This window comes from Equus asinus, chromosome 8 (genome assembly GCF_041296235.1).
Source record: "Equus asinus isolate D_3611 breed Donkey chromosome 8, EquAss-T2T_v2, whole genome shotgun sequence".
NCBI lineage: Eukaryota > Metazoa > Chordata > Mammalia > Perissodactyla > Equidae > Equus > Equus asinus.
In genome coordinates, this window is record NC_091797.1 from 19,914,773 (window position 1) to 21,068,205 (window position 1,153,433).

Below are 1,153,433 nucleotides of genomic sequence, written 5' to 3' on the forward strand. Positions count from 1 at the left end.
GACCTGCAACTAAGATACACAACTGTGTATGGGGGGGAAGGGGGGTGGGTTGGGGAGATAAGGCAGGAAAAAGAAAAGACTCTCAACAACATTCTCAAAGTCCGAAAACCTTGTACGTTTTGGTCATTTTCCTGTTTTTCCCTGACACTTGCCTTACTAACAGTTTCTTCCAATATTGCTTTGACCGGCGTTAAATAACTGTCAGAAATTGGGCAGGATCATACATAGGAGGCACAACCACGTATCAGCAGCGTGTGGGCCTGCTCCCTGGGACTCACCGACTCTCTTGGTTACCATGATGGAAAAACTTGTAACTTCAGCTTTGTTCCATTATCTCTTCCCAAGAGAAACTGGCCTATCATATCTTGCTTTTCTAACCTCTTCTTTAGGCAACCAAGATCTCCAGAGAAAAAGAAGACAACTGGAGGACAGAAGGAATTTCAGTCCAGGGAAAAGTCAACAGGAGTTGGTGGTCCTGAGTTCACATCCCACCCTTCTGCCTCCTGTGGTAGCTAGAGCCAGTCACACAACCTGCAGAGGCTGAATGAGATAACCCTGACATTGCTTCAAGTTCTCATTCTCTGTAAGTCTATGGCCACTCATGAAAAAATTATGCCTCTTTTCTTCCGCCCGCTCCTTCCCTTCCTTCTAATATTTCTGTGCTCTCTCTGTCTCTTTCTCTCTCCCCCTCCTCTCTCCCTTTCCCTCTGTTTCTCTTTCTCACTCTCCTTCGCTCGCCCTCTCTCTTTCTCCCTCTCTACCTCTTTCTCTTTCTCTCCTTTCCATACAGCTTGCTAAAGGCTGGCAAATACTTCCCAGCAGCCAAATAGAAGTCATTACCAGAAGCACCGCAGCTAAACAGAGGGAAATGTTTAGGTAAGCATTATAATGGGCATGGAAATAAAGAGACCACAATTCAAAGCATAAGTCATCGTAGATGAGAATGCACATGTTTGGGGCTCGGTTTATGAGAAACGAACGGGATGATGCTGCGCTGGCGAATCCCCGGGCTTGTGTTTTCTTAATGCCAGGAGTGATTTATTTTCTGGTAAACAGTTTTGCTCAAGTAGGGCATCCAATTACTACAAACCTTGTTTGGTATAAAAACTAACTGCATAGAAAAATATTGCCTTAGCAAGTTTTAACTGCTTGTTAATCCAAACATGTGGCAGGGCCCGAATTCCAGCGCTCAAAATATCCTCCTGATTCTCAGCAGCATCCAAACGTCCAGAGGAGATCACAATCATCACTCTCAATGAGGCGTGACTCAGGGGTAGCGTATGGAAAGAGGACATTTCCAGAAAAACCATGGTATGGAAACCAAGCCCGCTGGGGAAGGCAAGGCCTGCCTTAGGTAGACATTCTGCTCAGCTCCTTTGAAGTCCGAGGTTGGGCTGCTTTGGGAAGATGAAAAAAAGTTTTTTTAAATCCTTCTTTCCACACACATCTCTTCACATACGGCTCTGTTCGCTGGGATGTTTCATCACCTTCAGAAATATATTTAAAACAGACACAAGTAAGAGTATCGTTTTATAAGTAAAGCAAAGCTCGAGGCTTTTATTTTTTCTAACCAAAAAAATTTAATTGCCTCCTTCAAATTCTCTGGGTTTGCCTCTCAGCATCCATGAGACTTAATTGTCATACTTTAAATATTTTTTGTAAGTAAAACAAGCTTGAAAGAACTCAAGAGAGAAAGAAAAATGAAAAGGAGAAAGGGAGAAAGAAATCTGGTCATCAAGAAACATTAGCTTCTATGTCTAAAAAAGGTTTTAAAAAGAGAAAGAGAGGAGATAAGTTTAATATCCGAATCTTCCCCTTTCCCACATCTCTGCCGCGGGGTTTCCCGCCATGCGAATAGTTCTCAGTTGCCTCTGTGAGGTGTCCGGTGACCGTGTATTCGGCCGCACGTCCTGGAGGATTTGTTTAAAATACTTTTCCTATTTCAAGGTGGCAGTCGGCAGTCAGAAAGATCCTAAACGACTTTGGAGCCATTTGAGTTGAAAGGAACGTGAAGTGTCAGCTTACCCCAGCACACAGGCAGGCCGCTTTGCCGCAAGGCAGCAGGCTCCTGGCTCGGGCGCTGGGTTCCCCGCCACGGGCTGGCGATGCGCTCAACTCAGAGAGTCATGGCGCACCAGGGGGACTTGGCCACAGAAAGCCCTGCTCCGCCGACCCTCCCCAGCTAGCAGGCCGATAACTAAACCACTCCACCCTGTTGATTCACGCAGATCCCGTTAATTTAAGAATTCCAAAGATGGGCATTTCATAATCTTCCTGGGTCGTTCATTCTGATGTCTCACAACCCTTCCACCAGGACCCGCTTCTTCATCTCTAGTCTCTAATCTCCCCTGATGCAGTTCCAGCCTCTCCATTTTTTTCTGTCTTCACTAGAAATGAAAAACAGCTGGACATCATCTTCTGCATAATAACCTTCCATAAACTGGGAGACCATTATTAAATCAACTGGGTCCTGGTCTTCTCCAGGTTCAATGACGCCAGTGCCTTCAGCCTTCTCTCAGACTTGCTGGTTTCTCTTTTTATGTGCTTGACTGTCTGTGTCACTCAAATTGTTGAGGCCCGTAATAGAAATTTTATGAGGATTTGACTAATACTAACTAATGTGTGTGTGTGTGCGTGTGTTTGTGTGCGCGTGTGTGTGTACAGAGAGGTTTAGCTCATAGTCCCAAGTTAATTTTTTACACTATTTATTGTGAAATATGTGAAAAAGAGTTTATATAACATACATGCACAGTGTACAAAACAAAAAATGAGAACTCACGCACCCATCACAAGTTACTTTTTCAATGAACACTGACCTTGTGTTTAATTTTGCTTAATTTGAGAGGAGGCAGAGCATAATTTCCCACTGATTACATTTTAAATTACACTTATGTTTACACCCCACTGACTACATTTTAAACCAATGATGCAAGTTGAACTCTTACACACATTTGTTATAGCCTCTTTCAAAGCTGACAATATTTAGCCTCAGAAGTTTTATAAGATGACCCATTCTAAAAAGGCTGAACCCAAAGCAGAAAGTCTTCAAATGGAGAGCGTTTTCAATGAGCCAAGTTTACTAACAGTCTAGTTCTCTATTATTGAAATATTCATGTCGGAGCGAAAATGCAATGTTTTCATTAGGAAATGTCAGGAAACAGGCCATTGAGTCATGTTTCTATCAGATGATATTTGATGGTACCGTTTCCGTCATCCTAACCGATCACCGAGAATCCGATGTGCCGAGCGTTCGAGTTAAAGATTGAAGCCCTGTAGATTTATTATCATGAATTTTCTACTTCTGATCAGTCAAAGAGATGCTGCTTCATGAAAACATTTGAGATTAAGCAACCTTAACAAACCACTATCATTTTGTATATTTTAGGGGAAAAATGTGTCAACAAGGTATCCTTTATCATTGATCCTCGGCTCTTCATTTATAGTCAACCTGAATTTCTGCTTGAGTCAAAAGCCCAGAAGCTTCCTGAACATGAAGCCACAGCTTTCAGATCAGCCGACACGAAAGCATGTGCAAATGCTTGTTCTCAAGAGGCAGCTCTGATGGCCTGTCATCCACAGGTGGCCAGTGCCTTCATCACAGAAGCAGCCTCAGTTTCCCTTCTCAACTCTACTCCTTTCAGAACTCTCCGGGGCTAACTTTTCACGTCGTGGAAAAGAATCAGCAGAACAAGCTGTGCTCCCACCACTCTCATATCTATCTTTCCTCAGACACACTGAGCTCTTTCTTGTTTTTATGTTTTGCTTTGGTTTTTCGTTTCCCTCTGCTGCCAACTGATTCACTCCTGTGGCTGGGACCACACCTAAGCTGTTTGTGTTTACAGGTCCTCCTCTCGTGACTTGATTAAGGCTTGTGGCTTGGTGACAAACTTACTTTTGTCTCTTTCAAGATTCCGGATCCAAAATTTGAAACCGTTTTTGGACACAGACCTCAGCTGGCTTCATCACACATTCACAAGAAGCTGTGCAGAGGTTGCTTCCTGCGTCCAGGCCCTTTCTCCAATACCAGCCCTTTCCCTTGGCTTCAGGCAAAATGTTTTTAAACCATCTCCACGCTCCCTGAGAATTTATAAAGACTATTCGCTTCCATTTTTTTTTCCCTAGCTAATGCCCACATTTTATTTCAGTTCCTCTTACTAAACTTGAGAAACATGTAGGATTTTTTTTTCTCTTTAGTAGCAACTTCACCCTGTGCACTTCTTGTAAGGATTTCTCTCTACCTGTCAGAACCAAGGCCAGACTATTTCCCATCCTTACAGCTTTGCCAGGCTCCAGAACAAGGCTAGACCCACCTGGCAGGCTCTGTGCAGGATCCAAGGTAGGGACGAGCTGGGCCTACCGGTCTTGGAAAAGAGAAGGGTCATGCAACTGACACCATTCTGGAACTTCAGGCTGGCCTTGTGAGAGGGAAAGGGAGAAAAAGAGAAAAAATAACAGAGCAAACTGATCTTAGCACTACCCGTGGAGTCATTAATGTGGTTTCTAGCAAACTGCTCATAAAATTCATGGCAGCAGCTAATTGCTACCATGTTCTTCCTCATATACTCTCATATTAAATTTGAAAGAAAGAAAGAAAAGCCCTTTCAAAGCCATATTAATCCATGCACAGCAGTGGAATGCGTGATCTAAAGTGAGCCTCTCGCATCACCACAGCTATGTGGGCTGGCTGTCAAATGGTGGGTTTCATGTCACTCACAGTACAATGAACAATGCCTGTGCCCGCCACTGGCTTTGCCTTGGCTCAGTTCCCCTGAACCCCAACAGCACTAATCAGCACGGAGTGCAGTGTGAGTGCACACATGTGAGCGACGGCACATGTGCATGAGAGTGCATATCAGCCTCCAAGCCGTCTCCAGGGAATTCAAGCTCAATCTTGGCGTGTGTCTTTTCTGCCTCCAGCTTCCCCACATACATTTGCTTGAAAGTTTTCAGCAGAAGAGTGGTGGCCAGTGGCCAAACTCTGGCTGCCACCTTACCCTCATGAAGTTGTTTCACTACACATGCCATGCGATGTGCTAAGAAGACCAGCCTTGCCTCAGAGCAGCTCTTGCAGGGATTTAAAGAACCACAAACTCAACAAACCTATCACACTTTCCAAAATTCTCACTGGTAGAAGGCTCCTATTGGCATTAATTATTCCAAACACTCATCTGGACTGGGCTGCCCCTCAGCTCGTCTGCGCTGGTGTGGCTTTGTCAGTTGCTTAGGGTCAGCTTCCAGCTTAATTGGTCATGACATCCATTCTGATTGGGCGTGGCATCCATCCAAATGGTTTTGGCCTCCTTTCTGATTGTTCAAGCCAGTGTCAAACAGATTGTTACATATTGTAAATGCATTAAATGCAATAAATCTCCCCAAGAAACCAATATGTTCAAACAATATATCAGAATAACTGGGTGACAACTAGCCAAAGGCATGGCTGTGTCTACAATGAGCAGTTCATCTGAGAATTTCTTGCTGCTGTGCGAGAATATGACCCTCTCCCAAGTATACCAGAGATGTCACTGCAAAATTGCTACAGATTAATGCTTCTTTTCTCAATCCTGCCACAGGGCTGAGCAGGTAAGCTAAAGAGGGTTGATGTCAGTCCCCCTGGTGGGGAAAGACTGAGCCTGCGCCATTTTATTGCTGACTACTTTATCTCTCCCTCCTGCCCCACCCTCATCTCCCGTAGGACCTGAACACTTTTCCTTGCCACAGACCCATTCTGGCCCCCAGCCAGCCCTAACTAAGGCAGGCAGTAAATTAGAAGCCCCATCCCAATCAATGGGCATGTTTGAAATTAGTTTAAAATTAACCGTATAAGCTGATGGCTCACAGGAGCAAGGTGAGCATTCTGTGTCCACCAAGCGTCTAGCCTTAGCCTCATCCTCTCAGTCTTTGGTCCTCAATATCTCATTATTTCCACGGAGATAGATGCCTTGCTCTGAACCACAGCCCACTGGCCAGAGTTTCTACCCTAACATAATATTAGTGATACCCTCTCACCTCTAGAAGTGGCTCAAGCTTTCTCCTCCTCTCCAGGTGGCTTCTTCAATCCCCTCGTCCTTGTGCTGCTTCCAAGAGGAAGAGTTCTAAAATCAGGGAGCCTTGGGACAGAGTTAGAGCTCAGTCCTGGGCAGTGAAGCTGTGGATGGGAGAAGATGAAATGGGCATGAAGGTGGCGAGTGTTCTCTTTCTCTTGGGTTCTTCATTTTATTCACATCCTCACTAACAGAGTAGTGAGTAAAACCAGAGATAGGCCTGGGGAGGAAGCCAAAGAGACCTGACGAGTTCTCGGATTAGAGGAGAAAAATGGGGTTCTTACAGTTCACACTTGACCCAGTCCAGTTCTCAGGGATAACACCAGATAAGGATATGGGGCTGAAGTCTGAGTCAGAAATAAAGCATGAGGGGCAGCCCCGGGGCCGAGTGGTTGAGTATGCATACTCCACTTTGGTAGCCCAGGGTTTCGCTGGTTCGGATCCTGGGCACAGACATGGCACCACTCATCAAGCCATGCTGAGGTGGCGTCCCACATAGTACAACCAGAGGCACTCACAACTAGAATATACAACTATGTACTGGGGGGCACTTTGGGGAGAAGAAGAAGAAGAAGAAGAAGAAGAAAAAAGATCGGCAACAGATGTTAGTTCAGGTACCAATCTTTAAAAAAAAATAAAAATAAAAAATAAAGCATGTTCCTTTTGCCTCTTTTCTTGGGAGCTTGCAGCAATAATCAGTAGCTAGTGGAGTATTAGAAGTTCATAATCTTGGACAAATTCATTTCCATGAGCACATCTTTCTAGTCAGGCCTCTTTCCTTAGGTTTAGGAGCCCATTCACCATCCTTTTCCCCATTGGCTGGGCTTGTGCTTCTAACAGACAAACATTCCTGGGTGCATAGGGCACCCATCCTCCAGACAAAGAATATTGCCTCTGCCCAAATACTTGCTGCTGAGCTCCATCGTATGCAACCCAAATTCAGGCATTGACATTGTGATACACACTCAGCCATCCTCCTTGAGGGCCAGTCCTAGAGTCACCTTCACAACAAGAGAAGTGCTTGGTTTGTGTCCAAGAGCGGAATTGTTATCCCTGAACACTGCTGCATATCTGTGACCATGTCAGAGGAAAGTAGCAAAAACGAAAAAGTTATTATGCAAATTAAATTCCCAGTGGACTGGGGTCCAAGCAATAGTGTTTATGAAAATCTGTTGAGAGACTTGCTATCTTCCCCAAAGATTTTAGGTTGTCTGCTATCCATAAAGAAGGGTCCTCATAAATAATATAACTCAAGTGATCCAAGATCTACAGTCTTCGTGTGTTTTCTGTTTAATATTCACATAAAATCACTCGTCTTCATCCTCTGTAACTGGGGAATCCAGTGTCTTTCCAGTATTTCTTAGGATTTCTATAAGGTGTTTACAATCTTCTGGAGCTTGCCTATACCCATCAGCCCTAAACTTTTGTTCCTGGTTTTTCCCTACTCATCTCTAATTTCAGTCTGTGCTCTTCTCACCCACACCATTGCCCCTAAGTACAGATCAGCCTCTTTTTATCCTCCAAGGCAAACCCAACGCTTGCCTTGGTGGAACAGACTTTGAAGGTTTGGGGATAACACAGCGGGATTACAACAGAGGACAAGAAAAACTTAAAATTGGGTATCAGATACTAACGTTAATAAAGTTGATGGTCTAAGCCCTTCATGAAGAACCTCTACTGGCTGTCTCTCTCCTTGGGCCCTGATGCCAGCCATGTGGCTCCAGATCTTTCACAAATCAGAGTTCCTCTCTCATCACATTTCTTCCCCAAGCCTCTGACTACCACTACTTCCTTTTACCCAATGGTGAACACTTAGGCTTACTCAAAGGACTGACATTTTCATAAAAATTTTGCAAAGCCATCTTAGGACTCTCTTTGACTCAAATGCGTCCATATAGATAAAACATGATGCCTAATCAAAGGCTCACTAAAGTTTTTTCTTAAAAAAAGAGCAGCTCCCTATTTAATAGGTCTGCCTTCCTTCTTGGAGGTGGCATGACTGTAACTTTGAAAAGCGGCACCTTTCTTTTCTTGATTCCACTGTGATAGGTTAATCCTAGGATTTATCCCAATCGCTGTGGAGGGCTTTTAGTGGTCTTAGTTTTCATAAGCCTTTCCAGGTGGAGTTTAAAGTTGTCCTTGTATCTGGAGGAGAGAAGGGAGACCTCTCTTACAAACCAAGATAGACTTATTTTTGATGCATAAATGAAGAGAAGTGAAGACGATACCATGGTCCATGTTCTCCTAGGTATTCTCAAGTCTTAGTGGGATGGGTCTTAAAACTGGAATTCAAAAGAAGAGGACTATTTTTTAGAAAGGGAGACTGCGTAACACAAGTCAAGGAGATAGCTATGTTAAAATTCACAAACCTATTATTGAAAGATTGCTGGAGAACACATGAGGGAGGGGACAAGGACAGGAAGAAAGATGTGCTGTGGTGGGAGAAGGCTATGGTCAGCTGGAGAGCATGGATGATGCCACCCAGATGCAGATGATGGGAGATGCCAAGAGCAGAGTGTCTGGCAAATGCTAGAATTCAAAGACATTATTCCATGGCCTAGCAGGTCAGGCAGGGACCATGTCTCATGGGGGCTGGGTCAGATCTTAAAAAGGAGCAGGAGGCAGTTATTACAGTATTTAATAATAGAAAATTATTATCTAGATAATAGAAAATTAGAAATAGAAAATAGAAAATTATCTAGATAATAGAAAATTATCTATTGATCTCAAGCAAGAGAAAGAAGGGAAATACGTCAAGTAGGCCAGTGGTTTATTTGGGGTTTTATTTATTTTTAGCCCATGGTGCTGATTCCTCTACCCATTTCTAATAACAGGGGACCTGGTGTAACTTTAAAGAAAATTAAAAGTTGATCTGACTTGAACTAATTTTTGAGAACTTCATTATGCATTTGAAGCCGAAGAATCACAGAGGAGACAGAGAGTGTAATGTCCCAAGTCTGTTACAAATGTGTGCATTCTGACTAAGACTAATACAGATCTCAAGAAATCCCCTCTCTTAACTCAGTATGACACAGTCTTCTTGTGGTTACAAAATAACAAAATAACATTAGAACCACCCACATCAGTGGGTGGAAGCAAGAGGTGCAGGGTGGGGGGATGTTAGCAGAAGGCATGGGATCAACTTGGAGATATTTGGGTATCCTTGTCAGTGCCAGGGGCTTGTTAAGCTCCACTTTCGTACCAGTTGGCTTGATACTTGGCCTCTTTTCCTATTTGCAGATGAATCCTAAACCATACAGATCCTGCCTTTGACTAAGAGAATGATGCAAAGGATCTAAGACACCAAGAGGATGACCCTACTTAATAAATATGGAAAGCAAGCCAGCTGATATGTCACTCAATGCAGAAAGGCAGGAGGCTAAAGCACAGCCAGTTCCTGGAGGCTCTCTGATTCCACAGCTGGAATGCTTAAGTGGGAAGTCCCAAGCACCCCTTCATTCAACAAAAGTCAAGTGACATCTCCATCTGGTTTAAAAAAAAAAGGTAATGCAATTGAAATAAACCAGTATTCTTACACAGAAAGCTTTCAGAAGAGTATTTAAGAAATAGGGACAAAAGATGAACATTTAATCCAACATGAATATGACATGAAGATACAAGTTTGTTTTAACTGGAAGAAGAGTGTCAAGAAGGTCAATGTCCTGAGAGAGTGACCAGCCATTCTGGTTTGCCTGGGACTGATGAGTTCCCAGAACATGGAACTTTCAGTGCTAAAACTGGGAGAGTTCTAAATAAATCGGAACAGTTGGTCATCCTGGTCCACAATGAGGCTAGTGACAATGCAAGAGTCAAAAGAGATTCTGTGCGTGTGCGTGTGCGTGTGTGTGCGGCAGGCTTGGACTGACTACACAGTAGAGAGACGTCTAGGGGCTGATTTCAATGCTGTATATTTGAAGGATGATATCATGAAAACAGAGCTCTCCGACTCCTGCTTTGCTTTTGTTCTGTCTGGAAAGAAGAATGATCTTTGGGGCAAGAAGAATAAAATCAAAACTGGTTAAGGGTCTACCAGAGCCCAAGATGGATGTAGAGCTAATAGGGGTTGATCCAGCTGCTCAAAATGAAATCAAGAGTGCGAGCCCAGGAACTTTCAACCTGAGAGAAAGGGCAGTAGAATCGACCAAACCCTTGCGGACAGTATTCAAGGAAGTGTTCCCAACCTCGAGTGCTTGTTGTCCTGCTGGGAAGCTTGTTGAAGGTGCAGGTCCCAGGGTCCCACGTTCAGAAAGCCTCATTTGATAGGTTACAACGGTGGGGGTCAGCATTTTCAAGAAACACTCCAAGTTATTCTCTTAAAGATAGATCTTCAATGGTCCACCCTTTGAGAAACACTCTTTTAAAGAATGTTGCTGAACAACTAGTTGATGAGCAAATAATTGGTTAACATCAACAATTGGTGAAAGAACAAATAAACAAACAAAAAGATTAGAGATTAAAAAAGAATAAATACATATATATGGATGTCTCTGTGTGTGTGTGCACATATACAGATTTTAATTTTCACATAAGAAATTTCTAAGATGGATTTCACAAAATATGGCCTAATGAACCACTTGCCAGTTCTGTCCGATGCAGCGTGATACCCCTCAGGGAGGACAATGCAGCTCATGATGACAGAGGCCAAGTTTGGTCCTCTGATGTCCTGACTCCCTATCAACCTTTGGGCTCAGCACTATTCTGAACCATCTATTTGGAGTCATTGCCTCTACCAAAAGAATGAGCTTTAAGGTAAAGATCTAACACACGCTGGCAAAGCGAAGTGTAATAAATATCATTTGGGTGTATTTTTGTCATCAGTGGGCTAGACAGTTCCAGGCACTCAAATCAGAGTCCTGGAAACCACACCACTAAAAACGCCTCGGCTAGAACCTCCCTGCCACCCAGACAGCCTGTGTTCTAATAATGGCATTTCCTTCCTATCTGGTTGCTAATTCTCCGACATGCAAACAAAGAAGAAATGAGAAAAAAAGCAATGGCCTGCCAACTAGCTCTGCAGAAAAATACCTCCCAGATTAAGATTTTTATCTCTTCTTAAGTTTGGTTTCTGAAATAATAATGAACATGTGCATAGCGCTTTATTCCTTAACAAAGCCTTTTCTTGTATATTATTATCTCATGTCATCCTCCCACCAGCCCTGTGAAGTAGGTGGGACAAATGGTGTGATGACACCTGGGCCCTACAGGCTGGGAAGGGGCAGAGCTCAAATAGTCATAGCAGGGACTTGAATGCAGTCTCCTGATTGCAAATCTGAAACCACAGCCCTCAAACCAGACAATCATCTCCTAAATCCTTTGTGGAAAACAGGGCAGTGCAAATTACTTAATGCGCTAATTCCTCCATTGAAGAAATGGCTCAGACAGTTGTGGCTGCTCTCCTGATCACCGTTATATTTGTGTTTACTTTTTCTTAAAATTAACTTCATTAGGATCCTGAGTGGCAGGCAGATGCCAACATGGATCTGTAGGGAATTACAGTTCTGGGCTGGAGGGAAGTTCCGTCTTGGACGTCTTGCAAGACCCATCAAGGAACCTGATGGAAATTGAGCCTGTCATTAATGAGACAGGGCAATTTGGCACAGAGAAAACAATCTCCTAAAACGACTGTGTCAGCAACCTCGTGGCACTTCCCGCTGAAACAGAGCAGGGACGAGTGCCCAGAGGGCAGGTGCCACGTGGTGAAACATTTATATGCTCCGCGGTGCCTTGCATGGTGTCACAGGCAGATGGGTGCTAGGAATGTCTATGGAATGAACGATTCAGGATGGCTACATGTTTTGTGAGATAAAAAGAGGTGCAGAGAACAGAGTCGAATAATAAATTAGAGTCTAAGGTCTTCATCCCAGCTCGAGCCTTGTCATGAGAGCGCTTTACTTTTCTTTCTCGTGGATGAAGCACTGTAATGAAAAAGAGGACATGCTAAGCATCTTATTTCTCAATAACCTATACAAAATCCACCAGAGGAAAGTAGGCAACAAAGCAATTAAACCAAAGTAGGTTAACAACAGAGGGAACGCAGTCCAAATTCAAAACTGAGAATCCTAGCTAGGAGAAAAAGCAGTTCAGATCACTTCTCTTTGTAAAATGATCCTCTTGGCTCACATGAGGTTGACTGGATGCTTAAGGGTTAAATGCATTACCAGCTGGCAAATGACCTTCTTGAGAGAGAAAGGGGAAGCAAGAGAGGCCAAGGCTTCAGAAGTAACTTGTTTAATAAAAATAATCTCCCCCTCGCATTTCTGACACCACCGGGCAGTCACACCATCCTGCCTCGGGTCACCAGACGCGGCTCCGTGAAGTCAGAGGAAATTATAGAAATCCATCATGGCTGAGTTTTCTGAACTGGTTATTACTCGCTGCTTTTTATCTTCCAAACAGTCCCTAAATTTAATTGCTTCGTTGTAATGGATTAACCTCTGAGGTCCACAGTAGCATTTATATTGTGTTCAAAGGAAAGTTGCAAGTTCTGAGCCTGTCTCTTGGAGCATGTTTTATCAGACCAAAGCGTCCCTTCTCAGTTCTGGGTAACTCCAGAGAACACTTGTCGGTGAAGGTCACAGGGTGTCCAGACAAAGAGAAACACAAGGAGACTCTCATTTGATCAGAAGGAATCAACGCATGCCCTCCAAGCTGATTTCAAGAAGAAAGAGGAGCGGCCAATGACCATGGGGACCATGGCTCTGCAAATAGACATTAAAAGTATGGGTCTTAGAGGAGGGACAGACATGGGTCTTACTCTCCTGCCTCATTTATCGCTCTATCTCTTCTTATAAGGAAAACAATAAAGGGTGAGAGTAGTAGGCAGGTGTCTGAGCAATGTGGAACACTACCAAGGCCTTAGGTTGAGTTCTGGCTCTGACACTACCTGCAGAAACCAGCTTGGAGACAATCGTGGTAGTCCAGGAGAAAGGATGACTCCCTGGGCCAGGGGTATGGAGAGAAGCTGACGGATCTGAGAAATATTTTTGAGATATAATTGAGAATACTTGGTGATATTTGTATGTGGAAGATGGGGTAGGAGTTGAGGGTAACTCCCAGGTTTCTGACACGGGAACTTGAGTGGATAGTAACATCCTTTACTGAGATGGAAAAGACCAGAAAAGAACCAAATTTGGAGGAGAAGCCTACGAGTTCCTTTCTGGACATGATAATTTTGGGATGCTTCAGAGGTGCCTAAACCAAGAGTCAAGTAGGTACTTAGCGGTGGGGTTGGATTGCAGGAGAGAGGTCTGAGTATTTCCAGGTCTGCAGTAGGTACCTTGAGATTGAGAGTTGTCAGCATAAACGGTATTTAACATCATGAGAATGGAGGAAGTTGTCTAGGGAAGGGATATACAGTGAGAAGAGGACCAGGATAAAGGTTTGAGACACTCCAGCATTTAGAGGTAGTATGAAAGATCTTAGTTCAACAAAAGAGATGAGCAGGAATGGCCAGAGAGAATAAGGGATCAGAAATCCTAGGAAAAGGCCAAGAGAAGAGAGTTTTGAGAAGCCAAGAGTGATCAATTATGTCAAACACTGCAGAGATGATCAGGAAAGAAGTGTCCCTTGGATTTTGCACTGCTGAGGCCATTTCTGGCTTAAGCAAGAGCAGGTCTGAGCTAGTGGTGGGCAAATACAGACTCAGGTTGACTCATGAGAAATACAGGCAGACTTTGTAAGCAATGCTTTCACGAAGCTTGGCTGTGATGGTAACCAGGACAGGGTGGAAGCTAGTGAAGGAGATGGTGTCAAAAGAGGGTTTTAGTTTCCTTTTGTTTGGGGAACCATTTGCACAAGTGGGAAGCTAACAGAATGATCCAGACAGAGGGAAAAGTTGAAAATATAGGAGAGAAATGAGGTGATCAGAAGAGTGATGTCCCTGAGGCCCTGGGGAATGTTGGGTCTAGAGCATAATGCAAGCCACGTATGTGATTTTAAATTTCCTAGTAACCACAGTAGCAAAAGTAAAAAAGAAAGAAGTAAAGTTAATTTCAATAATATATTTCATTGTACACAACATATTCAAAATATTATGATTTCAACATGCAATCGATAGAAGCAATTATTAGGGAACTATTTTACATTCCTTTTTCATACTAAGTTTGTTACACTTACAGCACATTTCAATTCAGACTAGATGTATTCCAAGTTCTCAATAGCCACTTGTGGCTGGTGGCTACCATATTAGATAGCCCAGGCCTAGAAGACAAGTAGAGGGATTGGCCTTTGATGAAAAACACTTTCTCCACTGAAAGATAGAAAGGAATAAGAGCACAGGTTCAGGAGTGTTTGAACATTTGGAGGTGAATAGATGAGGGAGAATGGGAGGAATATTAAGACCATTTAGTATAACCACCAATACATTACTTAATCTTTCCATCAATATATCTCTTCTCTCTTGAAATTTCCTTTGACTTCCATACTGCGTTGGGAAGTCACTGAGCTTCCAGAGTCATGGAAGGTAGGTAATTTTGACATTGGAAAGCCTCCCATAATATCTGAAACAAATACCTTTTTAAGCAAAGTAAGGACTCGTTTACACGTTCTCTTCTCATCCATTTGGAGAGACAAGGCCTCATTCTGTAGTAAAAAAGTTCCATGTTGTGGGGGATCAGAATTTTCTACCCCAAAATGTGTGTCTTTGGCTTGATTATTTTTAAGAACAAAGACTCAGAAAGAAGCTTTGACCTTCCCTCTCTAGCTGCCTAAAAGAATTTAAGATAGAAGGCCAGTTCTAGGAAGGAGCTATCACCATAGATAACTTTAGGTGTGGTACACAGGAAAACAGGAAGGCACCTAGCAAGGCCCATTTTTCATCAAAGTTCTCTCTTGTCCCACTGTCTGTAGATGGCCCAGCAAAGATTTGTTTACCAAACATTTGCTTTTCTGCTGTCTTCGTGTGAATTGCCTTCCACCCCTTTGAAGTCCCATACCACCATCCACAACATCCTCCTTTGTCTTTAACTAAAGATGGTATTTAAGGTGGTGGCTTCAGCCATTTTGGTGAGTTTCTCAGTTTTCCTGGGTTTCTCCCATGTATACGTGTTATTAAATTTTGTTTGATTTTTCTCCTCTTAGTCTGTCTCATGTCAATTTAATTGTTAGACAAGACAGAAGAACCTAAAGTCTAGAGGAATAGTTCTTCCCCCCTTACAGCGTCCTAAACCCAGTCCTGCCACTGACCCTTCATCCTGCTGGGCAGTTCATAGGGATGGTCTGAGCAACAAGCATAAGAAAGAAAAAGAAACACTATAAAATACCTAAATGTCCACAGGCACATCAATAATATTAATAACAACAACAATGACAACAATACATGTAGGATCAACCACATCCTCCCAGTGTTGGCAGCTGATGACCCCTCAAACCTATTTTTCACTCGTATAGGGATCAGTGAAACCCCAAGTGTGACTCTGCCTGAGTCTTTTCCTCCTTTCCCTTCAAACCCACGTGGACTTTGAGGTAAATCTAATCCACATGTTTCTGATTCATTTACACTTAACTCATCTACATGTTGTTTTCTAACAGCTATTTGATGGCCAAGAACTCCTTCTTAAAGCTCCTTTCTTAGAAATAGGATGTTGTGGTTTGCCAAGAGAAAAAAAAGCTGAGCCCCAAAAGGTTTGAATTCAACTTGAAACTAAGAAATCGTGAAGTTGGACCAATTTGGCCCGATGCTTTCTCATTATTCCTAATAACCTTTCTCTCCCAGGTAATTTTTCAACTCTTGGTTCAGTGATGCACAGAGTGAAAATGCTTGGGCTAGGCAGTGTTGCTGGTCTAGGATCACATTTGAGACAGCTAAACTAGAAAATGGGATGCATTGGGAAAGGATGCTTTTCTGTCAATTTCATTTTCCCTCTCTTGAAATTCCCTTTACCTCCATGGTTTACAATAAGCCTCTTGTCAGCTAAAGGGCCGCTCCTCTACTCCCCGCAGGGTGCTTTCCGTGCTCACGAACTGCTCCCCTTAGGGTGGGGCTATTCATGATCCTTGGAACCACCACTTCTTTCTTCATTTCCCCTTCTCAATGAAAGCTCTGTTTCAAAGGGTTCAGGAAAACAAAACTCCCAGAGCATGAAGAATTTCATGGCCCTGCAAAGAAACAGAAGATACATTAGATCAGATGTTAGGCTGATAAACTCACCAACTCCCTTTAACTTAAGACTTTAATTAAAATGACCCTTGTAATGGGGATTAAAAATAAACACTCATTCATGGTTTTGCTCTGGAATCCCATAAAACCTACATGAATACGCTACTTCTGGTTTAATGTAACTTCCTAAGACCCCCCGCCCAGATGGATTTTATTCCTGCCGTTTGGAATTAAGACAAATCCTGAGCAGCCCTCGCAGGCATGGAGACTCTGATCTTCCTCCATGTTTGTTTCTCTTTCGGCAGCTTCCAGACATGGGCCATTGGATGCACGGTACACTACAAGATGAGTTTATGAATTCTCTCCGGTGAAGGAGCAAACTGTGTAGTCTGGCAGCAGTAACTAGGACACAATAAATGTCAAAAAATATATGTGTTGAATTAATCTACATCAACAAAACTCAGGAGTCTATGGACATAGTGGAATAAAGAAGAAGAACCATATTCGTAGTTTGCAAAGCAAAAGAAGAAATTGAAGCGGTAAGGAGGGGAACGGAATGAGGAGAAATGCAGAGAGAAGGTACCTAGTAAAGTCATTTTGCATAACCAACCATTGGCTCATTTCCCAGTGAACAATGAATGACCATTTCTAGAAAGTTTTACCAAGGTGACAATGGACACGACAGGATAACCCAGGCTTTGTGAAATATACCAACATAGGACTATTTTATTATTACCCTTCTGGAACAATGGGAGAAGATCACACTTTGGCGTGTACGAGTGGAATTTTTCTCCAGGTGATCTGATATTTTCACCAGAAAGAAGTTAAGATAATGGAAAAAAACAAGGCACAATCTTTGGACTGGGAAAAAGGGCTTTCCTACTTTTTCTCAGAGGTTCAGTGCTCACTGGATCCAGACTTTAAGACGTAGATTCTCTGGATCCATTCCAGTAGTGGGAATCAGCTGTCCCTGGGAAAGAGGAAGGAGGAAGCAGCAACAGCGATGGAGAGAGGTGGCCTATACCTGTGCAGCCAGGATGCAGGGCCACAGCCGTGATGCCCTACAGGCTGAACAAGGTACGTCTGGGGCTCCAGGATCACTAGTAAAGACCAAGAGCAAGCTTCCACGTCCCTGTGAATTTGAGGTGAGCAGTGAGTACCCCATCCTGAGGCTGCAGTGGGGTCATCAACAGCAGACACCCAGATGAGACAGCAGAGAGGCAATCTCAGAGTATTCACTCTGAGCCAGATGCAAGATGAGATGATGGAACTTAAGCCTTTGTTCAGAGCACAGCCTCCTGGAAGACTCTCAGAAACGTCTGAGGGACATTTTGGAGGTGACTTCTGTCCAGCAAGTGTACATGTTCTAACTGTTCATGTTCTGAAGTGTTCGTGTTCTAAGAATTTGGATGTTTCAAAAGTGGTACTCATTTCTTTAGAAAGCCTGAGAACATATATAGGTGACACAAATAGTGCCTTCCCGAAGAGGCCCCAGCTGACTGCTTAGTTACCTTGCGGGTGTCTTACGCTTTAGAAGGATTCCGCTACATTTAAAACCACCTCTCTGCCTTCTTCTGCCATGACACAGAATCTTTTCCTAAAGTAAAAGGTTGATTTGTATTTTAAAAAAGGTGAAGAAGGCAAAGCTTGTGTAATTCAAGTTATACTCCTGGGTATCTCCAGATTCTCCAGCCTAATGGGGTGATCCTTCGCCGAATTAAACAACCATCTGAGATCCTACTCCACGTTCAAGAGGAATGCAGCTCCCTCCCCTGGGGTCTGCCTCTAGGACGCACCCCAGGTGCCCCCTCCTGCTCTGGCCAGCCCCTGACGGTCTATTTCTTGTTCACTCTTCATGGTGGGCAGTTTAGCTCTTCAATCTCATCCCTTACTCTTTGGGGATAGATACTCCCCCCACAGCCCCTTCAACGACGTTCTGAAACGTCAGCCGCTGCTCAGTAACCGATGGACTACAACAAAATGAAAAGCTTCTGCACAGCAAAAGAAACAACCAACAAAATGAAAAAACAAGCTATAAAATGGGAAAAAATATTTGCAAATCATATATCTTACAAGGAGTTAATATCCAAGATATGTAAAGAACTCACACAACTCAATAGCAGAAAAACAAACAATCTGATTAAAAAATAGGCAGAGGAACTGTATAGACATTTTTCCAAAGAAGACATACAGACGGCCAACAGGTACATGAAAAGATGCTCTACACCACCAATCTTCAGGGGAACGCAAATCAAAACCACAATGAGACACCACCCCACGCCTGTCAGAAGGGTGTGAGATAACAAGTGTGGGCAAGGATGTGGAGGAAAGGGAACACTTGTGCACTGTTGGTGGGAGTGTAAATTGGTGCAGCCACTACGGAAAACAGTATGGAGGTTCCTCAAAAAATCAAAAATAGAACCCATGTGATCCAGCAATTCTGCTTCTGGGTTTGTATTTGAAGGAAACAAAATCACTATGTTGAAGAGCTATCTACACTCCCATGTTCATTGCAGCATTATTTACAGTAGCCAAGACACAGAAACAAGCTCAATGTCCATCAATGGATGAATACATATACGTCACATAATGGAGTACTAATCAGCCATAAAAAAGAAGGAAATCTTTCCATTTGTGACAACATGGATGGGCCTTGAGGACATTATGCTGAGTGAAACAAGTCAGACAAAGACAAGTACTGTATCGTCTCACTTATATGTGGAATCTAAAAAACAAACAAACAAAACCCCACCAAACTCACAGAAAAACAGGTCAGATTTGTGGTGACCAGAGGCAGGAGGTAGGAGGTGCAGAAATTGGATAAAAGTGGTCAAAAGGTACAAATGTCCAGTTACAAGATAAATAAGTCCTCGGAATGTAATGTACAATAATATGACTATAGTTAACACTGCTGTATGGTATATTTGAAAAATTGCTAAGCGAGTGGATCCTAAAAGTTCTTGCCACAAGGAAAAAACTTTTTTTTTCTGTTTTTTTTTTTTTTGTATCTATATGAGCTGATGGATGTTAACTAAACTTATTGTGGTAAACATTTCAGGATATATGTAAGGCAAGTCATTATGCCGTACGCTTGAAACTTCTCCAGTGCTGCATGTTACTTATATCTCAATAAAACTGAAAGAAAAATAAATAAAAGCCGAAAGTTACAAAATTTTAAGCAAACGTATTTTTTATGTGAGGTAAAAATTTTTGTTTTTCACTAATACTGATAAATGTAGATTGGAGAAATAAAGTTAAAATTAGTGATAAAAGTATGGGGGAAATATCAGTTGTTTAAATGGGGCAAAAGTTTGAATCTAAATCTATCAATAAACTAATGAATTTTTATACATTTATGTATTCCTCGTGGTCATACTATTTGCATAATCAGAGCATTATGTTAAACCTCGTCTCTGTAAAAAAAAATATGTATATATATTTATGCATCCACACACACACACATATACACACACCCCTGTACTGAGATTAATGCCTCATTTATCTGACATTATTGTTAGTACATTTCCCAGATAAATAAAGCTCACCCGTTTAAAGTTACATATTTTAATTGAGATCACAAAACTTTCTAAAAGAAAATATACACTATTCTAACTTCTTAAACAGAAAATTCTCAACATAATGTAAATGATAAACAATGAGTCCCGATGGTTCTAATTATGCGCATCAGTCATTTTCTGGGCTCTCAGATTCTGCTGAGGATCTTTCAGCAATCACCAGGCGATTTATTATTATTAACTGGCATTCTAAACAGCTGAGGCTGTGTGACCGTCCCCGCCTCCCCCCCACAACACCTTACAGCTGGTGGCAACTTTTGCCCCCAGAATAAAACCTGAGATTTGGTGTCTGAAGACAATAGGTATTCTGCCTGGAAAGGATCCAGGTATGAGCTGAGTCTGAGACCATATTAAAATAAATCATTCTGTAACTCTAGCCTTCGTTCCCATTAGATTTTTAGGGAAACGAAAGGGCAACCTCACCCAGGAGTCTAACACACCGAGGGGCAATATCCCCAAAGGGAAGCCCTCTTTATTTTGCCTCTCGTGGGTTCTTCAGCCTGCTCCACGCTCATCCCCCGTGGAAGTGGGCACCCTGCCCACGTACACAGCGCTCTGTGTCCTGTTGATGCGAGAGGCCTCTCAGGCAACAGCCCCGGACAAAAGCAGGGGCCCTGCATCCAAGGATCATCCAACGCTGAGGACAAGCCGATTCCGTAAAAGAGAAGAATCAGGTGAGTAAAGAGATCAGTCTTAATTCAGAGAACAGAAGGAACATTTTTAAAAAATATAATTAGTATTTGCAGAGTTTTAAGAAAATGCATTCAGAAATCAAGAACAGGCTGCTGCCAAAAAAGAGACATTCAAGGAATGAGAAAGAGTTTCTGGAAATTAAAAAATAATTTTCAAAATAAAACTGTCAGGGCCTGCCTGGTGGTATAGTGGTTGGGTTCCCATGCTCTGGTTGGGAGGCCAGGGTCGTGGGTTTGGATCCCCAACCGGACCTATGTACCACTCATCAAATCATGCTGAGGCAGCGTCCCACAGGCAAAGTGGAGGGAGACCTGCACAGATGTTAGCTCAACAACGATCTTCCTCAAGCAAAAGAAAGGAATATTGACAACTGATGTTAGCTCAGGGCCAGTCTTCCTCACCAAAAAAATAAATAAATAAAAATAAATAAAAAAATAAAACTGTCATATCAATAATAGAACAAAGTAGGCTAAAGACCAAGCTGGTGTCTGGAATCTGTTACTGAGGAAACATCCTGTAACATAAAGCAACAAGTCAAAGAGATGGAAAATGTGATAGGAAAGTTAAGAGACACAGAAGAAAAATCTACCAAATCCAGTATCCGTCCAATAAGAGTTTTAAAAGGAGGAACAGAGACAAGGGAGAGGAGAGAACCATCAAAGAAAGGAGGGAAAATCCTTTCCTGAACTGAGGAATGATAAGAATCTTCAGATTCTAAGGGGCCCATAAAGTCTCAGAAGAATGCCTCAAAAGATCCCACTTAGGGCTGGGAGAGATTTCAGAATTTTAAAAAATAAAGAGAAAAGCTTAAAAGCTTCTGAGATAAAAAGTAATTTTTTACGAAGGAATTTGAATCAGACTACTTCTTGCTTATAGTAGATGCCAGATGTCAGTCAAACAGTGCAAATACACACCATTGGCGACAAGCAGGGACCCAGAAGATGCACCTGTGTGGCATGTAAGTAACCTGGGGGCAAACACCGCTGGTTTCTTGCCTAGTATTTCTATTACCTTCTTCTTCACTAACAGAACCTCAGTTTCTTGGGGGGGAGACATCAATGTACCCAGCTGAAATTATTCACGTCGCTAGACTCCCTTGAACCTAAGAATGGCACAGACCCAGTTCCGGCTAATGAGGGTAAGCAGAAGTTGATAAATAGAACTTTCTGGTTGGCTTTTTCAAAGGAACAAACTCAACAGCCTGACTTTTTCATCCATTTGTCCCGTTGCTCTTCCCCCTGCCTGCTTCTCAGAATGCAGACTTGATACGTGGAGGCTTACAACCATCTTGTGACCGAAAGGACCAAAGTCAACATAAGGATGCTAAGAGAGAAGGGTGGAAAGAGCCTGGATCCCTGAGGAAAAATCAAGTCATAAAAGTTAAAGGAAATGTGGGGAAGTTTTAAAAAATAATTTTAGAGAAGAAAGCGCCATTCTAAGTGTGACACAAAATGCAGAAGCCATAAAAAGAAAGATTAATAAATTTGACAAATTAAAATTTAAAAATTTCTGCATAGGAAAAATAACCCCGCAAAAGTCAAATAATTAAAGACAAACTGTGAAAAACAAACATAATTGTAACTCATATCATAAGAAGCTAATATCCTCAATATATAACGAAATCTCTGCAAATTGCTATAGAAAAAAGAAAGAGGATTCAAATAGAAAAAATAGGCTAAAAAAGGAAGAGTTCACAGGGAAAAGATACAATCACCATTACATGTAAGGATGTTCAATTCATAATAAGATTAATGCAAACTAAAACTACAGTGAAATTATATATGTTCTTGTACGAGCTTGTATATTAATAAAATATTCTGGACAGATACATAGGAAAATTGCCCCTGGAGAGAGAAATCAACTGAGAAAATGATAGATGAAACATTTTTCACCATACAACTCCTTTTTTAAATTAAACATTGTATTTTGAGATAATTGTCGGTTCAAAGGCAGTTGTAAGAAATAATACAGAGAGATCCCTTGTACCCTTTACCCGGTTTCCTCCAGTAGTAACAATTTGCAAAACAATGGTACAATATCACAACTAGAATATTGACATTGATAGAGTCAAGACACAGAACAGTTTCATCACCACAGGATTCCTCACGTTGAGCTCTTATAGCCACATCCACTTCCCTCTCACCCTCAATGGCTCCTTAACCCTTAGCAATCACTGATGGACATTTCAAGAATGTTACACAAATGGAATCATACAGTATATAGCCTTTTCTAATTGGCTTTTTCACCCAGCAAAATTCTCTGGAGATTCATCCAGGTTGTTGCATGTATCACTAGTTTGCTGCTTTTATTGCTGAATAAGTTCCATGGTATAGGTACATATCACAATTTATTCCCTCATTGAACGATATAGGGTTGTTTCCAGTTTGGGGCTATTTTGAATAAAGCTGCTATAAACATTCACGTAAAGGTTTTTGTGTGAATATAAGTTTTTCTTTCTGTGGGATAAATGCTCAAGAGGGTCATTGATGGGTGGTATAGTAGTTGCATGCTTAGTTTTTAAAGAAATTGCCAAACTTGTGTCTGCACCATTTTACATTCCCACCCGCAACGTGAGAGTGATCTGGTTTCTCCACATCCTCTCTAGCATTCGGTGGTGTCACTATTTTTTCTTTACCATTCTGGTATGTGTCTAGTAATAGCTCATTGTGGTTTTACTTTGCATTTTCCTAATAGCTAATGCTTGTTCAACAACTCTTCATGTGCTTATTTGCCATTTTTATATCCTCACTGGTCAAATGTCTCTTCATCGTTTTTGCACGTTTTAACCGCATTTTTTTTTTTTTGAGTTTTGAGAGTTATTTCTATAGTCCAGATACCAGGCCTACGTCACATATGTAGTTTGCAAATATTTTCCCCCTCTGTAGCTTTTCTTTTTATCCTCTTAACAGAGTCTTTTGCTGAGCAAATGTTTTGAATTTTAATCAAGTCCGATTTATCATTTTTCCTTTGACGAATCACGCCTTTGGTGTCAAGTCTAAGAGCTCTCTGCCTACCCCTAGATCCTGAGGTTTACTTCTACGTTTTTCTCGAAAAGTTTTGTAATTGTAAGTTTTATGTTAAGTCCATTACCCATTTGAGATGTTTTTTGTGTAAAATGTGAGGTTTAGGTCAAGGTTCTTTTTTTTGGAGGCGCTAAGGATGTGCAATTGTTCCAGCACCATTTGTTAAACAGGCTACCATTCCTCTGTCAAGCTGTTTTTGTACGTTTGTGAAAAATCAGTTGGGCATATTTGTGTGGGTCTATTTCTGGATTCCCTGTTATCTTCCATGAGTGTATGTGTCCATCACTCCACTAATACTATACAGTCTAGATTACTACAGCCATAAAATAAAGTCTTTAAATCAGGTAGACCGATTGTTCCCTGTTTATTTTTCAAAAGTGTTTAGCTGTTCTAATTTCTTTGCCCTTCCACATAAATTTTCTACTTGATCTTAGCCAAAAGACCAAGAAGTAATTTCATATAAATTTTAGAATAATCTTGTCTATATCTACAAAAAAACCTTGCTAGGATTTTGATAGAGATTGAGTGAAGCCTGCATATCAATTTGGGAAGAATCTACATGTTTGCTATGTTGTCTTCTAATATATGAACATGTATTTCTCCATTTATTTAGATCTTTTTTTTTTTTCTGCTTTATCTCCCCAACCCCCCCGTACACAGTTGTATATCTTAGTTGCAGGTCCTCCTAGTTGTGGGATGTGGGACACCGCCTCAACGTGGCCTGACGAGCAGTGCCATGTCTGCATCCAGGATCTGAACCCTGGGCTGCCGCAGCGGAGCGCGCGAACTTAACCACTCGGCCACAGAGCCAGCTCCGTAGATCATCTTTGATTTCTTTAATTAGTATCTTGTAGTTTTCAGCATACAAGTCCTGAACATATTTTGTTAGCTTTACATCTAAGTATTTCCTTTAGTTTGAGTTACTTCAATGGTATTATATTTTTTTATTTTGATGTTCATGTACTCATTGCTAATATATAGGAATACAAATGGTGTTTGTATGCTTGTCTTGTATCCTGCAACCTTGCTGGAATCATGTATTAGTTCTAAGAGGTGGTTTTTTTTTTTTTAAGATTCCTTAGGATTTTCTACATAAATAATTATGTCATCTGCAAATAAGGACAGTTTTATTACTTCCCTTCCAATCCGCATGCCTTTAATTTCATATTCTTGCCTCATTGCACCGGCTAGCACTTCCAGCACCATGTTGAATAAGAGTGGTAAGAATGGATGTTCTTGCCTTGTTCTCAATCTTAGGGGGAAAATATTCAGTCTTTCACCGTTAAGTATAATGTCAACTCTAGAGTTTTTGAAGGTGGTCTTTATTAATTTGAAGAAGTTCCCTCTATTCCTATTTTACTGAGCATTTTTATAATGAATGGGTGTTGTAGTCCAAATGCTTTTTCTGGATCAACTGATATGATCATGTGATTTTTTTTCTTTAGCCTGTTATTATGGTGAATTACATTAATTAATTTCTAAATATTGAAACAGCTTTGCATCCCTGGAAGGTACAAATGACAGGGATTATTAATGGAAATTGGTTGTGGCATCTTTGAGCCTCACCCAAACCATCCTTTCTCTGGACTCCACCACCCATCCTCACCTGCTGGAGATGTTGCCAAGGCCGGCTGCAGTGGACATTGGCCGAGGCAAAGATCAGCAGGCCATGATTCTGGCAAGAACCACAGGGTGGCCAGCACGCCAAAAAAGAGAGTACTGTGGACACATCAGGCTGAGCGGAGGAGGAGAGAGGAGATGTGTCCACTGTGCCAAGCTTGCTGCCTGCAGGGCCCAGTGAGGTCCCAGCCTTTAGTTGGTCAACAATTCCTACTTGAGAACAATGCTGCTGATTAATTCTGGCTAACTTTGCCCATAAGCACGCAAAGCACGAAGGGAGAATGCATCCAGCTATTGTTGGAATGTAGTGCTCATACAGAGAAACTCACATCACCTTATTTTGCCTTGCTATGTTCTAAGAATTCATTCTACATTTTTATTTGTGTGGAATAAATTGTCCTCAAAAAAATCCCAGACTGTGTCATATTAATCAAGTGCTAAATCATAAAAATACCCATGGACCTCAAACATTGCTCATAGGCCAGCGGGACGCATCAGAATGCACTTCTAGCCCAAAGTCTGGATAAACATTTAAGCTGCCGGGAAAAACAGGCAAGATTTGGTGTGCAGAAGATCTCTCTCTGTGCCTAAGACCCCCAGGGAAGTCAGAAAACAGAGGCAAATCTCCATTTAAAAGCAGAGGCCATCTATAAATCTAATTCTCTCACATGAGTCAGCTAGAGAGGAATTTATATATGCCTAATCAAAGTGGAAAAACATTGTCTAGTATTTTAGATTGAAAGGACTCTGTTTTCTATTTTTCTTCCCTGGATCAGTGTTTCTCAAACTTTTCTGTTTATATCTCCCCCTAAGGAGCCTTTTTAGACATTTCTTTCCTAACTGACCCCTTCCCCCATGAAATCTGGATACAGACATATTGTATATCTGTTTATATTGATGGGTATGGTTGAGCTTTGGAGGCCATAAACTGTAGTAATACCTAATTCCTCCCTTAACAAAGTTTTGCCCCCTTGGGAGCAATATTACCCCTGTTAAGTATGCATGTCAAAGACAAATGGGTGTTTTAAATTCTTCGCAAAAGGAAAAGAAAGGAAGAAAGCTTGCTCCCATGTCTTATCCTCAGAATTGCAATGATAATTGTTCTCCTTTATCTGGGTGCAACTATTGGTATACTTCAGTTTAGAATCAAGTAAAAAGAAATTTATCACAATCAAGGAAATGTCAGGGAAGTCAGTTTCAAGAAGTCTTAAAAGGCCTAGAAAGTCATAATCAGGCAGCTACATTCTCCTTGTCTCCAGTCTCTTCTGGGAACACGAGTTGCCTGCAGAGTAGGTTCTAGGTGGAGGTTCTCACCTGTTCCTGCCCGGCCCTGAATGTCTCTTGCACAAATCCAGATGCCTAAATCCCTCCACACAACCCCCCAAAGTTCCTTCACCATTATGATAAGGAAGAAGAGAAAGAGAGGGTGAGTTGTATGGCACCATTTGTTACAATCTTTGATGGCTGGACTCAGATGCCATTTTTAAGTGAACCAGCTTAATTTAAGACGTTGCATAAAACTTGGTGTTATGTCTTGGGGTCAGAGTCCAACAGATTTTTCCTACATGAACCATGACCTACTTATCAAGGGTGGTAACTGCAATGTATTGGTAAAGTTGGGTATCTGCTTGACCCACATTAGAGGCTTCTTTGATTCATTTCCATTGGACTTGGGCAGCCATAACCATGATGTCATGTAGCAAGGAAACTGGCAGCTGAGCATGCTGGGGCACCAAGGTTTGGCAGGGAAGACAGCTGCTGAACTTGAGGGAGCCTCTAGCATGCTCTCCACAAATTGGTTTAATGAGGAGTCTCAACTCGTTTCAGGATAAACATGAGACAGTTTCCTTTATTGAGTATCTGCTACCAACTGGGGTCTGCTGACCTGCCCTTTTACCCTGGGTGAGGCACTCTTAACCATAGCTAAGCTGAGACACACATTTCCCATCTCCTTTATTATCACAGCAGTCTCATGTCCATGCTGCAAGAGTCAGTGCCTTCAATTTTAAATCTCCAATTCCATATCCAAGGGGAGGCTCTTCTCTTTCCACCTTCCCCAGCTCAGGGTAGGCCATACTGGGGGAATGGAGAGTGAGACACAGTCTGCTCACATGCTGCCTCCTTCCTCTTCTCCACTCTTGTGTTGGGATGGAGAGCAGAGGGATAGAAAGTATGTATCTTCTAATGTGGCTGTTCACAGTGAGCTTTCAGATTTTTTCCAGGCTTCACCTTGGTTGGTCATAACTGCTGACTTGGCTTATTATCTATCAACTCAAAATGGTCAGGTGGTGGTTCCTACAGCCTTGCTGATAAGCGACTCAATTTAGAGACACTCCCCTAGGCATAGGTGGTCTCTTGGGAGACTAGGCCACCTCTTTCAGTTGTCCTCCAGCCAATCTATTCACCCACTTGCCCTTATGTTCCAAAACTGCCTTGGTCTCTGGCAAGACTATGGTCTCAAATCCCAATTACCCCTCCCAACCCCGAACCTGGGGTGCATGACATGCACAGGGTCTATTTCCCATACTCTCAGGAACTATAGAGGGGCAGTCCTTGTCCCCTCCCCTGGCGGCACACTGCACCATCTCTCCCCAGGGTTCTTTCTGCTTCCCTGGTCAAGATGGTATGGGTTCTCAAGCCTGGTCACTTGATGTCACAATCAGGGAATAAAACCTTCAACTTTTTCTACTTGCTGGATTCACTCTCAAGGGGTCTAAGTGAAAACTTATGAATGATTCTCTTGAGATCTCCATCCTTTGATTTCAGAGGCCAGAAGCCTTCTGGGAAGGGGAACAGAGGATGGTTTGAGGGGTTCATGGCACTCCCTCAAGTAGTCTCATTCCACTCCAAGTTACCCTCTGAGATCTACTGGGAGAAGGGATGGAGAGTAGTAGAAGCCATGCTTCTTGGTAAGCACAGTGGAGGAGTCTGACCCATTAATGACAAGAAGACAGGATCCCACCCCCTAACCCCCATTGTATGCCTCCTTTCTAAGACTCTTGTTTCTTTTTCCCCCATAATGATAGTTTGCAAATATTGCTTTGGGATGTTGTGGTAACAGCTCTGGCGACCACTCCACCTGATCTCAACTACACTGCTCAGTTCCATCTGGCTTGACCTCTGGGTCTCAGTGCAAATTTTCAAAAGGGGGAATCTGATTGATTCTGCTTTGGATAGATGTTCAGTCAGAGAATAAAAGGCAAGAAGATACCCAAAGACAGGAGTGAGGCTGTCACCGGGAAAGAACTGAGAACGACCTCTGAACGTCATCTCTGAGGGATTCCAGGTAGGTGGTACCTCACGCTGCCTGTGAAAGCCCACCAACTCCCAGCTCCCCTCCCTCTCAGGGATTCCCAGCTCCCCTCCCAGTCTAGGCTTTTCTCAGCATCTGCAGCCATTTCCATATACCTGTCAGAAGCCATCTCCAAGAACAACATCTTTGGAACCAGCAGAGGCACCACATGAAGCTGGGTTGACCACCTTGCCCCTCTTCCCTCCAATAATCAGAGTGTCACTCTTCTTATAGCTCTGTTAATATAGCCATAGGCCTGTAGCTCTGTTCTAAAAGACATCTCTGACTCCAGAGGTAATAAAAAAAATAATAACTATCGATTCTATGCGAGAAAATTTTTCTTCTTTATTTTAGAGGTGAGACCATTATTCTCTTATTCATTATGTTGTTTTAAAACGGGTTTATATTTGACGATTTTCTACAAAAATAAGGTATGATTTGTATAACTAAGGAAATGGAAAAGATATATAAAGAAAAAATTATATCACCTACTCCCCATCTCTCCTTTTACATTTTGAAGTTACATTTTTAAATTTCTTTAAATTGTCATAGATACTGTATTTTGCTGCTGATTCCTGTACTTATGAACATTCATATTGCTCTATCTTTTTTTCCTCTTAAGACTATATTATTTTAATTAAAATGTTGGCTGAGTGACGTCCATTTCTGTGGGAGGAAAGCCCGCCCCTTCCCCATTCCCCAGCTCTTGTTCTGTGGGAGAAGCTCGAATGCCGGGTATTTCCCCTCTCTGGGTGGCTGCTGCCTGAATCAAAGACATAAAGCCTCAGAGTATTTAACTTGGCTTCAGAGAGTCTCCTTGCCAACTCAGACTTAATGAGGACAGGAAAATTACTACAGAGGTGTTCTTGACGGCCTGCAGGGTGAGGCATATTCGTATCGGTCAGTGACAACAGTGTATACCCCACTATGAATCGCTGCCAACCTCAGGATCCCATCATTTCCCTGAGGCCTAGTTGCCTCAAAAACCCAATAAACAGTCCAGTTGTTTATTGGATAGGGGTTCTGTCTCTCACCCACCGTTCACCATTGCCCTGGGTGGCCTGACCACCTTGCTTTCAGGTTGGGAAAATGGCAAAATCAGGGCCATGTTTATGCAACGCACTGAATTGTCACCTGTAAGAACTAAAAACAGAGAGAGAGAATGAGCCTCAAGAAGTCAGTTAGTCTGGGCGTGAAAACATGAATGCATCTGTATTATAAAGAAAATAGAGGGGTTACAGGTTTGGTTTTGTTTTTAAGATTTCCGAATGTTTTGTGATGATTTAAGCCCATATAATACCATTTTTTAGACCACAGGTTGGCAAACTCTGGCCTGTGGGCCAAATCTGGCCAGCCATCTGTTTTTGTAAATAAAGTTTTATTGGAACACAGCCACGCCCACTTGTTTACATATTGTCTATGGCTGCTTTTGTGCCAAGAGGCAGAGCTGAATAATTGTAACAGAGACCATATGTGACCCACAAAGCCTAAAATATTTACCATCTGGCCCTTTACAGAAAAAATTTGCCAATGCCTGTTTTGGACCAACATTGACACACAGTTCCATCTTCCTCACTAATTTAACGGGAGGATGATTATATATCAACGCAAAATGAGAACACATGAACCTCCCTCGTAGCTTATAAACCTGCCACTTTTTTTGCACCCACAAGCGTTTCCTAGAGTGGTGGTGAAGAGCAGAGAGTTTGAATCCTGCCTCCATGCTCTCCAGCTGTGTAACTTTGGGCCGGTCCCTTAACCTCTCGAGCCTCAGCTTTCTCATCGACATCTGGGCATTGTGATGGTGCCTCAGTCACAAGGCTGCAATGAGGATTCAGTGAATAAGTACATGTAAAGAGAGAAGGACAGTGCCTGGCCATCGAGCAGACTCAGGGAACACTGGCTGCTAAGTGGTTGCTTTTCATTGCATAGCCATTTGCCTACACCTAACATCCCATGAAACACACATTTATCAGAAAAGGGGAAAGAAGGAGAACACAGAATAGAGGGTAGCAACCCATTTGCAATTTAGCAGGATCTAAGTACCTCCCTCTAATTTGTCTTCCCTAAAAATCATTCACAGCAATCCATGAAGTGGATTTACTAGAACATGGCCATGTACATAGTGTGGCTCCTTGTAAAATCCAGACCAACAGTTGAAGAGAATGACAACACTTCATTGCGCTGGGACCTGCTCAGTTCACTCTTTCCGGATCCAGTTATTACAACTCGCTCTCATGCTTCAGTGAGCTAATTGTTTCTTGGGTAGAATTACCCAGCCAGGCTCGGCACCCAGCTCTTTTCAAAGCGCTTAATAAATTAGTGGCTTTCCACATGTACTTACCCAAGTGCCGCAAAATCAGACACACAGGAGTGGGACGACCTGGGTTTGAAAACAGGAAAGCTAATCAGGTCATTGCTCAAAGCCAGTCCAAGAAGCACGGGAGTAATTTGCCCCAAGCACCCAGTGCTGCGTTGCCCCTTGACAGAACTGCCGAATCAATTAGTCTAATTAAATGAGGTGGAAAATTACTCCCGCAAATAAGTTGCCGTGAATGGCAAGTCTTAATTTGGCCTAAGGGACAGCAAACAACTCTCCCCTGTGTCTTGCCAGAGTCTATGAATGGGGAATAATTGGCAATTTATGTGTGTGTGTTTTAAGGCCATGGTACAAATATGTTTTCATTGACAAGCAGCTGAGGCTTTCCCTGGGATAAAGAGAGGGTTCTAATTGAGGGATACCATAATTGTGTGTGTTGGCTGAAATGCCGCGTGTGCACTGTGGCTGCAAATTTGGGGACCTGGGACCAACCCCACTTCTAGAAGTGGGGGCTCAGACTGAGATGGAGCCCTGGGAGTGGCACCTAACAACAGCCCAGTCAGCCTCTGCTTCCTTCATGGGGGCTGCTCCCCGGCTCGCTAAACCATGCAGAGAGGTCTGAGGACGCCATTGCAAGCAACCTAGAAAGACCAGCTGTGAAGTTAAAAATTCGAAAGGGCACCTTCATTCCATGGAATCCACTGCAGGCCTTAAGAATGATGTTGAAGAAGTATATTTCTGAGTATAGGAAGGTGATTGAAATTACTTGATAAGAAAACAACAGTTTCCTGATGGTCTATGTCAGCACGGAATGTAGCCGCCTTGCTCTTCCACAAGCCAGCATCCAGCCTCTGGGACCGTCCTAGCCCTCCGACTGCCCCCAGCCCCAGCCCCAACTGTAGGGAGGACTCTGAGACCCCTGCATGGCTGAGGAGGCCACGCGTCTCTGGGATCCTCAGAAAGGGACATCTACAAACCCAGCAAAGCTTTCTCTCACCCATGGTGGCCTCCTCAGGCAGTGTGACTTTGATAAGTTCTTTTTGCCGAAAAGTCTCTTTGGGATGTCTTTCTCAAAGACCTCATCCCCAACAGGGATAAGGGCTCCAAAGAAAGCAGGCTGTGGGAAGGAAGAAAATCGCTGCTATACTTGAGTAATTTAAAAATGAAAGTATTTAAATAATCACAGGACGTGAACTTCTCCCGACACCCTTTTCCTAGGTGCCGGCTCGGACCCAGAGCAAGGTGGTTCCGAGCCCAAGGGGCAGGGCAGATGAGCAAGGTCGACACGGGATTCTCCACTTGCATTCCTCTCCCTGTTTTCCTGGCCCCTCCCTTAAGGCCCTACTCTTGCCAACGTTTCCTTGTGAGCCCAGCTCATCTCCACTGTGGGCTCCTGGAACCCCGGGCAGGGTCTTACACTCTCCTTCCATCTGGTGGGGGACAGATGAATGATGAGCTAATGACCCTGAATGGAGAACAATCAATAGACCTAAAGGGTCCTGGAGAAGAAGGTATTTGAGGTGACGGAGGGGCTCAACAAACACCATCTTTTAATTGACTGAGGACTATGGTTGCATGCCCTGCAGACACCAGGAAAGTTAGTAGCAGTCCCTCTGTGCCATGACAGGGCTCAGTTTTGAGGTATTAAGTTTAAGAAGCAATGCAGCTTGGAGTGAAGAGCACTGGCTCTGAAACCAGCCAGAGAGATGCAGGGAGGGAGGACGGAAGTGTGAAAGAGGGAATGGGGAAAGAGTGCCGACACTAACTCGGTACCTGCCACCTGCTGGGCCCTTCACAGACATTATCTCATTTAAACCTCCCCAAAACCTACGGAATTCATCATCCAAAGAAGGGCATTTTAAAGAGAGCCTTCTTGATAAAGCTCAAAAGTCATACAATTAAATGTTCCATTTGATGGAACCCTCAGCCCATCTCCAACCCCCACTCCCATCTCTGAGCGTATTCCATCCTCAAACCCCCTCTTATCCCTAAGATGAGGCTCGGGGTTGGGTGGGAGACAAGAAGGCATCTGCTATTTGATAATTTTTTAAAGCTAACATTTTGATGATTTTTTTTTAGCATCGTAAAATTTAGTGTGAATGCCAAAATGTCTACTGTGGTTACAAAAATGCCAAGTCAAATTGCCATGTTACCCACTATTATTCCCATTTTACAGATGAAGGTGTAGAGACACTAAATAACCGGCCCACGTTTACCGAGCTAGACAGTGATGGATGCACGGCTCCAAAACCACACATGTTGGTTGGTTGGAGTGCTTGCTCTTCACTCCATGCACTGCCTCACATTCCTCAGGACTTGAGGTTGAGCGGCACAGCCCAGAGGTCATCCGTTCACCCATCTCTCTACCCCACACCAGGACTCAGATCGCCTTTGAGTGTTCAGGCTCATGAATCAGTTTGAACAAGTTCCTTAAGACCTCATGCCTTAATTTCCCTGTTAATGTCCGAGTAGTTTATTGTGCGGAATTAGTCTGAGGAATGTCTGGAGAACAAGGGGATCTTGTGCAATGACAAAAATGAAGCCGGAAAAGATGCTACAAGAAAAAGCTTCTTTACTGACAGCTGCCATTTTTCTCAAACCCACATGGATTTCAAGTAGGCCACATGTTGCCTTTTTTAACATCACACAAGGATCAGGTAAATGGATCCACGGTACCAGTTTCTATTTTCCATTTCCTTTTAAATTATGTAAGTAATGTAGGCATGGTCAGTTGTTTAGGGGGTGGGAGTAAGTCTTGAGACTGGGCCCGCAAGAAGATGCAGAGAGGCGAGTCTCTCAGAAGAGCTGAGCCGGACTTTGGGGATATGCTCGGGCTGCAAAGTTTTCACTCGGGCTTATGGGCCCTGATTATTTTCATTTCTTTTCATTGGGGAAGTTTTCGTTTGAAACCTGAAACACACAAAGATACAGATCCTTCCATCTAGACTCAGGAAGAGGGCCACAATGAACCAGAATTGACTCTCCCCGTTCAACATTTTAGAAATGGGAAGGGGGAGGGTGCAGCAAGGAATTTATTTTATTTTATCAAAGGACAACAAGCTTCCACAGTTAGTCACAGCCCCATGTGATAAACACACAGTGACTGGTTAGAAGGGGTGGGCATCTCATTGCTCGAGCCCTGAGGTTACTCATGGACCAAAGGATTCTACTGCTGTCTCTCCCTCTTCAAGTCTGACAAGCATTGGTTGTCCCTCATTTCTTAGTGTCAGTCAAGATTTTTTCAACTTGAAACGTGTACCTGAATTTGAAAACGGATGGGTTTTCTGTAAAGAAATCATATTTGCCACCTTTTAAAGAGGTCCATTGCGTCCCCGGCTAAGACACAGTAGCCAGAGGTCTGGATGGAGATGCGTGGAAATGGGCTGGCTGAAAGTCCTCTCTCTGGACCCAGAGCATCTTGACTGTGACACAGGCTGTGAGCCTTGGCCACCATGGATTCAGAGACACTTCTACCAAAGAATCAGGAAGAACACGGAATTCTCATCCTGCCTGGTGATCAGCAAGACAGACAGAGAGAGGCAAAACAAAAAAGCATGAAAGACACAAGAAATATTTTCAAGCCAGAAAACTACCCCATTCCCGACTAAAGACAGCAAGGATTCAACAGCCGTACGCACGCCTTCACCACACTGCAGAGTAAGTCAAGCCCCCCCCAAATTGTGCCCCAAAAGGACGGTGCTGCTCTGGGGAGCAGCCCTCCCAGCAGCCTCCACACAAGGCTGTGGGAGCTGTTGTTCCCTCATCCCAGGAACCCAGCGGCGGCCCCAAGGGTTGAGGAGTTTCCCCAAATAGCATTCTGGCGTCCTTTTTTAACCTCTGTATCTCTGCTAAATCTGCAAGGCTCTGTAGGGTTGGGTTGGAGCCAGTATGGAATTAAGTGGAATTGTAGAAGTTTTCCGAATAAGCAGTTCCCTACTATTAGCAACTTCACACCTCCAGCTGAGGCTCCACTTTCCCCCTCTCTTTCTTAGCCAAGAAGGATATATAATAATTCTGTTGTGTGAGATAAATAGCGTGCGTGTGTAGCAGGCCGCATATGTGTATGCGCATCTACACGTAAGAACTGCACGGTCTTGTCCTTTTCTTTCCCGTACTGCAGAGTTGGCCGAGCCCCAAAGAAAACACGCATTGTGGATACTTATACCAGTGTTTTCAGCATGCATGCATGCGTGTAGGTCTGTGTGTGTATATAAATATATATAAATATGTATCTTTTTTCTTCTTACTGATTCTCTTCCAAAGATTTCACCAAATCTGATAACCACTCTTCTCCATTCCTATTCAAACCAGGTTTTCTGTTCTGTCTGCTTCAAGCATCACAAAACAAAGGTTAATTTTTTCTAACAGCCTCGGTTACAGGACCTCGAGCTGCCGTTTCCAGCTTTCCTTGCTGGCCTTGACCTCTCTGGGACGTCTCCTACCAGAATTCCCCAGAAACACGCCATCCTCCAGGATGCCTGGCCAGGCATCTCAAGTGTTCCTTCTGGGTTATGTTATAAATTTTGGCTGAGACATTAACACATGTCAGCATGTTACTTTCAGTGACATGTTTGTCTTTTCTTTGTTAGCTTTGGTTCAAGGCCGTGAATCCATTTGGAGAAGCAGTGTTTCCAAGCCTCAGCAAAAGTCGTCTCACGTGCTTCACGGACTTTGGGTCTCTCCACGCCTGCCTCCTCCTTCCATCACTCTCCCGCCCCCCTTATTTTTCTTAGAAACCCAAGTGAAAAGGATATTTCGTGATCAAAGTGAATTCAACCGGCAGGGCATGAATGAACACAAACCAGTGAGCTCGCTGTGACCTCTATCCTTGGTTGGGTCTTGATGAGATCCATCCCCGGGACCCACATTTGCTGCCTCTGGGGGGATCGCAGCCATCTCTCCCTCTCTCCATCTGCGTTCTGCAATTCTCCTTTCATCCGTTCAATGACAGCAGCGGTCGACGCTCATGTTTTAACACTGCTTTGTCGAGTCTCTCCTCTCCTTCTTTGTTATTCAAAATATCTTTGATCTGTTTGAAGTGGGACTCTGGGGTACCTGCAGCATCTGTCCAGGAGCTCTGAGAGCTCCAAAGCCATCTCCCTTGACCCCAGGGGGGCTGCTTTTCTGCTCACTTCCTTTTGCCCTTGAGAGAGAAATTTCCCTTGGCTGTGCTTTCATTACCTGTTGTAGAAAAGGAGACACACAGCAGCCCAGCTCAAAGATGTGGCTTATCCAAAGTGACCTTAAAGTGAAGATGCATTATGCCTTCCTCGGGGCCAGCTGAAGGGGGCCAGCAGGAAGCCACTCTACAAGTAGCAAAAGAAACATGGTTTTATTGCCGCTTTCTTAAAAAACTTTTTTCTCAGTTTTTGAACAAACAGTATTAATATATAGCTTGTATACACATCTTAATCATCAACCTTAGATTTAAATCAGCTTTGGCTGTCTTAGAAACCCAGTCAGAAAGGAGAAAGGATTACCACCATTAGCATATCCTGAAGAATCAGTCACAGACGCTGAAGAAATCTGCAAGAGGAGACGGCACGCAGCTGGGCATATAAACCAGAAGTCAGGCAGCTGGGATTCTAACCCCAGAACTGCTTCTGTGTGACCATGGGCAAGCTATTTAATGACTTTAGGCTTCAGTTTCCTCATCTGTAAGAGGGGAGGGGGTGGACTTCAACCTCTAAATTCCTCTGGGTCCCAAATATGTTCTGATCAAGCCAGCAATATTAGAATGAGCACGTATTCTCCCAAGGAAACTACTTTGAAGGAAAAATATATTTATTTGGATATACAAGTTCTGGTATTTGTTAAAAAAAAATTTCATTGCTTTATAGTCACACCTCGTATATTCCAGCTTCTGTTAGAAGCCTTTTATGACTCTGTCATTCATAAATTTGTCCAAACTCTTTTTTAATCCATTTACATTTCCTGTCTGTACTGCCTCTCAGGGTAATGAGTTCCATAACTTTATTACGTGCTAGGAGAAGTATTATTTCCTTGTTTGCCCTAAACTTACCTCAAGCTTCCAAACTGCCTGCTTGCCCTATATTTCAGAATTTGATGAACAAGTCCAGCCATAGTCTTTGCTTTATAAACTGGAGTTGAAATCATTTTAGGCTGCCATATAAAGCAGTGGCCCATCCCACATGGTTCCCTTAATCATTATAGGTATTTTGACAATAAATGTGGGTGCTGATGGTGCAAGGAATTCCTAGCTCCAAATGACTTAGCGTCACAAGAGCCTGGAGGTCTAATGTATAGGCTTTAGGGTCAGACAAACCAAGGCTCTGATCCCAGCTCTGCTGCTTGCTGTATTGTCTCTCTGAGTTTTATTTCTTCATCTGGAAAATAGAAAATGGTACCTACTTTAGAAGTTCTTCTAAGAGTTGACTAGTATAATTTTTATAATGTGCCTAACACAGGACCAGGTCTATTGTAAATATCTCCCCCAATATAGAAGTGGTTAGGTGATAGTTAATGAACGCCACGAGACTAGACAGACTTTACTGTACAAGGTGTTCTAGAGTCATTGCTCATATCATGAGCAGGGCCCAGATAAGCGATTGACAGAGAACAATCTAAGCTTCAATGCATGTGATGATGGAAAGGGATGGGTGGGGAGTGATGTTCTGGACACTAGCAAGTGAGTAGAGTTTAAGGTGAGATCTTTGGCAACAGATCAATGGGAAATGTGATCTCAGCTGGAAATAAAGAGGCACCTGATCATGAACAGTAAATATTTACAGGTGGGAGGTAGAAGAGATTTTAAACCAAAAGAAGGAAGAGGAAGCCAATGTGCTTTTCCCAAGGCAATGGCCTGAGTCTCAGGGGGTGGAAATTCAATTTCTTGCTCTTACTAACAAACTGTGTGACCTTGAGCAAGTCAAAGCTATCTCTAGCTCTACGTTTCTTTGCACATAGATTGGAATTGGTCTAATTCACTGACTTATAAACCATGCTCCTTGGAACCTGTATTAGGGAGGAGAGGAAAGAGGTAGGGATATGAGTCATTCCTAATTCAATTCAAGTAGTTATACTTGTAAGGTTCTAAGATTGGATCATAAAGGAAAATTGCACACAGCCAAAATTTACTCTTTAAAAACCCTTAAATCACTCAAATGTACCCTGCGAAAAGTTCAAAGGAACCAAAACCAAGTGAAGAAAAGCAGATTCATCTCTCCCATCTCACATTACTCTGGGGTATGCCATCACTGAGCCACGTGGCAGGCTGAGTCTCTCTCTCTCTCTCACACACACACACAAATATATACAGTTAATAAATATATGAACTAATGGTACTACAATGAGCTTCCATTTAAGATTTAAAATGTGGTTTGTAAAAATGCTTCCCCAGCTATAAAGAAAAATAATTGACACCACTAGATTAGATGCTGAGGTACCTTCTACTCTAACAAAATGGGATTCCAACAAGAAGAATGTCAACCTTGGATTCAAGAGTCTTATTAGAGGGATTTGGAGGGAATCCATTCTTATAAGGGGAAATTGGGACAATTTACTTGCACACCTAATCAGACAACCAACAGGTGTGGGAAGTGGATGGAAAATAAGCCAAAATATGTAAGTGTTTCTGCATGAATGCTGGAACCCAACAGCAACAACAACAACAAAACACTTGGCATCCAGTGGATCCATAACTCAACTGGTGTCCCCACAAGCAACTGGTTATGAGAAAGGAATGCAGAAGACTCTACAGGCTGTTCCCTGAAGACATCATCCCAGTGTGTAGCCAGGGCCAAAAAGACCAATAAAATTCTAGGCACATCATCAGCATGATTGCTTTTTTAAAAATATATAGATAGTTTATGCAACTCCTGAATAAAAGCATGGCGTAACCCAACTAGAGTAATTTGTGTTATTCTCATTCTCTTACTTTGGAAAGCCATAATGAGCCAGGTGAGGCAACTCAGAAAAGAAAGAAAGAAATTAAAGCAGAAGAAGCAAGAGGAAGAGAGTGGAGGAGAGAGAAATGAAGGACAGACTGAGGTATTTCAAAGAGGAGGATTGAAATAATTAAAGTGATAGGAGATTCTTCGACAGGGAACACTTGGAAGGGATGTTACCAATATCTGCAAAATATCTGCAAAATAACAAAGGAGAAGACAAGGTGGCCATGGTCTGTCCCTGATGGCTCCCTTTCTTCCTCCCACTCATAGGAGCTTAGAGAAAGTAGTACAGGGACTAACAAAAAGCATACTCTATCCAATAAAGCAACATGTATTTAAAGGATATCTCACAGGTATAGTGTTCACATTGATCCACGGGAAATGCTTGGAGCTTTTTATTAGCAGAATCTGACAGATATTGTAAATAATTCAAGAAAGATTAGAAAAAATTATAGATAAATTTGAGATCTTGATTTATACATCTTTGACCAAAGAACAGTCAGTTTCTTAAAGGGAAAGTTGTCCTCTTCAACCAGAAGCATGATTCTGGAGAACATGATGCACGTGCCTTCACATTTCCCCTTTAGTTTGCTGGGACCTGGAGCCAAGGACTGGGTCTTATACTCCTTTATGTCCAACTAGTGCTCCAGTCTAGCACATTGCCTTCTACAGATTCAGCAGTTGTTAACGTTTGCTGAAACAAACTTAATTGCATCAATTCATTGCAAGAGTTGGTAAATACGGTCTCTCTACAAGCCTTCTTGGTACTTTCAATGTTCCCTTTGGATCCATAAGATCAGCCCCTAATAATCATTATATTTCTTGTCGCCTGGAAAACATTTTCCTGTTTTTTTTTTAACTTTTTCGAAAGATCCGACCTATCTGATTTCCCAGGCTTTCCATCTAATAAGCCTTTTATGAAAGTGTGCAATTTGAATGGCAAGAGAACAAATTCAGCCTTAGCCTATTGTGATACTAGGAAATAACACCAATCAATTTCAATACAAATCCCAGGGTTAGTGCATCCAAATGAAACGGCAGTGAACTGACAGTTTTCTTCAGGCCTGTTGGTGCTGAGCCTACACAGGAAAAGGAGTATCCCTGAGCGATTGGGATTTGTTATCATCCTCTTTGAGGAGCAACCAACTAGGATGCAGGAGATGGAAAGTCCAAGTCCAATTCTATCATGAAAACACCTGTGGCCTCAGGTGAATGAGTAGCTTCTCTGGACTTCAGTTTCTTCATCTGTAAAATGCAGAGGTTACTGACTAAGGTCGTAACACCCAAATCCCAGAATTCTATCCTCTTAAATCTATTGGTTAACAAAAATTTCTGATTCCAGAAAATGAGATTTGATTTCTATATTTGGGATGATAGATTCTCTAACTGACTCTCACTTAATTATTACTCCATAAGATATTCGGAAGCCCAGAAAAGACAGTGTGTGGGAGGAGGTGGTAAGGAGGGTTGAATAAGGCAAGAGTTTAATAATAAACCCCTCATAAACCCCCGTGATTCTAGACAAAAACTGATTTCCTGTGTGATGTGACCATACTTCATATCCCATTTCCATGTTCATATGTATCAATGAGACAGCCCTCCAAGAGGAAACAGTCCTTCTGGGAATCTTCTTAAGGCCCATGCTCTGTTCCACTATTGGACGAAATGCTCCTGGAGAGCAGAGACCTTAGGCCACAGTTCTGAAATGTTTCAAGAGGCAGAAAAGCAGAGTCCTATGTGAAAAGAATGGGGCTAAGAGAGCTGTAAAAAGAAACGGGCTGTGGAGAAACTCTAGAAGTCTTGCCGGAAAAGTCAGAGAGGTGTGCTCATTCTAGACAGCTGCAAACCCACAGCAAGAGAGAAGCCTGTCCCGGAAAATTCTACAATCCTTTCAGAATTCCAGTTCTTTACCAGCACACAGAACTGAAATCAGTGAATGATATGCCATACAGGGCCATACCAACGGGCCAAAGCAAAGAAAATGAGAACAAGAAAGGGCATGCTCTTTAAAGCCTCGTGGACCAGAATGGCTAGTGCTTGGCTCACAATAAATGCTATACGAGTGTTTGTAAATAAAGAAAATAAAAATAAATGCCCTTGTTGTTCAAAACCCATGTGAAATATGAGCCTGCCCCAGACATCTTGAAATGTTTTCAGCGTTGTTATCGACAAGACTTTTTCGTGCACATAAACAATAGGCCTGAGCTGTGACTGTTGTAACAAGAATGGATCGTGAAAGGTTTTGTTCACTTGCAGCCAACTTCACATGAATTGAAGGCATGCTTTGCCCTGTGGCAAAAGACGATATAACAAAGTAGAATGTGTGGCCTCTGCCCACAAGAAGATCACAATCCAAAGGTCAACTATTCACGTGCCTGAAGTTAAATATGTACCCAAGAGATACCATCAGACAATGTAAGAAATACCAAACGACTGATAGAGACAGGATGTGCAATAAGCAAGGAAAGTATGGAAGAGAAAGCCAGGGAAGGTTTCACAGAGAAGGGCTTTGAATTGTGAGTATGAGAGGCACAGTGGAGAGGAAAGGAGACACGTCCAAAAAGCTGGAAGAGTGAGTATAGGCACCAACGTTGGAGGAGAGTGAGCAATTCAAGCAGGCTAGCATGGCAAATCACCATTTGGCAGCAGTAAGAAATGACGTTGCAATGACTGGGTAGGGCAGTTGGCCAGGCTAAGCAACGTGGACTTTACCCTATGAGTAGCAGAGAATCCTTAAAGATGAACTATAAGATAGGCGCTTGGTCATCCAAAATTCCCTAAGTGAGTCTAAGATATTGATCATTTCTGTCAGTGGTAGTGCTTGCTTCTAGTAGCTAGGGAAACACCATTCAGAGGTGCCCTCATCCCATGAGGTTTTAAGAGATCTTTTTCCTAAGTTACAGGTACCCTTGCAACCTAGAAGAAGATCCTAGAATTAGAAGAAATCTAAAAAGTTACCAAACTCTATTTCTCAATCAATGCAGAAATTTTTTCTACAAGACCCTCAAGAGCAATGTATTCCCCAGCTGGCACAGCTCACTGCATGTAGGAGGAACTCAAGAAGGCCGAGTGAGTGAACAAACGAATCCAAACATTTCTTGGTCATTTGGATTTCACAGAGCTCAAAGGAACTAGCCCACTATTGTGAATAATGCTGGATTCCCTTGTCTCTCTTTTAATTCACTAAGAAAGATGAGTTGCATAAAGGGTTGCATTATAGATTCTGGGGGGGAGGGGAGTGTCTCCCAGAGACTAGAGTCATGAGTCCCTGAACTTTCGCATATTCGCCATGTTTCCCTGGAGTGTGTGCTCTGTCCCTGCTGCAGCCACGGCCACGTGCCACTTTCCAACGAGCCTAATCTGTTTTCCCCACAAGCCCCTAAACTCCATTCTGTAGGGTCTATGGGACCCGTCATCCTCCCGCTGCTTCCACTTCCATCAGGTGGCATTTCCCCAGGGAGGAGCTTTCGCAACATTCTGCTGGCAGCCTTTGCCACTAGCCTGTCTGTCTGTTCTAAATCTCAGCCATTACCATTTAAGCCCACTTCCTCCAGCTCAGTCCCCAGCGCCTCAAGCAAGCAAAAGCAGCTGGTTCCTCATCCTCCACACCATAATCCTTCAAATCCTCGAAAGCCTTCATTAAATCACAATTTCACCAATGTCACCACACCCCTAAGCTTCGGGGAATGCTCAGCTACAAACCAATCCTTCACCTTCTAAGGCAGAGGATCATGATCAGCATTTCTAAAAGACAAAACAGAAAATGTCTGAGCTCATCTCACTTAATAAATATAAATATTGTTTCTGGAACTTTTTTATATACAGTAATAGTTTTTTAAGCTATATACATATATGCCCTATATCTATATACATAAATATTCTTCATATACTGAAATGAAATGTTAAGTGTCTTTGTTATTGTGGGTTTTTGTCAAAAGAGTTTGATAAACACAGTTTTCCACCAGCCCAGAGCTCTGGCTGTCCCTAACTAATGTCTGAGCCTACTAGGGTTTGCAATAGAAAGAGGGGTTCTGAAGGTGGACATAGTATCTGTCTTATTCACCACAGCATCCTGGTCAGTATCTGTATAAAGTAGATGTCTAATAAATATTTGCTGAATGAATGAAAACCACTCACTGGCTGGGTGACCTCCGGGGCTTAGTCCCTCCATCTACAAAATGAGTTTTCAGCACTTCTTGATGAACTCTGATCCCCTCAAACCCTACCCTAAGAATCCATGACCAGCTCCAGGTCCTGGAAGATGCTTTTGCAATGGCGAAGATGGGCTCTGGTAACTCCTCTCTTCCCCCAAGCTCATGCTGTACAAATAACCACCTCTGGGTAGGAAGTGTGAGGATAAGCTGGTGCTGAAAATGAGCTAAGAAAAAAAAAATAAAGTAAATCCTGCCCAGTGTATGTCAGGCTGTGGTTTGTTCTAGATTAATGAAAGCCCCACATGGCATAATTGTGTTTACAGTGAGCTTATAGGAGTTTTCCCTCAAGGTAGGGAAAGGGGATTGGGTTAAACAAATTATTTAGCTTTTCCTGACCCGAACTGGCAACAGTGATGGGGAGCCGTAGCTGAGGAATGGCCTTCCCAGTTTCAGCCCAGATTATACTCACCTTGAGTTCCTTTGCAACCAGATGCTGGTCTTCCAGCAGGGAGGCAGAAGGCAATTCCTAGGCACGATCCAAGCAGGTCTAAAGCCCTAAATTGCTTCCTGTGGGCAAACTGTACCTTGTTCAATTGTGTAGAAGCGACTTCCAGCTACAAGGCAGCAAGCAGCTGGTATTACAGAAATTAAAGGTTCTGCTTGCAAGTAGCAAATTTGATGGCCCAGAACCAGAATCCTGTTATCTTTATTGCTATCATCCAGCTCTTCTTCCTGAAACAGAAACACTTCATGGAGCTACGTGCAGCCCACATTTACAGGAGGGTAATACCCTGCAGTTCTGTTAAACAGAAAACAGAAATCCTATGTGCTGAATCTACACAGCACCAAAAATCTAGTTTGAGTTAACATTTTACTGAATGGATTCAATGAACGACATGTTGCACTGGCATATTTGACTTTGGTCTAAAAGCAAATTAATTTTAACTACAGCTTGGGGAGTGTGGATATAATTTTGCTTAGTTTTTATGGCTGATGTTTTTTAAGTCAATCCATAGCCATTGCCAGTTTCCCTTTAGTCTCTGAAGATATTTTTAGGTATGAGACTGTACTAACAGGATGTATGTAATTTATTGGCAGAAATTTTCTGTCAACCCGTCAGTCATTTTTGATTCCAAATTACATGCGTCCAACCCAGGTCTGGGATGCATTCATATTAAATGATTGCGCATCGTTTATTTCAGAAATGATAGGTTGGAGAAAATGTGCTTTGCACATGAGAAATGAAATCCCACAGCACATCAGGTTTCCTGTTTCCTTGAGATCCTCATTTTTCCATTTAGCCTCTATTTTGACTTTTCCTCCCTCTTACTTAAAGGTCTTGAGAGGATCCAAAAACACACTAGGAAAGGTCCAGCCACCCACTCCTCTGTGCCGGGTTGAGTAAGACCACACTCCTGAAGGGTAGGAAGGAAGTAATCACAAGCCAACTGACATTTTGTATCACCCTTGGGAGTTCAGCAAGGTAATGAGAGGAGGTGTGATGACCCACATTTTGCAGGCTCACCTGGATTAGGTGCCTTGGCCAAGGCCACACAGGAAGGAAAAGGGGAGCCAGAAGACAAACGTGCTCTCACGACCCTGTACTCTTCCTAGTATGGTTCCCACTGTTTGTGAGCCCACTCACGGGTCCTATTGCCCAGCACTGCACCTGCACCAATATACCAAATTCCATACCTGTCAGGGCTCAGTCGAAGAAGCACAGCCTCTCTGGGTGCTGTAGAGGATGGGATCTGTTCTGTGTGCAGGGCTCACAGTCATGGAAGCGGGTTACGCAGCTTCTCTATGTCTTTTGCCTGCCATGAGGTTGGGCTGTTGGGAGGTGAAGAAGGAGATGCAGTGAGAGAGGTCAAAACAAGCAGGACCAGCGTACAGCTCTCACCACCTCCAGTCTTGATGGCGTGGGGCCCTTCCCCGTGGAGCTGGAGAAGCTGAAGAAGGAGGTATTCAGGCCTGGAAGCCACCCTGGGCCAGTGAGGCCAGCCAGTAGAATAGCCCCAAGAGTGCCTGCTCAAACTTTGGTAAACAAAGCTGGCAGGAAAACAATTATACAGATTTGACTTTGTCACAATTCTTAGATACAGCCATATACCACATAATGACATTTTGGTCAACGATGGACCACATCTATGACTGTGGTCCCATTAGATTAGTATCATAGCCTAGATGTGTAGCAGGCAACACCATCCAGGTTTGTGTAAGTCACCCTATGATGTTCACACAACGACGAAATCGCCTAACGACACAATTCTCAGAACATACCCTACTGTTAAGCAACACATGACTGATTCTTGTTACTATTTAGATATTTATTTACTTAAGTTTTTAGTAGAGGTATAATTTACATATTGTGAATCTTATGTGTAACTGTGATTGGTCCCAACAGATGCATACATCCACGTAACACACACCCTATCAAGATACGGCATTCTTCCATTACGCCAGAAAGTTCTCTCTCAGTCAACACCCTTCCCCTGACCACCACCAGAAGTAGCCACTGTTCTGATTTCTTTGGCAATAGATTTGCTTTGCCTGTATTAGAGCTCTGAATAAATGGAATCATACGATATTTGCCCTTTTGTGATATGGATCCTTTTACTTTACGTATTATTTGCAAGATTGTCCATGTTGTTACATGTATCAGTAGAGCATCCCTTTTTATTGCTGAGTAGTATTTCATTATATGAATATCCTGAAATTTACCCATTCACCTGCTAGTGGACATTGACTTGTTTTCACTTTGAAGCTGTTATGAAAATTTTTCTACCAGCCATTTGGTCGGGAGGCCATGTGAGTTCACTTGGGTGAGTACTTAAGAGTGAAATTACTAAGTCATAGGGCAGTGGGATGTTTAAGTTTATTACAAATTGTCAAAATATTTTTAAAGCAAGATGCTACAGGCTGAATTGCAGCCCTCCAAAATTCATGTGTTGAAGTCTTAACCTCCAGTACAGAATGTGATTATGTTTGGAGACAGAGTCTTAAAGAAGTAATTAAGTTAAAATGAGGTCATTAGAATGGGTCCTAATCCAATACAATTGATGTCTTTATAAGAAGAGATTATTAGAGGCCAGCCCCTGGGGCCTAGTGGTTAAGTTCAATGCACTCTGCGTCAGCAGCCCAGGTTCGGTTCCTGGGCATGGACCTACACTGCTCTATTATTGGCCACATTGTGCTGGCAGCCCACATACTAAAAAATAGAGGAAGATTGGGACAGATACTAGCTCAAGGTGAATCTTCCTCAGAAAAAAAAAAAAAAAGGAGGAGATTAAGATACACACAGAGGGAAGATCACGTGAAGACACAAGAAGATGGCCATCTGTAAGCCAAGGAGAGAGGACTCAGAAGAAACCAATCCTGCCAACACCTTGATCTTAGGCTTCTAGCCTCTAGAATTGTGAGAAAATAAATATCTATTGTTTAAGCTACACAGTCTGCTGTACTTATTAGGACAGCCCTAGCAGACTAAAACATTTTTATACTCCCAACAGCAATGTGTATGAGTTCTAGTTGCTCCACATCCTCACCAACACTTACTGTCGACAGAATGTGTATTTTTAGCCCTTCTAGTGGTAGAATAATGCACATCATTGTGATTTGCATTTGCATTTCTCTAACGACTAGCGATGTTCAGCACTATTTTGTACGCTCATTGGCCATTCATTTATCTTCTTTTGAGAAGTGTCTATCCAAGTTTTGTCTTTTACTATTGAGTTGTAGAAGTACTTTACATATTCTGAACACAAGTCCTATCATAAATAATGGAATACAAACATTTTCTCCCGATCTAAGTCTTGCCTATTCATTTCCTTAACAGTAGTTTTTGAAGAGTAGACATTTTTAATTTTAATAAACTCTGATATATCATCTTTTTATAATTGTTGTTATATACGCACTCTCTAAGAAATCTTTGCCTATTCCAAGGTCAATAAGACCTTCTAAAAACTTAATAGTTTTAACTTTCATGTTCGTATCTATGATCCATTTCAAATGAATTTATGTGTATGGTATGAGGTGTGGAATAAGGTTCATTTTTTCCCATATATTTTCCAGCATAATTTGTTGAAAAAGCAATTTTTGCCATTGGATTTCTTTGGCAACTTTGTCAAAAATCAATCGATCATCTACACATGAGGTTTACTTCTGGAGTTTATTCCATTTCATTGAATTACAAGAACAGAGAAAGACAGTCGGATGGGTTGACACGCCAGGACAATGCTCTCTCTCCAAGGCCCTCCATCTCAGTGAAGGTCACCAACACTCATCCAGTTGCACCAGCTAGTGAAAGGCATCATTATTGCTCAGCTATAGGAACATCTACCTGCCCAGGGGCAACCTGCATACTCACTGGCCTCTTTCCAAACCATTTTCTACATAAACATCTGATTCTGTTACCACTTAAAACCCCTCAGTAACTTCCCATTTTTCTTAAGATAGATCCAGAATTCTTTCCCAAGGCTTGTAACAAGACGCTTCGTGGTCTCCGTGATTTGCACAGTGGACTCCTTCAGTCCCTTGCCTTCGCCTGCCATCAGGATTTTTCATACTGTTCCCTCTATGGCTTCTCTTCCTTCCCCAGACAGCTCCTACTCCCCCTGTAGCTCAGGCATCCCTTCTTCAGAGAACCCTCCTTTCACCTCTGTAATTAGATCACTCCCTCTCGCACAGGCTCCTGAAGCACCTCTCCTTTATAGCGTTCATCACAGTGGAGAGTTTCATTTTATATTTTTTGTTATTTGACTAACTTCTCTCTTCCTCACTGTCCTCTACACACCATGAGGACAAGGATTGTGTCTGGATTTTGCTCACCAACATCCCAGTACCTAGCTCAGTGCCTGACATGTAGAAGTTGTTCGATAAATATTTGTTGGGTGAAAGAATGAAAAGCAAAAAATCTAAGAAAGAGGGAGAACATGAACTTGCCTCACTTTCTCTTAGACCCCAATCCCCTCACTCCTTGCCACCACCACCATGTCCAATCCACCCTCAAAATGTGGATTCTGCCTAAGTCTGATCACTTCTCCCCATCACTGGCCACCAGCCTGGGCCAAACCACCATCAGTCTCAATTGGAGCCCTGTAAGAGCTTCCCTACTGGCTTTCCTTGTACTCTGTCCTAGTCCATTCAGGCTGTTGTAACAAAATGCCAAAGATTAAATGGTTTATAAACAACCGAAATTTATTTCTCACCATTCTGGAAGCTGGAAGTCCAAGATCAGGATGCCAGCATGATCAGGTTTCAGTGAAGGTCCTTTTCTAGGTTGCAGAGGCCCAGCTTTTTGCTTTATCATCACATGGTGGAAGAGACTAGGGAGCTTTCTCTAGCTGCTTTCATAAGGGCACGAATCTCATTCATGAGGGTGGAGCCAAAGGCCCCACCTCCTAAAACCATCACCTGAGGGATTACGTTTCAACCTATGAATCTGGGAGGCCTCAAACGTTCAGACCATAGCCTACCCTAAGTTCATTTCAGAACAGACAGTGTGAACCTTTGAAAATATACAGCCCACTTGACACCATCCAGTGGGTCGTCACAACAATGAGGGAACGTTCAAACTTTTAGTTAGGCATCTAAGTTGCTTGCTACCATCTCCAACTCATCCTCTGCTACTGTGGCCTTCAGTCATCCCGCTTCAGCCACCCTGGACATTTTGCCATTTCCTCAACGTGCCAAACCCACTCCTGACTCAGGGACTTGGCTGTTGATACACTCTGCCTAGAACTCACTTCCCCCACGTTGCTGTCTCCTCTTTCAGGCCTCAGCTCAATGTCACCTCCTCAGAGAGGGCTTCTCTTACCATCCTAGTGAAAACATCCCCATCCCACCCTCATCCATTTCCATCACCTGGTAATGTTTTTTACTTCATAGGAACTTTGACTTTCTAACATATTACATCTGTTTTGTCTTATCTTCCAAGGTAGATTGTAAGCCCCACACAGAAGACACAGAATCGTTCAACACTCTATATTTAGAGCCCAGAAAGGAGCACATAGAAGGTGCTTCATAGTTATTTATTGACTGGAAAAAGAATGAGCATCCAGGCATAGCCAGTCATACAGCAGTTGCTCAACAAATAATGTTACTATATTTCTAAAGATATGTAATTATTAAAACCATAGTAAAGTGATCTTCAGGTGATTACAATTCTCAGTTGAAGACACTCGAAATTGGAATTTAAAAAACAAGTTAAATTATGAGTATGTTAGAAACATTTTCAGGCATTAATTAGATTTCTCAAGTTAAGCTATGGTTTTCCTTTCCATTCTTTATTAAAGTTTCTAAACTGGTTTTTTATTGGAATCTAAACCCTGAAATTTTTCTGCAAAACAAAAGCTAAGTGGTTGAAAGTCTCCGAATGAAATAATTTAAAGTAACGCCTGTGAGTTTGGTACTTCCTGTGTCCCCAGGGTCTGATGGCCTCTGCACGCCTGATGCCTGCTCCTGGGATGTCTTGCTGCTCTGCAGCTCCTACCCCTGAATTTCCGTGCGTATTCCTTTGTGGCTAAAATACTCACCTGATTTAATTGGACTAAAAAGATCCTCCTGTTTAACAGAACTCCTTCACTGAGTGTCTATACATTGCAATCAATCATAAAAACGTGAAAAGAACAGGTCTTCTGTTTGGTAAACTTTTTTCACTCAGTTGCATCGTGTGAAAATCTTCTCATGTCGGTTGACAAAGATCTGAATAATTTTAAATGGCTGCATACTATTCCATCGAGTATTTACACATAAAATCTGGCCAGTCTTCTATGATTTGACTTTTAAGTTTCAGGGCATTGCTGTTTTCTCCATTTTACTGGGTTTTTTTTTTTTTTCCTTCTGTTTTTGATTGAAATCTCCAACTGGATTTTGATTAGAAGACAAAACCTATAAGTTTTCCCTTGGAAAAACAGAAAATTTGAAAAGCAAAAGACAGAATGAATTGATTCAAAGTAGTATTGGGGCATTTTATAGGTTCGTGGTGTCTATAATATACTGAACAGAGAAAGGGCTTCGGAAATGTGTGAAAAGAAAGCTGATGTCACAGGGAGTTGATGTCACACAGCCTGTGTCCTGTCCAGTGTACGAATGGAGGTGAGCTGTGTCCGTCCATACTGCTGGCTTTGGCAGAAGACTGTGCTTTTAAGAGCCCCATCTTAAAACTCAAGATACTAGTTATCCCTAACGAGGATAATTGGGTCTCTCTCAAATCATAGGTTTGAGAAATCCCTTACTAAAGTGTGTTTTCCCTGAAATTAATTTTATTTTTAACTTTCTTTTACAGCTGGCGCGCATGCGGCTCTGCATACTGAACTCAGGTAAGCGTGCCTCACAGGGCATTGCTCATGTTTCTCTCAGCTTGCTTTTCCCCAGTTGTTACTAAGCCTTTGAACAGAATGGCTTTTAATGGCTCAGAGTGTTCGCTTAAACACATCAACTATACCAGATAAATGGAATTTCCAGGAGTTTAGTCATTTGGGCGGGAGGATGGCAGGCAGAGGTCTGTGGTCTATAAGAAAGACAGAATGAAGACCGAGGGGCTCCTGGGGCGTCAGAACAAGTCCCCACACTGCTCTGAGCCTATTGAAAGGGTTGGGGTCGGTGCTCTCCAGTATCTCCCTAAATTCGGAGATTTTGTGCCCAGATGTCTGTGGGAGAATTCAGACGTCTTTCCTGAAGGACTTAATCACTTATTAAGCTAATTTGGAAATTCTCACTTTCGTCGGACATAACGTTTTAAAAAAAAGTCACACCTTTATGACTTCTTCGAAACCCCTGCACCATGAGTTCATTTTCCTGGGACTTCCAGCGCTCGTGAGGAGGACGTTCTCAGCACTGGGGCTTTATGAATCAGCATAGCCTGGCTGTCATTTTTTTTTTTTTTTTTATTAAAGATTTTTTTTTTTTAATTTTTTCCTTTTTCTCCCCAAAGCCCCCCGGTACATAGTTGTATATTCTTCGTTGTGGGTCCTTCTAGTTGTGGCATGTGGGACGCTGCCTCAGCGTGGTTTGATGAGCAGTGTCATGTCCGCGCCCAGGATTCGAACCAACGAAACACTGGGCCGCCTGCAGCGGAGCGCGCGAACTTAACCACTCGGCCACGGGGCCAGCCCCCTGGCTGTCATTTTAATAACTCAATTGAGTTTAACAGCAAGTGCTTAATTCAACACACTGACTGAGATTCACCAGTCCAGGGCACCGAGACTAAGGAGGCTGTGGGAGATAACGGCACTGAATGAGCTTCTGTCTTGATTCATTTAGATGACTAGCTGAATTCATCTCCCTTGCCCGAGTTCCCTTGCCTCTCTAGATCGTCTCTCTCTTCTCACTCCCGGTTGCCTTGGCACATGCGTGCATATGTGATGTGTGCTAGGCCTAAGGAAGAGCTTAGCTCATTGAAGACCCAGCAGGACATCAGACAAGGAAGTGAAGGTCAGACTACAGAGAATTAACCTAAAGATCTTTTCAAAATGTTGCTCACTATTTCTATAGCAAAAGAGCAATTTTAATGCAAAAAAATTAATAATGAGATGGAGGATCTGTTACATCTCTTGTGTCATAAAAATTTAGGAAAAGGAATCTTCAAAGATGGGAGAGACTTGCGTGATTGAAGCGGTCGTACTGACATTTTACGTAAGAGAAGCCTATTGGAAGACAGATCCCAGAGCCTAGGGTATGAGGTTTGCTGGAATTGTTCCTAGATATCAGCTAAACCCTGAGGCCTGCAAGGCCTTGTTGGGCAGTGAAGGGGGCGTAAGGTGATAATGCGGTAATGGGTTTGCAATTTTCCTGTGTTGACTTAACCTGATTTCACACTTAGAACAATGCTGATTTCACACAAAGTGTTGAATAGGAACTTGGGAAAGAGGCAGAGAGATATAATTTAGGGCTGATGTCCCATAGTAAGATTGGTCCCAGGTTCTAACTTTTAGAGGACACCTCCTGAGGAATTGTCATAAATAGCCATAGGGGAAAAAACACTCAAATCTAATGCTTTGTCTGCGTCCCCAGAGTTTTTTAAAAAGATATTGAAAGCAATGACATCGGTACTCAATCCATGCAACTCAATTTAGAAAAATGTCGTCCTGGGAGAATCTGCTCTTTTTCTTAAATCTCCATTGGTCATGTGGCCCTAGAGAACAATCATCTGTCACCCGGGCAGAAGCCGATTCCCACAATCTCTCGCTGCGATCCAGTTTTGTGAAGAATGTAAATTCTATGCGGAGCTTAATTGCTTCCATCAATGTTTTTGTGAAAGAAGCAAAAACAAGAGAAAATATAACCTGGGAATATTGCCCATGAATATCTTATAACCTGCATTTTGTTTTACCAGTAGGATTTTTTAGCCTTTAATTACATAGAGTTTATATTGTTTATACACATTTCAATAAATTTTCCATATGGATAATATCCTCTTTGCTTCTAGTACTTTTTTCTTAGTGGGAGATATCCTTTACGTTACTACATACTTCACATATTTACATAATTACATACTTTGGAACTTTAGGCACTGAGCTTGCAACATTATGATGCTATAAAATGACACTTAGAATAGAAAATTAAAGAGAGGTTGTAAAAAATTTAATGAGAGTGGATGTTATTTTGTTAAATGCCTAGGATTTAAGAGTAAAAACATTTGAAAACTAAGTTTAGCTTGCAGCTTCCCAGCAGCCTAGGCAAAAAAGGAAACATGATATTTGCTAACGAGACAAAGTCTTTCCCTGGTGTTAAAATATACCCATAATATTACACAGAGCTCTCTGGAAATACGAGACCTTGAAAATACAATGGATGTCTTCAGCTTGAGTTTCACAGCAGACACAAAATGTGTCTTCAATATGGCCATAAAATAAATATAAGGGCACATTATCCATCAAGATGGACAGGAAACTTGACCACTAGCTTTGCTCTGATGGTGTGGGCTTGTAATAAACGAGGTCCTAGCATGATGCTGGGCAAACAGCTCTTCCCATGGCAGTTGCCAGGGCAACAGCAATAACAAAAACAGTAAAGGTAAGATTTCCTCAGAGAAAGGTGAAGGTACCAGAACCAGACCCTGATACAGAGATGAGACGTGAGCTAAGTAAAGATGACTAATAGGCTTACATGGTCAGGGATATGGGTTTCTCTCTACTACCAAGACGCAAATTTGCAAATCTCGAGGTATTTGTGCCTCAAGGCAGAGAGAAGAGGGTAGTGCAACCACCCAACCCAGGTGGTCAGATGATCACTTGGCGAAATAACTGAACTTGGTTAAAGCTTTATGATTGTGAATCATAATTTTCAACACAGGGAAAACAAGCCCCTCCCTGCAAGGCAGGTTTTATCACAAAATTCAGCTCACTCTTCTAAACTACTTACTCTTTCTAACTACTAACTACAAACTATTTTCTCATCTACTGCCCCTCTTTCTCCCATTTGTGACACATACTCCCAATAACTGTTACCCCCAAAACTCCTGAATAGTTACTAAATACGGATTGTCCCTGAGGTATCATTTATCTAATCTACCCATCTCTGTCTTTTAATTAGTATGTATAGACCACTTATATTTAATGTAATTATTAATATGGTTGGATTTAGAGCTACCATTTTATTATTTTCTATTTGTCTCTGTTTTTTTTCTCTTTTTTCCTGCTTTCTTTTGGATTATTTGAATAATTTGTCTATTCACTTTTTGGCTATATTTCATTGTATTGTTTTAGTGGTCATTCTAGGTATTACGCAGCTGACTTTCATTGACTAAATAAAGTTAATATTTTGCTTAAAGTGAGATTTAAAAGACTTCAAGTAAAATTTAGAAGGCTTACCACCACATGTGTCCCTTTACACATCCCATTTTTGTTATAAATGACATATATATTGCATCTGCATACATTGAAACTCCACCAATGTTATCATTTTTTTCAACAGCCATACATATTTTGGGGAATATAGGAGAAAAATAGGCTACAGTACTCACCTGTATATCTACCATTTCCATTGCTCTTCCTTCATTCCTAAAATACAAAGTCTTCCTCTGATATTTTCTTCTTCTTGAAGAAATTTCTTTAGCATATCTTTTAGAATAGATTTGCTGGCAAAAATTCTCTTAGTTTTCTATCACCTGAGAATGTATTCTTCAGGAATATGTTTTTTTAATATAGAATTCTGCATTGATAATTCTTTTCTTTCAGCACTTTGAAGATATCATTCCACTGTCTTTTGGCCTCCTGTTATTTCTGATGATAAATTTACTGTCATTCACATTTTTATTTTCCTATATGTAATGTTGTGTTTTTCTCTAGAAACCTTAGAGATTTTTTCCGCTTATTTTCAGTTTTTGGCAACTAATTAGATATATTTGGGTTAGGTTTTCTTTGGGTATACGTTGTTTGGGGTTTGCAGAGATTCTTGAATCTATATATTTGTGTTTTCACCAAATTATGAAAGTATTCAGAATTTGTTTCCTCAAATTTTTCATACCAATCTCTATGGTATCATTTCAAAACTTCATTGACATAAATGTTAAACATTTTCATATTGTCCTAGAGGTCCCTGAGATTCTTTTCATTTTTTCAATCTTTTTTCTCTGTTCTTCAGATTGGATAATTTCTAGTAATTTACACTCAAGTTCACTCACTCTTTTCTCTGTCATCTCTATTTAGCTGTTGAGCCCATTCAATGAAATTTTACTTTGGATATTGTACTTTGAAAATGTCTATTTTTTTAGTTTCTGTTTCCGGTTGATAATATCTCTCTTTCCATTCATTTCAAAATGTTTACCTTTATCCCAAGGAACATAGCTTTAATAGTTGCTTTAATGTCTTTGCCTGATAATTCCAACATCTAGATCACCTTTAGTTTGGCATCTGTGAACTGTCCTTTCCCTTGAAATTGGTCCCATTTTTGTGTGGGTTTTTTTGGTATGTCAACTAATTTTCCATCTCATCTTGGAAATTTGAATATTGTGTTATGATACTCTGGGTCATGTTAAAATACTCTGGAAATGTTTCATATTCTGATTACTATACAATCAACCAGTTTAGGCTGACACCACTAGTACTGCCTTGCTTCTTGTGAGCGTTGGTTCCTAAGGCACTTCAGTGTTCTAGCCTTTGTTCTGCTTTGGTTTGTACCACTCAGAAGCTAATCTGGTACTTGAGAAGTTTATATCTCAGTTGATTTATTGAAGACTTTGCTATGCTTCTTTGGCTCTGACTTACACATGCATAGCTGAGGGGTGAGCCCAGGACTTTTGTTCATTGGGGATTTTCTCTTCCAGCATTCTCCTCTCAAGCATTTCCTTCATATCTTCTACTTCCTGGTGACTCCTCTCCCAAGTTCTTCTGTCACCAGATATGGGTTTCTCTCAGAAGCTTTAGACTCCTGTACTGTTATGTATTTCTGCATGACTGAGGCTGCCTCAGGGGAAAGTACAAAAGAAAAGAGAAAAAAATGGATTTCTTCCACATGTTTTGGACCACAGGAGCCCATTTTCCCATTTTTTATGAACAAAGATAGGCCTTTTTCTCTTGAGATTTTAGGTGCCCCATCCATCAGCACGGTGGTAGTGCAGTTCCACAGCAGAGGCCAACCTTGGGGTAGGGCCAGGAGAAAGAGAAGCCAATAAAAGAAAGAAAGAAATAGGGATTCCCCCAAACTCTTATGCTCACTAAGGTCCCTTTTCCTGGTCCTCTGGAAAGAAAGAGTTGTTGTCAGAGATTTTGCTGTTATTGTCCACTGAGCAGTTCCTCATGACTCAGGTCACTCTCACTCTCAAATCAGGGCCATGAGATTGGTGGAAGGCAGGGTCTTCAAGCTTTATCTCCTTGTCCAATATGCCTACTATTTTATTCTCTTTCCCCTAGCTTTACTGAGATATAATTGACATACAACAGTGTATAAATTTAAGACATACGATGTGATGATTTGATATACATATATATTGCAAAATGTTTACCACAATAAAGTTAGTTAATACATCCATCACTTCACATACAGTTATATGCCACATAACGACACTTCAGTCGGTGACACATTGCATATACAGTTCTGGTCCCATAAGATTAGTACCATATAGCCTAAGTGTTTAGTAGGCTATATATACCATCTAGGTTCGTGTAAGTAGACTCTATGGTGTTCACACAATGAAATCACCTAACAATGCATTTCTAAGAACACACCCCTGTCGTTAAGCAATGCATGACTCTTATCTCTTTTTTCTTTGATGTTGTGAGAACTTTTAAGATCTATTCTTAACAACTTTCAGATATACAATACAGTATTGTTAACTATAGTTACCCTCCTGTACCTTAGATCCCCAGAACTTATTCTTAAAACTGGAAGTTTCTGTCCTTTGACCATCTTCCCCCACTTCCCCCACTCCCTGCCCCTGGTAACCACCAACCTACACTCTGTTTCTATGCCTTTGATTTTTTTAGATATCACATATAAGTGATATCATACAGTATTTGTCTTCTTCAGTCTGACTTATTTTGCTTAGCATAATGCCCTCAAGGTTTGTCGCAAACAGGATTTTCTACTTTCTTTAGCTGAAAAATATTCTGCTGTATATATACACTACATTTTTTTAATCCATTCACCCATTGACAGATACATAGGTTGCTTCGTGTCTTGACTATTGTAAATAATTCTGCAATGAACATGGGGTTGCAGATATCTCTTCAACATAGCGATTTTATTTCCTTTGGGTGTATACCCCAAAGGGAAATTGCTGGATCGTATGGTAGTTCTGTTTTGAATTTTTTGAGGAACCTCCATACTGTTTTCCACAATGGTTGTACCAACTTACAGCCCTACCGACAGTGCAATCCTCACCAACACTTGTTATCTCTTGTCTTTCTGATAATAGCTATTCCAACAGGTGTGAGGTGACATCTCATTGTGTGTTTTTTTTTATTAATGTTATGATAGATTACAACCTTGTGAGATTTCAGTTGTACATTTTTGTTAGTCATGTTGTGGGTACACCACTTCCCCCTCTGTGCCCTCCCCCCACCCCCCCTTTTCCCTGGTAACCACCGATCAGATCTCCTTATCAATATACTAATTTCCACCTATGAGCGGAATCATATAGAGTTCGTCTTTCTCTGACTGGCTTATTTCGCTTAACATAATACCCTCGAGGTCCATCCACGTTGTTGTGAATGGGCCAATTTTGTCTTTTTTTATGGCTGAGTAGTATTCCATTGTGTATATATACCACATCTTCTTTATCCAATCATCAGTTTCTGGGCATGTAGGCTGGTTCCACGTCTTGGCTATTGTAAATAATGCTGCGATGAACATAGGGGTGCAATGGACTCTTGAGATTTCTGATATCAGGTTCTTAGGATAGATACCCAGTAATGGGATGGCTGGGTCATAGGGTATTTCTATTTTTAACTTTTTGAGAAATCTCCATACTGTTTTCCATAGTGGCTGTACCAGTTTGCATTCCCACCAACAGTGTATGAGGGTTCCTTTTTCTCCACAACCTCTCCAACATTTGTCACTCTTGGTTTTGGATGTTTTTTCCAATCTAACGGGTGTAAGGTGATATCTTAGTGTAGTTTTGATTTGCATTTCCCTGATGATTAGCGATGATGAACATCTTTTCATGTGTCTATTGGCCATATTCATATCTTCTTTTGAGAAATGTCTGTTCATGTCCTCCATCTCATTGTGGTTTTGATGTGCATTTCCCTGATGATTAGTGATGTTGAGCCCCTTTCCATGTACCTGTTGGCCGTTTGTATATCTTCTTTGGAAAAATGTCTATTCAGGTCCCTTGACCATTTTTTAATCAGACTGTTTGGGTTTTTGCTACTCAGTTGTTTGAGTTCCTTATATATTTTGGATATTAACCTCTTATCAGATGTATGATTTGCAAATATTTTTTCTCATCCCCAGGTTGCCTTTTCATTTTGTTGGTGATTTCTTTTGCTGTGCAGAAACTTTTTAGTTTGATGTAGCCCCACTTGTTTATTTTTGCTTTTCTTGCTTGTGCTTTTGGTATCATGTCCAAAACATCATTACCAAGACCAATGACAAAGAGCCTTTTCCCTATGTTTTCTTCTAGGAGTTTTGTGGTTTCAAGTCTTACATTTACATGTTTAATCCATTTTGAGTTAATTTTTATGGGTGGTGTAAGTCATCTAGTTTCATTCTTTTGCATGTGGCTGTCCAGTTTTCCAAACACTATTTATTGAAAAGATTATCCTTCCCACATTTTATACTCTCGGTTCCTTTGTTGTAAATTAATTGACCATATATGTGTAGGTTTATTTCAAGGCTCTCTACTCTGTTCCATTGATCTATGTTTCTGCTTTTATGTCAATACCATATTATTTCATTTAATGTAGCTTGAATAACCAAATTATTTGGCTATTCAGGTTCTTTGGTGGTTCCATACAAATTTTGGGATACTTTTTTCTATTTCTGTAAAAAAATTCATTGGAATTTTGATAGGGATCTCACTGAATCTGTAGATAGCTTTGGGTAGTATGGACATTTTAACACTATTAATTTTTCCAGTCCTTGAATGTGGAATATCTTTTCACTTCTTTGTACCTTCTTCAGTTTCCTTCATCAGTGTCTTATAGTTGTCAGTGTATAGATGTTTCGCGTCCTCAGTTAAGTTTATTTTGAAGTATGTTATTACTTTTTATGCTATGTGAATGGAATTGTTTTTGGGTTTTTTTTCTTTTTTAGATGTTTTGTTATGTGTATAGAAATGCAACAGATTTTTGTATGTTGATTTGGTATCCTGCAACTTTACTGAATTCATTGATTAGTTCCAACGGTTTTTTGATGGCATCTTTAGGGTTTTCTGTATATAATATCATTTCATCTGCAAATACAGTTTTACTTTTCCATTCCGATTCAGATGCCTTTTATTTCTTTTTCCTTCCTAATTGCTTGGGCTAGGACTTCCAGGAATGTGTTGAGTGAAAGTGGCAAGAGTGGGCATCTTTGTTTTGTTCCTGATCATAGAGGAAAATCTTTCAGCTTTCTGCCATTGAGCATGATGTTAGCTGTGAGCTTGTCATATATGGCCTTTATTATGTTAAGGTACATTCCATCTATACTCACTTTTTGAGTTTTTATCATGAACAGATGTTGAACTTTGTCAAATCTTCTTTCTGCATCTATTGAGATGATCATGAGTTTTATCCCTTACTTTGTTAATGTCGTTTATCACATTGTTTGGTTTGTGTCTTGTCTGTGAATAGTTACTAGTTGGTCTTCTTGTGAAGGGGACTGAAGTCAGAAACATCCCATGTTGCCATCTTGATGACCCCTGCTATTGTTTTCTTTTCAGAGTCCCCAGGAAGTTACATTTTGTATTTTGTTCAGAGTTTTTCTTTGTCTTTAATGGGAAGGATGTGCTATGGTAGGCTTACTCTATCTTGGTCAGCATTTGAAGTCCTATGGGAAATTTTTAAATATGAAAGACATTGAACTATTTGGATTTCCTAGTTCTTCCTATATCTGTTTGGGTAATTGTATCTTGCATGTATCTGTTTAATTTTAATCATCAAATTTATTGACATAAAGATGTTCATAATATTTCTTTATTATCCTTTTAGTGTCTTGGAATCTACAGTAATAAATTCCTTTTCATATCTGGTAGTAATTTATGATTTTTCTCCTTTTATCTTGATCAGTCTAAATCTAAGTGTTTAATAATTTTGATGACATTTTCAAGAACTGGTATTTAGTTTAGTATTTTTGATATTCTATGAGTGTCCAATTACCTGTTTCACTGATTTTTGTTCTTTATTATTTGTTTCATTTCACTTATTTTGGATTAAAATTACTCTTTTTCCAGCTTCTTAAGGTGAAAGTTTAGATCAGTGATTTCACCCCTCCTTCTTTTCTCAGATAAGCATTTAAAGGTATAAATTCTCTCTAAGCATTACTTGGCTACATCTCACAAATTTTGATGATGTGTTTTCATAACAATACAAGTCAAAATGTTTTCTCATTCCTCCTGTAATTTTTTCTTTCATCTATAGATTACTCCTATTGATCAATTTCCAAGTATTTGGGGAATTTTCTAGACATGTTTTTATAATTTATTTCTAATTTAATTCCACAGTGGTCAGAATACATACTCTGTATGATGTCAGTCCTTTTATATTTATTGAAACCTGTTTTGTGGCCTGGAATAGGATCAAGTTTAATTAAAATTTCAGTTATTTGAAAAGAATTTGTATTCTGCAGCTGTTGGGTGGGGTATTCCACAAATGTCAATGAGATCAAGTTAACTGATGATGTTAATAAAATCTTTTGTGCTTTAACTAAGTTTTTAAATTACTGAAAGAGAGTATCAAAGTCTCCAGTTATAATTGTGGAATTGCCTTTTACTTTCTTAGTTCTGTAAGTTTTTTGCCTTATATATTCTGAAGTCTTGTTATTATGTTCACATATATTTTAAATTATTATGTTTTCTTTATTAATTAACCCTGTTATCATTTTTAAATGTCCCTGTTTGCCTCTGGAAACACTCCCTATCCTGACTCTATGTTGTCTGATATTAATATAGTCATGCTAACTTTTTTATGGTTAGTGTGTACCTGGTATATCTTTTTACATCCTTTTACTCTTTACTGTTCACATACTTTTAACCTGTGTATGTTTTACATTTAGCATCAGTTTTTCTTTTTCGTTTCTTTTTTTTTTAAAGATTGGCACCTGAGCTAACAACTGTTGCCAATCTTTTTTTTCTTTTTCTGCTTTGTCTCCCCAAATCCCCCCTGGTACGTAGTTGTATATCTTAGTTTCAGGTCCTTCTAGTTGTGGCACATGGGACGCCGCCTCAATGTGGCCTGACGAGCAGTGCCATGTCCACACCCAGGATCCGAACCAGCAAAACCCTGGGCCACTGCAGCGGAGCGCGTGGACTTAACCGATCGGCCACGGGGCAGGCCCCGTGTCAGTTTTTCATGAACGGCATATATTTGGGTCTTTTCAATTCAATCTGATAAATTCTGCCTTTTTATTGAAGGCTTTAGTCTATTTACATTTAGTGTAATCACTGATTTGGTGGGATTTAAGTCTATCATCTTTTCTTTTTATTTGTCCTATCTGCTCCTTATCCTTTTCTCTTTTCCTGCTTTCTTTTAGATTGAGTATATTTTAGTATTTCATATTATCTTATCAGTTGGCTGTTTATACCACTTTGTTTTTTGTTTTGTTTTCTAAGATTTATAATATGTAACTTTAACTTATCACAGTCTACCAAAAAAATCTTATCATTTCACACATTATGTAAGAGACTGACAAAATTACACTTCCATTTTCTCACCTCCTCTACTTTGTATTATTGTTGTCCTATATTTTACTCCTACATATGTCATAATCTCAAAACACATTATTATGCTTTTTGCCTTGAGGATCTACTAGCTCTTAAGGAAATCGGGGGTGGGGGTAGTCTTTTACATTTATCGTATATTTAGCATTTCCAGATCTTTTTATTCTTTCTTATAGATCTGTGAGTCTATCTAGTATCATTTTCCTTTTGACTGCAGATTACCTTTCCTTCTAGTGATAGTCTGGGGATGACAAATTCTCTGAGCTTTTGTTTATGTAAAATGTCATTTCTTTAATCTTAATCTTTGAAAGTTATTTTTGTAGGATACAAAACTCTTGGCTGCATTTTTTTCTTTCAGCAATCTAAAGATGCTTTTCTCTCATGTTCTGGATTGTGTTTTTTCTAACGAGAGCTCAGCAGACAAATTTATCATTGTTCCCTTGTTTGTAGGGTGTCTTTTTTCTTTCATGATTTTTCTCTTTATCTTTGGTTTTCAGCATTTTGATTACAATACACCGAGGTTTGTGTTTATCCTGCACCAGGTTCGTTGAGTTTTTGCATCTATAGAATTACATTTTTATCATTTTTTTAAAACTCAGTCTTTAATTCTTCAAATATTTTTTCTCTCCCATTCTTTCTGTCTTTTCTTTCTGGGATTCCAATTACACATATGTTAAAGATTATTGTCCCACAGATTGCTGATGCTCTGTTCTTTTTTTGTTTGTCTCTTTTGTGTGTGTGCTCATTTTAGATTGTTTATTTTCCTATCTTCAGGCTCATTGGTCTTTTATTCTGCAGTGCTCAATCTTTTATTAAGCCCATGTATTGAATTTATCATTTCTAGTATTATATTTTTAACTCCAGAATTTCCATGTGGTTCCTCTTTTATATGCAATTTCCATTCTCTGTTGATATTTGCTATCTATTTTCTCATTATTTTCATATTTTCCTTTAACTCTTTGACCATATTTAAAATAGGAGTTTTAAAATTCTTGTCTGTCAGTTTCAACTTCTTTGTCATCTAGGCTTATTTATATTGACTAATTTTTCTCCTAGTTATGGATCACACCTGCTGAATGCCTACCAGAGGAGCAAGAAGGGAAAAGAAGGGAACAAAGTTCTCTCAGAGAGGAACTTAATGTCTAGTGGAAACAAGAAGACCACAGAGGTGTAAAAAGCTTCCAAAGGCAAACCTTTCCCCTCTTCATATTATTGCCAGTGATTAGCCCTTATGAGAAGCTGAATGCATAATGGGATCAGCAAAACAAAGATCTTCCATATATCCTCAGTGTTAACATAAGCACTGCCAGCTACTCTTTTGACTTAAAACATATTCATGGAGAGAAACCAAGAGGAGTATCATTTTTGAAAGTGGGACAAACAAGAGGTAGCCTAGAATCCTAAATCTTGTTCCTCAAAACCTTGAGAATTTACCTGAAAGGTAGATTCTACTTATCCTGTTGGTCAGTTGGTCAGCTTTATTTGTTGAGTGTCCACTACAGGAAGTGCATGATTTGGTTCCTGAAAAGTCACACAGACAAATGAGATTCAGAAACAACTTAACATCTGATGTTTCCATCAATAGGAAATCGTGAGCATCATTTCTCATATAGAACCACACACTCTCAGAGTAGGAAGTAACTAACCTCTGAGTTGACAAAGAAGAATCTTAAGACATGAGGCATTTTCCCATGTGTTGCCATTTAAATATGACTGGTCTCCAACAGGCAATGTATCAGGCACATAAAAACCAGTTTGGATGGACACAGCTGTTCTATCCTTAACTGTTCCACTTTCAAATTGTCCCCTGGGACCAGTGCTTGATCACTCTTGACTTGTTGCTGCTTCTTGATCACCACATGGTGCTGTACTCAAACTCTTAGCTGCCTTTGGCTCTTTGATTTCTGTACTTACCTTGGGAGAAGAAATAGCTCTGGCTTCATAGATCTCCCACCCAGACCAACACGACTCTCTGTCTCTCCCTACTTTCACCAGGGTTCATGCACTGAGAAGGGATTTGCCCAAGGCTAACCAGTGAGTTAACGGTAAAGATGCATCCAGAATCAGGGCAAGTCTTTCTCCAGACACTTAGTCCCTCCCTCCTCCAAGACTGAAGCACTTTAGCACACAAAAATTATCAACTTCTCCTACTGTTTTGGAGAGAAAGAAAGGTGTCTCTAGTTCACTAGTGTTTTGAAACATCATGAGTTTTCAAGGTACAAATCACTACATTTTTCTTTACTTACAGCCTAGAACATACAGGGGAAAGACAAACAGCATAAAATAACTCAGGAAAATGAAACATTTAACCTCACACTCTATCAGCCCCATCACCATCATTGCCACCACGACCGCTGTCAACAACAGCAACCAATTAGATGATAAAGCTTTTTTAAGAATCATATCTGCCCTCCAGCATCTTACAATCTTACCTGAAAGAATAAGTATTTTTTTAAAAATCCATAAATAATCTAATCATAAATTATTTTCAAGAGTCATTCAATTCTCTACATTTTTAAGCTCTTGTTAAAAGCATTAAAATTCTAATTCTCTTAGAATGAATTTGGAACATCTAAGGTTGCATTTTGTTAAGATGAACACACCATATTATTTTGGTCAATTTTGTCTACCAGGGAAGAAGGAAGGCAGTCAAACCACTGATTTAGAATTGTGTAGATACCGCCCAAAAAGGAAAGCAATCAAACCGATTATTTAAGGTTGCGTGGATACTCCCAAAAGTGTAATTGGCAAAATTGTCTACTTTGAACGATTGCATAAATGCAGGCTTATTAAGAAAGTCTTCAGAAAAAAAAAAAAAAAAGTCTTTCTTTGTATCCCTCTCCTTCCTTGTACCAGAGGTCTGGTTAATAAGAATCTCAGATGAGAAGAGAAATATCTATTAAAAAATTGAATTCCTGTCTACACAAGGCCAAAACATCTAGTAAGTCTGGTTAAAAAAATGTCAACCCAGATGTTTGGCACTGCATACACAAAACATCCAGATGACTGGCTGAACTTGTGAATAAACTGCTGAAATGGACCAGATGTTCTGGCTTCTTGGGGCTTCAGGGCTCAGGGGTCCTTGGGAGCATCAGGAGAAAGTAAATGTCCCTCCTGGACCTTCACCACCTGCATGCCTTCCCTAGAAACTGCAGCGGCTGTGTAACCCGGTGGGGCTTAAATTAAAAACGTCAACGATCGCCTTAGAAAAATCAAGTGAAAAGGACAAGAAGGATGTAAAGTGATATTTATCTGAAATCCATGTTTTGGGAAGTCACTGAGTCACATCTGTCTTGAGGCATTGTGGTTGCATTTCTAAATATTCTCCCCCTCGAGACTTTCTCTTTCAACCCAACTTCTGAGCTACCCTTTCCCAGCCCAGGATCCAGTGGTTTTTTACAGGCAACAGTTAAAGCTGAAATCTAGAACTTTCTCTTTCCCCCATCACTTTGCCCCTTCCATGCTCCCTTCTTCGTATTTCCTTTTATAGCTTTCCTTTCCTACGGTGAGCAAAGTGGGAAAGGGAGAGTAAGAATCATGCCAGGGATTCTTCTGGTACAGCCCAAGCAATGGATAGCTTTGGCAGAAAGGCCCAACGCCAGAACCGACAGGGCAAACAGGGGGAACGGCGGGCACAGGAAGGAACAGGGCTGCCGCGGAGAGGAGGAGCCCCGTGGAGCTGCCAGCCAGCCGAGGCTCAGAGCAGCGTCGGGAGGACAGGCACTGACAAGGTGGGACAGAGCCACAGAACCTGGAGTCCCCTCCAGCAGATCTGCCTAAAATGGTGCCTTGCAGGAAACTAAGGGCAGCAGGAAGCGAAGAGTTTCAAAACACACCATGTGATTGCTAAGTTCCCAACAGTATTTAGACAACAGCTTTGGCTTCTGTCAGAAAGTTCTGATGTGCCTTTAATCCGTTATATAATTTTTGTTTTCAGAGAGGGGTTTGTTTTGTTTCTTTTTAAAAACGTCATTACAAGGTTTTCCTGGTGTCCGTCCTTTCTGAAGCCTTCCCTGGGACCCTTTTTGCTGCTCTGTAAAAGAAAAAGAAAAGCCGTCACGGCTTTCTTGTTCCCTCCAGAGAGACTTATTAAAACGGTCTTCCAACTGCCACTGGAGGAGTAGTTACGGCCTCTCTCATCAGGATATAATTAATGCAACAAATGAAGTGATGTGGGAAAGAAAATAGAAAAAGGAGTGATGCCCAGCGTCCCATGAAGTTGGCCCTACCCTCCGCTGGCCTGAAGGAAATCAGAACAGCAAACTTGAAACTTGAAAGAACGTCAGCTCCACTCCTACCACCACCCCAGGACACCCAGGACACACCCCGATTTTGCTAATACCAAGAGATGGCAGAGACAGACAGGAAAATTTAAATACAAAAAAAAAGAGTATTATTTTCCTCTCTTTGGATTAAAAAAAAAAAAGATCCCTTCTCCCATTTCTAACCACCCCCAGCCCCTCCTCGCCATCCCCTCCCCTTGCCCTCTCCTCTCTCAGGGATTGGCTTTATTTAAAAAACTATATTTCTGCCCAGGCATTCAAAAATGCTGAGTGCCTCAAGCAAAGTAGTAGAATAAGCATGTTTCTTACTGCTTCTTGGCAACTCTGCAGCCCAAGACCTGCTTCCAATTAGAGATCATGTGGCTTCAGTTTAGTATTATCATGAAAATGAAATTACCACTTTAGAAAAGTCAAGTTATTTTGGAAGTGAAAACTGTAGGTCAGAGCCCACCAAAATTCCAAAAAATTTGCTCAAGAAACTTCTTGTCAAAGGGTCAAAGTGGCCTGGCTGATCAACATCCTGGGGTTGTGATGTGCGCCACTCCTCTGGCAGCCCGCCCCAGGCCCTGTCGTGAAGGTCAGGCTCTGCGTCCTCCCTCAGGAATATGCATCCTCTGATGGCAGAGCCAAGCTCTCGTTCTGCATGCAGAGAAATGGCCCGGGCTTCTCTGGTCCTCTGACGTGCTCGAGCTCGCTGACCTCAACCACTCACCTGGCTGGAGCAAAGTCCGCTTCAGCTGGCTCCACCTCTAGGAAGACTTCGCTCTTCCCTCCCCAGCGAGACTGCAAATTCCTGACAGCAAGGACCGTGTCTTTACTTGTCTGTAGCTCCATAAATTCTTAGAACAGGAAGGAAGCTAGTCCAATCGCTTCATTTTAAAGATAAGGCCTGTTAACTTGTTCCTGGCGGACACGCTATGAGGACTGAGTCCTCTGGCCACATCCAGGTCAGCCCCGAATCCACAGAGTCCCTCCACACCAGGATGCCCTTCCAAAGTGTTGTTGACCAGACCTGGGAAACCTGGTGGACCATCACAGTGGGTAAAGCCCTGGAGAGTCAGAAGGACTGGGTTCATCCTGGGGCCTTCGTTGTTGAGCTCTGTGACTTAGACAAATTGCTTTATCTATTTGAGCCTTCATTTATTCGTCCATAAAGCTGGGAAAATATAAATTTCTACCTCGTGGTTTGCTTAGGATTAAATACGATAATATGTGTAAAGTATTTAGTCCATATGCACATAGTCAGTAAGCACCAAGCAAATGGATGTTGTTTTGTTATCATTATTATTTGGCATGTTTGATGGCCTCCAAACAGAGGCTTTCTTTTATAGAAAGCTCCACAGCTTGTCATATGAAAACATGGGTTTCTTTGAAGGAAATGGCCTGTATCCATTTTCTGGAACCATCTTTGTTATTACAAAATTCCAGGAACTGGAATAAAATAAAAAGAGTGTGGGAGAGGGGGTAAGTGGGTTCTTCACAAGGCAGCTTGGACCAACCAGCCAGCAGATCAACAATTTACTGAACACAGTTTGTGTGTCAGGCACTCTGTGTGGTGCAAGGAAATTCAGGAAATGTTAAACATGGGCTCAGTCTTCAAATGTTTGCAGTCTAGTTGGAGACGTAGAATGCATGGGAAGGAAACCAAATTCCAGCTGTCTGTAGTGTGTCTCACAGGGTCCACCGACGGCAAGTACGACTGAAGTTCAGAAGAAACAGTGATGGCTTCCAGGTGGTGTGGGCAGGGAAAATGTCAGAGAAGGTGCAACTCAAGGTAGATTTTGAAGGACTGGGAAGACTCAGCTAGGTGGAGATGAGAAAGCAGTGCTCCTCATGCTAAGGGAAGAGTCTATGCGAGGGCTCAGACATAGGAATTTCAAGGTGTGTTGAAAGGCAGGGAGACCAGACAGGCTAAAGTTAAAAGTACACCTATAGGCTCAGGGAACATAAATTAGAAAAGTTTCTTGGAAACGGACTATGAAGAGCCTTGAATACTTTGCTTATTACAGGGCCTCAGTATGGTTGTTCAGAGTATTGTGGGCCTTAGCATTGTGCAGTGTACAACCTAACCAACTGTACCTAGCAGCTTGGCTAACTTTTAGGACTCCATCCTACAGGTAACCATGAGGCACTGAAGTTTTTGAGTAAGATATCAGGATTTGACTTTTATATACGTTGTTGAGGACAATGCACCCAACTTGGAAGAGTTTTAGGAATGGACAGCAAGTCCATGAAACAACTGACCAACAGTTTGGATGTGAAGAACAGAAGCTGTGGTGCTTTAAAGCTCTGACTCTTTGCCTTCACAATCTTAGCTCCTTTCAAGTCCAAATTAACAGATTTTCTGAGCTGACTAGGGGGAAAAAAATCTCAGAATAAAACATATCACCGTTGTCTAACCTTTATCGTGGGCTGGTCTAAAATTCTCCTAATCTAATAGCACAATGTCTGAGGGAGTTTAGGGGAAGCGGGCAGCCTATGGGGCCGAGGGAGGGGTTGAAGGAGCAGGTGGAAGAGAGGATCCAGTCGAGGTTACTGCATTTTCCCTTTTACCGTCTTTGGGAACAATTGTTCTGTGACCTATGTCAAAAATAGAGACAAATCTACAGTGGTGCCAAGAAAAACTCCCCTGGATGTAGCACAGCGGCATCTAACATGCGGCGGGGGGCTAAGAGGGAGGGTATCACAAAAGAAAACAGCCGTGTGTGGTCCTCCTCACAGACGTGGGCTGTTGGTGGTGGGTTTGGGTATCACAGTTTGCTTCCAGTGCCATTCAGCCCTGAGCCTTTAACCCCGCTGCCCCTGGCAGACAACCTCAGGCACCCTGAGGCTCCCAGGCACCCCCAGCTCTGGGTTCCACGTGTCATGGCTCCAGAGAAGACTGAAACTCAAAGAGGACCAGAAATTTTCTGCAAGCCCGCAAGGTGTGGAACAGATGCTAGTGGGGGGTGGGGTAGGGGGGAGGGTGCCAAAGGGATGGAAACAGATGCCTGAGAGTTTCTGCCATCAACACCTACTTGGAGATTCGAGTTTGAGCCGTCGTTTGCAAATGCCTGTGTAAAATAATCCTTCTCCCATGACCTCAACGGAACATGCCTTGGCCGGTGGGACCAGGCGAACTGAGGAGAAGAGCAGCTTGCCCAGATCTTCACGGAAAACTGAAAAGATCCCAGCACGGGCCCCACTGTTCCAAGGCAAGAGGATTGGGTAGAGGTCAGGAGTCCCATAGCCACACAGAAAGAGCCTCTTCACACCCCCTGCTGTTGACCACAGGAGAGAGGAGGAAGGGAGGGAGAGAGCAAGGATGGAGGATGGCTCTTCCACAACTCTTCCTGGGCTGCTAGAAAGCACCAGGGACTGGGGTGCCCCGTTCCCCTCCATCCGCCATACTCAGACACACCCCAGAAGGGTCATCAGTCTCCTCAGGAGACAGCAGGCCCAGGCAAACGTCCCTGATCACAGCTTTCCGCCCTCCAGCCACCCCGGGCCCGGGCAGACCCCTAATGGATGGGCCCCAGTGCCCCAGGATGCCCAGCCTCGAAACCAGATGCAAAAGAAAATGCCTGGGAACTGCTGACAGGCAGACCCGTGTCTGTGGACTACACACACGGGGGAAACGTACAGACACAGACGTGGCAGCTCCCAGAGCGGGTCACGGTGGCAGCCTGTCGTGGGGACCAGCAGCGGTTCCCCAGTTTTCTCCACATCTTGTAAGGGCTGCTAGGTCATTTCAGCCAGGACCTGCAGAGTGCTGCACACTCAGGGCACGGGCAGTTCAGAGTGAGGGAGGCGTGTCACCAGGCTCCTGCCGATGGTCACCGCTGCTCGACGTGACATCCGGACGTCCCCATCGTCCTCTCTCCTTGCCTCCTCCGGTACGCTGTCTTTTTCTTACACACACAGGACATGTGTGTGTTCGTACGTATATACATGTATAATAGAAGCTATAACACAACACAACGTGTACAATATGATGTATCCTTGCGTGCCAGCACAGAGGTCCAGACCCTTGAGACTGCCTTTCTGGCAATGCTCTGTCTTCCCAGCCCAGCGCTTTGATCAGCAATCAGAGACCCGTGCCCCTCCACCAGGTGTATTTCTTGACAGTGTCCCACACGTTCTTTGTGGGTCCATTCTTTTACTCAGGTCACAAAACCAGAAGCTTCCATGACTGTCACGTGTACAGTCAATCATCGACAGGCTTCCCAGGTTGGGAAAACAGTTGGCCCCAGATCACGACTTGCATCCAGCAGAGGCCGGCTCACAGGTGGTGACGGTGGAAGGGTCTGCTCTGAGTTCCACGGCCCATCTGCCTCCCTCTCTTGACCCCTCCTCCCCTCCTCACCTCTCCTGTCTGCCCACAGGGTTTTAAGAATGAGCTGTTCCTCCCCACAGAATTAGCTCCAGGCGGGTCTCTAGATGGGTGTCAGCAGGAGCAGACCCCACCCTGGTGAGTCACCGATGCCCGACTCTCCTGGTCTTTTGTATCATTAGACATTTAGAGATAAAGTTCTGATAAAAGGCCTCAAATATCATTCTGAATTTGTGGATCACCCAAGTTGTCACCACACCTCTGAGTCACCTCCTCCTCCTCCTATTGCCACTACATCTCCTGGTGGGCTTGCCTTGGCCAAATTCCCTCAGGAGTTCCCGTGTTTTTTCACTCGTCAGCAAAGGCGTGTTGAACGTGCACCACGAGCCAGGCACTGTTCATTCTAGGCCCTGGGAATAAGGCCGTGAGCAAGGCTGCCAAAGTCCCTGCCCTCATGAATCTTACATTCAAATGGAGGAGAAAGGAAATGAACACTTCATAACACCACAGGGGGTGATAAATGCAAACGATAACACTAGAACCGGCTAAGAGGATTGAGAGTGGACTGGTTAAGGCGCTTGGGGAGCACCGTAGCTGGTGAGGGGCTGGTCAGCAAGGCCTCTCTGAAGGCGAGAGCCTTGCAGAGATGGAAGCACAACGAGAGAGCGTGCCTGAGGACATTGCTCACCTGTTCAAAACAAACAACTCTCGATTCTCCACGGCGATGGAAGGTGGGAATCCAAATTACGGTCCCTTACGTTACTGTAGGACTTAATCATTTATCGTGTGCTTTACACTTGCTGTTTCGTTCGCTTTCACAAGAGTTCTTTGAGGTGTTAGTCACAGTTTAAAGATGCTAAAATGGAGGCCCAGAGAGGGGAAGGGAAGTTCACAAGGCCATTCAAACAAAATTCATGGGCAGGTCTGGATTAGAACCCAGTTCTAATTCCCAGCCAAATGCTTCCTAGGAGAATAGATCTTGTTGGATAATCCTAATATCAGACGTATTTTGCTTAAGACTTCGATCAAAATTACATGCCTCTGAACTTAAAATAAGTCTAGTCAGATATACAGCACCGGCCATGTGCAGCCCTGATTCACTTCTAGCTTGACCTGGAACACATCCACGTGGTTACGAATGGGCAAATGAGTCACTGAATTACTGTAGGTATCCCACTCTTGGATAAATAGGAGCTGACTACGTTTAATTGGAAACTCAACAAAAACGAGATTAAGAACAGAGAGCACACACTATGCCTACCCCATCTGCTGGAACTACTATACATACATGCACATTCGCTCACTGGTTCATGTTAATAAGCAGATTTCTTCTGGATTTTTGACACACAGGTCCCAACTTTCCCTATATATGATGGACAGTAAGGTGGAAAATCGCCAGGCCTGTGTGACTTTGGACAAATCTTTTCCCCTCTCTGGCCTCAGTTTCCTCTTTTGTAAAATAAGCATTTTGAATTAGATGGTCACTACATTTCTTTCCCCTTCTGGCATCTTACAATTCTGTACAAACATGCATTTTTGAACAATAAATATAGATTTGGTTAAGGATCTTAAGTAAGCCCTTTTTTCCAACAAAAATTGGAAAAAATTGGAAAAAATTCCCAACTTTTCCCACCAAAGATGCTCTTTCCAGCTAAAAACCTTCCTGGGCTTTCCTGAGGCGAGGTACAGGGTGTGCTCATTTTTTTCTGAGTCACTGTCAGTTGCTGACTAAGAAATGGAGGCAGGGTAAAGCCCTAGGGGATGAGTATGACAATAAAAGGAAAGAAGAGGAAAGGGCCAGAAAACAAGAAAAGGAGAAGGAAGAAAGAGAAGGTGAAGAAGAAGGAAAAGAAGTGGTGGGTGGTAGGTGCTGGAGTGGTGGGGGCAGGGACAGGAAATGTCCTAGAAAAGTATTTCCAGAGCTTTGTGATCTGTTTCTTGTGTATGGCATACGGGCTTCATTAATAAGAAAGAGTGTGAGCGCGCGTGTCCTGAAACATCTATTAATCACGCTGGTGACGAGCAGATGAAATCGTTGATTCCTGAAACTTCCTCTGAAATCAACTGGAGAGACCTCGTACGTGATGTTTCCTCAAACTGGCACCAGCGTATTCATCCTTCATGGGCTGGTGTCCAGGACTCTTTCGTCTTATGCTTACCCTCGCTCTGGGATGCACCCCCAATTCTCTTTCCTTATCCAACACCATTGCTGGTTTTCTCCTGGAAGAGGAAGATTTTCGTCATCTCCCTAGCCAGCCTCAGCCAAGGAAAGATTTTACCCCTCAAACCTCCACATGTGCTTTGAATGTTTTACTCCACTTTCTTCTTTCTTGTTCTTTTTTCACTGAGGTCCTTCCATTTATATCACCTTTACCTACACGTAGAGTGCCCCGTGTCTTACAGAAACAACGTTCAAACAGGGTGTGTGTACTCCTACAGGGCCCAAGGAATTCCCAGGGGGTACACAGGCATGACTAATTTAAGGGAATCATTTTCCAGATCCTCGACATCTGTAAATACTCTTAAAACCAGCACCTCCGATCCGCCATGTCTGTTCTTCACTTCCCCTTTCACAGTCACTGTTTCCCTACCTGACAAAATATGGCTTATTTCTTGCCCATCCAAGTGTTACCTTGGAGCATTACCTTGGTGAGTCAAAATCTCTTGGCTGCCAAACAAGAGGACAATTCAATAATGAGTTGTTCCAAAAGGAACTCTTTGACAGCAAAACAATAGGACTTTAGTAAAAATTATTGAAGGAGCAGAACCTTGTTTCTTCCAGGAAACCAATTAATGGCAGAGCTCTACGCCTTTAACTGTGCGACTATCTACCTATCTACGAACTAGAAATGAATAGATGCCATAGGAACATATCCACAAGTGTATTTGAATTGAAATTTTGTCAGATTCTTTTCTGACAAAAAACACGGCTGATCTGACTGATTCATTTGAACATGTGAACCACCTTTGCCAAGGGGGCTTATAGGACTGGAAATTTTCACAAACTGAATGAGCTCGAAGGTTTTGACAAAAATAAATATATATGTAAAGCACATACACAATATGCCAGAAATTATACAATTTGCAATTATTAAACTTATGATTAAAAATTTTAGATGTTGTGATAGATTGTATTTTTGTTTTCAATTATTCGCTGCCTCATTCTTATAAGAGGAATGTATTTGAGTCAGGCTTGGCCAGGTGACCTGCTCTGTCTCATGGAATGTGAGCAGAAGTGATAGATGCTATAGCTGGACAGAAGCTTTCAAGCACACCCTGTGGTTCTGAGAGCTCTCTTTTCCCTCTGCGACAAGAATGGCATGTCCAAAGCACAGTTGCTACTTCAGCCTGGATCCTGGAAGGAAGAAGGCATATGGAACAGAGCCATAAACATCCTGCAGCCAGAGTCTCAAGTAAGCAGGAAATAAGACTGCTCTTATAAGCCACTAAGATTTGGGGTACATTTGTTATAGCAGCATAATCTAATAAAAACCGACTAGTATAGATATCAACTAAAAAATATCTGAAAGGGTAAATACATTTTCAAAATGTTTTGAGTAAGAGAAGGTTGCAGACCTCCATTCTCCAGGTTTACTTATCAAATGTTATATCTGAGCACTGGAGATAGAAAAATGAAGAACACATATTCTCAATCTCAAAGAATTACAGTCTAATGCAGCTGAGATATACAAGCAAGGTACCCCATTTCCTGAGGAGCATGACCATAGACATGAGTCCAGAGAAGAGAGGTGTCACAGAAAAGGGAATGATTGAATTTCTCTAAGGTAGAAGACATTCGAGAAGAATTGCTGGAGGAGATGAAATAGGGGAGGACATTTTAGTCAGATACAAATGCATATGCAAATTCCTAGAGACGTAAAAGGAGGCGGTAAGTTTACAGAAGTAGAAACATCTGGTATTGCTGGAGTCTGCTTTTCAGAAGCAGTGGAGGGAGATACAGCCTGTGGCAGACAGAGCCTAGACCTCCACCTCCAAGGTTCAAACCCTTACGTAGTCCTCTCCCTTTGGGAATAGAAATGTCCCATGACTTGCTTCTAACCCATAACATACGGCAAAAGTGACGGCAGCGACTCTATTCCTTTACTTAAGACTCCTAGTGGGACTTGCCCTTGAGTCTCTCCTTCCCTTCTTCCTATGAGAAAGTAAGTTGCCAGCAAGTAAGCAGAAGCCCACTTGTCAAGAAACTGCAGGAAGCCTCAAGGAGCCAAAGGGGGACTCAGTCCTGCAACCACAAGGGAAAAAAATCTGCTAACAATCAGAGTGAGCTTAGAGATCAATTCCTCCACAATTGGGCCTCATGATGAGACCAGAGCCACAGCTGAGAGCTTTACTGCAGCTTGGCTGAGACTTTGAAGCAGAGAACCAAGCTAAGTCATACCCAGACTCTTGACACACAGAAACCGTGAGATAATAAACACGAGTCGTTTCGAGTTGCTAAGTTCACGGTAATTTGTTACACAGCAGTAGAAAATTGAAACCCAGCTAGAGATGCAGGAAGGGTCTGTTCTAAGGAGCTCAGATGTTATTATGCAGCCAAGGAGGAGCCTGCAAGGAGGGAAATGACACAGAGGTAAGTTTTAGGACACTCACTCTGACAACACAATGGGAGAAGACTTCAAGGGACCATGTTAGAAGCTCTCAGCTTCCACAAAGCCAGGCACGCAAATGAGCGTGTGACCTCAGATCAAAATATCAAGAAATATCAAGAAATGTGTTTATTGAACAACTTCAGGATGCTGTATTAATGAGGAGGAATATAGGAACGGTCACAAGGCATGGTCCCCGCCCCTGAGAAACTTTATGTCAGGTTAGGAAGCATGATGGATATGCAGACAGAGGTTTGTTTGTTTGTTTTACTTTGTCTTATTAACTAACAATAATCAACAAGTGGCTAATACTTGAGAGGAGGGATGGATCAAGGTCTCTTCCCACAGCAGTGGTCAGGGAGGGTTCCCATGAGAAGTGATTCTGAGGGTCATCTTGAAGGATGACCAGGATTTGGATGAGCAAGGGTAGTATTTAATGGCCTGCAGACAACTTCTTGTTTAGAGAGAATACATGCTTTGGAGAGAAGGCCTAGGGCTGAGATTTTTGGAAAGGACTGTACGGGAAAAATCTAGGTAAGCAGGAGAACTTTGTCCTTTCCCCTTGTTGTTTGCCTATAGTGTTGACTACAGTTTGTAATTTGATGAAGGGCCACTCTTCGTGCAAGACTTCATGGAAGACGTGCGGCATGAGCTGATCCTAAAGGAGGGCAGGACTTAGATAAGTACTGAGGAAGAAAGAGAACTTGCTTATGGGGAGGAGGGGATTGCCAGAGGTGTGGCAATGGAGTGGGGGTTCAAGGGTCATAGAGAAGCCCCATCTGTTAGAGGGAAGAGTTGGAGAATGTCAGGAAATAGGGGATGAGAAGGATGAGAAAGTTGGTTGGGGCCAAATTCTTGCTTCAAAAACATTGAGATCAATTGATATCCTTTTTTTTTTTTTTTTTTAAGATTGACACCTGGGCTAACAACTGTTGCCAATCTTTTTTTTTTTTTTCCTGCTTTATTTCCCAAACCACTCCCCCCACCCCCAGTACATAGTTGTATATCTTAGTTGCAAGTCCTTCTAGTTGTGGGATGTGGGACGCCGCCTCAACGTGGCCTAACGAGCGGTGCCATGTCCGCGCCCAGGATCCGAACCCTGGGCTACCACAGTGGAGCGCACGAACTTAACCACTCGGCCACGGAGCCGGCCCCAGTTGATATCCTTTTGAGCCCATATGTTCCTAGCCCATCCGTGATCTCATCATTCCTTATTTATCACCTTTTAACAGCTTTCTGTTATCCTTGGGGTAAAATCAATACTCCCTCCCATCACCTACAAGGCACCACCTCATCTGGCCTCTACCTATCTCTCTGGCCTCAACTCATACCCCCAAAACCCCAAGCCCTGTGGGCTCATTTCCTCAGAACACCCAACTTCTTCTGTCCTCAGGTCCTTTACCCAGCCAGGGCTGGTGGGTGGAGGAGAGTGATGGCACGCACGTTCTAGGTGAGACCTCCCTGAACTCTCCTTCTCTCCCTTTGGGGCCCATCTTTGTTGTAAGCTCTCTTGGCACCTGCTTGCTTCACAATACTTATCACTCAGTGAGGAGCTGGTGAGTCTCTGTGACTCTCAATAGAGTATAGGTGACCTGGTCTGTGTTGTTCACCACCACATTCCCCAGGCCCAGGGTCATGCCTGCAACAGAGCTGGCACACAATAAATATTGGTCCAATGAGGGGGCAGATCCATGGACCCACCCTCTGCTGGAGTTTCACTCAGCACAGACGACAAGGACTAAAGCTTGAACGTGATGCCCTCCCACTCACCCTGTCCCAGGATCTGTACCCAGAGCATGAGATGAAGCCGTGTCCCACGGCTTTCCATTCATTCACCTGGGACAGAACAGCAACCAGACACAAGTCCACGCCACTAACTCACAGCGAGTGAGACGCTTTTACAGCCATCCCTCAAAACAAGGAAAGGAAAAAGGAATAAGTTCTGGCGTGGCATCGCGGCACTGCGTATCCCCATGGCTACATAATGCTTTTACTGGCAATCCTCACAACAAACCTACGGGTTGTCTTTTGTTTAAATCACCATCGATAGATAAGAAGCCAAGAGATTTTGATAAGCCTAGCGTCACATGGCAAAGGAACACTGGAACTAAAGGTTCAAGCTCAAAACCACAGGATAGTCCACGTATTTATTGAACAGGCATTGTTCAAATGTGAGCTCTTTGGTTTCATCTGGTGACTTCATTCCAATTGTATGTAGACTGAGAGAAACCCCAGGCTGGCAGGGGACTTATTAGTCAGGATGCAAGAGGATTAAGGACTTGCTGGGGTTGATGCCAAACTCAACCCTAAGGACAGACAGTGAGTTAAGAGGAAATGAATGCCTGTGAAGGGTGACCTTTTTGAGAGAGGGAGAGGAGGGGAGGAGAGGGTGGAGGACCCCAGCTGGGACGCCGGGAGCCCCCGGAGGCCTCCCTGCAGGGAGAAGTGGGTCGGTGTTTGACACTTTTAGAAACTCAGAAAGGTGATTTAAAAATGGAGCCACTAGACTGAGTCTGAATCTTGACTTTAGTGCATCCTGTCTCCATGACCTCAGGAAAGTGTCTTAATCTGGTTAACCAGAACCTAGCTCCTGAGATTTTTATACAAATTAAATGAGGCAATTCATATAAAACAAGGGTGGCAGACTAGTCTGTGGGCCAGATTGAGTACACTGCCTGTTTTTATAAATAAAGTTTTATTGGAACACAGTCACACCCGTTTGTTTACTTATTGTCTACGGCTATTTTCACACTACAGTGGTGGAGCCGAATAACTGCCACAGAGAGCGTATGGCCTGCAAAGCTGTGAATATTTGCTCTCTGGCCCTTTACAGAAAGAGCTTTGCTGACCCCTGATATAAAGCATTTATTACTCCTTTAGTGTACTCGTTTAGTACGAAATGTGCACGCATTTAGTAAAATACATTTAGTACACAGCCTGGCACAGTATAAATGCTCAATAAATACTAACTCTGAGTATGTAAACCCTCCTGTCAGATGAAGGTTCAGAACTGCTAGGCTCAGTAGTAGGAAAGAAATGGGGTTCAAAACGAAGGTTAGGTGCCAAACCAGAGCTGTAAGGAAACCTGACCCCAGAGGAATGTGTCCCCAGGACACAGGAAGTTCAAGTCAAGGAAATCTGTGTGTCAAATCCAGGGTCGTGAGTTGAGGTGGATATAGAACCAACGTTGACTGCAGTCAAGAATGGAAAGCTAAAGACAGTTACTTTCCTCATTTTTGTGAGAAAATCCAGGAGGAGAGGTCTGGAGAGAAAAGCTTTCCAGAAAGGATGCCCTTGACCTTCGGGTGATGGTTGTGACAAGTTACCCAAAAGTGATAAAAACCAGCTAGCAAATCTTTTTGTTGTTGCTGTTGGTTTTTTTGGTGGGGAAGATTGGCCCTAAGATAACTTCTGGTGCCAATTTTCCTCTTTTTGTTTAAGGAAAATTGTCCCTGAGCTAACATCTGTGCCAATCTTCCTCTTTTTTGTATGTGGGATGTCGCCACAGCATGGCCTGATGAGCGGTGTGTAGGTCTGTGCCCGGGATCCAAACCTGCAAACCTTGGGCCACGAAAGCAGAGTGCGCAAACTTAACCATCACGCCACTGGGCTGGCCCTGCACGTCTTCATTTTAATTAAGGCTGAGGACTTTCTACTCATTGCAGTCCATGATTTACATTTTAGGAAAGTAGATTTAAAACTTTCCATTTAATTTGTGTTTTGTAACCCAGCAAATACCATCTAGAATGTAAATAATGAGAATCAGGTCAGTGATACTTCTGTATAGTCAAATAACCATTTGGGTGTGTCTGAGGGGTGGTAGTTATCTTATAACAGAGGCTCTTGAGCAAGCATGCAGTTTTAACATGAAGTAGCAAAAATAATCTTGTTATTAGAATTTTTTCATCTTTATTTTTTTTGCTCACTCAGGGGCATCTAACACAGGGATGGCAGATAGTGGGCCTCTGTCTATGGCAGATAGCACTAACTGATCACAGTACATTTTCCCACTGACCTCAGACTGCTTCAGAATTCTCTGCAATGCCATGCTTTAGGAATCTGCTAGGTGGCATGCGAGATGAAATAAGATTGCCATCTCTAGATGCATGGCGCATGGTAGGTGCTTATTACATTTCTATGAATGATGAATAAATATGTGAATTAATGAAAGGACGAACAGGTAGGTGATTCAATAAGGGACCTTTCTAAACACAGCAAGCCACTTTGTTTGTTCATATCTTCGATCACAAGAGAAACCAAGTAAGGGTGGGGTTGGAGCAGATTGTGGGTTTTCACTGGAGAAAAACAACTTCAGCACCTCCTTGGAGCCTTGAAATGATGGTGACAACCACATCTCTAAAGAACCAAATATGGAAGGAAATGGCTCTGGAACCGACTTCTTGCAATTATCCAGAAGCGTGGGTCACTACAGCAAAGCCTCATTCATTTGTTCATCGTGTAAATCTTAGTTTCATCAGTCAGGACCCCAGCAGGATATAGGTATTGGAGGAAACAGGTAACCTCAAATGAAGTCATTTTATGAGTTTAACGCAGAGACTGTTGCAAGGGCCAGTGCGGTGCCCTGGGACTAGAAGGAGGGGGCCGTTACCGTCCCTGGGCCCGACAGGAGCTGCAGCTATGGTTGAGGGACCCAGTCAGCCTGTAGGCTGATGTACCCTGGTGCCCACATAGGCTGTATCCAAAGGGATGCTGGAGAGCCAGGGAAGCTGTGTCAGGCAGGTTTCTCCAGAGAAACAGAACCACGTGGATATATAGAGACATATATGAGGAGATTTATTCTAGGAATTGGCTCATGCGGTTACAGAGTTCAAGAAGTCCCATAATCTGCCATCTGTAAGCTGGAGAGTCAGGAAAGCCGGGGGTATAAGGCTGAAGAACTGGGGGCTGCTGGTGTCAATCCTGGAGTCCACAGGCCTGAGAACCAGGAGCTCCGATGTCTGGGGGCAAGAAGAGATGGATGTCCCAGCTCGCTCGAGAAGAGAAAGAGAATTCACCCTTTCTTGGCATTTTTTTCTATTAGGGCCCCCAATGGATGGGATGATGACTGCCCACATTGGAGAAGGGGGATCTCTACTCAGTCTGCTGAACCAAATGCTAATCTCTTCCGGAAGCACTCTCAGACACACCCCCGGAGCAATGTTTCACCAGCTATCTGGGCATCCCTTGGCCCAGTCAAGTTGACACACAAATTTAACCCTCACAGAGCCCGTTGACACAGTTCTTATAAGCCGGCTCCAGGGCACAGAGCAAGGTGGAGAAGTGTACAGAGTACATCTGGAGGGGCACGCAGATACCCAACTTGAAGCTGGGCAGCACGTTGGTGAGACCTTATTCTAGACGTTAGCGACTCAACAGTGAGCAAAACAGACAAGGTCCTTGCTCACAGGAAGCTGACAGTCTAATTGTGGGAAGAGAAGCACTGAACTAATGAATATGTTAAAATAAGATGATTTCGCATATTTTTGAAAACCCGAACCTGGTGATATTTTCCCAATACTGTTTGTATTTCTTTTACCTAAGTCGAAAGATGAGCCATCCCCAGCGGATAATACAAATGCAAGAGAAAGCACTTTGCCTAATTGGCTGTTTATTCTTAAAAAAGAAAGGAGGCACAATTTTCCTATCTTCTCTTTTTATCACGTCCTCACTTCCAGAGTTATTCTCTCTTTGATAGTTTGAGAAAACAGATTTTTGGTTTTGGAATGGATGCCTTGTTTAATCCTGGTTTCTGCGATCTTGGTAAATCAAGGAGAAAGATATGTCCAGTGGGCAACACAAGAATGTTTTATTTGCGTAAGAAAAAGAAAATAGATATATTTTTTTCTGAGTTGCAAGAATAGAGTCTTGACCATACTTTGGTGTTTAACATCCGTTCATCTCAAGAAACTTTTTATTTCCAATCTGTTCTGGATTCTGTCCAAAGAGAACTATGACATTTCTCTTCTCCAATAATATTTTAAAGCTGTTTACCCTGCAGGATCTTTCTGAAAGATTGTAAAAGGAGACAGGCTTTGGCCAGAGGTTTTGAAACTTTTCTTGGGGGAATCTACGACAGGGGTTGGCAAGTGGGAAAGGGGAGAGATCCTTTTTTTTATTCTGGAGTGTTTTTTACCAAGATACCAAGTTCTGATCCCAAAATGGACCAGCCTTGCCTGAAGTTACGAACGTGGAGAAGGGCTGGCTGGACCTCAGAAAAACTTGCAAACAAATTCACAGTATGATGGGTTCACGATATGAAATTAAGTCCTCAGCAATCACAAATCTCACAACACATTCCAGAACAATGAAAAGAGAGAGAGAGAGAGAAAGACCCTCAAACCAGCTGAGCCAGTATTTAAAGCCTTTTTCATTTAACAGAACCCATTTTTTATGGTGTCCAGGATATGTTTCTGGCTTTTTAAGCTGTCACATGATCTCTTGTCCAGATGTGCGGGTGTATATCTGGGATTGGACCAGCCAAAAGCCACAGCACTTTCCTTCGGCTTGTAGCTTGTTACTGTAACTCAAGCATTCTCGTCTCAGCTACAGAAGCACCACATTAATATGTGGTGTAACAACAACAAGACAGGACAGGATAAAGTTAACCAAAACGTTCACACGGATCTGGAGAAGAGGAGAGGCAGGGGTGAGGTGGGAGGAGAAGGGGAGCCAGCTCAGATAGGTTTATTTGTCAGCTCCTCACAACACTGAAAGCGAAACCTCCAAGTGTGGGGTGGTCTGAAAACTTCCCTTTTTCTCACCTACCGTGAACAGCTTTTACCCGCGGACAAGACTTCCTGGAGCTTTCTTCAGGAAATTAGCAAATGCCTCTGTTTGGAACGTCAGGTTGCGGGAACCCACAGCAAGGCCAGAAAGTGCCTCAGGAACCGCAGGGTACAGGGTTTCTCCTTCAAAGAAATTTCTGGAAGCCCAGCCTTCACCACAGAAGGGGCAGAAACAGGGCGCCAGGGAGCAACCACCTGCCTGGTGCATCTTGGCCGGTAACCTGTGGGGGACTAACCTGTCAAGTTGCTCAGACAGCTTCTGGCAATCCGTTGAGTTCGTTAGTCTTGTTTTTTTCGTGTGTGAAGTGGGGACAGTAACTGAAGCTGCCCTGAGGAGGTGTTTCAGGACTCGATGGAATCACCATGAAAGAACTCAGCATGGTGCCTGTCACATAGTGAGGGCTTGGGTTCATTCTTGAGTCCAGAAATATCGATGGAGCACCGACTGCACACCTTCTGAGCTAGAGGCTTGGGGACATCTGCAAACAAAACAAAGATCCTGGCCACCAGGACCTTACCTGTGAGCAGGGGACATAAGCATACTAGATAAGCCAATGAAAGCAAGCGTGCGAAGGTGACACTGGCTATGGCAAAAAGGGCCATGTCAGCCTGCGGGGTGGGGAGAGAGAGTCAGGCACAGTTTAATAAGGTGATACGGGCAGGCCCTGTGGAGAAGGCAACTAAAATTAATGAAATAGAATAAATGTTATTTACAATCTTAATTCTCGAAGGATGTCAATCCACCTGGCTGGCTCTTCCCCCAGATTTCTAGCCCGAATGGCTGAGAACAAGCAGCTTTGTCAGAATGAGTGTGAACAGCCAGAGAGTGTGGAGTGTCTCAAAGACCCCTCATCTAAGATCCTGCCTCCGGTCACCTGGGCCCACCACAGTGGCCCCTCAGGCCTAGAGCGCGGCCTGTGACTGCTCATGGCGTTGGAGTGGGGACTTGCCTGGCTCCCGTGCGCCTGTGGGCTTTCTCTCATCCGTACCGCTGAGGGTTAAGACCTGTAGGGCCCCGCGTCCCCTTTTACACTGTTGACTCTCTGCTAAAGGGGCACGAAAGGTAAGAGCTAAAGATTTATTAAGGGGAGGCTTTCTACCCTTTTTTGCCCTAACTCCCACCCTCACCGTGCCACACAACAGTTGCCAGAAGGGAATTCTAGGCCGGGCCTCCCCCAGCCTCTTCCGCTTTCAGGACACTTCCCTTTCTTCCTCGGAGCGTCAATCCTTCCAAAGCCCTGTGCTCTACTCGGTTTGACTTCAGCTCGAGTGGTGAGAGCGAAGATTTATTTCCACCACTTTCTGTGCAGAGTGTTTCACAGAAGACGTATTGTTCCGAGCAAGATTTTCACCGAGGTGGTGGAAGAGACGAGAACTCTCCCCCCCAAGAAAGAATGTCACATTTCTTCGAAATCATTGACTTTGACAAAGAAATAAAGAAAAACCTACAATCATTTCAGCTCAGTCGCATGCAGATATCTATATTTTATGTATAAATATATGTGGTGTGTGACATAAGACACATTAAATCATATAATCTCAGGGTCAGGAGGGCATGTATAGTGGAATTCCTTCTCTCACCGTAATGCACTCTGAGTTACGCCTGCGTTAAGTGTGACATGGGTTACAGCCAAGGAGAAACATCTGTACATCCGCAATCCAGTAGGTCGACTGAAATTCTGCAGATGGCACTTGACAAAGCCAGGAGCTTAATCCACAGACTAAATTATGATAATTAAGTGACTTTAAAAACACTTTTATTCAGTTTGGTGAGTTTCGAGGCAAAGAAGTTAATAAAAGGACTTTTATTGAGTTTTAGCAGTGGTTCTGAGTTCTGGCTACACGTTAGAATCACTCGACGTGGTGTTTTTAATGCATACCTATAGAGAATCTATTCACAAAGTATCCAGCATTCGCTATGCTAGGTTTATTTTTACAGCAGTAAGAAATATTCTGCTTATAAAATAAGGAAAACTTGTGGCAAGAATTTTCCTGTATAATTTCCCCCGATAACATCTAAAATATAACTCACTCTTCTCTCTGCCCCGTAGTCACACTCTGATATTTTTAACCGGCCTTTGCAAAGGGCCTTTTAGTTCTCCTTGATGTAATTGTGTGGTGTAGTTGAAAGAATTGTGGTCTAGGAATCAACAAACATGGTCTTCCCCTGCTTAGACACCACCTAGCGATGGGACTATAGGTGAGCTGTTTACCTTCCTGGCCTCAGTTTGCTATTAAATAAAATGGAAAGATTGTCCTAGGCGGTCTTGAAAATCCTTTCCTTTAGAAACGAATGATTGAAGTTATGGAAGGAGTCAGAGAGACGGGAGCATGGATCCCAGCTCAGTCACTTCCTAAACAGTTGAGCTTGGGCTTGTCTCTTGTTTCAGAACAGCCATCGGTAAACAAGTAACGAGATCATGAATTGAGATGACATACGTGACAGCATCTTTGCAAAACAGACACGATTAAATATTCACTTCCATTCCACTTGGCTCCCTTCCTCCCCTCAGGCCCCTGCTCTTTGCCCTTGAGTTGACAGAGGACTCAAGTAAAGTACAAAGTGGTTAAGAAACCCACCCAATGACAAAGGAATTTCTCCTTGGCACATTTTTCTGTTGGGTAAAATTATTCTTTCCTACCCACGTCGCTCAAAGGAGACAGAGTTGCTATGCTATCAGAAAGCCTCCTACGTTCAATTCACTTACTGGAGTTGATGACCCCCTTTGCGACCCCAATGGTAGGCATTTGTGGCTATGAGGGAGACATTTTGGAGGCATCCCTTGCCCTTTGAACAGCTGTCTTTGGATAAGTCTTATGTCCCAGACTTTTCATGAGAGGGAAGAGACAAGAGATGGCAGGAGGGAAGACAGACATTTGCTTGCCATCCCTGAAAGCCCTTCCAATCGCCCAGGTGTCCTGGGAATCTGCCCACCCTCTGTAGAGGGCTTTCTGCCCTGAATGGAATGATCTTTCTGATGAGCCCAACGTGTCAAATCCAGGGGTAGACGAGCCAAGCATAGCTCCTCGTCGCTTTTAGCCGACTTAAAATTATAGAAAATAACTTCGGTGTGTCGATGGGTTTGTGAGCCTGGCAATTGGAAAAACATCTAAATCTGACTTGTTCCCTGAATGAATATGATTTGGGGGTGTGGGGGTGGATAGGAGAAGAGAAAAATGAACTGGAGCTGTGTGAAATTCAACAGTTTCAGTTCACAGGGCTTTGCGTTAACTTATTTCAGTTTCAGTTCATGCAGGTTTCCCTCCTTTGGAGAGAAGCTTTGACTTTCAGGTTGAAAGAAGCTAGACGGAGCTAAAACCACATTATTTGACGTACTCTCAGGTTGAGTGGAGGAGAAGAAAGAGGCGGAAAGGTTGCCCGGCCTCATTCCAATTTCTCCTACAAAAACGTGCCCCCGGTTCACCTCCAGAGCTCTTTGATTCCTGGTCACCTTTTCTCCCAGCTAGAGTCAAGTTGAATCGTGAACCCAAACTCTCATATATTTAGCTTATTCTGGAGGCCCACTCTCTGAGCCCAGGCCCAACCTGGGAGAGCAGAGCCAGTCTGTGAGGGAGGGGCCAGGTCTATCTTGAAAGGCCCATCAGCCCCCAAATGTCACCCTGTTGACCTTTCTGAAACCCCCCTTGGGGCCAGGGATAACGATCAGCAGAGAATCTGGATCTGAACCCCACCTCTGCAACTTACTATCTCTCTGATCATAGGTGGGTTAATCACCAAACTCTTGATACAAACATTAATGATTTTTTTTAAATTCCTAACATTTGTCTTACTAGCCCAAGTCACATTGTTTCTCCAAGGTTGGTTAGTCAGTCAACACTTTTTGTAGAGACCCATTCACCTATTACTAGCTCTGTTGCCTAAAAGTGCTAAGTGGAAGTTAGTAAAAATGCCAAGTTGGAGAAGTTAGTAATGGAGTAGTTAAGAAACATTTAGGAGAATGGAAAACTGTTAGGCCCTTGAGTGGGATGATGATGGGCAGAGCAAGAAGCAGCTGGGTTTAGGGGAGCCCCGGAGGAAGCAGAAGGTTTATGAAGCTGGAGGATGTTGAGACCAGCCTCTCTTATGCCACGATTTGGCCACAGACAGGAGATACCCTCATCCAAATGTGCTCAGCTCCTTGGAAAAACAAAGGGCCCCTCCCCAGAGGCCATGACTGCAGCCGTCTCTCTCAGTTCCACCCTTTGTCTGACTGAGGCCATCTTTCACTCCCAATTATACCCTGTCCCCTCTGAGGTCTCTGCCTGAGGAAATGGGTCACAAGGTGGCCAATATCCCTGCACCATGTTACACGGCATTACCAAATAGAAAGAATGAGGGAAAGAGGGAGACGTGGAGAGAAAGAGAGAGCGAGAATCCTCCATCTAGGGAGAGTATCTGCTTCCAAGGTCGCTTTGACTTCCAGAAATTGCTTAGCGTGCAGCCAGACACCGTTCCTGCTGCAGGTGGAACTCCCTTAGATGCTGGTCGCTTGTTGGAACAAGAAGGAGAGATGGGGTCCAGAACCAGAGGAAGCCCTCTAACGAATGCAGAGGCCCCGATCCATAAGAATGTGATCTCCCGGACATTTTAAGTAACCAGAAAGTCTACATTGCCTGGTGCGATGAAGAGCCTTAGAGAGATCTTCTCAGCGATGGTTTTCTCTCTAGAAGAAGAGCAGCTAAAATTTTCAAGTTCTGACCCGGGCTCAGTATGGAGTCCAGCTGATCTTTGATGACGTAAGTCATGTGAGCTGATTCCACAAACCACACACGATGCGCAGATCTTCCCAAGTTCATCTCAGACTACTACAACCCGAGGGCTAAGCCACCAAGGCGTGCACCCCCCACCACGGGGAGGGACAATCTTTACCCCACTGCAATGGCCTGTTGGACCAGGACTCAGAGAGGCAATGGATTGGAGAGAAGAAGGTGCGGCGTGGATCCCAAACTCTTAGCTTGGACCCAAAGACTCTGCCTTACCAAAGCCAAGGTTGCCGGGCTGCCTCTCCCCAAATTCCCTGAACTCCCTGTAGCAGTGATTTCGGACTGTCCCCCAAAACCTATTCTCTCCTTCTTCCACAGCACTTAGAGCCATGATTCTTGTGGGGCAGTTGGCTGCGGGGTGAAAGGCCACACTTCCCAGCCTTCCTTGCACTTGGGTGACCACGTAACTCAGCCCTGGCTGGTGGGGTTAGAGTGTGATCCCAGAGGTGCCACTGCAACCTGTGCAACTCTGGGAGAGTGGTTTAACCTCTCTGTGCCTCAGCTGCCTCATCTGTAAAATGGGGTTGTAATAAGATAAGAAGAGTGGTGAAGGTTGAATGATTCTCTGACATTTTGCTCATGTACTGATAGATTCGCTTCCAAATCTCTCCACTTACACTCGGCACCTTCCTTGAGGATGGGTCTGTGCTTGGATTGAAGGAGCATTGAAGCCTGTCTCTCTTTGCCTGTTCTTCCTTTCATTCGTGGAGGTCTGGTGTCCACACCTGCTGCGATGGCCCAAAACCACAAAGGAAAAGGATGTCATAACAGGTACATTGTTTCCTCAGCCCCAGGCCAGAACCTCAGGCTGTGAGCTCAGCCAGTGCAGAGAATTTCCACCTCTGAACAAGGACGGGAAGAATCCGCTGAACCCCAGAGGCAAAGTGGGAAGGAGGGATCCAATCCCAACTGCTCAGGCTCGGCTCTTGCCGTGTAAATGCTCCCTGGCTGCACACAGACCCCCAGGGGCCACGCTGGTGTATACATTTACCCTGGGACGAAGCAGATGAATTGGCTCAATTCACTAACACTTGTTTAATTTGGAGCCTTGAGCGCCCAACTGCCAAGTGAAATGGCTGCCTCAGAAAGTGCCTGTGGGTTGTACAGGAACATTGCATGCATTTTAAGCAGAGATTTCCTCTGTGTGTTTATTTCCAATAGCACAAGCGCCAAAGGGTGTAAGTTTGCTGCGTCTCCTCTGTGGTTGTTGGGACAAGATGACTGGCTGCCTGAAGACATTGAATGGTGGGCTACAAGGAGTGAACAGGAAATCAGTGGGGCTCCTCTGCTCCCCATTGTTCAACAAGTGGGGAGAAGTGGGGCTAGTCTTATGCAAGGAGGAGAGGTTGGAAAATCCAAAGTGCAGAGTGCCTGCTGAGGGTATATTTTAGCCGAGCCATCATTGGAAAGCATGTTTGAATATTGTGTTGCAGGTTAGAATTCTTTCATATACATGCTGTCAGTCATGAGACAGCAGGAAGGCTACTGGCCTTGTCATCTGCTTACATCCTAGAGCATGTGTAACATGACGCTATGCTCAGGTTGTGTGCACAGCCTGACACTGGCAGGAGCCTTCACCTTACTTAACTGATTCCACGTCCCAGGTGAGTGATCTTGGTTACTTAACCAATCTGTGTGTCTCTTTCCTCTTGTCCTTATTTATGAGGTTGTGAGGATTAAATGAGTTGGCGCGTGTAAAGGACACATAGTGAGCACTCGATAAATACTAGTGATGATGATGATGGTGATGATGGTGATGATGCTAAGGATGGTGGTGATTATGGTGAGGATGCTTCTCTCTCCACGTTTTTGGTGCAATAACAATAAGAATAGATTCCGGTCACTTGAGCTCCATGCCATGAAGCCACCCTGATGGGCACTTCATATACATTATGTCCAATCTTTGACAACCTCTTTATTATAATTGGGAAAATTGAGGCTCAGTTTGGTGAAGAAACTGGCCTAAGTTTGCAGCCCTAGTAAAAGGCAGAGATGTGGATCTGTCAATCTTCAACCAGGCCTTTTCCTCCACACCACACGGCCCACATCTCCCCTTCACCTCCTGGGCACTTTAGTCATTTTAAATACCTTCTAGAAAAGGTGGTGTACAATATAAATAAATGAACATACAAACAGATCTTTTCAAAGCTTAGTTCTTGACTGTTTTTCTTTCCTCTCTGCGTTTGGTTTCATTTCTGTCTTTACTTCCATACCACCTCCCACCAGCCTATGTTTCCAAGTTTCCTGTTTACAATGTCCCACGTGAGGAAAGGGTTTTGTGAAATTTAGAAGTTTTTTTCTGAAGACCCCAGGCTATTTCAACACTAGTTTGGAAATCCTGGATTCAGCGGCCAAGTTATTGATTGGAAATGACAAAGTTCCATGACTCATTCAGTGGCCCTGTGGGTATCGAGCACAAGGAATGTGCCAGAAACCGTCCTACATGTAGGAACAAAGCCCATGCACTCACAGACCTGCCTCGGCAGAATGATACATGCAGCTCCAACACACAAAAGAGACATCACTCTATCTTCCCTTCTTCACTAAAGCTGCTTTCTTTATAAGGAAAGCCGTCCATTTAAAAGCATTCCTGTTTTCAGCCCAGTCTGGAGTCCAGAATGTCAGAATCCAGCCCCAGTTGGGAGAGACAAGGAGTTGGAAGACCCAGATTCAAGTTTGGGGTCTACTTCCTCTTCTGTAAGCTTGAGGAAGGATAGCCCCTCCTACCTTCGGGGTATTCCTTTTCAAGAAAGATGGTGCCCAATCTCTCCATTGCAATGGCTTATTTGCCCGATACTTTTCACCATCAGATAAGTTTCGTGTCAGCATCTCATTTAATCCTTCTGAGCCTGGCCACCCAGTTCTTATGGAGCATGGAAACCCTGGATCTCTCTGGAACACAACGAACCCGTAGCCGACCACCATGCCCTGAAGATTCAGTGACCCCAGCCTATTGTGCAGCTCAGGGCAGAGAATTCTGAGACAGGATCACCACCACCAGCAAGAGCGCTGATTGAGGAGTGGCGGCCGAGGCCATGAGAGGGGACTGGCTGGTCCCACACAAGGTACCACATGCCTCCCAGTCCCTCTGGCTTGCGCACAGTTGCTGCTTTGCTTGTTGATAGAAATAAATTAGCCAGAGCTGTTTAACCCAAGTGGTGTTTGTGTGCAGTTTCTCTTGGTTTGCTCATCAACATCCTGAACGTGATCCTTGTTTTGGCCTTTGGTGTAGTTCCTCAAAATAAAACATTGGTCTTCCAAAAACCACTGAAGGTCAGGCTGCTGCCTCACTTGCTCCCGCTCCTGGATGGGGTAGTTCAACTTAGTCTCTGGTGTACACACCTTAGAGTGCTGAATTCAAATCTTACCTCTTCACTCACCAGCTGTGTGACCTTGGGAAAGTTACTTGACTTGCCTGTGCCTTGGTTTTTTTCACCTCTAAAACGGGGATGATAATATTTGGGGTTGTTTTAAAGATCCAATCAAATAATGTATGTAAAGAACTGAGGACAGCAAGAACTTAAAAATTGGCCAAAAATAAACATAAATAAAAACCACAGTAGCTAATCTTATCAAGCAGAGTCAGGAAGAAGAAGGGAGGGGGCTCAGAAGCAACAGCAGCCTCCAACACACCTTGAGCACCGGCCCTGCGTAAAAACACATGGTAATCCAGCCTTGTTTCAAGTGCCCTGTTACCTGGCACGTGATTGTTTCTCTGCCTGCCTCACCGGGCAGCATGTCCCTCCCAGATGACCCATGTCTGGGCGGCAGGAGGTAAGATGATGCCTCAGCAAGTGGGCGTGGTAACTAAGAGAGAGCAAAGTTGTTAAAAACCCTAATTATCAGACTGCTTCTCTGTCCTTCTGGCCTGCTCTAGGACATGAAACCCCTCAGGCTTTTAAAAGGACAGGCCAGACACCAGCTCTTTTGTGAGGCTCTGAGGCAGGCCCACCTGCCTCCCCGTTAAGAAGGAAGTGTCACTACCATGCAGGTGTCCAGACAGCCTCCCTCTGGTGCATAAGGGCTCCTCCCTCGCCACCAGCAGGAATATGGCCTAATGCACACCTGCAGGCTTCTGCCTCTGACTCACCTCTTATTGTCACCTCAACTCCCATCCAGTCATACTCCTAGTGGGACCCTTTCTTGCACCTGAAATTTCCTCCTTTTCCCTTAATCTCAGGGATTAAGACTGATGGCCCCTAACAGGCATCACTTCTTGGCCAAATCTTGTTCTAACCCAGGGCATTGCTCTCCCCCTTCCCACACCCCTCCCCTTTTCTCACCTCACCCTCCAGGCCCCACCCCTGGACACTTCCTGAAGGGTGAGGAGGTTGAAGACAGGCCTCTGAGTTGGAAGTCGCCTCACCCAAACCAAAGCCATATGGTTACAGGGGACCTTAGATACAGCCACAATGGACAATAGTGGAAGGCAGTGACAGAGGGGCACAAACGGATGGAGCTGACATTGCAGAAAGGACAGAGGCGGTCTGGGGAAGGTCTCATGGCGGAGGGGCCATGTGAGCTCGGTCAGACAGGTTGGATTTTCACAGGCTTAACTGGGTGTAGAAGGAGATGCCCCACTGAGAAAACTTGAACCAACTGTTTAACCTGAAAAAGGACTAGGGGATGCCGCACTAGCCTGGTAACGGTGACGCAGACCCAGAACTTCTGTCATGGTGTGCGACAGCTCCCCAGGCTACCTGGAATCTTGGAAAACACATGGGTTTTGAAGCCAGAGAGGCATGGGTTCTTGTCCTGCCTCTGCCTTCCTGAGCTACGACACCTGGAGCAAGTCATTTAACCACCCCAAGCCTCCGCCTCCTTCCCTGTAAAATGGGACTGTCACCATCTATCTTAACAGGGTTGATGGGAGGATTAAGTGGCAAAACCTGTGTAAATCACGGAGCCCTGAGCTACATAAATGATTCTCCAATGCCCTCAGGATCAAGCGTGAACCCCTCACTCTCCACCAGGCCTGAGAGCCTTAATACAAACATAACCATTATTGTCATTTAATTTTACATTCAGAACTTGATTTTTGAAAATTATTTTCAAAATCCACATCACAAGATACAAAGTTCAACAAAACCTTGGCTGGTAGGGATGCTAATAAAAATAGGCCCAGGGCTGACCATAGCAGGGTCAGAATGAGGTCAGCACGAATCGCCCTGCTTATCAGTAGAGGGCAAGGGTATTTAAGGCTACAAACCCTGGGCTCAGGGTCTCCTCAAGGTCCAGGCCACCCTGGGACAGGAGGAGGCATATAAAGGGAGTAAGGGGGCTGGAGTGGGGGAGAGCAGCAGGTTCTAGAAGCTGAATGCTTTCTGCCAGCCCCTTCGCAATAGGGTTACATGCTGGAGTCTACGTGACCATCAGTATTCCAGGACACTCCAGAGTCTTCACGGAAGTTCTCAAGCCATCAGCCAAGCTAAAACACTCTCAAACATTTGCAGCAGGCGGGGAATGTTGCCATCTTTGCTTCCAGATTACACGCTACAAATTTCAGGACCCGTCTTCCACCTGCCTTCTATCTGTCCTCCCACTTGAGCCAAGCATGCAGAGGATTCTGGGTGGCTTCTGCATCCCTCACAGCAAGTTCTAGCCTTCTGAAGAACCAAGTGCCAGCCACCACAGCTTCCACTGGCTGGACTGCTAAGGGACATCCTTGTCTTGCTTAGGACGCGATTGAGAAGATGCAGAGACTGAGAAGCTGTCAGGCCCCAGCTCTCCCTTGCCCTGCCCAGAGCATCTGTCCCCTGTCACATCTGCTTTCTGACTGACTACAGGCCCATTTTTGCAAGGGTAGGTTAAGTCTGAGCCAAGACAAAGGCAGGAAGAAGCTAAATTGCTTGCGGATCCCACATGGGCTGCCAGCACACTCTGATCCTGGCGATGCCTGGACCCTAGTTGGGCATCCATGATGCTGGCACCAGAACTCAGCTGGCCTCCAACAAAATTAGGCCCCAGGAAAATCTGAGCTTCTGCCTCTTTGGAGCTATGTTGACTCTCTGTACACCTGTCCTATTCACCTTTGTGCCTCCTGAGGAGCATATGAAAATGCGGAAGAGGTGCCCCAGGCCAGCGTGGGGAGGAGCCCAGAAAACCGGTGCCAAATGCATATAAGATGCTATGCTCACAAAGCCAAGTGTGGGAATATTGGGTGGCCCAGGTAGGTTGTAGCCTTGAACCATGGACACATCCTCCACCTGCCTGAAATCTGAGCCAGCTGTGCTAATAATGCCTGTGTGTAGACAGGAAGGAAGCCAAGAGAGAGTGTGGATGGCTCGAGGAAACTTGTCCCCGCTACTACAGAAAGAACGCCACCCAGGCCTCGGGGTGGAGATAGACTTGCATCATCTTTAAATGCAGAAAGACTTCACTTCTCAGTAGCTCCATCACTATGGGTACCAAACACCGTCTCTGTCCCCTCAAGTAGTGGCCAGGATGGTAAATGATCACTCAGAGTTGGAGAAACCGTTTGGGCAGGAGTTCTGATCCCAGACCTGAAGGCCACATAGGGATTTCCCAGAGTACAAGGCTCTGTGCCCGAGAGCTCCCACTCCAGCCTCTCCCCTCTGGTCCTGAGGCTTCTGAGATGGCAGCCCGACAGCAGTTTCTATAGCAGAACTGATTTGGGAGAAGAACTTTCTGCCTCCAGACTGTTTGGGCCCAGGTTTCCACCCGTCAGGTCATTGCGCTGACCGACTGGGAGAAGTAAGTGCTCTCAGGATCAGCTGGCTAAGGCTTAGGCTGAGCCTTGGATGGTCTAGGTGGAGAAAGACCTTTCCTTTTCAAATCCAATTGAATGATGTTTTGTATTGTTACAGCTGTAACTATTTTTATAACACACAATGCACATGGACCAAGATTCACGTTGACCACAAACAAGAATCTCGTAGAAGACAGTGAGGTACGACCCCCCGGCCAACTTGGTACCTACTTAAAGGACCCCTAAGTGCCCCTTTAGACCCCACATCCGAAAACCTCTCTTGTCACCATCCAAGGAATTGCCATCTTTAGAGTTTCATTCCTTTGGGTTTAGATAGTGTCCCCTGTCAAAATACAAAATTCCTGGGCGGGATAACACACTGAGTATCAGTCTCCAGCATCTTAGGACTCATTTATCATGCTTTCATCACCCTCGCCCGACCGTCACAGCAGCCCCCTCCCTGGCTGCCCTGCCGCCGTTCTCTGCTCCCTCGCATTCGTCTTCTCCTCTTCTGCCAGCAGTTGCTTTCGTAAAGAAACCACATCAGTCCTTGTCGCTTCCTTGCCTGAAAACCTTTGTTAACTGCCCTTTTCCTACAGAACTTGAACTCCTTAGGATTCAAGGCCTCTAGTGCTTGGGCCCCTGCCTGGAGATGGCGGCCCTTCGCCTCCCTCCCCCACACCCCGAGCATTTCCCAAAAGAACCAGGCCCTTCCACATCTCTCTTTCCTACGCTGTACCACTGGGCTTCCTCCAACTCTTCGCCTGAAGAACCCTACCCCACCCTTCGAAATCCACCTGAAATTTTATCTCCATCGTGCTGGCTTTTCAGGTCCCACCTCACTCCCTCCATACACACTCTGTCTTGCCTTTCTCTTCATCTCAAAGACTCGTTATGGAGACGTCTACAAAGACACTCAGCACGCAGCCCCATGCATATAATAAATATTATATTCCTTCATATATATGCGAATACAACGAGTATAGTAATATTCCTTTCCCCCTTTCAGTGGTGAGCTTTCATGGGCCAGAACTGTGTCTCATTCATCTGTATGCCCCAAGTCCCACCTGGTGCATAGCCTTTCTTCAACAGATATGTGTTCTCTTCCGCCCCTGACGTCAGCTGGGAGATTTTTGTACGGGAAAAGGGAGTGGTGGGCGGAGGGAGGCGAGTGGTCTGAGGACAACAGGCAGTCACTGGCAACCTGGACGAAGGAGAAGAATTGTAAAAGGCAAGGACCCAGGACAGGCATCGCCCCCCGAGTCATGTCCTCCAGGCCAGCCCGAGCTCGGCAAAGAGTGCTAGCCACTTACAGCGTTCCAACTCTCTCCTCCAGAGCTTATATCATTTTATCTTGATCTCAAAGTTATTTATAAGTATGTTTAAATTTCCCAATGTGTGTATTTTTATCTTTTTGTTATTATTTTCTAGCTTAATTGCATTATAGTCAGAAAATATGGTCTATGTGCTTCAGATTTTTTGAAATTTGGCAACTTTTCTTTAATGTTTTATATATGGTCAATTTCTACAAACATCTACATAGCAAAGAATATGTCAGCCCCAACTTGGGGTGCAGGGCTCCCTGTATGTCCACCAATAGATCTTCTTCGGTGAGCTGTTGGAATCCTCTGCGGCTGTTTTAACTCGTGTGTGCTTGAGCTGGCAGCTTTTCCCACCGCGATAGTAGGAGTCACAGTCTCTCCCTCGAGCCCACTCATCCTCTACAAACTTATCTGCTCTCATTTGCTTCAAAGAATCATCAGCTCCGAGGAAGAGAGGGTTTGCAAACCACAAAGCTCCACATGCAGGTTAATTATTACTGCTGAAAATTTTCACAACACCTATCATCATCCTGAGAAGAATAAAAGCATTTTCAGTAGCTCTCACAGGTCTGCTTCTCACCTTCATCCTCATTTCCCTCTGGTGCTGAGCACCTACTGTGTGCAGCTCTTTTCATTTCCCTCCTGGATTTCCCCTCAGATGCCCATGAGGAGGTGTCATTAGTCACAGAGGGAAGAGCCTTGCTCAGATCCCAAGTTAATAAAGCAGCAGAGCCTGGAGTGGAGCCCAGGCTGGCTTGCCTCCAAAACCTATGCTTTTATTATGTTTTGTTGCACTGCTTAAATTGTTTTTCTAATGATGAAATATTTCATATATATACATAACATTATGCAGAAGGTATAAAGAATAACAAAACAAAAATCCATGTCCCCACCACACAGCCTAAAACATGGTATGTTCTGAATTCTTTGAAGCCACCTGTGTGCCAACGCAGTTCCCATTCCCTCCACTCCTTCTGCAGGGTAACCACTCTCCTGAATGAATTTTATGGCTATATTTTCACTTCGTTTTTTTTCTCAATAGCTTTACTGTGCATGTCTATACATACATACGTGTAATGATGTATTATTGAGTTGTGTATAATTCTGAACTTTATTTAAATGAGTTCAGACTACACATATTCTTCCTCAACCTGGGAGATTCATCTGTACAGATATGACTAGAGGAACCCATTTCATCTTCACTGCTGTATAGTATTCCACTGTATGAATATATCACCATTTATTTATTTCTTCTACTATTAGTGGACAAATAGTTTGTCTCTCCTTTTTGCTATAAGAATGATGCTGTAAATCTACTTATCTTTTGGTGTACACATGCCAGAGTTTCTCTAGAGTGTAAATACTAGGAGTGTGTCTTATAGTCAGCTTGGGTTGCTATAAGAAAATACCATAGTCTGGGTGGCTTAAAAAGCAGAAGTTTATTTCTTATGGTTCTGGAGGCTAAAAGTCCGAAAGCAAGGTGCCAGCATGGTTGTATCTGGTGAGAACTCTCTTCCTGGCTCATAGGCAGCCAGCTTCTCACTGTGTCTTCACATGGAGGAGAGAGAGAGACAGCAAGCTCTGTTAAAAGGGCACTAACCCCACTATGAGGGTCCTACCCTCATGGCCTCCTGTAAACCTAATTGTCTCTCCAAGGCCCCATCTCCAAACCATTGCACTGTGGATTAGGGCTTCGACCAACGATTTCGGGAGCGGGAGCACAATTCAGTTCATAGCTGAATGGAATTGCTGGGCCATAGTTTACTCATATCTTCAACTTTACTAGATATTGCCAAACTGTTGTTTAAAGAAATCAATTCAAAATTCATGCTCCTGACCAGCTTCCTAACTCAGCCATCTGCCTCCCTCAGTCTGCCTGCCATTAACATCCTACAGTCAGATTCCAAATTTTTGCTCTCCAAGAGTTTAAGAATCTTTTATGTGTCATGACCTGTTTCTCTTCCCTGCCCCCTCCCCGGGCCAGCCTGCCTCGTTCGTTCCCCCCGCACCTTCCCGGTGACGACACTGGCGGACACACACCCACACCCCACCTGTGCTCCAGGAATCTGGAGCGATTCCAGAGGCGGAGCACAAAGGAGTATTTGTGTCTCAAAGGCACCTGAAGAAATCGTGCTCCCTCCCCCCTACAGGGAACCCCCGTGAATGAGCCAAACAGTTACAGAATTGGTGGGCACTGAAGATCTTAGGGGTGGAAGATGTCCGAAGAGTCATCATCTAGTCCCCCTTAACACAGAAGGAAATGAAGGCTCAGAGGGGGAAGAGTTTTCCCCAAGGTCACCCAGCCAGTGAGGGGCAGCTGTGCTGGACCCTGAGTCCTGTGTTGTAAGTAGAAGCTCCTATCCAGGCGGTCTGTAAAGATGGTGGTGATATTATCCTATCTCTGGGCTTTGGATGCAAGCAGCTAGTCTCATCGTAGTCTAAAGAAAAACATCAAAATTGTCCAAGGGGCCAGCCTGGTGGCACAGCAGTTAAGTTCGCAGGTTCCATGTCGGCGGCCCAGGATTTGCCGGTTCAGATCCCAGGTGCAGACATACACACGGCTTGTCAAGCCATGCTGTGGCAGGCGTCCCACACATAAAGTAGAGAAAGATGGGCACGGATGTTAGCTCAGGGCCAGTCTTCCTTAGCAAAAGGAGGAGGGTTGGCAGCAGATGTTAGCTCAGGGCTAATCTTTCTTCCTCAAAAATAAATAAGAATCACCTGTTGGGGGAATTTTTTGTTGCAGGTTAATTTCACGTCCAGCCGAAGCCAACAATTATCAGTATATTATAGCAAGAGGTTTGTCTGTAGCATATGACAATTAGTACCTTGTTACCTACTTTTTCTTCATTCATTCAGTATTTATTGAGCAGCTGCTATGTGCCGTGTTCTAGGCACTGGGCACATACCATAGGAAAAAAACAGGAAAATCCCTGTCTTCTTGGAGCTTACTTTCTAGTGGGTAATGACAGACAATAAACAAACAAAAACAGAAAAAAACAATGAACACATTGAAACATGGGTGTGTGTGGGTCTGTGTGTGTCAGGTGGCAGCCAGCACTGTGAAGAGCAAAGCCGGGTAGGAGGGAGGATGGAGAATGACAGCCAGCAGTGGGCGCTGGTTTTAATAACGGTGTTGAGGGGTGGCCTTGGGGCCAGGCGGTGTTTGAGTTTAGAGCAGAGGCTGAATGGTGAGAGACGAGGCCGTGTGGTTATCAGGAGGAGTACTCCAGGCTGGGGACACAGCCTGCTTGGCATTCAGAGAAAGGGGGGGAGACCCATGAGCCTGGAGAGGGGTGAGCCAAGCAGAAGGAGACGAAGTCAGAGAGATGACAGGACCAGATCACACCGGGCCTTGCGGGCCATGGCAAAACCTTTGTGGGATGAGCAACTCTATTAGTTTCCCATTGCTGCTTTAACAAATCGCTGTAAACAAACAACCTTAGTGGCTTCAAACAATGCAAATTTATTATATTGCAGTTCTGGAGGTCAGAAGTCCAACATGGGCCTCACTGGGCAGAAACCAGGGTGTCAGCGGGGCTGGGTTCCCTTCTGCAGGCTCCAGGGGACAACACTTTCCTCACCTTTTCTAGCTTCCAGAGGCTCACCTCATTCTCCGGCTCGTGGCACCCTTTCTCCACCTTCAAAGCCAGCAACAGGGGGTCAGCTCCTTCTCCCAGGACATCTCCCTTCCGTCCTCACAAATCTCCATCTTGCCCTCAGCGCGGCAAGGTTCTCTACTCTTAGGGACTGGAGTGATTGGGTTGGGCCCATCTGGATAATCCAGGGTACTTTCCTCACGTCGAGGCCTGTACCCTTCACCACATCTGCAAAGTCCCTTTTCCACATGAGCTAACACGTTCACAGGCTCCAGGCATTAGGCCACAGACATCTTGTGGGCCATTATTAGTCAGCCAACCACCAAAACCACTGGAGGGTTCTGCGTAGAAGAGTGTCCTGCTTTCTAAAGGGCTGCTGGGCGGGGAACAGACCCTGGGAGGCAAAGGTGGAGACAGGGAGGCCAGTGAGGGAGTCATTGCCATTCCCCGGGGTGGGGAGGGGAAGGAGAGGTGGACAGGGGCAGTGGCAGTTATGAGAGGTGGTCTGACTGCAGGTGTATTTTAAAGGTAGAGCCAATCGGATTTCCTGACAGTCTAGACGTAGAGGGCAACAGGAAGAGAAGGGTCGGGGTGATTCCAAGGATTTTGTTCAGAGCATCAGAGAACGGAGTTGCTGTTGGACGGGAAGACTCTGGGAGAAAGTAGGGATGGCGAGGGATGAAATCAAGTCAAACTTCCAGCAACAAAAGTTAAGCTACACATCTGCTCTGGCTCCCAGCTTTCAGGATCTTATATTTCAGCTGGGAAATCAAGACACACGAGATAACACAGCTGATGACTTACTGATACATCAGAACTTATTCCTACAAATGAGCACTATCCCCAAAGCTGTCATCTCTGGAAGCCATAGACATTTATTCCAAGGCTGCTGCCCAAATATTCTTGGAATTCCTTTCTAGAAACTGGATTGATATAGGGACCGTACGAGAAAATCGTCATTGTCATTTCTCCTTTAGAAGGTCAGTTTAAACATTTTCTTTATTCATTGGACCTGACTCGACTTGTAAAAAATGGAAACCATTTTTCCCAGGATCGCCATCTGCCACCACTGAGGATATTCAAATTGCCAGCTGTGGCGGTGTCACTGGAAAAGCCAGCAACTATCTCCAGGGAGGACGAAATTCCTTGCACACCCCAGTACTCCCTTCATGGAAGGGAGAGCCACCTCCTTCCTGGAGCTCCACTTATTATGCCGTTAATATTGGGGAGTTGGGGGGGTGGTCTTCTCAACAGTTCAGCACTCATCTGGATGTCTAGATTCAGGTATCATATGGTTTAAAAATTGTGTTACTTTATGATGGTAGATCATTCATAAATTTCACAAGAGACATTTTTCTCTGCTTTCAATACCAGGCATATTTCTGTTTCTCCTAAGCTACTGGATTGCTCAGATCCTGTGGTCCCAGTGAACATGTCATATTTCTTGCTTCATTCTAGGAGCTAGAAAATCCTCTGGACCCAGTTTGCTCAACTGTAAAATGTGAGTGCTAATCGCATCTTCTTAGGGTAGTTTGGAGGAGGAAGTCAGGTATTTCATAGAAAGCATTTCACACATGGCCTAAGAAACTCTTGAGAAATCTTGGCCGAGATTGTTAACCTCGACCCACGTGCGTGATGCCATTTCCTAGATCGCTGCTCATCTTTTGTTTTTCCCCCGGAAGAACCTACTGCTTTCAGGCTCCAACTGATTTTATTGCTTTCTTCTGATTCTTGTCTGGTTTTCCTAAAATTCCCCTTGAGTAACTTGGCTGCCCAGTTGGTCGTGGGTATGGGATGAGCGAGCAATGGTCTTCTCCTCCCCTCTCTTCCCCGCTCTCCTCTGACTGCCGGCCATCTCAGAGACAGCATCCTATAAATTATCAGCCTCCCCGATTTCCTTCATGACTGACACACAGATGTCAGCTGTTGCCTGAGCTTTACCTGCATAAAACAACACAAAGATTTTACAGGCTCCAGGTGGTAAACTTTGTCTTTGCTGGTACCTAGATGTACCTAGATGCTAAGGGAGAGAGGAGAGATCGCTCTCTGTGTAAAACTGGGGGTGTTCATCCCTTTCAACTAAACCAATGCCCAAGTTTTCCATTAACCTGAGAAATATCCACATGCTCATTCCAAGAGGGCTTTCTTCTCCCGCAGGGAGCTTTAGGGACCTTTTAACAGAGGGCTCCTGGAGTCCGTGGCTCACACTTCAGGTCTGATTCACTAGTGCTCAGTTGTTTGGAATTTTAGCCCAATAAGGGAGATAGTTTCGACCAGAATATCTTTGAGACGCACCCAGCCCTTGAAGTGACTGAATAATTGTCCTTCTGCTCTGTTTGGCCATGGGTTAGAGTGGGCCCTAAGGGCAGCCAGAGGCCCCATTAATTCCCCGCTCTCCTGCCCTTTTCTCCTCCTCCCCCGATCCCACTCTTTCCTTAAAGAGGAGTCATGACCCATAGTTGATGAGGTCATTGTCCACATTAGACGAGAAAATAGATTTAAAAGTGTCTCGCTCTATGCCTGGCACATAATAGGCATTTTATTAATGTCGGGTTAATTGTTGTTTCCATCCCCCTGTTTGCCCACCAAAACCATAAAGTTCAGACCCCAACAGACCATATGCCAACACTCAACTGGCTAGGAAGGTCCCCATACTCCGGAGCCTTCTCCAGCCCACTTTCAACGTCGCAGTCTCAGTACAGCTGCCGATGGACCAGCCATGCCTGTCTTTCTTTCCGAGGCTCCTGGACTTTGTAGAAACTTCCAACCGCTTGATTTGACAAATGACTTTCTGAGTGGAAGGGGGTTTTACATTTAATACATATCATAAGAGACATCAGAGCTATGCTCAGGAGATCAAATAGTTTCTTCAGCTAAGAATGTAAGCATGATCCCCATTAATATCTTTCCAACAAAGGCCCTGGGCTCCCCACCCCGCCACTCTATGATCTCAGTTTATTAATGCTGCAGTCCCCTCCCTCTGGTTAAGCTGCGCTCACCGCAGGCTCTCATTCCAGTCTGATGTATACCCTCAATCGAACACACCTCCTTGGCAAGCATTTAATGTAAAAAAGAAAAAAAAATCCTCCATCATCATAAATCGTAAAATCAAACAACTGAACACCATCTCCTGGGAAATAAAATCTGAAAAGTTAAGAAGGAAAAAGAGAGGGCTCTGATTATTTTAATCCTATGCCAGATGCTCAAGCACTCTCCCCAAACAAAACCCAAATTAAACATGAGCCCCATTCAAAGGGATGATGACTGTGCAAGCGTGTAAGACAATGTTTGGCAAATAGTAGCTGCTCAGTTAATGTTTATTTAAAAATAAATAAGTGCATAGAAACAAGAAGCCCTGTGGCTCATGCTCAGCCAAGCCCCAGCCTGAATGGACAAGGTGAGTTCTGGTTACTAATGTTCCCGCACCGATCCAGGGGGCTGCGATTTTCAAAACCACCTTCATGCTCATTAGCTGGTTTGACTAATGCCGCATATCGAAGCTTGCACCTGGCCTGGAGCGATTATACCTCTCTGAGGTCCCTCAAAGAAGGGTTGAATGCAGACACCCCACACAGACACACACAAACACTGAGAAAATCCTGTTCTCACAAGATTTTGCAACCATCTAAAGATTTTGGCATCTCTGTCAACACTACTAAAATCGCTGAGATTGGGAGCGCTGATTCTTTATCAAAACTGGAGAAGATAAAACTTCTTCTTTATCACCACCACCAGCAAAACAAGTGTCAGAAGGATACTCACATTGTAGGATGGATCCTTTGGCCCCAGAGAAGGTTAAAAGGGCAAATGTACCAGCCAAAAAAGCTCCCTCTCATTTAGCCAATCCAATCATGAAATCAATGGCAAAGTTGTATAATTCTTAGGCGTCGGTTTACGCATCTATAAAATGTGAACAGAGAGGTTGGCTCCATCTACCTGCCAGGATTCTTGGGAGAATAAAATTAGACAGTGTGAGAAAGATTTTTGAAAAATAGAAACTTGTACACACAAACCAACAGCAATAGGTGAAGGATGGATGACTGAGAACCAAGGAGAGATGGTTCTTGGTGTTGAGCTAAAGAGGGCGTTCCTTGCCAACATGGTACTAGGTGACAGGAGTAAGAAAGATCAGGTTGTCACAGGTTGTGTGCTCTCCTTAAAAGGCTCTGTCATATTAACTAAGTTCAGACCCTTGGCTGTCCTGGGTGTGAATCCCAGAGCTGCCATCTGCCAGCCAAGTAACCTCGAGCTGATCCCTCGGCCTCTGGGGCCCTTTGCCTCCTTACACACAGGGCGAACTAACATCTCGTCCCTCATAGAGAACCACGGTAGGAACCCACTGAGGGGTGGAGGCCAGGCGCACAGAGGGGCTGCACATCTGTTAGCTCGACCTCAAAGTGTGTCCTTCAAAGAAACCATTCCACTCTCAGAGCCCCTCAGAGGGGAGAAGGGGCTTCCTGACAGCTTCCTGTGTAAATTTGTCTCAAGTTCTGCCTCATTGCTCTGGGTTTCCTCCCACCACCCTCTCTGTGGCACTTCCACGAGCCTTGGAGAGTCTCGTGCTGCGAAGCAAATGGCCCTTTGCCTCATGGCCTGTCCCCTGCAGTGGAGGCAGTGCCCAGAGGGGAGGGAGGACGGCCTGACATGGTAGCTGGTGGCAGCCCTGGACAGACGGCTCTGGCATCTCCCAGCGGCCCCACACAGGGCCCCACACAGAAGGGTGCAGCAGGCAAAACGCTCCTGCGTGGTTTTCCCGTCTGCATTTCAGCACCGTCCCGCAACCTGCCTGCCCCTCCAGCCACATGCTCCCGTCACAGCTCCCTAGACTCAGAACTCCAAGATCCAGGTGGGGCTCAGAGATCATGTCATCTGGATCCTAACCTGGGTCCGTGAGCCCCCTAAATGTCCTAGCAGGCAACAATGGGGTACTAGAGACATTCTCAATATTTTAAAACGCCTTTCATCAAACATCTGCCTCGTCTGAGACTGGACGGGCTCACGGTGCCTCAGGTCTCCTTGGGATGGAATTCTATCAATTTAGCATGATCACTCTGGTTAGCTGGTGCTGTGAAAATTCTGCTTGGTAATTTGTAATTTAAAAGTGGCAGCAATTATTGTTTAGTGAATGCTGTTTGTAGCATAGACAAACTTTTTTTCCAAACAAGGAGTCCATTGGGGAAAAAAATAATGAAAGGGCTCTTCCGCGGCAAAAAAGCCAAAAATCACCAATCTCTCCCATTTTACAGGGGAAGAAATAGAGTTCCAGGAGTTAGGTCTCTCCCTAACCTGAGCAGCTTCTCTGGGGCGGAAGCGAGATTGCAAATTACAGCCTCGGCATTCTGCTCCCAGTGCTGTCTGTACAAGCCACTCAGCCACACCCTGGGTCCCATCCTCTCCACTCAGCCCAGCTAATGACCAGGTGACACCTAATAAAGAAACTGGATCTTGTTGGCCAAGTGATACACATATGTCAACAGGTCCTTCTAGAACACTGCTATCCATTCATTAAGATCCATGTGGATATTCAATTTTAAATTAATTAAAATTAAATAAAATTTAAAATTCAGTTTCTTAGTCATGCTAGCCACATTTCAAGTGCTAAGTCATCACATGTGTCCGTACTGGACAGTGCAGATAAAGACATTTCCATCATTGCAAAAAGTCCTACTGGGCAGCGCTGGCCTAGAAGCAGTGACTCTAATATGAAAGAGTCTGGACCCTATGGTTGGGCAGGGCATGGAGGCACTTTGCACGTCACCCAGGCCCTGCCTGGACTGGTCTGTGGGTCACTGAGGACCTGGGGACCCTGAGAGAGAAACAGCCTGAAGGACCATCTCCCTCCTAGACTGGCCCTGTGGTTTCCATGACCAGAACCCTTCCTCCATTTGCAACCACCCTGAATGTTTAAGAGTCACTCTGTCACAGGAGAAAGAGCACTGCAGCAGGAGTCAGTAGAAGGGAGTTTCGGCCCCAGTGTTGATTTTACTAGCTGTGTGTCTTCAGCAAGTAGCTCGCCCTCTCTGGTCTTCAATTCCCCACTAGAGAAACAACCCTGTCTTCTGAAGTCCTATAATTCCACGCTGCCCCATCATCATTTCCTTCATCTCTCTTGGGGATGTGTTTTATCGTTCTTGGGTGTGAGTACATTTAGAGAATTTTTCATCCGGATCAAGGGAGTAGAGGGGAGGACGGAGGATCTCGCCTTGGCCAACACCAAAATATGTTTTAACATACAGAAAAACCTCTGAAGAGATTCTAAGGCAGCGGAGGGCCTTTGCAGCACTGTTTTCCACGCAAGAATCCAGTAGAGGGGGGTATTGCATAGAGGCGAGTTCCTAAAAGGCTTTGCCATAAGCTCTTCGTTGCAAGTGGCCAAGCTGGAAAGGCGGGCAGTGTGTCTTTTTCATCCTTGCAGGACCCCAGATCTGCTCTCCATACCCCGAGACTTGATGAGTCGCCACCAGAAGCCTCTGTCCAGGCCCAGGGAAGCCCCTGTGCTCTTTCTGTGCATTGAGCCCTGATGAATTTTCCCTTCCCGTTTCCAAATTATAAAAGTGAAGCTATTTTCTCAGGTGCCTTATTTAGCAGCTGTCAAAAGTTGGAACCTGGCAAGATCAACAACTTTTTAACAGCTCAAAATTCACTCACGTCCCAGATGGGTTTTCCCCTTCTCTGCCCTCTCTCCCCTTCCTCAGAGCAGACTCAGGGGCCAGCACGGTTGCCTGAGACCCTGGCACTGTGCCTCCTCTGAGGAAGAAGACTTCTAAGGAAAGAAAATTCCATTCCCCATTCACTTTTTCCTAACTGCCTCATTTTCCTTCTCACCTCAACAAGGGGACTTAAATCCTCCTCCCCAGATGAAGATTGGTCGGCAGCCACCATCCACAATCTCTCACCATCTTCTGAGAATGAGGCTCACCGGTCTCAGCAGACAACAGAGAGCAAAGGGTTCGTGGGAATTTCCTCCTCCTGTGATTTCTCCCTTCAGTTCTTCAGAGGTAAAGATGAGAGTAAGAGATGTCAGTCGAGAAGGCCCCTGGCTGTGAGCGCCCACGGTGGGGGTGGAGGGGGCCAGCGAGGCACGCATCCTTTCCAACTTCACTGTGAGATTTCCACCTAAGGGCTCTTTTCCTTGTAAATGTCTCATTTAAGGCTTAAGGTTTAAGAAGGTACCTGGATCCAGCCTCACCAGCATCGCCATGCCTGGGGCTTTCCAGCACTGGGAGGACGGGGAGCAGGGGTGCTGAAGACAGCGACCTCTGGCAGTGACACCTCTGTTTAAACCAAATGCACCTGTCCTGGTGTGTGAAGCTGCATATGGCAGTTCAGCCACTGTCTTAAAGCAATCAGAGAGAACATGTGTTGCAGGGCCTGCCCCATGGCCTAGAGGTTAAGTTCAGCACACTCCGCTTTGGTGGCCCCCGGTTCTGATCTCAGGTGTGGACCTACACCACGTGTCAGCAGCCATGCAGTGGCAGCGACCCACAAACAAAATAGAGGAAGTTTGGCACAGGGCTCAGGGCGAATCCTCTTCAGCAAAAAAAAAAAAAAAAAAAAAAACCAAGAGAAAACATATGTCGTAGGTGGAGGGAGATTACATTCCCTGAGCTTGGTCTCTAAGCTGAATAGAAAAAGGAACAAAAAAATGGGGAAATTCTCCAGCAAAATAAGGTATATTTGCTGGTCCATCTGCGTGGGAATTCTCAAAATATTTTCTAAAGCTCTGAACTGTTCAGAGAACACAGTCATTTATATACAGAAATAAATGCCCCATGTTCATTAGGAGAGCCTGTGTGCATAAGGGGAGGAAGTGTCAGGGCTTTGGGGCCAGATGTTGTTGCAAACCCCAGCCGCATGACCTTCTGCTTGGATAAGCTTGGAGAAGTCACCTCCACCCTGAACCTCCTGGACCACCTGAGCCTCCATTTTCTCATCTGCAGAATACAGTGGGACCTACTTTATAGACTTATTATTGCAAGGAATCCATGAAATAATCTGTGTGAAAGCATGCACCACCATGTCTGGCATGTAGTAAGCACGCACCAGTTGTTAGCTCCTATCATTACTTTGTTAATAAAATAATACCTAATGTTCTTCTGAGTTAGAGATAGAGATGAGAAAACCCTCTCCTCCCACAAGCTATGGTAATTTCTTTAGGATTAACATTCTGATGCCTGTGCGACTTAAGACTGACCCACAAAGAAATGTCATGGGGATTTTGATAGATGTTCCCTAAAATTTGCTTCCCATTCTACCCTCCAGCCCTTGTGTCTTTGTTCTACAAGTGAAGCCATGTGGTCAGTATAAATGGCAGAGAATTAATCAACCAAAAAAACAAATATTTCTGGATCCAAGGGCAATAAAACCCTCTGAAAACACCCCACCCTCCTCACATAAATCAAAATCAGACACAAAAAGATCGGGTCTGTCCTCATTCTAGCCCTCACTATAATATAAAGACTCTACATTTCATGCTATGGGATACTTTGGACCCCACTTAGAGCACTGCAGTGGAGTTTGGGTTACGTGGGGCATTGTGCCAACAGCCCTGCATTGGGCGGGGCATGGCCCCAATGGTGTTAAGTGACGTGGACTGCAATTCTCATCCTTGTCCCTGAGCCACGCTCAAGGTGGTGTTGGCCAAGCAACCCCACAGCAGCATAATTCTCGTAGGCTCTGGCCCCGGCCTGGCAGCCCCTGCAAATAAGAGTTACAGTATGATGCAAAAAGAACCGTGAGTCCACACAAACCAAAAGATAAATAAATAAGTAAAGGAAGGAAGAAAGAGCATCATTTCCAAGTTTGAAGAGCTCAAGATTGGTTAGAAATTCCCTACGACACTTGTCCATGTGATCAATCACACGTTGCCACCCATAATTGAAAAGAGGGTGGGCTGGTTTATTCATTGATCACACAAACTTTTATGAGGCACCTACTATGTGCCAGGCCCCATGCCAGACCCTGGAGGATCAAGAATGAACCGGACACAGGCCTCACCTTCAGAGACCTCACAGGGGTATGTAGGGGGAGACGGACGATTCAGGGTGACTAGTGCCAGGCGAGGTAAGCCCGGGGCGCTGTGGGGCCCACAGGAGGGTGATATGCCTCAGACTGTCAGCAATGAACAGTTCTGCCAGAACCAGGAGGCTGAGGTCCTGAGATGGCAGAGTCAGCGGGACTTGCTCCCGGGGACGTGCAAGAGGAGGCAGGCTCAGGTAAGAGCGTCTGAGGCCAGCAAAGATCAGAGGGGTCAGGTGCAAGGTCTCCAAGGTGGGAGCCCCTGAAGGAGTGTGGCAGCCAGTGGCGGGGGAGCCTAATTTCAGAGCCTTCGTTCTCCCTCCACGCCCATGATCTCCCTGAGTGATAGTTGCACCCGGATTCACAAGGCGCAAGGTGGGAGCACAGTTAGCACTGAATTTGAGGGAACGGCATTTAGATGCTTATTCTGGAACCAAGAAAGACCTGCAGGCATCCTGCCAAGTTCGCCTGCTCGACCCTCACACACGGAACTGGGGCCACGTGCGGGTTCAGAAGCGCGCTAACACAGCCCATGGCCAGCTTGCTTTGATAATCGTATCTGACCTCCCTTCTGGAGAGTCAGGAAACCTTTCTTCTCACGGCCCCTGTCACAGTGGGAGCCAACGGCCTCTTACTTGGCATGTGTCATGAATAGAGCCTACTATTACATATTAGCTTAACAAGAATGACTTTAAAGAAAAACCTCGTCGGATAATAGAAAGTGTAAAATGCCCCAGACGTTGCCCTTAACCCCTCTCGCTAAGTCAGCAGCTACGAATGTAACTGCTGGTTGTGAGCTGGTGGAGCTGGGCTACGTGCAGACCCAAGGCCAGCTCAGCCCCACACTTAGGTAGGATTTGAGAGGCGCCAAGAAACCTGCCCTCGGTGGCAGAATTCCAATAAGTTATTCATATTTTGAGTGAAGGTAGTGAGAGTTTGGGGTTTTGTTTGTTTGTTCTACTTTTTTTTTTTTTAAGCAGTGGAAAACTTCTTTCAAGTGAAATCTTGCAGAGTACCCCATATAAATCATAACAGCAAATTCTAAAATAGTGTTTACTGTGTGCCAGATGTTTTAACTCATTTAGTCCAACAATTACCCTATAAAGATAGATACAGTGTGCTGTTATTGTTAATATTTTACAGATGACAAAACTGAGGCCCAGAGAGGTTAAATGCCCTGCCCAGCATCACACAGCTGATAGGTGGTGAAGCTGGGTTGAAACCTGGGTGGTCTGGCTCCAGAACCCACCCTTAACTGACCCCATTGTGTGGCCCCAATGGAGGAGGCATATAAAAATAACATGGCCCTGGTTTCCAGACTCCATGGTGACCCTCAGGCACACCCACGGAAGCTTAGGACTCCGTGAAACACAGTCCTAAAGCCACAAGACTGAGATGTTATCTACCAAGGGTCACTTTAAGATAACACCTCCTCCTGGAAGGAGTAACTAATTAGTGCATTAGTAGGAATTGCTTTTCAACAACCAGGTTCTTAAGAGAATGGTACTGAGAACAGATAAGTGGTGACTGGGCAGATCCCAGCTGCGGGGCAGGGACGCTGGCCGGCAGACGTGGGAGAAGGACGGCTGGGCTCCAGAGTCTGCAGAGCAGGTGGGGAGGGCGATGGGAGGGATCGTGCCTCCAGGACAACAAGCTCCCTGCCTTGCAGAAGAGCTGGACATGAGGCCAACAGCAAGGTGCTTGTGAGGCGCATTTGAAAGGGCCTCGGGCCAGGCTATTTTCTGGGTGCTGAGCCCTCAGCAGGGGGAACCTCCCTGGCAGAGGCATAGCGTGACTAGCATAATGAGGGTGGGTGAGAAGGACAGTCTGACGTGAGAGCGTCAGGGCTCCCCATGAAGCGACACTCAGAGTTTTCAGTTTCTACTTGATAGCAATTTTCACAACTGCAGAACAAATAGAACCATGACTCATATTTCACCATTTGCCTGGCAAATTTACTGTATTATCATGATTCCGACAATTGCATGCGCTTTTCAGGGGTGATGGGCTAGATTATCTGGCACAAGGGGCGTGTTGCAATGGGGATGGCGGAACACATGGCGCCCGCACCTCGTGTCTTATGTTCAATACCAGAAACCAATGACTTCTGTGGGTTATGAGTCGCAGGGCACCAGGGAGCACATTACGAGTTTTGATGTACCCATGTGTATATTTTCTGGCTTTTAATCATCTCTGAGCCACATCTTCGTCCTCTGTAACTTCACGAGATGAATTACTGGAGGTTCATCATTGAAAAGAAAAGGTTTTGAAATTTGAATGTTTAAATGTTAGGAGTTTGAGTAAGACCTTTCAGGATAATGCAATTTAAGAGCTGATGATACACACAATTAGATCTTGATGCATTAAAGGAACAATTAAAATACCTAGTGAAAGTGAAAACCAGAGTTTTGCCATTTGGTTTCTAACTGAGGAATCGAGTCAGAATGTGTATAATCGCTTGTGGAAGAAGTGGACACGGGGCCCGTCTCATCAGTGACAGATCATACCTGACATCATGTCAGCAATGTAAGAGATAATCAATTATTGTTTGTTGAATGAATGAATGATAAACGCATGTATGCAAACATTCAAGCCAACCGTCCATACAAGTTGAAATAGAGGGCCCGATCTTACCATACTTAGGGACCATTTCTCCTCTTAAAATTTTGATGGTATTTGCTCCGTTTTAAACATGCGTTTGTTAATCTTAGAAATGAGTTTCTACAAAAAGAGAAAGTACTTTAACCTTCCCATGGTTTTATCGCACGTTGGGCCAGCACCGTCGCTCTAATTCCTTCACATTGTCCGTATTTTCAATTCTCAGAGCTCCGGGGGGCTGTTAGGCCCGAGCTAAAGGTCATGGGCTCCCGTATCTCACGCCATCACGTTTTTCACTCTCTCTCAGGTGCTTTTGTGGAATAGAAACTTGATTTCAAGCGACGAGTTCTCATTAGAAGATGATTCATTCGGATAGTCTGAAACCAGCCTTTGCGGAGGTCCCTGCCCGTACAGGTGTCGGGGCAGACCCTGAATCGTTGTTATTTCGCTTAATCCTCCCAAGTGTCATTTTGCCCATTTCAAGAGATGAGGAAGTGTGGTTAGAGAGTCTTGCTCAAGCCACAGAGACAGGAAGGGGCAGACTTGGGATCCCAAGTCAGGCTGAGTCCAACGCCTGTGATGTTTACGCCGAGGGCTAACGGCATTAATCTGGATGGGGATGGACAGAAGTAAACACCTTAACAGGCCCGAAAGCCAAACAAGGGATGCCAGCCAGGAGGGCTCTTAGGCTAGTGGGAGGGGGTGATATTTTGGGGGACCCTCCTGTTGCATCTCAATTCTCACTGTGTAGCAATTTGACCAGCCAGGTGCCGCAGGGACTGCCCAGCAGGTCATGAGCCCACTCTGGTCCCCCTCCAGGCCACCCTCCACACCCAGCCAGAGTGACTGAATGCAAGTCTGATGAGGTCACTCCCTTGTTGAAAGCCTTTTAGCACTGCCCATTGCGCTCAGAATAAAGGCCCCAAGCCCCACGTGCTGGAAAGTCCCACTTGACGGCCCTGCCCACCCTTCTGCCTGGGCTCTCTGCTCTCTGGGCACAGGGCAGTCACCTTCTCCTTCCTGCCACAGGGCCTTTGCATGTGTCCCTTTCCCTGAGGGCCCTTTCCCACCTTACTCTCTGCCAGGTCACCTTCTTCCCCCTTTTTCCTGTCTCCGCTTAAATGTTCCTTCCTCAGAGAAGCCCCTGGCAATGACCAGGGGAGGCCCTCTGCAGCGCATTCCAGAGTCCCCTGCACTCATCTTTCATTTCACTTATCACCATTAGAAGCAGATCGTTATTGGCATACATGTGTATCGAATGTCATCTCACATCCCACCCAGAGGAGGAGATTTGGATAAAACGACGCCTGTGAGGCAGGAACCCATCAGTCTTGCTCATGACTCTATCCCCAGCCTCTGCCTTAGCACCTGACACAGTGGAGATGCTCAGCACAAGCTAAGGCTTTCCATAAGGCAATTCATCACAAAATCAGAAACTTGCTGATTTAGTTTCAGGCCTGAGGCCTAGGAATCCGCAATCACATTTACTCTCTGATTTCCCCGAGTTTTATCAGAGCCTCTGTGTGAGGAGCAAGCATGCAGCACACGTGTTACAGGAAACCGTTTACCCCTCTGTGATCCCCACCACGCTCAATAAGCTCAATAGCAGCAACAGCGAATGTTTATTAAGTGCTATGTGCTCACCAGTGAAGAGATTTTCATACACCCTAAGTCTACACGGCGTGATCCCCTTTAACGTAGGTCAGATCCTGCCCCTCTCTGTTCACCTCAAGAAGCCCCATCTCACTTACAGTAAAAGCCCCAATTCTAGGCAGGGCCTGTAAGGCAGGGAGGACTGGCTCCTCTCTGACCTTCTCGCCTGCCGCTCTCGCTTGGCTCCAGCCACTACGGCCTCCTTGCAGCTCTGAGAACACACCTGGCATGCAGCCTCCGGGCCTGGGTGCCTGCTGTTCCCTCTTCCCCCAGACAGACAGACGCAGCTCTGGTTCTCGTAAGTGCTGCCTTCTCTGATCACTCTTCTGCCTCCCTCCGCCCCTCTCTTGCTGCGTTTTTCTCCATCACGTACCAACATCTCATGTGCAGTTACTGCTATGCTGATCGATTTATTTCTCGCCTGCCTCACCCCACTGGAATGAAAGCACCACGAGAGTAGAATTTTTGCCTGTTTTGTCCCCCACTGTGCCCCACGGCCTGGCACATACAAGGAACCCAACAAATGGTCCCTCCGCGAGTGAATGCTCTCATTTCGTCCTTATGTTAATCCCAAGGGTTACATGTGCCACCCTGACACCTTCCTTACCACCTGTTTCTGCCAAGGCTACCACCGCCCCAGCATCCCTCTGTCAGGTGGGAAAGAGAGGGAGCCAGGAAAGTCAGCCTCTGGACATTCTGGGTTCACATCACAGTCCCCAACGCCTGATCTGAAACAGGGCCCCCCTTTTGATTACCCTCTTCTTTAGTCCAGGCTACAGTGGGTTTCCTTATGTATCAGTCACTCCTTTGCGGGTTGTCTTAGCGGCCGCCGCCATTTGGGGAGGATGGAGGCCCGAGGTGAGCGGGTGGGTGGCCGTGGCTGAGCTCAGGGTTAGAAAGCCACCCCCAACGGCCACGTTAGCGTCTTTCTGCTGAACTGTTTTGCTGCTCGTTTATTTTCTAATCTCAAATATAGATTTTGTTACCTTTCAAAATATGGGGCATTGAAGAAAAGCAATATTTTGAAATGGGCTCATGGCTAGAATGGAGAGAGGTTCCTTCATACCTCCTGGTTGCAACTCCCAGGAGTAAAAGGGGTGCAGCCTGGTCCCAGATAGAAAACGTAGCATTTTTTTAAACCAGGCAAGCGTTGTGTTTCTGCACCTAGGACAGGTTCTGGGCCCTTGGGTAGGAGTGAACTTGGTCATTTTTCATTTCAGATGCCATTTCCCTGAATTCTTCCCCCCGACCCGTAACTGCTCAGCGTTGCTCTCAGTTGCTCCAAAGATGTTGCTCATGTTCAAGGCCTTACAGTTATCTCACAATAAATACCCAAAACGTGCCTCCTCCTTGCCCCCCACTTCCTGCCTGGTGTCTGCTTTTCCCTCCTGTCCACTAGCCTCACAGCTGCGCTGTTTTCAAAATTGCCCCCTGTACTTAGGACAACCAATTTCTCCTGCTCCATCTAACCACTCTGCTTTCAAAACCCTGCCTTTCTTTAAATCCCTCTTCACTCATCAGTGAACCTTCTGCTGCAGTCTCCCAAGGGGGCCCCTCCCTCCCGACACCCTGCCCGGAGAATCTGCAAAGGAAGGAGTGATAGTAGAACTGAAATTAAATGTTGGTTTCGGCTAACCGGAGCAAGGCACACTTTCACCAGATGTTTCACATCTTGCCTCCCGAGGCGGATGAGGATCTCAAACACCAAGGGCGAGGACCTTTAGCCCCCTACACTCACAGCCTAGACTGTCAGAGTCAGCGCCTGCTCCTGAACAGAGCATGGACTTGCCTACCCTCTCTGATCAGAGGAACTGTCAGGGCTCTGTGTTCCCATTAATTCATTAATGCAGTCCCTCGGTGATGCAGCAAATAGTGATTGAGAGGTTTATTGCTTTGACTGCTGAAGGTTTTACAATCTTCAAGAATGCCCTATTGCATTGCCAATATTTTTGCTAGGCATTATATGTTACTGAATGGAATTCAGTTTGATAAAATTCAGTTCCTTTATTTGAATTCCCACGGTATTTTTCATTGTGGTAAAAGAACATTGGACTAGGGTGAAGGAGACGGGGAGAGGAATCTTGTCTATGCTACTGACTGGAAGATTAGCCATAGGAAGGTCACATGACCCCTGCAAGCCTCAGTCTCCCTTCTCCATCAAATGGGTGTTGATACCAACTGCCATACCTACATCACGGGAGGTACTGTACCTTATTAATCTCAGCAGCCTCAGCAATCGACACAATGTCTGACATATGGTAGCCTTTCCAAAAGCATTGATGGAATGAAAAGATTATAGTTAAACTGAGAAGGTAGTGACAATGGACCTTTTTGTTGAATCAAGCATTACAGAGATGAAAAAGAAAGCTTCATCTCTACTTAACAAAATTTTGTGCATTTTTCAAGGCCTAATTCAAATGCAGTTTTATTCGTGAAGTGTTCCATCCCCCCCAAGTCCAAGATAGACGAGAGCCAAAGAGGTTAGGTGGCATCTGGGACACTAGGCCATACCTAGGAGATATAGCCCACTGGAGCAGAGCTCTTGGGAGTTTCCATGAGAGAAGACTCAGTGCAGGTACTGGAGTCTGGAAACCCAGGTCCTGCCAGGAAGGAAGGAAAAACGAAGGACCCAGAGCAAAAAAGGACTCTGAGCTGTGGTGAGCAGGAATGGAGCAGGTATGACATCCGAGAACAAAGCTGGGAGTTTTTGTGGAGCAAGTCGAGATGGTATCAAGGGGCAAGTGGACAAGGACAGACTCACACTCAGAGTGTCTGGAATGTTCCCATGTAGCTGACTCATGCTGGACAGAGACCTTTTCTCAAGTCCCATAGTGCTTTGCACCTCTCAGAGCACTGCCCACACTGCCGGTCTTTGTGGTTCTTTGAGGAAATGCAAACCTCCCCTCCCCTACCAAAATACAAACTCTGTGAAGGCAAGTCCAGGTCTTACTCACCTCTGTACCCCCGTCCCAGCCCACACCTAATGACTCGCCCAGTGTCTTGTATATAATCAGTATAATAAATATTTGTTTGATGGATTAATGAAAACATTGTACTCATTAGTTTCAAATATGGCCAAATAAAACATGGTTCAAAATACTATCGAATCTTTCAAACTAGTTTACTCATCTAGTTTTATCATCCGGGTTTTGAATTTTCTCCCTGATTCTTCAGCATTTTACATCATGCTTAGTCTTCTTCTACAACAAAAATCACGGCTAACTTGACTGTGTGTTTCATACCAAATAAAGTAAAAATGGCTACCCTTTACTGAGAATTGTGGCAAATGGCAAGCTGTTGATCAGAAACATTTGGCACCCCTTCCAGAGTGTAGAGTTATCACTAAGAGGTGGCTGGTAAGCAGGGGCTACCTTTCCCAGCTCTCCTGGAGCCCTGGTGAGCCCACGTGACTAGTTTTCATCAAAGCGATGTGAAGAAAAGTGGATGAGCCTCCCCTCTGAGGCCAGGGCTCTTAAGAAGTAGATAGAGCTACTCCACTCTGTCTTTCCCCTTTCCCTCCTGGAAGCAGAGGACTTTGATGTTCTAGGGGGTGGGGGAGTCACAAGGTGGAAGCTTGAATCCCTGAATGACCACGTGGCCAAAAGTCTCCTGCTTTCCCCATTTAGATGGGCAAGGGGATATCACAGTACGGAAGCATGGATCCCTGAGTCAACACGTGGAGGAAAGTCTCCCGCTTTCCCCGTTCAATCTATCAGATGAGCAAGAAATAAATTTTAATTATGCTAAACCATTGGAATTTGGCATTTAGCTCTCCAACAGCTAGTGTTACCTTAACTAATACAAGTATTACGCCAGGTGCTTCACATGAATCGTTTCACTGGATGCTTGTAATATCCCCACATGGTAGGTATTGTCACTATCCCTCTTTTTATTTTCCAAAGGAGTAAACGAAGACACAGAGGGGTTAAGTTACTTAGACATAGCGTCACAGCTAATTAAGTGTTGGAGCTGGAATTTGGCCCAGATTTGCCTGGTTCCAAATGCTCTGTTCCTCTACCTCTTCCACTGCGTCATCCCGTCTCCCACCCATCAGTGATCTTGGATGCTGTCTCTGACATCATTTTTAAATTAGGGGTTTCTGCCCTGATTCTGACCTACACTTTTTAAAAGCAGTTGAGATGTATGTCTCCCCTTTCCTCCACAAGACTCGTTCCGTCACCTGGAAGAATTCTGTGTCCCAAGCCCAGAAGCGCTCTAGAAACACCTTAATTTCTTCCTCACCTGTTTTGACACAATTTTTTTGTTGTTGTTACCAAAATGGAATTCTTTCTCTAAGGAAATATTTAAGCTTATTACTGCTTGGGCTTCTGTTTTTTCACCAGTTCTGAAGGATAAAAAGAGTTCATTATGGGTTTTGAATCAGGGACAGGAAAGAGAAAGGGGAAAAAAGAGAAATTCTATGGATTCTTCAAATCCCACCTGGTCCTTGCTTGCTTCAGAAAGCTCTCTCAAAGCCTTTGTACTAATTCTCAGGCACTTTGTTGATAAAATTTACGCCACCCACGGATATGTCTGTGTTAGTTCTGGTTTCTTTTTCACCTTCTGACTGAGGCATAGAAAAGTTCAAATGACTTAGCCAGAGTCATATAGTATCAAGGGACAGAACTGGAAAGCAAATTATAGCAGCATGAAAAGGAAGAGAAAGAAAGGTCAGTATAAACTCATCTGCAAAAAAGGAGCTTATAAAATGACAGGGGTTTCTGTTTTTTGACCTTTTACACATAAAATGACAGTTATCCAACTTAGAAAGAACAAAAAAAAGAGTAGGCAACCCAGAATTTTTTTTGAATAATTGAAACTAGCTCCTCTAGCTACTTAGTAACCTTTCTAAAATATATATACTTGTTGCCCTCTTAAAGTATATTAACTATCCTTGATGACTCAAGATAAATATCAATTATTGAATTGCATTGTTAACTGTTGGATGCCTTCAGAGAATATTGAAGAAAACGAGGCTGCTGGTCTCTTTACTAAATGCCCTCAAAGTGGTGGTTATTACTGGTTCAGTACACAGAGATGTGGGTCTCTTTTGTTCAGTAACGTAGTTCAAGCACTACACCAGTGCCTGGCATGTAGTAGTTGTTCAATAAACATTTGTTTCATGATTGAATAAGTGGATAAGTGTTTTGCTTTCGAATCCTTTCATCTCCCCTTTTTATACCAGGTCATTTGTTGCCATCATTCCCTTTGCCCTTAACTTGCTATTTCTAATCTGCCATGGGTTGGAAAACTTTAAAAAAATATTATACAGATAAAAGATATTGTCATATAACTCAACAGAACTTTAAGAACTTTCTGCAATGATGAAAATTTCTCTGTGCACCGTCTACTTATCTCTGTGGAGCACTTGAAGTGTGGCTAGTTCCACTAAGGAACTGAATTTTAAATTTTATCAAATTGTAATTGATTTAAATTAAATTAAAATGGTCCTGTGTGGCTAGCAGCAATGTACTGGACAGTACAGGTTTTAAACAAGGTGCTAAATAAGAGTCCGGAAGACTTTTCTGACGGGGGACAGATATCGTGAAAACTCAGGAACCTTATTTTTTTTTTTTTAAGTTTACTTCTGTCCTGTTCTGAATGAATAACGAAGCCGGTCAAAGGCTCTTCAGCAGACCTAGACACAGGAGCGGAGCTGGACGGCGATTGGCTCAAGGAGGACCGCTCAGCCTTAGGGACGATATTAAGAAGGGCAAAGGTGGCTGACGGTGGAGAAGCAGAAAAGCTCTGTCAGGGATGCTCCCGAGGCCAGGCAAGCCTGGAGACCAAAGCTGGTCTTTTCAGGGAGAAACACAGTGTGGTCTGAGCCCTTCCATCCTGGTCACTCACGGCCAGGAGCAAGGCTGGCAGACCCTCCTGAGACACCAGGACCAGCTCAGCAAAGAGTCCCCTCAGGCGTAGAGCACACACCTGCCACCACCCTGGGCAAGGACGGCACGTTGATGTGGGGTTTGGGGTCTTTTTTTTTCTAATCCCCAGACTTGCTCAAATTTTTTCCAACACAGGGCTTCAAGCAACCAGAATTGGCGTAAAAATGCTTCTCTGTGCCTAGCCTAGCAGGCAAGGATCACTCTAATTTAGCGGGGAAGCTTCAGGGTCTACTATCTGACTAGGTGTGGGGCTCTTCTGGGGCGTCTGTGTCCTGCAGGGGTGACTTGCCGGCCTTCTGAGTAGGTGAGTAGGACGGAGGTGGCTCTGCTTGCTGGAGGGAGTCCACCCTTGGCGTCTTCGTCCAAGGTAGTCCCTGGAGCTGGCACAACCCCAGCAATTTAGACACCAAGGATCCCACACCAAATTCAAGGTCCACAGTGTCCAGAATGGCCTCTGCCTATCTCTATGCAGGGAGAGACAGCCTCACTGTGGGACACTGATACATACGGACCTCTTTCCTGGTCAAGGACAACATTGCTTCTATGCGACCTGCAGGCACACGCCACTGACCACACCCCTAATCCCAGTGAAAGGGACAGGCTTGGCCCCAACCACCCACACTGTGGCACCAGGTCCTATTTCATAACCAAATCTATGCAATTCTTTTGTTTTTAAAATATAGATATACCTATATCTATGCATAGATATAGAGCCATGTGTGTATGTAATATGATATAAAAGCAATAACTGATCGTTAAAGAAAATGTGAAAAATATACAAACAAAACATCCAAAGACCCTCATCCAAAGACAACCTCAGTTAACATTTTGTTGTATTTCATACCTGCCATTTCTTTATGCACAGAGAGATTTTTCCCCTCTTAACCTAGTTGTAAGCATTTCATAACCAGTATCTCGCTTGTTGTCGTATCATGAACCTTTCTTATATAACCATACAGATTTAGGAACTTCATTTGGGATGTCAACTTCATTTGGGATGTCAACAGTGTTGTGTTGAGAGGAATGCCGTATTCACTGAATCGTTCCCCTCTTGAAAGGCATTTGCTGTCTAACATTGCTCTTTCCTCAATTATGATAGCAAATCATTCTCTATGCAAAGGCTTGCCCGCCCACCCCACCCCCCCGCCCCCCCCCCCCACACACACACACACCAGTTTGGGGAAACTGTCCTTAGAATAAAAGTATAGAAGAGGAATTTCTGAGTCCAGGGTCATGAAGATGGGAAGCCAAGCTTCAGGGTGGACCAGCAGAGCCGAGTGTATGGGACATTAATCTTGACCTTTTGGGTGTTCCAGCTCCCAGACACAAGACCTGGGCATTTATTTAGAACCCAGATTCCTAGGACCCACCCCAGACTTGCTGAATCAGAATCTCCTGGGTGGAGCCTGAGCGTCTGGATTTCTAACAGTCACTAGGTAACTGCTTGATAACCACACTTCTGAACAACAGAACTTCCGGGCGGGAGCACATTTTGGGGAACGCCTTCCTAAGTTTTCTGTTTATCTGTTGCTATTAAAACTACAGACAACAGGCCTATTCCTATCCCCAGCACTTGGCAGGGGGCAAAACTCATAATAATCACTTCATTTCGTAGGTCCATCTGAACTATCCACTTAAAAAAAAATGTTTTTAATCATCCCACATAAAGATATGGAAATTGAGATCCCACTGATCAAAAACCCCTCCTTTACCTTACACGCTCTTTGAAAGTTAGCCCTTCCCTGTGCGGATTTTTGTTCTTTTTCTCAATATTTCCCTTGCTGAGCCTGTCTACAATTTCCTCTGCCAGGATGCTGGAGTCATTTTCTCTTTACTGGAGGATGGGGAGAGCATCTCATCAATTCTAATTATAAACCTCAAGGACTCAGCTGGAGTCTCAGCAATATAACGTTACACTTCCGCCAAAGGAAAAGTGTTTGGAACCACTGAAGGGGTTCTCCACGGAGGAAAAGTGAGCCTGGCTCAAACCCAGGACGTGCAAGAACACGCACAACCGCCCCCGTCTCCCGGAACCCAAGAATGCTCTCCGGTTTTCCTTTATCAGGGAACAAGGAGTTCACACAAAGCAGAACTGAGAAATAAAGACAGAGATAGATACCAAGTCAAAAGCAGAGACCAATTTTGGAGCACCCAGGACTTCCGGCCAGACTGAGTGTGATCCCAGAGGCCGCCACCCAATGGGGTTGGAGGGAAGCATCTTGCCTCCCACATCTTGGCCCCGGGTCAAAACCTCTTTCTCAAAGGAGGCGCTGAAAAGGCGTCTGAGTATTAATTTGTCTGTTGTGAGAGGTTTTAGTGCTGCTATAAATCGCCCCAGATCACAAACCGGGCCTCCATGGAGGTGTCCCTAAGCTGCTTGAACTTGGCGAGACCTGAAAAGAAGAAACTTCCACCGACGTCAGGAGGAGGGGGAGCCAGAGGACGGGCCATTTTTAATCACCTGAAGTGGTTAAGAGGCAATGGCTGTGGTCCCACAAAATCACTTGACCTGGCACAGGTGGTGTCCTGGTAGCTGAGAGATTTTTAAGGAAACATTTCTCAAAAGTAGGTTGTGTTGAGACCCAGAGTCTGCAGTTCAAGCTTAAAGGGCCCGAATCGGGGAAGGACAATATTCAGTTGTCTGTAAGAGGCTTCCTTTTAATATGAGACAAGCAGTCAGCTGAATCCAGAGGAGAAAGGTATAAAGTTGAGAGGATGGCCAGCACAACTGGTGACCTGGCCAGGTCATGGATCTAACTTCAAAGTAAGAAAGTTCCCTGGAGTTTGAAGTTGCTTCGCCCACGTCTCCAACAATACTCAGGCTGGTGCACGGCCTGCTACAATGAACCCAGTGTCCAATCTATGCATCCTCCCAGATGAAGAGAAAACAGCCCATGGTGGAGCAGCCAGGAGCAGGTTCCTGTGATACAGCTCATTTTCTAACTTTGTGTCATTAAGATGCCCCTTCTCTGCAGAGTACATGAAAAAGGCAGGGAGGAGTCTGCTGCTCAATGGCCAAAGATTCCTACAGTGGTCCAGGATTCTGTGATGTTCGTGCCCCTTTCCCCACTAAGAGTTTCCGAGACTGGTGGTCAAAGGACCTCTTTGACTGAGTCCCTCTCCCAGAGCACCAAGCCTGGCTCCATCATGAGCCCCAAACATCACACTTTCAGTCAGGGTTGAGCAACCCTGAGATAAATTCTGTGCTCCCAGGGTGAAAAGGCCATGGTTTCTTGGCCCTTCTTTTGGAATGAATCACAGAAGGAGGACTGTGCATTTTTTCTTTGTGCCTACAAGCCAGTGACTCAATTCTGGCAGCCGTGTTCTTGTAAGATGACCCTTGCCGGGCCCCATGAGCAAAAGAGATAGTCGAGTGCACTAATTTTGCGAGCTGACTACGGCCACACCTCCCTTCAGAGTGACCTTTATAGATTATATTACTGTTCCCAAATAGTCATACTCCCCTCCCCACTCCACCAAAGCTGCAGCCAAGTGATATAATATAAACAACTACCATAAGTGAGACATGCGAGAAATAAATGTTAATTGTTTCAAACAATTGAGTTATTGGGAGTGTCTCTTACTGCAGCAAAAGCTGCTTAGCATGGCCCTGTTCCTTAAAACGCACAGGAATGTAGGACATTCTTGCCTCCAGCATACTTCTTTTAAACACCTACTATGTGCAAGGCATCCTTCAGGGATAAATGTCCAAACCTTACAAATACAGAATCTGACCACACCCCGCCGTTCAGCCTTATCCCTTCTGCCATGGAAACAAATCATGTCACTCTTCTACTCAGACCCTTAGTGGTTCTCCAGCCAACTCACAGTTAAAGCCCAAGTCCTTCACAATGGCCTGGGGGCCCCAGGGCGTCTGGCTCTTGTGTCCTCCATGACCGCATTTTCTACCCCCCATCACCCATTCCCCAGGTCACCCTGGCCTCCTCGCTCTTCCTTAAATATGCCAAGTGTGTTTCCCCTTAGAGCCTTCGTATTTACTCTTCTTTCTTCCTTGACTGCTGTTCCCCAAGATGCCACAGCGCTCACTCCCTCACCTCCTTAAGCCTTTTCTCAAATGTCACCTCCTCAGTGAAGCCTGCCCTGACCACCCAGTTATTCTCTCCGTTGCGCTTATCACCAGTCCACGTGGTAAATAATCTGCACGGGCAGTTCTCAGAGCATGGGGCGCAAACCCTAAAGGCCTCCAAGACACCTTCAAACTCTTTTCCTAAGAAGACTAAGATGTTATTTGCCCTTTTCACTGTCTTGACATTTGCACAGATGGTACCAAGGTGATGCTGACTAAAACTGCTGGCACCTTCGCATGAATCAAGTCAGTGGCACCAAAATGTACTATTGATCATTGCATCCCTCACTGACACTCATAAGAAAAAAGGTGCTCGTTTCACTTAAGAATGTCCCTGAGAAACTAAGTTATTAATTTTTTTAATCTTGATCCTTGAGTACATGTCTTTTTAATATTCTAAGAAATATACACAAAGCCTGTCTGTCACCTGCCAAAGTACGAGAGTCGTCTCAAGGAAGAGGGTTTGTGTGATTGTTGGAGTCGCGAGCTGAACCAGCTGCTTTTCTCATGGAAGATATTTTCTCTTAACAGAATGGCTGACAAACCAATTATGGTCATTCAGACCTGGGTATTTGACAGACATTTTCTAGAAAATGACTGATGGCGTTTGCTGCCAACAATAAAATAGAGGCTTTCAAGGAAAGATTAAAATTTTTGAAAACTTGTATCTGCCCCTTCCCAATGCTTAAAGAGTTTTCCAATGAGATTGGTGACGATGTTAACAAATGTGATTTCAGTATTGGATAATGAAAGATGTTAACATTTGGAAGATCCGCATAACTTGGTGAACCGATGCTTTCCAGAAGGTCGATTCACGATGCGTGGGTAAAAAGACACACTCAAAGTGCGGGATAGACCAAAGGATGGTAATGAAACAGCGTCAGAGTCGTCTTGGCAACTAACCTTTAAGAAACTACTACTTGCTGAGTTCTGGGTAGTATCAAAGACGAATATGCAGAATTAAAAGGCTATTAAATTACTCCCTCCTTTTCCAACTACATATCTGTGTGAGGCCAGATTTTCTTCATCTACTTCAGCCAAAACAACATATCAGCCCAGATTGAATGCAGAAGTCGACACGAGGATCCAGCCGTCTTCTCTTTCAAAATAAAGAGCTCTGCAAAAATGTGAAAAATGCCACTCTTTAAATTTTTGTTTGGGAAAATATAGTAATTTTTCACAATATATGTTACTTACACTAGAACATATTGAATATATTGTTATTTTTAAATATATTTTTTTTCTGCTTTATCTCCCCAACACTCCCCCACCCCGTACACAGTTGTATGTCTTAGTTGCATGTCTTTCTAGTTGTGGGATGTGGGACGCCGCCTCAACGTGGCCTGACGAGCGGTACCATGTCTGCGCCCAGGATCCGAACCCTGGGCCGCCGCAGCGGAGTACACGAACTTAACCACTCAGCCACGGAGCCGGCCCCTAAATGTTTATATGTAAATATTTTTAATTTCTCAGTTTTAATTTCTAGTATTATAAGTATCAATAGCTATAACCTACATAAACAAAAGCTCTTTGAGGTTCTCAATAATTTTTAACAATGTGAAGGGGTTCTAAGACCAAAACGTTTGAGAACTGCTGCCATGTATAACTTGTTGGTTATTTTTCATCTTCCTCTTTTAGAACGCTAACGACAATAAGGCAGGGGTTGTTTCTGTCTTGTTCACTGCAGCATCCTCAGGGTTCAGAAGAATAACTGGCTATAGCAGGCACTCAGGAAAGATCTGTTGAATGAATGAATGAATAAATGAATGAATGCTCCCAACCACACCATCTGCTCATCCAGCCTGTCGGCTCACTCTCCCATGAACATCCCTGAGGCACAGCACACAAAGCTGAGCTAGGGCCCCACGTCCATCCAATCATCCATCCATCCATCCATCCATCTGCTCTGACGTACTTTCCAGCTTCCTGCCCTCTCCATACCAAATCATCCTCATCCATTCTGAATTCCCCCTGCATTGACCTGTTCCACTCATCCTGGCCCTTAGGGCCACCACTCTCCTTCTTTGTGTACATTTCCTTTTCTTCCCACCAGACTTCAAGATCCCAGAGTGCTTTGGGTCATCATCTTTAGTCTCTTCCTCAGCTCCAACCACAGTGCCTAGCACTGAATAAATGCTTTGTAAAGGAATGAATGCTTTTTAAATAAGTGAATGATATGCAAAATGAACATCCATTCACATGAATGGCATACATACACACATTCAGAAGAATTGTTTCCAGCAGCCTATCAAAACCTTTCTCCAATGACAGCCTGGATCCCACACATTTCTCTACCAAAAGCTAAGCTCTTTACTCGCTCCCGAAGGTTCTCTAGCCGACCCTCATTGGCCAGCGCACAGGCTTCTGCCTTGTGGCCGCAGGTCCAGGAGCTCAGCGCAGGCATTGTTCCCTTGCCTTGGTGACAACAGTAGCATTTCTTGAGCATCTACTATGTGTCAGTCAGCATGATCATATATATAATCCCCAGACCTCCCAGTAACATAATAGGGAAGATCCATAAGGAACTAGAGGCCATATCTAATTAATTTGTTGTGTCTCCAGCCCCTGGCACAGTGCCTGGCACATGGTATGTACTCAGTCAATGTTTAGAGAATAAAATGTATGAATGAATGAATTCTACAAGATGAGTGTTCATATTCCATTTTACAGAGGAGCAAACTGAGCCTCACAGAGGTGAGCCAGCCCATCCATCACATTACTACCCTTCCACATAGTCAGGGCCACTGAGGGTGTACACCTGGGTTTGGCCCCACAAGCCTCTCCTCCCAGTTGGACAAACTCAGTTTTCAGCTCATAGACCCTCCTGGTCTTGGTTCATTCCTCTCTTCATTCAGCAACAATCTCTCAGTTGCAGACACCTGAGACAGGGCACCTCGGCCGTTCCACCCCCGCCAACCTCGGCAGAACAAGCAGGCACGTTTTCCACATGCTGTAAACATCTTACATTAAACTTCTTGATTTCAGCTGGTTGGTCTAGACCAGGGACTAACACCACCAGGGCAGGTGGCAACCCGGAGGGCAGCGCATCCAGGCGGAAGGAAGCCGCGCTGCCTGCGATGAGCGTGCAGCTAAGGGGACTTCCTTCAGTCCCCCTCCTCTTCTGTCACTGGGGGAAGAAGAGTGAAGGAGGTCGGCCAAAGGCAGGCTGAGCTACACACTCAGACTGCAGCCAGCCTCCCCACCCTGTGGCTACCGTTTTTGCTGGAAGGTAGTAGACTTGTGGCCTGGGGAAGTCTACAGTGGCTGACGCTTTGCTTCCTGAGTGCTTCTAAGAGGTGCCCTGAACCGGAGCAAAGGGAGCTGGGAATGAGCTAGGAAGACCCAGGTCTGCTTCTTTGCCCAAAGCCCTTGCCTGATGGCCTGGCCACAACCATCCTTTGCTCTTTTATTGCCACTTACAGCACAGGGAGCAAGCGGCCCCTCGTGCAAGATAACCATGTGCCAGAGAAGGAGCGCCGGGGCCCCAGGCAGGATTGGAAGGCCCTGGCCATGGGCATTCTCGAGCTCTCGGTGGGCAAGGGACAGCACCTACGTGGCAATGGGAGAAGAGATGACAAGAGGGACGGGCCCTTCCCTGGAGCCTCCTCATAGAACAGAATGGCTGTGGTGCCTTCACGAAAAAACAAACTTTTTTAAATGATACATTTCAAAAGTAGAAAATTTGCATAATACATAAAAGCACTAAGAAGAAAATTAAAATTACCTGTGACCCCACCCATTACCTAGAAATGACTGTTGTGGATATTTTGTACAAGTCCTCCAGCCTTTCTTCTGCACGCATCTCTACTTTGTTACATATTCATCTCATAGAGTTCACAGTGTTTTGGAGACAGATTTTCCACCAAACACTACATGGTAAACATTTTCTTCATCACAGTAAATAAGATTTTGTTGTTTTAAAAGCATACACAGTATTCTGTCATCATCTGGAATTTATTGAAGCATTAATTGTTTTTAACTATGCCCTGTTATTGAACTTTTTCACCATACTAAACACTGTGCCGAAGATCTTGAACATAAATTGCGCACTTCAATTATTTCCTTTAGGAGGGTGACTAAAAACGGAATTATTGGGTCAAAATGCACACAAGTTTTTTTAAAAAGTTAAGCAGCCTTATTAAGGTATAATTGACATACAATAAATTGCACATATTTAAAGTGCCTGACTTCATAATTTTTGACATATGTGTACGTCCGTGAAACAATGTCATGATCAACATAATGACTATATTCATCACCCTCAGAAGTTTCTCTGTGCCCCTTTAGAATTCCTCTCTCTCCCAGCTCTCCCCCTCCCTAGCAACCGCTGCTCTGCTTTCTGTTACTATAGATTAGTTAGCATTTTCTGGGGTTATACATAAATGGAATCATATCGTATGTACTCTTTTTCCGCTGGCTTCTTTTACTTAGCCTAATTATTTCGGGATTCACTCACATCGTTGCACCTATCAATAGCTCATTCCTTTTTATTACTGAGTGGTATTCCACGGTATGGATGGAAATGTGCACACATTTCTCACGTTCTTGATGCATCCTGCCAATTGCCTGGGGGTGCTTCTTGAGGCTCTTTATCCTAAAAGCATGGTGACCTGGCATGGACCACCCCCAAAAAGCTGGGATTGAAATTCCCCTCATTCCCTGTGGACAATTCTGCCTCGCGAACCGCACAGCCTCCAACGTGGATTACCAGGAAAAACTGCAAGCGACCGAGAAGAGACAGAGGAGAAGAGGAGCCGGTGAGGGCAGCAGTGGGGTCATTGGAGCCCTGATGGATGGGATGGTTCATGCCTCAGCCCTCCAAGCCCCAAAGGAGCCTGCCTCCCTGATGCTCTGCTGCTGGCAAAGGAGCCTGCACAAAGTCAGCTTTCAGTCACTGGAACGGGCATGAAGGAGCAGGGGCCTGGGACAATGTGGTGCTCAGACCACAGAGACAAGCGTGTGTGAGGTTCATCTGCTCTCCTTGCATCCATACGTGAACCCCGTATTGATACAGACATATACAACTATAAAATACCAAAAGAAAAGCTGCATTTGCTTTGTTACTAGACCGTAAAACCACTTGAGGGTAGAATCTGTAGCCGACTCATCTTCCTACACAGCCTCTCACGCTGGTAAATTCTCAATACACTTTTCTTGAAAGCTGTCGACTACATTTTCTTTGAAATAGCTCAGCTCCTGCCGGGCACCATGGAGACAGAAATCAGGTGACCACAGGGAAGATTGGCTGGGGGCTGGGGCCTGCTACAATCGGGGAGCGATACGTCGTTCCGAGGAAGAGGAACATGAGAGCAGAGGTGATAGTTAAGCTCACATGTCACACACGAAGATGTTTATAACAAACTCAGGAGGAATACTCGTGACAGTTAGTCTTCATTTCTGTAACTGGTCACCTGGTCATAGCTGGATTAATAACTACCTTCTCCCACTACCCCTTCTCTATTGCTTTGCCCTCAGCAAGCGCATCAGCTGCTCGTGGTTCTTCACATGGTGACCAAACCTTCACTCCTGAAGGGTCTGGGCTATTACGAGTCCTGCCAGAATTGGGTTGTTGTTTTCCATTGACTTCGTCACAGGGCACGGTCACACTAAGAGACACCCTAAGGGCTCTCCTGTTTTCCACGCATACTCTTCCTCCCGTCCACTGTGGAGGCCCGGTCCAGTCAGGACCAACCACCTCAGCAACACTGTAATTCCCTTCTTTGCCTGTTGACTCAGAGGAATGAGGAGCATACAGTGGCCAGGAGGTGGTCTTAACTCAATGGATCACGATTGTGTCTCCTGGGGGAAGCATCCCTCCCTCTGGAATGAAGACCTCTAGGCCAGAAGAGCAGAAAGTCACAGGCACAGGGAGCAAAAATGTTGCTAGCGAGTCACTAGGAGTGTAGCCTCCCCCCACTCCCCTCCCACACCTCCTCTGCTTTCTTCAACGTGCAGCCCTGTGTCTTCTCTTTAAAGCCACTTCCAAACTCCCCAGCTGGAGCCACTCGTTCTCTTGAGCCGCCCCCACCCCCCCAACCTTGTTTTCCATTGTATCTAAACTATTTGTTTATTCATTCAATAAGTTTATTGGAGGTTACTGTGTGCCAAGTACCCTGGTCCTTCCCCTCATGGAGTCCAGAGTCTAGTGAGGCAAAGACGCTGAAGACAACTGTCAGTGCATGTGGTAGGAGCAATGATGGAGATGTGGAAGGGAGTCCATGGGCCCACTGAGGAAAGGCGCCTGTCTCTCACAGAGCGGTCAGGGAAGTAACAAAGGCTTTCTGGAGGCGTTGGGCCCTAAAATGAACCTTGAAGAATGAATAGGAGATGCCGGAGTTACAAAGGAGGCAGGGAGCAGGGAGCAAAGGCAGAGAGACAGTGGGGCCGAGGAGAGATGTGCAGAAGGGAGAGTCAAAACGCCTACCCACCAGGAGGACTGGAGGTCAGCCAGAACAAAATGGCTCAGTCTGGGGGTCAGGAGAATCTACTGAAGGGCCAAGCTGGGGAGGCAGGAACAAGCTAAGGTACCAAGGACTTTGTGTTTCATGTTAAGTGGGCAAAATGGAGCCACTTGAAAGTTTGAGTGACTTAGATGTGTGTTTTAGGTGAATCACTTCCGCTACAATGTGGGAGGGTGATTCAGGAGGATGAGACCAGATCAGATAGACTCGTTACAAGGGAACTGCAATAATCAACAAAAGAGGTATGAAAGACTTAAAGTAGGGGAGTGTTGGGTGGAATGCAGAAGAAGAGATGAGTATGATGAATATTTTGAAGGTAAAATTGGTAAAACTTGGCGTTTGATTGCAACGGAGGGGGTAAAGGGGGAGGAAGAGTCAACTGAGACTCCTGCGTTTCCAAAGTGACTCCCATGTGAATGGTATGTCACTGTCAACTAGGACAGACCTGACTTATTCACCTCTCCATCCTCAGAGACCAATAGAGTTTCTAAGATATGGCCAGTGTTTCATAATATTTCTGAAGGAATGAATGAATGAGTCAGTCAAGAATAGGGCCACAGCCTGGCCTCAATGCCCATCTCCAAGGAGACAGCTACACAGAGTGCAAAGTGAGCGGTGCCCTGGAGCTGGGCAGCTGGAGGCCCCGCAGGGAAACTCTTGGTTTGAGGATGGTCCCCTGTCTCAGTAGCCTGAGCTTCACAGGGGAGAGTGGTCAATGAGGACTCACCCACGGCAAGCAATGAAGGATGCCAAATAAGCACCAGCAGAGGTGACTTGGATCCTTGTCACATCCAGGCTATTGACAGTTCGTAAGTCTATGGAAGAAGAATTCCAGGAGCTTGACCCAGTGAGAGAGAAAAGATCTGGAGACTTTAGTCAGCAAAAGAGACTGAACATGGGCAAAACCAATGTTTACAAAGTCAGGACGAAGATGCCTGAACAAGGAGATTCCAGACCTCTTCGCAGTATAAAGAGGTTACTGGAGGTCAATTAAACGGAAACTCTACTTCCTATAAAAGGGACCACATAGAATTGTGATCTCCTTCTGTTGAGAGGGGTAAGATCAAAGACTAGAATAGATTTTAACTACTGTTAAATTGATTATGGCTAATAAAGTTTCTAGAAGTTACTTGGGTATTTGGGACACATGCCTTGTACAGGATGGTATAATTGAGCATTTTACCCTCCACCCTTGTCCTTTTATGTCTTTGTTGAGAACTCCTCCGTGGGTTTTAGAGATCCCCACCAGGAGCCTTCTTAGCTGAGTGTCTTTGAACAAATTTTTCAACTCTCATTCTTCAGATTCCCCACTGTAGAAGAGACACAGTAATACCAACCTTGGAGGACTGTTGTAGGGTTGAATGAAATGATCACTTAGTATGTGCTCAATAAGTGTCAAATTTTATTCTCAGAGGCAGAACCCTGTCATTATCTTAGAAGAACTCAAACTTCCTGAGTTTCCCCGCAAAAAAAAACACATGACCACGTTTTGTAAGAATTAAGTGAGATAATAGAGAGTGATGAAGTGTTTTGTCCACTGTGAAGAATTCTCTAAAAAATAAAATGATTGTTGTCGTGTGGGGGTGAGGAAGGAGAATCAAGCCCCCAATTCTCCCAGAGATATTGAGGATTTTCTCCCAGAGCCTGCAACTTTTTGTCTTGAATTTGAAGCCTGTGCTTCAGACTGGAGATCTGCACTCTGGACTGTTCAAGAGCCGGGGTCCGGACGCCCCACCAGGACCACCCAGGAGTCTGAGAGCCACAGGACGCCTGCAGCTTGTTGACTTAAGAATGCGAGCTGGTGGAATGTCCTACACCTGTCTCTGCTGGCTACCTAGCCTTTCAGTCCTTCAAGGTGTTTAATTTAATCCACAGAACTCTGTACAATGGGACCCTCACTCCCTCTGAGGTTATTGCTTGCTTTTATAACATCAAGCTAGGAAGTTATAAAATTGCAGAGTGTGGGAAAAATACCAGGGGCCAAACCTTGGTTTGACCACCTACCAGCTGTGTGGTCTTGAAGAAATCATTTCACATCTCTAAGGCTCAGTTTCCTGGCCTATAAAATGGGGCTTATTAGCCCTGCTTATCTCTCAAGGTTATTATGAGGATCAAGGAAATATTTTGTGCAGTATAAACAAATCTGTAAAATAAAGATACAAACTTATTCCTATCATTTCTGCTTATTAGCTGGCTTAGGCTACACTATACTCCAAGAACACAAGAAAGAGTCACTTGTGTTTCACATAAAGTCAAATACGGGTTGAGTGGCTCTTGTGGGCAGCTCTCCTCCACACAGTGATGCAGGGATCCAGGCTCCCTGCATCTTGAGATGCCAATATCTCAACATCTGTCTTCCAGGTCCCTGTGGCAGAGGAAGAGAGGGACGGTGATTCACCCAGGATGTTATTAAAGGGCATGCCTGGCAGTGGTTGTACATCACTTCTGCCCACGTCCCATTGACAGAACCCAATCATGTGGCCCCAACCTAAATATAAGTGAAGGTGGGAAATCTAGGGGACCCCATGGACTAATTGGTGAATACCACTGTCTTTGCCACACCTGCACTAACGACAAAGAATTCGCATGTTTAGGAAAATGCAGGACAAAGTACAATGACCTTAGAATCAGACAAACCTGGATTCAAATCCAAGCTTTGCTGTTTACTGGCTGTACGAGCAGTTTGCTTAACTTTTCAGAATGCCAGTTTCTTCATCTTTGAAATGGGAACATCAATAGAACCTATCTTTTAGTTTTGTTGTAAGAATATATGAGGGCATGAACATAAAGTGCTTTTTATCTGACTCATAATAGATACTTAACAACTGGTGACTGTTTATTTTATTTTACTTAACTTTATTGTGCATGTGTGGGGAAGATTGGCCCTGAGCTAACATCTGTTGCGAATCTTCCTCTATTTCGAACGTGGGATGCTGCCACAGCGTGGCTTTTAGGTCCATGCCTGGGATCCAAACCCGCAAACCCCGGGCCACAGAAACAGAGCATGGGAACTCCACCACCACACCACCAGGCCGGCCCCTGTTTATTTTTATTCTAATCTCTGAACCTTGAAACTGCTGCTCCACTCCTGTGAGTATTTGCGGCAACTTGAGAAGGAAAAAATCTTAAGCGTCTATTGCACTCACCAACTTCCACCCTAGAAACACTTTATTGCTAATAAAACCTGATCATAATGATTCTTCAGAAAGAAGCAATCATCTGGGGGTTATTCATTTATCAAATAAGTACCTTGCACTGTGTTCCAGGTGCCAAGCACTAGGGCTCCCACTATTCCATAGAGTTCCATAGCGCAAATTAGAAAAAAGCACTTCCTCCCAGTGCATCACAATCCCAATGGGCCAACTGCCTGATGAGTGTGGATTTTATTCACTCCTCAGCCAGACACCCTTGTGTAGTGACCAACCTGCACAACTGTACCCAGCAACCCTGCCAGTGATACACAAATAAATAACATCTAGTCCTACTCTTGAGGAAGTCACTAAGCAGCTGTGGGAAGACAGATTCACAACCAATTGACTCTACTCCACGGTGCAGCAGAGAGGAGGGAGCAAATAATTTTGTGGACACAAAAGGCAACAAGTTGCCCTTTCTTCCTTCTCTCTCTTCCTGTAGATGAGCCTGTCTTGGACTGCAGTGATTTTCGGTCTTTGATGGTCCATGCAGAGTTAAAAGGATCCAGCGCCTTTGATAATCCTGAATGGAGGCCAGTCACAACCCAGGATACGTAAGCCCAAGCACTCTAGTTTGACCTAATGAAGAAGGACGTCTGTCTTTCCTCAGGAAGCCCCAGGAACCTGTTTTCAAGTCTCTCCCCAGCTCTTTTACTAACGGTTGTTTTACTTTGAAGAACTCACTTAACCGCCCCATGCCTCAGTTTCCCCTAGCAGAGGATGGACTTGGATAATAATCACGAGTATATTAAAGAGAATCAAGTAAGAAGTGATGAACTTTGAAAATTATTAACAAATATAAATGCATAGAAGTTATGATGTGTATAATTGGTGAGCCTTTGTAGTAATTAGCAATCCTATTTTCTGTGAGATATCTTAGAACAGACCTTTACTGGGACTTTCTTCAAACGAAGACAAAGTGGATGCCAGACTGTGATATTAAGAATTACCATAACCTACAAGTGAGAGAAGCCTGTAAATAATGTTGAAGTCTTTATTTTGTCCTGTAACTAGAAGTCCATAAGAAGGCCTTCTAGTCCTGGTACAGTGGCCATACTATCAGAGACCCAAGCTCTGGCTGTCTTTCCTCTCAGCCATCCTTAGCTTATGCTGTCACCTCGGGGTCATGATACCCTCCAGTGTTGCATTCTTACTTCGGCCAGGAAGAATGAGAAGGGCAAAGGGAATCCCCACCCCCTGCTTCAAGGAGCTCCACTCAATACTTCATTTGCTTCTCATTGGCCAAACGAGTGTCACATGACAACTCCTTTCTGCAAGGGAAGCTGGGAAATGTAGGTTTTTAGCTGGACACATGGTTCTGTTAGGAAGGAAGAAGGGAAGAATGGACACTGGGTAGACACCTGATAGTACAGACCAGATGGTGTGTGTGACCAGTTGATTGAAACAAAGAATAAAGGAGAGATGAGGAAGGATATGGGGTAACTCCCCATATGCTTCATCTACACTCACAATAACGCCGCCTTACCATCAAGAAGCCTCAGCAACATGCAACAATGAACATCTGGGGTCAGCTGGGCTCAGCTAAGCGTCTCTGCTAATCTTGGCCGGGCTCACTCACGTGCCTGGGGCTTGGCTGGCTGTTGGCTGATGTAGATTGGCCTTGGTTGGGACAACTGGGATGACTCGGCTCTGTTCCTCAGTGTCTCCTCCTCCAACGGGCTAGCGTGAGCATGTTGTCATGGCAACGATAGCAAGAGGAAACCCAGGAGTCCTCAAGATCTAGGATTGGAACCGACGCACATCACTTCCACTTTATCCTGTTGGTCAAAACAAATGCATGACTCAGCCCAGACACAGCCTTGGAGGGCAATACAAGGTTACAGGGCAAAGGGCATGGATTCAGGACGGGAGAAGAATGAGGGTCAGTTTTACAGTCTTCGCCATGCCCTCTTTGGGCCCTCAGACCCAGGGGCTAAAAGAGGCATTCAACGGCTAAAAAGGATTCTCCAGGCACAGGGCTCATCACATCACCCTCGCTCATGGGTCTGCTGATGGAAGCAGCACCATCCCATTATTTCTTACATTTTGGGCGTTGAATGTTTTCTCAGAACTGGAGGGATAACGTTAGAATTTTTCAAAGGTGGAAGAGCAAGGATGCTAAAGGCTGCGTCGGCGTGGGGAGGAGGAACACGAATCCTTCAGCCGCACAAATGGCGCTTGACCTGAACTCGGCTATTCACCTCAACTTGGAACTAACGTAAAACTAAACCTGTTTCAAAGCCTCCTTCTCTGCACAGTGCCGCTATTGTGCGGTGGGTGGTACAGATTTTGCTAACCCTACAAAATCCATTTCCCTGGACACATCCTGCAAGGTTTCTGTAACCACTGGTGGTAAAACACCAAAATGGAGCTCATTCGTCAAATAACGCCGTCGTTCAGCCCCATTCCTCCCAGAGGTACATACTGGAAGAGAGAATTGTTCCTCTGGGCTCTTGGGCTTGTCTGTTCGTGGCCTTGTAAGTCACAGCAAGGAGAGAGGAAAGCTTGGGAGAAAATGAAAGTGTTCGAAGGAAACAGCTAACTGTACAGAAATGGTGCGTTAAGAGCAGCTTCAGAAGAACGAGGATGCAGTCGCCATAAGGCTTGTGCTAGGATGAAGGGGAAGGCAAGAGGCCTGAATTCTACTTAGGTAAGTGAACATCCCTTCCTGGGCCTCAGTTTCCCCCAAATGAGCAGGTGGAATGGGGTGGGGCTGAGCTCTCTTCAAGCCCTTGGAGTCTGAGTTTGGGGAAAAGCCAAAGGTCACCACCTCAAGGAATTTGTATGGGGCCATATGTATGTCCTCCCCAAAGGGGCGAAGGTGGCAGGCAATCTCAGCATTGGGACGACTGGGGCATGGTGAGGGCTCCCAGCCCAGGAGAGCAGGCCCCTAACACTGCACCCTTAGGAGGGGGTGGAGGAGTGTGCATGGTGTGTCCCCAAAATGGGGCTGTCAAAGAGACAGGGAGAGTGTGTTTTGGAGAAGGGGGATTCAGAACACAAGCTTTGCTTTAGAACTCGAGAGGAACTGAGACACAGAACGCTCTCCGCGTGGGTGCGGGCAGCATTCACAGCAAGCAGCCTGAGCTCCCAGATGCAGAGAGGGCGACCACATCCAACAGGATAGCAAGTTGGCATTTTTGAACCTAAATTGCCACTCTAAGAGGAGAATGGATTGTTATATTTAGTAATTCAACGTAGGAGCTCAGAGCCCTTACATTAATTGGATCCAAACATCCACTCACTGACCAAACAAGAGATGATCACTCACTGTGTGCCAGTCACACGTGCGACATCTTCTTCCCTTCCTGTCTCTACACCCTGGATGACAAACACTGTCACCTCTCAACCACAGGTGGAGACCCAGCCCAGGAGACATGACAGAGCTGTGGATCAGTCCTGACCGGAAACACAACAGGACAGGTTCTTGTTTCCCCAGCCTAGCTTCTAGACCCAATTTCCTGCCCTGAAACGCTGTCTATGGCCAGGCCAAGGAACAAAAATAAAAGCCTTTTAAAATTAGCGTACAAGGCTTATGGAGCTGGAGGGAGGAGGGGGTGAAAAGAAGAATCTTGGAAGAACTCCAGCTACTTGAGTCCAGCTTTTTCTTTCCAGGTCGGAGATCTGGGACACATTGATTCACAATTTTATAGTTCTTATTCAGCCTTGATTTATGGGTTGACCAATCTGGGCCTAATCAGTTGGAGAAGGATTGGGTTTTCGGTCCAATAATGTTATATTTATGAGCCCATGAAGTGCACCGTGGCTGCAGCCTTGCCTGGAGTCGATAGAAGAGAACTTCTAAGATCTCGAAGAGGGGAGTTCACAGACCATTTTCTGCTTGCAGATCGTGCTTAAAGCTCCACCGTACATTAAGGGCTTCTGGTGTCATCTTGCATTTAACCTCCAGACTGCCTGCCTATAAATCTTGAACAACTGTGAACGGCTCTGACAGTTTTGAATGTTCCTGGTTTCATCTGCCTGTCGCCTTTTTTTCCCCTTTTTCTTTCTCGACGGTGGAAGTCACCAGCCCCAGGCCAGAGCTTCAGAGGCCGCTGGGTCCTCACTGGATGACGCTCCCCAGCTGCGGAAGCTGGGGCAGCGTTCGAATGCGTGCTCGGAGGAGCCCGGCCAAGGCCAGGCAGCACCGAGCGGGTCATCGCTCGCTTCCAGCCCGATTTGTGGTTATTCTGGTTCAGTAACTATAAAGAAATGAGCCGCCTGGGCAGACCGGAACTAGTGTGAAGCCTGCCCTGGTGGGAAGGAAACAGAGGCACACACATGGCAAGCGTCTTTAGTTTTTCTTTGATGGGAAAGACATTTTCCTTGTCACTCTTGGCGGTTGTCTGTTCTCAGCCCCATCTCCGGTCAGCCCTGGCTGACTCATTTGCAGGGTACCTGCGGGCACCAGTGTCCTGCCTCCCAGCCCCATGGTGGGTGCCAGTAGCAAATGTCCACTGCCAGCCTTGACCCCCTAATTCGCCTTTGGAAGTCTCCTGAGAAGGAGTTCAATGCACCATTTACCCTGAGAAGAGAAAACTCTAGCAACAGCAAGATACCACTTACAAGCCACAAGCACCTGATGGATGAAGGAAGAAAGCTGCAAATTCTAGATTTCAGAGTCCAAGCTCCATAAAAGTGGCAGATCTACCTACACAGAGGGCGTTTTCAGTGTCCTGGGAAGACCGTTTACCATCATTGCATGAACAATCGAATGGGTCGTCCAGACCAGGGATCGGCAAACTCTTCCTGCAAAGGGTCAAGCAGTAAACATTTTTGGCTTTGTGGGTCACATACAGTCTCTATCACGTATTCTTCTTTTGCACAATGATTTAAAAGCAGAAAAATCGTTCTTAGTTCCCAGGCTGAACAAGAACAGGTTACAGGCCATAGTTTGCAGACCTCTGGTTTAGAAAATTGAAAAATGCCGTTGCCATTTAAAATTTTCAGTCTATCCTGTGTGTGTGTGCTGAGTGTGTGTGTCCACTCTCAGGAGCCAAGGCTGTGTCAGAGGGGGCGGACTGACAGCTCCAGGCAGTCCCATCCCACCAGCGGAAGGACTCACTCAAGGGGAGCCAGGAAGTGCTACAACTGAAAGAAGCCGGGACTCAGGAGACGCGCTTCCATCCCAGCTCCACGCTGTATCTGCACCCTGAGCGAGTCAAGACCTTTGTAACCCTTCCCACACGATCTGCACGGTGAAGGGCATCGGGCCAGAGGCTGCCCAAGCTCCCCTCCAAAGGGGATAGTCCACGTAGCCATCGCAAACACTTTTTGGAACAAAGTGGGATGTAAGAGAAAGGAACGGATAAAATCTGTTAGATCTGTTCGCTTCGGCTCAAAGCACAGCCAAGTTTGAGGCGACTTGAGGTGACCACTCCCCACTCGAAAACCCCGCTTCGGAAGCAGAGTGGCTGGGCGCAAGCCCTGCTCCGGGAGACCCGGGAGGAATGCTGGGCCTGGGAGCGCTGGCCATCCCTGCCATGCTCACCATGGAAACGAGCTATGCGGCCCGCGCACCACGCCAAGAATCCGGGCAGCTGAACGAGCCATGCCATTGTGGGCAGACACCGAGGCACCCAGAAAACAAGCAAAGGCGAGGCCTGGAAGAGCTGAGGAGGCAGGTCGGCATGACCTTCCCTCCCAAGCCAGCGCCGGACTGGCCGACCAACAGGTCTTCATCTCCATCCAGGCAGCCCCAGCAGCCCTCGGGAAGCAAGAACTGGAGCCCAGCACTGCCACCCTGGACCTCAGGGACTGGGGTCCCTCAACGTGTACTGGGCACCAGCTCCGATGGTGCTGGGCAGACTGGGGATGGGGTGAACAGGATACAGGGCCTGCTCCGTGAGGGATGGCTGGGCCAGAGAGCTAGTGCCCTCCAGACAGCACGTGGACGATGGAAGCGGTACTTGCTGCCTTTTAGGGGAAGAAGCTGGAGCCACAGCCTTGGAAGATGCTCCTGGTGGCCTCCCATCAGAGGCTTTGCACATTTGCTTTGTGGAAACGGTTTGAGCCCACTGGGTACCTGGCCAGCCTCTTCCATGGAAGCCAAGTTTAGAATCAGCCTGCATGCTGCTCGCTGTTTTATAGGAAGCTTAGCAAACGCCCCTGGGACTTAGGATTCTAATCCCAGTGCCACAGAGCCCCGCAGAAATCCTTGCATTTTCTTGTTCTCTAAGCAGAGTTGGTTAAGTCAGGTGGCCTGAGGAGGCAAGGAGTGAGGGAAACAAAATACAATTATGGCCAAGTCACGTTGTATGTGTAACGTGGTTAATGACATTGACCTTAAAGGACCTGGAAGTTATTGGCACTTCGGAACCGCCAAGTTGGCCCGACCGTCCTGGCCTCTCTCCGCACCCGCTCTTTCCTATACCTTGTCTTGTCCTCCAGCATCTCCTTACGTCCTAATGCCCAACATGCACAACAGCACTGATGCTGTGGGCAGGGGTTGGGGGGAGTCCCCTATTTTCTGGTTTATTCTTCCAGTTCCCTGGCATTTTCTTATTTTTCAGAAATCTGTTACTTCCAGAGAGGAACTCTGCCACCACCCTGGGGGAGAATCACTGGGCACAGGCTCAGCTGTCCCGGGTCTTTGACCAGCTTCTGAAAGGAAGAAGTCCAACGTCAGAGGCAGCCTCCAGTGGGCCTCGGAGGCAGATGGATCCAGGCTCCATCAGTTATCAGCTGTGTGGCACGACCTCCTGTGCCTCGATTTCCTGATCAATGAAACGGGCATTAGAGGACGTAGCTCCCACCCTCACTTAAGGGGTCGCCGTGAGAAATAAATGAGATCCCATATATGGAGCACAGAGCACAGGGCCAGACACCTGACAGGAGCTGGATAAATGGTAGTGCAACATCCTTTAGACAGAGGAGCAGGGGCAGGTCCCAGGGCTGGTTTCCAGCTTCCCAGAGTGACAACACCCTCCAGTTACCTTACTCTTCTCCAGGCCCTAACGGCCCACCAAGAAGGCCCAGAAACCCAGCCCGTCTACACTCAGCAGCAAAGCCACCTCTTGAGGACAGTCTCCCAGGGCCACAACTCTCAACCGTTGAATGGCATCAGCTAAGAGAGCCAGGATGCCTATGTTCATCTGTGCTTAGGTCCAAAGGGTCCTGCTCTCCTCTGCCGGCGTGGGCACTGAGCATGTCAGTCTCCACAGCCTGCTCTTCGGTACTCCCATGGCTGAACAAGCTGGCTCTCTGACAGACAGCCACTTTCTTTAGATAGACCATTGCTTTGACCCAAGTTACTGCTGGCACTGGTCATTTGCCTATTTTCTGTCAACTGCATTCCCAGACTACTTTGCTCTGTTCTGTGTCACAGCGGCTGGGACCCCACAAACTGCATTTCCCACACTCCCTCCAACCAGCTTCCAGCTGGGTTCTGGGAAAGGGAGGCACTGATGGAGCTGGAAAGCGGAAAAGGAAAAAACAACTCTCTCCCTTCCTCCCTCTGGTGGGGTCTCAGGCAGTAGTGACAGCCCTGGTGATATCTGAGGGTGACGGTGGCAGTGGCTGCAGTGGCGGGGGCTGTGGCCTGGCAGTGTCGCTCCTGCTGAAACAGCTCAGCTCTACAGCCAGGACTTTGGCACCACACTGGTCCTGGGTCCCCCTGGCCACTCCAGCCCAGGGCTAGCAACACTTCCCTGCCATTCCTCGTCTTTAGGTACTCTTCCCTTCCCCTCCATCCTTCGTCCAGCCCTTCCGACCTGCTTCTTTCCAATTCCCCAATGAGATCCCGTCTGTGTGAAAAACCTAACGGCTTGTTTCCTGACCAGACTCCAGACTAACGCGCTGTTTGAGCAACCATCCACGATTCAGCTCTTCAGAGTGGCTTTGCACATCTCTGTCCCGGCCACTGTGCACTGATTTTAAAGTTCATCCTTCAGAAGCAGCCTTGTTTTATTCCAGGTCTTTGAATGGAACCGCCCCACCTTCCTCCTATCATTCACTCACTTCCCTTTCTTGAACTTTGATCAAGTCACAGCAGCGACCTAAAACAAGAAGTAGGAGCGAATGCCCTTTGACCCAGCAATCACCCCTCTAGGACTTTACCTAACAAACAACATAAATCCAGAAGAGCAAAAACATGCATGCCCTAGACAGAGTCATCACAGCACCACTCATCACCGTGGAAAGCTGGAAGCGTAAATAGAAGATGGGTTAAGTAAATTTTGCTTCATATGTAACATCTATTTTTTTAAGTGGAAAGATTTCCATCTATTATCAAGTTCAAAAACAAAACAGGCTCCAGAAGAGCAGGCCTAGTGCGATCACAGGCAAGCAGAATTGCACACACACGGGTGCGTTTGTACAGACCCAGATGTTTCAAATAGCAGTTGCCAAAATACGGACAGTGCTGATCTCTTGGGGGTGGAATCTGGGGTGGGTTTTATACTCTTCTTTGTTCTCCTCTGCATTGTCTGCATTGTTACAATTGATGTGACCCTTTCACAAAACACCATTTTATTTTTTTAATAAGGCAGGATGCCGTGATAACAGCAGTGGACAAAAGAGGCAAAAATTCCTTCCCTCATGAAGCTGATATTCTAACGACAGAAAATAAAGTAAGACATATAGGGTGTGGGGTGGTGGTTAGTGTCAGGCAAAAAACCAGGAAAGGAGAATAAGAAATGTCTCTGGGGAGCCGAGGGTTGGGGTTACGGAGGATGAAGGTGTTTGAGCAAAGACCTGAAGGAGGTAAGGGAGCGAGTAATGTGTCTGGGAGAAGAGTGGTCCAGTTCGAATGGCCAGTGCAAAGGCCCTGAGGGGGGAATACACCCAGTACATGGGAGAAGCAGCAAGGAGGATTGTGTGACTGGAATGGAGGAGAGTGATAAGAGATGCGGTCAGGTGGATAATAGGAAACCAGACTATGTAAAACTTTGGCTCTTACTCTGAGTGAGATGGAAGCCACTGGAAAGTCTTGTGCAGAGTAACACAACCAGAAATATTTTTAAAAGACCGCTCTGGCTGCTCTGTGAGAATAGGGAAGGAGCAGCGAGGCCAGTTAGGAGGCGGCTGCGGTAACTCAGGTGAGAGAGGACGGTGGCTTGGGCTAGGTGGTAGCACTGGAGGTGGTGAGAAGTGGTTGGATAACGGAACTCTTTAGAAAGTCAAACCAACATGATTTGCTGTTGGATTGGATGTGGGTACGAAAGATAGAGAAGAGCCAAAGATTCCTTCAAAGTTAGAGTGAGAGGTCCTTAAATCACGGCCCCACCCAGTGTGGAATCTCTTCTGCTGCAGCATCAGCAGTTCCCCATCTGGTCTCCGCTTGAATGCCTTCAGAAACAGGCCCCTCACTACCTCACAAAGAGGAGCTGCTGTAACTGCTGGTAAATTCCTCCTTGGCTTAAGCCCTCTCAGCCTCAGGTCTGATGCCAACTTCCAGCTTGCCTCCTTGAACCGTCGTGAGCTTGTCTTATGCTGGGCCAACGCTAACGACAGCAGAAGCCTTGGGAAAAACAGGTATTGGGACAGTCGTGTCATTCAGAGAAGTTTCAATCTAGAAGCTACAAAACTAGATTTCCTTTTTGGTGCCCAGTCCCTTCAAACTGATATTTTGTTTGAACTCAATTCCACCCTCACCCCGACACTCAAATTTCCCCCAGCGGTACCTTCTGCAAGGTGAAGGCCAGCCCTGCTCCTCTCATCCCCCTGCAGCCCCCTCCCCCGAAGCCCCAGACCAGGCCCAGTTTCTGAGCCCCCCACCCCCACGCCAGGACGGGAACTCAGACTTCCCTCTGCTCCTCTAGCTGGAACGAGTATTATACCAGCTCCTTCCTCTGATCCCCTGAGTCTGAACCTCATTTGTATATATTTACACTGGAATTCTGACCAAAGCACTCGGCCACTGTGTCTGAATTTAGGACTTCTATGCCAGTCTCCCCTTGTTTTTGAAAGATTTCGGTTTCTTGGTTGTTGTTTTTAATCTAATGCAAAAGGAGTCAGTTAAAATTAGAACAAAAGTCTGTCCGAATGAGCAAATGAGTCAAAACCCAAGGCTGCCAGTTGCTGCAGCTGAATCCACTTTAGCTATTTCTTCAGCTAAAGAGCAGAACAAAGACGGTCACTTTGAGCCATGGATTCTCTTCCTGGAAAAAAAGAAGGGGGTCGGGTTTAGTCCCTCAGAGACGGCAGGGCAGCTCAGACCTGCGCGTGAGACCCTCCCTCCGCAGGGTGTCTCCTGACACAGGCCCAGGAGGAGGAAGTAACAATACCCCGTAACCGCAAAAGGGTATCTGGACAGCATTTTCTGAGCGCACAGTCCCCATCACAGCCACATCGGATCCTCGCAGGCCCTGGCAGGGCATCATCCCCGTTTGACACAGATTGGGAGAGTGAGGCTCAGAGGGGTTCAATAGCCCTCCCATAGTCAAACCCCAAGGAGGCTGGTCTCCATGTGACTGCCATTCTCCCCACCCCCTTCAGAATGTTTGCACGCCAGAAGCTGATAATCCCTCTCTGTGAGACACTAGTCTGGGAGCCCTGGGGGGAGGGCCCTTATTCTGTTCATCTTCATGTCCCCTTGGGTGCCAGCATTGTAGACACTCAATTAGCGTTGGATGAATTAGTTTGAACTCCACTGAAGCTTCTTTAGAAGTGGGTAGCCAGACCTAATTCACCTTGGCTTTAAAAATAAAAGTCCCCACAAGCTGCATTGAAAGTTTTGGCAAGAGGGTGAGGAATCCAGGCCACTGTCGTGCAAAGACAAGCAGCAGCTCCTGGGGCACGGTGGCAACCGGAATCCAAAGCAGACAACCCCCTAGCACCCCTCAGTTACCACTCAGAGTGTGTCTTGGGCCAGTAGCATCAGCATCCCCCACAGCCGATTAGAAGTGCAGAGTCTCAGGTCCCACCCCAGAGCCGCTGAAGCAGAATCTGCATCTTAGCAAGCTCTCCAGGTGGTTCCTGCACACCGAGTGAGAGAGGCAGTGGGGGTGCCAGAAACTGCAGAGACCAGGCAGCTACCGGCCCCAGCGCACCAGCTGGGAGCCCAGCAAATGCTCAGGGGTGGGATTCTACTCTGGGCAATGTGGTTTCCGACCCTTGGTTTGTTTCTGGAGAAAGAACAGCACATTTGCTTCCGGCAAGTGAGCACACTTTGTTAAAATTCTAGTTCAGATCAGAAGGTGGGAAGAGCTCTACCTCATTACGGGAGGTCAGGTCCTGGAGGCCAGGGACTATTCTAGACTTCTGGTCCATCTGGGTCTCAGCCAGGGGACATTGGCAAAGTCTGGAGACATGTTTGGTTGTCAGGATTAGGGAGGGTGGTTTCCTGGCACCTGTTGAGTGGAGGTCAGGGTCGCTGGCCTCCTCCATATTGCCTAGTCACTCTGTGACTCGATTTCTGCTCCAATCCAGAGAAAAGGGGTGCATTTACCAAGCTGAGGGAGATCTGGGAGTTTTAGTGAGGAATCCTGAGAACCTTTAGAAGCTTTTTCTTTGGAAGCATGAGAAAAGTTGAACTATGACTCAAGGAGTAAAGGAGAGCTGGGACAAGTAACAAGAAGAGAAGGAGGGGGAGCCCACGCACAGGAAGAAATGTGGCATAGAGGGGCCGACACCCAGGAAGTACATATGAAAATTTTGTTTATTTCACAAAATACTTTCTTATTCATAAGAAAGACTTAAATACCCCCCTCTTCTCCAAATACGTCAGATTTTTTTCACTGCTCTATTTTCCAAACTTGTTGAAGTGTGGTCGTAATAAGGAAAAAACAAATTTATTTTCCCAAAAATATCTTTTGAAAGAAACATGTAAAAGTCACCAGATACAAGATACACCATCAACAACTCGCGAGAGGAAAGCCGGCGCTGCCCTTGAACTTTTGCTTTCCTAAGATGCTTTGCACTTGCCTTCCCTCCACTTTGTTCTAGAGAAGTTAGTGCACATTTTATAGGATCCCTTTAGCTATTAAGGTACAGGCTGTTTCCTAAGGACAGTCACTGTAAACAGCTGTGATATAAACTGCAGAAGAAGATGTGCCACATCACTCAGAAGTCGCTGACTTGGCATGGGAGAGGGTGGTTTTCTGGGCATCTTTCCCAGGGCGCCACCACCGTCTCAGAGCACTTTTTCTGCCAGGAGCTCAAGGCCTTTTCCAAAACAAGAGAAAGCCATTTGAAGGGCCAGGAGAGCCCAGAGGAGTGGGGCAGGTGGGAGAGACTGAGAAAGCCTCGCAAGGGAGAGAGCGTGAGACTCGCCATCATTTCAGACTGAAATGCTGGGGGAGGTCCATTCTGCTAAGTGGCTCGAGCAGAGTCGTCCAGAGTCGTCCCCTCTTCTGCTGGGTTTGCTTGGCTCCTGGGTGACGAACAGGCGGGGATGCCTGGCGTCCTGGGGCCCCCTTTACTGAGCATGGCTCGGATGCACGGTCCACGGGCAGCTCCATTAGTTGGCGTCTGGGGCATCGTGCGGGGGCTGGGGCTGAGGCCCCAGGGACGAGGCCAGTTTGGTGAGGGCCCTCGCTATGGTGTCCAGATGGCCGTTCATCGTCCGCAACTCCACCAGGATGTCCCCAACATTGGCTTCCAAGCTGGAAGAGGCGGGCCGGGCGCAGGGCGGCGGGGAGGTACCCGGGTCCTCGTCCCTGCCCGCTGCGCCCGGGCGCGGGGCGCGGCCCCTCTCGGGACCCTGGGTGGGGGCCAGCCGCTCCTGTTCATCCCCTCGGACGCCAGGGGGGGTGGCCGAGGGACAGCCGGGCAGCCAGTCGACCAGGCGCGGACCAGCGTCCGGAGAGGAGGCGACAACTGAGTAGAGGCCTGTGCGCCGGGGCGCGCCGGAGCCAGGGGGCCCAGCGGCTGCGGGGAGCGGGGTCAGCGCCGAGGGGCCGGGGGACAAGGCCTGGGGCTCGCAGGAAGACGAGGGAGACGATGGCAGGGCGGTGGTGGAGGGGCCTGGCTCCTCCGAGGAGAGGAACAAGGTGGTGGAAGACTGGGAGTCCAAGGTACTGGGCTCTGAATCTGTCAAGGAAGAAACAAGAAATGTCACTTAGGCATCTATTGAGTGTCAACTGTATGCTCTGCTAAGTGATTTGGACTAAAGGAACTGAATGAGAAGGTGGAAATGCATTTCCTACGCCCGGACTGGCAATCGAGTAAGGAAGCAGGTCATATGAGCAGTTAATGAACCAAGGACAAAGTGGGAGGGGGTGGTGCCCACGCAGGAATTCAGAGGCAGGGAGGGTGGGCCTGGAGGGTGAGAGTCTGTGCTGAGGTCTGGGGAGGGGACGCTCCTGGAAAGGTGTTCAGAGGCGTAGGAGCTCCAGACGAGGCCAAGATTGCAGCCTCCTTGGGGGCAATCTTGCCAGGGACAGTAGGTGAGGACTGTGAAAGGAGGGACCTCCCCGCTATTCTCAGAAGCAGAAGTGTGTTCAACAGATGCCCCTCCGCTGCCCTGGCAAAGCCAAGCTCTCAGCCCAGAGTTGAAAGAGTCTGAGGCCAGGAGCCAGAAGACCTTTGCGCTGTCTCGCTTGCTCTGCCAGAAAATGCCATGGAACCTTGGGCCGGTCCCATTCCCCCTTGGGGACTTGGTTTCATCTCCCCATCTGTAGGAGAAGGTTGGGCCCAGGGACGCTCCCCACCCCAGGACCCTTCCAGGACTGATCATTCTGCCTTCAAAGGTCTTCGACTTGAAGCATTGATCTGAGTTCACGGTGGGCCGCCCTCTAAGACCTGGAAGCATCTTACAAACCTACCTGTGTTAGTTCTCTCCTAATCCTTTGAGCTTCTGGGTAGAAAGGAGCTGCCACACCTTGTGACTGGGTATGCTAACAAGGGTTATTGACCTCAGATCAAAGGATCCACATCAATGTGCGGGACCTTAACTCAGTTGTCTCAGCCACCCTGCTCATCGCCTTTGGGGAGATGGTCCCGGCTCATCCTGGACGCAGTTCCGAGTCTTACTGCAGCCCAGTCTCCGAGGCCTCCTCCCCATTCCAGCTAGAGTGTCTGCTCCTGGCTCTCTGCACGGCCTGTTTGGGTGCCCACCTTTATGCCCTGCCCTGCAGGGATGCGGAGCGTTTCAAAGGCAGAGCTTGCTGGATTACCTCAGTTTATAGTGGGGGGGAGTGGCGTGATGAAAAAGCCCATGAGCAAACACACCACCCACTGCATGTGAACAGGTGTGCTCTTGCCGCCCGTCATGGGTGAGCGGTTCCTTCATCTGCGTCTGGCTGACGCTCAGAGGAGCCCTGATCACCTGGCAAGAGCTGTTCCCTCGGCCTTCAGCACCCAGCACCCTCTCACGGGGCCCACGGGCCCCAGATGTTCCGCCAGCCACGTCGTGTGGTTGGGAATTACGTCTGCCTGGAACCAGGAGACAACTGTTCCTCGGGGGAGAACACTTGAGGGGAAGCCTAAAAGCTTCTCTGATGGAAATTTCCTGGGTGCTTTCTGCTGTCAGCTTGCACAGAACTACCTCTCCTCCCCCAGAAATGAATTTCCTCAGGTTTCCATGAAGATCCCTAAACCAAGAGTCGGGAACACTTCTAAGTGCGTAACTCCTGTGAGTTGAAAACGATCAAAGGGAAACTCTGCAAACCGTTTGCTCTGGTTTTACGTGAGAAAGATGTTAATGAACTTCACACGTCCAACTCTTGTAGCGGACAAGAGGCCTATATATTAAATCAAATAGAGACTGACATGTAAGATGCGATGGGTGAGCACACAGATGTTCCAGGTCAGCGCTTCTCAAATGTTAATGTGCATGGCATTCCCCTGGGACATGGCTCCAAGGGGGGTTGTGATTCAGTGGGTCAGGAGTGGGGCCCAGACCCGGCATTTCTAGCCAGCTCCTGGGTGATGTGGAAGCTGCTGGTCTGGGGGGCATGCTTTGCGTAGCAAAGGTGTAGACCAAATAGACAAGCTTGGTGATAAAGCACAGGACTCATAGAAACTGGAGTAACCAGGTGTCGAGATGCAACCTGCAAGCCTGTGGAGATAGTAACAGTGCTGCTCATGACCATTCTGGGCTGCCAGGGGAATAAGGGAGGTGGCCCCGCCTGCTGTTAGCTTAATAGTCTCCAGCAAAGCCTTGAAGCGAAGAGCCCCAGCTGGAGGGGGTGGGGGGCAAAGATTTCTTCTAGAGGAAAGCCCTTCACTGTTGTTTCAGCTAAAACTTCAAAAGACATCAGGTTGTCAGGACTCAGCCCCACCTGGCTGAATTAAAGAACAGAAGCACCTTTGTAACAAGTCCGTCCCTTCCCAGAACTTCCCCCTGGCTGTTGGTTCCAGCCCCACTTAGCTAAAAGCTGAGCTAAGCGATATGTAGGTCTCTCCCGTCGGAGCAACTGAGCATTTTATCCCTGATTTGGGACATAAGCTTTTGAATCAATGACTTGGTTTTATGCAGCTTCAGTGATCACTGCAAAATAATATCAGGGTCTTGCTGATACAAACAAAAGGATGCAAGTTAAAATAATAATGGATTATGAATTGCAGTAATCATGAACAATGAACTGCTATTTTTCACCTGTAAAATTTTCATGGCGTTCTCATGCTAGCGCTCGCTGCTGACAAGACCGCCAGGAGAGAGTCATTCGAATCCACGGTCTGCAGTAGAGCTGACCGGCACATCCTCTCTGGAAAGCAATTTAGAAACATGTGCTCTGGTGTCTCGTGAGAAAAGGAAATGCCAAATCGTGTCCCATGGATGAGTTCAACTTCTTTTAGGAAAGTGTGTAAAAAAAAGATGGGGAGAAAATGCATGAGGATGTTAGGCATGTGATGGAATGATGCTTTCCCGAATTTTCAAGGATTTCTGCAGTGACCGTGCACGGATATACTGTTCCTCGTCACTGACCTTTAGCAGGAAGTGGCTGCTCCCTACCAAGCCCGTGGGTCAAGATCTCCTGACAACTTTCCATTCAATCTTAATCCTGAGTCAGGCTGAATCATTTCTTGGCTGGCAGCTGGGCACCTTGAAAGGCCAAGCTTTCTGATCTTTGTTACACCCACTTGGCACTCCCTGTCACCACCATGTACACCCACCAGCCTGGGGCTTTGGCTTTCTCCAGGGGATGCATGTGGAAGAGCTGAAGTGTGCGGCTGGCTATGGGGACCTCTGATTCATTTGAAATAAGCCCTTCAGAGCATCTCCCTAAAACCTGTTTCTCTCCTTCTTCCCCTTCTCAGTAAATGACCTTCCATTTGTTCAGCCAAACACCCAAGATTAATCCTGGATGCCTCTCTTTCCCTCACCCCCCACATCCAATCTGCCAGTAACGGTTGTGGGCTCCACCTTCAAACCATATCAAGCATCCGACTGCTTCTCACTGTCTCCAGGCAGCAGCCCAGCTCTTGGTGGCTGAGCTGAGACCAGAAAACAGGTCTCCTGAGTCCCAGGTCAGGGTTTTCTCTGCCACCCCGAAAGCCTGCTCGATCTGAATGAATCATTTAGAACTCTCCCCAGCCCTCCTGGCCACCTGCCACCACTTGCCCGTGGAAACTGTTCGCTGAGTCCTAGCGTCTTTTTTTATGTATACTAGATAATAGCTAAATGTATTCATTAATTCATGCAACAAATATTTACTGAGCACCTAGTAAGCCCATCAGAATGCTGCAAGGTTTGCAAAGCCAGACCTAAACCCTGACCTCACTGTGGTCAATGAGAAAATAATGAAATAATTGCATAAACAAATGTGGGATCGCAACAGTGATGTGCTCTACATGCTGTAAGCATCTAAAATAGGAGGGTTTGACCTAATCAACGAAGATTCCCTGAGGAAGTGCTGCTTGAGCAGAGTTCTGAAGGGTGAGTAGTTACGTAGGAAGAGAGGGGAGACTGCTGAAGCAAGAGCAAGGGCTTGTGGCTGGAGGGAGTGTCACAAAGCTGTGGGACTCCTAGAGAAAGCCAGCATGACAGGAGTGGAGAGGGCTAGGGGAGGGAAGCTCAAGAGGAGAATAGGGGCCAGAAGATGTAATGTGTGATATACACACACTGCCAGTGTCGCCCAATCCTCATTCTCTTCTTCCTCCCAATTTTAGCTGGTCCATGAACACTTAGAACAAAGATTACATTTTCCGGCCTCTCTTCCAACTAGCTGTAGCCATGTAACTAAATTCTGGACAGAAAGATGCCAGTAAAAGAGCTGTGTGCAATTCCTCCTTCCTGTGTCTGAGATTTAGTTGCAATGGCTGGTGCTCAAGCAGCTCCATTGGACCATGAAGTGGAAACCATAGGCTAAGGAGGACAGAGCAGAGAACTGGGTCCCTGATAATTCTGACAAATTGCTGTACCAATCCTGGGTGGTTCAACTGCAGACTTTTTAAAGTCTTATCCATTCAGACCCCTGTCAAACCAAATCCTGATATACATGGCCTTGTTGAACTTAAGGAATTTTGCTATTATCCTAAGAGCGGTGGAAAATTTTGAAAAAGTTTTAAGCTTAAGGGTGTGTGTTATACAATCAATTTTGTATTTTGAAAAGCTTACCTGGCTGTGTTGGGCAGGGAGTAGACAGAGTAGGAACAGGGAGGCCAGGTAAGAGTTTGCAGTTGCAGGTGAGAAATTACAGAATGACAGTGGCTCTTTTTTTTTTTTTTTTTTGGTGAGGAAGATTCACCCTGAGCTAACATCTGTTGCCAATCCTCCTCTTTTTTTTGCTTAAGGAAGATTAGCCCTGAGCTAACATCCATGCCATTCTTCCTCCACTTTGTATGTGGGATGCCTCCACAGCATGGCTGATGAGTAGAGCAGGTCTGTACCAGGGATCTGAACCCACAAACCCCAGGCTGCCGAAGCGGAGTACATGGAACTTTAACCACTCAGCCACGGGGCCAGCCCCAACCATGGCTTTTTATAGTGTGGTAGCTCTGGAGTGGCAGAGGAGTAGACAGATTCTAGACACAGCTGGGACATGGGAATGTTATATCGTCAGGGATGTGGGGTGTGGGGAAAGGAGGCATCAGAGAAATGAGGGCCCTACCGGCTGCCGCTTCAGTGCAAGTTTCCAGAAACACGGGCACTTTCCCTTTCTTGTTCCCTAGAGTCTGGGTGGCCCCTTCCCAGCCCACACCCGGCCCTCCAGCATAGCTCAGCTGGGACACACCTCACCAGGGGCGGCCCTCAGGACCATTTTCCCAGGAGCCCGGAGGGAGGAGACACTGGGCAGCCTCAGGGGCCCAGAAAGCAGAAGGCTGCGGGATGAGGATGAAACCTGTCTGCGGGAGAAGCACCATCTCTCAGGGCTGCGGCTGGGCGCTCGCTCTGACGATGGTGCAGACTCGGCTGGGTTGCAGCCTGCTCCTTTCAGAATACCGGGCCCGCAAGAGGGAGGGTGAGTGTCTGATGAACTCAAGCCGATAATATTCACTTCTTTTATTTTCCAGGAACGTCATGAGACCCACAGGGCAATCTTCTGGTTTTAAGACCTGGTGAGTCAAGTCTACACACGCCTCTGACTCAGTCTGCTCCTGAGCTCCCACCGGCATCTCCCAGGAACGCAGCTCGCAGGAGAGCTGGGGCTGGACAGCCCTGGGGAGGGCGTGGGAGGGGCTGGCTGCAGGGGAGACCGGCGGATTGCTGGCTTGACCCTGACCACGCTCGCAATGCGAGCCAACACTCCGTGAAGCGCTCACTGTCTCCAAACTACACGCCGCGCTATCACTTCTAATCTTTGAGGAAAACGATAAGTGGACTCTTAATCCCATTTGACGGTTGAGGAAACTGAGGCTCTGCTCTGTGATGTCCCCTGCTCATGGTCACAGGGCCTGGATGTGAATCGAGGCAGCTGATGCCACGGGCTGTTCCACGTGGAGGAGGGAGTGCGCTTTACAGAGTTTCAGCAGGCCCGAGAGGCAGGCCGGGAAGGAAGGCCGAGGTTCTGGGAGGGTCTGCACACTCTAAGCCAGTGACTTGCCACTTCGACTTATATTAAAATCTCCTGGGGAGCTTTGCAAACACTGCTGATGGCCCCAACCAATTAAATCAGCATCTTTGAGGACGCTGCCCTATGATTTAAAACGCCCCAGGTTATTCTAATACTAATATCCCAACAATGACTCTCTACCCGTCTGCAAATGCAGAAACTGAGGCTCGCAGAATTTGCATAGTTTGGACAAAGCCCACAGCTGGCAAGAGCCACATCCTGCCTGGTCTGTGGCCGACTGCCATGCCAGTGCTTGGTCAGGTTGATTCCCTTCTCTGCCACATCTGGGCCTCTTCTATTCTGAAAGTGTGTGAACTTTTTTAATGTAAATTTCTTTTGCCATTTGCACCTTTTTTGTTCAAGTTGAAGTGCTGCTTAGGCCGGCTGAGTGCGGAGGGTGGAATGGCAGCCTATAGCCAGAGTGGGACGGGCTGGCCCAAGGGCCACCGACACCATGGCCTTGGCTGTCTTTCCCCAGACTCTGCTACAGCCACAGACCAGGCCCTCTGCAGACATGCCCAGCAGCCCTGGCCAGGATGTGCCCTTTGACTCCCAGGAAAAACACTGCCCATCGCTGTAGTCCCCAGCCTCTGAGGATCAGAAGGCTCAGCCCAGGGGGAACCCTTGGTCTCCTTTTCCAGCAGCATTAGTGACTTCCCAAGGAGTGACATGGGAAAAGTCACCACCCTTTACTTCTGTGTGAATTATCCAGGCTCTAACTTCCTAGCGGCTGAGAGTTGAGCTATGAGAAAGGAGTGTCCACCATCCATGGAGCTAATTAAGCAAAGCAGCAGGGAAGGGAGAAGAGCAGCCACAGAGACGGACTCAAGCAGCCAAAAGGTGCTCCTGCCCAGGGAGGACCTTTCAAGTGGGGGAGAAAAGGAAGGGAGAGCAGACATCTGTACAACCGTATTCACAGCAGCGTCATTCACAACAGCCAAAAGGTGGAAGCAGCCCAAGTGTCTGTGGAGGAATGGATGGATACACAAAATATATACGTATATTGGCCTTAAAAGGAAAAAAGCCTGAAAAAGGAAGGAAGTTTTGCCACACGCTACGTGGACGAACCTTGAAGACATTATACTAAGTGAAATAAGCCAGTCACAAAAGCCAATACACAAAATATTGTATGGTTCCCCCTGTGTGAGGTTCCTGGGGAAGTGAAATTCACAGAGACGGAAGGAAGAGGGGGGTTGCCCGGGGCTGGGGTGGGGGGCAGCGGGGAGTTACTGTTTAATGGGTACAGCGTCCTGGTTGGGGAGGTGGGGGATGTTCTGGAGATGGACGATGCTGACGATCACCCAACAGTGTGAGGACACTTAATGCCACAGAACTGGACACCTAACAGTGGGTAAAATGTCAGTGTTACGTGATGAACATTTTACCACCATAAACGCGGGTGGGGGAAGGTACGACACCTCAATTCAGAACTTTATCCGAACGTTTGAGAGAAGGCTGACATATGACATTTCTGGGACTGTTTGTAAGATAGGAAGAAGGAAGAACTGATAAACTGCTGTTGAGAAGCCTGCAGATCCGATGTGGGTTAACATGCCCAGGAGGCCCCTAAGGATGAGGATCGCCCACCCAGGCCTGGACCTAAACATCACCGTGTCATCAGAGATGTCTCCTCGTTCAGTCACGAGGGGGAAAAACTCTCAGAGAGCTTTGCTGAGGCTGTGTGGGCACAGACTGGAAGAAAGTAAAGAGCCTGACACTTTTAGACCCATTCTCCTTTCAGAAGCACACTGATTTCAACCCTCCAAGCATTTCACAGCCCAGCTAGCTCCTCAGAGTCACACCTTCTCACCAGCTCCACTAGCCACAGAAAAAAGGTGGAAATTGTTTCAGTTCGAGAGCCCCATGGTCCTCAGCCAGGCTACTAGCCACCCCAGCCCTTCCTCATTTGCTCTGTTCCAACTATTCCCTCAAGGTACTAGGCACATTCCCACCTCAGGGCCTTTGCACTTGCTGTTTGTTCTCCCTGGAATGCTCCTCCTTTGGATATCTGCATGGCTCCCTCCCTCACCTCCTTCAGCCTTTGCTCCAAGTCACCTTCTCAAGAGGCCTTTTCTGCACACGCTAGTTGGAAGGGCTACCCCCACCCCACCACATCAGCTTTCTGACTCCCATGCCCTGTGCAGCAGATGCTGTCGCTGTCCCACTCATATCCCCAGAGCACTCCAGGTGGGGGGAATTATATGTGCAAATGCATGACGCTTGGGACATTGTGGCCTGAAACACAGCTGGAAATAGCTGGAGGGTGGGGTGCAGGGCGCTGGAAGCCTTGCATGAAGTGGCTTAAAAGGTAGCGAGGACAGACGGCTGAGGAGCTTGTCTGCTGAGCTAAGGAATTTGAACTTTAGCAGGCAATGGGGAGCCACCGAAGGGTTTAAGTAGGAGAGTGATAGAATTGATTTGCACTTTTAAAGGATTACTCTGGCAGCCAGCCCTGTGGAGGCCGAACTGGAGGGGGTGAGGCTGGAGGCAAGAAGACCAAATGTAAAAGTAACATCTTGGACATTGAAGGAGCTAAAATGATATTAGAGAAGAAAGCGACACAAGAGTGGAGCCCAGCCAACCAGTATGAGAAGCGATTTTTTTTTTCTAGGAATAGATTGAATTTCAACAAAAAGAAACTTTCCTGCCACCCTGGGTGGACAATGCTGTGAATGTTGGCTCCTGCCCTCCTTCCAGTTGGCCACCCTGGGTCTTTCGTGCATCATCATTCAATAAAAGCAAGCGTGGGTTTTACAGGATTGTTTGTTGAGCCTCAAGCCAAGCTTTTCCACTCACTCAGGCAGGGCTGCTCTGCCAATTTCTAAATGGACTGTTTTCTACATATAGGGTGTGAAGGATATCTCTATGTGTGTCTCTGAGCAGGAGACGTGTGACTATATATAATATCTTTATGTGAATTTTTGAAGAGATGTTTATCCAAGCTGTATATGCCTTGGCATGGATATTTTTGTAGTATGGAGAAAGGGAGAGGGGGGAGGAAAAAGACATTCCCACACCGTAACCGACTTTGGCTCGTGGAGGAAAATTCGAATAGGTTGTGTTCCTGAGCCGTGCCTCCAGGGTTGAGCAGTTCCCAAGTCAACCCATTTAATCCTTCCTCCTGGAGGGTCACTCACCTTTGAACTCCATCTTTTAAAACTGTCATTAAAATAGTAATAATAAGACCCTGCTGAAGGCCAGGCCCCCCCGCCCTGTCCCCCAAGAGAGAGCTCACCAAGGGGGCATCTCCCTTATAAAAAGCGGGCTGCTGATGCACTTGATGGAAAGAGCTGGCTTGTAAAATACAGCATTTTGGCTTTCACAAGGCCAGGAAGCCCGCAGCAGAGCCAGCCGGGTAGTCTGAGCGAACCCAAGCATATTAGAACCCGGGGTCACAGGGAGCTGGGGCGCCACCAGGAATGCATGCAGGGAGGAGGGACAGTCTGGCGGGGGGCTGGGGGAACAACTGGAGCCCTGTGCTGCCAGCTCACCCCCTGTGAGCCAACAGGCGGAGCGGGAGGTGGCCAGGACAGCTGTGCCCACCCCACAAGGCTGGCTTAGGCCCCCTTCGCACGACAAGGCTCCAGGACCTCTGGGGTGTGGCAGGTGGACACATGCACGTCTACTTACCAGCTCAGCTGGGGCAGCACTCAGAGACGAAGACTCCCGGGCCTGTTCGCCATGCCCCCTTGCCAAGCCATCCACCCACATTGAGGAAGGAAGCAGTGGGCCACCCTACCCAGAGAGCAGGAGCGGCCATGGCCCATTTCCCATGGCAGTAAGCAGCCAGGTTCTAGACAATGGTGTTCCCTAGTCAGGGGCAGAGCAGAGGAAAGGACCCAGGACCCTCCGTCATCGTAGGGACCAAAGCAGCAAAGCCCAGCTCCAAACATGCCTGATAAACGTATTCAGCGGATGACCCTGTCTGTCAGCCTTCCAGGCAGCCTGGGCACAGACCCTGGCTCTGAACAACCGAGGCCTCTGGTGTCCGTCGCCACTATTACCACAACCCACCCTGCGCTTAGAAGCAAACGATCCCGAGAGACGGCAGGGCCATGTTAGGTCCCCCAATTGCCCATCCGGGCACTTTCAGCATCCAGTCCTTTCTCTGAAGAACTCCTCGGAGATTAGACCTCCCAGCCTTGCCACTGTGTCTCTCCTGTGGAAGTGTTTCCTAATTTGGGTCCCAGCTCTCCCTTTTCTTCATTTCATGCCATTCCTCCTAATGATAACCCTTTGTGCCAGCCTCAATTATATATGAAGCTCGAAGGAGCAACCCCAACTCTAAATCTGGCTCCATCCATTGGAAGGGGAGGTCTTGGGCATCTTGCTTGGCCCAGAAGGAAGGATGCTGCTCCCCAAGGGGAAGCAAAGCCAAGGAGGGGGAAGGAAAGATCTTTTAGCAAAATAAGAGTCTAGAATGAAGAAACAGACCAGCGCCGGCTGCCCCGGGTCACCGGGGCTCGAGGCCGATTCTGCATCTTCAGCCAGGCCCGTTAGGAATCTGCCCTGCCACAGGCATGCAGAAGCAACAGAAGTGCTTTGATTTTTCCTTTTTTAAAACCGTCCTCCAGGCTGACTCTACCTATGTTCTCACTGCAGGGTCAACAGAGGGTGAAATGAGAGCATTCGCTGGGAATTTCCTGACTTCTGTGAATTTTTCTCAAGATCTGGCCATGAGTCAATGTGATGCACTGTGACCCAGGGTATGACTCGCAGTGGTACCCCTCCCTTCTGGAACACCATGAAAAGCATCTCCCTGCTGAGTAACTGAGGATGAAAATCTACAAGGCCCCCACCGCCCCAACTTTCCCTCCATATGGTCCCCAAATTAGGGGAGATAAGGGAACCACACCACATTTAATCAGGATAGTAACATTCTCCAGACGTACAGAAAGATCTTTATTTATGCTCTTCACCTCCCATCAGAATTAAGCCCTCTTGTATAATTTCTGTCGATCTTTGTATTTGGGGTATTTAGAGAATGGAAGGGGGGATGAGAAGAGGAATGGAGAAGAGACAAAAGAGCGTAGCTCAGATGGACAATGTCCTGACAAGATCTGGGAACCCAGCACACCGCCTGAAAGTAAACTGGATTAGGTAGGTGGGTAGAATTATCGGTTCAATTTTATCGATGTTGACAACCAATCTGAAACAGTCAAACAAAGCAGATTAATTACAGCTTTGTGTGTGAACGGTCTGACTACCAGGACTGGATGTCACTTGCCAGTGGACACCAGCTACGACCAGTCTCAGCTAGTGATGGTTTGTGATTACCCCTGGAGTTTGGGGGGAAGCGCTTGGATCAATGACATCCTTCGAAAGATCCTGGAATTAAAACAAAGGGAGCGTTAAAACGAGACTGGCGGCCGTCTGTGGAGCCTGGCGTCACACGGGGTTGTTGGGAACACATGTGGAAGCATTCTGCAAACTGTCAGATACGCTGCAAACAGCAAGGGGTTGTCGGTATCACCATGATTAGGGACACGTATCACTGTGGGGCCAAAGAAGATGAAAGCCTTTTCTAATGATAGCTTAGAATTTCTAATGCCCTCCTGAGTTCAGGAACAAATATCTTTAGCCCTCTCATTCAAATGCAGAAAATGAAGGGCAGACACCAGGTGAGGTGCATAGGCATTGATGACAATGAGACCTGGTGCCCTCAAGTCAGCACCCCTCTGCCCACTTAGCCCCCTTCTCTTCATTCTAGCCGGAGACCCTGAGGAAGAGCCCAGCATCCTCCGCTGTTGAAAGCCTAACTTGGGAAGGAAAATCCCAATTGGAGGCAAAGCTCCCAGCGCTGTTACACCTTTTGCTGTCCCAAGGAAAACGTCAGAGAAATATTTCCTGGGGCTCTTTCAACCAGGATGAGGAAGGTAATTCCTCCCCCATCTCCCTTTCTTCCCCTTCCCCCGAACTGCCTCCCTTCTCGTCATCTCACCACCATCGAAGACGACTCTTCACTTTTCTTCTCCTTTTGGAAAAAAACTGTTTTTCTAAATTCCTGCCTTTTCACTTACTTATGAAGGCAAAACAAGAGAATAAAATGAGGCCACTGGGTAAAAAGGAATCAAATCTCAGCTGTGCTTTTTAAATTTTTGTTATTAAATTTTTATTCTACGTATTTATTATTTCTATTATAATTTTTAAATATATATATATTTTAAAACTAACAGAACCTTTCCTTTTCCTAGCTGACCATCTCCGGACTTTGCTGTTTGCTTGTGGAGACGCGGCAGGCCCGCAGAAGGGACAGGGGGCCGTTGGAGCCCGGGGTTTCTCTGAGCCCCGGGCAGGCCTCTCTTTCTGGCAGGCTCGGGAAATACTTTCAAACTCTCCGAGCTGTAATTCACCTATATATAAAATGAGCAAAACAACACTCCTCCTTCCCACAGGCATGTGAGGAGGTTTAATTATCGCAAATTTGTGAAGTGTGTTAAGGCCCTTGGATTAAAGAAGTTACACGAGAAAAAAAATATTATTGCAGAGTGGAATTCTGCTTAGTTGTCATGTTTGCTGTGACTGCCCTCCGCGGTGTCTTACATTACTTGGAACAAGTACCATGAGCTATGAGGTCTTGAGAAAGCCTTTAAGTAATTTCCTGGCCTGCTTTTCTTTACCTTTTAAAAAAGTCTTCTTCCACTTCTGCCTTTTCGCTTCTTAATGCAGCCAAAAGCTTTTCCCTCCTAATGCGTCGTGTCAGAACGGGAGCCAGCTGGCTGGAGATGGACCCTTTCCACCTTGATATTTTCTCTTCGTCTCTCCTGCCTGCCACTCCTTTGCTCCCCGCCTGCATCTCGTGTTTTTAAGATGTCATACATTTTAATAACTTAAAATAAATTTGACTCTGAGCCCTGGGCTGTAAAATTTGCTTCTGCCTCTCGGATCGGTGGCTGAAACAAGGTACTGAGTCCCCTCACTGAAACGGAGGCTGGTTCCGCCTCGGGGTCTAGGTCACTGCCATGGTGACAGAGCAGAGCCCTGCCACCCGGGGAGGCGGTTCCCCACTCAAGGCTTCCGGGCATCAGCCGCACACTTGGAATGTGGGAAAACACCAGGCAGCTGCTGGGGTGGCCGGCAGGCAGCGGCCAAGAAGGCCCCTTGCCCTGGCCACAGCTGTGTCCGTCAACAGGTGCGGCCTGGCGCCTGGGCATGCTGCATGTGTCACATCTTCCTCAGGGCACACAGAAACACATCCAGATCAGGGACACACTCGTGGACTCTCTCCCACTCCCCCTGCCAGTCCCGAGGCCACAGAGACAGAGGACAGTCCCCAGGTGACAAAAAGGACCCTGAGCCACTTTTCCTCCACTTTCCACCCTCAGCGTGGGGCTAACTGGACAAACTAGGGTGGCCCCTCAAAGGAGAGCACCTCCCTGGCCTCAGTGCAGGGCAGGTGGGCTCTCCAGAGAAGGACGTGGCTGATCCTGCACTGGCCGGCTCTGCATGCAGAGCCCCGGACAGCCGCTGCCACCCCCCCACGGTCCTCATCCAGGAATTCTGTCAGGGCCCAATCTCTCTGCTCCCCCCAAAGTGGAAGAGCAAGTGAGGGAGAGGGAAAGTGGGGCTGAGCCTGGGGACAGGCAGCAGCAGGCGCCTTCCTCCTGCCCCGGCCCCCCCTGCCACTGCGTCCTGCCTTACTCCTTCCCCTGCACCTCCCCAGGCTCAGCAACACTGGCTCCTCCTCTGCTCCTGCTGGTCTCCATTCCCACTCAGCCGCCCTGGCTTCGCCCCTCCAGCATCCTGCTCTCCTCTTGCGGACAGTGAGTCCTCTTGGGGTGTGTCTGTGTGCATGTTGCCTCCTCAACAAGACGAGTGTCGGGACCGTGTCTCATACAGTTACACAGCAGCCCCCAACAGGCTTCGGTCTTCTCCGCAGAAATGGAAACCAAACCAGAAAACACCACATGTTAAACCCTGCGTGTGTCCATGATGAAATCTTACTCAATCCCTTGTGCTTTGGGGAAAACCTTCGTCACTTGTCTCTCTCACCTGTATTTCATTCCTTACTTTATTTTACCACGTTTTACTTTACGTTTCCCACGGGCTGTTAGATGGAGCTCCATGACAATTCAGTTCCACGATCAAGTAAAGCAGGTACATTCTGAGCGGACAAAGTTAAATGGTTTCCTCGCTGTGGGACTTCTGAGAACTGTAACACGATAAAGGGCACAGCAATCATCCGGGATGCAGAATTCTGAGTTTTCCAAATCTACTTAACCTCGAACCCCCTTTTGGAGGAATATTTTGAGGGACTGACATCCCTTTGGCCCATGCTGCCATAGGCGTCAGCTCCTCTCTTGAATTTTGCACAGTGCCCAGCACTCGTGGACAGGCCGACGCTTAATAAAGTCCAATGCCTCTGCCTTCCTTCAAGCCACAATTAGGCTCGTCTTCCAGAACCTTGGACTGTCCCAAGCAGAAGAAGCCCTTTGGCAAATGAGCCACTTGCTCAAGTCTGCTCCCGTGTGTGTTTCAGCCTGGGATAATAAGGGGGTATTCAAGGCTGTTCTTTCCACAACAAGGCCTTCATAAAAAGCCACATGCCTCAGTGGTCCTCCGCCAGCAGTACCAGCATCAGGGCAACCAAGGCATCAAAGCCAAGAAAAGTACAGATGCAGCACTGGGCTCCAATGACTCTTAATTACAACTCTTACCCCTGCTGCCAGCCTTCTTGGACCTGGTCTAACTTCTTTGGAGCCCCTCATTGGTAACTCTCACCTCTTGGCTCCCTGGGGCTCACTTTGGTGGCCCAGGTGACAAGGATCTGGGACCTGTGCCCCTGTCCTGGAAGCCTCCGAACTGCTCTATGGACCTGGTCCATGGGCCAGTTTTGTTTTCTTCAAATCAGGGGGAAGAGAGAAGAGGTCTTCTAGCTTCCCGGGAATGTTGGCAATGTTGGGTGGGGGGAGGCGAGGAGCAGGGGACACTGTCAGGGCCAAGCCAAGGAGAGGGCCAGGGAGTCTAGAGACGCCAGGCAGGTTCCCACAGGGCACCACCAGCAGGCAAGCTTTGAGAAACAGAGCCCGCTTGGAAAAGGACCTTGACACCCACTGCCGTCCACAGCAGCATCGCTGGTGGCAGAGTGTTTACTCCCGTCATTTCATCCTCATTTCCCCCTGACATCATCCCTACAAAGAGGGGCAGGATTCTTCAAGAATCAGGCACATGATATGGCTCTGGACAACCATCCGAGTTTCTAAGAATCACAACGAACGTCTGCAGGCCAACTCAGGTTTCTCTCCACAGTTGAGAGTACTGGTGGGGTGGTGAAGAAAGTACAGCTCAGGGGCCACCGAACCTCTGTGTGACGCAGCAGTCCCTCTGCAGCGGAACCTGTGTGTTCGCCTGTTACAGGAGCATGGTGGTTCCCTCCTGGGTTGTCTCACAGGCAGCCTCTGAGATTCATGGCGGGGAGGAGGAGCTGAGAGAACTAAGGACCAGTCCCTCCTTTTCCCCAAAGCTTTCCATTCCTGCTGCCCAGCATCTCTTCCCTGTGCAGATCAAATTCAGACTCCCTCTCTGCTAACACATGACGGGGCAGGAGACCCAAAGTTCCCACCTGATTAGATCCCAATTACAGTCACATGGTGAGAGTTCTCTGAACTGCCTCACCCGGGACAAAGTGTATCACAGAAAAGAGAGCCTCCCACCTCCTTCACGCACCACTTACCGCCTCTAACTATGCCTGAGCTCTCATCACCTCTGCAAGCCCTTTCCTGGAAAGCTCTCAGAGACCATGGCGGAGCAGATGTTACTATGACCCTGTCGAGATTTAACCCAAGGCGACCATACCTCCGTCTTCCTAATCAGTCCATACGGAGTGAGAGGGAGGAGAAGGCAGGGATGGGGAGAGAAGCGGACGGCTTCATTCCTGCCCCTTGCCCACTCCCCCAAGCCAAGTGCCAGGCCACTGCTTCCCGTCACAGACACTCAGAAGCCAGTTCCCAGCATTTGCCCAGCGTAAGTCAAATGGTAGCCCAAATTAGAAGATGCCTTTCCCCAGACAGAAGAGCCTTCCAGAGCACCAGCGCGTTGACAAAGGGCTCAAGATGAGCGCTTCCTGCGACTGTGCTGGGCCCCTTATCCTCCTGATTATAACTCACAAAGCTGTCATCAGCCCAGTCTCAGACTTTAGGATGTGTAAAGTCCCAGCCCTTACACCCGCTCTGTCTGCAGGGACCTGACTGTGGTCCTTGTTCCTCCTCCTTGTACTCTGAAGTCCCAGCACAGGGGAGGCCCCAGAAGAACCCCAACGTGGAATGCGTGGGAGTCAGGACACACTATTCAAGGACAAGCAAGAGGGGGGCATACGGAAAAGGGACAGAGACAGGGTGGGGAGAGGAGAGAAAGAAGAGAAGAGGGAAAAAAAGAAAGGAAAAGAGAAGAGGAGAGGAAGGGGAGGAACATGAGGCCAGGAAACCTTCAAAACTGAGCTTTCTCTTCCCAAACAGAGGGATGTGACGGGGGAGGCATGCCACAAAAAGGAGCTCATACAAGTAAATATCCATCTAGTTATTTTAGGACTCGGCGGAGAATGGATGCTGGTGGTCTCCCCCTTCTTCCTGGTGGGTCGGCGTTCATCCCAGGGAGGAAAACTGGGCCATCACATGTCTGGCCCTGCGGCCCGCCAGGGCGGCCAGCGTCGAACCGCAGTGGGCGGCCACACGGGTGGTGGCTGGGGCCACACCTTGAGGCGGTCGGTGCGTATGTGTGAGCAGCACTTTGATATCTGGCCACGAAAGGGCCCGTTCTCAAAGCCCCCATTCATGGACCCTACACACAGGAGCAGCAAACAGAAAAAAATTGTTTCCCTGTCGGTCTAGAAAGGTGGGTTCCTGTTTATTAATCGAAGACCACATAAAGAATGCATGGTCACAAATGTTCTTTCTGAGGAGCACAGAAGTTCGTGGCTGGATGTAAAAAAAAAATTCTGTCCGGTGATGACCTGGGACAAAAAGCTGCCCCTGCAGCCCCTGCTCCTGCGTTAGCGTTAGAAGGAAACTCGTACAGAAGGCCGGGGGCCCGTTTTCAGCAGGCCGCCCTCATTTAGGGCGCTGCTGCTTTCCACAGGGCGTGCTGCACACAGGCCTCCTGCTGGTGGCCCTGGGATGCCGGGTCAGCATCCCCCGCCGCAGCTCCCCCTTCTTCCCGCTAGCGCCACCCCCCCTTCCCTTTTTTCTTCCTTTGAGTTTGGAACAGCGAGAAACACCCAAGGGGGTTTTTTAAAAGGTCACTGGCAATTAGCTCCCTGTGGAAACGGGGGAAAGTGGAAAGGAGGCCCTTGAAGGAGCTTCAGAGAAACTCATGCATCAGGCAGCGAGGGCTTGGCCGGGGAGGGTGCCGCCCTCCATCCGAGCCAGGGGCTGCGCTTCCCACCCACAGCAGGGACCCACCGTGGAAAGGGAATTAAGGAGCAAACTCGAGATAAGATGGAGACTCCGGCTCTCCTTTGAAGCTTTAATTAAAGCAAACCCGATCAGCGTTACACTGTGCATGCCGCAGACTGCCCAAATGGCGGAGATAATGGTTAACAGCGAGCCATGTTATTCCAGAGCCGGGGGCGAAGAGGAAGCTGGGCCAGGCTTCCAGCGCGGTAAAGAAAAATCTGAACTGTGATAATTCAATACAAATCATGCCTGGGGGCAAGAAAATTCTTGGTCTCCCCAGATAAGGGGGAAAGAGACCAGCAAGAGAAATGGATTCAGGGCTGTCTCCTTTTAATTTATTTCTCTGGCAGATTCTCACTGATTTCTGGGTACCGGGATCAGACAGGCCTGTCACCAGATCACAAAGTCGTGTGGACTATGTGCAGAGTGCATCCCATCCAGCTCCCGGACCACCAGCACGTTTTATGATTTCTTTACACTACAATATTTGGCAGTGCTGAAATCACCCAATAAAATCAACCTGGAGCTTCATTGGCAGTTTGGAGGCCTCTCCAAGTGTTTGCTGGAGCCCTGCCCAAAGGAACCGCTGCTCATCTTATTCTAAGATCACACGAAAGTGTGTTCTCCTCCCCCTGCCTGCCCACCACCATCTGTGAGTGAAGGGAGGGTCTCCGCTGGGGGTGTGTGCTTGTCACTCCTGCTGTTGACGTGGTTGCTGTTTTCTGTGCACACGGCCTCAGTTGCGGTCAGGATGAACTGCCTGTGGGTGACAGCCAGGTCCTCTGAGCAGACTACGGGCTGGGGGGAGGGGGGGGCAGATTCCTGACCTTCCGCAGACGAAGCGAGTCCAGGCCAGCCACCAAGACAGAGGCCACACCTGCCACTTTGGGTGGCCACGAGGCAGCCTAGTGGTTTGAGTCACAAGACCTTCCTCTCCAGCCCTTCCGCCTCAGGCCCTTCCTGCCTGGAGGAGGAGGCCAGTGCCAGTCCAGGCAGATGAGCCACAGGAGCACGGGGGACAGAGGTGTGTCTGGGAAGGGGCAGAAGTCGAGGCTCAGAGGGGTCTGCCTGAGGAGGGGTCGTGCAGGGTGAGCCGGGGAAGGGAAGCCAAGCGGAAGGCAGCCATGGCCATCATTCCGCAAGCTACACGGGGACACCAGGCGGGCAGGCGCCACCATCAGCAAGGCCACTGTTCGTTTCTGGCCATGGAATAAGAGTTCACCCCATGTTAAGATGTTGACGCGTGCCTGCATCATCTTTCTCTTTGAAGTTAAAGGTTCTTGGAAAATACAATGTAGGTTCCACTCCAAGCCATCCTGGCTTTACTTAGAGCAGGTGGTACAAGTTCCCCTCTCCACGGATGAGAAAACAGAGCTACGGAGAGAAAGAAGTGAATCAGGAGGAATCCAGGCGGGATTCCTCAGACGGGACCTAAAGCTTGACAGTCCTGCACTGCCCAGTGTCTACAAGAAGGGGTCCTGGACACCTTTCAGGAGGCCAGGAGGAGCATGCACTTGCTTGCTCAGCACCTGTCCCCAAACCCTCCATGCCAGGGCTTGGGGACCTGAACCATGGAACTCAAGCAGTTTCCTCCACAAGCCACAAACGAGCTTCCGACCATGCCATGAAGGGTGGAGTCCTGGACAGCGGCTAAAGCACCATGCGTTCCATCCTTACACCCCCCCACCCCCATTCTCACCCCCACCCCCGGCCGCACCAGCAGGCTCCATCAGACCCCTCTCCCAAGTACCCCTCTGCATGAATGTCAGGTAGCCCTGGGCCCCAGGGAGTGAAAACATGAAAATCAGCCCTGCTCATCATCAGACAAGACAACCCAAAAAGACTCAGATGAGGCCTCAGGGCAAAGCCAACAAAAATCAGTGTTTCTCCCAAGGCCACGTCATACTGCAGAGTGACTAAGAACCCTTGCTCCGTTCGGCGGCTGGCCTGCCCGTGACTTCCCCAGCCCTGCTGCTTCCTCCTGCCTTAGAGATTGCTGACACACCCGGTTACGACCGGTCCTCACTTCGTGTTGGCGTGCAATTCAGAGGAGATTCCTGTTCCCTGGTCCCTCCTTCCAGTCGTTCAGTATGAGCCCAAATCTTATAAAAAGCCCCTCCCCACCCCTTCCTCCTGAGATGCCCGTGGCTCTTTGGGGTATTTTCTCCCTTGCTGTAGCAAATTAATAAGCCTGACTTTATTTGACATGTCAGTTGGTGGTTGTCAGCTGTTGGAAATAGGAATGTGGGGTGAAGTGGCTGAGGCCATGCCTTGCCTCTGACCACAGGGGCCTCTGCAAGCCCAGCTTCCACAGGGGTGACACAGAGGTTCTGCTGAGACATCCACCTTGTAATCAACGACTAGTTTTCCGGAGAGGGATCACAGGCCCCAACCATGGGATAAATGACACACGTCCTATCTCTTCTTCCCATTTCTCCTGGAGGCCACATCTCCAGTAGGCAGCCAGGGTCCCATGGGAGAAAAGAGGCGAGGGACACCCTGAGCTCTGAAATGCAGCTGCTGTCTTTGTCTTGTTGCTATTTTTGTTTCCTGTTGAAAATCACTTTATTTCTGTTTTCTGATTAATAAACAGGGAAAAAAATTCAAACTCTAGAAAAATGTAAGAAAGAAACTAAAACTAACCTGACATCCACTAACCTGTTCATCACCATTAAGATTTTGGTGACCCATCTCTATATATCTCTGTGTGTGAACACACGTAACACTTTCGACATAAATGGGAGGTCGTGCATCCTGGTGTTTTTATATAGCGTACACCTTTTTCTCGTTTACAGTCTTTTATTCTTGTCTCCCACCACCCCCTCTGCAGTGCTCCCCCTGCAGGGGATCGACACGACCTTGTGCGCCTCCTTCCACAGTGGTCCCCACTCTGCTTTCTGTACACAGTAGCGGAGCGTGACACAAGCTCTGCTTCTGTGGAGGCCTGGATTCTGACGGTGGATCCTGGGGCGAGACAGAGATGGAGATCCACGTGTGCAATTAAAGAATCTCTGACTAGAAGTCAGAAGACCTGAACCCATAGATGCTGTATGTGGTGCTAGAATTTTAAAGGTTGTCAGAGCCAGTTGCTGGGCCATAACCGAGTTCTGTTCAGAATATACTGGGAGGAGAAGCAGTGCAGCCCCAGAGCCTTTTCCTCCTCCCAAACTAAGCTAGATAAGGTGAAGGGGGTTCTGTGTGGATTTCGACATACCCCGGTATTTCCAGTTGGTTCTTTGTGTGTGTCAGTGATTCGGGCAGGCTGGTACCAAAGCAGGTCCTTTCCAGCCTTCTTGATGGCTCCACTCCCCAAACACAAACCTCTCCCCAGTTGGAAAGAACTCCTCAGCCTTCCAGAGCAGAATTCCTCTCTGTACCCACAGAGCAGCTTCTTCCTTTCTCTCTTTCTGTCATCCTATTATTTAAGATCTTCATTCTCTTGCCCTTCATCTGAATGGATTCTCCAAGTTCTGCACTAGCTCTTCATGCCTGTGCATACATTCATGCCACTTGTTCACTGTCTTGTATGACATCTTCAAGACACCAAATATGATCAATGCCCACTTCATAATGTGCTGCACTCTACAGCATGTGATAAAGATGAATGCATTGTCCTTTTTTTTTTTTGATGAGGAAGATTGGCCCTGAGTTAGCATCTATTGCCAATCTTCCTTTTCTTGCTTGAGGAAGATTGGCCCTGAGCTAACGTCTGTGCCTATCTTCCTCTATTTTGTACGGGGGATGCCACCACAAGCATGATTTGATGGGAGGTGTGTAGGTCCACACCCAGGATCTGAACCCACAAACCCCAGGCCACCAAAGCAGAGCATGTGAACTTAACCACTATGCCACCGGGGTGGCCCTAAGATGGATGTCATTTCAATCAAATCTATCTTTTGAAAATTCATACGTACACTAAAGATGAAGTAGATGGTAATTATTTGTTTATAAAACAATCCATCACATAAGAAAAGAATACCCTACTTGGGGTTACAAAAATGTGATTGGTCCCGAACATTTCAGCATATTTATTGCATTAAAGAGAGGGCGGCAGGCACATCTGGGTCCCTGTCTGTGTGGGCGTGTTTCTGCATCATAAGCCAGAGCCTCTGGTCTCTGGCCTTTTAAATCAGGACCAGGTTGCCTGCCACATACCTCCCTCACGCCTGTCACTCACCAGGAGCCGCCCCTACCAGGCCAGAGCTCTGTTGTGCAAACAGGTGCTGCGGAGTTCACCCAAAAGATTTTTTGAAAAACCCAAAAACAAAAACTTTCCATTCAGAGCAGGCAAGCTTTACTTTTTTAAAGTAAGTGTTACTTAGTAGAAGGCCTTGTAAATCTCATAAAACCCTGGAACAGCTGCTAAACGGTGTCAGTTTTACACGTTCTCCAGCGCCGGGTACATGACTCTTGTTTCCACTGGCGTAACTCAAGGATGCTGGTGCGTCTCCGGGCAGCCTGCCCATCCTGATTTCCATGGGATGGTCCCAAGCCAGCAGGTCTGTCTCTACCTTCCACCAGCCCAGCAACAGACAACAGACGACCTCAGAGCCCAGATCCAAGAGGCAGGGGAGGTGGTGGGGAGAGTGGAGTCAGCCAAGGACGTCACTCCTGCTGTGACCGGCATGCACTGCATGCTGGGAGCTGGGGGGAGGGGCGCAGACTAGGGTGCTGCGTGTGATGGGCAGACTGCCTTTTTTGGGTACCTTTAAAATACCATGAGAAACTGGTTTTAATATTCAGTCATTTATCCTAGATGTTAAACACACTGCCTTTTACCTGGGTTGGGTGCCAGGAGCAGGGAAGAATTACTCAAAAACATTTAATATCAACATTTCCAAAGTTGCCTGGAAATGAAGTCAGAGTCCCATCGGCAGATGCTATTTTCTATACCTGTTTTCATGTCCTGGCAAGAAAGGCCCCTGAAGCCTCCACTGTGAGATTCTGACTCTGCTCTCAGAAGACGTCCTTCTTCCCACTCGGCCTGCCTTCCCACCGTGTGCCTCTCAACCCTGGCTTAGCCACAGGAAAACATCAGACAACCTAGATTTGGGGACCCCAAGCAAACACCTCAGAAAGCAAACCTTCACTTTTTGCAAACCCTCACACGCTGGCACGTCCCTTTGGGATGCACTGCATTCAGGGCTCAGGATTGTCCCACTCTCCAAAACCCAGTGGACACAGGCCAGTGAGAGCACCCAGCAAGGAGCTGAGAACCCCTGGCCGAAGGGAGACTGACTGCGTGGCCATGGGCAAGTTCCTCACTTGGGCCTCCGTGTCTTCATCTGAGAAATTGCTCTGTCTTTCTCACAAGATCCATGTGAGAATCAAATGACAATACACATTAATGTGGTTTGTAAGACATTTCGCAATGTTGCTTACAGTTACGCGTATGTAGTTTCTGTCTAGTTTGCCTTTTCTATAGCCTTAATTTAAAAACCCAGTTCTGGCTAATGAAATTAACAGAAAAGTCTGCTGAAAGATTTCTGGAAAGAAATTTTGCTGCTAATGAAAGACATTTGTATTAGAGAGAGAAGTCGCTGGTATACCCCCTCTTCCCTATGCTTCCTGTCTCTGAAAGTGGAGCTGCAGCAGCCACTCTGTAATCATGAGGCTACAAGCTCAGGAATGAAAAGTCCCTATGTTGAAAAGGGCAGGGAGGAGGCATAGAAAGGGCCTGGATCCTTGACATCGCTGAACCAATGCCAGCAATTGCCTGCTTTTGGACTTCTTGTTATGGGAAAAAAATAAACCCTGTTTATGTTAGCCATTGTTGATTAAGTTTCTGTTACTTGCAGCAGAATGCATTCTAACAGATTTAGTCCCTCTGTTATCTGTTTTCATAGGACCTTGTATTTTCCTCTGAAGAGCTTATCACAGTTGTAATTACATAATGAATTATTTAATTATTACAGTAATTATTTGTTTAATGTCTCTATCCCCAACTTGATTTTAAATTCTATGAGGGTAGGAACCACAGCGGTCAGGTTCATCATTGTCTCTCCAGCTCCCAGCTCCCAGCATATAGCAGATGCCCAGTAAGTATTGGTTGGGTAAACGAATAGCCCTTGTGCTGAATGGACGCTGGACACTTCGCTTCTTATTCCCAGTAGCACTAATGTGGTGAGCGCTCAAATTAGTGTTTAGGTTCTGGCAACAGGGAGTGGCCTCTTCACCATTTTGCTTCCAAAGCTAACCTGAGTCAGAGTTTTCATGCCAATCAAGCCACCTCTTTCATGGAGAACAACGCCCAACACTGACTCCTTGAAGGACCCTCAGTAGATACTCAGTGAACAGAATTGGCAGCCTCTGAGATTTTTTTCCAATAAGATGAATGCATTCTGCTTTCTAAAGGCAATTTGAACCCTCTCTTTGGAACGTCAGGCCTCATCCCCAGCTTTGAGAGCAGGACACCTCAATAAGTAATATCCCCCAGACGGTTTCCTGATTTTGCTTCCAGAAGAACGAAGAAAATTTTCTCAGCGAAAAACCTTCTTCCTTTTCTTGTCTCTCTCTGGACTGTGTGTTACCACTTCTAGTCTCAGCTGGAACTAGTAACCCAAAAGCAGCCCCAGAAAAGAGAAGGAAAAAGAATGAAATCACACCACCCACAAGGAATCAGGGGTTTACAAAATACATAGTTGGCCCGTGGTTGGCTGCGAACACAGTGTGGAGGGAGGTCTCACCCTCCGTCGCTTGTCCCTGGTCCTCCGGGTGCGAGGGGTGTGTATTACCTTCCCCTTCTGTGAAATGCCAACACGCAAACTCCTGGAAAGGGTCCATTGGCAATTCGAAGACAGGATCTCCCGCGTCGGGCAGGAGGATCCTGAGTTTCAGCTTCCTGTCTCCATTCACAGCATACCTTCCAAATGGAGGGAGACTGCCTCCCTTGGGGCCGTAAAGCATCACAGTCAAGAACCAGGATTCCAGACCTGGGAACTCTGCCACTTCCTGGTTATATAATCTTGGCATTTTATCAAATCTCCATAAAACTCACTCTCTGCATTACTAAAATTGGGAAACAAACGAGATAACCCAGGTAAAGCACAAGCTTGCCACACAGTAAGGTTCAAAAGACTTCAGATATTTTTATCCAGGCTCAACCAGAGTCACACTGATTAAACCATGTTCCAGGAGTTGTTAAATAGCCTCTGAGACTTTTCCTCCTGACTGGCCAGTTCCCCCAACCCTCTTTTGTCCTGCCTGTGTAGCCTCTCCTAGCTCTCTCTCTCTAAATGAGCTACTCCAATTTCAGAGACGCCTCTTCCTGCATTTAGATGGTGGAGCCCAGCGCTGGGCCATCTCAGCTCCAACCTCGGTGACCCTGAATTTTGCTCTCCGGTTCTCGGTCAGACAAGTTACCTCCTCTCGGCCTGTTTTCATTGTCTGAAAATTAGGGATCATAATTTCTGTTTTGCAGAACGGTTATAAGATTGAAAAATTAAATAACACTTGTAAATTGCCAGGCACACACTGGGCAGTTAAATCATACTTAATATTGCTATTATTGTCCAAGATACAATTTAGCACATGCCTAAGTTAACCCAAACAAACAAACAAACCAGAAGCAAGGGCAAAAAAATGTTTTTCTTTTCTTAAGGCTGAGATGCAACCTGGCAATCAGCTGGGGCCTGGAAAGGGAGCTGGCCAGCCACCCAAGGTGCTGTTGCTGCCTGGGAAGACCCCCCTTTGAAGTCAAAGCTCCCCTGGGCAGGGTCCAGCGATGCCTGACACATTACTGGCACCACCATGCAAATCAAGAAGAATGTGGGGTTGCAAATACATATACAGATTTGGATTAAAAATGAAGTCCCCTGATGGACCCACCAAGCTTATATTTCAGAAGGATTTCTCTCTCTCTTTCTGTCCCTCCATGTTTCTCTCTCCCGCTCTCTCTCTTTCTCTCTGGCAATATTCTGGACTTTTGAAAATAGAGGTTTATTATGGAAATGCTGACAGACCCTTAAATAGAGTGCTGTATTTGCAACACTGTAATTATGCCTCCATTGAAAAGCTCCAAAGAAAACATGATTTGCCTGTGCAAATAAATCATGTATGGCTTTAAAGGCTCAGATTTAAATCATTCGAACCATAAAGAATCGTCGTCTTCCATGTATAAATGGATTACAAATAATAATGACTTAAAAAAAACTAGGCCTATACCAGGGAAATGTAGACAGACTCTTATGGCATTCTTGAAATTGGACCCACATCTCCCTACAGTCCTACTGCATAAGTCGGCAGCAGATTAGCTTTATTACAGTGTTGATTTGATTGCCCTAGAAATTGCCCCTGGGTAAATAAAAGATCCGTATCTTCTCCCATTCACGCCTAGCACAGGACTCAGCTCTCTCTCTCTCTCTCTCCCTCTCCATTTTCTTCCACCCCACCCATCCCACCTCTAACATATTTGCTCTGTGGCATTCCTCAGCCTGGTTAGACCCTGCAAATGGCCTCAAGGTGACACAGTGGCTCAGATGTGTCCAGTGACTACAGACATGATCTCGCTCCCCACAGAAAATGACTTGTGCACTTTTCCATGCTCTCAACAGACTCATTGCAGACATGAGGCCACCAGTCCTTCAGAACTGCACCTTGCCAGGCACCATGTGTGTGACATACAACGTGCGTATGCAGCCTCGGCGAAATTTGCTCCAGACTTCACGGCCACTGCACCAACGCATGGGATAAAGGGCCATTATGTGAATCTGCAGCGGCTCCCCGCAGTAATCAGAGAAGCCAGAACACGGTATTGGAGGACGGGCTTTTTTTTCCATCCAGATTGCGGCTTGCTTATTTTCAAACAGTTATTGATACTTCCAAATGGCAGTCACTAAATGACAGGTTTCATTTAGATGATTATCAAAAATGAAACTAGCAGAGTTGAGGCTATAATTCTTTTTCTTAATAGCAAAGGAAAATCTGCATTATAGCTGTATAGACCTACATGTGGTTATAAATATGTATCTGTACCTACAAAAACTAAAAGTGTTATAGGGTGTTAGCTTTTTCAAAAACATAAATATATCTAGATTTTTTTCACAGATGTAATTTTCACACGGGGGTAAGTTCACTCTTACGAGGTCTTTCGAATTACAAATGAGAGGTTAAATTACGTTCCTTCTGATTTTCTTATCAAGTCTATTTTATTACATCCTAATTCTTTGAATATTGGGTAACCTAAATTTAGTTACCTAAATCTACATATGACCCCTATGGACCCAGGGTCCTGTACCCCGTCTTAGTTCAGTACTGTATTAAAAGCGGTCCAACAGAAAACATAAATATAATTGAATCAATTTAACTCTTAAAGCAATCCAACAGAAAGCATAAATATAATTGAAATCAATTTAAATCTTTTTTCTTCTTTTTAGAAAATGCCAAATTGGGTAGGAGAGGAGAGGAGACACATGTTTAACACAATAAAACAACTTTAAACCCCTTGTTATGGACAGAATTGTGTCCCCCTCAAATCCATATGTTGAAGCTGTGCCCCCCAATGTGACTGCATTTGGAGATGGGACCTTTAAGAGGTGATTAAGGTTAAATGATGTCTTGGGGGTGGGCCCTAATCCCATATGACAGGTGTCCTTATAAGAAGGGGACGAGACTCCAGGGCTGCATGTACACAGAGAAAAGGCCAGGTGAGGACACAGCAAGAAGATGTCCCTCTGCCAGCCAAGGAGGGAGACCTCAGGAGAAACCAAACCTGCCAGCACCTTGATCTTGGCCTTCCAGCTTCCAGAACTGTGAGAAAATAAATTTCAGTTGTTTAAACCACCCAGTCTGTGGCGTTTGTTATGGCGGCCCTAGCAAACGAACACGGCTCTCTTTAGGTATCTTTCATGCTTCCTCCCTCTCTTACACCTATCAGTGGCTCTCCCCCAAAATCTATTTACTCCTTCTCCCCCTATGGCCCTCAAACTCTCCCAAATGCTCTCTTGCTGCCCCCCTCTATGGCTCAGCTCTTTATTATGTGTATCCATGGGGCCCGCCCTGGCCAATTCAGCCATTTGTCTTCCTCTTTTCTCATCTTAACCCTTCCAATATTGGAGACTCCCCAAAGTTAAAAGCCTTCCTCCGAGAGGTAGATGGGGAGAGAGGCTGTGAGTATTATCACAATCTGTTGTCCTTGTTACATACTTCAAGATCATAACGTAGAAGCAACTGGAACAAGAAAGAAAGAGATGAAGGTAAAAAGAAATGCAAACAGCAGCACTGCCCATATGACATCAAAAGTTTAGTAGAAAAGGCCAATTATTTCTTGTCATTAAAGAAAAAGAATCCAAACGTTTGACTAATGTGTTTGCCATGCTGACAAAATTGACCGAAAGCTTTGACATCCTGTCCATCTGGTTGGTGAGGAGTGTGAGGGTGGACTGGTTGGAACAGTGCATTCCAGGCTCATCACAGGCTCTTCCCCAGGTGGAGGCAGAGCGAAGTGAACCTCACTTGGCCATCCCTAACAGAAAGGGGAGAGAAGGAGGGAAACCGGAAATGCTTGATGGAACAAGGACAATTTTAAAAGCACCAATAAAAAGTCTGATTTTTGTTTCGGAATGAGCTTGTTTACAATTGGCAACCAAAATATTTAGAAATGTAATGGGGAGGAAAGGTCACCACCAACTCCAAACGAATTCTAGATTAGTCAGCAAAGTGCCTGCAAGTCTGGATGCCGGCATCTGTGTGCAATTATGACAGTATTTACAACACACCCTTCACCTTCGAAGCCCTTTCCCCAGCATGAACTAATGGATCCTCACGACACCCTTGTTGGGGAGGTGTGGTTCTATCTGTTTTAGAGAGAGGGGATGGGGTGGCCCAAAGAGGGCGCCCCCTTGCCCAGGCCTGGGAGCTCGGCCTCCTGGAGACACCAATCCCTGGCAGACTCTGGTCTGCTAGAGCTTGCCCAGCTCTCCAAGGACGTCAGATTTCCCGGCTTCCCTAGGGTGCAGGACCCATCTAGAGAGGAGGCCACCAGCTTTTGGCTGCCACTCCCCAAGAATTGAGAGACACATTTCCCCTCTCTCAGGGGTGATGAATGCTCATTTCTGCATCCAAACGGGGATCTCTCCTCCAACCACTAGTTTTCAGAGTCTTCTTGCAACATGTGCTGGCTTTCTCCAGTGTTGATTTAGCTAAGCTGTAACTGGGATTCCCAGAATTCCCTCCCCTCCGTGCATGTAGGTTAGGGTTGGTCACAAGAGAACTTGGAGTGGGATCTGGGAGGTGGACGTGAAGCAGCCTCCATTGCTCTGGGAAAGTGGTGAGGGCTCCACGTACCTCTGTGGCTTGCACCCGCTGCCGCTGGTCCACGGCCCACCTTGGTGAGGACAGCAGAGCTGGGTCTGCAGCTCTTACAGTCCATGTGGGATCTCCTCCATCAGCTTCTCTGAGCCCTGAGCCAGGCATGCATGCAGTTCCGTGGAAAATGGCACCTGCTTCTGCGGGTCATCTGTACTGTTAAGGTTAGTGATGAGTGACACACACAAGTTCCTGTCTATCTTCATGAACTTCTTGAAGGTGTGTTCCAATTTGTTCTTAGCTCTTCCCTGTTATACAGCCAAGCTTTTCTTCCCAGTTTCTGTCCCTGTTAAACTGCGGTAACTTCAGGCCCACCACCAGACCAGAAGCAACAGCCTTCCATAGACTTCTTCACCAGCTCCCACAAATGTATATGGTCTAATCCCTATAGAAAATCCCTTATTTGCCATATCACTCATAGCGGTTTGGTTTCCTTGCTCAAACCTTAACTGACACAGAGAATTTGACTACTTATGTGATCACAGAACCTCCAAACATAATGGGGCCCCAATCAGAAGTCTCGTCCCCTGGAAGTCTACAAGGCTTGTTAGATGGTGTCCACAACCTGGATGGGCCTCCCAGTTTCCCCCACTTCTCTCTTATAGATCTGCTTGGCCTCATTGCCTGTGAACCAGAACCCAGACGATGTGTGAATCTGAACTGTAATTCAAGAGCACACTTCCAGTCCTCCCCTCCCTCCCAATCACTCTCATCCTACTGGTGTGGGTAAATGAAGGAACAAAGACTGGGCAACACAGTGCACCGGCCTGTGCTCTTACAGGTCAAGTGTTTATTTAATGAGAAGCCACCTGAAAGGTGCTCCACCCGTGTAAATTTCAGTTTCAAGTGTGAGGCTGGTTTAGAGGTGCAGTGGCTTCACTAAGCAGTCTACGTATTTTCCAAGAGGGGCCAAATGTGAAAGAAAGAGAAAAATGGTTCAGTACAACCCTCCCAAGGGGCCACCATTTAGCGAAGGTGAGCACAGCCATATTCCCTCAAATCTACACCATAAGGAATGTTGGGGAGGCTATGGATCGATGGATGCTGTACTGGCCATTTGCCTGTATCCTCAGATCCAGTGCCCCCTCCCCACCCCGTTTCTTGTTCTTCTCTGTATTCAAAGGGAATGGCCCTGGGAAACTACCAAATCTCCCTTGTCCACTGCTTCCTGCTTGGTTCGACTAATGAGAAGCACAGGCAGGAGACTGGAGGATGGACTGGAGAGAGGAGCCAGGTGTTCACCTTCACTCCACCGTGTATTTGGGGCTGAGTCTTCCACATCCAGCACAACACCAGTTGGACTTCCCCTAGAACCGGATGCCAACAGGTAGCCCAGGCTCTTGGGCTCAAGCAATGCCTCTCTTCCTCCAGCCCGAAGAGGAGGAGTGGCTTTTTGCAATTGCTAATCTTGGGGTTCTCTTGCCTTTCGTGGCTGCTCTTGCAACTCTTCTAAAAACCTTTGTAACTGATTTCTCATATTAAATTTCTTCTATTAAATTACTGCACATGGGTTTTGTTTTTTCTTGAGATACACTGGCTGATACAGATGCTTTCAACCCTGGGGATTAGAATTTGCCAAAACTGACTTCCTTCCAAGATTTCTCAGCTCCCTGGGCTAGCATCATTTTTTTTTTTAATTACTTGTAGACAACAATACTTAAAGTGTTGCAGAAGAGGAGAATTGAATGGGAGCTCTGCATCCAGCCTTTGGTGGCGGGGGGGGGGGGGGGTGGGGTGGGGAGTGGAAAATTGATTCAACTCTTGCTACTAGCCCAGTAACAGCAGACAAGTACTAGAGGAGTTTCTCAAGAGATAGCAATGGATTTCTACTCATAGTAACCGGTTTCCACACCACGTTACCCAAATTTCACATCTTTTGTATATTCAGAAACATACATCAAGCATCTGCTAGGACCTGGAGATATAAGATGGACAAAAATGCTAATGACCTCAAGGAACTTCCAGTCTACTGGTCAAGTGTGAATATGTGTAGGCTTATTCTAGGATTAGCCCTTGCCATTAGAATAAAGGGAAGTTAACTGGCCCCACTGGACTGAATCTATGGTACTGGCTTAGAATGACTTTCTCCCAGCAAACCAGTCAGATAAATTCATCATAGATTAAAATCTTTGAAGTCACTTGGATAGTGGTGTTCATAAACATAAGGCCGTGCTTTTCAAGTTCATCTTCACAGTGATATCTATTGTTAGGGCCATTCAGATAGGAAGGGCAGTGACAGGCCCACCCAGGGAGGAGAGCATATTCTCCTTCTCAAAGTGCAGAGCCCAGTCTGCTCCAGGGTTGGGCATTCCAGTCATTCATTTCACTGCCCTGTGTGCTCTGACCATGAATCAGTCTAATCTACTAAACCTCCAAGGGTTGCCTTGTCCTACATGTTCCAAAGATCTCCTTATCTTCCTTCTTCCTCTTTCTCCAAGCCAGGAACGGTGCCTGCTACTCTTCAAGTCCCTTCAGCTTATACCTCCACCTCTTCCTTCTTAATCAGTTGTGTGTCTTTCCTCAGCGCCTAGTAGGTTCTGCCAAATAGGAGGCCTTCAATAATGTTTGCTTGTTAAATGAATGATTGCATAGATTCATGGACGATTAGTCTGCAGTGGGAAGCGACCAGTGACGTGTCAACTAGGAATTGTCTACAAAGCACTGGTTTAGAAACCTTGCTTTAAGTGCAGTGGTACATCCACCCACGATCATCATTGGAGCTATCAGCCAGAAGTAAGACTTACAAGGAATGACACTGAAACCCCATCCCTGGGCACAGACCAGGACCAGGGTGTGCAAAGGCAGGCTGACTGCTGTGACCAGACCTGCAAAACGAGTTTCGTCCTAAGATTCAGCCAAAATCAAGATTTCTAAGGAAATGTTTGAAGCATTCATTTCCCAGAGTCCCCCCCACGAAGTTGGCTCAGTGTGGGTCCAACATTTTAAAATCTTCCACTGGCATTTCTAGTGCAGAAAATGTGGATCACAACAGACTACAGGCAGACGGGTCCTTCATTTCCCCTTGCCAAAGTGGCCTGCAAACCCCACACCCACGGACAAAGCCCTCTACAGAGCATAAGTCAGAGACCGCAGGAAGGTGTCTGTTAATAGCTGTAAGACTCTCCCTTTTTCCAGACCTCAAACCTTGGTCTCTAGCTCATTAAAGATAGAAGGTAGACTCCCCTGGGGCCCAGACTTGTGCTCAGCCTACTAGAAATAATCAGGAAGCCAGAGGTGACTCAGCTCCTGCTTTAGACGCAGGACGACTTTTCTACCAGCCAGCGCTGTTGTTTTGAGGTACCAAACCATCTGGGTTCCTCACCCTGCTTGCCCTGACCTCCAAGACGTGTTTGCCCTGTCCTGCCATGACTAATCCACTGGCTGGGCCTCAGGCTTGCCCTTGGCCTCACAGAGCATCAAGCTCATCACTCCTGGCCTGCACACTCCTAGTCTCAATTCCTGCTCCATCTCTGCATGGCCAGTCCTGACAGGAGCCACCCACACCCCAACTTGCGAGTGGCTCTCCCCCAGGAGAAAAAAACAAAGCAAAACATAAATCAATAAAAACCGTGGCTAAAGATTGGATAGCAGATTTGCAGAGACTTGGGCGCCATGCTGAATTAACACGGAATGCCTTGTGCCCTGAGATGAAATCACAACGCCCAAAGACGAGCCAAAGGATGGCCTCCAACCGTCCCCCTACCTTGCTGAGACAGGGTGGCAAAGGCTTGCCCTCTCTCTGCCTTCTAGGCAGGAAGTCTTATATGGCTCTTGCATTCCATCCAAAAGACAAAAGAGGGGGTGGATTTCTCTGAACCCTCGCCAGGTCGCATTGAGGTGGGTGTTGGGTCTTTTGAAACCGTCAGAATGAGTATGCTTCTGATTATGGGGTTCCCAAGACTCTGAGCCAGCTTTTTTTTTTAAGCACATACATTTTCTTTCTGGACCACAGCCATGTTGCTCTGGCTATGTTAATCCCCCCAGTAGTCACAGTGCTTCCCAGGGCATCCAGGGAGTTGCTCGTTTTAGGGAAATCCTGTTAGTTTGAACTCTGTTCAAGAATGTGCCCAGTGTGTTTCAACCCAGGAGCCAAGCGAATTTCGCCTGGAGAGTTAAAAGTGGTTGGATAGTTGGGGGCCAAGGCAGAGATGATAGTATGTAAATCTGAGGGGTCAGTTAGCTCAGCCCTGCAGTGTTCTGACCTACGGTCTTGGAGAGGAACTTGCTACTGGAAGATCCTCAGGATGAGCCAATTAACGAAAGGGTCCGTTACTACTGACCTGGTGTGGGCTGCCGTGCAGACCTTCCTCTCCCGCCAGGTTCTCTGGGCCGCTCTGTGTCTGAGAGCCCCAGGAATTCTCAAGGCAATGTCTTTGCCAACAGGGAAATATGTTGCCCTTTCTAGACTTTTACCTCTTATTTTCCAGACCCACCAAAACTGGCCTGTCCTGTGTCTCTAGGTTGATAATGGAAGATGCTCATCATTCCCTGTTAATGTGTTTTCCAGGGTTACCCTTAAAAGTATCTGGAATTGGCCATTCCTATACGATGGGAATTGAAAAGCACCACTTATTTGCCTCCCTCATCCAAGACCTCTCCACCTCTGAGTCCAGGCCACTTGACGTGCGGTTCACATGATGTATATTTTGGTGATAAGCAGATTGAAGAGGTAGTATAAAATGTAGTGGCAGAACAGTGCCACGGAGAATCAGGAACTTCTATCCCCCTCCTGGCTCTGCCATTTTCTAGTTATGTGATCCCAGGCAGTCACTTCACCTCTCTGGGGGTTCCTTGCGCCAGTAGTCTATAAAGTCCTGGGGAATAATGGCAATTTACTGGTTCAATCAAGTTACGCAGCCCTGAGGACTGCCTGTAGGGGGCGCTCTCTAAATAGTTGATGAACAGATGTGTTCCTTTCATACACCAGCCTGAAGGAGAGTTAAGACCTCTGATCACTAATACTTATACGTTCATTGGATTCTTTCCCAATATTGAATTTTGTTTAGTGGGGGGAGGGAGAGGGAGAAAAGAGAAAGAGAGAGAGGGACAGAGAGAAAATGAGCGAGAACATAAATCATGCCACCAAGAAAAAAGAAAGAAGCAGAAAGGGAAAGCGAAGACAGCGGTGCTGAGGAGAAAATGAGCCTCCTTCACAGTTTGCTCAACCTTTCTCAGAACCCAGTGAAAATGTACCACAGGGCCTGGGGCCCAGGAGTTCATCAAGCTGATAGAGAATGCTCTGAATTTGAATCCAGACTCTACTTCTCCTTTTAGAAAAGTTATTTAGCCTTTCTATGCCTTGATTTCCTCCTCTATAGACGGAGGTTAACATTACTACCTACCTCAACAAGTTGTTTTGAGGACTAAAAGCACTAACGCATGTTAAGCCTTCCTGGCTGAAGACTCACGATAGTCGGCTGGCGTTTGAATTAGGGAGGAACATGGTGACCTGCCTCCAGGCAGGCGTCCAGGGGAGGAAGGATTCTCTAAATAGGAGGACAAGGGCAGTGAGGGTTGCAAGGCCTCTTACATCACACCACATAAAACAGGAAAATGAGCTCTGCTCAACGAACTACGTTAAGGACATGCACGAGACCTATTTATAAACCCCACGTAATCCACAGGCACCGAGTCACCAGCGCTCTGAGTGCATCCCCCGCCAAATGTGGGGTCAGACTCATCATAGCGTGCGACTCGCCTCTGTAGGCGAGATGTGATCCCTACGCTGCATTCTGAAATGTCATGGTTCTCCACCAATGAGTTATTTTCAGCTAAGAATGAACGGCTAGACCAAAGCCCTTCACAAGTTAAACGGTCATCTAGAGACAAGGTCAGCTGAGGCCTGGGGATACCACTCTGCTCAGAGGGAATGAGGATGGACGAGTAGGGGTGTCTTCTTCTCAAGCTACGACTTGGGATTTTTATCACCAAAGATGAGGATGTGAACTCAGCTACAGCAGCTCACTGAGCGACTAGGGCAAAAAGAAGTTTGAGTGTGAAAGAAAAATGATCGAACCAAGGTTTTTCTGAAATATTCTGTAGAGATCTTGTCTAAAGCACTAATTAAATACAATCCCAGGTCCTCACAACGGCTTCAGTGTCCTACGTGACGGAGCCCCTTCTCTGACCTCCTCTCCCACCACTCTTGTCCTGGCTCCCACACAGTTGCCACCAACCTCACTCACTCCTGTTTAACTGGCTCTACCCTGTTTTTGGATAATTCCCATCAGATATCCACAGGGCTTGCTCCCTCGCTTCACTTAGGTCTCTGCCCGGACATCACCTTATCTGCAAACCCTCCCTGACCATGTAATTTACAACAGCACCCCAACCATCTTTTCTCCTTATTTTTCTCCATAGCACTTAGCACCATCTTACATATTGATATGAGAGTGGGGACTTTTAAAAATCTTCTTATACTCATTGTAGTATATACATACAGTGCCTGGTACACAGTAGGCACTCAAAAACTATTTCTTGAATGAATGTATGAGTGAATTTGTTGAGAAGGTGAATGAATGAATGGAGATGCAGTAGGTGGCAGAACCACTAAGTGGCTTTTAGAGAAAGCTGCATGTTCATCATCCTACACATTTTTTTGGAGGGTTTTTTTTGGTTTGTTTTTGCTGAGGAAGATTTGCCCTGAGCTAACATCTGTGCCAATCTTCCTCTGTTTCTTAGTATGTGGGCTGGCAGCACAGCATGGCCACTAACAGAGCAGTGTAGGTTCGCTCCCAGGAACCGAACCTGGGCTGCCGAAGCAGAGAGCACTGAACTTAATCAGTAGGCCACTGGGGCTGGCCCCTACACATTTTTTTATGAAAGACAGAATAAAACAGAAGATTTGGCCATGGCTATAATCCATTTGTATTCTTATTTAGTCCTAAAAACCTGAACTCCTCTTTCAGCTCATTGTTGTGTGCAGCAGAGCCCAGGATCAAGATGAGGAGAGTGACAGCCAGTCCTCATTCACTCACTTCCAGGCCCTTGATCTGGGACAAGACAGATGATGACTCTGAATCTGAATCTTCTCCTTTGTAAAGTAAAGCTGGAGATAACAGATAACACCTTCTTCAGAGGGTGGTGGGTGGCGAGAATTAAGGGAGATGCTGTGTGCCAGAGTGCTTGGAATTGTAAAGTGCAGCGTAATGGGGGTGCTGGGTGCTGATGTTACACTGTAAAACGTCGAAGGCAGCCCCCTTTTGAAAATTTGATATTCATTGAATTGGAGAGGCTACAGTCAGGACTATCTCTAGAAGAGTGTTTGTTAAAACTATGGGTCTTCACTCATTAGTGGGTCATGAAATCAATTTGAAAGATTAAAATAAAGTTTTTCATGCAATAAATGAGTACAGAAGAGAAAATAGAGTATTTTAGAAAACGTTTATTTTCCTTTTGTGGATATGTTTGTCGTGTCATGACATAAAATAAGTTTTTCAATGTAGATCATGGTTAAAAAGATTGAAAATTACTGATTTGGAAGAAAATATTATACTCCTGATTTTGGGTAATCAAGGCCTGAATTGAAGTGGACGCTATGAAAGAAAAAACAGCAACAATAATAACTATTATTGTTATCTCATGTAATCCTCACAATAACCCTATGGGGTAGGTTCTCTGTGATCCTGATTTTTCAGAGACTGAACAACAGGTCTTAAGCCACACAGCAAATAGGTGGGAGAGCCTGCTTCCAACCCAATTTACGTTCTTGATTTCTCTGTCTACTCCAGATCCTACAGCCCTATCACTAAGCTGTCTGCCTCATCTCCAAGGGGTGTTAGGGAGGTGGAAAGCCAAGGAAATGAGGAGTCAGCACTGACATGAAGGCTTCAGTCCTGAGTGGCTGAGAGAATGCTTGTATAAAAGTCCAAAATGGGCACTTCCACAGAGTGAATTAGTTTGGACAAGGGAGTGGGAAAAACCTGAATCTGAAGTGACAGGAGGACACCAAAGTGTCCAATTTTCAAGTCAAAAGAGAACTTCAAGCCCCTGGTAGAGATCACTGGGATCTGGGTTTGCACATCTTGGGGTCAGAGCCAGTGCCTGTCCTTCCCAGGCAAAGGAGCGCTTCTTAGACCCTGGAGGGGCTGGCTGGCTCATGATCACTGCCCTCACCTCATCGGGGTGCCAACCTCCTGTTGACACACCTGGATTGTGAGGGGTCATCAGCCCTTGCCTGTGGGGACATCTCCTCACCTCCTCTAAATTGTAGGCCTCCACTCCGAGGTCCTAGACCCTGCTACAGAGTCATCTCCTGTTCTGCAGCTTCAGCCTCTGAGGGTCTCTCAAACCTCCTCCAACTCCACCCGCCATCAGGTTGAGAAGCACTCACTGAACCTCTCACTTGCCTCCATGACCAGCTTCTCTGCATATCTCACCCAGCTTTCTCTTGCTACCATGGGAGCCTCGTCCTTTCAGAAGATGTGGGCACCAGACAGGCCATAGGCTTCTGGAAAAGTGCTGATCAAGGGCAACCGAAGGTTGAGGATCTAAACTGAAGGTCAACCTCATGCCAAAAGCAAAAATGAAGGCTACTATATCAAATAAGGAGTCAACAACATGTAACAAACACATTTTAAAAATTGAAAACGCTAGTATGAAGCAGCGTAAGCTGTTGAGTGACTCCTCTCCCTTGTCAGTCCAGGCGGCCCTCAAAGGTGAGGCACATGGCTAATGATTAAGGCTGTGGGATCTGGAGTCAGAAAAATAAATAACAACAACAAAATATATAAATGGCTGAGCTGTTAGCCTAGGCCATCCCTTAACTTTTACAATTAGTCTGAGTGGGAGGCTGAAGAATGGTCCCCCCTAAAGACATCCATGTCCTAGTTCCCAGAACCTGTGACAATTACCTTATATGGCAAAAAATGACTTTACAGATGTTAAAGATTCTTGAGATGGGGAGATTATCCCAGATTATCCGAGTGGGTCCTTTATAATCTCGTGTCCTTATAAAGAGAGAGACTGAGAGAGATCTGACACACACAGAAGAGGAGAAGGCAATGTGACCACAGAGGCAGAGGTTGGAGTGATGTGGTAAAGCCAAGGAATGTTGGCAGCCACCGGAAGCGAGAAGAGGTCAGGAAGACGTCCTCCCCGGAGGCTCCAGAGAGAGCAGGGCCCTGCTGACACCTTGACTTTGGTCCAGCAGTACTGATTTCAGACTTCTGGCCTCCAGAACTGTAAGCGAATACATTCCTGTTGTTCAAGCCACTAAGTTTGTGATAATTCATCACAGCAGCCGTAGGAAACTAACACGGTCTGGAACATGAGACATGAAAATGCCTAGCACGATAAATGGTACATAATAGACCCTCAATAAATGTTTGTTTCTTGCTTGCATGCCTTTCTCCATCCCTTTCTGCCTTCATGCGCCTTCTATTTTCTTATCCTCCTTTTAAAAACTATCCAGTCTACGGGGCATAGGAAAAGGAGCACAGGCTTTGGAGTCTCAGTTCAAATTCCACCACTACTCATTAGCTGAGCTTAGGCTAGTCGTGTAAGCTCCCTCGGTTTTTGCATCTGCAAAATGGGGATAATGCCACTTACTATGTAGAGCTCCTGTGAAAAGCAAAGGAGATACCATACGTCAATCTTTATACAGTCTATTTGCTTGGGATGCCCATTTATCTTGCGGATTCAACCTCCTATAATTGGGGAAAACGGAAAATGACAGAAAGGTAGTAACAGCAAAAAATAACTATTTAACTCATGCTGGTAATTCAGCAGATATTTTTCTCTATGGACATTTGCCACAGGGAGCAGATGAGATGAAGGATATGAATCCACTCTTCCTTCTGCTCAGGTGTTTCTGCTGAGTGTGTGTTCTGAGTGCATGTCCAACATTAAAGACATATTTTTTATAGAGCATGGTCCCTAAACACAAGCCCACTTCTTCATCTGGTGCCCAACCCAAAACAGCAATGTGATCCACGATAGAGGGAAAATCACCCGAATGGATGCCAGTTTCCAATGTGGAGCCTTTCTATGGGATTTTTTAGCAACAATTTTAAGCATGTGTGGCATACACCGTTTAGCTGACTTGGGAATGTGGACCCAGGTAAGATGCGACTCCGCTGTACTGAGTCATAATCCCCCCACACACGGATGCACTTGGCTTGCCAGCCCTTTCCTTTCATTCCACCCCTGAACCAACCCTCACCAAGCTCCCATAGGCAACAAAGCCTACTGGCTTTCCGGTGTTTTGGCACCACCGTAGTTCTAGAACAATTATCCTGCTTGCTTCTTATCTTCATACATAATTTTAATGCAAAGTAGCAAAGAAGCCATCAAGGGGCATAAAGATTCCCTAAAGTTTGGGAAATGGATAAAGCACTAAAAATTCATGAGATTCATCAAATACCAAGTTACCGCTCCCTGCCCTCAGCAATTCCCTCAAGAAAGACATACATATTTATAGAACACAGGTCTTCCTACAGCATCTCCCACTTCAAAGTTATTTTTTAAATTGCAGCAGAACTTATTGCTAAACAACCATGTCTGCCTTCCATAGCTTTCTTGGGAGTTTATAAAACAGATAAGCAGCTCAACTGGAGTCATAACATAGCAAAAACCTAGTCATACCACTGAAAAAGAGAAAACCTTAAATTTATCCTACTTGCCTTAAAATGGGAGTCTCTCAGGGGAAAAAAATAAAGTCTCTGGCTTCTTGAAATATCTCCCTGTATTTAATTTCACTGCAAACCACGCTTCTGGCCCCACTGTGCCTGCAGCCTCCTCATTACCTCCAGCAATTTACATCGCATCTTTTTTGAACTCTGAATTCCCGGACAGAGTTGAGTGCGGTGCAGCAAATTAGTGAATCATAAAAATTAGAGCTGGAAAAGGCCTCTGGGGTCATAGGGTTATCCTCTGCCAATTCTAGATGGTTCTCTGTGGTTTATTCCTGAGTGCTTTGTTCAAAGTGGTTTTAAGTCAACAGTACATCCCACAGGGAGGGGAGAAAAGAGCAACAACAACAGAAATGTCTCTTGCTCATCCATTTCCCTAGCCAGCCCAACCCAGGAGAGGGTAGCAGGGGGCCACCGGGCAAGGAGGCATGAATCATGGGATATGAGGGCTGGAAGGGACTTCAGAGGGCATCAAGTGCAACATCAAATTTCACAAATCAGGAAAATGAAGTTCAGGGAGTTTAGTGCACAAGCCCACAAGGATTACATGAGACCCGGGACAAGGAAAGCAAGCCCTGGCGCTTCAAAGGGACTCCGCAAATGTTGGTTCCCGTCCTTCATCAGATAGTCTTCTGCCTCGTATTCATGTTGGAGGCACACATTAAACTGTGGCTTATGAACTCCTTGAGGGCGGAGCCTCTAGTTTATTTATCTTTGTATCTCCCACAGTGCCTGCATCGGTCCTTGTACATACAAGATGGCTGAGAGAGGACAGGTCATGTTAAATCAGGTCATTACAAAAATGGTCTTTCTTCATTACACAAATCTCACTAGCTTGTATCCGTGTGTGCCCCTGCCCCATCTTCCAGACCTGGGAACAATGAGTGCACGTTACAAGAAGGTGGGTTTGGGGTTAACGTAAGCGGAGTTTTCTATGCACTACCCCTGAAATGAACCGGACTGCCATGGGAGGTGTGCTAGAAAAAGCTGGGGACTGGGCAGAGACATAAAGGAGGGGACTCAGGCATCCGATTTAGGTTTAGAGTATTGACCTCTGGAGTCCCATCCCACCGCCAAGCTTTTAGACTCTATGATATAAAAGAGCTTTATTTCTAAATGCACATAAGGTTTCAACTAGTTCAATCCCTTAAAAGTCAAAGCCCTCTCGAGACAGATCCCCATAGACTTCACCCTTATAAATCAAAGACATCAAAATACGGCTCCAGCCGTAGGTATGGGGAAGAGTTGTCCCCAAAGTTTTCTCCCAAATGCACCCCTTGATCTAGCTTAGAGACTTCAAAAGTTATCCTCTAATACACTTTTTAAAACCTCATTTAACAAAGTCTAAAGTGGAATTAGTTCTGTGAGTTAGTTTGGCAGAGAGATGAAATCACATCAAATCCTTATTCATTATAGACATCCCATATGTCATCTGCGAGGATGAATGGGGGCTCTCATGTGGAGGAAGGGGACCTCAGCAGAAAAACTCCAGGGTTTACAGAGACCTGTCTGCTGCCTTCCTGTTTCACCTCCTTTTAATTGATTCATCCCCAAACGCTGGGCAGCCGGGGAGACTTGTCCATTCCAGCTGAAATCCTTTCATGCTTAATACCTCTCTTCCACACTTCGCACCACCTAGTGATGCCTAAGTGGCCTTTGAAGACATTTTAAAATTCTTGTGTTGATTTTAAAATTAACTCATTTAAAACTGGGAGTGTCATTATAGAAAGAGGATAAAGGCAGATAAGCAAAAGAAAAACTCCCACCTCCTGGGGAGAATGGCTATGAATATCTAGTTGTGAGCTGTGGAGCCTCCTTTCTCCCTCTGGCCCCTAGAGCAATGGGGAAGGGGGTAGTTAGCGAATAACTTGATTACCAAGGCTCCACTGAGAGGCAGCTGGAACTTCTGGGTCTTAATCTCACCACTGAACACTCAGGGGTGAGTGGAGAAAACTTAAAGAAATGAGACAGGCTGTTTCAAACAAAAACATCCTCCCGGCTCTTGGGAGTTGGGGAGGGGGAAGGGCAGGATGGCCTTTTGTCCTAAATTATTCAGATTTCCAATCAATATAATCATAGCTACCATTTATTGAGCATTTGCAATGTGCCAGGCATCCTTCATCTCCTTAAGCCGACATCTTCTAGAGCCTTCCCAGGGGTGTGCTGGTAAAGTTTTAACCATTGGCAAATTTGGGGGGAAAGCCTGGACTTGAGCATTCGCCATTTTCTGTGGAGTAAATACTCCTACCGATTTCAGGCTATGGAAAGAGATGCTGAGGAGCAAAGCATCATATGGTGTTTCTGCCATTCAGATGTAATAGGCATAGTAACCTCAAGAACACGGGGAGCAGTGAAATGTAATAACATAATTAGGAAGTGGTGATTTTTTTGTGTATTTATTACTTACGTTTTTAATATAATTTATTCAATAGAAAGTTTATATAGCTTACTTTTGATTAATGACCGAGTTTAACAACTGGCTCGCACAATTCCTGAAAGTAATCAGTTGGTTCTCTTGAGCCAGCACGAGCTAACTGCCGTGCACCACAGAGACTTCCTCACCACCTCCCCTTCACCTTGCCGTGTAAAGAGAACCGACTCGTGAGCTTTTGTATGACATGGATCTAGGTCTCGTTTTTATATCTTCCATCTTCAAGATAATCTCCTCCTCCTCTGATCTTGGCTTCTAGCAACAAGAGAGGTCGGAGTGGAGAACGGAAGTTAGTCTCCAGAGGGAAGGGCTTTCCATCGAATAAAGATTTGAAGAAAGAGAGAGCAGTAAAGCAAGAAATGTAAGGTCTGTTCAAAAGCCATGCTGTCCAACATGGTAGCCACTAGCCACATGCGGCTACTGAGCTCTTGAAATGTGGGTAGTTTGAATTGAGATGTGCCATCATTGTAAAATACACACCAGATTTTGAAGACTTTGTTCAAAAAAATATAAAATATCTCATCGACAATTTCATGTTGATTAGATGTTGGATGACAATATTTTATATATGTTGAGTTAAAATATATTTTAAAATTAATTTCTCCTGCTTCTTTTTACTTTTTAAAATACATGTACTAGAAAAATCTTAAATTATATATGTGGCTTACATCCTCTTTCTATTGGACACCACTGCTCTAGAGAGTTACCAAGAATCAAGGATAACCTTTGCTGGAGATGGTATTTTGGATGATTTGGTCCCGAGGTTCTCAAACTGCAGGCACGGTCTCTGAAACCTGCTGGCTTGGTGGGAAGGCTGATTCCCTTAGAGTCTTTCAGGATCTCAGGCTGACCCTGACTCATTTAGTGCTGACTGTGAAGTGCAGTGTGAACATGAGCCAGCACGCACTAGTGCGGCACCAACGGCACGCTGCTGCGCCTTCACACCATCTGACCTCCTACTGCATTACTGTCCCCCAGCCCAGCAACATCCAATTGGGTCTAATGAGAAAGCCCGGAAGACAGCTGGAGTCAAGTTACATCCCTGAGCCATTATTAAGTGCTTGCCGTGTGCCAGCCCCGAGCCTGGGCTATGACAGAGTGGGGCTCAGGAGTACGAAAGAAATAGACCCACACATACGTGGCCAATTGATTTCTGACACAGGTGCAAAGACATTCCAGGGAGAAAGGAAATTCTTTTCAACAAATGTTGCTGGAATAATTAGATATTCACGTGCCCCAGAGTGAACCTTAATCCATACTTCACACTACCTACAAAAATTAACTCAAAATGGATCATAGACCTAAAACCTAAAACTTCTGAAGAAAATGTGGTGGGAAAATATTTCTAACCTTGGATTAGGCACAGATTTTTTAAATACGACACCAAAAGTACACCTATAAACAAAAGAAAAACTATAAAGTGGACTTTATGAAGATTAAGAACTTCTGCTCTTCAAAAGACACCATTAAGAAAATGGAAAAGACAAGCCATAGACTGGGAGAAAAGATTTGCGAATCATATATCTGATAAAAGACTTATATCTAGAATCTATAAAGAACTCTCAAAATTCAATAGTAACGAAGCACACAACCAAGTACAAGGACAGGCAAACGACTTGAACAGACACTTCAGCAGAGAGGATATACAGATGAAAAGGCGCTCAACATCATTAGTTATCAGGAAAATGCAAATTTAAACCACAACGAGATACCACTAACCACCACATACCTATTAGAATCTAAATAATACCTATTAGAATTTCTAAAATAAAAGGACTGACCATAACTAGCGTTGGCGAGAATATGGAACAACCAGAACTCTCATACAATGCTGATGGGAAGGTAAAATGATACGACCCCTTTGGAAAACAGTTTTGCACTTTCTTAAAAAGTTAAACATATACCTACTTAATAACCCATCCCACACCTAGGCATTTACCCAAGAAAAATGAAAGTCTACGTCTGTACAAAGACTTGTACACAAATGTTTACTGCAGCTTTATCTGTAACAGCCAAAAACTGAAAACAACCTAAATGTTCATCAATAGATGAATGAATAAACAGACATCTAATATACATGCAATGGAATACTACTCAGCGTTAAAAAGGAATTAACTAGACATATGCACGCAACCGCTTGGTTGGATCTCTGAATAAATACACTGAATGAAAGAAACCAGACAAAAAATGAGAGTATATATCGTATTATTCCATTTATATAAAATTCTAGAAAAATGCAAACTAATCTATAGTGACAGAAGGCAGATCAGGGGGTACTTGGGGATGAGGGGGAGTGGAGGGCAGGAGGAAGGAAAGACAAAGGGCACAAGGAAACTTTTTTGGGGAGATGGATATGTTCATGAGCTTGACTGTGCTGATGGTTTCACGGATGTATCCATATGTTAAAACTTATCAAATGGTACACATTAAATATGTGGTTTATTGTCAATCATACCTAAAAAGAAGAAGGAGGAGGAGGAGGAAGAAGATGTAAGACATGGTCCCTGCCCTTGGGGAGCTTGCAGTAGAAATTGTATAATCAAGATTCACAGGCTTTCCCTGTAAACCAATGAACGGACGGTGGCTCTAGAGTTTATACAGCACAGGGGCTTAAGGACGACATTAACGGATGAAAATTGTGCAATGTTTCTAGTAACCTATACTGAAGCTGAGTTTGTATAGAAAACGGCTGGGTTTTTGATTGTTTATTGGGGTGCTTTGTGGATGCTTATGGAGATTATGAGAGCCAGGCTGAGGTCCCTTGTGCCACCCCATTAGGCTCTGCTGCTGCAGTTAACTCTCTGCTAAGCATCCTAACAAGTAAACAAGACGGATTCCCTTTAGCATCTGGGCTCACATGTCCCAACCCCAGGGCCCGCCCCCAGCAGCCTTCCCCCTCTCTCTAGCACCTTCTCCTACCCCATCCTGTCTGCACTCCCTTCCTGCTGCCTTGTCCGAGGGTCCGGTGAGGAGCTCTGGTCCCCGCTGCTCTTGCTGAGGGATTAGTGCCTGGAGGGTGCTTGTGTTATTTCTCTCAATAGGACCTACGCTTTCATAGATCTGCAGAATAAAAGGATTCATCCTTAGAGGGGGTTTTTAGACTCTACCGAGGATTGAGGGACCTTCCCGCCACATTGGCCTACAGTCACCGATCACCCTCTGCAGTGACACATCAAGGGACCTTTCCGCCCCCGTTACTGGTCTGCTGGTAGAGGGAAGCAGAGCTCATCTCCGACCCCCCTTCACATCAAGCACTCAGGGAGGAGCAGGGGGTGGGGAAGCCCAGAGCCTTGCTGCCTGTTGGAAACCCCATGGCTCTGGCTGCCCCTGCAGTTCCACCTGCGATGGTGAGCTCCAGGCTGAGACGCGGGGAATAAACCCCACGTCCTACGAAGGACACACCCTACTGAGACTCTGCCTGCCAAAGAGGGGCTTAGAATCTCTCTGGAACGGAATCCTTTTTCCCTCTAGGTAGCAATGACGGGGCCAGGGCAGCCCTAGATGGAGCTAGAGGATGAGCTGGGCCCTTGACTCAGAGCCCCTGCATTTTGAGGTGGCACAGGCAAGCCCTGCAGGCCAGCCCCTCTGGAGGCTGACTCACCGAGGGCCGGCTGAGCCCAAGTCAGAAGCCAGTTTGAGACACAGAACAGCAATGTTGTTTCTAGAGGTGTTTTAACTGTGCTTTAATTCTTTAGAAAACTGAGCATGGGATCAGGAAATCTCAGCCTGGAACAGTAGAAGTAGGCTAGCCCAGCCACCTCTCTGACTCATTCATCTCTGCTCCTCCATCCCTGAGAGGTAGCCATCTCGTCTTCACTGAACGCTTCCAGTGACAGGGTTTTATTTTAAAACAAGCTCTAATTGTTAGAAAGTTCTTCCTTATATGTGCAGCTGTGAAGAAGAATGAGGAAGTTCTCTTTGTACCGGTGTGGAAAAATCTCCAAGATATACTATCAAGTCGAAAAACAAACAAACTGAACAATGCTGCCCAGTGTACTAACGTTGAGATTTTTAAAAATGAGAAGAATAAGAATTGATCTTCATATCTGCTTATCTGTGCATTAAGAAACTCTGAAAGAATACACGAGAAACTTTAAAAAATAATAGTTACTTATGGGGGAAAGGGAAAAACGAAGCAGAGAATAACGACAGTAATGAGAGCCGACACAGGTGTGAAATTTACTGCGTCTCAGGAACTATTCCAAGTCCTTCGCATGTATGAACTCATTTAATCCTCACAACAACCCTACATCAGGATCCCCCTTTTTCAGATGAGGAAGCTGAGGCTCAGAGAGGTTAAGTAACTTGCCTACAGTCACACAGTATGCAGCAGGGCCAAGATACAAACCCAGGAGGCATGGCTGCAGAGACTGCGCTCTTAAAGACAGTGACAAACTGTCCCAACCAGAGTCTAAGGAGGGGAGGGAGGCTTTTGCTTGTATTTGTGTGCGTTTTTATACTTTTTGTTAGTTAGTTTGGTTGGTTGGTTGGTTGGTTGGTTATTTATTTATTTATTTATTTACTTATTTATTTACTTGGTTGAGTAGTTGGTTGGTGGGCTGGTTAGTTTTGGAGCCATGAAAATATATTATATACTAAATAAAGTTTTCTCTGGTTGCTATGAAGAGGCGATGTTAGAACCTGGGGAGCCAGTTTGAAAAAAAGAAAGAAAAAGAAATGAAAGTTCTTCTTTAAGCCAAGCCAAAAACCTGCTTTCCTGAAGCTATTTTGCCTCTTTGTCCTAGGTTGGTTCTCTGGGCAATGAGGTCCTGCTACATGGACTCCTTCCCAGGAACGGAGAAGAACATTCTGGATTCTTTCCGCTGATCCCTAGATGTCCTGGGCTTCCGTACCCTTCCCCATGCTGGTTAGTCTTCCCCAAATACATGCCATGATATCATGGGCCTCTTAAGGGTGAGGCCCCAACAGAACTCGGTTCTCCAGCACTGGCCTAGCCAATTGATTATCACCTCCCTAGTTCTGAGAACTGTATTTCGACTAATACAGCCTACATTTACATATGTTTTTTTGGAATCCTCATTTCTCTGTTGTAATTAATTAAAACATCCAACATTTATTCCCATGTACTTCTGCTTATTCAGCTCTTCCCTGTTCCTGACTGGTACAGTTGTTTTCTGAGCCCACATCTGAGATGTTAAATCTCTAGCCATTAAACTTTATCTTGTTAGTTTGTTTGACTCATTGGTCCTGCCTGCATCAGTTGGATCCTGGCTCAGTTTCCCAAAAGAGTCAAGACCCTTCCCAACCTCATGTAAGACGAGTTTCCGTTTGGCAGATAAGGAAACTTACTCCGAAAGACTTGCTTAAGATCTAACAAACTGTTGGTGCCGGAGGGAGAAATGAATCAGGGGCCCTTGACCTCCACTCAATGCCCATTCCAGGAAGTCCTGGTGTCACAGCCCGGTGCCCCTGGATGAACTCCATCCTGCAGGCATTATGTAGGCCCCAGACTGCCTCCCCAGCGTCCAGCTTCACAGCTTTCACTGGGAATCGGGAGAGTGCCCTAAGGTAGTCCCATGATTGAGAGCTGCATCTGAGAAGAGAAGGCCGTCATGTGCATGGCACATGTTCAAAGTTGGCTGGTGATTATAGCGGCTTAAAACATCATGTTCTAGATTAGCTGCTTGGGGTTTTCTGAAGCTCGTGCCGAAATCAGGGATGCCGTGGGGATGACATCTTCCTTATCTGTGAAGTGATGTGATGTGGAGTTATTCAACAAGCAATCCCCAGAGACCACAAACCAAGGAAGAGATCCAGGAATTCCGCTCTCCACCGCCCACCCGCCTGCCAGATGTGCAGGTTGAAGTGCGTTTCTACGCTCCGCATGTCTTCTCTCCAAGAGACGAGATCAGGCAGCTACTTCAAAGATGAGTCAAAAAGGGCAGGGGGGAGGGGTGCTACCTAATCCTTATGCTGATAGTATGTCTGATTTGGCAAAGTGGATGGAAAAAGTGAAAGCAGGGAAATTCCCCGGGATAAATTAATCTGTGGTCAGGAAGACCCTAGAAAACATGGCAGGGGAGACAGAAACCATGACTGGGCTGGGCCAAGCGCTCCAGCACCACCATCCACGGGAAAAGTCAGGAAAGCACAAGGAGCAAGGAGTGGACCCTCAAGAACTGAAAGTGCCTTTGAGATGAGGTGACGCCAATCAGACGCGAAGGCCAGCCTTCTGTCAAGGTCATGGCAGGTTTGTCCAGTGGGACACACTCCTACATCTAGAATTAAGCCTCAGGTGCCCTCAGGAACTTTGGCTTTACTGGGTGCAGTGGAACTTATAATGAAAGCTTACTAACCTAGGCTCCAAGATTGTGCTCTCCAATCCTGACCCTGCCTTACCGGAGGGGCTTTTGACGATTATGTAGCCCTCCTGTTCCTGTCTTTCTCCATTTGGATGGTGACTGTTGGGAGGGTAAGAGGCAGTATAAGAGAGATGATTAATAATCTCCACCCTGCCTGAGTAACTGATGTCCTATAAATGCAGAGATGATAACATCAGGAAATTCTTCAGAATTACTTCAAGAATGACAACGAATAAATAGGAAACTTGGTTACTGCTACTATAATGAAATTCATAAAACTGCCTATGGGAGTATGTTTTCTGAACTCCTGAAACACAGTTTTTTTCTCAACTATGTAACCGTCTTCACCTTGTCAAAACACTTAACAGAAAGTCCCCAGGAAGCCATCATGGGAAATTAAATCCCTAGAAAAAATAGAAAAGCCTCTAAAATACGCCCTTCTGACCCCAAACCAGGAGCAGGTTAACGAGGGAAGACATCTCAGGCATGTTCAGTTTCGAACTGGGTGCAGCTGGCACCCCGTAACAGATAAAACTGGTTCCAAGAATGAGTCATCCTGATTATACCCTTGGGACATCATTCATAAATATCATCTGTCCCCAAAGACTTCCAAAACACAGGAGTCATGGCAAAACACACACATATATACATGTAAGCAAGGTTTCTAACAATCAGGGCATTGTTCACAGCAGAACAACCAGGCACACCCTCCATCTAAGATAAAAGGAAAATGCAGAAAGCAATCAAAGGAAATCTATGTTGCCTAACCTGAAAAACAACAGTTGGATTAGAACATCGTCTGCGACCCACTTTCTGGGAGCGTTTCAGCCAACAGAAAACTTTTCTGGGCCAGCCTTCCCCTAAATAAGGAAGTGTTCCCTGCCACCTGTCCCCACGTCCCCTTTTGTGGCTGTCCACCCAATCAGTCCCATCCTCAATCAAGGAGCCCAACACCTGGTTAATTAAACTTCCTTCTTTGCTTTCACATGGGTTCTCAGAAAAATAGCTCTCACTTTTTAAATATGGAATAAAACTTTAGAAGTGTTCATTTCAGCATTTCAGGCCCCTGCAAGCTCCTGGAGAAGGGGGGAGGGGAAGGGAGGGGTTCCGGATAATCTTCTCCCAACTCCTCAGGGAAAAGTCTGCAGTTCCTCACTTCGAGGGATTCCCTCCCACCTTCCCCTTCATTCCTGCACAGAACAGGAAGTCTCGAAAGGCCCAGCCCCATGCAATGGCCACTTGGTCCCACTGTGGCATCTTACCCAAAACAAAACTCCCCCAAGGATGCCTTTCTACAGGAAGACTTGGGAGGAGTCAACAGTCCACACAGTGCAAGGCCAGGTGGAGAGTAGTGCAGTAGCAGTTGAGAGGTTTCAGACTGTCCCCAACCCCTTGGTGTCCTTGGTAGGGTTCAGGAGCCTTCTGCGTGCACACCATAGAGAGATGTACATAGAACTCTGCCCCCACAGCCCCTCCCCACTGCTCCTCTCTCCACTGTAGTTCGGGAGTTAGGAACTAATTAGAACCCTACCCCCTCACACGAAAACCAAAATGTGGCCATGACCCTTACACCCACACTCTGTTAGAGCACCAATCTTAAAAGAGAAATGATGCCCTACACACCCACCCTTTAGAGAGCATTAGACAAACTTCCCATTGGACACACATCTTCAAATTTTGTCCACCCAAAAGTTGTCACCCCAATTGGAAAAAATTCCAGCACTGAGTCTGCATGTTCAAAATACGCAAAAGAGAGAGGAGGAGAGAGGAAGAAAAAGAAGGAGAGAGAGATGGAGGGAGGGAGAGAGAGAGAGGGAGGGAGGGAGGGAGATTCTCATAGACCCCCAGGGCCGGAAGACACCTCCTTAGAATAAGCCAGGCCAACCCACTAATTCTTTTTCTTCTAATTCTTCAATGGTGATAGATCTATTCGTTTTTGTATTTATTGAGTCAATTTTAGCAATATACTTTAATAGGAAATTGTCCATTTAAATTTTCAAATTTATGGCATAAAATCATTCAAGATAGTCCTATATTTATAGTCATGTTCTTGTTTTCATGGTTTGTTCATGCCTTCTATTCTTTCTTGCTTAATTCTGCCGCAGATTTGTCCTTCCAAAGGACCAGCTTTAACCTTGTCCATCCGCTCTTGAATCGTTGTTTCTATTTCTTTAATTCCTGCTCATACTATTATTTTCCCTTCCTTCCACTTTCTTTACCTTTACTCTTGGACTTCTCCTAAATTCCTAAGTTAGACGCTTAGCTCATTGATGTAAAGATCTTTTCTTGTCTAGTTGTCGTGCTGACTGTCACCCAGATGAGTGCATGGCCACAGCCGGCCTCCCTCGGACCAGCTTCACCTACAAGAAGGCCAGGCGCAGACCTGTCTCTTCTGAGGGGTCCTCATGGTAATCCAAGGGCTGGTCTCTCATTTTTTAAATGACAGCATTGAGGCCAGAGAGAAAAGAGAGTTTGATAAAGATCAACAGCAAATTCGTGGCAGAGTGCAACCTAGACCCTAGGTCCTGTCTCTCTTTTCCATGCTGTCTTAATTGGAAAAGCAAGTGGCAAATGTTTAAGCATTAACTCTGCCTCCATAGTATTATAGTATCTTTGGTTCTCTAGTTTCTTCATCTATCAAATGGAAATATGATCCTTCTTTTGACCACCCCAGATCCCAATCTTTGGAAGAAAAGAGCTGCCCATGTTTACGTTGTGTGTGTATGTGTGTGTAGTATTCTTGGGGATCATCATTAAAGACTGTCCTTGGTCATGATGGAGTCTGATTGAGTCAAGATGTCTTGGTTTGCCTGATCTATGATCTCAGTATTTATCACCCAAAATGAGTCCAAAGGTGAGTTTCTCACTGATAAGTGACTTTTACTTCTTCAAATCATGTCAGTGGATACAGTATGTTTCCATAGGATTTGATGGAGGAGAGAATTTTGCTAGGGTTTTGATACTTTGTCAGGAAGGACCAGAGCAAATGGACTTCCATTTATTTGGGGCCATCTCAATGCCAATACTTTCAGAGGCATTTCCCATAGTATATATCTTTATGGAAAGATTTTTAGTTATCAATTTAATTTATTTGCCTGTTACAGATCTATTCAGATTTTCTACTTCTTCTTGAGTTGGTTTTGGTATTGTTTCTTTCTAAGAATTTACCCATTTCATTGTAGTTGTCTAATTTATTGGTATAACATTGTTCATAGTATCCTCCTTAATCCTTTTACTTTCTGTAGGGTCATTATAAATTTTGGTAATTTGTGTCTTCTCTCCCTTAATTCCTTGGTCATTAGCTACAGGTTTGTCAATGTTATTGACCTTTCAAAGAACCAACTTTTTGTTTCATTAAATTTCTCTATCATTTTTCTGTTTTCTATTTTATTCATTTCCACTCTAATCTTTATTATTTCCTTCCCTCTGCTTGTTTCGAGTTTAGTTTACTCTTCATTTTCTAGTCTCTTAAGGTAAAAGCTAAGGTTATTTATTTGAGATCTTTCTTCTTTTCAGATGTAGATGCTTGTAGCTATAAATGTCCCTCTAGAAGCACTTATGGAATGGTGGAGTAAGGACTTCTGAAACTCAATGCCTCCATAAAAGCAACACGGACACTGGCAAAAATGTCAAAATCTTTTTTTTCCAGAACTCCTAACAATCCAAGGAACATTTATGACTTTTAAGTTCAGCTTTTCCATTTCTGCAAGAAAGGCACTTGGAATTTTGGTAGAGATTGCATTGACTCTGTAGATTAATTTGGGGAATATTCCATCTTAACAATATTAAGTTTTCCATTCCATGAACCCGGGATATCTTTCCATTTATTTGAGTCTTCCTAAATTTCCTTCAACAATGTTTTGTAATTTTCAGTATATAAGTCTCGCATTTCCTTGGTGAAATTTATTCCTAAGTACTTCCTTCTTCTTCTTCTTTTCTTTTTTTGCTGAGGAAGATTAGCCCTGAGCTAACATCTGTGCCAACTTTCCTCTGTTTTGCATATAGGTTGCCGCCACAGCATGGCCGCCAAGCAGTGGTGTAGGTCTGCACCCAGCGACTGAACCTGGGCCACCAAAGCAGAGCACGCCGAACTTAACCACTAGGCCATGAGGCTGGCCCCAGTGCTTTCTACTTTTTGATTCTATTGTAAATGGAATTATTTTCTTAACTTCATTTTGGATTGTTCACAGATAGTATACAGAAATACAATTGATTTTTGTATACTGACACTATATCCTGCAACCTTGCTGGACTACTTTATCAGCTCTGAAAGGTTTTCCTGTGGATTCTTTAGGATTTCCTACATACAGGAGCATGTCATCTGCAAATAGTGACAGTTTTATTTCTTCCTTTCCAAACTAGTTGTCTTTCATTTCTTTTTCTTGCCTAATTGTCCTGGCTAAAACTTCCAGTGCAATACTGAATAGGAGTGGTGAGAACTGACGTCTTTGTCTTGGTCCTGACTTTAGGGGTAAAGCTTTCAGTCTGTTACCATTAAGTTTTATTTTAGCTCTGAGTTTTCCATAGATGCCCTTATCACTGGCGGGAATGTAAAATGCTGAAGCTGCTTTGGAAAACTATTTGACAGTTCCTCAAAAAGTTAAATATAGAGTTACTATTCTATTCTTAGATTCTCCTCTTAGATGTATACCCCCAAATAATTGACAACACATGTCCACACCAAAACCTGTACATGAATGTTCATAGCAGCATTATTTATAATAGCCAAAAAGTAGAAACATCCAAAATGTCCATGAATGGATAATAAACAAAATGTGGTATATCCATACAATGCATTATTCAGCCATAAAAAGGAATGAAATACTGATGCACGCTACATGACAAATCTTAGAAACATGCAAAGTGAAAGAAGGCAGACACAAAAGGCCACGTATAATATGATTTCATTTGTATGAAATGTCCAAAATAGATAGTCCATAGAGATAAAAATTACATTAGTGTTTGCAAGGGAGCGGGCACAGGGGACAATATGGGGCGACTGGTCATGGGGATGAGGTTTCTCTCTAGAATGAAGAAACGTTCTGAAATTAGTGGTGAGAGTTACAAAACTCTGTGAATACACTAAAAGCAACCGAATTGTGCATTTTAAAAAGGTAAATTTTGTGGTATATGAGGTATAGCTCAATAAAGCTGTTATTCAAACAAATTTCCTTCTAAGCACTTGTACCGCATCATATAAATTTTGATGATGTGTTTCTGTTTTCATTCAGTTACAAATATTTTCTAATTTCTCTTGTGATTTCTTGTTTGACTTACAGGTTACTCAGACATGTGTTGCTTAATTTCCAAATATTTGGAGGTGACCCATATTTATTTCTGTTAATTTCTAGTGTAACTACATTGTGCTCAGAGAAATACTTTGTATTATTTAAATGCTTTTAAATTTATTGACATTTTGCTTTATGACCTAGCATGTTTGGTACTCTCTCCTTAGGTGTGCATAAGTTTATAACTTTTATATCTTCCTGGTAAATTGACCCAGTTATCGTTATGAAATATCCCTCCATGTCTCTAATAATATTTCTTGTCTTAAAGTCTGTTTTGTCTGACATTAATATAGCTCTCTTATGGTTACTGTTTCTATGGCATAGCTTTTTCCATCCTTTATTTTTAACCTATTTGTGCCTTTGAATCTAAGATGCATCTCCTGTATATAGCACACGATTGGATCTTGTTTTTTATCCAATCTGAAAATTTCTGCCTTTTTTTTTTTAAAGGTTGACACCTGAGCTAAACTGTTGCCAATCTTCTTTTTTTGTTTCTTTCCTCTTCTTCTCCCCAAAGCCCTCCAGTACACTGTTATATATTCTAGTTGTGAGTGCCTCTGGTTGTAGCATATGGGATGCCCCCTCAGCATGGCCTGATGAGCGGTGCCATGTCTGTGCCCAGGAGCCGAACCGGCAAAACCCTGGGCCACCGAAGCGGAACATGCAAACTTAACCACTAAGCCACAGGGCCAGCCGCAATCTCTGCCTTTTGATTGGAGTGTTTAATCCATTAACTTTTAATACAATTATTGATATGCTTGGATTTATGTCTGCCATGTTCTTTTTGTTTTCTATATGTCTCATGTTCTTTTTAATTTTCTCTCTTTCTCCTTTACTACTTTCCTTTGTGTCAAACAGCTATTTTCTAGTGTGCCATTTTAATTCCTTTGTTGGATTTTTAAATTATTTTCTTAGTGGTTACTCTAGGAATTATAGTTTATATCTTAATTTATCACAATCCACTTTGGATTAATACTGACTTAATTCCAGTACAATATTGAACATTTATTCCAATAAAACTCCATTATATCTCCCCTCCTTTTTGCTATTCTTGTCATATATGTTATGTCTTTATATGTTATGGGCCCCAAAATAGAGTCTTATAAATATTATTTTATGTAATCATCTTTTAAATCTGATAAGAGAAGAAAAGTGAAATATATATAATACAGTATTTTATATTTACCTACTTAGTTACCTTTTCCAATGTTCTTTATTTCTTCATGTGGATTTAAGTTACTCTCTGGTGTCATTTCCTTTCAGCCCAAAGGATTTCCTTTAACATCTCTTGTAAGGCAGGTCTGCTAGCAATGAACACTCTCAGTATTTGTTTACCTGGGGAGGTGTTTAACTCAACTTCACTTTTGAAGGTCAGTTTTCTTGGATATAGTATTCTTGGTTAACTTTTTTTCTTTCGATGCTTTAAATATGTCATTCATTGTCTTCTGACTTTCAATGTTTCCAATGGAAATTCAACTTTAATCATTGTTTTTCCTGTGTACATGATGCATTGTTTTCTCTTGCTGCTTTCAAATTTTCTTTTTGTCTTTCAACAGTTGTACTATGATGTATCCAGGTGTAAGTCTTTTTTCTTATACTACTTGAGTCTGTTGAGCATCTTGGACATTTGAATTAATGTTTTCATCAAATTTCTGGATTTTACAACCATTATTTCTTTAAAGTTTTGTTTGTTTGGGGGTTTTTGTGAGGAAGATTGGCCCTGAGCTAACGTCTGTGCCAATCTTCCTCTATATTATGTGGGATGCTGCCACAGCATGGCTTGACGAGCAGCGCTAGGTCTGCTCCTGGGTGCTGAACCAGCGAACCGCGGGCCATCAAAGTGGAGCATGTGAACTTAACCACTATGCCACCTCGCTGGTCCCCTTTAAATGCTTTTTATGCCTCTTCTCTCTTGCTTCTTCCGGGACTCACATTATACATATGTTGGTATTCTTAATGATGTCCCACAGATCTCTGAGGCCTGTTCATTTTTTGTCACACTGTATCCTTTCTATACTTCAGATTGGATTATTTATGTTGACCTATCTTCAAGTTCACTGATTCTTTCTACTGCTATATGGAATACGCTTTTGAGGGACTCCAGTGAACTTCTTCTTTCATTTATTGTAATTTTCAACTCTAGAATTTCAATTTAGTTCTTTTATGTAATTTGTATCTTTATTGATATTCTCTATTTGATTGTCATCTTCATACTTTCCTTCAATTCTTTAAACATGGTTTCTTTCAGTTCTTTGAACATCTTAATAATATTTACTTCTAAGTCTTTGCTAAGTCCAAAACCTGAGTTTCCTCAAAGACAGCTTATTTTGGCTGCTTTAATTATTTTTCTGTGCAGGTGTCATACTTTCCTGCTTCTTTGCATGTCTTGCAATTTATTTTTTGCAAACTGAACATTTCATTTAATATATTATAGCAACTCTGTATTCTGATTTCCTTTCCCCAAGGGTTATTGTTGCTGCTTTGTTCGCTAGCTTGCTTGCTTACCTACTTGGTAAGTGACTTCCTTGGACTAATTCTATAAAGTCTGTCTCCCTGCTGTATGTAGCCACTGATGTATCTGCTCAGGTGTTTGAGGGGTTTTTTTTCTCCTTTTGTTTAAAGTCTGGCTTCTTACACCTCAAGTTCAGCCAAAGATGTATGGATAGTTGGTCACTCCTGAGTATGCACACAGCTTTGCAGATCTCCAAGATGCTATAAATGTACACTATGGTTGTCTCACTCCTTGAAATTCCCTGTTCATTTTTGGCAAGGCTTGCTGTCTGTTGCTTGCCCCATTCAGGATTGCAACCTCAGGATGGCTGAAGTGTTGGCCTTCCCTGTTCATAGGGTTTTTCTGCACTCCCCTCCAAAACAATTCAGCTTCCTCCAGCAGCAAACTTGCCGATTTTCAGGGCTTGCCCTTCCTGGTAGAACTGCTGTGCTGAAGGAACTGGGGTGGGGATGGGAGCAGTCCCAGGCGAAAACACCATAGATTCCCTTTGTTATTAACCAGGGTCAGCAGTCTGTGTCGAATAAATACTTCTCAGTATGCTGTATCTCTTTAGTTGATTTTTCAGAGTCCTAAAATGGTTGTTTTTAATCATTTTTCTTCCAGTTTTATTTAGTATTTGGGGAAAGTGTTTGACAGGTTTCTCATTCCACCATCCGAAAGTTCCATACAATATCTTGTTTAACAGTCACAATACTGTGAGGTAATTTTATCATTATTTCCAGTTTATTGATGGGGAAAGTGGGTTGTGGAGAAGTTAAATAAGTTGCTGAAAGTCATGACTCATATTTCCCAAAGGTAGTGCAGCGTTTTGAGGGCTCAACGCCTGGATCTGAGTCTTTCCTGATTCCTTGAAGACACTCTTTCTAGAGATGCCATCTTGAAGAATCTTGTACATCTTGACACATAAGGTTAGGAATCAACACTATTGTCTTGATAGTTCAGGTGAGGTCATCTATTTTGGCCATGATGTAGATACAAATCATTTTTATCATATACAACTCATGTTCCAGGTGCCAAGCAAAGTGCTACCATATTTCAAATTTAAGCCTTGTAACAATCTTGGGAGGGAGGGAGGCCTTGTCACACTCATTCTGAAGATGTAGAAGGTGAGGCTCAGAAACATCTCAGTTTCTAAGTGGTAGAGGTAGGATTCAAACACAGACTTCAGACTCTAAGGCCTAGTGTTGAGCATAGTTCAATGTTCCCCTTCATGTGGGATGTCATCCAGCTAGAATAAAGTGGAGAAGGTGGAAAGAGCCCTGAGAAAATTGATAAGAATAATGAAAGATTTAGAAATATAAATCCAGACAAAACTTTAATATTTGGGATTATTTGGTCTAGGAAGAAGCTAAAATATTTAATATATATTGCTATTGATATATATTGATAGGGAGTTATGTCAATGTTTGCTGGTAAGCACTAGACGATTATTTTCACTGAAGGAAAAAAGCAAAAGAAAACAATAGGACGTGCATTTCTATTTCATCAGGAAAATCTTCCTTCTTTCAAGGGTTCATGAGATGTTAAAGTTTGTTGCCCCAAAGGTTATCTCATTCTGCAGTAACTAATGGTTTTTCAAGTCTCCTTATAGTAGACAGCTTAGGCAAAGGCGAGGGGTGACTTCCTGAGACTCTTTCTGACCTGCCTGCACTTTCCAAATTACAATGACCGGCTCCCCATCCAACCTCTGCACTGCTGAGCTCTATATACTGTTCATTTCTGGTGTTTCCACATCTCTCTCTGGTTCATGGAACTAATTAAACCAAGGTTCTTGAATGATACATCCCTCCAGGCAGGGCCAGATCCTTATTTAGAAGAAATAGGCCACTACCACGTGAGTTCTTACACGGAGGTGTGTGAAAGCCCCACTTGTTCCAGCACGTCTGCCTGACCAACCGCCGTGAAAATCCCCCACTTGGTTGAATACTTTCAGGTAAGGCATAGTCTCCAGAATATGACTGACAAAACATAGGCATCACGTTGGGCACATCTCTTTAAATAGATGCGCATATCAGATTGGCTAACCAACCCCTTTGGAAAAAGGAATGATTCTGAGAAAATAACAACTCAGATCAGGGGAAATTCAATTTGTGGACAAAAAGACAGAGAGGTTGAGATTTTGCCCTGGTGCAGAAGTGAGTCAATGGGGACCGAGAAAGGCAAAGCTGGTGAGAGAGGAGGGCTGGTTCTCATTCAGAGAGCACTCGTGTAGGCCAGCGGCATGACACATTTGTCCTTCACAGTTGTCCTTCAGCCCAGCGTTGACTCAGATCATCCAAAGTGTATTCCTTGGGGCTAAGAGTCTGAAGTGGGGACCTAAATCCTGTGCAACCTTGACTGCACCTCCACCAGCCAGCTGGAACCACGAGCATATGTTTTTACATTCACTTTTATATTAACTTCATTTTGCTAGAGATTTCATTAAAACCCACTTCCAGTGTTGATATGTGCAACATGAAATCCTCCAGATGAATTGGTTCTGTAGATGGTGACAACACTCTCGCCACACTCCATGGATCATATTGCCCTTTATCCACTTGACTTGGCCGGAATGTAAAGGCGAATGCTGTGAAATCAATAGCTACAGAGTGCTGGTTTTTTGCATTTTTTTTTTCCCCTGTGTAGACCCCAAAGGAGACTGACACGCAGATTAGACAAATCGCTTTTCATAATCCTAAGGACTGCAGCATGATGTATCCAGAGTATTAATCAAAGGCTGGGACCGAGTAAAATGTGAATTAAATTTCTTAATGGAGAGAGACATGAACTTTCTATCCTTGGATCTCTGGCTGTGGATGTCTCTAAGGCAATGAAAAATTCAGCTACCCAGTTTATAATATTCTGAAAGATATATCACCAAAGTGACACAACTTATTGTGGTTACATTTTCTGTTTAGAGAACTTAGTTTCCGATGTGGTCAGAAGGAGCTCAGAGGCTGCTGGCAGAGAATTTGAGGGTAGCTCGTGAAACCCAAGGTCCTATATGTTCGGGGTCATTTAAAGATTCCTCTCCACCAGTGTCTGGGGCCCTGTCCTGAGTCTCAACCAGACTCCAGGGTCTTAACAGTTTTTATTTAGTCCTTGGAGTTACAATGAAGTGCAATCTTTTACTTTCTATGCCAGCAAAGCCAAGATGAGCCTAAAAGAAATTAGAGTGAAAGCAAATGATATTTCATACTAAAATTGCCAATAAGCCTGCAGTATGGCCTTTCTCAAAGGTCAAACTCATACCATCTGAAAAGTCCCTGCTATGACACTGGTGAAGTTAGGGATAAATGGCGAAAAAAAATCAAGTCAAAGTGTTTGTGAAACAAAGAGACTCTTTTATTGCTCCCCACAAAGATACTTTGGGTACTGTGGCAGTGCCAAGTCAATGAGGTACAACTGTCTCCCTCGGGAGGAGGGGACACGGTGACAATGGGGATGATTCCGCCCCATCTGGGACTGTCTCAGGCTCCCTGAGCACGGATGGGGCTATGAACACTTGTGGAAGTTTTATAGGGCACGGTGTTTGTGTGTGGACAACTTTCTTCCACAAGGTTAAAGCCTTTTATGGGCCTTATCTGACATCCCCACAACCTTCTGGGAGACGGAGGAAGGGGAGGGGAAGCCAGCAGTACGGAGTGGGACACCAACCAGAAACCCACAGAGCCTGTTTTAGGACGTACTGGTGACCCGCTCAAGAGAAAGCAAAGTGGTGGGAAAAGAATCAGGGGCGTTCAGCTTTCCCCAGGAGGTAGGGGCTGCAAGACTCCGTGCCTCCCCCAGCAGACGCCCCGCGCCCCCCCCCCACACAGTCTGAGCCTCCCTGTGACTTTGTTTTCCTCACTTCTAAAACGGAGATTGCAGGGGCTGGCCCCGTGGCCGAGTGGTTAAGTTCGCGCGCTCCGCTGCAGGCGGCCCAGTGTTTCGTTGGTTCGAATCCTGGGCGCGGACATGGCACTGCTCATCAGACCACGCTGAGGCAGCGTCCCACATGCCACAACTAGAAGAACCCACAACGAAGAATACACAACTATGTACTGGGGGGCTTTGGGGAGAAAAAGGAAAAAATAAAATCTTTAAAAAAAAAAATAAATAAATAAAACGGAGATTGCAGTGTATACGTGTATACGTTGCACAATTTTGATGGCTATTCAAGGAGATGACCTAAGCAAAAAACACTGACCTATAATAAAAGGCAATTCTCCCCAAACCCTCCCCTTTGCCCTCCTCGCCGCCCTGTCCATCCAGAAAATGGGCCAGTCACAGACAGAGGCAGAAACATGAGGCAGCCAGATTGGCAGTGGGAGGAGCCAGGCTTCTAACAACCCCTCAAGCTGATTATATACATAGACTATATATTTGGGGCTATATGTTAGCTGTCTGCGTTAAAGCACCATGCCAACATCTAGTTCGCCTTTTGTCAGGCTGTCGAGAGCGCACTGAATCACGAGCTGACCCGTCAGCCGCCGCCTCCGTGCCCATCTGCTTCTCCTCGCCTCCGACTGCGTCCTCGGTCCTCGGGAGACCCGGCGAGATGATGGGCATCTGCGCAGTAAATCTTGAAGATCTATCCCCGCTCGAGCGCAGGGTGCTGGAGCACGCCAGGTTACAAGATGCATAATTAGAGCTCATTCGGCTGACAGATTAATGGGGGTGTAGCAGAGGCCAGATAGCAGTAAATTAGGCAGCTAAACGCAGCGATCGCTAGCGTCACATCAGCTCTAAATCGTGCATCTTTTGCAGTGTTGGCCGCTTCTTACAGCTTCTTAAAAGTGGAGCTGTTTCATGAGGTGTTTTCTTTTTAAGGTACCTCAGCATAAATACTTTTGCGGGCGTCTGGACTACTGGTATTCACCACTCCATTGCCCCAGCTACTTCAGAATCACCCACTTAATGCACACGCTATATCCTTATGGCCTGTTGTTGGATGAACAGCCAAAGGTATATCTAACAACAACTCCTTAATAGGATTTAGAAATACTCTAAACAGCTTTAAAAAAAAAAACCTAACAAGCTCATGATTTTTGTACGTATGTTCTGATTACCTGATTCTCTTAAATTAAAATTTGGGATGAAGGAAATTAATTCCCAGAATGTTCTGATGGCTAAAACACGTCAACCTGAGTGGCACTCGAGTTCTCATTCTGGATAGGACTGCTCTCCAAGATCGTGCAATGTCAGACAAATTCATTCCCAAGTGCAGGCAGCACTATCTTCTTTCCCAGGGTCTCCTTGTTCCTTTCAACTTTTTTTGCCTCTTTTTAGATTTCTGCAGTTTTGAGAGCATTTTCCTAATCCCAGGGCTCCTTTCTGTCATTAATGAGTTTCCTTCTTGCCTATGTCTCCAAACTTTCTCTAACCCAGGGGTCTTCAGTGATTTTGTGTGTGTACCCCCAAAAGAATTTTTTTAACTACATTTTTAAGATGACATCTGAATATCATCCTGCCGCGTTTTGATGAAGGACGGACCATCTAGCAATTTGTGTACTCTACTTGTGCTTTAGGGGCATTCCATCAAAACCTTGCTGCAACAGATTTAGGTTATTCTATTTATGGGAAATATCTGCCGTCTGACCTAAATGACAAAGCAGTTCTCATTGCCAATCCCATTAGCCAAATCAGAGTCACCTTCTCACAGAGAAGTTCTAACTTCATTTTTCAATTGAAATAACTGTGTTCATATGTGTCCCCATGGCAACTAATTCATTTCTGAAGTGTCCTTCTAATAGGGAGATGGATGAGTGGGTAGATGGATAGTTATGGCAGATACATACATGCATACAGACATACATGGAGACTTGGCATGAGTTTGTCCTGGGATAAATACAGCTCTGTCCCCTTCAGTACTTCTCCCCGAAGCTCTCTTTGCTTTGTTCTCCTGGGCCTCTCCCTTGGGAGAAAGGCCTTCTCAAATTACCCCATAATTTGGAGCCACAGAGGATATTTACACCCTGGGGAAATGCTCTGTAGAGATTAGGATGGGTGAGAAGAAGCCTCTTATTTAAAAAGTGTGAGAGGACAATTGTAAAGGGATGATGGGAAAGGAAAACCAGAGGTGTGTCCTCAGGCTGGTGAATTTTAGGAAAGAATGCAGTGGAAGTTAAGGAGCTGAAAAGCAATGCCATTAAAACCAGCTGACCTGTATGACTCCTGGAAAAGCTACAGGTACCCCCAGAAGGTCATGTACCACAGTGTGAAAATGGCGGTTCTTGATGAAACACACAAGATGGGGGTCATTCTGGAGCGGGCATCGAGAAGCACCTGTTGTACCACCATGGCCGTCACAAGCAAGAAGTGTCGCCTCTTCACACACTCACTGATTCATTCAACAAACATCTCCTTTATGTGAGGCACAGTGTTTTGTATGCTCCCTTGGCATTCTGTCCCGGCATCATCTTGAATGGTGATTGTCAACGAAACATGGAGACTACCATCAGCCCTCATTCGTGATGACTTCGTATCATAACAAAACCAGGGTGTATGGAGACAGCAACTGGTTACTTGGTTAGAAAAATCTGCCTATGGTATTTCTAGACACTTGAGCCATCTAGATTCCAGATCCCAAATAAAATAAAATAAAAGAGGCAGGAGGGGGGCCTGAGGGAAGAGGTCATATCCTAAACTCATTGTTACATTGCTGGGAAGTGTGAGTGATGAAAATGGCCAGAAAATATGATCCTTTGGTGAATTGGGATCTCGCTCATGTTTAATTGGGTCTCCTGTGAGACATTTAAATCTATGGGCAGCTATCAAGGGCGAGAATTCCACTCCAGTGGCCCTCAAATGATTTCACCTTCACTTTCATTTTAGTGGTGGAGGAAAGCCAGGACGTTTGCTAAAATATTTGAGCTGTGGGTGTGTGTTTTGAGGCCTCTGTGTGTGTGGTGGTCGCCACGGAGGAAATACGTGTTCGATGATCTCTTTCAGCATGTCGCTTACCAAAAGCCAGGGTGGCCACCCTGGAGGGCCGGTCACCTTGTACATGCCCCAGATTTCTCAGTGTCCCAGAACAGTTTTTTCAAGAACTACGACTTAGAAACAACCATATTCAAATTTTCTTCAAGTTTGTACAAACCTCCTTGAGGCTGAAATCGAGGTGCTTCTAAATAAACTAGTTTGGAACTAATAGAACTAGTTTGCAGACTGCCCCATAGCCTCTTCGCCCGGCCCCCTTCAGAATAAACAAAATGGTGAAATGTTGTGGGTTTTTTTTTTTTCTTTTAGATTCTGCCTCATCATCACAGGCTTGGGGAGTGGAGGCAGCAGATGGAAGTCTTAGTCTCAGCTCTGTGGAAGGACCAAGAAAGCTCTGGAAAGGGGCTGTGGCTCTCCACCCTAAGCTTCCTTGCTGTGTGATCCTGCATAAGTTACTTAACCACCCTCTGCCTGGGTTTCCTCATCTGTAGAATGAGGAGCCTCTCGGTGGATTGTAAGGCAAGGCACAGAAGTGCTTAGCCTGGTACCAGCACATACCCTAAGTTCAATCATCTTTGCTACTACTGGTGCTGGCATTGGGCAAGTTAGTCACTTTGTTTCTCTAGGCCTCCATTTTATTTTCCTCTGCCAATATGAAAAACAAAAAAGCACGTTTTATTGTTTTAAAGTGCTAGTTTTACTAAAGGCAAACATATCAAAGACAGGTTTCTCCCTCCACTAAAGTGCAAATTGCTTGAGGTCTAGGACCAGCATCTTGTTTTTCTATCCCACCCCAAGATCCCCCGGCCCCCTCCATTGCCCAACAGTACCGTATCCATGGTAGGCATCAATAAATGTTTATCGAGTTGAATTATCTCTAAGTTTAACTTTATGATAAGGGTGTAAATGAGTGCAGCCGTTTTGTGGGGGTGTTAAAGTGAGACTGGGAGACTCTGAGAGAGAGTAGGTGTGTTTATTAGTGATGTAGAGACGGACGGGGGATGACTGCACACGGGTATAAACATTTCTGTAATTACTGAGCCTGCTTTAACTGACCCAAAGACTCCACAGTAACGTAAATCTCCATCTGGCAGATAGAGATGCCGTTGTTAAAATTTTTTTCTAAATAATAATAAAGAGGCACATGTTAGCTCTCAAATGAATCAGATTTTGACATCGATTTCCAAAGATAAGTTGGCGTGGGGAGAAAATGAGTGGCGTTTTTCAATCTTTGCCCTCTTCTTGCCTTTGTTTATCAAAAATATCACCTAGAAGAAAGCTTTTGTCAGTTCAGAAAACAATGAAAATCACCCCCTGCTTGTCCAGGGGCCCCCATCTCCCCTGTGAATAATACCAAGTGCACGTGAAGACCTCGAGACGAGCCTGAGTGTCTAATACTCTCCCTCAGAAACCTGAAATTAAAAACAAATCTAAATGGTGGCTCCTAATTTATCTTATTTTTATTTTTAAATAAAGGAAAGGAAAAAAAAAACCACCAAGTGTTTTACCTGGCATGTGTGTGATGACTCACCTCACGAACATTCTAGGGGGAAAACCCACCTCGCTTTTACCTTTAGGAAATTCCCTTTTCATGGGAATGAAGATCCTGGCTCCCACGGTCTCAGATCTGGGGACCGAGGCGTGGGGAAGTGGTCTGTCTTCCTGCCCCGGATCTCCAAGCCCCAGGGCAAGCCAAGGCTTTCTCTCTAACCAGATCATATTTTTCGATCTGAACGATTTTATGATGGGGGCTTAAGCAACTTCCTACATTCCCGTTGTTGCCCTTAATTTCTTCTACTTGGAGTGAAACCCCTACAGGGAAGCTGCAAAAGAAAATAAAACGAAGAAAGAAGGAAGAAAATGTTTCTCTTCTCTTTCCTCCCTAAACCCCCCCTCATAAACATCCCACCCCACGTCACAAAATGTATGGCGAGCGTTAAGCCTTGGCAGTATTTTGACACGGGGCGCCGTCCCTTTCTCCTTTCCTATTCCTTTGAGGTTCGTCTTGCAGCTCAGGGCTCTGTTCCCCTGCCAACTTGGTGGGAGTGTTTAGTGACTGGAAGGCTGTGGCCTGCTCTCCCCAGAACTTCACACTTCATTTTTCCACATCCCTGGGAGCAGCAGCAAATATTTCACCAGCCTGGTTTGCCGGCTACTGCCATAAATCAGACTTAGGCCTCAAAAAAATATCCAGGCCTGTCAAGGCATTAGGCTTTTATTTTCTGACTCGATCCAGTGGTAAATGAGAGCTTGTATTTTCCTTTAAAACTGTAAAGGGATTTTTAAGGATTGTCGCTGGACGGTTGCCAGCTACGAAAGATACAATACAGAGTGTAACTGGTTAGGAGAGATTTGAAAAAGTCTTAAGTATGAAAAATGGCTTTTCTTAAAGGTTTTTCAATGAAATGAGAAACGGGGCTTAAATTTCCTAAAGGTTTTTTTTTTTTTTTTCTTGAAAGACCTGAACTATTCATGAGAAAAGCATTAAGAAATGGAAGAGTCGCGCTCTTGGAGAAATCTGAGTGATATTTGCTAGGCGTGCTTTCTGCCGTTTGCACCCCTTGCTTCCTCTCTCTTTCTCTGTGTACACAGATACTCGGGCCGGTTCATTAGTCAGTTCCTGCCATCATTACTGACGATATGACAGCAAGAACAAACAGAGTGGACAGTTTTATGTGCTGTATATTAATTGCTTCATAATTTAGCCCTGCAAACCAGGACAGTGATGCAAGTCCACTTGGAAAACCCCCTGCTTAAAACTCTAAGCAAGTTTGCAAGGTGCAAATAATGCCTGTGAGAACACTTCTTAATGTCTCCCCTGGTTGAGTAATCAAATCTCAGACTCCAAATGCTGACGGCCTTCTTGCAGATGGAAGAGCGAGGGAGCTAAAGGAGGCAGGTTTTGCCCCAAAACACCACGTCCAGGAAATCTGGGAAAAGCTGCAAGGAACCAGGCTGAGTTCAGGCCCTCAGTGTAGAAAAACAACCTGCTTAGATTTTGTGATGTGTCACGTTTCATTGAGAGACACATTTAATTTCAGGAAAACATAATGAAATGAGAATAAAGGTAATCTTTCCTCTGCCTGGTCCAGGTCGCTGCACATACTTGCAGCCTAGGGTGGCGAGGTTGTGGGAAGGCAGGGAAGGGATAACTAAGGAGGGAGTGATGCTCTATTGTGAAGCTTTCAAAGTAGCATTTTAAATCAGGATGAAACTGATCAAGAGGGTAACAAGGCCACGTAGACAATGGGATCTGATTTTATCACCAGGAGAGCTGGGGGTGAGGTGGGTGGGACTAATGGGAACACAGCTGCAATGGCCCCAGGAAGTGGAAAGGATAGGTGTGTACAAGCAGCATCATAATAAGAACAGTGTGGGAAGAGGTCCCCGGGGCTGACTTTGCCAGGATGCCACAGACTACCCACCCTGGTTGGGTAGTGTTTTATTACACCTCTCCCACCCAACCTCAAGTCGGTTAGTTGCATTAAATCTTGGGTGTTCCCACAGTGGGGCATTGTTTTCCTGGGTGTTGCTTTTTCCTCGTGAGGGAGTGCAGAAGAATCTGAAAACAGATTTTCTGGCCGAAAGCAATTTGAGCAATATTTCAAATCTCCATGCAATCCCAGAATGGATCCACTTCTAAAGAGCCTTCCAACTGATCTGGTTTCACGACTTCCAACCCTTCAGTGGCGCGTGGAGCCAAGCTGTCAGTGGCTGAAGCCTCTGCAGCCACATCCCCCACCTCCCGCTCCCCCTCAGTGATCCGGAACAACCTTCCGTTAGTTCTTCCAGTTTGCTAAGCTTTCTCTCGCCTCTGGTCTTTCTCCGTCTGAAAACTGTGAAAATTATACGGAATTCAGACTTCAATGTCCATCAATAAAGTTTTATTGGGACACAGACATGTTCATTTGCTTACAGACGGTATTGTCCATGGCTGCTTTCGCAGGTTAACAGCACAGTTGAGTAGTTATGACAGACATCGTGTGCCTCACAGATATCCGGCTCTTTACAAAACAAGCTGGCTGCCCTCTGCACTGTGCCCCTTCATCAAGACACACACCCACACTGCGTCCGGCTGGCCTCTCCTCTCCCTTCGCGTCTTCCTGCAGACTAACCCTCAGTCGAGTTGTTCCTGTCTCGTACACCCTGCCCTTCTTGCACAGCGAATATTTGGTATATTCAATTCATTTCAAAGTGCTTTTTTCTCTCAAACTACAAAATGGCAAAACTACTAGATGAAAAAACGAAAAAGCCATCAAGCGATTATAAAAATAATGGAAAGCTGGAATAATTTTCTCAAAATGTTCGTATTCGTTACCCATAAGCAGTGACATTATGGATGAGTTTAATATACTTCTGATTTTCTGCATTTCCTAATTTTGATATTATACATTTTTAAATTTTCTTTATAATGCACATGTTTTAAATTTTCTATAATGTACATTCTGTAATGTATGCATGTTATTTTTAGCGAGACTTTTACAAAACTATGTATTGAGCGTCTTTTACACCCAAGGCACTGAGTTAAGCACCATGAAGAATATAAAGATGTACAAGAAAGAACCCCTGCCCTCAAGGAAATCTAAAATCTGATAGTTTGAAAAAGACACATGCATGATGGTGAGAATATGCTGACTTTGCCCACTATGGCTGAATATTCAAGAGAGCAAATATCATTTGCTGAAGAAATATGTTGGGTGCTATTGGATAATGTGTCTGTGTCTATGTGTGTGATCCCCTATTTCACTTCCTCTCCTCGAGGGCATCCACTTATTTACTATAAGTCCTTGAGTTTGTCTATTTCCTTTTTAAAAATGGAGTGTACATGTTTTAGTTTATATTAAAGATATCTTGGTATAATACCACTCTTTAATTTTTACATTCTTTAAGAGTTATTAAAATTTCCCGAAAGCTTTTGGACAATCTTCTGTTGGGCCAATCCTCAGATCTATTGGGGGTTAGCTACTACCGTGAATGGGATCTCACTTTCCGTCATCTTTTCCAGTTGGTTATTGCTGGTAGATAACGAATCTTGAATATAGCAACCCTGCCGGGGAAGGGAAAGAGTAAATAAAACAGTAGAGGAGCCTCTCAGACAGACCCCTGTGCCACAAACTGTGGAGTCTGAGTCTGCACCTGAGTTCAAAAGCCTGGGGTGACAGGGCTGGCCCCGTGGCCAAGTGGTTAAGTTCGCATGCTCCACTGCGGCGGCCCAGGGTTCAGATCCTGGGCACGGATATGGCACCGCTCGTCAGGCCACGTTGAGGTGGCGTCCTATATCCCACAACTAGAAGGACATGCAACTAAGATATACAACTGTGTACGGGGCGGGTTGGGGAGATAAAGCAGAAAAAAAGAAAAAGATTGGCATCAGTTGTTAGCCCAGGTGCCAATCCTTAAAAAAAAAAAAGATTGGCAACAGTTGTTAGCCCAGGTGCCAATCTTTAAGAAAAAAAAAAAAAGCCTGGGGTGGGGAGGGCAGGGGAACATCTCTGTCTGTGTCACTGATCCGCGTGTCTCATGCTCTTTGTTACTGAGACTCCTGCAGGCCTGCTCTTTCCTGACCCCATGCCACTGCCATACTACACCAGCACGCCCAGGTAACCCAAGCTTTCCCTAAATGTCTCCTGCAGAGTCTCACTGAGGCTCTAAACCCATAATCTCGACTATAAATCTGCCGGCAAGGAGCAGCGCTGTCAGGGTCTTCTTTGTCTATGAGTTGCGTTTGTACCCTCCAAGCTATCGTGGCCTCCAGTATTCAACAGGTCGTAGTGAGTAGAGCTCACAATTCTAGGGCCCACCTACTCATTCAATAACATCTGGAGAAATCTGGAATGATCTGAGCACCAGAGGTTTCAGGTCATGGCTGGTCCCTCTTAGCACCACCACCACCTGGGCTAAACCATGTCATTGGTGTCATGACTTCCTAGTTCTCCCAGAGGGCTGCTGAGCAGGCGATTTTGGGAGGAGTGAAATGAGCTGGACAACAGGACAACTTTGTCCACATCCATGAGACGTTGGGAATAAGCTTTTGAGAGGCTTGTCAAAAGACTCTAGGTAATCAAAGCATCCTTAGCTAGGGTTTATGCAGGAATAAGCAGTACTCACTCTTACTATGGCTGGGCCCCACTTCTCCCCAGTGACTTGCCCTCTATGGACAGTTAGTCATCCCAATTCTTTCAATAACTAGACCAGTGGCTGTCAATCACTGGGGAGCTTTTAACACATACCAATACCTAGGCACCACCCCAGAGAAACTGAATCAGGATTTCCCTGTCTGCTATGCCAAGAGCATCATGTTCAGTCTCTGAGACCAAGTAAGACACTTCTGACCATCAGGGAGAGGTGGAGGAGTCGGGTGGAGAGTTTCTCCTCTGACCCCACCTCTCTCTAACCACATCTGAGTTAAAACCACAAAGTCAAGTAAACAGGCGAGTGAGCATTGATGCAGTGATTAGAAGGAAGGGGGAGTGGTGCCGGGGGAGGATGGATGAGGAAGAGAGGCCATGTTTTCTTGACAGTCTTCTTCAAGTTGAGAACTCAGGCTCTACAGGGGAAGGGATCTTCGGATGCCAGCGAGGAGGACCGAGCCCCTCTGAGTCCAGGCTCGAGAGGGCTGAGGCCCGGCTACCTCCAGGCGTTGCTTCCCTTTCCTCGCTGCAGCCTCGGGCTGCCCTCCCAGTCCCCCCACCCGGTTCACACTCACTTCATCATCCCTGCTGCTGCTGCCTGTGCTTCTTGGGTGTTCCCCGGGCTTTGGCTGCCGTATGAAGGAACTAATTTCCTAAAATGCCGCAGCCTCAGCAGGCCGTTTTGGGAATGGGCAGCAGGGTGGGCCATGTGGCTCAGGAGGATGTGTATCCAATGAGCATGGGTGCTGAATACTCATTTAGGGGGCACTTAGGCTAGGACAGTCTGCTCACCAGGAGTGTTTCTAAGAAAGGAGGAAATTGGCACCCCAAGGGCCTGTCTGACACTTTCACCAAAGTTACAAAGAAACAGAAATAATTTTGCTTCCATCTCCGTTTTCCTCTTAACAGTCCCCTTTGCTTCCTCTGCACAATAATAAATACCTTCTATTGAACCCTAGTTAGTACTAAATGCATTGTGCTAAGTGCTTTTCATGTGCTCCCTTCTGTAATGTTCTGTTCAGAGATGAAGACATGGGGGCCTAGGGAAATTAGGCAGCTTGCCTCAAATCACAAGGCCAGTAGCTGGCAGAAGACAATTTGGACTCGGGCCTGTCTGAGAGCAAAGCCAGAGACTGCAACCACCACACCATGCAGAGAGCTTTGTAGCTAGAGACCTGGGTTGTCAGGAAAGTTCGAGTGAGTAAAGATGGGTGCCAAGGGCCTGACCATCGTCCACTCAATTCACCAGGACACAGAGCCACTTGGGCAACTCTGGTGGGCTCAGTGTAAGCTAGAGTTGGGAGCACTCCCAGGCTTCGGAGTCAAATGGTTACTTTGTCCAATCTTCAATGTCCTCATCTGGAAAATGGGATGATAGTACCCCTACTTCATGGGGTTGTTGAGGAAATAGAGTAAGATAACACAGCGGAAACATTTACTACAGGGTCAGGCACAGCATAAGGGCTCCATAACGTAGCCATTTTATTATTAATAGTATTATTATTAGAAATATAACTACCAAACATTTACTCACTCATTCAGTAAGTATTTACAGAGGGCCCTGTGCCAGTCAGGAGGTACATGGGTGAACCAAAGAAAGAACACTGCTATCAATTGGCCGGTTCACTCTCTCCCCATTCGGAAAGTCCACTACGGAAAGCAAGTCGCCAGTGGAAGGCTGCCTGCAAGTTGTGGAATCATCCGAGAATAATGGTAAGTGTCTTCAAGTTGTGACCGCTTGAAGTGGCCACTTCCCTTCAAGCATCTTTGAATACTGGAATCAGGGCTCAGGACAGCCTGTCCCAAGGATGGGAGAATTGGGGAGAGAGAAGACCAAGCCTTATTGAGCACTTTCTATGTGTCGGGCGCAATGCCCCTTGCTTTCACTCAGGGCAACGTCTCCCAGTGGGTAGGATGCCTATAACTCATGATGCAGGAAATGCTTTAAGGCAGCACTAGAGATGCTCTCAGGCGTCATGAAGTCGTAGCTTTAAATAACGCTGACTCACCATGCAAGAGAAGAAATAATCCTGTGGTGACAAACTTCAGCTCTAGAGACAGATGACTTTAGCTCGAATCGTGTCTGTACCCCTACCCAGCTGTGTACTTTGAGCGAGGATTTATTCTCTCTCTGCCTTAGTGTCTTCAGCTGGAAATAATAAGAGCACCTGTCTCCTATACTGTGCAGATGTTGGTGGGAATGTGTGTAATGAGGGACTCAACAGGTTTTACCCACTACTGTTACCCTCTGTCCATCTTCTTTATGACACCAAGGAGAAAGTCTCAGTTGGGTGTGCTGGTAAATCTAACACTTGCTCATCTGCCCTTTAACAAAAAGAGAGCAAGCCTCAGGCCCAGATAATGCCACAGATGAAAGTACCTTACTAGGAATTAAGAACACTGCTTGTTTTCATTGCGGGGGAGGTGTATGTGTGTGTGTCTGTGTCTCTGTGTGTGTGTGAGTAACTTCTAATTCATTTCTGATTCTAACAGAAAGCTTTCTTTTCAAAGAAACATATTTCAATAAAAAAGAAATCAACAAATGCAAATATTGAGGAAGTAATAGGACAGGTAGCAGGCAGATATGGCAAACGTCTTGACTGTGGCATTCGAATGATTGAAGTTTGGAAAACAATGGCAGGGCAGCCCCCATGTCATGGCTTCCAGACTCCAGTGAGAGCTTAAGGGCAGTAGAGCCAAACTCTGAACCTGGTTCTAGCCCCCTCTCACACCCCTGCCTCCCCAGTACGTGCTATCAATAGAAATATGTGGTCGCTTTCCAGCCACCAATTTTTCAGACTCCAAAGAGACTGCTGCACCTCAGCCATCCCCTTCTTCTAGCAGATCATGCAGCATCACTGTAATTTCACTCCCTGGCATCACATCCCAGGCTTAGGGATATGGCCCAGTCACCTTGGCAGGATCAAGATGTTTTACAAGTCTTCTTAGAAACACAACGGCACACTGTCTCTAGGTGTGGCCCACTTTTGCACATGGCTAACCTCATTCACAGGGTATCAGTTCCAACTACTTCATTCCTTAGATGGCAATTGTGGCACCTTGCTGTATCTCCTCATGTTCCAACCACACATCCGAGACAGATGAGCATCTCATGAAGCGGGAGAGGCTAAAGCCACATGAAGGATTCTGTTTCTATTGTGGCTCTGATTTCTGTTTCTCACATTAGAGACCGGGTGACTCTAGGCAGACATGGTTGGATAAACAGTATTTTTTAGCACAGCTGCGGTGGTGGGTCTTAGAAGTTAGTGAAATAGGGAACCCAGGGGATACAGGCTGGGAAGAGATGAGAATCATGGAATTTGAGATATAAAAGTTCCCTGGAACTACACAGCCCCCGTTCTTCTGCTTCACACATGAGGGGAATGAGGCTGGCAGGTCACTTGACCTGCCCAAGGTCACGTGCATCCCCATCAGAACACGACCACTTCCCTTTGGGCTCCTGAACCCAACTTGACCCTGGGCCTCATTAAAAATTCCTACCATGTCTTCTTTCTTCGATGGATAATTTAAAATAGAAATAATAATAAATATAACACCTCGTTGTATATGTGTAGCACCTTTCTTCCAATAAATGGTGTTCTTTCAGCTTGCCCACCCAGGCTGCACAGAGCGGAAGTGTTTCCACTGTGGACTCTGACATTGGTTACTGACTGGAGCCTAGCTCCTGGCCCACACACACACACACCCCTATCAAATGCATAGCGCAGGGGACAGGGCTCAACTCCTACAGGGAGACGTTATAGCTACTTCAGGGTGGTGTTAATATGGTGGAGGAATATGTTTAGACAGCTAAAATTTTAACTATTTTTAAATTTGACTGTTTTTCTTTTAACCATCTAAGTCTTTGACTCTCCATGGAATAGCAGGCCCTTTCGTGTTTTGAACAGTAGTTATTGTTGTACCAGTAAGAGGTCGTAACAGTAGAATGGTAGCAGCGGTAGTAGTAATTACCGTCATTTACTAAACTTCTACATGGAACGCACATATCCAGTATCTTATTTAATCCTCACAAAAATCTTAATGATATAGATATTATTCCACCTTCCCGATGAAACAAACTAAAGCTCAGAGAAGTAATCTGCCCAATGCAAAAAGTGTTGTCTTTTTGACAATAGGATGGACTAGATTTTCAGAGAATTCCTAAGGGCACCAGGTAAAATAGGAAAACAGTTTTCTTAATGTGTGACGGATTTGGCTAGAAAGTGAAGTAATTCCTTGGGCCTCAGAAATGACCAGAAAGCCCCAATCCAGAAGAGCCATGAAGTACTGGAGTCAGCGTCTCCCACACATGAGGGACAAACCTGGAGCCCAAGATGAGTAGAAGGTCAGAGCAGAGACCCACAAAGCCAAGAACGTTGAAGGGCAATGCTCTCAGTGGATGAACTGAAAAACACACCCCACAGAGCAAGAAGACGGGGGTGCGTGCCAGCTTGGCCTCAGCTCTGAGTGGAGCAGAAAAAGAAAACACTTCCCCTCCCTATTCTAATTTCAGACCTGGACTTTTATGAGTTTGGGGTCTGAACATACAGAACCATTGTGGCTGAAAGAAACCTCTGAAAACTTATTAAATTGGTTCCAAGTTGGTGATCTGCTTAGGCACCTGGCAGAAGCAAATTCCAATCTTCTCTGGAAGAAAATACTTTTAAATGAGGCCTCAAAGAATTCCCACATGTTAAATTACAAGGAAAATAAACTCTTTTTTTTTTAAAAAAACTCTTTTTTTTTTAAATCACTACACACACAAGGAAATAAGCCACCCTGAGTGAGAGTGATCAGAAACAATAAATTCTAGAATCAGATCTTCAGAGACCACAGATACTAGAACTAATCAAACGTATAATATAAAATTAGTATGTTTAGTATATTGAAAAAATATGAGGAGATTAAAAGTATAGCAAAGAAAAAAGGGGTTATCATAGCTAGCCAGATTTGAAAAAGAACCAAATAGGAATTCTAGAAATGAAAAATATAATAAATGAAGTTGGAATTTCAATAAATAGGTGAAAAGAGCAAATAGATGAACTGGAATACAGAAGAGACTACACAGACTCTAGCAGTATGGGGGAAAAAGCAATGGGAAATGTGAAAACGTTTAAGAAACCTGGAGAATAGGATGAGAATGTTCTACAGGAAACAATAAAGAGAATGGAAAGAAGCAATATTAAAAGAGATAATGGCTGAGAATTCTCCAGAATTAATGAAGGACACCCATGCATGGATTAAGAAAGCCCAGAGAATCTCAAGCAGGATAAATAAATAGAAATCCGTTCCTAGACATATCAAAGCGAAACTGCAGAACACCAAAAACAAAGAGAAGATCTTAAAAGCAATTAGAGAGAACAAGCAGATTATCTGGAAAACAATGACAAGCTGACAGCTGAATTCTCAAGAACAGCAAGGAAAATTAGATGCATTAATATCAACCAAATAGTATCAAATAACTAACAATCTAGAATTCTAAAAAAGGAGACCTATATTTCAAAAAAGGGAAGGAGGGGCAAAGAAACCATTTCAAAGCATCACAGACTGAGAGAATTTACCACCAGAACACTCTCATTGTAGGAACTTCTAAAGAACATGCATTTTAGAATGAAGGAAATGATTCCAGAAGGTAGGTCTAAAATGTAAGCAGATTAGTGAGCAAAGATAAAGGTAAACATGTGCTTAAATCTAGACAAACATTGATAGCATAAAACATCAATAATGTCTAATTTATAGATTTTTAAAAGTCAAGAAAGAATCAAAATCCTGGATAACTTCATATAAAATTTGGAGGTGTGTAATTAGAATGCAAGTGTTCTTTGCTTCTTTTATTGTTCAGAAAGAGCTTAAATATATTGATTAACTTTCAATTCTATTATGTTAAATATACATATTAAAATTTCTAGGGTGACCACTAAAATAACTGGAATAAAGGAGAAAAAGTTGAATTGGGGATAGAGAGAAAGGAGCCAATCAATTCAAAACAAGGAAGCAAAGGAGAAAAAAAGAAAAACAGAGAAAAAACAGGATAAATAATACTAGAAAGTACAAGACAAGATGGTAGAAATGAATCCAAATAGGTCAGTTATTACAAATAATGTAAATGGGCTAAGTGCTCCAGTTAAAAGACAAAGACTATGAGACGAGAGTCTGACTTGGAAGGAGCAGTTGGTCCAAGTTGAAAAAGAGTAGAAATATGTTTCAGAAGGTAACCTAAGAGCATATTACATAGGGCTTCAAAAGCTCAGCTGGAGCATTTGACTTTGAGTCAACAGGTTGTGCTAATGGGAAGCATGGGGCAAGAGACTCTTGTTTTTCAGTGTAAGACTTCTGTTATTATTTGAATGAATTTTTGTTTAGCATATGCATGAATTATATTGATAAACATTTTAAAGTTAAAAAAGGAGAAAAGAAAGAATCTCAAAATAAAGAACAATCCTCTGGCTTGAAGAGAGAGATAAGATATTTTCCTCTACACACTTTTATATTATTTGAATTTGGGATGGTAAGTGTTATTTTTGTGATAAAAAAAAAAACCCTCAAAAATAGGCAAAGAGGTGCTGTAGAATTTTGAGTTAAGAGGAACTTGAGAATGGAATTATTTGGGGAGTAGACTGCAAGATGGATTGAGAAATCAGGAGTCAAAGACTAGAGTCAGAGAAATATGTTGGAACAGCTAAAATGATTGTCTGGACTAGTGTGATGAATGTGAGATGGAAGGAAAGGATAAATCTAAAAGGAAGGAAGGAAGTGATAGAATTTGTTGACTGTTCTCATTCCTGCAGGTCAAAGGAAGTAAGAGCAATTGAGTTCTTAAAGATGAAGGAAGAGGCAAAAATTACTTAATGAATGATGATGCTAACAATGCTTATTCCAGTCTGTTCCTGCAGGAGGGGGTCACTTCCAGCCTGAGCCTGCTGCCGGGAGTCTCCACTTGGAGAGCAAAAGACTCACATATTGGACATTCTGTAGGGTTACAGAATAGGGACCCCCTCCTTGAAATCTTTGCCTGAAGTAATTTGGCACAGCAGAGGATGAAGCACTCCTGGGGCCTTCAGAGCCTCCAAACCACAAGCCAATTTGACTAGAATGAAAAAACAAAACCTCATTTGTGTACTCTCCAAAGACCTTCTCTAATCCCACAACACTGGAGGTTCTGAGATGACCCTGGAATTTCAGATCAATAGCTGGAAGGAAGAGGGCAGTACTCAACCACGCCGTGGGCCCTCGCGTGGGGTTGATAGGTGCACTCGGTGCCCCAGACCAGGCTCCTCCTGGAGCCACATTATCCAGGGGTTAGAAATGAGATCCCCAAAACGCAAGGAACCACTTAGCGAAAATAGAGGCACCCTTATCACCATTTTTGGTGCCTCGAGAATGGTATCCAGACTGGCCATTTCCCAGGCCGTCTAGAACTCCGCCTGTGTGACCTGAGCAAGCCACTTGGCCTCTCTGGGCCCTAGTTTCCTCACCTGTAAAGTGAGAATGGCAATAACGGACTTCCAAGGGTCTATTACTAGGGTTGAATGGGACGATGATAAAGGAATTACTTGGCTCAGTCCCTGGCCAATGGATTAACTTAATACTTACTTTTTAATAATTTTTTTTAAAGAGAAGACAAAGAGAGCCCTTCTATTTCTGAAGAAGTGCTAGTGGAAATGTAAAGGAAAGAAGAGATGGGGGAGCTAGAGGGAAGGCAGAATCGACAAGAGTGAATATCACAGATGAGAGAGATGGAATCTTCACAAATTCCAAAAGCATATGCCGACGCTATTATGGAAATTCCCAGTGATCAAAGTAAAGACGTCAGGAGGGAAAGTCTTGTCTCTGCAATGAGACCGTAAGATCTTTCAGGCAAAAAACTGTGCTTCCTGCCCACAGCATTGAGTACAAGTCAAAAATTATTTCAGTTCTAAAAAACTAAAAGCATTTGTTGAATAAATAATGAATAAGTGAAAGAATGAATGAACTTGAAAGCGAAAGGGGGAGGGAAGGAGGACAAAGCATCATGCAAGGCAGGTGCCCTCTCCTAAGGCGGGGACAGCAGCTTTGGCATGCCACTGTGGCAGCCCTCGCCAACATTTTCTCTATTCCAAACAACATGGGATTCTGAACCTTGAAGCCATTAGTAGATTATTAACCAGAATCCTTTCCAAGCAGCGAACGTTGTCCTTGAGCTTCATCCTCTGCTCCCTCACAGCATTTCCTGAAGTCTGAGCCCTGAGAAATGACCCAAGGGCTCCTGGTGTGCTCAAAAGCATGTGGCCTTCACGGGCTTTGGGACACCTGGTTACAGATACAGAGACGCTGCTAGCCTGGAGCTCTTGCGCCCACACTGCTCCACCTCGCTTCCACCACAAAGCCCGTCTGCTCCAGGCGCAGTAACCGACACCCACCCGGGCTCTCATCCCTGGTAAGTCAAGTGGTTTTCCTTGTACGTGGAGTCAGGACGTGGAAGGAGTTATTTATTTTCCCTGAAGACAGTTTGTTCTTTGATAAACTTCCGTTTTATTTTACTAATGCCAATCGTGAACCGTGTTTTCTCATGATTAAGCTTCTTTTCCCCCCTCTTTAGACTTCGGTTATAAATAGGAGCTTCTTTGTTCGGTCTCCTCTGGGCAATAATTGGAAACAGAAACTGAGGGAGACACCTCACGTCTTTCTGTGCCTCTTGGTTGTTTCTCCACAAATAGGCAGTCGCACAAACAAACAGGCTGCTTTGTTTGTTTTCTCTGAAGTCACAATTTCTTCCACTAAATGTTTACGCATTCCAGCATCTCGAGAACTTCAGGACGAAGATTGATGCTATTTTAATATTCGTTTGAACATGTGTGCTTAATGCGCGTGGTTAATTGGAGTAATTAATAGTCTTTTCATTCCAAGGCCGTTGCAGAAATTAAAACAGGGCTGTTATTTCTTTTAATGGACTAACCCAAGAATTTTTATTTTGAATGTGAGTCAGGACTGACAGACATCAAGTTGTGTCTGCAACAGAGGCGGCAGAGACAGGATTCTGAGGATCTGGGGGTCTTCGGGGAGATTTTCCAGCCTCATTTAGTCCCTCCAGGTTTCCATCTGTCAGTAGTTACAATGCTCGGGGTGATACAACTTAACACCCAAGCCAGGACAATTCAGGGAATGAAATGGGGCCTCATTACTGATTTCATCAGGACGACAGTCCTAAACAAAGACTATACCAGGCAAATCAGGAGTATGGTCACCTCGCCTCACGGATGTACGGCTTTTTACAAGGGACATTCACTATTTGATCCCAGCTGCTCCTCACCCTAACCATGATGGAGGGAGCCTTCCCATTTTAACAGATGAGGCAGCTGAGGCTGGAAAGCTAAGCAACTTGCCCCAGGCCCCCCGGGCAGTGGATGACACCATGCTCAACCCCAGCTCTTCTCCAGAGCCATCATCTTTGTCCACCCACTGACCCACATTCCTTTTGGTCAGCCAGGAATGGCCACGGTGGGGGAGTGGTAGCATGTGAGCATGTGTGGCGAACCAGAAGGTGGATGGGAACTGAAGGCTGGCAGAGGGAAGAGCTGCATCAAGGAGCAGGCAGGATGTCCTGGCCAGGAAGACTTGCGGGCAGCGGACTGGGTTTCTGAAAGAGGCTGACCTTCTCTAGGGGCCACAAAGATGGCTGCTCTGGTGTTCTGGCCCAGCTTCCTGCCCCTTAGGCATGAATGTGGCACCAATTCTCTCATTTCTACCTGTCACTTCTCTCCACCTCCCATCTCTCCTGCTCCCCTCTTCTTTCCTGCTTGGTGAAGGCAAACGTCCTCTGCTCTGTTTAACTAATTCCCTCTGAAATCGGCATCTCTATCTTTACAATTTGGTGTCCCTGTGAAGTTCCCTTTGTACACTCCCCTGTTCCTATATTCCCATTATTCAGGTATCATCACTCAATAACCATTAGACAGCAGTAATGCTTTTCATATGGAAAGAATTGGCTTTTTATTGATGGCAAATGTTGTGATAAACTTTCATGCCCACTTGGAGCCAGAGGAGCTTTTCATTGGGTGAACCGCACTAAGATGTGGTTCCAAGAAATGTCTTTGGAGTGTGGACTGAGATGTACTTTTGGGAACAGGTCTAGTGGGCGGGGATGGGGAGGGGGGCTTTTCCCTTTATCAAAATCTCATCAATCAAAGTGTATAATAGCAACATTATTAATAGCCCTATAGTTGCATTGCACTTGGTATTTTTCCAAGCACTTCCCTGGAATCCTAAAATGAAGGCAAGGCAGATATTGTTATTTCCGTGTTACAAGTTAAGCAACATTGTAACAAGACTGACTGGCCCCTGGAGCAAGGAGTCAGTTGATAAGCGGGTAAGTGTCCCATGAGAAGAATACTTTTAGCAGGCGTGAAAAGCCGTCTTTGGGTGTCACAGGTGCTCTCTGAAGATCGAGAGTCCTTCAGGCTAAACTCTTCTCAAGGTCCCCTTTGCCCAGACCACATAAAAGAGCATGGCCGCCACATCCAGGTATGGTGCTCATCTCAATGCACCTGGCATGCAATTAAGTGTCCTGACACCTAACCCAGATGCAGTGGGAAACCAGGGATTATTTAGCAACATACGCCATTGGCATAGGGTGTGGCAGACGGAATGTGAACGCCATATATTGACTGTCCCGGACAGAGCCATTCTCCATCGGATCTACCAGGAGAATGGCAGACAGTGGGTGATGGAGGCGGTGATGATAGTGTATCAGGTCCACATTAGCTATTTGGCTAGTTTGGACCCCAGTTCACCCCCCGCACTCCTCGGAAGCCAGCCTTGGCAGTGGCCTCGGTAAAATAAGAGAAGTTGAGGACGAGACAGGAACTTGAAAATTATCTGGGGCTGCCACCATCACCCTTTAATGAATATGGAAGCTTAAGCCTCAAGACTGAAGAGACTTGCCCTAGTTGGCAAGGTCAGCCAAGGGAGAGCAGTGCTAAGGACCCAGGACCCTACGCGAGCATGCAGCTCTCTTCACTTAGCCTCCTGATCGAACCAGGGGGTTTTTGAACTCACCCTACCTGACTCTTCCTCTTCCTTCTCAACCCATTGGCTCTCCCTTATTATTTGTCTGCAGCTGGTACTCAGGGACTTACGAGTCTATCTAAGTTTAAAAGAGGCTATTTTTCTACACCGTTGGTTTCTCCGTGCCCCCTCCCACCCTCATGTCCATGTCCTTCATTATGAGGGAGCAAAGCCCTCTGAGCAGCAGGTTGTGCAAGGAGCACTGGGAGGTGGTGTGAATCAGTGGGATGTTGTAACTCCACGGGAAGGCGTGTGCTCAGTGTCCAGCTGGCACACCCCGAAGGGCACACTATGAGATGTGTCCTGACAACTTGGCTTCAGTTTGTCCTGGTTCCAGACACACTAGATTCCCCAGGAATGCAGTGGGAGGAAAGGTGCTTTTGTTTCTAGGCCACCTGCATCCATTATTCGAGGATGTCCCTCAGCAGGTCCACGGCCTCATTGCCCGTGTTATGAATTGGCTCAGATTGTAATGCTCAGACTCTTTGGGGCTCAGAGCTTTTGTCATTTCAGACCGAACCCTCTTCCTGGCTCGCGTTTCAAGGGACGTTTTCCTGTTCACCCTTTTTGGCTTTCTCTAGTTCTTCATCTGCTCTTTCTGTTTTACTTGGCTTATGACATGTCATATTTCATTCTAAGCCAGCATGTTGCTGCTCCTACATCAATTCAGTTTCAGTCACAGAATATTGAAGAGAGGGCCTAGACCACAATTAGCTTCTCTAGACTCTAAGATTGTAAGAAATTCCATCCAATGGCTCTACAGCCAACTGCCCACGCTAGATGCAAGGTTCTTAATTTATATTTTGCTTGGCAGACAAAGCAAATTACAGGGACTTTTCCTCCTCAACTGCCCCTCAGAAATCAGTCATCCAATGCTACTACCACCACCGTTTGGTTAACGAGGAAGCCAAAGCCACCAGCCGGAGCAGTGGTGACTGATAAGGCCCTGATTTCACGGCTGTTATGGTCTCTCAGCTGCTGGACTTGCTGTGCTGTTCCATCTCGTCCTCTGTCCTTCAGCATCTGTCATGCGGGGTCTTCCTCCATCCACCTTCTCCAGTCTGGCTCCTTTCAGGTTGTCCTGATGAAGATGGCTTGAGGGTTTCTTCCTTGAACACCCATAGCCATTGCTCTTTACATTGGAGGTATCGAGAATTAAGTACCTATTCTGAACCAGACACTGTGCTAGGCACTTTGTATGTATTTTCCCACATTGTATACCTTATGCACATTATCTCTCGTAATCTTCACCATGATCTTACACGGGAGATAAGAGAACCGAGCTCAAAGAGCTCACGATCGCCCAAGGTCAATGAAAGATTCAAATCATATCCACCTAATTTGAAAGCCTGTGCACGATCCACTATTCCACCAAGTCTTCTCAGAGAAATGATTTCTGTAAGGGGCGCTTACCAAGCACAAGAACTTTTACCACAAGCCAGGTTTTCTCCTTTACCTTTGTATTTAGCCAATTCTTTTTCATCATGCTGCTGAAGCTTATAATCAGGGCTCTCCCTTCAGGAACGCAGACTCAGTGACCATTTATAATGGTGACCAGCACATACATTTCAAAGAACAGACACGGCTCATGGTGGAATTACGAAACCTGAAAGAACAAGGCCTCCAATTTCGGCAACAGAGCCCCAGAGCACAAGCTGTTCCCAAGTGTAGCCTAGAAAACGCGTTTGTAGTTTCTTCTTGCACTCAGACATTATGAAGGGGCTCCCAGATCTCCAGAGACCACCCCAAAGAAGCAGATCCCAGGCACTGTGCGGAGACAGAAAGAAAAGGTGCCCTGGAGCCGGCTCCACCAGCTTGTGAGAGCCCACTGTGCGCATCACTTCTCTCAACTTCGGTTTTAGTGACGTCATGTTTGGAGCTGGAACTTGGCCATGGTGGGAATATTTACCCCACAAAAGTCAGCAAACTACAAAGAGGGCTTTTATTTTCTTTTTTTTGGCCAGCATGTGCAAGAACGGGTATCATAATGAGAAAGAGCAGAGCAGCCACTTTACCTAGTAGGCTGTGACCGGCTCCCACAAGTCCCACTGCTCAAGACCCCTTTGCCATGTTGCTCCCCCACCCACCAGGGCTACCTCCCCAGCCTGGGCCACCTCTCAGGACCAGACCACAGAGGCAAGGGCTCTCCCATGTGGCTACCACGCCCACCCAGGACCCCATGTGTTGACCAGGCTTTCCCTCCTGCCCTGCCCTCAGAGGTGGTAGCCAGCATCCCTTACCCCATGAGGAAACCGCCACTTGGAAGCACTGGCATGCTTGGTAAGGACACAGGAGGACCAGGGTCCCATGCTGAGGAGGACAGCATCTAAGTCTGAAGCTCTCTTACTCTCTAGATGCCTGGTTGTGAGGAAGGAGCCTACAGGCACAGTGGGAAAGTGAGGAAGAACTTTGCAGAGGCAGGAAGCTGGCTTGAAACTCAAACTGCAAAGTGCCTGGGTTCGGGGATTTCACTTTTTTCCCTCCCCGTTCTGGGAAAGAACAGCTCTAACTCGAGAAGATGCAGGCCAGGTGTGCGCCTCCCCATCTTAGTGTGGGGCCTCCCTGACCTGCACCCCAATCTCCTCTCACTCAGTGCCGCATTCCAGGTGAAGGATCCGAAGGGAAGGATGGCAGGGGGAAGTCAGAAAGAAAGCAGGAGGAAGAAGAGAACAGGGGAAGGGAAAGCCAGAAGCAGAGGAAGAGGAGGGAAATAGCACCTCTGCTTTGGAAACCAGAATGCGGAAGGACGCACGGGCGGGGCCCACCAGGAGAGGACGAGGGCAGAGGCGACTCTCACCTCGAAGGCTTCCTCAGCTCGGATCCATTCTGTGCTCAGCAGCTGGATGAACCATGAAAACACTGCTTTCATTGGGTCACTGTCAAAACTTTCAGTGGCTTCCTGTGGCCGCAAATCCCTAGCTTTGCTCCTGAAGTCACCCTCATCTGGCTGCAATCTCCCTTCTCAAACCCATCTCCTTTTTCTCCCCTGAGCTTGCCCCAGAAGAGTCCTCTTACATCGGTATTCAAGCGTTTGCTCCCACCGAGCTGTCTGCAGAGGTCTATTCTAAAGCCGAGGAGATGAAGAGGCCAGGCAGCTACTGCAATAATATTCCCAAGAATATTACTGGGACACTTTGAGAAATTTAATATATTACTATTTAGTATTATTTACTATACTTTTATATAGTACTATCTTATTTTATTATTTAAATAATCACAGATAATATTATTTTATCAAAGTCTCCTGGGTGTGATCATTGTATTTTCGACATACGTGATGAAGTACGTAGGTGTGAAGTGTCATGATATCTGCAACCGACTTTAAAACGGTTGAGAAGAAGATACAGAGAGGGGAGTCATTGCGGTGAAATGTTAACTGGGGAATAATCTGGGTGAAGAGTATTTGCTGTAAAATTCTTTTGACTCTTCTGAAGATCTAGAAAATGTTCAAAATAAAAGTTGGGTTAAAAATAAAATAAGAGGCGCTGGCCTGGTGGCGCAGTGGTTAAGGTCACACATTTGGCTTTGGCGGCCTGGGGTTCACTGGTTTGGATCCCGAGTGTGGACACACACACCACTTATCAAGCCACGCTGTGGCAGCATCCCACATATAAAGCAAAGGAAGATGGGCACAGATGTTAGCTCAGGGCCAGTCTTCCTCAGCAAAAAGAGGAGGATTGGCAGCAGATGCTAGCTCAGGGCTAATCTTCCTCAAAAATAATAAAATAAAATAATAAATAAGCTTAATGTCACTCATGCCCTTCATCCACCACCACCAACAGCTCCCCGGTCGCCTCAGGATAAAATCCAAAGTCCTTCCCAGCCTGCTGCTGGTGGTCCAGGAACTGGTGGTGCTGGCTCAAAATTCTCCCACCTCTCCCCAGCTCTCTCACTACATCCCAAGTGCAGGAGCCTCCCCCATTGTTCCTAGAGCCAAGCATGGGCGTCATAACTCGGGAAACAGACAATAAACACATAATCAGATAAAGAATATAAGATCAGTTTGTGTTAGTATAAGAAGAAAAACAAAGCATGGGCCTGCCTCAGGGCCTTTGCACTTATGGCTCCTGTTGTTTGCAACAGTTTCCCCTGGGGTTAGAGCTCACTCACTTACTTTATTCAGGTTTCCATTCAAGTATGACCTCTTCGGAAAGATCTTTGTTAACAACTCTATCTAAAGCAGCATCCCCACCTTCTCCATTACTCTCTGTCAGCTTTCCTTGTTTCTTGTTTATGCAAAGCACCTATCACAACTTGACATTATGTTATTTATTTTCTTATAGGTCTACTGTTTGTCTGCCTTTGTTCTTATCTCCAGTGTCTAGAACAGTGTATGGTACATATTTTATATTACATAAATAAACGAGTGAATCAATTAATTGCTCTCTATATATTACTTTGACACATATCATGCCTGACCAGGTATTGTTGGTTACCTTTTCATGTGTATGTATCTTCCATCATACCTCGTTCTGGAAAGTTCCTTCTTTTTTTTTTTATAATTGATTCTTTTTCATCTACCACTTGTGTAAGTGAAAGTAAACATAAGCATTCTCATTATAAACTAACTTGAAAAGGTAATTTTCTAATTACTAAATTCGCGGCAGTGTAAACTGTGTTCTTATGATAAAATAACGATAAAAGCTGCCGACTACTTTGGAAAGAAAACAAAGGTATTTGTCAGCAGCAAGACCTAACAAACATCCGATGGCGTAAGCCAGAAAAATTAACAAGCCCAGTTCCCCCCCAAGAACACTGGTAAGTTACTTTAGATTTAGTAACTTTGCCTAAGGATATTTTCAGGCGTCACATGCACAAATTCTCCCTGTGAAAGTGCACAGTAAGAGAACCTGTCTTGAAATCCTGGCTCTACTATTTGCTGTTTATAGAACCCTGGCCAAGTTGCTTAACCTCTCTGACCCTTTGCTACTAAACCTGTAACATCATTACCTACCACACTTTGCAAGGCTATCGCGTTAAATAAGATCGAGTTTGCGAATGCAGTTTGCAAACTGTAAGGGACTGTAAAAACACAGTCTATTCTTTTACTTCTGAGAAAAATTTGGAGAAAATAAACACCTCAAGTACCATTAAAACTATTAATAAAATAGCAATAGTACCAGTTACAAAAATGTGACTCTTCCTATACTTACTCTCTACAACAGCACTGTCCGATAGAACTTTCCACAATAATGCAGATACCCTACACGCACGCCATCTAGTACAGTAGCCATTCGCCATGTGGGGGCTATTGGGCGCTTGAAATGTGGCTAGTGTGACTGGGGAATTGCATTTTACATTTACTTAATTTGATTAATTTTATTTCATTGTATTGCAAAGTCAACAGTCGTATGGGGCTGGAGGCTACCGTACTGGACAGCACGGCTCGGAGGCATCACTTTTCCAAAAATGGTTTGCAGAAAACTCCTTCTTGGCCCTCACCGTGAAGGGATTAGGTTTTGCGAGCATTCAAGAAGCCTGGTGATGGAAATCTTGTGGTTCAGAGTAAAAGGAAAAGGGTGGGCTGGAGAGAAGACTGGAAGCCAAGGAGAAGCCAGGATGGCCTCCTTGCCCTGTGGCCATGCTGATTTTGACAAAGCAAACAGGACCTGTCCCTTTGGGATCCAGCATCCCATCTTCTTCGCTGACTGACCACAGAAATGATGTTTAACCTCTCTGAGCCTCAGTCTTTTAACTATAAAATAGGAAACATAATGCCTACTCCACAGGATTATTGTGAGCATTAAATGAAACAGGCTAATGACACCCAAGTGCCTAACACAGTGGCCCCCACAGGAACAAGCTCTGAACTCTTTAATTCTCCCCCTCGCTCCAGGAGCACGAGGAGATGCGGGGAAGCACGGGGATTCACGTTGCTTGCCCCAGACACCAGGCTGCTGGGCTGCCGGGCCGGGAGCGGGGCATCCCTCTGGCTGCGCGCAGCCTCCGCCCTCCGCGCCAGCCTCCTGAACGCCCTGGCCTCGCCCAGCGCTCTGCTCTGAAGACCTCTGAGGGCTTCAAAGACTCCTCTCTGGATTCAGTACCAACGACGTTCCTTCTGGGTGTGTACACAGGTGGGCGGCAGGCCCGAGGGCGGGGCGCCACTGCCTGCCTCTCCCAGTGAGGCACTGCCATCTCCTCTGCTGTCCGGGAAAACAGGCCGAGTGTAGCTCGGCCCCACGCGGGCTCCCGGGAGCAGGCCTGCGGGGCCGCTGGGCGGCCCCACCCCAGCTAGAAAGCAGGGGGTGGGGTCCCACTGCTCAGGCGTGGCCAACGGAAATTGTAAGCAAACTACTTAAAAACCATCCTTTCCCCCAGGATGACCCAGGATGGCCCCACTTTTAATTATTCTGTCTCCATAAACCTTCAACACGCCCCAGAGATCAAATGTGCAAATGGCATCTCTTAGATGGCCTCTCTCCCCGGAAGCAGCCCCACTGTCCTCTGTTAGGCGGTGGGCTCTCCTGCTCAGAAAGCGCCATTGCAAGACGTCCAATAATCTGGATGCAGATTCTCTGACGCTCCTCCCTTGAGAGATGGTGTCCCCTCTCTTTGAGTCTAGGTGGGCTTGTGACTGCTTCCACCAACACAGTATGGCGTAAGTGACACCATGTGACTTCAGAGGCTATGTCATTAAAGGCCATGCAGCTCCACCAGGTAGGTCGGGACGCTTGTTCTCGGAGCCCCAGCAGCCGTGGGAAAAGTCTAACCAACCTGAGGCCATGACACGGAGCCCCTCCAGGAGGCAGTCCCAGCTAAGACCACCCTTCATCTGGCCCAACCCAGGCACGTGACAGGTGAGTGAGGACGTCCCCAGCTGTTTGAGTCTTCCCAGCTGAGGCCACAAACGTTTACAGTAGAGAAGAGCCATTCCTGCTGCTCCTGTTCAAATTCCCGATGCACAGAATCTACGAGCATAATAAAATGTTGTTCTTTTGCACCGGTAAGTTTGGGGGTGATTTGTTGTTCTGTAATAGATAAAGGGGCCCCAGTACGTTGTTTCCATGAGACCCAGGCCTCCTGATCCCCAGCTTATCTGGGAAACAATTCCATAGACTGAAATGCCCTGACGCTGCTGGACTTGTGCAGTTCCCCCTGCTCCTTGTTGATAATCAGGGGCAAAGTCGGACAGGTATGACAGTTGTCTGGAGTGGAACTGGGTGGGGAGGGGACACAGGCAGGAAGGACACATTTTATTTTTTTCACTTTCTTATAATTCTGAACTCTGATCTCTAGAATAATTTTTTCAAATAAAAAAATTGACAGAAGAGCAAGGACTTACTAACGTGATTTCAGTGGATGGCTTTATTCTCAGATTCTCACATTGAAATTTGCTGGCGTGTTAGGTGTTTTGTTTTAAGGTTTTGCCAGCATTTTCTCTTCGGGTTACCCCATGTTCTTCAGGGTCATATGGAGCACTCAATCCAAGAACAGAAACAAAAAGTGACCATCATGCAGAGCGGCTGTGATGGAAAATTCTTTACATCCTCAGAGGGACTTAGACGTCTGTGGAACAGAAGCAAGAACCGTGGGGCCAAGAGGAGGAAACAGATATACCAACACGTCGCTTAAACTTGGGCAATTCATTTTAACATCTCCAGGCCTCAGTTGGGTCATTCACAAATTGGATTCAGTGATTTCTAAGGTCCCTTTTCTAACATTTTGGAAAAAAAGTTGTTAATGTTTATTAAGCATCTACTCACGGCAAGCACCATGCCAGGCCCTCTAGACAGATTATTCTATTTACTCCTCAAAAGAAAAGAATCCTAAGAACCACCGTCCATCTTTTGCAGATGAGGAAACCAAGGCCCAGTGAGATGGAGGTTTCAGTAGCCGGGAGGTGGAGGGTGGAATTCCAGAATCAACAAGGCCACCCCCAGGGAACACTCCCTCCCTCTCTGCCCCCACAGTGTTTCCCACACCTTGTGCCCAGAGGCTTCCAGAGCGTCTGGTTCTTCAGTCTCTAATCCATCCTTAGCAGGGAGGGTCCTGAGTACATTCCTTTGTACTGTCATCAGCTACTTAAAGTGGCAAGAAACAATAGCCTCTTTCTCCACCTTCCTGGAAGAGTGGCTCTTGGACCCTGCTGAGTCTCTGAGTGACAACCAGCGCAGCCCTTCCAGCCTGCCTGCCCCCAGGTGCCCTGGGCAAGTCTGGAGGAAGGCTGCCACCCAGCCCTTCCCTGCAGATCGGCAAACTGTGACGTGAGCTTCTATTTTCTCCTTAACAAAGCCCCTCAACTCTTGGTTATTTGACATATGCTCAGTCTGTCACAGGACTCCAGGAAGCATACGAAAAACCAGGGCCTCATCTTTTCCTGCCAAACATGACCTTTTCCATGGCCAGGATGCCTCTTATCCTTGTGTTTTGAGGAAGAGGGGTCTGCCTATGCAGGGGTGCTTCGTGCCCAAAATCTCTTCTCCCACCCCTGATACTGATGCCTGACTCTTGAAATAATCACCAAATGTCGACTAAGTCCCACGGCAGTCGGCCCTGAGGGATCGTTAAGAACTGCGAGGTCTTCACGGAATGACTGCAGAGTGGTTAAGATCATAGGTTTCAAAGACAGACAGGTTGGGATTCAATTACATGCGGTCATTTAAAGATAACTATAGATCCTTTGCCTTTCCTTCTTGTAAGATCTGGGGGTCTGTTTCCCGTCCCCTTGACTCTGGGCTGACCCCTGAGACTGGCTTTGACCAACAGAACACAGTGGGAGTAACCCTGCCCACCTCCTCTTCTAAGGTAGACCTTGAAAGATGTGCATCTTCTGCTTTTGTGCCTCTTAGCACCTTGTGCTGTGGAAGAATCCTGACCACCCTGGGGCCACCGTGCCTTGAGGAAGCCCAAGCTAGCCCTGCAGAACTGCCCTGCTGAGCCCTGCCTGCATTCCTGACCCACAGAATCATACGCGATAAAATAGCTGTTGTTGTAAACCGCTAAAATGTGGGGTGGTGTAAGTAGTAATAGATAGCTGAAACAGAGTGGAAGAGGATTGCAGTACAAAACTCAATAACAGACGGCATAGGGTGTCACTGAGAATTGGGTCAGAATGGCAAGGAAGTCTTCCTGGAGGAGGGGGACCTGAAGCTTTGCAGGAAAGGATGGAGTTGGATGAGCAGAAGGGCAGGGTGTGCGGGACGGAAATTCTACAAGATCCAGCTACTCCGCAGGACCCTGGGGGGGTTGCCCTGAATGCCATAAGGACTTGTCAGTTATTTCTACTGCAGCCACCTGACCGCAGAGAGCAAAGCCTTAACTCTGGGGCATCAGCCTGAGTTTGGCCCCCAGTAAACTCCTACAAGTAGAAGATTTCCCCAAAGTCCTGTATTCTCTCTACAACTCCTGTGGATTTTGCATTGCATTCCATAATTTATTCATCTACATTTTGATATAAAAAATGATTGAAATTACTTACCAGTTAAATTACTTAACTTCACCCTACTCCAAACCCTCCAAGGAAAATAGACACTCCAGGAAGAGAGGTCACAGTGAGACCTGGGACTCTGTGTAGCCCCAGAACACACGTGTACCCTGAGCGGGGTGTCAGCCTCATCCTCCCTCTGAGGTCAAAGACTTGGGATTTTTCTTGCAGGATCGAGTCATACATCTGCAGCCGTCAAATCTGCCTTCTGGGCTCCCCACTCTTGTCTCATGCTCAGCTTGAAGTTACCCCTAGATTCACAAGGGACCCGACTCAGGAGAGACTCTGCCAACTCCCTCCCGATGTGGATTAAAACCTGGTCACTTGACAATCTAGTTGTATCTCTGGCCCGCGCTCCAGGTCGGCCTCACATACAAGCCGCGTTTGAAAAGCAACCTGAGGCGATTCCCAGCTCCCGCGACAGCCACGAATGCTCCCCAAACTGCTTTTTTTCCTAGACAGACAATTCACACACACACACACATCTATAGCCTGTGTAGATACGTTGACACTTGGAAGCAAAATAGAGGAAAGCTTTTATTATTGTTTGCCATTTGAAAATGATTATCGGGCAGGATGATGCGTATTGAAGAGACAGCTGGTGGTTAGCATCCCAGCGAGCGCTCCCTTCCTAGACCTGGGGGAGCCCACACCACCTCCCGGCTTCTCGAGTGGGGACTGCCTGGTGCCAGACTTGGATGCCTCCCAACACAAATTAAAGGAATAAAATGCCTCCTAGATGGGAGGCAGGACGTGGGAGAGTGAGAATGCTGAGAATTTTAAAGGGATCATCACCTCAGCAGGGGACCGAAAATCAGCCTCAGAAAGAGCAGCCACCCCAACCGATGGGCCCTTCCAGTTTAGAGAGTCTTCGGTTCTGGGTTACTGTGGGATTCCAGACGCTGTCTCTCCTGGGCCCCACTCCCACCCCTAGCCCAGGGCCTGGGCGCCTCCCCACAAGATGGGCTCTCTCCTCCCATTCCTACCCGGAAATGGAGCGGAGCTTTAGATAAAATTGCGAGGCCCTAAAACGACACTCTGTGGGGGACCAAGCTAACCAACATGAATCCGGAGATGGGAATAGGGAGCAGCAGCTTAATGGGTACAAGGTTTCCATTTGGGGTGATCAAAAGGTAGTGGTTGTACAACATTGAGAGGATCCCAAATGCCACTGAACTGTTCACTTCAAAATTTTGAATTTTACATTACTTGAATTTCACTTCCATTTAAAAGAAAAAAAGACTCTCCCAAGAAAGAGTGAACCCTTCTAGAATCCTATCGACTGGCCTATGTTTGACTCTGGACCTCGGCCTCTGCACTTGCTAGCGGGAGGTTGTGGGGGGAGAAGCAGTCCCAATATTCTACAGTTGTTCCAGTTCCTAGCAGGACAAGGACTTCACACGGTCCGAGGACAGCGAGAAAATAAGATCAGCGAGCTGCCCAGTAGGCTGAAATTAACTGACCCTTCACGATCTGGATTTGGCAAGTGACTGGAATGTCTCTTATGTTCCTCCTCTGTGAGCTCAAACATGTCTTATGAGACTCCTGAGAGGAACCCATAAAAATGATTATGTCTCAGGCCAAATCTGGGGAGCTGTATATTTCGATCCTGTAACTTCATTTCTGTCTCTGCCACCAGCTAGCAGTCTCCAGTAAGCCCCTACATCAGGCAATGCAGCATTTTTCTTCATAGATGATTGTAATCTTCAACAGCACTTGCCAATTCAAAATAAAGAAAAGAGAGGGTGCTGGGAGCATGTACCCTACACATTTAAAAAGAAAATGAAAGAGGTCCCATCTTGTACTTCAACAAGTTGATTTGATACTGAGAAAATCATCCTTTTGCCAAAGGGTATTTTTACTTTGTGTGTCTGTATAAATACTCTTTTTTCTTTAATAGAAAGCACATCACTAGTGTCTAAAACCAAACATGGTTTTGATTGAACCAGACTTACATTTATATCTGAAGCTCATTTGCTAACAATAGAACTGGCTTTCCCATTTGCCAACATCAATGTTGACCTGTTTTCACCTAAATTTTATAGATGTCAGAAAAAGAAACTGTTCACTGCTCAGTGGCATACCCTGGCCTTTTTCAGCCACACTTCTTGCATTTTTGCAGCTCCTTTAAATTCCCCTTGTCACAAAAACTAACAATAAGGTCAAGTATTTCAGTAAGAAATATTGAATTATTATCCAACTTTGTCAAACAGCCAAGAGCCCACGAAGGCTAACCACGAACTGTGGAAGAGAGCGGCTTAACCTCAGGTCTCACGGCCCTGCCTCCACTGCTCAGGGAAGGGTTTTTGGCACTGGGGGCACCGGGAGGGCTGGGGAGGAAGGGGGGAGGTGGGCGGGCGGAATGGAACTGGACGGCTCACAATCACGTCCAAGCTCCCATCCCTCAGGAGTGTCTCGTTGCACTCGCTCGCTGCTGCAAAGAGCCAGCTTTGATTTTTCTTGGAGAGGCCTCCAGGCACCCTAACATCTCAGCCATGCCAGCACCACGAGGCTGCCGAGCTCCCCTGATCCCCTGGCCATATCCCTGTCCATCAAGGCTAATTTCTATGACAACATAAACTTCACTGTGTAGCCAATAAACTCAAACCCGATGGAACTTGATGTGGCCAGGAAGGAGAATGACAAACTGGCAAGATGTCAGGGCTGGAAATAGAACTCGTTTCACCAGCCAGTGGTTTGGGAGGGGTAGAGATGGATTTATGTGTGGGTGTGCATGTGTTTTATTTGTTCTAATAACTCTAATAAAGATTCCATTAATCAATAAACTAGCTCTCACAGAGACGGAAATAAATGCAAGACCTCGAAAGCCAGCTTCAGGTCGAACCAGAAGCCTCCTTCATTCTCACTCTAACCCAGAGTGGCTAAGGGCATGGATCCTCTGTTACTTCAAGGGATCTGGGCAGGGTGCTCAGGCAAGAAAGATTCACTTTCTGCTGGGCAGGGAAGAGTAGCCTGTGAGAAGGTAGCAGCCCCAGGATGGGATGGAGGGATGTCAAAAAAGCATCCCAAGAAAGCCTCCTGCCCTTTGAGCAAGGCATGCGGCTTGTAGCAGTTCCAGAAAAACTCCCTTGAAATGCAAATACACTGACTGCTCAAAGGTGAGGGTCAAGACAGTTTCCCTTTATAAAAGGGGAGGTCCACAGTACAAGATTAGCTGGTGTAGTCTTGGGAAGAGAGGCAGAGGCCATGTGAGGTCCCTTATGGGCATGGCAGGCCTCCAAGGAGAGGTCTGGGAGGTGTGGGTAAAGAAGACCCCAAGAACCTGCCTTAAAGTTTTACTTAGGATCAGTCACGGGCATAGCTCTCATTATGTTCTTTGAATATGTGATCATCCAAAGCATAAACTTATCCCAACCATTTATACTTGTCACCCTCCCCTCCTGAATGCTGAAGGGTCCTATGTGCCAAATTATCCCTCACCATCTCGTCAAGACTTAGTGGTAGGCACTGAGCAAGCAATCGGATAAAATATACCTACAGTCTGTACTGAAAATTTGATATTTTATGCTGTCATCTCTCAACATGTTTTATATGGATGCTCTCTTTTGATAAACATTCAGATCTCACATTTTTTTCTTTGTTATATATTTTGGTTTTTTCCGGTTTTTTTCTTTTTTTTTGAGGAAGATTGGCCCTGAGCTAACATCTGTTCCCTTCGTCCTCTATTTTATATGTGGGACACCTGCCCCAGCATGGCTTGATGAGCGGTGCACAGGTCCACACCTGGGATCCAAACCGGCGAACCCACGGCCACTGAAGCGGAGCGGGCTAACTTAACCACTATGCCACCGACTGGCCTCCATGTTATATATTTTGATAACATAAGTATCTGTTTTGGTTTTTAGTTATTCTAATATTGAATATGGTTTTCTGAAGTATGACTCGCATTGCACACAGATGTTGATGCTGCTCTAACCCCACCACTCGAACCGCTTTGAGAATCCCTCCAGCTCATCTTATCAATGGCAGTGTGATTTGGCATGCTACAGCGCTACACAGAGCCTGGGGGCGCTATCTCGCTCTCTTTTTTTCTGGAGCTCTCTATGTGGGATCTCCATAGTGGGGGGATTTTTCTACTTCTGAGAACTGCACTGCAGGGTGGATGTGGGGCTGGCGTCTAGCTTAGCTGCAGACCCAGAATGGCAAGGAATTACTCATCTTTCCGGATCCAGCTCAAATGTCATCTTCCTGCCTTGGCCAAGGAGTTGCTGCCTCCTTGGGGTTCCTCTCCCCTGGGCTCACCTGTCTGCTATGGCACGGCTGCACTGTATTGTCACTTGCAAGTTTATTTCTCTGTCTCTCCGAGCAGGTGGTGAGCTTCTTGGACGGAGGGGTGTGTCTCCTTCATTTTCATTCCCATCAATTCTAGTAAGCGTTCAATCAGTATTTATTGAATGAATAAAAATGCAGCCCCTCCCTTAAGATCAGATGAGAGTTGGGGATTTTGAAGCGAAGCAAATGACAGCTATTCTCTCAAGTAACGCACGGGGTGAAGCTACAAATTCTTCCTCCTTTCAGCCCTCCACCTCCTTCCGCCTTGCAGATGGCTTAGCACTGGTGTCTGATAATCACCTGGCACAATCAATAATGTTGTGCCTATCATTAAACAGGGGTCAGACGAGTAACTAGGTTGTAAGTCTTGTCTAATAACATTATACCCAACACCTGTGTGTTTCATCATTGCCCCACGAACATAGTTTTCCTCTTGCATCTTTTAAATTGAAGAGATACTGATAATAGGTAACTCGGATAGTGAGCAGATCAAAGACAAAAGTGAGATGAAAAGCCTATCTTTTTTTAAGATTAGCTGTCAGTTTTCATTTGTTTAGGTGGGTAGGATATCATGTAAACAAGTCAAGAGTGTGGCCTCATCTCTACAGCCAGAGTATGAAACAGCAAATAGAAAGACCTTTGACCACAACAAGGCCGTGGCGTCTACCCTGGGCACTGAGGGCAAGGGGGCCCCTTGTCCCCTAAGAGACAATCAACTTGAAGTATGTTGCCCATGAAGAGGTCATCTGTGTCCAGGAAGGGATGGTATTGATGCTCTTGGACTGAATTTCTCACTCACTAAGTCAGGCCTGGGATGTAACTTTATCTGTTTTTTATGAAGTAATACATAGCAGGTCTTTTTCAATAAGTTAGCTGGAGCATGGTATGGAGTCAGCATGTTGGAAATTAATTCACATGAGTATGAGAAATTTTTAAAAGAATCAGTTTGCCTAAATTTATAGCAAATAGAAATAGGTTCATAAAGACTAGAAAAGTATATAAGTGTAAGGTCTTAATAAAAAGATAATGCAGAAGATGCTACTAGTATAAAGGAAAGAAATGTCTCCTCCGGTGAATGAGTATGGGAACTGCTTGGAAATAGATGTCCACCCCCTGGACGTCTATCTACCTACATCCAGATGTCTCTCTACACTTCCCCTCATCTCCCTACAGGGTGGTCCTGCACATGTGATGTGACCTGTCTGGGGTTCCACTTCCTCATCCTCTACAAAATGGGCATTTTTGCCAATTCTGTGAGAAATAATGGACCTCATTCTCTCTCTTAGTGTTGGGCAAACTCTAGCTGCACCTCTTAAAACGCCCCCTAATTTCTCCACTCTAAAAGCCACTCCAAATCTATAGGCGAGAGTTACTGCATGGTCCCTTAACGTACCATCTGGCAGGTAATATATTATTGTCCACTTTTAGGGAGAAGGTCAAGAGGGGTTAAGTGCCTCGTTCAAGGTCACACGTTTAGTTAGTGGGGGTTAAGGATCTGGAAGCCAGCTTTCTGCCACTTTCTGCTTCCCCCTTTCAATACACCACTCAACCCCTTAATGCAGAGGTGGCTGCGTGGCAGCTACAAGAGGGAGAAGAAAATGGAAAAGCAGCTCTTCCTCCTTCGATTGTACGAAAATCACCCACTTTTTAAACACCAAGCCCCCCATGAATTGTGGTGGAAATGAAAGGCTTGTAGGACTAAATATAGGTGCCAAGTGCCTTACAAATACTTGGGTATTTTAGGAAACGAGAAATGGGAAATGAAATTGGCTATAAGCAGAAATCAAAACTATCTAAATTCTCTCTAGAAACTAATTGCTGACTTTTTAATGTCTGTTTTTGGCAATCTGAAGCATTCGTGAATTTGCTTAAGCAGAGAACGGCCTGACAAGCATCTCTTACTGGTATGGATTAAGTTGAACAGAGATGCTTTCCAATGTGCTTTTTACTGGTGGCAAGCCTTCCAGCCAGTTGCCCTGCCTACAGTAGGTGTTCGATAAATATTTGCAGAAAGATGAAAGAAAAGAAGGCAGAGAGGGTGAGACAGAGAGAGGTCATTTCTGTTCTCTAAGATTTCAGTAAAATGGGATATTAATTCCATATAAAGTGGATCTAACGAAATAGCCTGTAAAATGCTTGAAGATAGTTGGAGAGAAGCCTACCTATTCAGTGAAAGAGATTTAAAGGATCCAGGGCAGGGAACACTGCTGCCCTGTTCCCTGCTCCCTCCAGGCCTGCGCACAGGTGCACACAGCCTTGCACACACAGGTGCTCCGTTTCAGGCTGCAGCCAGGTTTCCTCAGGCCTTGGGCCCCTCAGCTCAGCCCTCTCCACTGCATAGCACTGCCTCTCAGTGATGTCAGTTTAGGAACGGGGGACCTGGTGCTGCCCCTTCGTCAGGTGGCGAGGAGGACCCCAGGGCCACTGCTGGAAAGGTAAGAGTTGAGGTTGACAGGAATTTCTTGGCTTAGGTCTTTCTCTTGTCAGATGAGGCCAATGCTTCCAAATTAAGTCCAGATTAAGTTTTCCAGTAGCAACATTTACATGAGATTCAACACATCTAAATGGAAACCTTGGAAGAGATTACAGATTGGGAATTGAGGTTGGGGTAGGGTCAACATTTCTGTTCTGAAGGCATCAACGCGTTTTATATTTATGGTTTATGTAATGGGACGTCTCTGGGTTCCTTCAGGGAAGGAGCCTATGGTAAACCAATTGCCAAACTTAGCCATGATATTCAGTAGAAAAATAGTTTATAAAACACATAGAAAAGTATTACTTTCAAAGAGCAACATTTTAAAAAATGTTAAAATAGTATTTAAAAGAAATTGTTCCACTTGGGGCTCCCAGTCTGTGACTCAAACTAATTGAAAATTTTATTTATGGTTTTTAAAATAATCATCTTAATTACTGTGAGTAATAATAACAGGTACCATCTATTTTTTATCTATTATGTGCTGGACACTTTGCTAAGTACTTTCATGTCTCATTAACTCATTTACTTTTCATACCCTCCATTAAGTAGATGATAAAGGAGATTGTGTCTAAACTGTTAGCTTAGGAACATAGTCTTTGGAATCAGGCAGATCTAGGCTTGTTAATAGCGGTGTAACCTTGGGCAAGTTTGAACCTCACTTTCCCCATCAGTAAAATGGGGATGAAAACAGTACTAACCTCTTCATAGATTGCTGGGAAGATTGAGATAAGGGCTGCAAAATATTAAGCAAAGTGCCAGGCAAATAGTCAAGTGTGCCATAAAAGTTAAATATTGTTTATTATTAGTATTAGATCATGCTGCAGGTACCAAATATGGCTTTTTCCCAAAAGGAAATTAAAACAACGGCCTTCAGGGCCATCCTAAGAGGGGAAGGAGGAAAACTATCTTTGGTCCCCATTCCTTTCTCCCCAGGATGTTCACACTGGTGAGATCAGGGCCAAGTGGGCTTCCAGGACAGCTCAGGAGGAAGAAAAAAGGGAGAAATGGGTAGCTGGCATGTCCTTGGTGCATTGCAGGGGAGGGAGTGGCACTTGGGGAAAGGTGGTAGGAGGGGTTAGGAGGAACAGTAACAAAGGGGACTATTGCCAGTGGGAGCCTGTCTACCGATCCTGACACCCATCCTTCTCCCACTCACTCCCCTGCAGGCCTTGGGAGCAAAGCCCAAGGGAGATCCCTCCCACAGGGCACCCCTGCTCTCTGGGAAGCGACGTTTGGGGCATTCCGAGGCGGCCTGAGCCAGTGGCACCGGGCAGTGTGGCTGCTTTGGTCGGCCTGGGCCCGCAGGGCCCCACAGCGGCTCCAGCAGCTCCCTGGGAAAGGAGAAAGCAGCATCTTGCGTGTGTGGCATATCCTAAAACAAAATAATCACTGAGAGATTTGATGGACTCTGACAGGGGGAAAAAGGGAGCGAAAAAGATGGAACAAAGATGCCATTTTAAAATTATTGGCTCATGTTCAGAATTTCACTATTTTCTATGGCAAGGAGCAAGTAAAAAAAATTCCTCCTGTTGATGAGTATTTTTCTACAGTCATCGAAGGCCAAAGGGCTCAGGGCTTCCGACTTCCCCTCTTGGGGAACCTGTGAGCCAGCGTTCTGGATAACTTACGAAAGGGCTGGATGGAAGGCAGGAGGCTCAAAGGCCCCCAGCTAGCGGCTCGGATGAGGGACGGGCGCAGGAGGACACGCTGTGTTTTCAGTTCGGATTCTGTGATCTTTCTGCCAAACAGGGGTTTACAAAGCAAAAACCTCCAGAGAATTCTCATACTTTCTGGCTTATTCTCCTGGTGTTCATCTTAACAGGAATCAGCTGTTTGCCTTCTCACTTATACAGCGTGTTGCCGAGGAGAATTTAGCATCTGGTCTGGCTATTATCGAAAACAAGAACATCCTGCTCTGTTGGGAGAACCACTGTAATAAAAGGACAGAGATCATTTGCATTCTGGATTCCAGGGTTGTGTCTCGGTTCAATATCTGCTCTCCCTCCTCCCCCGATGGCTTTCATTTTAAAATTTCCTGATGCATCCATCACTCTCACCGTGGTCTCCTTTTTTCTGAAACAGAGGGACAGAGTGGACTTTTTCCCTTCGCTGGGAGGCAGGAACCACTGCCGTTTTTCAAACACTGACCCGCTCCTGCAGTGTGATAAAGTTGAACTACCAGAGGAAGTTTTTCTTTTTTTTTACAACTGCGGAAATGAAAAAGTAAACAAGACTGGGACTACATTGGTATTTAGGCTCCAGCTTTTTGTTGTTGTTTTCATCTTTTTCTTTTTTTAAGCATTGGGCTAGGAGCCTGAAGGAACCATATAATATGAAAAACCCTGAGAGGTTTTATTAGCCAATAAAAAAACCTTAGTTCCTATTAACCACTTAACCCCTTGCTAAAGTTCCGCACTTCTTCCTTCTTGGAGCCTTCTCTCCCTCTCATGCCCACGAGGAATGAAAGCTGGTCCTTCCGTCTCTCCCTGCACAATTGCAGTTCACAGTCCGTGTTCCAGAAGTTGCGGTTGAGAATTGTATTCAATAATAATCTCTGTGTTTCTCATCTGTGAAACCACTAATAGGAAGATTTTGATAAGGAGTCAAATTTTCTATGCCCCGAAATCCACACACAAAATGACTTTTTAAGCACACTGCTAAAAGGGAGAAAGGTCACTATGATTTTCACGATTTAAATATTAAATGACTGTTAGAGAAGACAGAACCAGGCTAAGGCATTACTGGAATATGTAATGATTGCCACAGAAGTCTCCTCTCCTTTGGGGGCAGAAAAATAAAGAGAAACTCACAGAGAAACAGAAAGTGAAACTGGTCAGAGCTGTGTCACTGTCCGAGATGGATGGAGTTATAAAAAATAAATGACCTAATTTAGGAAGGAAACGACGTCCAAGGAGACTTTATATCATAAAACCGTTGTATTAATACTCCCACAATTATGCATGACCTGTGGTTTTGTTGTTTGCTTTTTGCTGTTTTTAAAGAATAAATTTGCACATTCGCATCAATCCATCATCCAGTTGTGTTTTGGGAGTTCCTGGTACTCCCATCTCTCAAAAAACACCCTTAAGTTCTGCCACCATATCCTGTATCTCCTAAACCCACTTTCTCTCACTTTCATTTTCCACATCTGGGCTAACTCTGGTACTTATGTTCTGCAGGAGAAATGTCCTAAGGCCTAAGGAGCACAAGGTCACAGGAGACCTGGTTGCAATTTGGTGTTCTGGCCTCATTTAATGCTGCAGAGACAAGACTAGTTCTTTTTTCTTTTCTTTCTTTCTTCTTCTCCCCAAACTCCCCAGCACATAGTTGTATATTCTAGTCGTAGGTCCTTCTGGTTCTGCTATGTGGGACGCCGCCTCAGCACGGCCTGATGAGTAGTGCTAGGTCTGTGCCCAGGATCCAAACCAGCAAAACCCTGGGCCACCAAAGTGGAGCGCATGAACTTAACCACTCGGCCACAGGACCGGCCCCAAGACTAGTTCTTGAGGGGCTTGTGTGCTTGTGTGGAAGAACTTTTGCTTGTCTTCCCCCCTACCTTTTTTTTATCATTTTGCTACATGGTCTTGATGTCTTTATAAGAATGACAGGTGGGGGGAAATTCTTCCCCTTCTGCGGGCTATAGAGTGGGACAGAATGACGTGGGACAAAAAGATAGCAATCAAGAAGTGAGCTACGTTTGCAAGGCTAAAACATAAAGCAGGTTTTCCAGAAAACCCCACTAAGTTGCCAGACATCACTGCAACAAGATAATAAGAAAACAAATTAAAATAAGTTTTAGTCAAAGTTAAGTGGGTTTCCAGAAACTCGATCCTTCTGGTTTCCAACTGGTTGAGCATGTCTGAACAGCAGGACGGGTTGAGTCACAGAAAGCTTTTGAATAAAAGCTTTACAAAAATTCATCATAACCCCTTCTTAAAGGTCAGCTTCACCGTGCTCCTGACATCTCAGGAGCATCCAGTGTCCCTTGTCCCCTCTAAATAACCAATTTGAAGAAGAGTAATTGCTTCTTCAAGACCTGTGGGAGGAAGGCGGTGCTTTTGTGCAGAATCTGCAGGAATTACAAACATCTGAGGCAAACAAGTGCTGTGTCAAGAAACCCTTATGTGTGTGGCGAGCTCCATCTCTCCCCGAATGGCTGCTCAGGCAGCTCTTTCCATCTCGCCAACCTGCCCCCTCCCTGTCTCCCTTCAGGCATGCATGCGCACATCACACACACACACACACACACACACTCTCTCTCTAGTATATTACCCTTTGCATCTGCAGTGGATTCTTTTCTTTGCTAAATTTTGATTCATAATTTTTTTAAAAACTTCATGTCCAACGCCTCCTGATTAAATAGCTACTGTGCTGGGAAGCCCCTGGGAAGCTACAAAGAGGCTTGTTGGAGTGCACAAGAATGGCGGCCAGGAGGGGAGAGATCCCCTTGCCTTTGCTCAGAGCTCATCATTTACATATGGAGCATCAGCTCTCCATGTATTGGTTCCTCCCTGGCCTTACTTAAGCACGTTCTCCAGGTGCGAGGAGAGAGCCACAGGAGGGAGAGCAGAGGTGGGTGGAGAGGAATTGGAGAAACCCGGAGTCCCTAGGCCTAGTGTGCAGGCCGGCTGTCTCACCCCCTGCACGTTCTCTACACCGACCCCAGACAGCTCAGGCCTTGCAGACTCTCACAGAAAAGCATCCTTCCAGGCCCTTAGGAACTGACTCGAGGAGCAAATGCGCGAGTTTGCCTGGGATCTCACAGGTGAGCTGGCCCACACTCACTAAAACCGTGACAATCAGTTTAGGTGTCCCCAGAAAACTTAACGATGATAGGGTGGCAGTTTTATCATAAACCCCCTACCTTTCCGATGCCCCTAAACTGTTGTTTCCTAGGACTGGTCTCTAAAATGATTTTAAATAATCGGGACAGAGAGCCCAGTGGACTGGACTGCCTGCTGTTAACCTGACAATCTAGGTGGGGTTGTCTGCTTACATGGGACAAGCCGGTACCTCCAGTTCTGCCGCAGATCTGGGCTGTGTCACTATTGTTAACCACCCGTTTCCAGAGGGAATGAAAAATCAACTGGTGAAGATCTGTAGGCCCTGCTCTGTCCGTCTGTGAATGAGGGCTTCCTCCACCTCCTCCCTCGCCTTTGCAGGCTGTTCTCAAATCCCATAAATATAAACATGTGGCTCTTCAACCGCATCTGTAGATAATAACTTCAGGGGGCTTCCTGTTTACATGGCAATACCCATTTCCCAGCCAAATAAACTCTGCGACAGAGAGCTGAGGTGTTTATTGGGCCAGTCTCGGCTGGGATTGAGTTAACAGGAAACACCCACTCTCGAAGAAATGTCTGAGGATTAAATATTTGGGGGGCAGGGGGCACAAAGGGTCAAAAACACTGGAGAAATTGCTTTCTTCTTCCGCCCGTCTTTTCCAGTGAGAAACAGAAGCAGCCATGATAAATATGGTCAAGCAGGCCAGGCCCAGGAGAGCCCCACGGCCGCGCTGAGGCAGGGAGGAGGGAAGCAGGGCCTCCCTCACAACACGTCCACACCTCGGGGGGCCACTGGGTGAAGGGATGGGAAAGGTTGATGGACATCCAGCCCTGGGAGGCCCCTCAGTCTTCTGCCGGCCTACCCTGTTTTAACGAGCAATGAATTCTCACACCAGCCCTGTCAATAAAGCCTGACCTAAGAATTTAGAGAGAGCCGTTAGCCCAGTGGTTCTCCATTGGGGTGATTCTGCCCTCCTGGGGACATTTGGCAATGTCTGGAAACAGTTTTCATTGTCACAACTGGGCAGGTGCTACCAGCATCTAGAGGGTAGAAGCCAGGGATGCCACTCAACGTCCTACAATGCACAGGACAGCCCTCCCTACACACACACCAAAGTATTATCCAGCCTGAAATGTCAACAGTGCCAAGATCTCGCCCAGTGCCTTTCCATAAACCAAGAAACTGAAACCCAGAGGTGTGAAGTGATTTGCCCTAAACCATGCTGCTGCAGAAAGCTGGAGAGGACAGGAAAGCCACTGTGCCCACCTCCTATGGGATGCCTTTTCAAGTCACACAGATGTTTAATTTAAAAGGATAAATATACATCCTCAAAGAGTCACAAACAAGTTTCCTGGCCTACGTTCACCCAAGTGCTCTTAGAATGTCTACGGGTCTTAGAAATTAGCTGTTTCCAAGATTTCTCAGAAAACAGTGTCCAAGGGGTAAGAAGGAGCAGATCCACCTAAAGGAGGCCTCTAACTCTTCGCGTGACGTGGCCCACTGGCGAGCGGCTGAGCTTCTCTGCACCACGGTTTCCTGGTCCCTCTTTTAGAACTGTGGTAAGCCAAGACGTACAGAAAGTGCAGGACCTAAAGAAAGCAACCACTCTACCCCAGGCCCTCAACCTTATCGCAGGGGAGGGACTTGCCAAAAATAAACAATGGCCCAGAAAAAAAATCTCCAAACCATGCTTATGCTCGCTAGCAGAATTTTTCTGAGACTAGAGAGCTCCAGGCCAACGTCTGTTTTTACTCATCCTTGGGCTTTGGTTGACTTTCTTTTTAAGAACCCACAAGAGATGCGGGAAGGAAGATAGATGACCCCCTATGCCTGGGCCGCCTGAGAGCTTGTGGCTACAGCCAGGGGTTCACTTGCCCGGCCCTGTTCATGTGCCCAGAGATTAGAATCACAGAACCACTGAAGCTGCTGTCCTTACACCCTGACTAGTGCCATTGCTGGAATAAGGGGCTTCACCCAAGGATGGAGGGGGGCACACCTTCTTTCAGACACAGGCTGATGAGGAAGTGGGTTCATGGCTAGATTCTTCGCCCACCCCTCTTAGGAGCAGGACAAAACAAGACCCAGCGCTTACCAAGACTGTTTTTCCTCTCACCAGTAATATAGGCTCTCTGTTCTCATCCAGCCCTGGCAAGTCCTACGGCCAATAACAGGCCAGGTGTAGGCAAGAGGAGGTGTCAGAGTAGAGAAGAAGCCGCGGACGAGAAAAGACCCAATGTACACACATAACAAAACCAAAAAAGCCATTTTATTGAAAATTAAATTCAAACTTCAAATTAATATTACAATCATGAGAAAAATGCCAAATAATTCAATTTACAGTTGCAACATACAATACAAATAGTCCCTTTGAAGTTAAGAGTAAACTCATCCACAATCATGACCTGTGGCACAAAGCAGAATTTGTACAATATGTGCATGGAAAGCAAATCTTGGGGAACAGCAATTGGAAAAAAATAAAAACGAAAAGCTTGTATTTACACAAAATGCTACAAATATTTTTGTTCCACAGAAATCTAAGAATGGTAAAGCATATCCAGAAAAATGGAATTTTATTCAGAATACCTAAGAAATTACTGTAAGTTATGGTTTTGGCTGATATATTTCAAAGTACTGCGTTAAAAAGCAAACAGTTATTTGTAAACATGAAGTAAACAAACATCTAAAAAGTTCTCACAGAAAATATTTTTTTAAAGGCATTATCTTTTTAAGAACAACAAATTCAAGGTTTGGAAGTGTCATCTTTTATTGATCTTATTTATTATTGTTCTTTCAAATATCATAGATTTGATTACTGTTTTTGCTAATGCTTTGTGTTTCCATGTCCTCACCTAGACTTTGAGTCAGTCCCCGTCGTGGGGATGGAGGGAACTCTAAGCCAGCACACACATCTCCCCACTGAATTTGCAATGGATGGTCCCTAATGGGGTGGATCTTTTAAAAGGCTCTGGTGGGGTAAGACAGACTAAAGGACAAACAAGAGCTACTCTGTCGAGTCTCTCAGTTCCAGGCTGGATGTCATTCCACTAATCGAAAACCAAAGCTTCGGTACCTGTTCTGGAACTCTGACATAGGTTAGAATGCGTGGGACAGCCGAAACAGACAGAAAAGTGGCTGTGCTGCTCACACTGTCAACTCCAGCAACACTAATGCTCCCTAAAGACCGTGCTATTTTGACCTGAAATAGAGTGCATGGTTCCACAGTAGCAGTAAGGCTTTGCTTGGGTCTTGAAATCACAAATCATACACATGGCCCAGTGCAAATTAAGGGTTCAGTTAAGGAAAAAAAAAAAAGATAAAAGAAAAATTTAACCTCCAGGCCAAAAAAGGGCAGCATTTGATCTAGGAAATGTAAATTACCCCATCGGAGTGGTTGGAATGAGGGTGGAAGGAAGAAGTACTTGAATTCTTCCCAAGAAAAAAAACTTTTAAAGTGTTTCTGGGTTGCTGCCTGCAGCCACGATAATAACATTTCAACACAAAAGCATCCCTAATGTCACTTAGTATGCATACTGTAAACTTAAAAAAGCCCTTTTAACATTAAAAAATAATGTACAAATATAGTACCTTTTTTATTAAATAGGGTACAGCTGGCACTGGCGGTAACATTTTTATGTCAATCAATTAAAATCGAAATGTGTAACCAGACACTGGCTTTTTTAAGTGCTGCTGAAACAAACACACATAGTTTACACTTACAAATAAATGGACAGTGGTGCGCTTCAAGCTACCACATGCAAACAATAAATAGTATCAGTTACTACTTCCATCTTACTTCAGTAACAGAAAAGTGGCTTATTCATCTAAGCATACTTGGTATACGACCTTTAGAAGGCAAAGTGTTTTGTTTTGTTTTCCCCTCAATTTTTATTAGGAGGAGTCAGGATGAATTCCCAGAGGCTCCCAGGCAAGAAGTACAGGTCCAACCGCCCGGCCCCACGGGCTGTCCTGCCATGCTTGGCAGCCTAGGAAGTCGGGATGGGGAATGACTAGAGAGCATGGGGCCTCTGGGGGCTGGAGGCCCATCTCTGCAAAGTTCTGCTTAGCGGGGCTGGGAATTCAAATGAAGGGGCCCTGACGTTGTGGGGGGGGGAGGGGGCTGGGAGGGCAGGCATTTGTCTGGCGGTGTCACTGAATGATCCTGGCTTGGATTAAGGAGTCACACTTGAGAATTTGCCCCACGGCCGCCAGGAGTGGTCAAAGTGCACGAGGGGTTTTAACTCAAATCCAGACGTGGTAGGAGCAGCCCAATTCCACACAGCCAGCCTTCCCTTTCCCCTACCTTGGGAGAATCTGAATGTCAAAGGTCGTCCAGGGGTCCCCATGGGCTGTCTGTTCTCTCAGATCAGCTCTCTGTGGAACTCCCCTGCTACTTCAGATGACCCTGCTCTCATAAGACAATGACTTAATTCTGCTCCTTTAAATGCAAATTCTGTGGAGAGCTGCCGGTGGGGCCTTGGGTGAGGCAGATGTGGGTTCCCCCGATTGACTGACTGACTGTTTGGTAAGGCAGGTTGGTTAAGAATCCCGGGTGCAATTTGGCTTTCCTGTATCATGGGAATCATGATTGATGCCTTAGCCACGTGCATCTTCACTATGAAGCCTGGCGATTTAGAGTTTTGCTTTAACTAGGAAACCACAGAACTTTCTTCTGCAGTTCAATGATTCACTTGTGCTTGTCTTTTTTAATATGACAAGAGTCATTGCTATTCGAAAGAAATTAAGAAACCACATCACTCCAGCATTAAATGCTGATAAAGGGCAACAGAAGCGATAAAGGGCTAAGAGTTGTTTTTAAATCCCTAATTATTGCTTAAAAGGCAAAGCTTAGAGGCAATCAAAGATCTGAAAGAACCGAACATAACATTTCCTTCATACATCACAAAAACAAGCTACATCTAAAATATTTGGAGATGGAAGTATTTTTAAAAATCACATTGTGCCTGGATGAACTGAAATTGCTTAGCAATATTTCAGATATGGCTCTAGCCCACTGAAGAAATTTGTTATTTAATAAAGAGCACTTTTAGAGACCGAAGTCAACATATCAATACACTAAGAAATGTTTCAAGGGTCCAAATGTCATTAAATAATTATAAATATATCTTTAAAGTTATATGACCATTCACGTTAGCAAGTTACCTCAGATTTTACACATATTCATAATTTAAAAAAAAAAAAGAAAACAAATAACACACAGCCAAACGCAAACACTATCTATACCATTATGGCTATAATAAGATATTGCCATTTTCAGTTTTGCATAAAAGGAGAGGGGGGTTGGTTTGTGGGATGGGTTTTCTTTTTGGTTAAGTGGGAAAAGGAAAACAAAAAGTACAAAAAAAGTAAAATAAAATAATCTAACCTGATCAGTATTTTTGAAGTCACTTTCTCCAAGTAGAAAAAAAAAAAAAACCAAAAAGCTGAACCAAACAGTTCAAATGAGTACTCGCGTAGGTCTGAAAGCCAAGTTTGGAACAGCGATCTGAATGGAGCGCCCCATCACGGAAGCATCCACTCCGCCTCTTCTCCCTTCGCGCGCACCTCGACCCGCTTGGGAAGCGGGTCTGCGCATGCGCTGGTCCAGACGCAGCGCAACCGGGAGGGCGCGTGGGTTCAAAGCTCAGGGAGGATGGGGCTCGCTCCTCCTCCTGCTGAACCTGGAGTCCGCCTCTCTGAATTGGCATATGAGCAGGTTGTTTATGACAACAGACCAAACAACAAAAGCAACAAAAATACCTTTTCTCCTTTGTTTGTAAAAGTACATTTTAAATAGAAAACCGTCTGAAACCTGGTTATGACTGTCTATCTTGGGCCTTTTGCTTCTCAAAATCTCCCCTCCTATGGTTGCAAGATCATGACTGACTGAGTGAATGAAAAATCTTCTAAAAAATAGGCACTTTGTAGATAGCTAATCGATATACATATATATGCACTCTCTCTATATATGTATATATTGATACACTTGGGACGTGGCTCCCAGATACCGCTGGGCCATTGCTGAGGAATTTCAATACGGTCGCCAAACAGATTCATCCATTCTGCCACTAGAATTCAAAACAGTTGGGGAACTGCTGTGGCTTCCATCAGCGTCAACACCATCATTCTGGTTAGGCAAATTTGGATTTAATAGCGTGCTGCCATTCGAGGTGGTGGTGCATGGCGGCAGCATTCTGGAAGGAGACCGGTCTCCCCCCGGCACCATGGGGAACTGATAGGATCCTGACGAAGTGCCATAGTAGAGATATGGAGTGCTGCTGGTCTGGAAGGGTCCACTCTGGCTTTGGGAAGAGCCGGGGTAGGGTGGTGGCAGGTAGGTGTGGTAGTGAGTGGTGGCGGACATACCGAGGGACATGCCTGAGGTGACTGGCGGGGTGTAAGTAAAGGTGGCTGGATAGTGCATTCGTGGGTTGGAGAAGCGGCTCTCAGTGAGGGATGAAATGCTTGGGAACTGCCTGGGGTCTGAAAAAGGGCCCAGTTCTGAAGCACCTAAAAATTACAACAGAAGATGGGGGGAAAAATCTGTAAATATCAATTAAAATAATGATAGAATTTTTACAAGAAAGAAGAAAACTTTAGCTTCCCAAAAAGGAACAGCAAGCCACAAACAGACCTTCAAATGCACCGGTCACTACACAGTCTTTTTTTTTTTTTCTCACTTAACACTCTTAGCAGCATTTATCCTCATGTTCTTCACCCGCAGAGAATCCCAGAGGGCTTTGAAAACCCCAGTTGTGCTAGGTCGTCTGTGTAAGCCAACCCAACACTCTGATCATATTGATTCACTCACCAGACTTCAAGACTGAGTCCTCATTGACCTTTTTCTCTTTTTGTTTCTCGTTGCTCCTCAGATATTTGAAAGTGACATTTTTACTAGGTTGGACAAGGTCCTTTTCCTCAACCCAATATGAAGATGTTCCAGAAGGATCAGATTTGTTATTGGTACTCTTGGCAGGTCCCTTAATCAATGAAGGAACTTCAAAAAGATATCCTAACACGTTCCTATCATTTCTTTTCAACTCTTAAAATAATTTACAATCTTGTTTTATTCTTCATCTTACTAACAGATTTTCAAAAGAATCAAGCCAGATTGAAATCAAACCAGATTTCAACGTATTCTGGAACTACCTTACTTATCTGGGGGCGTAGAGGGAGGGTCTAGCCCTTAGAAATTCTCCTGAGGGTCATAAACTAAATAAGTAGGTTTTGGACGTAGTGGGGAAAGGCTTGGTACCCAGGAATCACTGCATTCCACCTCTTGATGGGAGACGTGGGACCTGATGGAGGCCAGGTGCCGACAGTAGCTTTGGGGACAGGCTCACTGCTCAGGGAGATCCAAGAGGAGGGCACCTCACCATGTATTTACTGGGCCCTGTCCCACATCCTACAGAATTAGCTTCAGGCCAATTTGAACGGGTAACCTGGATGCAAAGGTGGTTTTCCCCTAAAATGGAAAGTCCTTTAACTTCTAAAGCTTACAGTATACATCCTTCACAGATATTTCTGGTGCTTAACTTATGAAACCACGGTTATAAACCACTTCATGTGGAAATTAGTTTTCTGAAATGCCTAAAAACCTATAGTTGTCATCTTTAAAGATTGGGTTATGCTTTTCTAAAACTGACAGAATTGTGACAAGCCCTTTTATAACACCAGTGTTAAGATTTGGAGCGCATCTAAAATCTTTCAATTCTTTGGATCTCGTATCTTTGCTTTTCCTATAGATTTTATCTAGAAGGGAAAGCACTTAGTGATTCTTGAAGGCCTCAGGGAGTGGGTACTTGTCCAGCCCCATTTTTATTTAGCCCTTGTTCTTGGATACTACAATATCTATTAAAGGAATAATCCTAATACTTTTCTTTAAAGGGGCTGATGGAGAGTTGTTCATTTTTCTTAAAATGCACACTGCCTGTGATTTTCATAAAATGCTAGGCCCAAGTGCCACGATGTGCATTTGTAATAAAAGTGACGATTTCAAAGCAATGCAGAGTTAACAGAAGTTTTCCTCGAAAATGGGACAGTACCAATCAGACAGCCCCGCCCAGCCCAGCCCAGCAATTAAAAGTCTCACCTGCCTGGCTCTTCTTACTGAGAGTGGAAGGCCAGAGGCAGAAGTCAGAGGTGGCAGTGTCATCATCTGTAAAATGAGGGGGATGAGCTCTAAGTTCCCTTCCAGCGCTAACGTTCTGTCACCGTGAATTCCAAGACAGAGGAGAAGCAACAGCTCAGGGGAGGGGGAGGCAGAGAAGTTCCCAGCCCTCGTTAGTGCTTTTCCCGGATCCACAGGCCCATAAGCAGAGGATGAAAAGCCAGTGAGCAGCTTCTAAGACCAGAAGCAAACACTTTCAAGATGACAAACCAAAACTCACACAGGCTGGGCAGTTACTCTCAGCTTTTTATAAATTCTGCCATCCTCAACTGGCCTCTACCTAACCCTTCCCAAAGACGAAACTCTGACAAGCTCCAGTTTAAAAATGTACAAGAAGCGATGACAACAGAATCGCACGTGGGGGCAGATGAGCGGTAAGGTGCCCCTGCCGCACGCTTCTGCACTGCCTCACACGATGCAGGCACTACAGGGGGGCCACAGATGTTCCTCGCCCGCCTTTTCACTGTAGGGCAGCTGGGTGAACTGGAGTTGGCAGAGCTAATAGTTATAGGCAGGCCCCTTCTGGAAGCATTAAGTTCAATGCTCAGACCACGTGAGAGAAACCAGAATAACGTGAGCAATTTCAAACGGAAAGAAGTCACACTTAAAACATCCATGTGTGCCCCCCACAAAAGCACAGAGCTCACACAGACAGGCCTGTCAATGTACAAAATGCTTCTCGGGGGTATTTGTACTTACGATATACCATAGTCATAATTAAAATTCCATGTGGTTTCCCTTATTTTGATGCAGAAGCCTCATTAAAACCCTTTCTGTGAGGCCCTGCCAGTAAACTCCAATATGGTTTTGAAGGTATCCCTCCACCGCCCCAACTTCTCTATATTACCTGATACATTTTGCTGACGTTTTTATTATCTATCACGTGCCAGGATCACTGTACCTTTCTGGTTTATAGATCCCAGCTAATGCGAACTGACATTCATTTTTCAATTAATGAGCTCTGGTTGTGGTTTATAGAAAACAATGCAGTGAATTTCCGCTAGGTTTACACAATTTTGACCAATCACTTCTAGTCATTTGAGACTGTACTGTCTTGAGGATTAACTCCTTCGGGGCAAAGAGAGTTAATGTGGACTTTAAAGCGATTATACAGTAATTTTTATAACTTGCAAAAACCAGAATTTTCTGGAATTTGCTTCGCTATTTTTGTGTTACCAAGAAATGTTTCTGAAACATACAGCAACATGTTCTCTATGAAGAAATATTAACAACTTGCGACAGTATCACATGAGATCTCCTAGATAATAATCTATGATGGGGAGAGAGAAGGAATCCTAAACTTAAAAAAAAAGCCCAAACATATACCCCTTCCTAATCTTCAATTTATTGACAATAATTGTTACAGAAGCAAATGATACAACTAAGTTTTCTTTCATTGAATGGGGATGTATCTGAACTTCTAATCTCTGTTTTGTACATGAACTCAGGTTACCTTTTAGACTGCCTTCTTGGGTCATATTGACATTGTGTTCTAAATGATTCATACCTGTGCCACCAGCCACATTGCAAACTTAAAAAATATACTTACAGACGTAAAAAAATAGACCTAGATATTCTATCAACTAAAGGAAATGTACTATCTACTTATTAAAAGGGTCAAGATGAAAACCTGGCAAGTTCTAGAAGTTCCATTCCCCCAATCTGATTTTATAAACGTAAAACCAAGGCTCAGTAACTGCCCAGTGATGTGCCCTGAGTCTCGGAGCCCCCAGAGCCTGTTTACAACTCCTGACTGCAACCTCCTGATTAGAGAAAGCCAGCGCTGCCCGGGGGTCCTTGAAACCCCGATGAACACGGTGCATCCTCCGGATGGGCTGGCTGTACTCAACTTGGAGTTGGGGCGACACTATACAGTAAACATGAATGCGATATAGGGTAGAATGCAACACTTGGGTGAATGTTTAAACAAACAAATAAAAACTGACTTCAACAAAAGTTTGCACTTGCGACTAGGTTTGGGCTATGTCTCAGATGCCCTAAGGCACCCACTGACCCTCCTCTGCCGGCTGGGGTACTCCGATGGAAAAATCCAAACCCCTCATTTACTGCTTAGATAATCCTGATCTAACCCGCTGACAGACAGGGAAGCTGAGGTCCAGAGGAGGGGAGCCACTCATTCTACAACACCATGCAGCGTGAGAGAGGCTGAGCCACAACCAGACCCCTCTTACTTCTGACCTCTTTGCCATCTTAGTCACCCTTCAGGAATCTGATATATCTGCACAAATACATAAATATCTGCTGCACTAAAAGTCATAAATTTGCCTAAAAACACTTAAGTAGGCTCTTCTGGTGTCTATGTGTTGCCCCAATGAGGGTTACTGTCTTTGGGACATTATTAACAACTCTTTTAGGTCATGTTTTTGATCTAATCTGCTAAATAGTGAGCAATTAGTGCAGTTGCTCATGGCATAATGTGAATGAGACCAAGGTCAAGGGTTTGATTCCCTTAGGACCTGCTGGTTTCCTACAGATGCAGCTCATTCCGGAGCCCTGTCTGCACCCCTGGCCACAGTCAGAGTGCTTGCAGACCAATGTAGCTGTCATAAAGAGAGCTCCAAGACCCGGGCTCATTAAAACAGCAGCAGCAGCAGCAGCTGTTCACAACCTAATATACATGAGGAAGAATATATTAATAAAATGCCCATGAAGCTCAAATAAAATCAATGTTAAAAGGTAAAAAAAAAAAAAAAATCTTGCTCCTCCCCGCAAGGTCTATGAGGAAAAAGGAAATAGCCCCTCTTTACCAACTAGGTTTCTTGGGTCTTCAGAGGGAGTGGAAAGTGTGGTAGAAAGGAGTGAAACCACGATCAGAGAGAATGAAAGAGAACCTCTGACCTTCAGTTCTCGCAGCCTGTGACCTGCCACTCGGCATCTTTCACGCACTGCTTTCGACTGCTAGTGACCTTGGGGCACCTGGCGCGCCGGACTCCTAACTGAAGAGCGAGCTGTTGAGGACAAAGAGCTGTCTGATCCTTGCTTGCCTCCCCTTCAGGGCTTAGTAACAAGAGCACGTGACATTTCTAGGCCTTTCCCTGCTACTTTAACATCCATTTTCTCATTTCGTAGACCCTCAGTAGGTAATGGTTGGTTGAAAATGGACAAGGAGATCTCTAGAATGAAAGGAAATGGGAGTTTGAAAAGAATATCAGACAGCATATTTGCCGTGTGGGGCTGTCAGCTCGGAAACATGGTACCCGTGTATCGTCCCCTCTAAGCCATGGAATTTATGCATCCCAGCTGAGAAGGAGGCGGGGCAGAGAAAAGGAACAGGGGTCGTGAATCCAGGTGAACACAGCTGGCATATTCAGAGTCCTTTGTCCTACTTTTTAAATGCAAGGGCATAAGGGTAGAGAATGAAAAGCCATCATACTTCTCGGCCATGAGGCGTTAACTTCAAAGCTGCACTGGGGCCTTTTAAATGGCAGGAGTTATTGCTTCAACAAATTTCAAATAAAGCCTGAATACTTTTCTATGAACCCCCTCACAGCATGCTTTCTATTGGAACCCAAAATGCACGGGATCTCCACTGAGCTGCCCTCCTCTAAGAATCTTCTTCCCCTTCCACCACACTTTGGCTGCCCCCTCCCCCCGTTCTATTATATCATTTCCTATTTCACTCCTGTTCCAATGTCCAATAGTATTTATTTTCAATATCACTCTTTTGGGCCCTTAGTTACTACTTTACAGAATTATTAGCTGTTTCTCAGCCTGTTCTCTCCAACTGTAAAGTAAGCTTTGGATGGTAAAGGTCATGATTTATTTTCCTCTCATATCCTTCAGGACCTTCTACATTGTAAGAGCTTAAATTATTTTTAAATGTAGGTGTATGGATGGATGGATAAGTGACTGAATAATTAGTCAAGAGGGATCAGGAACTCTGTACAAGCAAAAAGAGGAAGACTGGCAACAGATGTTAGCTCAGGGCCAATCTTCCTCACCAAAAACAAAAAAAAAAGATATAATAAATGTTAGGCAATGCTGACATCAAACCTAAAATGTAATTCAAATACCATCCTATACCTATAAAACCTCGTAAAACTCTCTTGAAAGAGTGTTCAGAACTCTTCCCCAAGCATCATGACATCACTTGACCTCACATTCGAGACAGGGGCCCACAAATGGCAGTTGCCACCAGTGAGCAGATGCCTGTTTTGCCACCAGTGTTGTTCCCAGTATCCTTAGAGCCAATAGCTGTGTGTAAGACTACACTGGGAGCCATGGAGAGAAGACGGGAAAGAGAAAGGGGACGAGGCCTGAAATGGATGGCCTGCGGAAAGGTTCGTTAGCACACTTGTCTCCCTCAGGATCCCAGGGTAACTGCTGCCACGAAGGTCGTGTTATTCAATTGGAGTTGGGGGTAAAGGTAACAAGGTGTAAAACTCACAACCTGTCTGAATCTCTAGACTAGTATACAGAGCCAGTATGTCAGTCATCAAGAATCGCAAATGACCTTTCTAGAGAAGAATCAAGGGGCCAGCCCCGTGGACGAGTGGTTAAGTTTGCATGCTCCACTTTGGCAGCCTGGGGTTCACCAGTTTGGATCCTGGGCATGGACCTACACACCGCTCATCAAGCCATGCTGTGGTGGCGTCCCACATAGAAGAAGTAGGGTGACTTACAACAAGGATCTACAACTATGTACTGGGGTTTTGAGGAGGAAAAAAAGAGGAAGATTGGCAACAGATGCTAGCTCAGGGCCAATCTTCCTCACCAAAAGGTATACTTTAAAAAAAAAAGAATTAGAAGCCTGGAGACACAGTGGACCTGAGTGACATCACGAGATTATAACGTGGTCCTTCTGTCCCAGGTCAGTGTTCTGCTCTGCCTCTGCTGCCCTGACAGACGACGCCAGCGGGAACGTGTGGAGGATCTGCCTTGAGTTTCCTTAGATCTGCGTTCTACGGATACACACACAAAAGGGGAAAATCTTCCACTTACACACCACCTTTTCAGGCCACATAAGTGGCAGAGCCTTAAAACCAGAGGGTGTCACCCCCTATCCAAGCATAGGTCAGCCACCTTTCACAAGCGCAACTGAGCCACTCGACAACCAAGGGGTGAAAATAAGGAGGACGCTGTTGGCGTATTCAGGGTCCACTGGTCTCCTGTTCCAAGGTCACGCCCCACTACTCCTCAGGGTCTGAACCCTCCTTTTCCTGGTAGGACATATGAGGATCCGCACCTCATGCTCTCCCCAGTCTCATGGCCACCTCTCTTCTCTCTGCCAGACCAAGGGTAGCAAGCTCACCCCTACACAAGGACTTCCCAGGGAGACAGATTCTTATCATTTTTGCTTTACCAGAGACATCTTGAACTTTTATGTGTATAAATTCTACCACTCCATGCATTTTAAAGTATTATCATTGGTTTTAGATAACTATTTCCATTTTCCAACTAAATAGAAAGCAAATTAAGAATGAGAACCACGTGATCCTTCTTTTAGCTCCTACCCAGGACACAGTACGGTGCTGAGAAAAGATGGGTGCTTCAAAAAACGCGCTCAACGGATGAAGCACAAGCATAGTCTCAAGCAGGTAACACGACAGAAGCAGAAATGCTGTGCAAACATTAACCAAAAATCAATTTTAGACTACACACAGAATACTATTTTGTATTTTCCACATTGAAGTTTTAAAGGATTTTACATCGATTTTTAATTTCCCTGAATTTGTCCCCTTACATTAAAATGATCAAGGATCTATCACTACATTACTTTTACTTTTAATTTCATTAGATAACAATTGGAAAAATATACCCTATATGGGAGAAAAGCAATAGATCATGCTGATGGAGAAGAAACTGGTAAAATGGGAATCTGAAATAAATTTTTTTAAGATAATGAAAGGTCAGACTAGCAAACTCCATAGTTTTGCAAAAGAGAGGAAAAGAGCCTCAACTATCCAGTATAAATATTTATTTTCCGTGTTGTAATGAATTGTACTTTTCCACTGCAGGCTCACAAATTCTGGAAGACCAGCTGATCCTAAGGCTAAGAAAGTATGCTATGCTGAAGGAAAGAGGGAGAGGAAAAAAACAATCTGGTAATTTTCAGCAACTTCAACCATTCCTTAAAACCACTCAAATTTGGAGGATATTGTTGGAATAATGTATTTCCTCTTTCTGAAGGAAAAGGAGGCAGGCGGCAGAAGATGGGCCAGCGTATATGTATGCACACAGGGCGGGAGAGTAAGAGAGAAGGAAGGAACCAAAAGGTTGGGGGGCGGGGGGACAGGAAAAACGAGAGATCTTCTTGCTAGGCCTTGATTAAGAACTTTTTAAAGGCTCGGAAGAGTGGATAGTCTTTGAAACCAGATCCGCTGCAGGAAGGAGGCCAGCACCCAGGACACCGTGTCTTTCTGAAGGGGCCACCCACGGTGCCGTGGCGGTCATATGACTGCTCTGTCACATCCTGAAGCCATTTCCAGCCCATGCACACGTCTGTGCTCCCATTTAGAGAGGATGGGATATATTGGGAACACACATATGGAAACACTTTCAGAGAATCAGTTTCCATGAAATTCATAATGAGCCAAGTGGCTTCAGATGTGGTTGCGTTCCTCCGATTAGCCAAAAAAAAAAAAGGAAAAAAGGAGGAAAAAAGGGACAAATCCACCCTTTCAGACCTTATTTCAGTTTCAGAGAAATTAAAAACCACTAATGACTTATGGCTACCAAAACATGGAGCCACAATTAAGAGAGGAGGAACTAGGAAAAAGAAGGAAAGAGGTTTAAAAGCAATAGTCTTTCCCTCCTAAAAATAACAGCTTCAATATCAGTAATCTTATCTTAAATCAGGGGGAGGCTTTCCTGTGATGGTATCTGCCTAGAGCGGCCTAATTAACTTTCTGGCGTCCTGGCAGAATGTACTGCGCATGTGCACATGGAGGGGGCGGAAGATGCGGGCCGGGGGCGGGGGAAGCAGAGACTAGAAGACCAGCTCTTATTTGATAACATATGTGGCCAATTAAGATTATTTTAAAAATTGCAACTAAATGATAAATTGTTCCTAAGTAAATCTTTCCAAAAAGCCTGAATGCAGAGGGGACAGCCTGGTATTTTCCTGTGGTCTGTGCGAGTGGTACCTCAGACTATATTAAAAGCAGAAATTTATGAACTGGTTGAGATGTTATATATTAGACACCAAAGCCTAGCTGATAGGAGGGCATGAAATACAAGAAGGGGACAAATGGGGGGAGGGTTTGTAAAGAGGGACATTTAACTGATATTAATAAGCTAAAACATTATTTTTATATTAAAATAGAAATGCATATTATGGAGTAAAATTCACATGGATTTGAAGATAAAAAAAGAGACTTGAAAATGCTCTGCTTGTGGGAGTTGCGGTTGTTTGGGGTTATGTCAACAGATTGGGGGGAGCAGGGGCAGTGAAGGAGCCTGGTTCCCTCTGCCCTTTAGGGTACTTCAGTGGAAAAACCTGAGGAGGGTCTCTTTCAAGCCTGGTAGCAAGCCTAACCCCTTGATTAGGGACGCTCTGACTCGAGGTTGCTTGATGATGGGCCGGGAACCAGCACTGGCTATTGCTTAACAGAGTAGTCTTTGCTTTGCTCCAACCATAGGAATCCTACAAGTGACTTAACATTCACAGCATCCCGTGGTGTTATGAGTTTTGCTAAGAGGAAAGAGTGGCTAACCAAACAACTGAGACGCCAGGGCTCCCATCGGCAGAGCATCTTGACTGGAGCACTTCTACTTACTTTGTGGCATTAAATCTCACCACAGCCCTGGGAGGTAGACAATGTTACTGATCCCACATGAGGGATGACAAACTGAAGCTCAGAGAAGTGAAGTGATTTCCTCAAGGCTACAGACCAGTAAATGCTGGCCCAGGACCAGGCCCCAGATCTGTGGGGCTCAGCCGTCCGTGGTGCAGGGGTTCAGTGTCATTTTCATGGGAATTCTAACAATTGGCCATGCCTACCTGGAGGGCAAGGATGAAAAAGGTTCTGATTGGTTTTCAAGGACAGTCCGAGGGATGGGGATGGGATGTGGAATGAGGAGGCTGATGTGTGCCACTTATTTGCCATGCTTGACTCAGCCCCAGAATTCTTGTATTGTCTTGACCACTGATGTTCTGAGTGATCTTAGGCAAATCATGTCTTATATTGCTCAGGCTGTCTCTTTGAGTAAGACTCTTGTAAGTGAGAACTGGCAAAAACACACAGCAAATAACAAACATCTCCATCTCAAAGAGGCACGCCTCTTACTGGTCCTGGTTGAATTATTAGAGCCAGAGAAGAAAGAAACTGAAGAGTTTGGGTCCAAGCTAGAAGAGACATGAGCTGAGAATCAGAATCCTGAAATTCCCGATTAACTCCACACACCCAGCTCCGGGTCCCACCAAACTCTTCTGTGAAAAGCCATGCCTGTCACAGCAGGAAGAGGGGGCTCCCACAGCAGATAATCACCACAGAGACCTCATTCCACCACCCCCGAATGCACATGCTGTGTCCTCGCAGATAGATAGAGCTTCAGTTCTCTGCTTGTTAAAGCAGGACTAGATCTGCTCCTCTCAGTCTAGCCTACCAGTCTCAGAGTCTCGCCATAACTGAGTCCAGCGCTGATCCAGAGAGGTGCAGGGAAAGGAGGAGCCGGCCCCAGGCAGCTGCTGCCTCCCAGGCAGTATCACTCAAAACCTGACAAGCTTGGAGCCCAGTTTTTTCAAATATAATTCCCCTCAAAAAGTTTAGCGCCTTGCTGGGGTCCGACAGCCCTGAGGCCATGCTGGACCTTAACACACGTGACTCAAACCGCCCAATGCCCCAAGACCCAGAACTTGAACCGGATCAGCAAAGTGCTCTTCAGTCTGTCCCAGTCAGCTGCACGAGGCACAGGCACCCCAGGCTTAGCACAATCCATGTGAATCTAGCATCAGAGCCACAGGCGTCAGCCTCCTACTAGGACCTTCCTTATCTTTGCCCGCTCTCCCCTACAATCAGGTGTATCCACTTACCTGCTCCCCCAGGCAGGCTTGGGCTGATCATGCCCAGGGATTGGTTTCTTTCCCAAAAGGAAAATACAAGAGGTTTCCTGGTTATAATAGAAAGTTGCCTTAGAATCAAGATCCACTTTGGTTTGTGTGTTGTATCTTCTGCCCAGATGGCTTATTTGGGTTCCTGAAACCTTGTCTTGTCCACCTTTCTGGTTCCTCAGGGTTTCCTTGTTCACAAGTGCCTAGCTGTTCTGTGACTGCATGTCACTCTTTTTACTCAGGTAGGAGTACATTTCCAGATCTCTGTATTAGGCATACAACAGACGTTGGCTAGAATTCCGTCTTGTCTCGACTTACCTGCCAGCCTGTCTCTCACTTACTCTGCTCCTCATGAACCCTACAATCCAGTCAAACGGGCCTCTCTTCCATTTTCTGTACTACCCTCCACGTTCCCACCTTCATGCCTTGGTTGACATTAGTCCCTTAGTATCCCTGCTCCCACCCATCTCAGTCCCTGGAAATTCCAAGCAACCTTTAAAACCTACCTCACAACCCCCCTCTGCTTCAAAGATTCTTCTCATCTTCTTGGTTAGCCCATAGTCCCCTCTCCTTCCTCTGCACTCACTCGCTTCTTCATGTGCCTCTTACGGGCGTGTGCGTGCGCAGGAGCTACAAATCAACTTATCACTTCTACCAGCCTGTGCATTCCTTGAGAACGGGAACTCTGTCCCATCTTTAAATGCATTGTATGTAGCTCCTCTCAGAGGGACCTAGAGAAAGTATTTAAATGTGGGTACAAGGAAAAAGTGATGGTGGTACCAGGTTTGACCTAAACCCCTGTCTCTAACTGCAGTTTCTCTGTGTCTTCTGTCTCTGCTGTCCATCTTCAGCCAGCTGCTTTTCCTGACCTACTGTACCTGGCTTTACCTGCACCTAAAGGACTCGAGTTAGTTCCACATTCACAGCTCTGCTCTGCCCACCAGGGCTGTGTCTCTTGTTCTAACCTGCTCTGTGCTTTGCTCCCTTATCCTAAGAACAAAAACTTTTTCTGCCTTTTTCAGTCCCAAGCAAATTATCCCGTCCCACATCAACAGTGACCCTCAAAAATAATAATTAAATAAAAAAAAGTCTCAAATTGAAACATTGCTTTTTAAAGTCATCACTGTTCTTACATACATCTGGTTTTACCTGCACAAAAAGGCTATGAGGTAGACATGGCAGGTGCCAACTGACCACAAAGCTTAGTCAAAGAAAGGATGCACCGTCTCCAGGACACACCCAATCAGTGGCAGAGACGAAAGGAAATTGTTGGGTTTCCTAGTCCGTGTCCCTTTTCCCCACTAGAGTTGTCTCATTAGCATCGCCTACTTTTCATCCTAGTAGAAGTCCTCATAGAGGAAAGGATGATATTTCTTTAACAACAGGGGACACTTCAACTGAATTTTTTTAAAAAGTGAGGACTGGCATGCCTTCTCACATTGGATGTCTAGATCCAATAGCATCAGAAAGCAAACTACTGCCTTTCATTGAACTGAAAAACCAACTCACTAAAAAGAATTTCTTCTTTGTTGCGAGGATTTAGCCTGAAACCATACGCAGAGTCTTCGTACCGTCCTGAGACAAGCCTCCTGCTGAGGCTTCCGGACCCACCCAAGTGCTGCCGTAACTCGCTCCTCTGACAGTCCCAGAGTTTCTCCACTCAAGCCCGGCACACGGAATTAACTCAAAACTGCTGGGGGAAAAACGTCCCTTTTAGAGTTTGATCTGGCATCAGTTTCAAAGAGCTGTTTGTATATTTTAGAATATGTAGAATTTTCCTTTGATTGAAACCCTTCTTTTAACAATGGACAAGAGATGATTTCTCTTCTGAGTGATTGAAACAAAAACAAACACATCTTGGTTACATAGAGCCTTGTTCTCAAAGTGGTTTTTTTGAGAGAAATCATACCCTACAGATTGTTAAGCATTTGGCAAAACCCTTCAAACAGCCAAAGCCAAATAGTGAAATTTTCCTTGTTGTGGGAGATAAACAAATACTAGAGCAAATTGGAAAAAAAAAGAGGACCTCCTTTCACTTTCTCATGCTCGATAACACGCCCCTCTCGATAAGCACACCCACCACGTCAGAGGGTTTCACCCCCAGTGTTTACTCCTGGTGCTATAGCAATAAACTCGCCACAAATGGACATTTTCAACATTTGTGGCTGCTCCCAGACTTCTTGTCCTTCTTTGGGACATGAAGCCCTCTGTCTCCAGAGTGTAAACAGACACACCTAATTATGTATTAAGGTGTCTGAGAGGAGCTACTTGTTTTGATGACCAAAAAAAAAAAAGAAAGAAAAGAAAAAGAGGGCCTGGTCTGCTCAGTGTGCCGTCGGACCAACACGCACAGACAGACCGGCAGGAGCTCCTCAAACAGTGGAAGTTCTCCGCTTGCCATGGACAAAAACCAAAGCCCTGTTTTTCCCAGCCTGAGAATACTGTCCACTGAGTCCACGGCAGATGTGGACCGAAACAGCTGATGAGATGAGAGTGGCCAAGAGAGATGGTGACGTCACAGGTCCAGGACAAAGTCTATTCGGTCTTTTCATAAGGATTTAATTTTAGGATGAAGAGAGGAGAGGAGCAAAGGAGGAGGAGATAACTCAGAGTTAGCATTCTTTTCAGATTACAACGGCCGTGTACGGCAATAACAAGAAAAATGTCAGTGGCCTATTAGAAATGTAGCAGGAGAAAACGATTCTGGAGCGTTGGACTAGCAGTCAGGGGCGTGGGTTCTGGTCACGGCAGTGCCCCTAATGAGCAGGCTGATCATGGTGGAGTCCCTTCCCCTCCGGGACCCACACATAGCCTTGTTGGTGAAATGACAGAATTTGACAAAAGCATCCTCATGGGTTTCCACCTCTACAATTCTGCTTCTGCCACATAATAGACAACCTTGAGAATTCCAAAAACACCTCTAAAAATTCTACTAGGACTGCTGTTCCTCTAAAGAAAGGAGCCCATTCATTAGAAAACAGTATAACGGTTTCTTCACATGAGCTATATCCACTGTGCAAAAAATACCCAGGTTTTCTTTCCAGATACAAAATGTCAATTAGAAAATTTAGGATATTTTTCCACAAAATAAAAAAAAAACAACACATAATTGTTAACAACAGTTTGCAAGAGGCCAAAAGAAAATGGGAACATTATTAGCTTTTTAAGAAAGTTTTTCATCACTAAATTTAGCACTAAACAGGGTTAAAATTAGCTTTAGGCTCACACCTTCAATGAGAGATATGTGAGCTATTTCTCTTTCTTCTTTGTTCTAGATTCTTCAAGAAAATTCTTTGATCCGAACTATCTGAAGTTAAAATAAACATGTTATATCAACCTTTCCAACTCTTGCAGGATGAGATATATTGTTGTGCATGACTTAAGTTGAAGTTTCCTTGCCCCACATATAAAAATATATACTTTGAGGTTTTAAGATTTCATGAATAAGTACATTTTTAATCTCTAGAATAAAATTTAGATTTGCAAAATTAGCAGGTGGATTATTTCCACTGTTATTTCTGGTAGGAAGTTGGTGAATTTTGCTTTATTTTGGGTACTCTGATCCGCATCAAGTGTGAACACGGGCTACTTACTAAGGGTTGCTGGTGTCATGTCCCCCAAGGGGAGCCTGGAAAGACCAGTGGGATAAAAATCCCTCTCAGGATGATGCCCAACCAGTTTTTGTAGCAAAGTCTGGTTGTGATGTAGAGGCTCCCATGACAAAGCATAGTGGGGAAAGCACATTTGGAGCCAAAAGACTTGGGTTGAGTCTTTACTCCTCCACTCTTTCACTGTGTGACCTGGGTCAAGTCTCTGCATGTCTCTGAGCCCTAACTTCCTACTGGCAATTCAGGGACTATAGTAACATCCATGGTCCAATGAGCCGTTCTGGCGATTAAATGAGATAATGCCTATGAAAGTGTTTTCTAGATATTTAAAACACTACCTAAATATTATCATTAATATCAAGTTTTGCCATGCACTTATTTTTACTATCACCTTTGGACTTAGTTACTATAATTCTTCCCATTTTCCTCTGCACCTAATTTGTCTTAGGTTCTAACATGGTGTTATTTATCTGTAAGCTTTAAGTAGTTTCTGCCACCAGAAGAGCCACTGTTATAGATGACCCGAGTGTCCTGGGTCTCTTCCGTGTCCTCCCTCTCTGGAGTTCCTGAGTCAGAGCAGTAGAAGAGTTCCAGCTTCCCCCCACGGATGCCTCGTCCTTCCTGGTGGGTCTTCAGGTCTTCTTCACGTGTTCTGTGGTACCTGCCCCAGTCTCCACCTGTCGTGGCTGATCAGCCTTCAGGCCAGCATCCTCTGAGACAGCAGCTTGTCCACATGTCATCTAACACACTGGGCGTAGACGTCTTCACTTCCAGCGTGAGGCTGCGGCGAATCCACAGCCCTAACTCGCAGATTGCATTTGCACAAATCTCTTTATTCCTCCCCCGTTTCCCTCACTGCTAACCTGTGGATCTGTTATACTTGTTAAAGCTTACTTGCCACACTTTTAGGTATTTGAAGAGTTTTACCTCAATGTGAATGGCTCTAATTTGCCTTCTACATAACCTAAAGTGGTACTGCTTATTTGATTCTCATAAACTTTTAGAAAGTATTTTTAATGTCTTACCTGGAGGTTCGGTTATTTACAGTTTGAAATTCTACCTTTTTATTAAAATGTTGGCAGGAAGACCCTTGGGCGGGGCTCACTTTGGTGAAATAGTTTTTCTTTTTTAGGCACCCGGGACCATGGCGAGGAGAGTGGAAGATGCAAGGGAACCATCTACAGGGACCTGGGGCGTAAGCTATGGCTTTGCAAGTCCGAAGCTGACACTTCAAATACGAGCTTGAAAAGTCTGCACGTGGCCAAAATGTAACCTCGTCTCCAGTCTTCTGGTTCCAAGGTCCTTTAATACAGGCCTAGTTATCTATGGCCTTACCCACTTTGGGGGGTGATTTTCAATATTATACTGCAGTGTTGTGGGGAAAAAGAAAGGTACCAACACCTAAGACTAGGGAGGAGCATGAGTTTGATCAAGGCCACCCCCTCATCTGAAGAGGAAGCAATCAGTTATCCCCATCTGTGCCATCAGTATTCAGACATCCTGGCTCCGAGGGAGAAAATAGCCCTCTTTTTAGTAGAGCACACTATCTCTAAATTTTATTCCTTTTAAAAGTAACTGGTTTTTCCAGGGGCTTGTATTCTGTTGTTTCTCAGTCTAGTTTTGCATCCTCCTTACATTGAATCTTTTGGCTCCTATTCTCCTTTACTGCTCTATTCCAAATGACAAAGCCAGAGAGAAAGGTTAAAAACCAGGTTTGGCAACCAAAGAAACAGCCAACCCACTAGCCAGAGCGCAAATCTGTAAAGTTTTCAGAGTTCTTGAAATTATTCTAGATTTCCCATCCTCTGAAATGCGGACACCCTTTGAATTGTATCTTATTTTGAGTCCTTTGAGTTTCCAAAACTCAAAGTAAATCCATCAAATAAATTTTAAGTAGACTAGGTCACTGAGAAACATGCTCCCGAGACCCTGATCTCACTGCTCTCCTTCCTCCCTTATAAAGAACTAACAAACGTCTGTAACGGTCTTCAGCACGCACACCTGTGCACCTTGGGATTCCAGGAAGAGGAGGAAGCTCGTGTCCACCCACAGCAGGACTTTTGTTACTTTTCAAACAGGAAATGTAAGAAGAACTGCTCATATCTTCATAAGATCTTGAAGCCAGTTTCTAGAGCCCAAACTGAAGGTTGGGGGGAGGAAAGAGTCTCTTTTTAAGGCAGGGTTAAAGGACCTGAGAAGGGAGTGACAGCTGACGGCAACAGCTACGCTAACAGTCTCAGCTATTTAAAGCTTCCTCCTTTACCTTAGTTTGTGCTTATGAGAGTCTGCTTAGAACAAGGGCCTCATCCCTCATCAACTCAAGTTCTTTCCAGTTTAATATCTGCCCCAGTTTCTCATCCTCCGGGAAGACGCTGTCCTGGGTGTTGACCCCACTCACAGGGAGGAAGAGCGCTGGTGTCTCACCGGCATCACTTTTCTCAAACGCAGGATGTTAGCCTGCAAACCTGATGGAACCAACCACTACCCCCTCACCCAGGAGTCTCTTCACTTCAGGGCTGCTGCCACATCTGGTAGATCAGCTAATGAGCACCCGCACAGCCAGCCTGGTCACACCAATGTGTGGTTTTCATTTCATTCCATCTTAAAAGCAGTAAAATGAATTAGTGTGTATAAAGACTGTGAAAGATATAACAACACCCTATCTATATTTTAAGAGGTGAGAAGAACATATCATGCTGGTCAGACCCCCAAATTCATCTCATCATTGCCCTTCACTGCACTGAAATCTGGGTTTGCACAGTGCCCAGGAAGGGGAGCTACCGGAAATAATCAGACTAAGGTATCAGTGAAAACAATCAAACCACATATTTCAGCTCTCAAAATGGACTTCTAGCCTGAATTTTCCAGGTTGCTGGTTCTGTATTCACCTAATAAATCAAGCAATTCCTGAACTACCACTTCACGACAGGGTGTGTGAACAATGTCTAAACATTAACTAAAATCTTATAAGATGCAATATTACTCCTTTCAAAGTAAACTAACAATTTGGGGAAAGCATTACTAAAATATTTTGATGATAAAGGCAAAATACCCTCTCCAACTCAGAGAGTGTCTCCGTCCCCACCACTTCCAGGCAAGCACAGCCACCACCCTCCCACCAAGGTGACTGCCACAGCCCCCCAGCACACTCTTGCTTCTTCCCTCATCCGCTTACAGCCCCTTACAGTTCTCCCCCAAACAGCCAGAGCGACCTTTTGAAAACAGAAATCTGCTGACATCATGACCCTGCTTAAAATCTGCCAGTGGCTTGTCACTGCCCGTCCCAGCAAATTCAACTTCTCCTCCTGACCAGGAGAGGCCCTGCACGGCCCGGAGCAGCCCAGATCTCTGATGTCATCTCGCCACACACACTCCCCAGCTGCCAGCGTTCTTCTTCCCACCCACGGGCCCCTGCGCCAGCTTCCCTCCTGCCTGGAATGATCTCCATGGGCTAACTCCTCCTTGTCACTGGTCGCAGCTTAAACGTTTCTTCCTCATCACGTCACCCTATGTTACTTTTCTCATAGTACATATCCCTAGATAATATTGTCTTATTTTCATTTGCCTACCCTTCCCCTGTAACAGCTGACATTAACAAGTGCCGGGCATTATTCTAAGGGCTTTACATACATTAACCATCCTTCAGTCCTCATAACAACCTTTTGAAGCCCCTTTTACAGAGGAAGAAATTGGTAACATCCCAAGATCACAAGCTAGTGAGTAAAGAAGCCTTGATTTAAACCCAGGAGTCTGGATCCAAAGACTGAGTGTTTAATCACTACGTCATAAGCCAGAAGAAAAAGCTCCCTGTATTCACTGTCTTACTCATCACTGCATCTCCAGTGGCTAGAACAATGTCAATAAATGAGTAAACTTAATGCTGGTAATAATTTATATGAATAAAGATTTTTATCATGTGGTCATAAAGCACTATGATAGCAATGTTTCACTAAAAGGAACTTGGTTATAATTCTAATCATATTTTCTCTAAATATATCTAAGTTCTTGAATACAGAAAGTCTGTTTTTCTGATCCCATTTATTCTATTATTAACAGAATTCACCTGTTCTTTTGTTTCAGTAACCTGTAGCTTCTAAGATTCTCATTCCTCCAGTGAGATAAATTACACTTCATTATAACCATTCTCAGGTAAAGAGGGAGTAGCACAGATAAGTTAAATAAAACCATGTGGTATAGAAAATATCAATAAAATAAGCTCCTTTTATATATATAAAGTAAGTTCCTAATTTTAAATTAAAGCTGGGGTTTCAAAATCTGTCTGCAGCCTCTGACACACATTCACGTATATGAGGCTTCAGCTTGAACAGAAGTGCAGCTGTGGGCAAGTGTTAGGGTCTGAATGTGTGTATAGTTCTTCGGCATTAATTAACCTCATCTTAGGCTGCTTCTCACGAAAATTAACTGAAGCACAAAACAAAGCTTTCCTCGACACCTGTAGTAGTGACTCCTGTTTATTTAGTTCATAAATCAAACCCTATACTAGCTTTTACTCCTACTACGGGCGGCAGTATTTAGTTTTCTGATGTGCTGATTACTAAATCTTTCTGTGAGAAATCTACCTTTCAGGCCTTATTTTAGAATCACGGACATTCAAAGCTTTACGATGTACCTTGGAGAATATCTAGCCTGACTAACTCCTTTCACACACAAGGAAACGAAGAGCCACAGACAGTAAGTGACCTGCTTCAGAACTCAGAAGCATATCCAAAATTAGACGACAGGCTGCTCTGTTCCCCATCAAGCGCTGTTTCCACGCACCGCAATGACGCTATGAGGGTTCAATCACTGTGCCACGTGCCCGGCCTTAGAAGAAAAGGTTTTCTGATATCTCAAATCAATTCAGCACTGTTTTATTGAGCAGCTGCTATTTTATCAGTGTTGGGTTCCAGCCTCCTTTGGGATGCATGCCCCACTTTAAATGCTTCACTCATTTCCTGCATTAAAGAGGTTATCTGAGGTTTTACTAACCCTTCACAGGGACAGTAATGCAACTATATCAATAATCACTTTGAATGCCGATGGTCAAAATGCACCAATTCAGACAGAGATTGGTAGAGTGGATCAAAAAAACAAGACTGTATGGGGGACCAGCCCAGTGGCACAGCGGTTAAGTTCGCACATTCCACTTCAGCAGCCTGGGGGTGGTCGGTTTGGATCCCGGGTGTGGACCTACGCACCGCTTATCAGGCCATGCTGTGGCAGGCGTCCCACATAAAATAGAGGAAGATGGGCATGGATGCTAGCTCAGGGCCAGTCTTCCTCAGCAAAAAGAGGAGGATTGGCAGCAGATGTTAGCTCAGGGCTAATCTTCCTCAAAAAAAAAAAAAAAAGACTGTACAAGAAACTCATTTTAAATATAAAGACACAAGGAGATTATGTGGAACAATGAAAAATCTCATTGCTGATGGGAATGCAAAATGGTGCAGCCACTTTGGGAGACAGTTTGGCAGTTTCTTACAAAACTAAACATACTCTTACCATGTGATCTAGCAATTGCATTTCCTGGCATTTACCCAAAGGAGTTGAAAACTTATGTCCACACAAAACCCACACACATATGTTTATAGATTATAAGGTCCTCACATACCCATGGAGTGGTATAGTGTTACTGACAGTGGACTTGGAGTAGTTGTACGTGTGTATTGCAAACTCTAGGGCAGTCACTAAAAAGCAAAGGTCAAAAAAAAGAAGTATAACTGATATGCCAAGAAAGGAGAGAAAAGGGAATCACATAAAACATTACATTAAAACCAAAAAGGCAGAAAAAGAGTGGAAGACAAAAATAGGATAAAGAACAAGGACAATAAATAGAAAACAATAACAACTATTACTGGAAGATATTAATCCAACTATATCAATAATCAATTTGAATGCCAATGGTCTAAATGCACCAACTGGAAGACAGATTGTCAAAACCTAAGACCCAACTGACGCTTCAAAGTGCGGTGCCTGTGACACCTACCAACTTCTAAGGTGGGAACACAGCTCCAGCTTTCTCTGTTGCCTGCCCGGGGGGCAAATTCTTCCTTTATGGAGCCTTTTAGGCCAACTCTCCACTGCGCCTTTAAGCAACACTGAGAATGTACTGTTTTCCTAAGGTGTAGTTTGGGAGCTTACAGGTTTGTTTTTTAATGGTGAGTACCACAACACCATTATCAGATGTTTTCCTCTCTTCCAAGCCTATTTTTGTTTCCTTTGTAGTTTTTATTTAGAAAAGGTTCTTCTTAATTACGTATGGATTTATTGTGACCACATCAATGGGTTGACTATTGATTTATTGTGAATCACTGTTCTTCTTGGCACAAGGTGGAGTCTTTAGAACCATCATTATATTTGTTATGATTATTCCATTCACTATAGCATTATTACTAATTACAGCAGGGAGCTGGAACAGAGACCATTTTGGTTGGAGAGGGAGCATGAACTTTGGATTCAGAAACCTGGTCTTATCCCAGTCTACCACGTTTGGCTGCGTTTCTAAATTGGTCACTCAAGGCCCAAGTCTCTCTGGAAAAGATATGACACCTTTCTGTTTAAAAAAAATCCTTTGAGATATTCAGGACAATGTTGCCTGACCAGCAATTTATTTTAATTTATGCGACTTTCATGGATTTGAGATTCACAAATTTCTTGAGTCACATTAAAATAATTTAGACAGTACAGTCAAATGGGATCCTAGATTTGCCTGAGACGGAGTCACTTAAATTCTGACCCAGTTTAATAATATATGCCTTCCTATTGGTTTTTCAAGAAAACAAAGGAGTCTAAAAATGACTTTGAACTATGTGAAATAAAATGCTGTCCAAAAATGACTTTGAACAATTCAAATTAAAGTGCTGTCATTTGCATTTTACTGTATAAGCTTTTAATTATAAAAAGACTTTTTACTTGTTCAGTTACCTCTTTCATGTATATTTTTCTAAATTTCCCCTTATAACTAGCTCTACATATTAACAAACCTAAAAACTAACTTAAAATAATCATGTAGTTTTTCTTTCCCTTTTCTACCAGCAGTGATCAATTAGCATTTCCTGAGAAATCAATGCTCAACGAAGTAACAAAATAATACTGAGACATGGGAGTTTCAATGGCCCTATTTTTCCTGAAAAAAGTAGAACCTTGGCTGATATTTATTAACATCCCAAACAATCAAGAATATTTACATGTATATTCATTCTGAAGGTAATAGGTGAATACAGGCATAGGTACTTGTATATGTTCTAGCACAGAGAGCTAACAGTGTTGCTTCACTTTAAAAGAGACAGTGGAAAATTCTGTAATATAATCACATGCTGGGACTGTATTTGTATATATGGAATACGAAGTGAAGGTAAATGGCAACTGTCATTAGTCGCCTCTACAGCCCCACTTCTGGATCTATTAGCTGATTCCTAACAATGGTCACAGCATAAGCAACCCTGAAGCAGGCAGCACTGGCTACTGGGTCCCTTTCTGCTGTGTGCAAGTACTTCCCATGAGCATCTACACGCAGAGCATGAACCTAGGAGCGACAGGAAGAGCGCACAGGATCAGCAGGCCGGAGCTTTCAATCCAGCTGGATAAAGAGAAGATTTTATATGTTCTTGCCATATCTTAAGAAACGTTATGAAACCACTCATGTCAACAAGTGTAATTTTTTTTCAGTTGAAAATGTAATTGTTGAAGCAATTCAGAGTAAAAGTATAATCTGAGCAGAAGAAAACTGATTTTTTTTTTCCTAAAGGAGAAGGTTTTAAACTGATTATGCCTAGGGGCAAGAGAAATCTCCTTTCACTAGAATCCTGAGCATTTTTGGCATATGCTGGCATCTGCACAGGCTGGTATCATAGTGTAACCATGTCATATTGGCCTTATGTCATCTCCTAAACGGGACTGAAAGCTTCCTGAAGGCAGAGATGAGGTCTTCTATTTCATTTTTATTCATCGTCTGCTTAAGCACATTTTAAGTATATACCACGAATTTGTTGAGCCGACTTGAAATGACTGAGATGAATTAAAGAAAAACATCCCAGGTAGGAAGGAAGGCAACGGGCTACAAATTTATTGGGTGACATTATAAAAATCCAAAAAGTACTTGACAGGCAGAAACTAGTACCTGAATTAAAGAAGACAAAAGCTAACAGGAATAACTGTGAAATGTCATTCTTGGATCTAAAAAACAACTGTAAAAGTAAAAAGATGGGAGAATGCAGCTTGACACGGTTATCAAAGGACTAAGGCCACAGCCTGCACTAACAGAGGTCAAGAAGGAAGGAGTTTGCTTCTGGGTTCCAGGCACTAAGAAGGACACCGACAAACTCTAGTGTGCCCAGAGACCACTGACCAGGATGATGAGGTGACTTGAAACCCTATCACACAGCAAGGGTTTCAAAAGAGCAGGGGGTGGGGGAATACAGGAAAAATTCAGCCTAAAGAAGATAAGACTTTGTGAGAAATGATAGTTGTCCAAAGCAGATGTTTTGCTTTGTTTAAGAGGAATAGTTTTGCCTCAGTTTACAGCTTAGCTAATATAATTTCCATCATTTTCTTAGAAAAGACTTTGACACTTTATTACATGACAGCTATAATTAATGTCAGACTCTAAATTAGAAGTCAAAAATTCTATTTGATCATTTGGTTTCAAGTTGGACCTAAAGTATGTCTTGGCATTATTACTAACTGTTAGCAGCAAGTTCTGGAAACAGATGCAGTCTTGATATGTGTTCTAAATACGAAACACATTGCAAAAAGACTTGGAGATAAAAATATATACTGCTTATGCACACTCTCACTGTGCTATTTCCTGTCCTTATCAGCAATAAAAGTTTCTCTTGTTTTGCCCTTACTTTCTTGTTCCAGGTGAACAAAATTTTCTTTCTTATTTTTCCATGTCTTCTTCCCTTTTTTCTTCTACATGCCTATCTTCCTCTTTTTTTTTCCTATCTTCTTTCTCACTAACATCTGGCTATTAAACATTTACTGAGCAACTACTATGTGCTGAAAACTGTGCCAGGTTATAAGGATTTAAGACTATGTGAGACTCAGTCACTGTCCTTGAGAAGCTTACGTCCTATAAAAGGGGAAAGGCATGTAATCAAATTACTATACCAATGGGAGATACGTACACATCAGAGATGTGTCCAAAGCACACAGATGACAAACGGATGAGTGCAGATGAAAGAGTGACTCACTTTGAGGGAAGTGACGGTCGGGAAAGGGAGGCCTGAGCAGGATCCACAGGGCCCTGCCCAGCTGACGCAGAGAGGCGGGCTGGCATGGAAGTGTGAAACAGCATAGCACACTTAAGGAATGCCAGGCGTTCGTAAGAAGAAAGGCGCATCCTTTACCTACAAGAGTTGACTGTTTAGGGAGACAGCCAAGTAGCCACATAAACGGACTGTTAGTTTTAGCTGGATCTGTTCTGTACTTGAATTGATGTGAATGACTACTTAAAGGTAAATGTTTAGGGCTTTGTCTTTGGGTAAAACTAAAGAAAAATATTTTAATTAAAAAATGGACCAAAAATATGGAAAACCATAATCTGGACCATTTGCTGACAGTTGCTGTGACAGAGGAAGTGTTTCCCCAGGAAGGAATGCATGAAATGCTTTCTATAAAGAAATACCACTGACAAAGTGAGAGACAAAAGGAAATGGGATGGTGGTATTCCTAGGTGCGAGGAGGGCAGTCTTGAGGTTTTTACAAATGTAGTAACATCCTGACAATGGAATATTATTCAGTGGTGAAAAGAAATGAGCATTCAAGTCATGAAAAGAGACAGAGGAACCCTAAATGCACATTGCTAAGTGAAAGAATCCAGGCCAAAAAGGCCACATACTGTGTGATTCCAATTATATGACATTCTGGAAAGGGCAAAAACAGAGAAACAGGAAAAAGATCAGACCAAGGGGCAGGTGAGGAGTGCTAAACAGGTGGCGCACGGGGCATTTTTAGGGCAATGCAACTATTCTGTCTGACTCTCTAATGGCAGATACATGGCATCATGCTTTTGGCAAAATCCACAGAATGCACAACACTGAGAGGAAACCCTAATGTAAGTATGAACTTTAGTTAATAATCACGTATCAAAATGGACTCATCCGTTGTAACAAACGTACCACACAAATGCAAGATGTTAATAAGAGAAAGTGGCAGGTTGGGGCGGGGAGAGGGGGATTGGATGTAGTGATATAGGAACTCTGTACTTTACGTTCAATTTTTCTGTAAATCTAAAACTGCTTTAAACCATAAAATATTAATTTAAAAGCAAATATATATAATAGTATGTTCCTACTTTTTTGAAGCTAATGACACGACTTGGTTTTTCCACTGGCACTTATCAGGTAAGGCAAGCTTTCTTTACTAAAAGTCCTCAGAACCACCAATTCCTGTACAGACATCAACCTACTCCTTGCAGAACCTCTGAGACTTGTGGATGGGCAATTGGGAGTAACTTGCTCACACGGGACCACTGAGGCAGTGGATCGGTAGATTAACTGATACATCTGAGACCAGTGCAAAGAATCTTCAGTGACAATGAAACTAAAACTCGGGTTTCCTCAGTTAAATTGCCTCCACCCTCTTCTCAGGTCTCAGTGAACCACTGAAGCCACTGTATCATTAGAAAATTTGCATTAATACATTCATTGAGTGCAGGTCAAGCTCCCAAGTTTTCTTCTATGAAAAGAAAGGGATTGTAGCAAATCTTTCAATAAAATTTATAACCGTGTCTTCGCCTTCCCTGCATAAGCATGATTCCTTTCATTACTAAATCTTCTCTCCATGTGTGGGTGGTTGTACACGTATCAAAAATAAATCCTCACAAAAACAACTGTTAAGAGCCATGTACAAAATCAGGGTCAAACCATGTACGCAGGTTTCATTCTGAGCTTTGGTACCTCCGTCTGGCTACAAATAGCTGTGACTAGTCATAAAACCATGTTTAGTCAACTTCGTGAGCCGGGCCAACTAGATCTAGTAGGAATGGAAACCACCTCCTGGGTCCTCAGGATGAGGAACTCAAAAGTTACAGTAAACTGAGGTCCAGGTATGCCCTGAACCTGGGCCCACAGCAGCAAGATGAAAACATCACCTGCTCGTGTTGGAAGATAGCTCATGTTTAGAGAAAGCAACATGAATTTCAACTTACAGACTGCAAAAATAACCCAACCAATCCCAGTCGATACGATAGAGAAGAATATTGAACATTTAATTGGTAACACAGGGACTGCCTTTGTTTAGGGTCCATTAAATTTAATAACTTCCCCCTCTGTGGCTTTAAACAGAGAATGTCTTCTAAATAAGAGTGGCTCCTATTAAACTTAATCACTTGCCCGTGGCTGCTGTGGCAGAGGTGTGTCTAGCAAACAGGTGGCTCTTAATCAAGGAATGTTTCTGTAGTAAAAAGTAGATGTTCTAGTGTTCTGTTGCATTTGCTTTAACTTTCTGGTTTATTAGTATTAATTGCTGGCGTTTTCCTTTTAACTTCTCTTAAGGCGTCATTCCCTCCTGTGAGTTACGAACGGCCCTGCTGAAATAAATGCCCATATATACTTGGCACATCACCGAAGCTGCTGGTTTCCAAACTTGACTCAGAGCACTAGGACTAGACAGAAATTCGGTTGTAAGTTCATTTAAAAATGAACTGCACCAAACACTGCTGGGTTTGAAACGACATGAAACGATTCCCCCGATGGACCTTGAGTGATCAAATGGAACTTTTCCACCGGCAATTTCTAGATTTTGTGATGGTAATAAAATAATTTTTAGTAACTTTATTTATTAGACTAATGCCTAGTCTGCTGACCTTGGAAATATTATAGTTTAACGACTAGAGTCATAAAAAAGGAGACATCTTTAATAGTCCTGTGAAGTTGATTAAGTGGAATTTTTTGATATTTAAATATTTGGAAAGAAGAAATTTAAGACTATTTGCTTAAACAGAAAAAAAAAAAATAACCTTCAAAAAGATTACAGTTCTTAACTCTTGTCTCATGTAAAACAAAATGCTACGAATGCAGGGAAAAATCATGGACAGAACCTGTACCGGCCTCTCGCAGAGTAACTGAGGCAGACAAGCTGTACGACCCTTCCCTTGGCTCTCTGACGCGTGGATTCTAGGTCTCTAAGAGACCTCTAGAAAGCATTAGGGAGGCCCATGGGCACTATGGCCAAGACCACACAAAAAGGCCTGTGTAAATCTCTTCCTCCTCACGTGTGCCCAAGAGTGGTAGGGACTTCGGTTAATCTCAGCTACTTCACGCAGATGGATGGGACGGGGACCCTACATAAACATTAACCTATGCGGGGTCCCCGTTAGGAGGCTAACAATAGCTCATGCTCTGACCCACAAGTCAAAGACTCAGACTCAATAAACGGTTGAGCTTCTTTTCATAGTAGGATAATCACATTAAAGACTTTTTGAAAGTCAGTAATTACTTATTTACGTAGTATTTTGTAATGACCTCCAAAAAAGTAATTATATTCTTTGTGTCAAGCCTCACAAGTGCTCTGAACATCAGAAATGTCATGAGTGATAACGCCGTTACAATGCTAAAGATATGCAATGCTGTGGGTTGTTTTCAGGCTCATCGGTCCTCGCTTACCACATCTTGCTCTTCAATAGAATCAGTGAGAAGTAACTTTGGCTACCTCTGTTCAGTGAATATTCTTTTAGGGCCAAATTAGATGAAATGAGATAATGCATAAAAATCACTCAGGGGTGGAGGGTGTTACTTAAATACAGATGATTATGTGATGAGGCCACACTTGTCACAGTAAGTATGATGGGGGAGGGCACCAAGCCCTCCAGGGCCTCCCCTGCACTGTCCCATCTCTAGACTGGCTTCTGATAAGTTGTGCTTAATTTTTTAATTCAGCTGAATAGGACCTCAACTCATTACAATAAGGTAGACCCTATTAGTCAATTACACGACAATAACTCATTGTTCAGTGTAAACCTGTAACTGCTACTGTTCTTGTTACAATATTTAAGGCTAGTCAGGGTTAAGGAAATATTTCCTGAATCTTTGTATTGCACCTATGAACTTGAAGACATCTGGTTTTCTATCTGTCTTTGCAGTAAAGTAGAGATTATGGGTAACATATCTTTATCATCCTATTTTATTTACACTTTGCTTCCATAAAGGATTTGAGAGAGACTACAGGAACTATAAAAGATAATATCATTGTCATTATTGTAACTCAGTAGGTTCTAGCACGTGTAGCCACACTTGAAAAATTACTCAGAAGAAAGGATACCAAAAAAGGACGTTGTAAAACTGGATTCTCTGAAGGTCTTTAAATAGATTAACTCAGGGTCTGTCTTTGGAATGGTCATTTAGGATGAAACAGAGTTTCTTTAGAAGTAGTTCTTTCTGAAAGCTTTCTGGCTGCTTTTATTCCTACGATCCTTTCAAAAAGAACATTATTGTGTCAGGTTATATATAAATGTAACTTAATGTTTTCTATTTTCTGATACTATAATTGAACGTTATTTTCTCTTAGTGCTTTATTGACTTTTTGTGAATGGCTCCCAATTGCTTTTAGCTCTATAAATACTCATTATAAATCTATAGGATAATAACAATAACAATGGTAAACATTTATTGAGTACTTGTATGTGCTAGGTGCTGTTAAGTGCTTTATGAATTTCATGTGGGTATTAACTCATTTACATATTTCAAGGGTTTTTTTTTTTTTTAATTTTAAATACCCTCTGCTGATTCATTTTAAAAAGCAAATACTCCCCTTTAAAAGTTTAGATTTTTATCTACTTGATTCATTTAAGCTAGGGCTTACCTGCAAATTACATATAGATATACAATTTATACTCAACAATTTTAGCTTCACAATATCAGCTACAATCTGTTTAGCACATACTGTGTGTCAGGCCTGTCCTGAGCACTTTACATGAAGCATCTTATTTAATCGTCACAGTAACCCTAAGACATAAATTCTATACCCCTATTTTACAAATAATAAAATTAAGTTTCAGAGAGCTAAGAAACTTGCCTGATACATGTATGAGCTGGGATTCAAACCTGGGTCTGAACCTCCAATCCTAGTGGCTAAGTGAGGGATTTCATTCTTTGTCACTCGAGATCATATGAGAATATTTTGTGTATCCCTTCACATAGGGAGATGAGAAGTGATTTCTCTACACAAAAACATGAACAACTCTGGAAAGCATCTCAAAAAGTGAACACACAACTGCTTGGAGATGGAGATGGAAGTTAATATTTTAGCTGCCCTTGTTACAGAGAAATAGCATCTTGGACCTTAGGGCCAGCTTTAGATATTCAGGACAGAAACTATGCAACTTGGCACCTCGGAAGCCATGAGACAGGCTCCTCTCCAAGGAGGTTCCTAGGACCAGTCCCCAGGGAAGTGAAACGGTGCTCCCTCCAGAGGACGTGGTCCCCAAGTCCACTAGACAGCGCTCTGGTGGCACAGCCCTACACCCAAGAGTAAGGTCAGGTCAATCAGCCTTCCTCCAGTCCCCTGACAGACCACATCCAGTTCTTTCTCGCTCTTTCCCTACTGCTGACAGGAGGGATTTTCTGTTCTCTTTGCTTTAATGTTTATACAGAACCTCCCAGCCTGGCACCATGTTACTCCGCCAGGAGCAACTCATAGAATGTTTGGGGCGGGAAGAAAAAACTGGACCCGACTCAGTTTTAAACCAGTTTAAAGCAGAGGCTCGTTTCTACCTTTGGCCTCAGCTCAACATATGGCTGGATAATTAACCAGTTTCTGCTCCTGCTGCCTCCTCTGTGAAATGGGAACAGTTGTATAGATTAGTTTGCAGAAACGTTTTAAGTAATTATCAGTAAACTGGCTCAAAATAATCTGGCTGTTCTATATGACACATGTCAATGACAGACAATAATGACGACCCATTGATGCAGCATTTTCAGTGTTATTTTCAATGGTTTTCCCATTGAGTTCATACGCGACTACACCTCAGTGAGAAAACGCTGTAACAAGCGTCTCTACAGCTAATCACTCTCTGAGGTTTTCTCCTCCAGGTACTGCCAGAGGACAAACAGCAAAATCTGCTTCAGCCACAGAGGGTTGGACAGGTGGAAGGTCTAGAGGACCCTAAACAGAAGCAAGTTTGCACAAATCTGTGCTGGCAAAGTGTCATTTTGGCCCTATGTGAAAGAGACGGACTCAGTGTAATATACAGCAGGAATGACCAGAACTAACTCAACACCATCCAACACTGAGCTGGGATCCCACATCAGCCTCGCTATCCCCCTGTGCCTCACTCATCCTTTCCCGTGTCTTTAATGGACGTTTGCCTAAAGGAGGTAGTCATTCCAGCTGAGGGAAATGATAACTAAAATTCTACACTCTGCACAATCTCCCAATAAATACCATGTGACTCGTGAAGATGACAAGGGCAGTCAGAATGGAAGGTGGTGACATGGTTTTCCACAGAGTATCGCCATTCTCCCTCCACCCCTCTTCTTTCCCTACTCACCCCTACGGGAGTCCGTCTGCTGCAGAAAATGTGAAGGCACTAGGACCAAAGAGCCCTTGCCTGCTATTTGCTTGAGAAACAAAGCCTTCCCTCCTCCCAAGTTGAAAGAAATAAAGGAGTCTGAACTAATCAAAACCTGCAAGCCGGCTGGTGGAGCTTCAGCCTGTCAGTGATGCAACTCAGCGGAGTGAGTAACGGCTTCGAGCTTTGCAGAAAATGAGAGAGGGAGAGAAACAGAGACAGAAACACAAAGAGAAAGAAAGAAAGGCATTAACCTGGCCAGGAGTCAAACAGGTGCACGGGGCCCGAACGCTGAGAAGAGTGTCTGACAAACACAGGATCCAGCTGTGTGTGTCTCTGTGGGTCTACTTCTTTATTTATGGGGCGCGATGTGGAGTCTGTATGTCCAGGGTATACTGAGAGGTTTTTTTTATTCACAGGACTCACATGGTTGGCCAAGAGCCTTTAACTTTTTTCTGCTTGTCAGTTTGAAGTCTTGGTGGACACTTCCTGGCTCTCTATGAATTCTCCACGAAAGAGAGAAGCAGCCAGGGTGTTTGCCACATGCAGTTCCACCATGAGCCACAGGTTTTTTGGTGACTTTGGAGTCGTGGCTCTGGGAGCACTGGGGCTGCCCTGACGAGAGCGACAGCAGTGAGCCACAGGACTCATGGGAAGGCTGCCTCCGCCATGAGCTGGCCGCTCAGAGGCCACATATCACCTTGTAGACCCTTCCAGGCCCCACTGCACTTCTAATGACTAGTTTCTGATGAGGATCTTTAGCGTGCAGGTGCTGTCTCCTGGAGCTGGCTAGCGTGCACTCCTGGGATTGAAGAGCCTTTAGAAATGGAGGGCTGCGCCCTCAATCTGTAATTTGGTTTACAGGCAGATGTTAGGAAAGGAAAGGAATGCAAGCAGAGGAAGGCCTGGCATAAGACCCTCAGGAGAAGGCCCTAGTTATGAGACAATGCCCACCAAATGGGAGACAATTCAGCAGGACTAAAACTGGGGGGGCATTAAATATCGTCTTAAGAAAACTGGGCCATCTCTGGTGGATTTTCAGTCTCTTGACTCAAAGTGTTCAAGTCTTTGATAACCCTGACCTCAGAAGACCCGGTTTGCCCCTTGTCACATTGCCCCCATGGCTCTAATAGAGAGTTCCTGTGGGTGTAGACACAACAGCCTTGGCCCATCCTGCAACCCCAACCCCACCCCTGCACGAGAGTGGGTTTCCAGTTAAAGTGCGGTCTTTACCTGAAATGCGCCTGGGCACGTCGGTGATGGCAGGAAGCCCCGTGCCCCGTGTGGAAGACAGCGGGGTTGTAGAGTGAATGGACGGGGACGTCATCTGGCTCAGGTAGGAGGGGTAAGACTGGTCATACGACCACGGCGGGGGAGACTGTGCCTGCCTGGGGTCTGGGAAAAAGAAGAAAAGTCTTTAGCATATCAGCCACTGTGGCCTTAGAACACGCAACCCAAAACTTAGAAAGGATAAAGCAGAAAAAAAAATGAGACCATATAAGGACTATTTCTTTCCTGCAACCCCACCCTTTCAGGCCCTGCATAGCACAAAGCTTTCTAGACTTCAAGTCTCGATGAAAGCAACAAAATGGATCATGCATAAGGACTATTTATCTCTCTCTCATATAAATATTTCTATTTGGAAAGTGTAACAGTCATTTAGAAAATGGTCTGCTTCGATTATCTTTACAAAGTTGAATTCTATTTTATTTATTTTCTGTATTTCCTAATATTACTCCAATGAACATATGTTGCTTTTTTTCCCCCTAAAGTTAGACCTTTTTTTGAACAATTGGTTAAAGAACAGGCAGACTGTGTCTTTTACTGCTGCAGATCCAGCTACTATCTTTCAGACATGCTTTTTGGTGTTTAAAGTACATGATTCCATGCACAGTTCATTTTCTTTCCAGGCAAGGCAACGGGATGGCACTTTCTAGCATGGGGGTTAGGAGGGTCAGGGTAGAGATGGGAACAGAGGGGGCAGCAGGTAAGAAGAACAGAAAAGAGGGGAGCGGGTTATATTATTTTCATGCTAAAGCTATGCCAGAAAATCACCTTTAAGAAAAAGACACAGCTTAATTTCAAAGTCAGCTACCATCAGGAACGGAAAAGCTTCATCACCATCCGGTTTCAATGTTAAACATATGAGTTTCTGACGTAAGAAAATGACCCAAAACAGGAGAACAGGGAAATGTCTTTAATCCTATTGAGATCTGCCGAAAAGATGTCACATGTTTGGAATGTGACCTAGTGTCACCTATAGTCACTGTAATAATAAAAATAATGGGCAGCCAACTTGTTAGAGCTAACTGCTGGGCACTGACGATATCTTTGATGTGTCTCTGTGGCGTTTCTCTGAAGAAGAAACTCCAGGCCAAGAAGATTTACCCAAAGAGCTTCAGTCTACAGAAGCAAAGTAAAGTTGCTATATGTTTCCAGGGCAAAGAAGTGTGTATTTCAAACTGTTTCATTCTTATTTGAGGGCTAATCAAATAGAAACATAAGCAAATTTCTCTTAACATGGTTTGTTTTTTTTGCTAATATTAAGATTTTTTTTGTTAATTGTTGAAATTCTAAGATACCAAGCCATTCACAAGATGGCTTTGAATAAGAGAATATCCAGGGATTTTGGAACGTGGGGAATTGGGTTCAAGTTCTGGAACTTCTGCTTTCCAGCTGTGTGATCTTGGGTTACTCAGCAAATCTGAGGCTCAAGTTCCCCAACCCTACGGAAAAGGAGGTGGGGGAGTCACACCTCTGAAGCACAGGGATGTGAGAACTATACGAGAAAACTGTGAAGACAGGGCTAGCATAGGAGGCACTAAGCATTGCTTCTTGTCTTTTTCACAAAAAACTCAGTGACACAGGGATTGTTCCACGGTTAAAACACATGTCAACTGGAGTTAATACATTCGAAATAGTTTAGAATTATTCCCACATCACCGATCAGCCTCTGAAAATGAAAAGCTTAATTTTCAAAAATTATTCATACACTGGAGCAGTCAACTCAGGTTTATTTCTAAACATAAAAATGAGTATAACAAGACAAGGGTGTTTCTGAGATGATTCCTCTTTTATGGCCTCTGAGTTTTTCTGTACAGTCAAAGCCGTTTAGTTTCAGCTATTTCTTGTTTATGTGTTCAATTCAGAAACAATGTATTTAAAGACTGTCTAAATAGGACATACTTTTCTTCAGTCAAAATAATTAAATACATCTGGATATTTATCTGATGTTTACCATATCAACAGATATATAGAAAAAATTCATTCAATTCAATTTTAAGGAACGTTTACCTGAGTTTGCAATTTGAATAAAAGCATAGTACTGTAAATGGTTAACAGAAACCGTTCCTTCAGAAATCTAAAGGATACTTGATCATTAAAGTAACGAACTTTTGTGCTTTAAAATGTTCAAGGCTGAGGCTGTATAGATTGGCAGCATTTCAAATCTGAGTGAGTGGTCCTTGTTATATATCTGATACTGACATACTTCCTTGCTTTAACCATTAATGTAATTCACTATTCAGAGAAATGGTAAATGATCTTCAGATGGAAAAAGACGCATTCCTTACAGCCCCAGAAAGCAACCTCATAAAGGCCTTCTCTCAAGCAACATTTTCAACAGACAAAAAGGACAAGAACCACGCAGCTAAATGAGTTGGGCACACAGGACTCAAATTTGGATTTGAGTCAATCTAACTTGACCAGGTGACTTCCTGAGCAAGTAGCTTAACCTGTATGTCTCTTCGGCTACTGTCACGTGTTGTTGCCAGCAGTATTGGGCTCCCTCCCTGAAAGTGGGAAAAAATACAAAGAAATATAAAGAATGACTAAAATTATTAAAGTTTAAACATCACAGAGGAATTAGGGAACTTAACTTCGATATAAGATACGGCCTTTCAGTTCTCCTTGTGCAGAGAGGCAGCCCAGTACAGCTGGAAGCAAGCAGGCTTTCTAACAAGAGGATCTGAGTTGGAGTCCCAGCTCTGCTGTTTACAAGCTGTGTGACCTCAGCTGTGGTAGCTAACTCTCTGAACCTTAGTTTCCTCATCTGGAAAATGAGGCAGCATACACAGTCAAGTGACTACAGCAAAGTAGTCGTGTGTACTGACTGGCTGGGCAGACAAGCCCAGGCTTGAATCACAGCTCCCCACTGCACTTAAACTTTTGGGGCCTCAACAGCTCATCTGTAAAATGGGAATAATGATATTTATTAGGGTTGTTGTGAGCATTACATGAACTAGGCCTTATCTGATAAGCTATCTGGTACTCCTGGCACATATTAACTATATAATAAATAGAAGTGATTGTTGCTATCCGTAAAGTGAGTATAGTAATAACCACTATAATTTTTATTTACAAAATTAGATGAGATAACATGAGTAAAACATTTTGATAACTGTAAAGTACTATATTAAAACTATCATGATTCTCTTTAGGAGCTCACACGGTAAGGCTCCACTGTGTGACATGGAGTGTGTTCCTTAATGTTGCTGAGTTTTAATGTCCTCATCTGTAAAACGGGTATGATAATACTATCTCAGAGAGTTGTTGTAAGAATTAAATAATAAACAGTGAACGGCAAGTCAACATTATTATTGAAAAAAATTAAACCTCTGACTCTAAATTTCCAGGTGGCTGGGTTGCCCAGTGTTATTCTTGAAGATTTCCAAGAGCGGACTCAGCACAATTCCATGCGTATAAAGCGTGGCACGCAGTAGGTACACCATAAACAGCTCTGAGTGACCCTCCCAGGGTGGCTTGAGTGAGTAGTGGAGATTTACAATGAAATAGTAATTAGTCATTCTCTAACTTCCCCTTAGGCTATAAAAGAAGTTCTATCAGCGGGGTTTTAGCTTTTACATAAACTTCCTGGACGCCAGAATATATACTAGAACAGTCTATTAAAGGATAGTTTTGCTTTTTAGTAGAGGTCCTTCCTGAAGATATCCACGATTAGCAAAACTGACTTCTCACTATCCCCAAACAAGTGAGCAGATCTCTCTTTGTTTTCATCTCTCAGAGGACGGGCTGCAGTCCAGCCGATCTCTTTCAAGGTCACCTTCCTAAGAGTCTATGATAATGAAACACAAGAACTGCCATATGGGGTTCCCTAGATCTGGTATGAGTAATTTTAAAAGGGGAATGCAATCTTAAAAGAAAAAGTAATGGTCTCCAAACACCCCAGGCCTTCTGTACTACCCTGCGAATGAGCCATCACCACCACTAGCTCCACTGCCGGCCTGTGTGACCTTAGACAAATCATAAACCTACTGAAGCTTCAGGTTTCCTAATCTGTATAACGGGAATAAGTATGAAGACCACCCTCCTAAAGTTGTTATGAAGATTCAATGAGCTAATGGAGTAAAGAGCTGAGCACATGGAAAGAACCAATAAACGTTCACCACTGTTAAAACCGCTACCTTGACTGAACCTCCATTGTGCATTCATGTTTCCAGCCTATAAGCTGTTATACTAGCAAAGGACCATTTTTAGAAAGCTTCCTATAGTTCTGAAGTCCACTATTTGGAGAATCCATCTGTGTTGCTCGTGTCAACACCCCTCACAATCATTTAACCTTAATCACGGCTCCTTCTTAGTCTTGGTTTCTCCCAGATCAAGAAACCCTAATATGTTTACTATATTTTCTAATACTGTACACTTTAACTTTTTTCAAACTTTTAGTGGAAAAACATGGCTATAAAATATCTTGACTTCCTAAATGCCCAATCACCAGAAAATATAATCCTATCATAAATAGATGATTACAGCCTATTTGCTTTGTTGTGGACAGTTATTAATGCTTACAACAAAGAAAAGTCATCTTAACCTGATCTCATAAAGGGTTTCTGAACTCAACTTCCTGAAGAAACCTGAGACTTCTGAGATTCAGTCTCAGCCTAGATGAGTCAGAGCAGGTGACAGATGGTTTTCGGGCAGCGCCAATCAATCCTCTGGTTACCAATAGGGAAGAGTGCAGGACCTAACTCTGAGACAACCCTACTAATTAATTAGCCATTAACAAACAAGAAACTGTCTTAACCTCAGGTCCCACAGAACTGGTATAATCCATTCCCTCATTCCACCCCATTTAGAGTGATACTGAGTGGTGTGTCTGTTCGAGTCTACAGAAACATGGAGGGAAGTGCGTGTCCTACCACGCCAACATAATAAGAATATCCTTGATTTTGTGTCTCGGAGGGTAGAGGTGCCAATCACAGCCTTGATATTATATCCTGGGTGACCTGTAATTAACTATAAGCGCCCACAAGTTTTCAGAGGCTAACTGAACTCTATTTCACGAAATATTCAAAAGAAATGAAAACTGCTGTTGAACTTTAAACATTTTTATGGTGTTTTAAAAACTATAATTCATTATTTTTTTCATGGTAATCTTCAGAAACAGTATCAATATTATCGTTACTACTGTATTATAGAAATTCAAAGTATTGGCATATATTTTCTATAGATATGACAATTTCAAAACAAACCCTTTGGTGTTGGGTTTTTATGTGCACATACTCTTTAGTACTTGGGAAATGTGAAATCCTAAATATCACAAGAGCATTTAAATAGGACTCCACCCCTATTTCTCCCCAAGCTTCTCTCCTATCACCTAAAAAAGGAGGTTTTAAAGGGAAGTTGCAATCAAATTTGAGCTGTGATACAAACTTGAGAGAGAAAATCAGGTCTTTCCTGTCTAATGGGCCTGCTGCACTCACAGGCAGAATGTGACTGATCACAATGACTAAACGGGAGCGAAGAGAAAGCAGCAGAGGACTGTGGGCAGAGCAGAGCTCCTGGAGACCCTGGAGACGAAACCGACGAGCAGCGGTGCCCAGTCCTAAGCGAGAAAGCACGCTGCGGACTAGCGCCAGGCCCACACGGTCAGGCTATTTGTTGGACCCCTCAGACCTACAACTGCACACTTCTAGAAGGAATCGTGGTTTCCTCTGTGAGAACAGACCAAATCTGGCTGCTAAGAGTTCAGGTGAAATAAAAAGGAACTAGTCATTTGACTTAGGGAATCCCTTTAGCATCGTTCCAACTGAGGCAAAGTCTGTCACAGACACAGCTACTACCAACACTGCGTGGTGTCACTCCACACAGCCTGTATTTTAAAAAAGACGCTGGGAGCCCAGAGGCCTGCATACACTTTGCAGTTTCTCTCTCAACTCACTAAGTCAAGGGCAAGGCTCTTATTTAGCTGTCTCTTTCTCATCTACAAAGTGCAAATGGTCATTACTGCCATCTTAACAGGGCTTTTGAGGAGGAAAAAGGAGTTTCTACATGCTGTTCTGGTGAATCAGCAAATTATCCATTTTTATTGTGATACACAGCTTCTGTATGCCTCTGTGGCAGTGTGATGGTCTGAGGGATAGACAAGAAACAAAAGACGTTTCTTGCCTTGAAAAAGCTTACACAAGCAGTTGGGAAAGTAAGACTAACAGACATAAAAACAACAATTAATTCAAAAATGTCCAAAGCATGTACTTGTGCTTTTGAAAAAGTTCTGACGATAGAAATGAACCATGGAGCACCAACACCAGAGTGGAATTTATTCAGTTCTCCTTCCAGGGTGGTTTCCCCAGCTTAGACTACCTGGAGATTGGCTGGGTCTGCTTTCCATTCTATAAACCCCCCAAACATAAAAGTGCAGAAGGCATAACACCCAGGGGATGTTCCAAAATGCTAACTGGGGGCGGGGTGGTGCACATGTCTCAGGCAAAAACAGAGACAACCATTTATTTAAACCTGCGGACGGAGGAAAGCCAGCTCTCTTCTTTGAGTTAGACCACAGCTTCTGAAGTTCAATAACTGGTACGGGGGAAAAGGAAGGAGCGGCCATGTGTTTCCTAAAATGATATGTAAGGAGTCATGGGCTCTAAGAGTATCTATACTTTCAAACGACTGAAAAGCTAAATTTCATGCCTGCATAAGTGAACTCTAAACACTTGGGGTCATAATAAGAGAGGAAGGAGGAGGCAGATGGTTAGAAAAAAGGCACCCTAGGAAAATGGACTGACTCTAGGAAAACATGTAGAATAATGAATAAGTTTGAGCCCAGGGTGGGGTTGGGGTGAGGCGAGCAAAATGGGCAGAGAGCTTTATAAAAGGCCAGTGAAAGGTATGCGTGAAACTCAGTGGTTGCTATTAGCAGACCTCCTTTCGTAAAGACTTTGGTTAAACATGTGTGGGTGTGAAGAAGGGCCTGCTTTCCTAAGAATCCCTCACAAGGCACACCGTGGACGTGGTGCAGCACTTCACACAGAGATGGGAGGAAACACAAGCTTCTTCCTGTTTGTGCTGCCAGCAGGCTGCTGTGTAAGGTGACCCAACAACCGCCGAGTCTGCCGAAGCTCCGCGTGACTACAGCGGGCACCTGTCGTGTTTGGGGACTAGGGTACAGTAGAGAGCCCCACATTCCCACCCTGATCCTCCATCCATCCTCTCCCTAATCAGTACTCAGATCAGGTTGTGTAAACCTCAAATATTTCTTGAGAAAACTGGGGTATTTAAAATGAACTGTATATAAAGTCTAGGTTAAGATTATGCCTCTCCATTGCTACCAGGGTCAGATAAAGTCAACAATCTTAACAGAGAGAGGCAGATTTACAGTTTCCTATCCTAAACTATTTCTGTCATATTACTGCCATTCAGAACACAAATATACTCAAATCCATACATACATCTATTCCCATTTCAAAACAATTTACACAAAATACCAAATGTTAAGTTCTATGTCTTCCCTAATAAACCTTTTAGCTAGACTGGATTTTTCGAATGAGCTTTCCCACTCATTTCTGGTTCTCTTGACTAATAGGACACACGGTCTTAAAACAGCCTCCTCCAACTGCAGGAAGAGCCCTGGAGCAGAGGCTCTGGCACTAGCCGTGCGGTCAGGTGCCAATAATTTACCTTCTCTGAGTCTCACTGTTTTCACCTACGAGATGAGAATGGATGGATTCTCTCTAAGATGTTTTTCCAGCTATGAAATGCTATGATTCTAACTACTGAGAAAAGTGAGCTCCCTACCCTCAGTCCTTTCTGGAGACAGCAGTTGCAACAGAAATTACTGAAGCCACGTTGAGCTGGTCTGGGGTGGCTGTGAAAGGTGGCTGACAGGGGATGACACTCAGGGCACCGCCCATCACAGAGCATTTTGGCTCATGTCAACAGAGAAAACACCAACAACAGGATTTTTGACTCTGCCTCTTGTCCCCACTGGGGACTTTCTCAAACTGACCAAGGTAGCTACCAGAATCACTTGGCAGAAGACCAGCCCAACTGATTCACAGAGCTTTAGACTGAAATTTGAGAAATAAGCAGCAAACTATTTGGATAAAACCGGATGCTACATAGGGTGCACCAGTCATGACAACAAGTTATATTACAATACAAACAGTGGAAGAAGAGGAACTTAGTAAATCTTAGGAGAGAATAGAAGGGAAGAGAATGAGAAATGATACTTATAACCTAAGATGTCACACCCCGTAACAAAATGTGAAAAGAAAAACCAGGAAAGAAGTTGAACTGTGAAGATAAGGTAATGAGAAGTACCTTTTAAGTATCACCAACTTCTGGATGGATGGGACTCATGACTGTCTTACAGAAAATGAGGGGATTTTCTTACTTAAAAGAAAAACCTAATAGAAGAAACCTAACAGAAGAAACAAGAGACTATATCACATGTCACACCTAGCCTTGGCGTATCCTGGACTGCAACGGTAAGGCCAGCAGAGGGAAGGGAATAAGCTACAAACAGGCAGGACCAGAACCTGAGATATAACTGAGTGTGGTGCTGGCCTTACTTAGTTCAAAGCACGGTACTGAAGCGGGTGTAGCAAATTCAGGTTCAAACCAGGCTGATATTAACATGCAAGGGGTGAGATATGGCAGTTGGGGTGTTATAAAAGGTCCCCAGGCATGGTGATTCCTATCGTCAGATGAATGATGGTATCCATGGTTCTAAAAATTGTCTTCTGCTCGTTTATCAATCATTCATCATGCATTTTGAATAGATGCATGTATCTATTCAAAAAACATGTATTGAGTGCCTACTCTGGGACTGCGCTAGGCACCAGGGATCTTGATGGTGAATAAAGCAGGCCTAATGCCTGGCCTCAGAGAGTTTACGGTTTGGTAGGGGAGACTGACATTAACCAACTAGTCATGCACCTGTGGTAAGTGCTAAAAAGGAGCTATCTCTGGCACCATTAGAATGTACAGTGGGGGATGCCAACCATGCCCGGGGGTCAGGGAAGGCTTCTCCAATGATGTGATGATTAAGCCCTGAGCTGAATGGCAAGCAGAAGCCCAGTGGATAAGCAGGTGGGGTCGAGAGGGTTCTGGGCCAAGTGAACAGCGTGTGCCTAGTTCCTGGGATGGAGGCAGTGTGGTTTTTTTGAGGAGCTGAGAAAGCCAGTGTGATTGGATTACTGACGAAAGGCTCAAAATAGTTGAAGATGAGACTGGAGAACAGGCAGGGAGGAGCCAGGCCGTGCAGAACCTGCTGGGCCAGGCTAGAGGTTTTGGTCTTTATCTTAAGTGTAGTGGAGGTCACTGAGGTGTTTTTAAGTAAGGGGTGACATAATCAGATCTGCATTTTTAAAATCTCCCTCCGCCAGCATCAGAATAGAAACAGGCAGAAGTCCACTTGAGGGTATTATGCTGAGTGAAATAAGTCAGAGGGAGAAAGTCAAATACCGTATGATCTCACTCATAAGTAGAAGATAAAAACAACGACAAACAAACATAGAGCAATGGAGAATGGATTGGTGGTTACCATGGGGGAAGCGGGGGGAGGGCAAAGGGGGTGATTAGGCTCACATGAGACGGGATGGACTATAATTAGTTTTTGGGTGGTGAACATGATGTAATCGACACAGAATTCGAAATATATTATGATGTACATCCAAAAGCTATATAATGTTATAACCCAATGTTACTGCAATTAAAAAATAAATAAAGTTGATAAAAAAAAACTCTCAAATCATTTTCGACCTTAAAAAAAAAAAAAAAAGAATAGAAACAGGCAGAAGTTCAGTTGAGGACTCGACACCCAGGGAACAGTGTGCAGGGAGGCAGCAGCTGCAACAGACACGAGGGCAGAGTCCAGGAGGTGCACTCAGGAGAGCAGGAAGCAGTCTGAGGCGCTCAGCTGCCTCCGCGCATCATCTGATGGTGGGACGAGCCCGGGTCAGGGCGCTTGGGCTGGAGCTGTGATTCTGGCCGCCTCCACCTCAGACCTTCTGGTTCGGGGGAACAGCCTGGGCGTCTGTATTTTTCACGAGCTCCCCAGGTGCTGCTAATAGACGCCAAAGCTTGAGAACAATGGGCATAATTTTTACTGATGACAGAAAGGAAAATAACCCAATGCTATTTTGATTTAGTCTTCCCTATCAAGAAGAATGGTCTTCAAATAGAATGAGCAGAGCAAACTAGCTTAAGAGGAAATTGAGGCCCAAGAGAGGTAAATAGACAAGGGAGAGCAACTTGGGGTTTAAATGAATCCAAGTTTCTGCTCCCAGATGAATTCTATCCCACAATAGCGCAAGAATCTGTGGAGACTAGCAGGCAAAGGGCTTCTATTTGGCACAGCAGGGTCTACCAAGTTCTTCCTTATAGTCAGTAAACTATGCCCCCTGGAACTCCACTCACTGCTAATCTTAGCCTCACTCCCTGGATTACTCTTCCACGTGACAGTTACTAAATTATTTGAAGATTATGCTTTTAAAAGTTTCCTACACGATATACAGTAGTTTTACAATCTCTCACCCATTTACCTTATTCTGATAATGGCATTGCTATTGGTAAAATCTAAATTTCAACTAAATTTTTGGAGCCATTGTTGGTGTTGACTTGCTTGCAGTCCACTAAAAACAGACAAGTCACTTTCAATAGCCTGTGTACAATGAACTTTCCACACTTGATCTCCACTTTGACTACTGGAACGCAGAACAGGTTTATCAAAAATGTTTTTCCTAGAATTACTAGAGCAATAGATTAGAAGAAAGCTCATCTGTCTAGTGTGTAGCTAGACCTCAGCAAGAGAGATGCCTTATCTCTAATGTGATTTATAGTGAATTAAAAGGCCTACCAGAAAGGGGTCATTGATATGGATCATGGTCAGCTTTGAGAGAGGGACACAGGGGCACATTCAAGGACATATTCAAGGGCATTATAACCCTAGTTACCTCCAGCATCTTCATCAAAGTCTTGAAGACCTACAAGCAACCTTTCTAAGCTTCAAGACGAGACAAGAAGTTGGGAGGAATAGCTAAGACACTGGATGAAGCATCAACCATAAAATAACCCTACAAAATGCAAAGAGGAGGTAAAAGTGACACAATGAAACGGAATAAGAAGAAAAGTATAGGGGCTGGCCCCGTGGCCGAGTGGTTAAGTTCGCGCGCTCTGCTGCAGGTGGCCCGGTGTTTCGTTAGTTCGAATCCTGGGCGCGGACATGGCACTGCTCATCAGACCACGCTGAGGCAGCGTCCCACATGCCACAACTAGCAGAACCCACAACAAAGAATACACAACTATGTACCGGGGGCTTTGGGGAGAAAAAGGAAAAAATAAAATCTTTAAAAAAAAAAAAAAAAAAAAAAAAAAAAAAAAAAAGAAGAAAAGTATAGTGCCGCATTTGGTCAACTCCAAGACAAGACGGGAAAAGTCCGCCCTAAGAGCAGTTTTTCATGGACTGCAAGCCATAGTGTGATGGGATGACATGAAGTTAACACTGTCTTGGGCTGTATTAACGGAGTACTCGTAGACCCCTACCACACTAGTTAGACATAGCTATAGCATTGTGTTTTCTTGACTCAGTGTCAGACTGGAGCACTGGGGAAGGCAGAACAAGGTATGGGACGTCCATCTGTCATATGAGGAATGGTTGAAGAAAGAGGCAAGAGCTCCCATCTACCCTCAACCTTTCCATAGGACACTCCTACTTGCCCCTGGGCTGAAACCTGGATTTCCCCAGATCTTTCCTCCTAACCTTTTCATGTGGCTGCTGCTCATTCTCCAAGGCCACAAGATGAGCCAACTCCTCTTCAGAAGTTCTTCCATTTTTACCATAACCTACCAACCTCCAGAACATTCCCACCCATTGGCAACTGGCTGAACATCTTCTTTGTCTCCCTGACATGTACTGAGTCCTACTGAGTCCTAGGAGAAATCGTCATTCTCACTGATGGTCCACCACACCAGAGCCCACTCCTATTCACCAACTGCAACTACTGCAGGAGATTCTCACAGACTTGCGCTAATGGCTCTTCCAATGATCTCTGTCCTTAGCTGGGTCCTCAATGATGCTCAACCAGTCATTTTCTTTCCCCCTCATTCACCTTGGCGACAGCTCCAAACATTTACTATTTTTCTTAATCCTTTCCCCTACACCCTCATGCCCTCGCCACCTGAAACCACCTTGTCAGATGCTGCCTTCCTGGGACACTGATTTCTAATTTCAGCTCTGAGAGTTTCAGAAATCTCTTGGTGCTTAAGTTCTCTTATTCACTAAAAAAGATTCACAATACTGACTCTTCTGTGAAATCTGTCTTTTAAAGATAGTTAAACCAACTGTTCTTAAATAGTTGAAAAGCAAGTCTTCATCAAAATAAACAAAGCCCTGGAAAGAATCTGATGGTCTTAACTGGGAGTAGTGCCATACAATTTTATTCCTGGAATACTTCTGCATACATTAGAATGAAAATACTTTTTAAACTGATAATATCTACAATACATTGTTGTTGCTATTAATACTACATAGAGCATATACACCAACTCTCTGTTTGAGGCCCTGGGTGTCCATCCATGATTAAACATCAAATACACCACCAGAGCATCCTCTAGACAAACTGCACGCCCGCCTTGCCCCTCTCCTGGGCCAGCCCTGCAGGTTGAATATTTCATTCAGAGTTAGACTCCTATTCTGATCATTTTGCCCACAGTCCGTTGCAAAAGGTAAAGAAGGGTGAGAAAGGTCCTTAGGCAACTAGTAAAGAGGAAAGATATGCATACGTGTGTGTACACATATACATACATACATGTATGGAAAGCTGAAACTAAACATAAAACTAAAAAGTGAAAGATGACGCATTGGAAAAGAACAAGAGAAAGAAACCAAGACTTGCTGCGGGCAGAGACCCAAAGACAGGCCAGACATGGAACAGTCTTGGGGAAGGATGAAGTGAGGCGGGATGCAGGACATGGGCGCTTCTTATCACAATTAGACATTAACTATGCATCTTCTAATCCAGATAGGAGGTAATTACAAAGACAAGTTTTTGGAACACAAGACATTAATTTTTCTTGGAATGTATTCCCTCTCCATTTTTCCAAAAGCATAACAAAGCCAGAGCATCTTCAGTTAATAAGGGAATTCCAACCGACAGAAGTACAGAGACCTTTATTTAAGAAGCTAATCTATGGATGCTGCTAACAGCTCAAGCAACAACATGACACGTTGACTGCCAGCCCTTTACAGGGCCATATGGAGCTTTATTCTTCAAAGTCAGCCCAGGCTGGACCTGAACTCTGTTCTTCCTCATAAGGTGGCTGCCAGAGATGAACAGAGATGAAACTGTGTTTACACACAGGATTTATACCATTTTTTCATAAAGATTGTAAGAAGCAACCTCCTCTAAAGAGATTTCCTGCTCACATACGTGCATGGCAACAGCAAACTTACCTGGCTATCCTGCCCCAAAGATCTCAGAGGAAAAAGACAGGAAAAGACTTTCCAGTAACTTCAGAAATTAAAACATAGCATCACCAAAGTGAAAGAACATACTTGCAACAAGCTGTCTTTGAGTGTGGTGACGCCAGCTCCTTAAGACATAAGATGCCTAGAGGTGAGCAGGACCACAGTGGTCAGAAAGCATGAGACCTCACTCAATTCCCACTCTCCACAGCCTCCAATTCTCACCGAGTCCTTCTTTCTGCTCACTCACAGTCACTGAGCCTCTCACAGGTTCGCTCTCCCTCACACTCACGGCCACCACCACCTCACTCCATGCCCACTGAGCCTCCCAGCTTGGTTCACAATAAAGAGTCGTGTGGTCGCTCAGCGCTTGAACAGAAGAGTAATTTGAGACACACACTACTCAGCCATGCTTTCCTATTTTGGAAAGGATTACGCTAGTAAATGTTTCAGTGCGAGCACAGTGGACTCAGGCCTCAGACAGCAAACATACACACAGCCCAAGCCCAAGCGGCCTAACTGGCAGAGATCCTCTTAATGCATAAAAGAGCAATGCCCGCCAAGAGAACACAGAATCAGGCTGAGGTTGCATGGAAAACACTTCAGTCAATGTAACTGCTGATGGGATCATGATCATTCCACATGATGTCGGGCAAGGTGTTTTTCAAGATAGTCCTAAAAATGTTACCTTGAATATATGCTCATATGACTGTAATTTAATCACCAAAAACAATTACATCAAGTTTTAAAGTATAATTCAGATACTCCTAATGCATCCCTTTTATAAAAATATCATCTCTGAGGATCCTAAATAATATCCAAAGGAGAGGAGAAAAAGAAATTAGTCCCTTAAGACACATGTCACTTAGATTGTCAGCAACATGCCCAACTTGATGGAAACAAGGGTGATTGCCTATAAGAATCTGGAACTCACAGTCGACTATAATAGCTGAAGAGGCCTTCAGCAAGTCATTTCTCAAAGAATCAAGTTCTTCCACCTGTAAAATATGTACTTTTCAGGATTGCTTTAAGGCTTTAAAAAGAACTTTATATAAAACCGGTTCATGAATGGTAAAGAGTTGCATAAATGAAAGCTGTTAGGCACTGAAATGGGAGGAAACTGAGCCATGATAAAATATACTTCAGCCTCCCAAGGGCACGTGGTAGTTAAGAGCATAGGACCCTGGAGCAACACAGATCTGGCTTTAATTCCTGTATTTACCACTTACTAGTTCTAAGTGGGACCTTGGGAAAGTTATTTAGCCTCTCTGACCCTCAGTGTTCATAATAATGTCACCTATCTCATAGAGCTGTTGTGAGAGGTGTGGGGGTTAACATCAACAGAACGATGCCTGGCACCCGATATGCATTCATAAATGGTAGCTAATAGCAACTCAAGCACATAGGTACTAGAAAAATCCTAGGGCTAGGATAATAACGGGTCACACTTCCTGAAAAAGTCATCACCAAACCAAAGTGACCAAGCACTAGGCATTATATAAGACAATGGTGACACAAAGATAAATAAAACAAGGCCCTAGACTTTGAAAGTTTAAAGTCTGATGGAGGAAACAGACAGGTAAATAAATAACTGTCACCATGTGGAACAGTGGTATAGGAGCCTTAGACTCAGCTTGGGTAGATTGGAAGAGGCGCCAGCATTTGATCCAAGTTTTGATGGAACAAGAAAAATGCTACAGTCCTTAACCTCCTCCTGGGCTACTGCAGTAGCTTCCTGAAGGAGGACCTGCTTCTACCACCGGCCCCTTACGATCCATTCTTCACACAGGATCTAAAGGGATTTTTTAAAAACATGTAAATTAGATAATGTCATTCTCTTGCTTCACACCCTTCAAGAGCACCCCACTGCAATTAGAACAAAACCCAAGCTCCTCACCAGGGCCTTGAAGACTCTCCTCTGAGTTTAAAACAGTGATTATTTTGAGCAGTATCGCCTCACATAATATTCCTTACTCCACGGCTATCGCCACATTCTGAATCACAAGAAGCAGACATTTGTGACAGACTAGGTGTTTCCTAGCACCAGAGACAGGCACCAGATGTCTGAAAGATAAAAAAAGACGCAGAGGAAGAAACTTCCTCAGGAAGCCGTGGGGAGGCCCTGGGCCCTCAGGCAGAACATCAGCCATTAAAGACTGCGATAGAGTGACACCATCAGACCAGCACTGCCAAGAAGGCAGCCCATCGCATGGCCAGGAACTTTAGTCCCAGGAACTGCCAGAGACACTGAAGGACACCAGCATGAAACACTTAACGCTTATGACTTCCTCAATCAGTGATTTCTAATTTCATTCTGCCCCTCTGGGAGTTTGACGGGCCTTTTATGTTGGCAAGTGGCAGCACTAGCAGTGAACACACAACCGTGATCGTTATCTACAGTTTTGGGGTAAGAGCTTGAGACATCAAGAGAGCCAAGCCGATGAGAGTTAACTGGGCCCTTTCTCTAACAAACATCTTTATCCAAAGGATTACATGAACTAAAATGCAAATATGCCATATTGCAAAGAAGTTATAAAATCCATTATAGGTAAGGCTCATAGAAAGAATTTAAATTTAATCATGCAGTTACATAGATCCTAAACTGGAATGACATCAAATAGTTTAACTATCAAAGTGATATACTGAAATGTGATATCTCCCGTTCTTGCTCATCACCAGGGAACAATGGGACCCTGGGATAGGAAATTAGAAAGAACAGTTAATGCTAACAAGCCAGGATATTCCAACCTTTCTTGCACTGATTTCTTCTCATCTAAACTTTCATTCATTCAACATTTAATGAGACGCTACCACTGTGCTGGGCACAAAAGAAAATACATCCCTCAAAGAATTCACAAGCTAGCAGGGGAGAAAAAAGCAAACACACCAGAGCTATAAAATAAGGCAACCCCAACTAAAGCCTAGAATATGGACAGGCAGCCTCCACATGCAGGTTCCAGGACTCTTTCCTGAAGAAAATAACAGTGACCTTGAAGGATGAGTGGATCTTGACAGCAGACAGAGACCACCATCAATAGACTGGGCTGAGTAAGGGAGTACAAAGAGGAGAACGTGTACTCAAGGAACAACCTTAGAGTCTGGGGCACAGGACGTGGCCGTGCGAGGGCTGCGGAGAGCCACTATCCTCTTCATTAGACTTTCACTCAAGGACAGAACTTCTCTTCTGTGCCCCATACTACCAAAGACCCCATTCTCGACATGTGGTAGGCTCTAAATCATACTTATTAAATAAGTAAGAAAATTGATCCAGAGAGAAAAAGATGAAATCTACTCAATTCACTTTGAAGTTGCTGCTGCCATGGGGATTCTGGGGTTTTCCTAATAATTTGGGTCACAGCAGAACTCGGTACATCTTTGGTTATAGGCAGACACTTGTATTATCTCACTAATAATATGGAAGCATTTAAAGAAAGTGCACATGGCCAAGAGTAGGTAGCAGTGGCATGTATCTGTGTGTGAATCTGCAAATTTGGGAAGTTTGAGAAAGCTGTTGGGCCTAATACCTTGTGCGTGTTAAGAAAAATGAGAAGGCTGATCTGTAGATCCATTCTACCAGTGCTATAATCCCAAAATGCAGAGCTAATGCTCTGTAATATAATCCCAGAAAGCTATCAGTACCTAAAAATAAACTTGTTTTTTATTTTCATTTTTAGAAATATATCCAGTGAATATTTAAATATTTTTAAATGATCATGATGGAATTGCAGCACGGTATTATATAAGAAAAAGCAGACTGCCTTGAGCCAGAGAACTAATTCCGCTCTGCCACTGACTTGCTGTAAAACTGCAGACAAGAAGCTTAACCTTCCTGAGCCTCCCAACAGGGAGGAAGGATGAGAGGCTGGCAACTAGAGAGGAGCCAAGGCCGTGGAGGTGGCCACGCTCCTGTCTGCTCAGATGCTTTTCTGGCCTCGCCGTGCCCCACACCTCCTCAGAGCCTTGCTCTACACTCACATCTGGGGGCGGAGCTGCTAACATGCAGATCCTCTTCACAACTTTTCCCAGCCTTTGGTTCATGAGATCTAAGGTACCTTCAGATTCTAAAACGTCTTCTGGGTCTATTTTATGATGTCATCTTTAGGTTTGAGGACAAAGCCTTGGGAAAAGCATCTTCTTAAGTGAATCAAGCAACGCAAAGGTTCCAAAGGCCATTTTAAAAGCAGTAGTCATTAGCAGAACATAATGAGCTAACAGTTAAGGATTAGAATATAGAAAATCAAACATTTAAAGAACCCAGAGGTTGCCAAACAATAGAACGTATATTTTTCTTATATATATTTCATGAGCCATCATAAGCCCCTTACAAATCACATATAAACACTTTTATATATGTATACATATACATCTGCACACACGCACACAGTTTAACGACTACTATAAGGAAAAAAGGACAGCTGTTACGAACCTTAGTCAATGATCTAAAGCCTGCTCCTTTAAATGCAGTAGCAACTATAGCTATAAGCTTCAAATGCATGAGTTAGTGTGAATTTCACCTTTGCATTTTTATCAAGGACACAAGTCTAGTGAACACATTAACCTTTTGATTCCTACACATCAATGTGTGGAGATCTATCTAGACTAACACGTGCTATTCTTCACAGAGCTCTAAGGGTCTCCCTGATGCAGAGATCTAGTTCTCTTCACTGTTTACATATTTTATTTTTATAATTCTACATTATTTTTAAAATACATACTCAGGCATACCCATATATTGAGACTAATATGCATATTATGCACAGAAACCTACCCTAAGTAAATATCCAAGAAGGTATATACATAATATGGGCAGGAGAGAAGGAGAGGCAGGTCAGTTAGTTTATAAACAATTATGTTTATAAACCATTAAGGACACTCAAAACCTCACCACTATAGACAAAAACCTAACCATGAGAAAAGATCCAGCTTGAGAGTTTACTGTACATTTTGTTTTGAGTGATTTTTCCTCTATTCTAGTCTACTTCTTCTGCCAACAATAGCAACTAGATGACACGGAGAGCTCCTCTCAGCTCTCGATACTTGTGATCTGCAAATTAAGGATCTGTGATGATGAACACACTCTCTTGTCACCATGACCTAAAAGCGATCAGACTAGTCCTAAAATAAGATCTGGTTTTGCACAAGTGGGGCAGAAAAAAAGACGAGCTGGGAGTCTTAATGCACCAAATGTGAATGATTAGTCTATAATGCAATACTGATGTTAATTTCAAGAAGAAAGGTAAAGTAAGCAGCTCACTAGAATATATAAAGAGAAATATCGCATGAGGAACTGGAGCTAAATGTGAATCAGAAGTGAATTCTGTCTGCCCGATGAGCCGCTTGTTGACCTTGCCTTATAACCACCAATCAAGACTTCCTGTCAGCCCTGGGTAATTTTCAAGCAAACTTAATGAAACAGTTATATATGTAAGAAATTTAAGCCCAAATCTGAGAGGGTAACACTAATTTTCTAATAGTGAGGGTGCGAGGTTATCCCCTGCCCCACCTGGACACAATACAGAAACTTACAACAGACATTCTCCCAGAGAGCAGAGTCATCACCATTCCATCAGTGTGCAGACTGACATTGCTCCAGAGCACAGCATCAGTAGAAACTTCCCCCAAATTTTACCCCAAAGTTATCGAATATTGGAATTTGTTTTTTATTAAAAAAAAGGTCAGCTTCTTCAAGTCTTGATTCTTTAATAATAAGCCGTTTCACAGCTGCAGGAGTTTTGAAGTGAACACATCTCATCTGGTAGCCCCTCACCCCCAGCCTGCCAGAGTCTGTGCAAGTGAAACCTATGAGTCTGTCTTACCTGTAATCTGACTCTGTCCTTGTGGATTAAAAGGACTTGGTGCAGAGTTCAGGGAGGGCCGTGGGTTCTGAGGCGGGACACCTACTCTCATACTGGGATGAGGAATGCGCCCTAAATCACTGAGGCGGTCAGAGAACAAACTAGGTTTAGAGTCATCAAGCTTCTGTCTGTGCCCTGGAAACAGCAAATCATAAAATAAAAGCATATTAATTAGCTGAACAATTGACCATGCTAAATAGATATGTGAACATACATACTGGGGGTTTAAGCCAAGGAATTATCAATACTGGTATTTATCATGAAGCGTCCATATCATGCCTTCTATTTCAAGCTGCTTCATAAGCATCATCTGGTGGCAAGCATCCTAGTTCTGTCCTATAAGTGGAGAGCTGAGGGTCCCAGAGGGCGACTCGGAGTCAAGCATCTGCAAGGAGGCCCGGATGCTGGAGCTCAAGAGGAACTCTCTGGGTGCCTCCTCCAGCCTCTCGGTGAGGATGGGAGAGGTGAATGTGTGCTGGGCTGTGTTTGCTTGTTTCATGAAGGAGAAACCTCCCCTGAAAGAGAGTCCATGCAGGCGTCACATATTGTCCCAAAGCTGGGGCAGAAACAGACACAAACACATCTGTCAAAGGGAAATTTCCATCATGACCGTAGTGACTTTTTTCTTTTTTATGTTACAACTATACCCTACTGAGACCCTTTTCTGGAAAAAGGAAAACTCAAACCTAGAACCCCTTTAAGAAGAAAAAACAAAAATACAAGCAAGGAAACTCAAATTCTCAAGAGGAATCTACATATTTTGTGATATGCCAAAGCCTGAGAGCATATAATAAACTCTGCTAAATCAGAGGGAATGCTTTTTTTATTTTAAATCTAGTACTGTGGTTTTGTAAAAGAAACTGAAAAATACCCTTTGGGTTACCATGCGAATGTGAGAATCCATTATTTAAAAAAACAAAAAACAAAAATGTTGTCTCTCTTCTAGTTTATTCAAGTCCAAATCCAAGGAAATTCTAGATATTAAAGAAATACGTAAATTAAAATATAACCAAGGTACTAAGACTTTTTAAAAACCATCAAATCATTCTTAGCAAAGAGTAGAGCATTGTCCTGGTGCAAGTATAAGAGAAAAACATCTGAATCTTGGTGCGACACTGGGTAAGTATAAATCTGTAGAGTGGTGCAATAGTGAGCTAGTACAATGACGCCTAATACATAAACAGAAATATACTGTGGATTCTTTCTGCCATACTCTGTACCAGTGAAGCCTCGGTAGATGGCCCCAACATTTTAGTAAACTCTTAAGTAACTCAAGCTGATTCAAAGAAAAGCCATTAAGATGATGACTGAAACAAGAATTTGCCCTTTGAAAAAAATTAAGGAAATTAAGACTACATCCACAAAAGAAAAAAATCTTGAAGGAGGATGAAGAGCCTTAAGAATGGGACGGTATATCCTGGGAGTGGCCAGAACACCTCACCTTCCACTTAACACAGGAGAAGAGGAAAATCAGGATAGGGTTAAGTTGAACATTAGAATTTCCCAACTATAAGCTGTCTTCATAAGACAAATTCCTTATTTTATTTCCCCCAAAATGTATTTTCCTGTCTCCTTTTTCATTGCCTACCCAGCCCAAAGAAAACAGACAGGAAGCCAAGGCTTGGTAATATGAGTGTAGCTGTCTCCACAGCCAAACATGTTCCAACCAGGCCCATTAACTGAAATGCACCCACCACCCTATTTCCTGCCTGTGTAAGTTTGGGCATCTGCTGTGACAGAGGCACCAAGACTAGGAGAAAAATGATTAGGGAAACTCATCGTTTGTTGATGGCTGTCTTCCCATCAACTTTTTATCCAGATTAGAAATAGACTTTAGAACTCTAAAGGACCTGTAGAGATTACCCAAAACAGCTCATAGACCCTGGCAAGTAAGGTGTTCACAGATGAAGTGACAAGGGCCAGCAGAGGTCAAACAACTAGCCCGCGGTACTTGGATACCGCCTAGCTCGGCCTGGTCTGGGATACAGATCTAGTCCCAACTGCCTAAGCATTGCACTCATCATGTGGCATCACCAAGGCTGCCATGCTAGCTTTCTCTTCCCTTCCTCTCCCAGCTGCAATGGAACACTGAAAATAGCCAGATCGACAGAGTGAGACACCTCAGAAGTAAGCCCTGGGAGGTGCCAAGGCTGGTTTTCAGTGCAAGCAGAAGCAGCAGCAAGGATTCAATTACGAAGTTAATAGCTCACCCGTTACCCTAAACAAACTTGCATCAACACATCTTGCTGTGTCTAACTAGTCTCACCATCAGGGAATTATATGGTACTTGTCACAGTTAGATCCATGGATTCTGTTCCTCAAACACATACCAAAAGAAAAAGTATTGGTATGGTGTTGACACAGCTGTAAACATTAACAAGAAAGCTTATGGAATTGTCCCTGGAAGTTATTTTTTTTAATAGGCCATATTTTTGGAATGGCAGATTCCCTGAGGGTTAAGGGGAGGCTACATGATCTTGCATGGTTCCTTTAAACACTGGGACTTTATGTGGGCCATGGGTCACAGGAAAATTTAATAAGCTTTGCCTGTGTTTTCTACAGCCCTTTCATTAGGTTTTCATGGAGACTGTATGAGATGTAAGCTCAGTGTACGGATGTGTGAGCACACTAATTTTCTCTTAGCCCAGAGGTTCAGGGGAGTACTAGGAGGTTGTAGGCAGGAATAAAGGACATGGAGTAGCACTGATAAGTGTGAAAAATTTAAGAGCAGGTGAAATTTTAAAAGCCTCGATGACCTTTTGGAAATGATCTTCAAAGATGAGCTACCAAGTACCCACAGACACCCTGGAGCCATTCAGGGACCATCTATCTGACGCTGCATGTATACAAAACACACAAGCGTTTTTCCTTGTCGACGTCTTCCCCTTCACAGCCATCACCACAACCACAACAAAATTCTTACTGTGCAAGGAAGAGCAAACACTGAAGAGGTTCTCTGTCTTTCAATCGTGACAAATACCCGCTACCGCTAAACCACATCAGGGTAACACTTGAAAGATGGGCAGAAAGAAGATGTACTTAAATCCTCAGCACCCAGGCAATCCCTTTAGAAGTCAAGAACACAAAAGACAGGGTGCAATGACTTAAATCAAGGACAGGGTACTCTACCATGGCACAGGGAGAAGTAAACCTCGTCCACGGGGCCAAAGATATTCCAAACAGGAGGAAGGAATAAAGAATGGAAGACTCTTGTGTTTAAGAATATAGACAAGCTCGGTCCTGGATCCTCTTCTGTAACTGCACTTTCTCCCCTGAGCAGTGGCTCTTCCACCCTAGCTGGATAAGAAAATCCTCCAAGCAGGGGCTGGCCCAGTGGCACAGTGGTTAAGTTCGTGTACTCCACTTCAGCAGCCCAGGGTTCACGAGTTCAGATCCCAGAGGGCAGATCTACACACTGCTTATCAAGCCATGCTGTGGTGGTGTCTCACATACGAAATAGAGGAAGATTGGCACAGATGTTAGATCAGCGACAATCTTCCTCAAGCAAAAAGAGGAATATTGGCAATAGATGTTGGCTCAGGGCCAATAATCCTCATCCAAAAAAAAGGAAAGAAAATCCCCTAAGGAGCTTTAGAAAAGTATGGATGTCCAGGCCCCACACTGGCTCAATTAAATTGGATTCTCTGGGAGTGGGTTCTGGGGAAAGTTATTTGTTTGAAAGCTCACCACATGAACCAATGTGCAGCCGAGCTAGAGAACCACTGCCCATGATGATGTCACGGTCCCCTCCACTCAGTCCCTCCCATCCCTGGCCGAGCCCTGACCTCTGTCCTGAGTTCCAGGTTTGTGGTCCCACTGCCCACCTGACTCTCCCCTGGGATGTCTCAAAGGTATCTTAAACACATATATTTAAGACAGAATTCCTGATTCTTCTCTCCAAAGAACTCTACTCCTCCCTAAGAGTCCCCCCATCTCCTTATACGGCACCAGCCACCAAATCACTTAAGCCAAAAACCTGGACATTTTCCTTGATTTCCCCTTATCTCCCACTCTCCACATTCAATCCATTCCTGAGTCTTGTCATTTCCATCTTGAAAGTCTATCTCAGATCCATTCAGTTCTCTCACTTCCATCGGCACAACCCTAGTCCAGGACGCCATCATCTCTCTCTGGGCTTCGGACATCGCCTCCTTTTCATTTCCCATCCCAGGACCTTTCCATCTTCCTGAAATGTTCCCCCCCGATTCTTTGTATAGCCTGCTCCTTCTCATCCCTTAGACCTCAGGGCGAACACCACCTCCTACGAGGAGGTAGAGGTCCTGCCTGCCCACTACACCCAGGGTAGGCTCCCTCCTTCTCAAGCACACCATCTGTTAATTCCTTTACGGCTGTTACCACAGTCTGTAATTATCTTGTGTATTTATTTATCTCCCCTGCAAAACGGTGAGTCCCATGAGAATGAGTGTTCTGTCTCATTTACAGCTGTTTTCCCACAACCTAGTTCAGTGCCTGCCATATAGTAGGTGCTCAATAAATATGTGTGTGATAAATGGATGAATGAATATTCTCCTCTTTTAGATAACTGTCTTGGTTGAGTGAAAACTTTCTGGCCCAAAATATCATATCACAACACTATACCCAAAAAACTCTTCTCTTCTTATCTGGCAGTCTAGTGAATCCGAATCCAGTGGGCAAAGCCTTTCTTTAGACACCAGCCTTTACTGGTGCTTCCTAAGAAATTTCCCTGAAGCACAGGGAAATTAAGTGGAAGCTTGCTTTCTTGCTTTCTGAAAAAGCCCCACTTGCTCTCACTACAGTCCTTAAGCATTGTTGCAAGTCATTGAGAATCAAAGAGCTGAGAAGGACAACAGAAATCATTTAGACTCTAAATTTTAGAGCAATGTCCTCCTTTTATGGATGAGGACCATGAGTCTGCGAGAGGGGAAGTGACTTGCCCAAAGTCACACAGTCAGTGGCAGGACTAGGACCCAGGTTTTCTGATTGCTGGTCCAGGGTTCTTTCCCCTCTCATTGCCAACCAGCTTATTCTAGATTATAACAGTACAGCAGCAGTCATTCAGGGGAGATCATGGTCAGAAGTGAATTTAAAACGGGAAGAAAACAGTAGTTTTCATAACAAATTTCTTTTAGAAAGTTGAATGTGTTTGGCTGAATATGACTTTTGTTGCAATAAATTCAGGGGCACAAGAATAAAGCATGATTAAAAGGTCACAGCATTCACACATCCTCAGAGCAAAGACGTATGAGGAACTGTTAAGTCACTAAGCAAGAGTCCAGCTAACTGTCCCATTCTCCCCGACCCAGCTCTTTTGGTCCAAGGGCAACGAACCCACAATGAAAGTTGGTCATACTGCCATTAGAACTTCTGCTTAAAAAATCATGCATCTGAAACGGGTACGTGAAGACTCTGAGACTGTGGTATGTGGCCCGTGACAATAAACTTGCCTCTGTGACATGACTCATCTCGCCCACTTTTATAAAAGTTGATTGAGAACCACCTAACAACTCTGGAGAGGTATTGGGCCCCTGGCCAGAAGCTCACACTCCATGCGCTATATTCGCAACACGATGCACTGCTCCAGTTAGAGCGCTCCTCCCCAAGAATGCCCCAAGACACCTACAGACGAGCGCACCTTTCGAAAACAAGGCACCTTTTACAAAGAGGGCACCGTGTCACGGCCAGTCCAGCCCAACGTGGCACAGCAGGGTCATTTTGCTGACCATTAGTAAATGATGTCTGGCAGCTCATCTTTTTACCATTGCATTTTAAATCGGTTTTAAACACTGACTTCTTTTACTACATATCTCCTTGTATCTTGGGTATTATGAACACACAATCTTTAAATAAAATTAACTTAAGAGGCAGATCTGCACTAGAGCGTCAATCAGGAATCAGTCCTACGTCCATATTCAGGTCAGTTAGTCCAGCTAGTGTGTGCTGGGCATTTACCACATGCAAGTCTCAACAGGCATTATAAGGAGGTGAGCAGACAAAACGTACACCATAACATAATGCCCTTGCCTCAAGCAGTCCACAGCCTAGTAGGAAAGAAAGGCAAGCAATTAAACATAACTGACAAAGATTGTGGCGAGGGCAGTCACTAAAATGCTGTGGTTTGGGGAGCAATGGAGGAATCATAAATATGGACTACTTCAAAATATTAAGGAAGTGGTGCTTTTCGTGATTATGTAAGAATAGGCCTTTATTTTTTAGAAGGGCTCACTGACATATTTAGGGATTAAGCGTCATGATGTCTGGTATTTGCTTGAAAATATTTCAGCAAAATAACATGAGGCAAAAATGGCAAAATGTTATTAATCATAAAATAAGCTGATGGGGTTCTATTAAATATAATCTCTTTTAATGTATGCTTGAAATTTTTCATATTAAAAAACTTCTTTAAAAAATTAAGTGCTATAGGAAGAATAGGAGAGCCACTGATGTCGACTAGAAGGAAAGAGGAAACCCTCACTGAGAGATCATTGGGTCCTCGGAGGAGAAGCGGGATGGTGATAAGCAGAGAAGGAAGGAAGGAGGGAAGCTGGCTGGAGGACAACTGACAGAAACACGACAATAAATATCTTGTGAGACAAGACGGTGCGAAACATGTATGTGATACTAATCTAAACAGAGGCACACTATTCTTCAAATCACTTGATACCTCTAGTTCTACAATCACACACTAATTCTTTTAAATTGTGCAATATATATGGGAATCTGCCCTTTTAAGACAGATCTTTTTATCCCCTGGCAATAAAACGATACTCTGGAGGCCCGAGCGCCTCCTCTGCGGTGTCCTCAGTCTTCCCTGGAGGAGAAGGGTGACCGGGGAGACATTAGCCAATTCTGCTGTCAGCAAGTGTGTGACAGAATGAGATCTGGTCCAATACTCCAGGGCTCAAGCCACAGGGTAGGACTATTTAAGAATGCTGTGACAATGATCCTTGTTGTGAAAAAGAAAAGAGGTGGGGGCTTGCGTCGGAACTACCAACTTTCAGAATAAACTGGTTATACAGCAACAGGGCTGCTGGTCCACAGCAGTTCTGGGGGAGAAAAAAACGATGCCTTCAGTTCTAACCTCTCTACCCTGATGGTGGTACACGAAGGAGGGTCTGTAGGGAGGGGTTAGGGAACGGGCTGACTAACTTTAAAGACATAATTCAATTCCAAATGAAATTACTTGGAATTCCACTACTAAGGATGGGCCTTAGTACATTCTCAGAGAGCTCAGTTCAGATGGTTTCCAGCAAGAGCAATATACCAGGGAAGATTACACAGACTCAAGTGAGTTCTGAGGGAAGCCATGCAAAGTTTGGCTCCAAATACTTTATAACTGAGGCTCTGGATTAAAAACCTTGATTTTCTGCATTCCTACATACGTGTGAAAACGGAAATACTATTGAGAAAAATGAAACTCTTCTCTGTTTACATTAGGACGACTACATTTCACTGGTGGTTTGTGAAAGTCTAAAAATCAAAGACCTATATTCTTGTAGCGCTTGTAATGTTTAGTTAGGCCTTCGCCTCTCGCTGGCACACCCCCTCCCCCAACCAACACAAACAATCCCAACCAGCTTCTCCTCCAATTTCCTTATTTCTATTAATAACTCCATTTTCTAGTCTCCCAGGCTCAAAATCCAGTATAGGTATATCTTTGCCACCTCTCTTTCCTAGGACCCATCATCCAGTCAAGCCCATTCCCATAGTTTCTACAAGGATGGGCTTCTGCTTTGCATTCCCACAGAACCACTCCCAACCTCCCAGTGGGGACTAATACCCCAAAGGAGCAGCCTGGCGTGTTGGAAAGGCCACCGTACAGTTGGATGACCAGAGGAAGGGATGGAATGGAACTTTCTGGGCCTACCAGAAATGAAGGCTTAGTTTCCATAATTTCTAAAGTCCGTTCAGTCCCTAAATCCTGACATTAATGTTACTCACCTGGTCAAAACCACTCAACTGTCTTATACCGTCTATTGAATTAAACAGAAGCCCCAGAAAATACGTTCTCAGTGTACCCTGTCACTCTCACTTCCGATGGCTCCAACTGTACTGCTCCAAGCCTGTGCTCTACTCACAGTGGACCCGCCACAGTTCCTCAAGGAACCCCTGCGCCTTTGCCTAAACCGTCTCCCCCACCTGGAATACCCTCTCCCCATCATCTCCGTTTGGCCAAATCCCTTCCCAATCTCAACTTGGTCATCAGATTGTTCTGGTCTTTTCTGTCTCTAGGGCCTCGGTGATCCTTCTGGTTTCTATCTCAGCAAGCTGAGAGCAGCTACAACTGTTTTTTGTCCACCACATGTGGTTATACTTAAGTGTAGTAGGCATTCAGTAAGCATTAACTGACTACGAATTGATGTAAAATATGTATACAAAATTTCAAACCCTATTATCTTAGATTCTCCTGGACTTGACTGTGAACTCCTTAAGGATGGGTGTCATGTCTCATGTCTAGCACCTAATTTGCAGCCTAGGTACAGAGAAAGCACACAACACATGTTTGTGGAATTAATAAATACAAACACCGATAAATTTAGAATTCTCTCTCCTTTTGTCCAGTAAAAGACAGAGAGGAGGGAGGAAAAAAAAAAAAAAAGGCTGGTTATTGGGAAACATTTCCCACAGTAAAACTGATGAGTCTATAATCTTTGCTGGGAAAGGCTGCTGAGTCATCTTTTTTCCTAAGAGTGTGCTGTCTGGTTCAGGTCAAAAACTATTTCTGGACTAGAATAATGAAATGGACTAAGAAGCTGTCTTCATGTTTAAGGCCTCTAGCCCCTCTGAGCCACTGGAAATTCACAGCCGTGCAGCATGACGTGTGCGCAGGCCCCAGAGCTCACCCAGGACAGCCCGGGAGAGGAGACAGCCCGAGAGCAGTGTTAGTGTGTGGCTTCAGACAGAGGACCACAGATCATAAACAAACCTCCTTCCAGGAGATTCTTCTCTGATGGCATTTCAAAAATGAACTAACACAGCTTCTCTCTAAGGGCCCTTCTTAATATATAAACCAATTTCTAAAGGAAAAAAATCATAATCACTACCACATATCTTCCAGGGCCCCCTTTCAGCCCTTAAACAGAGTCAGGCACGCAGAATTCAGTTTATCAAGGAGGAAGAAAGGAAGAACAATTTCACCCAAGAGAGGTCTGAAGCCTTCCAGTCTCTTGGGTAAAAACATAATTATGGGAAGAAAAACATAATCTACTCAAGAGACATAATTACATAGTTAAGCCATAGACTCCATAGAAATATTCTAGGAACTCCAGTTCATAGAAAAAAAAAATGTTAAAAGCTGATTTTGCTTTCTTTTAATAATAAAAGGCTCCGGTTTCGATCAGTGAGTAAAAAGTTCACTCTCCCAAACTCATATGTAGTCATTTTTAAAATACAATTAGTCATATGACAGAGATCACTCAAGGACAGCCTCTTTCAAAATGCAGGCTTCTAAATGTTAAAGAAGTCAAGATCTTCCAACTAATATAGAAATGAAAGAATTGTGAAATATTATTTTGCACATATATAAATACAAGTTCCTTTATGACTTTTAGATTTTAGGCTGTGGCCAGTCGTGACAATCAGGGAATAAAGTATTCAGAAGAAAGGACGGGGCCGTCAGGCTGTGCTCGTATGAGTCACACATCGGGAGTAACTGCTAATAAACATATGCTTAGAGTATAATCCTTTTCCTTGAAATAATGGACTCAAAAAACCTGAGACATCTAAAGGAAAAGGAACACATGGGAGGTAAGAAGAAAAAAAAAGGATTAAAAAAAATTTAAAGAAAGGCCAGATGAAAGCATAATGGAAATACACGAGAGGAGATGTAATGCTTTTTGCAGGCAGGCGAACAAAGAGTAAACAGAACCTGGCTGTGTTCACTGCAGCCCCCTTCCACGTCCTGACATCGCTAATCTGCTCTGCCCCTGTACCTCCAAATTCGCTGGCGCTGTCCTTGTAGGTCCAATCCTGCTATCCTTGACTTTGTCTGCCTGCTGTTTCCAAGGGACGCTTCCTGCCCTCCATCCTCACTCAAAGTAAAATTATATGAATTAGAATTTTTCAGAGCTGGAAGAGAATACGGATTTCACTAGACCCTCTTTTTCATTTGAGGGAAGTAACCGATGCCCTGAAAAACACCGTGACTTGTTTAAAATCACGGAAGTAGGCAGTGTCACTGGAAGCCAGTCCCCTGACCTGCCTCAGTCCTTTTTTTCACCTACCAGGCTGCCATACAAGGAAAAAAGGGGGGAAAAAAAGTTGAGGAAGAGAGACCTGGAAAGAACAGAATAAGAAAAAGCAGGGAAACCTAATTCACAGAGTTTACTGCATTATACCCAGTCATTCGCACTCCGTTTCATCACAACACATCTTCTTCTCCTACTAATTACAACCCAACATCCACGACCATCCTGGGCCATGAGACTCTGCATCTCTCCCTTCAGCTTCTGGGAAATGAACAAAAGATCTCTTTCTCTATGCCTATACTTTACTCGCAAAACTTAGCAAAACTTGAGTGTTTTAGTTCTGAAAACACTTCCTTTGCCTTCTTTTACCATCATATATTTACACACACCACAATTTGGGATTATTAGCAGTTATAGAGACCCCACTGAGAGATGTAAAGATTTTTTTTAATGGTAACATTTTAAGCAGTGGAAATGGTAGTTTCCATAGTTGAACAAAAAGCATCACTGTTTATTTGCCAATAATCCAGCTAAACATGGATGGCATTATTCTTCAAAGAGCCCAGTGACAACTAGCCTACAGACTGTCACGCAATTCCTGGATCCTGGCTGAATGTCCTTCACTTGCCATCTTCTCAGTTTCTCTTTCATTATTATCGTTTTGTGCACATGTTATGTCACCATGTGTGTGTTTTAAGCAAAGAAAAAAAACTACCTAGAAGTAATTGAAAAGTGCAAAGGGCTCCTCTTCTGACATGCGCGCTCCAGCAGCAGAGCCTCATTTTCAATTTTCCCATTTCTGCAGCAGGAAGAAAATGTTAAAAAGTAATAACCAGGGGAAAAGGCAGCCAGCTCCTGCAGCCTGGTCTTGCTGTGCTGAATGGCAGTGAAGATCACAGAGGAAGAAAAAAGAAAAAGACAGGAAAAAAAAGGGGGGAAATTTCTTGCTTGAACTGGACCTACTCCAGCTGGCAAGAGGAGGTGGTTTTCTTAACGCTTGCAAAACCTGCTTACTTTTTTAAAGGAATGAAGAAGAAGGAGATGTAAACACAGCCATTAAAACAGATTTAAGGTACTTAGTTTTAATCTAGTCTAAGGCCTCTCCAATTGTCTGCCGCTCTGCAATTCTCTGCTTGCTAGACATTAATACGGCGCATGTCAGTGTCTTCTAAGCAGCGAATGCTGTCAGCTGAGCTCTGTGGTTAGCCTCTCAGGTCAGGCATGGAAGGAACAGCAGCTTAAGCAATAATGGATGGATGTCTGTTATGTGCTGTGGCTGTCAAAAGTCTGTTTTACTACATTAAAGGACTATTGTGTTTATATCTACACAACAGGGCTTAAACAGATTGTTTAAACATGACTAAACAGGAGATGTCTTTGAAATGACCCCCCTAATAAAGTTCAGATGGGTAAGGAACTGAAAAACACCGTCACCAATATATTTCAAAAAAAAAAAAAAAGATCATTTCTCTCTAAGCTGCAAGGGTAACACAATATAAACAAAAAAAAAAACAGTTTACAAGTTAAACTCAAAGGATTCCCTCATAGAACAGCACCCTTTTCTGATGGAATAGCCTTGACCCACCTCTCCATCCACCCTTCCTTAATGCTGTTGCACAATTTACTGTGGTCCTGATAGACAGATAATTGCTTTATTCAGCCGTGTGTAATAAAGGGAGTCTATTGTGTTAATCCCGGTGTTCTTATCTCCTATGAACTCTGAAGAAGGAACTGAAAACCCGACCTCTTCATTCCAAAACTACTGGAGTTTACTCACAATCAGATCCGCTAAAGTGTTCCTACATTCCACTCTGTCACCAAAGGTGCCAAGTACTTTGAGTAGGATCAAGTTATTGTCATATAAAAGGGAATCTAAAGTAGTGTTAAATGGAGTTAAAAGACAGCAAGTTTTACCCTTTTTTTCAAGGCACAGCAGATTAGAAAGGTGCATTCTTTTCAAACCAAAGGAAGTGGGTTGGCGCTCACTTTTCAGAGTTCATTGTCACCCCCTACCTCAACTAAAGAACACAATCGAGACACCAGCTCAACACATTTTTTTTTTTTTAATATTCAAAAAAACCTTCAGGTCAGTGAAATTAAAACTTTTTCTTTTTCAAAAGCAAGTGTACAGTTTTAAGGATTTTTGTCGGCTGACTTCATGTTGAATTATTTAATCAGTAAAGACAGTTTGGTGAAATCTTTTGTCTCATCCACACGAACTGTATAAAGTATTGGCTTTTCCACATACACATGTATATAGTTATAAATTTATATGATCTCTGTTACACACATACATGTACATAAACAGAGAGGCAGAGGCCAGTCGAAGGAACGGTGACACTAGGCATAGGAGTTCCACATCTCTCTCCAGGTCATTGGGGAGGCTGCCTTCTCAAGGCCCAACATGCTTTATCCTCTCTTTACATCATGACACCACAACCCTTCCGACAAGTGAACACCTCTCCTTGCAATATGGAATTCTTATCCATCAGCCTAATTAAATGCCTTTGTCTTATTTCAAAATGGCACACGCTCAAAAATCTATGAAGCTCAATCGGGAAAGAAGTAACACAGTCTGGAAAGGTGGAGTAACCAACGAAAGAACATCATCATTTAATTCTTCCTCTTCTGGGTGCCATCCCTTTCATGAACCTTTCACAGAGAACGTTGGCAGAAACGACATCCCTTCCGCTCTAAGGATAGCTTCTTCCCAAGAGTTAACCGGCCTAATGGCTCAACAAATCTAACCCTTGAGACTCAACAGTAAAACTCTGTCCGATAGACACAATGATCGCCCCACACGTAGTAAGAAAGATAACACATGCCTAAAAGTCAGGAGATGTGGGTTCTGCCACTAATGGTAAGTTGTGAACTTCTCAGGTACAGAATTTTCTCATTTGTAAACTAAGAGACAACCTAACTTCCAAGTCTGAGAATCAGTGATGTGATGGGTGCCTGTCCTGTCATTGTGGGTCTCACACACACACACACACATAACTAGTGAAATTAATGGAACAGCTAAAAGACCAGGCCACTGTCTGACTAAAAAGGAGAATCCCGTATCTAAATCTGGGCCTGACTACACAAGGAGGAGAAAAGCTGGAGTTTGTCCCCAGCTTTGCCAGTAATTTTGTGCAGAGCTGTCGGCAAATGACTTGTCATTGTTGTGACTCCACTCTCTTCTATGACTCACCTTCCTCACCTGTCAAACGAGGATCAAAGTGTCTACAGCTCAGGGGTGTCAGCAGGAGGAAACGTAACGGAAGTAAAAACATCCTACACAGGTCAAACCACTAGGCACATGTAATATTCATTATCAATTAAAATTTCCTAGGCACTTATTGTGTATCACGAACTGCGCTAACCTAGGGGGCTCACAGGATGCTTGGGGAGGCATCATATAAACAAATAATTACAGCAATGTGACAGCATAATCAAGGTGTGAAGAGGCACAAGGGAACCAAAGAATAAATGCTTCACTTCCAAGAGAGCCAGGAAGGGCTCACAGGGATGGCATTTGAGTAAACTTAAAGGATGAGTGGAATTCAGTTAAACGAATGCAGAAGAAAAAGACATTCCAAGCAGAAGGAACTGCAGGCACAAAGACACAGAGATTGAAAAAGCGTAGAGGGAAGTGATCTGGCGTGGCTGCAGCTCAGCCGCAGGGGTGTAGGAGGGAGGCAGTTGGGCAGGTCAGATGCTGAAGGGCCTCGTCCACTGTGTCACAAAGTCTGAACTTCATCCTGTACATAACAGGGGACCACTGAGGAATCTTAAGCAAGGGTGTGCCATGAGCTGATGTACAGCTGAGGAGGGCCACTTTACTTACAGGGGAAAACAGATGAAGAAGGGAGTGCAGTTAGAGGCATGAAACCAGTTAGGGAATTATTTTTATATTATAGGCCAGCAGAAAAACACTGAGAGTGTGAACTAAGCTAAAGCTGTGCTAACGGGAATGAGGGAATGCATCTGAGACACACAACAGAGATACAGACGTAGTACAGTAGAGTAATTAGATGTAGGAAGGAAGGCAGAGAGAAAGAATCTCAGGTCTCTGGTTTGGTCAAGTGGGTGAACTGTGGGGCACTCAAACCTGGTAAAACTAGAACGGGTTTATGTTTGAGTAGAGAAGTTTGGTTGAAGAGATGAGGAATCCCAAATGTGTGTGGGACATCAGTTTGAAGTACTCATGAGACATATTCAGGTAGAGATGCCCAGGAAGCAAACTAGAAAAATGAGTTTGAAATTCAGAACGGGATGGAGATGCATTTTCAGTAGTCACAGGACCTTGAAGCCATTGGTGTAAATGGCATGGCCACTTGGGGAATGGGGATAGAATGAGTATAGGAAAGTATCAAAAAAGGAACCTTAGAAGCACAAACATCTAAGGGGTAGGGAAGGAAGAGGAGGTAGTAAAAGATGTAGCAAGGAGGAGGAGGAGCCAGTGTTGTCATGGAGACCAAGAAATCGGCAGCTCTCCTCTTGGAGGATGCAAGCCAGGAACCCCTGCTTTCCCGCTGCCTCGGACCCAAGGGAGCCTGGCAGGAAAGCAGCCTCTCCTTCTGTTCTGGGGCCAAGGGCACAAAGTTAATTCGGCCACAAAGGTAAAAAAGGTAACTCTCCCCCACTCATTCTGTACCCATTCCCCAGGTGAACTCATTGACACCAATGGCTTCAAGTGCCTGTGACTATGAAAAATGTATCTCCAGCCTCTCTTGAACTTCACACTCACATTCCTAGTTGTTCCTGGGCATCTTTCTTATAAGAATACCTACAATGGTGATTATAAGTGTGTGCAGTGTCTTTGAGTTCAAGCTTGGTCTCGTGGTTTTGAAGGAATGGGGAAAGTACCTGGCCTACAAGCCCTCCCAACCACCTGGCAATCAGCCCTTTCCGGGCCAAGTCACAAGTCAGACTGTGGCTCAGTACCTGTCGCTTGCACAGGTCAGAGAGTAAGCAAAATTTGTCCTGATCTAAATATTCCATTGGGAATGCCAAGACTTGAGTCAAAGATAAGGAAGAAGAAAAGAAAACATGAAGTGGCAGCAAAAATCTCTAAAACTAACCCATCTTCCCCAGCATATCTTCTGAGAAAAGTTTTTTCCAGAATCCCATAGAGCAGTATATCTGACCACTTCTTATCCTGCCATTTGCACTCCAGTAAGCTTAAGAGAAATATGGAAACAAAACAAAATAAACTCCACCCCTCTTCTCCACCCTCCCCCTTCCTGCAGCCTCACTCCCGTTGTCCATCAGAAAGTAACAAACCCTGAAGAATGTATATGGGGAGGGAAGAAAAGAATTCATCTGTTATGGATGGAGATGTGGCAGGGATCCAATGCAAACAGCACGAGGAATATCATTTATAGAACTGCAAGCCTACCTAATAAACACACATAAAAAGACTTTGAAAAGAAAGTCTGAGCCACCGAGCTGGCCCCAAGATTTGTAGACTTTTTCCTTTTCCCTATATGAGAACTGAATTCCAGAGGTTGCTAAATTCTAGAGCAATTTAGAATTTCCCTGGAAAAAAAAACATGGTTCTCGCCTCTAGTGATTTTTGCAATGGGCTTATTTTCTATTGATTCAAAAGCAGGCCCTAAGCTGGTCGATAGTTTTATGTGCCAGTTCACAGTATAAATTTTTATTCCTTAATAGTAATCTGAAAACAAACTTCAATATGTATTTTTAAAGTTAATGCAATTACGTGATGTACTCTGTTCAACTGAATCACATTCAACATTCAACTGAATATCTACAGTGTGCAAAACACTATTACACAGGTAGCGGGGCAGCCCAGCAGAGGAGATCAACAATTAAGAACTACACAACGACAGAACTGTTAAAGGCCTGGAGAAGGCAGCATTTGAAGTCAGCCCTGAATGTTGAATAGGCCCCAGATGAACAGAGAAACGAGCAGAGGACAGTTGAGGCCGAGAGAACCCCTGCCCCAAAGCACTGGGCCAGACGGTAACTTCAGTCCACAGGTCCGCAAAGGGAGCCACGGTCAAGACACAGGGGTTCTGGGGGGGAGGAGGTTAATCACAAAAAGAAAAGAGATTTAGTGTTAGCCTTCCGAAAGTCAGCATCTATCTCCCTAGAATTTAACATTCAAGAATTTCTGCCAATAAGTTTAACTACTGAAATTCAAGATTCCGCTCACATGCCTCCACTTTGATAAATCCTTCCATCCACCCCCAAACGGAAGTATAACTGCTTCTGAACTCGACCGTCCCTTCAGCTGCCGCTTTCTTACGGCCGTTCTCATTCTGTATTACTTTTCGTCACGCTCACAGTCATTTATATCCATGCTTTCTCCCCTTATTAGACTGAGCTTCTCTCCGGGCCACACGTATGACTAAGACATCTCCGAATTCCCACAACCCTTTTTAAAGCACATGTGGTAGGCACTCAGTAGGTGCTGTTGAATAAAGAAGAATGACTCCAGAACGTGGGTCAGCGACTGGCAGAATCTATATACTGGCAACCACTCTATCTGGTAAAAACACGGTTCTCACTACAAAAACACCTAAGGTAACAGAAAAGCCTTCTAACCACCAGTCATGGGTATCTTGCCTTCTTCCTCTAGGAAATGAAACGAAAAGCGGGACTTCCTATCTACTCAGTACTCACTGGGAGCCTGACACAAGGAGACATTTTAACTTCCTTGTATTACCAATGGCCTGACTAAGCTTCACAGATTCTGATAATATTCCAGGCTGATTAACAGAAAAGAACAAATATCAACTTTTGCTTATATTCCTTCTACAGCAAGGACTAAACAGGAAGACGGCCCCCCCCAAGAAAAGATGAAATGCACAATGATTCATCAGAATGTACTCGTTGTATTGTGCACTTAAACACACACATATGTATACATAAAAAGACTGAGTATTATTTACTATATTCACCAACTCAGTTCTCCCCCAAATATTCCCTAGCCATTATACGAACCACTCTTACTCACCTTACCTCTCACTCCAATGTCACTATCTCTGGGGCACACCAGTACTGTGACAAGTAGTTCAGAGGAAAATTTTATAGCCACTGATGCTGGGCAACGGAAGAAAACAGCAAAGCCACGTGAATCTGCATCAAGGGTTTCAGCAGAGAGAATGTAACTATCCTGACCTTGAGATGTGTTTTCAGTGTTCACAAATCACATGTTTCACTGGATTAAGGGAAATTTTTCTTTTCTTTTTTTTTGTGGGGAGAAAGATTGGCCCTGAGCTAACATCTGTTGCCAATCCTCCTCTTTTTCCTTGAGGAAGATTGTCGCTGAGCTAACTAACATCTCTGCCAATCTTCCTCTACTTCATGTGGGATGCCACCACAGTGTGGCCTGATGAACAGTGTGTAGGTCCGCGCCTGGGATCCAACCTGCAAACCCCAGGCCACCGAAGGGAAGCGCACGAACTTAACCACTATGCCACCAGGCCTGCCCCCTTTTTCTTTTCTTTTAAGAACAAAATGCCTTGGACCAGATAATAATTCAAGACACATATACCTGAGTCGGCTGTGCTGCTGCAGCTCAGCTGGCCTGTTCCCAAGGACCTGTTGACCATGGGGGCATTTGTGAAAAAGGCAAGAAAACATCTGACTTGCAGAACTATGCTGGAGGAAGCAAACCTGACATTCATTCTCAGACATATGTGACTCCTTTCAGGAACTCCTGACTCAAAATTTCAGAGGGAAGTGGCCCTGTAATAACATCTCTTCTGAGAATAGTGCCATATGGTTTTAACAGAGGTTTATTTCCTGAACCCAAAGAGGGCTGCTGATTCTCAATCCAACAAAAATAATTATGCAGACAATTTCACTCTATTACTTTCAGTGAAACCCATTCTGTGTGGTCCACACATGCCTGCTGACACCTTCAAAGAGACATTAAGCCATTTTTATGTACCATACCCTTAATGGGTGGAATGCAAGGTAAATTTCCTTGAAGATTAGCACCTGTCGTCATGCATAAGGCACCCCCACTTTGACTACCACATGTTAATTCTCTGAGTGGGTCAAAAAAGAGGAGAGACATGAACAGAACTTCCAAGCTGAGTAATACTAATTATCAGTCAGATATTAGGGCAAATACACACACACACACACACACACACACACACACACACACCCCCAAGAACCAGAAATACTGCATCTCCCAAAGTCAACAGCACTGCTGGGAAATTACTTCAGATACAATTGGCAGGTAGGAGGACAGGGGGAGGGTAGAGCTGGGGGGGTAATGCGAAACCACTCCCTTGTGTAAATTTTAGCAACACTCAACTACTAACCTTAAAATAATCAAGAGAATAGGAAAATAAAATCCCTTCAGTGCAAAAGCTGAACAACACAAATGCTATAAAAATAAAGATTTAAACCAAAGAATACAACCATTAAATAGTGCTTTCAAAGAAGACCACCCTTTAAGCCTAAGAATATTCCCTTAAGAACAGAATACGCTGACGCACGCCAGGTTGCCCCTGAATCTGAATTTCATTATAGTAGTTGGCTTTGAAATGAACTAGTTCTCCCTTGCAGACTATTAAAGATCACTGAGTTTGAAAAAGAAGCCACGAAAACTATTTTTTATTTTGCCAGCGTACTTGGCGCACTGCAGAAAGATCCTCTTTTCCGCCCGTAAGATCTTCGCCTTCCAATACCTACCCTCCTCTCTTTGAATCAGTAGAGAAATAAGCTAAAAAAAAAAAAAGGAAAGTTTCTCTAGATGTCCACAGGAATTTCACAAAATCGAACGAAAATCACAAATATTCTTTAAGCGAGAGGGAGAGACCGTAAGGAAAGCAGTGTCCAGGCGCACAAGGTCAGAGCAGGAGCCAGATACAAGCCGGCACAGTCTTCACCACAAGGCAGGCCCAAGGCTGCTCCAGATCTGTTTTCTTTAGACTGCCTCAAAGTCTTGCCAAGAAACAGACGGATGCTGCTGAAAGAATATCTTCCACAGCTGGGCATCTGGGTTCTATGACAGACAGCCCTGCTCCTGTGTGTGTGGCCTGCAGAACGTATCGAAAGCTTGGGAGAGAGTACTTGGCAGAACAGTGGAAAACCTAAGGATGTTCTTTTTTGGGGAGAGGAGAACAAAATTCCAACATCACACACATCTGATTGAAACTGTGCCTCTGCTGCTGACACCCCAGACTGAAATTTTGTTTCTCACTCTTGCTGTTCCTGAAGTCTACTGAATAACAGGACAGAGAAACCTCTCTGCTCACTTTCATTTCCAGTAATGCTTTTACATCTCGTTTTTGCACCAGCCAACACTAAGGCATTTTTGTTGCTGACAATCCAGGGGAATGTTTAAACAAAAAACAAACTGAAAATCTTGAAATTTCTTCAAAGCAGAAACAACTAGAAACTGCCTACCCGTGCAGGAGAATGATGTTGCCAAACAGGTTTTGGTTGAATTTTCTTAAATTAAAAAAAAAAATTCTACTTATCATTATCAGATTTATTTTCTTAAATAGTATACTGACTAAGAGAAGAAAACAAGAATAGAGCTCTATTAAATGAAGAAAACCAGACTCTCCTGTGTGTCCTTCAAAGTAAAAAGTCAGAGCTGGATAAAGAAAAGGAAGGTAAAGCCTGGAAATTAACCGTTAACGGAGACGTCTAGCTTCCGATCTCAATGGAATAAGAGGGCACCATCTTCTTGCTCTTCCATTCCATTTAAATAGCTCTGAAGACGCCTGGGGTGGGGGCTAGAGGTACTACTTGAGATCCACAGAGAAAACAACATGCACAAGACATAGTCCCTGCTTTTTTAAAATTTAAAAATAGAACAATTCTCTGATTTATATCTATAAACATCACCCAAATAGCAGCGTTTTTTACAAAAGCCATACATACTCCTTACAGTCTGGAATTCCTTTGATCTGAATCTGCTTTTTGATGTAACAAATGCGGCGAAGCCAGTGAGTGAGAATCACTCCACTAAATTTAAAAGTTGAGGCACCTTCACTAAGAAGAATGGGACGACATATAATCTACACCCCCATTCCCAACTCCCCCGCGTCCCCCCTTATTAAGATGGCTCCTGGTTGGGTTTCTACTTTCCTTGGCTCTAACTGGCAAAACTGAACTCCTGTACCATTTTAATGACCACGTTACTATTATTTACGTAAGTTTTTGTTAAATCTCAAATTTGGGGACTTGAATCCACAAAGCCTACAAAAATCTCCCTGGGACAGGGTGGTGGAGGGAGGAAATTAAAAGGAATCCATTTAATTTCTGTGGAAACTTTCTGTCTTCTTAAAAGCCACAGAACCTGCAGGAGTCTTGAGCTAACAAATGTGAGAACTACAGAGCTTGGGGCATGTCTTCAAAGAGGTATATTACAAAGGGAACAGGCCTGGAAGGGAGAAATTTTAATGCCTAATCTCGGTGCTACAGAAGGTACAGTGTCTGAGCCCCAAAGGAAGCTCCTAGTAACCAGGAGAAGTATTCTGGGTACCAAAGAAGGATAATCTGATCAAAGGACAACTGCAGATGCAGAAGGAGTCAGGACGCTTTTCCTGAGTATCAGGTCCACAACGATCTTGTCCTAGAAATCTGTGGTACTCTTGTCTGTATCTCTCATCTCACATTTACCATATACTTCTTTTCTTTGTAATTTCCTCTGGCAAGTATTTCTAAGCTTCCCAGCTCTACATAAGACCCTTGGAAGCAGAGCTTTATACTCTATACTCCATTATGTCTCCCAAACTACAAGAGGAGCTGGTTTTTAATTGACTGATTTGTCCAAAGTCTGGGTTTTGTTCTAAGCTGGTGTCTGGGAGAGGCTCAAAGCATCTGAGGCAAGAGATGGAAAGAGAGTAATGAAAATTAATCATGTCATTTGGACCTATCATTTTCTTGGATCACTTTACGTGGTTCTCTACATTCAAAGACGAAACTTCCTACTTCAAAAAAAATATGTAAACAAAGAGCTGTTAAGTTTCGCATCATCCTAAAGAGTAACAATATTTTTCCTGATTAGCATCTATGGCTCGACTAATTATTTAATACACGCAAACACAACCATCACAACCACACATTACCCGAGCGCTGACAGAAAAAATAATATCTACTTTTCCAGTGGCAGTGGTGGTGTGCAGTAGCTTAAATGTGTTTTTCATTGTCGAAGGGGTCTGATTTCTTTCATACGGATATTGTTAGGAGGCTGAGGGCTGGTGATGGAGTTAAGATGACAGAAAATAAAGCCATGGCAGGAAAGCCCGCACGAATGCTTCATGCTCCTCTAGTTAGAGATGAAAAGTGGGTGGGGTGAGCACTGGCTGTCCGAGCTCATGTCATCGGAGAGGGATGCTCGAAAATGGAGCATAAGGAGTAAAAGTTGAGAGCATTCAGTTCTTGGAAATCTTGCTTACTCTTTAGACTGTATGTGTTCGAAGCAGACCTTGAGGGAATTACCCATAGTGGTTTTGAGGTTTTTGAATAAAGAGGGAAAACAGGGAAATTGCACGGGCGTCCTGATTGACTTCAAAAGTTGATTTTATCTGTACATTTCAGAATTGAATGAAAAAGAGGCACTTTAGCCACATTTATCCACATTTTCTCTACAATGTTTGAATGCTGTTTTAATTTTGCTCCAAACTCTTGCTATAGATAATGTTCTGTTCTTGAATAACAATTCTAACAACACATATTCACAAATATGTAGACAGCCCAAATCAATAGACCTATAGGCTTTTTATGTTTTTATGATATTAATTTGTACCCTAAGAAGTTTATGACATGAAGATAAAATGTAAATACCAAAAAGTTAGGTTTTAAATGCTAAAATCAGAACCAAACCTTCTTTTTGTTTTTCTCTACAAGTATTCTTTAAAAACTATCCATTCGCTTACCCAATAAACACTCATCGGGTATGTCCCAGGTGCAAGGCACTTTGCTAGAAACACCAGGGAATACAACCTCCCATAGTATATGGTCTAGATCCTCAAGAACCTTACAAGCTGGTAGGTAAGAGAATATCTATGTATAAATAACTAACACAAAGCAATATGTTTTAAGAATTGTAAAATGTTGCAGCCAGAGTGTTACAAGATTTTAAACTGCCAGACATCCCTCCTGAAGGAAGGCTGAAAGGAGCACGCACCATTTGAGGTAGAGAGGCAGGTAAGGTTTCAAAAGATGGAAATGAAAGAAGCGTATTCAAAGCAAAAGGCCCAACATGAAGAGAGACGCAACTGGGGAACGGCATGGCGTGTTCAGAGAACGGTGAGAACGGCCTGGCTGGAGCAGCGGTTCCCACAGAGACAGCACCAACGGCTGGGGGCGTTTCAGAAACTTATGGAGGTGATCTTGATGGTCACGGGACTGGAGGTGCACGACCACACTTTGGCGGGCAGCGGCTGCAGATGCTAGTTGTCCCGCAAAGCATGGGACAGTCCTACGGAATGCAGTTCTTCCACAGCCCTCACAACTTTTGGGAGACCCCTCGGGCATTCCAGTGGGTGAAGAAATCTGGTTATAATTACCCGAGCCTAGAACCTAACTCTACTTAAATATGAACATAAAGTATTTTTTTTACACATTGGATTTTCTCAGACTAAAACTACCTAGAAATCAAGGGAAGTGCATATTTTGTTTTGTCAGGAATTTTACCAAGAGTTGTTGAACATTTCAGAAAGTCTTCACCAACCGTAACATCATTCTTGGTGTCTGAGCCACTAAGACACACCTGCACCAATCTCAATTTGTAGTTGTCACATTCGAGATGATTCTACACATGTTCAAGCAGCTGGCTAGTTCATTACATTTTCTAGCACATTCTGCTCCAAGTATTTAGATACTAAAATATATAAATATAGTTTTGTTTTAAATTTAGTTCCTTCGTCTTTCCTTTACACTACAAGCATGGCATTATATTGATCTTTTGGACATTTTACGTGGATAGGTACAGAAAATCTGTGATTTCATTTTAGGATGGTAAAGGGAGATTATTGAGTATTTGTTATAAAAATAGGGTATTGGCCCTAATACGTTTCAGAGATCCCAGACTAGAATGTGTGTAGGAAAGTCACTGGAGATGGAAAGATAACATGGGGTCGAGTGATCGTGGGCATGGACAGCCACCTGAGAAGCGTGTCATTGATTGGGTAACATCTAGGTCACCAGCAGGGGTTCCCCAGTGTGAAGCTCTCATGTTGATATGATCAAAGCTGAGCCTTAGGAAGACTGAGCTGCAGCACTGTGTACGGAGAACTTTAAGAGGAAAACACTGGTGACGAGAAGAATAGTCAGTAATCCTGGCTCGTCACTACTGTTCTCTACATTAAGGCAAGGAAAGGACAGTTTTTACAGAGATATACTATTTAAAGATCAAAGATCAAAAGGACTCTGTAACTCTAGTTTGAAGGATAAGGGAGATGGGGAAATTGAAGATGATGGTTAGGATGAAAGATAAAGATTTGGGAGTTGTTCCTAAGATCAAGGTGATTACTCATATGATCGTGCCTTAAACGGGCAAGCAAGGAAACAGAGAGAGGAAAGGCAAGTTCAGAACTTGTGGTGAAGTCCACTTGTAGGGGAAGGTGGGAGTTTAAAAAACAAAGCAAAAGAGAAAAGAGGATCAGTCAGACAGGCAGGAGGAAATCGGAATATAAGCAGAAGCCGAGGAAGGAGGCAGAGGAGGGAATCGACAGTTACAGGCTGCAGACCGAGGCTGATGACTGACAGAGAGGCTGCCAGAGGGCGGCTTCTGCTCTTCTAGCAACCTTCCAGTCAGCAGCCTCCGCGAAGCCGGGGAGCGGAAGCCAGGCAGCAGCAGGCTAGGAGTGAGTGGGCGTGAGGAAGTGGAGGCGACAAGTCTAAGCGACTCTTTCAAGAAGTTTGGTGGTTAGAAAGAAGAGAAATAAGATAATGGCTCAAAGGAGTACTACAGAAAAGGGATGTTTCAGGACAGTAAATCTGTCCAAATAAACAACAAAATGTTCAGGAACTGTTTTTCAATTTCCTTATCTGTCAAATAAAGGAACTGAGCTCCAGTGGCCTTTGTTACAACTCTAAGATTCCATGATGAGCTGCTCGGATATTATACTGGTTAAGAAATAAAGCATCCTAACAAAAATCCATTGCATGGAAACAGGATTTCTCTCTCTATGAGATTTGAAGAGGGAAAAAGATAAACTGCCCACTCTTAGTAGGCTCCTTCTGTAAACTACAAAGCATTATAATACTTGAAAGACTCGCCACGCCCGCCTGTAAAGGCTGCCCTGCATGAGGACCTGAGAGACCACCACACAATCACTGGGAGAGATGCGTGGCAGACTGGCAAGGGCTCAGGCCCAGACATGGATGTGGCATTCCAATCCTGGCTTAGCAACCCACCGGGTTTGAGGACGTGCGCATATTACTTTACTTCTCCAAGCCTTTTTCCTTCACATTTCAATCAAGATCATACCAGCACCTACATCATAGGGTTGTCATGAATGTTATACAGTATAAGGTATTATTATTGGTATTCTTCGTACCTCCAGATTAGAGTTACTGCTGCAATTTAATAGGTACGGAACTGAGGCATGGAATGATGATATGGCTTTCCTAAGTTGCTACAGACACAGAACAGAAGGCAAGTTTCTAAGCTAACAATATAGTGACCATATCAACTAGAGGCCAGGCTGCTTCTTTATTAACCGAGTAGTTAGTACCAGCTCAGATCAACTAAATATTGACATTCATTATACAAGATAAGCGTGGTACTAAAATTAGAGTCCTGTAAGAATTAGACTCTTGTGAGCAGTAAGATCTATCTGCTGCTGAATACATCATGCAAAACCTCAAAATGTCATACAATTAATCATGAAAGACTAATATTTCAGAAAAATGGATTAAAAGTGGTCATGTTTCTATTCCACTGCCCTGTTTTGGTCTCACCTTACCCGACAGCCAAGCACAGGGCATGGGGAGAGAAGGGCCTCTAGGATCTGGCGCCAGAGAGGAACCCAATTGGCTAGCACCAGGCCCACTGGAAGGTGTCACAGACATTTGGCCAGTGCTTTTTTCTCAGGGCTGAGAATCACAATGTTTCTGAAAGATCCCCTGGGATCACAATAGGAACTTGGAGTTTTCAGAGTATCTATGTCTTGGCCAAGAACTGGCTTGGCCAAGGCTTACAAATATGTCACAACACAGGTGAGCTTATTTCAGAGACATGCTGCTCTCCCCAGAGCCACTGGGTGAATTATAAGGAACTACAGTAGAGACAAAAGAAAGAGTCACAAATAAATTCTAAAATATTTCCCCCAGTTTATAAACATTTATCTTATATGGCACAAACGACGGCAAATCTTGTATACTCAAGTACCAATGACTCCCCTTAGGGTTCTCTTGCGTCTGAAAGCAGTGATGCAGCCATGTTACAGACAAATGTCCCAGATACTTAAGAAGGTTGCCATGGGCCCACTATGCAAGGAAATACATTGTGATTCACACCCACCACAGGCTTTGTCCAGACAACTTAAAAAACCATAAATCCAACTAAGACAGTTAAGTGCCTAAAGCTAACAACAACTTCTGATGTAACCAGTGATATGAGGATATTCATTAGGGTAAAATGAGAAAAGTGAATGAACAGGCTATATATCTGCTCAATCATATACAGATTCTGAAGGAGGAAATTCCTCCATTTCCTGTAAGAAAGTGAGTTCTGGATAATGCTGTGGCACTGGTCTCAGCTGGTTTTTCCAGCTCTGTAGAGAGCAAAGCAAAGGGCACAGTAATCTGGTTTGCGGCAGCTCATGCCACCCAAGGGCCGCTGCTGATACAGCTTTAGAATGCTGACTCTTCTCAAAATGAAATAAAGGATTTGTATTTCATTTTACATTGTTCTCATGTCATCATCCTAGTCCACTAAAGGGAAAAAAACACGTTCATGTTTAGGGTTCTTCTTGGGTGTAGCAACCACTTAACAGTTTCATTTACTCATTCTCAAACTTGACTAGTAACTACTACCTGACAGGTTCTGAGCTGGGCACTTGTACATTAGGGTGAAAAGATGAAGTCCCTGATAGAGATCCTATAAATGTTCATTTGGGAGCCCAACTATCTCTGTTGTTGCAAACATTTTTCTAATTTTGAACACAATCCAAAATGAGTCCAATTCATTGTCTAGTTGGTCTTATCCAATAAATATTATAATATCTGACAAAGATAAAAACATTCCCATTAATTTGTTTATTTGCAAAATAAAGGGACAATCTGAATGAAAATATTCCACTATATTGTCTCAAAGCAGTATGATCCAGCTAAAGAAGAATAACAAACTGACCAACGCAATTCTTCCCAGGGAAAACTAAACTGAAGGAAAAAAGGAACAAAAATAAGAGGTGGGAGAATTAATGTTTTTTAAAAAAGCATTTAAATAAATGTGAGCATCACTATATAATTTCTTTGGTTTATTACTACGAATGACACTTCCAGGGAAGGAATCTATCAGTTTTAACACTACTGGAAAGACAAAAGGAAAAAACATACAGCAAATAAAATAAAGATAAATGTGGGAAAGATTTTTTTCTCCCCAGCTAGAAAGGAAATCTCTCCATCCTTTTGGAATAAGAGAACTTAAAATGCCTTCACGTCAGCCTATTTAGCACAGAGCCCACCTTCTAGCGTGACTTTACTATTTTATGTCGTAGTCAATTCACTCACTCTTTAAGCTGCCTGAAGATGATATAAATGCTTCTTTGTACAGAGCTTTCCTCTTGGTTCTGCATGGAAAGACTTTATTTCTATTGGAGACCAACGGTATGCATTCATTTTATTTCCATTAGAAAGTATCAGCATGTATTTTATTTCCTGTTCTCAGAAGACCAGAAAGAAAGGCAAAGAAGTGACCCAAGAAATAACCTATTTGGGAAAGACTCCTTCCCTTGAAAAGACACCGATCAATATTCAGTGGAAAGAGCAATCAGCTACGGCACGCTCCCGTTTCAGCGCAGATACACGAATAGCGGCTTCTCGGCGAAGCTGCCTGTGCCAACGCGTCTATCCTCCACGCAGGTCCAGATGGAGATGACTTCAGCCTCGGGTCCTGGCCAGCCAGTACAAGTCTGAGCCAAAACAAGTCACTTGTTTCTTTTCTCACACGAACACAGAGAGACGAGATTACACCATGGCTCATAAAAAGTATGCTAATTGGTGATGCTTTCCAGACATCTATGCCAAAATTAACTCGTAGCTGATGCCTACTTGCTTACGTTTCATTCATTCAAATCATTTGCCCTGAAAGGGAAATGTTTACTTTTGTACCCATTTTGGTTTCAACCTCCAAAACCATTGCTAGAAATTAATCTTAACCACTGAACATCTGCTTTAAAACCCAAACCCAAGTCCATCATTTTAATGAACATCAATTACAAATATACCGTTTTTAACATTGTATTGTGAATAGTGGCATATCGTCACCACACAAACCATTAAAACCAGAGCCCTAGTCCCGATGAATTACTCAAAACTACAGTTCACAAATTAGTGAGCACTTACCATCTCACACTTCAAGTTAGTTTTCAGCCAGTTCGAGAGCTCACTTATTCATGTATCTGTCTATTCTCACCTAAACCTCCAGCTGCACTGTTACGTGGCCTACATATACACCTAAGACCTCTGAGAACACCAACATCAAGGGAAAATGAGGGCAGACCTGCCACACCCCACTGGGTCAGCTTAATGCTGAACCAATGACGGTGGACCAGCACCACAATCTGCCTAGTCCCTTGGTAAAAATCAAACCAGCACTTTTCACAGAATAGGAAACAGAAAATGGGTTACTCCACTGAGATAAAGAACTCTGCAGTGCACTTCATTGATTCTAAATGCTTTCATGTATCTAAACCAATTCCCTTAAGACAGACTGTCAGAAATGGAATCTTTTTTCCTTTATTTTTAGTCAATGTTTCTCTGTGTGTTTTGTTTTATCCATCTTCATTAATATCTTCTATTTTATTGTTTACTTGCATGAGTGTCACATGAACTGCTGGGGGGCTTGAATTTGACAGTATTCTTTCACAGTTGGACAAGCCATTCTGGTCACGAGTTCTAACCACAGCTACGCCAGGAACATTTTTAAGGCGAGCAATGTGTATTGACAAATCATATTTTTTTAAAAAATTGCAACAACAGATTAATACTGCTAATTCATTTGACAAATATTATAAATTCACTTGGCAAATTATGTGATGGGCACAGAAGAAGATACAAAATCCAGGAAGATATATCCTTCACAAAACAAAAGGAAAAAAGAAAAGAAAAAAGAAATGTAAGCCCAGTTCTGTCACAGCTTGGCTTCCTCCCACACATTTCCTGCCATTAAGGGAGTTGTAGTCCGTGCTAAGAACAGCGCTCGGAGGAGTGCCCAGAGGAGAGCCAAGCACAGTAACGGCACATAGTAGGTACTCAATCAACACTTGTTGACTGACTGACCTAGGACTCGTTTCATGAAAGTGTCCCCTTCTTGACACACTCCCTTCTTTTTGTACTTTCCTTTTCCATGATGTTAACACTCAATTTAAAGGCACACAAACTCCCTAAACATAAGGTGTGATTCTCATCACACTTGGGTTGTGGAAGTACCTTTCCAGCTGGCTTCCTTGCCTCCAATGCTTCTTTCCTCTTTGTTTCTTGTCTATGCTTCCTCCAGCTTCCCCCACCAAACTAAAATATCTCAGTTGCATCACCACACCAGAGGTCTTCTGCAGACACGGGTAGAATCTGCTCAAATCCCTGCAATTCCATATGATACAGAAATCCAAAGCCTTCCACTTCTAACTACCCTGCTGGGGAACCCAAAGGGCCATCCTACTGCCAGCCCCACCAACCCAGACTCTTCCAGTCCAGCATCATTAGCCCAATTCTACCTATCCAGCCCGATTTTCCTCCTCTCCCCAACATTCACCCTCTGATCCAATCTGGCCTTTCTCTTTACCTCTTCTTCACATTCCATGGTCCTTCCCTTCCCTGGGCCTTTAATGGAAGTCTTCAGTTCATCCAATCATTCATACCCATTTTCTTCAGGACTCAGCTTCCTCCAGCAATTACGTCTTTCTGTTAGAATTTCTATTACACACTAAAGATGATAAGACTTTTACATTTACGTTGCAGTTTGCAAATGAGAGACTCTTATTGTGTGTTATCCCTTACACTCACCATTATAGGTAGATTTTATTATTCCCATTTTTATGTTGAAGATGCCAAGTCCCTGAGAGACAAGGTGGTTTGTCACGGACACTCATTCATGAAGGGTCAGCACTGGGTTCCAGTTTTGTAACTCAGAGTCTAAATGGTCCTCCCATTATGCCATATGCCCTTCCGGTTTCTTCTCCACTTCTCTAGTCCCCTTACAGAGAAGACTCTGAAACTGTGTTCACTTTCTAAATTCCTTTTCTTCACCTCCTGTCCTCCATTTTCTCTTAAACTTTAACCAGATGATCTTTTTAAACCCATCCTTGCACTGACATTTCTTCTGCCAAGACCACCAATGGCTCCCACATTGCCAAACCCAGTGGCAGTCCTAGGTTAGGACAACTTGACACAGTTGGTGACATTACTCTTGAACGCTGAGTCCTTTGCTTCCGGGATACCACCTTCTTTGGGGCCTCTCCTACTCACTGATGCACCTGCTATTTTCCTCACTGCTTCCTCCCCCTAATTCTGAATTTCAAATGCTGGGAATTTCCCCAGGGCTTTGTCCTTGGCCCTCTGCTCTATCTAAAATTATTTCTTCCAGTCCCGTGGCTTTAAATATCACTCCAGACTCTTGGTCTAGATCCTACATGATCTGGGCCTTTCAGCACCGCTCTCTGCCCTCAACTACCTCTCTGGCTCCATAATTGACCACTGTCCCATTCACTCCCTCTGCTACAGCCACACTGGCCACCTTGCTACTCCTTAAACATGCCCAAGAGCTTAGCCTCCACGCCTTTGCTCTTGACGTCCTGCTGCTGGGATCCTTCCCCAAACACGTATGGGGGCTCACTCCCTAACTTAATTCAGGTCCCTGCTCAAATATCACCCCATCAGCAAGGCCTGCCTGACCTACATAAAAGAGCATCTGCCACCCCTCCATGATCTCTATCCCCTTACCACGCTTCATTTTTCTTTCCAGCACTTGTCACTGCCTGCATAGCTGCATATCCTGTATTTATTTGTTTACTTATTATCTGCCTCTTCCAACAGAATGCAAGCTCCATGAGGGAAAGAATTTGTATGTTTTGTTACAGGCAGTATCCCTAAGACCTAGAAGAATGTCCAGCATATGGTAGGACTTAATAAGTACTTGTTGAAGGAATGAACATATGATAGCATCACACAATTGAATAAGTAAGTACCGTTAATTGTTTAGTAATTATAGTGCTATCTCCTGGACCATATTTTTCATTCCTTCAGGGCAGAACTTTGTGCCTTATAGTCCAAATTTGTATGTAGTTGGCATAGTTGTGGGCACACAGTAGGTGCTCAATAAAGACTGTGGCTGCCTGATTTATCCGAGCAATACAGAGAAAAGCAGGATCAGAATTTTAAGGATAATTATTTTTAGGTAGTTCTATATGTGAGGATTTTTACAAAGAAAATTAACTTACCTAGTCCCTGCTTTGCGGGAATATAGTTTTATGACATCGAAAATGGAAAATCATCATGTGTGTGGACATAAAAAGGCATACAAATAAATAAAAACATGTCAAGCCCTTACATCAAGAACCCAAGCTGAAATAAATTCAACTAAAAGAAAGAAGAATAAGGGTTGATGGTCAAGAGGGAATATGAGATTTTAACTCACAAAATGTAGATAGAAATAAGAACTAAATAATATTGCATACAAATAGTGAGAGAGGGGTTAATCAGGAGAGAGGAAGGAAGAAGGTAAATGGTTCAAAGCTATGGGTTACCGTCAGGCTTTAGAAACAAAGATACAGGGACACACCTCTGTTGACAAGTTTGTTCTGAGAGGATGGAATATGGATCTCGAGGTTTTGCATCAGTAGCACCCACATCTCAAATCAAAAACATAAATAAAATTGCAGCAGCTCTGGAATTTCAGGGTGTTGGGAGGTTCTGTAATATTTCCAGATCATTCTTAAAATCAGTCTACCTCTCCTGCCACAGATTATTACCAACAAGTTTTATTTATAAAATGCATATGTGAAACTTGACAGGTTTGTTGAGCTAACTGGAAGATTATGTTAGCAGTCTATTATTCATGTATTTTTAATGGAGTTTTTTATACCAGAGAGGAAAAACAATCAAAAATTTTTTTTTGTTAATTTATTTACATGGCAAAAAGATTAGAAACTGAAGAAAGTCACACTTTATTTGCCAGTTAACACATTGTGGCAGTGAATAAATGTGTAATTTATTTAAGTTATCATAGTGGGTTCCTCAGTAAGCCAGTATTTCCTTCTGAGTTTTCAATGGTACAAAAGTGAAATATGAACTTTAGGTAATTTCATCAAGACTTGACGATGCTTAACCAATGCTCTGCGTTGCCTATGAGCACTGTTATGTTTTTAATTTCCTAGCCCAGAACACATCATTGCATTTGTTAGCTCCCGTAGAATCAGAGCATCTCCACTTGTCCTAGTCTATGCCTGTGAGCCTCCTTGTCTTATGAACCGGGGGAAATGCACCTTGGAATCACCTCTGCAAACTTTTCACAGAGCCTTTGACCACAAAGGTTGACTGAGCCTCTAATTTTTCCCCTCAGTCGGAGACCTTCATCAGCCACGTCGCCATTGCCCTTGCTTACTTCTTCTGCCTTGTTCTGTGGGGCAGACTCCCCACAGAGGTGCTGTCTGTTTTTCTCTACTTCACTGAGCGTCCCCGTTATCAGAAGCCAGACACTAGAAAGGCTGCTTTCATTTTCACAAGCTTTGAATAAAAGATAATAATAATTCAAATTACATTTCCAGGTAGACTAACTTGATTAAAACAAACCATTTGCCAAAGAGGATGCTTCTTTATTTCCCAGATATCCTTAAGTACTGAAGATCTTTTAGATTTCAGGATTTCCTAAGAATCCTGAATCTACATTCTATCCTCTTTCCTGTTTCTAGAACTCCAGAAATAGGAAAAGCCACTGTCTGAAATTGGATCTTGCTTCCACTTGCCCTTCACCAGACACCCGATCTCCTGTGGAGATGCACCAGGAGAGAACAACTGGTCTACCCGCTGACTTGGCTGTCCCTCATCCACAGTCTTTTTCTGTTGGGAGAAGGGAAGCGCTATCTTTCCCTTCCATGCCTGGGAACGAGTGAGCAGCTAAACTGGAGAGATCATCTTTTTACATACATATATTTTTTCTCCATTAATTGATTGAAATTGTTTTTTTCTTCACTTGTACTTGATTCCTACTTGCTTTTGAAAAAAAAAAAGCATACAAAAATTGGTTAACTTTTCTAGTTAGAATAACCTGAAATTATCTTGGCTGTCGTAATATTTTCTGCACTTTGCTTTAAATCCTCAGCTGGAACCTCTTCTCTTCTTTTTTAATTTTTTTTTAAGATTGGCCCTGAGCTAACAGCTGTTGGCAATCTTCTCTCTTTTCCTTTTTCTTCTCCCCAAAGCCCCTCAGTACATAGTTGTCTATTTTCAGTTGTGGGTCCTTCTAGTTGTGTCATGTGGGACACCGCCTCAGCGCACCTTGATGAGCGGTGCTAGGTCCACGCTCAGGATCCAAACCGGAGAAACCCTGGGCCGCCCAAGCAGAGTGCGCAAACTCAACCACTCAGCCATGGGGCCGGCCCCACCTTTTCTCTTCTTGAATCTGGTTTGAGTCATATTAAACCATTTTTAAATCTGAAATATTCAATAGAGATGTGTGACCCTGAGCGAGTCCCTTAACTTCTCAAGGTTTCTTCCTCCCTTGTAAAACGACATCTCCTCCGCCTATTTCACAGGGTTATCGTGAGGTCAAAAGAGCTAACATAAACTTTGTAAACCACAAAAATATAGAATAGAATATTTTCTCAAAGGCAGGTCTGAGAACCCTAAGCTGAGGCACACAGGACCACTCCAAGGGAGGACATGTGAAGGTGGAGGCTCAAAGAGGGTTGAAGAAGAGACCCTGAAAGCACGACGGGGCACCCAGCACAGCGCATTCTCCGTCACTTAGCACACCACACACCACACGAGCAGCTGTAAAGCAGAACAAAGCTGAAGGGGAAAAAGAAACAAGAAGAAAAGGAAAGAAGAGAATGTACAATAATCTAAGTTACATTCTGAGGCAGGCAACGGTATTGGGAAGTAAATAATCCCGTGGGCTATAATATTTTTAAAGAAATTAGATTGGGAAATTTTATACCAATTTTTATAAACTAATTTTCAAAGTGTTTATCTTTACCAAACAGAAGATTTACCACTTTGAGATTAAGAATCAGGGTGTAGCCCAATTCCTTCTAATAATTAAAAAATAAAATCAGCTTAGAAGATAGGAGCAAAAACGTATAAGAAGTAGGCATGAATGTAGATGCATACACACAAATATGCACTTAGGAAAAATATTAAAAGGAAATACATCAAGACATTAACTTGGGTTTATCTTTGGTGTTGAGTTCCAAGTGACTTTTACTTTCTTCTTTACCTTGTCTGAATTTTCTGAAATTTTTACAACAAATGTTTTTCCTATGTGGTAATTAAATTAAAACATTACTGTGAGTGAACAAACTGTGGTACATCCAGACAATGGAATATTATTCAGTATTTAAAAGAATGAGCCATCAAGCCATGAAAAGACATGGAGGAAGCTTAAATGCATATTACTACGTGAAAGAAGCCAACCTGAGAAGGCTACACACTGTAGGATTCCAACTCTATGACATTCTGGAAAAGGTAAAACTGTGGAGACAGTACAGAGGTCAGGGGTTTCCAGAGCTTGGAGTGGGGGATGAATAAGGAGAGCACAGAAGATTCTCAGGGCAGTGAAACTACTCGGTATGATACTATGATGACGGACATACGTCATTACACGTTTGTCCAAACCCAAAGAATGTACAACATCAGGAGTGAACCCTAATGTAAAATAAGAACTTTGGGGGACCAGCACGGTGGCATAGTGGTTAAGTTCATGCACTCCACTTTGGTGGCCTGGGGTCCACGGGTTTGGATCCTAGGCGCAGACCTACACAATGCTCATCAAGCCATGTTGTGGTGGCATCCCACATACAAAATAGAGGAAGAGTGGCACAGATGTTAGCTCAGGGCCAACCTTCCTCACCAAAAAATAAAAAAATTAAGGACTTGGGGTGATTATGATGTATTAATCAATGCAGGTTCATCAAGTGTAACAACCACTCTGGTGGGGGAGTTTGATGATGGGGAGGCTGTGCATATGTGGGGGCAGGAGGTATAAGAGAAAGCTCTATACCTTCCTCCCAATTTTGCTGTGAACCTAAAACTGCTCTAAAAAACTAATCTTAAAAATAAATGTTATTTAAAATGCAAGCAGAAAAACAAGGGGCAGCACTGAACATCATATACGCTTTTAATACTAGTCCCACAAATGTTGCATTTTCACCAAAAAGTATATTTTCCACATACTCTAAACTACCAAAAATAAAAGTACTGCTACTTCCTCCAGTGGCAGAGCACTTATCCACGGTGGCATTAAAGACTAAGGAAACAAAAAATCCTGTAGAGTAGGCTAGAATAGTCATTTCTTGTGACTAATAATAATTCCAGTTTCTCTAAGAAGAGAGTCCAAAGTGGCCCTGCTGATTGTCACGAGACTCTCTTCACCCTGGTCCCTCACCCTGAACGCGTCGGTCACACTTCACACTGAACGAAGGACAGAGAAAAGGACTACTATTGATATTTGAGACTCTAAGTTAGCTCAGATTTGTCTTAACCTCTGATATAAAGTTCTATAAAGTTTTCCCCCAAAATTACTCACACATACTCAAAGCCTGTGTTCTCAAGCAGCAGAAAAAGTACCGGCCCGAAGTCAGAAAGCAGAGCTGACTCTCCGTGAAGGACGTGCGGCAGCTAACACAAGCCTCAGTTTCCTCATGTGTAAAAGAGAAGTTCATGGATATAAAGCATCCAGCACACAGCCTCAAGAACTAATGAACATCAGCTTTTATCCCCCACCCCACCAACGCACGGGCACTTTAAATTGGATGGCTTTTGTTACACTCCATTTAGCTTTGGAACTCTTTCTTCGAATCAAAAGGTACTTGGAAGCCCATTTTGTCAGGCAGAGAAGTGCTCGCCTGCTCCGGTGGAAGGGGGTGATGTGGAGAGCAAGGAAGCTTAAGGATGCTGGCAAGGAAGTAGGTCTAGTGATTGACAAAGAGGTGGAGAGAATGGACTGACTGACGTGACAAACTGAGATAAAGTGAGAGATTGTGGGACTGAGTTCTCAAGGAGGGCGGACAGCAGGTGTGGTGGGCACAGCGGACTGAACACAGTAAGGAGATGTGGTTGTGGCCAGAGACTGGACATCTGAAAATAAAGTATGATGTACCAGTCATAAACTTTCACAAGTTATTAAAATAAAGGCTAGGGACCCTGCTCATTTTCCCTACAAATGAAGCCTTTTATGTCCTGATGTGTTCAAAATAATACTGGGCACAACCCTTGGCTTTATTCTCGATTTTGCCGTGGCTCTTTCAAGTTAGAGTCTCAAAGTTATTTCACCAGCACCTAGCATTCACAGGCTCTGACACAGAGCAGGCTTGCTATAAATGTTTGCCCAATTCATGTAGACATAAAGGATGGAGATATATAGATATAGATATGTTATTAAAGCTGATTTTTCTTCCTAAGGTTAATTTATTTTAATCACCAAAGCCACCATCGAGAACAAAAGGGCCTAAGTATCAACACTAGATTTTCACCGAATTGCTACAGGTACTTCGTAGGTGTGTAGAGGTCTTGCGATTTAAGATCCTAATGTAAAAAAATCATATTTTTTTTAAGCAGTCATTTTACATAACTTACAAACCATAAGTCTTCCAATAGCCTGGCTAAATGTGGGAGAGACCAGTGCAACTATGTTTTCCTGATGTGAAAACTATCAAAATCTATTCCAAGAACTGGCCAGATAGTCCCAGAGACAGAACCAGGAATACAACACAGCTATGATTCGGCTTCAGGAGCTCTCAGTAAGTAGCAAAAAATTTTAAAAAATGGTTTTCTTCCAGGGGCTGGCCCCGTGGCCGAGTGGTTAAGTTCGCGCGCTCCGCTGCAGGCGGCCCAGTGTTTCGTTGGTTCGAATCCTGGGCACGGACATGACACTGCTCATCAAACCACGCTGAGGCAGCGTCCCACATGCCACAACTAGAAGGACCCACAACGAAGAATATACAACTATGTACTGGGGGGCTTTGGGGAGAAAAAGGAAAAAATAAAATCTTTAAAAAAAAAAATTCACGCTAAAGATTAAATAAAATTTGTTAAAAAAAAAAAAAATGGTTTTCTTCCAATAGACTTTTTGGTGCAATTTATTCCAATTTTGAAACGAATAAAAGGAAACATTTATAAATTAGCCAGAAACGCCACCTATTCCTTCAAACACAAGGGTCTCTCCTTTCCCCACAAAAGTTTTTATTGACAGCTATATTTGACTCATCCTGTTGAGTTCCTAGCATAGAGACACACAGCAAAAGTGGTACTAACCAGAGGCATCTATCTAGATCGTCAGATTTCCTTCCTCTGGTCAGCCTGTGCCACAAATCTCATGCTGCAAAAGCTACATTTCATCCTTCAGTGTCAGATTTTCTCCAATTCAGTTGCAAATTGTTATTTACTTATATTTCAGTTCTCCTAAAAAAAGAGAGTGAAGAAGTGGCGACTGCACACCACATAAGGGCTTCTCCTGAGCTGTCACTGATGACAGAGGGCTGACCCTCAGTACCAATGGATGCCCAGTGCTGTTACATCTCATAAAGTTCTTCATATTAACCAACTTCTATTCGTGTGCCGCCACTGGGATAGCATGTGACAAATTAACTGGAATCAAACTGCATCCTCAGCACAGCCCCTAGACAGCCCGGACGGAACCCAAGGGAAAAGGCTCCTCTCCTTCTTGGATTATTCCAGCTACTCGGCTCTACGAAGAAATGCTGCCGTCAGGTCTCACGATATAGAGAACCAATATATCATATATTAAAAAGGGGCAAAAATACGCTCTGTAAATAATAAAATGGGCATCTAGCCTACATTTTGGTCCATTTATGCTTTCCTAATTCCAGAATCCAAAAATTCCTGCATCCCTGACCTCAGCCAATTTCCTTGCTATGTCTGACTGGTGCCACCAACGTAGAGTTCTAAAAATACTCAAGGAGAGGGGCCAGCCTGGTGACGTAGTGGTTAAGTTCGCACACTCTGCTTCGGCGGCCCAGGGTTCGCTGGTTCGAATCCCAGGTGCAGACATGCATACAGCTCATCAAGCCATGCTGTGGCAGGCGCCCCACATATAAAAGAGAGGAAGATGGGCACAGATGTTAGCTCAGGGCCAATCTTACTCAGCAAAAAGAGGAGGACAGGCAACTGATGTTAGCTCAGGGCCAATCTTCCTCACACACACACACACACACAAAAATCCCCAAAGAGAGTCCGTGTGGGAATCCCCTGAGAAGTGATCAAGCGCAGCACCTGCCACTGACACGCTATCCAAATCATCCAGTTTTGCTTCCTTTGAATCTTAGGACCTTTATAAAGACCTCTGTCCTTCTCCATTATGCCTGTGTCCATGCCTATGTCACAGCCAGGTGTCCAACCTTCTCTAAAGCCCTGATCACTGACAGCACTCACTCTGTCTCCACAGCTTCTCTAAAGGAGAGGGAGGCTGGCTCACCAGTCTCAACTGAAATCCTCAAGGAAGAGAGCAGCTCAGGGAAGAACAGCTTTTGTGGGTGCACCAAAGGGTCTTCCATTACTCCCGATAAGTCAGTATGTGGTCAATTTCACAGCTTATTCCTCAGGGAAACAAAGCCAGCCTCAGGTCACAGCATTTCAAAGGTATTATAGAAAATAAGGAACAAATGCCCTTCCACTGTCCACATATGTGTAACGAAGAGACTTTTCCTGTAACAAAGTATTCAGAAAAAGGCTCCTTTTCATAAGAGGAGAAAACCACACCTCTTGTCGGTTGGTTTTCCTTCCCAGCGTCAATTTCTTGGCCTCAAGAGCAGAGAAGAAGGGCCACTGATCCCCTTTAGGTCACCCTTTCCTATGGAAAGGGCAGCGATAGTTTTCGAGAATCCTTGGAAGGGGTTTTGAAAATAAGTTATTGGGGCAGGAGAGGGGGAGACCCAAATGTAGAAATCATGAAAATAACTAAATAAAGGTCCAAAGTGCCAAGGCCACTATGAAAATATCACAGACAAGGAAGAAAGGAGGCCAGTGAGAGGAAGTGGGTTGTGACTTCTGACCCAACTGTGGGCTGCGGGCGGCTCTCGGAGGGTGATGATGCTCTGGAAAGGTAACGTGGAGCGGCCCAAGGGTCTGAATGCGCTTAATGAACCAAGGAACCCGAGTTATTTTTGGAGGAAAGAAAAATATGTTTTCTGAGTATTTTTCCTTCCCCTAGCTTAGCACCACACCCACTTAGCCTTCTTCCCGGTCGTGTCACCTGTTTCACAGTCTGTTTCTTCAGTCTCTTTGATTATTTTCTTCCTTCGGAGAAAATTACAACCACTTAGTTCAAAACGCGGGACTCATCTGCGAACACTACACGTGTGCGCGTCCTTTGTGTTTCACCGTTTCATGGGCGAGCTGGCACGAGGGCTTGAAGTCAGCCACCTGCAGGTGTACTAATTTAGCCTTACAAAAGTTGCTCCGACAGGTGGTTAATAAGCAATAGAGTGGATGCAAGAATACATTTAAAAATAAAGACTCTGACACTTGGCTTCCCTGAGAAAGGTTAACCCAGGAATGGCATAATCAGCCAGCCTTCTCCGATCTCCTCTGCTCGACTTCTTGGCTGCTCTGCCAGCTTTTAAATGCATGAAGCTTTGTGTTTTCAGAAAGAAATCCTGCCTATTTCCTCTCTCCTTCCTTCTCTGTGCCGACAAATTCCTTGAGCGTGAGTTTTGGATTGCATCTCTCAAGCTCCAGGTTCCATGAACTTTGGTGTCACCTGGAAATGTTTTTAATTTCTCCCAGGAGGGAGGGAACGGAGAAAAACGAATCAACTTCATAAAACCCTACCTTTTGTATCTGGCATATTCAAGGCAAATAAACCTGGGTTTTTCTAACTTATTGTTCCAGTATCACCCTCACGCAGCCCCCAATTCTTAACGCATCTATTCTGATTATCAATAACCATTTTTTGACCATGTGGCAGATCTGTTCCTCTTTTTGGTCATATTTTTCTCAATTAAAGATTCTAATGGCCATTGAAGCAAGACAAATTACCCTCATCATTTATGTCTACAAACCTCTGTGACTCTGAGCTTCAGAATTATAATGGGAAACAGAAATCATGCCTTTGATTTTAAAAGCAGAAAGGTGGTGCTTTGTTGCACTTCATAAACACACAGAGAATTGTTAAGATGGAAGGGATTTGAACGAAAAGCCCTCCAGTCAAATCCTCAGCCTTCACTAACCCGTTCTGTTTAACAATTCTTATAGTCAAGAAGTTCTTCTTTAAATCTAACCTAAATCTGTCATGCTTCAGTTAAAACCTAACCTTTCTCTGTACCAGAAACAAAACAGCTGGTCACCATACCCAGCTTAATAACTCCTCATAATTTTGAAGTCTGTTATTAAGTCATTTTTCAGTCTCCTCTTCTTGAAGCTAAATAATCCCAACTCTTTCAACCTATCCTTATAGGTTCAATTTTACAATCCTTTAATCATCATCAATGCTTTCTGCTAAACATTCTTAAGTTTTCCATGTTGCTCTTATGTTTTGAAACCCAGCTCACCTTTGGAATTGCTTCTCATTGTCCATGGAAGCCCAAGACTTTAGTGTATTACACACAATCCAGAGAATCCACTCAAATAGGTAACCCGCTGCTTTGTTGGGGTCATCTGTAGTACGAACCTGGCTCCTTCTCTAAGAAAAGCATGATCCTCGGGACCCAGTGTTCTTCCTGAGCGCCGGCCTGGGAGGAGTCATCCCCCTCCACCTACTCCCACTCAGTCTTCCTCACCAGAGCTCATCAAGGTCTTTCTCAACCCACTTTCCCTAAATTAGCCTGTTATAAAATAAGTATCTAGCTAATCTGATCGGACCCACTTATTAAAACCAAGTTGTTAACCAAAACTGTCTTAAAATGTGTTATCCTCAGCAGATAACATCTATGAAGGGCCTGTCCTCCAGGCCTCGACTCAAAGAAGAACCTCAGACACGTTGGTGAGAATCACAGAAGAGAGGTTTGGGGCCGGTGGGGACGCACATGGAGAGTCCTTCTGTGCTCCTCAACTTATGCCACACCAGGCTTGGGGAGGATTATAAAACAGGCAACTTTGGGGTGTGTGATTCTAGTCATCTCTTTCTGCACCCTCGTCCTAACCATTTAGGCATTCCCAATGCCCCGTCTTCTATCAAAATCAGCTGTTAGATTCTGACACTGATGAGGTGCAGGGCTTTGCACACTGTGTGCCCTGAAGCCTCTTCCCCACTCCTCCCAGAGCTGGCTTCAGGTCTCTGCTCTAACGTTATCACTTCAAAGAGGCCCTCCCTGCTCACTCTAGACTAGGTTCCCATTTGACCCCAGTGTCCCATTATTCTGTATCACTTAATCAGCTCCCTTTACAGCACTTATCACAATTTGCAATTAGACGCAATTATAGATAAATATTCGTTTACTCGTTTCTCGTCTGTCTTCCCCACAGAATGTAGGCTCCTCAAAGGCGGGGATCGTGTCTGCTTTGCTTTGTGTGTTTGGCACCTGGCTAACTGTACGCGCTCAAAAATAATTTTTGAGTGAATAAATGTCCCCACTGCCAGAAACATTTACATTTTAAAGCATATCTCTAGTTGTCATAAAAAAGACTCCATCAGCTATCATAAAGGGGGACGGTGTTTTTAGTAGTGGGACAGGGCCGTGGGAGAAAGGGGTCCTTCTCAGATCCATCTTCCCTTAACCATCCAGACAAGGCCAGCTCTCCCCATCACAGAGACAGCTGCTGCCTCTTCCAAGACATTAACTGGAAACTGTCGTCAGGGCCCTGGTCTTGGTCCTGCTCCTTAAAGCAATTCATCTCATTTCCAGTTATTCTCTCTCCTTCCAGCTTCAACACAGTCATGCCACTTGCAGCAACCCACCACTGTCCTGAGGGTATTCCCTCACCACCGTCACCTGCACAAAAGTACCAGCGTTATCAGGAAAACATTCAGGTGATGACACATCAAAACATTAGGAGTGGTAATCTTTGGAGATGAGATTGACATTTTTCATTTTCTTCTTTTGACTCATTTTTATTCTCCGATTTTTCTACCATGTACTTGTCTATGTCTTCTACTTGCGTAATTTTTTTTAAAGTTAACTTTTTGTTCAAGTGCTAACTTTTTTTCACTGGTATTCAAATGAGATTCTACTGAGGGTTAACTTAGCCTATTTTCATCTCACAAAATTGAGTGTTCTCAGCTTTGTTAAACTTTCATCTTAATGAATTCAAGACTCAGTCAACAAACACACACATATATATATGCCTTCTGTGTGGGAGGCCTTATACCTTGGGACTTATTTACTACAGCAAACCTACTGCCTCGTTGGCTTGCTTCTTAGGAAACGCTACTCCATAAAATCAACCAAGAATACCCTGGGCCCGACACCAGAAGCTTCTACAACTTTAATGACAAAGCAGCAGGGAGTCTTAAAAGTGAATAACTGAACAGGAAGAGACCTGGGCTCCTTGCCCACGTCCATAAATCATCTGCTGACTTGCAGAGTGACACAGAGCAAATGAGTTTTCAAATGCCCATGCCTCAGTTTACCTACCTGTAAAATGCATAATGTATCCCTCAAAGGGATGTAAAGAGAATTAGTGAGGTAATGTCTAAGTGTTTGGAACTCCTTGGCAGAAAGGCGCTACATAATTACTATTTGGTATTTAAGTTGCCCTTCGTGTGTGCCAAGTACTTTATGATCATTCCTCAGGAGTTACTCCCAGCTACTCTGAAGTTGTCTTCATGTCTATTTCCATTTAAAAGATGAAGACGCTGAACTGGAGAGAAGTTTGGTGATTTGCTCAGGCTCGCGAAGGAGGTGCTCTCAGAAGAGGGATTTGCAAGCCCTCAATTCCCTAAACCTTCACTGAGCCCACATCTTAACACAGACAAGCTACAGATGAAGTCCCTCCTCTGAAACAGCCCTCATGGAACAAAAAACACCATAACCTGGTTTTCTGTGCGATAGAGTGAATGGTGAGGAGGTGAAACAGAAACCAAAGCTCTTGAATTAGTAAGCAGACCTCACCCTCACCCGTTTTTCACACATCTCCATTTCTCCTCACTGCTGGTCTAACAGCCTGTGTTTCGGTAGCTTCATAATCAACCTGAAGGGCCCGTATTTTCCTACTAAGGATTTCCAGGCCCGACCCTAAGGAGGCAGAGAGCCCAGGTTAAATCATCCTGAGCACTGCCCAGCCAAAACACACGCTAGCACTTTCACCAAGCGGTGTCTCGTGAAAACTAGTGCCCCGAAGGTAAAGAATGAGAAGATGCGTGTCGCACGCAGACGGTGGACATGCATCCAGGGTTAACGCAAAGGCAGGAAGCACCAGCGCGCTGCAGTGCCAGCTGACCTCTTCCCCACCAGCCCCTTCCCGCACCAGCGAGCTGCAGTGCCAGCTGAGCTCTTCCCCACCAGCCCCTTCCCGCAAGACTCCAATGAGAGCCGTGCAGAGCCAGCACTGGACTCACCCCATCCACTTGGCCTGGCGACAGTTCAAACCCGGATCATGGTCTCCTGGCTCTCTTAAATCACGCTCCTCCAGTCTGTGCATCTATTTTCTTCCCTCTACTTCATTCAACAATTCATTTACCATATAAAAGAAGCATCTTTTGGTCCTGAGTCCTGTACTCTCATTAAAATGACAGATAATGTGTAGACACTAATATCTAAGAAATGCTGCTCCAGCTGTTCAATGAGCAACAGCCAGGAGACCTTTGAGGATCAGATGTAATGATGGCATTCTTTCACAGAAATTTGGATAGAAAGTTCCAAAGCACCATAGGCCCTGCCTGCCCAAGGCAAAATGGTGAAGTGGGGGATTTCATTTCCTCTCCCTGCACGCCCCTTTCCCTGGCTTCTCCCCCTCTGCAGGAACATTCCTTCCCACCTCCTCTCTACCCACTGGCCCGAGACTCTTCAGAGCTCCCCATGGTGAAAGGCGCTTAGACCCATTTCCCTTCATCCATCTTCCAGGAAAACATATCTGTCCTGTATGTCATTCTCTTAAATACGACTCCAACTAACCCGACAATAACGGCCTGACAGTCCTAGCGCAGAGGAAGGACTCGTCGCGTGCTCTCTGGCGCTCAGAGTAGACAGACTTTCTGCAGCGCGCCTCTCGGATCGTGTCACGTTGGCGGCCAGTGTACACAACTGCTGACACTTTGAGGAACAAAAACGGAGAGTTTTCCGCTAAGGGGTTCTCACTGAAGGAGGTACCAAAGGATCTACATCAAGAAAAAGGAAACTGAACTCAGAAGGAAGAGCTGAGGCGCGAGAAGGAGCGGTGAGCAAATAAATCGATAAACACATAGGTAAACATAAAACAAACAGTTTAAACACTGATAACGACTAATCCAGGGAGTATAAAACAAAGATAAGAATATCAGACAACCACATTATAAGAGAGGGGGCGACTGCCGCCTAAAGTAAGCTAAAGTTCTTATCTTAAAGTATTATAAAGTTCTTATAAAATTCTAATAAGACAAACATACACGTTAGATATACACGTTAAAACGGTAAGGATAACTACTAAGAGAGTAAAGAAATTAAATGAAAATTTCCAAACCAAGAGAGGAGGGAAGCTAGCACATACCTAGAACAAAATGGAATACGAAATATTCTGTAAGAGGGAAATAGTCGCAAAAGGGGGAAATATGAAAACCAAAAACTTGCTCTTTCAAATTATAGAACCCTGCACTCTTCACAGTACCCCAGACCTGAAGAGCATCGGGAGGCCGCACTGCAATGGCTGAGCCGCAGCCAAACTGCAAGGCTTGAAGTGGGCAGAGACGGCCTTCAAGGCCTCGGGGCCCTGCCGGCAGCTGCCTCGCTGTTTACTTTCTAGAACCCAGGACTTCATTGATCATTCTCCCTTTATCTGTCCAAAACTGTGCCCAATAAAGGATTCTAGATCATTTATTTTTATCTTAATAGGAATTTAAGTCTGAGTTACCTTTTCCAGAGGTGTTTGGATTGAAGCCTTAATCCTGAATTTTAGTGAAGTGCTTTTGTCTACCAGCAAATAGATTTTAGCCACCAGTGCACAGTAGCAGAGAAATCAAGAGAGGAACAGGGAGCCCTTCTTTTGCTACTTAAGCACCACAGCCCAAATACAGTCTCCTACTTGAACTGCCGCATATGCCCTTGAATTAATACTGTAAGTCTACATGGCTTTTATGCATCCACTGAACTTCCAAAAGTTACTTGAAAAACATGAGCAATTATTTTCCACACCCAGCTAAATGAAAACTTTTAAGATTCTAGGTGAAGACCAAAGACGCGCTTTAGGTGACATCATAAACATATCCCATAAATATGCTAGGTAGGGACAAGTACGGATCTGAAGAGCAACACACTGAATCTTTTTTCTCTGTTATTTTTAAGTACATCCTATTCTCCTCTGGTCCAGCCATCCCTGAAGAAAGTACCACAGTACAAACAAAATAGCAGTTCAGTGATCTATCAGGAATTCTCTCTCGGGAAGGAAAATTCATTTTTTTATAAAACCGAAAAACAAATCTCTTTCTCAAGCCCCTGACTGTTTAAAGAATGAGTGATTTCTGACTCCACCAAGACACAAACTACTGACACATTTGGATTGAGTATATGTGTGTTTTTAGAACACATATCACTTGAAAACCTGCCATGCTATATTTAGTTGGAAGTAAATATATCAACTGGAACATATGCATGTGGAAAACGCGCTCTTATTGTGAAAGCCACAGCTCCTTGTTAACACAAGTCCGATACAATGAGAAAGCACATTCAGAACAGGGAAGGCAGGGGAGACTGCGAAGGAGGGACACGAGCATGTTTTAACGGCTGTGATAATTTGCCGTGAAAGGATGTTAAGGCCATAGCTCCTTGCTGCAGCATGCCATGTGCTGCTGAATTAAATTACTGCCATGCAGTCTGCTAGCGAAGGAATGTGTAAACAGGCCATATATCCTTGCATCAGTTCCACAGAATGTTGCACAACACAAAATGCCTCTCGATGTGTCATTTCCTTCTTGGCCATCTTCCCAGCTCCTGACAGGCAGTCAACAAAAAAAAAAAACGTACTGAAAGAGATTTAAAACTGCTCTTCTCAAGAGCACATTCCACCAGCCACCAGACACAACCTCCACCAGCACTTCTGACTCCCCACCTCTTCCATCCTCCTCAAAGAAAAGAGAAAAACGGAAGTTTTTTTTAACTGTTACTATTCTCTTAAGTCAAAGATTTTCAACAATGTCTTATATGCTACTGACCAAATGATTAATATTTATGACAACCGAACTGCTGCTTGTATTTGCTGACTTGTAAAGAGCAAAACAATGGCATTTACACATAACCTCCATTCCTTGAGCGCTTCAGAGATGGTTGAGAACCAGGGGGAAGCATGAGAGTCAAAGGCTTTTCTCCTAATGCTTTGCACTAAGGACTAAAATTCAGGCATGTGGCACCAGGAGTATGGTACAAGGCCTGTCAAGGTTTTCTCAAATTGTCTTCGTAGACAGCAAGCATGTGAACGCAAGAACTGTGTCCAGAGGTATCAAATAACCTTTAAACATTCTTCTCCTAACCCTCCATGCAACACATTTCACATGTCTCCCACCTTCTTTCACACGTGATCAACCTCTGAATAAGCACCCACCACTGATAAATAAGCAAAGGTCGTGGGCCAGCCTTCACAGAAAGCCTACTCCTTCACCCAACTGGGATGAAGAGGAGGGGAAGACAAACGAGAGCTGCCACTGACATCACCTGGAATGAGGAAGAGAAAATGCCCAGCCCTCCATTCCCTCCCCCCTTTCCCGGGCTGGAAAACCATCTCAGAACTCGGTGGAACAGCACAAGAGAAACATGAGACGAGGCCCTGTCCAGACCACCCGGTTTGGCTTAAGCCTGCCACCTAAAGTTTGTTCAGGTAAAACTTCTGCAGCTGGAAGCACCTCAAGAATACGGACTCATCAAATGTCCTCTGGAGAATTAAAAACTTGTTGACGAATTGGGCACAGGTGAGGACGAGCAAACGGGAAGAAAACAGTTTGGCTGCAGGACCTGAGCCTAAGAAGCCGAGGGACCCAGGTGCTACGGGGTCCTAGCAGCCCAGACACTTCCTGCCCTTCCAGAGCCTCTCCCTCACCTGAGTGGCAGGCCCTACTGACGTCACCAACGGAGCCCGAGAGGGGCCGCCGCATGAGCTCTAAGCCTGCAGGAAGGAGCTGGACCACCGGGAAAGAGGGCAGAGCTTCCCCCTTCTTCCGCCAGGTCAGGACAGGTAGCTGGACCCCGTGAACAGCAGTGTCCCAGTGATAAGGATACAGAGGATGGCTCTGGTCCCTCCTTGAGAGTAACTAGGACTTGCTTCCCTGGGGCACAACACACAAAAACTCTTAGAAACCCACTCATGCGTGTTCGCTGTCAGGTCTGCAGGTGTGCTGGCAAGCGAGCATCTTCAAAGCTGGGTGATATAAAGTATAAAACCAGGCTTGTCCATTTGACGATTTATAAGGTACTTCTGCTACAGATGTGCCAAGTAGCCAGGCAAGGCTAACAACCTCTTTCTGTTCAAACATCTAATTTCTTCTCTCATACAAGTATTGATCTGTGTCAGCTTCATACTGACCTGCTGATGCCAAGCGCCACAAGGCAGCACCCGCCCTTAATTCATCTGATAATTACCAAATTTGTTCAATTCGGAATGAAGCTACAATAAGTGAAACTTGGAGTCACCTTGTAGAACTTTAAATGTCCCCCAGATTAAAAAATCAAGAGACCTTTCAGAAGATGACACTCAAAAAAATTATTTCTCCTGTTGCAACGATGACATTTACCCTCCAAGCCCTTCTGAAAGCTGAAGGTATTGGTGGTCCAAAGAACCACTGCCCCCATCATTCACATCTTTGTGGGGTTTCTTCCCCTTGAATCCAGGCTGTACCTGTATCTTGCTTTAACCAACAAAATGTGGAGGAAGTTAACTCTATGCCAGTTCTGAGCCTTAAGAAGTGTTAAGAAGGCCTGAAAGCTCCCACTTTTGCACGTTAGGGAGCCCTGAGCTGCCATGTAAGAAGCCAGACTCTGCTGGAGAGACCTAATTGGAGAGGCCATGTGGACAAGGAGAGAGGCTCTAGAACTACATGGCGAGAGAGAAAAGCTCCACTGCCCCATCATTCCAGCCGAGCCCAAATGTCCAGTCATCTGGCCAAGGCACCAGACATATGAATGGAGCCATCAGGGATGTCCTATAGCACCAGCCCCCATCTTACTGCAGCCACATGAAAGACCCCAAGCAAGACCACAGAAAACCCACCCAGATGAAGCCCAGTCGACACACGGAATTGTGAGTAATATTAAACTGGTTGCTGTTCCAAACCATTATGTTTTGGGATGGTTTGTTATTTAGCAATAGAAAACAGAAAAGGCGGCAAGAGGATTAAAAGGATTCAGACCATGTGAGGTGATTTCCTTTTTCCATCCTCTGGACAGCCAAAAATACCTTTTCCATCCATCCTCCTCCCTAACTCAGAACCACTACAATAGAATATGATGTTGCTAACCAAGTTTTCACCTTCCTGTAGAAACTCTTCAAATGAGACTGCAGCTGGAACCAAGTACATAAATGGAACAAAGGATCCTAATAGAAATGGAGATTTAAAAGAGTTAGGTATCCAAATGCATTACGGTTGCTGCTGCTATTCCACCGACTTCTGCTGGCACACACACGGCAGTCGTTCTTCAAAGCTAACTTGCCAATAGAATGTCAAAACGCCTTGCCTAAACACAAGACTGACAAATTTGGGATCTTAAGTATGATGTCATGTCTTTAAATGATAAGCTGGCAAAGAAAATAAATGGCATTTTGTAAAGATGTGCACCGTTTTCATGTTTATGCTACTTAAGATGAAGGTTCTAATAAGTCCTCGGCTACGTTCCTTTAAAGGGAAGTTTTATAACTGAGATGAGTCACAACTGCAAAAGATCAAAGTTAAAAAACATCAATGATGCCATGGGGTACTTTTTAATCTTGTAATGAGTGATGATCATGTGCTCTTATGAAGTTAGTCCAACTGCCAACGCCAGATGTGTATATTAAGAAAAGAAGTTGTTTGTGAAGTGACAGCACCGGTTCAGCTGCCAGAGACAGAAAACATAGAAGGACGAACTCTTTCTGATTTCTGAGTGAAAAGCAAGTTTGGGGAGATGTGTTGATAAGCAGGGCCTCTGAAAAGGACTAAAGTGCCATAGCATACTCTCCTGGACTTTGCTGCAAACAAACTGTGTTTATCATCAATTCTGCACAGCTGTCCCCAGGGAGCATGAATACCTACTCAAGGCACAATTTATAACCCTTATTAGTGTCATTTGCTAATGAGCAGAAATTAGTAAAGCCATCAGCAAGGAAAAAAAATAACACACTAGAGAACGGAATCGAGATGATATCTATTTCCTGGAAACCTACTATAAGCAAAACGCTACAGCAAATTCTGACACTGGAGGAAACTGACGTAATAAGAGCTAATGCTTAATGAGCACTTACTACATGACAGTAACTGTGCCGTGCACTTTACATACGTTACATCATTTCACATCTTTGCAGCAACTGATGAGGAAGATACTATTATTATTATTCTCACTTTAACAGATGAGGAAACCGAGGCAAAGAGAAGTTCAGTAACTTGCCTACCATCACACAACTAGTAAATGGTGGAGCTGGGATTTCAATCCAGACAGTCTGACACCTAAGCCCACAGCCTTAATCACGATGCTATGCTGAATAAAAGACTCAACCAGTTAACCCAGAACTCGTCCTTGTTCAAACAGCTGATCTACCAGAAGTAGCCTTTCCAATATACTCTCTGATGTTTAGAAGAATGAGTGAAATTCTATTAACAGGAATCAATAGTCCAAAATCCTCAACTCCATCAAATCATTACAGTGATAAACAGATGTATACTATTTCCAGGACAACCACTATTTAAAGAATTATAATTTTGTGAGAGAGAGGGCTAAAAGAATTGCATTAATTGTTTTTTTCCTCCCCTCAAGAAAGTCTTTTTCTAAAGCCCTCTCTGTTAACGGTTGACAAAATAAGCCACTTAGAAATCTAGAGCAAGGGTTGGCAAACTATGACTTGTGTGCCAAGTCTAACCCACCAAAAACCCATGGTTTTTGTAAATAAAGTTTTACTGAAACACAGCTGCAACCACTGATTTATGTATTGGCTAAGGCTGTTTTTGAGCTACAATGGCAGAGGTGAGTACTTGTGACAGAGATCACATGGCCCATAGAGTTGAAATTATCAACTCTCTGGCACTTCACAGAAAAAGCTTGCCAACCCACGTTCTAGAGGATTCTCCATTTAACAATATCTCTACAGCAATCAATCAAAATCCTATTATGCTCACACAATTGAAGAAAACAAAATCCTGGGCACTATCCACACATAGGGGTCTCAAAATTAAAGAATAATATTGAGAAGAGTGCTATTCTACAAATACTCAATGCCCAGGATGGCCAAGAGCAGGGCAGAAGGAAATAATCCAGTGCAGACAGTCCAGGTTATATCCAGACACTGAGTTTGGTTAAGTTACTTCATGATGTCAGAGAAATGACATCACGTTTTCACAGATATTTTTGGTTCACAAGAAATGTCACTCAGGCTGATCTAGGGCAGTGGTCTGCCACTTGAGATCTCTATCTGCTTCCCCATCCCACCCGCAGCATCCTCAGCAGCACCCAAAGCCTGAACTCAGGTCACACACATACCGTCTCCCCCCTTTCCCCCTAACTCTCATTGCTTTCAAAGCCCTTCTCTGCTTTTAGGGCAGTGTGCCTATCAACTAATTGATTCTGCCAACAACCCCTTGGGAATCAGATAATGCTACCCTCCCTTGAAAGAGCGGTGACTTTCCCAAAGCTACCTCAGCTTTCGTCACATCTTTCAGAATGGGGCAGCACCCATCCTTTCCTGCTTCCTCTCCCAACCATCAACTTTTGAGCATCAACTCTTGAGGGGATGGACACATACACACACACAGACACACAGACATGCACATACACGATCATGGTGTTTCCAAGAACTGAGAAAAGCAGCTGAGATCAGCAGGAAACATCTTTAAAAGATACTTATTAGTAGTGCTAAATGTTAAAAGACTACGATCCTGCCTTTTCAGTAACTCAAGGGTTAATTAGATAAAATGTTAGAAGGTGTCTTCCGTCACAAGGCATCATCTCTGATTGATGGCAGTCCAGAAAAGTCAGACAAAGCCCCGAACCAGGCAAGACAGCCCTGCTCTGTTCTGTTCATCTGCACTGCCTAACCACTGGCCCTTATGACCAGGGACTTGGGACAACCTGAGACACGTGCATGGCAACCACCTAATGGGACATTCTCAAACTGAACAGACAGGGACAGCACTGACCCAACACCGTGAACCTAGAAGAACACCATATACGTGAAAGGAGGAGAAAAGAAAAACCTCAAAGACTGGCTTCAGAGACAGGAAACCTCCCTAGTTCAGGCAAGCAATCAGCCTTTGTGAAAAGAGACAGCCACAAGAGGAACGGAAGGCACAGTGTGTTCCCACTGCTAAAAGACATGCTACTGGCGGAGAGGCAAAACTTTACCAGCCCTCTTCTCTCAGTTTTAAGGGAAGAAAAGACATGCCACTCTCGCTGTCTAGGCAGGTGTATCGTTACATAACAAATATTTCTGCCAGCTGTACCTCCACCACAAACCAAATTAAACTCTCTAAACACAATGGCTGGGACTCCAATGTATTCACTCATCAAAGGCAGAGTTCTATGTGATGTTTCCACGGGCACAGAACTTTTAATGTTGTATATATCAAATAATCTTTAATCTCTAGATATGTTTAAATTGCTAAATACAATTTAAACTGCTTTAAATACATTTAAATTGCTATGCCAAGTTTGTTCAAATCAGTTTTGGGGGAGAAAGCAAACCTGTTTCAACTTACATTTAGGAGGAAAATGCATATTATCCCAAATGGATTATGTGCACTACCTAAAAACTGATGCTGGTCAAACCTTCTGGATGTCCAGACAGACAAATAAACCAAGGTGGATTTAAACCCTGTTTGACTCTATCTGTTGAAAGAAACTACCTATAACAATTACTCGAGCATGACCAAACAACAGTGTTGTAACAATCAAGCAAGTTATCATTTGCAAATAAATTCTTTGTAATTAAGCAGTGTGCTCTTTATAAAGGGAACTGAGTGGGCGAGTTAAAAAGTTAAAACACATTCTTAGACCATGGGAAACGTACGCAAATGCTTTTTGACTAAGCTCTAGATTTTTCAGTTTACTGTTTTCTTCCTCAGCTCTCATGGGTCTGTTCTGCCCTGTCTATTGTGTACAGTGGATGAGCAGAATTTCTCAGCAAACAGTTACAATGACTGAATAATCATGCACTCGTTTCCCAAAGTTATGTAGGCCTTAGCAGTTTTGTGGCAAAGGTTAAAAGTGTAATTTGACTTTCTACTAACTGTGAAGTTCTACTAAATGTCGCTCATAAACAGGCAGATAGCAAACTTTGTAAAGAAGCTGTTTACATGAAAACAGGCTACCTTATCTGGGATACATTCCTCAGAGGGTCTCCACAAACTCTATTACCATTTCCAATAGGAAGGCAAGTACTTACTTCTGGGTTCCCGGGGTCCATCCACTGTAACTTTAATAGCTCTGTGATAGGTGGCTACTTGGGGAGGATTTGTGAAGACAGTTATGGTCAAGGTGAAACTCTTGCCTGCAGATGTAAAAGGGGAAAATCCACAGTGAATATAAAAAGACAGTACTCATGATAATACAGCAGCATCGATGTCCAAATTGCATTTAAGCATCTACGAGGAGGTGATGAAACAAAGCCAAGAGTCAGGACCCCTTATTCTAAATGAGAAACCCTCTGACGGCCACTTTGGGAAGTTACTAAACTCCCTGAGTGTTAAGATCATCATCTTCATTGCAGTGCTACACAAGCCTCCAATTCAAAAAAAAAAAAAAAGCTGCTCAGTAGCAACAGTTGTAAGAAAAACAAAAACTCTGGTCCACTTGAGGAGGGTTCTCATCCTTTCAGTTTTCTCCAACATCAGGAACACGTCCAAGCGCAGACAATTTTAGAAGTCTTTATTTAGGATTAGGTCATGACCCCATGAGAGAACAATAGTAAATCACTGTTGATTATGTTATTTATTTCACATGGCTTTAGCATTTCATTTCTTAACTGCACTACAATAAGAAGATGAAAGAGGAAGGTTCTTATGGGAATCATTTTAACAGGAGCCAGTGTCTCCTTTCCTGGCCTTAATGTGCCTGTGGTATGATGATTTCATCATTACTGGAACAAAGTTTTTCTCCTCCCTGCTCACCCCCCTTCCCTAACATATATCCTTGCTGTTAAACCTCGAAATAGCTCCCTGACAGTGACTTATTTTTTCCTAAATGTACATGACATCTCCCAATATAAATATGAATTTTTGCTTTTCACAGAAGGTGTGCTTCACCAAAATATTACATCTGATCTTTCAAATTAATGAGCTAAAGGTAATGAATAAAGGCGGGGGCGGGGGGGAGACTGGGAGAAGTCTGGTAGCAGATCAGGACGTCTGCTTTCTCCAGAAGACACCAGACGCTGTTACACAGGCTCACTGACAGTTGTAATCAGTTAGATTTGCAACGGTTAGTCATGTCAGATAGTCAGAACTGCAAACTGTTACAAGACAGGAAAAGGTGGGTGTGAAACAGTGACTCAATAAAACATTCAGCAATCTCAGGCCAGAGCATTCATTTAGCCTGCTCCTGTAACAGACCTTTAAAAAGCTCATTTTGTTTTGCTTTGTTTTTTGGTCAGAGACTGCCTTTCCCTTTACTGAAAGCTGAGGATATTAAATCAAAACACAAATCTTAAACAATATGTAGCGATGCAAAGTTTAATGCAGTCTTTTCAAAGCTTAATATGGAACAGGTTATATACAAGGCTTAATGTAGAACAGGTCTTTGGCTGTCAAGTCTAGTGAATGGGTTTTCTTTTCAACTCAGACCATGTAAGTTCCTAAAATATGTTTAAGACACACATCATTTGTTACTCAGTATATATAGCTTTAAGTCTCTTTGGCTATGCTTATCCATGGCCAAGAGAAAAAAAAGGACAGTAAAGACAGGAAGGGGAGTGGGGCAGAGAAAGATGAATACTGATTAGAAACCTATTAAGTGCCAGCCGTTTGTACACATTATCTCATTTAATCCTACCCAATTAGGTTTATCACTCCCATTTTACAAATGAGGAAATTGAAACCCAGAGAGGTTTAGTAACTTAACCACACAACTAATAAAAGGAAAAAAATCAGGATCTGAACTCAGTCAGGTATTCCAGACCCCAAAATTAATGCTCTTCTTTTTAACTTTGTCAGAGAACATTTAAAAAAATTAATAGGTAACTTATTTCAACACGTGTCCCAATCAGCTTTATAAGACTAAGAAACAGTAAATATAAATCTACTAACATAGTATCTGGGCCAGGATGACAAAAGCATCTATTCTTAGTGTCATTGATAAATCATATCTAATCCATTACATATTTAATGTTACATGGTTTTAAGTAATTTCATTGTCTGGTTAGGAAGCAGAGGACTTATTAGAAACATTAAGACTAACCAGAAAGATAAGGCAACCAGGAGTCTAAACTAGTTACAGAAAACTGAAAGTCTATAGAAATGGAGACTAGAAAGTTGAATAGGAAGCCACTGGATCCAGATCAGGACCTCAAAACAATGGAAAGATCTGAAGGAGTGAACGGGCTGAATCGCTAGACTGAAAGGTAATTTACATTAAACCATAAAGAGATGCCATTCTGGGCTGGATCAACGGTCCGGGAGCCAGGACTCCAAGGGCAGCGCGTGGACGGCAGCTGTCATCCAAGGCGCTAATCATAATACACGAAGGATGGAAATACCTCAGTGGTCCTTAATGACCTTAAATAACCTGGCAGAGATAGTGCCCATGAATTTATCTAAACTACTTCTGAGAATATTTCTATTTTGAGACTTTTACACCTTACTTACGATATTAGAAGTCACCAATGCTTCTCCCCAATTAAGAGCAGCACCTCGTGTAGGAACGAAAGCCAGATGTAAAACTTACCTTTATAAGCCTAAAGCATCTAAATACTCAAAGTGCAATCAGTTTTCTATAAAGGCTTCTTTTAAAAAGAGGTGGGTTTTGGGGGGAGGAAGCAAGTATTTAAGTATGAGTACAGTCTTCCAAAGTCAAACCCTAAGGATCAAGATGTACTTTAACAATGAAAACAAAAATCAAGGAGGTTCCTTCCACTTCTTACTGACCCTTCAGAAGGAACAGGAAAATAATGTTCAAGAAACTTCCAGAAACTACCACCCAACTAGGTAATTGGTTCTTCATCTTATAAATAAGTATACATTTCCTAAGTCAAATATTTATGTGAATATTCATGATTTCCTTACATTAAAAAAAAACTTTTCCAAATCTCCTTGTTTATCACTTTCCGTAAGTGGTAAAAACGCAAGCTCCTACTTAAAAATGCAGGGTCTTACTTGGGGAGCAGGCACTCGTTAGACAACTAAGGGTGTCATCCTTGGCTTCATCCAGGACCTACTTCTACAATCCGTCCTCAAGTCGTATATTTTCTGAGATAAACATAGGAACTGTCATTGAAAGACAATTCCAACTCAGCCTGAGGGAGTGTCAGGAATAGTCAGGAGGGGTAAGACTGTGAGCGGGGGTTGTATCCTAAACTGATAAAGTACCATGCTCTGTACACTGCAGGTGCTTAAAAACGCTTGTAAATTCAAAGCAGCAAGCTTGACGTCAAGAATGAGGAAGCACGGGAAGAAAACCTAAGGACCAAAGTCATTTTAAATACTTCTGTTTAAAATATAAAGGAGAAAAAGGGAAAAGACAATTAAAAAACATAAGCCACTCCTAACTTAATGCCAGTTTCACCGATGCCCTACTTTTACTCTAAAGCACTTCCAAAAGTCGCAGTTGTCAGATGACCCATCATGCCAAAGTAAGTAGATTCCTTGCTAAATCTAAAACTGTTTCAATTTCTGAGAGTTTACATTTCTACCAGTGAAAAGAAAAGATGTAACATTTGAGGAACTTCGTGTTTTTTTAATTGTTTAATGCTACTGAAAATAGAAAATTGAAATAGCTGGGGGAAAAAACACAATGGCAGCAGCACGTTGATCCGAACTTAATAATTTAAGAGAAACGTAGAAGTGTGAAAATCAAAGAGGAAGCTGGAAAGAGTCTGTTAGAAAGCAGGTGAGGTACACAGGCAGGTTAAAGGGTTTCCTGCCACTGAAAAACTGATCCTTTTTTTTTTTTTTCAAAGAGTGATATCTATATCTCTTATTAATGTTCTCTGTCCTTTCTTCCTCTCCATTTCAGTTTGCTATTAATGTTTCCTTTCATATAATGTTAATGTAGTGCTATAAAAACCTATTATTAGTGATAAATCAATTTTTCTTTCTCTCTCCACCAGCTCCCCCCACCCCCAATCTAAGTCTCGAAGACAAGTCTGGACCAATTTCTCCATCCCGCCTCTGGCAGCAGACTGTAGCATTTCAGATCCTCCACCAAGTCCCGGCTGCTTCAAAGGAAAAATCCTACTTTCTTCAGTTAAGATCATAAGAAATATAGGGGGAGGGGGTCAGCTCTGTTTGGACATAATTACACTTCATCAAAAGAAGCTTTCTTCATCTTCCATGCGTGAAAAGTCTGCAAGCAGTTAAGTCTGTCTTTTTTTTTTTAAATATAAAAATTGCTATTTGGGAAACCAGCCAAAACTCAGAAAGCCAATATAGTAAAACAGTGCACACCCTTTGTTGCTCTTTGAAGTTTCTTAAATAAATATGTTGAGGGTTTACAAAGTACACTATCACTCTGCCATAGTTTCTACTCAAATTGATCAGAGAAAAATTATGCAGCATCTATATAATACAAAAGCAAGATGAATGAAAACCCTAGCTTAAATCTGTAAAGTATAGCACCCCATCTTTTAAATACTAAAAGTCATTACTCTAATTAAAAACAAAGTAATATTACATAAGAAGAAAGATACAATTCGGAGCATACAGGCAAATCATCACGTTCAAATTTTTTTCTTGATTCTCACTAGAAAAAAGAGAAACTTTAATTGTGCTGCGGACCTGCACCAGTAACTGAGAAAAAAAAAAAAGAATGAATATACACACATACACACTTCACGCTTCATCAGTCAATGGTGAGGTAGGATGTGTCTTTTTTTCTCTTGATGAAAGTAAACTAAACCTGATGCAGAGATAACCCCTTTAGTTTTGATTCTACCAGAGGCTCTGAGCCTCATTTTATTTCAAACAACCGTTCAGTGACAGTATCTCATTAGCATGCAACATTTTTTTTAAGTTAAAAAGTACAACTTCTTGGCCCTGTTCCTAGAAAGTAAACTAAAACGACTCATCGGAAACAGCCTTGCTTGAATTTCCCTTATCAAGTTTTTACAATGGTAATAATTTGACATCTGATCCAAACTAAGGAACAATTACTGGACATGGTTTAAAAATTGATGCTTCTCATTTCCTAGTTCAAACCTGAGTTGAATTAATTCCATAGGTCTTTATAATTTATTTCACCTCAGTCCTAAAGTGGTCTATTTTCTCTCTTCTTATCAAAATACTTAAAATGGAAATATTAGATGCAATAAATAAATAAATAAGCACAATACTTTTAATGAATGACTATTAAGTCTCTCCATAGAATAAGTAAATAAAAGCCAAAATATTGGTTTCCTTAGAGACGACTTTTTAAAACATTAACCCCATTTAGGAAACAACTACAAAAACCCTAGAAGTGATTAGTTTCTATTTTATGATCTTTTTAAGGATTTCTAATATTTGAATATGGATTCAGATGGTGGAAACCCTTAAATAATGTGGAAATATTTACAGTCCTGGTCATTCATCTGCCTAGGCAACTCTATATAGTTATTCTAACATAAGTAACACACTATTCACTTATTCAAATGAAAAGCCTTCTGTAAAAAATCTATGACTTTTAAATAGATTCTCATTATAAGAGCAAATTAAATCACATGGAGGTAACATGTGATAAGTGAAGAGCATAATGCCAGCTGTCCTTGCTACACCTTAGAGCAAAACTGATATTATCAGGAAATGTATTCCTTTTTCTTTCCCCTTTGCCACCCAATCTACTCAGTTATTTGGCTGCTCATAACTCAGAACCTGAACCTCCACTATTCTCTCCACCTTATATGCTCACACCAGTGAAATTAGGAACTGGTTCTTCTGAAAACATTGTTTGAATTTTCAATATCATAAAACAAATGAAAAAGGCCTGAGTACTCAGAAAAACACTCAACTTCATCTGGACACATTTAAATAAAACCTCCAGTAATTCTGTTCAGTAGAAGCTGCTGATTTATACATGGACCAGGCTACATTTCATCAGAGGAGTCCAATGTGTTCATTTCATTATCAATACTGCATTAAAAATCAGAGACCTACCTCGTCCACTCCGGCCCACAAATCTCAGATCGTTGAACCTTGCCACTTGGTTTTTCATAACAGCAGAGGCATTTCGGAGCTCAGCAGAATAATTTTCATCGTTACCCGCCATGACAGTAACCACAGTCCCATCTGGTACCTCTCCGAGGGCTACCACCTACATAGAACAGGAAACACAGCAGCAATAATGGCACATCAGAAAAGCTTAAAAACCAAGAATATATTCTCATTGTAAATGGTGTGTCTTATCAGAACTTCGTGCTCTGGTCCAGTAATGGCAGACAGGGTGAGGATGCCACTTCAAACAGACCAATGTTGCAGGGTCCACCCATTTCAAAGGCAGGCAAAAGTTTCCTTCATTTGTTGTTGGATTCCTCACAGAATACATGTACATTTTTATTAAATCCCCATGTTAGGTTGTCCGAGAGAATTACGCCACAGAAATAAGGCTGATGCCCCATCTGAAGATTGCATCGTACGTATGAAGGCACCGCCTGTCTGCAACCCGGAGTGCCCTGAGGTGTGGTCTCATCCAGATCACAGGCTAAAAAAAGAAAGTCTGGTCAGCTCTATGGGAGAACACGTTTAGGTGAAAATTTAGAGGTCCTGACTATATGGAAGCCTAAAGATGGTGTGGTATCCAGAGCTACATTTCCATCTCCTTACTTTTGGCTAGACATTCAGCTTTTAACCACACTGCGAAGAATTAGTGAATGCCCACTCTGCAGTGAGACCCGTGGGACATAGGAAGCCATCAAGAAGCTCAAACTTCAGGTGCAGAATAAAGATATGTAACAGCCCGACAAACTATCACTGACAAATGAGTGGTAGAGACAGAAAAGACACCAAACTCCTATTCTGTCTTGTCCCGTCTGCCATTTTGGAAGGACATGTTTGCCTCCTTAATCTGCAACACTTAACCTGCGGCAGATCAACTCAGTCAAGTAAGGATCCAGAATAATCAGTCTTTGAGGCTAATAAACATTTTGACTGCTGCAAGGCTAGGGATCATACTTTTAACCAGAGTCAGCTAACTTGCAAGCGGGGGCCTCTGATTAACGTGCAGCCTGGTAAGGGACTGTTGGTGCGGACCCTTCACGGTCATATGTAAAACACACCACTGTTAATCCATTCCCAAGACACTGCTCCATGATAATATCCTTTCTCTCAACTCACTTCCAGGATCCTGTATTCAGATGATTTCCATCTCTCCCTCCTTCAGCTTCCAGAGAGATGCCCCAGTGGCTCCAGCTAGAGCAGCCCACTACTCTCTGGCAATAGCACCCATGTGTGCTTGCCTGTCTGGCAAACATCCCACTGAACCTTCCTCCACTCCTAGTGCTGCTCCCGCCTTTGTCAAGATTGCCCCATAAGGCAAACCCAAGCATTTGTTTCTATGCTCCCAGTACAATTTGCACATACTCTCATAAAAGCAGATTTCTTTTAGGGTGATAAAACATACACTAGACCTACACTTTAGGGCTGAATTTTCCCACCCATGAACCCTAGCCCAACGTTCCTCCACTATACTCTCTGTTCCAGCCAGGAAAAGAACCAACCCAACAAAAAACTTGCCAGTATTTTTTTCATCCTTACTTTTCTCTTAGGCTGTTTCTCAATTCCATTCCTTCTTTAGCACTTTGTATTCAGTCTAAAATCCTAAAGCTTTCCTTAAATTTTAGAAGCCACTTCCACAGCATCCCACAGTACTCAAATGATCCTCCTTTCAATGTACATGTATTTATGATCTATCTACTGTTTTTGACACACTAGCCCAAAGCTACGAGACTCACTCCTTGGAGTCCAGATTATATTAGACTGGAAACGACATGAGGCAAGGGCCTCACCTGTCTTGTTCACTACCATATGCTCAGCTCCCAAAACAGTGTCTGGCACACGCTAAGTGTTTGATAAATATTTTTGAAATAGGTAAATGAAGGAGCTCCGTAAAGAGCACCACTTCCCACAGCCAATGGTCTGTGAGGCTACCAGCTAAAACCCTAACAGAGAGAACCAGTTAAAGGTTAAGTCAGCATCCCGCGATAGCAGCCAGGAGCCTCTGTTCCAAAACTAGTTTTCTGACAGCTTTTTCTATCCCGGAGGAGAGGCAATCAGGCCGAATATCCTTTACCAGGGGCATATGGCTACTCTCCTCAATCTGAGAAGTCTCCCAGGTCACGGGTAATTTCCTTGAGAACATGACTTCCTCCCTGCATACTGAATCTAGTACCTCGAGTGGCTACAAAATATAGGCAATGCTGTCCTCCGGATGGAGGCAACGTGCTTTTCAATTTTTCGAATTCACACTGCCAAAAATGTGAACGTTTGAAAATACTGAAATAATTGACTATGTTTGCCAGTATTCATCTGAATGTTTGACATTTTTTACACTTAGCATATTGCGTTTTAACACCTGCTGTGTGGCTTTCTATGTCAAGGTAAATATGGAACCAGTAAGCGTGTTAATGAAGGCAGAAAAGTTGTAGTGTTTAGAAGAGAATGAATGCACCAAAAATCAAGAGCCCCCCGGCCCTTTTGCCCACCTCTGTTACATATCTGCTAAGCTCTCCCACAAGTAACTTCATCTCCAGGAACCACAGTTTTCCAACATAAATTGGAAATAATTTTTTGAAAGTCTGTAAAATGTAGAAGATACTATCTAAGTATAGAGCGTAATTATAATGATGTACTTTTTGTAAGACGAGGAGGCTAACTTCTGTTTCAAATCCGCTGTGTGCTAAACATAGGCTTTTACTTAGAAGCATCCTTAAAGGGTTCAACTGAATATGCAATTCTTCACTTCATGTCCTGAGATGTTTTTTGGTGTTGTTGAGAGAGAAAGGATAACTGCTGATGGGTTTCACTCCAGCCTGGCTAAATTTCAGAAAAAAGTAAAGAAATCTGCCCCAATATAAAGATTTTCAAGAGCTCTGGGACATTATTATTTTACTGCATATTTTTAATATAATGGATTTTTTTTTTTTAGTTAGAAGAAAAGGAAAATTGATTCAATATGGGAAAATACGAAAGCAAAGATCCCTAAGAGTGAAATACATAAATCTATTTTTCTTTGCTTAAGCAGCATAATAATGGCCATATTAAATACTGGTATGTTTTACGGATTATATTTAATAACAAAACAAATAGGTAATCACAAATTGTGTGAGTCTTCTGTGAGGTTCTGAGCTGGGCCTGAAAAAGTCATGCTAACTAACACGATGTAGTGACAACTTTTCCTGTTATGGCTGAACTCTATTTTAATCGCTAAATACATTGGTTTTTTTCTGCTACCAAATCAGATTCCTAATGTTTTACTGAGGAACAAAAGAGGGGAGGGAGTACCGTATTTGACTTTATATCAATCAGAAGTGTAATTATATGTTTGAGGGTTTTTTTTAAAAAAAAAAGCAGATCTCTGAAGCTAAAGTTTCCCTTGGAGATTCTCAACTGTGTTTATCTAAAAGAAAACCAAAAGAATCAAGAAATTTTTACACATTTCATCTGTACCAAACCCAAGCAATGGAAAACATTTCAAGGGGTAGAGAGCAGTGAAAACTCGCTCTTTAACCATTTAGGACTAAGCACGCAGGAAAACTTGTTTCCATACTACCCGATATAAAAGTTCCATTCTCCAAAGAACAATTTGTGATGAAACCTTAACAATGACGTTTCTAGGTGTATGTAAAATAGAAAATTTGCAAACTCAAGAAACTTCATGAGAAAGAGGGAAGTCATTTTGCATCTTGATATTTCAGAACAGAGAAAGAAGTTCCTTTATTTAGTGCACCTCACGATAACTAGTATGTAAATCACATGATACGTAGCTTTTTCAAAATGAAGTAAAAGGATATTTAACTCTAGAAACACTATTGAAATTTTGTATGAGACTCCGTAGGATTAAATCTGTGAATTACTCTGAAAGAGGGGAATGGAGAATTAACTCAGACCCTTAAAATGGTTTCTGTGGTCTTATTATATGGAAATTAAAATTGCCTATGACATTTCCATGGACAGAAGTCTAGTCTTAACTAATCAATTACTCTCACAGACCAATATCATTTGGCACATTGGGCTTGCTGCAAAATTGATATATAATTATTTTTCAAGATAGAACCTGACCAAATCTTCCTTTGGAATAGAAAGAGAGGTAAGGAAGTAATTGCAAAAAGGAAAAGTTTTATGCCTATGGTAATTATTTAAAGATAACTTTAAATAAACTATCAAAAATTCCACAAATATTACAGTTAATTTTTAGAATTTAACCTAGAATTTAGGAAAACCCAATTGAATTGTAGAGAAAAAAAGTAAATACAATATAAAATATCACTTTATAATTTTTAAAATATATGTCAAAGAGAAATTTGATGGGAATTATTTTAAGCCAGGAATTTAGGTGCCATGCATCAAGCTGGTTTAGATCATCTAACAGTGGATATTTGGGAATTTTGAAAGAAAACAAACAGCAATGCCAAAGGGGAGAAAATAATAAAAGACATCTTACCATGCCTGTTTTCAAATAGAAGTTTTTAAAAATTTTTTTAAATATTTATTTTCCATCTAAAATTGTCTAGGTTACCTTACTAACAAATCTTATATATTCAATCCTAAAATTTTTAACTTTAAATAATTTTTACTGCATTTAAAGACATAACATAAAAATGTGTCTGCATTCACACAACCTGAAATCTATTACGACCTACGTAATTTGCATAACAATTCATAGTGGCCTAAATAACATTTTAACAAGTTTAATAATCTGTTTTCTTTTGTGTAGGTATAACTACACTCAAAAAGACACAGAGAAAATCCGACCCTTAAATATGTAAGGAAACTACAACCCACTAGTGTCAAGTATTTATTAGTTGCATACTTGTTTTTGAAGAGAAAAATGTCCAATGATGTTGAAAAAATTATTTTCAAAAAGGAATTGCTCCATCATTTTGAAACCCCACTTATGACAAATACTGAAAGGTATCATTAAACATACAGAATTAACTATGAGAAATAGATTATATATCTAAAAATGTGTTTTCTTTCTTTAACATTGCCAGAAAAACATATGATACTGGTAAATATGTAGTCCAGTGTTCTCTAACTTGAACCAGCACAACAGCCTTGCACTACTTTTAGTTTTAAAATATACATCTGGACTTAAAATTTCTGCATAGTGTTTCAGCATGGAGCTATTTAAAGCAACTGAGTTATGACCCCTGAACACAAGGCTTCGTGGTGGAAAGGCTGACAGACCCCTAACTGTAAGGGTGCTACTGGATGCACGGTTGACATGCTCCTCCACTATTTCTACCTGACCATTAACTATGGAGCTTAATTTGCAAACTGCTTTTTTGTCACTAGAATTATCTAGGACAGAAAAGGCCTAGGATCCTCGAATAGTATCCTTTAACTATTTTAAGCTTTCAGTGAGATACACCTGAAAGAAATGTTAAAAATATTTATTTCCATTTCCTTGACACCTGGGAGGACCGAACATTTCAAAACTGCAGAACTTTGTTAAAAATATAATGCTAATAAACAACTTTATCTATTTTAAAGTGCACTTGTTTTTACATTTTTATATGGTGAGTATAAACGAGTTAAGTACTCGTATAACCTCAAAACAAGATCAGATCTTTACTAATACATTACTTACATCTTAATACGACAGGTTGTCAATAAAATTTTGAAGCACTATTTTAAATTAACATATCAAAACACAATCTATTGAATTCATTTCTGATTCTCCACAGTGCCGAGCTCAGTGTCACAGACGTAAAATATGGGCTCAATAAATATTGTATTGAATACCAGACTATCCAAGAATTGAGTTCTCTGAGTGTGTTTTTCAATATATTTACCTATCTGCTATTTTCCAACAATACTATAATTTACATTGCACATAGCTCTAACTATGACAGCCAAATTGCTGTCATCACTTTTAAAACTGAGACCTCTTCATATTTTTTCTTCATGGCAGATGTATTTGATTATGTTGCAAAAGTGAAGAAAGTCTACTGCTCTCAGGCTTTTATCTTGAAAGTAAGGTTGATTTTACTAACGTTCAGATGAAAATAAAAACTGTTGTCAAAATCCGTATCTTCAAAATATCTACACCTCTTTCTCAGGAGAGACAAAGCTTCTATACTGAGTGGCACTCAGCTATCATCGGCTATTTGAATTTTGTTAAACACAAGCATGGAGGGGCGAAAACACTGAGGCTCAAGTTTTAAGTTAACTCAATTTATTTTTCAATTAAAATATACAATTTTATATGTCCATGTGTTATCTATGGTTTTGTTTACTGTTTCAAAGTCAAATTACTCTGTAATTAACAAGTGTGACCAACAGCAAAGAAAGCAATTTGTTTTCAAAATCATTTTTAAAAGGTGGTAGTGAGAAAACCTAAAGACAACCAAAACATCTGAGAAACACTCAAACTAAATTGCATTCTATCATTATGCCAAAAACATCCTTTCCATCCAAAATACTAATGCTCAACACCAGTTCAGCGGCATAAACCTAAGAGTTATACCTAAAGTATGTTTACCAGAACACACGGAATGTAACCTATCAAACATCTAAACGGTATCTTTAAAAATGTATTTATTTTCACATATCCTGACCTGTGGCACTGCACAGACAAAACATCTACTTATTTGTATTATTTGCTGTTCTCATTCAGGTTTTTTGTTTGTGTTTTGAGGGGGCTTTTTGCGGGGGCGGGTTGGCGGAAACAAATTTCTGACATATGGCTAATTAGAAACTTCTAGGCCTATGGACGATGCACACTGTAAAAGACATCTCTTGTATGGAAATTCAAATTTCTACAACGCACATACATTTTGAGTTTTTCCTATTTCAAGGAAGAAAACATAACCTACAAAACGGGTGGCTCACAAAAAGAGAAATGGGACGGTTAAACACACACACATTTCTTAAGCCAACTGCAAAATGAAACTTGCCCCAGAAGGCAACATCCCCTTTCCATAACAATTCATCCTGATTTCTCCTCTGATATAAGACCTAGCGAGATAACCAGCTCTAATTGACTTGGACTCCTCTTTCCACCCCACCCACACACGGAATCTGAATCGGTGCGTGGGGGCCAGTGGCCCATGGGAGTTTGGCCCCAGGGTCCAGAAGGCAGGAACTGGCACAATTCCTCCCTCATTTTCCCCCTCCCCCAAGGCCTTGCTTACCCTGCTCTCCATAGACCCCAGAACCCCGGGGACCCAGGCCCACCTTCCCGAGTTCCGAGGCCAGACAGGGCCGGAAGCGCCTTTCGGAGCGCGCTCTGCTCTCTGTCTGGCTCACCGCCCCCTCCATCCCCGGCGTCCAGGCCAGCGAGGGAGGACAGCCCCGGAACCCGTTTCCCCATCAACCCGCCGCGCGCTCGGCCCTGGGGGCTCCGCGTCTCCCCCTGGCGAGGGCTGCCCGGGGAAAGCCGCATCGCATTTCGGAGACCCATCCGGCTCCGGCGAGAGGCTCGGGACCTTCCACCCTCAACCTGCCGCGCCGCTGCCTGCGATCCCGCTGCCGACACCCGCCCTCGAACTAACGGGCCGAGTGGGCGGAGGAGGCCGCGGGGCGCGCGGAGGGCGCTCTCACAGCCCGGGGGTCACTCGCTCCGCGCCCAGGCTCCTGGCCCGAGCCTCCCACGACCCTTCAGAAGCTGGAGGGACGCCTGGGGTTTCAGTCCTCTAAAAGTCATCATAAGACCAATCTGCACATTTCACCTCAGTTTCCAAGGCGGGCGAACTGAAGGCATTTCACAGGTTTCCTCATCCCTCCCGGGCGGGGCGCGGCGGGGAGCTGGGTCCGCGCTGGACCAGGCGGCCCGAGCCCCCGCCCCCTCCACTGGCCCGCGCCTCCCCGCGCTCGAGGGTCCGGCGCCCGGGACTCCGGGGCTCCCCCGCCTCGGGGCGCGCGCCGACCCCGGCGGCCCCGCCTTCCTCCGGTAACTGGAACTGGCGCGGGGCTGCAAGCCCCGCAAACGCCCCCGTCCTGTCTCCCCCTCATACTCCCCGAGTCCCCAGGTTCGCCCGGGACCCTCTTGGACACCGGTAACGCGGCCCACGCGCTGCAGCCGGCACCCGGCGCCCCGCCCCGGGCGCGAACGCCTGGCGCCGGCACCCCACAAACACTGGCCCCCGAGCCCGGTCGGGCCGCTGAGGCTGAAGCGGGCCAGAGAAGGGGGCGTTGAGACGGGTGGTGGGGCGTTCGGCTGGGAGGGAGGAGGGTGGGAGCGCGCAGAATCCTGCAGGGGCGGCGCGGGCAGCCTGCGGTGCGGGGTCGCCGGGATGCCCGGAGAGAGGGGATGCCCCGGAGTCCGGGGGAGAATGCCGGGGATCCTCGCCCCTGGGGGGGTGGGGGCGGGGTGGAGTAAGTTGGGGTGGCGGCTCAAATAGTGGGCATCTGGGGGCTCTTGGGGGGAGGGGAGACGGCTCAGAGGAGTGGGTTAGAACGTTGGCCGGGAGGCTGGACGGGTGATGAACGGATAAAGGGGACAAGGGCTGCGGTGGTGGCTGCGGGTACAGGTGGGAGAGGGAAACATCTCTCTCCCAGGGTCACTGCGCCCTGAGCCCGCCGGGTGATCTCGAGAAAGAGGGCCAGCTGGGGGTCCCTCGGGTCAGAACCACCAAAGTAAGAGGCCGTCCGGGCCCCGGCGCCCGCGGGCAGGGAGACGCCGGCAGGCAGGTCCCGCGGCGCCCAGCCGGGGGCGGGGGGCGGCCGCAGCTGCTTACCTTGAAGGCCACGGGCAGGGTCTTGTTGCAGCGCCAGTGCGAGGGCAGCACGGAGCACAGGAAGTTGGGGCTGTCGGTGCGGACGAGCTCGGCCGGGTGGTCAGCGATGATCTCCACCATGGTGCGGTTGTCGTGCGGCGGCCGCAACCGGGGCACTGCGGCAGCCGCTGCCGCCGCCGCCGCCGCTGCCGCCGCCGCCTCTTGCTGCTGCTGTTGCTGCTGCTGCTGCTGTTGCTGCTGCTGTTGTTGCTGCTGCTGCTGCTGTTGTTGCGCAGCCACCACCGGGCTCACGTCGCTCATCTTGCCGGGCTGCAGGCTGCTGGAGGGGGGGCTGAAGCGCCGGCTGGTGCTCGGATCTACGGGAATACGCATCACAACAGCCACAAGTTAGCGAAGTGGCCGGGGGAGGGGGAGGAGGGTGGAAATGAGGGGCGAGGAGGAGGAAATTGGGGGGGGTGGAGGCGAGACGGGGGAAAGGGGATGGAGGTGATGGGGCTGAGGAGGTGAGAAATCAAGTTCGACGAAGCCGACTGCCGGGCGGAGTCTGACGGGGCCCAGCGGTGGCGGTGCGGTGCAGTTGGGTTGGCGGGTGGGGTGACCCGGGAGGCGCTGATCCTGTCGGAGCCTTTGGAACACCCGGGCTGGCAGCTGCGAACCGGCGCGGGGATGTATCTGGCCCGGAGAGGCGGGAGGCTTCAGTTTGCAGCTTGGAGTGGGGTCCCTTGGGGCACCACGTCCTGGGTGCGCTGGCGCCCCCTCTGAGTTCGAGTCCGGCGGCCGAGCGGAGTGAGTTCAGCAGTCCAGCCCCGGGGTCTGCATAGCCGCGCGCCGCCCGCCACCGCCGCGCCGCGCCGCGCGCAGCTACCCAGCTGCAGGCGTCCGCGCCGCCGCCCGCCCGCGCCGCTGCCGCTGCCGCTGCCGCCGCCTCCTCCGCGGCGGCCGCCGCTCCCCCCGCGCCGGCTGCACACTCAGATTCCTGCCGCGGCGGCTGCCAACCCGGCTCCCGGGCTCGGCTCCTTCCTTTCCCTTCTCCTCTTCTTGCCCTCTCACCGCCACCTCCTTGCATCCACTCCCTCCTGTACTTGCAAAGCTCCCCTGACCCTCGCGCTTCGAGGTGCCAGGAGGTAAGTCGCGGGCAGCGGATCTCGGGGCAACGGATCTCGAGCCTGCGAATCGCAGCCGCTGCCGCCGCCCGCCGGCCGCGAGAAGGAGCCCCCCGGACGCCGCGCGCAGCTTCCGAAGCCGAGAGAGGCGGCCCGGGTGTAGGGGGAATCTCGCCTGGTCGCGTCCTCTTGCTCGTTCCCCCTCCCCCCCAGGACAAGGAACCCCCTCTCGGGCGGACGAGGTTGAAGCTGAGACGCTAGAGAGCCGCCGGCTGATCTGACTGTCGTTATTTTTCGTTGTAACTTCAGGAGAGGAGGAAGGAAAATTCTTGAGCGTCTGTGCTGACTTCTCAGCACTCTTCACCCTTCCCCCACCCCACCCCCACCCCTGCCGGAGCGGCTCCTGGGGAAAAAAAGATTTTTCAGGGTTTGGGTGCTTTTCTGTCTTAAATGACACAAAAAAATTGGGGTGGAGGGGACACTTGTCAAAATAGTTTTTAGAAACTCAAGTGAGTGGCTGGACACTTTTTTCTTCTATATTCAAACTTGTCGTTCCTAGAGAACAAGGATGAGTTTTCTTAATGACTGGAAAACTGTCAGCTTGGTGATTAAAATAAGTTGCAAAAATCTTGCTGGGGAAAAACCCCAGCAGTTTTCCATGAATTTGAATCTTTTATTAAGTCCATTCTGCATCTAAAACTAAGTCTAATGTCTTGACTTTCTTCCCCACCACTCCTGGGGGGGAGGGGGATTAAAAATACAAAATAAAATATTCAAAATGCTTCAAATGGGCTATTTATTTATGTATTTATTTCCCAATGTGGGTTAAAAAAGCGACTTTGGATCCCCCCAAAAAGTTGTGGTCGAAAGGATGAAGGAGCGCGGAAAAAAAGCGGCAGTTTTACCTAAAATGTGGTTTTTGGAGGCTGGGATTTCTAATGATTAGGTTTTTGTGGTTTATATAGACACGACTCTGGCTAAGGCGATCATTACGCTGATGAGAGTCAGAAGCACGTGGGTGTCTCCGACCAGCCTCAAACTCTGAGCCTTCAAAACAAATAAAACAATGTGCGGCGCCCGCAGAAGCCGGGAAATCCGCTTGAGGGTATTGCACCCCTGAGAAGGGGGCACAGGGCCGTTTCCACTCCATGTTGTGTACTGCTAAGTTCCTTGCTTACTGTCAAACTCCTTTAAACCTCCCAAAGCTTGAAAACGTGTTTGCAAAAAGAATCATCAGCTGCCAAAGTTTCAAAGGTTCCTAATAGGGTAGCTGACACAGTAATGTGATTTTATAAAATAAATGAAAAATTATAATGCCTCCCCCTAGGAGTATTAAGGAAGAAAGATAGTTGAGTCATCACTTATCGGCCCTTCATCTTATTTAAAACAATTGACGTACCCATTAATCGGTGTTTTTATTGCTTAGCGCGAACGCCTCTCTCGCCCTGGTAGCGACCTGCCACGACCCTCCCTCGGTTTTTAAAGCTCTGCTTCCACCGGCTGAGCCGGCGCTCGGGGGTCTGCGCCTTTGCGGGGGCCTGGAAGAGCTTCGAGACGTGCGGGGGCGGGGAGGGGGGGACGCAAAAGAGAAGACCTGATTCCTGTCACCGACTGGAGCCCATCTGAAGCGCAAGATGAACTTGGAGGGCTGCAGTTGCATGAGTTGGAGACCTGGATTGCCCTCTAAAGAGATGCGCCGGCGACTGAGGGGCTTCCAACAGCGGGAGCGGAGGTGGGGGACGAGGGCTAGGCGCGAGTAAGGATGGGGTTCAGGGGACACAGCTCTGTCCTTCCTCTTTGGGGCCTTATTTTTACCTTCCTTTTCTCTACTCACAGTTCCACTCCTCCCTCGTCCGTCTTTCCCTTTCCCACTTTTCTCTCCACTTTCTCGCCTCTCCCAAAAATCCCCCCACAGCCGCGAGCCTCCTCGCCGCGTCCCTCGCGCCTCCTCTGCTTTCCCACGGCCGCCTGCCACCCTCGGTGACGCATTCTGCATCACCCGCTATGACACCCCCTCCTCAACCTGCTCCTCGCCCCCAGCCTACTGGCCTCCGAGCCCTGGCGCCGCCGGGGTACAGAAGCCCCTTATCCCGACGAACTTGGTGCGCCCGGAGGAACCAAGCTGTCTCCTGCGCGTGCGAGGTTTAATTATCTTTTCGGTCACAGGGGAGAGCTCTAACCCCGGGCACCGCCGCGCAGCCTGAACGCACGGGGGTCGAGTCTTCCCGAGCTGCACGCAGCCGCCCCGCCAAGGGAAGCCAGGCTTGCCCCTCCAAAAAACAAAGACGCCTCAACTGTACCCATTACTCTCCTAGCTTTTACACACCCGCTTCCAGGCACTCGGACACGCACTCTCGCACATCCACACCCTGACACTCGTAAATACGCATACACAACTCACACTCACATCTTTTATTTATTTATTTATTTATTTGCCTTTTAGCAAGGCAGTTTTATTTTGGGCGCGTTGTACCACTGTCCGACAAAGATCTCTGACTTGTTTTGTTTTGGTTTTAAATGTGTGGGGGCTGCAAAGGAGGGGAGAAGTTACAGGAAGTGGATTATTTCTGTGGTCAAAGGGAGAGAGAAATTCAGTTCCTACCATAGTAGGTGATATGCCGCCTGCTCTAGGGTTGTCCTTTTCCTCCCAGGAAGTCCGCAGAACAGGGAACTTCCAGAAAATTTGAAGACGCTAAGTAACAGGCAAGATTGCAAATATGGGCGACCAGACAGGCTTTTTTGAATAAATTCTCGGGCAGTTTGAATTTAAGTAATCATCTTGGGGAATTTCCTCTTTCTTTCTCCATCGCTGTTTTGTCCTTTCTTTGTTTTACTTGGTGGATGGCGAAATATGCAGGCCTCAACGGTTGGGTACCTCGACTAGGGATTTTAAGGGCGATTTAATCAATGGTGACTTATTTATTTTAATTAATGATATCCGGTAATTCAACTTTATAGCCTTCCTTGGGCATCCTCCCTCCATTTCACATTTCAGTGGAGCTAATATAAGCAGCTCTTGGAAGTTACTAGTCTTGGATCCCTTAAAATATCCTACAGTTATTTATAATGTGGAAATGAAATTTTCCACTGAATACCCTAACAACGTTTCAGGTATCTGGCACAGCGAATTTTCAGTCTCCTTTCAAAAATATCCTCTTGCTGAACATTCACACTTTCAACTGGAACTGACTGAGCCTGGAACTGATGATGTCTTGGCTCAGAGTATTGTACTTAAAGGAAAAAAACATTTTTACAGACCCCTAAACTGGACCTCTCCTGGTAATAGTAGGCACATAGGAAAACCATGAAATTTTACATAGGTGTATTTTGTGCTACAGTTTGCATGATCTCATTCTTGGGTTTAAATTTTCTTCTACCTCAAAATGTTCAGAACAAATCACCACTAGATTCCTCTTCAGAAGCATTCATCTTTTCTGTTGCATATTATGGCATAAAAAGCAGCATACATTTTTCTGAAAAGGTGGCTACTTCAGGAGATACAAGCATGATTTCCCCCACCATCTCCTTTAGCATTTAATATAACTGTTTTGTAACGACACCTGCCAATTCTGACTTTCCAAAGAAAATGAGATGTGAAGTGGTCAAGTTGTTTATCTAATCAAAGAACTGAATCCCCAAAACTGGGAACAGAACTCATGCTTCTTTCATTCAGGTTTCTTCTTTTAACCCCTATCCACTATTTTATATATACTTTTTCTTAATGAAAAGTGAAACACAGCCCCTAGGCCCGATCTGGCGTGATGCCTATTTTTGTATAACCCATAAGTTAAGAATGGTTTTTGCATTTTTAAATAGTTTGAAAAAATTAAAAGAAGAGTAATATTTATGACACATGAAAATGATATGAAATTCAAATTTCAGTGTCCACAAATAAAGATTTATTGGAACACAGCTATTTTCGTTTAATTATGTATTGTCTGGAGCTGCCTTCACCTAAAACAGCAGAATTGTGTGGTTGTGACAAAGATTATAAAATAAATATAAATATAAAATGTGTATAAAAACATTTAATATCTGGTTTTTTACAGAAAAAGTTTGTCAATCCCTGCCCTAAAGTGAATAGAATACAGGCCCCTGGTGAAATGGGACAGCAGAAAGGAGTAGATACTAAAGGAGATATTGACATGGAGTGTGTATAAGGTCCAGATTAGTCGTTTAAAAGTGAAAAATGCTTCATTTAACTTATTCTTTTCTGTATAAAATGTTAGTTAATTAGACAAATATTTTTCACTTAATAATTTTGGATGTGCGGAAACAAAGAGAAAAGAATGGGTTCATGCTTTTTCATGAGCTCCTTAAGAACCATTGTGTTACACATCTCTATATGCCAGCATCTTCCAGTGTCCTTCATAGTGGGAGCACATTAACTGCATAGATGAGAAAAGAGTAAAGAAATTTTCCTGTAGCCTGAACATGAAAAAAATAGGTAAGGCTTCAATAGGTTTATTTTATCTATTTTACAGATGCTTACACAAGAAACATAAACGAGCTTCCCAAGAATTTTCTGGTATACAATATTTTCGCAAGTCCTATACTGTATGTACTTTTAAGATAGTTAGCTTAATACCTTAAGTGATCTCAAAGCTTTCTGACATATTTTTTCTATTTTAATTTTTTATACACTTAAATACTGTATGATTTGTTTTAAGTTCACTGAATTTTTCTCTTTGTCAATGGACTTATAATGATTTGCATGGCTGTAACAAGAGATGAAATGTTTGCAGTGGAGGGCTTAGCATCATAAACCTTGCCATGTCGTTCCAGTTAGCATTCACATGGACATTTTCAGGCATTTATAAGAGAGGAGACATCGTCATGAAAAGGCTGACACTCGCTATGTGACCTTTCAGAAGCACACTTTTGGGATGCCTGTATCATTGCTCTTCAGGAATGTCATTGACTAAAGTGATATGTATTGTGTTTGACCAAAATACCAACTTACTAAATGACACCCTATTCACCTGAAGAGACCAGTGTAATTTCTAAAAAGAGCTAATTTATTAACCAGGAGTCAGAGAAATAAAACTAATTTTCCGGAATCAGCCATTTGGTATTTTGGTGTTGGTAATTGTCCCAGGGCAGTAGCAGAATTCTTTGAGAAATAGTGGAATATTACATGTAAAGTTTACAGAGGTCTGTGATGAAACATCTAAGAACACCCTAAAATTAAATGTTTCCTGTAGTAATTTAACCCTTCTTTATTGATATGCTCACATATTATCTTCAAGGCACCAAGGAAGGTTGCTATCCAATTCTAATCCCACTGCCCAGGGTTCCAAAGCTTCACTTTAGACTTTGGGATGGTGGCCTGAACCATTGTCCCCTCTCCACACCCTGCCATCAGGGTGAGAAATGTAAATCATAATATTCTCAGTCCATCTAACAAGGTACAAAAATCAGCATTTGCTCAGTGTGAGATATTTGCAAAAACTAGAGAGGTAGGAAAAATAGAAGAGAAAAAAAATAGGATACCAAGAGAGCAACTTGGTTCTATTAGCTGCAATCCTAGGGGATGCCAGTTCTAGGGCACCATCCTAAGTGGTTTTTTTGCTCCTCTGATGTCATACTCAGAAACTCTTCCTCCAGTGTTTTTCCCCAGACTTTCCTGAACTAGACTTTTCCCAGAGAAAGCACTTTCTTCTTCCCATTGAACCATGATCAAGTTCTATAAGCAAGGATTCTTTTATCTTCTTTGACTTCAAATGATTCCCCTGAATTATCTTTTTGTTGGGCGGGCTTTGTTCCTCAATCACATTCCTACAAGTCACTATTTTTCTTCCAAATCATTTTTCCTCCCTAGGTCTGCCACTTATCAACTTATTGCCTCTGGCATCCAGATTCATGCTTTTTACCTGCTCTGTGAAAATGGATCTGGGCCCTTTAAATATTTCTCCTTCCCAGGTGGCATTGATGTTTTGTCAGTAGGGGGCATTAGAGAGACATTACAGGGGGAAAGGGTTTTGCTTCCTGATCCCCTTGTGTTCACACAGCAGGGTTTCTACAGCGCAGCACATGTACCTTGTCCTTCTGGCTCCTGCAGTGCACACACATGCAGCTTCCCCAGGGCCCAGCTGCTGCAGCAAGGGTGGTTTCTCCAGTGCCAGGCTCCCACAGTGCGCAGCCCTCAGCAGCACCCAGCAGCTTCCCCCAGCACCCTCCACCCTTGGCTGTTTTGTAGCAGTGTGCCTCTGGCAAGACACCTACTCGTGAACAGCTTTCCCGAGCACCCTAGAGGACAGATCCAGCAAGTTCCACCAGGGCAACTTGTCTGCCATCCAGAGAGCCAAGGCCATGCTCTCCCAACAAGGTCTGGATCTCAGTCCAGGGGGAGGAAGGAGGAAGACTCTCCCTTGGTTGCTCTACTTCAGTCCTGAGTGTAGTGGAAGCTCTCATTCCTGTAGTCCTTAGGGTTCTCTTTACTTCTTCCTAGCCAACTCTCTGATACTTCAATCCCTTGTTATAGTCAGCAATTCTTTATACTAAACTTCCCTTGTTGGAATTATGATGTGATCTCTCTTTCCTCATTATTCCCAGACTGATAGGCTAGAGTTTCAAACTTCTGGCCCCCAAGAGTTCTTATTCACAGTGGTTTCCATTTTGGGTCATTATAAGATAAGCATTTCCATCATTGTATCATCTATTAAATGATTTATCACTACCTGATAGGTCTGATAAGTATATCCTTAGAAGGCGTATATTCTTAAGAGGAGAAGGTATGGACAGAGAGTAGAGGTAAAATTGGTCAATATTTCCCCCCCAGAGTCCTCTTGACATCTTCCATGAAATCCTTTAGTCCACACTTCAGTTAAAATATACATAAATAAAGCCACATGCAAAAATTCCAGAGCTGGTCCACGGCTAGATATGATAAAAAGCCAGGGCCAGGGAAGGTGCATAGATATCCTGCAGGGTCAGGGGAGCAAAATGCTACCACCCAGGAAAAGAGGGGAGCAGGATTAGATGATGCTGCCTTATTGTGCTTGAAGTCAGAGACTAGACAGTGCTATGGCTCTACTGTAAAATAAATCAGAAAAACACTGGATTAAACAAAATAGACCTAGACCTGCCAATTTTCTCCCAGCCTTTAATATGCTATATGCATCTTGAGTCTCCATGAGAAGAACCTAGAATACACCATTTCCCAAAGTTATTTAATTATTGCTTGTCAGTGGATTTAAAGGTCTTTGAAGTATCTTTAGAAAATGCTGGCTAAACCAAAGTGGAAAAAAAATTTGTCAGAACGTTAAAGGGACCATCCTGTCTAGAAGGGAGTATTGTAATGTAGTAGGGAAGTAAAGTTGGCTAGGCTGCTTATATCTAGGTCTCAGAGGGCCTTGGTACCATGATTCCTAACTTGTATACATTTACAAGAGGGAGAATGTCCAGAAGCCATACTGTTCGTCCTTGTCCCACTGTTGCAGCCCATTACCCTGCTTGGTCTGAACAGGAGAGTTGAATGGAAGCTTCTCTGGGCAGGGCCAGCAGTAGAGTGACGCAGAAGAGCCCTAGAAGTGCAGGGTGGATCCCATCTTTATTTAAAGCTTTGATCCTGGGGCCGACCCAGCGGTGTAGCGGTTAAGTTCATGCGCTCCACTTCAGCGGCCTGGGGTTACCAGCCGGGATTCCCAGTGCAGACCTACATACCGCTCATTAAGCCATGTTGTGGTGGCATCCCACATACAAAATAGAGGAAAACTGGCATGGATGTTAGCTCAGGGACAATCTTCCTCACCAAAAAAAAAGTAAATAATAAAGCTTTGATATTTTGTTCATCATGGATCTTTTGGTATTAAATTTGATTTTTAAGAATATTGCATTAAAATATTATCTTGAGTAATAGGCTTCTTAGAGCCTCCTCAAATTTTCCACCCAAGGTGAGCGCCTCAATTCGTCTCGTCCTAATCCTGGCCCAGCCCTGGCTCTGTGGGTACATACACAGAACTTACAGAAGGATTCCTGACTTCTCAGCTTGGTCACCATCTTTCCTTTTTTTAAATATATTACTAAATGTAAATACAAATTGCGATAATTCCATATTCTCCCACAAAAGAACAAATCTTAAAACTTTCAGTACGTAGCTGAGGTCCCGAGAGCAGATGGTACAGGAGAGTTTGACATTTGATACTATGTATGGGAAGTGCATGTTTGTGTGTGTGTACCTGGCTATCACTCTTTGGCAAAAAAGAAATACAGATCATCTACTTCTTACTATGCAGTTTTAAAAAGGCAAAGATGTGCCTTCTTCGTTGTTTAACTCTTTTTTAGAAGAACTATCTTCAATTTTATTTAAATAAAATATTTTGCAAACACAATACACTTAGGGCCTGTTATCTTTCATTTTTATAAGTGTATCTTTGGTGTGAAATTAATTAAATTCTTTTAATAGATTAAATGGAATCCATTATCAAATCTTTACAGAAGTTTTGTAAGAGACGAGCCCTACCGGTGCTACTGTGAAAGTAAATTTTCACGAGAGTGGAAAAAAAAAGTGAGACATTAAAAAAAAAAAAAGAAAAGCTTACTTGGCCAGTGTTCTTTCCCCTGTCAATACAGCTCTTTCTCTGTTCATTCACATCTTTGCCCCGGGAATATGTTTATTTCTATTTCCTAAGCAAAACCTCTGACTTTCTATAGTTTTCGATGACCAAGTTTGAGGCTTAACCATGACATGTTGATTCTTAGGCGTTCTGTAATAGGGATTTCTCACATGCCTTAAGATTAAACTCCTTACTTCATTCTTCCTGGCAAGTCTTAATTAGGATTTTAACCTTAACATTTAGGCCAGATTTATATGTACATGGCTAATCAACAAATCTAAAATTCTATTGGGTGACACTATTCTCATTATTTTCCAGTAAGAAAGAAACTGATGAAATGTTCCAGATCTTCATCTGATTTACTTAGTTTAAAGCTTACTCTTCTCCAAGATTGCTGAAAATGTGGGTTGCATCTAGTAGTTTCATTGAGTATAGTCTTTTTTCTGTTTTTAACTTGCTTCACTGCTGTTTATCCTTATTGAAGGGTATTATTATGGTGGAAACATGAAAACTAGTTGAGGTGTTACAATTTATTATATATTGTCCCTCGAGATTTAATAATGGCTTCTCTAAGGCTGACAGTATTGGTTCATGCAAAAATAAATACCTTTTTTCAAAAGCATCTGTGATAAAATGAATTGTGAAAACCATATTAATGAGGTGAGAAGTATAATGCATAAGAGCCATAACTAGTCTTACAGTCAGCCTTGAAAATTGAAAGTCTTTGCATTTTCAACTTTCTTTTGCAAGCATTTACAAATTCAACTATAAAAAAATCCCTCTAGGCAGAGATCTAGCAAAAATGTTTCTATTCAAAGCTTTCTGTGGAATATTTCTTACAGTCAGTGTTAAAAACTACAAAACTGGAAGAATAGTTGGAAAACTGCTTTGTACTTGTCACTGAAAAAAGAGGGGAGGCATATCTAAATAAAGCCTAAGGAATCCATCAGTAATTTTTATTAGATATGTATAAAAAATAGTTTCAATTCATTCACTCCACCCTTGAAATTATTGTATTATGTGAAAAAATCTATGTGGCCTTGATAATTTTAAGACATTTTGCTCCATTTTCTGAACTTCTCAGTTGGAGAGCATGCAATTTGGAGCCCTTGAGAGAAAAAAACTTTGAGAAGCTTTGTATTGGGGTAGAGACTTGGTCTCTTCCCTTTGAACTCCCTTCCAGGAGCAGAGCAACAGGACCGCATGTGAACTATGTTTCTTCTCGGCACATCTTAGAAGAGAGGGTAGAGCTGTAAATTGGGGAGTACTTTGGGACATCTTTTTAACTAACTCGCTATAAAACTTTGAACAAGGGCTCCAGACCAACATGTCCCCTGGCCTCACAGTATTTCCATCTGAAGATTCATCCCATAAATGCCTCAAGGTCAATATGTCCAATATAACCAGCTCATTGTTTCAAGCAGAAAGGGAGATAAGGGACAACATATATGTTCCCAAGGCCTACAATAGACAGTCCTCATTTTTTGTCCGTCTTGGTTAATGGATTGTGAGTACCACTGTACATAGGATTGTGAGTTCCATAATGGTAGGGACTATGTTTTTCTGGTTCACAAATAATCTGGAACCACACCACTGACGAAGTGCAAGGAATACTATTTCTACTATATTCCATGTGTACACAATGTGAATAGTGTCCCCTGGTGTAACATGGTAGCCCTAGATAGCCCCCATAAAGTCTGACATAAAGTATGTGATCAATATATATTAGTTGATTAAATGAATGAATATTCCGCCTTAAGTAGAAACTTAGGTATCGTGATAAACTAACCTTCTCCATCATTTCCCACTTCGAGTCTATCACCTAATTCTATTAATGCTGCTTCCTGCATATCATTCGTATCTATTTTCTTTTCATCTCCACTACCACTGCCTTAGTTCAGGCCTCTATCATCTTCAATCTCAACTGCAACAGACTCCTAATTTGTTGACCTGCCACCATTCATACCCATCTCAATCTCAATCCATCCTCCACATTGCCATCGGTGTTCTCTTTTTAGAATATAATTTCAATCATGTCATTGCATTGCTTAAAACTCTCCAGTAGTTTCATCTCATCTATCATACAGGATAAACCCTTCATGATCTGGCCTTCTCAAGTTATCATCACAGAGCCACAAGTACAGAGTTTAAAAGGTGAAACCCAAATTTGAAAACAAACAGAGCTTATGAAAAATCCCAGCCTGCACATCTCCTAATATCCCTTGCCCAAAACTCAGCCACATTTTTCTCTCTCCCTCATCAGTGCGACTACAATTTGCATTTACTTCCATTATTGCACTCATCATCTGAATTGTCTGTTCACATAAATGTCTCCTAAATACAGTGTAAGTCCCTTGACGGCAGGGATTGGTTTTATTCATCTTTTATCCTCAGCACTTAACACAATCTAGAACACAATAAGTGCCTATAAATATTTTTTGAAGTTAGTCAATGAACAAATAAACCTATTTAAAATTCTGTTTAGACTTGAATTTTCTGTGTTTTCAAATAGGAACTTTTCATGTTATTAAATTCTATAGTTCTTTCTGAAATTATCAAATATTGATGAGGATGTGGAGCAACAGGAACTTCCTCACATTTTATTGAGAATATGAGTTGGGGAAAAAGACTTGGGGATAACAGTTTGGCGTTATCTATTAAAGCTGAAGCTGCATATGCTCTGTGACTTAGCAATTCCACACCCAAGTATCTACCCCAGTTATGAAACACATAGAAAATGACAATATTTTGTACGTTATACTGGAGTAAAGAAATGAGAGGCTTGTGCTTGGAGGCAGGGGAGTGCAGCCCCATCCACCTCAGCCCGCGCTATGTTCGGAGTGCTCAGGGATCAATATCTCAGCCCTTGTGCTTTGGTGGTGGTCTTCAAACCCCGTGTAATGTGGTTTGCTGTATTATTTAAGAATATTCATTCTGCTCTAGAAAATCAAAGAAACAAATAGGGAGGATACATGAAACTAAATATAGAATCTAGTAGCTTGTGAGATGTGTTAGACATAAAAGTAGAGCGTATATGTGCTTAACATCAGTTGGAAGGGATAGAGGGACCAAAAGCATCAAATATTCATGATACAGTAAATATATAGAAGGCACTCAATATTCTGAAGGTCTTAAATTGGCATCTCATTGAGGACATCCATTCTGGCTCGTGTGTCCTCTGCCCAATAAACTCTGTAGCTGCCCATCAATCTAAATGGCAAGCTACAACTGTAGCCAGGTGTACCATAAGCAAGTATGTATTGGTTCTAGGCACCTTCCTTCTGCAGAGCACTCTTGCACAAATCTCAGCTCCAGCTTGTAACCACACCATCAAGGGAAAGTTGATGCCATCAGAGAAGGAGATGAGCTATATGAACTTTGCATAATTCCAAGTCTAGGTAGCGTAATCCTTCCTTCCTGCTTGCACCCTATCCTAAGTGTATTAATCTATACCATCTCTATCCCCTTGCTTCTCCCTCTGTTTTCCATTAATTCAATAAATTGCCTGATTCGAGAATCTTAAGGTGGTCTGTAAGCCTTTTGTTCAGTGACAAATAGCTTGCCCTTGTGTTCTTAGAGGCTACCTTTGCCTCAAGATAATTTCCCACAAAATACTGGGTTATATGTACCCCAAGAGGATATGAAAACTTTCCAGGAGCACAGATAGTTTTAAGAATTAATTTCCAAATCCTCAAAGTCATACATACTCCTTCCTAAAAGTGATCTGCCTGGGACCTTACCTGTGCTTCCCATCTTCTTTCTTTTCCCTTTTCCCACTTTGCAAAAGAAAGAATACCTCCTGGCCATCTTCCTTTCCTATTGTGCATTGCCCCAGGCCATAGAAAAATCTCCAGGCTGCCACACAGAACCTCCATGAATCAAGACACCAAAGTACCACTTCACTCAACGCCTTTAGAGATGCATTTCAAAAAGATTATAACTTTCATGTTTAATAATTATTTATAAAAAATGGTAATGTATTTATGTTGTCTTCATCAATTATGTACTATGGTAATAACTCAGACCAGAAGAAGTATTTTAACAGAAACTACGGATCTGGGATCCTTCACAATTTCTCGTTTTAATTTAGGTACCTATTTTTGCTGCTGAGAAAGTCTAGCATGATTAATTGAAGACTTTAAAGCACAAAAATATAATACATTAAGCTACTTTCTGTGGGAGAAGTGGGATAAAAACAAAAAATATAAAACTTTTAACTGATGCGGATCTTGTTCATATATTTTTTAAATGGGTGAGTGTGGCCTCACATCACTATGGTATCTGGCTTGCACTAAATATATCTGAAAGAGTGACATATAGGTTTTATTTTTAAATGTCAATAATTACACTGGAAATGGCATCTTTGGCAACTATTTAAACGTTTAACAAAAAATGTTAGATGTTTTATCAGTCAAGTCCAATGAAGAAAGCAGAAACATTTCTAGGTATTGTTTTTTGGCAAGGGGAATTTAATAAAGATATTTGCAGACTATGGAAGAGCTGAGAAGTCAACAAGGGATATGAAGCAGTCCAGAGGTCAGCAATAGCTGTAGTTGCTCCCAACCCAGGACTATAGGAACAACAGGAGTAGGTTTTGTTACCAGAACTCAGAAAGTAGGGCCACCCAGGAGCCAGAAGCATGGATGGGACCATACTGAGGCTCTGGAAACTACAGGGGGAAGAATCATTTAGTGTAATATAGAATCACAGAAGCAAGACAGCAAATGCTGGAGACACTACCTGAGGCTGAGTGAGAAAGAGAGAGATTCTCTGATTTGCCCCTCCATCTGTCCTCTAATCTTCCACTAATGCCTCCACTGGCTGACCTTTCCTGGGAGCCAGTTGGTAAAGGAGCCTGGAAAAGTAATTCCCTGAAATACACATCAGAATGAGTAAGGGAAGACAGACAAATGACCAGAATAGATATGAACCTAAAACTGGGTAAGCAATATGGAAAAGAATGATCCCTACCTCACATTGTACTCAAAAGTAACTCAAAATGAATCGAAAGACTAAATGTAAAATTATAAATCTCTTAAAAGAAAATGTAGGTATACTTGTCTGTGACTGCAGATTACAGTGGTTTCTTAAATATGACACCTAAAAGACAAACAGCTAAAGAAAAACAATAAATTGGACTTCATCAAAATTAAAATCTTTTGTGCTTCAAAGAACACTATTAAGAAAATGAAAAAACAGCTCACAAAATGGGAGCAAGTATTTGCAAATCGTATATCTGATAAGAGTCTAGAATCCAGAATATACAAAGAACTCTTATAACTCAACAACAACAACAACAAAAAAGGCAAACAACCCAATTTAAAAATAGGCAAAAGATCTGAACAGACATTTCTCCCAAGAAGAAATGCAGATAGCCAAAAAGCACATGAAAAGACGCTCAACATCTTTTGTCCTTAGAGAAATGCACATCAAAACCACAATGAGATACTATTTCATCCACACTAGGATGGTTGTAATAAAAAAGCCAGACAATTACAAGTGTTGGAGAAAATGTGGAGAGATTGGAACATTGCTGGTGGGAATGTAAAATGGTGTACCCACTATGGAAAACAGTTTGGCATTCTCTTTAAAAGTTAAATGTAAAATTACCATAAAACACAGCAATTATACCCAAGAGAAAAGAAAACATATTTTCACACAAAAACGTGTACACAGATATTTATAGTAGCATTGTTCGTAACAGCTAAAATGTGGAAATCACTCCAATGTCTATTGACTGGTGAATGGATAAATAAATGTGGTATACCCATTCAATGGAATATTATTCAGTCATAAAAAGGAATGAAGTACTGATACATGCTACAACATGGATGAACATTAGAAAACATTATGTTAAGCGAAAGAAGCTAGACACTAAAGATCATAGATTGTATGCTTCCACTTATATGAAATGTCCAAAATGCAGACAGAAAGTAGATTAGTGGTTGCCAAGGGCTGGTGGGAAGGAGTAAACGGGAGTGACTGCTCAGAAGTATGGGATTTCTTTACAGGATGATGAAAATGTTCTGGAATTAAATAGTGGTGATGGTTGTACAACCTTGTGAATATACTAAAAAAAATCCTCTGAATTGTACATTTTAAAAGCATGAATTTTACGGTATGAGAATTATCTCTCAATTTTTAAGAATTAAATTAAATTTAAAAAAATGAATGAGTGGGCCTACTGTTTTTCAGAACTCTACTGGGGGAAAGGAGCTATAGTACTCCAGCTGGGAAATTATTCCCTAGAGAAACATGTGCATATGTGCTCCAGGAGAATGTATGAATATTTATAGCAGCACTGGAGACATCAACAGTAAAAGGATAACTATATTGTGGAATGTTTATGCCATGGAATGCTATCAGCAATAATGAATGGACAACAGCTACACACAATGTCACAGATGAATCTCAGGAACCTACTATTGAACTAAAACAACAAATTGCTTGAGCATAAAGACATGTAAGAGAATGATCATAGCAACCCTTTTCATAATAACCAGAAAGGAAACTGCTCAACCAACATCAATAGTAGAATGGATAAATAAATTGTGATGTATCAACACAATGCAATACTAAGAGCGGTGAGAATGAATAAAGTCCATCTATGTGTAACAATAAGGATGAATCTCATAAAAATAAGATTGAATGAAAAGCCAGAAGGGAAAGAGTGCATTTTTGTATGATCCTCTTTATATAAAATTCAAAAACAGACAAAACTAATCTACAAAGTTAGAAGTCAGGATAGTGGTTACCCCAGGCAGAAAAGAGGGTAGTGACTGTAAGGTGGCCAACAGGGGGCTTCTGGGATGCTGATAATGCTCTGTTTCTGTCTCAGTGCAGGTTAATGGATATATTCACTTGTGTAAATTCATCAAGCAGCACACTTATGATGTGTACACTTTTCTGTACGAATATGTATCAATTATAAAAAACAACCAGTGACATATAATACCATTTACATAAAATTCAGTAACACATAAAATTAAATAACATATTGGAGAAACTAATATTTGGTAAAATTATAAAGAAAATCAAGGGAACGATAAACCCCAAATTCAAGCTTGTGGTTACCTCTAAAGTGGATCCGAGACTAGACTGAGTTTTCACAGGTATCAATAATGTTTTATTTCATAGGCGTGGTTGTAGGTATACAACTATTCGTTGCATTGCTATTCTTTACCCTCAACAATATTTTATAAATATTCTTTTGATACTGTTCAGTATTTAATAAACTTTTAAATTAAATAAAAATTTTTAAACTCTCTATATATAGACCTATAGAGTCTGCATAAGACTCTGAATACCAAGTCTATAATTTAAAGCACATGTATTTCCCAGTGTTGGGTTGGGCTGGAGATGGGTTTGGAAAGTCTACACCATTATTTTTAGTATCTTTAAGTACTATTAATTATTCTATTGGTTAAGTCAGGATATTAGGGAAGTAAAAGTTTTTAGTTAAATCCTATGTGAACCAGTTAACAAAGAAAAATCAGTCAATCTATTAGTCAATTTCTAAGTATAAACAGTTACCCATTCAGAAGAATTGCGTCCCCAAATTTTGTTTGCAAAAGGATTTTGGGGAGTTGTGAATACTTTTTCACACAAAATAATATTATAAATATTGGTCATATTCCCATCTGACTTGGGAAAGCCTATTTAACTTGCAATATAACTAAATATAATACTACAAGTCTTACATTCTTTCATTGATTCTACGGAAAATGAAGCCAAACTTCTACCTGAGAAGTCAAGATGCCAGAAGATACCAGCCACTACTTTAGCCCCAGCCTCTCAGTCAGTGACCCTTCTACTGTAATATCTAGAGAGAGAGATTTCCACCCCACAGTCAAGATCCCTTATTACAGGCGTAGGTGGAAAGGAATCCACTGAGGCAGCAGAGGATGCATATTCCTCTGTACAGCAGAAGAGTTGCGGGAAATAACATTGCATAAGTTGAATATGGTCATATTCTGGACTTCTTTGAAAGCTCCCCAGGGCAGTTAAGAATTTATTAGATAGGTAGAGGGATGATTTAATGAAAATTAAGCCATCAGTTATTAAATCTTTACCATGTACCAAGGATTTTTCTAAGTAGTTTACATGCATAAACTCATATATTCCTCACAACAACTTTATGAAGCAGGTAATTTAATATCCTAGTTTTCAGATGAAGAAACTGAGAGGCAGAGTAGTGTTTCACCAAATGTCACACAACAGGTAAATGGTAAAGCCAGATGTGAAGTCAGGCTACCGATCTGTAGGATCTGCCAATTTCTATGGTGTAAATATTCCCGTCACAGTTGACCTTAAGTGACCAACATGATGTCACCAAACACTAGGTTGGAAAGAGATACGCACAGTTGGCTCTAGCAAACTGAGACAAGCCAGCTCTATTGTAAAATTGAACAAGGATTTATCAGTGCTCATAGTATACAAGAAGTAGTACGCTAAAGCAAAAATTGTTTAAGCTCCGGTTCTTGCCCTGATGGTAGTGATAGTAGAGTCGGAGAGATAATATTTACAATGGTGAAATATTGAACAGAACATATATATGTAATGTTATAAGGGGAATGATAGTTCATATTTAATTGCCAAATAAATGTTATGGATATTAGTTTAGAGGTGGAGAAAATAGCAGTGGCCTCTATGGACAAGAAGGTTTTTATGGAGAATTGATGTTATTAAATCATTGCAGAATTTGCATGGGTGGAAAGGAACGCATTCTAAACAGGGGTAAGAACATGAACAAAAAGTGCTACTTAAATGAGTTAATGTTCTTTGAAATCAGTTCATTTCACTAAATCAGACGGCAAAGAGAAATGGTAGAACCTCTCTCAGAGGGAATTTTTCCTGTGACCTGGATCAGTTTCAACATTGATCTGCCAAGAGGCAGGAGGATGAACCAGATAACCATTTGAAACCTTTTAATATGTATATCCTGTTTACCAATAACACAATTTCTTGAGTTGGACATGTGTATCGGGCCTCAATGTGAGGCTTTTAATATACATGTCCCATTTCTCAATAAGAAAATTCTGGGTTGGATGTGTATATTGGGCTTCAGTCTGAGGCCTTTAATATGGATATCCTGTTTATCAATGAAATCTTTTCCAAGTTTGCTAGTTTTTATAGTTACAACTAGTTAGCCTTCCTGATCATATGTCTCTATCACTGCCTTTCCAGAAAGGCATTAATGAAGAGAGCATTGAAATCTTTCAAAATGTAATGTTCTGGTTCTGGAACGCTGAGAACCTTCCTCTGGCTAAAATATGAATTTCACATCCTTTATTTGTTAAACTGTGATTAATCAATCAGGTTAGTCTGTTATGTTGATGTATGTTATGTAGTATGTTGTTAACAGACATCCTGAGAGTTGAAAATTCTGTTCAATCGCATGGATATTTTAAAGAATGAATTAATAAATGTCAATAGACAATAACACCTTTAAAAAGAATGAATGAGGTAGTAGAGGGAGAGGAGCAGAACTTGATTTCCACACGGGCTTTTCTCTAACCAGGGAGGAGGAGAAATACCACTGAAAGGCACAGGGGAGGGAGGAATGGAGACGCAGGGATTGGGGATGGAGACATCTTAGAGTGGGAGAGAGTTTCAGGAAGGTGGGTTCTTTGCACTGGGCCTTTGCACGTTCCTCCAGGATATCCTTATGATTTACTCCCTCGTCCTTGCAAATGTCACTTTCTCAGTTAAGTCTTCCCAGACGGTGTATGTGAAATAGCAATTCTCCCCCAGCGCCCCAACTGATTTCCTTACGTCTCTTCCCCTGCTTTAGTTTTCTCCATTTCTCTAACAGTTCACCATTTGGTATATATCCACCTGTTTATTTGCTTACAATCTGTCTTCCCTCTTCCCTCAACTCACACATATATTAGACCGTCAGCTCCACAAGAGCTTCTCTGTTTTATTTACTGCTGAATCCCTAGCACCTGGACCAGTGCCTTACACATAGTAGGCATTCGATAAATACTAGTTTGAGTACAAATAAATGAAGAAGGGGTGATCAAATGCAGCAGAGATATTCTAGTTCCTTGAATAAACTGCATCTCCAACTTTGGTCAGCTAGATTACACACACCTCTCTTGATTATAAGGAAAATCAGAATGATTAAGTATGGAAGAAGACAGGTTAAACCCACTGCCAACTGCTGAAGAAAAAGAAAAGAAATCCTTAAATGCTATTTTTGTGTTAATAATACACTTAATGCAATGAACTTGGATCCTTACTTAAGGTTGTTGTGATAACATCCTTGTAAGTGTTTTATAATCCTAAGAAAAATGTCATGTGAGTTTGGGCTACTTTTTAAAACAGCATAGGTCTGCCAAAATGTTTTGCAAACATTGTGGTAAAAGTATTTAAAAAAATAATCTACATTTATGGCTGTCCAAAAAAGGACTGTTAGATATTTCAGGATAGATTGTTATATCCAAGATTTAAAAAAAATACTTCATATAGTTGATTACCTTTTGGCATTTTATAAGAAGCTCCATGGAAATTCCTAAAATGTTCACTGAGAAATATATAAAGTATTAATATTTATTTAACCAATTTTGGTGAAACCACTTCAGGGCTCTTTAAAATCTTTTGTATTCTTCTGTTTAAATGTTGGTTTCAAATGACTCAGTCTGGAAGACATCCTGATACTGACTGACCTTTCATAATTCAGCTTGTGGTATATGATTTTTGCAACTCCAAGCTCGCTATGAGGCAATTTACAAAACTTGATGGTTTCTAAGGGAATAATTGTTTTTAAATTCCCAATTATATTAGCTTCAGCTAAGGAAGAAGCCAAGTTAAAAAAAAGATAAGGGATGCTTAAATTGTTTTCAAGAAAGTGAATGGTAAAGAAACTCTTAAATGGGTAAAGAAAATTTGTGGAGAGAAAGATGATGTAGTATTATATACTCTACACTATATTTTATATATAATATGTACCATATAGTATATACTCTATTATACTCTATGAGCACAATTAACCAAGACCCCTCTTGCATTATCTAATTTATTTCTCGGTGTAACAGATTGTTGAGCGGGACATTTCTTGCAGCTCTAGATGTAACTACTAGAACCCAAGGCACTAGGACCCAAAGCTGAAGACGAAGAGAAATTGAGTATCCACATTACTACTGTTTGGAACGACAAGGATGCGTGAATTTTGTTTGTGCCAAATGGGCCCTGCAGAAAGTAGCAGTACTGGAACCATCTGGGCAGTACTCATTTAAGAGGGCTGCCAGTGGGGTTGCAACTGGGAGCGAGAGAAGGGAGGCTGTTGGAAGAGGGTGAGCTTCCACATTAGGAAAATGTACTGGTTTTTGAATGCCTGTTGCTTATTGGCCAGAAAGGCAGGGATCCCCAATAGTCAGTTGCATAAACAAGTTTTGGTCTCTTTTCCTTATCGAGTTCTTAAATTAATGGTTATAGTTTTTAAAAGCCCACATTATCCAATTTAATTCTCATGACAATCCTGTGTGAGGTAGCCATTTTTGAAAATCATACCACTTTTTCAGATTAGGAAACTTGGAAATGGACTCAGAGAAGTTACACAGCAAGTCCAAGGGCACACAGTGAGAGAGTCAGGACTTAAACCAATTTTTTTCGGCTCCATAGGCCTTCGTGTATGTATTCAGTATCTCTTATGGACAAGGCACTGTTAAATGCATTAAAGACTATATAAGTACGTGTAAGATGGTTTTTGCTCTTAAAGAATTCTTAAGGAGGTCTCTGTTTAGGAGAAGATCTTAAACAGTTGGGTAAGAAGAGAATAAAGTTCTGATTAGTAGGCGATAATGCAACAAAGCAAGCTAAACTGCTCATTAGAAATGATCAGAAATTTTGGCAGGGTTTCCCCACCGTAGGGAAAATCCAGAATTGAAGAGAGAGAATAGAATGGATGGTTGAAAGACTTGCCAGAGAGGACGAAGGAATTTTTGTTATTGTTGCCATTATGGGTTTTTTTGGTGAAGAAGATTTGCTCTGACCTAACATCTGTTGTCAATCTTCCTCTTTCTTTGCCCGAGGAAGATTGTCCCTGAGCTAACATCTGTGCCAGTCTTCCTCTATTTCATATGTGGGTTGCCACCACAGCATGGCTTGATGAGTGGCGTATGTCTGCACCTGGGATCTGAACCCACAAACGTGGGCCACTGAAGTGGAGCACATTGGACTTAACCACTATGCCACAGGGCTGGACCCATTTTTGTTGTTTTTGATTTTGTTTCTCCTAATATTTTACTATAAAAAATTTCAAACAAACAGCAAAGCTGAAAGAATTTTTACAGCAAACACCCGTTTACTTACCACCTCGATTCTACATTATTTTATTACACTTGCTTTATCACACATCTGTACATCTATCATCCCTCTCTCTCTCCAGCAATTCATCTTTCTAAAAATAAATGAATTTCAAAGTAAGTTGCAGGCATTAATATGGCTACAGGCATTTTAAAAACAGGGATGTATTGTATTCAATTTCAAGTTGTTCATGTCGCTGCACTGTTATTCTTCATTTCTCCTTACCTTCAATAAAGCTTACTACAACAAAGAGGCCTTGTGAGAATGGTGTTTTTAAATAATAGAAATCAAGGAAGGTGGCTGAGTTCCAAGTGTAAATAGACGCAGAAATTGAATTAAGGAATATACAAGACAGAGCGAGAAGCCAAATTGAGTGGAATCGAGATGTCAAAACTGCAGGTGACCACAGAGTATAAACTCCCAGGAATTCGGAGAAGTCTTGGGGAGAGCATCAGATTTTGCAAAAGGTGGAAGTAGGGATTTGAACCCATTTTATCTAGATCCTCTAAGGGCCAGGCAAACATCAGTTGACAAGTAGATTACCCCTTCCTCGGTTACCATTTACTGGATCTAGGGGTGTTCTATTCTGGAGGCAACACCTGTGATAGGAAGGAGACGGCAAGGAAGATAGGCAAGAAAACCTTGACTTGTACCCCAAGTCCCAGCCACTGCCAATGTGGTGGCTTCTTCCCACCTCCCTCCACATCTCCATCATTTTCCTCCATTCCTTGCTTCCTTCCTCTTTCCCTGTCTCTCTCTGTCTCTCTCTCTCTCCTTCCCTCTCTACTTCTCGAACTTCTTCCTTTCCTTCTTTGGAGGGAGAAAGAAAGAGAGAGGGGGAGACAGAGAGGAGAAAGAAAGGAGAAATAGGAAGAAGAGAAAGGGAAAAGGAGAAAAGGAGGTCACTTCGGGATCTGAGCACTTTTCTCTGCTTCTAGTGCTGATCTTGATCTATTTCTGCTCCTACTTTAGATTATTTATTATCACAGATAAAGATAAAGAAGGGAGGAAATGAACTGTGGAGGAGGGCTAGTGGAAAAATGGGAGCGTGGAGGAGGAAAAACTCCTATGAGGTATATCACTAATTTTCCTAAACATCACATCAGTCCAAATCTCTAAGCACCAAATTCAGTGCCTGAAACTCAATCTCACGGGCACAGGTCGTTCAGCAATTTTTTTTAATCACTAATCAGAAATTTCTTTACAGTTTACTTTTGTAGACAAAAGCTTCAAGCATCTCTTCTGCAAGAGGAGACAGCCCAGGAGAGCCACAAAAACACTGGATTAAATCCAGGCTCTTTATTTATTTGTTGCATGACTTGAGAAAATTACATAATCATCTTGAGTATCAACTACCCTGTGTCTAAAATGGGCCAGTAATACCCACTTTCCTGGGTAGTTGCGAGGAGTGGCTATAAGGTGCAGCAGAGCACATGCACATGGCAAGCGCTCAGGAAAAGACAGAACTATGCTACAAGGAGAAAAGCCCTAAGTTGAAACTCCAGGCGACAAACTTGTGTGAAGGTTACAGGAGTTCTTTTGCGGGACTGCCTGACTTCAAAATAAACATTTAGGGTGAGATAGAAAAAAGTATTTTATGTAAAGCCTGGGGATGATGCTAGAATGTGGTAAAGTAATACTAGGGATTGATAAAGATACTGTATTTTATCTAGCTGCCTATCTCTTTAAAACCTTGCTCTTCACATATTATCTTTTGAATATTTGTAATGTTGTTATGTGTATTGGTTTCAGAAGAAAGTATACACCTGTAAACATATTTCGGGGGAAATTGAGGGAAAAAAGTAGCTAACCTACCTCTCTGTTAATCCAGCCTATAGCTTAAGTCTGGCTGTTAGATTCCAACAACCACAGTGATAATAGCTAATGTTTACTGAGCACTTATTGTGCCCAGGCACTGTGCTAAGAGCTTCACATGGATAGCCTCATCTACTCCTCTCTACAACTCTAGGCCAAGAAGGCAGCCCAACGGGACTCCTGAGAAAGTTCCAAGCAGGAAAATAACTTCACATGGTCTGGATTTCCACACCTGAGTGCAAGCCATTTATTAACTGTCCACTGAACCCACAAAATGTTTTCGGCACAATGCTAGGTTGAATGTTAGATGCAGGGAATACTAAGATAAGATAGGATCCCTGCCTTTGAGGACTTCAGCAGGTCAATATTGATATTCTGTTGTGTTGTTCTTATTTAATGTGATAAGTTTGAAGATTAGTTGTTGATTAATTAGTTGATTAATTAATAAGTTGAAGATTAGTTAATTGTACTACAACTATATTTAATGTATATGTTCAATTCTTGAATAAAAAATTAAATTGAATCTAAATAATATATGTGTAATTCTTTAATTTTAGTTCCTTAGAATTTTATGTGACTAGCAAAAGATTTGAACACACATTTCACCAAACAGGGTATACAAATGGCTAATATGCCATTGTTGAAATAGTAACAAGTATCGCAAGTCTGGCATCACAGGTCGTTAATAAATGCAAATTAAAGCCACTATGAGATACCATTTCATACCCACTAGGATAGCTATATCCAGACAGACAATAGCAAATGTTGGCAAGGGTGTGGGGAAACAAGAACCCTCAAACACTGCTGGTAGGAAGGTTACAGGATGCAGCATTTTGGAAAAACAGTTTGACTATTTCTTAAAGTTAAACAAATTTACCATGTGACCCAGAATTCTACTCCTAGCTTTATCCCAAGAGAAATGAAAACACACATCTACAAAAAAATTGTATACAAGTGTGTATAAGTATTAATCATAGCAGAGCTATTTATAATAGTTAAAAAGTGGAAATGATCCAAATGTCCACCAACTGGTGAATCAATTAAAAAAATATGGTATATCCATTCAGTGGATATTGTTATTTAGCAATAAAAAGGAGTGAAATGCTGATATGTGCTACAAGACAGATGAGCCTCGAAAACATCATACTAAATGAAAGAAGCCAGACGCAAATGGCCACATACAATATGATTCTATTTATATGAAATGTTCAGAATAAGCAAATCTATAGAGACAGAAAGTTGATTAGTGGTTGTCTAGGGCTGGGACAGGGGGCGGGGATTAACTGTAAATGGGCATAAAGGATTTTATTGAGGTGATGAAAAAGTTCCCAAACTGGATTATGGTGATAGTTGCACAACTTGGCATACTTACTAAAACCATTGAATTAGACAATAAAATAAGTGAACTTCATGATAGGTAAATTATACCTCAATAAAGTTTTAAAAAATCCCAGGTAATTATGTGACTAAAAATCTCAGATATTTTACTTATTAATATAGAATCTATTTCTGTTTTATAAAATATTTATTTTAACAAGTGCATTCTATAATACCTATTAGGGGAGTTTTCCATACTAAAACTTTACAACTGCCTATCTCTAGATCATACTTATTCAGGATTAAACTCTGTCTTAATTTTAAAGCAACTACTCAATTAAGAAATCTTTTCATAAAGCAAAGAATCTTTTTGTAATTAATATAGTGATTTAAAATGTTTTGGGTTAAACAGTGCCTGACTCCTTTGAAATGCTTACTTTTATAGGATGTAGTAGAAAGTAAAGTGATTGAAATTGCCTCCTCTTTCATTGAATTTTTGTGACACTTCTTTCTTTTCCCAAAGTGCTTTCTCATATAGTCTTATTTTATCTTCCTAGTAAGCATATGATTTAAGAAGAATGGATATTACCCTCATTTTACAGATGAGTAAATATGAGCTCAGATGGATTGGGTGATTCAGTTAAAATAACCTGGCACCTAGGGGGTTTAACAACCAGATCTGAGCACAAAACAGGGGGTCACTCTACCACTGAATACCAGAGTGGCTTCAAATTATAGATAATAGGATTTTAATATTCATAGATTATTTCTATGTATGCAATTTGAGTGGACCTCTAGTTTCTAGTCTGACATAAAAAGAGTTTGGAAATCATCACTCTCACCCTCACAAAAAAGAAAAATGTTGAACAAACTGAAAATCAACCATTCCTCTTAGATCTGTCAGAGAATTGAGGCAACAAGGCAAAACACTGCCCCAAGCACAGGAGAGACAGATGAATACAGGCAATCACAGCTTACCAGGAACAGAAACTATGACTGGAATCTGGTGGAACACTTAAAAAGGGTAACTCACTAGTTGCTGGAGACTAAACTTGCGAACTAACTTGAGAGATTAAAAATATCTCAAGGGGCTCCAGCCTTAGGAGAACCTCCCTACATTCCTGAATTTTACCTCCAGAAGCCCCACTAGGTTCTCAGGGTAAAGATCAGAGAAAAATATCCTGGAACTTCCTGCAGGGGGGTGGGGGAAAGTGGCCATTCTGGAACATACCCAGAGTACTCTGATCTCTTAACCCTGCTCTGTCTTTGTGTGCCCTCAAGAGTAACTATTTTACCAGCGCTTAACTGATCTGCAGGAAGGGAAATGTTCAATTCAGCCCCTCTAGCCTTACACATGGGGGAAGAGAAATACCCAACTCCCTCTGGCCTTCAGATCCAACTTAACAGAAGGTAGCGGGGAGTGGGGAGGAAAAGATGAGAACTACTTGTGAAGGTCACAGCCCAGGGATACATGCTCAATAGAAAACTGAAACCTAATCATAGGATTATAGGACACTTCCTCGGCCCCATACTTTACCACCATGTCAATCAGGCTCTTGTATAATAACAAGGATTTCACCTAAAAGACCTGCAAGCCTCAGCCTCTACTTAAGAAGGAGTCTCTAGGAGAGATAAAAATAAGGTCACTAGAGGAAATTTAGTCTCGGACACTGTGGCTACAGCAACAGTAAACACAGCTGAACTCCTAGCCAGATAAACATAACACCTCACACTGAAGGACCGCCTACCTCAGTTTCTTTTACCCAATAAATCATGTCCAACTTTTGGCAAAAAATTACAAGGAATGCTAAAAGGTAAAAAATACAGTCTGAAAAGACAAATCAAGCATCAGAACCAGACATATGGCAGAGTTTTTGGAATTATCAGACTGGGAATTTAAAATAACTATGATTAATATGTTAAGGGGTCTAATGGAAAATTGGATTACTATACAAGAACAGGTGGATAATGTAAGTGGAGAGACGGAAATGTGAAGAATCAAAAAGAAATGCTAGAAATCAAAAACGCTGTAACAGAACTGAAAAATGCCTTTGATGGGCTCATGAGTAGAAATGACAGGAACAAAGAAAGAATCACTGAGCTTGAAGATAAGTTAATAGACACTTCCAAAACTGAAAAGCAAAGAGAAAAAACAATGAAAAAATCAGGACAGAATAAACAAGAACTGCGGGACAATTAGAAAAAAGTGTAACATTATTGTAACGGGAACGCCAGAAGGAGAAAGAGTGACAGGAACAAAAGAAATATTTAACATACTAATTGCTGAGAATTTTCCAAAATTAATGACAGACACCAAATCACACACTAGGAAGCTCAGAGAACACAAGTAGAATAAATACCAAAGGAGCCTACACCTGGGCATATCGTGTTCAAACTGCAGAAATCAAAGAGAGATTGGAGCATGCATCCAAAGTGGAAAGGGTTTTGCTTTGTTTTTTTTTAAATCAATATTACAATTTCTTGGTCTGCCTTCTTTCTCTTCTGACTCCCCCACCTAAAATCTCTCCTGTTGGGAAATATGGCAAAATTGTCACAGGGGGCTGTACAGCCTAATTATTTCCCCTTTTTAGGAGGAAACTGTATTTTAATATATATAGCAAAAAATAATTTGTTCTATTAGCTTTATCTCCCCAAATGGACTACAAATTTCTTGAAGGCAGAGATTGTGTGTTATATAATTCTGAATTTCCTCGAGCGTCTAGTACTGTTTATACTGTACAAGTAAATGAAACGCAAGTTGTTTTAACTGATTGGAAGCATGTGTAAAAGCCTAACTGTACTGGAACCTGGCGGCTGCATGTTGCTGAAAGTTATGCCACCGGTATTTCAAATACCAGCGGGGCACGAATGGTGGACAGTTTTCAGCAGAGCTTCCAGACTAAGACAGACTAGGAAGAAGGACCTGGCCACCCGCTTCCATAAAAATTGGCCATGAAAACCCTACGTATAGCAGCAAAGCCTTGTCTGATACAGCGCCAGAAGGTGAGATGATGGCGCAAAAAGATGGGGCAGGGTTCCACTCTGCTGTACCCAGGGTTGCTAGGAGGCAGAATCCACTCAGCAGCACTCACACCAAAAAATGTTGGAACCTGCAGCTTAGGACCACAACCTGGTGAAGAGAGAAGCCACCAATCAAATGGATTAAATAGTTTTGAAGTGTTATTTAAATATTTAAAAAGTAAAACTACTCCCATCTATGATCCCATAGGATGCTGTGTATATAGTATAAGACTTGCAATGATCTGTTTACAAATCCATTTCTTCTGTTAGACTGTAAGCTCCTGTAGGACAGGGATCACATCTCTGTTCCTCTTTTAATTGTGAGAGGCACTTAATTCATACTTGATAAATAAAAAGTTGAGAGATACCTGATCAGAGGAAGAGAGTCTAAAGTTATTCTATAGTAATAAAGGTATGCATTTAAAAGGAATGCCTAAATGATCTATTTCAGAGCAATTTTGAAAGAGTTTTCTCCAGAAGAAATGTGCTCCCTTGCCCCACAAATCTAACCTACTTAGGGAGCCTTATCTTAGGGATTCCCACTTATCCCCCTTCCACCAGGTGACCTTCATTGCTCTATTTCCATTGGTTCCTTCTCTTTTTTCCTTGATCTAGTGTCCTCTTGATTGAGGGGAAACCCAACAGCAAAACAACCAAATCTCTCCCCACTTACCCAACTACCCTTTCCACTTTCTGTCTTGTTTCCTCCCTTCTTTTAACTGCTGAACTTCTCAAAATCACAACTGTTCAATATATTCACATTCACAACCACACCACACCAACAAGATGAATTATGTTAACGTTAAAGAATTTCTGACTGAACTCAGAAGTTATTTCTCAGCTTCTCATCCACTTGAAGTTCCCTGTGTTCTAAGATCTTTTCATAAAGCAAATGATCCTTTTATGAAGTGCGTAAGCACATGCTAATTTATCTGTTTCCTGTAGTTGTTCAGAAGAAAGGCAGGTTTCCAGGTTGAGGTGCTGCCAAGGAGGGCTGTCTGAGCCTCTCACAGTAGAGTTGGAGTTTGGGGTTTGGCTCCCCAACCCCCAGCAGGCGACATTATCTCTGTTCCAGAACTGACTCACTCTAACTCATGAGAGATGTAGCATAAAAACCAAAACCCTGAGTCATTGATTGGCAATGAGGAAATATAACTGTTGGGTGAAATGAAACTTCCTTTTAGCCTGATCATCATACTAATTGGGAGACTTCACAGAAGCCAAAATATCTAAAGATTGCTGGTTACAGCAGATTCAGGGGAAGGGGAGTTAGCTTCTTAATCTGAATTCTTGAATTATATTAAGAATCTGATAGCCTGAGCCATTTCTCTTTTCCCACTCATCTCCACCATATAGGAATGTGCTATGCCAATTTGTTTTAATTCTGCTTTTTCTATGCTTTGTGGCTAACTAACCTCTTTTCTCATTTACACACTGTTCTAATCAGGTTATAATTAAGGCTTGTTGGCTTGGACCTATATCCGTTCTGTGATCCGTCTTTAGTGTATGGTACAAATTAACTTTCAGAAGTTAGTATTATCTGTAAATAATTGGAATTTCTCACTGTCATCTGCTATGTGGACCTATGGATATTAAATATGGATTTCCACATATTATGTCATATTTCTTAAAGCAAGGCATACCTGAATAAATCAGCCTAATCACCCATCTACCTATTTGCCTATAAAATAAGTCTTTAAGATCCTTTGAGACAATGACTGTTGGCTTTCCATAGTTTAGGGTATTTAAAAGAACATCCCCCAGATCTTGAAAGTAGTTCCAAGTTAGGTTCCAAATATTTGAGCAAAGGCAACATTGTTGGAACAATGGTAGTAGAAAATGACTGTATGGGGCTGCCCCATGGCCGAGTGGTTAAGTTCGCTTGCTCTGCTTCTGTAGCCCAGGGTTTGCTGGTTTGGATCCCAGATGCAGACCTAGTATCGCTCATCAAGCCATGCTGAGGTGGCATCCCACATAGCAGAATCAGAAGGACCTACAACCAGAACAGACAACTATGTACAGAGGAGCTGTGGGGAGAAGAAGAAGAAAAAAGAAGATTGGCAACAGATGTTAGCTTAGGTGCCAATCTTTAGAAAATGACTGTACTATTGGTATGTAATATAAAAATCAGTCACAGACATGTGTCCAATTATAGAGAAACTATTGAACTAAGCATGACTGGCTAACTTCAAGTTTCATTAATATTCATGTACTATTTGTTCACTTATTTTGTAATCTATTAGCATTTGTTGAAAGATAAGCGGTTGCAAGGGCCAAAAGTTTAAGAAAAATTTATGAGAATAATTTAAAATTGAGAAAATTCAATTCATAAACCTTCTCCCCATGAATTGAGAAACGACGACTATTATTTAGTTAAAATGGATGATACTAGCGTAGGAGCATAATTTGAGAACTGCTACTATACAGCGAGTTACTGAATACTTTCGATGCAGTGAACAACAATTTTATTATTTCTCTATTATAAATGTAGAAATTGAGTAGAGAGGCAAAAATGTTTTATAGTATTTGCTTTGTAAAACTTGGAAGATAAGATTCTCTTTGTTTAGAATTTTTAATCTTGTATGACACACATTTCCAGAGGGAAACTAGTAGCGTTTTTAAAACTCTTAAGCATATAGTTCTGGATAAATATATTTTACTATAATATGGAAAATGTAACTAGCAAATGACTAGAATGTGGTAGAGTAGTATAGTTTGCTTGCTAGTTGGGGGAAGTCACAAGTTCTGTGGAAGTTGTTCTCAAGCATCAGTGAACCTCAAAGTCACATGCAGGGTTATTAAAGCAGATTGTTGAGCTCCGCCCCTTGAGTTTCTGATTCTGTTGGTGGGGTGGGGCCTAAATTTGCATTTCGAACAAGATGTAGGTGCTGCAGCCATACTCTGAGGACCACTGCTCTATACTCTGCAAATCTTCAATTTAATAAGTCCTTGGTTATCTCTCTCTCATTCCCAACAGTGGTTCAACAAAACTTTAGCAATTTATACCTGTTTTACACCATCATCTCCACTTTTTCAGTATCCCCACTTTCCTACCTTACAAGGAAAGTTGGGGTCATTGGGTATGAAGTGCCTCAAGTTCTTATTCCTTTCTTCCAGTCTATCCCTTTTCTATTTTAAGGCTCATCCCACTTCCTGGACTCTTGATCAAAAACCTTCACATCTCTTCCAGGATCTAATGCCATCTTTTCATCCTCGAGATTTTGTCATTGGCCCTCTTCTATCTCAAGTGTTCAATCTTTCCCTCTTTACCAGCTTCTTCTCCAATGCTTATAAACAAGTTCAAGTCCTTGATCTTGAAAATATCTCCTTTGACCCTGGATGTTTCTCTAGCTACTCACTTTCTTCTTCACAGGCCAAGTTCTTGGAAAGAACAACACACTTGATTTCTCAACTTCTTATCAAGTCACTATAATCAAGTTTCTAATCCTACCACTCTATTGAAGCTGCTTTGCCAAAGGTCGTTTTGAACTAGCTAACTCCAATTAACTCAATTCTCATTTTAGTACTGTTAATCTCTCTCTTTGAAACTCTCTGATCTCCTGGTTTCTATGACACCACTACCTTTCCAGTGCTCTTTGTAGGCCCTTCCTCTCCCTCTCCTATTGAATGTGGGTGTTTAGAATCCAATCTTTGACTCACCCCTTTGTTCTGTGTACGCTCTCTTGGGCATTTCACTGACTCCCTTGGCTTCAGATGGCCCCCATGCAGATCCTTGTGAGAACACTTTTAGGCCAAATCTAAGAACAGGGCTAAATTCCACATCTAAGTAATGTGTGTGAAATGCTATATGCTGTATGCTGCTGCTTCCCAAATCTAAATGTCCATGGACTCTCTTGGATTTCTGACTTTATTCTAGCTTCTATTTCCACCATTCTGTCTGAATAGCCCACTTTACTACTGGTTATAGCCACCTGAAATTTTGAATGGTCACCTTAAACTCAACAGGTCTAACCTGCCACTCAGTAAGTTGAGAAGCCTTGGAATCATCCTTGGGTTCCATCTTTGCCTTACTCTTATCCTCATATCTTGCCAGTAACTAAGTCCTTTAAGTTATACTTCCTTAGTATTTCTCTTACTTGTCACCTTTTATCATTTCCTAATCTCTTGACATAGCTCTAGCCCATATCATCTCTTTCCTGAACTGGTAGCTCCTTCCAATTTTTCACCCTTCCACCTTTCACCTTTCTTGCATGTTACTGTCAACTTACTAATAGACAAATTTAATTGTGTCATTACATTAAAAAACCCCATATTTCCAAGGCTCCCCAGGTTTTATTAAATAAAGTCCAAATTCCCTAACATGATGCACAAGACTTTCTTTATCTGGCCCGTACCAAGTTTCTGGCTTCCTTTCTTACTCCTTATGATCTCATCATGCTAGACTCCTTCCAGTTCCCTCTAACATACTGTGGCTTTGCTCATGCTGCTCTCTCTGCCTAGATTATCCCTCCTCATTTTGTTCAACTATTACTCACTGTTCAAGACTGTTCAATACTGTAATGGCATCTTCTCAATAGTAATAATAATAAACGTCTATTATATGCTTATTATGTGCCAGGCACTTTACATACAGTCTCATGTAATCCTCACAACAAGACTTTGAAGTTTATATCATCCTTATTTTCTGAGGCAACTGAGAGTCAGAGAGGTTGCCTTCCTTGACAAGTTTTTCTGCCCAGTGAACACTTACTGCCCTCAAATGTCTACTCCCTACTTTGTATCGGTGCTATAATCTGCACATACAGAAAGGAAATAATTTATACTACAGCTGGTGGTTTGGAAGGAAATGATCTCCAAATTGTTTAAGAAAATATATTAATAAACTGCTTTGAAGGCCAGTAAGTCTTCAAAGACTGGGGCTGCTGGAGTCTAAGAAAAGAAAAAAGGTAACCAAAATACTTAGCATTATAAATAAATAGGAATTTGTAGGTGGGGAAGACAGAGAAGGACAGAATAGAAAGAAGAAAAGGGGGCATCGTAGAGAAGCACGGCATGTGGCAGGACGGCTTTTAAGAATAGAATAGGCATTTACTTGTAAACTGTGTTTCTTTGATGTAAACTCCCTTTCTTCATCTCAAAACTTTGGTAAAATCTGCTGTCCCCGCACAGAGCTTTGTGAAAATGCTTTTGGGTGAAATCTAGGAACATGGCTAAGTTCCACATCTGAGTAGATGTTTGTGGAATAAGGACAATTGGCAGATCATCCATGAACTTCACGAATTTAGCATATGCAGAAGTTCAGAGCAAGAGGGGGCGATGAGAACATTAGCTCCCCCAAAATACGAAGAAATCTTGGGTTGGGCATTGGGCTTGCAGACGAGGTGGCATGGAGGCTCAGGCCAATCCTAACCTAGAGCTTAGAAGTCAGGCAGATCTCAGCTAACATCTGGGTTACATTTTATCATAGCACCTTTGCTCTTGTTTATATACCTTTGGCCCTCCTAAATTTATCAGTAAGGAGTCTTTTGGAGGGCATAAACTATGTTATCTATCATTGTGTCCAAGGCCTAATGACTGGTGTACTTAATGGGTCCTCAATAAATGTTTGTTAAAAGAGTATTTGTCATATCGACATATTTATTGAATTCAGAAAAAGTAAAACCCTAATACTTGAGATAGGATTTTGTGTTTAATTTATTCCCATGTCTAATGCATCTAAAATATAAACATCATAAAAAGTACTCAACGCTAATTAAAAACTGGAAGACAATAATAACTATAACTATAATTGAACATTTTCAACGTGTCAGGAACTTTTCATTTAAATCTTGATAACAACCCTACCACATAGGTATTCTTATACCTATTGTATAGTGCAATATTTACACTTATTTTCTGAGAGGTTGAATAATTTGCGCAGGGTGTTATGGCTTATAAGTGGCAGCAGAGCCCATATTTTTTTAACTATAACTGACTGAGTTAATGAGGTTGTTTTTAATATATTCTGGAAAGAGAAAATACAGCTTATACTGCATCTATGAAAGGCCAAAAAAAAAAAAAGGAAGTAACTTGGTCAAATCTGTTGGTATAGTTCCTCCATCATTATTTAACCATTGACCTTAGTCAAAACAGGTTTATCGCACCCAGCTTTAGAGTGTGAACCAGGAATTGCATTAGCCATACTGTGGCTTATTACATTCATGGCACTGATTAATTTTTGGCCCTGTTTCCATTGAAATAGAAAAATAAATGTATATGTGTAATAGAAAATGGAGGCAGTTGTTCAAATAATTCACTGAAATAGATCCAGTTTTACATCTAAACAGTTCAATGAAAATACTTTGGGGAACTGGATGTTTCTGTCTATTTGTCTCGACTGAATTCTCCACTTACTGTTAGGTATTGATAAACCAAAAAAAGAAGTTATTTATTTAAAACAAAATTTTTTTTAACAAGGGAACATTTAACTTTCCTCACCCTTTCCTAAAACAAAAGTAAAACATTCCCTGACATATGTTAGACAGGTCTAGGTGGGCCTCTATTATGTGAGCAGGATTAGAAATTAATTAAAGTGTTATAAAAAGTTACAAACTTTCCTTCATTTCCATAAAAACTTACTTATGGCAAAAACATTAAAGATAATACAAATACTGTACTTAATTACTTATTTATTCCTAACATTGAATTCTTTGTCTCTTACACCCACCCAACATACTCTATCTCCAGTCTTTCCCATCTCAGTTAACGGCAAATTCATTTTTCCAGTTTCTCAGAACACTTTAGAGTCATCCTTGATTCTTCTCCTTCTCTAGGACTCCAAATCCAATCTGTCAGTAAATTGTATTTATTTTCAAAATATATCCAGAATCCAACCATGTCTTATGGCGTCTACTGTAATAACTCTAGTGCAAGCTACCATCATCTCTTGCCTGGTTTACTGCAATAAGAACTGCTACTCTACAGACCATTTTCAACTTGGCAGCCAGAGTAATCACTTTAAAGCCTAAATCACATCATGCCAATCCTCTGCTAACAGTGTTCCAGTCCCAGGCATACAGGCCTTCCACCATTTGGTCTCCTGGTACCTCTGTGAATCACATTACACTATTTTCTTTCTGGGTCACTCTGCTTCAGCTAAAATGGCCTCCTGGCCATTCTTGCAACTTACCAGGCCTGTTCCCACTTCAGGGCCTTGGCATAGGTTGCTCTGTCTGGAATGCTCTTCTTTTTTTCTTTTTTTCTCCCTAACGCCCCAGGGCATGGCTGTATATCCTAGTTGTAAGTCCTTCTAGTTCTTCTATGTGAGCCGCTGCCATAGCATGGCCACTGACAGACAAACGCTGTGGTTCCACGACTGGGAAACGAACCCGGCTGCCAAAGTGGTGAGACAGCCGAACTTTAACCACTAGACCATCAGGGCTGGCTCTGGAATGCTCTTTCTTTAGATATCTGCAGTTCTCTCTTTCACCTTCTGCAAGTCATAATTCAAATGCCACTTTTCTCAGTGAGGCCCATGCTGCTTGCCTGATTTAGACATTACCATTCTCCCATTCCTCCTGAGCTTTGTCTCGTTCCATATCCCTTCCCTGTTGTATAACAATATGCAGTTCTATACGGTTTATTTCCATGGTTACTATACACATGCTAGAAATCTAAGGCAAATATAGCAAAGGATAAAATAACTGACAAATAGGAAAAGAAAAAGCCTCCACAAGTATCCTAGTAAACGAGTCAAGGATCACAAGAGAGTAAGAATTTGCAGGTCACCTGAAGTGAACTGGCCCCATAGCATCCCCATGAGAGGAACCCACTTTATCACAGAGATGGTTCCATATTAGGTATGGCTTCTGCTAGTCTCATGAGAATTAGGGCTTCTTTTATTACCTAATCTAGTCATCTTTAAAAGATGCCACAGAGCACTTTTACTTAGATATGTGTACTTTCTCTTTGCACTGGTGGGTCTATATGAAGTTATTATCCCAGAGGAATTTGAACGTCTACAGCAACAATGCTTCGTTTTCCTTTAACGGCTTTTTTCGAGGGATGGAGACATTTTTGTGGTGTGATGAATTCATTTGGTCTCCTGATATGTTTTCTCCACATGCTTTGGAAATCTTGTATTTTTCAGAGAGGTGGTAGTCATCAATGTCTTAATTGCCGCAACAGCTTCATTGTTTTAGCTTTATCATAATTAAGATATCCTGGTAGTGTTGATAGTTTAGGATATTTGATATTAATCTAATGGAAAATATTTCTGAGCCTTTGTGTACAGCAGTGCCCTCAAACTACAAACAAAATCATAACTAAATCAAACTTTTTAAAAATGAATTTTAATAGATTCCAGGAGGTAGGAACACTAGGATAACTGACGTGACTTCAAAGCTAAGATCTCTGCCAACAGCACAATTCACAATTTCCTAAGAGTGAATTTTTGAGCTCTCTCTACCAGAGTCTTGTTTAACTCAGTTTCCTTTCTCCATAGCTCACTTTCATTAACTCCCGTTGTGTGTGATTATATGTAAGCTAGACACCAGTAGCCTGAGAGTAAGATCTGGGCTCTATTCGGAAACACTAGGTCAAATCTGGCCTCCATGTGATGCAGGTAAAACGCCTATGCAAGAACCACTATGGCAACATTAATTGAACATAATTTTAATTGAAATGATCTGCTTCAGGTTATCTTTCATTAGATCTAATATTAATTTTTCTCTGAATTTTCTTGGTAATGTACTTGAAAGGCCTTCTCAACCATTGTATAAACCAGTCTTCCTTTGTAAGAAATTAGGCCAATTGTCTCTCATTGTCACTCTCCCTTCCACTCTACACTTTGCCCAGCATTGAACTGGGCCCTGATTTACACATTATGGTGAACTTTTACCTCCTAAATATATTTAACCTTTTGGAACTTTAAGTATTTGGCAAATACTGAAGTGTAGGGGAGATTACAGAGAACTAAACACAAAATTAACAGAAGATTCAACTACAATCCACAGAGGAAATAACCAAATAAGTTGCTATTTTAAACAATGTAAGCAAAAAGGAGGAAGGAACGGATTATTTCAGAACACAAATATTCATAGACAAGAAAATAACCGAAGCAGTACTGCTTAGAAAGATGTGATGAAAGTTAGTAGTTGAATCTCTATATTTTATAATATTTGACGTCTTAGGAGCCGACATAAGCATGGATAAGCCAGGTTTCTTCCCTAAGCAGCTGAAACAACACTAAAAATATAAACAACAAGACTTCACATAATATAAAGAGTGAAAGCAATCGAAATCATTGTCGTACGACTGTATTACGTAAGAACTACATGTGTAACACTCAAATGTCAGAGGACAGGATGCACAGTTCAACAGTGGGAGTGCAAGATTTCAAAAAGAGGAACAGGCCAACATCCTAAGGAAAAATATCATATCACTCATAAAAGACTTTGAGATAGAAAAAGGTTTCAATAATAAAAACGTGGTCTTTAAACGCCTGAGCTTGGTAAAATGAGTCGGGGGCGGGAGGAAATTGCGGACCATAGCCTCCCACCGCCTCCAACGACTGTGCAGGGGCATCGTGGGGTGGGATGGGGTGCGAGAGCCTGCGGAAGGGCTGGTGCTTCTGGATCCCGGGAGGGGCTCCATGTCCACATCACGACCCTCGGTGCTTTGGGGAAGCGGGTCTTTCTGATTTCTCCGTTTCCCTTCACCATTCTAAAAGCACAATCCGGCCAAGACCTCGGTTCACCCCAATTCCTGGCCCAATTCCAAGGGCCGGTCTCTGCCCTGAAGTTGAAAACAAGCTTCCTGCGTCGGCCACCGAATCCCTCGAAAATCCTAGCCCTCTCAGCTCCACTTCTAAGGAAGCCTGGCCCTCGCACACCTCCGCGCCTCAGCTCATCCCTTCTCTCCCAGTAGCCGCCGCCGCCGCCGCCGCCGCCGCCGCCGGGAAAGCAGCCGCCAGCGAGCCGCACGACGCCCCGCCCCCCGCGAGCGTGGCGGAAGTGGCTCGCTCGGGAAAGCAGCCGGCGCGCCACCTGGCCGAGCGCGCATGCGCCAGCGCCCGCGCCGCCAGTGGCGGGGGCGTCGGTAGCGCTCCCTCCTCCGTCTCCGCAGCCCCCGCCCCACCGAGAGTCGGGCTCACGCCATCTTGCGCCCCCCTCCGCCCCAGTGCAGCCACCTTCTCCGTGTCGACACTCTGAGCCCCCCACCCCGCCCCTTTCCAAGCGTGTCCCGGGCCGCAGCAGCAGAAACCGCACCATCTCTACCCCCACAGTCTCCACGCGGGACGCGCCGCCGTGCCTACAAGTGTTCTTAAAGCAGAGGTTGTAGGGGGCGCGGAGGGCGGCGCGGGGCAGCGGGGAGAGGGCTGGGGACGGGGAAGGACGCCGCGCGGCGAGCCCCGTGTCGCCGGCCCCGCCCTGGCCCCCGCCGGGGGCGGCCGCGGGGGAGTCCTTGGCGGTGGCGCTCGAGGGCTGAAGGAGGCCGGTCGCGTGAGGCGCTGGCCCGGCGCGGCGCCCGGGTCCCCGCGGAGGGTGGCCTCGGCCGCTGACTCCTCCCCGCCGGGGGGTGGGCGTGGGGCGCGCGGAGCCGGCCGGCGGGCAGGGCCGGCGTGGCCGGGGGTGTGAGGGAGCGCCTGCCGCGCGTCATCTGGGGACTGCTTTGGGGGAAGAGTCCTTAAAGCGGGAAATTGTCGCCTTATGGGCAGCGTGGAAGAAGAGTTAGGTAGCATTAGTACAAGTGCAGCGTCCAGAATAAGGGCAGAATGGGCTCCGTTCTCTCTGGGGGAGCCCACCTCTGTGACCCCTGGGGAAATTATTTAGCCCGTCTTCTTTGGCTGGATGTTCTGGTCTGTAAAATGGGGATAATAATAGCCTAGCTCACAGTGTGAGGATGATGTGAGGATGGACACGTTAAATGACTACAACAGCGCCAGCCACTGATCAGTTACTTAACTGATTAATTTCAGTTCTCCATGTTTTAAGAAATTCAGAATGACTGTGACCTTTTCTTTTAAATTGAAAATCAAGACTCTTGGTTTGACAAGCGAGAGTGGATTTATAGGGGCGGTGGAATGTAATATCTGACGCTCCCAGACGATCCCGGACATCTGTTGTGACTGTACGCGTGGATAAACGAGCGTAACTCCATGAGGCTGATAGAAACTTTCAGCCGTTTCTTTCGGAAGCAATGAGTATATATTTATCTGGGAGGAGAGGACCTAGGGTCTTAGTATGTGTGAGGGGCGGAACTTTGGAAGTGGAATTAGGTTAGATCTGCAAAGATTTACTCGAAGACCAAATTGAGGACAGAACAGGTGGCATTTCTGATGGATGTCCCGGAGAGGCTGGGTTTGACTGAATGTGAGGAACGATTTCTTGACAGTACTTTGAAAATATAGAATGCACTTCACTGTGCTATTGCAAGTTTCTTGTCTCTGGGAATATTCAAGCAAACATCTAGAGCCGTCTAGGTCTAGAGCAGCACTGTCCAATAGAACCTTCTGCCATGATGGAAAATATTCTTTAGTCTGTGCTGTCCCAATATGGTCTCCCCTAGACACACGTGGCTCTTGAGCGTTTGAAATGTGAATAGTGCACTGAGGAACTTAATTTTTAATTTTATTTTAATTAATTTAAGTATAAATAGCCACATGTGGCTAGTGGCTGCCTTACTGGACAGCATAGGTCTAGAGCTTTGAGACTGGACTGTGAGGCCCCTTCCGGTTCTTGATTTGGTTGAGTTTTAAGTCAGAGAAGCCAACTATTGGAACATTTATTGCCTTAGGGAATTGTAATTATATTCAAATAATGCCTCTCATTCAAATACTATAGTTCAAAGCATGGGTCTGTTAGTACTTATTTACAGCTTGACAAATTAAAGCAAAGCATTCTTTTGACCCCTAGGTTGTACAGCTAATGCCAGATTCATTTGGAGAGCCATAACAATAGTAACAGGAGTTTCCTTTAATCATTATTGTGCTGTATTGTGACCAGGGGTTTCTGCTATCTTTTATCACTTTGGGTAGTTTTCAGTGAAAACTTTTCAACTCTTTTATTCCTGAAACTTTTTCTATTTTTTTTTTTTGACTTTTGGCATAATAAAACAATTTGATCAACTATCATAATAACCTTTGAACATCAGGACCTTTTAGAAGTAGTTTTGTGGTTTTAAAGAGATAAATCTGAAATTTCGTGATATTTCGCACAATTACTTTCTTTGAAATATGTAGGTGTTTTTTTCTTTTTCAAGCAAATGTTTATAAAGTTAAGCTTGAAAATAAAACTTAAAAACCTTTATTTATAGGTAGTACCCTTAACTCTGGCCCGATGTCTGCAAAATGGTGTCCTTAGTCTCAAGGCTGAAGATAATTGTTAGATCTAGAACAGAAACTTAAAGCTTGTGAATTAAGTATATGCAGAGAATAGCCCATACTGTACAAATCGAAATGAGTTGCTGTTATGTAGGGTAACTGTATACCCCACTTTTTCTGGGACCATCATGTTTTTAGAGCCTGTTTGTCCCGGCATGATTATTAATAGAGCCCCTTTCACTTTCACAAATGTCCCAGTTGGGACCACATAATAATAGGGTTATCCTACTTTTAGGGTTGCTGAAATTTGTAATATGTAATTTTAGTAGGATTAACTATATTGTGGGTTCGGAAATGTACTTGCTTTAAAGTAGTGACAAAGTTGCTTATGTGTTTAAATAATAGTTGAGATATCTGGAGTGAGGCCAGCAGGTGACCTGTCCATTTAAGCCACTGGTAATTCAGAAATTTTCCTCTTCTCCTTATAATCGGATAGAAATCTTGGGCAGCTTGATTTTTGGTTCTCTCTCAAAAAATGATCTTTTGGTATAGGAGGCTGCAAAGAAAGCCTGTGTCAGTCACATCAGAATATTGACTATTCTTTTTGAAAAAGATTTTGTTGAAAATAACATCCGTTTTATTTTATGGAGAGATTGAATAGTGAAGTCAGTCAGAGATCTGCTTATTATGTGTTAGAATGTTAAAGAAGGATTTTGCGTATAGTTCACCAAAATAGTAGAGAAAAATAATTCAGCCAAATGCATTATTGTATTAATTTGAGTTTATCCTGTAATGGATAAAATATTTTATTGAGAGTCAAACACACTTGGTTCGAGTCCTCACTTTGCTAAGGGTTGAATGAGGTAACCCATGTGACGTGTTGGGTGCAGAGTTGGGTACATCGAAGCACATAGAAGTACTCAATGAATATTAGCTGCTCTAGCCTGAAGGTTTTTGAATAACAGATCTGGAAGAGATATTAATGTTCTGAGAGGCACTGCGCATAGATGCAAAGAGCGCTTAAAACTAATTCCAAATCCCTAGGTTTAGCCCTTTTCTGCCATATTCTCTCCTTGTGATTTCCGTTAAGGTATTTAACTTTTCTGAGCCTCAGCTTCCCCATGAGTAAAATGGAATTAGTACCTAACCTCATCCCACCTCCTCTCAGGATTGTTGGAGGCTTCAGATGAGAATTATATCGATTGTTGTCTTGTTTTACAAACATTGTTTAATTGTTTTTGTCTCAACTTGTCTACCTGCTACTTCCAGTAAAGACTAACCCTAAACCTGCAAAAATTGTTGTGTATTTTAATATGTGAAACAGCATAAATAAAGTATAATAGGCACCGTTACCCAAGATTGGTCCCTTTGACAAATAATACTGTGAGTCACAGTAGTGGTGCTTTATTGATCTGGTTACAGTATATTCTGTACACAAAACAAGTCCATGCCACTGCTAAGGGAGACCCAGCATTTCCGTGGGTGCTCGAAGTGCTCCTTCCATTGTGTTAAGTGCTGTATCTCATTATTTATCCAAACATGTCAATCCCACTTAACAGGTATGCTGATGAGATTTTTACTTTCTGGAACAGATCTGTCAATTTTGCTTTATACCACTGCATTTGATAATATCTGGCTGATAGTTAATGGATAGTGAAGGTTAAATGAGGTAATGAATGTGAAAATAGCACGCTATCTGGCATATGGTATGTAGCAGTTGCTGAAAAAATGCTGTGTTCATTGAATTCATAGGGCAGTAAATTGAAATAATTTCTGTGAGGGCATTTTATAAATTGTAAAATACTATGCAAATATAAATATTTTAAAATCCTGAAGTGTACTTTTGCTGTTTTAAATGCTGTAGAGGTTTTATGACTGAATCCTGTATCTTTCGCTTTACTCATATTATTTATTTTTGAATCTTTAAAAGACTGCTCCTAATCATAACATTCTTTCTCTGAGAATATACTTGTTTCATGATACATTTTCAAGAAGCTGTACTTCTGCTTGGATCTTCTCCCTCCTCCTTCCCCGCCTCCTCCTCCTCACGGATGGGGTGCTTTCCATGTATCAGGCACTGTCCTAAGTGCTGTATTTACTTAGCCTCATGTAACCTACGAGGCGGGTGTTTGTAATCTCCATTTTAAAGATCAGGGAACTGAGACAGGGAGGTGATGTGACTTGCCCAAGGTCACATGGGGTTAGAGTCTGTGTTTGACCTCCAGACTCCAGCTCTTTGCTGCTAACCTGTGAGTTGGCATAGGCAGATATTTCACACCAAAGTTCACTATGACAGACACATCTGGAAGTCTTGTGAGTTAATTACGGTAAGCTTTTATTTTATGTTTCTTGTGGGTTAGGAGAAAAACTCAACCGGGAGTCAGGGGACCTCAGTTTTAGTCCCACCTGTATCACTAAATAGTGATGTGTCCTTGGGCAGTTCAAGAAACCCCTCTGGACTTCAGTTTCCTCACCTGAAAAATGAGGGATTTGGATGAAATTAGTGATTTGTAAACTGTGCTTCTGAACCTCTGATGTCTTTGATCCCACTCCCACCGATTTGTGTAGTTATACTTTTGTCTGTTGTAGTTGTTTATCCATTTGCCTAAGATTTACTTTTAGCAAAGAATTCCTGAACTTAACTTTTATTTATTTACTTTTAAAGATTGACACCTGAGCTAACATGTGTTGCCAATCTTCTTATTTTTTATTATTATTGTTTTTTCTTCTTCTGCCCAAAGCCCCTCGGTATATAGTTGTATATTCTAGTTGTGAGTGCCTCTGGTTATTTTCTGTGTGGGACGCCGCCTCAGCGTGGCCTGATGAGCGGTGCCATGTCCATGCCCAGGATCTGAACTGGCGAAACCCTGGGTCCCTGAAGTGGAGTGTGTGAACTTAACCACTCGGCCATGGGGCTGGCCCCAAACTTAACTTTTAAGGTCATCAATCTCTAAGATAACTTAATGACAAGCGTCCTGACTACTACATGTACAGCTTCTCAGTAATTCCATGGTATTTTTGTCTGTTAAAGGTGGTAGGCATCTTTTACAAATGAAAAAACTAAGGTACTAAAATGGGAGAAGATCGGTGAATTTTTGTTAAAATATGTATGTAGATTGACTGAATATTTCAGGTTATCAGCTAGTTAGGATCAAAGCCTGTTGTTTGTTAGATTTGTGACCTTCACTTAGTATTTTTACTCTTAGCTTCCTCATTGGTGGGGGGGAAATGCTTGCCTTGTAGGGTGATTGTCAAAAAATGTGAGTGAATATGGGTGAAAAACCCTTGATAAACTCCCAGATGCTTATAGAGATTCACGTAGTTTTTACATGCTTACAGTAAATTTCCCATTCCTTTTTCTTTTTGTCACATGAACTATGTTTTTAACCAAATCAGATATTTTATTGAATTGTTTATATTTAATATGGAGTTCTCATAAGGTTTAATATTTCTAAAATGTGGATCTAGACTAGAGGAGGATCTGGATGTTTAAGAAATCTGCTCCTTTTTTGACATCCTTGTCAAATACACTTACCTCTTACTGTTAGAAGTATAACTGATTCCAAAACTTTGCACATATCTGAAAAGTTAACCATTAAGTCACTCAATTATGTAATATTTTATGTGAAAACACAGTGCTTCAGCATTGGAAAAGTAAGCTTGTCATTTTGTCAGGGTTTGGATGTTAAGTATTTTATTTTAGGATGATCTGGCTGGCACATTTGCACTGCTCTTTAAGGACCATTTTTGCAAAGAATAAAATTTTTTTTTGAAACTCAGTTTCCGTAGGAGAGAGTACTGGATATGAGAGCACATGGAATAGAAACCTATGTTAACATGAGACTAAAGAAGAAAAATGTAACAATAGAACTTTGTGTGTTTCTGAGCAGTCTGTCACTGGGCTCCTATGTAGGTTAAAAAAAAAAATGATCATGTAGCCAACTAGGATATGTAAATACACGGTTTATATCTGCCTAATTGGGAATTTTCTTAGTTGCCAGGTGTTTTGATATTTCTTTCAATTCAGATACGTTTTTTGAGTGCCCCCTATGCCTTAGTCCCTGTCTTCTTTATGACATCCATCTGAGACAGGTAGAAATTGTTCTTGACAGATGGAGAAACTGAACTTGAGAGATTAGGTGATCCTTATTACCCAGTTCTATTCTATTGATTAATTATCCTTCTTAACAAAAACCCCATGGCCATGACTTTTATTTCAGTTTCCTGCCTTACAACATCTGTCACAAAGCTTCTGCAGGATTTCATCTCCACTCCAGTGTCGAATAGTTGTTTCAAACTTAACATGGCGCGAATGAACTCCTGTTTCTTTTCCTTTCCAGTCTCCTTGATCTCAATAAATGGTGCCACTGTTCAACCAGTTGCTCAGGCCCCAAGCTTCAGAGTCATCCTTGACTGCTCTTCTCTCACATCCCGTGTTTAATCCATCAGCAAGTCAGCTCTGCCTTCAAAGTACGTTCCAGAAATCTGACTTCTCCCACCATCTCCACTTGTTACACTGATTCAGGCCCCTGTCATCTTTTGTTTATACAACTTCAGTAACTTTCTAACTGGTCTCCTTGTGCCTTTGCTTCCTTACAGTATACAGTATATGGTATATAGTGTATTCTCACAGCCAGAGTTATCTTCTTAAAACCTAAAACATTTCAGGTCACCTCCCTTTTCACAATTCTCTAATAGCTTCACTTTATACTTACTAAAATTTAACCTCCTATGGCTGACAGAGCTTTGTGTCATCTGGCCTCTTGCTGACTCTCAGATCTTATTTTCTACTCCTTATCCCCTTTGTTCTCCTCACTCTAGCCACACTGGCCTCAGGATGTTGATATTTCACTGTTCTTTTTACCTGAAGTTCTCCAGAGCCCCCTCCTGGGCTTTGTTCAGATCTGTATTAAGTGTCATCTCCTGGTTGAAATCAGCTTGTTTAATTCGTCTTCAGAGTATCTGTGCCTCTTTCACATTGTACTTATGTGCTTGTCTCCTGCATTGGAATGTGTTTCTTTTTGTCTAGCCTGGTCACTACTACACCCCAGCTCTTACCGCAGCGTTTGGCCTGTAGTAGGTCCCTGATAAATAGTTATGAACGAGCAAACCAAAGCACAGGTGGTGCATTGGCTTTAAATACGAGGGTGCCTTTGTTGGAAGAGGAGGGAGTCCAGACGATGCAGTGGCTTTGGTAGAGGAGAGTGGAGGGAATTGCTAAATAAAAGCCTTCTATTTCTCTGTGAAGTAGAAGGTGCAGTCATCTGCCAATAGTTGGGGGAGAGATTATAGGGCAGAGGTTTATTAATAAACTAAAATAATTACTATGCACTAAAACGTTTAATGTTAAACCCAAAGTATTAGTAAACTAAAACAATTAGATGTCAGAGAAAGGAGGCTTGCTGATGGGTGAGTGTCTGGGAAGGCTTTGGAGATACTGAGCTCAGGTCGGGCTCTTGTAGACCACTGGTTTGGATAGGCGGAGAGGAAACAAAAGGTGTTGTGAGTGGAGATGACTGCAGGGTCAAGGTTCAGAAGAACCCTGCGTGGTTAGGGAGACACAGAATGGTTGATTTGATTGCTGCATGGAGGGAGGCTGGGGAGGTCCCGTGGGACTGATGTTAGACGAATTTTGTCGTCTGGGCAAAGGAGAGCCATTGGAGGCTTCTGAGAAGACGAGTAACACGTCTTTAGAAGGAGTACTCTGGAGGTAATATGCAGAATTAATTAGAAAGCTGGGAGATGGGTTTAAAAGATCCTGTAGTAAGGGTATTGATTAAGGTGAGATTGGGAAGGAGGGGATTGATTTAGAATTGATTTTTAAAAAGAGAAAATGCCAGGACCAGAGTGTCTGGATACAGGCAGGGAAGGGACTGGGGAATCAAAAATGCCTTGGAGTTTTTGACTTCGTGTGACTGAAGAGTAGTGTTGCTCTTATAGAACTGGGAATGGTGGACAGGGAAGCAGGTGTGGTGGGAAAATATACCAGGGAATAGTATATATATTATAGGGAAGAGTTTTTGTGTCTATGAATATGAAGTCTTTGGTAATTGTTTTAAAATGGTGGTTCTCTTGTCATTCTGATCATTAGGCATTCCTTATGAATATTTATAGCTTCTTATCCATAGTAATTAGAATCAAACTGATTTTGGTTAGGAAGTACTTACTCTTGTTCCAGTAGTTTTAAGAAAAATAGTTGCTCAATGAACGGTGACACAAAATGTTTCCTTAGATCATGTATTGCCCTTTATGGTGCTTCATAATTTTCAAAGTACTTTCACTTCTGCACCTACGTCATTTAACAGTAATCCAGCGAGATAGGAGTAATTAATTTGGATTTGCTATTCATTTATCTGGTTTTTTTAAAAACTGCGGTTAAATATGATTTATTTTCAGATTGTAACAAGTGTTAAATCTCAGTACAGTTTCTCATAATAATTGAATGGGTCTGATGTTTCCCCTCTTATTGCGTAGTATCTGGTGCATTCTCTCTAAAGTCATTCCATTGGTCATATCTGTTAACTTCAGCAGGCTGTGGGCTCCTCAACGGCAGGGATGACGCTTTCTTATCTTTGTATTCTTTCTTATACCATTCGCCCTGCATTTGCTGAGCATCCGCCCTGAAGGGCAGTATCTTAGGTATCAAAGTTATAGATAAAGCAGTGCCCTGTCCTTAGGCAGTTAGCAGCTTGAAGAAGAGGAAGTGGTTACACTGCAGTGTGGGAAGTGCCATGGTAGATGCGTTATTTCAGGTTCTGAACTCATCTGATATATGGTAAGTGAATACAAATGATATTTTAGTTAGGAAAATACAATTAGCAGTTTCAGAAAAATTGCTGTTGATTTCAAAACAGTTATAAATTATATGTGAATCATCTGTTCTTTGGATTATTCATGTTACTTCAGTTTTAGCAGATAGTTGAATGGACAGTTGAGTTTTATACCTTTCAAAATCCGCTGGAAATGGGGCATATATAAATTTATTGGAATTACCGTTGTGTTATCCCAAACACTAGGTATAGATGTTTTAAAATTTTGTACATTGTATTTTTTATTTTTTGCATTCTCAGTGATTGAATGATCATTTTGTATTATTTTTCATAGCAGGAGAAATTTAGATCATGATGTAACTTGAGTTTTTTAATTTTTTTTACAACAAAACTAAAAGGCAGTGTATAATGGTGTTGGCTTAACCATAATTGCTTCCTGCCTTTGGAGTTCTATGAAAATGAAAAAGTTCAGATTTTAACAGTTTTCTATTTATACTATGTGGGATGTTCAGGTTATGAATGATTGGAATTGAGACTCTGTAGATGCTCAGAATTAGTACATAGGTCTGCTTGAGTTAACTTTTCTCAGCAGTGATATAATAGAAGGTATAGGAAAAGATTCTACCATTTTTTAATAAATAGGTAGATGATTTCACAATCCAAATTTTGATTTTTTTTTGAGGGTGTTGTAACTAGTAATAAAGTTTTCAACTCTTTGAGGTATTTTAAGCTAAAGATGTTTCATGGTATTTTTTCTTTGGTCATTTAGTCACCAAAAATATGAGCTATAAGTAGAAACCCAGTAACAATAAGTAAAAACCCAGTAACATGTTGCTGACACTTTTGTTTAATTCACATTTGTGATGTACAACTTTATTACAGTTAAATTTTTTGTTGTTGCAGTATTTTCTAAGGAAAGGGGTATGTCCTTAAATTCTGTTGTTTTAAATTGAAAGAAGTTAATTTTTCTGCTCTGGAACAGGAGTTTTACAGGTGTGACATAGTATTGGCTATTGGCTTGATGATCAGATTTAAATGTAAGTATTAATCAGAGATGAACTTACTCCTCGGGTTCACATTAAGCTGTGGCATGTTGAAATAATCTAGGTCTCCATCTGCACATCTGAATTCATTTTGTAAAATATGGCAAACAGCTGCATTTCACTTGAAAGCTAAAACAACTGCAGGACATTAACCCATTGAGAAGATTACAGTAGGTTTTCAGTTCCATGTTAACTGTATTTATTAGAGAAAATTGACTTGAGTGCTTCTGCTTTTAACCAACATTTTTTTTTAAATGTCTGGCAGAAAGGAAATAAAGCATTGGAATGATAGGACTTTGATGTGTAAAGAAGTTAATGTCTAAAGAAGTTAATTATCTAAATCATCAAACAAAATTTGGTTACGGGAAATAATTATTTTAAAGATTCTAATGAGCTATCAGCTCATCATGTCAAGAAAAATGTTATTCACCTGTTTGATTTAAAAATTAAATAACTTGACTGTGAAAGGATGATCGTGGTTATAATGAACTAGGATTGGGACCTTTTACCTCTTACCAATAAATACTCTTGATGTGAAACATTTGCAGTCGGAGGACAACCGAAGAAAGCTGTGGTTTTAGTATGAACTGACTTTCTGAAATGTCTCCTCTTCCCAGAGCATTAAAGTGGGGAGACTGGATTTCAGTATGAAGAAGGGGCAGGTTGTGCCAGCATTGTCTCAGGACATTTGGCTGCAGGATAATCCCATAGAATGGCCTGTCTTCACGTCTGACATGAGTCAATTTAAATCATAACTGTTTTTGGAGGCTGGGGTTAATACCTAACCTTAGAGATCAGCATTTTCTCCAGGATATCATATCTCTGTCATTCTTCTGTTGGGACAACGAGGGAACCATTTTCTAAGGTCCTTGAGAAAGCCAGGTTCTTCTTTTATCACTTTGTCCTCATTCTGCAGGACTGTTCCTGGAAGTCGGTTTCCAGTTTATTTTGCCCTAATCCTGGACTGGTGATGTGATTATTTTCTTTAACCTAAGTTCCAAATGGTGCTGCTGCTTTTCCTATATTATTTGTAGAGAAACATACTTATTCCAAAAGTCTTTGTGAAAAAAAGAGGACGAATTTAGGCTTCAAAAAAGTGATGGTCGGGGCCAGCCTGGTGGCACAGTGGTTAGGTTTGCACATTCCGCTTTGGCAGCCTGGGGCTCGCTGGTTTGGATCCTGGGTGCAGACATGGCACCGCTTGGCAAGCCATGCTGTGGCAGGCATCCCACATATAAAGTAGAGGAAGATGGGCACAGATGTTAGCTCAGGGCCAGTCTTCCTCAGCAAAAAAAAAAAAAAAAAAAGCTGAGGATTGGCAGCAGATGTTAGCTCAGAGCTAATCTTCCTCAAAACAAACAAACAAACAAAAAAGTGATGGTCTTTTATAGCATTAGCTTCTTAATGTGTTTTAGAATTTTGGTTTTCAGGCTCAATTCGAGTGAGACTTTTTCCCTTCTCTTTCTCTGCTCTTGTATTTTCTTTCTAGTGGTTTTGGCCTGGCCCTTTAGGCCCTCAGACTAGACCAGGGCTTATGTTGGCAGATAGTTGGTCTTGCCACAGAAGGATACTGGGATATTCTAGATCTAGCCAGTCAGCCAGCGTGCTGCTTGTCTTCAATCTCTGTCCTCTGCCTTCTCAAAAACTTCATATATGGCCTATCTCAGGCAGTGGTTTGTAGTAGTTTTTTTTTTTTCAGCCTTTTCATGGGGCCCAGCCTTCCACCTCAGCCCTTGGTGAATGACTCTGGTTCAGGTTTCCTTTATCAGTTTTAGCCACCATTACCCACAGGAGTGGTCAGATTAGAGGCTGCATTAAGAAGATAAATTGGGCAGCGATGTGGGTAACAAGAAGGGGGGGATGTAAGAACGTAAACAAAGTAGAATTTATTTGGCTTCTTGCAAATTATAGAGTGCAGGAGGAGTCCAGGGTAATGACTGAGGTTTTGAGCTAAGGTGACTAGTAGCAGTAGAGATGTCAGTAGTAAAACGGCACTAACTGTATAAGGAAACTACTTAATATTTGTTGAACTGTATTGAGGTCTTGTAGAGAAAGTATGCAAGTTTCTTAAACTTGTGATTGTGAAGTAAGGGTAATCTAAATTTTTCGTAGAAGCTTTTAACAGATTAAGAAAGGGAGAATTCTTAAGGTCTTTCTGTTTATAATAGCTAACATGGTGTGTTTACTGTATGCTCAGAACTGTTCTAGATGCTCTGTACATATTAGTTCATTTCACGCTCACCACAACCCTGAGAGGATGGGGTTATCATTCGCATTTTACCGATGAGGAAACTGAAGCACAAAGAGGTTACCTAACTTGCTCAAAGTCCTGGTGAAGTAGCAGAGTTGAGATTCAAACCAAGGCAGTCTGACTCCTGACACCTCCTAATTAATTTACTCTAACTTCTCAGTACTGCTTTATTTTATCATATGTTCTAAATTTGTTAATTCTTCTTTAGAATCTGCAAAGTATTTTTATGTTAAGGAACATTATGGTATTGTAAAGTTTATATAAACATAAAATAATAGCTAACATTTATTGGACACTTACTGTGTAATAGTTGAGGCTTTTTGTCTACTTTCACTATTTTATTTTAATGTTATTTTCACTAATTCTTGTTGATGGGGCTGCCACATGCGTTAAATAAAATGACATGTTAGGATTGGCGTCTAGTTTTCCCATAATGCATCAGCTTAATTTTACTGGGAAAAAGTCACATTTTAAATTGATGAGTTACTTAGCCATAAGATTATAAAATATCACAATGCTTACTTCTTTTCTACTAACTGGCTTGATTTGTATTATTTGTATTTTAGGCTTTGGTTCAAATGAGAATTAGATTATGCTGTGGTTTTCTAATTTTGTATCTTACAGCTGTGCAACTCTTCCTTTAAATGAAATCTTACTTGAAACCCTACTATATAAAATAGAAAAAGTATTGTTGTTCTGGTGTTCTGGACGGAACTGGAGGTGGGTGTAAGCTTGGGGGCCACTGGGAGCTCCCTGAGATATTTCCAGTGAACCTTAGGGCTCCCTGGAACACATTTTGAACACCACTAAGCTCTATTAAAATACTTTAATGAGTATTTTTCTTCTGTTACTTCTTACACAATGTGTACTGAAGTAGTTATCACTCCAGTGAGTAATTTTTTCATAACATATTGGATTAAGCAGTTTTTTTCCACCTTACTATTTCATTTTAATAAAGAACATTAGGTACGAACAAATCAGATTTACATAAAACAAATCAGAAATTTAAAATTTTCTACACTTTTTGAAGTAATTTATAATTGTTTCTGTTTTCTATGCATTTATTTGTAGTTAAGTACATTTCTTTTTGTTTCTCTTTTTTATTTAGATGAATAATACTGCAGCCAGCCCAATGTCTGCTGCCGCTTCAAGTTCTGGAAGAAGTGTTGGGAAGTCTATAAGCTTTGCATCAGAATTACAGATTATGATGTAAGTATGTCTCTGCATCTCATTTATTACTGTTTTATGTTTTCGTATTCATAAAAGATAATAGAAATAAAAAAATTTATAAAACAACTTGGAAATTTGTGCTTAATCAAATAAATATGAAATAATCTGATAACATTTTAAAGAACCATATGCGGAAAGAGCAAAATTGGTTAAAAATGCTACAGTGGTACTGTATTTGAAAAATAAGTATTGGTTCATCTTTATTAAAGAATGAACAATTATATAAACATTTTTGCTCTAATTATTATCTGACCAAATCTGTGTTATGGATTCTTACTATTTTAGTTTTAGATTTGGAAAATTTTGCAATTCCTTATGTTCTTGGATAATTGAAATGTTTTCACAGAGAAGTTCTCAAATGTCATGATAATTCTATGACCCTTATTTAAATAAATTTTGTTTGATAATATTTGAAATCACTGTATTTGAGAACGTTGAGGAAAAACTTGGAACATTTAAAAAATCATCCGCACTCATTATGATTTTCCTAAGGCTCTTTTCAGCTTGACTTCTGGCTTCTTGCATTGAGTGAGACTGCATATCTTGATCTGATGGGAGGTAGCCTGTTTATTAGAAATGTTTGCTGGCACATTTTTCTTTGTTATTGGTTCAGGAGACAGTTGTCTGCATAATGGTGACAACACCATAGAGCTCTTGTTTCCCTATGGATACATTATTCTTGATATACTTGGCAATTTTAAAAGATTGTTTCTGGGGCCGGCCCATGTCTTAGTGGTTAAGTTCGGCATGCTCTGCTTTAGTTGCCCAGGTTTGCTGATTCACATCCTGGGTGTGGACCTACACCACTCGTCAGACATGCTGTGGCTGCAACCCACATATGAAATAGAGGAAGACTGGCACAGATGTTAGCTCAGGGCAAATCTTCCTCAGGGAAAAAAAAAGAAAAGTTTCTGTTGAAGGTTTAAGTGTCTTCCTCTTGTGGGTGTATGTTGATAGCCTTCACAGTGGATTACTCCACTGTATGATGATTATTGTTCAAAGGAAAAATTTGAGCATATATCTGATAGTTGCTTGGTGAACATCCTTTAACAACAACACTGAAAGCGTTTATGTCATAGGCTTTTAAGCTTTTAGGTCTCAGGATCCCTTTATACTTTTAATTATTGAAGACCTTAAACAGCATTTGTTTATGTGGGTTGTATCTATTAATATTTATTGTTTAGAGTTTAAAACTGAGAAATAAAAAACTTATTAATCCATTTGGAAAATAATAAACCTATTATATGTTAACATAAATAATATATGCCCTATAGAAATAATTGTCTTAAAACCCGGAATTGGTAACATGTTTTGTTAGATAAGATGAGAATAAATTAAATGTATTAATTTAGGAGTTGTGTGAGGTAAGCTTATATTTTAAATTATGGAAAATTTTAAGGCTTTATGCTTCTATAAACTTTTGTATATTAGTTTTTTAATTGTTCACTAGCTTTATATTAAGAATCTTTTGTGTTATATTAATTATGTTTAAAAATATTAAATGTGTTTTAGAAAGTTTATAGTAAAGTGAGGAAATTCATTTTCCTTTAGAGCTGGTTCATCGATGTACCTTGTATTTTTAAAAACTTTTAATTTTGAAAATTTCAAACTCATAAAATTATAGAGACTAGTGTAATGAACCCCAGGCATCCATCATCTGGCTTTAACAATAATTGTGTTTTGCCGGTTATTTAACCTTTCTCCTTATTCTCCAGTGTTTTTTTTGTGAAATATTTTAAAGCAAATCCCAGACATCCTATTTCAAATTTGGTAGTATTTATTAAGACAGTGTATTTGTTGGTAGGTATGACACACAGACTGGCTGCCTGTTTCTGAAAATAAGCTTTTATTGGACCACAGCCACACTCATCATTTATCTATTATCTAGTGCTGGTTTCATGCTATGTGGCAGAATTGAGTATTTGTGACAGAGACCATATGGCCTGTAAAGCTGAAAATGCATACTATATGGCCCTTTACAGAAAAAGTTTGATGATCTCTGATCTGTAGAAACAGCTTTCTAGAAGAAGAAAGCTGTATTTCCTTTTGTCATTTATACTTTGGAGAGGTTCTATTTAGTGCATTTGATAGACTGCAGGCCACTTAAGAAAACTGGGAAAAAAATAAAAGCTAAATTCAGCACTTTCTTATTAAATACTTTTGCAAAAGTCTTCCCAACTAATGTGCTTAAGTTGGATTCAGAATGCAAAAGTTATTGTTGGCTACAGCTTTGGAAGAAATGGACATTTTTCTTCTATTTTAGACCTCAGAGAGAGACCTAATAGTTACATTCATCATTTATAGTCTGAAGATATTTTTTCCCCTTATGAATTGCTTTATAGAACAAGAACATAGGGCCCAAATTGGGGGAATCCTTTTTAATTTAGCAATATTTTCTATCGATATAAGGTTTTTAGGTTTTTGATTATGTAAAATTAGAATCAATATACATTTGATCCTTGCTTATATGATTTCGAATGAGAAAGTACACACTTAACTCTTTGTGTTTATTTTGCGTTATAGGAATTTCATTCTGTGAATCCCTACTTTTTTTTGAGGGCAGGTTCACAGTTCTTCTAAGCCTATTTGTATTGTACTGCTCTTTTTTAATCCTCTACTGCTACTATTTCTCCCCACCCATTCATCACTAAGAAGGTGGTTTTCTCTTGGCTCCCTGCTCTCTAAATAAGCAACAATACCGTAGTGTCGTTTCCAGGGAATGGTTTCATTGAAAGGTATCTAGCTGTCAAGCTCAGAGGAAGTTGTCATGATCTGCTCTAAATGTAGAACTGGCAGCCACTCTGGTCTACTGTTGGAGCCTTGACAGAATTGACCATGTTTTAAGTTTGGGTGGTAAACAGTACCAGTGAAGCATTCTTTAGGAAGTGCTTCTACATGTTTTAAACTGAAGGATTAGCTGCCAAACAGTTACCAGTGGACTGGGGACGACTGCAGCTTTCCCTTACCTAGTGCATGTAACTGAGCACATTTGCCATATGCTCTTATCACACCTCTTTGAATAACGTGCTGGAAGGGTCCAGAGGCTTTTGACTTTTAAGTTATTGAACTCAGGTAGCCTGTAAATTAGAAAGTGAGATCTTTTTAATCCACATTGCAGACATTTTAACGAACTTCTTGAGAATTTTAATTAATTTCAGTGCACTTCAAGGGGTCTTCATTGGGCTCTCTCTTCCATATTTTACTCATTTATGTATTTTTTGCCATGTCACATTGTGCTCTTTTCAGGTTTACTCACATTTTCTAAGAATTATTCCAAATGAAAATTTCATCCTTATTTAAAATTCACAGATTGAATTTTTTTTTTTTGGGTGAGGAAGATTGGCCCTGAGCTAACATCTGTTGCCAGTCTTCTATTTTTTGTATATGGGTTGCTGCCACAGCATGGCTTGATGAGAGGTGCATAGGTCTGTGCCTGGGATCCGAACCTGTGAACTCCGTGCCACCAAAGCACAGTGTGTGATCTTAACCACTATGCCACCAGGCTGGCCCTGGAGAAAGTTTTTTAAAATTAGTTTCTTTGTGTACAATAAAATTAACTCCTTTAATGCAAGTTTTGCATTTTTTAAAATTTATATTTATTGAGTTCTTATATGGCAGGACCTAAATGCCTTTAAGATAGCCTAGCAGTAGAGAAGGGTTATGGAGACAAATAATTGTCATGTAATAGGATATGATAAATTCCATGGTAGTAAAAGAGGGAGTGGTGGTGAACTTCTGAGGGTGAGCTTCCTAACTTAAGGTCTGTACTTCTGACTGCTGCCTGGAATATCCATGAAGTATTGAACTTGTCAAACTTAGTATGTCCAAAACTGAATTAATATCTCAGTAAGATTTGCTTCTTCTCTTGGGACTTTTTGGGATAAATAGCAGCAACCATTTATCCATTGCTGCACTAGACTAGGGTGTAGCTGTGTGTGTGAAATGGTGATGTTTGGCTGTTATTTAGCATTATGAAGTTAGGAGCTGTGGAAGAACATGTTCCCAGTTTTATCTTCACCTTAATCTGACTTTAAAGAGACCTAAGATGTAAATATATGAATTAGTAATAGATGTTTATTAAACTGACATAGGATTCCTCCAAATATTGTTTCCGTAGTGCATTTAAGTTTTTCAGGAAACTGGAGGAAATCGAAATTCTTAAAGGTAAAGAGTGCTAACGTTAATATATTACAACTTCAGAGATGCTCTAATAATCCCAGTGATGATGGCGAATGCTTGTGGAGAGGTCCTGAGTACCAGGCACTCCCCTGATTGCTTCCATAGACTGTTTCATTTAATGCTCCTATAACCCTATAAGATAGATACTTTTAGTCCCTTTTTATAGATGAAGAAATTGAGACACAAAGGTTAGTAACTCACCAAAAATTGCCATTATAGTAAGTTTCAAAACCTGGATTTAAGCCAGGAACTGTAACTCCAGAGTCCATGCTCTGGACAAATTATGCTAAACTATGTTTCAGTCAATCAAACTTAGGTCGATTTATAAAATTTAGTTTACAAAGGAGCTTTTGCCAGGTTATGTGTGACAGGTGTGCTATAATGAAGTAATAATGTGAAAGCTGAATAATTGTTCAGTTAATTACTGTTATTAGTAATGAGGTCTAATTTTTATCAGAAGTATTGGATCAAGTTGTTATTTTCATATTATTGTAGCGTTTATTTCAATTTCCTATTGCTAACCACCAAATCTTTTTAAGCAAGGCCGTATCAGTAACCAGGAGAAAGTATAATTTTTTGTAGAAATACATAGTCCTTATTGGATGCTCATATTTGTGATATTTCATAATTTTGGATATCAACCTGGCCACTTTGCTATTGAATATTTAAATATCATACTTTTATATTTTATCACTATTAATATTTGATTTTAATTCCTAGTGTTTAAATCACACTAAAATATGTGGATAAATTTATCCATGTACTTTTTGTGACATGTATCTATTTGGAATATTTTAAGATATATACTGGTTATAAATTTAACAATCGTGAGGAAGACTTTCAAATGATAATATAAAATTGGTCACAGTCTTTGGGGAAAGTGAGAGAAACGTGTAACAGCTGATTGAGAACATGAAAGCACTGTGTAACTGAAAGTTGGTCATACATGTTTTCCTTTCAGAAAGGAAATAAGGAAGTGTTTAAGTTGCCAGATCCAACTGAATTAGATGCCTGCATTGAAAAAAATGTGTCATTTTATAAATGTGGCAAAATACAATTTTGAATTTGTACTTAAATAGCTGTATTAATTCTCTCATGAAAAGAAAATAACTAGGCCTTTCCTTTTAGGATATTATGTATATAATTACCAGAAGGAAAAAACATTTTGCTCCAGCTTAGAAATGAATTCTTAAAATTCAGGGAGATGGAGTCATTTTCGTAGTTCTGTGATGAAAATTCGTAGTTATGTGGGGAAGAATAGGTAAAAGTTCATGGATCTGTCATTCTGAAATTGCAGTATACTTGCAGATTATCACACTGGAGATTGGAAATAGCTGTCCTGAATGAATTTCATGCAGAAGCAGGACCTAACTGATAAACAGTTCACTTATCTTCAGTGTTAATATTCAGCCGTTCCTCTGTGTTCCTGAGTGCTTCCCCAGACCCCGCTGAGGGCATTCTGAGCGTGTGGTTCATGTACAGTATTAACTTTCTAGAATCTGAAGGCCTCTGAATTCTCAAATACATCTTTCAGATAAGGGATTGTGGACTTGTGTCTACCTCATAGGGTTTTATGGAGATTAAATGAGATACTAAATCAAAGCACCTAATAAGCACTGTCCTGTTAGTTGTGATTGTCATCTTTTTGAAAAATAATCATCAATATATTGAGTTATAAAAATGTTTCAAGTGCAAGGGGAAGTGTTTGCAGTTTTATGGAAAGACGTTTTATTATTATAGAGAAGAAAATGGCTTGCCTACTTTATAGCATGCCGTCCAGTAGAACTTTGTGCAGTGAGGGAAGTTTCTGCTTCTGCGCTCTTCAGTAGGACAGCCACTAACCGCACGTGCCTCCTGAGTGCGTTCAGTGAGCTAGCCACTGAGCAACTGAATTTTAAATTTTATTTTAATTAAATTTAAATAACCACATGTAGCAAGTAGGTGCCGTATGGGACAACACAGAATAACTATGGAAAATATAAAATATACATAGAATGTTTCTTTTCTGGGTTGCTTTTATTATATTTTTATTGAAATTGGGAAAAGTACATTTTATGTGTTATGTGATTTGTTGATTTTATGTTTACTTTTAACATTGTCATTTATTTTCTTTTTACTTCTTTCTCTGTTTTTTTGGATTGGCATTGTCCCGGAATTCTTTAAAGATTTGGGGATGTTAATTTTTGGTTACTTTGGCAGGTCAGATTTGATTGGGAAGTTTACTGTTACATTCATGTTGTATTTTGTGGAAAGTCTGGATAATACTGAAGTGTGTTAGTTTCTTAAAAACGTTCTTTTGTGAATTGACATAATATATTTATACTTAGTCTTTCTGAAAATTTTGTGACTGTAGCTCTGAATGTATTGTGTTGCACTTGATTGTCATGCCATTGTGTGTAACTGAATATGTAATATTGTGAGTTTTTGGTGCTCATTTTCATGTAGCTAAATTTGCGTAATTTCTGGCAGCTCTGAAGTTAGCATATGTTACGTAGTATTTTGTCAATTCATTATTTTTATTTTTAATATGCTGAGATTTTGAAAACTTGTCATTTTTAAATGTACCAAGTTCAAAATTAATTTTTAAAAAACGTACTGGATAAAAATGGATTCTTCAATACTGAAAATATATCAGAAAGTGGTGAGTAATTTTGGGTAGGAAATGAAAATTTGGTATCTATGATTATGTGTTGATTGCCTTCTTACAATAAATTCTGTTGATATAGAATGTAAACAACTCCTGAAATTAAAAAGGTAAAATTTTATAAAAGAAAATTAGATTCTTAATATAGAGGAATGAATCTTTTTCATTTTGACTATTTGTTTAGTTTAAGGATCCATGACCATTTTTACGTTGCCCAAGGCACAGTTGTAAATCTCTCTAGATATGAGACTGATAGGCAGTTTTACATTACATCCAGAAACATGGGAATTGACTTATTTTGTGACGTGTTTAATATGTTAGCATATATGTTAATGCGTGTGCCACCTTTTGCGAATATATATTTTTTGACATCTCTGCATAAACGTTTTTTTAATCTTAAGTAAAACACCATATGCCTTTTTAAAAAATCCTGTGTTCATTAGGTTTTTGAACTGGCATACGTGTTTTCCTAGGACAGAATAAATAGATTTCACAAACCACTTTTCTAGGGAAGAGTAGTAAGAACTAATCCTTAATCTGTTATGTTTGACAGCTTGCTTCCTCCTTCACTTTTTGTAGGTTTCTCTGTCTAGAAAGAACCATGTTAGGACCAGTTTTTGTCGTGGCTGGTAGAGTGTTACTAGCCTTTTGTGACATTCTCCCTATTCCTGTTTAGGTTGATTATGGTATTTATTAGGAATAACAATATACTAGTAATATGTTTCTGCCAATTATGGATTAAATTAAACTTTTTGAGCTGGCCTGGAAATCAATTAATACTTATTTCTACAACAAAAATAACATTCTTTTTATGTAGAGTTACTTCCAAACAGTCAGAGTTGGAGTACAACCCATTTCTAAGTCAAACACTGATTGCTTTTTTCAGTCTGCCTCTTCCAGCCCAGCATTTGGGTTGAACAGTGTGCTTTGTATATCTCTAATACTTCAGAAGGATGTGAACAGAGATAATGTTTGTTTTTAATATACAATAAAACTTCATAATAAAATATGAGTATTTTAAAGGCTAAATTAATATAAAGAGCAATAATACCACATATAAGAGAGTGTTTAAGGTAGCATGATATAGTGGAAATGATTGCAAATTTGGAGCCAGATGATCTTAGTTCACTTTTGTATTGGTGGATTTTATATGTTAAAAACAAAATACCCTGCTCCTCCACCCCTGCCAAAACGTAAATCATGGAAATGTTATGGGTAGGGGAATTGTCATTAACATTTTATTCAAAATGATATGTCTTTTATATTTCCTTATAGAAGCAGTTCATGTTATTTTCTGAAAGGAAAAACGGAAAATACTGAAAGATCGTAAAGAACACTTTAAACTGACTGAATTAAAACACTGTTAATGCTTTGGTGTTTATCTTTCCAATGCATATAAAAAATAAATACCAAATCCCATATTATAACTGCTATTGTATAACTTGGGTTTTTAGTTATTGTATACTATCATAAGCCCTTTCCACATTGATAAATATGTGGCATTTATTTTTATAGTGGTGGTAGTTTGTATTCCATTATGATGTTTTTAAGCAGTCTTGTTAAATACATTAGGTTGTTTCTAATTCTTCAGTGTTACATATAGGATTGTGATGAACTTCCTTTATATTTAGCTATAGATCTATTTCTCCACCTCTCCTTCTCCTCTTCTCCCCTCCTTCCATCCTTCCGCTTGTCTCTATATATATCTTTGAGCATGTGCCTGGATATTTCATTAGAACTAATTCCTTTAAGGTTTTTGATGATATTCCATGAAGGCTTTAATGAGTTATAATCCCACCAATAGTATATGTATGACTTGCCAATATTGAGTAATGTGGCGCATATATATATATATAATATATTATTTATATATAAATACTTTTATTTATATATATTTTAAATATATAATCGCAATAGAATTGATTGTTAGTTTTTAATTAGTAATATATTTACACATTTAAAAATAGAGTTTTACAAAATGTTCTCCTTCCCTGTTAGCTGGTGTCTTTCCTTTGAGTAACAAGTTGTGTTCTTCCTTGTACATTCTTCCAGAGTTTCTTTATCCACATATATACACATATGAATATATTCTTATATTTTCCTTTTTACAAATGGAGTACTATGCTGTAGGCATTCTTTTGTACTTTAAAAAAATTCAAAGAAAATGCATCTGGAGATGTGTGCATAGCAGCATCCACAGGCGCAAGGGAGAGAGTGTGTATGTCTGTGTGTCTTTCTAGCATTTTGTAGTTAAGTTACTGTTTGGTGAACTCTGGAGCCTAAATAAACACAAAGGGGCCTTTTATTATTCAAGGAAACTGAGGCAACTTGTAAATGAGTTACTGAAGTCAGAAGAGGTAATAAGATCTTCAAGCAGATATGCAAAAAGAAGAAAATAAATGTTATTTGTAATCCCTTATATACTTTGTGGGGTGTGTGTATATGTCTGACTTAATTTTTTTAAGTTCTTAGTAATTTTTAGCCATTGCTCTGCTTTTTTTGATACCCTGCCCTTTTTTCCCCCATTTAATTTACTGTGAACAATTTTCTATATTATGAGACAATTATTTCATTGTATGGATGTCTATTGTTATTAATCCCCTGATATTCAACCATTTGGTTATTTCTAGTTTTTCTACTCTTGTTAATAAAAGTGATGTAATGAAATCTTGATACCTGTTACCTTATATTAAAGTCTTAGAAGAAGAATTTTGAGTCTAAAAGCTCTTTGATAGTACCTTCCTAATTTTTCCTTCAGGAAAGTTCGACTGATTTACATTTCTTTCAGCAGTTATGAGAGCACCCCTCTCCATCTCTCTCTGACATTTAACAGTAGAAACATTGTGCTGTTTTACAGCTTTTCTTTGACTACTGAGTTTGAAAATGTTTTGGCCATTTATATTTCTTCATTTGTGGATGTATGTTCATATTCTTAGCACAATTTTACTGAGTTCTTATTTTTTCCTATAGATTACTAAGAGATTTTGTACTAAAGGCATTGACCCTTTGTTGATTGTATTTGTTGATCCTTAATCTCGCCCCTGTCTTTTGGTTTCCCTAGGGCATGTTTATAGTGATTGCTTTTTAATATGCAAGTTTTCTTTTTCTTTTTTTTTTTTTTGGAGGAAGATTGGCCTTGAGCTAACATCTGCCGCCAAGCCTCCTGTTTCTGCTGAGGAAGATTGGCCTTGAGCTAACATCTGTGCCCATCTTCCTCTGTTTTATATGTAGGACGCCTGCCACAACATGGCTTGCTAAGTAGGGTGTAAGTCTCTGCCCAGAATCTGAACTGGCGAACCCTGGGTGGTGGAAGCAGAGTGTGCAAACTTAACTGCTACGCCACTGGGCCAACCCCTAGTTTTCATTTTTAATGTAGTCACATCAGTCTTACTCTTCTTCATCGCTTCTGCCTATGATGGAAAGTCCTACCCTCAACTTCTGTACATATTGTCATGTACTTCTTATATTTCAAGCTTTTAGTTTCTACAATTTCATATTTAATCCATTATTTTGTTGCATGGTTTCAGGGAGGGTTCTAAGTTAAAACAGTTTTGTTTTAAATTGGTTTGCCAGTGGTCTCACCACCACAAATTATATAAGCCCTCCTTTTTCCCTCAGAATTGAAATGCTACCTTTATCAGATAATAAATTATTTTTGAGTTTTCTGCTTTGTTACCCTGAATTGCCTATTCCTTTGCCAGTACTGCATTACTTTAGTTATTATAGCTTCTTAATATGTTTTAATATTTGGTATTATAGTTCAAGGTCATCCGCATAACTTTTCTTTTTAAAATATTTCTTGTCTCTTTTCCTATTTTTATTCTTCCAGATGAATTTTTAGGGATCATTTTATCAAGTTCCAAAACAAATTCTGAGTGCAAATTTTGAGCAGTTTCATTTTTCTTTTCTTTTTATGCTTTTTTGCTGTATACTCAGATTTCAGACTTTGGTCTGTGCAATTCATTTTACTTTTAAAGTTGATTAATGAAATAATTTTACATTTAGAGAAAGTTTTCTTGAATCAACACTGGATGGAAACTGACTAATGAGTGAGCTGGTCAACTAGAGTGTGACTAGAGACTCTGGAGAGCGTCTCAGGTCTCTTTAATATTTGTTTCTCTTGCTTCAATGTAGAATTGTGCTGTGCCTGCAGTATGTAAAAATCAGCCAAACTATCCCTTCCATTTTAAATCTTGCAGATGTCTTATTTTTGAATGGTGAGTGTGATTGGAAATGAAAGACTAGTTTAATTTTTTTATAGATATGTAAAACAGTATTCTGACTAATGGAATTATATACAACGGTGTCTATGCAGTATAAATCATAGAGAATAAATATATTCTTCATTTTATAAATACATGAGCTAATCTGAGTGATCAAATGGATCTTATTTTGACCATTTTAATGAAAATATTTCTACAGTAGATTATGCACATTTAAGGCTATATATAGACAGGTTACTAGGTACAATTTAATCTTTTTTTTAAACTGAAATTTCATTGTAAATATCAGGTGTTGCAATCCACTTGTACTATAGTGATGCCCTTAGGGCACCTTAGAGGCACGAAGTGTACTCTACTCCTGTGGTAAATAGTCCTACTTTGCTATATTGTTTGAATTTATTTTTTTTTGCAGTGTTTTTATGTTTCTCTCTCCTTGCAGCTGCTAATTTTGTTACTCTCCTTGTGCCATGCTCTGGCAATGTTTCACCCCCTGCCCCTGCTTGGTGGATGCTGCTTCCAGTCTACCATAGACTAGTAATCAAATTTACTAGATTCGTACCTAAAATAAGAGTTCACGAGCTAGGAAAGCCTGACACACTTTCTCTTCTGAGAAAAATGATTTGATCTTTGGTGCATAAACTTAATATGAGTTTTGAGAGTTGAGTTTACTTACTTCTTAGCTCTTGTTTTTGGCTGCATTTTAAATAGCTGAAATTTTCAGGTAGCAGGTCAAAGTTTATTTTTAAGTCTTTTGTTTGGGACTGAATATTTTCTCAATGAAACAGTGTTAGGAATTTTAGTTAGGTTACTGTGTTAGTTCAATGTACACAAATTTTTTTTTACCCGTAAAAAATGTCTGAAGTAAAACTTTCAGCTATGCCTAATTATCATTCATACCATTTTGAAGAAGTAGGCAAAGCCAATGACTAGAGTTGACAAGGATGGCAGGTAGGCAAGCTTTAGGAGAACGGTGAAGGTGTGTAATGGCAACAATGGAGTTAGGAGAGAGAGCTAAGTAGGAATATGCTTAGCGTAGCCTAAGTTGTCAAGGTCTCAACTGAGCTTGGTCAGCGTTTATAAGGGCTCTGACAGCAAGGCTGTAGAATTTTCGATAGCAGTGCTCAGCTGCCGGGCACAGGACTGGGAAAGGAAGACGCTTGGATTGATGTAGGGATTTGAAGGGCTGATGTAGCGGAAGAATACTGAAATCTGAAGTGTTAGAGGTTCTGATCACTGAGCCTCGGCTGGTGGGGAGGGATGGGATAGAAAGTATGAAGGAGTTGATCAATTTGTAGAAAAACAGGAGAAGCAGAAGGATTTGGAGATTTCAATGAAGTTTATAGTCAAGTGAAATAGAAGGAATAATTAAGAGAGCTGGAGGAATAGAACACGCAACAGAAAATAGAAGTATCAGCTTGGACATCTTATCCTCCAGGGACACTTCCCTGGCCCATCCAGTCCAGCCACCTGCCTCTCTTTGGCCTCCGCACCTTGCACTACACTCTCATGAAAGTCCTTATTTTGTGTTATCACAGGGGTCTATTTTCTTGTCTAGCCCTGTTCTCCACTGTAAGCTTCACGAGTACAGATTGTTTTAATTTTCCTGTTTTACAGTACCTGGCACCTGTTAGGTGCTTCGTAATTGTTGAATTTAATAGAATGAATAGGAAGTTGTGTTCATAGTAGGAGGACAGTTTCCATGGGAGTTGTTAAAGTTGAGAAAAGGTCAGAAGTTTTCAAAATAAAAGAGGTAGGAAATAGGGGCATGGACAATCTATCTTCTGTGTTATATCAGTGTTAGAAATTCAAATTACTGCTTTATTTTGATCATTCTGTGATTTTTTAAGGTTTTCAGCATTTTTATATCATGTATCAGGTATTTATTTTGCTTCCTTATTAATTTTAAAACTGAAGTTTTACATTCCCCTTATTTTCCTGCTACATTAACTTTAGTTTCTTCTTCATCTTAGATGCATGGAAATCATTTTTAGGTGTAACATTCTGTATGTAGAGTGTCTCTGATTTACTTGAAACCTCTGTTCCTTCCTTAGGAAATTGTAATATATATGTAGTGTCTGGTTTGTAGAAGGAAGGCTGGTCTGGTGGAGTCACACAAATATGAGTGGATCCCATTAATTCTCTTTTTTTATGTTACTGTGAGATCTTTATTATTTATAAAATTTTAGTAACAGTACCCATCTCTCAGGTGTCTTGTTTGGATTGAATCAGATTCTGTAAGTAAATCATTTATGTAAGAGATAGGTAGGTCTCCAGTGCAAATCGCTCTATAAACATCTATACGTTTTTAACTGGTTTCAGTTTATAAGTTTATAGATAAAACTGAAACTCAGCATGTTTTTGTAGGACTGCCTGCCTGCCTTCATTCAGAAACAAAGGATTTTGGGTAGTATCAATTACTTAGACTGAATGGAAAATCTGTGAGTCTTGAGAAGTTGTTTGGGGCAATGTTTTTATTTACTCCTGAAGAAACTGAAGAGCAGAGGGATGAGGAGGGTTGTCCTGGGATGTGTAGTGGGTTAGTTTTGGGTTCAGGACTATATACCTACTCTTCTGAATATCAGCCCAGTTCACTTTCCAGAGCCTCTGTGCTATAAATTAGTGTTAATTCGACTATTTCTCCCTTATTCCTCATTTTTTAAACTACCAGCACTGACTCAGTTCTGCTTTACTTTTATATTTGAGGTGATACTACAATATTGACCTCACTTCAAAGTGATGAGTGAGCTATCTACTTGAAGTGTTTATTTTAATTCAGAGCATCACTTCTTCATGTGCCTTAATTTCTGTGATCATCTATTATCATTGCTGAAAGTATAAAGACTTCATTCATTTAGACACTACTAGAAATGTCCACATTTCCTGATTAGAACCTGACACTCAGCTGACAAAAAGAGCTTATCCTTAGAATTTTTTGTTGCTTTCATGTGTTTCGTAAGTTTCCTTTAAAAGACACAGTGACCTAATTACAACCACATTTCAGCAACCAGACGTTATTTTTACAAATTCTTGTTTGGTTTGAAGTTAGTTTTTTTCCATCTCATTTCAGCTCCCCACGTTTAGTCTAAAGTAGCGCCACCCAGCAGCGTAGCCAGTGTGTGAACTGTTTGTCACTGGTCTTTTACGAGATAAGTAGCTTGAGGCAGATTATAAACCAATCCCCTGCTTCCTTCATTGAGGTAGTTTTCCTGTGATAACAGCTGAATTGCACGGTGTGCATGGTGATGCAGTCGATTCGCATCCTGGTCCTTATCTCCCTGTGGACTTGCAGTCAACGGTTTGTAGACTGTCACCTGTTGGCAGACTGTGTTTGGTCTAAAGTATTATCGTATGCTAATGCTTTTCATTTATTCATTCAGCAAATGCCTGTTGAGTACCTACTGTGTGCTAGGCACTCTTTGAGGCTCTGGGGATATAGCAGCGAATAAAACAAAAAAACTCCCAAATCTCACGGAGCTTACATTCTAGTTCTATTAGAAATACCACTATTATTTCTCATTTCTCAACAGTTCTGTTGTTTTTATAGTAAACTGTATTTTTGCAGTTTGTGATCTTGTGCGCTTGAACCTTTAACATAATTGTGTGTATCTTTGCATAGAGTGGTAACACTACTTTTAAAAAAATTTAAAATTTTAAAAATTTAATCTACTTAATTTTTTAGTTGATTTTCCTGAGCTTTCTAAGTAGAGAATTGTATTATCCACAAATAATGGTTGTTTCTCTTTTAAATCAGAACTTGCAGAAGATTAATAACTATGAGTGAGGATCACAGACCTCTATTCCTTATTGTAATGGAAATGCTTTTCGTATCCATTAGTAAGTATGATGTTGGCTTTGGTTTAAAATAGTTCAGATCGCTTTGAGGAAGTAGTTTTATATTCTTGGATTTAAAAAAGAAAATGAAAGGGATTTGAATTTTATCAAATGCCAAAAAAGATAATCTTGAAATGATTGTATGCTTTTTTCACGTTTGACCTACTGATTTGTTACACTGTTAGCACATTTCCTATCATTAAGCCATGTTTACAGTTTTGTTGTGGCAGTTTATTATCATTTTGTTAATGAATTATATTTCTAAAATAGAGATTAATCTAGAACCCACTTGAACCTTTTACTTAATTGTGTATATCTTTACAGAGAGTGGTAAAACTACTTTTAATTACATTTTTGGCCCACATCGTTTTCTTTCTCCTGTGACTTATAAAACTTTTGAAAACAGTAGTTGTATTTTTGAGTCACCTTCCAGTTCTACTTGAAATTAGTGTTTCTGAAACAATGTCTTTTTATTTAGAAGGAGAGGTAGAAGGAGTTAATTTCTAATAAAAGAGAACAGTGACAACATGAAATGATTGTGTAGCACATGTGTTTAGAACAATATTGAATGCTTAAGCAATCCATTGGTCTTTGGTTGCCTGTCTTATATTATTGACAGATGTCCTATTTGTCAGACTTTAGAGTATTTTAGAGGTTTACTGCAATATTAGAATTTTGATGATGAAATATAAAGACTGGCAAATTGGTGAAAACCAATGAAACAACCTATTACTTGTAAAGAATAAATCCTCTAATGTGATGGTTCTCAAAGTTTAGTGTGCATTAAAATTACCTTAGAATCTTGCTAAACCGTAAGACTCCGGGGTCTCACCTCCAGGCTTTCTGATTCAATAAATCTAGAGTGAGCCCCATAATTTGCATTTCTAGAAAATTCCCAAGTGATACTGATAGCCTAGGGACCACAGTTTGAGAGCCAGTGCACTAATGTTATCTAGCACTGTTCCCCTGATTTAGCAGTGAACAGCTGATTTAATCACAGTTGTAGCAAATAGTGATCAAAAGAAAACTCAGTAGGTAAACTGAAAGCCAAGAAAGAAACTTAACGTTTTTCTTATTCCTTATGTTTTGTGTACTCTTTAATGGAAGGTTGAGGGACAAATGTAGAGAATTACTATGATTCTATCATTGTGACTTTAAATATGTAGAGGTACACCGAAATACTAGTAATGTTCTTTTCCCCTAGTGCATGTGTCCCCAGAAATACTAAATTCAAATTTAGATACTCATTTGCATTACAGTCAATAACTTGTAATCAGGATCACGCTGATTATATAGAGATAAAATTTTATGGTATCAGTGGAAAGATTATAAACATCTTTATTCATAAACTCATTCATTCATAATTTACTAAGTGCATGTAGTATGCTATGTGCTGTGGGTACATTTGCATAAATAAATAATTATAAATTGTCATAAGGGCTGTGAAGGAAAGTGTACAAGGTACTATGAAATAGTGGAATGCGGGAACTTAATTTAGGGAAAGCCTCTCTAAGGAAGTTGATTTAAGCTGAAACATGAAGGATAGGTAGGAGTTTTGGTTACACAAAGAGTTATAGGAAGAGGGAATATTACTACCATCACTAAATAGGCACTGTGCTCTAATATCTTTCCATATGTTATTTCATTTAATAGCCCTGTTAGTTGGATATTATTATTCACAGATTTTAGATGAAGAAATCGAAGATTAAAGAAATTAAATAACTCTTCCAAATTTACCCATCTGTTAAGTGGTAGGGGTGGGATTTCATCAAATCTTTCTGACTCCACAGCCAGACTTTTAACTGCTATGTTACATTAGGGAGATTTGAATATATTTTCTTAATTATTAAAGAACATAAGTTACCTTCCTATTTTACCTTTTCTCATTTTTACACCAGGGTCCTGCTTTCTGTTTGTATAAATTAGATGTGAGTAGGTCATTTAGGGAGATACACACATACATATGCAAATATATAGTTGCATGCATGCATATTTATTTGTATGTAACTTTAAAATAACCTTTTCTGATTGTAAAAGTAACACCTTTGAGAGATATTGGAATCTTTAGAAGAACAAAAGAAGGAAGTAATCTCATCATTCAGAGATAACCATATTGACATTTTGTTTCATTATTTCGGTATTTAGGGATTTATTATTTTTTAAAAACTCTAATCATACTGTATACAAAAGTATTTACTGATAGACACATAGTGTTCAAATAAAATATACATCTGTTTTTGGGATACTAATAAATTTTTGATAGTTTCATTTCATAATATATTGACTTTAGCCTTCAAATAGGTAATGAGAAGGAAGAGACGACATTTTTCATGAAGTCAAATGAAAAGCATTCTGTTATAGTCATCTTTAGGAGTCAAAATTTGGCAAATCATTGCTTAACCTTGTTGCTCTGATTGAGTGAAGTTTTTGTAAGAGATATTTATAATCTAATTTCTGTTCTGTTTTTCTCGTTTTTAGGACTATAAATAACTTTAAAGAATAAGACCTAATCTTGACTTGTAGTTTACCATTACTTCAAGACATATTGTTCTAATAGGGTCACTAATTTTTTTGTGCTATTACTTTTCATTTACTGATTTTCATCCAGTGCATGAAGTTTGTTTTGTGAATACAGAAAAATAAACCACTTGGATTTCAGCCCTCTATTTAAAGGACAGTCCCAGAGGATTTTCTTTCATTTGAATTTTTCATCTCTACCATGTACATACTCCTTTGCTTTTCTAGACAGACCCCAAGGATACCAGAAGAGTTTAAAAATATGTGGAATGTAAGCCTCTCTGCATTTTATGTTTATTAACCAATTTTAAAAAATATTAAAGGTCAGATTTTGTTTTTATCAAACTTAATGTCTTGACTTTAATGATATATGCCTATTCCTTTTGGGTTCATTATGTGTCATGGTGATTTGTGTTGAGGTATTTCTTTTGTGCACATCTACCCCCAAAAGATTTTAAATACAATTGCAGAACTTTACATTTGTAACTTGAGAAACAAGGGAACACACATTTTAAAAAGAAAATCAGAACACCGTTTATAACAGTCCTACATAAATCAGTGAAATAAAGTTCATTTTAAAAAGCACAATAATTGTTCACTATAGTTTAATTTACTATAACTCTTATTTCTAAGCTGTTGAATATAAGCTGAGTTTAGATATTAACCAGATATCGTATTATTCACAAATAAACCTTAAAACGATGTGTCTAAATAATTCTTTTGTCTTAGTTTCTTTCTTTGGTAGTAAATTTTTACTGAAAATGACTCCAGTTTTTAAATATATAAAGAACTATCTTTTTTCTTTTCCAGCCATAAAAATTATTTTTAAAGTATTTTCCCTTTTTTCTTATAGACTATTTCTTTAGCATGTCTTTTTTCTGTACCTGTTATCAAATCCCTTTACTAAGTCTTTTTATTTTTTGTTTAGATAATTGTTGTTCATTTGTTCATCTGTCCATCCACTCATTCATTCAATAAATTTTCATTGAATTCCTATATATGTCAGACATTTGGCTAGATGATGTGGAAAGAAAGGGGAAGAGAGAAGGAATAGAAATTCTTTTGTACCTGTGCTATCAATGCTATGAAGTATGACTTTTATGTGTCTTATCTCTTATATCACGTGTTCATCACATGAGAGACATTTTACCATTTCCGTCTTATGTGAGAATTTAGGTTTAGAGACATTAAGGATTTGCATAGAGAATACAGTTTATAAGCAACAGAGCTATGTTTTGATCCCAGGAATATCTGATTTTATACAATGTTACCGCCCTACATGGGAGACGGATAAATAAACTAGTATGTATACTTGTCTTCATAGAGTGTGTAGTGTAGTGTACTGTACATTGTTAAGATGTCTGGAGGACTGCTCAGGAGAGAGTGTGAGGTTCTAGCTGTCTTCTTAACCCTTCTTCCTTGCAGCCAGAGAGGCTACTTTAAAAATCCATTTTGGCGCCGGCCCCGTGGTTGAGTGGTTAAGTTTGCCCATTCCGCTGTGGCGGCCCAGGGTTTCGCTGGTTAGGATCCTGGGCGCGGACATGGCACCCCTCATTAGGCCATGCTGAGGCAGCGACCCAAGTGCCGCAACTAGAAGGACCCACAACTAAAGTATACAACTATGTACTGGGGGGATTTGGGGAGAAAAAGCAGAAAGAAAAAAAAAATCCATTTTATTTATTGGGCTTTTTTACAGCATTTTATATGAAAAATGGATTTTGTGGTTAAAAAAAGGCTTCAGAGTCATTGGTGTAGAAGAATGATATATGTTTACATATATAAATAGAGAGTCTCATACACAGACAGAAACGGAGACAGAGTGGTAGGAGATGAAAATGAGAGAATGATAGAGATAAATATGTGGAAAGAGTTACAGATCTACTACTTTGGGAATCAGGTGGGTAAGAGAATTTTCAATTTGGGGGTTGTAAGCTAGTGAAAAATAATGCTATTTGAGCTCTGTCTTCAAGGATAGGTAATATTTGACACTGTAGAAATTTAGGGGGAGGGTGGCAGAAAGGTTAGGTAGGGAACACTGCAAGTAAGAGCAACAGCTTGATCAGGGACGTGGAGGCAAGGATGAGGCATATGGCCAAATAGTTTAAAGTGTTTAGAGAGAAACTTGATTGTAGGAAATACAGACCAAACTGTTGATTGGTATCAGAATGTGGCAAGCTTTGAATGCCAGACTAAGGAGTTTAGTCTTTTCCATAGGTAGGGGACACCTTTAAAAGGTGTTTGAGAAGACAAATGTATGGTGTGTGTTGATACTGATTAAGAAGGATTAATTAATTGTGAGGAACATGTAAAATCGACTGGCTGTGGGAAGACCTATTATACAAGTCCAGGTGAGAGGTAACGGCACAGGAATGAAGAATAGGAAACACATGTAAGTGATAATGCCACGGCTAGATTGTTAGATATTGGGGACTGATGGAATTAGTGAATTAGTTACTAAAGAGGAATGGGAAGCTGACAGTGCCAAGTGGCAAATTTGAGTGTTGAGTTTTATCATTTGTGTCTTAGCTGATTCCAGAAAGATTTGAGGAGTTTATCATAATTTTTATAATAGAATAGGATAGAAAAAACAGGAAATCAAGATGACGCTTAAAAGGAGTAGAGATTCAAAATTAATCAAGGAGGTAAAAATGCACAGGGATGCATATAATAAAGTCCCTCTCTGGTTGCTGAGATGGAGCAAAAGTTTTACTGTCAAGCTTTAGCAAATAGGTAAGCTTAGCATTGTATACTATATGATCTCAAAAGAAACAAGATTGACAGTCCATGAAGAACACATAGTAGTTGTTAGGAGTATAACATGTTTTGGTGCTGAGGCCTGAGAGAATTTTCTTCCATGGAAGCCCGTGGGTACACTTTATCGTGTAGTCATCAGTATCCTTAACTCTGTCTCTACCGTTACAATGCAGTTAAATATAAGCTCGAGTATTCAGTTGAATCTTATAACATTTTTACCTTCAAGCTAAGGAAATGTCTGATCTCAAGATTAGTGGTTTCAGTTTGTGCTTACTGGAACCATAGGAGTGTCATCACGGACCTCCACGTGTCTGGTCCCTCATTACCACTTTAATCAGAGCAGCTCTGCCTTTATTTGTCTTCTAGATTATGTTTGCGTTATAAAACTTGGTGTTTGAAGAGACAGTTTCATAGCTTATATATATTTTTAGACCTTAAAATTTCTATTTTCATGAAGAATTACAAGGTAAATAATGTTAGAAAGATAACAGATGTATATAATTTATAGACAGATATACATCATAGGAACAAATGGTAATCACTACATGTATATTTTACATTATAAAAAGGATGAGACCCGTTGAGCTAGAGGAATGCATAGACAGAATAACTTTGAAGTAAATGTTACTTCACAAGGGTTAGCCTTCAATACTACTTGGTTTAGTCTCTGGTAAACAACTGGCCAACCCATATCCTGCATTGCCATTTAAAGGCACAAGTTATTCTTTTAGTCAAGTGACTAGAAATTTGACCTTTTTTTTTTATAGTACTATATTATAATAACTTATATTTATATGCTTGAGATTTTTATTACTAGTTTGACATCTTTTGTCTCATTTAATTCTCAAAACTTCCATATGAGGCAGGGCAGGTCAGTGGCTAGTTCTCCTGTTTCACAGATGATGAAGCTAAGGCACAAAGAGGTGAAGTTATTTTTCCTAAAGCCATACAGGAAAGGAAAAGGGCTCTAGGATGAAGTTCTTCCATTTATCTGCCTTTTTCATTACCTTTTCTACTTCTTAATCACTGCCCTGCTAGTGCTTTCCTAAAATGTGGATCTAGGACTGCAGAAACAAAGACCCAAAGTAAAAGATAGATGTCAAGGATTTAGTAGAATTGAGCATGGTTAAATGAAAGTCAGGAAGAAGAAATTGAATTTTGAATGAAAATATAAACCCTCAGGCATGGAATGGTAAAAAGCTTTCTTCTTGTCCACAAATTCCTATTTATTAGTGGCTCCCTGAAGACCTGAGTTGAGAAGGATTGTGATTATACAGGGTCTCAGTGGGAAAAAATGCCTTGTACCATGATGTCTGCTGTGGGTGGCCTTATGCTGACCAGGAAATACTATTGGAAGTAATCTTCTATCCAGAATATAATAAATATGGCAGAAACATAGAATTTGGAAAAGCCTTAGAGCGTGTTACGTAGTTCAGACCTGGCAAGTGATGAAACTGAGGCCCAGAAAAACTAAGTGTTTCAGCTTCTCATGTCATGATAACATGATAACTCTGTAACTAGATCTGAGTTCTCCCGACTTGCAGCTTAGAGCTTTAAAACTCATACTATACTAGAAAAAATTGGGATGAGGTGAGAAGCTTGGAGAAAACCAGAAAATTAAATAATGTAAAGACATCAAGAGAAATAATTTATTAAGAACATATCCTGTGACTAGAATTATTCTTTCTTTGACTTTCTGATTTCCTGGCTATCATACTTTTTAATTTTAATTTTGTTTCCTTTGTAGGGCTACCTATTAGATATTAGGGTGCTTTGAGCAAGTAGATACTGGTCATGAGGAACATTTTAATACGCAGCTCCTTTTGTTAACATACATCAGTTTTCTAGATTTTGATTCAGTTAGATTGAGTGGAGACCTCTAAACTCACAGGAATAGAGCCTGCTTTACAGAGTAGTGTATCGCCACTACTAAACCACCCTGCTTATGAATACTCCCTTGTACTTCAGAGAGTTAAAAATTCTCTACTTTCCACTTGGTTTATTGTCTCCCTTGTCTTAGCTCTGGGTCTTGGCTTATCACTTTATTTCTTAAGTGACGTTCCTTTCTCCATCCACTAAGTGTATTCCTCTTTCATCTTAAAGACCTTTCACATTCAGGTCTTTTCCTCTAAGCCTTCCCAGCCAAGAGTAAAAAGTGCTGGTTCGTACACAACTTTCTTACCCGAAAAGGTTGATCTGCTTTTCTCCGTTCTTAATTTTTAATGGATTTTAAATTTGTGGTAAGCGTATCTTTCTCTGGGCTCTTAATCATTATTGATGTGCCTATCATAAGGCAATTAAGTTCTTAATTGTTTATGTGACTATTCTAGGTGATATTCAAAGGGAAATCTACAGATATGGGCTCTCCACTGGAAGTTTGGAATCGAATGCAGTGCTCAAATGAACAAGAATGAAAATAAAGTTCAGAGAGGAGAATGAAAAGAACAAAGCAGTGCATGAATGGGTGGAGAGCCAGAATCAGTATGTAGGTAAGGGGAAATTTAGGTTGAGAAAATGAGGGAATTCCCCACTGTATAAGAAATAAAAGAAAGTTGAATGTTCTCCTTAATGCAGTCTAAGCAATTCCTTCAGAGGAGATAAATGTGGAGGAGCTCTGTCATAGTCTTAGTGAACTGCTGAGTCTAGCACATGTTCTTTCCCTTTGTCGTGTCTACTTCATACTACCTTTTATTCCTCTAATTTAGGAAATTTGAATTACTATTTTGCCTGACAGGTTTTCATATATACAATTGTCTTCTATATTTCCTGTTTTGTTGTGTCAGTAGTCATGGAAGGGAAAAAAGACAAGAATAGGCACCTGTGATTGTAAAATACCTAAGAGTAAACAATTAGTATAAAATATCGAAGAGAGGAATTAGTTGCAAAATGAAAGTCTGCAGACCTGTTAGCTTGAGGCCTCTGCTGGCTAAGATTCTAGAATGGGTTATTAAAGACATGATTTGTGAGCCACCTTAACGGTGAGTGCTAGAAGCCAAATGCTTTTCCTCAGCAGTGGCCATGCCTCCCAGCTCCATGCTGTGTCAGGGCTCCTAGATCGCTGGCTCAGGAGCATGGGACAGATACAGTGTTTCTACACTTCAGTAAGGCATTTGACAAGTTTGTGGTGAGCCTCCATTGACAACATGCATAAGTATAGACTGATAGCTAGTTAATAGAGTTGTGCAGCTTAATAATTTACAAAATGTCTCAAATTACTGAAGACATTGATTTAAAAGAGAGTTATGTGCCACAGGATCCTCTTTTTCAGTCATAGTGGATAAATTGAGGGGTGAACTCTCTTCAGGTTTGGAAAGTCTTTTGGAAGTGGAAGTAGATTAGACTTTCTGTCAATTTCTTTTTTTCTTTTTGTTTTTTTTTTGAGGAAGATTAGCCCTGAGCTAACATCTGCCGCCAATCCTCCTCTTTTTGCTGAGGAAGACTGGCCCTGAACTAACATTCATGCTCATCTTCCTCTGTTGTATATGTGAGATGCCTACCACAGCATGGTTTGCCAAGTGGTGCCATGTCTGCACCCGGGATCCGAACTGGCGAACCCTGGGCCGCTGAAGCGGAACGTGCACACTTAACTGCTGCGCCACCGGGCCGGCCCCTCAATTTCTTAAAAGTCTTTCAGAATGACGAATTAGGAGTAAACTACCAGGTGCTCTTCACACAGCATCAGAAAGAACTCCGGAGCAGAGATGGAGCAGACAGCTTCAGGGAGCTGGTAATATATAGACAAGTTGGGCACTCCTTAATTGAATGTTGTTTTGAAGAGGGCTTCTCAAACTTTGTTTTTCCTGGGGATCTTGTGAAAATGCACATTCTGATTCAGAAAGTCTGGGGTGGGGCCTGAGGTTCTGCATTTTTATACAAGTTTTCGGGTGATGCTGATGCTGCTGGTCTGTGGACCACACTGTGAGTAGTCAAATTTAGACTCTTAAGAGGATTTAAGGCTTGGAAAGTTGGTTCTGTGTAATAACTGCAATGACTTTTTCTAATTGGATATAGGCACTTTACATGTGTTATCTTATTTAATTTTCACAGAAAATTTTCAAAGTAGATGGTAATGTTTTTACGGATGAAGAAATTGAGAGTGCTTAAGTAGCTTGCTCAAGGTTTTATAGAAATTGGTATAACTGTGATTTAAACTTAAAGGACACCAAAACCCTCGCTAGGTCTATCATGTTTCCATCAGATTCTGTGGTTTTCGTGAAACTGATTTTCCCACATAAAATTAGTTTTTCTAATTGTAGGAATTTGCTCTATTTCTTACAACTTGAGCATGTGGGGAGAAAACCCAACATTGTTCCCAGTACCAGATTTGTTGTATGGGTTCAGGAGAAATAAGTTTTTTAAACGTTAAAGCATACTGTCAAGTAAATTTTTAAATTTGTAATATATATTAATTTTTTTAGTTGAAAACTATTGGCAAGTATAAAAAACCAGTCTTCCATAATTCTGTTATCTAAACAAAATGATCGTTATTATTTTGAGTTCCTCATATGCATGCACACCGCTATATAATTAAAAAAAGTGAGATTGTGTTATATATAATTAGTATCCTATTTTTTCCCACTAAGCACAACTTTAATAGTGGCAAAGACAAAATCCTTTCTACTTTACTCTTTCCTATTTTTCTCTTAATTGTTGGCAACATCGCCATTCTCTCCTAGGCTGCAATTCATATTCCTTGTTCTTAGCCCTTCCCAATAACTGCTGCCAAATTCTTCTGCTAGTTTCTTTGTAATATCTCTTTAACTTGCCCACATTTTTCACATCCAGGCTTGATTTTTTTCCTACTAGATTAATGACTACTAAATCACCATGTCATTCTTAAATTTATTCTCTGCTTCATTGGTAGACTATTCTGGTTGCACACAAAACCCTTTGTCTTTCTTTTATCATATCTTTGTAGTGACTTCTGATGAAATAAATGTGAACAATTGTGGATTTTAAACTAAAGTCAATGAATTATCTTACCCTATCAGCTTTTATTTCTAATCAAATCTTTTTTTAACTTTTTGCCTCCATTGCTAGATAGGGTGCCAGTTTACATGGTTACTTTTCTAAAATGTTGTATCTATGATTTTATACTTGCGTATGTATTTATTTAATTTTAAGAAATGATTCTGCCTTATTAAGGCTTTTTAAAGTTGGTTTCATCATTGAAGCATTACGTATCAAATTAAATATGGATGCCGAATGATTGGAGAAGTCTTTTGACATTTCTAGATGCTCAAACAGCCTTCTCTTCTCAGTTGTTTATTCTTTGGTAAGATGTCTCACCTACCTGCCATCTCTTATAGCTTCTGGTGAGGGCATCTTCTCTCAGTGGATCCGTATAGACTGAGAAATATAATCTCACAGCTTTATTCCTACCCTCTGCCAGAAAAAAAGCAGCTGGAGCTCTTTTGTGGCTTCTCTAAGAATTTTTTTTTTGAATAATAATGGAGAAATGGTTATGGATGAAATTGAGATGAACAGTACATGTTAAAGATTTGCTTCCTAGAATCATGTACATAATCTCTTTGGTAGGCAAAGAAAAATGTACCCTTATCAGTGGATCTTTGGGAACATCAAATATTTAAGTGAATAAGAATTAAGGAAATTCTGATTAGAAATTAAGACTTAGAAGTTAAGGTTGTCTTGTCACTTAGTATAAGTGTGGGCATATAGGCATTTTTAGGTAGGACAATGAGACCATGGTAAAGGGAGTATTATGGATAATTATAGGAACTAGGATTTGACTACAGATCCGACTGACACCAAAAACCCATGATTGAAACCATTATTGTTTTAATTTTATAAATGAGTATCACAAATTCCCTGTGTTCAATTTAAGAATTTAATTTTTTAACTCCTAAAATAGTATTTTCATAGCACATGAAGTATATACTGTGTGGTATGGACATTGAATAAGATTATTGATTGTAATAATTGGTTAAGAATTATTTAATTCTTTGGAACTTTCATTTTCTGATCAATTCTGACCTAAATCTTATCTTTGGTACACTCTTAAGTTTTATTTTTTCTTAATTTCTTTGGTTCTCACTGATCAGTATTACTTAAAGATATACTTGGGTAGAATTTGGAGACTCAAAGATTCTCTCTCTTTTTGTATTTTGTCAGTTTAATAACTTCAAATTATATTTCTGAGAACTAATACCTTTATAGATGAAGTTGGGGATTAGAAAGTAACTGCATTAAGGTTGTGTATAACACTATAAGGTAATAATTAAGAGTGAAGAAGGCTTCGGTTTGAATCCCAGCTCTTCAACTGTGTGGCCTTGGGCAGGTTTTATTACCTCATTTTCAGTTTCCTCGTCTGTAAATAATTATAATACCCAACTCATATAAGGGGGTTATGAGAATTAAAGGAAATAATATTTCTAAGTGGTGTAGCACAGTGCCTGGCATGGTAAGGAGCCAACAAAGAGAAGCTAACCTAGAACCAAAGTCCAGTTTCAATTAAGGTGTACTCTAAAGATCATGGAGGTATGCTAGGCACATAGATTGTCTTAAAATATGTTAATGTGGGCTTAATTAAATGAATTTAAAGTTTAAAATATTAAGTTTTTAGAATAGATTGATTGTATGGTTAGAATAGCTATTTGAACTGAAAAGAGAAAGGAAAATATTAATTTTGGGGGGCTGTGTTCATCTTATTGAATTGTCTATGCTTCTGTTTTTCTTATTAATATTACTTGTTGGACGCATCACCATTAGCTAACTAACATCTCTACTTGAAGAAAGGGAAGGGAAGTAACAAACTGAAATTTTAATGTTTTATTTCTTATAAATAAGTTTTACAAATGTTTAGGGGGAGACGGTTTGGAAATTTTTATATTTTTACATATATCTTGTCTTTAGCTTATTTCTTGGTGTATTAAAAGTTTGCTATATTGGCTCTCAAACTTAGCTAATTTACCTGCAGAGTTTTGTTTGAAAAAATTCTCAAAGCCCTCCCTCTCTTCTTCCCACCCTCCCCAAGACCTGCTCCTCAGGGGGTTCTGTTGATCAGTGGGTGTGGGTTCCACTGGGCTGTAGCACGTCATGTGTAACCCTGGGAACCCTTTAATGGGACAGACTCAATCCTTCTTTTAAATTCTTATGGTAAAGTAATAAGGCCACTTAGTTTACTTTGAATGATATTTATGGCAAATATAAGTCATCTTTAAAGAAAATTTGTTGACTGTGCTATCTCAGAAACTCCACCTACTCATTGGAATATCAAATGATCAACTTTTAAATGTGTATTTACATTTAAGTTTGAGTGGGTCTTTTTTTAATCTTTAGAAAAATATAAATAAGATAGGCTGTTAAACATATAAATTTTCTTATTCTTATCATACTTCTATGTTTTATGATACTTTGCTTAGAATGTGTCTCATGAAAGGGTTTACATGAGTGTGTGTCCAGAGCAGGACCGGGGCCTCCGGTGAGGCAAGCAGAGTGCCTAGGGCAGGACATTTAAGGAGGAGCTCTGTTGTGGGGTTGTGCTCTGAGGATGAATGCTGTGCCCTGGCCGCCTGCATGCCTCACTCTAGCCCCAGCCCTGCTCCAGAGAAGTAGGCTGCATGTAAATTATTTTAATTTTAGTTTAGCATAATCTCATGCATGCTTGGATGTTTTATAAAAAATTCTTGACAAGATGAAAATAATGTATCCAAACCCAAATTTATATTACCCAGGAAAAAAAAGTTAACTGTTTGAAAAAGATAACGTTATGATTTTATTCTTGCGTGTTCAGTAATTGTCAGAGCTTCAGAAATTCCAGTTCAGTAGAATCTCGTCTCACACTGAAATACGCTTGGTCGTTTTATCTCCTGGCAGCTACCTGAAATCATTAGTGCTCTACCCTGAGTTTCTTAATTTGATATGTAGTACATTCAGCTTTTAAACTTATAGATGATCATTGAAGTAGTAACTAGTGACTCCAGGTTTACTACATTTTTATTAACGATTTTAGAATTCTTTAAATTTGCCTATGAGTTTTCTTTTTTTTTGAGTGCTACATCTGGAAATGCTCAAAAGTTGTTTGCCTTTTTAAGGGAATAGTTTGCAGTGAAAGTATAACTTCTTTAGAGGTGAGGTTCAAGTTAACGAATGATGAACCATAATGTGAGGAAGCATAATATTGTGAATTATTATTTGGCAAACATAACTAATGCAGGCATTAGCTGCTGAAGCCATTAGTAAAGTACCACTTGCAGAAAGCTAGAGAGATAGGCCGCACAGAACTTTCTCTGTAAACTCTCAGAATGTAAACTAGTGGACAACTTTGTTTTTTCAATAAGGACTAAATTCTTTAAGTTTGATATGTTTGTAGGTTCCGTGATTAATGTGTGACTAAAGGACTAATGTATGAAAGGAGTATTTAGAATCCGTTGAAATTTGTAGGTGTGACATCATTGTCAACTTAGGCATTTTATTTCTGAAAGTCAGAATTTATTTAAATGCACTTTTTTTCCAAAATAAATTTTTATTTCTGCTTACAGTGGTGCCAAAGTAAGTTTTCCTAAATAGAATTATTTAATATGAAAGTCTGTTGATAGTGTTTCAAGTAAGCAAAAATAAACTCGTAACAACCAAGGGTGGAGAAGTATCTAGATTTGTTTTTAGCTTTCTTTTTCATGGTTTCTCAGAAGTGTGTATCATATTATAAATACATTCAAAATGTTTTGCTCTGAGGATATGTAGCATTCCTATAAAGGTTAAATCAATAAAAATGATTTGGACACATTCCTAAGCATAGCTAGAACAGGTAGCCCGTTGTTTCAGGTACCCTCGAGTTTCTGGAGCAGATCATTATGGCGTAGCAAAAGAACTTACTAAAAGTTGCTTTCTATGTGTAGATGCATCAGCTTAAAAAAAGTAAGATTTTCTGGCCTTCTAGAAATGAATATTTTTAAAGTAGCCCTCTGTATATTGATTTCATGATGTGTTTTAAACTCAGTTAAAGTTTTGAAGCTTTTTTTTTCTTTTTTCCGAATGCTGAAGATACACCATAATTGATAAGGAAGAGGTACGTACAGGAAAAATGCAATGGGCGAGCCTTTCCAGCCAGTTTAGAATAAATAGTAGTCTTATGATTAAAGAAAGTATCACACATTATAATTGCAAAATTAGGAATTAGATGTGATTCTTTTATGTCTTGCCAGTTTAGAAGAAAATTCTGTAGTGACTGGAATGTTATCTGTTCGTTTGAGCAGTTCAAAAGACAAACTTTAATTTGAGTATTTATTTAAAAAACATATGTATTTCTACTATGTTCAGGGTTGGCTGCTTAGTATGGTATTGTTGCTAGGTGGAGTTTTATGCATTTGTTTGCTGTTTTCTTGTTCTTTTCATATGTTTGAGTATGTAAGTTTTAAGTTTATCTGTAAGTTTTCAGATCACACTGTTCCCACAGTTACTTTTCAAAAAATGTATTTCTGTCAGCTTGTAATAATAAGATGATTTTTCTTAAAGCTTCCTTTAAAACAGCATTGAGGGTATTCGATGTTTTTGGATCATGGAAATGCAGTGAATTCAGCATGTATTTGGCTGAATAAGGTTTAAATCAAGCTGGAAAACTTGAGTTACACACATGTATTATGGAAAATCTCTTCCTGTCATTTTGTGCGTGTACTATATAATTACTCTGTAAATAAATACTTTATCAAAAGCATTTTGTTACGTTATTTGTTGGAGCACATGATTTTATTTCATAGTAAAGAAAATGGTTTGAACATGTCTCAGTAAAAATTTTTTACATGTATAAACATACATAGAGTGGTTTAATCATTTAACAATTAAATAATTTAGCAATTTAAGCCAAATATTTTGCTCTCTTAAAAAATATTTCTGTGTTTTGATATATTGTGATTTATCATTATATTTTTAAAAATAAGAATATTTATAAAAATAAAAACAAGCCTAATAATCAGCATATGGCTCAGTTTTTTCTGAATACTCGTGAATGATAGTTTAAAATTAATTTCCTTGTGTGTTTTCTCAGGTCCCATTCGTGTGCTAAAATATTCTACAATATGCTTATGCGTATTATAAGGGAAATATATTGTTAAATCTTTATTACTAAATCAAGAAATATGTTCTTTCCACAATACCGATTTTTCCTATCTAGCTTAGATAACATTTTTTAAATGAGGTGGATACTAATAGTAAAAATTTTTGAAAATGTGAAATTTTCCTACTAAAATACAGAGAGAGAGAACATATGTGTGCTTAGTTTAACAACTGGGGGAATGTAAAGAATTCTCTGTGAACAGTGGAGTTTTAATAATAGGAAAAAGAGGAGTTTCTATGATGGAGAGAAGGTTGGATTAATGATCAAAGGTTTGGATTACATTGACTTTTATATTTATATTGCTTTACAAATGTACTCTAGTACATTGTCTTTCTAAGTAGCATCTGCTTTATGGATCGTCTTAAATATTTTCATTTTTGTATTGAACTCTGTATTCCTAAGAACAGTAGCAGTTTTCTCTGCATTTTGTCAAAAGCTGAATTACCTGAAAGCTTTACAGATTTCATGAGAGATAAAAATTAATCTTACTAGATTACCTTTTGTAACCAAGTATCTTGCCTAGTGTTAGGATGCTGCTGTCTTGATGGAAATTTTCATGTAGATATCTCCTTATAACATCTTAATATTTTTGAATTGGGTCTTGAGATCCTTAGTATGAAATGCTGTATACTTTTACAATTATCTTTTCTGTGAAAAACACAGTGATTGATACACTGTAGATTATTAGCTTCAAGAAGTTTTCTTTCTGTGGTCTATAAGAGTGCAGATTTCTGTAATCTGATACGTTTACATGAGATAAAATGAGAATTCACTTTTCTTCACAAAATAAATTTTCTTTGGGTTGTATTTACAAAAAAAATCTTATAATAAAATTATTATTGCTTAAATGAAATCTGCACCCTGTATCTTTTTGATGCTCATGTGTCGGTTTTCTGGGGTCAAGTTACACTAATGCCAGTGGGTTTAACCCAGTGGGTTAGAATATTATTTGTAAAATATAGCTCTTTATTATCATTTCTTTTCAGCTTCATGGTGAATTCACTTTGTTTAGATTCATTTAAGTAATTTTTAATCATTTGGTAGAAATAATCTTTTCACTTAAAGATTATCCCAGAAATTTGAAGTTTAAATTGGAAAGTTAAGTAGAGAAATTTAAAAATAAAATTAATTATAATTATTTCTATTGAAACAAAATAACCAAATTAAAAATCAAAAGCCTAATTGGAATTGTTTACTCAGGTTGCATGGGCAATGAGTAAATATATAGAAGAAATACCTGTTTAGCTCCAAGGCAGAGTTGTTCTTTGAGATAATGTCCATAAATAGGTATCTGTTAGCAGATTAATTACATTCATATTTGCCCTTGTGAACTGTAATAATTTAACTGATAACAGTTTTTAATCATTTAAGTTTATGACTGGAAAATAACATCCTTGGGTTTTACAAGTATAGTTTTTGATTATTTTTATCTTGAATTTCCCAATAGATGCCTGATCTCTGTTATTGGTTTTACAGGTTGACATTTCTCTGTTAGTGTACATGCAAAAAGTAATTGATTACCTTTCACAAATGAACCCCAAGCAATACCTCAGTTAAATGATTTACAATTGTTGTTTTTCCTAGTTCACAATCATTGTCCCAAGTTGTATAGTCACTTGTATATGCATTCATATGCACATGCAAATGCATATGCTATGTATTAAAATTTTGAGCCTGGGCTGATAGTTGAAAGAAATTTAAGTTGTATTTATGTGCCCGATACTTTGTTTCTGTATAAAGCTATGTTCTTGACTATATAAAGTTTTGTGGAATACCACAACATCATCATTCTAATTTTTCCAAAGAAAGACTGTGCATATATATGTTTTTAAACCTTGTTGATGATTGTTATTGTGATTTGGCTAGCATTTTTCCTTTTTTTGCTCCCCCCCACCTGCTTTTACTGAACCACAAAATGGATTTAGTTATAAGATATCTGTATAAGGGATATGTAAACAATGGTTTGGCACACTCATGGTTCATATAATTTTAGAGGAACCTATAAATGTATATGTAAATTTTTGAAATTTTAACTTAGTCTTTTATGTAAATATATTTTTATAGTTGATAGTGTAGTGATTTTACACCATTGATGTAAAAAACAAAAGCAGTTTAACTGAAAAGTAAAATAAAATTAATTTATTTGATTTTTGTGGTAAAAATTATTTGCCTTGCACAAGATGTTTAGATATACCTTGTTAGGAATGTCACATCAAAATGTAACTCTTATGTATAATTTCTTAAGAGATGGTAATAGACATAGTACAGATAACAGAGTCTTTAAACTAGTTGCCACAATAATCCTAAATACATGTCTGAGAATAATGTTAACTTGGTAGATTTTCTGACGTCAATATAATAATTTAAAAATATCTTAAACATTATTAAAAATTGCGTTTACTTAATGTGTCTATATAGTGCAGAATTCCTTGTTTTGTCAGCAATTGATTTAAGAAATGAAAATCATTTAATCAAGATAAACTAACATTTCTCCTCTTTTTATTAGAGGCAGAATCATGCTTGTTAGGATTTTTGGTCCTGGACTATATATTGGATGTGGGATTTATGTGTATTAAGAAGAACATAGGGTATTTATAGGAAATGTATGAATAACGAATTTTTTTTCATGGCAAGTATTAAATGCTTATGTAGCAACTGGCCTTTAAAGGACTCTTTTAATTCTACAGCTTTATCTTGTTTGGGAATTGTTTTATATATCATGGTAAATGATGAGGTTTTTTATATTAATTGAAGAAAGCATATTTATGAAAAAAATATGCTTTAGAGTTGACATCCTGTTCAACAATAATAATAAACACCTGAAATGCTTGATTAGTGTTGCTTACATCCATCCAACACTGTTCCAAACCTTGAATCCTATGTTCTTAATAAGGGAAGGAAATTTTAATTAATAGGGGAAGGAAGGTTTAAAGGGAAGGAAATACCTAAGAATTGAACATATGATGAAGGTACTGTATACAATGTAATGAAAGAGCATTTAATCTCAATTGCTCTACGGGTCTTTAAAATGTTATTTGGGAATGTATGGCCTCTTTTATATGTGTTTGCTGTTGAATGGACAAAAGCTTGTGGTCAGCAGTGGTTAAAATTGTAAGGAAACTCCCTTTGAATAGAATTCCTCCATTATTTTTTGAATTGTAACATATTAATCCAAATATATATCCACTGAATTCCATAATCTTTGAAGTGTCAATAGATTGTATTAAGGTATATATTTTCATTATGTGAGACTTCCTTTTCTAAAGATTTGTTTTAAAATATTAAACATTTCAGATTTCATGAAGAATTTCCATATACTTTAGACACCTTAGAATATTTTACTCTTTAGGAATTACTAAGTATTAGAGTTTATTGTAATCCTTATTATAAGAGTTTAATGACAGAGTATTGGGATTTTTTGGGTAGAATTTTATCTTCAGCCGAATTCATTGCTACAGGAGGAAAAAAAACCAGTGCGTTAAGGTAACCTAGCGGGAGGTCTCTGCCTAAATTAGCGTTGGTTTTGCTAGCACCCGTTTAATAGTAAGTCTTGCTTGGTAAATGACTAGAAATATAGTTATGCTTTGTCACATTTACAATTGTATGATTTGCAGGAAGAACTTTTTCACATTGAAGGTATTTGTCTATTTGACCATATGTGTAATACTTTTAAAGAGACACTGTAGAGGTAGCCTGTTCCATGTGAACTTTTAATGTAAAAATATCCCTAAAGACTTTTGTTAGGTAACAGCATTTGCAATCGGAATGCTGTTGAGGAGTTTTTGCATGACCTCACTATTGACTTAGAGTTGTCACATTTGAGTATCCTGGAACAAGGGTTAGAAGAGCGTGGAAGGTTGCTATTTGTGTGCTTTGGAGAGGAATTTGAGATGTTACCCTGTTTTGCCATCAGTTTTCAAATATGCACGAGTGCATCATTAATCATAGGAAATGCAAAAATAAATAATCGAGTCCCATTGGATTTTTTTATATGAATACTTACCTTTTCCCTTTTTTGTATATACAGTTGAGGTATTTAGGTAACCCCTAACATTTAGTTTCAACAAAGAAGTACAGTATAAAAATATTACCACAGTTTTCATGTGAGCAGCTCTTGAGAGGAAAAAAAAAAAGCCCTCTAGATGAATATTTGTTGAAAAAAAAAGTTGTGATACAGAATGTCTTAACTCACCCCCAATACAGTACTTGAGGACCACCAGTGTATAAAATTGAAAGCACATGAGTTTTGAAGCAGTAGAAAAGGTTTGTAATTGATTAGCGCTGCTTGAAAGTTTTGAAGTACAGTGAGTTTTGATTTGTGAATGGTTCTATTCAATAAAGATTAATTCTGTGTGTTTGATAAAATCTTAGTGCCTTCAATGAGTTAGCTTTTTCGCCCCTCTGCAGTTTATTTAACCATCAAATATTTCAGTGTTCTTTTAACAAACTGGAACATTTCTATCTTACTGAATTTAACTTCACTGTGACTGATTTAAACAAGTCAAACTATCAGTGATTAGTTTTAAGGGTGTAATTGAATACATTAATTTTTGTTCTTTCAAAATAAAATATATCATAGTGTAATCATCTATATTTCATGCCTTTTGATTTAGAGAGTATCAGGAAGTTCATGCAAACAAAATATTTTTATGCAATTTCTTTTAAATCTTTTACATTTTAAAATATTTTTAAAATTTCAGTGAAATCTTTAACAATTTTTCATGTAAAATTAGGATTATTATAATTTAAAATAATTTATAATACGAGTCTTTGAGAATTGCATTGACATTTTTAACTTTTAGTATATGTTGCAGTGATCTTCTCTGTAGGTTCTTGACTTTTTGAATTGTCTCCCTGGATTTTAGAATTTAACTCTTTTATTTTAGAAGCAAGTTATGACACTTTGTCACTATTAAATCTTGAAACTATAAAATTGTTATTGATATGGACCACAACTGTTATTTTGGAAATGTGTTCACATATCGTGTTCAGTCAGTCACTATGGTCAGTTACAAAGGTTTTATGTAGAAATTTAATCAGTCAGCTGATATATTTTCATAAATAAGTTCTTAATTGTAGGATACTCCATGAGTCACAACTATCATTTTCAGCAGTCTTTATTTATGATAAACAACAGATTTTGAGTAGTGCAGAGTGAAAATTCTTGTTGAATTCAAGATAAATGGTATGCTGTGAGAACAAGGACACTAAAACACACACACTCTCTCTCCCTCTCTCTCTCTTTCTCTCTCTCACACACACACACACACACACACACTCTCTCTCACACACACACACACACACACACATTTCACTCATTATATTTGAGGTGAGGCAATTGGTTAGCGTCTGTTTTGTCCTTCACTTAGGAAAAGCCTAAACTTTAAAAAACTATTTTACAAAATTGGAACATGTCCTTCTGACTTTTGATTAGATTGTTTTGATAATCATTATTATAAGAATCTAAAGCCTGAAGTGAGGTTTTCGACTTTATTTAGAATGGGGAAATGTTTACAGTGCGATGATAACCTGCACATAATGTCCACTGCCCACCTGTAATTAGTTTGGTGTGGTGGGTTTATCTTAAATTCTCTGTCCAGGCTCTGAAGTACTGTTTGGGGACGGGAGAGGGTCAATTTCACTTTTCAGAAGAGGAAGAATTAGTTATGATGTCTAAAAATCTGTGACATGTGATAGAAGATGATCTTTATCCATTTAGTTCACTGTTATGCCTTGTTTAAAAACTTGGTTAAGTTTTGGAAATTTTACTGTAGAAATAGTAAGGATGTCGCAGAAATATAAGATATATTTCTCGTATGATAGAATAAGGAGCATTTTAACATATTTTTTGTGACAATATTAATAACTTTACTTCTAATGCTGAATTAGTCCTTGAAACTTGTGTTGTTCCAGATCTGGTTAGAAAAATGTATTTTTTAAAAAATAGAGTAACATTGTGAAAGAGTAACTTAACTGCTTGTGATGTCTGTTTCAAGTTATTCCTCTATATAACAATAGTTTTAACCATTTTTTTCTCTTCTTGGATAGGAACAGCAAAAGTTCCCGTGTATAAGCTATAGTTATAATATGGGCTGTAATGCAGTCTAGTTGTATATATGTTCTGCCTCCTTAACGCAGACATTTTTAGAGTAATGCTTATTATGTACCATTAAATTTTTAAAAAATAATCTGTGATTATTATATTGTATGTATTATAACTGAGGCGTCCCTCTTACACATATTGAGAGAGTCACTGCGGTAATTTTACTTTTTTTTGCGTAAAATGCAAAGTACATTTCCTCACCCTTTTAAGAGAAACCTTTTTTTCTTCTTCAGGTTTAATTATTTCTCTTTGACCTGAACTAAGACTGATCCTCTGGTAGCCAGTTAAAATGTGTGAAGTAGGAGGAGTAAAGGAAACTCCAATCGTTAGTTGTAAGTTATAAAGCAAAGTTAATATAGGTATACACAGCAAAAGGATTTATTTTAAAGGATAAAAGAAAACTTTATAAACTTGCCTTGTAGTTGGAACATGTTGGACATCATAAAGAAAATCTTGTAAGTGTTTAGATGTTTTACTGTAATACCGTGTCAGCTGATGAATGTTGAAGTAGTTTACTTTTGTGTATCAGCACTAACTTGAAATTATATATTAGGGGACTGTATTATGCCTGTTTTCTTTTAAAGTCCAGCATGTTTTAATAGGTATGACTCTTTTAAATCATGCAGGGTATCCTCACGGAGTTTTATTTTTCATGAGACTAAATGGTATTCATTTTGGTAGGTCCAAGAATATGATTAAAAGAATTCTAGACATTTCAATGGCTATGTGTTTATAGCGAGTTCTACATGTGGATAATAGTGTGTAGATGTAAAATTAGAATTATGTATAAAAATGCAATTGCATGCAAGTTTTTAAAGACTTCTGTGAACTTTTTAATATCCTGGATATCCTGGGCAACTATAAAAGATCTTTTAAAAATGGCCATTACACACTTATCATAATTTTATTTCGGTCGAAAATATGCACCAATTATATAAAGTTGTTTAGAAAGAAACGCAAATATCTTATGATGCAGTTTAAAATTATAAAAAGAGTTTTAGTTGAGCTGGTTAAAATGTTAACTGCACTGTAGGTTTATTTCTCTGTTTTACATGGTAGAGCATAATGCGAGATAATTCTGTGGTCTGCTGTTTTGTGAAATTGCTTTCTTTTTGAAGTTTTCTCAAATATTGGGAGCTGCCGGAGTGAATACTTCATAATACTTCGATTAATTTAGTGTCTAATTTTATTTCAGTGAGGGTTAATGAGGATATTAAACTTTCCTTTACTGTTTTAATTACCTCATTTCTATAACTCTAGAAAACATTTTGACTAATAGGAGATAACTTAATTTTTTCTATTCAAGTCATTACTCTGAGGAGTAAATAAGGTACAGATGCCAAATGCAAATATGTACAGCAGTTTCATTTTTCAACTTTTAGTTCAACAAAATAGCATTATTACTATGATCTTTAATATAATGTTATCCAGAAAAGCTAGCAGTTTATCCAAGAAACATACCTTTATGTTTAACAGGTTCATCTCTTATAGGATTTTAAAATATGATAACACTTACCCCAAAAGAAGTTTTGCTGACATGGTGTCACTGTGCTGAAGAGGCTGTTTGATGCCATAGTCCCTCCTTTTTTTTTCAGATAGAACTTGTACCCTCTGTTGTAAATTCTGCTTGCAGCCTTAAACTGAAAATACAAACCATACCCAAACCTTGTTTTAGTTTTACAGTATGCCTGGAGTACATAGACTTTATATTTATTTTTTTCTGTCAAGAAATTATGTAGCTGGTAACATGTGAAAAGCAAGGAAACAAAACAAAAAGCGAATGAGCAAATATTTGAAGGACCTGCTATTACTGCATAGACTGTGGTTAGAGAGCACTCACTGACTCTGTTGGTCTCGGTGGCTGGTAGTGACCTGCGGAGATTAACCATTTAAAAACCAGAGACTTCTTGCTGTCCTCCTGGAGAAAGTTTGCACCGCACTTGTGGTTCTGTGGTTGTTTGTGAGGCGAATGAAGCATTCACACAATCCAAAAAAGCAAAAGCTTTAAAACTCCTTTTTTTTGCAAGCACTATTACTGGAGAGACAGAATCATGTGGTTTGTGACCTCACAGTACTCAAAGTAAAGTGGGACTGCCTACCACTGTGGCTTTTCCCCCCTTGCTCTTGCGCGCTCTCTCTTTCTTTCTCTCTCTCTCTGACAAAAGGCTTGTGGTAAGGCCCTTCCTGGCATCCAGAAGGATATAGCTTTTTAATTTTTGTGACTCATGAGGATTTGGATAGAATACAAATGCTGAAGGAGCCCAAACTCCTGTAAGGTTAAGCATTTGTAGAGCAGAACTCTGCAGTTAAGGGCTTTCCTTTCTGTCCTCCCACTCCCACTTTTTTTTTTTTTTTTTTTTGGTGCCTCCTCCTCTTATTTAGTTCATTATTGTCTCTGTGGAAAAGTGAGCAAAATTGGCGCAAGAGGCTATGTGAAATTCTGAACAACAGTGATGATTTACAATAATTTACATCTTTGGATTGTATCACATTCTGGGGTCTGCTTCATATTTGCTGGGTGATTGGAGTCCTTCTGTTTTTCTTTTTCTTGTCTTCTTAAACTTGTGAATCTGTAACTCATTGTAAAAAAGTTTACCTTTCTTAAGGTCTGGTTGCAAACTGCTTGCTGGGCTTGACTGTAATTGGCTGTCATGAAAGTGTTAGTCTGGGGTTTCCTTTACAAATATTAAATCATGTCTGTCTAGTTTATGTATAATCAGTATTAGATGCCGGCTCCTACAATAAAGATTAAATGTAATTAGTATCTTTTATATTATGTATACCTTTATCTCATGACCAGTTTGAGGATCTTATAAAAATGAATGTTAAGAATTGTAACATAGTTTATTGAATGAACCTTAGTTTTCTTTATGCTTGTAATTTTGTTTTTCAAGGAAATGTATTTATTTTGTATAAGTCTTGAAGTAGTTTATTTGGATATTAACTTCAACAGAGCCCTTGATAGAGAATCTTATACATATATAAAGTAAAATTCTTATATTGTAACTTAGATTGTTCACGATAAGATTTTATAAGCTCAGAATAGAGTGGGTTAACAGAAGCTGTGTTTTTTGTTTATAATGGAAGCTTTGAAATAAATTACAAAATGCTGTGTGTAGTAAGGAATAATGCACACAGACAGAGTATGTTAGTCATCTCGATTTGCTAATTCTGATTCAGAAGAAAATTGGAAACATCTTTGGGAAACTGTCTCCTTTTTTGCCCCTTTGGACATGTATGTATAGAACTCATTTTCTTATTAGGATGATTATATATCATAGGCACAGAATTTTGTATTTATGAATAGAGCTTCCTGTTTTCATCAGTTGGGAGCGAGGAGGTATTTTTCAACAAAAATTATAAAGCTGAACAGACCAATTTTCTAGGCATTTTTTTGCCATTTATCCACGCCACTCTGAATTTGCATGTTAGACTTCTTCCTAGTGTGATAGTAATGAGGAGTGGCGTGAAGTAACTGACTGGGAGGGTGGGCGGAGACAGGGAATTACAAAACATTATTTGGGGTGTATAATGGGGTAAGGGCTGGGGAAACACTCAAGAGGATGTTAGAACCAAGATATCCCTGTGTATGATCTTCCTAGGACAGCTCATTATCTGCTTTTGGTTTATGTTAGATAAAGATGAATGTGTAAACGTTTTCATACGTTACTTTACGAAGAATTGATTTGCCCAAAATATACTAGGAGGACATGGGAATGACTTTAATCCTTTATTATTTAAATGTCCAGAACCTTTCTGGACATTTTAGTGATAAAAACCCAGGAATACATTTTAGTGTTTTATTTTAAATATAGATTTATCATGCCTCATTGTGTGTGTATACAGATTTTACGATGAAAAGTAAGAGTTTTCATTTAACATGCAATTTATTCATGCAAAAGAGAGAAAAGTTATTCAGTTATTCTCTCTCATAAATAAGATATTCTAGTATGGTCTACACCTCTAATTAATATCTATAGTAAGTTAAAGGAGGGCTTTGTCTGTATAATTTGTGGAATTCCCAAACATAGTTCCATATGCACATGCAATAGCAGCAGAATCAGGCAACTGGAAAAGTTTAGGTATCTGCTGTAGTATGGTACGTAAATGCTTTTCTTCTTTTAGAATGAGTTTTTAGTTTCTGTATAAGAATTCTCTGATATCTTACAGCCCCGTCTTACAACTTTTTGCTAAATATTGTCTCCCTTAAAATTTTTTTTGTTAGGCGTACTTCGGCCTTCCAAATTGGCTTTATATGTATTTGCATAATTTTTAACATCTGTGTGTCTCTTAACTGCTTGTTCTCTTCTTGCAGGTAACCCTTCTGCACATAACTTCTGAGTCAGGATGATCATTCTTATTGCATAAGAGTTTAATAGATGTTGTTGAATATGCCCTTTCTGTTCTGTGTGAGGGCCTATCAAATTCTGGCAGGAGAAAGATAGTGAAATCATGTGCTTTAAAGTTTGTCTATTCATTATCCACATTTTTTTTTCTATATTAGAAATATATTCTCTTTGGAGCAACTATTACTTTGTGATAAAAATTTAAAAGCAGCAGTGATAGCTGGTACGCCTTTGATAATTGACAGTTTGCTTCATTAGCAATAACTGATTACATGTGAAGAAGAGAGACTGACTCAGAAAAGTCACTGCAAATAAAGCTCTTGATTATGGATTTATACTATGCTTAAAATCAGAAATGGAAACCACAAGGTTTTTTTGTTTTGTTTTTCGAAGACCCTCAAAACTTCATCCATTTTGGGGATATGTTATTATTTGCTATTGTGGAAATAACTGACAAGTTTAGGTCAACCATATAAATTACCTTTAATGTCACAGAAGTGAAATAGAGCTTTGAACTTGAAATCACTTTTAAAAAATAAAGAAGTTAGTTATCTTTCTCCTCTATTATTTGCTATTTCCTAAATTTGTCAGTGTTGGTTGAACTTTTTATATTGTCTACTGTTAGACGATATAACAGTATAATAGTGTTTTAAATGCTATATATATCTTCATTGTTACTTTTTGAGTTCATCTTTATTTTCTGAACTAATAATCCTATTTTAATACAGTAGTTTTATTTTATCAATATCAATATTGTTCTTGTTTCTATGTAGTTTTTTTGGGTTGTTTTAAACTTCTATTTGCTGCCTTTCTATTTTTCTTTTAATTGAAAACAATAGGAGCAAATGGTTTGAAGGAATTTTATAAGTTGTGGAAATCCTGATTTGGCTGAAAGTGTTGTCACTGATTATGAGGTTTTAGCAGGGAACTTTATTTATTGTTTCAACTTGGTATGTGACAATTTATTTTTTCAACAGTTTCCTTTTGGATTTGACGTAAAGCTGTTTAAGCTTACATAGCATTTATTGGTCCTTATATTGATGATTTGAAAATTTTTTATATTAGTAAAATATGTATAGTTTTACTAATATTTTAAATTATGATTATGAGAGACTAATTCCACTTCCTTATTTTAATGAGATATATGTTCATGTACACAACTGCATGCACATGTGTGTGGTTGTGTGTATATACAGGATATTATTTTGTGGTACTTTTTGTAATGAGAGTATTTTTTCTGTTTTCTTTTTTTTCCTTCTCAGTTTGTTTTAATTAAATTACATAAAAACCCAAAGCACCACTATGTCCATGATTGTTTGAATAACTTCATTTGGTTAGTATTAGCAGCTATCTGTCTATATGTGAGATTACGTGGAAATTGGATGCCAAAAGAGAAAATGCTCTCCCTCTCTCTCCCCGCCTCTCTCTTTCCCCTTCCCTTCTTCCCTCCCCCCTCTCCCCCCAGGCTTTTTTGGTTTCTCTTTCTCTGTTTTGACATTTCTATAGAGTCTCAAAGTACATTCTTAAGGTTCTAGGAGGGGATATTGACAGTAATCCTCACTACTGAATACCTGGCAGATTTGAAGCTCCTAACGTTCAAGGCAAATTATTGCTCTATCCTGATAGAGTACATCTCATTTGTTAGATGGTCTTGGCATCTGATTACAGAGATTTTCTTTCTTTTAACAGTTTTTAATTCCTTCCTCCGTGTTTTTACTTTAATACTTATTTCACATGACATTAACACTTTAATTAGAAAGATTACATTGTTTTTTCTCTTTGACTGTTCTTCGAAATGCAGAGTGATCCATACTTGTTTAATGTAGCTGTGTAAATAATTCATGTTTCTTGTAATTATGAGAACAATTCGTCTTCTAATGCTGTCATTTTTCTGAGAAGAAAAAAAAGGCGAGAACTTGCAGAAAATATGGGAAACATGCTCATATGACAGCTGAGGATGTGGCTAGGCTAACGCAGGAAACTGCTACCCACAATGCAATGTTACATATACTACCACTTAATAAAATTTATATCAAACATGCTACTGACAAAACCAAAGAAAAATAATATCCCAGCTATACTAGTTAACGTACTAAATATATCTGGGGAAAAGTGAAACTAATCTTTTTGGAAGCTTTGTACTTCGAGAATGTAGTACATGAGACTGTGGGACACCATAGTACGTTAGAGCTCTGTGGGAATCGTGCCTGTGCTGAGGGACTTGCTTGTAGATGAAACTGTCTTATAATGAGAACCTTTTGGATATTAACTTTCCTGGAAAAGGCATAAAAAGACACCCCCTTTCTTTTTCAATTGAATTGTTGCAGTATTAAATCGGGTTAGAGGACGTTGTCATCTAATAGGAAAAATAAGTTAAATTATAAGATATTCATCATGATTACTTAAACTTTTTACCCAGGCAGGTGTATTTCTTTACATTTTGTTTTAAGTTGTCTTTTATTGGCGAGTTTGAGGTGGCTCTTGAATTGTCCACTGAGGCATATTTCTTTTCAAAGTAATTGTGTTTTTGCTCTTTCTTTTTATTTGTGCTAACCTACCTATAGCTTACTTGATCAGTCCATATGCTTTGCTGTAGGTAGGTTCGTCTAAAGCAAAAATGTAAACTGCTTTTATAATGTGCTTGAAAAAGATATTAAGGTATCTTCTAAAAATATCAGGTTTCAATATATTTAGAGTTTCTGTTTATAAATCTTAATCTTCTGTGCTCTTAGCTGTCAGACTTTAGCAGTTTTGATGAATTTAGTATCCTGGTAATTTAGATGAATTTTGAGGTTTTTATAAGGGATATTCTTTTAAGATTTAAATAAGGGAACGTAATAGAGTTTTTGAATTGATAAATAATGTATAGAAATTTTATCAGAGGAAGAATAGAAAAGACTATTAAGTTAGTGCTACTTATGAAAGATCCCCTCTTAGTATTCCAGTATATAAACTGTCACTGTTTCAGACCTGGCATGGTATATGTCGTCTCATTGTTTAAACGTTAATATATTGTCTTGCTGTCTATATTGCTATTAAGGATGATTTGCTTAATTGTTTGAAGTATTCTCCTTTAGAGACCGCTTATCAATAACAGCTGTAGCACTGTGGCTTTTCTCCATGGACTCGTGGTGGTCTTTGGAACAACGTTCTTCAGCTTTGACAGGTGAGACAGAGGCTCTCCAGTGCCACTGCTTTTGGATGAATCTAGCTGTGGTTGGAGAAAGTGCATCTTGCCAAAATATATGGGTGAGACCACACACAGCCTTTAAAATAGTTATTGTAGGCTTATTTTTAGGGATACATGTCTTGACAGTTCTTTTATTTGCATGCCAGTTTCATTGCTGTGTATAGATGTTTCATTGGTTTCAGTAAAGGCGAGTGCAGATTTAGGGCTGTAATTGGTAAGCCTTGTGTGTAACTTACACTGGAAAATACTGAGTGCAGCCATAATTAACAATATAGAAAAGATATTGAAAATGAATCACTAGAATACTGATCTTTTTGTTGTTATAAATTTGACAGTATTCCCATTGGAAATCTCAATTTCTTAGTTTAGTAGTCAAAAATTGCTCCAATTTGACATTAAAATTAAATAAATTAGGAGAGAATGTTAAAATATTCATATACTTTACTTACTTTAGTAGTAAGAAAAATTTGTGGTTCTTGTACATATTTTTATAATATTGATATAATAAAGCATTGTTCAAAATGTAAATTTTACACTTTAGTAAAAGTTTGAAAGCATTGAAACAAATTGCCAAAGAAGTTAATTTCTTACTACAGGAGCACGATATGCAGGCTCTCCAGTCTTTTTATGGGATGATTAAAACTTATTCAACTTAGTGAACTACGAAATTGAATAAACGTTTAAAAAATGTATGTTTAGTCTTCTAAAACTGTTTTTTTAATGACCAGTAAGGTGCACAACTTCTATAATACGTTGTTTCTTTTTATAAAATGATACATTTGAGTAATTATTCATGATTTCTAAGTTAGGAGTGATAACAATATTAAAGCCTAACTTCTTGAGCCCTGGCTGGTAGTTAGTCACAAGACTTTTCACTTAATGATCAACGAATGTTTGTTGGGTATTTATTTGTGAAACGTTATAACCAGCTAAGATAAGATTACAGTTTCATTCTAGATATTTTCATAGGGAGAGCAGACTCTACCGAGGTAATCGGAAATTCAGTTTCCTCCCCTCTATTATCACAGTACCCTTCCATTGCTGAATGGTTCTGGCAGAAAAGTACTTGGGGAAATTGTTTTTCTACAGCTTTTCCAGAGAACAAGTTTATGAAAAGACGAGGGAACATAGGATAAACGAAAAGATTATTTAAAGAAAAATTTGACACTTCCCTCTTAGAAATTGGTCATGTATGTGAACCTTGATTGGATGCTATTTTTTTTAAAAAGCTCCATAAATCATTTTTAGGATATTTGAGGAAACTCGAATATGAACTGGATATCGATACTCTGGAATAAGTTAAGTGTGATAATGCTATTGCACATATATAGGAAAATATCCTTATTCTTAAAAGAGGTGCATGAGGAATTATTTTCATGAGGTCACTACCATACTTAAACAAATTACATATGTGGCAAAATGTTAACAATGAGTGAATCCAGGCAAAAGGTATACAGGCATTCATTTTAATATTTTTCATCTAAAACAGTGAATTCTGAAAGGTGAAGCATTTTATAGAAAAGATGTATAGGGATTTGATTTCAAATTGAAATCAAGTAGATAGTTGGGGAAAATTCATCTATTTGTATAAAATAATCAGTTTTAAAAAATAAGTGAATATATTGGGCTATACATAGCAATTTTAGATTTTAGTTTAGTTTTATTTTTTATGTTTAAATTCTAGTCACAGTACAACACAGCTAATTTTCACAAACTTATGCATGGCAAATTGAAAATGGTAAAATATTTTTGAAAATACCAACTTTAAAAATTTTATGTTTCTATTATAGTAACTCAAGTTTAGACCAATAAGCTAGAGATTTTTAGAGGATCAAAACAAGCATCTGTTATTAGTGTCATTTGTTTTTTCTTGACTGACTGCTTCTAAAATATTTAAAAGTACCTTAAAAAGTTCATACACATTAAATAAATACTACTGACTTGTGTTACTGCTACTAAATTGTTTATACTATTAAGTTGTACTCTTTCAAGAAGTATTCTAATGAGCAGAAGCCTATATCTCTATATACAAATGATTAATTCTGAATTGTGTTGTACTAGTTGATACCCTACCAGAGGTCTATACATTTTTTCTGCAGAGGGCCAGATAGTAAATATTTTTGGCTTTGTGAGCCATAAGGTCTCTGTCCACTACTCGTCTCTGCCATTGTAATCTGAAAGCAGACAATAAGTAAATGAATGGGCATGGCTGAGTTCCAGTAAAACTTTATTTACATAAACGGAAAGCTGGCCTGCTATAGTTTTCCCATTCCTGCTACCCATAATTTATACATAGAAATTTTTGGCCCAATGGATATCCTCTTTTGTAGAACAGGCAAGAATAGTTTGAAATAATGATCAAATTTTTAATTTACATATCATAATGGAATTCTTTCTTAATGTATTTACAAAACTTGAGAGTTTTTTCTTTTTAATTTATTGTTATGTGAAAGATTACATCTGTGGTACTTATAACTGTCGAATTGAGTAGTGCAGTTTCATCTCAATCATTTAGTTATTATTTATTGTAAATATTTTATAAGCCACCCTAAAATCTTTTTAGGGATAAGATTGGAATACAAATAAATAATCTTGATTATAGTCTATCACCAAATTATCATAAATCTCAGTATTTATCAAGTTGCTCATTATTGTTAAGAAGAAAGATGCTAAGATACCTGTGCCTTTTATCCACACAAATGTTTTCTTTTTCAGAATTCACTGAGTTTAATGCCCAAGCATAAAATATTTGACAGAAGTCTTCTTAGTGATTGTGATGAGCTTTTTTCCCTCTTTTTCATTTATATTTGAGTTTAAGTCTGAGTAGAAAAAGGAATTAATTGTTTTTGGTATTACATAATCTCCAGAACATTCATTACACCCTCCATTGGACATAATATCACAGTAGAATAGTTTCCTGAGGATTCACCTACATTAGATAGACTGTGACTATTATTTATTGGGTGATGATGATGATGATTATTGCAACAACTGAGCAGGAAAAATAACCAGTTTTTTTTATTGCTAAAGGGCAAATGAACCCATATTCTGATCTGAATTTGAGACTTTTAGTGTATTAATACTTAAAGTTTTAAGTATATGAGCTATACGTAAATGAGATGGCTTTAAGCAAAAATTTACAGTTCATATTATTGAACACCTTATTTTATCCATGATCATTTTAAGTAATTCCAGTTATTACACATAGCTAAAGATCAGACAGTTGAAAAATTATTATTATATAAATCTCATGTAATTTTGTCACAAAAGAGCAGTCCTCCTTCTATCTTCCTTCCCTGCAACCTCCTGTCATTGCCTGTTTGCCCTCATTTATGATAAAGTTCCAACATGATTGTTTTTACACCTCTCCCCCTTCTCCAATATTTAATTATAAAACAGACACTTAAATCATTGTAAGTAATAAGAAGAATAGCCTGTCTGGGAAGGAAACACGCAAAAATACTAATATACAGAAACTCAAAAAGCATCATCCATGTCATTTAATGTAGGTTCAGACTGCCCTGTCTGCCTTAATAGATTTTAAAACATACCATGTTTATCAGTTGAATGAAAGTTGACAGGAGGAACATTTTATTAAACATACTTTGTTTAAAAAGGTAAGTAGATAAGGAGAACAGATTAGTGGTTACAGAGGAGAGGAGGGGTAAAGGGGCACGCGTGTATGGTGACGGATAAAACTAGACCATTGGTGGTGGACACAATGCAGTCTATATGGGAACTGAAATGGAATAATGTACACCTGAAATTTATACAATACTATAAGCCAATATGACCTTGATAAAAAAATAAGGAAATATTTAATATTTGTGTAGGGGAGATTTTTGTCCAAAATTAACAAAAAGCGTTTTGGCATTTAAAGTTATAATGTTCATTTAATAGGGAAATTAACCTTTGAGGAATAAAACCTGGCCTAAAAATTAATGGTTAAATACAAATTTATTTATTATATTTTGCTATCTCTTTGTACTATTTTAAATCTCTGGGACTCTTGTCCTTTTTAGCTATCCAATCCATTTTTAACCTAAAGATTACATATTTCTGAAAGAACTTACAGTTTATTCAGTATAATCGATGTACACGGCAGCATTGCTGTGTAGTTATTTACTGGTTGAAATCTTTATAAAGTTTAATACTGAAAATGTCCAAAAGAAGTGTTTTTTAAAAATTAATAGGCTTTATTTTTTTAGAGCAGTTTTAAATTTACAGAAAAATTGAGCAGAAAGTACAGAGAGTTCCCATATACCCACCTCCCCAGCTCTCAGTTTCACCTATTACTAACATCTTGCATTGGTGCCCTACGTTTGTTAGAATTGATGACCCAATATTGATACATTATTGTTAACTAAAGTTAATGGTTTACATTAAGAGATCATTCTTTATGTTGTGCAGTTCGGTAGGTTTTATCAAATGCATGGTGTTATGTATCCACTGTTATAGTATCATACGGAATAGTTTTTTCTAAAAGTCCCCATTAAATTTTGGTTAAATACACAGAACATAAAATTTACTATCTTAACCATTGTAACACTGGTCTTTTTACTCTCTGTGTAGGATAGTCGGGCATCAGTTAACAATGGGGATACATTCTGGGAAATGTCTCCTTAGGCGATTGTGCCGTTGTATGAAAATGATAGAGTGTACTTAAACAAATCTAGATGGTAGAGCCTACTATATACCTATGCTAGTGGTACTAAACTTATGGGACCATAGTTGTATGTGTGGTCCATTTTTGACTAAAATGTTATGTGGCGCATTGTCTTTTTCAGAATGTCGTATAGTTGGAATCATACAAAATGTAGCCTTTTCAGACTGGATTCTTTCACTTACCGGTATTCACTTAAGGTTCCTCCATGCCTTTTTTGTGGCTTAATAGCTGATTTCTTTTTACTGCTGAATAATATTTCATTGTATGGATGTACCACAGTTTCTTTATCCATTCACCTTTTAAAGGATGTCTTGGTTGCTTCCAGTTTCTGACAGTTATGAATAAAGCTGCTATAAATATGAGTGCAGGTTTTTGTGTGGACATAAGTTTTCAACTCATTTGGGTAAATACCTAGGGGCACAGTTGCTAGGTTGTTTGGTAAGACTACATTTAACTTGGTGAGAAACTGCCAAACTGTTGTCCAAAGTGGTGGTATCATTTTGCATTCACACCAGTAATAAATGCAAGCTCCTGTTGCTCCACACTGTTGTCAGCATTTGCTATTCTCAGTGGTTTGGATGTTAGCCATTCTGATAGGTGTGTACTGGTACCTGGCTGTTGTTTTAATTTCAATTCCTCAATGACAAATGATGTTGAGCATCTTTTCACATGTGTCTGTTCAGATCTTTTGCCCTACTTTTAATTAAACTTTTATTTTTGTTCAGTTTTAAGAGGTCTTTGTACATACCACGTTTTATTTATGGATTCATTTGTTGAGGGACACTTGGGTTGTTTTTACCTTTTGGCTTTTGTGAATAAGGCTGCAGTTGAACATTGGTGTACAAATATCTGTTTGAGTCCCTGTTTTCAATTCTTTTGAGTGTGTACCTAGGAATGGAATTGCTAGGTCATGTAGTAATTCTGTTTAGCTTTAAGGAGCCGCCAAACCAGATATATGTTTTGCAAATATTTTCTCCCAATCTGTGGCTTGTATTTTCGTTCTCTAACAGTATTTTGCCCAGCATGTTTTCTATTTTAATGAAGTCCAAATTATCAATTTTTTCTCTCATGAATCATCCAAGGTCATCTAGATTTCCTCCTGTGGTCTCTTCTGGGAATTTCATAGTTTGGAATTTTACGTTTAGGTCCATGATTCATTTTGAGTTTAATTTTGTGAAAGATGTAAGGCCACTGTCTAGATTCATTTCTTTTATATTTGAATGTTCAGTTATTCCAGTACCATTTGGTGAAAAGACTGTTCACTGGATTGCCTTGCTCCTTTGACAAAGATCAGTTGACTGTATGTGTGGGTCTGTTTCTGGGCGCTCTATTCTGTTCCGTTAATTTAGATGTCTATTCTTTTGATAGTACCACACTCTCTTGATTATTGTAGCTTTAATATGTTATAGTAATATAATATATCTTTGTTGATATTCACAAAGTAACATGCTTGGATTTTCATTGGGATTGCATTGAATCTGTAGATCCAGTTGGAAAAAACTGGCATCTTAACAATATTGAGTCTTTCATCAGTGAACACAGAATATCTTTCCATTTATCTAGATCTTCTTTGGTTTCTTTCTTCAGAGTTTTGTAGCTTACCTCATATAGATCTTCTACATATTTTGTTAGATTAATACTTAAGTATTTATTGTTTTGTGCCAATGTAAATGGTTATTTTTTAAAAAATTTTCAAATTCCAATGATTGATTACTGCAACATAGGAAAATAATTGACTTTTGTCTATTAACCTTATATCCTACAACCTTTATTAACCACCAGTTATTTCCAGGAGTTTTTTGTTGATTCTTTGTGATTTTCTCTATAGACAATCATGTCATCTGTGAACAAAGACAGTTTTCTTTCTTCTTTTCCAGTCTTTATACCTTTTATTTTCTTTCCTTGGCTTATTGCATTAACAAGAACTTCCATATGGTGTTGAATAGGAGTGATGAAGGGAATATCCCTGCCTTTTTACTGATCTTAGGAGGAAAACATCTAGTTTCTCACCATTAAGTGTGACGTGAGCTGTAGTTCTTTTGCAAATGTTCTTTATCAAGTTGAGGAAGTTCCCCTCTATTTCTAGTTTGCTGAGAATTTTTATCATGAATGAGTGTTGGATTTTGTCAAATGCTTTTTCTTTATCTATTGATAGGAGCATATAGTCTTTCTTCTTTAGTCTGTTGATGTGATAAATTATATCAATTGATTTTCAAATGTTGAACCAGCCTTGCATACCTGGAATAAATCCCACTTGGTTGTATATAATTCTTTTTAGATATTATTGAATTTGATTTGCTAATATTTTGTGGAAGATTTTTTTCATCTGTGTTCATGAAGATACTGTTTTGTGTTTTTCCTTACTTATGTCTTTGTCTGCTTTGGGTAATGTTGGCTTCGTATAGAATGAGTGAGGAAGTGTTCTCTCTGGATCATAGAGAAATGTAGAGAATTTCTTCCTTAAATGTTTTAGAATTTACCTATGAAACCATCATGGCCTGGTGCTTTCTGTTTTGGAAGATTATTAATTATTGTATTGTAAAAATATGTTTGGGCCTATTCAGATTATCTATTTCTCCTTGTGTGAGTTTTAGTAGCTCGTGTCTTTCAAGGAATTGGTTCAATTGATCTAAGTTACCAAATTTGTTGGCATAGAGTTATTCTTAGTATTCCTTTATTATCCTTTAAATGTCCATGTGATAAGTAATGATATCCTCTCTCTCATTTCTCATTTTAGTGATTTGTGTCATCTTTTTTTCTTAACCTGGCTAGAGGTTTGTAAATTTTACTTTTTTCAAAGAACCAGCTTTTGGGTTCATCAGTTTTTTTCTGTTGACTTCTTGTTTTCAATTTCTTTGATTTCGGCTCTAAGATTTATTATTTCTTCTGCCTACTTTGGGTTTAATTTGTCCTCTTCCTATTTTCCTAAGGTAGAAGCTTAGATTATTAATTTTAGATCTTTATTTTTTCTAATATTTTCAGATTATGCTATAAATTTCTCTCTAAGCACTCTTTTTCTACATCCACAAATTTTGATGGCTTGTATTTTCCTTTTCATTTATTTTGAAATATTTTTAAACTTCTCTTGGGACTTTTTCTTTGACCCATATGTTTACTGATACAATTGGATTAATATCTGCCGTATTTGTAATTGTTGTCTATCATTACCCTTGTTCTTTTTTTTCTCTCTTTTTATGCCTCTCCCGATGTTCATTGAGCATATTATATACTTTCATTTCCTTTCCTCTCTTAACATATCAATTATACTTCTCTTTCTTTCTTTTTATAAAAACTTTTTTGGTGGTTATTCTGTAGTTCAGAATATGCTCTTAAAACTAATCCAAGTCCACTTTGAAATATTGGCTTCATGGGTAGTGCCAAGTGCCCTATAAAAATGTGCTCCTTCTTTTATAGCATTGCTATCATTCATTTCACTTATCTATAAGCTATAATCACTGAACACATCATTGTGATTATTATTTTGAACAAACTGTTTCTGTTAGATCAGTTAAGAATAAATTAAGTAAAAAGATTCTTGTACCTTTATTCCTTGTCTAATGCTCTTCCTTTCTTTATATAAGTCTGTGTTTCTCCCATATCGTTTTCTTGTCTTTAAGAATTTCTTTTAACATTTTTTACAGGGTAGGTTTACTGGTAATGAATTCCCTCAGGTGTATTTTTTGTGTGAGAAGGTCTTTATTTCTCATTCACTTTTGAAAAATAATTTTGCTGGACACAATTCTAAGTTGGTGTTTTTTTCCTTTCAACTCTTTAATTATTTCGTTCATCTCTCTTCTTGTTTGAGTTCTTATCCTTGACCTCTATAAGTAAGGTGTATTTTTTTTTTCTTTTTCTGGCTTTTTTCAGGATTTTCTATTTGTATTTGATTTTCTACAGTTTGAATATGATATACCTAGGTGTTGATATTTTGCTATTTATTCTTTTTCTTGTTCTCTTAGCTTCCTGGATTGTGGTTTGGTGTCTGTCGTTAATTTCTGAAAATTCCCAGCCATTATGACTTCAAATATTTCTTTTTTCCTTTTCCTCCTTCTTCTTTTGGTAATACCATTACATGTATGTCACTTTTTGGGTAATTTTCCAACAGTTCTTGAATATTTGTTTCTGTCTTTTTCATTCATTTTTGTTTTTACCTTTCAATTTTGGAAGTTTGTTGACATATCTTTCATCTACCATGTTCAATCTACTAATAAGCCCATTAAAAGCATTCTTCTTTTCTTTTACAGTGGTTTGATTTTTATTTAAGCATTTCCTTTTGATTTTTCTTAGTGTTTTTATCTCTTTGCTTACATTACTCATTCTCACAAGTCCACTTGTTCCATTAGATCCCTTTGCTTACTAGTCATAGTTATTATATTCCAGTCTAATAATTTCAAAATCTCTGAGTATGGTTCTGATGGTTACTTTATCTCTTCAGATTGGTGTTTTGCCTAATTAGCATGCCTTTTAATTTTTTGTTGAAAATCAGGTGTGATATATCTGGTAAATGAAACTGAGGTAGAGAGCCCTTCAGTCTGAGCTTTTTATTTTTATCTAAGTAGGAGGTAGGTTGTGTTTACTGTTGCTCTAGCCATTGTGTCAGAGACTAAAATTACTTCTAGTGTCCTTGTTTTGCTTCTCCTGTTGTCTTTGTGTTTTCCTTGAAACTCCTTCCTAAGTAGAGTATGAGGCTTGTGGGTTATTATACAAGAAGCTGATTGTTGTGGCAGTATGGGTAGGAGAAGTGGAAGTGTTCTATAATCCTATGATTAGTTTTTATTCTTTTAATGAGCCTTTGTCCCTGACTGTGACCTTCATAAGTGCTTCTTTGCTTCTCCTCTGCACTCACATTGGGTTAGATAGGAAGGCTAGAAGGGCAGAGGTTGAGTGTTTCTCTTTCCCCATATGGAAGGCCAGAGGAGGCTAGAGTTGGGTATTTCCCTTCTCCGATGCCAAAGACTAATGTGTGCTAGAGTTCATTGCTTCCTTTTCTCCAGGGCAGTTAGTCTTAGGTGTAATGCAGCTTGGTTAGACTCTGGTAACTAGTTTCCCTTAAGAGGTAGCTTTTGTTCAGCAGAACAGAGTACTCTGGGGACTTTTGGAAATGGTTACTTTCTCTCTTCCCCTACTGGAGGCTGTTTTTCTCTGATAGTCACCATGAAAACCTGATGGGGCTTTGAAAGGTTAAAAACAGGAATGTGTGCCTCCCCCCGGACCCCAGACTGGGCTGCCTTGAGTTTCTATTTCTCTTGCTAGTCTGAGCTCAGTCTACAGCACTTAGTGAATTACTCTTTAAGTATTCCTACCAGATTCCAGCCATGGGTTCTGCTTCTGGTAAGCTGTTATTCTTTCTATTCATTTGTCTCCTCCAGTGTTTACCACACTGGTTTGCCCTGTGACTGCAGATCTCTGATGGATCTAAGAAGAGTGCTTGATTTTCAGTTTGTTTAGCTTTTTTCTTGTATTGAGGAAGGGAGTCACGCCTTCCAACCTTTTTACATGTCATACTGGAAATGGGAAGTCAGAATCTTTTTTTGCAACAGTTTTATATATAGCAATGTCTTAAAGCAGAATTTAACTGTTCAACATTATTCATTCATTTGTTCATTCTGTATGCATTTACAAAACACTAGATATATATTAGGCTCTATGTTAGTGCTGGGACTACAGAGTTGAATAAGGCATTTTTCACAAGTCAAATGAATTTATATTGAAGGAACTATTTGGAGCAAGCAAATAAATCAATGAATATACTTCTATGTGTTAAATACTACATAGAAGTATAACATGATATTAGGTAGTAGTAGAAAGGGTAATTTCAGTCTCACTGAGAGGTTTGACAAAAGTTATTCAGAATTGGTGAAAGTTAGCTGAATTTGAAGAACTGATAAGAGTTGATGCAACATGTATACATAGGAAAGGCAAGAGGAGTGAAATCCAGAGAGAAGGAATGGTATGGTCTAAGACCACACAAAACAACATGCAGCATTTTGTGAATTGCAGTCAGTTTTAAGGTGCTGGGGGAAAGGCTGGGTGGGAAGTGGCTGGAGAAGAGTCAGGAAAGGTAGATAGAGGTTAATTAGGAAGGACCTTTCTGATTTTTTTAAGCTACTAAGTAGGTTGAACTTTATGTTCAAAACTAAGGGGAACTGTTACTGGACTTTTAAGGAAGGAAGTGGCATGATGTGCGTGTAGAATGATCTGCCTGGTAGCAAAGTGGAGGATATATTATTAGAGGCACCAGGATGATGTTGTAGTTGAAAGAGGGCCTGAATGAATTGAAATTGTGGAAAGAAAGGGAACTCTGAAAACTGCTGATGGAAGTTGATAGTTTTATGTGACATGCAATTCTATTTATGAAAAACTAATTGACAGAGTGGACATTTTGTTAAGCATTATTAGAACAGATTCATCTAACTGAATTTAGGTGAATGTATTTGTGAAAAGGTTTTTGTTACTTAAGAAATTCAAAACATGACATTATATACATTTTCTCTCATAGCACTGAATCATGAAATGAGGTAGATAGTGCATGGAAACAGTATAACAGTTATATTGGAACTAGTACGAATACATCATATTTTGTGGTTTTTAAAGTTCTTTATAAATGCAGGTGGTAAGATAAAATGAATTGTTATGTTTCAGTATTATGAAAGCTGTTGGTTTGTATTTATAGTTAAAAGCTGATATTTGTTATTTCAAATAATGGAGGTAGCCTAGTATTTGAGGGCTGGAAATATCTGTGAGCCACCGTTAGCCAAGTTATTTTTCAGACTTTATACTTAAAGATAAACAGTGCTTCCAGATTTCTTGGACTTTCCTTGAAAAGCAAACAAACAAGCAAATGCAAAGATTTGAAGAAAAAGCCCACTCACTGGTAATTTCTGTTGAAACATGTTGTTTGGAGTCTAAAGAAGATGAGGCCATGGATTTAATAGAGATGGCATCAGTGTTGCCTTTGCATTCCACGTTTTGATTGTCTTTGTGTAATCAACACTTTCCAGGAATAAAAATTTCAACCCATTCTTTTCTTCTGCTGTTTGTATTCTTTTATGGCTCCAGTGAGTTTTAGTGGTAAATATAAACTGGTGACAATTTTGTATTATTGTTTGCCTTAAAAAAATAAGAAAACTAGGTGTGATGGCATTGTTTGTTCACTTTCTAAGATCTTTTTGGCATTCTTACCTATTAAAATGGCTTTGTTGATATGCTAAAGAACTGAAAAAAAAAAAATCTTTGAAGCCACTCTAATCTATTTGTGTTTTTTGTTCATTTTGAATGTTGTTTCTTTCCTCGCCCCATATTCCCAATTACCTTCTTCCTTCTTGGCCTTTCTTATTAGGAATTTTTTTTTTTTTAAACTCTGAGGTCTACTGGTATAGCTTTGAAATAGCTTCTGCTAATAATCTGTTTAATTTTAGGAAAATGGTACTAGCCTTTTAGAGCAATGGAATACATGCAATAGTACATGATATCATTAATGCCAAACATAATGATAAAATGGTAGAAAACGTCACTGTAAGTTTAGTTTTTTTGGATTTAATTACATTGAAATGTGTCTCTTTTTCAGCATAATTATTATTAATTAGGTAACTTATCCTTCCTGTCAATTATTTAAAATAAAATTCCTCACTATGTTAATTGTTTTTCAAAATTAGAGCTCTTTAATTTGGATGGGTGGGTAGAAAGAAGTTACTTTTATCTGTAACATTTCCCTTTAGAAAGCAGTGTTAAATGTCTTTTGATCTATTCTAAGTGAAACGTAATTATTAGATGTTAGTATTTATACATTTAAATGGATAAAAGTATATGTTATTTTTCCATTTATGTAGCACCCAGTTCATGTCAGTGACTCTAGTCTGTCACTGATGCTGACCTGTGGTGTATGGGTGGTCAGTTCCCATGTAGCAAGAAAGTTAAGCAGCCTTTCTACAATATATAGTCAAATCCACTTGAATGAAGGGCATTCAGAATACAAAGTTAAAAAATCATCTGTACTTTTGGTTTCTTTTTAGTTATATTAAAACAAAGTACAGTTTAACTGAACAAACTTTTATCAACTTTCTAGTAGATGCCATATATCAGTAAGATAAAGATGGGTAAACCCAACTGATCTCTGCTATCAAGTACACGATAATTTAAAAAGCAGACTTCCTTGCAAACATAATGCAGGATCATAGCTATGAACAGCATTTTGAGGGAGACAATTATTAAGAGCAATTACTTCTGCCAGATGTTGTGATATGAACTGGGAGTTTGCTAGGGACAAGAACTGATGGCAAAGCCCATTTCATGCAGAGCCGAAGGGACCATCTCCTCACCCTCCATGCAGCAAAACAAAACAAAACATCCAACCAATGAAACAAAAACTCAAAACCCAAAACAAGAAGAAAAACATAAAGACCAAAAAAATGAATTCATCGTTATGTATTTTTTCGTTTTGTTTTTGGTTTCTTTTAGTGAAGAAGATTGGCCCTGAGCTAACATCTGTGCCAGTCTTCCTCTATTTTGTATATGGGACACTGCCACAGCATGGTTTGACAAGCAGTGTGTAGGTCCATGCCTGGTACCTGAACCTGTGAAACCTCGGCTGCCAAAGCAGAATATGTGAACTTAATCAGTATACCACTGGGCCAGCCCCCATCATTATGTTTTAATAGGTTGAAATTAGGTACAGTTGGAATGGAAAAGAGCATGAGTTACAAGGTGAAGAGAGTAAGTTTCAAGTTCTAGTTATGCTTGCTGTGTGATCCTAGATAAGTCACTCAATTTTGAAGTAGATGCTGTTGGTAGTCCACCCAGTTTCTTTTTACCTGGATGAGGTATCTACCTATCCCTCACCTGTAGACTTGGTGACTGATAGCTCTCAGCTGTAACCACCTCCACATGATTGCTGGGAGCTGCCTTGACCAGAGATGCTTGAGACATGCTCCACACTTCCCCAGAAGATGGGTGGGTGACCTGTAGCCAGTGACTGACTTTTATGGGCTGTGAGGGTTTGGCCGTGTCTCAAGACAAGACAACTTCCTGGTGCCATTTAGACTCCAGAGTTCACACCCTGGGATCAGGTTGAGGCTGGACTTAAGCTGCACCCATAGCTTTGTTGCTTTATCCACTTTGGAATTTTTTACACAAGAGCACTCCCTCAATCACTTGCAAAGAATTCTCATCTTAGATTTTGCTTCTCAGGAATTAGACCTAAGACATTCCCTCCCCCATTTAAAATTGTGATCATAATATAAAGTTACATAATATGAAGTTTACCATTTTAACTATTTTAAAGTGTATAGTTCAGTGGCATTAAGTACATTCACAATGTTGTGCACCTATCTAGTTCCAGAACTTTTTCAAGCCAAAGGCAACCCCATACTCATTAGGCTGTTGTTTCCTATTACTCCCTTCTTCTTGCCCCCCCTTCCCAAAACAGCCACTGGCAACACCTAGGAATAGAATTACTGGGTTATATTGTAATTTGGTGTTTAACTTATTGAGGAATTGCCGGTTGCTTTCCAAAGAGGCTGCATCATTTCACATTTCCACTAGCAATATATGAGGGATCGGATTCCTTGCCAACACTTATTTTCCGTTGCATTTTTTTTTCTTATGACCAACCTAGTAAGTGTGGACACTTCTCTTTAAAATTGAATTTGCTCTCATCCTAAGATTGTTGTGAGGATTAAATAACTTGGCAGACAAAATATTTGACGTACTACAAAGCATCATACAGATGCCTTTACTTTTTGTGTTGGGGTGTGGAGTTTGAACTGAAATTGGATTTAAATAATAGGTCTTTTCTTAGTTTTGGTAAGACTTGCATAGGAAGAGAATCATAAAACTTAATTGTGATAGATCGTGGGGCAGGCTTTTGGTATTAAGCTTTTGGTTATCCCTTTTTACATTTAAAAGATGTTATTCTTCATACAATTTTAGTGTAAGCAAAGATGGTTGGGGATCTATTTCACTTTCAGTGCCTGTTTATTGGCAAAAGGGCCACTTGCACCAAAAACTGCCATTTTTATGCTTTGTTGTAAGCCGTGTTTATATCCTAATTTAGAAAAATGGCAAAATGTTGGACAATATAAAGAACATGAAAACACTCATGATTCTTTTTCCTAGAGATAAAAATTTTAAGTCAGTTCTTTTCACATGTATTTGAGACATATGTAATTTTGCGTATGTACATGATTTTATTTAATTTTTTTAGTTAGCATTATGATTTATCTCTTCTAAATATATAAAAAATCTCTATAACATCATTTTTAGTGACTGTATAGTATTACTCTTTGTGGGTATTATAGCATTTTCATATGGTTGAACTTTTATTTCTCTAATTTTTTTAGTGTGTGTGTGTGTATGTATTTGAAGCCTTCTTTTTATTTGGGATCTTTAATTATTTTAAGATTTCTTTTGTTTCAGAGGCCACCTAATTTAGAGCCTGTTATGACTTTTGGTTTTAAAGAGTCATCAGTTTAATATCGTTGCCTCATATAATTCTATAAAACATTTTTATTTATTTTGATGCTTTTTAAACTTTGTACTTCTGTGGTTTTATGACCTTTCTGCCAGGGATAATCAAAAGCCACAAGATTAAAATGGCCCAAGTTTTTGAAGCATTGTTTTTAGTCTCTTGTAAGTAAGTAATTTTTAAAATATAATTACAAACATGGATATATTATGAGATCAAGGTAAAATTAACAGGAAATTTAAAGACAAGATTGGACATTTTGAAAACATTTGATAAATTTTAGTACTTTGGTGGAGAGGTTTGAGAAGTATTGATGTAGTTTGCAATATGTAATATTTTCAAATTTTACCACTCAGTTAATAAAATAATGATTATGTTGGTAACGTTCAGTCGTTTATTTTTCTCGTTTGAGCAGACAGTGTATGTTAGGGACTTTTGAGTTATTTGTTAGATAACATTTTAATAAATCTTTACATATGTTACACACATCTTGTATCTTAATAATATTAGATAAATTCTAGTAGGAAGTGGGCCCCATACTTTATATGATGAAAGCATGGCCATAATCATATTAACCTGGAAACTTTTTAAAGCAAATATAACTATTAGCTATTCTCAGCCATACAAAGATAAAATTGTAGGAAAACAGTGTGCAGCATATCTAACTCTGAATAATGTATTATTTTAGTACACAAAATTAATTTTTAAGAGATTTTAAAAGTTGTAAGATACACAAATAACTAAGTGTTGTAACTTGCCACAAATAATTAGAATAAGTCAAGGTTGGGAAGCTGCAATGTATTTTTTTGGAAATAAAAAGTTAATTTAAATTTATTAATATTCATACACTTTTAAAAATTGTGGTTACATATATAAACATAAAATTTTCCATTTTAACCATTTTTAAGTGTGCAGTTCATTGGTGTTAAGTACATTCACATTGTTGTCTAACCATCACTACCATTCATCTCCAGAAATTTTTCATCTTCACAAATTGAAACTCAGCACCCATTAAACGATAACTCCTCCTTCCCTCCCCATAGCCACCAACATTCTAATTTTTCCTCTCTATGAATTTGACTGTTCATACTTCATTTAAGTATAAGCATGCGTTATTCGTCCTTTTTTGACTGGCCTTATTTCACTTAGCATACTGTCAAAATTCATCCATGTTGTAGTGGGTTTCAGAATCTTTTCTTCCTTTTTAAGGCTGAATTCCATTGGATGTATAAACCACACTTTGTCCATTTGTCCTTTCTAAAGTGAATTAGGAAAGGGGCCCTTTCTGGGCAAATTAATTAAAAAGACTCCCTCTCTAGGCTAAAAACCTTTGATTATACAGACTAGTGAGAAGATGGCACCTTTGGATTAAAAGAAAATCCACTCCCTTCTTCTGGTGTACTTTGCCTCACACCAGGGCACATAACTGGGTAGTTGGGCCTTTGTCCCACAGCCAGGTGCTTTTCTAGGGTGTATAAATCGTCTAACCATGCTTGATAGTCCTACTTGTTTGTATATTTCTTTTGGTTAAAACCATGTGCCTTGGAATCATTGTATCCTTTATTACTTATTTTTCTTTGCATTCATTCATCATACTGATTAAGTATTCTGAATATACAGTACGTGATAGTAATTGTGCTTAGTGCTGGAGATAGAAAATGGATAAAGGACATTAGAGTGTGTTAGGTGGTAAATGAATGAGCAAAACAACGTTAGTTATAAAGATGACAGAGGAGGAGTACCTGACTTAGCCTGAGGGGATAGCAGTGGCCTGAATATGATGCTTAAACCAAATCATAAGATAACAATTATAGCTAACACTTAAAACTGTGTCTTGCAGGGCTCATACTCTTTTAAGGCTTTGTATACATTAACTCATTTACATCTCAGCGAGCTTATAGGTTTGCTACCGTTATTATCACAGTTAACAGATAAAGAAACTGAGGCACAGAGAGATAAGGACTTTGCCAAGATGATACACGATTTAGTCCAATTTGTAGTAATGATTCAAATTCAGGCAATTTTGTCCCCCAAATCGATGTTCTTAACCATTTTGCTCCATCGTATCTCAAGACTGCTAGAGTAGAGGGTTGGGATAGGGGAGAGGGTTGTGATACAAGTGGTGGTAGTTGTGGCGACACTAAGGAAGGTCAGTCTGGGAATCCAAAGAGGTGGAACATCGGTTGCAATATTGTAGAGGCTTGAGATCATGGCTCTTCTGAGGGAACTGCAGGTACTTGGCTGGTATGTGTGAAAGATTGGTGGGCCATGAGACTAGGAAGTAGGTGGATTTAGATAATCTAAGACTTTGTATACCATGCTTAAATTATCCAGAATTCCTCCACCGCTTTGGGGATGAGAGTCTATATATCAGTTCCCTTTCTCTACTTTGAAGTCAAAATGATTCCCCATGTCTTTCTTCGTTTTACATCTGTCTGAATGGAACGAGTAAAGGAGGGGTGGGGAATGTAGTAGAAGATGAGATGAGATCAAAGACATGTTAGGGGCTTCATCATGTAGGGCTTTTTAATAATATAAGTGGTAATAAACTTGAACAGAACTCCACAAGAATTTTAATTAGTGTCATTTTTTTTCATTGTACTTAGGATCTGAAAGTTTTAAATTTTGTGAATTATTTGATATTTTTTCAGAAAGATTGTTCAAATATTCATCTGTTTTTCTTTTGAAATAAGTTAATTGTTAAAACTTTACATCATACTTTCTGTATCAACTAAATGATTTTTGTATTGCTTAAAGGTCAAAATAAGCACTTCTTGTGTTTATTGTCTTATTCATGAATGATTTGCAATTCTCCTAAATATGTCTGCTTGTTGTCCAAGAATGCCACAATCAAGTGTTTTTTAACTGATTGTTCTGTCATTCTTTATAATCATCTTTATTGAACTAGTCACAGACTTATCATTGTGCTCTCCTCAATGTAATTCTTGCTCATAAATTGTAGTGCTTTGAAGAAATCATTCAGTTCTTTTGAAATGACATTTAAAATGAAATCAACTTTTAGTTGTTAGAAAAAGTAACAGCTGTGACTTTGTAAGCTACTGTTAGTGGCTTTGGAAGCTAGTTGGTTAGCTAGTTGTCATAATGAGGTCATTTTCCAAAAGAAGATGAAGTCATTTGCCATCTTGTTTTAGTCATAGTGGGCTTTTTCTTTGACCAAATATTTTCAAATTACACATTCCCACCCACTTATTTTCATAGTTGCTAATACTTTCATGGAATAAGATAATGATGGGAGTTTTGAAAGGCAACAGTTTATACTTAACATGGTCAGTATGTGATTTGTGTTTTATACTATAGTTAGAAAAAGACCTGTATAGACTTAAAATATTATTAATTTATATTTCCTAATGGGAGAGCCAAGTACTTTGTGGTATTTCATGTGTTCTCACAAGAATTGTGTTCTCCTGAGTGCCTGTCAGCTGTGGATCTAATCAGAGCCATGTAATCTCCACCTGCTTAAAGTCCTGTTACTTCACCATATTTACTGTGTGTTCTCTTCTGGTCTCTGGCCCTCCAGATCCACTTGTGGTGGAAAATTTTTGTGTACTAGAGATAAAGAGTAACTATTCCAGTCATTCTCCTCTAATTTTACTGGTGCCTGAATGATCTTTTCCTTGGGTCGTGGCCCATTTAAACCTGTACGTTTATTTTAGCCTGAGGATTCCAAACATATCAGAAGGGCTAGTTCTAGATACTTAATGACTATTTGATCCAAGTGTCCTTTTCTTTGCAAAGGAAAAATAATTAGTAGTGTTATAAAATAATATAAAAATTGTGATATATAATTTAGAAAAACACTTCTAATAGTGAAAACTATTTCTATGAGGTATTAGAATTTATCTTTTTTTTAAAGATTGGCACCTGAGCTAACATCTGTTGCCAGTCTTCTTTTTTTTGTTGCTTCTCCCCAAAGACCCGTAGTACATATTTGTCTATTCTAATTGTACGTCCTTCTGGCTCTGCTATGTGGGCTGCTGCTTCATCGTGGCCTGATGAGCGGTGCTAGGTCAGCGTCTAGGATCTGAACCGGCAAAACCCTGGGCCACTGAAGCTGAGCTGGTGAACTCAACCATTTGGCCACGGGACTGGCCCCTAAAATTTATCTTTAAAACAATAATTAATTTGAGATCAGTGGGATAAAATGGGAAGGAGGGTCTTCGGTTCTGCAGTCATTTCAGGTCAAGCTTTCTTCTTCTGTGCATGCTCTGGCTGTGTGACTTTGCAGATTTTCTGAAAGGCAATTCTTAGTCACTGTTGATAAGAGATGGGGTCAGTTGAACTGGTCCTAGATTGCTTGTGGTTATGAGGTGGCACTGTACTCCCCAACTTGATCTATAGATTCAATGCAGTCGCTATCAGAATTCCACCTGCTTTCTCATAGAAATGGACAGGCTGACTCTAAAATTCTTATGTAAATGCCAGAATCTGGCATGGAAATGACTCGTATTCTGGGTTATATGGGGCCCAGAATAGCCAAGACAATCTTGGCAAGAACAGATTTGGAGGTCTCATGTTTATTGGTTTTAAAACTTACTGCAAAGCTACAGTAATCAAGATAGGGTGGTACTGGCATAAGGACAGACATTTAGGTCAATGGAAGAATTGAGAGTCCAGAAACAAGCCCTCAAATTTATGGTTAATTGATTATTGACAAGAGTTCTGAAACAATTCAAGAGGGAAAGAATAGCCTTTTTAAGAAACAATACTGAGACAATATGCAAAAGGAAGAGTTGAGAACCCTTACACCATACATAAAAATTAACTCAGAAATGTACTATAGATCTAAATATAAGAGTCCAAACTATAAAATTCCTAGAAATCAATATAGGAATAAAGCTTCTTGACCTTGAGTTAGGTGAAACATTCTTAGATGTGACACCAAAAAGCACAAGTGACCAAAAAAATTAGATATTATCAAAATTAAGACATTTTATCCTCAATGGACACCATCAAAAGAGGGAAACTACAACCTGCACATGGGGGAGAAAACTTTTGCAAATCATATTTCTGATAAAATACTTGTATCTAGAATGTATAAAGAGTTCTTACAAGTCAACAATAAAGCGACACCCGCTTAAAAAATGGGCTAAGGATCTGAATAAGACGGTTCTCCAAAGAAGATTTACAAATGGCCAATCCACATGAAAAGATGCTGAGGATTATCAGACATCAGGGAAGTGCCAAATCAAAACCACAGTGATACACTACTTCATACCCACTAGAATGTCAATGACCAAAAAGACAGATAACAAAATTGATAATTTGGAGAGATTGGAACTCTTTTACGTTGTTGATGGAAATGTAAAATGGTGCAGTTTCTTTGGAAAATGTTTTTGTACTTCTTTGAAAGGTTAAACAGTTTTACCATATGATTCATCAATATCACTCCTAGTGAAGGGGGATTAAGAGAAATGGAGGTATTTGTCCACGTAAAAATTTATATGTGAATGTTGATAGCAGCATTGTTCCTAAGAGTAAAAAAGTGGAAAGATCCAAAGTGTCCGTAAGCTGATAAATTGATAGATAAATGTGGATTATTCATACAATAGAATATTACTTGGCAATAAAAACAAGTTTCCAATATATGCTAAAACATGGATGAACCTTGAAAACAAGCTACGTGAAAGAAGCAAATCAAAAAAGACCATGTATTGTATGATTAATTATGTGAAACATCTAGAATAGGCAAGTCAGTAGAAACAAAATACATTGGTGGTTGCCTAGGGCTGTGGGCAACAGGCAGATAGAGTTGGGATGGAGAAATAACTATTAATGGGTATGGGGTTTATTTTTGGGTTAATGAAAATGTTCTAAATTTAGATTGTGGCTGTGGTTACACAACTCTATAAATGTATTAAAAGTCATTGAATAGTACAGTAAATGTGAATTGTGTGGTGTGTGAACTATATCTCTATAAATTTTTTTAAATGATCATTAACCTTTACCCTTTAAACATCTGTCTCATATGGAAGACAAATGTGTAAAGCAAACATATTTCTAATGTGATGAGTGCAATAAATTGAAGATATTACTAAGCTTGAAGGTTGACTAGTTGTCTCCCTGAGAGCCCTGGGAACAGATTCTCTGCAGACAGGATTGTCTTTGCTAAGCATGCAAGTGTGGGGGGATGATACTTTCAGAAATTGAAAAATAGTTCTGTTTAAGTAGCAATACAGTATGAGCATAATACTCAGCCCTTGGTAGACTCTCAAGTTGTAGCTGTCATGATAATTATAATGGGACACGATACTAGTAACTTTAATAATTAAAATGGCATAGTCTGAGGAACTCGTCATTCCTGTACATTAGTGTTTTCTGAAATATGCTCTGAGTAAGGCTTCCCTTCAGATTCTTCTTGATAAGAAGGTGATAAAGTTAATAATAAGTTTGAGGAAAGTGGTATTTTTGGTGCTTAATAGTGTGTGTACTAGATTAAAAGCTCTGAGTAGTCCTATAGTAAAGAAACTTAATTTTTTTTTTTTTTTTGAGAGCTAAGGGTCCTTTTTTCCGTTCTTTTTTTGGTGAGGAACATTGGCTCTGAGCTAACATCTGTTGCCAGTCTTCTTCTTCTTTTTGTTTTCATCCCTAACCCTCAGTACGTAGTTGTATGCCCTAGTTGTAAGTCATTCTAATTCTTCTGTGTGGGATGTCATCACAGCGTGCTTGATGAGTGGTGTGTGGGTCCGCGCCCAGGATCTGAACTGCTGAACCCTGGGCCGCCAAAGCAGAGCACACGAACTTAATCACTTGGCCACGGGGCTGGCCCCCAAACTGTTAAATTTTAACTCTAGGTTTCCCAAACTTAGTTTATCCAACATTCTTTTGTTTTCACTACACTTACTAACCTGCTTTGCAATTTGTCTTCCCTGAAACACATTTCAGTAAATGTGGCTCTAATTTATCTTCTGTTGTTTTTAATTTTTTTTCTCCCCGAAGCCCCAGTACACAGTTGTATATCCTAGTTGTAAGTTCTTCTTCTTCTGCATGGGATGCCCCCTCAGCATGGCTTGATGAGTGGTGTGTAGGTCCGTGCTTAGGATCCGAACTGGTGAACCCTGGGCTGCTGAAGCAGAGTATGTGAGCTTAACCACTATGCCACTGGCCGGCCCCTCTAATTTATCTTTTTACCAGCTAATTTGAAGGTAGTATAAAATTCCCAGGCTTTACTTATTTGGATCCTTAGTAACTTTACAAGAACAATACCTTCAGTTGTGATAGTCAACTTTTCTCTTTCAAAAAGCCCTGCATGACACTGTGCTTTTGAAGAAAGGAAAAAAATATTTTCCTGAAGGAACTCTTGTGCTTTGTTTTATTAGGTAAGACAATGGGAGCCATATAACCAATAGGCTTTTCTTTTAACGTTGGTTAGCATGAAGTTCAAAACAAAGATCTGTGTTCAACTAATCAACCCAGCCTAGGTCATCTGAAATAATTTTCTTTCTGAAACTAGCACAACTGTCTTCTTAGTTATCCAGTTTCTTAGTTTTACTGAATAGCTTTGGTTTTTGTCTTATCTCTGCCTTTCTCTTAGTTTACTTTAAATCCTTTTTTGAAAGTGGGTGAGCTATACATTTATATAATTGCTTAGAATGAGAAAAAGATTCATGTCAGTTAACTTATATAAGAATCTTTTGTGGTTATGTTTGGGAGATTGTATTTAAATGACCTCCAATTTACCTTAATTATTCATTTAAAAATATTCCGAGGAATTTCTATTGTACTTTTACATTGTATGAAGTATTTTTTTTCTTTACCCTGTTAGGCGGATTTACATAGCATGTGTTTAGACGCTGACCAATGGAAAAAATATCCTTTATCATTAAAATTTGATTGTATATTGATATTTTTGGATGATTTACAATGGTTAATTGCAGTATTCCTCATGGTCTTCTGATTTTTATTTCTAAAAGTGTTAATTGGAGTTATAAAATATAAATTATTTGGGTCTCTGAGTCCTTGTCATTTGTCACAACAGCAGCATTATGACTGCATATAATTATGAGAGATAGTCAAAGGAAAAGTCTTTTTTTCAGTGGTGTGTTTACTGGAATGCTTTATTTCTGTTTGGATGTTAGTTTGGAAATCAAGGTGTTTGATTCTATGGAAAGAGAATTATTTTTATCTTGTTGGTGTTTTAACATTGATGCCAAAGAGAACAATCTGCCTATAACTCATTTTGCCATTGCAACAATGTCCCAAAACCCAGTGACAATAATTATTTATTACCTATTTGTGTATTATTTGGCTAGGCTTACTCTGCTTCTCATTGCAGATGTGTGGGTAGGCTGGGGTGGCTCTACGCCACTTGACTTTCCTCTTTATTTTATGGGACTCTTTAGGGAATGTTCATTTTGGTGATGGCAGAGTCTCAAAAGGACCTCTTAAGACCTTGGTGTGTAACTGGCACATTTTACCACTTCTGCCAATTTTTCATCGGCCAAAGAAATTTCATGTGGCCAATGTGAAATCAAGAGGCAGAGAAGTACACCACCCGCAGTGAAGCCATGGCAATGCTATGGATGAAGACATGGAACCCATTTTGTAATCTACCACAATTTGAGAGTTCACAGGAGATAGATAGGGGGTACTGCACAGTGACATAAGTGATTGAATATTAACTAAATTCTCCTAATCATCATCCCCTAATATCTCAGTTTTTTTCAGTTGAATATATATTGATTAACTGCTCTGACATAGAACAAATTAATGTTAGGATTGTTTAAAGCTTAAAATAAAAGCATTGCACTTGTACACATGTGCATATATATATTTATGTATGAATGTGGTAGAGAATTAAAGAAAATATTTTGTTTTCACTCTGTGTACATAAAGGAATAGATTGAAGAAATTGGATATTTTAGGTTATCATTAATTCCGTACTAAGAGCATGAATTTTAGGTCTTAAAAATGTATATTCTCTCGACTTATTTTATAAATTAGAATCTGAGATATTTGTGACATAGCCTTTTCATTATTACTGATGTGTTTAAATATGTCAACAATTTTAGTAAAGAAGGCTTTCTGTAATGGCTACCTCTGTTAGTATTTGAAAATATGTTTTTCATCTTATGCTTTCAAGTTGCTATACTTGCCTGAATATAGTGTCTGAATATAAGGCAAATTCCCTGGATGAGAAGATTGAAAAGAGTTTTTACCTACTTGAGAGTGAAAACTGTTAGGGATTTGGATGTCACAAAATGTCTGTGCACAATATTAGTTTCATTATACGTATTTAATATTATATAAATAATATTGTTAGAAATAAATTTTCCCATTTAAATTTCATGAATCTTCTCAAGTTGTTCACATGCACCTGACTTTAGTGTCTTTATCAGTGTTAGAGCTATTTTTAAGATATCAAACACAGTTTTCCAGGGTATATGATCTTTATTCATGCTTGATTGTTTGAGGTACAGTGTAATTTAATGAAATAATTAGAAATTTTTACCAAGCCCTAAGTACCTGTTCATTATTTATGATATCTACATGATAAACTTTGACCTATTTCTTTTTTAATTAAAAAAAATTTTTTTTACAGAAACATCTAATATTTCGAATTGTAAAGCAATTCTCCCAGGAATAATTACTAAACCTGTATTGAATTTCCTCGTTGCTTCTTTCTCTTTATTTTTTAAATCTTGATTTTGTCAGGTGACCTTTATAAGCTTCCAGAACTAGTATTGTGTGAAGTTTATTCAGGCTAGTGTATGTTTCCCAAATTCTACTTTTTGATTCAAGGTAAAATATCTCGGTAGAGTGGCCGGTGTGCCCTGTAACATGAAAACCTTTGTTAGGATTCTAATATGAGGCAACTTTGTTTTTCTGAATGATGATTTTGTGAAAAAAGGAAGTTTGATTTATGTTTGGGCAAAAGGCACACCTAAGTTCATTTTTGATCACCTAAGATAAATTTAAAATATTTCCATCTTCTCAAATATGCATCATTTTTGTTCCTTTGGTGTGGTCTTATCTTTAACGACTTTCAAGAGATTAGTTGATCAAACATAATAGTTGTTGCATGCATAATGTATTTAGAACTTCCACTAAAAGAAACGGTATAATTTCCATTGAATTTCTGCAGGGACCACATGAATTTTATGTGATTTGTCATGGCCATATGACACCATTTATACTTTTTCTGAAGAATTATTTCCAAAGACAAGGTGAAAACCCTAATTTTGTGTGCCTTGTATATTTAAGGAGTTTTCAAAAGTACTAGACTTTAACCTTAATATGTTTAAATATATTATCAATGTTGCTCAATATGCAGTTTTTTCTTGCTTACCTGAGAGTTGTGGTTGATAAGAAGGCTTATATCCTAAGAGGTATAAAGATTAAAAAAATTATAGAAAATATTTTAAGACCTAGTCCTATTAAAGTCATGCTAGATGTTACTACAGTTAGCCACAGCAATTGTTAATTGATTATATTTGACAGGACAAAGTTCAGTTTAAACATTCTCCATTCGTGAACAATTACAAAAAAACAAAAGTAACAGAATATGTTAGGTTATTTTTGTGACATTGTAAAATAGAATTGAAAGCTGATACAAATGAAACAGACATAAGGTCTTATATAAGAAAATCCTTTATTTAAATTATTCATGATTTAGTATGGTTTTATTAAAACTAAGTGGCATTTAAAATAAAATGATAATGTTAGGGGTTCTGTTGTGGAGCTCTTTCGTATTGTATGTATTTAATTCACTTCAAAAAATATTAGGTTAATCAGAAGAATATAAATTCTCTTGAGGAAATGTACTGGTCTTCAAATAATTATATATATGTCAAGGAAAGCTTTAATTATAGCTGACGTCTTGTCTGCCAAACACTTAATAGGGGATATTTCTATTCAAATTAATCTAATTAAGATGAATTTTTTTCTTTTAATAGATACATTTATTCTATTTACATTTATTGTTCTGATATGTTTGGTCTTTTCTCAGTTAAAAATAGTTTTCCTTCTACCTTTTTTTACTGGTTCCTGCTTTTTCTAAATTTTTCCCTCCCTTTCTTTTTTTTTTCTTTTTAATTTTGCCTGAAGAACTTTTCTTGCAGGGTAGGTCTGCTGGTGATGAATTCCCTTAGTTTCTGTTTGTCTAAGAAAGTTTTTATTTCTTCTTTACTTTTGAAGGATGATTTCTCTGGATGTAGAATCCTAGGTTAGTGGATTTTTTTTTTCAACTCTTTAAATATTTCACTTCATTCTCTTCGTGCATGGTTTCTGAGAAAATGGTAATTCTTTTTTTTTTGAGAAAGATTAGCCCTGAGCTAACTACTGCCAGTCCTCCTCTTTTTGCTGAGGAAGACTGGCCCTGGGCTAACATCCATGCCCATCTTCCTCTGCTTTATATGTGGGACGCCTGCCACAGCATGGCATGCCAAGTGGTGCCATGTCCGCACCTCGGATCCGAACCGGTGAACCCTGGGCTGCTGAGAAGTGGAATGTGCGAACTTATCAGCTGCGCCACCGGGCCGGCCCTGAAAATGGTAATTCTTATACAGATAAGGTATTTTTTCCCCTCTTTTTTCAGGATTTTATTGTTTTTTTGTTTGCTTTTGTTTTTTTTTTTTTTGATTTATGCTTTTTAGTTTCAATATGATATGCCTGGGGGGGGGTGTATGTGTGTGTGTGTATGTATGTGTTTTATTCTTCTTGGCATCCACTGAGTTTCCTGGATCTGTAGCTTCTTGTTTGTCATTAGATTTGTAATGTTTTGGCCATTATTGCTTCAAATATTTCTCAACTTCGTTCTCTCTTCTCCCTCTGGTGTTCCACTTATGTGCCTGTTCGACCTGTTGATGTATTTCACATTTCTCAGATACGCTGTTCTTTTTTTATTTTTATGATCTTTTTCCCTTTGCCTATCGGTTTGGGAAGTTTCTGTAGAATAATCTTCAAGTTCACTGATTTTTTTTGTAGTTCTGTTGAATCTACTTATGAACCCATTACAGGATTCTTCATTTCCTTGACAGTGATTTCAATTTCCTTTTTTATCATTTCACTTTGGTTCTTAGAATTTCCAACTCTGCTTACATTACTCATCTGTTCTTTCAAATTGTCTACTTTTTCGATGAGTTCTTAACATATTAGTCAGTTATTTTTAATTCCCTCTCTGATAATTCCAAAATCCACGTTATATGCATGTTTGTTTCTGATGATTGCTTTGTTTCTTCTGTTTTTTTTTTTTCCTTTTGGCATGCCTTGTAATTTTTTGTTGACAGCCAGACTTGTCTTATTTGGTAATAGTTACTGAGATAAATGGATCTTTAATAGAAGGATTTGTGTCAGTATGGTTGAGAGTGGACCTTTGTTTAACGTTTGTTTTATCAATGGATGCCAGACACTTCAGATTTCTCTACTGTCCTTATTTTTGTCTCATCTTGAATTTGGCCTTCACTAAGTACTATTCCTGAGAGTAAGTCTGTTTCTTGGAGCTCTTTAAGCTGTAATCTGTTGCTGTGATAGTGGTTATTGAATCTGTCTTCCTTTTTAGTTTAAGCATTAATAGCCATAGATTTCTGTCTGAGCACTACTTTTGCTCCATCCCATAAGTTTTGGTATTGAGTTTTCATTTTTGTTCATCTTGAAGTATTTTCTAATTTTTCTTGTAGTTTCTTCTGTAAGCATTTGGCTTTTTGGGAGTGTGTTGATTAATTTCAACATATTTGTGAATTTTCCAAATTTCTATCTTTTATTGATTTCTAATTTTATTTCATTGTGGTTGGAGAAGATACTTTGTATAATGTCAGTTGTTTGAAATTTATTTAAACTCATTTAGTGTCCTAGAATGTTGTCTATTTTGAGGAATGTTCTATGTGATCTTGAGGAGAAAGGACATTCTTTTGTTGTTGGTTCGATTGTTCTATAGCTATCTGTTAGGTCTAGTTGGTTTGTAACGTTGTTAAAGTCTTATATTTTCTTCTTTCTAGATCTAACCATTATGGTAAGAGGAATATTGAAGTCTCCAATTGTGACTTTTGAATTGTTTATTTTTCCCTTTAATACTACCAGTTTTTCCTTCATGTATTTACATGCTCTGTTTTTAGGTGCATATGTGTTTATAGTTGTTATCTCTTCTTAGTAAATTGACTCTTTGGTCAATAGAAAATGACATTCTTTGTCTTTAGTAACAAATTTTTTCTGATATTAGTTTAGCCCCTCTGGCTACCTTTGGCTTACTGTTTGAGATTTTCTTAAATGCCTCGAACTGAAAAATCTCCTAAGACTTTGCCAAGGTTCTGTGTTTATGTTGTGGTATGTCTTCATTACTCAGATAGGCAAGTTACAACTCAACCCTATCCTTCACTTCCTGCTTATATAGACCTTCAAGTTCAGCCAGAGGTGAGAGCTTTAGGCCTTCTGAGGGTTTTCTGAGCATGGGAAGTGTCCTACACATTTGTGTGATTTTTTAGTTTACCAGAAATGTGTCAGAGCTTTCAAAGCCCCTGTGGACATCTCATTCCTCAAGTTTTCTTTCAATCTTTTTGGTTAGTTTATGGTTTGTTCCAAAGGTTATCCATCTCAGTGTTTATGTTGAATCACTTGATTGTAAAATATGTTTTCTACAAATACTCCAGTCTTCTGCTGGGAGAAACTTTTGTACTATCTGAGTTTTGAGTCATGTGACATAAAGATAAGCTTTTCAAGTGAGGTCTTCAAGAATACCACTGAACAGTCAGATAGTTACTGGTCTTGGGAATGAGCTTTGGAATGAGCTTAAACTTTATTCTGCTGCTTCCGTTACTGGGAATGACAGCTGTTATTTTCCAAAGCTACCTCTGAGTTTAGGAGCAGGAGATGGTATTAGGATAAGTTAAAACACCATAAAGATCCCTATTCTTACTGAGATACAGCCAATTTTCTTGCATAGATGCTCCTCTGTTGCTGGAGTATCTAGTTAATTTCCAGAATTCTGAAAAAATTGACTATGATGGTTTTTTACCAATGTTTCATTGTTTTTAGAGAGGGTCAGAATTTCAAAGATACTGTGTTTGCCATTTTCACTGATATCACTCCCGTTTGCTAATATACATTTTTTTAAAGGAATATATGTTCATCAAGGATATGGGTTTGTAATTTTTGTTTCTAATGCTGTCGTTTTTCTTTGGTATCAAGGTAACTCTGACCTCAGATAATGAGTTCTGAAGTATTTTTTCCTCTATATTCTGAGTTTGTGAAGTAATGTTATTTTTGTAAATGTGTACTAGTCACGTTGGTTATTTTTTATTTTTTATTCTTCTATGTGTTTGTTAATTTACTTTCTAATGGGTACGTCCATTATTGAGAATTGTTGTATTAAAATCTCCTACTATTGTTGTTGAGTTGTATTTTTCTCCTCTTAATGGTCTCATCTGTTTTATCTCATCTGTTTTGATATACACCTTTATATCTTTGTTATATATTGACCCTTTCATCGAAATAAAATGTCGCTGTTTGTTTCTAATAATACTTCTTCTCTCGAAGTCTAATTTGTTTGATATTAATATGGGTACTCTAGCTCTCTTGTTACTTCTGTTTGTATGATATATCTAATTCCATCCTCTTACTTTCAGAGTTTTGTATCTTTGAATCTGAGGTTTGTCTTTTGTATACAGAATATTCTTGAATCTTGTTTATTTTTCTAGTTCGATGTTTCCTACCTTTTGGATGGGTTGTTTACTGTGTTTACATTTAATATGATTATTTATAATAGTGAGTTTACACATACAATTTTTTTGTTTCTGCTTGTCTCATGTCTTTTTTATTCCTTACGTTCCCATTTATTGCCCTGTTTTGTGTTAAACAGATAATTTTATTGTTTCATTTTGAATCTTCTCTTGATTTTTACTATGTTTTTAATAGTTATTTTCTTAGTGGTCATTCTAGGAATTTCAGTATGCATCTTAACTCATCACAATGTACTTCAGAATAATATTTATTCAGTTCTAATAAATATAGAAACTTTTTCTTTAATCTTTTTCTCCACCATCCTTTTGTTCTATTATTGTTAGATATATTACATCTATTTGTTGTAAACCCAACAATATTTTGTTATAATTATTGCATATTCATTCTTATATCTTTTATGGAAGTTAAGAGAAGTGTTGGGATAAAAGTTTTTGTAGAGTCTTTTATATTTACCCATATTTTTACCGTATCTTGCACTTTTCATTTTTTTATGTCTGTTTTTTTTTTGTTTCACATCTGCTCCATTTAGATGCAACTGCTTCCTTCAGTATTTCTTTTAAGATTGATCTACTAGCCATGAATTTTCTATGTCTTTATATTAACTTCACTTTTTAAGCATAGTTTTGCTGGATATAGAATTCATGATTGACAGTTTTAATTTTCTTTGAGTGCTTTTAATATGTTATCTAGCTGCCTTCTTGCCTTTGTTATTTTTGATAAGTCAGCTTTTAATGTTTTTGGTGCTCCTACGTATGTGGAAAGTAACTTTTCTCTTAATGATTTTAAGATTTTCTCATTATCATTGGCTTTTAACAGTTTGACCATGATGTCCCTATGTGTACATGTCTTTGTATTTATCTTACTTTGCAGTCATTGATGTCCTTGGGTTCATCTGTTTCCTAAAGGAGTTTCAGCCATTCCTTCAAATATCTATTCTTCTCTTTTTTTCTCTTCTTTTTTTTTAATGAAAAATTTTTTTTTGGAGAGGAAGGTTGGCCCTGAGCTAACTTCCATTGCCAATCTTCCTCTTTTTGAGAGGAGGATTGTCCCTGAGCTAACATCTGTGCTAGTCTTCTTCTGTTTTGTCTGTTTGTGGGATGCCACCACAGCATGTCTTGATGGGTGGTGTATAGGTCCGTGCCCAGGATCTGAACCTGCAAACCCTGGGCTCCTGAAGCAGAATGTGCAAACTTAAATCACTATACCACAAGGCCGGTCCCTCTCTTCTCTTTTTTGAGACTCTTAATCACATGCATTTTTGTACATTTGATTTTGTCCTACACATCTGTGGGGCTGTGTTCATTTTTCTTTTTTCTCTTGGTTCTTCAGAATGAGTCATCTTCATTTTTACTACCTTCAATTTCACTAGTTCTTTATTCTGCTATCTCAAACCTGCTATTGAGTGCCTTTAGTGAATTTTTAATTTTAGTTATTTTGCTTTTAAATTCAAGTATTTCCATTTACCCTTTTTTATAATGTCCATCTTTTTGTTGAGCTTCTGCCTTCATTGAATTATTGTTATCATACTTTTCTTTAATTCTTTAAATATGGTTTATTTTAGTTCCTTGAAGATATTTATAATTGCTGCTTTGATGTCTTTTCTGCTAAATCTAATATCTGGCATGCTGAGAGACTTTCTATTGACTGCTCTTTTTTTTTTTTTTGTATTGGTCATTCTTTCTCATTCATTGCACGTCTAATGCTTGATTTTTGAATACTGAACTTTTTAGAGTATGTACTGTAACAAGTCTGCATTTTCATGTTTTCCCCATAGGAAATGTTGAATTGTTTGTCAAGTGTATTTCCCTCAAAATATGGGAATTCTTGTATCTCTTCTCATTTTTTTTTTCTTATTTTTATGTAAAAGCCTAAAGATCATCTCTTTACCTGCATTGGTTTTTTTTTTCCCTGCTTTTTCTCCCCAAATTCCCCAAGTACATAGTTGTATATTTTAGTTGTGGCGTGTGGGCCATCACCTCAATGTGGCCTAACAGGCGGTGCCATGTCTGTGCCCAGGATCCAAACTGGCGAAACCCTGGGCCATAGAAGTGGAGCGTGCGAACTTAACCACTCAGCCCTGGGGCTGGCCCCATACCTACATTGTTTATTGTGGAGTCAAGTTTGGTTTAAGGTCATGCTGAAACATTTTGAGGTAGTAAGACTTCTGCTCATTGCTGATGGATCTCTTTGTAGGTGGAGAGTATTTCCTGTTCTGGCTGTTTTTAAGTCTGCTTTGTTTTTTTACTTCTTTGGTCGTATCTTGTGTCTCTGCTGTGCGTGTACACCTCTGGTCAACCTAGGATATGTGAGAGCTTGTCAGCCCCTATTTGGCTGTCTTACCTCCTAGAACTTTCTCTTAAACCTCTTGCTAGTTTCTCTGTTTTAAACACAGTCACAACCTGAAGTGTGCTGAGTTTCTGGTCATTCTTGTTCTAGTGCCACTAAGATCTCCACTTTACCTGGCAGTGCTCCAAGTTACAGGAACTCACTTTAGCAACAGCAGAAAAGCTGGTGGTTTTCCCAACTCCTTTTGCCCTGCTTGAACTTCTACAGTGACAGGGCTTTGGTGGATGGAAGCATATCTGTGTAAAATATCACAGCCTCATGATGTTTTTCCATTGAAGTTCTGTGTTTTTCACAAATATATGCTTCTCGGTTTGTTCTGTTCTTTTGTTTGATTTCCACAGTGCTGAAATGGTTGTTTTTGACAGTTTTGTCTAGTTTGTAAGAGGATTTGTGGACTTCTTCACTCTCATTCCTGACATGAATTTCTGGTATCATTGTTTCTTCTCCTTTTTTTTATATACCTCTTAACTCTTCTGTCAGTTTTTATCCTTGTTCTTACTATATTCTCTTTTGTGGATAGCAACCATGCTTTAAATGTTCTGAATGTTTAAATGTTTTAAAACTCAAGTGGGGTGATGGATGTTTTCGCTGAAAGCTCTCAGTATTTTCTTGTCTCACTCTTAATACAAGGCAAAAAGACTTACAGTGTCCATTGAGGCCTTCCGTGATCTTTCTCCTGTTCCCTTTCTGATCTTTTCTCCCCTCATTCAGCTGCTCTTACTACTGTAGTTTTCTTGCAGTTCCTCTGAAATACCCAGGATGTTCCTGTTCCAGTCCCCTTGTGCTTGCTTTTTCCTCTGTCTGGGAGTTTGCTTTTCCTTTATGTTCACATAGCCCACATCCTCAGTGTTTGACCCTCTGCTGAAATGTTACCTTCTTAGTGAACCCGTCCCTCACCACCTTATAAAATCACAGATTCCTAACCAACATTTTCCTTCACATGCACCAAATATCACTACCTATTTTTTCTCCATAGCACTTTATACCATCTAAAATATTATATATTGACTTATCTATTCATTGCTTGTCTACTCAACTATAACATAAGCTTCAATACTGTAGAGATTTTATTTTGTTCTCTGTATCTCCAGTGTCAAAACTGTGTTTTCTGCAAGATAGGTAATCATTAAATATTTCTTGACTGAATGAATGAGCACAAGGTATCTGCATTATGACTTTTCATTCCAGGTGGAAAGACTTGGAAGGACAATTTATAAGACATTGCCCTTTTATAGTTTACATATGGATTTAGTGAGAGAATTGTAATGTGGTATGTAGAACAGTAGAGGTACATGCAAAATGTTATGTTTTCAAGGATGAATGTGGCTAATTTTGCTGGCAGAAGTCTGTGTTTCACTGAGGAAGAGACCTTTAAGTGAGGCAAAGGAGGAGGAGAAACCTGCTGGGAGATAAAGGGGGGTGAGGAAGGAATTGTGAAAGTGCCTGTGTCCAAGAAATGTTGGTTTTATTGTGGGCATCATTGAGTGGGATGTGGAAGAGTGTAAGAAGATATAGATGGATAAGGAGATGGAGGTCATGTCATTCAGGATGGTGGATACCATATTGAGGAGCTTAGACTTCAGTGCCAACATGGCTCTTAAGCAGGTGACTGACTGAATTTTATGTTTTGGGAAGAAAATTATTTGGACAGATGGAGGTTGGGTCAGATTAGGGATAACTGCAGGATAATGCGTTTTAGAAGACTTCTGGACTAGTTGAAATGAGAGATGATGTCATTTTAATCTATTATTGGCAGTGTGGATGAAAAAGAGAGGAAGGATTTTGCATGTATAATTGAGATAGAACTCATAGGATCTGGAAGTTAAAGAGAAGGATGGGTAAAAGATTTAGTTATTTATTCAATAAAATACACGCACTGTGTATTTTAGGTGCTAGGAATATGCAACTGAAGGAAACCTCCATCCCTGCCCTCACAGAGCTTATAGCCTAGAAGGAGAGACAGAATAATTAAAATACAGTCGTCCCCTCTTATTGGTAGGGGATATGTTCCAAGATCCCCAGTGGATGCCTGAAACCGCAGACAGTGCCAAACTCTATATATTCTATGATTTTTTCCTATGCGTACATACCTGTGATAAAGTTTAACGCAGATGGGGCACAATGAGAGATTAATAATAAAATAGAACAATTATAACAATGTACTGTAATGAAAGTTACTGTAGATCTTAGCAACCTCAGCATGTGATTTTTTTTTTTCTTATGAAGTCAAGAACTTTTACCTTTTCACTTAAAGGAAGCACTTGATGGCTTCTCTCAGGCATATCCGAATTGCCAGCATCACTACTCTTGGGTTTGGGGCCATTATTAATTAAAATAAGGGTTACTTGAACACAGACACTGCTATACACGCAAAACCAAGAAGGCTACTAAGTGACTAACGGGCAGTGTATACAGCGTGGATATGCTGGACAAAGGGATGATGTATGTCCTGGGTGGAATGGAGCAGGATGGCATGAGATTTCATCCTGCTACTCAGAATGGTGCCCAGCTTAAAACTTATGAATTATTTCTGGAATTTTCCGTGTAATGTTTTCAGACCGTGGTTGACTGAAGGTAACTGAAACCATGGAAAGTGAAACCATGGATAAGGGGGGGACTACCGTATGCAAATAATTGTACAATATATTGGGTTTTAATAAGTATTATGAAGAAAAACAGAACAGTAGATAAAAATATTTTGTGGAAGGGTTTTTTAGTTGTAATAGGATAGTCGTGGAAGGCCTCACTGAGGAGGGGACGTTTGAATGGAGGCCTGAAGGAAGAGTGGGAATGAACCTTGTGGAGGTTGAGATTTAATAATCACAGAGTAAGAAAATAAGTAGAAAGAGAGCCTAATGTGATAATAGCTCTATCATGGTGGAATAAAATCTGTTTGGGAAGGTTCTCCAACTGTTAGGGTAAGAGACATTTTCTACCCAAGACAGTCAAGTGCTGACGTGTTGAGAGAAGAAAAGTAGGGAACATGCTTGAAGGTCTCAGAACTTGTGCCTTTGAAGATGGGATTAGTTGTAGTGCCATTAACTGTGACAGGAAATCCGCATGGAGATGAGTTTGTGGGAAGAGTTTACTCAGTTATCTTGTGCTTGAGTTTGAAAGCCTGTATATGGCTTTTGCTGCTTAGTTTGACAGTTTTCACCTCTCCTTTTTTCTAAGTTCACGTTTTTCTTGATGAAGGTGGTTTTATTTCTTTGAAATGTGGAACATCCGGCTTCTTTACTCTTTCTTGCAGTTTCCAGTGCAGTGGTTTGCACATTCAAAAGAGTGAATGAATGCTTTAGTTACTCATGCTAAGTAGAAATTCCTTATTAGGACTTTTTATTTTGCAGTGAATATGCATATATTAAGATATCTTGAATCCACCTTGATGTTGTGAAAGACTTTGAACTTTGTGCTCCCGGTGGAACAGATTGTCACCTGTTTTCCCACTTTGCTATCTTTATTCATTTCACTAGGGAGAATAGGGAGAGTTGGAAGATGGGAATAAAGTTGGTTATCTTCTTTAATCTGGAGTGTGGGAGAGGAGGAACTCCAGAGACATCATTCTGGAGAATTATATTTGCAAAATCCTTTACAGTTTGTAAACTGTTTATGTACATGTCTAACTTGATTGTTCATTTGAACCTTATCAAAACCTCAGAAGACACACACATTTGATGGTAATAAATACATTTTATAAAAAATTGAAGTTCAAAAAACGTTAGTAATTCATCCAATGTGTTTCTGCTGTTAAGTAAGAACCCCTGAATCCACACTCTGGTCTTTTGTTTTTCATGTTTAGAAGAGAGCATATAGTGGTTCAGAATCAATCTCAAAAGCAAGAATGGAAAGAAGTAAGTAAAGTGTGCTGGAAAGTAGTCTTCCCTCTGGTTACTTTTCAGAGAAGAGTGTTTTATTTTAAGAAATTTTTTTATTAAAAAAATTGTACTTCGGGGCTGGCCTGGTTGTGCAGCAATTAAGTTTGTGTGCTCCATTTCCGCTGCCCCGGGTTCGCTGGTTCGGATCCCAGACATGGACCTAGGCACCGCTGCTCAGGCCATGCTGTGGCAGGCGTGCCACATATAAAGTAGAGAAAATGGGCACGGATGTTAGCTCAGGGCCAATCTTCCTCAGCAAAAAGAGGAGGATCAGCAGCAGATGTTAGTTCAGGGGTCATCTTCCTCAAAAAAAAAAAATTGTATTTCTTTAGGGACAGGAAAGGATCAGAGATACAAAGATAAATACTGCATGGATCAACGTACTGCCCTTGTTGCCTCTGAGCTCTGGTATAGTTTAGGAAACAGATTTATAAACATATTGTTATACTATGGTGTGAGTAATGATTTAGTTGAGATATAACAATACCTTATATTTGTATAAGCTATTTTTTATTACATCTTGCAGAGTATGTTAATACAGTTGTTCCTACATACCCCCTGTGGCTTCATCTTCTGCTATTCCCCAAGATGTATTCTTTGCTCCAGCTATCAAAATTATTTTGCTCTTTTAAAAGTTAAGCACTTCTTTACTGTCACAAATTTATTGGGTCATCATCTCTTACCAAATGCCTTCCCATACTCTTAATTCTTCGGCTCTGCTCTACCACTTATAATATTGTCCTTCAAGTATAAGTGTTGTCTCTGCCCTATTGTATTGTAAGGATTTTGAGGCTTGAGAAGGTGTCCTTTTTGATTTTTCATCCCCACTGCCTAGTTCATTGCTTAGCAAGTGGTAGTTTCTTAAGTTTGTTGAATGAATTGTATCATTTAACTGTAGCTTTACTACATTCCTCTGAGATTGATATGATCGTCCCTGTTTTATAGATAAGCACACAACTCTGGTGTGGAGTTACTTATTCAAAGCCTCACAGTTGGTAAGCGTCAGAGCCTGGATGCCACGTGTGTTCATGTGCTCTAGCTGAGATGGTCCACTGTAGAAGGATATCTGGCTCTGTGGAGGTGACAGGGAGGATGTCCCTGCCTGGCTCTGCTGCTTTTGTCTACCCTTTGAGTGCCTTAAACTTACTGAAGAGAGTAATGGAGAAAATAAAAATGTCTCGGTATCGTTACAAGTTTGCAGTAGTTAGACTGAATGTTTTTCCGCTTGATATTTAGACACTTCCAAGCCCCTAATTTAGACTTAATAATGTCTTAATAATTTGAGCTTAATAATTAAATTTTAGTTGTCAAACAAAACATCACTGTAGTGGGAAACCTTTCCAGTAAAAGGATCAGTGCAATGATTTTGAAGAAACTATTTAGCCTCATTTATTACTCTTATGTCATTTAATGAGAAGGTAATTCCTTTTTCCTTCCTCAGCATAGGCTTAATTTTCTTGACAAAGTTAGCAAATGAAAGAAAAAAAGTTGGCTGGTGAACTTTTCTCCCATTTTTCTTCATCACAACAATTAAAAAATGTTTATAAAAACTGGCTCATTTAGTGATGTAGCTAATAAATTCATCTGTTTGGATGAGGAAGTTATTGCAAAGGATTGGACTAGGACTGTGACACAGCTGGGTCAGGTCTTGGCACTAATTCTCATCTTGGTGACTTCCAGTGTAGCTCAGTTAAGACTTACACGCATCCCTTACTGAGAGAGCAGATACCAATTGTGATGTTTTATTTGACTATCTAGTCAGCTTGGTGAGAAATTCTTTTATTGTTCAGATGATCTGTATAGGTCATCTATGTGAAGATTTTCAGCAGTTTTTTGTTTTTTATAAAGTAGGAGGATTCTATGAATATCTTTGTACCACTGCTCCCCAAGAAAATGGTAAAAGCTGTTAAATATTCTTATGCAGTTAATATTAATTCAGTATTTTATTGGTTCAGTTAGAATATGGGGATAAAAGATAATGATCTGCATTATGAAAAAGACCTAAATATTAGTAAAAACATTGACTTATCATTAAGCATACTTGTAGGTTTTAAAATGACATATTATGATTGCCATTTAATCAACAATGCTACTAGAAAGCTGTCACTTAGCTTGATGTTTTTCTAAATATGTTAACATTTTTTTAAGGCACGCTGATTTCTGATAGGAATAAATTGAACGTGCAGTGACCGTGGCAGGTTTGGCCATGGTTTTTTAGGTAAACCACAACTAATTCATAAAGTGCTGTGGACCCTTTAATACCTACCAAAAGTGGGCAGGCTGTCAGTTTGGAAGATTCCATCTAAAACATGTTCCTTGACTTGGCCCTTGAAAAACCCTACCACAGTACCCTGCATAGAATTTAGTTTATTTACTGAGAAGAAGGAAGGGTTGAGTCAACTCACAGGAGATAAATCTGTGTTGGTGTTACAGCCACACACCATCTCCCTCTTTTAGTCTATTTTACTAGTTAAAATGTAAATTTTACTAATGAAGCCAAGAGGCCTCATTCAGAGATATTTTAGACTTCTTTTTGATGAAGAAAAACAGTACTTTTGTTAGGAATGACAAATTAGTTTAGTCACTGAATAACTAAGTTCAGAACTTTTAGAAGGAGATTAAGTTCTTTATTTAACATGTATTAAGACATGAGAAAAGTAACTGTCCAATGTTAACTTATTATTTAGTAATATTTTTAAAGGTTAATTTACGATGTTAAATTGTACTATCCAGTGTTACCTTTCACTAGATTAACTGATATAAATGAACCTCTTATTTCCAACATCAGTTTTGAATGTCAACATTATGCTGCTTTAATGTTGGGGATCAGTGTAGACAACATCCAGGTTCCAAGCAAGGCCTAGATGAGGCACCAGAGTTACTAGTTTTTACATGGCTTGATTAAAAAAGAGGAGGCTCTTATGTACTGAAATTTTCTCTTTTAAATGGGCACATTTCCCAGCATAAATATGATACTTCTATACTAATCAGGATGGAGTCTTATCCTGCAATGGGACTTACATTTTGGGCTTTTCACCACATCATTGCTGTTTTCTATGTGGTCAAAAATAGATATAGAGTAAACTAACCCCAAAAGTCAATTACAGGGTTTTATAGTGATGTACTGTGAAAAATTTGGTCGTGTTTTTCATTATACAGAATGTTCTTTCCAAAGACATAAACAGAAAAAGCACATATGTTTGATTTTAAAAATAACTCTGCTTAGCTCTTTAAAATGCTGGAGACGTTTTGGGTACTTTTAAATGATCAGCATTATAATTATATGATAAACCCTGTATCTAAAGGCATGCCTGGTTTGTAATTATTTGTTCAATTGCTCCCTTCAACCTTAAAAAATTTTTTTTATGAGGGATCAACATAGATACTTTGAAAGTATTTCTGATGCACATTTGAATGATCTGGTAAACTCTTCTATTTTCTTATCTCTTCCCGAGAAGCAAATGCTAATATGTATTATATCACTTTTGGAGCATGCGTGCTAATTTGCAAGTAATAGATTATAGAAAGTATGGAAAATGAAAACCATTTGTCCATTTTGAAGTAGTACTATGCTTAAAATATGATTTGTGAAATCTAATTGCTAGTAAAATTGCTACAGTAATATGAAATAATACTTACAATTATTTTAAATTAAACTTTGCATTCTTAAGGAAAGCTTATCTAAGCCTCACAAAACTGTAAAGTGAATGAAAAATTTTGTTATAATGATATATTATTGGAAGAGACACTTTGAAACCGAATAATGATATATTATTGGAAGAGACACTTTGAAACCGAATAATTTAAAATGCTATTTTTTATTAATGATTTTTTGTCATTTTCCAGCTTTCAAGCTGTAGTTAATTTATATTTTGGCTGTTGGAGATGTGCGAATAAATGTTCTTTATTTAATGTTTTGCTCCTGTATTCAAGGCTTAATTTTCCATAGCCAGATTTCAGTCTAATGCAAGTTTTGGTTTCTTTGCTTTATTGAAATGGTTGCTTTCTTTGTTGTCTAAGTCTTTTACTGACTGGCTGACATTATAGTTATCCATTTACTCGTATTTATACAAATAACACTAGCATAACTAGTAACTGAATGGTAACTCTTTTTTAACTTGGTAACTTCTCTTATTTTTGAGAAGTATAAACAAGAAAATCATAAATTTTTTTTTTCCATATACACCTGTTGCAGACAATTTTTATTTGACTGATTAGGAGCCATTCTTACCTTCTTTCTTTCTGGAAGAGCCTTGAGTTTGCACAGAAATCGTGAATAATCTAAGCCAGTTATTCATATCAGTAATTGATTTAGGAAGAGTCATGTGACCCAAAGCTAGTCTATGAGATAGAATTCTGAATGGCTTCTGGTAAGTATCCCTCACTGTTAAAATACATTACATGGAAAAGTCTGCTTCTCTTCCACTGAATGAGATGCATGGACTGCTGCAGCATTATAGTGTAAGATTCTGGGCTCTGGAGCCAGGCTTCCTGTGTTAGAATCCCAGCTTTTCCTTTGCTAGCTTTGTGACTGGGCAGTTTGTTTAATCTCTCTGTACCTCAGGTTTTTTTCTTTTAGAAATAGGGCTGATATACACATGGAACATTAGTCGTTAGAGAAAAATCATTAACATCATTAGTAATTAGGGAAATGCAAATCAAAACTATAGTGAGATACCACTTCACACTAGGATAGCTAGAATGAAAAAGTCAGATAACAACTAGTGTTGGTGAGGATGTTGAGAAATCAGAACCCTCATAAACTGCTGGTAGGAATGTAAAACAGTCCACTTGCTTTGGAAAACAGTAAGATAGTTCCTCAAAATGATTAAACATAGGGTTAACCATGTGACCCAGCAATTCTATCCCTAGGTATATATACCTAAGAGAACAGAAAACATACGTCAACACAGATACTTACACACGAATGTTTATAGCAGCATTATTCATAAGAGCCAAAAGGTGGAAACAACTTGAATGTCCATCAGTGGATGAATATGTAAACAAAATACAATATATCAGTACAGCAGAATATTATTTGGCCACGAAAATGAATGAAGTACTGATACATGGTACAACATGGATGAATCTTGAAAACATTATGGTAAGTGAAAGAAGCCAGTCACAAAGACCACATACTATATTATTCCACTAATATATGACAATCTAGAATAGGGAAGTTTAGAGAGACAGAAAATAGATAAGTGATTGCTTAGAGTTGTGGGCGGCAGTAGGACAGGGGATGGGGAGTGATAACTAAAGGTTACTGGATTTCTTTTTCAGGTGATAAAACGTTCTAAAATTGACTGTAATGATGGTTGCACATATCTGTGAATATGCTATTTATATTATTATTTATTTAAACCATTGAATTTTACACTTTAAATGAGTGAATTATATGGAATGTGAGTTATGTTTCAATAAACCTGTTAAAAAATGGGGCTAATAATAGTAGCTACCTTGTAGGCTGTTGTAGGAATTAAGTTAATGAGCGTAAAGTTCTTAGAACAGTGCTTGGCTCTTAGCAAGCGCTCAAATGATGATAAGTATGCTAAAAATTAATTATAGCCCTGCCAGGAGCTAGTCAGGAAACAGACAATATGCAGAAGAAGCCAGGTCCTGGACTTGGAAAGGACTTAGACTGCCTTGTTTTGGGACTACTTACTTGATAAAATAGGCCCTGTGATTCCAGTCTGTTTCTTGCCACTGAAGGCATCTTACTGATGGAATACTTTTCCCCTGTGATCTTTCTTACTCTTTCTCAGTGCATGTAAGCTATGAACTTCTCTTAACTTTTATACTTAGAGGCTTTAACCCCGTTGACCTTTGCATATGCTAATAATGTCTATATGTTTATTTTTAGTTTGTGTGTCATTACTAGATTAAAATTTCTTTGAGGATATGGGCCATGTTTTAAATTTTAATGTGCTTTATATTGCTTAGCACAGGACTGTGCTTGTTAATAGTAGGTGGTTAATCATTCAATAAGAGAGAAGGAAGTGACTTTTAGGTTTTGTTGGCATAATCTAAAATTTGCTTATTTTTTGAGTCTCATTTCCTTTGCTTCTGTTTTATGCTTGTCAGCGCTTCATGACTGAAGTCTTTCTTTGCGAGTTTAATACAACTTGAGTTCCTATTTCAATTCTGATTAAAGTAGAAAAATGTTTAAGATGCTAGTGGCTACCTGCTGCAGATCTTCACCTCAATTGCCAGAGTAGCCCTTGTTGTTGTTTCCTGCTTATAAATTTAGTACATGCTCATTTAAAGAAAAGATGCAGATGTAAAATAAGTTTTAAAGTACAAAACAGTTTTTTTTTTAGTGCTTACGCTTAATTTTGGTTGTGAGTTGGAGATGGCATGGGGGCAGATGGAGAAGTGGAGTAACTAAAATTTAAAAATTGACTGCTTATTTAGGCTGTTTTCTGGGAGTGCATTTCATACTGCCCAGTAGTGCTTGGTCACTAGGAAATCAGTAAATTATCCTTGAGTATAAAATATGTTTGTGCCATCTAGATCTCCATTCTTGCTTCAAACAGACTAATTCTTTGTGAATTATCTGTTATTTCTTACTCATTTTAAAACATAGAGATATTTGTATTTATTGAGTTACAAGAACTCTATATATTAAGGGAGGGTCTTTAAACATTTGTTTTTTGTTGCAAAATTTTTTTGTTATTTGAAATAATAAATTTACATGTTTATAGTATTTACTATTTTCATTCAGAAGTTTTAAAACCTACCTAAGTCACACATAAGTCTTATTTGTGGTTTTCTAGCTTTGGTATCATGATTGGTAAATACTTTTGGTAGGATTAGTATTAAGACACCCTGTTATAGCTGATATCAATAGCTCTTTGAAGATGGTAGGCTCACATGTTGGCATTTTTGGTCTGCTTTAATCCTTACTAGACCTAGAACTCACTTCTCCCAGGAATAATCCATAGGATTTAGAATGTTTTCTTTCTTGGCTTGTTTCCCTGTGTTTTGATACATTATCCTGATTTTCTTCTCTTTCTTAACAACCCCAACCCTACTAGCTAATGTCCACTTAGCACTAAATAAGACTGGCATATTATAGGACTGTAGAAAATATTTTTGAATGAATGAATAAGCTTCATAAACTGGTGTAGGCGTCACCTCTTCTGGTGTACCTTTTCTTACGGCACCCCTTTCTTTTTTGGGTGCCTGTTTGTGTTATACCTTAGAACTTTTAATCCTTTCTAATTTACATGTTTAGGTGTCTCTGCCATTTCCAGGTGTGAAATTCTTCTTGAGAGAACTTTTAAGCACCAGAACAGTACTTGTCATATGGTGGGAAATGAGTAAATGCTGAACTGAACAAATTAAGCAAAAGGACAGCATAGAGACAAATGGCAAATGTCTTTTTTTCCTTGAATCTGTGTTGTTTCATTATTTTGGTAGAAACATTAGGGGCTTCATAGCATCAGAAATGTATTCAAGTGAAAGTATAAAATTTCATTTTAAAATTGTGTATAAATCAGAAATAGACCAACGTCTACTGTAGAATTCAATAAGGAGCTTCCTCTCCTTATTAACTGTGATATTGGGCAAATTACTTAACCTTTCTCAGCATGATTTCCTGTCTCTAAAATGGAACTAATGTTGATGAGGATTGAAGGAGATGTGTATAGTACAATATGTGGCACATGGTTGAGAATCCATAAATATTTACATGTTGTTGTAATCCATTCTCCTTTTAATTTGGGACATAGAGCTAAATTTGAGCATACCTCTTCATCTTCCAGTCAGCTGGATTTTTTTCCTCATTTCTACTCCCTACTGCCCTTATGCGATCTTTTCTTTATTTAAATATGGTTTATTGATATATAACATTTGAGATAATGGCCTCATTATGTTCTCCTCTGGATGATCTTTATTATCTTGAGGACCTGTTCTTTCACTCTTAAGAACAGTTAATATCTAAACCTTTGGAGACCATATAGACTAGTGAAAGAAACTGAAATTTATCATCAGGGTAATTCATTCCATTAATCTGGCTTTTCTCAATGGTAAAATGAAGCTAGAACTGGCTTTATTTTACCAGTTCTAGCTTCATTTTACCAGTATGTGAGATATGTGAAAGTACTTTGATCGTAGAGAAGTAATTTTTATAAATATCAGATAGTGATATTTTATTGAAGCATATCATTTTCTACTTGAAAAGGTCATCTTTTCTATCACATCTATCTTTTCATTTTAATTTCCCAATTTTAGTTTACTCTTTCTTAAAAGAGGATTTTTTAGGACTTGAAAATTCTGTCACTATGTTGTACTCTGATTGAAACTGACAGGCATGAGTTTCTTTATGTGAACTGTGCATGGGGATGACCCACAGCAAATTTTTAATCCCACTCTGGCTTTCTGCTGGCATTAAGCACTTTTCTTGGCAGCTTTCCTTTGTAGTAAGTTAGAACACACTTAAAGAAGAGACTAATTTCAGCATTGGTTTTAGAAAAATGTAATTTAGATGTTAACTGTTGTTGAAAGATAAGTGTGAATTCTAAAGCCAAGTGTAATGAATGGAATACATACACATACATTTCAGATTACTTGTGTATACATTTCATATCACTTGGTAATAGATTTTGGGTTGCAAATCATTTTCTCTTAAAATTCTGAAGCCTTTCTCTCACTTATTTTCTAGCTATCATTGTTACTATTGACAAGTCCCATGCAATTCTGATTTATGAGCCTTTACATGTTACCTTTTTATTCCCCCTTACTCTTGACACTTTTAGGATCTTTTCTTTATCTGTTGTGTTCTGATATTTTATGATATTGTGTATGATTTGGGTCTTTTTTCATCCACTTTGCTGGGTACTTTTATCTTACAGTTCTTGGAAATTTTCTTGAATTATTTCTTTGATAATTTCTTTTTCTCTCTGTCTCTCTTTCCCTCTCCCTCTGTCTTTCCCTCCCCCCCCCTTGTATCTCTCTCCTTCCTTCCTTTCGTCCATTCATTTGTCCATCCATCCATCTGTTTGTCTCTTTTTCTCTTTCTCTCTTGAATTGCTTTTATTCAGCTGTTGGACCTCTTGAACTGGTCCTTCAATTTCCTTACCTTTTCTATCCTTTACCATTTTGGTCTACTTCCTAGGAGATTATCCTTAACTTCATCTTCCAAACTTTTCATTTAATTTTTAATTTTTCTAGTCATAATTTTAATTTCCAAGAGTTCTTTTTTTGTCCTCTGAATGTTACTTTTACATATTTATTCTTTTAAAAAGCCCTCCTGTGTCTTTTCATGGATCTAATGTTTTGTCTCCGCAAGAATATTTATGATTATGTGAAGCTTTCTCTTATTCGCTTTATTTTCTCTTTGACATTTGATTTCCTTTTTGTTCTCATTGTTCTGCTTACCATCTTTTATGTTAGAGGCTTTTCTTATCATCTGGGATCTTTAGCTGTCCATTTATATTTAAGACAGAGCCACAGAAATGTATGTGACATGGACCTTTATTGTAGTATGATCAGATGTTGGTCTGGCCAATTTCATGGGCATCCCTCAATGATATCATTAACTGTAGATTTCTGTTCTCTTAGACTGAACATTTCTCCAAAGAGAGACATTTTAGTCTTCTGCCTAGGGTTTATAAGCCTGACTGTGGTATTTTTGGTAGCTGAGCAGAAGAGCAAGCTTGGGTTGGGGCTGGGTAGAGATGTATCTGTTATAGTTTAGTATGTAGACTTTTCCTTAATCTTCCTCTTTTCAGAATGATGTGTCAGACACCCTTCACCCCTGCCATGCTTGGTGTTCACAAGCTCAGAATTTCTCTGGTAGTCTCCCCAGAGATGAAACCTTCATTCTTTTGCAAGAGTGGTGAGAGAATAGTGGTGTGACTTGAATGAGGTTGGAAAAGGGATCTGGGGTTCTAATTGCTCCCTGTGGAAACTACAGTGTGTTCTGGTTTTCAGTCCCACCATGCATTCCTGCCTTCAGGTCCCAAACTTTGTCACAGTTCTGTAGCACCCAGCTGCTTGATTTTTGTTGACTTACTACCTCTGGGCTGAGGACTTCACTTTATCTCCTTTCTAGCTTCCGAAGCATTATTAACATTCTTGTCTGCTGTCACCTCCTTTCCCTTTTCCTTTGTCCATTTTGTATTGCTTTAGTATTTTTACTAAAGTAAAAGACTAATATTTTTACCTCTTTAGTGTTCAGGACAGAGCAGAGGTAAATGTCATATTTAAGTAGACATACCATTTCCTTCTTACGATGGAGCATGTGATGTTTGCATATAGTTTTATCTCCATGATAGTGAAAACTGAAATAGAGAGGAACTAAAAGCAAAATAAAAGGGGGCCAGCCCAGTGGCACAGCGGTTAAATTTGCACATTCCTCTTCAGCAGCCAGGGGTTGACCGGTTCGGATCCTGAGAGTGACCTCCGTACCGCTTGTCAAGCCATGCTGTGGCAGGCGTCCCACATATAAAACGGCAGAAGGTGGGAATGGATGTTAGCTAAGGGCCAGTCTTCCTCAGCAAAAAGAGGAGGATTGGCGGCAGATGTTAGCTCAGGGCTAATCTTCCTCAAAAAAACCCAAACAAACAAAAATAAAAAGAACAATAAGCAAAGATAAGTATCTCTAAAGAATGAGTTAGTAAACCCAGGGAATGAGGAAAGAATATTTGAATGTGTCAACAAACCAGTTATTTAGATAAAATATCCCTACAATTGGGAGTGAATAGTACTATTGTTCAACTGCTTTCTTGTTGCCAAAGAATATTAGAAACGATGTTGTATGATTTCTAAGTGGTGAATACTTAGGAGTGGAATTGCCAGATCATACGGTAAGTTTATGCTTAGTTTTGTTAGAAACTGCCAAATTGTTTTCCAAAGTGGTTGTCCTCTAGTTTACATTCCCGTGAGTAGTGTGTGAGAGTTCTGGTTCTTCTGCATCTTTATTGGTACTTGATTGGCATTGCCAGGATTTTCTTGGTTTGTTGTTGTTGTTTTTTTAGCATTCTGATAGGCATGAAGTAGTATCTCATTGTGATTTTGCATTTCCCTAATCCTTAATGACAATGACGTTGAGTATCTTTTCATGTGCTTATTTGTCATCCATAAATGTTATGTCTGTTCAAACTTTTTCTTGCTTGTTTACTGGATTATTAGTTTTCTTCTTTTTAAGTTTTGAGGGCTTATTATATATTCTAGATACTAGTCCTTCTGAAGTCTTTTGCCTGATATGTGATCTGAAAGTATTTTCTCTGAGTCTGTAGCTTGTCTTTTCGTTTTATCAACAGCATCTTTTGCAGAGTGAGAGTTTTAAATTTTGATGAAGTCCAATTTATCAGTTTTTTCCTTTTGTGTATCATGCCTTTGGTATATCTAAGAACTCTGCCTATCTGAAGGTCACAAAGATTTTCTCCTGTTTTGTTCTAAGAGTTTGATAGTTTTCTTGTTTTACATTTAAGTCTTTTGAGTTAGTTTTATATAAGTTGTGAAAAAACTATCGGTTAAGATATAATGGGTTAAGATATACTTTTTTTTTGCTTATGGATATCCAGTTGTTCTACTGTTTGTTGACAAGTCTGTCATTTCTCCATCGAATTGCCTTTGCATCCTTGTGAACAATCAATTGACCATACTTGTGTGGGTCTATTTCTGGACGCTTTTTTCTGTTGATCTTTGAGTCTAGCCTTTTTCTCCTATCATACTGTTGTGATTACTGTAGCTTTATAATAAGTCCGAAACTCTTTTAAGCTGGGTTCTGCAACTTTATTCTTTGACAAAATTGTATTGGCTCTTCTTGTTTTCTTACATTCCTGTATGAAATTTAGAATTGACTTGTCTGTGTCTGTGAAAAGTCCTGCTGAGGTTTTTCTTTTCTTTCTTTCTTTTTGATGAGCAAGATTGGCCCTGAGCTAACATCTGTGCCAGTCTTCCTCCATGTTTTGTATGTGAGATGCCTGTATAGCATGGCTGACAAGTAGAGTAGATCCGCACTCAGGATCCAAACCTGCAAACCCCAGGGGCCGAAATGGAGCGCTTGGAACTTTAACCGCTTGGAACTTTAACCATTCAGCCACGAGGCCGGCCTTGCTGCTGAGAAGTTGATTGAGTTTGCCTTAAATCTGTAGATATATTTGGGGAGAACTGACATCTTAACAATACGGAGTCTTCCAATCAATGGACATGGTCTCTTCATTTTTTGGATTTTTTAGTTCTTTTTTTACTTCTTTCATCAGAATTTTATAGTTCTCAGTGTACTGATTTTCCCCATACTTTGTTAGGTTTATTCTTTTATTTTTTAGTGGAGATATTGTAGATGATACTGTTTAAAGAGTTTGAGTTTCCAATTGCTCAATGCTAGTGTAAAGAAATCTGATTGATAGTTGTGTGGTGACCTTGTATCCTGTGACTTTGCTAAACTCACATATTAGTTCTAGGAGCTTTTTTATAGATACCTTGGGATTTTCTCTGTAGATAGTTATTTGCGAATAGAGAATTTATTTCATCTTTTCAATTGTATGCCTGTCCCTTCCCTCCCTCCCCCTCCCCTTTAGTCTTATTGCATTGGCTAGGATTTCATGTACAGAGTTGAATATAAGTGATGAGACGAGACATTTTGCCTTGTTTCCAGTTTTATGTGGAAAGCTTTATCTTTCACCATGAAGCCTGATGTCAGTTAGAGGTTTTTTGTAGATGTGCTTCATTTCATTGTGGAATTCTTTTTCCATTTCTAGCTTGCTGAGGGTTTTTATCATGAAACAGTATTGAATTTTATAGCATTCTTTTTCTTTATCAGTTAATAGTGACCATGTGACATTTTTTCTTTAGTTGTTAATATGGTGGATTATAGTCATTGATATTTAAATGTTGAACTAGCCTTGCATTCCTGGGATAAATCACACTTTGGTGTGATGTACTATTCTTTTTATTGCTGGATTCAATTTGCTAATGTTTTGTTGAGGATGTTTCATCTGTGTTCATGAGGGATAGTGATCTGTAATTTTTTTGGTACTGTCCTTTTCTGTTTTTGTTATCAGGGTAGTGCTGGCCCCGTAAATGAATTGGGAAGTGTTTCTTCTTTTCTGTTAATTGGGAGAAATTGTGTAGATTTGGTGTTATGTCTTCCTTCATGTTGGGTAGAGGTCCCAGTGAAACCATATGAGCTCGGAATTTGTTTTTATTTGCAAGATTTTAAAGTACACATGTTATTTCTTTAATAGCTATATATCCCAAGGTTTCAACGACCACTTACGTGTTCAGTGATCTGCTAGGCTCACAGCAGTCAGCATATAGTTTTACTATAAGCTATAATATATTACAGAGCAGCAAGGGAGAATGACTTAAGGAGAGTCTGGAGGCATTCAGGCTCCAATTTCCAAAGTTCCTCCTATTGAGAGCAATGGGCACAAAGAACATACTCTTCCAGCAGTGAATTAGAGTAATGCCATTGCAATGTTTCTACCCAAGGAAGCCTACTTAAGACTTAAAGTCCAGAGTTTTTATTGAAGGCTGGTCATGTAGGCATACTGTGTGCCTGCATGGCTAGCCACAACTACCCAATTTCCAGACTCCAAGAAGGAAAGCAGATAGTTACAAATTACAGTATTTGTACAAACAATCTATGCAAGCTGCACAGCAGGGTCAGTATCCTAAACAGGCAAAACAACCTTGCTATATGGGAAGCATCCTGAAAGCGAAGTTCTGATATGCTACCCAAACGCCAGCTCCTTCTCATGATAGCATCATCAGGCCATTATGTTAGCTCTTTTCCTACACTATGTAGCGCTATTCCAGTTGTCTTTTTCTATTAAGTGAATTTGGTAGTTTGTATGTTTTAAGCAATGGTCCACTTCTTCTAATTTGTCCAAGTTATGTTCATAGATTTGTTTGTAATGTTCCTTTATTATCCTTTAAGCATCTGTGGGTTCTACTGTGATAGTTCTTCATGAGGTTCTTGTTTGAACTGACTGGAGCATTATTAATTTCATTGTTCTTTTCAAAGAAATAGTTTCCAATTTCATTGATTTTTCTCTATTACTTTTCTATGTTCAATTTCATTTATTTCTGCTCTTTGTTCTATCTTTAATTCTGCTTGCTTTTGGTTTACTTCTTGTTTCATATGATGGAATGCTTAGATTATCAGTTTAAGACCTTTCTTTCTAATATATGCATTTAATGCTATAGATTTCCCTCTGAGTGCTGTTTTAAGTCTGTCCTACAGATTTTGGTTTGTTGTATCTACATTTTCATTTAGATAAAAATATCTTTTAATTTCCTTAAGACATCCTCTTTGACCCATGGATTGTTTAGAAGTTTGTTTTGTAATTTCTGATTTGGGAAGATTTTCCATTTATCTTTCTTTTACTGATTTGTAGTTTACTTATGGTCGGAGAACATACTTTGTAAGATTTCAGTTCTTTTATTTCTGTTGAGATATGTTTTATTATGTTGAACATGGTCTGTATGGGTGAATTTCCATGTGCACTTGAAAAAAATGTATGTTATTGTTGAATGTAGTGTTCTATAAATGTCTTTTAGGTCAAGTTTTTTGGTGGTGTTCAGGTCATAGATATCCTGCCAATTTTCTGTCGCTTTTTTCTATTAATTACTTGAGAAAAGTTTGCTAAATTGTCGATCTCTAAATGTGAATTTGTCTATTTCTTCTGTAAGTTCAGTCACCATTTGCTTTATGTGTTTTGGATGCTCTCTTGTTAGGTGCATACACATTTAGGATAGTTGTGTCTTCGTGATGAAGTATTGTTCTTTTCTCTTGTTTTTTGTATTTTTCTTGTATTTTTTCTTGTTTTGAAGTCTACTTTGTATGATACTAATTTAAACACTCCTCGCTTTTGATTAGTGTTTGCATCTTATATCTTTATTTCATCCCTGTATATCACTTTACTTAAGATGAGTTAAGCCTTTTTTTGATGCCTCTATCTACTTAAATGACTTAGGAAGAAACTTGTCTTTTGTACCCATAAATGAAGTAAAAAGATGTTTTGGGATTAACCAGGAATTGTGGTTGTTACTGGATTTTTATTTTAGGATGTGGTTGTAGTTGGATTGCACCAGTGGACCACAGTGCTCAGGAAGGTAATAAAAAGAATCAGAAAACTCCTTCTGGGAGCAGTTACCAGGCTGTCTATCCTGAGGCTTGTTTACAGCCTCTGGGTAAAACCCCTTTTAGCACGTTCCATCCCTAGGGTCCCTGATCACAATAGGCACTGTCATTTCTCAGGTTGAGGACTCTTTTGATCACTGACAATTTGAACTGCAGGCAGAGGGATAGCAGCACTGTGGATAATATCTAGATATTGTGGAGATATGGTTTTTGCTGGTAAATAAAGGTTGATGAAACCCATGACGTTTGCTTTTTCTCTTGGTGCTCTGTAATTTCCTTTGCATTACCATGAAAATAATTACAATAGATCCACTTCAGAGCCTTTGTTTGCCTTTATATCTGTTCTCTTCCATCTGTACTCCTATACATTTTGTGGAATTAATATTTCTGGGAGCATACACACAAACGTTTTACAAGATCCTTTAATACCCATGTGAGCTGGTCCTAGTTACCTTTCAGATCTGTCACCTGCCTGTCTCACCGGTGCGCCTGCCATTCTAGCCACACTGTCTTTCTTACTGTTTCTTAATCACATTCCTACCTCAGACCATCTAAAACATTCTCCCCTCCCCTCACAAGTCTTTATTCTCATGCTCTTTTATTTTTCTTCACAGCAGTTATCATTATATGGAATGATATTTAGTGACAAATATTTTTTGCCCTTTTGTTCATCTTATATCTTCACAGGATGTAAGCTTCCTGAGAGCAGGCCCTTTCTATGTATGTCTTTGTATGTAATCCCTAGTGCTTAGAACAGTACTTAACACATAGGAGAAGTTCATTAAATATTTATTGAATGATTGAGTGACTAGCTGAATGAAACAATAAAACGAGTCCTCTACATTCCTTTCCTAGATAGAGCAGTCTTGGAAATTTGGAAGTCTTTAGTCATTGTCTGTTTAAATAATCATAGACATATAGAATTGGTGGGGACATTTGAGATCATCACATTTCGTTCCTTTCTTTTAAATTAAAGAGAATGAATAGAGACAGAGTTCAGAGAAGAACCCACATCTTATAACTGTTTGTTCTTTCCAGTATAACACATTTCCTTCCTGAACCGTGTGGTGGTGGTGGTGGTGGTGGTGGTGAAGGCTGAGATCCCAGTACAGTGTTTTGGTTTCATAGGAAATAATAGCATCACATTTTCCTATTATAAATCCACATTACTTTTTATTTTTACATCCTGGTAGGAGTTAAAATAAATATTATTTCTTTATTCTTAAGAGTATATGCTTTTCATAATTTGGAGAAAATCACCCCTGCAACTGGTAATTTTAACTTAGCTGCCAAGTTATACTCTATTTCCTATTCTCATCTTAAATATATATAAGGAGAAGATTTATTTAGATTAATATTTTCACGTCAATCTGTCACTTTAAAACATTGCCCTTTGCTTGTGAATGAAATAGTTGTCTTTTGAGAAATTTTTTGAAATTTTTCAAACAGAAAAGTTCACATTTTTGCCGAATGTTACATCTTGAAGATCTGTTTTACCCTATCTGAGTTGTCATACATCATGATCAAAAGAAGTCATAGTGCGAGTACCTATATGGGCCTCCCATATAGGAAGGTGATTTGGAGCCATTGTGCTACACAGATGGACAGTTGATGAGAAGCATAGATCTTGTCATGACCTGTATTCTTGCGTGAACCTTATCCTTATTGTTTTCTGAAAGATCAATCTTTCTTCTCTGGCCTTGACGTCACAATGAAATACTTTATGCTATAGTAAAGTCCGTTATAATGAGGTTCCAGGGTAGGTCACGTTATAGTTTAGATTAATATAAAAACTGTTCATTAGTTTGAAAGTTAATTATAGTTTCCTACTTGTGAATGCTTATGTTTCACAAGTTCACTTGTATCAATCACAGACCTAAATGTAAGAGCTAAAACATAGGGGAAAACAATCATAAAACTCTTAGAAGAAAACATAATGTCTTCATGACATTAAATTTGGCAATGATTTCTTGAATATAACACCAGAAGCACAGGCAACAAAAGAAAATGTAGATAAATTGGACTTCATCAAAATTAAAAATTTTTGTGCACCAGGGGACTATCGAGAGAGTGAAAAGGCAATCTTTAAAATGGAAGAAAATATTTCCGAGTCATATATATGATAAGGAGTTAATATCCAGAATATATCAAGAATTCTTACAACTCAACAACAAAGAAACAAACAGCCCAGTTAAAAAATGGGCAAAGGACTTGAATAGACAGTTCTCCCAAGAAGATATACAGATGGCCAATAAGAATATGAAAAGATGCTCAGCATCACTAATCATTAGAGAAATGCAATCAAAACCACAATGAGATACCACTTCACACCCATTAGGATGGCTATTATCAAAAAAGCAGAAAATAACAAGCGTTGAGGAGGTTGTGGAGAAATAGGAATGCTTGTTCATTACCGGTAGGAATGTAAAATGGTGCAATTGCTGTGGAAAATGGTGTGGTGGTTCCTCAAATATTAAAAATAAATTATCGTTTCTAAGGCGTTACTCCTTTCCCCTAATATCATTTGGATAGTATCTTCAAACTTGTTTCTCAGTATTGCTACTTGAGTCTTCCAGGTTTCAGAAGAGAATTTATTCTGGAGTTTGGTACTTTTGGTAAAAAGTAAGACTATTTATATGGACTATGTGATATAGTGTGTCCTTTACCAATAATTTAAACTTTTCAGATATTACAATTTTTCATAAGTACTTGAGGAGGAGTTTTTAGCTATTTAGTTTAAAATGTAGCCATACTAAAATTTCTATATTGACTCAGAAATATCTGTTGGACCTATATGTATATCATTTTTCCCCTTTAATAGTAATTTAAAACATTGTATTGATAATTTTATATAAAGCCTTTAATGAGCTCTGTTATAGGTTTTCTTCCTATGGTTAATTTTAATTTCTTAATTCCCCTTCTCTCTTTCTAATCTAAGGTAATTTCTATATCATTTTTTAAAATCTGAAAAAAACTTCCAAGGGAGGTATTTTCATGTTGAGGTAGTTAGGGCAGAATTTTGCAAGATGTCTGGTTTATTTGGCTGTTATATTTTAACAAGGGCTTTGTATCATATTGAACTATTTCTAGGGGCTTTAAGAACATGAGACTATTCAGTTTTATACAAATCTATTGTAGCCTAGAGGAGTCTCCAGTCAGTGGAGATCTCCTTGGAAAATTTGTCATTTAAATGAAGAAAGTTATAAATTGGATATAAAGGTAGTAACTTGATAGTCAGCTATAATTTGTTTAGTCAGCTATAATTTGTTTACACTTTCAAAGTCTTCAAGTATAATAATTTTAAGTTGTTATGCTCTGGGGATAGTGATTAAATTAGGTAAATAAACAAAAATATATAGTATTTCCAGGAAATTTTTTTTTAAAAACTTCAATAATTGTTTAACTTGAAAATAAGTATTCAGCCCAGTAAAAATTAGAAACTTGAAGTCTTATACCTGCTTTTATTCAAGAACGTTGATGTGGCTTAGCAAAGGATTAAAGAATTTTAAGTAATTGAACAAGACATCATTATTTACTCAGTAATGTATTTTGTCCAAGAGTTCAATATACATGGGTAATATTTTAAGGGAAAATGTTTGGAGTTTTTGTAGCTTTAGAAAGAGAGCACTTGTTATAACATCATGGCTGATTTAGAATTTGCTCCATATGTAGTGAATATCTTTCAACGGCTGCTTAGCCATTTTTTTGAATAAAAAGAATTTGAGATTGTGTCCATTTAATTTTCTGTTTTAGTAATGTGTCTGAGTATCACAATAAAGGCTAGCTATTTTGAATGTATTTTATGGTGTCAGCCATACTGTTCTAGAAGATTTACTGGAAGGTAAAACATTGTCCTTTAGGGTGGCTGGCTGTTGGAGTAGTGTAGTGGTGAAGAATGTGGGCTTAGGGTCAATCTAGGATTTGGATGGGCAGTCAGCCACTTAGCAGTTGTGTATTCTTGGAGTAGTTGAGGTATTTGGTCCTCCGTTTCCTCCTATTCAAAATGTGGCCGTTAATTTTATTAACAGTAGAGGCTGTTTGGGAAGATTAAATGGCATAATATATAAAAAGTAGTTAGAACACCATGTGTATCTAGAACATAGTCAGTACCCAGTACGTGTCAAATATTGTTATTTTTGATTTGGTATTTTGGTGTAGCAGAATGCACAGCTCATATTTGAGTCTCATTCTATGTACTGCATGCTAAGGAGGCACTATTGCCTCTCAGGGTGAAAAATCCGGACAAATCAGAAGACTGCTCTTTCCCTGTGAGCTAATTGATAGTTCTCCTAGGAGAGATGACGAGTTCAAAGGCTTGTAGCCCCTGCTGTGATACACACAGAGTCCCAAAAAGTTCATTAAAATAATAGTTACTTCAGTGAAAATGAGTATTGTGATAATAATAAATGAAAATAATAATAAGTAAAAACATAAAAACTGAAACCAGTAATATTTAAAATAACTTATTCTTTTTAAAATTCACAACTGTTATATAATAGGAGGCCATAATTTTGGTTTTACATATATTTTTTTAATGTTAGTATTCATCCTAGCACATTTTAGAGTGTTTGTTATTTCATTGATTCAAATAAAATGCTTTTGGGCAGCATTATTTCTTCTCCTCACAATGTCATAAGTGTAGTAATCCTGTTGGTAAATTGACCATAAAGAATTTATTTTTGGAAGATGTATTAGTCAGGGTTCTCCAGAGAAATGGAACCAGTAGGGTGTGTGTTTGTGTGTGAGTGTACACACACACACACGCACACATATATATATGAAGAGATTTATTATAAGGAATTGGCTTGTGATTATGGAGCCTGGCGAGTAAGACTGGAAGCTGCTCTAAAACCAGGAACAGCTCTATTTCCGTTTGAAGGCTGTCAGGCAGGAAGAGCCCATGTTCCAAGTGAAGGCCATCCAGTGGGCGAATGCTCTGTGACTTACAGGAGGGTCAGCCTTTTGTTCCATTCAGGCCTTCACCTGATTGCATGTAGCTCACCCACATTATGGAGGGCAGTCTGCTTTTTTCACTCTACTGATTTGAATGGTAATCTCATCCAACACCACCCTCACAGAAACACGTAGAATAATGTTTAAATATCTGGCCACCCGCTGACAGAGTCAAGTTGACACATAAAATTAACCATCATGGAAGGTAAGCTGAAAATAATAAAAGCAAACTCTTTTGACTTGACCTACTTGTTTCACTTGAGGACCAGCTGAAAGAGGATTTAGTTGTAGAGGTTGCTCTTTTGTATGTGCTGTTGCCATCACATTGCTGTTACTGTGTGTTTTCAAATTGTCAAAGACTGATGTACTTTGAGTGTAGATATTTAGTTTTGGCTTTAGTTTTTCTTGCTCATTTGTCTTATTTTGAGAAAACAGTGATATGTGAAAGATTTTTTTATTTTGACTTTTTGGAATGTATTCCTGACTCCCACCAACTCCCCACTATCCCATCTGAAATTGTTGCTTTGTTACCCTAAAGTGCTATATAACTTCAGTGTGTTTTTTTATCTGTCTGGGCAGACAAAATATTAAATTAAGGAATAGTTACTGTTGAGTTGCTTGGTGAAGTAGTCAGTACCCATGTTTTTCCCCTACTGTTATTTCCCACCTTTGTCTCTCATTGTTCATAGCGTAAAGCCGACAGGTGGCTCTGGATATCCTCTCTCTGGAATGTAGGACATCCTATTGTGATCTGGGAATGCAACAGATGTTTGGTCCATCTTCCCCTTACCTGTTACATAATTTTCAAATCTGAAACATAAAATGGCAAATGAGACCCAAGTATAAATATTCTTTTTCTTGGGAAGCTTGGAACCAGTCTAAAACAGCAGAACAACCTAATAGTTGAAATTGCATGAACTTTTTTTTTTTATGAGCAGTACCTTGTTTTACAATAACCATTTACTTTTAAGGCTGAGATCTAGAATTGAGTTAAAGAAATTAAGCACAGGTGTGAAGTGATAAGCCCACAAACTTCTTAGGGTTAAGGATTTCATCAAATTTAATTAACATATTACAAGTACTGAATTCCTGAGAGGATAGAGAATTTTTTTCATTGGATATCTAATACAGATAATTTTTCATAACTTTTAATTCTAGAAATTCTTCTGTTATAAAGACATCATTGTAGGTTCCTTCAATCACTGAATTCCCTTTTAAATGTAATTACAGTATGAACCTATTTTTATGATGCAAGAGCTTTGGCCTCTGGGAATAACTATATAGATAGAGAATGTTGAACTGTCCTTGGTCCCTGGATTTCTCCTTTTTTTTTTTTTTTTTAAAGATTGGAGCCTGAGCTAACATCTGTTGCCAAACTTCTTTCTTTTCCTCTTTCTTCTTCTCCCCAACCCCCTACCCCCACCCTAGTACATAGTTGTACATTCCAGTTGTAGGTCCTTCTGGTTGTGCTAGATTGCTCAACTTTTAATGGAAATTTTCTTTCACTCTTTCCTTTTCGGTTAATTAAATAGGCTTGATAGTAGTGTAAGTGGAGAGTATTCTCAGGATTCTTTAATTTTATAAATTTAAAGATAAAAAATTTTGAAAGTTTAATAAGCTTGTTTTACCAGCACATTCAGTCATTATGGAGATTTAAAGTTTTCTTATTTTTTTCTGTATTTGAGTAAACAAGTTTTATGAAATAGAGTCATAGTGTACACCCAATGGTGGCAGAAAACTATTTAAAACAATTTAGCTGCCTTATAATGGGGTATTTTTCTGAAACAAAATTTATGGTTTCCTGGATTTGATGTAGCTGTTGTGAAATTGTAGAAATAATATGTAGGGGGCCGGCTCCTGGCCGAGTGGTTAAGTTCGCGGGCTCTGCTGTGGCGGCCCAGGGTTCGGATCCTGGGCACGGACATGGTACCGCTTGGCAGGCCACGTTGAGGTGGCGTCCCACATCCCACAACTAGAAGGACCTGCAACTAAGATATACAACTATGTACAGGGGATTGGGAAGATAAAGCAGACAAAAAGAAAAAGAAAAAGAAAAAGAAGATTGGCAACAGTTGTTAGCTCAGGTGCCAATCTTTAAAAAAATAATAAAAAGAAATAACGTGTAGGATTCTTGAGAGGATAAAATTAGTTAGTATACATAAGGGACACCGTGCTTGGTACATTGTGAGCGCTCAATAAATCTAGTACTTACTCTCACATATTTGAAGATCACATTGGTGTGTTGAGTCTTGTGAGGATAACAGTGTTTGGGTTAATTTTTTCTCCTTAATGATTTAAAAGCTCCGTTCCCAATTGTGCTGAATAACTTGCCTCATGCTGTTGAGTTGTTATGTAGAATAGGGAATATTTTAGCTTCACTGATAAACCACCATGACTATGTGGAAAGAGGCAGAGGGAAGGCTGTATGTCTGTGTGTCTTTCAGGAATGTGTCTGACCTGTGGATGTGGTGAAGTTTTCATATGTATGTAAAAGTGTGATGAGGATGAAATGTACTAAAATTGTATCTTTAATTCTAAAACCATTTCTGTGAAAAAGTGGATTTTTATTATGCATTCTTTTTTTTTCTTTAAAGATTTTACTTTTCCTTTTTCTCCCAAAGGCCCCCGGTACGTAGTTGTGTATTTTTAGTTGTGGGTCCTTCTAGTTGTGGAATGTGGGATGCCGCCTCAGCGTGGCTTGACAAGCAGTGTCATGTCTGCACCCAGGATTTGAACCAGCGAAACCCTGGGCCGTCAAAGCAGAGCACTCGAACTTAACCACTTGGCCATGGGGCCAGCCCCTTATTATGCATTCTTAATGAAAGAACTGAGACAAACTTTCAAGATATTTTCAGGGCTGGAAGAAAACATACTAGCTAATCACCTATTTAGTATGAGGAAGAAGCAGATAAAGGAAGAAAGAGAGTGGTAAATTCCAGCCAGCTAATCTCTCTCCATATGTGAAATGGATAGTAACAATTCTTTTTTTTTTTTGAGTAAGATGAGCCCTGAGCTAGCATCTGCTGCCAATCCTCCTCTTTTTGCTGAGGAAGGCTGACCCTGAGCTAACATCCGTGCCTGTCTTCCTCCACTTTATATGTGGCACGCCTGCCACAGCATGGCTTGCCAAGTGGTGCCATGTCTGTACCCGGGATCCGAACCGGGGAACCCCAGGCTACTGAAGCTAATGTGCACAATTAACCACTGCACTACCGGGCCGACCCCTGGAAAGTAACGTTTTCTAAATTTGAATTTTAATAAATGCTAAGAAATTTAGTAGAGATCACAGCTGGGATCAATAATGACAGTATGAAAGAATACCTCTCTGTATGCTTTGGTATTGGACCTGAACTTTGAAAATTAAGGCATATAAGAAATTCCATAAAATGTAGATTAAATGGGGTAGCTGTTTTTACCTAAATGTTTTTCTGGCCATGTTAGTAAAGAACATAAAAATCCCTTCTCAAAGTCTAAAGTATTAAAAAATGTTTAATAATAAACTAAATGGGTAGGAGGTGTATATGTTCAAAAAGATACATAATTAGAAGTAATTTTTTGCTATTTCCCCATTCAAAATTTATTGTAATGTTAAATAAGAAATTCTGTTGCCTTTATTAACACTTTATAAAATCTGTTTGATATAGTTTAACTGTTGTATCCCTATTTGTCAAATGATAACATGTAGAGATATGACTTTTTTTAGATTAATTGGTGCTAAGATGCTATATAGTGTGAAACATCAGTACAGTTTTTTTTTAATAGTAAACTCTGTATGTGGGTGGTGGCAGAACCACACAGGGAGAGACATTCTTCCAGCATGTCATAGTTTGTTCTGCTGAAACCATGAAGTACTGTAGATCCTTTGATAATCCCATTGAGAGAATTTCATGCTACTTAGGGGACTACTTACATATGGGTAACGACAACATCTTTAAGTAGACTATACAATGGAAGCAGGAAAGCTTCAGAAGTAGTACATAGAGTAAGAATGATGTTGATTCATTTTAAGATGACGTATTTACATTTTATGTGACTATATATTATGTTTGACTTTGAATCCAATAAATGGATTCTAACTGAAAAGATACTACCTTTGATTCTTCTTGGAACTTGGTTCAAAAAATTTGTTTTTGGTAGATTATCAGTTATATATTTTAAATTTAATACATATATTGTATATTTCAACTCAGATATTTAGGCATATTTTATTATGATTTGTTCATGTAATTTAATCTTGATAAATATTTCTATTATATTTATAGGATTGTAACTTATAACATTAAATTAAAATTATAGTAATGGTTTTCATTAAGAAATTTAAAATAAACTTGGAATTTTTAGCTTCATAGTAAGTAATTACATGGAATTCTAAATTTGATTTTATTAATATATTTGTGTGATAATTATAGTAAATGCATTCTTAAAGTTAAATTTAAAATATTTGTTCATTTTAAACTCAACTTATTCAAAATTTGCTGGAATTTGATACAGCATACAATTTAGTTTTGTTTTAAGAGAGTGAGTAAATTGAAGAGATATGATAGTAAATTAAGAAAAAGTTTATTATTAATAATTTATTTAATGTGAATTATAGGAGCTTTATAGGGTACGGTTTATCTAATCAAGAAAAAAATTAAGCACTTTAAATAATTGATGTTCTGGTTCTGTGATTCTGATATTCTTTTTTCTGTTGACATAACATTGGTTTGTAACGTTTTATAAATTTCAGGTGTACATCATTATATTTCAATTTCTGTGTCGACTACATCATGTTCACCACCCAAAGACTAGTTACCATCTGTCACCATACACATGTGCCCTGACTGTGATATTCTGATTGGAATTGCTACTCATATATGAATTTAGTGAAACATACCATTAGGCTTTTATAATAGTATATTGTATCATTTCTGTTTTTGTTTTTAAGTTGAACTTTTTATTTTGAGATAATTGCAGATTCAAATGCAGTTGTAAAAAATTACATGTAGAGATGCTATGTACACTTTGCCGAGTTTCTCCCAGTGGCCACATTTTGCGAAGTTGTAGTACAGTAGTCACCCTTAACCATGGTTTTACTTTCCATGGTTTTAGTTCCCCGTGGTCAACCATGGGTCAAAAATATTAAATGGAGGGGCCTGCTCAGTGCTGTAGTGATTAAGTTCATGCACTCTGCTTTAGTGGCCCAGGGTTCGTGGGTTCAGATCTTGGGTGCGAACCTACATACTGCTTATCAAGCCAGGCTATGGTGGTGTCCCACATACAAAATAGAAGAAGATTGGCACAGATGTTAACTCAGGGACAGTCAAGTAAACAGAGGAAAATTGGCACAGATGTTAGCTCAGGGCCAATCTTCCTCACCAAAGAAAAAAATAATTAAATGGAAAATTCCAGAAATAAACAATTCATAAGTTTTAAATTGTGTACCATTCTGAGCAGCATGATGAAATATTGCATTGTCCCTCTGCCTCCTGCCTAGGATGTGAATCCTCACTTTGTCCAGTGTATCCACACTGTGTGTGCTACATGCTGGTCACTTAGTAGCCATATGGGTTGTTAGATTGACTATTGTGGTACCACAGTGCTTGTGTTCAAGTAACCCTTATTTAACTTAATAATGTCCCCACAGTGCAATAGTAGTGACACTGACTATTCAGATATGCCAAAGAGAAGTCATTGAGTACTTCCTTTAAATGAAAAGGTGAAACTTCTTGGCTTAATAAGGAAAGAAAAATATCGTATACTGAAGTTGCTAAGATCTGTGGTAACTTTTATTACAGTATATTATTATAATTGTTCTATTTTATTATTAATTATTGTTGTTAGTCTCTTACTGTGCCTAATTTATAAAGTAACTTTATCATACATATGTATGTATTGGAAAAAACATAGTATGTATAAGGGTTTGGTGCTGTCTGTGGTTTCAGGCATTCCCTGGGAATCTTGGAACTTACTGCCCTCAGATAAGGGGGGACTACTGTACATTAAAAAGTGTAGTACATTATCACAACCTGGATATTGACATTCATAAAATCCACTGATCTTATTCAGATTTCTACAGTTTACTTCTACTCGTTTGTGTGCATGTGTGTGTATTTTTTTTCTTTTTTTGAGGAAGATTAGCCCTGAGCTAACATCCACTGTCAATCCTCCTTTTTTTTTGCTGAAGAAGACTGACCCTGACCTAACGTCCGTGCCCATCTTTCTCTAGTTTATATGTGGGCTGCCTGCCATAGCATAGCTTGATAAGTGACATGTAGGTCCGTGCCTGGAATCCGAGCTGGTGAACCCCAGGCCACCGAAGTGGAGCCTGTGAACTTAACCGCTACACCACTGAGCCGACTGCCATGTGTGCCTATTTTTATTGCATGTGGTTCACTTGTGTATACATTTTCATTACGTATAGTTCCATGTATTTATTACTACAATCAAGATCAAAACAGTTTCATTGCCAGATGATTCCTTATGTTGCCTTTTTATAACCTTCTCCCAAGTCTGTTACCCTCACCCTTATCTCCTGGCAACTACAAATCTGTTCTTTATTTCTTTGATTTTGCCATTTTTAAGAATGTTAAGTGGGTTTCTACAGTATGTAGTCTTTTGGTATTGACTTTTTCATGCAGCCTAATTCCTTGGAGATTCATTCAAGTTGTTGCATGTGTCAGTAATTCATAGCTCCTTATTGCTCAGTACTATTTCATGGTGTGGCTGTATCACAGTTTGTTTAATACTCACCCATTGAAGGATATCTGAGTTTTTTACAGTTTTTGGCTATTATGAATAAAGCTTCTGTGAACATTTGTATGCAGGATTTTCTATGTACATTAGTTTTAATTTCTTTGGAATAAATGCCCAAGAGCATAATTGCTAGGTCTTGTGGTAATTCCATATTTAGTTTTGTAAGAAACTGCTAAACCATTTTCCCGAGTATCTACTATTTTACATTACCTCCAGCAATGTATGAGTGACCTATCTTTTCTATTCCCTTGCCAGCCTTTGGTACTGCCCCTCTTCTATTTTAGCCATTCTGATAAGGGTGTGGTGATAATGTTGGGGTTTACATTTGTGTTTCCCTAACGACTGATGTGTTGAGCATCTTTTTATGTGCTGATTTGCCATACACGTCGTCTTCTGTGAAGTGTCCGTTCATGCCTTTTGATATTTCCTACTTGGATTGTTTTTTTACCATTGAGCTTTGAGAGTTCTTTATAGATGTACCTACTAGTCCGTTGTCAGATATGTAGTTCACAAATATTTTTCTCTCAATTTTTTGTAGCTTATCTATTCATCCTCTCAACAGGGTCTTTAACAGAGCAAAAGATTTAATTTTCATGAGGTCCAGTTTATCAATATTTCCTTTTGTGAATTGTGCTTTTGGTGTCAAGCCTAGCCCTAGATCCGGAAGATTTTTTCCTAAAATGTTTGTTTTATGTTTAGTTTTGTGATCCATTTTGAGTTAACTTTTGTATAAGGCATGAGGTTTAGATTGAGACAGGTTTTTTTTTTGCCTATCATGTCTAAATGCTCCGTCACCGTTTGTTGAAAAGGCTATATACTTTCTCCATTGTATTGAATTGCATTTGTAGCTCTCAAAAATCAGTTTACGCTTATATCTGGGTTCTCTATTCCATTCCATTGATATATGTGTCTTTCTGTTTACCAGTACCACACTCCATTGATTACCATAGCTATATATAGTCCTTAATATCATGTAGAGTCTTCCCATAATTTTATTCTTTCTTAAGCTTGTTTTATTTATTCTAGAGCTGCAATATAGAATAAGATTCCCTATGTCTACAAGTGACCTTGCTTTGATTTTGATAGGTATTGCATTAAACCTATAGATCAGTTTTGGGATAGTTGACATCTTTATTATGTTGAGTCTTTCAGTGAGTGAACACAATATGTCTCTCCATTTATTTAGGTCTTCCTTGGTTTCATTCCTAACATTTTATACTTTTCAGTATATAGTTCCTATTCATGTTTTGTTAAGTTTATATCTAAGTATTTAATTTTATTTCTAGTGATTATAATTTGAAGTATTTTAATTTCTATGTTCACATGTTCATTTTTAGCAGTTAGAAATGGCTTATTTTTGTGTGTTGATCTTGTATCCTCTAACCTCAGTGAACTCATTTATTAGTTGTAGATGGTTTTCTTGTAGATTTCTTGAGGTTTTCTGTGTAGGAAATATTGTTATCTCCAAATAGCAATGCTTATTTTTTCCTTTCCAATCTGTATGCCTTTTGTTTCTTTTTCTTGCCTTATTGCAGTAGCTGGAGCTTCCAGTAGTATATTGAATGAGAGTGACGAGAGTGGACCTCTTTGCCTTGTTCTCAATCTTAGGGAGAAAGAATTTGGTCTTCTACCATTAGGTACAGTGTTAGCTCTCAGGTTTTTGTAGACACTCTATCATGTTGGTGAAGTTTCCCGCTATTCCTAACTTGCTGAGAGTTTTTAATCATGAAATGATGTTGAATTTTGTCTGATGTTTTTTCTGCCTCAATTGATATGATCGTATTGTTTCTTCTTTGGCCTGTTAATATGATGGATTACATTGATTTTTTTGAATGTTGAACCATGTATACCTGGAATAAATCCCACTTGATCATGGTGTATAATTGTTTATATACATAGTTGGGTTTGATTTAATAATATTTTGTTGAGTCTTTTTTTTTTTTACATCTACATTTGTGAGAGGATGATCTGTACAGTCATATATCACTTAACGATGGGGATATATTCTGAGAAATCTATTGTTAGATGATTTTGTCATTGTGCGAACATCAGAAAGTGTACTTACACAAACCTAGATGTTATAGCCTACTACACACCTAGGCTATATACCTATTGCCCATAGGCTACAAACCTGTACGGCAGGTTACTGTACTGAATACTGTAGGCACTTGTAACACAATGGTAAGTATTTGTGTATCTAAATAGTAGGAAAGGTACAGTTAAAATACAGTATAAAAGATAAAAATTTGTACACCCATATAGGGCTCTTACCATGAATGGAGCTGGCAGGACTGGGAGTCGCTCTGGGTGAGTGAGTGGTGACTGAGTGTGGAGGCCTAGGACACTACTGTAGACTCTGTAAATATTATACACTTTGGCTACACTAAATTTATGAAAAAATATATTTCTTCAATAATAATCTTAGCTTACTGTAACTTTATTTTATAAAACTTTTTTAACTTTTTGAGTCTTTTGTGATAACACTTAGCTTAAAACCCAAACACATTGTACAGCTGTACAAAAATATTTTTGTTTATATTCTTATTCTACAAGCTTTTTTCTATTTTTAAAATTTTTAATTTTTTTTACTGTTTAAACTTTTTTGTTACAAATGAAGACAGACATGCACGCACATTATCCTAGTTCTTCACAGGGTTGGGTTCATCAGTACCACTGTCTTCCATCTCTACATCTTGCCTCACTGGAAGGTCTTCAGGGGCAACAACATGCATGAAGCTGTCATCTCCTGTGATAACAATGCCTTGTTCTGGAATACCTTCTGAAGGACCTGCCTGAGGCTCTTATTGAGGAGGTGTCAGTCTTTTCAGAAATATTTCCATGGTGGTTTTCTTGGTTTGTTTCCTTTTTTCGTCATAAATTTGCTTGTAAGCAGATAATATGCTGTGAACATCTCTCTGTTAATGAAAACCTTTCAGTGTTGGAGGTCCATATTTTCAAACCTTTTAAGGAGCTTGATGAGGTCTGCAAGAGCTTCTGCTAAATGCTTCACTGTCACTTTTCTTGTAGGTTCTTCTTTTATTTCTGCAGTTTTATTTTTTCTTGCCGTGACATTACAATGGCTATGATGTCAGTAGGAATTTTTCAGCTCTGTTATTTTATGGGACCACCTTCATATATGTGGTCCATTGTTGACCAAGAATTCTTATAAGGCACATGATTATAGTTATCTTTTTTTGTATTATTTTTGATTTTAGTATCAGGATAATATGAGTCTTATAAAAAGAATCATGCCCTCCTCTTCTTTTTTGCTTGAATAGATTGAAAATTGATGTTACTTCTTTTTCACGTGTGTTCTTGCACTCTTTACTGAAACCAGTTAGGCCTTTTTTTGGGTGTGGGGTAGGCAGCTTTTAAATTATGAATTCAATTTTTTTAACTGTTATAAGAGAATTCCTGTTATCTATTTTATCTTGGCTATGTTTTGGTAGTATTTGGTATTTAAGGAATTGGTCCTCTTTAAAAAAGATTGTCAAATTTGTAAGCATAAAGTTGATTGTAGTATTCCCTTATTATACTTTTAATGGCTGCATGGTCTATAGTGATGCCCTTATTTTCATTCTAGTTGTTTGTGATTTGTCTTTTATCAGTTTGGTCAGTCTTCCTAGAGGTTTATCAATTTTATGCATTTTTTCCCCCTATTAACCAGCTCTTTTTTCTACTGATTTTTCTCTATTTTCTTATTTTCAATTTTATGTCTTATCTTTATTATTTCCTTCCTTTTGCCTGCTTTGGGTTTATTTCCTCTTCTTTTTTCTAGTTTTTTGAGGTAAGAACTTAGGTCATTCATTTGAGACCATTCTTTTTTTTTTTTTTTTTTTTAAGTAATGTAAGCATGTGATGCTATCAGTTTCTTTCTCTACACTGCTTTATCTGCATCAAACATATTTTGGTGTGTTGTATTTTTATTTGTTTGTTTTATGTATTTTAAAATTTTCTTTGTGACTTCCTCTTTCACCCATGGATTATTTTGAAGTGTCCTGTTTAACTTCCAAGTATTAAAAGATTTTTTCATTTTTCTTGCTGTTATTGAATGTTAGTTTGATTCTATTATGGTTAGTTGACCTGATCTGTAGGATTTTAGTTCTTTTAAATATGTTGAGATTTGTTTTATGGCCTAGGGTATGATCTGTCTTAGTGACTGTTCCATGGACACTGTTGTTGGGTGGAGTATTCTATCTGTTTCAATTTGACCCTTTTGCTTGTGTTGTTCAGATTTTTTGTATCCTTGATAATTTTCTTAGGAATACTTTTTTTTTTTAGTGGAGAGGACTGGCTCTGAGCTAACATCTGTTGCCAGTCTTCCTCTTTTTGTCTGAGGAAGATTGTCTGTGAGCTAACATCTATGCCAATCTTCCTCTGTTTTGTATGTGGAACCCTGCCTTAGCATGGCTTAGTGAGCAGTGCATAGGTCTGCGCCCGGGATCCAAACCCATGAGTCTTGGGCTGCTGAAGTGTAGCATGTGAACTTAACCACTATGTCACCAGGTCAACCCGAGGAATACTTTTATCATTTGCTGAGAAGGGGTTGTTGAATCCCCAATTAAAATTGTGGATTTGTCTGTTCCTCTTTCTAGCTCTATCTGTTTTTTCTTTATGTATTTTGAGACTTTGTGTGTGTGTGTGAACATTTGTAGGAGTGTTATGTCTTCCTATTGGATTGATCCTTTTATCATTATGTAGTATCTTTCTTTGTCTCAAGTAATTTTCTTTGCTCTAAATCTGCTTTATCTGATATTAATATAGCCGCTTTTGCCTTTTATGGATTAATGTTTATATGGTATATCTTTTTCACACTTTTGCTTTCAAAGAATTACTTTCATGTGTTTTTATTCACTCTGCCAGAATGTGCTATTTTAATTGATGAATTTTAACCATTTGCCTTTGTTAATTATTAATGTGCTGTTGCAGATTTCTCATTTTAATTTTTGTTTTGTGCTATTTTCCTCTTTCTCATTTCTCTCTTTCTCTTTTCCTGCCTTCCTATGGGTACTTGAACATTTTTTAGGATTCTATCTTGATTTCTTAATAATGTTTTTGAGCATATTTTGTGTAGTTTTCTTAGGGATTTCTCTGAGTATTAACAGTATACATATGTTCGCTATCTTAATCTATCAGCATTTTTTCACTCCAGGTGATGTGTAGAGCCTTATTTTTATTAGTCCCTTTACCTTCCTCCCTTTTAAATATCATTATCTGTAGTATCAGATGGTGTTATAGGTTGTGTTCTAATTATCAAATATGATTTATGAAAGTTGAGAGTGATAGGCTATTGTATGTACCCATATTTCTATTTTTTCTGTTTCTTCCTTATTTGTGCTTCGAGATTCCTCCTTTTTCATTTCTTTTATTTTTGATGAACTTTCTTTAGCTAGTCTTCTAGGACGAATGCATTCATTCATTGTTTTTAAATGTGAAATTAAGTTTTTAAAGTAAATGTAAAAGTATTATATACTAAAGACATATGTTTTAGTGGTATGAGGAACATTAAAACATTTTCTTATACAAATGAGATATTTTTTGCTTTGTGAGAAGAAACAAAAATATTTTTGGACTGTAATAAAATGCTGTAAGAACATGTCTGATTACAGTGTCCTAGCTTTGGAATAATGGCAATAAGAATCCATAAACTGTTTTGCCATACTTTTTTTTTAACCTTAAGGGAAGATCAGATGTTGTAATTAATCTGATATTAGTATATATATTTGTGCTGATTTCTATACTAATAGTCTCTTAATAATAATATAAACATTTTATACTTAATCTACAACATTCTCCACCAATTCATATTATAAGTGAAGGAGAGTAATGTTCTTGAGTTGAGTAGTCAAAAAATAGTTTGAATTTTAATAAAGGTCTTTCTTGTTTTGGGGTTTCTTAGACTAACCGGAGCTCTGTTGCTTTGACAGTATTACCTATATAAGGTGATGGCGCTTACTTTATGAATAGCTACATACGAATTTTGTTCCTTGAAGTAAGTCGGGATTGTCTAAGTTGTTGATACTCACCTTTTCTGTGAAAGCATTTGACTTAAGTTTTGTGAACAGATACTTTTGACTCCCCTATTGCTCTCAGAAATGTGTTTTTTCTGCATATTCCCAAATATCTAGAATGGAATAATATTTAGTCTTTATTTTAAAGTCTTGTAAATGATCCAGATTTAAACGCTTATGTACTTTTAGTATTTTAAGTGAATAAATTAGTCATTAGACAAAAGTTTCTGTATTTCTTTCAGATAATGCTTTTACTAGCTTTTACTGTCATCAATTTTTGAGTGTTGTCAATCAAATCACTTTCCCATCTGGCATAGTTTATACTTTTTCTTCATTTTTATATCATTTTTCCTGTTGTTTTCACTCCTCTGTAACTACCTGGATTGGGAATGTGTGTGGTCAGATATTTAAATTTTTTTTTGTAAGGTGTTGTAGAAAACTCATTTCTTCCTTCTGAGCTGTTATGTACTTGGGTGGTCACTGAATCGTTTGATACTCTAGCTGTGAGCTCTGCTCGCTCATTTATACATTGCTTTATTGTTTAAAATCTCTTCCTGCAGTTAATTGCTTTCAGTCTATTGAATTTTTTTTTTTTTAAGTTTTACAATCAAAAGTCTTTTGGATGCTATTGTATTGGCATGGTTATTTATATTATTCACTTGGTTGTTTACCCATGAGTGGTAAATTATGTAGATTTAAATGAATTTTAGAAACTTTGAAATAAATCTTCTTCTGTACCAACTTTCAGAGTTCTCCATAGTATTTTGATTTCCACGTGAGAATTTGAGATCTTTAGGTTAAAATGATAGGGATTTTGTACCAAAGGGTAATGTCTTATTTCAGAATTTGGAGTAATTTTTGTATGACTTATTAGACTAAAAATAGTTTTAGATTATTTGCTAAAAGGAAGATTATTTGCTAAAAGGATTCAGGATGATTTTTTTCTTTTAAGCTTTTCTGTATTACATGCATATTTAATATGAGTTCAGAATTATCTTTCTAAACAGAAAGATGAATAAAACTTTTTATTTTGAAAATAAAGATATAGAACCTTTTTAAACCTTGTAATGTGTTGTAGACATCTTTCTATGTCAGTACATCCAGGTCTCTTTTGTTATTTTCTATCTGCCTAGTTTTATTTTTTTTTTCTAGGCAGTCTCTATTGGTAGACATTGGGATTGTTTCCAGCTTTTAAATATTTAGCCAACACTTAATGGACTTCCTTGTTCTTGATAATTTGTTCAATTTATTGTCATAGGATATATACCTAGAAGTGAGATGACTCTTTCAACAGAATTGATCATTTAAAGTTGTGATAAATATTACCAAGTTGTTTTGTGAATATACTGGTTTATACTCTTATTAAAACAGTGACTATGAATATTTGTTTCTTCAGCAGCTTTTGCCAACACTGGTATTTATCTATATTTTCATTCCCAATGTAGAATGGTAGCTTATTTAACTTATTTAACTTACATTTCTCTTAGTGAACTTGAACATTTTTTTTAAAGGTTTTGGCCGTTTGTTTTATTGTTTTGTAAATTCCAACAGTTCATTTCTCTTTTAGGGTATAGAGCTTTTTCATATAAAATTTCAATGGCTTTTTATATGTTACAGATCTTAACCCATTTTGTAATATATGTTTGTTGTACTCTTCATCAATCAGTTTGCTTTAGATTTAGTTGAGCACAAGAATGCTTGTGTTCAGGGGCCCTGTTGTTGGAAAAATGATACTCTAACTCTCTAGACATGTTAAGTGTGGTGAAATGCTCAGACTCAGTGAACCATAGAGGAACTGAGTCAGACTGCAGCAATAGTAGATTCCTTTCTCTCTTCAGGGCATATGCTGATTGAGTTGTGTGGCCAGCAGAATTGTTTTGTCTTTCTGACTTTCTTATTTTGCAATTTAGGGGCAAATGGCACTTGTATGGGTAAACTAGTATATATATTTTTTTCATTCTTTTTTTGGTTGATTTTTTTATTCTGATAAAATACACATAGCATAAATTTATCTTAATCATTTTTAAGTGTTCCGTTCAATGGTATTATAGTCATGCATCGATTAGAGATGGGGATACCTTCTGAGAAATGTGTGATTAGGTGATTTTGTTGTTGCACGACTGGAAGTTGCCCTGGGTGAGTTGGTGAGTGAATGTGAAGTCCTAAGACATTACTGTATGCTACCGTAGACTTTATAAACACTATACACTTAGGCTACACTAAATTTATGAAAAATATTTTTTATTCAATAACTAACTTTAGCTTACTGTAACTTTTATAAACTTTTTGACTTTTTTTAACCTTTTTAGTATTTTGTAGTAACACTTAGCTAAAACACAAACACATTATATGGTTGTACAAAGATATTTTCTTTCTTTATATCCTTATTCTGTAAGCTTTTCCTAATTTTAAAATTTTTAATATTTTTTTTACTTTAAAAACTTTTGTGTTAAAAACTAACACACACACACACATTAGCCTAGTTCTACACAGGATCAGGTTCATCAGTATCACTGTCTTCCGTCTCCACATCTTGTCCTGCTGGAAGACCTTCAGGGGCAACAACATGCATGGAGCTGTTGTCTCCTGTGATAACAATGTCTTTTTCTGTAATACCTCCAGAAGGACTTGAAGGTTTATTTACACCAGCATCACCACAAACATGTGAGTAAGGGTTGCGCTACAATGTTATGACAGCTATGCCGTCACTAGACAATAGGAATTTTTCAGCTCCATTATAGTCTTATGAGACCACTGTCATATATGAAGTGTGTCATTGATTGAAACATCGTTATGTGGTGCATGACTGTAAATACATTCATAGTATTTTATAGGTATCACCAACATCCCTTTTCATAACTCTCTTTGTCTTGTAAAACTGAAACTCTGTACGTATTAAACAATAATTCCCGATTCCCCTTCCTTCCAGCACATGGCAACCACCATTCTATTTTGTGTCTGTATGGTTTTGACTTCCCTAAGTCCTTCATATAAGTGGAGCCATGCAGTATTTCATATAGTCATGCAGTATGTATTCTCTTTGTGACTGGCTTATTCCACTTAGTTAATGGCCTCAAAGTTCATTCGTATTGTAGCTTTGTCAGAATTTCCCTCCTTTTTAAGGCTGAGTAATATTTCATTGTATGTATATTTCATATTTTGCTTATCCATTCATCTTTAGATGGACACTTGGATTGCTTCTGTGTTTTATTTATTATGAATAATGCAGCTATCTCTTTGAGACCCTGCTTTCAATCCTTTTGAATATATACCCAGAAGTGGAATTGCTGGATCATATAATTCTGTTTTTAATTTTCTGAGGAACCATTATACTGGTTTCCATAGCACTGTACCACAGACAGCTTTAGAATCTGTAAGAGGCAACTTGAGCTTCTAGAAGGAATGCAGTTGATACCTTGATTTTAGCCCAGTGAAACCCATCTCAAACTTCTGACCTCTAGAACTATTAGATAATACTTTTGTGTTGTTTTAAGCCTCTCAGTTTTTGGTAATTTTTTCAGCAGCAATAGGAAACCAATGCAGTTATTAAACCAATATCAGCAATCACCTACCTCTGGACTTTTCATTACGTGAAAACAAACCAACGAAAACCCTTACGTATTTAAGTCTCTGTTGTTGGGTCTCTGTTATAAACAGCCATTACAATTCCTAGCAGATAAGAGGAAGTTCCCTCTTTATTCCTCTCTAGAACCATTGATAATAGATCAAAATTATCTGTTTGTAGACAGTTTTATTTAACTCAGCTGTAAAATTGTCTAGGCCTGTTGAGAGAGAGAGAGTGTGTGTGTGTGTGTGTGTGTGTGTTTATGTGTTCGTGGAAGAGTGAGGGTTGTTTTTTAAACTACAGATTGAGTTTCTTTAATAGCCATGCGTCTATTTATGTTTACTATTTCTTTTTGATTTGTTTTAAGTTACAGTTTTCTAGGAGACTATCCATTTCATCTTGTTTTAAAATTTATCTCAATAAAGGTATTTATAGGATTTTCTCTGTGTGTGGTTAGGTTCCCCTTTTCATTACTAATATTTGTGTCTTTCTTTTCATTGATCAGTCTTATGTAAACTATTTTAAAAGAAATAGCTTGTAGGTTTTTTAATACTACTTTTTTCTATTTCATTGTTTTTTGCCCTTATACTTTTTCTTTTTTGCCTTTCTTAGAACTCGCACTCTACCTCTGCAACATTTCGAGTTAAACACCTAACACGTTATATTTCGTCTTCTAAAGTATGTTTTTTTCCCCTATAACTTTAGCTGTGTCCCACATGTTTTGGTGTGGTTCTGACGCCAGTTCTGATGTGTGTTTTTTTCCAAACCACTAAGCCGGATCCCACAGGTTAAGGGGCTCAGTCCTGCAATATTGACTCCCTCCCTTGCTTCACCCACCAGTTGCAAATCCAGGTTATTACTCATGCTTCTCGCTGACCACCTATAGATGGTTCCAATGATCCCCTCCTTGGGTTTGATTAATTTGATACAGCGCCTCACAAAACTCAGAGAAACGTTTTACTTACTACATTACCAGTATATTATAAAAGGATATAACTCAGAAATAACCAGATGCATATGGCAAGGTGTGTGGGAAGAGGCGCAAGCTTCCATGTTCTCTGAATGCACCACTTTCCCTGAGTCTCCATGTGTTCACCAACTCCGAAACTCTCTGAACCTAGTTTTCTTGTTTTTTTTTTTTTATGGAGGCTTCATCGCATAGGTATGATTCATAACCTAATTAGACATTGGTGATTGAACTCAATCTCCAGGCCCTCTTCCCTCCCCAGAGAAGATGGGGGGACAGGTGGGTGGGACTGAAAGTTCTTGCCCTCTAATCAACTGGTTAGTTCCCCTGGCAACCAGCCCCCATCCTTAGTGTTACCTAGGGCCTTTCCCAAAGTTACCTCCTTAAGATAACAAAGACACCTTTATTGCTCTAATCACTTAGAAAATTCCAAATTTTAAGAGATCTGTACTAGGAACTGGGATGAAGATCAAACACATATTTCTTGTTACAAATCACAATATCACATTTAGTGTATCAGCTTTCATAGTCATCCAATTCTAAATATTTTCTAATATCTACTATGATTTCTTCTTTGAGACATTTATTTGGGATTGTGTTTTTTAAATTTCCCAACACTTAAGAGTTTGGGTTACATTTATATTTGTTTCACGTTTATTTGCACTTTAATTGGAGAATGAGGTTGATACATTATCCACTTACTCATATCTATAACCTTGTCAAATTACCTGACTTCCCTGAACTTTACTTTCACCACTTATAAAATAGGATGATAATTATTCCCTTTTGGGTCTTAAAGTCTTGTGAGGTTATAATGCCTATGTATAGTTGAGTAACATATAAATAGATATGTTTTTCTTCTCCGTATATGTAACTTTGTTCCTCTTTTTATTTCTAATATTGTGTGTTTAACGCTTTTTGGTATTACGATTATAAAGGGAGTAATATATGAGAAGCAAGCACTTCATTCTGATTTTTTTTTCTTTGCAGGGGAAGAGTTGCCCTAAGTTTCCAACCTTCCTCCTTTTTTCTTCCTTTGTCTCCTACAAAGCCCCAGTACACAGTTGTGTACAGTTGTAAGTTCTTCAGGTTCTTCTATGTGAGCCGCTGCTGCAATATGGCTACTCACAGATGAGTGGTGTGTTTCCCTGCCCGGGAACCAAACCTGGGTCACCAAAGTGGAGTGCACCGAACTTTAACTGCTAGGCCGTCAGGGCTGGCCCTTCATTCTGATTTTTATTTATCAAATATTAATTAAAATCTTCCTGTGTTCTGGGGAGTGAAACTTGGTCCTTCCTTTAAGAAGCTCTTCATTAAGTAGGGAAGATGTGCTAAAAATGGTGGTGTGAGATGACAGAAGAATTTTATCTGCTCTGCAGACAATGTAAGAGAGGGTTTTCTAGAAGGAGGGGAATGCATATATATAGGCATCAAGGTACAAGAGAGAATGACTAATTGTTTGATAGGGGCTGGATTATAAGGTACAGGGATAAAGAAGACTGGTACAGTAAACGGGCCAAATGTGGATGGCTTCATAGAGTTTGGACTTCATTTGTTGGTCAGAGCTTCCCAGTCAGTATATCCTGCCACCCTGGAATATGTAAATGAGTAACATTGGTGCCAGCGTACTGATCACTTCAGCTGTTAATGAAGTAAACAGGGAGACCATAAAGATTGGGAAGCACGACTGTAAATGATAAGGAGTTTTGAAAGATTTTTACTTAGATGGATGGAATGCTTGAGATCTGAGTTTCCAGAATGATTGCTTTGGCAGCTACAAATGGGTTTTGAGGCTGGGAGACCAATTACTATTCTGTCTCCAAAAGTCCAGGTAAGACATGCCAAGGGCTTCTACTAAGTTGGCATCACTTGGATTGAATAAAAGTACAAAAGTTTGAAACATACTGCTGAAGTAGAATTCATGGGACTTGGTCAGTAGGTGTGAGCTCAGAGGTTTAGAATGAGTTTTGGGCTTGGGAGGTGGTGATGCTTTTAGTCAAACAAGGAATATAAAAGTAGTTGCAGGGGCTGGCCCCATGGCTGAGTGGTTAAGTTTGTGCGCTCTGCTTCCGTGGCCCAGGGTTTCACCAGTTCAAATCCTGGGCGTGGACCTATCACCACTCATCAAGCCATGCTGAGGTGGCATCCCAAGTGCCACAACTAGAAACCACCCGCAACTAAAGTATACAACTATGTACTGGGGGGCTTTGAGGAAAAGAAGGAAAAATAAAATCTTAAAAAAAGTAGTTGCAGATATAGGGGGTGAATTGGTGTCTTCTGGTTGAGGCAAGTGAAATTTGATATATCTTGGGACTTCTAAAATTGATAATCCCTTAGTCAGTCAAAATATCGGTCAAGAAGATTTCGGGACTGATGATAAATGTTTTAGAATCATCAACTTAATGGGTAGCAGTTGAAGACATGGCCCTGGATGGTTTTCTCAGGGAGAATACGTAGAGGGAGAGAAGAAAGCTGAATAGAGACTCCAAAGTTACCAATATTTAAGGATCATGTGGAGAAAGAGAAGTCAACAGAGTAACAAATGGAATTACTAGAGGGTAGGAAATAATACCAGAAGAGAGGTTCCCAAAACCTTAGGAAGAAAGAATTTCAAAGTGAAAGTTGTCAAGACTAGCAAATAAGATAAAAGGTGGTAAGTACCCTTGTGTTTGGGGAAAAGGAGGTTATTTGTGGCTTTTAACAAAGTAATTTCAGTGGAGTGATGGGAGCACAAGCTAGAGTGGACTGAGGTATGTCAGCAGAACAGAAGTGTCTGTGAGTTCTGGGGCAAGAGTTCACTCTGTAGCCCACTCCCATCTGTACTCAGTCCCAGTCATGAGGAACCTTGCTTGTATGGATATGGATACTCCAGCAGATGTGTTAAAACTCCACCCACCCCGTATCTCCCTTTGGCTATCCCTGAGAGTTAAAGGTGCATAAACTGGCAGTGTAGTCAGTACTCAGGAACATGGACCTGGGGAAGAAGTTTGCGTAGGTTCTCAACCTGGACTTTGGGCATTTGATCAGGGAATTCGAGGGTCCTGGGATGTGGAGCAAAGTCTAGAGGAGAATGCAGGCTTTGGTTAAGGAAGTCCCCTTGGCTCTGGTGGACTTCTACCTGAGTAGGATGGGCATGGCCAGAAGAGAGCAGAGTGGACTCTTTAAAACAAATGGTCCCAAAGGAGGTTCCCTGGTTGCCTAGGTTTAAAGGGTGGTATTAGGGATGTGAAGAACTGGGCAGAAATTTGAGATAGCAAATGGATACTTTGTGGATCTAAACATTTTGTTCTTCACCTTGTTTTAGCTACTAATTCCCCTGGTTCTACTTTTAATCTGATTATTTTCAGTACCAGCAACCATTTTGTTATCTCGCTTTCAAGACTCCTACTCTTTTTGATCACCACTGTTTCTCTTTACAGCACACCTCTCTACTCTGTCAACTCCAACAAATTCATTGATTTGACCACTTTTTTATTCTCTTGCCATTCTTGAATTCTGACCTCCCTCTTTTACCCATTTATGGTCTATAGTTTGTCATTGTAATCATCACAATGCAAATATCCTCAACTCTTTAGCTTCTTTCTCTTTCCTCAATTTTTTTAATCCTCTCTCCTTCCTTCCTTGGATTAAATTCAGCTTTCTGCCTACTCTCTGCTTGTTGCATAGGCACAAGTTAATGTTTCTGAAGAAAACATACGATAGTGACTTTTCTAATTTAAGTAACGACCACTAACCTCAACTTGCCCTTCTTGGCAAACTTTCACTCTCCTAGTGCATTTACTCTTCCATTAATTTAGACAAATCATTTCATACATTCTCCTTTCTCCTTAAACCCTCAGCATCTTCTCCCTTATCGTAACTCTCACTTGCTGACTTTGCTCCTTACTTCATTGAGAAGATATAACTTTTCATTAGAAAATTTACATAATTTCCCATCACCAAATATACATACCCATCTGTATCTCTGCCAACTTCCTGACTGTTACTATGGATGAACTATCTGTACTCCTATCTAAGACCAACCCCTCCACAAAAGCATTTGATTCTGTTTCCTCTCACCTCCTCAAGGCCATTACACTAGAATTTCTTTGTGTTTTCTGTTTCTCTTGGATCAACAGCATACAGAATTGCATAAATTTCTCCCATCTTGAACAACAAACAGCAGCAACAACCACAACATCTTGATCCTACATCATTTTCCTTTTACTATCCTACTGCTCTGCTCCCTTTTTAGCAGAACTTCTCAAAAGAGTTATCTGTTCTGTCTCTAGTTGTCTTCCCATTCTCTCCTGCATTCACTTCATTCAGATTTTTCTTCCATCACTCCACAAAACTGCTCTTTCAGGGTCAGCCATAACTTCTATATTGCTGAATCCAGTGGTCATTTTTCACTGTTCATCTTCCTTGACTTATCAGTATCATTTGACACGGTTGGTCACCTTCCTTCTTGAAAGACTTTGTTCACTTGCCTTCCAGAACCTCACTCTTCTGATTTTTCTTTTACCTCATTAGTTACTTCTACTCATCTCTTGGATATTGGTTGCTTCTCATCTCCTGGATCACTAAACAGTGGAGTGTACCCTTTCCTACCTTATTTTTCTCCAAAGACTTTATCACTATCTGACACTCTGAGTTTATTCATTCATTCATTTATTCATTCATATATTATGTTTCCCCTAGTAAAATGTATTCTTCATGAAGGTGGATATTTTAGTCAGTTTTGTTCAGTGCTGTATCCCTGGCATATGGTAGGTGCTCAGTAAATATTTGTTAGATGAATGAGTCTTAACATTCTGCACAAGTAGACAGGTAGTTAAAAATTAGTATAGTGGAGAACCAAAATTCTTTTCAGTAAGTCTTGTTACCTGTATTCAAACTCCAGCAGTCTGAGTCTAGAGTCCTGGCTCCTAATCTTTACACTATAAGGCCTCCTGTGAAGATAATTGGTATGGAGCTGGGCTATAAGAAAAACGGGTGAGCTGAGCTTGACTAGTAGTCTAATTCCTGGCCTACCATTAACTTAGTTGTATAACCTTGTACAAATTGCTTACTTTTTTGAGTTTCACTACCTCATCTAAAAATGTGGATTATAGGCTACATGTTATCTAAGGTCTTTCATAACCTCAGTAATTTTATATTGTGTAATTGTGGCATTTTATGCCAACACTTAATGGACCTAGAAGTACAGAGAATGCATGAGACATAAAGATTGTTCCTGTAGTTTAAACTCGTCAAACTGGGAACATGGAGCACTACGCTACCGAGTCTGATGTGCCGCGGTAACTTGGGCCGTGCAGCTTTGGGTCTCTCCTTTAGGTAGGCAGAGACAAGAGGTGGAGAGCATCCTGCTTGAGTGATTATGGCATACTGTTGAGAAAGCTGATCAGGAAGAAGGGGGTCTGATAGGTTGAATAAGTGGTTTGGGCAGGTTGTAGAAGATTTTAAAAGGCAGAGATGGCCATTTGGTTTTGTTATGATATTAAATTGTAAACCACCAAAGACTTTTGTTATGGATAAAATGAAAGTACTGGATGAGAAAGATGATTCCAATATGGGTGTTTTTAAGGAAAGGCACATTGGAATTAAGTAAGCGATGTACGAAGCTGCTGCAGTAATTCCAGGAACAAAAAGGATCTGACTCTTTTAACCTGGCAGCAGAGGAAATGGAGAAAAGCGGATGAAAGTGAGAAGGGAAGAGTACCAGCATCTGGTGATTGATTAGATGTGGAGGAATCAAGGAATTAGAGAATTAAGATGATTCTTGGTTTTAGCCAGGGTTATTAGGGTGTTTTTTTATCAGTAGGTTAGGAGTAACAGCAGGAGGAAGGGGTCTTCTATGAATGAATGGTCTGAAGGTCAGGATTTGGGAATTATTCAGCATAGAGATTTTCAAACTTTTTTTTTTTAATGAAATGTTATATGAATATTCAATATGTAAAAAACCATAATAGTGTAGCTGATTTGGTTGGAGCAGGGACAGAGGTGTGTGGTAGATGAGACCAACATCTTGCTGGCTGGTCCTTCTCTTGCTCTCTGAGGGACCTTGTTCAATCTGCGGGCTCTGATGAGTATAGTCAGAAATCACTGAAGTAGATTATCTGTAAGTGCTCTCCTGGATTGAATATTTGGCCACATGAGTCTCTCTTATATCCTGTGAATCTTCCGGGTGGCAGCATCTTCCTGTGTCTTCTCGGCTTAGCAGTTAGCAAATATTTACTGTTTCAGACTCTTGTCTAGGCTCTGGGGAGTACAAAAAAGATACAGTCTCTCTCCAGTGTAACTTCACAGTTCATTATAGAAAGCCTCCATTTAAAAGATAGTAAAAACATCATCAAGTAATTGTAAGTATAATCCATAAAGTGCTGTGATAAAAAAATATCAGTTGATCTGAGATTGTAAGAAGACATGGCCTAGTCTGAGGCAGTCGAAGAGAGAGATGGTCAAGGAGGACTTCCTTAGGAAGGTTGCTGTTGAGCTTGCCTGGAGATGAAGAGAGAGACAGCAGGTTGTATCTGAGGAACTGAGAAAAGTCCTTCATGGCCAGGGCAGAAGCCTCCGCAGGAGCCTAGGGGGGTGCAAGGTAAAGCTGGAAATAAAGATAAGGGCCAAATCAATACATGTCATGGTAAAGATGTAAGGTTTATTCTGAGAGCATTGGTAATCCACTAAAAGATTTTTAGTGAGTGGGTAACATGACCTGATTTACATTTCAGACAGACCAACCTGGCAGAGAGTTGGTTTCAGGTGAGGGTGAGGTGGAGATGGGGGCACCGGGGAGCAGGGAGACTGCCTAGGAGCACAGAGGCAGTTGAGGTGAGAGCTGGTTAGCCTGAACGGTGCGTGGTGTTACTGGGAAACCGAGATGAAAGCTGATTCCAGGTATGTTTAGGAGGTACAGTTAACAGGAATTGGTGATTGTTTAGCTACCGGGTATGAGGATGAGAGGGTAACTTTAATGACGCCTCAGATTTTGATCTGAATGGTTGGATAAATACTAATACCATTTATTGACTTCATGGCCTGCACCTCCTTTTTTTAGTTGTTTTTATGTTGCATTCACATGCCATTTTTATTCCTTCTGTCCCCTCAATGCCTCTATTCATCACTGTCTCCTCCATGCCTTCATGTTCTCTCCACGCTCTTAGACTCATGACTGCTTCTTCCTGTGTTTTAATTCAAATTGAAACATTCCTCCAAACCATGGGCAAAACTTCTTTCTTGGAGTCTACCATCAATAATCTCATCCTTGATTATGTTATCTTTATAGTTTATTGATAGTTGTGGATAGTCTGTACCTTAATGTTTTGTATTTGATGTGGCTTTATAGTTGTTCTCTAGTTATTTTTATATGCACATACATACATTTAAAGGATGCTCCCAATTTATTTTGAAATTTCCTTCTATATTATGAATGTTTGCACCTGAAAATCAGAGTAAAATGTACAGGTACCTCCTATGTTATATTAATTTGTTCTTCGGGACATTAAATAGAATTTTATATTTTTTATAAATGTTGCATTTATATTGTTGAGAACCATTAATTGCCTGTTCTAAGTTAATACTCTAAATTGAATAGCAAAGATATTTTAAAATAGGGATTTTAATGGGAGGAGTGGTGATAGTGTACAAGATTTTTTGAAGTTAGCTATTAAGAAAGGCTTATGGATAAAATTATTTAGGCAGTCTTTCTAAACCGGACAGTTTACTGCTTCATACAAAAGATCCTTGGTTAAAACCAGTCTGATTAAGTTTCCATTAACTTTGTGAATGCTTTTGAATTTATTATTAGATAAATAGTAGCCTTAAATTTTTCTTATTGTAGATTTTGCTTTTTAAATGTGTTTCATCAAGAAACACATAAGGCCTTTACTGTTTTTCTTTCTGCTCTTTTTTCTCTCTTTATCCTTTCTCTTATAATTATTTTGTTTTTAATACACCCTACATCTGAAACTTCTTTTAACTCATTTCATAGTTATCTGAAATGTTATAATTTTGTAGAAGTTCCAAGGAGACTATCGTCATTAATTCAGAGATTCTTATGATATGTCATATTTTAATTGTGCATGTTTATTTTTAATTTACAATTAATAAGTAGGTCAAAAGAAAAGTGAAATATTGAAAACTAATAGTATTCATTTTGATGTCTGATTTTGAAAACTTTGACTATTTTGGAAGACATATTCAAAGTGAAATTAAAAATGAATCCACATTAAAGTGACAAAATACATAATCTGTCACATGTATGAAGCTGCATGAAGGTCAGTTATAAACCAGTGAAGTTTCAGAAACTTTGGAAGTAACTGATGTAAAATGTTGATTAGGTATGTGTTACTATACTATTTTTTAACATGTTAACATAATTTGAAAATTTGAACTGTATTTTATGAGCTTAACTAGTTGTAAATTAAAGTAAAACAAAATAAAACTACAATATTTTAAAAACTAAGCATAAGGCAGTTTGGTAAAGTTTAAGAACATGAATGTTTTAGTTGGACCAGATGTGAAAGACATATTATTTTAAAGGAAAATGAGGTCCACAGCTATCTGTTTGGAAATGTCTTTCAATTACAGTGGCGTCCATGAATGTTGGATTTGAATGAAGATTTGGCTAGAACTTTTCTACATCCTATTCTGTATTTCCTTTTGAATAAGAAATAGCATGTGTGAAATCCATTTACTATAATCTATTCCATACTGCGTAATAAAAATTCTGTGAAGAATGATTATGCACACTATGAAATTATCCCGATTATATGTTCTTTTCACTTTCAGCTAGCTAGTATTTTAAAGTTTGTATAAATGTTACAGGGTGTGTTGATACATTAATTTATTTTTCAAAATGCGAATTGGAAATAACTTACTCTCATTATAGATAATCACATTCCATTGGTGGTGTAACTTCCTATATTTAACCACACATGAAACATTATTCACTGAAAAAGAAATAAGACACTTATCTGAGTGAACAACAACACAGCGATTAGAAATGAATTCTTGCGTTTTAAGTTGGGAAGTTGCTGAACAAGATTATTTTTATTTCCTAATTCTTATATTAAGCTCTAGAATGGGCTTTAAGTTTTTTAAAATGCAGGATAATTGAACAAGTTAAAAAGAATAATGGTTAGTTCACATTAAAAGTAAAATATGACATTATTTATTTAAACTTAAATATTAAAATTTCAGTAAATAAAATGCAGTTTAATATGTATTTAGTTATTATCTAAGTGACTAATCAGAAAATTTTTTTATGTTGATTTTAATAAGTTCAGTTCTGTCAAAATCCTCATATTGTTCCCATAAGGAAGTAGTATACATGTGCTTATGTGTATATGTGCACGTATGACTCTTTAATTCAAATCAAGAGTATTCAGACTTTCTAATAGGTAAACGTTGACTTGATTTTGTTCCTTTGAATGTAGAACATAACAAACAAGATATAGAATGACCATTTATTATAAGTACAGTGATTTTATATAAGGCTTCAGATTATGTACGCTCATTTAATAATCTTTTACATATTTGATCCAGGCATTATTTTGGTGAATGTAACCTTTTTTTCAAATTTTAAAAAGTCATATTTTACTATGATGCTTATAAGGGTAGATCTCAAGAGCATGGACTTTGGAGCCAAAATATCTGCCCCTTAATAACTGTGACTTCTGCTAAGTTGCTTAACCCCTCTGAGCATCATTTTCATCATCAGTAAAGTGGAAGGGTATTTTGACCATTAAGTTCAAAAATATAAAATGCTTAGCAAGAGTACCTTGCATGTAAGAAGTTCTAATAGCATATAACGTATGTGAGATTATTACACTATCTGCACTTAAACAAATATGTGATTTTAGAATCTTGAAAGTTTGTTAATTTTAAAAAAATATGTCAGAATGGGATCTGCTTTAACTATGTTACTGGACATTTTGAGTGTGGGTTTATTTTTTATTAATGCGTTAATTCATACTTGTTTTCATTTAACATTCGGCAATTTAACCGTCATTTAATGTTGATAACTTCTTAGAACTAGACAATAAAAATATACATGGCAATTACATGGACAGTATTTCGTACAATAATACAATTAGAGAACAAAGTTCTAGGTGCTTATTATGTGGAGGCTCATGGCCTTTGATCAAACATGGTGGCACTCACTGTGTTCACATGTTAGGGGTTTGTTAAATATTTGCTGCATTGAATAGAAAATGTGACATGTCTTATTACATAAAGGTTACATAAATGTATAGATGTTGTTAATTTTTAAAATTATGAATGCTTTATTTCCTCATTATTTTGCTTTCCATTTTTTTCTTGTGTTCCACGGAGAAATGGTTCTTAGAGTCCATGAGTTGGTGATGGGGGCTATAACATTTGACTGAGAGCTCCCCTTGCAGATGTCTATATGGATTGAAGCTAGATTATGGTATTTAAGATACAAGCCTACTGACTTTGCCTGGAACAGAAAAATTCTTGTCAGTTAAGCCACAGGCTCACATAAATAAGGCTCTGGTTTTAAAGAAACATAATGTTTAACTGATCTTTGAAAAATCTTGAGTTCAAAGTCATGCATTGCAAAAAAGGAAAACATTTCTGAATTATGAATGCTTTTTGTACTGCAGAGAGATAAAAGATATTCCTTTTAGGGTTAAAGATAGAAAAAACACCCACAGCGAAACAGAAAATGTGTTATAGGTTTAACCGTGGTTTCTAGTAATGTGAAAAATTATGCTACTGTGAAACTACTGAAGAATCATTATCTAACTATTAAATTACTTACAAATGTCAATCTTCAATGTTTGGTAGTGTTTGTTGCCTGACCATAATGCAGGAAAAATAGTCTATTGGATTACCAAGTATTTTTGCTGTATACCTTACTCCAAAACAAGTGAGTTTTTTCACTATAAGAAGCCCAGGAAATGATTTTCATGTGGTTAAGGAATAAATGTGCAAAAAATGATTTTTTCATAAAATTATTTAAGGTGCTGCTGAACTCAGAAGCTTCATGCTTTAATTGGTAGTTCCTCAGATGACCAGAGTAGAGCTCAGGTTGCGTACGTTATTTGTATGTAGTTTAAGTTCGTAATGGTGTGATAAAATAGTTTAAAATTCAGCTGACTTTTTCTTTTCCTGGCAGAGAAAGGTAGACAACTCTATGTTAGAGGTATTCATTAGCTGTGTAAATAATTTGGTGCAACATAACATAAAAAATAGTTTTTTAAAATAGGTATGTCTTATTATCTCTGGGTTAATAAATTTTGAAATATCAAGTTGTATGCATTTCTAATTTTAAGGAGACTCTATTCCTAAAGATGACAATAGTCTTTATAAAGCACTAGTGGAAGGTGTTATTATTTCTTAAGATTTTAAAATGTTATAAAATGACACAAATGTTTGTAAAGGAAGTAACTGTACAGGAAATAAAGTATTATAATCGATCTGTTTGTACCTGTTCTCTTACATTTTTCTATACCCTTAATCACATGATTTAGTTCCATGTTATTTAGAGCTTAAAATAACAGATATGATTAGAAGTTAATGTGTCTACTCAGAAAGAATAGGTAACTGTTTCAATAACTGAGACATTAGTGTTCCAAATGTTGTAATTTCAGGTAGTGTGACTTAGAGTAACTCAAGGACTGTGTATATAGAATTAAAAAGTAATAGCTCTTTATGTAGTCAAAAGCATTCATGTCAACTATTAGAATTAACTTAGGATCAAACTAATTTTCTTCAAAATTTAAGTTATTTCACAATTTAAAAATGGAAGTTCTTATAAGTATGACAGTGTTATTATGGATGACACATTGATTCAGTCTACGTGGCTATTCCCAAGTTCTGAAACTTGATTTGTTTTCACAAGTGAAACTTTTAGCAAATTATTGTAATATATTGGAGACTGATTCTTTTTTCTATCTCTATTTTCTTATGGTTAATTAAAAAAAAAAACTATTTTAACCAAAAGCTATTATAAAGTGTTAGGAGGAAACTTTCTACTTTTGAATTGCAAGGTTTGTATGTTCCACAAGCTGCTAGTGTTTAATTCTTAACTTCTTTTCATCTCAGAACTTTATGATTTTAGTAAGTGAGGTAGACATTTATACTTTTATTCTTTTTTATATTATTGCTGAATACAAAATGACACTCAATTTTTGTAAAAATGATCCTATTTCAAATCAGAAAACTGCATCACTAGAGTATATATTCCTATTTTGAAAAGTTCTAAGAATATTATTTTGCTTCTAGCTTTCATATTGATTAGACCATCTCTTTTTAAGGAAAATGTGATTAAGTATGATTTTAAAGTTATAATGGGCAGTTCAAAGAAGCTAACCTTTCATATGATGTCTTAGGAGACAAGAAAAAGATAAATTGAGAACTTTGAGAGAATTTTAGATAATGTCTAGAAATGTAATGCAGTAATATCAAATTTATTTAAACAGCATTCAAAATAGGAAAAAATTGTCTGAATACTTTTATAAGTTCACAGTGTAATAGGTAGTAACTGTAGATGAGGAAAATATATCTTTATGTTTCTTAATTTGTGTTGTAATTTGAGTGTTTTTTTGAGATTTTGTTTAGCAGTTAGGATTACTTTCCAGTTTGTAAATTCAAAGAAAAGCAATTATCTAGAAAAAATCAGATGGCTGTTATGAGACGTGGGGAAAGAAGCACTGTTTACATAACTCATATAGGGGCTTAAAGATAGAAAGCAAAGTAGTTTTATAGTCTTGACTTTCTTATTCTTTTCAGTAAACTAAAAAATATAACATAGCCAGTTTATTTTTCCACAAGTACCTCAGAACTTTTTTCTTTCTCATTCAGTTTACCTTAATTCTGTTACAGTGTATTTTAAAATCTGAATTCTTCCTTATATTAATTTTGTTAGTTTATAAAAGGATATATTATAAGGGACTTATAAAATTTTCATCCAATCCAATAAGCATATGTTTAGTGAATCTTTGAAAATATGCATTAGTTAAGCATGCTTGGTGAAAAAGCATATAAAGAGGAACCACCACGAAAAGCAGGAGCTATTTAAAAATTCCTTGCTAGTTTTATTTTCCTTTCAAATCATTTAAGTAATTAGAAGATAGTATGCACTAATTGTTCATCAACTTTTGAATCCTTCATTTAAAAAATCTCATTAAAAGCAACAATGATCTGAAATGACCAAATGCCATTTTTTCCATTTATTTAATCATTTATTCACTCTGTTAATTCATCAACTTTTTAATTGATTACAGCAAAAGGTTAACAAATAATCTTTCTGTATTCCTAGCACTGCTACTTAAAAACCAGTTTAAATATGTAGCAGTAGGAATTTTAATACTGTAATGAGAAAAAGGGTATTGAAGAATTATTCCTAATGACGAAACTTTTTTTCCATTGTTAAGTTTAACAGTAAATGTTTATTTCAGCCTTTTGTCCCAGGATGTTTTCCTTTTCTTTCTCCTCCTCAGAAGCTAAGGCTGTATTTTAGATAAACCCTATCAGGGAAGAGACGCTAAATCCGTGTTGTTTCTTTTTACGTATTTTGTAAAACAGGATTTTTTCTCTTTTGATTTGTAGCATCACAGTAAATCAATCTTCTCTATGTTTCCCTGAATCACTTTCATATTCTCATCTTTTAGTAGTAGTTTTCACAATATTTTTATGGAACCAAATGCCTCATAATTGTAACACACACATAATCTTTTGAGAAGTTATGAAAATACAATTCTTGTGCTTAATGATATCCAGAAAGCATAATATTCTGAAAAAAGAAATTCCCTTTAGTCAATTTAAAATTAAACACTCTAATGCAAAAGGATATCTAAGGTGAAAGATGTTTGTGTAATGCTAAACATAACCAAAGAAACTGTGGTTTTAGCAAAGGTACTATTGCTCTATTTTATCAAGTGCCAGAAGTTGCATAATGAAAGTCTTTCAGTTAGTGAAAATATAAGTAAAAAAACATAAAAATGCCACCCAGCTGGTAGAGATCTTCCTAATTTTTACCTGATTGTATTTCTGAAGAAATATGGCAGGGCTGTCATAAATTTTCAACATGAACTGCATTTTTGTTGCCAATTTCCATATCCTTTAAAAAGTGCTGAAGCGTGCATTTGCTATTTATGTTTGCAGTAGACTGAGTACACTTTTACTATTTGTGGTTTTAGAAATTGGAAACAACCAAACAGTGGTGCTATGGTCTAAAAAAATAAATTTTAAACAGCTGCAGGACAGTATTTTTAGAATGGTAGGAGTCCTTCTAAAGCAATATAATTGTCCCCCACCCCCTTTAAGGATAGAATATGGTTACATACGTAAAGTCAGGTTTCCATTGTCTTTTATCTAAGATGGATTAAATAAATGAAACTAAAAGTGTGCTTTTGATAGTTGTGAAACATGCTTTTAGCATCCTAGAGTCAACTCTTTTTGCTAATCTGCAAATGCTTGTTAATGTATACTAGGAACTTGCCTTAATCATTTTATAGACGTTGAATCCTCACAAAGACCCTTCCTTGGATAAGAACTGTCATTATCCCTATCTTACAAATGAGGAAACTGTGCCTTAAAGAGAAGGTAAGTAACTTGCCCAGGATCACAAAGTTTGTAAAGGGTAGACCTGAGCTTCCAGCACGTTCTCTCTAACGCCAGGCCCACTAATCCAGGTTGTTTTCAACCTTGTGTTTTGTGCAGATCCCATTAAAAGGGGAAAAGAAATCCTTGTAAACCTCAATTTTAAAACATTTCTATGCTAACATTATTGAAATATGTACAAACATAAAAATCTAGATAGCACCTTATTACTGTGTTTAAATCTAATGAAACTATAAAATCCAAACAAATTTAGAAATTTAAAAACCAGTAACAATCAGATTAATGATCTTAATTTAATGTGACAGACTTTTCACTCCTGAAAATAAATCCCTTCTTTGGCGTAACTACTGTGGTATAAGAGTCTGTTACATCTTTTCAGTGGTTTGCAATACTTTTTCACAAGTAAAATTGATAGTATTCACAGGGCCATGAAATGTAAAAGCGCAAGGTTGCTCCTGACAGGAGAGAACGGTCCAGGGGGATCCTGGATGCCTGTGCCCCAGCCAGCCACTCCAAAGGCTGTGGGGATTGAAATCTGTGCACCTGTTCCCAGTGGGTGGCTTTCATTTCAAGGGACATGGGTTGGAAAGCTCTGATCACTACTATCTTTTTCGTTGTGATAACTCAATTTTCTGTGACTTTTCTTTATTCTAGTTATTATGAAGTCTATGTATACTGTATCCTGGCATTATTTGGCCGTTATTTATATATTAATTAAGTTAGCATCACTCCGTGTTCCCTCCTCCCCAACTTCCCATTATCCTGCCACTAATTCAAGAGGCTTTGGCTGCCAATTCATTGTTCTTTATTGACACAAAAATTTAATCATGCAAGAAATGTTACTGAAAACATGCAAATTCCCAAGATTTGGTCCACAGTCTTCAATTAAAAGACAGTACTCTGCTATTTACAGGTCTTTTCACAGTAGTTTAAACCTTTTATTGTGTGTATTTTATGGCTTGGTGTCCTGGCAACATACATTTGCTAAATGAGTAGTCAGTCTCTCTTGAAGTAAAAATTGTTACTCAGTGTGAGATTAAGTACTACTAGGCAGGATGAGATTTGGTTTAAATTAGGTTGATTTAGATCACTGTCATAAAATCATCACAGCAGATTCGGTGTAACTTTCTATTGCAACTGCATTCTTCTTGTTACATAAACCATGGGATATTTTCTCTAGAACCACATATGTATGCATAGTTTGATTGTGTGCATATGTGTATATTTAACTAAAATGTTTGCTGCATGTACTTATAAAGGCATTAGAAAGTAAACCAATTTCATTTTAACAATTTAGTTATAGAGGATTGAATGACAATATTACTCTGCTCTTTTTGATGGAAAACAGTTACCACCAACACAGTGAGCACTTGGATGATATTCTTTAAACGTATGACTTTTGAATTTTATTTTAAAGAAACAATTGGTTTAGTAAAACAAGTAAATTTTTATATATGGATGAATAAATAATAGAGATATTTTCCCCAGCACCACTGACAAGACTTTTAAATACCATTCAGAGTATTGATTTTTTTTTTTTTCCTGTCTACAAGGCTATAAAGCATGATTCTCCTGGGGAGAAGGGATACATGTGTAGTGTGCAAAATACAGTTAACATCAGGAGTGATTTGTTTATTTGGAAGATGGAAAAATGTCTATATTAATATTTATAACACAAACTACAAAATGTATAGTTTGACAGAATCTTTTTGGTTGTCAAGGCATGTCAGTTGTGAAACACTGACACAGGCTATCTAAAAACCTAGAAATGATCAGCAAGAATTTATCTTTAATTTCTAATGTATGAATGAACTGGAAAAGGAAGGTAAAGACCCTGATGCATAATGTGATATTTTGAATTTCTAATGTGAAACAAATAACATGATCTGTTCCATGTCTACTTAAACAAAGACACATTTTACATATATAGATAAAATAATTAAAATTTCAAAAGCCATATGTTAGCTTATAGAACTAAAGTTAATTTTCTTTGATGTTTGTCAAAGTCTTTTAGCCTGTGTAAGGGCTCACTGTCTCTAAGAATTCTGTATAATAATGTTTGAATTGAATTCCTAATATAGGTTATGACCTCCTGATAGAACTTTTCTATGAAAGCTAATAGGAATACGTTATCTTGTTCAATTTTGTTGAACAAACAAGTATTTAATGAACTCTTATTCTTTGTTAGGCCATGGAAATATAAAAATGAATTTGATAGTGTCTTAATATTTAATTTGATATTATAGATCTTTTCATGATGCAATCTTGAAGTATTGAAATATCTTTGCTTCTTAATGAAAGCAGTCCTTTTTAAAATTTGGAACTGCATTTTAAAACATCATATTTTATTTAGGATGTCAAATTTTTCTGATCATGGCCTGTTTACAAACAATACTTTTATATTAGGGACCATTGTACATATATTTATACGTAAATGTTCGTAGGTGTTTTTGATGTGTATATGAGTTGGGATCAAAAGTTTCTAAGAGCAACACTTATTCCTATCTACACATACATATGTTTTGATATTTCATTTTTTAAAAATTGATGGTCATAGTCCCCTAATGAATCATAACCTTCAGAGTTTGGAAAACACTGTCAAAGAATGTTCTTTGGAACCCTATCAGTATTGTTTCTGTGTTTGTCCTGGTTTCTACAGTCAGTACCCTCATAATCTAGAAAATTTGGGTTGGTCACAATGACTCTTTATATGGTTTAAAGAATGTGAAAGAGTGGGATGCGTTTTCTTAAGATTTTACATTGCTCGTATCTGCTTATATCCTAGAATACTAGAAGTCAGAGGTTTTTTTCCTTTGGCCTTAGACCTTGTGGAATCTTATATTTCTGACTTACCGCCTGTGTTGCAGCTAAAATTTCTACAGTAGAGATCTGAGTGTGGTGTGATGAGTCCTAATCAACAAGTTGTGAAGTTCATTGTACTCTTTATTCTCAGGACTAACCACTTTGCTCTGATTAGCGAATATTAAGTCAGAAAAATACTGATTGAGTTTTGCTTTCTTGTCTGGTTAAACCTTATAAAATGTGCAAGTTTTTTCTTTCCTGACACCTAAGATTAATAACACTTATTTAAATAGTTTATTAGTTTATTAATAAGCTATCAAAATGAGAAACAAAAAATCCTTATTAGGATGTCTTATTTGAGATATAAATATACCCCCTTTAAGAAAATAAAATTAAAGCTCAAATAAATTTAAACTTATCCTTTGAAGTAACCAAAGTTCACATCATCTCAACTCTTTATTCTCATTTCAGAGCTCATAATTCTTAGATTTATTCAGATTTTTGCTTTTCAATCAATTTTGTTTTAATAAATTGTTATGTAAATGGGAGGTGGTTTTTTATTGTTTGGTGGTATTTTTGTCCTAAACCCTGATTTTTTTACACAAAGTCAGTATCAGGACCAGGAACTGTAATGCCAGAATCAGAACCTTGACTTTTCCTTTTGAAGACTAGGGAATCTAAATTGACTAAATTGACTAAGAGTTCAAATGATTGCCTGCAAAAGACGTTAGAAATACACTGGGAATAGAAATTTCTAAGAAATCTAAGTTGAAGGGAGTACTGGATTAAGAGATAGGAGAACTTATTTCTGTCATGGCTTTCACAGGAACTAATTTTGCCCTCTTAGACGGGGCAGTCTCTCTGACATCAGTTCACTTAGTAAAATAAGTGAATGTCAGGTGACTACAATAAAATATGTCAAAGACTGGTGGCAGGTGTAAAATTTGATGACATCAATTAAGACACTAGGAATATTAGTATTTTTTGGTCTCATGAACTGAATTGTTTTAAGCCATGGACACTGGGAGTCCTGCGATAATATCCTTTCTTCTTCTGCTAAAGTAGATGACATAAACATTTTAAAATTGGTCTTATTGTGGAATTTGTGATTCAATAAAAACAGTATTTTCATAAAATTTTAATGTAGATAACTTCTTTCTCTCTTGAAATGCCTACTTTTATTTTGTGTTATTTTAAAATTTATAATCTTTATTTATTTATTTATTTATTTTTAAAGATTCCACCCTTCTCCTTTTTCTCCCCAGAGCCCCCCGGTACATAGCTGTATATTTCGTTGTGGGTCCTTCTAGTTGTGGCATGTGGGACGCCGCCTCAGCGTGGTCTGATGAGCAGTGCCATGTCTGCACCCAGGACCCGAACCAACGAAACACTGGGCCGCCTGCAGCGGAGCGCGCGAACCCAACCACTCGGCCACGGGGCCAGCCCCAATATAATCTTTATTTTTTAAGAGCAGTTTTAGGTTTAAAGAAAAATTGAGTTGAAAGTACAGATACCCGTTCTACCACTTTGCCCCCCCCCATTTCAATTACAATCAATAAGCCAGTCTTGATACATTATTATTAGCTAAAGTCCTTAATTTACATTGAGGGTTCACTCTTCGTGCTGTTCATTCTGTGGGTTTGGACAAATGTATCTACATCATAGTATACGGAGTAGTTACACTGTCGTGAAAGTTTTCTGTGCCCCACCTATTCATCCCTTCTCTCCCTGTGAACCCCTGGTAACAACTGATCTTTTTTCTGCTTCCATAGTTTTACCTTTTCCAAAATGCCATATAGTTGGAATTATTCAGTGTGTAGCCTTTTCAGCTTGACTTCTTTTATTTAACAATGTACATTTAAGGTTTTTCCATGTCTTTTTGTGGCTTGATAGTGCCCTTCTTTTCATTGTTGAGTAATATTCCATTGTCTGGATGTGCCGCAGTTTGTTTCTCCAGTCACTTATTGAAGGACACCTTGATTGCTTTGACGTTTTGGCAATTATGAATAAAGCTTCTATAAACATTTGTGTGCAGGTTTTTGCGTGGATATACGTATTCAATTCCTTTGTTAAATACCAAGAAATATCGTTTCTACATCATATGGTAGGAGTATGTTTAGTTTTGTGAGAAACTGTCAAATTGTCTTCTAAAGTGGCTGTACCATTTTGCATTCCCACCAGCAGTAAATGAGAGTTCTCATTGCTCTGGATCCTCACCAGCATTTGTTGTCACTGTTCCAAAGTTCGGCCATTCTAACAGGTGTATCGTGGTATCTTATTGTTGCTTTAATTGGCAGCTTTCTGGTGATGTGATATGGAGCATCTTTTCATATGCTTATTTGCCATCTGAATGTCTTCTTTGGTGAAGTGTCTGTTCAGATCTTTTTGCCTCTTTTTCAGTTGAGTTTGTTTTCTTGTTGAGTTTTAAGCATTCTTTGCATATTTTGTTTACCACTTATATTTTATTTACCAGTCCTATTATCAGATATGTGTTTTGCAAAAATTTTCTCCCAGCCTGTGGCTGGTTGCTTGTCTCTTCATTGTCTTAAAACATTTATTTTGAAAACCTTCCCTCGTAGACTATCCAGATTTTTCAGATCTCTATTTTCGTTCTCACCTAAAGGATCTACTCTTCATTTATTGAGAATGACCCAAGAAAGTCTTCTGCTACTTAATTAAATAGTGAAGTAGTTTTGCACAAAATTTCAGCACAAAGAATTGGTCTCTTTACAGAGTTTAAGTATGTAAAAACATTCATAAAAGTTTAGTATCAGTATTGTTTTGCTTTTGGAAGCTTTGCATTGAGCCCAGTGATTTCTATGGCAAGTTTGAATTCGTCATCCATCTTAGTTTGCACTTCTAATGGCATTTCTCAATCTATGTCCCATGAAATTTGAATATTTTTCAAAATATACATATATTTTTTATGTATTACGTTTTTATACCTAGTCACATGTTTTGGGAATGATTTCATATTTTATTTCATCACTTGGAGATTTGCAATGCATATGAAAGCTTTAAAAATCAAGTTTTTATAGTAAAGAAACTTGCTTTATTTGTTTAATGCAATAGTTCCGGAAGTCTTTGATGATGGAAGCTTTTCTTTTGGAACATTTATGACGACTTTCACAATGCCGTTGTGCAGAACAGTAGCAAGGAAAATGATGCACCGAAGCTCATGCTCTGGGAAATTCTCTTGGCCTAGTGCCAAAGGGAAGATAAAATGTTAAAATGTATACTTTTTACTATTAGTATAAAGGAATTTTCCTGTGATATTTTTACAAAAACTATTTCCATCCTATACTTATTAAAAGTGGCCAATTGTGTTACATATAGCTTGTGACATGAAGGAACATAGGTTACTACTTAATGGCTTTCCAATCAAAATAAAACTATTTCCCTATTCTTGTGTAAAAAAGGATCTCAAACTTAAGGGTTTTGATTTGTCTCACAAATTCTTCTGGAGAGTGTTGTTTTCTTTGGTGGTGAGGACTTCCTCTTTGATTTCATAAGATTTGACCAGTGAAAATGTCTTTGGGTGGTCCTTTAGCCTGGGAGATTGATAGAAAAATCTTAGTTTACCTTTTCTGATAAATAGCCACTGCAGTTCTCGTATTCAAACCCATCATACGGTTTCCTCTGTGGATCTGGCCAAAGGAGTAGGATCAGCACATGAACTTTCCTGAGGCTTGGCTTTTTAAAAGGGGACCATGTTTCTCTGAAATCTTGGATTGATGAGAACCTTAACGTTTTTCGTTAGTTGAACTGAAGTGAACCTGAAATATGTTCACGTTAAAAATTATAGTTTTCATTTTAGAGACTGATGTTTCAAAGATTTTGTTTCTGATTTAAGTCTCTGAGCCTTTAATGCCAAGTTATGATTTATGAACATGGAAAGGAGAAAAAAAGGATCTTACTTTTGGCTTTTAATTATTTCTTAAAGTGTTTTATGTTTTTTGAATTTACAGATTAAATTTCTACACAGTGTTCTTTGAATTTCCTCATATGATTATTCTCTTTCTTTGAATATACATTTATTTTTTGCTCATAAAGTTTTTCAGTATATACAATATGTACTTAATTATTCTAATTTATAAGAGACAGGTAAGGATGGGTTGTAACTGATTTGCTTTCGAAAATTGTTATTTCTTAAAATTAAAAAAAGTAGGAAATAGAGAAAACTTTATTTCAACCTAACTCTTTTATAACAAAGAGTGGGTACTAAAATTACTATGTAAGAGCTCTATTATAGTAATTATTTACAGGATTTGATTTTTCCTTCTTAGTGTTTTTAACATACAGAATTTGCTTTTGCCTAATATAGTTTCATTTGTTTGGGAAATAGGACAAATTAAGTGATCTCTGACCATTTCTTTTTTAAAAAGTTCTTTCTGAGAACGTGCCAACGATACTAGCCACTTTAAAGAGGATTTATTGTAAACAATTTTTTCCACCCATATAACAGAATTAAAAGACTGCTATGAGGTGAATTCACATTACTTGTAAAAATGAATAAGATGATTTAATGGTGGTGAGCACTGAGGTATATAGTGTGCTACAGTGGAAAAAGATATGAACCAGAATGCAAGAAAGGTGGGTTTGAGATCCTCAAATAATCTAGCCTACTCCCCCAAAGGACCTTGGCTCTTACTGCTTCCTTCTGTGAAACTCTCTTCTTAACCCACCCCTCCCAATATTTGTGTTTTGCCCAGATGTCTGCTAATATTACCCCTTCTGAGATTATTACCCTTATCTGAGATTATTACCTTTATTTAAAATAACACTCGGCACCCTTTGTTCTCTTCTTTACTCTGTTTTATTTTACTTCATTGCACTTATTCCTGTCATGAGATAAAATGTTTATTTATTTTTCACCTTTTTTGTTTGCTTTGTTAGAATATAAGCTTAGAGTACAGGGACATTGCTTTGTTATTTGTTTTATCTCTACGGGTGTGGAAGATTTTCTAGCCCGTAAATAAATCTTGAAGGATTGAATTAATGAGTTTTGGTAAATCATGTAACTTGTTAGGCTGAAGTTTCCATATCTCTAAAATATGTGATCAGGTTCCTATGTTTCCTTCTGTTTCATGTGTGAAATCTTTTGTTCTTCTCTGTTCACTAATTGATTGTGTTGTTTTTAAGGCACTAAGAAATGTTCTATTTTTCTGTGGTTATATTTGCATATCTTTTGCTCTAATACTTGTAACCTACTCTGATGTGTTTTAGTCATCCTCTTGTTCTCTTTGGCATCCAGTATGCAACCTTGCATATTGTGTGCATATTTTGTATCTTTTGTATCTCATTATCTGACAAGATTAAGAAATTAAATATTCTAGTTAACAAAGACTTATCATGCATTGAATATCTAATATTCAAGGAATTACATCACAATAAGGTACGTTTGATGTTAATCTTTAAACACACACATACACACACACACACACACCCGCTCACATATACTCATATAGGTCTTTTTCTTAAGAAAGCATTTAGAATGCCTGCTTTCCTTCAGAGTCTTTGGTATAGAACTTCAAAAATGTTTTCTGGGTGATTGTTGAATGAGTAGAGCAAGGGTTCAAATCTTGTTTCTTTTCTTTTTTAAAGATTGGCACTGAACTAACATCTGTTGCCAATCTTCTTCTTCTTCTCCCCAGTACATGGATGTATATTCTAGTTGTAGGTCCTTCTAGTTTGACTGTGTGGGATGCTACCACAGCATGGCCTGATGAGTGGTGCTACATCTGCACCCAGGATCCGAACTGGCGAACACCAGGCTGCCGAAGCGGAGTGAATGAACTTAACCACTTGGCCACAGGGCTATCCTCCCAGTTTCTTATTAGTTATATGAATATGAACCAGTGGCTTTCTCTTCTTGGGCTTTAGTTTCCTCATCTATAAATTGGAGAAATACCTTCCTCCTCATCATTGTATTGACAGTTATTAAATATTTCCATGTGTGCAGATACTTTAAGTATTTTATATTATTTAATTTTCATAATAATCGTATGAGGTATGGGGGTATTACATTTTACCATTTTACAGATGAAGAAATTGACATATTTAAGAGGTTAAATACCTTGCAAGGTCACAGAGCTAGTAAGTGATTGAACCAGTTTGGAACCAAGATGATTTAACATTTCCATCATAGGCTTCTTATATTAATGTAGAGAAGATAATATTTTGCAAATATTGAGTTCTCATGATCGGAACATATTAGGTTCTCAAAACATGTTGATGCCCTTCCTTCTCTTTGTTTTGCAGAGATTTTGTGTTTGAATAACATTTATATGCCTTATTTCCCCCTTGCCTTCTTGGTAGGAAATCAGTTGACTATGTAGCTTTCCTGTTACCCAGTGCAAATTATCTAAAGAATAGATATGTTCTGTTATACTACTGTTTACAAAATATTTCTATAAGTGTTATGTAGATCTGAAAATTATGGGAGTGGGGAATGGGTTTTATATAAATGTTACATTTTCTTTTACTTACCTAGGGGGATAAAGCTTGATGTGGCTGAAAGCACAGAATTCTTATACAGGAGATCTGGATTTTTTTTTTTTTCTAGCTTTCTCATAATTGGCTGGTAACTTTGAAAGTTACAACTACTGGATTTTAATTTTATTACTTATAAAATAGTAGGGTAGAAGCACGTAATTTCTAACATTTTTGGATTCTATCCTGCTCCCTATGGTTTTATCTTTCATATCACTACCCTTTTCATTTACTGTATACAGGAAGCTTGCCAAAGGAAATCAGTAAGTACATCTTCTATAGGAAAGTATGTTAATTATTCTTTCTGTTATTTTCTTTTGAAACGTATTTAATTGGCAGTAGTATAGTTTTACAGAATATCATTGTTCCCATGTGAATTGCTGTTTGTTTATGAATAAAAGCTGAATGTTCTAGTCTTAAGATAAAAACTCAACCTGGGAAGTGGTAATGTTGGTGTTGGAAGCCTGAGGAGGAGATTTTCTAAAAATCTCAGATGATCAGACAGCTGCAAGATGAGTGCCTAGCTACGCTAATGTCACCTCTCCCGTTTTCCTTCTGGGTCTTTTTGTACACCAAGGTTCTCAGTTGTGTTTGAGGAGGTGAGAAGAGAGTTTGCAAGGAGCAAATACCTTTACATTTCTGCCTGGATCTGTGTGAATTTTGGTTCACTTTAAGTTGTCTAACATTTTAGTCTCATACTGTTTTGTAATTCCCTATTTCTGAGACTGCTATTTACCACAGATTTAAATATTCCATTTGAGAAGAAAGGTCAGGAGAGTGACTGCAAAGATGGTGACATAGGAGGCTACTGAAATCCCTCCTTCCCATGGACACACTGAATGTACAGCTACACACAGAGCAATTCCCTCAGGAAAAAATCTAGAAACCAGCTGAGCGACTATTACACCTTGGGTGAGTGAGAAAATACCCATATTGAAATATATGCAGTCATCTAAATGCTGACCACGATCATCCCCAGAGAACAGGGAAGCAGGTGGACTCCTTCCCTGCCCTCTGCTTCTAGCCCACTCCAAGTCATCAGTATCTTTCTGGAAGGAGCTTATAAATATGTCTGGCACCCCAGCTTTTGCCGCTGCTGCCAGAGGAACAGGCCTCCAGATCACCTCAATCTGATTATCAATGAGGCATGTGTTCAAGAGTCCCCAAAACTGTAGCAAACAAAGAAGTTCTTAACAGGTTCAGGAATTTCACCCACATCTCACCCCCGCCACTGCCACCTCATGGCTATATACCCAGGCTCAGTGCAGAGAGAGCAGGTAAAAATTCCCTCCTCCCAGTTTCCCTCTCCAAGGGACCTAACTACATACTTTCTCAGCTGTCATCTCAGGGTCCACCTTCGAGCCAGCCTGCATTTAGGTGCTGACTATGATTTTCCCCTTTGGGATGCCAACAGGTCTTGGCATATCTTCAGGTACTGTTATACAATAAGAACAAAGAAGGAAGCTTGGACAATCACACGGGTTTGTGAGTCAACCAAGAATTTGGGCCTGGCTGATAGACAAGGTACATTTACTACATAGGACTACTCTGTGAATACTGAGAGAGGTGGCTGTTTTCTTTCGTGCACAGGGATCAACACAAAGAGGCAAGGAAAATGAAGAAACAGGGGAATATGTTTGAAACAAAAGAACAAGATAAGACTCCAGAAATAGTTCTCTTTTTTTTGGTGAGAAAGATTAAGCTAACAGCTGTCACCAATCTTCCTCTCTTTTTGCTTGAGGAAGATTAGCCCTGAGCTAACATCTGTGCCAGTCCTCCTCCACTTTGCATGTGGGTCACCACCCCAGCAAGGCTGACAGGTAGTGTTGGTCTGTGCCTGGGATCCAAACCTACAAACCAGGCTGCTGAAGTGGAGTTGCTGAACTCAACCACTATGCCAGGGGAACGGCCTCCAGATATAATTCTTAATGAAGATAAGTGACTTACCTGATACAGTTCAAAATAATGCTCATAAAAATGCCCACCGAGGTTAGGAGAGTGATGCATGCACAAAGTGATAATTTCAACAGAGAGATAGAAAATACTAAAAAGTACCAAACAGAAATTATAGAACTGAAGAATATAATAACTTAGCTGAAAAATTCAGTAGGTGGATTCAATAGCAGAATAGATCAAGCAGAAGAAAGGATCAGTGAACTTGGAGCCAGAGCAGTGGAATTCATCCAATCAGAGGAAGAAAAAGAAAAAAAGAATGAAAAAGAGTGAAGATAGCTTAAGTGTCTTATGGAACTCCGTGAATCAGACCAATATTAGCATTACAAGGGTCCCAGAAAGAAAAGAATGAGAGAAAGGGGTAGAAAGTGTATTCTTAGAAATAATGGCTGAAACTCTGCCTAACCTGGTGAAAGCAGCAGACATTCAGATCCTGGAAGCGTAAAGAATACCAGAAAAGGTAAAACTAAAGGACCCACTCCAAGACACAGCATAATTAAATTGTCAAAAGTTAAAGACAAGGAGAGAATCTTATAAGGAGGAAGAGAAAAACAACTTGTTATGAACAAAGGAACCTGCATAAGACCATCAGCATATTTTTCAGCAGGAGCTTTGCAGGCCAGAAGGGAGTGGTAAAGTATACTCAGAGTGCGGAAAGAAAAAAACTGGCAAGCAAAAATACTCTACCTAGCAAAGTTGTCCTTCAGTTTTTTCATACAAAAGTTTTTCCATTGGACTCTGGGAGTCCAGAGACTTGGGTTCTAATTTCTGATTGATTTGTGCTTGTGACTGGGCAGATGGCTTAGCCTGCTTGAGACTCAGGTTTCACATTTGGCTAGAATGGAGAGCACCATAGTGTTTTCAGCCCCACACATAGGATTTTGTGAAATACCGGATGTCCTTGCTTCTAAGATACGTGTTTTAACTTTCTGAAAATAGTGTGCTTCTTAAATTGATAAGTATATTTAAAGTGATAGCCTTTTCTTTTTTTTGTAAGTAGTTTTTATTAATCAATGGTTTTTGTAATCAGTAATGACTCAGATTTAAGGAGAAATGGCAGTTATCTGTTTTAGGGGTGTATATTTAAAAGTAGTATTTAACAATCTCAGATTAAAATTTGGTGAGATTTTCACATTTTGCATACACTTAAATCTTTTCTATAATGTTTATAAATGTTATTTAAAAACAAAGTAGAGAACACAATGGTAATACAATTCAGACACTCCTTTTTTTTTAAAAAAAAATTTGACTATTAACAAAATATAAACTTGAAACATGTATTTTATTGAACTGTATTATCCCAGAATTATGACTAAGGAATTTATGTGGTAGAAAAAATGCTATAAATAGACTTGATAGTAAACTTTGAATCTAATTTTGGCTTTGCCACCAACTCGTTTTGTTATGTTGGCCAAGTTGCGTAATTTTCTGTTAATTTTTTTGATGAGAATTAAATTATCTGCCTTTCAATTCCAAGACCCAAATGTTGTTATAAAGCTCTTCAAAGATCATGTATTTTCAAGACTTTTAAAGTTTGTAAAGCCTTATATAAATTCAGGATTTTAGCTCTGTTTGTAATTTTTTTTCCTTAAAAAAATGCTTTAAGTTTTCTGTGTTTTTTCTTTTCTTAGTGAAAAATGAAATAATAAGAAGAATACTGCCCTACCTGGAATAACACTGAGTTTCCTTTTTCATGAATATCTTTTAAGGAAGCTAATGAAAAACATAATGAAACATTGTAGGTTAAGATCTTGTTACAGTTTTAAAACTGATAGATTGGATTTTTTAAATTAAACTTTTAATTTTGAGATAACAGTAGGTTCATATGCATTTTTAAGAAATAATACTGAGAGATCCTTGGTACCACCTTTAACCATTTTGCCCCAATTTAACATCTTGCAAAACTGTAGTTCAATATCACAATCAGTATATTGACATTAATGCATCAAGGTCCAGAACAATTTGTCTACCACAAAGACCTCTCCATTTGCTGTTTTCTAGGCACACCCACTGTGCTGCCCCCTCCCCACTAGTCTCTCCTCCATTTCTGCAGTTTTGTCAACTCAAGAATTTTATATAAATGGAAGCATACAAAAGGGACCTTTTGGGATAGGGTTTTTTTCACTCACTGTAATTTCCTGGAGTTGTTGCATGTGTCAGTAGTTTGTTCCTTTTTATTACGTAGTAGCATTTTATTCTACCACAGTTAATTTAATCATCAGTTGAAAAACATCTGGGTGGTTTCTGGTTTTTGGCTATTATATATAAAGTGCTATGAACATTTGTGTACAGATTTTTGTATATGAACGTAAGTTTTCATTTCTCTGAGATAAATGCCTAAGAGTGCAATTGCTGGGTCATATAATTGTATGATTAGTTTTATAAGATACTGTTTTCCAGAGTGGCTGTACCATTCTACAGTCCAATCAGCAATGTATGAGTGACCCATCCATTGGTGAGTGATCCATCCATTGATGAGTGATCCATACATTGATGAGTGACCCATCCATTGATGAGTGACCCATACATTGATGAGTGACCCGGTTTCTTCGCATTGTTGCCTACGTTTGGTGCTGTCTTTGTTTTTTTGTTTTAGGCATTCAGATAGGTGTATAATGTATCTCTTTGTGTCTTTCATTTGCATTTCACTAATGACTAATGATGTAGAACGTTTTTTCATGTGGTTATTTCCATGTATTTCCTCTTTAGTGAAATGCTTGTTCACGTCTTTTCCCCATTTATAATTAGATTATTTGTTGTTTTACTGTTGAATTTTTGAGCTCTTTATAGATACTCCTCCTTTGTGAGATATGTGTTTCACAAATATTTTTCTCACAGTTCTGCAGCTTGCCCTTTTATCCTCTTAATATGGTCTTTTGCAGAGAAAAGTTTTTAATTTTGAATGAGGTCCAGTTTATCAATTTTTTCCTTTTATGGAGTGTACTTTTGGTGTGAAGTTTAAGAACTCTTTGACTCACCCTAGATTCTGAAGATTTTCTCCTATATTTATTTTTCTAAAAGTTTTATAGTTTTACATTTTATGTAATGCTCTAGGACCCATTTTGTGTTAATTTTTGTATAAGTGTTGAAGTTTAATTTGAAGATATTTATTTGCCAACAGATCCTCACTTGCTTCAGCATTGTTTGTTGGAAAGGCTATCCTTCCTCTGGATTGTATTTCCAACTTTGTCAAAAATCAGTTGGGCATATTTTTGTGTGTATGCTTCCGGGTTTATAGTCTCTTCCATTTATCTGTGTGTGTATTTCTCTGCCAATACCATACTGTTTTGATTAGTGTAGTAGGCCTTAAGATCAGATTAATTTTTTCCACTATATTATTTTTTAATATTGTTTATTCTAGGGCCTGTGCCTTTCTATATAATTTTGAGAATTGACTTGTATGTCTACAAATAACGTTGCTGGGATTTTGATAGAAATTGCCGAACCTATAAATCAGTTTGGGGAGAATTGATGTCTCTGCTGTGTTGAGTCTTGTAATCTGTGAAAATGGTGTGTTTCTCTATTTCATTTAAGTATTCTTTAATTTCTTTCATCAACATTTTTTAATCTTCAGTCTATAGATCCTGTAGCTGTTTTGTTATCTTTATACTTAAGTGGTGTATTTTCTTTGTGTGATTGTAAGTAGTATTTTGTTTTAATTTTGGTTTCCACATGTTCCTTGTTGGCATATAAAAATTTAATTGTTGTGTATCCGTCTTATATCTGAACTGACTGAACAGTTCTAGGAGTTTTTCTGTAGATTTGTTGAGACCTTCTACTTAAAGAGTCATGTCATCTGCAAATGGGGATACTTTCATTTCTTCCTTTCGTGTTTGTATTCCATTTATTTCTTTTTATTGTCAATGCACTGGGCAGAACTTTCAGTACTATGTTGAATAAGAGGGGTGAAAGCAGACATCCTTGCCTTGTTCTTGGTCTTAGGAGGAAAGCATTTGCTGGGATTTTTATCATGAAATGATGTTGGGTTATGTCAAATGCTTTTTCTACATCAATTTACATGTCACATGATTTCCTTAGTCTCTTGATATAGAGTATTACACTGATTGGTTCACAAATATTGAATCAGCCTTGCATACCTGGAATAAATTCCAGTGATCATTGTGTATAATTCTTTTTATATATTGCTGGATTTGATTTACTAATATTTTGTTGAGAATTTTCACATCTAAATTCATGAGAGATATTGGCCTGTAGTTTCTTTCTTCTTCTTTTTTTTTTTTGTACTGTGTTTGGTTTTGTTGTGCTTTAGTCTCCTTGTGCTATACTTTGTTTTGGTATTGGAGTAATACTGGTCATAAAATCAGTTGGCAAGTTTTTCCTCCTCTTTAATTTTCTGGAACAGATTGTGTAAAGGTGACATTAATTTGCTTTAAATATTTGGTAGAATTCTGTGAAACCATCTGGCCCTGAAGATTTCCTCTGTCTTCTCTACTCCAGTGTTGTGTCCGTCTAAGTCAGTTTGTTTGGGTTATTATATTTTTCAATTCTTTAATTTCTAATTGATTAGTTATTCATTTGTTTTAAAAGAATTTTAATGGCTTGTGGAAGCATGTGTGATGGCTGCTTTAAAATCCTTGTCAAACAATTCTAACATCTGATTCATCTTGGTTTTGACATTTATTGGTTGTTTTTTCTTATTCATGTTGTGCTTTCCTGCTTCTTGGTATAACAGTGATTTTTCATTATATCCTAGATGTGATATTATGAGACTCTGGATCCTATTTAATCTTTTTTTTCTTTTTAATCATCTAGGACCCTGTTTGAAGTGTAACATGAGGGCTGGGTGAATGTGTTTGTTCAGGTTCCCACTAGGTCCCCCTGCCTCCCACAGTAAGTCAGGACCGCTGCAGCAAAAGCAGCACACTGACCCCCACTGCCTTGTGGCAGATGGGTAGATTGCATGCTTACCTAACCCTCTTGGGGATTTGGGTTGGCGTATCAGTTCCCTTCTGAGCCTGCTGCCACCAGGGGAGGGAGGGAAGGGTAAAGTGCCAACTAGCTCTGCGTCCTGCCACCTCCTTTGGCTTCATTAATGCAGATTAAGGTCAGGACTTTGCTTCACCTTGGGCCCTGCTGACACCAGGGGAGTGAGGAATAGGAGTGGCGGCTAGCCCTACTTGGCACTGCTGAGTAGGTGTGGAGATTCAGGCCTCAGTGATGCTAAGGGAAGGAGGAAAGTGGAGCAGGGACTAATAACCTTGGCTTGTACTGCCTTGGTCAGTCTCATTGATTTTGTGTATGTGGGGGGGGGGGTCAGTCTCACTGATACCTTGTTCAGCTTCTTCCTGGGCCCCACTGACAACAGGATTGTCTTCTTAATAAATGTCATTGCTGCTGGGGAGGGGTGGAGGCTCTGCTTTTTGCTCCACCCTGCAGATGCTACTTCAGTGGGGGAATTCTAGCCTCTGAGAAGAATGAGCAACAGAGGGGAAGATCACCTCCCATCTCTGCCCACTGACAACATCCCTGCAGGGAAGTTGGAGCACCCCCTGGTTCTTCCTGGTGGAGGGTGGAAGATCAGCCTGCCAGACTGCCTGATTCTCTACTAGTGGGTGAATCAGGCTGTCTGCTTCTGTGTTTGCAGAGATGGGATGGGGTGGGGATTTGGGGGTGGAAATTTGACTCTCATTTAGTCTGCTGAAAGGAGAGAGTGCAGTTTTTCCATTGGTGATTGGCTGGAGTAGGGTGAGTATTGCCAAAAATGTTTTCTGTTGTTGGTCCACCCTTTTCCTGCTTCTTGGCTGGGAAGGAGCAGCCTTTTCTTGGAGCTTGTTTCCTTCTCTACCTTTTGGTGGTTTCACAAGGAGTCTTCTCTGGCCCCCTGCCTGGGATATATGAGAGGCAATAGGAACCCAGGGCCCTCACTGCTGTGTTAGTCCTCAAGCTGTGAGGTCCTAGGCAGCTAGCCTTCTTTTTCCCCGTTTCAGAAACTCCCTGTGCTTCTTTGTTGTGTTATATATAGGATATTTTAGTTGTGAGAGGAAGGACCTGGGAGATATGGGGCTTTCCATTTTGACAGAACCTAACGTCCCTTGAGATCTTGTTTTTGTTAATATGGAAGCACTTAAAATTAAATATTCTTATTATAGTGGAGTAGTATTTAGTAAAAAATTTTTCTGTGAAGATTTTCATTGATTTCTACATTAGATTGTGATTCGTTATTAGCATTTTGTTTTCTAGAATCATAGAATTATTTTCTTATACAATGAGGAAACTCTCTGACCTTTTTTATTATGGTAAAATATAAATAACAAAAAATTTTGCATTTTAACTATTTTTAAGTGTACAATTTGGTGGAATTCATTATATTCACAGTGTTGTGCAACCATTACCATTACCTATTTTTCAAAGCTTTTTTGTTAATTAATAGACTTTTTTTGAACTGTTTTAGGTTTACAGAAAAATGAGTGGAAAGTACAGAAAGTTCCCATGTTACTTTTTCCTTCCCCCCTGTACCCTATTATTAGCATCGTGCATTAGTGTAGTGCCTTTGTTATAACTGATGAGCCACATACATTCTATGGGTTTTGACAAATGTATAATAACATCTGTCTACCATTACAGTGTCATACAGAGTAGTTTCACTCTCCTAAAAATCCCGTGTGTTCCACTCTTCATCCTTCCTCCTTCCCTCCCCCCAAACTCCTCCAACCACTGTCTTTTTACTGTGCCTAATTTAATATCATAAAACGTCCATTTTTTAAAAAGTTTATCAAAATTCAGTTTCAGAACATTAAGTAGGTGAAATACAGTGCAAAAACCATTTTTATAAATGTTTAATTTACATAGAACCTGTTACTACAAGCTATTCATATACTCTTTTAGAGTGTTTTGCAAAGGTGCTAGTTTGATTTATAACTCATAAAAGTGGAAGCCAATTTAAACTGCATTATGCACTGTTATGGCAATTGATGTTCATATCTGCTCAGTTTTCCGCTATTCACCTCACTTTTTATGCCCCATGATTCTTAGACTGCCTCATGGTCTATGTTGTCTTAGGTTTGGATTATATATTATAGATTAACAAGAAAGGGGTCAGACTCTTTGAGATAATGTACGTAAATACCCTTATTTTATAAAGAAGGAACCAAACTCCAGAGATATAAAAGGTTAATTTCTTACTTGATTTGTTTATACGAAAGCAAAACTTAACATGTATTAAACTCTTACTTTGTGGCTATGATATGTCTTCATACATTTTGTATTTTGACAAACCCGAGGACTCGAGAAATGGATAATCTTGCCCATGATCTCTCAGGACCTTCATGGCAGAACCCAGATTGCAACTGGACTCTCAGCCACTGTCCAGTACTGCAGTCAGGAAAGACTGCACGCTGAAGCTCCTCTTCCTGGCTGCGCTCTTTGATGTTGAAGCCCAGTTGCTGAAGTGATCTAGAATGAAGGATCAGAATCTAGTGGACCCACTTTATCCCTGAATACAAGCATTATCCTGTCAGATCCCCAGCTTAACCATTGAGTCATAATATGATACAAGTGTTCTATGCTCTAGTCAACTGTGTGGGCATGGGAGGCACAAAGGCAGAAGGCGGTAGAGTGAGTAGAGCAGCAAAGTAGATAGTGACAGTCAGTGTGATTAGTGCTGTGATAGAAGTATTTTTGGGTATACAAGATGAGACATCGGGGATGTCTTACCCCTAAAAAGAGACAGCTAAGCTGAATTTTGCTATTGGCTTCATTAAAGGGTGTTAATGTCTCTGAAGCATCTATCTTTAGGCCTTTTAAAAACTATTTGTAACCCTTTCTGACTCTCTGCTGACAACAATCCTCCCCAACCTACAAGATTTCAAGCCCCACTGAGAAAGTACAGTTACAGTTGTTGGTTTAGAACCGTTAAAAAGAATCAAACTTCTGTATCTACTTAGTGAGAGATGTTTGTGATAGTGACATTTAATGAAAAATAGCTTGTTTTGTGCTGGTAAGAGCTCAGCCTTGGAATTAGGTAGAACTGATTTGATTGAATCTGGGTTCTGCAGTTATGTGACCTCGGATAAAGGAGATAGCCTCTGTAAAACAAGGACACTACTGTTTTGTGGATTAAATGAGATTATGCTTATAAAAAGCTCTTAGCACAGTGCCTGGTATATACTGATAATGTGTTAGCTGCTTTTATTAATAAATGAACCTTACCTTAACCGAGTTTATAACTGTAAAAATACAATGTTAGTACATGTTACTTTGGTGCTAAATTTGTGCTTAAAATAGTTGGGAAAATGTTCTATTTAAGTTTATGTAGAGTTATAATAATATTTCCAGTAGGAACCATAAATTTAAACACATGCCAAGAAATGAGAATTAAGAGCAGTCCTATTTTGGTAAATAGATAATAAACAGTGTTTTTCTAAGAAGACCACAAAGAATTTACCCCTAGAGTTCTCCAGTGGCATCAGGATGTTCAGCGTTTGACTGTTTATGCAGGCCCTCTCCAGTGCTCGGAAATCCGTATGCTGTGTGTACATCTTTGTTTAGTCACCTCTTACGACCAAGGAACTTTTGATAAAGAAAGTTCTTGTTTCATTAATTTTAGATTGCCTCTTTTATCAGTAGTGAAGGATTGCCAGTACAATTGCTCAACTAGTAAATTTTTTTTGTGTCTTCAGACTTCTTTTTTCTTTTTTGAAACATATTGGGTCCATTGTTAATCATAAGAAAGTTGTGATCCCTGATTTCAGGGAGTTTAGGAAGACTGATACAAATATATGCAGGGTAAATTAAAGATAGTATTTTACACGTAATGAAAATAAGAAAAATAAATGACTATATGCTATTGGAATCCCATGCCATCACTATTGAAAAACCTAGTGGAATTTTGTGAATGCCCTACCGGGAGGGATGATTTCAGAGAGTTGTCGCATTTTATGGTAGCTGGGTGATGAGCTTACATTAGATTGTGATCTTACTTTTATCAGTCTTGAAGTGACTCACTGTCCAGGCTGGGGGCACTGGTTTGAAAGGTCCTCTTCAGTTATAAGCCATAAAAATGCCATGGTGGTTTGGGGTTTCGATTAAAAATAGAGTGTGCTGATTTCTGTGTAGGTGTGCTTACCGTATTTATTTACATTTATTCAATGTTGGTATTGCTTTTATTTCTAGCAAATATTTCTTAAATGTATTTTTGTCTTGTTTGTGTTATAAAACAGAAAAAGCAAAACTAAAGGTGTAAATTCATACACATTTTATCACTTGTTAAATAAAACATTCATTGAACAAATAACATCAGAGAAGTTGCCTCTTTCTCTACTTTTTTCCTGTTAAATTAGAGCCCTGAGATTAATTAAAACTTGTTGCAGTTTTCATCATCTTAAAGCTGATGCTTAAAACTAATATAGCTACAAAAAAATGAATACTTCTTAGAATTTAAACAGTTGTTATACACATGAACTGTTCTGCTGGAGATCTCATTACTCAGGATTCATAATCACTCTATTCAGATGTGACAGGAGTGGGCTTATTTGGGTATCTTTGAGATTTGAAGCAAATCTGTACGAGCCTATTTATTGATGGTCTTCATTGGCCAGAGACAGAGGCTTTTATAGATTTGCTTGGAAATAGAAATTAAAAAACACCAGCAGCTAACATGTATATAATACTTTATTATTTGTAGAGCCTTGTATGTACAGAATGTCCTTGATTCTGTTAGCAGTTTGATGAAGGAGTGTTCTTATCTTAAAGAGCTTAATTGACATGCCCATGATCATAACACCTAGTAAGTGCAGGATGTTAGACTTTAGCTTCCATGTTCTTTTCTACATTCTCCAAGGAAATGTCTTTATTTTAAAATTAGTCTTAATCAATATTGTACTCACAGTATCTTCGGATTATTTTATCTGATTTTCCATTGCATTTTGGAAAAAAAATTAACAGAAGTTAAGCCAGCAGTCTTATTTTAATAGTTGGAAATGACAACTATAGAGGTCCTGGGGAAATGTTAGGCTCTGTGGAAATGAAAGTAATTGTAGGATCCAAGTTAAGTACAAGAAAATTATATTCACATTCTGAACGCAAAACCACATGAGAACTCCAGATTCAGAGTTTTAAATGAAAATAAAATAAAAACAAGAAGAAAACTAACCAAATCACCAGTTTTCCTTGTTGTGATGTTGTACTAATACACCTTTTAAAGGTAGTGATGATGTATTAATACACCTTTTAAAGGTTATGATAAACTGCACAGACGTGCTCTAGTTCCTTTAGACAGAATTTCCCTGAACTCATGTCACCTACAAGGGATTTGTGGAGTTAGTCAACCGTTAACGAACATCGACCTTTCATTTGGCTGGAGAGGGCAGAAAGGTTGTTCTGCAGAAGATAGCAAATACTGTATGTATGGAGACTGAGGAAAATTGCATATGCTATGATTTTGTTTTAATCAGAAAAAATTTAATAAAATATAAAGTATTCCCTAAAGTCCTCCATTGCCATTAATTCAGCAAGGCTCACGTTTGCCCCCAGTGCGGGTCTGCTTCTACGGAGTTGTTCAAAAATGATTTTGTTGTTCTTCCATCAATCCCAGGAACAGTAACTACGTGTCTGTGGCTAATACAGGTATTGCCAGAATGCCCTTTAAAAAGGTAAATTTCCTACCTGGAAGTCTGCCAAGAGTTGTTTTCCAAATCGTAGCCTTTCCTGAATCAAAGGAGGCAGCTGTTGACTTCCTGTGTGGACGCAGAGGAGTGGGGAGTATCAGGGCAAGCTGCGGCTCGGCTTTCCCATCCCACCTCCTGGGCTTGTGCCCGCAGCGTCTATTTTGAGTCGCCAGACTCAAAGTAAATAATTTTACTTACCATCTTCTTTATATACTGGCTTAAAACTTTACTTTGTAAATTAAAAATAAATTATGTTGCAAGCAGTTTATCTTTCTTAACTGATTTTTGTCACTTTTTGTATACTTTGCAGTTCTTGAAATACTAGGATGAGTCTTATTTATGGTAAAAGAAGTAAAGAGAATTTAAATGTATTATTGTTCTGACCAGAAAATATTAAGACTACATGTCACAGAAAGAGTCTGTTAGGGTTAGAAAGAACCTTAGATCACTGAGACCTCTCATCAGGGAGCTGTAGCAGAATAATCTGAAGAACTTTCCACAGATTTCCTCAGATCATTTGATTGGATAGTTTTGAGGTAGCCCCTGTGCATGGTGCATTTTTATAAAGCTTCTGAGGAGATGATTTTGATTAGTATTCATGGTGAAGAACTACTTAAATTATCATCCAGCTGTTTCAAGTGAGGCCCAAAGACGTGAGCTGGTTTGCCCAGAGACTGCTGATGGCTGAGCCCAGACCAGATTCTGGTCTCCTACCTCAAGTCCCATGGCTTTTTCCCGCTTTACCAAAGTCATCTCCTAATTTGGATGTTTACACTAATACTGGAAAACCTCTCTTTTTTTTTCTCACTTGTTTCAAACTTCTGAGATTGTAGTCCTGTGAAATGCTTAGAGACTCTACCTCCAACATTAAATTGTAAGTAACTGCAAGATAGGGACTGAACATAGCCATGTCTTTTAACCTCTGAGAAATGTTTTACACAGTTCGTTTAATGTAAAAACTCAGTAAGTGCTTATTAAAGGAGTAATTTTGATTTGGAATAATGTAGCATCTGGTGCCACACACACTTGGTTCATGGCCAGTGTTCAACAATATTTCTTGAATAAAAAGCAGTCTTTAGGTAATCTTTTTATAATTTTAGATGTAAATTCCACTTTCCACATAATCTCTGCATAATTTAGAACAATTTTTTATAATTTAGAATGATTTTTATAATTTAGAATGATTTTTATTTTCCCAGAATAATTGTTTTGTTTTGCTTTTTGTGTAACAGTAGCATAGTTGTTGCTTCTGAAAGTAAAATCACATTTGAGTAGTAAAAAGAGTAATGCACTTAATATTAGACCAAATTACATCACTATCTAGGGTTTAATTTTCCTCCATCTGTAAATGAATGAAGTAGGCTAGATCTCTGCTCAAAAATTATGTGACTATATCCTATTGGCTCTGTTTCTTTATATACATATAAAGATATATATCCTATTGTCTCTGTTTCTCTGGAGAACCCTGACTAATACAATCTCTCTATATTTCTTTTTTATAAAATGTTTAATATAAATGGTAATGCTAAGCACTTTGAATAAATAAAACAGGAGGTAGGGGACTAGAGAGTGATCACAAGTCCCATTTCAAATAGAGTAGCGAGAAGGCCTTTCTGAACAGATAATGTTAAAACAGAGTCCTGAAGAAAGTAAGGGAGTGAGACGTGTGGATACCTTAGGGGCAGAGGGAAGCGTCTGTTTATAACAGCTTTGTTAATATTAAGACAAAACTGGAGATAATCCAAATGTTCATCAGCTAGTAAATGGAGAAACAAGTTATGGTACATGTATACAGTGGAATACTGGCCAGCAATAAATAGGAACAAATTATTGATACACGCAACAACATGGATATGTCTCAAAAGCATTACACTACGTGAATAAAATCAGCCATAAAAGAATACGCACTGTATGATTCCATTATTATAACATTCTAAAAAGGCAAAACTGTAGAAACAAGGAACAGATCAGTGGTCCACAGAGATGGAGGGGAGGATTGTCTATAAAGGGCACAAAGAAACTTTTGGGAATGGTGGAAATGTTCTCTATCTTTATTGTGGTATTTACATATCTGTATTTGTCAGCACTCAAACTATGCATTCAAAAGGGGGAATTTTACTGTATGGAAATTATACCTCACTAAATCTGGCTTAAAAGAATTCTTTGTACATGACATACTATGAAGTAAACCTGATGCCCACTGAAGATATACCATTTCTATCTTGTGACCTTTCTATCTTTGAGGATAGAATTACCTCCATTCCAGTTTGAAAAGCATGGAGGCAAGAAAATTCTCACAATAGTCAATTATGCTAATTATGATAGTTAATTTATGAACAATTTCAGCTGTGAAGAAGTGCTTTTTAGCGCTTCATAAATTGTGGAAGTCCTAGAAAGCAATAGTTTTTTGAGGAACACAAGTAAACAATGCTCTAATTACAAAATAAAACCAAAAGATATTGTTAATATTATGATCCAGGGATACAGTTTCCTTTGATATGAGAAGTGAACTTTAACTGCCAGTGTCACAGTTAAAACCAGAGTCAAGCCATTGCCATGTTTCATCAAAATTTCAGTAAATATTTCTCTCAGTGTTCCTATCGTCTTCTAAATTTTCCTTATTCCAGCCAAAAAGGAAAAAAATCAGCCAAAATCACCAGTCTCTTCCATCCTAGGACTTCTAATTGAATGCCAGAATCCCAAAAGTAATAAATGTTGTCTAACTGAAAGATGCAAATGATCAAGACTTTAAAAATGTAAAGCAGCTAATTTAGCACATGAGCAAAGACAGAGATCAGGAAAAGATAATCCACCAAGCCCCCCACCTTTATTAGCCACACTCTCAGAACTTACCCTTAAGAAGTGTCTTAACATAACTGCAGCCCAGTCACTCCAACACAGTTAAGGATTCTAGAAGCTTTACAGGAAAGACAAGTTGCTTAGTTATCATTTAGTAAGCTCTCAGAACAGTGGAGCCAGATGTAAATTTCCACGAGAAATTCCGAAAGAGCATGAGACTTTGGTACACCTGCAATAAAGATCTTTTTGTTGCTATCACTTCTTTTCCTCTTCATTCTTGCCAAAGCATTAGGTTAGGTGGATAAAACTAATGACCTTGACAGGCTTTATAGTGCCTACAACTCCTATCCATTCAAAGCGTTTAACCTATTTGGAGAATCCTGGCCAGGAACAGTCGTAAACTACATGGGTGTATCTTTTCAGAGATCCTAATATATGACTGGTAACTCAAATTTAAGGCTGTTTTTAACTATTTGGTTACCCTATTGGGTATATATGTAGGAGTGGAATTGTTTGGTCGTGTAGTGTGTATTTAACTGTATTAAAAAACTGCCAATGTATTTCTCAAAGTGGTTGTACAGCTTACTTCCACATCAGCAGTGCGTGAGAGTTTAGTTACTTCACCTCTTTGCCAGTGCTTGGTATCATGTCCTTTAAATTTTAGCCATTCTAGGGGCTGTGTAATAGTATGTAAGTGTGGTTTTAGTTTGCATTTCCCTAATGACTAATAATGTTGTGCATTGTTTCATGTGTTTATTGGCCATTTGAATATCTTCTTTGGTAAAGTATCTGTTCAAATCCTTGGCAGTTTTTATTGTTGGTTTTTTTGGCCTTTATTATTGAGTGGTGAGATTTCTTTATGTTCTCCAGGTACAGGGCTTCATCAGGTAGTGTTTTACAAATGTTTTCCCTCGGTGTGTGACTTGTTTCTTTTCCTTCTGGTATTCCAATTTTATGTATGTTAGATCATTTAATATCATCTCACTGCTCTTGGATCTTCTGTTTTCCTTCTTTCAATTTGTTTCCCTTTGTGTTTAAATTTGGATAATTTCTATTCACCTGCCTTCAAGTTTACTGATTCTTTCCTTACTTGTGTCCTTAACTGCTGATAAGCACAACTAAGGAATTAATCTCTGACATTCTATTTTTTATTTCTAGCTGCCCCATTTGACTTTTTGTGTAGGTTCCCTCTCTCTGCTGCAATCCCCCATCTGTTCATGCATGTTGTGCCCTTTTCCACTAGAACCTTTAACATATTAATGATAGTTATTTTAAAGTTCATATATAATATTTCCCATATCTGGGTCGTCTCTGAACCTGGATTTGTTGACCATGCTATCTTTTGACAGTTGGTTCTATTTTAGTTGCTTTTATTGTGTGTTTCATAATTGTGATTGAGTGCTGTATATTGCTTATGAAGGAACAGTATGTATTTTCCTACATAGTCCTTGCTCCTGGTAACGGGCACACCACCTCTTCTGTTAAGCACGGGTGGTTGAGTCAATCAGCAGTTGAGCTGGGTTTGGATTTTGTTGTTGCTACAGTAACCTTTAGTGCCCCAGGCCTTAATGTCCTCCAGTGGGGGCTGATGTTCCTTTGTGCTCAGTGTGGAGTCTTAGCGCTGGTGCGTTTTTCTTAGTGTTCCTGCTCTTTCAGGATGGTTTTCTGCAGTTCTTGTATGCCTGCACTGTAGAGAGAGTCTCTCTCCATGCTCTTGCTTTTCCCCCAGCAGTAGACTCCTGTTTCTTGTTACTGAGTCTGGGGCTTGTGGTCGGGACAGGATGGAAGTTTCTCAATTCTTCTTGTTCAACCTTAATCTTAAGTGGGCCTTGGGAATGTGGCCTTCTCTGTGTACCAGCCTACCCTCTTCTGCAGTCAGACTGCAGACTTCTGCTAAAATCTGGGCCCGAGAGGGTTTCCTGCCTCTCCCCTAGTAGCTTAAGCTTTTGTTTAGTATGAGATAATGGTCTGGGGAGGTGGGTGGGGTTTTGTATATGTGCAGCTGAGCCCGTGCTCACCCTTTAAAATTCATTAGAATTTTACCTGTTTTCTTCTTATCCGTTTTTACGGTGGCCACCTCTTTCTCCAATGCCCCATCATCGGTGAAACAGTTTGTGCGTCCGGTCTCTCCTGAGAGGTTTTCATTTCTCTCTGGAATTCGTTTACTTGGTGCCTCAGCTCTCTGGTGGGCTCAAGAAAAGTTATGATTTTATAGATTATCTTGAGTTTTCTCATTGCTACTGTTGGAGCAACATTCTCTTCTGGCTCTCTACAGTCTAAAGCAGAAGCAGAACTCCCCAAGAATTATTATGTATTGGGAAGAGTTTTTATGATAAAGTATGAATCCGCAAAGGAATAAGCTGTTTATGGCAGACTGCTTTGTGGCACACTACTCAACTGTCTGGCATATGTGTTCCCCTCCACTGACATTGCGGGAACTTTTCTAGAAAATTCAAGAAGTACTGAATCTTAGGCCAAGCAAAAAACAAAGGCAGAAAAACCCACCTTAAAACATTGGTGAGTCATCAGTGAGATAGACAGTTGTAGGTCAGCTGCTCATTCCCAAACCCCTTCCGTGTCTACCTCTCTAGAGAGGTGGCTGGAACAGGTAAGTACACTTGATTCTTGTTATCGGAGAAGTCAGGTTCTATAAAGTTGCCAGAACACAGAACCGTTGCTCCTGGGGGAAATATGTACACACATACACATGCACACACACATCCCCTCCTCACACAGACTAGAATCTTAAATCCTAGAAATAACTCAGTAGATCTATTTTCTTTATTTTACAAAAGAGAAAACAAGGTTCAGAGTGTTAACTCACTTGCCTGAGGCTGCCCCACCAACAGGTCCCAGAGTTGGAGATTCATGGAGATTCATAACTCCATTCAGCTGGCCCTTCAGTAAGGGCTTCTTGGACTACCGTGCTCTGCGCTACAGTCTCCATCCTCTGGTCAGCTCTGTGTGAGAGCCGAAATGAGAAGGCAGTGTCACCTTCTTAGACTTCATCTAGGAATTCATGAATTGGCAACTAAAATTGTTGCTGCTCTGCACATGTCAGTGAAAACATGGCAAATACCGATTTGGGGATTACAAGTTTTAGTGAGTAGATGAATTTGCAAATACAAAATTCATGAATTAGGAGGATCAACTGTATTTACTTTTCTAATCTCCCTGAGAGTTAGAGGTGGATATATAACTGAGTTCTAGCTAGTGAGAAGTAAGTAAAAGTCTGCGGTAGGGCTTTTGCTCTTTCTGATATAAGTGACGAAGTGACTGGTGCTGCGTCACCCTTTTCTTTCTTATTTGAGTGTTGATATGAGTTGGAAAGTGTGGCAGTAGTCCTCTGACAAGTAGGTGATGCTAGTTGAGGATGAAAAGCAGAACTGAAATGTGGAAAGATCGTGTTCCCCCATAGTGCCTGATGAGCAGCTAAACCTATCTTAACAACCTTCCACCTGTAGTCATTTTAAGTGAGAAAAATAATCCCATGCATATTTAAGCCACTCTTGGTTAACCTTTCTATTACTTGGAACAGAGTTCATTCTTAATTGACATAGCCAGTAATTCAGTTTTTATGTAGGTTTTTTTTTTGAAACATGGAAACAACATACTAATGGTGGTTGATTATGCTCACCACTTTATGTATGTGATATTTATGTGCTGTATTAGAGAAAAGGTTTTTTAAATTTGCTATAAGGAAGATTGGCCCCAAGTTAACATCTGTTGCAAATCTTCCTCTTTTTGCTTGAGGAATATTAGTCCTGAGCTAATATCCATGCCAATCTTCCTTTATTTTTCTATATGGATCGCTGCCACAGCATGGCTGACAAGTGGTGTAGGTCCACGCCTGGGATCCAAACCTGCAAACCCAGGCTGCCAAAGTGAAACGTGCTGAATTTAACCACTACACCACAGGGCTAGACCCCCCAAATGTGTGTTTAGAAATTCAGTTTGTGGGGATCTCACTGACAGTTTGTTTCAGAGAAGGGAGAATGCAGTAGGAGTTTGGACCCTGGAGAGATTTCTCTGGTGTCTGTACTCAGAGACTTCTGTTCTAGAACAGTATTTCCCTGCATAGAAGTTAGGTCTTCTGAGGTGGGTGGAGTCAACCCAAAACTTATAATGTGGCTTTGAACTAGTGTTCCTTCTTCTGTGGCACGAGTCATTTTCATAGCCAGGTCCAGGTAATGCTTCCTTCTGGACACCATAATTTATCAGTTAAACGTTGCCCTATTTCAGTGAGGGGAAAATTTGTGGACCGGTTAAAGGATTTTCTGGAAAGAGCTTCTTATCAAGACCTAGAATAGAGCATTTGAGTATCTGGATTTTTCCTTGTATAACAAAAGTGTTATGTCTCCTACAAATTACACTTCCTTTTTTTCTGTGAGTAGTTTTACTGTGTTCATTAGTTTTTTTCCTTTGCATTTACTTTAATTTCTTATTCTACTCTTCTCATTTAGACATACAAATTTTGCAGATTTTTTTTTGTTTCAATTCAGTATTCATTTCAGGCAGTTAGGAAACTCACCATAATTCACTTACATATAAAAAATGTTTTTACCAGCTAAAACAATATTTTTAGTTTCAGATTTTGCTATGCTTGCAGAATCTATGTGTGTTGTGCTCATTCATTTTTATGGAAAATCTTTACATCTCTAGACTTTAGACATAGTACTTATGTTTTCGGTCATCTAATTTTAGACTAATTTTCAAGAAAACATTTGGTCATGCATTTAAAATGTTTTCTCTTCTGCTCCGAAGCCATACTGTTGTGCTACTCCTCTGAATACTTGCCATAGATCTATCTTTTTATAAAGTCCCTTTTAACATTCCAGAAAGTTTTAACTGCCTTGTTTGGAGACCCACCTCATGCTAACAATTTTTCAAAATAAACAATACAGTGAGTTTATATCTTAATTGACAAGAACATAAATGAATCACATCTCAGCCTGCCAAAGGGCTGTGTAAGAGAAACACATTGGTATCCTTGTCAATGATCTTGGTTTAACCATTTGAGAAGTACATGCCATGCCTTATAACAGGCTTTATGGTACCTACATTTCAAATGATATTTTAATGTTCTATTTTATTTCTCTGATGAATACAACATAAATTAATCATTTGGACCCATTTCTTAGATTATTTTATAACCTAGAACAAATTTTGGGAATGTTGGACCTTCTTGTTATTTGTGTGTGTGTGTGTGGTTTCTTGTTTCTACTTTCAAGAAAAAAACTCAGACTAATTGTTTTTTGAAAAATTCCTGACATAACTGAACTGAAATGTATTAATATTTTACATTTATGAAATAGAAAATAAAATAATTCAAGAGCAAGACAAACCAGCCAACAAAAAAGCTAACTAAATATGGATCTCCTGGTTAATAGCTAAACAAAGAAAAGAATTAAAATACTTTAAAAGTTACAAATTTATGAATGAGTTGTAGAGAGAAACTAAAAACTTATAGTCTGTTTGAAATACAGAATCACTTACTGTTCAGAAACTATGTAGATGAATTGCAGGATATGAGTGAATCTGTACCTTCTATCTAGTCTCCATGACACCTGTCTCTGAAGAAAGTTTTATGTTAAGATATTGAGTGAGGCTAATGTTGGTAACCTGTCTGTCAGCCTTTCCCTGGGATGACAGTTTGGTCTGCACCTCAGATATCTGATGGATCTTACTGATTTTGGAGCCTCAGATGCCCCGTTAGGAATATGTTAATTAAGTAATCTGGAATATGACTTCATGAGCAGTAATCTGAGCAGGTGCATTCGAACATGCTCAAGAATCTTTCACTTCTGGAAAGGTGGATTCAGTATCACTGAATCCAGTATTGCTGTGTTATAGGAAAATGGGCCTGTTGCATTGCTATCAAGTGGAGCTTGATCAAATCTGGCATAAGTCATATTTGATGGCATACTGTCCTTGAATAGTAGAGGCTTGGACCACCTGCAAAGATGACTGGAGAACTGGACAGCTTGGTCATGCCCTTCAGTGGGGATGGGAGGGTAGGGATGTGGAGGCAGGAATCTAACACAATCGCACAGGTTTTTTGACATACTCCATTGTGGATTGTGCGATAGAGATGGACACTCAGTCGAATTGAGAGGCATATTCCTTACCACTGGGATTTGAGCCCCTTTTCTCTCTCTTATTTCTTTCATCTTGCAACCACTTTTTCCAGTGAGAGAGCCCCACTGAGTAGCAGGGACCATGTGCCTCAGGTGACTGGTAGTGGTGGGTTGTCTGTTGTTGTTGTTTTCCCATTATCTGTATTCTTGATGCCAGGAGCATCCCTCAGTGTGTTTATATCAGGATATCACTCTGGCTCTGCACCTTTGTAACATAAAACAGGTGAGTCAGTACAGTGAGAAATAGGAATATTTCTGGAAGTCACTCCTAAACCATAACTACTAACAATAACCATACAAGGAAGTGACTGTTCACCATAAATAGATCACACTAACCCCAAACTAAATGTATCCCCAACTGGTCCTCCCCTTAGCAGGATTCCAAAACGGCCCTCAGTCGCTCCAAAGTCACCAACAAGAGGGAACTGTGAGGGAGGGAAGTCAGTGTGGAAGGAGATAGCTGACTGTAGTGAAAATGCTTTTTGTAACTTTTGTATTTTTTATAAAACCATATGACCATGTATCTTAGACCTCTTCAGGGCCCTGGAAAGAGTCGATACAACCAAGACCTAAGGCTTACATTACCTTCATTATACTTTCATGGTAAATCCACTTGTGTGTGTTTCTTAAGTGTGTTTGTAAGATAAACTTAAAAATTATTACAGGATCAAGAAAACAATACAAATAGGCAAAACAGTATGAGTTTATCACTATTGTATTGTGAAAGGTAAGAGCTGCTTTCCACTAGTTGCATATATATAGTTTGCAGAATAAGCTATGTTTAAAAGCTCTGAGTTGATTTGTAGTTTAAATCAAGTGTTTATTTTATGTGTAATCTTCAACTCAGCCTTATGTTGGGTTCTGTGGGGATTATGAATACAGTGCTTATCTTTAGGGAGTTTAAAAGTCTTATTGGGATAATATACTCAGGTGGAATAATTTAAGAGTATTTTACGGTATTAGGATAATTCCATCTAATAACTGCATATGTCTTGTGTGTGAGAATCATGCTGTCCTCCCAACAGTTTCTGAGCGACCCTGAGAGAAGTTGTTTTGTAGCTGCAGAAACAGCATCAGCAAGTAAATCTTGGAGCTAGCACCAGAATCCATGTCATTTGCCTGTTCATCTTTTTCTCCTTAAATTTTTTAAAAAATCTTTCCCCTCTGTCGTAAATAATAAAACACTTCTTATGATAGTATGTTTCATAAAGTGTAAGTATACTGTATTAGTTTCCTAGGGCTGCTGGCAACAAAGTACTACAAATTGGGTGACTTAAAACAAAATGAATTTATTGTCTGACAGTTCTGGAGGCTGGAAGTTCTAAGTCAGGGTGTCCTCAGGCTGGTTCCTTCTGGAGGCTCTGAGGGAGAATCTGTTCCCTGCTTCTCTCCCAGCTTCTGGTGATTGCTGGCCATCATTGGGATTGGTGAGTTTTAGATGGATCACTGCATCTCTGCCTCCACTTCACACGGTGTTCTCCCTATGTCCTTGTGTCTTCACATGCTCATCTTTTTATTAGGACACTAGTCATATTGAATTAGGGCCCACTCTATGGCAGTATGAGCTCTTGTTAATTAATTACATCTACAATGACCGCATTTCCAAAAACGGTCACGTTCTGAGGCAGTGGCAAAGTTAGGGCTTCAACATTTCTTTTTCGAGGGCGACACAATTCAACCCATAACATAAACCTAGGGAGATTATATTTTTGGACAGATCTCATTTTCCTCTTTGAAATTCTGTCAATAGATAATTAAATAAAATAATTCTGAATTTGTACACAGAAGCCACATTACTTTAAGTGAACTGTTTAACCTCTTGCAATAAAGAATAGACGACTCTGTCCTGCTAACTTATAGTGTGCCTTTGCGAATCAAGTGAGATACTTTAAAACGTGCCCCTACTTGTTTTTATTTTGTTTTTTCCATTGAGACGTTAAGTGCCTTTCATTTTCTTGAGGCTTTAACTGTTGATTTGTAGTTATGGAGGAGCTGATTCCTACATAAAGCCCTTTTTAAAGTGCTCCATAGAGGTTAGGATTAAAGTCATTAATGAGGATCATTTGAGTGGTATTATGACTTGAATGGTTTTTGAAAGAATTTTAGGTAAAAGTTATGGAAACCACCTTAGGTACACAAATGTATATACACTATATAGAGTAATCAAAAAGGTTATTTGAAGGATTCCTTATTCAGTAATCATTTGATAAAGAAAGAAGAACGTAGAAGTTAAAAAATGAAGATTATAGATTAAGGTTTGGGACAAACTTACTGTGTTAGGGTGTGAAATGGTAAAATAATTAAATAGTCTTCAATAGTTATAATTTCAGATACTTAATTTTTAGAATGCTGATCATGATCTAAAACAGTGATTCTTATGCTTGATGTAATATTAGAATTACCTAAAAAGCTTTTAAAAAAATACTGATGCCTGGACCCCTATCCAAACCAATTCAATCAGAATCTCCTAGGGGTAGAGTTCTGACTTTGGTATGTTTTCAGACCTGTGTGCAATTCTGTTGTGCAGCTGGGGTTGAGAATGACGGATCTGGAGGGATCATTATATTAATGAATGATCATTAATCTGGAATTGATACATTATAAGTGAGATGTTATATCAATTTATTTTTGGAAACTGATTTTTAATTACCACCTTTAAAAATATGACATTTTAAAATACAAAAATTGATATACCTTTTTCTTAGGCATTTATTGATTGTTAAGCCTCTTTAATTATTGGACACTACTGAAACTCCTTTCTGAAAACAGTATTATATATAAATTAATAGAATTGAACAATAATCCTATGAAGTTGAAAGAAGGAAAAAATGTTTTACCATTGTTTATAACAGAAAAAAAATCACATTTTTTCCAGATAATTGCATTTTCATTGAAAATTATTGGAAGTGGCATTCCTTTTACTTATTAATGTTCTGTGATCACATCAGCAGAGATGAAGTATAAGTGATGGTGTCTGTTGAATTCTTTACAAGTACATCTTGGCTTTAACGAGGTTATCAGAATCCCACATTCTTTTTCACTAGTACCTTAAAAATTATGGTGTTAAAATGTCATAGGATTACTTCTTAAATTTTTTTAATAAAAAATATTACAAATTATCCTTTCAAATTAGTTAACCCAAAAATCTTTCTGGTCACAGGTGGAAAAAAAGTACTTCATTATTCCAAAATATATATAGTTTAAGAGAAGGCTGAGGTACTTTTTTATGGTACGTATTTTTTCCTTACACTTGTTTGTAACTACCGTCATAGAATTAGAGCATTAAAAAATACTTGTTTCTTGTCGTGCTCAGAAAATTGTTAATATTTTCTTTGGATTGGTAGATGAATATGGCAAAGCTGGCATCAATTTAAACATTTTTGGAAGCAAAGATCCCAGAAACTTTGAAATCACATTTAATGATGTGAATAGCAGAACAAAGAAAAGAAAGGAAAGGGAGCTAGCATTTTGAAATTTATACCATTCATTGAGCCTATGTCTTTAAATGTGCTAGCAGAGGTTATCCGAAGAAGTGTTTGCATTGAACTTTTGACCGTTCTAGAACTCAGGAAGGATGCAACAGTTTTGTTAGTTAAAAAACACTATACAAATGTTGAGGATGTCTGCATGACATTAGGAGATTGAAGTCATTTTGTCATCTTGTGATAAGACCAAGACCAGGTGGCTCTATTCTGTGGCTTAGGATGTGGGTTTCTTTGGTTCTGCTAGTGTGAGACACTGAGGAAACAAGTTACATATGCAAAATGAGCTGGTTTTGAAGCTCTGTGTAGCTTGGTAGTGTGATTATTGGCCATTTTGTGACAAGCTGTTTTCTGTTTTTTCTACCTAGAGTGCAGATGGGTCATGCTGAGGAATTACAAATATATAGTTTACTATAAGATGGAAGTACTGGGTTTGGCTTTATTCTTATTGTTTGGATGTCAGGTGAATTATTTACTGTAATGTATATTCTAAAAATGAAAATTGCCCATTTGTGGGTAGAGTGGCCCATGATGTGTGTACATAAGGGAACTTTTACTGATATTCATTCATGAGAATGCCTCATTCTAGGCTCTAGTTAGCTCCATTGCCTTAAACCGTGGTGTTTTTTCCTCAACACAGTGACCTTGGAATCTCAGTCTTGCCCTTTAGTGTCTCTTTTTTTCTTACTTTGCTTTTATTCATTAAAAAACAACATTCTCAATTACTTGTTTATAATGCAAAATCTACTTACTATTTATGAGAAAATTCATGGTCCAACCTATATATGTTAATAGGAAGCTAAAAGGAACCAGCTTAATCAAGATTCTAATCAGTCCAGTAAGTTTCTTTGTTTAGTTTTACTTGTTTCACAGTAATTTTAGTGTGCTATCCTTTTCAGACCTACCCTCCTTCTTTCTAAGATAATCAGATAGTAAGATAATCTAAGATAAGATAATCAGAGTCACACTCTCCAAACTGCAGATCAAAAACTACCTTCTCTACAGAATTCATGTATTCACTGTCCATACATCAGGCACTTTCGCATGTTAGGTTTCTTAAACCTGATGACAGTCTTGTAAGCTTTCTTCTTTAATTTTTCATTGTTTAGTCATTCCTTCATTGAACAGACTTTCACCAAGCATCATCCTCCAATCTTTTTTTATATAATAGCTTCACATATACTGTAAAATGAATTTCCACAATTTTTCTAAGTAATCACATACTTAAGATGAAATTTTACCTGTAGTGAAAAGGTCATCTTTACAGTACTCATAACTTTGGGCATCAATTGTCTCTTTGCAAATGGCTAGGTGGAATGTGCCTAAATGCAGAAAAAAAGAACCTAAGAATCATTTTTACTGTTAGCCCATTATGATCCCTGTGAAGGCAGAGACCGTGTTGGTAGCTGTGTTTCTAGCACTTCCAGAATCTTTGCTCTATATAGTAGGTGTGCAGTAAATAATCTTTGAATGAATGAATGATGGAGGTATCAAGCTACCTGTGATTGAACCAATAGGCAAAACAAAAGGTATTAACCTTTAGGATTTTTCTTTATATGAAGTTAGTTTTCAGTTAGGAAAGGAACTGCTTCCTCAGGTTAGACTCTGTATCTCTCATGGTTTTGAATAGATTGCGATTCTTTCTGTTTTACTAGGTGTCTTTACATGGCTTGCATCATAGAAAGACTGAGATTGTCAACAATATTATTCTTAAGTAAATATAGCTATTCCAGTCATTGTAAACATTGATGATTAAGAATTTTAAAAATACTTTGAGACTTTTGCTTTTAGACACACTATTGAGTTACTAAATAGATGTCCTTTAGCATATTTTGAACCTAATTACACTGAAAAACACTTAGCACATGCCTCAACTTTTAAGCCATTTGAAAGCCTTTACGTTAAGAATAAATTGAGGGGCCAGCCCAGTGGTGTAGTGGTTAAGTTCGTGTGCTCTGCTTCGCTGGCCCAGGATTCGCCGGTTCTGATCCTGGGTGTGGACCTACACCTCACTCGTCAAGCCATCCTGTGGCAGCATCCCACACCTAGGATATACAACTATTTACTGGCCCTTTGGGGAGAAGAAAAGAGGAAGGTTGGCAGCAGATGTTAGCTCAGGGCCAATCTTTCTTGCCCACCCCCCAAAAAAAGACATTCATGTTAAAAAAAAATAAATAAATTGAGATATTTCTAAAGCCACATGTGCCAAAAAATGTTAAGTGAAAATATTAGACACGTGTCCAAAAATAGATCTTGGCTAGAGCAAAATGATTTTCTTAACAATGATCACATTTGTGATTATTTGAAACAACTTTTTTCTTTTTAAATACCTTATAGCTCAATTAAATTTGAGTGAATTCTTGAAAAAGATATTAGATATAGTCTGTAATCCTTTGCCTTTTTCTTTCAGTTACCCATACATAGGTACATAGTACTCACCCTGATTTGACTTTTAAGTATACTTTTGCACTCCACTTTGTGTTTGGGCAGAGAGGCATATCATATAGAGATCTCACATATAATAAAATATGACCAGCAAAACTGGCTGTAAGGTTAATTGATTTGGTATCATTACCTTTACAGTATCCCCCCCTTATCCACTGGGAATATCTTGGGAGACGCCCAGTGGAAGCCTGAAACCACAGAGAGTACCAAACCCTGTAAATACTATGCTTTTTCCTATGCATACATACCTATGCTAAATTTATAAATTAGGCACAGTAAGAGATTAACAACAATAATTAATGATAAAATAGAGCAATTATAACAACATACTTTTATAAAAGTTACCATAGATCTTAGTAGTCTCAGCATATGATTGTTTTTCTTTTCTTAGGAAGTCCGGGACTTTCACCTTTTCACTTAAAGGAAACACTTGATGGCTTCTCTTTAGCATAACCGAATTGCCAGCATAACCACTTGTGCTTTGGGGCCATTATTAAGTAAAATAAGGGTTACTTGAACACAGACACTGTGAAACCACGACAGTGGGATCTGACAACCCAGATGGCGGATGTGCTGGACAAAGAGATGATTCACATTCTGGGTGGGCGGGAGCAGGATGGCATGAGTTCTCATCACACTGCTTAGAACTGGCATGCTGTTTAAAACTTAGCAATTCTTTGTTTCTGGAGTTTTCCATTTAATATTTTTGCACTGCGTGGTTCACTGCAGGTAACAGAGATCCCAGAAAGTGAAACCTCAGATAAGGGGGACTACTGCATTTAAAACTAATTTCTTAGAAGCTGAAGAGGATGACACATTAGGTATCATGTTCAAACATATTAAAGATAAAGTGATCAATTTTACAAACCAAATGTCAGGATGTATCTGACAAGTACAAATCTCTTGGAGAAAGTGGGATAATGTTGTCACTGGAATGTATTGTCATGGTAAATTTGGCTCTAGCAGTGTAACATAAAAACTCACATTTCTGTAAATAAGGAACCAAAAATTACTTCTCAGCCCAGAAAATAGTTTTGTTTAAGAAATGGATTTGTTTTGTAAACTGCACACAATGCCATTAGGCAATTGATTATATTAAATTTCATCTTCACTATTAAGTAACTAAAGACAGTTAACTCCTGAAGTCATCTTTGAACCTCCATTTCCATGTCTTTCTGTAAACCAGCACTTTGACTGGAAGAGGCATTTTACCCTTTGGAGTTGCCTGGAGATACTCGCTGTAAATGGGATGGATATTGAATCCTAGGCAAATAGACAGTCAAAATTTCAGAGTCCTCTTCTTTCTAGACCCACCTTTCCCTTCTCCTCCATGCCTAAAATAGATCCATTTAAGTTTTACATGTTGGGATTTCATTTAAGATTTCATTTAAGGACAAGATTCCAGCTACTTAAAAAACAAATAGAAGAAGAATAGTTTTAAATCACTGGGCTAGATAATCTTTAAAGTCTCTTCTATTCCCCCCTTCTTCACTATTTCCTCAAAATAAAAAGTCTGTTATTCTGAGATGATTCTAAATATGAGATGAAATCAAATTGAATTTTTCTAGAAATTTAAGTTATATGACAGATATACTCATCCATATTCTGTCAACAAAGAACAAATGAATTATATAAAGGATTTTTATGTTTATAAGTAATTGTGTGAGTACATTTTGTTTGGTGGAGGGTGATTCATGGAAATACATGGTTAGACAGGGTGGGGTTATAGAAAAATCCCCATCTCATATTAGTAAGAAAAAAACTGAACCTAATGGAGTGAGTGAACTTTTAAAACCTATTTTAATTCTGTAACTATGGGCTTGGCAACTGAAACAATATGGCACTTTGTCAGTGCACAGCAATAGCTTTTGGCCTGTCTTTGGTAACACAAATATGCACAGTCATTTTCCATTTAATATTTAATAATGTATTATAGTTCCTATTCAGGTTTAGTCATCAGCTTCTTTTCATTTTTTCATTATTCATTTACTTTATTAGTGAAAGTTGTTTAATGAACATGAGAAATGTAGTCTATCTGTTGTCCCTATTAAATGACTAATTGCTATTCTCCCTATTAAGAGCTAATTTATTCAACAAATTTTATTGTATGCCTGCTGTGTCTGAGGCATGGTTCTAGCTGCTGGGGTTACACTAGTGAACGAGATGAGGTTTCCGTCTTCACAAAGCTTACATTCTAATGGCAAAGGTAGACAGCAAATAAATAGATACATGATATGTCTGATAATGGTAAGTCCTGGGAAAAAAATAAAGTAGGATGAGGGGATAGAATATGATGGCAGCTGCTATTTTCAATATGGTGGCCAAGAAAGACCAATCTGGAAGGTGATATTTGAGCAGAAATCTGAATGAAGTTATGCTAATATCTGGGGAAAGCAGTTCCCATCTGAGGGAATAGCGAATGTCAAAGCCTTTAGGTGGAAACATATTTGGTGTGTTCAAGGAATAGCATGAAGGCTATTTGGTAGGGGTAGAAGGAATATGATGTATGAGGGCAAAGAAGCCAGCCCTTGTAGGCCACGTCGGGAGTTGTGATTTATTTAAATATATATATTTTTAATTGGAGGACTTTGATTAGGGGAGAGCCATGATTAGATTTAAAAGGCTTACTCTAGCTGCTGTGTGGAGGAAAGATGTTAGGTGGGACAAAGGTGTGAGCAGAGAAACCAGATACAAGGCTGTTGTAATAGCACAAGCTAGAGATGATGGGAGCTTGGATTAGGGCAGTAGCAGTTGGAGATGTGAAAAGTGGTCGAATTCTAGAAATATTTTGAAAGTAGCTGGCAAGATTTGCTAATAGATCAGACGTGGAACATAAGAAAAAGAGAAGTCAGAGTTGATTCTAAGGGCTTTGGGCTGAAGAATTGGGTGAATGAATATATGTAGACACAGTAGTTCATGTAAAAGAGAACTAGAAGTTTAAGATGTCCCAAAACACATTGTGTGCTGACAGTTTGGAATGAGTGCATAAATAAAGGTGCAACACCCTATCACTTAAGAGCATTGGCCTTGAAATGAGCAAGCCTGGATATCACTTCACTACTTAGAGTTAGTTCTGCTATAATGCAACTTGTTTGTTGCTAAAAAATCACCATGCTATGCAAAATTACACAGTGAAAACCACAGGACTTAGGGAAAATGAGATTATGGCACAATACTCAAAAACTTGTCAGTGATGTATTAAAAAAAAGATCATAAATGTTAAATGGTTGACAAATAAATACTGTAATACATTTGGCCCTTTATATTGCGAAATATATTATTCCCCTGTGGAAGTGGGTGTGGAAGGGATTGCAAGATTGTGAGTTTTTGTGGAGTGATGGAATGAGGCTTACTGAAATCTGAAGGAAAGTAGTAACACCAGATGTAAATGGATGGGAGTCACACTTCACGTGGTGCACGGAGGTGACCTGAGTTAGCTGTAGGTGTTTGGGGTGTGTGCTTTTCGTGTATTCCTACATGGCTTGGTTCAGCTGTGTGCAGTTTGCTGCATTCACCTTATGTTTCTTGTGGGTGTAATCACTCATAAGCAAATACAGAATCTGAGTTATACTCACGTTCCCTAATATATCAATTGCATTGTAATAAATTTACATTTTCAAAATAAGTGTTAAAGCAGAAGTAACTGTGCCAACTAGTGACCTTTGGCACATTCCTTAACCTCACGGAGCCTTGATTTCCTCACATGTAAAATAGGGATAATAGTATTGACCTTACAGGGTTTTGGGGAGGATTAAGTGAATATGTGCCTGCAAGTTTAGAATAGAATATGGTATATATTTGTTAAAAATGAAGCACTTTCCTGTAACCCTCATTTAGAAATTGCCCCATGTGGAGAAATTAAAAATGTAAAAATATATTTTTGTGATTTTTATTTCTCTAATTAGGCATAGATGTATAGATTTAGCTTTTTATAGATGATTTAAGTCTATGCCTGTAATTCAGTTGCTACCAGCAGTAATACCTTGCTTTATCATGGGACTACATGGTAGAAAGTTAGCATGTAATTATTGCCTAATTTTCTCTATAATGATAAATTTTTTTGTTATAAAATAGTGTAATTATTTAATTGCTAGCTAGTGGACACTATTTCTTTCCTCTTTTCTCTTTCCCTTACTTCCACTGTTTCCGTTGAGGCCTTAATCTTTCATCTTTGGTATTCCCACAGTGGAACTGAATTGCTGTCTTGTGCCCTTCTCCCTGTCCCTGGTAAGAAGGTGTGCCTTCTTCCTCCACTGCCCCAGTTCATCCGTCCTCCATCCTGCTGCCAAGGTGCCAGGGCAGCCAGACCATCTTCCTGCCTGAGAATTCCCCCCTAGCCTCCCAGCCAGCTCCTCCCATGGCCTCCCATGCTTCAGCCGTCCTGGATGATCTGATTCTTGCCTGTGTTGCTGGAGATGTCTGGAGTGTATCTGTCTGTTCCAGTCCCATCCACCCTTTATAGATATCCCTCCTACAACAACAATTACACTGTATGATAATTCTTTTCCAGTCTATGGCCTCATGGAAGTCTAAGCCCTTTGTGTTAGGAGATTTTTGTATTTCTTGTTATCCCTTGGGTCTAGCACATTCTAGATGGTCAATAAATATTAGGAAACTAAATTAAGCAAAGAAGGAATGAACATTGAGCCAGATGTAGATCGAGATTTTTAAAAAATTGAACACCTGGGTTCAATGTTAATGAATTATTTTCACTTCAGCTTTTATCATTCATTGTTTAGCTTAAGTCACATTTCTTTATTTCTACAACCAGGACGAAGTATTTAAGTATTTTGGCAGTATAATGTGGTTAAGAACAGTCCCTGGAGCCAGCCTGTCCTGATTAGGTTCCTGGTTCAGCTGCTTACCAGCTTGGTGACCTCAGGCAATTTACCAAACTTTTCAGTGCTTTAGTTTCTTGATCTGCAAAATGAGAATAATAATAGCATTAGGTATCCTGGCATATAATAATAATTGTTAAATGGAAAAGAGCTTGCTTTATAAATTTAGAAAAATGTTAATTTGTATTTTTATTGCTGATTACTTATATTTTTGTGTTATTTCCCTGAATAATATGTCTTTAAATCATTCAATTTTACCGTTGATCTTTAATTTATCATAGTAATATAATAATAATAGAGGACTTTACTTGAAGGATTGGATATGGATTTAAAAACAGTCGGATTGAGAAAAAGGAAAGATTTCTCAAGCACTGTGTTTAAATGCTGTAGGTAGTGAGGAATTTTTTTTTCTTCTAAAATTTCATAAGATGATAACAGTGGCACAAAATATGTCAATCACTAGGAGGTTGGGTGTTACTCTCTGACACTAGAGTTGAACTTAAAATTAGTGTTGCAGTAAAAATACAATTGATAGTCGTTTTACTTATCTTTTTCCGGCTTTATGGAGATATATTTTAAGTAGTGTGAAAGTCACTATTGCAAGTATTCAATTCAGTGATTTTTTAGTAAATTTTAGAGTTGTGGAACCATCACTACAATCCAGTTTTAAACATTTCCCATCATCCCTAAAATTATTTTCATCTTATTTGCATTCTTATACCCAGCCTCATTGATCTTTCTATATCTGTAAATTTGCCTTTTCTTAATATTTCATATAATGGAATCATACGTATATGGCAGTTTCCAGCTGGCCGCTTTCATATGGCATAATGTTTTTGAGGTTCATTTACATTGTAGCATGGATGGGTATTTCCTTCATTTTTATTGCTAAACAATATCCATTGGGTGGACATACTCCATTTTGTTTATCCATTTACTAGTTGATGCACATTGGGATTATGTTCACTTTTTGGGTTTTATGAGCAATGCTGATATAAACATTTGCATACAAGTCTTTGAGTGAAAATATATTTTCTAGTCTCTTGGATGATTCCTAGGATGGGAATGACTGGCTTATATGATAAGTTTATGTTTAACTTAAGAAAATTCCAAACTGTTTTCTGAAGTGGCTGTATCGTTTTACATTCGCAGTAGCAATGTATGAGGATTCCAATTTTTCTGCATCTTCACTAATACTTGTTATTGCCTATCTTTTTGATTATAGCCATCCTAGTAGTTGTAAAGTGGTATCTAATTGTGGGTTTGATTTGCATATCCTTAATGATTAATGATATTGAACATCACTTCAGTATCTTATTGTCCATTTTTCTATCTTCTTTGGAGAAATATCTATTCAAATCCTGTGCCCATTTTTTAAGTGGATTGTTTATCTTCTTCTTATTGTTTATTATATATTCTGAGTACAAGTCCATCAGATGTGTGATTTGCAAGTATTTTCTAGCTGTGGCTCGTCTTTTCATTTCCTTAATGTTGTCTTTTGAAATGCGAAAGTTTTCCACTTTAATTAAGTCCACTTTATCAATTTTGTCTTTATCGTTGGTGCCATAGAGTTGGGTGTTTAATACATTCACATTTAACGTAAGTATAGTTATGGTGGAATTCAGCCCTGATATTTTGCTATTTGTTTTCTGTCTCATGTCTTTTTTTGTTGCTCCGTGACTCCTTTGTTATCTGCCTTTCCGTTAAATTAAATAGTTTTTAGTTTACCATTTTAATTCCTCTGTTCATTTTTTGACTGTTTTAAAAAATATTTTTTGTGGTGATTCTAGGAATTTCAGTATGCATCTTTACTTATTACAGTTTGCTTCACAATAATACTCCCCTAATTCTGATAAAATACAGAAACTTTGTTCTAATATATATCCTTTTTTCCTTCCTTTGTTCTCTTGTCATACAGGTTACATTGCCATATGATGTAAGCTTAGTACACAGTTATAATGGTTGCTTTTTTTTACAATCTTATGTCTTTTAAAGAAGTTAAGCAAATAAATGAGAAAAAATATATTTATAGGATCTTTTATGTTTACCCATATATATACTATTTTTAGCACTCTTTTGCTAGATTTGAGTTAGTCTCATGTCACTTTTTATCCTTTTTTGTATTAAATAAAATTATTAATTATATTATAATTAATATTTATATATTATATTAATATAATTTTATTATCAATAATATAGAAATATATTGATTACAAGTAAATACAAATATATTTTATTGATATATAATTGACATATAACAGTCTGTAGTTTTAGGGTCATCAATGTGTTGATTTGATACATTTCTCTATTGGAATATGATTGCCATTTTAGCATTAGCTATCACCTCACAGAATATTATTTCTTTTTTGTGATGAGAACAAGTAAGATCTAGTTTCTTAGTAATTTTGAAGTCTATAATGCAGTATTGTTGCATATAATCACTGTGCTGTGCATTTGCTGTCTAGGACCTATCTACTGGTTGTAATTTTGTGCCCTTAAAGAACATCTCCCCAGTTCCCCTACTCCCAAGCCCCTGGTAACCATCATTCTACTCTGTTTTTACAAGTTCAACTTTTTTGGATTCCACATATCAATGATATTATACAGTATTTGTCTTTCTGTGTCTGACTTGGCTCATGTAGCATAATGCTCTCTAGACCATCCTTGTTGTTGCAAATAGCAGGATTTCCTTCTTTCTCATGGCTGAATAATATTCCATTGTATGTATGTACCACGTCTTCTTTATTCTAATTTAATCCGTTGATGGACACTTAGTTTGTTTCCATGTCTTGGCTATTATGAATAATGATGCAGTAAACGTGGGAGTGCAGTTATCTCTTCCAGATCCTGTTTTCATTTCCTTTGGATATATTCCCATAAGTGGGGTTGCTGTTTATTATGGTATTTCTATTTTTAATTTTTGGAGGAACCTCCATACTGTTTCCTCTAGTGGCTGCATTAGTTTACATTTCCACCAACAGTGTGCTAGACAGGTTCCCTTTTCTCCACACCCTCACCAACATGTGTAATCTCTTGTCTTCTTGATGATAGCTGTTCTAACAGGTGTGAGATGATATCTCATTGTGGTTTTGATTTGTATTTCCTTTATGATTACTGATTTTTAGCATCTTTTTACATACCTTTTGGCTATTTGGATCTCTTTGGAAAAATGTCTATTCAGTTCCTCTGCCTGTGTTTTAATCAGATTGCTTATTTTTTTGTTATTCAATTGTATGATTTCTTTATATATTTTGTATACTAACCCCTTATCTGATATATAGTTTGCAAATATTTTCTCTCAATCCATAGGTTGCCTTTTCATTTTGTTGATTGTTTCTTTTGTTTTGCAGAGGCTTTTGAGTTTGATGTAGTCCCACTTGTTGATCATGTCACTTCCCTTTCAAACTGAAAGACTTACCTTAGGATTTCTTATATGTCAGGTCTACTAGCAACACATTCTGCCAGTCTTTGTTTACCTGGGGATGTCTTTATGAAAAATGATTTTGCCTGATGTAGAATTCTTGGGTAATTTTTTTTCTTTTAGCTTTGAACGTGACATTCCATTGCTTCTTGCCTTCATTGTTTTGTTTTTTTATGAGAAGTCGGCTGTTAATGTGAATCCCTCATATGGAATGAGTAATTTTTCTTCTGGTGCTTTAAGATTTTCTCTGTGTCTTTGGCATGTAACATGTCTAGCTGTGAATCTCTGAGTGTATTCTCTTTGGAGTTTGTTGAGATTGGATGTGTTGATTAATGCTTTTCATCAAATTTGGTTTTCAGCCATTCTATCTTTAAATATTTTTGTCTTCTTTTTCCCTTACTTCTTCTGGGACTGTTTACACTTCTGTTGGTGTACCTGATGTTCTCTGAGGTTCTGTTAATTTCTTTTTCAATCATTTTTTTCATTGTTTTTCAGAATGGATATTTTCTATAGATTTAAGTTCAGGTTCACTAAATCTTTCTTCTGACAGTCCAGATCTGCTGTTGAAACCCTCTAGTGAGTTATTCATTCTAGTTATTGTACTTTTCAATTCCAGAATTTTGTTTTTAAATAATATTTCTTTATGATAGTCCATTCAGTAAATCTTTGTCATACATTGTTTAGTTCTTTAAACATGGTGAAACATGTTCAGTTCTTTGAATGTATTTATAATAGGTGCTTTGAAGTCTCTATCTGTTAAATCCAACATAAAAGGACATTTAGAGGTGGTTTCAAATGACTCCTTTTTGCCTGAGTCAGTAGGTTATGCTTTCTTGTTTCTTTGTATGTCTCATAATTTCTTTATTTAGAATACTGGATGTTTTAGATAATATTTTATAGTAATTCTAGATTCTGATTTTTTCTTACCTGTGGGCTATTGTTACTGTTCTGTTTGTGTGTTGGTAATTATTTAGACTAAATATATCACCCAAACTGTGTGGCCACTGATGCCTCTGTTTAGTGTTTTTTTTAAACTGTCTTTATGTGTCAGCCTGGTTTCCTAGGTGTTTCTTCTGTTTCTGCTTAGCTTCGTCTCCAGTCAGTTATTGCTCAGAGATTGTGCTCAAATAGTTTGAGCCAGTAAGGCTTCCTCACTTTGGTTATGGATCTGTGTGTGGTTTGGGGGGGTGCATTCAGTGTTTAGGCTGTTTTTAAGTTTTTCCTGGCTCTTGTTTTCTGCTGGGCTCTCTTGCATCTCTTCTGTGTGTTAGCTCAGGTTCTGTTTTCTAAGGATGTGTGAGTGGCTTGCAACCAATCCAGTCTCTGCTGTGCATATATTAACCTCAGTCACTGCAGGATATTTTGCAGTCTCATCTAACGCCATGTGGCTGTCTCACCTCCCAGAATTACCTATTAAATTACCTGCTTGCCTGCCAGTCTGTTGCTTGCCTGAAGAAGACCCAATACTTCAAACCAGTGGAGGCAGTGGCCCTCCCTTTTCATGTGCCACTAAGATCACCATTTTAACTGACAACACTTTAAATCAAGTGAGCCCCTCTTCGACAGCAGGAGCAAAACTTCTGGCTCTGACATCCTGTCTTTCCCTAAAGAGCTGCAACGTATACAGAGCTGGGAGCTTGTCAGAAGCCCCAGGAAAAATCACCACAGACTCATGCTGTTCTTGCTCAAAGTTCAGTGGTTTTTATGAATAACTGTTTCTCAGTGAGTTGTAAGCCTATGGTCAATTTTCTGAGTGCTGAAATGGTTGTTTTTGACAGTTTTGTTAAGCTTTATAGTTTTGTGGAATGGCAGAGGACTTGTTCCTTCCCATCATGCAGGAGTGAATCTGCATTAACATTGTAACTAAGTATGTAGTGTAGTTTATTTTCAGACCTAAAATGATTCAGATATCCCAGATAATCAGAAATTCAGGCTGTGGTTATCCTCTCCCCCTCTCTGAATATTCTATATTTGAAAGAAAAATTCCACTGGGGAAGAAAAGGACTCCATTAATTCACATTTCAAACCTTTTTGAGGTTAGGACTGCAAGAGACTAAATATCTGGGTTGAAGATCTGAACAAGTGGTATGGAGTATTAGAAGAAGAAAAGAACTTTGTGTCAAATCACTCATTCCTGAAGGTTAGAACTTTGACACTGCCTCTTCAGTCTGAGCGTGTCCTGACCAATCTGAGCAATTAAGTAGAACTGGCTGAAAGTAAGCAGGTGAAGATTATAACTGTTAATTGTGTTTGTGTTTGCTCTTAAGAGATTACTCTCCTCCCTCATCCCATCATTATCCATGTGATACAGTATTTGTACTGGTTAAGAGCTCCTCAGGGTGTGGAGTCAGACAAACCTGGATTCAAACACTTACCACCTTATGGCCTTGTATAAATCACGTGACCTCTGTAAATCTCAGTTTTCTTTTTTTGTAAAGAGATGATAATACCATCTTCATATTTTCTGTGAAGATTAATTACATCATTTCTATTATTGTTATAGTTCTGTTAATCTGTAGACCAACACTTCCCTAGGCAACCAGTGTTGAATCGTTTTGCAAAGTAAAGAAAATTTCTCTAAGAAAAGCATTGCTTTCTAAATTTACTTTTATGAATTTAGGTGGATTGTTTTACAGTCCATCTGGAAATTTATTTTTATGAATTCAGATGGGTCATTTTCCATTGAGTTGTTCTAAAACATAGTGCACTTGTATATTTGGATTTGTTTTTCCCCATGAACAATCACCAATAAAAAATAATGAAAAGCTAATCTGCCACGTTTTTTGTATAATTGTTACTAAAAGTTTCAATTAAAATCTAACACTCTATTTCGGATAATTTAATATGTAAAATGCATCAGTCTCAGGAATGGTCTAGTGGTCAAAGAAAAGTATAAGAAAACAAAAAAGACGCTTCTTTTTCTATTCTGTCCTGTCATTTTGGCTTGCTTTGGACTAGGCTATCAGATATTAGGGAAAACATTTAAAGTAGATGAAAGCCATGACTTTTTCTGCTCTTGTTAGTGGTGCAATAGATTCAGACATAGAGACGTTTGAAGTCATCTTTTGCAGCAATTTTGAATGGGAAAATAAAATTGGAAAAGGTCTTACTATTATCTGTCAGCCCATTTGTGTATCAGAGTTAATGGGAGGTTTCCAAACAGTCTGCAGAGGCAAAACTTCCTACCTGTCCGTTTGGACTGCTTCCATGGACTACAGAGATCCCGTTTTAGAGGAGATTTGGAATTGCTGGTACTTGGGACAGGAAAATAAATCCAACATTGTTCCAACCAGCCTGAAATGTTTGGTCACTATAATTGCAATGAGAAAAATACTTAACTACAGCTGTAATTTACCTGTTCTTCTTTATTTCACATTGCTTCTTGGGAATAATATTTATTCTGTATACTTAGCTAGATTACAATAAAAGTAAAAGAGTAATGAACAGTATTCAATTCTGTTCTTTGCTCATATTTTTAACCTGACATTTAGATCTCCCAGCAATCTGAAGATATTTTTATATATGATGGAATCTTGGGGGTTAACTTTTTCTCCCCCAAACTGCTAGTCAGTTTATGAGTACCACTAATCGAATAATCCATTCTTTCCTCATTGACTTGAGAATACATGTATTATTCTTATATGTAAATGGTGATGTTACCATGCTCTATTTTGTTTCATTTATTTATTCATTCACTCAGCAAATAGATCTTGAGTTACTACTGCATATCAGGTGATATGTTACAAAGTCAGAATACCTTAGTAGTTGAGACAGCCATTAAATAAATGCTTTATACATGATATAAAATTGCTGCTGTTATAAATGTCACGGAAGAGAGGTGCTTAATGCTATAACTTACTACAAAACACTTATCTTTTCCTGAATATTATACTGTTTTAAGTATAATGTATTTTGATAAGATAATATCCTCCTCATTGTTCTATATCAGTTTCTTAGCTAGTTTTATGTATTTCCTTTTTCAGATTAGTTTTAAAATTTATATTAGTTCCTGTTGAAATTATATCAAATTTATGGAATAACTATGCGATAGTCAACATCTTTATCATAAGGAGTCTTTATATCCATAAGTATGATATGCTTTTCATTTCCTATATTTTTCTGTATACATATATTTAAAATAAATATTTTTATTGTGGTAAAGTACATATAACATAAAACTTACCATCTTAACTATTTTTAAGTGTACAGTTGAGTGATATTAAATACATTCATATTATTGTGCTACCGTCACCACCATCTATATGTAACTTTTTTATCTCGTAAAACTGAAACTCTGTAGCCATTGAACAGTAAGTCTCTATTCTCTCCTCCCTCCAGCCCCTGGGAACTGCCTTTATACTTTCTGTCTTTATGATTTTGACTAAGTTCCTCGTATAAGTAGAATCATACAGTTATCTTTTTGTGACGGGCTTATTTCATTAGCATAATGTCCTCAAAGTTCGTCCATGGTGTAGCATATTGTAGAATTTTCTGCCTTTTTAAAGCTGAAAAATATTTCATTGTATGTATATACTACATTTTGCTTATCCATTCATTCGTAGGTGTACAGTTGGGTTGGTTCCACATTTTAGCAATTGTAAATAATGCTGCTGTGAACGTGGTTGTGCAAATATCTCCTTGAGACCCTCTTTTCAGTTCTTTTGGGTCATTTTTAGAAGAACGGGTAGAAGTCATTCACACCTGGTTCCTACAACATCCTTTGCCATCCTCCATCCTTCCTCTTGTCCCCCAATTGTAGGCTGGATGTCAACACTCAGGGTATTCTCAGAAACTACCTTTTGACGTTGGTGAGTCTCTGCCTGAACTGCTGCATCAAGCAGATATCCTGTGCTTTCCCACTCCCATCTCCAACTGTAACTTGAAGAAGACCAAGTTAGATTCTGGGACTGTTTGTAACAGCATCTAGCATTAATTCCCTGACCTGTCTTCCTCCAGGTTTGTCTGTGACCATTGTTTATTTTCTTTCTGATGTTAAGGAACTTTGCTGCAAGCACTCTTTTTTCATCTCCATCATAGAGAGAAGTCTGTTTTATTGTTGGGAAGCCATTGAATTCTGTAATATTTTCTTTGTGTCTCTATAGCCGTCTGGAGATAAACTATTTGGTCATTTTGTAATCTGTATAGTATAGGCTATACAGAGACTTAATATTGGCTCAAATTTTCCTTTCCAATCTACTTTTCCTATGTGTAAGCACCAAAATGTGTTTTCAGAGGAATGTTTTAGGAAATGAGTCAACATATGTGTCAGCTATGCCAAGTATTTTAGGTAGGAAGTAAATTGATTTTAAATCTTCTATAAAACAATTTTTGGGAAATAAGCTTTTTTTTGGTAAAAATATTGTTTCTTTATTCATAACTGTTTATCCTGAAACAGTGCATGCTTCATTATAATGATAGCAGTTTATGTACGTAGAGACTTCAGTAGGTTATGTAGCAGTTTGACCTTTATGTGAGTCCTGTAAGGTAGGCAGGACAGGTGGTTGGTTTATTTTTTAATGAGAAATTAGGGCTTAGAAAAATATTTTTTTTTTATTTATTAATGGAATACACCTGGAAACAGTAATTGAAAGACTGATATTTTCCTTTTGGGGCTCTCATTAGACAAATTATCTTGGTCAAGTCACTTTTTATGGCTTTGTGAAGTTAGCATTTGTTAAGTGAAGCACAGGGTTGCAGAACTTGAGCTGCAGTTCTATGGCCAACTACAAGAGAAGTTGAAATAGAGAAGGTTATCACTTACAGGTCTTGGAGGCAGTACACAGCACACCTCGAGGGCCCACATGGGGAGGTAAATGGAGAATACAGAGGGAGAGAGAGAGAGGCAGGACCTGGGGTAAATGTCTTTATTAGGGTCCATGGGTGGAGTGTTTTGAGGTTCCCAGGCTATGATCAGATTGGTCAATTCAAACCAAAACAGTGGAGTTTTGGCAAGCCCCACGGGGTCTTACCTAAGGGGCACGTAAGGCAGACAGGTGTTGGGAGGCAGGGGAGACTGCTGATCACAAGGGCTGTTGGGGAAGTGATGTCAGGAACTTAGATTTGCTTGTGACACTGCAGGGTGCCGTCTAGGCATGTGCTTGCATGAGAGGCTAGTGTCAGTTGGAGGTCGCTGCAGGCCGCCTGACCAAACAACACTGGTGCCTAGTCAGCAATACCATAGAGTAGCTTAGTTAAGCTCTCAATATCACTTTTTCTTTTCTGAGCTTTGATGACTTCATCTGAAAAATAAAAACACAGTATATAACCTCTCCCTCTCATAAAAATGATTGGAAAAATCACCTGAAGTGATTGAAGGTGTTTTATAAGTGTTATACTTTCTAACAAATGAAATATATTACTGACAAATAAAATCTAGAATCAATAGAAAGACAAAGCAAATAAAATACTTAAGAAACCGTGGCAATAATACCTGTTGATTACCTCATGGAGGATCATAATAAGCAGAAACGCCATCACACTGTGTGCTTAAGAAATAAAATTTTACTTTTTGGTGCAATTGAAATTTAATCTTTAAAAAACCGCTTTATCTTCAAAAATTTTTGTGTTCAACTAATTCTTGGGACCAGTGGGTGGTAGTGATTTTAGTACCCTATTGATTTGTTCTAGTTTTATTTTGAGTCGAATGTGTAGGTGGTTTCTTACCTTCATGGATAACTTTAAAAAAACGCAAAGCCTCTGAAATCTAACAGAACTCTTTTTGGTTTTGGCTTATATGTAACAATTCGACTTTAATGGCTTCTTTTACCAGAACTGATGTGTAGGATATTAATATGTGTGTTTTTATTTTGACCATGTTATTAGAAACCATATATACTTGAGGTGGCAGTGGTTACATATAAGCTTGAAAATACATTGTTATTCTGATTTATGGATAAGATATGTTATTAGAAAAAGAATAGATACCTATTTTATTGTGGACTTTATGCCATGAATCAGGCAGAACATTGAGGGAGAGAAAACAGAATTTTTCTTTTTTTTCTTCAGTTCACTGTATCTGGAAAAATGAGACATTAATTTTAAGTCATAATATTTTAGAACATAATGCAACTTTTATTGTTAGGTTAGCCCAACATCCTTCATTCACAGATGAGGAAACTGAGCTCCTCACAGGGAGAGTGACCTGGTCAGCATCATGGAGCTGAGGAGGACAGCATTGAGAAGATAACTCAGAATCTTGCTTCTTAGTCCACTGCTCTTTCTTGGAACTTACAGCTTTTTTTTAAACTTTTTTTTTCTCATGTAATGTGTATTCCCACTAGTGAGGCTCTTTCAAGTTGAAAGGATGAAAGAAACCCTCAGATTACCTCAGATGATGTGGGTTTGCAGTAAAAATGCAGTAGGAAGTATAGACACAAAGATCCAGCGTCCTGGCAGCTACAGAGCTAGGCTTTAAAAAGGACAGAACAAACTTGTACACAAATATTTGTAATGGCATTATTTATAATACCCAAAATGTGGGGAAAAAACCCAAATGTACATCAGCTGAATTTTATTATAAATAAAATCTGGTATATTCATACAAAGGTATGTTATTTTACCATAAAAAGAAATGGCTTACTGATAACATGCTACAATGTGGATGAACCTTGAAAATGTTATGCTAAGTGAAAGAAATCATACACAAAAGGCTACATATTGTATAATTCCATTATGAAATGTCCATAGTAGGCAAATCTATAGAAACAGGAAGTGAATAGTGGTAGCCTGGTACAGGGTGAAAGTTAGGCTACTAAATCACCACCACCCACTGGTCACAAGAATTACCTTAACGCCAAAATTTCAGAAGATAAAGTGGGTTTTTAATGATTACACTAAATTTTGATTGCAGTAAAACAAAGGACAGAAGTGGGGAATGACTCTTTTTTTGCTTGAGGAAGATTGTCCCTGAGCTAACATCTGTGCTAGTCTTCCTCTATTTTGTATGTGGGATGCCACCACAGCATGGCTGCTGATGAGCAGTGTGTAGGTCTGTGCCTGGGATCCGACCCACAAAGCCTGGGCCACTGAAGCAGAGTGTGCAGACTTAACTGCTACACCACTGGACCAGCCCCCAGAAGTGGGGAATGACCCTTGATGGCTAAGGGTTTTTTTGGGGGGGGACTAATGAAAGTGTTTTCAAATAGATTCTGTGATGGTTTTGCAACTCTGTGAATATACTAAAAGCCACTTAACTTTTCACTTTAAATGGGTGAATCTTATGGTAATATTATTTATATCTCAATAAAGCTGTTATAAATAGTCTTTGGAATACTCTGATAACCTAGTTGTTTTGTGGTATGTACGTTACTCATTACTCCATTGTGACTTGACTCCTTTCTGCTTGTTTCTCCTTGTTTTTTTCCTAATTCCTCTGCATCCTTTCTAGGTTTATCCATTCAGAATTCCTCCGAAAGAGGCGATCTGATTGACTGATTTGTTAATTGGATCAGTAGTAGACATCTTTTCTTTCTGGCATATGATACTGATTTTTCATGATTGATTTTCATGCTAGAGAATTTCTTTGTAAATAAATTTATTAAAGTAGAAATGTATATTGGCTTAGAGAAAGTAATAAATAACAGCCTAACTAGAACAAAAACCCAACACAACTTGTGAAGGTGTAGTCAGTTGGCTGACATTTCATCCACACCAGTCTAGGACATGGTAAACTTTCAATAAGTGATTCTTAGTATTACAATTCTCCTTAATTTAAAGGTGAAATTATTGCTTGAACATCTACACAAAAAAAACACAAATTTGAAATGCAAGGTTACATAACTAGGAAGTTACTGACTAGGACTGGATTCCAGATCTTCATTATCCCATACTCGGCCTTTTTTATTATTGAGCACCAGTGTTCAGATTGTTCCACTAAAACAACTTTATCCACCAAAAAGTCTATTTAAAACATACATCATCAATAGCAAGTAAATATGTTGTCTTTTGCGTAGCAGTGTTCATAGCATTGCTGAGAGAATGATTTGAAGGGCTTTGTCTAGTCCTTAAGCAGAGGATTCCCCCCCCAGTTTTATGGAGATATATTTGACATATAGCACTGTGTAAGTTTAAGGTGTATAATGTAATGATTTGACTTATATTTATTGAGAAATGATTTCCACAATAAGTTTAGTTAACATCCATCTCATATAGATACACAAAAAAAGAGAAAGCATGTTTTTATTCTTGTGATGAGAACTCTTAGGATTTGTTAACTACAGTCATCGTGTTGTGTATTACATCTCTAATACTTGTTTATCTTATAACTGGAAGTTTGTACCTTTTGACCACCTTCATCCAATTCCCCTTCACCCCACCCTCCTCCTCTGCTAATCCCAAATCTGATCTCTTTTTTTGTTGAGTTTGTTTTTTGATTTTAGGTTCAACAAATAAGTTAATTTATACAGTGTTTGTCTTTCTCTGACTTATTTCACTTAACATTACATCCTCGAAGTCCATCTATGTTGTCTCAAATGGCAGGATTTCATTCTTTTTTTAATGAAAATATTCCACTTTGTGTGTGTGTGTATATATATATACACATATGGTATATATATGTGTATCACAAATTCTTTACCCATTCATTCATTGATGGGCACTTAGGTTGTTTCTCTGTCTTGGCTACTGTAAATAATGCTGCTGCTATGAACACAGGAGTGCAGATATCTCTTTGACATAACTTTCTTGTTTCCTTTGGATGTATTCCCAGAAGTGGATTGCTGGATCATGTGGTAGTTCTATTTTTAATTGTTTTTATAAGATTTTATTTTTTTCCTTTTCTCCCCAAAGCCCCCCGGTACATAGTTGTATATTCTTCGTTGTGGGTTCTTCTAGTTGTGGCATGTGGGATGCTGCCTCAGCGTGTTCTGATGAGCAGTGCCATGTCCGCTCTCAGGATTCGAACCAACGAAACACTGGGCCGCCTGCAGTGGCACGCGCGAACTTAACCACTCAGCCACGGGGCCAGCCCCCTATTTTTAATTTTTTGAGGAACAATACTGTTTTCGATAGTAGCTATACCAATTTACAATCCCACCAACAGTGTACAAGGGTTCCCTTTTCTCTGCATCCTCACAGGCGTTTATTATCTTTTGCCTTTTCGATGATAGCCATTCTAACAAGCATGAGGTGTTATCTTGTTGTGGTTTTGATTTGCATTTCCCTAATGGTTAGTGCTGTTGAGCACCTTTTCATGTACCTCTTGGCCATTCATGTATCTTCTTTGGTAAAATGTCTATTCAGGTCTTTCACCCATTTCTTAATGGGGTTATTTGTTTTTTTGCTATTGAATTGTATGAGTTCTTTATATATTTTAGCCCCTTATCCAAGTATTTGTTCCAGACATTATTTCCCATTTCGTAGGTTGTCTTTTTGTTTTGTTGATCATTTCTTTTGCTGCGCAGAAGATTTTTAGTTTGCTGTAGTCCCCTTTGTTTATTTTTGATTTTGTTGCTTTTATTTTAGGTGTCATACCCAAAAAATGATTACCAAGACTCATGTCAAGGAGCTGTTTCCTTGTAGGAGTTTTATGGTTTCCAGTCTTCATTTTAGTCTTTAATTCATTTCGAGTTAATTTTTGTGAGTGGTGTAAGATAGGGGGCAAGTTTCATTCTTTTACATGTGACTATCCAATTTTTCCAGTACCATTTATTGAGAGACTGTCTTTTTCTCCACTGAATTTTCTTGACTTCTTTGTCGAATATTCGTTGACTGTAAGTGCATGGTTTTTTTCCTGAGCTCTCAATTTTGTTCCATTGCTTTATGTGTCTGTTTTTATCTGAGTACCATACTGTTTTGATTACTATAGCTTTGTGATATAATTTGAAATCAAGAAGTGTGATACATCCAGCTTTGTTATTCTTTCTTGAGTTGCTTTGGCTGGTTAGGTCTTTTGTGATTCCATATAAACTTTAGGATTGCTTTCTCTACTTCTCAAAAAATACCATTAGAATCTTGATAGAGACTGCATTGAATCTTTAGATGGCTTTGAGTAGTATGGACATTATAAAAATAGTAATTCTTTCAATCCGTGAAGCCAGGATACGTTTCCATTTATTGTGTTGTCTGCAGTTTCTTTCATTAGTGTCTTGTGGTTTTCAGTGTAGAGAGCTTTCACTGCCTTGGTTAAATTTATTCCTAAGTATTATATTGTTTTTGATGCTATTGTAACTGGAATGGTTTTCTTTATTTCTTTTTCAGATAATTTGTTGTTATCGTATGGAAATACTACTTGTTTTTGTATGTTAATTTAGTATCTTGCAACTTTACTGAATTTGATATAACAGTTTTTTGGTGGAGTCTTCAGGATATTCTATATATAAAATCGTGTCCTCTGCAAATAGAGACAATTTTACTTCTTTTCTGATTTTGATGCCTTTTATTTCTTTTTTGCCTGATTTCTGTGGCTAGGACTTCCAGTACTATGTTGAATAGAAGTAGTGAGAGTGGGCACCCTTGTCTTGTTCTTGATCTCAGAGGAAACTCTTTCAACTTTTATCATTGAGTATGACGTTAGTTGTGGGCTTGTCATTTATGGCCTTTATTATATTGAAGTATGTTCTTTCTATACCTAATTTGTTAGGGTTTTTTTTAGCATGAATGGATGTTGAATTTTGTCAAATGCTTTTTCTGCATCTATTGAGATGATCATGTGATTCTTTTCTTTCGTCCTGTTAATGTGGTGTAGCACATTGATTGATTAATCCAGGGATAAATCTCACGTGATCATGGTGAATGAGCCTTTTAAAGTGGGGCTGAATTCAGTTTGCTGCTATTTTATTGAGAATCTTTGCATCTGTATTCATCAGGGATACTGGCTTATAGTTTTCCTTTCTTGTAGTATTCTTTTCTAGCTTTGGTATCAGGGTAATACTGGCCCAGTAAAATGAGTTTGGGCATGTTCCCTCATCTTTCAATTTTTTGAAGAGTTTGAGAAGAATTCACATTAATTCTCCTTTAAATGTTTGGTAAAATTTACCAGTGAACCATCTGGCCCTGGGCTTTTCTTCATTGGGAGATTTTTGATTACTGTTTAGTCTCCTTACTGGTAATTTGTCCCTTCAGATTTTCTATTTCTTCCTGATTCAGTCTTGGTAGGTTGTATCTTTCTAAGAAGTTTTCCATTTCTTCTAGGTTGTCCAGTCTGTTTTTGTGTAGTTGTTCATAGTAGCTTGTTAGGATCCTTTGTATTTCGGGGGTGTTAGTTGTGATGTCTCCTTTTCCATTTATAATTTTGTTGATTTGAATCCTCTCTTTTTTCCTTGCTTAGTTCAGCTCAAGTTTATCAATTTTGTTTATCTTTTCAAAGTACCATGTCTTAGTTTTGTTAATTTCTTTTATTGTTTTTCTGTTCTGTATTTCATTTATTTCAAGCAGAGGATAATTTAAGTTGCCCTTGTTAATGTTTTTTGCTCTGTAAAAATGACAATGCAACTTACATATGCTTGTGTAGGAAATGTTCACCTTTTTAAAAATCTTTTGCTTACTAGAGAAGTCAATGAAATGATGAATTGATAAATTTGTTTTAAATACGTAGTGAAATGTGGCAAAGAATCTTTTAGTAGAAAGCAACAATCTTTTAATTCTAGAGACTGAACTTTTGTGAATGATTATATTTTCTAAGTTTGTCATAACTCATGAGATATTTTTGTAACTTCTTCCTTAAGAAAGCTCATTTGATTTTTCTTAAACTTAGAAACCCTAGTCACAATGACTGGGCAAACTAGTATGGCTATATTAATATCAGACAAAGTAGACTTCAGGTCTACTGAAGAAACATGTCCAGAGATAGAGGAAGTACAATGACAGAAGGATCAGTTCATCAAAAAAGACAATAATCTTAAATATGTATACCTAATAAGAGAGCTTCAAAATACATGAAGCAAAACTGATAAAACAGAAGGAAGAAATAAAAAATTTGCATAAGGTTAATAAACACAACATATCTGGATTTGTAAGATGACTCTAAATAGTGCCCCCAGGGAAATTTATAACTCTATATGCTTACATTAGAAAAGAGAAGAAAAAGGATGAAAATAAGTATTCTAAGCCTCCATCTTAAGAAGATGGAAAAAGAAGTGCAAATTGAATCCAAAGTAAGTAGAAAAAGGAAATAATATAAGAGTAGAAATCAGTGAAATAGAAAATAGAGAAAAATCAATGAATATAAAAGCTGGTTCTTTGAAAACATCAAAAAATTGATAACCCCCTAGCTAGATCAAGAAAAACAGAAGACCACAAATTACCAGCATCAGGAATGAAAGAGAAATCAGTATAGATCCCACTATCATTAAAAGGATAATAAAGGAATACTGATAACTTAAATAGATGACAAATTCTCTAAAAATAGAAATTACCAAATGTGAGACAAGAAGAAATAGAGGGGCTGGCCTAGTGGCACAGCAGTTAAGTTCACACTTCAGCTTTGGCGGCCTCGGGTTCGCCGGTTCGGATCCCGGGTGCGGACATGGCACCACTTGGCAAGCCATGCTGTGGCAGGTGTCCCACATATAAAGTAGACGAAGATGGGCATGGATGTTAGCTCAGGGCCAGTCTTCCTCAGCAAAAAGAGGAGGATTGGCAGCGGATGTTAGCTCAGGGCTAATCTTCCTCAAAAAAAAAAAAAAACAAAAAAAAGAATTAGAAAAATCTCAGTAATCCTATATCAAGTAAAGATGTTGAATTACTAATTAAAAACCCTCCCACCAAGTAAACTCCAGCCCTGATAGCTTTGTTTTGTGAAACCAGCATTATCTTTATACCCAAACCAAAATATTGCAGGAAAACTACAAATTGCTATCTTTCATGTACGTAAGATGCAAAAATTCTCAGGTAAATAGCAGCAAATCTAATTTAACAGTATATATAAAGAATAATACATAAAGACTAGGAAGATTTTATCCCAGCAATGCATATTTGTTTCAACACTCAAAAAAAATCCATCAATATGTTTCTCTAGAAATAACAGAATAAGGGGTAAAAACCATAGTCATCTTAATAGCTATAGAAAAAGCCTTTATAAAATTCAATATTTATTCATATTAAAAACTTTCAGGATAGTATAAATGGAAATATTCTTAAACTGATTAATATTACCTATGAAAACCTACATATACTGTCAATATTAATGGAAAGACTGAACATTTTCTGTATAAGATGAAGAACTAGGCGCAGCGTTTGCTCTTACTGCTTCTATCTGGTATAACAGTGGAAGTCCTAGACTCTATAGGAGGGCAAGCTGAAGAGATAAGAAATATTCCAGTTGAAAAGGAAGAAGTAAAATTGTCTTTATTCAGAAACTATGCAATCTTGTATATAGAAAATACTAAAGAATGATTATAATAATAATTTTACTGGACCTAATACTGGACCTAATAAAAGAATTTATCAAGGTAACAGAATACAAACTTAATAAACATAAATTAATGTACTTCTCTAAACAGTGACGAATTAGTAAATGAAATTTATTATTCACAATAACCAAGACATTGAAGCAACATAAATGTTCATCGATAGATGAATGGATAATGAAAATGTAGTATATACATACAATGATATATTATTCAGACTTAAAAATGAAGGAAATCGTGCCGTTTGTAACATGGATGTACCTGGAGGACATTGTGCTAAGTGAAATAAGCCAGACACAGAAGGACAAATGCTACGTGATACCACTTATGCCAGGAATTTAAAATAGTCACATTGTTAGAAACAGAGTAGAATGGTGGTTGCATGGGACTGGGAGGGAAGGAAAAAACAGGGAGGTATTAATCAAAGGGTACAAAATTTCAGTTATGCGATATAGATAATTTCCAGAGAACTACTATGCAGCCTAATGCCTCTAGTTAAAGATACTGATTGTATACTTAAAATTTTGCTAAGAGGATAGATGTCACATTGTGTTCTTATCACACACACAAAAATAATGAAGAGGGAAGGAGGAAACTTTCGGAGGTAATGGATGTTTATGGCATAGATTGTGGTAATAGTTTCACAGATATGGATATGTACTTATCTCCAAATTCATCAAGTTGTGTCCATTAAATATGTCTAGCTTTTTGTATATCAATCATACCTCAATAAAATGGTTTTAAAAACAAAATGAAATTTAAAATTAAACCATTTATTTATTGTAAGAGTTAAAAAGCATACAATAGGAATAAATTTAAAATATAACACCTGTCTACAGTGAAAATTACAAAATATTTCTGAGAGGAAAAATATCAAAGTAAATAGAGTCATATACCACTTTAATTTGTCAGTTTTCTCCAAATTGATTTATAGTTGAATGTAATCCCAATCAAAATCACAACAGGCTTTTTAAAAAATAGTAATTTACATGCTTGTTCTAAAATTTATGTGAGGAGAGAAAATGGAGCAGTTTTTTAGAAAAATAAAATTGGAGCCTTTACACTATCTGATTTCAAAGCTTTTTAAAAAGTAAAATGCTGGTGCCAGCCCCGTGGCGCAGCAGTTAAGTTCACACGTTCTGCTTCTCAGCGGGCCGAGGTTCACCGGTTCGGATCCCGGGTGTGGACATGGCACCGTTTGGCAAAAGCCATGCTGTGGTAGGCGTCCCACATATAAAGCAGAGGAAGATGGGCATGAATGTTAGCTCAGGACCAGTCTTCCTCAGCAAAAAGAGGAGGATTGGCAGTAGTTAGCTCAGGGCTAATCTTCCTCAAAAAAAAAAAATAAATAAATAAAAAGTAAAATGCTATAATACTCAAGACTGTGTTAGTGGCAGAAGGATAGACATCAATGGAACAGAACAGAGAGTCCAGAAATAGATGCACATAGATGGCTAATTGATTTTCTACAAAAATACTAGGGTAATTTAATGACGAAAGGATACCCTTTTAACAAATTGTGCTAGATTTGCTGAAAATTCATGTTGAAAATGAATAGAGAGGCCAAAGACTGGGAGAAAATATTTGTATACCTATGTCTGATGAAGGAATTGTATCCCGAATATCTGTGTAACTCTTAGACTTCAGTAATAAAAAGTTAAGCAAACCAATAAAAAATTGGCAAAAGACTTGATATTTTACAATTGAAGTTATATGAAATGCCATTTACCTCATCAAAACTACTGAACACCATTAGTCTTCAGGAAAATATCAAACTATGGTGAGATAGTATTGTACACAGCCAGCATCAGCTTTCTGTTCTTGAGACTCTTCTCTCTCTCATTCTCCCTGTATTGCTATGGCTTTCTTCTCTTTTGCTGTTTTCTCTATCTTCCACTGTCCTTTTTTCTGTCTTGCCGTGTTTGATTGCTTGGGCTTCTGTTGCTCTACTGCTTGAGCTTATTGCTTTTCCTCTTGTGTTTCCTTTCTTCTGCCTATCCTACCTCCTGTTGACTTTGTCAGTTTTCCAAGAGAATGGATATAATTGGGTCATACTCTTTTGTAGAGCAAAGCTTATTATGTTGGTCCAAATTATTATCTTCTGGCTTATCAGTAAATATATGCTTTTAGGTTATGTATTCATCCCGATTAGGTATGATCTGAGTATTGAGATTATCAGGATAAGGTAAAGTGCCTGTTTCATTCATTGCTTTGTGCCCAATGCCTAGACCAATACTTGTCATAATAAAGTGTTCAGTAAATATTTGTTGAATGAATGAGCTTCCTCTGAGGATGAAGTTGAATGTGGCTCCACTCTAAGGGGGCGTGATATGTCATGTTCAGTATATGCCCCTTACAAAATGATACTTTCCGGGAACTAGGCAATTTCTTATTCTTTCTGAAGATCTACAATAGCCTAATACTTAAGAGCACCAACCCTGGAACCTGAGTCAGCCTGAATCAGAATAGACAATTTTACTATGTTTGTGACCTTGAGCAAATTACTTAATCTCTTAGTGTTTCACTTTCCTTACCTGTAAATGAGATAACAGTATCAACCTCACAGTATTATTGTGGGGAGTAAATAATTGAATGATAGAAAGTGCCTAGGAAGAGTACTTGACACATGGTACAGGTGTACCTCGTTTTATTGCGTGTCACTTTATTGTGCTTTGCAGATATTGCGGTTTTTACAAATTGAAGGTTTGTGGCAACCCTGCGTCAAGCAAGTCTATCAGCACCACTTTTCCAACAGCATTTGCTTACTTTGTGTCTCTGTGTCACATTTGGTAGTTCTCATAATAGTTCAGTCTTTTTCATTATTATTATATTTGTTGTGGTGATCTGTGATAAGTGATCCTTGATGTTACTACTGTAATTGTTTTGGGACACCACAAACTGTGCCCACATAAGACGGCAAACTTAATTGACAAATGTATAGGTTCTGACTGCTCCACCAACCATGCATTCCCCCATCTCTTTCAGGACTCATTCCCTGAGGCACAATGATATTGAAATTAGGCCAATTAGTAACCCTATAATGGCCTCTGTGTGTTTAAGTGAAAGGAAGAGTCTTACATCTTTCACTTTAAGTCAAAAGCTAGAAATGATTAAGCTTACTGAGGAGGGCATGTCAAAAACCAAAGTAGGCAAAAAGCCAGGCCTCTTGTGCCAAACATTTAGCCAAGTTGTGAATGCAGAGGAAAGGTTTTTGAAGGAAATTAAAAGTGCTACTCCAGTGAACACATGAATGATTAAGAAAGTGAAACAGTCTTATTGCTGATATGGAGAAAGTTTTAGTGGTCTGGAGGGAACATCAAACCAGCCACAACATTCCCTTAAGCCCAGGCCTAATCCAGAGCAAGGCCCTAACTCTCCTCAGTTCTATGAAGGCTGAGGGAAGTGAGGAAGCTGCAGAAGAAAAGCTTGAAGTGAGCAGATGTTGGTTCATGAGGTTGAAGGAAAGAAGCCATCTCCATAACATGAAAGTGCAGGGTGAAGCAGCAAGTGCTGAGGTAGAAGCTGCAGCAAGTTCTCCAGGAGACCTAGCTGAGATAATTAATGAGGGCGGCTACACTAAACAACAGACTTTCAGTGTAGACGAAACAGCCTTATACTGGAAGAAGATGCCGTCTAGGACTTTCATAGCTAGAGAGGAGAAGCCGATGCCTGGCTTCAAAACTTCAAAGGATAGGCTGACTCTCTTGTTAAATGCAGCTAAGGCAGCTGATGACTTTAAGTTGAAGCCAGTGCTCATTTACCATTCCAAACACCCAGAATTTGCTAAATTTCCTCTGCCTGTGCTCTATAAATGGAACAACAGAGCCTGTATGACAGCACATCTATTTACAACATGGTTTATTGAATAACCCTGCTGTTGAGACCTACTCTTCAGAAAAAAGATTCCTTTCAAAATATTACTGCTCGTTGACAATGCACCTGGTCACCTAAGAACTCTGATGGAGACTTAGAGTGATATTAATGTTGTTTTCACGTCTGCTAACACAACATCCATTCTGCAGCCTATGAAGCAAGGAGTAATTTTTACTTTCGTTTCTTATTGTTTAAGAAATACGTGTGATAAGGCCATAGCTCCCATAGTTAGTGATTCCTTTTATGGATCTGGGTAAAGTCAATTGAAAACCTTCTGGAAAGGACTCACCATTCTTAATGCCATTAAGAACATTTGTGATTCATGACAAGAGGTCAAAATATCAACATTAACAGGAGTTTGGAAGAAGTTGGTTCCGACCCTCATGGATGACTTTGAGGGGTTCAAGATGCCAGTGGAGGAAAGAACTGCAGATATGGAGGAACGAGTGAGAGAACTAGCATTAGAAGGGGAGCCTGAAGACGTGACTGACTGCTGCACTCTCACGATAAAACTTCAGTGGATGAGGAGTTGCTTCTTATGGAAGAGCAAAGAAAGTGGTTTCTTGAAATGAAATCTACTCCTGATGAAGAGGCTGTGAAGATTGTTGAAGTGACAACAGAGGATTTAGAATATGACATCAAATTAGTTGATAAAGTAGCCAGCAGGATTTGAGAGGATTGACTCCAATTTTGAAAGAAGTTATACTGTGGGTAAAATGCTATCAAACAGGATCGTATGCTAAAGAGAAATCGTTAGTGAAAGGAAGAGTCATTCTCTGCATCGGACTTCATTGCCACAGCCACCCCAACCTTCACCACCCTGATCAGTCGGCAGCCATCAACGTCGAGGCAGGACCCTCCCCCAGCAAAATGGCTGTGATTTACTGAAGACTCAGATGATGATTAACATTTTTTAGCAATGAAGTATTTTTTAATTAAGGTATGTACATTGTTTTTTTAGTCATAATGCTTTTGCACACTTGATAGACTACATATAGTGTAAGCATAACTTTTATATGTACTAGGAAACCAAAAAATACGTGTGACTCATTTTATTGCGGTATTTGCTTTATTGCGGAGGTCTGGAACTGAACCCGCAGTGTCTCTGATGTATGGCTGTATGACGGGAGGGTTCATAGTTGTTATTATTATTATTATTATTATTATTATTATTATTGGTTTTGGTTGGGAAACATCATTATTCAAGTCAGGTACTGAAAGGAAGTCAGAATCTTCAGAGCCCTTAATCTCTTTTATCAATGTAAAGTTTTTTAGGCAAGACTTTTCCCTTTTTTCCTCCTCCACTCCTCTTTTTTAAAGAAGGAACTAAATTACAGAGGTATTTAAACATTAGAAATCACTTTGGAATCTTACAAAAACCCTTTGAAATCAGTAGAGAAAAAATATACAATAAAGCTTTGCTCCATGTCTGTTTCATCTTCGTTTCCCTTTGTGGTAACTACTGTGTATTTTCTATTCTAAATTCCAGGCCCCTCCCTTAGAGGACAGGCATGCTCAGTGCCCCTAACCCTCACATCTCTGATGCTGTCATTCATATCTTTTTTGGGGAACCTTTAATTATCAGTCCCAGAACATCCTATAAATCTTCATTAGGAAATTCCTTCTGAACTTTTGCTGAAAAGTAGTTACTGTGCACTGTGTGTATAGCAGCTGTTTGCCTAAGTTAAAAAAAAAGTTGACCGTTTTAATTTGCTTTAAAAATATCCACTGGCACTGGTTCTCATTACAGATGTGTGGTTGTAACATTTCATTTTTAAAATGTGTATCCATCTTTTTTCAGTTCTAAAGGAGTCCAAAGAAACCATCTAAAACCTTAAAAATAACCACTAAACCTACAGTGTTTTTGGTTTTTAAAAATTCTCAAGGGAGGACATTTTTTATCTTGGACTTAAGCTTCATACAGGGTGGCCCATTTAAAAGAGGCCCTGTACACAGCCACATTATTAAATGGGAACTGTTTTAAATGGGCCACCCTGTAAATCAGAGTTTTTTTTCCAATGGATATTTACTTCTTTGCACACTTGTGAGTTTAGTGCAAGTTTTCAGTTACTGTGCTTGATAAGCAGCCTTGAAATTTAAATTTGGGCACCTAGGTGACATTGAAATGTACAAATCTGAGTTCAGAGACATAAAGAAACATGTAAATTCATTTTTGGGGGGATCATATTTGGATCTCTGAAAATTTGGCCAACATTCTATGCGAATCTCCTTTTCAAAACATTTTTTTAAATGGATGAAATACAAATAAACTGAAAATGGAAACTTTACCATAAACAGTAATTCAGCTTTGGACCTTTTTTTTACTGGAAATCTTTAAAAACAGAGAAGATGTCCACTTTTTTGGAATAGGTTAGGGTTAATAGTTATTAATATTTTTAATCCAAAATTTCCAAAAAACATGCTGTTCTTTTCATTTACCAAAAAATAAGTCTGTTCTAGAAATGAGACAAATAATATTTTGTTTATGTGTCTGATTCAGGTTTTGCTCAAGCCCACCCCCAAAATTTGCAGAGCAAAGAGCAACAATTTAAATGAAGCCCCGTGTACCATATATCATCATAAATATCCCTGAATCACAAATCAGAACAGGAGGAGAAGCAAGAAAATGAATCTTTGGCACTATTTGAAATGGTACTTTGTAATGCAAGAATCTTTTGCATTCATGCTGTCTGAGAGGAAGATTTGCGAACTGAGCATTTCTAGCACTTAATCTTCCCAGCTCCCCAGAGCAGTGTGCATTTCCCATGTCAGCAGTAACATGCCCCCACAAACTTTCATGGCATTTTGATGCAGTAGCCTTTCGTTTTGAGAAATACGGAATTTTTCCCTAAGTCCTGAATGGGGTCAGTCACGAGAATGGATGGTTTGGGTCATGTGCCGCTGATGAGTATTGGTGTTTTCGTGTTTGTGACATTCGGACTCAGGGTAGAGTTCTCTCTTACCACATCTTGAGGTGATATTGTTAAACCTAAGTGTAAGTTGTAGAAGAAGAAGTTGTAGAAATCTCAACTTCTACTTTAAATGTAAATGGAATCTGTGTCTCCAAATTTGTACCTAGTATGCTCTACTAATTTACTACCAAAGAGGTCTTTTAATACATTTCCCAAACTCTAAGTAGTTTTTGCCCAAAGAAGTTTTTCTTATCTTAGTACATTATAGGTTATTATAATCTTGGGACTATGGTTAATGGCTTGGATTAGAACCTACCACCTTGTTTTAATTCTATACATTATAGAAAATAGTACATTGGGAAAAAAGATTAGAAAAGATTCCAGATAAAGTGTTTGTGTAAATTGGAAGCCTGAGAAGGAAAAACAAAATAAGGAGTTGTAACAGCTAAATATGGCCTAGATCAATCAGCTTCCTCTGGATGAATGTAAAGAAACTCAAATTAAGGGTAAATTCTTTAACTTTCCTAGAAAACTCACCTTTTCAGAGATGTTCTGTCAAACATACAATGAAGGTAAATGATATTTTATAATTTGAGTCCTTAATACTCTTAAAATATCCTACGTTGTGTAAATCAAAGTTAAAGAAATGATTGATGTATACTCTTAAAAATAACCAAAAAAGGCGATCTAACAACTCTGTGGTAGCCTCGATGTTACTGACTGACTTTATTTTTACTGAGTGGCCTCAATCCAAAATAATACCCCAATTATTCTTTTTTTTTCCTAAAGAAGTGAGGCTGTGCTCACATTTAAACCATTAACAGAGCATTTAATGAAAATGTTAAGGCATGACTACCGTAAGAAAGAACTCTTGGGTAAGGTAGCTATGCTTTTATTTGCTCTAAGAAAAATATGGTTTCTTTTATTTTTAAACGTGAAGCTCCATTTTGAAAAAGAAAAAATTGACATGGATCCAAATGAATTTCCTGGTTGCTTATATTACCTCCATTTGGAAAGAAGGTGGGCTTAGTGGTCGTGATTTGTATTGCTCAGAAGCATACTAGGCTTAATGTGCAGAGACACACCATGTAGACGTTGAGGGCACCAGGGTCCCTGATTGCAGCAATCCGATTAATTACTCAGCTGCTTCATTTAGGAAGCTTTCACCCGACACCAAGATGCAACAAGATATGACTCTGTCTTTCCTTCTGCCTGTTAGCTGTCTACCTTAACCAAAGAACATCTGGTTTGAAGTATTAAGGAAGAATGATAAGGAATGACTTTTCAGTAGCCATATCATGGAAAGAAAGTCAATTTAATTTTAACATGACAGTTTTAGTGCATGGTTCATTTTATTTCAGACTTAATATTTTTTTTGTTCCAGAGAACACAGAAACTTATTGTTTCACAGTTCTGGAGGCTCAAAGTCCAAAATCATGGTGTCAGCAGAGCCGTGCTCCCTCAGAAGGCTCCAGGGGAAAATCCTTCCTCATCTCTTCTGGCTTCTGGTGTTTGCAGGCAGTCTTTGATGTTCCTTGGTTTTTAGATGCATCACTCTAGTCACATTGCTGTCTTCTCCCTGTGTGTCTTCACATGGTCTTCCCCGTGTGTATCTGTCTCTGTGTCCAAGCTTCTTCTTTTTATAAGGACACCAATCCTGTTGAATTAGGGCCCATGCTAATGACCTTTTTTTAACTTCCTTACCTCTGTAAAGACCCTATTTCCAAACAAAGTCATATTCTGAGGTCCTGGGGGTTAGGGTTTCCACATATCTTTTTTGATAACGCATGACAGTTTGTTTTTTTGTTATTTTAAATGTGAATATATGATATTTCAAAAATTGGTAAGCTGTACAGTACAGCTGTACTAAACAATAGCATGATGCTTAATCTCTTGTTTACTATGTTTTAAAAAACTAGTGGGTTTTTTCCCAAAGTGGAACAACTTTGTTGCGTATACTAACTAGATAGTAACTGCAATAAATGAATTTTCGTCATCCTTAGACCAACTCAAGTCCTGATTCAGGTATTTTTTACTCAAGTCTTTCTTGATTATTCTAACATATATTTACCCCTCTCCTCTCTGAACACCAGTAGCAATTATGGTCACTACCTACTAGAGTCACTCTAAATTTGTGTATTATTTGGTGATAGGGTTTGATTAGACCAGGAGTTGGCAGACTATTACCTGAGGGCCAAATCTTGACAGCTGCCTGTTTTTGTACATCACATGTAACTAAGAATGGTGTTTGCATTTTTAAATGGATGGAAAAAAATGGAAAGGGTCATAATATTTTGTGACGTAACAATTATATGAAATTCAGATTTTAATGACCATTAATAACAGCATTTTGCTGGAACATAGCCACGCTTATTCATTCATTTATGGATTGTCAGTGGCTGCTTTGGCACTACAAGAGTAGTTGCATAATTGGAACAGAGAATTTATGGTCCAAAAAGGTGAAAATATTTACTGTCTGACCTTTTATAGAAAAAGTTTGCTAACCCTGGATTATACTAATAGTTTATTCCCAACCTGTTAGGTTACCTCACATATTAAAAAAAGTAGATAATCAATGCAATTTTATATTTGGCTAAAAGGGACAGTTGTGCTCAGTTATTTGTGTGTTCATTTACCAATGTGCTTTGTCTGAGTTTTAGAGGTCACAAGGACTCAATGGTGCTCCTGTTTGTGTTCCTCAGCCTTTAGGAGAGGGCTTTCCTCTCGGTTGATGTTCAGTAACTATTGTTAAATGGAATTAAATTCATATGTAAAATAAGGTGTGTGTGTGTAGGGGGTGGACATTAATGACCTCTGTTAACTAATAGCATACCCATGATATTTAGCCGATATAAAGACATTTACCCCAGGTCCTCCAACAAATTAATGATAAAGCTGAAAATAGAGCCTATATAGACTCTAAATTTGCACCTTTCATCTTCAGTATACAATCCTAAATGAAAGAATTCAGCAAGTTGCAGATGATGATTTTTCTTGTTAATTGGGTCTGAGAGTTTAGTATTCAATGAGATTTAAACTTAGAAAATACACATGAAGTGCCTTCCTTGTTTAATTTGAAAATATCTCCTTCTGGTGTGACTCCTCGTCAACAATACTTCCAATTTGTTTCCTTTTCACAAAAATTAGAAACAAAACTATTTTATGTGCGTAAGAGTTACCCTCTCTTCTCTCTTTGCTGTTTGAATTGTCTGTGTGATTTAGCTTTAAAGCTTAACTTTGTTTTCAAGACGTTAGGGTAAGCTAATTACCAAAATAAAATTAATGATTGTGGATTTAGTACTCTTTCAAAGTCCATTATTTTGTTTTCTTAGCAAATAGATTAAAAAAGAGACATTTTAAATATCAATATGTTATAAATTTTTAAAAATGTAAATATTTTTATAAATATGAATTTCTTATTCCAGAGGTGCTGCCAAATTGTTCTTAAATTAAGTTTTTTAGAGAGAAGGTGTATAAGGACTTTAAAGTGTATGTGATTTTAAGAAAATTGAGGTGGTTATACTGAACTGAACCAAGGTTTTTCTGTTATGCATATTCTTATAACATGTACTAAAAGTGCTGCACACCATTTTGGTTTTCTGCTTCCTCACCAATCCCCACCTTGCCCCTGCCTCATGTCTGGAATGGATTTTTGTAGGCGGCTGCATTTTAACAGCGTAATAAAGATGACACCTATGTGAAAATATAGTAAGGGTAAACAGATTAATTTGGCATTTTCTTTTTTAAAGTTAAACCTTATTTATATAGAAAGTAGTATTTCCTCACTCTGGCACTATTTTGCTCTTTCATTTCTTAAAAATGAAATCTCCCTTTAAGTTTCTTGACTTAGAGTTTTAAGAACACGCCTATAAATAAAAACAAGCTCTCTGAATTTAATGAATTGAATAGTACAGTATGAACAATTTAATTTGAAATGTTAAATATTACTCTGAGTTATCCAGCTGTGAAAGATACCTTGTGACAATCACCTAAAGGTGATTTTGTAGTTGTTTGAATCTTTGGAGTGAAGGAAGAGGAGAGGGAGAGCTCCCTGAAGCTGAGAGAACTCAGACTGTGTATCTGATATTCTAGTACTTTATCAATACTAAAGGAGGCAAATTGTTACACTTGTTTAAATCTCGGAAACCTGTAGGTCCCCGGGCATAGAGCATGACATTGTGCCTTTTTTCCTTCAGCGTTGTGTAACGTTTCTGTCTGTGAAAGCTAGGCAGGGATTCACCAGGGGGGACTGAGGTATGAAATTTGTCCACAATAAAAGAAGCTTTAATTCCTTCTTCTCTAGGAACCTGAGGTTATGGAAATTAGAGATTCTGGATTTTGGAGTTAGACGGGGAAGTCAGATTTTTCTGGACTGAGATTTTTCTCTGTTTATCAAGCTCTCTGTGTAGGTTGTATGAAGGGTATTGTGGTCTTTAAGCTGCAAAAAAACTTCACTTTGAATGTAATAATAATTACATACCTAGTTAACCTGTTCCCAAGTATCAATTTTCATCTCTGTGTAATTTCTGTATTATAATACATCTAGCATGAGGAAACTAACACTATGCTTATTGTTTTAGTATTTCTGCACTAAAGCATAATTTTACCAAGTTTTAGCCTTGGGAAATTTTTATATTAATTAGTAGAGTGCTTTCTAAACTTTGTTCCAGAACCTCAGTGATTTATGCATATGCATGTGTGATTTATGCATAAAAGTGCCATGGATTTTCCCAGTTATGCAGTTTTAATATTCACAATTTTTGAGACTTAAAAGATGAATTTCGTATGTAAACTCAGCCATTTGAGTAAATAGAAAGGAAGCCATTTATTTGCATTTGACTTCGAAGATTTTCTTCACCCTTCTAGTAGATTTCTTTTTCTTACTATTGATATAAAAAGCATTTGATGTTCCACTTCTCCAGATTTTTCCCCTTAATCTTGTAAACTGAACAATTGTAGCCTTGATACGTTGATTTGCTTTTCTGCGTGTTCTATGCTTAATTGTCAAAAAGTCATTTGTAATTTCAAGTGCTGTCCAATGCCTTACTGCAATCACCCTGGTTGGATATGTACTTATATGGTCTTCACTTTTTTATTTTATTTTTTATTGTGGTGGAAGTTGAAATAAATTACATTGGAGGTCCCTTCAGTTTCTATGAAAGACAGTAATATAGAGTAGTCAGGGGTTTGATTTTTAGGGTTGGTGAGAGATGGAATCCCATTTCTGCCACTCATTGAATACGTGACTTTGGGTAACGTAGTGAACCTCTTCAAGCCCAGAAATGGAAATAACAATGGTACCTACTTCATAGGGATCTTTTTTACCATTTTAAATCAGTTAAGTAGTATCTATCTAGCAAGTAGTAAATCAGTATGTATTATAAATATCATCTGTTGACTGTCATTTTCCTCATCACTATACTGATTCTAAATCTTATGTATTTTCAGATTCATTGTTTTTTTTCTTTTTTATATCTGCCGCTGTTAAAAATACATATCATTCAGGCTGGCCCCATGGCAAAGTGGTTAAGTTCTTGTGCTCTGCTTTGGCGGCCCAAGGTTTCGCCGATTCAGATCCTGGGCGCAGACCTAGCACCACTCCTCAGGCCACGCTGAGGTGGCGTCCCACACAGCAGAGCCAGAAGGACACACAACTAGAATATACAACTGTGTACTGGAGGGTTTTGGGGAAAAGAAGAAGAAAAAAAGAAGGTTGGTAATAGATGTTAGCTCTGGTGCCAATCTTTAAGGAAAAAAAAGATGCCAGCCCATTAAAAAAATTTTTTAATTTTTACCTGTCTCCAAAAGCATACCAACTGTAGTGAAATTTTGAACATTATTTTCCTTATGCTGTTGTTTCATTCTGTAAACATTTATTGAGCTCCCACTGTGCTGTTTTATTTCATAAAGATGAATAAATCAGGTCTGTACCTTCACCCGATTAGTACTAATGCAGTATTCTTATGCTATAATTATGCACGTGCAGATTTCCAAGGGTATAATTAGTTCCTCTTGGGATAAATGTTAGAGATGACTTCATGGAAGGGGAAACATTTCATCAAGACCTTAAAAGACATAGTGGTATTAAGTGATGAAAGGGGGTGGTAGATCGGGGGAGTACAAACCCTTCTAGGTTGAGGCAAAGGTGCAGAAGCAGTGAGGTATGGGAAATGCGTATGGGATTTTAGGAGAAAAGGAAAAGTGGGGACCCTTTTCCTTTTACGTCTTTGAGGTTCTGCGTATTACCTCTGCATATGACAATGTTAAGATTTCCAGGAATTCACCCTTTGATTCTCTGTCCTGGTGTCTTCTACTGTAGAATCTAATGCCACCCTCTGTTGTCAGCCAAAGTACTACAGTTATTGGCTCTTTCCTGTGAACCCTATATTGACAAGTCACATGAACTGTGGGTATTTTTTCTCATCTAACAGGGAGCTACCTGTATGCCTTAAGGTTTTCATCTGCTCTGCCAGTATCTAGTGTGTGCCCACTGAAATTGCACACCATGGGGAGGACGCCTTGGAATCCGAGATCCCAGTGAAATCAGATAGAATGTGAATCCCATCTAAATAGCTGCCGTTCTCCATCACCTTATGTTTTTCCATAAGAATGTTTTCCTCTTCACCACAACTCTCCTTTTGATTCTTGCCTGTCTCCCTCTCACCCTTTCTCCCTCCTTCTTTCTTCCCTTCCTTCCCTCCCGCTCTCCCTCTCTCCCTCCTTCTTTCTACAAACTTATATTTCATTCCCACATGCAACTGGCATTTTGTTAGGTATTGAGAATACAAATTTAAGTAAGACATGCTCTCTCCTCTAAAATCTAGGGAAGAAGAGATAAGTCAGTCACTATAAAGGTATGATGTAATATATGCTATGGTAAGTGCTATGGGAGCATTTAGGAGGGTGGATCTGTTATTTATTGCCATAATAGTGCTGCATAACAAAAAGCCATAAAACCTCAGGAGTAAAACCGCAGCATTTGTGTTTATGTGTCTACGATAGTGGATTAGGCAGCTTCACCAATCTTCACTGGGTTCTGCTGTCTGAATGTCAGCTAACTGTCAGCTGATTCAGCAGATTTAGGATGCCTCAACTGGGAGAACTGAGATGACTCACCCTGTTCCCTGTGTCTTTAGTCTTCCAGCAGATTAGCTTAGGCACACTTTCATGGCAATGGCAGACTCCAAGAGCACAAGCTGAAATGCTTAAGTGCGCCTTAGCCTCTGCTTGCTAACATCCTATGAGCCAAAGCATATAACATGATTGAGCTCAGAGTTATAGTGTAAAGGTACTTAAAGTCACTTGACAAAAGGAATGAATATAGTGTGTGGTAAGACTTAGGGCTATCAATGCAGTATACCACAGAGGAGGATCTAAAGTGAACTGGGGATTAGGGAAAATTTCCCAAGGCTGGTACCTGTTGAACTAAATTTTGAAGGAATTAGTTGAATGAAAGAAGGCACAACAGCATTTTTGTCAGAGAGTTCATCACATAGAAAGGCCAGAAGATATGAAACTCATTGTGTGATTTGCTATCTACAGGTAGTTTGATATGTCAAGCAGGAACAAAGGATTCATGGCTGGAAACAAGGCCAGAACCAAAGACAGCAGCCAGATTTCAAAGACTTTTATCTAATAAACAAAGGAGTTTGAAAGTTGTAGGCTTCTGTGATAGTTCTAAGCCTAGGTGTTAACTACTATTTTATGATATTAATTATTACTACTGTTTTTATTTGCTATCACAGAGCTAGACCTGATGAAGATACTTAATAATATAAAGGCTGGTGGGTGGTAGGTACATAGATGTATGTTTTTATTCATATTTTTAGTACATTTAAAAGACTGTACATGTTATTCATTGCAAGCCACTAGAAGTACATACTAAACTTTTCATGGTATAATTTAGAGATTAACATATGAATTTCAGTGATAGTGTACATCTATAAAAAATTCTTATTTACACGTGCCAAAATTTTAAAGTTGTAGGGTATAATCTAAAGTAAAACCAAAAGATCATTGCTCATATCTATGTGTTTCTTCTCGGTAGAATTGTTATATATAATTAAGTCTTAACATCGTTCTCATGTTATCACTTTTTTATCCATATTCTTGAGAACAGAGTTGAAATGCATTTCTTCTGGACATATTAAATTCCATTTGGATTTAAGGAAAATTGTGGAGACTAGAGATAAACTTTTTTGTAATTTTCTCAGAAGTGACTGATCATTGTTTAGTTTACATATTCTAGGAAGACAGCTGTCTTGTGTACTTCCTGATGGAAACTGAAGCCCTTTGTGAAGGACCAAATGGAATGTATTATGTACTACAACTGGAATATATTATGTATATTCCTGTTGGCAGTCACGAATATTTATTTGCACAATTAATTTCTGAGTTGCTTAATTGGTAATATAACAACTTTGTACAGTTTTCTATATTTTTAAATTAACACATTTATTTAGTCGGTATTATATTATATGAAACTAAAACTATTGTTTTGGGTGACAATTAAATCCTGGAAATATAAATACATTAGGAGAGCGATTATTTACAACAGTGGTGTTAATTGCTACCAGGTGGTTTTTCTAGAATACTATTTAAGAAAAGGTAATTAAGTTATAATTTTGGCATGAGTTTGCTTCATTTAAAAAATGATGGGGGAGGGGAGATTCTGATCATTATGCCTTGGTGAACTTGACATCAATCTCAACAAAAGTTCTGGAATCTGTAATTGGTAGGAACCTACATGAGTTCATGGTTCATATCAGAGTAAAATCATTTTCTTTTCTGATAGGGTAAATTACAAAATTTCAGCAAGATGTTCTTATGAATGAGATGGAGAATTATAGTCCAGACAAAGGCAGCTTGATAGTTGGTTCAACTCTTCCTAGCCCTCAGTGTTGATTAGTGCATCTGTTGTCTCAAGGATATCTCTTAGAGCTCTTTTATATTTGGCTTGTGACTTCTTCAACGCTCAGATTAGAGGTTTTCATTCCTTTTGTTTATTTAAAAGTTTTGGAACCTTTTTCTTCAAATGAAATCTTGGGCAGGACATTACTATGTAAACCAAATAAATAAATTCTGAACTTCTCTGATTTAAATGAGGATTGGAAGTGGTGATAGTTGGAAAAGTCGTTCAGGGATGTGCCATTTAAGTAGAGACCTAAATGATAAGAAGTGGGGAATCTTTAACTTGAAGAAGACTAGAGAGGCATGCATGGTTTCTTTAGATAGATTGGTGGTTGCCTTAGGCTGGGATGGGATGGGGATTAACTGTAAATGAGCATGAGACATCTTTTTGTAATGATAGAAATGTTCTGAAGCTGGATTGTGGTGATGGTGATTACAACTCTGTAGTTTACTAAAAATCATTGAATTGTACACTTTAAACATGGTGGATTTTATGTTATATAAATGATATCTAAATAAAATTGTTTTAAAGTGATATTATTTATCTGGAAAAAATTTTTGAGCAAGCTTTCTTCATAGTTTTAAAGACCTGTCAAATAAAAGATAGATTTGATATTTCATCTAGTTTTCAGTGGCAAAACTAAGCCCAGTTTGTGGAAGTTAACAAATAGAATTTCACTTACTGTAATACTGTAAGGAGTATCTCTCCAAGATGGGAGAGACAGACATAGTGATACTGAGTTATGGGGTCTTCAAGAGGTTTAAATGACATAATTCATCTGAGTATGCCAAGCACATGTAAAGCACTCAATAAATGCTTGCTGTTCAAAGAAAAGTATAAAGTAACAAGTATATATGTATGTATGTGTGTAATGTGTGTTTTATGTATGTATATAAATGTGTATGTATAATTTTGAGAGAAAGTAAATGTGCCAAAATGTTAACAAGTGCCGATTCTGGTTGAAGGATATATGGGTGTTTATTGTACTGTTATTTAAATCTTTCTATTGATTTGAAATCTTTCCAAATAGAAAGTTCGGAAGGAAAATAGAGGGGTAGTCAGGCTGAGAGGGTTGTGAGATCAGACTTTCTCCAACACTGTGTGAAAGCATAATGGACACCATCATTCGGTATCTGGAAGAGAGAAAACTGGAGATAGAGAAAAACTATAAAGGAAAAGTATGTGCTGGCTCAGCACAATGTCTCAACAGGGAAAACTGCTAATCTTATGTGGAGTTTTCGGGAAGCATGGAGTTCAGGGATTGTTGTTCTGGAAGTTGGCCTCATCTACAGAAGAGCGTTACTCAGATGAAGACTGTTGTGGATTGGTTGGCACTTGGAGGCAGGTTTATTGGAATGAGTCTCTTCCTGAATGACTTGAGAAGTTGGGGGCTGCCATTGTTAGGTGATCCACTGACAAGCTTTAATATTGGTTCTGGTGGGCTGCTTACCATGGCGGCAGAAAAATCCTTAATTTGTGGGAGCTTGAAACATTCTCAGCTGGTATAAAGTTCAGTGCCTGACATGATAAAGACTCACCATAAGTATTTGTTGGATGAGTAAGGAATAAAAAAAAGAAAAGCAATTGTCTGCTATCACCACCACTAGCATCTCATTGTTTAAAACTGAAGAACTTTGAAGTTCTAATGTCTTAGCCTGCAGCTTATTTGGAATCCTATCACTGGAGTTCTTAGGTCATGTTGGAGTCCTTTGTGCTTATGTCAGTGTTGCCTACATTGATTTTCAATGCTATATAACTAAGTGGCTTAGAAAAATGATTCTATACACAGTAAATACATTGAAACCCATAAGTTTCTTTATTGCAGAACTTCTCAGAGTGTCTAATATGGTAACATGCGTTGCAAATCTAGAGAAGAATAAAATATATGGCATTTCCTAAACTCATCTAACTACAGAATACTTTTTTGTGGAGATCAGTTTGGGAGGTGCTGGTACAGTATGCCGCATTTGTCTGTTTTGCTAATTTTCTATGTATGCGTATAGTGTAAAATTCTGTCTCTAAGTGACTGTCTCACAGCATGTAATTTTGAAGCTTAGTATTGCTAACGCCATGGGCAAATCTCTTAACTTCCTTAATCTCTGATTCCCAATCCATGAAATGTGCTTGAAAATTTGGGTGAAATTTGTGATTATAGTGTGTCTATATCCAATGTTATAGAAAGTTAATTTTTGACTGCTAAATTTTAGCACTAATGAGATAGTTAAATCCTTGTATTATTAAATGTTTGGAAGGCCTCTGGGACTAAAATAACTTTTTGAAGTTATTATGTATCTATCTAAAAGCCTTAAAAATTACTTTATTATACAAAGTAATTGAACCAGCCTCTCTCTATATTATTTTGTTAATCTTAATTTTGATAAATGAGCATTTAAGATTAATTTCGCTAATTTGTTACAGTTTTCACTTATTTAACATGGTACTGCAGAAAAAGAGTTCTGGATGAAATAAAAGGCGTAGGTTTTGCCTTTAACTGGATCTGTGACCCTGAGATGGTTATTTCACCTCACTGACCTTTATTTTCTGTCTTTTCAAAATAGGATGAATGGGCTAAATAATCTTTTAAGTCCTTTTCTGACCTACATTCAGTGATTGGTATACTTCTCATTCATTATCTTCCCTGTTCCTCGAATAAAGAATGCTTATAATCATTTGCTTTATGCTGCTAGTCATTAGAGTTTGAATATGGGGGTATTTGCTTCTTAGGAGTTTAGGATATATGAGAAAAATTGCCCTAGGAATTGTTGGAAGAAATTCATATGGCTAACTTCTTCAGATGCACATTTTCATGCCTTGTGCCCTGATAATTCTGGATGAGCTTTCCTAGATGAGTCTTTGGTTTTTACACAGTTTTCTGGCCATTTCTTTCACACACCAAAAATTAAATACTCATTTTAACATTTCATATTGCCTCCCATCCCCTATCTTGCACTTCCCATTTTCTGATTCTGTTCTATGTTTTTTTTCCCTAAGTCATCTTTTAAAGATATAAATCATTTAGTAATTTATATGTATAGTTAGTTCCTTTCCTCATTGGAACGCAGACTCCACTCATTTTTTTATCTGTTTTGTTCACTGATGTATCCTAAGCAACTAGAACAGTGCCTGACACAGAATAGGCACTCAGTAAATATTTGTTGTTTGAGTAATTAATACCTATAGGTAATTTAAGTGTTTACTTTTTCAAAGTTTTACTGTTGTCTTAACTTTCATTTTACTTTAAACCAATATATTTATTAATCTATATTTTTTCACATCGATATTATAAATTTTACATCATAAATGATAATTTTGTAATCTTGTTTTCTTTATATCTTCAGATATTTATACTTGTTTCATGGAGTGTCATAAAATTCTAAAAATATTCTTAAAGTTCATTTAAATTATATCTGAGTATATACTGTAGTAAAGAAGGTGGGGAAATGGACGTTAAAAAATTGAGCAAGCAATAGGAAAAATGATCACTGCTATAAAAGCTGTTGTCGTGGTATTTATTTGATATTTTAATTTAGTTATCACTTTTGCTTTCTCAGAGCCATTGTTAATTGAGTTTATTTCTTCCTTTGAAAAACAGGTAGATAAAATCATTAAGAGTTATGAAGGTTAGAGGTATTGAAAATTGAAGAGTAAGGACAATTTGCATGTGTTTATGACTGTCTGATTGCCTTAAATGACTGCTCATGGTCAAACTTCTGCACTTTTTTTTTCCTTTTTGGACAGTGGGTAAATCAGTCTCAACAAATATTGGGTAAGAATGACATAAACAGTATGATGTCTGTGTTTGCATGTGCTGTCTAGTGCCAGGTTAGCTGACGAGAGTATGTGTTAGGCTCTAGCCTGCTATTCACTCTAATTTCAGTTAGGAGAAATTCCTGGGTATTATAGTAATACCTAGCCTATAAAAGTATAATCAAATAAGTGGTTTGAAGAGAAAAAGGAAACTTTCTTTTGGGGACAGAAAGTCACCCAGGGCCTTCCTACACCAAGCAGTAGTCACACAGTGTCCATTCCAAAGTAATGTCAATTACCTGAGGTAGAAAAACGTCCAAAAAACCAGAAGTAATAAAAAAAAAAAGTAACTAGCTCCGAAGACCGCAGCAATTACTTAACCACAGCATCCAGAGTAATTTAACCACATTAGAGTTTGTAGCCAGTGCTAAGTACTGAAAGCAACTCAGCATCCAAGAAAGACGCACACGGCAGTAAAGAAACGTCCCTTTGTCCTTCCTTTTATGTTTGGTTCCTGGATGCTTCATGAGCACCTCTACCTTTCGACCTCGATCTAGGACCAGCCCAGCAGGCGCTCTGTCACACATTCTCACCAGACTTACCCACTGGGCTGCTTTTTCACAATCTCCTTTTTTCCCCTCCAACTTTATTGACGTATAATTGACAAGTAAAATGGTGAGATATTTAGCGTGTACAATGTGATGACTTGATACACGTATACGTTATGAATCTCTTTAATTAAAGAGATTCCTTTAATTTAATTTAATTCCTTTAATTTAATTTAATTCCTTTAATTAAAACTTATTCAGTCCTTGCACTCTGTTCTTAAACAGGGCTTAAAAATTTGAAAACAAGTATTTTAGGCTCAAAAGTGAGCCGTGTTAAATATATACTGAGAAAGAATAATATAAAATCCTGTGATAATATCTCCAAGTGCAAACACCACTTTAGCCTTTTGGTTTTTTTAAAAATTTCTTTAAAGGGCAGTGGAATGTTTCTTGGAAACTATTTCCACGTATAGGACCAGGAGTAAATTGTAGCCTTATTGCCCTTCCTCCAATTGTTTTTATTCATTTATTTCATTCTGTTACTCAGTTTTAAAAAACTTATTTCTTTTTTCCTAATTTCATGATTGTTACCAAATTTACTCAATTAGTAAGATTTCATTTTCTTGCAAGATTTTTCTTATAAAAGTGATTTTCTGAAAATATAATTATAATTCTTGAAGACAGCAGTTTTTAAGATTTAAGGATTATAGCTGCTTTCATAGGCCAAAATCAAGTATCTGAAAAGGCGTCTTTAAGATCATCTAATCCAGTCCTCTCCTTTCATTGTTGAGGAACTGAGATGCCCAGAAAAGTTGCTTGCCCCAGCTTAGAGTACTGCTCAGTGGCAGAGTGTAAACCAGAATCTGGTCCTCTAACTTCCAGTCTAATTTCTTTTTGTCACAATGGACTTCTCCTTCTTTGTAGCTGATGGCCAGGATGTAGTGGGACTTTTAGCTGTATTATTGCAATCTTGGCTGCATACTGGCCATATAAACTTTATCTGCTTTTCTGGGCTCACGTCTCTGGCCCCTCATTCAGCTGGGTGCTGTGTCTTCTCTTCAGTGGAGGCAGTGACTGCTCTGAGGTTCAGCTGAGTAGCTGCTCCTCATGCACTATCTTGAACTTCATCCTCAACTTCACAGCATGGAAAAGCATGATCTCCAAAGGAAGGGATAAATGCCCCATGTAATATTTGTTTCTCTATTTTGGGACCCTAGAACTCAAATAATAAGGATGATTGTTTGAAAATAAATATAGAAGTTTTATTCATTATTCATTTATTCCCTTATAAGAAGAAACTGTTTTCTGGTTTGTCCTTTTTTGGTAAAAAGTATGTCATGACTTTTTAGTATTAATTAAGCTGATTTATTTAGTAGAGAATAATTTGAAAAATCCCTTAGCCCCAAGCAAACTGGCCACGTTGGTAACAATATATATTTTAATCAGAGAAAAATAATTTTCTCATGTCAGTAAATGATACTTATTTTTAAAATACCATTTGTTGTATTTTTACGTCTGTTGAAATTTCTCTTGTTTGTTTTATACTGTGCTTTTGTACTAATATATATATTTGTATAACTTTAAAAGAGATAAATACATACATATTGTATGTGCTTGCTCAAAAAGTTTGTTTTTCTTACTGTTAAAGCCTTTAAAATAATTTAGGGTTGATTGCCTTTCACAGTTAGGGACAAGTGGATGTAAGGAGCGTGATTCTATGGATACATCATCGTCATATATATATATATATATATATATATACACACACACACACACACATATATATATGTATATATATATTTACATAGGATCTGGAGGTTAGCAAAAGATTTTGGTAAATGAATATGCTTTAGAAGTTACAGAGACATTAAAGTTCATCACAGTGCTTTGGAAGCACCTTGGCATAAATTACTAACCAAAGATGTCAAATAGGGCCTCAACGTAGAGTAACATAACAAATGTCCATCACCTTCCTTCCTTCCATTTTTTTAAAAAAAAACTGATGTTAGAAACTACTGAAGTAGGGTTTTGTTGTTTTTTGAGAACACATAGTGACTACGGTAATGTTCAGTGTATATTTTTAAAAATTTGTTTGCTGTGTTTCGGAAATATCTCTGTAACTAGTTCTTTTTTTCTATTTTATTCTGCACTTTCTCTTAAACTTTTTACTTTAATAGATGTCTATTTAAAGGATATCCCCCAGTTTTAGACTGTGTTGAGCATACACCTAACACATAAAAATACTGAAAGGTTGGGGGCCGGCCCCGTGGCTGAGTGGTTAAGTTCATGCGCTCCGCTTCGGTGGCCCAGGGTTTTGCTGGTTCGGATCCTGGGCGCAGACATGGCACCCCTCATCAAGCCATGCTGAGGGGGCGTCCCGCATGCCACAGCTAGAAGGACACACAACTAAAATATACAACTATGTGCCAGGGGGCTTTGGGGAGAAAAAGGGAAAAATAGAATCTTTAAAAAAAAGTACTGAAAGGCTTAGTTGTGAGTTCTGCAGGCTTTTTGGAACAGTATCCCATGGTTTTGTTGAGCATACATCCTCCTGTATCTATGTGTACAGAACAAGGAGTGTAACTTTGCCTCATGAATAGTCTTGCCTATTTCATGTTTTGTCACGCACTTGACAAGGGAATTGCAGAGTTAGCTGCCCTGGTGCTCACTGAGACATTTGATCCTGAGACTGAATAAAACTAAACTTGTTTGGGTAAGAAGGGAGGATATAAGTGACTCTGCCACTACCACTATAAAGTGGAGTCCAGCAGGGTTGCTCTGGACTTACTGCTTGTTGTGACCATAGTTATGAAAGTTACAGTCCTTCCTAAAACGGAGGCTCCAGTGTTATAGCAACGAAGCTACTGCGGGAGACCAGGGGAGGGACAGACTTTTCAGGAAAGTTTCCTGAAAGACCTTTAGCGGAGGCTGGTCTGGCAGTGCTGGTGTGGTTGCAGGCATCTAAGCAGTAGGTGAAAGAATTGAGTATGAGACTCTGCTGGTTGGGATTAGACCAGGGACAAGTCACTCAAGGCATCAGTGAGTGGTAAGGTAGGTCTTTAACAGAAAAAAGAAAATCAAAATATTTGTGTAAATATCAATCACTTTGGTTTTGTCTTTAAGTGACTTAAAAATATTATATACATTGCAAAGCAAAAAGTGACTGTGGCTAGGTATAGTGGTTTTCATTTCGATTTTCCAAAAACCACCAGGGCAGTGTCTTGCTTTCTGTGGGAAAAAAAGTGACAGAAGTACTGCGAGAAAAACTGTGGCATTAAAGCTGAAGTAGTAACAACCCTGAAAATTAAAATAACATACTCATCTAATTTCACCCCTAGTTATATGTCTTTCGCGGGGTTTAGACACTTTACATGTTTATGCTAAGGAAGACTGTTTTTAGTAGGAAAGTTATAACTTTCTCATAAAAGCTTGAGGTAAAACTTGATACCTATATGTACATTTTATTAATATAAGAAGTATTTTTAAAATACTCTTTTCACTAGAGATGTGAATTGAATCCATTGTTTTATCTTTGAGTCAATTAGTTCACTTTGCTAACTTTGTACTTTTTCTATAGGGAGATTTCAGGTAACTTGAGATAATGGAAGGGAAACTGTTATGGCAATCCAAAGAATTAAGTACTGAATATATCAGTAAACGTAACAAGATTTCTGCCATTGTGGAGTTTACTCTCTAATGTGGGCTTTTTATTCTCTTTCGGTTCTGTTGGTTTATTTGTGTGTCTTTGCACCAATAACACACCATCTCAGTTACTACAGTTTTATAATAAGTCTTACAGGAAATATCCTCCCACCTTGTACCTCAAAAGTGTCTTGACTATTCTTGGCTCTTGCTTCTTTCATGTCAAGTTTAGAACCAATTTATATTTCTTTTTAATTGCATTTTCTGCCTTTGTGTGTCTTTTTCCTCCAGGTTTATTAAGATATAATTGACATATAATATTGTGTAAGTTTAAGGAGTACAACATGTTGATTTGATACATTTATTTATTGCAAAATGATTACCAGTATAGCTTTAGGTAACACCTGTATCATGTCACATAATTACTATTTCTTTTTTCTGGTGAAAACATTTAAGCTTTACTCTTAGCAACTTTCAAGTGTACCATACAGTATTATTAAGTATGATCACCATGCTGTACATTACATCCCCGGGGCTTGTTCATCTTATAAGTTGAAGTTTCTACCCTTTAAGGAGCAACATTTCCACACCCCCAGCCCTGGTAGCCACCACCCTGCTGTCTGTTTCTATGAGTTCGCTCTGTCTTTGTGTTGATGATGATAGTTGTAGATTGATCTTACAGTTGAAAAACTTGCTAACATCTTTAATTAATGCAAATAATTTATATCCCAATTATTTTTGGTTTTCTGTGTAGGTGCTCAGATTATATGTGAATAAAAACAGGTTAGTTTTTTCTTTTCCAATACTTGTATGGTTTAACTTTTTCTTGCCTTAATGTTCTTACTGTAATCTTGGGTATTCTATTGACTAGTAGTGGAGATAGTGGGAATCCTTACACTGGTCTGAATTTCAAAAGGTGTCAATGCTTCTGACTATGTTGTTTCCTATAAGGTTTTTAGTAGATTCCCTTTATCAGATTAAAGAAAATCCCTTTTAATCGTAGTTTGCCAAAATCTTTGTCATGAATGGTTGTTGAGTGATTTTCCTATATCTGTTGAGATGATCATATAGTTTTTCTCTTTTCATATTTTAAGTAGTTAATTATATTAATAGATGTATGTTCTGTTCTTGCTTTCCTGGGTGTATTAGTCAGGATTCTCCAGGGAAACAGAATCAATAGGATGAATGTGTGTGTATATACAAGAGATTCACTGTAAGAAATTGGCTCACACAATTATGGAAGCTGAGAAGTTCTAAGATCTGCACTTGGTAAACTGGGGGCCTAGGTGTGCCAATGGTGTGGTTCCAGTCCAAGTCCAAATACCTGAGGAGCAGGAGAGGCTAGTGATGTGGGTTCTAGTTGAATCCAAAGGCCTGAGATCCAGGAGAGCCAGTGGTGTAAGTTCCATTCCCAGTATGAAAGCCTGAGAATTCCAGGGTTCCAGTCCAAGGTGGTGACATAGGAAACTTCTGAACTTACCTCCTTCCGCGGGCACCCCAGATCTACAGCTATTCATGGAAAAATTCCCTCTAAATGAAATCCAGAAACTAGCTGAGTGACTTCTACACATCGGTCAGATGACAAAACAAACAACTTTGATGTAGGTAGAAAAGGCTGAGACACACTCTCTCCATAAACCCCACCCGGCACAGTGACATAGAATAAGGAAGGAACTCCCAACTCCTAGCTTCTCTCTGAGGAGCAAGGGGTTTGGACTCCATATCCGGTGCCCCAACTTTTAAGACTTCCACCTGAGAGACAGGCTCCCTAAGCATCTGGCTCTCACAGTCACTGGAGATTCATCCACTAGACCCACAAGACTATAGCAAAGAAAGTTCTTAACAGGTTTGCAAGGACTCGCCCTGGCTGTCTCCCCAGGGCTCAGTTCAGAGGTAGCAGACAGAAATGCATATCTCCCAGTCTTTCCCTGAAAGATGTCTATTTGTATATCTTAAAAGCTGTAGCCTGCAGCCAAACATATAGGGTCAACTAACATTTGACAAAGGAACCGAGAATACTCAATGGAGAAAGACAGTCTCTTCAATGACTGATTCTGGGGGCTGGCCTGGTGACATAGTGGTTAAGTTCGCATACTCTGCTTTGGCAGCCTGGGGTTCACGGGTTTGGATCCCGGTGTGGACCTGTACACCACTCATCAAGCCATGCTGTAGCGGCATCCCACGTACAAAATAGAGGAAGACTGGCACAGGTGTTAGCTCAGGGCTAATCTTTCTCAAGCCAAAAGAGGAAGATTGGCAACATATATTAGCTCAGGTGCCAGTCTTTAAAAAAAAGGGATGTAATTATTAAATCAAAAACATAAAGCATGGCAGGGAGGAGAGTAAAAATACAGTATGAAAGGCCAAGGAGCCATTGTGCTGATGGTGTAAGTCCCAGTCCAAGTTTAAAGGCAGTAGAAGACTGCTGTACCAATTTGATGATGGGCAGAGAGGGTGAATTCTTCCTTACGCTGCCTTTTGTTTTATTCAGGTCTTCAACAGATTAGATGAGGCCCACCCACTCAGGAGAAGGCAATCTTCCTTACTCAATCTGCCAATTCAGGTGTTAATCTCATTCAGAAATACCTTCCCCGACATACCCAAATTAATGCCCAACCAAATATTTGGGCACCCCATGACCCAGTCAAGTTGGGACATAAAATTAACCATCACCCCATGTCAACGTGCCTCCCATATACATCTCCTTAAACTATATTTAATCTCCAAATAAAGACAATAACAAGGTCATAATTCTGCCTAACGTATACAGTTATCCAACATGCATCTGAAAATGCACTAATCTCTTCCCCAGAAAATGAGGTTTAGTCCTTGGGTGATGTTCATACTTCTCCTTGATATCCCTAACTTAAATACTGTTATGTAAAATGAATAATACTTAATTAAATATTATGTAAATCCTATACATCTTATGTTGTATGATAAGGGAACAAGAGAGGGAAGGAAATCACGGTATTTGTGTAACACTCACCCATCCCCTCCCCCCACGAACATACTTGTAACAGAATAAGGAGAAAGTACTCATGACAATTGCAATCCTTGTTTTTGTAACTGGTTATGTGGTCATGGCTGCTGTTAATAACTACCTTTTTCTACTACCCATTCTGTATTCCCTTTGCCTTCAGCAAGCATCTCAACTGGTTGTGGTTCTTTCCCTGGTTCTTCACCAAACCTTCATTCCTGAAGTATCTGGGTCATTAGTAGTGCTTCTTCAATTGGGTTATTGTAGTTTTCTGTTGACCTTAATCACACGGCATGGTCATACTAAGAGATGCCTTAAGGGATCTCCTGTTTTCCAGACATACTCTTCCTTGTCTACACTGTGGAGTACCAGTCCAGTTCCCACTTGGTAGTCAGGACCAATCCCTCCAGCCTACACAGTAACTTCCTCTTTGCTTGTTGATTCAGAAGCATGAGGAATCCAAATTGACTAAGCAGCCAGTGTTAAGTTCCATTTCAGTGGAATAGTTGTGTTAATGGAATAAATGTGAAAGCATTCATCCCTCTTGGTTTAAGACCTCAAGACCAGCAGATCATAAGATCTTGGGAACAGGAAGCAAAAGTTTTGCAAGTGAGTCTTTAGGGGTAATAATGACTTGTGCCACTCCCATTCCACCCTTTGATTCGTGGACCCATGAATCTTATCTGTGGGGGAAACAGCACTGTGTACTGGATGCTGATTCATAGGATATGAAGTGTTCTGGAGAACTTTGCCTCACTCTACAAGATATTGTCACCTAGCTGGCACAATTGAGTCTTCAAAAGGCTGTTCCACCATTCTATCAAACCAGCTGCTTCATGATGGTGGGGAACACGTTAAGACCAGTGAATTCCATGAGCACGGGCCCAGTGAATCACTTCTGTTTTTGTAAAGTGAGTTTCTTGATCAGAAACACTGCTGTGTGGAATGCCGTGACAGAAAGTAGATAGACATTCTGTAAGTCCACAGATGGTAGGTTTGGCAGAAGCATTGCATGCAGGGACAGCAAATCCATATCTAGAGTAAGGCTTCCAGTAAGAACAATACACTTCCGCTTCCATGATGGTAATTGTCTAATGTAATCAACCTGTTGCCAAAGCTGGCTGATCACCCTGGGGAATGGTGCCATATCAGGGACTCATTGTTGATCTCTGCTGCTGATAGGTAGGCACTCAGCCATGTCCATAACAATGATGGCCTCGTGAGTGGCAGTCCATGTTGTTGAGCCCTGCATATCCTCCATCCCTCCCACCATGGCCACTTTGTTCATGAACCCATTGGGCGATGATAGTGTAATCGGGAGAAAAAATCTGATGGTATCCATTTGATTAAAATCCTCCTTTGCTAAGGTCACCCGTGAGCATTCACATGGGACACAGATATCTTCATGCTTTTTGCCCTTCAGAGAGATATGTCCACCTACCTCTCCCCCAGATTCCTTTCTCAATTTTCAAATCATGTTCTTTCTATGTCCCTTGTCATTCAACCAACCATTGGCTGTAGCCCGAGAATCAGTATCTAATTGCACACCTGATCATTTCTCCTTTCAAATAAAGTGAACAACTAGGTGCACTGCTAAAAGTCCAGTCCACTGGGAGGATTTTCCTTCACCACTGTCCTTAAGAGATATTCCAGAAGGGGACTATAGTAATGCAGCTATTCACTTTTGGGTGCTACCTGCCTATCACGCAGAACCATATGTAAACCAGGCTTGACTCTTCTCTTCTGTTAATTGATCATAGGGAGCTCCCCATGAGGCCGCAGGTGCAGGGTAGGAGAGAGAGTGAATTCCCTTTTACTCCACCTTTTGTTCTCTTTTGTCTTATTTATGTTTTTTCTGTTTATGTACATGAGTAAAATTTATCTGTAAATTTCCTTTGTTTTACAGTCCTTTTCTAGTTTTGATACCAAGGTTATACTAGCCTAAATAAATGAGTTGAGTGTCTCTCTTTTTCTCTTCCCTGTAGTAGTTGGGTAAAATTAGAATAACCTGTTCTTTGCATGTTTGGCAGAATATTACAGATGAGGTAAGGTTATTTTGTTTTATTTTGTTTACTGCTGATTCAATTCCTTTAAAATTTATAGAACTATTCAGGGTTTTTGTTTCTTCTTGGGTCAGTTTTGGGCATTTATATTTTTCAAGAAATTTACCCATTTCACCACAGTATCAATATTTTTGGCATAACATTATCATGATATTCTCTTATTAGTCATGTTGCATTATGGGTAATTTCCTCAGATCTGCTGTCCTGAATGCTAATTATCTTTTTAACTGAATTTAGTCTGCTCCTAAATTAGTTTTATTCATCCATTTTTATTATTGTGGTAAAATACACATAATGTAAAATTTACCATTTTAACTGTTCTTAAGTGAACAATTCTCTGGCATTAACAGTGCCAGTGGTATTAACAGTGGCATTAATTGTACATTCACAGTGTTGTGCAACCCTCATAACTATCCATATTCCTGAAGTTTTCATCATCCCAGTCAGAAACTCTCTACACAGTAAGCAAAAACTCTTCGATGCCCCGGTATCCTCTATTTTCCTTTCTGTCTCTCTGAATTTATCCATTCCAGATACCTCATGTAGGTGGCTTCATACAATATTGTCCTTTGTGTCTGGCTTATTTTACTTAGCATGGTATTTTTAAAGTTCATTCGTGTAGTAGCATGTATCAGAACTTCTTTCCTTTTTTATGACTGAATGATATTTCTTTATATATATATACACACACACACACACACCACATTTGTTTATCTGTTCTTCTGTTGATGGACACTTCAGTTGTTTCTACCTTTTAGCAGTTGTGGATAATGCATCTGTGAACAAGTCTGTTTGAATCCCTGTTTTCAGTTATTTTCAGTATATACCTAGGAGTGCAGTTGCTGGTTCATGTACTAATTCCATGTTTAACATTTTCAGGAACCACTCAATTGTTTTCCACAGTGGCTGCACTATTTTGCATTCCACCCAGCAAAGTACAACATTTCCAGTTTCTCCACATCCTAGCCACTACTTACCATTTTCCATTTTGTTGGTAATAGCCATTCTTGTGGGTGCAAAGTGATATCTCCATGTGGTTTTGATTTGCATTTCCCTAGTGACTAATGATACTGAACATCTTTTTATTTCCTATTGGCCATTTGTATATCATCATTGGAGAAATATCTATTCAAGTCTATTGCCCATTTTTCAGTTGGGTTGTTAGTTTCTTGTTGTGTTACAGGAGTTCTTTATATATTCTGGTTATTTATCTGATATGATTTTCAAATTTTTTTTTCCATTTTATGAGTTGTCTTTTCACTCTTGTTTACTAGTGTCCTTTGATGTATAAAAGGTTTTAATTTTGATGAAGTCCAATTTATTTATTTTCTTTTTCTGCCTGCGCTTTTAGTGTCATACTTAAGAAAGTATTGGCAAATCAAAGGTCGTGAAGATTTCCCTCTCTGTTTTATTATAAGAATTTTATAGGTTTAGCTCTTCAATTTAGGCCTTTGATCTGTTTTGAATTTATTTTTATATATGATGCAAAGTAGGAGTCCAGCTTCATTCTTTTGCATGTGGATAGCTTGTTTTTCCCTGCATCAATTGTTGAAAAGACTGTGCTTTCCAAATTGGGTGTTCTTTCTATCCTTATCAAAAATCAGTTGACCATATATATATATATAAGGGTTTATTTCTAGGCTTTCTATTCTATTCCATTTGTCTATTTGTCTCTCTTCATGCCGGTACCATGTGTTTTTCTTCCCCACTTGTAGCCTTGGGTGAGATAGGCAGAGTGCCTTCTGTGGAACAGGTGTTTTGCTAGTTCACACTCTGCAAGTGTCACCATCTTAGTGTTAGTTTTTCGACTTCATATTAGGTTCCTTGAACTGACCTCCCTTGCTTGTGGTCACAGCATTCTTTCATATACTTTGAATACTATGCTAGTTGAAATCCAGGCTATAGCCTGCTATGAATAAGTAGATGCCTTCAGAATAAATTTTGATCCAGCACTCTCTTATCTTGTAGAACTGTATTTACTCATCTTGTCTGACTTCTGTTTTTCTTCTCTACTGCTAGTTAAAGCATGCTTTAAATACGTTTTTAATATATTGTTGTGCATTTTCAAATGTTCTTTACCAGGAAAGGATTCTCTGCACATCTGGTTCACCATATGAAAATTGAGAAGACTTTTAGAATCAGTTTTGTAATCCATTCTTGATAATATGCTTGTATATAATTAGAAATTATAACTTGCGGCATTTACCTAAATTTTTCCTAGCAGCTTTCGTTTTAGTTACATTACGTGTTTTTATAATTTTCTGTAAGGCTATTATTATGTTACTGTGTTGGCAATTTGGATGTGGTAACATCATTTTTTGGTTGCCAATATTATGAAGCGGTTGTTAATATGTTGCATTTTGAAACAGTAAATGCCCTTAAAAATGAGTACAAATCAAGAAATAGCATAGATAACACTTCACTTTTCTTTGGAAGTTGCAACTTATATAGGAGAGATGTCCATAGAAAATTGTCCATTCTCTCTGTTATTTGAGAGAACAATTTGTAGTTTATTAAGTAGATTATTTTAATAAGTATTTTTGACTTTTTCCGTTTCTCAGCTTTACAGTCTTTAATATTGTTGTGTTTGATTTTTTCTTTTGCAGGTTTTCTTTAGGTGATGCTAGGAGGCCTCTTCATGAGACAGCAGTTTTGATAGAAGATGTGGTACACACTCAGTTAATCAATCTGGTAAGAGCATATGTGTTATTTGGTACCTTTCCTCTGCATTCTGCTTATATTGGGATTTCAACTGAACACTTTTTTTTAAAGATTATATGTACATTTAGAATTTTTTTTGTCAGCCTTATTGAGGTATAATTTACATATAACAAAATTTCACCAGTTTAAGTGCATAATTCATTGAGGTTTGACAACTGAATATTGTCATGTGCCTACCCACACAGTTATGATATAGAACATTTCTATCATCCAAAAAAGTTCCCTTGTGTCCCTTTATAATCACTTCTTTCAGCCACCCCCTAACCTCTGGCAACATCGATCTATTTTCTATCACCATATCAGTATAGCTTTTCCAGAACTCTTTTAAAACTTTTTTATTTTGGGGGCCAGCCCGGTGGCAGTGGTTAAGTGCTCACGTTCCGCATATAAAAAGTAGAGGAAGATGGGCATGTATGTTAGCTCGGGGCTAGTCTTCCTCAGCAAAAAGAGGAGGATTGGCAGCGGATGTTAGCTCGGGGCTAATCTTCCTCAAAAAGAAAAAGAAGTTTTTTATTTTGAATTTTTGACTTAGAGAAGAGTTGCACAAATAGTACAGATAATTCCCAGATACCCTTCAGCTTCGTCTGTTAACATCTTACGTAATCATAGTACAATGATCAAAACCAGGAAATAACATTGGTACAATACTATTAATAAAATTAGCAACCTTCTTTGAATTTTATCAGTTTTCCCATTAATGTCCCTTTTCTGTTTCAGGAGCCAGTCCAGGATAACACGTTGTAGTTAGTCATCATGTCTTTATAGTCCTCTCCTATCTATGACAGTTCCTCAGTCTTTGCTTGTCTTTCGTGACCTTGTCATTTTTGAAAAGTACTAGATGGTTATTTTGTAGAATGCCCTTCTTTTTCAGTTGGTTTGATGTTTTCTTATGTTTAGAATGTGGCTATACGTTTTTGGCCAGAATACCACAGAAGGAATGGATCCTTCTTTGTGTATCATATCAACAGGTTCAGGTTGTTGATGTCTTATTTGTGGTCATAACCCTAACTTGATTAAGGTGATATATGCTGAGTTTTTCCACTGTAATGAAGTTACTGGGTTTTTTTCATTTTGTTGTTAGCAAATATCTTAGGGGAGATATATTGTGACTGTGCACATATTCTCTTTCTTTGAGAATCTTTGCCTGTTAATTTTAACATTCATCAGTGGATCTTGTCTGAGACAGTTATTACTGTGCTATTTGCCTAATAGTGGTTTTCTATTTCCTTCTTTTGTTTTATGTTTTTTTAATTGCAATTCTTCTGAAAGGAATAGCTGTCTTTTACCACCAATTACTTATGCAGTTTTTAATTTATATACATATTGACTAATATGTATTTAAATTTTATTCTTAGGATCATTATGTAGTAATATTATTTATTTTTATTGCTCAAGTAGTTCCAACGTTGGCCGTTAGGAACTCTTTCATATCCTTTCCCCATCTTTATGTCAGGTTCTTGGTCTTATATTCCACATATATTAGTGGAATATCAGTCCTTTGTGGTATATGACACAAATGTATTTTTCCAGTGTGTCAGTTATCTTTTGACTTTGTTTTTGTGGCCTTTTTTGAGCATGTGAGTATTTTTATTTTAACATAGTCAAGTGCAGCCATCTTTTGTTGCCTTTGGATTTTGACTCATAGTTAGACTTTCCTTATACGTAGTTTAAAGAGTAATTCATCCAAGTGGCCTTCTAAGTACTTGTATGGTTTCATTTTTTAACATTTTGATCTCTAGTCGATTTGTAGTTTTCCTTATTATTGTGTGAGATATGGATCTAATTTTATTTTTTTCCAAATGATTATCCAGTTACACCATCACCATTTATTAAAAAGTCCATATTTTCCCTAATGATTTGAGATGCCTCCTTTGTCATATACTAACTTAGCATATGTATTGAGATCTATTTCTGATTTGATATTCTATACCAATGTTTTATTTGTCTATGCATGTACTAGTTTGACAGTTTTAATTATATAGGGTTTGTGGTATATTTTAAACATTGTTACTGCTAGACTCCCCTTGTAATTTTTCTTTCTTAGTGTATTCCTATTCTTGTATGTTTATTTTTCTGTAAGAGTGTTATTATTAGATTTTATAGTTCTGTAAAATAGCTTGTTGGTATTTGTATTGAAATTGCATGAATTTATAAATTAGTTTAGAACTACATCTTAAGAATGTTGAATCAGTCTAAGAATAGGGGTTATCTTTACATTTTTTCAAGACTATTTTTATATCTTTCATGAGTGTTTTAACATTTTTCTTCTATAGGCTTTACATATTTCTTGTTAGATTTAGTCCTATTTAATCTTCTACATTGTTATTGCAAATGGGCTTTCTCTATAGTAATGAAAACATCTGACATTTACTGAAATACATAAATCTACAGATTCAAGGAGCTGAGAAAACTCCAAACAAGTTAAACCCAAAGAAATGAATGTTCAGACTGCTGAATACTAAAGATATAAATCTTGAAAGCACCTAGATTTATTACCATAAGGGAGCAATGATTTGAAAGACAGGAGAATTTTCATTAGAAAACATGGAGACCGGAAGGAAATGACACAGCATTTTGAAGTACTGGATATAGAACTCTCAGTTGGCAGTTATTTTTCTCTGACTTCGTGTTCACATGGCCTTCTTTCCTTTGTTTCTGTGTTTGTATGTGTCCTCCCTTCTTACAAAAGCATCAGATATTTACTAGTTAGTGCTATTGCTATCATATGTATTAACTCTATACGTGCTGTTATCTACACTTCACAGTGTTGTAGCTTTTCCTCTAAAGAACCATATGTCTTTTAAAAAAATAAAGTAAGTTTGTGTAATCTTTCACATTCACCCACATATTTACCATTTTTCATGCTCATCATTCTTTCTTAGAGATCTGAGTTGGCATTTCAATCATTTCCTTCAAGCTGAAGACCTCTAACGTTTTTGGTAGCACAGATGTGCCAGTGATGAATTCTCTTAAGTTTCTTTGATCTGAACATATCTCTTTGTCACCTTTGTTCTTGAGATTTATCTTTTTTATATGTGGAATTCTAGTTATAGTCTTTTCCTTTTAGCTGTCCGAGTGTCCCACTCCGGTACTTTCCAGCATACTTTAGTTTCTGATGACAGGTAAGCTGCTGCTATCTTGTTACCCTGTATATAACATGTTGTCTTTCTCTGGCTAATTTCAAGATTGTTCTCTCTGTCAATGGGCCTCAGCAGTTTGATGTGTCTAGGACTCATTTTCTTCATGATTGTCTCGCTTGCAAGTTTGTTGATCTTGTTGCATCCGTAGACTGTTTTTCCACCAATTTGCAGAAGTTTTCAGCCATTATTTTTTCCCATGTCTTTCATTCTAGGATTTCAGTTATATGTGTGTTGGACTATTTGTTTTGTTTCACAGATCTCTGAGGGCCTCTAAATTTTCTTCAAACTTTTTCCCCTTCTGGTTTTTTGTTGTTTTGTTTGGCTTTGGTAGTTTCTATTGATTTATCTTTAAGTTCACTGATTCTTCTGTTAATCTTTACTCTGCTATTTAGTCAATGTAGTATATTTTTCATTTTATTCTTAATATTTTCTATTATACTACTTGAAAATGTATCTTATTGGGTTGTAATACTGCTTTTTGAATTATGGATACACATTTTTATATTGTTCTTCCACTTTAAATATAGAAATTGAAACTTCTATATTTTTATATATATCTATATCTATATATCTTGCTGATGACCGTTACAATGTATAAACAAGAAATAGCTTATGTCTTTACTGTTAATGAAAGAGCCTCTTATTACAAAGTATGCTCACCCCTCCTTCCTCATGTAATATTTTGATAATAGTTTTGATTTCTCTTTGTGAGATTGACCCTGTCCAGACGTCACTAAGTGTAAAGTTGAATGAGAGACCTTGCTAGAGGAAGGCTTTGCTATTTTTTCTTTTTGCCATATCAAGGCATGTATCAGAGTGAGTTCTTCAGATGAAAGAAAGAGCAATTCAGAAATGTTTTGAAAAGTTTGTTTCTTTTTACCATTGAATGTAAAATAATGTAGCCATTATGATTTGTGTGTGTGTGTGTGTGTGTTTTATGCTCTGTTTTGTATTTCTCTATCCATTTACCTAAGAACACTTTTTTCCTTTAATTTTTCTCCATGTTTATTGAAATATTATTGACATATAGCATTGTGTACATATAACAATGAGATGATTTATATTTGTTATAAGTATGTTATAATATATGCTATTGTGAAATGATTACCACAATAAGGTTAGTTAACGCAACCATTACCTCTCATAGTCAATGTTTTTGTGTGTGTGTGATGAAAACATTTAGTATCTACAGTTTTAGCAACTTTCAAGTGTACAGTACAGTATTGTTAACTATATTCACCATGCTGTACATTACATCATTAGAACTGATTCATCGTATAATTAGAAGTTTACACCCTTTGACCACATTCTCTCATTTCTCCCACCCCTCAGCCTCTGGCAACCACCAGTCTACTCTCTGTTTCTGTGAGTTCACTTTTTTTTAGATCTATAAGTAATGAGATGATACACTGTATGTCTTTCTCTGTCTGACTTACTTCATTTAGCACGATGCTCTCAAAGTTTATCCATGTTGTTGCAACTGGCAGGAATCATTCCTTTTTGTGGCTGCATAATATTCCATTATTTATATATACCACATTTTCTTTTTCCATTCATCCATGATCGATACTTAGGTTGTTTCTATGCCTTGGCTATTGTAAGTAAAGCTTCAGTGTACCTGGTTGTATAGATAATGCTTCAAGATACCAATTTCATTTCTTTTGGATATATACCCAGAAGTAGGATTGATGGATCATATGGTATTTCTACTTTTAATTTTTTTGAGAACCCTCCATACTGTTTTCTGTAGTGACTGTATCAATTTACATTCCTACCAACGGTGTGCAAGGGTTCTCTTTTCTCCATATCCTTGCTGAAATCTGTTAGCGCTTTTTTTTTTTCCTGGTGAGGAAGATTGGTCCTGAGCTAACTTCTGTTGCCAATCTTCCCATTTTTGCTTGAGGAACATTGACCCTGAGCTAATATCTGTGCCAGTCTTCCTCTACTTTTTATGTGGGACACCGTTAAGTCACAGCATGGCTTAATGAGCAGCGTGTAGATCTGCACCTGGGATCTGAACCTGCAACTCCTGAACCAATGAAGCAGAGATTGTGAACTTAACCGCTACGCCACTGGGCCAGCCCCTCATGTATTTTTTATAATAGCCATTCTAACAGATGTGAGGTGATGTCTCTTTGTGATTTTGATTTGCATTTCTCTGATGATACATGATGTTGAGCATCTTTCCATGTATTTCTTGGCCATTTGTGTATCTTTGTTGGAAAAATGTTTGAGTCCTTTTCCATTTTGTTCAGTTTACCAACACTTTCATGTTTATCTTTTGTTAAATCTCAGTGAGGAAAACAGAGAGGAAATTATTATTTCCAGTTTGAATGGCCAAGTATAGAGAGACAACTTGGCCAGAGTCACAAGCTTATTAAGTGCTGGGGTTAGAACCAGAATTGAGGCCTCCTGACTCTCTTTCTGTGCAGTTTTGGGGGGTGGGGGTTATTTTAATTTTTTGCTGTAGAGTTTTATGATACTCCTGTGTATTTTGGATATTAACCCCTTATCAGATATGGTTCACAAATATTTTCTTCCATTCCACAGCTCTTTTTGTGTGTGCCTGGTAAGCATACCCAGATTCATACTGCTTTTGTGTTTAGGGTAGGAGGTACTGTTGGAAAATAAAAACTATGACGCTCACTGCCAGATTCTTGTATTTTGAGTTCTGATTTCCTTCTCAAGTCCACCTGCTACCATTTACTGTTCAGAATCCTCAGATGGTTGCTGCATGCGTTCTCTCCGGGGTTTTCATTGCTTTCAATGGGAGGAGCAGTGTGGAGTGTGCTTACTCCATCTTAACCCCTTAGATATTTGATTTTAATCGTTTTTCTAAACATTGTTGGATCACCTGAGTCAATGAATCCAATTTGTTTTCATTAAAAAAAAATCTTTTTAATTGAGATATACTTGGCGTATAACATAGGTTTCAGGAGTTCAACATAATGATTTGATATTTGTATCAAAGTGATTCAATATTAGTGCATCAGAATAATAGTACATTTTTATCATAGCATATTTATTCCATGATGTTACGTAGGAATTGCTATTTCTGATATTGATAGAAAGTAAAAGTACATTCCTTCCAAGTAGGGATTCATTTGCAACAAAGTGAAGTAGTTTATTAATTCCAGATTTAAGCTTCTCAATTACACAGAACTTGCTTGTTTGGTTACCTTTGATGGTAGTCTCCTGATATTCTTAAAGCTTATTCATCTGGTTCTCTTAGTTTTAACCTGTGTGTCAGATAAGTCTTTTGATAGTTTTTGAAACTATTTTTATTTATTGTTTGTAACATCCATGTTGTGTTATGGTGTCGCTTGGTGATATCTGGTTGCAGCTCAGACGTGCACAGGGCTGCTATGGAGATGAGGCTGCTATAGAGATGAGGCTGTTATGGAGATGAGGCTGTTACAGAGTTGAGGCTGCTACAGAGATGAGGCTGCTACAGAAATGAGGCTGCTGTAGAGACGAGGCTCCTACAGAGATGAGGCTGCTACAGAAATGAGGCTGCTACAGAGATGAGGCTGCTATAGAGATGAGGCTGCTATAGAGATGAGGCTGTTACGGAGATGAGGCTGTTACAGAGTTGAGGCTGCCACAGAGATGAGGCTGCTACAGAGACGAGGCTGCTGTAGAGACGAGGCTTCTACAGAGATGAGGCTGCTACAGAGATGAGGCTGCTACAGAGATGAGGCTGCTATAGAGATGAGGCTGCTATAGAGATGAGGCTGTTATAGAGATGAGGCTGTTATAGAGATGAGGCTGTAGTCTTGCTGTTCAGAAAGCTGAGGAGTTCCCAATGCTGAAATGTCTTTTCAGATCCACTAGACATTGTATGTTAAAATATTCTCCATATATTTACTGTAATCGGTTTGTTCCAGTATGTGGGAATCCCGATGTGACTAAATCTTTAGCCACACAATCTAAAATGATAGCTAGGTGGTTCTCAAGTGTCCTTTGCACATGGACGTTCCATTTTTAACAATGCCCTGAAGACAAAAGTGTAAATGAGGCCATCATTTAATTCCTAGAGTGCCATGTACTGTTTCAAACTATTTCCTACTTTAATAGATCATTGAGTATTCTTTGTTTCATGTATTCATTTTATTTATTCATTCATTCAGTAAACCTTTATTGAGTGACACTGACATAACTCTGGTTACAGTGGTATAAAGGTGAATAAGAAATTATCTCTGCCCTTGAGGAATTTACAATTTTCTCGTGGATATAGACACATAGAAATTAATTTTAAAACATTATGATAACCGGTGGTGCTAGTATACACAGAGAGAGATGGGAATTTTGATAAGACATATCCAGGCTGGAGCTCTTCATGTATGTGTATATACATGTCTATATAAAAACGTAAGTTAAATCTTTCATAGGAGTCAACATATATTTCTTGTAGTGACTTGAGGAAAGTCAGCATCAGAATAGAGGTTGTAAACTATTGACCTGAGTGTAGATGTAGCAAAGAAATATGTTTTATTTCACTTCCACTAAATTTTTAAAGATATGAATTTAGTTGCCAACATTTAAAAATTAGGTCACTTTTACATAAAGATTTAGAATTTCTGGCTTCTCTTGAAACATTGAAATTGGGATCTCTGGCAACCTAGACCTGAATTTGGCTTGGAAATCTCAGCTCAGTAGCTGCTTCTACCTGTAGACTATACACGCTGGTTTTTACCAGGCTGGCTCCATTTACTTAAGGAGGAAAATATTCAGTATTGATGGAGTCATGCAGCATATGGTTACCGTATTTCCCATATTCCTTCCCAATTTCAATTTTTCAAGAAAACAGACTTCCTAATTTTGGAAGAAAGTGATAGTATTTTTAAAGAGATTTTACTTTCCCTCAAAAGCTGTGGAAACGATTATGTACGTCACAGAAATTCATAGACAAAGATAATAAAGATGATGTTTCCTATGTAATTTACTTTTTCCCCCCCTGTAACTTGTCTCTGTTAATGGAAGAGTGATCAATTGAAGGTAATACAAAGTTTGTGGAAGCATTTGGATTCTTGCTATGGCCTATTTAGAAGAGAGGAGAGAGATTCCACCATCCCAGTCTCCGTTGTGCTGTGTCTGCTGTCAAAAAGCACCTTTCACTACTGGTGCAGTGAGCTAGGTCTCCAGCAGCTGGCATGTTCTTCTTCCCCCACCTGAAGGCCCTCAGTATCTTAATCTAAACTGAAAGGGACAGAAAATGTGGCAGTTCAATACTGTTGCCAGTATCCCTTGGTTCTTCTTAACATCTCCTCTAAACTCTTTCATGTGAAAGAATGGGCATACAGCTGATATCTCCGGAGGCTGTACAGCAATCCTCAGTTACACGAATCCTCTTTAGCCATCATGAGGCCTATAAAAATCTGGTTTCTCCTTAGTCAGTGTTGGTTGTCAAGTTGACTAAGAATTTGCAGAACATATGAAGGAGTCCTTGTCCATACAATTCCAAGGGACTCTTTCAGGAGGGTTTGGGTGGGGCTGAAGAGTCTGTATTTTTAATAAGCACTCAAGATCTTTGTAATCCAAGTAGTCCAAGGACTAAATCTGAGAAACACTAGTTTAGACTGGTCATTTGTAACCAGCTCTGGGCAACAAAATTCCCAAAGTATGATCTGAACTTCCAGGTGGACAAGATGAGACGACTGCTTGAAACTGTTAAGTGACAGTACAAACTTTGACTCTAGCTTAATAAATCCCTTGTTAGCTTTACACCCTAATACTTCTGAATGTTTATTTTCTCACAGACTTCCTTAAGATGCCATTAAATTGTTTTAATAATGCCATCATTACTCAAAGTGTGCGTGTGTATATTTACCATTTTGGTCGGTCTTGATTGTTAAAGTCAATAAAATCATTCAGAAACAAGTCAGATGCATAGAGCGGTTGATTATACTTGTGTTATATCATCTCTCCCAAGGCATCTAGCAGTAGTTCTCAACTTAAATTTCATATCAAAGCCAGGGCCATCTGCCAGGCTTTAAAAAAAAAAAAAAAATCCTAAAAACACAAGTACCAGACCCTACTCCATATCTGCTCAGTCAAAATTCTGGGGTGAGTATCTCTAAAAAAAGCATCCCGCTGCCTCTGAGGAGGAGCTCTGGGTATGAGCCACTGTATTTTAAAGTGTTTGTGTATGAGTTGGCCTCCTTCACTGAGCTTCTCAAAGATGTGTGTTCCTAGGCATATGCCTCTTACTGCTTAAAAATGATTGTGGGAATCAAATGGCGGAATATAGAGTTTGTGTTAAAAAACAGATTGGAATAGTTTATGTGAATAACTGATAGATAATTACATAATGCCATTTTGTTCATTTTAGAGATGTAGAGAAATAATAGAGGGAAATTATAGATATAAACACAATTTTAATTATCAAATTTATACTTATATAATAATTTGGCAATCAGAAGAATTATTCATTTAATCCAAAATTTAATCTCTGGACCAAACATCCACCTCAAAATATCGACGCCCACTCTCAAGAGCCCATTGCTTGTTTCAGTCAGCAGTTTTTAAAATCTGTCTTCCATCTGTTTATATTTTCATCATTTCACTCTGTATAAGGTAGCAAGTTCCACAAGGTTGACACCTGATGTATTTTGTACTACTCCTTTTGTCATAAAGCATTTTTTTTCCGATGTCATTTTGCATGCTGTCCTTGGCCACTCAGAATTTTATTTTCCCCTTCTCCTGTGGACTATCCCTGGCCCTTCTCTCTTGACATACAGAGATCAGAACCGAACACAGTGCCTCAAAGCAGGGAGGCTGTGCTCTCAGCAAGGCTTATGTGGTGTACTTTGATTCTTCTTTTAAATGCCTTTCTTGTTCAATCAGTCAACACAGATGTTTGTTGAACTGCGCTAATGATGATGGACATTTTTTGGATCTTTTTGGCAGCAGTTACGTACTGTTTCATTTGGGGAATATTATAGTAGGACTGGCAATACACTAAATCTGGCAATTTTTCCTTAAGTCTTTTCTTTTGTCTCCAGTTTCTTGGACCTATTATTCTCATTTGAGACCTTTGCCCTCTCATCCTACCCCTGATTCTAACTCAGCTCTTCAGCCAGGCCTACCCTCCATTCTGTGACTCCACCTAACGCAACTCTATTCCAGTGCCTGGGTTGTGACTGGCTTAGGCTGTAGTTAACTGTTCTTCACTGGAGTTCATGAAGATTATAAAATATGTTGTCATAAAAATATATAGTTTAAAAGCTTTTATTTTATTCAAGAACAAGTTAGAATATAAAAATCAAAGGATTTTAAAGTTAAATTACACTTCAGAAATTAAGTTAGATAAGTTTGAACGAAATGAAATTGCCTCTTCTGTATATCACAAATGGTTGAATATTGGCGATTTTATGTGATTCAGTGCAATACAGATTAGAGACTGTCACTAGAGAGAGTCTTCAAAGGTTTTAATGTCCTTATTTTGTAAGATGACAATGCTAATATTTACTTTCTGCAGTGCTTATAGGGGATCATAAAAATTAGATATAAAATGTATATAAAGGACTTAGTGAAGTTCCTGGGACATAGTTTTCTTTCTCTAAATTATAGTAGTGCTAGTAGTAAATGGTTACTATTATAATTAATCCTGATAACAGGGCTATTTAATGACATGATTTAGATTAGAAATGGAATGAAGAATCCATTGAAATGCTCTTTCAAATTTACCAGGGAAATGCAAACCTTTTCATATCCTAAGCTTCCATCTCCCCAACTCTCCGGGTTGAGCTACATCCCCTATTTGAAGTAGGTGGAGATTTGTGCCAATTGGAAATTGTGTGATTGAGTTGCTGTTATTATGCTGTCAATAATAATATCCTTCCAAGTTCAAAAACTATCATGATTTCTGATAGTTATATAGCTGCTTTCATATTTTTATTCATTCAAAGTTAAATATCAGAAGAATCTCTTTATTTTACGCATAGAATATAATTATCTACTATTCCATTTCAAAATCATATTGGATTTTCACTGTATTACTATTTACTATATTAATCTACCCAGGAAACTAGTAAGCTATTCAATCTTTTGTAACATGTTTTCACATCAGAACCAATGTTTCAGGGTTATTCTGATAATCTTAATTATGAAAATTAATAACAAATTTAGATGTGTGAAGTGCTTCTTTTCGTTTCCCATCTGGATTGGCGTGCACTGAGTTGTCCATTCCCACCACCCTCTTCTTACTTCTAATGCTTTTTAATTTGCTACTTAATCTCCATAGTAGAAGGACCTCATGCAAGGCACTGTTCAATCTTCCTCACTACTTCTGTGAGGCTGTCACTTTTGCCACCTCAGTAATGGTTTATGAGTATGTTTTAAAATAATAATAAAGTTTCCTGTGCGGAACTTCAATTATAAGGGTTATCAAAATAGCACAAACTAATATAATTTGTGATGGCGTAAAATAAAGGAAGTAGAGGTACCATGGGGACCTAATGAATCACAGAATGGAAACAGTCTTCTAGCTAACTAAACATTCAGACTTTGTACTAAGTCAAGCCATGTATATGTAACTCAGCAAACCGGAACACACTCTGTGTTTACATGAATTGGATAAAGGAGTTCACAAATACTATCTGGGAAAAAAGTTCTTGGCTTATTTTGTCTGTTCCTACTGTGGAGTAAACGAAGCACCACGTATTTAGCATAAGCAGACTGAAGACACGCCTGCACACGTGCACATGCATGTACAGAGTGCTTCAAAGTGTAGAACATTGTATGCCACTGAGAAGTGACTACTTTTCTTCGTTTTTACTTATAACTTTATTTTCTTATGAATGTACTGTCAAAAATTTACTAGTTGTTTTGGACAGCACTTGTTTCTGTTTGATTGCTCTTAATAATTTCTATTTAATTCGTTTATTTTTTCTCATATATTATCACCTCATGCCTCAAGAAATACTGTTGTATCTCCTCTTTTTAAAACATGGTAAGTTTGTGTTGCACTTGACAGAAATTTAGTTTTTAATCTGTGACACAAAATGGGCATATTCTAAGTAGAATGCCTCTTTAGCTACATTTCCCTGCCAATTGCCCTGGTTAGTTTGCTACTGGCATAACCTAGAGGACCCACGGAGGAGGAATTTCCAGCCCTTTCCCAAATCTTAGCACGTCTGTTTTTTTCCTGCTGTGATATATCCCACTGCTAGTCAATTCTTCAACTCTTCAAGGTAAGAGGACCTCAGGCTATAAAGTGTTTGCAGTTGCAGTATGTTATAAGTAATGTCTCATGGTACTTGATTTTCTTAGCACAGGTACAACACAGTGTCTTCCTGCCTTTCCATGTGTGTCAAGGCTTTTTCTTTAGGGTTCTTCATTTTTTCCTGCTTGTCTGCTAGGATCCTGTCATTTAACTTAGGCTAAGCTCTGCTAGCTACTGTACGTGGATCCTATGCCAAGCTTGGATTTCTGACCTGTGCTGAAAGTTTTAATTCTGGCTGAAACTTCTTAGAAATGCCTAATGCATAGTTTCCAAGAATTTCAGATTTACCAGAGAGATGCAGACCTTTCATAAAATTCTCATGCTTCAGATTGAGTTGTGTCACTTAACTAAAATAGAAATTTGTACCAACTGGAAATTGTGTGGCTGAATTGATATTATAATGGTGTCAGTAATATCCTTTTGGTAATATCCATTTTGAGTAAAGTTCAAAAACTATCATGATTTCTCATGGTGGTGTAGCTACTTTCATTTCTCTATTCACTCGAAGTTAAATATCAGAAAAGTCCCATTGTTTTATGCACATAATATAATTATCTACCATTCCGTTTAAAAATCATGTTGGGTTTTCATTATGAATCTATTAAGCAACTAGTAAGCCATTCAGTCTGTTGAGTTATGTTTTCATGGGTGCATCAATTTTCAGAGTTATGTTAGTAATCTTTATGAAAATTAGTCAAGAATAAACTTATCTGTGTAAAGACTGATTGTCTAATCTCTCATCTGGATTAGCAGGTGTGGGTCTTCCCTTCCTCCTTTCTCTTTGTTCTTACTTCTAATGCCTTTAATTTGGCGAATGTCTCCTAAGGACTCTATTCTCGTTCATCAGATTTTGTGCTCTCTTCTGCATGTGAACCAAGAGATTGTTTCAAACTCGCGTGCTCCAGTGCCTTTTCCAGGACCTCGGGAAGTCGTTTATTCATTCATAATTCTCTCTCTTCTTTCCTCACTGTTGCTGTTACTCTTGATTAGTGTGGAGATTATGCAGAAAAGAAAAAAAATAAAACTTAGGAAATATCTACTATGTGCCAGACAGTCTACTAAAGATTTTATATATATTATTTTATTGGACATATATAAGAGATTTTCCAGGTTTAAAAAAATAGCTATTAGGGGCTGGCCCCGTGGCCGAGTGGTTAAGTCTGTGCGCTCTGCTGCAGGCGGCCCAGTGTTTCGTTGGTTCGAATCCTGGGCACGGACATGGCACTGCTCGTCAGACCACGCTGAGGCAGCGTCCCACATGCTACAACTAGAAGGACCCACGACGAAGAATATACAACTATGTACTTGGGGGCTTTGGGGAGAAAAAGGAAAAAAAATAAAATCTTTAAAAAAAACCAAAAAGTTCTACAGAAATGAGAAAAAAAATATTATTTCTACATAGCTTTTTAACTTACAGATTTTAACCTAGGTGGACATTGCCTTATTTGTTATATAGGAATAATTAGAAGGCTTTATTTCTCAGATCCTGGTATTATATATTATTACACACTTGAAGAATATATAATAATTCTTTTTTAAAATGTGTTTTTTATCCCTCAGATACCTACATCCCTCCTGATGTTTTATTAGGGATATTATATTGCTGCATTGTGATAGGGAGCAATTTGTTTATGCTGATAATTTCAAATGTTTCTCATTTTAATACATCTCGAATTTATAAATTACATTTTTATTTTTCTAAGAATGTATTAATTATCCTTAGATACTTCTTTAGAGTAAATTCTTCTGAAATTCTGACTGATGTGTATAATTCAAAAGGTATTTATATTTGAAGCACTCATAAAATTGACTTCAGGGCCGGCCCGGTGGAGCAGCAGTTAAGTTTGCACGTTCTGCTTCGGCAGCCCAGGCTTCGCTGGTTCGGATCCCGGGTATGGACATGGCACTGCTTGGCACGCCATGCTGTGGTAGGCGTCCCACATATAAAGTAGAGGAAGGTGGGCACAGATGTTAGCTCAGGACCAGTCTTCCTCAGCAAAAAGAGGAGGATTGGCAGCAGATGTTAGCTCAGGGCCAATCTTCCTCAAAAAAGGAAAAAAAATTGACTTCAAATTTTTAAAGTGAATGGAAAGAGAAATAAGTTCCATTAATGAATGTGTCAATTAGAAAAGGCTTAAGAAAACACCTAAAGAATGTTTTGAGACCAATTTTGGAAATGATGTTTTATTATCAGTAAAATATTACTGACTTTGTACTTCTAATCCAGCTAAGACCCTTGACAGTAAGCAGTAAAAGGCAATAGATACTATAGAAATCACACTTATTACTCGGAGTATGTTTATTCTAAAAGTTCATTTCTGTTCTCCTTTTTTGGGGTGGAGTAGAAGCAGCAGACGGGTGAGAACCAAGGCAGTTAGTTACATGGCAGGCACTGAGAAGCAGCAAGAAGTTGTTAGAGTGTCAGAGCCAAGAGAAAATAATTGCCAAAAAACAAATACATGAAATTATAGGTATCCAGTTGGTCTAGGAGTACAGTTTATAAAGTATGTTCCAGAAGGTGTAAATTGTAATATCTAAAGTCTCCTAATAAAGTTCTTTGGTTGCAGAGACCATCACCCTTATTTTTAATAAAGTATGATCATTGATATTCAGAATGAAAGCTTGAAACAATTAGAAAATGTCGATATGTTCAGGATACTCTTTAGAGAGTGAAAATAGTGTGTGATACACTTAGAACGGTGTCTCTCAGTAATAAAATTTAATCTTTTTTTAATCTGGAAGTTTAGTTATATATAATATAGCATATATGTCTTAAAAGACCAAAATATTTCTTTTCCAAAACTTGGTGTAAAGATTACTTGATTTAGCAAATGTCCTTAAGAAAATAAAGGTATTTTATTTTTAAACTTTCAATCTATGCGCACTTTGACAGAATGGCATCTCTTGTAACAAACGTTTTACTTAATATTTACAATAAATCTAGAGAGTTAGGATATATTATCTTCATTGTGTAGGCTTGGAACCTGAAGACCAGAAAGATTAAGTAACTTGCCCAGGGTCACACAGCTTATAAATAGATGTAGAATTCAAGTAATTTCTTCTTTAGGGAGTGTGCGGAGTCTTGAGGATGAAAAATGCTGATTGTCTTATGGATGCCTATCTGATTGAGTTTACTGTGTATCTCTAAGGTCTCTTCTAATTTTGAGTGTTCTGTGCTTCTCGGCAGTGAAGAGTATTATTTTCAGAATAGGATTTAGATTTTGCGAAGGGTCTGTGGAGAATAGTGAACCAAAAGAAGTGGTTGGACCAGAGAAGCCCCAGGAAAGGTCAGAAGAATCTTCTCTTCGTGTGGAAAATACACATTCAAGTTCAAGTCTCTGATAAAGATTTACCATACTTTAAGTTTGTAAAGAGAAAAAGTAACGTTCTTCAATGTGGGCGATGGTCTTAGCCCCCAGAACGTCTTAGCTCGCTGGGTAATTCTGTAACGTTCAAGCAGGCGTCATTTGATAGACCTCTGGACAAAGGCAATGAAATGTATAAGAAAGAAGAGATTTAAAAATACTTGAAAAAGACATTTAAAATATAGTGAACTTTTCTAGAAATCTACTCTGTTGCTGCGTGTGTTGGTAATAGGCTTCAAGAGGACAAGTTCTAGTGAAGCTTTTTTCCTTGAGGGCTGAAGTTGTTCCCTGAAGTCTCCCCTTGAAGACTGTTTTGTTAAGAAGATTACTAGACTTCAAATAAGATTTGATGATAATATAAGAAGTAAAATGCCTAATAGTTTTCCTGACACATTTCTTATGGTCCGCTTAATAAAAAGAGTAATAATTTTTTCAGTTTCTTCTTTTATTAACTTTTACTCCCATCATAAAAGTCTCAGCTTGATTCTGTTCAATCGTGTTGTCTATGGCAGGTTTAAAAACATCAAATATTGGTTTTTTTTTCTAAACGTGTCAGCATTTGATTTCGTTGATAAGAATAAGTTGCTTTGGGTGCCTTATGTTAACTAGGAGCTCATATTTTTAATTATTTTCCTGTTTAAATGTATTAACTCTTTTCTAAATAATTTGGTATTTTCTGTCATGTTGGATATAAAATACAGCCACTGCATTTTCATGTAAATCAGAGATCAGGTGGTGATATGTAGTTAATATTTTCAAATGTCTCTCTTGTGGAAATGAAAATACTGGAATTCAGGGGTTTTTTTCCCCCACGTATCTAATTTATTTGTTCTCTTTTTATGCTGGTCGGGAAATGAGAGTTCCTTGTAAGCAAGAAGGAAGTTATTTATTCTTTATGTCAGTATTAAAGACCAAATGACTACTCTCCCAAAGATGGCTTGATAATTAATAAATTTTCCTTTTATTTACACTTGAGTTTCAAAACCAGTTGTTTCTAACTAGCTCTTTATGCTTGGATAATGAGCCACCTAGTAACTGCTAATAACTAAATCTATGCTTGGATTGCAGAATGGATTTGAATGATGTCAGAAGGAGAATACCTGTTTTTTAATGTCAGATAAATTGTGCAGTATTTGCATATTATGCCAAGAAAACAAAATTTAGGTTGGTTTATATGAAATCACCTCTGATTAAGCCATGTAGATTTCTAGTTGGAGTATACACAATGTTTCTTAAATACATGGAGAAGGGGATGAAAAAGAAGCTTGGGACTAGATTCTCCAGGTCATTGAAGTTCAAACTGAGGATTTTATATGTAATTCTCTGGATTGCTGAGGGCGTTGAAAATTTTGGAAAGTGGTTAGAATAACCTGGCTACTTTCTATCGGCTACTCAAAATGCCACTTCTGGAGAGATCTGTTAGAGGAAGGATATTGAAGTATTTAGGCAAGAGTTATTGCCAACTCTAAGTTGGATGATGATAGCTTCTGAACTATATTTACTGTCTGTAAACAGTAGTCCATTATGGGTATAAATTAAAATCTGTGTCAGTAAAAATAAACATTCAAAATGATCTAACAATCAAATCCACCATGACAGCTCTCAGTGTTTATCTGAGAGAAAAAACTGGTAGAAGTACTGAGTTGTTAGTACATTTACATGTATCAGTTGGGCATATTTTCACTTACTAATCATTGTTCTAAATGTGACTGTCCTGCTTACTTTTGCAAAACCCACAGGAGCTTGTGAACCACCAGTTGGGAAATGCTGGTAAAGTGGAAGGTTTTTGGAGACAAACATCCCTGAGTTTGAACCTTGGCTTCAAGATTATGCAACCTTGAGCATATTTCTTAATCTCTCTGCGTCTTAGTTTACTCATCTGTAGGAATTTACCTACCTTGTTATACAAGATGATGTATTGTAGATGACCTAGCACTGAGGTACACTATGTCAATGGAAACATAATTAACAGCAACCAAAAGTTTTAATCATAGATCTGGTATGTTGAGTAACACAATGTCAAGGCACTATAGAGCCGGAAAGAAGGTTTGAGGAGTCATATGCTGTATGTATTTATGGGGCCCCTTCAGCCTTTGAATATCACACTATATACAGTTCTGTCTCTGTTTCTCCTGCTTTTACTTCTCATTCCTGATATGCTTAGATATCTTAAAATGCTTAGACATCACTTTAGATAATTGATGTTGTATGAATGTTCCTTCCTTGTCTGTTCCTGTCTGACTTTATGTACCTGAGAAGAAACCTGCAGACACAGAACAGTCTAAATTGCCTTTGTTAATTCATTTCAGTCCTGAGGCTTGGAAAGCTTTTCCATAAACTTCACGCTTTCTCATGTTATGACTCTAATTTGAATAGAACTTAACTATGAGTGAAAATAGAGCACAGTGTTGACTAAAAGCATGTATTTTCCTCTAGGAAGCCCTCGGATGCTCTCCTAAATGATTTTTTGAGTCCCAACATTTTGTTGTTTTTTTTTTTAAGATTTTATTTTTCCTTTTCCTCCCCCAGAGCCCCCTGGTACATAGTTGTATATTTTTAGATGTGGGTCCTTCTAGTTGTGGCATGTGGGATGCCACCCCAGAATGGCCCGATGAGTGGTACCATGTCCGTGCCCAGGATCCAAACCAGTGAAACCCTGGGCCGCCAAAGCAGAGTGCAGGAACTCAACTACTCAGCCACGGGACTGGCCCCCCAATGTTTTATATTTTAGTGATGACTGCTATGTTTAGTTTTGTTCCTTTCCCATAAATGAATGACTTTCAGAATATTGAATGAAACAGTTTCCCAACATGCTTGAAAAACACATAGAAAGATTTAATAGATAGTGATGTGGAGTTTGAGCGATGGAACAGAGAAATGGATAAATGTAGGTGAGAGAGAGTTCAAGCCTCCAAAACGAACACTGTGCTGAAACGAGTGTACGTTTACTCAGTTAGTACTATGGGGCCAAAATTAGGCATTTACTATGAATATATTTTGTAAAATATGAGGCACTGTTTTAATGTTAACTTTTCCTTTTATTATTTTTGATAATCTTTTTAAAACTTCTTTTAAAAGTTTGTGTCTGAAATATTGGTATAGTTAATAGAAGCTATGTTTAGTATTAGTATTAGCATTCATATGTGAGAAAGAACCTCTAGGTACCAGACTTTTGGGAGAATCAACCACCCTTTCCAAGTTCATGTGTTCTTTTTTGGGTGAATTGGTCCTTTAAGCATTTTAACGTGTAATACCTTTACATAGGAAACTCTGTTGGGGGAAAATTTAAAATTCAGTACCCTTTATTAATCAGCCAGCATTATTATTTTGAAAAAAAATTCTTTTCCACCGACTAAAATCATGCAACATAGTACTTCCAGCCTTATACCTGTGTTTAACGCTATCCTTCAAAATATGTACTCTCAAAAGTAGAATTATTTGCTGTGCTTTATATAGCTGAAGTTACAAAACACTGTAACTTCTAATAATCAGCTTAATCTGGTTTTTAACTTTTGATGGTTTTGGAACAGGAATTTTTGTTTGAAAGAAAGATTGGCTTGTTAACTGAATTATGCAATTATAAGTAAATGTGGTCACAGCTGCTTTTGATTTCTTTGTTATACACCTGATTGGAAACAAGTTTTTAAAAATATTTTTCCATTTCTTACACTGACACCTAGTGTTCACTATTCCTGATATCTTAAATATTGAATTTTACTTATTAATAGCTATGAAACTAGAATTACATTAAATTTTTTTTAGCAGTGCACCTGTTCGCAGATCGGTAACTCCTATTTTCAACACCAGTGAGAGACAGTTTTTCTAGTTATGTGACACCATCATGAATCAATTGCTTGAAGCTGATTTGGACACCGCAAAACTCCAATCAGACAGAATTGTAGAGGGAGTTTTTAAAACCCCAGTGCTTTGTTATGTACACAATTCCTTTAAGTCACAAGTCCAAGGAGATGATTTTGTTTGTGTGAGCTTGTTTCCTGGCTGATAGAGATAACAAATCATGTTTAGTCACGGAAGCATTGAAGGTCTGCTATTACTAGTTGGCCAGGAATGAAGCAAGATTGAGTTGTTTCTAATTTTTGAAATGGGTGACCTTGTGAATGTGATATGTTTACTGTTTCCTGTGAATTCCTAGGGATGATTTAAGTGCTCCAATTTTTCTAGTAATAAAGTTTAAAGATCTAGATTAGTATCAGATTATCCTTAATTAAGTGAAAATGTATATATAAATTGGATAAAACTTATTTATGGGTAAGCAGTTGTTAAACCAGAAATCCAAGTAGCCCATGTATATAATGAAATTTATTCATTTCATTTTTTGTATCTTTCATTAAAGTGGGGAATGATATTATTAAATGTAAGATGAAAATTTTTAACTAAGATTGAATGTTTAATTTCTTTAAGTATTTACAAAATCAGTTTTAAAGACTAAATTTCAAGTCATTTCTAATAGAATTTGCTGGAAACTTCAGAACATTTGAATATAGTATCCAAACAAATGTATCTTTCAATGGAATATGATTTTCTCGGATCTAAAAGTCAAACATTTTAAATATAGGAGATAACCATAATTGAATTAGATTTTTTTTAATAGTAGTTATGATGGTTTTAGTTAATCTAAGATCTCTGAAAGAGGAACTCCAGCTCTTAAGATGTTGTTTTATAATTCATGTAATATCTTTTCCCAAGATGAGCAAAAAATTTTATTCTTTCTTTGATCCATTCAATAAGTATTTATTTATCATGTACTATTCATATACATTATTTTGGATGCAGGAGATAAGTGTCTAATAAGGTCTTCATTCATGCTATTTTGGTTAAGAGAAAAGATAATATTAGAGAAATGTAGAAAAAAATTAGAAAAGAATTTTGATGACCATTTCTTAATTTTTGATAACTTCTAGTATATTTCTCACATGATCCTATTTTGGGTTGAATTTCACTATATTTCTGAATTGATGTTTTCAGGATTATCAAGTTCACCCAAGAAGCAACCAAGTTCTTAGAAAAGAGGTGCCCAGTTTCTTTAATTGTATCCCTAGCGTGTGTGGCATGAAAGGTCTGAAAGAAGTTTGTCAGATATAACAAAAATGAATAATAAAGGTAACAATTGTGGAGTACATAGTTTTTCCTTGGCTTAAATGGGTTGAAACTTGTAATTCTGAATGTCAACATATATTTATGTTAAATAAAAATTGGAGCACTAGTAAGTAATGAACATAATACTGTAATTCTGTGTGTATAGATACTTCCAAATATTTAATCATATATGTAAGACTTCCTGTTATAAGGCAAGACAAGAGGAAAATTTCAAATCATACTTTTTCCCCGGTACCTAATGAAAATACATGTATGTTGCATTTTTTTAATTTACAAGTTCATTGGCTTCCATTTTATTCAAATTACTTATTTCATTTAGAAGCCCAGATGAAATTAAAGAAAGGCATCACGTTTGTATGTAATTGAGTGAAAGTTCACCTGGGTTTTTTCCCCCTTCTGTTCTAGATACAAAACTTGGCTGAAACTGCTGAGGTAGGCAGTTATTTTAGAAGAGTTTCTCGTTTAATGTTCTCTCAGGCCCAAGAGTAAAATATTCTGCAGCTACTGCAATTTTATATTGCTACTCTTAAGGTAGAACCCTAATAAAAATAGCATATAATTATGTGGATTCTGATATCATATAAGTAAAACCTTGTCCTCAGTTATACTGTATATACAACAGGAGAGTTAGATTGGGTGGGATTGTTAGCCACACAGCGGCTCCATCATTCATTCTTTCATCAAAGGTTTATTGATAAATATGCGAAGCGTTGTCTTAGGCATTGGGGATGTAATGGTACGTAAAGTTTCTGTCTTTGTGTGGCTTAGGTTTTGGTGTTCAAGAAAGATAATAAATAAATGAATAAATAATATCACATAATCTTAACTGCTATGAAGAAAATAATGCAGGATAAGGAAAGTGAGAGGTAAAGTTAGATTACTTCAGAGGAGATGATATTTGAGCCAAAAAACTAAATAATGGGAAGTAGAATACCATGCATGGATCTAGGGGACGAACATTCCAGACTGAGGGAATGGGAAGTGTAAACATGCTGAGACTGGAACGTGCTCCAGAAACTGAGAAATATCAGTGTGTTTGGAGTGGAGTGAGTAAGATGGTAGGAGATGAAGTGTGAAAGGTGGACGGGGCCAGGCTATGTAGGCATTTCTCTCTGTGTGTCCCTTTCATTCTGTTTGATGTTATATACAGGACAGGGGTTTTAAAAAGGTTGGATTTACATTGATAGATAAATCATGTTAAGGATTTGAATTTTGTTCCAAATTGGATAGGAAACCACTGAAGTTTTTAAATAGGAGAGTGATTTGTGCTCTGATTTAAGGGTTTTTTAAAGTTTATCTTTTTAGAATTTGTGAAGCAAAAGCACGTCAGTTTTAAAAGTATCTCTGTCCAAGTGAAGCAAACTCACTAATTCTTTTTTTCACCATTCCAACAGTTTCTAAGTGTACAGTACAGTATTTCCAACCACATGTACATGGTTGTGCAACAGATCCCTGAACGCCCCGCACGACTTAAGGTTTTAAAAGCTCGGTCTGCTATTTGTGTCTAGGCTGTAGGAGTTTCAGACTTTAAGTAGGGATTCTAGCTGAGAGGCTTCTGCAGTGGTTTGTGGTAGCTGGCATTGCTATGGCAGTGATGGTGAGAAGTGGTCCAGTCTGGCTTTATTTTGAAGGTGGCACTGACAGGACTTGCTAGCTGAGTGGCTGTTAGATGTGAAGGTATGGAAGAAATCAAGGAAGACCTCTAGAATTTGTATCTGAGCAGCTCGATGAGCAGTGGTTTGTAGCAGAAATTTAGCATTTGATGTTAATCATGTTAAAGTTGAGAAGCCTGTCACATCTAAGTGGAGGAGTCGAGCAGGCAGTTTAATATTTGACTTGAATTCATGAGAGAGGTTTGTGCTAAAGATAAAAACGTTGGAGTCATTGGCATATAAATGGGATTTAAAATCATAAGATAGGATGAGATCACTTAAGAAGAGAAGAGAGAAGACAGGAGAGTGGCACCTGGAGGTACTCCACCTTCACAGGTTGGAGGAGGAAGACACAGAGGAGGAGATGGGTGACACCAGGTGCGTGTGGTGTCCTGGTAGCCACATGAAGAGGGTGTTTCAAATCCTGTTGAGAGGTTGACTAAACTGAGGACAGAGAGTTGATTGTTGCATTTGGTAAGATTTGGCAAGAGTAGTTTCAGTTTAGTGGTGAGGACAAAAAGTCTTTTTAGAATTGATGGCAAAGCGACTTGGAGATGGCAAAGTGAAGGCAGAAATAATAGTCAATCTTTGAAGGCATTTTTGCTCTACAAGTACTGTGAACACATGTCCTGGATTGCTTAGGAAGTCCTGGTTTATACCCATCACCCCAACATAAGTATTATCAGCACTCCTTTACTGTCTGAGTAAACTCAGAGATCTGAGATCTGAGAGGATGTGCTACCATGGGAGGATTTTATTGAACCGGATAACTGTTATTCTAATGTGTCTAGTAACATAATTGCTATGGTATAGACTTTAAATTCTGGGAATATGAAGAATTCTAAAAGAACAAAGCAACCGTGCCCCAGTTAAGATACTTTTTTTGTATATTTCCCATTTCTGAACGCGATTTACACATGTACTGTTTCAAATGTGTATTTTAACTACAATTTTCCAAGGTAAACCACAAATTAATGAAGATTATACTTACTTTGCCTTTGTTTAGAAAACAAACCTCCTTCTAGAAACTACCTGCCTTCTAGATAACCACTTTTATGACTTTTTTGTTATTTACTTTTCAATTTGAAATAATTATAGAATCACAAAATGTTGCAAAAATAGTGCAGAGAATTCCTCTGAACCCTCACCCAGCTTCTCCTCATGGTAACATCTTACACAACTACAGTACATTGCCAAAACTAGGAAATTGACATTAGTACAATGCTAGTAACTAGGATTCCTCCAGTTTTTATGAGTGTGCATTTAGTTCCATGAGATTTTATCACACGTGGAGATTTGTATAACCACTGCCACAGTCAAGTTACGGAAATTTTCCATCAGCACAAAGAAACTCCCTCATGCTCCTTTTATGTTTGTACAGCTCCCTCTAACCCTCTTCCCTGTACCCTAGTAACCACTGGTCTGTTCTTCATCTCTGTAATTTTTGAAATTGAATTATGTAGCATGTAACCTTGTGAGGTTGCCTTATTAAATTTAGCATAAAGATCTTGAGATCCATCCAAGTTGTTTCAGGTAGCAACAGTGTGCTCTTCTTTATATCTTAGTAATATTCCTTTTTATGGATGTACCACAGTTTTATTTATTTATTCACCTGTTGAAGGACATTTGAATTTTTTGCATACAGGTTTTTCTGGATGTAGATTTTCATTTCCCTAGGATAAATACCATGGATTTGTGATTGGTGGTTTGTATGGGAAGTGCATTTTAAATTCAGCAGTTAGAATCCTCCTGAAAAAATTTAGAAGAAACTGCCAAACTGTTTCCCAGAGTGGCTGTACCACTTTGCATTCTCATTAGCAGTATATGAAAGATCCAGTTTCTGCATATCCTGACCAGCATTTGATATTGTCAGTATTTTTTATTTTAGTCATTCTTATCAGTGTGGTAGTATCTCTGTTGTTTTCACTTGCACTTCCCAAATAGCTAATGATGTGAAACATATTTTTGTCCCTTGTTTACCATAGGTATATCCTCTTTGATGAAGTGCTCAAGTCTTTTGCCCGTTTTTAGTTGGAATGTTTGTTTTCTTACTACTGAGTTTATGGGATTCTTTATTTGTTCTGGATACAAGTTCTTTGTTGGATATGCGATATGCAAATATTTTATCCCAGTCAGTGTCTTGATCCTTTTGTTCTCTGAGCAGAATATAATGACTTGTAAAGCTATAAATGTAGTTTTGCTTGTGTTTACACTTTATATAAATGAAAACTTACAGTGCATATTCTTCTGAGTCTGACTTCTTTTATTCAACATCATGTTTGTGAGATTCATCATGTTATGTGTAACAATAGTTTATTCTCATACTAGATAGCATTCTGTTGTGTAAATTTGCCACAATTTATGTATGCATTTGGGGCCGGTCCCGTGGCACAGAGGTCAAGTGTGCACGTTCCACTTCAGCGGCCCGGGGTTCGCCGGTTTGGATCCTGGGTGCGGATGTGGCACCGCTTGGCAAGCCATGCTGTGGTAGGTGTCCCACCTATAAAGTAGAGGAAGATGGGCACCGATGTTAGCTCAGGGCCAGTCTTCCTCAGCAAAAAGAGGAGGATTGGTGGCAGATGTTAGCTCAGGGCTAATCTTCCCTATAAAAACAAACAAATAAATATTTATCCATTTTACTTTTGATAGACATTTGGATTACTCCAATTTAGAGCTATTATTAATAATGCTCCTATGAATATTCTTGAGCAAATATCTTGATGAACATATGCACACACTTTTGTTGGGTATACTTAGGGGCAGAATTTCTGTGTCATATAGTATGCAAAAGTTCAACTTTAGTAAATATTGACAAATAGTTTTCCAGAGTGGTTTTGTCAGTTTACACTGCTGTCAACAGTGTATGAGACTTCTGTTTACTCCTCATACTTGCCATCAGTTGGTGCTGCCTTTCCTTTTTTATTTCATTTGTTCCGGTGGGTGTGTATATTGCAATATGGGGGTTTTTTTGTTGTAAAATATAAATAACATAAAATTTACCATCTTAACCATTTTTAAGTGCACAAGTCAGTGTACTAATACTTAACTCTCCATTAGCATTATTTAATATATTGGATTTGCTTTTCTAATACTTTTTTAACATAAGGTAGGTTATTCCTCAAAATGATTAAGCTATTATTTTGTTTTATAATTTAGACATTCTCAAAAAACAAAATCTGATTTTAAGCCATTCATTTGACTCAACTGTATTGAAATATGAATATCTTTTGTTTGACATTAAGGATACAATGATAGCTAAAAACCTTCTCAGACTTCACATCCCACAATAGAATCCAATTTGTATTATGATCATTATAATAGTGTATAAAATATGTAATAGAAAGACATTTAAGCTGTAAAGTGGGCCTTATAATTAGTTATCATTGTATTAGACTAAATCTATTAGGGAAAGTATTCTTTTGGAACCTTCATATTCAATGTTTAGTAAAAAAGAAAAGTGATAGCTGTAGCGAGACAGGGTAGTTTGTTTCACTTATTGTAAAAGCCATTGAGATATTAATTCTTTACGTGTAAATACTGCTGAACAAATTGTTAGGGAATATTATATCAAGGATTTTGTTTAAATTAATTTAACTTAGAATCTGCTTAAATGAAATAAATCTTTAAGAGTATGCGACTTGAACTGCAGTACTAAATATAATATCTAGGACAGCTTGAGATGTTGGTTATTTTAAGAATCTAATTCTGCTGTTAAACAGATGATTTCACTGTAATTAAAAATTTTTAATGCAAATATAAAATTAAAGTTATGCCTTCCTGTGTATATTGGAAATAATGGCTTCAGAGGCAATTGGAAGTGTTATCATCTGCGTTGTGCTCAGACCTGAACTCTGATTTGCCAAAATAACGACTCTGTCATTTAGGTAACTGATAATTCTTTATAGGAAAGGGACTTGTTATATCAGCTATGGGAATGAATGAAACAGAAATGCCCACGTCTTTCACAAACATGTACTCTTGTTCGTATGTAGAACACTATAATTTTCTTTATAAAGCATATCTAACTCCTCCAGCATTAACATTGAAGGGTGGATTTCAAAGATCCAGAGTTACAGCTCTTGACTTATCCATCGAGCCTCTTCAACTAGAGACTTTCTTTCTTTTGTCAACCTTGGAGGATTTAGACTTGATATTACAGTGTGAGGGGCAGTTTACCTTACACATATGTTATAAATACTTCCCTGTCCTTGTACTGAACAAGATCATAGATCCTTTCTATCTATAATAGTCTGTGACTTGGTTTCTTTTCTCATGAACTCAGGTAAGTGAAGTAGAAAACATCCATTTCCTGCCTTAGAGATAATGATAAGCTTTTTACTAAATGTCCTTTATTTCCACTTAAAGTCTGTGTCAGAGTAGATTTACACTTTATAATATCTTGATTGAAGTGTAAAAGAGAGGGAAAAAATGCCAGAAATTAATATCTGAATGGCAGAACTTAATATCTCTCTATATCTGTGTCATGTGTAAAATACTCAATTTATGCTTTCCCCTTTCTTCAGTATCAATACAGTATTATTTCTGAAAATATTTCTTAAAGTTGCTGCTCAGTTTATATATGAAATTTCATAACAATTCTCATTCTCCAGAAATCCAAAATGGCAGTCAACTCAAAAATCATTTGTACTTAATTTTGGAATACTGTTTTAGACATCTGTGTCAATATGAATGCATCTGATATTTTCTTCCCTTTTTTCTGAAAAAAAAGTTACGAAAGCATAATAATAGGGACTGACACAGGAAAAGCTAAAATGCTGTTTAGTTCTGCGCCACTGGTTCATAACTTCATCCAGCCAAAGTCAATAATTTGGTCTTTTTCTACAAATGCATGAGCTAGAACTTAAAAAATATAAGTTATGGCAAAACAGAGTCGTATTGAAAACTTGAAGTCAAAACATTTGAAATTTATTTAGTATATATTAGCCAATCAAGTTTTGAACTTAAAGGTTTAGTCATTTTTCTCTCTCATTGAGATTGTCATACAGTGAGTGATCTGTGTGTCTTCTCGACTCCTCTGGCACCATCTTCATTTTGCTTTTTACACATGCTCATTGTAATATATGTAAAACTGAGGAAGAAAGTCAAGTTGTCTGAATTCGAACTGATAGCCATTCTGAGATAATATTTATCAACATTTTGATGACCATCCTTTTGCATTTCTCCTTATCTACATGTATGGACATAAAAATGTATAATTTTAAAGAAATAAACTATATGTATAGCTGTGGCCACTTTTTTTTTTTGCTTACTCCCATCCCTTCCTACCAAGTACCTACTGTTAGCAACCTGTTATATAGCTTTCCATACCTTTCTCTCTAAATATATAAAGTTACAACTATAATAGCAGTCTTTTCTCATTGTTTTACACAACTGAGATCCTTTTACTTAAATTATATATAGTTTTCTGTGTCTTATTTTCATACTTAATATCATGTTAATCCCTCCTTTTTTTTTTCATTGTTTCATAACATTCCAGGGTATGGAATTACCAGGTTTTGTTCAACTATTGAACTTGATGGACATTCACTTCTATTCTGATGTTTTGCTGCTTCAGACAAATAGTGCTGCAGCAGGTATCCTTGTAGTAACACCTTTCCTTTGTGCCAGATGCCCAGGTGGAATTGCTGAACAAAAGTATGTGTTAGCACATGTTACTAGATATCTCTATAAAAATACTCTTAACCCTTTTATTTGCACCAGTATTGTTTGCCATTAGGAGTTGTGACCACCCTGTAATTTTGCATGTCTGATGATTTATAGTGATGCCTCACCACTACATTGATTTGCGTTTTCCTGACTATTGGTGCAGCGCAAGAACCTTCCACACATCTTCAGCCACTTTATTCATTGCTCTCTGAATAGCCTATATAGCCATATGTAGCTCCCATCCATTCTTCTATTAGATGTTTTTTGTATTTTGTTATTCCTTGGAATTATTATGGTTCATTTGGAAATGGCTTTCCCATCTCTCTATTTAGAATGGTATTTGCTATAGTTCTCATAAATCAGCCTATTATATTTAAGTAGTTTGCTATTATTTTGATATAGCAAATTATATATAGATATATAATTTGTTATAGCAAAATTTGATAGAGCAATTATTTGAATTTGATCAAATTCTATTTCATTATCTATACGTATGGTTCTTTTTTTCCTCTAATCTTTTTATGTTTCAGATTGGTAGATTTTCTGAAATTTTAGTGAAAATTTTGAAATTTTAAAAGTTGATGAAATTTTCTTGCATTCTTAGAACTATTGATCATAGTAGATAATTCTTTCGATATATTGCCAGATTCTATTTGTTAATATTTTATTTACTATTTTAATAATTTTTTCTTAGTTACTGTCTTCATCAGATATTGATTTTTAAGGTTATCCTGATTTCACAAAATGAGCCATCATATCTTTGAGTCTGGGCTAGTTTAATTAAAATTGGAATCATCTGTTTTTTAATGGTTAGCTTGAAATAATATGTAAATGTTTTCTTGACACTAGAGTCTTTTAAAATCATTGGTCTTTACTAAAGTCTCAGGCTCTTCTAAGGTAATTGGTCTGGTGATGATTTTTACTTCTAAGGTTAAATTTTATAATTTGCTTTTCTTAGGAAAACTTTTGTTTTTCTTTAGGTTTTCAGATTTGTTGCAGTGGCAGCAATTAATAGTTGCTTAACCCTGCATCCATTCTCAGTTTCTTCCCTATTAACAGAACTCCTGTTTTTGACACAGTGTTGCCCAAAACAGAAGACCATTTTCCAGCCACCCTTGCAGTCAGATATTATGATGTGACAAGTCTTCGAGATTTAGGGGAAGCCTGCTTAAAAGGAGCTACCTTTACTCCTCCTTTTGGTTTAAAACTCCCAAGTGGTGGCTGGAGCTCTGGCAGCCAGCCCGTTTTAAAAATGACTTGAGGATGAAAGCCATGCGCCAGGATGGTGGAGCAGAGTGTGACTTGTAGATGACACTGTAGAGCTGTCATAGCAGCGCTAGACTACCTACTTTGGGACCTTTTTTTTTTTATAAAAGAAAAGCTTCCATTTTGTTTAAAATGCTGTTATTTTGTGTTATTCTTTGATATGCAGTTCAACTTAGTCCTGACTAATACAGTAGCCAACGATTTGTGTTTAGTGCAAGACTGCTCTTTGCTACCCAGATCTATTCAGTTCCTGAGCTCAGATAATGACAATTAAGACAGGATGTTCTGATAGCTCAGCATACCACTCTGTCAGAATCTGCTTGTTTCTGAGTTTCTGATAGTGAGAACTTTATCGGAAAGTTTATCCTAATTGATTTTGTTTCTACATTTGAATTATGAAAGTTTAAGTAAGTAATTGTTTTCTTTTCTTCCATACCTGTGGAATAGTCATTTCTTATATTGCCTATGCTTATTCTCTTTCTTTTATTCCTTAATTACTCTCCACGGGAGTTCATCAATTTTAGTGATCTTTTAAAAGAATCAGCACTTGGATTGATGTATTAGTTCTATATTGTTTTTTCTGTGTTCTCTGTGATAAATTTCTTCTTTTATCTTTGTTTCTCGTTCTGGTTTATTGTATTGTTCTTTGTTCCCTCATTTCTCAAGATTAGAGCTAGGTTTACTCATGTTTTGTCTTTTACCAGTAAGTAACTAGATTTATGGCTATTAATTTTCTCATAATTACAGTTTTAACTGTGACCCATACCTCCCTGTTTTCATTTGCTATCCATGTAATTTTCAGTAAGAGGTTTGATTTCTTCTTTGCTCCATGGAGAGTGTGCCAAGTATTTGAGTGCTTTTACACCCATTTTTTATTTCTAATTTTGTAGCAATATGAACAGAGAATATAGCTTTTACATTTTGTATATTTAACAGTTCAAATTGTGTGCATGTATGTATAGCCAAATACATGGTCACTTCTCCTTTCTGTTTTGTAGACATAAGAAAAAATTAAGACTCTTTATTGAAGGGATGTAAGAATGGATAGAGAGATGTGTGTGTGCAGTTATGTACACATCAAACATAAAATACACACATATGCTTATAATTTCAATTTATCTATATCTTTATTTACTTTATTCTAATAGATTTGGCCAGTTCTGAGAGAGATGTATTGAAAACTACCACTTCACTAAGCTCTTGAATTTCTAAGATTTTATATTATATAGTTAGCTTCTGTCTTATTTGAATATACAGGTTTGCATCTGTTATATCTTCATAAATTATTTCTGTTATTACATAACCTGTATTTCCTATATTAATATTGTTATCTTTTTTATTCATATTTTCTGGTATTTCTTCATTCATCTCTTAGTTTTAGGAATACTTCTTTTAAATAAGATGTATATTTATTTTTAAAGCAAATCTGACAGTCTGTTTTTTAATGAGAAGTTTCAGCTATTGCAAATTTTGTTTAACCTATTTTTTCTTACGTTATATTTTTTCTTACAATATTAATTTTACGTTTTCTTTTTCCTTATTCGTTAATTTTATCATGTTACCATTCATGTGTTTTTTTCTCCTTGTTAAATTTTGAGTTTTCCTATACTTTTACATTCACCAATAGTTACTTTTCCTTTCTTGGCACTAACCGTCAAATGTATTTTTCTGCCAACAGTCTTATAGGGGTTTTTAATGTAGTGTACCAGTTTATTTGGAATGCAGTGGGTGTGCTGGATCGGGATGTCTGTTTATTTCCCCAGAGTAGGGAAGTTTTCAACTATTATTTCTTCAAATAAGGTTCTGCCCCTTCCTCTCTCATTCTTCCTTCTGGAACCCCTATAATGCAAATATTGGTCTGACTGGTGGTGTCTCGTAAGTCCCTTAAGCTATCTTCACTCTTTTTCATTCTTTTTTTCTTTTTGCCCCTCTGATTGAATTAATTCCACTGCCCTGTCTTCAAGTTCTATGATCCTTTCTTCTACTTCATTTAGTCTAATGTTGAACCTTTCTGTTGAATTTTTCAGTTCAATCATTGTATTCTTCAGCTCTATGATTTCTGTCTTGTACTTTTCTTATATTTTCTATTTCTTTGTTAAAATTCTCACTTTGTTCATTCATTGTTCTCCTGACCTCAGTGAGAAATTTATGACCATTAGTTTGAACTCTTTATCAGGTTAATCATTTATCCTGTTTCGTTAAGGTTTGTTTCTGGAATTTTATCTTTTTCTTTTGTTTGGAACATACTTCTTTGCTTCTTGATTTTTCTTCACTCTCTGTGTTGATTTCTGCACATTAGATAAAAGAGCCATCTCTCCCAGTCTTGATGGAGCAGTCTTGTGTAGGAGATGAACCTTATCATTTAGCCTGGCCCTAGCTGTTGGTTGTTTCTCAAACCTTTGTGATTTTCTAAGCTGCTTTCTTTGTTACTGTCTCCCAGTAGTTGAGTGTGTGCGAAGACCTAGTTCAATGTAGGTATTTTCTTATTCACCCATTGTGTAGAAGTCACTCATCTAGTTTCTAGATTTCTTTTAGAGGGAATTACTCCATGTGTAGCTGTAGATTCTTGTGTCCATGGGAGGAATTGAGTTCAGGAGCCTCCTGTGATGCCATCTTGGATGAAACTCCTTGTATGTCTTCTTTGGTGAGGTTTAAGTCTTTGGCCCATTTTTTAATCAGGGTGTTTGTTTTCTTGTTATTGAATTTTAAGAGCTTTTTGTATACTTTGAATAACAATCCTTTATCTGATATGCCTTTTGCAAATATTTTCTCCCAGTCTGTGGCTTGTCTTTTCATTTTCTTGACAGTGTCTTTCAAAGAGCAGAAATTTTTAATTTCAATGAATGGCAGTTTTTTAGTTATTTCTTTCATGGATTGTGCCTTTGGTATTGCATCTAAAAAGTCGTTCCCAAACCAAAGGTTATCTAGATTTTCTCCTATGTTATCTCCAAGGAATTTTAGAATTTTACATCTTACATTTAGGTCTGTGATCCATTTTGAGTAAATTTTTGTCAAGAGTGTAGGGTCTGTGTATAAATTCACTTTCTTGCATAAGAATATCCAGTTTCAGCATCATTTGTTGAAAAGCCTATATTTTTTCTGTTTTATTGCCTGTGTTCCTTTGTCAAATATATTTGGCAATATAGTTGAATATATTTTTGTAAGTCTGTTCTTTGGCTCTCTGTTCTGTTCCATTGATCTGTTTGTCTCTTCTTTTGCTAATACTACACTGTCTTGATTACTGAAGCTGTATGATAAGTCCTGAAATCAGATAGTGTCAGTCCTGTGGCATTGTTCTTCTCCTTCAATATTGTATTGGCTTATTCTGGTTCTTTTCTCATATAATCTTTAGAATCAGGTTGATATCCACAAAATAACTTGCTGAGATTTTGATTGAGATTGTATTGAATTTATTAATCAATTTGAAAGAACTGACGTCTTGACAATATTGAGTCTTCCTATCCATAGACATGGAATATCTCTCCATTTATTTAATTCTTCTTTGATTTTGTTCATCAAAGTTTTTCTCATATAGATCTTTTGTGTATTTTGTTAGATTTATACCTAAGTATTTCATTTGGGGGGAGGGCTGGTAATGTAAATGGCAGTGTGTTTTTAATTTCAAAATACTTATTCATTATTGGTCTATAGGAAAGCAATTTTGTTTATATATTGACTTTGTATCTTGAAACCTTGCTATAATCACTTTTTAGTTTTGGGAGACTTTTTGTGGATTCTTTAGGATTTTCTACGTAGATGATCATTTCATCAGTGAATAATAACTGTTTTTATTTACTTCTTCCTGGTTTGTATCCCTTTTATTTCTTCTTCTTTATTGTGTTAGAAAGGACTTCCAGTACTATGTTGAAAAGCAATGGTGAGAGGGAACATCCTTGCCTTGTTCCTGATCTTAGTGGGAAAGCTTCTAATTACTCACCATTAAGTATTATGCTAGGTGTAGGATTTTTGTAGATATTCTTTATCAAGTTGAAGAAGCTCCTTCTTTTCCTAGTTTCCTGAGAGTTGTTTTTTTTTTAAATCATGAATGGGTGTTGAAATTTTGCCAAATGCTTTTCCTGCATCCATTGATATGATCATGTGATTTTTCTTCTTTAGTCTGTTGATGCGATGAGTTACATTAATTGATTTTGAATGTTGAACAGTCTTGATACCTGGGACTAGTTCCACTGGTCATGGCCTGTAATTCTTTTCGTACATTGTTGGATTCAGTTTGTATTTTTTTGTGGAGGAGTGGATTTTGCATCTATGTTCATGAGAAATATTGGTCTGTAATTTTATTTTCTTGTAATAATCTTTGTCTTTTTTTTTAAAAAAAAGATTTTATTTTTCCTTTTTCTCCCCAAAGCCCTTTAGTACATAGTTGTATATTTTTAGTTGTGGGTCTTTCTAGTTGTAGCATGTGGGATGCTGCCTCAGCGTGGCCTGATGAGTGGTGCCATGTCCATGCCCAGGATCCGAACTGGCAAAAACCTGGGCTGCCAAAGCAGAGCATGCAAACTTAACCACTCGGCCACGGGGCTGGCCCCTGTCTGGTTTTATACTAAGGTAATGCTGGCCTCCTTGAATGAAGTAGAAAGTATTCCCTTTGCTTGTATCTTCTATGAGAAATTGTACAGAGATTGTGTTGGTATAATTTTTCCTAAAATGTTTGGTAGAGTTCACCAGTGAACTCATTTGGTCTGGTCTTTTCTGTTTGAGAAGATTATTAATTATTGATTCCATTTCTTTAATACATGTAAGTCCTACTCAGAGTTTCTATTTGTGTGTGTGTGTGTGTTTTGGCAGATTGAGTCTTTCAAGGAATTGGTCTGTTTCATCTTTGTTATCAAATTTGTGGGCATTGACTTGTTCTTAGTTGTTCCTATATTATCCTTTTAATGTCCATGGGATCTGTAGTGATGTTCTCTCTTTCATTTCTGATATTTGTAATTTCCATCCTCTTTTTTTAAATTATCCTGGTTAGAATCTGTAGTATTCTTGGCAGTATGTTTCTTCTATTTCAAGAATCTTTAATAGTCTTCTCATCAATGTCTATTTAGATTTAATCATATTTAATCAATTCTAGCAAAGTTCATGTTTTGCCCCTATTTTCTCCTCTTCTACTTCAATTCAGATGTCTCTGTTCTAATTAATCTGTTACTTGGCTAGAGTTTATTCCTGAATTTATCACTTAGATAGGGTAATGTGGGAAATATATTTGCATCTTTTGCATAGTATAAATATTTTCCATTACTCTGTGGAAGAATAAAATAGATTTGTGGTTTTGAAAATGAATCTATATCTATCACCATATACTATATGTCTAAATATTTAAAAGTTGTTAATCAATCTAATTGTTACATGAAATATGTTCCATCCTCTACCTTGACAAATATCTTTTGAACAACCTGGACTGCCAGGCTCAAAATTAGAATCTGACTTTACAGAGTTTCACATTGGAAAGTTGTGGCAGCCTCCACTTCATCCCCCTTTTCTACTTGACCCCTAGCTCCATGGCGAAGAGACTCACATACATGTGTGTGGATACCCCAGCCCTCACATCCAGCGTCAAGCTTAGGGGTACATGCACTCATAGAATGGTCCGACCTTAAGAAGATATCCCCTGTGAAAAACCCACTCATATCCTGGAAGTAGAAGATTTGAAACTGAGCAGGAAATTGTAAGGTTCTAGGGTATGAACATAGGCTCTGAGTAGACCTGCCTCCCTGTCCCCATGGACTCTCCCCTCCAGGGAATTCCTCTGAACTCTGCCGATGAAAATCCTGATTCTCTTTTCTCTTGATAAATCTCTGATGTTCCTCTGTCGATGACCCAGTTGACTGCCCCGGGGCTCCCTGACGCTGCTTTCTCTTTGAGTTTGGAACCTCCCAGGAGTTGCTCCTACTTTTTGGACAGTCCTCTCTTTCTTATGTTTTGGATTTTGATTTTTCTCAACCAATCATCCATTCATCTAATTCTGTTGAATTTCTATCTTTTAGGAATTCCTCAAAGTTTTGGCCCACTAATTCAATTCTTTATTTTCCAATTGTTTTTGATGTATTATTTTTTCCCCAAAATACACATTTTTTTAATTTATGAAATTTTAGGCAAAAAGAAAAGTTGAAGCATGAGTATTTTTTATCTATATTTGTCTTTGTGTTCATTTCATTCTTCTACTGATAATATGCCATTTGATTACATAAGTGAAAAAAGGTTTTTTTTTTTAGTTAATTTGTTTTTAGCGTTCCCCCATACCACCATTGCACTTGGCCCTGCAGAAATGCAGGAGTTTATTCTTTTATTCTATGAACATTTCTTCCATATCTACTATAAGCAGAATCATGCACTAGATACTGTATAGGATGACTTCTACCTTGCCAGACAGATTACAGATTCTGAAATGAATATAGTACTAAGGAAGATGTAATGTTGTATGAGATGTTACAGTGACTCAGTGAGGGAGAATGAGTTCTTCCTTTAAGAATCAGGGAAAACCTCATGAAGGAAACAATTTTTATTCTGGACTAGGAAATAGTGATGTCCAGTCTCATACAGATTGGAAATAATTATGGAGTTATATAGTAAAAGGTATAGGTAGGAGAACAGTTCGAGAAAAACAAGTAGTTCATTTTCAAGGGAATGTCGCATACATGGAGGAACAAAGGGAAATAAAAATTTAAAACTACCAGACCATATTTAATAGAAATGGAGAGCCTTTTAAGGTTTTGAGCTTATCTTTCAGTTGCTGTTTTTAGATCATAACCTAATATCAATACATAGAATAGTTTGGGGCAGAGAGACTACTGCTCGGGGCCCTCCTAGCAGACTGAGCATCTGGACTGTCAGGGCTTGACAATAGGTTGGATGGCTACAGGACGCGGAATGGAAGGGGAGCAGACCTTTCATTCCGAGCTGATTATTTTCCTCAGTAGGCTGCAACTTAATCATCTTGACAGGATAAAAGAACTAATAATAAAAAGTATTGATTTAAATTTTTAAAATGTTTGGCAATGTATGCTAAATATAACCTTATTTCACTCTATTAGTGAAAAAGCATTTTGATGCTAAAGAGTCTTTGACTTTGCTGGTCAGTGTAAGTTGAAAAGAGCCTATTTGTTTCATAGAAAACATCAGAATCTCTGCCCAAGTTGTTTTTGCCTTTGTGCAGTATATTCTTTATGATATCAGACATAGTAACAGGAAGAACATCTCCATCTGGTAATCATTACCTGTAGCTTGTATGTGTCTTCTGGAAGTTAACTTTTAATGTTAAACAAAGGAAGCTGATCAAAACCAGCTGTAAAACCTTTGCATAGTTCATATTTTATACAGTCAGCATTAGGTTACCATTCACATGACTGCACGTCTGAAGTTTAAAAAAAAGTAAGGTAAATCTTTTCCTTTTATTAAAATTAATGTAATCCTGATTTTATAGTTAACACAACTTTAATTGTTTCCCTGTTTGGCAGGAAAATTTAATGCAATTGGCATCACTATGTATGTATTTTACACACCTTGGAGAAATAATGGCTCATTTACTGACTATATGTGCCACAATTAATATATTTTGGATGCAGTCAAAATAAAAACAGTAAGTTGAAATATAATTTTCTAATTTAAAATTATGGGTTTAATAAATGTAGAAACTTGCCAGCTAAACACATAACAGACCATTAACTATATTATGTGAACTAATTATATAGATATTGAAAATTACTCTAGTTATACCCCCTTTAACACATGGCATTTATTATAATCCTAGGTACATGCAAACATAGTAATTTTAGATCATTATTATTTATGATAAGAAATGACTCAGAGAATTTTAAATCAAGAAGACTTTTTTTCCTTCCCTTAATTGAATTTAGAAGAATGATGAAATTTGGAAGAATCAGAACATTTTAGGCAGTGTTTTATGTACTGCTGGTACATTGTGTGTGTTAAATACTAATAGTTTCTTCTGCCTGGAGCTGGAGTTGTAATACAAATATCAATTTTGAAATCACAAAGAAGCACATGAGTTTATAACAGCACATACTTTTGAAAGATCTGTAACAACAGTATGGAGGATTTGCTAGCATGAGATAGAATTTCATAACTAGAAAATGCACCAGATAACGTCATGACTCAGGCATAACAATCTAGGCAGAAGACAGTAAGCATTTCTCTCCCAAAGAAATATTTTGAAACTCAGTGGTTGTTTTGCAAGTGATTAACAATGTTTTGTTGGAAATGTTCTAGTCTGGAGAAGCCTCAGTATTGCTCACAAATACCATGTAGGCAGCAAAGCCAAGGACAGTTCTGACCGTCCAAGTGTAGCAGCAATATCAAGTGTGACCATATCTGGTGTCAGTGTGCACTGTGGTAAGGTGCTGTGCTCAGGCCTTGGTTAATAGCAAGCTTTAGGGAGGTATTCTAAAATGGGCAAGCACATAAATGTGGAGTAATTGATAGCAAACATTAATAATTTTTAAAATATTGTAATTGTTTTCATTTCTGCAAGTAGTGGCATGCTCTATTTTTAAAAGATATGGGATCTTAATTATATGCTGAAAAGGCACTGAACCATATTATCATCTGAGAATTGACAAGTATCATTGCTTAGGAGGGAGATTTAGAGAATGCTTTACTTCAGTCATACCATTTGTATGGGAACATTTAAGTCAATTTAAGATACATTCATTTTTAACAACAATTGAGAGCACCTAGCACATGCTGCAAACTCAGTATATTTCTGTTTATTAAATTATTTATTGTACAAAGAAGGCTTGGTTAGTTAAATGTAACACTTTTTCTTAAATATATAAAAATAAAAGCATATTTGAAATATATGTAAATATACATATTTGTAAATATAAAATTAGCACAAAAAATGCACAGATTTTAGTTGCTCAATTCCGGGAGCTTTGACAGTTCTACACTCCAGTGCAATCACCAGCCCAAACAAGAAATAACATTTCCATTACTTTAGAAAATTCTTCTTTCCGGTCACAACCTCCTCACTGCCCCTGGGTGCTTTCTGTCACCATAGATTAGCTCCTGTCCTCGGCTTTCATATAAATGAAATCATAGAGAGTGTACTCTTTTATGTCTAGCTTCCTTGGATTTCTTAGTCTTTTCGTATTGTATGTTCTAGTGGGTATGCGGTATTACCTCACTGTGATTTTTACTTCTATTTCCTTAATGACAAATGATATTTAACACTTTTGTGTGTGTGTGTGTGTGTGTGTGCTTACTGGCCATTTATTCATCTCACTTTGTTATGTGTCTATTCAGTTTTTTTACCTGTTCTTATTGTTATTTATAATTTCCATGTTTTGTCCAGAAAATCTTTGTGTACCCAAGGTCATGAAGATTCTTTCAGGTTTTCTTCTGATATTTTTAGTGTTATGGATTTTATGCTTAAATCTGTGATCCACATTGAATGAATTTTTATGTATGGAATGTGATATGTATTAGAGCTTATTTTTTCCATCCAGTTGTTTCTGCAACATTTGTTACCCATGTTGCAGCAACATTTTTGGGATTGAATAAAGGACCATGTGAGTTGTTTTTTTTTAATTTGAGTTCATAATAGTTTACATCATTGTGAAGTTTCAGTTGTACATTATCTCTTGACTGTCACCACATAGGTGCTCCCCTTCATGCCTTGTGCCCACCGCTTGCCCCCTTCCCATGGTAACCACTGAACTGTTTTCTTTGTCCATGTGCTTGTTTATATTCCACATATGAGTGAAACCATCTGGTGATTGTCTTTCTCAGGCTGGCTTACTTTGCTAAGCATAATTCCCTCCAGGTCTTTTCCATGTTGTTGCAAATAGGATGAATTTGTCTTTTTTCTGGCTGAATAGTATTCCATTGTATATATATACCACAGCTTTTTTATCCAATCATCAATCAGTGGGCACTTGGATAGTGTCCACGTCTTGGCTCTTGTGAATAGTGCTGCAATGAACATAGGTACATATGTTACTTTGGGTTGTTGCTTCCAAGTTGTTTGGGTAGTCACCCAGTAGTGGGATAGCTGGGTCATATGGTATTTCTGTTTTTAGTTTTTTGAGGAATCTCCATACTGTTTTCCACAGTGGCTGCACCAGTTTGCATTCCCACCAGCAGTGTATGAGGATTCCCTTTTCTCCACACCCTCTCCAACATGTGTTATTTTTAGTCTTAGTGATTATAGCCATTTTAACAGGCATAAGGGGATATCTTAGTGTAGTTTTGATTTGCATTTCCCTGGTGATTGGTGATGTTGAACATCTTTTCATGTGTTTATTGGTCATCTGTATATCTTCTTTGGAAAAATGTCTATTTTTTAATCGGGTTGTTTGGTTTTTTTGTTGTTGAGTTGTCTGAGTTCTTTATATATTATGGAGCTTAAGCCCTTATCAGATATATGATTTGCAAATATTTTCTCCCAATTGGTGGGTTGTCTTTTTGGTTTGATCCTAGTTTCTTTTGCCTTGGAGAAGTTCTTTAGTCTGATGAAGTTCCACTTGTTTATTTTTTCTTTTGTTTCCCTTGTCTGAGAAGACATGGTATTCAAAAAAGAACCTTTTAAGTTTGATGTCAAAGAGTATACTACCTATATTATCTTCCAGAAGTTTTATGGTTTCAGGACTTATCTTCAAGTCTTTGATGCATTTTGAGTTTATTTTTCTGTATGGCGTGAGATAATGGAAGGACCACGTGAGTTTGAAATTATTTGTACAGTTCTTCAACATATCTCTTCCCTTAGCTCCTTTGAATTTACTTGTAGTTTGTCTATTAGTGAATCCACTAAACTATACCTGCTACAGCATTTCAACAAGTTGGTGTCACCATGCATTCCAGTTTTCTGTTCTCTTGCATAGGGTACACTTATAGACCAATTACTTCTGTTTGTCAGTATGGAATGACCTTTGGTGAATTTGACCTTTGGTGAACTTCTATCTTAGACATCTCCCCACAATCTCACTTTGTCTGTTTCTCCTCCTCTTCTCAAAGCTAAATGTAAAGACGTGAACCACAGTACCTCACAAAACAGACTATAAGATCTTAAATATTTTCTGAAACTATTTTGCAGAGTTTTTAGAACATGATGCCACTAACATGTTATGGATATGGTAGTGTAATGTAATGGTTGAGGCCCAACGGCTTTCTATGTAAGATTTTATAGGGTTCTGTATTCATTTTAGGAACACATTGTGTTGACTCCCATCAGTGAAGTTATTAAAAGATTGATTTTTAGTTTTTCAAATTAAATAATCTGTTTTGTTGAGGAGTCTATTTTCACCCTAGACTGACTTATAAACTAGAAGGCCTATTTATTGACTGATTGATTGATTGATTGAGGAAGATTGGCCCTGAGCTAACATCTGTTGCCAATCTTCCTCTTTTTCCTTGAGGAAGATTGTCGCTGAACTAACATCTGTGCCAATCTGCCTCTATTTTGTATGTGGGATGCCGCCACAGAGTGGCTTGACAAGCGGTGCTAGGTCCATGCCTGGGATGTGAACCTGTGAACCCCCTGGCCACTGAAGCAGAGTGCATGAACTTAACCACTATGCTACTGGGGCAGCCCCCCCCCATTTATTAATTTGAGCTTTATATGGGTGATTTTTATCTTCATTAGGCTTTTTTTATATTTTCCAAGCTTTCCATGATAAACATGTATTGCTTTTATAACTAGGAAAGAAAGAGTAGCCAATAACAATATCTGAGAGTGGAATATGTTCTCTAAACTTTTGACAATGCCTAATTAACAGGACATATTTAGATGTCAGGGTATTTTAGTTGATGAATTTTGAAGTTAATATAAATAGGAGATGGAGAAAATTGAGCTTCCAGAATGCTTTCAGTTGATGTGTTTAATTATACTGTTTGGCTTGTATAGATCTGTATATTAAAGTAATACTGCTGTGGAATACCCACATGTCTTGTCTGTGGACGGTGAAGACTGTCTGCCGACATGTTAGCTAAAATGTTGTTTACAAGTATAGCTAAGGGATGAAAAACAGACCATAGGAGAAAAAGTAATTCCTTTCAAATTTGCACTTGGGCTGAAATAAACAGTAATAGAGAAATGACAAAGGAGCTAATGATACCGTTGTTTCATGCACCCCAAAATGATTTTTTAAGCTTTTTAACTTTCTAATGTTTGAACGCGTAGTGACACAGCTGTTATTGCCTGAGTCCCTCTGGTAAGACAGAGAGAGGGTCAGTATCCAAGTTTGAAGAGTGCTTGTCCATGTCTGGGATTAAACCCTGGGAACTGATTGTGGAGCAGCTTTGGTAACACAGAGAAACACGAGTACCAATGACTGCGTCAGAGAGGTTCAGAGGAGTCAAAATGCTGAGTCCGTGCTTCCCAAACTATTTGAAGTAAAGGTCCAGTTTTGGTTTTCATTATTTTGTTTTTTTTACCTTACCACATTTATAAAATTTAAAAAAAGTCATAGCAATATCAAAATATTATAAAAGTTTCTAAAACTCTCATTTTCTGTTCTTATCTTATTGTAAACTGATAATAGTTTATGGTCTGACACTGGTCATTGCACACATTTTGAGTGGCACTGATAAGAAAGCATTGTATCAGTTTAATTGGCAGTATACTGTGGTTTTTTAGTGCTAAAATAATGGTGATCTTACATTTGATGGTATTAGATTGCTTAATTTCTCTAAAAGCAGAGTTTCTGGAATCAGACTGCCTGGTTAACTTTGGGGCGAGTCCCATGTCCTTTCTAAGCCTCAGTCATCTCAGTGAAAATGGGGATAATATTAGTGCCTACTTCATAGCATTGTTGTGATGATTAAGAAAACTCATGGAAGTTGCTTGGCAGGACATAGTAGGAGTGTCATATAAATTAAAACATATTGGGCTGGCCCTGTGGCCTAGTGGTTAAGTTCAGTATGCTCCATTTTGGCGGCCCAGGTTCAGTTCCCAGGCACAGACCTACCACTCATTGGCAGCCATGCTGTGGCCCTGACCCACATGCAAACAAATAAAGGAAGATTGGCACAGATGTTGGCTCAGAATGAATCTTGCTCAAGCAAAAAGAGGAAGATTGGCAACAGATGTTAGCTCAGGGTAAATCCTCCTCAATTAAAAAAAAAATTAAAACATATTGTCATTCTCACTCAGACTTTTTATCCTAGGAACTCAATGATAGGCCACTGTAGAGAGATAATTAGCATACCAAATCTGGTTGGAGAAGGTCACAGGAGATTACCTCTCCTTATAGACCTGGCTGTCAAGAACCAATAAACTCAAGTTTAATTCAGGGAATACCAATTGCCTGTGCATTTTCTCTTGCTAGCTCTGGGCATCTGGAATGCCTCTCAGATTGAAGGAAGGTGGTCTGTATGGGGTGAAGTAGGTGTTTAGTAAGCAATTGATACAACGTCAAGGTCTGCCTTCCCAGGGAAAGGGCTCTGATAAAAGTTAACGTGGGTCATGAGGACTGTTTGGAGACTGATGTGCAAGACAGGACTCTAGTCCCCAAAGAAAACTAGAGTGCAAGCTAATAACAGGACGTTTACCCAGTCAGAAAGTATGGTGTGCGTGACAGAATTCTGGGAAAGCTGTGTCTTAGTTGACACTCCTTCACAAGTACATTCATATATTCTTATGTATTCATGTAAGAACTTACTGTGCACATTGGATATCAGGTGAACATCTAGGTTCTCTTCTGCCCTTGCTGGCTGCTGACTCATTCTCATTGGCTCTCTCCCTAGAAAAGACTGAGTTTGCAGGTTAATGATCTTTAATGGAAATAGTGGAGAAAGCAAAGACAGGGAAATAATGAAGAGTTATTTGATTAGGTAGATTCCTCACCTGTGACTTTTGCAGCTTTTAAAAAATATCTCTGACAAATAATTTTAAAATTTAGATTAGATCTTAATGTTGGCCTAGGGAATCCTTGATTCACTGTCCTATGGGATGCATAAAAATTGGGGTTTCTCAGATGTCTTTGTTGTTCCTATCTCTCATGGCTTTATTGTTCCTCTCTCTCAATAAATTTGAAATTCTTACCCAACAGGAACCTGCCTGAAATGCAGATATGTATATTTCTCCCACTTTATCCATTGTTATTTATTTTACATTTTCCAAACAGTAAGTAGAAACAAAATACTGAGAAACTTCTTTTTCGTTCTAGGGTTTATTACTTACTATCATATTTCTTTTAAGTATAGTGAACATACAGATTATAGGAGGAATAAAGGGCTGGGGAAGACTTACAAGGAGTAGGAAATTTGTTTTGGGGCTCAGATGTTTGTTCCTTATACATCTGCCTTATTTCCTGTGATTTCATTGGTGGTTTTGAACTCAGTGATATGGGCTGCTTGCTGTACACTGACAGTTGCTTCCATGTCATCACTCTAGTTTGTAAAAAACATTGCTTCCATTTTGAGATGAAAGGATTTCATTTTCCCAGCTGTTGTCCATGCATGCAGCCCCTCAGCAGACACTTATATCTCTGAACACTGAATAAGAATAGATTTGGTTCTATAGTTTACACACTGGCTTTGGGGTGGTCTGAAAAGATCAGAAATCTACCTTTTGATATGAAAGCTCTATAAATTCTCATAAATTTCCGTGTGTTTTAACTCCAGTCTGCATAGTGAATGTTCTTTGGATAACATGAGTTTATTGGATAGCAGTGGTCTTTTCCCCCTTAATTTCCAGATTATACGAAGTAAATAATGATATGCCAATTATTAGATTCATAGCCAGTGAAAATGAGCAGATTTTCTTCTGTGCGTTGGGAAGCTTCAGAGCAGGCTCTGTTAGAAGTCCTTTTGGGGAATGACCATGATGTATTCATACATGACATTAATCTCTGGCTCCGCCACATATGACCACTTTGTTGCATACCTTTGCTGAAGTGAGCAGAGCCATTTTCCTCTCCCAGCAGTTACAAATGCTGCTACCAGTTGTTACTGTAGTCTCCTCTCTAGGCATGTTTAAACCGGTGGAATGGGTCAATGTGTTTTTCCTTCATGTCAGAGAAGTTACCTAAGAACTGCAGGGGAAAAGGTAGCTCAGTATTACCATTCAAATATTTTTCAAAAAATAAAACCAATTCAGTGACTTTAAAAAAAAGCGTTCTTTACAAAATATAATTTTGTTAAACTGTGGATTTTTTGGTGATTTCCTCCCACTCTGCGTATATATCTCAAATTCTTTTGGTATAGTGCTGAAGCAGTTAATCTTTAAAATTCTTAACAGAAACTTTCTAGGAAATATGGAGGCAACTATGCGTATACTGTTTCCTTTTATTAGTTTACATATACTTATATGAATCCTGCTTACATTTTTTCCCTCCACAACTTTCTGAACCAAGCCAAATAGGCTGCGTCAATTTATAGGGGCCTATGAATCTAGGCAGCATTAGGACCATAGAGCCATCCTTTTTCCTCACTCTCTTCCTATAGCTATAAAATTAGTCCATGTGGTGACGTCTGGATTTCAATACTAGTTCCTCCTGTCTCCTCCCCTTCTAACACATACTGTTAATGCCTGAACACAGCTCGTGTCTCGTCACCCCCCGCTCCAAGTCCTGGAGTGGTGTTAAACCTTCTGCGTTGGTTCTCAGAGTACCTTTTGTTGGTGTCGTCGCTGTGGTATTCACAAGTTGCTACCTTGTTTTACTACCTTTATGCTTTTTTTGGTGAGAGGATCCATATTTCTCTTTATCCCCTAGCTTCTAATTCAGAGTTTTATATTCACATATTTTATGTTGACCCTCTGCTGTGCTCTAGGCTGTAAAGTACGTTGGGGAATCACAGGTGAAAGCTATGAAACGTACTGCTGAGAAGCTTGAACTGCTTTGACGCTCCTTTTACTGCTGGTTGGTTATAATGTTTTCTCGTATCTTATACTGCTGAGGAATTTGTCTAAGAATTAGAATTTTATAATACTCACAATCTTGCTCTGATTTATGCTTTTAAAAATAGAATTTATTACAGTATAGATTTATAATTTTTATGATGTTGATTTTTTGCAATGTTGCCTGTTACTTTACTTTGTAAGTAATTTGTAAGTTACTTTGTAACATATAGGTTTAACTTTTCACAAAAGTGCTGTAACAACTTAGAGTTTATCATGGGTTGGAGCAAATGATTAGCTTAAAAGAGGCATCTGTATCCTTTACTATGTCAGACTCCTGTGTAATGGTAGGTAAGGTGTATATTCATATAAAAATTTGCTTACTTTGTGTTTGGAAGTAAATTGATTCTGGGTACTGTCCAAATTGTTTAAGAAAATTTGGATATGGAGTACCACTTTCATTTTAACAATGTGTAGATGTTCATACAACACACTATCACCCAGTTGAATCCCCTTCAATTTGAATTTGGGTCCTTGCCAAAAAAAACTCTTCTTGGGTAAAAAGCTGACTGTATCACAATTGATTTTGGAAAGTAACTGAATTTAACAACTCAGAACAGTGGGCAACTTTCTCAAAGAGAACATGGCTAGAATTCTTTTAAACATGAATATCACTTAAAATGTTAGTCTAATGTTGATTTAAATGCTCATATATAACGGATGTTTAAAAGTATTATACACATATTGCTAATCTTTAAATAACAAAATTATGGATCTATATTGTAATAAATTGTAATTTTAAAAGCATAAACCATCCCTAATTTCTGAATAGGGTGTGTTCCAATGCAATATACCAAAAATTGATCGCATGCCACGTAAGAAGCGCTGTGCTAAATGCTGAAGGAAAGCAAAGATGAACAAAATACAGATCCTGCCCTCCTGTTGTTTTCTGTCTCATTTCTGTGACACATCATAAATACAAGTGTCATAAAAAAAAAACAAGATGCTTAGATATTCAACCAATGGAGTGTTCAGATCGACTTAAAAGATCAAAAACAGCTTTATAAAGCACTTGGAATTTTTGGGTGACTCTTGACGGGTAAATAATATTTCAAGTGGAAAGATAGATACGTGGAGAGGGAAGGCATAGGCATTCAAGGCCGAGAGGAACAGATAAGTGTGAACGTGTTCATTTGGGCAACTTCAGAACTAGTAAATAGTGCAGAATGAGTTTGCCTAGAGCTAAGAATGATGGGGGGAGAAAGGGTCATGAAACTGGAGAGGTAACTGAAGGCATACAATATAGAGCAATGTTTCTCAATGATGGTTATGCCCTCCTTCTAGTGAGAAGGGTTAGAACCTTAAAAGAAGAGAAACTAAGTGTAAATGTACATGTAAGTTTCAAAAAGCCCCACAGATACTTCTCATACGGCCTTTCAGGGGGATATGCTCCCTAAAATCGAACATCACTATATAGAACATAATTTAACAGTGTGTGCCAGACACTGTACTAAGCACTTTGCATCCATTATTCTAAGTACAATTCATAGATTAGAATTCGTAATTCTGATCACAAGCTTGTGCATAGCGTGTTCCCTAGAATACGGAAGACTTTCAGTAAATATTTGTTGAGTGAGTAAAGGAATTAAAAAAGTAAATGTAAATGTTGTTACTGCTATTCCAGTTTTCCAGATGAGGTAAGTGAGGTTGGAAACATTAAGTGTAAGAGATCAAATGCTAAACTGCTAAAAATGTGCGTAATCTTCAAAAATGGTGGGCTCAGATGAGGGTTGGTTTTGTGTCTGGAGGCTCTTTTCTCATTTGGATTAGTTTCTTTTCATCTAATTATTCATCTTGCTTCCAGACTTGTTTTTTCCTCCTTCCAATAACAAAGAGTTTAAAACTGAATCCCGTTCCTATCAAAATAATCCACTAATTCACATTAAATTTAAAAAATAAACACCCCATCATTTTTTAACATTTGTTCACATTTCTAAAATGATATTTTTAACTTAGATAACCAATTTAGATTACTTTCTAATTGGCATTATTTCCTTTACGTAACTAAAATTAAGTGAACATTGTCAGGCTTTTCAGGCAATATTCAAGTGAAATATTTCTAGGTAAAAACTATCATAATGACATTTAAATTCTGCCTAGAACTGCCTCTGCAGTCAGTTTAGTTAAACAGTTCTTTTTTCTAGATTTTTCTTTTTTCTTGTTTTTGATCCTACTGATTAACAAAGTCACGTTTTTTTTTCCCCACTCTGGCTTTCCCAGCGGTTTGGAAGTCTTTCACAAATCATCTTGTAGAGGGGTTAACTTTCTCTGTTCACAGACACCCAATAATTAAACTTTGTATTCTAGACCCCGCTCAGTCTTTGGTTATCACTTGTCTAGACCTTCTTTTATTATTCTCAAATAAGAGATAGATGACTACTGAAAACACAAATGAATTATACTGAGCAGCAAAATAAATACTGTCATGTCTCCATCCTCTCATCACCCCCCGCCCCCCCATAGAATTTTAAAGCTTAAAGTTTTGTCATTTCATTTTGCAAGGTTTGTTTTTTGTGGCATCACAGTACCTTTTACAGGTCAATTTTATTTTTTTAAGAAAAACTTGATTTTTCGAAATGAACATTCCTAAAAACTTGACTGTATTTAATTTAATGTAGTTTTAGATATGCTTGGAGAGTGGGTAAAAGATTAATAAAACATGTCTTCAGGTTATTCAATATGATACAAAAGTCTGATTGATCTCTAGGAAGAATTGATCAAAGGTTGAGTCTGTAGTAAGAAGGATTTTAAATAGAAAATGCTTGTCAAAAGAAATTTTGGGGGTTTTTTCCTCCTGATTTAGAATGCTAAGTAGCATTTCCCAGGCATTCCCATTTATTTATTTATTTATTTATTTATTTTGAGGAAGATTAGCCCTGAGCTAACTACTGCCAGTCCTCCTCTTTTTTGCTGAGGAAGCCTGGCCCTGAGCTAACATCGTGCCCATCTTCCTCTACTTTATACGTGGGACACCTACCACAGCATGGCGTGCCAAGGGTGCCGTGTCCGCACCCGGGATCCCGACCGGCGAACCCCAGGCAGCTGAGAAGCGGAACGTGCGCACCTAACCGCTGCGCCACCGGGCCAGCCGCCAGGCATTCCCTTTTAATTATTTAAATTATGAGCCTTTTTTTAGGGTTAATTTTTGTGTTTCCCTAAGATGTCTCTTTTACGTTAATACATTCTTTGGATTTTAGAAAAGGGGTAGTATTTAATTTATTTTAGAGCTTTATAAAATACTTCCAAATACATCATTCAGTTCTATGTTTATAATTACTTACGTACTGCTGGTATATCTTTGTCTACTAAGTGCAACATCTGAACCCCCTTGAGATACTTTCTGTTGACAGCTCTTTTTCCTGTGTGCGTGCCACACTTTCCTCTTAATAGTTAGCCAGTGAGTGATTAGTTTCCTTTAAACACTGTGAGCCAATAGGCTTCCAGCTTTGCCGAGAGATCTGGGTGTGTAGTAATGCACACATTAAAAGGTCAGACAGTTTGCAAAGTCTATCTTTGCTTTCACTTCATCACTGTCAGCTCTAGATGCACAGAGCCTCGTAGCATACTATGGATGAGTAAATAACTGGGGTCCTTTCTGGGTGTGTTCAGTGTGCAGGTAACCCTGTGCATTTGTAAGCCTTCCAGATCCCCAGGAATTGTTGCTGCTTTTCAAAATCTGCCACGACTCTTTTGTTCTGTCGATCTCCATTTTACATTTCAGGTTGCTTTTTGCTTGCCACGTTTGCACCCGTCAACAGCTCTTGGTGCCCGTATTCCTGGTGATTTGCCACCAGTTGCTGTTGTTTTGACACTGCCCTGGGAAGGAGGCTCTTACACAGAGCTCCAAGTCAGGTGTCCTCCTCGAGCAGCAGCCCGCCTCCTGCTATACCGTTCCTTGGGATTGGCGGGCAGGGGGAAGACAGCGAGTTGATGGTTGCAGCTCCAATTATATGCCACATCCACTGTTGCTTTTACCACCATTCAGTCATTTTTCTTGGCTAAGTGCTTTTCAGTTGTATGCCTTTGGTTATTTTCCAGAGTTTAGAAATGTTTGTTCTCAGTAATTTTGCCAGTTCTTCTTTTTTTTATTTTGGGGAGATTGTGTGTCCTGGTTCTCACTCCATCATTCCTCAAGTCCTGTTGCTTGTTTTTAGTATTAGGAAATATTTAAGTCCCTTAGAATGACATTGAAAAAGAATTTTGTGGGACTTTTTATCCCCCTAGTTTCACTTTGTCTTATAAAGGCTAATTTAAAAAAATTTATTAGGTAAAATAAATAGCAAGTACGTTAATTTGCAGTACAAATTCTTGTCAAAAATTACAATCAAAGATAGATGTGGGAGAGTAGCAGGTTCTTCATGAAATTTTTTTAGAGAGGTTCTCATCAAGAATATCATTATAATCTATGGAAAAATAACTGATAGAATTAATTATTGTATGCCGGTTATAGGAGAATTGCCCAGAAATATTTCTGAGTGCCTTCCCAAGAAATGTATAAAGGGGTAACAAACTACATCAGAAATTAACCTCTGCTCTGAATATATTTGCAGTTTCCCTCAAAGAATGAAATATTGATCTCTGAAATATTAAATAATGCACACCTAAATTTTTGAGATTCTAAGCTGTGTACCTATCTTTTGGTATCCAAGTGTAATATAAGAAAGGTTGATTATTTTAATATCAATAACAACAATAATTGCTATTCATTTACTTATTCACCCATTCATTCACCAACTGTTGAGAACCTACCATATGCCAAACACTGTTGCAGGTGCTTGGGATATTTCATTGCAGACAAAACAAATAAAAGTTCTCATCTTCATGGAGCTTACCTTCTAGGGGAACAACTGATCATTTTTTGAGTGCTTACTACGTGCCAGTGTTTTAGACATTTTGCATGTATTAATTTATTTGAGCTTCAGCATAATCCTTAGATAGACACTATCCCATTTTATAGATGAAGAAACTGAAGGAAAGATATATTAAGTAATTTGTTCAAGGTCGCACATACAGTTTGGGGAATGGTAGAACTGAGATTTAAACCATCCAGGCAGACTGTCTTCAGCATCTGTGTTTTTAACTACTAATCCGTATTGTCACTCATGCAAATTCAAATCATCGAGTAAACTCAGAAGCACATAGAATCCAGTCAGGTGACTTAAATGAGTGTTGCAACAGAGGAGTGTTGAAACATTGACTAGTAGTGTTTGTGGCAAACATTGCTGTTCAGCTGCAATGAATTGTTGTGCTGTAGACGTAGACCCACACCACCTGTCTGTTGGTTGTCGTACTGTGGAGGATGCGTGTTGCTGTGATGCTGAACGCTGTGCCACCGGGATTTCAAACACCAGCAGGGTCACCCATGGTGGACAGGTTTTAGCAGTTTCCAAACTAAGACAGACTAGGAAGAAGGACCTGGCCACTGACTTCTGAAAAAATTCGCCATGAAAACCCTGTGAATAGCAGCAGAGCATTGTCTGGTGGAGTGTCAGAAGGTGAGAGGATGGCACAAAAAGACCGGGCAGGGTTCCTCTGTGCTGCACACAGGGTTGGTAGGAGTGAAAATCCACTCCATGGCACTAACAACAAGGACTTAGTGTTATCTTTTTTTTTTTTCAAGAGAAGTTGGAAGTCTTCATTTTTATATGAAATCTGATTTTTAAATGTTGCAGGATAACTAAAAATTTCAAAAACTCTATACAAGCCAAATAAAACATATTCAGAGGCTGGATTTGACTCAAGGTCTGCTATTTTGCATACCTTACTCACATTTGTAATACTATCATTAGTATGATGGGTCTAAGCCTGTGTCCTTAGCCTTAGACTAAGGAACACTTCAGATAGGCATCTGAAACCGAACTCTTTGGCTTATCCCTCAAATTCCTGTTTGCCTGCAAATGTTTTATTTCTTATGTGGCGATACTGCCTTCTAGCCAGTACCAAAGCAAAAACCATAAAGTTACCCTTGAATTCTTAATTTCTCTCCCTCCTTCTCCTCACTTTCTCTCTGCCCCTGCCTCACACACACACATACACCTTTTTCTTGCCTGCTGTCCTGCTTATGCTTTATTCTGCCTAGAATACTCTTTTCCTCTTTCATACTCTTTCCCCACCCCTCCTTTTCTGGTCCGTCTTGCCCATTACAGTATGACCTCCCTGAGGGTGAAGACCACATTTTAGTCATCGCTGCATTCCCAGGCTCTGGTGTAGTGTCCAGTATGCTGGAGATCCTCTCAGGCATTTGGGGTAAGGTATAGTCTATGGGTTTGTTTCTCCTGACAGTAGGACTAAGGTAATGTCTGTTAGTAATAATGGGGCATTTTCTAAGAGCTGTATTTAGGTAGAGGTTTTGTTTTGCTATTGCTTTAAATTTGGTTAAATAAGAGTGTCTGCATCAAAAGTGTTTAATTATATCGACAATCATCATCTACTGAAATGCAGTCTGTACAAAATTCTGCCATTTGTATGATTGGATTTTTTGCAAAGCTATTGAAAGGTATTCTTGCCGTACTTTGGAAATAATATTCAGCACATTCCTAGAGAAGCTTTCAGTGAAACTTGGTATGCGTATCTGTTTAACATCTTTCTTAGCTTGTATCACCACTGATAAACAAAAATATCATGCCCTTCTTTAATATTATTTTAAATTTTAGAATGAATTAAATATGGCAAAAACAATTCACAGCCTTTTTTAATAGGCTTTTTCAAACTCATAATTCCCTAATGGCATAATTCTCTCACCCTGTTAATTATCCCATTTCAGAAAATATGTTTTAAATCTTCCGACTCATCTCAAAAAAGCTTATTGTTCACCATCCTATTGTAACTAAAAATATCATTCTATCAGGCAACACCACCAAATACCCAGGTGGTTCGATCTGATTTCTCAAAAGATCTTATTGTCTGGTTCATTGTACTTCTGGTCATCATCCTCCTGTGATAATTCTTGGTCATTTCTGTAGCTACATAGATGATCCTTCCAGTGCCCTGGTCTTTCACTTTCTTCATTACCTCTTCTCCAGTGATGCTGTCCTCCAGCTTGCTTCCACCATTAATTCCCATGGTCATACCTGAGACCTTGCTGTTAACAATAGCTGCAACCCCTCCACAACTCCAACTTTTAAAGTATTCTACTCTGCAGTCACCACCTCCCCTTATCCCTCACTTAATTTTAGATTTCACGATCAGTAATTGTAATCATTCCCTTGCAAATGTGCTTGGTTACCTTGGCCTTTTCCCCTTTGTCTTGTTCACTGGCAAAACCCAATGCTGATTAAAGTCTGCTTTCCACCAGCTTTCAGCCTGCACTCTTGCAGCTAAATATCACTGGACAAAACTGTACACCTGTGCTGATTGGTCTCACATTACATTCATGACCAGCAACTTCAGATGAGTTTTTACTGGTGCTCTGTGAGATATATATATATAAAATATAATACATATGTAATATAAAATATAATATATATAATGTATAAAGTATAATATGTATAGACATATATATATATATATTTCCCCCTATTTCATTCACTGTCCCAATCTCCTGGATAAGGTATTATACTTTTTTTTCCTTTTAATCTCTAACAACTTCTTTCCCATTCTCATTCTCAGCTTACAGCATTCTTCCTGCTTCTCTGAGAAAGGTGAAGTAAATAGATCATGCTTTCACCCTCTTCTTCCACATCTGCTCTTCCTCCTGCCTGTATACGCACATGCATGCCTACCCTCCTGTTACAGTGGGTTGACTGTCCATTCTCCAGTCTAAAGCCAACCTCACCACTTGTTCTTTAAATTCCATCCCCGCTCACCCACACAAGGACACCAGCACTTCTTTCTTCTGCATCATCACTTGCCCACTCTCTACTGAATTATTCTTATCGGTATAAAAACATGCTCTTGTTTCTCCTCTCTGAAAACTCCCCCTTTTCTTTTTGACCTCCTTTCTCTAGCTGCTTTTCTTACTGCAAAACTCAAAAGAGTTGTTTATGTGGGCCATCTCCATTTCCTGCTTCCTCATTCTCTTTTTCTAACAGTCCAATTCTTGCTCTTTTAGTTCATATTTTCTTCTTGTTTCTTTCATAGTAAGAACCTGCTTACCAAAAACCTCAGTATATTTACTTATTTATTCAGTCCTCTAATACATAAAACATGGTTGCAGGATTGCTATACCAGTACCTCTACCAAAATAAACCCACTTAGTAAAGTTCAAGACTGAGCACTTTCCCCTTAAGAATGAAACCAAGTCATGCTCCTTTCACCATGTGTCTTGATCATGTTGTGTTGGACGCCCTAGCCATTGCAGTAAGATAAGATAAAAAATAAAAGGCATAGCAAATGAAAAGAAAAACATAAAACTGTCTTTATTTGCAGACAATATAATTATATACATAGAAATTCCTATAGAATTTGGTTTAAAAGTTTCTAGAATTAATAAGTGGATTTAGCAAGGAAAAGGACACAGTGTCAATCTACAAAAATCAATTGTATTTTTACATAGTAGCAATGAAATTAGAATTTTGAAAACAACTTTTAAAATAGCATTAAAAACATAAAATACCTATGGATAAATTTACCAAAAATATGTGTAAGGCCTGTATGTCAAAAACTACAAAGTATTGATTCAGTAAGCTGAATTAAAGTAGACCTAAATATATCAAAAGAGATCCTTTGTTTGTGGATTGGAAGGATCAATATTGTTGACCATCATTTCCCCCAAATTGAGCTATAGATTCATCGCAACCCCAATTAAAAGTCCAGCGGGCTATTTTAGAGACATTGACAAGCTCATTCTAAAATGTATATGAAAATGCAGACTGTGATATTGGGATAAGGATAGACATATAGATCATTGGAACACAATAAGAATTGCAGATAGAGAGCCACATATAAATTCAGTTGGGTTTCAGCAAGTTGACAGGGTAAGTAATTTGATGTGGAAAGGATAGTGTTTTTAACAAATGGTGCTGAAACAACTGGATATCCATGTAGAAAAATAATGACTCTCAACCCGTTTTTCATACCTTATATGAACATTAACATAAAAGCTAAAATTATAAAAATTCTAGAAAAGAATATAGGGAAAAATCTTTATAACCTGAGGATAGACAGGAATTTCATAGGTAGAATACAAAAAGCAAGAAATATAAAAGAAAAATCGATAAATTGAACTTCCCCAACATTAAAAACTTCTACTGTTTGAAGGATAATGTTAAGAAAATAGAAAGGCAAATTACAGACAGAAAATACTTGTAATACATCTATATATCTGACAAAGGATTTATATTTAGAATGTATAAGGTACTCATCAATCAGTGATAATGTGACAAACAATCCAATCTAAAATGGATAAAATTGTAAAGACACTTCGAAAAAGAGGCTGGTGGTGATTCTGTCTTCATCTTACTTGACCTTTCAGTAATATTTGGTACAGTTATACATTCTCTCTTAGGTGAAACATTTTCATTTGGCTTCTGGGCCTCTCTACATTCTCTTATCTTCCTCAGCCTCCCTTGCTGGCAGTTAATCTCAATCTGGAGTCCCCCTGATGTCAGTCACTAGCACTGTTTTGCCTTTTCCCTACTCTCACTTGGGTGCTCTTTTCCAGGATCTGGCTTTAAATACTAAATATATGCTGATGAGTTCAAAATTTCTATCTCTAGCCCAGACCTCTTAACTGGTCTAGAGATTTGTGTGTCCAGCTTCCAGTAGCCTTTGTAACTAGTCTCTCTGCTTCTGTGTTCTCCCTAGAGTTTAATCTTAACAGAGCAGCCAGAAGGATCGTTTTAGATGTTACGTCAGATGATGTCGCTCCTCTGCCCAAAGGTCTCCAGTGTTTTCTTGTCTCACTCAGTGTGACAGCCGGACTCCTCACAGTCACCTGTCAGGCCTTGTAGTCTCCCACCACATTTCCAACCTCATCCCTATCACTTTAACTCTTACTCTGTGTGTTCCTGCCTCATGGGCCTCCTTGCTCTTCCATGAACGAACCCAGGGAGTTTTGCCTCTGGGCCTTTGTACTTGCCACCCCCTTTGCATAGAACATTCTTTCCCACCGTCCCTGCCTGTCTTGCTCCCTCACTTCCTACAGATCACCTTCTCAATGGACTCTTCCCCGACTACTCTGTTAAAAGTGTCAGTTATTCCTCTTCCTTCCCTCTGGCACTTCTTATGATCACATGCCATACTTCTGTCTTTTCCTTATTTATTTATCTCCTTCCCCTAACCAGAATATAGTTCTAAGGTGATAAAGATGATTTGAGACTGTTTTCCTTTCCTTTGTCTTCCCACTGCTGTATCCTCAGCTCCTCAAATATGTCCTAACACATAGCCAGTGACCAATAAATATTTGGGTTCTTACTGCAAAGTATCAAGACTGCTGTCTTCTGTGGCTCGTAAACTGAGAAGGCAGTTGCACACGGCTCTCAGGGATGATAGCGTTATAGACATAAGAATATAACCACCTAGACAGACTGCTTTAAATGAGACGGTGGTTTGTTTTGTTTTGGTTTAAATACTGGTATTGGGTATGTCTGATAAAATTCATTAATTTAGAGAAAAAATATTAAAGAAGAAAAATAGCAAGTTCTATTTTTCCAGAATTACTCATGGTTCCACTGTTAAAAAAAAGAAATAAAAAAGCTAAAAACTGTGTTTCCATGCACATATTCTGTACACACATACGTACTTACACTACATCCCATAAACAAGGTAGTTTGGGGTTATGACAGTATTTTAGAAGAATTTAGAGGTATTAATACTTTGATGTTTTTGGCTTACAAAGGCAGTGTGTTCCCCCAACAAAAAAAATTGAATTCCTGAATTGCTGAGGAGGAAGCAGTTTCATTTCTCATAACAGTGGTTCTCAAAGTGTGGTCCCCGCAGACCGCTGATGGGCTCCCAGGAGTCTCTGGGTGGTCTGCCAGCTGGTTTCTTCTATGGTTTCTAATATGACAGTGTCTGTAGTCTGTTTTATGGCATGGATTAATAATTTACTTAATGACATTTCTAAAGTATTTTCTCAGATGCCATTCTTCCCATGACTAACGATGAGGTTACTTCTCAGTGGCGAGTGGGTGTATGTGGAGTTGGTGGTCCACTCATTCCTTTTTCCTCTCATGAAGTAATCCGTAATGTGAAATTGAGAACTGCTACCTTAGAGATATCAACTGTTCATATGATTATTAAAACTTTGAGAAGTCCTTCACTGGCAGTTTGAAACACTAAAATATGTTTTTTTTTAACTTTAAAATGACTCTTCAGTTGGCCAAAGTGTGGTGACTGTTTTCCTACTGGAAGAGATCATGTCCAAGAACCTAAGACCTAAAATATTACTTTCCGTTGACAGCATAGGATCACTTGGCCTGAAACCCAACAAGCCTGGATTTATTCCTGACTCCATCGCCTGGTAACTATGAGACCTCAGATCAAGTTATTTTCCAATATTTAACATCGGTAAAATATTGAAGTATTCATTATACCATATTTATGTTCCTAGAACAGTGTCCAACACATTTATTCATTCAATAAAAATGTTTTGACTGTCTACTCTCATGCTAGGTGCTGGGGATACGTAATAGGATAAGATGTAACTCCCAACCTGAAGGCATTTTGCGGATAAGTGGTAGAGATAGGAAAGGAGAGCCACCCTTCTGGTTCAGTGCCCTCGTTTGTTCCATAGTGCTCTGGGCATTCCGAGAACAGGGGATTAGGGAAGGTTTCCTGGAGGATATGAAGTTTGAGCCAAGTTTCAAAGATTGAGTGGAGTTAGCTAAACAAAATTGGGAAGATTATTCCAGCCTGATGGAACTGTAGGTTCACAGACATACCAGCAGGACTTGTGTGGAGAGCTTTTGGTCTGGTAGCAGAGAACAATGCCTAGGAGGATGGGTAGGAGATGAAGATGGAGATTTGTTTTGGACAGGGACTTAAGAAATCAATAAATGGATACTGCCACTGCCACTGCCACTGTTTTACTATTAGTGTTATCATTTTAGGTGGCTGTACAAATGAATGGGAATTATAGCAGCTCCACTTAAATGAAATAATTTAGCTCACTTTGTTGAAAATATAAGTAGAGGAAAAAATGTCTTTTTCTTGACTCACATACCTGAAATTAATAAATTCCTTTTTGAAGTTGCGTATTTCTGAGTTTCTCATTTTTTAGAGAGGCAGTGAGTGGTTCTTGAAAGCCTGTCCACTTTGGAAGACCGATTTGTTTGTAGCTTCAATACATGAAGTTAATTTTCTTCAGTGAGTAAAAACTCAATTTTTCAATGTCCAGTGTGTCCCAACAATGACAGATTTGAATTAGTGAAAGCTGAATGAATGTGATTTTATCAAATAGTAGTTATGCATAGCTATAATCAAGTCATATTTATTTATGAATTTTCTTATTTTGGTTCAGCCTTGGAGATGTGAGTATGGTCTCCCACACTGGGATAGGCTCCTTAAAGGCAGGCTGGGACTCCTTGCTTTCATTTTCCCGTTCTCTTTTATTTGTAACTCTAAATAGCATCTAACCTAGTGTTCTGCACAGAGAAGAAACCAAATGTTCAGAATCTTATCAGAAAGGGACTTTTAATTTACATGTAAGTCTGATTATTGCTCCCTGTGGGAATTTTGCCTGAGAAGGAGAAGAGCTATGTTAAAAGAACTAACAACATGAAAACTACTAATTTCTCTTTGTGTGTGTGTGTCGTTTCTCTCATTTTCATGAATGGAGAATAGAAGGAAATTGATTAGAAATTAATTAAGTTAAAGATTTTGCATTCTCTTTATAATCTGCCTTGGTTTTTTTTGTTTGTTTTTAGACGTACAGCTCCCAGAAGAGTGTGCTTTTTAGGGGATAATCCTAATTAACCCATGAGACAGAAAAGGTCCTTTTTACGTGGGCTGAATACCACACAGTTTTAAATGTTTAGAAAAGGAGGACGATGCCATTTTGTAAAATCCTTTTTTGAGCAAAATGTTAGAAAGGGATAATTCTTCAGTTAAAATAATTATATGGCTATAGTTTCTCCTAATAATACCATCTACGAAGTGCCTGCTCTGTCTAGGCGGATGGCAAGCACCCTCACCATGTGTGAGCACTTCGCATGCATTTACCACTGTAAGGTGGAATTAGATTACGTGGATTTTTAAGTAAGTTTGACTTTTTAAAAAGTCTTTTAATTCAAATTTTGTATTCTCTACCATAATGTATCTGTGTGTATTTCAGTGCAGAAATAATGTTGTAATTGCTTACTATCTAATGCAGTCAGCTCCTCTAGAAGATGCGCTGCACGTTTCTTCTTCACTTTCTCTTACCTAAGGCACGGGCCTGCATACCGTGCTATCTTTGTACCCTTCTAGGAGAAGCCCATGATCATCTTACAGTGACCCTAAGGAGAAGTAATTCTTATTAGCTCATATTTTAAATGAGGAAACAGGGGCCCAGAAAGACAAGTGTACTGAGTCTTGAGAATATACGGGTATCTTTATAATGTCCCATTGGCATGAGACAATTTTACCTGGTTTCAGGACTTGTGGCTAGTGAGGATTTAGATGTTTAGATTTAAAAAAAAAGGTGTGGGATAAGAATAAGGGCATGTTTTTTCTGTATTTCCCGTGTTCTCGGAAATTTTCATTTCATAAGCAGTTTTTTTGATTTAGGAAGTTTGCTATTTACTATTCATTAATTTTGGAGGTTTATAAAGAAATGCATCAGAGTTAAACTTTGAACTTACTGACTTGTAAATTAATGAAATAGTGCAAATCTATTAAAAGCTTATCTGTTATTGATCATATAAGGAACTATAAACTAAAGAAGTAGATATCCTGGAAACCTGAGTTAAGCTTTACATATGGATGCCACTTTTCTTTAAAACAATTAATTTTTAAAATCGACATTTACTAGTACTTTGCATAAGTGTTTTCTTACTTTTGATGAGTACACAAGGGATTAGTTAAAAGGGAAATTGTTGAAGATAGTATGCACATGTTGGTTTATAGTTTTATAATGTTTTATAATATCTTGTGGAGCCATATCTTAGAAAGTTCTAAAATGTCCTACAGTAAATCAGTATACCCCGTGCATTACTTCATCCCCATTGATAGTATTTCCCATTTTACCACTTTTATCCTTGAATAAACTTGATGAAATATCAAGAAGTTCTTTTGAGTCTACCTCCAAAACATATCTCCCATTCATCTACTACTTCCCATTTCCAGTGCCATCAAGACCTACCCATTTCTCCTTTAGAGTACCGCAGTAGTAACCTCACTCTCTTCTTGCCTCCACTTTTGCTCTATTTCCATCCATTCTCCTTACAGCAGCAAGAGTTCTGAAAGTGCAGTCACACCTTGCCATTTTCCTATTTAGGTCTCTGTTTACCAAGAACAGTCTGGTTTAAGCCATTTATCCAGGTGATATTAATAATATCCTCATTCACACTCAAAAAAGAGTACTAATTTTGAGAAATAATATGGCCAACCAACTTAAAGCTCCTGAGTGGTTTCCATTGCACCTAGAATCAGTTCAAACTTCTTACAGTAGCCAATGCTGTCCTCCATGAGTTGACTACTACCCTTTTCTCTGTCCTCATTTATTCATTCTTATTTTTCTTTAACTCTCAATTTCCTATTCAAGACGAGTTTGCTATCTGAGGGTCTTTACACATGTTCTTCCTTCTACCTGGTGTACTGCTCTCCACCACTCCCTTCCCACTAGTGAGTGCCCTTTGAATGGCTAGAGCCATGTAATCCTTGAGGTCTGAAGTCTCAGCTAAAATGTCACCCAGTAAGAGAGGCATTCCTTGACCAGCTTGCCTAATATCAATGCCTTTCCTGTCATAGGCTCTATTTCAGCAAGCGAGTTTTTTCTTTATATCATTGATTTTTCCTGGTAAAGTTTTTCATTTATTGATTTATTTCTTCCCTATCATCATGGAAGCTCCTTGAAGGGAGGGACCATGGCTGTTTTTTTCGATGATACCCTTGCTCCTAGTACAGTGCATAGTGTATAGTAGGCACTCAATAAATATTTGTTGAATAAATGAATGGAGACAAATTGAAAGCCAAAGCTTGCTTCAGTCTTGCTTCTATAGGACAAGAATCAACATAGCCACCTGCTCTCTCTTGAGATTTTTTTGCTAAAATCAATACTAACTCGCTTTTGAAATAGAAGAAATAATTTGCACATCAAGAGCTTGATGCTGCATTTTTTGACCACACATATAAAGGAGGGAAAAATCTCTCAAGAGAGGAGAGGGAGAATAATTAATTTAAATGTAACAAGCTCAAAGCTTGTGGTTCATTGTGGGTTTGTATTCTGGGTTTCCTTATCACTGTCAATATATTTAATTAATTGTACATCTTAAAGTTGTGGGGCTTCTCTCTCATTCAGTAGGATTATTGGTAATCGATATCATCTAGTTCATTATTTGGGAGCACATGAGACTCTAGTGCAAATACAATATTTAGTGTGTTGTTCAAGTGTGTGAATTTCTATTTGAAAAAGGTGTTTTGTTTTTTTGAAAGGTGTTTGTTTTTGAAAGGTGTTTTGTTTGTTTGAAAAAGGTATTTGTTTTATAAATACTGCAAACAAAATCAGTATTTGTAAGGGTAAAAGCATTAGGAGAAGATAGGACTTTGCAGGTATATACTTTGCAAGTAAATGTAAAGTTCTGAATGCTGTTTTAGTAAGATAGTTTATAAAGTCGTATCAAAACTTCTGAACAGCTAATATGACTAATCATGTCTTTTTCCAAACTGTTCTTTATCTGCATGTACATGTAAGGATTGCATATTTAAACTCAAGTTTATGTTGACTTTTGAATGCTGCTTTTTTTGTTTTGTTTTACAGCATAGCATTTTTTTCTGACACAACATAGTTTTCATAGTTTCCCCATGATACTGTAGACCAGGGGCCAGCAAATGATGGCCTGTGGGCCAAATCTGGCCCTTTGCCTATATTTATAAACAGAGTTTCATTGGAATGCAGCCATGCTCATTCGTTTATGTATTGTCTTAGGGCTATTTTCATGCTACAGTGGCACAGTTGAGTAGATGCAACAGAGAGTGTATGGCCTGCAAAGCTGAAAATGCTTACTATTTAGCCCTTTACACAAAAAGTTTGCTGACCTCTGTTGCAGACCATATGAAGGCAGTGACTGTGTCTGATCCGTTCATCACTGTTCATCTTCTTAGGGCCCTGCTGGAGTCAGACCAATTCCAAAATTCTGTTGCTGGTTAAAAAAGCTGAAAGCCTTTATTCTTATTTCCATAACCGTTGTACTAAATTTGGAATATCTTGTAAATTTTATTCAAGTATGGCAAAGATAAATCCTACTTGTCTAATAAAATTTTCTTAGTTATGCATGTCAGAGTTTTTTTTTTTAAGTAAACAAATTTAATTAAATTTACTTAAACTGATGGAAACAAATTTCAGAGCAAAAACTAAATTCTTTACTATTATAGAAATACTCATAAATCAGTCCTAGCAAGTAGTTCTTATTTCTTCCTTCAATTTTGACATTTGCTGTTTTATTATTGATTTTTGTTTAAAGTCTTTCACACCTTACTAAAGTAGATTTGAAATGTTTAGACAATGCCCATCCACATATTAAAACACTTTTCTTCCCAGAGGAAATATAGTAATTTATTCTTCTAGGGGTGTTGTGACTTAAATGCATCTTTTTCTTCCTGTTTCTTGATCCAATGTAATTAAATAATAGATTTTATTTCATAACTTTTCAGAAGGAATAAAGAGGAAATTATGTTCAGCAGACTTGTTTATTTTTTTCCATGCCCTTCTAAAGTTTAAATGGGATCCTTTCTCTTTGCTCTAAAGGGAAGTGAAATAGCCCTTTCAAATCAGTGTTCTTGGGAAACGAATGTTAATTTAAAAATACACTTTAAAGAACGGAAACAGTTTTTCCCTGGAAATATCTGATGCTTAAATCTAAGTTAGATGCTACTTGAAAATAATGCTAAGATTCTTCATAACTATTCAGTCACTTAAAAATCAGTGCCATAAAAATGTACATACACAGTGAAGTGTAATTTGTCTAGTTGTCAACTTAGTCCTTATCGAATAAAGTTTATACCAAAAGAACTGTTTAAACCTTTAGAAGTCATACCTTCTCTTCAAATTGTTTTTGTATGCCTTGTCTGCTATATTCACATATCTTGTTTATGTTGAGAAGTAGTTTTCTCTTAACATTATAAAAAAGAATTGCAGATTTAGAGTGGAGAAGCCCTGATGCCTCAGACAAAATAGCACCAGGGGATGCTTTCATATCTGCATAGAACGTGATAGCTATTTGTGTATATTTTAAACCCAAGAGTGAACTCACGTTCACTTGCCTGAATAATACTTGGCCAACCAATATTATTCAGTGTTTTGGGTACAATGAAGTAGAAATTGTTAAATTTCTACTGTTTTTATCCTGGCGAAATATTCATTTCTGATTATTATGAAAAGTGATTTAAGAAATGAATCTCCTAACACAGATCAGCTCCCCTAATCATTGGGTATTTCATTTCCATTGACAGTTCCCATACCCATCTATATATGAGCTATTGATGGGTATTATATGTACACCTCTTCCATTTTACAACCTGTCATAGGTGTTTTTTAATGCTAGGAAAACCTGTATAAAGAAGAAAGTATTTAAATTTTGGGGAGGCCTTGAAAAGTTAATTTGAGTACCCTTCAGAAAAGCTAGCCAGCAGTTTCTGTATCAAGTCCAGGAAGCCAAATTTTAGACCTTTCACATTACAGTCATGTGCTGCATAATAGCGTTTCGGTCAATGACGGGCCACATATGAGACGATGGTCCCATAAGATTAGTGCCATATAGCCTAGGGTGTAGTAGGCTGTACCATCTAGGTTTGTGTCAGTGTACCCTCTAACATTCCTTCACCGACAAAGTTGCCCAGTGATGCATTTCTCAGAACATATCCCCAGTCATCAAGTGTCTCAAGACTGTGTATAAGTTATGGTGCTTATCTCATAGTTCTTTGATTTTCAGCATAAACTTTAATTCTTTGATTTTTCAGCATAAATTTGTTTAACTTATGTAAAGTAAAATTTTTATAGTAATTACAGTATCTGCCGCCATTCATTTCACATCTTAGCTGAAAAATAAGCACAGTGTGTAAACTGCATGAGATGAGGAACCATGTTTTGACTTTCTTCTTGCTGTTGTTCATTTGCTTTCTTTGCTTTGCTTCTGATTCGCATAGTTTCCAGTTCAGAGCCCAGAGATTGGCCTGTAGTAGGTGCTCAGTAAATATATATTGAACAAACCAGGGACCAGTGTTCAATTAAAAATAATAGATTTGTAACCTCCATGCTTGCTTTTTTATTTTAGCCTCACCTACAAGACTATAGTTTGAAGATTTGCCCTTCTATGACCTCTCTCTTAGTAATATCACTGCCCCGAAAATCCACAGAAAGAAAGAAAAAACTAGTATTTGTTGGGCAGACACTATGTTTTAAGGCATTATCTTTTCTATGTTTTATCCTTGTTTTGCCCTCACTTATTCTTTTTAACATACCTTCAAGGTAACTGCTGTTATTCCTAGGTTTGCTTGTTTGTTTGTTTTGGTGAGTTAGTACAATCTCCGTTACGTTTAGTTCTTGGCCGCCTTCCTATGGAGCCCGCACTAGGACCCAGCAGTCCTCAGCCCTCCTCCCTGTGCCTGTTCCCCTGCACCAGTCGTGCAACTTCTTGTCTTATGTGGCTTTTGCCAAATTGTTTAACTACCGTTTCACTTCATTCTAACACACACTAATGGAGAGGCTGCATTCTGGAAGGAAAGCCGTCTTCTTGTAAAGAGATCTTTACAAAATAGAGCAGTAAATGAGAAGCTGGATGAAGTCCAACAAAGTCCCCAGGAAAGCACAATGGAAAGGGGTGATTAGGTCTGTGTTTGAGTTAGAGGAGACCTCAGAGAGGCTGTGACACCTCACTTGCATTTTTAAAGGCAATAGGGTTTTGTCTTCTCTGTGCTGCTTGCTTTCTCAGAATGTGACTGTGTGAATGTTGTTGGATGGTTGTACCATTTTATCCTGATGTGAGTGAATCTCTTAGGAATTTCCTGGTTTTGATTTTAGTAACAAATCTAAAACATTTTCCCTGCTTACCAAATTATCAGTAGACTCTTTTTTCCTTTTCTTATAGAGATTGTTATTTCACCTTACTCCTAATCAAGAATGAGTCATCCCTAAGCAGTGCAGTATCTTATGCTTTTATAGAGCTTCATAGTTCTCCAGGTGCCTGTACTGCATTATTTCATTTGATCTTCACAATGACCTGTGAGTGTAACAAGATCTATACTATATCACTTTCTTGAGCCTTTTTTTAATAATCTTTTTAATTCTTGAGTGGAATATGGGACTGACATTTGAGCCTAGGAAAACCTGACTTTTCATTTAGTTTTACATACACTATAACCTAATTTGATAAATACTATATACAACATTTATTGGTTTTCCTATGCAATCAATGTTTGGATACAAATTTGAATAAGGGCTCCTTTCTCTGACAGACAGGGGGAAGTATATACAAATTATCTCTGTTCATCATATAATAAAAGCATAGAGCAGGTTGGAAATGGATAGAGACCAATCTCTTTTACACGTTAGTAATTGCATTGCCTTAATCCCATATGCAACTATCTTTGGCTTTCAAATGTATCTGGAACTATTGGATAGGAGACTGGAATAATTAACTGTATCACCTGTTGGTTTGTGTACCATGGTAAACATTATGGTAAAATAAGTCATTAATGCTGAATAATAATTCAACCTCATACTTCCTTCCACATTCATGCAGTTAATTGGATTTGTTGCTATTTCCACAAATATAACTAAGTGGATTTCCCTTTCAAAGTTCCCTCCCATCTGCATCTCATGAAACTGCACTATTTCTTCTTGTGATTATTCTTTTTTATTTCTTCTCTCATTGATGCAAGTGCTTAATTATGGAGTCAAAAGTAAACTACACCTAGGGTTAAATACTAAAATCAGAAAGTAAAAGCCAAAAGGAGCTTTGGAGCTCATTTGGTGTCCACCTCTCTTTAGTTCCCACTTGAAGAACCTGAGGACCAGAAAGATCACCTATTCTATTAAAAACTTGAGCTCCAAAATGTGTGTACACTAAGGCATGCATTATCTCACGGTGAGATGATTCTATGTGAGAAATTATTAAGGAAGCTATTAGTTCTGTATTAAAAGAAGCCCATCTGGTTTTTCTGTTTAAGTTTAGGGTTACTTTCTTAAAGCTTGTAAGAAAGAGATTCTAGTGATATACACACATGTACATGCATACCTGTATACGTGTGTGTGTGTGTGTGTAATTCTCCATGCAAATTATTTACATCCTAAATTTGTTTATTGTAAAGTAAGTCAGCAGTACTAAGTAATGGTCCAATAATAACCTTTAATCTTTGTGAATACCAGAAGTTATAAACTTTTTTATGATGACCCTGAAACTTAATTTATCATTTCTGAATAAAGGTAGATAGCATTTATTCAAAGTTTACTATGTGCTGTGTGTCATTATCTCACTTAAACTTCAAAGCATAGACATTTAAAAAAATTTTATGAGATGAAAAAAGTCAAGATGGTTTTAGAAACCTTTTAAAATAATGATTTTTTTAAAGCTTCTTGATTAAACTACTTTTGAAATCAATTTGTATGGTGCTGTGTGTGGAGATAATCTGCTGAGTTAGTCTGACCATAAGATGGAGGTAATAATCGAAATGCTCTGGAATGTTCTGCAGGATACACGGTACTGACAGGAAACCGTACCTTCACTGAGTTGCATAGCAGGCCCTTGCCTTCCTTCTGTGTGGATTAGGTTCTGAGACCCAGCATCAGAAGCTGGAATTCTCAAATTCTATGCTTGGCACTTTCTCCGTATATTTTCTCAGCAAAAAGACAAACTTATAAAAATACTTTTGCCAAAACAAGGGTGATAATAACAGAGATAAAATTAGCAATTTTTCTCATTCTTCATGATTATTCTTTAGCAATACTTGATTCTTTCCATTTAGTAATTTTTTCAGTCATTACATTTGTCTATGTGTTATCTGTGTAATTCAGTGCTTTTGACACCCTGATCTAACCGTGAAGATTTAGGACAAGACCTAATGTTTATTCCTAAACATTTTAGGCGAAATGAAATCAAGTCATCATGTGAAAAATTAGGCAAAGTTCCAAAGAAAAGTAATTAACTCAGTTTTTACCTGTTGAATTCTTGTCCTTTGAAGAAGTGAGTAATGGCTACAACTCTTTCAGCGGATGACTTTTTGGAAGTGTGAACAGAAAGGAATTTCACTGGAGGCACAAGGGCGCCGAAGGAATGAGCGGGGGAAAGAGGCGCTGTTAAATGTAGACAAGGAAAGTACAAACTTTGTAGGCTAGCCCAAATTTTTATGCTACTAAAATTTTAAGAAATGCACATGAAGTGTACATGCTTAGATTTTAAGCTGTTTCGTTTCTCATTATTGAGTAACTGAAAGATAACTGTATATAATATTGAACAAATTCAAGATCTGCTGCCGTCTTTCAACAATTTTAGTTATATTTTAGTGTAAATAGTTAAATAATATTTTAGTTTCAATAGTTAAATAGTAAATACTTAAATTTTAAATAGTATTAACTATTGTTAGTTAATGGTTAATAAACTATAATCTAGTTTATTACTTTAATTTCAACTTTAAAAAATTTCCAAAATATCTTTTTGCTTACTTTCAAAATTTGATGTGTTTAGAGTTGAAAGCTGCTTATGAATAACTTATATGCAAAATAATTTAAAGGAAAACTTTCAAATGGTGTTTCTTCTCCTAATTTCACATTTAAATAAGAGTAACCAAAGAATTAGTTCCTTGGCAAGGTTGCTGTTCTCATACAACAAATACAGTCATTGTTTATTGGACATTTTTTAAGCTTTGCAGGCTTATATTGATTGTGGTTTGGTAATTCTTTAAAATATTTATATAAATAAAAATAAATTCTTTGAGCCATGAGATACTGATAACTATAGCCTTATCATATTTTTTAAAACTTGACTTAACTGTGTTTGACTTACTATTCTAAAAAGAAGAGTTAAAATGAAATTCTAAAAAGTTAGGCACATCTTTTATCAATTTATATACTTTTTTATGTTTCAAATGTCTCAGTCAGTGAAAGACCAGTCACTAACAAAGAATGAGGAGATCATATGATGGGAAAATACTACGTCAACTATCTTACGTTTATAGTATTCTGAATGTTAACTGTATTTAGTTACAAATTCATTTCCTTTCAAACACTTGCTTAGTTTTCAATCCTTAAGCTGTGTCTGCATGAAGCAACTGGCTTGGATGTTTTGATCGAAACCTTTTTTTTGGCAACCATTTATTTGCCAGCAATGAAAATGTTTTGAAAGGCGAATAAATGTTTTTGTGGGTAGACTCTTCTATGCAACGTAAGGCTTGATCTAGTGATCCTACCTTCCTGTATTCTGAATAAGAAATTAATCTTGGAGAGCAAGATGAATGGCTTGATGCTAAGCATTTATTATTTAGTGCCAGTTTTGTGTACCTGGACATCTCTCATAGGTTTGTTATCAGAGTTAAATGAGATAATATATAGAAAGCATGAAGCATAGGATTGTACATTCAATAAATGTTAGCATAAAAAGAGTGTCAGCTTTTGTTTAAACATGGGTGGTACCTGTGCCAATCTCCAGACATTCTCAAAACCCCACTAAATGACAGCAAAATAATTTTAAAAAGCATAAACCTAAGAGACAGAGAAACTGGGAGAGGATTAAGTAGCACATGAGAGATGTCAAAAAATTATGGAAGCCTAAAAGTGGATAGAAATGCTAAAGATTTCACAGACTTGAGAAAAATTAAACCTTAGAACTTGGAAAAGATCAAGAGTGACAGTATCTCTGAAGAAAGAAATCTTTGGTGGATGAAAAGCAGGAGGATTGGTAGAAAGTAAAGGAGCAATTTTATCCCAATACCCTATCCAAACCATATAGGCAGTCAACTACCCCTTTGCCAGTCTGGCAAAATAGTATAGATTTACTCTCTGAAGAGGTTGAATTAAAAAAATCTGGTATAAGAGATGCCAGGCACAAAGACCACCAAAATTCAATTAATAGACATTCTAGAAAGAACCCAGAAAACAGAAGGAAATAAGTTTTCAGAGTAATTCAAGCAAATTTCCCATACATGAAGGACAAGAATTTATAAGTTACTCTGTGAGTACCAGGAAAATATATGAAGACCCTCACTAAGTCACAGCAACAGGAAATTTCTGAATTTCAAGTGGAAAGAGAACAATAGTAAAAGTTTCTCAGAGGGGAAAAAATGTTATATAAACACTTAGGAATGAAAAAACAACTGACTTTTCTACGGCAACATTTTAAGCTAGAAGACAATAGAACATGCCTTTAAATTTCTGAGGGAGAATGATTTTTAACTTCAGATTCTTTACCCAGCCAGATTATCAATTTAATATGAGAGTGGCATAAATAAATTTTCAGACATGCAGGATCTTAAAAACTTTATTTCCCATGTACCTTTTCTCAGGACACTATCAGTGGTGTTTTCAGCTGCAGCCCACCACTGTGGGAGGGGAGAAAGATATTGCAGTTTGAGTTCATTCTAGTTAACTGCCTGCTTAAAATATATATATATATATATGAGTGTGTGTGTGTGTGTATCTCAATATTCTTCAGAGGAACATACAGAATCCAGAGTCCTTACAATGTATCATTTACAATATCTCAGATAAAATCCCAGATTCTTTAAAATATGGAGTAACAGGAAAACACGACCCATACCCAAGAGAAAATACAAAATGGGGACTGACTCCAAGATGACCAAGATGTTGAAATTAGTAGACTGGGATTTTTAAAGCAGCTATTATAACTATGATCAAGAATGATAAAGGAAACTTCCAGACAGTGTGCTGTACCAAAATAAGGAAGTAGATTAAGAAAGAGCAAGAAGTGGGATCAAGAAAACGAGAATCCAAAATGGAATTGTTGAAGAAAGTCTGGAGGGCTCCAGATAAGTCATCTCAAGAGGGAAAACAAAAACCAAAACAATGAAACTGAAAGAAATTCTTATACGTTTCAAGTCTTTCAGAGAGTTTTGAATGAAATATTGTTAGGTTCACAAAAAATGAAGCAAAAAAAACAAACCGAGAAAATTATTACCCACAAGAAAAAATTTTTTAATTATAAAAAAAAATTTGATCATAGTGGCCAAGCTGTAATAGTGTTTACAGAGTCATAATAATATAAACACTGGGTATTAATTAACAAAAGGTTATATTTTGTAAAAAGATCAATAGAGGAGGAAAGAGATGGTTAAATATGAGGCATCTGAGAACACTAAATCTTCATCTTCCATAGTAAGAAGTCCTTAACAGTGTTTAAAGCTGGAAAATAAAGAAAACAAGTGTTATAAGCATGTTTCAAATATGGAGGTAAATGATAGAAGAACAAGCTAAAAGAGTAGAAAGCAGTTGCCTCTAGAAGCAGAATTACGCATTGGAAAGAAGTGTGGCAAGATATTCCTGTCTATCCCTATAAAACTTATAGTATTATTTGACTTTTAATGTACACATTGTAACATTAGAATTAAAATTGAATATTGGAATTAAATTAGAATTAAATATTTGTAACACGCATAGCACAGTGGCTGGTACAAATTAGGTACTCAATAAGTGGTAGCTATTATTACTACTAAGGTTATTAACTCTTCTACTAGTGATTAAAATTATTGGTTACTCATTTCTAACAGAAGAGAAACCTATAAACCTACAAATCTAGAGAAGTTATTTGATATTTTTAAGATTATACAGTTTACTTAGTAGTAGAGCTAGAACTGGATTCCAGATTTCCTAACTCCAAGTTCCTTCAGTCACAACATGGAGGATTCAGGGAGAATTATCTATGGATAATTATCTATTTGAGGCTATCTATGGCTGACAAGTATTCCTTACAAGCAGAACTGTCCTTTCATAGTGTTGCCTAGAATCTGGCCTGTTAAATGATCCATGATAGACCAATGAATAGAAAGACAAATAAATCTTAGCCCAGATTGTCACCTGGGCTAAGATTTTGCCTCTTCATGACATAGCTTTCAACAACTCTTGCCTTTTACTATTTACTTATTTACTATTTACCTTCAAAAAGGAAAGATCCAGCAGTTTAGCTAGAACCCAAAGGAAAGAGGTATAACAGAAGTGTGGTTAAAATGGAATACTTTCAGGATTTTAATGATTGTGAAATCGTCAAATTAATTTTGCTGTACTTTTAAAACCTTTTGTAACTTTAGAGAAATCTTTCTGCTGAATTTACGTGGGCTCCAGCCAAATGCAAGGGTTATTGACTTCGTCTAGCCCAATTCATTTATATTATAAATGGGAAACTGAAACTTGTTGAGGGGAAATGGATTGCCAACATTTAACATACATTTATAACCTGCCTGTTGGGGAAAGGTGGTCCTGGACTAGAGGTATTATTCAAAAGGAACTTGGGAGGTAAGAGTGTTAGGTAACTGGTTGAGGAAAATAAAGAAGAAACTTGTTGACAAGTATACTTAAAGATATTGTAAACTGAGTATATAAGTTCCATGCCTAGGATAGATAAACACTACTCTGTAAAGGTAATCATAGGTCTTCTTTCTTGGAGAAGATTATTTTGAAGCCTATACTTTAAAGAAGAAAGTACTGCATCCCATAAAGAATCAAGAATTTCTCATAATTTGAGTATAGTAGTGTATTAGTCAGGGTTCTCCGGAAAAACAGAACCAATAGGATGTGTGTGTGTGTATACATAGATTACTTAATTGATTGATTATGAGGAATTGGCTCATATGATTATGGAGACTGAGAAGTCCTAAATTCTGTAGCTGGCAAGTTGGAAACCCTGGGGAGGCAAAGTCTAGTTCCAGTCCAAGTCCAAAGACCTGAGAACCGGGAGGTGCTTCAGTCCAAGTCAGAAAACTGGAAAAGATGCCTGCCCCAGTTCAAGGCACTGAGCCTTTTTGTACTTTTCAGGTTTTCAGCTGACTGACTGAAGCTCACCCATATTAGGAAGGGCCATCCGCTTTCCTCCTGTACCATTTCAAATGTTAATCTCATCCAGAAATGCCCTCACAGTCACACGCGGAATAATGTTTGACCAAATGTCTGGGCACCCCGTAGCCCAGTCAAGATGACACATAAAATTAACTAACTGTCACAAGTACACAAAGGCGTAAAGATAGAACTGAAATTATTGGAGCTTAAATGTAGAGTAATATGAGAGAAAAACAAGAAATATAATGAGAATGAGGATATAGGGAAAAATCTGAGTCAGTCAGGCTTCAAAGACCACATTGAAGTTGGATAATGAGTTGTCATAGATCCTGGAACAAGAACTGTGGACATTATATTTAAGGAAGATCATTTTAGCACTTAAATCTAGGATGCATCACAATTTGGAGGCGTTGAAATTTAAAAACCAATAAGCGAAAAGCCCCAAAGGCCTGGATTAGGATGAATAGTGTGGAAATAGAGAACAAATTCCAGACCCTGAGCAGATTAAAACAAACAAGAAAATCAACAGAAGTTGGTGAAAATACAATAGAGTGAGGAAAAAAAATGAGTTTGAATGTTAGTGTTGTTGATAGCAACGAGAAGTTGAGAAGAAATTTATTTGTGGGATCAGAGATGAGGCATTTAAGATGAGGCATCAAAGATGAAGCTTAAAGTGTACCTTTTAATGCTCAACCTCCAAATAAAGTATCATAAAATATTTAAAATACAAGCAAGAGTTTTGATATGCTAGGGGAAATTTTTGTCCTTTAAAGAGTTCTTACAAGTTTAATATTATTTTTCGTTTACTTTGAAGAATAGAAATAATGTCAGAAAGAACAAATACTGTAAAAGAGTTACTATTGTGGTAGAATAATAATGTCTTTTAGCAAAATATTTCCCTAAGTTGCAAACAAATCTCCGTAAGGTTACTATTACCATACTTTTATCCATATAGTTAAGAAAATTACTTTTGTATACTTGTTCAACTAGTGTTTAGTCTTAAAATATTCCTCTGCTCTGCCATTTCTTGCATATTTTATAACACAATTAAATGTATACTACTTTCATTGTAATGAAAAAGTTTGAAAAATGTACCGTTTTTCATATTATTTAAATTGCTGCCAGAAATACTTACTTTGCTACAGTGAATATTTAGTAGAACTTCCATTTATTGTCAAGGATTAAGAAATTGAGGAATTTCTTAAGGTATTAGGAATATTTTGTGATTTTTGATGTCCTGGTTCTAGTATTGCTTTCACATTAAATTTACCAGTCCTGAGCCTCAGCATCCTGTGGAACTGGACTGCCAAGCTGCTAGCCTGTTTTTTAAGCTCGTGGTGTTAAAGAAGAATTTCTGTACTCTTTCTGGTAGGCATAGGCACAAATTTCTAGAAGTAAGCCAGTAGGTAATGCAAACATTAATGTGATCGCTGTAATTAGCTAATAAGATTGGTCTCCTCCCTTGGTAGAGAGGAGGAGGTCATAGTTTGAAAGAGGTGGTTTTGGAGCACGGAACACATCAGGGCCAGATCGGCTTGGTGGGGTAACACAATGAGCTTTCAGTCCCAAGGATTCACGTCATGGGAGTCCAAGGCATGCTGGAGAGTGCTAGCAGTGCTAGTGCCGGTATGGGTCCTAGGTCAAGTGAGGGAGATGAGTAAATCCGGTAGATGAAAACGAAAGATGAAGTTTTCCTGCTGGTTATGACAACATAACCATGACAGAAATTCTAGATCCCTACAATAGTTATGTACTGGTTTTGAAATAGTTTTAAAATATCTAAATCTTCCATGTTTATTTTCCATTTTCTTTCTTTTCCAAGTTAATGTATTTATAAACTGATATTTTGGAGAGTGCTATAAATACAGATTATTTAGACGTAATGTGGATAAACGATGAATTGGGAAAACTATTTAAGGACATTTATTTATCCTGATCCATTCTTAACATGAGTAAAATTACTTATATGTGTATAGTACTTTATAGTTTTCAAATCATCTCCATCCTCCATTTAAGAAAATATAAAGTTATTTGACATTGCTGCCTCATGGTTCTCTCTCTGTGTCCAGACAAACGGATATAGAGCCCATATTCTTCCTCACACTGATTGCATGTATTTTAGACTATGATAGAAATGTTTTTATTTGAAAAAACACATATACACATATTTCTGTGACACTTCCATTTTTTAGAAAAATATGTTCAAATTTTTCCTGCTGAAAACTGTTAGTTTCTTTCTGGGTAGATATGTCATCTTTTTAAAAACCTTTTCCCCAAGATTTCTTTTTAAATGGTTCACAGTTAAATTTAAATTTCTATATTTAGGTAGAATTATGTTTATATACCAACCACCAGTATCCAGGAAATCCAGTGGTAAGGCTGACACATAGGGAGTTTATAGTCTATTTTGTAGTCTGTGTATTTAGACAAGGTTTGAAGCTTACTTACCAAAATCGCTTAAACATTCAAGCAGAATTTCTTTAGTACAAATGCACTATTTGATTTCTTATAATTGTTAAGATAACAGTGTGTCACTTTTTAAAGATTGATTCTCAGGAATATGTATTAGATTTAGTCCTTTCAAAGAAGAATGCATTCATGAACTGCTTTTATATGTAAATATTTTTGTAATGTTGGATAAAGTTGGTTTGGTGCAATCACCATGGTTTGATCAAATTTGGAAGAAGTTACGGGCACATTTTTGTAGTGTTTTCTCCAGCATCTTTATTTTTTTCAGCTGGACTTATTTTATGTTTCTTCCAACTAATCAAAATAAGAGACTGATTTTGCTTGTGCCAAAAAATAGAGCTATCATTTTTCACATTCTTCTATTTTCCAGGTCATTTTCAAGTAAGATTGTGTTTCTAGGACTTCTGAATTCCAGAAAACTCTCAACTTTGTAGATATAAGTGCCCAGATGAACATTTCAGGGGGAATCTAACTTTTCATGCAGCATGTTTTGTGTTGTGCATTCCAGACACAGTTAACTTTTTGTGTGCATGCGATTAGTGTGGAAAGAAATTAATGCAGTCCAGTATTATGATTTATGGACTGAATCCTTTGCCCACTAAAGACTTGCCAAAACTAAAACTACTTTTTTTCCTTTGGATATTAGAAACAGCTACTGTTTTTGTTGATCTTTTAAAGTTCTGAATGGGCCTATTTCAAATCATACCAGCATGGGAGCTCAGATTAATAATATGCTTATTCAACTAGTGATACTGAGTGAAACCATTGCTCACATGGATATGAGGATAAAATTTCATAAAATTATTTTCAGGTGCATTAGTGCATTTCTAGAAGCTGCACATGATTTTTCTTTTGCATGAAAGAAATCAAGGATTTCTGTTTATTGTATCAGTTACAGGTGGGCTTATAAGTTAATTTAATTGCATTTTTTATACTTTAAAACATAAGACATTTTGCTTTTAAAAGCAGTAGTGTGATTGCTGGATTATTCCCAAAGGTTTTTAACTCTTAGTGTATCTGTCTCTCTTGAGACATCATGACTGTGGTACATTTAATTTAGATATTGAAAAAAATTCCTAAATTTCCTTTGTTGTTAGTTACAGCAAGCTGCTGAAGTTTCTCGGCTTCGGGGAGCAAGGGTAATCTCTGATGAAGATCTTCTGTTTTTGATGCGCAAAGATAAGGTAATATAAAACAGTTTTCTTGTATTAAAATGCCATGCTTGATGCTTAATTACACTTATATAAGGAAATCATGTATTCTTGTTACATAGCTTTCAAATTGGAATCGTAACTATTGAACTAAGTCTTAGTCTTCATAGTTGGCACAACAAAATGGTTTCCTACAAGAGAATTGATATTTATTTTTACATGGGCAAAAGTGCTTATGTAAAACTGCTAACAACTAATTCTCACTTATCTTTACATACCTATGTAGACATTTTCATTGCTATATAATATTCAGTGTATGTTGACTCTGCTTTGTTATGATAAGTGGGATATAACTGAATGGCATATTTACTTCTAATTTTATACGGGATTACAGGCTTTCATGGAGTAATTTTTTTAACTTGAAATACAAGGTTTATTCTGTGACCCTGGTTTATAGGAAAAAACAAATCAATCAAGATGACTATTCCAATAGCATAAATATATACCATAATGTCTGGGGGTTTTTTTATAATTAAAGATCTACCTTTCTTACTCTTTGAACTCAGGTATTAAAATATTTCAGCTGGTATTTACATGTCTAATTTTGTCATAACGATCTTTTATGAGTAGCTAGTTGAAAATAATATTTTACATGTTTTTAATAAAAGTTTCATTTGCAGGTTACATATAAAAAACGAACTGTGAGTAACCACGGTGTGTTATGGTAGATGTCATCCAAAGTGAACAAGCAGTGCTTAGTTCCCAGTGTGCCCTCCTCACTTCTCCATTGTTTCTCCCTACCCTTTTCATACACTTAACTATTGCTTTTCCACCATTTTTGTATGCTTGTAGCTCTGACTTTCGTCAGAAGGCAGTCTCCTCTGACCTTTTGAATAACCTTGTAATATCCTTTCTGCTGTCCAGTTACTTCATATCTGTAAAACCTTTCATTCTGATTGACTGAAGGTTGACTAAACTTGGACCAAGTATTTTCTCTTCCTATGCAGTGAGATTCAGAGTTTTACAAACTGTACCTTGACCAGTCTACTGTAAATTTTATAAATTTTTAGTTCATTAACTCTTAGATAGTATGAGGAATATAATGGAAGAGAAAAGAAGTGTCTTCACTATCAAGAAGCTGTAATCGAGTTTAGGAAATCTGTAAGATTTAGTTAAAGAAGCATTTTAAGACTCAAAGAATTTTAAGGCTGTGTAATTTGGTGGAGAGACTGTAGGATTTGTTGACGTGGAGGTTTCTGCCTAGGGTGAGACATACAGTCATATGTAGAATGGACCAAATGCAAAGGAACTAACCAGGATGCTGTTAGTGTAATCAAGGCAAAATATGATTAGTATGGTGGCTCTGGAAGTGGAGAAGAAGGAAAAATTCAGAAAGATAGTGAAGAGTAAGAGTATGCGGGATTTGGTGATTTCATGATAGTTGGAGGACTACAGAGAAACAGGCAGTCTACAGAGTGGTGCTGTGAGGAAGAAGCCTCAGGGTGCTGTTGGCAGAAATGAGGATCCTGAGCCAAGATTCTCTCTTCAGGCAGGTGGAGAAGGGTAGAGTCAGCATTAGCACTTTACTGAATCTGTCCGGTCATTTTTTTTTTCACTAAAAGCTAAAGTGGTGAGCATAAAAAGCAGTCCACACTGACACTTTTTCCTGCCTTTTGGAGAAGTCAAAATTTCAAATCATATTGAAACTTCAGGAACATACACTAATTGACAATGACTTTCTGTTGTCCAGAGGGACTCTTAACCAGAATCTTTTTAGCAACCGAGAGCATAGCTGTAATATGATAGTTCCAATGTTCTCATCTTTCTCCTCAAAATAATAATTTTATTTATATGCTGACATACTCCAAACAGTATTTGAAGTAGATTCCATAGGTGTAATGGAAGACAAAGTAAAATTTAAAGTACCGAATGGAATCAGAGCAAAGAGAAAAGAAGGGTAGCGAAAGATCTGTATACAGGTGTATGTTTTTTCTCTTAATAATTTCACTTTATATTCAACCAGTATTTTTTGACCGCCTACCATGTTTTACATATTGCACTAGGCAGCTTCACTCATTCTTTCATTTATTCCTCCCAATAGTCCTGTAAGGTTGTTACTTTTCCTTTCGTTGTAGATAAAGAAACTGAGATTCAAAGGTTCTATGTTCTACTTCTAGGGCCCTGTTAAGCGCTAGTTGTAAGACGGTTTTTAACCTCATTTTCTCTACACATAAAAAGGAGATAATTATATTTGTCTGCATCGCAGGTCTATTATGAATATCAAATGATGCACATGTAAAAGAACTTCATGAAATACAATATATTTCATCTACTATTAGGAATCTTCAATCCGAAAGCCAAGAACCAGTAATAATACATTCTAAGTGTAAGCACACAACAAATTAAAAAGTATCATCAGTGACTTTTATTTATTTAATTTTTTTTGAGGAAGATCAACCCTGAGCTAATATCTGCCAATCCTCCTCTTTTTGCTGAGGAAGACTAGCCCTGAGCTAACATCCGTGCCCATCGTCCTCTACTTTATATGTGGGACATCTGCCACAGCATGGCTTGATGAGCTATGCCATGGTCCTCACCCAGGATCCGAACCGGCGGACCCCAGGCCGCCAAAGCAGAACGTGTGCACTTAACCGCTGCGCCACCGGGCTTGCCCCCGTCAGTGACTTCTAAAGTTAAGCAGTATTGTGGTCTTCTAATAAACCTAAAGAAAGCCATCATTAAGATCCAACTATCATTCATCAGCTTTGAGTTTCATAAAAGTATGTTCTTCAGATTACAGAATGTTTTCCAGAAATATAAAATATAAACCAACTCATTTAAATAAAAGATTTTCAGAGAATAAAAAACAATAAAAAGGAGAGTGCTTAACTTTTTAGAGCAGTTGTTACAAACTCCTCATCTAGATGTTTATAAATCATTTTTAAAAATAAAATTTGGTCTTGAGTGTTTACAAAATTCTATAGTCAATATAGTTAGCTTAGGATAGAAAATTTGATATTTATCACAATTTGCAGAAAAAATTTAAAACTTTTTATAAGATTAAAAACGTGGGGGCTGGCCCTGTGATTTGGAGCATCTGGGTACTTGCAAATGAAACATGCTTTTAAAAGTGTTTGTGTTTTATCTTTTATGTTTAATTTAATGACTAAATTAAAAATTAAAATTTTAGAGTATTATTCTGAGACTTGCTGTATTTTCCCCAATGATCCTGGAATACAAGTTTATTAAATTTGGTTATTGTTATAGTCTTTAATCAGTAAAGTGAATGTATGTATGAGGTTTCTTATTTACTTATTTCATATTTTTAATAGAAAAAACTTAGAAGACTGCTAAAATACATGTTTTTCCGAGACTACAAATCAAAGATTGTCAAAGGCATAGACGAGGATGATCTCCTGGAAGGTAACCTACACAAAACACCAAACTGAAAACAATATGACACATGTGTGCTGGATGACACATTTATGCAATGTTTATGTAGACATTCCCATCAGAGTAAAATATATGTACTTCCATTAAATTACATAGTTTAGAAATTATCCAAATATTTATTAGTTGGCAAGTTAATCTTGTGATTTTTTATGTATGTGACTTCATAGTAATCTGGAATTTCAGTTCTTTCTTTTGGTAATATGTCCTGCTTTACATCAGAATATCATGAAACTAAGAAAACTGTGTTGATTTAAAACATAATTGATTTTAGCAACTGTAGTTTTTCTGTCGTGGATGTAGGGAGCCAGAACTGTTATAAAATATCTTTGAAATGGACACATGGGTTTTTATTAATTTATTATTGGAAGTATGTGATATGTTTTCTGATGGAAAGTCACCTCATTGTGATGTGTTATTTCTGTGCTGTTTGAAATCTAACAAAAAGCCTAACAGAGTAGAAAAGTTTCCTTTTCTCATTTTCCAACTCAATTCCCCATTTTAGAATATTGAGAAAAAATATTATTGTTGTAAAATTAGATGATGCTAAGCAGAAAATAATTACTAAATAATACTTATTGAATCAAAATAAATATGATATATTTTTAGAAATAACTCATTCATTTTCTATTGAATACAGTCATTGTATAGTGGTGTTCATTGCTAATATATGCATTGATAAATAAAGTAGGTAAACAAACTCTACTGGCTTAAGGACAGTTCCAGAAAACTCCCCAAACCAACTGAAGAGTTAATGAACTTCGAAAGAAAAAGAGTTATTTGCATTTACCATCAACAAATCAGCAAGTCTAATAACATGCAAAAAAAATTTTTGATCAAATGTTTTACTTGGTGTTGCCTATTTAATATTCCTCCAGTTCTCATAGGATTTAATTCCTGGAAAATAGTTCTCCAGATGAATTTAAATCCTTCCTTTTATCTAATGCATAAAGAATATAAACTTGGAGCAAAACAGATCTGAATTCCAATGAATCTCAGTTCTCTGCTTTTTCTCTCTGTGACCTTGAGGGTCAATTTTCTCATTTATAAGTCAGAAATTATACCACTTACCATGTAGAGTTCTTATGAGCGTTCAACATAATGTATGAAAAGCACCTGATACATTCCTGCCACTGAATAATGATAGCTGTTAATAGCATGCTTTGAACACTGAAAAGCTCAGAGTAGTGAGACTAGTATTGAATTGTACTAATACCATCATACCATCATCAGTTTAATGCCCTCTCCTTCTTATTTATTTCAAATATCTCCTCTTTATCCTCATTTAAATTTTCTAATTTTGTGTGTCTTATAAAGTTTTAAAATATTTGATCTAATTTATAAGATAAAATACTCAGGTAAAATACATGTAATACTGAGGTGAGACTTCTAGAATGGCCATGTGAGGAGTGTAGTAGACTCTTTCCCCAGTGTAACACATGTAACTGGTGAAAATTTTTAAAAAATGATCATTTAAAGTCTCTGGAATTTGTCCTAAGATCATAGAGCAAATGTAGAAACATATAATCAAGAAAATCTACTAAATCTCATTAAGAACAGTGAGAGTCTATTGCATTTGAGCCATGACCTGCTCCTCTCTTCCCTTCCCATGCCCAATAACACTGGGCACTTGCTTCTCCAGCTCCCAGTCTAGGGCAACAGTTTCACCCCAGGAGGAACAAGAGGTCAGCATTTCTCATCTCTGGCTCCGTATTGCAGAAACTCTGTTCTACTCAGGTACAACTGAAAGTACTGGAGCTTCCATTCATCTTCTATTCATAGGGAAGCTCTACCCTAGATGTGGCAGACTGAGAATACTGGCCCCTGATTACCCTACTCTAGCTTACTCATAGGGTGTAAAGCTCCACACCAGAAGGGACAAAATTAGAAGATAAGTGGCTACCATCCCTGCCCAGCTCCCCACTCTCAGATCTAGGAGAGTCTCTCCAGGAGAAGCTGATTGCTGTTCCCACCTGCAGCTCCAGTACAGTGATGCAAAGGTTCAGTCCAGACAGAGATGCAGGGCTTAATCACGGAGAACTGTGCAGCTCTCTCTCTCTGGAGACTGATTATTTGGAATAGACCATGTGGAAGTGCATACCTAAGGGTGTTGTAAAAAACAATGGAGATCCTGGTGGTCAGCAGTTAAGAGGAAGCTGGTAGCTCTGTGATACTAATAACAACAAGCAAAACAGTGCATAGGCTAAAAGTTTAACAGAAGAAACCAAAGGAAAGAGAAGACTAAGAAGAGTCTTCCTGGCGTCAGAGCAAAACGTAAAGGCTGGTAATAACTTGACTCTGCAGAAGAGCCCAACATTATTTAGATTAGTCTGTGGAGCAGTGCATGCCCAAGAGTATTCTTAAAAATGATGGAGCAATCAGTCAGCAATTAGTGGAAGCTAACAGCCATGTGTGATACCAAGAGTCAGACCAACTCAAAACTTAATGGAGAGATCAGGATAAATTACAGCCAAAGAGAATCTTAGTAAAACCACAGTCATCCCTGGTGATTAAGAAGACTGCATGCTCAAGTCTGTGCCCTCTGAGGAGCAACATCTGAGGCAGCACACTGCAAAGGAAAGAAACTTTATTGAACTAATCCAGCCAAGTCACTAACCAAATAAACAACCAAATAAGCAATGACAACAAGCCCTGGGAAGGGGAAAGAATTATTATCTAGAGTTCCTACAGTATATTATCTAAAATGTCCATTTTCCACAGCAACAGCTAAATACTAGACATGCAAAGAAACAGTTATTTGTGATCCATAAAAAGGGGGAAGGAAAAAAGCATACAACACAAATGCCTTTGAGGAGGCCCAGATGTTGGACTTAGCAGACTAAAACTTCAAAATACCTTTTAAATATGTTAAAAGAACTAAAAGAAACCATGTTTAAAGAACAAAAGGAAGGTATGATTACAGTGTCTAACAAAATGGAGAATATCAATAAAGAGATAGAAATTATAAAAAAGAAACAATTTCTAGAATTGAAAGGTATAATTACAGATAAAAAAATTCAGTAAGGGGGCCCAAAAGTAGCTTTGAACTGCCAGAAGAAAGAATCAGTGAACTTGAAGACAGATTGCTAAGGATTATGCAGTCTAAAGAACAAAGAAAAGAAAGAATGAAGAAAAATTAACAGAACTTCAGAGAAATATGAGACACCATTAAGTGAGCCAACATACACATAATGGGAATACCAGAAGGAAAGGAAAGAGTAAAAGGAGTAGAAAAAATATTCAAAGAAATAGTGACTGAAAACTTCCCAATTTTGATGAAAATTATTAATCTACACATCCAAGCAGCTCAACAAGTTGCAAGTAGGATAAACACATAGAGAGCCACATTCAGACATTTTACAGTCACCGGCCACATAATGATGTTTGGTCAGCAACCAATCATGTATATGATGGTGGTCCCATAAGATTATAATGGAGTTGAAAAATTCTTATCACCTAGTGACATCATAACTATTATAACCTCGTAACACAACTCCTTACTCACACATTTGTGGTGATGCGGGTGTAAACTTACTGTGCTGCCAGTCATATCAAAGTATAGCACATATAATTATGTACGTTACATAATACTTGATAAGATAATGAACAACTATGTTACTGGTTTATGTATTTATTATACTATGCTTTTTACTGTTATTTTAGAGTATATTCTTTCTACTTAAAAAAAATGTTTACCGTAAAACAGTAGGCCCTGTTACACCAGCAGCAGCCTCATACATCTCTTGTTTATCATGTCTCTCAATTGCATCATTTTCTGTTGTTCTTGATTTAAACTTTTGTTGTTTTGTTCATCATGGCCCCTAAGCATACAAAATCCGCTGCTAATGTTGCCAGGTAAGAGGCCACATTGCATGATTGACCTGCAAACAAAATTAAAGTGATTAAGGACTATGAAGTTGGAAAATGAGTGATAGTTGTTGCTTACCAGTCAGGCATGTCCCATTCCAGCACAGCTACAATCTTGAAGAACAAGAACAAAGTGACAGAAGCTGTTAAAGGATCTGCTTCTTTGAAGGCAATGACACTAACAAAATTTTGAGAAGGGCCCATTATAATCAGACTTGGAGGAACTTTTAATGATGTGGATTGAAGATCAGACACAGAAGCATATCCCTCTCAGTGCCATGATGATCATGGCCAAAGCAAAGATGTTGTGATGTTGGAAGAAAAGCCTGGACTCAACTATGATGTTGAATTTATTGCTAGCTCTGGGTGGTTTAAGCAATTCAAGAATCGTTATTCATTACATAGTATGAAACTGAGTGGTGGTCTGTGACCAAGTCAGTACCAGGTTTCAAGGCTTTTAAGGACAAGATGGCAGTCTTGCTTGGAGGCAATGCTGTAGGCTACCAATGGAAACCCTTTGTGATCTGGTACAGTAAGAACCCCAGGGCCTTCAAGCATATCAGTAAGCACTCACTGCCAGTGTACTACAGAAGCAATAAGAAGTCATGGATGACCCAGCTCCTCTTCTAAGATGCCCTCCTGAATTGCTCTACCGGCGAAATGGAGAACTACTGTTTGGAGACTAATGTACCTTTCAAGGTTTTGCTTGATAATGCTCCCGGACATCTTCCTTTTATTAATAATATTCCTCCCTATATCAAAGCAGTGTTTTCCCTCCAAACACCACTTTTTTGATCCAACCAATGGATCAAGGAGTTCTAGCAGCTTTTAAGGCCAACTACCTGAGGAGAACCTTTGCCCAGGCTATTGCTGCAACTGAGGAAGACACTGAGAAGATACTGATGCAATTCTGGAAGGATTATAACATCTGTGACTGCATCAGGAACATTGCTTGGGGTGATGTCACCAAGGAGTGTATGAGTGGCATCTGGAAGAACACATCCTAGAGATTCAACCATGACTTCAAAGGATTTGCCGAGGATGAAGAGGTTGCAAAAATCAACAAGACTGTGCTTGATGGCAAACAACTTTAATTTGGGTGTGGGTGAGGATGACACTGAGGAGCTCCTAGAAGTGATTCTTGAGGAGTTGACTAGTGGGGAGTTGGTGGAATTGGAACAGGAATGCATAGCTGAAGAGGAGGCAAGAGAAAAGAAAACCACAAGAGAAGAAAAAGAACCCCTAAGAAAATTCACAGTGAAAGGGTTTAGCAGAACTTTTGTACTTTTGTAAACTTCAGCAAATTCCTCAAAAAGTTGGAAAACATGGACCCTAACACTGAAAGATTTTCATTAATAGAGAGGAATGTTCATGGTGCATTATCTGCTTACAAGCAAATCTTGACGAAAAAAGAAACAAACCACCATAGACTTACTTCTGGAAAGAGTGACACCTCTTCAAGAAGAGTCTCAGGCAGGTCCTTCAAGAGGTATTCCAGAAGAAGACATTGTTATCATAGGAGATGACAGCTTGTGTGTGTTACTGCCCCTGAAGACCTTCCAGTGGGGCAAGACATGGAGGTGGAAGACAGTGATACTGATGATCCTGACCCTGTCTAGGCCTAGGCTGATATGTGTGTTTGTGTCTTTAACAAAAAAGTTTAAAAAGTTAAAAAAAAATTTAAAAATAAAAGCTTATAGAATAAAGGTATAAAGAAAGAATTTTTTGTACAGCTGTACAATGTATTTGTATTTTAAGCTAAGTTTTTACAAAAGAATCAGAAAGTTAAAAAAATTAAAGTTTATAAAGTAAAAAAGTTACAGTAAGCTAAAGTTAACTTATTATTGAAGAAAGAAAATATTTTTTATAAATTTTAGCACAGACTAAGTATATAGTGTTTACAAAGTCTACGGTACTGTACAGTAATATCCTAGGCCTCCAAGGCCTCCACATTCACTCCACTCCCTCACTGACTCACCCAGAGCAACTTCCAGTCCTGCCAGCTCCAGTTGTGGTAAGTACGCTTTATAGGTCTACTGTTTTTTTAATCGTTTATATCATATTTTTACTGTACCTTTTCTGTGTTTAGATACACAAATATTTACCATTGTGTTATAATTACCTACAGTATTCAGTACAGTACATGCTGTTCTGCTTTGTAGCCTAGGAGTAGTAGGCTATAACATATAGCCTAGATGTGCAGTAGGCTGTACCATCTAGGTTTATGTAAATACACTCTATGATGTTCGCACAATGAGAAAATTGCCTAACGATGTATTTCTCAGAACGTATCCCCATCCTTAAGCGACATATGACTAGTAAAAATGTTGAAAGGCAAAGACAAAATCATGAGATCTGTAAGAGAAAAGCACCTCATCACACCCAGTGGAACCCCAACAACATTAACAGCTTACTTGTCATCAGCCGTATAGCTCAGAGAGCAGTGAGATGACATATTCAAAGAGCTGAAAGAAAATGCTTGTCAACCAAGAAACATATCCAGCAAAACTAACTTTCAGAAGTGAAGGCACAATAAAGATATTCCCGAATAAACAAAAACTGGGGGAATTTCTTGCTAGCAGACCAATAGAAAAGATACTCAAGGAAATTCCTCAGGCTGAAAGCAAGTTGCACCAGACAGTAATTTGAATCCACACCCACACAAAAAAACAGGTAAAGGTAATTATGTAGATAAATATAAGAAACAATATAATTGCATATTTTCCTTTCTTCTCTTAACTGATTTGAAAAGCAATTGTATACAACAGTATATATAATTGTAATGTTAGGTCTCTAACACATAGATACATACTTAACAACACAATTGAGGTGGGTGGTAACAAAGCTATATTGGAGTAAAGAGTAACACAAGATGGTAGTTCACATTACAAAAAGAAATGAAAAGAAACAGAAATGATAAATAAGATGGTTAATATAACCAATTCTATAAATATTTACTTTCTCTCCTATAAAGACACAAACTACTGAAACTGAATTAAGAAGAAAGTTTGAGTAGACCTATACTAAGTAAACAGTTTGAATTAGTAAAACTTTTCGAAAAGAAAAACCCAGGCCCAGGTGACTTCACTGATGAATTTTACCAAATATTTGAAGAAGAATTAATACCAGTTCTTTCCCAACTCATTCTGCAAGGCCAGTGTTACCCTGATAGGAAAATCAAACAAACACATCACAGGGAAAGAAAACTACAGACTAGTATCTTTTTGAATATAGATGTAAAAATTTTCAACAGAGTACTAGTAAACCACACCCAGGAACATCTAAAAAGGATCATACTCCCTGACTAAATGGGCTTTATCCCAGGAGTGGAAGACTGACTTAAACTTAGAAAACAATTTGTTATAATACATCGTATTCATAGAATAAAGGACAAAAGCTACGTGATCATCTCCATAAATGTAGAAAAATATTTTGAAAAAAATCCAAAGTCTTTCTTGAGAGGAACTCTCAACAAATTAGGAAGAGAGGGGAAGTTTCTTAATCTGATACAGGTCATTGTTAAGAACTGAATGTTTGTGTCCCCATGCAATTCTTCTGTTGAAGCCTCATCCCCACTGTGATGGTATTTTGAGATGGAGCCTTTGGAAATTAATTACTCATGAGGAAGGAGCCTTCCTGGATGGGATTAGTACCCCTCTAAGAAGAGGCACAAGTGAGCTTGCTCTCCATGCCTGCTGTCTGCCATGTGAGGATACAGTAAGAAGATAGCCATCTCCAAACCAGGAAGCAGGCTCTCACCAGACACCAAATCTGCCAGCACCTGATCTTGGACTTCTCAACCTCCAGAACTATGAGAAACAAATTTTTTTTAATAAATAAATAAATATTTTTATTTTTTAATCCATCCAGTCTGTGGTATATTTATTATAGAAGCCAAACTGACCAAGACAGACATCTTTGGAAAACCCACAGCTAACCTCACACTTAATGGTGAAAGATTGTATACTTTCATCCTAAGATATTTGGGTTGTCTTTATTTTGTATATGAACATATAATTCATCACATTAAAAATTAAGCTAGGGACCAGCCCTGGTGGCCTAGTTCAGTGTGCTCTGCTTCAGCGGCTCAGGGTCAGTTTCTGGGCACAGACCTACACTACTGATAGTGGCCATGCTGTGGTGGCTGCTCACATACAAAAAGAGGAAGATTGGCAACGGATGTTAGCTCAGGTGAATCTTCCTCACCAAAAAACAAAAAACAAATAATCTAGTTCTTCCTTAATCACTAATTCACACTGGTAGTGATATGCCTTAAACTGATTTAATTGCCTATTATAATATTACATTCCTTCCTGACTTTTTGCGGTAATTTTCTCAGTTATGTTTTACTTTTAAATAATATGATAGTTTTGTTTCTTGAGAGAAAAAGAGTAAGATCTCATCCCTTTAATTTTCAAATATATTGCCACAGTAATGTATATAATATTCTCTTGTTTTAATTGCATGTCTCAATCCTGATGTTATTTATTTATGTCTTTGTTTTTATTTCTTTTCTTTTTTTTTCTTTTTTCTCTTTTTTTCTTTTTTCTTTTTTTTTCTTTTTGAGGAAGATTAGCCCTGAGCTAACTGCTGCCTCTTCTTTTTGCTGAGGGAGGCTGGCCCTGAGCTAACATCCATGCCCATCTTCCTCTACTTTATATGTGGGACGCCTACCACAGCATGGCTTGCCAAGTGGTGCCATGTCCGTACCTGGAATCCAAACCGGCGAACCCTGGACCGCCGAAGCAGAACATGCGCAGTTAACTGCTGTGCCACCAGGCCGGCCCCTTATTCATTTTCCTAATTAGGCTTGCCATAGCAGGATTCTTTTTCCAAATCTGAGGGCCATTCCTTTTTTTCGTAAGGAATTTCCATCAATTCATTCACACTTATTGTGGTAATTGATATTTTGGTTTTATTCTCTCAGTCTTATTTGTAACAAGAATAAATGATTTAATTCTGCATGACTTACACTTTTGTTTTGGATACAAGGATTCTCCTTTTCAAGATTATTTTGAGAGAATTCCAATTCTGAATTTCATGTGCAGTATTTAATTCATGTAATGATTGGTGTGAATGTGAACTGATTAAGCACGTTTCTTTTTTTCCTTGCCTTATCTTCATGAAGACAAATTGAGTGGCAGCAGTAATACAAACAAAAGACAAAAAACTGCTCAAGACTTTCTCAACTCTATTGACCAAACTGGAGAACTCTTGGCAATGTTTGAAGATGACGAAATTGATGAAGTTAAACAAGAAAGAATGGAGGTATAGTACATCCTTCCCCTTTCATAGTAAGAGAATAACCATTACAATGCCAGTGCTATTTGATGCTATCCTTATGTTCTTTAAATGTTGTCTGAAATTCCCAAATCAATGTCTTCATGTCTGAAGGCAGCATTGTTCAGTGGAGTAGTCCTGGAGAAGGTGTCAAACTCTGCCTTCAGCATTGACTTTGGGAGATGATTTCAGTTTTCTGTTTCACTGTTTCCTCCTTTGAATATGAGTAGACTTCCCTACACTTCCTTCTGGATCATACTTTTACCGATACTATTTTATTCTGTAAAAGCTAATTTATAATTTGATATTTACTTATTTTTTGCTGCAAATCATTCAGTTGTCTTTGTGGGCAAAGGTAGTTCTTACTGCTTTTGTTTTGGCATAGAGTGTGAAGAGCCATTTCCAGGCTGTAGTTGCAGGCTATGGTTGCACTCCCTAGCTAAGGTGGTATCCAGGCAATTACATGCTTTATATCACTGTAACACAAGGTTAGTGACAAGTGTTTGGATTCCCTGGATATGTTTTAACAGTGAATAAGAAAATTGTATGCCTTCTATTTACCTTAGCTATCTATTCATAAAAGTGTTTCCTTAAAACCTTCTGGAAAAATAAAAGTAGTGATTGATTTCATTTAAGTGCCTTCCAAAATACAAGGCATTATTCTTATCATGTATCATCTTATTACTGTACTTTACATGTAAAAAATTCATTTTCTTATTCTCTCTAAATTGGGCAAGAGAGATAATTCCAGAACTCTAAAAGATCGTGCTAAGTGCCTACTTTATCATAGTCTCTATGCATGCTAAAAATATAATTATTTTATGTTAAATTTTGGAGGAAGTCCAATAGACATACATGCTTTATAAACTTTAAACAACCTTCTTTAAAGAATTAGTATGCTTAGATCATGAACTATGATCTAAAGGCAGTGTTCTTCTTAGGTATCAATTACCTTAGAAATGTGTGGTTATCTTGGTTTGGGGCAACTGCAAATGGTTTTAGTTCAACTTCGCCTTGGGCCAGAAACATGCTAAGTTGTCCAAAGCAGATGATAAACATATATTTCTGATGTCATTATGGCCTAAGCAGGATATGATTGTTTAGTGGCATGGTTTCACTTATGATGCATTACACAGAGAGCAAATATTGTTTATGCTTTATTTTTAAAACATTTTTATATGATACAAATGGGCATTAAGAAAGATTCATTAAGGAGGGACTCTACATAAAACATTAGTAAAATTGAACAAGTAGCTTTTCAGTTTTGATGGGAAAATCCCTGTCCACCAAGCCCATTGCCCAGAAGGGCATTCTGCAATCAAGGAGAAGAGAAGAAACGGAGTATGTTGTACCACTAAGCTTGTAATAGCAGGCTCCTGTAGACGTGGAAAAATGATGAGTCAGGAAGGTACACATTAAAGTCAGTGAGATATCTGGAAATGCGGGGTGGAATGCGTTTGGGAACTTATGTTATCTATATACCTCTTCCCTGTAGTTATTTATCACATAGTGGTAACCAGGATAATAAAATATCAATAATTGATAAAAAATAGTCACAATGAAAGTCAACTTCATCTATACAATAAAATAATAACTTGCAGTTTCTCTAAGCTTTATAACATAACTAAACTCTCTAACCAAGATAACAAAGAGTAGTTTTGATATTCTACTCGTCCAAATAATAGAGTTTAACTGAATAAAAATTGCTGAACTTGTAGACATAACTGTAGACAGTAGAAAGTGGAACCGTTAAGAGCATAGGCCTTGCCTGCTTCTAATTTGACAGGTTATAGTTTCAAGCGTAAACCACAACTGTGGCAGTCCATATGAAACCACTTTGGACCCACAGACTGCAATCTCTTGCTTTTAAAGTGCAGTAGAATAATCAGTCCTGGCATCACTTGGTGATTTAATTTTCCTCTAAGCATCACTTACGGCTGCAGGAACTGTTTACTGCCTTCTCTCCTAGAATGTATGAAAATGCTCTAGACCTACCAACAAAGCTTATTATTGTTTTTCTTTCTTTCTTTCTTTTTTCATTTAAATGTAATGTAGAAGAGAAAAGTTTTTATAGACATAAAAACTAACTTGGGACCCTAGCTTTTTCTCAAAACATTAAGGTAGCATACAAAAAACTGAGTTCTTTCCTGTTGTTTTCAGCTGATTTCTATGTGTGCCTGGCTTTGTGTCTCACTCATAATTTACTTCATTACTGTTAAGTATTATATGACTTGAAATATAAAAAATGTCTGAATTTTTACATCCATTTCTACTTGCTAGTCCACCATCGTGATAGTTAACTAACTCTTGCCCTCTTTTTCTCTAGCGCCAAAGTTTCACCACTTGGGTGTATGTATAGTAGAGATCTATAATCCGTGATCTCTGAAGAGCCTTCTCAATTATCAAATAAGGATTAAATAATGTTCATAATTGCCTTAAGTATTTAAGGGACTGTGAAAGGGAAGCAGGGAAATGGTAAGCATAATACCACCTAAAAATACTCACAACTCTCCTCCAACCACCCCTCACCCCCACTTACCTCTACCCCAGAATGACACTGGTGTGTTTTACTGTTGATCCTATTTCTTACCTTCTAACTTTTTGAGATCTAATCAACTAAATGTGGCTGTGTCAATCAAAGGCCAGGAAAGGGTCACCAAAAGCTGCAAATAGCTTTGGGTTTTCTTAACACAGGAACTGTGGTCTCTCACAAAGGAGCCTTGCCTAAGACCCAGCTGCTCCACTGTGGAGGGACCTGAGTAGCTTGAGTTTATCATTGATCAGGTAAAATATCTGGTCTAATAAGCCACTAGATTTGTGAAGGGGATGTAACCAATGAATGCTTAAAAAATTGGGTAAATTCTACCTTCTGACTAATCGTCAAATTGATGAAAGTAAACAAGAGAACAAAGATTAGAGCTCACCAGAGAGAGCAGCCTTTCAACAGATTGGGGTGCTGGACATCCCCAGTGACTGTTTATTTTGTGCTTTTAGGTCAGAGGCCCAATTCTGGAATCTAGAGAGAAAGCAGAATGGAATACATAAAATTTAAAGCAGCTTAAAAGCTTTTTAATTGGCTTTAAATTGAATAAGATCCCAGGTGGCCATTTGAATTTAACCTGAAGTGACTGGCTATAGACTTTAAAACACAAAGTTTCTCATAAAGGAATGATCAGAGAAATCAGATATACCATTCAATTACGCCCCAGGTATAGTGAGGTTATGATCCCCAGGGGTTTTGAGTCCCAGTATTACAGTTTTTAGAGCTAAGTAGACTGGAAAACTCATTGAATAAGCCAGAGAGGTGGTGGCTGTAGAAGTTGTCCATGTTCTGTTTTTGAAGGGTTCTTTCTACTGTTCCCCTCTTCTACCTATCGTGATTTTTTTTAATTATAAAGGAAAGTAAAATAAAATGCCTTTAATTAAACTAAGAGTTCGAAAGTAATATCTTAGATAAGATTTATCATAAAAGAAAAAAGGTTAATCCCAGTAAGATAAATGTTTACAGATACCAAAAAAATTTGAAAATATTGAGTTTAAAAAAGAAACCCAGAAAAACATTTAAAATTTAAATATAATGGGGTTAAGAAATACAGAATTTAGATACTAGAAAGATATTGTTTATATACATATATACATACATGATATATACAAATATGCATGACATTTACGTACATACATATACTATGCCCATATGTGTGTTCATCCTGTATCTATAGGAATAGAAATATAATTTTACTAGATATTTGTAAATGTGAAGTTAAAAGAGCAATCAGAGATGATCAAACAAGCTCAAATGTTAATGGTAGCAATATTAGTTCGGAGAGAAGAGAATTCAAGGAGGAAAGCTTAGAAAAGGAACAAAGCCAGTAGTTTTATATTATTGAAAGATGCTCCCTATAGTGAAAATAGTAAATAGAAGATGTTAATCATCAAATTCCAGAGAATTCAAACATACCAAGCAAAAGCTTCCAGTAGTTCAGAGAGAGGTCAAGAGAAGTGCATTTGTTGTGGAGACTGAAACACACGATTCTCAGTATTTAACAGATTGACTTGGGGGAAAAAATTTTACTAATAAAAATTTAAGTTTATCTAATAGATGCAAATAAAACACTTCATAAATGAGTAGCCGTTTTACAGTGTCATCCAGGTGGCTCTGGGATTGCGTGGTGCCCCCTCAGGAAGTGAGGAGAGGCTCGCTGTGTGCCAGCCTCCCTTCTCCCCACACCTGCTTCCATCAGAAAAACTTCCATTTCACATAATGGATCTATCATCAATAAAGAGAGAATTTCACTATTTTTTAAAGTCAAAATGATTACAAAAAACCACTATTCAACTGCCCATAAAGAGTCTTTCTCTCTCACACACACAGTCAACAAAATCCAAAATGCACAAATTTATAGAGCATATTACCTTACCCACGAAAAAAAGGAAACCTGAAAATAATAACAGAGATTAAACAAACGAAACCCTAACCAATCGAAAATTAAAAGTGGAAAAAAACCAAATAAACCGTAGAAACAACTAATGGACCAACAAGAAATAAAGTAGAAATTCCTACCACAGACTTTTTAGATAAAGCAATGAGAATAGTCCATATAAAATTTAATAAACATGGACAAATCTTTATTTAAAACAGAGGCAATTTTTTAGCTTTTATTGTTCATTATTAAATTGGGAAAAATGAAAATAAACATGCAACTAAAATTAAAACTTTTACATCAAAATAAACAGATTATAGGAAAAATGAAAATTAAAGCATAAAGTTAGAAAACAAATAATTGAATTTATCAATTTAAGAAATTCTTTGCGAAAATAAGAACAAAATGGTGGAATGAATCTATGACAAGTCTAAATAAGAAAAACAAAAAGAAAAAGATAGCTGCTAAAAATTAGAAATAAGCAAGGATATAGCCATAGACTGGAGAAATCAATTCTTGTATGATTCTGTTCTAATGTATTTGTAAATCTTGATGGAATGGGTATTTTTCTAAGAAAATATAAATGATTAGTTTTACTCAACGAGAAGTAGAAAACCTGGATAGATAAGTAACCTTGGAAGAAATGCTAAATGTTCTTAAAGAATTACATACTCAAAAGTCTCTGAATCCAAACCAGTTTATGGGAAAGCTCTTTTAAACATTCATAAAACAGTTAATTATCATCCTCTATGAACTACCTATAAAGCATATAAAAAAGGAAAACTCATTGAATTTTACGAAGTATATTCTTGCTTATTGAGTATAAATACAAGAATCTTACCATATTAGCAATTTTAATTTGGCATTATATGTAATGAGGAATGTACCATGACCAAATGGGATTTTTTCATGAGTTCAGGTATGCTTCAGTATTAGAAAATATATTACTATTGTACACCAAATAACTAAGTCAGAGAGGAATACTCATATGATTGTTTTAGTAGATGATAAAAAAAATTCAACAAAATTCACTTCCTATTCTTTTCAGAAATTCTCAATAAACTAGAAATAGTAAAGTACTTCCATATCATGATAAAGAGTATCTACTCAAATGAACAGACATCATTATAGTGTTAAAAATATTAACAGAGTTCCATTAAATTCTAGAATGCCCACAGTTGTCACTCCTTTGCCAGACTTCAGGAAGCACTGGCCAGTGAAGTAAAAGCCATAGCTATTAGCATGAGAGAAAAATTATCATTGTGTGCAGACAGTGTAATTTTTATTAGGTAATCCTTGAGAATCAATCTAAAAACCATCAAGAACCAATTAAAATCTTCATTAAATCATATAGATTCTTAAAAATCAGTAATTTCTCCCATATTTCAGTAATAGTAAATAAAAATAAGGTACACTGTGGAGGGCGGGAGAGGACTGGTCTGTTTTCAAATAAATTTGTGAAATCCTAAATTAAAAAATTTAAGACAGACCTTTTCGGAGGCTTTTGTATGCACATATATATTGTGAATTTTTCAAGAGAGGAAATAGAATCTATTAATATTTTCTGAAAGGATGGATACTCAGAGCCCAATTTGGGGAAAAAAAATCACAAAGGAAGTCTGTTAAATATGCTCACATAAAAATTATATAACTTCTGTATGTCAAAGAAAAAGACGAAATTAAATGGCAGACTAGTGTAGAAATATGACAAAATATTAATATCAATTATTTATATACCTCATTTATTCAATAAGAAAATAACATTCCAGTAGAAAAATTGACAAAGGATATGAATAGACAAATCACAGAAGAAGAAATAAAAATAACTAATAAATATACAAAATATCTGCTTACATATGATAAACCAGTGTCATTTTTGCTTACAATATGGTCAAGAGTAAGGTGAGATTGGGTACACATTAACTGTTGGTGGAAGTGAAGGTTGGTTAAAACCAGAAACAATTTTAAAATATCAGATGCATTAAAAACATTCATGTAATTCCTCATAAACCCTCATTTGGTAATTTATCTAAGATATAATCAGAAATTTTGATCGTATGTGCATTCATATATACAAGGCTATTCATCACAATATTATTGATAATAGTGAAAATGGGACAAGAGAACCCTATTTACCCAGTGAGCCGAATGATAAGGGAATGTATATATTCCCACACACAAAGCAATCAAGACTGGATGGAAATATAACAACATGCTAACTAATGGTGGCTGTCATCAGATGATGAGATTACAAGGGAATTGAATATGTAAATTTATGCTGTTTTGATTTTACATATTTATCATTTATGTTGTTTCTCTTAATCCTCAGTTGATTTCCTTTATTCTTCAGTTCCTCTTTTTTTTTAATTCTTTTTTTCCGCCAGAAGCATTTAGTTTATATGTGGTGCTACAGGATATGCTTTATGAGGCAAAGTAAATAGGCTCGCATTATATAATTGAGGAATAGGAGGAGAATGTAATCTGCACAGTGTCATGCAGACTCTATTCAGAGCTGTAATAATGATGTAAGAAGTTTAAAATACTTAACATTTTTGCGTGATGCTTTTGATTGCATTGAACCAAAAGACCATTTCAAATTGAGTTAAACAATTAGGGAAATGTACTGGTTCAGGTGAACAAAGTCCAGAGGTAGATTTGGCCTCAAGCAAAGTTTGTTATTGAAGTTCACAAGGTGTCATTGGATTTGTAGCTCACTTTTCCTATAATTGTATTTTTCCTACCCTTTTCTGGTTTTGTTGGCCTAATCTTTAGACTGACTAACCTCATAGGAGCACTAATGCTATAGAAGTTCCAGGTCCTGACACAGAGAATGCCTTTGCCCCAAGATTTACTCTGAAAATACTTAGGTCACAGTATTTCCTGAGACCCCTACCACCCACAGTAGCTAGAAGGATGATGAGCTCTGATTGGCTTAGCCTAGGTCATGCTCCATCCCCAAGCTGAGGGTGCAGTCAGCCTCTCACAAAAGCATGGATTCCTGGAGCTTTAGGAAGAAGGGAGGTACTGGAAAGGCAGCCACAAAGGTCCTTAAGTGTAAAGAGCCTCTACATTGTGACAGTAAGAACTAATGGAGTGGTGGGTTATAACCTTGACTCTTGACACAGTATGGTAGATGGAGTGGAAGTCATTTTCTTTGGATTCAAGCAAATCATCCAACCATTCTTTAATTCATTCAGGATTTATTTGTTAAGATTCTTTAGTAGGTCAGTCACTGTGCTAGATCTTGATGTTATATCTATAAAAAAGACAAAATATGGTTTATGCCCTCGCAGTACTATGATAATAACTGGTAAATCAAAAGATAATTAAGTACTCTGATAAGGGGAATACGGGCTTAATAAATGGTTGGTATTATTATTATTATTACCATATTAGGTCTTGGATTTTGAACCAGTAGATTACTGGTTATGTAATGGAGCCATGTATTTTCTATTTCACTTGCTGTTTTATTTGAAATTTAGTTTCAACTGAGGTAAAGCACATTACTTCCTTAAGATATTTTTATAACTACTGTCAGACAGGGCCATAGAATTAGCTTCAGTGTGGTTTGCTAAAGAGGGTACAAAATAAAATAGAATAGAACTAGGGCACATTTTAAAACATGAAACAGTGTAATATGTCAGGGTTAGTTCCTGAAAAAGGTTTATCGGGAAAACACATTACTTTGTCTGTTTATTCTTTTCAAGGTAATTTTGTTCAGATAATTTAAAAATACTCTATTAAATCCTTCTTCAGGGAATATTAGTAGAAATACCTTCAGAAAAACCTTTGGTAATTCTAGCTACACAGAACAGCAATAACGTAATTTAGTATATGTTTTTCTGGCCTAGAAACTGCAGGACAGGGAGTATTCCATGACCTTAGGAGAACTCAGAGGTAGGTGTGGTGTGTACTCTGAACCTGATTTCCATTGGTGACTCTAGAGACTCTATCAGATTACTGTGTGTCCACACCGGTAGCTGTCTTCTGATTATGTAATTGTAAAGATTTGTATATTCGTTGCCATAAAGGCTTGTGTAAACTTGGGAAAGGTGTCTTCTGGAGAAGACATTTTTCAATGAATGACATGAGAAGTAAGTTACACATCTTATACAAATAGAGCATTACCTAAGTCTTTTTTTTTTTAGAGTGGCACCTGAGCTAACATCTGTTGCCAATCTTTTTTTTTTTTCTTCTTCTTCTTCTCACCAAAGCCCCTCAGTACATAATTGTATATTCCAGTTGTGCGTCCCTCTGGTTGTGCTATGTGGGACGCCACCTCAGCGTGGCCTGATGAGCAGTGCTGTGTCCGCTCTCAGGATCCAAACTGGGGAAACCCCAGGCTGCCAAAGTGGAGGGCGAACTTAACCACTTGGCCACGGGGCCAGCCCCTGTTGTTGTTGTTTTTAAATTTTCTCTAATGTTACAGGGTGTTTAATCTCTTGGGCTATTGCTTTGCTATAGAAAAATTTTAGAGCAAGTTAGTCAAATAACTACTATCTTTACGATAAAAATTTTGGTATCACTCCCATTTTGTCTTCTACCCTCAGACTTACTTAGAATTTTTTACAATTGGTCTCTGGGTGAAATTTAAAAGATTTCTTCTCCCTGCCCCTTTTCCTAGACTCCTGGGAAGCAAAATACATGGTGACAGCATTGAAACAATACTCATAGTGATCAGATTTTCCCTAATCCAAATCAGGACTTAGGATTTGATGTCCACAAATATCTTTTGTTATGAGGACAGAATATTTTAAATCAGCACTTGGTAGTAAAATACAGGAACAATGATTGCCATTCACTTCCGCCTTCCCCACATCTAGGAGTTTCAACCTCAGTAAAGCACTGCCAACTCAACGCTCATGTCCGCCAGTGATGATGTGTGCGCAGGCCTCACTGGGCTGCTGTGCTGAGTCTGGCATAAATGGACATTTGACTAACACATCTGATTCTACTGTTCAATTAAGTTTTTTATAGAATCAATCAATATTTTCTTTCTCAGATAATTTCAATTTGTTCTTTTTAAAATGAAAACCTTCTCTTTTAAAAGATACTTCTCAAGGGTTTTCTTAGAGATCAGTCCACCAACTTGTTTATAAAACACCTTGGCAGAGAAGAGTTTTAAAATATCATTGAATTTAAGAACACCACAAGATTTACCACTAATTTACATTTAATGTTTATAGTTCTCAAATTGTGGTTGTTGTAATAACCAAAATATTTTTGCCCTGAATATTTTGTGGATTATATTTCCCTATTCTTTCTCCTTCACCCACATTCTCCACAGTAGGTGGGCAGATTGTTGTTACATAGTCTGGCTTTTATTTATCTTTATTGGTTTAATTTCAACAAGTGAGTACTTCTAAATATGAAAATAAATGTATTCTGTGGCAAGATTTTTGTCTTTTCAATGCTATAGTTTATTTAGTGGAATTAGCAGATCATTGCTTGTCTGGTATAGATCATTTGCCTCTGTTCCTTTATGTGCATCCACGCTGAGGAGCTGCCTTTAGTTCAATACATATTGTTGCCACCACTTTATGGTAGATCCTGCTGATCAAGCTGTTTAATGCAGTTAGACTTATTTCTAGATTATTGTGTTCCTCATTTAGAAATAAGAATTCTGAATTAAACTCTAAATATTTAGTGATCAGTGTAATCCATTGCATTTGGATATCTGTTGGGAACTATCCTTTTCATAAGCATCAGTTCAAAAGGCAGACGAGATCCTGCCAGACTTCTGCTTTGCATGACTGTCCATTTTCTGCAGAAGAGTCTTAACTCCTTATCATGGTCTTAATACATCTTTTATAATCTGGCCCCAACTGGCCTTTTCATCTTCATCTCTCACCATTCCTGCTCCCCATCTTTTCTCATATTGCTCCGAAAACATGTGTGTGTACAGATACACACACAGACACACACACACACACAACTTAAGGAACCCCCTTGGACTTGTAGTTCCCTGAATAGATATTCACTTTTCTTCCTTTCCCCTGATCCTTCTCCATCTGGCAGCGTCTCAGTTCAGATATTTTAGTACATGATAGATTATCCATGGTTGTTTTTCCTTAGTTTAACTTATTAAATAAGCTCCTTGAGAGCATAGACTTGATGTATTTACTTTTATATCTTCTGTACCTAGCACAGTGCCTCAAACATTATAAACTTTAAGTAAATATTTGTCCAAGTAAGACAAATAAAATAGGTGTAATTTTATAGCTGATATATTGAATATTATTAATCTATCCTTTGGATGATTTGAATTTTTTTTTCTGTTTTGCTTAAAGAATGCTGTATCAAGGTATATAAAATCAGTTATTTCTTCTGACACAGGATTGCAAAAAGGATATCATAATTAGTTATGTTCCCTTATGAACCTTTTGTGTCAGGAGTTCTTCAACAAATCTTTTACAGGTGCTTCCCAGTTGCTAATGGTTTTCATTGTTTGCATAATTCCAGTTCAAATTATAGAGGTGGCTTTTCCACACTTCCAGCTATAGAAGTTCTCCTAACTATACTGCTTCAGTATTGGCTTGTAATGTCCCAGATGTGTCTATAGGCTGATGCTGAGCGTCAGTTCTAGTTTCAATTAGCAGATTTTCTTTCAAATGGACCAATACTGTCTGTGACTATTGGTTCGTTCTATCTAGTTGACAATTCAGAACATTTGGCAATAAATGTTACGTACTTTTTCTCATGTATTTGCTATTATATGGTTTTATAATTTAGCATCTTCAAAGAATAACGTACTTACTCACTTTTCTAATCCACTAAACACCTCTTCTGGACAATTCTTTTGGTTGTTGGCTGATTTATACTTAGAAAATAGTTTGAATTTGCAGGTGCCTTAAGTTACTGTTGAATTTTTGTGGCACGGAAATTTTGCATCTCAGCTCTTTCTGCTTCATAGACTAGAAAACTGTTGTTTCACTCAGTCCTTCTAACACTAAGGAGCAGTCTACCAACAGGCCACCAGATTCACCGAAGTTACTTTTGCATTTATCTGCTTGATGTACTATATTGATAGACTGTGGGGTTGAATTAACATTCAAAAGCATATTAGATTCATCATTAATTATTATCATCACTCCTGTGGCTCTTATCTTTAGTTACAGAGGGCAGCATTTTGCCATACTACAACAATTCATATCATAGCCATGTAATAAACTTTTTTAAGTGTGATGTTTAATTTTTAAAGTAACTAAGTAATAAGTATTAACAATTCGGACATTTTATCTTTTTCTTTTAAAATATTTATTAAATCTTAATTTTAAATGCCTTTACTTTTAAAACTCCTTGAAGAGAGTTTATTTATTTCCTGTGGTTGTTCTGTGCCTCGAGTAGAAGACAGCCATTAATAACGGGTTCATTGAACTGCTCTCAATGTGGGGAAGCTGTAAGTACAGAAGTGACCACCTTTGGGAAAGCACACTATACAAAAATACACAATCACTGGGGTAATTGTTTTTATTTTGAAAAAATACCTTATTGTAGATAAGCTCTACCAGAACTTTTAAATAATCAGAATTTATTTACCAAAATTCAGTGCATACACAAATATCTCCAAAAAGCTACTGTATTCCTTTAGTGTATCTGTAGTGATTATCCAAGTGAGGGAGAGACTGAAAAGGGGAGAGGAGGAGAGGGAAGGAGTGAAGAGGGAGAAGAGAGGAGGAAAAAGGAAAGGAAGGAAAGAAGAAAAGAAAGAAGAATTGAAACCTTTTTTTTTAGAGAGTATCTCTGTTTAAAGTTCCTATTATTCATCTGGGTTTAGTGGAGAGGATATTTGAATCTTGGAAGACTTGTTCCTTGTGGCCATACAATGACTTCATTACCATCAATAGAATAAAATAAAATAGCCTAAAAAGACAGTTATCACTCTCCATTAAGAAAAAATGCTTCCGGGGCCGGCCCGGTGGCACAGCAGTTAAGTGCGCATGTTCCGCTTCAGCAGCCTGGGGTTTGCCGGTTAGGATCCCGGGTGTGGACATGGTACCACTTGGCATGCTACCATGCTGTGGTAGGCGTCCCACATATAAAGTAGAGTAAGATGGGCATGGATGTTAGCTCAGGGCCAGTCTTCCTCAGCAAAAGAGGAGGATTGGCAGCAGTTAGCTCAGGGCTACTCTTCCTCAAAACAAACAAACAAACAAACAAACAAAAATAAAGAAAAATGTTTCAGTGGGGCTGACCCCATGGCTGAGTGGTTGAAGTTCCGTGTGGTCTTCTTCTGCAGCCTGGTTTTGCAGGTTCAGATCCGGGTGAAGACCTACTCCACTCATCAGCCATGCCGTGGAGGCATCCCACATGCGAAATAGAGGAAGATTGGCATGGATGTTAGCTCAGGGCTAATCTTCCTCAAGCAAAGAAAAAAAACGAAGATTGGTTGGTAACTCAGGGTGAATCTTCCTCACCAAAAAGAAAAAAAAGCTTCAAGTGAAATTTTTGGGACTATTTCCTATCATCTTAAGCAGTTCTTATTGATGACCTATCATATGGTTTTAAAGTAGAAAACATAGTACATTATTTGTATAATTAAATATTGCTTAAACTTTTCCTATGAATCGTAGAGACTCATCACAAGGGTTTAATTTTTAATTTATTGTAACCAAACAGTATTGTGTTATCATGGTAGCCTGGATGTTATTTCTCTGGGCTATCGGTCATCTCAAACTCATCAACTCTTCTAAAAAATTCTTCTACTAGTGTCTGATGACATTATTTTAAATCATTCCATCCATGCGTGTGGAACTTGGACACTTTCGTATAATGACGATAGGCTAGCTGGTTATATATGGGAGTTATTCAAAGAATTATGGATTCTGAGGCAAGAGACAGCTATAAGAAAATGCATAAATCATTTGTAATAAATTTTAATAATATTGAATCTCATCTCCCAACCCCCCTCCCAAAAACCAAACCAAAGCTGGGGGGAAAAAATCACATTTTATTTAAGATATAAAATATATTTTGTTTAAATTGTACTAAGATTGTTCAATGTTTACTTGGGTGTGGAGGAATAGACTTATCTCATATATTTGTGGGAACGTAAGTTGATATAGCTTTCTGGAGAGAAGTATGGCAATATCTGTCAAATACATTTAAAAGGAAAAACCTACGTGTCCTTTGATCCAGAAATTGCATTTCTAGGTACTATCCTAAGGAAATAATTGGACAAAGACTTTTTTAAAAAAATCAAATGTGTTTATTGTTTTTTTTAATAGCAAATTTTGTTCAAGAATGGAAACATTAAAGTTGTAAAGTTTCTTAGTATAGCTTTTGATATAGCCCATAGATTTTAAAAATATGTACTACTTCAGGGTCAGCCCTGTGGCGTAGTGGTTAAGTTCATGCACTCTGCTTCAGCGGCCCAGGGTTCACAAGTTCAGATCCCAGGTGAGGACCTACACACCACTCATCAGGTGGTGCGGTGGCAGCGTCTCACATACAAAATAGAGGAAGATTGGCACAGATGGTAGCTCAAGGTGAATCTTTCTCACAAAAAAAAGAAAGGAAGAAGAGGAAGAGACACCAGAGTGCTCTCTCTGCCATGTAAGGACACAATGAGAAGGCAGCTAGCTGTCTGCAAGCCAGGAAGAGAGCCCTCACCAGAACCTGATGCTGCTAGTGCCTGATCTTGAACTTACAGCCTCCAGAACTGTGAGAAATAAATTTCTGTTGTTGAAGCCACCTTGTCTATGGTATTTTGTAATTATGGCTCGAGCAGACTAAGACAAAAGGAATATCTGTCCTACCCAGTCCTTCTCTGTGCACTCACTCTACTCTGTTTTGTTCATAGCACTTACCATCTTCAATCTTTTCTGTTTGTTTCTTGTCTGTCTTCCCCCACTGAAATGTGAGCTCCAGGAGGGCAAGAGCTTTGTCTGTTTCATTCACTACAAGATCTCCAGCCCAGAACAGGGTATAGCTGTAGTGGGTGCTCAATAAATATATGTTACATCAACGAACACATTAATAATAATGAAAATATTTCCAAACACCTGTAAATCATAGGTGTTTCATCATGGAAAGCACTTATTTTTGTACTACTTTTTACCTTTAAAGGGATACATAAATTGTGTTTTTTAAAAAATATCTGTTAGTAGCATTCAATGCCTATCACAGAGAAGTTCAGCCAATATATAACACTTGTCTTTTAAGTAGAAAAATCATTTGTTTGTCTTGATGTTCTGTAACCCCTTTAATTACTTTGCTTGGAGATAACCTGTGAACCTCTGGGTAGTGTAAAAGATTCTTATGTTCATTCTACACCTCAATTCAAAGTATTGGAAAGATTCTACTACTGGTGATCTTTTTAAAAAATTGACACAGTGAAGACATCCTCCTTTACCAGGTAAGGTGAAAGAAATTGCAGTATCCTCAAACTGAACAAACACATGACTGCGCCACAGTCAGCCCGTCCATATGCAACACTACTCTCCTTCAGGATGTTTTACTTACCACATGCAGTTAGCGCACTTAGGGACAGATTGAGGGTGGCAATGTCAGTCCACGTAAAATGTATTTAACTTTTGAAAAATAAGTATGAATAGGTGTTTGACTATTTCTTTAACATCCCAATAGATCATTTTGGACACCCTAAATTTTTTTTCCTGCTTAATCAAATAGAAACCAAGAGGTATATTAAAAGTAAGTCTTTAACTGCTGTGAGATTTCTGTAAATATCTGCTTTAATGCCCAGCCATTTTTGCTGTATGTGGTCCAGTTCTCCTGCATTAGGAGGGAGAAGTTCAAGAGTTTTTCTTCATTGCTGATGGACCCTTCATAGTAGAAACTCTCTCTCTTGCTCCAATTAATCTCTGGGCTTGTTATAGCTTTGCGTGTCTTTACTTTTAATCTTTCTGAGCCACTTGGTTTGGGTGGAACTGTTGTTAACAGCAAATGTAATAGAGTTTTCTGTTTTCCCCAAATCTTGTTTTTTTCTGTAATTTCTTTCAATTGATGAAAGTACCCTACGTACTTTTTTTGGCATAGCAGATATGTTTTATCTTACTTTATTCTTCTATTTTTTATTTTTCCCTGCTCTTTTTCTTTAATTATCCTTTATTTGTAATTTTAGAGTTTACCTGCATTTAAATCTTTTAGTGGTTATTTTTAAATTGTGAGGAAACTAAATATATGTGTCTTCAATTTATCAACTTTGAAAATGAATTAGTGTTTTTTTCATTTGATAAATATGCTTTGAGCACCCATTGGGTGCCAGCTACTGTACTAGATCCTGGATACATGGAGTAGTGTTCATAATAGAGTTCTTTCCTTGACAGAATTTGTAATATACCAGAGAAATAGGCATGGTAATGATAATAGCACAGTCCTATGTAGGACTTCCTACATTCCAGACACTGTTCTAAACCCTAACATACATATCAGCTCCTGTCACAGTCCAACCCAGAGGTGGGTTCTATTACTCTCCCTGCTTTGCAGAGGAGGACCTGACGCACAGAGGGTAGGTGGCTTGCCCAGGGCACAGGCACAAGATGAAAGTGCTGGGAAGGAAGCTCGTGGGTTGTGCACTATCTGGAAGAGGAAAGTAGAGGGTAAGTTTCATATTTCTTAAATTCTGGCCTTTATCTGGCAGAAATTCCTTGAGTTTTATTATCTCGGGATAGCTAGCCTCCCTAATTTCAAGGCTGATAAAGATATTTTGTTTTATTCTTGCTTTTCCTTGGCCATTTCAGGTAATTTCTGAACAGAGCCACACATTTTAAAAGATAATGGATTTATCATATTTGTTTTATAAATGTGAAACCTCATTATCTTAAATCCACAATTTTCAAAGTCTTAGTTGATAAGAAATGAGTGTATCTTCTTTCAGAATTTTTAAAAACACATGAAGGGCCAAGGACACTCAGTTATTCACATACTGATGTGAACTAAATTGCTTAGCTCTTAATCATTAGGTGAAAGGGACTTTCTTTAAAGAATTTTGGTCAGCAAGGAGTAGAAGTAAAGTAGTTTTGAACCTTAGAGTAGAGAACATTAAGTGATTTGCTATATTATGTGCTTATGGGAAAGAGAAAATTTGAGACAGAGATGCTAGGAAGATGAGATTTTGGAAACAAAGTGAGAATATGTCAAACACCAACTTTGTGTTTTCAGAACTTTGCTAATACTGGTCTATGTGGAAAGAGAACAGAATTCTCTTAATTGTGCCCCTCTGATCCCTGCGTAAACTGAGTGTCTGTGGGTTAAAGAGGGTTTAGAGATTGCTTGGGAGCCTAACCACCGTTTAAGACAGTGTTTCTATGAGAAGATGCATTCTGAATTTAAAACAAACTTTTGGGATATAATATGTATATAATAAGTAGGGGGCTTCTGTATTTTAGTTTTAAACATGAATTTTTCTGTGTTCACAAATTTTCAATGAGACAGAGCTGCTTGTCATCTCTAGAAGCTCTTTTATCAAGTTTGTTTTCTCTGGAAACAGAAAACTACTCGTATTAGAGACCAGTACTGAATAAAAATTTGGCCCCTCTGCCTGATTTCTTGACAGAGCATTTAGGAAGATCATATTTCCTACTGAGTAGAGGACTCCATGACTGCATTTAGGCCTCTATATAATTTATGTCCAAGCTACTGACGGTGTCCTGATGGTAAATTAAAGATGTATATTAATTCAATGTTCTGTTAAATAGAAATGTTGGTTACATATAAGAAAGAGGTCAGTTTTTTCGGGATGAAACAAAATTGTCATGGGAGTTATACTTCAATAGGAGTTACCACAGTTCTTTCTGTGATTGCTGTACAGACTGAACAGAGATCATGGATTCATGGAGAGCCTAGGGATGACAGATAAGCTAAATTTATAAATTCACTTGTAATCCATTTGAAAGTTGTTTAGAAAAATAGTTAACAACATATAGAAAAATTTCTCATGCTGTAAGGAGGTGTACCTTCTAAGCAGCCCAAGGATGGAAATACAGCTGGGCCTCAGGAGCTACAACTCAGACGCCAATGAAACCAATTTTTTATCCTCTCTTTCTGATCTCTGCTTTTCTCTTTATATAGGCTTAATTTTTCTCTACCTGTAGAACTGCGTTTTTTACTTGATAGATAACTTGCTGCCATCAGGTGCCCCTAAATTAGCTTCATCACCCAGAGAGAGGCAACTCTCTGGATTTCCAATTTCGAATCTCAGAAAATGGCTTCTGACTGACCCAGCTTGTGTCAGTGTCCAGGCCTGGACCTGGTGGTGTGGCGGAAAGGCAGAGCCATGCTGTACCACTCTGCTGAGGAGACTTGTAGGGTAACCTTGCAGCGATGAGGCAGCAAGAGTGGGCAGACAGTGCACTAGCTGCTTACTACACCAGACCATCCATCCATCCATCACATCATTTATTAAAGCATGCCTACATATATTCTAGATTTGATTTTGAGACTGTCATTGTTTTACTTCAGAAATGATTTTCATAATCTAAATTTAATTTCCTTTTAAGAGCTACAGAAGATACTATACAGCTATCTTAGACTTAAAGGAAGATGGCTAATGAAAGAGTAAATATAAAAATCGCACTAAAGTTCACAGAATGACACAGAAAGTAAAATATGCCTCAGTCAAGCTTGTTCTCTTAAAAACTATCCTCACTAAAACTGTAAAACATTTCAACAAAAACATTTCTTTAAATATGTTATTTTAAATACTATATTGCTTAAGCAAATATTTAAATACTATATTAGTTTCTCTGCATACTTGACTTGAATTTAATTCTACCTGTCTGCCAAATATCTTGAAACTCCAAATCCATTTTCATTTGCCAGGTTAAATGTTTATTTTGTTTTCCCACATAATCTGCTCTTTACAGTGTCACAAGCATCCCAAATCTGATTTCTTTTTAATAGGGCCGTGGTCAAGTTTTTTCTTTCTTCAGTTAGCAGTATAGGATGTGCTTCTCTTAAGGAATATGTAAAGGTATGTTCACATTACCTACCTGGGAAGGTGCCTGCTACCTTTGTTAGCTGTTGGAAAATAGGCATTAACCTTCTTAAAGGAAGTTTAAAACATGTCCACTAAATTTACCTATGTTTTTGAAGCTTTCCTATTATTTTCTTATAATCACAATACCAAAGACTTTTCTTGTGCTGTAGAATGTCTAGTTTTACCTAACAAGCGACTCTGTATAGACTAGTCAATGAAAACGTGTTAGGCTAGTGATTTACAGATAACTCACATCATTGGATTATGAGGTTTCCCTTTTCTTCTGCTCATCTATGTATGTGACTCAGACATCCATTTTTAACTTTTGTTCTTATTTTCAAAGACTATTTACATGCCTTTGAATATTAGTCTCTTAGATATGCTTCTCTAAAAATAACTACTTAATAGCTTTCAATGCATATTTTATTTATATTTTAAAAATAGGTTTAATATTCGTCACCATATGAATTGCATAGTGGTTTTTGCAAAGTTCACTAGTGCATCCTCTTAGGTTTCTTGTATTGGGCCTAATTCACTACAGTAAGGAGCATCTTGAGGAGGAGCTATTTGAATCCATAGTGGTAGTGATCTTCCTATCCTTAACTTCCCTGACAAAAAGTACCTGGGATTCGTTTTTCTTTCTCCGCCTATTATGAAAGTGCAGATTCTGATGAACGCCCCTGTCTCTCTTCCATTATCAGTGTCACAAGGCCTCCTGATTTCCTAAACCCAGTGCCCTTCTGTGTGAGAGGCAGGAGACAGAGAAAAACTTGATGCAATAGATTCAATAGCTCTATCATTGTTACAGGTGAAGTGGTCCACACACACTTTTACAGTTTTAAAATATCTGGCTGTTCCCCAGAAGTTAGGAACCTGACGACTTCTCCCGGTGATATTTCTTCTATCTAAGAATCATTGCAAATAGACTGAGACTGTTTTCCAGTGTGGACTTGAACAGGTTGTCTGAGCTCTTGAATCTCAGGACCCATGGCTCTGAAATATTTCTAGAGATTTCAGGACTTCCCTAAGATACAGGATACCCACAGGACCATAGAATGTCAAAGCTGTATTAAAGAAGAGAGAACTCAGTCACAGTGGGATGAAGCAACTTAACCTGGAGACTCCCATCTGTATTAGAGGCAAAACCAAGACTTTAAGTGCAGGTCTTCTGATTTCCAGGTCAGCATTCTCCTCACTAGTCATTCCAGTCTTTCTCTGATGGTGTAGAAGGTCTCTCAATATTATATAAGAGTATTTCAGAGCTTTAGATTATGATTAAAACTCAGTTGTTGTTGTTCAGCACTGTTAATTTAAAATATATGGAGATTGAGTTGGAATGTCTTCACCCTATAACGTACCTGTCCTTCCTTTTCAAGTATGTCTTGAGTGCTATCTTTCTTGGTTTTTGTTGATATCTTTCTTATCAAAATGAAACAGTGTGTAAATGTAGAACCTCTTGAGAACTATGCAAGGTTCACATTTTTTGCAATTTTAAGTTTTTTTATTAAAAAGTGGAGTATTTTTCAGATATTATATTGTAGCCTGCCTCTTCATTAAAATCCACCCTGCATTTATTTATGTCATGCTCCGAAGATCCGTGTTACTTTCAAGTTCGTTGTTCTCAGGATCGCTTCTGCCATCGCCACCCCCAGTCTGCTTCGATTATCTTTTTTGTCTCTGATGAAATTTGAGATTGATGGCTTTTCATTGGCTATATCTAGGATTCCAGTAAAGGGTTAGAATAAAACAGGTCAAAAGCAACATCCTCATCCCGCCCCAGGCAGCGTTTATACAAAATGCATAGATGAAAATGGCAAGGCATTTAGGCATCCATTGGAATGACTCGTCTGTCAAGCCTCTTTTCATATCGCTCACCTTTGTTGAGTTGCTGTTTATCCTAACCCTGACATATGAATAAATTAAATGCGACCAAATCTGTTTCTTCCTAGACTAGAGTGTCTCAATCTTCTTGGAGTTAGGATACTATTGGTTATTTCTTTGACTTAATGTTGTCCTCTCCTTATCCCCTGAAAGCACTCCATGAAGTTAAAAAATATGTAAAATAAATTGCATTTTTAAGAAAAGTTGGTAAGTGACATGATGGGAGAGAATCCTCACTTAAGTTCATTCGAGGCTCCTGTGACTGCTAAAACTCAGGTGTGGAAATCAGTATGCTAGATCACACAAATCTAGTGATTTTTATATCTCAATCATATACCAACATGATAGAGACAGCTACTTGCTACTCAGTATCCATTCTCTCCTTCCTTTGTAACAAAACTTTTATTGATAGCTGGTTATATTGCCATCCAGACAGAATACCACATTCTTCTTCTTACCTTGCAACTAGGTTTGATTGTATGACTGACTTGTGGCCAGTGAAATATAAGCATAAATATTCTGTTGGACTTCCTGTTAGTTTTCTTAAAATAGAAGGATCACCCCCTTTTCCTTACCTTCCTATGCAGATGTGATATCTGGAGTTTTAGAAGCCATTCTGAATCATGAAGACAAAGCCACAGCCTGCACAACATTATGTGTCAATTATATCTTCATAAAGCAGGGGCTGGAGGGTGCAGGGAATAAATAAATAAGTAACTCTTAAAAATTGGGAAAAAAATAGCTACAGCTTAGAAATGTCAGAGCAGATGCTGGAGGAGACAGATCCTCGTGACTTCAGCAAGTGGTCATGTCAAGCCTGAACTGCTTGTCTCCAGAATTCATTTATATGAGGAAAAATAAACTTCTTTCTTGCCTAAGCAACTTTAATTTGGGATCAGATTGTATGCAGCCAAAAATATTTTAACTAGTAAAACCTGTGAATGAGCCCTCTAGATTGATAAAATTGTGAATATACTTCTAGAAACTAAGTAGTGCCCTAGGGTAGACCTGTTCTGATATGAAAACTGTTTTAGTTAGCAGTCATAAATGGAAGGCATTTGATGGTTCAATCTATGTGGCAATGATTGGATTCTGTTTTGCCTGATGCTAGTGGAAATTCAGGTTCTCTCATACAATCTCTTTCTAGTCTGTGCCAGTGAAATGAACTCATAAATTGTGAAACAAACTTTTCTGTTTGCCACATCATGAGAGCAGATAATTCTTAGCTATCGTGTGAACTCGTCACTCTTTATGTGTCAAGGAAGCTGTAGAGACAGCGCACCCTAACCTCGAGCACAAGCTTCTGCATCTCTCACTGTCAGTTCCAAATCTCCACTTGGGACAAGGCTAAGGCCTTTTACATAAGACATTTATTTTTTTCCCCCTTGTTAATTTCCCAGCTAATTGACAAAGTAAGTCTGTTTTTTATATTGAATGAATATTTAGTCATGCAGCTATGATTTTCAAAGAACTGTCATACCCACAGGACAAGTGTTAATGTGTTTCAGCCCAGGTCTCATATTAATTTAGAGTTTTGTTTATCTAAACTTATCAACATCAGAAGGTTGAAGAAATCATTCAGCATTTATTAGTATGTTTCCTGTCTCTTAAATTCCAGAGGAAAATAGGGGAAAGGATTTGATTTTAGATTTTGTGTGTTTGTTTGTTAATCAAAATATCCATCCTGCTACTTAAGAAATTAAAATACTGTGCTATAGAAAATAAGTACCATCTGGGCTGTATGTTTTTCTACCTCCTCTAAAGAACACTATGCAAAGGAGGGTATGCAAAGTAACAGGGCATGCTTCATTTAACTATTCTTATGGGATACCTGATGTGGTATAGTAGAAATATTGCTTAAAAGTTGTGTATAAATCAAATTGTAGTTTATTTTATCATATTGTAAGTATGCCAAGAAAACACCAATATAGAAGAATTGTAAGAAGATTCCTTTGTGCTATGAAGAATCTTAATTTATTATTTTGGCAAGGTCATATTTTTCATTGTGTGCATTTTCATCATTTATTTCAATGTTGCCTATGTGTTGGTTTTTTAATTCAACTGCAACATTTGGTCAATCTGGTTATGAAACCTATTGCCCCAGTGGTCATCAGAATTATTAGACTCCTCTGATGGCTAACTAAACTCTACTCTCCCCTCTAGGTCCCTCACCCTGTTCCTTCTTCTTCTTGCTTCTTACTCTGAAAGAGGATGACTGTTCCAGACAGATAAGACAGATGAGTGGTCACAATGTCACAATAGTGTGCTCCCACTTCAAACCTACAAACTAACACACACACACAGATACTTCATACATATTCTCAAAGTCTTTAGCCAATGTATTTGTTCCCTTGGCATCATTTTACTAATCAAGGATGTCAGTCATCACAAAAGATTATAAAGTCTTTGTTATAGAATGAGAAAATTTATTTTGTCTGTTACCAAACTTTTTGCCCTGTGCCTGTCTTCTTTCTGATGTTCTCTTTAGATTGCATGATATTAGGACCAGGACATCAGCTTTGGGGTCAGACACACCTAGGTGTTCAAATCACAGTTCCATCCCTTGTCTTGTCCATGGTATCCTTGCTACCCTAAACAAGTTACTTAATGTTTCTGAATCTCAGATTCCTCAACTGGACCCGCACCTAGATCTGTCGGGAAGGATTTGTGATAACATATGTAATGCACCTAGCTTAATACCCAGCACATGTGTGTGTAAGAAATAGTAGCTGTCTTTGAAAAAATCTTCTTTATAAAAATGTACATATGGCTAAATTCCTATAGATATGCATACAATTGGAATTTAGTTTAGATACGTGTTCCTTTCATAGTGACTACAATCAGAACCAGTCAAAGAATTTGCAGCATATTTGACATATCAAGTTACTGGAATATCTATCTAACACTGACTGCCATCCCCCAGTAAAATGACTCAGTATCTTCAAAAGGCACTCTGCAAAATAATTCTCTAAAATTTCTTACAGAATCTTGTATTTTGTTAAATATCTTATTTCTCTTAGAATGCATTTCTAAATCTTATCAAAACTGCACATAGCTCAAGTTTTGGGGTTTTCATTTCTATAAAACTAAACCAGTTTTTTCTTTTATTGCACCACTAAAGAGAATTTCAGGTAGAATTTTTTAGATTATTAAAAGTTTTATAGGTCTCTACAGTTGTAACGTATAGTTGTAATGTCCAGTTGAACTATTTGGGTAATTTTACTTGGGTAAAATTTGCTTTGGTAATTCTATGTATATTCAGATAGAAAATTTTATGTTTGAGTAAGGAGTTTTCTTATGAGTCAGTAGTATAGTGGAAGGAGCACTGGTTTTGGAGTAGGAATCTTAAATCTTTCCAGCAATATATCTTACCTTGATGAAAAGCTGCAGAGATTCTCATCCAAGTAGTAAAAACACCTGCCCCTGCTTGGCATCTGAGATCTGAAGGGATAAGGAGTATGTGGAGTGGTGAGGCTGGGCGAAGAGTACACAGGAATTCTCTGTACTGTTTTGCAAATTTTCTGTTAATTAAAGTTATTTCAAAATAAGTTTTTTTTAGGGGCTGGCCCCGTGGCCGAGTGGTTAAGTTTGCACGCTCCACTGCAGGCGGCCCAGTGTTTCGTTGGTTCGAATCCTGGGCGCGGACATGGCACTGCTCATCAAACCATGCTGAGGCAGCATCCCACATGCCACAACTAGAAGGACCCACAACGAGGAATATACGACTATGTACTGGGGGGCTTTGGGGAGAAAAAGGAAAAAAATAAAATCTTAAAAAAAAATGCTTTTTTCAAAAACCACAGAGAGTCAGTGAGCTTCAATTGTTCATCTGTAAAATGGAGATGATGATAATAGCTGACCTTCCCACCTCACACAGTTGTTGACAGGATCAGAAAGTAGGGCAATATACATAAAACAAACATGCTGCTCTGCTCTGCTCTGATTCCCCCCCACTTGACTTCACCCATTTTACCACCTCTGATCTTCCTTTCTTCTTGCTGCCAAAGTTGTCCTTTGCTTTTTGAAAGTTTTTGTGGTTATTTGTTTAAGGTGGAATACTGCCTCACATCACCAAGTTACTAAGACTGTCCTCCTTTCTTCATCTTCCTTTGTAATCCCCTCCACACCCTTTGTGGCGTGACTTCTTTAGGCTTCTTACTTAAGAGCGAGGCCTAATGGCCACTGACATTTAATCAAATAACTGTTATAACACATTTACTCATGAGTAAAGGCTGATTAAAAATTTGGGCACTGACATCTGAGGATGGGAATTTCATCATCAAAAATCTTAACAGAAACCATTTTGTTAAATAACTATAATTATAGGTTTTGCAGTTATAGTTTCAGGGGATTTTGCTATTCTGCATTCTTTGAGCCCCAAGGGGCTGTCTTAGTATTCAGGCTACTTGAAACACTGAATCTGCCAAGTACAGTCGGGGCTGCTTCAGGAGATAAGTCCCTGCAGGATGACTTCTACCAAAGATTTTGAACTCATAATTATTTTAAAGATGATTTCTGTTTTTGTTTATTTTTTAAATTAGGTAGACTTTTTAAAGATGAGAATCGAAAATAGACATCAATTTTCTGAACGTAGAGACATTTCTGCTTTTTTCTGGTAATTAGGAATTTTCATTTATTACATTTGAAACAGAAGCAATGTTGATAGCTGTGATTGCTGTTGAATTCTCATCATCATCGTATTTGGTCAAGTATATTTTCTTCAGTGATTGAATCTTGACGTACTCAGGAAATCATGTTCTTTTGTTTTATGTTGACTCGTGCCCTCAGCTAGATCAGCCTCTGTGGCAGGTTTCTATTGATGAACTTGCTCATTTCTGACTCATGCAAACAACTCAGCCAATTATGAGAAAAGACACTTCAGCTTTAAAATGATGAAGAGCATTCTCTTTAAAGGAATAAACAATATGATTTGGTTTGTTTTGTTTCTAATCTTAACTCAGATGGTGTCCAGTTGTAAAAGCCTGTTTTTCCTCTATAATATATATTCCCCTAAGAATTTTTCCCAAAGTGGTGATTTCATTTCTTCATTAGTGTGTAATGTAATAGACTTCATTATTTATCTTTTCATAGTTTCCTCTTTCTCTTTGAATTTTTAAAGCATGTGTGATTCAGATTTACTGTTAAACATATTTTTTGTTATCCCCATTTATTTCAAAATTTGTTTACAGCAGTATTTTCTTCCACTGAAAATCCCTAGATGAATAATTAACCTTTGTACTGGGATACCTTCTTAGTTTACTATATGAAGAGGGTTTTTTTTAATATTTTATAAAGTGAGAGATTGAAACTATCAACATAAATTATGAACAGTGAAGACTATAAACTGATCTTCTAACCCTCATTGAGCCAGTTCTCTCTGCTACTCCTAAACGTTTCTGTCGGCAATAATGTAGCTTTCAGACAGGGAGGAGGACCCTGACGGGAGGGTAAATGTGGCGTGTTTGTTCTGGTGCGTGTTTTAGGAGCACTCTGGTCTGGGCCCCACAGATGACCTTGTCGTTTTTGCAGTAGACCACGATGTCAGAACCAAGGAAGGATTTAATACAAATGACACAACGTGATTGCATTTTAAAAGCTCACTGACTATTGTGTGGGGATTAGTTGTTCCTTCCGTATTGTGGTTGTCCTGTGACTCTCAGGTTTGAAATGGCCTCTGTTTTGAAACCAGATAGAGAAACACAGTGCTTGTTCCTTACAGGGCAGGCCACACAAGATAGCACAGTGGTTTTCAAATTCTGTCCTTCAATTCTTTTTTTTTTTTTTTAAAGATTTGCACCTGAACTAACAACTGTTGCCAATCTTCTTTTTTTTCCCTTTCTTCTTCTCCCCAAATCCCCCCAGTACATAGCTGTATACCCTAGCTGTGGGTCCTTCTAGTTGTGTCATGTGGGATGCCACCCCAGTGTGGCCTGACGAGCGGTGCCATGTACACGTCCAGGATCTGAACCGGCGAAACCCCAGGCTGCTGAATGGGAGTGTGCGAACTTAACCACTTGGCCACAGGGCCGGCCCCTGTCCTTCAGTTTTTGATGTTTCATTGAGAAATACTTGCAGAGGAGAAGGCAAATGGAGGGCTCTAAGTCTCCTTCCCTCACCTCTATCAAAGCATGTCAGCCTTTAGCAGTTTCATTTGTGAGAGTTCATGGTAAAAAAGAGCATAGACTTTGGAGTAAGACAGACCTGGTTTCAGATTGCAGCACACTTTACTTGCTTAGCAACCTTAGACAAGTTACCTAACATATCTGAACCATCACTTCTTCATTTTAAAAATAGGAATCATGGGGCCGGCCCCGTGGTGTAGTGGTTAGCTTCAGTGTACTCTGCTTCAGTGGCCCACGTTCACAGGTTCAGATCCCGGGCATGGACCTACACCACTGTCAAGCCATGCTGTGGCAGTGACCCACATCCAAATTGAGGAGGATTGGCACAGATGTTAGCTCAAGGCTAATCTTCCTCAGCAAAAAAAAAAAAAAAAAAGAAAAATAGGAATCATATCTGCCAATTGAGGTTATTGGAAGAATTAAAAGAGATAATGTAAAGGACCAGGCATGGCACCTAACACAAAGTAGAGACTCAACCAACATTAGTCCCCTTCCCCTTAGACTAGTGGTTCTCAGTTGGGTATGATTTTGCCCCAGAGGGGACGTCTGGCAATGTTTAGAGACATTTTTGGTTTTCACAACCCAGGGAGTGGTGGGCAGATGCTGTTGGCATCTAGTGCGTAGAGGTTAGGGATGCTGCTGAACATCCTTCAGTGCATAGGACAGTCTCCACAACAAAGGATTATTCAGCCCCAAATGTCAGTAGTGCCAAGATTGAGAAACCCTGCCTTAGAGGTATTAACTTTTCTATATAGAGAATGTAGAAAAAATATATACCTTCCCCCAGTGTTTATGAAACTTACTATGTGTCAAGCTTTGAGGATTTAGCAGTGAATAAAATAGACATAGTCTCTGACGTCAGGGAGCTGACATTCTAGTTGGGGAGAAGTAGACAGTAAGCAAATAAATATATAATGTAATTGTGGCAGATGGTAGTAAGAGGTATGAAGAAAAATGAAGCAGGGTAACAGATAGAAAGTGACCTGGGGGAGCTGCTGTTTTGTATAAAGTGTCATAAACAGCATCTCTGATAAGGGGCCCTAAAGGAAGTGAGAAAGCAAGCCAGAGAGCGATGTGGGGTTAAGATATTCTGGACAGAGGTGTAGCACATGCAGAGGCCCTGGGGTGGGAATGTGTTTCACATTTTCAAGAAACGTTAGGATAGGCCAGTGTGGCTGGAGTGGAGTTGGTGAAAAGGAGAGGGCTAGCAGATGGGATCAGAAAGGTAATAGGAAGCCAGATTATGTAAGGCTTTATAGGCCATTCTGAGGATTTCGGCTTTTATTCTGTGTGTGATGAGAAACTATGAAAGTTTTGTCATAAATGACATCCGATTTTCCTCTTTCAAAAGACCACTCTGGCTGTTGTGCTGCACACAGACTGGCAGGAGTGGGAGGAGGAAGGAGGAAGGGTGGGAGCAGGAAGCCCCATGAGGAGACTGTTGCAGGAGTCCAGGGGGGAGAGGATGATGGTGGGCTGCACCAGAGCAGCAGCAGTGAAGGTGGGAGGTGATAGAAAGTGTTTTTTCCAGATATATTTTAACGGTAGAGCTGATGCAACTTGCTTAAAGGGAATTAATTGATGAATTAATCTAAGATAAAAGTTTTATTTTCACATGTAAACAAAAATCCTTATCAAAAAAACTCAGTTGTATCACGTAGGAGCAACAAAGGGGATTCCGAACAGGGCCCTCCCGTGTTCCTTCCAGAGTCCATCTATCCGTGAAGAGGCGGGTGAGAGCCCTGCCGTGCTGGCAGGCTTCCCGTTAACGGGGTTTTCCTTTAAAGGGGCCAGACTTCCCACTATGTGAGTGAAGCCAGCCTCTGTTCGGTATGCATGCTGGACTGCTTGACAATTTGATCTTGGCTAAATCAGAATGGAAAGGTCTACAGCTCTAACTCAGCGTTAAAGAGAAAGTATGAACTAAATTTTGTGCAGTAGTGGCTCTGTACACATAGTTTCTAGGCAATGTTGTAAAGTTTTACCCTAAATGACTGAAATATTTAACAGTATATCTTCATATGTTTGCTAGACTTTAAAGCCATGTGGGCTCATCTGGATAGTATGTAAACCTATGAGAATTTTTAGGAATATTATGAAGAATACCTAAAGAACTTACACAAATTAATGTAATATGGTCACTTTTGGATATACAGCCAAATAAAAACCACAGAAAAGGGTTACAGCATCCTCAGTTAGGCAAATAAAGAAGAGATCAATCTTATATTGCTTTAAAGAACTAGTTTAGGCAGAAACTCACATAGTTTTTTACATTACTTGCCAACTTAGTTATTACAGAGCATGTTTACAGTTTTAGGAAAACATTAGTAAAAAATAGTACTAACACTACATGAGAATTTACAACTAAACATGGAATCAGGTTGTATGGTACTAAGTTATTGGGGGGAAAAAAAGATACTTTTCTTAGAGAGCACACATTTTATCCCAGGACAGGAAATAGTTTATTGTGTATCATTTTCCCCACTACTAGCTTAATAAATTCAGATTTAAAAATTTTAAATGGGGGCCAGCCCAGGTGCATAGTGGTTAGGTTCATGCACTCTGCTTCAGTCGCCCAGGGTTGGCAGGTTCGGATCCCCAGCACCGACCTAGCACTGCTTGTCAAGGCACACTGTGGTGGTGTCCCACATAAAATACAGAATGATTGGCACAAATGTTAGCTCAGCGACAGTCTTCCTCAAGCAAAAAGAGAAAGACTAGCAACAGATGTTAGCTCAGGACCAATCTTCCTCACACACACAAAATTTAAATGGACATTAAGCCAATTTTAAATGTATTATTTTGATTTTAATAACAATTATGTTTTCCTTATATAACCAATTCATGTTCATTCTTGATAGTTTAAAATACATAAAAGAGAAAACCTTGGTTAATATATTTAGGATATAGATATTAATATACCCATAGGGTGTAGACCAAAAAAACCCTCACTATTTTGAAACAACTCTATTATGAATTAATACAAAAATACCTTTTTGTGTTTTTCTCAATCACTGGTGCTTTGTATTTGCTGAGAATTACTTATTTTTAGCACAAAATTCCTTTTACATCACTTGAACATTCTCCTAGAGTCGACAGCTATTTCTTTAGGAAACTTCATATGATTACTATAATACATTCTTAATACCTTGGACACATAAAATTGGTGTATTATAAAGGTCACTCTGGGGGAACAAATTAGCACCAATGGAAACCTTTATTTTTTAGGCTGTGAAATAGAAAATATACTGTATTTTTATTCAATTATGTAATTCGGAGAAAATTCTGGGTCAAACTTAAGTGACCTTTTGACTTCAAGATTGCATCAATTAGGGTACTGAGCTGACTCCATAAATATTCCAGGAACATTCTCCCCAACCCCCCTCACCCTCCCCCCCCAGTCTCTCTCTCTCCCCTCAACCGTTTCTCTTGCTGAGATCATGTACCCAAGCCTATGCTGTTTCTCTGTGATTTTTTACCTGTCGAGTAATTACTTTGATTATTTTTGTGTGCTTGAATGTTTATTTAATGATCTCCTCTAAGTCAAGCAATAACTCAAAAGGAAAGACTTCTTCACTTTTAAAAATCTTTTTTTTTCTGATTTTACTTACGAAAAAATTAAAACATTACTGAAATGTGTGACTGCAAAAGGGAAAGTTCCCTATAATGTTACCCCCAGAGATAAATACTTTAAAAAGTATAATATATACGCTTCCAGAGATTTACACATGCTCACATGTATGTGTATGTTTAAATATAAATGGGATCAAGGTTCACACATTCTAGTTGGCAATTTGTTTTTTTCAGTTGATAAAACATACTCGAAGCTGTAATCTTTGTTGAGACAAAAGTAGCACCCATAGAAAAGTGCAGGGGCATAGTACTGTCTAGAAGAATGAATATGTTTCAGAAGAGAGAAATCAGTGTGACCTGGGGTCTTCAGGGAAAGCTTCCTGGAGGAGGTGCTACCATGTGCATGGGGGGAGGGATAGCCAGCACAGTAATGAGTGAAGGGCAGAGGACAACAAAACATGGTAGATGTGACAAAGGGCGACCGACTAAAGCAAAGAATATGTTAGATTTTAGTGAGAACAATATCTGCCTTCATAGACTGGGCCGGATTATAGCTGCATTTGGAAGCCAGGCATTTGAGCTTGAATTTGATGCAGTAATCAACTGAGAGCCATTTGTTGAAGTTTATGAGGCAGAGGAAGGAAAGTGGTGTGGGGACGGAGGAGGGCCTGCTATGGTGAGGTCTTGCTATGTGCCAGGGCCTTTTCTCCATATTTTTATTTAAAGTGGTTCTACCAGATGGGTCGGGAGAGTTAAAATATTTGGAAGGAACCAGCCAGGAACCTATTGGAGTCCTCCAAGCCCCCAGTGATGAGCTTTGCAGGGGGCGTAAAGGCAGGGAAAATCCACCAGATGTTTTGAAGAAGGCTTGCTTGACGTTTGCGGAGCAGAATCTATTAAGTTACAAACTGACCCAGCAAGCAGAAGGAGTGCTCGCCTGGCCACCAGGTGCCTCTGCAACAATCCAGGTAAACCCTTTAAAAGCTTCCTGGACCTCAGCTTTCTCATCTACAGTTGGGGATATAGTTTCTAAGTTTCTTCAGCGTTCTATGGTGTTTCCTGATCTGTTAGTATTCTTCTGCACATGGACCCCAACATACGTGAACAGGCAGAAACATTCCGTAATTCGCATGTTGTCATGTTGCTGGATGCTGCCGCCAACCACTCCATTTGAAGTTTTCAGGCTCAGCAACCAATTCCTGTCTAACATGAAGTAGCTGGTAGATTACCATGGGCATTTGGCCTTTACCTTGTAGAAAGGACTTTGCATTTCAATTGTAAGACTTTTAAGAGTAATCAAAATAAGATTTTTTTAAAAATCTGAGGTGGAAGTAAGAGCAGATAAACTTTGGCCTTGGTTTAAAAGTTATGTTCTGTGAGTCTGTGTTGCTAAAGAAAGATAAATGTCATGTGTCTTGAGAAGCTGCCAAGAGATATGCCAGTACATAGCTTTTGTAACCTTTACAAATGCTTCAGTGAAAGCATGCAGAGAATTTAAAGGAAACTACGTGCTGTATGAGCAATCCAGCCTCAGACCTCAGGCTGGTGTAGGCAGGGGCGCAAGGGCTGATTGTCATTGCTGAAAGCATTTTTCAAAAGCACAAGCCATTGCACATTAATTGAAATTAAAACTGTTCACTGAAAATTTAAATTAACAAATATACACTGAGAGTCTGTTGTGTTTAAAGAAAAAACTGAACAAACAAATTATACTAGTTATTGCGTCTGTAGGGATATTCGCTTCCCTGTTTTCATTTAGGTGGGACCTAGAAAATGAGTTCATCTGCCATGGAATTCTGCCTTCTGATTTTGTTGTACAATAACCAGAAAAAGCTGTAACTTCTTGGTAGTGAGATGAGTGATTATTAGCATAACTATACTCTTCTACCTTTTTAAAAAGCTATTCCAATTAAATTTCAAAATATTGTTGGGTGTGTGAGAAATTTTAGGAGTAATTCGTTCAAAGGTAGTTTTTCCATATATTCCCCTATGTGGTAATACTGTGCTATGTTGTAACAGTAGTAAGGTTTAATTTCAGAAAAGCCTTTGAGTATGTAACATGTTTTTATGTGTGTTCAAGAGCACTGTTGATACCTAAAGAAACCAAGGAGTGGGCAGAATGGACAGATTAAGCAGAAAACAAGCTGGACTTGCAGGTACAAGAGCCTGACTAATCCAGAGCTGACCTTAGGTTGATGCGGAGTCTGAGATCAGGAGAGTACTGTGTAATTTGAGAACGTTCAGTGTGGACAGAAGCTGTAATTAACCAGCTAGGATAACTCAGTGATGTACCTCAGAGTAGGTCATTTAGGACCCAAGTTTTACTTCTAGCTTTGCCTATTTATTAACTATATGCTTTAAAATTGTTTTTAACTTCTCTAAATCTCAGTGTCCTCACCTGCAAAATGAAGCTATTAAAACTGTTGATCCGTAAGGTTGTTTTGCTGCTCTGTGTAAAGAGTAGGCATTGTTATTCTGATCATGCTGTTTTACTAGGTTTATGATTCCCCCCGCCCCCACCCTGGTGTCTTTTCCCAGCGATTTCTTACACTACCAGGAATAGAAAAGGATTGCCAACGTGCACTTTAGTGAGGATTGGAATGGGTGATCTGAACAGAGGCAGAAGGGAAAGTGGAATTAGGACAATACAGAAAGTAAGAGCCAAACTTATTTGATAGTTGGCCAATGTCTTGATTTATGAATCTCTGCCTTAAAAAACTGCCTACCCTCTCTGGAATTTGTACAATTTGATTACGCATATTTCTAAATAGGTTCTTGGACCCAGTTCCAACATCTCAGGGGGGGTAGGCTTCACCACACTGACAAGCAATTCTTGGTCACCAGCAGGGTTTCCAAGAATTCATCTCAGTTCAATTCAGTTCTGACACTATCTGCCTGGAGATAGTATCAGATTCCACAGGTTAAGAGTTCAGTCCTACAAGGCTGCCCCTGATTGGGGATGCCAGTTGGAAGCCCAGGTTGGTACCTGTGCTTCTGACCCACAGGCTACAGATGCGAGGTTCCACGACCTGCCTCCTCCTTGGACTTCAGATACAAGTTGCAGGTCCAGGTTGTTACCTGTACTTCTGACCAACCGGCTCTAAATCAAGAGGTTTCCAAGACCTCTTCCTCAGCTTTGATGAACTTGCTAAAGCAGCTCACAGAACTCAGAGAAACATTTTGGTTACCAGATCACCAACTTATTATAAAAGATTATAACTCAGAAACAGCTAGGCAGAAAAGATGCATAAGGCAAGGTATGGGGAAAGAACTTGGAGCTTCCAAGCCCTCTCCCATGCCAGTCTCCCAGCACCTCCATGTGTTCATCAACCCAGAAGCTCTTCGAACCTTCTCTTTTTGCGTTTTTATGGAGGCTGCATTAGGTAATCATGGTTGAGTAAACCGTTGGTGATTGGTGATTGAACTCAATCTGCAGCCGCTCTCTCCTCCCTGGAAGTCAGGGGTTGGGCCTGAAAGGTCAACCCTCTAATCAGAGGGTTGCCTCCACTGGTGACCAGCCCCCATCCTTTGGTGCTTTCCAAAAGTCACCTCATTAACGTAGCAAAAGACGTCTTTATCACTCTCCAAACTTAGAAAATTCCTAGGGTTTTGGGAGCCAGAAATGAGGATGAAGACCAAATATATATTTTTTATTATAAATCGCTATATAACAATTACAGTTCCTGATTTTAGATCGGCCAACAGGGAATTATATGCATTTCTTTTGCCTCAGTCCCTTTCTTTTGGTTATTTGAAACAATTGCTGGGGAAGAGAGAGAAGTAAACAAAAATTCGCATAGTGAGCATATCTGAGTCATCCTCAGCATCATCAAATCCAGGTGGTGTCTCTGATTTCATCTTGAGCTCACTTGACTGTGCTGTGAATAGCATGTGTGCACTGTGTCATATAATATTCAGGGACATTAGTATTAGTATGAGTGCTTCCCAACATTTTTCATGTCATGGAACACATAGAAAATGAAAATATTTTTATGCCACACCAAAGTAAATGGACAAGGCAACTTGTAGCCAGATACCAGCCTAGAGATTCTGCTGCCTCAGCCTTGTGTGACATCCAGAAGGTAGAGGGGAAACACTATCTCTACACACCTGTGATGTGTTTGCAGCACACCCATGCACTATTAGGTCCACCACAGTTCCTACACTCTGCACTAGGTTATCCCCGGGTTGTGCCTTCTGTGCTGACCAAGGGCCTCACTAAATTCGTTTTCTCATGAACAGTTTGGGCAGGTTAATTATAGTGGCTCCATGATACATTGTAGAGAGACAGTGTATAGAGTTGAGAGGATTCCAAAGAAAAATACTGGAGTAAAAAACTACTATAGGTTAGAGACGGCTTTTTGTAATGAAAATAGGCTTGTTAGGAATTGGGAGTCCTGGGCTTCAGTTCTAACTTGGTCACCTTTTGGTAAATCACTTCTCTCTGAACCTCAATTTCCTTATCTTTAAAATGAGAGGGGTTGAACACTATAAGCTTTAAGCTACCCTCTAGCTCTCATATGCTGTGGTTTTGTACTGCCTCTAAGTCTTTGCTGTTAAGTTGGCTGCTTTGCGCTGTTTGCTGTGTGCTGGACACTTTGTAAATAGTTTCCTATGCACACCGCAGTGTCAGCTTCATGGGTCTCCTGAGATCAAAGGTTGCTGTTTGGATGCTAGAGGTATTGAAATCAAACTAAGATGCTCAATGAAGAAAAGAGAATAGACACTGCAGAGAGTGTCCGAAAGGAATGAAGCTAGCTGGACTAATCTACAGCCCTTCAATATCTTTCGCATGCAATCAGATGATAGGCTTTGCAGTTCAGAATCTTCCAAGTAGCTAAACGCCTCACTTAATTAAAGCTGGCAACTCTGGCAACCGTAACCTCTTAGGGTAAGTTTTCCTAACTTTCATTTCCAGGAATACTTATTGCGGATGTGTCAACTATCTAAGCATACATACAGAAGCCAAATCTTGATTGTCGAACTTGGTAGAAGAAAAGTTAGTGTTAAGAATCCTTTGAGGAACTTTCTTTTTCCGTGGTTGTCTGCGTCCTTTCTGTCTAGCACATGTTGGGTGGATGAGACTGCCTAGCTAGAGAGTAGCAGAGAAGACCTGGAGGGGTGCACAGATGATCAAGGCCTGGCTTCAGGATGGTGATAGTCATTCACCCTGATCATAGACTAAAATGGTGGCATTTGTTCATTCTACCAGTGTTTGTTGCTTATTTACCATATGTCAGATATGTTCTAGGAGCTAGAAATTCAAACCGGAGAGGTTCCTGCTATATATAGTCAGACACAGACAGACAGACAGATATACATACAGACGGACAGACATAATACATACATTAATGATACAATGTTATCAGTCTTAGAGCTTTTTCTAATAAACACATTAGTAACAGATTTGTTGTGTACAAAACACACAAAGTCTCCCTTGCTTCCTGTTTTTCATTAGCAAACACTTATTGAGTCATGTGTCAGATACATTAAAAAGGACAAAACTAAATTGTGCATTCAGATATCAAAAAATATTTCTAAGTACGTAAACATTCAGCCAATAATAGACCCTTAGGGAAACGTGATGTTTCCTTAACATGAGGGTACGTATGCACATATATATGTAGACATATATACATATACATGCGTGTGTGTGTGTGTGTCTGTGTAATATTTACTTGTCTATGTTCAAAAAGGATACTTGAACCTAGAGGGTAAATAGACAAGAGAAGTCTAGGTTTGTGTCACTGCATATGTGTGTTTGTGAGTATGTGGGAGGGCGGAGATTAGGAAGGAAAGGAGGGGGAGAAGCGAGAAAACAAAGAAGGGCAAAAAGAATCAGTGGTCTTAGAAGAAGCCACAGGAGTTAGTAAATTTTACGTTAACTCCCACCACCCCATCTATCTTTTCTGTATTAAGCTGCAGCCAGTACACTATTATTCACTCCAAAAACTGATTTATCATTGGAATTAAGTTGACCACTTACCCAAATCAAACAAAATGAAAAAAGAATAATTTCAGTTTGAAAAAATATAAAAATATCTACAGACATTGGAAGTGGTACTTATGTACTCCAACAACTATGATAAAGAAAACTTGCTGAAAGTCCTTCCAAAGCAGAAAAAAATTTTAAATCTCAGGGAATTTTTTCCTTTACTGGCCAGAAACTCATTCCAAGAAGTACTAGCCTGTCTCATTTCAAAATGCTTCCCTTGCCGAGGAAGCGGAAGCGGTCATATTCTTTCCCACCAAACTATGGGTGAGTTATAATTATCCTACCTCTTGTGGGACAATGAAGCGGCAACATCTGCTATACTGAATCCAAAAACCCACGGAGGAAACTATACCACACTGTGAATCATACCTGGACTCAGATTAAAGGATTTGTGTTGTGTTTACCTTTTTCTTTATTTTCTTTGCAATTTGAAATATGGATTTGTTAGCTCTGGCTCCATGTTCTGAGAGGAAATATATGGGTTCCATTTGTTGACTCCTATTTTAACATTGAAAAATCCCAGCTTTAAGGCAGATGGGCAGTAATAGTCAATAACAGTTTTTCTGTTTATCATCATCGCCTCACAGTTTTCTTTTTCTTTGAAAGGGGGTACAGTTAAGAAAATTTAGAAGTGCACAATCTAAGAAGTGAAGCCATTTCTTTTTTCTTTCACTATAGTGACCATAACAGAGGAGTAGAAAATGGTATTTTAAACTTTATTTCCAAAAGAAAAAAACTTCAAAACTACTACTTATAATTTCATGTATTTTGGTATTTATGTTGGTACTAAACTGTTTACCTAGAATAAGGAAAGGAAAATGGAATTCCAATTCTAAGTTTTAGCTGTGAAATGTATATTATAGTCTGCTAATTTTAAAAAACAATTTGTTTTTATCATTGTTAGAGAGCAGAAAGACAAACTCGAATTATGGATTCAGCTCAATATGCAGAATTCTGTGAAAGTCGGCAATTAAGTTTCTGTAAGTATGTGTTTAACTTTGCTTCATTATATGTTTAAGAGATTATGTGTTACAGATATACTCAAGTATGACACAATCTATGTGAACATGATGAGAAAATTTGACCAATTTGAGGAGAAATTGGTGAATTTAATGTATGCATACTTGTAACTGTTACAGAAACAGCCTCTGCATTGTCGGGGAGCCTAGAAAAGATTTTACCCCACTCTACTGTTTTGCAGTTAATAGTATTAAGAGATTTTAAAGGGTGCTAGTAATACATAGACAGCCAGTTAATTATTCACGTTGCTTTTAGTCAGAAAAATTCCATTTTTCTTAGTATTCCCATTTTACTTTCTTTCCCAGTTTCTTAGTCATGTTTACGCTATTGCTAATTATACTTGACCCATAATGGACTCTAGCAGTGGTCATGACATTTCAAAGCCCCTAATATTAATGAATACCAAATCTCCATTTATTTATGCATACTCATATTACCACAAAGGAACATATTAATAGTCTCTTCCATTTTTGTCTGTAACCTGCTATGGCATGCATTCAGCATTAGCCAAATTCATTAGTCCAAGCTCTTGGAATACTAATAACCTAGTGGTGAAATTAGTACTGTCCCATCACTGCCCACAGGCTTACTAAAAGTACATTAACGCTCATGATAAATGGTGGGCTAGATTTGTAGGGAAACGTCCTTACAGCAACAGTTCAGTGATGACTAAGACTCTGGGGGTAAAGGTCAAAGAGTAAGTGGGATGAAAAGTCCGGTTCAAACTCTGACCAAGTAGCACATGACCCTGGTCTGAGGGATTATAGACACAATGGTGTCTTTAAAGGAAAAGCTATTATGTGGTCACAATAACAACGTAGTTGATTTGGAAAAAGAAAACGAGAGCTTCATTTATAGATCATAAAGTGCAAATAAATGACACATTTCAAATAGTGCCCCATGTAAATGTCAGTAAAATATAGGAAAACATGTTTGGGAGATTTTTTTCCCTAACTAAATATACTTTGCAGTCTGACTAACAATTTGGCATCATACATCTGTGAAGCATTAAGTAAATGACACTTCAGATCATGGCAATTTCAGCAAATGAGAGGTTTTTGTATTGTAATTTTTAGGTTTAAAAATGGCATTCAAGTCTTTTATAAGTATAAATCTCCAGTTTATAAAGTAACACTTAGTGCTATTGAACTATTTTTTAAAATCATATTTTAAATTTAATTCATTTAAAGGAAAAGAAGTACTATTTCACACTAAACCATAAAGTCATTGAACTGTCCTATCGCACCTTTTGTTTGAAAGCCAGATTTTTATTGGCTCAGTTTTTTGTTTGTAACTCAAAAATAAACTGTATTAGATTAAAAATTAATACTTTCCCTTTCTGTATAAAATAACTGTAGTATAAACACTATATTCTTAATTTTTTATTTTCTTTAAAGAAGAAGGATTTGGGCACTTAAAAATATTTTTTTATATGGTACCCATAGGTGCTTCATTATGAAACCTTAGTGGGAGAATCTGTTTTATAGGCCAAAATGCTGTGGCTGGGAATGCTTAATCCAAGTGGTTCAGCAAATTCAGAACTGATTTCCCATCCTGGTCAGAGTGTTAGGCTCTTTTCATTCCTCTCCTGATAAATTACCAGGATATAGGGGTTGTGATCCAGCCATATGTGTCATCTTCAGTATTTGACCAGAGCATTCACTAATTGGGACTACTGGTACATTTTAAAATAACAAGTCTATAACTTTATAGGCTGAGGCTAAGTTGTAGAATCAGAACACTGATCAAATTCACCAATCTTTTTTTGGGGGGGGGGGGGCGCCGCGGTGGGAGATTAGCCCTGAGCTAACTGCTGCCAATCCTCCTCTTTTTTCTGAGGAAGACTGGTCCTGAGCTAACATCTGTGCCCATCTTCCTCCACTTTATACTTGGGACATCTACCACAGCATGGCGTGCCAAGTGGTGCCATGTCTGCACCTGGGATCCGAACCAGTGAACCCCGGGCCGCCGAAGCAGAACGTACACACTTAACCACTATACCACCAGGCCGGCCCCACCAATCTTTTGTTTTTATATTTATATAAGTCCAGATAGTCATTTCCCTTAAAGTCTTTTAAAATCTAATGTTAATATCAATGTTAATATCAATTCACAAAGCTTTAATTTAGTTTTAGTTTGGTACATCTTTCTCTTATCCTTTCCTGTCAACTTTTTGTTTTGTATGTGGATTTTGTAAACAAATGTCTAGATTTTCTTTTTAGTTAATTTGAGAGTCTCTTTGTATTTTAATTGATGAATTTAATTTATATGTATTTAATTCCTTAGACATTTGGGTTTATACACACCGCCTTATTTTGTGTTTTAAATTTAATGTGCTTTTTTATTTGCTTTTCCTCCTCCTCTTCTGTGTTCTGTCGGATTGGTTGGGTTTTCTTCATCCCATTTTTCCTCTACCAGTTTGTGGATTATATATTCTATTTCTTTTATTTTAGTTGCTATCTCTAATTTTTTTAATACACATCCCTGACTCAAAGTTTTTTAACTTGATAAGTATCTAAACATTCCTTCTCATCCTAATTTTGTTTTTCCCAAGGCTCTGTAAGGGCTTAAAGCACTCATTTTTGTCTTAAAAATGGCTTTATTTTGCCTTTGTACTTAAGTGATAGTTTAGTTGGGTAGGAAATTGTAAGCTTATTTGTTACAAAAAGAAATTTGTTAAAGCATGATTCTGTGGTCTTTTAGCCTCTTTGTTGGTAAGATTTCTGCTGTCTGCTTGTTCTGTATTTTCCCTATGGGAGAAACTAAGAGAATGAAGATATTGCCTCCAAGGCCTCTGGTATATGGGGAAATGAGCAGGCTGGCAATCAGTAACTGCCCAATAAATGTGTATAGAAGGAAATAAAGAAGGAACCTCTGCTATAAAAGGTTCCAGGCAAACCCATACCCTTTGAGGAAAGCTATTTTCAGTTAACCCAAAGAAAAGTGATTTTGAAGAGACTGAAGTTGCAGAAGAATTTCTTCAGACTGGAATGAGCATTACAGAGGGCCCTGAGGGAAGGATCAGGAATGGAAAGACTGGTGAAAAAGGATGAGGCAGAAATGATGAAATAGTCTGCAGTGAGAGAATGCAATTTTGAGATAAACTTGAATTTTGCTAGTGATCATTGATGAGAAAGACTAAAAAGAAGTGTGTAAGAATTAACTAACCTTAAATTTCCATATGAAATTATTATGTCAAGTTATTTTAATTCTAGCACAGACTGAAAACCCAAATAGTGTCAGCTGATAATCCAGGAACTTTTGACGTTTGTTCAGGATTCTATTTACATCATTGATTAGTTTCCAAGATTACCCTTTCTCCTGACCTATTGAGAAGAGGAGTGAAGGGGAAGGAACTCATTCATTGATACCCGCTCACCTCTTGATGGAAACAAACGATCATGACTAAGGGTACCTGTGCCTCTTTTGCTGGAACCAGCAATACCCTGGAAGGGTCCATCTCTGAAGCAATCCTTCTTCAGGTGACAAGGAGGGAATTAGCTCAGAGAATCTTCACCTGCTGCTGGAATAGCAGTAACCTAAGTGGTTTCATGGGACCTCTATGCGTCTTCTTGATATATAGAAAAGTTTGGGCCTTACCCGTTTATTAGAGAAATATATTTCATTCATTTGTTCCTTCAATCATTCATTTCTTCTAGAAATATTTATTGTGAGTCTGCTAATGCTAGGCACTCTTCTAGGGCTGGAGACACAAGGGTGGATGCACATGGTCCTTGTCCCTGCACTCTCAGTGCTTAAAGTCTAGTTGAGGAAGCTACTAATTCTGTGCTGAGGTAGACAGATCTGATGGAAGGCTAAGAACTATCCTTTCCCTCACTTTTCAAATAAATTGTTTAGAGCATGGTCACAAAATATCTGTTTCTGTGTTCCTAACAATCTGTCAAAGGGAGACATGAATAAGGTACATTTTATTGATCTTGCCAAATTGCTGCCTGTTAACTTCAACTTCAGACGTATTCCACAGATGTTAAACAAGTGTTTGTGAGCTATTGCAGCTTACTAGTTAGATGGAATGTTGCCTGTCAGAGAGCATTTGGAAGATTGGTTACTTTAGGGTGATAGCTTTAAGGAGGATTATCATAATTCTGCCACAGTTGACAGCTTTGGATATGTGCTTCGATAGCAGGACTTAATGTCTTCTATGATTTATTTAAAAGAAAACTCTTCTGTATGTGGAATCTATGAAGACTGTATCTATAAGGATCAAAACATCATGCTTTGAGTTACCATGAAGTGTTTTATGGACCTGTGGGACCAGATTAATCAAAAGAATAATCAGTGGATTTTTTTAAAAAGATTATGATGTTATACATATGATAAAATCTTCACTATCAGTCTTTTTCCTCTGGGTTACTAGTTAAATTAGTAATATCTAATGAAGGCCCCATGTCAGGTTAGACTCTGCTTAGCACTGGCAGTTTAGAGATAGAACAGAAGGTCCCACATGTGCTTGGTACTGTTCGGCATGCACAGAGATGTGACACATGGTGTTTGCCCACAAAGAACTTATAATATGGTTTAAGAAATTATAAGCAGACATGAAAGGATATCTGCTGATGTAAGTGTTCAATAAATGACGAGAGTGGGGAAGTATCCCTCTGGGCTGCCTGGGCAGGATTCATACGAGTGAAGAAGAGTGATGGGAGGGCATTCCATGGAGGGAAAGGAGCAAGGGCGAACATGGAGAGGATCCTCCTCCAGGCCAGGTGACATTTTAATAGGGAAGAATATAAAGGCAGGTTGGAATCAGAATGGATGGTTTTGAGAGTCAGGCTTAAGAATCTGAACATCTCTGTAATAAGGAAAATGTAACCACAGGCTTAGATCAGGCCAGATAGCAGTTTATTCTATTTAATTCTAAACTTGTGACTTTGAGCCTATTCTAGTAATAGGCATGTTTTGAAAGATATTAAAAATACAACTTCTCTGTGTTCCTTTTTTCATCACAGGTTCTTTGTTGCAGGATTTTCTTTCTACAAGAATAAATTAAAGTTACATCAAGCAACTCTTCTGAGTGTTGTTGTAACATAAGCTATGGCCAATGGTAACTTACTCTCACGCAGTATGAGAAATGCTAAACGTTAGTGGTTTCGTACTGTGTCATGTAGCATAGATACAAAATAAAGGGCCCAAGTGGATAAGGGATTTCTTGGGGCTAGAATCTCTGGACACTAGTAAAACTTGGAAAATGTTGCATTTTATATGCATTAATTTTCATATGCTATTTTCAAGAGAGATATTTTTCATTTTGTGATAGTAACATGCAGTATTAAAACACTTCAAAAAATAAAATTTCTGTACTTGTTTCTTTAATGGCTAGACAAGAAAGCTTCCAAGTTTCGAGACTGGTTGGACTGCAGCAGCATGGAGATAAAACCCAGTGTTGTGGCTATGGAAATTTTAGCATATTTAGCATATGAAACTGTGGCACAGGTAAGGATTCTAAGCTGTCATCGCAGGCCACACATGGCTGCTTTCTCCCGTCCCTGTGCATGATGAATTCTTCCACCTGCTGCTCTGCTGCAACTGAAAACAGCCATGAGTTTTCTCCTATGACAATCTTATTTTCTGAAATTTAGTTCGTTTATGTTTCTTTGCATCCTCAGTTCTGATGGGTATTGGGGTAAAAATGACTGTTTCTTGCAACTTTATCCTAACCAGAAATGGAATCCCTGCATACTTTTTCTCAACATTGAATTCTAAGTACACATCTGCCTTGTTTAGAGATTATTTTTGGACTTTGAAAAATACCTTTCTAGATATGTACAATCTGCTGAGGGCTTGCCAAAATCTGACTTTGAAATCATTGCCCTCTAACAGTTCCTCAAAGCATGGTCCTTAGACCACAAGCATTAGCATCTCCCTGGTTCTTGTTTGAATTGTAAATTCCTAGGCTACACCCCAGAGCAGACCTACTGAATTAGAATCTTGGGGCTTGGAGCCCAGAAATCTGTATTTTAAAGTGCTTCCCTAGTGATTATGAAATAAAGTTTGAGAACTACTCCCCTAGAAGCTCAGAGTATATCATATCTATTCATTGGTAGGTCCATTTACCAGTCATTGAAAGCATATGCCCGTGTCCACAATACAGATTTTTGGGCAAACAGTATTATCAATAACATTTGAAATGTATTGCTCTTAGTTTTGTCACTTTGGTGACATTGATGATTATCTCCAGCTATGTGACTTGATTTTCATTGCTCTGATCTCTCAGTTAGTGGATCTGGCTCTTCTTGTGAGGCAGGACATGGTAACCAAGGCAGGAGACCCCTTCAGCCATGCCATTTCTGCAACCTTCATTCAGTACCACAACTCTGCTGAGGTAAGTATCAAAATATCTCTGACACATCTGTGGACTTTTTCTCATGTCTGGTATTTACATTAGTAGTTCTCTGAAAAAGATTATGTAGGAGTTTATAGCCCTCAAAGAATCTTAGTGCATTCAACATTCAGATATTTATGAGCACCTACTCTGTGCCGAGCACTAACAATCCACTGAATACAGTGATTTTTTTCACCTTTTCTTTCCTTTATTTAACTTTCCTCACTCTTCGGTGAGAGAGGAATAATTGCAGAGCGTGTCTCATTCCCATGGGAGATGAACCAACTGGTTTAGGTAATTGAATAACATTGAGAAGTTACTTACTTCTTTGTGCCTCAAAGCTGAGAGGTTTATTATTATTCATATGGTAATAATTCCTGACATTTATTGATAATTTTACATTCCAGTTATTGATCCATCTCTAAACATGACTTCAAGAAGCATGGCTCCGTCTCTCCTTCGTGTTTAGATTGGCCCTATCCTGTGAAGATCACATCCCTTCTGATCCAGTTTATGTTGCTGAGATCCCCACCTGTGGGGACTACAAAGTCTTCTTGCCAACTTTAAGGCTTTGTGTAATAACTGTATACCACTTGAGGTATAAAAATTATTCTTTGTAAGCAGCATGTGCCTAAAAACCAGAAATGTAGTATCATCTATTGAATGAATTTGCTAATACTTGACCTTTTGTACTAATATAAACAGCAGTTTCCTATAATTCAATCCAGTGACCATAGAGAAGGCAGCAAGGAGGTTAGGTTAACATCTACATGTGTAACTGTAAAGTGAGCTTTGGATCAACTTGAGTGAAATATGTAACCTAAAAATGGCTAAGTCCCTTTGAGAATCTGACAAAAACTATAAACCCTTTCTCCATAAGCATATTTGCAAATTTTGCTTACAATTTCAAGTGTATTCAGAGACCCTCTGAAACCATTCTATGGATCTAAGGGATCTGTGAACTCTATGGACCCCAAGTTTAAGTATTTCTGCTATAGGACACTTAGAAAATATATAAAAGTATATGCCCATATAACATCTTGTTACAAGCCAAAAGTCTGACATCTTTTTATGCCCCTTGGAGAATCAAATTGGCTTGCAATCCAAGTAGAAATTAAAATGTTTGTGCCTGTTAAAAATTCATTTTTTTCTTGGAAAAGGTCATACATCATTATCAGTCAACATACTTTAAAAGTCCCTAAAGCTTACCCAGTTGATTAAACACTATTTGTTTTCTTTATGTTACAAACCCAAATTATGATGTCAAAGAACACCCTTTAAAATGTCTTTGATACATGTTCACTTTATGAATATGTGTATAAGTATGCTTTTCATTAACATCAGACAAATTTGATGTAACATTTCTAATTGAAGAAATTTACAGTGAACATAACAAGCCTAGTTTTCCCTTAACATTCAAGGGATTGCTTGCATGGCTAGGAACACTCTTTATTTCCCCCCCTTCTTGGTTCTCCAGGGTGGCCAAGCTGCCCTGGGCAACTGCTCAGCAACCACAGCCGCTGTTCCCAGCTACCCGGCAGTTAAGAAAAATGGCCTATGTGTGCTGGATTTCCAGGGCTCTCTGGGAGGTGGGAGCATGAGTGTCGGAAAGCATCCTGACTAAATATGTTAGTACAAGCCTCAAGCTTTTCCCTGGCCTGACAGACACCCCTCCTCCTATGTGACTGGTGGTCAAAGTGAACGTTCAGAGGGACTAGAAGTCTTCCTGCCCTTTGTTACCTGACAAAACACAAAGAGAATGGCCATTCTAAAGTAGTAATCTTACTCATCAACATTTCAAATCAGTGACCACATCAAGGGCCTGCTTTCAGGGCTTCACCAACTTGGGTACAAAGGGGGACTCTGAAGACTCATATCATCTGTATTCAGGGAGATAAAGCATTCTGTAAAACAAACATTCTGTAAAACAAGGACATAAATGAACAAGGAAACAGTTCAAGATAGTGGCATAGACAGAAGGTGCAGAGATAAAGAAAAAAACCTAATTACAGTCAGACAAGACTCAGAGAAGAAGCTGGGTGTTGAAGGAAAGATGGGACTACTTTGATGAGATCATAAAAATGGGGAGAGGGGCCGGCCTGGTGACGCAGCGGTTAAGTACGTACATTCCACTGCTAGGTGGCCCGGGGTTTGCCGGTTCGGATCCCGGGTGCAGACATGGCACCACTTGGCACACCATGCTGTGGTAGGTGTCCCACATATAAAGTAGAGGAAGATGGGCACGGATGTTAGCTCAGGGCCAGGCTTCCTCAGCAAAAAACAGAGGAGGACTGGCAGTAGTTAGCTCAGGGCTAATCTTCCTCAAAAAAAAAAAAAAAAATGGGGAGAATACTCCAGGCCTCAGAGGCAGCATAAGTATAATTGTACAAGCTAAAAACAAAAACAACTCTGATTAAAATATTCAGGGAAAGGATTCACTGAGGAGGGGTAATAAGTTAGATTAGAAAGTTAAGGCCTTAGACTCTTAGTTATTAAGGAAGAATTGAAGGTTTCTTGGCTAAAGGGTGATGAATTCAAAAGGGTGTTAAGAAGATCCAAATAGAGGTGCCACGTGCAGTGGAATTGGAATTGGAAACTCAAGGCATGGAGTTAAGACACAGTGCATTCTGTTTTACTAATTATCATTCTTGAGCACTAATCATATGAGCTGGTTAAGCTTGAGTTTCTCATATTAGATCAGCAAGTTTAATATTAATTCAAGTTAATTTTCTAGATCTTTTTTCTAACATGTGATTTATTCTCAGGAAGCAATGATCCCTAAGAGTTATCTTGTTTTTCCTGAGAACATCTCGTGCCAGATTCGCTTTATTCCTACTTATTTGATAATATTTCTAGGCAAGCAGATCAAAGAAATACTCTTGAAACCAACAGCTGAATTTCAGCAAAACATTTTAGAAAGTTTAGCATGATATTTTAAATACATTATAGAGAATTGTAGGTCAGTAGGTAATATAGTTAGTGCGGCTGATAGGATGAAGAAAATGTAAATTAATAATACCATATCTGAAAAACATTTAGAGACTTAATGGCCTGTAAATTTCTTAGGAGCCAATCATGTGATGTTACTGGTAAACTAAGAACTTTTTTAGTTTTGTTTAGTTTTTTGCACCATCCTATAGGGTAGACATTGACACAGTGGAAGATGTCTAAAGGGGAGTAATTGGGGTGAAGGAACCTGAAAACATGTCTCATAATAACTGGTTGAAAGAACTGAGGTGTTTGACCCATAGAAGAGAAGAGGCTGTGAAATATAACAGTCTTCAAATACTTGAATTGCTTCCGCATGGACGAGAGAACAGACTTGTAGTCATAGCCAAAGAAACCAGATAGATATGAGAGATGTTATAAAGGAAAGAAGGAACTAGATGTCAGAGGAGCTAGAGGTATCTACACTGACCCTAAGATATTGAATTTGAATTACTGGGAGAAGGCTGGTCACCACTGATACAAATAATGTCTAGAAGGCATCCCATGTGGGGGGAAGTTTAGAGGTTCCTTTTGAAACACGTTAAGTGTGAAGTGCTAACAAAACTTCCAAGTAGAAATGTCTGTATCTGACAAAATCAGCAGGAATTTTGGAAGCTCTATCTGAGGAATCCTGATTTTATCTAAATGATCAGATTAAAAATTGACATGTTTAGGCCCTTAGGGACAAGATGGAGTCATCATTTCTGTGGACTGGAGAAGAATAAATTGTGTTTTTATGTTTGTAAGCTTCAAATAGTATTAAATTCATGAGATATTAAACAACATTGAATGTTGGTAGAAGTCCTGGTCACTTGATTTCAAAACCACATCTCTTTGGGCAGGGGTCTTGCATGAAGTCCTACCCCGACTCCCCTGAGAACACACCTCCTCCTACACCAACAGCTCCATCATCTGGATCACAGCACTCAGGGAAAAGCACATCAGGATCCCTAGGGAATGGACAAGACTCAGCTAAAACCAAGCAAAAGAAAAGAAAAAAGGTCAGTTGATAATTTCTTATTCTTATTTTTCTTTTCTTTTTTTTTTTTTGGTGCAGAGTGGAAAAGGTCTTATTCAGTTCTTTTTAGAGATATGGGAAATATGCTCTGTTTTTCTCATTATTCAAATTTTTAAAAGCAGCCAATTTACACTTAACAATACTTAATGACTTCTACTCTTTGTTTTTTGCTGGGGAAGATTCACCCTGAGCTAACATCTATTGCCAGTCTTCCTCTTTTTATATGTGAGCCACCACCAGAGCATGGCAACTGACAGACAAGTGATGTAGGTCCACACCTGGGAACCAAACCTGGACTGCCGACCTGGGGCCCACCGAATTTAACCACTAGGCCACCAGGGCTGGCCCATACTCAAACGTTTTTAACAGACTTTCTTTCTGGCTCAAGCAAGATACTGATTTTTTTCTAAATTTTACTATAAAACTTTTCAAACATACAAAAGAGTTAAAAGGATTATACACTGAACACCATATATCTGCCATCTAGGTTCAGCAATTAACATTTTACTATATTAACTCTATATTTATTACATTAATGTTTACTGTATCTATGCATCTAATTGTTCCTTTAAGCATCCATCAATTTGTCTTATTTTTTTTGATACATTACAAAGTAAGCTGTAAACATCAGTATACTTCATGCCTAAACACTTCATTATGTATAATTTGTTTATGGATCTGCTAATTTTAAGGTAAAATTTATACACAGTGAACCATTGAATTCTTAAGTATATCCTTTGGTGAATTTTGACAAATGTATAAACCTGTCACATTCTAAATCCCTCTCAAGATATAAAACATTACCATCAGTTCAGAAAGTTCCTTCCATACCTCTTCTCTGTCAATCCCTACCATCATCCTAAGAAAAGCAACCAGTGTTCCAATTTTTTCATCATAGATTAGTTTTTTCTGTTCTAGAACTTCATATAAAGAAAACATAGTATGTTCACTCTTTTTGTATGAAATTTCTTTCATTCTGGATATTTTTGAAATTTATGTTTTTCAATATAAGTACAATTTATTCTTCTTTATTGCTGAGTAATGGTCCATTGTTTGAATATATCAGTTTATGTATTCTCATTTTGGTGGACACCTAGACTGTTTCCAGTTTTTGAGGTATTATGAATAAACCCATTATGAGCATTTTTGTGCAAGTCTTTATAGAGAAAGGCTTTCATTTCTCTTAGGTAAATAGCTGGAATGAAATTATGGGTCACAGAATAGGTGTTTGTTTTTTGAAGATACTGCAAAACTTTTTCTCCCAAAATGGTGGTATCTTTATACTTCCACCAGCAAAAGTGCGAGTTCCAGTTGCACCATGTGTTCGTCAACATGCTTGTCATTTTTACTTATAACCATTCTTAATGGATAACTCATGATAGATTGAATTAGGATTTCCTTGATGACTAAGGATCTTGAGCGTTTTTTCATGTGCTGATTGGCCATTCATGTATCTTCCTCAGGGAAGAGTCTCTTCAAATCCTTCACCCAATTTTTTGAGAGAGGGTTGTCTTTTATTACTAATTGGTAGGAGTTCTTTTTATATCCTTTGTAACAATCCTTTGTCAAATGAATGTTTTTCACATATTTTTGCTCAGTTTGTGGCTTACCTATTCACTGTCTTAATGGTGTATGTTGACGAGCAGAAGTTTTGAACTTCTGATGAAGTCTGATTTATCCAGTTTCTTCTTTTATTAAGTTTATTGCTTTCTGTGTCCTGGCTAAGAAAGCTTTGGCTACTCCCAAGTCATGATAATATTCTCATGTGTTTTCTTCTGGAAACTTCATAGCTTTAACTTTTATGTTAGTTCTATTAATCAATTCATATTAACTTTTGTGTATCGTGTGAGTTGAGGCCAATTTCATTTTTTTACCTATAGTTATCTAGTTATTGCAGAACCATTTGTTGAAGACTCTTTTCTCCCATTGGATTGCTTTGGCAGCTTTGTTGAAAATCAAATGACCATGTATCTATGTCAAGTTACTTCTGGGATTTCAGTTTTGATTCATTGACTTACTTGTCAGTTCTTTTGTCACTATCACCTGTCTTGATTACTGTAGATTTATAGTAGGTCTTAAAGTCAGGTAGTGTAAGTCCTCATATTTCATTTTTCAAGCTTAATATGTCCTTTGCATGTCTATGTAAATTTTAGAATCAACTTGTTAGTTTCTACCCTCAAAAAAAAACAGAAAGAAGGAGAAAGAAAAAAAAGGAAAGCCCAGTGGGATTTTGAAAGAGATTGGACTGAATACTTACATCAATATGGGGATATAAATGTCTTAACAACGCCAAGTCTTATAATCCATGAACATGGCATATCTCCATTTATTCATTTTTATGAAATCTCTCTCTTTATCATTGGCAATACTATTCATCCTGAACTATTTTATCTGGTTAATATAACCATTCCAGGCTTCTTGTGCCAACTGTTTACATGACACATGTTTTTCTATTCATTTCCTTTCAATATATTTGTATCTTTAATATTTAAAGTACACCTCTCATAGACAACAAGTAGTTGGATCTTGCTTCCTTTTCCTTTCTTTCTGTGTTTATCTTTTAATTGTAGTCTTTAATTCTGTGATATTTAATGTATTTATTGACATAGTTGGATATAGGTCAACTATATTGCTATTTGTTTTCTGCTTGTTCTGTTTTTCTCTGGGTTTTTTTCCTGTCTTCTTTTGGGTTAATTGTATGCTCTTTTAGAAATCTATTTTAATTTATTTACTTGTTTCTTAGTGATATCTCTTTGCATCATTTTTTCAGTAGTTGTGCTAAGGATTACAATATACATCCTTAAATTTTCAGTGTACTTGGAGTTATTATTGTACTACTTTACTCACATCAAATATAAGACACTTATTTTGTGGAGGTCCATCTACTTCACTCCTGTCCTTTATGCTATAGTTGTCATACTTCTTATATCTACATATATAATAAATCATAATACCATTTTTGCCTTAAATAATCAAATGTATTTCAATGAAACTAGGGGAAAAACTAGACTTTAATACCATTTCCACTGTTCTTCATTTCTTTTTCTTGTCGTTGTTGAGAAAGATTAGCCCTGAGCTCACTACTGCCAATCCTCCTCTTTTTGCTGAGGAAGACTGGCCCTAAGCTAACATCCTTTCCCATCTTCCTCTACGTTATACATGGGATGCCTACCACAGCATGGCTTTTTGCCAAGCAGTGCCATGTCCACACCTGGGGTCCAAACTGGCGAACCCCAGGCCGCTGAGAAGCGGAACGTGTGAACTTAACCGCTGCGCCACCAGGCTGGCCCCCTTCATTTCTTTTTGATGATCAGAATTTCCTTCAGGTATCATTTTCCTTTTTGGTTCAACTAAACTTTATTTAGCATTTCTTATAGTGCAGGTTGGCTGGTGATGGTTTCCCTTAGTTTTCATATTTCTGAAAATTACTTTTCCTTCACTCCTGGAAGATATTTTCACTGGATATAGAATTGTCAATTGGCAGTTTTATTTTCAGTACTTTAGTGATATCATTCCGCTGTTTTCTGGCGTTCACTGTTTTTAATCTTATGTCAGTAGATTTTGTACATTGTTTCCTTGTCTGTAACGTATTGTTTTTTCTCTGGATGCTTTCAGGATTATAAATGTGTTTTTGGTTTTCAGCAGTTTGACCATGAGATCCATAGTCATAGTTTTCTTTGTATTTATCCTGCTTAGGGTTCACTGAGCTTCTTGAATATTGGTTTATATCTTTAACCAACTTGGGGGCATTTCCAGCAATTCTTTCTTCAGATATTTTTTCTGCTTCATTCTCTCTCTCCTCCACCTCTGAGACTCCAAGTGCATATTTGTTAGTTACTTTGATATTGTTCCACAGGTACCTGAGGCTCTGTTTAATTTCTCTGTACAACTTTTCTTTCGGTTCTTTCAGTTGGATAAATTCTATTGATCTTTTTTTATGTTCCAGACTCTTCTTTTGTCAGCTCCAATCTGCTGTTACACTACTCCAGTTTTATTTCTGATATTTTATTTTATGGTTTTATAATTTTCATTTGATTTCTTTTTATAGTTTCTATTTATCTACTGGGTTTTTTTTGTCATTTTTATTACAAGTTTGTTTCCCTTTATTTCCTTGAGCATCGTTATAACAGCTACTTTAAAATACCTCTTTGATAAATTAAATATCTGGATGATTTTAGTTTCCATTGAATGTGTCACACTTTCTTGTGTTGTTGTGTGTCTAGAAATTTTGAATTATGTACTGGGCATTGTGAATAATATGTTGTACATGATGGTGGTGGTGGTGTGTGTGTATATATGTTAAGCAGGCGATTTACTTTTCTAGACTCAACTCTGAACTTCAAAATCAAGCTCTTTTTCAGGGGCAGTAGCTGGAATCTCTCTTCACTTCATTTAGCTTTTGCTGGGTCTCTTGGATTTCATACCACACAGGAGTAGTTTAAGGTTTAGTCAAAGATTTGGCTAAAGTTTATACAATGAATTTGGGGCTTCCCTTCTTTGACTCTGTCTTTTTGGGGATTTCCTTCCTCACTTTACACCTACTCTGGTTGCCTTGAGCTCTGGCCTGTAGTTCTTCAAGCCTCTAAGTTTGTGCGCCCCCTATACTGACTGGAGCCTGCCCTTAAGCTAAAACAGTAAAAAACAGGAAACAACCCACTGCCATTCCTTTCTTCTAAATACAGACACTCCCCCTTCCACTTTCTGCCTGGTTTTGATCAATCTCTATTGCTTTCAGGTACTTTGTTTAATAATTTGTCCAAAGTTGATGCTTTTAGTTACAGCTTGGTTGGTACAATAGCAACCATTTGCCATTACAAGTAGTAGAACCATGCCAAGATATAATTTTACAATTGATAGTAAGCCGACTTGAATTTCAGCCTCATATCTGGTTTCCCCTTTCATTTACAAAATGACAGAGCTCACTCCTTATTTTTTAAGGGAAAATCTGAACTATAAGGAAGTTCTGTATTGTAAAGTAGTTTTAAAGAATTTCAGCTATAGTGCTCTCCAACTCATTCAGTAACTAAAATGAGGGTAATAAAATGTTACCTGAAGACCTCTTCAGTGGACTTGCTTTACAAAGTATATAAGAAGTAATTAACCTGGTAATTATGCATACATAAAATAATTCTTTACAAATCTTTGCAAATTCTTAAAGTTTTTTTCTCTTAAATACTTAAGCATTTCTCTCCTAATCTTGTTGAAAGCTATTAAATTAGAGTTATTTTCCAGCAGAGTTTTCCTGAGTAAAATAAGTATTAGCCCAGTCTAAGTCTGAATTCTCCTAAATTCAAAATTACTGACATCAGAATTAATAATGTCTCACTTTAGAGCTATTAATTACTTCTCTATTTATTCATCCACATCTTTACATTCAGTTTCTTGCTATATTTTGATTTCTGCTCACTGCAAACATAAGCTATAGTGGTAATATGGTACAATTCATTCTACATAAAATAATAAAGCCTCTATTATATGCCAGCTGTGTGTACTAGGAGCCAGGAGATTCAGTGTATAGCCATATCCTGATACCATCATTGTAATCTTCGGCACGTCCTTTATCTTCACTCACTCATCTATAAAATAAGGTAGGAGTTGGGAAAGTTTAGAATAGGTGATATCTTTTGTTCCTTCCAGATTTAATAATATATGAATCCTTGAATTCAGTGATTCTCTCCTGTCTTCTCCTTAAATACCTTTTCTAGTTTTAATTTCCTCAGTTAAAGCTTTCCCTAGTTATATAGAACTACAGTTTTAACAATTAACATCTTAATTAAACTTTGAAATGAGAACATTAACTAGATTATATGCTGTAACCATTGGCCAAAGAATGACCCACCTTCTTCTGAAAAGAAAGCTTCTATAAGATGAAGGTCTGGGAGAGAGAAGACACTTGCCTGGCCAGTCGGATTATGTCAACCTTTGTGGTCAGTAAGTGGCAGAAGTACTAGTAATAGTAGTACTAACCTTTCATTTTCTCTAGTCTGAGATATTTACTCCTCTGTAAGACTTAGTATTTCAAGTTTAACAAGAGATCTAATCCACCATTATGTGTGTGGAAAGAAGAAGAGGCAATTATCTGAGATTCCAGGTCCTTGGCAATGGGAACACTGATACAGGAGAGGACACTTTTACCTTGACAAGAACTTTTAAATTGGGAAGAAAAGAGTTAGGACCTACAGACCTTTGTAAGAGATCCAGGGGCAACAGACATTTCAATATGACTTCCTTGTGCCACAGTTGACAGTGCAAACTGCTGAGAGATTTTATTCACTGCAAGCCAGCAAGGACAAGCAGAGGGACGATATTCAAATCTAGGAAGTATAGAACTCCATATGATACTTCAGCTTCCAGTACCCAGCATCAGTTTTTGGATGAAGTGACACGAATAAAGATGAAATGGAAGAATACAAGAATGGAATATGAAAGCAACCAAGAGGAAGAGGAACTGACATATGAAGAAATTTACCAAGCAGCTTTTACTTTACTTAAGGAAATAAAGTTTAGTCCTACAGAGCTTTTGACACTCTATAGACGAGAGGACTCAGTATGTTGTCAAATATATGTAATTCGTTTTGAAAATTTAAAGAATATCGTAAAATGTAGGCACAATCAGAATAGGAAAGATGAATTGATACATAGCTCTAATACCCTTCATATGTGTTTACAGCAGATGTAAGACTTTTTAATATTACATAACAAACATATAAATTTAATGCTAATTCTTCTGATACAATTTTGAAGAATATTATTAAAATGTTAGAGTCACTGCTAAATTAAAAATTCTAAACTTGAGGGGCCGGCCCCGTGGCTGAGGGGTTAAGTTCATGAGCTCCACTTCAGCGGCCCAGGGTTTCGCCAGTTCAGATCCTGGGCGCAGACATGGCACCGCTCATCAAGCCATGCTGAGGTGGCATCCCACATGCCACAACTAGAAGGACCCACAACTAAAATACACAACTGTGTACCCGGGGGGTTGGGGGAGAAAAAGGAAAAATAAAATCTTTAAAAAAATTCTAAACTTGGTATGAATTTTGAATTTGCACAGATTACAAGTACCTTGGTGAGGGACTGGATATTGCCACAAATGTGAAGCTGTTTGTTGAGGTGGAAACAATACTGGGAATACAACATTTTAGATTTAAAAGTTCCCCTCCAGAGAACTCAGTGGGCAAATCAGGGAAGTATAGAAGTGCACACGGTAACTTTATGCTAATGTTTAAGTTGCTTATTTATAGCAGATAAACCTGAAATTGGCAAAATGGAAAATCTAATGACATTCTTCATAAAATTGAATATTTTTCTTTTTATATAAGTTAACTTCATCTTTTTGGCAAAGATAACATGATTCACCCAGGCTGGCGTCCTTGTCTCCGTATCTTACAAATAGCAGTCACAGGTAGTTTCTAACTTAGGCTTCCTGCTTCAGTGTTCTCAAATAGTATTTGATTGCCATGCCAGAGATGCTGAGTGATTTTGACCGAAACGTTCTATACCAAAACCAAATTTATTTGGGAAAGTAGAGGAAGAGTAGAATTTCTATTGACCATGGAGAAAAGAAATGGAAAATAAATCCAATTTGCAGGGGGAAAGGAGATGCCATAGAAGAATACACAGGCAGGGCTTTCCACCCTATTTAGTATGCAGGATATTTACCCTCTTGATGTCTCTTTTTTTGTATTTCCGCCTGAGTTTCCACTGGAAAACTTACTTTAGATTCCAAATTCAGCTAAATATTTGCATTCATGTCCACAAATGGATGGAATGCGTCAACTTACTCCACAAGCATCTGTTATACCTTGCAAGTTAATGTCTATATTAGTCATATTCATATTTTGGAGCTGAACGGACTCACAGAAGAGGCTTTACACTTATCTGATACCTGATAATTGCATTTATTCTAACATATTCCAACTGAAAAAAAGTATTTGGAATGAGAATTGAGAAAGCACTCAAAAAAAGAAAATCCTGTGCACCTTTGTATAGTGCCAAAGTGAGGGGTTAAGATAACTTAATCCGTCTTACTATGGGCATAGCAGATATGTTATTTAGGGTATTGTTGGAATTAAATTGAGAAAGATACCCTAGAGTAAATTCCTATTCAGCTTATTTCAAATCTTGTTAAAATAGTAAAAATAATCAAGATCTGTTTTGCTTTATATTAAAGTCTTTTTTTTTACTTTTGAGGAAGATTAGCCCTGAGCTAACTACTGCCAGTCCTCCTCTGTTTTCCTGAGGAAGCCTGGCCCTGAGCTAACATCCGTGCCCATCTTCCTCTACTTCATTTGTGGGACGCCTACCACAGCATGGCGTGCCAAGCAGTGCCATGTCCACACCCAGCATCCAAAGTGGCAAACCCCTCGCCACCGAGCAGCAGGATGTGTGCACTTAACCACTGCGCCACTGGGCTGGCCCCTAGATTTAAGTCTTTTCTTTAGGTTCAACTTGGATAATTAGCAGTGCTCTCATTTTGTTGGAATTTTTAAATTATTTTACTAATTTCTAATAGCAAAAGCATGCACAAGATACAAAAAGTATATTTTAAAAGTGCAGAAAAATACACAATGAAAAATGTCTTCTCTACCTCCTATCCTCCAGCTACCCATTTATCCTCCAAGAGATAAGCACTGTTACTGGTTTTGGGTGTACCCTTGCAGAAATATTCAATGCTTCAATGAGTGTAAATGTATAGCCTTCTTTTTTTTTTAACAATTGGTACCATAGTGCCACCCAATTGGACACCCTGCATTTTTTCTCACAATATATCTTAGAGAGAGCTCCATAGGAGTATGTCTGGAACTGCCTCATTCTTTTCAGTGGTTGTTAAGGTTTCTGTTTTGTTGAGTGGATGTATCATAATTTATTTCAGTGTTCCCTCATTGATGAACATTTAGTTTATCAATTCAAATAGTGCTGCAGTGAATATCCATATATATATTATGTGTGTAATATATCTGTAGGATAAGTTCTTAGAGGAGAAGTTGCTGAGTCAAAAACGGTTTACTTTTTCATTTTGATAAGATTTTGCTGAATCACTATCCATAGAGGTTGTACTAGTTATACCCCACAAGGAAGTATGAGAGTGGTAATTGTAGGAAGTATTAGAAAAACAATTATCATAATTATGTGACTGAATGACCTAGAATGACTTCTAGTCATAGTAATACACAAGCCACTGTACACAAGCCACTGTTTCTTTCTCTTAACTCTTAACTCTTGGTGCCCTGACATCTGGTATCCACTGCACTTTAAAACAAATTAGCTTATCGTTTCAGAACATGGAGGTTCCATTTTTAACTCTTAATTTAAATAATAACCTAATACTATTAGTAGCTAACGTGTCTGGCACTAAGTGGTTTAGGTATATCAACTCATTTAATTTTTACAACACTCCTATAAAGCAAATGTAATTATTATCCCAATTTGACAGATGAGGACACTGAAGTGCAGAGATAGTAGCTAATTTGACAGAGCTGGTGACTGCTTGGGCTGAGATCTGGACCCAGGCAGTCGGGAAGCTAGAGCCTGCAACTGAGCCGCGAAACTCTAACGCCTCTATTGAGCATTTTCATTTTTTTAAAAAATCACGTTACACACATTTCTTGAGTTGATATTCATACTCTCATTGCAAATAATCTTTGTCTTTCTTCTGTCTTTTTGTACTTCAAAACCCGCCTTTTACAGAAGAGGCAGATTAAAATAGGAAGTTTTTGTTTTATTTTGTTTCTGCCCTGAGGGCACCTCGAAAATTAGGAACCAAGTTGAAATAATCTTTTATGACAGTCCCCAGTACTATAAATAAATATATAGCAATTTTACATTTTTCATTTTAAAATTGATGACTCTCAAGTTATTTCAGAAATACACCCAACAAGCTCCCAAAAAACATTTATAATAATAAATATTTAAATGTTTTTTAAAAGAACAGCTTCCTGTGGTTCTTTCAACTAGCCGCCATGACACTTTTCATCTGCACGCAAGTGGCTGTATTCTCCTGTACCTTGATGGGCAGACCTGGGTGAAATATTGTGGGCATGAAGCTTGCGTTTGGTAGATCTGCTAGGAATGGGCCGTGTGCAGGAGCCTTTGATTTGCTACTGGATTTTTTAGATGCAGTATATGGCACAGTGATGTGCATCCTAAGGGGAAAACGTCCAGTTTATGAAAGTTTATTTTCATATTTTATACACTGCAGTTCTGTTGTGTGTTTTTGATTTAGTAACAATTTATGTGTTTTTCTGTCGCAGAGCCCTGCGGCCTGTGGTGTTGAGGCCCACAGCGATGCCATCCAGCCCTGCCACATCAGAGAGGCCGTTCGACGCTACGGCCACAAGATTGGCCCCCTTTCCCCGTTCACAGTACGTAATAACAGAGTTATAAAAAGTTATATTTATAATCTGAAAGAATTTTGATTTTCAAGTGGTCAAATGAAGAAGCAATGGAATTGTTGAAAGCAATTTGTGGTGACTGTAATTTTGTTGTATAAAAGTGGCATAATTCTCTTGGGAAATAAAAGTTAGTCATTTTTGTCTCTTTTTGGAAGGACAATTTTTTTCTACAAAATATTATTTTCTTTCAATTACAAATTATGCTTTTTTGTTGGGGCTTATGTTTTCTATTTTTCAAAGCTTAGGTTTATAAAACTTTTTTGTCAAATTACATGTATCCAAATATTGCCAGAAGCACTTTATATTTTAAAATTGGTTAGATTGGCAATACCACTTCTATCAGATGTCCTGCTCCTAAACATACTTTGAGTTGGAAGAAGAAGAAATGATTTCTTTACTGGCTTTGAAGTAGGCTGAAACGCAGACAGTCTTTCACATCTTCAAATGGTTTTAAAGCTTATAATCAGGGTTTGTTTTTTTTTTTAATGGAGAATTAAAGACTTTATATTTCAACAGCCTAAAGAAAGTGTGTGTGTGTGTATGTGTGTGTTAATTAAATGCTCATTTTGTGGCCTTTAAAAAAAAAATCTTTATTCATGTTAATAGAACTTTCTCCAAGTCCTTTTCTGTTTGTAAGGAATTGGTTTGATTTTCAGAAAGTGAGGTCTGATTTATATGACTGAGGAACAGTAGAATTTACCTTTTTTTTTTTAATATGCCCTTCTGCTTTAACATATTAAAGCAGAATATATATGTACAACATTATAAATATATGCATAAGTATAACATGGTATGTGTTTTTTTCCTAAGAGTGGATTTTACTGTTATCTGTTGATAGAATTCATGATTCCCTCTAAATTACATCATCTGCTTTTTTCCTGAGCTTCAGTTAAAGGGAGTGCTTTCTTCTCTTTCTTTGTTCTCAATACTTATTGTTAATTGTACTGATTCTTAGTGTGACAGCAAGAACGTGTCAGAAGCTTTTTATATGTGTCTCCAGGAGCTTTTTGTAATGGCGATGATTCTTTTCACTTTTGTTTAATATTTAAAATTTGTCTTATGTATTGTAAGAACATGATTTAATACTACTGATTAAATCAATATCCTTTTGCATGAATGCTTTTAGATTATTACAGTTGAAAGAAACAATGAAATCAAGTTTCTCTTGGTTTTTTTTTTCCTACGTGATAGCTGAGAGTATTTTAAGTGATAAGCCAAAAGGAAGATGAGATCTAGAAAAATATGAGATGACTGGAAGAATTTAAAAACCAACTGGAATTGAAAGAACCAACTTATAACAAAGGATTAAAATATCAAATCTATAGATAAGAGCCAAATAATGACTAATAGATTGAGCAGTAGAATGGAGAGAGAAGAAAAAGGAGGCAGTGTTGACAATAATCTAGATGTAATTAAAGAGTAGCAAGGGGAAACAGGATTTTTGAGAAATAACCTAAAATGGTAACTAAAAGTAATAGATAACATTACATAAAGGAAAATGTATGTAATGGAAGGGGAAAATCTCCCAATCATGAAGTCTGTGATATTTCTTCATGAAGAAGTGATGACAGTGGTGGCTGCTTCATTCTTCAAGTTTTTATTTTTAAACAGACCAGACGGATCACTTAAGAACCGTCTTGGTTGATGACGTGTGTGTGTGTGTGTGTGTTCGTATTCAGCCAGCCCTGGTGGTCTAGTGGTTAAGGTTCAGAGCTCTCACTGCCACAGTCAAGGTTCTCTTCCCAGCCAGGGAACCACGCCACCCGTCTGTCATTGTCATACTGTGGCAGCCGCATGTTGCTGTGATACTGAAAGCTATGCCACTGGTATTTCAAATACCAGCAGGGTCACTCATGGTGGACAGGTTTCAGCAGAGCTTCCAGACTAAGACGGACTAGGAGGAAGGCCCTGGTCACCCACTTCTGAAAAAATTGGCCATGAAAACCCTGTGAATAGCAGCAGAGCATTGTCTCATATGGTGGAGGAAGATGAGAGGATGGCGCAAAAAGACAGGGCAGGCTTCCACTCTGCTGTACATAGCATCGCTAGGAGTCAGAATCAACTCCACAGCACTAACAACAGTATATGTGTTCATTCCGCCATGGGTAACTTGGCACTCAATTGTTTGTGTACTGTTGCTTTTCTAATCTAAGATTGTAGTATATAGTCAGAAAATATACTTGAAACTAAGTTCAGATATAGTTTAAGCTAATTTTTATCTAATCAACATGCAATCAATATGCTTTTTAAAACTAATGTTGCAATTTTTAAATGCTTACTTTAAATGGATCTGGAAAATACAACAAATAAGCCATGACCTCGAAGGTTCACTTAGCCGCTACCAAAGCAGACAGGCGAAATCAACAGCAGATGGTAAAGAACCTCCACCACAGAGGGCACCGAGTGTTCATCACTCCTCAGAAAGGACCCACCTTGAAAGATTTGTTCCATTTCCTAGAGCTATAAGAATCTGCCCAGCCTACAGGACTGACTATGCCTACTCCATTTTATATCATGAGTAATGTGATCAGGGAGACACATTTTCATGGTATCTATTACATTATATAAATCTGCTTTTTAAAGTTAAAAATTCTCTTTAAAGTGGGATAGATTTGCAGGCTGTATATGCTGACAGTGGGCCATCCCACCCTGGTCCCACATGCCTCCAGCTGCTGAAAGGAGATGCTCCTGACGTTGGGTGATGCTGATGTTCAGTTCCCTGATGACCACTCCCTGAGATGGTACTTTATGCTGCAATGGGGACACTTTGCTACCTAAGCTTTGAGCTGCAGCTGCTAAGAAGATAAGGAGGAGTATGCACTGCCCTGTAGTAACCATAGACTGAGACCTAAAGTTTCATTCCAAAAGGCTGAGCTAACTAGCATCCAACGTAAAATTCCCTTTGTGAACTAAAATGCCCGTGAACAAATTTATGAAATACACAGATGTTGTCTTTGCAGCATGTCATTCTGAATCCTGGGTGCTTGCGTGATGTCTGTATAAATGTGATATCTAATTTAGAGTATTCATAACTTGACTCATCTAGCCAATTCCTAGTAATTTGAAATAAATTTGGAGAACTAAAATGACAGCCAGTAGTTACACGGAAACTTAATTCCAACATCAGTCAATAACCCAATAAAAGTCTGCCTTTAGTGAAGCATCATTCTGTCTTCTACTAGGATTTCTGAAATAATTTTATATAAAATCACAACATGATCAATTTCAGGAATATAATTCATTGCATAAAAATTTGAGTTCTTCCCCCTGGGAATTAGTTGAAAGGGTAGGAGAAAGGAATGATGAAGCACGTTGGGTGGAGGAGAGGACAAACACTGCTTTGCCCTGAGCGGCTGCGGGAGGAGAGGGAGAAGGCGGCAGAGACGTCGGTTGCCCGCCATTCCTGAGTGCTGTGGAGACGCTTGGAAACCAGATCCCTGCTCAGCCAGGCACCATGGTGCTCTCTGGCGTATTGATTTTAATTAATGATTTCTTTCTTTTCTGTGTTCTCATTGGTTCTCAACCCTATGTGGAAGATCAGAGAAAGTGCCATCCTGAGAAGATTTAAGTAATTTTCCTCAGGTTAAGCTATTAATTAGTTTAATGATGGAACCAAGGCTAAAATTCAGGCCTTCCAACTGCCAACTCCAAAATCTTTCTCCTAAAACACACTTTTGCTGCTATCTCCAACCCTATGTACCTGATCTTCCGTATATACATGCTAAAGAACATTTAAAGAGACTGATTTTACTTTTTGCTTATTGTTTATTTTTCCTCAGTAATTCTGAAAATCACTTCAGTGTCTGTGATTTGTAGTAGTTATTTTAGGGCACTTACACAAGCTAGAATGTCCTAAGTGATTTTGATGCTTGTCATCTTATGTTGTCCTTTTGCTCACAGCAGTTGATATCACATGAGGCTGTATTGTGTGGTGACTAAGACTGTTGATCCTAGAGCCAAAGGGCCAGGGTTCACAGCCCAGCTCTGCCACCAACTAGCTAAGTAGCCTTAAGTAAGTTTCTTATCCTCTGCATGGCCCAGTTCTCTGTCTGTAAAGTGGGTATAATCATAGAACACACCTCATGATAGAATCTAAGGAGCACTTGAACTTGACTTGTAGTAAGCTCTTAATAAATTATATTAATAACAGCAGAAGTAGCAGTAGAAGCTGTAGTATATTTTCTAAAAGGAATTGGATAAGAATACGAACAGACTAAAGTAGAAACCATTCCCCACCCCACCCAACACACACACACAACACACACACCGGGGCCTCACTTTGTAATCCCAGAAGAAACTAAAACTCGAATAATAATGTGATTTCTTTACATACTAATAGTTTATACCATTAAAATTTAAATACCATTTAAAGATTATTGTTGCTGAGAATAGATAAATATTCATTTTTACTTTTTGGATTAATAATGGTCGAATAATCAGTGGCTTTTTAATCACAGTTATCACCTTAAACGCTAAGGTCTCTACATAGTCAGCATCAGTTTTTGCATACTGGCTCTGTTTTGCATACTGCCTCTAGAGAAACAGAAATCTAAAGGAGAAATGGCATGGTCTCAAATTTATAAAGGTTCTTCAAATTCAGTTTGACTTATATACTCATGGAAGTTATTGGAAAAAAGTTTCAGAAACTGATGAGTATATCAAAGTTGGTGCTAATTTTTTTAAATAAATTAATACTAGCTGCATTTTCCTGTTTTTAAAGTTTCTTCATTTTACTGATGATGAAAGTAGTGCTAGTATGTTAAGAAAATTAAGAAAATATAGAAAAGTAAAGGATAAAATAAAATTTACATTAAGAAGGGCATCTGGGGGTCAGCCCAGTAGCATAGTGATTAAGTTTTTGTGCTCCTCTTCCAAAGCCCAGGGTTCACACGTTCTGTTCCCGGGTGTGGATCTGCACACCACTCATCAGCCATGCTACGGTGGCATCCCACATACAAAATAGGGGAAGACTGGCTCAGATGTTAGCTCAGCGACTATCTTCCTCACCAAAAAAAGCAAAAAAGAAAAGAAAGAAAGGCATCTGGGCCCCCAAAAAAGGTATAGCAAAACCTTTAAATGAACTTCCCTGTCAGAAAATTAATTAGTATTTAATTGTTCAAAGAATATTTTCTTCTCACAGCCTAAAAAGTCAAATGCTTCTGGTTTTTAAAAAAATTTTAAATTTTAAATTTACTTGTGCAAGTTTAGAAGTAAAAAGCATTTTAAAATTTTGTGAATGAAATGGATTTTATAGTTAGAGCATTTTGTTTTTTCTCTCAGAGAAGATACCCCAAAGAGTAACCCAGTGTACTGGCTGGCTGTCCTCTAGAAGTTGGTCGGACGTCTCATTTATCTGGATCCTTGCTGTTTACAGGACGTGGGCGGTGCCCATGCTTACCTGTCCCAGAGCTCATTCACAGCCCTCGGGGACGTGCTGTAAACGGCTGATCCACACCAGCTCTATAATTTGAAAGCCAGAGAAAGGAAACTGTTTGTCGAGTGAGATGACATAATCCCATGTGCAGTGCCTGAATCTATTTTAATTTCTCCTGAGTGATATTCACAGTAGAAAGATATGTTAACCCCTTGTGTTTGCATCTTGTCAGGTGGCTTTCGATTGAGTGAGACGATAAAATTGTTCATTTAAGTATGGTCATTAACCTGAACAATCCTGTGCATCCTTAGAAGTATGTCACTTCAGCATCCACTCAGCTGTCTAAAATCCTGAGACAGAATCAGAGCATTTTAAAGCTGGCTAAGACTTGAGAAAGCCAGGTTGTCTCAGTCCCAGAGAAGCTTTGCGGTGTACCCAAAGGCACCTCGTAAGTGAATGACAGGGCCGATGCTGGAGTCCAGTCTCCTGACCCTCAGTTTACTGCTCTTCCACGATGGCCAGTTACTTTGATGTGTATAAGCCTATTAGGGGTGCTAGCAATGCTCTCATGTCATTGATTCTTCAGGAATGTTTGCAGTAGACACAGTGCGATACAAAATATGAAATTTTCTTTAAGAATTCCTCACTTTAAACTTTTAAAACCAAAAATGGCATAGCAGATTGCTTTGACTATTTTGATCTAGAATTTCACATTCATGAATAATTCTGATGTCATGAGCACATTAGATTTGTCTGCATTCTGTGTGTTCAACCTGGAAAATTAAGTGTCTCAAAACATTAGAAAAAAGTGTAAATGCCAAGTAGAAATTGGATAGGAGTCCTTAAATCTTTGTGTTTTGACTGGAAGTAAAAATTTTCTCAAACTTTTTGCAAGTACTAAATCTATCATTATAGATAGGAGCCAAGTATCTTTTGTTTTTTCTTCTTCTTTTTTTGGTGAAGAAGATTGGTCCTGAGCTAACATCTGTGTCCATCTTTCTCTCTTCTGTATGTGAGTCACCACCACAGCATGGCTTGATGAGTGGTGTAGGTCTGTGCCTGGGATCCAAACCCACAAACCCCAGGCCACTGAAGCAGAGTGCACCGAACTTAACCACTGTGCCACCAGACCAGCTCCCCAAGTACCTTTTTATAGTTGTGGGCCACTGATTCTCAGGAAAAAAATCAACATGTGGCATATTTATCAATAATAACGTAGAAGTTAAATGTTCTCTAGAAAAAATGTGAAACTTGTAATTTAGTTGTTTTTAATTTTAAAATAAGGTGGAGGAGGATTTCAATTACAAAATTTATTAGATCAAGTTATATGAAATTGCATTTTCTTTAGGTCAAAAACAGTTGAATATCAGAAATTTTATATGGTTCAACTAATATAGTGTTCAAGTTAGGATTAGTTAGGGAGAGAATGTTTGAAATGTGGAAATGAAGTTTAAAGAATTTAGGAGAGGAAATCATTAGAATCTGAGACAAGTGTTAGTTGGTCAAATAATAACATAATATTTTTTAAAAACCTTTTCATCTGCATTATGTTAATTATCCTCACAACACAGCAAGATGAGTGCTATCCCCACTTTGTAGATAAGAAGACTGAGATTCAGAGAAAAATTAGGTAACTAGCTGAAGGTTACATAGTAGCACAGTGTTCCATCTATGGACAGGAGCTAACTCCTCCCTGGTTCGCTGGGACCGTGAGCTTCAATGAGGTCTCACCAAGCCTGCTCATTAATCTTCCTCTTTGAAGACTGGCCTCTGCTCTTAACTCTTTGACTGGCCTTAGCCTGAGAATACGAGAGAGCATTTCCTAAACTGTGCTGAGTAGAAGACAAGTTTCCCAGGAGATATTAAAAGATGTCCCACAAGGAAGGGGTTTCTTTACCAAATATTTCATCTCATTCAGTAAGGACAGTGAAGATGTTTTAAAATCAAAGTCAAGGGTGACAATTGTAATATTATATTCACCAGTGTATCTACATTATCTCCATACTTTGTTTTATTTACACTACATTGAGAAGTTTAGATTCACAAATACAGCGGTTGTTAATAATGTTCTACCCAGGCCTACAATGGTCTTGGCTCAAAAGAGGAATAGTAAGAATTTTTTGCTTAAAAGTTGTTTCACTAACAGTTATCTAACAAGTGCTCACATTTTCAAACTAGTCATGTTTAGACAAATCAGTATATGAATTTCTAATCCAGTGTAAATCTTCATAGTTTTCTGGAAAATATTTTTTAAAGTATCTTAAAACATTATAAGCTTGGGGCTGGCCCCGTGGCCGAGTGGTTAAGTTTGTGCACTCCGCAGCAGGCGGCCCAGTGTTTCGTTAGTTCGAATCCTGGGCGCGGACATGGCACTGCTCATCAGACCACGCTGAGGCAGCATCCCACATGCCACAACTAGAAGAACCCACAACGAAGAATACACAACTATGTACCGGGGGTCTTTGGGGAGAAAAAGGAAAAAATAAAATCTTTAAAAAAAAAAAAAAAACATTATAAGCTTCTTGAAGATGTCATAAAGAATATCTCAGTCACCTGCAGACCCTTCTCTGACAAATATTTGCTTAAAGTTTCAGGGTCAAATGTATTTTACTTTGCCTGCTGAATCTAAATTGGGTGAAATTCATTACTGAGACTTTTTCTGCTGTTGTAAGCATAGTGTCGTAATTCAGTATTGCCAAATAGAACTGGCACAGTCGTGTTGTATTGTAAAACTCTTAGTGTTCTCTTTAATCATCAGGCAGAATGGAGAAGGGAAGAGAGATCTTATCTCATTTGAACTTCTGCAGTGATATCTTAAATTGGGCAGCCAGTGAATTTGTTTATAAGGAATTATCCACTTTCATCTTGCAAAATTCTGGTATTATTAACAACTGGTTTGTTTTCACAGTAAACAGGGACTATTCAAATACATTTTGCTTTTTTCTGCCTTCACTTATTTTTTTAAATTTTTTGGTGAGGAAGTTTGGCCCTGAGCTAACTGTTGCCAATCTTCCTCTTTTTACTTGAGGAAGATTGTCACTAAGCTAACATCTGTGCCAATCTTCCTCTATTTTTTGTATGTGGGATGCCACCGCAGCATGGCTTGATGAACAGTGTGCAAACTCTCTCCAAACCCCTGGGCCGCCAAAGCAGAGTGCTCAGACTCAACCACTACACCACTGAGCCAGCCCCTCTGCCTTCACTTTTAATCAGCAGTAAAGACCTCACATTTCATGAGGTGATATATTCACCTACACAGTTTTATGTAATGTGTTATTTGAACTGCTTCAAATATCAAAAAGCAAAACTAACAAGCCAAAATTCCAAGACATAACTTCCTAATCAACAAAACATTTACAAGGAATTCAAATATAAAACATGAGATGATGGAACCTTTATTTTGAGTAGCACAAAAATTGTAAATGGATATTCAAGTCAAAAATCTATGAGTCCTCTTGGAAATCCTGCAAAGAGTCCTAGACTTTTCAGGAACATAGTTTGAAAAGGAGAAAATCAGTCTTCTCCAGTGGAGAGACGGGTGTGAGTAAAGTGGAAATGAGAGATCGTAGCCCTGCTCAGCCCTGTGGATCTTCTGCAAGTTTGCGTCCTTCAGAGTCTTTTTATATTTGAAGTAGTTCAAGAAGTTAATGAATCTCTATTCTTGTAAAGGCAGGCTGTGTCTTGGAGAATAGAGGAATGCTTTGAACATGACTGCAAGGACGGAGGAGTAATTGACAACAAAGAGGAAGTTTTTGAGCAGAAGGTTCTAAAAGGACCACATCTTAAGATTTCAAAGTGTTATAGTTTCTAAGTTTTTGCAGTCTTCTGAGGGAATGGAGATAGAGTAGAAAAATATTTCCAGTGACTGCCAAAAGGAAATTATTTTTTCTTTAAAAAAGAAAATCACAGGATTTGTTTAACTCATAAATTCATGAAAGCAGCAGAAGGATTAGTTGGGAGGAACTAAACTAAGTCGGGATATTTCTAAACTTAAAAATTGTGCTCTAAAAATGACAAGAAATTTCTTCTAAGCCTATGAATAAACAAGAAGATTGTAAATATTGAGTTAGACCTATAACTCAGTATATTAAATTGCTCATGTTTACCTGGCACAAATACTATTTAAATTTTTAAATTAATATTATATGTCTAAACTAGGTGAATATTAGAAAAGAACACATTAGTTTTATTAAAATAGATTCTTTATTTACCATTGCCAGAAACGTTTAACGTTCATAAGTGTGTTTTGTTTAAGTAAAACATTTGTGTACTATTTTATTGATAGTGTGACAGAAATCCCCTCCAGACAACCATGATGAGAGCCTCTTGAACTGGAGATGATTTACTTTTTGATGATTTCTTAAATAGTGTTATATACTTTAGTCACACAAATACAATCATTGAACTGGCACTTAATTTACTGATGTAGTTGCAGAGTTAATCCTACAACATAATAAGTGGATTGTTTTAAGTGGAAAAGTTACACCTTCCAAAAATGAAACTGATACCTTGTTCTTATTGTGCCCAACATATATTTAAGGCTATAGCCAAGGTAGGAAAAATATGCAGGAAAAAATAATTAGGTCTTGTTTTCCTGGCTGGTGTTTTAATTCTGATTTGGTTTAAACCAAATCCCTGAGGCTATGTATGCACAGATCAGATATTCCCCACATACCGCCTCTGCGTGACCCCGAGCTGTGAGAAGAGAAAATCCACAGCCTAGATGTCAGTCAGATGTTCGCTCCTGCCCTGGCACCCAGACGGGCGCTCCCTCCGATTGGAGTGCACTTGCAGTTCTGGGCATGTACCCAAAATTCAGAGTAGGCTGTCCAGATCTGGGAATATTTTGGCTGATTAGTTGGCAGAGGTCATGAAGGCAGAGCCCATGTCAGGCTCCAAATTTGCCCAGGTGCATTCAAGGTGACAGCTGGGCAGCTGTGCCCCTGGTGGAGATGCCGGGGAGGGAGTATTTGATTGACTCTCTGGCTCCCAAAGTTCACAGCCTGACCTACAGGTTCCTGTCAATTCCAATTCAAACACTTGTGCAGATTTTACAGTTTCCCATAAAGAAGGTAGAGACTCCATTTCTGGCTCTGATTTAATTCTACATTCCTCATCTAACCTAAAACACCCACTCCCATATTCTAGACTGATTAGGTAAGAGCCTAATAAGTAAATAAGTTCTAGTTGACAGGCGTTCCTCATCCAAGCAAGCTTTTGGGGGTTTAAAAAAGAGAGAGAGAAGAAGAGAGGAGAAGAGAAAGAAAAGTAGCCTGGGCCCTCCCCTGTCCTTTTCTCTGAAGCAACCGTCTGCGGAAGACAGAATTAGGGGTTGATCCTCACGCAGATAAACTAACTTCACTTCAGTTTTTGGTGGCAAGCGATATCTTTCACACGCACAGCCGACCCACAGATGGTTAAAATAAGACATGAATAAGGAGGCAGGACAAGACTGTGCTGCTGCGAATCAGTCTGTCACCCAGCTCTGCGGGGAAGCAGTTGGCAGCACACGCCTTCCTGATGAGATGAATGCACACTTCACAGACGAAGGACAACACTTGCTTTCTGAGTTTGGACTCGGTACTAACAGTCCATTCGGCAGAATCCATATTTGTACAGTTGAACTACACGTGATTTAGAAGTGGAAGGACCAGTGTGAACGTCCCCTCATGTCCTCAGATCCTTACAGCTCTGATGTCTCCATTTATTAGTTCAATAAACATTTGCCAAACATTGTGTTAGAAATATGTGGAAATGGGGGTGTGGTGTATGAAGGTGAGTAACTGGACGTTCCGATACAGCAAAGATGTGCCTATAAGCAGTGCCGTGTGATTGGTGTTATCGCTGAAGGGTGGACAGAGCACCTTGGGTGCAGAGAAGGGGCACAGTCTGCCTGAGGGAGTCCAGGAAGCCTTGAACCATCGTGAACACTTGAACTGAGTTTATGAGACAGAGGCGAGGGGAATGAGTAAGAATTTTGAAAAGATAATTCAGCCAGAAAGAAGAGCAGGAATAAAATGGAAAAACAAAGATAGCTGTATGAAAGCCAGGTGGCTGCTCTGGCCAAGGTGGGGAGCTGAGTGTGGAGGATGTTAAGGGGGGGCGGAAGTGTCGCAGGTAGGTGAGGACGTTTGAGAAGGACTCTGACTTTCAAGCCACTGTACCTAGACCTTCTGATGGAGGCCAGCAGTTACCTAACTGCTCTGCAGAAACCCCAAATGGTTTTACAGGTATTCTGCAGATCATGAAGTGTTTTCTCTAAATAAAACAGATAAATTTTTATCTCTGATATGTATTGGGTTCTCCCTAAGATTTTGCTTGAAAAATTTCTTTTTGAACAACTGATACAGTCATCAAGGAGCTAATTTAGAGTTTTTGAGCAAGGGGTTGATATGAACAGATGTGCGTTGTAGAAAAATAACTCAGGTGGTGGTGTCAAGGAGGCCTGGAGATAGGGGTTGTAATAGGCAGAGGGGCGTCGTAGGTGGCTCCTGCAGTATCGCAGGGAAGCGGCCAGAAAAGCCTCTGCTGAGGCACTGACATTGAGAACAGAGGCGACAGAAGGGATTGCAGAGATATTTGCCATGAAGAATAAGTAGCACAAGAGCCTATGAATGTAAGAAGAGTAAAATGTAACAAGTTTATAATTGGGTCAGTGCATCAAGCAGACAATTAAAAATAGTCTCAAGAATAAATTCAGTGCTCAGATGCTTACAAGGAATTTGCATGAAGTTTAAGAGCCAACAAGAAAACTAATTTCAAGGGGATTTCCTGGGGAGGGAGGCGGGGAGGGTGCTCAATACAGAGATCACCTGAACTTAAAAAAAATTTAAAAGACATTCTAGCTTTCTGTTTGAACTTCTGGGAGTGTTTATGTATATGACCAGAAAGTCCCACATATTATTATGCTGTTTTGATGAACAAATTGACTTTCTAAGCCATTAATGAATTTGGTCATGCATTCCTAAAGGATGACTATAATCTAACCAGATTTCGAACTTTTTTTCGTCATTAAAGCCATGCCTGCAGTAGCTTTGTGCTAGTGTAAGTTCCAGAGCATCATTGTTCTGAACTTTGATTAGCAGCTTTCATCTGTGTGTGAACCCATTGTCTCCACCACCACACCTGCCCCCCACAAACTATGAGGAAAATAATGGGAGCAACATTGACTCAGACATCAGATTTTAGAGGACTGATGGAAGGATGAGTTGTTACACCTTTTCCTCAGCTTAAAGAAAATCCAGTCTTTCTAGTCTTCCTGATGGTAGTGATGCTCCTCAGTGCAGACACACTCTGCGCAGTTCATCATCACTCACAGAATTACTCCACCTCAGCAGGCGCTTCCACGCCATAAGAAGCCCAGTCTCAATTTCAGACTCTTTGCCCTTCCCTGCTAAGAGTCCCTCTTTTAGATTTATGAAAGAAAACATTTCTTTCTGTGAAAGGTTTTTGTACACCCGCATCTGGAAGTGTTTATTTCAGTGGCATGTAAGCTATCTGTGGATTTAGTTAGCACCAGACCCCCTTTTGTGTACTCCTGCCTTAAAAATTTTATAAATGATCTTATTGAATTTGTGCCAGTGTGCACATGGTTTGGCTGATTGCTGCATATATCCTTTACCTGCCAGTCACCTTTGATTTATGTTCCTTCTGCTAAGCTTTTACCTTCCAGAAGTGGTGCCACTGAACTATCCTCTAAATCATCTTATTGGTTAAATTACTCCAAGATGAGTTGGTATGTTTTTGGTTGCCTACAGACAGATGAATTTATATTTTTCTGCCCTTACCCACTTCTAGTAAAGCCAATTATAGAGAAGGACTGGACGTGTTATGTCATCGGTCTCTTCATTCTCCGTGAATACCGCCTGAAACACTGGGCCGAGTCAAGACAGAAGTGACAGAGAAGTGTTCTCTGGCATCCACTTCGGTTACAAGACCTTCTTTGGCAAATAAGTCTGTGCCTTGAACTGAATCTGATATGGGGACTTTTCATTTCTCAGAAAAGGGGAAATAAAGTCTCTCAAGCAAAATAAGTAAACTTCATCAGAAAGATAGAGACTTTATGGGCTTTACATAGCTTTACTAACTTGTGAGTTTTATAATGTTTCCTGGAGAAAAGCAGGTGGCTTGGCAGTTATTTAAAATGTTGGCTATTTGTGGTAGTGGTTTCGAGGGGTTTCGTATTTCTAAAGAGAGATCCTAAAGAGCTAATTCTGAAGAGTGTTTAACAAATGATACATCATTTTAAACTAATTTTCTAGGAGTCCACTGGTCATTGAGCATGCCATTTAACTTGATGTTGTAGGTTCCCAGCTGTCACCACTGGGGGTGACCTTAATACTTAAAGTGAATTTGCTAATGAGGGAGCCAATATTGTGCTGATAGAGCATGGCATTACTGATATAATTTTTAAAGTGGGTTTTAGATACTCAAATATCTCACTTAAGCTTTGCAAAGAATTGCTCTTTTTCTGTTCTATGTGATGGTAGAGGGGTATTTTTAAATTTCGTGATTGTACTTCAAAAGATGTGGAAGCATTTAAAATACTTGGATTACACAGATCTTGGTATCATAGTTCACAAACTATTGTAAGCAAAGTGTAGAACTTCTAGGCTGCTTGGCTGTGGTCCCACCAAGCCTGGAGGCATTTATTCCAAAAGACTCAGGAGATTTCATTCATACTCCTGAAAATTTATGTGAACTCCCTGTGTTCTCCCAAGGTGAAGGTGTCTCAGGGCATGTCAGTCATCTTCACATTGTTTAGTCAGTCCTGGTACTGACATGCTTTTCAAAGAAGCATCGCATGCAGGACTGTTGTTAGAAAATCAGCACGAGAGATGTGAGCACATTAAGCACATGTGTGCTTCCATTAAGATGTCACTTTATTAAATCTTTTAAGTATATATAATTTACATATGTGGAGCATATATATATGTATGTGTGTCTGTATACAGACATATACATATATATAGTCTTATTTAAAGGGATTGTCTTAATTCACCCCCAAATTTTACTGTTTCATGTAAGTCACCATTTAACATTCTATTGTCTTTAGTGGTTTTTCAAGGGTTTTGAGTCAGATGACTTGCCTGAGCCTCAGTTGTATCATTTGTAAAAATTAGCAGTTTTTAGTAAGTATTAGTACTAACACTTGAAAGCTTCTGGCACAGTGCCTAAAGTATAGAACATGCTCAAAAAAATGCAAACAGAATGGTTCCTTTTAAAATTGTCATCATCGAATAGAATTCAAAAGTAAAGATGATAAGGCTAGTTTGCCAACTGCTAAGAATTGTAACGAGAGGCACAGCCTGACAAATGAGTGTGGGGTGGAGACCCACACCTACTGACTGGCTTTCTTTGTAGCCTTCAGAAAATTCCCTAAGGTTTTTGTGTCCGTTTCACATGCATAAAATGAGTAATAATGTGTTCTTCATAGTTTCAGAGTATCTTGAGATCCACAAATGCTGGACTCCTTTCCTGCCGCAAATTTCTGCCCTTGTGTGGGCAAACAGGGCCATGCTGAGGACCATTTTACTTCCGGTGGTGGTGGCATTATGACCACATATGGGAAGTGAGGCTTAGATGCAGAAAGACTATGGTAAAAAATGAAAAGCTACAGAAACTGTGGGTTGCAAAAAGTGACTGCCAAAACCTTTTCCAGGAATGAGAGCTAAGAGAAGTTGAAAGCTTTAGATTGAAAGGAAGGAATGAAAGATGTAGTGCTTTTCAAACTGGCTTAAATTATAAGTTTCCAATTTGAGAATCCAGGAAGGACCCTTACCCAAAAAGGTTCCTACTCCTGCTTTCGCTGTTTCCTAAACATCTACTGGGGGGGAGAGTCATTGTCCTCTCTTAAAATATATTTTGTACACATTTGAAAATTTAATGTTTCAAACCTCTAGGTGAGAGGACCCACAATTCAACAAAACTATTTGATGGTGATGCTTTAAGTTGGTGAGTAGTATGATCTTTGATCCATTCTCTTAGTCCATTTCAGCAAAATCTTACTAAGTTATTTAAGACAAATTAGAATTTATACTATTTCCAAAAATCTCCTAAGAATTTAATTTGAAATCTCTATTCCCAGGTTATTCCAGCATCCGATAGTTATACACTTTTCTTCCAACCTAAATTGAAAATTTTTCTTTATTTCTCCTCAGTGTAAAGAAAACTACTGTAATGTTATATGAACACTCTCTGGGGTCCTTCCTAATTTTGGTAGCAGTATTTCTCTCCTGTTTGCTTGGGAGATTTTGTCACTGTCTCCACTTTAATCTCAAGACAGCTTCTGAGTGGCCGTACTTCTTTTAGAGGTCAGGGTCTAGAGAAAGAATCCTCTTCAGACTTGGACAGATCTGGACTCAGGAGTTCCTGGTGATGCAGAGCGTGGTAGGAGGAGTCCAGATCCCATCTCTTTCTCACTCCCTTAACGTTCTCTGAACTGTATTCTCCTTTTGAATCAAGCCCTAAACTTTGACCCACTTCTTCCAGGATACTTTGTATTTCCTGGTCTGATCCAAACCTGATGAGGACCTATCCTCAGGTGGACCAGGGGACCATGTTTTAATCATCTTGGTATCTCCCTCAACAAAATATAATGCTTTTTGCTTATTTGGAGCTCAACATAAAAGGTAGTTGAATGGATAGACAGATGGACAGAATGATGGTCTGAAGTGAGAACAGCCTTCCAATGGACAAAGTCCAATTTTAAACTCCCTGATCAGTTTTAGGCCTCTGAATTTGGTACGCCCTATATAAATGGCTACTCCACTACCTAAGATTAAACAGTTTATAGATAACCACAAGGCAGCAAAAGGAATGATGTGGTTGCTTCGTTGTTGCTATCCAGCATTAATTATTGATCTCTCTGGAATCTAAGGAAAAATAATACCCAAGTCACCTCATGAGTAATATCTGTTCTAAAATGAATATGTTCTGTGGGTAGTTATGCACCAAGCATGTTGAAGCATCCTTAGCATACTGGGAGAAGTAGGAAGCGCAGCTCCTGGCATCATGCTGGAACCATAATTGGATCTAACATAGACCCGTTTCACTGACTGACCTTTGCACGCAGCACCCTGGTCAGCACTGAGGAGGAAAGCTCCACACACTCAACCAATAAGGAGGAACTTTGCTCTCAATTGTAAGGCCCCAAGGCCTATCTTTTAAGGTCACTCTTCAATCATTTTGCAGAGTGGTATTTAGAAATTAGATAATATATAAAACATCCAATCCTCGCGGTTGTTATTTTATCACAGAAACCAATCTTGTTTACATAATTGCTCTTGATGGCAAGGGTTTTTTGTTTTTTGTTTTTTTTTATTAATGTTATGATAGATTACAACCTTGTGAGATTTCAGTTGTACGTTATTGTTAGTCATGTTGTGGGTACACCACTTCCCCCTTTGTGCCCTCCCCCCACCCCCCCTTTTCCCTGGTAACCACCGACGGCAAGGGTTTTTTTAATATCCAGGAGAGCAGTGTCCAACTACTGGGCTCTGGAAGTAGCCTCGTTATAGAAGATTATTCTTTGTAATGGTACTTGATGAAGTCAGATTGTACGTCTGTGGCTATTAAATGAGCTATTAAACTGAAAACACTTTATGAGAACTAAAGGTGATAGCTAATAAACAGTGGTTATGAAATTGACAACAATTGTAAATGTGAAGCTGTACTACACTGTGGTAGAGGAGCACTGAATCATCACTCTCCATTCAGGAAGATCTTGTCTGAAAAATTTTAGACACCAGAAATAAAACTTAGAAAACAAGATTTGAAGAACCCAAAATAACAGAATTATTTGGATATTACAGCATGTCTATTTGTTAGATGATTATGTATTCTCATAGACACAACCTAATTTTTCTGATAAACGTACTTTTGTTAGTGAGATGCTCCTATACAGTTTCGGCTACATTTTTATGATACATTTTTATGCATGACCATCAATTAGGAAAAGAGTCTAGACACCTTGTTGTCAAATTTGGAAAAACTGTTTTCTTCTTGGATAACAACCTCATATGCTGCCATGAAATATGTCAGGTTCCCACGGAGACTGTAGTTGTCTGCATTCTTAGTGAGGAGCTTTTCTCTAGCCCCATTAAGAAATAAATTCCCAACATACAATAATTTGTCCTATATGGATAAATAAAATCACTGGACAGCTGCAACTTGAAGTTGGCACTTCACATGTTTCCTCGCTGTAAGAGAACTCATCTTTCTTTTTATGCCAAAGAAAAGCAAACATCCACAGGGATGCTGCAGAGCTGCCTTCCTGGGGAAGAACAGAAGAATTCTCAGGATTGTAACAAAGGAAAAATAATGCAAAGGAATGTCTCCTGATGTACACTGTCAGGTGGAAGGATGATAATTCTGATCCATAGGCAGGTAGAGATGAGACTTGGGAAGGAAGAGAGAAGAAATCACCTCTCCCATGTATAATCAGGAAACCCAATTCCCTCAAACCTGTATCTTTTTCTGGGAGGGTATGTTTGGTTGGCCCCTTCTCACTGGCCAGGGAAATCAGGACCTCTGATGGGCAAGGAAGAATAAAGGCCATGAGTAATTGACATATTTTGTTAGGAAGAAGTCATGTTCCAATCACTCAATCAGCAGTAGTTTTCAATTCCTGATAGGTAGGTAGTGCCATGTTAGACACTGGAGAAGACAGGAAGGGAAAAGTGAACCTCTGCTGAGTTCCATCTCCTAGCACAACAACTGGCACGCCGAGAGCCAGTATTCATTTCCTTCTCTGTTAACTACCAGCACCAACACCTGGGAACAGAAAGGGAGCTTGAAGTTTAATTGTGGGGAGGGCAACAGTCACTCACTCTGTAGACACATGTTCAACTTTATTTCATTGATTGCAGGTGCTTTAGGAATTGAGCGGCAAAGGGGAACACCACAGCTGGAGTAATGGAGAATCTCTACCAGTGATTTTTGTGGGGTAGCAGTACTCTCCTAGACCCAGGTGGGAAGGACTCCTGCCACAGGCCCCACACTGTGTGGGGTACTGCCTGTCACAAACACTGCTTAGGCCCCACTTCTCCACGCTGAGCTCTTAATCAAAAGGCAAGCACTGATGAACGGGTAAAGAAACTGTAGTGTACACATACGGTGGACTTTTATTCGAGCATATAAAGGACTGAAGTTCTGATATGTGCTACAACATGGATGAACCTGGAAAACATTATGCGAAGCGAAATAGGCCAAAGACAAAAGGACAAATATTGTATGGTTTCGCTTATGTGAAATATCTAGAATAGACAAATTCATAGAGACAGAAAGTAGATTAGAAGTTTCCAGAGATGGAAGAGAGGAGGAATTATTGCTTAATGGGTACAGAGTTTTTGTTTGGAGTGATGAAAAATTTTTGGAAATAGATAGTGGTGATAGTTGCACAATATTTTTTTTTTTTAAAGATTTTATTATTTCCTTTTTCTCTCCAAAGCCCCCCGGTACATAGTTGTATAGTCTTCGTTGTGGATTCTTCTAGTTGTGGTATGTGGGACGCCGCCTCAGCGTGGCCTGATGAGCAGTGCCATGTCTGTGCCCAGGACCCGAACCAATGAAACACTGGGCCGCCTGCAGCGGAGCGCGCGAAATCAACCACTCGGCCACGGGGCCAGCCCCTGATAGTTGCACGATATTGTGAATGTAATTAATACCACTGAATTGTATACTTAAAAATGGTTAAAATGACAAATTTTATGTGATATATATTTTACACTCCTCCCACCCCCAAAATGGCAACTGCTGCCAAATGCCATGAAGGTCTGCATGGTGCTGCCACCTGAGTCTTAGGTGGACATTGCTTAAAGAGGAGTGAGGGGAGGATTTGAGCTACACAAGATGTTGAATAAGAGAAAAGGCACATTAACTCATCAAATCTTTCTCTTCATGTTCTAACTCAAAGTTCCAAATATACTCACAAATTAACACAGTATCCACAACAGTTGCACATGGTTGCTAAAAAAGAGTAATGACTCACATTATTCTTAAATTTGTATATATGTAGGTCTGGATGTAAAGTGCATGTAGCATAATATTCATTTTTTATATTGGCAACTAGATGGGCATTAAACATTAGAATTGCAAATGCATCTATTTTTTAATAAAAATATTTAATAATTCCATTAAATTTTCAAAAAATTAAAATAAATTTTAGCTTTATTTAAATAATTTAAAAGCATCTCAGGGGCAAGACCATCATAATGGCGTTAACACAGCTGGCAAAAGAAAAAGGTATACATGCCAGAATTTTGGAAAAAAATTCCAGTTTTTGTGCTTTGAGCAATGCATAGTCTTTTGAATTTGTTACTACAAGTTGTGGTCACAGCTCTGCCACTGATGATGACATTGTTTGGAACAATTTAAAGATTACTTATGATATTTTCTGGATCTGCCCAAAGAAAGAGCATCTTGATGAAAGAGATATCAAATTTGACCTTGCAAACACTGACAAACACATGATGGGAATGCTGACTAAAAACAGTTAAAGCAATTAGATTTAATTTTGAGAAGATACAAGATGCACTAAAAGGAGTTAGAACAACAGAAATTTCTCAAATAAAGAATAAACCAAGGTCTTTGGAGGAAAATGAAATCAATTCTAAATTGTGCTATCCAAAGTTTCTTGAGGTGAACTATTGCTTGTTATGAATAGCGTCAGCAAAAGCTTGCCAAAAAAAGTATATCTAAGTTTGGCTATTTCACTTATAAAAGAAGTTAACTTTTTTTTTAACTTAAGAGAGAATAGTTTTTCTAAATCAAAGGAAAATTTGAACAAGGAAATGAAAACATTTGCCTAATTATGAAGATGTTTCACAAACAAATAATCTTGAAACTACTTTCTATAGAGGATATTTTCTGATCATTGTAGATCAAGGTGTATTATTCTAAGAAAACCACTGATGAATCGCTTATCATTTTATTTGTTTTGTTATTTCTGGAAAACTTACTTAAATTCTATGGGATGAGTGAAAGGATATGCGTTGTTTGAAAAAGTTTCGATTTTGCTATTTAATTTTAATTTAGAAAATGAGAACAGTATTTATTAATTTTGAAATATAAACTAAAAGAAGTAAACAGTTCTCTCCGGCTGCAGTGGAGCAACTTGAGGAGAAGCTATCAGACTGGGAAGGGAGGAGTGGCTGAAAGGAGAGAAGCTAATGCGAGAGGGTGGGGCGCAGGGGAGGTGGGGCTTCAGTGAGGCCTGGTCAGGCCCAGGCTTCAGGGTCTGGGGATGGGGGATGAGAGGCTCTCCAGACAGGCAGAGAGATGAGCATAATCATAGGCAGGCAGAGGATAGTGAGGGAGCAGGCCCAACTGGAGCAAAGCAGATGAGCGCAGGAGTGGCGGGGCGTGTGGGCTGCACCAGAAATCCCAGCGGCAGTTTTCTTCTTCCTGTCGAACACTTTAAGCCCTTTGGTATGTACTGCCCAGATGCTTTCAAAAAGGGCTGTGCCAGTTTACTCTCCCACCAGCAACTTGTAAGAGTTCAAATTCCACTGTATGCGTGCTGGTATTATTCTAAGTTTTAAACTTCATTAAAAGTTTAATAATTTGATAGTCTGCCAGCATTTCTGAAATGTACCATTGCAATAAAACTAAAACCATCCCTGTTTTAAAGTGTTTCTTGGGGACTCACAGTGCTCTCTGCCTTTGGTATGGTGGGAAGAGCTCTGGGCCCAGTGTCAGAGCCCTTGCCCCCAGTGGTTAGGATGAGTCCACGAGCCTCTCTCCGTCTGTAATGTGAGTCGTAATGTATGTCCTGCTTAGTCCCAAAGTAATTAAGAAGCTCAGAGGAGGTGGTAAAAGTGAACATCCATAATAGCAAAATTCTAGATAAATGTAAAGCTGAGGATAATTGGTATATAGTATATTAGTGTAGCATATGCTAAGACTTAACCTGAATGCCTGCTTCATAGGATTGTGTGAGACTTAAATACAGATGTATCACTTTTGACTCTAATTTTTAAAAATCGAAATTTGAGGTGACAGGGTGAACTAAGTAGGCAATCTTAAAGTTCATATAGAAAATAAAATATATAAGAATAGCCAGGAAAATTCTCAGTATATAGCAGTATAATCAGGGGAGGGAGTATTAATTAGCCAGGCCAAATATTAAAACATATTACAAAGCTATAGTAATTCAAAGTTTGATGTTGGTATATAAATAAATTAATTGAGCAGCCTCGAAAGACCAGAAACATACTCACATGTGGATGGTGAATTTAACATAGGATAAAGATAAAAAAAAATCTCCAAAATATATTGGTAACCAAAACAAAAGAAAAACTCAGATATAGAGCAACAGAAAGGTACATTGTGTTATTATCTATATTAAGAGGAGTAATTGAGGAGAATATCTGTATATACATAAATATATATATGCTAGTGTATGCATAGAATTATCTGGAAGGACTCGTATGAAACTGGCAAAAGTGGTTGTCGGTGAATGAGTTCAGAGATGACAGGAAGGCCTACTGTTATTATGCTTTGCTATAGTTTGTGGAGTTTTTAAACCAATTTCAAGTTTTACCTCTTTTTAAATAGTTTAAAGAAAATATTAGCTCAGAGTAAGGCAGAGCCAGTGGGAAGTTCTACAAACCAAACATCTCGGTGATTTTTTTAGCTTTCCCTCGGGTATGTTAGTGTCCTGGTATCTAAAATACCAGTTGTATAAACCTACCTTTCTGCAGTTCTTTGCATATCGTGGGCACAGCATTGGCTCATAGTAAAGACTTTCTGGAGTGTGAAGGTAACTTTCCTGTACTACGGAATGGGTCTAATTTAGGAAGCAGGATTGCATAGTTGGCAGTCTTCGTAAATACCTTCTCCATAGTACCAGTGTGAAATATCAAACTTTTGGCAGCCAGGCAAGTTCCATGAATTCATGTGTAGTGTTTCTTTTCTGTTTAGAATTGAGATCCAATGCCCAGTGCCTAGCTTTTGAAAATTATCTTTCTGAAAATCTTGCTACATTTTTGCCCTGGTTGACGTGAAGCCCTTTGGGCACATGGAGAGTCATTAAATTTCTTCCTTTGGAAAGTCACTGCAGGAGATTTCAGCAGAGATGTGTTTCTTGCTGCTGTTCAAATTCTGCTTGTTGGTTTGGTCCTCCACAGTGCTCACTGCACCACAGGCAGAGCCACTGCATCAAAAAGTAAACTAAGCAAGTTTTATCTTTAACACTGGAAAACATGTAGATAAACATATATTACCAATAATTTTATCAAATCAGGAATTTTTGTAAGCCTGTTGAAGTCAGCATCTCGCAAAACAGACAGCCATGTTGCAAATATGATCATCTTGAAAAATATCGCCTCCCCAAAAAATAATATCTATAACAACCACATATAAACCGGAATATAATGATTTAACTGCTGGCCTTTTGGCTAACTGTGATCATTAATAATAGTATAGTCTGCAATAACTGGTGGAGTGATGGTAGTTTATGAATTACAAGAGAATCACAGTAAGCTGTTGCATGCTCTCAAGGTTGGCAGCAGTATTCATTATCTCTTGTATTGTATCTATTATATCTGTAACAAATAACTCCAGTAGTGTCTTAAAGCAACAGTAATCATTTATTATCTCGTGATCTCTGTGGGCCTGGAATTTGGGAGCAGCATTTTGGGCAGTTCTGGCTTGTAGTTTCCCATGAAGTTGCAGCCAGATGTCAGCCAGGTGTTCACTGAGACTGGCCGATCCACTTCCAAGATGGTTCATTTACGTGGATAACAGATTAGTGGTGGCCGTTGGCTGGGGACCTCAGTTCTCCATGAGACTGCTTAAGTGTTCTCATTGCATGGCAGCCAGCTTACTCCAGGGCAAGCAATCCCAGAAAGCAAGGTGGGAACCATAGTGCCTTCTGCGACCTAGCCCCAAAGATCGCATATGTTTATTTGACCAACCCTAATTCAATGTGGGAGGGGAACCACACAAGGGCATGAGTACCAGGAGGCAAGAATTATTGAGGACTGTCTTGGAAGCTGGCTACAGAGCAGCTCAAGCAGGATATAGTCTTTAGGAAAAGAGCAATTTGGGCTCACTAAAAAAACACAATGTAAAGTCAGGAGCTTCGTCTCTTCTCCGTAAGTACAAATGCTGAAGATTAGGCTATATTATATCCAATAACTGGTGATTTTAAAGGAGGAAATTTCTATTGAATAAAGGACCACAGCCAAGAACTGTTGAAAGTAGTTCAGTTTTTTTCCCCCCAGTAAATCTTAAGTGAACATTTTTCTAATGTTAGATTTCTGTAGGATGACTAATGGACTGTAGGGTAATTCAGCCATTGTTTTTAAAATCCGTTTTGGCAAATAAACCTGAGATTCTGCTGAAAGAGTTGAGGTTAACTCCTACTCTTTCAAAAAGTACTAAGCGGCCTGTGTGTGTCCTCTCTGTAAAGAGAAAGCCTCCATTCTCGACGTCTAGCCCAAACCTCACACTAACTATCTGCCTGGCTTTCAGTTTATCCTCTTTAGTACGACCTTGGGCTGAGTCAACACAACTGGGATTTGGAATCTTGACTCCAGAAAGTCTGCATTTTTTAAACCTCAGGCTCAGCCATTCTCTGATTTTAAAATTAATAGCATAACATTTTAAGTTGTATACTCAAAGGTAGATTTAGCATTAAATGAGATAATGTGCATAAGATGCTTTAGCACACTGCCCTAACGAGAATCAGGATTCAATAAATCACATCGTACCACGTCATCATTATCACTATCATGCAGTTGACCTTGACCTTCTCTCCAGCTGTGCTATCCACTGATTTTGAGGTATCCTGAGTTTTCTAACTTTCCCATGTTTCTACCCTAGAGGAATTTTATACATGTAAGTGAAAGAATATATGAAAATTACTTAGGGAAAAGCAAAATAGGAAAGAGATGCTTTTAAAAGGCAACTAGAGTAAGACCTAGAACAGGTTCAGTGTCTTCAGTGAACCAGCTTTTTTGTGAGCCTTAGATTCCTCACTTTCACAGTTAGCGTTTAAGACTAGACCTTTAAGATCCTTTCCATCACTAATCATCTTTGTTGATTTTGTGTTGGATCTCACAACATCCCTTTGGAGTAAGTGTTATCTTTGGGCAAGTTACTTAACCTCTCTGTGACTCAGTTCCCTAAGGTAGAAAATGTGACTAATAATAGTGCCTTCTCATGGGCTTGTGAAGGATTAAATGAGTTAAAATATGTAAAATGCATAAAGCCTGGAATATAGTAAGCACTCTGTAAGTGTTAGCGATGATGATGATTATGGTGATGATTTTGCAGATGAGGTTTATGAGAGAGATTCATGAAAGTTAATTATGAGAGTTAATCATTTTTCCTGAGGACACATAGTCGTAGAGCTGCAACTTGAATTCAGGTCTTCTATTAAACCACATTATTTGCACATATATCTTTCAAACCTTGTTAAATATCTATTTTTGAAATATATCACTGAGTTTCACAGCATCTAAACAGCTAGACCCCCAGTCATGCTCTGCCAAGGTTGTTTTACAGAAAAAGGTGAGGAATAAGAAGATGGGATGTTTGTCCCAGGATTCTGAATGTCCATGGGACGTATGGCAATGCCTCCTTCAAAGCTAAGAAGTCCCGCCAGGGCATCACCACCTGGGAAGGTGGGAAGGAATTCTTCTTAGTTCCTAGGGACTCTTTGTGACGTCTCAGTTCTGCTGACACTGCCTGTAAAGTAATCACTCATTTTACCTGACCTTAGCTGTGTCTCCGCGTTTCCTAGTTGTTTGGATAAAGAGAATGAAGTTCATTTTACACTCTACAGCCTATTAAAGCAGTAAATAAGGGTTTGGTCTTAAAATAAATTCTTGGTTCTGCAGTTTTTCCATCAGTGGTCATCCTGCTTTGGGTGAATGCACAAAAAGTAAAATCTCATTGTCCTCAATGCAGTTAATGCATCGGGATGGACCATGGCCCCAGATAAAGCAAATGTCGTTTTAGCCGTTTTAAAAGATGGGTGAAACTAGAAAGTAATTTGATTAGTCTTACTGCTCTTATTGTTTGTTTTCAAGTATAAACAAAGCATTGTTTCTCAGAGGCTGCCTTTTTCACAACAAAATACCTTTGAAGATCTCCACAATTCCAAACAGTACTGCCTTTACTCAAAATATTTTTGAAATTACTCTTTTAATTATCTTCAGAGCTCACAACACATTCTTTTGAAAAGACTCAGTGATGACAAATCAATTACATTATTTTATTACCACACCATATAGTTGTAGATTCACACTGCTACTGACACAAATAGAAAAAAATGTGGAATAGTCTTGTGGCTCAATTCAGTGGCTGTGTATAGGAAAACTAATTTGATGCAGAAAACTAAAGAAACATTTAAGAAAAATTTTTAAGTATTGCCTGGTAGTAATAGATTATTACCATGTCTGCATGTCATTGGTACATTTCCATTGTATCAACTTCATTAAGAGTGTTTATCTTCATACACTCTAAGTTTACTTAGTGGAAAAGTTAAATAAAAAGTTCTATGAGAACTTTTTTTTAACAGAATAATGTTCAATTATTATATTCAATTTTTATATTTTATATTATTTTTAAATGTTATAAAAATGTATTATTTTATTTCCCTATAAAACACGCAAGCTTATTAGCCTGGTTTTCTTGGTCTATTTATGAGAAAGTTTTATCAAAATGGATATTTTAAATGTTATAAAGATGTAATACTGTACTAAATTAGACTATAAATGATTAATTTGGAAAACAAATAAATTTTTATTATTTTTCTAGAATGCCTTTATATACAGGTGTCAGGGTGGAAGATATTTCCTCTGCCTGCTCTGGGTTCTTCTGGCCAGAAAATGAATTAAATTCACATGAGACAGAATAACAGGAGAAAATTAAACAAGGCTTTATAACAGGTATACATGGGAGAGGGTCAGGCAACCTGAGCAACTCTCCAAAATGGCCAAAGCCACCACCTTAAATATGATCTTCAGCTAAAGACAAAGGAGGATGTTGGGGGTGGGGGGAGTCAGTTAGGGGAGATTACCAGACAAGTACAGTAAACAAGGGTCAGGTTATTATGCAAATTTAAGTCCTTGCCTTCCACATTGATAAGAGTTTCTAGAGATAAGGTCATCCCCACTTCCTGGTATAGAGAGGGAGACACCTTTACAGATGGAGATTTCCTTTACAATGTAAATGTCTCTTAACAAAGTGTAAGTAAATTCTACTTTTCAGGGTTTCTTTCCTGTCTGCAGTTTTTAAAAGTAACCGGCCCAAAATATTCCTCATGCCAAAGAGACATACCTTGGGGTGGCCAATTCCAGTCCCCCACACAGGAAGCTATCAGGAAGTGAGATGTCTTCTATGTACATATATGCTATCTTTGGGCACACAGGCCTCTGTTCTACATGAATAATTGAGTCAACCTCTGTTCAAATTTATGTTGGTTTTTGTGTTTGTACTTCTCCTTTTGCATACTTATACACATTTTTTATTTGTTCAGAAGATTTCTCTTTAGTTTTTATCCTGTATGGGTAAATTGATTTTGATAAAACTAAGAGGAAAAAGAAAAGTACAGAGTCAGAAAAATGGAGCTGAATTCTGGAAAGACATTTCAGTAGAAGGAAAGAAACTAGATTTTTGGCTGCTAACACTTGGCTCAAGGGGTTTGATTTAATGAAGCTGCGTGGTGTGGTGAAAAGAGCAGAAGTCAAGAGGTTTGGGCTTAGAAACCACTAATCTCTGAAGGACCTCAGACAAATCACTTGACCTCTGTGAGCTCTTGTTTCTTCATCTGTAATTTGAGAGTTTTGAGGGACATGGTTGCTAAAACCCCTTCCAGCTATAACATTTCGTCATTCTAATTCTGAATGTACTGATTCAGATCTTCTTTTCCTGCTGTGTCATTTGCATGCAGACTCCCTAAATATCCACAAACGTTTAACTTCCAGATTCTGTATTAGTCAGCTCAAGCTGCCATAACAGAATACTATAGCCTGGATGGCTTCAACAGCAGACCCTCATTTTCTCACAGTTCTGGAGACAGGGAAATCCAAAATCAAAGCACTGGCCAATTTGATTCCTAGTGAGAACTCTCTCCCCGGCTTCTCAAATGGCCACTTTCATGCTCTCTCCTCACGTGGTCTTTCTTCAGGGGGAGAACATGGAGAAAGACATTTCTCTCTTCCTCTTATAAAGCCACCCATCCTATCAGATTAGGACCCCATCCTTATGACCTCATTTAACCTTAGTTACCTCCTAAAAGCTCTATCCCCAAACACAGTCACCCTGGGCACTAGGGCTTCGACATAGAAATTTAAGGGGACACAATTTAATCCATAGCACTTCCCCTAGATGTTTCACTCTGGACCCTCTCCCCATTCCCACTGGTTTGTACTCACTGTCCTCCTTTTTAGGTTAAAAAGAAAAAACCTGAAAGTTCATGAGCTTCCAAAATCAATCAGAGAAATCATAAGTATACTGTTAACAAATGTGTAAAAGCAATAAATGTGAAAATGTCATTTTGATGAGACTTTTCCCCAACGTTTTATTATGGAAACCTTGTAACATAAAACACAGCTTACAGAAGAGTTGATAAAAGTTTACAGTGAATACTCATATACCCACCACTTGTATCCACAGTTAATATTTTACTCTTCTTGTTTTGTCACAAATCTCTCCATCTTCCATTCATTCCATCAACCATCGTTTTTTTCTTTTGATGCATTTTAAAGTAAGTTGTAGACATTAGTATTTAGCATGCATATTACCAACTAAAGTAAATTTATTTTCTTTTAAAATAAAATTTTCATACAATGAAATGCACCAATCTTAAGTATTCCATTCTGATGAAAGTTTTTTAGATCACCATTGTAAATCTTGCTGTATTCTATATACATGATAATTGAAAGAGTTCTGTTGTGAGAAAAGGGACACTGTTCCATTAGTAGAAGCTATTTATAACTTAGGCTAGTTGTTAAAGGCACCGTTATTTTAATCACTGAAAAAGACAGCTGGGAAGTGGAAAAATGAAGAGAAATGTCCAAATTCCTAAAAAAGAAAACACAAAGGCAAATTTGACAGGTGATTAAGAGAAGATGGGTTATAGGCATTTGAGTACTTTGTGCATATATATATATATATACATAATTTGCTTTCTACTTTTGCTTTGCTTTGTAAATGTGAGGGCAGAGACATGGAAAAAAGATGTTGTTTTTCTTCTCTACTCTCATCCCTAGAAATTCTTTCTCAGCTAACAGAGAGAATCTCACATGGCTCCTGATACACAGTTGTTACCTTGTTAAAGACTGATAGATGAGTGAGTGAGTAAATGAGTGAAAAATATGAACGGTTATCATTAGCATCCAGAGGGTCCTTTCTAGAGACTCCTTAACTCGTGGTCGTGACATAATTATGACATATCCTCTAATGGATCGTGCACTGCACTCTCCAAAAGTGTTAGAGCAAGGGATTCCAGGCAGGTTAGAAAAGGGCTTTCTCGTTCCTAGGTATGCATGTGTGGTTTAGATTTCTTTGCATTTATATATATAATACAACATGGTTATGTAATATAGCTTTATATTATGTATATATTTGCATTTATATATACAGGCACACTGACGTTGTCTGAGCATGTTAGGAGTATTTGTCAACCTGCCTCTTTTGCTAGTCCCTGAATTAGTTACAGATTTCTCAAAACAGTTGTAATTTAAAGTCTCTCTAAATCCACCGGGGTCTTAGTTGCTCCTAGTGGTCTATGTCTCAGCTCTTTGTTCACTGCTCAGAGTTTGCCACTGTCCTAATGAGTCATCCCAGCATTTAGCAGCATCCGTGGCTGTTTTTCTCCAAAGTCACTTGAAATGAACTGAGCACTGGAAGGAGCTGTTTGTGCAGGTGACAGTAAAAGGCGGTTTTTTTGGTATTGCCAAAGTCCTTGGGGTGTGATATGCTATTTGTCTTTCCAAGCAGGCACTCTTGAAGGAAAAAAAAAAAAGACAAACCAACATATTCTCATTGTTGAGAATTGCTTACTTTTGATGTTTGGACAAGAGCTGGCACTGCTAGGGACGGTCTGCCTTTTTAAGCACTGCTCACGCCATCCACAAGGACACCTAGTCTCATCAGCACTCCCATCCTACTGTGGCTGGGCTCACACCGTGCCAATAGGTAATAGAAACATCAGTGAGATTTGGCCCTTTTATTCAGAGCAATCCAGAATGACAGAGAGGCGCTGCCATCTGAGGCAGTGTAGGTTCCAAGGAAGTCAGCATCACAGAGGCTCAGCCTGGAGGGTCAAGGATCGCAGCACTCTCTCTGCAGTTGTGGGCCTCAGCCAAGAAGTAGCATTGAGAATCTCTGACTAGGTGACAAGGAATCCATCCTATTGGGCAAACAGGAAATGCAGGAAGGCATTGCTGTGGTGAATTACAAGAACTCAGGCAGCTCTGAGGAGCTCCAAAGAAGGGATAGAGACAGGAGTCAGTAGGTACGGGAACACCCGTGGGCAGAAATGGCCCCTGAAATAATCACAGCCGCTGAGCCAAGCCCGTGGAATGACAGAGAGGACAGGGCAGGGCCTAGCAGAGAAAGCCACCTGCTCACAGATGATTTGCTTGTCACCCTGCAAGCCAGAAGCATTGTGAGATGCAGCCTCATCTAGACAAGCAGGTGGTGACATCATCCTTAAAAGGCTGAAATGGATGGTTCCATGCTTAGAGTTTTTTCTTTAGAAAGCATAATTATTGGGGCAAGAAAAACTGTTTTGAACTTGGTTTTTAAATTTTACTTTACATTTTCCTGGGGTTTAGTTATATTTGCTTCCAGCACGGTCCAAATACCTACTTCAAAGCAAACATTCTAACAAGAACTTGTTAAAAGGAAGGGAAACCAGCTCCTGTGGCTTTTTGTACACTAGCTATGGCACTCACAGAACCACGTTTGTGAGTTGAGTGTAAATGAATCCGAAACCTACAAATTAGATTTCCCTTGAAATACACATGGGTTTAAAACCTTAACGGGAAAAGAACTTGGCAAATCAAATCTGACCATATTCAGTAAAACCTCACTAATTTGCACTAATGACCAGGAGACCCATTGAGAATTAGTGAATTTTTGTGAGTATGTTAGCATGAGAACAAATACCAAAACAGGGGTGAGGGGATGAGGGGGTATGGAGGGAGAGTGGGAGGGGGAAAATCAAAGTTCCAGCATCAAACAAACATACTTTCTGGTACAATGAAGAATGTACTTGAACGGTTACTGGAATGAAACTCAATAGCTTAATGAGTGCCTTGCTGTGGTGCGCCTGCCCGCTGGGGAGGCAGCCATGTCATACAGCCTGCCTAAGCCAGCAGCTCATGTGCACTTAGGTAAAGAGGTCTTTGCTTTATTGAAAGTTGGGGGGTTGTGGTTTTTGCAGGGGTGTGAACCAATGAGATTCTGCCATGTGTCATATGCGTTTGTTATGGCCTTGCATATGCAGGCTGTGATTGTAAACCAGCACTAGAGATGAGATTGCTTATTACCTCTTAAAAAAGATGGAGCAAGGGAGGTTGGAATTCTGACTAACTGAATCTTCCTTAGATGTTAGAGAATCATATTCATAGTAGAAGATACTTAATTTAGGTTGTTCTGAATTGAAGATTGACTATTTAGTAGCCCTTGATTGTGACATGAACTTCATTAATAATAAAAGTTTCATCTTCCTTTATAAGCAAGTATCAAAAAAGTTCTCTGAAGATTTAGTTATCTCTGGCCCGAATTGCAGTAATTATAATGACTGTTTTTAATGCATTTCATTTGAGAAATAGGATACTTTTTTTCCAATTGTTACTATTTTAACAATTGTAGTTAAAGTATAACGATATTTTCTTTCACTTTCCTCTCCATAATATCTGAGAATATATGTAGGGTTTGGATATTTTTTATAACTGAGGAGTATCTCTTAACTAAATGCGCTGATCCTCTAACTTAAGAACAGCCCCTGGTAATGATTTGTACTTATACTGACTTCAGTTGCTCCTTCCTACTTGCCGTCCTGCGAGCTGACATTTTGCCAGCTGAAGAATAATTTAGAACTTCCACTCACGCAGCCATTGAAGGCTGTGGGGAATAATAAATATGTGTAGCCAGAGCTTTCTCCAGGACATAAGTCGAGCAAATGGTTTCAGCTCTTGTGGTGTTGCTCCTGGACCAGAAAGGGAGTTGTCACCGCAGCTGGAACAGAAAAAGACTGAACCTCGTTTGACTTAGACTGGAGCCTTCCGCTTTCATCATTTTTAATCTTTTCTTTCTTACCAACTCCCCAATTAAACAATAAAATGCAATCCATGCAGACCTTTTGTGCCATCTCTCCTTCAAGTCACGGGGTGGAGAAGTAAGGAAATGTGAGGGGTTTGTTCATTAGCATCCCCGTAGAAACTATACCAGAACTATTTACTCTTCCCGAGCCCCAGTTTTGCCCCCATGACTGTCAGGCAGGCAGTCTGCTTGCTGTAAAGAAAAAAATCCAAGGCCAATGTAGGCTTTCTAAATTATTTTCTTCTTCATCTCAAAATTTCTGTAGTTTAATTCCTTTTCTCTCTTGGACCTGTTCTGAGGAAGTACTCGTTGCCTTGTGGAGCAGGATACCCGAACTCCCCTTTCTCACCGCAAGCACTCTCTGCTCTCTTCCTTCTCTCTGTATATGGACAGATTCAGGTCTCCCTCGTCTTGAGTCCTGTCCTGCACAGTTCCGTTTACTGTTGTGATTATTGCCGTTTTACAACAGAACCCCTTAGAAGGTTGGAGAACATTCTACTTCCTATGCATGATGGGCTCCAAGTCTTTACTCTAATGCCCTACGTGATCCTTGCCCCTGACAGCATCTCCTAACTCCTCTCCCACTCTTCACCCTCTTGCTCATTCTGCTGCAGCCACACTGGCCTCTCTCCTGTGTCTCAGATACTCCACTTAGGCTCTTACCTCAGGGCCTTTCCACTGGCTATTCTACCTAGATTCTCTTGTGTTCTATATCTGCGTGGCTTACTCCCTCTTTTCCTCTAGATCTCTCTGATCAAATGTTACCTTAGCTGACAGGCCTTCCCTGAACCCTTTCATGTAACAGTAACTCCATCCCCTCCTCAGGGTCCCCATTGACTTTTCCCAGCTTACCTTTTTCCCATAGCACTGGTCAGCTATACCGTGCTGTATGTTTAGTTGTGATTTGTTGTATATTTCTCCCACCATAATGTGTTGTGTGAGGGCATGGATTTTGCCTGTTTTGCTCACAGATGCATTCCCAGCACCTAGAAGAGTGGCTGGTGAGTAGTGGGTACTCGATAAATAATTAATGAATCATGGATAAAAGATACCGTATGGACACATAGAAATATTCTACAAGTATATACTGACCCTTTCTCTGGTTAACTTTGGTATTTTGTTTTCTGCTTTTAGTTAACGGTTTTTCAGTTTTTTTCTTCAAGGGAAGTTTTTAAAAGTTTTTAAACAGAGTGTTACTCTCTAGCTAAACCTTTCTCTTGCTTCGTAACAAACAGATATCATATCATACAGTCAAATCTTTGTTGAGACTCATTTCTTAATTTAGCTTAGAATTAAGATTTTCATAATAAGAGAGTAAGCCTTCAAAGAGATAAGCCATGCATCATCAAGGTCTTTCTCAGAGTTGTTTTTTGAAGAAGAAGAAGATTAGCCCTGAGCTGACTACTGCCAATCCTCCCCTTTTTGCTGAGGAAGACTGGCCCCAAGCTAACATCCATGCCCATCTCCCTCTACTTTATACATGGGACACCTACCACAGCATGACTTTTGCTAAGCGGTGCCATGTCTGCAACCGGGATCCGAACCGGCTAACTCCGGGCCGATGAGAAGCGGAACGTGCGCACTTAACCGCTGCGCCACCGGGCCAGCCCCAGAGTCTTTGAAATTAAATTTTTTGATCAAGTTCAAGGTTTTCTTTTTTCTTTTTTTTTTTCGCTCTTTCAATAAGTCTTTATTGAATTTGAGGCACTAATATTTTAATAAATATAAAAGAGAAAGGCCTTGCCCATAAGACATTTACAGCCCAGTTGAAAGAGACAGTATAGAATTATATAATTTCATTGTAATGTTTAATTACTCTGATCATTCTTCACAGGATGAAATGGGAACAAGTGGAGGGTAGTTCACCTACTTCTGGGATTCAGAGAAGGCTTCTTAGAGGAGAGATTGCCTGAGCTGCATTTTGAAGGATAAGAAGAGTTTAGCCAAGCAAAGGGGAGGACCTGCAGAGGGAACATGAGCAAATGTAGCATTCCACGGAGGTGTGAAAAGCATTGCAATGGTCAGGAAGTTACCAACAATTTGAAATGATTAAAGCATGAAGTACATGCTGGGGATGACTGGAGTTGAAAAGAAAAGGAGAGGTGGGGGCTCAGGCATGGCGAATGCGTTATTTAGGAGCTTGGATTTAATCCTCGGTGGGGTATCGATGAAGGGTCTCTAAGCTGGGAAGTGAACATCAGGCTTAGAAGGAATATTGTCGTACCTTAAACTTTCTGGTAACTTTGAAACTTTCACCCCGTAACTTGTTCTTCAAACAAAATCTTACGTATTAGCCTAATATCAAAATCAGATCAAAGCAGATCTGCCCAGTTGAATTTGGGGTGGAAAACAGAAGTTCCTAGCTTGACCTCCCCCTCACTCTTCTCCTACCCCCTTTTGTCACCTCCCGAGACACCTTCGTAGAAGCTCCACAGCTTTTCAGAGCACACGTTTAAAAAATAACCCTTTCAGTTTATAGACTAGAAAACCGTGACTCAGAAAGTTAGAGTATTTCAGTGAAGTAGTAGCAGAGCCCAGAATAGGGCTGGTCTCTTGATTCCCAAGTTGGTGCTTTTTTCAGTATAGCATACTATCATTGGAGAAAAATTTGTTCTTTCATACAACAGAAATTCCTCACTCCTATTATGCAGTTGCAATATATGAGATAAAGAAAAAAATTGTCCAAATGAGAGTCAATTTTCTACATTTAATACATGCTTATTAATCTTTATGCAGGATTATTTTTTTTTAACGTATTAGATTCTTTTAGAATTGGATCCTAGTTCATAGTTCCTTTTGCCTTGTCATGCTGAGAGGGTACCAGATTATCGCTCAACTTGGACTTTTCAGAATTAAATACAGGGAATTTTCTGTTCAGGCCTCTTGTTAATGGAGCCCCTTCCCATTAAGTCTTGCTAGTGCCTGGGTTTACTGACCTTGTCTAAATAGTATGTCATGGCTGAAGCCTGTTATAATGGCAAAAGCAGTGGAATAAGAGTCAGGAGACCTGATTCTACTCCCAGTCCAGCCATTAGCTGGCTGAATAACATTTGGAAAAGTCACTCAAGCTCAACTGTACAATGAGAAGGCTGAACTAAATTACCTCAAAGGCCCATTCCAGCTCCTACAGTCTGTGATTCTAATTACAGCATATGTTGTGTTTTATCTTTGAGAGTGCTGACATTTTATAGGCTGCCATAAGCTCTCATTTTTGGTGGTCCTAATGACTCAGGATAGTCGGGTACATGAAGCAGTTGATTGTGAATATCACAAAAGAGAAGTGGGCATTTACTCATCAGGGCAAAGGATATATGCTATTGAAATGTGCTAATTTATTTGCAGCCATATTCCCAATCTGGGTATTGAAGGACTTCTCTGAAATTCTGCAAGTACATTCCCCATGACCTTATCAGTGGGCAGCTCAGATTTGGACAGCCTTCTTAGCAGATAGGATGGTATTGATGAAGAGCTCTGCTTATCTCAGTGAAAATCATGGTATATAAATTTGAAGGACTCTCAGAATTATAGAAGTCCTTCAGAGTCCTTTTCTGAAGTCCCCATTCTGTGTTTGATTCCCCAATCTCATTTTTCTGCAGAAGCCCTTCCTCAATGTGCTGTTTAAAGTCCTTCACATTAAGCCCTATTACTTTAAGAGTAAGTGTGATATAACAAACAATGACATTATTATATTGTAAGGACAAGAAATAGGGGGTGAGTTATAAAGCAGAACATTTTTATTTACACAGCAGTGTTTTAATAACCAGTAAAATTTTGGAAGAGAACTAGAAAAATAGTTAAAAGATAAATGGACTTATGTTTCAATGTTATGATTTTTCACATACACTAAAGTTCATTTTTACTTTTTTTTAAATCCTTGAATTTCGGACAGGACCCTGGGAGAGTTGTTGGCATCCTTTGGTCAACACATTTGTCAGGGTATTTTCTTTTTTCAATGTCCTTCTATGGTTCTATTAAGCAATAACCTCATTAGCAACACATTCTGAGTGGTATAGTATGATAGCTTTACTACAAAGGGGTTCTGTATTTCACTTGCCAGGATATAACACTCTTATGACAGGGGAGAAAAAGAAAACTTGCTGTGAAGGGGAAGCTTAGACATTATTTACTCTAAATATTGGAGCTTTCCATTTGAAAGTTTACAGAGGCTGAAGAATTGTTGAATTTGGAGATTTCGAAATAAAAATCTCCAGCGAACTCTAAAAATGTTTCCACCTTGAAAACAAGTCCTATTCCCTCCTGTGAGCATTTGCCTTACATAGCTTTGGATTAGCCTATAAGTTATTTTCATCACAAATACCTTTCACTAAGAGACACAGTATCACCCTCTTCTGCAGTGAAGCAAATAAAACATTCTGGTTCAGGCCAGGCAGTTTGAGAACAGACTGTCAGTTGTGTTGAGTTAGGTGGATTTTTTTACCTCTTTATATCAAGTCTATTTTTTAGGCTACATCAGGTTAGAGCATGTGGACTCTGAAAAACCCAATCCAAATTAACCCTGGCAATATTCCACAAGTGCTGGGAACTGGCAAATTTAAATCATTTTCAACTCCAAATTCTTTTTTTCTTTTACCTCTGGCTTTATGTCATCATATATGAGTTAAAACTATGGAAAAATATGTTATTACTGATTTAACCTCTTTTGGGGCCTTTGAGTTGGTCTACATAGGCAGAATGTATTACAACCAATGTCATTGTTCAGAGAAGGGTTATATATGGCAAAGAAATTATTACATCTCAGACAACCATAGCAACAGGCTCTGTTGACACAGTTAAAAAGAATTCTTTACTTTCTCTAGTCTCTGTTCATGGACTTGTCACTCTCTAGCATGACAATATGTAGGAATGTGGTGTTTTAGCCAGCTGTGGGTGAATGGGGTAAGACAGGGATGAAGACTGAACTCAATGAGAGATTGAACCATATGAAACTGCCATATTTGTAAGTCAAAACCAATTGAATGTCAACAGTTTCATATGGTTCAACCTAATAATTATTTTGATCTGTTATCAATTAGCGGTTACCCTTCAGTTTACCTTTGTTCCCAGCATATATATTCACCTAGATTGACAAGACATTTCCAAAAGAAAGAAACTCAAGAAAATCCAGAAGGTTCTCTGTGCCTCAGTTTCTTCATCTATAAAATGGGAATGAGAATGGTACCTGCCTTGTAGAGTTATTGTGAAGATTACAGTGCTTGGCACACAAGAAGCACTCAAGAAGTATATCCATTATTAGCATTGTCATCATTATCAGCATCTTACCAATTTGTTCAAAAAATGTTTATTGGCATCTGACTACATGGCAGGCTAAGTTTTGGTGCTGGAAACAAATTTCTGAACAGGCTCTGTCCCCTACCCTAAGGAGCTTATAAGCAAGTATATGGACACTTATAATGTAGTGTAGTAAGTGCTACTGTAGGGTCAGCCAGTGCTGTGGACACACGTAGGTGAAGCCTAACTTTGTCTTAACCATTAAGAAAGGCTTCTTGGAGGAAGTTTCATCTAAACTGAAACCTAAAGGACTAACCAAGCAAAAAGAACCAGAAAGATGAGTCTCATCAGCGTGAGCATGAAGTATCGAGACCTGAGGAAGAGAGGGCATGATGCGTTCTGAGACTTGCAAGTACTTAAGGGTGGCAGGAGCGGGGGACAAAGAGCGTGCTCACTGCCTCCCTCCTGCTCTGCACTTGTTACCCCATAGGTCAGCAGGTTTCATCCGTTGCCACTAAAGCGGAACTGTATATGATTTCTACCAATATGATCACAAGCTTACTGCCAGTTGCCTGTTCGGGTAGCTTGTGAGTTGCTTACCAAGGGATTCTAAGCTATGATGTTTGTGTCCTGTACGGAAGGGGCTATTCTACAAAGGTATTTTTATATAGCAGAGGTCCTAGGTGGGAAATAGGGACTAAAGAAATCTGACCTTTGGAATAAAAAAAGAACTTTTAAAGAAAATCTGTTCATAATGCCACATAACAATAGCAATAATAATATGATTGTACAAGTTAGATTATCTATTTATCTGAATAATCAAAGAGTACATTTTTTAAAAATAAAGCCAGTTAACATTGAGCTAAATATGGACATTAAAAATCAACCTGACTTATCTGGATTTTTTTTCTCTAGAGCAGAGTAAACCAGTGAATGCAAAAGATTACAGCTGTCAGATCCCTTCTAGTGAGGCTCCTTCCCGGAACAGAACATCCCTGTCCTTCAGCAAACCCATATCTGTCCTTCAGCAAACGCCTATGTGTTCAGAGGATATGTCTTTCTTTCTGCTTTTGTCCTCTTACTAAGGGAGCACTTGCGTGCCCATTATGGGGCTCTATGTTTGATAAGGATATTATAAGTGATCCTTATATTTCTATTCTGTTTTCAGAATATCTGCAAAAAAGATTAAAAAGGTAAACAGTGTAGATGGACGATAAAAATGAAAAAGATAATTTACCAATTAATATTCCATTGATAATCTGAATATTTAATAAAGGGATATTTCTTTGAATCTAAAAAGAATGCTTACCGTTCAGCCTAAATGTTTTGGGTTAGTTTATGATATAGAAAATTGATTGAATTGAAATGTATATCTTTCTCCCATATAATAACCTACCTAATTCTATATCATAAATGCTAAAGTCCCCATGATTTCTTTATTACAGATTTTATTTTCATTTATGAGTTCCATGTTAAACTGTTAAATCAACGGAATCATCACCTTAGCCTTAAATTAGCATAGCACACCATTAGGGAAAGCAATGCTGTACATTTAATTGCTGTTTTTAAAAGTTATGTCATGTTGTCATGCCCTACATTTGTGCTCATATGTTACCATGTTTAATTTATAAGGAGTTTGTTTAATTTACAACAAGCTTCTACGCTGCTTCCTGCTGTCCATTAGCTCCCTCAAAGCCCAACTATTTGGTAATAGCTGTGGCTATTGCTATGTGAATATTTGAAATATAGTGAAACTAAAGTGATATAGGATAGGAGGACACATGTTAGAGAACTGGAAAAAATAGAAAAACAGTGCAGCATGAAATGTCAAACCACATTTTAGGGCACTTTTACTATATTTCCATAAATGCATGAGGGAATTATATTGCAAATACTTGAAACTGTTTGTTTTCATTTTTGGCCTGATTTTCTAGCGTTGAAGAAACCATGTCTAATGATCTTGAGTATTCTTAAAGAGAAAGAAATTATATTTTACATAATGGTTTGCATGTGTGGGTTCCCTCTGGTAGAAGCACTATGATTAGTGTGTTGTCTCTCTGAGAAGACGCTATCTGTCTTAAAGATGCAATGGCCACATTTGACTGCCGGAGCTGAGTGCAGAACATTGATTTTGTTAAAAAGATAAACACCATCTCTTTTCACTTATTCATTCCCTCTCCTTCTTGCTTCTTTGGCTCGAGCAGAAGAAGCACAGGACAGCTGAGTACAAACAGTTTTCTTCCTTCCTCATTCAGCAAACCATGGAGAAAGATCTTGGCTTCTTGACATTAATAACTTTGCTTCAACTCTACTTGGAACTATTTGGGCAGCTTTTCAAAAATGAAAAAGGTACAATAAAAGAGGACTGAGCTTCCTGTTTTACTCATAAAGTAGCAGATTCAGCAAAGACTCGCTCTCCCCTGGGAATGACTGTATTCTTCCCTGGAGACCCGAGGTTGTAGAATATTATTTCCTTGCACAGTCTCCATTGAAACTATTAAGGGACAGTCAGCTTGAGGAGACATAGTGGCAGACAGCATGAAGCTTTTCAGTCTTGTTTTTAGATGAGAGTAATGGTGGTGTGAATGCTTGGCTGCCTTTTAGACAGTCAAAACTATCCCTGATCAGAGGAAAGGGGAAAAACCTAAAGGCTGTCCTTGAACCAAAATAGAAAAAAAAAGAAAAATGCAAACGCATGTATAATGGGTGTGTATAATGTATGAATGTATCTGATACCTATCTGCATTATACAAACTGCTTACAAAATCATGCATGCACTGTCTCTGTCATAGTAGCCTTTGCTGTGTGTCAACTTTTTATTCCCTGCAATATTTGAGGAACTGGAATTGACCAAGGGTCAAATACAGCACATTTCAGGTCAATACCTGTGGCTACACAGTAGGAGTAGTGGAAAGATATGAAGAAACCATTCTACAAATAAAGATGACAGTTTCATTAGGAGAGCAAATAAGAAAAACTGTGCCTTCTGATTCTGTTTTGCATTAGTTTGCATTCATTTCCCAGTACACCAGAGACAAGATGTCTCCTACTCCTTATCTGTTGCAGCGTGGGCCATAAAGCCTGGGAAATGAAAAACTGCTGCCTCAGCAGAAGCATCTGCCAATCAAAACTGGCCAGCCCAAGAGATGGGGCTCAAGCCCATCAGTTCCTCCCTTCTTCACAGCAGAGACCCGGGCAAAGTTAAGTCTGCAGTGTTATATGACTCTCTCTAGAAAGTGCGACATGGTTGTGTACAATTCCATGTGATGGAAAGAGCCTAAACTTTGAAATCAGAAAACATGAGTTCCTCATTTGGCTCTGACTGTTCTTTGATAACCCAAGAACTGCAAGTCGCAGAACTGAATGGAAAGAATAAACTCTCTGGTTGTTTTTATTCTAACGTCTACCTCATCATGAAGACATTTTGTGCTTCCTCCTTTTCATTTTTATCTTTTGGATAAGGAAATACTATGTTTTATCTCTGAGAATTTTCTTGGAACTTGAGCCATAGAGCTAATCCTGTTTCATAAGCTAGACCTTCAGGTATTAGAAGACAGCTATCATGTTTCCAGATTCTGTTAGAAAAATCTTTAGAAGAGAAAAGAATTATTTAAATGGTAAATAAGTTTCTTTTTATCTTTTATATGAATAATATTTTAAAATCACATTTTAGATATATTTAAAATGCTTGCATTTTTGCTGTAGTGTTTTTGGTCATGAGCAGGAGCTGGAACATAGCACAGGGAGAGGCCAACAGAAGCTTACTGGGGATCTGGGTCTACAAGAGGCATCAAGAAAAGAAAGGAGGACTCCGGCTGGGGGAGGTAGCACATGGGACAAGGAGAGGAACCTCCACAGAAGGAGACCGTTCAGTGACATTGACCCTACAAGCTGTCTCACTCCAGAACCAAGTTCAGCAGAAGAGCAGGATGACTCCTAGTATCTACTATTCAGTATTAGTTTTTCCTAATTGACTGGTTGCTTCTCAAAGTAGATGGGAAAGGATCACTCTGACTGCGTGAAGAGATGTCCTATAGGCCATAAGGGAAGCAGGGAGACCAGCTAGCAGGTTATTATGAGAGTCTGTAGAGAGATGCTGGTGCGGTGTATTTTGCTTTGGGAAAGTTGATTTCAGCCGGTTCTTTTTTGCCTGTTATCACCATTCCTGCATACACTTTTATTCCCCTGTTTTGGGGCCACCTCTTCTTTTTACCTTTGTAATTTGCATTATGTGCGTTTCCAAGCATTGGGCACAGTATAACTATTTGTGTGTTTAAATGACTACGTGCCGTCCAAGTGATGTCTGTGTCTTGTTCATTCTTCTGTCTCCAGTACACAGCCCAAGGTTAGGTATAGAATAAGCGGTCAGCATATATTTACCACATGCGTGCATTTACTGAGTACATGGGAGATGATGATGACTTTAGAGCTTCCCATGGGTATCAGTGATTCCAAGGCCAGTATGATAAAGACCTTCAGAACATGGGCTCTGGAGCAACCACCTGGGCTCACATCATGACTCCACCACTTAGTAGATGTGTGTGACCTTGGGCAAGTTATATAGCCATCCTAATAGCACCCGCCTGATAGAGTTGTTGTAAGGATTAAATGTGTTAATACAAGTAAAGTGCTTAGAAGAGTGCCTGGCACAGAGTAAACACAGTATGTTAGCCTTCATAATTACCCTAAAGAAACAAAAGCTTATTTTTCTTTAATCACCAGAAGAGAGAGCCATTAAGTAAAATACTTTCCACAACTGCCAGGACATTATTTAGAAATGTTAAAGATATCAATTTAAACCTTTCAATTTAGAATTGTTTGGGACCAGGTGATGGAATGGAACCTCCTAAAGATGAAGTGTGAAACTAAACTGTTGAGTAGTGAGACAAATGCTTTAATAAGACACCTTCCTCTGCCCTCACTTGAGGTCAGAGCACAAAGACAAATATGTAAGAAGTGGCGTTCATTTTATGCAAATTAACCAACAGTTTTTTGGGAGAACAAGACTATTTGTGTGCTGATAGTCTTTTTGTTTAATAAAACGCTAAAAGATAAAAGACAATAGAGAATTTACCATAGCTGTTCTTCCAAAAAAATAATCTGTTCTCTACATTAGATGAATGAGTAAGTATAGCATAAACTTTTTTAATGTTTTCATTCTCTTCTAATGTTCATGAATGCTGTTTCTTGGAAGAGGGGTAGGAAAAGGAAGCAGAGGCATGGGAAAAGAGGGGGTTTCTTCTCCATTCAGTTTTTCAAAAGATTAAATCCTTCAATAACCTTACAATCAGAAGAAGTTAAGTAAAAAAGTAAAATTGCAGCCTTGCTGAAATTTGACCTCTAAAGCCGTTTTAAGGTGGCTTTATTATATGTTCGCAGCTCCATGGCATAGCTTTCAGTATCACTGATGAAGCTGAGCAAGGTCTGAGCACGTCACAGCCAAGCATAGTACATGATTAGGGGAAAAATAGAAGAGTGGAATTAGTTGAAAGGTGAAAGAAAGCAAAATGGAAAAGGTAGCTATAATGGGGAGTTTGTCTAGTGTCACCAGTAATTACTTTTCCTCAGGTGCTCATTTTCCTAATTCTGGCTTAAGTACCTTTAAATAGTTGATTCTGAGCCTCTTCCTTCCTCACTAGAATACAATAAAAATTAGAAGTGAAAGTCTTTTAAGTTTCCCCAGGCTAGAAAATAGAAGATATGGTATCATTGCCATGAATTGGTCTTCAGATGTCTGAGGATGATGGATTTTCCATTTCCTTTGGCACCCAAGTTTATAGGAAATGCCTTTGGGGCCCCTCTTCTTTAAACAAGGAGTCAGTCTTCATCCCTTTGGCAGCTTAAGTTCCTGGAAAAGGCCTGACAAGTCAGAATGGTGTGAGTCAATTTTGAATTTTCCCATAGAAACAGTATTCAGTAGGAGTTTATATTCTTGACCAAGGGGTTGGTGCCCAGCTTTTTATAGAAATAACTCCAGACACCAAGATTTCATCAACTACGTCAATTAAAGAAGGTACTCTAGTTTCATAACTAAGACTTTTATGTATTTTTACTATAAGGTCATAGTAAACCATATGACGTCTTCTTAATAATTTTTTTCTATCACATTTTTATTTTAAGGAACTAGAAGGTAACAATATGTTTATATTAGTATGGAAATTTAAAGGGCTGTTTGGGGAACATTTGGACAGGTTTCTTCAGGGAGATAGGGCTACTCTGATGACTCTTTGATAAAGAAGTCACGCTTTTTCTCATTGCCAATTCCACTGTAGCCAACACAAGTTTTAGAGAGTGAGGATTTTGGTAGATGAGTTGAGGTTGGATTCATTTCCTCATAATTGCCTTATAAGTCTGTCTGTGCTGCCAGCCGTAACTGTGGTAGATACTAACACAAGCGTGCTCCTTCCTCTGAGTCACATCTGTGTCCCTCCAAGACTGCCTGTTTACCAGGGAAAGAGAATCTCTTGTATCCCCATGTTCTACTCATCCCAACCAGTTTGTAAAACTCTTTTTGTTCCTTAGATATTGGTGTGACTTTATTCTACTCTTGTATTTTGGTAAATTTTATGTACAAATACTTTTTAAAAAGTTTAAAAACCTCATGAAAAGGTATTATTCGAAATTATTGGACCTGTTCCAATAGGAAAGCTAAAAGCTATTCCTTTCCTATGGTCTCTGCACATGGAAAAATCGTCAAGTCCATTCCATCCCATGAAACAAACTCAGTGTTCATGCACACCAGCTGTCAGTGGTCACAGACTCGGCATTAGATCTTGAGCTCCCAAAAAAGAGAAGACTTAGTCTATGGCTGAGATTCCTACCCTAGCAGATCTTGAATGTAATCTGAATCTGCATATCTAGATGAATCAGTAACTTATTATGAATCTCAGTGTGACTATGCAAGAGGTAACTGAAAACCACCGTAAGTGGTAGCTTCACAGTATCTATATGTGTTTTGTACACACACACAAATACAGATACATTTAGATAAACAGAATTTTGTAAAATCAATAACAAAATAAGCCCAGCTTCCCGAGACTCTGACTGACAAAGAGCAAAATAATTGAGAAAAGAGAGTTTGGCATTTCAGTCATAAATTACCAAAACTCATTTCTATCTGAGAATGTTTGTGTCTTGCTAGCCACAGAGAACAGTTGGAGTGAGTGGATCATTGTATTTCGATTGCTTCTGCGGCGCTGGTCCTGAGGGGCAGACTTGATGATCTAATAGGTCCTTTCCATCCCTAATATCTGTAATTTTGGCTATTCTGTGGCAGCTTCTTATTGCTTAAAATAAGCCATCTTAATTCAAAAAACATACATCTGGATTTGACCTGCCTAATATATGTCAAGAAGTGTGTGTCCCTTCAAAGTCTCACGAGGGACTCTCTGAGAGACAAGGGAAACTGAAAGGAAGCAAGAAGAAAAGAGCAGAGCTAAGTGGGGAGACTGTGAGTCAAACAGTTTTCTGTTTAAGTTTTTATTTTTCAATAATGAGATTGTCCTTTAGGCCTCTTTAAATCTTTTTTGTTTTGTTAAAATCTAATCTGAACATTAGTACATTCTTACTTTGGTAATTTTTAAAAATTGTTGATTCTGGTAATTTTTAAAAATTGCTTTAAAAAGTTGTCCTACCATTAACGAGCATTTTGTTTCTCGGATTTTGGTCATCATCTCTGACCAGTTCTTGGCCTCGTATCCACTTTGCAAGTTCATAGACTTAAATGTCTGAAGAGGAAGTGGTGTCTGTGCATGGCTCTGAATGTCAGCCAGTGGGGTCTGTGCATGGCTCTGAATGTCAGCCAGTGGGGTCTGTGCATTGCTCTGAATGTCAGCCAGTGGTGGTCCTCAGGCCAGGTGTGTTGGGAGCATTATTACAAATGCATAATAACTGTCTTCTCCTCAGCTAAATACATCACCAACACTATGAATTAGCTTTTATGAATGTATGAATACGCAACCTCTATAGTTATAGCTGCAGGTCATACATCTGGGTGATCTGCTGGAATAGCTCTCCTTTATTGTTCCTACACAGTGATTTTCGTTTAACATGTGAGTCTTATGAGCTGTTGTCAGTGAAGATTTTCTCCTGCACATATTTAGTTACTTCCTGAGATTATTCTTCCAGACAGGAAGAACAGAGGGCCATGTTTGTGTGTCTTATTGTCCATCAGTCTGCCTCCGTCTTCTTCCAAGACTAATTTAGCCTGAATGCTGAATTACTTTTTCTGACCCTTTCTTCAGGTCCTTGCGATTATAGGTAGCTCAAACCAGGATAAAAATTGGAATTCATTTGCAGTTCTTATCCCTACGGCTATCCTCTACAGAAGGAGCATATACGTTGCCACAAATAAGTAGGATTTTGTATATTTATTCATTCAACAAATATTTGGTGACCACATACTGTGTTCCAGGCACCTCATTAAATTACATTAAAGTGATTCTATATATGGTAGCCAGTGCTTCAGCTATAACTCAGCTTCTAATATCACATTTGAATTGGAATTAGTCACAAAGTAACAAGAAAGTCATCTCTCACTCACTTCTGCTCTCCTTTGAAGGAAGGTCAGGTGGAATGAAATAGTGGAAAGTGATGAGGATTTTTAGGCTACTTAATTTTAAAGCTACAGATGAGAAGCAGGCTCCAAGGAGTGGAATTTGCTTGCCCTTTTGTTGGGAAACATTTACATTTCTAAGGGAAACCTCTATCTGTAAAGATGCCTCCCTCTCTGTGCCAGGAAGAAGGGGGATGGCCTTATCTCTAGAAACTCTTAATGCCAGAGGCAAGAACTTAAGTTGGTTACTGTCTGGCAACCTCATGTAACTGACCACCCCCGCCCCCCCCCCCCAAATCCTCTTTTGTCTTTAGCTGAGGATAAAATTCAAGCGGTGACTTCTGCCATTTATTCAATCCGGTTTGATTCTTATCTAAAATTTGTGGGACCGCCAAATGGCTGGACCCTATGGGCACTGACACCATTTTAACTTTTTTACATATTCTTTGTCTTGTAAAGAGATAACTCACATACCTATGCCTTAAATTTAGCCTTACTCTCCACCCAACTTTGCAGCAGAAGCGGCAGCAGCAACATTCCGGCAGCATCTCTGCCTGCCCATGGGTCCTGTCCCCATGCCAGCAGCATCTCTGACTGCCCGTGGGCCCTGTCCCCATGCCGAAGCTCTGACTGCCCATGGGTCCTGTCCCCATGCTATTCCATGCTATTCTCTAAATAAAAGAGCACTACTGCCAGGTCTTAAGAGTCTAAGAAATCTTTCTTTCGACTCCTCGGCTCACCGACCCTGCATCAGAAAGTGTGCTGGGTTGGGTGTTAGATGTCCTGGGTCCTAGTCCTGCCTCTGTTGCTGCACTCTGAGATTTAGACAAGTCATTTACCCTCCCTGCACCACAGTTTTCCCATGTAAAATGAGCATAGTAATCCCACTTGCTTTCCAGAATTATGGTGAGGCTCACATGCGATAATGCTTGTAGAAGTACCTTGTCAACCATAAACCACTGTGCAAACATGCATATCACATGTATTGTTGTTGGGGCCAACTGAAACTAAATGATGATGCTGAATCAAGGAGGTGTCTCAAGAGCAAGCAGTTTGGACTTCTTGGATACCATCGGTCCCTAATAGAAAAGGTTCACTTAAAGCTAGCTGATAGGAACACCCTGATTAGAAAAGGCCGGTTGCAGAGATCCACACAACAAATGTACACAGAATATAATTGTAATATTTTTCTTATCACAAGGGTTGAAAGCATTAATTAAAAGGAATTAGAAGGAATTAAAACACAGAAAAAACCTAAAAGACAAACAAGGGTTTGAGTTTTTTTTCCCTTATTAATGCTTCTCCATCCTGACTGAACATTGGAATTGATGCCTGGCCCCCACTTCCAGAAGTTAATTGGTCTTGGGGTCCCTTCTGGGCCTCAGGATATTTTAAGATTCTCAGGTGGTTCTAATATACAGCCAGCCAGTGTTGAGAAGAATCACTATACTAGAGAGATCAAAAAAAGACCTCCACAATCTAGTTATCAAAATAGAATTTGTGGACACAGAGGTAACTGTGTCTAACGAATGAAGACAAAATTAGTGAGACCCTTAGTTAGGCCTCCCACAATAGTCAAATGGTAGCTTAGGCTGACATCTTACAAGGTGAAAAGTAAGAGTAGAAGAAAAGACGGAGGGAGTTACACAGATCTTCCCATAATTGTTAAAGTTTCCATTGGAAAATGAGTTTCCAACCAGTAATATGATAGCTATAGAGTGAGTCAAGTGGCAGTAGGTATACATAAACATGAGTATTAAGTGTTATTTTCACAATTCTTGTCCCCTGTAGTAAATATTTATGTAACGGCTAATCTGAGTTGTTATAACTAATCATGGTTGGTTCCTTTTTAACGTGCAGACACTTTGATTATGACCAGACTTGTAGTCTCAGGTCATTTACAGAAATGCCAAAAAGCAAAAAAAACTTTCCACAAGAAAGACGGTGGCATTTTATGTTTAGTAAAATAACTGTATCAGCAATTGGAAAAGTATATAGTAGTTAGCACAGTCCCAAAATAAAATGCAAGCAACAAAGTATTAGCCTTTCATTGTGGTGCTCTGGGTCCAATTCCCAGAGCATTGTCCTGATTTATGCCCACGGGTTCAATCTGATCCTAATGTCAGTTACCAAGAAAAAGTCACATTTATGTGTTTTCAAGTTCTGTTTTTAAACACAGAAAAAGCCAAGAAAGTCAAAGAAACTGTAATGCTAAAAACTCCATTCCTGGTGTGGAAAGTTATTCTTTACTCTTCAAAAAATATTTTCAATTGGGAAAAGACAAAAATGTTCAGGAAGGTCAGGCCTCCCATGTTCTCTCCAAAGACCCTTCTCAGTTTCCCTGCAATACACACGTCTGTCTCTGTCTTACCTCCTTTTCCTCGCTTTTTCCCTACTAAAAGCTCTCTTTGTTTCTTTTGTTGTCTGCTCCACACCAGTTACTGAAGGGCTCTGAAGTTCCTCCCCAAGGCTTCCTGGTGTCCCTGCCACTCCTGAGCCTCTTGTCTCTGTCTCTGGTTAGCATGTTGGGATATTTAGAAGTATCAGAGATCAGTGAACCCAACCGCTTGTGTCCTGAACTAGGCTTTTGCATTGTTGAGAAAAAGTTCATGATTGTCAAGTCTAAAGTTATAGTGCAGAAAGGGAGCAAAGTTGGAAAGCAGAGCGATAAAGGCATTAAGGGTCAGAGAGGTTCCCAAAACCATTTTCAAAGCCTGCTACTTCATATACCCTTATCAAAGGACAGCTCTCCTGTATTAATTTATTATTCTCCAGAATTAGATTTCGGGTGCTTCACAGAGAAATACCATTTCAAAGCTTCTTACTGATTGCTAATCACATCCAGTGATAGCTTGTGAATGGATGGCTGAGATCTACTACATTCTGAGTCCCTGGAGATGTTTTATGCCTCAGGTGTCTGTTTTCCTCCCACCTGGTGCCTAGCCCAGAGCCAAGTACACTGAAGGCATTCAATAAATGTTTGCCAAATTGAATTGATTTTATAAATATATACACTTTTTGCCTTGGTTTTAACAAAATAACTCTAGCCATATAATTTTTCTATTCAACTAGACCTTTCTAATGAAAACACAGTATGCTAACATGTAGAAAACCAACAACTTGGCAACTTACTAAGTGTTGTTTTTCATTTCCTAGCACTAAGTCCAAATATTCTTCCTGCCTGTGATGTACAAATCCTGACCATCACCAGAAAGGCATAATTGTTTTTTTGTTTTGTTTTACTGAAGTATAATTTACATACAATAAAATTCACTCTTTTAAAGTATGTAGTTTGATGTATCTTGACAAATGTATATAGTCATATAACTACCATCACAATTAAGATATAGAGCATTTACATTGCTGCAAAAAATGTCTTCATGCCCCTTTATAATCAGTCTTCTTCCCCCTTCCCAAGCCCTGTCAACCACTCATCTGTTCCCTGACCCTATGGTTTTGCCTTTTCTAGAATGTCGTATAAATGGAGTCATACAAATATACCCCTTTGAGTCTGACTTCTTTCATTTAGCATAATGTATTTGAAATTTATCCATGTTGTTATATGTATCAATAGTCCCTTCTTTATCTGTGGTAATAGACATTTTGGGTCTTTTCCAGTTTTGGGGAGTTATGAATAAAGTTTACATTAAAATATGTACACATTGACATATAAATCTTTATGGGGGCATATTTTCATTTCTCTTGAGTTTGTAATTTGAAGAAGTCCAATTTGTCAATTTTTTTCTTTCTATATAAGTCTGTTAGCATTGCTTATCATAAGGTCACAAAGATTGTCTCCTGTTTGTTCGTCTAGAAGTTGATTTCTAATGTTTGAGTCTGTGATTCATTTCTAGTTAATATTTGTATATGGTGTGAGGTAAGAGTGAAGGTTCTTTCTTTGTGTTTTTGCATAGGAGTGTTGTTTCAACTTCATCTGTTGAAAAGACTGTCCTTTCACCCATTGAATTATCTTGGCACCTTTACTGAAAATAAATGCACTGCACCCTGTGAGCCCATTTTGGGGCTCTCGCATCCATTCCATTGATCTACGTCTGTATCTGTATGCCATTACCTCGCTGACTTGATTACTTTAGCTTTATACTAAGTTTTGAAATCAGGTAGTGTACATCCTCCAACTTGATTTGTTTTTAAAGCCAAAAAAGACTGTTCAGGGTCCTTTACATTTTCATTTAGAATCACCTTGTCACTTTCTACAGAAAAGCCTGGGGGATTTGGAAAGGAACTGCACTGAATCTGAAGATAAGTTTGCAGAGAATATCTTAAGAATGTTGCCTTCTGATCTATGAACACAGTATATGTCTCCATTTATTTAGATCTTCTTAAGTTTTCTCATCAACATTTGGTAGTTTTTATTCTACTGGTCTTGCAGTTTTATTCTACTGGTATTTTGTTAAAATTTTCCCTAAGGAGATCATGTTTTTTCATGCTTTTGTAATTTCTTAATTTTAGTTTCTACTTATTCATTGCTAGGATATATAAATAAAATTAATTTTTATGTTGACATCATATTCTGAAACCTTGCTAAACTCATTAATTGTACTAACTATTTTGTAGATTCTTTGTTGTTTTTTTATGTAGATAGTTGTATTGTCTGTGAATAGAGCCAGCTTAATTCAACATTTCCTGTCTGTATGCCTTATATTTCAGTTTTCCTGACTTGTTTCACTGGTATTGATGGTAAATAGGAATAACGACAGTTGGACATCTTGCTTTATTTCTGATCTTATAGAGAAAGTGTTCAGACTTTCACAACTAAGATCGATATTAGCCATGGAGTTTTCCATAGATGTCCTTTATCAGATTGGGGAGCATCATTGTTTTTAGTCCTTTTCTGTATATGTGTATATGCCTCATTTTGGAATTTCTAATGCCTTTTCATGTATATCATTAGGGTGCTAATATAATAATACAACATATAATAATTTTTGCCACCAAGAAGATCCTTTGCTAGCACACCAAAGTCCATCTGTCCTGAAATTAGACTTTTGTTTTTTTAATATTTCTAGCAATATTGAATACTTTCTTATTTGATCCACCTTGTCATCTAGGTGGCCACACTGTGCCCAGGTAACAATTCCCTTCCACATAACAAGACATTCCTTTTCAAAAGTCAGTGGACTTGAGTCTTTTTCATGGAGCAATGTGTCTTTGTTCCCACCAAAAGCAAGTGGCATCATCGAACATTTGATATGACTCATTCTGATGTGTGCATTTATTCATCATCACTACCATGGCCTCTTGCTGCTGCTGTGTGGTAATGTGAGAAATGTCCCCTCCTGTCTTACAGGAGACTGGATAAACAGGCCTGTCACCACACAGTGGTCATATTCCCCTTGTGTCAAAGCACAGACCATCAAACTGCTCTTACCTCACTGGCATTTAAAAAAAATAATTTTTCTTATCTTTATGTATCATCTAACTACTTGTGTATGTATATATATTTTTTAATTATATATATGAAAGCATGAATAGCCTTTGGATGGTTTATGGCTGGTAATGTCTCTCTCACTCTTTCCATTCATTTCCTTATATTGAAATATTCCCAAGGCAATTGGGCAGCACTGCCCAGCCTCATGATCTCATGTCCTGACAGGTTTGTTATTAAACTGATACCAGTTACCTATTTTTATAGAAGCTGCAGAACTTTCACATTTATTTCTAGACTTAAGCTACTTTAGTTAAGACTCAACCTGTCCATGGCCTAGCATTCTCAGCAGTTCCTAAAACCCCCAGTGTCTCTTGTTGAAAGAGTTCATATTCGTTGCTGTGAGTCAATGAGCTCTCTGTAAGACCTCAACATTCAAGAAGTGGCAGGTCGTACGTAATGTGTGATTTACTTTGAGATCCTCGTAAAAGTAGTATTTATATGCTGCTGTATCTAAGTCGAGACTGCAAACAAGTGCCCAAAACACACAGCATCTCTTCTCACCAGATGACTTCACAGTGGTGGTGACATCAGTGTGCGATCCTCTTGGCATGTAGATGTTTGCCTGCTGTGTGACACTGGTTGCTCTAAAGGACTTTGTGAGGGAAATATATCCCTAAAATCTAACCTCTGAGGAAAGATATTTTAACTGCTCGAATTGTATTTAGAGATTAAAAAATAAAACTGAAAAATCGGTTGGGAAATGGTTTATTTCTTATTTGCAGATTCGTGGTGTTAGAGAATTTACACTCAGCCCTTGCCAGTGAGTGTTAGAATAGACCTGAAAATCAATCGGTTTTCCCTTTTTGATTTGAAACTATGGCTCTGTCCCTCACATAGGACTGAGCAGGGCTTGTGACCATTATTCTTGAAGAGATTGTCTGTGATAGCTTTATGTGTGCATGCACGTGCACACACAGATGTGTACACCTATACATCTAAGTAACTTTCTCCCTCTCCCTGCCCCCGACCCAAAGCAAGACTCCTAGTAACAAGAACCATGACTGTTTCAGTGGCTCTTCAGAGCCTGCTGTGTGCCTTTCACACAGGATATACGCAAGAAAATGCTGGAGAGAAGATAGGACGTTCTCAATGTTACCATTGTCTTTCCAAGGTTCTCCTTTTCAGTGTGATTTCCAGTTGTGCGTCATACTCTGGTGTTACCATTCATCGTCCGTGTGCACTTGAGTGTCTCCGTGACGCCCTCTCTTACTTCATTCAGGCCTCCGAATGTCTCCTTATCAAAGAGGCATGACCCCCCCCCATCTCTCTCTGTCCCCTCACCCTGCCTTGTTTTCATAGCACGTATCAGCCCTGTCATATTGTGTATTTCTTTGTTGACTCTCACTCCACTAGAAAGTCAGATTTAATGTATTCATAACGCATCCCCAGCACTTGAACTAGTGCATGGCACATCATAAGTACTTAGTGTCTACTTGTGAATAAATGCATAAACAAATGAAAGCCAGCAGACCACTTTCAAACCTGTGAACTTGGGTTCCCCAAGAGCTTTATAGTTAGAATAGGACAGCCCCAGACCCAAAGGCGCATTAAGCCTTGTCTGTAGAGAGGATAACTGATAAATCTCAGTATGTTTTCAACTGTGTGTAGATACTGTTGTGATTCGTAAAAGTCATTTAGACACATCATTGAAGGATTTTGATCCTTACATATTTTCTCAAGTCAGTTGCTACTAGAAGCAAAACTCTCTTGTGAGAGTTTTAAAATTTTTTTATATTTCCTCATACACAAATCTTTTTCACCATAATATGTATTTTAATATTCCCTTATACATTATAAAATGGGAATTACTGATCCTAGGGTTTAGTAGGCCAAAAATAAAGTAACTTGATCTTAGTTACTTAGGTTAGTCTTTAAGCAAAAGGACTGTGGTGTGATGACCATTATCAAGAACTTAGCTTTTAAAATATCTCTGACTTCTTCTTAAAGGCCAATACCTGACATTCTCTTTTCTGATACTTTCACACAGTGTTTGAAATGAAAATATTCTTAAGAATATCACTTTAAGATTTTTCCCTTCTAGACTTAGCATTTAGGAAAAGCCTTACTTAAAAGTATGCTTTAGGGCCCATCTTTGTATCAAGTAACCATGGCACCCTGTACCTGCTGTAAAAGCCAAAAAAGAGAAAATTTCCTGACCGCGTGGAAGCAAAACTGATCTCATTTGACCCTCTCAGCCCAGAAAATTAGTGATCATACCATGGCAAAAGCAGCTGTTTCTACTTCCTAGACTGATTTAGGTTTCTGAGGGCTTCAACCGTGACCTTAGTTTCCGGACTCCAGTCCTGCACTGCGTAACGACATTTTGGTCAACTACAGACCACATGGACAACGGTGGTCCCATAAAATTATAATGGAGCTGAAAAATTCCCATCACCTACTGATGTCGTAAACATCACAACATCATAGCACAACATATTACTCATGTGTTTGTGGTGATGCTGGTGTAAACAAATCTGCCGTCAGCATATAAAATGTTGGCACATACGATTATCTACAGTACATAATACTTGATAATAAACAACTACATTACTGGTTTATGTATTTAGTATACTTTTTATTGTTATTTTATAGTGTACTCTTTCTACTTATTAAAAATAAGCTTACTGTAAAACAGCATGCCGTGTTACACCAGCAGCAGCCTCGTACATTTTGTGTTCACCGCGTCTCTTGATTGCATCATTTTATGTTGTGCTTGGTTTACTCTCGTGTTGTTTTGTTCATCATGGCCCCCAAGCATACAAAATCTACTGCTAATGTTGCCAGTAAGAAGCCATGTTGAGTGATTGACCTGAAAATGAAATTAAAAGTAATTTAGGACCACGAAGGTGGAAAATCAGTGATGGTTATTGCTCGCCAGTCAGGCATGTCCCATTCCACCACAGCTACAATCTTGAAGAACAAGAACAAAGTGACGGAAACTGTTAAAGGATCTACTTCATTGAAGGCAACAAGACTAACAAAAATTCGAGAAGAGCCTATATCAGACGTGGAGAAACTTCTAGTGACCTGGATTCAAGACTAGACACAGAAATGTATTCCCCTCAGCACAGTGACAATCACAGCCAAAACAAAAAGTTTGTTTTCAATGTTGAAAGAAAGGCTGAGGCCTGACTCTGATGTTGGATTTACTGCTGGCTGGGGGTAGTTTAAGCGACTCAAGAATTATTAGTCATTATGTGTTGTGAAAGCCCATGGTGAGTCTGCAAGGACTGATGTGAAGGCAACTGAATTTTTGAAAGAATTTTTGAAAACTCTAGATAAACCAATTGCGGAGGAAAATTGCTTGCCAGAGCAAATATTCAATATGGATTCTGAAGCCTCTCTATTCTGGAAATGATGTCTGAAAGGACTTTCATCCAGAAGGAGGCCAAGTCAGTACCAGGTTTCAAGGCTTTTAAGGACAAGATAACAGTCTTGCTTGGGGGCAATGTTTCAGGCTACCAATTGAAACCCTTTATGATCTGGCACAGTGAGAACCCCAGGGCCTTCAAGCATATCAGTAAGCACACACTGCCAGTGTAAACCTGATTACATGTGTAAAGACCTCATTTTCTACTAAGGTCACAATCACTGCTGCTGGGAGTTAGGACTTCAACATATCTTTTCTGAGGACTCAATTTACTGATAACACCATCCAATTACTGTTATATCAGGATGGTATAATAAATAAATTTTGTTAAAAAAAGAAAAGAAAAGAAACTCAACATGGCACATTAAAGTGAGAGACAAACAATTTTACCACCATTATATCTCCATTATTAATAAATATGTTCAACATTTTTGAAAAATATAATTACAGCCTAACTCTCAAACCCTGAAGTAATGGAATACGTTTCCCTCACCTTCTCATTTATAGTAGAGCTTAGTCTTTGATATCTTCGTATCTTACCTTTCTGCACCCAGCAGGGAGCTCTCAGGTGGCCTAGTGATCTGAGACTCCAGACTGGAGATTTTAGAAACTTGTCACTGAGCCTACTCAAGGCAACAGCTCCCTCATGTTCCCTCTGTCTTCAAATGCCAGGATCCTGCCGTTCCCTGCCACAGCCTACCCGAATGGCTCGCCCATGCGCTGGGGCAAGGCCAATGATTCCCAGCTATTTTAAGGAAGAGGAATTCATTTCACATAAATATATTTTATGGATACCTGCCCCTCCCCCCATGATAGCAGTGTGCCATCCTTTATTTAAGAAAAGCTACTTTGTGTTTTGTTTTATTAATCACATGTATATTTGAAAATAATTAATATATGTTTGAGAAATAAAAATTCTCAATTTGAAATAAATTATTTTGCAAATATAAGTGTTCGTATATATTGGGGTTTTCTTACATGAGGATTATCCAAACTTGAATAATCTTTACTCATTTACCAAATATTTATTGAGCATCTAAATGTAAGGCTTTATGGGAACTATAATGGCTAAAATAGAGTTTAAAAGATAGACGTTATGAATTAATATAATGAATTATACTAACATTTACAAATAGAAATGTGTATTATTAGAGAATTATAATCAAAGTGCTTCCAAGTTGAGAATATGCCTTTCAATGAACATATATTTGTTAAAAGTTAATATTTTCCAAGCATGTGACTTGATTAAATGTTGTTATAATTATAACTGGATTAAAAATACATATTGAATACAAACACCTCCACTGATACAGGGCTTTGTGTTTTACTGAATACTTTCATGTACATTATCATAGGCAAAACTCCTAAATCTCTCTTCTCCAAAGTTAGATTATAGCATTATGTTTTAAGGTATTACAACCTTATTGACTTTGTTTCATTAAAAGTTGGACTCTTTAATATCACCATATAGTTATGTTTACACGAAGAATTGGAAAGAAGGCATAGAGTCTGCATATGTTCATTTCAGCCTGGGTGGTTAAATGGCTTATAACAGTCAATGCATGAAAATGGCCTAGATTGAATAAGTTAGTAAAATCACAAAAGGAAACCACTGTAGGAAATAGTTTTACACATGTAATTGCTGAAATCCTCTAGTGAATGTGTCAATCTGTACTAACTAAATAAATTTGTTTATAGACATGTTCTGTATTAGCTTCCACTCTTTCACAGCCCTTTGCCAAACAAAATCCCACTAGAAGTAGGATGTTCACACCCGAGTAGGAGTTTCTTAGATAAATATTTTTACTATATGGAGACCAAAACCACTTCTACAAATTTCAGACTTTGATTGAAATACTATATTTCTTTAGCTCTTTTCCTCCCATCTTTTCTCCTGGCAGCAACTCATGCATTAGCTTACCTCCTCTCACCTCCTATGGCTGTGGTCAACAAGAGGCTGGCTGCATGCACAGGGGGCCAGTGGCCCCTGAGAGTGATGGAACAACCTACTCAATTGCTGCCACCACCACATGGACTAGACAGGCAGAGAAAGGTTCATTTGCAAAGCAGCTTTCCTTCCCCTCCCCTAAAACCTAGTTGAGATTATTCCTTGAATTAATTTCAGTGTAGAGATTATACATCCTGAGTCTGTACTTTATAGAATGTCCACTTATACTTCATTTGAGTGCTACATGAATAGAATACATAAAAGTAGAATTCATTTAGCCCTTTCTCATGGTAAGAGTTATTGAAATATAACAGCCACATTCTTTCATAAGGATGACTCTCATCTGAACTTTTGCCAACCAGTTTGGAATGAAAATCTCAGCTGACTTCTTAATTCTTTAGTCTAGAATTGATGCTGACATAGGCCTTCTAAAAATCGGTTTTTTAAATTTGACTGGGGACTAATAAATGTTTTAAAAGAGAGTATTTTTAATGGTAGTAACTTTTGTTAAAAGTGAAATGAAGAACACTTCTTAATGTGCTAAACCTAAACCTTCTCACAGTTTTTAAGAGACAATATGACCAGTAAACAGTAGACTTGAACAATGATGTGATGGGGTGATCTAGGCCAGTGCAGTATCCTAGTTACTGTGACCCAAATAGCCCACCTTTTAGGGTTAATTAGAATAATATCTAATAAAATGAGCACTGACACTGCTATATAAATAATACGTCTGACTTGGGATGGTTCCATATCCCAGGAGATTTAGTCACTTAGTATGATAGCTCTATTCAAATTAATCTTTTACACTGGGGAACACACTGGTTATTTATGATATTTTGAAGGTAAGTTTTCAAAATGGCTAAGGCAGATTTTAAATGTCTGTGGCAAATTCCATTAACACAACTCTGTTATAGAAATGTAGGTGTACAAGGTACAAGAGTTATGTTCATAGTGCCTCAAGAACACCTAATTAGGTAAGGAGACACAAAGGCATGGAGGAGGCGTGCCTGTCATTGTCAGTACACAGCAGTTCAGTTTTGAGTAAATGCCAAAAGAGAATATTCCAATTTTTTTAATACTTTTTTTTTTTTAGAAAAGTTTTAGGTTTACAGCAAAATTGAGTGGAAGCTACAGATATTTTCTAGATACCCCTTGCTCCACACATGCATAGCTTCTCTCATTATCCACATTCCCCACCAGAAGGGAACATTTGTTACATTTGATGAACCTACAGTGACACATCATTATCACCGAAAGTCCACAGTTTACCTTAGGGTTCACTGAGTGTTGAACTTTCTAGGAGTTTAGACAGATGTGTAATGAGATGTAACTCCCACTATAGTATCATGCAGAGTAGTTTCCCTGCCCTAAAAATCCTCCGTGTTCTGCTTATTCATCCCTCCCTCACCCCATCACCTCTGAACCACTGATCTTTTACTGTCTCTGTAGTTTTGCCTTTTCCAGAATGTCATATACTTGGAATCCTACAGTGTGTAGCCTTTTCAGATTGCCTTGTTTCACTCAGTAGTATGCATTTAAGTTTCCTCTATGTCTTTTCATGGCTTAATAACTCATTTTTTTTTTTAGCACTGAATAATAATCCATTATTTGAATGTACCACAGTTTATCCCTTCACCTACTGAAGGACATCTTGGTTGGTCCAATTTTTGGCAAGTAGGTATAAAGCTGCTATAGCCAAGTGCAGATTTCGTGTGGAAATAAGTTTTCAACTCCTTTAGGTAAATGCCAACTAGTGCAATTGCTGGATAATATGGTAAAAGTGTGTTTAGTTTCATGAGAGTTTCATGTCAAGTTTTTGAGCTTAAGTTTTTCATCACATTCTTTTATTATGTTTTTAATGTCCATGGGACCTGTAGTAATGTCTCCTCTTTCATTTCTGATATTAGTAATTTGAGTCCTCTTCCTTTTTTTCTTAGCCTGGCTAGAGGCTTATCAATTTTACTGATCTTTTCAAAGAACCAGCTTTTGGTTTTGTTGATTTTTTTCCCTATTTGATTTCCTGTTTTCAATTTCTTTGATTTCTGCTCTAATTTTTCTTATTTCTATTCTTCTGCTTACTTTGTATTTAATTAGCTCTTTTTTTCTAGTTTCCTAATGTGGAAGCTTAGATGAATGATTTTAGATCTTTCTTATTTTCTAGTATATGCATTCAGTGCTATGAATTTCCCTCCGAACATTACTTTTGCTGCATCCCACAAATTTTGATACTGTTTTCATAGTTTACTTAGTTCAAATAGTTTTTAATTTTTCTTGAGATTTCTTTGACCCATGTGTTACTTAGAAATATATTGTTTAATTTACAAGTATTTTGGAATTTTCCAGCTGTCTTTCCATTATTGCTTTCTACTTAAGTTCCATGGTGATCTGAGAGCAGACATTGTACGATTTCTATTCTTTTAAATTTGTTAGAGTGTGTTTTCTGGCCCCAAATGTGGTCTATCTTGGTGAATGTTCCATATAACCTTGAGAGGAATATGTGATCTGCTGTTGTTGGATGAAGTAGTCCATAGATAGCCGTTATGTCCAGTTGATTGATAGTGTTGAGTTCCACTATGTCCTTACTGATTTTCTTCTTGCTGGATCTGTCCATTTCTGATAGAGGAGTATTGAAGTCTCCAACTATGGTGGTGGACTCATCTATTTCTCCTTGTAATTCTGACAGTTTTTGCCTTACGTATTTTGGTGCTCTGTTGTTAAACATATATCTGTTAAGAATTGTTATATCTAGGGCTGGCACAGTGGTTAAGTTTGCACATTCCGTTTTGGCAGCCCGGGGTTCGCCAGTTCAGATCCCGGGTGCGGACATGGCACCGCTTGGCAAGCCATGCTGTGGTAGGCATCCCACATATAATGTATAGGAAGATGGGCACAGATGTTAGCTCAGGGCCAGGCTTCCTCAGCAGAAAGAGGAGGATTGACAGCGGATGTTAGCTCAGGGCTAATCTTCCTCAAAAAAATAAATAAACAAATAAAAGATTTGTCATACCTTCTTGGAAAATTGACCCTTGATCATTATGTAAGGGCCCTCTTTATCCTTGATAACTTTCTTATTATAAAGTCTGCTCTTTCTAAAATTAATATAGCTATTCCTACTTTAATTTTGATTACTGTTATATTAATCATGGAATATTGTTCTCCATGTGTTTACTTTTAATCTATATGTGTCTTTATATTTAAAGTGGGTTGTTATAAATAACATGTAGTTGGGTGTTATTTTTTGATCCACTCTGATAGTCTCTGTCTTTTGATTGGTGTATTTAGACCATTGTCATTCAAAGTGATTGTTGTTATATTTGGATTAATATCTATTGTATTTGTTAACTGTTTTCTATTTGTTGCCCTTGTTCTTTGTTCCCGTTATTGTCCTCTACTCTTTCTCTACCTTTTGTGATGTTAATTGAGCCTTTTATATGATTCCATCTGCTATCCTTTCTTAGCATATCAGTTATAGTCTTTTTTACTTTTTTTAGTTGGTGCCCTAGAGTTTGCAGTATACATTTACGGCTAATCAAAGTCCACATTCTAATAACACTTTACCACTTCACGGATCATGTGAGTAACTTATAAGAACAAAATAATCCTAATTCCTACCTCCTGTCCCTTGTATCATTGCTGTCATTCATTTCACTTATACATAGTATACATAAGCATGTGTATAATCAAATACGTTGTTGCTATTATTTTGAAAAAATTGTCATCTATTAGATCAAGAATTAAGATCAATTAAGAATTATTAGATCAATTAAGTAAGTTTTTATTTTACCTTCACTTCTTTCTTCTCTAATGCTCTTCCTTTCTTTATGTAGATCCAAGCTTCTGACCTATTATAATTTTCCTTCTCTCTGAAGAACTTCTGTTAACATTTCCTCAAGACAGGGCTGCTAGAGAAAAATTCCCTCAATTTTTGTTTTTCTGAGAAAGTGATTATTTCTTCTTCACTTTCAAAGGATTATATCACAAGGTACAGAATTCTGAGTTGGTGGGTTTTTTCTCTCAACATTTTAAAACTTTCTCTCTACTCTCCTCTTGCTTACGTGGTTTCTGAGGAGAAGTCAGATATAATTCTTATCTTTGCTCCTCTGTAGGTTAAGGTGTTTTTTCCTCTGGCATCTTTCAGATTTTATCTTTGATTTTCTGTAGTTTGAATATGATATTCCTAGGTGTATTTTGGGTTTTTATGGGTTTAGGGTTTGGGGTTTTTTTTGCATTTATCCTGTTTGGTGTTCTCTGAGCCTCCTGGAGCTCTGGTTTGGTGATTGGCATTAATTTGGGGAAATTCTCAGTCGTTATTTTTTCAAATATTTCTTCTGTTCTTTTCTCTCTTTCTTCTCCTTCTGATATTCTCATTATGCATATGTTACGCTATTTGTAGCTGTCCCCACAGTTCTTAGATATTCTGTTCTGTCTTTTCCAATCATTTTACTCTTTGCTTTTCAGTTTTGGAGGTCTCTAGTGAGATCCTTAAGCTCAGGTTCTTTCTTCAGCCAAATCCAGTCTACTAATAAGCCCATCAAAGGTATTCTTCATTTCTGTTGCAGTGCTTTTATGTCTAGCATTTCTTTTTGATTTTTTCTTAGAATTTCCATCTCTTTGTTTACGTTGCCCATCTCTTCCTGCATGCTCTCTACTTTATCCATTAGAGCCCTTAGCATCTTAATCATAGTTGTTTTAAATTCTTCATCTGTTAATTCAAACATGCCTCTTGTAAGTGGGTCTGGTTCTGATGCTTGCTCTCTCTCTTCAAACTGTATTTTTCCTTTTAGTATGCCTTGTAATTTTGTCTTGCTAGCCAGACATGATGCACTAGGTAAAAGAACTGCTAAAAATAGCCCTTTATTAATGTGGTGGTAAGATGTGGGGGGAGGGGAAGCATTCTATACTGTTGTGATTAGGTCTCAGTCTTTTCATGAGCCTGTGCCTCTGGACCGTAAACTTTATAAGGGCTTCTTAGTCCCCAACTCTCCACCCACCTCCCTGTTAGGTGGAACAGACTGGCTATAATGGGCTGCAATTAGGTATTTCCCTTTTCCCAGGTCACTTAAGCTCTGATAAAACTCCAGCCGGTTAAGTAGTTTCTCCTGGGGTCAGACTTTGTTAAGAAGAACAGAATGCTTTGGGCATATTTCAAAATGTTTTTCCCCTCCGCCTCCCCAAAGTATGAGGAGATTTTTTTATGATGTTCACTGTGAGACCCTGATAGAGCTCCAAGAGGTGACACTCACACAAGTGTGGCCCCCCATCCCTCTCCCCCATTACTGAGTCCCCCTGGAGTTTTATCTCCCAGATTTGTCCATACTGAGCTTCTAGCAATTTGTCACTTACAGTTCAGGTTTCCCTACCACACTGGTTCCTGCAGAGATTTTCTCTTATAGATTTGTGCTCCAGTAAGTTGCAATTCCCTATATTCGCCTGTCTGTCTCTCTGATGTTAAGGGCAGTGGTTTGCCTTGTGACCTCACTTCTCTTTTAGATCTCTTTTGATTTTTCAGTTTGTTCAGCTTTTTAATTATTGTTAAGATAGAGCAGCAACTTACAAGCTTGTTACATGCCAGACAGGAAACCGGAAGTCCGCTGATTATTCCAATTTAATATAAAGAGTTTATATCAGGCCCTAAAGTAGTGATTCAAAAGAATTGGTTGAATAGTTATATAACATGAGCATTTCTTACCTGAATTTTGGTAAACCCTTCAGTGGTAGCTAGTGTGGGTTGGTATCTTAGATTTAATATTTATTGTGACAAACATAGCCTATATCTGGCATTTGCACTCTGTGTTGTTGAATAAAAAATAAACGGCAGTAGGTTCGTGCAGAAAGATACCTTCTCAGGTGGCTACCATATGTAACTGATATTATTATCTTCTGTGTCCTGCTTGTTCTGTGTCATAATTTTTAGTATATATTGTCTTCAAAGAATTCTTAAAAACCTTAATTATAATTTATTTACTATCCTAAATTGGTGGCTTGACCTTTGGTAAACAGCTGTTGCTATCCATGTTCTTATTTCTTGTGTTGTGTTTTTTGATGAGCAAAGGCCATTGAGTCAGTATTTTCTTTTTCTTTTTATCTTGTATCATTGTTGAAGACTGAAAATACGATTGAGTTACATTGCCACACAACCAAGATTTTAAAAGAAAATTATTTTATGTTTACTGTAAACTCACTATTCTAATTTTCAATAACAGAATATTTGAACTTAAGATGCTTAGATTCAACAAAACAATTTAACGGTGTTGTTTTAGATGACTTGGATTCTCTTCTTCTGGCAAACAAGACAGTTGGCTTTATTGATGTAAAAGTTTTTACTTCTGGCACGTAACAGTGAGGAGAAGCTCAGAAATGCTCCCAGTGGGGACTGAGAACTAATACCAAAGTAACCATTTGCTTTGCAGCATTGCTTGTGGTTGAGTTATTAAAGCACTAATTTATTTTTCTTAATAATGACTGCTGATGGTTATCTTGTGAAGTGATGAGTATGTGGTCTAAGCCTAATTTTTAGGAGCTGAGACTCCAGCCCCTGCTCTCATGGTGAACACAGGTTAGCCTTTCTCATTGTTGTCCAGAGAAAACTAAGTGCTTTCTAGTCCAATGCACCCATTCATTGGATGATTGTTGATTGAATCCCTACTTAGTTGCCATGCTTTGGGTTGTGCCCTGGACCTGCAGAGATAAGTAAATTATCAAGTTACCTGCCTTCTGGAGACTGTGGGTCAAGGCAGAGAAATGAGAATTAACTCTTATTAGACCTGAGCCCCGCAAGATGGATATTTCAGTTACTAACACTTGCCAATTTGGCACTGTTTACAGATATCTGAGTTTGCAGCTTAGAATAGTTTTAGACATCTGTGTTTTGATTATTTAAAGTATAAGGTGGCTGAAGAAAAGCTTAGTAGTATTGGTGTTAAATTGTTATTAATCCTAGATGTATTTAGGTGCATATATCATAGAAAGAATAATTTATACATAAAAATGGTACACTTTTAGTCTTATACAAAATTGCCAAAAATAACATTCACAAAAAATCTTTTTTTCTAAGGTACAATGTTATTTGTATCAACCACTTAATTATTTTGCTCAACAACAAAAGAAATAATACATCTCTCATATAATTTGATTGAGATGACTTGGACAATTAGAAATGGTAAATTTTTTTTCTTTTTTTTTTTTTTTGGAGGAAGATTAGCCCTGAGCTAACATCCACTGCCAATCCTCCTCTTCTTGCTGAGAAAGACTGGCCCTGACCTAACATCCATGCCCATCTTCCTCTACTTTATATGTGGGATGCCTACCACAGCATGGCATGCCAAGCAGTGCCATGTCCGCACCTGGGATCCGAACTGGCAAACCCCCAGCCGCCAAAGTGGAACATGCGAACTTAACTGCTATGCCACTGGCCCAGCCCCAGAAATGGTAATTTTTAATAACTAAATTTTAATTTAGAGATTTTTGTATTCAGAATGCCAAAGTAACCTGGCAATAAAAAGAATACGACACAGATTTAGAGAAAAACATTCATAAAATGTCAACTTCCGCAAGATTTATAGACTCCCAGTTACTTGGAATAGAATGAGAGTTAATGGTATGTCTTTTTTCCCATTCTGCCAGCCAGAGAAGACCTCTTATTTAAAGGGCAGGGCTCCCTCCACTGTTCTTAAATCAGGGCTCTGCTGTCTGACAAACTGCCCTCCATGATCTTCACAGGATATTTTTAACATTGGGAAGTATACAAAAAAGGAAAATGTTTAATGAAGAGCTCTGCATATTACGGTCCTGTACATCATATGGTTCAATTTAGATTCTCTGAAATATCAGAGTTGGAATGAAATTATCAAAAGGGGGAAAGTCACATGGCATTGGTACAAACAAGATGTGCCTATTTGTATTTATGTTTGCTAATGAAATTCAGCCATGATTCCCACTTTGATTTTAAGAGTCTTAGACCACCATTCAGTTTTATTCATTGTAATTAAATCTCTTGCCCACACGCAGACACAAGGGCAGCAAGAAAAGAGGCCATATTTTATCTTTTAAAAAGCTATTACATAGCTTTGATATGAAGCTCCAGAGCTTCAAAGATTTGTAGTATTAAAGCAAAACAATATGTCTCTCAGGGCACAGTCACCTCCTTAGGCAAATACATGAGCTGGGAGAGGGCTTGAACTCTGAACCCAGGGACCCCACAGAGGACAGGGCTGAATGTGGGCATATGGGAGCAGCAGAATTTGAGACAGCATGGTGTAGTCTCCACTGCTGCTGCCAAAAGAGTGGTAGCGAAAGGCCAGATCACTGTGAACCTCAGGAGTGAGGTAGGGAGAGAGGAGGGCTAATTTAGCTGTCTTGTGAAACCCATTTATATGTGAAGATGTACCTACCTTCCCAACCCCAACTCAACTGAGTATTCCAATAAATCAAATGCTTGGGTTAACCTAATCAGTAAGGACTAGTGAAAGCCTGTTGCTTTCAGTTTACTCCACCACACCACCTCCCTACGTTTTCCTCCCCAAAGCCTAGCCAGTGGCTGTGGACCTCTGCCCTCTGTGCCCTCTTCCTCCCCGTGGAGTGGAGAGAAGCATTTGGGAAACCACCAGGGCGGCCCCTGTAGCCCACAAATCATCCAAAATGCAGAGTCTACCCTACACTTAGTTAATTGGGAGTTAACAGTAGTTTGGGAGAGGGTGAATGTATGCTCCAAATCTTTTTATTGTCCTCTTTCTACTGGATTTAACCCAAATTGGCCAACTCCAAACAGATGCAAGTAGGCCACATTATTTGCTTAGCCCTAAATCAGACACTGAGCACAGCCTTAGTAAGACTTCAGTGGGAACGTATGGTGTGTCATACCCTTGAAGCTCCTAAAGATTCGTGCTTTTGCCACAGAACCTTTCAGCCAGGTTTATCCTAATTATTTTGATACTTCATCCATTTATCAAAATTATTATTTTGGGCACTCAGGAAAATTAGGTAATTCTCCAAGGAAGAAGCTAATCGTATAGCAGAAGAGCCAGCAGCAGAACTGAAAGCTCGTAGTGGCCTGCCTTGTTCTGACTGTCAGCTGTGCTGTTGTGGACATTGCTAAACCCCGCTTTCCCCCAGTCCCTTCACTTTTGTTCTGCTCCCAAGGGCTCTTAATCCGGAGAAACAATTTCTTTCCCCGTTCCCCATTAAGGTCAGAGAATCTAAACACGTAGCCCTGGGCAGAATGAGAACCATCCATAAAGAGCCCTAGACTGAGTCAGGAGTCCTGGACTCTCCCCGCGTGATCATGGGTGGGTCACTCTCTCTGGGCATTAGTTTTTTTCATCTGTTAAGTCATGAATTGGACTAGAGGAGTTCACAAAGATACTTTCCACTTCCAAAATTCTGTTGTTCCTTGATTCTAGATGGAAGCAAAGATTTTGTCCAGCTTGCTTTGTAGGCTTAGTTTCCAGGTTCCTCTTTCACTATGGAGTTAAATGTGGTGTAGCAGTCTGAAGGACTGTGCTACTTAACCGTGGCATCCCTACATCTGGGAAGGAAAACCAGTGACCAGTCTACAGATGGCCCGCCAGTGAGAAATGTGGTATAGGTAACTCGTCTGCTCTCTGGGTAAAAGACGGTCTGAAAACCTTGATTTCTGTTTCTTGTGTGTTAAATTAAATGCCGATATTAGGATTTCCTTTATGAAAATTTGTTTACAGTATAATCATGATAGATTCTGAAGGGGTTCCATTTATTGACCAAACCGTTTTTAGGTCCTGTTGATGGTATACGCGTCCCCTGTACCAGCATTCTAGGCCCTCATTATGGATGCAAGTCACCGGCTTTGCTTTTAAAATATTCCAAAACCTAAATTCCACTCAGACTAATTGACTTTGAAGAAGCGGAGCCAGAGTATCTGTTCTGTTATTTTTTAAAGCTCCTCAAATCACGCACAGCGTTTTTACTACATACGATTTTTAAAATTAGGCTAGAAAATAAGCGCTAGTTGAGAATGCCTCCAAGCTGAAGACAGTTTCGATTCGAGTCCTGTCCCTGCACTCTGTGAAGGATCGTGTAGCCTCATCTAGTTTACATTTGAAGTGAAATTTTAATTTACCTTTTAAGTGATGTTTAGCAAGAACTGAGCTTGTTAGGACAAGCAGAATATGTATGTCTGTAGTAATCTGGGTGGAATAAATTACGCCGGATTTCAGAGTTTTTTGTTTTCTTTTGTTTAATGTAAGACAATGTGGATATTGAAAAGAATACAGGCCCTGGGTATTGAGTCCTAAATCAACTGCTTGCTAGACGTGTCACTTTAAATAGGAGAGTAAGACGACCTTTCTCACTAGTTGTGGTAAGGCTGAATTGGACATGGACTTGAAAGTACTTCATAAACCATAAAACTGTGTAGCATTTTTTAATCTTTGCCCCACTCTGCTTTAAGAAATATATACATCTCATGCCCTTCTAAATGTTATTTGAATTTTAAATGTTATGAGTAAAAAGGAGAAAGCAAAGAAAAAGGCTGCCTTGTACTCTCCCTCCTTCCCACCGGTGAGAACGACCTCTCAGTGCATTTTCCTCGTGGTAGTTCAGCCATTAGCGTTAAGTGGGAAGCTTGGTGACTGAAGGGACTGTGATGCAAGCACATAGCGGTTCACACCGTTAGAACTCAATACAGATTTGCTAAAATAAAATGATGCAGACAATAGAACCAAGATCTCCTGTCTTAGGCCTTTGAGAAATGAAGCATTTGTGAATTTGGGACCTGCTACAGTGAAATTCTTTTTCTTCCCTAACTGGAGATTGAGTTCAGTCACCAATGGTGAATGATTTAATTAATAATGTCTATGTAGTGAAATCTCCATAAAAACCCAAAGGATGGAGTTCAGAGAGTGTCCAGGTTGGTGAACATGTGGAGATTCTGGTGAGAGGCGTGCTCAGAGAGAGAGCATGGGAGCCCTGTGCCCTTTCCCAGTACCTTGCCCTGTGCTTCTCTTCCATCTGGCTGTTCATATCCTATTAATAAACCAGTAATCTGTTAAGTAAAATGCTTCTCCGAGTTCTGCTTTGGTATCGGGGCAATGCTGGCCTCAAAATGAGTTTGGAAGTGTTCTCTCCTCTTCAGTTTTTTGGAAGAGTTTAAGAATTGGTATTAATTCTTCTTTAAATGTTTGATGGAATTCACCAGTGAAGCCATCTTTTATTTGTTGGAAGGTTTTTTGTTTGTTTGTTTTTGTGACGAAGATTGTTGCTGAGCTAACTGCTGTGCCAGCCTTCCTCTATTTTATGTGGGATGCTGCCGCAGCATGGTTTGGCAAGCGGTGCTAGGTTGGCGCCCAGGATCCAAACGTGTGAACCCTGTGCTGCTGAAGCAGAGCTCATGAACTTAACCACTATGCCACCAGGCCAGCCCCGGCTGGAAGATTTTTGATCACTGATTCAATCTCCTTGCTCATTATTGGTCTGTTCAGATTCTCTATTACTTCATGATTTAGTCTTGGTAAGTTATATGTTTCTAGGAATTTATCCATGTCTTCTGAGTAATCTAATTTGTTGGCATGTAATTGTTCATAGTAGTCTCTTAGGATCCTTCGTATTTCTGTGGTATCCATTGTAAGGTCTCTTCTTTCATCTATAATTTTATTTATTTAAATCATCTCTCTTTTTTTCTAAGTCTAGCTAAAGGTTTGTCAATTTTGTTTATCTTTTCAGAAAACCAACTCAGTTTCATTGACCTTTTCTATCGTCTTTCTAGTCTCAATTTCATTTATTTCTGCTCTAATTTTTATTATTTCCTTGCTTCTGCTAACTTTGGGCTTTGTTTGTTCTTTTTTTTCTAGTTCCTTGAGGTGTAAGCTTAAGTTCTTTATTTGAAATCTTTCTTTTTTCTTAATGTAAGCATTTATCCCTATAAACTTTCCTCTTAGAACTGCTTTTGCTGCATCCCATAAGTTTTGGTATGTTGTGTTTCCTTTTTTGTCTGTCTCAAGGCATCTTTTTATACCCCTTTTGATTTTTCTTTGACCCACTGGTTCATAATTATGTTCAATTTTTACATACTTGTGAATTTTCCAGCTTTCCTCCCATTATTGATTTCTAGTTTCATACCATTATGTTCAGAAAAAATACTTGATAAGATTTTAATCTTCTTAAATTTGTTAAGCCTTGTTTTGTGACCTAACGTATGATCTGTCCTGGAGAACATTCTGTGTGCACTTGAGAAGAATGTGTATTCTGCTGCTCTTGGATGGAATGTTCTGTACATGTCTCTTAGGTCCTTTTGGTCTAAAGTGTTGGTCAAGTCCGTTATGTCCTTATTGATAATTTTGTCTGGATGACCTATCCATTGTTGAAAGTGGAGTATTGAAGTCCCCTATTATTGTACTGATGTCTAGTTTTGCCTTCAGATCTGTTAATAATTGTTTAATATAATTAGGTGCTCCAATATTGGGTGCATATATACTTACAATTGTTATAGCCTCTTGATGAATTGACCCTTCAATCATTATACAATGACCTTCTTTATCTCTTGTTACAGCTTTTGACTTAAAGTCTATTTTTTCTGAAATAATTATAACTACCTCTTTTCCCTTTGGTTTTCCATTTGCGTGGAATATCTTTTTTCATCCCATCTCTTTCAGCCTCTGAGTTTCTTTCAAGCTTAAGTGAATCTCTTGTAGGTAGCATATTGTTAGGTCTTGTCTTTTTTTTTCCCCCCATTGAGGTACTCTGTGTCTTTTAATTGGAAAATTTAAACTACTTACATTGAGAGTAATTATTGATAGATACAGACTTATTATTGCCATTTTGTTAACATATTTTCTGATTGTTCCTTTCTTCCTTTCTTGCTGTCTTTCTTTGAGAATTGATGATTTCTTTGTAGTGTTATGTGTTGATTCTTTTCTTTTTATCATTTGTGTATCTATTGTAGGTTTTTGCCTTGTGATTACCGTTAGGCTTTTATGATACATCTTATAACAATCCATTTTAAACTGATAACAACATCAATTGCATAAAAAAGTTCTACACGTTTACTTGTCCCCCCACACACTTTATGTTGTTGTCACAGTTTTCATCTTTTTGTATTGTGTATCCATTAACAAAACGTTGTAGCCATAGTTATTTTTAATACTTTTGTCTTTCAACCCATATGCTAGAGTACAAAATGATTTACATACTACTATTGCAGTATTAGAGTATTTTGAATTTGTTTATATATTTACCTTTATCGGAGAATTTTATACTTTTATATGTTTTCATGTTACTAATTAGTATCCTTTTATTTGATCTTGAAGAACTCCCTTTATCATTTCTTGTAAGGTAGTTCAAGTAGTGATAAATTCCCTCAGGTTTTGTTTGTCTGGGAAAGTCTTTCTCTCTACCCAGTATCTCTACTACTTTCCTGGGTAAAATATTCGTGATTGGCAGTTTTTTCTTTGAACACTTTTGAATATATCATCCCACTCTCTCCTAGCCTGCAAGGATTCTTCTGAGATCTCTGCCGATGGCCTTATCAGGATCCACTTTTATGTGATGACTCCTTTTAAACTCTTGTTGCTTTCAAAATTCTTTGTCTTTGATGTTTAAGAGTTTGATGATTATACAGCTCAGTGAAGATCTCTTTCAGTTGAATCTGTTTGGGGATCTTTGAGCTTCATGTATCTGGATGGCTATATCTCTCCCCAGATTTAAGAAGTTTCAAGCCATTATTTCTTTAAATAAGTTTTCTGACCTTTTCTCTCTCTTCTTCTAGGACTCCCATAAAGCAAACATTGTTTCACTGAATGGTGTCCCTGATTCACATAGGCTTCATTCACTCTTGTCATTCTTATTTCTTTTTCTCCTCTTAATGGATACTATCAAGAGATCTGTCTTCAAGTTTGCAGATTCTTTCTTCTGCTTCATAGAGCCTGTTTTGAAGCTCTCTGTTGCATTTTTCATTTCATTTGTTGTATCCTTCAGCTCCAAAATTTGTTTGTTTCTTTTTATGATTTCTGTCTCTTTGTTTAACTTCTCATTTTGTTCATGTATTGTTTTCCTGAGTTCATTGAGTTGTACATCTGTGTTGTCCTGAATCTCATTGCACCTCCTTAAAATAATTATTTTGAGTTCTTTTTCAGGTAACTCACATATCTCCATTTCTTTGGGGTTACCTACTGGAAAACTATTGAAATCCTTTGGTGGTGTCGTGTTTCCTTGCCTTTTCTTGTTTCTAGTGGCGTTGCATTGATGTCTGTGCATTTGAGCAAGCAGTCATCTCTTCTATCGTTTCCAGACTGACTTTGCTGGGGAAAGACTTTCACCTGAAGTTGACTGTGAGGCCTCTGGCTGGGCAGGGTGCAGCATCTCTATTCTGGGGAAAGCACAGCAGCAGAGTCTCTGTGAAGAACCTCTCCATCAGCTGAGGTTAACATTGGCAAAGACTAAGGGGGGTCTTCGGTGGCCAAGACTGCAGAGGTCCTGAAAGTGGCAGTGGTATCTAGGGCTGTTGGAGTCTTTGGTGGCAGAGGCTGCTGGGGTGTTCCTTTTCTGCTTTTTTTTTTTTTTTTTTTTTTGGCCTGTAGGAGGAAGTTCTAGCCAAGGGGATGCTCTTGGCACAAGATCTGGTGCACTGGCACTCAGAGTAGCAATGAAGCCAGGTTTCTGAGATTGGGCACATGTGGAACTACCATGGCACCTGGGTCCTGGGGCACAAGTGTGCTTGCTGTGACAATAGTGCCACTGTCTGAGGTGCAGGCATGTACACATCTCCTGAGGAACTGGAGTCTGGGTCTCTGGGGCTCGCCATAGTGACTTCGGCACCAGGGTGGGGAGGTGCAGCAGTGGCATGGGCCATGGGATGACAGAGTCCAACAGTGACTTGGGCCTAGGGTACCGGGTGCAGGAACAATGTGTCCTGCGGACATTGGGAGAAAGTCCTGATCTGGCTCCAGGGAGTATGGTACAGAGCATCCGCAGCTCAGCCTCACTTAACGTCAGATCTAAGCCATGACTCAGGACCCAAGGAGTGGGGCACAGAGCTGCCGCAGTGCAGCCCTAGTGATGGCAAGTCAGTGCCATGACTTAGAACCCAGGGGTGGGACAGAGAGCAGCAGCAGCACAGCCCAGTGATGGCAGGTCAAAGCCTCAACTTAGGACCCAGGCGGCAGTCACAGAATAGCAGCAGCACAGCCCCAGTGCTAGTGGCTCAAAGCCACAACTTAGAACCCCAGAGGTAGGACACAGAGCAGCAGCAACTCTGGTCCCATATATAGCAAGTCACTGTGATATCCCCCTCCCAGAGAGTAGGGCACAGCATCAGCTGGGGCTCCCGGGGCAGGTGTTACTGCAGCGACAGCTCCAGCCCTGGTGAGGAGATGTAGCAGTAGGACTCCAGGCAGCTCTGTTAGCTGGGTTCATTGTTGGTGCAGGCTAAGGTGGCCCTCAGTAGCAAAGATTACAAATGTCCACAGCAGTGATGAGGCTTCCAGGGGTTCTCTGCTCTCCTTTTCCCATGGAGTGAAATCCCTCCAAGGGGGGCCCTCTTTGCACTGGGCTGCCCTGGACTGGGGGAGGATGCGAGGCAGGGAAAATGCTTCCTACACTTTGCATGTGGCCATGCTTGGTTTTTGAGCTCTGCAGTGTTTCTGCTGCTTCTTTGTTGTAGCTCAGAGCTTTCCCAGAGCTGTTTTTGTCTGTTTGTAGTTGTTTACTTGTTGGTTTTGTGGAGGAGATGAGCTTTGGGACCTCCTAGCCTGCCATCCTACTGATATCAGTCCCTACAATGAAATTTTTGTGTTACTTTATTTAAAGTTTGAGAAAGCAGAAAAAAATCAGGAAAGGTAATAGTGAGAATAAAATATGTCTGAACTGTGAGGAGGGGTGGTTTTATCTACGGTTAAAGCTTCATTATTTAGGCTATTGACACAAACAGCACAATCATATTCAACTTGAAACTATAGGATATGTTTTGTAGCATATTTATCTTCTTTTGAGTAAGATAAATATTAATCTTTTGCTTGCAAATACTAATTTGTATTCCTTAAAATGTGCAGTTTCTGATGACCTATAAAAAAGCATAAGTAAACCAGTTTGGGATTTAAATGTATTCTCTAGCTTGTCCATTGTCCATAAGCAAATAAGAAAAAAAAAGTCATATTTTAAAAGGACACACTTAGGAGTTCATTTCCCCACCAATGCCCAGTGCAGTAGGTAGAATCTGTGGCTGCTTATTTAGGTAGACTGAGATTCTGGTAACAGGTTGTAAAGTGGAGCTGAATGAATAAAAGAATGTCATAAATTGAGAGCTAGGTTGACCCTCAAAAAAAAAAAGCCCAGGATCTACAATTGGTCCTTAAAAAAAAAACTAAATATCATCTTTGCTGGTAACTTTGAGGGATGCTACAATATCTGAGCTTTTCAACAAATTCACACAGGAGCAACTAGTAGTTGAGAACAGAGCTTTATGAAATCCGCAGTAAAGCTTAAGTGGTGTATAGCCTGTAGGAACTGGTTTGTTGGGGAAGTCTGATTGTGTTATTGATTAATCTGTACTTTTCAGTAGTTGGGGGAGGTCCTGACTGTTTCTGGTCAAGGTCGGGTTTGACTAAGAGTGTCTGTGAAGATACAGAACTAGGAATCCTTCATTGGATCTGACAGTGGAGAGAAGTGGGATACAAAGTGTTTCGTGAGAATGTGGCCTCTGGAAGGCCCTCACACCAAGCGATGTTTAAATTTAGTTTCAGCATTCACAACACAAATAGAGAGAAATTCACAGTTCACACAAAGATGAGTTGTCTTCATCCGTCTTCCTTTAAAGTTGCTTACTCTGGAAAAGATGCCAAATTTGAGACATTCCCGTAATTGCCCTACACAGACAGTATATATCCTTTGTACATCAAAAGGAAGAAGCAGAGGCTCAGGGCAGAGGACCCTAGGGGATTGATTTGCTGAAGTTGCTCTTCACTAATTACACACGCTTGCTTGTTATTTTTTTATTTTAGAATTATAAGAACTTATTCCAGAAATCTGAGTCAGCTCTAAACTTAAGTTTTCTCATTAAACTTGATTACTTGAGAATCTATGTTATTAAATAAATGTTTAATCTTTTAGTTGTTTGCAAACAATAGTGCTAAATCATCTGTGATCTTTGAAAAGTGACCTTTTCAGTATGAAAGAGAACCGTTTCATATTGCCCATCCTGGAAAGATTTAACTTGGTCATTTCTCAGGTGGGCTCAGCCAAGGCTCAGCCTTCTCCTGAGCCAAAACTTCTTTTTCAAGCAAGGCTCACTTCAGTCACTTACCTTAAGAGGAGTCCAGCTTTGCTCCCAGGTCCATTTATCTCCATGTAAACCATCTCTACGCTTTAAATATTATGTTATGTTAAAGGTTGTGTCTGTGGTTGTGAAATTTAAAATATCAAGGTCAAGAAGCTGAAAGTATTACTTTGGCCTAAGCCTCTCTAAGGCAGCCGTGGTGGTAGGGGCTGTTTCGAGGCCTGAGGCTCCCCCGCCTGTGGTTGTGGGAAGACACTCTCTCCATTCCTGCAGGTTATTTGTGGCTCTCTGAGGAGCTCATTTAACACTGTTCTCCAGTGTACAATCTGAGGAGGTAGAGTTGGAATTTTCTAGTCCTTGTTAGAATGTTTGCTTCAATCCAGAAGTGTCCTACGGCTCAAAAAGTTCGATGGTCAGGAACACGCTCACAGAGAGCCCTGAGGAATGAAACTTGGAATGTGCTACTGTTTTCTCATCATTGATATGCTGATCTGGAGCGAACCGCAGAGCAGCACTAGCGCCTGATGAAATTTCAGCCCGCGCTCAAAGCCTGACAACCATAGTAAATCCTGTGTAAGCAGGGGCTGTGGAGGGAAGATTTTGAAGTTAATTGAATTTTCTGATTAACAGAAAGTTATCCATAAAACCTTTTTTGTTTCATCTCATCTTGGTGGAAGTGTTTCTAACAAGCTTGGATCCTCTTTCTTTTTTTTCAGTATAATTAAAAATGTAGTTTAATCGTTTAGAATTAAATACTTCAGCACCTCCATAGCATTATCTCAATCATAAAAGCTTATTCTGTATTTACTATAATATGACTGTTGAAGGTAAATTTGTTGGACTGAAAGTGTACAGACTCCAGAACAGCCTCAGAGTTATTAGTTTAAAGGAAAAAATACCTGATATGAGATTTTTTCATTTTTTTCCATTTTTCCGAAAACAGATTGCAGAAAAATTCCATCTAATTGAGGGTTGTGAATTCTCTGAATGTGACTGTTCCTAGTTGAAATAAAGAAAAATATGGTGGTGAAAAAGGGAATTTATTCCTAAGTCCTGGATTTTAGTTCTTTACTCTGAGTCTGAGACTCAGGACAAGTCACAGAGGCCCTGTAGGGCCCAGCTCTTCCAACTCTGAAGTGCAGAATATATCTCTTGGGATAGAAAATCATGCAGTTTTACTTTCTTTACTGGAATATATTACATTATTGCACTTAATATCCATTTTCGTTTATGGGAATATTTTATCCCATCATGAATGTCCATATATACATCTATATATACGTGTATGTATATAAAATTATGCAAGATTCAAGTTTTCTATTATGTCTCTAATGTCCAGAACTCCTTAGGGATGACCGTATTTTAGGAGGTAGGAAAGGCCTCTATTAGTGTCTGTTCCCATAGCTTTTCACTGAGACTATAAATTAGGCCTGGGAAGACTATAACGAGTCAGTAATTTATAGACTATTAAGATACTTAGTTAGAAGTGATTCTTGAGCATGTCCAATAGAGAACACATGTTTATAAAGGACAGACAGATTCAACACAACGTCTTTGGCCTAACCAAGCCCAATCAATTAACAAAATGGGATGTCTTATTTTGCATATCTCCCACTCCCCCAAGACAGAATCACTAACCACTTGTTAACCACACTGACTTTTTACGAGACAGAGTGGTTGCTATAGCTTTGCCACCAGAAATGTTCAGATTAAGCACCCTGTTAGACTGTAGCCAGCAGAGTCTACATAACAGGAAGAACGCTCTGCTTGCTTTTTTGCCTCCTTTCCTGGTTTGACTTGATGTGATAATTCATTGCAGATTTCTTTCTCTTTGACAGAGTGCCTACCGCAGGAATGGGATGGCTTTTCTAGCCTGCTGACGGGACTGTGACTGCAGCAACAGGAAAGCCAATGTTACATTAAGGTGATTTCTTTTCCCTCCTTGGACAAAATAAAATACAAGTTTACCTTCTCCGTATCCTTGGGAGTGGGTTGGTTTGTTGTGACTATCAACTGGCTGACTCCAGCTCTTTTCCAGCCCCCTCAACGCTTAGTCTTGTTTACTAGATGGGCCATTTAGCTAATTAATGGCAGGATGTTTGGGATAGTGTGTAGGTGGACAAGAATGCAGATCACACAATTTTGAAATTTTAATTTGGAATGGATTTACTGCCCTCAGCTCACATATCTTAAAAGCAGTGTCTTTTTTTTTTCAGTGTTTAGTCTATGTTTTATTTGATGTGTTTTATAATCCAGGTTTGAGACAAAGGAAACAAAATTAAAAGGACAGTCAGTTTTCCCTTGCACCATCCCACCAACTTTACTTTCCAACATCCATTGCCTGTCTCTACATGCATTTTAGAGACAAATATCCACTTTATAAACTCACACTAATCAAAGACCTAATTGACCTGATGAACTGTCTGTTCCCATCTTCTCTTCCCTTCACCCCACTTACAGGATATGTGTCATTTTCATTCTCTCTTCTCAACTTCCTGTGTATCTGCCTGTCATGTGTGTTTTCCTCACATGAATCCTTCTCCCCCATCTTCATTTCTCTCTTTTCCCTGTGCCTCCAGTCCCCAGGCCCACCCTCACGCACACACGAAACCCGTTTAGAAGCAAAGTAATCAGAATCAGTCAAAGAAGGGGAGCCGAGCAGTCTGCTTCTTCCCATCCGAGCACCAGCACACGGCGCCCGGGCATGCGGAGGGGCTTCCCTGCTGGTGGCAGCTGAGCTACCTTCTGGCATCTATGCTTTCTGAGTAAATGAGGAACTGTAACTCTTGGAAACAAACCAAAATATAGCAGATGTAATTAAGCAGTTCCTGATTAAACTTAAATTGAAAAAAGGAAGTTATTTCTTTAATTCTGTAGGAGTTCTATGTAATTTTACTTTTATCACGGTTTGTACGCTCGCTGAATCAGCCTTTGTAAAGAATTAATAAAAACAGAAATGAGAAGTATGAAAGATTTTCCTCTTGTGACCAAAGCATTGTGAGGCTCACTTAATATGATTGTGCCATATTATTCACATTTGTTAACTATCATTTACCTGTTCTATGTTAGTCCTTCTGGAAAAAATCTTCATGTCAAGAACAAAAAAACGCAGATATATAATATCAAAAAATTGCCAGAAGGTTTTGATGTTCCATCTGTGCTTGTTGAAATGTATGATTAAACTTTTCTTTTTATCATCATTCTTATTTTTCTTGGCGTCCCTAATCATGGAAAATTATAAGCTTGCAGTAAACATCCTAACTTTTAAAACGACAGCATTTATTGTATTTTGTTTCGATCTGCCGGTCTTATAGATGTATAAAATTTTCAGAGGCTAATTTTTCACATCAAAATTCCTTCTCTCCCACATTATACATTTTAAAGTATGCACAAGGCAGAAAATATAGGGTTTGGGCTTTTTCCCTTCATTTTCTTCTACCTGATCTCCTTATAGTCCCAGAGAAGGAAGACTCAACGTACATTTCTCTCAGAAATATGACAGGTCTGTGTTTTTGTTGGTCTGGCGTATGTTTGTCTATCTTGAACAGTCTGACAGGTAATTATTTATAAAATCTGGTTTTGCCCAGTAAGTCCATATAATAACCTCTCACTTTTCATCATAAGCCAGTGAGCTGAATTTAGAATAAAACAAGGTCATTTATGTCTGTCCCAAACCAGCCTAGATGTCCCCATAATTGCTCAATATTAATATTTTTAATTCTTTTTTTTTCTTTTCTACACTTAGGTTCTTTCTCTGACTCTTTCCGCAATACTAAAATGGAAGTGAAATAAAATTTCCTTAAGCAGTGAATATAGAAAAAGAAGAAAATTTATAGAAGGAAAGTTTCAGAAAATGTCACTTCAATAAATTGTTCTCTCAGGTTAAAATGTTATGTAGAATCATCAGATGTTAAGAGCAGAACATGGTCTTAAAGATTGTTGAAAACAACCACTCGTTTTACAGATGAAAACACTTGGCCTAGAGAGGAAAACTGACTTTCCCAAGCTCACTCAATAGTGGCGGTGACAGACCAGAGACCAGATCCATGGTCCCTAGTTCTCAATCTAGTTAGAATTATGTAATGTAATGCAGTCTAATTATACTGCGTCATACTGGATTTGCATAAGCTATTACAAAGACAGGTCAGGGTTGTATGACATGTTTATCTTACACAATTGCCTAAATTTATTTTTAAAAGGTACTAATTATGGACACATCTTAAAGCATAAGTGTTATATTAGACTCTTCTTCAAAGGGACTGTGGTATTAATTAAATAATGTGTTATACATCAATTATGCATCAATTTAAAAAAGAGGCCTGCAAGCAAGGGAGAAGGGAATTAAGGTACTTTGAGCACCTATTTTGTGTCAGGAACCTTACCTCTGGTATTTCATTTATCTTTGCAATGACTTCATGAGGTAGATGCAATAAAACAAAACAAAAACAAACACATCAGGCTCAACTCTAAATCAAATGTGAATATATAAAATAGTTTCTATTTTTGTAGCCTTGTGTTTTGGAGATCAAATTTGAAAATAAGTAAATAAAACCAGCAAATAAATAGCATCTTTTATGGGCAATTGACATTGCCTCATGGATCTGAGGGTAAAGGAAATAGAAGTATTTCTCCCTTCACCTAAATTTGGAAATGCGACTTTTCTGAACATGCCATTTTGAGGCTGTGTCATTAACCTTCCTGCCTTCACGTATTGCAGTAGTTGAGATTCAAAAATAATGTTCCAATTTTAGAACCAAGAGTTTTTATTTAAAAAGAAGCACAAATACTTTTTTAAATAGTGTATAAAATTCCTGTATCTAGGGAGAATTCTTTATTTATTACTGTTTGTTCTTTGTTTCTATAAAATCATAAACAATCCACGTTTAATGCTTTTACCACGTAGAAGACAAATAAACACAACTGGTGATTCTTGGTCAGAAAGAAAACAAGTTTACTTGTCTAGAAATTGTAAAGTTTAATTTCATAAAAAATGTTTTATATCGTTCCCAAATCAGGTATTTCTTTTCAGTACATATAAGCCCTTGTGTAAAACTGAATCACTACAGAGAAAGGATTCCCTCGTCTGCCCTCCTGGGATTCAGATAGAACCTTCCCAGGTTGCATTTAAAATTCTGCCATCAACCATGTATACATCTCGTAAAGTATTTTACAGTTTCCTGTATGCTCTGGCTCAACATTTCATAGTACATAAACACTTCTGCAAATAATAGAAGCGCATCGAGTTGAATATGTCATGTGGCCCCACATAAAGCTGATTCTCCAGCAATTTATTTTCTTATTTTTATCTTCTTCTTTGAAATCCAAGATGAAACTTTCTGAGCTCTCATTGTACAGTTGGAGGGGGTGGTGCACGCAGGGGCCTCTAGCAGTTTCAGTGGAGTTGTGTTCATTAAAGCAGGGGCTTTCTGCAGAGGGCATCAAGCCAAGCTTCAACAACAAAACCATGCCTTCAGGAATTGGATGTAAATGTGATGTTAAATAAGGGCCAGATGCCTTTACAAACTCAAATATTAAAAAGTCATATCTCTTAAAGTAAGTCTCGAATGTTGTGAGTAGGATAGTGATACCATAGCACTTTAAAAAAGAAAGAAACAGAGAAAGAGACTTGCATTTGTTTTCTGGAAGAAAATATCAAATATTCAAGCTGTCATAAGTCATGAGAATTTTGGCAATTGAAGCATATTTTAAAACAATCAATTCCTGCAAAGTCACAAGAAAGCCACATACAATATTTCATTGTTGACAACCACTGTAATTCTGTATAGAGCATTATATTCCTGTTCCTTTTTCTATTCATCGCCACCCAATATTTCCTACTCCCATTTTTTTCAAAGGAAAATAAAAATATAGAAAAAGATATAGGAAAAATCAAGAATCAAGATGATTACTTATATAATTTTACTTATACCAGGTAACAGTTTACTTGTTATCAAAAATGATGATATATTGTATCAGCCTTTTAATAATAAGTTTGACAGAATAATTATAGCACGTCATGTGCTACCCTGCGTGCTCAGCACTTTGTGCAGGTTAGCTCACTGGACACTCACAACCCCACTATGAGATATGCGCTCTTGTTCTCCCTGCTGCCCGCAGGCAGTGGAAATGGGCAGAGGCTGAGTGCCTTGTGCAGAGGTACCAGGAAGGAGCTGGCCTTTGTACCCAGCACCTTGACCCGGAAGCTCCTGCTCTGAACCCCTGTTACGCACATGGACTGTACTAAAGATTTCTGATAACATAGTACAGGGAATTGCTGCCCTGGACCCAGAAGCACTTCTCAGTACCAAAAAACTTAATTATAAGAAAATTTCATTTTAACTTAACATTCTTTCTCTAAGGCCAAGTATTATGTATATAATAGAATATCATTATAATATATAATAGAATATGATTATATAAAATGACGCCAAGTCCTCTGTAAGTCTTAAATCTTAAGATTAATACATATGATCAATGCACATGCTAAGAATCTCTATACAAATTATGAGAAGACCTTCCTCAAAGATCTGTGCGTACAAAGCCTCTCCTTTGTGAAGACCAGATTTCTCCAGAAGGCTCTAATTACACAGGCTGCTATTTGATGCTTTCACAAAAAGCATTATCTCATGTTATAAAATAATCCCCATCTTTTTGACGTGGTTTGCAGTGGCAGGTCCAGAAGTACATGTGGCAATTCCTTGAAACTTTATACAAATGCCCCTTTTAGGTGTTTGCTCATTAATTATGGTATCGTCATTGTTTCTCTTATCCCAGATGTTTGTGTGTGAGCTTGGGAGGAGTGATGGACAGAGATAAAGAAGAAAGTGGGAAGAAATTTGCTGAGCACAATTTGAATTAGAAATGATGATTTTCCTCTCGCATCAGGAATTTGCAGCTTCTTTAATTCAACCCTAGGTCTGTTCTGCCTCAGGACAAGTCACTTCCTGGTTTATGTCCTTTAAGATCCCAACTAGCAGTGCACCAGCCTGTGGTACTGCCTAACTGCAGCATTTTTTTCTGAATAGCATTGATTTACCTCTTTCAACCACTTTACCTGGAGAAGTTAGTTCATTAGCCAGTTCACTGGCCACTTCTCGTCTCTCCTCCCTGACCTGTTTGTGCCAGTCAGCCAAGCGTCCCGAAGCAGCAGTAAGCACTGCAGCTGGTGCGTTAGCGCGCCACACTTCCATAGGTTTGGCCCATGAGGAGACGGTGAGCCCAGATGGGTTTAGGCAGTTTATTACTTACACAGCAGCATAAGTAAGATCAGCATAGTATCAACTTTCCATGTTCCTAATCGCCCAGGAAGATACCAAACCAGAGAGGCCAGATGACAGACGACATGAGTGGTGGGTCACTGCATCATGGAGGCACCAACTCTAAACTGCGACCAAGCAGTTCTCTAGTTTGCATCCATGCCCAGAAGGAGAGTGAGGTAGAAAGTCCCATGCCTCACTAGAACCAGGGAGACAGATGAGGAACTACCTTGTGGCGCTCCTCCCGAGAAGGGCTATCTTGCCATGTCTCTGGGATGGCCATGGTGGAATGGGGCCTATGCAGAGACCTGCAAGGTCACCAGGGTGCCTTTCCCTACAGTACCTAGAGTGTTGTGTTTCTGTTGACAGTATGAAAGTCAGTCAGCCTCTTGCCCAGGTTTTCACAGTGGCCTCCTTCCTTAGCTCTTTCCCGTAAAGACTCCTCCTTGCTTCCTGCACAGTACGTTCTGCTTCCTCTGAAACCTTTACTCCCCTGTTGGTCCCTGTACTTCCTATTTTGTGTCGCTACTCATCTCTCCATGTCTTTGTAACTGACACCAGATAAAGAATCTCTTGAGGACAAGTCTTGAATTTATACCTCTTTGTAATCACCACATGTACATATTAGATATTCGATAAACATTTGTTGATTGGTCGAGAGAAAAGGAATCATTCATTTAAACCTGAGCACAGAGTCCTTTTGGGGTTAAGTCTTCGTCAAATCTCTTACTGATGCTTGTTTTACTTATTTGGCTGCAAATCTCGTGAACAGTAGATGATCATAGCCTTTTTCTGAAAGACAAGTACAGTGTCTCAGAGAAACCAACTCAAAACATGCCGTGCATCCGGTTTCTTGTGGCCTGTATGAGTAGGTCGCTGTGACTTCAGTCTTGTTTGAAGGGGTTAATGACCTCAGAAAGAGAGGCAACCTCAATCACATTTGTACTACTACAGACCTAAGAACCTCAGTGTCCCGCCTGAACCTGTACAAACTTGAATAAGAGTCATAGACCTACTCGCTATTTTTTTATGTAGTACCATCTTTGAAAATCTGCCAGTTCTCCCACTAGTTTACTGGAAAGACAATGCACCATTTTAGGATGAAATTTCCCTAAAGGTCATGGAAATAACATGTCCGCTGAACTTAAAGCAAATATGAAAATCTATTCAGACAGAAAATAATCAGGTTTTGTGAACTGGAAGCAACAGTTTATCACTCAAGAGTAGCTTGCAATTAAAATGTCTGTTTTTTTAATCTCTGTTCATGCATTCATTCGCAAAAAAATTTTTTTAGCACCTATGAAAGCCAAGCAGTCAACATGGAATCTACAATTCCCAGTGAGTCAACGGACTGTGGGGGACTGTGGAATTCTGGAAGGGGCTCAGGAGGCCGCCTGGATGATATTACCTATAGGTTAAATAAACATGTTCTGCCCAGATAGGTGCCACCCTGTTTTAAATATATACATATGTGTCGTTGGGACTTATAAAATAGAAATTCCTTTAATAGTGATACTAAAATCCTGGTGGCTTTTTGACATTACTTATTTTTTCATTGAAGAGGTAGCAAAAGTACCAGTTATAGAATGCATGGGTCACTGAATTTGTTTACGTTGAAAAGTGATTCTCAAACTCAAAAAAAAGATAACCTGTTCCTTTCTGTGCTTCTGCTGTAACTGTGTCGTCTCCTCAGCTCTTCTGTGGTGAGTAGATTGTGCCGGTTTGGAGCTTCTTTAACTTAGATTTAAGGGTATTTTTTTCCTTTGACATAAAGTATCACCTGAACTTGTTTCATATGTCTTATTTCAAGAAAAATTTATGATCTTTTTAACATTAGGAAGTTTTGCTTTTCCTGACATTTTATTACTTTGAGTTTTTGAAACATTTCAATCCCAGACAATAAATATTATGTGATTATTGTTTTCATATGGATAGACTATTTCCTCCTGTTTTTTCTAACCCCCTTCCCAGCTAATAATACTCAAAAATTTATTAATAGTAGACTGTTCCATTTGGCTTTTCCAGAATCACATGTAATGAAAATTGAAAGAGGGGCAGGTTTGAGAGAGGAGGGGTGGTAGTAGTTTTGTGGTTTTCTTTCCGTTGAATTTCCAATGTTTCTTGTTCAGTTGAATAAAGATTATATTTATTCTGTAAATCATTTTTATAAACTGTCATAACCAGTTATCATATTAAATGGTATCTTTTTATGTCATTATTGAAGCTAAATGGGTCTCAGCAAAGTACATGGGTGTTTGCTGAGTTCCTCATGAGTGCTCAGTGTTTATAAGCACCCACCTTTAAAAGCTGTCCTTCTGGCTCCCTCGCCTTCAAGTCCGTTCTCAAATATCGCTTTCTCAATTAAGGCCTTCTCTCACCACCCTTTAACCACTGACACACAGACCTCGGCCCTGGCTCACCATATGCCCCTTCCCTGCATTCCTTTTTTCACTCTAACACTCACATACCATTTCATAGACTTACTTATTTTGTTTATTATCTCCTCCCTCTAGAATGTAGACTGTCTGAGATTAAAGATTGTGGTCTGTTTTGTCTGCTGTGGTATCCCCAGCCCTTAGAGCAGAGCCTGACATAGTGCACATGGGTCGGTATTCTACTCAATGAATGAACAAATGACCAGTCCTTAATTCTGCAGATCCTTGCAACACTCTGCTCATGCCATTGTACTCTGGTTCTTCTCCAGCCTTTGACTGTTCCTCTCACTCCTTCCTGGCTTGTCATCTTACTCCATGCCTCGACCGTAAGCTTCCCTTGACTTTCCAAAGTCCTCCGAACTTATTCAGCTTTGTTCCCCAATATAAATCTTTTTTTAAATGTTTTTACATTTTAGTACTTCCTAAATCACAAAATTCAACAGAATAAGAAATTTAGGTGGTTGGCCCGGTGGCATAGCAGTTCAGTTCATGTGCTCCACTTCAGCAGCCTGAGGTTTGCCAGTTCGGATCCCGGGTGCAGACCTATGCACTGCTTATCAAGCCTTGCTGTGGCAGGTATCCCACATATAAGGTAGAGGAAGATGGGCATAGATGTTAGCTCAGGGCCCATCTTCCTCAGCAAAAAGAGGAGGATTGGCAAGGGATGTTACCTCAGGGCTAGTCTTCACAGAAAAAAAAAAAGGAAAGAAATTTGGGCACCACAAGCAAGAGTTAGTTATGATATAGTTAGGTTTTCATTAATATTGTATCAAACTTTTTGATGTATCTATTTGATATATGTGACTTCATGTGAAGTACTTAAGTAGTGAAATATTCAGTTCTGTTTCAGTGACTTCTGAATTCAATTCAAAAAGTCAATTCAATTCAGTGACTTCTGACAAATAAACACAGTTGCATAACCACCACCACAATGAAAATGCTTGAATGCCAAAAAGTTTTCTCATGTTCCTTTGTAATTGATCCCCCACCCATCCCTAACTCCTGGCAAGCACTGGTCTGATTTCTGTCTCTATAGTTTTATCTTTTCCAGAATAGCATATAAAATGGAATAATTCTATATGAATTTGGATTTTAAGTTTTTTGTGTCTGATTTCTCTCATTTAGCATAATGTTTTTGAGATTCACCCATGTTGTTGTGTGTATTAGTAGTTTCTTTTTATTGCTGAGTAATATTCCATTATGTGGATGCATCATAATTTGTTTATCAATTCTCTATTGAATGGACATTTCAATTGTTTCCAGGTTCTGGCCATTAAGAATAAAGCTGCTATGAACATGGATGGACAAAGCTCTGTGTGGACTTACGTGTTTATTTGTATTTGGTAAACACCAAGGAGTGGGATTACTGGGTCGTAAGCAAGCGAATATTTAATTTTATAAGAAACAACTGAAGTATTTTCTGAAGTGGCTGTACCATTTGGCATTCCCACCAGAAATATGAGATTTCTAGTTGCTCCATATCTTTGCCAGTATTTGGTATGATCCATTCTGTTGTTTATTTGTGCTGTTTTGTTTTAATTTTAGCCATCCTAATAGGTGGATAGAGGTATCTGACCATGGTTTTACTTTGTGTTTCTCTGGTGACTAATGATATAAAGTATTTTTCATGTGCTCATTTGTCATCTGTATCTTTTCTTTGTTGAAGTGTTTGTTCAAACCTTTTGTCTATTTCCAAAAATTGGTTGGTTGTCTTCTTAATACAATATAAGAGCTCTTTATATGTTCTAGATACAGAAAAGTGTTTTTCACATATTTTCTCTGAGTCTGGGTCTTGACTTTTCTTTAAGTCAAGAAGTTGGAAGAGCTGAAATTTTTAATTTTGAAGGAGTCCAATTTTTAATCTTTTATGGCTCCTATTTTTTGTGTCTTTTCTTAGAAGTCTTGATGTAACCCAAGTTCACCTCCAATGTTTCTTCTTGACATTTTAAATGTTAACTTTTACTTTTAGGTCTTTGATTCATTTTGAGTTTATTTTTGAATATAATATAAATATACACAAAAGTATATTTTTGAGGTTCCCTTTTTTTTTCCCCTGCATGTGAATGTCCAACTGTTCCAACACCAATTGTTGAGAAGACAGTCCCTTCTTCGTTGAATTACCTTGACATCTTTGTCTAAAATCAATTGACCATGCATATGTGATCCTATTTTGTTCCATTGATCTGTATGTTAATCTTTATGCCGGAACCTCACTGTCTGAATTACTAAGTCATGAAGTTGGGTCTTATGAACCTTCAGCTTTTCTTTTTCAAAAATCACTGTTTTTATTCTAGGTTCTTTGCGTCTGGGTTCTTTTCTAGATTTTGCCCTGTTTCTACAAAACGCTCACCAGAATTTTGACTGGAATTGCTTTGAATCTGCAGCTCAATTTGGAGAGAATTGATACCTATCTGTATTTAGCCTTCTAATCAATGAACGTGATAGCGTTCTTTATTTACTTAGGTCTTTTCTAATTTCCCTCATTAATTTTTATAGTTTTCAGAATATACATCTAGTACATATTTTGTTAGATTTATCCATGGATACTTCACATTTGATGCTATAAGAAAGATTTAAAAATTTTTTAAATTTCCAGTTTGTTGCTAATATGTAGAAATAAAATCAATTTTTGTATATGAACCTTTTATCCTGCAACTTTGCTGATCTCGCTTATTAGCTGTAATAGCTTGTTTTTTGTTTTGCTTTGCATATTCTTTGGAATTTTTTACATAGACATTCATGTTATTTGTAAATAAAGACAGTTTTGTTTCTTTCTTTCTAATCTGTATTCTTTTCATTTCTTCTTCTTGCCTTATTGCAGTAACTAGGATCTCCAGTACACTGTTGAACAGGAGTGATGAGAACAGACATCCTTGTCTTTTTCTCAATTTTGTGGGGAAAACATTCAGTCTTTAACCATTAAATATGATGTTAGCCACTTTGGATAAAACTTCGGCAGTTTCCTTACTTTGTTGCTGATTTTAGGGATAAAGTATTCAGTCTTTCACTGTTAAATTAGCTGTATGATGTTCTTAGATGCTCTTTATTACATTGACAGAAGTTCCTTTCTAGTAGTTGGCTTAGTTTTTATAATGAATGGATGTTGAATTTTATCAAATGGTTTTTCTGCATCCTTGGAGATGATCATATAGTTTTTCTTTTTTTGGTGGTGCATTATGTTGATTGATTTTTTGAATGTCAAACCAACTTTCCATTACTGGAATAAATGCCACTTGGTCATAATGTATTAATCTCACTATATTTTGCTGGACTTCATTTACTAATATTTTTGTTAAGTATTTTTACATCTGTATTCATGAAAATATTGATTATTGATCTGGAATTTTCTTGTAATGTCTTTTTTCTAGTTTTTAGATCAGATGATACTGGCCTTATAAAATGAGTAGGGAATTACTCTTTCCTTTTTTATTTTCTGAAAGAGTTTCTGTAGAATGAGTATTGTTTCTTTCTTTTAAGTTCAGTAGAACTCACCAGTGAGGCTATCAGGGACTGGGGTTTTCTTTGTAGGAAAGTCTTTAGCTATGAGTAACCTTAGATACAAGGCTATTTGGGTTATCTGTTTCTTCTTGAGAGAACTTTGGTAGCTTACATCTTTCAAGGTATTTGTCCTTCATCTAACTTAACAAATTAATTTGCATAAAGTTTGTAAAATTGGCTTATTTACATAGCTGTAGGATCTGTGATAATGCTTCTATTTTTAATTCCTGATTGGCAATTTGTTTCTTCTTGCTTTTTCTCTCAGTCTGAATAGAGTTTATCAGTGTACTGATTTTTCAAAGAATCAGCCTTTGGTTTCGTTTATTTTTCTTTAATTTTCCCCTGTTTTCAGTGTCAATCTGCTTTTATCCTTATTATTTCCTTCTTTCTGCTTGCTTTGGGTTTAATTCACTCTTCTTTCTCTTTGACTTGAGATCTTTCCTTTCTGTCAGCATTTTCATGCTGTCTGCTTCCCTCTAAGCACTGCTTTAGGTATATCTGAAAACCTTTGATGTGTGTTGTATTTTCATTTTTATTCAATTCAGAATATTTTCTCATTTCCTTTCTGATTTTCTCTTTGACCCATGGCTTATTTAGAATTGTGTTGATTAGTTTCCAAATATTTGAGAATATTCTAGGTATCTTCCTGTTATTAAATTTTAGTTTAATTTTATAATAGAGAACATACTTGGTATGATGACAGTTCTTTTAGGTTTTTTAAGGTTTGTTTTATGGCCCAGAATATGTGCATGTGCACTGAAATGTGTATTCTGCAGTTGTTGAGTGTAGTGTTGTATAAATGTCAATTAGGTCAAGATGGTTGATAGTGTTTTTCAGTTCTTCTATATACCTACTGATTTTCTACTTTTTAAAAATGAATTACTGAGAGAGCAGTGTTGAAGTTGTCAACTTAAATTACAGCTTTTTGTATTTCTCTTTTAAGTTTTCTTAGTTTTTGCTTGGTATATTTTGAAGTTCTGTTCTTAGTTCCATACACACTTTGGAATTACTTGTCATCTTGATTCATTATTCCTTTAGCATTATATAATGTCCCTCTTTATCCCTGAGAATATTGCATGTTCTGAAAAGCAGACACATTATTTTCTGATGTCTGATACTGGTCTGATGTTAATAGAGCCACTTTACCTTCTTTTGATTAGTGTTTGCATGGTATATAGATTTAACATCCTTTTGCTTTTAACGTATCTGTTTCTTTATATTTAGAATGTCTTTCTCATTGACAGCGTATAATTGGATCTTGGTTTTTCACCCAGTTTTACAATCTCTGCCTTTTTATTGAAGTGTTTAGACTATTTGCTTTTAATGTAATTATTGATATTTAAATCTACATTCTTGTCCTCATTATAGCTTTTTAACATACTAATTTGTATTCCTTGGTTTTAACTTATTTTTATCATTTAAACACTTTAACTTGTTCTTTATAATTGTTTTTAACTAATTACCTACAAAAATATGCATTTATTTCAAACAAAAACCTAGAAGACTCAGAAAAGCACAAAGAATACAGTACAGTCCACAGTCCTTTAACATTAAGACTAAACATTATTGACATTTTAATACCCATACACAAAAAAATACATTCATACTTCTTTGTAGTCTATTGTTACACTTTCCCATGCCATTTTTTTTTTACCATTGAGTATTTTATAGTACAGCTAATTCATTATTAATTATATCCTATTATTGGATATTTTGATATTCTCAAAGTTTTGCCATTACGCAATGTACATTATTTTCTGTACATATCAGATTATTTTCTTTGTCTTTTGGCTTCTGTCATTTGGTTGTCAGCTTTTTTCTTGCCCCCTGTGAAAGTAATATGTCTGCTTTTTTCTGGCTACTTTTGAGATTTTTTTCTTTTATTTTCTGGCAGTGGAAGTATGACATGCCTACATGTAGTTTTCTTTGTATTTATCTTTCTTGGAGTTTGTAGAACTTCTTGAATTTGTGGTTTGATATCTTTCATCAATTTTTTAACATTCTCAGCCACTTTTCTTCTAGGACTTTCATTATGTGTATGTCAGACTTGTCACCATGTACAGCATATCTCCTCCATTCTCTTCTGTATTTCTCATCTCCTTTTCTCTTTGCTTCAATCTGGATGTTCTCAACTGACCCATCTTTATTAATCTTCTCTTTTGCTGCATCTAAAATTCTACTAAACCCATCTATTGAATTCACAATTTCAGTTTTTTGTTTTTATTTTTCAGTTATACAATCATCATTTGATTCTTTTTTAAAAAACAATCTAGTTCACGTCTCTTTCTGATTCCCCCAGTGTCCGGGTTGCTTATGGATCTGTTTCTGTTGTCTGGGTTTTTTCCTCTTGGTTTTCAGTCTTTTGGTTCTGTATCCTGCTATGCCTCAGAGTATTTTATTGAATGCCAGACATTGTATATGAAAAAAACTGTAAAAGCTCAGGATGATAATTTCTTCCAGAGAGGATTTAATTTTCTGACAGGTAGCTTGAGGGGATAGTCAAATTAAGGTTATTATATTTCTGCTTTGCTCTTATTCCTAAAAGTATCCCCACTATCTTAGCTCCCAAAAGAACTCAGCCTCCCAACACCTTGATTTTAGTCCATGAGACCCATACCAGACTTCTACCCTATAGAACTGTAAGATAATATATTTGTGGTGTTTTAACTACTAAATTTGTGGTGATTTGCAACAGCAGCATAGAAAACTATTACACAGATATTTTGTATTTTGTCCAGATTTTATAATTGTTCTCAGGTTAAGAATTAGTCTCTCACAGTTTGTTCTATCAGTCAGAGTTCAGTCACAGTATCAGAACCACTGTGCATCATGGGATAAATATTTTATTATACGAATCAGATCTTACATAGTTGTGAGAGGAGCTGGGAAAATGAAAGCCTAGGAAGAAAGTTGGAGGATCAGAGAAAAAGTCACCAACCCATCAATTTGAGAAGCAAAGCACAACCACCTGCCAAAAGTGGCTGCAGAGCCATGGCTCGTAGGAAGGTCTGCAGGAAGCCATGCTTCTGTGTAACTGCCGCCTTGTGGGTCCCACCAAGCGTCTGGTAGCAAGCCTGGAGCCGCTGTTGGTAAAGTGAGGAGGAAAGTGAGGGCGAGCTAGAACTGCCACCCCTTCTGTGTCTGCCTGTAACTGCATCTAACCACAGTGAACTTCATGGATTAATAGCTACATCACTTCCATCTTCCAAATCTTGCATAATTTTCTCTTTTGGCCACTTGTGACTCAGAACCATGTAGGGAAGGGGATTCTGGAAAAGTAGTTTCAGTTTCACCAAGTTGACAGAGTACCAACAACCACAGTCTACCCTTTGTCAACTTGGCACCCATTCACACCTCTTTTAACTGTATTAAAAAATCCTCCAAATGAAGACAGTAGCAAATGCTTCCACCTAACATGATGCATGCTAACCTTGTCCTCCAAAAAGGATATAAATACCTATCTGGTCTTTCTCCCAAAAACCCATAGCTTCAGTCACATCATGAGAAAAGCATCAAACAAATCTTAGCTGAGGGACATTCTACAAATACTTGACCAGCACTCCTCCATACCACCAAGGTCATCAAAAACAAGGAAAGTCTGAGAAACTGTCATAGCCAAGAGGAGCCTTAGGAGACATGATATAAATGTATTGTGGTATTCTAGATGTGATCCTGGAACAGAAAAAGCTTATTAGGTAAAAACTAAGGAAATCTGAATAAAGTATGGGCTTCAGTGAGTAATAATTTATTCCTTATTGTGACAAATATACCATACTAATGTAAAATATTAATAATAGGAGAAATTGGGTGTCGGGTATATAGGGCCTTTGTATTTTCTTCACAATTCTAGAAACAAAAAGTAAAGTTTATTTTTTTTAAAAAAAAAGGGTATAAAGTCCCATATGACGCATCCATTTTTGGGGTGATGTTTTTTGTTCTTTTCTCTGAGTTATCCCCCTTTGATATCCTGTAACTTAAAAACTGAAATAGTGGCTGGCCCAGTGGCCAAGTGGTTAAGTTCACCCGCTCTGCTTCGCTGGCCCAAGGTTTCGCCGGTTTGGATCCTGGGCACGGACATGGCACCGCTCATCAGACCCTGTTGAGGCGGCATCCCACATGCCACAACTAGAAGGACCCACAACTAAAATATTCAACTATATATTGGGGGGATTTGGGGAGAAAAAGCAGGGAAAAAAAAAAAGAAGAAGAAGATGGGCAACAGTTGTTAGCTCAGGTGCCAATCTTTAAAAAAAAAAACTGAGATATATGGCTAACCACTGTTAATACCTCTTATGTTAGATAATAGGAGAATGGAGGAGGAGAAAAAATTTTTTAAAAAATTGTTTAATAACTAAACAGATATGCTGTATGCATATTAAAATAAAGAAGAAATATTCCTAACCACAACTGTCATCATGTCTGTAACTAGCTAATATTACCACAGTCATAGCTAGTATCTATAACTTCCTCCCCCCTCTAGCCAGGCCATATTCCCTTAGCCCTCAGTAGACACCTCAGCTGGTGTGGTTCCTTACCTGGTGGGGTGACCCTGCCTATTTCTATTTCAGTTACCTTTTGCTGTATAGCAAGCGACCCCAAAAGAACACTGAGTTCTTTTTCTCAGGGTTCTGGGATATGGGATTCAGTGGACCTTGACTGGGTAGTTCTTTGCTCCACATGGCGTCATCTGGTAGTTACTCAGCTGGCAGCCTAGCTGGACCAGGCCATTGATTGGGAGATTTGGAGCCTCAGGCCTCCACATGATCTCCCCTTTTGCTTTTGACAAGCTTTGGCTTCCTCACAGCATGGTAGTTTCAGAGAAGTTGGACTTAAAAGGCCACTGGCTTCTAAAAGAGTCTTAACAGAAACTGCCAGTCCTCTTAGGGTGTGGCTGGCTTAGAAGTCCCACAACATCACTTCTGCTATATTTTGCACTCAGTTAGTCACAAGGCCAGTCCTGATTAAAGTAGAGGGGAAATAGACTCTACCTCTTGATAAGAGGAACAGCAAAGAATTTGTGTCCATTTGTAACCCACTAAACTAGTTGTGGAAATCTCTATTTCCTTTAAGGTAAATCCCTAGAATTGGAATTGCTGCATCGAAGGTATTTCTTTTTAAAAAACTTGACACATATCCAAATGGCCCTCCATTCAGGTTTTGTAAGTTTGCATTCTCATCAGCAGCGTTTGCAAATCATTTCTCTGTGCCTTCACCAAGAGTAGACATCATCACCCTTTTTTAATCTTTTCTACTTTACAGAAGGGGGAAGTCTGACCATTGTATTTATTTCATTTTTGAATGCCATTGAGGCTGAGCATTTTTTGTGTGTTTATTGGCCATGAGTAGGTGTTCTTTTCTGAACTACCTAATGTCGTACTTTGCCCCTTCTTCTCTACTGCTATTCCTGGTTTGAGTGTTGATGTTGGTCTGAAATCTGGGTTATTAAAGTTTAATTGACCTTAGACAACCCTACGAGGTTTTTAAATATTATGAATTACTCTCACCCAAAGTAATCTATCTTTATTTCTATTCATTTGTTCTTTATTTCCCTAGATCATGTCACCTCTTTGAGTCCTTTCTTTTCTCAGTTGAGGGTATTGACACCAAAAGAGGAAAGCTGTTGTCCAGAGATTCTGAAGATTGGGGAGTCTACTCAGTTTGGACCCATAGGACCAGTCTTTTGGCTTCAGTAGTCAAAATTACACTAACGGTGCATTTAGCTCCTTCACCACAAGGTGTTTGTCCTCCTTGGGTCTGGCACTAAGAAATTCCGTCTGTCCATAACTCCTGCCTCATGAGTGATTTGGATACTGAATTCTCCCTGCCCCTAACAGGCAATATGGCATTTGATAAATTGCTTTAACTCTGGGACCTTGGATTCCCCATCTATTAAGTGAGAGTGTTGAACTTCTGCTCAATGACTCTAAGGCACACTTCCTACTCTTGAAGTCTGTTATTTAAGAGGGGCATTCATAGAGTATGGATTAGGGGAAACCAGCATAAGTGGAAGTCAGACCTTTAAGAAATTTATTTCCGCCTACAGTATCTATTTTTGAAGGAGACTTAATCGAAGCTTCTTAAAAATAGTTTTTAATTATAGGTTTGAAACTTTGTGTTATTTGTAATACCTTTTTAGAAGCATGAAAATAGCATTTCTCTCTGTACCAACTTTGTGCTTTTCCATTTGGTAAACACTGATTTTATTTCTCCCTGTGCCTGTAGGAGTAACCCGAGCTAACTCAGCACTTCCTGTTTACCTCTTGGTCGTCCATATCGTAGAGGGCAACAGGCCTGCTCTCAAAATAAGCTTCCTTGGTTTAATTCTGCATTTTCTGGTCAGGCAACCAGCCTGTCAATACTTGAACAATGAAACAATTTGGCTCCTGAAGCCTTGTTGTGACAATCCCCCTTCAAATTGTAGGTGGAAAGGAAAGTCACTTAATGTAATAGTAGGGGATATAATAGTAGGATTTATATTTAAATAGGGGCATCGAACAGTACCATTCATTGGAGAATATCAAAGCATTTTCGACCCTTAAACTTAGAATGTGTGGTGTGGAGGAACAGAAAGACAGTAAATAACCTAATTTCCTCTGGAGCTTCTCAGTGCTCTAAATATCTATTTTTTAAGGAAGAAAATTGAGTTTTATGTGTATTGAGTGACTAAAGCGTAAGCTTAGAAATATTTTATGTTTCCATCATAGTTTATTCTGCTTAGCATAAATCATCAGAGCCAAACAGGACTTACCATTTACTGGAGCTTTTTCAGTTGTATTAAACTTTTCAGTTGTATTACACTCATGTCAGACACACCTTCGTACAAGTCCCTCCAGGTCAATAGTTTAGAAACTCTGCCTCTTCCCTCCCGTTCTCCACTCAACACTTATGGAAATATATGCTAATTGGAAGAGAAGCAGCCTACCCAACTTTAACAGGGTTAGCCCACTCTTAACACAAGATTAATGAGAAAGAAGTTTAGGGAAAAAATAACATTTCTCAAACAGCAAGAGTGTAGATGCCAAGTAAAAGCCAACAACCCTCCCGGATCCATCAAATCCCAAGCTTTGCTTTCCCTTGACTTCAGCTAAAGGAAAGAGGAAATCCTGTCCATGCAGCCTTGCTCTGGCCATTGTTGCCACCTCAGGCTCAGTGTAACTGGCTCTCGCACCTTCCCTGAGGACCCTGCTCAGCACTCACCACATGCCAAACAAGACCACAGATCAAGGTTTAGAACCAGGGGCCAGCCCGGTGGTGCTGCGGTCAAGTTTGCATGTTCTGCTTCTCAGCGGCCCACGGTTCGCCGGTTTGCATCCCGGGTGCGGACATGGCACCACTTGGCAAGCCACGCTGTGGTAGGTGTCCCACATATAAAGTAGAGGAAGATGGACACCGATGTTAGCTCAGGGCCAGTCTTCCTCAGCAAAAAGAGGAAGATTGGCAGTAGTTAGCTCAGGGCTAATCTTCCTCAAAAAAAAAACAGGGTTTAGAACCAGACTCTGCACGTTGCTCACTGAAGTGGCATGTGAGAAGGCACGATGAGGCACAGACGCCCTGCAGGTAGTAACTGTGTTCATTATTGGCCTCTGTAGGGGTGTGATTTATATCCATAAAAGAGGGCATTTGAGACAATGGATATTTAAAGTCGCAGATGTTGGCAAGAAGTTACGTTTGTGAAATAGTCTACATTGTTGAAGTGGGATTGAACCATGAGTTAGCAGACATGAAGAGCAAGCAGAGGCATAGAGAACAGGATTTGCTTGGAGAAAAGCCTACAGATCTTATCGATGTGCTGAGATGGTGATTGGCATACTCTGTGACACATCTGTATTATTGGGGATGGGAAGCTGATTTCCTCTTAGATTTCCGCTTCTTTCACCATCCAAAGGCAGCCTTCCCCTCTGGCTCATGCTCAGCTCTTTCTAAGCACCCTAAATTCCTCCAGTACTGACCCATGCCACTGAAAACAGATTTTGCACCTTTAAAAAGTGACGTTCTTTCACACCCAGTACCCAGATCTTAGTTTCTAAATCTTCTTCACTGATATTCAGTCTCCTTGGAGAAATGGCTGATTCCAGGGACTCAGGGGAAGATGCCTGGAAAAATGAGCCTGGAGCATCGTAATTCACCAGAAAATAAGGAATCGCTCAAAAAGGGGAACTTGAAGAGGCTCCCACTGGCCAAATCTGGGACGATTTAAAAATCCAAATAAATAACGATAGTAATAGGTTATCAACCGTGGAATAAAGCAAACATTCTTGCGCCCATCAATATAAATAAGTAAATAAATAGAGGAGAAAGTAACAGCTCTTCTTGACCCTAGAATGCCAACTAATAACTACGGACTGAGTCATGGCATTAAAAAATCATCAACAGAAGAGAGAGACTGATAAGGAGTGGATATTTACATAGTCTCAAATTATCTCCCCACAAATAACTTATTAATTACAAAGGAAAGCCAGTAACAAAAAAACCTGGTACTCTTTCATTCATTGTAAATATTGTTAATTAAAATGTATTTTCATTGTTTTGGTTCACTAATGGTTAAGCTCGTCTTTTGCTTAAATTTTTTCTTTCTTCAGGCAATGCCATTAAATAAGAAACGCAGACAGAAATTCATTTATAACAGTTCAAAAAATATCACCAATGATGACAGGTCCTTTGATAAAATATTCTTTGGGTAAATGCCTAATTCAGCTCTTTTTGTTGAGACTCAATCCAGAAATTATTCTTCTCTCCGAAAGCCGGAACAAGCTGACCCTGCCACACGGCGGAGCCGTACAGGAGCAGAGCTCTGAGCCTTGGACCACAGGGAGCCCCAGAGCTACAGTGCCGTGTGTGCAAAGAGGTGGCTGTTCCAGGCTGGCACCGGACTCCATCTGTCCCTTCCCCAAAGAGGATTCTGGCCGCCTTTATTTCCCGTTTTGTTGTTTCTATAGGACCAGAAACGCTGTTTTCAGTTACTGTGATGGTTAGGTGTCTGAGGCAGGCAGGATGCCGGTATCCAGAAAGGGCAGCCAGGGTGAACAGGACGCCTAGATAATGCTGGCTCAGCTGGGCCCCCGGCCACCTCGTCATGCAATGAACTGCACGAGTGTTCCAGGGAGACGGGACAGGCACCTCGAAGATTGCATTCAGACGTTAAAATACACACCCACAGAACAGCCATCCCAGACCTCTAATCTTGCTTTATGACCAAACTATAATTACATTACAGCAATTACTCGAATATTACATTTTTATTACTGTTATGTCATTATGTCTACTAGGAAAAAAATATGCTCACTTTAACCAATAAAATTCTTAATGACTCATTTAAGCTGTGTCTACATGAAACCCCTGACTTAAACAGTTTGGTCAAAATAATTTCTAGGGCCTGGGGGAAGAAGAGGGTTAATCTCCATCTGTATGATTGCCCGAAAAGCAGGAAAACTTCCATTTGTAGATGGGCTTTTGGAGATTAAAAACTTCTAGCCAAGGCTCACCAGCAAGTTCTGATGGTTACATCTAAGAGCTGTCTTTATAAGACGTCAGTTCTTTATCATCTATTGATCAGTTCCAACTGCTGACAAAGTCGAGCTGAGACTTAGGAAACATCCGTGTCTCCATCCTCTGCGTGCAGGGGAGCGCGCCTCGTCTACTTCCGGAATGTCGAGTGGGCCCAACCGTGAAGAGTCTTCAGAGGCCACCTTGGCCAGTGTTTCAGCCCCTTCTCTGGAAGCCAGGCCTTTATTTGGAACTCACTAAGGACACCCCCCAAATAAAGTTACTAATGTGTGGTACTTGCATTTTTTAATCACTATGTTTTACTTCATTACCTCTCTAGGTAGGGTCTCATTCTCTGTGGGCCGGTATCCTGCTGAAAAATGCCAGGCTATCAGACTTAGTACATCCTCTCTGCAGGGGGACCCCGACCGAACTACTTCCCAACTCAACCCAAACCCTGTCCCTTTCCCCAGCAGTGCAGGCCCAGACAAGCACAGGATGCTGCCCGTCTCAGAAATAATTCTATCCTTTGAGAGTTAGAAATCAGGCCCTTGAATTTTGGGAATTCACCATATGAGCTGACTGAGTCAAAACATCCAGATTTAACTACTTTGGAATTTTTTTTCACACACACATTTTACCCCCAAATATTCTATGCGTTGAACAAACACTTTCCTACAAGGAAATGAAGTGGCTAACAGGTTTTGCTTCCCCTCCGGTAACCAAGCCCAAGGTTTGTTTTTCGCTTCATTTTTTAAAAAGGTCTTTTTGGCAAGTATATGTCCTCTCTATTACTGTGTAGAATTCAGTGCCTAATTCTAAAGTTATGTGCATCTGCTGGACATATACGCGATTAAACGTTCACGACTGCCTACAAATGTGAAAAGTATTACCAGGGCTATTTTTAACATTGTTTTGGCAAGGCTGTCGCTGTGGAAAAAAAGTTCCTATAGAATCTTAATGAGAAAACTGAATGATTCTTTGAAATGTGGTTGTGATTCCCTGACTTATTTAGTGGTGATGTCACTGGTGCTGAGAAGCAAGAAACAGTAGAATTACTCACTTGCCGGCTCGCTCTAGAGAAGCACCAGAAGGGAAACAAAACTCATCCTGAATGCGGTCTGTGCTGAACTGCGCCTCCCCCCGCAGCTCTGAGGGTCACATGCATCCCTGCACAGGACATGTCTCACACACTTGGTTTGTCATCTCTGTGAGCCTACATCATGGTGCGGGGGGAGGGTGCAGTGTTTGCATGTGTTTTTATAGAACTTGATCTGCCCACTGGCCTTTGTTCTGTTCGTTACCCACATTTGTCTTACAGAAAATAACCACTTTGCTCCAGCTGTTGGAGAGACAGGGGTTCCCTCCAGCTCACCTGGGTCCCCTCAGTCGCTTAATTAGCAAGTGGCAAAAAGTTCAAAGAAGTCTGGCAGGACAGGAGAATGTGTCTTATGAAGGACCCCTTTCCTCATGCCCTCGAACCCTCCCCACCCCCAACTCTCTTCAGACCTCCGTGCCATCGATTTTGAACCCCACTTGTCCTGTCCTTAGTGGGCACAGGCCCTGCTGGAACAAGATGTCAGGCCATTTGGTTCTGGGCAGCCGATGGGTCTGGGTGGGCGTGTACAGACCGTGCGCTGCACGAAGGCACCCAGCCAGGGGGGCACACGTGGGACTAACTTCCAACTTGTTCTCTACTTGCCAAACCTCGTGTCCTGACACAGGAGCTATGTCAGCCAAGACAGGATCCACTCAGAGGGACCGTTGTTTCTGATTTCTCTACCTGGAGGAGCGCTATTTTGTAATTCTTCTGCCCTGAGTGGACACATTTTTGTGGCTTGTACAAAGTCGCTGTGTATGCTTACAGCAGCCCTGGGACTGGCCCTGGAGGAATCAGCACATGGCATACTGAAGGGGCAGAGTTCTGCAGCTGAAATGTTGGCTGGATCAGCCCTGAATATACATGGTGTCTTTGCTTCTATGGAAAAGTGCTACAGAATAAGTTATTTCATCCTACACAGAAAGTCTGGAAGCTTTCGAAGTTCCAGCATCAGCCGCAGCTTCAGGAGGAGTCATGTTCGTTTAGCCTGAAGCCTGCAGAACTAGTACTACAGAGAGAACTGTGTTCCATTCAAATTAAGGGGCAATTTGGTTCTGCATTTGGGGGAAATGGAATGTGAGCAGTGGCCCAGCTGTTCTCTTTAAAGCTACCATCATATCATGGGATCACTGGAGTTTCGAGCAGGAAGAAGGCTTGAACCCTATAAGATCCAGTCCCACTTTCCAAGATGGGCCCAGGAACTTGAGGCACTGGCCTTCCCTGTCCCCAAAGGTGGTAGATATCTTCTTAGCAACAGGAGCCTGCTTCTCCCTGCACATCCATTCTTCCCCCGTCCTGATGCTCTAGATCTTTTGGGGAGAGGATTTTGATTCTTGGGCATGGACCCACTGGTGCTCCACTTCCTTCTGCAAGTCCTTTGGGAAAGGCCTCGCTGCCATTAATGACCCAGTGATGTCCACCATTCACACAGAATGATGTGATGGCTCAAATCCTTTTCAGTGGCCATCCATGATTGCCATAGGCTTCCAAAGGAACTCAGAGTCATCAGCCTATAGTGTTGGCTACCCCAGTCCCAACCAAGCCTGGCATGACATCCATTCTCACCAGTGCTAGAGGACTCTTGTGTTTCATCCTCGGCTTCCTGGGGGTCCTTTCCAGACCACTGAGATGATGCAAGAACCCATCCCATCAAACGCCCCCCCTCCCCAGGACACCCTTGTTCCTGCTCTTGACCCTCTGACTGAGATCCAGCTTCTGCTTTGTGGGGAAGGTCCCCTGGAGCCTCCTGACTAATGCCTCTGCAGAGCCTCCTGCTAGGCCCCACTCAGTAGCTCAGGCTTGGTCACAGATCCCCAGCCCAGAGCCCGGTTTACCACAGCCACTTGGACAGTGATTGGACTAGTGCACATCTTCCGTGGAGACAGCCCTGACTCCCACTAGTCATACTGACTCCAGCCCCATGCATTTGTCCGTTTCTTCCTTCTGCCCATCATCCCCCACTGAAGTCACAGATGCCTCGCAGCAGAGGCTACACTGCAGATCCCACATGGTGTTTGAACTCACTGGGAAGTCTCTTTGTCTTTGCAAGAAGGATGTTAATTTGGTAAATCTGTAAATCAAGAATAGGGATTCTGACTTCGAACTGTTATATTTACAATGCCACATATTAGTTTAACAGATTCCACAGAAAGAATTCACTTGTTAAAATAGTGTTTTTATAAACCTCACATAAACATTGGCTTTACTTTCAGAGACTGCCTCCTCTAAAGTAATATTACATTATTCTTACAATATTGTAAACCCACCTAAGACCTGACCAAGACACTATTTCATGTGCCATTCCATCCTCCTACCCAAGAGTGTGGCCCAGAGAGGAGCCCCTCAGGGCTGGCCTTCATACTGCTGCTCTCTGTGACCAATTGCGTGGGGCGCTGCCATTGCCTGAGATATTGACCTTGGCCTTCATCAAAGCAGAGTTCATCACTAGTTCTGATTAATTTTTGTTATAATCTCTACCAGCTCTGTATCAGTTAGCTATTGCCACATAACAAAACACTCCAAAACTCACTAGTTTAAACCAATAGGCGTTTATTATTGCTGGTGAGTTTGGAAGTCTTTTGGTCTCAGCCAGCTTACTTGGCTAGCGTCTCATTGGTAGGCAGCTCTGCTATTCTTGGCTGGACACTGGGGGGTCAGATGGCTGTGTCTGGTTTAGCATGGCCGTGGCTAAGACTGGGCTCTTCTCCATGTGGTCTCACCCTCTGGCCCGAGGCTCTTCACACAGAAGTGGTAGGATTCCAGAGAGTGAGGAAGCACACCAGGCTTCTTGAGCCCCAGGCACAGAACTCAGACAGTGTCATTTCTGCCACATTCTATGGGCCAATATAAATCACAAAGCCTGCCCAGGTTCAAGGGGTTGGAAAATGGGCTCTGTCTCTTTATGAGAGGAACTGCAAAGTGACATGGCAAAGGGTGTGGACAGGGAAGGGTGACAAAGTGTGGATATTTTTGCAATCAGTCCACCAGGTCTCCATCAGTAGCTTTTATTTTCCTCATTCTAAATCTAAGCGACTCACTAAATGTCTTTGTAATTTTAAAGCTTTCTCTTGCATTATTTTACATAATATGCTCAACCCTTGTGCTTTCCAGCTAAGGAAACTAGAGACTGTAAGAGATTAAATTGCTTGCCAAGAGCTAGTAAGTGACAGCATAGGACTAGAATCCAGGTCTTCTGATAGCAAGTTCAGAGCCATTTCCAATATTCCACTCAGATGATCCCCTTTGGCCTAAAGGCATGCATTTAAGAATAGTTTCCTCCAAAGGAAGGAGCAATTTTTGGCCATTTGTGGTCCCTTCCACCCCACCTCACCAGCTCCCAACCCCCCTTTTCCCCCTCCCCACCTATCGTCATGACAGCATCTCCAGATTACATGGTGGTGCTTTTTGGGATCACTACTGGGGCCAAGCTTGGCTCAGATGAAAAAGAGCTGATCCTGCTGTTATGGAAAGTCGTGGATATGGCCAACAGGAAGGTGGGACAGTGGGAAGTAGTAGTCGCACTGGATCATCTGGGACTGACGGAGATTGTAAAGAAGAGGCTAAGACTGATGCCGGAACCCATCCCCGGCAGCTGGACCAAGCCCTCTGACGGTCTAATCAGTCACTGAGCAGTGAACTGAATATCGGGGTAAGAACCTCTGCATCGATGGGCAGCTTCATGTCAGGCAAATCCTGCTTCCCGAGGCTTCCAAGAAGAACGTATTATTACCTGAATGCTTCTCTTCCTTTTCTGATCTTCAGAAGAAACTCAAAATATATTGCCCTCGTTCACCTGATATTGATAAACTGCATATTGAAGCAATGACAGAGTCGGGATGGGGCTTACTGATCCAGATGGAGCCTGACCCCGTGCTCTGGTTTCCGTGTCTCCTAAGCAGAGTGTTGGAACCCCCTGAGCCAAATAATCCCAGCAAGATGCTGTACTCTGCACCCCCTCAGACACACCATCCAGACCAATCCCAGGACCCTTGCTCACTTTGCTGCTCTTGCTTCTTGTGAAATCCTGGTCTACCGGCTGGCCCCACCTTCACACTTGTGTCTGTTTCCACTGTCACACTTCAGTCTCTGGCTACGTATCCCAATCTCAGACCTGTTGGTTGCAGCTTGAATCTGTCTACGCCTTCTCCTGAAGTCTTCTTGATGTCTCAGACTTGTTGGTTTTTCCCAGGACTATAACCCTCACCCAGTTTTTATGGACCCAGCTGGTGACCTCACGCACTCAGCTGTGCTGCCAACCATTTAAATGCAGCCACAGTCTTGGAGTTTTAATAAGAAACTTGACCTGGAGCTCCTGGTTCTGTAGCAGCTTGGTGGCAGCTCAGTACCTGCTAAAGTGTTGCTTCCCCCCTGTTCCCCCAGAAGGATTGTAAACGGTTGGGTTCTGAGAGCTGGGCGGGGGGGGGGGGGGGGGTGCTGTTGCACACAGGCTCCGGGGCCTGCAGAGGACTGGCTTTCTCAAGCCAGCCTCCTTTTTCTCTCTCCCTGGCTTCTGTTTGTTCTGACATCTCTTTCCCTAAGGGCTGTATGCTCAAGGCTAGCAGCGACACAACAAGGGAGGCCAGGTCTGGGGTGAAGAGAGGAGGTGGTGAGGCACCCAGAAGTTGCCCCGGACACTGTTCTTCACCTCACATGGACACTCCCCGGCTGCCCAGCTCCATGCCGAAGACTTGAAGAGGGGGCCACGGACAGCCTGAGGCTGGCTCAGAAATTCCCCCCTTGCACTTCTTTTGCCAAAAGCAGATCTTGGGTAGCAGAACTTTATCTTTCAGGAGTCTCCTCAAGAAATCAAGCCTGAACGATGACACTTGGCAAGTCAGAATAGAAGACTGAGCTGCTCGCTCACTGCTCCCAGATCGTGTGCGATGGTGCAGACAGGGCGAGGCAGTGAGAACTTCTGGTTTATTTGAAGTTTCTTTGGGGGTTATAAAAAACAAACAAACAAAAACACACACACAAAGCTTGACACTCAATAAATAAACCATTTGCAGTAACCTAAGCCGAAGCGTTCCTGGGAGCTTCTGAGGCCCTTCTGTGTGTCGCTGCTCTCCAATTAGCCGCGAACGCCCGCGGATTGTGCTAACGCAGCACGGAGCCCCCGTGCCAAACACCTTCTCAGGTTTTCTCCCCTCTGCATTTTGCTAATCCCTGGATGAAACATAATCGCAGAGAAATGTTCGAGGTTGAACACAACAGGGAGGAACTCAGCGCTGGCTCCCACCCAGTGGAAATAGCATGCCACTGGACTCGACGAGGCAGGAATAAGGATGTGAAACACATCCACTGTCTCCAGCCCTCCCTAGCAACGGCCTGTTGCTCTCCGCAGAAGCCCCAATTTCCTCAAGTTGTTCACTCTGCTCCAAGGTTTCAGCACCTGAGATCTGTTTTATAAGAGAGAAATAGGCAGGGAAGTCAGCGAGCAAAATTTCCAGTCAGGAAAAGAATGGAAAGAGAATTAAGTCATTTATTCCCCTCTAGGGCAAAATAAAACTAACACAAGTATTTATATATAATAAATGTATAATTATATGTAATAATTAAACTCCAGCAACTTGCAGCCATAATTCTCTTTTACTGTCTCTCCAACCAGAGGAAAACGTTTCTCCCTATTGTGGTTTCAAGAAAAGCTTTCTGAATTAGAAGTTCCAGGTGTCACTGACTCCTGTCGTCTGTGTTCTGATGATGACAGAAGAAAGGAAGTCAGAGAAAGGGACAGAATTTTATTAGCGAAAAGAGAAATAAAAAGCTGTCTAAAAGTACTTAAAATATTATTACTTATTATAATAAGGTACACATTATCTAAAATATACACACGTATATATTTATTTATAACTCATTTAATCCTCACAATAGCCCTATGAGATTGATACTGTTGTTATTATTTTATAGAGGGAAATCTGGGGTGCAGAGAGGTTCACGGCCACCCAGTTTGAACTGCAGAGTGAGTTGGAGCTCCCCAGGTGGCTCTCGACAGGAAAGGGGCTCAGAGCAGTCGGGGAGGCGAAGGTGGGGGTTAAAAACAGCAGCAATCCCTCTCCCGTCAGATGGCTCCAAGGCAGATGAATGACAGAACCTGGCCAAAGCTCTAGACCTTTTCCTGAGAGCCTCAGGAAGGGTTCAGCGGTGATCTTGCATCTCTGTCCAGTTAGAGTCGAGAGAACAGAGGGCTCGCCATGTGGGTTTGCCTGAGGGCTTATCATAAATGTGTGCTGGAACCAAACCTGGAACGGGTTTCCCCACTCCTGTTGATCCAGCTCCCATGAAATCAGCTGTGATGGAACCAGGAGGAGCATTAGCATCTTTACCTGGTCCTGGGATGGAGAAGGTCAAATGGCAGCCTTTGCTACTGCACCTCCCAGAGTGGATCCATGTGGCCTCTTGTTGACTTGCTCTGGACTTCTTCCCTTTCCTCTGAAACCAGCAACTGCTCTCTGGGCCCTGAGGCCATGAAGCCGAATATGGGCACTGGCCGCTGTGGCTGTTACCAGTGTCTGCAAACTTGGCGATCCCTCCGTCTTCCTGCAGATCATCCAAGACCCTCTGACACAGCCTCTCTCCTTTCATCCCTCGAGTCCTCAATATGCCAAGCCCGTGCTTCACGGCAGCAGCACACGGAGGATGCAGCTTCTGCAGTGTCTGCTCAGTCCAGTAAAGTGCCGTCCTACTCAGTGTAGGTTCACTATTAACTGTGTGATTTTCTCCCCCATGGCCTAATACAGTTTGCTCAACTTCCCTGGACGTGGAGGCAACACTGAGTTCTGGTTCCGGTCCTGGTCAGCTGTCTGCTCTTGGGCATGTCACTTGACCTCTTTGACCTTGGGTTTCCTCATGCACAGAATGGAGGTGGTCATTCCTACCACCAGGCTTTGAGGTAGTGCCAGAGGTGCGGCCGGCACAGAGCACGCGGTCAGGGAGTGGGCTCCGCTGTTACACCGCCGTCAGTGCTCATCAGCATATCTCTAACTCTCTTGTTTATTCTGAAGATTTTTTTCCTACCACAGTAAGTAATCACCAAAAGCCCAGTGTTCCATCCACTCCCTGTTTTTCGGTTGTTTTTTGTTTTACATCTGATGATTTCTTCCAAAAAAGTGTTTTGCCTGTCTCCTGGGTTAGTGTATTCTTTGAAAGCCTTTGGCAAAGGAGAGCACACTTGTCCTAAAATGCTACCAGCAAAGAGAGTGGAGGGAGGCACGATAATACCACCTCTATCTAGAGAGGCTTTTCCAGACAGAAAGGGCTTGCTCGTCTGCTGCCTCAGTTCCTCCCACAGCAATCCTGAGAAGGGATCAGAGCCAAGACCGTCAGCCCATTTTACAAATCAGGGAACTGAGGTCCACAGAGATTGTGCGGCTTGCCGGGGACACAACAGCCAATAAGTGAAGCCAGATCTCTACAGCAGGCCTCCAACTCCACATCAGTGCTCCCTCCACCCCAAGGAACCTCTTCTGGGAGAAGGTCTTTTTCTTGTTGCAAATCCAAGAGGGCAGGGTTTTGGCCATGACCTATGGTATGGGAATAGGGCATAGCTACCTTATAGCTTCCTTTTCCAAGAACACAAAGAGTTAGGGCCTCTGTGTCTATACTCAGCAGTGAAATTCATCCACATCTGGAATAACTGCAAATCCAGCATCTTATCCCTCAGCCCAACCTCACTCAAGTCTATACTTGTTAGTGTACGTGCAGGCTTGCATGAGCAATTATCCTGTTTGAGCCCTGGTCTCCTCATCTGTTAAATGGGGATGATAAGGCCTACTTCCCACTGTTGGGAGGACATATTCCTATACCTCAGCAATTTCCACATTGTGGGCAACTTCTGTAGGTGTATTATGTGCCAAGAATTATTCCAGATACTGGGGATAAGAGAGAAGGGGACCTTCCTCTTATGGAGCTTGCCTGCTAACGGGGAAGATCAATATAAACAAACAAACTAGAAATGAATAAGGTAAGTAAGTTCCCAATAGTAATAACTATTATGAGGAGATGTGATTGAGCTTATAAATGAATGTTAAAAAATTATTCAAACGGGGCTGGCCCAGTGGCCGAGTGGTTAAGTTCATGTGCTCTGCTTTGGCAGCCCGGGGTTTCACTGGTTCGGATCCTGGGCGCAGACATGGCACCAACTCATCAGGCCATGCTGAGGCGGCGTCCCACATGCCACAACCAGAGGCGCTCACAACTAGAATATACAACTATGTACTGGGGGGCTTAAAAAAAATTATTCAAACAGAAAGAAATAATCTTAATGGTTTATGAAGTTGGTGATACATCCACACAGAGAAAAGAATTACTTCAGGTCATTCTTTAAACATAGTATTTTGATTATGCATCCCTAGTAAGATATGTTCCTGGGACAAAAAGAACCACAAAGAAATCTTAAACTTCATTTAGTAGCCTTCTTATCATTTTTAATTCACATTAGGAAATTAATATGAGTTCATAATTCTTTTCTTTATTCTTAAAAAAATTCTTAAAATTCTTAAAAAAATAACATTTTCTTTCTCTATCCATTGAAAAGGCTTAGAAGCTGACAACACAATAGCAATAAGCTCCTAGTTTGATGGTTCTTTATTCTTAAAAAATTCTTAAAATTCTTAAAATATAACATATTTTCTTTCTCTATCCATTGAAAAGGCTTAGAAGCTGACAACACAATAGCAATAAGCTCCTAGTTTGATGGTTCCTAAATGTGATTCCCTATCAAAAGGAACCAAAGATTCACGGGGAAATGGTTGATTCCAGGTCTAGGACAAAAGATATCCAAGATAAGCCTTGGATATCTTGTGCAACAGAGCAAGGAAACTTTGAAAGACTAATTTTAATGAGTCTACTCAATAGGACATAGGAGAGTCTACTTGAAGGGGCTGCTGTTGGCCTAAGGATAATTTGAACATCAAAAAGATCAAAATACATCTATATGTGTATATATGAGCTCAAAACAATTCTAAAACAAAAATTCACATGTTACCTTTTGCAGGCTACTGAGCCACCAACTCATTATTGTGAAAATTCCTTTTAAAAATTGGGAAGAATTAAGCATTTATCCCATCTTTGCTGTATTAACTGTGTTTTGGAGTAACCAAATTGTTATTGGGTGAAAGTTTTTCTCTGTGGAAGAATTTCAGGTAATAAATAGAAGAAAGGCTTATAAAAGTATAAAAATCACCAATTTGCATCTCTTAATGAAATAATGTATCCAACAACAATCATCGAAGGTTGCCAAAAATCATTGGGTGAAAGGTTGATGGGGAACTCTGCAATGGAAGAGACAGACTGGCACCACCTGAACCCCTAGTCAATCTTAGCATCACTAAAGGTGGGACAGCTGAACATTGTGTGTTCCATAATGCGATGTACTCCTTCGAAGCATCGCCAAACAAACTTAAATCTGATCCTAACTGAGCCTGGAGCTCTAACTACCAGTATACAGGAAATCCAGGGGACAGAGGAAAAAATCAAACAATACCATGAGGGAGCAGTCAGCCAAAATCAGGACAAATAACCTGACTTCTCCACAAAATCAGTGGCATTAAAATGGGGGATGGAGGGTGGGGAACAACCTAAATGTCCATCAATGGGTGAATGGATAAAGAAACTATGGTGTATATATATACAATGGGATATTATTAAGCCATAAAAAAGGAATGAAATCTTGCCATTTGAGACAACATGCATGGACCTTGAGGGCATTATGCTAAGTTAAATAAGTCTGACAGAGAAAGACAAATACCGTATGATCTCTCTTATATGTAGAATCTAAAAATAAACTAATTAATTAAAACCAAGCTCATAGGTGCAGAGAACAGATTGGTAGTTACCAGAGGTGAGGGAGGCAGAGGGGAGAAATGGGTGAACTGCTTTTATCTCTTTTTGTTGTTGTTGTTTAAATAAATTGAATAAAAAAAACAGAAAAACAAAGAAAAAATGAAAAGAGGTGAATCAAACATCCATGGATTATGGGACAACTTGAAAAGGCATAGCATGTACATAATTGGAATACAAGAAGGAGAATAAAGAGAGAACAGACCAGAAATATGTTTGAAGTAATAATGTCCAAAACTTTTGAAAAATCAATGATGACACAAAAGCACAGATCCAGGAAGTTCAGAGAATACAGTATAGGATAAACACCAAGAAATCTACACCTAGGTATATCTTGTGTATTATTAGTCAAGAGTCTCCAGAGAAACAAAATCAATGGGATATGTAGAGAGACACAAAAGAGGAGATTTATTATGGGAATTGGCTCACATGATTATGGGTGAACCCCCACCTATAGTTATAATTATATAAACGTAAGAATAAAAAGGTAGGGGGTGGTGGGTAGGGTAGTTTTCAAATAATAAAAAAGACTTGTGAGATAATAACAAGTGCAACGTGTAATTCTTGCATGGATTTGAACCAACCAACTATAACAAGTCAGGAAACTAAAATCAGGAAACTGAATATGGACTGGCTATTACTGATCTTAAAGAATTAATTTTAAATTTTTAAGGCATGATAATGTCATGGGGATATACCTTAATAGTTAGAGATGCACACTGAATTATTTAGGGTGAAATTAAATGATATCCCTGTGTGATCAGCAGAATAATGGCCCCCAAAGATGTCTACATTCTATTCTCTGGAACCTGTGAATATGTTACTCTACGTGGCAAAAGAGACTTTGCAGCTGTGATTAAATTAAGGCTCTGCTGAAGGAGGGATACCCTGGATTATCCAGGTGAGCCCAGTCTAATCACATAAGTGATGGAGGAAGGAGGCCAGGACCCAAAGAATGTGAGCAGCTTCTAGAAGCTGGAAAAGGCAAGGAAACAGATTTTCCCCTGGAGCCTCCTGAAGAAACCAGCGCTGCCGACCCCTGGAAAATAATTTATGTTGTTTTAAGTCACAAGGTTTTGGTAATTTGTTACAGTGATAATAGAAAACTAATACATATGGGATCTGTTTTAAAATGTCTTAGAAAAAAAAAGATGTAGAGAATAGATAAAAGATTGAAAATTATCAAAAACTGTTGAATCTACTGTCTACTTTGAGATTCATTATACTTTTCTGTCTACTTTTATGTTTGAAAATTTCCACAATAAAAGGGTTTTTAGAAAGGACTAGGGGGTAGGAGGTGGGCAAGGGGAGAAAGAGAGGGTTTGGATAATAGAATGGAAGGGTGGTTTTGTGGTACAGCATGAGCCTGGAGGTCTCAGACCAGAGACCAAGAGTGACACATTACGTGGGTTAGAGAGGTGGCTCCTCGTCACCAATGTGATGCTGAATGCTGTCTGTGTGAACTGAACGAGAAGTAAAGTACTCTCTCTGGAAAAAAAATAATAAGTCATTCATTTACTGAGCATTTCTTGAGCATCTGCTGTGGCATCGATCACTAGATGTAGCCCTCATGCTCTCAGAGCTTGGACCTCTGCAAGAGAAAGAGAAACAGAAACCATAAAGATCGCAGAATCCAAGCCTCATTCATTGAAACCACACACTCCTTTGGCAGTGGAAGTAACTGTGAGGTCTGACTTGTCTCTGAGAGTGAGAATAATTTGTGTCCAGCCAGCACCTGCCACACCCTACCCCCATGAAAAGGATTTGTACGGTCACCAGCCTCATTGGCACACATTCTGGCCAACTGAGCTCCCTCGACCCTTCACGCTGTCTCAGGTGGGAAAAAATCAACATCCTTTCAAACTGGCTTGAGGAAAAGGGGGTTTGGTCTGAGGAGTCAAGGCAGTACGTAGGGCAGATCTGACAAGGGACTGCCCCTGGGTAGCTCTAGGAAACCAGCAACTTCTCTCTCTGCCACTTCTGCCAACCAGCATCCTTGCCGTTACATGGTGGGATAACATCTTGAACAATTTGCTTTCCTTGGACCTGATGCTATTCAGTCAGCAGCATCCATTGTCTCAGGGAGTACGGGGGCTGTTAATTTAAAAGGAAAGGAAACAGACAGAAACCATCAATGCCCATTTTTGGAAATAAGAGTTCTGACATTAACAACAAAAACGTTAGTCTTGAAAGTCAGGGCTTTTGATTGGCAAGAGACAAGCTATTCTGAGAGCAAAGGAGTCTGTTGAACTATAAAAACCAAATTATAGAAACACAAAAGGCAAACCCTTAGAGTTCTTATGCCATAAGCCATAAATTGATGGCCTAGATGAGTAAGAGAGGAAAGAGACCACCAGATCCCAGAGATTAACTGTTCTGCTGGGCTGGGGAATGGATGGCACAAACAAAAGGGACGTGACAAAGGAGTTGGCCGGGTCCAGGGTGAGAGGATAGAAGTTGACTCATTACCTAGAGACTGTGCATGGCCTGGTGACTGTTCCGGCATGGGTAATGCCCCAAGACGCTGTTCGGCCCCATCCTGATTATGTCTACTGTAATGGCACAGGACACACATAAGCTCCCCAAACAGATGTGACCACAGAAGGGGTATATTCTGGAAGTAAAGGCCCCTGGCACCGTCCTTTACATGGGACTGAATGGCCTAGGAATTTTCCCTAAGCAAGGACAGTGATAAAACACATACTCCTTTACTTACATTATACTTAGACTTATACTCTCATACTTAGCACAAAAACAGCCACTCCAGACCCAGAGGCACCAATCAATCAACTGGGGTCACTGCATCTCAAGTCCTCAGTGCCGGGAGGCTCAGCTTGGGTAAAGAGTCTACTCTTGCCTCTCATCTGTGGCCCAGGGGCTGGAGTCAGGTGGCCTGTGGCCTCCTCCCTAGGGGTTATGGGGACATGTGCTCTCATTTCCCCCCACTCCAAAACCCGTTCTTCTCCAAGTCTTCCCGCATCTGGTGGAGGTCCTCAGTGGCCCCACACTGCCGAATCCAGATGTCATTTCTCTCTCCTTTCTTTCAGAGCCTCTCAGCAGCTTGTGGCACAGTTGACTGCTCTCTCCTTTTTCCTACTCTCTTCTCTTAACATCAGTGACACCATCCTTGCATGGTTTTCCCTTGACCTCAGTCACTATTCCTTCTCAGTCTCCTTTGCTGGCTTTTCCTCTTCTGATCACACATTTAATGTTGAGACGCCTAAAGCTTGGTCCTAGAGCTTCCCTTCCCACAGTCTCTCCCCAGAAAATCACATCTAGTCTTATGGCTTTGAATACCATCTCTTTGCCAGGGACTCCCACATTTATATCCCTGCCATGACTTCTCCAATGAGCATCAAACGGATAGATCCAACTGCCTACATGGCATCTTCATTTGGAAATCTAATTCCAACTCCAAATGGCCAAAAGATAACTCTTTACCAAGAGTTATCAACTTAATGCCAGAAACTTACTCTTCCCAATTTCAGTAAATGGCCCCACCATACACCCAGGTGCTCAAACTCAAAATATAAGGAGTCATTCTTGATCATCCTCTTTCCCCCCAAGCCCCATTTCCAATACATAGAGCCAAAATATATCCCTTATTCATCCACTTCTCTCCCCCTCCACAGCAATAGCCTTAATCCAAGCTCCCCTTCAAACTGAGCTCCTGGAATCTTCTCTCTAACTTCCCGCTGCCACATCGAGCTCCCTGCAGAGACAGCATGGCTGGCTCCCTCCTGTCATTCATTTCTCAGCTCAGTGTCACATCCTCAGAGAATCCCTCTCTGACTTCAGGTAGGTGCCTTCCACTGACCCACTCAATCTCTGCCGCGTCGCACTATTTTACTTTCTCTACATCATTCAACATTATCTCGTTAATCTACTTGATTATTTTGTCTCCGTTCATCAGAATATAAATTCTATGAGAGCAGGGACCTTGTGTCCCCAACACCTAGCACAGTACCAGGCATTCAATAAATACTAATTGGATGAATGAACCCACAAACTTCTATGTAGCTAGGGTCAGTCTTACTATTCCTAAAGAAAGTGGTTTACGAGTAGAAGACAGGAGTGGGCAGAGCCCAGGTGGATCCTTAGTCCAGGCTGGGTGTCTATGGAAGAAAAACTGGATTTGAAGATCTGGGCGAGATGACAACAATACCAGTGCCTTCCATCCTATAGCACTTTCCCAGGTACTATCTTACTTGGCTGCCACACACCCCCTCCTAAGGGACAGTGAGTGTAATCCTTCATTTTTTTCCCAATGAGGGGATCAGGAGGGGTGAATTGATTTCCCAAGGTCACACAGCCTGTTAATAGGACTTGGGTCTGGAGCCCAGATGCTCAGTCTCCTAGTTCAGTGCTCCTGCATGACCACGTACTACACGCTGTCCTACCCTCGGGCCTCTGGGAGAGCTGAGCAGTAAACTGCCTGAGTGGTGAGAACTCTGTCCTCCACAATCTGGGCGGCAACCCGGTTTGAGGACCCAGGCAGGCTTAGGAAGGGGCTGGCCCGGCCTCCTGGCCGCCGGAGGCCCTCTGTCCCAGTTTCTCTTTCCTTGGTCCCATTGCACATCTGCTCGGCATCTCATTGCATAATTACCCAAGCTTCCTATCACATCTTTGAGCCACAAAAGGCACTTTAGATGATCGGATCCAAACTTCTACAAATGAGGCAACTGAACCCCCAAGAGGGGTGTGACCTGCCAAAAGTCACACGGGGAATTTGTGGCGGAGCTGTGGTACCGCCAGGTGCCCTACATACAGAAAAGTACAGTGAACAACATACGCACGGCCCGGCTCTGTGAAGTTTTTACATTTTGTAAAAATTGGCTACAGTTTTTGTTTTTAAATAAAACATTATAACACATTGAAGGTCCCTGGGTACCCTCCCCAATTCCATTTCTCTCTCCCCCTCCCCAGAGGTTACCACCATCCAGAATTTGGTGTTTACCGTTCCCGGTGTTTGTATACTTATACGACCTACGTGTATACCTATCCACAGTACCTGGAATCATTTTGTATATTTTTAAACTTGATAGAAACAGCATTATACTGTACAAGTCCTTCGGCAACTTGCCTTTGTGTTCTTGAGACAACTGAGATGATGAACGCAGGCTGGTTCATTCATTTAACTCCTCAGACAACATAATTTATTTTTCACTGATGGACATTTAAGCTCTTTCTGTTTTTCCACTGTTACAAATCACGTCCCCATAAGCATTTTGGGGACACGATTTTTCCGTTTTCCTATTCATGGACTCCTCTCTCCCAGCGCGTTGCTCGCTCGGCCGGTGCGGCGGTATCTCCCGGACACGCGGCCCAGAGTTTCTGTAGAGGAATCGCTGGGCTGCGGGACAGGCCCGGCTTCAGCTTTACTAGATTTTGCCAATTTGCTCTCCAAAAGTGGTTGTACCAATTTACACTCCCCCTGAGTTCAGTAATCTTTCCATCGTGCCAAGCTGCTGCCTGATTCTGCTTTCAATTCTTTCTAATTTATGAAAGGAAAATATAAAAGAGGTGCTATTACCTTATTAAAAACTCCAGCTTCCTCTCCCTGCAGAAAGGAGAGGAGAAAAGGAGGGCAATTGCATATTGGATTAGGGCCTGGCATGCATTCATCAACTTTATAGTAGCGCCGGCGTGGAATTCAGGTCTCCTGAGGGGGGAGCGTGGGGCCACTGGAAACAAGAGCCACTTTCAGCACGGCCTTCTCCAGGAACGCAGATATAATTGACTCTAAGGTACAAAAACGTTTGCACTTACAGCCTCCCTGGTTCCAATCAGGACATGAAGGGAATGTGCCAAGATGCCAGAGAATAAGCCAGTCCTCACAAACTCTCCAGCCAAGCTCTGCAAACTCTGGAAGGCGGAATCGAGACTGGTAATGAACTTGGGCACTCAGGCCAGGTCAGCTCTGAACTCTTTTGAACGGTGACTGGCAGCCCCCGTCCCTGCTGGGAAGGGCCCTCACTTCTCCCCCCCGCCAGGCCACCCTGAGTCCCTGCACCAACCACACAGATCCTCATCGTGTGTCTGCCCGCCACCGGGTGCCCTCTTCCCCTGGGGCTTTATGGAGAGAAAGGCATTGGCCTCAAAGACCTGTGGGATTCCCAGGTCCTCTAGTCTCCCCGGAATCCTTCTCCTCCCCCGTCTAGATTCATTTCTCCCTCAGCCTCTGTGGCACCGTGCTCATCACTGTGTCTCAGTGCTTAGTTCTTAGTTGGCCTGCCTTGATCCAGACTCATGAGTGGATCTGTTGTCCCCAAAGCCTGTGATCCCACCCAGGTGCCCTGCCCCATGTGCACCCACTGGTTTGCTCTGGGAGGAAAAAAGAAAAGGAAAGACAAAATCACCAAACAGCAGTGGATCAGGCCCTTCCTCGTACTCTCTCTTCCTTTCCATGGTGTGCTGCCACTCTCATGGCTCCACGTCATGGTTATTTGCTATGGTTTTTGTAGCAAATAAAGAACGATAGTTGAGTTTTCTCAGCGATCTTCCCTACTAGGTTGTGCATCCCTGAGAGCAGGGCCCACGCTGGGGGCAAGTGTTCAGTGGGGCCTGAATGGCACACAGTAGGTGTGCACCAAACAGCGGCATTGAAATTTCAGTTTCAGTTTCAGTTTCAGATCCGGCCCAGTTCCTCATGTCTAATTAGCTCCAGGTATCTCTCTATTGGCGAGAAGAGAACGAACGGAAGAACGAGCTCATTCAAGTCTGGGTTAGAAGGAGAAAGTCAGAGCCTGCGATGCCCTGAGCACAGGCTGAAGATGAGAGAATGCCTGTGGGGAGGAAGAGAGAGCCCCATTTTAATTGGAAAGCTTTTCTTATGATTCCTTTTCTTCTTCTTGTTTTTAAGTTTCAGTCTTGGATCCTAGAAATTACAGGCTCCTACAGCATCGCCTCTGCGGTCGGAAAAAATGCTCATTTCACTTTTAAAACAAACAATGGAAAGTTCCTTTTAAAAGGAAAAATCTTATTAGCCCAAGTCCAAGGAAATCACCCGAGAGTTTCAGTCAGATCTGCAGGGATTGCCCACGGGGCAGAGGGGGCCCGGGAGGCAGGCCTGAGGGAGGGTCTGTCTGACCCCCCCCCACCCCCGTCAAGGGCTCCCCTTCTCCGGAGAAGCACCACCCACCCTCCCCGCGGGCCAAGCACGCAGAAGACCTCACAGAGAACAAACGCAGGAGGAAACCGCGCAGACATGAAAGGGAGGAGAATATCCTTTACCCAAATAAACAGCCAGAGGAAGATGCAGAGGGAAGCGAATCCCATCAGACAAAGCCACAAATTAAGATCACAGGACACTGGGCTTGGGAGTCGCGCTCTGTCTGTAAAACATCTTCCAGGAAAGCTGCCCTTGGGCAACCCTGTCATCTTGCTGGTCCCTCTGCTCATGCTAGGCCAAGAGTGGCCCTGCCACCGGCATCTGGAGGTGGTGCTGAGTCATCAGTGGCATTGGGAAATTGGAGGGAGTCTGAGTGGGGTGGGGTGGGGGTGAGAGGCAACAGTTTAGGGTCAGTGATGGGTAAGGGGGACCGTGGAGAGGAGAGGATGTAGCCTTGCCAAAGTCCCGGGCGGCACCAGGCGAGAGAAACGAAGCGTGTGCCTGAGCTCCCTCTCTGTCCCTGACAGAGCCCTCTCCGCCACGAGCCAGGCCTCAGCCCTCCAGACGCATGGGTGGCTACGCCCTGGAGCTGTTCAGGCTGCTCTTCCCTCTGCCCATCACACCCTCCGGCCAGGCCTCACAGTCAGGATACTGTGTGGCAAGTCTCACAGGCAGACGGACTCCTCTGAGATGCCTTGCCTCGTATGTGGAAACAGTGTGAAGGCATACTGATGCCACCTGAAGGCTCACCTGGTCTTGCTTAAATGTCCCAAAGCTAAGACATAAGGAGACAGGGGATGCTGGAGAGAGAGAAACTGGTATGGCCACACTGCAAAGCAATATGGAAGTATTTAAAGGAAGCCAGGGGTGTGTTTGGTAAGGAGATATGCCAAGAAGGTTCCGTGGCATTGCTTTGGTGATGGAGAGTGAAGGGGACCCCTGAATGTTTGTCCTGAGGGGAATGATAAGGAAAATGAGGCGGATGCGGCTTGTGGACTCCATGCAGATACTGTGCGTCAGGCCTGGGGGGGCAGCTAAAGAGCCGTTAGAGGGACATTCCCGCTTCCTATGCTGACGTCAGAAAATAAGAATGCCTCAAAATTAGCCAAATAGCACCCACTTTAAGAAGTTAGAAAAAGAATATAATAAACCCAAAGAAAGCAGAAGGAAGGAAGTAGTAAAACTCACAGCAGAAATTGATAAAGCAGATAATAGAGTCAGCAAAGTCAAAAGTAGGTTCTTTGAGAAGACAAACCTCTTGCAAGTTTAATCAAGAGAAAAAAAGAAGGAGCTGGCCCAGTGGCATAGCGATTAAGTTCGCACGTTCTGCTTTGGTGGCCCAGGGTTTGCCAGTTCGGATCCCAGGTACGGATCTACACATCGCTTATCAAGACACGCTATGGCAGCATCCCATATATAAAGTAGAGGAAGATGGGCATGGATGTTAGCTCAGGGCTAATCTTCCTCAAAAAAATAAATAAATAAATAAAAATAAAGTAGAAAAATAAAAAAAGAAAAAACACTAAAGCACACAATTTTAGGAATGAAAAATGGAACATACCTACATATACTGTAGAGATTAAACAGATAAGATATTATCAACAACTTTGTGTTAGTATATTTAAAAATTTAGATAAAATCAAATAAATTCTTAGAAAAATACAACCTCCCGAAACTGACTCAAGCAGAAATAATCAATCTGCGTAATCCTGTAACTATTAAAGAAATTGAATCTAGTTTAAAACCATTTTAAAAAGAAAACATCAGTCCAGGAGGCTTTCGAGTGAGTTCTATGAGTCAATTAAACAATTGATAATTCCAACATAAATCAAGGAATAGAATAAGAGAAATCTATTCCCCTCTGCAATTTATTGAAGAGGCTAAAAGGACACCAAAGTCAGATAGGATTGTACAAGAAAGGAAAATTACAGGACAGTCTTACTCCTGAATGTAGAGGCATAGATCCCAAATAAAAGATTAGTAATTACGGCCAGAAATATATTTCACAACGTAATACATCCTGACCAAGTTAGAAGCTATTAATTATATAATTATACTAACAAAATAAAGGAGAAAAACTCTTATGATCATCTCAATGCTTTTTAAAACCATGATTTCCTTAGAAAGCATTAGGTAAAATTCAAAAATTCATAATGAGAAAGCAACAGCTCTTTGCAAACTAGGCATAGTAGAACTCTTCTTAACCCTGACAAAGAACATCTACAAAGAAGCTGCAGAAGTCCCAGGTGCCCTTTGAAATCCCGGAAGCTCTCCCTTTAAGATCAGAAAAACACGGGGGTGTCCACTCTCGCTCCTCCTAGCCAACACCGTCCCAGCCATCTCATGAAGCAAGAGAAAGAAATGAAATGGCAGGGCTGGAAAAAAACAAAAATTATTATTTGCAAGTGATTTGCTTTTCCATCTAGAAAACCCAAAGTAACCTAGAGATAAATTATTATAATTAATAAAATAGATTTTTAAGATGATACATGTCAATTTCCTTTCTATACACTAGCAATAGTCAGTTAGACAATGTAATAAAAACACCATTTACAATAGCAACAAAAATATAAAATATCCAGAAATAAATCTGCCAAAGATTTTCAAGTCCTCCATTAATAAAGTTATAGACGTGTATTAAGAGACAAAAAATCTAATTAAATTAAGGGTATATGCACTTAGACAGGGAGATTCTACATCCTAAAGATATCAATTTGCTCCCAAGTTGGGGTACAGAGTCAGTGCAGTTCCAAGCAAAATCTCACTGGATGTGCGTACACAGTGATGGTGGAGGGGGAGGAGATGGGGAGGGGAGCACTGAACAAGCTGATTCTCAAATTTACACGGAAGAACAAAGGGTCAAAAACAATCTGAAGGTGAGGAGACTTGTCCTACCAAATACCAAAACTTATAATAAAGCTGTAAAAATTAAGATAGTGTGGTATTGGCACAAGAAGAGAGAAAGAGACCAGTGGAAGAGAATGATGATGAAGCCAGGACAAACCCAGAACAAGACAGGCACTGCAGGATGGACCATCAACATATCTAAGATGATTTGTTATCTACGTGGGACAAAAGTAAAATTGGATCCTTACCTCACAGCCTACCTAGAAATAAAAATTTTAAAAATTCCATGTGGATTAAAAACCTGTGAATGGCAAACGTTTATATCCTTTAGAATACAGTGGGGGAGGCTATCTCTATGATCTCAGAGTAGAGAAAACAGTTTTTTTAAGTATGCTTTTTTTGGGGGGTGAAGAAGATTGGCCCTGAGCTAACATCTGTTGCCAATGTTCCTCTTTTTTCTTTCTTTTTTTCTCCCCAAAGCCCCACTACATAGTTGTATATCCTAGTTGTAGGTCATTCTGGTTTTTCTAGGTGCAATGCCACCACAGCACGGCTTGTGAGCAGTGTGTGGGTCTGCACCCAGGATCTGAATTGGCAAACCACAGACTGCTGAAGCAGAGCACATAAACTTAAGCACTTGGCCATGCGGTTGGCCCCAGAAAAGAAATTTTTTAACAAGACATGCAAGTGCAAACTACAAAGTATAAGATTGACAAAGTTGACTACACTGAAATTAAGATGCCATAGAGAGTTGATATTACCCAACAGTGAGAAGCAATGAACTAAATGCACATACACGGATATTTCTCAAAGCATAGTGCTGAGTGGAAAAACATGGAACAGAGCAAAAATTATAGTGTATTTCCATTTGTATGAATTAAAAACATATATACAGAAAACATTACATATTTTACAAGGATACAAACAAATTTAAGTATATCCATCAAACACATTAGAGAGAGTACCTATTGGAAATAAATGAGAATGTGAGTCAGAGAGAAGGGGGAAATGAAGGACACAGAAGGAGAGGGGGTCTCACTCAGCTAGGGGAGACGGCGGACTGTGAGCAAGGGCGTGCGATTACCCCTCTTCTGCTCCTGAAGTCTGCCAGAGAAAACAAAACAAAGAAACAAAAGCTGCCGATGTTACCTCAGCCAGGAATCCCTGAACTTGACATTCAAGGCTGTTTCATTCTTGTTCTGATATCCATGATAACTTCACGAAATGTCCCCAAATCCCCTTATAAAGTGAACACATCTTGAACAAGCACCACTTTATAATTATTAGGTGTTTTAGGCTGAGTTTCCCAGAAGCAGAAGCTGAGACAAGGCTTCTACGCGCACACGTTTTATTGGGGGAGTGGAGAAGGCCAGGTAGGACTGGAGAAGACGCTAGGCAAAGAAATGGGTTCAGCTGGAGTCTAGCCTCAGTCTGATCCCACGGGGAGCCTGGAGTATGAGTAATACCAAAAGGTTATGCCTCTTACAGGCAAAGTGACTAGCCATTTGTACCCCAGCATCAGTCAGGGCTACTGCAAGTCACTCCCAGGGCAGGTGTAACCTCCCAGGCATTTCCAGGCAAGGTGACTCCTAGTTGAGGGGCATCTTTGAAGCTGGCTACCACAGTCTTCCCTCTGGCCCCAAAATTCACATCCCTTCCACCTGCAAAACACACCCTCTCCCAAGGTTCCCAAAAGTCTCATCCCATTACAGCCTCAGCTCGAAGTCCAGGATCTCATCTAAATCAGGTCCAGGTGCAAAGGAAGCTGCTCGAGTATACTTCCTTAGGTAGGCTCCTTGATACCTTTCCATTTAAAGACCTCTAAATGAGACAGACAAGGTATCCCTCCCAGCATATGATGTTGGAACATGGGTAGGATAACTGCTGTTGGCATTCCTGTTCAGAAAAGGGGAAAATGGGAGTACAAAGGCAAAGGGAGTACAAAAAGAGGGAGTGCAAATGGGATTCTGAAATGCAGTGGAGAAAATGTTGGAAGTTCCTTGATAAAGATTCAATCCTATTTCTGCCAGGAAGTAATTCTGCATGGCTCTTAAATCTACCTCCTGGGCTCTTAGTTACCCTCTGGGGCTCTTGGTTTCATCCTCTGAGTCATCCTTTACTTTTTCTCTCGGTCTGCTTCCTGCTGGTAGAATTTTGCAAGTCCAAACCTCTATTTATTTTGTATTATCTCTGTCCCTTTCAGTCCAATCTAGAGATCTTTTTGTGAATATAATTATCTTTAAGAATTTGTGGTTTTCCTATGAATGTTATTGGGGTTTTCTCCATTAGACAAAAGCCACACACGCAGATCTCTTAGGGGTGAGCCTTTCTCTACCTGGCCTTCTACTGAAATGGCTAAGCTTACCCACAACCTTCTTAGAAACCCTATTGTTTGAGAGGATCTGTGAAACATATGCTTAAACACTTTAGAGCACCTTGTGTCTTGCTGAATGGTATTATAGGCACCCCCTTCCACCTTCTGAGGTCTTAACAAAGGGTTTTACAGCAACATCCTCAGCTTTATTTTTGGATCATGCTTTCCCAGCAATTCCCTTGATTTGATCTTTAGTTGAAAGATATTTCTTAATTTATCATCATTTGGCATCTAGAGTTGCTGGGAATCTTCTAAATCAGCAAGTCTTAGTTTCTTTTTGTTTAGTGGTCTTTCCTTTAGCTTATCTCTTTCCTGTTGCCTTTTAGTTCAAGCAGTAAGAACCGAGGACACTTTTAGCACTTGGGCTGGAAATATCCTTAGTTAGCTCACCCAGTTCATTACGTGCATTTTCCATTTCCCTATGACTACAGGTCACACTGTTGCTAAACTTTCTGCTACTGTGTATCATTACCCAGTTTCTTTTTTTCTTTTTCTCTTTTTTTTTTAAAAAAGATTTTATTTTTCCTTTTTCTCCCTAAATCCCCCTGGTACATAGTTGTGTATTTTTAGTTGTGGGTCCTTCTAGTTGTGACATGTGGGACACCACCTCAGCATGGCTTGATGAGTGGTGCCATGTCGGGGCTCAGGCTTTGAGCCAGCAAAACCCTGGACCGCCGAAGCAGAGTGCAAGAACTTAACCACTCGACCGTGGAGCCGGCCCCACATTACCCAGTTTCTGAGAACGTCCTCCTTGTTTCCCTTTAAGCCCACTCCAGCAGCCTGCTCAACATCCAGGCTCTTCAAGGCACTTTAGCCCTCACGTACACTCTCTCCCATGTCCTTCTAGCTTCTGCTCACTTCCTAGTTCCAAAGCCACTCCCAGATTTGTAGGTATTTGTTATGGCAGCCCCCTCTTCCAGATACTAAAACTCTATCTTAGTTATTGATTGCTGTGCTACAAATGATCCCCAAACACGTAATATCACACAGCTTCTGTGGTTTGGGAATTCAGGAGCAGTTTAGCTGAGAGGTGCTGGCTCAGGGCCTCTCGAGCAGTCAGTGTCAAGATATCAGGAGAGGTTGAAGTCATTAGAAGGCTTGCCTGAGACTGAAGGACCTGTTTCCAAGATGATTCACTCACTTGGGTCTTGGCAGGAGGCCTGTGCTTCTCACCAGATGGCCCTCTTCACAGGCTGCTTAAGTGTCGTCGAAATACGGCAGCTGGCCTCCCCCAGAGCAAGTGATACGAGAGAGTGTCACTGTATGTTTTAACAAGGATCATTCTGGCTGCAGTGTGGAGAGCAGACTGCAGGGAGCCAAGGATGGGAAAGGGGAAGTGAGGAAGCTAGTAAAGAAATTCAAGCAAGAGATGATGGTGGCTTGGACCAGCAAGGAAGCAGTGGAGATGGAGAGAAATGCTCAAATCCTGCATATATTTTGACATTTTGCAGGCAGAGCAGATAAGATTTGCTAATAGATTGGATAAGCAGTCTGAGAGAAGGGTCAAGAAGAGCAACAAGCTTTTGATCTAAGCAAACTGACGGAATGAAAACACCACTACCTGAGATGGACGCCCTCCGTGTGATTCAGGAATCTTGATTATCCATGTTATAAGTGAACAAAGTGAGCTTTTTGGTGTTTAAATAATTTGCCAAAGGCCTCCCAGATAGATAGTAAGTGATGTAGCTGGTTCTTAACTACTGTCCACTATTGTCCACTGAGCCAGGAATATCGTTGTATGGAATCACTTGTCAACATCCTTCACTGGAAGCAACTGGCAGATGCCTTGTTGCCTCCGGATGGCGGGCTTGGCAGTGGAGCAGGGGCACAGAGGGAGATGACCCCTACGTGAACGTGCCGGGGGCACGGTGCTCACTGCCCGTGCCCCTGCTCTCCTGGGACCCCAGTCACGGTCTGATGCTAGATATGAGTCACATCAATGTGACAGCTTCCATAGGAGCAGTGAACCCTCCAGAGAGCAGGCAAAGGTCAGGGGGACCTGTCCCGAGAGGGCCGCCAGGCTGCCTGCTTTCCAGCTGGAGGATGGTAGCCCCACCTTGGAATTCATCCCCAGGGCCAGCTCTGTAGTGCAAACCCACTACTGGCTTTTCCCTAGAAGATGCCAAGGGCAGGAGCCTGAAACACTCAGCCAGGGCCCTGGGACGGTCATTTCTGCAGCTGTCCACATCTGGACGCCCAGGGGAGGCACAGCTAAGCGTTTTCTACAGTCTGGATTCCTTTGCAGACAACTTGGCTTTTCTCTTTCTTCTCTAACTCGGTTTCCACCCTCACCTCCTAAGCTGCGTTCCAGTTCCCGAGGAGGAGGAGGAAAACTCCGAGTGGCTGCCCTGGGGAGGAAGGCATCCTGTTTCCAAACTGGTCCCCATTTGTCCTGTCCTTGCATGAGAATCCCTTTACAGTTTTGAGGATGAAAAGGTTTTCCTTTTTCTCCTTCTTTTCCTTCTCCATAGGAGGGTATGTAATGGATGTTTTATATACCTGGCAAAATTTATGGATAAGCCCCAGAGGAAACAGTGAATTTGTTTCATCTTGTATTAAAGAAAAAAAACCCTCTAAGGTGGGAAAGAGAGAACATTTCAGTGGTTTCACTTGAGGCCTAATTAGGGAGAGTTTCCTTGGGGGGACCTGGAGTGGGGCGACCCGGAGTCTCCTGCTGACTGGGAGGAGGTTCGGGTGTCACCACCTTTTCATTTCAAATAGGAAACACAGGGACCCAAAGGGAGATTCAAAGTGGGGACCACGGGTCCACGGGACACTGGGACACGAGAAGCCTGAGGGACGGTGTCCAGTCTCACTGGGATGGAAGAAATGCAAGTTAAAACAAGTCCCTGTTTTTCACCTCTCAAATCAGAGGGTGTTTTAAAGTTATAAATCCAGCATTGGCGAGGATGAAGTTGCCAATTGTTCCCATGGCAGGCAGGAAGATAAATTCTTGATAGGCAATTTGTATCAAAATCTTTAAAACACGTCCACCCTTTGAACCCACAATTGCCCAGCTACAGGTGTGCGTAAGGATGTGGCCCTGGATGTGCACAGGGCTTTGGCTGAAAGAGTGCTTGCAGCAGCTTTGCTTATTTGAGAAAAAAGTTGGAAACAGTTACAGGAAATTGGTTAATAAATCACGCCTTCAAATACTGACATGAAAACTTGTATGATAGAAGAATATTTACTGGTAGAGAAAAATAGGCATCTTGTATTGTCAAATGAGAAAGAAGATATGATCAAGGGAGATATATAAAATAGACTGATGGTCGTAGATCGATAGATGATAGATGATAGATAGACATATCTCCAACAACATCCTTGCAAAATAACTAACAACTCCATCTCGATATTCGCAGAACCCGGGTAACCTAGCTCACCCTCTCAGAGCCTCCACTTCCCCATCCATGAAGTGGGATAAAAGGCACTTCTCATGCCCAGCGGTCAGGAGGGTGCCCCTCAGGAGGTTTCAGGCTGAGGTTTTTGTCAGTCCTGGGTCAGGAGAGCGCATCTCCTCAGTTCCTCTTTTGATTCTGCACTGCCTGGGCAGTCCCTTCCATGCAGCATTAATTCAGGTGGTGCAGAACTCTTCCCACGGGAGCACCCCTGGGCAGGTGCCATGCCTGGCACCGCAGAGGTAGAGAGACCGTAAGTGCCCGCCTGAACTGGAAGGTCCCCACTGTGTCAGGACCACCACATGCCTTCACCCCAGTGGGCTCACCTGCCTGGAATGCCACTCTGCTTCATCTCCTCTTCTCACTGCCCTGATCCTCCTCAGCCTTCCAGGCCCAGCTCAAGCCTCACCACCTTCGAGAAGTCTCCTTGAGTTCCACAGCCTCTTCCTTCACTGTATCCTTCCAACCCTGCTGAGCTGGCTGAGCATGAACCCACCCACACCTTAGAATATTCTTCAACTCCGCAGCCTCCATCCCAATAAATAAACCTAGCTCCAGGCTTACTACACGTGTGCCCTGCAACAGTTGCCTGACCTCTCTGGGCCTCCTTGTCTCATAATTGTAAAATGGGGATCATCACACTGCCTTGCCAGCTGTTGGGGCTTTAGAAATAAAACCCGGAAAGCAGGCACGACTCAATAGCAGTCACACCGTAAACAGTAGCTATTATGATTCAAAGCCAAACGCCTCTTTTCTTGTGTAATTCACCCTCCCTGTCTATAGAAGGGTGAGCAGGTGTGAATGGAGGACTGAGGAGCTCAGCCGTGTGAGTACAGTGCATGATCTTTGGCACATGGACCTCTGGGAGGTTCGAGGATTTTCCGCTTCCTTCCTGGTTCTCTGCTGAGAGTAGTCGAGGGGTTTCCCAATTTGCTGCGTGATTTGACCATTTCATGCAGGTTTCTGTTCCCCTTTGGAAAGTGTGTTTCACATCCAATGCCCTGAATTTGAATAAAACTCTCCAGTACTTTCCAGGTTTTGAAAAAACCGCTCTATGACAGAATTTCCCACCTTGGATGAGTCAGCTGAGGAAGTGGCATCAGCAGGACCACCTGTATTTCAGGCACAAATGAGGATCCAGCATGTGTCTCCCGAAGGACTCACCAAGGAGACCACAGATGGACAAACAACCATCTGAGCCATGGGCCAGGGCGGCCAGAGGACCACTCCAGGAAGAAGCAGTCACAGGTGGCTTCCAACGACAGGACCTGAGTGACACAGGAACGTAGGCTTGAGCTATGAGAGTGTGCTGTGAGGGTCACTTGGAGGCCTGATAATCTCCCAAGCTGTGTTTTGTTGTGTCCAAAATCCCCCCAGGAGAGCTTAATTCCACTGGGTTCCTCTCCCTCTCTTAACATGCATGTACTCTGGGTTGGGGAGTCATTCAGCCAACTGCTTACTTGCACTAAGGTGTTGCTGAGAAAGACCAACAACTCAACTGAAAAATGGCAGAAGGGTATGAACAGTGAGTTCACAGAGAGAGAAAAGGAAGGGCCCCTAACATAGAAGGAAATGGTCACTCTCACTCATAATAAGAGAAATGCACATTAAAACTCCATTGAGGGGGCCGGCCCCGTGGCCGAGTGGTTAAGTTCGTGCGCTCCACTCCAGCAGCCCAGGGTTTCGCCAGTTCGGATCCTGGGCACGGACATGGCACCGCTCATCGAACCATGTTGAGGCGGCATCCCACATGCCACAGCTAGAAGGACCCACAACTAAAAAATACATAACTCTGTACCCAGGGCCTTTGGGGAGAAAAAGGAAAAATAAAATCTTTAAAAAAAACTCCATTGAGATACCATTTCTCACCCATCAGGATGGCAAAAATGCAAACGTTTGACAACACACCTTGAGGTGTGCCAGCTATTAAGTTTTTGACTCTCAGCTCCAAACTCACCCTTCTCTCTTCTGCTTTGTGATGCTGGAGCTGGGGCTCTGCAAACCAGGCTCTACTGTGCCCGTTGCTCCCTCTTAAGCTCTGCCATTAGGAGGTGCTGGAATGAGACTACGAAGTTGGAGGAGGGAGAAGGGACTCCTGCCTTCCTAGCTGGCATCCTGTCTGCTTCCGGCGTGTGTACTCTTCCTGAGGAGATCACCCTGGCCCTTGACTGGTAGAATTGGTCAAGTTGGTGAAAGCACAAAATGGTACAACCCTTATGGAGAGCAATTTAGCAATATCCAACTGAATTACAAATTCAGTTACCATTTGGCCCAGTAACCAACCACTCTTCATTCTAAATGGCATGTGTTCCAGATTATCTATTGCAGTATTGTTGAAATAGCAAAAAGTGTCCATTGATAGGGGACTGGCTACATAAACTGGGATATTCACATGATGGATGCTCTGCAGGGGTAGAAAAGAATGAGAAGAGCCTATATTGTTAAGTAAAAAACCATAGTGCATAATGAGGAATATAGCATCTGCTTTTACACAACAAACAGGTTAAGATTAGAAAAGGTATTTGAATTTGCTTACCACTGCATATCGAAACTGTGGGAGGGTACACGAGAAAATAGTAAGAGCAGGTGCCTAGGTGGCTGGAGTGGGGGTGCTAGGAGACAATTTCCTGCACGTCTTCTGGGCAGAGGCCCCACAGCATTTGTTATAGATTATCTTTTCAAGGATGTTTGTGTAGAAACAGCCTTAGGAGATAAAGATAGTGTCTCCCTCCAGAGCAGAACACAAGTTTGTTTGCTATCCGGTAAAATTAAGATAATATCTCCCTCCAGGGCAAAGATGGGGCAGGTTTGTTCTCAGCAGAATATAAAAGCTGAGGGGTTCCTGAGCTCGGGATTCCTCAGCTGTGAGGCAAACCCACTGTGTGCGGAGCATCCACTTGGGCTGCTCCATGCAGCCCCTGTGGAACTTGCGGGGCACAGGAAACCGACGTGAATATCAAGCTCAGGCTGCCTGCTGTGCTACGAGTAATGAAGTCCTTTGTCTCTTACCTAGTTGTTGCCTGTCCTCTGCGGGTACCCCCCAGAAAGTGACAGGCTTACTTGTTAGCTTGCAAGTGGGGTAAAATCTTAGACTCTTCAAAGCTGTCGATGGGGAAGAGGGGAATGAGATAGATGGGGTGGAGTAGGATAAGACTTCTTATCATGTACCTTTTCATATTATTATATTTCAAACCACATGGTTGTATTACCTGTCAATCATAAATAACATTTAATTTGAAGTAAAAATGTTACTCTTGTATGTGAGTCACAAAACTTTAGAATTATGACCCTGGGCTCTTATAGAGGAAGAAACCAAGCTCTAAGGAACATGAAATGACACCCCCAGCTAGTTACTGGCTGATCTTGAATGAACTCAGACTTCCTGACCTCCGATCCAGTGTTCTTTCCAGTACACAGGCTGGATCAGGGGAGACCTTGAGATGTAGTGAGATAAGGATGTTAAAAATAGAGATGAAGACCATGATTTTGACTTCATACTTTAGCCTAGAACCAGCTCTGCCTGAAATTATCCCACCAGGCCCCCAAGGAGCTCTCAACATTTTGTTCTTGCTGTAACATCTACTGCAGAAAGTACTCTTATAGTAAATTGCCTCAAACCATACTCAGAAGCAAACAAAACATTTAAAAATGCATACTGATATGCTAGTCCAACCTAAAAGACTTGCCCATCCTTTTATAAGAAACTGCAGAGAGAAGACAGATTCAAGGCTTCCTGGAACTGCCTAAAATTCTTAATAAATCAGTGGCAGCATGAAATGGAAAAGAGAAATGTGGGATATAGGGGTTTGGATGGTGGGAGCTCCTGTAGGAAAATGTGCAGAGGTCAAAAATGAGGTCCATTTGTTCAAGAATCATATTCCAGCCCTTCAAAGGCAGGGTGGCTCTAGAATGTGCCTAATAAAGGTTTGTCAAATGAGTAAGTGAGAGAAATAAGAAGTGAGAGAAGTATTGCTATCATGCAGGTAAATTTCTAGAATCAATAATATCAGGCTTGCTAATACCTAAGGCCAGAGAAGGACAACACCATTGTCCCTACTGCTGTGGAGCTTGACATGGTATGGAGAAAGGGCACGGGATGGGCCCTGAGAAGGTACCTCTTCAATCAGACCAGCTTTACCTGATTCCATCCATCCATCCATCCGCCCGCCCACCCATCCGTCCATCCATCCACCCATCCATTATCCATCTATCCATCCTCTAACCAATCCCTGTCTTCTAGGAGCTTTGAGTTTGGGTGGAGGAAGATGTGCAGACATTAGAATACAGTCAGAAAAGTGCTGAAGAGTACTAATATCTAACACAGATATGTCTGAGGTAGAAGAGTAATGGAAAATGTTGCTTGTCTATTGCATTGTCTGTCCTGCTCACCAAACAGTGAGCTCCTTAAAGGCAGTGAACTTCACTAACTTCTGCATCCTTGGGGCTCAGGATGGCACATGGTAAGTCAACATTTGTTGAACAAAAGAATGAGTATGGGTATCAGAGAGTATCAGTCAGGATGAATTAGATTATGCTGCGATAACCAAGAAAACCGAAATCTCAGTGGCTTAGAGCAAACAACAAAAGGCTGATTTCTTGTTCACGAAACATGTCCTTCGATTGGCCAGGAACTCTAAATTGTCATCACGCCAGACTCGAGCTAATGGAGCAGCCATCATCTGGAACAGTGCTTGTCATCACGGCAGAGGGAGAGATGAAGAATAGCAAATGGTACACTGCCCAGAAGTACCACCACATCATCTCTATTCACGTTTCATTGATCAAAGCAAGTCACCAGGCTGCGCTGCAAGGAGGAAGAAAACAATCTGCCCGTGTGCTGGGGAGCTCGGGACGTATTTGCTGTTGAAGAGTGTTCATATCCACCAGAGTGTGCCCTTCTGCTCATGAAATGTTTGACTCACTTTCTTCATCCCATGGAAAAGTAAGTCCCCTCCTCCCAGAAGGAGGCAATGGGAAGCTCCCCTGCACACCTCTGGCTGAGGGCTGGCATCTCTGGGTGATGCACAATCGTCTCCCCACCAGGTCTATCTGTGGCTTTTCCTGATCTGGACACCCATGACGAGTTATCTGCCCCACACGCCCAAGGTACAAGGGGGCACAGGGGAAGAATGGCACTCCAGTCCTGGACCGGAAACAAAGGGAGACTTGAGTAGACACCGAAGTCCCACCTTGAGGGTACCTATCCTCCAAAGGGATTGTTTCCTGTTTTCCTGATTTCATTCTCTGGGAGAAGCTGCCGTTGTCCATTGCTCTCTGTGACCTCTGGATCAGCCCTCTGGACCATTCTGGAATGGTCAGAAGTGAGCTTTAGAGACTATGGCCCCCTTGGGACTGAGTGGCTTTCTCAGAGCCTCCGCTATCTGGTACGGCGGTGGTCACCACGCACAGGGAAAGCTGAGGCATGGAAAGTCACTCCTAAGGCTTCCACCTAGAACTGACGTGTGCCTCTTCGGTTCACATTTTTTGGCCAGAGCATGTCACAAGTAACGAAACGTCATCCTGTCCTGTGCCTGGAAGGAGAACTGGAAATCCCGGGTGAGTGACATTTGTGTTGAGTGAGTTTCATCTGGCTCTGGAGGTCAGGCCCGCCCTCTAAAAAAATGGCATTTGGTTGATTCAGAGAAGGTACAGAGAAAGGCAGCTCTGACCAAGAGGAAGTGGGAGAAGAGAGAAGGAAGCCTGAACATGGGACCCGTTCCCTGAGGCCATAAGACAAAGCTGAGAACTGTGAGCCCCAGGGAGCGAGGCCCAGGACTGCATGCCCCCGGCCCCGAGTCCAGTATGAAAGGTTCTGCTGTGCAAGGCTGTGGGGTTGAGCCTGGAAAATAAAAGGAAGGCCATCTCCTCCCTGGGGAAGTGTGAACCGAGTTCTCCCAGCTGAGGGACTCATGAAGGACACACAGCATTTCTTAGGTGAGACAGTGGAGGCCCATGAGTCAGGAAGCTATGGATGTTCAGAATGTCCCTAACCTCTTGAGAGTGATGTCACCACCTCTCCCAGCCATGTTCCCCCTCACCTGTCCCTGGCACTGGAAGTCACAGGGGGACCTGAAGGGACCTGGATGGCAATTCTTATGGGCCTACTGCCTGTGAGCTAACTGGAAATAAATGGAATTCACACAAGTTCCCAGTTACAGATTGTTCTTAAAGAAATCAAATACTGTCTGAAGGAATGTGGTTTATTCCTTCTGAAGACAGAAAATGGCCTGACACAGGCTATTGGCAAGGGGGCTGCTTAGCGCTGCCACCTGTGCAACAGTGAAGAAGGAGGGAATTAGCACATCAGCTGGTTACACAGAGACGACTTGTCTAAAGTACTTAGAAGCCATTTGTTCTCTTAAGTGGGTTAAGCATTCCCCCATCTTTTTTTATCGCATCTTTCTGCAGTCAGTACAACAGGCAAGCTCCAGCCTGGTCCCTGGTCCCAATTACCCAGACGGTGGGTCTCCCCTCGCTGGGGCCACCCTGCTAATAAGCATCATTGTCTCTAGGCTGGCTTTTACACCTTGCCCAGAATTGTCTTAAATCGTGGACTGCTTCTGTAATCAGTAGCAAACACAGATGTCTGAGGCTCCTGGTCTGGATTTTTGGAAAATGTAAAGCATCCATAGTGTCCATGTGGAGGAAACCCTTCCTGTCTGGGAAGATGGCAGAGAGTGGAAGGGTATCTGGAATGAGGAGGCATCATTTGCAGGTGAAGGTGCTGAGGAAGGAGGCTGGGGTCCCCAGGGACACATTTTCACAGCTTAAGATCCTTCTCTAAGCCCTGGGTTCAAGGAGCTATGCTCCCAAAGGCCCCAGGAAAAGCCTTCTTGTGGGAACATGGACTTGCAGCAACCCACCATGTCTGAGCCGAATGAAGCGGTTTACACGAAGACTATTGCAGGAGTTGAGAGATTAACGTATGCTTTGTTTGTCCCTCTCTGCTGCGAGTAGGAAGTCTCTGTGTCCCTGCCCCTCTGGGGAGGCTCGTGGTGCAGGCTGGGGGTAAAGCCTGCTAGAGGACAAGCCATCTTCTGGGCCTTTGCCTTCTGGAAGCCAGAGCAGCTTAAGGGGAGTCACACAGTGGGGGAGAGGCCAAGAAGAGCGGGGGACCCCAAACAGAGGAGCCTGGGGAGTCCCCTAGTCAGCAGGACCTGCAGCTGCCCCAGGGAGGTGACAGGACCTCCCAGAGAAATGACCACCCGGTGCACCTGGGTGACGTGAGGTGGGACAAGGGTGACCTACCACCCCAGTTTGCCTAGAACTGAAGGGGTCCCTGGGACAAAAGACTCTCAATGCTAAAACTGGGGAAGTCTTGGGCAAACCAGGACAAGCTGGTCACCCTAGGTGGGTGGAGGTCCCAGCTGACCCCAGTGTGACAGCCTCCTGCTCTGAGCCATGACCACAAGGAGCTGAAGGTGAACCCGCCCCTGCTTTCTGTCCCATAAACTCCCTGCTTCTTGTGCCACCCCAGGACAGGGGCCCCTCCAGTGGCAGTGGGGGCTCAGGGTCAGACTTATTTGATCTAAAGCAAATGATGGGGTTTGATGTTTCTTCTATGCCAAGAGCTGTCTGCTCATCTCTTCCCGCCTCTATGTCAAGCTTTCCTCCCCTCTCTCCTGCCCCTAAGTTAGACCAAATGAGATCTCCTCCTGGCTTAGTGGCCTCCAGGGTGACCAAGGATAGACCTGAGCATACGGCTTCCCTCTTAGCCCCAAGCCTGGAACCTGGATTCTTGGTTTAAGAGGCACCGCCCTCCAGCCTGGTGTGCCATCCCCAAGGGCGAGGGGAAGCCCCGTACAGCAGAGAGGGGAGGGGGACTCCGGTCTCTCAGAAGCTGGCTGCATCCCCCCTCCAAGGGGCCCTCCTCACAGACACGGGGACAGGAGGGAATTCCTTGGCAGCTCTCGCTCGCTCATATAACCAGCCGGTCGGAGAGCGTGCCAGCACGCAGAACAGAAAGGAGCAGAAATCACTTCAGTGTGTGCTTGCTTGTTTTCTGAGGCTTGATCTGACCCTCACAGGCTGCAGTGGGGGCACTGAGCTGTCAGAAGGCGTTAAGGCCCTGGCCAGCATCCCCACGATCTGGGGAAGCTGCCCACCCAGCTGTCCCTCGCAGAAATCGCCAGAACCCCACTGTCTGGCCGAGGCCAGGTGAGGGACACCATGATGGCGCTCAGCCCCCTGGAGTGCCAGCTGGGACAATGACTGTGACTGTGTTGTACGAGGGAGCCCTTTAAAAACAAAACCCCACAAATGCCTTTGAATCTCCCCCAAGACTTGCAAGGTGGCGTAACCCTGGTGTCACTGAGGCCACCTGCCCCTTAAGAGGCAGGCCTGATAGGCTCGAAGCCCTTCCCTGGCACGTCCAGCGCCTGCCGAGCCTGCTGGGCCTTCTCGGAGGCTCACGTGCCTCCTGCCTCCTCGGCTCTGCTTCCAGCTTCTGCTGAACTGTCCGTCTCTCTGGATCTCGTTGCTCCTCCTCTGCTGCCGCCCCAGCACTGAACAGAAGTGGGATGACCCTCTTCCCTGACCCCCAACCCTCTGTGTACAATCAGGCATGGGAATTTGGGTATAGAAATTTTTCTGGAGATTCAGGGGCAACAGCAAGAAGCATGCATCTCACTCCAAGCTGCAGAGAAAATAAACTCGGATTTTTTAAGAAGTCCCCGGGCTATTTCCTCCCCTCAGGTTCAGGTCCACGTTGCTCCAGCCCTCTCTCCCCTAATCCCCCTGCCTTTCCCCCACCACCAACTCCCGGCCCCTTCTTATGCAGACTGGAATGGTTCCTTATTCCTCCTCTTCATCCAGCCTCCCCTGAGGGCCCCCTCCCACCCCAAAGTGTCCTGTCTGTGCATTTTCCTAAACCAAGGTTGTTCCTTTCCTAAGTGAAACTGATGCAGGTGGTGAAATAGTACTTTTCTTCCTCTGAAAGTACCATTCTTTAGGGATGAGGACATTTGGGCTCAGACAGGCTAAGTAACTTAGTCAAGGTCACACAGCGGCTAAGAATTAGAGGTGGGATCACGCCGAGTTCTGTCTTCAGACAAAGTTGCATTTCCTCCTGGGCTGACCCCAGGCTTGGCTGAGGCCATGGCCTGCAGGAGAGGTCTGAAGCAGGAGGAGCGGGCCGTCTGAGAAGGGGTCTGCGTGATCCACACAGGAAGCAAGGGTGCCACTGCCCAGCGGTTGTTCCAGAAGCAGTAGTGCCTGGAGTCCTGAGAGAGCCTGTGGTAGGTGGCTGGGCCAAGACCACCAGGCCAGGGTGTGGGGTGAGGGGCTGCCACGGAAGCCAGGGCCTTGGCCCCCAAGCAACAAGACTCAAGGTAGAAGGAGACAGGAAGGCCAAAGGGAGACAGGCCTGGGAGGGTTAGGAGGAACCCTTAGCTCTAAAACAAAGCTGCCAATCTCTGGGGGTGGAGCCCTGACAAAGCCTTCACAGCCTCATTGCTAATCCACACAGCCAGCCTGCTGGCAGTTACCTCCCAGATAACAGATAAGGAGACGGGTTCACAATGGTTGAGTGACTTGCTCAGAGCCCCAGGCTAGCAAAGAGCCGGTCAGGACCCAAATCAGGCATCTCTGCCCCCAGGTTCTGTGACTCTCTCTCTTCTCACGGAGCCAAACAGAGGTGAGAGCCAAACAGAGGCGAGCGGCCTTGAGCTGAGTCCTGGGCCCCTGCCGGGACAGGTGGGGCCCAAGTCGTGCCTTGGCTGTCAATTCCCAGGCTGGGGTAGGCATCTGCTGCTGACCAGTGTCCAGCGTCTGCCAGAGTGTTGGCTCGGGGGAAATATTCAGCTGCTAAAAGTTGCTGGTGAATTGGGTCTGCCCCTTTCCGCCTCAGGGACGCTGCCCTGCTCTGGAATATTCTCCCCTCAGATTTCAACGTGGCCGGTCCCATCTCATCTTTGGGACTCAATCCAGATGGCTCCTCCTCTGAGAGGCTTCCCGGACCTCCCCATCCAGAGAAGTCCCCAGACCCTCTCTGCCTCCTCACCTTGCTGTGTTTTCTTCAAGGCACTTGCCCTAAATTTCTCCATCCGTGTATTCGTTTATTATTTATGGTGGGCCCCCTCCCCCAGCACGAGAGAGTGGGCTTGTCTGTCCTGTTCTCCCTGAACCCCAGTGCCCGGATCCGTGCTTGCACACAGCAGGCGCTCAGCAAACATTTGGTGAAGGACTGAGTCAAGGGGATGGCCTCTGAGCACCAGCAAAGGCCATCTTTGTCCATCCCAACGTCCCTCTGTCTGCAGCCGCAACCACCTCAATGGCCCCATCTCTGCCTCATTTCCCCGTGAAAAATTGCTGTGGGAGAAGTCACATCTCAACCAGATAGCACCGGGACCGACCCTGCAGCCCTCCCCGGTGGCCTCCACGCTGGCCGACCAGGCAATGACCCCGCCCCTGTGAACTCTTCCTGCCCACGCTGCCTGGCGATGCCTCCTGGCCCTGCCACCTCCTCTGCTCGCCCACCTCAGGGCTGCAGGGAAACAAAAGTAGCCCAGCCCGAGGACGAGGCCCACACCCAACCCTGGACCCCGGGCTCCCGGTCCCGTGTGCACCCGCTGGCCATCGCTGGGCCATCACTGGGCCTCGGTCATATTCCTCTCCTATCAGAGAGTCAGCCAATCGCTCCCTCTAACTGCCCTGCAGGGAGTCCGAGGGATCCATGAAACATGAAGCATCGGAAGCATCTTGTGTGCTTCTCCGATGAAAAGCGCCACCATGGGAGAGAGAGACTCATGGCCATACAGCTCACCCATGCAGGTCGAATTGCTTTGTCCGGGAGATTTTTATGTGGGTGCGAGGTTTAGAGTTTGAAGAAAAAACACAGCTCGTTGCAGGGAGCTATTATGGGATTTTCTCTGTAGAAGTAGACAGTCTCTGCGCAGCCTTTTGAAAGCTCAGGCAAATCCTCAGGAAAACCTGAGGCCAGAGCGTGCCAAGGAGATGCTTATCGCTCGCTCCCCACACCGCGTCGGTCGTCCCGGGAGCTTCCCCGGCTGGCTTCTCGGCAGGCCCAGCCACCACCCTGCCCGCGGGGACCAGCCGCGCATGGCCCAGTTATGAATCAGGCTTGTCTTCCCTCTCTGATGAGGGAAAATGGGATGATGAATTCATTTCCATCACCACACTGCCCATAAGTCACGGCTTGAAGGGGCTTTTTTTTTTTCTTTTGGAGTTTCCAATGACAAAGATTTCATTATCCGAAGCAATAATTTTTAACCAGAGCAATGCAAGATTTCACTCTACCTGAATTAGGCCCATATGTGAGAGGGAAGCCCGGAGAACGTCAGTGTCTGGAGGGGCGGGGGCGGGGGTGGGGGCGGGGGAGGGGGAGGGCTGGTCGCCTCCTGTGTTTTCGCCCCCTCCCCGTTCTTTCCCGGCTGCGCCCCGGCTGCGGGTGTTCATTTTCTTTGTTCTCAGTCCTCTTGAGCCCACGCATCTCCTGTGCTCTGCACCCGCTGGGATCCTCTCCCCCAGCGGGTAACCCCTCGTCCGAGTGACAGCAGCCATGCCTGGGGTGACATTCTCTGTCCCTTCTGGCTGCTGGTCCTCCCCTCCCCTGCTCCAAACCCCTTTCCCACAACATGGGAGCCGAAAAAGAGCAGAGTTGCCTGTCTTAACCCTTCTCCCGACGACAGGAATCCTCAGCATTATTTTCAAATGGAGCCAAAGGACTTTCCTTCTAAATGGAAAAGCAACTCCAAAACCACTGTGAGGGAGATCCCCAGGGTGGGGGGCTCATCCTAACCCTCTGGATGGGCCACTCCTGCCAGGCCCCTTCTGCCTCCTTGTTCATTTTCACGCTGAGGCTTTCTCCCTCCAAACCCGAAGCCTCAAGTCACGGGAGGCCTAAGTAGGAATCTAAGGAGGGAGAGAGGGGCCCTTTACAGCAGCTCAGGAGCCAGGACAGCGCCCCTGCTCGCAGCCCTCTGTCTGGGTTTCCTCTGGGAGCTGGCGTGGCCTGGGAAGACTGGGAGCTCTGCCAAGCAGGGCTTACCCTGGGGTAGGATTGGGGTCCTCTCGCATCCCCCACTGTCCACATCCAGATCCCACGCAGCCTCTCTCCTCCCCCTTCTTTGCCATCATAGCCCTGCTGGCAAATGCGTTCCTGCTAAACATGCTGGGACAGGCAGTCGAACTGAACTGCCCATTTGACGAGCCCAAGGTGAAACCTCGGTGTCAGATTTGAGGAGCCACATGCAGCAGGTCTGCGTTTAAACAGCAACTATTATTTACTGAATGCTGACCAAGCGCAAAAGATGAAATAAATACATGAGACGCAGTCGACTTTCTCAAAGAGCAAATGCAAAGCCAATATTGGATTTTTTTTTTTAAGGATTTTATTTTTTTCCTTTTTCTCCCCAAAGCCCTCCGGTACATAGTTGTATATTCTTCGTTGTGGGTCCTTCTAGTTGTGGCATGTGGGACGCTGCCTCAGCGTGGTTTGATGAGCAGTGCCATGTCCGCACCCAGGATTCGAACCAACGAACACTGGGCCGCCTGCAGCGGAGCGTGCGAACTTAACCACTGGGCCACAGGGCCAGCCCCTGGATATTGGATATTTTGAGCTTCTGTTTCATCTGACGGAGCTACATCCTTGCCTGGGCAGAGTAAACCCCAAGGACGAAGCCCAGACAGTTACTCCAGGAGTTCAGGGGAGGTGGGTGTCACTGGAGGCTGGAGTGGAGGGCCTTTGCGGAAGATGTGGTGCTGGGTAAATGGAGAACAGAGGAAGGGCCTGCTAGGGGCCCTGCACAGCCAGGGATGTGGAGGTAGCAATGATTCTTGAGGGTCCAGGAGAGTGACAAGTAGAGGAGCAGCGTGTCCTCAGGAGGAATGGAAGTGATGTTAGGGAGTTGTGAGGCCCAGCAATTGAGCTTATATGCCCAAGCTGAAAATCTGGGCCTCGTGGTAGTCCCCAGTCAGCCACAAAGGATGTGCCCTGAGGCCTTCTCTCTCCCCCTAATTCTCAGCCACCACTATTGCCTACAGTTAACTCAAAATGCAGTTACAATGTGCCTGGGGACAAGGAGAGAGGAGGAGAGAAGAGGAGAGAAGCTGGGAGGGGCGGAGCCTGCCCTGGGCCAGCCAGTGCACTCACTGGTGAAGAGCAGCCCTTGGGGCCCCCACCCTTGGCCGCATTACAGGCCAATCCCAAATTCCTGCCTTGACAGCGTCACCAACAACCTCATGTCATGAATCTGAAGTTCTGGGTGAGCATTTGGAGGTTTGAATGACATATGTGCACACCAGGGTGCTGCGAGATTTGTAGGCAGAGGAAAAAGTTTTCATTTTAAACAATTTTTTAATCAAAAAAAATTTTTAAGGTAAAATTCACATAACACAAAATTAACCATTTTAAAGTGTACAACTCTGTGGCATTTAGTACATTCACAATGTTGTGCGTCTATTACTTCTGTCTAGTTCCAAAGCATTTTCACCCCCCAGAAGGAAACCCTGGACCCATGAAGCTGTCTGGCCCTCTTCCCCTCCCCCAGCCCCTGGCAACCGCTGAGCTGCTTTCTGTCTCTATGGATTTACCTGTTCTGAACATTTCACATAAATGGAGTCATGCAATACATGGTCTTTAGTGTCTGGCTTCTTTCACTTAGCATAATGTTTTCGAGGTTCATCCGTGCTGTAGCATGTATCAGAACTTCATTCCTTTTTACGGCGGGATAATATCCTGTTGTCTGTATAGACCACGTTTTGTTTATCTATTTATCTGTTGGTGGACATCTTTTTCCACATGTGACTATTGTGAACAATGCTGCTGAGAACACGTATGTAGCAGTATCTGTTTGAGTCCCCATTGTCAATTCTTATATACCCCGGAGTGGAATTGCTGTGTCATACAATAATTCTATGTCTAAGTTTTGAGGAACTGCCGGTCTGTTCTCCACCGGGGCTGTCATTTACATTCCCACCAGTGGACAGGTTCTGAGAATCCTCACACAGACAGCAAGCGGTAGGGGATTCATGTGGGGGTTTTGTGTGATGTGGGGGAGGCCAAGATGGGGCTCCTACCTGGTGCTCCTGGGGCACCAAAGCTCCCAGCACCCAGAACAGTGAGGGCTCAGAGTCTGAGGTGTGAAGGAATGGGGAGGGAGGCAGGACTAGAAAAGCGGTCATGATAAAGGTTCTGGGACACAGTTTTGAGCCACCCTGAAACTCCAGGCCAGGCGCCCGAGCCTGGGCGGGCTTCCCACTCGGGCTCCTCCTGCGGGCAGCAGACTGGGGAGCCGGACGCCTCTGCAGATCCCATTACTGGAGACCAGGCTGCAACATGAAATGAAGAAAATGTAAAACATGAGGGAACATGCTGTAAATCACTTATTGGCAGCCCGCTGGCCTCCCGGCCACACCCGCTCTGAGCGCCATGCCGCAGCCGCTCAGGATTTCCTCATGGCCTGGACCAGGCTTTCTCCTCGGGCGCCAAATCCTGACCTGAGAACTGAAAGCGTGTGAGGAAAACACCTCAGGCCTGACTCATCCTGCCCTCCAGCCGCCGGAGCATCCCCGACTCCCCTGCTGGCGCCGGCCGCCAGCCCCCCCGCCTTGAGAAACCCCTGCTCTCCTCACCCGCGCTTCCCCAGTTTGTGAAATGATGCGCCTTGGTTGACTAACCTCCAAACTGTCCAGCATGTTCCAGATGCATCTTTGATTCACAGAATTTCCCGCAGTCCTGGCTCTCCTCACTTGGTCCCAGGGGGAGAATTGGGAAACAGAAAAGAAATGACCAGTTCAGGCAGACCCTAGGGGCAGAACGTGTGGGGCCAGTGTTTGCAGCGAGGCCCCTGTTGTTCTGGGCTGGGCCAGGGGGGAACAGGGACACCTGGGAATGTGGATTCCAGGCACAACTGGCATTCCCTCAAATATGCAATGATCCTTGGAAGCAACGCCCAGATTAAAACTCAAATAAGAAGGAGAGAAAATGATGGGCTGTCGGTCTGCGTTCTAAAAGGACTCCCCTGGAGATGCCTTTAAATGGCTTCTTTCCAGTGGATTGTGCTCCATACACTTGTGCTGTGTCGCATGTATTGTCTGAAGTGGAGGTTAACACATATAGCTTTGCTTCAACTGGGTAGACTTTCTCAGTCCCTGTGGGAAGCTGTCCCCTTTAGTTCAGTGTGGCTTGGCCACCAAAGCAAGCCCTGAGCGGGAGTGAGGGGCAGGAAGAGAGAGAGCATGAGAGCTGGGGGCCGAGAGGCCCTGTGGAGAGTAGCTGAGCTCTGGCTAGCAGGAAGGCCAGTGACGGAGGCATTAAGAAACCCTGGTGCCCTCCAGCAGGCCCTTCTCATCTCCGGGGCTCAGTTTCCTCCTCTCTACAGTGAGGACATCAGACCAGGCGATCTCTGAGTCTCTCCAGCTTTGCTGTTCTAGGCTGTGGGTCTTCATGGAGCAGCTGCATATTCATGAACCTCTGGGCAGGCCAGTCCCAGCTAGATCCAAGAAGATGCACAGGCAAGTCCCCCTCCTATCTCCTAAAAAGGAATGATGGTGTCGTGGTCCACACACAGCTGCAGACCACTCAATTCGCCATCTCATCTCTCCTCTTTGTTCCAAGAGGAACCATGCAAGTGCTTCCCTTTTAAGTGCAAGAGGAATCAAATGTCCTGCCTCTGAGCATCATTTAGCAAAGCAGGGATTCAGAGGTGTCAAAAAGACCATTGTTACGAGGAAGCAAAAGGTCAATGTACCCATCATCCCGTCCCAGTTTACTGAATACATCAGCTATAGCAGCTGTGTGGTGAGGGAAATGTCAGGGAATCGGCTGTCCATCCTCACTGGGCAGCGAGTTTACCTGTGAGGCTTCTTCAGTCTTACTGCACACAGCAGTCTTGTCTCCCCAGATTTCCACTTCTTAATCAGAGTCCTTTCATTATAAGTCCATAGTGCTGGGCACACGGTAGATGCTTAATAAATGTGTGTGGATTTGTTTCCAAGAGCTGTCCGAACAGGGAGACCAGTTTCAGTTACCTGTGGCTACAGAACAAACCACCCACACCTTAGTGGCTTAAAACAACAATTTATTCTTTCTCATGAATCTGTGGGCTGGCTGGGCTCAGCTGGGTGGTTTGGCTGGGCTCACTCAGCAGCTGCACTCACCTGGGAGCTGGGTTGGGGCTGGAATGTCCAGAGCTTCTCTCCCACAGCCTTGCATCATTCAGTGGTCCAGCCTGGACTTCCTTACAGCATGGGGGCTGGGCTCCAAGAGGGACCATTCAGAGAAGACAAGCCCAATGTGCAAGCACTTATCAAGCCTCTGCTTGCACCACACTTGCTAATGTCTCACTGGCCAAAGCAAGCCACATGGCCAACGCCAGAGTCAATGTGGGAGGGACCACACAAGAGTATGAATTCTGGGAGATGTGGTCCATTGGAGGCCACCAATGCAATAACCTACCACAGCTGGTGAATCCTGCCTGGTGGGGCAGAGCCATGATATCCTGAGCCATCCTCCTTTCTCCCAGGGAGTAGGAAGACAGGTTTCTCAGTGGACAGAGACATGTCCTACAGGAGGTGAAGACGACGAGTCACCCACTCTCGAGGTAGGGGGAAGGTTCCTTGAGTCTCATCATGGTCATGCTTGAATCTAGCAAAAAAGCATGCTGGGATTTCTTTTCAGACCCTGGAGTATAAGTGGGGCCCGTCACTGGCATGCATGCATTCAATCTTTAATTCATTCATTCATGCACTGAACACAGTGCCCGAGCACTACCATTAGGGAGCAGTCAGGGGATCCAGGTGCATCAAGGCAACCCCTGCGACCAAGAGCAGCATGTGCATGTCCTCCCACATCCTTGTGGGCCATGGGAATTACCTTTTTCTCACTGGGGAGCAATAGTGTCATGCAGTGGTTGAGAGCATGGACCCTGCTGGTGGATGGCCTGACTTCAAGTCCAGCTCTGCCACACACCAGCTCTGTGAGCTGGGCAACCTGCCTAACCTTCCTGGGCCATGGTTCCCTCGCCTGAATTCCGTTGAGGGTTCAATGCCTTGATCCCTGTAAAGTACTCAGAATAGCCCTGACATGAAATAAGCACCAAGTGAGCATTTGCTAATATTATTAATAATGAATGCTTACAGAAAGGACTTCTTTTCAAATTACAAAAATAATATATACATGATGTAAAAAGAAACAAACCAACTTTGCAATAACTGAAAAAGAGAAAACTCAGCCCCACGATCCCACCATCCAAAGAGAAGCCTGCTAACCGCACGGCACGGGCACTGAAATATGCACACACGTCCCTTCTCTTCTTCACAACAGCCGGTCTCAGGCTATTCACGCTGTTCGTCGCCTGTCAATTAAAACTGAACAGTATGTCAAAAACGGTGGCCGTAAATATTATTCTACAATTTGATCTTACTGGCTGCACTGTTTGACCAATCCCTTATTGTGAGACATTTATATGATTGGTGATTTTTCACAAATATATAAATAATGCTGTGATGCAGTTCTCATATATGTCCCTCATTAAAACCTCAGAATAAATTCCTAGAAGAGGAAACGCTGGGTTTGGAGGGCATGCCTGGCTTTAGGGTTGATTGAGTCAGATATTGCTGGACTGGCTGGCATGTCCTCCCATGTCCTTGTCAGAGATGGGGATCGCCTTCCTCTCACTGGAGAGCAACAGTGTCAGCCTCAAGAGTCCTGATACCCTGAGCAGGGACATCCTGCCGCAGCATGGCCTCCCCTCAGCAGCAAGCAAGGCTGGAGCCACCTTCAGAGCCCCAGGAGACTGTGCCTGCCTGTTACTACGAATGCGACCCTGGTTTCCACGCGACCCTCCAGCACCCTCTCTACACACCGGATTTCCCTGGCTTCAGTATCTACTCTCCAGCGGGCGAGCCCAAATCCACATGCCCTGCTCTGGTGCTCATCTCCAGCCTGGACCTCTGTCTCGGCCCGGCTGCCCCACAAGGTCCTTATGCTCACTCGGCCTAAACCAGCCTCCCTGCCTTTCCCATAAGCTGCTCCTGCAAGCTGTCTGAGCAGGTGCCCGGGCTTCAGAGGCCAGGCAGCCTGGGTTTGACTCCCGGCTCCGCCACTTTCCAGCCAGGTGACTGTGGGCAAGTGATGTAGCTTTTCTCAGCTGCAGAATAGGGACTGTCATCCCCGCCTCGCAGGGCTATGAGGATTCAGTGCGGTGACTTCAGATCCTGGAACAGAGGAAATGCTTAATAAATGGTAACCAGAGCAATGTTTATTACTACTTTTATTGTTACCATCTAGTGCTCCCATTGGAAACCTCCTCGTCCTTCTCCCTCCTCCAGGGTCTCTGCTCTTCCACAAACCCAGGAAGGAAAGCTCAGAAACGGCCCCTGAAGCCTTCCCTGCTGCCTGCCTCGACGCACACACAAGCTCTAATGAGCTGGGTGACCCAGCAGATCACTTCCTCCACTTCCGCTCTCTGGACCCTGCTTCATCTGTAAAGTCATCTCCAAGGGCCCTGCAGCAGCAGGAAAATGCCACGAGTCCCATTCCATCGCTGCTTCCCTGCCCCAGGGCACCGGGAGCCCGGCCGCCTCACTCTGGCAGGCAGATTCTGAGCGGGAGAGGAGTGAGATGACAGGCGCAGAGATAACTCCTCTCTTTATCTCCTAAACCATCAAACCCTCCCCGGGATTTCTGGACTACTGTCCCTCGGCTGGCTCGGAAATTTATTAGCTCTACCAATATTTTCTTTTGTAGTTCTGTAAAGCAAGCTCAAACTCGGCGAGTGCTGCCTATGCAAAGACCTTAAACCACATGTTTATTTTCCTAAGCTATAAAAAGTTTATAGGGGGAGCTGGACTCCTTGTCCAACACTACGCTCAGAATCGCTACTGCATTCTACAGGAAGACAGAGGGCTCTGTGTCAGCCCAGGGGGACGGGCGGGAAGTAGCTGGAGTAAGGCTGTCCAGCCCCCAGTGGATAGGGCACAGGGCATGGGACAGGACAAGGGAGTTGCAAACTCATGGGGTAGCGGGGGTGGTGGGGAGGAAGGGTGGGGAGAGGATGGAGCGTGGTAGCAGCACGGTCAGCACGCAGAAGGCGTGGAATATCCATCCCATGGTTCTGCTCTTCCTGTCTCTCCTGTCGAGGTAGCTTTGGGGACACTGAGTCAGCAGAAACACTGGGGCTGGCCCTGGCTGAAGCCACCTTCTGACACAGCCCCTTTATCCTAGAACACAGAGTCATAGCAGCTTGACTCTGGAATAAACCACCAAGAGTAGACACCTTTGCTTAGTTGCTCTCTAGTTTCGTACTGACCTCAGCCCATCTATTTACTCATTTCCAACTAGCCCAGTGCTTCATGAGAATCAGAGGCCCACAGTGTCACACAGAACTCAAGCACCAGGACACATTCTGAGACATGGTGTGCTTACCCACCAGTGTGGCATTTCTGGGACCCCTGATGGACGAGCCTTTGGAGTCGAGTATTTCTACCTGGTGTGCAGATCCGGGTTTTCCCAATGAGCTGGTGTCCAGAGCTTTAAGTGGACATCTTAAGTGGCACTTGGACGCTGCATCTACAACGCCTCCTGCCAAGACCCATAAAGCTGTCTGAGTCTGGGTCCTCCAGGCCATCTCCTGCTCTGCCCCATCCTGGGACTCACAGGGGTCACGTCACAGCAGGAAGAAAGCAGGCGGAGGTGTGAGAGGCCCTCAGTCCTCACTCCAACTGCACGGGTTTGAGCACTGGATGGAGACAGGTTGGATGACCTTCAAGGTGTTTTCCAACTCTGAAATCCTGTGATTCTCAGGAAAAGAAGGAAACTGCCACTTGCTCAGAGCAGGGATTGTCAACCTCCCCAAGTGCAATGCCTCTTCTCTAGTGCAAATATTTCTCAATGGTCCTTTACTATCCCCAAATAAGGAAAAGATATTACGAACCTACACACAAAATTTTTTTTTTTCTACACACAAAATTTTAAAAGGTCAACATCTTAACTCTAATAAAAAGAAAGTGATTTGTGATAATTAATGTGTATTGCCATATGCATGCCCAGGCACAGCGACTCTGGAAGCCCCGATGAAGCACGTCTGCACCTGTGGATGGACCCCCCTCCGCATGCCAGCTACACCACAATGCGGACGGAGGCGGGAGGGTCATACCGGGATTCAAAAGCTACCAGCAGCATTTCCATCGGGGACAAATTTTAACTAAATCATCAACATTGTTGAAGTGCAATCTTAATTTACATACAGGTTGCATTCTGGGAAAATTCAATGTACTCTAAAACCAGGCAAAAATAATTGTATTGAGTTCTGGCGTAAGATGAAAAAAGTAGGCTTTTCACCTCCAGGAATGACTGTCCAAGCTGGACCTCTGACAGGTGTGCAGGCCATGGGACAATTCATTTGGTAGGACAGTGTCAGGAATGGCAGAGTGTCAGGCATCCTTCTGCCCACCTACTAAATGCCAGTTGTGGCTCCTCCCACCCCCCCACCCCACCTCTCCCTCAGGTGGTAACACCCTGTTCAAAATGGCTGAACTGGAGTCTCCTCTCTGCCTGGGGCTTCGGGAGGCAGGAGGTGGGGACACTGGGCGTCACAGGGTTAAGGACCTGCAGGATTGGCCAGGACATCACTCTGGTTTGCTGGAGCAGACACCCGGGCACCTGTGTGGGGCCACCGAGGACTTCCTCTGACAACGCCCAGGCCCCCCAGCTTCTTCTCTCACGTGGTCCTCAGCCTCTACCCCGGCCCCAACATCTCAGGTCTCATTTAGCTTTAGATCCGTTTATAAACCAGGCAGGTGGCAACACTGAGGGACCAGGAGTGGCCTTCTCTCGTGTGGGATGCTTTCAGAAGAGCCTGGACATGCTCACTTTTGGACCAGACACTGTCTAGGGGTGCTTTTTGTAGTGGTTCTTTCACCCCCACCCCCCAATCTAACCACAGAGGCTCTTATCATCAGGAACCCGAACAGGAAAAAAGATCCTGTGACCTGGGCAAGTTGCTTAACTTTTCTGTGCCTCAGTTTCCTCATCAGTAATGCAAATAATATTATAAAGATAATATTAACCTGATAAGGTCACTGTGAGAATTAAATGAGAGAACATTGATGAATGGGCTTTTCAAACCTGAAGACACAAACTCAGGGCGTCACTCCTCTTTCATTTTTCAGTATTAATAACACTAGTTCACTCAGCCTATCTGAGAAACATCCAAACAGATGCTGACCACAGCCCATCCTTTGGCCTCAGAGAAGAGGACGCCTAAAGAGCCTGGGCCTGCACCCCGTGGACTGGCCTGCCGCATGCTCCCCCTGCACAGCAGCTGGCAGGCAGGGGACGCGCCCAACCTGTGGGCGCCTGGGGGGCTGCCAACAGAAGGCCCAGGGCAGTCAATGAGCCAACTGTGGGGGAATTGTCTGTTCTGGAGCACAAGCGTCTCCCCAAGGTGTCATGGTGGCAATAGCAACCAAACACCAAACAATGACAATGGCTTTTATACAGCTTTGCAGGCTGCAAAGACTTTGAGTGTATTTCCTCTTGCAATTCTCAGTGCAACGCTCCTAGGGAGGCAGGCAGATCTAACATCAGAGCCATTTTACTGGGTAAGAAACTGAGGAGTTGAACGATTTATGACCCCCCAGGGAGGGTGTCACAGGCTTTGCCTCCCAGTCCAGTGCTCTCTCCGCCCTGGAGCACAAGGCTCCACCTGCGGGAATCACAGACTATCGCCATGACTGAGGGCCGCCGCTGACAGCAAGAGGGGAAGCCCAATGGGTGCTGCCAACGCCCAGACAGCTATCCCCAGTTGCTCAGGTCATTTCGTCTTCGCCGAGGGCAGGGCCAGGCATATGGCGTCACTCCGGGGCGCAGTTACGGGAGGAGCCGGCCCCAACCCCAGGGGAGATGTCCAGCGCTGAGCAGGTGACGGGAAAGAGCAAGCAGCAGACTGAGGAGGTCAGCTGGGACGGAGAAGGCGGGGCTGAGAGCCCTGAGGGGACAAAGAGGGGGGACGGTCCCGCAGGCCGCCACCTGCACAGGAGCGCCGAGCCGGCTGCCCAGAGAGCTCCGAGCGTGCGACACCCTTGTGCCGCCTGCGTGCCCCGTGCATGATTGTGCGTGCCTCGCGCGCGCCTCGTGGCCCGTGGCTGAGTGCCGTCTAGCCATGGGTGGGGCGCAGTGGCCCCGCTGACTGACAGGGCTGGCTGACGTCCGGCCGGCCGTCCTCGCGTCCGGCCCCCAGGCGGGGTCGCAGGCCTCTCCGCTGCCCTCGGCTTCCTCGCCGCTCCGACCGGCGGCGGGTTTGCGCAGAGGCCGCCGGAGAGACTGGGAGCCGCGGGCAGCCGGAGCGGGAGCGGGCCGTCCTCGGCCGGGCGGGTGGAGGGGTGGGAAGGAGACTGGCCCCCGGGCGCGAGACCCCTAGGAGGGGAGCCACGGACAGCAGGGACCTGGTGTTCCTGTTTGGAACCCCGGCTGCACTGCGCCCTTCCAGGGCCCACAGGGTTTGTATACCTGGCAGGGTGGGTGCTGCTCTCTGATTGACAGCAGGTGACGCTCAGGCCCTGGGTGGCTCAGCACGGCGCCCACAGCCACAGATGAGAGCTGGCAGGGTGCAGCTTTGCACCCAGGTCTATGCCCTGCGAAGACGTGCGCCGCAGCCCCGCTCCGCTGCCTCCTGATCTTAAAGGGCCCTGAGGTCTTTGTCCTACTCAGTGCTCGCGGGCATGCGCAGGGTGGGCGCGGTCTCTTTGGGTAGCACATCTCAGATTTTCGAGGGACATGTCTGTCCCTAACACGGGGGAGGAGACTGTGAACCCTGAAGTTCTGGAGGCCTATCCAAAAACCGTCCTCGCACAAAAAATGCATTTAACATCTCATGTTGTATCCCCAAAATTCCTCCGTAGTTTGCTTTCTACTCCCTAACACATCCATATCTCCTTTCATATAAAAATGTCTGGAAGATGTAACGCTTGAGTACTGTTGACCTTGCGGAGGTGATCCCTGTTGATCCAGGAAGCCGTGCTGGGTCCTCCCCAGTGATTTTGATAGTAGCCATCCTAATGGGTATGAGGTATGTGATAGAATTTTGCATGTACTTCTTTTTTACGACCTTAAAGAGCAAGCTTTAGTAGTAGGTCTGATGACAAAGGGAATAATGAAGCAGAGATGAGAGTAAATAACATTTCCTGATGTGCACAACTGTAACAGGAAAGTATCTGTGATTTCTGCTGCTGATAAAGACAGCGCATAACAGGAATGCTAAAGGGTGGGGGGTGGGAGAAATGGGTGAAGGGGGTCAAAAGGTGCAAACTTCCACTTATGAAATAAAGAAGTCCTGGGGATGTCGTGTGCGGCATGCTGACTATCGTTAATAATACTTATTGTATACTTGTATATTTGAAAGTTGCTGAAAGAGCAAATCTTAAAAGTTCTCATCAGAAGAAAAAAATTTTTCTAACTATGTATGGTGATGGATGTTAACTAGACTTATTGTGGCGATCATTTCGCTATATGTACAAATATCAAATTACTATATTGTACACTTGAAACTAATATACTGTTGAATATTAGTTAGATCTCAACAACAAAAAATGAGAATGCTAAATTTCAGTTTGAGGTGAGTAAAAATAAAAAAGTACTTTTCTTCTCATCCAAATTCATGGATCTCTTGAAATCTTAACCCCAGGTTAAGAAAATCTGTGGTAGAGAGACATCCCTGGGGGAGATCCTGGGAACCTGACAGGTGGAAGCTACAGGAAAAGGTCTGACAGATTTGTGGGCCCACCTTCCAACCATCCTGGTGACATGGCAGAGTGACCCAGTGGCTAAATGTTTTCCCCTTTACCCTGTGTCCATCCTAGGTCGTTGGATGAACTCAAGCCATGGTGAGAGTCACTGAACAAGATTTGCAAACCCTCTGTGTTCGCGCAGTCCGCGCTCTGCTGTCCCTCACTGCCCATCCCCACTTCTCAGTCTTGACCTCCCAGTGCTCCCGAGAACGTCACCCTCTGGGTCACATGGTCCCTTCTGGGAACCCCTCGCTGCAGAGCTGGTGAGGGGTTGCTCTGTCCGGAGGGCAACTGTCGGTCCCACTCCACTGTGAGAAACGAGGCTGAGATCAGGAAGGGCCTTTCAAAGCCCCAGAAGTCAACCACACAGCCCTCTCAGCCACATCTTGAAGCATTTTTACTATCAAGAAGTATCTGCATGCAAATTTCAGAATCTGTCTGCCAGTTCTTTTTGCAAAGAGTGTTGGAACCGTGGCATGAAAGGAAATCCAGAGAGACAGGGTAATGGGTGTGGACGATTGCTAATGGGACCCTCAAGTCCCTGGGCTGTCAGCCCTGTCTCCCTTAAGTACATGTTTGGAGTTCAAGTTCATCGAGATGGAGGTGTGTTCTGATTTGTTGATTTTGGGGTGGGAAAAAAAGGGAAAGAACAGAACAAAACCAAATCTCTCATCTCTTGGAGACTTTGTTGAAAAAAAAATCAGTATTTTAACCATTCATATATTCAATGAGGGCAAGAGCTCATTTTCAAACACTAGATTGTGGAAATGTTATGAACAATTTTCTTCATATGCTAAAAATTATTTCTTTGTGTTCTGCTGCTACACACAATATGTGTTTGGAAAGAAAGGGTGACACTGCTTGTGAACGGGAGGATATTTCTTTACAACTTCTGTTACTGGTTTTTGTTTTTCAGCAGTGTTTTCCTCCTCAAGATGGAATCTGTCAAGGTAGAAAATTAAACTGAAAACTGTGATAGTAATACACCCGGGATGTCTGACTTTATAGTTTGGGAGTCAAAATAGAACTCCCCCCCCCGCCCCCCCCCCCCCCCCCCCCGTGGTGTCGTCTCAAAGGGCAGTGCTTGAGGCTCCAGTTATGTTGAATCTCTCTCGAGTCCCTCCCTCCCTTCACCTCCCCTTGCCGACATGTCAAGGAAATCCCAGTGTGTCAGTCTGGCTGTTGTCACTGGAACCTAGCTATGTAGGGAATTAGAGAGTCGCTCTGCCTGCGGCTACTGCCTTAGTACAGGAAGCACTGTGGCCGGCCGTTAATGAAGGGTCTTGAGCTCTGATCGCGGCCACTCCAGTTTTATTTCAGGAGGCTACGGTGCTCTCACATCCCTGGATTATAGTCTGGGCTTTAGGTTCATCCTGCCTAGTGTCCACGACTTGAAATCTCTGGGAAGAGAGACTGAGGTTTCATCCCAGTTTGTCCCAGAAGGCGCCTGAGTTCCTTATGCAAATTTGCTCACATCTTCCCAGTAAGTTGCAAGTCAGTCATATGCAAGCTGCCAGAGTAATCAGTTTGCTACAGATGGCGTGTCAGTTATCTTTTGCTACATACAAGCTACCCCATCACTTAGTGACTTAAAATAAGAGCCATTTATTGCTCATGATTCTACAGTCTGGGGCTGCACTGAGGCTGAGTAAATCAAGAAGGCATCACTCACAGGCCTGGCCCTTCAGCTGCTGTGGCTGGAACAGCCCAGGGCTGGTGGAACCTTTCTCTGTGGAGGGTAGTCTGACTTACGTGGGGTAGCTCAGCATTTGAGGAGAGCAGAAGCTGCCAGCCCTCTTAAAGCCTGGGCTCGCAAGTTCCAGACTGTCACTTCCCCAAGGTCAGGTTCAGGGGAGGAGGAACAGACCCTCCCTCTCAACTCCCATAAGGGATGGAAAGGATTGTTACCGGTTGTAGACAACCTACCCCAGTTACAATAAGTCCTGCCCCTGGACAATTTCCGGAAATGACAAATGCACTCCAAACCTGCAGGTTCCATGACAGCACGAGAGAGGGCATCGAGGGCTGCTCCCAGGGGTTACTGAGGGCAGGACACAGCGGCAATTGTGGGGCAAGGTGGGGGCAGGAGAGGAACCCCACTCCGGGAGTCGCTCATGCCCGTCCCACAAGCCAGCTCAGGGACTGGCTTTAGAAAGCCTCAGGAAACTAGAACTGCTGACGAGCAAGTCCCTCCAAGGCCGTGCAGACCATTTCACGCAGTGTGAAGCACCATCAGCGTGGTCAGTAGTTAATGGCAACACGAGTTTGGTTAGTAGGAGATTCAACCTGATCAAAGGCAGGAGTGGGCCGTAGGGCCCCCGACTCTTGCAGTAAGATGGGGACCACCGGCAAGCAGATTGTGTGGCAAACTGTTTTTTGGCAAATCAGTCTGTTATCTGCAGAGCACTTATAGTTTACCATGTACTTTCTCCTTACTTAGTTAATGTGGCCGATTTAAATCCATCTCAAAAGCTGATAGCTCCGGCTCTAAGTTCATGATATTTTCGTTTACCCACAGCCACTATTTCTCTTAATCAAGACAAGCAGAGGAGGCTTCAGCTGGAATTTGGACTCGTCTGGGTGTGTCTGGGGAGCTCATGGGCAGGGTCACTAGAAGCATCTGGATCCAAAGGAACGAGGAACACCTGGAAGAACACAGCCCGAGAGACAAGGCAGCCACGTGGGATCAACTTGACCCAGTTATAAAAAACTCCTATTGGGGTCAGAGGGAGGCGAGTTTGATCTTGAAATCCGTGACTCTGATTTGTCACCTCTGAAACGCACATGGATTCATTTCTGGGGCCTAAGAAGATAGAAGCTGAGGGCAAACAGAAGATGTTTTGCTAACAAAATCTGGAAGCAGTACAGCAGTGGGAGCCTTCCACAGTCCCAATCAAGGGGGGGCCCTTCCCACAGACCATGTGCTGTATCTGTGGGGACAACTCCAAGAAACGCTCAGGGGGCGGAGATCCTTCCTGAGCAAACGGGCGAACGTGGGTTCTTACTGTTAATGGGCCTACCTCTGTGCTTGCAGCCTGGGGAACCTGGGATCCCCGGGGAAAGCTATGCAGATAAAATCACAGCGCATTCGTTCAGTAATTGTTGTCTGTGATGTGGGCATAAATCTGTTCGGTTTTTGAGATACACAAAAGGAAAGTGAAAAAACACACTGTTCACTTGAATGACGGCTCCCCATGGACTTACCAGGGAACTAAAGGATCGCATTAAGACATGCATCTACCCTCCTGAAGACAAAGAAATTCTGGAAGTTAGAGTGGGACACCAGACGTCAGGAGTCCCACTGGTGTTTCTTGTGCCCTCGTGTGCTGTCAGGTGACTTGGAAATTCACTTAACTTCTGTGGTTCAAAGTATTTGGAAAATATACTCCAACATTTTCTACAAATTCAGTGGTTCTCAAATAGTGTGAGGCAGGAAGTTAAAATTCATGAATGGACGTGAATTTAGAGCAAGTATCTGCCCAACTTCCAGGTTAAGACCTGGTTCTGCTGCAGGCTTTTCCAAGTGCATGTGGGTTTTTTGGGTGAAGGTCTTATGCTGCTTTTCAAGGAAAGCTGTCTTCGCCATGGTCCTGCGGCACGAGGCACATGGTTCTGAGAGCTCTAAGACTGACATGTTTTAAGATACTCACAAGCCACTCTTTTCAAGTAACTTTTTGACGCAGAGCCTCCGGCCCAGCAACTTGAAGGAGTTGCAGATACGCTGACCTCTGGGGCGTTGCTGTTCTCCTTTCTTGTGCGCATCCTGGTGAGCAAGAGACACAGAATCAAAACCCCACGGTTAGGCTTTGAGCCGAGCCAGAGTGCACCCCAGATCAGCCCAGGCTGCTGTCTTCTACTAGAAGCCAAACCAGACCCAAAAGCTAGATTTCAAAGTTTGCCACTAACCAAACCAAAGATTTTCCAAAAGCCCAGCAAACCTAGTGTGAAAAAATAACGACCTCTATCAATTTTTAAAAATGGAAATGAAAACCTGAACTGGAACAAAAACAAAGCATAGAAGTGCTCTCCAAATGGGACAGTTATTGTGCTTGGTTCAAGTGTCTAGTAAATCTAAGGTCACAGTCCGTATTAGCTGTAGAATTCAACCAGAGGAAGCCTGTCTCTTAGAATAACAGCTATTTCCCGGGCACTTATGTGACTTCATGCTTTTATTCGTTCGATCCTCCCAATACCTATTAGGCTGGTTCCATTCTGGTCCCATCTTACGGAGGAGGAAACCAGGGCACGGGGAGGTGGGGAACGCCCCCTTGACTCGCTGAGCCGCTGTCACTGGGATCCGACAGCTCACTGTACCTCCCCTTGTGCCAGAGGCGGACTGTGAAACTGTCCAGGTGGGACCATCATGGAGCGAGAGGCTCCTTAGCGGAAACCTTGGCACTCAGGAAGCTTTCATCATATGTGGAATATGAAATGATATTTTTATTACCCAGTCATTGATGTGGGTTTTTAAATTAGGCGGCTCAGGAAATGGCACCTTATAATTTTGTAGCACATGTTTAAACAGATTTGGCACCCTGGAAGACCCCTAAGCTCCCAGGAGCAGGCCACAAGCTCTGCTCTGGAGCTCCTGGGCATCTCCAGGGTGTGCTGCTGCGCCTCTGCTCTGTCCTGCTCCTCTGCCTGCTGTCTCTGGCTGCCCATTGCCTCCCCCCACCCGACCTCTAAGGAGGCTTAAGGAGGACTGTTGTTTGATTATGCTTGCGTTTGACTTGGGCAGTGCCATTCAGAACTTCCCCAGCTCCTTCCAGCAGCCTATGAGTCCTACCTGGGCCCACGGAACGCCTCCCAGGGGACAGCTCAGGGGAGATGCCTAAACCCTTTGGCCGAGTGGAGCCTCTGATAGCACATATCCCTGAGGAACTCAAAGCATGTCCCCACCTCTGTTGACTCCAAGGCCATATCCCTGGGTGATCGGTAATAGCCATGCTTTATTCCCCTTGGAGAAGGAGAGAGGATTCCTTGGTGAGGCAGGTGGATGAGGATGAGCAGACCTGTTCCTGGGCATGCACAAGCCCAGGACCTCCAGAAATACATGGGTGAGGATGCTGAGGGCCTGCATTCATACTAGCAGGGACTCGGAACCATGGGAAATTGGGTATTAGTGTTGGTGGGGCTTTATTTTCACCCTGTATTTGTAAGTGTGGACTAAACTCTTGTAACAAGTAGACCCAACTGTACTGTCTCAAGACAACGCAGGTTTATTTCTTGCTTGCATAAGTAGTTCTGGACAGCTGTTCAGAAAGGCAGGGTGATTCTCTTCCATGTCTTTCAGGGACCCAGGCTCCTTGCGTCGTGTGGCTCCATCATCCCTTAGGGCCTTGTGCATCCAGCTGATGGATGGAGAAAACTATGGTAGATCATACGTGGGAGACTTTAGGACCAGGCCTGGAAGTGGGACACCTCATGCCCTGTCGCATTCCATTGGCTAAAACTCAACCATGTGACACATTTCCCAGCAAGAGAAGCTGTGAAATGGATCTAGCTGTGTGCCCAGGAAGAAAGGAAGAAAAGATTTTGCTAAGCAGCTGTCACACACCTACAGATTGGTAGACCTGAAACCCTTTGGAAGTTACTTTATAAAGAATCTAAGAGAAGGCAAAAGGACATCAAGAGAGAGATTTAAAAATGATTACTGACAATAGCAAACTAAATAATTGTAAGATTACAGGTTAAAATTACTAGCCCAACTTAAAGACTCCATCTGTTCCATGCTGAGAAAGTCATCCTAAATCTTTCATGCCAAAACTGGCAATCACTGCTTCATGTGTAATAATTGACTATTAAAGTAAATTCCCATTCATAGGGGGAAGATAAACTGAATCTTGGGTAGATCGTCCCTTTAGTAATGATATTCTCAGTGACTGGGTAATAACCTAAAAGATGCTTAGGTTAAATGGGAAAAGCGGGACAGAAAGTTGTATACTCGGTATGATGTATAACACTAAAAAACAAATGAAAACCCCAAAAAAACCTGCACAGAGAAAAGGCAGGAATAAATATATCAAAACAGTAGCACTAGTTGTCTTTGGGTAGGGGAACTCCACCCTAGCATGGGTTGTTCTGTAACGGAGGTAGGTTGCAGAAGAGAGAGTCAAATGCCCTAAGAGGCCCCGCCCTTGTCTGTCCTAAAGCAGAGCTTTCTTGCACGTTCTCTTTCTCCCCTTCATGCTCCAGAGGGTTGATCTGGATTAGACATCACCGTCCTGTCTCCCTCGGAGCAGTAGAATGTTCATGCTTACCAATTCACTTCCCACTGACCCAGCAGAAGCCCCAGTGTCCTCACCTTCTGCTGTCAGGAAACAGGAGAGAGGCCCTCGCTCACAGGACCACATGGCAGGGTTTCCTGGGCTGGGCAGGTCCAGGTTACACTTGGTGTTTTCATCATGAGGATCTGTTCATGAGCCCCAACTCTGCTCCTGTCAGCCCCCTTCACCAGCGTGGCGCTTGTCAGCATCAGCTGTTAATTTAATGTATGTGCTATGTGTTAATGCTGTGTGTTCGTGTATCTGCGCACACATGCAAACACACATCCTTTTGCTAACAGGTGTCAAAGACTGAAGAGGAATTAAGATCTGCAACCAGAAAACTTTTCTGTTTTCTGTTCTAATCAATAGCTGACTTACATTAAGGTCTGGGGGCTTTGGATCATGTTATTATCTATGAACAAATAGGAGGAGATGTTTAAGCTGAGACTTGAAGGAAGGAGGAAGGAACGTGATGTGTGTCTGTGAAGGGCTTGAGATGGGTGCGGGTGTCTGGGAAGAGGCGGTATAACTGGATCCCAGAGAAAATGGGGTGGAGTGCAGAGGGGAAAACGAGAGGGCGTTGAGGGAAGCAGAGGTTGGATCAAGCAAGGTCTTAAAGGTCACTGTGAGAAGTTAGGCTTTAATTCTAACTACAATGTGAAACCACTAAGCAGTTTTATGCAGAGAAGTGCATAAAATGCATCATGATCTGAACTATGTTTTGAGAAGAAAAGCAGTCCCTGGGGCAGCTGTGTGGAGCGTGGACTGGCAGAAAGACAGGAAGAATGGTGAGTGGAGACAGTGGAGGCCATCTTGGAGGTGATTGAGGCTGTCCAAGCAGAAGATGCTGGTGACCTGGAAAGGACAGTGGTGGGCTATAGATTCAAGAATATTTTGGGCTTGGGAGTTACACTTCCAGGGCTTGCTGACGGACTGGATCTGAGGAAGGAGCAAGAGGGGCTGATCGAGGAAGAATCTGAGACGCCCAGCTTGAGTAGATGCCGCTGCCCCGGCCGGGATAAGAATATCAAGATGGTAACAGAAACAGAGAGTCCCATTTTAGATGTGTCAAGTGTGAACTGATAATTTATGCTTTTGATTTTCTAGAAAGAACCACAGTTGAACCTGTGATCGAGTATCTAAAATTTTCAGTAGAAACTTAAATTCAGGACGGACTCTGAGTGATCTCAGTCACTTTTCATTTTGGGATCAGTTTCAAGATATCATATCCCAAACTGGAAAGCAGGCTCCTCCTTTGAACAATGAAGACAGCTGCATGGCAGTGGGAGTCAGACTCAAGTCAGTTTTGGAGAGACTAAAACCGTAGGGCACACTGGAGGACCAACAGGCCAGCAACTTTCTTGAGAATTCTGCAAAGCCACCCTGCAGATGAGTGACCAGCCCTGCCATGTGTGTAGGAAGGGCAAGGACGGGCCCGGGGGCCGTAGCTAGGACCAGTCATCGTCTCCTACTCTGTTCCCATTTTAGAGCTCAGCAAAACCCCAAATGCATTTGGGCCCCAGACTCCCTTTCTTCTGCGTGGAAGTCCCTACATATTTCAGGGAAATCTGTAACCGATTTGTGAGCAAGCTGCCTACCCTGGAGCAACTTTGTCACAAAATAGAGTATTTTCGCATTCTTGTTGAAACCACTGATGTGTCCGCCCCCAGCACACTCCCACCCCACCAATCAGGGCTTCTTTCCGCACATGTAACTGTCGCAGAATGGATGCCAAACCCAGCAACTGGTTATCTCCAAAATAATTTCCATCTTCCGTGGGGCCGTGTGCTCCAGGGGAGTAGTTAGAAGGTATACTGTAAATTAGAACAGCTTATTTTCAGAAGCCACGTTTTAGAAACTTGATAGCAGCTCTGTGCTCTTGATAACTGTGCTTCTTGGAGGGCTGCACGCACGTCTCTGTTGATGCTGGACTGGATGCTTCCAGATTAGCTGGTTGGATCAGTCAAGTGGCTCAAGCCTCTTTTCTTGTATTTTGGGCTCTTGCAAACCCATATTGCTCCCCCCGACCCCTTCCCTCTGGGTTGAAATTCTGTGTATTTCAGATAAACTTTATCCATCTGTTTCTGATTCATTTACCCCAACTCATCATGATATTTGTTTTGCAAGAGATATTCAACAGCTAAAAAGCTATTTTCAAGTTCTTCGCAGAGAAAAACATGTCTTCTCATGTACAAAGAGAATACCTGATCTGATAAAAGTATCAGTCCCTAAAATGTAGTCAATCGAGAAGCCAAGATGGTGCAAATAGAGGTTCAGAATCTGGCTACTTGTGTAACCTCCATTTTTGCTAAATCCCCGTTGAGGAATGAGGAGCGGACCCACTCCTGTGGCCTTCCAGGCTTCATTCCTGGGATGCAGGGTCGAGGAGGGGCAAGGAGACAGAAGACGCTTCCCGAGTCCTGACCCTGGAGTCACATGCTTGAAGGAAGCGGACAGCAGCAGAGGTGCCGAGGGTGACAACACAGGATGAGGGGACTCCTAGCAGACGGGACAGCAATGCCAGCTGAGGGCAATCCATGGAGACCCCGAGCCCGACCCCACGGCAACAAAGAGGACGTGAGATGGTTGCTCTAATTAGGAGGAACACCGTGCCTCATTTCAGGAAGCCTTCGAGGCTGCTTATAATAGCTCGTCCAGACTCCAAGTACCGGCAGTGCATTGGAAGGGCAAAGTCCTCCTGCAATAGGAGAGGACCTCTGCCCGGCTCAGTGGCCCCCAAGAGCATGGCAATGAGCAAATTGAGAAGGATGACCCCCCCAGGAAAAAGGAGGTGCACAGCCCCCTGGTGGGCCAGCACAGGAGCCCAGCCGCCCTGAAGGGAGAGCATGCAGGCCTGGGCACAGGCTCGCACGGCTCAGTATGTTCATGTTGGTAACCGGGTTTTTGTGGCCATCTGCACCTCCCACCAATGGCCCCGACCTTCTGCTGCCCCTCTGCATCTGGCTGCGGCCACAGCCAAGAAGACAAGGGTCCAGCTCCCGTCACCACCAGCGTGTCTGGCGGGCCGGGGCTGAGGCTTGGGGAAACACCGAAGCAGGGGCAGAGGCGGGCGCCATCTGGGAACAATTAGAGGCTGACTTTTATCCTGAGGCCTCTATAAACCATCCATCAGGGAGGCAAGGAGAAAAAACACAACCTTCTTTCCCTTTTTATTTATTTATTCTCTGCTTTGTTTATAGTGACAGTGGTCAGTTTCCCTGAAAGGAAATCACTGAAAATTACAGGGTGTTTGGTCAGACTTTTTAAAAATTAATTTCCTCTATTTTTGCACGAATTTGATTTGCTCTCATTCCCTTCCACTAACTCATGCTTAGTGAAAAATCTCTTTTGATTTGTTCTTAATGTGGAAAATGTTGGCAGTTCCACATGGCAATTGGAAAAAATCCGAGGAGCACAAACCAGGTAGAGCTTTCCGCTGGCTTCCCAGAGCGAGGAGACGGCGTCTCCGAGGGGAGGCCGTGGACAGAGCCCCTCCCCTGGCCTTTGCCCCGGCCCCCGGGAAGCCACCCTCCCAGCTCACCCCTCAGTCCGCTAGTCAAACCCGTGGCTCCAAAGCTTGCTCTGTTTCTCCCCCCTCTCACAGTCCCCTTCTCTTCTTCTTTCTAGTCAAATTATCTTTCCAAAAGAGTACCCCTTCTTAAAGGCCCACTTCTCCTGCAAGGTGTCTGCTGCTGTCCCCAGACTGGAAATTCACTCTTCTGGAATGAGCTCAAGATGCTGCCTCCTGAGCTGGGACGGCTTCTACAGGAGGAAAATAGAAGGTCTTCAGGATTCAAAACAGGTCCCCCATCTTCCTTCATCACAAAAGAAAAACCCCCGGACAGGGGACATCGAAAGACATGGGGGCCTCCGAGGCAAGTGCCCGCTGGGGTAAGAACTCCTGAGGGACATTCAGAAAACCAATTCTGGATGACCTTAGACAGGTGACTACCTCCCAAAGCTTTAGTTTCCTTAAGAAACTTCATCCTTCGTGCTGCTACTACTGTCCTTTCTGTGTTTAGAGGCTGTCACGTGCCAACTCGGTGCAGAGCTGTGCGCTCACGTTGCCTTACTTCACCCTCATAACGACCCCAAGGGGTAGGTGTTTTTTTACAGATAAGGAAACTGAGGGTCTTGGAGATTAAATGGTTTTTTGAGAATTAAAACCTGAGACTCAAACCCAGATTCTAAAGCAGGTGCTCATAACCACCATTGTTTCCTTCTGCCCACAACCCAATAATAAGAGCTAATGGTTCTCGAGCATGTACACCATTCTACGTGTCTTCCGTGGTGAAAGTCCTTTAGCCTCACAAAGCCCTTTGAGATAGACTACCAGGAAGGGGTGGACCAGGACTTGAATGTGGGCAGCGAGCCCAGATTATGCACACCAACCACCGCGCCGGGCGGTGAGGCGTGGATGGAAAATGTTTCACTTGGGTTGTTATTTGAAAAACAAGGATGGTCCACCCTGAGCAGCACCAAGGGGCCCAGAGGCCAATTCTGGAAGTACCAAAGGGGCTTGTCAAAGGCTTTTCTTCAGAGGGCAATTCAAACAAGATACTGGCATGACCCTGGTTCTCAGCTTGCTCCTGGAAGCTCCATCCTTGGCGCTCACGCCTCAGAGCAAGTCTGAGCAGCGCCTTCGTGACTGCTTTGCTCATTGCCTCAAGCTTCCTCTTTGGCAATAGTTGAGCTCCTGTGGAAATGAGCTGTGGCCCCCTGTGGGCTGAAGGAGATCCACAGAGGTGCTTCCAGGCCCTGGGAGCTGCTCCCTCCGCAGGCAGGCATCCTGTTCCAGGACTCCAGCCAAATGGATGGCCTCACCGCCGGCCTGGCTGCTGCTGGTCACAGGGGCTACCACCTGCCCACTAAATTTTAAGTCTCATCTGGACATCACCCTCCTCCTGTCACTCAGCATTCTAGTCTGGTCTGAGCACTTCTCTCCAGTTTTTCTGGCCATTTCATTGTGGTGGCTCAGTTCACCCTCATTCCCAAGGCCAGGCATGGTTTGGTCAGTTACAGGGACATGACACAGACACCCCAGTAAAATCTGGGACCTCGAACAAGACTCCCGCCTGGGCTGAGACAATGCTGGACTGTGGGGGTCACTGCCCTATCTGTGGGAGCTGGAGTCTGCTTGACCTCAGTGAGAGAGACATTTGGGCACAGGTAGCCCAGGTGTGCAGTGCTCGTCCCTGTGGAGGAGGGAGGCACACAGGCTTTAGCTACACAGTGCCGGGTGATCCACATGCTGTGTGGCCTCGAGCTAGTTACTGAACCTCTCTAGGCCTCAGTGTCCTCACCTTTAACATGGGGCTAATAAGAACTACCTTCTGTTTAACCAACACTTAGATTGTGATTGCTTTGTGCCAGGCACCATTCTGTCTGCTGTCCATGCAGTCACTCGTTTAGCCTCATATCAACACTGTGAGGTGGGAGCTATTGCTGTCCCCATTTACAGCTGAGAACACTGAGGCCAGAGAGGTTCAGTTACTTGACCAAAGATGCCTAGCATGAGGATGGCTCACAGATGCTCAGCAAATGGTAGTTCTTGCCCTGTAAAGATGTTGTCCGGACACAGCAAGACTTGGCAGGGCAGGGCAGACCTTGTTCCCAGAACTAAGCAGGAGGCAGAGATGAGCCCAAAGTTCTGGGACCAGAGAAGGGCCTGGAAAGAGCAAGGCAGGGCAGAGCTGGGATGCAGATGGGCAGGGAGTGTGGGAGACACAGCCTCAGCCCAGGGGACAGACAGGGGCTAGAGCTGAGCTGGCAGCCGGGGCCCAGGGGAGGAGGGCTGCAGACCTTGGAGCAGGCCAGGATGAGGGCCACATGCTATGTGACTCTTTCCAGTTGCTAGGTGACACCAAACACAGGTTGAGTTAGCAAATCTGCAGCAAGGGAAAATGTCCATTTCCTCCTTGTTTCTCCTATTTACTTAGTACTAAAAGAGGAAAGTTTTATTTTCAAAATGTACCGCTAGCCCTCCACACAGATGCAGCTGGAACCTTTTCTCTTTCTTTCTCTTCTCCTCTTTTGGAGACAAGTGGTGAGGAGTCCTTGGTTTTCCTGTTATACGTTTTATTTCTATCCTTTAAATAGCTACCCTAACCATGCAAACGACCCATACTGACCTAACAGGGTCTGAGGTTAATCAGCATCCATTCCCTCCATCCTAACAAAACGAGGTCCATCAAAGGCCTCACCTCTGATTACCACCCTCATCTTCTGTTACTGTTTTCTAGTATGTTTTTGTTTTTAACTCCTTCTACTTCAAATCCGTTATTATTACTATTTTAAAAATCAATAATAATTTAGAATTAGTCAAGATTTACCAGTTTCTTTGCTCACTATTTTTTTCTTGCATCTCCTTCTTTCCCTAAGGACTAAATTTCGTGTTTCCTGGGGTTTGTCCTTTAGATCTTTGAGTGAGGGTCTGTGAGCTGTACATTCTCTTAGTCTCTGCATTACTGGAAGAATCTGTATTTTACTTCCTTGAATGATAGGTTATCTACACATGGAATTTTAGGTGGAGCTATTTCCCTTCACAGGCTTAGGATATTATTGCATGTTTTCTGGGCTCTGTTGTTGCTGATGAGAAGTCTACCATCAGTCTGTTATTCCTTTAAAGATAATATACCTTTCCTTCATAGTTGCTTTTGTTATCTTTTCTTTGTCTTTGGTGTTCTGAGCAGTGGATTCATTTTTATCTAGCTTGCTTGGAACTCCGAACATGTATGTCTTTAATAAATTCCAGAAATACGTTAGCAATTATCTCCAAATATTTTTCCCCATTCTCTGAGTTGACTTTCTCTGCAGCTGCTATTACATGTGTGGCATCTATCTTCCATGACTCTTCACCTCTTTTTCATATTTTCATCTCCTTCTATATCTGTGCTTCAATCTGAGTAATTTCCTCAACCCTATTTCCCAGTTCATCAATTCTCTCTTCAGCTATATCTAATCTGCTGTTTAACCTGTCCATTGAGGTTTTTTGATTTTTTTTTGTTTATTTTTTGATGACTGTATCTTTTTATTTCTTCAAGTTCCATTTGGATCAACACCGAAAGTAATTTTTTCTTCGTGACTGTTATATTTTTGATATATTGCTAGCAGGTAATGATAGATAATGATGGTTGTGCAGAATTCAGAGAGTTTGATATTCTTGAGTTTAACAGGTTAGTTCATTGACTTTCGTACTTCTAGTGGCATGGCCTTAGAGTTTCAAATAAAATTTGCCTGTGCTGGACTCACTGCCCGTAACCACACCTTTCTAGTGTGCCTCCCCATACTACAGAGTCTGGGAGACTAAAAACCATGCTTCCCAGACTCTTTCAGCCAGAGTTCTGGATGACAGCTAAGTTCTGCCAGCTGGGTGCAGAAATGAGACAGAAGCCTACTTCCAGATGCTTTTGGCTATTTTCTGCTGGTAAAGAAGGTCATGAAGCTACAGGATCCAATGCCATTTACGTGGTTTGGGAAAGGCAGTTGAAGCACTGTGCCAACTAAACACAGTTTTTCAGTGTCCAGTCACCAGCTTCTTGAGTGTTTAGGAGCAGTATTGGTGGTGGTGACAGCTTCCTGCTCTGGTTTCCTGATTTCCGGTTCAGTTACCGAGGTGGTTCCTGATCTCTTGATCTCCACCTGATCTCCTGCCTTCCCCACCTTCCTGATAGAAAGGTCATTTCTACAGTGTTGTGGGAGTCTTTTCTGGTGGTCCAGCTTAGAACTTGTTCTCCCTACCCTTCCAATGATTTCATAAGCAACTACTTCATGGTATCAAATCCCATTCCACTTGAAATACAGAGTGGCTTTGTTTTTCTGCACTGAACCCTGCCTACCATATTATAATGTCAAAAATAGGTCTCTTTACAAACATAGTTAAGCCCCAACATCTTTTGGTATACAGCAATGGAAGGAGTAGGTGTTCTGGAGCTATATCTGGAGCCACATCTGGGTTGAGTCTTTCTCCTCTGCTTTCTGGCTTTGTGGCCTGCAGAAAGGAACTCATCCTCTCTGAGCTTTGGTGTTCTTTCTTCTGTGAAGTGGGGTTACAATATCTCATTCACAGGGTTCTTAGAAAATGAAATGAATTAGTGTATGGATTGTTCCTTGCACAGAAAAGGAACTTAACAAGATTTAGAAAGAATGTTGAGATAATATTTCCCCAGGGCATAGTTTTAAGATGAATAAAACTTTATAGATACAAATTTCCATCAATCCTAACCTAATATTTCTCATTTTTGTTCTTTTCTTTCTTTTCCTTTTTTAACAATCTTTAAAGTGAGGTCTTCTAATTCTTTCTCCAGTTTACCTGGGTGGTGTTAAAACCTCTCAAAATGACCAACTCTTGTTATAAATATTTATGCTTAGCAAAGCACTGTTTTCCAACTACCAACTCTCACACTACCTTCTCCCCAGTTCTCTAAGACATGATGGAAACAGGCAAGATGCTGGAGACGTAGTTAATCATAGCTAGAGTCTCTCAGATCACATGCGCCAAATCCCATGAGACTCACCAAACTCTCCTTAGGAGAATAAATCACTCCAAATTTGCTTTTGTGTAATTTCAAAATAAATGCCAGGCATGGAGCTTTCTTTTATACACAATGAATTTCTCTTCCTCTCTTTCCTTTACATGGACCAGAGGTATAGAGCATCACACTCAGTGTACAGTGCCTGTCACGCATCAGTCTGCAGGGTCGAGCCCTTGTTCCATTGATTCTCCATTTCCTGCCTCAATTCTCTCTCCTCTCCTCAACCACTCTAATGTGCTTCATGTGTATCCTTGAACTTGTATACATACTTCCAAATCCTTAGTATGGTATTTAAGTGTGCGAATATTTACTTTGTATAAATGATACTGTCCTGCGAACCTCATTCTGTTTCTTAGTCGCCCCCCCAGCACACTAAACACTGTTCTCAAGATATATCCATGTTACACCATGCTTCCCTGTTACACAGTACTGCGTAGTGTGTGTTCACCCCATTTTACTTCTCCACACTGAGGTTTCCTCCACCTCCCCCTTCCACAAACAGTCTGTGGTGAATACGCTCGTGCAGTTCTCTTATGGACCTGGAGGATGAATTCATTGGGCTACACATTGCAGGCTTGGGACTGCTGAGACATGAGGCATAAGCACACCTCATTGACTGTTGCCAGGTTGCCTTTCAGCATAAGTGCCCCTGTCCACACTTCCACCAGTAGTACACAAATTCCTGTTTCCCCAGATCCATGCCCCCTCGGCATTATCCAGCTTTTCAATTTTGACATCCCAGTATGTGTAAAGTGATAAATTAATTGTTGATTCTGTGTGAATTTCTCTGAGTTCCAGTGAGTCTGAGCATCTCTCCACGTGCTGCTTTGACCATTTGGGTCTCCCTTTTCTGCAGATCGCCCCATCACATCCTTTGCCCATGTTTTCTATTTGAGTTTCCTTTAATATATATTATAGTTTGGTAAAGCAAATCTCTCCTTTTTGCTCATCTTTTGTTGATGTAATTATTTGTGGACTTTTTATTTCCATAAAAATTTTAGAATAAATGTATTGAGTTTCTCAAAAAATGCAATGGATTTTTATATTAGGATTGTTTTGGATTTGCAGATCATTTAGGGGAGATATTTCAGCCTTACAATGTTATACCATCCCATCTAAGTGTATGGAGTATTTTTGCCAGTTATTCAGATGTCCTTTGGTATCCCTTACAAGAACTTTAACTTTCTTCCATGACATATTCTTTAAATTAAGTCCTAGATACTTCAGTTTTTCTGTTAATAACAATAATTTTGTTTTCCATTATATTTTTAATTGTTTGTTTCCAGTCTATAAAAAGTGCTATTAGTTGATTTTTTTGCAAGTTAAAATCTTATATCTAGCAGCCTTGCCAAACCTCCTTATCAGTTCTATGAGTTTGTTGATTCCTTTGGGGGTTTTTCTTATTTGCCGGCAAGGACAGCTATTTCTTTCCTGCTAATCTTTATACCTTTTCTTATTGTCTTGCTCCATTGTGGATTTTTTGGGGGTTGGGAGTTTACTTATAGCTTTTGCCAGGACTAACACTTCACTAAATTGAAGCGGTGGTAGTGAGATCCCTGTTTTCTTCCAATATTAAAAGGGATCTCTAAAGTTTCTCTATTAAATATGATGTTTACTGTAGCTTTTTGATACATATGACCTTTATCACGTTGAGGAAGTACTTAACTATTCCTAGTTTGCAAAGAGATTGTCTCACTGCTTTCAGTTGGCTGTAACAAAGTGCCATGGACTGGGTGGCTTGTAAACAACAGAAATTCATTCCTCACAGTTTTGGAGAGCGGAAGTCCGCGATGCGGATGCCAGCAGGGTCGGGTTTGGGGAAGGCCTTCTTCTGGACGGCAGCCTGCTAATGCGCACTTTGTCCTCATGCGGTGGAAGGGCTGCCTCTGGAGCCTTTCTTAGAAAGGCACCAATCCCACTGACGAGGGCCGAGCCCTAGGACCTGGTCACCTCCCAAAGGTCCCACCTCCTAACACCGTCCCCTTGGGGGCTAGGATTTCAGCATATGAGTTTGGAAGGGACACAAACATTCAGTCTCTAGAAGCAATTTTGTTTTCTGATCACATGTGAGTGTTGACATTTGGAAAGTGCTTCTTTGCATCTAGATTGAGGGGATAATGTGATTCCTTTTCTCCTTAATCCATGAATGTGAGGAATTATATTGACAGATTTTCTGGTTTTGAACTATCCTTTTCTTCATGGGATATTGGGATAATGTGTTGTTGCTTTTTAAAATAAGATGTTGAATGCGATGGGCTAATATTTTATTTGAAATTTAAAAAATTTACCCTCCTTGCCAAACATGTTCTTTGAGAATCTGTACTGGAAATAGAGTTTCAAGCCACAAAACTGTACATCATGTTTCTTGCTCAACTTTAAGAAATCATAGATAAGGATCTGGCAGAGAATTAAGAATAGTAAAGGGCATCAGTGTTACAGTAAAACAAAGACATTTACTTTATTAATTGGACTTATTGTTCTCTTTGGGAGAGAAAAGCTGCTGTAGTCTGAATGCTTATGACCCCAACCCCGCCCCAATTCATATGTTGAAATTGTAATCCCCACGGTGATGGTATTAGGGGGTGGGGCCTTTGAGAGGTGATTAGGTCATGAAGGTGGAGCCCTCATGAATGGGATTAGTGCCCTGATAAGTGAGGCCCAAGAATGCTCTTGCCTTTTCTGCCATGTGAGGTTATAGCGAAAAGATAGCCGTGTGCGAGTCAAGAAGTGGAGCCTCACCAGACACTGAACCTGCAGGTGCCTTGGTCTTGGACCTCCCAGCCTCCAGAATGTGAGAAATAAATTGTTGTTTATAAGCAACCTAGTCTATAGTATTTTTGTCATAGCAGCCCGAATGGAGTAAGACAAAGTTAATGAGAGACAAGAGCTAAGGAGAGAAAAATCTCTGAAGTCACCAAATTTTCTTTTTTTCCAACTATGACTTTGAATAATCAGTCTCATGATTTTCTATCAAACTGTCATTTCTTTTCATTCAGTGCTTCATTTTTTTATCTTCCTCAAAGATCTAGCAAGATTGCCAAGAAGTTCCAACCTTTCCCACATGTGCTAGAAGACAGGCTCCTGGTGAGGCAGAGGGATAAACTCTTCAACCCCAACACCCCCAGGAGCCTGGGCGGTCTCCACCTGCCCTGGCCTGCATGGGTCCTCAGACCTATGGAATCATCTGTGGTCCCAGGTCGGTGGAAGAGGATGGAGCGGGCAGAGGCAGGACCTTGTCTGTTCCTTTCTCACCATAGCAACGCTTTTCCCTGGAGGTGGGAAGCCCTCCCTGGCCATTGCTGGCTTCTCCGTGCAGAGCGTCCTCGGGGTCAGCGGTGGAGAGACGCAAACTGGTCCCTCTGAGAGGCCAGGGACGATGAACAGTAGGTGAGCACATGATCCTGCACATCCACACTATTCTGAAGAAAACGCAGGACCGTAATTCAAAGGTCTTATTTTCATTGGTATGTAAATGAGAGCTTCAAAATCTCTTGGTGGAAAATAGATGTTTTTCTCCTGAGTTTCTCTGATCTCCGCATGTCGCCAGCTTTCCCAGGACTAGGTCCCACTGACCCTGCTGAGTCCACCTCTCAGAAATGACAGAAGGTGCTTCGGAAGCTGGAGTGGGTCACTGCGTGAAAATCGGCTTCCATTGCCTCTACTCCCAGGTGGAGAATCTGCAGACTCTCCCTCAGTGAAAGGAGCTGCGTATTGTTACACTAGTGACGGGTCCACCCAGCACTGTCCAGGGGCCACTCAGTAAGTGTCAGGCGCTGTGCTGACAGTGTTGAGTCAGGATCTCATTTAATTAGTTGTCCAACCTGATAGGCAGGGCTTGTGATCCCCATTTCATAGATGGTGCAACTACAGCTCAGCAAGGTTAAATAACTCACCCAAGGTCACACTGCTGTGTGGGTGTGGGTGGGTGCTGGGTGCTGGATTTAACCTGGCCTTAAGCCTGTTTTGCTGTCTCCCCTAAGCTTTTAAGCAACATGATGGAGTTGTGCTGACATCTCAGAAGAGAGAGCACCAGAAAGGAAGTCCAGAAACCGGGAGTCTCGTCCCACCTCTGCCCCCGCTTGGCTATGGGACTCTGAACTATGGTTTCTTCCTCTATCCAGTAAGCAGGCTGAGTAGATGACTTTTAAAGGCCCTTCCAGCCATGCTTTTAGGGCCAAGAAAACATCACACGCTATTTCACACTAAATTCTACCAAATTCCTCACGCCCAGAAAGAAGTGTCCCACATGGAAGAGCCCCCAGTTAACAGCTTTGCGGGTCTGGGGTGTGGACGAGCGACTTCACAGGGCAAACAAGCCAAAACCATCCCCACAGGCAAAGACCACCAACGCGCTCTCCAAAACTGTGTTCTGAGTGGCTGGCCATGATGGAAATCTGCAATTAGCTGTTTTAATCCCTAAAATAGCTTCGCTACTGTTGTATACAGTCACGTAGGAAAAGAAAAAACCAGGGGCCACCACAGTCAGGTCAGAGGGGAGCTGGAGATTCAGGGCTCTGAGCGCCAACCTTCTGTTTGAGTTGTGTGTGGTTGCAGATAATGCTCTGATTTCCAGCGAGCTGACAGCTGGGATGAACGGCTGCTTAACCTGATTCGATATGCCTCAGCCACAGACTTGGGGCCATAGACAACTGCTCATTTGAAATGCATGCCACTGGCACCCGCCTGAAAGAATAAAGGGCAGCCTCAAACAGACAACACATTCTTGGAAGCAAACCTTATGGTTTCTACACAGAAAGAAAGGTTTATAACTGCCTGGGGTTCCTTTCCACTGAATATTCTTTGTCAAAGTGTGTTTAGAACAACTTGTAACTTTAGCACTTTACTGTAATTGCAGCTTGTCATTTAGGACCCAGTGTATGCGGGGAACCCAGGAGGCAGGGAGGAGGGGCCCCAAGAGCTACTGAATTCTTGTGTTGAATCCACTCTGTGTTCCCTCGGACCCTGGGGCACCTCCCAACCTTTCCCATCAGGACCCCGGTGTGGCCAAGAAGCCCTACTGCCTCCCCGCTGGTGGTCAGGACGGCACGGCATCAGTTTCACCACCAGCTAGAGTTGCTGCCCAAAGGATGTCTCCTCGTTGATGCACACGGCCGCCTGCTCTGCCACCGTTCTAGCTGTGGGTCTTAGCAGCACAAGGCCGCTCGAGGAGTCTCTGGGAGCCATGTCAGCACAGCTGCAGTATCCAGAGTGCCCGCATGGGAGGATCGTGGGAGAGGTCAAAAGAACTTCTTTGAGAATTTTTATCTGCATTTAAATGTAAGCACAAAATATCGTGGTCTGAGCACACACTGTTGGCCTAGGATTGCGAGCAACACCTCTTTAGCGCTCCCTCCCGGAAGGACTAACTTTCCTCTCTGCCGGTCTCTCGGGGAAGCACTGTGGCCTGAGATACGTGTGTAAAATGGAGGTGCACCGCGGTCGCGACCGCAGGGGAGGCAGGGAATCTGTCCTTCACAAGCCAGGTAGCAGAGCCGAGAACACATACTGAGGCACTTCAGTCATCCTTCTATACCTGGAAACTTTTTTCGAAAGTTGGAACCTACTCAAACACTAACGATAAACTATGAACCCTAAATCTTCCTCTTCGCTCCTCTCCAAATGGTAGATTTCTGCAAGTCTTCTAATAGGCCTTCCTGCTTCCCTTCTCACCACAGTGGTCAAAAGCCTGGCTGGGAGTCCCTAACTCAGTGTACGCAGTCCCTAACTCAGCACATGGAGTCTGGAGAATCTAACTCGAGTTTGAATCCAACAGTCTCTCTGAGCCTCTGTTTCCGCATGGGTTAGTTGGGAATGAGATGAGGATCCCCTCACAGGATTGTTACAGGACGAGAGAGAGGTGTGTGTGCAGCAGTAGCACAGGACCCGACTCGTACTGCAGGCTGAGTGAATCTGGACATCATTATTATCATCAGTAATCCATCCTCCACCCAGTGATCAGCTTTGACTTTGCTTGAACCCCTCTTTGCTCGGTTTCCTGGTTTAGTTTCCCCCGTGGAGGCATCATTCTGCCCTGTAGTGTAATTGTCTGGGTACTTGTCTTATTCCCTTTCTTAGAGTCATAAGCTCATCGATGGCAGGAATTGGGTGTAATTCATCTGGGCATTCTGTGCGGTGCCTCTCACTCAGAATGTGCTAATTATATGTCAGCCCCTGCTCTGAGACCCTCCAAGGGGCCCCAGAGCCCTCTGATTGAGGTCCAGGCTCCCATCTTGAAGTCTGAGGGTCCTCAATTAGAGCCCCAACTGTGTCTTGAATTCCTACTGCCTTACACATTTGCTCATGCTGTTGATGCTTAGAACCCCCTTCTCACCTCCACCTCTTGAACTCTCATTCATCCTTCAAAGCCTGGCTTAAATCACACATTCTCAGTGACATATCCCAGAAGACAACAGTCAGATGGGCTTCTTCCTGCCTCTCACCTCCTATAAAATTTGACTTTAGTCTAGGGGTCAGCAAATTTTTTCTGTAAAGGGCCAGATAGTAAATATCTTTGGCTTTGTGGGCCATACAGTCTTTGTCATAATTACACAACTCTGCAGAAGCAGCCATAAATAATACATAAATAAACTGGCATGGCTGTGTTTCAATAAAACTTTATAAAAACAGGTGGCGGGCCAGATTTGGCCTGCAGGCTGTAGTCTGCCAGCCTCTGCTTTTGTCTTTTATGGTATTCGTCACAGGCTGCCTTTATATTATAGTTATTTGAAGTCAAATCTCCTCTCAACTTTTAGAATAAAAATTCCTTGAGGGCAAGGGCAGTATTTTTCTCTTGCCATCACTCATATCAGGCACATAGAAATTGCTTATTAGATATTTGAAGAAAGACCAGAAGAATGAGGGAGGTGAGAGAGCTTGGGGTGAGGCTGGGAGAGAGAACCCAGAGAAGGACACACATAGGGGATACAGAGAGAGAGTCAGAAAGACAAAGAGATGCAGAGACAGAAGCAAAGGCAGAAAGACTGGATGAAAAACAAGCAAGAGAGCCCACAGCAGACTCTTCTCTGTGCAGAGGTGTAGAGATTAAGAACCAAGTGTTCTGGACTAGATTGTGCTCCTCCAAAATTCCCAGGTTGAAGTCGTAATTCCCAGGGCCTCGGAATGTGACTGTATTTGGAGATGGGGCCTTTAAAGAAGTGATTAAGTGAAAATGAGGCTGTTAGGGTGGCCCTAATCCAATGTGACTGGTGTGATTATAAGAAGAGGAAATTTGGATGCACGAAGAAACACCGGGGATGCACACGCACAGAAAGATGGCCACGTGCAGACAGAGGGAAAAGGTGGCCATCTGCAAGCCAAGGAGAGAGGCCTCAGGAGGAGCCACACCTGCCAACACCCTGATCTTGGGCTTCCGGTCTCCAGAATTGTGAGAATAAAAATTCCTGTTGTTTAAGCCCCCCAGTCTGGGGTATTTTGCTACGGCAGCTGTAGCAGACCACAGAGGGAAAGGCCAAGGAGGAAAACGGAGAAGGAAGGCCCAGTAAATGTTAACGGTTTCAAACACTTTGCCTGTTATTTCTCAACAGCTACAGCTTTCTGAAGACATTAGGGTTTTATTCTGTTGGGAGGTGAGGGTAGGGGGAGTGCAGAATGGATTCAGTTTCCAAGTCCTGGGTTTCAAGTTTTCGCTCCAAGCTTGCGTTTCTAGTACTGTCAAATCCTGGTGATTCTGACGGGCACTGTCTCGGCCAGTTGCCCCACAGTTTTCCAGAAACATTTCTTGTATGTCCACTCCAACTTAATCTCCTGAATACCTGCCATTTCTCATGGACTTTTGAAGGGTTTTGTTTGCTTTGTCGAGTCTAAGGAAAGCATTCGATTTTTCTCCCGTTGTAAAAACTCCAGTTGGAAGAAATAATTTTATTTTCCCCTCTAGGTTTATTTTGTTTAGCTAAAGCCATTAGAAATAGCTTCAGTTTTACATTTTTCTTGTCTGCTTGCAAAGTGTGTTGACACGGTGGTTGAATTTCAGTGGTTTGGATTGTTTTAAATGACTTCTGTGTTTTTGTTCCCGATTCCTCAAATACTGGTTGTTATCTAGGTGACCAGGTGAATGAGTTAATTAGTAATAAGTATTTTCGCTAAGTATAGGTTTAAATCGGTATACTGAAGTTGAAAACCAATGTTTCCATAGATACAAGACATCTCATATACCAAGAGACCCAGCGGCCAATATTTCTTCTCTGTAGCAATTGACCCTGAGACCTCACAAAGGCAAATCTTTGTGGCACGTGCTGTGGCCCCCAACCCTGGAGAGCCAAAACCACCTGTGAGGGTCTGAGTCGCACTTCCCTGGATCCTGTCTTCTGGCAAATGGTGCAGTAGGATGTTTCCACTTGACTAGTATAATTTTGAGGTGCTCGTACAGATTTCTGGACATCGTTACATTTTCTTAGCAATCCTCTGGAGTTAATGCTGTTTTTGTCATCATCATCTCCATTATACGGATAAAGAAACAGAGGATCACAGAGGCTGTCAAAAGCTGCCATGTATGTCAATTCTCTTTTGTGACTATGCCTTGCCAATCAAGAGTTTGCTGGCAGAGTCACTGGGGCAGGACCTGCATTCTTTCACTCCTTGATGTCCCCTCTTGGTACCTCATGATGTTAGGAACAGCATTATGCGTTATCGCTTTCAATAGTACTTGCAATTTAACAAGATGTTTACAAAATCCCCAGCTGAGGGGTTTCAGGGATCAGTGACAAAAAGGCAGTGTGGGAGAAACTCTTTTGACCTCAGACTTTCCTAAAGGTTCTCTTGAAATCACACGACAACGTGGCAGCTGGTCCTAGCCCTGCACACAAACCTGTTCCTTTGTCAGACAAACATGCCCTGAGGTGCACTCACTTCCCTAATAAAACTCTGAGGTGGACGGCGAGGGGGAGTTCCCCAGGGGAAGGCCCTCCTCCCAAAACGGAGCTCTCCGAGCCAGACCAGGAAAGCCTTGCTCGGTGCTGCTGGGGGGAGGCATGGCGCTCGGCTGCTGAGGAGGGTTGCCTCCTGTGGTCTGTGTGTGGGCAATAGCAGTTAGGACCGAGCCCCAAGAGGTAGGTAAGTTTTGAGCGGCGAGAATCAAGACTGGGAGAGGTATTGCCTCCCTACCCACCAAGAGAGTCTCCCTCTTTTGCCAGTTTTGGGATATCTGGAGCTCCATTTTCTTTAAGAAACCAAGCATTTATACACACACATCAAATCACGAGAACAGCCTCTGACTGCTTGCCATGAAAAGAGACTTCTGCCTGAAGCCTTCATTCTGAGTTGGCACTGTTCCCTTATCAACTTGGAAAGCTGCCCTCTCCTGACAGGGTCCCTCCAGCGACAGAGCTCCAGTCCTCTGGCTGCATCACAGCGCCCGCCCCGGCCGCCTTCACACCTGCAGCTCCCTGATTTAATGAGGGCTGTCAGGGATTAGCAAGTCATGAACTCGCTTGCATCCGCCAGGCTCTCATGAATGAGGCATTTTGTTCAGCCGCCTCTCGCTTCGTGTTTCTTGGAGCCAACACACAGGGAAAAGGCAGTAAGTGAGCAGCTATTTTGGGCCAGGGTCTAATATTTGAATACTGCATGATGAAATAGTGGGCCTATCAAGTCTGTTTTTCTTGGTAGCTTTCTTTTCTCTCCCTCTTCCTCCCACCTCATCTCGCCCCCCGCCCACCCTCAGCCTGGCCTCCTAAACCTTGTGGTGCCCTTGCCGGTGGGCTGGTAACCCCACAACCGGTGAGTCACAGCTCAGGAACCGAAACGGAAAATTGCTCCCGCTGCTAATCCCCCGATGAATGGTCACCGGAAGCTGGACCTGGGAAGGACGGGCTGTTGGCCAACCTCTGAGCTTCCTGAGCTGGGCAGATTTAGAGTCCGACCCACACCGAATCCTTCTTGATCCAAGTTAATTTTCTGAGGGAAATCCGAGGAGGAAAAGCCTTCTAATTTAGTGGTGTTTTGAGGCTTAAAAAACATTGGTCAATAGCAGAAGGAAATAGTAGTGTGGACAGTCAACTGCTTTCTGTTGATGCATTTTGATCACCAGAAGTTAGAAATTTTCACCGTGAGGCCCTCCTCCAGGGCGAAGGCTGAGAGCATGAGTGGGCCAGCCTTCGGCCTTCAAGTGGGATTCCCTTTATTACAACCATAATAACTGCCGTTGTTAACAACAATTATAAGGAATTACTCTTTGCCTGTTTTCTAGCCATCGCCCCAGAGAAACCCAAAGCCCGCAGCTGCCATTGGAGAAGAGAACACTGTGATCACTTTCATCATCCTTTTTCACCCTCCTTACAGCCGGCCTGAAAAGGCCTTGCATGGCCTGTACAGTCCACAGGATTCCTTCTCATATATTCTAGGCAGAAGAAAAATCCTACCTTGGTTTAAAATTTTTGTCCAGCATTAACATTATTTATCTATCCACACTAAGAGGAAGTGTTTCCTTTTCAAAATAGACCAGCATTTGGAACCTCTGGAAGATTTCTGTGGATGGAAAGACACGTGGAAGATGGAAAACAAAGGCGGACTGCCCGGAGGGTCATGGGTGAGGGGCTGGGAAGAGGAGGAAAGACCGTTATGGAGTTGGTGACCATTAAAACGGGGTTGGAGCAAGACAGCTTCGAACAAAGTAGCTGTTTGTGGCTGTAAAGAATGATTCTGGTCTGGGTGCACCACAAACCATGGGAGCATTCAACTTAGAGGCCCTTCGAAGGATTAAAACACGAACCCTGGACTTGAGTGTCGTCCTCAGACAGGCAGAGGCTGTAGTCTGGGACGCACAGCACATCATGTCTGATCCTCGGACAGCCTGAGGGACCAGCCTCCTCGCTCTCCAGTCTGGGCCCTGCCACTCGACTCTGCCCTTGGGGCCGGGGTGTCGGGGTGAGGATGAGCGCGGCCGTGCGCAGCTGCACACTGTGGCTTAGACTTTGTGATTGCTGTGGACAGAGTGAGTTCACTGTGGTGTCCTGTAACCAAGATTGGTCGGCAATTCCGGAAATCTGAGGGTAAAAATAGCTGCAGGGCCGCCAACCCCAGGCTGGTGCCAGCCCAGTGGAGAGGAATGGCGAGCTGGAAAGTGCTGACTTTCGTGATCTTTTCTTCCTTCCGGTGGTGGGAGGTTCTCAGAATAAGAAGATCCCGGCTTTGGATTCCCCCAGGGTTTCTCGGTGCTTCCCAGGCCTGCTGAGTCAGTGCACTGGGGCCTGGGTGAGCTTTCAAGAAGGGCTGTTGGTTTCTGAGAGGGAGGGGTGAGGAGCGAGCCAACTTAGGCTCAGCATCAGGGGAGGTAACCGCCGAGGGCGCCCACTGGCTGTTGTCGACCTCCCATGGCTCCAACATCCTGTCAGAGAGGGTTCATGGCTTCCCAACCACCTTCCAAAGTAGACCCCTCAGGCCCAAAGCCTCTTCTTGCTCCACTGTTCTTGTCTTTTGTCAATTCTTCCTCTGAAGATTGCCATTTCTTTCTTTCTTTGTTTCTTTCTTTCTTTTTTTTTTTTGGTGAGGAAGATTGGCCCTGAACTAAGATCTGTTGCCAATCTTCCTCTTTTTGCTTGAGGAAGATTGTCCCTGAGCTAACATCTGTGTCATTCTTCTTCTGTTTTGTATGTGGGATGCTGCCACAGCATGGCTTGATGAGGGGTGTGTAAGTCTGTGCCTGGGATCCAAATCTGCAAACCCTGGGCTGCAGAAGCAGAATTCACAAACTTAACCACTGCATCACTGGGCCGGCCCCCGATCATTGCCGTTTCTTGACTAACATCTTCAGCTCAGGTTCTTCCTCTCCTGTCTCTCCAAGAAATCTGGTTAACTGACAAGTCTATGGTCCAGTTCCATCCCTTTGGTACCATCCCATGTGCTCTCAGTTTCATCTTAACCCTGAATCCCTCTGTACCCTATTCTCTACATTTTTCTGGTAAATGTTCATTGCAAAGACGCTCTGGGAGCCCCTCAGTGATGGAAAACGTAAACTTTCTACACCTGGTCCACAGAGAAGCTGGACTAACTTGGATGAGAGGAATGTGCATTTGAACTATGTGTACATCTAAATTGTAGAATGTCTCCAAAAGGGGGGAAGTCTTCTTAGTGTGAAGCTCAAATAATAGATTCAACCAGGCTTTACCAAAGTTGAGGTGGTATCAGCCCTTTGACATCCTGCTTTAATAACTTTATGAGAATAATTCTAATTACTAAGATACTCTTTCAAATTAAAAGTATTTCTGAAGTGAGTGGGTTTCGAAAATACCGGGTTGAGTCTTAAGTTTTCCTGGACCTTGCCAAACCCAGTTCACTCCTTTCATCACTGTGCTCATGCAGAACTTGATCTTTTAAATTAAATTTTTCAAATTTGTGTTTGTGAGTGTGTGTGAGCACTTAGATGCTTGCTTCTGGGCTGGTCTGCAAGCTCCCTTCGAAATGGAAAGGTTTATTCACTTCTGTATCTCCAGCGCCCTGATGAACTGGTTATTGAATTAGATAGGATTACACGGACTTAAGATTCTTCTGGGAAATCCTGTTTACATTATTAATTTGCTTGGCAAGTTCTCTCTTTCTAGATAGCAATAAGACGTCATTCACTGCCAGCCCCTGTCCAAATTTAAAGTTTCACCTTAGTGAGCCTCCATTACCTTTCCTGTCTGTGTTAAATTAGGTCTTTACTTCTTTCCCTGGTGTTCCCGGGAGATCTCCAGCCTGCAGCCTGGCCCCACTGCCTGGAGGGTGATGCCCATGTGGCAAGAATCAAGTGTTTGGCTTGTTGTATCCACCCAAACCCATCAGCCTCATCCTCAGCACTCAACCCAAGTCAGCGGCTTGGTCTCAGAGGGCAAGGTGAGGTTGGAGGCCCATCTGGTGCCCATGGTGGGATCATATTCTGCGGGCTTTGGCACCAGACCCAACTGAGTTACTCTCACTGAGACTCAGTCTCCTTTTATGCAAAGTGAAGAAAATAATGCCTTACTTGTAAGAACGCTGAAAGAATTGGTAGTAAGTTTGCAAAATGGTTATTGCAGTGGTTGGTAGCTGTTGACCGGAGGAAAATCTTTTAAAGATCCCTCACCATGGTTGAGTCACACCATCTGTACCAAGGACAGCACTTTGAGTGTCAGAGTCAGAGGCCAAGGAGATGCTGAAGAATTCAGAGGTCAGGTCTGTTTGCGGCAGGGAGTCTTGGCCCAAGAAGGAGGCGGCAAAGGATAGGAGTGGTGAGTATGAATCCAACCCTCGCTCTGAACCGAGCCTACACTGAACAATGTGTGTGGAACATTTAATCCCCACAACTCCCATTGATTTCAGCTTTATTGAGGTATAATTGACAGATAAAATTGTAAAATATTTAAAGTGTACATCATGATGCTTTGATATATGTATACATGTGAGAGGATTGCTCCCATCTGGTTTATTAACACATCCATTACTTCACATATGCACATATGTGTGTGTGCGTGTGTGTAAGAATGTTTAAGTTCTTCTTTCTTAACAAATTTCCAGTCTACGGTGTAGTGTTATCAACCGTAGTCACCAGGTTTTACATTAGGTCCTCAGACTTACTCACCTTATGGCTGAAAGTTCATACCTTTTCACCAACCTCTCCCTATTTCCCCCACTCCCAGCCCCTGGCAACCACTATTCCACTCTCTGTTTCTATGAGTTTGACTTTTTTTTTTAGATTCCATGTACAAATGATACCATGCAGAATTTGTCTTTCTCTCTCTGGCTTATTTCACTCAGCAGAATGTCCTCAAGTTCCATCCATGTGGTTGCAAACGGCAGGACTCACAACTCCCACTTTACAGATTAAAAAACTAAAGCTCAGAGAAACTAAGTAACAGGTCCCAGATCACCCAGCAAGCTGAAGTCAAGTCAGCTCCAGATAAGAGCTGGGCATTGCTCCCGGGGTAGGCTCCTAAAACTTTCAGCCTCACTGACTCAGTGGGGCCTCTGGGCCTCCTGAGGTCGCCCCTTCCCTGGGCCCTGCAGCCAGGATCCAGCCCGGGGGGCAGGCTTGCAGGTAAAGGAAAGAACGAGACCTCGGAGATGGTGACAGGTGAACGGAACCACACTTCTGACGAGGAGACAAAAGCCTACAGAGATGAATGGAAAGCCTTGTCCCTTCATGTGACTGTTTGGGGCAGAGCTGGGACCATCCCAGTCCTTCCACGTGGGGATCAACTGAACAGGAGGGGCCAGCCTACTTCCCCAGATCCTCAGCATCCTCTTCCTGACTCAGGCTTAACAAGCTCTCGGGGTGGGGCAGGAAGAGGAAAACTGACAAAACCAGTGATAGAAAAACCCCCAGATTGGAACATTTAGCTTCTTTCAGGACCGACTATAAACCACACCTCTGCCTGCCAAGCCCTAATCGTCATCCTCATGGCACAGTCCCTTCTTAGTCACTGTCTGCCCCTCCAGAGGGGCTTGTAAGACAATTACAAGAATCCAGCAATAATCTCTCCCTATTGACATCTTTCAGTTTTTATTTCCCGGGTTTTCCAGAATTTGCTCTCATTAAACATCCAATCCCCAAACCAGCTGAACAGGCTTTTCAAAGTCTCCCTCTGCCTGGTTCTATTACTCGGATCAAAGTCCCATTGCAGTCCCGGGGTTTGTCTCAGCTTCAGAAGGATCAAAGGGAGAGAGACTAGGTCCTTGGAAGTGCACGGCCATGAGGAGCTGTGAGCCAGCTACCAGCTCCACGGCATTTTATGTTGGAGTTGCAGATGGAAGGCCCAGGCCAAGAAGGGGGTGCTTGCTGGGCAGAGGGGCCCTACACCCAGGAGGCATCTCCCAGTGACGGCTGAACCCTGAGGTCTGGGGGAAAAGCCAAGTCTGGTGTGAGAGTCACAGTTCGGATGATTGGCGCAACATCCAGAATGGAAGTTAGAGCATGCCTTCCAGCAGGGGCCTTGTTTAAATTCTCAACCCCAGCCCTCTCTATCTAGCCCTCACAGCACACATGGATACATACGCACATGCATGGATACACACATGCACACACACACTCACTCTGCGTGAAGAGGGAAGACGCAAATTCTTGGTCAGAGGCTCAATCTGGGATGACAAGGACTTAAAGACAGTGCTTCTTTGAAAGGCTGCTCCTGCCCTTCTGAGGTCAGAACTCGGTGGGGACTGAGGGGAAGTGGTCAGACCTACGGGTTATGGAGAGACCATGAGACCCCCTTGGCGTCTTTCCTCAACATCCCTGAGAACCACTCCCTCTTCTGTTGGTGTTTCGCCACATTGGGTCCTTCTGCACATGCCCCTGAAAGGTTGGATCCTGAGGGAGAGGTTCCAATCTTCCCCCTTGGGTTTCACACTCCACATCCCAACCTTGACCTTTTATAGTCTTAGCAAAATACACCTTCTGCAAAAAGTGAGTGTAATTCAGGAGTAAATCCCAGACTGGTGTAGGTGTCAGATTGTAGGCTAAATAAGCTGCTGGAACAGAGACCCCAATCTGACTGAAAGATATTTCTCTTTCACATGACAGTCTGGAGGGAGTGGCCAACAGGCAAGCTGCACTTCACACAGTCACTCAGCACCCAGGCTCCTTCCACCTTGTTGCTCTGCCGTCCTTTAGAGAGTCGTTCTCATCCTCATGGCCAGAGCTGAGTCACCACCTTGTCAGCGTCCTTGCTCACAGACAGAAAGGCAGAGCAGAAATGGAGGGCAATGTATTTTCAAGGAAGCAAGTGATGTGGAGGTTACATACCTCGGTTCTGCTCATGTTTCACCAGTGAGAAGTTAGTTACATGGCCATGTCCACCTGCTAGGGAGGCTGAGGAATGTGGTTTCTAGCAAGGTGAATGTCGGCTCCTGCAGGAATTAAGGTTTTTGTATGGAAATATAAATGTGGGCTTGTCATTTGCAGTACTATACAATGAGAATTCGTTCTTTGAATGATGACTCTGAGACACTCCTAGATCCCTATCTATCTATCTATCTATCATCATCTACCTTCACGAAGAATATGGTGGAAACCTTGGTAGGAAGATAGACTCAAGGTTAAAACATCAAGTAAACTGATCATTTGTTCATTCATTCAACAAACATTTATCAAGTTCTTATTCTGAGTCAGTGCTGGGCATTGAGATATACAGATGTGGAAGGCGTGTTCAATGACTCTGAATAACCATATCTGTGGTTTCTAAACTGGCCAATCCACCCTAAGGCCCAGAGAACTTGTTTTTAAATTGACCTCAAATGATGCTTCTTAGCCATCTCTGTTTAATTGAAGGGTACCCTAAGATTGCAAGCTAATTAAAAACAATTACCATTTGCAGCTGCTTATCTTCTTAATGACCTGCAACAACAACAACAAACGCAGAAATAAATTGACTGCTGATGTTAATATGATTATAACTGTCACCCCTATTCCTGAATTTTCAATTTCGAGGTCCATCTAAACAGCATCACTGTACTCATTTATTGGCTCTATAATAAGCCAATGTTATAAAATTGGACTTTGAAAACACTGCTTTTGGCAATTGCTTTTCCTTTTGACAAAACTGCTGAGAAGATTTGAAGATCAGTGGAATTAAGTTTCTATAGATTCTTCCAACGCAGAGACTCTGTGGCTCCCTGGTTCTCCGTGACATCTTGCAGGCTTGGGGTATGATGTGGAACCACTGAGAGGCAAAACAGGACATAGAGGTCCAAAAGATGGGCTTAGCTTGGCAGTTTGTCGAGAGTCCCAATGGAGAACAGTTGGGCGCAGGAGCGGGTGAATCAGAAGGTACCCCTCACTGCCTCTTTGGTGCAGAAGCACACTGTGTAGGAGTCAGAAGTCTGACAGGGCTTGGAAAACCCCAGGGCCAGGGATCCATGTCTCCTGCAGCTGCCAGATTTATCATTGAAGGAAAATGATTTTCCTCTCAAATATGTGCATGCAACTCCACAGCTGCCTTGCACGTGGGCTGTAGCAATGGCCTGGGCAGCCCCCCACTCTTCCCCAGGCACCCCAGGGTGACTGCCAAGAGAGTCTGGCCTAAAGCAGCCAACTAGTGCATTGTCAACAGATCATCATTCTCCAAAGAATCTAGAGCTGCGGTGGGTTTTTTGCATTTCAAAATGATTAGTGTCTGTTCACAGCCATCACCCTTCAAATCCTGGAGGGATGTGACACGTTATCTAGAACAGCCTCTGGGTTTGCAGAGTGGGCAGGGAGATGCCCAACATCACACAGCGAGTTAGTAGTTACGTCCAGATTTAAACCCTAGATTCCAACCTCCCATCTGTTGTTCTTTCCAACATGACAGCAATCTCGGTTAGCACAAATGTGCGTGTGGTTTAACAAGCAATAACAATAACAGTGACTGGCCCGATTGCCAGAGCTCCATTAACCCTCCATATCATTCTAATCATGACTATATGAGGCCCTTGTCCTGCCAACAGCCTTACAGAGTAGATGGGGCAAGGATGAGCCACACGACTTCAGAGCAGGTAGGGTTGGACGTTGAGAGCATAAAAGCCTGAACATCAGCACACATGTGGTCCATGACATATCCATGATTTGAACCAGATCTCCTGGCCCCGTCCCCCACTCCACTGTTTGGCTTCCCTGCTGGCAAGGTGCCACTGCCTCCTCAGGTCTTGGTTTGCCAGTTTGCTAACAAAAGAGAGGAAAGAAAAATGAAGATGAAACAGTGACAGTGTCTCCAAGATCTGCAGCCATAGGCTTGTAACTGGGGCTGAAAGGTGCAGCGACATCCCCCAGCACAAGGCGCATGGAGGGTACCCATGTCCCAGCTCATCACTGGCAACATCTGGAGGTTCTCGCCCCGTCTTTGTGGAGAGCTCACCGTGTGCGAGGTGCTACTGGGCACAAAACAAGCCCTCTACCTTGGAGGAAAGAGAAAGAACTGAGAAAGAAGAGTTAGAGTAGTTGCCTACTGTGCTAAGCACCCTTGAGTATTATCTCATTTAATTCTCACATGTGCATTCTAAGGCACGTCTAACGGCCCCCCTTTTATGAAACCTGAGGCTCAGGAAGGTTAAGCAACTGCTGAAGTCATGCAACTAGTAAGTGGCCAAACTGGAATTTGGACCTACGTCTGTCTGAATTCATGAGCTTTCCAGGTTTAGCACTGGGGTCTGGTATATAGTAGGTGCTCAATAAATGCATTGAGTAAATGAATGGGCAGAGCGAGATTAGACCCGGCAGAGGAGAGAAACATGAGTTAGTGGTCCATGGTGCAGTGGATGGAATTTGTGGTCATCACTAAGATGGTGGCTTCGACTGTGGACAAGGATGCTGAGGTCCTAGGGAAGAACCCGGGGGTCACTTAGCACAGCCACCAAGAGGAAAGCCAGCCTTGCTGGCTGGGGACGACACAGCTGGAGAAGGCTATCTTTCTCTGCTCCAGGCCTGTCCTCTACACCCACGGGGCGAGGCACCCATGATCATTTCCATGGTCATCACCAAGGAGTGGAGGTGACTGCCTGCCTTGTCCACCCCCCACCCTCACCTGAGAGAAAGGAGTCAGGGCGCAGTCACGCCCAGGAGCCCACTGCTCTCCCCGCCCTGCTTGGACAGCCCACGCCTGTCTTTCCAGAGATGACGTAAGAAGTTAGCAGCCTGAAAAGAGGATCCCAAGCGGCCCTGGCCCACCTTCACGGAGGCCTGACGCTCAGGGCTGAGTGCCGACAGCAGGCTTAGCCGAGACACATCTCCAAACCACGGGCTTCAGCCGCCGTGGCGTGAACTGTCTCTGAGCCTCCTCTGGGGGCAGCCACGGCCTGACACTGTGGTTCCTAAATGGCTGACAGATTCTTCTGTGTGCTCTGGAGAGTCACAGGAGGATTATAACCGTCTGCCCCATCCTGTTACCCCTCCAGCTGCCTCTGCCTCTGCAGAATCCCTTTCCACTGTGTAAGGATGTCATCATCACAGCCACATTAAAAAAATCTGGAAGTGACATTTACAAAACTGGAGCGTGACTGATGTGTGTGTGAAAGTATGTGTGTGTGTGACTCTAAGCCATGAATATGTCAAATATATCCCTCTTGCCCACCAGGTGGGTTTTCCCGGGATGGGAGAAAGGGCTGAAGCAATGAATGAAATCTCCTGAGGGTCCCGTCCACTTCTTGGTCCTGGCCGTGGTGAACGTCTTCGTTCTCGAAACCCCCTGTCCCCGATCGCCCAGCATGAAGGGAATCCAAGAGATCCAAGAGGGACCGTCAGGAAAGGCGCATGTGGTGACCAGCCTTGCAGGCGTGCCACGGCCAGAAGGCCAGCACAGCTGGGTCTGGCTGGCAGCAGCTGGCTCTCCCTCCCTTCCTGTCCTGAGTGTCCCAGAATGCCAGCCCTTCCTCCCCTTGTGTCTTCTCCCCAGCTCAGCCCTGCTGCGCTCCATGAGGGTCCAGAGCGTCCATGCGTTGGAAGGCCTCTGTCACTCAGGAGCTTCGTTAGACCTGACAGTCCAGCTGAGCCTCGTGCCATCCCAGCAGACGAGCCTGAGGGTGTGCGTGGTCTCCACGGAGGCTTGTGGGAATCCGTGTCCACGCTGGTCTCATTCCAGGATTGCGGGGTCCCCCCGTGAATCTGGTGGGGCCACCAACAAGAGCTCCGAAGCTGGAGGGAGACTCTTGGCTGAAGAGAGCAGGCCGCATCCCCACGACTGGGTGACACCCTCCCTCTGCCTGAGCACAACCCCCCTCACGGGAGCCGGTGCCCTCCCAGACTTGCAGCCTGTGACCCTCGGGAGCAGTGAGGTGGCGAAGCAGATTATCACTGATTTCGGAGCAGTTTTCTTTCCCAGAGACGTCAGGAGCGGGCTCTGAGCGCGCTCCCCAGGTCCTCTCTCTGCCATCGCCTAACAGCGCTGTCCTCACAGCTGTACCCAGCCCCCTGGGTTAGCAGTCAGGGGTCTGTCTCCGCTCCCAACGAAGACATGGGATCCATTTCTATCTGCTCGGGCCTGTTCTCCGGGATGGCAAAAGCCTGGAAAAAATCACAGATCCTATTCCCTTGACTATTTTCTACGTTTTATGAAAAACTGTGGCTGTGATTCAACCCCAAACAATGACCAAAAGAAATCAAAGTATTGCTTTGTTAAAAAATAAATAAATAAAGTCTGGATTGTGTTATTTTAAGTTCTCCCTTACTTAAATTGGCTTCTACCATCTATTGTTCATTTTTCATATTAGGGGCCCCCTCTGTTATGGTAGATGGCATGGCCACTGTTAAACATATACAACCACTCATTATATATTGTAAATTAAAATCCTGACTTTTATACATTCCACATCTCCATTATTGAAGGAGTCATACAAAATTATTTATTGGAATGTCATATTTAATTAATCGGCCTAACTTTATTAATTTTGTTCGCTTTCAACCCCAAATATCATTTAGTCATACTCAGGATTCAATAAACTGAAAGAACATAAATGTTCATTATATTTTTCATTTTTTTGTTGTCAAACAATAAAGATTTTTCTTTCTTTAAAAAAAATCGAATAGTTTTTCTTTTTTCTTGGAGTAGATGCTTTTTCAGGTGGGGCCTCAGCAGGAAGCAGATGGCTCACTCAAATTGGGTCAAATCCTCACTCAAATTTGAGGAGAGTTTGGTCAAGGGACTCTTAGAAAGGAAGGGGGCCAGGGACAGTGCGCCCAGGCCTGAGGGGAGCGAACCGTCACCAAGGTGTGGAGAGAGGCCTGTGTGGAAGGGCAGCCGCAGGCCTTCGGTTAGGATCAGTCAGGCAGTAGCCCCAAGCAGGGAGGCAGCCTGGCCACAATCCCTTTGACCTCAGAGTCTTTCCTTTCTTCCACCTCTTGCTGAGCCTCCAATTTGCCAAACCCAATTGGCAGGCTGAGCCCAGGGGAGCCCTTTGATGGGGTCATTCGGTCGGCCTTGAGGGACGGAGGGCAGAACAGAGCAGACCTGCAGAGGCAGACAGATGTGTCGTATTTCTTTGTCTCCATCACGCCTCTGCTTCTCGTTCATAGGGTCCCGTATTTAGTTTTATATGCCATCCCCAAATTAACCATCACAGAAACTTTTTTTTCTTATGCAGCTCAAGGAAGAATTGGTATTTTCGTCAGGATATTGTTTATTAAGGCCAAATCTCAGAAAAAATTATTTTCAAAATGTTCAACCATTGTTCTTCATAATTTCTGTTAAAACAAATATCCGACTAATATCCAAACCTCGACACAATCTCCAATCTGCTTTTGTAGCTCTTACACTGCAGGCTGCCCCTTGAGGTGTCCATATTCTTCCGGATTTTATTATTTAAATTCTAAGCTCTTCAAATGTATTATTTAATTGCTAATAAGGTTTTACTCGGAAAATGGTGGTAAATATAAAGTTTATGGAAGAAAGATTTGAAGTGATTTACTTTATTTACGTCTTCCGTCGCATCCTCCAAGATAACTGAACACAGTGACTTAGACTATACCAAATTAAAACATCTGGAAAATTTCCTAAAATTTTGGTTGAAATCTCAGATATTCTCCATCGCATTATACTGATACTCTGTATAAAATTCAATGAGATTTTCATGTAAATATAGCTCAGTGAAAAATTCTTTTCTCAAGCATTGATGGTAAACAGATGTACTATTTCAAATGTTATCACTTCCAGTTCCATAAGATGAACAAAATCCATTAAACTATCCTTAAAGTCTTAAATTTTACATATAAGTAAATTATTAACTACGCTTCAGTGTGAAATAGATGAAGTTTGTTAATAATTGTTGACATTTTATTGCCTTGATGTATGAGTTTACTAAAAAGCAATTTTCATGTTTTGGTAGATAAATGTTTTATAACAAACAGGACCATAAATCTAGACCATAATATGTCCATATTGAGATTATTGTTTTTTTGAAATTTATTAAATATTTCATATCTGAAAATACTCAGTTTTTTAAACTAACCATTTGATATGGTTACAAAGTCTAACAGTACTTTCTAAATGTTATTTATTTCTTCATTGACAGTCATTGATAAACCTTTTTTTCAGAAATTTTGACGATTTCAAATGCTATTTTATATAAAATTAACTCATGATAATCTTTTATTCACTGATGATTGCAAACTTTATTTGGACCACGAGCTTTACAGGAACAAGATTGCCATTCTGATCACTTATTTAAGTGTTTAACACTTTCAACTTTTAATCATATAATTATTGAGCACTGTTTGCATCCCACATTTCCGTTACTAGCAAAATAAGCCAGTCATGTTTTTGCTGTAACAATCAAATTGCAAATTGTTTGTCATTCCAGAAATACAATTTATTTGGTTTATTTTGGACCAATACTTCTAGAGTATCACAAGACATTCTGTTTGGGTTTGTTGCCTGGCGTTGGGAGATGTTCAAGGTTACAGCTGATGATTAATATCATAGCTTCTTGGTTTTCCTGCAAAGTCAGAAGATGAACATTTATGATATTTTAAAAGGAACATTAAGAAACTTATCTCAACTTTGATATTTCTTCATTCTGAGCGTTCTGGATTTTGATTGTTTTTAAGTGAGCACGTATCATTAGTGGAACCAGCAAGATGGTCAAACTGATTAAAAGCAAATTGGAATAAGAAACTATTTATACTGACGGAAAGAAAGAATGTTTCAATACGATGGCTAATTTAGATACATAATTGGTTAATATCCCACAGAGCAATAACACTGTAACCTTTGCAGTTATCCTTCTACCAGATAAAAATAGTTGTATCTCCTCTGAACAAAATTCATTGACATTGCTATTGGACAAAGTGATTTGCATCACTGTCAGTTTTCTACAAGTTAATACCTGTCTTTATGGATCTATAAAATATCCTAGATTGGGCACCTGCCCCGTGGCCGAGTGGTTACATTTGCGCGCTCTGCTTCGGCGGCCCAGGGTTTCGCCGGTTTGAATCCTGGGCGCGGACATGGCACTGTTCATCAGACCATGCTGAGGCGGCGTCCCACATGCCACAACTAGAAGGACCCACAACTAAAAATATGCAACTATGTACCAGGGGACTTTGGGAGAAAAAGGAAAAATAAAATCTTTAAAATACCCTAGATCAACAGTCAGTCGTCTTTTTCCTGTTGTCATGCTCTATATTCTTTTTCTGTAATAAATCTTAGCTGTGCCTATAACCTGCTAATAGGTTTTTCGAGTTCTTCTAGCAAATTAGCAAACTTGAAGATGGTCTTGAGGCCCTGAAAGAACTCTTTTAAAGAACTTCAGAACTTTCAAGAGTAAGAAAGTAGTTTGTAGTTTGCTATGTTAAAAATAATCAAAAGCTTGAAATAATTAGGACAAATCACAGGAAGTCAATCTGAAATATGGAATCTCTGCTGTCCAGGTAAAGAAAAATCTCTTATCACTGCTTGCTAAGAGCAGATTGAGTAATTTGTCACTTTAGTAAAGAGAAAACAAAATTCTGACTTTTGCATTAATATAATATTTGGTAGTAAATGCTTAACAAGTTTCTTTTTTAAAAAAAATCTTATGAATAAACCCATAAAACCTTAGCCAGCTCTGGCAAAATTTTACATTTTCATTGCCTTTTTTGAGACTCATTATTTGTAGGTATTATAATTCATGGCAAATAAAATTCTGTTTTCACAAAGCTTCTACTGCTTCCTATGTTCATAGAGGTTTTACCCCTCACCATCCTCTTTCACATTCTAGAACAACCAAACTCTTTATTTTAGGACAAAATTCCTTTTTTTCCCTTAATAAGCCAAAACACCACCCACTACCTTGCAAAAACAGGCATACTTCTCCGTCACCATTGCTCCTGGGATGGTCTCAATCACCCATGTTAATTATAACTTTTTCCAAAGTAGGCCAGTCTGTTCCGTCGTGAGACATGGAAGGTTTTTTTTTTCTTTTTGGTCTATTTGTGTGAATTTGTGACCCTGGTTTACGTACAACAGGTTATTGTGATTGTTAGGTAGGCTATAGAGATGAAAGAGACAAGTTACCTTTCAGAGATGTGTTTGATTAAGAGATTCTAAATAAATCCCATACATGCTTTAATGCTGGGAGGTTTGTCTAAGATGTTTATACCCCGTGGATGCAGACATGCCTGGACATATTTGGGAGCTGTTAAAGCAGCTGGAAAGTGCTGCATTCGCATGAGAGGCCAAGGAGCCTCTGGAAGGAATTCTCCATACAGATGTTTGTGCCCAGTTTCCTGTCTCACACATCTGAAGAAATGTGGTTCAGGATGACAGTGATCCCCGATGGGGCGAGGTAGAGGGACACCTCTACTGAATTAGTTAGGGCTGCTCTGAGCTAAAAGTAACAGAAACCATGATTAAACAGTGGTCAACATAAACGCAGGAGAACTTTTTCCTTTATCAAGCAAGAAGTCCAGAAGAGGCAGTTCCTATTATAAGTTCAGGAGTTCAAGGATTCCAAAGCTGAGGTCTCTGCAATTTCCTTGGTCTTTCCCTCATGGTCACAATATGGCTGCTGAACTTCTAGCCCCTAGGTCCAAATTCTAGCCAGGAAGTTGAAAATAGAAATAAGGACCAAAAGGGGGCAATACTGGTATAAGAAAAGCAAAAAGTTTCCCCCAAATCCCCAGTAGACTTTGGCTATGGCTTATCAGTCAGAATGATAACATTTGGACATTTTAGCCAGGCAAATGGCTGTAACACTACGGCAGGTGACTCACAGGGGAAAAACCAGAGGTGGCTGCGGAACCCCACAGCTGCCAAGACCAACGTGTCTGCCCACCACTGTTGGAGGAAAAACACGGCCTGTGTTTCCCTTCTGCCTTCCAGTTCTCAAGTGAGTGGCTTTCACTGGGGAATCTAAACCAGAAGCCAGCTGGCAATGGATTCTGGGAAATGTAGTTCCCAGTCTTCCAGCCCCTGCATTATAAGGTTGATGGGGGCCTGAATGGTGGTGAGTACCAACAGTCAATCTGGCACAGTAGGCAACTAGCGGTGTTTACTACACCCAGGCAGAGTGGAGGCATCAGAATCTGTGTGTGTGTGTGTGTGTGGACGGGTGGGAAATCCCCTCAGGTGCTCCTGAGCTCCTAAGGGAAGAGAGGTAGAAATACATGTGCCTGATGCAAGGACAATGGGTTATCTCCAGAGGGGCAGGGAAATCCTTAAAATAATTTGAATGTGTGCAACTCAGAGCATCCTCTCCTCTTGCAAGCTCCTTTACCCAAAGTTCTCCAGTATGAGTGACCTGGACCCATGCCGGAGTTCCAAAGAAAGGAGGTTGGGAGAGAAAAATGAGTGTGTCACAGGGTCAAGGCTGATCACCTTGGGGCTGTCAAGGCGGTAAAGGGCATTTTGCTCACTTTAGGCCATCAGCACTCAGAACAGAGACGGGGCTGAGAGTGTGTTGGAAGCTACAGCAATCTGGCAGCTACTGGCCAATGTCAGCAGGAGAAGAGGTCTTAGCGAAACAGCCACTGAGTCACCACGGTCTCTGTCAGGAGAAGTGGCCTTGGAGACAGAGACCCACATGGCCGAGACACAAGAAGATGTCTCAGAGTGGCAGATGACTGTGACTGAGGAGCTGGGGGGTGGATCGGGGGCAGGTTTGTTGCAGTTCTGAGCTACAGAAATACTGTTTTATTGGTATTACTGCGGCCTTCCTGGCCCCTCCCCAAAGATAAGGATCAAACCTCAGCATCCAACAGCCTGACCATATGAAACTCATTACACGAACAGCGATGAGCTGCTGCTGGCAGAAAACTGGATCCTGTAGACCGGAGGGACGCGAGTGTCAAGGGGGGAATTCTGCCTCTTCCCTCCTGGTGCGGCCTGCGAGCAGCTGAGATTCACTGTTGCTCTCTCTGTTTTGAAAATGTGAACACATTTAAAGGGGATTTGAGAAATGCTGGGTTGGTGGTTGCAGGGATTTCCGCAGAAGGGTTCCAAGGAGCCAAAAGCATCACGGGCCTCTGTCCTTTCCCTCAGAACGTTGGAATGGTCGCGACATGAGCTGCCGTTGACCTCAGCGGCCGAGGAAGTTTGCAGAGCATAAGTAGCTCTTTTCAGGTAATATGGAGTAAGTAAGACCGGTGGCTTTGGAGCCAAACCCTAAAGTGGATGTGAACTCGTCAGAGGAGCCAAAGTGGAGGTTTTTAGAACAAGGGTGATGTCACAACTGACTGGAGTTCACCTCAGTTCCATGGTCATCCGGTCACAGTTCTGAGTTATGGCTGGAGCACAGCCTTGGCCGGCTGGGAGCCAGAGAGGGAGTGGGAGGGAGGGAGGGGCAGGCGGAGCGGGGAAGGAGCAACGAGAAAGCTAAGGAGGGGTAGGAAGTGACACACAGGAGCCCGAGCAGAGCCTGGCATTGGCGTCCTGGCTTCCCTCCCTGGAGCAGCTGTTGAGGAGCTCAGAGGGGTGACAGCTGTCCCGCAGAGAGGGAGGCCCAGGTCCACAAGGAGGGAAGGCTGTGGGTGGGGGGTCCCTGACTTCTGGCTGAGGAGCTCCCGGCGGTCACCTCCCCAGGGTGGACAGAGCTGGCAGTGACCACCAAAGATGTTGCCACAGAGTTTGTGAGGAAAGGACCTACCTCTGCTGACGCCTCCCCTTTCCCTTCAGGGGAAACTAGGGGTGTTGGGTCCCCCTATGCCTCTTCCTGGAAAGTCTGGGGGCCTCAAACAGATCCAGGTCTGCAGGCCCCGACCGCCTCTCCCAAGTCAAGATGTTGGCTGATTCATAGCTGAGCTGAAGCATAAAAGATAGAAGGAGAAGGGATCCCTTCAATGCCACGTGCCCAGGGGGGTGTGTGGGGTGGGGGTGGGGTTGTGGGCCCCCAGTTGGAGGAAGGAGCCAGAGCTCGGTGGGACCCCCACCCTCAGTCCCCATGAGCCCCTCAGCTGGTGGGATCTGGATTCCACTTGAGAAAATTTGGAGTTGTCCAGAGTTGACCTTCAACAAACCACAGGGTGACCCAGCGACCACAGGCCTGGGACCGGAGAGCAGGGACAAGTTGGGTCAGAGGATTCTGCACAGACTTAAAAGGGCAGCTGTCACAGTGGGGACCATCATGGAGGAGTCAGGCGGGGCAGGAGTGAGGACTCTGAGCTCTTGGGTACTGGGGAGGCCAAGCGCGCGGGAGAGCGAACAATGGGACCCAACTGAAGACATCACTGCAGGCAGAGGGCAGGAGTCGGGGACGCTTCCAGAAAACCTCACCATCCATGTGAAAATAAACACTGATCCTGACAGCTGGATACACCACAACTGGTCTCTCCATTCAACAAATAGTAAGCACCTGCTGTGTGCAGAGCCTGATCTAGATGTTGGGGAACAACAGCGAGCAAAACAGACCAAGTCCAAGAATAAACAGTGCAGCATCCTGTGGTGGTGAAGAAACGGACCCCTGCTGCCCTGTTGGTCGGGGCCAGAGTCACCGCCACAGTGTGCCCTGCTGCATGCAACTCACGCGCATGCTCAGATTTTGCTGGCACACCTGCCCCTGACGTGGTTTTTTGGTCCTTGTTTTGGAGATGAGAAAAGCAAGGCTCAGAGAGAGAGAGATCCGAATAACACGGCCGGTCCCTGGAGGGCTGGGAGCCCGTGCTGGACCTTAGTTTAACAATTCCAGGCCCCGTGTCCTCTCTTACTTGGACAAGGAGGTAAAGAACAGGCTCGCATCACGCCTCCTCTTTCTTCCTGCCTCCTCTCTAGAACTCACTGTTACACCTTTACCATAACTGACGAGGCATTTGGGCCATGTCTCCAAGAGCCCCGTCTCATGTTAGCCTTTTTTTAGGAGTTACAAATAATAATGATATCGAGTTGCACTCTCTGACCTTGAGGAGCTTCTACTCTATTGGCAAGTCTGATTGCACACCTGTAAATGAACCTGAGGCTGGTTACAAAGCAACCAACCCCCCCAGATGGAAAATGAAAAGCACATCTCCTAAGGGACACCGAATAATACGGTATTGAGGTAGAGTTTGGACAATCAGGGAAGGCTTCCTGGGGGAGGTGGGTTTTAAAGGGAATTTTAGAGGATACAATATACCCAATTGTTGGAGATGTGAGAAGCCTGCATTCTGAGAAGGTGTGAGCTAGTCACAAAAGAAGGAAGGATCTGAGGAGCAGGGGAAGAAGACGGGCATCAAGTAGGGGAGGAATTTGATTTGCTTTAGTTGAGCAGATGGTTTTCAGAAGACAGTAACCAGAGATGTGGTTGGAGAGACTGTGCAGTTGCCCTTGGATGAGAGCCACGAGTGCTGGCGAGACCTGGAGAGAGCCCTGTGGGTTAAAGACCCTCCTCTGACGGGCTGTTGCCATCTTCATGTCCATCAGCATTAAACGCTGGCTCACTCATCTCATCAGACCTCAGTGCTCTCAGCCCCACAGCCCCAACTGTGCACCTGACAGGGGAGAATTTGTACCTTGTCTGCACAAGCCTGCAGAACCCTGTGAAGAAATTATTTTAAATAGTGACTGCGGGCACCTGGTCTTTGCACATGCTCAGAAGTCACCCTTCTGCCCAGTGGCATGCTGGCAAAAGTTCCTGGCTTTCCAGGGAATGGAGCCCTGTTCTGTAGGGGTTGCCAATTTCTGCAGTGTAAATACTCCCCCTGTGGCTTATTTCAAGCCACCTGTGTGAAGCCACTGAAAGGGGAGCTGGAACGAGATGCCCACAGTAGGCTGGGACCAGCCGGCTGTACCACATCACTGCCCATGCCTTCCCCTTTGCCTGGCTGACTCCCACCCCTCGTCCAGCTCAGGTCTGTCCCCACCACTGGCCCACCCCCACCACCACCCAGACCGGGTCAGAGGCTCCTGAGCCCACAGCAACTCTGCAATTGTCCTGCATGGCATCTCTCACGAAGCATGATGATACGTTTATTTGTGTGATTGTGTTCTTGTCTGCCGCCCACTAGATTATAAGCCTCAGGAAGACAGGGCTGTGTGTGTCTGTTCCAAAGGACGGTGTCAACGTGTAACTGTTAAATGAAGGAACAAATGAGTCAAGGAATCACAAGCATTCTTTCTATATTTAACAGGTCACTTTGACCCCCACCTCTGGGACTGCCGACCCACTGAGTGACATTGTTAGACTCTCAGCGGGGCCACACAGAGATGTGGGCAGAGAGAGATCATGGAAACAGGAATGGGAGAGGCAAAGGGGATGAGTGTGGCTGGGGAAGACAGGTAGGAAAGAGAACGCTGGCCTTCCTTGGCAAATGAGCAGAGCTTATCAAATCTTGGCTCTGAACTTCTTTACATTGGAACAAAGGAGCCCAAGGGAACTCTAAGCTGTGTAGGTAGCAATCACTCTTGATTGTTTTGGCCTGACAGGAGATCTGAAGCTGCCTCTATCTGAAACAGAAGCTGTGTATCACACCCTTCTATCTGGTTTGAATGCTAGCGTATGAGGATGTGATATCTGGAGCTGTGGCTGCCATCCCGTGACAATGTGGAGACCCAGGGCAGTCAGGCTGAGATAGCAGAGTGGGATGCTGGAAAAAACCTGGGTCTCGATGACATCATGACATCACTGAGCCACTACACCCTGGGACCACCTTTCTGGGCTCCCTGTACTGTCAGATAAATGTCTTTATAGGTCAAGCTTTTCAAAATTTGGGCGTCCCGTAACGTACAGCCAGGACCATTCCTAACGGACACATCCCGTTAAGTGGAAATCAAATGCCTCCCTCACATAGGAGAGCCTTCTTGAGGATGCCTGCTCTGCACCCTAGGGCCTCTCTGCATAGGCAGCGACTGGCGTTGGATGGAGCTGTCAGCTCTGGGTAGCAGAACGGAGGAAGGAGGAGAAACAAGGGGTGGAGATCGGAGGGGGCTGGACACTGGGCAGCTCCACCAGCTCACAGGAGGCTGTAGGCATCTGTCTTGGCCGTTCTCTCCGAAACAGTGACTTGTGGAGTGAGGACCGGGGTGCTTGGCCCAGTGAGGCAGTGGACAGGAGACAAGAGAGGGGAGCAGGGATCTCGGCATCAGGATCTGGCAGGTGAGCCCCTGTCTCTTGCAGGCACGATATGGTGTCTGGCCCCCAGTTTAGAAGTGGCACGCAGGGGTGGAGGGGGCAGCTCAGCTCCAGTAAGATGAAGCCAGGGAGAGGTGTCTGTGGAAAGGGTGGCTGGAGCCCCTGACGGCCACGTGGAACAGAGTATGAATCACCTAGAGACCCCGTGGAGTCCAGAGGGGATTGGGGACGCTCCCTCAGCTCTCTGGGGTGGGGTCCACCTACCCTTTTCTGTTGTGCCCCTCCTCACACTGTGTCCCTGGGGTTACTTGTTTGTCTCCACTGCTCTATTGGGAGTCAGCCGCTCAGGAGCAGAGCCATGCTCACAGTTACTGCATGGATGAAGGAACACGATTTTGTCACTATTATTGGGGGACCAGTACACTCCTGGACTGATGTGACTTGTGATGGTGACCGTGGCATCTGCTCAGCCGTGTTGTATACCAGGAATAGTGCACTGTAGACACCAGTGCCTGCGTCTGTGTACATATTTGTGCGTGTGTGCGTATGTGTGCAGAAGTGTATGTGTATTTGCATGTTGGCGTGTGCACGTGTGTGCGGGGAGGGAACGATGCTGTAATCAGTTACCATCTCTTCTCCATCCTTTGTCTTCTTTTAGGCCATCCATGGAATTCCAGCTGCAGGTCAACAAATACTATCAAAAGAACTAAAAAAAGAAAGTAATGCTTGCCACTGGTTACATAAAAACACACTGATACTTTATATTTTCCAGTGGTGGAGTCATTTGTGTTAACCTGTGTGTGGGGGAGTCAATGTATTTCTGCCACTTAGACTATTTGAGGTGCAAATACCAATTTATTTGAGCAAAGGCATGCTGACAAAAGGAAGCCACAGGTTTATGGCATGTGACCCCACCAGTCTGGACTATGGCTCTCAGCAGGGCAGGCCCTGGGGCCAGCTGTGGAGCAGGTGGGGCTTTATTTAGATGGAAGGCAGAGAGAAGGGAAGTGTGGAAAGACCTCCACGGCTTCTGCCTTTGACTGTGGCGGAGGCCCAGCAGTAAGGAACGCGGGAGGCTGGAAGGAGCTAAGAGAGGCTCCAGGTGACATTCAGCGAGGAACTGGATTCTGCCAACCACCCAAATGATCTTGGAGGGGAACTTCCCCCAGGACATCCAGATGAGAGGCTAGACCGGTGGACACCTTGCCTTTGGCCTTGTGAGAACCCAGGCTGAGCCACGCCGTGCTGGACTTCCAACCTATAGGACTGGAGGTAATACGTGGAGTTGCTTCAAGCCAGAGTTTGACTTGTTACAGCAGCAAAGGGAACTGATACATCCTCCTCCGGAATTCGCAGGGCCCTGGATGGCAGCCCAGGTCCTGGCTGCTTCCTTATCCTCTCCTCCTTGGGAGAAAATACTACCTGCTCTCCATTCTCTGCTGCTTGGTCTGGGGCCCAGGGACCAGGAAACTACCTCCTGCTGATCTCCAGACATCAGTGATGCGGCTGTCTTCGGCTGAGGCTTTGAAGGGGATTGAATTGGAGACTGCCAGGCATTGACAGGAGTCGAGGATGACGGTGCAAGCTGAGCCAACAGGGCTGACTCCTGTCCCAACTCTGCCACTGCTTACAGATCTCACATCGGTTGTCACTTGTGAGGGATCCAGTCACCGGAAATCGCCTGCAGGCTGAGTGAGGAGCCCTTTCGGGCTGACTCAGCCAGGGTCTTATGGGATTTGAACCCGAGGCTCCAGGGCGTCTAGGACTGGGACAGGAAACCACAAAACCAGCATCCCCACCGCAGCCGGCCAGGGCCCACCTGCCAGTAAACGCCTCCTTCTGCTAAATGGTAATGGCTTTTGTTTCCTGGAAGTCGTCTCATCAAAGCCTCTAAGCACCACCTCTCTTCCTCCTCCGGGGAGACCACCAACCTTAAGGGCGGAGAGCTACCCGGCCTGTGCTGGTGAGCCTCCCCAACTCTGCAGGCTCGTAGGCACAGCCGCTCACTTTTCATCAAAGTCACCGATGAAGATGCTCAACAGGACAAAGGGCCACTGTGTCAGTGTTGGGTTCCGGCGCTCTGGGATGTGGTTCTCCTCTAGCAAGTGGGCTCCGGGGTAATGCACCCAGACACTGCACCCCTTTGAATACAGTTGTTCAACCGGTTACTCTTCTGCCCAACCATATCAGCTGTGGGCAGGGGTCTCAGTCTCATCCAGAGACACAATTCCTGCTGTCTTTTACTGATGCGCTCATCCTGGAACCCTGACGAGGAAGGCAATGTGGATGGACTGACATAATCGCTCCTACTGGATCCGACTCCTCTCCAGGAGACACTCACCAGAGAGAAAGGGTAGTGCAGTGGTCAGGGCCCAGCCTGGGGAGCTGGGCCACCTCAGTGTGAATCCCGGCTGTGCCATCCGCTGGCCACATGGCACTCACTGGCAAGTGGTTTAACTGCTCTCCGTCTCAATGGCCTCATCTGTGGAGCAGAAGTGATCATGGTGCCCTTTTCGTAAGGGGGTTCCGAAGATAGAAGCAGCATGTGAAGTTCAGGTGTTAGCTATTTTTATTATTACCGGCTTCTCTAGGTATTGGCAAAGCCCTCACCTTAAAAACCCATTCTAGAATCCCAGCCTCAGGGGCTCGAGTTCCCAGTTGTTATCTTCTTTGGCTGAATATTATGAGAGGGTCATGTCTTCCTGCGGGCGGCAGTCATTGGACTCAGGGGCTGTAGTGAAAGCGGCAAGACAGTGACCATTGATGATGAAGTAGCTAGCAACTAAAGTTTTTTTCCTTTTTGCAATTACTGACTATAGCTTTTAGCTGTTTAACTCACCCATTGTTAACTGTGCTGTTTAGGCAATAAGCTTCTGACTCCCACTGGCTTCCTATACATAACATCTCCCTGGAGCCTGGGTCACCATGGCAATGGGTGTGTGAGCTGTTTTTCGGGAATTAGAACCCCTTTGTCCACCCCAGGCCGGTAGAGACCACCAACCATCCACTGGGCCCGCGCAGATGTCCAATAGGCGACCTTTTGACATCAAGATGCTAGAAATTCCACCCTCAGATCATGCTAACACCTCCTTTTGTGAGCATGGGTCCTATGAAGAGGAATGAAGTCTGATTATGCTTGTGCAGATCATCAATCGCCTCACCTCTCCTCACTTCCAATCACCTATCTCCACATTACAGACCACCTTTCCCTATCCCATAAATATCCCTGAGTCCTTATTTTTGGGGAAGTGAACCTGAGGCTCATGCCCTCGTTTCCTCATGTGGCTGCCTTGTGAGTAAACCTTCTCTCTGCTGTGATCTCGTCATCTCGGTGTTTGGCTTTCTGGGCGGCGGCAAAAACGAACCTGGCATGGTGACAGTAGTAGTTATTTGAAACATTCAAAATGCACCATTTCTCCAGACTGGGAACAGTGACAGGGACACATCTAGACAGCAGGCAGACGTTTTCAGACCTTGGCAGAGAGAGGCTGATGGTTTCAATGTCCTAGAATACAAACTCCATGCAGGGGCAATCCTGCCCTCTTTATTCTCCCCGGTGTCCACACACTGCCTAGCACAAACTTAGTGCTCATTCACATTTTCTGAATGAATGAATGAACCGAGAAATAGCACACAATAAAAGACGAGTGTTTGGAATCTTTCATGGGAAAGCCTGCATCTTACTGTCATTCTTTCTGAGAGACTGAATTGGTTGGAAAAGCTTGTCTCTGACCTGTTGGAGCTTCTTTTGTTCAGAGGTGCCAGCCCATTCTGGAAATAGCATCCTCTGGGTTGCCCAGCGTCCGGCAGCTCCCTCCCCACCGAGCCCAGCTTGGGTCTGCGTCTCCACAGCCGAGCCTTGGAGAGAGAGGTGCTCAGGGGTCCAGCTGTCCTCCAGGAGAAGGTGGCCTGTCTGCCTGGGTCCAGGGCAGCGGCCTGTCATCAACCCTTGTGGTGGAGAAGGGGCAGTTGATCTGGGTGGGACCTTTGCCCTCGGAGGCGCCAACTCCACCCTGGCTAATTTCAGTGGGGCTTAACTGCATTTGGAAGCCAGGAGATGTGGGTGACTGATGGCTCCAATGTGAAGGGTGGGGAGGGAATTTGCATATGGGTAGGGTGCGCCTCTGTGGGCTGGATTAAGGCGTTGAGAAGGCTAATAACAGGCTTTCCAACAGGTAAACTCCTGAGGCCCATTCAATTCAGCCAGACTTCTGGTGCCTGGACTGACTCATCTTTCCAGTGCCCCCCGCAGGTCTCCATAAAGGCGCCTTCCTTTGGGGAATTCGAACCCCGGGTTTGCTGTCACCTGTGGGCGAGGACCGCTGCTCTGTTTTGAGGCTTCCAGCGCAGCTCATGGCAAGGGCATGGCCCTGACCTCGTTGCCAGCATAGCATCTTTCTTAGCATGGCTGTTGGGCTGGGGTGCTGCCCCCGAGCCTCGTTCTCCCGCTACGCTGTCTGCTTGCCCTTTCTAGCTCAGCTCTTGCAGCTGCTGAGAAAACTCTAAGTGTCCACACGCGTGGAAACACAGGAGCCCCATAAAAACTGTCACAGATTTTGTTGGGAATTCTGGAGCAAACATGAGCTTCCGTCCAGGTTCCTCCTCTCGGAAAAAACTCACCAGCCTCCATCGAGTCCTTCCTCTCTCCAGCCCAGCACTTGTCAACTCTGGAATCTGTCCCTCCTTTCTGTTTCTCCTGCCAGCCTCATCCAAGCCATGACTATTTCTCTCCCATCACAGCTTCATCGGGGTCTCCCTGCTTCCACACTTGCCCTATGATCACATAGGAGCACTGTGTGAATACATACACAGCAGCCAGAGGATATTTTTAAAATGCAAATCTGATCATGTTACTCTCCTTTAAAAAATCCTCCAATGGCTCCTCATTGCTTCAAGAATAAAAATCCAACTCTTTAACCCAGCCAATAAGGTCCTGCATAGTTTGGCCCTTGCTCCAGCCCTCCCTTCATAAAAATCTCCTCATACTCCTTGCTTTGCCCTCATCACACAAATACGAGTTTTCAGTTATGTAATGGTGGGATGGTTTGAGCAGAGAGCAGTTAGAGCACTTTGTGTGTCAGTTGGGCACTGCACAATTCCAGGGTGCTGGGGGTCTTTTACATAGATCAGGATGTATCTGAATACCTGGAAATTGTGTAGTGCACAACCTGTACAACCATACACAGCAGTCCATTGTGTTAGCAGCTCCTGGCATAGTACCTGGCACTTGGTAGGTGCTCAGTAAATATTGGTTGGGTGAATATATGTTGATCCAACTTTAACAGAGAGGATAATGTGAGCATCCTGTAAATCTTAGTGAACTCCAGATATAATCAAAAACTCCTAGAATGTTCAAAATGTAATAAAGAGAGATTCTTCAAATACAGATATTTTGTTGGCATTTGATCACAATAGCAATAACGTTTATCCCTAATCTTTTACTCCCGACGCAGTCCTAGGCTGAGCGCATGATTTATTGTACTTGACCCTCACAACAAGGCCAAGAAGCAAGCCCAGTGATTATTTCCTTTTCACAAATGAGGACACCATTCCTCAGAGGAGCAAAGCCACACAACTCCTAAGCGGCAGCCCTGGAAGCAGGGCCGTCTGACTCCGAAGCTCGTCTCATCTGCTGAAGCCGGACACCACATCCAGGCTCAGGACTGTTCGTTTCTTTCTTCCCAGAATCTTGCTTGGTACTTTGAAAGCAGACAAGAGGGTTTTCTAAACCTCGTGCCCACTAGTCCTGAGCGTGTCACCTGCAGCTCCCTCTCCCAGGATGCCCCGGGGCAGCGGAGGAGGTGATCAGCGGCCTCTCCAAGGGCCCTGATTGACCGACTGCCAGAGAGACGAGGAAGAGTCTCGTCCACCTTGTGCTTTGTGTTTTGGCCTCTGGCTCAGATGCAACCCAAAGGGCTGCTTCCTCCCAGCAGGGGGCAGCGGTGGGGTGGGCGGGGCCAGACAGAGCCCCTCCGGAGCTCAGGGGTTTGAAACTCTCGTGTCCTCATTATCACCACCCCCATCAGTTGCCCGTGGTGTGCAGGCATCATGCAGCCTCTTTGCACACATTACTCCTCTGGAAGGCAGGTAGAAGTATGCTCATTTTACAGGTCAGAAGACTGAGGCTCATGGAGATTAAGTGAGTCTTTAAAGCTCTTTAACTGAGAGTGGCAGACCTGGGTCCAAATCACGTCTGCCAGGACCTAAAGGCCATCCTCTTACTAGGATGCCCCAAGGCCCAGATTGTATCTAACACTAAAGACCTGTTCCCCTGGGGAGATGGATGAGGTGAGGCTCTCCAGCCCTCCCCATAGCCGGGCAGCAATGCATGGCTAGGGGAATGAACCCCTCTCCCGCATCCATAACCCAGGCAGCACAGGCTCAGCCTCCTCCGCGCAGTGATTTGCTCAGGGACGAGAGGGAACCCAGGCCTAAGCCAATCAGTGCTCACCTTCTCCTGGCCTTAGTGATTGGCTCAGGCTGGCCCAATCAGAGTGAAGTGTGGAACCGTGGGGTGGAGGTGGGGGGAGAGGGGTGGGAGGGCTCTCACTTGTACATGGTGTGATATGTGGCTGCGAGCCCTGGAACTGCTGCCGCTGCTGGCAACAGATTACTACCTGGGAAATCAGGCTGCAGTGAGGCCAAGCCACCAGCCAAAAAGGGCAGAGCTGAGAGTCTCACCCAGAAATGGAGACATAGCCCTGATCAAGCCACTCCTGAAGGTTGAAGCACTCCTGGACCTTCAGTTGCATTTCCTAATGTGTTATTCGTGACATTGTATTTCTGTTAGGTTTCCAAATGTATTATTTCCTTACTGTTCAAGTCATTTTTGAGCTGGGTTTTCTATTAATTGCGGTAGAAATGATCACACTCAGACTCTCTAAGAAGTTGGTCTGGGTTTGTGTTTTCCAAATCCAGTTGCTTCTAACGGAAGACTGCAGATGGGGTAAGATGGGGCTGGATGGAGGGCTCAAGGTGTGGGGAAGCAGAGGGAGCAGGCTGGGGGCAGGGGAGGAGCGAGGGAGGGGAGGAGTCAGGATGAGGGAGAGGAGGGTCCGAGGAGTAAAAGGGGAGGCGAGTAGAGGAGGAGCCACGCCTGCTGGGCCGATGGCCCCCCTTCGCCCCTCGGGGGCTCTGGCTCCAGTGGGAACCCGGGAGTGAGCGCGCTAGGCCTGTTGACGTCAACCTTAGCTTTCCATGTTTTCAGTTCCTTGTCGCTTAATTAAAGGAAGCAAGCCCTGGGTTTCAAGATCCTTGTTCAGAAAACTAAACGTAAGCGTCCACCTGCTTCGAGGAGGGGGAAAATGTTGCCATTACAGCGCGCCCACGCCTCTTGCCGCAGCCTTTTGTCCGGGGAGCCCCGGGAAGTGCTTGGGTGAGACCCCAGCGGAGGGAGGAGGCCCCGCTACGAGACTCTGTTTATGAAAATCTGCAGTTACAAAGGGAGCTGAGGGGACAGTGTGATTACAAAAGGCTTTTTCCTGTGACAGGAGGTCCTAGAGTCGTCTAAATAGTGAGCTGTCCAAGTGTCTTTAAGATAAAGGAATCTGGTCCCCGTTTTAGAGACTCCGTCGCTGTTGGCAAGCAGGGCTTCCGCAGGGGGACAGCCTAAGACGGCCTCTGCCCGTCCTTGCTCGGCATCCTGCGTCTAATCCTGCCGAAAGTTGTGGAGCTGAGGACCCTCAGACCCCCTGCTGGTCCTCCTCTCCCTAAAAGACACACTTGCCTTGTCCTTTGCCAGAAGTATCCGGAAAGTTTTAGGTATGAAGTGGTGGGCAAATTAAAACTCTTGTCCAAGTCTAGCTGTGTGGCCTGAGTTCTGTTTCTTCACCTCTCTGAGCTTCAGTTTATTCCTCTTTAGGGGGGTTTAATTACATCCCAAGGCAGTTGTCATATTAAATAAGAAAAATGCACATCAAAGGACAATTCCTGAACACCATAGATGCTGAATAAATCGTTAGAAGGAAAGAGCACATCTGTGCAGTGAAACAGAAGGATGGCGTGCCCAGGGAGCTTGGTTGGTTCAAGTTGCAGACAAGAGTCCACTTTAGCTGGTTTACAGGTGAAGGGATTTATTAGGGAGTATTGGGGAGTTTGTAAAATTTCTTGGAAAGCCAAGGAACCAAGCCAGGAACAGTACAGACTGAAGGAACCCCCCACCACACCACAGGAAAATTTCAGCGGAAATTCCACACCTATGCTGTTGGGGACAGTCAGGATGGTTCCAGAAGAAAAAAATACCTCCTCCAGGGGATCTGACATTCCCACACCCAGCCACCGCCACACATTGCTCACTGGCACCTTCCACACCTCACATGTGACCGCCACATGGTATAACCGGGACCATCGGCAAAACTCTGGCTGCAAGAGGCGCTTGAATTCTAGAAGGCTGGTTGGGGCAAAGGTTTACTGAGCCGGCCTGCAGGGTCAGCATCCAGGTCCTGATGTAGGCCCTGCACTGTCCCCACCAGTGGTCTATGGCCAGTTGCTACAGCATCGGTCTCTGCCATGCTCCTCAATCCGCTCCAAAGCCCTCCCAGATGCCAGCCCACCCTCCGCCCTCAGCCCGGCCTCCCACCTCTTCTCTACAGGACTCCTCTCCTCCAGGCAGCCCAGCCTACTGTTTTCTGCCTCCTGAGATCATGTGGGACATAGGGGGACAGTGGGCACTGTGCACACAGGCACACATAGCCTTGATTTCCAGTCCCAACTCTGTGATTTGTCTGCTAGCTGTGCGCCCAGGACACACGATTTCCTCTGGGCTTTCAATTCCTCATCCACAGTCGGGTGATCACCATCACACCTGCCCTTCCTGGGAGACTCCAAAGAAGGGTGAGGTGGGAAATGCGCTCAGTAGATCGGAGAGTGTCCGCCTCATCGCTCAGAGCTCTCCCGTCCTCTTAGGCTCGGCTCCACGCCGGCCTCGCGCTCCAACCCGCCTGGCTCTCAATTCTTTTGGAATTGCTCCCAGGGCCTGCTCAGCATTCTTGGAAATGTCCTTCAAAGGTTGCTAGTTCTCGTCATTTGAGAGTTGATCTGATATTTAGGAGCAATTGAAAGCCATTTGAGGCCAATCCTGGGGAATTAGGTGAGTAATCAAACTGGGTAATAGAATTTTTCGGTCAATAACGAGGTGGGGCGGAGTGGTTTATTTTTCTTCCATGGAGCCCACACAGATGGACTCTGAAGGCAATTCCAGAAGAGATGCCACAAGGTACTTGAGCAATGGCAACGTCCCTGGAACAGGATGGAGCTTTGCAGTGGAATGTCTTTGGAGTCCTAGTCTGTTTGCTGAAAAAACATAGTCATTATTTTATAATCACATCTTGCATAAACATCAGCTTTTCTCTCCTGGCTCTGAAACTGGCATATATAAACAGTGTTCCCTCAATTTATTTTGAGCAAATGACCATACTCAACAAATAAGAACCTATAAAAATGGAATATATGTATGGAGAATTTTAGTGTTGTAATTAAATCAGACTTACAGTGAAGTGAATCTGATACATATTTAATCATTTACAGAGTCGTTGCTATGTAGCTTGGTAATAAGGCATGAATGTTCTTTACTTCATTTCGGCACAACAGCTTCAAGCATCTTGGCCATCAGCTGGGATGGAGAGAGCGGGAGGCATGAGGAGGGTTTGGACCCCCCAGCCCTCTCCCGGACACCTCCTCCCCGGCAGGTCTGATCTTGGCACAGGAGGCTGCCCGGCATTAAGCTGAGACGCACTGCCGGTGCCGAGCCTCTGGGCCGGGCCTCTGAGGACAGTGGGCTGTGGATGCTGCCAGTTCTGTCTTCTGGAAGAAGAAAAATGAGTCAGAGCTTGCAAAGATGCTTCTGAGGCCTCAGGATGCAGGCGGCTCCTGCCCTCTAGGCTGAAGATGCAGGGCTGACCCGGGTGTGCGACCTTGGGCTGCGTATTAACCTCAGCGCATCACAGCAGCCTCCGTGATTCAATCGCAGGGTCTGTGGGTCATCGATGTCTAACTCTCGGTGCACAGTAGGTGTTCCATAATATAAGTCTGTGGGCCCCTCCCTTCTCTCTCCCCAGGGAAGCTGAGAGGCCACAGAAGCAAAGTCAGGGGCCTGGGATGGGGAGGCAGGTCCAGGACGTTGTTTCTCTATCTGTCAGCAGTAGCTGCACAGGCCTTCGGGGAGGTCTGCTGAGGTGTCCTCTATGGAGCTCTTCCAGCCTGAGACCTTCCTCCTTCCCCTCCTTCTGTTATCACAGTAACTCCTAATGCCAGCGTTAAGGGAAGAGGTGTTTTTTTGGGGGGGGGGGGAAGGGCTCTCTTAAGAAACATTTATGGAATGTGGACTACTTCTGAAATTCCCAGGGGCTAAGTGGTGCCTGGGGACAGGGGCCAGGGGCCAGGCTCAGCCGGGCAGGGAGCAGGGCATGGGACAGTGGGCCCAGATGGGCTGGGTCGTTGAGGTCCAGGAGGGAGACTAGGGAGAAGGCACTAGAAGCAAAAGAGGGTTGTCTGCAGTTTCTAGAAGCTAAGCGATTATTCTTTAACCTTCTGATGGCTGGCCTAGTGCTACTCACGCTGAAGGGGTCCCCTCGGTTTGGGGAGCTGGCTGAGGGCAGACTCGGGATGAATCAGAGGTGTGTAGAGAGGAGCTGAGGGTCCAACCAGACCGGCCCCAGTGAGGCGTCCTGTCGGGCTGGCCACCCAGGTTCTGGGCGAAGCCAGCCACATAGCCTGTAACTTGGCCGGATTTTATTCAAGGTGGGCGGTCTTGTCCTGGGGGTGCAAGGAGGGAGGAGAAAGGTGCTCGAGTTGTGCTGCTTGTTAATGGGAAAGAGCCTTTCTCTGGAGACGGATAGAAAGAGGAAGAGGGAAACAGCAACGGGTCTGAACAGTCGGAGAAAATGAGCTCGTCGGGCCCCCAGCCCTCCCTGCTTGCCCTGCTGGAGCATTTTACAGGCCTAAAGACGGCCGTGACTCATTCATTAATTTGAAGAGAAAACGGGAAGAAAACAACAGAATAGTCCAGACATGAGCATTCTTCTAATGCCTTCCATTCCCCAAACACACATTTTAAACCAGATTCCTTTGGCTTCCCAGAATGTCTTAATTTTATGCTTTCATGAGTCATTAGAGAGAAGAATTCTGAACCCTATAGAAGGGGCAGCCGTCAGCACAGTTATTGATACAGAACTGGGGCAGGGAGCATGCATGGGAGAGTACCAGGCGGGGACGCCGAGCTCTGCCAGCCCACCCCCGTCCTATAGGCGAGGGGCCCAAGATGCCAGACTCAGAAGACTTGCCCTGCTCTTGCCTTTGTCCCCCTAACTCCTCCTCTGTCTTCCCCTCCCTTGCCCTCCCTTTCTCTTCCCTCCCTCGTACTCTTTCTTGCCACTTCTTCTCTCTCTCTGGGTTGCCCTTAAGGGACGGGTCACCTTGGGTCACTGGACACAGCCCCTTCCCTTGTCCTACAAAGCTCTGGTTCCCAAAATCCCACCGGTGCCAAGCAGACCGGCCTCTGCTGAGGCTCCTTCGCAATGCAGAACAGATTTACCTGGCTTTGTGCATGGCTTAACCAATTATTTTCAAAAGAAACAGCCAACTTGGAACACTATGAGAAGGAACTTTTCTTGGTGCCTTTGCTTTTTCCTTTTTTTCCACCAACTTCTTCTCCTACCATCCCTAGCCCCCTCCGGACCTCTCCTCCCCCAAATGCTTGCCTTGGCTTTGGGGAGAGGTTTTCGACATCTGACACCTCTTGAAAGTGTAGTTTGGCAAACAAGAATTGAAATCCACTCCAGCGGGCCAGGCCTGCACTGGAGGCTGCATAAAAACACCTGGGCACCTCCTTGCACCCGACGAAAACCAGGCCTCCTGTCTACAAAAACAACGGCCCGGTCCTTCCAGCGGTCCCTGCCCTGCTGCGGGCTCAGCTGCCCCTGCTCCTTGGAAACTGAAATGAATTGAAAAGCCTGGTCCTAAAAACAGGTGGTAGAAGTGGGTGGGAGGAGGCCTGGGCAGGCTCGGGGCATCTTGCAGGAGTTGATGGGGCCCTGTTGAGGCTGGACCTCTGGGCTCATTGCCTACCCCTCTCCGTCGTCCTCACCCCATCACCTCCTACAGCCTCCCCTACCCCTGCCCCGGACCCTGCCATGCAATCATACTCAAAGGCTTGCATTTGTTCAAACTGATTTAAGACATTTCTGGAAATGACAGGGGAAACTGTCAAGGTGTCTTTGGCAGGCCTCACCCAGGAGCCCCCATCGCCCCCAACCGCTGGGAGAGCTGTTACAGTTGGTCCACCTCCTTCTCCCTGGGAACCAAAAGTATTTTCCAAGGCCTGGATGTGGGCTGGTGTCAATTGCCCCATATAAAACAGCAAACACCCTGTCTAAGGAAAACAGTTTTTAAGGTGCAGCAGAACACATCATAATAAAGAAAACTGTGGATGGCAAGCCTCGGTGGGCAGATGGAGAAATGTGCTAGAAGTGTGAACTGTTAAACCAACAGAATGGTTAGCACGTCGTAGCGCTGGGCCGAGAGGGAACACCCGCTCACAGACACACAGACCCACACACGGAGCCAGTTCCCATCACGCTCCTGTGTGCACACGCACACACAAATGTACCCTGACGGTGGCAACAAAGGAATTTTGCGTCATATGATCTATACTTTTATTGGACACATTATATACATCCTATTTAAAATTTTTTTTTCCCTCCAGGTATAAATTATTAGGGAAAAAAAAGAAAGTGAATTCCAGTTTCTCTTTTAAATTGTGTTCTCAGAGAAGAGTCATGTGGCCGAGAATCATTTCCAAGACCCGCAGCCCTGTTAAGAGGGCAGCGCTGGTCCTGCAGAGGGCCCTGTGCTGGGGCCCTGTCTTAGCCTCCCACAAGCCAGCTGGGTGGCCTTCGCAGGTCCCTTCTGTCTGGGCCTCAGTTTCCTGCTCTCCTGTAAAGTGAAATTGTAAAGCTTTTTCAGTGTCAGTTGATGGTTTAGAACCATAAAATGCAAGCTTCAGTTCCTTTGCAACTTATCCTCTGCGGCCCACTGCCTCTGCTGACTAGGCTCGAAGCAGTTTCATCGGGGCCAGGCTGTGAACATTTCTCTAGGGAGGTCTGTCCTTGCTGCTCTGGGATGGAAGGAAAGGAGGGTGGCTGGGCAGCCTCTGGGGACTGCCACCTGCGGGGGGCCACCCTGGGCTAACTCGGCAGAGCCCCTCAGCGTGCCCTGGGTCACTGGGTGGGCACAGATCCCAGATGGGGATGGTCTCAGAGCCAGACTCATCATCTGGACAATTTCAAGGCAGGACCCTCTAGGCTGTACCTGGGATTTCTCATTTATCTAACGCAAGTATCTCCACATCCAAGGAGGGAAAAAAAAGGAAAATCTGTGAGCTCAGTCCCTCTCTGGCTAAGCGCTTAACTTTTCTTTGGCTCCAGACGCATGTTCCAAATACGAGGGTTTACATATAGACATATCTATTTGCAGATAATTTGTCTGAGCCCTTATTATCCTGTAATTGGGTTAAATACTGCTGTGTAGGCAGCAGCATACCAAAGCCATTGCCGAATCCTTGCGAGGCATCAGAGCTGCCCCCTCCCCTGGCCCCTTCTGCGGGCCTATTGGAAGAAAAAGGTAGAAACATAAATTAACGCAAGGAGAACATATTTCTTTCTTGGAACGAGCTATTTAAAGAACAAGCCAGATGGTGCAAATAGACATTTTCCTCTTGCTCTCTGCATTTTAAAAGATTCTGTGTGTGTGAGGGAGAGAGAACTAGAGAGCAAGAGAGCGAGAAAGAGAGAGAGGCTGAAGCAGACCATTCTTCTCTTCCCATGGAGACCACCACGCTTTTCAATGATAGCCACTTAGTTGGAGGGTGTGATGGTGGGTTTCGCCGGGCAAGCCCCTTGCCCATGACAGCAGGTCCTGGGTCTGTGCCCTCCACAAAGGCCACCCACACTGTCCTGCTCTCCCAAAGGCTTTCCCCCTTTCCATGAGTCTCTAGGTCAGATACCAGCCTTCTAGGGGACCAGTTCACTGCCCTGGTGACGCCCCGGGAATGGTGGTGCTCCTCTGAGAGCCCGTGTTCCCAGTGGCTGGAATACAGCTTTTACAGTCCCCACTTACCACGGGAACACCAGCTTCGTGAGTTACCCGGTCCTCCCTTGACAGTGCACTCTTTGATATTTTCATTGTTTTATGGAAATCTTTCTAAAACATATTGTGCTTTCCTGCCTTTAAAAAATTGCATATTGTGTTGAGCATCGTTTAACTTGAAGACTTAAAATGAAGGATGACCCTGGTGGCTGGAACGAGGTTAGATTTGGGAGTCAGAGCTGGGTTCAGATCCAGACGGTATCACTTACTATCTATGACCTTGACAGTTCCAGGAGTCTGTCTCCTCATAAAGAGAGATGATTTTGACCTTCTAGGGGTGTGGGGAGGATTAAATAGATAATCCTGTCATCCCCTTTTCCCCTCCTCTTTGTCTCCACTGACTTCATGCACGCCCTCCCTTGCTTACCTGGGTTACTGCCAACCACTAAGTAAACCTCTGTTTTTGCCTCCCCTCCCATCCCCTCCCCTCCCTTCTACTCCCCTCCCTTCTCCTCTCCCTGGTGCTTTTGACCAGAATAACCTTTCCAAAATGTAAGTCACAGTCTCTCTCCTGCTTAAAATCTTCAGAATTGCCTATGGCTCTGAGGACTCGTTCTGACCACGTGGGTTGCGCGCAGAGCATCCAGGCCCAGCCCCTGCCTCCCTCATCCCGCCCCTCCCTCCCGTGTGCTGCACTCCAGGCCATGCTCCTTGCAGATCAGAACAGCCAGGTCCTTTTGTCTCCCTTCTACTTGGCTCCTCCTCTTCAAAGCTCCCCCTGGAAGCTTTCCCAGACCACATTATGTCCACCTGCACTAGACACCTTCATTCATGGAGGTCATCTCATCTCACTAAAATCCTGCCCATGTGAACCTGTCCAGGGCCGGGCTGTCTTTTCCCTCTGTGCTCCCCAGCACCCAGGACAGCAGTGATAAACAGGCAGCCCTCAATCATTTATGCTCCATCTTCTTTCCTTTCTTGCCCTTCTGCCTTTAAGGCAGTGTCCTGAGGACTGATGATGGCGGTGGTAGGGATGGGCCTGGGCTACTTGAGCAAGGCTATTTATTTCCACCCTTAATAGGCCCAGACCATGGGGGTTTTAAGCAGTCCTTCTGTTTGTTTTCTGCTGTCGGTTCTCACCTCTTGCTGCTCACTGTGTGTCTTACTTTAAGCACAATTATTGGGCAAGGGCCTTGCCTGTCTTAAAAATTAAATTGCAGGGCCCTGAGCTGTTTTCCTTGCCACACAGCAGTCTTGTTCCCTCCTTTTGTCTCTGTGGCTTTGTCCCCAACAGTTGGGGTGGCAGGAATCTGGCTTTTGGACCAGTGTGTGGGGCACGCCGTGTGGGGTGTGTGTGAACTGCCTCGTGTGGATCCAGGGAATGTGGATGGACAGCATGCCAACTGCAGAAACCAGAACTTCCGGATTGCTTCAAGGGCTAATTTGATTAAGAATAACTTTAATTCCTGGAACCTGCTTTGAGAGCTTGCATCTGTGTAAATGTCAAGTTTCTTAGTGTCAAATGCAAAACCACAAAAGGAGAGAGGTTTTGCTTGAGCTGGAGGATGATCAGCTCTCTTGGGAGAAGGATGCATAGGGAGGCCAGCTGGGGCCACCAGGAGAGTCCATGCCCTCGAGAAGTGCCTCTCCTGTGACAGTAGGGCACACAGCGGTCCCCACAGGCATGCCCTGTCTGTGAGGCAGCTTGGATGCCAACACAGCGACCCAGGTAAAGGCAGGGGGTACACCCACTGAGGAATGTGCCCGTGTGTGACAGAGGCCCAGGCCCAGGATCCGCCTTGAGAAAATGTGGGGAGATTGAACCACCAAGTTACAGGAAATTCGGAGTTCAGAGGGACGTGTTGAACTGCACCAAGAGGTGAGAGGAGCGCAGTCCAGAGCAGGGGACCTCTGCAGGGCCTCCACAAACTCTGGTTTCCTCAACAAAGAACTTGCCAGAAAAAGAGGAGAGGTGGAACCTCTAGGGCCAGGTTTCTCAATTTCAACACTCCTGACATTGGGGCCAGATCATTCTTCGTCACGAGGGCCATCCTGAGCATTGGAGGATGTTCAGTGGCATCCCTGGCCTCTAGATGCCAATAGCACCTCCCACAGTTGCAACAACCAAAAATATCTCCAGACGTTGCCTAGTGTCCTTAGGAGCAAAATTGCCCTAGTTACGGACGACCGCTATACGCTAAAAGAGGCTTACGGAACTTATTGACCAGTCACAACGCACGGATGTTTGAATACTGAATAAAACCTAAAAATTTAACTGTTTAAAAATAAAAAAGAAACACTCAGGAGACAATCACAGAACTGTATATTTGATGTTATTAAGGAATTATTGTTAATTTTTAGATGTATAACAGCGTTACAAGTACCTCTTAAAAATGCCTTATCTTTTAGCGATACATATTGAAACATACGAATGAAATGATATGACCTCTGGGCTTTGCTTCAAAACAATCCAGAGTAGGGGACAGATTGTGAAACAAAGATGGAACACAATTGGTCACAAGTTAAAGATAATTGATGTCTGATGGGGTCAGGGATCATTATAGTCTTCTCTCTCCTGTTGTGTGTGTTTGAAAGTTTTCACATAAAAATATGCAAAAGAAAGAAAAATAATAAAAGAAGGGAAATAGTAGCTAGGATTCTGAAGCTGGAGATATGTTTTTCTCCTCAAAGAACGATGGCCACCTTCTCCCCAGCTTTTCCAAACCTGCCCTTTAAATGGTACCCTAAAAGCATGAAGCTGTGCAAAGAAAAGTCACATTCGGCTGAGTCCTTGCTCCGTGAGAGCTTTCACAGTCGATGGAATCTGCATGAGCTGTCTTGCCCAAGCAGTTGCTTCCATATTGAGTTCTGGCAGTACGAAGTAGGCACCCCACCAACGGGATTTGCCTGAGGCATACATGAATGAGTGAAGTTGTGAATGGCCAGAGTTCAAGGTAGTCTGCTGGGCTGTGGGAGAGACGTGGTAAAAAATACGTCATGGTCCCTGCTCTTGAGAAGTTCCCTGTCTACCGGGGCTGGAGATGTTTAAACAGCTGATGTGAGAATAATTCAGAATGAAGTCAACGCTAAGTAGACTCTAAGCGATGTGACAGGGCATGGCCAATTTCGAGGAATGAAGAGGGCGAAGTCCCAGCTGAAATCTTGGAGACCGATTTCAGAAAGAGCAGCACAAATTCTTATGACATCCAGTGGCTTTTTTCAACTCTTCCAGTTGTGAAGTCATAAAAGCCACCATACTCCAACCAATTCACGGGGGGGACTTGGCTGGCGACAGAGGGGAAAGTCTGTTTACGTTAAAAAGAAAAAAAAATCAGTTCAACTACTGCAAGAAAACCGAAAATCAGAAAAAGCTGTCGATGGCTTAATATGCTCTTTAGCGGCTTCAGAAGATCTGAGTCATGCCTTTTCCTAATATGTTGTCCCGTGTCAAAATCCACCACCTCAAAGGGAAGCGGAAGACGGTCTTATGGAGACCATGCTCAAGACAGCCGCATGTGAATGGTGCCAATGTGTTAGCTCATCGCCCGGAGCGCAAAGTCCTTTTAGGAAATTGATTTTCCTTGGATAAAGTCACTTCCCCTCTCGGCACCTCAGTCTCTTCCACTATAAGATGAAGCAGTTGGAGGAGATCAAGCATGGCAAATTTGTGGCACACTTGCTTCTCCTTGATGCTTGGTGCCCACAGCAGACATTTCTAATTGATCTCAGCACCCTTTGCCGCTGAGCCCAGCCACGCTGTGTATACTCAATAGAGGAGTCCAGCACCCACTCTTCAGAGGGAACTGACGCTTACATCAAACCTACTTATCATCTCTGGCCTTCAATTTCCTGGAATTCTGAGTCAAAAAGGCCTGATCAAGAATACATCATCGGAGAAAACCCAAGCGCACAGTTACTTTGCCCCATTGTTATCAACAGCAAAAAAGGTTATGGAGACCCTGTGGCTTGCTGAGTGTTGTGATGGGAGCTGAGATGCCTGCAGAAGGCGTGGCCCTCTCCCACAACTTAAGGGGCTTGTGATTTGGCTAGGGAGAGAGGAATGATAGAGGAAAGACAGAGGACAGTGCAACACCAATGCCCAGGCTGCAGGAGGTGGAGGCGGAGGTGGAGGTAACGTGGAGGGAGGGGGCAGTTGGAACAGGTTTCCCAGGAAATGGAGACTTGAGTTGAACCCTCAAAGGACGAACAGAGTAGATAAAACAGCAAAAAGAGCCAAGGTCCCCTAGAAATTGAGCCTCTGCTCTGGGCACTCCCTCTGCTCTCGGGAGTCATAAACGAGGTCCTTCTCCTTCTCGACCCTATTTTCTTTGCACAGAGCTCCATTCCTAACCTGTTTCCCCAGTAATGTAGTGGCCGCAGGGAGGTTAGGTGGTGAGGTCGTCCTAGCAGTGTCCACAATGGGAGAGAAAAATCAAGCTTGAGAAATCTACATTCGAGGCATCGTTTCTCCCCACAAAGGGAGTACCTGGAAGAAGTTTACTGGTGGGGGAGCATTTTATCCACTTCCCCACATAGACTGTGCTTAGCACAGAGGATGGAAATGAGAGGACGGGCGAGTCCGCTGTCGTTGACTGCATAAACATGGGAGGTAAGGAGTCTGGGTGCCTGCAGGCTGCCTTTCTTTTACCTGGATCTTTTGTCTGTTTTCAAAGAGGCTGCCCCAAACCTTCATTCCTGAAATAGGACTGGCCGAGGCAGAATCTGCAGATGGAAAAGTCTGCTTTAGCTGTGTGGATAATGGGACAGGCAGTGTATTGGGAAAAGGCACAATTCAATAAGTGTAAATGGAAATATATTTTGATCTGTTATTGATTTCTAAAGAGGAGTAATATGAAATGCACCTCAACCAAACTGTAAAGGGATGTATCGGAGGTCTCCTTCTATGTTTCTCTCCTAAGTGTGGCCTTAGGTCAATTGGACAACAGACGTAGGGCGTGTCCACTCACCGCAGTGGCCAGGTTTGGGGGCAAGCTGGAGCTGACCAAGTCCCAGGACTGTGAGCCCTGGGCAAGCCTGGATTCATATCAAACTGCCTCAAGCGCCCCTAGACCACCAATTATCCAATCAGTCAGACCTTCTCCCCACTGTGTGCCCGGTTCTCTGTCCCTTTGCATGACACAGATTACATGGGAAGGGATGGTCAAGGGGCCTTGAGGTGTGCTCCTATGGGCAGGGGAAGCTGCTGTCTGTTTGGAGTCCAAAATGGGAGGTGGAGGACAGGTGACTCTGAACCTGGGAAGCTGGTTTGGGCTTTCCTGACTCCGTGACCCTTTACCCATAAATGTCCTCAGTTTATTTAGGGAGAGACCACTCAGAGGAGCCGGGCTTCTCTGCTTTCCCTCCACATGTCTTAAATCATAGTATGTCTGAACCGCTGAAAACCTCAGGGACCATTTGGTCCAACCCCCTCACCCAACATCCTATTCCTTCTGTTTTGATACTTTTCATCTGTTATCGTCTGAGAAATTCACTCAACAGGTTTTTTGGGCTTGAATGATATAGCTTGAAAGCTGGAAACTACCCAAAAGTCCATCAACAGTCAAATGGATATATAAATTGTGGTACAGTCACACAATGGAATACTACACAGGAATGAAAATGGACAAGCTACAACCACATATAACGATGTGAAAAGAGGTAAAAGTAATCCATGACACAGAAGTCAGGAAAGTGGTCCCCTCTGGGGAGTAGGGCTGGGAGGTAGGATGAGCAGCTTCTAGGGGTTGGTGATGTTTTGTTTTCTTGATTCAGGCGGTGGTTACTAGGGTGTGGTCTGTTTATGAAAATTTGTCAAGCTGTATGGTTAGGATCTGTGTCCTGTATGCATATGATACATCAATAAAAGGTTTTTAAAATCTGTATCTTACATAAAAAGTTAGTGTATGATTCCATTTGTATGAAATATCCGGAATAGGCAAATTCAAAGAGACAGAAAGCAGACTGGAAGTTGCCAGGGGGTGGGGTGGGGAGGGGGAGTGCCTGTCTGGGTAGGAGGTTTCCTTTTGGGGTGATGACAATGTCTTGGAACTGGACAGAGGTGGTGGTTGCATGACATTGTGAATGTACTAAATACTGCTGAATTTTTCACTTTAAAATGGTTAATGGTTAATTTTATGCTATGTGAATTTTACATAAAAGTCTCTAGGATGGGCCATCCTCTAAAAGCCGTCTTTGTTGCTGTAATTCCTGCAGCTTGACACCTTTGCCCTCCCTCCTGGCTCTTGCTGTGGTCACAGACAGCTGAGTTCGAGGGGGGTCCAGTCTGAGCTCCAGGGGACCAAGGTTCCGGGATGATGCCCAGTCAGCTATGACAGTGAATGGGCTCACAAGACTTAAAGAGTCTATGATACCTTCTGGGGGTCCTTGGGTGACAAAGCCTGGGCCTGCGGCGTGCCAAGTGTCGTCCCACTGCCATGTCAATGCCACAACAGAGCTGAAGACTTCCCAGGCCTTCAACCGCGTCCTCGCCCCTGTCCTAGGCAGAGCTGGGTCTGGTGAGTTTCCCTTCAGCCTGGTGTGGAAACTGACATACGCAGCAGTGTGTGAGCCTGGGCTGGAGAGCCATGGCCCCTCACACTGTTATCCCTTTCTTAGCAATAATGTTTAGGTTCGGGAAAGAGTTCCAAGATATATATAATTCCTCATGCTGAGTAAGGGCTCCAGCCCTGACTCTGCTGCTGCTCCGGCTACTGCGCTCTCCAGGAATGTTATTACACCAGCCGTTGGCCCAGCGCTATGGATGGGTGTCTCTCAATGTCCTCATTATGTGCTTCGTATTTTTCAGGTCATGTAATTCAGCTGTAAAAATTTGCCCCTGGCTGCACCTGGCATAGGAGTGGTACAGAGGGGTGTGTTTATTATTTTTTTAAGGTGCTGTTAAAAATAAATTTAATAAGAGGAAGAGAGAGAGCAAGAGACTGAAACTATATTTAATTTGAACTATGGAGGAAAAGACATGAACACAAGGTCTGAGATCCTAGTGATTTGGGCGTGTGAGTATGTGCATGTATATCAGTGGGCGTGGGCAAATGTACGTTTCTCCTGAGTAACTCAAAGCCAGCTTTGTTTATTAAACCAAGATTTTCCAGATCGTTAGGTTGTGATGTGGCTTAGTTTATACTGTGCCATATCCCGTTTTAAACATACACAGGTACCTAAGTAAAAACCAACTGAGCTACTTCAATTAGTAAGAGCATAGGCAGCAATTAACTTTACATGAACATTTTCATGAGTTTTTTCTTCCCCTTCCTTCCCTGGGCCATGTAATTAATGAGTGAATGAACTCAGTCTCTGTCTATGAGACTAGAAGATCTTGGCTCTGGACTCCACAGCATAAAGATGGAGAAGAACACATGTTGACAGCTTCGGTGGCGGGGGCCTGTCCTTGCTGGCGCTCCATGGGTAGAAGGGAGCTCTCTCCTTCCCAGCAGCCCGCAGCCCTGGGAAGATAAGATGTACCATGGGTGACCTTATCATCTAAACCAAACCCCAGAACATTTAGCCCGACAAAGGACTTCTGTCCCACTTCTGGCTGAGAGAAGCTGTTTGGGAAATGCCATACTGAATATTGGGCTTTCTAGATTATTTTCAATAATTTATGAGGAAAAACTGAAACTGATGTGTCTGACATAGACAGGTCATGGAAGGACCGAGACAGTCCCAGTAACGAGGAGGCGGGGGCAGCGAGGGGGTGACAGTGACACACCAAGTTATTCCTTCCTCCGCTTGAGCTAGGTTGCTAAGGCTTTTGGCTTGTCTATGTCCCCTGACCCCAGATGTCCATGTTTTCACTCAAACATTGTGCCAACTGAAATCAAGAATCGAGTCTCCGTGGACAACAGGGGAGGGGACGGGGCCATAGACAGAAGGGCCTAGCTTCCGAGGGGCAGCCCCCATGTCAGAGAGTCCTCTCCTTCCCTCTGTTGACTGCTATTAGAAGCTTGGGGTCTAAGGAGGGCTCCTCTGATGTAACCACATTCATCTGCTGGCATCACCCAGGTGCCACCAAGGGCCACCCAGAGTGGAGGAGGGGCTGGGGGGGTCCTTCCTTCTTCTAAGACGTAAGAGGGCCTCCTAGATAAATGGAAGGAGCCCTTCCAATCACCCACCTCCCATGTTGTGTCCCTGCCGCCTGCCTGGCGGTACCCTGGGCCTTGTGCCCACAACCCCTGCCCGGTCACTCTGCCTTGGACACCAGGAGCTCGGCCACGGTGGCTTAATGTTGAGATAGGGTGCCCTCATGTAGTCTCTCACCAAAATGCCACCCACCAGAGCCGGGACACCTCTCCTATCCCACTCTGACGGTTTGTGGACACTGTTTCCCCTCCGAAATGAGCCCATCCTCAAACTCCCTATTTGGCCTTCCTCGGGCGCCACCTGGTGTCCAAAAGGTTCACTGCCGGCGGGTTCCAGCCTCACGGAAAGGGTGCCCGAGGCTTTGCTTTTGTCTCTGTTTTTCCTGCTCCTCTTTTAGGCTGGGAAAGGCTGTGTGGTGAACGGTGGGGTCTATCTCCATCCATCACAGCAGCTGAGCGGGCACAGCTAACTTCTCTGCTCTATAGGACATGCTGCGCTCCGGCTGGCTTTCACACGTCACAAGGAGCTCAGAAACGTTCAGTCAGCATTTTGTTTTCTTTTTAATATACATAGACAGAGAGGAGATTTGGGGATAACGGATTGGGTAGGAGTCAGGCTGGGTTTCTATCTTATCTCAGCCATTTACTAACTGTGTGATCAGGGTAAGTTACTTTAATGTCTCTGAACCTCAGTTTCTTTATCTGTGGAATGGGAGAACAATACCCACCTCAGAGGGTTATGTGAGATTTAAGATGAAAGAAATCCTGCCGAGTTCTTGACAACTGAGGATGTTTAGTAAATGTTAGCGCCTGCTTCTCTCCGCGGACATAAGGAGATGTGGATGACATAGGTAATCACTGAACTTTAGTGACACAACGAAAGTTATATTTGTTTTTCTTGGTGTGTGGGGATGGGCGGAGCAATTAGGAGTAGGGGGAGCTTCTTCATTCTTGCTTTCCTCTCGACCCCTCCAGAGCCTTCACGGCCAGGAAGAGGAGTCTCGACCGTCCACCATCCTGTGCAACATCCCTGGTCACAGCTCCATTGAAGAGATTCATGGCACCCTCCGTCCCAACTTCACACGAAACTGGTTAACAGGTAATAAGGGAAGTCACTGTTGACTAAGCTTTGTTTGGAAAAGTTCCCCAGGGCCCAGGGCACCCAGCACAGGTCAGCTTTCACCCCATGATGCTCATCACCATTTACTGAGCCCTATCTGGGGGGGGGACGGGGGGCTCAGTCAGGAATTTTGTAAATATTGCCTCATTTGCTCATATAACAACCATTCGAGGTCAGTATTACTGTCCCCATTACATAGATGAGGAAACTGAGGCTCAAGACAGTCAGATCACTTGCCTAAGTTCACGCATCTAGGAAGCAGTGAGTTCCACCCAGTATGAGGTCCAGTTTGTCCCTTCCTGCTGCTCCCAACCGCCCCTGAGAGCTGAGCTGGCCTCCTAGTGGTCTTCTTCTGGAGCGACAGCCTGTCCCCAAACCGACCAGGAGCAGCTTTCTCTACCAGCCTCTCCCCCCGCATAAATGAAGTCCCAATTCCTGCCCATGGGTCGCTGGTTGGGCTCTGGGTAGTTCCCGGCATGTGGCTATATTAAGAATGTGAACCGTAACGTTAACACTTAAAAAAATCCAAAAAAGAAAGGAAGAAAGAAAGAAATACCCCTAAAGAGTCTAATGTCAGGTCCAGCCAAGGGTCATAAATCAACGTCGGTAAATTTATAAACAGTTCATAAATGTAAGTGCTTTTTACAGGGCTGTTTGTTATTGTGTCGGCGGAGATGGGGGCGGGGCTGGGAGAGGAGCGTTCCATCCATCTGTCTTCCAGGCGGAGCCTCACAGATGGCTCCACCAGCTCCAGCAGCAGAAGGAGCAAGGAAGGGACCAGTGCAGCCTAAATACTGACATCCAGACAGTTGTGGCACGACGCAACCTTGCGGGAGGGTAAGAGGACCAGTCTGGGTGACAGCGAGCTGAGCCTGAACTTGAACTGTGCTTTCGAGGACACTGACAGCAACAACAACATCACAACTGTGAACTTCTCTCCAGGTTCTCTTTTTGACTTTTCTAAGTCTTCTGCTCTTGGGAGTTCCAGTGTGTGCTGGACTGAGGTGAGGAGCCAAAAGGGAATACCAGAAAGCAGAGAACCCAGTTCTTCACACGTAGCTCCCCCTGCACACTCTGATGGCACCCAAACCCCACCTCACCTTCCTTCGGCCAGTTCGCGGACCCCAAACCGAGAAACCAGAGTTTAAAGACAGGCTTTGCTGTGACGCGCCCTCTCCAACTGCAGGATGGTGGCTCTGGCTAGAGAGCCTGAGTTTTGTAAATGAAAGGGGAGAATGGCTGATCCCATCCTGTCACTGTGTTGAGGGGCAGGAGTGCTGGGGCCCTGGAAACTCATAGAGCAGGTCTTGAAAAGAGCTGCTCAGCTTTTCCATCTCCCCGTCAAGACCAGGAAAGACACAGGATCCCCTCCATTACCAGTATCTTTCTCTCCACCTAGATGCACCTTGACTTGTGCACGTGCCACTTCCCCATCAGCCCCAACCAAGAGACCTCATGCAAATGAGCTCTTGCCAATGAGTCCCTGGGGTCAGGGCGTGCGGCTGCCTCCCTCTTCTCCCCAGAAGCTCTAGCATCTGCAGCCCAGTGCTGGCCCAGCCCAGATACCTGTGGTATGTCTCTCTCAATGCCTGCTGGCCAGGTAGCCAGTTGGTAAGGGTGGAGTGTGTGTGGATGTTGACCTCAAGCCTCAGCCACCCTCTCCCAATCTCTGGTCCCCTGAGCGAAGTCATTGATGATCAGCTCAGAACATCAGTGAGGACCGGGAGGAGCAGTCAAAGCTGGGCCACCTTGTGACTTCACCGTTACACTTTATGAACTCAAGACTCGTGAACCTCTCTGTAATGGCACATAATGAACGTAGATGCACATATCTGGTGCCTTCCAGAAGCTTCTCCCACCCCGATTCTGAGGCACATGCATTTCTAAGTGTGAGTGATTCTCATTCTGACTCAAAGCAGCTCTTCTTTTAGTGAGATTTTTTAAAAATGCGTTTGCCCATTTATTTTAAAGTTGTTCCATTATTTTATCATCTCATCCCCCAATTTCAGGAAGCCTCTGGTCACTGCACACTCTTCGAGAGGCTGCTGGGTCTGACGGAACCGCCTTGCGCAAATAGAACTGCCCGTGAAAAATCCCTTAACCAGCTGCACCTTTCCAGGCCAGCACTAAATAGGGATTTCATTTATTTGAAAAGTATGTATTAAATATGTCAGGTATAGGAAGTTAAATGTAATGGGCCCAATTCCACACTCGGTTCCATATGCGTAAACCCCACTGATGGAGAACAGAGTGCGGCTGGAGCAGCAACAACGAGGTCCCCTGGTCTGCGGGAGGAAATTGCGCTCCTGATGGATCTTAGCTGACATTCTAATGGACATCAAATCAAGACCGTTAAAACTGGAAGGGGCCCTGAAGTTCCTGGTTGGGTTGTTTCAGTTTTTTGAAGCTTTAGGAGTCTTCACATTCTTGCTTTATTTCTTGGTTTTATTTTCTAACTCCCAGTAGACGTTTGCCATTTCTCCTCAGAACTTTCGTTTCGGTTCAACAGTACTTGAGTGGAGTTTTCCGAGAGGGGTGGCTGGTGCCTGTGTCCAAGAAACAAGCAAACATTTCAGAGCCCAAGTTTGGGGAGCAGCCCAAAGGCCCCTAGCTACTACGACTACATGTAAGCCTGCTACTCAAAGTGTGGTCCTTGGACCAGCAGCATCAGCATCCCCTGGGAACTTGTTAGAGATGCAGTCTCAGGCCCCACCCCAGACCTACTGAATCTGCATCTTAACACCATCCCAGGTGATTCCTGTGTGTGTCACAATTTGAGAAGCCCCAGATTAGGGAACAGAAACTGGATGTGATCCTCCTTCTTTGACACGCATTTATCGCCAGGCATTCTCTTAAGAACTGCAGGAATCCGGTTCAGATGTTTGTGATGACTCTGTGGTGATAGCTCACTAGCCCAGTGGCTCTCTTCCCCGGCTGTGCATTAGAATCACTGAGGGGACTTTTTGAAAATGCGAATGTGGGACAAACCCAAGAGATTGTGATTCAACTGGTGCCTGGGAAGGGCTTGGACGTTTGAATTTACTTAGAGTTCCTAGGAGATTCTGCTGTGCAGCCAGGGCTGGGAGGTCCTGGGATGAAATACCCCCTTGAAGTTAGACTTCTTTAGGAGGGCGAGTGATGTAGTTTTCTGATTCACCCTCTGTGTATCGCATGCCAGGCCCGTGGATGGTACAGAAGTGGATAGCACTAGTGCAATTCAGTTGAGGAAAAAGTGAGATGCATAGTAAGAGCTGCCACATAGCGTGGTTTTGAGAAGTGGCAAGGGGGTGAGTCCACGGTGGGACTGAGACGTGTCGTTAAGAATGAAAAGTAAGTTGCCAACAACAGCCCCAATGAAAAAGTGTGTGTGTTGTGTATGTGTGTGCCTATACAACGATTGTGTGCAAATGGTGAAAGTGGTACCTCCTCTCTAAGTGGCTAAAGAATGGATGCTGGCGCTCGATTACCTGGGCTCCAATCCCAGGTCTACCACCGATGACCTACCCTGGCCAACGTCCTTAATCTCTATGTGCCCCAGTCTCCCTGTCTTTAAAATGAGACTAGCAGGGGCGGGCCCCGTGGCTGAGTGGTTAAGTTCACGTGCTCCGTTCTGGCGGCCTAGGGTATCTCTGGTTCGGGTCATGGGTGCGAATGTGGCACTGCTCATGGCATCCCACATAGCGTAACCAGAGGAACTCACAACTAGAATATACAACTATGTACCAGGGGGCTTTGGGGAGAAGAAGAGGAAGAAAAAAAGAAGATTGGCAACAAACGTTAGCTTAGGTGCCAATGTTAAAAAAAAAAACGAGAGACTAGCAGCGCCTACCTCAATGGATTGTTCACTCGCTCAGTAGAGATAAAGCATTTCTGGCAAAGCCAGGCCCCTGGTGAGCAGTTCCCAGGGGTGAGCCGTACCTGACATGCTCAGCTCTGAGGAGAGCCTGGGAGGCAGGGGTCCTGGGCAAAAGGGAGACTCCGGTTTTGTTCTGTAAACTTCTGTTTGTTTAAATCCTGTATAATGAGATTGTCCCTGTATATTAATTGTATAATAAAGAACACAAAAGAAAGAGATGTTCTGGTTTAGCCCACCTGATCTTTTCAAATAAATTTTGATTTTGGAATAATTTTAGATTTACCAAAAGAGTTGCAAAATAGTACAGAGTGTTCCCTCATGCCTCTCACCCGGTTTCGGTTTCCCCTCATGTTATCATCTTACAGTTCCGTGGTACAATTGTCAAAACTAAGAAACATCGGTACATTACTATTAGCTCCACTCCAGAGTTCGTTTCGATTTCACCAGATTTTTTTTTACCAATGTCCTTTTTCTGTTCCAGGATCCCACCCAGGACACCACAATGCATTTAGTCATCATGTCTCCTCAGCCCCTCTTGGCTGTGACAGTTGCTCAGTCTGGCTTTGTTTTCATGACCTTCAACACTTTTGAAGAGTCCTGGCTGAGTGTTTTGGACAATGCCCCTTAATTTGGGTTTGTCTGATATTTTCTCATGACTAGACTGGGGCTCTGGGTTTGGGAGAAAACCACAGTGGTGAAGTGCCTTCTCATTGCATCATGCCAGGGGGCACACACTGTCGACATGACCTATGGCTGGTGACGTCGACCTTCACCACCTGGCCAAAGTGGTGTTTGCCAGGTTTTACCACCGTAAAGTGACCCCCTCCCCCTTTCCACACCCTGTTCTCTGCAGGTGAGTCGCTGTGTGTGACCCCATGTGCTCCAAGGCAGCAGAGATGAAGCTCGTTCTCCTGGAGGATGGAGGATCTACGTAGTATTTGGAGTTCTGTAGGAAAATTTGTCTCTTCTCTCCCATTTATTTATTCATTCAATCACTTATTTATACAAGTATGGACTCACAGATATTTATTTTAGACTTTGGCTTATAATCCAATAGTGTATTATTTATTTTATTGCTCGAACACTCACTTCATCAGTGGAGAGGCCCCGGATTGGGGGGTGGGGGCTGATTTGTGGCTCAGGGGCTTCAACAGGGACAGCGATATGAGTTATAGATATGGCTTGGGGTCTTTGGTTTTGGTTGGTCTCTGGGAAAGCCATGGCCAGGGGGAAGCAGAAACAGCAGAGGCTGTGTGATTTGTGGCAAGGCTGCTGCCTGTGTGGAGGGCGGGGGTGGAAGGGTGAAGCTTCAAGGGTGAAGGATGTAGACAAGGGGATCTAGATGTGCGATTTCAAGGCACTTCTCATCTGTAAAATCCTGGGGAAACCAAGGCCATGATGTGGTTGAGAAAGTGACGCTGTGGAGACCCAGGACTTTCTCAAGGATCAAAGAACAAAGACTCTCAGAGCTGTAGGCTTTGTGTTGTTTCTGGGGAAGGACACGGGCATGTTGAAATCCCCATGTGGGAGGTAAGGAACAAAATGTGGTGTGAAAAACGTGTCATCACAGGCTCTGACGTTAATGGGAGGTGTACCAGCCTTGCTACTGTTAGTCAACTTGTACAGTGACTCCCAAAATGTACCCAACAGTCTCCACTTCAAGGCTGAGTCTTATCTTCTGTCCCATAACGAATCCACAAGGGTTTGGGGAGTCCTCTTTTCTCCTTCTGTGGCTTCATGGTGACTTTGACCTTTTGCTCCCTCCCCTAGAGTCCCACCTCTTCCTTCTCTTGGCCTCCCATGTGGGGTCTCAGGCCCTCTCTGCTCATTCTGGCCCCACTGGTCTGAGGGCAGGGGAGGAGAGAGGATGACAGGGAGCAGGCCTTGGATGCTGTGAGCAGACCTCCCATGAGAGCCTGGTCTTTCGCAGCCAAGCTGGCCTCTCTCAGCACAGCTCCTGGGGGCATAAGGTTCTGGGGCTCCTCTCTGGCTGGAGTCACATCTCCCAGCCTCCTTTATATTTCTCCAGGAAGCAGGGCACAAGGTGAGGGAGGAGCATCTGTCCTTTCATAAATGCTTGTTAGATGTCCTATGGGAAGAATGGAAGACTCTCTGCTGTTTTCACAAATTAAGAGACAGAAAGGACAGCTCTACAAAATCTTCTTGGCTGGTGGACATGTGCCTAGATAGACTCCATCTACAGGGTCAAATGAAGTAACATATGTAAAATAATTATCATTCTTCATTGGAGCTGTTCTGAGTATCCTTTGGTGGCAGGAGGATAAGTCATGGGATTTTAATATTTATCAGAAGGTGAAATGGGTTACAAACCAAGTGTGGAAGCTCAGGCCTAGTCCAACCCATGGGTTTGGCCAGGTGAGGGGACAGGCCTGGTATGGAGGGAGTCACGGCCCAGGTCACACCCAAGTCTTCTTGAGGTGTCTTTTCAGCTAACCAGAAGCTGTAGGCTTCTCCAAGAGTTCTTTCCATGTGGTCCAGCTGGTCAAGGCAAGAATAACTCACACTGGAAGAAGAGGTGAGTCAAAGGGAACAACCTCCAGGAGGAGGGAGAGCAGACGGCCTGACCACAGGCAGGCCCCCTGGGTCAGCTTCCGACTCCCACACGCAATGGGAGAGCCTTCCTGGAAGCCGGAACCCTCTGGCCAGGAAAATTTTTTTTGAATACCAAAATGAACCATATGTGGATCCTGGGACTCAGACCATCAAAGAGGAAGAGGAGGAGGGATGCAAAAAGCCCGGAAGAGGCTGTGATGCAAATGCACTGTCCACAGATCAGCTCCTAGAAGCCCTCAGTTCCATGGTGACATGGAAATGGGAGGACACTCTTGAGTATGGGAGGGGGCCTTAGCTTGACTCAGCCAGCTGTGGCTCCCTCTCCCGGCCAGTGTCCTGCAGGACAGGACCCAGCCTGGCTGCCTTTGGTGGAAGGGGCTTTCTATGCCCAGCAAACTTATAGCAAGAAGGAGCAGGGAGAGCCTTGGGTTTCTGTGAAGGCAGGAGAAACTGAAGGCTGTCCTCTCCAGCAGGCCACCACGAGCAGGCCCACAGGCAATACTTGTGGCTGATTCTGTTTCCAGCATGAGGTAGCGAGAGGGCTGCACGGGACATGAGAGACACAATCCCTGCCTTCGAGGAGCTGACCATCTTTTTGAAGAGACAAGTCTGGTCTGGGAAGTAGCAGAGTCTTGGGGTCCTATAGCATGGATGGGAGCCTCAGCTAGGCCATTTATGGGCATGCATTAGCATCTGCGTAGGTGGTGTCATTATTATCTTCCTCACATTACAGATTAAGAAACAGACCAAGAGAGGTGCAAAGGATGTGTCAGGAGAATAGCTGAGGGTCTTGGAGATTGGTGGGAAAGGAGGGATGGAAAGAGGACAGAGACAACGCCACTACTAACTTTCTGAATGGACTCTAGAGGACCAGCTCTCCATTGACACAAATCTGGTTGTCATGTGAAAGATGCCTTCTGCACAGAAAGCAGCCATGGCTCCCTTGAGACATAGCCCAACAGTCCCTCTAGGCTTAGGATGGATGTCCTGGCCTTCATGCCCACCTCTACTTTTCCGGCCATCCACCCCCTAAGGACACCTCCAGTCAGTGCCTAGGTGGGAGACCTGCTTGCCCGGGAGTGTGCAGTCTCAGAACTGTCATTCCTCAGGAAGTTGCCCTGAGGCTGAATTCGTCTTGGAACCAGCAGCTTCGGCAGCAGGCCTGGAGCAGGGGCCCTGCTGTGTCACCTTCCTTCTCTCATGTCCCAGGGAGGAGAACCAGGTCATGTTCAGGGTCTGCAGCTCCTGCCCAGCTTGTCATCCATCCTCTCCTGACCCTAGGAAGCCTGGCTTGGAAGACCCAGGGCAACTCAAGGACAGGCCCACGGCTCCCACACTCAGCACAGAGAAGAGAATGACCTTTAAGATCCCTCTAGTGTCTTTGAATCAGGAACATGCAGGAAGCCCTGGAGGCCCCAGGAGGAGCCAGGAGCAGCAGGCTTTGGCAGCAATGTCTCCATAAATACTTCCCAGGGCACCAATCTTGGAACCCACAAAAGCCCTAAAGAGAGGCACATGGGACAATCTATCACTGAGAGATTGAAGAGGAACCATTTCTCATGTTTCTGCCCAACTCTGTCTTTTTCTCTTTCATTCTTAACTTTTTGGCTCTGGTCCTGGTAAAAGTTTGGGTAGAATTCTCTAAAAATAGTAACCACATCAATGATAATTGCTACTACTTATTGAACACCTGCCTATATGAACCAACTCCTGGGCTAAGTGCTTTACAGGCATTATTTCCAATCCTTATAAGAACCACGCAAAGTAGATGATATTCCCATTTTATAGATGTGGAAATTGAGGCCAAAAGAAGGTAAATAACTTGCTCGAGCTCACACAGTAAGTTGGTAGCTAAGCAGGAATATGAACCTATGTCTATCTGACCTCAAATTCTTAATTTTTTCACTAAACCACACTGCCAATTTCAACCAAATCCTAAGGGACAGATATTTTGATTCAGGACCTCCCCACCCTTTTTGCATTATGGTTCAATGGGAAGCCTAACCTTTGTGTGGCACAGGGCGGCCAAGAAATGAAGCTGCTCGTTGAGATGGCGACATCCCTGGGGGCTCTGTCTGCCCCACACCTGGCTCAGCCATGAGAGACGAGTAGACCAAGATCTTTGCACTCCCGTGATCCATCCCCAGAACCGCTCTCTGGAAATTCTGTCTTAAATTATTGATCAAAGCTTGGTTTCCAACTTTGGCTAGACATCAGGATCACTTGGGGAGCTTTATAAAATGCCTATGCCTGGTCCTTACATACTCGCTGGGAATGGGGCCTGACTGTAAGTATTTTTGAGGAAGCGCTGGCTCCCTGCTCTTCTTGCTGATCCCTCAGCCCCACTACACTCTCTACTCCCGCCCTTGACCACAGCCTCCTGTTCCCATCCCCCTCACTGCATGCCCTACAAGAGCAAAGACTGCGTCTGTTTTGTTCACCCCTGGACTCCATGACCAGCAGAGTGTCTGGCATGTAGTAGGTACACAAAGGAATTTTTTTGAATGAATAAATGTTGACTATCTTGGAAAGATTTCAGGCTAAGGCTCTTACATTTTCCTAATTGAATGACAACATTTTACATAGCACAGTGGTTCACGTCACATAGCGGACTAATATTTGTTAAATTAACCTTTCTTTCTTCTCATTTAGAATTTGAAACATCAGTTTGTACTTTAACACAGAGGTCTCCACGCTGATTATTCTTTATAATTATGTGAGTATCTAATTATGCCGCCCCAGACTCACTGTTTCCTTCAATTCAGAAAAATCTGCTTTTCCTCTCTTCAGGCTCTTGAGAAAGTATTTTGTTGCAACCAAATAAAATAGAAGGGTGCCTTCAGCCTGGTGAGGGTCACAACATTGATCATTTACTTAGGGGAGCACACTGAGAGGAACCAGAGGAAGGGGAAATGTAAATTGCAGCACATGGGAAAGAGGGGGAACGAGAGGCATACCATCCCCGTGTCCATTGCTCAGCTCTGGGTCTTGGATAAGACAGAAGGGAAAAACCCCAGACGATGGGCTCCCAGCTGGGACAGTCCATCAGCTATTGATGAAGGGTCAGCTGTCTCCGATGCCAGCAGCCTAACTTAATTAAATCCTGATGAGGCTCTCGGGAGGAAGAAGCTCTGTAGGCTGCAGAGTTTGGGAATGCTTCTCAGAAGAGGTCGGATTTAAGCTGAGATTTCTGCTTCCAGCAGTGTGGTAGACTAGGTTTCCAGGCCAGCTCTCCTGCTTAAAACAGCTAAAAATGCAGGGAAAAATATTTTTTAATATCTTTAAATGCCTCTGTGAGTTAGCAAGAAAGTATGGAATACTCTGGCAGAAAAAATAAATGGAGGCAGAACTCAGAAAGCGAGAAGAGCACTGAAGCTGGCATTTGCCTTGAAGGAATTTTCCAGATCTAGTGAACTTGAGAATTGATATGTTTGGAGCCTTATGAGGTTTTGTGGGCCGGAGACTAAACCCAGGTCTGCCCAAGGTGGACAGTCAACTAGGAGACGTCCCTTAACATTAGAACCTCCCAGAGCCGTACTCTCTGTGTAAGGAGCGACTAGAAATACACCCAACCTCTTCCCCAGATTTGGGGAGCAGTTAATAGCCACAAAGAAAATTGCTTATCTTGAATCTTGGCACTGGAGCAAGGCAGGGAAAGATGTCTCCTGAGAACTACAAGCCAGGCTTCTGTATATTTGTAGCCTGAATTTATTCTGTATGGGTGACCTGGAAAAAACAGGCAGAAAATTTAGATTAAGGAGACCCCAGACTGGATGACTAATAGGCGCCCAAAGGAGCCAACAAAAATCTTCTGGGAAAGAATTCATCTTTTCCCTCAGCCTCAAAGAATTTCCAGCAATTTCTAAGGAAGATGAGAAGCTCACAGTTAAAAATCACCACAGATATAAGGAAGGAAGGCACCAAGAGCAAGAGCCTGCAGAAGTGACAGACAGCAGAGGCAGCCTCAGAGACGGCTGGTTCGGGAATTATCAAACAGAATATAACTGTTTTTCGATAAATGGAAAAGAATCTTTAAAACATGACTAAAGGAGAAGCAGATTTGTTAAAGAATAAAACAGAACTTCTAGAAAATGAAAGTCTGGAAATAAAATAGAAATTACAGACAATGAATACATTTAACAGCAGATCATACACCACACAAAGAGAGACTTTGTGATCTGGAGGGCAGAACTGGAGAAATTACCCACCATGCAGCCCAGAGAGACCACGAGATAAAGAAAATGTGCAAGAGATGGAAAGCCATAGAGGATGGAGTGAAAGGTCCTAGATATATCTAAGCAGAGTTTCAAAAGGTAAGGAAAGAGGAAATGGCACAGAGGCGATTTGAAGACACAATAGCTGAGAATGTCCCAGAACTCATGACTGACACCATGCCACAGATTCAGAATTGGAGCTGAGTTGTGAAGCTGGAGAGGGTGGAATCTGGATGCTCAGAGACGAGGTGTGTGAGAAGCGGCACAACCTCAGAGTATGCTGATGGGACCACCGCCCTGGGAGCCAGCCTCCTGTGACTGACAGAAGGTTCAGAGCCTTGAAGGGGCTTCGAGGAGAATCTGAAGCACAGAATTCACCCTCCTTCCTGGTGGAGAATCAATGGGATGGAATAGCAAGACCAACATGGTACTTCTGTTTCGTCGTTTGGGGGCAATATCCTTCCAAGAAAGGGAGAGAAGAGATAACATGTACCCGTTGTATGGATTAGGGAACTGAAGCACAAGGAACAGAGTTTTAAAAAGAAATGAAGTGGCAGCCCTGGGATCAGAGCGCTTTCTCTTGATCCCTGGGCAGGCACCTCTGGGTGACTAACACAGACCCCTGGTTCACTGTGTGCTTGGCACGTCAGCCTCAGTGATGGATGGAGCCACTGGCATCATTGTCAGCCCTGATGAGACTTTCAAAGGGAAAAGCAAACCACAAAAGAACGTTGTGCAACAGTCTCTCCTGGGCCCTTCCCCACAAAAAAGTCCTCATTATCCATGACTGTCTATACCTGATGACTTAGACCCGTCCAAGGCAGTGTTGTGACATCTATGTGAGTCATGTGCACATGAGTAAATCCAGGCATAACAACTGTCACTGGGAATTGAAAATGAGTCTGACACATATCATTCTACGTGCAACGTGGTGGAATAGCAGACAAGCTCAGCAGTGCTGAGCCGTGTGGGTGTGTCTGGTTCTTACCCCAACCCCATCTCGACCTTCTCCTCTGTCATTCCAAGATGATTCCATCTGGAGAGCAGGAGACAGTGTTGGCAGTGGTCATGTTCTCCAGCTCACAGGAACTCCAATTCCAGGCCTGGGACTGTCGCAAGTGACTTAACATCTCTGAGCCCCACTTTTCTCAACCGTACAATGGGCTCTGTACTACCTCCTGGAATTAAATGCGACTACATATGTTTTGGCACCTTTATCAATAGATGGTAAATGTTATTATCAGATTATTTCTGGCATTCCCATATTATGATTGACTTAAACAGCCAAAGGATTCTATTTGCCTATAATTAAGCATGGTTGTTTTTGACTTAAGGTTTTGAAGGAGGACTTAGAAAATTATTGTAAAATTTCAAAATGAAATAGCAAGAATTTTAAAAGAAAGAGTAAAAATGTCTAAGAGGAAAGAGTAAGAGAATTAGAGGTTTCACTTTTTTTAGATTCATACTTAGTGATTCTCAGCTGGGACAGCCTAACCTTTTTCTGGGTCTCGAAGACATACTTCCTATTTTGCCACATTCTGGATTTTCCTACTCCGCTGTGCAAACTTTGGCTCCGGCGGTTGAGAGTGGAGGTGATGGGACCCTGGCACAAAGAGGTGATGTTTATAGGTGTGCGTATTAGAGAATCAACAGTGTGGTTAGACAGATGGCTGGACCTGGAGTGTGTCTGAATGTAATGGATGGGACCCCAGTGCCACAGCCGTGATTACTGACAATTCAAAAGGGTGCCATAGACCAAATAGTGTTGGGAAATTCCAGTTTACATGTTTGAAGAGCAGACACAGTGGGTGGTCCAAAGGGATCCAGCAAGAACATGACAGTAGGAAAAGAAGGAAAGGAAAAATTAGATTCAATAAAAGGGAAAAAAATTCCAAATGGTGAGTCCGTTCTGTTTGGCTGCAGTAGAACTCCTCTGGGGAACACGGTGGAACTTGAGTCATTTAAACCTTGGCTGGGAAAAGTCGTGGAGGATGTACAATAGACAGAGCTGGAGTCTGGATTAATCTGGTGGTGGGAGCAGGAGACCCATAGGTGATTTTAATCGGCGTTGTTCTCATTCACCAGATGTGCCCCCTGCTGTCCATCTGCTGAGGGGCTGACCCGCGCCAAGGTGATGGGCCGTGCCTGGACACGTGTGAATGGATGTGTGTGTAAAGGGACGTGTTTTCCAAGTCATCATTGCCTCGTTTCCTCAGACCGACTGGGATGTTTGGAAAGTTAGCATGTTCCTTCTCATAATAAATTTCACATTTCTTGCAGAGAGTTTGTTTTACGGAAAAAAAAAAAAATAGAAGCAAGGGAAGGATATTCCATCTGAGTTTGCAGGAAATAATCTTTTTAATTAGAAGGCTGTAACACATTTCAGATTTTCCAGTGGTGCTTAAGTTCACTGCCGTCCATGTATGTGTGTTTTTTGTAAAAGCACACCACTATTAATTATTTGTTTTTCCTAGAAAGTACTAGGGGAGGTGTGATTTCTGTGGAATTAGACCATTTTGTGTGATCCATGTGATCAATACTGGGTTAAATGGCATGTTCTGTGGGATTTGGTTTGTAAAGTTATTTGAAGCCAGGCACCATCACTACAAACAGTATAAACCAAGATTTTACATTGGGTATCATCCATATCTAGCACAATGCTGGGTAAACAGAGAGCGCTCAATGATTGCGTGTTGACTAATTGATTTGGTAAGTTGCCCAAATTAATAACTCTTCCAGGGTCTCTGCAGGGAGCAAACCAATGAGTAATTAAATCCAAGAAACTTTTTCAAAACCAGGTTGGTTTTCATTTCAGAAACACACAGGAATCCAAGATGAGGGAGAAAACAAACTGGACTTTACATTAAGAGACCCGGGTTTGAACGCCGGCCTTCTCGGGACTCGTGAAAGGACCTAAGCAATATCCCACCAGCCTACCCCACCTCGGTTTCTGAATCTTTGAGATCGGGGAGTTCTCTCTGGTGCTTTCTGCCCAATTCCCCAGAATGGTGCAAAGGCCTTAACCCCGTCCAGCAACATCCAGGGCACAGCGGCCCAGTGTCATCCTGCCAGCAGCTGCCCGGGAGTCAATGATGGGGACAACTGCTGCTATTTTGAGGAAAGACAAAATGAGATTATTCTCACAAGCTAGTAGACAGGTTATCCAGGGAGTTTTGTCAACGCAGCAGAGCAAAGAGAAATCAAGAACAAGAGCACCTGGATTCTGGTTCTAGTTCTGTTTTTGACCCAACTTGCTCTGTGATCTTTGACAAGTCTTTCAACATGTGCCTGGACCACATGTTATACAAACATATAGGGGCATTACCACAGTTACTCCTAGCAGTCATGCCTTAAGGGTATGTCTGTGTGTCTGCTTGTTTGTTTGTTTCGCTACCCTCAGGGACCTTGTTCCCCAAAGGATTTAAGACAGCTTAAAAATGAAGTAACACCCTGAAGAAAACCCCCCAAACCAGACCCCGTTCTCTGGCTCTCTCTCAATTTTTTTTTTTTTTGGACATCCTTATCAACATTTATTTACTTTTTTAAAAGAAATATCTTAGTGAGGTCACTGTGGCTTATAAGATTGTGTGAATTTCAGGTGTGCATCATTATATTTCAGCTTCTGTATGAACTGCATTGTGTTCACCACCAATAGCCTAGTTTGTATCTGTCACCATACAAAGGTGCCCCTTTACCCCTTTCACCCTCCCCTCAATGCGTTCTCAGTTCCTTTCTGGCTGTGAGATGCTGCAAACAAGACAAAAAGAAGAAAAGATAGGCTCACTGCCTTCAGGTCTTCCCACCCAGTGAGGAGGCAGGCTCAACCACTGCAAATACCAGAAGACCACAGGCAATTTAATGTTAGATGGGATGGGGCGTTTAAAGACAGGCACACCCATAGGATCTATGGCCCCAGACAGGGTAGTAGAAAAGACGTTTCTTCAGCTGCTCTGGGAGGATGGTGCTATGGACCCAATGTTTGTGTCCTCCCCAAATTCTTATGTTGAAGCCAAATCCCCAATGAGATGATGTTAGGAGGTGGGGCCATTGGCAGGTGACTAGGTCGTGAAGGTGGAGCCCTTGTGAACGGTATCAGTGCCCTTACAAGAAGAGAGATGATCTCTCTCTCTGCCTTGTGAGGATTCAAGGAGAAGATGGCCATTTGCAGGCCAGGACTTACTACAACACCGGATCTGCCGGCACCCTGATCTTGGACTGCCCGGCCTCCAGAACTGTGAGAAATAAATGCTTGTTGTTTAAGCTACCCAGTCCACGGCATCTTGTTGTAGCAGCCCAAAATGACTAACACAGATGGTGTAATAGTCACAATTCTTAGTCGCAAACAACTGAATCCATTCTTGTTCATTTAAAGAAAAAAAAAAGGAGTTTAATCAAGGCTATTAGAGAGCCCACAAATGTCGAGGAGAGCCAGACTCTGAAGCCATAGAGTGCCCAACCACACAAAGGAGTTTCTTAGAGAAGACTCCCCAGCCACTTGGCACCTAGGGCCCTCTACACTGGAAACCAGAAGGTCTATATGCTCTGGAACCAAGGGTCTCTGCTACCCCCTTGTGGTTTCCTTCATGGGGAAGCCCCTCAAACCCAATTCTCATGTGGACACGTCATACACAATACTTGGCACTGAAGTCTAAAGAGACGAGTTTTCTAGCAACTCCCTTCATGAGGAGGGATTTGTAATTAGAGAGATATCCATACTGTAGGGAGTGTATTCAGAGATATGGCCTGAGGTGACAAATGTCCCCCCAAAGATGGGTAGAGTGGAATAGGCAGAGGATGGAGGGGAGGAGCTGTTTCAGGAGAGGGGAGCAGCATGAGGGAGGGGCCAGGGTAGGAAAGAATGTGAAGACAGGACATCCCACCCCAACCGGTGCAGAAAGCGAGCTGAGTGGCTGAGGACACAGCTGAGGGGAGCCAGGCTGATGAGCCCCGAGCCCTGCATCTTGAGATCCCTGTCGCCTGGCTGTCTGCGCCCCTTCCTCCTGGCTCGCGCCAGTCCTGCTCAGCCGTTTGGAAGCCACTGTTTTTCCCAGAGCTGGCGTTTCACAGTTGGCAAGGAGCACCCTGCCTTCTCTCAACAGCCGTCCGTCTTCTTGTCTTCCCCTTTCCAACAGGGTGAATACATTTCTCTTCTGCACTGCGTGCCAACATACCTCGAATTTGCTGGCACCAGGCACTTTTCATGTGTTGGTTTTGGAACCCTTTAGCAGTTTGTCCGATCTCTCTTCCATCTGGGCTAGAAACATGCCAACCAGGATTTCTCTGGATTTTTTTCTTAACCCTGGGCTGCAACCCAAGGGAGTGTGCATGCAGACCCCCTGGGTCTCAAACTCCATCACCACCTCACACCAGCCTCCCCCTCGACCTCTCGCTGGGCAGCATGGCAGTCAGTCCCTAGGTGACTCCCAACTTGTGGTGACCCCTCAAACTTAGCGCTCAGAGGCTAGGTTATTACAAAGGGACATTTGAGCTTCCACTGGAAATTGGTAATATATATTCTTGGCAGCAGGAAGGACAGGCTGTGAAAATTCTTTCAGTGCTGGACTTCTTTTAAGGAGCGGAGTTTGGTTTTAGCATACTCACAGGCAGCGGAAGTTGGCTGTGAAATGGGAAAACCAGGCTAGAGTTGGAGACGTGTGAGGGTGGCAGGTGGAACCCATAGCCATGTGTCTGGAGAACATTGGTGCCTGCCACCTGGTAGGTGCTCAATAATTATCTGCCGCCTAGAGGACTGCATAAAATGTAGAAGCAAGCAACACGTGATAACGTTTTGACTTCACTTGTCAACCCTAGAGTCCCTTAATCTTCGGGGCCATATTACCCCTCCTCTCTCCTCTTCTGCAACAGCTGGAATTCCTGCCCCCGATATCTCCCACCAGGCTCCTGCCCAGCTTGCTCTCAGGTTCTCTGGCCTCCAGACCCAGGCCTCTCCAGTCCACTCTGCCTACCACAGCCACAGTTTATTTTCTAAAAACAAACTTGCTAAATGTGGGATCCTGGATTGGACCCTGGAAGAGAAAAAGGACATTAGTAGAAAAATTGGGGAAATCCGAATACCATCTGAAGTCTAGTTCATAGAAACATATCAATGTTAATCTTGTGGTGTTGACAAATGTACCATGTGTACGTAAGATGTAACCATAGAGGAAACTGGGTGGAGGATATACTGAATTCTCTGTACTATCTTTGCAACTTTTCTCTGAATCTAAAATTATTCTTACAACAAAGAATTATTTAAAAGAAAAACAAAAGCAAATCTGGCCATATCCCTCTCCTGCTTAAAACTAGGCTGACCAACCATGCCGGTCTGCCCAGGATGGAGGGGTTTCCCGGGAGGCAGGACTTCCACTGTTAAAACCAAGATGTCCTTCAGTGAATGGGTAAATAAGCGGTGGGACATCCAGACAATGGAATATTATTCACCACTAGAAAGAAATGAGCTCTCGAGCCATGAAAAGACATGGAGGAAACTTAAATACATATTACCAAGTGAAAGAAGCCCATCTGAAAAGGCTACACACTGTATTATTCTCACCATATGACATTCTGGAAAAGGCAGAACTATGGGGGCAGTAAAAAATCAGTAATTGTTGACGGTTGGGGGAGGGGAGGGATGACTAGGCAGAGCATAGAGGATTTTGAGGGCAGTGAAACTATTCTGTGATATTACAATGGAGGACGCATGTCATTATACATTTGTCAAAACCTGTAGAATGTCCAACCCCAAGAGTGAGCCCTATTGTAGAATCTGGGCTTTGGGTGATTATCTGTGTTAACACAGGTCCATCGAATGTAAACAATGTCCCACTCTGGTGCGGGATGTTGACAATGGGGAAGCTGTGCATGTGTGGACAGGTGACATACACAGAAAATCTCTGTACCTTCCCCTCAATTTCTCTGTGAGCCAAAACTGCTCTAGAAAATAAAGTCTATTTTTAAAAAAAGAACAAAAAGTCTTTCTCAACACATCTGTCTGCTTCCTGCGGTAGAATCGCCCTCCCTCGCCCGGTTCCTCCGCCCCCACACCCATCTGTGGAGCCCCTGTACAATGTTTTCAACCTCCTGGTGTCCGTGCCTGTTTGCTCCTGCTCCACCAGGAGTCAGAGGGCAGGGACCACGTCACGTTCATTCCTACACCCCCAGAGCCCAGAGCACTTTTTGGTTCCTTGTGATGTAACATGTTTGTTGCATGAGTCAGTGTTATTGATTATCTACCATGTGTCAAAGGCCCCTCTCCTCCCTCCTGAATGTTTGTGTTCTCCATCTCTGGTGCTTTATTCCAAGTTAAAAGAAATTTTCTCCTGCTCTGATGTCCTAGGTAGTTATTGCCATATTCCCTTGTCACAATGCAGGGGGACGCCCCTATACAGATAGCTCATTTGTGACTCCCTGCCCTCTGGCCTGTGTTCATCGGCAGCCCTGTTGGGTACAGCTCACCCTGTCCTCCCTGGGTTCTGGGCCGTGGTCCTGACCTCCCAGTTCATTCCCCGTCTGCCTCTGCCTCACTCTCTGAGCTGTCTTCCCATCTATGGCCTCCCCTTACCGTTGAGCTTGGGCAAGAGTTCCTCATGCTGGCCTTTCCCTTTTCTCCTTGACCACGGCTCACAGTCTTCCTCAGCCTTCTGCTGCCCCGGGGTCAACATCCTCCCCATGCAAGACTGATCTGCTTACCATGGCCCCATAAGCAGGCTCCTCTGGGAGCAGGACCCAGGAGCTCGGCCCCCAGGCTGCTGTCACCAAGGACTCCACTGGCTCCTACCTTAGCAAAGCAGGCCCATTTCCAGGCGGTTTCCTCCTCAACATCTCCACAGGATTGAACAGTGTGGGCCGCTCTCCTGGCCTACTTCTGTGACAAGGGCCACCGTGGAGCAGTAGGTGAGAGGGACTTCTGTGACTTTTACCAAGGAGTATCTTCAGTGCTGGCGCTCTGCTCTGGGACAGAACAAGGACCACTTCCATCTCACAAGGCAACCCAGCTCTATGGACAGACAGTAAACCTAGAAAAGAGCCCCAGCCTGCCCCAGAAATTCTCGTTCATTATTAGTTTGACTTCTCAGAAGGCATCAATATTCAATGTGTACATACCCTTGAACACTTGCACCCAGCAATTCCAATTCTGGTATTCTACTCTGTCGAAGTACTCACATGTATACCTCAAGATGGATGTACCAGGATATTCTTGCATAGTGAAATGGTGGGAGTAACCTACATGTCCATCAATAAGGAAATAGTTATATAAATCGAGGTAAATTCATGCAATGGAATACTGGGCAGCCATTAAACAATGAGGTGCATCTACGCGTATTAACAGGAAGAGATCTGCAACACACAATCCACATCAGGGGCCGGCAAACTAAGTCCCATAAGTCAAGCAACTCCCCTGCCTGTGTTTGTACTGTCCACAGGCTAAGAATGGTTTTTACAGTTTTAAATGGTTGAAATAAAATCAAAAGGAGAGTGATAGTTTGTGATACATGAAAATTATATGAAATTCAAATTTCCGGATCCATAAATAAAGTTTTATTGGAATGCAGCAATGCCCATTCATTGACATACTGTTTATGGCTGATTTCCCAGATACAACGGGAGAGTTGAGTAGATGTGACAGAGACCATAATGTTCCCAAAGCCAAAAATATTATCTGGCTTTTTTTTTTTAAAGCTTTTATTCTTTTCCTTTTTCTCCCCAAAGCCCCCTGGTACATAGTTGTATATTTTTCGTTGTGGGTCCTTCTACTTGTGGCATGTGGGACGCTGCCTCAGCGTGGTTTGATGAGCAGTGCCATGTCTGCACCCAGGATTCGAACCAACGAAACACTGGGCCGCCTGCGGTGGAGTGCGCGAACTTAACCACTCGGCCATGGGGCCAGCCCCTAGTATCTGGCCTTTTAAGGTTTGCTGACCTTAATCCAAGTAGTAAAAGGCAAATCATATATATTACATACATAAATCACATACATATATACACTGTTCCTTTCATGGAATACTCTCATAAAAATTGTATACATATATGCTCACACATACACATATATATGTATTTAGGTATAAATTAATAAAAAAAAGACGTGGAGGATACACCCTATACTGTTAACAACCGTTCCCTATGAGAGAAGAGCAGGATTGGAGAAACAAGGATGGATAAAGGGAGGTGATACGTTTTATTACTTCAACTATGTTTCTTTCATTTTATACTGAATATATGTATATGTACATATACAGTGGATTCTTGTGATTTGCAGTAGTTATGTTCTGTGTAGTTGCCATGAACACTGAGATAGAGAACCTGACCCATGGTTTCTGGAGAACACAAGGCTAGATTCCTGTGAGCCTCTGGGCACAACATTTTCATCAACCAGTCAACATATGACCTTGTTTTCTGTGTGTTTCTGTCTAAAGAACCTTACTTAGTGTAGATCACTGATCCGTTGACATTGAACTCACAGCCGACAGCTCTGTAACTCACACCTGAACGAAGCTCATCTAGCACACGTGTATTTTTTCTGTAAGACACGTCACAGCCTTCTTTGGCTTAGGAACACTAGACAGCTTTTCAACACTACGCTTGGGGGCCATTTGAAACAACAAAATCACCAACAAAAAACACAAAAATGCAAAAAACGTGGCACTAAATAGATGGGGAAAAGGACAGTGCTTACAGTGTGAGAGCTGAAACCAGCGTCACCTCGTTTGACCTCATCTGTGAGTGTGCCCATTGGGTGACTCAGATTTTTTTGCCACTCTGCCCACGTCTACAAATGGCTACAAAAGCACCATGTGTATTGATTTGTGGGTTACAAACAAATTTTAGTGAGTAGACAAATTCATACATACGGAATTGGTGAATAATGAGGATTGAATGCGTATATACACTCACATTGTTTTTGTCCTTAAACAGTCAATAAAAAATACATTTGATGTTTGCCCTTGACCACAGAGCCATCCCCGAAGTCTATCTTTCAGGCTGCATGCAGAGGGTCTTGAACCATGCTTCTGATGGGTAGATGTTCATTTTTACGTAAGTGAGCCAACCTCCTGCCAGGACCCGGACTAGGGCAGAGACGCACAAAGCAGAGAACATGTGAAGACTTCCTCACGGCTGTTTCCTATTGGTGAAGGGTTGACTTCTTGGGTATCTATGAACAGATGCTCCCTGGGGACTGGCAAAGCCACATGGCCATCTTCGAGGCATGAGAATGCTGGCAACACACAGTCAGGCCAGCCAGTGGCGTGTGGCGAAGAGTTTGCCTCTTCTCACCCTGACTTCCATTTCTTCATTCACTCATTTATTCGTACCATTCATGTATTCACCCCATTCATTCACGCAGTCGACGTCTCCATGCTCTCCTTGCATTCACTCCACAAACCTTTGTCCAGGGCAGAGCTGAAAGGCACAGCATCTTGTTCTGTTTTGCTCTTGCCTCCCTTGGCACCCCAGCCTTCAGGACCAATTTGGAGTGATAACTACTGTTTGATCAGCATGGGAACAAATTCCTCAGTGGACACCCTGGTTGGCCATCTCACAAGCATCCCCTGGCAATGAAGGGAGTAGTGCAAATGAGATCCTGGATGGGGATGTTGTGAGCCCCCAACTCTCCCACTCCAGCTTCCTTACCTCCTCCCAGAGCTGCCACTCCAGTGGGACCACTGCAGCCAGGCATGGCTCCATGGGAAGGATGCTGAAGAGCGCAGGGGAGAAAGGGGCCTGGGGAGTGCTGGAGAAAGGGTGCACGATTCAAGCAGTATTGCTTCCAGGTGGAAAAGCCACTTTAAACTCTTCTCCTAAAATGAAAAATTGTAAATTCAGTGCCACATATGGCACTAAATTTTAGATATATTCTTCTGTTGTCTAACGGGCTTTCCATCTTTGGTTCGTCTTTCCACTGACCTTGTTAGAGTCCTGTGAGTAGAACTGTGTCCTCCTGCCTCACCAGAAGAGCCAAAAGGGACAGAACCAGTCAACAGGTGCAAGTCAGGATGGAGTTGAAGGCACTAAAACAGCAAGGAGAGACATGTGCAGGCCTACAGCGAATGAACCCTCAGCCTGGCCTGAAGATATGGAAGGAGTACTCAGACCACCAGGGTTAGGGATGTGAGGTCCAGTCCTCAGAGAGCGCTGGACACCAGCCCCCAAGCTGGGGCTCCTGCAAAGCTCTGTTGCCATCTTGTGGTGAGCAGAGGTGGGCCTCGGAGCTGTCACTGGCTTCTCCAGGCTCTTGTCAAGTAACAAGCTCCCGGGGGCTTACACATGTTCCTGGAAAGGCAGCCCTTCCCTAGGGCTTTGGCTACCCGACACCTCCGCTGGAGACGGGGCCCTGGACCAGGCTCCACCGGAGACCAGCCGGACGGCTGGAGAAGACTCCTCTCTGGGCCCCAGTCCCTCCTCTGTAAACTCCCGATGGTCCTGCCATCACAAGCCCCTAAGGTCCCTTCCAGTTCTCACATGCCGTTTATGTAGCCGCGTTTTGTCCAAGGCACCATGAGGGACCAGAAAGCTATAGGAGCTGCTTTTCCCCTCAAAGCACTTGGATTATGTCGGGGTTGCTGAGAGACTGCTCTTGGTAAGGAGGGAAGAGGAAAACGTCTTCTTCGTGCCTGCCCTCCACGCCCAAAGGTGGAACACCTTCTCTCCATGTGCGGTGGCCAGAGGGTCAGAGCAGATAAGATCTGGGGGAGGACATGGAGGGAGTGTGTGCATGTGCATGCATGTGTGTGTGTGTGTTTCAGCATCTGTTCCCATCTGAGAAGAGACAAGACCTGGAGGAACAGGGAGGAGTACAGAGGAGCTCCTGGCCTGCTGGCATCTGGGGAAACGGAAATGCTGGCCTTTCTTCCATGAAAATCAAGGCAGGGCCTGGGGAAATGCTCCATTCCACTTCCCAGGGGCTGCCCTCAGGACTGGAAGCTGCAGCCTTCGTGGCCATTATCTCAGCTTCAGGTAAGACTTGCATTGCCTGTGACAGCAGTGACAGAGTGCTGTACTGCAGGCCGTGGAAGACCACGTGTGTCCTTCTGGCCCCCAGCAGACGGCTCCTCGCTCCCTCTGTCCACTCTAGAACACCCAGCCTTGCTCCTTCCCACTCCGCTCTAGAACGCCCCTCTTTGCTCCGTCCGATTCCACTCTAGAATACCCCCCTCACTCCCTCCGTCTCCATTCTAGAACCCACCCACCCCCACTGTCTCCACTCTAGAATACCTCTCTTTGCTCCCTCTGTCTCCAGCACTGCTCTGTGCTGGGACCTAGCTGGCAGGTTCCACCTCGGTCCTGGTCCACACCAACTCAGGCTCACAGCCAGGCCTTATCTCCGAGATGTCCCTGCCCAGCTGCGCCAGAGCTCGTGGAGAGAAGTGGGCTCCTACTCGTGAGCCCAGTGCTGCTGTGATTTAGATCCAGGAGGCCCAGCCCCTAATATGTTAAGTGGGGCAGTGATTGACAGAAAAGTTCGTTTTTCTTACTTTGAGCAGGAAATGTTGCTGACCAGCCAGGGTTGGGGCAGAATGGGGAGCCAGGGAGAGAGTACCGGGGGGCTGGAGTACTAGTACTCCACTACCCAATCTGGGTAGTCTGGCAGGTCTCTAGGAGCACTGGAATTAATACATGAAACTTCTATACCCTTGGCAAAGGATGGTAAATCAGTATTAGTGTGTCCATTTTACAGGGGAGAAAGCTGAGGTTTGAAGTTCATGTGTGAAGTTCACGGCTTCAGTAGTAATATAGTTTATATACATGGATATCATACTTTACATCATATATATGTATATATACACGCTGTTTACCTCGATTTCACAGTTTCACTTTTCCTTCATCTTTCTTGATCCCCAGTGGCTCTGTGAGAAAGGCCAGACAGACAGTCTCAGCCCACGGCAGAGTCTGCCAGAACACGGCTCCTGCATTTCTGGCTGGGACACTGCTGGTTGCTTAACTGTTTTCCTTCCCAACTCACCCTCCCCCTGCCTTCCTTACAGAGTCCAATTAAGGCCACTGCCCCACCTCCTGTCATGCCTGTGTCTCTGAGGAATCTGATCCCAGTAGTTAGAGTGACTCAAATCTGCTTGCTTGTGTTGGGTTCAGAACCCTGGATTAGGCCAATCAGCCTAGGATGTCAGCTGACTGGCTGCTATTAATCCAGTTGGTGGCTTAATTCGACCAGTTCAGACCGAAGGGGAAAAGGTTTCCTATCTTTCCCTGGGACATGACTGAAGAAGCAAATGCCAGAGCTGCTGTTGGTAGCCATCTTGCAGCCATGATAGAAGTCATCCTAAGGAAAATAATTTGAAGAGGTCAGAGCAGGCAGGATTACAGGAAACAGAGTTAGCACCCTGATCATACCCTACCTGAAGCCCTGACTCTGGACTACTTGTTAGATCATATAGCAAACTTCTTATTGTTTAAGTCAGTTTGCATTGACTTTTCCTTGTATCCAAAAGCATCCTGATGGGCATGTCTGGACAGACACATTTTCTTCCACTTCTGCTGTTAGACTTCTCCTTGCCTTCCTCTGGCCCCTGTCAGAGCCAAGTCAGCACACATCGAAAGGGCCAGGGCAGACTAAATGCGTCTTCTGGACACCACAAATGTCTTTGTGGTATCTTAAGACTTTAAAAACTGTACAGGGAGCTGTGGCCTCGCTCAGTCCTGCTTCCCATTAGGATAAACACATCCCTGAATGTAGCGACCCATGCGCGGCTCCAGAAATAGCCTACCCACCAGAGAAAATGCACTTTATTTGACAGGCTTCCACAGCCATATCATTATCATATAATCTCTTTTATCCACCCTTTTCCCCTGCCTGGAACTCAAATTGCATCTTTAAAACGCTGAAATTGCAGCTTGGTGATCTTCAGTGAGGCCATACTTGACACTGAGCTGGGAAATCAATGTCAAAGGCCCAACTTCAGAGAAGTCTGGGTGAGGGGTCGGGGGGACGTTTTCCATCCAATTATTTTTCTGTGAAGAAAGAAGGGTTGAAAATACTTGACAAGAGATTAAACTTCAATATCCAAAAGTCCAGCTTCCAACTTCCGAATCAATGACATCAACCCCACAGACCTCGCCGGAGCACCTGTGTGTGACTTTCCACCCTCGTTCCTCAGTGGTGACTCTTAATTCCGTCCCCCTTCTCACAGGGCCTGCACAGCCCTGCATGGGTGTAGACGCTGCAGGGGTGCAGGAGAAATCAGGCAAGATGCAAAGAGGCAATCCCAGGAATGAATAATGATGGCATCTAAAATCGCTGGCTAGTAAGGGAGAGCGTGAGAACTATTCCCGTGGCGGCTGCTCAGGGCGGTCAGACAGTATCGGAGTAACACTAAGGAAGGTCTCTGGAGGAAAGAGGGAGTGTGCACACAGGAGCGTGGAGAGCTGAAGACGTCTGGGCTAGCTATTTTGGAGATGGGCGAACTCTGTTTACCCAGGACTGGCTCTGGACACAACGGAGGGGTCAGCGGGAGTTTGTCTCCCATGCCCAGCCGCCCACCTCTGGCCACAGTGCCCCTCCTAGGTGAAGCTTTCACTCTTTCCTCTTCCCCTTACTGCAAACCTGGACGTGAGTGACAGACTCCAGCTCCAAGGGTTGAAGGGCAGGCCAGGGAAGCACCAGGGTGTCGGAGGCTGGGGGCTTTCTAAAAGGGAATAAAGCCTTCCTCCCACCAAGTCCATTTCCAACCGCACACTGGAAGGCTTGGTGGAGCCCCTACTCCCTTGAGCACCCCTCCTGGACAAGCCGCCATGCTTACACGATCTCGTCACAGCCCCATAAGAACTGCATATGGCGAAGGTCCCAGTTTACAGATGAGAAAACTGAGGCTAAGACAGGGCAAGGAGCTTTCCCAGGATCACCCCGCTAGTAAAGTGGCCACTGGGATTCACATCTGGGTCTTTCTGCTGCTCAAGGCCTGGCTTGTTCCGCTATCTGCCCTGCTTGCCTGCTGAAGGAGGTGGGCTCTGACCTTCCTTAATGCCTCTTAAACTGCCCTGGGGAAGCAATCACAACTCCCCTTGTGGAGCCCACAGTATGCAGGATTGGGCAGGGGCTGGTAGTTACAGCCCTAAACATCAACCTTTTCTCTGCCTGCAAGTTGCTTCCCATCAATGCTGGGCAGCATTGGCTATGGCAGGAGAAACAGCTATTTGGAACTTTCTGGAAGCCCACTAAGTCCTCAAGTTCACAAGGGCTTGTTGGAGCACTACAGATGTCCACACTTGGTCTCCTGTCATTCTTTCTCTTCTAGGGTGTCCACTACCACTTTCTCATGCCTTCTGTCAGATCCAACATGTTCCTCTTCATCTCTGCAGAGCGCTCCTTGTCCTTTTCTTCCTGGGATCCTCCCCCTCCCGAGACACACACACACACACACACACACATGCATGCACACACATGCATGCACACACATACACATGCGTGCACTCACACAGACAAACAACAATCTGTTCCTCTTGAGACCAAAATATATGAGCTTATATAATCATATTTTCTTCTAGAGTTCTGGAGTATTACAAAAAAGATCATTATACACTTTGGGTTGAGGAAAATTTCAATCGTCAAAATGGAGTAACAGAGAAGCAGAGCAGATCTGTCTCTAATGAGGACGGTTGGGGAGAGGCGGCTGCTCTGCGGGCACACGTGTCCCGGGCGGCTCCGGCAGCCTGAGCGTGTGCCGAGAGATCGAGAAGCGCCACAGCCCCTCGTCCGGTCAGAATCGGGCAGCAGAAAGTCTGCATTTAATTGCAAATGTTGTAAAAATAATCACACAGAAGACCAAGCTAGCCTTGAAACTATGCGCCCTTGACTCCGTGCCTGAGTGGGGGACATCTTTCTACTGAAATGCTTATAAAGCTGTAAACTATAAGTCAAGATTTCTGCAAGAACACGTCTTCTCTCGTTAGGATGATTTTACTTCTGAGGGTGTTCCCAGGCTTTTCTGGGAAAAGATGATGGCGGGGGGTGGACCTGGGGACTTGTTGGGTGAAGGAGCGGGACAGGAAGGCCGCCTTAGACCTGTCTTAAAGACGTCTTTGTTTTTAATTATCCGTGTCTTGGGCTACAGCGAAATCAGCCTCTCTTTAGAGCTGCAACTCAGATAAAATGCTCTGCGTTGCGGCCTCTCTCTACCTCCCAGACGGCGGCCTTTCCCCATTTGAAGCTTATTTATTGCTTCTCAACCACCTTCCATGCCGATAAATGATTCTCCACGCTCAGCAAGGAAGACAGCCCAGTGGGATCTTATTTTATTTCCCCGAGTGCAGCTTGTCTTCCCACCTCCGTCCGGGGAGAATTTTTGGGCTCCACAGTCTGCCCGCTCTCTCCCCTCCGAAGCAGCTCTGTGTCCTCAGCCAGGGAAAGGCCCCCAGAGGCCACTGTCACAGGGCTGCCTCCCAGCCTGCACGACGAGACTTTCAAAAGAGGGAAAAAACAAGCTTCTAGAAGCTTGCAAAGAAGGAGCTCAGTCTGAAATGCTTCCCTTCCAGCTCTTCCACCCCCCAGAACATCCAGGAGGTGGGCACCCCTGCTGGACTCCAACAGGCAGATTTAGCCTAAGTGGTTTGATGTGAACCCCACCCCCGGCTCCCCGCCCAGGTCCAAAATAAATTCACACCTCCTCATTTCTGTCCTATTAATCAGTCAGTCTGAGGAAAAACAAGCCAGCCGAGCTCAGCCAGTTGGAAAAGCCACAGAATACATGTTTTCAGATATTTTTAAATTAATTTTATTTCCTGCTCATATTTTAAATTTTGCTTCCATTACCAGATGCAACGGTGCTGTACCTCTTGTAAGGAAAACTGCAAATTCTATGGTCAGAATCCCCGGCCCCACTCCTCCCCCCCCACAAAACTACAGGCTTTATTTGCAGACTCAGCAAGCCCTACCTCCCAGGCTGTGACGGAAGGGGAGGGTGGACCCCAACCCCTTTGGTTCTTATTTGCAGCTCCAGCCCCCTCCCTTGCTGGGCCTTAACTCTCACTTCCGGCCCAGTTTAGCCAGTGCCTAAGGGACCCTGAGACCTGCCCCCACTCACCCTGGCCCTAGGGGAGGTGGCCAGGTGACAGCCTGGCTCCTCAGCCGCCCCATTTCTCTGCTCTCCTCCTCTTTGCTCTTCCTCCTTCCAGGCCTGTCCCTCTGATCTGCCTCCTCCTTCCGCTCCTGAGCGTCTTTAAAAAAACAAAAAGCCTAAAGAGCAGTCAAAATCTTGATAGAAATTTTAAAACCCTCTCTGGAAATGTAGACCATAATAATAGCAAACACTCACTAGAGATTTCTGAGCACCAGGTGCTGTCCTAAGCACCTCACATGGGTTAACTCATTTACTGCTCACAACAAGCCTGTGAGCTGGATACTATTGCCACCCCGTGCGCGGGCGACTGAGGCACAGAGAGGGTAGCACTGGCCTGATGTCACCCAGCCAGGATGTGGGAGGGCTGAGATTCCAACTCAAGCAGCTCCTAACAATGGCATTGTTCCAACCTCTCTAATGAGAAATTTTTGCTAATGGGAGAAAAGTAGATTTTCTTACTGTTACTAGTACAGTCACACTGCCATTATAAAAGAGGTCAATTATTTGATCATCTCAACCACTCAGACCTCAGTCAAGAACTGAAAATGTAAGTAAAGGGGGCCTTTGAGAGACTAGAGAACAGGTCACAAAATTCAAATCCAGAGGCTCGGGAGGAAAGCCCCTCAGGCCTTCCCACAAGATCACAAGACAGATTAAGTCTGACTTTACATACGGTTCTAACAGGCTCGGTGGGTGGTTTCCCAGCCACAGCCTATTAGAAACGACAAATTAGAAGTTAGTACCAACTTTCAGGGGGAGGTAAGTTAAACCGGAGCATCGTGCCCAGCCCTATTTGTAGCCATATTAATAATGTTTTTGATAACTTTGAAATTAACGTAGGGAAATGCTTATATTATAACTAAAAATATGCAGGATTCGAAATGCTATCTACAGTATGACTTCAATATGTCAAACAAGCAAACTAAACTCAAAACTGAAGAAAGAGAGAAATTAGGAATAGACCAAAATGAAGTTTTCTCTGGATGCCATGGGTGGTTTTTTCCCTTTCTTTCTACTTTTTTGTTGTTTTTTTCTTTCTTCAAACTTTCTGTAATGAGTGTATAGCCGTATTATAATGAAAAACTCCCAATAAACTTTTAAAAAGAGAAATAAGGAAAGAGGAAGGGGGAGAGGAAGAAAAAGGAGGTCAGTGAGGGAGGAGAGAAGCCCACCCCTGTCAGGTGCGGGCCATGCAACCAGTGCAGAGGGAGAGGAAGAGAAACTGATCAACTCGCATCCAAGAATTCCAACTGCCCGACAGTCTGGGGACCACTTCCTCGAGGGGCAAATTGCTCTGCAAAAATCGCTCGCCTTGACTAGCTCATGATATAATCAACTGGCAATTAGAACAATAATTCCTATTAACTGAGTGCTCACCCCCGTCCAGGCGAGCGCTTTACTTGCTCCATCACTGGCCTTCCAATGGGCCATGTGAGGAAGGTGTGCTTTTCACCCCGACTTGCCCCTGCAAACCTGAGGCGCAACCATTGATATTCGTTAGGGCGAAGCTTTGATTCTGTTCCTGACATCCAGCTAAAAAGGCCGAGAAGGAAAAAGCGAAAAGTAGACATATTTCTATTTAGAATATCTAAAATGAACGAGAGCATTTTATTACAAAAGGGTGAGTCTCAGGGACGAGAAACATTTACCCAGCACACCTTGCAGTGGTGGGTAGCGAATACTGAGGAACTTCTTCAGCCCCCACGCCTGGCCTGGCGGGATGGCCTAGGAAGGCTCTGGCTCTCCCCGCTGGAGAACTGGCCCTGCCTTCTAGCGCCTGGGGTGGTGCCTTGCCCTCTGCAGGGATTAGGCCTAACACTGTTGCAAACCAGGCTTCAGGCAAAGGGAGCACTCATCGCGGGTTCTACTGAAAGGAAAGAAGGAGGGAGGGAGGGAAGGGGGAGGGGAGGGAGGAAGCTTCTGTGACCCGTGGGCCCACAATTGTATCACACCACCCCAGTGACTGAGGGAGCCTCAGGTATGACATCCAGGCCTCTGTTAAAACAGAAGTGGCATCCAGGAAGGCTGCTTAAGCTATTAAGCTAGCCCTGTAATGAGCAGAGCGTGAAGGGAGCGGAACACGGGACAGATCAATCTGGATGGAGGAAGAACCGGGTGTGCAAGTGGGCAAGGGAGACCTCGAGTCTTCTCCATAGAGGCAGAGTTAATTTAAAATAAAGTTGTTTTCATGGCACTATAACATTTTTGGCTCTGAAAGTTACCTTTACCATCATCTAGTTTCTAGTCCAATTTCCTTATTTTACACATAAGGACGTGGAGACCCAGAGAGGGAAATTGATTTATCCGGGGTCGCATTGCAAGTTTGTGCCCGAGAATGAACAAGAAATCACTCTCCTAACTTCTTGCTACGTCAGACTTGTTTTGACAGTGGGGACCTAAAGCTGCAAATGAGGCCCAAGGATATCTTCAAGCTTCTTGCTGCTGCCGTGCAGGAGAGAACACGCGTGTGCTCAAAGCAGTCACTGAAAAGTCTCCGTGAAGTGGGTTCCCAGGCCACGTCCCGCTGCCCTTTCCGTCTGAGATGCCTTAAGATAAGGATCTTGCAAACAACCACCGTGAAAACCCAAACCAGAACGAGCCTCAACCCCGGCCTAACCCTAACCTGCACCCAACCCAAATACCGATCTTTTCACTGAACCACAAAAGGAACAAAAGTCTTTCAGAAAAATTCCTAGTGAAGCATTATAAACCAGAACCAAGTGGATAGGCTTTTCACGCAGCTGAAGCGGAAAAGAACCTGGCACATCAGAATGTTCTCTGACCCCAGGAAGTTTCAGCTCTTGGCCATTAGGGTGGTGTAGAGATGGAAGAGAGGGAGTGAGAGGTGGAAAGAAAACTCTGGCCTGGCAGAGAGAAAATGGAAGTTAGGTCAACTTCCCCCGGATCTGCACTTCTCTGCTTGAAGCCCTATTGGGGCATCTGAGACTCCTGTTTATGGGGTGGGACAGAAAACGGAGCTGTGTCCTATCTAGCCTCAATGACAGTGACCCCTTCTGGGTCAGAGACCCCAGAGAGTCCCCCATAACAGAGGTGAAGGCTGAAGAAAGGCAGACTGTCAGTGTCTTGTGTGTTTTGTGTCAATGGTTGAATGTACTTTGGGTTATGGAGGTGGTATTGAGTTAGGAAGACCATACGTGAAGAACACAATGTGAATTATGTCTGGCTTCCTCTCAGAGGGGCAGCATTTCAGGAATCTACCAACTAGTTACATTCAGGTGAAGACAAATGCTGGCAGATTGACACATGTGCTCTTGTGTAAAGTGCTGGAGAGTGTACGTTGGGAAGGCCAACAAAAATTTGAAGTCAAACTTTTACTCCTCTTTCTTCTCCCAACTCAAACATCCTTACCTCCGCTGAACTCACTTGATTATGTCATACACCCCCATGGTAGAAACAATTTCCCTCCTCTGAGTTCTCACATAAGTATAGCTGTACTCCTCCTGTGAGACTGAATCATTTCTACTTCTGATCACAGTTATGGATGCCTATGAGCAACCTGGGGAAAGGTCTCCTGTCTTACCTTTCACCACAGAGGAACCACAGCCCTCTGATCACACGCAAATCTGTGCAGACAGTCCATGCATTTGTGCTGTTTGAAGAAGAGTGTCCACAGCTTTTACCAGATCCTCAGAGGGATACAGTTCCCCAAACAGTAAAGAACCACAGCTCTGGAACTGTTGTGAGAGCAAACCAAACAAGGTGGAATCTGTGGGAGAGCGTGGCCTTCTACCTGGGGGATGTCTCATGTTGAGGTCCGGGAATTTGGCAGACAGGCCATGCTCCCACTCCTCCCCCTTCTCCACACCTCCCTCAACAGCAATGACGTTAATAACCACACCATTTTTCCAGGGCCTACTAGGCTCCAGGCTCTGCTCTAGTGTTTGTGACATTACGAAGGAAGAAACCAAGGTTCCAAGAAGAAGACGTCACTGAGGTCACAGAGCCAGTAAGTGCAGGGCTGGGTTCTGAAGCCAGGCCTTTCTTTGGAGTCCTTGCAGCTCTTCCTCTGAGGTGGCTTATAGGACAAATGGAAATAGGACTCCAAGTAATGTCCCTGGCATGGCAAGGACTTCTAATTAGGAACTCCCTAAGTCCCAGCTATATAAAGCGTGTGTGTATGTGTGTGTGTGTGTGTGTGTGAGTATAACAAGAGATGGAAGGATGGATGGATGGATGGATGGATAGAGGGGGAAAGAAAGGAACTCATTTTTAGCTTCTTCCAGAAGTGTATCATTCAAATTCATAGGTGTGGCACAGACAGAATCAACTTGCTACATCTTGATTTGGAGAATGATAAATTCAAACAAGAAGACTATGTTATCTGTTATGGGTGGAATTATGCTGCCCTCCCCTCAAAAATTTATACGTGAAGTCCTTATCCTTAGTGCCTCAGAATGGGACTTTATTTGGAAATAGGGTTCCCACGGATGTTATTATTTAAGATGAGATCATAGGAGGCCAGGGTGGCCTCTACTCCAATATGACTGGTGTCCTTATAAAAAGGGGAACTTTGGATGCGGACACACACACACACAGAGAACAGCATGTGAAGACGAAGGCAGAGCTCTGCAAGCCAGGAAACACCAAAGATGGCCAGCAAACCACCAGAAGCTAGGAGAGAGGCATGGAACAGATCTGCCCTCACAGCCCTCAGAATGAGCCAACCCTGCCAACACCTTGATCCAGCCTCTAGAACAATGAGACAATAAATCTCTGTGGCCGAAACTACCCAGTTTGTGTCGCTTTGTTAAAGCAGCCCCAGGAAGCTAATACCCTCTCTTTCTCCAAAAAAAGAGTGAAAGTGCAAAACGATGCGTATGAGCTAAACTCTCGTTCTGCCTCACATGCCAAATTCTAATCTTTTCCTCCTTTATTCCCCCCACAAATCAAGACAAACAAGTCAGGCAGTAGCAACATGGCAGGAGCGAGGGAAAACTATTCTGAACTGATTGAATTTTGACCAGCACCATGGCTTGATTTTCATCAAACTTCTCTTAAATTGTGTAAACCTCTTCTTAACTCAAACCACTGTTCTCCAGAGGTTTACGTTGCTTATTTACTGGTTTACTTTCAATGAATAACCAATCAAGGGGCCAGCCCAGTGGCACAGCGGTTAAGTGTGCACGTTCTGCTTTGGCGGCCTGGGGTTCACCGGTTCGGATCCCGGGTGTGGACATGGCACTGCGTGGCACGCCATGCTGTGGTAGGGCGTCCCACATATAAAGTAGAGGAAGATGGGCACGGATGTTAGCTCAGGGCCAGTCTTCCTTAGCAAAAAAGAGGAGGATTGGCAGTGGATGTTAGCCCAGGGCTAATCTTCCTCAAAAAAATAAAATAAAAAAATAACCAATCAAATCAGAAAGCCAAGGCTCTGGAAATCTTGTTGGAGCCGCACCTTCTCCCAGTTTCTAGCTTTCCGACTGAGCAACCCTCAAGCCTTAATTGTGACTCGTGACATGCTGGACCCTGGGCAAGTTTTGATAGAGAGGAAAGAAAGAGACCCGAGGAGAACCACTGGCCACAAGGGGTCTACAGTCCAGCTGAGGAGCCAAGACTGTAGAGTGATGCACAGTATAAGGCTCAAGTACTGGTAACAGACACTAATGTGAGAGAAGTCAGGGCAAGAGCCAAACGAAAGATACAACCACCCGAACAATGAGTTTAGAAAACAGAGGAAGAAGTTTGGGGAAATCAAGAAGATGAGAACGGATAAATTAAAATGTTCAGTAGCTTGAAATTCAGGCTTTGCCCAAGTCAGGGGGAACTTGAAACTCAAGTTTCCAGATCACGTCTAAATTTAGAGCTGGAGCTTTAAGTGGGTTTGAAACCTGGCCAAATTGCCTATCTTTCAGGTTCGATTCTCTTGATATATTTGAAGTTACAAACACAGCCTGTCTAAACAGAGGAACCAAAAGTCAGAGGAAGTCAGCTGGGTTGGGTCCCTTAATTATCGTTAATGCCCCTGAGTCCGGAAAGAACAAGTCCTGCCCCCACTGTAGGTGAAAGACCGGGCTGCCTTGCTTCAGATGGGTTTTCCATTCTGCTGTCACTCCCCAGCTTGGGGGTTACCGAGCTGGGCACTGGTCTACGTTCAGGAGGGCTGCTGCGGGGCCTGCACCATAACCTGCCCAGGCCTGCCCCCTTGGGGCTTAGCCCAGGACCTAAATCACGTACAGGTGCAAAGCAGCCCACCCCAAAGGGTGGAGCCACAGCCTAGGTCAACACAGAGCCAGAAACCGAAGTTACCAAAGGCAACAATCTCCATATATTATCTTCGCTGACAACCGTCAATTTACCCACAAAATGCTTACACCTTCAGCAGTTAAAAGTCAAATCTGGCCATTGAGAACATGCTCTTCAAAAGGTTCTGCTACCTCTGACATTCTAATTCTCAATCCTGGTGAGACGGATGGTGAGATTGTCCTGTCCTTGAGGAGCCCACAGGCAAGCCAGCTAAACTGAAGTGCTGGCATAGGGGAGAAGGCTGTGACTCCAGCACTGGCTGGAGGGAGACTGCTGAGCGATTTCAGAGGGTGAATGGGCCTGTGTGTGATGAGTGAAATCTTCCACCAGACCCTCCTGACCCTCAGAAGTGATGTCTCTCTGCAATATGAGACCTGGGCGGGGCCCTCCAGAAGACCCTCCTAGGCTGGTCTGGGGATCAGCAGTGCCTCTCCCACTCCAGCATCCCGCGGGGAACAGACCAAGCATTCAAGGGAAGTAAAACAGAGACTCTGGAAGATCAGACATGATGGAGCATATGGATTATGAACTTGGAAATGGACTGAAGGCCCATGAGCCATTCCTGCTGGTGTGTTGCAGGCTGCTTCCCGGGGGAGCCGCAAGCTTAGGGTGCAGTCAGGTTCACACCTTGATTTTGTCAGTCCACTCAGGGGCACACGGGTCCTAGGGAACCAGATCATAATCACTAACTCACAGGAGGGCTAAAAGGGCTAACGCCAGTGTGCCCTTTACATGGCAGGGTACCTGGTGTGGTCATCTCTCCCCAGGAAATCAAACCCCAACCTCTGAGTGAGCAGAGCATAGAGAAAAGTAAATTGGTGGCCTCTACTCTTTGGATCCCGATTTCCTCGCCTATAAAATAAAGGGGTCAGATTTGATGGCTTCGAGAATCTTTCTATCCCCAAATTCCTATTCTAAGAAAGTTAGTGCTTCTCTCTAGAACCAGGTACCTGTTCATTGGGTGGCACAGCTGCCTTGACAGCTCCTCCAGTGTTCTCTGTGAGGAGGGAGATCCATATAAAATTAAGGGGCAGGTTTAAGGACTGGGCCGACTTTGACAGGGAACCATCAGGAAGGGCTCCATTTCCATCACCACTGTTGCCTTCAGTCACAGTCTCCTGGGTCTGACTTCTCCAAGCCTGGATGACAGCTTTTCTTGTCCCCTTTAGAAAGTATAACAGTCTCACTTCAATTGTTAGAAAGTCCAGTACAATCTAAATCAAAACTTCAATCTCTCATCAGTTGAAACTTCTGTCTTCCCTCCTCTCTGCTTTGGGGTCTCAGCAGAAACTCAACAGGACGGCGCCATTTAGCACCCTCTTACATATGCAGAAAGCATGACTGGTTCAGTGCTGTGTTTTGTCACTTTTCACCAAGTTACGTGTGGTATTAAACAACCCCAAATTTCAGTGGTTTAAAGTGACAAGGTTTACTTCTCATTCACATTTTATGTACCTGCAGGTGTGGCTCTGCTCCACGTGTCTTTATTCCAGGGCCCAGGCTGAAGGAGCAGCCTCCATCTGGAACATGCCATTCTTGTGGCAGAGGGAAAGTCACAATGGCATTTATTTTTTTATTTATTTATTTTGGTGAGGAAGATTGGCCCTGAGCTAACATCTGTTGCCAATCTCCCTCCTTTTGCTTGAAGAAGGTAGTCGCTGAATGAATATCTGTGCCAATCTTCCTCTCTTTTGCATATGGAATGCCGCCACAGGATGGTTTGATGAGCAGCGTGTGGGTCCGTGCCTGGGATCTGAACCTGCGAACCCCGGGCTGCTGCAGCAGAGCACACGAACTTAACCACTATGCCACCAGGCAGGCCCTGTCACAATGGCATTTAAAACTTCCAATCAGATATGGTGTACACCACTTCCTCATCACATTCCATTGGCCAAAGAAAGTCACGTGGCAATGCCCAACCACAGTGGAGCCAGAAGATACACTCCTCCCAAAGGGGGCACAATGAATCCCACAGCAACAAGAGGAGATGTACAGTCCTCTTATAGGCAAGCTGCAAATAACTGGGAACAATAAGATCATCTACCACAAGAAATCTTTAATAATTTCCAAAAAATTCTTTTCATTTGAGTCTATTTAATTAATATGAGATCAATTACAGTTTATCTCACAATAACTATATTTTAGATTTTGTCTTCCTTCAAGATTCTAATGTTGTCCCAAACCTCAGCTTACATTTGATGGTAGGCTGTTCTCAAGATGGACAGCTGCATATATTTTATTCTAGTTTCTATTTCCAAAAGATACATTTTCTCATGTTGTCCCCAAATTCTTGGACCTAAGGCCTCTCAACTCCGACTGACATTAGTTTAGGAAAGAGAAGGTGAGGAGAAAGGGACTAAAGGTCAGTGTCCTACTCTCTGCCTGGTTGCTGAGTGAGTGAATGAGCAAATTAATGGGCTATGGCAACTACTGACTGTGTCCCTGGAGGGCCCGATGATCAGAAGTGTCAGGCTTTGACTTCAGCAGGAAGAAATGGTGGTCAGTGTTTGAACAAACTTCCTGGTTTGAAGGAGTTTGGGGGCTGTGGCAGACAGACTCTTAAGGAGGCCTGCATGATTTTGCCTCCTGGTGTTCACATCCTTGTGTGATCCCCACCCCTTGAATGTGGGTCCTGTGACTTGCTTCTAACCAGTAGAACCTGACAAATGTGACAGTGATTGTGTGTACGTGATGACATGATTATATCACATGAGATTGTAACACTTGCCTTGCTGGCATCTCTCACTCTCTTGCTGGCTTTGAAGAAGCAAGCTGCCATGTTGTTGGCTGCCTTTGTTGGAAGGTGATGTGGCAAGGAACTGAGGGCGGCCTCTAGGAGCTGAGGATGGACTCCAGCTGACAGCCAGCAAGACACAGAAGCCTTCCATGCTAAAGCTGTAAGGAACGGAATCCTGCTAACAAAAGTGATCCTTCCCCAGACGAGCCTCAGATGAGGTGGAGCCCCGACCGACACCTTGATTGCAGCCTTGTGAGACCCTACGCAGAGGACCCAGTCTGTGCCCAGACTCCTGACCCACAGAAACTGAGGTAAGAGATCTGTTTTTTAAGCCACTGTGTGTATGGTGATTTGTTATGCAGTAATAGAAAACTGATACAGGCCTGTGAGTGCCACAAGATCCTCCCCACAGAGCTGTGAGGAAGATATTACCCACATTGTACACCAGAACGTGGAGCTCATGGGCAGAATGACTTGCCCAAAGCCACACAACTATCGGGTGTCAAAGCCACGATGAGAATCCACCCTTCCTGCCTTCTTCCTCGATAAATTTAAGAAACTGGAAGGAGCTGCCTGCCTGGGGTGGTGTTAGCCCATTTCTCTGCTAAGCATTCTGGCATTCTCTAACCAAGGACTGGCCACCCAGCCAGCAGGGAACCTTAGCTGTAGTGTCACCATCCCCCAAGGACAGGTTAATTGTCTGTCAGGGCTAAACAGTCAGCAGCTAAGGAGTTTTGCTCTGCCACAAGCTTCTTAATCACCCCAACATGTAAAGCATATATCGCTCAGGATGACCCAGTAACTTCATTTGACCTCCCTTCTAGAAAACTGTGAGATGCTGTTGGTATCAGAAAGGCTTATGGGAGCATCCTGCAAAGAGAAAAGGCTCATGGCACAGAGCAAAGAGCCCAGGTAATGAGAATGTTTGTACTTCGTGGAGCAGCTACGGACTGTGGGGGCAGAAGTGAGCTTACATGACCCCCTAAGCAGGAGGGGCTCCCAGCTTTCAAGCAGGAGAGCCCCTTTTGAATGTAGAAGTGGTTCATGGCAGTTCTGGTTTTTACATCTGTGGTAGAGAAAATTCCTAAAGACGAAAAGCTACTAAAAATTCAGTAACATTTTTCAACTGATTTGTGCTTGGCTCCTACGACAGGACCCACATCTGTCATGTACATATGTGAAATATCAATATTTCTCTCTTCTAGATCAAGACATTGGCTTGCTCACGAAGTGGACTCACTTGGTGAGTCCTGGCACTGCTTTGTAACTTTCCTCAATTTGAAGTTTGGTTGAAACAATGAAATTTCTACCTTAAATCTGGCCACACATCCAGCTTGGTTTAGAAATTAAATTTTGGTGCCATGGTGTTCAAAAACAGAGCATCACTTTACAATGGGAAGCCCAGCAGAGGCTCAGAAATGCCCAAATGGTGCAGAAGAGGTGAGAGATCTCACTGCAGAGATAAGAGGGAAAGTCATAATTTCATTTCCAAAAGCCACAAGAGAAATTCTTTCTATCATACACAAATAAGGAACTAACAGTAAAAAATAACACCAAATCTATTGTTCATGCTCATCAGTTGGGAAGCAGTAGCGGATAGAAATTCAGGTTAGGAAATGGACCGTAGTTTGAATACCAGCTCAGCCACGTATTAGCTCTCTGACCTTGGCAGGTCTCTTCAATTCTCTGAGCTTCAATTCTCTCAAATTGAGATGTGTTTGTTTTATATTGCTTCATAACCAATTACCACTGACAGCAACCTAAACCCATTCCTTATCTCACCATTTCTATAGGTAGAATCCAGGTGAGGTCCTCTGCTCAGGGATTCGCAAGGCTGAAGTCAAGGTGTTGGCCGGTCTGCGTTCTCATCTGGACGCTCGGGGGAAGAATGTGCTTCCAACCTCATTCAGGTGTTGGCAGAATTCAGCTCCCAGCAGCTGTGTGATTCAGGTCCCCGTTTTCTTGCTGGCTGTTGGATGAGACTGCTTTTGGCTCCTAGAGGGTGCTCCCAGCTCCTCACCATGTGGCCACCTCCACTGGCCGTTCGCAACATGGCAGTTCACTCTTTAAGGCCAGCAAGAGAATCTCTTTCCCTGGCAGCTGAAATGAAGTCTTATATAACCTAATCATGACATTAACAAACCCCCACCTTTGTCTTATTATGTAACCTCATCACAGGAATGGCACTCTATCATATTCACAGGTCCTGTCCACTCTCAAGAGGAAGGAATTACATAGGATGTGTATACCAGCGGGCAGAACTCTGGGGGGCCATCTTAGAATTCTGCCTACCACGGGGCTGTGGGATTAAATAAGATACTGTGTGTAAAACGCTTAGCTCAGTGCCTGGCCCAGAGAAAGACGCAATAAGTGGTAGTCATAGTCACCACCATCAATATGCATAGTAGACAAAATAATGGCCCCCCAAAAATGTCCTTGGAATCTGTCAATATGTTATGCTATGTGGCAAAGAAAATGAAGGCTGCAGATGGAATCAAGCTGGCTAATCAGCTGACCTTAAAATCGGGAAATCATCCTGGATTTGCTCCTTATGGAACCACAAGGGTCCTTCAAAGTAGAAGAGTGAGGCAGAAGAAGAGTCAGAACCAGAGAGATGGCAGCATGAAAAGACTTGGCCCAACATTGCTGGCTTTGAAAATGGAAGAAGAGGACCACGAGCCAAGGAATGTGGGCGGCAAGGAATGTGGCCAAGCTGGAAGGGGAGAGGAATAGATTTTCCCCTGGAGCCTCCAGGAAAGAACGCAAGCCTGCTGTCACCTTGACTGTAGCCCGGCGAGACCTGTTTCAGACTTTGAACGTCCAGAACTGTAAGATAATAAATGTGTGTTGTTTTAAGCCACTGCATTTGTAGTAATTTGTTCCAGCATCCATAGGAAACGAATACAATGTTATGTGTTTTATCAGGGCTACAGAAAAAGATTAAAATGACAGAGTTCAGGGTGCATATTGATTCATTGGCCATTTATAAAAGCTGGTTGAGAAACTGTGAAGTGGAGAATCTGAAATGGAGTAGGTGACAGTCTTCCTATGGCCACTTTGCTCGGTCTGGGTGTATGTGGTGTGAGGCCTATGGAGGACGAAGACAGAGCAGAGCACTTCCAAAGGAGACTGACATGAACGGTGGAGAAACTAGAGCTGAAAAGACAGGGTGGGGTTGTTGGGAAATAGTTGATGAACTGTCTTTGGAAGAGAACTTAGAAAAGTTGTGCACACTCCCAAGGGGAGATGTACTGGGCGGAAGCTACCGGAACTCAGCGCTCAGCTCAGTATGAGTAATTGCTTTCTGGAAGTGATGATTGTATCAGTTAGGAACAACAGATCAGAACTAACAGTGGCTTAAGCAAGAGATAAGTGTCTTTTCTGTCATGGTAAATGCCTTCTGGAGGTGAGAAGTCCAGGACTGGTTTGATGGCACCATGATGTTAGGGATCCAGGCTCCTTGATGCGCTGCCTCCCCTAGGTTGATGCCCTCACCCACACGGTCCAAGACTGAGAAACATCACATCCACATTCCCAGAAAGCAGGAAGGCGGAAGGGCACGGCCTTTAAGTTCACATCCCAGAAGTTGCGTCCATCACTTTTGCTCTCATCTCAATGACAAGAACATGGTCATATGGCCTCCTGGCTGCATAGGACACTCATTGTGGGTGGCCATGCAACTTGGCAAAAATTGGAGGTTTCTATCACCATGGAAAAGGAGGGAAAAATTGATTTGGGGGTTGGGGGGGCGAGACCAACAAGCTCTGCATAGTGATGGCTGGGTTATTTTGGAGGTAGAGATTTTGCTCTCTGTGCTGGACCCTCACTGTTTTGACACTCCAACAGCACTCTGATTCCCCTTTTCAGAAAGAACCTCTCTCCCTTGGAAGTCTGAAGGGACTGTCAGTGGAGGTGCTGCTCTCCCATAGCCAAGAGCTCCAGCATTCATTCTAACTCCAGCCTCAGGGAGAGACTGGTTCCTCTTACTCCTCGAACTGCCTAGTACCTGCCGTTTTTCAGACCAGTTCTCAAACCTTTCCTTGTCTGTCCAAACATTTCCCTTCTGCTTTGATCAATTAGAGGGGATTTCTTTTGCTTGCAACCTATCACTCCTCACAGATACACTCTCCCCGGAGTCTTGCAGCAGAAGCTTGCAACATCTTGGCCAAACTGGAAGCAATCCTGTTGTAAGGCACTGCATGTTTTACTATTGCACTGGACAGTCAGAAAGCAAAACACCCACCAAATGAAATGATTTTGCAAAGATTTACATTGCCATCACTAAGTCACTCAGAGATAAGCAATCCAGAGCTGGCACAAGACACACTGATCCCATTAAGCAGAGGTTGGCAAACTTTTTCTGAAAAGGTCAGACCATAAATAGTTTAGGCTTTGCAGGCTGCACAGTCTCAGTCACAACTACTCCACTCTGCCATTGTAATGTGAAAACAGCCTCAGATAATACATAAAGGAATGGACATGGCTGTGTTTCAATAAAGCTTTATTGACAAAAACAGATAGCAGTCTGGGTTTGACGTATGAGTCCTACTTTGCTGACTCTGCCGTTAAAGACCCAATTTCTTCTCTCTCTTCCTGCTCTGCTTTAGCATGTGGCTTTTGTCATCATGCTTGTCCCATCATCGTCATAGGTGGCTACTCCACCTCTAGCATCATTTCATTTTAAAGAGTCTTGCTAGACCCCATCCAATGACTTCTATCTACAGCTCTTTGGCCCAAACAATATCACATGACCACCTCTATTAGCCAAAAAACCAATCGGGATATGGTGGTTTTTAGAAGGATACTTTGCCACCTTGAATAAACCAGGGTTCGTCATGGAAAGAAGGTAGGGAGGGAAGGAGGGAAGGAGGGAGGAAGAGGAGAGATGGAGGGCGGGACACAGATCGGATAAAGAGCAGGTCGTGCGCAGTGTCTACCACAGACCAGGACTTCATCTTGTTCACTCTGGGGTGCCCACATCCCACACAGTGCTGGCCACACGGTGAGGAGGAGGAAGAGGACAGTAACCACTGTTGAGCCAGGTTTCCATTCCTTTGTGTGTTTAACCCTAAAAACAGCCCTGCGGCATAGGCGACATTCTTCTTCCAGGTTTACCAGCTGTGGAGATTGAAGTTAAGCATCTTGCCCAAGGTCACGGTCAGGAAGGGGCACAGCTGGGATTCAAGCCTGCCTCTGTCTGACTTTGATTCAGTGCTCAAAGCTGCTGGGACATGTTTATGGAAAGACTGAGGCTGAACCAGACGACCTTGACGTTGACGGCCCCTCCACCCTGATAGGCTGTGATAGCTACAGTTGCTTAAGCAAACTGAAACAGAGCCGCTGTGGCTTCCACCTCGTGCCTAGGACCAGGCTCCAATTACTGTCCTTTTCAATTTCTCTCTCCCCAGTTATGCTGACCATATTTTCTGAAACAAAAATCAGGACACATTCGCCTGGCACTGGCCTGACGTGTTCTCCCAACACAGCAGGCTGTTTGAAATCAAGACTTTCTTGGAAATTCTAGGACACAGAGTCACTGACACAGGGTCCCTCTGAATCAGAGACACAGGCCTCACCCAGCCAAGACACAAGGATCAGGGCCACCGCCTCTGCCTCTTGTGTTCATTTAGGACTGGGAAGATGGAGGCGGCTGTGGACATTTTGGAAATTATGGAACCTGTAGATTTTTCTGCAAAGGACTGGCAATCAGATGTCTCCTGGAAAATTTGGGTCTATGGACAACAACTCTAGAGTAGGAGACCCAGCTTCACTGAGGCAAAGATGCTCAGAGAGCAGAAGATAAGCATATCATAAGACCACATGGTTCTTGCCGAAGAGCCAGGCAGGAAACCCACAGAAGTGAGTTCGGACGAGAGCTAGCCAGATGGAGGCTGATTTGGACTCGCTCAGTTTGTTGCCCCAAGAGTAGGAGTGAGGAGGGAGCATAGTCGCTTCTGTTTCTCTGCCAGCATCGTCCACACCTTCAGAGACAACCCATCTCCTGCCCAGCATGTCTCCAGGCACCTCCATGTTGCTTCAAGGCAGCCCAGCCTCCTCCTGGACACAACGCCCCTCTCCCAAGAAGCCCCTCCCCATTATCTCAGCTGCCCTCTTCACCAAACAGAGGGACATCTACTCTTCGACCTACACCTATTTTATAGCTGAGGACACAGTGTCACTAGAGATTGAGTGACATCCACTGCAGCCCAGAGGATGGGCTGAGAAATAAGGCCAAGGCCCCTCACCCGCATTCATGGGACTGCTGGTCTCCCTAACCCACCCCAAACGCAGACCCAGAGGCTGATGAGAAGGCTTTGTGACCGGGACAGATGTATCAGGGACTGATGGGAGGGCGATGTGAGGAGTGACAGGGGTGAGCAAAGAGAGGACAGTCCAGGTTCGTCCCTCCCCAGGTCCTCCTCTCCCCATGTGCCAACCGTAGATACTTGCAGAGACTCCCCAAAGGACCACGATGCCTCAGGGCTTCCACCCATGCTGTTCCCTTACCCAGAACATTCTCCCCCAGAAAACAGGACCCTTGAGGAAGGGACGACATGTTGGGGGATCCAAAAAGCACCACTTCCCATCTGTAAATTGGGAGAGGATAATCATCCTCATAGAGATGCCAGGAGGATGTGATGAGAAGATGTAATCAGAGAACCTGGAACCACACCAGGCACACAGGAGCCAAGGGGCAGAAACACAGAAAAGTTGAAGGCTTCTGGGTACCTGGACCATGACAAAAGGAAAGGGACAGCCCAGGAAGAGAGGATGGGGACTCCATGGCAAACTGTGTGAAAGTCACAAGTTTTACTAGAGCAAGGAAGGACAGGGTTTATTTCTAGCCTTGATAGAAATTGTATCTGTAGACAGACAGAGGCAGTAGACCAACCGTGGACTCTGGAGCCTGCCTGCCTGGTTCAAATCCCAGCTCTGCCACACACGAGCAAGACATCGAACCTCCCTGCACTCTACAGAGCCACTTTGTACATCAGTTTCCTCATCTGTGAAATGGGCCAAGGGAATTAACAGATCGTGGTGTGTAAATTGCTGAAGATGACTCCTGATACTGGGTAAGCACCAGGTTAGTGCTTACTATCATTGCTCAGACCGATATTAACAGCCACCATTTCTTGATCACTGATGACACGGCTGGCATAGAACCAGGTACATACGTTAGCTTCAATCCTTACACAGCCCACATGCAACTGCTCAAGAGAACAAAGCTCAAAGCGGTGGGAGGACTTGCCCAGGGCCATCCAGGTAGAAAATGGCTGAGCTGGAACTGGATCCCCAATTATCTGCCTCAAGAGCAGAAGCCAGGGCACAAGACCTTATGATCACTTTTGGGAGGTAGGTTTTGGGGAACCGAAATCCTGCTGTCTGAGTTTATCTATTTTCACCATCTGTTTCTTGCCTCCCAGCCGGTAAATTTATACAGAGCAAATAGAAACAACTCCCAGAGTGCTTTGGGCATTAAAGCAATAAATTTTGTGAAAGCTGATTGAAACATCAGAATTGGTTCCCAGATTCTCCTTCTTACCCCTCCACATCGCTGCCTCCCTGGGGCTCCCTGAGAGCCGCTGCTCACGGCTAGGGAGAGGCGCTCTGGCATCCCAGACACACCTCTCCATCGGCACAGCCTGGGCTGCCATGGAGGACCTTTGTTCTGTCCAAGGGGGCACCCCGGGTCTCCTCCGCCTGCTCCCTGCCCCGGTCCACCCCACACTATGAATTCTGCGACTCATCTTGGGCAGAAGGCCGGGGACGTGGGACCACTTTATCAAATACCAATGCCTGAGGAACCTCCCGTTATTCATGCCCTCAAGACCTCTCCTGGGACCAGATATGCTCATATCTCTTTCCCCTCTTCCTTCTTCCCCCCCCCCCCACCCCCAGCAACACACTTCTCCTTCTAAACTGATTACTGATCCTTGCCTGTCTCAAGGTTAACCCTCTGCAACCAACCCTCAGAAGGCCTGGTGTGAGGCCGAGTCTGGGGACCTACACTCCGTGACCTCTGCCCTCTTGCCTGCCCTTGGCCCTGCCGGAGAGGTCCAAGGTGGGGACATTTTAGTCAAGTGACGGTGGCCTTTAGTGAAGGCCTTGAAGAGAATGATACAGCCATACCCCACTCCCTTCCTGCTCTCAGCCACCCCTTCTCCTGACCGGAGGCCTGGCCCTCATTACAACTCCCAGGATTGTGACCTGCCCCCTAGCAGAAGCCCCATAGCCTGGGTTATTCTCTATACCAGAGTCAGCACCTCTGCAGAGAACCCAGCAAATGGTGTCATAAAACCACAGGCTGTGAGAGCCACCCAACATGGAACTGGACCTTTGGGAGGTTCTGACCTCCCGTCACCACAAGGTCTACAGGTCCAGGAGAGGAGAAACCAGAGGTTCCAACCCCAGCCCACACATGAGAACCCCACCCGTGCCAGGTCCCATCGCCGAGATGCTGACACCAGACACCCATGAGGGGCTCAGGCACACCAGTGACCTTAATGTCTCCCCAGCCATAGTTGAGAACCATTGGGTCAGACCATCTTCATGAAGGTCTTTGAGGGGCTCATGTTGGGGTTGATGGTTAAATCTGGCTCAGTACAACCCGCATGTATTGGAGAACTGCTGTGTTGCATAAACTTGTGCTGAGGCTCGTGAAGATGAACGAGGCATGATCGTTGTCCTCGGGGTACTGGCAGGCTCCTACTGAGAGTGAACAGCTGGAATAAGACAATGACCCCTCATGCCCTGCCAAACCCAAGACCCAGGGCCCTGCGATGTACAACTCTAGGGGGCAGCCTTCACTCTGCAGACCTTAGCGATGTCTACAGAGGGTGCCACCAACATGGAATGGATGCATGAGATGCCCCCAGCCATGCCATCTGGAGCTACTACAGGAACCTAAATAGCAAATGAAAGCAGAGTGTCGGTCTTTGGACATGCATGGATTCCAGTACACTACTCCCTAATGTGGCGCATCTTTATCTCACTTCACTCATTCCGAAAACATGAGCCGCTTATTTTTTCTAACTGGATTGTGGCTCCCTGGCAGCATTTTCATACTGAGGATAAACAGATAATCTATTGTCCAAGCCAGGGTGCTTCTGAAATTAAAACAGGGAGCCAATAAGAATTACATCAAAAACAGATATAAGCCAGGACCGCCCCAGGAAACAGGAAGCATGTCCCCCTATTTATATTCCTGCTATATCCCCCTCAGTGGCTAGCACAGAACTTGGCACATAAGAAATATTGAGAATATCAAATATTTCATTGCTTGATCGATTTACATCCCTCTTATCAATGGAACCAAGTACAGGAACAATCTTCATTTGAGAGTGTCCTACTTCCAGCATCAAAGAAGAAGTAGCCTCCTTGGGCTCTCTGAACTGAATTAATTTCCCTGGTAGACAGAGCAAAGCCAGGTTGTAGGTTCCTTCATTGCCCAGGGAGCATAACAAAAGGGCCCCGAGAGGTGTCCAAGCAGCAAAGTCGTGAGCCCGCCCTCCAATGCCGAGCCTTGCTAGAGGATTGTTAGGCCTTCTTCCTGATGTTTGGGTTGAACTGGAGGAGGTGGGAGCAGGATTTTCACTTCCTTTGAAGAACGCAGAGGAATAATAGGAGAGCACTGGCAGGATCATAAATGAATTATTAGTTCCATGAACTTTATACCAACGCACGGCCCTGAAACCACAGTCAGTCAACCAAGACAAGGAAGTCAGCGAAATAAGGGCTCATTGCCTCTTTGCACTTGTCACTACAATTTCTGTAGGTGCCAGATCCCCAGGCTGCTCCTCCCACTAGAAACTTCCTCCCCTGGACACAGATATTTTCCTGTACCTGCCTCCATATCAAAAGGCACCTGTCTTATGTTACACGCCCTTTACTGTGGATCCTTCCCCTCCAGAAAGCACAAGGCTGCTCAGGTATTGCTGCCTGCTAATGGGGAAAGCAGGCTGCTCCTCTCCGGTTAGCTATTTCTTTTAACGGGAGCCTTCTTGACCTCAACGCATGTCTCGTAGGAGGAGAATTTCTATTTCAGGCCAAAGGGTAGTTGGACATCTTAGAGCTCTTCAAAATTACATCCTACATAAGTGGACACTTCTCAGCTGACCCACAAAACAGGAAGGACTGAGGCCAAACCCATCGGTAGCTGAAAAGTGGTGCTCTGGGGCAACGGGTTGTGTTCTTTGGGGTTTTTTTGTGACTTGCTCAGAGCCTAATCTCTTGAAAATAGATCCGCTCTCATCCTTGTGGCTCACGTCTGTGTGATCGGTCCTGACACAGAGCCCGTCTGAAATGACAGACATCCGTGCAGAGCAACGCCAGAGGACCAGCCCTGACCAGGAACCTGGAGGGTTTCTTTGGGGGTCAAGTGGATGCACTTGCCCATTGGCAGGTACCACGCTCCCTGGCAAGTCTAAAAGAGATGGGGGGAGGAAAAGAACTGAAAAGGCCAAGCGTCTCCAAAAGCTGAAGGGTTGAAAGGCAAGGCTGAGGGCTCACTTGTCTTTTTTGTTGGCTCTCTTCACAGCTGTTTTTATTTTGCCAGATGTAGTGGAATTAAAATGCTGATTAGAATTAGAGTCTCCGTTTGAGGCTTCAAACAGTTCTCTCTCTCTAATTAGGGGCCTGTGTCTCATCAGCTACTCAGCAAGGAGCACATGGTTACCACTTGTGGGGACTGTACCTCACCCACTGCAAAAGCGTCCAGGGACTCCGCCTCTCTGCCCGAAGGTGATGCTTCCAGGGCCCAGACAATAACTGCCCTCCTGTATCCCCCAAGAACCCCAGTTCCCTGAACCATTGAAGATCATCCTGTCGCCCCTGGTGCAAGTCACTCTCAGCCCAACTTTCAGCACCTCCTCGTTCCCGCTCCAGTGCCCTTCTTTCAGAGGCCCGGGACCTTCCTGGACGCTGCCCCCTCCCTCAGAGCTCTCAGGGGGAAGGAACATTTGTGGAGCATCCAGAGGTCCCAGGTGCTCCACTAAGCACCTAGCACTCGCCATCTCCTTTCATATCCATGGCCCAAATGCAGAGAGAGGTAAATTTCTGGTCACCCGGTTAGTCCTTGTCAGAGAGAAAATTTGAAATAATCTCTGTAGTCCTTGCTCATCTTAAGTCACTTCTTTCCTACTCTCCCCCGCTCAAAATTTAGCTGTCAACCTTTCTAAACCCTTTGAGTCCAGCTCTCTGATAACCAAAAAGCCAGTAAACTACTATGTTCTCAACTGTTCGTAGTTGATAATGGTGTTAAATGGTTTAAATGCCTGCCCCTTTCTGTCTTTGTCTGGGATCGCTGACTTTCCATTCTGGATACCCACGTGGTGTCTCTCTCCCCACCTCCAACGCCCCCTCCCTTGTCTCTCTTTCTATCTGTTGGTGGCAGACTCCCTCTCCCCCCAAATCCCAACTCAACGCCATGTGGGGGAGAGGCAAGTGAGCTTCGGTTCAGAGGGAGATGAGTGGAGACCAAGCCCCGCCCTTAGTTATTGCTGTCATTATGAACAGCTGAAACTTACTTGTGGCTTTGGAAACGTTTCCATCTCCCAAAGGCCTTCCATCTGTAAATAAGTGTCTGTGGGCTATGGGCCCTTGGTGTCCTCAGAGTTATTGCAAAGAGTGTGTGAATCCATATGTGTGTCAGGCAGTGTCAGTATAGTGCACAAGTGGATACAAATAGAGAATACAACATACTATTTCTCAAATGTATATAGCTTAATAAAGTACAAATTTGTTTAAAAGCACTTTGTACTTTCCAAGTATAGCTACTATCATATACTCATCTCTGAAATGTTTTAAGCTTAAAAGAGGTCTTCCTACTAAAAAAGGTTGGGTGTCGTGGATTAAAATATTACACACAGCTCCCATCCCAATCTCAGCATCCTCAGATTATAGACATTCAGTTCATTCAACAGCTGTTTGCTGGGTGCCCACCATATTCCAGACACTTCTCTAGGCACTGGGATTATATCCATGAACAAAATAGACAAAAACCTTTGCCCTTCTGGAGGAGACAGCTTGGTAGGAGGAGACAGAAAATAATAAATAGACAAAGTACATTGTATGCTAGGTAAAAAGTGCTGTAAAAATAAAATAGGGCAGGATGAGGGGAATTGGAGGTTTCGGGTGGCGGGACTGTAATTTTAAATATGGAGGTCAGGGTGGACGGCACTGAGATGTGGCTTAGGGCAAGGGAACAATCTATTATGGGCTTTCTAGCAACATTCTCAAGCCAAAGACTTCACTATGGGTAGGCAGTTCTGGATTTCAAAAGGGTAATGGGGGAGATGTTAAGGGACCTAGGGGGCTTTTAGCCCCCCACAAAGATGCCTCACAGCCTACCTATAACAGAAAACCTCAGTTTCCCACCTTCCTACTGGGAAAAGCGCAGTTCTTCCCTCCTATGAGTTTCTTCCCTGTATGTCTCCTTTCCTTTTATGCAGAACACTTTACTTCTGGTCCCCAAATGTGTGGAGGTTTCTCCCCACACCAACAAGCAATTCTTAGATACCAGCTGGGTGTCCAAGAAATCAACTCAATTCTGACACTATCCACCCAGAGATAGCATCAGATCCTACAGGCTAAGGGTTCAGTCTCATAAGACTACCCCTTCCCCCACTTCAGATGAGTTGCAAGTCCAAGTTATCACCTGGGCTTCTGACCCAACCCGCTATAGACCAGAGGTTCCCACGACCCCCTCCTTGGGTTTTATTAATTTGCTAGAGTGGCTCACAGAGCTCAGGAAACACAGACTTGCGTTTGTCAGTTTATTAAAGACATGATGTTACAGATGAACATCAAGATGAAGAGATACGTGGGGTAAGGTCTGGGAGGGTCCCCAGTGCAGGAGCTTCTGTCCCCACAGAGTTGGGGTATGCCACCTTCCTGGTGTGGATGTGTTTGCCAGCCTGGAAGCTCCCCAAACCTTGTGCTAACGGGATGTTACGGAGGCTTCCTCATGTAGCCATGATCAATTATTAACACCATCTCCAGTCCTCTCCCCTCTCTGGAGGATGGGCAGACATCCCAAGCTTCTAATCATGGCTTGATCTTTCTGGTGACCAGCACTCATCTAGGAGCCCACCCAGAGTCACCTCATTTGACCAAAGATGCTTCTAGTGCTCTTATCACTTAGGAAATTTTAAGGATTTTGGGAGTTCTGCACCAGAAACTGGGGGCAGAGACCAATATGTACATTTTCTGTTATCTCATACTACCACCTAGGCACTGTCTGTCTGTGGTGCCCAGCCTCATGGAAACGTGAAGGGACTGGATGATTTTGATCCTTCCATTTCCTAAAAATACGCTATAGTTCCTTCCCAAATGCCCTGGCCTGGGAGTGCCCAGGCCTCCACCATGTCCCTCAAGGTTTCTTTAGGCCAAGAGGCCAGACGCCTCACCATGGAGCCAGCCACAGACAACAGGCTGCCACCCCAGGCACATTCTTGTTCCAGAACTACCTGCCCTGCCCCACTTCACACTCAGTGTCCTCAGTCATCTGTCTGCTTTGCCTTGACCTTTTGAGGGGAGAACATGTGGCGCTGGCTGCTCACGTGACCCCCTTCCCTGCTACCCCATGGTAGAGGTGATTCAAACACAGGTCACAGCAAATTTCCTGACTACCTCCTGGGGACCAATCAAACTTCAGAATGACAGATGCCTCTTGCCTGGCATCCTTCATGTGGGACAATTTTCCCAAAGTCCTACTCATGAATCCCTTCCCAAGAATCAGATAGGCTGTCTGGACCCAGGGGCACCACTCCCTGGCCCAGAGTGGGATTGATGGAGGGAGAACTCTCAGATTTCTTCCTTTGGGGCGGGGGCTAAGGCATGGAGGACATTGGGGATCAGGAGCTGAAAAATGTCTTGGTGTAGAAATAGGGCTCTCTTGGGCCTTGGGCAAGAGGAAAAAGTACCCTGAGAAAGCAAAAGAGGAGTGGAGCCAAGAGAAGGATAGAAGAGAAAAACCAGCACCTCACAGAGAGTTCTAGAACTCCACATTCTTGATTTCCGTGGTAGAGTCCCAGGACCAGTGGGGCTTCGCTGGCTGGCCTCAGTGCTGGGAGGTGGCCAGCCTCACCCCCACCTTACTTGGGTTAGTTCAAGTGTGGTTCTGCTCCTTGAAACTGGGATACTCCTGCACTATGGCCCAACCCAGGCCCTGAACATATGTGTACCCAGCTGCTGCTCCCAGCTGTTGGGCTGGCCTGGACTGCATGCTCTGAACCGGATACCTGGGGGCCCACATCCCCATGGAGTAATGCCTTCCTTCCAGACCCCAGCTCTAGCGGCCCTGTCTGCAGGGTTGACTTTTGCCTCAGTTTCCTGATTTGCCCTCCAGTTCTTCCTTCTTGGTCTAGCTTTCAATCCCCTTTCTAGCACATTTCAGTCCTGTCCTAAATTTTTCTACATTTTTTCTTTATTATAATAGCAATTGTCTTCTGATCATAAAAAATTAAGGCAATGATTACCTCTGGGAGGCACGTGATAGGGAGGTTATGGGGTGCCGGCAAACATTGTGTTTCTTGACCTGGTGGTGGTTGCAAGGAGGTTGACTTCATAATCATTCAGTAAACAGAGCATATATGTTTTATACCTTTTTGTATGTATGTTCTTTATTACATATAAAAAAAGATGTTGATACTGGAGACATTGGCCCAGCCTTCGAAGAGGGTGTGGTCTCTTTAGGGACTCACTGGAACGTGCTCCCACCCAGGTGCCCCCTCCTCCTTCCCTCCTTCTCCTCCCCCTCCCCCAGGCTTTGCTGTTACCCGCTCTTCTGGTTTCTCTTCCTCCCCACCTTCCTGCAGCCCTTGCCGGTAACCCGCAGTCCTCCACGCCTGCCCTTTCTTTCTATCTTTGTCCGGGATTGCTGACTTTCAGTTCTGGATACCCAGATGGTGTCTCTCTCCCCGCCTCCAGTGCCCTCCCCATCGTCTCTTTTTCTATCTGTTGGTGACAGACCTCCCTCTTCCCCAAAACCCCAACCCAATGCCGCGTGAGGGAGAACCGAGTGAGCTTTGGTTCGGAGGGAGAGGAGTGGAGACCAAGCCGGGCCCTTAGTTATTGCTCTCATCATGAACAGCTAAAACTTACTTGTGGCTTTGGAAATGTTTCCATCTCCCAAAGGAAACAGGACTAGAACTGTTGGAAAGGCAAAAAGAAGACTCAGACAAATGAAAGTCACACCACAATCTTACATTGGAAGACTCAATGTCAAAATAAAATGTCAATTTTTCCTCAATTACTGTTTTAACTTACTGAAATTCTAATAAAATGTTAACGTATTTTTTGAACCAGATTCTATGATTCTAAATTTCATGTGGAGAAATAAACAAATAAGAATAACCCAGACAGCTCTGAAAAAGAAGAGAAATGAAAAGGTCCTACTAGATACAAAATACATTCAATGTTTTAAACAACTGTGATATTGGCACATAAAGAGATAAACCAATGGAATAGAACAGAAAGACCAGAAGTGGGACCAAATAATACAGGATTTTGTTATGGTATTCCAAATCATTGGCTAAAAAATTAGATAATATAAAACTAAATAATTCAACTAGATAATCTAAAACTAGATTATTCAATAAATGGTACTGGAATATCTTGCTAGCAAGCTACATAAAAACAAACTTGGACTCACTCAATTAGAAAATTCAAAATTGATCAAAGATTTAAATAAAAGACCAGGGTCTGGCTCCGTGGCCGAGTGGTTAAGTTCGCGCACTCTGCTGCTGCGGCCCAGGGTTCGGATCCTGGGCGCGGACATGGCACTGCTCATCAGGCCACGCTGAGGCGGCGTCACACATCCCACAACTAGAAGGACCGGCAGCTAAGATATACAACTGTGTACAGGGGGGGTTTGGGGAGATAAAGCAGGAAAAAAGACAAAAAAAAAAAGATTGGCAACAGTTGTTAGCTCAGGTGCCAATCCTTAAAAAAAAAAAGAGGAAGGTTGGCAACAGTTGTTAGCCCAGGTGCCAATCTTTAAAAAAATAAAAGACCAAAAAACTATAAAAGTGCTAGGAAAAATCTTGAAAGACTGCTTCAAAAACTTTGGAGTAGAGAAAGCCTTTCTAACTACAACAGAATATCCATATTATAAAAGGAAAGACTAATTTGATAACATGAATATCAAAAACTTTTTCATAGCAGAAACGAAAAACAACAAACATCCTCGGTAAAAAAAAAATTTATTTTAAGTCACACTAGGAAGAAACATTTGCAAATTATCTCAGTGAAAAAGAGTTGATATCTATAATAAGTAAAGAGCTCCTACAAATTAATAAGAGAAGACCAACAACACAGTACAAAAATCGGCAAAAGATAGGAACAGATAATTTTTTTAAAAAAAGAACTACAAATCTCTCTTAAACACTTGAAAATACATACAACCTCACTCAAGATAAGAAAACTCTAAATTAAAACTATTTCACTTTTTTCCTAGCAGAATGATAAAAGTCTGAAAGTTTGAACATACGTTTTGTTAGTGATACTGTGCAGAAAATGGCACTGTCATACGCTGTTGACAGGAATAAAAATTGGCACAATAAATCCCTAGAGAGGGCAATTTGGCATCTATCAAAATGTAAAATGTATATACCCTTTGACCCAGCAGTTCCACTTTTAGGAATTTATCCTTCAGGTATACTTGAATATATGAAAAATGACATATGTGGAAGATGTTCGTTGCATTATTCTTTATGATAGCAATGGAGAACTGGTTAAATAAATTGCACTACACCCTTACAATGGAATACTATACATCTGTTGAAAAGAGAGACAGCAATCTGTATGCTCTTTATTATCATATAAAAATACTTCCAAGATGTATGTATTAAGTGACAAAAGCAAGATACAGTATAGTATGACACTATTTCATGAGAAAGGCAAGGATAAAAATAAGGCACATCTCAATTACCTTGCAAATTTACAAAATAAAATGTGAATAGAAATAATGAACTAGCAACAACGGTTACCTGTCAGATGGAATGGGAACTGAGCAAACAAGGGACGGGAGTGGGAGAGCACCTTCTTACTCTATGCCTTTACATATTTTGAAATGTTTGAACCCTATATATGTTATGTATTCCAAAAATAAATTAAAAATAATACAGAAAGAGAAAAACAGAACCAGCACTTAAGTGGCTTAGCTATAGAGGATGTGGCTAGCAAACAGGCACACCCCAAAGAGGGGCCCAAAAGCACGTTGAGCAACGACAGCTGGGTTAGAACAAGGGGCAAGTTTGGGACAGAGCGCTCATTGGACATCTCCATTCTGCCATGTTTAGTTTTGTACAAAGTCTCGATGGTTTTATTGCCACTCACCCTCCTATCCAGAGCACACCTAGAACCAGGCACCTGAGTCCCCAAAGACGCTTCTCTGTGCTTCTGCCTCCCTGGTGCTGGGGCCCTCGCATAGAGTACCCCCTTGCCTGCAAAAGGTCCCAAACCAGGCATGAGGCTAAGGATATGGAGAGAAGAAGGAGCCAAGGTTCTCCTTGAAGCCTTCCCTTCCTCTATCCCCTTCTCAGCCTGGCCTCCTACCTGTCCCTAAACTGAGTGGGGTGGCCTCTTCATTTCATTCTTACTCCTGTGCCTCCTCTTAACTTTCCACAGTTCCCTCTGCTTATTTTCTAGCTGCATGACCTTGGGAAGTCACTGCTACACTGTGCTCATCTCTAAAATGGGAAGAATGGAAACTATTTCCTAGGGTTGTTATGAAAAGCAAGTGATATTATGTAACTGAAGGGGCTATATCGATGCAAGGGGCTGTATTAATCAAAGCCATTAATGCTAGCAGCCACACAGTAAACCTCCGAATCTCAGTGGCTTAGCACAATAAAGGCATATTTCTCGCTCAGGAAAATTCCCATGCAGGGGGGAAGCCTTTCTCCATCTTGCACTAAGGCCAGTTGGACCATGAGGTCTCCAGGGTTGCTGCAGCAGGGGAAAAGAGAGATGGGGAGAGAGAGAGGGGAAGACTTTAGCTGCCTCAGTCCAGAAGTGATACCCATAATTCTGCTCATAGTCCCTTGGCCAGAACTATTCCCACAGCCCTACCTTCACCACACAAGAGGCTGGCGAAGGTATTCGGAGAGCACTGCCTCCCTGTAGGCTTTCACCCCCCACTCTCATCGTACCACCCCCACCAGGCCTTGTACTTTGCCATGCAGAAAATGCCTACTTAACTTTTCTGTCCTGAGGCCCAGGCGGCAGTCATGAGAAAATGAAATACTGATAATGGAGAATCCAGAGAAATCTCATCTTTGCCCCATTCGCTCAGCCTTAGGGAGTCAACTCAACACCTGCTTTCCCTCCACCCTCCCCGACACAGGAGCCGGGCAGCCTTGGTGGGGCAAGGAGAGGGGAGACAGCAGCAAAGACTCACACCTTAGTGTGGCACCAGGCGAACCCTTTAATCTGCTCCAACGGGAGGAAGGCACTGCGGGGAGGAGAGCAGAGCGCACAGGTGTGTCACACCAAGAACCACATCAGTGGGGGTGAGGCTATGGGGACCAGGCGAGAGGAAGCAGCTGGGTCTCTTTGATCTTTGACCTCTGACTTCCTGGGCCACAGTCTGCCCTAGCTTCCTGGGTGCCTGCCCCATGTGTCCAGCCATAGGAGGTACCTTGACACTTGGCATTTGCGTAGGCATCCGTGTAGTCCACGAGGGGCTGTCCTATGTCTCATCTCATTTTCTCCTCTCCACAAAACTCCAAAGGACTCCCATTCGGTGTGGCCTCCTGCAGTCATTAGTGAGAACCCAGCCAGAGGAGCCAGGAAAGGTTTGGGGGCATAAGGAGTCTTTCTTTAGGGTGTCCCTGCCTTCTCTGTGAAGGTCGCTTTTCCATTTGGAGGCCAACATGGCAGCGAGGGTGAGAAACAGGAAAACGTGTCAGGGAGACGAAGCAGAGAAAACCTAGGCAAATTCTGTCCCCTTGGCCCCAGCTCCAGTCCTCACACGCTCTCCTTCCCAGAATAGCCTTGGGGAGAGGGAAGAAATGGGTGGAGAAGGGTGTCTCTCCTGCCCCGGGCTCTCTGCAGCTGCTCGCTGCCCCCAGAAGGGCCAGCTGCAAGGGGCTGCTTCCTCTCCTGTGGGCACCTCCTCGCCATGCTTCCCGGGAGGGAGGGCGGTGCCTTCTGTTAGGCACGTGGGGGAGGAGCGCCCTCCCTCCACATCATAGGTGACACTTTCCGACCTTCTGTAGCCTGAACCACACAGGCCCTCCACTGGTGGCCAAAGAAGTGGCTGCAGTCTCATCCCCTAGGAATGTGGGAAAGCAACTTTGTTCCCCAATCCAGAGACTCCTGGGAGGTGTCCATTCTCAGAGTCACCCCTTCCGTGGCTGCTGTCCTCTTTCTGCACCTCCCATGTGACCCTCATGGTTCGTCTTCCCTTCCTCAAGATATCACAAATCACATCTGCTATGTGTGGCAGCTGCCAGGGAGACTGTGTCAACCCAGGAACCAACATAACACCCAGTGCGAGACCCCACTGCTCCAGCGAGCCTTGATGCCCACCCAGCCACCCAGCACACACACACACACACGTGTGCGCACACACACTCAGTCTCTTATGGGCTGTCCTCCTTAGGCCTGGCTGCATCTGTTTTCCCTCTTGTCAGAGCCCTGTCCATGGCCACATCTTCTCTCCTTTTTAGGATTCCTTACCCACCATCCCCTCACCTGCTGAGGAAAGGTTCCAAATTCTTTATCACCCAGAGTGGTTTCTCTCTCAAACACTACAAAGAGGCGGAATAGCATGCTGGTTGGGAGGACACAGAGCCCTGAGCCAGACTGCCAGGTTCACATCCCAGCTCTGTCACTTACTGGCTGTATGATTTCAAGCAACTTACTTACCTCCCTGAGCCTCAGTTTCCTCATCTATAAAGTCAGGATGGTGATATTACTTAACCCATAGGGTAACCACTCTTTGAGGATTAAATGACATAATGCATGTAAACTACTATAATGGTTTGAATGGTGGCCCCCCAAAAATAAGTCCACACACTAATACCAGAATCTGTGAACATGAATTTATTTGGAAATAAGTCTTTGAAGATAACATTAAGGATCTCACAACGAAGATCATCCTGGATTACTTGAGTGGACCCTAAATCCAATGACAACTGTCTTTATTAGCGACATGCGGAAGAGAAGGCCTTGAGAAGGTAGAGGCAGAGACTGGAGTGACAAAGCCACAAGCCAAGGGACACCTGGAACCGTAGAAGCTGGAAGAGGTTAGGAAAGATTTTCTCCTGGAGCCTTTGGAGGGAGTGGGGCCCTCCCGACACCTTGCGTTTGGACTTCTGGCCTCCAGAACTGTGAGAGAATAAATTTCTGTTATTTTAAACCACCCAGTTTGTGGCAGTTGCTATGGTAACCCTAGGAAACTAACACAACTACTCAAATAGTGCCTGGCACACAGAAAATGCTCAATGAGTGTTAGCAACTGTTGTTATTGGACCTGATTATTATCTGAACCTAACTTTTCATTAAAAGTAACCACAGGGAAAAACCCATTGACCTGTTTGGCTAAACCAAAGGCACGTCTCCCCAGGTTTCACCCTTAGCCATACAAGATGCCTCCTGAAGCTCTGAAATTACATTTTCTTTAGAGCCAACCCGCTCCCTCTCCCCACTAACCAGGGGTTGAGTGGAATCTTTCTTCCTGTCACACTCCCAGAACCTTCTAGTCCGTTCTCTTGGTGGTCTGCAGGCTGGACCCTTGGTCTGGGAGCTTTCTGATGAATTTTATTTTTCCCAATGCTTTGTAGCCAAATGAGAGGACTCACTCTGTCTCCTGCACACACTGTCTCCTTGCCTACGCCCACTGTGTCACTGGAGCCTGGTATTGTCCTCTGCTATTTCCACGTATCCCAACTTGTCCGCCTGTCAAGACCCATCACAGACGCTGCCCTCCTGTGAACCCCCCCAACAGGAAAAATATGAACTCTCTTGCCTCCTGTGCCTCTCTTTGGGCACTTGGGAATGATGCCAGGCTTCTGTGCCTGACCCTACCTCTACATTCTGTGCTGATACCGCCAATCACTCCTCAGTGCCTCTGTCTGCAAAATGGGGCTAATTACATGCTCTGGCAGGAGCAGAAAACAGTATGTGCTTGGATCCTATTTGTAAAGGAGCATCAGCAACTTCCACAGTTTTAACTAATTGCAAAGCATTTTAACATTATTTCTCAAAGCTATCTCACACCCACAATCACACCCACAAATAGGGGCGCCTAACAGCCCTAAGAAGAAGGCAAGCAAGGATTAGCATCCCTTTTTAACAGGTAAGAAAACTAAGTCCTAGAAAGATCCAAATTCAGCTAATATTTGTTGAGCACACTCCACATGACAGACGCTGAACTTAGCACAATCACATTATATTTTCTCAGGAACTCTTTGAGTAGCTACTATTTTTCTCCATTTTATACATGAGGAAAGTAAGTGGCTTAGAGACCGAAAATGACTTGCCCAAGGTCGCTCAGCTGGTTAGTATCAACGACAGGACCTGAACGCAGGTCTCCTGACCCTTGGGTCAGCGAGGATCTTTTCATGATCTATGTTTCTATGAGGAGAGTCAAGTGGCAGCATTTGCGGTTGTTGGTTTAGAACGAGAAGTGAGCAACTTTACTTCTGGGTCAACTCTAGGAAAATTGCTTTCTGTGACTCAGTTTCTCCATCTGTGAAATGACAGAGCTTGTAGAAATACCCACGGAACATGGGCTTCCACAGAGACAAGGGACATCCGGGTTAATTGGCATGGTTGGCACTAGAGTGTCTGGACCAAATAAGACAAAGGGTGTGAAAGTTCTTTCTAGAACGGAGAGAGCTCAGTGACTGGAAGCTATAATCTCAATTGCTAATTAACTGCTCTAGTTAATACAAACATCAAATATGGATTTCCACTTTTTAAAAGAATCAGAATCCATCACACTAAATCCATGTTGAGTGGGAACAAAAGTCACAAAACCCAGGTTTGAAAACGACCCTTGTGGGTAGCTCCACGGGTGAGCGCTGGGGCCTCAGTGTGCTTGCTGATGAAATGGGATTTGCAGCTGGCTTCTCTTACAGGCATTTTTTTAAACTGCTGGGAGGCCCATGCTCTTGGGATCGTTTTTCATGGGCGGTGGTGCTGTAACCACCACAGCCCCTCACAGTCCTGGGAAAATAAGAGCGATGGAAACCTGAGCTGTCATTCCACTTCTGTCAGCCATTTGTGAGCACTGTGACTTTGAGCAAGTCTCAGTTTTCCCATCCATAAAATGGGAGTTTATTTAGTCTCTCCTATTCACCTCGCAGAGCATTGGGTGGTTGAGAAGAAATGACTCCAGGTCTGTAACAATGACTCATTAAAAAAAATACAAGGGACATCCATTGTAATGACATCACTCTTTCTATCTCTGCTGCAATAAGAGTGTCCAAGGATGAAATAGCTTCTTGCAAAGACTTCAAGATTCTAGTGTCCCCAGCCACCAAAGACAGCAGGAACTGGCACACAGAGCTGGAAGAGGTCATGGGGTGGAGCATCAAGGCTTGCATGTGGCTTTGATTTCAAGCAGTTTGCAACAGAGAAGATGATCCTCGCAAATGCACTGGCCTCACCAAAGGCTTAAGGCGCAGGATGCTGGGACTTGAGGTGGAATTCAGCATTCTTGAACTTCTGAAGCCTGACACTTTTTATGTTTTAAATCCTCTTTCTTATTTCCTGTTCCTCTATTCTTCCTGGCTGTAATCTTACCTATTAACTCAAGAGCAACGTGATTTAAAGGGGACACAGGGTTTCAAATAGGTTCAAGGTGTTCAGAGTTTTCAATAAACCACTCAATTCCCTCTTTTTAAAAAATCTTTATCTTGCAGCCCCCAGAAAAATAATCTGGTTTTTTCCCCTTTCAGCACTTTCTGATTAAAGTCAGATTGATAGAGTTTTTTAAAGTAATCTTTTAAAAGACAGGCTGAATGATATAGTTTAACTTCATTTTTCCAAAGCTGATATACAGATTATTTTCCGTTTCCTGTGTCCACTGGGTACTGTCGTGGGTTAATGTTGTCTTGTAGACAGTAACTGGACCCTACATTCGGTAAGCGCTTTCACATTCATTATCTCAATTATTCTTCACCACCACATCATTCCCATTTTACAGATAAGGAAACTAAGGCTCAGAGCCCAGGGCCTCACAGCCAATAGAATCATATGTTAAATTCTAAAGTGCTGTTCAGAAGCAACGCTCATTCCCAGATAGTTCCAAGGTCGGCCCGTGGAGTTGTATTTCTGGACTGTGGCTGGCAGCCAAACAGGACTGGCTTGAAAAAGCCAGACAGAGAAGACAAGAGGTGAGTTCCAATGACAGAGGTAAGCCCCCTGGGCTGGAAGGATCATGAAAGTAAAAGATGCAACCCAAAGAAGGGAAGGGGTTCAGGACAGGCCTCCCCATGATGTACCACTTTGGCATGTGGAATATTTTGAGCTACAGGGAATCAAGACCCTGCAGGCTCAGGAGAAACTTTGACTTCTCCCTTAAACTATTTAAATTGGGGGCCTTGTCCATAATAAGAGTTATTACCAGAAATAACTTTTTATGACCTATCTGTATAGTTGGGCAAACCTGTAATTACTGAATGTCTGCTCTTCTTATCGTCCCGTGAATTACTCTCCTCCCCTCTGAAGCCTCAGGCCCCTGTCCCTTTCCTTAGCTCAGGATGGCACATACACTTCATTTTACCTTTCTGTCTCTGAACTTCTCATGTATGTGAGGTTTCTGACTCTCTCACGTATGTGGTGTTCCTGTATGCATGAAATTAAATTTGACTTTCTTCTCTTACTATGTCTCAAGTCAATTTAATTCTTAGACCAGCCAGAAGAACCTAGAAGGGTAGGGGGAAATTTATTGCTCTCCCTAGAGGCCAGTAGAGCAGAGCACTGTAACCTCAAAAGGCTTGTAGAGAAAGAATGAGTGTGTGCGCCCTGGTCCAAAGCACTCATGTGGTTCTTAGGAAGTCACATGTGTAAGACTCAGGCTACTGTGCAATTTGGGAGCATGAACTAATGGGCCTGTATCAATGAGGTATTTATTGAGCACTTACTATATCAAGCACGAAGCCAACTGCCATGGGAATACAAATGCCACATGAGACAGGTGCGCCATGCTCAAGAAGCTTCCAGTGTAGCTAGGGAGACAAGACTAAAACATGAAATGGCAGAAGAAATAATGTCAGTATTCAATTTCATAGCATAAACTAGAAGTTGTTTAGGAGCATAGAGAAGAGTAAGACCAATGGGGATCAGAGGCAATTAAGAGACATGGAAAACAGGATGAAGAGGACTAACATTTCTAATCAGAGTTCCAGAAGGAATAAAAGAGAAGATGGAGAAGAGGGAATTGCCAAAGAGATAATGGCCTCACTTTCTCTAGAACTCATGAAAGATCCAAATCTACTGGTACAAGAAGCATAAACTACATCAAGCAGGATTTAAAAACACACTCTCCTGGACATAGATAGTGAACTATAGAATACCAACAATAATTAAAGATATTAGAGCAGCCAGAGAGAAGACCAATTATCCAAAAAAGTCATAACAATTAGAGAGCAGAATTCTCAAGAGCAAATATGGGAACTATCTTCAAAATAATCAAAGAAAATTATTGTCTACCTAGACTTATGTACCTGAAAAAAATATTTTTTAGAACTAGGGTGAAGTAAAGACATTTTCTGGTACAAAGATAAAGAGCAGACCCAACAAGCTATTAGTTAAAAAAAAAAAGTTTCTGAAGAATATGCTTTAGGAAAAAGAAAAGTGATCGCGGATAGAAGATCTAAAATGCAAGAAGGATTGATGAACAAAGAGACAAATAAACATGCACATAATTCCAAACAAACATTTTCTATATAAAAATTACTATAATATCTATTTTGGGAGGTTTTAGAAAAAGAGAACTAAATACCGAACATAAACACATATAAGTCTGGAGGGTTTACACAAAAAGTTAATGTCTTCTAAGGCTCTTTATTATTTGAAAAGAGGGTTAAGATATTGATTAACTTAAAATCTGTTTAACATGCATCATAAAATTCCAATGAAGGTGTAGAAAGCATGTGTAACATCCAAATCAGTGAGAGGGTGGGGGGAATGAAATAAGAAAACAAGCTTAATCGCAAAAGTGGGAGTAAAAAAGGAGAAAAAGAATCATAGAAAAAATAGAATAGAAAGTACACAGTAAAATGATTGAAACGTCCAAATATGCCTGCACTCACAATAAACGTAAAAAGACTAAATTCATCACTTAAAAGAAAGAGATTATCAGATTAGAATTTTTTAAAAATCAACTATATGTTGCTTATAAAGTGTAGGGGAGCACAATTTGCCACCTCAAAATATATCTCTTTGGCATAAGAATTAATTGAGACTGATTATTTTTAAGAAACAGCAGACTTAGGAGAAGCTCTGAATATGGAGTGGAAGTTACTCTTTCTTTCTTTCCACTAAAGATCAGCACTGAGCTAACATCTGTTGCCAATCTTCTTTGTTTTATTTTTTCTTCTCCCCAAAGTCTCCCGGTACATAGTTGTATATTCTACTTGTAGGTCTTTCTAGTTCTGCTATGTAGGATGCCGCCGCAGCATGGCCTGATGAGCAGTGATAGGTCCATGCCCAGGATCTGAACTGGCAGAACCCTGAGCCGCTGAAGTGGAACATGCAAAATTAACCACTCAGCCACAGGGCCGGCCCCAGAAGTTACCCTTTTATATGAGACATTTGCATTTGTAACAGAAATCTCCATTTGTAAGGGTATATCCCTCAAGATACTGGGAAAAGGGGATGACTCAATCTCTAGAAACTCTTACCAATGGAGAAGGTAAAGTCTTAAACTTGCATAACAACTTTACCCTTGTGTACTGTGCTTTTCCTGGTCACCTCTCATAACTGACTTCCATCACCTTCAACATCTTCTTTTGTCTTTAGATGAAAATGATATTTAAGGTGGTGACTTCAGCCATTTTGGTGGATTACTCAGTTTTCCTGGGTCTCACCCATGTGTACAGGAGGTAAACACATTATTAAACTTCTGTTAGTTTTTCACCTGTTAATCTGTCTCATGTCAATTTGATTCTTAGACCAGCCAGAGGAACTTAGAAGGGTAGAGGAGAAATTTTCCCTCCCCAACAAAAGACATATCTGAACACAATGGCACAGAAAGGTTGGAAAAAGATACATCAGTCAAATACTAACCAAAAGAAGGCTGGTAATGCAAGCTTAATATTAGACAAAATAGACTTGAAAACAGAAGGAGTCCAAGAGGGCTCCATGGAAGAGGAGGGACTTGCTTAGTAGTCAGAAAAACAGCGAGGAGGCCAGTCTGTATAGAAAGAACTCAAGGGGTTTGTGCCATGGAGAAAAGTCTGGACAGTGGGTTGGCTCGTTAGGGCTCTTCCAGTTACACATAACCATGTAAGGCAGCCGTCTCCTCCCCAAACAGCACAGCAGATCAATGCACAACGTGCCACAAAACATATAGAGCCTGAGCTTACTCACATCAGGCCACCTCCCCTGTGCCTGATGGAGAAGTGGAAGCCTGCCTTTGTTTAATGCCTGATTCTGGGGCAACAATCCCCTGATTTGTGACAATGCTGTGACTAAGGTCTCTATGGCTTTGGATGGGATGTGAGGGCCCCTTTTTATTTGGTTTCTTAAAAGAAGTTCTTTTTAGTGGGTATTTGGAGTTCAGGTGGACAGTGTAGTATATTCAGCTGGCAAATTCTCCTAAATGCAACATCCCTCTAATGCAACCAACGATGGGGTGCCAGGGAGAGGGCCACGCCAGAGAAGGCCGAGTTTATCAGCGCCTCTTTAAAGTTGGTCTTAGTCATGTCTATACCTGGCTTTTGCCTATGCTTTTATTTCTACAACAACCCAGTCCAAATTCTCTCCACCCCCACCCATTCCAACCCTTGAATATAGTGAAACCTCAGGTAGCCAGAACTAGAGATGATACAACACCTATCCTCTCAAGAGAAATCATCTGCATTTTCTTTAAAAGCTTGGCTTCTGGAATAAACCCTGGGATCAGTTCATACACAGCCCAGATTCAACAATTCTTTTAAGTGATTATTTATGTTCATAATTCTATCTCTGAGTAACTCTGTGATTAAACACAGAATCAGCTGTGTTCACTATCAGAGGCCACAGCTTCCGCAAGGCGAAAAAGCAGACTGCATGAGCAGAGGCCTCCCCAGAACTCAGCCCTAGTAAACTGGGCCCCAGCTCTCCCGGCTCAGGGATGGGGACGGCCCAACCATCCCATACAGCATCCTCCACGTCATTCATAAAGGGCAGTTTGCACAGACTACACGATGCAGATACCCTTTATGTTTTTGTCTTCTTTCAAGGAGATACATTGTGTTTTGGGGAAATGTCCAAGTGCAGAATCTATTGAACCAGATGTTTTTGGCTATTTGCTCTGAACAATTAAAAACTTCTCTATGCTATGTAAATAAAAAAAAGCAACTTTACGTGCCTTCTGGAACCGCGGCCCCACAGAGCACTGTCTTGAAATATGTGAGGCTGACTGACATTTGTCACATGAGGTCGCAGCCAGATTTCGGCGAACGAGGATGCAGCACAGCCCCATCCTCTGACTCTCCAGAGTCACTCCTCTCTAGTCAGTCATGAAAACAAACCCGGGACAAAGCTGGAGCAGCAGCCGATGGAGCACTTTCAGCAGCAGAGATCCGCTGAAAAAGTGAACTCCTCGTGGCAGTGACTAATAAGATAATAAAGTTTTACCTTTCACAAAAATGTCGAGAAGTAGTAGAGAAGATGACAAAGGCAGTCGTTGTTGGACCAGAATATACAAAGAATAGACAAAAGGTGGATTTCAGAGGGAGCCGATGGCTTTATTCCTAACTTCTGCCTGAGGCTTTGCCGTTTCTGGAGCTACCCCCCTTTGTCACACTCCTCTTACTGAGACAGGGACAGAGGGTGATAAATTCTACCAGGATTTTCATCCCTAAGATTTTAAACAAAAAGATGTTTCTTATTAGTCAACCAGTTAGTCAGAAGGTTCAACCAAACAAAGCCTTTTCCTTAAACCTGAAAGGTACTCAAGGATTAGGTCGACAGCAGTGCAGTAAAATCAAGGTCCTGAAGCTATGCTTTCCTTAGAAAGCTTTAAATAATAACAATAATAATAACAATACTCCTGGGCCAAGGCCTGAGGCTCACAGTCTGGACAACGATGATATTATTTCCTAAAAGAGCCTATCAAGCTAGAACTGATGATTTAACGAGTTTGAGCTTCAAGGACCAGGAAGTGGATTGGGTGCTGGTATTGTGGGAAGAGAAGACACAGTCCAGGCCCCAGTGCCCTGCTTCACCCAAAGACTACCACTCCGATTTCTTGTCCCACCACAAAAATGGCCAGTCCTGTGTCTCATTTCATCAAGATTTTGCTCTCTTCCAGGTGGCAAGTATGAATTGGGCCATATCCTTGGGATAATGGGTATTAATGGGCTCTCCCTCCTAGAAAACACATGTAGGGGGACCTCTCTTCAAGCTAATCCTGTTTGTCCCACTTTAGACTGTTTTCCTCCCATGGTACCACCCAGGAGGAGGAGGAGAGCAAACCCGGAAAGAGAAAGAGGAGGCCACAAGAATCGTGTGCTGCCGGCCTGTAGTGATGCCCCATTGTCATGTCTGTGCTCCCCACCAGCTTCGAAGGACTTGCCCCTCCTTTCAGTCCCCTCACACCTGTGTGACCCCACACACCTGGTCATGGTAGTTTGTCAAACTCAGCCAATCACAGTTGACTGACCTCAGCAACTGAGCCAAAGTGTGGATTGTGTGATCAAAGACCTTTCCAGAACTTTTTAAGCCGGAGATGAAGAGAGAAGCCTTTTCCTTTTCAGTGATAAATGTGAGTCAAGAGCAGGCAGCAGCCATGGCCCCCCTGTGTAGAGAAATCCCTTCTGAGGTAGGAGAAAGTGGAGCAAAGCCACAGAGGGACTCTGCCAACTCCAAGTCCCTGATTTTTATCTCCCCCAACCTCCCCCTGCCTTTCTAGATGGCATGAGCGATTAAAGTCCCTTTTTGCCAAGGCTAGTTTCAGTTGGGTTTCTGTTGCTTACAACCTGGAGTCCTGACTAGTACAGGAAGTGCCTGTCAAGGGTCCTCAGCGTGTTAGTGTCCGGGCTGAAACAAGAATCCAGAGCCCCTGATCCCACCTCCTCATCTCACAAGGGGTGTCGGCTGACTGAGTGATCTCGGACAAGCCAGGGCCCTGCTCCGGGCTGGATATGGGGTTGGACTGCATGAGCTCAAAGGTTTCTCAAGAAGTCAAAGTCTGTGATTTTGTCTGGTTTGAAAGCAATGAAGAAGGAGGAAGGAAAATAAAGAGTGAGAGACAGAAGATGTGCGTGTGTGTGTGGAGAGAGAGACAGAGAGAGAAGAGAACAGCTGCTTAAAAAAGCCCAAATGGCACAATTAACCTTTGTTCCCTACTAGAGTTTGGAAAAGTGAGAAGGTTACCAGGAGCTCTCAGACAGACTGACATCAATCAGTTGTATAGAAAACTAAATTTTTTGGTTAGAGAATGTGCCACCCCAAACTAAGCTTGTAGAGAATCAAATGACCCTGATTGGAAAGAGTCAACAGTAGTAGCTCAAGTTGGTGTGGCCAGAAATAGCAGGGGGCTTCTAGGCCTTTATTTCTTGGTGAACAGAATGTTGCCTAGAATAAATGGGTCACCAACCAAGTGCCAGAAACTTCTGTGGCTCAGGGATTTCTATTCCAACTGGTGTAGGGGTTGGCAGAGATGGAGTAATTCTGGGTCATCTATGATGGAAGTGACTTCTAGATAGGGTCGGTTCTGCAGGATGGTTCTGAGAGTGTTCCTGGAAGCTTAGATGTGAGTGTGTTTCTCCAACCTTCCCAACGAATCTGGAAGTTAGTCAATATCTCTTAAGACAAACCTTTTCTGCTTGAACTAGCCAGAGTAGCTTCTGTTGCTTGCAAGTGAGAGCCATAATATGTAGATGTCCGTATCATAGAAAGGATCTTGGTGGGGAAAGGAGTACCAACCATGTGCCGGGAACTGTAGATCATGCAAATGTGACCTTGTGTATCGTATCCTAAGAAGCCCATGAGATGGGTACTGCTGCCTTTGCTGTAAAGATGAGAGAAACTCAAATCAGAGAAGTTAGGCAGCCTGCCTGAAGTTAGCCATCAACGAGCAGAGCCCAGATTCAAATTCAAGTCTGAATCTAAAGCTCATGCTCTTTCTTCTGCTCCAGATATTTCTCATGTATATTCGATAATTCATTTAATTAAAAAGGCAATTTTAAATTGTGTTTAAAAGTGACTTAGGAATTCAATCTGATAAATCTAAGAAGTGTCCATGGGATACCCCAACTCCACCTGGCCTCCTTCAGCCGTATCTCTCCGTGTTCCTCTTCCCCAGGACTGTGGGTGGGCAAATTGACCTCTCCGGTCGCCTAGACCCTGCATGATCTGACCCCTGCCTACATTTCTAGTCTTGTCTTGTATCACTCTCTCCTCTTACTCACATTGCTCCTTGCCGTTGTCTGAATGTTGGTGTCCCCCAAAATTCATGTACTGAAATATTAATGCCCAATGTGATGGTATTAGGAGATAGGGCCTTTGGAGGGTGCTTAGGTCATGAGGGCGGCACCCTCATGAATGGGATTAGTGCTCTTATAAAAGAGACCCCACAGAGCCCCCCAGCCCTTCCACCATGTAAGCACAGAACAAGAAGTCTGCGACCTTTAAGAGGGCCCTCGCCCAACCATGCTAGTGCCCTGATCTCGGACTTTCAGCCTCTAGAACTCTGAAAAGGAAAAGCTTGTTGTTTACAACCTCTAGTCTGTGGTATTTTGTTACATAGCAGCCTAAAGAAATGGACTAAGACAATACTCTCACTGGCCTTCTTTCATCTTCTAGAACATTCTAAGGTCTTCCCTGCCCATTCAGGATTGTATCTCCAGGGCTAGCACCAAACTTGACACTTAGTAAGTGAGTGCTCAATAAATACTTACTGAATGAAAGAATGGATGATTCCTCTGAGGAGCTTGCTGTGTTGAGTCCTAAAATATGATGAAAGGAGTTTGGAAGAATTCAAGTTCTACTCCTCTGAGCCCCATGGCTGAAGTGCTATGAGGTGCAGGATCTGGGCCATTTCCCTTTAGTGTTGGGAGAGGAGATGAAGCGATGCAAAAAGCGAAGACCCTCTGGGACTTTTCTAAAGGATTTCAATGACTCTGTCCATTTGATTAATTCCTCTTCACTCTCCAGTAACTTCAAGCAGGGAGCATGGTTGGAGAAGTTGGAATTGACAGAGGAGGGGTCCCAAGGCATCTTCATTGGAGCAGTTCATTAGAACACCATTCAACTCTACCCAACAATTATGTGCACACATGTATGCATGTAAATATGTGTAAGGATACACATTGAGTAGTTGATCCACAAATCTTCTGGGTAGAAGAGAAACTTTCAGGAAAGGGGAGGAGAGATGAACAGGTAGCAAACTTATCTGCCAGAAAGATGAGTAAAAGCTGCACACCATTTTTCAAGGGGACTTGGATGGAGCCTTATCCTCAACTAGCAAGCATTGGTGTCTAGACCCAGACACCTGGTTTGGGTATCCCAGGAGTGGTTTCTCTGGATCCATCCTCATGCCTTTCCATTATTATACTTTCTGACAATAATGATGTGACGCGAGCGTCATCTTAATTGTATAACACATTTTGGTTCTTTTGTGGTCACTTCATCAAAAAATCACAGATTCTTTGGAGGTTAACAAATGTCTTATTTGCATTCTTCTTAAGTAATAGAACAAGTCAGTCTAAAACTCACAAAATACCTTAGAGACCACTGAATATGGTGCCTCCTTATTTTAAAGGATGGAGAAACTGTATCCCAGAGAAGGGAAATAGTTTGTCCTGAGTCACACTGCTGGCAGAAGCTAGCCTCCAGCCCAGATCTCCCAACACTGGACTAGGTCTCTCGTCACAGCACCACAGGTCCAGCCACCCAGGACCACAGGCTTGATTTACATCACAACCTGTGGGCTCTTACAGTCTCCAACCTGGGCTCGCACCACGCTGTGGGGGTCTGGATGTGCCCCTTACCTCACACGTTGACTTCAGCAACACCACCGGATTGGTTGCTCTGCCATAGAGCCCAAGTCTCCCATTGTTAATCATCTTTTAAAAGAGTTTAACATCTGCTGCAGGGAAATTTACTGGCCTCAAGTTACCGGCTATAATTTTGGTCATTTGGGGGAAATAATGATGCTATAGTCGTCACTTTCCAAATGTTGCAGGAACTTGACCCAAATCAAGAAACCTCTCAATAAATCAGCTCAAAAACGGCATCAATTTCTAGCCTTGCTATTTAGAATGTTGCAGCTCTGAATCAGTGTCTGGGCTGGAGAAAGCATCCAACTCAAAGTCTCTAGATTTTAATAATAGCTGCCATTGTTCAAAGAGGGATTCATAACTCTCGATGGACTTCAGCCAAAAATCTTGAGTCAGACTCGGTATTTATGCATGTTTGGATGTACTAAGTACTCTACAAGTTTCATGAGTGGTTCTTTCAACGTGGGAGCTACAGAGATCTCCAAGCCATGGTCCTGCTTGTGGACATCACCCCAGACCAAGCCCTCCCTGCTGACAAGTCTTCTTTGGCCCTTGATTTATGTCCAGATGGCCAGGATCGTTGTACATAATGACACAGGTCATTAATAACAAAAACAGCTAACTCTTATGGAGGGCTTACTCTGTGCTAGGAGCTGTTCTATTATTTCATGGAATTCTCACAACCCCATGAGGCAGGTAGTACTGTTATCATCATTTTATGCATGAGGAAACCGAGGCACAGAATGAGTAAATGACTAGCCCAAGATCACACCTATAGTAATCAGAGGAGCTGGGGTTTGAACTCAAGTAGTCTGGCTCCAGACTCTGATGATTCCAGACACCTGATGATTTAAGTTCAGGAGACGCTAGCATGTTAGGTCACTGCTTTGGTTCCCCTCTCTTTTTTAAACAGCTTTACCGAAATGTAATTCACATACCATAAAATTAACCCTTTTAAGAGTATAATTCAGTGGTTTTTACGATATTCACAGAGTTGTGCAATTATCATTACTACCTAATTCTAGAACATTTTTACCACGTATACACATTAGCAGACAATCCCAATTCCCCCCATCTCCCAGCCCCTGACAATCACTAATCTACTTTGTGTCTCTATGGATTTGCCAGTTCTGGAAATATGGTGTAAATGGAAGCATGCAATATGACCTTCTATGACTATTTTTTTTACTTAGCATAATGTTTTCAAGATTCATCCCTGTTGTCACCTGTATCAGTACTCCATTCCTTGTTATGACCAAATACCATCCCACGGTATAGATATGCCACTTCTGTTTACTCATTCATTTGGGCTGTTTCCTTTTTAGCTATTAGGAAAATGCTTCTATGAACATTTGAGTACAGGTTTTTATGTGGACCCATGTTTTATTTTCTCTTGGAAGAGGAACTAGGCCTCCTAGGATTGGAGTCACATATTAACTCTATGTTGAACTTTTTGAGGAACTGTAAAACTGTTTCCCAAAGTAACTACACCATTTTGCATTCCTACAAGTGACATATAAAAGGTCCAATTTCTCCATCACCGACATTATTATTTTTCATTGTTTTGATTATAGCCATCATAGTGGATGTGAACTGGTATCTCATTGTGGTTTGCATATATTTTCTTTGGAAAATGTCTATTCAAATGCTTTGCCCATTAAAAAATGGTTGTCTCTTTATTGTTGAGTTGTAACAGTTCTTTATATATTCTGGATACAGGTCCCTCATCAGATAAGTGAATAAATGATTTGCAAATATTTTCTCCCATTCTGTGGGTTGTCTTCTCACTTTCTTGATGGTGTGCTTTGAAGTACAAAAGTTTTAATTTTCACATGGTCCAATTTATCTATTGTTTTCTTTTGTTGCTTGTGCATTTGATGCTGTATCTAAGAAGGCTTTGCCCAACCCAAGGTCTTGAAGATTTGCTCCTATCTTTTTTCTAAGAGTTTAAAAGTTTTAGGTTTCATATTTAGGTCTTGATATGGTGTGAGGTGGAGAGCCACCTTTATTCTTTTGCATGTGGGTGTTTGGTTGTCCCAGCACTGTTTGTTGAAAAGATTATTCCTTCTCGCATTGAATGATCTTGACACCCTGGAGGCCTCTCTTGACTACCACACACAACCACGTGTCTTGAAAACTTTCTAGGGATAAACGCCTCTATTTATCTTGGGTATAAATGTGTATATGTGTGTGTGTGTGTGTGTTACAAAAAGCAGTTGAAACTAACCAAAGCAGCGACCTAACACGCTAGAGTCTCCTGAACTTAAATCATCAGGTGTCTGAAAGTCTAAATGGTAAAGACAGTGAAATAAGACCAAGTCCAGAGTACCCATCTGACCTCCAAAGGCTGAAACACACCACTGGGAAGGAGATGGGGTCTTAGTAAAGGTCTGAAAAATGAAATGAAACGCTCTCAAGGAAGAAGGAAGACAACTCCATGCAGCCCAAACTAGCAGACATCCTCTGGCCTCCTCTTAGAAGGGATCTAATGTTCTCTGCCAAAGACACATCTGAATGGACATATAGAGTCACACAGAGTCAGCCAACAGCGAGATTGGAATTTCAGATCTATGATGATTTCTATCAGTCCTTCCTCTGAGATCTTAGGGTTATTCCCTTATTTGTCACAACTGTTAATATAATAACTTCCTGCCCGTCAGGCCAGATTCTGCCCCATTGGTGACTTAGGGTCCCCATCTTATAGCCACTGCTAGAGTAGAGAGGAAGGCTCAGTGATTCCCAGACAGCCGTGCAGTGTAATAGGCCTGCCCACTCCAAGGCCAGAACCCAGGGCTATCTCAGACCAGAGCAATGGTTTGTCATCCCACACACGTGGTGGCTTCACAGCCCAGGTCTAGTGAGAACAGTTCTGGGGTGATTTCTCAACCTGATGTCACATCTTTCCAAAAACCAAAAGGCCCATGTAACAGAAGCAACATTTCAAATGCATCTCCGGGCAGCAATTCCTCTTGCCTGCGATTCTACAGACAGATCCTGCTGTCTGTGGCAGCGTCTATAAGACGGTACTAGAATTTCCTACCTAAGTACCCTCTGCTGTGTCCCCAAGACTTAAGAACAACATTCCAGCCCTCTTTCTGTGACAAGTTTTGGAAAAACTGAACTGAGCCTGGGCTGGAAGAAGGTCCATGAGCCACGTCCCCAGGCCAGGTCTGCGAGGAAGTGAGAGAAAGAACAGCCAGTACCAGCTCCTCCTCCTGCTGCTGCTGCTGGGCTCCTGTTTTCTCAGCCGCCTCCAGCAGTTCCTCCTTTCAGCTGCGGCTCGGGTGAGAATGATGGAATTGCTATTATTACCCCAGCCCAGTGGCCAGGGCTTGATGGCTGCTGCCCTGGCAGCTCCCGTTCAGAGGGAAGCCAACTGCAGTGACAATAAAACAAAGTCCTTGGCAGCTGAAGGCCTCTGCTCTGCGTGCTGACGAACGGGATGTGGAGCCAGCCCTGACTCCGGCTCCTTGGGAAGTCTTGGAGCTGGCCCACCGCCTCCCTGGCGTCTGAGGCCAAAGGCATTTTTCAGCCCAGCTGGGAAGGCTGTGACAATCTCAACAAGGCTCACTCTATCAACCTGCAGAAGTGAGAGTCCTCAAGCCTCAGCTGTCTGTCGGAGGCCTCTTCTAGAAGAGGAGGAGGTGGGTTTGCTCTAATTTGGCTGGCTTTATCAGTCAACCAACCAACCAGTCAAACTAACAGCATTTAGAGAGCACCACTGCATGCAAGGGCATTGCTCAAGATTCATTCATTCAATATGTCTTTCTGCATCATCTACTTTGCATCGGGCACTGTGCTAGATGCTGGGGACACATCCACACACAGAGGAGACAAACAGCCCCGCCCTCCTGGGAGCATGTACTCTCTTGTCAGGAGAGCGATGAGAAACAGAATAAACAAGGGATTTGGTGAAGAGGAAAGTAATAGGTGCTGGGGGGAATTTGAACAGAGTCAGGCAGACTGGGCATGTGGGGGGCAGGAGTGTGATTCAAATGCACGATCAGGGAAAGCCTCACTGGGAAGGCGATGTTTAAACCAAGACTTGAAGGAGGTGAAGGGTCAACACCTAAACCCCAAACTGATCTGCCTTCCAGGAGTTCCCAGCTCTGAGGGAGAGCAGACCTGTTCCCAGATGGCTATAACAGCAGATGCCCCGTGAAGCACCAGACTGAGGAGCGGTGGGAATTCAGAGGAGGAAACGATAATAACCCACTGTAACCTGAGGAGAGGACTCCACCCTTGAAATTGCTCCCTGAAAGCACTTCATTGCTTGAAACTTGGGTGAGATGTCTAAGTCAGGTAGGGTTTGAGCTGGGGCATGACCAGAAATATGAGGAAAGGGTGTAACTGGGGCACAGGAGATCAGAATCGGGCCAGAGGCCCTTCCGAGGCTGGGGCAGTGCAGGGAGGAGAAACACCCGAGGAGGTGCGGCAGGTTGAGCCCGTGGGAAATCTCCCTTCTTCCCACTTGGAACACTTCCAGATCTGTTCATTGTTCTCCTAAGACCAAACCCAGTAGACCAGAGGGTCTCAAACCTGCTTGCACATCAGTACCACCTGGTTTTTTATAATACAGTTTCCTGGGCCCCATTCTAGACCCATAAATCAGAACCTCTGTTTTTTAAAAGCTCTCCAGATGGCTCCAAAGACCCATCAGGTTTGGAGTCCACTGCTCCAGGCTTATACTGTTGTTTTTACTGCCTGAAAGGTGTACCAGGGCCTTTCTTCACTGAGTAGGAATGTTCAAGAGTCAGTCTCCACTATGAGACTGTGAGCCCCTTGAGGGCAAGGCCTATATCTTATTTTTCTGTATGAAAACTCAGGCCCTGAAACGTGAGCAGCGTTGATAAATATGTTCTGAACTGAGCCGAGTTAAGCCTGGTTCCACCAGGTCCTGGCCGTCCGGCTGTGGTCGTGACACGTCACCATCCTGGGCCTTGGTTTGCATCTGTAAAAAATGTACAATGGTTCCTGCCCTTCCTGTCTCAGGAAAGATTTGTGAGAGGCCCAAAGTGAGGCAACACGTATTCTCACATGAGCAGTTGAACAGTTTCTTTAGAAATTCCCAATGGAGGGGAAGCGAGGCACAGATGATCCAAAAGAGATCCTGTTTGACCTTGGAATCCAACCTGTAGAAGCCAACCTTCATTAATTTCTTCTTTTGCTTTAACTAAAACTTACTCGTTCATACTGAACAAAGACTGAATAATCTACTATGACTAGAAGTAGAAGAATCTACTATGAAATAAGAACCTACTATGTGTCATACACTATATTTGGCAAAGGGAGCCCCCAAATTATTCAGACATAGCCCTGACTGTCCCAGAGCATTAGTTTGAACTGGGGGAGCAAACATCCAGACTAAGAATGCTGATATAAGGAGTGGGAGAGAGGATGACCACCAAAACTTTATTTCTAGGACAAGAGTTCAAGGCAGAAAGTGCACAGTGGCCAGACAAAGACAAGGAGATAGAAAACAGAGGAAACAAACAGCTCTTTTAGGATCAACTAGGCAAGCAACATGACCAGAGCAAGGAGGAGTGGGTGCAGAAGATGCAGGAAAGGGGCTAGGAGTGATCAGCAACCTTGAAGATGGCATCCAATGATCTCTGCCTCTGGGTATTTTTGCCTTTGTATAATCCCCTCTCCTTGAGTGTGGACTGGACCTAGTAACTCACTTCTAACAAAAGCATACAGCAAAAGTGATAAGACGTCGCTGCCAAGATGAGGTTGCAAACAAGACTATGACTTCCCTGTTGGGTGCTCTCTCATGCTCTCTCACCAGCTCGCTCTGAGGGAAGACAGTGGCATGCTGTGAGCTGCCCTATGGAGACATCCCTCCGGCAAGGAACTGATGTCTCTTCCCAAGAGCCAATGAGGACCTGAGGCCTTCAATCCAACAGCCTTTGAGGAACCAAATCCTACCAACAACCTCATGAGTGTGCTTGGAAGTGGGTCCTCCCCCAGTTGAGCTTTCAGAGGAGATCACAGCCTGGCTGCCATCTTGATTGCAACATTATGTGACCCTGAGATGGAGGACCCAGCTAAACTGCACCCAGATTCCTAATTCCCAGAGACTATGAGACAATAACCATTTGCTGTTTTAAGCTGGTAGGCAACAGGTTACACAACAGTAGATAATCAATACAGGTGGCCCTCAGAGTTTCCAAGCATGAAAGTGAAATAATCAAGCCTAACCTTTAACCATTGGATTGATTGGCAATGAGGGGGTCTCAGTAGAAGCCCCAGCAAGGAGTGATGGGAGCTTGAAAACGGCAGCAGCAGAGGGAACAGAGAGGTATAAAGGAGAGATCTTGTAAGGTTCAGTTGGCAGGACTTGGGTTCCAGGAGCCCACACTGCCCATTCATCAGGTTACTCAAATCAAAAGCCTCAAAGTTGTCATTGATTGCTCCTTTTCTCACACTCCACACTCAATAAAGACCACCAGTAAATTCCGTCTTCGCCTTTCCCTCCCTCTCCCAGGACTAATCTCCACATACCAGCCAGACCATGCTGCTTCCCTGCTCAAAACCCACCAATGACTTCTAACTGCACTTAGACTAAAATCCCAAAGCCTCGCCGTGGTCTGCAAGGCCCTGCGCAACCTGGCCTCTGGCCGCCCCCTAAGCTGTCTCCCCATTCTCCCCGCTCACTCAGCCCGGCCAAACAGTCCCTTGCTGGCCTCTCCATCTGGAATTCTCTTCCTGAAGATGCTGTGTTTGCTCCACTCACTCCTTCCATCTCTTCGGAAAAGGCTTCCTAATGAGGAGGCATGTAAGCTGAGACCCTAAAGAAAAACTATGGAACTTGCCCTCTCGGACGGCTTAGGGAAATCGGCCTCATTCCTTTAAAATCACATCACCCAAGGCAGACTCAGTAGTGTTAGGTGGAGCAAAAGATTTCCTGGATGATGCCAGGACAGTGGGGCCTGGGGCCTGATGACCAGAGAGAATGGGGACGTTCTTCTTGGAGGTCATTGCACTTGTGGACATCTCAGCACCAGCCCCTCATGCCTGTCCCAGCCCAGAACTTTCCCCTCCATAGTGGCCTTGCTCTCCCAGCGAGGCCACATATGCCATTTTTGCCACTGCTGCACAGTCGGGTGCTGGACAGGAAAAAAAATAAATAAACCTTAAGAAAATAACTGACATGTAAAATGTGCTTTATCACTTGCTATTCATTTAATAACTGTTTTAGTTTAATATGTTGTGGGTTTGAAGCAGTCATTCAGTAAGTTAATCCTCACTGGCCTCCTACCAATCACGCGGGCAGGCCCCGTGCTGAGCAGCAGCTATTCACTCTGCGTGCCCAGTCTGTGCCAGGGCGTGGCCTGTGGGGCTCAGGATGGGGCTTCTCAGTCTGCAGGGCCTGGAGAGTGGGCCTGGAGAAAGGAGGGCTTTCTGGGCTAACTGCCTGGATCTGATGAGAACCACAGCCCTCAATGGGCTCTTCGTTGTCTGCCCGACGAGGGGTCTACAGCCCTCGGCAGAGTCGCCCGTCCTCCCTCACTCTCAGCCAGCATCACTCTGGGCTCCCAGGCGGCCTCCTGTGGGACGCTGGACCCAGCCAGCTGGCAGCGAGTTCACAGCCAGTATGGTGATGGTCTCTTGGCAGTGGGCAGGGCCGCGGTGATGTGAAATGTCTCCATAGGGCAACCTGGGAAGTCAACAGTGTGTCCCTCCTCCAAGTCCTCTACCTCATCGTCCCCCTTACGGGCCACCCACAATGTCCTAGAAATGCCAGCTCTTCTATTTTCACTTTTTCCCTAAAGACGGAAGAAAAAAGACAAGGAGCCAGAAAAGCCAAGGGGCCAGGTAGTAAGCAGGCAGGCGCCATGGGGAGGAGCCAGACAGGGGCGGGGCGGGGGGGGGAGTAGAGGGTTTCAGGGACAAGGGACCTTCAGAGCATGGTGGGCCCCACTCCTGTGCTGACAGCAGTCCCCCATTCCCCTGGGCCATCTCATCCAACCTTGGTTTCAAGTCAACTGATGTTCAAAGAGGTTAGATGAATTGCCCGTGTTCGTAATTAAGCCAGATTTGTTCTGGCCTTAGAGAATGGAAGAGAACGTTGAAAAAATAGTTACCTTGGACAGAAAGCCTGCGTTTTAAGGCACTCAACCATATAATGACACCTAATCATTTACCTATGATCGGTCTCCATCTGGTTTCCTCTAGGCAAGTCTAAGTTCCTGAGGGCGGGCTGTTTCTGAGATTCTCTTGTGTCATGGACACCCAGGAAGTGTGGCTTAAATAAGCAAAGAGAAGAAAAAAGAACAGTAGGTGAAGCCCAAGCAACGAACAGAATAAATGATGAGCAAAAAGACACCTCCTAAGTTGCCTACAGCTCCATCCTACTGAGAAGTCAACACCCAAATTAAAAAGCAGTGTGATCTACTGGAAAAGCACAGAAGCATAAAGAATTATAGTCATATTACTAACACTATCAAGAAACACACATTGCATGGTACACTATTTTGTCAGAGAGCCTCTCCATCACGGCCAGGGACCACCTGCGGGGGCAGGTCAAGGTCATGCTTACTCCACGCACCTGACAGGAGCTTCTGGCAGGGAGAGAAGGAGTCTCGAATAGAAGGGCGGTTCTTTCTTACCTGCAGTCCAGGCTGTGCCCAACAGACTCCATTTCCACACCTGCCTTGAATGAAAATAGCATTTTTCAACATCTGCCTCATGTTTATCAGACTCTCCAGGGGATGTGAGAAGTTTGGAAAAAGCATCCTCTAAAATTACCTTTTTGTTTTTAAGTCACAATTTCATTTATTTTGAAATTTCAAAAAGCATCAAGGGAGGGCACAAGATTTTTTAATGCTCATCGGAAAGGGATCCAAGTTTGAAAGGCTGAGAAATCCCACAAATGCGTCTGCTTCTGCTGGGGTCACGCTCCCCACTCCCGTGTGTCCTCCCTGAGAACACAGCAGGGGGAAGCTGGGGGTCTCCTCTCCCCGCGTTCTCCTTGTGAATATAACAAACAGTCCTCCAGCTGGACTAGAGAATCTCTTCCATCTTACTCATTTTATCTGGTCCTTGCTATACCTCTGTGAGCCGGGCAAGAGCCCAACTTAATTCAATGAATACTCCTTCAGGGCTACTGTGAGAGGCACGGGGCTCAACAGACAAGGAAACTGGTCCATAAGAGTTCAGTGACTTCTAACTATGGGTCTGAAAGAGGAGTTCGAGGGGCCCCTCATTTTCTAGATAAAGTAATGAGGCGCAGAGAGAGAAAGAGGTCGTTCCCCATCACCCAGTTAATGCCAGAGCCAAGACTCGAACCAGAGCCCCCAGATCTTCCCAATCTAGTGTCTGTCACCACATCACACAGCTCCTTCAGTTGTCCCCTGCCCTAGAGAGGGAAGAGGCACAAGGGAGGGAACTCACTCGGACTGAGCACGTGGATTTGCCGGCAGCCTGCCAGGCCACCTACTGGAGACGGTCCATAACCACAGTCTTCTGCTCTTCTGTCCTCCAACGGCACTGTCCTATCTGTAAGTCACTCAACCCTTCCTCCAAGCCCTGAGTCTCAGAACCTCTCTATGTCTTGGTCTGTTCACCTGTAAATGGCCGTTACCACGTGTGCTGCCTGGGTTTGCTGTGAAGATAGGGGACATCAGGTCTTACCTGCCCACACTCCCCTTGTAGGCTGCAAGATGTCTCCTTGCCCTTATTTTGCATCCAGATCACAGAGATGTGACGTGCCACTGCTGGTGGTGACATCAAGGTCCCTGACTCCTAGCTGAGGGCCCTCCCCCAGCCCTGCTGTGGGACTAGCCTGCAATGAGCCGGGTTTTCCCTGTGTGAGAGCACAGGGGAATTCTAACAAGAAACAGAGCCCCCGGCCCCCGCCCTCCGGGGCCCCCACACAGCCAACTTGGAAAGCAACCACTGTCAAATTAGGCCAGGCATTTTATTCCCAAAACCCAGATTTTATTTGTGATATTTGCCTCTCTACAAGGTCTATTTCAGGCACTTTCAATTGCTTTTAGGGCTTGGGAATTCCTACTGGGGCACCAATAACCTAACGATCAACCCTCCTGTGTGCACAGCAATTCGGGCTCTGACACCCCGCCGACGGCTCTTTCGGCTGTTGAGCCGTTTCTCACTTGTGCACCAGAGCGTCTGCATGTTTCACGCATTCACACAGGGCGTCCCGCTCCAGGCAATCGTGCCACGGGCTACAAGCCTGGGTGGGAAAATTGGTGAACCCCATAGGATATACATGGGAAATTTCTAGCTGCTAAAATATAAATCTTTAACTTGCGAAACTCATTCCCGGCCCCCATGATACCAGAATGTTCCCCAGTTTACTGGTTTGGAGTTCATATTCTTTTCTTAAACAACCCTCTTCATGGTTCCTTCTAGGTCTGTTGGGTGGGTCCTTGGTGTAATTCATCAAAAACAGGAAGTTTCCAGACGTCAGAAAATTGTTCTCACCACTGACTTCTTAGAATATGCCCAGATGGCTAAAGCGCAGCTGGAAGAGCACTGGCCACGGGGTCTAGCCATTGGGCTCTAGTCCCAGCTTTGCCACTTTGCTGTGTGGCCTTGGGCAAGTTACTTCTCCTCTCTGGGCCTGTTTCCTAGTTTGTAGAATAATCTACTTGTTGGAGATCAAGTCCGGGTGGCCTGCCTACTGAGTTCATAAGATTACAACGGTCCCTGAGAGCCTGGACTCGGGAACCAGAGAGATCTTGAGGGAGCCACTTCACCTCTCGGTGCCTGTGTAACACTGAAACGATGATAATAAAATGTCTACTTCTTGGGTTTTGTGAGGAGTAAATGAACCAATACATGTAAAGTGCTTAGAACAGCGCTTGGCACATGCTAAACATTAGCTCGTATGCGCTTTGGTTGCATTGCGAGGGCTGTGTCTTACTCATCCCTGTATCCTCATCAGCTGGTGTGGGGCCTGGCAGGCGCTGGCCGAAAGGAGGGTTGGATTGAAAGAATGAATAAAGAAATGTCAAGCTCTGATCCAGATATCCGAAAGGGGAGGGAAGGTTGCAGGATGGCAGCTCTTCTGTGGAGTGGCGAATATATTCCCTGTCTCCAGCTCTTTGAAGTGTCGGTGTTGGTTGGGGTGGGATGCGATGTCCCAGCCCCTCCCACTCTCCCACCCCCCAACTTCTGGAGCCTGAGGAAAACCTGACCCCCTGATGCCTGGTCCCTGGTGGCCCCGCACAACCCCACCCCCTAACCCAGCCCATCTCAATTGCCTCCTCATCTTCTTTCATCCCATAGTTCATCTTCAAACTCAAGGGAAACAGTAGTCAAAAAAGAAGCAGCCCTCGGCTGCCCCTCAGCCCCCGGCCAGTAATCTGAGCTGCAGAAGGAAAGGGCAATTATGGTTTGGGGTTTCTCCCCCTCCTTTTCCAGCTCCTTGACTCACTTTTCATCTTTCTTCTGCCTTTTGAGAGCTCAGCATGGAGCTCAACGGGCCTACATTCTAGAGGTGGCTGGAGGAGGGGGGGCTTAGCTGAGCCCCCCACTTCCTCGGAGAAAGATGGGGCTGGGGAGCAGCAGCCCTGGGGGGCCCTAGTGCCCCTCTGCTAATCTGCAGCCCTGTGACTCTTGCCAAGCGCCTGGCAGGCTGACCCCTCTCCCAGAAGGAAATTTATTAGCAGAGGCTGTGGGGAGGGCTGGGGTTACTGAGACTTCATTACTCTTACAAAATATACTATGGGACGTTTACTAGTGTCCTGTGAAGTGTGGCCATAAATCAGGGGCTCCGTGGCGCTTGTCAGAAAGAATGAAGAAAGCGCATTTGCTCACGCCCACGATGGCCTTGCCGTTGACCCCATCCCTGAGCAAGGCCACAGTGCTGGGCATAGCCACGCCACTGGCTGCCCTCAGGGTTCTCTCCTGGCCCCAGGGCTGGACACTGTTCTGTCCCAGCTTGCACATTCTGAACGAAAATGTCATTCAACTTCAAATCCACGCATATCACACGTTGAATCTCTCCTGGAAATAATATTTCCTCTGCCAATTTTATTCTCCCGGCCCTAGGGACCTACAAAACTTCTGGGCAGCACGATCCTGTTTCTACATATGTATATATATATATATATATATATATATATATATATATGTATATACACACACGAAGGAAATACACCTGAAGGTTAACAGTGATCCTCTCTGGGCAGAACAATTACAGGTGATTTTTATTAACTTCTCTATACTTTCTCAGATTTTCCACACTTTAAAAAAAATAAATATGTGTGACTTTTACAATCAGAAAAATGTTACTTTTTGAAAAAGGAAAATTCAAGAACCAATCGTGGGGAAGTAGGAATATGTTCATGCTATTTATAAAAATGTAAAACTACAAATAACTTAATGTGTAACAATTATTCCACATTACTAAGACAGACTATTACCAGCCACCTAAAATACTGGTTTTGAAGAGGTGGGGAAATGCTTATGATTTAATGCTTAGAGAAAAAAACAGGCCATTTTTGTAAGCATACGCTGATTAGCAGTATATAAAAATTTTACATGAGAAAAATGCCTAGAAAGAAATATTATTGTTGTATTAAGGTGTGGGCTTCTGGATTATTTTCTTTTTCTCTTCTCTGTTTTCCAAATTCTGTGTAATGTGGTTATAGTTCTTTTGTCATTTTTAAATGTTTGAAAAGAGAAAAGAAAATGCAAACCAGGTCTGGGGCTGCTGCCCCTCCACCCACCCCCACGGCCCAGTACCACACACGTGTTCTTGCCCCACATTAAAACATGAGGCCCGGGGTGCCGTGGTGGGTTCAGTTCCGCTGGGACAATCTGGAACAATCAGCTCCACCAATGAACTTTTTATGGAGTTTCTGACTTTGAAGTTAAGTAATGAGACTTGGCCCCTGACCAGGCCTTGAAATGTTCAACGTGGTCTCCCCCCACCAATTAGCTAATCCGAGGCATCGGAGGTAGGTGGCGGGCGGGCGGGCAGCGAGACCCTGGTTTCTGGAGGACAAGAGAGGTCGGTGTCCCTGCCCGAGGCCAGCTCAGGAGTTTGAGGGCCCGCTCCAGCGTATGGCCAGACTCGGGGGCCGGGGCGGGGTGGGGGTGGGGGTCCTTCTGGAGGACCCCCAGCTCAGCAGCCTGTGTGATCAAACCCCTTCCTCCTGTCTTACATTTGGGGGCGCCTCGGTGGAGGGAGGCGGAGGAGAGCACTCGGAATTCTCAGGCTCTGAGCGCTCTATTAGTCAGAGGCATGCTTCCTTTGGAAACGGGACTTCGGCTGGAAGGAAACAGGCTGGTCTCGAGCACCCCCTGGCTGACCAGGAAGTCCACTGCTGCCAACCACCACCCCACGCCTTAGCACAGGCGAGAGCGGCTTGTGCTGGGCTCTCTTCAAAGCAAGTCCCTGGGTGCACATCAAGATGCTGGGCACAAAGGAACCATCCCTTGCTCCCACCTCAAGAATTTAGAAATAAATCAGCCTTCCTCAGTAACGGGATTCCTCAACCCCAGGAGAGGGGTGCATTTGGCAAGGTTTGGCTTGCAGGGGTTTGGTGGGCTACCCCCTCATTTTTGATAACAGGTCACTCTCTCCTGACCTGGGGGTGGGAAGAGCCGGTGAGCCTCCAGCCCACTCCTGACCTTCGCCCTTCGCTCTGCATTCTGAATGGGTCTCACAACATTTGGAATTTCAGTGGCATTTGGTTTTGATTTTCAAAAGGGGGAAAAAAAAAACCTTTGCCTTGAAGCTATGAGTTCTCTTGGCAGCTCTGGGAGCCTGGCAATGTTAAGACCTTTCCTGGCAGGGCTGAGAAGATGAGCTGGTTGGTTGTGGTGTGTTTAGAAGTTTAAAACAGCAAAAAGACAGAGCGAGGGTTTGCAGGAGGGGGGCCTGGGCCTGGGAGGGGGGGTGACAAGACCTCCAGATCTGTTCTCCTCTCTACTGTAAATTACAAGCCTGCTTTTTTTAATTTCCTTTCCCAGAACAATGTTATTCATTCAATTCCAAAGTAAACACTGGGCTTAGATACTCAACAGTTTGGGAGAACAAACTGTCCTCGTTGTTAGGGTCTTTACCTGTCAGGGGCCTGATTAAACCCATATATCTTCATGGCAGCCGTCAGCAGTCATAGTGGGCTGTGAGGAGGGACCGGGCAGCAGCCCCCTGTTCCCACAGGAGTGAGGGCAGCCCTAGGTGCCAGCTCTGGGCACGAGGCTTCCCCTCTCTCCCGGGCCGGCTACAGGAGGCTGTCTGTTCAGGGCTCCGGCCTGACCCTCAACCTCTGGGGTAAGGGGACAGATCAGAGGAAATGCTGAGGCCTGGAGGGCATCAGGAAGAGGGGAGGAGGAGGGGAAGGTGGCGTTTGAACCACCTTCAAAGTGATAGATGTTTGTACTATAGAGGAGTTGATTTGGGGAGAAACACAGGCGTTGGGTAGTAAATCATGCAATCCGATGTCGGTGCTAAGAATATGGAAGCCCATTTCCTTTCTCCTAGGGGAAAGCCACTTAATTAAGAGATCTCCGGGTACTCGACTTTCCCCATAAATTTTAGAGAGCTGTAAAACTCAGTGTGTGTGCGTGTGCGTGTGTGTGTGTGCATGTGTGCAAGGCAGGATGGGAAAAGAAGAGTACATTTGGAGCTCTGTTCGTAGTGGTACTCAGGCAAGGGCTCACCCTTCTGTGCCTCAGTTTCCCTACATTGGGAATGGGGATAGCAGGCTGCCTCTCACATCCCCACTTGGAGTAAACGTCAAGATACCAGATTGGAAAGCTCAAGGCACTCTGATTGTTGAGTGAGTGGAAGGAGGCTGGGGCACCCACGTGGAGAGAAGGGAAGGTGGATTTGACCTGTCGCCTGTGTTGGGGCAGGGGGTGGACACTGAGCCCAGACCCTGGCCTCAGATGACAGTTGCAGATGTCAGGAGCAAGGCTTCCATCCATCCCAGCCCTCCCCAGGGATGCCGCAGTCTCTCTGGTGAGCCTTCCTTGGAAACGGGGCTGGAATCTGAAGTTTCCTTCTCTCCTCGAAGGAGTATTTAATTTCCAAAGTACAGTCTGTATCTCTTCCAGAAGAATTCGTTTCCCTTCCTGGCTTATCTGATTGTGGGTATCTCTGGGAGCAACTTGTCACCTATCATTTTCTACAGAAGTGAACATTAGCAGCTGGGGAGCCATGAAGGGGGCTCCTAAGGAGCCAGTGATGCTGGCACCAGGGGGAGAAACACAAGTTTCTCACACAAGCGAGATACAGGAGGTGAAGGAAGGGAAGAAAAAGCCATCTGTCCTAGAGCAATGTGAGCTAAGTCAAGTTCTTGCTCACAGGGAAAGAAAACACTCTTGAGTAGTGTTCTCCCTCCACAGCACAGTTCAACTGTCATTACCTTGGGTCCCACACTGTCCCAGAGAACAGAATGGGTAAGGCCGGGTTATTTCCTCGTGTCGCAGAGGGAGAGCTCAGCTGAGGAAAGGCAGCATGGCCTGTAGTTGGTCACACTGCCGGAGACTGGTAAATCCGGTCCTTCGACCCACTTCTCCAGGCTCTCTCCTGTGTTGGGTCAGCCTGTGTCAGCATCGCACCTAGAGTCGCTGCTTACAAGGGGTGGGTGATGTTTTGTTTTGTCATTTCAAGACTGCTCATTAATGTGACAATTACATGGAAGTTGCTCCGACTGCTGTGGCCCCAATGCCCTTGACATAGGATGGAGCCCTGGGAGCGACTGCCAACATCTGGGGTGGTTTGGGAGCAGTCTCCACTCCAGCCCACCTGCTTAGTTCTTTTAAGCCCTTGATTTCATTTGGTAGAGAGTGCTGGTGAGGATCAAGTTAGGCAATGTCTGTGAGCATGCCGGGCGTGGAGTGGTCTCCCATGACACATTGGTTTCACTCTTCAAGAAAATGGGAACATACATTTGAGCTAAAAAAAAAAGAAAAAGAAACTGGCACACTGCAGCCCTACCCTGAGCTGTGCTTGTCGAGGGGACAAGGTTAAATGCTGGGTCCTGGTTTGTTCACAGGGCTCCTTTCTTCAAAGATGGTAATGCCGAGTACATAAAGAGTGGGGATCAGAACACAGAAGTGAGGTCTGGTGCTACAGAAAGAGAGCTGAGTGTTCCAAAATATGCCAGCCCAAAGCACATTCTCCTCAGGTCCATGGTTGCACCACATCATTGTTAAAATGTTAAAAAGAAAACTTTTTTTGCTTATTTTTCCTACAATAAACATACTTTACTTGTGTAACGCATGAAATAATAAAATGTTTTTAAAAGAAGATTCACATTTAGGACACATAAGACCTCTATCTCTCTTCCCTTCCTTGCACTCAAGTGCATTATAAGGTAAGTTAGAGTCGTGAAAACTCCGTTTAGACAAACTTTTAGAAGCATCGCTGTTACACAGTTCAATTAACAAGCGTTTACTGACCAGCTCGCAGGTGTCTGGCACCGCATCATCTTCTGGTGACACAGAGATGGACACATCACTCTCCCTGACCAACACCGCACAGCTTAAAACAAAGCCATGGATTTCTTTATGCCTTCTACCTCCAGAGCATGCGGGACACCTAAAGGCCCACCCCAAATTCCTGCCTGGCCAATGAAATGTGGAAGAAAGAGCCCCAGGCCAGGAGGCAGGAGAGGAAGATGGCAGTCTTGGCTGTGTAACTCTCCAGGTGACTTTGGGTAAATCTCTTCCCCTCTCTGAGCCTCAGTTTCCCCATCTGCATCACAAGGGGTTGGCCTACAGGGTTCCCAAGTTTCCCTCCAGCTGTGTGGTCCTGTGATCCAAACCACCTCTTGCCCTAGTCTGTCTTGGAGTCCCCCATGCCCCGTCACGTGCCAACCAAGCCTACGGCTCACTCACCCCAATGACGCCCGAGCTTGTCTGTGCTGGTCACCTGGGTAGCACAGCTGGCTTTCCTGCTGTGAGCCTGGTCTGGGTCCAGAACACTCGGCCTTTCCAGAAGGTGAGGGGTGGGCCTCCCCTGGCCCTCCTTGCTCTCTCCATCCCACTATGCAGAATGAAGGAAGTGATAACCAATATGAAAAAGACCCAAAACACTCCCAATTTGAAGGAAATATGAAGGCAGAGGAGGAGGGGTGCCCACCTACCACACACGAGTCTTTGCTGAATTATAGGCTACAGAATTTCAATTAGACATCATGCCCCAGTTTTCTGTACCTGGATGAGAAATAAGAGATGCCTGCTTTGAGCTGATATCATGCCCTCTAACAGTTAGCAGAGTGTCCCTTTGAGTGTACACACCTGCCCAGTCAATATATCTGAATATCAATGTGAGCGGAAAGATCTCTGACCTGGAAACCTGGCTCAGGCCCCTCCGCTGCTCAAGGGCGACTTGCAGCGCCTCTCTGCCTCTCTCAGGACCGTGGATTCTTCTTTTGCACATTAGGGTAGGCCCCCACATGCACCCTGTGTAAATCTCCAAGGCTTTTCCAGTCTTGACGGCGAGGACGTCCCGGGCAGCAGCCTGCAGGTGAGGCTGGCTCTGGCGGCACAGCTGCCCCAGTGTGTGGAGCAGCGGCCCCAGCTGGCCTCCAAGGTGTGGACCAGCCCACCCCGGGGCCGCAGGTGACCTGGTTCAAGGCTCTCCTGGCTTCTATTCTGCATATTTTGGAGGCCTCCCTGAAAAGCTTTGGGGTAGCCAGCATTACCCCTCCCGTCCTCTGATCTCAGTGGAAACAGCTTGGCCACATCAAAAGGCTTTTGAGGGAAATTTAAGGCTCCGTGTGGGCCCAGCTATTTTCCCAGAGGCCTAGCTGCCCAGTTGACCTCCCATGGCTCCATTTGCCATAGACAAGCTCAGTATATGCCTTTTGTCCCCACCTAACTATTAACTCTGCCTCCTTCATGCTTAAATGTGACCCAGTTTGGAAGACAAATATATGGTGACCCTCCCCAAGAGGCAGAGTGGCCTTCCCAGGAACAGGAGTTTGGACCTCACTATGCCAGTTTTGGGGGTACAGACCCATTCTAGGCCAAAATGTGAGGGTTATTGTGGGGGTGAAGGTCTTCTGGTTTCCCCCACTAATTTGTAGCTACCCAACCTGAAGCGATGTTTCACACGCTCCCCAGTGATAAATATCTGTCAAATTTACCTCTCCTCGTGGAGCAGTGGTTCTCAAAGTATGGTTCCCAGACCAGCAGCATCAGCATCACCTGGGAACTTGCTAGAAATTCAGGGTCTCGGGCCCCAATCCAGACCTACTAGATTGGGAACTTCAGGGATGGGGCCCAGCAATCTGTGTTTTAACAAACCCTCCAGGGGATGCTGATGTCCGCTGAAGAGTGAGAACCACCGCCTTGGACTAGGTGCCAGCTGACCTAGAAATTTCCCAGGCCTGTGCCACCTCCTCTTCCACCTCCTGTTACAGATGGAGAAGCCAAAGGCCAGTGGAGGTGAATCTGTACCCTGAATTCCTATGGAAATGATGCCTACGCCTCGACTGGATCGCATCTGATGCCTACGTTTCAGTTCCTCGGGAATGAGGATTCAGACCTGTTAGTTGAGTTAACCGAAAATCTTTGCAAGGCCATGTCTCCTCTGGGCTTGTTTCCTCATCGGTACAACTGAGGGATTTGCTTAGATGATCTTTAAGTTCCCTCCGAGGTGTGACATTCTCTCTTTGTTCATAAATCCTCCTCCTGATAATGTACACCTTTCATGGGAGCCTCAGGGCTCACGCCGTGACGAGATGATTACAGGTGCTGTCTCAAGGCAGAGGGGTTTCTGGTGACTCTCAAACCTTCGTAGGATCAGACTCTTAAACTCGAAAGAGGTTTGGGGGCAGGCTTTCTCACCCTCAGGACTGTTGACATTTTGCACTGATAATTCTTTGTCGAGGGACCATCCTGTGCCCTGTAGGATGTCTAGCAGCATCCCTGGCCTCTACCTACTAGACACCAGTAGCAACCCTCATCCCCAGTTGTGACGACCAAAAATATCTCCAGCCATTGGCAAACGTGACCTGGGGGCAGGTCGGTCCCAGCTCAGAACTCCTGCTCCAGACGTTCCCTGGGCCAGAGAGCGTTCCCATCATCCTCCCCGTGTTTCCGCCATCCTCTCCCCAGGGCGGGCATCTCCTGCTCTGCCGGCTCAGCTCACAGGTGCCAGCAGGGATGCCAAGTACCTGGGAAGCTCTTCCAGGGCTGCAAGAACATTCATCCAGTCCATGTCCTGCCTCCACCACTTCCTAATTATGTGACCTTGTACAAGTTACTCAGCGTCTCTGAGCCTCACCTTCCTCATCTGTAAAATAGGAACAGTCATACTACCTAGTTGGCATTACTGTGCGGCTTAAATGATGTACATAAAGCTCCTGTCTGGTTGGACTCAGCGATGGTATTATGATGAGAAAATGGGAGTAATGTTACCATTTAGTAGTATTCCTTTCTTTTTTTCTGTCTCCAAATTACAATTCCATCTTCAGTCCACAAAGGTAGATTGTCCCTAGGAGAGATTCCATTTGTTTTGTTTGGATTTTCTTCCCCAGTGAACACAGCTGCCTGCCACCATTGGTACAGGCAAAGCCAGAAGGTCATTTCTGAGAGCTCTTGGTGTTAAAGAGGGCTAATTATGTGGCTCTCTGCCTGGCCCAGTCTGGGAGTCACAGGAACCCAGACCGCAGACTCCAGGCCTCAGGGCCAGAGAGGACATGAAGAAAGACCCCGACCCCATGAAGGATGGGACGGGGGGGAGGGGGGCCTGGGGACCTGGGCAGGGCAGGGCATCCTATTTAAAGGGAGTCACCTCTACTCAGCACCAGACAGTTGCTCTGCATGAGAATGTGCACATAGAGTTGTCGTGGTTTCCAATTGTTCATGAGAAGCTAAAAATCTGGATTTTTACGTGAAATTTCCAGATTTTTAAAAATAATGTGTCAATTTAAAGTCTTTGGGAGAGAGAGATCCTAAAATAACTCAATAACTTAATATTCACTCAAAAAAATCCTATGAAATATGTACTATGGTTATCTCAATTTTACATTAAGGAAACTGAGGCACAGAGAGGCCCAAGGTCACACAGTTAGAAGTGGGTGGGGGGAGAGCCCCGCACAGGAGGGGTTAATGGAGGAACTATGGGACTTTGTGTTGGATAAAAGGAGACAGAGCCAATTTTTCTACCATAACAGTAAATTGGCCCCAAATTAAGCCAATACCCAGTTCTTATTACTTCTGCAAAGAATTAATAAACCGTGACATCTTCTGAAATGGGGGAAGGCCGGCTGCTCAGAGAGATGTCAGAAAGCCCTTTATGGGGTTGGAGCTGTTCTGCTTTAGTGAGTAAAATGATTATGCCACAAGCATGCAGAGAGGGAAAAACAGTGGGGGCTGCAGATGCCTGTGCCCGCTCCTGGCTCGGCTCAGAATTGTGCCCACCGCTAGGAGACGAGGCCTTGCAGTAGCTGGATCTCGGGCGTTAATGGCTGTGGCCTCCCAGAGAACACTCTGGAATATTTTAGGTTTACATTTTGCAGATGGCGTGCCAAGTCATTCCCTCGTTCTGCCTATTAGATGGTTAGTTTCCTTTTTCTAGTTAAGGGATTAACTAGAATTATCAGCAATCATGAGCTTCGCCCAAAGACAGGTCAAAGGAAATTAATGGAAACTGCAGCAACAGGGACATGGGTTAGCTCCACGAGAGGAATTCCTGCCTGGGAGAATTATCCCTGGCATGGGTTCCCAGGGAGTGGAATTAGAGAACCTATAGTGGAATCCAGGCAGAGCTGGAAATTCCTACAGGCCCCGGCTCCCAGAGGAGCTTACAGGCAAATAAGAGGGAGGAAAGAGGCTGTTTAAATACTTTACCATGAAAAGTTCCAGAGCCTTGGAGCTCAAGGGGGCCTTTGAAATATTCCAGCCCGACCCCGTAATTTACAGAGGCGAGGACTATGGTCCAGAGTTGGACAGGGACTTGCTGAGGGTCGCAGAGCTAAGTAACAGCAAAGCTGGAACTCAAGTCTCTGATCTCAGCCATAGTTTCCCAGCTTTGAGCTAGAAATGTTCACTAGAGATGAGACTGCAGACTTCTCAGGTTCTCAGTTTGTCGATCTATAAAATGGAGCATTAGGCTTAACACATCATAACGCAATCATCTACTGACACGTCTATTCCCTCCCTAGGCTGACGATGAATGTCTCAGGGATGGGAACCATGACTTTCTCATCTAAAAGATGAGGTCATTGGGTGTCCTCCACATGGCCTGACACATAGTGGGCCCTCAGGAGGTGGTGCAGGATTGGGTGAAGTGTCAACTTTGAAGGTGCTGAGGCTTAGCTCCCATGTATGCAATCTCTGTGAAATGCCAGACAAGAAGTCGCTGTGCCAAAAGACAATAGCATTATTGCAATTGGAGCAGATAAGAGACTTGGGGGTCACGGCCCCATGGCCAAGTGGTTAAGTTCCTGTGCTCTGCTTCCGCGGCCCAGGGTTTCGCTGGTTTGGATCCTGGGCGCGGACATGGCACCGCTCATCAGGCCATGCTGAGGCGGCGTCCCACATGCCTGGGGGGATTTGAGGAGAAAGAGCACAGAAAAAGACTGGCAACAGTTGTTAGCTCAGATGCCAATCTTTAAAAAAAAAAAAAGAAACTTTGGTTCTGGGAGCTACCTCAAATATGGCAAATGATATTGTTAAATCTAGGCATAGGGGCATAAGGGCATTCACTATGCTATTCACTATATTCAAAGTATCCACTACACTTTTTTGTTAGTTTGAACATTTTCATAACAAATAGTCAAGAAAAATTTAATAGCGACCTACAACTTAGTCCCAAAAAAGCACATGCTCATGAAACTTGGTTCTAGAAAATAGTCACATTGTTCATTCAGTAGATGTCTATTGTTGCTAATGGAATATTCTGGATTTTTTGGTGGCCCAAAAGTGAAGTAGACGCAGCCCCTGCCCTCAAGGAGCTTGAGGAGAAATGAGACTCAGACGACATCGCCACAAAACAAGGCAGATGTGACTGCAGGGGAGACAGGTGGACAGCCGGGTCAGCCAATGTCCAGCCACCGACCCCACCCTCTGACCAACACAGGCGACACTAACGCTCTGTACCCTCACAGTTACATCACAGGCACGTTTGGAGGCAACCAAAGTCCAGCTAATGACCAGGGTGCCCCCGAGGAGAGCTTGGGGGCCTTCGCCTCCACCCCTCCTCATTTCCTGCTTCTGAATATTTGCACACATGATGCATGAGGTTTAAGTGAAACAAAGAAGAAAAGAAATGAGCCCCAAAGAGCAGCTTGGGGCCCATGTGTGTGGAAGGGGAGTGCAGGGTCACTGCAGTGGGGGTTTGTTTTGGAAGGGGGAGGGGAGCAGTGTTTATGGGCTGATGATGTGGTTAAGAATGCCAATGCCAGCAGCAGGACATCCCAAGCCCAGGGTCATGGTTGATGGGCATATTGTAAGCTCTAGGCTGCAGCATGAGAGCATAGAAAAGCCCCAGGATTTGGAGTCAGACAGGATTCCAATCTGAGCTCTACGCTTACTGGCAACGGTCAGCAAGTTGCTTAGCCTCACTTTTCCCATCTGTAAAATGGGGTTAAAGATAATTATCTATCTCACACGGTTCATGCGGATGGCTAGCATAGCCTGGCATGGAGCGCATGCTCCGTAAATGCTTCCTTACCCGCCCACTCTTGCCTCTTTGCAAGGACAGCTGGACGAGGTCATGTACACACAGGAGCGTGTGGGCACCTGCCCAGTTTTTTTGGCTGAGAGTAGACACCCAAACCATCTTCCATAGGTTTTCACTTTGAGTCCTGTGTGGTAGCAACCATTTCTCCTGTGGAGCCACAGTCCTGGGCAAACACTCAATGAGGACAACAGGTGACAACACCCCCTGAGTTAGTCTGGGTTCCCTAAGAGGCTGCTCTAGAAGGAGGATTCAAGCATCCGGAGTTTAATTGGAAGGGGATCCCAGTAAACATGGGCAGGGGAGTGGGGAAGCGAGGCAGAGGAGAAAAGAAGCCAGTGAAGGGAGTGTGGCTATGCATGTTACCACAAGGGGCAACTGGGTAACAATGGGGGGCCCGGTCCCACAGGGGAATTCTGGGAGACTGCAGAACACACCTCAGAGTTACCCACGTTAGGGGTGAGAGAGCTGGAGCATTTGTTCTCCGACTCCCGTCTCTCATTGGCTGAGGGAGCTCCTGGGCCCACAAACTCCTAGGAATTTCCAATCTGCTGCACAGGCAGGCTAAGAAAGAACGTTCAGTCAGTGCTTGCAGTAGAAAGTGGTAGAATGCTCTTGGTGCATATTGAAGTGAGGACCACAGGGTACGAATTGGGTACATAACACATATATATCCCCTTACATGGAATTCCTTCTCATCACATTTATTTCAGCTGGGGTTTTTATGGCTTTGGGCCTCTATTTACATGAAATGCCTGCCTATGTTGCCTCATAGTCTTCTAAAATCTTTCAGCTCCAAATGAGTGTGTAGTATGGCCATTGAGACATGCATAGTATGGATTTGGATGATAAAATTCTTTAGGGCAACAACTCTTCTTATGTTTCTCTTTTACAATGACTTTAGCTAGTGATGTGGCCTCACTGGCCTTGGCTTCTTCATCTGTAATATCAGAAAGGTTGCTATGATATCAGAAAGGTTGCCTCAGAGTTCCCCACTCTGTGATTTTCACACTGTCAGCTACCATCCCAAGCCCTGGGGCCAAGTAGAGCACACGGCAGGCATTTCCAAAGGTTAGTGGGCTAAACAGACACAAACTGCCCCAGGCCAGAGGCTCTTTCCACTCCTCCAACAGGTAGAGCAAGAGACCCAGCCCTTCTCCCAGAGAGGTGGCAAGGACTGGAGGACTAGTGGGCAAGATGGCGGCCAACAGAAGCTCAACAGAGGAGAATTGAATTCTGGGAAAGGAAGCTGAGGGCAGAAGTGGCAAAGTCAGATGTGTGTGGACTGAACCCCCAGAGGTCACAAAATCCATCCCACTTCCTTTTGGCAAGACCACACTTAAGCCCTTCAGATGAGAACACATGCTAATTTCAAAGACCTACAAAGAACTGGACAACCCCTGGCCCTCCCACTGTAAACTACCAACCACGTGGTCCCGAAAAGTCAGAGAAAGGGACAGAGACAGAAAGAGAGAAAGAGAGAGAGGGAATTCCATAGTTTCAAGCCAAAATACCCAAGCCTCAGGTAAATGGACAGTCCAGGTGACACAGGGAGTGGGTTTTGGCGGGGACCCTCCAGCAACTGCCTGCCTTCCCATGCAGGGCCAGAAGATGCCCACAGCCCCAGTTGCTTAGTCTCCTTCCTCTGGCTCCGGGCTCGCCGGAGATGGTGAACAGCTGTTTGCTATTCCGAGTGGAGGAGCCTCTTAAATACTTGACGACGTATTAAATCATCTCTTAATGATGGCTGGGAAGGCTGCTTCTTACAGCTACCGCGTGGATAAAAAGTGATGGGCCATACAGCGCTGGTGTAAAATTCATCTGGGCTGTGGACATCCAGGCATACGGCAGAAATTGAACATGTAGAACAGTTTTGTTTTTAACACTTTGCCTTCAGGCAGAGAGACTGTTAAAACGTGTACACTTCTTTGAAAGACTAGCGTATCAGCAACAGTCAAGTTCCGGGCAGTGGAAAGAGAGGTGGATTGCATTTCTATGTAGTTCCTAAATTAACTACCAAGAACATGAATAATTTTTTAACCAGGAAAAAATAAGTGATGTATGCTTCCAAACACATGGGTTTTTAAGCAGGTTGTTAGTTTATATCCACTGAAATTTTAATTCAGGACTGTTTTTGAGATGAGAGTGAGACAGAAGTAGCAGAGAGGCTAAAGGAGAAAAGTCCAGAAGGAAAGCTAACAGAAGAAAGGTAACACGGTAGGCACGCAGCAATGATTTGGAGAATGCTATTATTTGCCCAGTATGTCTTAAAATCAAAAAGCTCCCTTTTATCTAGAGAAAATAGTAGTTGGTAGACAGATACAGCATCTCCTAAGGAGACTCTAGAAGGAACAGTGTGCATTGAATGTCTGATTATTCTTACTACAGGCTTAAAAAGTGTCTTCAGCTCTTGGAGTATGACTGAGGTTTGAAGAGACTACCCACATTTACATGGGATAGAAGGAGTTCCCCAAACGTGAACGCACTCACGGACAAAGCGTACATGCTGGGGAAACGCTGACAATAAAATGTTAAATAAAAAAGCAAGCCATAAAATACTATGTATACTATGACCACAGCTATGAAAATACTGTATTCCTAGAGATAAGGGCTCAAAAAAATAAAAATAGTTGCTGTGTTGGGGTGCTTGACCTTTTTTTAAAGTTCTTAATGTAACTGTTAGCCATTCAGGGTTTTTAGCCAACAGTTTATTATGAAAATTTTCAACCACACAGTAAAGTTGAGAGAATTTTACAGTGACCCCCTATTTACCTGCCACATAGATTCTGCCTTTAATGCTGCTTAGGTTTTAGACTGTTTTAAAGCATTTTATATTTTTTCTACTATGTAACGTTTGACACTTACATTAACATATGTAAATTATAAAGCATCATTATAAAATGATCAGCTATGTACCCATCGCCCAACTTCAGAACCAGAACATCTTCACTCTTGCATCTCACGTGTGCTCTTTCCTGCTCCCAAGCCATTTGCCTTCCCCTAGGAGTAACCATGTCCTGAACTGGGGGTGGATCGTTATTTTTCTCACCTTCCTTGTAGCTTTGGTGTGCATCTGCCCTGGCCAGGGCAGGCTAGGTCATGCTGCAGTCACAAAGGGGCCTAAAATCTCAACTGTTTAACACAGCATCAAAGGTTTGTCTCCTGCTCAAGCAAAATCTACTGCAGGTCCAGCAGGCTCTCTAGGACAACTGTCCTGCATGTGGCACCTCCACAGTCCAGGATGCTTTGAGTTTTCAGTACCACCATCTGAATATGAGGCTCCCCCAGCATCAATTAATGCTTCTCCCAGGAGTGCCCCTTTCACTCACAACTTGTTGGCAGAACTAGTCACATGGCCTCACTCCACTGCAAGGGAGAGTCTTTCCATGTGCCCAGGAGGAAAGGAGAACAGGGTAGGGGTGGCAGTAGAAATCGCCTCCATGTTACCCACAAGTAATGTATGGTTTACTTTTTGCCTGGGTTCTTTTAGTTTTTGAGCTTTACCAAAAAAGAAAATAAAATTAGATAGATAGATAGATAGATAGATGATAGACAGATAATAGATGATAGATAGATTGATAGATAATAGACGGATAGATAATAGATAGATAGATAGATGATAGAGATTTATAAATACATAGTAAACAGTCCTCTGCAATCTGCTTTTCTCGTTCACTGCCGGTGTCGCTAAGATTTCTCCATGTTATTATAGGTAGATGTATTTTCATTCATTTTCACTATTGTATAATGCTCCATTGGGTGAACAATATCTCTCAATGTTTTGTCCATTCTCCCGTCAAGGAAGGTGGCAGTTTCCAGGCTTTAGCTATTACCAGCAATGCTGTCAGCTGCAGGTTTCCCAGGGCACATGCTCAGGACTTTCTCTGGAACACAGCTTGTTCGTGTTTTTTAAAGCTAAGTGTTTTAATGAGAGAGGAAAGAAAAGAAGCCAAAAGTGGGCAGTATTAGGTGGGCATCTTTCCATTTTGCAAGGGAAGGTTGAAACACAGGATTATTAAAAGAAAAAGGCAAAAGAAAGCAGGCAAATGCCAGGGAGCAGAAAGATCACAGCTTTTCATGCTCTTCTTCCACAAGGCATAGGTTGGATTGAGGAAGAAGTCAGAAATTAAATCAATGTCTTTGCATAAAACTGCAAATTTACCAAGAAGAAACAAATGTTGAAGAAGCTGTTTCTTTTACACAATTTGGAGTTTCTAAGGCGGTGTTTCACAATGTCAAGTTGTCACCATTTCAAAAGAAACCTGAATTCTCAGAAGATTCCAACGCGAAGTTAATTTTCATTTGCTTCCATTTTGAAAACAAATAAATGCCACACTGTGATTTTTTTCCTTTTCTGTTGGAGGGAGGCATATCTTGGAATCAAAGAAATAATGACAAGGTATTTCAACTCCCCCAAGACTGGTAATCACCAGCACATGGCCTGGAAGGAAATACATGGAGCAGGGAAATCAGGCTATTGGTGACAGATTTTGACGCGGGCTAACTAAGGAATAACGTTAGTCACGTGGTTTATCCCACTGGGTTCTAGCAGGATCCCTCACGTTAGCTTTGACCACAAGCAAGAAACTATGGCCTTGATGAAATCTGTTTGTTTTACGTTCAATTTCTTGGGATAATAGAAGGAATCTGGTAACCACCTCTTGAGAGGTCAAGAAAAAAATTGAGAGATAGTCCTAAAGAGCTCTGGAGCAGATGACTCATGGGTAAATTGGTGAAATGCTGGGAGATGTCTGGGAACTTGTCATCCTTGGTTTTGCTGATAAGAAAAAAGAATGGGATGGCTCTTAGCATTGACCTTAGGGAAACAGGACACACAGGGCAAAGGAAGTATTATGGACACATGACCAAGGGCTAAAGAAGAGAACCCAGGATTCGTGGCTCATTTCCGTGGGAATGTAAAGATGGCCAGCTGTGCACGAGGCAGTAGGAGCCACAGCTTATAATCCAATGATCAAAGAATGGGGCTTAACCAAGTTGAGGCCAAAGTAGATGCATTGCTCATTCTTGCTGCCACGAATGGGGCGTTTCTGAGTGCTCTCCGCCATGCAGTGTCCTCCTTTCCCAGAACCAGCCGGTCATGTAGGTGGAGTTCTCACTCAAGATACTTGGTAGCAAGTGACAGAAACCACCTCTGGATGATTTCAGCAGGAAAGCAGTTTACCAAGAGGATATGGGGCAACTCAGGGAATTACAGGCAATGTTCAGAAAACGGGCAGGAGCCAGGGGAAGCCAGGACTTGAGTTTAAACCATGAACAGCTGTTGCCGTCGCTGGATGGGCATCTGCCTGGTGCTGCTGCCACCCCTGAACGGCAAATGCTGCCACTGCCACCTCTGCAGCTGCTGCTGCTATATAATCCTCCACTATCCCTATGTTTCTGTGTCACGTGCCCCAGATTCAAAGTCCTGGGCAGAAGGGTGTGCTTGGTTGAGCCTGGGGTACGTGCCAATGCCCTGGACCAGCAGGTGGAGGTTGCAGCCCAGCAGGGGGAAGCGAGAGTCTACCTTCTAGGCTTTCTGACTTTGCAGCAGCCCTGCTTCCCACCAGCCCGTATGGGGGCGAACTTCCCCAACTGCAGGAAGGACCTTTGGACGCTGGTCAAAGGCAAAAAACTGGCAAGTGTCCCCTAAAGTGGGAGATATCGTTATCCCCATTTACGGACGAGGTGTCCCTGTCCTGATACATCATGATTGCATGATTGCTGGGGCTCCTTGCAACCGATATCTGCCTTAGGCTGGCTCTGGCAAAGGAAGAACAAAGATGTCCCCAAATTAAAATGAAGCAGTGTGTAAACTGCAATAGCTAACATTTGCTGGTGCCTTACAAAGTCCATTAACTTATTTGTTTCACTTAATTTTTACCAAAAATAAACCTTACATCCACCCTGATGGGGGAGCGGGCAGAAATTCTTGTCACCCCGTGTGGCAAATCAAAACTGAGGCCAAGTGGACTCAGTGAGTTAGCTGTGAGTAGAGGCTAAAACTAGATATTCTGACCACAGTCTTCATGCTGGTCCATACGATTGTGTAAGGACTTGGTTGATTTTTACTTGGTAGAATGCTCCATTTATTGTTTTTAAAGGTTATTAAAACAGGACTTCTCAAATTTTAATGTGCACAGGAAGCACCCAGGGATCTTTTTAAAATGCAGCGTCTGATTCAGTCGTCTGGGGTGGAGCCTGAATCTGCATTTCTAACCAGTTCCCAGGGGATGCTGAGGCTGCTGGTCCAGGGACCACACTTCGAATAGCAAAGATGTAGAGTGTTTTTGGGGGGGTTTTTTGAGGAAGATTAGCCCTGAGCTAACATCTGCCGTCAATCCTCCTCTTTTTTGCTGAGGAAGACTGGCCCTGAGCTAACATCCATGCCCATCTTCCTCTACTTTATATGTGGGACGCCTACCGCAGCATGGCTTGGCAAGTGGTGCCATGTCCACACCAGGGATCCGAACCTGCGAACCCAGGGCCACCGAAGCAGAACGTGCTCACTTAATTGCTGCACCACCGGGCTGGCCCCTAGAGTGTTAGCAATAAGAATTAAGAGTAATAACGGCTCAATCTGCATCACACAACTGCAATATTTTAATAATGTAGTGAAGAATTGTTTGTGACACCGTTGAGAATTTTTATTTCTTGCATGTTTTGATCTTTCGTGCTATTTCTCGATTTTCTTTGATCTTGGTGGGTCTTTTGTGCTGTTTCTTGATTAAGTTTAAAGAAGAAGGTTTGAAGGAGAAAGGTGTGGCACCGATGAGGTGTTTCTTGTTTCATTTTCGTTCTGCTCTAGAAAGAGGCACAGGCAAAAGGTGACACAACAGCTCAAGGAGCAGGCCACGTTTGGAAACGCAGTGCTCGGAAATCTGCCGGTCATTACAACAGGAATTTCACAGATAATCTGTCTCAGCATGCAGCCTGAGAAATTCAGAAGCAATTCTCTCATTTCAAAAGTAAGCTCTCCTGAAAAGTTTATAAACACCCAATCTCCCCGCATGGAGAAATACAAATAAAAGAGAGGGGCAAAATAAAACACAAACCTTCACGCTGCGAAATGGAAGCCACACAACTCTGAGGGCCCCAGTCAAGCTTGAGACAAACCCCAACCGCCCTTATTGGAACCAGGTCTGGGAGAGCCCAGGAGAGTGAAGGTATGTGAACAGACGAGGACAGTTGAAGGAGAGATGAAAACAATGGCAGAACGTAAAGAAAACAGAGGGGGGCTAATAAAAACAACCGTCTCCTCATGAAAGTAAACAAAGACAAAAGGAGAAAGGAGCAAAGAGAAACCAGATGCAAGGTTTGCCTGAAACTCTAGCAGTGGTGGCAGAGCCGGGCAGAGTGGGGATGTTGGAGCAGACGAAGCTCCGGGGAAGCCAGCCGCATCGGAAGCCAGAGGAGGAGCGTAAACAGAAACTGGGGGAGGATCAGCCGGGGCAGGTTAGGATTAGCGAACAGGAGTCGGCACCAACCTGCCCCTGATAGACATGTTTGGGGACAATTATTAGAAAGCTATTTTTGTGGTTTCCTTTGTCTCTCTGAACCACAAGCTGAAGCTGTGCATATGTTCATCTGTTTGGGAGCCTGAGAAAACAATACAGATTCCACCAAAACCCTTGAGCTTTTAAAAATAAGAAAATACTCATCTAAATCTTCCATAGGTTGTTTCAGTCCTTAGGAAAATACATATTTCTTTTCAAAAGGATATTACTCAGCAGGTTGGTTTATTTTTCTCCTCTCTCCAACTAGATTGCCTCTTGTTTACACACTGAAGTAAGAAAACAGGGGCGGAATATTTTTGAGCCCCTAAATTGTGGCCTTTGAGGGTGGGGAGCATGCTGACGCTCAGAATGATGCTGTCCTTCTCAGAAAGGTTCTCCCTCCCCTGCAAACTCCGGCCTCCTCAAAGGGACCCACCCTCCCCTGCTCCTTGAGGTGTGACATGGGGCTCTCTGAATGGCCTGGCACCAGCCACGGTCCCTCTCTCCCAGGGCCTTTCCCTTTCTTCCCTCTCCTGTGGTGTTCTCATCACACTTCTTGCTCTGCATTTAGAAAAGGTGGATTGTTGCTCCCACTGACCTCATCCACAAGCCGGGTAAACCCCATCAATGCTCTTCAGATTTGTTTATGAGTTCCCAGGCTCTCCCTGCAGGTCAATACTGAGGGTGTTATGGTCCTAGACAGTTCCTCAAATTAGACTTCAGGGTCTTATCTGAAGGTATCAAGGGGAACAGGCCCCCAGTGTAGCCTGTGGGGGTGTCATCCGTCAAGATTCCACTCACACACTTTGGCGGGTCCACCCAAGTCTCTGCTCACAGCATCGTTCCCTCCTGCCCAGGCTTACCTGTCTCTTATTCAAATCCAACCCACCCTCAAGGCCATCCTTAGGAGGCAGCTCTCTCGGCCAGCCAAGTGGCCCAAGCTCTCCAAGAAGCTGCCTCCTGGAAGTGAAGGCCAGGAGCCTTCCGACTTTTGGGAAGTCCAGAGCCCAGCTGACATGAGACCCACAGGTGGATCCGGGCACCATGGTGTCAACACTCTGATTTGAAGAGTCCCATGTCCATAACCCTTAGGCTGCCTGCTATGTGCTTCTACATGCCTACACCTACCGTTGGCCCTTCAGGTGGGAGGCAACCTGGCAGCAAGTCTTTTCGTGTGTAGTCCCCTGATGTTTGATCTTTTCGTGGCTAATCACTGGGCACCAGGGGAGAAGGGCTGCAGAATTGGCTTGCTCTCCAGGGAAACTGTCAAGAGTGGTTATGATATGTACCCTGGCTTTTTCTCTTCTGAAATCACATCAGACAGTAGGAAGGCATGATCTTTTAAGGCGCACACACAGAGGTACAGCTGACCCATGTCCACACTGTCTGTCCAGCATCCATATCTTCCAGGAATCATCCCATGACCCAATCTCTACAGATGTCTCCTTTCTATAAACCCCTAGAGCAGAGGCCAGCAAACTGTAGCCCACAGGACAATTGGCCTGCCATCTGTTTTTTTAAATAAAGTTTTATTGAAACACAGCCATGCTCTTTCCTTTGCATATTGTCTATGGCTACTTTTGTGCTACAAGGGCAGAGCTGAGTAGTCACAGCAGAGACCATATGGCCCACAAAGACCAGACTATTTTCTATCTGACCCTTTATGAGAAGAGTTGTCCCACCCCTGCCATAGAGCATCTTCCATCACAACTTAACACTTCTTACTTTGTGCTTCTGTGTACTCATCTCACCTCTCCAATAAACATCTGAGAACTCTGAAGAGCAGGGACTGTGTATACCACGGCTCTGTTGTTTATCTCCCCTTAGTGGGTGGCATACTGCTGGTAATAACAAATGCTCCTCAGTTACTAAAGAGCTGTGTCAGAATGCTTTCTCCTCTGGGCAACAGAAACCCTCTCTCAGACTCGCTTAAATGATCATGGCATTTATTGTTTCACAGAACCAGAAGCCCAGAGGTATGGCAGGGGTCAGCGTTGGTAGATTCAGCCACTCAACTCAGGCTCTTTTCATTTCTTGCTCTGTCAGCAGCAGTGCTGGCTTCATCTTAATACTATTTCCTCTCATGGTCTCAAAATGGCTGCCAACAGCACCTGGAGCAACATGCTTCCTTGTTCACATCCAGCAAGATGGGAGGAGAAGAGCAGTGGGACTGGCTGCTCTTTCTCAGAAGTCCTGAGCAAGCCTCCCCTCGCGTCTCTTTGGCCCAAATTGGCTTACACCTGCCTGGCACTGAGCCAACCCCTGGCAAGTGGCATGGAATTGGTGTGACTGAGTTAGGCTGCTTAATCATCTGGGGTGTAATGGAAGTTGGAGAGTCAACCTCAACGTTCCTACAACCCAAACTTACAAAAATTTCATGTCACATTTTCACCTCCCAGTATACTACGTCTTGAAATATTTCTAAACAAATGCCAAATTGGAATTTAATCGGTAAGAATGGTGGTGTATTTCATATGTCACCTGTCCCTCACAGCGTTAGTGAAACCACTGTGAACATTCACTCTGTGCTGCGATCCCAAGCATACACTGGCTCTGCCCTCCAGAATTACACCTAACATGACCCCAAAACATATATTCTCCATGTATTATGCATCTATATCTCAAACCAAAAATATCTAATTCCAATATCTTCTAGAACTTTTAATTTACTAAACCCCAGAGCTTTCTCCCAAGATTTTCATTTCTAGAACATTGAGGAGCCCTCTCCCCCTCTCCCTCACCCCCAGATAACTGGAATTTCAAAGGGCCCTGACAACCATTTAAGGTTGTAGGAAAATACCTGGTATGTCTGTAATGAGATGTTCAGTCAGCTTCAATACTCTGCTAACTAGCTCAGATTTTTCCAGAGTCTGCTGGAGTATTATTTCATTCCTAGAGAGGAAAAAAAGAAAAGAAACAAAAAACAAAATAAAACTAATATTTCCTCCCAAAAAAGAGCAAAAGGGCAACCCACTGTCACTTTGCCCCGTTGCATAACGACATGAGAAAACATGGGGAAATGGCTTTAATTAAACTGCTACCATGGTTTCAGATTCATGCCAAGAAAGCTGTGGAAGATTGTGAGTCTCTATCCATGCAAAGGGCGGCGAGGCCTTGACTGAGCGCACCCCTCAAGGAACATCCAGGACCCACAGCCAGCCAGCCTGAGAGAAGTAAAGGGCAGCCCTTGCCAGAGTGTTACATGGGGGCTGGAACTCTACCTAGAGGCAGCCATCGCCCGCCTCATCACCTTTAGGGCCAGGGGCCACCCTGACACAGGCCCAGGCTGAGCTGTGTTTCTTCCTCAAAATCAGGTGGATGGGACATGTGCGGGAAGAGGGGAGCAGAGCTGCGCTGGCACATGTAGCAACAACATGTCAGTGGCTGGGCCAGGTGAATTATAGGTTGGGGACCCAACAGTGGTTTTCTCATAGAGAAAGGGCATGAACCTGCCTCTGAGAGTCATTCCCCTGCTCCCAGGGAAGCCATATGTCTACCGGCCCCAGGGAGGCCCGACTCCAGTGAGGGAGAAGAGTGCTATTAAATTATGTCACTTTGATATAAGGGCCTCTGTCTAGAAATTCAGTGTTGAATCATGGCGTGCTTGGCTTGAACAATATTGAGGGGGGCCGCTCACGTCCCCTGGGTAGGTCAGTCCAGGTCTGGACTCCTGTGCAATGATGACATTGCTGCTGATGTGAATAATAGGTGTGATTTATTTGTTCAAGCTCCGTATTCCAGGCAGGAGTGGTTTGTGGGGCTGACGACCTGCAAATTGCAAAGCGGAAAGTTTATGGGGCTGATTTATGGAGAAAGCGAAGGGCCACCTTTCCACACAGAAGACAACCAAACACTCTGAAGGGAAGGGCTTGTTCTTATCAGGCCAGCTTGCAGTTCACAGAGCCTGTCCTGCCTGTAAAGAAAGGAGGCAGGAGGCCACAGAGTCACTAGAGACTCTTATGGGTCCACAGCACTCACCAGGATTCCCCCAGCATTGTTGCCAATATCACAACTTGGGACGCTTCCATCACTGCCACCATCACCTACAGCACCCCTCCCATCATTGCCTCTGTCACTCTCATCACCACTAGCATTGTCCTCACCTTCACCATGACCCTGCCAGTATCACCCTTACCATCAACCCACCATGACCACTGTTAATACACTGCCGCCACCATCAAAACCTCCATCAGCAGCTTCACCACCGCCCTCGCAATTCCCTCAGTCCCTTTGGAGGCTCATAAATATCTCACCTTCTCCAACACGACTGAGCTGAGAATGGACCATTCCAAAGAGACACAGCCTAGAAGGAGCAAACACACATGTTTCTTAATGGGTTCACAGCCTTCACAGGATTCCCACCCACTCAGCGTTCCAGGAAGCCTGTAGTCATGGAAATTACATTCTTTTTATTACCTTCATGTCAATAGAGGCTCCAGGAAACAAGAGCATATGGCCTCAGCGGGTCTCCCATGTTGCTAAGGTCTTTAGCAGCTCTGGGTCCATTGACCTCCCTGGGTTGCACATTCCTGATCTTTTCAGGTACCATCTCTTTGCTGCCAGCCCAGGTTGTTAGCTCTATAAGGCCTAATAGTGTCGTTAACACACAGAAGGCCTATCTGAGTTGGGAACTCTTTCTCCTTAGGGGATTACTAAAGTTAAACCAAACTACCCACCCTCATTACCAATGTCCATTTCACCAGTGTCACCACCAGAACCATGACCTCTATCCTCATCTTTACCACTGTTACCACCATTGACTCCATCCTGACCACTAGCTTCAGCAGGAAAGATTCAGCATGAAGTTGCACAAGGCTCTCTCTGCTAAGTACTGCATAGAAACCTCCAGAATCCTAGTTTCTAGAAGAGTGGTCCCCAAAGAGTACTCTTCAGAAAATAATCCCAGGAGAAATGCCATATTTAAGAGGAAAAAAATTCCACTGCCAAGTGCATTTGGGAAATGTTACAGACTGACGATGCACGTTAGCATATTTAAGGCTGAGAAGTCCTGGAGGAAAGGCCGTTTGACCCGATATTTCTCAGATGTGTTTTACCACTAAATCATTTTTTCACCTAACCTCTATTAACATCACAATGAACCCATGTTCCACAGAACACGCTTTGAGAAGTACAGCTCTAACAGCTTAAAACTGCACAGGCAACAGAGACATGGACACAGATGCACTCATGGGCCACCAGTTTGAAACATTCTCAGGTGCACATTCTAGGACCCAATCACAGGGCCTCTTCTTCCATCCTGTTCCAAAAGGGTAATCTTTCCCTGGGCCCTGGAAGATGGGGGTCGTCATCATCTAAGCCTCTACAGTATTCGCTGTGTCCTCTGAGTATCTTGCGAATACAGCATTATTCACGCTGCCCTCAATACATTCAATTCCCCATCCCCAGGTTTGGGGACATGCCATAGGCCTGGATGTGCAATTTCTGGGCACGAAGTAGCTAAGGAACATTTCACTGGCACCTGAGCACCCAATACAGCCGTCCCGAGGTGCAGATCTCACAGCCTCAGAGTCGGGAGAGACCGAGGAGAGTTTGCAGTCCAACCCCAAGGACACTGAGGCCCAAGGAGGGGTGAGCCCCTTCCCCCCAGGGCCACAGTGGCTGACACCCTCCCCCCATTTCCTTCTGGCACAGTCCAGTCCCCCAAGCTCCGGTCCAGGATGGGGGCTGGTCTGGGATGCTGTCTTCATTGGTCCAAGATGAAAGGAGAGGAATATACTCCCAGAAGACATTTTGCGTGCAGCTCACTGCACTCAACGCCAAGGCATCCTGAGAATGGCAGCCCTACTTTGAGAGTTAAAATATCCTTCAATGAGGATGCGTTAGCTGGTGGGTGTATTAATTCCCTAGGGCTGCCATAACAGAGCACCACCGACTGCAGGGCTTAAGGAACAGACATTTCTTGTCTCACAGTTCTGGAGGCTGGGAGTCCCAGATCAAGGTGCCAGCAGGCCACACTCCTACAAGACTCTGGGTACAATCCTTGCTTGCCCCTTCCCAGCTTTGGGGGGCCATATGGCAATCCTAGGCCTTCCTTGGCTTGCTGCATCAATCCCATCTTTGCCTCTGTCTTCACACAGCCTTCTTTCCCACCTGTGTCTCCACACCACCTTTCCTCTCTGTCTAAATTTCCCCTTTTCATAAGGACACCAGTCATATTGGATCGGGGCCCATTCTACTCCAGCATGACTTCATCTTAACTTACCCAAATATATCTGCAATGGCCCTATTTCCAAATAAGGTCATATTCATGGGTACCAGAGGTCAAGACTTCATCATATTTTTTAGGGTGACACAATTTATAATAGTGGGTTTTTTCCTAATGTCCTTAGCAGACAAAAGAAAAAGTTGGCAGTCCTTAAGCTGAATCAAGATTTTTGTTGGCTTTGTGTTTATTTTTGTCATTTTTTTTACAGGTGAGTGAATCCCACCACCTGGAAGCCACAGGAGAGAGAATTTTCTGCAGCTCCCACTGTCCCACCTCCTCACCCCACCTTGGCTGCACCCTTAACACAGGTCTCACCCTCAGGGCTCCCCGCGGGAGTGAGGGCTCGTTTCAGCCTCGCTGTGTCCTCCCCAGGAACACAAAGGACACAAGTGGCTCCTCATCCTCCCCTGGCAGGTAAAGAGGGCTGGACCAGAGTGTAGAGTGGCCCTCCCCCCACATCCCTGCCAGGCCCCTTCCCTGAAGGAGAAGAGGCTCGACTGCCGGGCCCAACCCTGGGGGGGTTTAGACTCAGGAGGGCTGACGTCAACATCAACATCAACATCCTGCAGTGGCCTTGCAAGCAGGGCACATCCCACGACTGGCTTGGGCCTCCTGGCTCCAGCTGCAAAGCACAGAAGACAGGTTGATGCTTGTGGCCTTGTGGCCAGGAGACGGAGAGCGCCCTCTTGTCTGCTCTGGGCCTGTCCGGGATGACAGTCGCCTGGCACGTAGTGGGTACGTAAGAGAAGCTTGTGAAATTGGATAGAATAAAACTGAATTTCATATTCCCCATTTCTATTTCATTTATTTGGCACCTACTGTTCCCCTCAAACCAGGCCCTGCTGCTCACTTTCTCTGTGCAGGCCTTGTCAATTCTAACTCTCATCTCTTTGCTCAGGCTGTGCCTGCTGCCTAGAATGCCTTTTCCTTCCCTCCATGTAGGCAAACTGTACACCCATTTCAAGGTTGTACCCACCTCCTCTGTGACACGCTAGTTTCTGGGGTTCTGGAGCTCTGTCCCAGGCACTTGGGGTCCAGACATTGTCTTGTGCGGGCCGCTATCTGCTTGTCAAAACACATCTTCCCTCCTCAGTTGTGAGGGAAACACATTGGTGGACAACTCCAGAAACAAATGTTACACATCCCTGTTCTCCTGACTTGTCCCCAAGGTCCTGTGGCACCATATCACCGGAAAGGCATAAGGGCTGGCTTCAGACAGCCCTGGGTTCAAATCCAGGCTATGTTTCTTATCAGCTATGCGGCCTCAGGCACTTGTCACGCCCTTTATGAGCCTCATCTGTAAAATAAGGATGTAAAGACCGCCTTGTAGATTGTAGACACAAAGACGCACCTCCCAGATCCCCCTTCAAGGACGCGTTCCTGCCCCAAGGACGCGTTCCTGCCCCAGATCCGGGGGTGCAGTGGGCAGCCAGCTTCCAGATGTTCAGGGTCTGGCTTAGCTGCAGAGAGCTGTCACTCTCCTCCAAAGTCACATCTTTCCAAGGACAGCCTGCATCTGGTTACAAAGTCAGATGGGGCCATTTAGGCCTGGCCATTTCGGCCCAACACTGCACACTCTGGTGGGCAAATCTTGGTCTGCCCTCCCCACGGGGCCTGTGTCACAGTTCAGCATCTTCCTCTGCACACACTGCTTCCTCCCCTATCCCTTCCCAGGTGCGAATCCCTAATAAACATCTTGTGCCCCAAACCCCATCTCAGCATCCGCTTCAGAAACCAACCTGTTATGGAGATGATGAGAATTACGATTTAGGACCCAAAAGCCCCAGCAGCGTGCCTGATGCGCAGTACGTGCTCAGAGACACCACTCTCTCTTTGCCTCCCAACAAGGAATGAATGGAAGGAAGGCTCTGGGGAGGCAGTTTAGTTGAATCTCTCCAACAGGGTAGGAGAGCCTCAAGAACACCACACGCCAGTTCCTGGAGAGGCCGGGCGGGAGACCCGCAGAGCCCCGTGATTAAAGAGACAGAAGTGGATTCAGATGGCCAGGAAATATCACAACTCACCACCACGAGCAGTAGCCAGGGACGAGTGGAAATCTATACGCTCAGTTAATGTTTTCCAGCTCCTCCGGGCACCGCTGCCCTGCAGACTTCTGCCATCCGCCCAGGAGTGGAGGGCTGCTCAGCTTGGAGGAGATTTTCCTATAAAAAGAGCCCCCTGGCTGTTATCCTTTGCAGTGTGAAGTGGAAAATTACCTGGATGAAGTTTCACGTGAAGCAGTAAGTTGTTGGAAACAGTTGGAGGAACTTCTGAGCTGAGCACAGATATGAAGCAAGTTCTGAGCAGTGCAGAGCTAAAGGGAAGAGAGAGCAAAGAAGAAAGGAGTGTGAGTCTGACCTCAGGGACCTGGCGCCCAGGTCTCCTGGGCATGAGAAGCTGAGGTTTGGTCAGTGACAAGCTCCTCTGCCTACCTTTTAGGATCCCTTCGATCAGCCCTCACACCAACTCTCCAACCTGAATGACTGTTGGGTGGTTTCTACCAAGGGCATAATGGAGTAGAGAGACCCAGGGAGAAAGCAAGGCACCAATCCAGCCTCAGCTCTGCCACTTGATAGCTGTGTGACCTTAGGCAAGTTATCTAACCTCTCTGGGCCTCAGCTAGCTATTATTGTCTTTATTATCATGTTATTCTTGCCATCAAGAGTTACAATCTCTGGGCAAAAGGATGAACATGCCTTGAAACAAAAGCAAATCGTGTGCTCTGCCCTACTGGAGTTCACCAGAACTAGTACAAGCCAGGCTGGAGCAACCCAGGTTGACTTCAGGCAGGAAGCAGCATTTGAGCAGGGCCTTAAAGGGCGGATTTTGGATGGACCTGGGAAAGAGAGAAGAAGCAGGAGGCATAAAATATTTAGGTGAAACCACAAAGGCAGGAGTGGGTGTGGGCTGCCTGGAGGACAGAGGGGAGCCTGGGAACCACACGGATGCCACAACTGCCTGCTGGCCCTGAGGACTGAAAGGTGAGTGATATGCAGTCTAGAGGGGTGTAGGAGCATGAGCTGGTGTGGCCCTTTAAAAACCACGTGTCCTTGAGGATCCTGTCTGGGCTGTGCACCAGCACTCACGATGATAACAGTCCTGGGCTTGGCCAACCCAGCTGCTTCCTCGTGGGAGAGTTAGCACCAAGACCCTCATGGTCCGAGGGAACATGGAGGCCCCCCGGGGGGGCTCTGGTCCTTGGAATGCAGCTCATACAGGATGATCCCCCTTGGAAAGCACACAGCCTTTGTTCCTCTGCCTACTTAAGCCAGCTTCTCTCAGGTAGCGGTAGTGGGTGCATGTTGCTGTCCAGCCGGCTGCCACTGGACCTTGCCTGTAAGTAACTCCCAATAAACCCATATGTCTTGTTCGCCGTCTCCAGGTCTTTTCTTTGATCTCTTGGCAACTTATCCCACACTGCTCACCCAGATGGGTGTATGTAGGAACAAGGGGGCAAGAGAAGTGAACAGTCTCTGTGAATCAGGGTCTGGTCAGGGAAACAGACCCACAGAAGAGAGCGAGGCAACCCAATTAGCAACATCCAGGAACCAGAGCCAGCCAGTGGGGACTGAGGCCATGGAGGAACCACGGACCCTGCCAAGGGCTCCACCAGAAGAGGGTAAGAAATACCCCAGCTTCTCCCCTCCACTGCCCCACAACCTCCTGCCACTGCCTCCCATTGATGGGACCTAACCAGAAGCCATACTGCAAGGGAGCCTGGGAAACATGATTTGCAGCGGCCAGCCCCCTGCGGGATGGGGCAGAGCAGATGAAGGCACAACCAACATAGTGATGACCATGACAGAAATAGTCACAGATGCCACGAGAGTACTTGGCAGTGTGACTCTCGCGGCTAGGGGTCAGTGAGGGCTTCCCAGAGGAGGATGAGGCTGCCAGAGGAGGCATTCACAAGGAGCAGAGAGGGAGGCTCCATGCTGGGCCCAGGAGCAGCAAGTGGAGAGCCTGGAGGTGAGGAGGCATGGAGCTCTGCACCCAACCTGCCAGGCAGGGCCCAGGGCAGGCAGGGAGGCAAGGGGAGGCCGGATAGCAGGGAATCTTCCTGGGGCATCTGGGCCCATCCTGAAGCCTCTAGGGAGCCGTAGAAGGTCTGAAGCAAGAGTGACCCCTGACGCGCCTGTGTAAGCATCACACTCTGGCCACGCTGAGAGGCCCGACTTTGAAGGCTGAGGGCTGGGGGCCCAGGGCTAAAGAGCTGCAGGGGGATAGAAAGGGGCAGGGAGCTTGCAGAGATATTGCCCAGGTGGAAGTGACAGGGCTTGAGGGACAATGGGATGGGGAGTGGGGGGAGGCAAGGGGCACGTCAGGGTGACACCCACGTTTCTAACCTGAGCATCCAGAAGCTGGAGCCTCTGCACACAGCATCTCGTTCCACCTTCACAGGACCCCAAGCTTGTCGGTGTTGTTATCCCCTCATTCCAGGTGAGAAAACACGACTCAGAGAGGTGGACTCACCTGTTCAGTTCACCAGCTAGTAACAGACGCACAAGGCACCGGAACAGGGGCTCTGAACCGGGCCTCCGCAGCGCCAAAAAGCACATCTTCTGTCTTCCTCAGCCCCGCCTGAAGTTGAGCGTTTCCTCCCATGACGAATGTGGGCCACAAACGCTGTTACGGCGCCCGGGATCCGTGGGCTTACAAACGTCCCTGTTTGCACACTGCACCACAGTTCTGACAGTTATCTCGAAATTCTGCTCCTGCTCCTCACGTCTTCCAAATGGCGGTCATCACGACCTGCCACTAGATCTTGCTAGTTCGCGTGTTAGCAATGAAACACACATACTGCTCTAGCACGATTTGTATAACTATTTCAATATCATTGGTTTACTTTGTAATCCTTTGTTTTTTATCCTAGGCTTCTGAAAACATTGTTCTGAAAAGGGTCCACAGGCTCCCTATCATCCCGAGATGAGAGAAAGCTGACCTAAAAGATGGGCTCCTTCCACCACTCCGCAGTTCTTCAGCCGACACGGCCCATCCAGGTCCCTGGGGTTTGATGGACGGGGGCCCTACTGCGCGTAAGGCTCTCGGGGAAGAATACAGGACTTCTTGTTTTCCCTCAGTCAACACCACATGGACACGTCAGCTTCAGCCCCTGAGTTTTCAGCATGGCCCCTAATTGAATCACATTTGTCTTTGTCAGGCCATGGGTCCCAGACAGGGGCTCAGACACCGTGGCCACAGAACACAGGAACTCCTCAGGTGCATGACTAACCCTCGAGCAACAGCCAGGTGAGCAGGGAAGGCAGAGGAGATGGAGGGCTGGAGAGGCTTCGGGCCTTGTCCAAGAGCAGAGCCAGGCCGGGCCTCCTGCCCCAGGGCTCCGCAGGCATGTGGAGAGCAGCGCAGTCTGGGCTCCCCCTGACCCAGAGCACTCATGTCACCACTCAGCCTTCCACAGCTTGCCCACGAGGACCCGGTGCCCCGCCAGGTGCCGGCCCTGAGCGACGTGCAAATGCATTCTGCAGGCAGCCAGCCTCGGCTCTTCCTCAGCAGCGGCCGAGGGGCTGTGAAGGGACCCTTTTCCTCGCATGTGACTCCCCCAGATAGTGCATGTGTGTCTGAAGCATGCTTCCGCGCAGAGAGAAACTCCGATGAAGGCGGAGCCCCCTGCTCCGTCACCAGTACTCCAGCCCCCTGTGGCCCGGTGGGCCCCAGATCCCCTTCTCCAGATCACTCCTGGAACCCCAGAACGGTTCCCTGGGATCCAAGACCCAGCAAAGGAGCCCACAAAGGAAAATAACCTTGAAATTGCAGGATCAGAGACCTAAACAAAGGCAGGCAAATTGTAAGTGCCCCACGGGCTGGCCAGAGAGTGGCCCTCTGTGCTGGCACTGGGCAGGGCCCTGAGGAGGGAGCTGGGCTCCGTGGGTATAATGGAGCAGCCCGGGGCTTCACAAGGGCAGGTGCTCTGCACACATTGCAGGGCTGCGGGTGCCTGGATGGACCATGGATGCGTCTACTGTGCTCTCCTGTTCTCAGTGCTAGAGATGTTCACTTCACCGTGCCATCACAATCTCTGTCCTGGCCATGGCTGGCAGGCCCAACAACCCCATGCCAGAAATGCTTTAATCTAAGCATGAACAAAGGATGCAGGAGCAGAGGAGAGAGTGGCTCATGCTCCTGGGAGTGCTGGGACCTCCTCTGGGTTGGACACTGTCATGCACCACCCGGATGGATCTCCCTTCAAGGAAGAACTTGCTTCCGCAGCTGCTGGGAGTGGTGGCAGCAGACAGCCCTTAGCTGTCAGCCCCTCGCCATTGCCTCAGCTGCAGGGAGTTGTCTTCTCAAGGTCATGCCCTTTGCCAGGCAGCCCACATCTGCGACGGATCAATGTGAGGTGCTGGGAAAAGCTGCCTCAGCCCAAAGCAGGTCCACTGACTGGGCCATGCCAGCTGCAGAGCTTCTGCAGGTCGGGCCGAGGCTGTCATCGGGCCTGCTCGGCAGCTTGACTTCTCCCTCCGCCCGTACCTGCTCCCTACCCCCTGCCCCAGGTTCCCAGGGCCCTCCTTACTAAACATAAACCCCTTCTCAGAGTCTGCCTCCCAGGGAACCCAACCTGCAACTACTTTCCCTAAAGAGGAGGCAGCGTTGTCCACCATGTGCAGGGCCCAAGGCAGGATGCACATACCTTGGTGGCTGCCCCCGTTAGCAGCTGGCATCACGATGCTGAACGAGGAGTGGTCCCACTTGCACACAGCTGTGCCTAGTGGGCTGACAGTGTAGAAAGGGCAACAATAGACCCTTTCTTGGTGTTCTGAGGAGCACCAAGAGATGTATTTGCCTGAAGGGGTAAGAGGTGGCTTCCATAGGAGCTGACAGTGCATGCAGCTTTGAAGGAGGAGAGAGAGTCCACAGGCAGAGGAGAGACAAGGCCCAGGGTGGAGGTCCTGCACCCCGAATATTTGCGTCGCCACAGATGCGTGGAGAAAGGAGGCCTGTTGGAGGCCTATGGAAGAAATTGTGAGATGATCCAGGAGATGTTTCCAGAAAGGTAGGCGGGGACCAGCCCATGAGGGCCTCATTTGAGCTTTAGTTTGGGGACAATAGGGAGGCTTTGAGGAGTTTTAAGCAGGGGAACATCAACATCATGTTTGTTTGCTGGGAAAATGACTAGGGTGGCAGAGACGGATGGAAGGCGAGAACCCAGTTGGAGGACCTGAATGAGAACCAAGGTGGGCTGAACTAAGAGGGCAGTGGGGGTGGGGAATGTTATGCTGTTTCAGAGTCACTGCGGAGGGGTGGGTTTTAGAAACAGGAAGCCTGGGCAGAAGCCCTGCCTCTCACAGCGCTTCTGCGAACTTCGACGTCTCAGGGCCTCTGTGATCCTACATCTCTCCCTCTTCAGTAAATGCCTACCTCACAGCCCTGTGGCCAGAAGCAAACTCGAGAACACATGCAGCAGTGCCTGGCATGCAGGAAATGCTCAATACCTTTCACTGTTTATTTCTTTACTTTCCATACGAGGGGTTTCTGTCACCCCAGGCTACCGATGAAGACCCTGAGACTGCTGCAAAGAAAACAGGAGTTGGACAGTATAGGGACTGAGTAACCAGGCTCCTGCCCCGCCCACTCTGCCCACTGGGGCCCCCATGCTCACTGCCTGGCAAGAGGTCAGAGTCTGGAGGCCTCCAGAACACACTCAGTTCAGTTGGGGAACAGTCACACCCTCGGAATTGCCTTCTGGCCTGGTCTGCAGCCTAAAAGGGTGCAAAGATGGGAGGGTTTGTGAGCACAGGTATGCAGAGCACAGAGCAAGCTGAACCAGAGCCAGGGATGAGAGGGGCAAACAGGGAGGGCGGGTGGGGAAGTGGGGAGGACAGGGCCCGGGGAGGGCAGCTCCTGCCACTGCCTATCACCACATCTGGGAGTCAAGGAACGTGAGGGCCCCGGAATGAGAAAGAACAAGGAGAGAAATTACAGGCAAAATGTGAAGTTAATAAAAATACTTTATTCAATCAAACTCCAAAAGCAGCTGCAGCCCTGTGACGGCCGCCACAGGCGGCTCTCTGACTTTTCACTTCGGTTAATTATCTAATGGCTTGCAGGGCTCGCCGCTGTGCTGCGACTTGCACGTTTTTCTGTTTCTTCTCTCCTCCCACCCCCACCTTCCTGCTCTAGTCTGGTCTTCATTCTTTGGGGCCTACCTCCCCTCGAAACGGGCTCTACCCCCTCTCGTCTCTGTCAAGGGGATGCTGAGTCATCAACGGGAATTTTCTGGACCCCAGTCTGTTCTGGTTGAGGAGGTGCTTCCAGAGAGCACAAAGAAGAGGGATCTGGGCCCTGTCTCTCAAAAGTTGATGGTCAAGGTGGGGCAGATATTTTTGCATTTGCCCACCAGGTAAGAAAGTAACTATGTCTCAGTCACGGCCGTGTGGGAAGGCTCAATGCATTCTGAGAAGCAGAGGGGCATCTCCTGCTCTGGCTGGAGCAGGGGCGGCCTCCCAGAAGAGCTGCTGCCCATGCCGGATGTTGTGGGATGCACTGGCCTGTGGAGGGGCAGGCAGGGGGTAAAGTTTTCTGGGAAGATGGAGCAGCAAAGGGGGAAAGGAACAAGACCACATGTTGATGGGGGAGTGGCAGGGGGCAAGTGGGAGCCAGCACTAATTACCAGGCTGGTAGTCAGAGAAGAGGCCAGGGCCAAAAAGATTATTAGCCAGTTTGCCCTCGCAAAAGGACCCAAAAGCCACTGGGCTGAAATTGAGATTTAGTATGCAAAAGATTTGGGTTTTGATCCTATGGGCAAAAAGAATAAGATACTCCTTGGGCTGGATTCTCCCAGAGGCAGAGCCTGAGACGAGGATTTTGGTATAAGTGGTTTACTTGAGAGGTGATCCCAGGAAACATGGGTAAGGGAGTAGGGAAATGAGACAGGGAAGGGAAGGAGGCCAATTTGGGATGGAGTAATGAGCTGGTTACCACTGAGGGCATCCAGAGCTCAATGCCCCACGACCTCTGAGAGCCTGAGTAGGATGTGCCTCAGAGTTGTCCCACCTGAAGGGCAACGAAGCTGGGGTATTTATACACCACTGGCATCGAAGGAGTGCTGATCCTTGGAGTGTAAAGGCCCCTGGCATTTCCAGCCAAGCCATCAGACAGGTGCTGCAGTAGCCACCACCGGTGTATGGGAATGGTGAGGGCCAGAGACTGCGGGCAACGCACCAACTGTGTCCCCTACAGATGTGACCAAATGGAAATTCACCTCTCATTACCACCCATGATACCCATGTGGTCCGGTGAGCACCATACTGAGAGGGCCGGGGGATGGGGGAAGGGGATTCTGAGCTGACTAGAGAAAAGCATAGAATCCAGAGATGCAAGAAGGAAGAGAGGAAATTCCAGACAAGAATGAAAGGCATTTTAAACAAAGGCCCAGACAAACGGTGGAGTGTGCAAGGCTGTCAGAGAGAAGACCGTTCGTGCTCTGTGCAGGAGCCTGATAGGAAGAGAACGGGCCTTGGGCCTGGGTGACAGGGATGCTGCTGGATATGCTCAGGCTCCACTCTGCAGACAAAACACCCAGCGTCCTTAGTTAGCTCTTGAAGCTCTTTTTTCCTGAGGCTGGGGCTCCTGCTTGCCCACTCGAGGCTGCCTTCAGAATGATCAGCCAGTGGGTGAGAAAACTGGTTGAGGGGTCTTCTCTTTCCCACCCCGCCAGGCCTCTCTGTGAGGCCTAAACTTACTGTGACACCTTTAGAAGCCTTAGGATGGTTCAAGGAACCAAAAATCCTGACCATAGTTGCTTAAGCAGTAGGATTCATAAGCTCTCCCATCAAGAAGTCTGGAGGTAGGTGCCTCCAATGTGGATTCATTCAGCCCCGCAGGGATGTCAAGGCTTTTCTGTGTAAGTCTCTTGGCTTTTCTTGGTGCCCACATGTAGCTGTCACAACCCCAACGTTAGACCCTCACACAACGTGTGAGGCAGGCCGGAGAGAAGGAGGAAGCTTTACCTCTCTCCTCATCAGACAGGAATGGGGTGTAAGCTCCCTAACATCCCACTGGCCAGGACCGGCTTACACGCCCACACGCACTCCTGAGGAAATGGGGTTCTGCAGCAGGAAGAGGGGACGGCTGTGGGAAGACCGACAGAGTCTGCCACCCTCTGACTTCAGAATCCCCTCACACCCAGGTTGAGTGTGAGGACCTTGTCAAGGCCAGTTAGGGGGACGGGAAATGTCTGCAAATACCGGTCTTCCTAGGCTGCTCAGTGTCCCCAAAGTGTCCCCCTGTCCCCAGTTCCCCTATCAAAACCTGCTTTTGGTGAGATTCAAAAGCCCATTCACAAAGGTGTAAAATATAATCGATGTTAAATTGTTACTCCAATCAGGGAATTTGCACTTTAACAGAAAACAAGAAACTTTAATCCAGAGATTTCCAATTAAGCTTTCAGAAGGGCAGTGATGGGCCCTTCATTTCATTATTTCTAAAACCATGAAGACATCGTACGTTTGTCTGTGATGAAGTCAGAGAGCTAACTCAAAATCTAGAGCTCCTCTGCTCTCTGAGAGCATTGCACGCCCTCTGGTCATCTCTTCTGATCTGATGCTCCAAGTGGCAGCCACACGGCTCTCTGAATGCGAAAGATAGGAAAACAAATTAGTAAATAAATGCAGTTCATTCGGCTGATAAAATATTCCCAAACCTGTGGTCTATGGGGGAGAAAATTTAATAATGAAAGTTTTTGTAGTGGCAACGCGTTTGGGAACTGTTGCTTTAATGCCAACAGTACACACCACAGAATCACAGATCACCACAGTCTGGGGGACCCAGGAGATGCCTCAGTCTCCCCCGAAACCTCATTCTATGGTCGCCTCTTTCTCCCACCATGCCAAGGCCAGACCTACTGTCCAAGAGGGGCCGCCATCTACCTCCTCCCATTTCCCCTCAACCAATTAACGCAGGTTCCTCCTTCTATGTGCCGGGTGCCGTGGGGAATAGAGAGATGCAGTCCATGCCCGCTGCAATGCAGAGTAGGAAGGGAGATAGGATGAGCTACAACTGAACCAGAGAGGGCACATGTCGGGGGCCGTGAAGCCACGTGGGGAGTGGCCTTAGTGATGAGCTGGGAGGGAGGTCGACACCCAGCACACACAGGGTATGGTGGCTCAGACTGGGGGTCAGTGGGAAAGATGGCAAGAAGCAGGGGCTCAGGGCACCTTCAGGAATCAGCAAGGGGTCTCAAAGCAAAGCGGCGGAAGCAAAGGCCGTGTGTAACAGTGGAGGAGGGAAGAGGTTGGCAAAGTAGATTGGGACCACATTGCAAAGAGCCTGGAATTCCAGACTGAGAAGTGTGTATTTAATTCATTAGAAAATGTGGAGAAGTTGAAGGGCTGTTTGGCGCAGTTTTGTTTAAACAGAGAGGAAATAGGCTCAAAGCTATGGATGTGGGGAATTGCTGTGACAGACGCTTCGGGAGTTCTAGATCTCAAACGGCTCCATCTCCAACTCATGTGGTCAATGTGAGTAAGCAGGGATGAGACCCTGTGGTTTTATTTCCAATGAAAGCCAAGGCGGGGGAGGAGGGGACGAGCAGAGCTAGAGATGGTCACACTCTGGGGCCATGTGGCAGGGAGGGTTGGCCAACGGGGGAAGTTCTTTGCCCCACAGGCAGTCCAGGGACACATGGTGGAAGAGGACACTGTGGTGGCAGAGAATCCTGAAGGAGGTAGGGTGACATCCAGGGAGACAGCTCGACACACCCACGGAGTAAAGAAGTCACAGTGTGCAAGCCCCGGGGAGGAGTTTCAGGAGCAGGGTCACCGGACTGGGCAGGAAGGATGGACCAAACCACAGTCTGTGAAGGATGAGTGGGTGACACTACCCACTCTCTGGAGGGAACTCTTTCTCCATTTCTAGCCAAGAACTCTAGCCAGGAACAGCTCCTTCCAGCCTTTCCCATCCTGTATCTCTGGGCAGGGCCTGCCCCAGGGGCTCTGGCTGGGCTAACAGCCAGGCTCCAACCAGCACATCAAAAACCCACAAGAGATGATTAGAATCTCAATCTCAAATGACATTCTTCTCCTTTTACTCCTTCAGGTAACCCTAAACCTTATAATGTCTAAATTATTATGCTGAAAGCGAAATCGAGTCCTTTCTGGCAGCGGGTGCTGCTTCCCAGTGAGCGCGAAGCCTTGCGAGCGAGGTAATGGTTACCAGGTGCAGGTACAGACCCTGGGCCCGCCAGGTCAGCAGCATCCCAGACCCTGTCTGTGCTGATGTCCACCTGCGCTCACACAGAGCTCTAATTCACACGAGGAAAGGTGGGCCTGAGGAGCACCCCAGTTTAGCATCTGGTAAAGCCACGTTTAGCTCTTGCTAGAATCCTTCGAGGCCCTGCCATGGTCAGAGAATCCACCAATGCAAGGCCTGGAAGAACTTTTAGGTATCCAGCCCCATCCACTGGTTTGAAAAGACTTGTTTTTAAAATATTGAAACGTTATTTCCAGACCCAAGAATAGGACAGGAGGGGAGGTGTAGACGTGGGGCTCCAGGCCTGCTCGGCAGGCCCAGAGGCAGCCGCTAGGAGGGTGGTGTGAAACTGTTCTTGCACAGCTCAGAGAGAAGCAGGCTGCTGCTTGCGACCACACAGCCAGCTAACAGCGACACTGGATGCAGACTCGGCGCTCCTCTTGCCACATTGTCGTTTCTACCACCCAACCTCCAAACCAGGACGCTGAAAAGTCGAAGTCATTATGCTTTGTTCCTGGGATCTGCAGGGACCACAGAGCGCCCAGAGAGAACCGGCTGTAAACACAAATGACATGACAAATGACAGGTACCAGGAAATGCGTGCACACCGGGCCTCCGAGATCAAAAATACATTTCTGAACCATGCCAGTAATTAATCACTGCAGTTTGATGATTCGTTTTTTATTTCTTTATTTTTTTTTTAACTGTAGTAAAAGTCATTAACCCTGCTCAGTCTTTCCAGGAAACAACTTTATCTCAAAGCTGATGGAATACCAGTAAATTGTGCTTTCTTTCACCTCCCATGTCCAGCTGGTCACCAAATCCAGACAAATCATAAAAACTAGCTCTCATCCCATCTCCCACTGCCCTGCGTGCTGCCCCAGTTCAGTTTCTCATCTTCCCTGGGGTCTTGCTCCAGATTCCTGCCCAGCTCCCCACCCCACTTGTCCTGTGCCCCAGCTCAGTGGCTGTCCCTTGAGGCAAACGACAGCATATAAGTGGCAACAGGAACTTAATGTAACTCCCTCTCTTCCTCCTACCCTGGCAGCCCTCAGTGCTCCCAGCACAGGGCTGTGCTCTGCAGGCAACCCAGGGTTTCCATGGGGTGAGGGAGGGGGTATCTCCTCCAGGGCGTTAAGCTCAAAAGGTGTGGACCCCAGCTGCCCCAGCTCCCCTTAAAAACCCTTTACAGGGGCCGGCCCCATGGCCGAGTGGTTAAGTTCATGCACTTCACTTCGGTGGCCCAGGGTTTCGCTGGTTTGGATCCTGAGTGTGGACACGGCACCGCTCATCAGGCCATGCTGAGGCGGTGTCCCACATGCCACAACTAGAAGGAGCCACAACTAAAATATACAACTATGTACCAGAGGGCTTTGGGGAGAAAAAAGAAAAATAAAATTTAAAAAAAAAAAACCCTTTACAGCCCGTTCATGGTTATCTCGACCAAGCCTCCTTGGAACTACGTCTGTTTCCAGATTCAACCTCTTCTCAAGGTGGTAAGTTCTCAAGATTTACTCTCACATCTGTGTTTCAGCCATCGGACCCCACCTCCGCTGAGGTTCAGACAATGCAGGGTTTGGGTGGGTTGAAGGTCCTTACTTGCAGTGAATAAGGTCATAGCCCCTTAGCCATTCCCTGCACAACTGTTTCCACATCTGTAAAATGGAGATAAATATCAGCTATCTTAGGATTACTGGGGGGCTAAATGAGATCATGCATTCTAAGCACCAAGTACAATGCCTGGCTCAGAGTAAGCACAGAATTAATATTAGATTAAAAAAAATAGCACCCCATGGGGCCGGCCCAGTGGCATAGTGGTTAAGTTCACTCACTCAGTTTCAGTGGCCCAGGGTTCGCGGGTTCTGCTCCCAGGCACGGACCTAGCATGGCTCGTCAAGCCATGCTCTGGCGGCATCCCACATAAAATAGAGGAAAATTGGCACAGATGTTAGCTCAGTGACAATCTTCCTCAAGCAAAAAGAAGAAGATTGGCAAAGATGTTAGTTCAGGGCCAATCTTCCCCCACCCCCCCCAAAAAAAATAGTGCCCTGGGTGCCTGTAAGGCCAAAAAGGAAAGAAAATCTTTCCTGAGCTCCCCTACTAGCAAGGCTTGGGGCCAGGTATTCTCATTTGCTATGTCAGTTAACCTGTTCAGCTACCCCTACAGCTATGCTATACATTTTTATCCCAGTTTTTACTATTTTATAAATCAGGAAACTGAGGAACTATGAGAGTGACTTGCCCAGGGTTTCTAAACAAGTCAGACCTCTTGTGGTTGCAAATGATCAAAGCCCACTTGCCAACCTTACACAAAAAGGGACTCGATGGTTCAGAAAATACTACAGAGTATTAAAGAAGCAAACATGCATGGGAAAGGCAAGGGGCAGGCAGGCCTCAGAGCAGCTCGAAGCAGGGCCTCAGATCCCGCCAGGCCTCTCTCCCCACCGCGGGTCTCTGCTCTCTGCAGACCGGCTTTCTGCACGGGCAGGAAGTGTGTCTGCCTATATTCCCACATGGCTGTCATCCACAGCCTCCGCCAGCAGAGAAGCACTGACTCCATTCCTCAGTTCTAGTTGCAGAAATCCCAGGGAAAGTCTCTGATTGGCTCAACTTGAGCCAGATGCCCACCAATCAACTGTGGCCAGGGGCATGCCGTCACCTGAGATGTGCAACCTCCCACAGAACCATTTGGAGAGAGTAGAGGAATGGGCAGGCTTCAGAAAATGAGTGTGCAGCTCCCCAAAGAGAGGGGTGTGGGGCGGGCAACAAAATAGTAGCACACTCCAATTTCATCGTCAGTAAGTAGAAGAGTCTGGATTTATGCCCAGGTCTGTCGGGACTCCAAAGCCCACATTTATTCTCTGACGCATGCTGCCTCTGAGGTTCTAAGTGTCTACTCCTGCATTAGGTAAACAGGGTTGGTCAGTCAGCCTCTCCAGAAAGTTAAAACAAATTTACTGTCTAGGCAATAATACCCATGGATACTTCTGGCATCTGAAGCCAGATGAAGGAGAGCACTTGACTGGGAGCCATATTTTCCATCTCCTACTCATAGTCGTTGTTATCACCACCTCCACCATGACTTTCTTTTTTATCGCCTTTTTAGTAAATTCTGTCCTCAGCGTGGCTGGAAAGCAGGGTTTTCTGGCTAATAGAGAATTTCTTTAGGTATCATATTTGGGTTACCAATTTTCTAAGTATGGAAATCATAGACTGTTAGAGCTAAGAAAGAGATCTCAAAACTATTCTTCTCATTTCACAGATGTGGAAATAGTGACGTTCCCACAGACAATTGGTGATGAGCTGGACTGCCATCCAGGTTTCCTCATTCCCAATTCAATGCCCAGCCTCTCCCCTACTCTGCCTTTTCTGGAACACACTACAATACAACGTTGTATTGTTATATGTCATACTAAACATAATTTTAGTACAAAATTTTATTTTTAATGATCCAATAAGCACTTCTGTTTTTAATGAGTAGGAGCAAATTCTTTACTAAATTCTTTACTTCCTCATGGAACACATTCTTCACCTCCTGGCTGTACCTAAAATCCCGCTGGCCTCTGAGGACACCACTTCCTTTGAGCCACTTCAAGTAAGAACCATTCATTTTCACACCCAGTGGACCTGGGGCTTGAAAGTGTTGGCAATTCTCTGCGGGTCCTTCACATTTCAGCACACCTTGCCAGCAGAGGCATTGACTACCTTCATTCTAGGCTTTCTTTTTCAAGATGTTTGTATGGTGACCAGGCTTGGAAGATGGAGAAGAGCAAATAACAGACATGCTTACTGACCCATATAAAAGATTCAGAGTCTCTAAGCTCAGGGTCCCTCTCCTGAAACATATGGTATTTCATGTGCATATATAATTTGACCCTCTTTCCATCACCCTGTGTGAATTGGGGCTCAAAGAATCAATACAAGAGCTAACACTCTGGCTACTGATATTGCAGTGAATAGGAAACTGTCGTTTGTCTCTGACCCAGGAGTTTCAAGTCTTCCGCCAACATCCATGGACGTGTGTCAGGCTAACTTATTAGCTCATAACTAGGTTAAAATCCCAGACCTTGCACAGTTCTTGACAGAGAAGTGGGATCCATCTCCTCACTCCCCAGTGCCACTTCCAGATCCTTCTTTTCCACTCCACTGTTAGGATTCCTCCTCCATCATGCTTCAGTCTTACCTGGTAAGATCACGCTGTCTTCATGTCTGTCTTCTACTGAACTTCCCCTCACCCAGTGATGTCTTTGGCACCTGCCTCCTCACCCCAAATCCTGCCATAATTTTGGATGTCTTCATGGGTCACATGAACAACACTCCCAACCATGTGGCCTCTCAGTTCCTTCACCGTGTCAATTCCTCTGAATGACTCCTCCACTCTACCTTAGCCTCAAGCTCCCAGTGGCCACACGTTGGAGAATGCCAACACCAGTCACTGCTCTACCTCAGAAGATAGGCCATCTCTATTTTGATTACTCTCTATTTTGATCAAACGGATCATTCTCTATTTTGATTATTGTATTTTTCGAAGCTAAGAATTCTGATTTTCAAATCTGCTATGTCATTCTTTATAGTTTCCTATTCCCTGCAGATATTTTTAAGCTGACATTTTATTTCTTTAAACATACTAAGCATAGTTTTTTCATAATCTGTGTCTGATAATAACAATATCTAAAATCCAGGTCTGTTACATCTATGGGTTGCTCACAGTAAGTTATTTCAATGTTATTTCATTATTTTTGACTATATACTGGTCATTATACTTGAAAAATTATTTATAGAGGATATGTGCATGGTAACCTTAGTCTAGAACCCACCTTTAATTCAAAATCAAGCCTTGAGTTTCCCTCGACCACCCAGGTGGTACAAATCTGAGCTGCAAGACTACATAAGAGTTGGTTTAATTCAATTCACTCTGCTTTAAGGTTTCTTAGGAAGCCCAGGTTATAATGGGGAAATCTTCATACTAGACTCTACGCTTTATGCTGGTCTTTGACTCTGATTTTGGTAGACAAAACAAAAGTTCAGATTTGCTAAGATGTCAAATTCCCTCAGGGCAAAAGCAGATTCTATGCTCACTTACCTCTCTGACTTCTTTTTGTCTTTAAATGTTGCCTCGTAGTTTCTTACAATCTTGTCCACTCTTGTTACTTTTTTTTTTTTAAAGATTTTATTTTTTCCTTTTTCTTCACAAAGCCCCCCGGTAAATAGTTGTATATTCTTCGTTCTGGGTCCTTCTAGTTGTGGCATGTGGGACGCTGCCTCAGCGTGGTTTGATGAGCAGTGCCATGTCCGCGCCCAGGATTCAAACCAACGAAACACTGGGCTGCCTGCAGCATAGCGCACGAACTTAACCACTCGGCCACGGGGCCAGCCCCCAGCTCTTGTTACTTTTAAGAAGATTTTTTCATATTTTATCCAGCATTCTTGGTTGTTTTCAGCAGGCAAGTTAGTACAAATAACCTAACGCACCGCTACTTGGAAGCAAAGTTCTAATAGTCCATTCTCTATCAACAATCACCTGTATCTTCCAGCGCTTTTCCTCCATTAATCTCGTGAAGCCCTTCACCTTCTCACCACCCCCCAGGCTCTCAGAACATGTTCACAGCTTCTAGTTCACACAAAGCAGCTGCATCTTTCCGTTTCTCCGCCTCTGGTTTCTTGTCTACTAGCTCATCCACATCGAGGTCCACCCTTGTCTCTTTCTCATCTGTTTCACAGGCAGGATTCTCCTTCCTCCTAAAGCTCATCCCCCCACCTGGCTCTATCCCTTTCCACCTTCTTAAGAACCTCAGGCCAATAACTGACCTCAATTCTTTCTCTTTCTGATGGCCCCTTCCTATCATACTCAAGTTCCTCCTATTTTAAAAGGAGCTCTTTCTTTCAACTCTACTGTCCTTCCAAGGGAGTATTCCAGGTCCTGCTCCCCAAATATGGAGTAGTTACTCCTCCTACAATTCTCTTTGCACCCGAGGATTATACTTTGTTTCCTTGTACTACAATTCCTCCCCCAAAGACAGTGAGTTCCTTAAGGACTGGGACTTCATCTTAATCACCGTTGAATCCCCAGCATCTAGCATAGAAATTATGGGAGGAATGAAAGAATACAGCCTGGGGTCATTGTTAGGCCCAGCAACCCCCATTAATCTCTGTGTACTGGTTACCAGTGAATTCTGCTTTGATGGGCAGCCAATTGGCAGAGTGCTAACTTCACAGTATTACTGGTGCTATGCAATTCTTTTCAGTCTATGGAAATTCTGGCTTTATTTTGTTAGTATCTAATTTGTAGGTTAACAAGTCTTTGTTCAAAGGTCTTGGTGCACCATGCAGGGCTAGGATCCCCTTTCTCAGACTCCCCTGGGGCTTGGGGGTAGGGGGATGAGCGTGTTTTGAGGCACTGACTCTTTGTATAACTTACAGGATCTCAGTCTGGGTGTATTACTCATTAGGGTTTATTTACCTTTTGTGGTGGCCTAGAAAAAGCCAAGCTTAATGAAGTGGTTACCAAAAGCCTTTAACATCATATTTTCCACAGAGTTCACAAAAATATTGACAGTGGACTTTACTGCCACATTTCTTCTTTCAAAGAGACTAACAAAAATGATTTAAGCATATTGATTTAGGATTTTGTTTTGTTTTTTTCTGTGAGGAAGATTGGCCGTGAGCTAACATCTGGTGCCAATCCTCCTCTTGTTGCTTGAGGACGATTGTTGCTGAGCTAACATCTGCACCAATCTTCCCCCATTTTGCATGTGGGATGTCGCCACAGCCTGGCTTGATGAGCAGTGTGTAGGTCGGCACCAGGGATCAGAACCTGCGAACCCCAGGCAGCCAAAGCAGAGCACGTGAACCCAACCGCTATACCACTGGGCCGGCCCCTTGATTTAGTTTTTCATAAAGCTCTCATATAGAAGCCTGGTGTGCTCTTATTCTCCATGGCAGCAAGTAGGACCTTCCCATGGATGATGAGTAAGTTGGCCACGTGGCCTTGGGCATGCCATTGTCCTCTGGGTCTCTGTTTCCTCACTATAAAATAAGAAGCTGGGATAAAATAAGCCTTAAGGTTCTGTCTATTTTAGAATAAATGATGCTATTCTTTCTAAATTCACTCCCAGGACAACATACTGCCTTTGCTTTAAAAGGAGAGAGAGTGGGGAATATTGTTTTTATCTCTAAGATGCCCCACTATCAGCAGAGATGGCCATAAAGTTGAGGGAAATGGGGACAGTCCTCAGGGCCCAAGTCCCATGCTCTCAGCAGGCTTCTTGGCTCCAGCTTTCTTGGTTCCCAGCCTGGCCTGCCCCCGGGCTGGCTTCCATTGAATCCTTCCAGCTCTCCTCGCTTCCTGCTGAGGTGTTCTGCCAGCTTTCCCTGCAGACTCCTCAGTAGGGAGATGAGAGGACAATCAGAGACGCCTAAAATATCAGTGCTGGGCAAACCTTAGTGATCATCTGGACTATGTGATTCTCAACATCCTGAGACCCACGGTTCACCCCAGACCAACTGATTCTGAATCCTCAGACCTCAATAACCTTTAAAAGCTCCGTAGATGATTCTGATATATGAGAAGGGTTAGACAGTTCTCTTGAGCTCCCAGTTCAGACTCCTTTCACACAACTGTGATGTCCATATGGAATGAAGAGCATGGGCTGGGGAGTCAGGAGACCTGAACATGAGTCCTGCTAACACTTACCACCCATGTGATGCTATTACTCTCTTATCCTCTTTGCACTCTGGTTCCCTCAGTCAATGGTGCAAGATGCTTGGCACAGTGTCTGGCAGATAGTGAATGTTCAATAATTGTTGGCTTTCACCCTATCTTTTCTTTCTCACCATCATCAGCATGAACATCATTATCTTTATCATCACCAACATCATCATCCACATCATCATAATCACTGACATCATCTTCTCATTTTTTTCCTCCTCCTCCATCATCATCATTATCATCACCAACATCATTGTCATCACCGACACCCTCGTTTGTCTCCTTCCCTCCTCCTTCTCCTTCTTTTTCTCCTTCTCGTCCTTCTCTGCATTCTCATCCTTCTTCTCTTTCTTTCCCCTCTCCTCTTCCTCCTCCATCATCATCATCATTATCATATCATTTTCATGACCAGCAGGAAAGCCTGACTCAGCCCATCTTAGAATGTGATTGGAAATTTGTACCTCACTTACCACGTCTCAGTTTCCTCATCTGAAAAATAACAGCATTAATAATAGCATTTCTTTACTGGTTACTATGTGTTAAGAATTGTTCTAAGTGTTTTATATGAGGAAAGTAAGCTATTACTATCCCCAATTTACAGAAAAGGAAACTGAGACACAGAAAGGTGCCCAAAGTCACACAGCAAGGAAGTGACAGAAAAATGAGGGTGATAATAATAGTATTGACCTCATAGGGCAATTGTGAGGATTAACTGAGATACAGGTATAACCACCTACTACAAACTGTGACACAGGGCAAGTGTTCCATATTCATTCTCAGGTGGCCCAACAGGTGCTAAGGGCCTGGATCTGGCAGGAAGTTGCTCCTCCTGTGTCCCTCCCACCCCACATACATACTGTCTGTCAGTGGAGTCTGAAATCCCAGGATAAGCTGCACACCCAGCAGGGCCAGAGGGGAAGAAGGAAGAATATGCTGGGATCTTTCCCCGCCGTCAACCTGGCCCCCTGCCCAGTCCCTGGCCCCCCTTGCATGTATACACGCTCGCAAACATATGCACACTTCTCTGATAATACTGGACTTGCTTGGGATTAAGAGTCAAAGGGAATTGAGGTCCTTGAATGCCACCCAAAGGTCAAGTCCTGCCTCCTAAAGGATGGGCTCCGGAGCCTCTGAGTCCTCTCCCCCATCTCCCTAGATAAGGCACACCTGCTGGGCCAGGCCTGGTGGGGTCTACCCACCATCCATCCCCATTCCTTCCAACTGACAGAACCCAATTTTATTCAGGTGGCAGCATGTTTAGTCCTCAGAGATGAAAACTGGTTCAACTGAAACCAGCCATTCAAGGCCGCCCCGTTTCCCTTTGCCAGGGTTGGTGTGGGGATGCCATGAGTCCCTGCTCTGGTCAATGAGATGTAAGAGATGCTCTCTGGGTGCTTCTGGAAGAGATTTTCCTCCCTGGTAAAAGGTGAGGGCAGGGGCCAGCCTGGTGGCATAGTGGTTGGGTTCGCGTGCTCCACTTTGGTGGCCCAGGGATCATGGGTTTGGATCCCGGGCATGGACCTACGTACCACTTATTAAGCCATGCTGTGACAGCATCCCACATACAAAATAGAGGAAGATTGGCACAGATGTTAGCTCAGTAACAATCTTCCTCAAGCAAAAAGAGGAGGATTGGTAACAGATGTCAGCCAAGGTGCTAAGGTGAGAGCAGTGTGAGGAAAAATGCATGTGTCCCACCCCAGCTTCCTGCTCTAGAAGCTTCATGTAGTAGAAGGAGGCACAGGAGGGAGCTTCCATGAGGGAAAGGCTCAGGGAATCACAGAGACACTGACTCAGCACTCTAATGTCACTGAGCTCCTGTCTAATCCAGAACCCCCAGCTCAAGACCTGCCATGACAAAGCAGCAGGAGAGTGTAGACCCTGGGGGCCACACCACTTTGAAGCCAGTCAAGTCCTGGTTCCACCAGTTACTTGGACTTGGGCAAGGTGCTTACCTTCTCTGAGGCTCAGTTTCCTCACCTGTATTATGGAGCCCATACATCATTTCCCTCGTAGGAAGGATATTAGGACTAAGTGTCTGAAGAAAGCATATGGAACAAAGGCTGGCAGGCAGTAAGCACTGCAATAGGGTTTGCTATTATAATGTGAGATCATTAAATATCCTTATTATTTAAACCCCCAACAATTAGACTTTCTATTACTTGCAGCCGAATGCATCCCAACTGCTATACATGCTTAACAGCTGTTACTTTTTACTTCTTTCATTTCATAGTGCTCAGCTGGGCAGAAGCTGAAGCTTCTTGCTTGGAAACAGAGTTCTTCTAACTAATCGATCAATAACTATTTATTAAGGGGTCAACAGAAGCAGGAGCCTTTGAGGGGCGTAAAGACATGTCAAACCTGGTCACTGCCTCCAAGGACTTCGGCTCTTACCCAGAACCCACAGAGCTCTGCCCTGGGGATGCAATGGTGAACATGCTGGCAGGATCCTGCCCTCAGCCTAGTCAGGGAGACAGACCAAACAAGTATACACACAAACAGGTGAAAGAATAGCAAATTGCACTGAGCATGATGGAAGACCCAAACAGGATGGTGTGGAAGACACTTAAAGAAAGGACCCCATTTGGAAGAGATAAGGAAGCCCACCATGAAGTCACATTTAAAATGAGACCTGGAAGGTGAGAAGGAATTAGCCAACGACCAAGTAGGGAGTGTGTTCCAGGCACAAGGGATGTGTAAGGCATGTGTAAGGTTCTGAAGCAGGAAAAAAGATTCACTCATTTAAGGAATCCAAAGAAAGCCAGTATGCCTGGAGCACAGAAAGGAAGGGAGGAAGCTGAGGGCCAAGCAGGCAGAGCCCTGGGGACCAGGCTGAGGAGTTTAGCTTCCTTCCCAAGTGCATCAGAAATCCACTAAAGTGTTTACAACGTGGGGACAGCTGGTCCTTGGGTAGAAGGGAGAAGTGGCCTTTCAAGAGAAGGCAAAGGTGGCACAGAAGAAAATAAAGGCTGAAAGGCTAGATGGGGCAGTCTCTGAATGCTAACCAAGGAATTATCCATAATGTGCTTAAACCCTCCAAAAGGCATAGACACTGCAATGATTGGGCTATTTTAAAGCTCTCTCGCTCGCACTCTCTCTCTCTCTGTTCCAGAAAATCCTTGAAATTTTAAGCACTAATAAAAAGAAAGTATACTGAGGAATTTTAGGAGACTTTAAACAGCTTGTACGATTAAAAAACCCCCTCAAATCCAACGCCCACACGTCTCATGATAAATGTCAGCTGGAAAGCGATTCATATTGAAGCCGTCCAGGGTAGAAGTGGGAGGGGATGGTTTAGCTTGGGGTGACCGTCCATAGGCACCCCAACATGGCAAGTGACAGGGGCTGGCTGACCAGAGAGCATTACGGGAGGGCAGTGCCTCTCAAACAAGAACACAAAATCCTCCAGCCCACTGCGCAGGAAAAGTTCAGTGAGGGTTTGAAGATATTACACCAGGATTTCTGGAAGCCAAGTAAAAATGACCTTGAAAATAAACCACATGCTGCTGCTAATTAATCTTAGTTCCTGGCTTTTTCCAATCAGACCCTGAACTATAATCCATCTTCATTACACTTCTTTTAAAGCAAAAATGGTGCATTTCCGCAAGTCTAATTAAGGAAGGAACATTATAAGGCCTTAGGTCATAACTCTCTTCTGTCACATGTGCACACATCTGCTACACACACACACACACAAATAAATGCTTTTTTAAAAACTCTACATAACCTGTTTATTTGCAGCCACAGGCAGATCACTCAAGAGCCCAAGGATGGATGAGATGGCCAAGCTGGTGCCATTACAGTCATGTCAGCCAGTGGCCCTCCCTGTTCCAGTGTCCCCGCCTTGCTCATATCCACCTACCATATTGCTGTATGTACACCTGGTGGGCAGCCATAGGCTCAGAGAAGGGCGGTCTGGCCCCAGTCCCAGGGGATGAAGCAGGAATTATCTAAACTGGGAGTGGCAATTTATTGCTCTTTGACAGTGGTTGGCTTTAGGGTGGCATTTGACCCACTTCTTCTGCCCAGTGAAACAAAAGGGAAGGTCTATTGGGTGTTTTGTGGGAAGATTCTCTTCCCTGATAGAAGTGACGAGCCCTGAATGTCACTGGGTTGTATGAGGGTGAGATGTTTGCCTCTGTAGCAGGCATCATGACGAAAAACTGTGACCACAGAGAGGAAAGTTACCCACCAGTGAGGACCTGCCACAGACGTGACTTTGGGAGTTTGGAAGAACTTGGGGAGAAAGTGCTGGGATGAAGTTGTGTTATCTCTGAGGACTTGGCTGCTTATCATTGTCTAACTCCAGGATTTTGACTTGGGATCCCAAGGAAAGGTCGGAATGGTTCGGGACCCATCTTTGAGTTGGACTTTGTTTTGTAGGGGTGTGGACCAAGTTGGGGTCATGTTTGAGAGTCTGGTGGTAGATGTTTCCCAGCTTGGGATGGGTCCTTCCCATTGACACATTCCTTATCCCAATTACCATCATCACCCCCACAACTCTAGATGAATCATAAGGTAGGTTTGAGTTTTCCCAATTGTTGATAACTGGAGGGTTCCTACAAGCCTCCCACAGATTTTATTCATCTAAGTCCATGAATCTATTGACCCTCAAGGGGCCCCTGAGATTTACTGAACTCTCACTCTCATTAACTCATGCCCTCTCTGCCCTGTACCCACCCACCCCATCCCATCCCCCACTTATCACAGCACTTCCTATCAGGCAATCCTTGGAAGGACTTCTGATTCCAGTTCTACTCTAAATTACACCAACAATTATAGACCAGCCCCTGAATTTCCTGCTTGGAAAATTTAACAATCCAATCAGATGATTCCCTGTTATCACATGACCAGCTGGGCTCAGAGCTGGTCCATTCTCATTAAAAGACTATATGCCGTTGCAGTTTAGAAGGTGCCTGAGTACACAGGTGTGGATGGTAGCCTCTTAGAGACCATTTTCTCACACACAGATTTCTGTGTATTCATATGCACAGTGTGAGGTCCAGCCAGGGAGTCTTCAACACTGGGACAAGAGAAGAGGGCTGTTGAGCTGCCACAGCCAGCAGGTTATATCAGAACATGAGGGGACAACCCCCTCACTATACAGATGAGAAGCTAAACCCCAAGAAGGAAGGATATTGGCCAGAGGCCCAAAGCTCCCAGCTTAAAATAAGTGAAAACAAGTGAGTTAATAGTGGTGTTAAGGATGCTGGTTTCCTGTGCAGTAAAGTGGTAGGAATGACTTTGTACACTATCCAAGGTTAAGTTTTGCTGGTGGGGTGGAATTTCACAGAGTACCATAGACACCTCTTGGGTGGCTCCCTGGAACTCCCCCTTCAGTGGTGGGCACAGCCAGATATTCCAAGATGGCCCCCAAAGGCCATGTCTCTGCTACAAGATCCTGCCACTGGCCACAGCTGACTGACCGTGCAAGGATGCATGACTCAGAGTGGGTCAGAGACATTCTGCTTCCCAGGAATTTGACATCTATATCAGGCTGGAAATCTCCAGGGCTGGGTTGTGTTCATGGGAACCCACTGACGAAAGGGTCTGGGAACTCTCTTGCTGAGCCATAAGGGGTAGCCCCACTTCATTCCAAATCCTAGTTGTTCAGGACTTCCTTTGATTTGTGAGGTACCCCATAGTCCCTCTAACAAATTAACTTTTTTCTTTGCTTAAGCTGGTCAGAGGGTTTCTGTTGCATGCAAGCAAAAACACAAAACAAAACAAACAAAAACGCTTAACAAATTGAATGACAAGTCTGGTGTTCCATGGGTGCCCCCGTTTGCTGCTCCATGGATAGCATGTCTGAGAGTCCCAGGAAGCTACATGGCTTTAAGCCCCCTAATGCTGCTTACTGGGGCAAAATTAATTAAGTCAGTGAATAAGGCAGCCCAACCCAACGTTTTAGAGAGCATGTTGAGTTGTATTGAGGATATTTAACACTGTACATAAACATTGTCCCGAAAGGATGACATTTTGTCTAGACAATGATCAAGCTCAGGGGGCAGAGACTGGGGAATGAGTCACCCATTCAGAGACTCAGGGCCAAATGTCTGGACTCCGGTCCAGGGTTCTTCCCCTGTCCCCAGCACTGCAGACCCGTGAGTTAGCAGACTGGCTCTTTCATCTTTATTCAGCCGCAAACGCACTCTCTAGCCTGAAACAAGCCATTTTATCTCTCTGGAAACAATTTCCTCCTTTGTAAAATGGCAGTAAAGAAATAAATTATTTCTAAGTTCCCTCATAACTACAAAATCCCCCAATTCTATTAAATCAGTCATTAGAAACCTTCTGTTTATTCATATTTAGGCTCCGATTCCAGAAGTGGTCCTTCTAGAGCTCATTGAATAGGTTATGTCTCAAAATAGATCATTGCAAGGAGCTCAGCTTAGGCCTCTGTGGCAGCCTCTGAGATGGCCCACAATGATCTTTGCCTCCTACTGTTCACAGCCTTGCCTAGCCCCTCCCTCACTGAATCAGGGTGATGTGTGTGATTATAGCATACTGTAGAGGAGATGCTCTGTGACTTCTGAAGCTAGCTTCTAAAAGTCATTGTGGTTTCCTCCTTGGCCTCCTGGATCACTCACTCGGAAGGAAGCTAGCTGCCATTTTGTGAGGGTGCTCAAGACACCCCGTGGAAAGGCTCATGTGAAGAACCGGGACCTACTGCCAAAAACCAACACCAACTTGTCAACCATGTGAACAAGCCACCTTGGAAGCAGATTCTTTAGATGACTGTAGCCCTGATCAACATCCTGACTACATCCTCATGAAGGACTCCAAGTTCAGAACCACCCAGCCCAGCCACTCCCATATTCTTGACCCACAGAAACTATGAGAGATAACACATGTTTATTGTGAGTTTAAGCCACTTAGCTTTGGAGTAATTTGTTGCATAGCAAAAGATAGCTCATTCCATTTCTAAAAATTTATGTCTGATTCATTTGATATAAAAGTTAGGAATTCTGGTAAAGGTAACAATAATGATAGGATTGTTATAGTATTTTTTTCTTCTAAAGGTCCAAAATGCTTTCAAATATCTGTCACAATTTTCCCTAAGAGATTGTGTGAGGTAAACAGAAGACTCTGAGAGACTTACTCCTCTTCCTACTACCCAAGAAATTTGTATATTGTTTTTAAATTATGATGATTTTGGCCAAACATTGATAAGCTGATGGGTACTTGGGGTTCATTACATTATTCTCTTTACCTTTGTGTATATTGGAAGAATGCTGTGCTCAAGAAGACATATAATTGTTAAACCTTTACTAAAGTGAACGGGAGAGAGAGAAGGCCTTGGCAGTAGGCCTTGCCTGCCTCTCCATCTTTATCTGCTACGCCTCCACCCACTCTCACTGTACTCCAGCCACGCTGGCTTCCTCACCGTTCCTTGAATACACTGAACTCACTCTCCAATCTGAATCTTTGCCCTTGCTGTTCCCCCTGCCTCTAGGAAGAGACGACTAGCTGTCCACCAAAGTCCATTGTCCCCTAGGGTGTTCCTGGGTACATGACTAGACTACATTTCCTAGGTTCCCTTGCAGTTAGGGTGACCATGTAACCAAATTTGTTCCAGTGGAACATGAGCATTAGTGATGTCCATCACAATCAGACTGACCCATAGAAAACTCCCAAAATGCCCCTCCAAGCTCTTTGACCTTCCAGCCACCTGGGATGGTGATGCCAGGAAGACCTTGGAAGTCAAAATTTGAATACAATAGAGCAGCCATCAGCCTGGGTGCCTGAATGACTGTGTAGAGGAGAGCCATCCCACCAGCCTGAACACCCACTCTGAAGGATGATATGAGAAATACAGCCACTTCTTATTCTTTAAACTGCTTGATTTTGAGGGTCTATTTGTTATGCCAGCTCAGCCTGTAGCTAACGTTATATATACATAGTTATAATCATAACGTTATAACTATCCACATTGCTCATCCCTGCACATCACTCAGACCTGCTCAAACAGCACTTGCTCCGAGAAGCCTTCCGTCTCAGCCCATCTAAGTTGGCCCCTCCCGATCCTCTACCACATTATCCTGTTTTCTTTTGCTTCATAGCAGGTACCCCTACCTGGAAGTGCATATGCACATGCTTAGCTGTGCGTTGTGTGTCTCCCATGCTAGAAGGTGAGCTCCATGAAGGCAGGGACTTTGCCTGTGTCTCTGCAGTGCCCAGCACATAATAGGTCCTTGCTCAGTAAAAAGCTGCTTATTAAACAATACATTGGGCCATGTTAGGAACCCAGGCTGGGAGGTCCTGAAGCATAAACGAATTTAACCAATTGGTTTCCAAATCTCAGGGCCATGTCACGCTGAGGAACTTACTAAAAGCACAAGTTCTGGGTCCCACGCCCGAAGATTCTAACCTGTCAGGTTTGGGCATGGGATAGGGACCAAAGTTCTGTGTGTTAATGCATGACCAGGTTTGAGAGTCTCTGCTCTGGCTCTGGTCAGGATCTGGATGTGCCCCTTGGATATGAACTCAGTGTCCACACAGTGGAAAGGAGATGGCCTTCATCTGAACTCCAACAGCTGGGGGAGATTGAAGACCAGCTCCCAGGAGAAGACAATGCTCCTCGTAGGCGAGCGGGCATATTATTTAGGATATAGAGTTGGCTAAGATTGACAGAGACCTCATCTAGCAGTGTCCTAAACATCATGGTAGACGTCCATTTCTCTCTGAAGCAGAAGGCTGATTTGGGATGGCAGCTGTGCCCATCAGGGCCTAGTCTCCTCCCATCTTGTTGTTCTGCCATCCGTAGAGTGTGGCCACCACTCACATGGTCAGGAAAGCTCTCCACCACGTCCACAGTGTCCCCAGCAGGGAGGGGGAGGGGCATACCCTCCCTTCTCTCTAAGGGCGTGACCTGGAACTCACACACGTCGCTTTTCCCACATTCCATTGGCCAGAACTTGGCACATGGATGCACCAGGCTAAATAAGGCAGAGAAACCTCATCTCTGTTCTGGGCACCACAAGCCGAGCCAAATGTTCTCTAACAGTGGAAGAAGGCAGGAGTGGATCTTGGAGGACAGCTAGCCAATTCTGCCACAGAGGCCATGGGGCTGCTAGAGGGGCAAGAACTAAATGCTGGTGCACAATTAAGGCCTAGGAGTCAGGCTACTGGTCTAGCCTCAAGTCTCTACCTTACACGCCATAGGCCTTTGGGGCAACAGATAAACAAACAGTGACACAACTCAAAGTACCATAAGTGGACTGAAAAGCCTCCAGAAGCACAGAGGACAGTAGACTGACTCACACTGGCGGTTGGGAAGCTTGTTCCAAAAGGAGATGTTTCCACTGGTTCCAAACAGGTGAGTGGAAGCTTGAGTGGGAGGGACCCAAGCAAGCATGACCCCTTTGCAGAGAATCCAAAACATGCAAATGTCAAGAAGCATGAAAAATCCTGGGGTCTTCAGAAAAGGGAAATCAATCCTGGGTTTAGATTCTAGGGAGCTTAGAGGAAGAGCAGGAGATGAGGCTGGAATAGCAGGTGGGGCCAACTTGTCAGAGGCCATATTCAGGAGCCAGGCTGCCTGGGCTCAAACCCAGCTTCCCCCTTACTAGCTGTGTGACTTTGACCGTGCCAACATAACCTCTCTGAGCCCCAGTTTCCTCATCTACAACATGGAAATAAATAATAACACTTCATCCTAGGCTTTTGGGAGGATTGAATGAGTTAATATAGGTGAAAAGCTTTGGGCAGTGCCGGGTCCCCAGTACCTGGAGGTGCCAACTGCTTTAATTATTATCCTACAAAGGGATTTGCTTTATCCTTGGTTTCTTAGAAACTAAGGTCCCTTAGAAAAGTCTCAGCTCTCTCAGTGGTTCTAAGGATGTTTTCCCATGATTAGATCTAGCGTGTTAAGAGAGGGCACCCAGCAGTGTGACTCAGAGGACAGAGATTTGAGGGAGTCCAAAAGGAGGGCAGGGGACAGTCTCCTCTTCTGCCCTGAGAGCTGAGGGACTTCTTGGAGGCTGCTTTCCTCACCACCTCAAGCTTTTATGAAAGAGAAATTATCAGCCCAGACCAAGTGTGGCCCTGACACCCGCAAGAGGAGCTCCAGTGGGCGGGCTCTGCTGCTATTTGCAGAGCGCGAGGAAGCCGCTCCAGAAGGACTAACGGCAGGCATCTCTTCATTGTCTGTCTGGTTTTCCTGCTCACACTTGACCAAGCCTGAAAAACTGGGAGCCCTGGCTTTTTGTATTTTTGGCATTGGGTGAAACAAATCTGCCACTGCAGGGCAGGCACGGCAGAGGGCAGTGCTCTGCTTCATGGCGCAGAAAGAGCGAGTTTGAATCCCACCTTCCCTAATGCACCAATATTGACTGAGTCCATGCTAGGAGCCGGGCACTGTGCTTTAGGGCCTCAGGGGTTCTTGTTAGGGACAGAAGGAGATGATGCGACCAGCAGGTGATCTATGAAATAACCATTAGCATCAGCACCCAGCAAGGCGATTATCCAACTACTCGGACAAGGGGGATTGTGTGTGGGCATGCCTTCTTCTTCTGAAGTGGGTATCCTTGTCATCTGTCGATGAGGAACCAGCCCCCCACTGGTCGTCCTGAACAGATACAGACTAAATGGCCATTTCCTACAGCGGCCAGCCCAAATGGGCGCAGAGTAGGGGGAAGGAGGAGGACCAGGGACAAGGAGATTCTGTGCACAATGACATTAACCAGCCCATAGGGCGCACAAATCCCCACCAATTGCGGTTGAGTGCCAGGTCCAGCACTTTTCAGGAAGACCCCCAGCTTGCTCCGGGGTGGGCAAGGCGCAGCCCCCTGAGAGACTCGTAACCACCCTGCCGCACTCCATTACTGAGTTTTACGGCAAGCCAGGGAACAGGCTCTCCACGTGTACGCTCTCTCCAATGAGCAATAAAAAAACACCCAAACACAAGAGTCAGATGTGCTGTGTGTGAGTGTTCTGTCCTCCCTTGGCCTCTGAGTGTCTGCCAAGTCTCATAAATTAGGCCAACGTCTCCAGGCTCAGGAGCCGAATCACCAGCAGCCAGAGCAGCAAATCCAGAGAACAGGAAGAACAGATCAGCATCAGCCTGGCCTTAGGGATGGAAGTCTCTGAATTTCCTGAGAAACCCTCAAGAGAGTTTTGTGCCACTTTGCAATTCTCTAGCGTAGTGATTCTCAAAGTGTGGTCCCGGCCCAGCAGCATCAGCATCGCCTGGGAACTGGCTAGAAATGCAAATTCTCAGGCCCCACCACAAACCTCCTGCATCAGTAACTCTCGGTCTGGCAATTCATGTTTTAACAAACCCACTTTACTAGCCCTCCAGGTCGTTCTGATGCTCATGCAGGTTTGAGAACCGCTGCATCAGAAGCCTTCTTGTCTAACTGAGATTTGACACATTGGCTGGGTGGTGACAGGCCAGGAGGAAAGGGAGGCAAGAGAGACACGAAAAGCAAGGAGGCGCTCCTTTTCCACACCGTACATTTGCACGACCCTGAGAGCAAGCACCTCACAGGCCCAGCCCTGTGTGGCGATGATATATGGATGGTGAGACAGTGTAGGGGGTGGTAGCTGGAGCCAAGATGGGACGTGTGGGGCCTGGGAGAAGTGCTGATCTATAGGAACCAAATGCCGCCGCTCACAGCCAGGAGAGGTGGGGGGGCTAAGCGGGGAAGTTAATGTGGCAGGGACCGTTGGAGACACTGGGGGCAGGAAGGCCACACCGTGGGAGGGCAGGGACCCAACAGGGCATGGACTCATCACTGGTGAGCGCCCACGGTGGAGCATGCCCAGGCCAGGCACCTCATGCTCCTTCTCCCACTTGATACCCACAGCCAGCGGGGAGGAAGGCACCATAGCCCCATTCAGACAGAAAGGAAACTGAGACCCTCAGAGGCCCATCATTCACTCAAATTCTTCCAGTAAGTGAGTGACATTTCTGCGCCTCTCCACCATTCCTGCACACTGCCTCCCTGCCCCCCAGGGTGGTGGCTGTGGGAAGGAGAGGAGGCAGAGAGGAGGTGAAGGAGGGAGAGGGAGCCCCCCAGGCTATCATCACAACAGAATCTGCGTTCAAGACTGTCCCTTGAGGATTTTCAAGAGCCCTTCCCTCTCTCCACAAAACCTGCCAGCAAATCTCAAGTGATGGCTTTCACCACTGTTCTCTGGGAAGTCAAAAGCCTGAAGAGCAACTCTTTCCTTCCCTTTGCTTCTTGCGCAATCAGTCTTCACCTCGCAAGGCGATGTGGACTCCCCTGACGCACAGGGGAAGGTGCAGAGCCGGGCAGGGGCGAAGCTCAGACCAAGATTTCAGGAGATCATTTTGCTAGAGCTATCCTAAAACACAGGATTTCAGAGCTGGGAAGAACCTTACAGACGACCCTGTCTAAGTGCCTCATTTTGTACACAAGGCAGAGAAAGAACGCAACTTGCACAGGGTCACAGAGCAGATTGGTGACTGAGCTGGGGCTGGACTCTGGACCGAGCTCCATCCTGCAGTGAGAAACACATCCGACTTGGCTTTGCTGCCCACGGCTGTCTCCATGGACCAGGTGGGGTTCATCTCTCCTGTGCTGTGTTGTTTCATTATTCTGCCATCTTATTGATGTTGCATTATTATAGATGCCTTTCTCTCTGTTTCTGAAACACGAGCTGTGTATCAGTCACCGTGGCTTATTCTGTGATACCAAGCGGCCCCAAAATCTCAGCCTTAACACATACAAGCTTGGTCCTCTCTTCTAAATCCCTCCCCAGTGGGAAGTGAGTCTCGCACGAGCCCAGAGGAGAGAAGAACCAGATATGTTTGAGTACCAGTGATGTTGCCAACACCTATGACTGAGCGGGATGTGTCGTCACAGTATGTGACACGTAGAAATCACCCGTGTGAATGAACACAACAAATGAGACAAAACAACAAAGGACCTGAGAGGACAAGGCGGGGATGGGCCTGACTCTCCTCTGCCTACTTGATGTCATTTACTCCCCAGGCAGCAGGGGGAGAACAATGGACACAGGGTCAGGAGGGCTGTGGGAAAGGCCCAGCACTGCCACCAACCTAGCTGTGTGGCTGTGGACGAGTGTGAAATAATAGAAAAAAATATATATATATTGGTCTCTGGCCCCAGTCCCTGGCACAAAACCCTTGTAGTTTCATGAGTGATAGGAGTGTTTTTGTTCTAAAGAGGTGACCGTAGTGGGCTTCTGGATAGGGGAAGGTCACCAGAAAGACCATGCCATGATAAGAAGCTTGGAACTTTGAGCCCCGCTCCTCATTCTCCAGAGTGGGGGAGGGGCCGGAAATAGAGTTAATAATCAATCATGCCTATGTGATGAAACCTCCATAAAAATCCCAAAAGTACAGAGTTCAGAGAGCTTCCAGGGTGCTGAACACATGGAGGTGCTGGGAGGGTGCGTGCCTGCAGAGGGCATGGGAGCTCCGCGCCCCCTCCCCATCCCTCTCCCTATATATCTCTTCATCTGCTCATCTGTATCCTTATCATGTCCTTTATTACATAGCAAACCTATAAACATAGGTAAGTGTTTCCCAGAGTTCTGTGAACCGTTCTAGCGAATTACCAAACCCAAGGAGGGGGCCATGGGAATCCCGATTTATAGCCGATTGGTCAGAAGTACAGGTGACAACCTGGGGCTTGTGATTGGCGTCTGAAGGAGGGGCAGACTTCTGGGAGTGAGGCGTTAGCTTACGAGATTTGACACTAACTCCAGGTACATAGTGTCCAAACTGAACTAAATGGTAGGACGCCTCGCTGGGGTGAGAGAATTGGCAGGTGTAGGAAAACATGCACACATTGGGTGACCAGAAGTATGAGTATGGTGGTAGTAGAGAGTAAAGAAAGAGGTGTTGTCCTTGCAACAGGTCACTTCCCTTCCCTGGGCTTCCATTTTCTTACCCAGAGAAGGATACAGTTAGACTACCAGAAAATAAGTTCTAAGGTCTCTCCCAGCTCTAACATTCTGTCAACCACAACTATACACAGCAGGAAGAAACCACAGGGCAGGCTCCTGCTGTGTGAGGGTGTAGTTGGAGCTTTCATGGAGCAAGTCCAAGGAGATGCATTAGGGAAAAATGACCCAAACTCTGTGTATTACAGACTCTGAGTTAATCATCAGCTGTGACTCAAGAATTCCTAAAGATAATGGCAAATATGTTCTTTGCCCCAGGGGGCAGACATTATTGAAGGAGTGCTGGAAACAGTAGCCTCTCCTGGTCCAAGCCCCCGGGGTAGTCAGGCCTGGACACAGAGCGCAGAGTGGGACTCCGCACTTGGATAGAGCTGGAGAAAGTGCAGAGGAAGGCAGCTGGGCCTTTCCTTACTGCAACCCACTCTCTCTCCACCTGCGGCTGCTCTAGGACCCTCGGAACCAGCTATGGGCGACGTCCCTGACCTACTGTCCTCTGGCTTCCGGTTGGGTTCAGCCAGCGAGAGGCCCTGGCAGGAGATCAGCGGACAGGAGAGAGTGAGGCTGGGGAGCCAGTTCACCTGTTCCTTCCCTGCACCGTGGCCTTGGGCTGGCTGTGTCCCTCTGCTTCTCTAGATGGCTCTTCTTCCAGGTACCAGGAGCGACTCTTCTTGCATCGTTTGGTCTAGGAGTGGTAGCAGCTCGGCCCATATAGCCCCGGTCATGGCACAATCCCTGATGGCTCCTCTACACCCCCACCTTTGCACACAAACCCTCCTCTAAATGTCCTATCATTAATGAACTGCTGGTTTCCTGGAGGAATGTAGGAAAGGCTACCGATGTCAACGGAGGACTCAAGAGGTGAGCCTCCCAGACTGGAGGGGGAAGGGGTGAGGAGACAGCATGAGGGTCTACAAAACTACAAAGGGCTGATCCTGGGGGGTCACAGACTTTCTCCCCAGGCCCTGGAATATGAGCTCAGGGGACGTACTGCCATCAACAGAACACAGGTCTGTGACCAATATAAGGAAGTACTATGCAGATGACACATCGCCTCCACCCAAGCCCCCTTCTCAGCAATTGCCCCTGCCCATAGCATCTGCTGACATGGGCCTGAGTGGGCGTGTCCACGCTGTGAACCCCGATCTCCCACCCACCACTGCTCCCCATTGGACCAGGCACAGATGACTGACATAAGCCAGATCAATCACATTTATTCCCTTTACAACTAGAAATAAGAGACCAGCCCCCGAGTCAGACAGTGACTGACGGATCTGATAGAACACACTCTATCACATCGGTTGAAAACATAAAAGTGATCATTCTGGAAGGTGAAGACCAAAAACGTAGCACAAGACAAAACAAGTTAGATGCATCCAGGGACCCTTTGCTATAAACGGATTTGGATTTTACCCATGTCCTTTTATATATGTAATAAAAAATATATATAATATATAGTATATATTTTAAAATACTTTTATTTTAAATTATTAGTATTTCATAGATTAATATGATTCTATTAACATATATAATTATATATCTATCATCTATATAATTTCTTCCGATCCTTTCCAGAATAGATTCTGCAAGCAGCCGGTTATTGGATGTGGGTGGAAGTGGGGCAAAGGATGTAAGGCTTACTGAGGACCGCTCCTCACCAGGCTCTGTGCCATATGCTGCACATAAACTTTGTTATTTAGTCCTCACAACCCCCTGAAAGCGACAGTAATTTCCCCCATTTTGGAGTTAAGAAACTGAGGCTCCGAGAAATTAGGCTCATGCACTGAACAAACGGATTTTGAACGCCTCCTATGTACCCAGCACGGTTCTAGACTCTGGAGATAGGTCTGTGAACAAAACTGACCAAAGTCCTGTCCCCGAGGGGCCGACATTCTGGTGGAGAAGAGAGACAAGGACTAAGTGACTGGAACATGTGGCCCATCGGTGGACAAATGTGAAGGAGAACAGAATATTTGGAGCAGCAGAGAAGGGGCATGGGGCGTAGATGGTGGGGGGACAACAGAAGGGCTTCACTGGGGACCACTGAAGCAGGACTGCACAGAGGAGAGAGTGTGAGGCACACAGCAATCTGGGAAGAGCGCTCCAGCAAAAAGGAGCCATCAATGCAAGGCCTGAGGCTGGGCGGAGGGGCAGCAAGGAGGCCAGTGCATCTGGAATCCAGGGAGTGAGTGGGAGGGAAATGGGAAGTGGTGTTAGACAGGCAGCAGGGGGCGGGGAGCGGGGCCTTTGGAGGATCCTGAGTAGAGGAGTGACATGGTCCAACTGGGATTTTACGGGATCCCTGAGGCTGCTGTGCAGAGACTAGACTAAAAGGGGCAGCTGGGAGGCTGCTGCAATAATGCAGGGGAGAAATAAAGGTGGTGCCTTGGACTAGAGTGACAGCACTGGATATAATGAAAATGGTCAGATTCCAGATATAGTCTTAAGATGAATCCAACAGGATCTGCATGCCAATTGGATGTGATTATGAGAGAGAGAGAAAAGTCAAGAACCACTCTGGAAGGTTTTGGTCTGACAACTGGATGGTGTTTCAGTTACCCACTGCTACGTAACAAACTACCCCAAATCTTGGTGGCATGAAAAGACCATTTGTTTTTCTTGTGATTTGGTGGGTCAGGCATTAGGAAAGAGCTGGCTGGGTAGTTTGTCTCTGCTCCATGTGGCGTCAGCTGGGGAGGCTGGGATGGTGGGTCTGCCTCCAGGATGACTTCTTCACTCATGCTCAGTGCTCAGGGCTCCTTAGCATCTCTCTCTCTCTCCAGCTTTGGCATCTCACAGCGTGGTAGTCCCTGGGGAGTCCCATTGCTTACATGACATCTGCCTTTCAAGAGCTAGGAAGTAGAAGCTATCAAGTTATTTAAGGGCTATGCCCCAAACTGGCACAGTGTCCCTTCTATTCTATTATTCAAAGAAGTTATAGGGCCTGGCCTACTTCAAGGGGTTGGACAATTAACTCTACCTCTTGATGAAGGAGTAGCAAGCCCACATTGCAGAAGAGCAGGTGAGACGGAGGATATTATTGTGACCGTCTTTGGAAAACACGATCTGGCACAGATGAAGTTAGCATTTCCTAAGATGGGAGGACAGCATCGGTGAGGCGATCAGAGCTCAGTTTTGGGCATGTTAAGCCCATTGGTTACCTGGGAAGAAGTGAAGGAGAAGGTCCCAAACCTGCCTTCATCCATCCTGCCACCCACCCATCCATCTGCCAGTCCTTTATGGAACAACCAGGACCTCGATAATTGGCCTTTCAGTGGCTGAACAGTTTCAGAGAGCTTTTATAGCTTTCTGCTGGGGAGGACAGGAGAGTGGGGATGAGAAGGGAGACCAGGACACCTTCCTCCCAGGCGGTGTCAGGCCACTTGTAGTTATACTAACCCTTTCTGCTGGCTCCATCCACGGCCCCAGCACCAAGGTGTTGTAAAAAAGGTTCTGAGTCAATGAGAGGCAGCTGGTTGAAGCGTTTCCCAGTTTTTCACATGACTCATAAATTTGTTACATGGTGAGGAAATTCCCTGAAAGCTTTTTGGCATCTCCTCCAGTCTGACCAGTAGCTAAGAAACACACAACCTTCCAGTTAAGAAAAGGAAAGAAAACACACAAGGCTTTGACTCAGGGCTTAAATGGAGGGTCACTTTAAAAGCTTTCCTTCCACCAAATTCACAACAGCTTTCCGGGAGAGATCGGAGATTTATTAGGAAGGTTTGCAGTTGCAACCAGACTTCAAGATGTAGATAGATCATGGAGAGGGGTGTGTGTGTGTGTACGCACGCACACACACACGCACATGCCTTAAAGACCAAGCCCCTGGCTGAGGTGGATAAAAAGAGACTTGGTCCTCTGACAGGCCTTTCTCTGATTGCTGAGATGTCCAGACACACAGATGTCCATGCCCACACCTAGTGAATCAGGGCCAGGCTCAAGCAGAATAGTGAAGTCAGCTGCATCTCTCCTGTCGCTGTCCTCATGAAAACAGTACCCACTTTGAGGGCTCACGGTAGAGCTAGTAAAAAAGCCACTGGTCCCTTTCCTCAGGGCGTAACTTCAGGCAAACTGCCTCACCTATTTGTTAGAAGCCAGGGTGATGGTTATCTTTGGGAAGGAGAGCGGAGTAGTCCCTACGAGGGGCGCAAGGGGACATTTTGAGAGCACTGGTGACGTCCTATGTAATTCTGGGTGGGAGTCAACAGATGTGTTCACTTTGTGCTACTTCATCAAAGTTTTCAATCACAAATCTAATGACTCTTTCTTCATTTATTTTTTTAGGTAAGTCACATGTTACTTGACATCTTGGCAGCATATGAGTCTGTCAAGCAATCTCTTCTCTCAGCTTCTAGGACAGAGCTTTCTCCATAGAATGTGTGTACCTCTCTCTATGTATGTTATACTTCCATAAAAAGTTTATTTTTACAAATTACCTTTCCTACCTGAGCCTTAATTTCCTCATCTGTAAAATCAGGATAGTAACAAACACCTCCTGCCTCAGGAGGGTGTGGCGAGGATTAGAGAAGTGTCCAGCACAAAACCATCAACAGTAGACACTCAGCACCTGCTGAAGCTACACACGACAAAATGTGCTCATGTGTTGATCTCCCGTGATGTGACAAGGTTGTCACAATAAACAGTGGCTTCTCCTTCCCTGCCCTCTCATCTACTCCCAACCATCAGTCCCAAGGTGTCTGTTGATTGTTTAGCACTGGTATTATTCTCATGGATTAGATTTTCAGAATTAAAATTACTAGGCCAAAGGAAAAAGGCAAAAATTAAAGGTTTGAATATATTGGAAACTAATTGTATTAAAAAACAGGAAAAGACCCTGTAGATGTTGCTGGTGCTGAATGAGAAGCAATGAGGACATTCTGGTGGAAGGAGGTTCTTGGGCAAAGGCTGGGAGGTATGAAGATAAGGAAAGGGCTGGAACACAGACAATGGGAGAGAGTTAGTGAGAGCAGAAGTTGATGGACACGAGGGCAGACAGGTAACCTTACATTACCTGGTACAGGGTTTGAATTTTACCCTGAAGACAAAGGGAGAGACTCTGGGTTTTAAAATAAGTGTCCGGACTAAAACTGCATCTCAGAAAGAAAGCCATGTGGGGAGTGGAGATTGAGAGGAGGGGGCAGGATCAGGAGCTACTTAGATCACTTTTTTAAGGTTGTGGTAAAATATGCATACAAAATTTACCAGCTTAGCCATTTTTAGGTGTACAATTCAGTAGTATTAGGCATACAGTCATGTGCTGCATAACAATGTTTCAGTCAAAGACACACCGCATATACAACAGTGGTCCCATTAGCTTAGTACCATATAGCCTAGATGTATAGTAGGCTACGCCGTCTGAGTTTGTGTAAGTACACTGTGTGATGTTCGCACAACGACAGAATCATGTGATGCATTTCTCAGAATGTGTCCCCGTCATTAAGTGAAGCATGACCGCATTCACATTGTTGTGCAACCCATCTCCAGAACGTTTTCATCTTGCAAAACTGAAACTCTGTACCCAGTGAACAACAGCTCCCCATTTCCCCCTCAGATCCCTTTGATAGGGCTTGTTGACCTATCAGATGTGGGGATGAGGGAGAGGGAGGAGAGAGGGGTGACTTCCAGGTCTGAGGGTTCGAAGACGGGTCAGGTGGCAGTGCCATTCATCAATTCAGGGCATAGAGGATACTTGGGTTATCTGTTGCTCAAAACAAACCACCTCGAAACTTAGTGACTTAAAACAACAAAGTTCTATCATTGCTCATGATTTGGAGGGTTAGCTGGATGCTTCCTCTGCTGCCTTTGCTGGATTCACTCATTTGGCTGTGCTCAGCTGGAAAGTCAGCTGGGCTGCAAGGCTTACGCTGACCTCACTCGTGAGCCTGGCGGTTGGCACTGACCATCCATTAGACCACTTCCACCTCTCCTCCTCCAGCAGGCTACGCTGGCTTCCTCACACGGCAGCTGGCTTCTTTGAAGGCCTAGGCTTCATGACATTCACGATGCTACTTCTATCATGTCTATTAGTCCAAGCAAGTCACGAGGCCAGCCCAGATTCAAGGGGAGGGCAAATAAATTCCACTTCTTGATAGGAGAGCCTACAAAGAAGGTGTGGTAATATTCAACCTGCCACACAAGAGAATGACCAAGTTGAGCAGAGAAAACAAGTTTATGGTCATGGAGAGAGAAGGGAAGGTTGAAATCAACTCAAAGGAAAAGATTCCCCAACTCAAAGGGAACCATAATGCTTAAAAGAATTTAAAAGATTGGGGGAAGGGATGGACCCAAAGAGACTGAGATGAGGTGGCCAGAGGGGCAGAAGGAAGCAGGAGAAAGCTCTGTCCTAGAAGCTGAGAGAAGAGAGTTGACAGAATCACTTGCTGTCAACATATCAAGTAGCATGCAATTTGTCTAAAAGAAGGAAAAAACAAGTATTAGATACGGCGATTGTGCAAACTCCAATAATCATGTTGAGAGAATTTTGGTAGCGTGCTAAGAACAGACATGAAACTGCTCTGGATGATGAGTCTAATAATCCTGAATAATACGATTAATAGGTGCTGCTAATAGGATTATTCTTCCCCACTCCATTGACATCAGGCTTGTGATTTGCTTTGGCCAATAGGATATAAACAGAAGTCTTGTGTGCCATATCTGAGCAGAAGCTTTTTGGAGTTTTGTCTGTTTTTTTGTTTTTTGAGGAAGATTGGCCCTGAACTAACATCCAATCTTCCTCTTTTTGCTTGAGGAAGATAGTTGCTGAGCTAACATCCATGTCAATCTTCCTCTATTTTATGTGGGACGCCTCCACAACACGGCTTGACAAGCGGTGCTAGGTCCACACCCAGGCTCCAAATCTTTGAACCCTGGGCTGCCGAAGCAGAGTGCACAAACTTAACCACTATGTCACCAGGCCAGCCCTGAGCAGAAGGGTTATGAGCCACACATGGTGCCACCATTGTTCTCTTGTCCCCACTGCCTTGAGAATGGCATGTCTCAGGTGGAGGCTGCTCCTTCAGCCTGGATCCCAGAATGACCAAAGCAATGTCACAGCCAGCCTATAGCTGACATGGAAGGCTACTGGAAACCACTGAGATGATGAGGTTGTCTGTTAACACAGCATAACCTAGCAAAAACTGAGTGATGTGGCACTCCATAAACGCTCACTGAATTCTATCAACGAGAGACAAGGCAACGAGAGCCCTGAATTGGGAGTGCCCTGTTGTGCTGAGGTGATGGTCCAGGAGGGACCCCAGGAAAGGGAATATTTGTGCTAGACCTTGAAGTCTGGCCAGGGTTTAAAGAGGAGGCAATGGGGGAGGTGGTATGTTAATGTCCTAATAATTAAGACCATGTACTCTTGGGTTCTTTTTTTACGTTATAAAGTCTGCATAAAAACTTTCTAGTTCCTGTGAATACTGGTTTAATGCTTTGGTTCTCTTTTGAAATATGCTTCAAAACCTGTAACAGCAAACAGAGGCTGCATATTAACAGTTTGGCCCAGCTTATGGGTAGGAAAGAGGTCCAAACAAAATTGGAGTTTCAGAGTGAAGAAAATAAAGAGGGATCTGAAAAGAGCTCCAGATGTTTGCCTGAAAAAATGATTCCCCTTTTAAGAGACAGACATCTGACACCCAGGAGACGCTCATCACAGAAGTTGAGCCCCCTTCGGAATGTGGACAGTCAGGGCCTTGCAGGAATGGGGGGCGTTGGTTGACAGGAATTGAGGTGGCCCCACTAATGGCTTCCCTCTCCCTCCGCAGGGCCCAGCTGGCTTCAAAACGTAGCAGGAAAAGGCAAGCTGTGAACAGGTTGGGAGTGTAAACGCTCTGGAATTCTGAGGCTGTACCAAACCCTCTGGAGGGTGTGTTCCAAGGCCTTGGGTGAGCAGATTTGGTGGGGTGACTGTGTGTTTGTGTGTGTGTGTGTGTGTGTGTGTGTGTGCGCGCTCGAGCACACAAGCGCACGTTCAATTTAGCACAGGAAGTCAAGGCAAATAGTTTAATCACAACCATCCCTGGAGGCAATTTGGAATAATTTTCTCATTAAAGACTATAACGTGCAGCATGACTAATGTTCAATCAGACAGTAGCTCCCAGTGCCCTCGCTCACTGCCGTTACGCGGCCTCGGCTCTGATTAATGGGGAAGGGGTGTGTGTCCTTCCTCTCTGGGGCTGGGATGGTGGCTAGAGTCCAGTGATGGGGAGAGCAGGGAAGGGAAGATCTTTTTTCAAATATAATCATGAGAAGTAAATAATGGGACCCCTCAGAACTTAAAGCAGACCTGATTAAAGCTGGAGGTAGCGTCACCACCCCCCCCCAACCCCGGGCATCTGGGAACCCGGGACAAGGCTGCCATCTGACACCCTACCCCTGATGGAGGCAGAGCTGGGACCCTCCCTTTCTCCCTTTGCCCCCCTGTTTCTCTCCTCTCTCCACCAGTGCTCTCACAACTGTCTTCCTCCATCTCTCCGTGTTTCCCTGCCTCTCTGTGGGTTCTCAAGTCTCTCCTTCTGTCTCTTCCCTCTTGATGGCATCCCTCACTGTGTCTGCTCCCGGCCACATGGTGCCCACTGTCTGTTTTTCTGTCCTTCTCTCTGCCTCTGTCTCTCCCAGTGTGACACATGTGTGTGACCTCTGGGACCAGAGCCGTTTGTTTGAGGAAGCCTGAAATGCGAGGAACCCAGCTTCCCTGCTCCCGCTTCCAAACCGTAGCCTGGGACATTCACATGGAAAAGGCTCTCGGGGGTTTTCTCGAGCCTGGCTGCTCCAAGTGTGGCCCGTGGACCGCAGCATTGGCATCACCCGGCGCTGTGAGCAGTGCAGACTCTCAAGCCCCCTCTGACCTGCTGAATCAGAACCTGCATCTCATCAAGAATGTGTGCACAGCGAAATCTGGGAAGTGGTGGCCTCTCTGCCTCGTTTCAGAGGAGGGGCCTGAGGCCCAGAGTGACACTGCACCCGAGTTAAAGATTGTCACAGCCCCAAATCAGGACCCCAGATTCACTGTAGTCCACACCCCCCAAGATCAAGAAGCCCTGTTATTGTCGAGGTGCCTCTCCCTTTAAGATAATCAGTTTTCGGTGTCTCCTTCAGAGATCACTTTAGAGAAGGCTTTCCCCCCAGTGCAAAAGGACTCCTCTCTTTGCAGGGGCTCCCCTCCCCCATTCCTGTTCTCCAAGTGCATTAGTTTCTGGGCATTCAGAAAACCTAGTAACACACACACATGTTAGATGCACCTACGGGGCACAGCTCATGCACCATTTTCACGCCATGATGGAGCTCCACGGACAGTTCAGAGCTTGGTTCTCGCCCCCAGCAAACATTCGTCCGCAAGGTCTATCACCTGCCGCAGACACACTGGAACCTCAAGTCAGGGTGGGGGGGGGGTCCCCAGGTGCCACACACTTGTGTGCATAATTATGCCCATTTACACACACACAGTCAGGGATTAAATAAATCAGATAACTGAGCCAGAATGGAATGACAGGGACAGATACACAGAGAATCAGGCAAGACTTCCCTGGAGCTGGAACTTCTTCAGACTCTCCTGGAAGTTGGTCTGGGGCAGATCACCTCCTCCCACGCCCCAGTTCTCCCAGTGTAAAAAGGCAACAGCCCATGGGCAGCAGGAGGGGGTCACCCCTGTAGTATCCTCTTTTCTCCCCCCGCGAGTCTGAGATTTAGTGAAGCAAGAAATGGTGAGAAAGGAGCAGAGGCAGAGCCTGGTGGCCTCAACTCCCCATTTTCCTTTTTCTTCCATGGCCCAGATGACTGACAGGTTATAGAATCTCAATTTACACCAAACAACAGCTGCCAAGGCCAGCAAGGAAACAAGCATATCACAGCGGGGACATTCTCTGGTGTCTAACCTAAATCCTGCAAATTCCATCAATGCGCAAGAAGCACGAGACTGGGTTGGGCAGACCTGCTGAGTCCCTGTCTGCCTCTTCCAGTTGGGTGGACCACGGGTGTCCCTTGACCTCCCTCAGCCTCGCCTTCCTCCCCTGTGAAATAGGGAGCATCAAACAAGGCGAGGTACAGGAAGGCTCAGCAGTGTGCGTGTGCGTGGACCCCAGAGGTGCTCACAAGGAGTCATTTGCAAAGTGTAAATATTTGAGAGACACTCCAGAGCTCCAGACCTCCAACGTGCCAGGCACAGGGCATGGGGTAAACAGTGCATGAGACATCAAAGATCTGCCAGGCCTCCCCTCAGGGGGCAGAGCTGACTGGGTTACTCCGGGACCTGGAGCCTCACCTCGCAGCTCACAGAGTCAGGGGCAAAGGAGCAGAGCCGGAACCCTCAGAAACACCCCCAGCTCGCGCAGGCTGGAGTGGGAGCTGAGGGCTCGATGTCAGTGAAACTATTCCAGCCCTCCTAACTCCTACTGAAGCCTCTGGATAAACCCCCACATACAAGACTGGGTGCAAAGGTCGTGGAGAGCACCTGTGAGGCGATTGAGGTTTGCTCCCGTGCCCCCACTCCCTTCACCATGCCCACGTCCTTTGGGCAGACACCACCCACTGCCAACCCCTCACACACACTATTGAAGCAGCCGCCCTCCCCTCAACCTCCCCACCCAGAACCTTCATGCCCTCCAGTTGCCCAGACACCCATGTACACCTTAATGGAGCCCTCAGTAGCCCTCAGAAAACATCAGTGACTGTTCTGGAGTAACCACCGTCTTAGTGAGGGACTGACCTCTTACATGACGTTCAAGATCATTAACCCGAAGTCACAGCTGAAAAAAGCAATTCAACCGTAAACTGAGAGAAGGTGCAGTGGAGACCAGCAGGAGAGACAAGCTGAGCAGGCGGGGTTTCGTAAGGACTGTCAAGTTCCACCACCAGACGTCCCCTACTCAGGCTCTGAAGAGGGCAGGGAAAGAGCCCTCCGGGAGAAGTGGACCCCAGCCTCGGCTCTGACCCCACTGGCAACGTGACTTTGGGCAAATATCTTCCCCAGTCTGAGCCCTGTGCTCCTTTCTTTGCCCCGGGAAAGACTAGCACATCTCTAAAAGGCTGTTCCCCTGCCAGCTCCGTGGTCTTCGGATCCTGAATCACCTGGACTGTGAGCTTCACCCTATGTTGAACCCTCCATAGGAACTTTGATGTCAACCTCCATTGTCCCATTGTCCTTCCTACCTCTGAGGTCCCCAATCCCTCAGAGTCCCTTCAGCATCTCCCCTCACAGAACCACTCCCAGGAAATGAAGGGGGTGAGGTACAGCTGTCACCTCTGGAGGAAGGTAGCTCAGCTCAACCACCATCTCTCCCAAGGGTCCAATCTCTGATTCTAAAGACTAAATGAAATGGAGGATGTGAGCATGACTTGGAAACTAGGAAAATCAGAGTAATGTTCCTAGACTTATATGCATCTTGACTTATCTTCCTGTCTCGAGGGCAAGGACCCTGACTCATTCATCTTCGAATCCCCCACAGCATCTAGCACCATTCCAGTGCATGATAGGAGAACAAAAGACACTTGTTGAATGAATGAATGAGTGAATGAATGAATGAATGAATGAATAAATGGATGGATGGATGGACGGATGGATGGGTGGTTCCATGGCTGGGAGGGTACAGCAGGAATGCTGGCAGGCAGAAGAGGAAGGAGCATTGGCTGCCCAACCCAGTGAGTGGACAGCCCTCCTGTGGACAAGGCCTGGCAGTTGGGCTCAGTTAAAAGCATTGGACAGTATTCTGATGTTCAGAAAACAATATGGAACATTTGTCATTAAATCCCTATCAATGTTTTTTTAAAAGCCCAATGGAGACCTCTCTGCGCAGCAAGGGGCAAACCCCAGCACCTTTGCCGTTCAAGGCCCCACCCATCCTCCCCAGTCAGCTCTTCCACTCAAGCTCTGCAGCCACAATGGTGAGACACAGGAAGAAGGGACTAGGGACTGGGACCAGGACTAGGGACAGGGACTAGGGACCAGGATCCAGCAGCCACCAGCCTCCAGTGGCGTCCAAGAGCCAGCATCCCTGGGCCCACTCGTGTGAGAAACCCCAAGTGGGATCCAGAGCCGTGGCATCTGGCTCAGCCCTGCTTCCCTGAGCTGGGCCTCAGTCTCCTGAACTAGCTGGTCCCTTGGGACCCTTCTGGCACTAACATTGTGTGCTGTGTGGCTACTTCTGATCTTTGGGGCTTACAGTGTTTGTAGTCAAAGCATCCATCAGAGTAGAGGTCAACGAACACACATCCCATGACTGACTCCCTCCACCTCCCACCTCACCACTCAGCCTTCTGGACACTTGTGAGGCACCTACTCTGAAGCCTTGTTGCTCAGTGTGGTCCGGCCCAGCAACAAAAGCACCACCTGTAGGCTTGAGAAAATTGCAGACTCTCAGGTCCCCACCCAGACCAACTGGATGAGAATCTGCATTTTAACATGACCCCCAGGGCATGCGTGTGCACCCTGAAGTGTAAGAATCGGGATCCATGGTGCTCTGATCCCTGCAGGAGGCAGCCACGAGGAAGGGGAGAGGGCCTGGGATTGGTCCTCAAGGGCAAGCCAGCTCTGCGCCTCCTGAGCAGCGGCGGCCACAGAGCCTTTTGTCTGGGCTCAGATTTGCATCCGTAAAGTGGAGGGAA

At 41.7% G+C, this 1,153,433-nt stretch overlaps 2 protein-coding genes and 2 long non-coding RNA genes across 17 annotated transcripts; 3 read left to right on the forward strand and 1 right to left on the reverse strand.

Annotated features, from left to right (window-relative positions):
- Positions 1–141,887: 141,887 nt before the first annotated feature.
- On the reverse strand, positions 141,888–457,777 carry RUNX2 (RUNX family transcription factor 2). 7 transcript variants are annotated; one of them, XM_014837483.3, is made up of 9 exons: positions 457,624–457,768; positions 457,300–457,423; positions 367,782–368,137; positions 359,041–359,197; positions 353,145–353,249; positions 300,934–301,107; positions 281,644–281,805; positions 252,204–252,269; positions 246,873–250,621 (listed from the first exon to the last, which is right to left on the reverse strand). In XM_014837483.3, exons 1-9 carry the CDS (start codon positions 457,759–457,761, stop codon positions 250,143–250,145), a joined length of 1,761 nt encoding a protein of 586 aa, XP_014692969.3. In that variant the 5' UTR covers positions 457,762–457,768; the 3' UTR covers positions 246,873–250,142. The 7 variants fall into 7 exon arrangements, with proteins under 7 accessions (XP_044632717.2, XP_044632715.2, XP_014692969.3 ...); XM_044776780.2 differs by lacking the exons at positions 246,873–250,621; positions 252,204–252,269 and adding an exon at positions 141,889–143,277 and having other exon boundaries at positions 457,624–457,774; XM_070514822.1 differs by lacking the exon at positions 300,934–301,107 and having other exon boundaries at positions 457,624–457,770.
- On the forward strand, positions 220,292–268,910 carry LOC139045829 (uncharacterized). Its single transcript, XR_011504959.1, has 3 exons — positions 220,292–220,509; positions 258,260–258,346; positions 266,035–268,910. It is a non-coding gene; the product is annotated as an uncharacterized lncRNA (long non-coding RNA).
- Positions 405,869–873,764, forward strand: SUPT3H (SPT3 homolog, SAGA and STAGA complex component). 8 transcript variants are annotated; one of them, XM_044776797.2, is made up of 13 exons: positions 405,869–406,178; positions 419,339–419,439; positions 641,883–641,967; positions 716,943–717,029; positions 720,329–720,419; positions 729,442–729,581; positions 766,429–766,504; positions 771,886–771,998; positions 772,780–772,887; positions 776,718–776,876; positions 787,141–787,251; positions 862,572–862,657; positions 871,688–873,764. In XM_044776797.2, exons 2-12 carry the CDS (start codon positions 419,339–419,341, stop codon positions 862,611–862,613), a joined length of 1,113 nt encoding a protein of 370 aa, XP_044632732.1. In that variant the 5' UTR covers positions 405,869–406,178; the 3' UTR covers positions 862,614–862,657; positions 871,688–873,764. The 8 variants fall into 8 exon arrangements, with proteins under 8 accessions (XP_044632732.1, XP_070370926.1, XP_070370925.1 ...); XM_070514825.1 differs by lacking the exon at positions 871,688–873,764 and adding an exon at positions 869,284–869,624; XM_070514824.1 differs by lacking the exon at positions 871,688–873,764 and adding an exon at positions 867,508–867,573.
- Positions 873,765–1,038,484: 164,720 nt separating this feature from the next.
- On the forward strand, positions 1,038,485–1,041,371 carry LOC139046055 (uncharacterized). The gene is made up of 4 exons (XR_011505616.1): positions 1,038,485–1,038,828; positions 1,039,342–1,039,429; positions 1,039,723–1,039,760; positions 1,040,311–1,041,371. It is a non-coding gene; the product is annotated as an uncharacterized lncRNA (long non-coding RNA).
- Positions 1,041,372–1,153,433: the final 112,062 nt, after the last annotated feature.

Excerpts from the sequence above, each read along its gene's own strand:
- SUPT3H (XM_044776797.2), top strand. The coding sequence starts at position 419,339 with ATGAATAATACTGCAGCCAGCCCAATGTCTGCTGCCGCTTCAAGTTCT. Across the intron at positions 717,030-720,328 it reads TTTTGATGCGCAAAGATAAG|AAAAAACTTAGAAGACTGCT; the intron begins GTAATATAAAAC and ends TATTTTTAATAG. Across the intron at positions 772,888-776,717 it reads AGTACCACAACTCTGCTGAG|GGGTCTTGCATGAAGTCCTA; the intron begins GTAAGTATCAAA and ends CTCTTTGGGCAG.
- RUNX2 (XM_044776780.2), bottom strand. The coding sequence starts at position 457,761 with ATGCTTCATTCGCCTCACAAACAACCACAGAACCACAAGTGCGGTGCA. Across the intron at positions 281,806-300,933 it reads AGGACAGAGTCAGATTACAG|ACCCCAGGCAGGCACAGTCT; the intron begins GTAAGACAGACT and ends TCTTTTTCCCAG. Across the intron at positions 143,278-281,643 it reads CGTGCCCAGGCGCATTTCAG|ATTCAGAGCCCAGTACCTTG; the intron begins GTAAAGACCGCA and ends CTTCCTTGACAG.